Consider the following 1153433-nt stretch of genomic DNA (forward strand, 5'->3'; position numbering starts at 1 on the left):
ACATAGGTGAGTTTATGTATATGTATGTACCATTGATTATGATCCAACAAAACACACTTTGTGAATTGTGGTTTCAGAAGTCAGAAGCTTATTTTTTTCCCCAGACAGTATGCTTCCATTTACTGTATCTGCTGACAGGGGAATTATAATGACCTGGATTTTAGAGTATGTTTTGCAAATTCAATTATTCCTGGAAAGTCTTGCTCAGAGCGGACATAACTAAAACAGAAATAGCAAGAAGTAGAACTTTTACTTTATCTGCAAGCTAACAAGTTAGCCTGCCAGACTTTAATGGATGCTGTTAAAAGACATGATGTTCTTTGGTCAGAGATGAATGAGAGTCTAACTGGTAGCCAGAGTGTCAGCATTTTGGGGGGAAGGGATGGGGTGGTTATTCTCTAAGGCCAATTTCCCACAGGTAGACGTGAGGAAGGCTAGATGACAACTGTACATATCGTGAGCTGCTTTCAGGAGGAGAAACGTGAGTTTAGGAAGTTTAGATCTTTTATAATCGGCAAAAGCATGCTTCTGCTTTGCTTTGGACAAAGACACTGTCTCTGTCTTTCAAGGCTGTTCACTATCCAAACATCCTTGAAAATATAGTCTTGAACCAAGGCCAGTCAGTGCCTCTGCTTGTGAGATATGTGAAACATGAGAGATTCATGGAGAAATGTCTCCCATTTAAGCTGTGCTGATGGATTTAGTTTTTTAAAAAAGTAAGCCAGCATTCTGTATCCAACCCAATGATCTTTCAAATCCTTCCACACAGAATCATCTTCATGGTTATACAACCAGTGCAAACACACAAAGCCCTGTGCTCACAACCCACACCCTCCACTGGGGGTTAATGGTCTGTGATTGCTTGTGCTTGCTGTCTTGAAAGTCTTACTAATGTCCTCTTAGAACGTATGCTTTGTAAATAAAGTCCTGTGAGATCATAGAGCAGTTGCCAGGCCCTTGAAGTCTTGCTTATGTATAATCCTGTTTCTTGCCACCTCCTTACCTCCTGGGAATGGGTTCTAGGCCATCTACTGTCCCTGACACTCCACAGCCTGCTCAGCCTCCCTGCCCTAAGAAAGCTGCTGTTCCTTCTCCAGGGCAGCATCTGGGTTGTGTTAGTTGGGGGAGACCTTTGTTTACTGTTGCTCTTCTCCCAACACAGAGGCCTCCGATGGGTGGTGGTGGCAACCATCTCACCCTAGGCTGACTGTTACATGTGCATCTGGAGGGTGGGCAGGCTGAGGCTGTGTGAGCAGGAGAAAGCTCCTAACCCACCCTTGAGCCAATGCATCCATGTGTGCATAAGGGTTTAAAGACCCTGATATTTCCTGTTCACTATGGTTGGGGTGGCATGCCTGGATTGATTTGTCCAGGGCACCCCATCGGGATGCAACATGCCAGTCTAACAGCTGGCAGGACATTGTACCCTGAGTTACAAGCAAGAGGCTCTAGGCTCAAGTAAGAGTTTGCATAGGCTCCATGAGTATCCAGTTCCTAAGAGAGCACTCCCAATGCTGATGCCTCGCTTGGCAGGGCCATCTTTTCTTCCTTCCAACCTTCCTGAGTCTAGTTTTCATTGTCCATTCTACTCATCTTGAGGTACCCTCTGGGAATTAGCTCTGGAACACAAACTGTATAATTTTGATAATTCTTTAAATGAGTTAGTGCTTTTATATTTCCAGTTAAAACTGGCATTGCATAATATAAAAAGAAATAATTAAATTCCTCCTAGTAATTTAATATTCTAATTTTTCTTTACCTCAAGTGACATTATATGGCAAAGAAAACACATAATGGCAAGTTGAGAGAGAGGCAGCAGAAGAAAGGAAAAGTTTTATTTAGTATTTCCAGTAGGTTTTTTTCCTGTCTTGCAACAAGGGTCCTTGCATTTTCATTTTGCACTTGGCCACTGCAGTTTATGCATCAAGCCCTTCTCATACAAGATAGCCCTGCTTCAAGCCACCCAGTGCCCTTCACCTCAGAACTCGCTGCATTTGAAAACTATTAGAGGAGGTGCCCATACTCTGCATGGGTACCATACTCTTTTTCAACTTTTTATAATAGACCAAGAGGCTCTGCTTCTATTCTACCAAGGGGATTGTCTTGCAACCTATCCCCTTGCATTCTGTACCCTCTACTCTTGTTCTTATTGGAGACTTCACACTTGGACTTATCCCTTTTCTCACCTGAATCATGAAATCTTCATGGTTTTTACCTCTCCTGTATGATTCATACAAACATGCTTTATTTATCATGCACTGTTAACTTTAACATATACAAATAACATCACATACCAAACAAGAAAATCTTTTGACCCCACAGCCCAGCTTTAGCTGCCTTTTTGTTTCTCTGCTCTCTTTTGCAGCAAGAAACGTCAAGAGTTGTGCACACTCACTACCACCCTGTCTTCACTTCACATTCACGCATCTCCCCTCCCCACCCCTGCTACTGTCTATACATCTTCACTGAATTTGCTTACAAAATTACCAAATGATCCCTTAAGGTCAAAGTCAGTGTTCATTTATCAAGTCCCCAGTATACTTGACTTTTCTGCAGTAGTCAACATAGTTGATGACTTCTTCCTTCTTGGAATTCTCGGTTTCTGTGACTCACTTGCCTTGCTGTTCATCCACCTTGTTGGGTATTTGTCAGTTTGTCTTTGCTGACTCCTCCCCTTCTACCAAAACTTTAAATGCTGGAATGCATTCAAAACTACATGCTACATGTCTCTCGACTCTTCCCTACTCATTCTCTTTCCTTCTCTCTCTCTCTATACATATACACACACACACACACACACACACACACACATACATACATACACACACATAGTATAAGATAAATAGATAGTTTTCCAGTTTGCATCTTTGGATTATATATCCAACTGCTTCATCTTGGATGTCTAACTGGGATTTCAGAATGATGATGGCCAAAATGGAACACTTGATTTTGTGGTGCTCTGATTTTTTTTTAAGATTTTATTTTATTTTATTTTATTTTATTATAGTTGATTTACAATGTTCTGTCAATTTCTGCTATACAGCAAAGTGACCCAGTCATATATATATATATATATATATATATATATATATATATATATATATATAAAACCATTAAGTTACAGTACTAACTATCTATTGATTATGACCGCCAATGAATGGGTAAGGGGCAGTCGAGTTTGGGGTTATTTCAGAAGTTGACTGAGCTACACACACACACACACACACACACACATTCTTCTTCTCCCATTATCCTCCATCATGTTACATCACAAGTGACTAGGTATAGTTCCCTGTGCTATACAGCAGGGTCTCATTGCTTATCCACTCCAAATGCAATAGTTTGCATTAGTTTCACCCCACTCCCTCCCCCACACCAGTGCTCTGCCTTTTTTGAACTCAGTAAATGATATTGTCATCTAATCATTTACTCAGGCCCTTGGTTTATCTTTCCTTTAATTTACATGCTGTCCATAAGCTAGTGCCATTTTCAAACCTATAAACCTGCCTGGAATCTGTTATCTTTTCTGTCTGCTGAGATACCACCAAAATCTACCAGTACCTACTATTGGCAAGATTCTTGAGTAGTATCATTTCTATACTTGCCCTCTGCAAACCTGAAAATGACCTAAATGATTTTTTAAAAACATAAATTACATAATGTTAGTGTTCAACTCTTAAAATGAGTACCTTGGTTTTTATAAGATCACACAGCATTTGGTATCTGCCTATGTTTCCCAATATCCTGTATTCTTTTTGCCCACATATTCCAGGCACACTGGCCCCCTCCTTCCTCACCCAGGGAACAGAGCTCATTTTCTTGGGAACATTCACCTTAGAGGCCAGGCTAATATCTGAGACAGTACTTGGAATATAGCATTCAATAGATGATTTTAAATAAATATACTATTTATCTTTCCATTTTATCTTTTTATAACATGCATTTATTAGGTACATGCTGTATTATTATTTGAGGATAAATTTAATATTTTCGTATTTAGAAAATACGACAAAAATCTCTATGAAACACACGCTTTCATCTCTGTTTTTAAAGTTGTTAATTCCATTCCCTTAAACAGAAATACTTATTTGTTACTTTAATGCTGTGGTTTGATTGTTTCCTTTAGACTATTAGTGTAATTGATGGGTAGAATCATGGTTGTGGGAAACCATATAGCTTAATGGAATTCTCGAGGACCAGGAATTAAAATCCGTCCTGACTTTTTGCCTCTATTATTTTTGACCCCGTGCACATTCTTATCTAAGAATGGCATTAGTATAATATCTATATCAGGAATGAGCAACTTTATGAAGCAGGGTAATATGTAGCTCTGTGCTACTTCTGGTAAAATGAGGGTGAATAGCAAATATGAATAGGCTAGAAGCTCCAGAGCACTCGCATTTTCCTCTGCTTTTTTGCTTTTTGGAGATTCTGATGTTAAAACATTTTCTCTGTGTAAAATTGGATGCTCTCTAGAGGACCATTCAGTTACATTGCTAAGATTATCCAACTGTCTACTTATTATCTATTGATTAGAACCACCAAATGAATGGGTACGGGGCAGTAGAGTTTGGAGTTATTTCAGAATTTGACTGAGCTAAGTTATGCCTGAGAGTGGGGCACAAGGGCAGGACTCTTCCTTTTTTTTCTGCCAAGACTAAATCTACTCATCTTCAAGTCTATTTCCTCAGGGAAGCCTTTCACATTCTTAAAGTCTTCAACTCTCTTATCACAGAGCTTATTGTGCTGCACCAGCTTTTCATTCCTCTATATCCTCCATTAAGTTATAAACTCTGTGAGGACAAGAACTACAAATGCTCTGACATGGCTATTTTGCTATTAAATTGAATGAATGAATGGAGTGTTAATGAAATAGTCAGTTATTATCCTGAAAAACAGCTTGAACATATACAGGAACCTGTGAGAGTTTTTCTTTCGTGTTTGACTTCTTTCATTTGAATCAGGCAAAGGAAATTAATAAAACATTGGAATAATGTTTTCTTTATTATTTGCACCCTGCATGAGGCTGTTCATTGGGTTTGACAAAAGGAAAAAAGAAAAGGGAAAAATGAAACCTCATGATGCAATTCTGACTTTATTTCTTACTGAAAGTTCATTGTTTATGGTTTATAAAATTACCAAAATAATACCTGTCTTGAAAATAAAACCTGTCTTGAAATGTAACTAGATAAGAGGTTAGTAAAATTAAGAAAATATTGGCCACTAAATTAATGATAGATATTATCATTATGTGCTTATACTCCTTGGACGGCAATTTTTAAAACTTTTACAACAATGTTAAATATTGAGATTTTTTCCATTATTTTCCAAGACTTAATTCATGCTTAAGATGAAGCAGTGATCTTTAGAACAATATATAGAATAAAGCAATAATTTTAGAATACTTCTAATAAATTATTAATTATCAAGTATTTGCATATCCAAATATCATTTTGTAGGAGTTATATTTTTCTTTAGAACTTTTTTCAGTTTCATTTCCACCGACTTAGTTCTTGGTTACCATGGTAGGCAACATCTCACTTTTGAAAACAGAATTAAGGTGGTATTGCTCCTTCTAAAAATCACAGCTGTGAGCTGTGGTGTAGGTTGCTGACATGACTCAGATCTAGCGTTGCTGTGTCTGTGGTGTAGGCCGGCACTTGCAACTCCAACTTGAGCCCTAGCCTGGGACTTCTATATACCACAGGTGTGGCCCTAAAAAACAAAACAAAACAAAAAAATTATTATCTGCCATACTGATTACATGTCTTTTTCTAATCTCATCTCATTTCTTCCATCTCCTCAATTTGCAGACAGTGATTATGCTACTACATGAGGTAATCTGTTTTGCAAAAAACAAAAACCTATTGCACTCAACCTGTATGCACACTATTTTCCCCTTTGGAATTAGGTCGTTCATACTTACTTGAAATAATCATATATATGAGTATAAACAGTAGATTTAAAAGAGATTAGACTTTTGTTTTGTGAATGGTTAAATGGTTATTGTGATTTTGAAACATGGCTTTTCAGAGGTGAATCACTGGTTCAAATATAGGTAAGGTAGAAATGAACAGAAGATATTAACCTCTGAAATTTTGGTGGCGATTTTGGTCTAGTTTATTATTTTCCCGTGGACTTAGTGCCCAGCCTCAACTATTCCATGTATTTTAGCACGGCTGATGGGAGCTTCCCCTGAGAGGGGATGTGGGATTGGTCCCTTTGATCTGGTACAAGAGAACCATCCTAACTCAAGATGAAATGCGACTGCAAACTTTTGTTATCACCTTTTGGTAATTTCATAACATATAACCTTCTCAATTCAATCCAGTTAGATAGATGAAATGAATAGTTCTATGCCAATAACATGCAAACTGAGATTAGTAAATGTTAAGAAATATTTACTATTCAGAGAACATTGACACTCAGGCTCACCTCAGTTTTGTTTTGTTTTGTTTTTAGGATGCTATGGTCTTAAATTGATAGTGGTTTTATATATATATAAAGTTTAATCAGGGAGAAGTAATTTTGACTTGGACACTGGTGTGTTAATGAAGGTTTTTAAAATCTGTCAGGGTCAAATATTCCTTTGACAAACTATCGAACTTGTGTTTGTAAAATATGAACAAAAATATTTGGGAATAACTCAATAATAACCACAATACAGGGAAGATTAGAAGCCAAACATAATTTAAAGAGTTAATGCCTTTATTTAAGAATGGGCATCATTATTATTAAGATTCTTCTACCACTCCAACCTTCCCACCCCTTTGCACCTTTAAATGACTGGTAATCATTTGTCAGATTTGTATTCTGGTACATCTCATGCTTTGGGGGCTGGATTCATGATTCATGGCCTTGTATATGTGTGTGTGAGTGTGTTTATATATGTGTGTATGTGTTTACATAGTTTTTGTTGAACCAATTGGCTGAGCTGCTAATGACTTCTTTGTAATGTCTTTGTTCAGATTGTGTGTGTGTTTGAGTCCCTCAGGCGCTTCTACAATGTCTCAAAGTCAAACCATAATCACTTCTGAGTTTGCTGACCTAACTGCCAGTCTTTACAAATATCTTTGCTTATCTATTTGGTCATTTGCCTTCTTCTGCTGCATTTTTCACTTCCTCATACTCCCCTAATTTTTCCCCAGTGTTCATATCCATATTTGGGCTGAGAACTCTTTATGCTTAAGGTTTGTTTTTTCCCACATCTGAGGTAGGAAAGGTTGGCTTTATGCATTATTACTAGGAGGGATTATTGTTATAAAATCAAAGAGAAAGTGTTTTCTGGTACATTTTCTTTCCCTCTTTCTTTTTCTTGCTCCTTAAAAGTATTTAATAATTGCAGAAAAAAACTGAACATAAAAAAGTGTAAAAGAGAAGAAGAAAATCACCTGTATGCTCTACTCCTAGAAAAAAACCTTATTAACTATCTGCTATAGTGCCTTCTGGTCTTCTCCCAGTAAATATGAGTGCTGGTTTGTATAAATTTTAAAACATTTATATAAAATCATTTGTATATACATTTACTTATTATACATATACATACACTTGTATCCTAGGATCATAGTATATATACATAATACTTTAGCCTATTTCTTCTCTATTATATTGTGAATAATTCCCATGCCATAAGCCTTCAAAAACTTTATATTTAAAACTTCTTTACTATAAAATTAAACATGTAATTGAGAAACATGGTAACTAAGGAAAAACTTGAATAAAAACTCAATAGTCACATCACCCAGAAATATCTTTCACTGTTAACATTTTCTTCTGTTTCTTTCTAGACTTAACACACATATATATATATATATATATATACACACAGAGAATGTATTAAAGATAAACATGAGTATTATACTGTACAATCCATTTTGTAACCATCTTTTAAATTTATTTCGAATATTTTTCTGTCATGATTTTTTATGTAAACATCATTTAAAATAACTGCATAATAATCTAATTCTTCATGTTTAAACTATTTTGCCAGCCAAGCCAAGGCAACAGTGATTAAATCTTCTATTCACCCACTGGCAAAAATATCATCTTGCAAATCTTAACTATTTACTGCCCCTTGTAAATTTTGTAAGGTCCAGAGGAAAAAGGAGAAAAAAAAATAGATTTTTGTACCTTTCCTACTTCTCTCTTTGGAGTTGATTGTTATATTATAAAATCACATTATCATTATTTGTATTACAATATTTATTCAGCCATAAGAATATTAAATCAATTATGGATTAGTTTGTGATAGTTCTTCTGTGTTATACTTTTATCCCTTTCCCTGTCAAAAATGTCCTTTTCACATAGATTTAGAGACAATAATATAAACAACACCAGAGTTGATTGACTGATTGTTAACATGATATAGTGTGGAAAAAAAAAAAAAAGGAGTTCCCGTTGTAGTGCAGTTAATGAATCCAACTAGGAACCATGAGGTTGTGGGTTTGATCCCCAGCCTCACTCAGTGGGTTAAGGATCTGGTGTTTCTGTGAGCTGTGGTGTAGGTTGCAGACGTGGCTTGGATCCCACGTTGCTGTGGTTCTGGCATAGGCCAGTGGCTATAGCTCAGATTAGACCTCTAGCCTGGGAACCTCCATATGCCATGGGAGTGGCCCAAAAAAAGACAAAAAACAAACAAACAAACAAACAAAAACATATAATGTGGATTATGTGTTTGGAAGAAAAAGAGCTAGTCATGGAACTCATGGAACTGTAAGTCCTTATTTGAACTTTAGGTTCAAGTGTTTCAAATGCAGTTAACTTATTAATGCTACAGTGAGGTACTGCTGAAAAGTAGACTGTAGGGGTGAAGCTGAGAATGGGAAAAACACGAGGGCAGTGCAGTATCCTAGGAAGGTCAAGGTAAGACATTGTTATCACCTATAAGATCTGAGAAAGGAGATGAAGGAAGGTCAGGTCCAGGTTTCATAGATATTGGATCTCATATCATTTTGCTTGTCCTCCTTGAGAAAAAAAATTTACACAATTATGACTGTAAATTTGGGTAGGAAAGTGAAGGGAGTATTTAGAATGAGAAATCATAACAAGCTACAAATTATAAGATGCTAAAATATACCACAATCCCCACAAAATCCCAAATAATATCTTAATATAGTCATTAATTATATTCCTGACAGACATCTATAATCATTTCTTCCTACATTTCTGGCAGCATAGTCTTTGATTACTTTTTCATATGATAAATATTTTGTAATATCATCTTCTATGGAGAATAGAAAGATAATTAGGTCTTTGCTCTACAAGGTTGATATGAAATTGTTCTTTATTATTGATAGTTAAGAAAAGTTTCTTTCCGCTTCATAATTCATTACTGATAATGTCATCCAATATTTCAGGATTGTTGTCAAATTTGAGAAAGCCTCTTTGAGTTTGTCAGGTGTGAACAAGGAATTTCTTTAGTGCAGTGGCTAATCTTAAATACTCAGTGAATTCACGACATACATAAACCACTCTGCTGTTGGTGTTATCAACGTCCTGGTTAGGGCATTTTATGTTACCTTCACTGAAATAAGTTTTCATCTCAAGTCAGCATCTCAAATCATTTTCCAATGATTTAATTATTTCATTACTTAGATTATTTGTAAAAATCCTCAAATCTATATGTTATTTCTATTTGAAATGCCTCTTTTACTTAATGACTGCTTTGGTTTAGTCTGAAATTATTCTGTTATAATTCACTTCTCAGAGTTAGAATTTTTTTCATTTTATTGAGAAAGAATATCTACATACAGTAAAATGCAAAGATCTTAAATGGCCAATTCAGAGTTGCGACATACATTCATGTAACCAACATCTTAACTGAGATACAGATCATTTCCATGAGTCCAAGTATTTTCTTTTTGTGCCTTTTCACCTAGTCCCCACTCTCACACCTTTGTAGTAAATTATTATCATTTCTAACATGATAGATTAGTTTTACTTATTTTTGTATTTCATGTAAATGATGTCATACAATGTTTTTTCTCTTTTGTTCATGGTTTCTTTTACTCAGAATAATGCCTTTTAAAGAAATACTCATGTTCTTACATGTAACAAGTCATTCTTTTTTTAGAATTTCATTGCTATAGACGATCTTCTTTTTGTAGGAATTTGAGTTGTTTTCAGGTATAAGCTATTATGAGAGTATATATATATTTAGGTCTTCTTTTATATGTATTAGATGTCAGTTTTCAGTTTGATATAAAATTGTTGCACATTATTATTAAATTTATTCCTAAGTATTATTTGTCTTTTTGGTAAATGATGGTGTTTTAATTTTACTTTTTTATCTTTGGTGGTATTATATAGACATACAAATGAATTTCCTGTATTGATATTATATCTATCAACTTTGTTATATTCACCTATTAGTTCTATTAGGATTTTGTAGATTTCTTATGACTTTCTGTGGAATATGATGGTGCTGATTAGTAAATAGAGTTTTACTTCTTCCAATTAAACAATACTTTAGAGGAAAGTACGCAACATGCCATTATAAATATTATGTTAATCATAAGTTTTACACAGATGTCCTTCATCAGATTAAAGAAGTTTCTAGTTAACCGAGAATTTTTTCTTCATTAGTGAATGTTGAATATGTCAAATAATTTTTGTGCATGGATTGAGATTATCATAAAGTTTTGGGGTTTTCTTTCTTTTTCTTTTTTTTTGTCTTTTTGCCTTTTCTAGGGCCGTTCCTGCGGCATATGGAGGTTCCCAAGCTAGGGGTCTAATCGGAGCTGTAGCCGCCAGCCTTTGCCAGCCTTTGGCAACGAGATTATCATATAGTTTTTATTCTGTTGCCATGTACTGGGTTGAATAGTGCCCCTTCCCACCCAATCCATGCCCATTTGGAACTTCAGGATATAATTTTATTTGGAAATAGGGTCTTCATAGATACAATGGAATTGAATTATACTGGATTAGGGTAGGCCTTAATCCAAAGACTGGCATCCTTATAATAAGAGGGAAATTTAGACACAAAAACACAGGAGAATACCATATGGACATAAATCCAGAGATGAGAGTAATGTGTACATGCCAAGGGATGTCAAGAATTGCCAAAAATCACCAGCGGCTAGGGGAGAAGTGTATGTCAGATTCTCACTTAGAGTCTTCAGTGATAACCAACCCTACTGACATTCTTGATGTTAGATCTATAACCTCTAGAAGAACTGTGAGAGATTAAATTTCTGTTGTTTTAAATCACTTAATTTGTGATACATTGTTACAACAACTCTAAGAAACTAGTACACATTTTGATATTAGTTTCCATAGTATCATTTCCCATTTCCTGGGGAGCCAACTCTAAGATGGATACTTGTGTACAGGAATTTTTTTCTGAATTAATACTTGAGGGAGACCAAAGGAAGCAGGATAGATCAGAGGAAGAAGTTGGGACGTTGATGCAATCACAAAAAAAGCTTCACCTGAACCCACACATAGTTCCAGAGAATTGTCCCATATCAGGTCAGTTTGGGCCAAGGATTGAATCTGAGCTGCAGCTGAGACCTATGCCATAGTTGTGGCAATGCTGGATCCTTTAACCCACTGCACTAGGCCAGTGATGGAACCCACACCTCCACAGCCACCTGAGCTGCTGCAGTTGGATTCTTAACCCATTGCACTACAGTGGGAACTCCTGCATCAATTACTCACTTCCAGCATTGCAGAGGAAGTAACGATTCAATTCAGAGGAGGCTGGGGAATCTTAGCAGTATATTGGCATCTATCATAGTCCATCCCTTGTGCTATTTGAATCCACCTTTTTATGTAAAGCCTTTGCAGCTGTAGCAAGTATGAGACTAAAATTGGTGTTCATGTATCTACTCTACTCTTCATCCTAGATCTCCCTCATTCATGCTTTGATTTTTCAGATCATAGTCCATGAAAGATTTTAGCCCCTAGTTACTGTTTTCTTCTCGGATTATAGCTATCGTATTTGTTCATGTACCATTTATGTGGGACAGGAAATAAAAAAAAAGACACCCATTTGGATCACTTGGCTATAAAATATACTCTTTCTATCACCTATTATGAAACACAGACATACATGCTCCTGATGGACAGGGTAAGTTACACTCACAATGTAGTTTTTTCTTGCATGCTGGCATCTCAGCACAGAGACTAAAATGATCAGGTGATAGCCATAGCTTGAAATTTAATGAAACTTACTGTGTTTTCCTTATGGAACCATTCTTTTTCTGCATATCAAGACCTCTAAACTCACAAAACCTAGCATTGTAGGATAGAAGTGCAAATGAGTAATTGAGAATGATGGTATTTTGTGACCATTTCTGATTCTACACTTTGTTCTCCAGCCCTTACTTATTGAGGATACCATGTCATAAAAGGATGATTGATTTAGAGTGCATACAATATCCTGGAGGATAGTACTCATCCTCGCAACATATCATCTTTCAAGCTGACACTCCAGCTCTGCCTTTAAATTCTATTCCCTAGCATAATAAGCCAACTTCTTTTGGTGTTACAGTATGTGATAATATGAATGGATACCATGGTCATATACCAACTTCCAAACCTCCTTTGCAGTGGTATATCTTAGGGGATCACATGTTGTTGTTGAATCAGATAGTCTGAAAGCTTCCATGCAGTGATTCCGAGGGCAGGAAAGGAAAAGCCATATGCAGAATATATATCGATTCTAATAATTAATCTCTGACCCTTCCAGGATTAACAGTTAACTTATTGTCCATTGGCTTAGTTGGGTCACTTTGAAGGATAGTGGTGTATCAGTGACTCAGCAATGGTCTTTATTGCTAGCAGAATAAACATTAAGATACAAAGGTATGTAGCTCAGACATGGTGGATGTGAGCTGACAATGATGGGGCCATGTATATCTTCCGTACCTGCAACCATATACTTTTTGTACTAGCACTAGCCAAAGGCAAAGGCTAACTGATGTTAACTGACCATACAAAACCATTTAGTTGTTTTTAACTCTGCTGTGAAGGGTGTTCTTTGCTGGGAATGAAAAGGGCATACAGAGATCTTCACATTTTGTGCCTATTCCTGTAGATTTTACATTAATTTATGGTAAGAGGATTATCTGTTTGATGCTACGTAGCTTGTACTATAAAACATCTTGTGCTCTACCAGTGCAAATTTTATATTATAAGAGTATATGGTTGAAAAAAGCATCTGTGTTGGATGTTCAGTTACATATAAGGAATACTGGATAAGGCTGTGGTACTAGCATCACTAGTGAGATAACCACCACCCCATCATCTTCTACTTTGTCTTTTGGAGTCAGAAGAGTTTATGTTTAAGATGAGTCTCTCTCTGTGCCTGAGACTCAAACAGTAATCTAATTTATAGTGTTCTTTTGTTTTCCCATTTTATAAGAAATAGTAACTATACGTGGAAGGGAATAATGTGGTAGGAGGATTTCAAGTTACTTTTTATGCTTTTTGCTCTAAAGCTAAGTGTCAGACTGATCTTTCCATTCAATGAAGTAGCATGAGCTAGTAGAAAGAGTAGTCCCTAAGCTTGTGAACTAGGGAGAAATTATCAGTAAATGTAGCCAATATAAATATGATAAATCAACCCAAAGCTACTTCCAGTAAGAGGAACAGTGAATGTCCTTGTTATGTCTCTATGTGTGTCTTCAGAGAACTAAGAGAAGAAAATTTCATTTGCATAAAGTGGGAAGGATATTAACTATAACTTTGAATTTATGTAACACTTTGTTCCTGAATTCACACCATGAGTATTCCAGAGATTAAGGACTGAATAATGTTCAGAAAGTAGGCAAAAGAGACCTCTTCGTATAAGTACTATTTCATCAGAGGTAGCCTTTCTAAGTGATCCCTTCAGTCACAAACTCAGGTCATCGGAAACCTGATTTGGTTCTTGTTTGTCGAAGCCATAGTGACTGTTTTAAGACTGAGCCTCAGGTATGATACACTGTACTATATCCAGACCCCTTTTACAATGTTATTATCTCCCCTACTGGTTTAATTTATGTATTTAATTTTAGTTTCCAGGGTGCAATATGGCTAATTACTTGAGAACAGCAGAACCTTACAAGCGAAAATTTTGCTTCTATAATTTGTGGCATATTAAGTATAATAATGTACATTTAATTTCCTCAAAAAGATAATTATGCTAATAGAATTATTTGAATGGAAATTTGTGCTTTGTGCTGGATTATGTTCTCCACCTACTAATTTATATTAATACAAGTCAGTAAGGAATTTTTAATGTCACTTTAATCCTGGGCAGACAAGTCTGGCAACACCGTACAAGAACCACCCCCTCACCCGTCAGCCCTTTAACATCCTGAAGAGAAAGAAGTGTCTTACAGTACTGGAGGGCCAGAATTCCTATTAGATAAAAGTTCATGGGGAATATTGTCCAGCTCTAATGTGTAAAACAGACAACTTGGGTGTATGAACTTTGGTGGAGGTAATAAACCAACTCATGAACGTCTGAGGACAAAGAAAACTTCTTTGGTAATAGTTTTGTATATGTCATAAAAACCAGTTAAGGAGTTCCCGTCGTGGCGCAGTGGTTAACGAATCCGACTAGGAACCATGAGGTTGCGGGTTCGGTCCCTGCCCTTGCTCAGTGGGTTAACGATCCGGCGTTGCCGTGAGCTGTGGTGTAGGTTGCAGACGGCGGCTCGGATCCCGCGTTGCTGTGGCTCTGGCGTAGGCCAGTGGCTACAGCTCCGATTCAACCCCTAGCCTGGGAACCTCCATATGCCGCGGGAGTGGCCCAAGAAATAGCAACAACAACAACAACAAAGACAAAAGACAAAACAAAACAAAACAAAACAAAAAAACAAAAAAAACCAGTTAAGAGTCATATGAGAATTTTGTGGATAGAAATCATATCTCTATTTCAATTGTTTAAGGGGCAATGTTTTTATTTTTTTATTTTATTTTTTCCCATTTAAAAAAATTTATTGAAGTATAGTTGATATACAAGTCATGATAATTTCTGCTATATACAACAAAGTGATTCAGTTACGCATATACACACATCCATTCTTCTTCAAATTCTTTTCCATATAGATTATCACAGAATATTGATTGTGTAGAGTTCCCTGTTCTGTACAGCAGGTCCCCATTGGCCAGGCAATGGTTTTTAAAGTCAAATTCAGACTTCTAATATGTTTTATATCACCATGGCAGAGTATGGGATTTGAGGGAGAGTGGAGATTAATGTTAAGAACCAAGTACTTTGGGTGTGTTGCTGCCACTTTTATTTATGTATTCTACATAAGAATTATTTGTTTTAATTCTGTTGCCTTCAGTTAAAAAAAATAAAACTACTCATTTAGGGAAACACAGACTTCTAAGTCATTATATGTGGAAGGTACCATTAGTATGCTTGATTGGAAGGTCAGTACTGGTGATTAGTCAGTCATTGCAGCACTCACCCTCCAGAGGTAAGTTTGGCTGGATTTAATTCCTGTGTTATTAGGTGAATTTAGTTTGTGCTTATCAACCCATGCTTATTGTCCTCTTACATGAATACCATGGCTAAAGAATGAGTAAATTTTCTCAGTCTTATCTTTTCTGTTGCTGTTAATGCATGAAAATCCAGTGATTTGGCAGGTTTGCTTATTATGTGCCCCTTAGGGATTTTCTGTTACTTGGATTCTGTGTTGTAAAACCAAACTGAATGTCTACCTTTATGGAGTTATTAGATGTGTATTATCACAAATTTAAAGGGATTAAAGTTGGAACTATACATTATTTTTTCTGTCCACAAATGTAAGGGAGACATTCAAATAATATAGAACTATAAAAAATGAAAGCCAGCTGTTACACTGGAAGTTCATGACTAAGAGCAGGTATTTGTAGTATAGAATCAAAAAGACTTGGGTACAAATCCTGCCTTGGACAGGTATTAGTTCTGTGTCCTTGGATAAGTCATTTCCATTCTCTAATTTTCATCATCATATAATGGGGACCATTAAAATAGCTATCTAATAAGTCTGCTATGAAAAGAAATGAAATTTTATATATATATACACACACACACATGTATGTATATATATGAAAATATTAGCAATACCTAGCACATAGTATTTAATACCTAGCATACAGCAAGCACATTAGCAAAACCTAGCACATAGTAAGCATTTAATAATAAAAACCTATTAAAAATGAACAGAAAATTAAACACCTATTAAAAATAGAAAAGTCAAAAACCACATGATCATCTCAGTAGATGCATAAAAAGCATTTGACAAAGTCCAACATCCATTCATGATCAAAACTACACCCCAAAGTGGGTATAGAGGGAACATAACATAAAAAAGCCGTTTATGACAAACCCACAGCAAATGTAATACTCAATGGAGAAAAGCTAGAATCCTTTCCACTAAAATCTATAACAAGACAAGGATGCCCACTCTCACCACTTTTATTCAAAATAGTATTGTAAGTCACAGCAATCAGACAAACAAAAGAAATAAAATGTATCCAGATTGGATGAGGAGGTAAAATTGTCACTGTATGCAGATGACATCATACTATATATGGAAAACCCTAAGGACTCCACACAAAAACTATTTGAACTGATCAACGAATTCAGCAAAGTAGCAGGATACAAGATTAACATTCAGAAATTGGTTGTATTTCTGTATATTAGTAATGAGATATTAGAAAAGGAATATAAAAATACAATACCTTTTAAAATTATACCCCAAAAAATCATATACCTGGTAATAAACTTGACCAAGGAGGTGAAAGACTTATATGCTGAGAACTATAAAACATTAATCAGGAGTTCCCATTGTGGCCCAGTGGAAATGAATCTGACTAGTATCCATGAGGTTGCAATTTCAATCCCTGTCCTCATCAGTGGGTTAAGGATCCAGCATTGCCATGAGCTGTGGTGTAGGTCACAGACATGGCTTGGATTTTGCATTGGTGTGGCTGTGGCAAAGGCCAGCAGCTGTAGCTCCAATTCAGCCCCTAGCCTGGGAAACTTCATATGCCACAAGTAGGGCCCTAAAAAGCAAAAAAAAAAAAAAAAATCATCAAGGAAATTAAAGAAGATTCAAAGAAATGGAAAGACATCCCATTCTCCTGGGTTGGAAGAACTAATATCATTAAAATGGCCATACTACCCAGAGCAATGTACAGATTTAATGCAATCTCTATCAAATTACCCATGATATTTTTCACAGAACTAGAACAAACAACCCAAAAATATATATGGATTCATAAAAGACCCAGAATTGCCAAAGCAATCCTGAGGAACAAAAACCAAGCAGGAGGCATAACTCTCCCAGACTTCATGCAATATTACAAGGCTATGGTAATCAAGAGAGTGTGGTACTGGTACCAAAACAGACCCCCAGACCAGTGCAACAGAATAGAGAATGTGGAAATAAACCCAACACCTATGGTCAATTACTCTTTGACAAAGGAGGTAGGAATATAAAATGGGGAAAAGATAGTATTTTCAGTAAGTGGTGCTGGGAAAACTGGATAGCCACAAGTAAATCAGTGAAACTGGAACACACCCTCACACCATGCACAAAAATCACCTCAAAATGGCTTAAAGACTTAAACATAAGACAAGACACCATCAAACTCCTAGAAGAGAACACAGGCAAAACATTCTCTGACATCAACCATGCGAATGTTTTCTTACGTCAGTCTCCCAAAGTAACAGAAATAAAAGCAAAAATAAAACAATGGGACCTAATCAAACTGACAAGCTTTGGCACAGCAAAGAAAACCATAAAAGCAAAAGGCAACCTAGGGAATGGGAGAAAATAATTTCAAAAAATTCAGCTGATAAGGGCTTAATCTCTAGAATATACAAGCAGCTTATACAACTCAACAGCAAAAAAGCCAACAACCCAATAGAAAAATGGGCAAAAGATCTGAATAGATATTTCTCCAAAGAAGATAAACAGATGGCCAACAAGCACATGAAAAAATGCTCAACATCACTGATTATAAGAAAAATGCAAATCAAAACTTCTATGAGGTACCATCTCACACCAGTCAGGATGGCCATAATTAACAAGTCAGCAAATAACAGTTGCTGGAGAGGGTGTATAGAAAAGAGTACCCTCCTACACTGTTGGTGGGAATGTAAATCATTACATCCACTATGGAAAACAGCATGGAGGTACCTTAGAAAACTATATATAGAACTACCGTATAACCCAGCAATCCCACTCTTGGGCATATATCCAGACAAAAATTTCTTGAAAAACACACATGCACCCATATGTTCATTGCAGCACAGGGAACTATATTTTGATGGAACTGATGGGAGATAATGTGAGACAATATATATATATGACTGGCTCATATATATATGAGCCAGTCATATATATATATGAGAACACTGTAAATCATCTATAATAGAAAAAGTAAAAATCATAAAAAAATACAACAGCTCTGAAAGTTAATGGATATGTCCATGTATAACTGAATCACTTTGTTGTACAACAGATTACGGCAACATTGTAAATCAACTTTATATTTTATTTCAATAAAACTTTAAAAAATGAAAAAAACATAATAGCTAATGAATCCCCTTAGTAACTCATCTAGCAAATGTATCACACAGATTCATTCTTGCATTTTTAAACAAATCATCTACCTCAATTCAATAGAAATGCAACACTCAATTTGTGGAAAAATCTCAAACCATTGTGAAAATTAAAAAATAAATTCCACCGTATGGTTCACTTAATCTGTAATGTAGATGGTGTCATTGTAGGTCTTCAAAAGCAGGCAACATGACTGATGACATTAAAAGCCTGAATTTTCTATAAATAGAAATAAATCCTAGCGTCAGAATGGTGGTCAAACCACCACAAGCAGAGAGATAGAAAATGAAGGATACCAAGACCTGTTTTTGCTTTTTTTTTTTTCCCCATTTATCTTTCTATAAGTCAAAATTTTGAAAAAAAAATTAATTTTCTTCAATACATTTTAGACAGTTGTTTAATTTTATGGAATGCTCTTTAAATTCACAAAAGGTAAACTCAGGAAGAATTGAGGTAAATCAATGTAAACACACTATGAATTCTAATGACCTTCTCATGCCGTTTGCCTGGGCTATTAAGATGCTCTTGTTGATAGGAAAACTCCTCCCTTCTCCTCTTTGATAATGTTTACTCTTTACCTTTTTTTTTACAAGATTTCTGATAAAAATCAGTGGTGGCACCAAGTCAAGTTTTGAGACATTTCCTGAAAGTAAGACTTATGGGATCCATTCTTACAGAGTGTAAAGTCATTGTTCTCTCATGCAGGCTTTGGTGTTTTCATGTTAGCAATGTTGGCCTTTCATCCTGATGATTCAGTAATCTTTTTCAAGAGTTTTGGCTTGTTATCTGAGCACTGTTTGCCTATAAATTATATTATAAAATTAATACTAGATTAATATTGACGACAATTGTTCTCATGCTTCTGGGCTTTGTGCTGCAGTGAAACCTAGTTATATTCTAGCTTGCGGGAAACTCTGGGCTTTTGATACTTTCTTTGTCTAATGAGCTCACAAAATAGGTTACATTTACTTTGGGAAATTATGGGTTCTTTATTAATTGTTCCTCTAAATTAGCCTATTTGAGGTTACTTTGTCCTTGGACAGTTAATTGTTCCTTTCTCTGTGTTCCCATAACACTCTGTTCATATTGCTATTATAGCCAGAACACATTGTATTATAATTGTCTATTTACATTATTTGTCTTCCCCACTAGATTTGGAACCAGTTGAGTGCAGAGACCTAATATCCTTTATTGTTAATAGGCCAACATCTAACTTGGCGAGGACCCAAACTAGATTTGATGTATAGGAGCACCACGAACTAATACAAATTCCCAGAGGTTTGCTGTATGAGACGTTTCTCATGAATCTGGTTAAGGTTTTCATTGTAACAGAATATGTCAGGATAGATGGCAAATGGAGAATTAGTATTGATTGAATGCCTACTGTTTGGACTGTTTGTAGACTATCTATCTCATTTGATCATCACACTAATAACACAAAGTGGGAGCATCTACAACTTCAATTTTAATATTAGGAAGTTTTTACTCAATACAGTTTAAAAATTTCCCCAGTTTCAGAAAGGTCCTAATCTTTAATTTGGTCCTAGGGAATTAGGAAATCATGTCTTTAACCCTCCAAAGCCACTATGCTGTTATACAATCTTCTGGCCAGTCATAAAAGATCAGGTCAAGGTTAGGGAGAGGGTGACAGTTAAAAATAGAGCCAGGAGGGTTTCCTGTTGTAGCCTAGTGGAAACAAATCTGACTGGTATCCATGAGGATGCAGGTTCAATCCCTGGCCTCATTCAGTGAGTTAAGGATCCAGCCTTGCTCTGAGCTGTGGTGTAGGCTGCAGATACGGCTCAGATCTAGCATTGCTGTGATTGTGGTATAGGCCAGCAGCTGCAGCTCCTATTTGTCCCCTAACCTGGGAACATTCATATGCCATGAGTGCAGCTATCAAAAGACAAAAGAAGAAAAAAAAATTGAGCCAATAGACTTTCTAAAAGTTTAGGGTACATCACAATCACAAGGAAGTAAAGTTTTACCCATAATATAATGGAAGGAAAAGGAATTTTCTATTTCAGGTCTTTAGTGATTTGTTCATTGATCTTTTTTTTTTAATTTTCTTCATTGATTTTTTTTTGCTTACTATGTGTTTAATATTATACTGGGATATTGAGATTAATAAGAAATTGTCCCTGATTTCAAAAGGAGTTTACTACCTTAGTAGAAGGATATTTAGATGGTTATTTAGTTAAATACATTTCCTATTATAGGGACTATAAGTTATCTATGGCAGCATATGAGACAATATAATAAGGTATTTAAAAGCATGAGCATTGGCATCAGACAGACCTGAGTTCAAGTTCTGACACTGTTATTCAAATAATTATGAGATCTTGCTTGGGCAAATTATAAACAGCATCAAATTATTCAGCTGTAAAATCAAGGAAATGAGTTCACTCTTATGAATATTTTGAAGATTAATTTAAATGTATGTATTTTCACATAAAAGCACTTGTCATTATTAATTATTACTGTGAATAGGCCATACTAGGTAAACAAAATTAAGTAGGTACTTACTGGGTAGACTGAAAAAGAAAGAACTTTCAAAAGCTGCAGCTTATGAGAAAGAAACTAAGTGGTTTTTGTTTTATTTAGTTAAAAAAAAAAGCCTAAAAGCTTTTTGATAAATAGCATGCATTGGAACTATGTAAGTTCCTCAAAGGCCAAGTACCTTTTTAAGGAAATAAGAATGAGTATTCTTATGGTTTTTCCTAAAAGCAAGCCTCATATGCATACATTAGTTTGAAGTCAACAAGACAAGAGAAAGATATTTCCAGTTTACCCACTTCTAGATAAAATATTTGTAATCTCTCATGTATATAGAATTTGAATAAAATTGCCAGTAACCGTATTTACAAGTAGTATTCAGAAGAGGGTTGTTTTTGTTTTCAGTTTTGTTTTGTTTTGTTTTTTCCTGTCCAGGAAATTATAGAGTGAACTAAGTACTTCAAAAAAGAGTAGATGGTGAGTAGGTAGGAATATCTAATCCAGTCATAGGAAGACATCAATGTGGATAATTAGCATGTATTCAAAAGAGCTAAGATCAGCCAAATTTATGCTTCCTAAATCTATAGACAATCTTCATTAAATACAGTTTATTTTGTAGAATCCTTTAGATGTGTATTTAATACTGAGTGCATGGTCCCATGTTCATACTCATAAGTTGAACTTAGGAGTTCCCATTGTGGCTCAGCAGTGATGAACCCAACTGGTATACATGAGGATGCAGGTTCGATCCCTGGCCTTGCTCAGTGGATTAAGGATCTGGAGTTGCCATGAGCTGTAGTGTAGGTTGCAGATGCAACTTGGAGGCTTGGATCCCATGTTGCTGTGGCTGGGGTGTATGCCCTAACCTGGGAACTCCCATATGCTGCAGGTGTGGCACTAAAAAGACAAAAAAAAAAGTTGAACTTGAGTTGTGACCTAGAGATTTTCAAAAGGCATAAAAAAATTACTATGTTTGGAGGTCCCATCGTGGAGCAGCAGAAAATGAATCTGACTAGGAAGCATGAGGTTGCAGGTTCAATCCCTGGCCTCGCTCAGTGGATTAAGGATCTGGTATTGCCATGAGCTGGGGTGTAGGTCACAGACATGGCTCCAATCCCACATTGCTGTGGCTGTGGCATAGGCCAGAGGCTACAGCTCCGATTAGACCCCTAGCCTGGAAACCTCCATATGCCATGGGTGTGGCCCTAAAAAGAGCCCCCCCCCAAAAAAAAATTAGTTTGATTAAGCAAAGTAAATACTTGGAATTCTTTTCTAAAAGTCATAGAATCTTTGTTATTTGAAACAAAAAATGATCTAAGCCACTTCTACCACTATGATAGCAACTTAGTTCTTAGATCCAGCTGATGTCTTCTCTGACCTTTCATAAGCTGTCTGCAGGAAGATCAATTCATAGGCTTCCTTTAGGAGTTAAGCCTATTGTCCAATTGTTCAAAGTATTAAAAAAGTCCTTTTTTTCCCCAAATGTGAGTTCAAAATACCTTTTCTTTAGCTCGAAGTCACTGATATTTTCCTTACTATATTTGGAGACTGTGAATAACTACCTTACTTCATTTATATTTTTCACTTGAAGCTGCAGACTGTGCTCAAGTGTCTACTAGTCATTTTTTTGTGTGTGGCCTCCTAAAGAAATATGGTGCCCTCTCAGTATTTCTCTACTTTTTATCAGTCAACCTTTTTGTAAGTTCCTCTATCTTTTCCCCTCCAGGTTTTCCATCCCTTTCATTAACCTGTAGTAGTTTGGTCTGTACCACAATATTCCTTCTGATTGTCACACTAAGATGAGATGTCTCTTACTATTCATCTGCCCCACAGCCCCTTTGTTGCATAGCCCTTGAATTATACCTCCATCTGCTGCATGTTTTTCTTTCTCTGTAATGCTAGTGATACTCAGGAGCTGATTGAAGTGCCCATAGTCACATTCCAAGCCTACTCAGAATTATGTATTTTCCTCAGGTTGAAATTCCATTTGACCTGAGAAAGAGAATGTAGGTGATTTCAAGCTCTAAATTTATTCCTAAGGCATTATTAGGGCAGAGTTTAGAGGGCCAGCAGGTTTCATTAAACATTACTTGAAGGAGAAGATTTTTTTCTAAAGAATAATAAATTATTCTTTCTAAATTCTGTCTTTCTTAGATGATCATGTATTCTGAATTTAATAAATATTTGCAACAATTTATGAATATATAGTGTGTTAGGGCATTGTGTCAGGTGCTGCAAGAGTTAAAAATATTGGTAGGAGAGCTGTTTTTTTCATTTACTTTTTAATGATTTTTCTAGGGTTGGAAATATTTGGGATTGATGGAGCCACATTCCTTCCCCTTGTCAATTATGTAACCATGCTACAGTACTTTGGGAGGTGATATATGAAATTGATAGTAGACCAATTTAAAGAGCTATACCTGTTCAAATCCTAAAGTCCCCACTTATATGACTTGCATAAGTCTTTTTTTTCTCCTTCATAAAACTGAATATAATAATAATAATACCTCTCTCATGAGCAACTATGTTTGTTTTCTATGTTTTGAGCCTATTTCTATTTTGTAAATAAGTTCATTTGTATCATTTTTTTAAGATTCCACATATAAGTGATATATATTTGTATTTCTCTGTATGACTTAACTCACTTAGTTTGAAAATCTCTAGATCCATCCATATTGCTGCAATGGCATTATTTCGTTCTTTTTTATGGCTAGGTAATGTTCTGATAGATAGATAGATAGATAGATAGATAGATAGATAGATAGATAGATAATCTTTATCTATTTATCTATAAATGGACATTTAGGAGACCTGGGAAAATGGCTGAATAGTAGGACATAAGACTCACCTGCTCCCACAGATACACTGAAAATATATCTACATGTGGAGCTATTCACATAGAAAACTTGCTAAAAACTGACAAAAGACCTCAGAATTATGATAGAGCAGGAAAAATTTCATGAAACCAGATATGAAAAAAGAAAGAAGCAAAAAAAAATGAGATGGAATCTGCACCCCTAGGATGGAGCTGGAAAGAGGAAAAGCTCCTGCATCCTGGGGAGTTCTCCTACCAGCATAGAGATCAACCAAAACAAAGGAGGACCTCTAGAATAAATGAATGTAAAGCAGTTAAAATGGAAAAAATTCTTCACAAAGGGTCAGTGCTATGGGCAACTGTGTGTGGGTGCCAGCAGGTGTCAGGAACTAAAACTGCTTAGAGATCTGACTCAAAGAGAGAGCTAAGCTGGCTAAATCGGAAAAAACAGGATTGTCCAAGTAGAAACAGCCTGAGGGACTAGAGTCTAGGGCAAACACAATTAAAGGTGTGTAAACAGAGGCAAACCAGTCAGGCTTAGGGGCTAGACACAACTGTTTGGGGGTGCTATAAGGAAGGGGTGGGATCTACCACTATAGCTTGGTTTGCTGGGCATGCTCTCTCAAGCAGCAGTACACTGTATGCTTCAGCTCTGGGAGCCTCGTGGTATCAGTGGCTGCCTAGCAATAGCTGGGAAGCAGCCCTGCCCTTAGAGGCTAAAGAGAGAGATCTCTAGAGTGGCCAAGTGAGGGGAGTGATGGCAGAATCATGGAGCCTGCCCCTACAGCTACAGGGAGCAGTCATTAGAGCCTTCCTGGAAAAGGAAGGGGCTACAAGAGCAACTGTTTACATTGCAAGCTACAGGAAATTGTCCTGAAAGTTAGTCGATAGCAAGAGTTGTTGCAAGAGACACTGCTTCCCCCACATACTACAAAAACAATCTTGTAAACTGTGAATCACTACCTCACAGATGCCATCCCTAGAAGCCACCAAGCTCCAGGAGAGGGAGTGTGATACCATTGCCCCCAACACATGCTCTAGGTGTATGTGAAACGCTACCACCCTTGATAACTCCAGGACTGGGCACCTGCTGCTCCATCTACATACTACTGTCAAGGGAACAATAAACAGAAAGGCAGACATTATGAGACAACAAAGAAGAAGTAGCTTTCAGACAAAGGAGCAAGGCAAAAATACACAAAAGCTGCTAAATGACAAGGAGATAGGCAATCTACCTGAAAAAATTTCAGAATGGTGATAGTAAAGATGACCAAAGATCTTGGTAAAAGAATGTAGACACAGTTAGAGAACTTAAAATAAATGTTTAACAAAGAGCTAGAGGATTTAAAGGGCAAGATGAATACCAAAATATCTGAAGTGAAAAACACTCTAGAAGGAACTAATAGCAGGTTAACAGATGTAGAAGAATGAATAAGTGAGGTGGAAGACAGAGGGGTGAAATCACTGTTGCAGAAAAGAATAAGGAAAGAACAATGAAAAGTACTGAGGAGATGCATTGGGGCTGTGGGATGGAAATCCTGTAAAATTAGATTGTAATGATCATTGTACAACTATAAATGTAATAAATTCATTGAGTAATAAAGAAATAAGTATCTGGGGAAAGAATGTTGCCTAAATAAAATTGACTAAAATATCAGAAAAAAAAATTACTGAGAGGAATCTAAGAGACCTCTGGGACAACCTTAAACATATCGATATTCAAATCATAGGAGTTCCAGAAGAAGAGAGAGAGAAAATGCCAGGGAAAATATTTGAGGAGATTACAGCTGAAAATTTTGCTAATGTGGGAAAGGAAACACTCACCCAAGTTGACGAAGCATGGAGAATTCCATACAAAATAAACCCAAGGAAAAACACAGCAAGACACATATTAATCAAACCGACAAAAATTAAATACAAAGAAAAAATATTAAAAGCCACAGGGGAAAAGTAACAAATCACATATAAGGGAACCCTCATAAGGATAACTGCTGATTTTTCAGCAAAAACTCCCAAAGCAGAAGGGAGTGGAAAGATACATTTGAGATGATGAAGAAAGAGGAGGAACTTAGAACCAAGAATACTCTACCCAGCAAAGCTCTCATTCAAATTTGATGGAAATATCAAAAGCTTTTCAAACAAGCAAAAGTTAAGAGAATTCAGCTCTACATCAACTACTAAGGGAACTTCTTTAAGTAGAAAAGGAAAAGCCACAATTAGAAACAAGATTACAAATGAAAAAACTCACTAGTAAAGGCAAAGATAATATAAAAGTAGGATTGCTTTTGTAGAACGTGGGGGATCAGTGTCTCTTGCAACCACTCCTGCTATCAACTAACTTTTAGGACTATTTCCTGCAGCTTGCAATGTAAACAGTTGCTCTTGTAGCCCCTCTTCCAGGAAGGCTCTAGTGACTGCTCTCTGTAGCTGTTGGGGCAGGCTCCACGATTCTGTCATCACTCCCTTCACTTGGCCACTCTAGGGATCACTCTACAAATATGAATCAAAACTAGCAAACATGAAAAGAGGAGAAGACAAATGCAGAACATTGAAAATGCATTTGAAATTAAGAGACCAGCAATCAGAAATAATTCTACACATACCTAGATGGTTATATCAAAATATAATGGAAACAAAACCACAAATCAAGTAACAATAATAGTCACACACATAAAAAAGAAAAAACAAGGCAAACACAACACCAAAGAGGGTCAAAGATCACACGAAAAGACAACAAAAATAGGAAGAAACAAAAAAGACCTAAATAGCAATCCAAAAAAATTAAGAAAATGATGATAAGTATATGCTTATCCATAATTACATTGAATGTAAATTGATTAAATGCTCCAACTGAAAGACACAGCCTGGCTAAACAAGATGCATATATACACTTTAAAAGAGACACACTTTAGATCTAAGGACACATACAGGCTTAAAGTGGGGGGATAAAGAAAATATTCCATGCAAATGGAAATTATAGAAAAGCAGGAATAGGAATGCTCATATCAGACAAAATAGATTTTAAAATAAAGGTCACAAGAGACAAATAAGGACATTACATAATGATCAAAGGATCAATACAACAAGAAGAAATAACAATTTTAAATATATATGCACCCAACATAGGAGCAGCACAATATACAAGGAAACTACTAACAACCCTAAAAAGGGAAATAGACAATAACACAATAATAGTGGGGGACTTCAACCCCCACTTACAGCAATGGACAGATCATCCAGACAGAAAATTGACAAAGAAACACAGGCCTTAAATGTCACACAAAGTCTATTTAACTGATAGATATCTATAGAACATTTCAACCCTAATCAGCAGATTATACTTTCTTCTCAAGTAAACATGGAACATTCCCCAGGGTAGATCACATCTTGGGCTGCAGGTAAAGCCTTGGTAAATTAAAAAAAAAAAATTGAAATTATTCCAAGCATCTTTTCTATGAGACTAGAAATCAACTACAAGAAAAAACAGCAAAAAACACAAATTCCTAGAAGCTAAGTAATATGCTGCTAAATAATATGCTACTAAACAACCAATGGATCCCTGAAGAAATCAAAGAGGAAATCAAAAGATGCTTAGAGACAAATGACAATGAAGATAAAACAACCGAAAACCTATGGGACACAGCAAAAGCAGTTCTGAAAGGGAAATTTATAACAATACAGTCTTATCTCAGGAAAGAGGGAAAAAAACTCAAAAAACCTAAACTTACAACTTGAACATCTAGAGAAGGAAGAACAGACAAAGCTCAAAATTAGTAGAAGGAAAGAAATCATAAAGATTAGAGCAGAAATTAATAACATAGAGACCAAACAATGGAGAAGATCAGTAAAACGAAAAGTTGATTCTTTAAAAAGATAAAAAAAACAAATTGATAAATCTCTAGCCAGACTCATCAAGAAAAAAAGGAGAGGGTTCAAGTCAATCAAATTAGAAATGAAAAAAGGAGAAATTACAATAGAAACCACAGAAATACAAAGGATCATGAAAGACTACTATGAGCAGCTGTATGTCAATAAAATGGACACCTAGAAGAAATGGAAAGATTCTTACAAAGATACAACCTACCAAGACTGAACCAGGAAGAAACAGAAAATATGAATGGTCCAATCACAAGCACTGAAATTGAAAACGTGATTTAAAAAGCTTCCCCAAGGCAAAAATCCAGGACCTGATGCCTTCACAGCTGAATTTTATCAAAAATTCAGATAAGAGTTAATACCTCTTCTTGTGAAACTCTTCCAAAAAATTGTGGAGGAAGGAACACCCCCAAGCTCACTCTTTGAAGCCACTATCACTCTGATAACAAAATCAGACAAAGGCAACAGAAAAAAAGAAAATTACAGGCCAATATCCCTGATGAACATAGATACAAAAATCCTCAACAAAATATTACTAAACCACATACAAATATATATTAAAAAGATAATACACCATGATCAAGTATGATTTACCCCAGGAATGCAAGAATCTTCAGTTTCCACAAATCTAACAATGTGATACACTACATCAACAACTGAAAAATAAAAACCATATTATCATCTTAATAGATGCAGAAAAATCTTTTGACAAAATCCAGTAACTATTTCTGATAAAAACTCTCCAGAGAGTGGACATAAAGGGGAACTACCTCAATATAATAAAAGCCATTTATGAAAAACCCACAGCTAACATCATTCTCAGTGGTAGAAAACTAAAAGCATTTCTGCTAAGATCAGGAACAAGGCAAGGATGTCCATTTTCACCAATGTCATTCAACATAGTGTTGGAAGTCCTAGCCATATCAATCAGAGAAGAAAAATAAATCAAAGGAGTCCAAATTGGAAAAGAAGTAAAACTATCACTGTTTGCAGATGACATGATACTGTGCCTAGAAAATCCTAAAGACACTACCAAAAAACTGTTAGAGCTCATCAATAAATTTGGTAAAGTTACAGGATACAAAATCAATATGCAGAAATTGATTGCATTTCCACATGTTAACAGTGAAATATCAGAAAGAGAAATAATGGAAACATTACCATTTACTATTTCATCAAAAAGAATAAAATACCTAGGAGTAAACCAACCTAAAGAGACAAAAGATGTGTACTCTGAAAATATAAGATGATGATGAAATAAATCAGATAATAGAAATACAGGGAAAGATATATCACGATCTTGGATTGGAAGATCAATATAGTCAAAATGACAATACTGCCTAATGCAATCTACAGATTTAATACAATCCCTATCAAATTACCAATGACATTCTTTACAAGAACAAAATATTTTAAAATTTGTACATAAATACAAGAGATTTCAAATAGCCAAAACAATGTTGGAAGGAAAAAACAGAACTGGAAGAATCAGGCTCCCTGATTTCAGACTATAATATAAAGCTACAACCATCAGAACAGTATGGTACTGGCACAAAAACAGAATACAGATCAATATAGATCAGGATAGAAAGCAGAAAAATAAACCCAAGCACCCATGGTCAACTGTTCTATGACAAAGGAGGCAAGAACATACAATGGAGGAAAGATGGTCTATCCAATAAATGGTGCCGGGAAAACAGGACAGCAACATGTAAAAATGAAATTAGAACATTTTCTAACACCATACACAAAAATAAACTCAAAATGGATTAAAGACGTAAATGTAAGGTCAGATACTCTAACTCTTAGAGGAAAAAAAGGCAGGATGCTCTTTGACATAAATCATAGCAACATCTTATTTGATCCACCTCCTAAAATGATGACAATAAAGACAAAAATAAACCAATGGGACCTAATTAAACTCAAAAGCTTCTGCACAGCAAAGGAAACCATTAAAAAAAACCTAAAATACAACCCACAGAATGGGAGAAAATCTTTGCAAATGATTCATCAGACAAAGATTTTATCTCCAAAATTTACAAACAACTCATACAACTCAACAACAAAAAACAAACAATCTATAGAAAAAATAGGCAGAAAACCTAGACATTTCTCCAAAGATGATATACAGATGGCCAGCAGGTACATGAAACAATGCTCAGCATCACTAATTACCAGAGAAATGCAAACCAAAACTACAATGAACTACCACCTCATACCATTAGAGCGGCCATTATTAATGAGTCAACAAACAAATAATACTGGAGAGGATGTGGAGAAAAATGAACCCTCCTTCACTGTTATGTAAGTTGGTACAACCACTATGGAAAATGGTATGGAAGTACCTCAGAAAGCTAAATATAGAACTACCATATGATACAGCAATCCCACTCCTGGGTATATACCAGGACGAAACTTTTGTTGAAAAAGATACACAAACCCATATATTCATTGCAGCACTATTCATGATAGCCAAGACATGGAAGCAACCTAAATGTCCATCAACAGATGAATTGATTAAGAAGATGTGGTATTCAGCCACATACTATTCAATACTATTCAGCCATAAAAAAGGACAATAAAAATTTTTAAGAATGGACATTTAGTTTGCTTACATATCTTGACAATTGTAAATAGTGCTACTGTGAATATTGGGGTTCATGTATCTTTTCAAATTAGAATTTTCATATTTTCTGGATATATGCTCAAGAGCAAGATTGCAGGATCATATAGTAACACTAATTTTAGTTTTTTAAGGACTATGAATGCTGTTATTCATAGTGACTGTACCAATTTACATTCCCACCAACAGTGTAGGAGGGTTCCCTTTTAGGACAAATATTTTTTAATACAGCAGTGTTGATTTCAGTGAAAAACTGTGGAAGGGACTTTTTCTTATGTATATACATTTGGGAGGTTAAAATGTTCATTTCTTATTTCAAGAGGGGATTCTTGAAAATCATTATGATGCCACTATAATTGAGTTACCTAGGATCATAATGGGGCACAACTAATAAGAGAATCCTGGAACTTGCTCAAAAATTTGCAAGGTCACCATGTTTCTCAAAGAATTATGTCCAAACTCCTTGACCTGAAATACAAAATCATCATGTTACAGACCAGGGTTTTATACCTGGTGTTGAATTTTGACTCTTCCAGTCTTAGATTCTGAGAACTGATAATCACTCTGCTTCTCATGTTTCTTATCTGTTAAATGGAGATCATAAGATTATTATAAAGATTTCATAAGATAAAGCTCAATAAATGTTATTTGTTATTATTTTCCACTCATATTCCACTCATTTAGAAATAACTACAAATTTTATAAAAATGTCACTTCATGGTATATCAAAGTATGTTTGCAAATTCTTTACAAAAATAGCATTAAGGTGTTGCTGCAGTATCAAGATTACAGTGCAAAACAAGACCATGATCTCAATGCTCCTCACTTATTTCTTTTTCTTTTTTTATTTATTATATAGAAATTCTATCACATTCAAGAATATTTTGCTCTGCATTGCCTTCATTTTTTCATCTCATACTATTTCAAAGGCTGTTCAAACTTTACTTACCTAGCAGACACTCTTTGCTGACAGCTCAGTAAAATATATTTCTTGTTTCATTCAGCTACTTTCTAAAATCATGTATTTTATAAAATCCTTCACTTATCACTCAAGTTTAAGTTTGACAACCTCTTCTATGTTGAGACCTAGTAAATAATAAAATTATCTCCTCATTCATTACTTTTTAAAATATGGTTTTTACTGATTCTATTTGCTTACCATTTGATCATCACATTTTAGCATTCCGCATAATTTGGTTCATTTTAAATAGCAAATTACTAAATAAGAGTACCTGTATATAGTGCTATCTTAAAATAGGGTGATAGCCCTTGGTAATTTTATTTTATTTAAGAAACGCATTCCAGTTTAAAAATTCCATTATGATTTCCTGTCTACCTCGATATCAGAAGATGAGTAACATTGAGAAAAAAAGGCTATAATGGAGCTTATCACCCTTATTTATTTAATTACTTCCTTGTTCTTTTTTATTTTTTAAAGTATAGTTGATTTATAATGTTAGTTCAATTTCTGTTGTATAGCAAATGACACAATCACACACAGTTCCCTGTGCTGTACAGTAGGACCCCATTGCCCATCCATTCCTAATGTTATAGTTTGCTTTAAAGACATGTAGTTTGAAAGGAACTGCATTTTCACTGAAAATATTTGAGAACATCTCTTGCTTACTCTAGTTTCCTATGGTTTTTTTGTCTTCACTCAACTTCTATAAGGTAATATATAATTTATATATCCATAAGAATAAAGATATATAGAATTTTTAGCCTAACACAATCTCTTCAAATAAATAAAACAGCCACTAGAGCAAGAATAAAAGAGCTTCTAAAGACTACAAGAAATCCAAAGAGTTGACTAATGTACACGCAAATCAAAACCAATGCATATTTGAAAATATGTAACAGTACAAACTTGAAAATACATAAAATTAAATGTTTAATTGACTTACATTTATTTTACTTTTGTACTTTCATCTTAAGTGAATTAGGGCTTTTCAAAACTTAGTATTTCCATACTCTTTTTTTTGTTTCATTCAATGAGGAACCTTGGCTAAACCTATTAAGCAATGTTTCTGAATATCTCTCATCATGGATCTATGAAGACGTGTTTATGGGCCACCACTATTCTACTGAATAATTATTTTTATTAAAATGTTGTATTTAAATAGATATTCTTGGTATTAGTCAGCATTATAACCTAGTTCTTCAGAGTTCTCTATCAAAAATGACTACTACTGAACATTTACTATAGTATTTAAGACAGTAGCCTGGGTGCCAGAGCAATCTAAATCATGAACATTGCCTTTAGGAAGTTGAAAGTCTAGTTGCAGAGATATGGAAACATATATAAACAAATGAAAAATGATTGAGTTATTGAATATTTTATTGATATGCATATTGAGTATATATAAGACACTATTCCAATTATATAAAATGTAATAGCAAATAAAATAAAGTCTATAGAATTATATTTAATGGAAGATAGTAATAGTCTCAGGAATAGTTTAACTGGTTACTTAGAAGTGAATTATGTGAATATTAAGACGTGTAATTAAGAAATGCAGTATATAGACTTAAATGTATGTTCAACAAAAATATAACAAAAAAACTTGTGACAGGTGTATATAAAATCTGAGATTTTGAAATTCCCACTGTGGCTCAGTAGGTTAGGAACCTGACTAGTATTCATGAGGATCCAGGTTTGATGTGTAGGCCGGCGGCAGCTATGGCTCTGTTTCAACCTCTAGCCTGGGAACTTACATATTCCACAGGTGCATCCCTAAAAAGACAAATACATAAATAAATAAATGAAATTTGAGAGTTTATCTACTATAAATATTTTGACTGTGATTTTGATTTAAACAGACCTTAAATTTATTTATTTATTTATTTGAGTTGATTTACAATGTTGTGTCAATTTTTGTGGTACAGCAAAGTGACCCAGTAATACATATATATACACACACGCACATATATATATATATATATATATATATAAACATATATATATTCTCTTTCTTATATTATCTTCCATCATGGTCTATCCCAAGAGACTGGATATAGTTCCTTGCACTATAAAATAAGACTTCATTGGGAGTTCCTGTTGTGGAGTATTGGAAACGAATCCAAGTAGGAACCATGAGGTTGCACGTTCGGTCCCTGTCTTCCCTTAGCAGGTTAAGGATCTGGCATTGCCATGAGCTATGTTGTAGTTTGCAGACGTGGCTCAGATCTGGCATTGCTGTGGCTGCGGTATAGGCTGGTGGCTGTAGCTCCGACTGGACCCCTGGCCTGGGAACCTCCATATGCCACGTGTGTGGCCCTAAAAAGAAAAAAAAAATGTAGGACTTCATTGCTTATACATTAAAACTTAAATTTAGATAAGAGGAAATTAAGTTGATATACAACAAACAGTAGAGTGTTTTCTTTACAAAAAGCAATTGACTTTTGAATGTTTAATTTGATTATTAAAAAATATGTCCATTCAGAGATTCTCTGAGTCCAGCAACCTTACCCAGGAACTGGAGTATATCAGGTTTGGGACTCAAACTTATATTGGCAAATCATTTAATTTAACAAAAATTGAATTTTTTTCATTTTTAAAATGGAGTTAATAAGGCTACCTACCATTTAAAGTCATTGGGGATATTTAATGAATAATATGCCAGTTTTGTCTATTAAATACTATGATTTCTTATTGATACATATAATACCTAATAATATTATTAGATCTTGCATGTCTGCCTTATAATTTGAAGATCTTAGGCCATTTTTATAATGCTAATCAAAGCCACTCTAGGTCACATAAGTTTGTAACATTCTTCCAAGAGATGAGTATTAGGAAGAAAGTGTTATTCATCACAAACAAAAGAAAACATAATCTCATCCATTAAAAGAATAATCATTAAATCGTATACCTAATAGGCACTATTAATTAACCATCCTTTATGAACTAAGCATTCATACTTAAGTAATTCTATGAGATAAGCACTATTGACCTTGGTTTAAAGATAAAGAAACTGAGATTCAGCGTGCTTAGATGAATTATTCAAAATAACATTGCTTATAATAAAGAAAACTGATATTTCAATCTAGTTTAACTATCTTCAAAGATTATACATAAAATTCTGAATTGGAGAGTTTGGCGAATTTGGAGATGCAGTGTTTTAGTCCTTCTGATGAACAGTATATTGTACCAGCTGCCCCTTAAAGGAAACTTCAGTAGTAGAGAAGATTCCAGGGTGGCCCACATTCATTGACTGATGAGACAAAGGTAATTCCACTATTTTGACCCAGCTTGAGAGAATTCTGATGAATAATTATCCCAAAACTTCTTGTGTGCTTGGTTGAGGTTCTCAGCCTGCATATGTTGTAGACTGATTTCTTCCCAGCCTGACCTTAATTCCTCCTCCATTTACTAGTGTTGATTCCAACAGCACTCTAAAATATCTGAAACATTAAAGTCAGTCTCAGGTTTGTTTCCTGGAGAACTCAACCTGCAACACAGGCCAATTAGAGAATGGCTTATTGAATCCCTTGAACTAAGCTCTTAGTATCCCAATTAATTTTAATTTTTTTATTATTTTGGAAGAGATGATTTAGTGCTAAGCTGTCAAATCACAAGTCTCTTTTAAACAACTTTTTTTTATAGGTTTTGATCTGTTAAAATGTGTAACAAAATTGACAATGCTTCATTTACAATTGAAAGTAAGGGAAAGAAATTGTCTACTCTGGGATAGATATCCTGCAAAAATTCTCTTGGTGATAACATATTTGCAAAATGAAAACTATCTTTCTGGTTGTGTTGTAATGGATAGTCTTTTAGACTGTGGGTTGGAAAGCTGAGTTTTTGCTTTGCCCATTCAGGTAACTGGCTAGATGACATATGGCGACTTTTCTTCCTCTTAGCCCCTTATCTCCAAAAACAATGTTTTTGTCTGCTTCTTTAGGTCCCTTTCAATTTCAAGACTATTTCATTTTTTTTTAATTTTTGGTTGATTTTTAGAATTTCTTAGCATTAAACCTCTCTGTTCCCTCTAGTCTTTTTATGAAGTTGTTAATGAACTGTAAAAAATTACTTAAAATCATTAGTAGAGTTTTAAAGGAACTCTGGAGTGAATCATTTGTAGTGTAAATAATCACCTCCTAATTTATGCGTTTTGTAAACTCACACTTATCTAGTGGAATATGTTACTTATTCTAAGAAAATTTGACCTTTGACACTGGGGTAGAGGTAGCTTCTAAAAACTGTCATTCTTTGAAAAGTAATTTCAAAGGTGAAAAATGGCTCCATACTGAGGTCACATATTTAACATCTTAACATTCTTTACCAATAAAAATTCTTCAGTTTTTGTAACTGTGAACATTATTTCTTAGTAGACTAGAGTCTTTAGAATTTCCAAACAGTATTCAGTAGCAGTTAGTGATACATGTCTTTAAAAATAGCCTTGACATCCTTAATACCCTTTGAGAACACAAAAGTACACAGAGGTTTTATTTTTACTGCTTTGGAAATAAAGTACACTCTGCTTCATCTCTCCAAATAAAACTATGTAAAAATTATTTATTTTGCCAAGTTTTGTTGGAGGAAATATTTACTCTATCTACTAATCTGGGCTCAAGCTAAAATATCAAAACCAATGACACATCATGAAACATGAAAGTTTATCCAAACAAAGAATGAACAGATAATGCAAAAGAGACACCTCTGAAGGAAATGTGATATATATTATAGATTATCTATAAATTCAAAATCTTAAAAATTATAATTTCTAGGATATCTTCTGGGCATAGTGATGGAATACAAAAAATTTTCAAGTTGTAGGTCATCTATCTAGATATCCTCAAAAAACTACTCTAATAGTCTTTGAACCTGGCTACCTCATCATCTTGAACTTTCTAAGTTGTCCTCATCAAAATTAATTCTCTTCTTCCCTCTCATGGAACTTTTTTTTCATATCTGTTGTACTCAATTCTACATAGTCTTCTTATACAGTGGAATGATATTTAGTATAATATAAATTATTATGTGAAAAATATGTCCAGTATGACTTCAAACTTATAATAAATGCATATGGATGTTTGCACATGTTAGCAAAAGCATTTGCTTAAATATATTAACAATCTTTAGTTCTGAGATTACGAGTCATTTTTATTTTGTCTTTTGTGCTTTTGCATTTTTTCCAAATTTTCCATGATGAACATTTACTGTTTTGGTAAGAAAAAGAAGAGTCAATGACTTTTTAAAAATAGCATTTCAGAGGATTTTGAAGTGGAAAAACAAAGTCTATTTTAAAAGTTAACATTTTCGTGCTGTCTGATGGAGGCAGTGACAGCACCAGTAGGAAAAAGAACAGGTGATGCTAAATCATAGTACAGAAGCAATGAACACTGTTTTCCTCAAATTTATGTCCACCCAGGACCTCAGAATGTGACATTTGGAATGAAGGTCTTTGTACATGTCATTAAGGTAAGGATCTTGAGAGGAGGTCATCTGGATTCAAGTGGGCTCTAAATTCAATGATTTGCCATCCTTATAAAATAAAAGGAAGGTAGATTTGAAGCTCACGGAGACACAGACAGAAGTCATGTAAAGATGGAGGCAGACATTAGAAGTATCCAGCCACAAGCCAAGAAGTAATAAGAGTTGCCCTCAACCACCAGAAGCTAGGACGTAGGCAGGGAAAAAACCCTCCCTCAGAGTCTCCAGAAGGAACTGACCCCACTGACACCTTGATTTTGGAATCTGGTCTCCAGACTGTGAAAGAATACATTTCTGCTGTTCTAAACTTTTAAGTTTATGAAGATTTGTTATAGCCATCTTAGGAAATGAATGTAGTGGGTAAGAGCCAGGAGCACCTCCACTGAGTGATCAGTCGCTACATTGGCTTTGCTTTCCAATGTTTAAGGTAAGATTCAAGAATATGAATATAAGGAGTTCTCGTCGTGGCGCAGAGGTTGACGAATCTGCCTGGGAACCATGAGGTTGCGGGTTTGGTCCCTGGCCTTGCTTGGTGGGTTGGGGATCCGGCGTTGCCGTGAGCTGTGGTGTGGGTCACAGATGCGGCTCGGATTCTGCGTTGCTGTGGTTCTGACGTAGGCCCGCGGCTACAGCTCCGATTGGACCCCCGGCCTGGGAACCTCCATATGCCTCAGAAAGTGGCCCTAGAAAGGGCAAAAAGATGAAAAAAAAATATATATATATATATAAACTCTACAAGTTATGAGGATAAAAAATTATGACAAAGATTTTAAAAGGTTTGCTCTATGTTCTTTGTGTTGTATGTACAGAAGTCAATAAGGGAGAAGTTTAATATGTGAATGATATTTCAAGAAGCTGTTTCTGCTCTCTTACTGTGCCCTTGTACACTGTGTAGCAAACATTATGTGTGGAGTTGGTGGCTATTTTCTTTCTAATTGAATTTCTATTTTATTTTTTCTTTTCTTATTCCAAGTGGCAAGTTATATTTTCTCAAGTGTTTGCTAAAAATATGAATTGGTTCTATATGAAATATTTAAATCAGGGAGCTGCCTAAAGAAAAAAAAAATCACTGCTTGCCACAACACTTCCAATTGAGAACCAGAGGGTGGTATAAGCACCTGTTACTTTTGAGGATTTCAATGTATTGGATGGGGTAACAAAGCATATTATGAACTGTGATTATTATTTCAAGGAAATTATTCTCCTCATCTGATTTTTAGTTTACAAATAAACAGTGGTTTTCTAAGTCTGGGCCCTGGGAAATGATTCTTAGTGTCCATTGAAATCAGGGTAGAGAGTGAAGAAGCAAGAAATCCACGGCCTATTGTGTGACACAACCAAAGTTTTCTGCTTAAAATAAGTTCTGCATTGAATGAGGGATATGAAGAGATAAAATGTTGATTTGGGGGATGTAGTATATGAAATCTTGACTCTATTTTTTTCCCTGTCATTGCCCATTTTTAAGTGAAAAAGAAGGAAAAGAAAAATAATATAAATTAAATTTTTTAATGTAATCTGAGTTTAATGAGACCTTAATAAGTTATTGCATTATTTAATTATTGATATTCTTCTTATATAAACAGTCCTCTTTACTTTATTAGTGTTGAAATTGTTTTAATTTATAATTTATACCTTGTTTTTTGCTAAAGAATTTCTAAATAACTGTATAAGATTAAAAATAAGTACTGTATACTTCATTTATAAATATCCCTCTTCTGGCATACATGACATTATTGTCTAGTACTTACATATGCAAACATAGATAACTTGACATGATTATTATTTCACAAGTATTAAAGTGTACTGTCATCTCAGTGTTTCTCTGAAGCTTTCTAAAATTTATTATACATTGTAAAATTTTGGAAGTAACCAACAGTGAAGCAAATACTGAGTTTATAATTTTCAATTCAACTGAGAAAAATGTAATTAAACCTAATAAGTATTAGAAAGAAAGAGTACTGTGAAGTTAAAAAAAAATCAGAAATCCTTTAAAAGAGGCATTCTAAACCTAGTGTTCATAGATAAGATCTTTGAAATCTCTGAAAGTTTATATTTAATTTTATGTGTATGTGCTCATTAATCTGGGGTGTGGCTTCATAATTTCGATCATGTTCTCAGAGTATTAGTAGGGCCAGAAATGTTGGGAAACACTACTTTGGAAAAACAAGAAAGGTGATTATACTAATAACCCAGAATGGTTAGTTATACTCATTGGGTATTGAACTTTATTTTCAAAATTCTTATAGGCAAAGTAAAACAAACACATAAATGTAAGAGCTATATATAATTCTTGTATCATTTCATTTGCAAGGATAGAATTTTTTTATAATACAGAGTTTCAAGGAAAATCAGTTATACGGCTGGATATATACTAAACATAATTTAATATCCACATATCTTTGACAGCAGGATTGCAAAAAATATGAACACTTTAAATTGAAGTTTTTAGTGAAATAGAATGAAAGCAAAGCTAAATGCATATTTTACATGTTAACTCTGAAAGCATGACTATGTGTTGGGGCAGGGGGAGTAAGTAATACAGACCAGATGTAGTAATATAGGAATATAGCTCCAGCCTAGAGAAATAGAATTTTAACCTATCTTTTAGATGAGCTTCCTCAAATATCAGAGAGAGCATGTGGTAAATGTCAATCATTGCATTGTTGAATTCTTAGGCACTAGCCTAAAGAGAAATTGGTTAGAGGGGGATCGTTTAATCTAAGAACTTGATATTAAAGTGACAATATTTATTGATTTATGTCATGATGAAGAGATCATCTAAATATGCATAGGTGCAGACAATAGATGTGCTTCCAAATAAGACCAAAATTTTTCCAAAAGTAAATGTTTTATGTCTAACACTCAGACAACTACTCTGTGCAGATGTTCGAATTTAAATTCAGGACTTACTAAGCTGCCTTAAATCATTTAAATCATCATTATAGGCTTCTAGGATATTTACTTTTCACAGAACAAAATTTTAATGGGTCCACCAGTATATTTTTGATGATTTTATTTATATTATCAATTTAGACAATGGAAAATATTTAACAAAGCTAATATTGTTTTAGCATAGTTGTAGCAAGCTTTTTTTTTTGACAGTGTTTTATTGAGGCTTAGTTTAATAATAAATGCTTTTTTCAGAATAAATGCCATTCAGTCCTTTGATTGTTCTCTTAGAGATGGATGTAGATCCAGTTAATCTGATAACCATGCTAACTATTATATTCATATACTTACTCATTATCTGCTTCATTCCAAAGAGATATGAGTTTACAAAGAGTCCTTTGTATATTGTTTTAAAAGGTTGTGGGTGAATCTTTAATGTGATACTTCTCCCTCTCCAATGAGAAAGCCATCAACAAAATAATTCTGAAACCTATTAGGACTTTTAAAAATACATATTTCTCTACATTAGTCTTATTTTATCTTTAAGACCTCTTGTACTTTGTTCATTAAGATATTTAAAGAAAACAAAGGGGAAAAGCTCCTTGAAATTTGCCTTTGCAATGATTTTTTAGATATGATACAAAAGCACAGGCAATATAAGCAAAAATAAACACACAGGACATCAAACTAAAAGCCTTCTCCATAGCACAGGAAATGATCAACACAATGAAGTGGCAACCTATGGAATGGGAGAAAATATTTATAAGCCATCTGGTAAAGAGTTAATATCCAAAGTATATGAGAAACTCATACAAATCAACACCAAACAAACCAAAAAACTTGATTGTAAAATGGGCAAAGGAGGAGTTCTCATTGTGGCTAGTAGAACCTGACCAGTATCCATGAGGATGCAGGTTCAATCCCTGGCCTCTCTCAGTGGGTTAAGTACCAGCATTGCCACAAGCTGCTATGTTGGTTGCAGATGCAGCTTGGATCCTGCACTTCTGTGACTGTGGCATAGGCTGGCAGCTGCAGCTCCAATTCGACCCCTAGCCTGGGAACCTCCATATGCCACAAGTATGGCCCTAAAAAAAAATGGGCAAAGGACCAGATTAGACTTTTTCCCATAGAAGACATACAAATGGCCAACAGGTACATGAAAAGGTGCTCAATATCATTAATCATCAGGGAAATGAAGATTAAAAGCACAGTGAGATATCACCTCACATCTATTAGGATGGCTATTATCAAAAAAGGCAAGAAATAACAAGTGTTGGCAAGGATATGAATAAAAGAACTCTTGTACATTTTTGGTGAGAACATACTGGTACTATGGAAAACACTATGGAAGTTTTTCAGAAAATTAAAAATATAACTGCCATATGATCCAACAATCCCACTTCTGGGAGTATATCTAGTGAAAATAAAATCACTACCTCAAAGAGATATCCTCATCTTCATCTTCACTGTAGCATTATTCACAATTGCCAAAATATGGAAACAACCTGTGTCCATTGATAGATGAATGAGTAAAAATATTGTAGTATATGTATATGTATAGTGGAATACAATTCAGCTATAGAAAAGGATGGAATCTTGCTATTTGTGATAAGATAGATGAACCCAGAGGTCATTATGCTAAAGAAAAAAGCCAGAGAGAAGAAGACAAGTACTGTTTGATGTTACTTACATGTGGAATCTTAAAAAAGTTGAACTTAGAACCTGAGAATGAAATGATGGTTACTAGGGTCTGAGCAATGGGGAAAATGAGAAGAGTTTGCTCAAAGAGGACAGGATTTCAGTTATAAGATGAATAAGTCCTGGGAAGGTAATATATAGTGTGGTGACTATAGTCTATACTGTATTGTATATTTAAAATTTGTTGAAAGTAAATCTTAAATGTTTTCACTGCACCAAAAAAAAACAAACAAACCCAAACTCCCAAAACAGGTAACTATGGCAGGTGACAGTTGTGTTAATTAGCTTGATTGTGACAGTCATTTCACTATGTATATGTATATCAAACCATCATTTATATATCTTAAATACTTAAAATTTCTGTCAATTATACCTCAACAAAGCTGAAAAAAGATATTAGTCAAAATTATATATACATATATAAATGTATCCAGTCAAAATAACTTTATATGAATATTTATATATATATACATACATACATATGTACATCTATACAAATGGATTGATATTGAGTGTTCACTTATATGATTCATATTGAACACATACCATGCTTAATAATCCAGGTCAAAGTTGTGCCTCACTATGAATTTCAAAGATAGACTTGTAAGGAAAAATATAAAGAAAATAATTACTTTGAAAATACTAATATTAATTATAATTTTGCCCCTATTTGGTTAGATAATCTTTAAACAGTGTTTTACTTTTTATGTCAGTTTCAAAAGCGATAGATTAAATGTCTATAGGTTAGTTAAATGATCTAGAATTGAAAATTATACAAACTTTTTAAAACATTTCTAAATATATATACGGTGTGTTATGTGCTATATGAACACACAGAAAACAAACTGAAGTGTATTTATCCCATAACATGCAAACCTAAATATCATTACATGATAATGTCTAAACATTGGGCAAAGCACATGTAACAGAAATCAGAACACACACAAAGTATTACTACTTAAAAAATTCATAAAATTGCAAATGGAGGGAGTTCCCTTCGTGGCGCAGTGGTTAACGAATCCGACTAGGAACCATGAGCTTGAGGGTTCGGTCCCTGCCCTTGCTCAGTGGGTTAAGGATCCGGCGTTGCGGTGAGCTGTGGTGTAGGTTGCAGATGCGGCTCGGATCCCTTGTTGCTGTGGCTCTGGCGTAGGCCGGTGGCTACAGCTCCGATTCGACCCCTAGCCTGGGAACCTCCATATGCCGCGGGAGCGGCCCAAGAAATAGCAACAACAACAACAACAACAGCAACAACAAAGACAAAAAAAGAATTGCAAATGGAAAGGTCTTTTCCATCTTCATCGAAAATGCTACACCCTAATAACTCCTAATAGCTGTAGGTAGTGTTTGGAAAACAGTATTTGCATCTCTCAGCTGGCAGACATGAAAATGTGCAGAAACTCCAATTATAATTAAGTGTTCCTAATGACTTTGTCACCCACTGGTTACCATGGCATCAGAAGCTTGAAGTGCATATGTACTTAGTCTCACAGATTACTTCAGCGAGATGAATAGATCCTACATGGACCCTAGCAGGGTGAAGGTTAAAATGCCAAGCAGCCACTGGCCCCTGCTGACCCACTAATCAGAGTGAGCAGATCTGCGGGGACTCCATGGTAGAGGGCTGATGAGCCTAATTGGCAACAGATGTTAGATTCCTGGATGCAAAGGATGGAAGCAAGTATAAGAAAAGGAAATGAAGACTTGAAAGTACACCTCGTTCCAATTACACCTTCATGATAGTGAAACTCCTAAACAACCCCAAGCCTTGCTATTGAGGGACCAGTTGGTAGCCCAAAGGTGTTACTTTGTTCTTAATTTCTTTTGGTCTTTAATTCTTTAGTCACAAAAAGAAATAAATGGATCAGATCATTTCCAAGATTCCTTTCAATTCCTTTCATTCTATATTCACTCCTAATTCTATTGATTCTTCTTGAAATTGGCCAGAATCTTGCAATTTGGATCTTGAATAATGCTTTTTGTTTGTAAGGAAGAAAGAATGGTGTAAAAGAAAGAGCCTACTTGTTAGAATCAGAAAGACAAGGATTTTACTCTTCATTCCATCTATTGTCATGTATCTTGAGCAGGTCTCTTCTATTTCTTCATTCGTGAAATTAACAGAATAATATCTGTTAAAAAGACAGTGGTGCAGTAACTTATCGCTTATCACACTCAACACGGCAAAATTACCAAGAACCTATTTGCAATTGTAGGGAAATTTTAAATATAAGTCAGAAAATATATTTATATGCTACACAGGGAAGACTCTTTTTACTGAGTTGACTGAAAATATTTCCTTAATTATACCTCACTTCCTAGGATCTTTGATGATCTATCCAGGCTTTCATACCTATGCTTTAATTTTGTTCTTTTAATTCATATTGAAATCACATTTGAAAAGCTTATCACTGTCTGAGATTTTTTCATACCTAATGATTTTCACATTTGTCGTATCTGATAATTGCAATCGTTATCTCAATTATATTAAATGTAAGAGACATACTTTTTGTCACTAGCACAACATATTATTTTATGTTATTTTATATTTGCTTAAAAATAATACAGCAAAAAGCAAAGATGGTAAATCTTGAAACATTTATCTACTGGAACAAAATTCTAAATTCTGTGCACAGAAGACAGGGGTGCGAGTTATAACACAGGAAAGTTTGGATGGTATAAAAACCAAACTTACAAGTATCAAATACTTATAAATATAGCATATTCCTTACATTGTGAGTCACTTTTTGGATAATTTTTCATTTTTTTTTACTGTGTAACTTTCAAGTAAATTTGAAGCATTTTTACATTTCTTCATTTATCAGGCTGTTAAAAACGTTATAAGCTAGTGAATAATCTGAGGAGCTCTAATATATATTTACCTGTTTCCTGTTTTCTAAAGTATATATCAAAATCATTAGTTTCTCTCAGGCTATTTTAATGTGGAGATGACTAGAGAATTTTTAAATTTTTATTTATCATTTATGTTTTGTCTTCAATTTAGAAACAAACAAGAAACAATAGAGAAAGCAAAGACAGGTAATCTAGACACAATTCCTATTAACATTTTGGTGTATAACCAATTTTTTTCTTTATAACCATGCAGTGATTTTTTTGGGAAAGTGTATGACTAAACAATATTGTCACATTTGTGAATTATGTGATGCACTATATCCATTGACAACATATTATGTTTGAACTCTTTCAAAAAAGCTACCGGTATTAGAGAATCAGTGACACAAGATTAGTAACTCATCTTTTACCTCTGTTGTTTCTGTTCAATAATTTATATAGTCTTTAGGCAAAAAATAATAATTTCTACATTTTCGTAATAATGTTTCTAAAGCTTCAGACTTAACACATTCTTTTATACTAATTGATCCAAGTATGAACTATTGAATTTACAATTTTTTAAGCACTAAAGATAACATCAGCTATCTTCTGTAGCTATCAGTATGGAATTAAAGTTAGTTTTATACAGGTAAAAGTACATAGTCATGATAGTAAGAAATAAACAACAGAAGATTTCAGAAACAAATCTGTCCCATAACTTAACATTTAGATGAGTTAACATTAAATGAATCAGAATCACAGATTGAGCCTTTCTCCCCTTTGAAAGTATGTTTTAGTTAAAACCTTAAGTGTAGAAATATTTGCCAAGCAATTGGTGGTTATTTTATCAACCCAAAGCATACAATCAGTTTGTGATACTTGATAAAGACATAATTCTATCATCTATAATGTGGTGGAATTTTTAAAAGTGGAGCTTTTGAGGTTGAAAAGGCAGCTGCTTTGTATGATCTTTACTGTGAATTTATGATAATGGATTACTATGAAATGACTGGATGAAAGCAGCAATCTAACTGGGATGAAAGCAGCAATCTGGCTTGCTGGGAAGCTCCCTCCTCCTATAATCATCCTATGGAATTTAAATCATAGAGGAGGGCTAATGTCACATTTAAGTGCAGATTTAAGTACTCCTGAGTGATGGCATTTGGTGACCTCTAATATTGGCTGAACCTGTGTTTATATTTCTAAAGGGGGTGTGAACTATTGCACTCTTTTGCTTTTGCTCTGTCACCTTCTCTTCACGTTATCAACATGGTAAATATTTTGTAGGTGCAAACAGAACCCAAATCGATAAAAGGACAACACCTGGGGATAGGATTTTAGGTGATACTTGGAATTGAACTAAATATATGCCATGATTTAAAATATGGTTATTTTTAATTATGTGAAGTCAACAGGATCATTGTTTTAACCTCTTCACTGACTCTTTAAAACAGAATATAATTTAGTTACTTAGGAAAAAATCATGTATACATACACATTTTTAAACAAAGGATACTCAAATATCTTAAATACTTTAAAATCTTCCCAATTAAAATTCATTTTCATGGAAAGATTAAAAGCAAAATGAACTGAAAAAAGAAAACAAGAATTTTCATGCTTTTCTAGTTAAAATGACATCTCCCTATTAAAATATATTACAGAATCTGCAAATGCTTATGTTGTCAAATCACTTAGAAATGTTTCTTTTGTAAAAGTATAGTAGTGTCCGACAGACATCAAAACATCAATTCTAGATTATTCACTTCAATGGGGGTAAAGAATATAGAATGCAAAACATTGAAATATATTCCACGATCTTTTAGTCACTTTTTTTCTTTTTTAGATTGTCTCCCCTATTATTGCTAATTCCTACACACACCAGTACCACAGTGTCTTAAGGAAATTGCTTTGAAGAGGTAATTTATAAACAATTTTTTAAAAAGTATTTTCATATTCTTTTTGCATTTCTAGAAAAACTTTGTAAAATCTATTTGTCCCTCTAACCTACTCCCCCCAATCTGTCTCTGACCTCAGCTTATTAGTCATTTTTTTCCTCCCTCTTCTTTTGCCCCTATTCCCTTTTCCTCTTGTAGTTGGTGTCAGCTTTTTCTATAGAAGTTTTCCAAATCCAAATCCTTGTTTAGTGCTCCCTCCACTCAGGCCACTCTTCGTGATAAGGCTTGAATGTTTATGTGTGTTTATACACACACACACACACACACACACACACACACATGAAGTGTTGGTCATTGCCAGTCAGGCAATGATAAAATTTTTCTTAGCAGATATTAGAGGGAATGAGGCTTTGAATAATCCTATCCTAATCATCTTCTCCATTTCAAACAATAAATTGGTAGGCATTTTTCAAAGAAATATAGGTAGATAGATACCTAATTTTTTTTTTTCCTTTTTAAAAAGTCTGTCTGGGAGCTCTTATTGTAGCTCAGTGAGTTAAGAACACAACACAGTGTCCATGAGGATGTGGGTTTGATCCCTAGTCTTGTTCAGTGGGTTTAAGGATCCAGCATAGTACAGCAAACTGCATTGTAGGTCCCAAATGTGACTCAGATCTGGCAATGCCATGGCTGTGGCATAGGCCTGAAGCTGCCTATGCCTGGGATCTATCATATGCCTTAGCTGTTCCCCCCGCCCAAAAAAAAAAAATATGGCTTCTTTAGGTTGGGTTTAGAATCAAATTATAAACTTCAGGTTTAATAAAATGTAATAACAAAAAAGCTATATAACAGATGCCTCTGTTTGATAATGACAGACATTCAAAAATATTTGTTGAATAAATGAAAAAGTGAATAAACAGACATTCCCTCTCCATTTTTGAGATTAACTCCAATTTTCAACCAATTTCCTAATTCTTCCCATATCTGGCCTATTATTCTTTTTACTTTCAGAGATGAGACCAGAGTGACCAAGATGATTCTTTGCATACATTTTCAATGATTAAAACAAGTATGTTCACATTTTGATGCTACTGCATCAAATAGCTATACAAAAGTATCTAACTTTATAAGTATCAGTATTAACTTTGCATCTGGCCTTTTAAGTCAGATCAATCCACTTATGCACCATGCCTAAGTTTGCCTTTAAGTAAAAGCTTCAGGCTAGATAAGGTCCTAGCTTTTTTGTTTAATGACATCTAGTCTTCAGCATTTTCTTCCAACCTCTTAGTTAAAATATTTCACTGATTATAAAGTTTCCATCTTGAATGTAAATACTGGATACTCTTTTCTTAGATTTGGTGATTACATGAATTTCCTTCTGGCATTTTAGACTAGATTTTGGGGGGTAACTTTTGGATTTGCAAAATCATTTGAACTTGAAATCTTCTGTTGTCTACACCTGAGTTCCAGTTCATTGTCAAATAAGTTCAGGTTACTTCCTGACTTAATTTTCCAGAGACTGAGTTTATGCAGATAGGAATAGAGTAGGGAGAAATAAGTAAATAAACTCTGTATCCCTATAAATGATAGAGGTTGGTAAAATGGCTAAAATTCACTCCAGATTATGTTCAAGGTGGAGCACTCATATAAGGGCAAATATGAGTTGAGTATACTTAGCTTATTTTTTGCAAAATTGCTAATAATAGTGATGTAATTTTCAGCATAGAGATAAATCTATATTGAGGAAAGAGGTAGTCAGTATTACTTCCCATTCTTTCATGCCAGCATAACAAACATAGGATTAAATGATTTTCCAGAAAACAAATTGAGGATTGTTACATGTAGTGGGATTGTTTAACAGTGTGCATCACAGAAGCTAACAATAATAATTTCTGATCAGTAACGAAGACTTAGGAATGTTACTTGCCTAAAAGCTTTCATTTTCCAATGCAAAACTCCAAAGTACTTTAAAGTCCCTTACCATCAGTCCTTATGCCATAGAAGGCAACATTTTGCAGCTACTCTTAAGACAATAGACAGGTAGAACAAATATTTTTCAGTATTAAATTGAAGAGGATAATTCCCTAAGATCAAATTTATGACATTGCCTGTATGTGAGTGATAGAAATTTAGCCTTGGAAGCAGAAACTTTATAAGAATTCAGTTAATATAAAACTGTAAGTTTAATATGTAAGTTATAAACATATGAAGAATAGATTCCTGAGCATTTACTGTGACGTTTATTGTGCTTCAAGTGTCTGCATTCATCTGTTGGTTGAATTTTTGGTCCCTAAATATAAAAAGTTCTTTATCACTTTCTTCATGATTGAAGGAATATTGACTTTCAAAAATAGAGTGTCTTCCCCCACCTCAAGTAATTTCAAGAACCCCAGATGCTCAGAATTCTAATTGTTTCTCATTGCTCTTGCACGTAGAGAGTTATGCCAGAAGTTCCTAACATTTCCACAGCATCACTCACTCAGCTAGAACATTGGTGTCATTGACATTGCCAATATTGCCAAATACATCCTCGCTTTGTACATCTGGGTGTAACTTAGTTTCCGGTGCTAGTGGAACAAGAAGCAGATTCTTGTACTTCAGTGACAAGTATTTGTCAATGACTTTGCTGAGCTGTGCAAAGGAAAACTTGCCTTCTTTGTTACTATTCCTAGAGAGCTTGCACAGACCCCTCCTGGAGGCTCAGTGTGGCCAATGGTGAAGTGATGGATTTCTTTTCAGGCTCTTTCATGGTGAGTCAGGTTAGGAGTGAAGCTCCCAACCGTAATTTTGTTGTCTTTAATGAGCCCAAACCTATACCATAGTGGAGGATAAATCTGCTTCACTCTTTGAGAGCTGGTGCTGATAAGAGCTTAAATCCAACTACCTATCATTGTCACTAGATGCCACCTGTGGATATGAAGGCCTGACTTGCTCATAATCACTCTAACAAAGTGAGAGGAACACTTCAATTCTCAAAGCAAAGTTTTATAAGTGCTCCAAGTATTAGTTGTAAGCATGATGAAACTCTTTTAACAACTCCTTTCAACATCTCTTAAAACAAAGTAGTGCTACCACTTTGCCCAAGGATAGGTGGATTTTATGCTAGAGGAGGATATGGTTAATCTCAGTCTTTGACTTTGTTCTCAGGCTCTGCCACTGTATCCCTTCTTATAATGAGTTTTGTCTTAGCACTATTCTGCAATTTGTCCTCTGTCAGGGTATCCCAGTCTAGCAAACATATAAGTATATGTCTGGGCATCATTGTGGAAAGTCTTAGGGCCCAGTATCTCTGCCTACCCCTTCAGAAATCATATTGGCTTTGATTTGGTTTAAGTCAGTTCATCCACTCAGCATGTTTATTCATTGTTCACTGTGTGTCTGGCAATGATGTGGGCATAGAGAATACAAGAAGTTTTTAGAAAGAGACATTTGTGAATTCATATAGCCTTCTCTCTACAGTAATGATGGAATGAACAAGGTGAGAATAACATGTCAGATGGCTCTAAGTATGAATGAGATAAAACAAAGAAATAGGACTGTAGGCATCCTAGGAGTAAAGATGATTTTTAATTTTATTTAGAGTGATCAGGATTGCCTGCATATGAAGAGCACATTTGAGCCAAGATATCTGGAAGAAGACCATCCCAGGCAGAGTGTGCAAAACATTATAGTCTCTGGGTGACTAGGGAAGGAAAAGACATGAGGCTGGGGTCTGAACTCTATAGAGGTACAACTTTTATGTTCCTTCACCAGTCCAGTCATGACACCCATTTATAATGAAAAAGAATAGCTGGCATGATCAATCTACTGCAAATTAACATAGGACGTAGATGGGAATCAGCAAACCATGAAGAACTAAAATAAAGAAAAGATGCTGAGACAGCAAGGTAAAATCAGGTATCTAACCATATCTTGCTAAGGATATTATTCCTTAGGACTGATTAAAAGATAATGCAGGACTAACATGTATTTACATTTGAAAACATTGGCTCTGCTTAATAAGCAGTGTATACAATGCATAGAGTAGCAGTCTTTGAGGAATTTAATAATTCTCAGTTGATTTAGTGTTTTATTTGTAAGTTTTATCAAAGACCCCTAGGAACTTTCAGCAATTGTAAGTGCATTCAAATTTTGCTGCTTTTCGTAAATAATAGCACAATGAAACTAGCAACATTTTCAGGTGCAGTTTTAAACAATGTGTTGTATTTTGATGTGCCAAATTTAACATGCCTCTCTTAAGGTGAAGTCATATTTACTTATTTAACATATATTTCATAGGTAGTATGTGCAGGGCTCTGTTATAGGTGCTAGGGATTTATCAGTCAACCAAACTACACCCCCACCATATGTGTTAGTGGGCAAGGCAGACACACATCAGGTACTAAATTCTATAAAGAAAAAACTGGGTAAGTGAATAGACAATTTCCATGAGAAATTTCTTTGGGAATGCATATCAATCAGAATATGCTGAAGTAACAAAGAGACCTTCAAAACTTAGTGGCTTTAAAAGCATAGGTTTTCTGCTCATGATATATGTATATTGTGGGTTGGCACCAAACTCTGCTTCTTGAAATCATTCAGTGACCTAGACTAAAGAATCAGACACCGTCTTGCCTGTCGTTGGTCATTGCGTTAAAGGGAAAAGAGGGTCCTGGAGGGACGTGATCTAGAAGGAAGTGTGACTTACCACTTTCCTGCTTAAAACTCACTGCCCAGAGCTAATCCTGTAGCCCACTCAGTTACAGGATAGCTAGAAAGTGGCCAGACCTAAGTATATGTTTTAAACAACACTAATAACCATCAAGAGCAGATATTAAAGAACTTTTTGAGATGGTGACACTCAAATTGAGACCTGAGGGAAATGAGGGGATAAGAGCTGGCGCCAGAATATTCATAGCTAAAAGAGGAGTTAGGACTTCATCAAAACTAAAAACACTTATTAAAACATAAGAAAATGAAAAGAGAAGCTACATAGGGAGAGAAAATAATCACACATTATATATCTGGTAAAGGACCTACATCTAGAATATACAAACATCACTTATAAGTTAAGAAGAAGAACACCCAATTTAAAAAATATAGGCAAAATTTTTGAGACAATTCACCAAAGCAGATATAGGAATGATAACTGACCACAAAAAATATTTTAAATATAATTAACCATTAGATTAATGCAAATTAAACTATAACGAGATCATATGCACACTAGAATGACAAAAAAAATGATGATACCAAATGTTAGGCTGTGGAGAAATGAAATCCTTATAATGTTGCTGATGGGACTGTAAAATGGTACAGCTTGCTTTGGGAAAGAGTTTGGCAGCTTCTTAGAATGCTAAACATATGCTAATCATATAACTCAGTCATTTCATTCCTATTTATCTACCAAAGAATAATGAAAAGCTATGTTCAAAAAGGCTTGGACATTAATAATCATATTAGCATTATTCATAAAAGTCAAGAATTCGAGAAAATTCAAATGTCCATAAAGTGGTCAACAGAAACACAAAAGGTAAAATATAGCTATAAAGTGGATTCTAGTCAGCAATAAAAATGAACAAACTATAGTTATGTGCTACAATATAGGTAGGCCTAAAAAACATTAGGCTAAATGAAAGAAGCCTGATGTGGAAGATAATATATTATACCTTGTATTTATATTTAATTACCAGAAAGGGAAAACTATAGGTATAGAAAGTAAATCAATGGTCTCTTGGAACCAAAGGGGAAATAGGTGTTCTGCAAATAGGCACAAGATAACTTTTTTGGAATGAAGATCGTGTCCTAAGACTAGGCTCAGTTGATAGCTGCACAATTATATTAATTTATTAAAATTGTAAAAATGAGTTCTTAAAATGGGCAGGCTTTGTGGTATGTAATGTATGCTTCAATAAAGTGGGTCAAAAAGATAAAAAAAAAAAAAAGTAATGAAACAGTGAGGAGGCCGATATGGCTTTTAAAGTGTAAAAATGGTAAAGAGCCAAGGGAGATACATAGGGTCATGGGTGTAAGCCATTGGCCTTATCATGTAATCACTAAGTCTTTGACACTGGAGTTCGAACTTTATAAGTTTGTGGGAAGTCAGGGGATGTTTTGAGTATTAGAGAGACTGGAAGTTATGTTTTTGAAAGATGCTCTATATTGACTTGGTGTAGCAGGTAGGATTAAAGTAAGACAATATGCTTTTACAGTAGTTCAGGCAAGAAATTATGAAAAATAGATCAGGAATGGTGCAATGGAAGTGGTAAAAAATAATCTGTTTAGGAGATGTTTAAAAAGTAGAGATGTGATACACACACACACAATGAAGTATTAGTCAGCCATAAAAATTAATGAAATAATGTCATTTGCAGCAACATGGATGGACCTAGAGATAATCATAAAGAAAGTTAGACAGTGAAAGGCAAACATTATATGATATCAATTTTATGTGGAATCTAAAAAAAAGGATACAAATGAACTTATTTGCAGAAGAGGAACAGACTTACAGACTTTGAAAACAAACTTTCAGTTACCAAAGGGGACTGGTGGCCGAGGGGTAGGAGGGACTGGGGGTTTGACACTGGCATATGCACACTATGGTAAATGGAATGGTTGGCCAACAGGGACCAGCAGTATAGTACAGGGAACTCTACTCAATATTCTATGATAATCTACATGGGAAAAGAATCTGAAAAAGAATGAATATGTGTACATATATAACTGAATCACTTGTACAGCAGATATTATCACAATACAGTAAATCAACTATACTTTAATAAACTTTAAAAATGAAAAAAAAGTAGAGCTTCCAAACTAATAGATTTTTTTGCATTTTTATTACCAAATAATTTGAGTAAATAACGTTATCCCATTCCTAAACCTCAGTCCAATGCTGAATACAGCTCTAAATCAATAATGACATTTCAACCTCAAGATTTAGGGTTCAGAGGAGGAGTTACTGGTAGGATGCAGATCAGGGAAGTTTGATGCACACTTATTTTTTAATATCAATGAAGCTGCACTGAAATGGCCATATCAAGTTTCTTTATTTATCCTTAAAATATATTCTCACTTGGGACTACAAATTATCCCATACCTTCCTTATAGCTATACCTTATTATAGCCATCCAAAACAGCTGAGCAGAATTAGGGACATGGACCTTAATTTTCATAATATATGATGTGTAATTCAGATTAATAGTTTGGTACTCAAATAAATCAAATATACACTATGGAAATCTGAGTAAAATTTCCCCTCTCACATTTGAAATATGATTTTCTATTACAATAAGGCATTTTATTTTTGAGGGATAGTTTCTTGGAACTGTGAGTAGGAATGTTTTTAAAAAATCGATATAATTCATAAACTTCTAGCCAAATTGATTGAAAGAGAGAAAGAGAAGACACAAACTATTAACACCAGGAAAGAAAACGGACATCGTTATAGACTCTTCAAACTTTAAAATAAGAAAATATTATGAGCAATTTTATGCCAATAAGTTTGAAAACTCTTATTAAACATAAATTTCTGGAAAGATATAAATTAAGAATGGTTCAAGACTAAATATTAACTTAAAATGGAATATTAACAGTAAGAGTTAAAATAAATTTCTGGAAGAAAATATAAGAAAATACTTATAATATTGAGTTAAAGATTTCTCTAACAGGAAACAGAAAGCACCCAGGAATGCAAGGAAGGAAAGAAAGAGAAATAAATAAGAGGTAGGCCAAATAGACAGGAAATTATAATGCAGTCTATTTCAATCCAAATATATTTGTATTTATATCTCAGGGTATATCAGTGAGATTAAAATTCTAAGTATTAGAAAGGTAGACATTCTGTGACTATTTAGATAGGATGATTGTGTATATGGAAAATACAGAAATATATATGGATACATTGTTAGAATTAATAAGTTTTATAAGACTTCTAGATACTAAGTCAATATAAAAAATCCACTAGTATATTTCCGTGAGCAACGGCAAACAAATAAAATGTAAATATTTTAACTAACAGCACAAAACAAGAGCCACCTATAAGTTACCCCAACCAAAGATTTCAAGGTCTTTATATAGAAAAATTAATTATTTATTGTGTTTCTATAGCATTATAGAGAATAATGAAATAAAAACATAAATTGAGAGATAAGCCATATTTATAGATTTGAGAAATCAATCCTATAAAGAAATTTATTATTCCAAACTTGATCTATAGTTTCAAAGTAACCATTATTGCTTTGTGTGTGAAAGTTCATGTGAGTTTGTGTACGCAGAACTGTGCAAGCTAATGCTAAAATTCATATAAAAATTCTAAAAATAAGCAAGAAATTCTTAAAGGAAAATAAAACAGAGGTAGAACTTGTTGAACCAGATTCCAAGACTTTTTATTTTATTTTATTTTATTTTATTTTATTTTATTTTATTTTATTTTATTGTCTTTTTGCCATTTCTTGGGCCGCTTCTGTGGCATATGGAGATTCCCAGGCTAGGGGTCAAATCAGAGCTACAGCTGCCAGCCTACACCAGAGCCACAGCAACGAGGGATCCGAGATGCATCTGCAACCTACACCACAGCTCACAGCAATGCTGGATCCTTAGCCCACTGAGCAAGGCCAGGGACCGAACCCGCAACCTCATGGTTCCTAGTCGGATTCTTTAACTACTGAGCCATGACGGGAACTCCACAAGACTTATTTTAAAGGAACAATAATATGAACAGTGTGGCACTGGTTCCAGTTTAGACAAAAAGAAGAACATCAGACAATACTGATTTTAGATGTAGACCTATAATCTTAAAACACTTCTTTACTAAAAGAGTGAAGGCAGTATTTTCAACAAATGATCTGTTGAGAAATTATAACATTGATGTTTCTTAAAGTCTACATCATTTCATATGCAAAGGAAGGAGTAATGTTTGAGAGGAGGCATGAGGTAGATTTATGGGGTACTGATGACGTTCTATTTCTTGGCCAGAGTGACAGTGGCACAACTAAGACAATCCTTTGAGCTCTTTATCTATATAGTTTGTGCACTTTTCACAGGTGTTATAATTCACAATGAAACAAAGATATATTATACTTATATATATATAAATATATATTCTTAAACCAAAATTTTACAAATGGAGACCTGATTGAAATAAAGAGGCATTTATTTGGGGCTTGTTAGAACATCTGCTCTGAAGATACAAATTTAAGAAAGAGTTGAATTGTGCTCTGCTGGACTACAAAATGGGGAGGCCTATAAAGGCAGAAAACAAAACAAAACATAAATACTTCATCAAGAATTAGGATTGGAGATGGCAAGATATAAATGTGCTTGTTAAGAACTGGTTGGCATTTGGAATGATTACACAATTGCAAAGGACATGCAGATACTTTGGAACTACAAAGTTGCTGCTAGCAGTTGTTAGGAGTTGTTTTGAAAATGGCTTATGGTGTCCTTACATTTGATGCAATACAGAGAAAATTCAAGTTCTCATGGATACAGGAATGTGTCTGAAACCATATCCACAGTGATTACTTGGGTCTATTCTGGACTGGAGTTACTCCATTTTGATTTTTAAATGATCATGAATATGTCATCAACTTCAACAGTTGAGAAATCTATATTTTAATAGATTTAAGAAATAAATGGTAATTCTTTAAATCTTCCAAGGTATGTGGTAGTGTGACAAGATGGTCTTTGAAGCCAAGTGATACATGTGAAACCACTTTTACTTGAAGTCTAGAGAAGAAAAAAGAATTTTTATCACAAAGAAATTTGTATGATAAATGATTTTATATTAAAATGATCATATATAGTATAAAATGCAAGTTTGCATGATTTTGAATGCTAACTTTGTGTCTTAAGTATTTTTTCACTTTTAAGATGTTTCTTATTTTCCTTGTGCTACTTCAACCCATATTCTTCCAAAACCCATCCAAAATGTCCCATCCATATACCCCAACTCACCATGAAAACACACACACACTCACTCTGGTTTGCCTGGAATTTTTTGGGGTTCACTGCTGAAAAATCCTCCAGTCCTAGACAAACTGGGAAGTCTGGTCAGAGTTATTTCAGAAGCAAAGTTTTAAAAGCTCTTTCTTTCACCACTGTTTAATGCTTTAAATGTTAATACATTTCAAACAAAGAAAACAGATTATATTTTCGGACTCTAGAATTATACTCAAATCAAAATATATTTTGAACTTAAATTATGTTATTTTGTAAGTGAAACAGATATTTTCTGCTATTTTGCCCAAATGAAGTTTCTGCTCATGCTCAGTGGTAATGGTAAACCTTACCCACCAGGTTCCATTTACCTGATCTTAGGTGAGACAAGACAGAGCTTCTTTTAGCCAGATGTAGGCTTAAGACAAGGTTAAGAAATGGCTAAGTTTTGAAATATATATATAATCATAAAATAAGAAAGAAGAATAAGACATCTGAGAAAGAATGATGAATAAGTTGTTGGAAGAATATTATGTGATTTATGGCCAAAAATAAGGACTAGAATTAATGATTGTAGCATTAAAACTTTTAATATATAACATCTTTATATGTAATGAGATGAGAAAATTGTTAATGCATTACATTTTGAATCACTGACTCATGTGAAGATATTTTATTCTCCTTTATTTCTAGACACTTTAAATTCATTTTTATCATACTCATATCTCTGTTATGTCCCCTTTCCCTTTTGACATATTCCAGTATGGCCACTAAGAAAGTCATTTTGAGGAGTCTCATTGTAGCTCAGGGGTAATGAACCTGCCTAGTATCCATGAGGATGAGGGTTTGATTCCTGGTCTTGCAGGGTTTGATCCCTGGGAACTTCGATATGCTGCTAAATGCAGCACTAAAAAGCAAAAAAAAAAAAAAGTAATTTTTATTTGGAAATCTTAACTGTATTTCCTCCTTTTCTAACTTGAACAGTCATAATTTAGTGTGTCTTTTTTTACTGTATTGTAGCATAAAGACATTCATTTCCCCAAGATTGATATAACTATGAAATTGGTAAGGTGCAGGATCTAGCAAAAATGGGTTTTGTTTTATAGTAAATTGCTGTATAAGGAGCTTATATCTCCTGAAATTATCAATGAATTCCAGGAACTATATGCCCTTGCACTTTACTGACATGTGCAAAGGTCAGTTTGCCTTTTGGTGAAAGAAAACCAAACAAGTGGAATTCATTTTAGTTGAGTGATAGAATCTGTGGAACCTGACCCTACATCTGGTGAATAAGTTCATTTTGGAAACTGGCATAACTCCTACAGTCAGCTTTGGGGTATGCCTAAAATTTGTGAAGATCTGTTTTATCCCCTTACCTCTCCAAGTAAGAATACTTCTGTGAAGTTTTTTGAGTTTATGCTATTAAATCTTATATCTTTCTCTAGTGTTGCTTTCAATCCCATAGTTTAAGAATGTCATTTTAGATAGCAAAGACTCTATGAGCCTTTCTGTATCTTTTTGTGACGAACTTTGGGAGCTACCAAGACAGACAGTCCACCCTGTTTTCAACCTAAAGAGGCAGAAAAGGTGGAAACATGTTTTATAACAGTCTCAGCTCTTTTTAACTTAAGAGGCCTGCTTTCTGGCCTTGTGCCCATGGAAAGAGACAAATGAGATGAAGCTTGCCCTTATTTTCATTCCCAATGTTCTCCCATCTAAGAATGACAAAAAAGTAAACTGTCTTGTTGGAAAGCTGCCCTACTTCCTTTACCAGGTCAGAAATTTAAAGGAACATAATTGTACATAGTCTTTAAACTGAGCATTTGCTTAAGAATAACTTCGCTGCTATTTTTGGTATTTATAATAAGGAAATAAAGAAGCTGTGGAAGTTTGAAAAACTGAAGTAAAGAACAGAAATTTTGAAAGAAAAGTCCTGTTTGCTTTCTAATATCAGCACTATGTTATAGAACAGAGAATAAAACAAAGAGTAAAAATTTTCACTGTCTGTTTGGAATATTCAGCATGGACCTCCCTGATTTCTACTAGCCACCCAGAAATATTTATTCTTCAATTTCAAAAGCTATAGTAAATTAGATACGTAGCAAAGGAAATGCTGTGAAGTATGGAAAAGTATGAAGTATATTTGTAAGCTGTTATTTTCCTTTAGTGGTCTCAGGATTAATGATTTTAGGATTCAAAGTTGTCGTGTTAGGAACAAGGAAAATCAGGTAGCAATAACTTATTAATGTCTCGCAGTGGAACCTACTTACCTCTGATGGTCTTTCCAGGTTTAGTTGAATCTTATACATTGGAGTCTACATTGGAGTGGACATAAAATTTGTCTTACATTGGTTTATTACCATTTGAAAGACTTCTGAGTAAATTGATTCCTTTTTATCTTTAATGATATTGAGACATTTTTAAAAGCGGCTTAAGATTCATAGCAAAATGGAGGGATAGGTACAGACATCTCCTAGAAGATCCTATTACCCACATGTATAGCCTCTCCCACTATCAACATTATCAACATCCCCCACAAAAGGTGCACATTTGTTAAAAACTGATAAACCTACATCAACATCATTATCGCTCAAAGTCTGTAGTTTCCCTTAGGATTCACTTTCGGTGTTGCACATTCTATGGGTTTGGACAGATGTGTGATGACTTGCATCAATTATTATGGTATCATTCAGAGTATTTTCATTACCCTAAAAATCTTCTGTGCTCTACCTCTTCACCTTTCTCACCTCCAATCCCATTTGGATCTTTTTAAACAGGTTTTTTTGTTTTGTTTTGTTTTTTGAGAATAAAAGTTATGTTGTTAATTACTTTTTTGAATTTATTTATTTTAATGTTTTTTTTTCCAATATAGACTGTTTACAGTGTTCTGTCAATTTTCTACTGTATAGAAAAGTGACCTAGTCCACACACACACACACACACACACACATATATATATACACATTCCTTTTCTCAAATTATCCTCCATCATGTTCCATCACAAGTGACTATAGTTCCCTGTGGTTATCACTGCTTATCCACTCCAAATGAAATAGTTTGCATCTATTAACCCCAGACTCCCAGTCCATCCAAATCCTTCCCCCTCAGCAACCACAAGTCTGTTCTCCAAGTCCATGCATTTCTTCTCTGTGGAAAAGTTCATTTGTGCCGTATATTAGATTCCAGATATAAGCGATGTCATACGGTATTTGGATTTTTCTTTCCGACTTACTTCACTTAGTATGAGGATGGTCTCTAGTTCCATCCATGTTGCTGCAAATGGCATTATTTCTTTTTTATGGCTGAATAGTATTCCATTGTTTATATATACCACTTCTTCTTAATCCATTCATCTGTTGATGGGCATTTAGGTTATTTTCATGTCTTGACTATTGTGAATAGTGATGCAATGAACACACAGATGCATGTATTAAAAAATTAATTTTGATTGTTCTTGAAAAGGTGAAAAGAAAAATCTCTACTGGGACACAGAGTCTATAAGATGACAGGCATAGCAGTGTGGATGCCCATACAATTTGATCAGATGATAGTCTTTCCTCAGATTCTGAAGTAGAACTACCTTTCATTGATTCAGTCTCCACTATCTTTGTGATTCCCAATTATCTAATTCCCATCTCTTGATTTTTTCATAAAAACATCAAGTCAAATAGGCCCAAACTGATTTACTTTTCCACCAGCCTTCTACAATAACCTCCTTCTACAGCCATACAATCTGTGTCTCAGTAGAAATTTTTCTTTTTACCTTTTCAAGAAGTCAGAAATAAAATGCTAGGTAACTTTTTCTTCTGGTGTATGACCGAATATTTTGTGAAGAGTCTGTTAGGTTTTTAGAAAAAGGCAGTAATGATCTACCATATTAACTAATATTTGGAATTCTATAACTAATATTTGTAATTCTATAATATTATTTCACTCAGGGGAACAGAGTCATTTTCAGAAATTTTGATTACAAAAATATATTTTTGAAATGGTAATTTATGAGAAGTTGAAATGTATACTTTTTAATATTACCTTTCAATGATGTTTTCATAATTTTACCAGTTTGGTATTTATAAATACAGCACAAATTTTTTGAATATTTATATAACAATACTGATTAATATCACCATAATGAATTTTTGAATAGGTCAAAATGAGAGGAAATAAAAACTAGCTTATTAGAAAATTTCCCCTATTCTACTGTTTTTGTTGAGAAAATTTCAGAATAGTTTACAAATGGAAAATTATTTTCATCTCTCTGTACCAAGTAGGATGGAGGAGTGAGGCTTTATCAGTTTTGCTTTACATATTTACTTTCTTGCTAAAATAATTATTCTAGATATGTACACATAATTAGTTGGTCACTGGCTTTCTTGTAATAATGATTGCCCACTGAGCCTGTGGTGTTAACTACTGACTATATATCCCAAAGCAAAATTTAGAGTGGTATCATAATTCCACAGGCAAAAGCAAGGATTTATTTAGTCACATACAATTACTTTATATTAGCAATAACAAGTTATTAGTAAATGATACTTTTTAGGCTGGAAATCACAAGAAAAAGAATAATAATATAATAAGCATTTTGATATGTCTGCAGTTCAAACACAACTTCACATCTTCTATGTATAGGAATGATCTTTGTTATGATTTTTAGTAACTACTGCACTATATATTTTAAAATTATTTGTGCTAATTCATTCTTTGTATTTATCCCTATAGTTGTTATTTAACGTGGAGAAATAATCTGCTTTGATAAAATGATTGTATTTTATTTGTAACATCAGTAAATGTCTAGGTGAATTGAAGCTATGTAACGTAATAGTTAAGACTGTCTTATTGAAGTATAATTGACAAGTCTAAAGCTGGAAAAAATTAGAAACGAACGTGAATCTGGAGCTGTAGTAATTGGGTGTCAGTTCTGGCTTCATCACTTCTATCTATGAGTACTGGGATGAATTACCATGGCTGATAATCTCTGTATCACAGAGGATGTATCTTGTGCCAAGAGACACTCATCAGAATTACTGCATAAATGTTTAACTAATAAAATATTAAAATTTTGACTTTTCCAAAATAAAATCAATAAAGAACAGAAAATTGGGCATTCATAGAAATTTATAACAATTTTACCATAATATAGATGACTCAGTTTCATTTTTAATAATATTTAGTTATACTTACCTTGCCAATGATTTGATAAATCATTTAAATTTTTCATTTGCGTCATGGCTTTTTCAATGTAGACTTCAGTTTTCTTTATCTGTGTTAGTAGACAAATATAAAATAACCAGCAATTTTACTTTGCTCTTGAAATTAAATAGATTAAATGATGAAAAATGATGAACAATGATCCCATCCTCTAATCAACTACCACAGACCAGAGCTGTTGTATTGGCTCTCAAAATATCAAGAAATAGAAGCACAATTTTTTAAATGCCTTTCAATTTGACCAAGAGTGTTTTTTGTACGAAAATGTGATTATGAACACTTCTTCATATAATTATTAAGACAGTGACATCATCCTTGCATATATTTGATTACAAAAATACTTTTAGAGTTTGTCATTTAAAAAGCACCAAAAAAAAAAAAAAGATAATTTCTTACCCTGGCATATCTTTGCATTTGTTATAATACCAAAGACTTCTGAGTTCCTTTTGTTAAAAGTAAATATAAATGGGGTAATAAATGCATGAGAGATATTACTTGAAAAGTAATTTCTGAGTTCTACAGTTTAAATTTGAGAAGAGAGATAGTCTTTAACATTCCAGCTTTCTGTTCCTCTGTTTCTCTCTTTTCCTCTGTCTTTCTTGTGCTCTCTTTCTCTCACACACACCCATATACATACACACATGCCTCATGTATTATTGAGCAATTAATTGAATGAATTATTCTGGACCTCTTGACTAGAGTTTAGGTACATTAAAATATCATAATTTTCATCTGTCATATTGCAATGGAAGCTCAGCACCAAATTAAATACAATTCAATAATATTTTAGCCTGATTTTTAAGAACCTTAAGCCAATCCTGAATTTTATATAATCTCAAGTTTGTTTCTTCTTCCCTAATGATGATACTGATTTTACTGGCCTTTCAAGGCTACAGTCAACAGTTTTGAAACTTTGACATCAGTTGAGCTTTAATACAAATACAAATACATGGCCTCTACCTTAGCACTGAATTCTTCTGAAATGAACACATTATATAACAATAGAGAATTTTCAATGAATTAACCTTTTGCAAAAACTGGAAACTTAGGCCATGATCATTATCCACTAACTATATTGTTCGCCTAAATGTTTTGGTGGAAGATACCAAAAATAATAATATAATTTAATGTTTTTTTCTAGGAATATTCCTTCCATGCATTAAGATGGTATTATTACATGTAAATAGTTCTTAGTAAAATGACAGATTTAGAAAGCATAGTATAGAAAATATTTAAATGTACTTCTGTGAAGGATGAGACTATTAAGAAATTTATTTCGATTGCTATACATATTTTTAAAAATCATATAAAATCTCAATCACTTTAAAAATCACATCAAAGGAGTTCCCGTTTGGGCGCAGCAGAGGCGAATCCGGCTAGGAACCATGAGGTTGCGGGTTCAATCCCTGAACTTGCTCAGTGAGTTGAGGATCCTGCGTTGCCATGAGCTGTGTTGCGGGTCGCAGATGCGGCTCGGATCTGGCGCTGCTGTGGCTCTGGAGTAGGCCAGCAGCAAAAGTTCTGATTGGGCCCCTGGCCTGGGAACCTCCATATGCCACGGATGAGGCCCTAAAAGGACAAAAAGACAAAAGAAAAAAAAATTAAAAACTAAAAACCACATCAAAAATAAAATATATGGAAAAAGTGAAAACAAATTTGATAATTTTGAGTCTTTCATTTAGGATTCTAACATTTGGAAATGCAGTGGTTTAGAGGTGATCTTTATCATGGAATCAGATGCTGGATAAACACAATTCTTCTTGGCTGTACCTTCTTTGAGGTTATTTAAGTATAGATTTACTGAAGGTAAACAAATAGTTATGATGCTGTAGTGTGTCAGTTTTCATGTATTATGTGAGTCACTAGAATGTGTATGTTCTTTGTGTGTGTTTGTGTATGTGTGTGTGTGAGAGAGAAGATAGATAACTCAGAAATTATTTTTCTTTCCTTCTTTTCTTTCTCCTTCCTTCCCTCCTCCCTTCCTCCCTCCGTCCCTTCCTGCTTTCCTGCCTTGCTGCCTTCCTTTCTGCCTTTATTCTTTATTTTTTTAAGTACTTTCTTATTTTCTAGCAATACATGGTGTTCCAGGTTCATCTCCTCTAAGGAGCACTAGTTTATTTCATTGGAGAATAGTACTAGAAACTAAAATCTGTGTACAAGTTGTGCTAATTGTCATTGGGTTGTTGTTAATTCTATCTTCCTCAGCTGAATGAGTAATTATATATGTATCAGAGTATCTATGAACCCACATGTTTATACACATACCTGTTAATATTTCTGGATGTAAACACCTATATCTGTATTAATTGGTAACCATGAATTCATATTGATGCTCCTAAGTCTCTTCTATTGATTGCCACATGGATCGTTCTAGCCTTCGCTTTCTCATTTGTAACTCCTGCTTCAGTAGTGAGAAACCTGGATCCTGTCATTGACTATTCATTTACTTAATTGTTCAATTATAGTATACCTATTTACTTGTTTAAAAATTAACCTGTGCTCTCATGAGAAACATCTTTCTCTACTAGAGTGTAGTATTTGTGTATGATTCCTGTGTCTTTGGTCTTATAGATTCCACTCATTTCCATAATTACTTACGTGAACATTTTTTTCTCTCTTATTCAGGGAAGTTGTTTTATGTAAATCTAGTATAGTTTGATTCTTCTGTCACATGCTATATGCCGTCTTACAGAATTTTTCAACCTCCCAAATTATGTTTTAAACATCGCATACATTAAAGTTTGCATTTTTGCTGTAAAGTTCTATGGATTTTAAGAAGACATATATAGTCCTCCCTGTTTCGTGAAATCCACTGCTCTGTTACCTGTCTCTATAATTTTACTTTTTCCAGGCTGTCATTTAATTGCAATCATATGGTATAAAGCCCATTCACACTAGCTTCTTTACCTTAGCAATATGCTTTTAAAAGTTACTCAGCAAAATGTGACTTGATATCTCATTGCTTTTTTTTTGCTTTTTAGGGCCACACCCACCACATATGTATATGTAAGTTCCAGGCTAGGGGTCAAATCAGAACTGTAGCCCCAGCTTACCTCACAGCCACAGAAATGCCAGATCCAAGCCACATCTGTGACCCACACCACAGTTCACGGCAACCCCAGAACCTTAACCCACTGAGTGAGGCCAGGGATGGAACCCACAATCTCATGGTTACTACTTGAATTTGTTCCCACTGAGCCACTGCAGGAACTCCGATATCTATTGCTTTTTATCACTCAATTATATCACATTATATAAATGTACCAGAGTTATTTTATCCATTCACTTATTGAAGGACATCTTCATTGCTTCTGGTTTTAGGGAACTATGAATGAAACTGTTGTAAATATTTATATGTAGGTTTTTGTGTAAACATAGGTTTTCAAATATGTCTATTTTCATCTGATAAAAAGAAGATAACTATTTATTACATTTGATAAAGTGAGATAAATATGCACTATTGAATTAATTGTAACACGAAATATCTAATGTATGATTTATTAATGACTTCCAAGGCACTCCAATGACTCCATAGTATCTAATTTAAAAACTACCAAGTGATTTATACAGTAATGTTTCCAATTTTGCTTTGATCGCCAATAGAAAAGAATGTATATTTGGATAATTTGGGGCTTCACAATTGTGTCAGAAACATGAGTTGATGTTAAGAATACTCTTGGCAGGGAGCAATCTCCATCCAAATGGACCGGAAACCCATACCCTACTCCAGAAGAAAAAGAGGAGGCCACATCCACAGGTAGGAGGGGTGATTTCGTGATATAAACAACCCCATACCTCCTGAGTAGAAAGCTCCACAGACTAAAAACTAACTGGCTCACACAGACTCACCTGCAGGAGTGAGAGTTCTGAGCCCCACATCAAACCCTCACATGCTGGGATCTGTCACTGGGAGAAAGAGCCCCTAGAGCATCTGGCATTGAAGGCCAGCAGAGCTTGTGCGCAGGAGCTCCACAGGACTGGGGGAAACGGAGACCCCATTCTTAAAAGGCACACACAGACTTTCACGTGCACTAGGTCCCAGGGCAGAGCGAGGTCTCCACAGGAACCTAGGTCAAACCTGACTGCAGTTCTTGGAGGACATCATGGGAAAACAGGGGTGAATGTGGCTTGTTGTGAGGGAAGGACATTGAAGGCAAAGCTCTCGGGAATATTCAGCAGTTGCCTTTCTCTGGAGGTGGCCATTTTGGGAAAATCTGGCCCCACCCATCAGTCAGTGCTGAGAAGCCCCAGGGCAAACAACAATCCAGGTGGGATCTCAGCCCCACCCCTCAGTAAACAGGCTACCTAAAGACCCCTCAGGCACACAGCAGCCCATAATCCCATCCAGAGACTAAGCCCCACCCACCAGAGGGATTAGAATTGGCTCCACCTACCAGTGGGCAGGCATCAGCCCCTCCCATCAGGAAGGGAGCTTGCTGTAGCAAGCCCCTCATACTGACTTCAGCCACAAGGGGGGCAGACACCAGAAGTAAGAGAGGCTATAGCTCTATTATCTATAAAAAGGTCACCACACCAAAAACCTATAAAAATGAAAAGAAAGAGAACTATAACTCAGATGAGGGAGAAAGGAAAAACCCCAGAAAATCAGCTAAGCCATGAGGAGATTCTCAGCCTCCAGGAAAAAGAGCTTTAGACTGTCGATGCTGAAGATGATGCAAGACATTGGGAATAAACTGGAGGCAAAGATGGATAATTTACAGGAAACACTGAGCAAAGAGAAACGAGATATAAAACTTAAACAAGAAGAGATGCAAAATACAATAACTGAAATAAAAAATTCACTAGAAGCAGCTAATAGCAGAATACAGGAGGCAGAAGAATGAATAAGCGAGGTGGAGGACAGAGTAGAAGAAATTACGGATGCAGAACAGAAAAGAGAAAAAAGATTAAAAAAGAAGAAGAGAGTCTCAGGGAACTCTGGGACAATGTTAAACGCACCAACATCCGTATTATAGGGGTGCCAGAAGGAGAAGAGAGAGAGAGAAGGGGACAGAAAAAATATTCCAAGAGATAATAGCTGAAAACTTCCCTAACATGGGAAAGGAACCACTCACTCAAATCCGGGAGGCACAACAAGTACCATATAAAATAAACCCAAAGAGGAACACACTGAGACACATAATAATCAAACTGACCAAAATTAAAGACAGAGAAAATCTTGAAAGCAGCTAGGGAAAAGAAACAAGTACCATACAAGGGAACCCCAATAAACTTACCAGCAGATTTTTCAGCAGAAACTCTGCAGGCCAGAAGGGAGTGGCATGATATACTTAACATGATGAAAAGAAAAAACCTCCAACCAAGAATACTCTACCCAGCAAGACTCTCATTCAGATTTGAAGGAGAAATAAAAACCTTCTCAGATAAGCAAAAGCTGAGAGAATTCAGCAACGCTAAACCAGCCTTACAACAAATACTAAAGGAACTTCTCTAAGCAGGAAAGAAAAGATCAGCAACAGAATACAAAAATTCCACAAATGACAAGGCTCACCAGTAAAGGTATATATACAGTAAAGATACGAAATCATCCGTGCACAATTATACCATCAAAATCAGAAATCATGAGAAGAGGTGGGTACAAATGCGGGACACCGGAGATGAACTTGCAATTAAGAGAACAACAACTTAAAACAATCTCATATACATCTAGACTCTTACATCAAAACTTCAGAATAACTGCAAACCAAAAATCTACAATTGATACACAAACAAGGAATCTCTGGAGAAGAAATATATCTCAGAGTAAATATGTGCATAATTCACCATGAAGGGGGTCATTTGACATCATTCTTGGAATGCTGAAGTCTTCTTAGATCTGATTCTGATTTCCTCTCCATCAAAGGACTTATGATAATTATAATTAAATAATGCCACTGTACAATTAAATAATACAGGTCTACAATTGTATTATTAATAACCATTTCTCTCCATGGTACAATGTAAAGTCTATAATGTCTTGTTTATCACATCACCTAGAATGGTGTAATGCCTTTATTGAAGAATCAATGAGATGGAACAAATTGTGAGGACATATTTATATAGTTACACTGTTTTTTAACCAACTTATGCATTTTATATTTTACTTATTTTCAGAGGGCATATTATTTTTGTTATGCTTACCAGTTAAGTTATTCTTTTTACTATGCTATATAAAATATTTAATGGTATACAAGCCTTTTTTTTTTGTCTTTTTTGCTAATTCTTGGGCCGCTCCCACAGCATATGGAGGCTCCCAGGCTAGGGGTTGAATCGGAGCTGTAGCCACCGGCCCACGCCAGAGCCACAGCAACGTGGGATCCGAGCCACACCTGCAACCTACACCTCAGCTCACGGCAACGCCGGATCATCAACCCACTGAGCAAGGGCAGGGACTGAACCCACAACCTCATGGTTCCCAGTCAGATTCGTCAACCACTGCGCCACAGCGGGAACTCCAAGGCTTTTTTCTTTATAGACTTTAGTTGCATAATATAACAATTTAATATAATGCTAATTTTTAAAGAAAAATTGAAATGTAATAGATAAAACTAAGTAGTAAAGATGAAAGCCATAAAATTGGGATAAAGTATAGAATAAATTTCATATTTGTCTCAGCATATTTTCCATTCCACTTCTCCAGTGGGAGTCACTTAATCTGTTTCTTAAGATCCATGTTATAATAATCTGTGTGAATGTAATTGTGTGTGAATGTATCTATTTTATTCTGTAAAAAAAATAAATAAATAAATTAAGGCATCCCCAATTTAAAAAAGAAAAATACTCTTGGCAGGATAACTAATTTTTAATCAGAAGGAAACTTTAAGATGAGTTAACTTTACCAATGAGATTTTGAATAGAAAATAGCATGTTTAGAATAGTTCTTACTGACAAACTTGAACTGCAAGAAAAATATCCAAACGTATATCCTTCACTCATTTTTATCACTTAGAGATGTCGAAACTTTTTGTTTTTCCATGTGATGTATAATATTACAAATACAAAAAATGAAAACAAAATATCCTTGCTTACACAAACTATATAATGTCACAGACATGTCAACAGTCACTTGATAATGTGGCACAGACTGTAATAAAGATATGTAGGATGTGTTGCAGGGGTATGTAAGAATGAACTTTCTCTGAAAGGAACATTTAAATGCTGTTTGTATTATGTGGAAATATATTAGGCAGGGGAATTTTTAAAAAGTGTTGCAAGGGATTAAGCGGCAAAGGCATTCCAGCTGAAAGGACAATATTTTGAAATGAATGACTTATTTGGAAATTAACTAATCATTTCATATGACTATAAGAATGTGATGGGATCAGAAAAATAGTATTTTGACTTTATCTTATAGGCTATAGTGAAAAAAATATTTTTCTTTAAAATATTGAATATTTGACTAATTCACTATAATTCTGGATATATTGTAAATAATTCATTTGAATATTGGACCATATTCTTGTTGGAAATTGTGTTTTTGCCATTTCCTTTATTATTTTTGTTTGTGTTTTTAATGTTTCATTTTGCTTTGTTTCACTTTCTCTCATCTTACAAAATCTTTGAACTTTCTTTGTCCCTATTCAAGCTGTGTCTAAGTTAAACACATATGGAAAGAACACTCTTTACACATAGAAAAACACTTCTTCTTGTCAGACACCACGTGTCACTCTTTCAGGTACCCACATTTTGGTAAAGGAAGTGTTTTGTGTCTAGAGTACTAAAAGCTCCATAAATCGATGGATCTCAGTCATGGGACCACCACATTCTCACAGTACCTGATGACTCACTTGACCCTTCTCAGTTATTTTTGAACCAGTTATACTTGGTCACAATGCCTATCTTTGTTACCATAGATTCGAATCTGTGAAACCACAGTGACTTATTTTATAGAAAACACAGAGTGAGATGTGAAAGAGAACACCTCACCAAATAAATGATTCACTGGTCTTTGTTGTCTCAACAGATTGAAGTTCCCTCAGTTTATTCATATCCTTAGCTTGGTGTTTCTCAGAGGAAGGAGTGGCTGCCTTCTCTCTGAGGAAACATGCCCCAGGCTTGGCTTGAGGTAAATAGTGGTCTGAGGAGCAGTTCGGGAACTAACTCTGTTTGCTTTATGTTAAAAAGTGCATAGCAAACAGAGAACACCAGCTATAAACTTTGCACTTTTTTTAAAAAAAAGGCTAATCATAGAAGAGGAGGAGGGAAAAGATGAGCAGAATAGTAACTGAATGAAACCAATGTGGTTTTGATAAGGATTACTGGATTATGGACACATTTATATCTGATGAAATATGCTTCTGTAAGAAGATCCCTTTGTTTTGTGGGGAGAAAAATGTTTTTCATCTTTGAATTATAAGCATTAAATATGACTTCTGAAACCGCTGAGCTCTATATTTTGGACCTTTTAATCTCAAAAAATACGGGTTTTTTCCCCAAGAAAAAAAGAAAACATACCCCCAAACCCAAAAATGTGTGGGTAGCAACCGAGATCTAACTTCAAAAAGTAAATTCCTTCTCACTCAGGACATTATTAATAATAATTGAAACTATTCAGTTCCCCCGTGGGTATTATTATAACTTACTTACAAAGTACACATGAAATAGATGTTTGCACCCTACAAGTAAGGAACAATAACTAAGGATAAAGATTAAATTGATGCTTGAAGCAGCAATGAGCAGCATGTCCACTTCTGAGAGGCGGTGAACAATGGTACAAAGAAGAAAACGTCTTTTCCGATCCATGAAGTGACTCCAAAAGATATAATGGAAAAACAGGTGGTTTAACTTTAACAGCCTGCACCTTTAAGACTGAGAGTTTAAGGATTCACCGACTGGGTAAAATTAGAGGGATAATATTTTCTCAATAACAAATTGTACTTGAACAAAGTAATTGGCACAAGCAGACCCTTCAGGATAGTATAGATTTGTTCTCCAGCAGAAATGTTTGTAGCCAGTTTGGGGAAACACACTCTGCTGGTATTTAAATTTTCTTTTCTGCTTGTCAGAAATACCCAAGGACACACACTGAGGACAGGATCTTGTTTCTTTCCTGCTGAGGTTATTTGGTACATAGTGAAATACTTTCAACACTCCCCTGTGGGTGGCAGTTAGGAGTGACCTCCTTCATAGTTTTCTTTCACAATTAGAAAGGAAAGTGATTTTAAGCTTGGATGTCAAAAGCATATGTTTTATGATTAACACTTTAGAGAAAAAAGATCAGAACACACATATGCTACAAGGAAGCAAAATCACTCTGTTTCTTGAATACTAAACAGAAATCATATTTACTGAATAAAATCAATCACAAAGGAAATCTCAACAAACCACTTTCCAGCTGCTTGGATTTCCTAAGGTCTTCTGAGCTGCTATTACACCTACAGTCTAAATTAATATTTATGTCTTAAATTTGGAGTTACTTGCAAAGAGTTAAAATATATATATATATATATATATATTACTTTGTTTTGCCTTTACGTTTACAAAAATGCTATTATTATAATAAAGAAAAACTCTAAAGAAAAATAGACAAATTGCCTATAACTTCTTACCCAACAATCTTCATAGACATTTATCTTTTATATCTTAAAAACTTAAATCATTGATTTATTTTCCTTTATAACTTGCCTCTCAGGCTCTTATATTGACATAAAAGCATGCTGATATTTTTTAATAAAGTTCCACTTTTTTAGCTTCAGAAACACTTCAGCATTCTTCATTATTCAAAATTAGCATTGTCTGTACTGTTTTAAATACAGATTTTTAATAGGAATTTAAGTAGCTGAATAGGCTCTTCATTTGATAAATAAATCTATCATTTTAGTTATAAAACTGCATTTAACTAACTAAATAAAATAAATTATCATACCAGATAAAACCCTTACTAAAAATCAAAGTAAAATTCTAATTCCCTGTATACAGAATAATGATTCTAAAATTAATAAATGCACATTACAGTATAATTACATCTAATTTGTTCAAAGGGCAAAGTTACTCTACAAAAGCTAAAAACATCAAGGTAATTTTCCCTTTGAAATTTATCAAAATTCTAAATGTTTCCAACAATTTTACTGCTTTTAAAAATTGGATGAGAGAATTTAATAACTAGGATATGTAAGACGTTTTTTAAAAATTGCAGAACATTTAAAATGTTGTGTTTACCAGGAGTAAAGTGCACAGAATCAGGAAAACAGAACATTTTTTGATTTTTAAATGTTTAAAACGATATGCAAAATATTCATGAAGCATGGCTGTTTTATGTACTCTAAGCACACAATCTAAGCCATCTTTAGCAACTATAATGCAATCATAATCCAATTTTGAAAGTACATTTAATGAGACCAATAGATAAATTTCAAAACTAACATGATTTACTTGTGATGTTTCTCCTATTCTAAGACATTCACATAGAAAGAGATTGGTGTCTATATTATTTTATATGATTTTACTTATTACTATTTTTTTCCTTCTCTTCATTTTCTCATCTTCTTCCTCTGCTTCATGAATTGCTTTTAGATGCTTTCTTGAGATATTTGAAACTTCCTTTAAACTTGAATTTCAACACCTTTCATACAATTCTTAATTGCCTGCCTTACTATTTAAAGAGTGTGTCTAAATATTATTTAAATTGTCCCACAGTTGAGCAAATATTCCTTCTCCTAATAGTTATGTCTGGATGTTGAGCATTGCTATGGGACAGAGATTCTGAACCAAATAGGAAAACCTAAAATAGTTTGAGGCAATGGGATCCCTTTCCTTTAGCTCTCTTTTTGCTGATCTATTTCGTATTTAGTCATATCAAAACTCACCAGCCTTTGTGTTTTCTTAAAACTGGGTTTCTCTCCCCTCTTTTTTTTTTTTTTTTGTTCTTCATAAAGTCTATCTTATTTCTGAGACCCTCTTAGAAATTTTTGCAAAACTAAAAGGAATTTTTGGATTCCTTTTCATTTTCCCCATGTACTGTCTCTACGAAGAAGGCATTTGCATACATCTGCTAGATCTTTTTTGGAATACCTTTTGACATGTGTTCCTTATATTGTTCTGTAGATTCTATTTAGTGTGTATATTCTTTTAATAACTGTAAAAGCAGCTTGGGTAGAATTAGCTTTCTCTGTGTATTTGTGTGTGTCTTTCTCTCTCTCTCAAACACACACACACACACACACACACACACACACACACACATATGAACACAAAGCCCACCACCCCATTAACACTCAGTTCTTCTAGTTGTGTGGGGAAATAGAACCCTTGAGGAAATTAATATGTTTGATTAGTTTTACGAAAAGTGATATTGGATTTTGTAGCAAGGCATTAAGAGAACGGAGCACACAGTTTCTACCATTCAATTTGTCTGTTTCCTGAATTATTATTTAATGGTAAAATTAATATATTTTGCTCTCTTCTTGAATTCCCATCTTATGGAATGCAGGCAAAATATTTAACATCTAAAAATCTGCATTTTTCATATATATGTCTTTTCACTTGATAGTTGGTAACAATAATATGCTGTTTGATCATTTTGAAGCAGTTATGACCAATAATCATGAAAAGATTTAAATAAGAATTTTCCTCAAAAATTGCAGATAGTCTCTACTTGTATTGCATTTTAACTTAATTATATTAGTGAAAAATAGCTTAAACTTGTTGTCTAATTCAAAATGGATAGCTATCTTATGTTAAAGTTTTAACTAATATTGTTCATAAAAATTGAATAAAATTTCTTATAATGTTAATTAGATCAGCCAATATATTAGAATCAGAATTAAAGCAGCTGAAAGTATAAAGAATACCTTGAGAATATTCTCATTCCTGGGTTAAAATAAACCAGTATATTTTTGACAATGCTACTTGACAGATACCTGGGAAACACTGGTGATCAACTCTGAACCCTCTTTTTCTGAATTAAAAATCATTGTATCATTTTAGATCCTTTGTAATTTATGTGACAGCCTTCCTCCCTCCCTCCCTCCTCTTACGGCAAACCCGAACCTCATTATTAGATTTTCTGATGTTGTGATAAAATAAATCATTTATTTCAACATACTTTTTTACCTACAAATTTACTCAATATCTCTCATTAAGTTAATATATATCAACTAGCACTCTATAAAAAAATTGTTTTTGTATTATACTTTAGTTATAGTTATAAGTGATTAAATATACTTGAATAAATATGTCTAATAATGAAGGTATGATTTCTGTTAATATTTTCACTGATTTAATTATTATAACATTTTTATATAATGTAAAATATTATTTGTATCATATATAAAAATATCAATGGTGCTATTTAATGCTAATCCCATTATAACTACTAATTTTCTGTAGAGTCCTTGGAACTTTCCTCTTGCTCTGAGATATTTGGTAATTTACTTAGCATGGATATATCACTTATATCCATAAAAAATATGTAGTCATAATTCTCCTTCAGTGAATCTGATTTTGAACTTGACTCATCATTTAAAGGCAAGGATGCATTTTATATGCAACTCAAGAATAGCAATTTCAAAATTTGTTCATCGATCAGGTGATACTACTGTAAACTCTGTTACCAAGTTTACAATGTACTTTAGTTTTGCACTAAACATTTAAAAATATTATTAATCTTAAATCATTAAATAGAAAGAATTGGTATGACCTTGGCACCTCTTGCTAATGCATCATTGTTTTTTCTTAATTGTTCTTTGTTCCCTCTGCTTGTCTTCATCACAAATCTCTCTGATGGTTTATATATTTGTTTTAGTTAGTTTATGATACAGCACACTTTAGTTTTTACACCCTGAAGCCTGGGTTTGAACACATGTCATCGTCTCTTCTCATTTACTGTCTCCCTTTTCCATATGAGGTTTGTGGATAGAGCTGTTTGCAGGCTTGCCTTCGTCTGCCTCCTCCACTTGTCCTTTGAGAGTCTCCAATTTGAGAACTTTCAAAAACTTGGTATTCAGGTCTGTAAGTAAACAAAATTGTTGGAAAATTTTTTTTGAGTCTAAAATACTCAAAATTATTGAATTGAATCTATTTATACTCCACTTCTACCAAGTAGTATTTAAAGCCTAAATTCTCAAAGTGACTTCTCTCTGAAGAGCTAGTTCCTGGAACTAGAGGAAGAAACATCACTGTGGTAAGAGATGAGCCATGGAGAGATCTTCTCAGGCTACTCAGAGGAAATGATTTTGATAAGAAGCACAATGTAGGAAAAAAGCTATGAAATAAATATTCTTGTTTCATTAAAGAGGGCCTGAATGGGTTGATGGTGAATTTTTTAAAAACCCTATTAAAGTGTAATGAAAAAAATGACTTAAAACTAGCTATTATCATCCCAATCAAGTCACCATTATATGTTCACATTCCTCTGAAGTGTGGTAAAATTGTGGTGGATTTTTATGCACTAAATATTGGGAAAAAAAACACACTAAATTGGAATATGGAATATATGTGATCTGAATTAATATGAGAAAGTTACTTAATCATGGGACATATTATGTTTTATACATTTATGTTTTATAAGTTGATTTATCCATAAATTTCAAAAGTTGGAATGTAAAGACTCTAATATTCTTAAAATTTTTTAAAATATGAATTTGAATGTCTTGGAAACTTTTTGTTTCCTCCAAATTTTAAGCTGTCTCCTTTCATCCACAGTTTGTAACACAGAGATGTTCGATTTCTTTTTCAATACTTCTAAGTATGGTGCTGATAATATATGCATAATGTCAATAAAGGAGTTGTTTTAACTCACCATGTAGGAAAATTTAGTTTGCTTATAGTTAAGTTTCTCATGCATCAAGTTATGTTCCACTTTTTATTGATGGGAAAGACGAAATGGACCTGGACTTAAGCATAGGAAGATTTAAGGACAACCTGTAATTTCATCATTAGTGGTTCATTCCCCAATGTGAAGACATTACGTATCTATTAAGACTCTGGTTAAACTATACACATAACTCTGAGAGATATTGAACATAGAATGATTAGTTTACTAGAGTAACAAGAAGGTTCCCGAAGACATGATTGTGGAATACATAGATTTTAACATGGCATGATTTCTGGGGATATACCTGGAGGCAAGACTGGGCTACAGACCACTAGAAGCCAAAACATATACATATCAAGAAAGAGGAGGCTTGCATCAAGGGGAATTTGGTAACCACTACTTGGTATTTTTACTTCCTTTTATTTCTGTATATACTTCTCTGTCACAACTGTCACTACTCTCATGATTTCAGATTTGTATTATTACTCGAATCTTTTAACTTATTATCCTGTTCCTGGTCTTGCCTCCCTTTAATACCACCCCTTTGCAATTTCCAGAATGCTCTTTCTAAAACACAGATCTTAATATATTATTACAGAGAATATGTGACTTTCTCAGTTTGGCAGAGAAGCTTCATAGTCCAGCCTATCTCCATTCTCCCTCTTGCCACTCTTTTCCTTCCATCCCAACCATCTTGAATTACTTGAATTTGCTCAAACCGAAGGTCACCCTTGCTGCCTCTGACTTTGTACATGATGCTATAGTTGCCTGAATTATTCTTCTCACCTTTCCTTTTCTATTTCATGAATACTTTACTAATTTTTGCAGTCACAGCTAAGATATCTTCTATATGAGGATTCCGTGGATCCATCAAATCAGAGTGATTGCTTCTCTTTTGTGTCATTTCTTTATCTGATACATACCTCTAGAACTTTATTACCACACTTTATTGCAGACAATTGATTAAATATCTGTTCCTTGAGGCTAGGGCTGTGTCATATTTGTCTTATTCTTATTTTACATGATTGGGGTATATGGTAAAGACAATAACTCTTTTTTTTTTTTGTCTTTTTGCCATTTCTTGGGCTACTCCCATGGCATATGGAGGTTCCCAGGCTAGGGGTCTAATCGGAGCTGTAGCTGCCAGCCTACGCCAGAGCCACAGCAACACAGGATCCCAGCCGCATCTGTGACCTACACCACAGCTCACGGCAACGCCGGATCATTAACCCACTGAGCAAGGGCAGGGATCGAACCCACAACCTCATGGTTCCTAGTCGGATTCGTTAACCACTGCGCCACAATGGGAACTCCGACAATAACCCTTTAACACAGGTGACTGGGTTCTGAAACTAACTTTGTCTAACTTTCAGTGATAAGAAAACCAATCATTCTTAGTTTAATGTTAAGGAATAATTGATTAGAACTTCAAATTCTCTCTTTGTCATTTTCCTTGATATCCTGATATTTAAAATGTGATTAAAAATTCAGACAATTTAGAATATCCATAAGTTTCTGAAGTTGGCAACTTGTCAACTGTTAACTTGGTTCAACTGTGTGCCCTAGGCTGGATTCCTGGGAAACAAACTCTGAGGTGAGAATTTGTATGCAGATTATTTATTGGAGAGTTTTTTTGGGAACAATTCCTAGGAGGAATGAGAGAAACAAAATTGTGGAGAGAGAGAATTTGAACTGTACAAATGCACCAAAAGCCTTCGCCAGCCTCAGGCTGAGTTCTAGAGCTTGTATGAACATTCAGAAATGTCTCCAACTGAGACAAGGAGACCAAGCCTCCACCTTCCTAAAGATGTCTCAGTTGTTTCCTCTTAGCAGCCAACACTCCCAGCAGCTGGAGGGATGAGAGCCTTAGTTGTGGAAGGTAGATCTGGGTAGTAAACAACAGCATTTTCTACTCTGCAGTTCTTAGAGGTCTTCTAATTAATGAATGTTTTGGTGAGTCTTTTTTTTTTTTTTTTAACAATGCTCTCTTGAACACTATGTCAAGGAGTACTCTGATACATTCTTTTTAAAAAAATTTTATTGGAATATAGTTCATTTACAATGTTTTGTTATTTTCAGGTGTTCAGCAAAGTGAATCAGTTATAATACATCCATTCTTTTTCAGATTCTTTGCCCATATAGGCTGTTACAGAATATTGAGTAGAGTTTCCTATGCTATACTTTGGGTCCTTCTTGATTATCTATTTTATATATAGTAGTGTGAATATGTTAATCCCAAACTCCTAATTTATACCCCCCTCCCACCCATTTCCCCTTTGGTAATCATCTTTGAAATATATGTTTCTGTTTTGTAACCAAGTTCATTGTATCATTTTAAAATTAGATTCCATATACAAGTGATATCATGTGATATTTGTCTTTGTCTGATTCGCTTCACTCAGTATGATAATCTCTAGATGTATTATGTTGCTGCAAGTGGCATTGATTATCAGTCTTTTACCTGGGCCTCAGATGGATAAGGTTGATGATTTGGTAGGCAGCACTAACTGGTGTCTGAAATTCTTTCCATTCCTCTTACAATGCAATCATATGGTTTTCTTAATGTAGTCTTCACCTTTTTGCTGCTGTAGCCACTAGCTTTTATCTTCTTTTTGTGAGGATCAGCTTCACAAAAATAATTAGAAAAGGTAATCATTTAGAACCACATTAAAACAGATAGCTCACAAATAAGTACAATTAAGCTATTGTGTTTATTTACAGGGCTGCTGTTAAGATAATTAAAGAGAGAAAGCAATATCATGTTTAGACAGAAACAGTGGGAGGAAGAGGTTGGGCTTGTAGAACAGATTAAGGCACAAGAATATGCTTGACTGAAAAATATGACTCTTATCAACATATGTTTTCTCTTAATTGCACTGACTAAAACAATTTTCAATGATAGTGACTCCTGGCTTTTTATATCCATCACTACCTTGTTCTCAACTACAACATTTTTAATAAGGAAACTCTGTTAGATGATGACTTTAGGAAAATATCATGTGGAAGCCAAGGAGAACAACAAACTGAGGTGAAAGAAATCATGCTAAAGTGACTAAAATTATGAGCTTTAAATATAATTTATTGTAAATGGTACATTCGGGGCCTCAGAATTTTTTCACACAAAGGGTCAAATTGGTAGCCAGGGAGACATAAAAGGAAAAATTTCCCATATGAACACTCCCCACTTTCAAAAGAAGGAGAAATAAGATTAAAGGCAAGTTTTATGATATTGTGAGAGCAGCTGGGCTTTTTTATAATTTGGTTTATTTATTTTGCTCTAGGTATTATTCGTACCATTTAACCTTTCCTTTTTATTAGAAACACTACTGAAACTGCCCTAGACTGTCTGTGCTGAGCTCTGATTGGAGATCATAGCAGATCTCAGTGGGATTAAGATATATGGTGCCTCTGAAGATGTTGTTTTACATTGATTAGACATCCAGTATGAAGGCTGATACAAGATGAAGGCCCATACAGTGTAAAGGCCAATACTTTAAGAATACATGCTAGGAGTTCCCGTTGTGTCTCAGCATTAATGAATCCGACTAGGATCCATGGGGACATGGGTCCCATCCCTGGCCTTGCTCAGTGGGTTAAGGATCTGGTGTTGCCATAAACTGTGGTGCAGGCCACAGATGCAGCTCAGATCCCCAGTTCCTGTGACTGTGGCATAGGCCAGCAGCTGTAGCTCTGATTTGACCCCTAGCCTGGAAACTTTCATATGCCTCAGGTACAGCCATAAAAAGCAAAAAAAAAGTATTTATGTTGGAAAAAGAATATGTGTTAAGACATCTTATTATTTGACTGTAATAGGATAATATAATATTTCCAGAAGGTACCCATATGAAGGATGATTGCTAAGAAATATGGGTAGCTTAATTAGTGTGGAAGAGATGGCCATGGTATTTTCCATCTAAGTTGGTCCCCATAATTGATTCTCCTTCTTCTAAAATTTACTTTCTTAAGCTTATTAATTGAGAAGCATATATTTAAAATTTAATACACTCATATATTTTATATAATTATTATGATGATATTGGAATAAGTTCCTGCTTTTTTTTATCTTAGCTGACTCCATCTTTCTTTCTGTTTGAATATGTCTCATTTATCTCTTTGTAAAATTCACTTTCTTTCTATCTTATTTGTCCTTTTACAGTTATGCTCTCTCATAGATGGAAACAATGAAATTCAAAAATTAAAGGGTACATGGGAGTTCCCTCATGGCTTGCTGGATTAAGGATCCAGCATTGTCACTGCCCTGGCTCTGCTTACAAGCTGTTGCATGGGTTTGATCCCTTGCCTGGGAACTTCCATATGTTGCAAAAAAAAAATAATAATAATAATTAAAGGGTTCTTAGATGACTACATATTAGAAAGCTAGGCAGATTTACTAAATCCCTTCTTTTATCTCCAAATCCAATACTGTATTCATAACAGCTCAGAATCCATTCAAAAGGTTGTAACTTGGAAGTTCCCATCATGGCTCAGTGGTAATGAACCTGACTAGTATCCATGAAACCGCAGGTTCAATCCCTGGCCTCACTTAGGATCTGGCATTGCCGTGAGCTGTGGTGTACAGTTCCAATTTGACCCCTAGCCTACGAACTCCCATATGCAGTGGGTTTGGTCCTAAAAAGACAAAAAAAAAAAAAAGCAAAAGAGCATAACTGGGCCGTAAGGTATGAGACTAATCTATGGCTAAAATGTTCCACATAAAGTATAGCAGTTGATAGAATAGGTGTGGGAGGTGAGGATGCTGAATAAAGAAACTTATCAAACCATAAAACCACATACATTGTATTACTCCTTGCTTCAGGGATGGTCTTTGAGGTGTAGACTGCCTTTAACATGAATAAAAAAGAAGGTTTATGTAACAGATTTATTTTTAATGCATCAAACACTTTGTATAAGGATAACTGGGTGGAGAGAAAGGACCCAAATAATTTAATACCTACTTATGGCTATGAAATACATGTGTTTTCATATTCTTGCTTGAGACCTGGTTATAGTTGTATGATAGAAATATTGGAATTATATATCTATATCTATATACTACCAAATACTTTTTGTATCTCAAATTTTTGTGTAATTCTGTGTCTTTTAAAATTTTACATCTGCTGGTAGCCAGGCAATGTATTTCAAGAAATATTTGTCTGCATTTCATCCCATTTCCTTCAGTTCTCTGACATTAATTCTCCTTTCTTCCCATGGTGCTTTTCCATAAGATAGGATCAAAAGCCTTTTCCTTTATTGCTCTTGGCATCTGGAAGAAACTTCTTGCATTTCTCTGCATCATTGACATTATCTATCTCTTTTTTTTCATATAGTTCTTGAAAGTCTCTTCTCTCTTGCCTTAAGCTCTCTTAATTTTCTTCTCCCTTTGTGGTTATTTAACTGTGTAATTGTATTATTTAACTTTATAAATCATTTTGAGATTCTGTGTATGTAAGTCACAGTGTGAATAAAGTGTTCTTTGAATTGGTTTGTGAGTTCAACAGAAAGTTTTGCTTAGACAGCAGTTGTAATAAGTTTGATTCTTTACTCATTTGTACTTTTTGCAATTTAAAACAATATGATGCAGGAAAAGAAAGATTGATTCCACATGATCAACGTAAGCTTTTTAAATTTTGCATATATAATTGATTCTGCATTAAACATGTCCACCATCCCCTCCCTGTTTTAGTGAATCCCTCTAAATACTAAAATACATTTTATGTTATTTGAAAACTGGTTGTTATTATATTACATAAACAGGCAAGGCAACATTGACAAGTTTCAAATTTACTAAGCCATATATAATCCACAGTAACAATGGTAAATATTTTTGTTCATTTTGGGTTTGTTTTTAGGGTAATCTGTTGTAGATATAATGAGTTGCTTACCCATTATATCTATTTTCTCCAGTTTATTAACTAACAGAACCTCAACTCATCTGAGGAACCAAACTGACAGCAGTAAGATATGCCATAGGAAATGGCTCTGGTCAATGAGAAAGAACCACAAATGTCTTGAGGGGGTATTTGGAAAACATTTTAGAAGGGAAAAAGTCATTTGACCTCTGCCTCTGGCAATTTTCCCTTTAATATTTTATACTCAATCTTTCATATTCTTCCTATGAAGAAAGAAAAACAATGCCTATAAATTTAGTAATTATGCTGTGAGGGAAATTATCCTTAGGAAAAACAGTCACACACTAAGAATGGTAGAGCTGAAGTAGAGGAAAAGTCTGGGTCATTGATGACATTGTGGATCTGCCATACCAACTTTGGACTACCTATCTGTAAACTTTTTGATAGAGGAGAAAAAATAACCCATTATTCTTTTAAGTGGACACAGTTTGATTTCAATTACATAAATCTTCATGTAAAACAATGATTATATTGTCAGCATTGGAGTGGATTACAGGTTCCGCTCTAGTTGGGCAACGTGAAAGACAGGTCATATTATCTGACTAAAGACATTGTCCTAAACCCTCCACTTTGCACCTCTACATCCTGTAGGGGTCTGTGTTGAGTGTTCTTATATATTTCAGTGGTACTGTTGCTTCTGTCACATCTTTTATTGTACAGATTTATAGCTGCTTGTTTGACTTTCATTGCTTTTAGGTGAGGTTGCCTGGGAGACAAACAATGAGAATTTGCTTGGAGGATGCTTATTGGGGTGTATACTCCAGAGCAATGCTGGGGGAGGGGGGAAGGAAGAGTGAATGGGGAAAGGGAATACTTAATCTGTGATATAGTCACAACAAAGGCCTCAGACAAAGCCAGGCTGTACTATTGAGTTTATGCTTCACAATGGACACTTTTGAGGAAAGAGAAATGGAGTATTATATTCACCCCTCCCTCCATACAGCCAATATTTTGATATGGGCTTTATTCAGGGAGGGAACATGATTTTTAGCAAGGAGGCTTTCTTTGGTTGAGAACTGTTCTCAAAGGGACTTTCAGCTTGTGGTCATTAGCTACCAACACTTTAGTGGTTGAAGGAATAAGTACTACAATCCTGAGAAGGGGATGTGCTCCATGGTAGACTTGGAGAAGCTCTGCCCAAACTCCCTTTGAGGAAGCACTTGCTGTCCAGCTGCTGGGAATGTAGTCATTGGACAGTCATCAATGACCGCCCCTTCTAAGACTGGCTCAACTGCCTTCACTGAATTCTAGGGGTGGCTAGGGGTGGCTAGGGGTGGCTAGGGGTGACCCATACAGCGACTGATCAGGGTGGGATATAAAGCCCTGTTCATTTTGAACTAAGCATGAAAACTCCAGTGGGATATTTAGGCTCCAGAGTTGTTCCTGGAGTAGAGTAGGTTGTCCATGTCTACATCACAGCTTGACTTCTGCACCTGCCCAATCCTACTTCCTCCTTCTACCTCCCACCAATGTTGATCTTTAGGGTAAGCTGTAATAAATATCCTGCACACTAAACTCTGTTTCAGAGTATCCTCTCTGGAGAGCATACCCACAAAGTCAATTGGCTTTCAAGGTGAGAATCATTTTTTTCATGTTTTTCCATCTTCATGTTCAGCTGCATCGGTAGGTTTAAATTAGCCATGATAAGAGTACCTACATTATAGTATCCACCATAGTCCACTACTTGTGGTAGTTGGATCCACAAGCTTCATTTAATAATTTATGGAAATAACTCCTTCAGAATTCTGATCATTTCTTTTATTGGAAAAACTTACAGAAAAAAATTTAGTGGGAGGAAAACCAGCCCCATTGCTACAACTGATTTTCAGACTGCAATTGATTCTTTTTTTTTTTTTGAAGGAATTTAAAAAATTACAAAAGTATAATTGGCTTATATTTTATATTTCAGGTGTACAATATTGTGATTCTATTTTTTATGCATTACAAAATGATCACCATGGTAAGTCTAGTTACCATCTGCCATCAAAGTTTTTACAATATTACTGACTATATTCCTAGTGCTGTATAAAATTACTGTTTTGTAACGGGACATTTGTACGATTTAATCTCCCTTACCTATTTCACTCATCCCACTGTTCCCCTCCCCTCTGGCAACTACCAGTTCTATGAATCTATGAGTCCGTTTCTGGTTTTTGTTTTTAATGTTTATTTGTTTTTGTTTCTTTAGATACCACTTATAAGTGAAATCATGTGACATTTATCTTTCTCTGACTTATTTTGCCTAGCATAATACTCTCTAGGTCCATCCATGTAGTTACAAATGACAAGATTTAATCTTCTTTATTTATTCATTAATTGATGAATACTTAGGTTGCTTCCATATATTGACTATTAGAAATAATACTGAAATAAACATAAAGGTGCACATATCTTTTCACATAAGTTTTTTTTGTTTGTTTGTTTTATTCAGGTGAATACCCAGAAGTAGAGTTCTGTTTTAAATTTTTGTGGGATACTCCATATTGTTTTCCATAGCAACTGTACCCATTTATGTTCCCAAAAAGAGTGCTCAAGAGTTTCCATCCATATACCATTGTTATGGATCCTCAAGTCTGAGTGGTCTAAACACCTGGTAACCATGCTTTTCTTTGGCCATGATTGTTTTATTCACCTACTAACCTTCAAAATTAGGAAGTCAAGAACCAAAAGGAATCTCAGTGGATCAGAAAGTTGCAAACATATTTTTTCTACCCCTCATTGTAACAGTAGCTCTACCTTCTGCTAATGACCACAGCCAATTACCATTGCCAGGATGGTGACTCATTTCCTTGACTCCTTCCTGACATAAGGAGCCAAAATAGATTGGGTAGCAGGTGTACCTAAAAATTTAATGAAACTCTTGCCTTGTTTCCTGATATAAGTGTTTCCTATTTGCCAGTCAGTGTTCCTCAACTGGCAGAACCCAGTGCTGTGAGAATAGAAAGCATATGTAACCTGTATAAACAGGAAGTAATAAGCAAAGCCCATTTCTTTATGCACTTCTTGGTACCTGAATCCATGTGTTCTTTCTATTGGAAATAGCACTACAAAACTGCTATTGATTTCATTTAAAGGGTATACTACTTGCAGAGTTGTCATTCCTAAGCTAGTGGCCTCATTGCAGTTTTAAAGGGCCATTCCATTTTTGTGGTAGCTTCTGGGTGGTGTAGTATGTGATAGAATCAGTAGATTCCATGATCATAGGTCTTTTGATTTACCATTTTGGCCCTAAAGTGAGTTAGTGGTTTAATGCTGAGTTATGTGGAATTCCATGTCAGTAGACCTAATTACCATTGAGCATTTAGATATTTACACTGGCCAAGACCTTGCCAGCAGGAAAGGTCTCATACCTGGAATATAGATCAATTCCATTTAAGATGAATTTCTGCCTCTTCCAGAATGGAAAGTATCCAACATAACCAACTTGACACCTAATAGCTGTTTGATATCCTTTAGGAAGAATGCCATATCATATGCTCAGTGTTGGTCTCTTTTGCTGCCAGGCTAGACAATTGATAGTAGTATTAGCTAGATTGGCTCTGATTTGTGGGAGCCCATGTACTTGGGCCCACACATAACCTTCAATACTGCCAGCTTGGCCTTATTTGGCTAACACTGGGTTAGATGATAACTCAAGTTTGATGATGTCAATGAGCTGAATCATTCTGCCTCCCTGGTAGTTTATTGCCTGGTGGATGCTCTCTAGTGTTCATTAAAATGCAATATAATGATTTCTACACTTTGTTCTTACTCCCAAAGATCCATTGACCTTCCTCTTCCCTGAAAGTATTGTCTTCAATTTTACCTTTTATCTTCCATACCAATGCAACATCAACCAACCCATTTTCTATTATTCATCATGCTGATATAGTTATATATCATATATATAGAGATATATATCTTCCCTTAAGCCATATTTTATATAAAAATAGATAAGGAGTTTGATTGCCTGGCGTTCTGTCCACTAGGAGGTGTTCCCTCACTCATGTCTTTCACAGATTCTCTTGGTGAGACTGTGGTTTAGCAGCAGTGTACTATATACTTGGGTCATACTCACATCCTAAGCCAATCCACTTATAAACCAAGTTTGAGTATGTTTATTCTTTGTCAGTAGGTCATAAAAATCTGCCCTTCCCAAGTGTGACTATAGCTGTGAGTTAAGGAAGTAGACTCAATAAAACAGAGATGGATGTATAAGGGATTGGGTCATTTACTTTTGCAGTTTACTTGGGACCTCTGCTATACTGCTTCGATCATACAGTGGATTGCTGTTGGACTTATTATGACTTTATGTACCTGATGGAACCTGGCTGTTGATAGGCAGTTCTGGACACATTGTTAATTGTTATTTCACAGTCAGATTTTTGTATCCGGGCCCATTTGCTCCATATGACATGGCTTTGATCCAGAACTGTAGGAGTCTAGGTTGTGTTTTCCACTACAATTTACCATAAACTCTATATAGCATTTTTCCCTATCATTAGTACTCCTGTACCAGAGGATCTGCAGCAGCACGGCTACTTGCATTATATCCTGATTCTGCTGAAGAACATTTTCTCCCTGGTTCCCACTCAAAGCTTGCAGCCTTCTGTGTCACTTGGTAATGGGACTGGAGTAGTGTATTTCCAAGTTGGAAAATACTGCTTACAGAACCCAAATAGGCACATTAATGGCAATATGCTTTTGTTTTAGTAATAGAAGGTACAATAATTGGTCCTTTCCTTATTCTGTCATACCCAGGAGTGCTGGACTCCTAAAAATTATACTTTTCTCCTTCAATCAATGGGTCATGCATCCAAAAATTGGCTCAGGATCAGAAAGCAGGCAAGGGATTATGGCTTTTTTTGGAGGTGGTGATTCTTACCCTCCTAATCATCTATTATTGATTTATTTTATATTGTACATTGTGCAATATATTTTTTTTGACTGCCCATCTATCATGAGCATGGAGTACAGTGTTCCTTAACTAATCTCTGCAGTTTTCTTGGATCCAAGTTCCCATGGTTGCAAGTCCCGAGAGTTCAAGATATTCTACACCTCCAGTACTTTGAATGCATTATCCTAGATATACTCAACTCCAAATTTCAGGGCTCTATTCCTTCCCAGCCAGGACCATGATCTCTACATAGCATACTTGCTAGGGCAGAGACTTCAAATTTCCCTGGAGCTAAGCAACTCTTTTGCTTAAGTCTTCAGATTATTTTAGCTCCTCTTTGCTGGAGATGAGAGATTTTATTATACTGCCAAAGAGATACTCTTGATTTTCACACTTCATATTCATTTGTTGATTCAATAACCTAAACTTTTTAGTCTTTCCCAGTATATCCAGATCACTCAACAGGGCCACCAGGTTCATATTTATTAACTTTACAGTTCATATTTTGTATATCCTCTTAAAAGCCTGGGCTATGTACTTGTCAGTACATTCTCTTCTTCTAGTATCCCATCCCAGTTTACTGCTTGTGAATATTCTGACAATTGTACTCCTTCAGCATTCTAAGAGCAATTTTTGGTTCATTTATACTTGGGATGGCAACTTCATTGTCCTACAGCTAGCTGCAAAGCCCCATTTTCTTGGTACTGACAGCCTCCTGGCATCAACTCTCTTAGTTTGTGTTTTCCGTGAAACAGACTCTGAGATGGAGATTTTTGTGCAGGAATGGTATCAGAGAAGCTCTGAGGAGCACTATCCATTGAGAATGAGAGAGATGGGTTTTGATGGGGAGGAGTCACTGTGCACATCAGTTGCAATACCGCCTTCAGCTCAATCCCCAGGAAGCTCTGGAATTCCTAGGATGTTGCTTCACAGTTATTCTCCTTGAAGCAGGGGAGCCAGGGTTTTATGCACTCATACAACTAGTTATTGGATGTGGATTGGCTCTGGGAAAGAGGTATGATATTACATCAAACAGATCTCTTCAGCTAAGGGAAATGCTCAGAGAGAGGCCCAACTGAGAGTCATCAACCCTCCCAGCAACTGGGGAATGAGTGCCTTGTGCATGAAGAAGAATCTGGGCATAGCATTTATTGTACTCAGTCTGTACTCTGAGCTTCTTTCAGAGAACATGACTTATTAATCTTCACACTTGGAACTTAAGGTGATGTTTGATATTTAATATGAGATCAAGAACTTACTGAATAAATATAATACCACCATTTATTAACAGAGTGGTACAGTTGTTAATCAAAGATTTGAAATAATTATTTACCAATTTTATTTAAATAAGAGAAAATACAAAGAGTTGTTTTAAGTGTGAGGTTATTAATAGCAAAACCGATTCACTTATTTTTCATCATCTCAACACTTATTTGTTGAGTGCTTTAACACATGCTAGGCATTATGTAACACATTAAGGCAAATGATTTCCCTTAATGAAATATATGTTTTAACCTTCTCATTTTGTTAAAGAAAACAGCTAGTTCCCCTTTTCTTTCTCTTTTTTTATAGACTTGTTTGAAAAGGAAGCATGGAAATTGATGCTATCTCATATCCTTTGAGTCTCCACTAGCCATTATAATGATCATCTCCTCTGCTTTTGAATGGCTAACATTTGTTGTGTAGGGGAAAATAATGATAATTGTTGTAGCAGCCACTCCCAATACACCTGTGTGTTTAGAGCCTTCATTCCATTTGGAGCTGAATGCAGATTAGAGATAGGAACAAGAGCAATCTAAAATAGATGATCAGCTAAATTAAAACTTTGTAATGCCTCGACTGTGACATGTGCTGATATAAGTATATAATCAGCGTGTTTCTGATCAGAAATGAAAATCTTCTTCATAACCCCTTTTCTACAAGTCACAACCAAACTACTGTAAGAGTGGTTATTTGTGCACCTGCATCTGCTGCAGGGATCAGTGGCACATCATTGCCTTAACTGATAATTAGCTAAAAATTATATGACATTTTTATTAATCAGCCTAGTATTTCTCACTGATTTATCATATAGACTACTTAGATTGAAAAGATATGCTGTACAACTATTGAACAATATAGAAATCATTTTAAAATATAGTCTCTTTTTTTCACAATGGGCTATTGCTTCAGTAAACAGATAGCCTGTTAACTATTGTAGAAGTTTCCTAGAGCAAATTCAGTTAAAAATAAGCACAACTGTGACCATCTCAACACATTTCTTTCACCAAATTTCCCTATTCTTTTTAAACATGCTAAAAGAAGAATTACCACTTTGATTTATTACAAATACATGATCAAATAAAGAACATATATTTTAGGTGACATCAATACAGTAGAAAGCAAAATGGATATTTTTTGATCAGTGTGTCTTATGTCTTGTTGACAAAACCACTAGAGGCAGCATGTGCTCCAGGAGTAGGGAGTCTGAAAGAGACTTTATTTGTGAGATAATGATGTATGTATTTATTATCCTATGAATGATTAATTTTCAAAAGTATTTTTCTTACTTCTTCTCACTTCCTAATCTTATCCTATAGTTGCCATTTTTCATTCTTTCAGTAATTTAAATGATCACTATGTTTCTGGGACTCTAATGTTTAATACACTTGGCTATTAAAATATAAAAACTCTACATTGTTGACACAAATAATTCTGCTTTAAGAAGGCTATAGTTTTATTTTGCCAAAATAACAGAACTAGATATGTAAAAATTGTTGAGTCTAGTCTGTTTGAACCTGATAGCCCAGGTTTAGCTAGCTGTTTTTAATTTAATTTTATTTTTTTTACCAAAAATTAGCAATAAAAGAAAGTCTTGACTGTATTTAAAGTGGCTTTTATTCATTTCTGTATAACTATGGATCTGATTCAGTGATTGTCCAACATTGATGTGTGTGGGAGTCACCTAGTGCTCTTGTTAAAATGCAGATTCCGGTTCAGGTAGTCAGGCACAGGACCTGAGAATCTGCATTTCTAGCAAGTATCAGATGATGTTAATGCTACTGATACTTCGGTAGCAAAGGTCTAGTTGATATGTTCTCTGATAGACAAATTATAATTATAAGAATATAAACAATGTGGTTTGACAAATTAAACCATTATAAAACACAATTGGCTAGAAAAAAAAGTAGGAAAATTATCTCACAAGGTTGGATGCAAAATAAATTTGGAAAAAATGTGTAATTGAGAATAACATCTGAGGGAAAATAACAGAAAAAACAAGTTCAAGATTGGCAAAAGTTTCTAACCACATTTCTCGTGTGAGCTCTGTCTTAAAACTGTTTTTATTTCTTGGAAATGGTGAGCATGGACATCTCTTCTGGTATCGTTTTGACATTCTTTCTGAGATGTTTGCTGTTAGCTAGAAGTATATTACAGAAACAGTGGGGTTTAAATAGGAGGAGTTGGATCAAAGCTTTCTCCTCAGCGTTTAAAAGAAAAATATGTAATATTTGGACACAATTACTTGAAATTCTTATTCAAACTCTACTACAAATATACTTATACCTGGGGAAGTCACTACATTTCTGTGTCTATCATTTTTAATACGGAAGTGTTATATTAAATATTTTCAAAGATGTCTTCCAACTTTAATAGCTTATGATGTTATGATTCTGGTATATATTCATGGAACAATTTTATAGCCTACTTCCTGAACTCTCACAGAATTTTTTTTTTTAGTGGTTGAGATTGATGCCAGCCAACACCAGCATGTGGCAAAACATTTCAGATTCCTCTTTCCAATCTCTTTTCAAATATTAAAGCTACATTTTAGTTCCCCAATAAATAATCAGTTCTTTTTATCAATCTTTTTTCTTCAACATCACCCTCCTAATGAATCCCAAATTGCTTGTTCTAATATGATCAGCTAAATGTTAATATTTAAGGTCAACCTTAATCCAAACTTCCCAAGTTTACTCTTGAATGTCTAGAGATAATCATGAAGCAATGACTGCTTATTAGGGTTTCTTAGAATTAAACAATCAGGGTTATGGATATTTTAGGTTTGAAACAAACACAGCAAAGTTACTAATAACAACAACCTAGTGAAATTAAAAATTCCTGAACTTCTTTACAAGCCAGTAAATTAAGAAACCTTATAAAATGATGATTCAATACACAGGGATTTCCCATCATGGCTCAGCAGAAACAAATCTGACTAGTATGCATGAGGATGCAGGTTCGATCCTTGGTCTTGCTCAGTGGATTAAGGATCTGGCATTGCCATGAGATGTGGTGTAGGTTGCAGACACAGCTCAGATCTAGCATTGCTGTGGCTGTGGTGTAGGTAAGGAGCTACAGTTCGGATTCGACCCCTAGCCTGAGAACCCCCATATGCCACAGGTGCAGCCCTAGAAAGACAAAAAAACATTAAAAAAAATACACAGGTACTTCTAGTTAATGCTCTAAATATGGAATAAATATGAATGGAATATGGAATTTATGTGTTCAAAATATAATTGAATTTTCAAAGACTGGCTTATACTTGAAGCTTCAGAAACCCATCATTATATAAAGTAAAGCTACATTTGTATAATAAAAAAGAGCCTGTTTTCTTGAGAGGTAAAGATAGGAGATAGCAACTCTGAATTAAGGGAGGATACAAGCAAGGGAATACATTCAAGCTTAGCAGTTGGGGATTAAACGAGCAAGCATGGTGCTGTTGCTCATATAGTATACTAAAAACTAGCTCTCAAATAGGCTGATCAATGAATTAAACTTTTACTATAACTTTAATTTTGAGAATAACTTAAAAATAAAAATAATACTCAATACATTGTATTAGGATGATTATAATAGGCTATAAATCTTACCCATATATCATTTAAGTTTATATTCGATAAAGCTAATGCTGATATACTAAAAATCATTACTGTACTTATAGTAAGTTTTCTTATTTATACTTTATATATTTTTACATTCCAGAAGGCATTTGGTATGTATTTCAAAAAATATTTAGATATTTTAAAATAAAAGTGAAACCTAAAAATGTAAACCACGTAAAGAAAGGGGTGATATATAGAAACAACCTAAATGTCTACTAATGGTTCAATGGATAAAGAAAATATGATATATATACACACACATATAAAGATATACATAAAAGCAAGGAAATAATGTCATTTGTGACATAGAGAAGAACCAGAAACTGGTAGGGCATTATGCTAAGTAAAACAAGCCAAATAGAGAAAAACAAATACTACATTGTTTCACTTATATACAGAGTGGAAAAGAGTTAAAGTTATAGAAAAGAGAGTAGAAAAGTGGGATTGCCAGGGTCTGAGGGGTAGAGGAAATGGGGAGAATTTGGTAAAAGGGTACAAACTTTCAGTTATAAAAAGAATAAGATCCAAAGATCTAAAGTATAATATGGTGACTATAGTTGATAACACCATATAGTATAATTGAAATTTGCTAAGAGAATAGAACTTAAATGTTCTCACATACACCTTCCAAAAATAAATATGTGAGGTAGTAGATGTGCTAATCAACTCAGTGAGGATAAATTCTTTTACAGTGTATATGTATATCAAATCATCTTGTACACTTTAAATGTCTCCCAATTTTTTATGTCAATTATACCTCAGTGAAGCTGAAATATAATCTTGAAAAGAGTATCCAAAATAAATACACAGCCAAGAGGTTATTTTTTAAATTGGCAATGACTGAAGGATAAAACAGATGAAGGATTAAAGGTATGAATTAGAGAACAGATAAAGGAAAAAAAATATGTTGCTAAAAGTGTACTATAAACTGTCTTGTTAGCCAGAGAATAAAGATATTTTTATTTCATTCAAAGAAAAAAAAAAAGCGTGATGTGAAACAGTGACTTAAACATGAAATAATAGTGCAGTCATTTCAGTGCCAAGCTTTCTGGAAACTAATGCACAAATAAAACCTATAGGTTGTAAGATCTCTGATCGCAGATACTTTAAAGGAAATAAATACTTTCCTGACAATAAAATAATGAATATTTGTCATATAGCTTTCTCTATAATGATTATTGAGGAACAAAATGGAGAGTTTTGAAGAAGATAGAAAATATCATTCTTATAGTTGTTTTTTATACCTATCCTTAATAGATACAAAAGCAATGGTAAAAAATTGAATTTTATTTCTCAGAAGGTGGCAGAATAGGGAGCACTAGAAATCTGTCTCCTCACTTACACAACTATACTGGCAGAATCTCTCTGACATAACTATTTGGGAACTCTGAAATCTGTTAAAGGCTTGTAACTCCCAGGAAAAGATTTGGATGATAAATTGTGGTTAATTTCAGTCAGTCTCAGGTTTAGCACAGTAGAAGCTACCTATCTACAACATATCAGCCCCATGGCAGGCACCTGTGCAAGTGTTCCTGGAGCAGCTTACGTACAACTTGTGGGAACCACCGTGGATACAAAGAACACTGTTCTCCTTAACAGGTATCTGTTCTCTGATCCCACAGGTACAGACAAAGAAATAACATTCATTGTTGTTCCACTTCTCTCATTGATACAAGACCCCCCTTGGGCTAAAGACTTAAATTTAAGGGGATTTAAAGGTCCAGTGCCCTTTAATCCCTTTCATATTTCTCTTTCCTCTTCTGGAAGCCAGCATTGAAAATTAGACTGGAACATTCAAAAACAACTGCATATACCAGAAATCTAGAAAGAAAACACACATAACCAGGGGAAAATGTAGATTCATTAAAAGAGCTAAAAAGATCTTAAGTTTACACTTTATGCACAGAGACAGTGAGCTACTGAGAAAAAGAAAATCCTGTGGAAGGGGAGAATCAGATGTCCAGATTTACCACATTATTAGGTTCAGATATCCAGTTTTCAACAAAAAAAATCACAAAGAATACAAGGAAACAGGAAAGCATGACTCATTCAAGAAAAAAAAAAATAAACTAGCAGAAATTGTCTCTGAAAGAAACCTAATTGTGGCTCTACTAAAGACATTAACAAAATATTTTAATACACAATCAAAGAACTAAAGGAAGACATAAAAAGTGAAGAAAATAATGTATGAAAGCAATTAAAATATAAATTGAGACAGAAAATCTAAAAAGAATTACAAAATTCTAGATCTGAAAAATATAAACATAGAAAATTTCCCTTTAGTGGTTTAAAGGCAAATTTGAGCAGGCACACAGAAGAAAGCATTAGCAAACAAAGATAGGGCAATGGAAATTATAAAATCTGGGGAACAAAAAGAATAAAAGAGGAGAAATGTGAACAGAGCCTAAGGTACCTGTAGGATAGCATCAAGTGGACCAATATACACATTGCAGAAATTTAATTAAGAGAAGAGAGAGTATTTGAAGAGATAATGTTCAAAAACTTTCTAAATTTGATGAAAGACATGTGTTGTTTTAGTCCTCTATTTTCTTACTTAGCTCTGTCTGGCTGCTGGTATCCATCATTGAAAATAGAGTATTGAAATCTCCAACTGTTACTTTATTTTAGATGTGTCTCCTTTTCTCTTTAATTATATCAATTTTTGCTTCATATATTTTGATAATTTGTTATTAGGTGTGTAAATGTTTACAATTATTATACTTGTTGTAGTAAATATTTTATTAATATATAATATCCTTCTTTGATTTTAAAATCTATTTTGCCCAATATTAATATAGCCCTCCTGCTCTCTTTTGGTTAGTTTTGCACGGAATTTCATTTTTCATCCTTTCACTTTCAACTTTTTTATGTCTTTGGATCTAATGGGAGTCTCGGAAGAAATGGATATGTGTATATGTGTAACTGAATTGCAGAAATTATGACAATATTGTAAATCAAATATAATTCAATAGAACTTTTTTAAAAAGTGAGTTTCTAGTACACAGTATATATTTGGATTTTTTTATTTTTTTTAAATTTTCTTTGGAATCCATTCTATAAATCTCAGTCTCATTATTTTTATTGGGGAATTTAATCCATTTACATTTAAATAATTAATAATAAGAAGAAACTAACATATCTTTTGCTACTCCTCATGCCTCTTGCTTTTTTATTATTATGTGCATTACTTTTTGTGTTTAGTTGCTTTTTCATAGTGAAATATTTAAATTTCTCATTTCCTTTTGTGTTTATTCATTAGCTAATTTTTGTGGTTACCATAGAGATTGTATTAAACATTCTAAAGGTATAATACAAATTTGAATTTATCAGCTTACTTCAATAGCATAGGAAAGTCTCTGAACCTTTAACAGCTCTATTTCCTTACCTTTCAGAAATTGTCACAGAATTACATCTTTAAACATATGTGTCCAAAAACAAATTAGTAATTTTAAAGCATCAGTCACTTTAATTTTATGGAAAATAGGGTTGCAAACTGAAGTTACAAAAATACCAGCTTTTAGGCTAAGAGTTTTTAATGTCTTAGTCTCTTAAATCATGTAGAAAACAAACAAAAAAAGGATTTATGTAATTTTGTTACAGTAATATTAACTTTTATAATTGTCCATGTATTTACCTTTACTAAGATTTTTATTTCTTCAAACTGCTTTGAGTTACTGTCTAGTACCCTTTCATTTCAACTGTAGGACTCCTTTTAGCATTTCTTGTAAGGTCGATTTAATGGTAATGAACTCTATCAACTCTTGCTTATCTGGAGAGTCTTGGTTTTTCCCTAACTTTTGAAGGTTAGTTTTTCTAAATATAGGATTCTTGGTTGACTTTTTTTTCCTTTTATCACTTGTAAAACAGAGTTCTATGGTTTACCCAATAAAGAATTCAAAACTCCTGTTTTAAGAAAGCACAACAAGCTACAATAAAACAGAGAGACAATTCAACAACATCAGAGAAAAATAATGAACACAATAAGAAGTTTTAAAAAGAGACAGGTAATACAAAAAGGAAGAAAACAGAAATCCTGGAGCCAAAAAATACAGTAAATAAAATGAAAAATGCAATAGAGAGCAACAATACAAAATGAATGAACTAGAATGAAGAATCTGTGAATTAGAAGACAGATTCTTTGAAATTATATAGACAGAGGAGAAGAAAAAATATAAAGAGTAAAAAAAGCTTATGTGATCTATGAGATAATATCAAAAGAGAATCTGTGAATTATTGGAATCTTAGAAAGAGAAGATAGGGAAAGGGGGACAGAAAGCTTATATAGAGAAATAGTGTCTGAAAACTTCCCAAATTGGGGAAGCAGTTGGATGTATTCAAGTTCATAAAACTTAAAGATCACCAAAATAACTCAAGATAGATCCTCCAACTCATTAGATAAAACTATCAGAAATCAAAGATAAAGTGAGAATCCTAGAAGCAGCAGAGAAAGGAAGCTTGCAATTTACAAATGAATCCCCATAGGGCTATCTCTGGGTTTCTTTTTTTTTTCTTTCTTTCTTTTTTCTTTAGGGCCACACCTGTGGCATATAGAAGTTCCTGGCTAGGGGTTGAATTGGAGCTGTAGCTGCCAGCCTATGCCACAGCCACAGCAAAGCCAGGGCCGAGCCATGTCTGCAACCTACACTGCAGCTCACAGCAATGCCAGATCCTTAGCCCACTGAGCAAGGCTCTCTATCAATAATTACCTTAAATGTAAATGGATTAAATTTTTCAATTAAAAGGCACAGAGTAGCCGAATGATTAAAAAACCAAGATCCAACCATATGCTGCCTACAAGTGACAATACAGCTTCAAAGATATGCAGGCTCAAAGTGAAGGGATATAAAAAAAATACTTCATACAAAAGGATATCAAAAGAAATCAGGAGAGTTCCCATCATGGTGCATTGGAAACAAATCCAACTAGGAACCATGTGATTGTGGGTTTGATCCCTGGCCTCACTCAGTAGGTTAAGGATCCAGTGTTGCCATGAGCTCTGGTGTAGGTTGCAGACATGGCTCAGATCTGGTGTTGCTGTGGCTGTGGTATAGGCTGGCAGCTGTAGCCCTGATTACACCCCTAGCCTGGGAACTTCCATATGCTGCAGATGCAGCCCTAAAAAGACAAAAGACAAAAATAAATAAATTTTTAAAGAAAGAGATTAGGGGTAGTTATATTAGACAAAATTGACTTTAGGTCAAAAACTATAATAAGACACAAAGGTCATATGATAATAATAGAGCCATCAATTTCTCTAGAGTATATAAGAGTTGTAAGTATATATGTGCTCCACATTGGAATCACAAGCAACAAAAATAAATCTACACAAATGGGACTACAGCAAATTTAAAAGCTTCTGCACAGCAAGAGAAACAGTCAGTAAAGTAAAAAGGTAACCTATGGAATGAGACAAATATTTACAATCTATATGTCTGCTATGGGGTTAATATCTAAGATATTAAAGAAAGACATTAAGTACAATAGCACACACAAAAAAACCCCACAAATAATCCAATTAAAAACTGAGTAGAGAAACTAAATGGACATTTTTTAAAAGAATACTTAAAAATGGCCAACAGTTATATTTAAATATGCTCAATAGTCAGGGAAATGCAAATCAAAACCACAATGAGATATCAACTCACACTTGTTAGAATGGTTATTATAAAAATGATGTAACAAATATTGGCAAGGATGTAGATGAAAGGGAACTCCTGTGCACTGTTGGTAGGAATGTAAATTTGTACAGCCACTATACAGAGATTCATCAAAAATTAATGATAGAACTATCATATAATCTAGTAATTCCACTTTTGGTTATGTATCCAAAGAAAATGAAATCAGGGTCTTGAAGAGACACCTGCACCCCCACCTTCATGGCATTATTATTCACCACAGCCAAGATATGGAAACAATCTAAATTTCTCCTTATGAGTAAATGGATAAAGAAAATGTGGTGTGTGTGTGTGTGTGTGTGTGTGTGTGTGTCTACACTATGGATTATTATTCAGTAGAGAAAAGGAAGTCCTGTCATTTGGGACAATATATGAACCTTGAGGACACTCTACTAAATGAAATGAGTCAGAAATGACAAATACTCTATGGTATTATATGTCAAATCTATAAAAGCTGAACTTATAGAACAGAGAGTAGACTGGTGGTTTTCAGGGCCTAGGGTTGTGAGAAACGAGGAAATGTTGGTCAAAAGATATAATTTCAGTTATTGGGTAAATACATTATAGGGATCTAATGACAAAATAATGACCCTAGTTAACACTACTGTTTTATATACTTGAAAGTTGATGAGAGAGCACGTCAATACAGAATGTTCTCAACACAAAAATGAATTGTAATTATGTTAAGTGATGGTATTATTAACTAATCCTATTGTAATAGTCATATCAAAACATATGTATATCAAATAATCACATAGTATACCTTAAACTTATACAGTTACATGTGAATTATAATTCAATAAAACAGAAGAAATAAGGTCTCAAATCAACAACCTAACTGTACAACCTAAGGCATTAGAAAAGGAAGAAAACTAAAACCAAAGCTAGTAGAAGAAAAGAAAAAAATAAAAATTAGAGAGGAGCGATAGGAAATGGAGAAGAGAAAAAAAATTAGTGAAAAATTTTAAAAAATTGATTCTCCGTAAAGGTGAGCAAAAGTGACAAAATTTCATCTAGATAAACTAGGAAAAAAAATAAAGACTAGATTACTATAATCAGAAGTTAAAGTGGGGCCATTACTACTGATTCTACAGAAATTAAAAGAATTATAAAAGATTATTACGAGTAATTGTACACCAAAAAATAGTATAACATGGATGACTTGTAGAAATTCCTAGAAACACAAAGCCTGCCATGAACAGTAAATAAACAGAAAATCTAAATAGATCTATAACTAGTAAAGAGATTTAATCAGTAGTCAAACTTCTTCCATCAAAGAAAAGGGTTGGATCAAATAGCTTCATTGGCAAATTCTACCAATATTTAAAGAAAAACTAATAACTATTCTTCTCAATTATTTTTTCAAAAATCTGAAGAAGAGGAAACTCCCTAACTCATTTTATGAGGTCCATATTACCCTTATACCAAAGACAGAGAAAGATAGTACAAGGAAAAAAAAAAAACCTACTATATCAATATCCCTAATGAGCATACATGCTAAAATCTTTTCACAATACTAGATAACCAAATTCAGTAGCAGATTAAAAGTATTATATACCATGACTGAATGGCATTTATTCCTGGAATGCAAGGACGTTTCAATATATCAAAATCAATCAATCTAATGCACCATATCAACAAGACATATGAAAAAAGCCACATGTCATCTCAATTGATGCAGGAAAAACATTTTATAAAGTTCAACATTCATAATTAATTAATAAAATAATCAAGAAGCTGGAAATAGAAGGAAATTATTTCGCAGAATAAAAGCCATATATGAAGAACCCATAGTGTACAACATACTCAGTGGTCAAAGATTAAAACTCTTCCTCAAGGATGCCTGCTTTTTCTACTTCTGTTCAACATGGAACTGGAAGTCCTTCTCAGAGCAATCAGGCGAGGAAAGGAAATAAAAGATACACAAATTGGAAAGGAAGAAGTAAAATTTCCTGTGTTCTAAGATGATATCATCTTATATGTTAAAAACCTCACACATCCAGAAAAAATCTTTTAGAATTAATAAATGAATTTAGTAAGTTTGAAGGATACAAAGCCAACACACAAAAATAAGTTGCATTTATATTCAGTAATGATGAACAATCTGCAAAGGAAATTAAGAAAACAATTCTATTTACAATAGCGTTAGAAAGAATGGAAAACTTAGGAAGCAGCTTAACTAAGGAGGTGAAAGACATGTACAACAAAAATTACAAAACAGTTCCAAAGAAATTAAGGGTATAAATAAATGGAAAGATATCCCATGTTTTTGGGCTGAAAGACTTAATATTATTAAGATATCAATACTACCTAAAATCAGTTCCAGATTTAATGCAATCACTGTCAAAATCCCAATGAGAATTTTAGGTGGGAATAGAAAAACCCATTATAAAATCCGTATAGAATCTCAATCTCAAATGACTCTGAATAGCCAAAATAATACTGAAAAAATAAGAGCAAACCTGAAGGATTCAGATTTCTTGATTTCTAAATTTACTATACAAAGCTATAGTTATCAAACATGTGTTTGACTAAAGTACCAAGAGCAGTCAATGAGGAAGGATAGTCTTTTCAGTAAATAGTTCTGGGAACAGTGAATATCCATAAGCAAAATAATAAAGTTGGATCCTGGCCTAACACCATATACAAAAATTAACACGAAATGGATATATGACCTAAATCTATAAAACTCTTAGAAGAAAACATAGGTGAAAAATTTCATGATGTATGATTTAGCAATGATTTCTTAAATATGACAGTAAAGACAAGGCAACAAACAACAAAATAGACACATTAGATTTTCTGAAATTTTTTTTTAATTTGCATGAAAAGGCACTGTTAACAAAATGAAAAGGAGATCCACAGAATAAGGAAAATATTTGCAGATTATATATCCAAGGGATTAATATCCAGAATATATATAGAACTCCTAACTAAAAGTAACAACAGAAAAGCAAACTGCCTGATCAAAAAACTGGCCAAAGTATTTAAATAGACATTTCTCCAAAGAAGACATACAAATGGCTACTAAAACACATGAAAGGCTTCTAAACATTACTGATCATTAGGGTAATGCAAATCAAAACTACGAGATTCTGCTTCATACCTATTAGGATGGCTAATATTAAGAAAATGGAGAATAACAAGTTCTGGCAAGGATATGGACAAATTAGAGAACACTTTTGCACTGATGGTGGGAATGTAAAATGGACATAGCTACTGTGGAAAATAGTATTGTGGTTCCTGAAAAAAATAGAATTACCACATAATCCAACAGTTCCAATTCTGACTATATACTCAAAAGAATTGAAAAGGTTTAAAGAGATATTGTGTACCATGTTCATAGCAGCATTATTCATGTATTCTTGATTCTTGGATGACATCCAAGACAATGGTAAGCCAGATAAAGTGTCCCTGAAGCTTGTCTAAGCATGAAAGCCCACTCCAAATCTTCTAACATCTCCAGGACTTTATTGCTATTTGGCAGAGCATCTGCATGTTCTTATACTCTTTGGAATGGGATGTAGAAAGAAGACGGCTGGCAGAGAGATGATGGTTTGAGGATTACTTCACTGAATAAACTAGGGTGTTCAAAGCCAACTCCAGAAAAGGGAGTGAGTATAGTAGAAAGTTACTTTGTTTCAAACCTACGTGAGATAATCGATCAACATTAACTTGACAAAGTTTCCTGTAAGCAACTGGAGATTTTTCTATAAGCAACTGGAGGTTTTCTGCATCAGACAAATTACAGGCTCAACATAGACATTTTAGTGTAATTGTATAAAATAAATTCAATTGACACTTAAGCAACATGGGTTTGAACAGCCCAAGAACACTTATAAGTGGATATTTTTCCATAGTAAATATTACAGTATTACACAATCCTGTAGAGTTCAAGGATATGGAGGGCTGATTATAAATTATACTTAGGTTAACCCCTCAATTGTTCAAGGGTCAACTGTTAAGCAAGGTGTCAGCACATTCTAGTGTGTAGTTCAGCGCATGTGTGCCCACCATAAGGATATGAAATGAAGAGAGAAACCATGAAAGTAAAAAGAGCTATCTTGTTTGTTACTGGATTTGTCTGACATCCTTTGGCGCTGGTCTAAAAAGCAGACCTAATAGAATTGTGCCCTATCACCAGCAGATTTTTAAAGAAAAATTATACTAAATTTGTCCATTGGACCTGTCTTGCTTTATTAATACCAGCAAAGAAACAACACTATATCCAATTCTATGGCACATTTCCTTTTTTTTTTCCTCATGGAAGTCGGACATTTATTATATGCAATGTTGTAGCTGGAGACATTGAAGCATAGAGTTGCTAAGAACACCCTCCTGAAATTTACACATGTGACCTAAGAGCCCCTACAGCTAAATGAAGGATTTATCCTGTCAAACTCTGCTTCCCATTTGATTATTTGTGTGTGTGTGTGTTAAAAAGAAACAATTCTGGTCATTATCAGGTTTATTTCTATTGGGAGTTAAGCACAAATTTTTAGAAAAACACTCTAGTAATAAGGTCCAAGCTAGTCCTAGGAAGGCTACTGGGACCAAAAAATTTATCTTTCTGCAGCTCAGATCTGATGTTGCTGTCTGTGGCTGTGGCATAGACTGGTGGCTGTGGCATAGGCTGACAGCTGTAGCTCTGATTTGACCCTTCATTAGGGAATTTCCATATGTCACAGGTGCAGCCCTTAAAACAAACAAACAAAAAAGAAACCTTATCTTTCATAACTTTCCACAACCATCCTAGCTTACTAGGAAGAAATATTCTTATTTCGAATGACATTAAAATTGTTGGGAGAAGTTACTAGCTGGATTCTCTAGATTAGGAAAAAGTTGTCATTGAATTCCAGCCACAAAACTGTCTTCAATATGTCTGAAAGGTTGTTTAATGTAGTATATATTTTCCTAACAAAAATAAACTTTTTTGAGTTTTTTTTTTTTTTTCTTTTAAGGCTGCACCTGTGGCATATGGAAATTCCCGAGCTAGGGGTCAGATCAGAGCCTCAGCTGCTGGCCTGCGCCAGAGCCACAGCAATGCCAGATCTGAGTCGTGTCTGCAACTTACACCACAGTTCATGGCAAAGCTGGATTCTTAACCCACTGAGTGAGGCCAAGGATTGAATTTGCATCCTCAACGATCCTAGCTGGGTTCATTACCTCTGAGACACAATGGAACTTCTGAGAATATTTTAATTTACACTATTGATTGATAACTATGTAGATTTTACTGAAAAATGAGCTGAGTTTGGTTACAAATAACATATTAAAAATAGAATTAAGAATTGGCCGTTCTCAGTTTTAATTTCCTCTACTCCAGCGAATTGGAAATTTTAATCTGATGAGGCTGAGGGGGATATCTCTTGTCATTACAATAGCCATATTCTCTTTGCCTAATCATCTTTAGCTTCTCAAGTTAATGACTTCCTATTAACCATGTTCATACCTATTATAGAAATTGTGAAACCTTTGTTCTATAACTGTTCAAAAATCACATTTTGAAAAGTTGTATTCCTATAATTCTAGCTTTTCTTATTGCTACTTGTTAGGTACTAATTTTTCACTATTGGAGATTTGCTTTCTTTCAGTGTTTTCTCACAGAAATGCTTCCTTTAGCTGCTCATGGTCTTAAGAAGGGAAGCAAGTATTAGTCCTGTTTTCTTATGACTTGATAGGGTCTGTATCTTTAATTTGTGTATCAAATCTGTGGTTCTTTAAATGATGGGCAACACTGCCCATCAGATGCTCAAGATGAAGTCATTCTAGGATGCTTCCTTCTTCCTCTCCTCCATCAAATTAATTTTTTTCCTGTTGGTTATACTGCTTATATCTGTCTATTGTTTTCTGTCTTCTGCTCTAATTCAGGTTCTCATCAATGCTTCGTTGAAATTTTGCAATATTGTTTTGACTTAGCTCAGAATGTCACCAGAGTGACCTTTACAATAAGAAAATCTAATAGTATTATTCTCCTGCTCTGAATAATTTGTGGTTCCCCATTGCCTCATTGTTTATGTTATGTGTCTCTGGAATTTTAGACTCCATCCATATTAAACTCCTTGATGGCTCTGTGCTCACTCACACCTTCTTGCCTTTGCATGATGTTTCCATTGACTGAAATTCACAGCTCAAATATATACATTTTCCAAATTCCTTTAGGTTATTTAGATTTTAACTCATTGTACCTCTTCTGAGACGCCTTCTCTGACTCCCATAGATACATACTAAGTTGGTTCTTTTTCTGTACTACCCCTTCTATTACCATCAAAGTAGTCATTATGTTTATTATGGGTTTATTTCCTTTCTGATGCCCTAGCAATATCCCAAATTTACATTGATAATTGGAGAGATTAAGTAATATGCCTAAGGCTACCTAGCTTGGGCAGAGGGTTTGATGTTGTTAATGTAAACTGCAAAAATGGAAATACAGACTACAAAAAAAAAGCAGGGATTTAACTTGTTAAGCCTATGACCCTCATTTGTTATGGAAATGATTGATTACAGAATGCCATTTGATCTGCTGTGTCAGAGCAGGTAAAATAAAATTTTGTCTACCTTTGTCAGTATGAAATGAGATGTTGAACAGAAAAAGGCATTCCACTAGGCTGAAATCATCTATTTTAAAGGACGTTTCTCAAGTTTTCTCTATTAACAGATCTTTCTGACCCAAACATTTGGTGTTTTCTGTTTGACCACTGGATGTCCTCTATGTTCAGTTTACATTAACAACATCAAACCCTCTGCCCAAGATTCCCTCCTCTTCCCCTAATTTACAAAGTATTCTTAGAGTTCCTGTTTTGGCTTAGCAGTAAGGAACCTGACTAGTAGCCATGAGGATGCAGATTCAATCCCTGGTCTGGCTGAGTGGGTTAAGGATCCAGCCTTGCCCCGAGCTGTGGTATAGATCACAGACATGACCCAGATGTGGTATTGCTGTGGCTGTGGCATAGGCCAGCAGCTACAGCTCCAATTTGACCCATAGCCTGGGAACTTCCATACGATATGGGTGCGGACCTAAAAAGACCAAAAAAAAAAAAAAGTATTCAGAGTTTTATTTTCATCAGTCTTACTCAAATCATGCTGCGAACTAATTGTGAAAAGAATTTACCTAACCTATATGTCAGTTAGCTACAATTTGCATTATAATAGGAAATTCTTGAAAATAAAAACCTTTTAAGATCCAGAAGTATGGGTCTCTCATGAAATGACAGACTGTGGGATTTGAAAGAACATGCAGTCTAGAACTTGTCTCAAATCATAATGACTAGATGCATTTCTCCCTGAATAAAACCAGTCTTGCTTAGAAATTACCTTTTAACCTTGAAAAATTTATTACCAACATCTAGCAATGAAAACGCGAGATTTTCTTCCAATATTTTATTCCTCCTAACTATAGCTCATAGGTGCATGAATGGTTCACAGTATTAAATTTTCTAGTAAGTTATTTCTATTTCAGAAGCAAGAGGAAATGAAGACACTGCTGATCCAAATTACCTAACAAAAGCTCCTAAATTCACTTCACTTCTCTAGAATTCACATCACTTCATCTCATTTCATTGTTTTAAAATTATCTACTGTGATCTCACCATCCATTAAACACGTAGAATTAATGAAAAATTAATCATATGCTGCTTTCTTGCATTTCTTGTAAAGTTCAACACCATATACTATAAGCTAGTGGTTATTTGTCAACCCCAAATTTAGCAGGATGTTCTATCAATCCTTTGATTAATAGGAAATATTTACTTTATTTGCACATTAAACAGGTTTAAGATAGTAAAGCAAATACTAAGAAATCTAGTACTATAACATGGGACATAAAACAGCTTTTTCTCAAACCACAAAGCACGGATAAAAACTTGCAACAAAACTTAAACATTCTGGAGTTATAACATGTTTCCTTATTCTTCATGGTTTATGAGAACACCATTCTAAGAAAACACTCATGACATTCAAATACTTTTTCATAGTTCACTTGAGAAAATGTAAAATATGGGTAACCTGTTTTTAAAATGTAAGTAAAAATAACAAAATGTAAGTAATTGTTGGCATGGAGTTTAGGGTCATTGTATTGTTTGATTTTAGGTCAGATGGAGCTGGGAATATGTAGATGAGTGGGACAAGATACATAAAACAAAAGTGTAATTATCAAAGGGAGGCTCTTCCCCCATGAGCTACTTGAATTTGGGTCATATTTTCTGTGTAATCATTGCTATACCCATTAAGTTGAAATATTAGCCTCTCTCTGGGAAATCAGAGAATGGAGCCAAATGGCCATATTTCATTATGCATATATTGATCTGGGAGAGGAGAGGTTGTGATAGAAGAGAATGACATTTCCCTTTGAGTGGAATGTAGGGTTGAGAAATCAGACTACTACTGGAAGAACTGTGTTAATGCTATCAGGAGGCTACATACAACTGCTTTATTTGTATACAACTGCTCGTTTTTATTCAATATACAACATGATATTTTAACTCTTTACCATTGTACTTTTCCATTTCTCTAGGATATCACTGCTCTCTTTCTTAATTAATCCTCTTATACTCATCCTTTAAAACTCTGATTAAAAATACATCTGTGGAATTCTCTGGGGATAAGGATACAGTGTTGTCACTGCAGCAGCTCTGGTCGCTGCTGTGATGTGGGTTTGATCCATGGCCTGGGAGCTTCCATGTGCCATGAGTGAAGCCAAAGGGGAAAAAATACATCTGCAATTATTTTTACTAATGTATTTCTCATTATAATGTGTGTTGTTTTCTTTAGGTATTGAATCATCGGTTATTTTAGGGTTATAACTATTTTTTTCCATCTTCGTATGGGAAGAATGTGTTCATCTATAAATATTTATCTAATAAATACATTCTCAGAGCTTGACTGTGTTTTCGGTCCACTGAAAATTAGTTTCACTCCTTATGACAAAATGTTCAAGTTACCTGTGTTTGACTTGGACCTAACTAATCTGAACAAGTTTTCTTGAAGTAAATATCCTATATTTATATTAAATGCTGCTTAAATTATTCTAGCTTTTCCTATTTTTTTCTTGATTTTGTTTTCTTTATTTTCCTTTGTTTCTATTTTCTTAGTTTTGCTCACATATATTTGCCAAGAACTCATTCAATTAAAACAGCTTATCAAAGTCACTTTATGTAATCTTACTAGGTTTTTCTGCTCAATTTTGCATCATTCCAGGAGTTAAAATCTTAAAGAACTAGTTTTTATTGTGTAGAGAGGAGGGTATGTGGTTTTTGTTTCATGGGTTTTTTTTTTTTTTTTGCGTCAGTCACAGCTAACACTGTTTCTGAAATTCTAAAAAAAAAAAAAAACACACACCTATTTTTAATTTTGCCATTTATAGCCTATATTGTTGAAGTTTAACCAGATTCCTGTGTGCATAAGTAAAAAAATCTACTCTGTTCGGGAAAACCTCTCTGAAAGTTTATATTTGTTGGGCCATTGTAAAGTGCTATTTTTGAAGTTTCTAATGAAAGACAGAAATGCAGAGATCTTCAGGAAGACAGTGATACATATCCCAAACTTCTTTCTCAACCTCCATATTTCATCTTAAATGCTAATGACTGCTAAGTGAGACACTCAAATCTTAAATTTGGTAGTTAAAAGCTGTAAGAGAACATGGTCACTTATATTTTAATTTAGTTCTCTGCAATGGTTTTATGTCCACAAAGTTGCAATAAATATAGACCAATAACAATAAAGCACATTTCCTTTGTTTATCCAATATTTAGAGCTTTTAATATAAACCCAGCTTGGTAATGTAACTTAGTCATCTACTACTGCCAAGGGATTATTCAGTATGTTCATTCTCCTGAAAGGCTACCCATCTAAAACTTGTCTCAAGAGTTGACCTTTATAACAATGGCAGTATCCACAACCAAAAAGTGGATACTCTCCATGACTATGGATTTTTTGGTTTTATAGATTGTTTTAGGTTTGTTAATTGCTCAGCAGATGGAATGAAAGCATACAGAGGTAAAAGAGGTTCCATACTGGGGTCTGTGGTAGCTGGTATGTAAAGTTTAATTTGTAAAGGTCATGAGTTCTGTAGAGATAGAGATCATATCCTTATTAGTTAACATATTATTCTTAGAATTTAATATGATATATAAAAAGGTATAAAAATGAAAATGGGGAAAAGTAATAAATTTCTTTTGTTGAATTGAATAATTTCCTCAAGTGAGGAAAACTTTTATGTATTCCTTTGTTCAATGTAATGTTTGGAAGAGTTCCATAAGCTAGATTTTATTATTCTTACAGACGAGCATAATTGATTTATAAAGATTGAGCAATTGTCTAAAGTTAAATTGAAAATATCAGATAAAATTTTTGAAGCTGGTTATTTTTGTCTTAAAATGGTATTAAACCAGTTTATGATAGTATCTCCAATATTTTTCCACTGACTCTGGAAAGTTGTATGGCCAAAACAATGAATTTTCCTTTTTCTTATTCTTTTCTACTGACTCTTCTTCTTTTTTTTTTTTTTTTTTCATTCAAGGTTATAGCTTTTTTCATTTTTTAAAAAATTGAGATATATGTAGTTGATATACAGTATATTAGTTTCAGATGTATGACAATTTAATTGTATGTACTGTGAAATGATCACCACAATAAGACTAGTTAACATCTGTCACCAAACAGTTACAAATTATTTTTCTTAAAATGGGAACTTTTAAGATCTACTTGCTTGGAGTTCCCATTGTGGCTCAGCAGTAATGAACCGGACTATTGTCCATGAGGTTGTGGGTTTAATCTCCGGCCTCATTCAGTTGGTTAAGGACCCATCATTGCTGTGAGCTGTGGTATAGGCTGCAGACACAGCTTGGATCCTGAGTTGTTATGACTGTGGCAGTAGGCCAGCAGTTGCAGCTCCGATTCGACCTCTAGCCTGGGAACTTCCATGCACTACAAGTGCGGCCCTAAAAAAAAAAAATCTACTTTCTTAACAACTTTCAGATATACAATACACATGTTGATGAATATTTTACTTGTACAGGATTCCAATATAGAATACACTATAGTTTACTTTCAAATTTTTTTGTTTGCGCCCCTGGCACATGAAAGTTCCCAGGCCAGGGACTGAACTAGGGCCAGGGCAGTGACCCAACTTGTTGAAGTGATGGTACCAGATCCTTAACCCACTGCACCACAGGGAATTCCCTACAGTTTGCTTTCAGAATGTTTTGTTGGTGAATATTTATATACTTTACATTTTATTTTGCTAATAAAAATGAATGCTTCAGTGAATAATCTTGTACACATTTTTTTGTGTACTGGTGGGAGTTCCATAAGAATATATACCTATACATGAAATTTATGGTTTTACACACACACACACACACACACACACACACCTACTAGATATTACTACATTCCTCTCTCTAAAGGAGTTGGAACAATTTGTACTCCCAACTAGTAATACTTAAAATTCACATTTTTCTTACCCTTTGTCAATATCTGAAATTCTCAGATATTAGTTATTATGTAAACCTAGTTAAAATAAAGAGTATTTTCTGGTTGTTTTAACTTATATTTCCTTAAGAAATATTAAGCATACTTTTATATGTTTATTGATCATTAGAGTTGCCTTTTCTGTAAATTATAAATTTGCCCATTTTTAAATTCATTTTTAAAAATTTAATTTTATTTCTCATATATTGAGTATTAATTCTTACCCTGTCATATGTTTTTGAAATATTCTCTTCCAGCCTGTGCCTTGAATTCTTAGTTATTTAATGATAGCTTCTATTGCATGTATATACATATATAAAATAATAACATTTACATTTTATTAATTTTATGATCTGTGATGTTTGTTTTTGACTCAAGTCTCTTTTTACCCTGATGCCCTAATTATGTGCTATATTTTGTTCTAATGTTTTTAAAGTTTGTCTTTTCATTTTTGGGTCTTTTATACAACCATCATTTATTTTTATGTTTATAATGAGGTAGATATTTGATTTCTTATATATGAATTTCCAGTTTTCTCCCTCAGCTTTTTGAACTAAAAGAGCATTTTGGTTCTGAGATAACTAGGCTTCTCTCAGCTAGCCCCTGTCTCTTTTTGTTTTGTTTTGTTTTGCCCTTTCAACTTCTCCTCCAAATTCCCATGAGAAAGAAACATTCCACTCAGACCCACACTTCAGGATAAACGTTCTTTAGACTCATAATGATATTTCTAAAATTGATAGTTTTCTTATTTTAGCCATGGATAAAGGGCTAGAGGTCTTGAGGAAAGGATATAAGACTTCCAATCTGAGAAACAGTTCCTCATAGGTAATAAGTAATGACACTTCATCTCTCTAAGGATCTGTTTCTTAATCCTTAAATGTGGCAGCTGAGCTGGTTGAGCTTTACTTTCTTATTTGCTCTCATAAAAGCTTGGTATATGAAGCTCAAGTATTTGAAGAGACTGGAGTCTTTGCTCTATAGTGTCATCATCTGGGGGAAACTTTCCAAAACTATATACACATGAATTCTGAAAACCTGTAAATGTAACTTTATGTGGTGCCCCAAATATCTTTTCCTCATTTTCCCTCTTATTCTTTTAGGGCATTTTTTTTCCCTTTATGGCAGTAGTAGTTGTTAAGGATGGCTGGAACATGGAGTTCTTGCTGTGGTGGAGTGGGTTTTGTATCCAATTGAAGTAGCTTGGGTTGCCTTGGAGGCACAGGTTCAATACCCAGCCCAGTGAAATGGATTAAAGGATCCAGTGTTGCTGCAACAGTGGTGTATGTAGCAACTGCAGCTTGGATTCAATCCCAGGCCCAGGAACTTCCATATGCTGGAAGTTAAATTAAATTAAATTAAATTAAAATTAAAATTAAAAAAATAAAAATAAAAAGGATGGCTGGAACAAAATTACCTGGAGAGCTTTTTAAAATTTCTATTGCTCCACGCACCTACAGCCTACTAATCTATAACAAAGGAGGCAAGGATATGCAATGGAGAAAGGACAGCTTGTTCAATAAGTGGTGCTGGGAAAACTGGACAGCCACCTGGAAAAGAATGAAATTAGAACACCCCCTAACACCATACACAAAAATAAACTCCAAATGGATTAAAGACCTAGATGTAAGACCAGACACTATAAAACTGTTAGAGGAAAACATAGGCTAAACACTCTCTGACATAAATGATGGCAACATCTTCTCAGATCCACCTCTTAGAGTATTGACAATAAAAACAAAAATAAACAAATGGGTCCCAATCAAACGTCAAAGTTTCTGCACAGCAAAGGAAACCCTAAACAACACAAAAAGACAATCCACAGAATGGGAGAAAATCTTTGCAAATGAATCGACTGACAAGGGATGAATCTCCAAAATTTATAAACACCTTCTGCAGCTATATACCAAAAAAACAAACAACTCCATCAATAAATGGGCAGAAGATCTAAACAGACAATTCTCCATAGAACACATATGGATGGCCAAAAAACACATGAAAAGATGTTCAACATCACTCATTATTAGAGAAATGCAAATCAAAACCACTATGAGGTACCACCTTACACCAGCCAGAATGGCCATCACCAAAAAGCCTACAAACAATTGAACAAGTGCTGGAGAGGGTGTGGAGAGAAAGGAACCCTAGCACACTGTTGGTGGGATTGTAAATTTGTTCAACCACTGTAGAAAGCAGTATGGAGATTCCTCAGAAAACTAAACATAGAACTCCCATTTTATTTAGCAATCCCACTCCTGGGCATCTATCTAGAGAAAACCATGACTCACAAAGACACATGTACTCCAGTGTTCATTGCAGCACTATTTGCAATAGCCAAGACATGGAGACAACCTAAATGTTCATCGACAGAGGAGTGGATCAAGAAGATGTGCTACATATACGCAATGGAATATTACTCAGCCTTTAAAAAGAATGAAATACCAGCATTTTTAGCAACATGGATGGACCTAGAAACTATCCAGCTAAGTGAAGTCAGCCATACAATGAGACACCAACATCCAATGCTTTCACTGACATGTGGAATCTGAAAAAAGGACAGACTGAACTTCTTTGCAGAACAGATGCTGACTCACAGACATTGAAAACCTTATGGTCTCCAGAGGAGACAGTTTGGGGGGTGGGGGTTGTGCCTGGTCTGCGGAATGGAAATTCTGTGAAATCAGATTGTTATGATCATTATACAACTACAGATGTGATAAATTCATTTGAGTAATTTAAATAAATAAAAATAAAATAAAATTTCTATTGCTTAGGCTCCACCCACCCAAATTAAACCTAAACCATAGGATGAGTGGAGGAGGGGTATAAAGTTTAAGCTTTATCTTTTTTTTTTTTTTCAGTTTAGCCAGCTGATTCTGATGCACAGAGAATATTGAAAAGCATTGATTTACAAGGTTCTGATTTTTTTATGTGCTCTGTGTTGGCTTTCTGAAAAATTAGAAAGCATAAAAATGCTGAGCCAATTTGCAGCATGATTCTTTCTCCCCCCAGTATGATTCACAGTTTATGAATCATCACATTTATTTCAAAAACTACTCTTTTCTATGCATTTAAACTAAATAGTCCAAATTCCATGTTTCTGTCTCTTCTGCTTCTCATGACTATTATCTTTCATGTCTTCTATTGAACCAAGACAGTCGTTTCTTTTGATTTTCTTTTAAAAAAAAAGACTTTATGATTTATGTGCTGTTTAGTTACTACAAAATGTTTGAATGTTTGCATACTATAGGGGAGGAAAAAATAATTTTCCCTGTACTCTTCTGAGTTCTTAGCTGAGACCCCTTGATAGAAGACAGAATAGTAAGAGAAAAACAAACAGAGCTTTACTAACATGTATATCTCATGTATATATGGAAGACATCCAGGGAAAAATGAGAGAACACTCTGATGTAGCTTAGAATTTTGGATTTAATACCATCTTCATAGAAAAATGTGATAGGAGACGTAGGTCACTTAGGGAAGAGTAAATAATTTTTAGGAAAGATGCATGGCCACTTAGAAGAGTAGATGAGAGATAAAAAGTTTGTGACACTGTCCGGATGTGGTAGTCTCCACTCCTCTGATAAAAGTGATTCTTCCCTGTGTGATGAAATTCACTGAGGAGAGGATTAACGACAATTGAGTTCCTTTTTAGGCAGATAAGGAAGCCCAGAGAAAGCCTCTCCCTGCATTTACTGTTTTTCAAAACAATCAATATAACAAAGCACCATATTTTGCGGTGGCGTATTCTACTAGCCTTCAATACAAATGGTATTCATGCTTCTAGTTCACATTTTTGTAACACTAATTTTTAACACACTAAGCTTCCATATTCAAACTCTTCTGTTTTATAAAATACTGTGCCAAAATACAATATTCTTACCCTATTAAAAATGTCAAGTGATTTTCAGTTATTTTTATTTGAGGAGTAGTAAGAGGAAACAGTTATTTTCAAAAATTGAATCTGGCATGGATTGGAAGAGAGACCACTAGTTTTTCTCTTCATCTGTTTTCTGCCTCAGCATTTAATTATCATTCAAGAGACCACCCTCCCAAGAGAAATGAAGAGTTTACTTTGTAGAGTAATCAAGCATTGGAATTATCTGAGCATAGCATTAAGGTCTGGAGTGCTTCTGAGGTCACGAATATGCCCAGGGACAGAACTGAGCTAGGAGCAGAATGAGGAAACAGTCAGGAAGAGATAAATCTGTTCTCATATCCAATATGAGAATTAATGCTTTATTTTTTAATGTTACTTCAGATCAGAGGGAAACATCATGGTTTGGTGCAGTGGTACATGGTCTGCCATGTTTCTTCCTGTGGCTCTCTGGTAAGGGTAATGATGCACAAAATGATTTTCCAAGTCCTGATCTTTAATACTAATTCCTGACTCATCAATGACTTTTTTTTTATTGCTTTTTGTTTGAAATTGGCCAAAAACAGTGGATAGAAAAATCCAACCAGAAAAGGACACAGGGTTTACAGGTTGGATGAGGCACCTTCTCTGTGGGTTTGACTGCCCTCTTTTCCACCACTGCTCTGCCACCAAAAACTTGGCAGGTGGTTAGGGGCTCCTCATCTTTTTCTGCTTCACAGCAGACTGTCTATTCGGCTCTTCCTTCTGCTCAGTCAGACATTCAGCAGAGACAATGGCCTAACAGATGCTGATATTCAGCCTGGATCAGCCTATGTTGATTTTATGCTTATTAGTCTGAGCTCGTCACAGCCAGCTGGTTGCTGTTTGCCTTGACTGAGCAGTAGAAATGCACACAACTGCAGGGGCCCCTTGTGTACATAGATACCCAGGTGCTGTTGCTGTAACAATCCCTCCCATGGCAGGAGGAGTATTTTTGGCTTACTTAATGTTTTGTTTTGTTTTTGTTTTTTTGTCTTGGGGAGAGCCCTGAAAGGGAATAGTAAGGACTCAGTTTATAACACAGATGCATTGAAAAGAGTCCCTGATATTTGACTTTGTGGTAACCTAAAGTTTAACTTTGCTTATTAGTTTCCTCCTAATGGTAGTAAGAAGCCAGTACAGATTTTTAAAGACCCATAAGCAAGCTTCCTGTAAGGCACAGCAGATGAAATATTTCCTGGGCAGCCAGGTGTCATGCTGGTTAGTACTTCAGTATTCACAGTTTACTCCTTTATTGGTCCCAGGAGTGAAATGCTTTGAACTGGCCATAAGCACTAGGGGCTTGCTGTGACCTGCTCTACTTCAGAACTGGAAGCTGCCTGAATGCTTTAGGCATCATCCTACCTCATGGTGAAAGAATGTGGGAAGTCCTTTTCAGAGTTGCAATTTAGCTTTTCTGGTCTAGCTGATGTTCTTGCCTTGATTTATAAAATATTTAAACAATGTTTTCAATTTAAATTTTTTTAAATAGTCTACCTAGGCTATAATATTACCTTCTCTTCTCCACCACTGTCTGCCATTGGCATTTTTTTAAATATATATATTCCTCCCCCTAAACTGCTTACTCATCCTTCCTTTTACTTTTTTATATTGAATGAACAATAATATTTTCTGAGGTAAGTATATGTAATTAACTATTCCGTTTATACTTATTTTTCTGTGAAATCATATTAAAGAGGAAAATGGAGTGGCTGAACATATGACTTGTTTGTTAGACCTGCTCCTAGATTGCTATTGGATATACCCTAGGTAGATAGAGTAATATTTGCTTTCAGTTCCAGTTTAGGGAAATGTGAGATACACATTATTAAAGTATTGAAACTACCCTTGTTCTCCATTTTAATGAATGATTTGGATAAAGATACAGTTGTTCTTATCAATTCTGTATGCATCCTAGGAATATAAAGAAGACCAAATATAGTCCATAGAAGTATCAAGATTTGAGAATAGTTCAACAGACTGGAATGATGGGCTCAAATTAATGATTAATAACCTGGTACATGTGAACTGTGAAATTCAGAAAAAAAAATCAATATTAGAACAATCTTGATTAAGAGGATTTTAGATTAAAAAATGACAAATATATGTACCACTTACTATTCCTTTGCCCAAAGCAGACGTTTCTAATAGCAGCACTCTTTCCCTTGAAGCCAAGATAAAATTTTTGATCTTACTCAACAAAATAACTAACAATTAACCGCAATTGACACCAGAGCTAAAACCTACAGGTTTTGGACTTGGGACCCAGTCCTTGTTTCATCAATACTAGGAAAATAAGCCATGTGACATTATGACCTTAGTAAAATAGTTTAACCTCTCTAGTCTTCAGTTATTATTTCTTCACTTGTAAAAATAGAATTTGAACTATTTGATTTCTAAAGTCTTTTCTAACTCTGATATTCTTTCACTTTATGAGTAAAGCAAAATACAGAAGTATGATGTTCTAGATTTAAAATAATAAACAGAATTAGATCAAAAGAAAAAGATTTCTAATATGGAATGATAGTAAGAGTGGATTTTCATATAATTTACTAAGTATTATCTTTGAAAAATAATATTAATGAGTTGGAATTATATAAGGAGGGAAGCTTGATAGTAAGTAGAAAATTATAGGTGGAGAAACTAGATATGTTTCATTCCCACAGTAAAATAAAAAAAGAAAAGAAAAATTGACATGAGCAGTGCTTTGTAATTATGAATAAGTATTAAGTAAAAGAGACACCAATTTTTTCCTTCGAAAATGTAAATGGGACAGAAGTTCCAGGTAGATAGATTTGATTCAATGTGTGGAATAGTTTTACATATTAAAAATTATCCAACAAAGAATTGGGTGAGATTTTGAGCGCAAAAGGCACACCTGCTAATAAAGCCTAAAATTTTGGAGACTCAACTCTGAGTCTGTCTGTATGTCTGCAGACACTGTCTGAAGTACTTTCATTTTAGTGCTGTTATTGACCCACTGAGGCAGGTACTGCTATGATCTTAATTTTTAAAATGAAGAAATAATTGGGCAGAGAAATTTAGTAATTTGTCCAGTATGACAAAAATAGATCTATCAAGTTTTCCAAGGTTGTCCAAGGTGGTAAAGGCAGGACTTACCACAAATCCTCTGTCTAGGGCCTAGATTGTTAATCACTATTCTGTATAGTCTATGCTAAAAGTGAGTATCAGCTTGATTCTCACATTTTCGTGATATTGAAGAAGAAAATGGGGAACTGAAATATATAATGTTTAAGGCCCCTTCCCACTCTACAATTAGTACTGAGTTGGAATTGCCTATATTTTACCTTTCCAGTTTACACACATACAGAGATTTGAAAGACAATTTTAATTTATATCTTTTATTCTAGTTTCCTGCTGTTGTACTTTAGTTTTATTGGTAAAGTTGCTGATAGTAGTTCAAAATGTAAATAGGGGTAATGTTTATATATTAGTAAAATTATCTAGTTTTTTAAATACATTTTCTCTGGCTTGATTACTTTCGGTAGTCTTAACTAGGAATTTCAAGCTTAGGAAGGTATTAAATATAGATATATTGGAATTCCCATTGTGGCACAATGGAAACGAATCTGACTAGTATCCATGAGGATGTGGGTTTGATCCCTGGCCTCACTCAGTGGGTCAAGGATCTGATGTTGCTGTGGCTGTGGCATAGGCGGCAGCTATAGTTCCGATTTGACCCCAGACTGGGAACTTCCATATGCCGCACCTGCAGCCCTGACAAAAAAAAAAAAAAAGATATAAATCTGAAATAAATATTTTTTTAAAAAATTTACTGCCTTACTAATGTCTAACATAAAATATCTCCTTCCATAAAGATATCCATCCATGTTATTCAACGGTTTTAATGTCAGTAACAATAAATGCTACTAAAATGCATTGCTTACTCATTCGTTGCTTGTGCTCAGTAACTGAAGCACCTATGAATGACCCATAAAGCTCAAGGGAAAGCAGACTAATGAAGACATGAAGAATCTGGAGAAATAAAGGGTCTGGGCCTGCTGTTTTTTCATGTGAAAGTGTAGCCCATTACTCTCTTTGGATACACAGTCCTTTACAAGTTCCTCTGAACTGTCTGGGACACTCATGATCAAGATATTCAAGGCCTGGAAAAGCTTCCTGGGAGCTTCTTGCTTTCACACAGGCTCTGTCCAATGAAACAAAATCGTATTTACCTCCTCTAGGTCTTTCAGAGATATATATATATATTTTCTTTTCTTTTCTTTTTTCTTTCATCTGCAATTAAATCAACAGCTCAGTAGCCTTAAGTAAGGCCAATATAGCTACAGTTAAATAAGTAAGGATAGAGACTTAGAGTCTGTAATCAGATGGAGTCTGTCATGGCTGGTGCTATCATTCTTTTTCCTAGCCCTTTTATCAACCCTGGATCATCCGTAAGCCTTCCTGACCTCTGTGAATGAAGCTAGGGCCCCAAGCATCGTTCATCAAGCTGTTTCATCTGATGCAACTCAGAGACACAAGAGCAGTTCTCTGGCACCTTTCCAATAGAAAACAAGCCCATGTTATGCTATGCTATGTTATTTATTTATTCAGTATTGCCCTTGCTTTGTCTTTTATTCTTTGTTTTCTTCTAACTTTTCATGGATGTGCTCTCTTGATTTTTATACCTACCTACCTACTCATCTATCTATTTTTTATATGTTTTTATTTTACACGTCCATCCAAGTGTCTTTTGCTCACAAATTAAAATGTATTATTTATTATTTTTATTGCATACACCTTAACAGAATTTCCTCTCCTCACAGCTGATCAATAAAAGGTGAAGGATATGTGGTTTCTACTCAGTCAAAATAACATTAAGCTTGGCTGATATATGAGTTTTGATGATAACATTGTCCTGCAAGATTGCTGAGAGAAATAAGTGGTGGAAGCAATATACGAGGATGCTGTCCGAGTGGACGTAGTATCATCACTTTTATTGTTTATAAAGAAAGAAATTTATTAGTAGTAAAAATAGCTAGAATGGTTGAGTTTTTTTAAGAGATTCATGCTTTACATACCAAAGTTATTTACCTACTTAGTATCCTTGAGGTCAAGGATTATGTTATTTGTAACTGAGCTTGCCCCATGCCTTGCATAGTTACTATCACCTAGTAAGGGTAAGGGGTCATTAAATCAATAGAATGGATAATGGATAAATAAATAACTAAATGAGTTTATAACAAAGTGTAAAAAGTATAGCATGGCTATTATCATGCCCAGTTGATATGCTACATAAATTATTGTACCTGAAGAATAATAGAGTCAGTCAGGAAAGAGACATTATGTGATTTTTAATCAGATTTTCTGATGCCATATTATAAATGTATTTTACTGTATTTTAAAGTAAAGATGAATCTGTTTACCATACTTGTTAGATAAGTATATTTATACATCAAGAAAACAAAAAAGAGATAGTTTTAACATGTAATTCCTTTGGGTACATTGTCTGATTTACTGCTTCTCATTCTGATTCATAAGTGTCTTGTGAGTGTCATGGAATACACTAGACTAGATGGTCTTCAATTTGAGCACTAAATATTTGGTAATTTCATAGTGTAAATTTTTCCAATGGAAAGGCTAAAAGCAATGTTTATGAAAGGCTTGAGAATCCTAGTCATATAGAATTATGAAAATGCAGATCTTCATTAAATCATAGTGTCCATCATGTCCAAATTCTTTAATTGTTTGGTCAATTATGTGAGGTTCCTATGGATTAAACACAATGCTGGGGAGCTACAGAGTGAGACTGCATTAGAACTTCATTCTCCTGGAACTGACATTGTTATTACTATTTTCATTAGCTTTGTTCTTTCCATAGAAATTCCACTGTTTGTTACAACTTCATTTCAAAAGACTGTCCTGGGTCTTTATTTTTTTTTTTTCAAATTGTTTGTTTTTTTTTTCTTTTCTTTCTTTATTTTTTATTTTTATTTATTTATTTATTTATTTATTTATTTATTTTTTAGAGGTGGGTGTGACTGGTTCGTTCATATGTTTTTATATATGCCAGGAAAACCTTGCCTTGATCTTAAGTAGCCAGTGAGTTTGAGTTTAATAACTCCTGACTTGGGTAATAGATAGTAGCATGTTAAGACCATGGTGCAGTAAATCCACTAAGGTTGTGCATCTCTGTTGCTCCTTCAAAAGTATCTTTTATTAGCATCCAATTTCCTGTTAACGTCAAGATTTCCCCCTAATCTATGTTAGTATGAAGTTGTTAATTACTGTTGTTTCTTTATGTATAAAACTTGTTTTCAACAGCTAATTGGGAGATGTTAGAATAAAAACTAATCTCTGGCCCTGGACTTGTAGATATCTTAACTGCCCATTAACTATTCTCTTTCACCCTTTTGAATCTATTAGGCAACCAAAACCAGTCAGTGATACCTGTTCTAAATTCTTTCTGTAGGTTACAGAGCCCTAAGCAGAATTGCTTGCAAAGGAACCCATGGAGATTTTTGAAATGTTGTTAGTGTTTGAAAGAAGGACTGCTTAAGTATAATGAATCTCTTTACTTCCCTAATATTCACTTAAAATTTGTGGGATTATAATAGTCAGATACTTAAAATTTTTGTTGGGAATTTTTTTTTTTTTTTTTTAGTGAAGTGAAAGAATACTGAAAAATGCAAGAATTTAGAGGAGAAGAGAAAGAAGTCATGAATATTGTTGAAGAAGTCATTAGCAAGTAAGTCAAAAATCAATTCAGCTTAAATTCATTGCTCAATGTAGGTTAGTCAAGTGCTACATTAGGTCTTTTGGTCCTTCAAAGAAAACTTGCAAAATAATGTTGTTTATTATGTAGTGACTTTACATAAACATTTCAGAGGGGAAAAACTGAAACCGTACGATACCAGTAAAGTTAGTACTTCACTAATTAATACTTCATTATAAGTCTAGAGGCTATCAAGAGGAATTCTACTTTCAGAGCAAGAGAATGAGGAACTTAAATTAATATTACTTTTCTGGTTGTGGGATTTGAGGTGTGTGTGTGTGGGATTCACCAGATGCACAGAAGCAGGTTTCACTGCAGTTGATTTTCTAATTAGCCAAACCATTGAAACTACTGCAAGAATGTTTCTCCTTGTTTATTGTTATTTTTTTATTTTTTTGGTTATTATTTTTTCCAGCCTCTTTGTATCTGTCCAATATACTTCAACCTTCATTCCTCCTTTTGAAATGTTTTGGATAATTTGAGGGAAGTTCTGGAACCAAGATTGAAAGCAAAACAAAAACAGTGTCTTTGTAATAGTGTCTAGGTGTTGATTTTGGCACTGACTTGCTATGTGAACTTTAATGAGTGACTCCACCTTCTATTCATAAAAAAGTTCAGAAAAGTACTCAAAGTATCAGTAAGAGCTGTTATATACATACCTGCTGAGCTGACTATAAATATATTTGCTTAATTTTTCTTCAAGTCATCTCATTACTTATAGTTACATTCTTTTACATTTTGCATACATTTTCCAAGTATTAGAATATTGCTTGCCTTTGCCTGATCCTATCCAATTTGAAAAGCTATACATTGTACAAATTTACCATGACTTCCCTTCTCAGGCCTTTAGCCATTTTGTTACATTATCTCAATGCCTTTATTCATTTAAATATATATTTCTATTAGAATGCATGTTATTACTGGGAGTCTTCAGGTATCATCAGCCTCCATAAGGGAGCCTGTTATTGGAATCCGAGAGGGTAAAGATGTTAAAGAATCAGATCAGGATGCTACCCATTTACCTTGTTTCAAACAGTGCCCGAAAAATCCAGCTGCCTTTCAAAAAACCACCTATTCCCCGCATTTGCAATGGTCATAAAAGTGTGAAGCCAATGGGAATCTCATATAAATATTCATAAATAAATTTAAACAATGTAGAAATCAAAAAGTACATAAAACATGCATCAAAAGTTAAAAAAGAGATACTATTTTAAATACAAGGTACATATTCAAAGTTATGATAATATCAGGATACCATTGCCTGAGTGGACCTATAATAAGAGTTGATAAATAATTTTAAAAAAATTCCAGGTAGAAAACAAACATCTGGTAGCATGAATAAGTTCTCTACTAATTAAAGACTAGCAAATTAAAACATTGAAAAGGTACATTTAAAACCTATTACGTTAACGAACATAATACCTGATGCTAATGAGATAGAGGTAAAACTGGTACATTTATACACTAACTGGTAGCATTGTAAATTGGTACAAAGCTTTTGAAAAGCAGTACCACCATTCTGAAGACCTTGAAAATTATTTCTACACTTCAATTTCTCAAACCCATTTTTAAATAAATTAAAAAATACAAAAGCAAAATAAAACTTTCCATCTCTAAGATATTATTTGCAATATTCAAAAAATTACTGCAACACTGGAAAATGATTTAATAACCCAAGATCTTTCATTTTAATATTAAGTAAGGAAAAAAGGAAGCAGATTTCAAAATTACATGACTATTACATGTATATATGGTCAGAGACTAAAGGGTAACACAAATTACAAAAGCAATGAATGGTTGGCCTATTGTGTTAGGATTATTATTTAGCTGTTTTTTTATTCAAATTTATTCTTTATTGTTTTAATAATAGTTTGTGTAAAGAGACAAAATTTTTATGATATAAAATTTTATTAAAATTGCCATTTTCTTAGGAGATATAACAACCTTATCAGGGATAGGTCAACAACAAACTAAAATCCAGTTAACTGGATTTTAGGATGCAGAAAGGAGAATTGCTTAGGAAAAAATTAAGTTTTAGAAAGATAAAAAAGTAATTGATAAAAGCTGTTAGTGAACCAAACTCAGATATTTTCTACTTTGAAACTTGACTTTGGACTGAATAAAGTCAAGGTACTAATGATCATCATTGCAATCTAACAATGAGTGAAAAATCACCTTGTTGGAGTGATAAGTTAGCTATTTCACCTAATAAATTTGGATGTTTTCATATATATCCTATTTTATCTTTATTTGTACCCTTTTCCTCCAAGCTATTCTTTTAGGTTATTTCAATATCAAAGAATGAAAGTGTGAATTTTAAATACATAGGTACTTCATATAAACATTTTAAGCATGCTAATTTTATTCTAAATATTCCATTATGATTTTATATACAAATCTTTTATTTCTTCACTTACTGAATAACTTGTGATAAATCTATTTTAGCTGTCACTTGAATTCTAGTCTTCCTTTCCAATGTAAATTAGGTTTTCTTTTCATTTATCCCTCCATATCACTTTAAATCAGGATTAATTTAATCAACATGACAGTTTGGATGTGTGTTTTAATATTTTTTGTTAATAACTTTAATATAAGAAAAAAATTTGTGTGTTCTTAAATCCCTAAATTATGACTGGCTTGTATAAGAAGGTTAAAAAAAAAAAAAAACTAAATAATTTCAAGAAACTTCTTGCCTGAAATAAAGGTTTAAGAATGTTCTCATAGAAAGTAAAAATCCTTCTTCCATAGCTAAGACTCTTGCATTCACCATGGTAACTTTAACCAACATACATGTGAAATATTTCCACATGTGTGCAGCTTTTTTCAGATGATTTCTTAGCATAAAATATGTTTGGCCATTAATCTTTGTTTTCTATTTATGTACTTGAGAACTTTCTACAGAACAGCAAATACGCATTTCACAATCACGAATGAAGGCACAAGTTGCCTTATCTTCAAACATATCTTTTTACAATAAATATAATTCATAAAATTCCAGTGATGTCATAACAAGTTATTCCTCTTGGGACAGGGGAGCTTAGCATAATTAGAAATTAGATTTTCTCCATTATCTTAAAATGGTGGCATGGACTAGTCTAAATAATGTTTGAATATTTAAATATATTATCTTCATGTTAAAGCTCATGAGCAAAATTTAAGTGACTTAATGAGGATATAACAAAAAATGAAAGAAATATGCTCTAAAATTCCACAATCTGCACAACACTTCATTTACTTCTTAAGGGACTCCAATCATGACAATGGAATGTACCATTTTATCCATCAGAATGCTAGAACATAGACCCAATTTAGCCTTATTTTAAAGGGGAAAAAAGGAACTCTCAACAATGGCTAGTACATAAAAACTTTTAGGAAAATAGATAATCCCATACCTTCCTTCCTATATATATGTGTGTGTTAAAAATCAATTACATATATACATATATGTTAAAAATCAATCTTGGCTTTCCCTGGTGGCTTAGAGAGTTAAGTATCTAGCATTGTCACTGCTGTGGCTTAGGTAGCTGCTGTAGCAAGAGTTCAATCCCTGGCCCAAGAACTTCCACATGGCACGGTGCAGCCAAAAATAAATAAATAAATAAAGTAAATCTTTCTTTGTTTCTCTGTCTCTCTCTTTGTCTCTATCTCTCATGCTCTGTCTTTCTCTTATTCTCTCTACACATACACACACACACACATTAATTTTCAAATTTGCTTTGTTGTCATTGAAGAAATCAGATTCTGTGCATTTACTCTTTAAATGTTCATCCACAATTTTACATTCAGTACATGCAGAAATAAACAATGACCTTCAATGTCAAAGAGAAGTTGCACTGGACATTTGTTAAAAACAATAAGGCAGATTATATTTGAGCTATTTCAGTCCAAGAAAGAGACTTCATTACAGAACTGACTCAACTTCTCATGTAACAAACTGAGCTAGGGATTTATGGTCAATGTACAGAGTGAGGGGGGCAGTGGCTGGAAAGTTACTAAAAGGAACTTGATTAGGTAACAAGGGTAGAAGTTCCTGTAGAAACTGGGCTCAGCAGGCCAAGGACAAGCCTTAGTGATGAACAGGGCTCAAAAGAGCCTGACTGAAGTTTGGTCAAGAAGGAAGTCCTCATCATCCATTAGCCATCATTACATTGTTAGAGCTGGAAAGGACCTCAAAAATGAATTCTTACTGCACAGATGAGAAAATTAAGGCCCTTAGATGCTAAGCAGATAAGTCATGTGGACATACGTCTCCAGAACCTAAGCCAAGAAAACTGAGGGTAGAAAATTATCCATTTTACTGTTTAAACAACCAACAGACTTTTCCTCTAACTAGACTCTGTGGGTAGAGTTATGTAGATGCTATCTATAATCAATAAACCAAATTTGTCTGTATTTGTCTCCCATCTACTCCGCGATAAAAGTGTGTGGAACAGTGAAGCCCAAAGACAAGTGGTAAATGAATTAAAGGAATGAGTGAGTAAATGGCTTTCTCCCAAACTATTCCAAGACATAAAAAATTACATTGCTCTTTAATTAGTTACTTTCTTAATGTATACATATCTCCTCATAATCGTGGGAGAGATTCATTTTTTACCTGACTGAAATTTTCGTATTGTGAACCCTAATGTCATTTAAAATAAAAAGACTTCTCCAAAATTCTCTTTACAGAAGATATTGGCTGCTTTATCCAAGTGAAACATGTTGACCCTACAAATTGCTGGATTTTTCTTATCTCTTAAATCATTATGTACATTTTTCTTACTTGAAATTCTCTACTTTTCAAAAATATTGCCCTCTTATTTCATATATTTGATCTTATGACCTTCCAACCTAGATCTGATTTGCTTTAGGACTTTCGTTTTTCTTGACATCACAAACCTGATAAGAAAAGAAAGAAGGCTTTACACACATACTCACATTCTCTTACACACACACTCATTTATTTTTGGTGACTCACTCATCGCTCTATATTTAAGGCCCTGTCATCTGAACTCCAGTACAAATTTTGGCCAACTTGTTTTCTTTGATTAAAACCCTTAACAATCTATGCCTCAGCTACTCATATCTAAAATGGATTTGATAGTAGATTCTATCTCATAGAATTTGGGGGAGGATAAAGTGAATTATTCATGAGAAGGGCTTAGATTAGGGCCTGGAATACTGTAAATTACCCAAGAAGAGAAGGGTTTGTATTGAACACTTGGTGAATTATCTGTTCAGATTGGGGACTATTTACCATTGTACTTTCATAAATACTTCACAAAATTAATGCTAGTAAAACTTTTTCACTAAAGACTGTTTGAGGCAAAATAGTTTCTCCTTCAAATTCATTCTGTTCTCATCCTTTATTCTAACTCAGAAAACCAACTGTCTCCTGTGGACTTTCTATCAAACTTCTCTCAGTGGCTGACCTAATACTGTCTGAGATTTCTCCCACTATCCATGCACACCACCATCCCTTTACTCTCAAAGAGTGACTTTGTTTCCCACCTCAATGTGATTAAGTTCACCTTTCTGAATGAATGGTTTTCTACATCAAAATTTTCTTGACCTATTTATTTCTCTCTTATTTCATGAAACATTTTTCCTCTGCTCTTGCAAGTCTAACTAGTCCATGCATCAACCCTCTTTAACCTCTTTCTTTCTATCTCCTCCAGTCCTTGAGACATTTCTGATACTTGTTTGCATCATTCACTTCTCCCATTTTACTGGATTTTTCTTGTTCATACCTAAGTTTCCAGATTCTCTTTGTCCTCAGCTTACTCTTTCTTCCATACTACTCTTCTTCCCTTCAGTTTCTCAGGGATGTCTTTTCCTGCTTCCAGGCTGGATTGAAAGTGCTCTCTCCGAGCTGCTGAGTGTTGATTAACACATTCTCTCCATTCCCATGCCCCTTAATGTTAATAGCATAATATTTTAATTTTTTTCTTTTTTTTTCTTTCATTATTGCATTTTCCCCCTCAGAAACCATTTGTTGAAAAACAGCAAGATGCCATTTTCTATAATCAGTAGGGTACACATACTATACCAAAAGATCCCTGCCATTCAGAAATTCCCTATGTAGTAAGAAAGATATGTGATTAATTTCACTGCAATACCATGGAAAGTGATCATTGTAAGAGACACAAGTAAGATTATTTTATTTTCTTGATGTGATGAACATTATACCTTTCTTTTCACAATTTTTATTGGGGAGTTTTAGCAGATGACTACCCATTTATTTTGGCAGCACTTGCAATGTAATGATGGTGCATTATGTCAGAATGTGTTGTGCTTTACACAATGACTGGTGATTGCATTGTGCTTAGAGGTGAAAGGTATCTTTGGGAATCCACATAGTTGGATATATTCAAAGATACATGGGTGCCTTAGAATTTATTTAGTCTTGTATGTGTTATATGTTAACAGAAAATATATATTTACATTTTAACCCAAGGCAGGGGCAAGTTTATTGGAAAGAACACAGGCTGGAGATTAAGGAGATTGCATTTTTAATCCTGGCCCTGGAGATCATTAGCTGAACTAAAGGAAATCTCTTAATTAGGCTGGGCTTCAATATATTCATCAAAATAAATTGCCTCACTTCTTGAATATTTTCTTTTCTGTGCTTACATTGTGCCCCAGATGATCTCATCCAGTCAATGTGGCTTTAAATATCATAATTGCACTAACAACTTTCACATGTATAATTCTAACACAGAGATTGTTTTCCCCCCTGAAATCTAGTTCTGTGTATTTAACTTACTCCTAATTGTTGCCACCAACTGAACATTATTAGAACTTCAAGCTTTTAATGTCCAAAATTAAACTCTTGGTTATACTAAAGCCTCTCCCATCTTGGTAAATGGCAACTCTAGGCTGTCTGTAGCGATGTATGTCTGCTCCAAACCCAGCTTATTCTTTATGGTAACTCAGAAAATCCATTATTGATCTTCTAGGAACTTCCTATCACAGCAAATGGCAACTCCATCTCTTCAGGTGAAATCAGCAAATTCTTGAAATTATCCTTGGCACCTTATATTATCTTAAACTTCATATCTGATCTGAGAGCACATGGTCTTGGACATATTTTTAAAATACGTTCAGAATTTGTCCACTTGTTACCACTCACTAAAACCAAGACTAAGCTGCCATCATCTTTCAGAGCTCTTGCAACAAAATTCTACCTGTTTCCTTGAATGATCTTTTGCTCTCCTTATGAACCACTTTTTACACAAAACAGCTAGAGTAATCCTTTTAAAATTTAGGAATGAAATATCATTCTGCCACCTTCAGAATCCAACTGCATTTAAAATAAACCCCTAAATTCTCATCACAGCCAACAAGACTAAATAATATGAACCTTAAATATATCTACAATATATCTTCAACCATTTTTACATCATTCACTTACACTAGCCTCCTTGCCAGCCCTCATACATATCAAATATATCCCTGCCTCCACTTGAGTATATTTGCCCTTTCTTCTCCCTTAGCCCATTCTTCTTCAGTTTGTTATTTGGTTCTTTCAGATCTTTCCTTAGACCTATCCTAAAATGCCACTACCCCTGGGACTATAATACTTCCTTCTTCTACTCTGTTTTTCTTTATAACACATGCCTGTTTATCTATCCATCTGTCTGTCTACCTATCTATCCTAGATATGTTTATGTACATATACATACTATATATGTACATGCATATATATGATATATGCACACTTTTTTTCTAAAACTATATCCACACTGATATTTAAGCATTATGGAAACAAGAACATCATCTGTTTTTTTTCCTGACAGAGCAGGAACACAGTAGCACATAGTAGGAACATAGTATTTTTAAACTCACTAGCCAAGGAAATAAAGAAAGCCTTCATAAGAGAAGTGGTCTTATATATGAAGGTTATGTTTACTAGATAGAAAGATGAGAGGGACATTATAAGAGGAAGGACTAGCAGACAATAGAAGTACCTTTGTTAATTTCCATATTTAATTTGGAATAAGATGAACAATGAAATATTGTGGCAATAAATACATAGACCAAAAAATATGCATTATTATGCATTAAAAAAACTATGGAGGCAATAGCCATGGGAAGAATGTCCTGTGTTTAAATACAACATCACTTCAAAGACATTCTTAATTTTTTCTTTTACACCAAGACAGTCTTCTTCCAGGAGAACAACAGATAGTCCTTTTTTTTTGTCATAAAAGTAAGAGTGTCTAGTAAAGTTTTAGAGGAGGTATGTATACACATGGTAATGTAGAATCAACAACATCAACATGTCAAATCTCAATTAACGACAATTATCAGCAATGAACAGTATAATGTATTACATTTATGGAGCACTCTGTAGTTTCCAAAGTGTGTTCACATTCATTATCTTCTTTTTTATTCCAACAGTCTATTATTGAGCATCATATATGCTATCACTCTCACTTGGCTGGTTAAGGGGCAGCACTGTGTGTGGGGGGGAGGTATTGTGTATTGTGTGTTTCAGGGGGAAGCAGCAGTGGATAGATTAACTAATGAGAGATAAGAAAAATGTGAAAGGAGTTATGAGATGCTATTTGAAAGCAGATGGATGAATGGCATTATGCTGAACTAATACTGGAAAAAGTTAGGGCTCCTTAACCAGAATTGTATTTGAAGATATTTGCTTAGCAAGGCTATCTGGTTAAGATGAGAAATGGGTAAGAAATTCATATTATTGTCTATCATGATTGAACTCTTATAATATTTAAGAATTCTGAGGGAATATTTTCGTCCAAATAATTAAAACATATGCCTTACCGTGAGATAGCTAATCAGAAATTGCAAGGATGCTGGACACTCTTGTTAATACTTTGAGGAAAGTCTGGAGCACAAGATGGTCTACTCTAGTATTCAGGAAAGATTAAGGTCAAGGGATATTACACATTGATTGTAAAATGTTTAAAGATAGGTAAATTTACCTTATTCGGTATTGACAATAATTATTACAATAGCTGAAATTTGTTGAGCATTTGTTATATGGCAGATACTATGGTAAGAATATTACAACCATTTTCTTACATAACTATAACAACCAGTCTCCAAGATAGACACTATTATTTTCCTATTAAAGATAAAGTCAGAAGGATTAAGCAACTTGAACAAAGTCACAGAAATGTTTGTTACCGATCTGGAATTCAAACAAAGGTGAATATAAATAGAAAATCAAAAGTGTTGACTATGACATGTCTTGATAGCCTACATGGTAGTAGAATAATACTTCCTCTTCTGCAAATATATCTGTGTCCTAAACTCTAGAATAATTATCTTCTCGCAGTTCTGAAGGTTTGAAGTTCAATATCAAGGTGTTGGCAGCTTGCCTTTGGTTTCTCCAGAGGCTTCTACTTGGATTACAGATGGCTGCCTTCTTCCTGTGTTCTTCTGTGGTGTTTCCTCTGCCTGTGTACACCCCTAGTATGTCGTCGTTGGGAGTTCAAATGTCCTCTTCTTATAAGGTCACCTGTCAGATTGGATCAGACCCAACCTAATGGCTTAATTTTAACTTAATTATCTTTTCAAAAGCCCTTTCTCCAAATATGGTCACATTCTGATGAGGTGCTGGAGGTTGAGACTTCAACATATGAATTTTGGGGATATATATTCAATATATGATTTCAATCCATAACAAACTCTGAGTCAAGGAGTGGGATAGGAGGATGAAATTTCTGCTCCATAAAAGGTAGAGGGTCTTCCTGAAGCTGTTTGGCATGTACGAAATGTGTTCTCTGAAGCTGGAAGATGGACACAAAGGGTGTATATTTGAATCATGGCTCAAAAAGCCATGTGATCCATGAAGCTAATATATAGGAATGACTGCATGCAGATCAGCTTGGACTTTCAGAATTTATCTGGGAAAGGAAGGAATGCATATATTCTGTAGACTAGACTGGGGACCACACAGGAGAGAGAAAGTATAAGATTATTTGGGCTCCCATTCAAGGGGGCACATATAACATAGCAGAACCCTCATAGTAGAAAGATAGATTTCTAGTTGTGGAAGAAGTTGAAAATGGCTATTCAGAAATAGACACCAAACTTAACCCAGATTAAAATAATTGAAGGAGATAAATCATCATCAGTAGGAATGTATAAGCGAAGACAAAACAAAAAGCAAATTAAAATGCTCATAAGAAAAATAGTTAAACTCTGAGCCCAAATAATTAAAAACTACCAGAAAATACAAAATCTTCCTGCTGTCATTCTGCTGCTTATTTGCAGAGTCTAAAGCTGTTGGTAACTGGAGAAATAGAACTGCAAATGAGAAAAGCCTTCCCAAGTCCTAAATCAGTCCTAGGACAGGTTCCTCATCTGAAAAAGACTGGAATACGGAGGTGAGGACAATTAAGGTTAATTCAAGCTTTGAATATTTATTATTTTCTCAAACTGGTCATTCCACTTTTAAAGTGTGTCCTTGAATTAGCAATAAGACAAGTGCTATGTGTTTAATAACAGGTGGTTCCCCCCAAAATAAAAGCCTTGATTTGTTCATTTGCTGTTCTGTAATATAAGTTCCCCAATATGGCCAGTTTCTATCTAGCAACACTATGTCAATGAAACTAGAATTGGGGAGAGAGGAACATAATTGGGTCTCCTGAGCCTGTTAGCCAGCCCCAGCGCACCGTCTATAGAGTTATTATATTATTATTATTATAAGACTAAGAGCAAAGTCATATTTACTGAGACACTAATGCCAGCATCCCTCAATGCCAGTAGCTCTAGCAATGTGGTCATGTGGTCCTTAGTTTTCATACATTTTGCAAATGATATTTTAATCACAACCACCATGGCTGTTTCTTTCCATTCTCACTTTCTACCATCACTTACCTGGAAGGCAAGTGGCCTTTATGTAACCATGGACACATTTTCAGGATCCAGCTGCAAAGTTGCTGGTAAATTCATTTGGATCCTATGGGATATATTGATGTCCTCATACATTCCCATACATAGTTAATGTACTGCTGGCTATCCAGGTATAGAAATGACTCTCAGCAATCCCCCTGCTACCCATGTGGAGACTCATCTGGCACCATCACACAGAGGTGCAGAGCCATACATTTATTGTGACTTGAGTGTTTCTCTGCTGTGACTGGCACCAAAAATAAGTGGGTAGTGGAAGAAGAAGAAAGGCTCAGGTGTGTTTCTGGAAAATTCTTCCACACCTGACAGCTCATACTTAAAGAAATCTTGATAGAGCTTTTCCCAAATTAAAAATTATCTTAAAAGATTTAACACAAAGTGGGAAGCTGGAGAAATTTTCTAAAATAACAGACTAAATCTTGTTTTTTGCTAAATCACAATAAAAACTTACATATATTATTATGAAAAAATTACATCACAAAATTCTAGAAATGTGAAAGTAATCAAAGAGCATATAGCCAAAAAATCTAAGAAGAAAAGGTATTACATTGGTGTCTCAGGCAGGTAATTGATATAAATATAGTAGAGAAACTTTATGAAGAGGAATATTTGTGATGTTTGTGGTATTGAAAAGTTTTTGAAATGTGCATGTTCTAATGATTTGTTTTTTCCTCCTGAATAAATATTCATTTTTAGTGTAATTTGCATTTCAGCATTCATTTCCTTAAGGAAATCACCATAAACTATCTAAGCTTTAGGTCCTGTAAAACTGCATATTCTACTGCCTGAGAGAAAAAAAGAAAAATCGTAATATCATGGGGTTTTCCCATGTTAAATGCAGATGCAGAAGATGATTACTTCTGCTACTACATTTTAAAGGAACAATGAGCAACAAAAGAAATTTTGTTTTGTCACAAATCAAACTTGTTCAATATACGGTTATTCTCTGAGCATTTTCTCTGGAGGATTTGAACTGGATCTCTTAGGCATGAGGTTCTACTTGGGTTAGAACTTGGGGTTCACTGCAACCCTAGTTCATGAAAAAATATATCCAACCCCTACTGAAACTGCCCCTAGTGAGTTATCTCTGTTCTCCTTTCCAAATATATTCTATGTATTTTTAACAATTTTGGAAAATAAAACAGAGAAGTGTATCTAGGCTATCTGTGGAATCTGGCAGGTGACCTCATTTTTCTTTTAAGGTATGTATTTGTTATAGTTGGATGGCATTAAGATGATTTCCAGGTAATTTCAATCATGAGAAAAAGAAAGTGGTTGTCTCATCACTCAAGTAAAAATTCATTTATTGTGATACAAGAATTTTCAAAAACGAGGGTGGTTTCCCATTTTGTACATAAAGGACATGCTTTGTAAACCTTTATAAGACCATCCGAAAGTGTTTGTCTTTTCGAATATATACTTCTTACTACAGGACCGGGGAGGAGAAAACATACTTAATGTTAGTCTGTTTTATATACCTTTGACAGTATCAACAGTAATAATGAAGAGGCTTTCTGCATTTCAAAAATATGTCAGAGGTCTTAAGAGAGACTGAGGGTTGGGTTTGCAATTCTATCTATAAGATGAAAATTAGGCCACAGGGTATTTCTGGGATCTTGACTAAAACACACCCTATTTTGTTATGTACCTTTATATCACAAACTCATTAATTTCATCAAGATGAGGGAAAAAATGTCAAGCATTAAGCGATCTAAAAAGTTTTATTTTTTTAAGATAAATTTCTTGATTTTTCTTACTATTATCAATGATGCTAGAACTCTTTCTTGAAGAGAAAATAAAGCATTTTGCAATAATAATACACCAAATAAACCTAAGTTGTATTAGAAAGTGCTCTTAGTTTGCATTACCTAACTAAAATGTTAGGTCTATAAGAGGAGCATTTTTTAAATCTTGAGCCCTCTCTTTATTAAGCATATGTGCTCTTAAATAACATTTATTCACAAACTTATTAGAAGAGTGGCTAGGAGAGCAGGCATTGGAGTGAGGCATATCTAAGTTAGATTCCTGACTCTGCTATTTATCACCAAGTCACTTAGCCTCTTTGAGCTTCCATTTAACATCTGGAAATAAGGAAATGGTAACCACCATAGCCTGTTATTTTCAGGATTATAATATGCAAAATGTTAATAGTAGCTATCATGTAGTAAGCACTAATTACATAACTTATTTTCTTCTCAATTATTTTAAAATAAAATATTACATGCATTTTGGGGAAAAATATTTGTGTGATTCACTATTTGGTGAAAAAAATGGAGCACTTCAAAGTACCCATTAAAAGTTAAATTTCTATAACTATAAAAAAATCTATGAAAAAAATTTCACATTTAAAAAAAAAACACAAAAATGTTTTGACTACAAGTTCCCAAATTCTCCCTAATAGTCTTCCTTTATTTTTTTCTTGGTAGAGATTTGTTCTAAATGACTACTCTAAGAGAGATTATTTCTCTATCAGAAAGTTCAGTTCAAGCTCAAATCTTTATTTGGAAAAAGTAACATACTAGTGAACTTAAATCATGTGAAATGTACATGTAAGAAAGGATAAAACTGTGAGGTTATCTTTACATTTGACAAATGTCAGTGGTAGGGCAAGAATTCCTTCTTCCCCCCACCTCACCAAGACCATTCCTTTCTGTGGCATGTTGTGGAAGTTAATGGATTTTTTGATGTGAACTGGACTCTTTTTAAAGGAAAAAGGAGACAGGGGAAGAGCAGAGGGACATATTAAAAATTAAGCGTTTTAAATGGACAAATGGAACTTCATTTACTGAAAGAGAGAACAAAGATTCTGTAAAGTGACCCTTAAAGTATCAGATTCCACGATTTAGACTTATAGATAAATGCACCTTCTTTACGTGTAAAGCACTAGTGAAAAAGTACAAAGTCATTTTAAATGTAACTGTGGTGACTGATATTTAAGTACTCTTATTTTGCTTTTGGTAAATACATGAAATATTTAAGACTCAAATTTACAGCCATTCTAATCATTTTTTTTAAAAAATTAATATGTATTTTCCAATGAAGTTTGATTTTAAAATTGTGACCAAGTCTTTATATACTCTGCTATTTAATTATAATTTTAATACTGCCTTATGTTTTGGGTGGTTACAATGATTTTCTATTGTTAGTCGATTAGCTCTTCCTTCCTTTTCCAGTATAATCTGGTCATTTGATATATAAGAAATAGATTCAGAGATTATATTTACAAGGTCACTTCACTGATTAGAAAAGGTGAAGCTCCAGGACCTATGATTGGTTCATTAAGCTACTCTCTTAACCAGGCCACTGACAGACTGAATGTCCATGTTTTATTTTCTTCACAGTACATAAATTACTAAGTATTGTTGCAACCACTCAAGTCTGGATTTGCATTCCATGCTCTGAATAAGATGATTACAGAATGCTGATCTGCCAGTGAATAATTGCTGTTGAAAGGCATTTGAGATTTCAAAAGATTAGAAAATGTGTCTTTAAAATTAAGATGAACATTTTCAGACCTTTAAAAAACTGTGAACTCTCAATTCTTGAATATTAGTGAGATAAAGTTAAATGCTATCTATGAAAAAGGGCAGATCAAATTATAGATGCTCTGATTTGTGAGAGGAACTACATTTCAGAAGAATGAGTTTAAAAGAGAATCCTTTATATTTCTAAAGAGTCAGAAATTGGTTAAAAAGAAAAACATAAACTGCCAGCAAAGCCTTTTATTTAAAAGCATAACAAGATTATTATATTTTTCTGTTTATCTCTGAATTAAACTGAAGGACCAAAGCTGAACAGTAAAGACACTAAATACCCAATATTCTGAATTCAGAGAGACTGCAGCTGTGGGGCAAACACTTTTCTGTTCCTTTTGGGCTTAAGAGGCACCAGAAATGGTCTACAACCCTCAACATCACCACAAACCCAAATCAATAGGAAAGGAGAACTGGAATGATAGGAGATTAAAGCCTTTGAGGAGTACGGATTGTAAGGTGACAGAACAAGATAGAAGACCTCAAGAGACATATCTCTTTAGCCAGCTGACTTTCTGCCTTGCTCTCTGTTCATTAAACAAAGGGAAAGGACTAGAAAGAGTTAGTGGAGTCAGGCATGAAGGAAGCTATATTCCTTTACATACTTGCCATTTGAAATAGGATAGGAAGTTTTCAATAGTCAAACTAACAGCAAGAATGAGCTGGGCTCTGTCATCTCAATTTTTTTACTCAGGAAGGATATCCATTGCCTGAAGGCACCCCAGCAACAAAGAATGGTGGAGTGGGGCTCTTCCACATCAGGAAACTGCAGTAGAGAGGTCCTTTCTCATCCTCCCCAAAGAATCCACAGGTATATTCTAGGGAAAAGTTAGGGCTTGGATGGCTGCCACCCAGTTATTTCTCTTTGAGTAAATGTCCTGAAGTGCACTGCTAGCTCTGAAAAATGACTTTTATTTTGTGGTCTAAATTGGCACCATGTCAATGTGAGCTAAAGAAGCAGAAGTATCAGAAGAGAGAGATTTGCTATCTCACTGATCATCACAGCAAGAGAACCATAGTATAATAATGGATTACAGCTGAAAGAGCTGCGAAACAGAGAATCTTCCTAAGAAGTACTTCAGAAAATCCAAAGTCATCAAGAGGGAAGACAAAAGCAAGGACACTAGAGGAATTTTAAGACTTTGGAAGGCAGCTGTGCTCACCACTATACCACCAATGATGCAAGTTATTTGAAGATGTTGGTACCTACCACTAGAACAAACACAGCCCAACTCCTAGCCAGATTAACATCAATTCTCACATCAAAGGCCGATTTATCTCAATTTTTATTACTGAAAATGAGATACTTGATTTTTAACAACAACAGAAAAAATACATAGTATTAATGCATCTGGCTCCAGGTCAAAATCCTATATAATATTTTGGTTCAGCCATAGGCAATTACAAAGATTTGCCTGGCAGGTTTGTGAGGAGGAAGAGGCTGCCCTCCCCACACTAGACTAGGTGCACAGCCAGCCAATTATATTTCTCTGGAAGGAGTTGCAGACATGCACTTAGAAACCTTGTCCTCGGGTCACATTTGCATTCCTAGCCCAGACATCTCCTGTGGGAGGCCTCCTTACTTGGGGGCCTTGGCTGATGAAGTTCCCAGGTGCTTCTTCTAAGGTTTCCTTATCACAAGACCTTTGTTGAAGTGCATTTTCCTACTTTGAATCAGTACTTTTGCACTTGTAACCCTCCCTCTTATCCCTTCCCTTCCTCCTACAACCTTAGGTCCATTAAAAAGGAGCCTTATATTTTGGGCTCCTTATTGGGAGATGATTTGTCCTACCTGAACTGCACATTATCTTACCATCATGCATTGTCATTCTGTGGGGGGAAATGAAACACTATGGAGCCAGCATCTATTTTTATCTCTTGATAACACTATCACAGTGAATAAATAAAGCTTAAAGAAATTCAAAAGAATTGAAATCATATAAAGTCTGTTCTGAGAGCACAATGGAGATAGAAATCAATAATAGAAAGATACCTGGAAAATCTCCAAATACTTGGAAATTAAACAACACATTTCTAAATACCCACACGGGTCAAATAAGTTTAGAAATTAATAAATATTTGGGGTTAAATGAAAATTAAAAGACAACTTATCAAACTTTGTGGGATAAAGCAAAAGCAGTGATTAGAGAAAACTTATAGTATTAAATGTATATTTAAGGAAAGGAAGAAAAATCTAAAACCAACATCCTAAGCTTCCACATGTGGAAACAAGAGAAATTTAAGTCTATCTAAAGGAAGAACCAAAAAAAAAAAATTAAAAGTTAAATTCAGAGCAAAATTCAATGAAATTTAAAACAAATAAAAAAATGAGAAGTTTAGTTTTTTAAAAAATTGAATTAACAAAATTTATAAACCTTTTGCCTTGCTAACCAAAATCAAACAAACAGACAAATACAAAACAAAGAAGAGAACTGAATAAATTGAATAAGAGGTCATCACTATTGACCTCATGGACATAAAAAGGATTAAAAAATAATATTACAAACAACTCTATGGCTACCAATTTGATGTCTTAGGTAAAATAAACTAATTCCTTGAAAGATAGACACTAATGAAACTCACCAAAGAAGAAATAGATCATCTGAATAGGCTAATATCTATTCAATAAATTGAAGCAATAAGTAACAACTATCCAAAAAAAAAAAAAATAAACCATTAGGCCCAGATTATTTCACTGGTGAAGTCTATCCGATACTCAGTGGAGAAAACATGCCAATTCTTCGAAATATCTTCCAGAAAATAGAAGTATAATTAACACAACTTATTCTGTAAGATCAGGATGGCTCTTATAACAAAACAAGATAAAAATGTTATTCTATTAAAGAATAACTACAGGCAGATATCTCTAATGAACATATATTGCAAATCAAAATGTACAATATTTTCTTTTTATAGACAAAGTGTGACTTATTCCAGGTTTGAAAGACCTGTTGAATATTAGAAAATCAATCAATGTTATCCACAGTATTGACAGGCAAAAGAAGAAAAACTGTATGATCATATCAATTAATACAGAAAAAGAATTCTGAAAAATTGACCTTGCATTCATAAAAAAACTCTTAATGAAGCTAGGAATGTAGGGAAACTTCCTTAAATTTATATAGAACATCTACAAAAAAAAATACACTAATGTTTTTAATTAATGGGGAGAAACTAGATCATGGAATAAGGCAAGGATGTCTTCCCTCCTAACTCCATTTAAATATAGTACCAGAGGTCCTAGCTATTGCTCTGAGACATAGGAGCCAATAGTAAGAGTTGCTAATGACCAAAGTTGGAACAATTTTAGCAACAAAATAATATAGCATTTAATGAAATAAATGTTCATGAGTCCAAAGTGATATAAATAAATAACTGAATAAACAAATAAATGGGGGAGTATAGACACAACTCCTTTGTAGAATAATTTTATTTTTTTGTCTTTTTAGGGCCATTCCTGAAGCATATGGAGGTTCCCAGGCTAAGGGTCGAATAGGAGCTACAGCTTCTGGCCTACACCACAGAGCCAGCCATGTCTTCGACCTACACCACAGCTCATGGCAATGTTGGACGATGTTGGATCCTTAACCTGTTGAGCAAGGCCAGGGATTGAACCTGTGTCCTCATGGATGCTAGTCAGATTCATTTCTGCTGAGCCATAATGGGAACTCCTATAAAACTTTTTAAAATTATTTTTATTTTTTCTGTTACAGTTGGTTTACAGTCTTCTGTCAATTTTCTACTATACAGCAAAGTGACCCAGTCATGCATACATATATACATTCTTTCTCTCACATCATCCTCCATCATGCTCCATCACAAGAGATTAGATAGAGTTCCTAGTGTTATACAGCAGGATGTCATTGCCCATCCATTCCAAATGAAATCGTTCACATCTATTAACCCCAGATTCCTGATTCATCCCACTCCCTTCCCTTCCCTCTTGGCAACCACAAGTTTGTTCTCCAAGTCTATGAGTTTCTTTTCTGTGGGAAGGTTTATTTGTGCTGTATATTAGATTCCAGATATAAATGATACCATGTGGTTTTAAAAGTAGGTTGATTATTTTTTATAGTAGGTAGATACTCAAGTTTGAGCTTAATTCCCACTTAAGGGTAGGTAGCATATAGTGACTTCTTACCCCCAAATAGAGTATATAAAGGGGCATAGTGGAAAGGACATTGTAAAGAGCAACTTTATAGTAGAGAATCATGAGAAGCCAGCTGATTAGCATCAAACATTAATAAATAATATTAAAATATGTGTCCTTAATATCATTGCGATGAAAATGACGTCATCTCTTATTTTTCCTCCTCTTAATACACACAACTCTAGTTTATACCTGAAACATCGGACAAATTTTAATTGAGGCACATACTCTTAAATACCTGAACGATTCTTCTCAAAACTGCAAAGGTCATCAATAGTAAGACTCTCCCAGCCGAAAAGATATGAGTGGTAAATGTAATGTGGTGTAAGGATGGAAAAGGAGGAAAAGAACTTTAGGTATAAACTAAGTATATGGGAACAAAGCATAGCCTTTAGTTAATAATAATGTATTAATATTTGTTAATAAATTGCAACAGATGTTTCATAGTCATACCGTATTTTAATAATAGTAGAATTCACATGATAGTTTTTGTATTTTTTCACAATATTTTCAAAAATCTTTAACTGTTCTAAATTTAAAAAATTATTTAGTCCTTCCCATTATGGCTCAGTGGTAATGTACCAAACTAGTATCCATGAAGATGCAGGTTCAGTCCCTGGCCTAGCTCAGTGGGTTAAGGATCCAGAGTTGCCATGAGCTGTGGTGTAAGTCACAGACATAGCCTGGATCTGGCATTGCTATGGCTGTGGCTTAGGCTGGCAGCTGCTGCTCTGATTTGACCCCTAGCCTGGGAACTTCCATATTCCATGCGTGTGGCCCTAAAAAGACAAAAAAAATTTTTTTTTTTTTTAAAAAGTGCATGAGAAAATGAAGAAGAAAAAAGATGTGGAATGCCTGCCATTTCACTTTAGTAGCATGATCTAGAAGTTGTTCACATTATTTCAGCTCATTTTTTCTTACAGATTTTGGTCATTCAGTCTTACCTAACTGGAAGTTTAGGCTATGAGCCAACTTGAAAATATTTCATTGCTAAAAAGGAAAAAAAAAAAAAAGTGAGGAAATGATTTTGGAGAAGTTCTAAATCTATTCCACAATCCCACCAGATTATTATTCTACTTTCCAAATTCATATAAAATGAAAAATCCACAAAGATGACCTTGGGTTTAAAAAACTCATGAAGAGTTCCCTTCAGTAAGGGGCATGGTATTTAATGGCCTAGATCACTGTCATGTTTAAAAACAATAAGTCTAGGTGATAAAACAGGATTATTTTTTTTTTAGGGCCACACCCATGGCATATGGAAGGTGAGGGGTTGAATCAGAGATACAGCTGCCAGCCTACACTGCAGCCACAAAAATGTGGGATTAGAGCCATGTCTACCACCTACACCACAGCTCATGGCAACATCGGATCCCTGACCCACTGAGTGAGGCCAGGGATCACACCTGCATCCTCATGGATACCAGTTGGTTTCATTTCTGCTGCACCACAATGGGAACTCCTCAAACAGGATTATTTTAGAATCCAGTAGGAGTTACAGAGAATAGGTGAACTCTGAGTAGCTCTTCATAAAGTAGATGTATATTTCTATATGGTATGGCTTGGGAGAAGAGATAGAAATCAGTGGATTTTTTTTTTTGGCACGCACTTTTCCCTTAAAAATCTGTAGACATTGTTACATAATTTTCTCCATCATGTAGTGTTGCAGAAAGTATAAAGCTATCTTGCTTTTTGTACTTATTTATTTATTGTTTGTCTTTTTGCCATATCTTGGGCCGCTCCCACGGCATATGGAGGTTCCCAGGCTAGGAGTCGAATCAGAGCTGTAGCTGTCACGCCTATGCCAGAGCTAGAGCAATAACAGGATCCGAGCCATGTCTGCGACCTACACCACAGCTCACGGCAACGCCCAGATCATTAACGCACTGAGCAAGGTCAGTGGTTCCTAGTTGGATTCATTAACCACTGCGCCACGATGGGAACTCCAGAAATCAGTGGATCTTATAACTACAACCCTTAGTGGCAAGGTCTAGCAGAGGCTCCTGGAAAATGTGGAACTGATAATGGGCTATTCACCACTTTAAGCCTAATTGAAGTAACCTGAATTAGATAAAATGTATAATTGCTCTCAATTATATTAAATCTCATAATTCCCTTCCATTGTCTTGGAGTCCCTTTCCAGGTCTCTCTCTCTCTCTCTCACACACTGAATTCAGTTAAATTTCAAGGGTCATGTGATGAGGAAATGGACTACAATGTAAACAATGATACAGGTAGGTGACAGTTATAGGCCATGCTTATTAACTAGCACTTTGGTGAGCCAAAGAAAGGCCAAGTGAGAATTAGGTTACAAGACAGATTAAGAAGCCAACTAAGGCAAGTGTGATACAAGTGAGAACAGTAAGCCAGGATTAGACACTGGTGAAGACCTAAAGATAAAGGCAAAGAAAGTAGAAAGAATCAAGTTTTTCTCAGGGGATATGGCAGGATTGTAATGGTTTAGAGTGTCAGGAAAGAGGCTAAGGAAACAATGCCTTGTTTTTTAATGTTGGGGTTACCTGTAAGATTTCTCTTGAGGAAATAGGGCTTAGTTGCTTTTTAAAAGGCTAAAAATAATATCTAAATTCAAGAAAGATACAGGCAAAGGCATCCCTCCAATTTCTGAGGAGCTATGTCATAATTATATTTTAATTCTACTTGATTAAATATTTATTGGCACTCTTTTTCAGACTTAACTGGGATAACAGTAAGGATAGAAACCCTCAAGTGAGTTGGGAACTCTTTTCCTCCCCATTCTGTGTCCATTTGCACTCTGTAATGTTTTCTTACTTTTTTGTTTTCCACTGATCTTATGGAATCAAGAATTCTTCCTCAGTCTTCCATTTAGTCAAAGTTAAAAGGTAGGTCTTCCAGACTGACTGTAAGTCTGTATTTCCTCAGACACAGTTGGCAGATGTTTGAATTTAAGAGGGTGGGGAAGGCAAAGCAGAGCATGGTATTCTTCCTTACCCTCATAATTAAGCTAGAGATTAAAAAATTCAAACAATGATGTCCTTTGTGAATGGGCCTAGCAAAAGGCAATAGTAAATAGTAGTTTCAAATGTATCTGAATTTGATTTTTTAAACTCATGTCAGTGTGCCAACTAAAAAATAATCTGAGTATTAAATACATCACTGAATCCCCACTGTGAAAAATACACCCTATCAGGTTCCCTACAACCTTATCCCTCAGCGGGTTAAGGATCCAGCTGTGTAATTGCTGTGACTTGGGTATCTACTGTTGTGTGAGTTGGATCCTTGGCACAGGAAATTTTACATGTGCAGGTGCAGCAAAAAAAACAAAAACAAAAACAAAAACAAAAACAAAACAAAACAAATCTCTATGGAGAGTTTATCTTCATTAGGCCAGTAACAAGATCATGATTTGAGGAGGGTGCTTTATTGGAACACTTGAACTGACTCAAACTGCACTATAAGGAAGGTTAAGCTAAACATATTTCCAGAGATGGTGGTGAGAAGGATCAAGGTGCTGAAGCCTTGACAATGCCAAAGCATCACTGGCAAAATACATTATTATTAAAGGCTGAGACCGAAAGGGCCAATGAAAGGCCAGGCAGGAGAAGTAGAAGGGGAGGTCAGGTCAGGCCTGGGGAGTTTCAACAGCTTGTTGTCAAAGTGGTCTTGAGGTCCAGACATAGAATATGAGTCCTGATTTATAGGATCATAATTCAGAGGAAGGCTCTGGGCCAAAATCAGGCTATCAGAGAATGAATCTCTTGAAGAAGAAATTTGTTAGTGTATTAGAGACAAATTGAGGCAAAACCCAAGAGATCCTAATTGAAAAGTCAGGTAAACAGTGAGATCCATAGGAAAAAATTATAAGTGACAAAGCAAAATAGACCCCTGATCTTGCCTTTTTCTATGGTCCTTTTTTTCATGGTCAGAGGCCCAAGAAGTTCTTTAAAATAATGCGAAAAAAATATTGCCTACCATAGCATCTTCTGGCAATTAAGTTTGCTAGGGTGAATTCCTGCTGTGACCACAAGATCACAGCTACCTATTTTCTGGGCAGAACAAAGAGTTGCATCAAACTATGCAGGAAAACTTCTGGAATCTTCTATCAAAAGGAGCTGGTAAAGATGTACTTGGAGTGGATGGCATTGGCTAGAGAGTTTGAGACATTTGATTTGTTTCAGGGCTGTCATTATACAAATAATAGTTTTCTTTGATCTTGGGTTAAGTATAAAATGCTTGGGTTTAGTATAAAATTGCATGTTTCCATCCAAAGTAGGAATTCCACTTTTCCCTATTTCCATGAAAGTATAATGTGGAATAGAATAACATCCATAAAAGGATATTGGGCTCTATGGACAAATAATCACTATGCAAATCTAGGTTTTAATGGCTGTCATATAATTTCTATTGGGAACTATGTAGAATTCAGTGGGATTATAAGCAGTGAATCTTTTATGTGTTGTGGCAACCTATGTGCTATTTAATATTGTCGGTCATTTTAAATTTTAGTTTAACGAAATGATTGAGGGAGTTGATTTTGATTTACTTTTTTTGAGCCCCAAATCCTGCTGAAATATTACTGAAAGACATCAAGCATTATTATTATGAGATGTTGTTTATTCCATTATACTATACTGCATCATACATCCCGATACTCTACATCAATCTTTGTGAAGACTTGCAATCTGCATGTTGAATTCATTAAAATATACAATATTCTTTTAGCTTCTCTCCTTGCACATACTGTGTGATGAAGATTGGGTATTTCATGACTTTTCTTTGTCCACATTTTATAATTTTCACTCTCTGGCTGGAGAGATTGAATCTGTCTGAGGTGAGCCTATTTAATGGTGGTTTTCAGTGTGAGTTTAGATCTAGTCATATTCTTGGGATAAGTGCTACATAGCTGCAGGCCTGTCAGTGGGAGTGTGGTTGTTTAATTACCAACTCAGCTGTACTCTCTGACTAGATGGAGTGACAATAACTCTCAAAGTCCAAAGTCTTTTGATTTTATTTTCCTTTATATATTTTCTTATAATTTTCTTTATATATACATATATGTGTTTATGTACATAATATGTATATAAGTATATGCATGCTTGTGTGTAGAGGAGACCAAGGCTGATGGACTAGAGAAATAAACAATGAGACGTAATATGATACTATCTATTCTAAGTATTACTAATTTTTTGTAATTTGGATTTAAGAAGTTGTTTTTATTTTAAATAAGTAACACAGGGAGTTCTCATTGTGGCTCAACCATAAAGAACCCAACTAGTATCCATGAGGATGTTGGTTCAATCCCAGGCCCTGATCAGTCAGTTAAGGATCCAATGTTGTGGTGAGCTGTGGTGTAGGTTGCAGATGTGGCTTGGATCCTGCATTGCTGTGGGTGTGGTGTAGGCAGGCAGCTGACTGGACCCCTAGCCTGGGAACTTCCATATGCCGCAGATGCCCCCCCCCCAAAAAAAAATAGTAACACAATGATGTTTAAGTGGAAAGGAGAAAATGAATTCTATTGAAACATGGAAGCTACTTGCTTTGCCCTTAAAAAGACTTTTGAGGAGTTCCTGTCATGGCTCAGTGGTTAGTGAATCCGACTAAGAACCATGAGGTTGCAGGTTCGACCCCTGTCCTTGCTCAGTGGGTTGGGGATCTGGCGTTGCTGTGAGCTGTGGTGTAGGTCGCAGATGTGGCTTGGATCCTGCATTGCTGTGGCTCTGGCATAAGCTTGGCAGCTACAGCTCCGATTGGACCCCTAGACTGGGAACCTCCATGTGCTGTGGGTACAGCCATAGAAAAGTAAAAAAAGACAAAAAAAAAGACATTTGAATTTACACGTTATGATACTTTAGAAAATTCTCTCATGCTGATCCTCAAGGAGATGTCTTTCCCCATTCCCCCCCCCCAGGTTTTGAGGTATAATTGACAAATAAGATTGTGAGGTAGTTAAAGTGTATAACATGATGACAATATATGTATACATTGTGAAAGGATGTCCCCTCATTGAGTTAATATACCCATCCCCTCACCTTTACCTTTTCCCTTTTTTTTTTTTTGGATGAGAACATTTAAATTATTTTCTCTTAGAAAATTTCAATTATAAAATACATTGTTATCAGTATATATTAGGTCCTCAGAACTTATTCATCTTATAACTGAAAATGTGTACCATTTTACCAATCTCTTACTATCCCCAACCCCCAAACTCTGGCAACTTCAATTTTATACTTGATTTCTATGAGTTCATTTTTTTTTTAAGATTCCACATATAAATAGAATGCCATGTGGTATTTGTCTTTCTCCGTCTGGCTTATTTTACTTAGCATAATATCATCCAGGTCCATCCATGTTGTCACAAATTCTTTTTATAGAGGCTGAATAATATTGCATTATCTATGTATATATGTGTGTGTATACATATGTGTGTGTGTACATATATATATATGTATATAATACACCAAGGAGCTTTCTTAAAACACAAAACAATAAATTTACTTCAATTCTATTGAGCATCTTTAATAATCCCTATAGTAGATGTAGTTTCTTAAAAAAAACATACAAGAAATATAAGTACTAATGCAATCTGTGCATATATAAGAATAGTTGACATTTCTGGTTTCTTTGTTAAAACTTGTAGTTTTATTTCTTTCTAAAGCACTCTCTTGGGTAATAGAAAAATATTCTCTAATCATCTCCATATTCTGTATTTTTACGCACAGTGTAAGAAATAATTTTAATATTTGAATGAAGGAAATTTTTCATTGAAAAATAGATATGTAAAATAATTCCACATTGCTCTTCCATTCTAAAATAAAGTCAAATGTCTGGGAGAAGAAATGAAAATAATGCATAATATAAAAATAATTGAATCTTAGTACACTACCACTTAGTTAATTCCAATAACTAAGTGGTTAGAGTTCTACTCTAACAAAAAAAATGACATCTTGAATAGGAATAGATTAAATAATGTATATATGAATCTATACCATATTTCCACTTTTCAACAATCCTTCATTACAGAGAATATACCTTTATTTTAAGCATTATAGGAAGAAGTCACATGCTTTTATAGATGGCACATTTCTTTTATAGAAAGTATAATGGGGATAGGGAAAAGTATTATGACAAGTGACTAAGGCAAATTATCCAGTCAACAAATGACTATCAACAATTCCTTTAATCTTTTATCAAGATATGGATGCTGTTTCCCTCTCTTGAATTGTTTCTGGTCCTCTGGCTTTTGTTTTGTCCAAGAGAAAAAGGAAAAGTGATTGATACCAAGCAAGTTCTGGTGCATGGCCCTTTCTTAAGAGGCTGTAGCAGGTTCCATTTTCATTCTCTTGGAATCCAGCTACAAAGTGAAAAAGCTATGGGCAGGATGACAGAGTGAAGATAGAGAAAAAAACCCCAGCCAGCTTGCAGGCATCCTAGATACTGCAGAGGAGGTGCCATGAGTGCGAAGAAGCCATCTTTAATATGCTGTCCCAGCCATGCTACTAGCATAAGGGGCCAGATGAGTGCTTTGTATCCTCAGCCAACACCCTGTGGCACAAAAAAAAAAAAAAAAAAAAAAAAAAAGCAAAGTCAGCCAACTCAAAAAATTATAACAAGGAATGAAACATAGTACATCATTGTTATTATAAGGCACTAGATTTGGGGTTCATTTGTTACATGGGACTCCAGAACTGATACATAGTTTCTTCTAGAATATACATTATTTTAAAGTATAAGATTTTTGAACTAAATAATGTTTGTTACAAGTAAAAAGGACCAAGCTACCCCATCTATATTCTTATGGATTGGAAATGAAGGTGGTATAATTATAAGAGAACTTGGGGTGATCAGTATTTGTATCAGTTAGAGTACTTTCAGCTGCAAGTACAAAATTCCTTACTTATGCTTGCTCAAAGCAATAAAAACCTTAATCACATCCAAGTCTACACATAGACAATCCATATTGATACCAGTACTGACAATCAGTATTAATAGAGCAGCTTAACATCTTCGAGCAACTAGGTTCTTTTCATCTTCCTTTGTATCATTCTCAGCAAGTTACTCTCTGTATCACAGGTATAAGATGACTTACCTCTATTTAGGCATACCTTCATGTTCAGCGTAAGAGAGGTGCTGCCATCTGCATTCTTATGTTGGATAGAAAGTAAGCTTTCCTAGAAGCAGTTCTAATAAAATAGTAGTCACATGCTGTGCTCCATTTGCCAGAACAGGGTCACATGTCCATCACTGGCTATAGTAGGAAGCTAGTAAATTCTGTATCTGGCAAAAGAGTAAAGATTGTCATAACAGCTCAGACTGGTTTTGTGTGGAAGGAAACCAAAGTTATTCTGAACAAAACTGTGTTCTCTTAGCAAGAAATAAAAGATGATAGGTTAGCAACCAAAAAGATCTGGCATATTAAACGAATTCATACTACTACCCTATGATTCTGAGTTTGGAGAAAATGTTTTATTTCTTTTTAAATTTGTAACAGCTACTGCTGACAAAAACCCTGGCAATAGTGACTATAATCTTTTCAAAGTTAATTAAAAGAAATTCCTGTCTATTATTAATTGTTGAGAGGTACTTTTAAAAAATATATAAATAATATTTAAATTTGTCTAATTCTTTTTCTTTCTCTATTAAGATTATCTTGATAAATCACATTAATTGATTTTTTTACTGAGAAAATAATTTTGCACTCCTGGGATTAATCTAATTCTGTCAAGATCTATTATCCTTTTTATTTTTAAAAGTATTTATTCTGCTACTATTTTAGAATATTTGAATTTATTTTTATGAATGAGATAAGCCTCTAATTTTCTGATTCTTTAATCTCCTTTTCAGATTTTGAGACTCAGCTTATTCTAATATCATAAAATAATTTGAGGACTATTCTCATTTATTTTCCCCAGAATTTTTTGTTTCTGATTAGACTTATTCCTTGAATGTTATTATTGGTTTGCATTGAAGGCATCAGTCTTCAGTCAGTTTTGTTGCAATGAAATTTATGTGCTATGAAATCAACCCATTGTAAGTATAATTGGGTGATTTAGACAAACATATGCTAACTATATGTTTGTGGTGATTACTGCCGCAATCAAGATACAGAATAATTTCATAAACCTCAAAGTACCACTTTTGGCAATTGTCTACTATCCTACCCTCAGCTCCTGGCAACCAAGGATCTGATTTCTCTTCTTAGAATTTTGTTTTCTTCAGAATATCCAGAATTCTAAAATTCACACTTTGCTCTTACCCCCACCCATCCCTGAGCTAAGACAAAACTTTTCATCAGTGTTTCTAAGTATTTAATCATAAAAATCTATGCCTGAGTGGTAGGTAGCCTCCAGCATGGCCTCAAAGACCCTCACCTCGCGCTGTGTATGTGCTTGTGCAATATGCTCCCCTTGGGTGTAGAGTGATTAATTGACTCACTTCTAACTTATAGAATAAGGCATACATGATGGGATTGCTCTTCTAATATTAAGTTAGAGAAAGGCTGTGGCTTCCATCTTGGTTCCTTCTCTGGGTCTCTGAGGTTGGTCACTCTGGGAAAGCCAACTGCCAGGAATGGATGCATCTGTGTGGAAAGTACTGTGTAAGTGAACTTGGAGCAGATCTTCTGAGATCTGCCAATAAGCTATATGAACTTGGAAAGAGATCTTCCCGAGTTGAGCCTAGAGATAATTACAGACACCTTGATCATGGATTTGTGAGAGGTCTTGAGCCAGGGCAACCCAGCTGAGTCAGTCCTGAAACAATGAGAAAATAAATCTTTGCTGTTTATAGCTGTAAGGGTATATTAGTTTCCTATGGCTCCTGAAACAGATGATCACAAACTTGGTGGCGTAAAACAGTAGAAATGAATAACAGTTCTGGAGTCTAGAAATCCAAAAACAGTTTCACTGAGTCAAAATCCAAGGTATCAACCTAGCCACACTTCCTTTGGAAACTATAGGGGAGAATCTGTCCCATGCTTATTCTAACTTCTAGTGACTACTGCATTGATTGGCCTGTCACTGCATCAGTCCAATCTCTGCCTCCATCTTCAAATTGCGTTATTCTGTGTCTAATTTTCACTGAATCTCTTTTACAAGGACACTTGCAATGGGATTTAAGGCCAACCTGGATAATCCCAAATAATCTACTCATCTCAAATTCTTAATCATACCAACAACACCTTTATCATATAAAATAATATCTGTGGGTTCTAGAGACTATGGCCTCATTTCTTCAGGGTCTAGAGTAATCATGCTATGTAATGACAGATAACTAACACACTGCAAGGCTAATTTGCTATGCAATGATAGATATGTAACACACTGACCCTTATGGCAGAGTTAAATCTTCATAGGTCTTTGACTCTCAAGGTCTCTCTTAGTCTAATATCTTACTACTTGAGCTTTAAAAACTATTGCCTTTTCTGACTCTTCTCTGCAACAATTAAAAACAAACAAACAACTCTTTCATTTTGGCTGGCAAAATAAAACTTATTTGACATTATAGCTATCTTGTGATACCTTACCAAACTCAGAATTTGATGTATACAGCTATTATATTGACTCGTTCCAAACACTTTACTTAGGGCAGAAGACTCAGAAGGCATACGGTTTATTATACAGATGTATGTATATATATATATATATATATATATATATATATATATATATATATACATATATATATATATATTGATGTGCTACAGTACACCACTCCTGATATTGATCTCTGTACTAGATAAAATAACACTAGCATTTGTAAGGATAAATTCTGAAATCTCAGTGAGTTAACTAAATATAATTTCATTTCTAAATATAATTTCATTTCTTTCTCATGTAAAACTTCCAACATTCATGTTCTTGATTAGGAAGAGGCTCTTCTTGCAGTGATTCAAGATTCTAGGCATTTTTTATATCATGTCTATAGTATCTTTGCACAGGGCTTCCATTCCTCTGTACTTATCACCATGAAGATGATATGGGAATGAGCTTGGAGAATTATTTATGAGAGGTGTGTATAGCACATGGTAGAAGAAACATCCATCATTTCTTCTCCCATTCCACTGAGTAAAATAGCATCTGCGGCTGTATATGCTGCATACACTCTCGTCTCAATTGGAATCAAATCTGGGAAGCGGAATCTAGCTATTTTATAAAAAAGACAATATGGGTTTGGTGATGACTTAGCAGTCTCTACCACACTCTATGATATCCACTTTTTGGAACTTGTTATAACTTGTTTTATGGTTCTGAACATAGTTCAATTTCCATGAAAACCACATGTATGCTTTAAAAGATTGTATTTATGACAATTTTTACTTGATAATTTTTGTTAATTATGTTACTTTAAGCTGCTAATTTGGTGAGCACAAGTGTGATAAAATCTCTTATAATGATGCCAGATTTATAAATTTCTTTTAATTGTATGTTTAAATTTATTATGCATTTTAAAGCTGTTTTGTTGAGCATTTATAAATTTAGAATTTTCATTTCTTCCCTTACAAGTTAAACATTTTATTAACACAAAGTCTATCTGTAGTAAAATTTTGCCCTAAATTCTATTTACTTAAAAAAATTAACCTACTTACATCAGTTTTCTTTGGTTTATATTTGCTTAGTCTATTTTTCTCTTTGTCCTCATTTTATATTCTAAAACAACTAGCTTTTTCTAAAATACATTTGGGTAATCTTTACCTTTTAAGTTGAAAATTTTTCTTTTTACATTTAACATTATCATAGATAGATTTAAATTTATATCTATTATCTTGTTTTGTCTCTCATTTTTTGTATGCTATGTAGATTTCTTCTTCCCCACTGCCTTATTTTTTACCAAGTTAGTTGCCCCTTACACCCACTCTTATTTATATATTTTGTAGTTCAGAAAGTATGCATTTTAATTTTTTTCCTTTTATTAGTCTCCCTAGAATTTACTATAACTATTTAGTTTGTTAAAGATTTAAGTTAATATTTACTCTCTTTCTAAACAAGAATTTTAAAATGTTCCAGTTATCCTCTTCCCAGATCATATTACTGATAGTAATTTCAGTTTTATCTCTCTTGATTCTCTTAAGAGCACAAATAAGATTTTTAAATTGTTTTATATGTTTTAATATTTATGTATAATCTAACTGTTATCTTTGCACTTTATTCCTTCTTAAATTATATCCTTCAGAACTGCTAACACATAGCCATTAACTGTATGTGACTGTTTAAATTTAACTTAATTAAAATTTTAATTTCATTTCTCAGTTACAGTAGCCATATCTCAAGTGCTTAAAGTCACATATGGCTTATGGTTACTATACTGGACAGAAGAGATATAGAATAGTTCCATCATTGCAGAAAGTTCTATTGGATAGCACTGCTTTATAAAGTCTTTTAGTGGAATTTTTTTTAGTAGAGAACAGAACTTTCGTTATTTTGAAAGTGTGTTTACTTTGACCTTTTTCTCGAAAGATAATTTAATGGATAATACAATCCTAGTCCAATGGTTATTTTCTCTGATTACTATGAATATATTACCCAATGTATTCATGTGTTTTCATTATGATTGGAGGAGGCAGTTACTGGTTGGACTAATTGTCATCAAGTGGTAGATAATCCATTCTATCTCTAACTACTTATAAAATTTTCTCTTTCTCTTTAGTGCTCTGCCATTTAACTATACTCCATACAGGGGACATTTTTTGCTTGTTCTCCTTGGATTTTATTTAAGTATTTGAGTCTGTGATTTTATCTTTTCCAAATTCTGGAAAACTATTACTCTATTTCTCTTTGATAGTTATTTCCAATTTTCTCTTTTATATGCCTCTAGATATTTAATTTCTAATCTGTCTTCCTCTGTCTGCTCTCTTAATTTTTGTTTTGTATTTTTTCTTTAGTGTTTGTATGCCTTGTTTTATATAATTTCTTCATATATATTTTATTTTACATAATTTCTTTATGTAAACATTTTCTACTTTACTAAATTCTTCTTTAAGGATATGAACATTTTTTCAAAACAGTTTGATATGAACATTTTTTCAAAAACATTTTAATTCTATTTTTTATTTTTTAAAATTGTGTTTAGTTTTTCCCTAAATAAGCTTGGTTAATTTTTTTCTATTTAAAATATTATCTTTATATTTTTTAAACATATAAAATACTTTTTATATTTTATAGCTTACAACTTTAGCATTTGAGATCTTCAAGGATTTAATTGTCCAATTTTTGTGAACTTTTTCTGCTGACCTATGTGTGGTAATTGACTTCTTCATTTGTTTGTGATTTTTTTTAAAAATTGTGAAGCTCTTGTTCTTATGAGTACTGTTTGTTGGAATCATTTGAGAATTGTATTAAAATGCACTGTTGTAGAAATAATTTCTGCTTGCTTCAATCAGTTGCCTGAAAATTTGACCAAATCTTTAAATTTTTGACTTGGAGGTTTTGTGCCCACACTGGTAGAAATGCTAGCTCTAAAACTATAAGGATGAAATAGAAAAACAGTTAATTATTATGAGAGTCTTCTGATATCTGGTGAATTTTACTTGTTTATGTTTTTCCTTATCCAAAGATGTTAAATTACGTTCAAGTGTTATGTGGGTGGAGAGTTCTCCTCCTCTCCTTAGACTCTGTGATTTGCTTCTCTTCTCCTTGCCAAAAGGCTGTGAAAGCCCCAGCTGTCTTTAGGCTGCCAGGGTTGAACAGATGTCCTCAGAGATAATGTATTTGCAGGGCTTACTAACATACTGGGTACTCTCACTTTCTAGCATTTATTGGAATAGGTTAGTTTTTCTTTTACCACTAGCTTGGTTGTTTCTATAAAGAAGTTAGTGTGCTGACATCATTTGCCATTTTACAAGTATGATGTTTCATGAACTGAAAAATGAAATATTTGAAAAGCTTAAATATTTTCGTCTATGAGTTACTTATTTTCCAGAATTATTCCATATCAAATTATACTTTCAAGATCAAATATAAAATATTTGTTTCAAAGTTTATAGTAATATATTCTGCCTTAGGTGTATTCCTCAAGTTGCATATGATATAAACAGTATATACACAACAGTAATTAGCAATGATAAATTTTTCCCACAAGATATGAGTTTTAAAACTATAATCTATAGTTCTCATAGAGTTCAGAGGCAGTAAATCATGTCACAAAGTAAGATAACAGGGATAGAAGATCAGACATAAGCCCCCCTTTCATCCTATCCTGCCTGAACCCAAAGGGCTCAACTTTTTATTTTGCTTTACCTACTGAATTCCAAGCAATATTTTACTTGAATAAACTGATGTGGCCTTGCTTGAGAGTACTCTGGTTTGTCTGGTTAATTTGATTCCTTCTGGAGTAATACCTATTTCTTCATCCATAGTGATAGTATATAATTAGGGCCTAATTCAAAGAGTCTATTAAATAGTTTATTATATAATATATAATAACTTTCAATACACATGATAACTATAAAGATATATATATGTATAATGTAGTATAAGATTTATTATTGTTTTCTTTCATACACTTGTTTAGGTTATAAGACCAGAACAGTCCTGAATGTAGCAGTAAAGAGTAGCTGTTTTAAGCAGCAGAAACTTCACAAAATTTCTTATTACCCCAAATGCGTATGGTGATTAGAAGTACTTTCTAGGCTGTATGTGTGGTGTACATTGCTTACATAGGTTTCAGAGTTGAACTGAAGAACATGAAAGTGTACAGGAAAATAGTGAAATTTGAATAAAGATTGAATCTCTTGTATGGTAACTAAATTGGCATAGGATAGTAATGGAACTTAAATCAGAAATAGCAGTTTAAAATATGGTTATTGAAAGACTTTGGGATGATTTATGACTACATTAAATGGCTAATTTCTGACACCATATTAGATATCTCTGGGAAGGAAAACGGTAACATACTTGGAAAAGAGATGGCATCTTAGCAGAAATCATGGGTGTTGGGGGGGGGGAATATTTCTTAAAAATATGTAAAATTTCCACCAAAATAACAGAAATTTTTTTTCTGCAAATATTTATTTTGTTCACTGAAATGCACCAGAATTTCACAAACTCTATGTTTTTCACCTGCTGCAGATGGCAGAAAGTGTTTGGTTGCCAAAGTGGTAATCTCTTGAGAGAGTTGAAAAATCAATGATCTAGTCTAAGATGACAGAGACCTGTTTTCTTACCAGCTGTCCAGTTTAGATATGGAATTCTAGGAAGAATTCCCACAAGCACTTTTATCTCCGTTACAAGTTTATTAGAGAGAGGCATAATATGTCTTAATGGTCATTTCCAAAGAGAGTGGTAACAATACTCCATTTTGTCAGAACCTCATTGATTAAAAATTCAGTGCTTGATTCTCTGTACAAAGCTGACTGACTCCAGATTGGTAATTATCTTAAAGAAAGAGACATTTTTAAAAGATCTGGCATTGGAGAGCTGCTTGTAGATCCACAGCTGTGGCTCAGATTCAATCCCTGGCCTGGGAACTTCCATAAGCCATGGGCGTGGCCATTAAAATTTTTTTTAGGTATAGGGATATTTTATACATATAAACATTAAGGTGGGAAAGATGATTTCCATGATTCTATAGATTTGACAAATCTAGTTCTATAATTAGGTTATAATCTATGCCATTGAGTTGGGAAATCCTTTGATAATATCTAAAAATATTGTTTAGGAGAATCAAAATCTATTTGCTCTCTAATGGAAAAATACAGATGAGAGCAGATCTTATTTGCCAGTGACAAATGGGAGGATAGAAAATAGACTACCCATGGAGTTCCCGTCCTGGCGCAGTGGTTAACGAATCCGACTAGGAACCATGAGGCTGCGGGGTCAGTCCCTGCCCTTGCTCAGTGGGTTAACGATCCGGCGTTGCCCTGAGCTGTGGTGTAGGTTGCAGACGCGGCTCAGATCCTGCGTTGCTGTGGCTCTGGCGTAGGCCGGTGGCTACAGCTCCGATTCAACCCCTAGCCTGGGAACCTCCATATGTCGCGGGAGCAGCCCAAGAAATAGCAACAACAACAACAAAAAAAGACAAAAGACAAAAAATAAAAATAAACAAAAAGAAAATAGACTACCCATGAGAAAATATACCAATGAATACTTATTGTTCAGCATTAGCTCTTTGGTTAATTATGTTTTAAGGCCAAAATATTCCACTTTTAAGAAGTGCATTCTGGATTATCTACCGTTGAATCAGTAAGAGTTTCCTCTTATTTGTAACATTAACTTTTTTATTCTTAAAATTATTTCATTACATATTTAATTACACATTTCTATCTCTTGATGGTAAAACAAGGACATCTTTCTCCCAATCCTTCAAAATCTTTATAGAAAATACATAGAATAGATGCTAATAATTTAAAATTTTTTTGAATTATAAGAGTGTTAGAGTATAAGAAAGTTTGCCATAGGAAATTTTGAGTTATTTCAGCAATATCAGCAGTGCAAAGTATGTGAATAAAGAATAAATCAGAGCAAATAATGGCCCAAGTCATGATGGGTAAGTGAGGCCCTTCTCAAGGAAGCTTCAGTGAACTTCTAAGTCAGGAATCAGTAAGACATGATGTGGAGGTAAAAGGAAGCATCAGCTTAATTTATTAAAGAACTATATTAAAACAATTTGGCTTTTAGGGCAACTTTTGTTTTAGTCTCTGTAAATAGAGCACTAACTCTTGCCCACAGTGCAAATCTTAAGAACTATGGTTAAATTAATTGATAAACACATATTTAGAGGCTATTAGAATGTTTATCATAATAGCATAATGAACAGAGTGAGGTAACAACTGACATTCTGAACCTATTCTACAGAAAAGGAGAAAAAGATACGGAGGGATAAGGGGAGCAATTTGCTACAGCAATAAAATGCACTGAGTTGTTTCACGTTTCCTGGGTAAAGCACCATCTATTTGGCATTTGGCATCTGTTCACTCTGTCTGCTTTCTTCCCTTTTCATTCTCACTTGTGAACACTGCCTATTGAAATATAAGTTCCAGTTATAAACAAATAGTTATACTCCCATTCAAGAGAGAGGTTTGTTTGGAAAACATCCCTGTAACCTATCTAATATTATCCTTTTCCAGCTACCTATTCTAACATCATCCTTTGTTAATAAATACGAATAACCAACCAAGGACATAGCCTCATAGTAAAACCATTAGCATGAAAGGGAAGGCCCGTGTTGAACAAAGACACTGACTCTAGCAAAATTGACAATGTAAGCTATAAACATAAAATCAAGTTCCAATTAGTATCCTTAGAATCACTGAAATAAGTATTTTCTGTCTGAAACTAAAACTAACATGGAGAGGGTGTGAGAGCCATGTGGAGAAGAGTTTGAGATTTCCTTTTCTTCATAGCCATCCTAATTGATCTAGTCAAATGCTGTCCTAGATGAGACAAAATCCAGCCAAACCTCCAGGCAGGTATAATATCAGAGGACTTAGATAAGATCGACAAAGCAGCTTCCTCAACTTCTGACTGACTGCAGACAGGCAAATGAGTTTATCCAAGACCAGAATAATTCATCTAAACTATATTTTCATGAGTAATATCATGATCATAGTTTTAACTCTTTGAATTGGAGGTCATTCACTATGCAGCATAATTGGAACAATTGATAACTTAATCTGTTAATATGGTTTTTAATAGAAAATTACTAAAATTGACTAACATGACCTTAATTTAACCAGCTAAGTTTAATGAAAACATTACTTGGTCAGCTAAAATTATGATTACATTATGACGCCAACAATGATATGCACTGTATTTCTTAAATTAATGTTATATTATGAAACAATTTCTAAGAGATATTATTAAAAGAAGGCAAGGTATAGAATGCTGAATAAACCATGCAGGTTTTGTAATAGGCTGTTCAGATTCATAAATATTTTTATCTACATTTACATGGTTTTATATGTGTAAATAAAATTTCTAGAGGTATATTCACAAAAAATTTTCAAGATTGCTCCTCAGAAGGGGTGGAGGGACCTTGGAGGAGAAGGAGAATTATACTTTATACAAATTATATGTTTAATATTTATAATTTTTATTATTAGCTGAGCATGCATTCCTTTTCAATTAAAAACAATAGGACTATAACATAAATGGTATTTATAGAGTTTAAAATTAATTATAATTGAATGCATAAGCATAATATAAATATATAAATAAAGTTAATAACCTCTTGAATTGTTTCTATGTAAAGACAACTTTTGTGGAACAGCTTGGGTTATAAGAAAAGGCAGTCAAATGTAGAATAGGCAACACCCAGGGCTCGGTTTCTTTATTTTTAAAATGGATTCAGTAGGTAAGTTGTAGTAAACTTTCTTTAGCAGTGGAATACTAGAAATACAATTTTATGGAGAACTCCAAACGCACACACACACACATGAAAAGAATAAAATCAATTCAAAACATTGGAGTGATGAGATCTCCCAGGTGAATCCACTTGGTTTCTCTTTTGACCACCTCCCACCTCAGTCCTCTCTTCTGAAGACTTGAGAAGATGGTTGGGCTTTTTTGAAAGAGCTATTAAGTCAAATGACTTCTTCACTCTTGCATATCCCTTGGTTCTTTTCAACATTTTCTTATCAGATTATTCACAGTATCCCATTATTTTCAAAATAACCCATTTCACATTTTTAAAAATCATCCACTGTGGAAAGGAGATGCAACTGTGTATAAATTGATAAAGACAAATTTTCTTTAAAACATGAAATGAATGGTCACTATGCCAGCTTCATCCTCACCTATCCCAAAAGGTGCTATATTTCTCAGCCATAGCTCTCTCCACAAGAGAAAGCATTCACAAGAGCAAGTTAATCATCTATTCCAAGTCCTAATGAATGCTCCAGCTGCAGTGAGGAAAAAAAAAATCTGCCAGAAGCAAGTTTTGACCAACTCCAAGATATTCATTTAGAGCTTTCCCTTCTTGCTCTTACTGATGCATAAATTATTTTAGAATTATCACTTAACAGGCAGTCATAATTATAGTCTTTATATTAAAACTGATTATATAAATAATAAATCTGTTGTAAAACCACTTAAACTGCACAGATGTACACGCACAAAAAAGTACAGGATTCCTGAATTTTTATGTAGCTTCCAAAATCTGATCCTACCCACAAGATATGGCCACTATTAACATGCAAGATATTTTTGATGTATACACAAATACACATGCATTTAATCTGTCAGGATGATTGTGTATGTATAGGTATACACATATTTATATACCTTTTTCTATATGTTACATAAACCTATATACTTGTTTCTGATACTTTTTCTTTTATCAATTCAATGTGAGATGCTGAAGAATAAAATACACAATTTAGGAATGAGTGCTTTTTCTGCATTTATTGAAATTAATATATGGTTTTGCTCCCCATCTCTTGAAATACTCTATTTATTTATTTATTTATTTATTTATTGTTTGGTCCTTTAGGGCCGCACTCGCAGCACATGGAAGTTCCCAGGCTAGACGTCTAATTGGAGCTGTAGCCGCGAGCCTAAGCTACAGCCACAGCAACATGGGATATGAGCCGCGACTGCGACATACACAATAGCTCAAGGCAACGCGGGATCCTTAACTCAGGAGCAAGGCCAGGGGATGGGTAATAATGGGGTTCGTTAACACTGAGCCATGATGGGAACTCCTATTCTCTATAATTTTGGATCGGCCTTGCATTCCTGGGATTAATCCCACTAGATAATGATATATTTACATTTTTCTGCATCTTACTGGATTTGATTTGCTAACTTTTTTTTGAGGATTTTGCCATGTTTGTTGAATAGAAATTTTGGACTGTAGTTTTCTTACAGTTTTCTTTTTCTTCTTATTTTTTAGTTTTGATATCAGGGTTTTTTGTTTTTTTTTTTGCCTCCTTAGGTGAGTTGGGATATGTTCTCTTTTTAATTTTTGGAGTTTGTATAAAATTGGTACTATCTCTTTTCTAAATATTTATTAGGATTTGCCACAGTCACATGGGCTAGAATTTGGCTGCTGCTGTTGTAAAGTTTTTAACTGTAAACTTGAAATCTTTAAATATAAAACTATTGAGATTATGCACACACATTTATTTCATCTGTTATATAATTTTTGGTAACATTACCTTATTAAATTTTGTAAAATTCCTTTGTTAAATGTCTATAGATAAATAGTTTTTCCTCTCTTTCATGTCTCATGTTGGTAGTTTGTGTCAGCTCTTTTTTTTTTTTTTTTTTTCCCCTTGATTATCCTGGCTAGAGTTTTAGCAATTTCCCCATGCTTTTTCTTTATCTTTGGTTTCCATGTCTTTGCATAGGAGGTTTTTAAGTGCATTTTGGGGGCAAGACTATTTATTCTCCTGAGATTCTCTGAGAGTTTTAGAACCATGGTTTGATATTTTTCATTACTGTTTAGGAATTATTTGTGCTTTTTCTCTTCAAATGTTTCTTCTGCCCACTTCTCTCTTCTTATGCAATCCCAATTACGTATATGTGGGCTTGTGTGATATTGTCCTACATGTCTTAGATATTCTATTCTTTGTTTTAACTCATTTTCCCCTCATGTTTCAGTTGAGTAATTTCTATTAACCCATCTTCACTGACTTTCCTCAACTGTATTGATTCTGACGATGAGCTCATTTGAAGGTCTCTCTATCTTGGATTTCCATTTGATTATTTTTTATAGTTTCCACCTTTTTGCTAAAATTCTCTACTTGTTCATGCATGCTGTTCATCTTCTCCACTAGGGTCATTAGCATATTAATCGTAGATATTTTTAAATCTCTGCTAGATAGTTCCAGTATATGGGTTTATCTGAGTGTCTGCAGCTCCTAGGGGTTTTATACTCTCAATGCCTGCTGATACTAAGCCTTCAGAAGTTTATTCATAAAAATCTTACTTTTATAACTGCCTTAATTTTATGTATTTGTCTCTTGTTCTGCCCCAAGTAACCTAGTGCATGTGACCCTCATCTCTTGTTGATGGTTTCTACTTCTCTTTAGATTTCAGGCTAGCTGATTGCTCTTTTATTTCAGCTCTCTGATAGGTTCAAGAAAAGTTATGGGTTTGAAAATCACCCTGCTATTTTCTAGTTGCTAAGATGGGAGCAGAACTCTTTCCTATTTTCCACATCCTGTAAACAAACCGGAATTCTTAGTTACCAATTTTTATGTATTAATTTTTATACCTTTTTTGCTTGACAAATATTTTAGGCAGTAACTGGAACTATTCATTGAATAAATGAATCTATTTATACTATATTTTACTTCTTCTACCCCCTCCACACCTTCTAATTAGAATACATCTCTCTAGTTATTCTGATGATTGTCATTGCCTTAAACATAACTTACACATTTCTATTTCTTAATTTATAAATTGTAGGCGTAGTCTACTTCTTAGTATGAATGTTGAGAATTTGACACTTTCACACTTCCATGAATTATAGGTTTGTAATATTCTTTTTTTAAATTGAGATATAATTGACATATAACATTTTACTGGTTTTAGATGTACAATATGATGATTGTGTATATATAAATATTTGCAAATTGAAAACTATAATAAGTTTAGTTAACATCCATATGCACACATAGTTGCAATTATTTTTTCTTAGGCTGAGACTTTAAGATCTATCCTTAAAAACTTTCGGATACACAATACAATATTGTTAAGTCACCATGCTGTAGGTTGCATCCCCAGGACTTCGTATCCTTTAACCTTTTGACTTCCTTTACTCATTTTGCCCACACTGTACCCTCCACCTCTGGCAACCACCAATCTGTTCTTTGTGCTAGGAGTTCCATTTGTTTGTTTGTTTGTTTTTTGTTTATTTTAGATTCCACATGTAAGTAAAATAATATAGTATTTGTTTTTCTATGTTCTGATTTTTTTACATTTAGCCTAATACCCTCAAAATCCATCCATGTTGTAGCACATAGCAAGATTTCCTTCCTTTTATGGCTAAACAATATTCCATTGTGTGCATACTCATATGTATACATATATATCACTTCTTTGTTCATCCTTGGTGGACATTCTTTTTTTCATATCTTGGCTGCTATAAATAATGTTGCAATGATTGGGGAGGTGCAGCTAACTTTTTGAGATAGCGACTTTTTTTTCTTCAAAAGAGTACCCAGAAGTAGAATTGTTGGATCACATAGTAATTCTATTTTTAATTTTTCAGGGAATCACCATACTATTTTCCCTAGTGGCTGTACCAATTTACATTTCCATTATTGTAATATTCTGATTTTTGTTTTTGTGAGTAGTTATCTTTATAATAACTATCTTTTATTAAAAAACTAGCATGCATCAATTGAGTCTACATAACTATGAAAGATAAAACACATTATGTGTTTATTTCTGCTCCCTTCGCCAAAATATTGATAGCTGATTTTAAATTTGCAAGCTTTTTAATACTTATACTTAATTTTTCCCTATTTTTCTAAAGATAGTTCCTAAATGTATAATCTAATGAATTGCTCTTTTGATAGTAATTGGTTAATACTGCTGAACCTAGAAATAATACTGTGCCTAATTTGTGCACACTTGATTTTGTATGCAATAATAAAGATGTACACAGAGATCAATTGTTTCCAGACCGACAAGTGGAAATTTCACCTGTGTCTATTTTCACACACCCATGTCAGTCTAAATTACAATTAAGGGAAAAGCTATCCATCTATGTATGTAAAAAACTGGGCATTTAAAGAGTGCTCAAGAATTTGAAATGTGAAATGTTTATGTCTTTTCTCTGTGTAGCCAAACTATTGCTGAAAATAGCTACTGATTGATGTAACTCAATTGCTGTTGTTTTTTGGAAATATATGTGATCAAACAGTTCTAGCAGAAATAACACTGCATATACAACATTAGTTTCCTATATCACAAAAAGCCCGAGTATCTGATTTTTTAAGTTTTTTATTTTGCTTTGGGTTGTAAATTATTTTAATTTAGTTTTATTATTTCTATAAATCTAGTTTTAGTTCTTATGGCTATATGAACATAATAAATATACACAATTCTCCAGCTAATGCTTCTACATTCAGTCATTGCAGATTGATCAAAATGTTTTCTAAGAGACCCACTCCAAAGCTTTAAAATTCTTACACATAAATGGTATATACTATACCTGAAATTCACAATCCAAAAGAAATTTCAATATTTAAACAGACACTGAAAATTGAGTGGCCTTGATGGAATAAGGAGTGCTACCTGCTTCATAGTTAGTGAGCAGATACACATTCTGGGGGATTTAATAATTTGTCAGATTGGGCATGCAGCAAATTGGTTTTATGATGAATGGCAATTGGTGAATGAACTTCCTAGACATTGATCTAGGGGTGCTTAGTTCACCTCCCCAAAACAATGATTCAGGAAAGCATCCTCAACACATTGACAACCTATTGAAAGTAGCGTGCAAGCATATTCAGATACACTTGAACAGATAGTCCTGAGAATACCATGTCATGCCTATGGGTCTGCATTGTCATGGTGAAGAGTATTTCCTAAAACTTTAATAAATGAGTATAGATTGCTTTTGGAATTATGTCAAATAAATGAATGGAAAAACATATAAGTTAGTAACATAATATTAAATCTGCTATCAGGCATTTTCTGCAGGTCACTTATAGTCAACTTTTTTCCATTTCTCTTATGAATCACCTCCCAATTCATGTCTTATAAAGGTACACTGAAATTACCTATTCTAAGAAATTTTCACTTTAACATTAATTTGAGGTAAGATATAGATTGGGAGAACAAACTAATTATGATAGTTTTGAGCATTCTAATAGACTCGCATAATGGGATCAATTAAATAGTTGTAAAATACCCTGTTTCCTCTTTTTATGTCACCCTTTATTAATCATTATTAACAATTCCAGAACTAGTTCATTCTTTCATAGTATTTTCTTTACATATGACTTTTTCATGTATTGACATTGTATTTTTTTTTTTTCTCAGAGAAGCATAAATTGCATTTTTGTGCCTTCTTTCTGGTTATGCTGCCTGGGTTAGATGATTCTACTTCAAGAAATGCTTGACTCATAACTGTATGAAGTTGCATCTTTTTTTTTTTTTTTCAGGAATTTCTTTTCTCCCTTCAGCTCTCCAGATGTGTCTTATTTTCTGCCTTTTGAGTTCCAAATTAGGTTTCTCATCCTTTATCAAAAATTTGGCTTCAATCTCTAGTTGAATTCCATTTCATTTTCCTTTGACATATCTTTCCTTGTTTATGTTAATGTTTTCCTTCTCCATTCCCTTTTGCCCCTCATAGTTAGGCTCACACAAAGCTGTGTGCTCAAAACTAAACATGCTCAGTATCACTTACTCTGTAAGAGCTGTCTTCCTCCTGCTGTTTTCCTGCTGTACCTCTTGTTTATCTCCAGCTACTTTACATTGTGCCTCTCATCTTTTCTCATCACAACATGAAATCCATCTTCTTTATTTTCCCCTTCTATTCTTAAAACCTCTCTTACTTCCTTTGTCTTTTAGAGCCCCAAAAGTCTCCCCTCCAGGTAATATGAACTGAGGATTTATTTTAACCCCTTGAGATAATGAAACAGGCCACACTTTGCTTGGTCAGCTTTATTACAGAATGTTCTGGGGAAGCTTGAATAGCTATATTCTTTTAATCACAAATGTTATACTTATTTCCAATTTTAGAGGAAAAACTGAGAGTTAGTTTAAATAACTATTAAGAATATTGTCTTTGGACTCAAAACTTCATTTGGACCCTAAATTCTACTACTCACAGGTTTTGGTTCTTAAGGAAATTCATTCCTTTCTCAGCTTGCTTTTTTTTTTCCATTTGTAACAATATTAAATATGATAACTTGTATTGTGTAGGTGTGTGTGTGTGAATTAAATGATGTTTATAACACTCTCCTGAATATCTGGCACATTAACACTTAATAAATAAATGCTCTAATTAGGTAGTTATTACATCTGATATGTAATTGCTCTTTATATCATAGACTTTTGGGGGGTTAAACATCACATTAAGATAATATCCTAGGCCTCAAATTGAGAACTGTTTTGGCAGAATTTTGGAATTATTATTCTCTCCTCTCACTTAGTGCAGAATTACCCATAAAGTAGAAAACTTACCTTTCTGTGCCATAACTCTATAATTCTTTTTTTTTGTCTTTTGTCTTTTTTTGTTGTTGTTGTTGTTGTTGTTGCTATTTCTTGGGCCGCTCCCGCGGCATATGGAGGTTCCCAGGCTAGGGGTCGAATCGGAGCTCTAGCCACCAGCCTACGCCAGAGCCACAACAATGCGGGATCCGAGCCGCGTCTGCAACCTACACCACAGCTCACGGCAACGCCGGATCGTTAACCCACTGAGCAAGGGCAGGGACCGAACCCGCAATTCGTTAACCACTGTGCCACGAAGGGAACTCCAACTCTATAATTCTATTACCTAGACCAAGTCCCCAATTTGTGTGCTAATTTAGTCATATCTATAAATTTATCCCAATTTACTTTAACTTGTTCACAATCTTTCCTCTGTCCATTGTGTTATTTTAAAATAGAAACTGGAGTTCCCGTTGTGTCTCAGCGGAAATGTAACCATGAGGTTGTGGGTTCAATCCCTGGCCTTGCTCAGTGGCTCAGTGGATTAAGGATCTGGCAGGCATTGCCGTGAGCTGTGGTGTAGGTTGCAGACATGGCTCAGAAACAGTGTTGCTGCTGTGGTATAGCCTGGGAGCTGTAGCTTTGATTTGACCCCTAACATGGTAACCTCCATATGTGGTGGGTGCGGCCTAAGAAAAGCAAAAAAGAAAGAAATACAAAATAAACCATGGACACATTTTAAAAATAAATTAAAATAGAAACCACAATTTTTGGTTTTGACCAAGTTGAGTACTCATCAATATTGAACTGGTCCTTCTTTCAGTGATAAAATGTTTTTTTCAACTATTGTTTTTTCCTAATTTAAATTTTTCATTAAACTCCTAAACAATTGAATTGTTTTTGTAGCAACTTCATATTGGTTAAAACTGAATATTTACGATCGAGTACATTGTTTGTGTCTGGAAATATGTGCTAATATTTGTAAAAATGACCCTGACTTTGTCCCTTACAGTGTTTTTGTTCCTCTTCTCCCTTTCAGCAGGGATTAAGATTGTCTCCATTCTTCTGTTCCTCTTTGCAAACCTCTTCCTTCAGGGCCTTTGAAGAGAAACCTGGCAAACAAGAATACTTTTTCTCTTTCCTTTTCTTTCTTCTTATTCTAATTTCTTTTCACTCCAGTCTACTTCCTATCCTTTTTCCATTCTCCACTACTTTGACTTCTATCCTTTTTGTAGGTAATTGTGATCCTTTCCTCACCCTTTATTCAGAGGAGCCAGTAAAGTCTTGGGCTCTACAGATCTGGTTTATCATTGCTCTTCTCCTGATCTTCTTTTGAAGCTTTGTATCTGCCAGGTTTTTATCATGGCTTGTGCCTCCAACATGTTTTAACTGCTATAACTTGCACTACTGTTGCCAAATTTCCCTAGTCATTGCCATTTTTTTTCTTCTTGGCTTTTCTCAGGATCTATAACCTCTGCTAGGGAATGCCACAAGATGCGCAACAGAGCTTTTTTGTTTTTTGGGTTTTTTTTAAGTTAATTTGTGTAAAAAATTACCCCATTCCCCAAAGTGACATTCAGAAAAATCTGTCTTTTACAGCAAATTCATAGCTTGATTTATACTTTTATATATTTAGACTTTCCAGCTTTATACTTTAATTAATTCCTTTTAAAAATTTTAAAAAAGAAAAATAGAGAGTACGTTACAGATGACCTAGATATTTCAGCTTATTATTTACATTTCAGCTTATTATTATTTATCTTTCAAGTAAAGTAAAACATTGACAGTCTTTTCTGATTATGAGTAGGTTTGCTGCTTCTAAAACTGGAATTATGCTTCTACCAAGGGAAGTTCAAGGAAGTAGTGAATTTATAGATATTATGTTTAATATTAGAAAAGAACAGAGGAGTTCCCGTCGTGGCGCAGTGGTTAACAAATCCAACTAGGAACCATGAGGTTGAGGGTTTGATCCCAGCCCTTGCTCAATAGGTTAAGGATCCGGCGTTGCCGTGAACTGTGGTATAGGTTTCAGATGCGGCTCGGATCCTGCATTGCTGTGGCTGTGGCATAGGCGGGCAACTACAGCTCCAATTAGACCCCTAGCCTGGGAACCTCCATATGCCGCAGGAGCGGCCCAAGAAATGGCAAAAAAAAAAAAAAAAAAAGAACAGGATAGAGGACTGGTTGTCTTGGCTTCATTGTAAGCATATTTATAAAAAGGACAGTCTTAGATTTTTCTGACTTAAAAATCTTATTGAAAAAACCTGCATAAGTGTTAATAGGTTTAAGCAACACAAGCAAAGCTTTTCAACTCAATAGCCCAGATTTCATAGAATACTCATGCCTGTTAGTTTCACACAGAGCTGGACTGTACTGAAGAAAATCTCCATAGTCCTTCTTTTCTTTGATTTAAAGGCTGATCATATTCTCCCATACAGCTTTCTATAAATACATTGCACAGAGTCCCTAAGGATGTAGCTTGTAACAAAGTTGTCAGTAGTACATGGTATGACATCACCACACACACCAGGCTGATGGTTGAGAACTCATTCACAGAACAGCATGGGAACACACAGCCTTTCAGAGTCACAATGTACTTTTGCAATGTGGCAAATTGCAATCCACGGGAGATGATGGCAGCCAAAGGAGAATCTCTTCTTTGCAAAATTTAGGAGGGAAAGTCAAGGGCTTTATGAAGCAGAATTTTTTTTCCTTTACAGTAAAGAAATTCTATAATGAATGTTTCCACAGTCATTGCCAAGACATGGTTGAAAGAACTAGATGGGCAGATTTAAAGAGTATTTTTCCTCCAAATATTCTGGTAAGATATTTTCCCTGAGTTTTTCATCTCATTGCTTTTACTAGATACCAGATGTGGAGGCTATTTGGTGAGAACCAGATGATACAGTTTGTCTATAGGAGAAAGGGTATATATTTAATTCACATGCAGGTGAGCACAAATAAGCACCCCAAATACAGAAAGTAGATAAGGTAAAGTTATAGCAACTGCTTCGGTGGAACAAAGTTGGAGTTTCTGATAACCGAACGGGGTCATTTCATTGAAAAGAGCTTCTGAAAAGACATTAAAAATTTTTCATTCCCTACTTTTGCTATTTCACTAATACAGGAAATATAAATTATAGTAAATATAGCTAGAAGAGAAATTATTGATGAAATTTGTGTAATCAACTATTTCTTCTGCTTTAAAAACTGATCTTTAAGCAGTCTCAGTCAGAGAGGAAGATAATTTTCTTTAATTAATATATTAGCTTTGAATAAAGAAAGTCGTCTGCTATTGTCCAACATGAAGAAATTTGTATAAAAAGAGATAAAAAAAAATTGTGACAATAAAGGAAGAAGAATATCTTGACAGGGTAAGGATGGAGATTTTTCCCAGACAATCATGACTAATGGTTTCCACCAAAGCACAAAGAAAAGTGATTGGTAGTTAGTATAAGAATCACACTATAGAGATGTATAAATTTTTACATTGTTTTCTGTATACTTAGGGTTATGTTAAATGTTTATAAAATACTGCTTATTTATCAGTGTGTTTAGTTATTTAGAACTAAACTTAAAATTATTTTTTTAAGATTGTGAAGTTGAAAATAATGGTTAGACAATAATGATGAGATTTACCTAAACAATAAGAATCTAACTGACAATTTTATTCAATATTCTGGAGCAGATAACCTCACTTCCATTAATTAATTAAATTTATTTATTTATTTATTTATTTATTTTTGGCTGCGCTTGTGGAATGTGGAAGTTCCTGGGCCAGGGGTTGAACCTGTGCCTCACTAGCAATCCACATTGCTACAGTGAGAACACTGGATCCTTAACTCACACTGCTGCAAAAGAACTCCCTCAATTCTACGTTTTGTAAGAGGTCTAATAAGGTCTAATTTTCATTTGAACAGGCCAACCAATATGCATTATATTTCCAGACATTTTGTGTTCAAGAGTTAAGACAATTTATTACTATATTATATTTATATTTGAGGGAAAATATGCCAATAACCACAATTGCCTGACATCCAGCTTGTAACCTGGACAATCTTGTGCCTTCCTATTATTTTTTTTTCCACTAATCAACATTTAGTTATTGTCTATTATTCATTTTTCAAATGTTTCTATTTTCTGTTTTGTTACCCAGTAGTTGAGATTATGCAACTTTTAAAAAATTATTTCCCTTTAATAAACATCTCTAATAATTCTTTAACTTTTATTCCTTTTGTAGCTGTGCCTAGAGATAGACTGTGCTTGCAGCTGTGCTTTGCCTAGAGGTTGGGCCACATTATAGTTAGGGCCATAGTATGTGAGGGGAAGTCATGTTCGTCATTTCCAGGCCTGGTCCCCAAAACTTCTTGCACAGTCGTTCTTGGTCTCTCATTTCCCTTATCTGTCAGCTGGATGCAGAGATTCTAGTTGAGGTTATCTAGGCTCTAGGACTATGGTTGGCAATTTGCTTTTCCTAAAAAGGCCAGATAATCAATATTTGCCTGTCATATTCTTTTTTTTAATAGCTGTTGGAAATGTAAAAAACCACTCTTTGCCCAAATGCCCTATGAAAACAGGTTTGTAGCTGAATTTTTCCATGGGACCTAGTTTTCTGACTCTTGCTTAAGAAGATGGTGAGTGAACCACATGGCAGAAGTCTGAATTCCTAAATGACTCCATGGAAAAGCACCCTTCTTACCCATTTCTTCAACCCATATTGGACTAGAATGCAACAATTAAGCTTCTGCAACTTGAAAGTTGTTAACTATATCTATTTCTTTGCCCTAGTATATTCTCTTTTATCTAATGCTTAATCCTACTATGATCTAACCTAAAGCTGAGCTATAATCTTTTTCCCAATTGCCTCTTAAATTTGCTGTTTAATAGATTTCAGATATTTATACTGTGCTTTTAATCCCATTTCCTGTTGTTGTTGACCAATATGTTTACATTTAGCACTTTTAATCTTACATTATATCCATCCAGATTCTTAATCATCGAATACTTTCTGGTTATCCTCCTATTTGACAGCATCTTTCTAGGACTCAGGTACCCAAACTGTTAATAGCAGTACAGAGTTGGTAGAAGGTTATTATTAAGTAGCATGATCTTGCCATTTGCAAATACTAAGTACTTCAATGGGTCCTCTAAGTAGCCCTATCACTCTAACATGAAAAAGCATTTGTTGCTTTCCTCGTTTAAAAATGAACAACAATGCTTTCCCAACTTGGGATCGTGTACTGAGGTAAGCTAAAAGTAAACTGCATCAGACAACTTTCATGTTAGATTCTGGTCTCCTGGGCACTTTAGAGAATTGCGGTGTTTAGATTAGTAAACCAGACAAAATTTTTAGTTCATTTTATGAGTGATGGCATATCACTCACAAATATTAAAAAGATTGCACTCTAAAAAATAATGACAAAAACTCCATATCAAAAAACACATCTGATACAAAAGTGAGTGTGTAAGTTTCCTGCTGCTGCTGCAACAAATTATCACAAACTTTATGGCTTTAAACAAGACAACTTTATTATCTCACAGTTTCCATGGGTCAAGAGTCTGTGTGTTAATTACCTGATACCTCTGATCACATCTCAGAAGCTGAAATCAAGCTGCTGGCTGGGGATCCCATCTTCATGTGAGGAGTGGGAACCTTTTTCAAGCTCAGTAGTTGTCAGGATTCACTTCCTTCTGGTTGTAGGGTTAAATAGAATCCTTGTTTTCTCACAGGCTGCCAACTCAGGGTCACAGTCAGCTTCTAGAGGCTGTCCGCCAACAGCAGTTAACAAAGTAGCTGTCTTTTTTCCTTCAAAGTCAGCAGAATCGAGTGTTATTGTCTTCTTTTGATGCATCTGTTCTGCCTCTAGCTGGTAAAATTCCTTCTTTGTAAGTGCTCGTGTGATTAGATTGGGCCCACCTAGATAACCTCAGATAATCTCCCTACTTTATTTTATTATTATTATTATTTTAATCTTTTTAGGGCTGCACCTGCAGCAGATGGAGGTTCCAATGCTAGGGGTCAAATCAGAGTTGTAGCCGCTGGCCTACAACACAGCCATGGCAATGCAGGATCTGAGCTATGTCTGCAACCTATACCACAGCTCATGGCAATTCTGGATCCTTAACCCACTGAGCAGGGCCAGGGATCGAACCTTCATTCTTATGGATGCTAGTCAGATTCGTTTCTGCTGAGACCTGATGGGAACTCCAATCTCCCTATTTTAAAGTCTGTAATCTCAATCATATCTGTAGGGTCACCTCTTTTTCTTGTCAAGTGAGGTAACATATTCACTGATTCCAGAATTAGGATGAAGACAGTTTTTTTGAGGGGATGTAGGGTGGGGTTGTGGCCCATTGTACCTACCAGAGTGGATCTTCAGTAACAACGTAGAATTCAAAATACATTTTTAAAGGTATATTTTTTTGTCAATGTCTATGCTATTGCTTCATAAAACACTTGGAAAATTTTCTAAAACAAAGGTAGTAGCACAATATAATCAAATCAGAGATCATTATTTAGATAATAGAATTCCCTAATATCCAGCACAAATGAACATCTCCTCAGAAAAGAAAATCATGGACTTGGAGAAGAGACTTGTGGCTGCCTGATGGGAGGGGGAGGGAGTGGGAGGGATCGGGAGCTTGGGCCTATCAGACACAACTTAGAATAGATTTACAAGGAGATCCTGCTGAATAGCATTGAGAACTTTGTCTAGATACTCATGTTGCAACAGAAGAAAGGGTGGGGGAAAAATGTAATTGTAATGTATACATGTAAGGATAACCTGACCCCCTTGCTGTACAGTGGGAAAAAAATAATAATAAATAATTAAAAAAAAAATAGAATTCCCATCAGTTGCTCTTATCATGTTGAAAAAAATAACCTAAACTGTTTTGTGTCTTAATTTTTTTCATCCTGCTAGAAATAATTTTGAGAGACTCTGAAACGGGGTAACATTTTTTTAGTATGTGTTCTCTCTGGTTCACCTATATGTGTAGCTCTATCATTGACTTTGAGTTTGTAAATGGTAGAACACTGAACATAATGCAAATTATTCTTGTATAGAGAAATGCAAATGAGTTGTGGCCAGTGAAATGCAAGTGATTATTGCCCTGTGGATAGACCCATTTTGCATCTATTTGTAAATTCATTTCAGAATTCATTATTCTCTCTGTATATGGTTTTTGAAATATTTCTCTTCTGAATTGGGTGCAACATATTATTGTTCTCCACATTAATTGTGGAGTTAGGTAAAATCTTTGACATGTGTTCATTCTGTATTTGTATAATAGTCATGATTTTATCCTTAAAAAAGAAAGATCCCTTAACAATTTTCAGGATGGAGATAATTGTTTTTTCTTTGTTTTCTATATCCTTACCTTCTGCCTCAAGGCTATTATGCAGTTGGAGGCTATTCAAAAAGGATCTGCTAGTGGGAGTTTCCCTTCCTTGGTGTGAGATAGCCTCAGTTCTTATCAAAAGCTGAAAGATCCAGGTCAGAGCCCTCCAATGGAAAGGTAATGGAAGCCACAAATGTGAGCCTCTTAAATAATTTTAAATTTTCTAGTAGCAACATTTTAAAAAGTAAAAAGAAACAGGTGACATTAATTTTAATAATCTAATTTAACTCAATATATACAAAATATCTTCATTTCAACAGACAATATCACAGTTATTAATGTGTTACTTTATATTTTTATAGTAATTCTTCAAAATCAAGTATGTATTTTACACTTATGACACATCTCAATTCAAACTATCCACATATTAATTGTTCAACAGCCACATATGGCTTTGGTCTCCATATTGGGCTATTACAGATCTAAAGATACCTTGAATTCTTTTTTTTTTTTTTTAGATTTTTAAGAAAGGTATTTTTGTTGTCTTTTTTTATTATTTTTTTTTAATTTCCCCAATACATTATTTTTTTTCTACTGTACAGCATGGTGACCCAGTCACACATACATGTATACATTCTTTTTTCTCACATTATCATGCTTCATCATAAATGACTAGACATAGTTACCAGTGCTACATAGCAGGACCTCATTGCTAATGCATTCCAAAGGCAATAGTCTCCATCTATTAACCCCAAGCTCCTAATTCATCTCACCCCCTTCCCCTCCCCCTTGGCAAACACAAGTCTATTCTCCAAGTCCATGATTTTCTTTTCTGTTCATTTTTAATACCGTTCTCCTAGGCTCTAATGAATTTTTGAGTGCCCAATATACTTCTCATAAATTCTTTTTGTAAAAAGCTGTGATTGGAGTCCTGTTGTGGCTCAGCAGTAATGAACCTGACTAGTTTCCATGAGGATACAGGTTCAAACCCTAGCCACTCTCAGTGAGTTAAGGATCTGGCATTGCCATGAGCTGCAGTGTAAATCACAGATGTGACTTGGATCCGGTGTTGCTGTCGCTGTGGCTATGGTGTAGGCCTCCAGCTACAGTTCCAATTTGACCCCTAGCCTGGGAATTTCTGTATGTTGCAGGTGCGTCCCTGAAAAGACAAAAAACAAAAGCAAAAACAAAAACACAACAACAACAACCACCTCTGGTAGCCCTAATATGTTTTTGTTTCTTACAAAAATATCTGACAGATATTAAAAAAACAGAATATGAATATTTTTATTTGTGCAGTGGTTTTAGTTTACAGAGTGCATTAATTTCTATTAGTTCACTAAATCTTAACCATAATAGGAATAAATTGTTTTATCCACTCATTTCTTTTGTGTGTGTGTGTGTGTGTGTGTGTGTGTGTGTGTTCTTAGGGCTGCATCTGCATCATCACAGCCACAGCAATACCAAATCTGAGCCACATCTATGACCTAGACTACAGCTCAGGGCAACACTGGATCCTTAACCAACTGAGTGAGGCCAGGAATCAAATCCACATCCTCATGTATACTAGTTGGGTTTGTTACCACTGAGCCATGATGGGACCACCATATCCACTTGTTTCTTAATGAGAAATTGAAAATGTCAGAAATTTCAAAGACAGTATTAGAGCTAACACCACAGCCTAGACATTTTTATTGTTGCATATATTTGTCAAGGTAAATTACCTCTACTGCCTAAGCAATAACTGCATAAGCTATGCTGCAGTAATAATCAAAATTTTAAATCCTGATGAATTAACACCTCACATTTTTATTTTTCATTCATTTCATAAATCAGTGTAGGTAGGGTGCCTCTCATCATGGTTTTCACCAAAGTTAGCGGTCTAAAACTCTTCCATCTTGCAACAATACCATCAAAGTATCCTTGCTTTCCAGTTATGGGAATGATAGGAATCATCTGGACTAAACTGTCTCATTCTTGCTGATGTTCCATTGGTATAAAAGTTAATCACATAGTCTACAATCAGCATTCATACCACTGGAGAATTTGGAACAACGCATGGATATTTGGTCTGCAATAATAAACTCAGTCCCATTGAGCAATGGTCAATTCAATGAGTTAGGAAAATTTATTTTATTTTTGTATATACCAAAAGATTGTGTCTCTTTTCAAATGTAAGATGTCCAAAATGAAATTTGCCTTCTTCTATTTCCTCTTTTCTGCTTTGTCCATTTTGTTGAATAGCATAACAATATTCACTGGTATCTTTCCATTCTTTGTAATTTGTTGGCTTTCCTATCCATCTTATTGCCATATGCTGCATAATCTGATATAATTTTTTTACTTCACACTATCTTTTGTTTCTTTATAAATTAAGTATCTTATTTCAAAGCTCATAACTCATCTGAAGCATTTATTAGACTCTGATTAATATTATCTGAATTGTGACTAATGGTATAACCTTGGGCAAGTTGCTACTTACTTGTGCATCAGTTTTCTCACATGTAAAACTTCAAGAAAAAATAGAAATATTTTAATACAGTTGATAGGTATATTATGAGTTAAAATAGATAAAGTACTTGGAATAATGCTTAGTCTATGCTGCACACTCAAATATTTAATCTTATTGATCATTACTTCTTATACTGAAGTTTTCATTCTATCATTGCAAATCCCTTAGATTGGCATTTGAGGCCTTCCACAGTAGTACCCCAAACTATTTTTATAACATTCTATACCAGTATCTTCACCCAACTTGAACCATTCATTCTTTTGCAAACTCTACTTCTAAATATCTTCCCCTGTAATAATGATTTTCTACTTGGAGCAGATTTCTCCTGAAAGTCTGTCAAAAACCATATGTGTTTATTATTACTCTAATTATGAAGGGTTTCCTGATCTTGCAAAGGGTGAAGGAAAGAGGTGGAAAGAGAAGAGAACATAAAAATAAATAATCTTAGTCATTTTAGGGAGAAGTGTTTCATCTTCTTACACAATCCCTCTTACATTAGCAGGGTTTTCTCCAGAGAAACAGAACCAGTTGGATTGGCTGGTTGATTGATTGATTCATTTATTGATTTAAAATAATTGGCTCACATGTTAATGGAGGCAGATAAGTCATAAGATCTGTCTGAAGTCAGCAAACTGGAGACCCAGGAGAGGCAATGCGTAGAAAAATCAAGTCTAAAGACCTAAACATTGAGAGAGCTAATAGTATAAGTTCTAGTTTGAAAGTTATCAGGCTCACATTTGAGAAGAGCTGATATTTTAGTCCAAGCCTTAAGACAAATGTCCCAGCTCAATTTTTTTGGACAGGAGTTCTTTCTTACCTAGAATTTTTGTTCTATTCAGGTCTTATGTTGGTTGGATGAGCCCACCCAAATTAGGAAGAGCAATCTGCTCTATTTGTTCTGCTGATTGAAAAGTTAATCTCATTCAAAAACACCTTCATGACACACTCAAAATAATATTTCACTAAATGTCTGGGTATCCCACAGCCCTTTCAAGTTGACATATAAAATTTACAGCCATACCTCTCCTTCATTTACTGTTGCTTTTGAAGTTTTTAAAGTAATATAATTCTATCTTTAAATATTAATGCTGACTATCTCATCTTGCTGTCTGTATATTCTTAAAGGAAAAAATAATCTCTCAGTTTTTTTAATGTTCTTCCCTTCAAGAAGTTGTACAATGATGAGTAGCCTAGAGTTTCTCCATAAATACCTGAACAACAGACCTTGAACTTGATGATATGACACAGAGGGACAAAGAACCTAAAGCCAAGTACTGAATGAAAACTCTTTTTAGCAGCAACTAGTTTTAATCTCATAAATAGCACCAGCAGCCCAAATCAAGTAGTCAATGAGATAGCACATGAGGTTTATAAATCAGGATGGCATACAGTCAATCAAATCCTGGAGTTTAACATCAGGAGACAAATGGATAACAAATGTTTACCTACAAACCTATATTTTCAATAAATTTTAGGATTTGTGAAATGCCTACAACAGAATCTACCCCGTGAACAGCTATTCCCCACCACCACCAAAAAAGTACTTTTCTCTCTATTTTCTGGAATTGTTTAGAAATAGAACTTTGTTTATACTCTTAATTTTTTGGCATACATTTGCTAAGACCACAAATCTTTTGTTACTTCTTGCAAATTAAAATCAGTAGAAATATTTAAAGGATGTCCTTTTATAACTAATAAATGTAATTTTTCTTATTTTATGACATCTACTGATACAGATTTATGTTCATTTTAATTACTGGTTAAATAATTATTTACTTTTATTTATTGAAATTGCTGAAGTTTTCCCAATATAATATTTCCTCAGCTTCTCAGACACACATGTGCATTTAAAACTCTTTATATTTTGAATTATTTAAATAATATTTGATAAGGATTGTTTATTATTTTACGTTTTTTTAATATTGAATAGAAATAAATTTCCTCAAAATTTGTTACTATCTATGATAAATTATAGAGATGACTTTTAGAATGATTAGTACATTTTCTAACACAGTAATGAAAATGCAAAACAAAGAACACTAAATATGTATTAATTTCTATTTCAAACTATGGCTTTATTTTCCGCCCAGGATTCTGCAATTTTTCCTTAATGTCCTACTATCCAGATCACCTTCACCATTTTAATGTTGTTGTTGGATTGCAAAATACGTATTTACATATCTGCATATTTTAATCATTCAGTCTTAGGTGGACAATAAAACCAAAAGAAGTCTTTATGTACGGTTGTAACTCTTTATTATGAGTTAGATTAGATTAGAACTATAAGATCTAATATACCTAAAATATATTAGATTATGGTCTTAAAATATATTTTATTTGCATTCTCAGTTTTAACCCTGCTGAAGTTTTTCATAATACCAGCAGAATTCTGCACTGCTAATGTGATAAGTATGCAGAGGATGTGAATTATTTATTTATACAGATGACTTTTAAGTTGAGGCCAACATTAATTTGACTAGGTCACTGGCTTTGAAGAGCTAAAAGCCACATAAATAGTTGGGGAGCCAATGTCTTTTAATTAGCATACTAAAACCTACAGTTTCTGAATACTACACATTAACTTCAAAAATTAAGTTATTTGTTGCTGATAAAAATGCTCTTTGTTATATATATCTTCATTAGTCAGATTCTATCATGTTTAATGACATGACTTCAAATAATTTTATCATCAGTTATTGCTAAATGCCAAAACTCTTTACGCACTAGATTATGCTAAATATGTAGATACTGCTGGTTCATCTTCTGCTGTTTTATAGATGAAAGTGACTCTTTGCAAGAATTATAAATCAATCCAGCTGTACTTCCCCCTCATCACCATATACAGTTAGCAAATCTGAACTAATTTAATAAACTCTGGATGGATTTTTCATTGATTTTTCAAGATGCACATCCCTAAAATAAGACTCCTCATGTTTAACAAAGTTATGGATTCAAGTTTTAGACTCTCTGAGGTTTCTGCACAGGGAATACTTTCCATTATAGACAATTTCATGTTGCTGCTCTGGTTTCACTTTACCTTGCAATATGGATTTAACTGTGGAATTGTACATAATGAGTTTTTGTTAAATAACACAGTGACCTCTTTGTTAAAACAGCTCACCTGCTTTGGTTATTTAAATTCTCTTCTTTTTCCTGCATGTAAATGTATGCCTTTTATTTTTCCACTCATGCTGGTGTTTTTATGCTATGAGTATTGTGTTCTCTCTAAACTACATTTTTTTTTCTTTTCCTACAATTAATAGCACATATGCATTATGTAGGAGTCCCAGTTTTCATCTGTCCCAAGAAACAGTTTAGGCAACAACGTGATTTATTTCAACTTTAAGTTTGTTAGTGGACAAAAGCCAACATATTTCTCACACTTCATAGACTTGCTTGGCCTTTTACAAAGCATTTATTTAAGCAAACAGAATTTGAGTACACTTTAAAAATATCAAAATCTTGCTGGTTCAGTTGGAAGCACAATGCAGGACTTAGAAACTCTGAGAAGCTGCTCATTTTCCTACTCTTTCCCACTGTGGTATGTGGGCTATTTTGAACTGAAGGCAGTCAAGACCCAGCAGGTTCAAGAAAAATGTCTACCTCTTCTTTAACTGCCTAAAAGAATTTAGATAGAGGGCCTGGTCTGGGAAGAGAACTATCACCAGAGATAACTACACAGAATAGGGGCTGGGTGTGGTACGCTGAGGCGGGGCATGGATTAAATTCCTCTCTGTGCCTCACTGTCTCTGCATGGCATGGTAAATATTCATTTACCAAACATTTGTTCTTCCCATCTTCCTGGGAAGTATCTTTCTCCCCTTTGAAGTCCTAGACTCTTATCCTTTCTCTGTACTGTATGATGGAATATAAACCTTAATTGTCTGACTGTCTGTGGTTCTCATAGTCTTATTGGGTCCCCATACATATAATACATATATAATTAAACCTGTTTTTCTCCTGTTATTCTGTTCTATGTTATTTTCATTATTAGACCAGCCAAAGAACCAAGCAGGGTAAAGAAAATTTTTTTCTCCTCTGTGCTTCAGAAAAGCAGGGTATCCATTCCAGACATTAAGTGGTTAATTAATGATGGTAAATTATTTATTTCATATTTTCTTTGCTTAACCACACTAAAACATAAATGTAAAGTTGACCATGACTTCAGGGACTTTATATAAAATATTTATTTTTCCACACATCTATTTTTTTGGCTAATGGAGAGACCTAAGTTTAGAATCACCTTTAACTCATAAGTAATTCAGGGAACCTGATCAACTTAGATCTAATAAACTATTCCACTGTGTCATCTGTAAAAGTGTGTACATATTTGACAAGTCAGAATAACCTTCAGTAAACTTTTCAATATTTGTGGCAATACGCAATAATTATCCAGGGTAGAGAAAACCAAGTGCCTGACAAATTTAAGACTCTTGTGTACTCTTGCAGTATAGGAATTATTAAAATTCTGTATTAAGTTGTCAACCGAGTTTTAATTTTTTTTCTAAAACTATGAATACATAGAGCCAGATTCAGGTCTATCCCGCAGTGAGTTCTGCTATTGGGTGAACACAGTGGTAATGATATTACATTAGATTATTATGCAGATGTGCACATATATTGATGTTTTGTCTTTCATTTTTAGTTTGAAATCAATTCTACTTTAGTGTTAGTACATTCTGGATAGAAAGGATATCCTACTGTGATTTCAGCATAATAAAATTTGATTGAAGTGTCAATGATTCAGCTGTGTTTTGTATTACAAAGTTAAACATAGCCTTTTCATTTAAACAAAGTGTTTCAGAATAGATGGGGGTGTCAGGACAATAGGGCACTGTGGAACAATTTATGTACATGGCATACTCATTGGAAAATAACAAATAATTTATTTACTGGACTCTGACCATGACTGGAGCTGTACCTCCCCCCCTCACATTTCAAGCACAAGATCTTCACAAGTAGCAAAACTTTCTGAACAAATATTACTTTTAATTTTCTTGGATGTTATTGCAGAAAACAATGAATGGTTTAAAATTCTAAGGAAAGGGGATGCTAAATATAAAAAAGCCTAGATATTTTATTATTTATGTATTTAAAACAATTTTTCTTTTGGGGGGATGGAGGCAGGTTGGGAGAACAGCTTCTAAATACAGTGATGGCTGTCTTGAAAATGAAGTGGTGTATCTTTGCAAAGTGTAGATAGCTTCATTCAGATTCTCATTATGGCCATGGGTTTAAAAATTACAATAATAAAATAACTGTGAGATTATAATAGGAATTTAGACCACATCATTCTTTTAAGACATTATATATATGAATATAAATTGGCAGTGAATATAGTTCATAATTAAGAGTCAGAGACTGAGAGTTTAATCTTACCTCTGCAACTAACTAGTCGTCTAAACTTAATTAAAAATCCACATTTAACTTTATCTGCTAAAATATAAGAGTTAGCCCTCTACTTCAATGCTTCTACCCTCTTCTGATTGAAAATCAACTCTCTAAACTCCTGTTTTCTCATTTGTAAAAGTGGGATCACAATAGCCATACATTCCTGATACGATGATGTACATAAAACACTAGTCACGCAGCGTAAGTGTACAATATATGCTAGTTGCTACTATCATTATTATCAGAATTGCCATGGCTATTGTAATTATCGGTTGTCATCATCACCATCATTGACATTATATTCACGTGTAAATATTATCGGTGATTGTTATTTTCTTCTTTATATTCTCCTATGTATTTCAGAATTTTGTATACTGATTACTTATTAATGTTATAATGTCACATACTTATTATAGGTTCATGGAAGAGGTATTGGTTTTTATCATCTGATTTAAAACATAAAGTTTGGTGTTATCAAACCAAACCTGGGTCCTCTTGCCTGTGTGCAGTAAAGCCAATCAATTGACACAGAGTTGTAGTGGAGGAAAGTCCAGCTTTTATTGTAAGAAGTCCAGAGCGGCAAATGCTCAAAAAGTCTGAACTCCAGGTTGGGTTTCAAGAAAGCATTTCTAAACTCCAGGTGAGGGAGCTGGGGGTCACAGGGTTTGTGACCAGCATGTGCAGTTCTCTGGTTGCTGGTGAGGTAACAGGACAGTGTCACAGGATGATCAATCCTTAGGCTTGGTAGTTTGGGGGCGGGGGCTGAGGGCCCTTCGCATCTGTAAAATAACTCAAGTAAGGTACATCAGATACTGTTATCTAGGTACCAGAGAGGAGCTAAAGCAGAGGATATAGTGGAGGGGTCTGTCCCAGGAAGGCCCCACAGGGTCCTGCTCAGTTACATTGAGAGAATTCACTAGAACAGACCAGGTTATGCTCTCCCCCTTTCCTTTAAAAAAAAAAATGTTGCTTATTAGACTCTAAGTAAGGACAGATTGTAGTTAAAATTCAAGGACAATAATTTGTCTCATTTATGAAATATATCCACTATAAAAGGAATAAGGAAATAAAGTGCATTTTGGTCTTTCTCTGCAAAACTTTGACAAAATCTATTGGCCCCTCTCCAAGTGGCCATCTCTGTCTCTTGTCAGCAAGGGCACTGTCGGGGAAGAAAAACTTTTTCACTACTCACTTAGGTTTAATATTTGGGGTCCTGCAAATTAAACCAACAAAAGACTGATTCATAATAGAAAAGTCAAAATTTAATCATCTATTTTTATTAGCATACATGTAGAAGTTCACAGACAAATATGATTCTAGGAAGAGATTAGAAATTGAGCCTTATATACCATCTTAATAGGAGAAGGAAAAGGGGAGAAGGGCACATCTGGGAAAACGAATGACATCTTAACATGGGAAGTGGTGCAGAAGCAAAGGAATTTATAGGAAAACAAGTGGCTTTTAGGAACAGTAGTAGATGGCCCTTTAAGATAATAGACAGGCAATCTGAGAGTTTTGTGGCAATGTCTGTTTGTGGGTATGCTTACTTACTTCTTCCCTCAAGTGGAAAGAGTCTTCCTAGATTTCTAAACTCCAGGGAAGAAAATGAATGACAATTGGATAATTTTGGGACACTCTGCTTTTAGCTTTTAAGAAGAAAAGGGAGTTCAGGAAAAAAAAAAAATTGTATTCTCAAGTGCCTTCAGCTCAAAATAATTTTTATGCCACAGTGGCCTGTCCTGGACCCTTTCATCACTGTGTATTTCATGATATGAGATGAGTTTTAAACATGTTGGATACTCTCTCTGAATAAACAACTTGCTGGGATCATTTTTTTTCTTTAACCTTACTAGGTGGTGTTCCGTTTAAAATATATGCAGTGTACCAATGGACATTATGGTTGTACAGGATCTAGAAAGTTGTTGTTGGCTGACAGAGTGACAGGGAAATCTGTTTATTAGTGGACTCTCAGGCCCTATCCTTTCTGGCATCTCCTTTTGTAAGTGGAATCACTGCCCAAAAGTTTCATAGAGATCACCTGACAGTATTTATGTGTTCTTGGCATTCGCAGATGGAAACAGTAGATTATTTTATTTATTTTACATTTGAAGAAATTGAGATTTTCAACACTGCTCCTCTCTTGGTTTATGCTATTCAGATCAACTTGGTGCACATCCAGTAGATTACATTCAGTTAATGCATTAACGTTTTTATATCTGCATTTTATATCAATTAAAATGACTCAGGGGAGTTCCCATTGTGGCTCAGTGGTAACGAACCTCATAGAAACTCTGAGGATGTGGGTTCACTCCCTGGCCTTGCTCGGTGAGTTAAGGATCCAGTGTTGCCACAAGCTGCTATGTAGGTTGCAGATGTGGCTCAGATCCTGCCTTGTTGTGGCTGTGACAGTGACATAGGCCAGCAGCTGCAGCCCTGATTTGACTCCTTGCCTGGAAACTTCCATATGCCACGAGTGTGCCCTAAAAGCCTCCCCTCCAAAAAGACTCACTACCACTCTGTCACTTTCTTTCTAGCTGCTGTGATATCAAGAACAGATTTTAGAATTCTTTTATGTAATTAACCCATGTTCACTGTAAAAAGTGAAACAGAAAACTGGAAAATTTATATGAGCAAAAATAAAAATGAAAAACCTTGTATAAATATATGAACAAGAGATAAGTGTTAAAATTTTTATTTATGTTCTTCCAGATATGCAACACAAATGTATATAAATTATTTTTAGGAAATGAGGGGGGTTGCTTACTGTTCATAGTATTTTGTAATCTGCTTTTCTCTCTGAGAAATATGTCATGAATATTCTTCCAGGTTAGTAAGGTAAAATTATTTTTCAAACATTGCCTATGTCCTCCTACAAAATTGAAATATACTTAAAAAAACCCATACCCTATAATTGGATATTTGGATTGCCTCAATATTTCAGTAATAAAACCATTTTACTTTGATCATCCTTTTCATATATATTTATGAATGTCCTATTTTATCAGATATACATCCTTATCCCTCAGATATATCCTTAGAAATATAATGATTCAGTTTATAATTATTAAACAACCATAATTTTGTAATTAATAATCCTTATCCTTTGTATATAATTTTTTTCTATTTGCTGTTGATAAATAACCCCCTCTGCCCTCCTCTCCTTTTCCCCATGGATTTCCCATGTTCCTGCTTCTCTGATTTGAAGTTTTTGGTATTTTTCTTTTTCCTCTATTTAGTCCTTTTAATTTATATTTCTTACAAATATAATAATTTTGATATGATATAAGAATCTTTTATAAATATAAAAGAACTCATTATAAATATATAAACATTTCAATGTTTGTTGAATTGGCAAAGAGTATATCAAAGACGAAAAGTAAAGTGACAGTCCAATATTACTTAAATGCAATTGCATAATATTGTATTTCCACTTAAAACTATAAAACTTACATAAACAATGAATAGAAAGTAACTTGAGAATAAAAATATAGGTCTATGGTACCATAGAGAGACACACATATTTAAGAAAATAAAGAATTTCTCCATTTTTTAGTACTCCACTTTCTTAACCACATATCAACTGTGAAAACTACTCAGCCTCAGTTCTACATTTGACTGCCTATGAAGCATACTGAATTCATATCTACTGTTGCCAAGGGAATTATATATAATAGAATTTCAAAACTTTATGAGCAGTGAATAGAATAAGAATGTTTTTCTCCATTTAGAAAGTAAACGCACAAAAGTAACACATCAATCTGTTTGAAATTAGTTCACTTTGTGCTGATAGTTTATAAAATGAAACTTATTACTAAGAATAAGGAAAGTAGAGGTACAGATTTGTGAAATCTTGGACAGATTAAATAAAACAGCCATGTTTCAGAGTTTAGGTGGGTGGTTATAACAAAATGATCTGACATGTGTCACTCTTTAATAGAGCTGTTGCGAAGATTACAGAAAGATTATGTAATCAAAAGCAGAGTTCTCTGAAAATGAATAACATTGTTTAATATAGAGATTATTAAACTTTTTTAGTCTCATATATTTGAAAATCCTTCTTTTGTATTTTGTATTCCCAAGGCCCACACACCTAATAAAAAAAAAATGGAAAGGTACCTGAAGCTTCCCTCATATCACCAGGCTTCTTTGTTTACACTGCACCTAGTATATTCCTCTGTTAAAGCCTTTGACATAATGGAATGTTATTGATCATTTTAAATAACTTTCTTCTCTTCTAACTTTTGAGCAGCATAACTCTTTCTTCTGTCCCTAGCATCTAGCTCTGTGATTTGTACCCTGAAAAATGCCCAGATCAGATACAGCTTTGTCACCCCAAAAGCTCACCTAGGTAGAGGCTGTTGGCTTCACCTCTGTGATTTATATACTTTATATGTCATCCAGCTGAAGCCAATAGAGAAACTGACAAATAGGTTTGTAGGCACAGTGGGAAAGTTTTTTTTTTTTTTCTTTGTGGATTCATTAATGTAGTATAGGAGAAAATCCTGACAATTTAAAAATTGTAGTCTTTCCTTTCAGTGGGTATATTCTTGTAAAAACAAAAGTTTTATTTAAAAAAAAAAAACACAAAATTTAACTGAAAAACTAAGTAAGTTATAAAAACCAGAATTAGATATGAATTCCTCAGTGTCACATTTGCATTTTGTGTTTTACACATTACATTTGTTTGTGTTGATGTGTTAGTGGGATAACTGTGGATGGGCTTTGGTATGAACATTGTTTTTCAAGCCTCTGTGTAATAAGATTATTATTTTTTAATAATCATAATTAAGCAGTAATGAGTAAGCACTTGGCATGTCCAGATTTGTCTTTCTGGCCTCTGTTACATACCTCCCATGTTATAGTGGTTCCCTAAATGGTTGCAGTGGCTGGTGAGATTAGCTGTCCTATTGTAGGTATCCGTGCCTAGAGATAATTGCTAACTCTAGCCTTTCCATGGTATTTCTCATTTCCACTAGTCACTCTTATTGGAAGGGATGTAGAAGAAATAAGAGATGGTAAATATTGAGTAACTCTAATTCTCATATTTCTAAAGATTCAAAAGTATTGTTTTTACTGGGGGATTTCTTTTCTATCAATAAAAATTAGAACATATTATTTCCTTCTATTTTAATTTCAAATCTGTTTTTTACTTTACATGAATCATTATTATACTTATGACTCTTCATGGGAGTTAGACCAGTTCCTGAAATTACATTCTTAAAGAGATATCTTTGATATTTTAAATGATTATTGCTGAAGTTAATTTAGCTTGAAGAAGATAAATCTGGTGACAATCTAATATACTCACAGCTTTTGTTCTCCTGTCATTCTCTCATCATGTGACCTGCTCTTGATTATAAATTAGGGGTAAATTTTTGCTGTCACATAGGCTGAACTTGAATGGCACTTGTTTTATTAAGGTACACATACCTTGGAGATGGTTGGTTAATTATAATGTGAAAGCTGAAGCAGGAGGTGAAATCATGTGACACATGAAAATCAGACACTATTATGTGCCCTGTTCGCACTTTCAAAAGGCTCATTTGTGTTTCTAGAAAACCATGGGGAAGTTTGGTGGAGTTAAGAAGAAAGAAGTCTGGTTTAGAGAGATTATTACCTGGCCAAGAGAAACTGCATATTGGTAACTTTTCAAGAAGTAGAAGTTTCTCTACTCCATGGGAAACAGTTTTAAGAAAGTAATTGTTTCTGGGGAAGGGATGAGGGGGATAGGTTTCAGGAGGGATACAAAGAGATATAAATTGATTCTATACTATCTTACTTCTTAAGAAAATGAATATGACAAAATTTTAAGATTTAAAGAAATCTTAATGGTAGACAAATATCATGAACATTCACCTCTGTACTTCTGGATGTATTTGAATTTATAAAATAAATTAAATTAAAACAATATGTTAATTGGAGGAATCCAAAAGTAATTCACCATCCCATCATCCTGAAATTTCAAGAAGGCAAAAATCTTTCAGGTAACTAAAGTATTGGGAAATATAATCTGAAATTAAGAGTGTAAAAAACTATTGTTAATGTACTGCAGGTAGGCTAGATAATAGTCTCCACAAAATTTTGAGTGTATTTATAAGTGGCAGATCACTTTTTGTATGAGGGAATACTGACCATGAGATAATAATTTATATTATAATTATCAACTCCAAGGCATCACTTAAGACCTTAGTCTTAAAGATAAAAGCTTAACATTTGACTTGATCAAGAATACAACTAAAATATCAATCATTAGTGTATGTCATATTAAAAAGAACATATAAGATATTATCTCAAACTTTGAAACTATTTTGACGCTTTGCCATCTGGAAAAATGTTTACAGCTTTAATTGTCACAGCATGAGATAGCTAAAATTGAAATAGAAAAAATCCTAAGATAGGTTGCAAAAACAATGCAGAAAAAGATAATAGGGTGAGAGGTTGCATGAGGATTTTTCAGGTGTGAAAGGTAAACTCTGGGAGAAGATACACAGCTAATATCAAGAAAAGTATGGAGACCATGCATAGGGCACATATCCACACCTATTGTAGAAATCCCCTCACAAAACAGATAACACTTTCTAAGAGTAGGGTGAGATAAAACCACAGATGGATTGAACGAAGTTCAGAACAAATCATTACTCATTTTATCGATAATGGCAAACTGAGGGAAATGTGGCTATTTAGGGGAATTTTTTTCTCATATCCTTTCTACTCAGTAATAAAGACTTTCTCTTTGACCAAACTTTAGGTAGGCTTCTCTAAACCCTCTTTTCAATTAAGTTTCAGCCTTGGCCTCTGTCTTTGGTCTGCCCAGTGTAGTTTTAACAGGAATCCTGCTAATCAATTTAGTGCAAATCTCCCTACACTTGATATATGATAATCCTGGCCTGCCCTCAGCAAGAATCCTGTTAGGTCAGTTTAGTAAGACTCTCCCAGCCCTTGATGTCTTCTTTCAGTAATTTTTCCATCCACTGACCCCCTCATTCTTTTGGTTGACTATAAGTCCCCAGCTATCTGCTGTATTGGGGGTTGAGTCTGATCTTGCTGCCCTATTGTGCTCATCTTGACACCTATTGCAATTGTCATGATAAAGTTTTTCTTACTGTTTTAACCAGTGTCAGAATAAATTTTTTCTTTAAAATATGTCTTTTCTTTTTTCTGCTAAAGATGATACTGGGGACAAACTCAGCATGTGATTTCTCATGATCCTTAAAAGATCATGGTATAGATATAGACATGTTGTAGATAGGAATAAGATAAGTTAAACATTATGTCTTGAGTGGCTCACATATGAAAGGTATGAAAGGTCGTGTTTGTACTAATTACTTGGAGATATATATACAGTAATGTATTAGAAAATACAATTTCAAAAGCTTTTGGGAAAAGTAAGAAATTCACACACACAAAAAACAATAAAAGCAAAAGGGAGAGAGCACACTGAATCTGTCATTAGATTTCGTGAAGAATTGGAGGAATGTATGGGATAACAAAAGGGAGGGATGGAGTGGATTCACAAAGAAATAGTATTACAGTGACTCAAAATTGAAAGGTTTAAGAAGTAAATTTAGTTATAGAATGATGAAGAATATAAGATAGGCTCTCCCAAAGGAAGACGTCAAGTGGCCAAGTGAGAAAATTCCTCTGTTTCAAAGAAGAGTGGATTTGAGTACAATAGATATGATGTAAAACTCTGTCACTTATCAGCCTATCCAAAAATTCTACCTCTCTGCATCTCAGTTTCCTCATTTATAACAAAAACTAGAATATTTTACAAGCCTATTTCTGTGACATGAAAATATAATGGATGCAAAGTACTTTGTTAATTGTAAAATATTATTATACAAATGTAAAGGATTATTACTTAATTCTCAATTCATTGGGGAGCACTGAAGAATTTTGAGATGCTAAAAAGTATAATCATAATCTCATTTTAGAAATCTTTACTGGGCAATGTACAAGGAGACAACATGGAAAGCAACAAATCTATCACAGTAGTCCAATGAGAGATAAAGGGAATTAAAACACAGCTATATGCAATTGAGACAAATTGTATTGAATTTTAGCAACTAGTTAGAAATGAAAAAAGGAGGGTGGTTAAAGAAAACTTCAGGGTTCCAACGTTGATGAAAATGATGTCATTAACAGAAAGAAAAAACCATGAAAGAGTTTAGAAGAAAGACAATGAGTTTGACTTAAAAAATGACAGATTTAAGGATTCCAGTGATTTATACAGCCAAAAATGGGTAGCAGGGATTGAAAGATAAAGTTTAGTTGAGGGTTCTGGAAAGGAGATAAATACTTGGGAATCAGTTATTAGTCACTTAGTAATCATTGATTAGTATCAGTTGATATACTAGAAATGAATATAAATGGTGATGAAAAAATGAGGATTTAAAAAAAAAGTCAATGGTGATGTTGATAAAGCCATAATTGGTAGTATCTACCTTTGAGATTATAAAGTCATCTCCTGAGAGTGAGAGTTTTGGGATAATATTGAAACCTTGCAGATTATCCATCAAGAATGCCAGATCATGTCAGTCAATTAAAGACCGTTAATAATATTAGAAAAGAGCTGTGTGAGGTCATCTGAGTTTCTTTTAGAAATCTGCATGTTCTTTTAGGAAAATGTTCTGTCAGTTCAGCCTGCTGTAGCAAATACCATGGACCCAGTGGCTAAAATAACAGATATTTGTTGCTCACAGGTCTGGAGGCTGGGAAGTCCAAGATCAAGGTGCCAGCATGGTCAGGTTCTGGCGAGAACTTACTTCCTAGTTTGCAGGTGGCTGTCTTCTTGCTGCGTCCTCACATGGCAGAGATCAGAGAGAATTATGGTCTCTCTCTTCTTATAAGAACACTAATCTCATCACAGGGGCTCTACCATCATGACTTCATCCAACCCCATTTACCTCTCAAAGGGGGTTATACCTTCTCATGCTAATACCTTCTCTTTGGGGCTTAGAGTTTCAACATAAGAATTTGGGGGAACATAACCCTATCCCCATTCCTAGGGTTACCATTCAAAGAATATTGTTCTACTACCATAAAGGGAAAGGTGTTTCTAGACTTGTCCATTGTAATAGGGAGAAAAATGTCCCCTCAAAGAGGTCCATGTTCTTAACCCTGGAACCTAAGTATATTCTGCTTTACATAATAAAAAGGCATTTGTAGTTGCATTGTAACTAAATTAAGGATCTTGCAATAGGGAAGTTATCTTGGATTAGAGAGGTGGGCCCATTATAGTAACAAGACTTTTCATAAGAGGGAGGCAAGAGAGTTGGTCAGAGAAGGAGATGATGGAAGCAAAGGACAGAAAGGAGACAGATTTAAAGATGCTGTGCTTTGAAGAAAGAAGAAGGGGCCAGAAGCCAAAGAAAGCAAGCAGGCTCTAGACATTGGAAAAGGGAAAGGAACAGATTTTCCCTGAGAGCTACTAGGAGAAGTGTTGGCCTGTCAACACATTCATTATAGCCCATTAATGCTGTTCTGGCTTCCAACCTCCAGAATTACAGGAAAATAATTTTATACTATTTTGCTGCTAAGTGTGTGATATTTGTTGTAGTAGCATTATAAAGCTAATATACTCATCAACACACTTGGCTGTCCTTTTCAAAGGAATTATTTCAGGCCAGCTAACTATAAATTATTTCCCTTGTTTGATCATCTTGTTCACTGATTTAAACCAGAACAGAAGATACATGATTGATGTTTGATAGATCTCTCTCTGGGTATTTACTACAAAGGACCCATGAGGCTGGATAGAAAGAGATCATCTCTGTTTTATATGGAGAGCTCATGCTAAAAATAGCACAGAGCAAAGCATAATCAAGAAATTGGGAAAAACAAGGAGTTCCCCTCATGGCTCAATGGTTAACAAACCCAACTAGGATCCATGGGAATGTGGGTTCGATCCCTGGCCTCACTCAGTGGGTTGGGGATCCTGCATTGCTGTGAGGTGTGGTGTAGGTTTCAGACATAGCTCTGATGTGGCCTTGCTGTGGCTATCATGTAGGCAGGCAGCTACAGCTCCCATTTGACCTCTAGCCTGGAAACCTCCATATGCAGTGGGTGTGGCCCTAAAATGAAAAAAGACCAAAAAAAAAAAAAAGAAAAAGAAATTGGGAAAAACAAAATGAAAAATAGATTCCTGATGTACTTGAGTGACCAAAGACCCAGTCATAACAACTTCACAGTTCCATGAACTACTATTTTATTTTAATAAAATTTGAATTGAATTTATATAAATTGTGACTAAAAATCCTAGAGCAATACACAGGATAAAAGATGTAAGGTGACTCAAAAGGAAAAGAGTGGAGCTGGAATTAATTGAAGCAAAGCATGTTGAGAAACTGTAAAATTTTTAGCTGTGCCGAAGTTCCTGAAATTGATGTTATGGAAAAAGAGAAAGAAAAATGTAGAAAATAGGTGTTAAATGATTGAATTAGATAGAAATGAGCTTAAAGATTAGTAGATGGTAGAGAAAGGTAGAAAAGATTAGAAATAATTAGTATGACTTCTAAAGGGAGTTGCATCATGAAGAAATTATGAAAAACAGTATTACGGGCAGGCATAAGTTTGACCCCCTACCTAATAGGAACATAGAGGGAGGGTAATGGAAATTGCTCTGCCCTGGATGAGCCAGTGTTGCTCACTGATGAGAAGTGGAGGAAAAAAAAAATAATGGAACTATAAAATTTAAACAACACATATATTTAAAAAATTTTAGATTCACGATTTTAATTTTTTTTAATCTTTTAGCTAAAATTTAAAATATAACCAGTATGAGAAAATTTCACCTGTATCAATGCTATGGTAACTGAGCCAGAGTTTTCTAATGCATAGGCGATCATTCTTTTTCCAACTGTTGGTTAATGATGGAAGAGAAGAAGCAACAGGAGGAAGGGGAAAGGAAAGGGGTGAAGTGGCAAGGGGCAGAGATGGGAGGAGAAAGAAGGAAAGTCTTTAGGAAAAGGATCTAAGGCAGAATTGACAATAGTGCTCAAGAGAGTCTCCTGTAACCACTGCCTTCACTTTATTCCCAGCCACTCTGCTCTTTTTCCAACAGAAGCAATTTAATTTTCACAGAACATAGAATCCCTACAACAGTGCTTAATATAATGGCATTTAATCACAGAGCACTCAGAAAACATTTGTTGATGAAAACGACGTTTGTCTTCCAATTATTATCATCATTCTAATGAGCAGTGAGATGGATTAAAGATGAGAAAAAAATGGGTTCTGGATTACTCACTTAGGGATAACTAATAGTTGAATAAAAAATAGAACAAAATGTTGATTTACTCTCTTTCTTGCTCTCTAGTGGATGTAGTGAATTGCATTAGTCAAGCATAAACCCAATTCCTTCTCAAGTCTAATTCCAGAGTATAAAGTAACACTTCTCTGAACATGACTTCCCTTAAGAAGCAGAAATGTTCAACTGTGTTAAGGCAGGTCTTCATCCAAGATAATCCGGTATTAAGATTTAAAAATGGCTGTGAAAAGCAGTGGCAATCATGCTGCTTGTATGTAAAATATTTAAATAACTTTGAGTGTTGTTGGGGCTGCAGATTTGAAATTTGGCAGATTCCCCCTATGTTCAGTGCTAATCTATTTCAGGGTTTCTTCCAATTTAAGCAGAGCAAGGAAAATGTCATCTTGATCATCTGGGTTAAAGTTGAGGAAACATGCTTATAGGATGCAGCTCCAGTTATTTTGTAAAGCCTTTTTGAAATACTATCTGCACAAAACATTTTTCCTATTGTAGAAACCAAACCAAACAAAACATAACCTCTCCTCTTTATGTTTTCCATTTTTCTAATGAGGATTTTTGGTTTCTAATAGCAGTTTCGTCTAAATTCTTCTAGCCGACTTTGCCTTTTTAAAAAGCAGAACACTTAGTAAGTCAGCAATGGAGGGAAAAAGCTAAGATGTCATCAGTTTATTGACCAATCTAAGTGTATAGATAAATGCATGTGGAAAATTTAAAAGTATGGAAAAATCAGGAAAGTTGTTTGCATTTTAAGCATGTACAACTAAATGTTTGTCATGTTTTATTACAAAACCTCCAACCTCTCAGAGCTGAAGTCCACTTCCCCTATCTTTCTGTTAGTTATCTTTCTCACATGAAGTTTTTGGACATAAGTCAACCTTATTTTAATTATTCCCTCAGGTGGGCAAAATAATCATGAAGCATGAAACAAATCACAGGTTAGGGAAAATTGTATCATGTTTTCTAATGGAAATTAAATATGTTGTCCAGTGATAAAGGATGAGCTTCAGAATGTCATGCTTTTCTGATCTGCTTTCAGCCTAACTGGGGCTCACAGCCTCCTCCTGGGTCATTGGTATGCAGAACTACCAGTCCTTCTGCTTCATGCACAGGCTTTTTGAGTTTTCTCCTGCAGGCTGCATGCTAATGAGGAAGGTTGCAGTGTCATCTGCCAGTGGCAAATCCCAGGATATATCTACCAGTATCCAGAATGGGAGAGTTAACTTGTATTGAGTTAGGGGCTCTCTAATTAGGAGACCATAACTAACAGCTTGTCAAAATATATTCCTTTGAGTTGAAGTAACTAAACTGTGATGTCTTGAAGTATTTATAAGGGGTAATTTGCTGGGGTCAATTGCTAGTGTGTTTTGCATTTGATCATCAGTCAATTATTACTATATAAAAAGAGCAGTAATACTTACCTGATGGGGGAGATACCATGTTCATGAAGGTGGTTTTCCCAGGGTGTTTCATCCTTTGCTCCAGATATGCTGAGCCCTACCATTTCCTAAAGTCCAAGAAACTGGACTGTGTAATTTGTGGTAGTGTCAGGCTGTGTTGTCCTTTTTCTCTGGGGGAAAAAAAAATGATATCACAGAATCATTTATACTAGTAGTTTACTTATAAGAATAATAACTATATATAAATTCAGGGGTGGTACATGATAAAATATATATTTATCGAAAGATTTGTCATAACAATTTCAAATTGAAAACAAATATTTCCTTGTGATTCTCCTAGAAATATACTTCAAATAATCTATACTTTTGATGTGATAAGGTTTTTATAGGAAATATTTTTTAACTTGAGGTATAACTGACATAACATTATATTAGTTTCAGGTGTACAATGTAATGATTTGATATTTGTGTATATTACAAAATGATCACCACAATAAGTCCAGTTATTAACCATTACCATATATAATTACAAGTTTTTTTCTTGTGATAAAAACTTTTAAGATCTACTTTCTCAGTAATTTTCAAGTATGCAATACAGTATTATTAACTATAGTCACTATGATGTACATTATATCTTGTGACTTTATTTTATTGTACCGTTTGTACGTTTTGACCTTCTTCACTCAATTTTGCCCAACCCCACCCCCCTTACCTCTTGCAACCACTGTAACTATGATGTAGCATTTCAAGCATTTTTTAAAATTATAAACTTGCTTGTTCAAGGTATTTTATATGCAAATTTATTCCCTCTCCTCATAAATAGCTATGTAGTCTGGAGATTCTTGGTAGTGGAAATTCAAGAAAAAATAAAACCTTTTTTTCCCCATTTCCATCTCTTTTACTTTTTATACTTGCTCTCTTCTATTTTTGATTCTTTCTTTGGTAACAGATTGTAGGTTAACTTTTACATAGGTATTTTAGTTTTAGCCTTATTTAAGACAGAGTAAAATGTATAAATAATGATCTATCTTAGAAATGGAACACAGCTATAACAACAGTAAGACTTTTTCTCCAAGTTTTGTGGTATAATTTTTACTGTGGTTTTCACAAAGGCAGTGTAACCTATAAAACACTAGATATTTATTGGGCAACTAATATTTGTTAGGCAATGTGTACACAATGAACTTACAGGTATAATGAGATGCAATGGAAGATAGAACATGTTCCCTTTTAGCAAAACATTGTTTCCAACATTTAAGAGATTTGCAGAGCACAGTATGCTTGTTAGAATAAAGGATATTATTTTAAAAAGAAGTGGTCAGAATAAGGAAGATCATAATGTACCAGCAATAGGTTAATATACCAGAAGTTATTGATGGTGCAGCAGCTAACAAAAGAGACAATCAAAATCATTGGTAAAGATTAGCTCAGTCACCAAAATCATATTGAGTATGGATCAAAAGAAAGAAAAACCTAATATTAAGTTCCATTATGGTTTAAATTCCCCCCATATGATACTCCATATGATTTATAGCTGAACCAAAGGAAGGATTAAAGATATTATCTGTAGTTACATAAAAAGTAAAAGAGACTGGACTGGAAAGGCTATTCTGCCCTAGTATCAGGCCTGGTGTACATAGGAGTCTCTTTAGGTGGGGAATTCAGGAAATTCATGAGTGATACAAGCCTTGATTTTATAATTTAAAACTAAAATCAAGACTAATCTTAAACTATCTTAGAATATAAACAGAAAATCGTAGCACATTTTTTTTACATCACTGAGTGGGTGAATTTTTTACTATGAAGTAAAATATGCTCAAACTTTAGGTCCCATGTTTGTGCTCACAGAATGTTCCTGTGCACATAAAAAGGGTAATTTCATGCCTAAATGGAAATTTCTGCCTTCATTTTGCATATAGAATATTCATTTACATAAACAAATTCATGTTTTGAGGAAACACATTTTGTGAGTTCAACTTAGGTACCAATGGATGAAAAATTTCCTGAATATCAGGTCTGATTGAATGACTTGAGCCAAACCTTTTGTTAGTTGGTCAGTCCCCCTCTCCCAACTTTTTAAATACTGTCAATCAATTTTAGGCTTTATGAATCTCCCTGAATTCCTTCCATGAATTGTTCAATTAATATATTGTACCATTTACTTTTGCAAAATGGAACTAAACTAAAGACAAATTGAGGACAAAGAAGTAATGCTGTTGTGATATTGTGAACTGAAAAACGTGTCCTATAGGTAAAAATCTTGCCCCAAAGAATGGTAATTCCCATTTTAAAGAGAAGATGTGTTTACTAAGTTGTTAAAATACAAAGTTAAGAAAATGAACCAGAATATTATATTGGTAAGAAACCTTGGCCTTTACTTTGTCTAATCCTTTGCTTTGGACAGACTGGATGATGCTTAGACCAAAAAATTTCCTGTTTATTTATTTCCTTTCATCATGTTCTCTCCATAGAAGATAAAAATAGGTAAGGGAGGAAAAAGCTTCTTTCAACCCTCTTAAGGTCTCTGGTTGGGTCTGAAAATGCTACAAAGTCAGAATAATAGGGGAAAAGCTCACACTTACTTAATATAAGTTGTTTGTGACATAGGATCCTTCAGAAGGAAATGAAGATCCAAAGAAAGAGCTAGACCTGAGCATTTTATGGTAGGTTTGATGATGTGTTCACAGTGTGGAGCAATGTGGTAGGTTAAGGGTATGAGGTAGTCATCTTAAACCAGGGGAGATGGAGCAAGGCCTGTTGGGATTCTTCTCAGCATCCCTTTGTCTTCAGAGACAAGGATGCTCATTTCCTCTTGGTAGAGGGAGGACACCTTTTCCTGGAGACAAGAACCAAGCACTCAGGCATTCCTCTTGCAAAACAATGAACTGAAAGATTCTGGCTCCTGATCCAGTAAAGCTAGTCTGTTGTGATCTAGGCAGTGGGTGGTATTCAAGAGATCAGCTAGCTCGTGGCCATAGGCTCGCTCCCTCCAGGTTCCAAGGCACATCAGCAGTGACCCTCATTAGGTCCATTGATTGCTACTTTGAGGTAAATTTTGGATCGTGTGAATTAAGATACAATAATCATCTTTTTGCTCAGTGAGTATTGGCTTGGAGAACTTCCCAATTCCTCTCCTTCCTCCTTTTGATCTGCAAATACTGTTGATGCCTAGCTCAGAACATTTTCAGTGGCATTTCCTTTCATCATGTTTTCTCCATGGATGCCAAATGCATCAAAGAGAAGATTTTGTTATAATGAAAAAAGTTGTTTAAAGGGATTAAAGCATCTGAGACAAGTGGGTGACCAAAGAGTAGGGAAGGAGGGTACTGCTCAGGACCAAGAACTCTGAAACAATTGCTCCGTCTTATGGACCCACACCTTGGTTAGTTTTTGTGTTAAGATGGAATTTCTTTCTTTTTTTTTTTTTAATTTTAGGGCCACACCCATGACACATGGAGCTTCCCAGGGTAGTGTTTGAATGGGAGCTGTAGCTGCTGGCCTATGCCACAGACATAGCAATGTCAGATCCAAGCCATGTCTGTGACCTACACGCCAATACCGGATCCTTAACCCACTGAGCAAGGCCAGGGATCGAACTGTGCCCTCATGGTTGCTAGTCACATTCATTTCCACTAAGCCATGACAGGATCTCCTGAATTTCATTTTGAAGGGCTTAACAGTAGCTAAGACCATAGTTTTCCAATAATCACCTTTTCTTATCTTTTCTTTTTTTAAAGATTTACGGTGTTTAGGAAGGTTGCATTAGATAAATTACAAATGATCTCTGTATTCCCCCCCTCCCCTCAAATCTCATCTTCTTTCATCATACTTCCACTGGATCTTTCTAGTCAAGGGGAATTATTTCCTTTCTGAGCACTTAAGCTTTTTAAGACTGTATTTTCCCTTCCTTTAACCTCTTCTGTAAAATGCTCTTCGCTCTTCCTGCTCTTCCTTCACGAAATACTTGATGGCTCTTAGATACAGGCTCTAAACAACCAAGTAATCTTATTCCTTTAGAAATTTCATATCCCTTCCCTAGATGACAAGCAGAGCTTCCATCTTGAATACTTGTAATACAGCAGGAAAAAAAAGGAATGGAAAAAAATTCTCATTTAAGAAATCTGAAGGTTTATGTCCTTCTACACTCAGAGACAGGTCTCTTTTTCTCTGAATTTAAAGGTACACTATCTCTTTAGGAATGTTCTTCTATTCAAAAGCTAGAATGTCACTCTGATCTCTCACTAGTAAGTGGCATATTATTTTCCAGCCTCTACTCTGTTTAGTCCTGTTTATGAAGTTCTCTTATCTGAAAGGATCTCAGTGGCATTCCCCTTGTAAAGTGCTACTACCTTTACAATAATCTTTTCTTTTCTTTTCTTTTTTAGAAGCCTGAATGATCTAGGCTTTACACCACATTTTTCCAGCAGTCCTGGTTAAGACATTGCTATTGTGATGCAGAAATCTATTACCTCTTTCACTATTGACCAAGGATAGAAAGCTTGTTTAGGTCATCTTCATGTTGCCCTATTAATGTATGGTTATGTAAATTGCATCTCTTTTATGTTAATCTTAGCTATTGCACTGTAGTATTTTTAAAGTATAATTCAGCAAAAATATGCTGTTCTCACTTTCAAATAAACTCCTCTTCCTCCTCAGATTCTCACCACTTGCAAATACAGACTCAGAGACACACGTACATTCTGTCTGTGCTGATCTCAAAAGCATAACCACCAGGACACACTTTATCTGGTGACAAAATGAAAGAAAAATCCTTTTGAGGCCTGAGTTTGCAAGCCTAAACTTAAAAGGTGACATTAACGCCATCAAGAGAAAGATACTTTCTTATAGAAGGATCAGAGGGCAAGATATATCATCAAATGAAATTGGGCCCTTGAGGATTCTTTATAGCTCATAATTATTGATCGGAATGACAAATGGAATAATTTGTAGGCAGCTAACTTGTGACACATTGTAATGAAGAAACCATATGTAAAAGTATGTGGACTTAACAGGAGCAGAGTTACTCCTTCAGCATTTTAGGTGAAAAAACACACACAGTTTTGAAACTTCAGATTTGCTATTTCAAAGACCCTAAGAGCATCTGTTAGGTATTGCATGATCTAATCTCTAACACAGCACACGCAGTCAGCTTTTCAGCATGTCACACCATTACTAAGTAAGAAGCCAGAAAATGAGCAGTCGGGTCACTTTTCACCTCATTAGCACAGCAGGAGGGGGCTCTGGAAAACAGAATGCCAGCAGAAGCCAAGGGGCTTGCTGGCATCTTTTTTGAATAACATAGAAATGACCCAGCTGTGTACTCCCTCTCTCTACTTCTGTTTTTTCCCATGTAACCCCTTCCCTTTTTTCTGACCTTTCATCAGTTTGACCCCTGCAGTGTTCAAAAATCACCACAAATTTCTATCTATGGAATGTATAACTTATCCCTATTTTTCATGATGGTAGATCTTGGTTTTAATACAATTCTATTCAATAAAATATGGATACATAGTCTTTATTGCCCTTGGCAAGAAAGAAAGGCAGAGTCCTTTGGACCCAAACATAGACAAGATAATGGGAAAGCAGGTATCATTTCAGTTCTATGAGCTGCTTTTTGCATAGATAAAACTACCAAATAAAATTTACTTTCTGGAGATCCTGCTGTGACAGTAGGTTAAGAATCTGACTGCAGTGGCTCAGGTCATTGTGGAGGCATGGGTTCAATCTCTGGCCTGGCAGAGTGGGTTAAAGGATCCAGTTTTGCCACAGCTACAGTGTAGGTCCCTGCTGTGGCATGAATTCATTCCCTGGCCCAGCAGCTTTCATATACCTGTGTGTGGCAATAAAATACAAAAATCAAAAAACTTTACATTCCGTTCTTCTGAGATTTGTTTTGTATTACTTCATCTTTCCTTTATCAATCTTATCATCAAATGGTGACTCTTTGATTAGCCTTGATTCCTGGGTAACTACAATGATCAGATTCCTTCTGCCAACCCACAAAGGACAAAATAATTCCTTTTTAGCCATTAAAATGTGGGGTGATTTGTTATACAGTATAAAGTAGCCAATCCAGAGTAATCAAAGAGCTAAGACGTACTGGGCAAAGGCATTGTACTAGGCAGTGTGCCAAATTCTTTATAGTCACTATCTTGATTTCATAACAAAGGTATGTGGTACAGTAATTTTTTTTTTTCTGTCTTTTGTCTTTTTAGGGCCGCACCCATGCATTTGGAGATTCCCAGGCTAGGGGTCTAATCCAGAGCTGTAGCTGCTGGCCTACACCACAGCCACAGCAAAGCAGGATCCGAGTCAAGTCTGCAACCTACACCGCAGCTCATGGCAATGCTGGATCCATAACCCACTGATTGAGGCCAGGGATTGAATCCGCAACCTCATAGTTCCTAGTTAGATTCGTTTCCATTGCACCACAACAGGAACTCCAGTATAGTAATTTTTTAAAAATTGTATTTTACTCTCTTCATAACATGATATTTTCAAAATGATAAATTTTATAGAGATTGATGAAGTAGTATATTGGGGAAAAAAAGAACTTCCAGTTTTCCTCAAAAAAAAAAAAAAAAAACTTGCTCAGAAACAAAAAATAACAAAACAAAACAAAAAATGTCATCCCCCAACTCATTTCAGAATAAGAAAACTGGAACTAGTAGGCATTTAATGTTTTCACATTTTGGCATCATTCTAAAATTCTTTTGCCTCACCTCTTCTTTTAGCCACTGCCATAGAAACCAGTTCCAAAAGGATGTTGATGGGCTTCATGGAGATGGTCCCTCCATGCCTCAGGCTAAGTGTACCTTTCACTTCTTGCCTGCAGGCTTCTCTTGCTCCACAGTATGGGGAAACCACAGCTCTACTCTGAGCAAGTGCAACCCAGACCCACATAAACAGAATGTGGACCAATGAAGTCTGATGATGTTAAACGAATGTGCATCTGTTCCTGACCCAGGCGAACAATGGGAAATGTGCTCCCAGAACCCCTTTTGTCCCATTGCTGACAGTTCTGAGACACATTTCATAAGATTCCTCATAAAGGTCCTAAAGTCAGTGTTCAATTTGATGAGACATTTTTGAACTGAATTTTCTTCATCCCTCTTTACTCCCATTGACCTCCATGCCTTTCCCCTCAGGTCAGATAAGGAGTCAAGTGTTAGCCTATAAGCCTTTGTTTCAGACTCTACTTTGAGTAGAACCAAGAATAGAACACAAAATATCTAGCCCAAGGACACAATGAAGTTTAAAGGCAGAAACCATGCCCCAGTCACTAGTAGGCACTGTCTTAGTATATGTTCTTACAGTTTTCTTTTTTTTGGGCCATGATAAGTCCATGAATTAACTGACTCCTCATTATATGATATTTTCTCATATAATGATGACATTTTTTATGCCTACTAACATGTATCATTTTTTTTTCATTTTTTGGGAAGGACGGGGTGCTCATTTACAACTTTCTTCACAAGACGTCTTCCATTTCCTGACTTTTGAAAAAAACAAATATTAGCATATATTGTAGGATTTTTAGTTTCTATTTATAAAATAGCATATATAGCAATATATTAACTCACATGCCCACATGTAATTTAAAATTTTATGATATTCAAAACAAATAAGTGTTAATAGTCATAATTATTTTATAATGTTTTGTTTAATCCAATATATATACTCTATCAAAAATATCATTTCAAAAAATCAATATAAATAATTATTATTGAGATATTTTGCCATTTTTAAAGTACTAGATCTATGAAATCAGGTGTGGACTTTACACTCATAGCACACCTCTATTTGGTCCAGCCATATCTAAAGTCCTAATAGCCACACGTGGGCAGGGACCACCATGTGGACAGTACATCCAGCTCTAGAGCTTAGGTTTTTTGCTTATAACTTAATAATTATTTCAGTCTTAGTTTTTATTTTACCTGTTACCTAGAGGAATTTTTTTTTCTTTTTTTCTTTCTTTCTTTTCTTTCTTTTTTTTTTTTGCCTTTTCTAGGGCCGCTTCCCGTGGCATATGGAGGTTCCCAGGCTAGGGGTCTAATCGGAGCTGTAGCCACTGACCTATGCCAGAGCCACATCAACTCGGGATCTGAGCCGCATCTGCGAACTACACCACAGCTCATAGCAATGCCCAATCCTTAATCCACTGAGCAAGGGCAGGGATCGAACCCTCAAACTCATGGTTTGTAGTCAGATTTGTTAACCACTGTGCCACGACGGGAACTCCGAGGAATATTTTTTCTAATTCCCTGAATACATTTAATCATTTTGGAGAAATGTTTTTCAAGTCAGTTTTTTTAGAACTTGATTTTCTCTGCTTCATTTATTATAAAGTGCTTAGTGAAAACCCAGAGTTTACTATTTACCAACTGTATATTCAACAATTGTACAACCTCAGGGCCAATTCATAAGACTACTATATCAGACATTGCTTACTCAGGGTTTAACTTTAAGATGATCTGATTTAAAACATATTCCAGCAATCTACTATTTTCATAAGATGAAACTATTTATATTATTTAATGCCTCAAGTATTAACTTACTAAGATAGCCTAATGTCTTCAAAGAAGTAACAATACAACCAATAAAAATGTTTATAGAACCATTTAATTTGACGAATTACTTTGTCAATTTCTTAATCTTTTCTGCATCATAGATTATTTGTCTGCAAAATGGGGATAATATCTATCTCATACAAATATTGTAATGATTATAACTAGACCCACTTAGAACTATGCCTGGTACCTAAATAAGCCTTTGCCAAATGTTAGCTACCATCATTATTACAATTATTGTTTTATCAGAATATTTTTTTCCTAAAATGAAAATGTGCCTAATTTGTACATATAAAAAGGCTATGCATAGAGCATATATGTAAATACATGTAAACCTATCTGAAGAATATAAGGTTGAATTATAGCAAGTAAATAATTCATGATTTCCCATTTCCCTGTAAAGGAAAACATTCTTACCTCAGTTTAATTTTTATTTCAACACATTATCACTTCCCTGTCAAACCTGAATATATTTGAGTGATTTCAACTCCTTACCTACCCTTGGCAAGTTCGTCAGAGAATGCTTACGTTCTGGCAACTTTTCAGGAGAAGATTCATGGCTGATCATCAGGTTGATGTTATAATGGAATTTATCTGGTTAGATAAATAGATCACATATGATTTTATGTGTTCATAAATATCAGTGTGTCTTTTAAGATAGTGTGAATGGAGGGCAAAGAGAGTGGTGTAACTGCCATCTGTATGAACTACAGATTATCAGCACTCACAAGGAAAGTAGTAACTTTTCTTAAAAGGCAGTAAAGACCTGGACCTTGACATATTGTATGATAGAATAGTTCAGCAATTTTTTGGCCCCACATTTTTTTACTATTTCTGATTGTATAGTTGGTGGATAGGATAAAAGTTGGCAAGCTGGGAAAATGAAGCTTTTATGGTGTGTAGGAAAGAGGATTTAATGCCACTGCAAGTAAATGGATAGTTGCTCTTATGCAGTTTAGATACTATAAAGAAAGCAATCATTCTGACACTGGGTGGAAAACAGCTTAAACTGGGAAGTTACTCATAGCATCCATTTTTCAATATTTTTTGGTGATGCATTCTTTTGTCCAAACCAATCATTATTCTTGTAATTATTCCAAGTGCTGTGCTAACTTTTCCTAGAATCAATCCACTATGAAACATCACCTTGAATCAGTAGGAAGAGTAGAATTCTCTGGAATTTGGAGAATTCTCCAAGGGTGCTCACTGGCTCCCCACCAAGAATTTAAGGTAAAAAGATCTAAAGCAGTATTTCCCCCTTGTTAAGATTTCTCTTGCAGTAGTATTTTGAGTACTTTCTTATGTCTCTCATCCCACTTATTCCCCAAGCCCAAACTGCATGACAATATTCATCTTTATCTAGCTCTAAATGGGAATGCATTAGCTTCCAGTAAATACACCTGGAGCTGAAATAATGCGAATCTGGCACTTGAAAAAGACCAAATCAAACAAATTTTAGTTCCTTTAAGTAAACTGTCAAGGTTATAAACATAATCTATAAATAAAGGTAGTATAGAAAATATCCAAATGTGTTTTTTCCCCTGAATTTTAATAAGCATACTGAATGGCTAATATATGATATAGTTGTTTGAGCTAATAGGTCATAACAATTTGTTGAAAGGCATACTTCCTCTCTTGCCTATCCAACTCCACAATCAAGAGTAATGGTTCACTAAATATTTTTATTGGAAAGAAGAGACCTAATTATCACTATTGCCTGAAAATCTCCTGACAGACTGTCTTATGGGAGAATCTCAACAGCTAAAAATTAATCATGTAGGCTACATATCAGCATGTTTAGTACTTTTATAATCAATTTGATTTTGCAGCAGTGTCAGATAATAAGATGAAATGTTTTTCTACAGAGGATCCAGATGTACATAGGACACCAAAAATGTATTGTCAGTTTGAACCAGATGTACTAAAGAAAGTCATTTGCAGTGCCAGAAGTAGACTGATACCCAGGGGCCTGACTCCAACTCCCTTTTCTCCCCTGGATTTTTCCCTTATATTTTATTTCACAAAGTCACCCCACATTTCTCTGGCAATATAAAAGAAATAGAATAGAGCATCAAATTATGTTAGACAGTAGAGTTTGAATAAACAGACCCAAAAAATAAAGGAAAGGAAGAGAAAGTAAAAAAGAAAGAAGCTAAGCAAATAGAAATAAAGCATTTGCCAACTGCCAAGACAAATTAAATCATCTTACACTATGCACCAAAGACAATTATCCTTGAACTACAGCAAATCACTAAAGGAGGATAGAAGGGTATGAAGCTTTAATAGTCAATGAAGAGATTTAAATTCCATAGCCTCTCCATCATCTAATATGATGGCATGTGGGAAAGAGAAGCACAGTAATGAGTCTCACAAATGATTCAATTGCCTTTGGCGAAATATAATGAGACACAGACTATGGACTTGATTACCTTTTTTGTTTCTGTTTACTGTTTGTTTAGTTGATTTTGTTTCAGTATAGTATTTCATCTTGCTTTTGTTATTGGTTTATAAATGATAGGTTGAGGGAGTTCCCATTGCGACTCAGGAGTAACAAGCCTGACAAATATTATGAGAACTTCAGTTCAATCCCTGGCATCATTTGGTGGGTTAAGGATCTGGCATTGCCATGAGCTGTGGTACAGGTTGCAGATGTGGCTTGGATCTGGCATTGCTGTGGCTGTGGCCAGCAGCTATAGCTCCAATTGGACCCCTAGCCTGGGAACTTCCATATGCCTCTGGTGCAGCCCTGAAAAAGACAGAAAAAAAAAAATAGGTTGAGATCTTGAAAATCCTATGAGTAATTCCTGACATTAAGTGTGAATCTGAAGAAACTCAGGGAAGACTTTTGGAAGTACAAATCAGAGCCCATTATAAGACAGAACTCATGGCTCTTAACAAATGAACTGAGTTCAAGGATTATGGAAATCCAATAGAAGTTCCTCTGTTCCTATATCTTTGAACTAATAGAAAAATTATGTGATGGATTGGATTGCGGTCCTCAAAACAATGGCATGTTAATCTTCCTAGAATAAATGTAGTGAGGTCTTTTTAACCATGTGTAAAGGTAGTCAGAATTCTTTATTAATGCATGAAAAACCATCAGTAAAAATATATATATATCTACATTTCCCCATATATAAAATTTTAGGAAGGAAATTCATTACAAAGTGGCTTACATTAATCTGTAAATATTGCATCTCTCTGTGGTCAAACTCTGACATTTCTCCATTTTTCTTTCAGACTTCTTAAATTAAAAGAAAATATTCTTACTCAGTACTTACCAATGTAGAGCCTTCATTTTAAAAAGCAGTTATCTTATGTACTGTGTTCATAAACAGCTAAATGTTCTCTATAGCAGAAAAAGTGAGTAAATATATTCTCAATACTCAGAATATAGTCATGAGCTTGAGACTGTCCAGGGCAAGGTACTATAGATTTAAATGCATTTGAGTGCTAGGGGCATATCATTTTTATGTTGTCTCTTAAAGCCATTTCAGTAGCTAGCATGTAATTGGGAATCTCTATGAGGTTGTTTACTTGCAGCAATGAGGTCAACAATAAAACACTCTATGGTGCTGCCATGTCAGAACAAGAAGCAAAAACCAGGATGGAGTGATCTGGAGCAGACAATAGTTAGAAATATAGTCAATGAACATTGGAATCTGCATCTGCAAAACCTTGAGGCTGCTAGTGGATTTCGATTTAGGAGCTGGAATCCAGTCCAGAATGGACATGGGTTTGGTAACAAGAGCAAAGCAATCTATATCCTAAAAGTTTGAGGCTGGTTAATGAAATGGAGAGATAAAGTAGATGCCTCATTATCACATCAGAGAACGAATTTCAATATGAATTCCTGGCAAGGCTATCGAAGGTGAATCTCAAAGTGTCGAGCTGGGGAGATCTTTATGACTCCCCGCCATGGTTTACCCCTACAATGGGAGTGTAGGGCAGAATTGTAGAACCTGGGAGAAGAAACCTGGCAATACTTCTTTTTCCATAGTCTTTAATGATGTGGAACTCTCTCCTACTCTTTAAGCAATTCTGCCAAATGTATAGATAATGCTTACCTTTCTATTTACAGAGTGTGATGTCAAAAGCATTTCAAAATTGTTTGATAAATGTAGGTTATCCTCAATATCTTAGAATTAAAAAGTATAAAAGTGTGAAGGTATAAAGCCAACCTTCTAGTAACTTTGAAATATCCAATAAGTTTTGTTAACTATGGGTGGTGATGAATGTTTAACTAGATTTATTGTGATGATTATTTCTTGATGCAGGTGGTCTCTCACCTACAGTGGTTCAACTTAAAATTTTTTGACACTAAATAATAAGATGCAACACATATTCAATAGTAACCATACAATGAATTTGGATTTTTGATCTTTTGCCAGGCTATTGATATGTTGTATGATGCTTTCCTAAAGCTGTGCAGCAGCAGCAGCTCTCGGGCAGCCATGTTAGCCCATTAGTGTTACAACTGATACACTTACAACTATTCTGTAGTCATACAACAGTTCTGTTTTCCACTTTCAGTATAGTAGAATTACATGGAATGTTCAACACTTTGTTATAAAATAAGCTTTATATTAGATGATTCAGCCCAACTGCAGGCTAATGTAAGTGTTCTAGGCACATGTTTATTTTAGGCTAGGCTAAGCCCTGTAATTTGGTAGATTAGGTGTATTAAATGTATTTTCGACATCATATTTTCAATTTACCATGAGTTTATCAAGACGTAACCCCATCATAAGTCAAGGAAGATCTATATATACAAATATTAAAACATTTCAGTATCCACCTGAAACTAGGATAATGTTATAAATCAACTATTATTGCAATTAAAAAAAAAAACTTCTAAAATGTTATGGCAATCAGGTATCAATTTTCAAAGATGTTTTGATGTTTATCTAAGTCTGGCCTCACTCAATTAAAGAATTTAAGTTTTCTTTAACATGGAGAACATCACTTCACGGTGCTGAGGTGAGAATTCAATGTTCTAATGTCAATAAAGCATATTACCTGAGTGCCTGTTTTAAAATAAACCCTTGGAGTTCCCACTGTGGTGCAGTGGTTAACGCATCCGACTAGGAACCATGAGGTTGTGGGTTCGGTCCCTGGCCTTGCTCAGTGGGTTAAGGATCCGGTGTTGCCGTGAGCTGTGGTGTAGGTTGCAGACGCGGCTTGGATCCCGTGTTGCAGTGGCTGTGGCGTGGGCCGGCGGCTACAGCTCCGATTAGACCCCTAGTCTTTAAATATATTTAAGTTGCTTTTGGCACACCCTTTGTTTTTCTTTTGTCTTCAAATTTTATGTGTCATAATTTACACTTTAGTGTAGTAAATATATCATTTTTTCTTTTTGATTACATATTTTCTTTTTTCTCCTAGTTTCATAAATCATTTTTCCAAACACATTTGAATATTTTTATACCTATAGGAAAATTGAATTACAGTGCAATGATCATTTAAATGCATTTCACCTAGACTCATCAATTTTAAAAATCTGCTACATTTATTCTCTCTCTCCTCTCTCTGCCTTCCCCTGCCTGTAGACAACCACCTCCCCTGCCTACCTCACACACAGGAAAGAAGCTTTAGTATTTTCAACTCTATTTCAGCATATGTCTGGAACAAGGATATTCTTCTTCTTCTTTTTTTCTTTTTAAGGATATACTTGTGGCATATAGAAGTTCCCAGGCAAGGGGTCGAATTGGAGCTTCAGCTGGTGGCCTATGCCACAGCCACAAAAACATGGAATTCAAGTCACATCCACGACTTATGCCATGGTTTCAGGCAACACCATAGCCTTAACCCACTGAGAAAGGACAGGGATCGAACTCTCAATTTCACAGAAACTATGTTGGGTTCTTAACCCTCTGAGCCACAATAGGAACTCCAAGGACATTCTTTTACATAACATAATATCACTGTCATATCCAATAATTTAACACTGATAAGACAATATAAATGAAATTTAATTTATAGTCCAGTTACTTTATGTATCCCACTAATTTATTTTATATTAAAAAAAAATTTCCCATCCAGGAGGCCCAGGAGTAATCCAGAGTCACACATCTCATTGAGTGGTGATGTCTTTGCACTACTTTTGTTTTCAGATTATAGCTACCAGTGTGAAGCTTGAATTCTGTTCTCACTAGTTTATGCATATTTTTATTTTTATTTGTTTATTTATTTTGTCTTTTTAGGGATGCACCTGTGGCATGTGGAGGTTCCCAGGCTAGGGGTATAATAGGAGCTGTAGCCGCCAGCCTATACCACAGCCACAGCAACATGGGATCCAAGCTGCATCTGTGACCTACACCACAGCTCACAGCAATGCCGGATCCTTAACCCACTGAGCCAGGCCGGGGATCGAACCCTCAACCTTATGGTTCTTAGTAGGATTTGTTAACCACTGAGCCATGACGGGAACTCCACATTTTTATTCTTCATATTTGCTTTTTCCTGTGTTCTTTATTTAATTTTATTTTTTAAACATACAAAAAGTTTACATGTTTCAAAAATCAAAACTCAAAGCATTTTCTTAATGTGCTCTTATTCCCAGACCTATTCTTTCTTCCCTTTTCTCCACTTTCCCCATTTAGTTTTAGGTACCTTTTTCAACAATTTCTAGTTTATGCTTATTGAATTTCTTTTTGAAAACCAAAGGGTGCCTGTGACCACACATGCACACACACATTCACCTGAGCCTCACATTAGCTAATCAATCAGAATCCCTGGAGAAGTGTTTCATGAATACTTAAAACAAACAAACGAACAAGCGAACTTCTCAGATTATTCTTATATGCAGCCAAGGCTGAAGAAAAACATTTTAAGGATTTTCAAAACTGTCTCCCGTAAAGCCTGATACCCACTGCTTCCTTCTTCGTAAGATTCCCACAACTTCCACCTCAGCAGATATTCTTCCTCCCTGGCAAAATTCCATTCAGGGCAGCAGTTTTCTCATCACTTCTGAGCCTCACAATGATGAAACTGTCAAGAAAAGTCAAGAATGTATTCAAGTCAGTACTTTTAGTTGACTAAGACAACCATCTGCATTGGTTGTGGTTTTCATTAGTGTGCATTTATTAAAGGAAAGAATGTTTGAATAAATGTATGAATGGGTGCAAACATGAATTAATCAGCGAAGAGACTTGTGGCAGTTTTCTTTTATGCTTCACAAATCAATTGCTCATTTTCTCCAACTCTCCAAGTAAGTTTCTGTATACCACTGCAATGATGTCACTTCTGCTCTTTGATTCTGATGCCCTTTCCAGCAGTATCTTAAAGGACATTTTGCTGTTAACTGTATGATATTGGAGAATATCACTGAACTTCTCCAAGCTTTATCTTCTGTAAAGTGGGATATAAATAATGATATGGCTCACAGGACTCTTGAATATGTATATAAAATGTAGGCACACAAAGTCTGTTATAAAACTTAATATGTTACGTCCTTAAATTAACTACTCATACCACAGAGCAAAGACACCTAAAAGCCTGCCTTTATTTCTTTGTATTAAAACCATAAGCTGTTATCCTTGTGTTCCTAATGCTCTGTGAGTTGGTATGTAGAGTTCTAAGGCCATTAGTATTAATTTTTAGTTATCGGAATTTTCTCTACTTTTCTTATTTGACATCATAATGTTCTGCTTTGCAGTATTTCAATTGATTTTCTTGGAAATGATTATAATGTTTCAAGCTGAGCATTATAACTTGAAGTGATGAACAGTTAATGATATTATATTTTTGAAATATGTTTTTATGTAAAAGTCCCCCAATAAAAATAAAGGAGGAGAAAAATTAGAAAAATTAAGGTTGTGCCACAAAAATGTATTCTCTTTCTGTCACCAGAATCTAAAGAATCAAGGCAATACATTTAGTCAATGAGCTTAGATAATAAAAGCATCAGATTAGTTGACAAAAACATTAATGTGATATAAACAGAGTCTAAATAAGAGGAGAATTTGTAGGTCCTCAAACACTTCACTTTTTCTTTCTCTCTTTTTTTTTCTTTTCTGCTAAATTCTCTTTTTTCTAACCAGCCAACAGTAGCTCCCTTTCAGAGTTGAGTTCAAGGCCTCATGTTTAAGTTCGGAGTCTATGCTCCTTTTTTTTTATATTTTCTTTTTCTAAATATTCAGGGAAGCTCCCCCAAAGACAGAGAAATTCATTGCTTATTAAAAAATAAGAATATTTACTTGCAGTTTTAAGCTTGTGAAAATACCAATAAATAAGAGCCTATGTCCACATGCCAGAAAAAAAAAAAAACAAACTTTTATTGGTAAGACTCTAATGAAAGTACTACAGTTAACTATGATTAGCTTAGATTCTGAATAAAAAGCCTCAAATCAAGGCTGGCTTCACAGCCATATGATCTTGGCTTTGCACTGAGAAAAAAACTGTGTACTTTTAATGCTCTGCTGTCATTGTATTAAAATTATTAGTGATTTTTAACAAGGGACCTACATTCTCACTATTCATTTGGCCCAACAAATTATGTAGCCGGGCCTGTCCAAAATCAATTAATTATTCAGACAACTTTCTAAGCAAGGACAAAGCAAAGATTAAGGAATCAATGCTATGCAGGTGCCACATAATCAGCAATGGATAAAAAATCTACACAGCATCAGTGGATGTGAAACATAGCTTAAAAAATCAGTAATAACTGTGTGGGACCATCCCCAGCCACATATGATTTCTCATAGATTGGTGTAAAGGTGTGTCTTCTTATACCCTCAGAAAGTGAAAGGGAACCGGCCAAAGGGACACAAAACTTGAGATTTCCATATCCATTTATTTGAGATTTTAAGTGAGAGAGAGGGAAAGAGAAGGAGAAAGGACTAGAATGGCCTCACTTCCCCACAAATATTGAATGACGGCCACAGATAAATGACCTACTTATGTCATAACAAAACGACATATGTTAAGGTAAAGTAACTCTTAGGATAATGATTGGTTCTGTTGTCGCATAAGAATAGTAATAATAGCAATGGAGCAATGTCTTCCTCTTTGTGCCAAGCATTATTTTAACTACTCTGTATGTATTAACTCATTTAACCCTCACAAAATCTTAGCATGTAGATACTCATTATTATTCCCTAGTTTAGAGAAAAAGGAAGTAAAACATAGAAAGGTGAAATAACTTGGCAAAATGCATGGTCAATGTTGGAAGTAAGGCTCTACCCTGAGAACTGATGACAGTACCTTCTTTTTTGCATTTGTATTAAAAGCAAGTTTTGGCCAGAAAATCATGAAATTTTTGTCTTAAGACCCAGGAATCTGATTCAACATTTTCCAGTAATAAATATCAACTCTTGATTTCTGATTATTGTGTTTTTAAAATACCTTTTTAGGAGAAAATATCTTGTCTTGGAATAAACATGGATTTTGATTTATTTTATTTTATCATGCCTAGCTTAAAAAACACAGTTTTAGAGATGAGGATAGTCATTGTCTAATGGTTTTCACAGACTTCTTTTTCTCAGCTCACTAATCTCCAGATTGAGGAAAAACATGCATGGCAAAGGTGATAATATTAGCTTAGACTTTAGGCAGCCTTGGCCTCTCTCCTCTGCCAGAAAACAGACTTTAGTCTCTGGGGCCATCAGATGAGCAGCTTCACAGATGCTAAACTTCCTGCAAATTAAGAACATGTAGGAAAAAAAATTATAATAACTGCACATGCTACCCTGCTAATGGTTTCAGTAGGGACATTTGTAAACAGTGTAGAAAACTAAATCTCTTCATTTTGCTTTTATCCACATTTTATAATTTATTTAGTTTTTGTGTGTACTGCAGTGGATGTTTTCTTTAAATCAGTTCACAATATCATCCTTTGTTTTCTCCTCTAGAATGATAGACTGTGCAGCTGACTGGTTGGCCCTTTAGAGCTGACCTTTGCTCCAGCCAATTCCTGCAATTAGTTGATGGATAATTCAGCATATTTTTATACCTGTCAAGCTCGCTTTATACCAACATCTGCCTTGATAATTCAGAGATAGATCAGTGCATGTTTACTGGGGTTCATGTAAAAATGGAAAATTTAAGCAGAATAGGTTAATTGTTCAATTCAACAGCCAGGTATAACCAGCTTCTCTATGTACTTATCACCTGCCACTTTCCCTGGCTGGTGGGTTTGTTTTATCCTGTTTTTTGTTCCTTGTCAATTGATGTACAACACCATCTCTAATTGTAAAAATTGATTCATCTGTAGTGGGTGAATGAGAATAATGCACTACAATGAGCAAAATAATTGAAATGGAGTATCTGAGGTGAAAATATGTGGCTCTGTCAGCTGTGTTTGGTAAAGAGCCTAATCAGAAATTTCTCATAGTTTCTTTGAAGCCTTACACTCTAGAAAGTTGTATTCATCTCATGTGTTTCCAATATTTGAAATTCTTAAAACTCCTTTGTAAACAAGACGCAATGATATTGAAAACCAATATATCCCTCTTTGTCCAAAGTTCTTCTAGAAAGTTGCTTGAAAATAGTAGGTTCACCATTGTAAGCTATGACATAGAAATTTTTTGTATGGAGTATGCAGTTTCAGCCTTTTTTTTTTCCTTTTTTTTTTTTTTTGCCGCCTTGTCCCATATGGAACTCCTAAGCCAGGGATTAGATCTGAGCCACAGTTGAGACCTTTGCCACAGCCACTGCAATGCTGGATTTTTTAACCCTCTCTGTTGGGCTGGGGATAGAACCTGTGACCTAGTGCTGCAAAGTTACTACCTATCCCATTGTGCCATAGTGGGCACTCCCTGCTTCAGCTTTTTGATGGAGGTGGAATGAGATATTAACACAGGGTGATGGAAGGTATCTGAAAATCCCATGTGACCAGATTTCTCCTGTGCCCCATTAATATAATACATGTGTGTTCACCATTCTCATTTTGCTTTTTATAAGATGTGCAATTAGAGAACATTGATGACTTTTCCCAGTTGTAGAATTCCATGGCTAAATGGTCAGTCACTGAAGCAATGGGTACATAGGAACCATATAAAAATGCTTGTAAAGGATTTCCCTGGTGGCCTAGTAGTTAAGGACTCAGCATTTTTACATTTGGGACTCAAGTTTGATCCTTGGCTTAGTCTTCTCTTGTTCATTATCATGTTCATGAGCAACTAAGTCTTATGAAGCATCAATAAATTTGAGAGCACTACTGTTGACACTGAGTATAAAAGCATGCCTACTACTTGGAAAATGCCATCAAGTGGTTACAATTAGGTATGAGTGAATAGAGGTTCACAGACAACATTGTGTAAAATCAGCAGAAATAAAGTGCTAAATGAATGGTACATACAAAAGTGCCATAAGAGTTTAGTGAGATACTGGTCAACTAGAATTTCAGCTATTGGAGAAAGCTTTCCAGAAGAAGTGATATTACATTTCTTCTTTGAAGTAGCTGTTGGACAGAAGGGAAAAAATGCAACCCCAGACCAAGAAAAGGCATTAAGAGATGAATAGAAATGGAGATGCATATTGAATATTTAGGGATGGGGTGGGGGTAACAGAACAGTCTTGTTAGCGGTCTATGGTTACAAGGAGCAAAGACCAATTGAAGATAGAAAAAGAAAAAGAAAAAGTAAAGTGAAGTTGCACGCCTCCTTCACCATCCAAAACACTTGCTTTCTCTATCACAGGGGCCATGTAGATAGGAGAGGTTTCCTGTCAGTCAGATTTCATCAAACTGCTCTTTCTTCTCTATTACTACCCTGCTTAGTACCCATCTCACAGTACATCATGAATATTTATGTGGGGTAAAGTGGAGCTTCCCACCCATACCACAGATTATTGATAAACAATGTAGGCATAACTCTTTATGGTCAAGCAAACTCAGAATTTCTATGTGTGTGTATGGGTGTACTGTGTAATTCAACTGAGCACTAGGACACATGTTTTGTTGGTGTGACAACAGTAGTGTTAATTTCTTAAGGATTCTAGTGAGCACTTTCAAGTTCTGGTTCTTCATATAAGGAGAATGGAAATTACCACTGGATCCCAAATGACAAGTAAAATGTTGGACAGACTGAAAAATCAACGTTTCATCTTGGATCCATACGAGTGGGGACGACATAGGGCAAAACCTCTGTCCCCAAAATTGGAGAGACAGGCATGCAAATACTGGGAGACTTAGGAGTCGAAATCACTGTGGGAACCAGTGTCTAGATAGAAAAACTGAACTATAATTGATAGATTGGAAGAGGCTCAATGTGGATGAATGAGACTTTATAACTCTAGAGAGACCCAGTCATAGGGGAACACCCACACTATTGTGAGATTTACTTCCAGGAACTCAATTAGATTCCTACAATAAATATTGGAGAAAAATCCCCACATCCTCCTAGCAGGTGGGTGGGAAAAGGCACCTTTTTGGAATTAGCCAGGGCATTCTGCTTTTCTTAATGAGGTTCAACAATAAGAAAACTAATAAAAAAATACATAAAAAACCTTAAAGACATCTCATCAAAGAAGGTATTGTAAAAAAAAAATGAATGAACTAGAACTCTAATTAAATAGAGTCAAGCAACCAGAAGGGGACACTCTTATGCCCTGCAAAGAAGAAAGACTCCTCTTCTTTCCTGGCAAAGACTCAGCCAATGGAAAGCCATGGATATGGGTTACAACAGCCTTCCTAACTCCTCTTCCTCTGTATAAAAGAGTTGTTCCCTCCAAACCCCATTGTAAGCTAACTTGCACATGGTTTGCCATGGTTGCAGAGTCCCAGATTGCAATTCTCTGCTGATCTTGCTGAAGGAGTATCTAGCAGTCTACTTGTTTCAGGTCAACAATAACAGATGGAAAATAATATCAAAGAAATGCAAATTAAAAGAACAATGAAATATAACTACACATCTAATGGAACTGCCAAAATTTAGAACACTGATAACACTGAATGCTGGCAACTATGTGGATGGAGGAACAGGAACTCTCATACATTGCTGGTGGGATTGCAAAATGTTGTAGCCACATTGGAAGACTGTTTGATAGTTTTCTATAAAACTAAACATGTTCTTACTGTTTTATCCAGAAATTGTACTCATTTGTATGTACCAAAAGGAATTGACAGCTTGTGTGCTCACAAAATCTGCATGTGGGTGTTTATAGTTACTTTTTTCATAATTGCCAAATTTTGGAAGCAACCAAGATGTCCTTTAGTAAGTGGATAGACAAATAAACTGTGGTACATCTACATAATGCTATGTTATTCAATGCTAAAAATAAATGACTATCAAGCCAATGAAAAGACATGATGAAACTTAAATTCATATTACTAAATGAAAGAAGCCAATCCGAGAAGGCTCCATGCAATGGTATGATTTTCTAGAAAAGACAGAACTATGGAGAAAATAGAAAGATTCTTCAGGGTGTGGAGTGGGGGCAAAGAACATTTAAGGCAGCGAAAAATACTCATGTGATGTCATTATGATAGATATACAGTACATATGTGTCCAAACCCATAGAACATACAACATTGCATTAGAGTATGCAAACTAGGCATTTTATGTGATTATGAAGTCAATGTAGGTTCATCTTTTGTAAGAATTGTGATTGATGTTGATAGTGGGGAAGTCTATGCATGGGTGTGAATATGGGGCCTAAGGGAAATCTCTGTACTTTCCTCTCATTTTGTCATAAACCTAAAACCACTTGAAAAATTGGTTAAAAAACAGAAAAAACTGTAATTGAATTTAGGCCAATAAGAGGATATATAGTTTCTTATATTCAGAGTTATACAAATGGATTTTTTAAAAAGAAATTAATCTATCTCAATAATATATGCATTTGATGTGATTTTAAATATTCTAGGAAGAGTCAGCCACAGCCTAGAGTAGCTTTTCTTCTTCTTTCTCCCTTAAGTCAAGAAAATCTCTTATCTCTGCTATTCCTATCCCTTTCAGTCTTCTTTTAGAGGATCAGTGGCTAGGCTTTGGAGAAAATATACAGAGAACCGTCCAGATAAAATTTCCAAAGATGGTTTCACAGCTGGAGTGATGGGTGGTGTGAGGGAATAGTACAGAATATAACTGTCTCACAGCAAAGGCTATAGGCAAGAAAAGTACCCTGAAATGTATGTAGCTAAAGAATATTTAAGCAAGTAGAAATAAGAATGCTCAATTAAATTTAATTAGCAAACATTTTACCAAATGCATGCCACTTGCAAGGCACTGAGGTAATCACTTTGAAACCTTCCAATGGTTTTATATTTTCTTGTACTCACTCATCTCTTCAAAGTTAGTTTAATTTTTTTTCTTTACAGCCTATAAAAGGAAGATGATATCTCATTTGAGAAGGGCTTTGGATACTGTTAAATAATTTGTGATTATCTTACAGGCAAAGGTCAGCCATTGAGGGATTTTGAGCACAGAAGACAATGGGGCAAAAAAAAAAAAAAAAAAAAAGTGCTGTATATGTGATTCTATTGACATACATCCAGAGACTGAAGGCTGCCCAACCAACTGGATTGGAATTGTCAGGAATGGGAGTTTCAAATGGAAAAAAGCCTAGACTTGATTGAAAAGATGTGCTAGAATGATTTGCTCTTGTGTCTGGCTGCATGTCAGGAAGAAAGATAACAGATAGAATCAAGACCTGATAGAATCAAGACCTGAGTGCCCAAGCAATAGGGCTTTCTTTTAAAAGTATTTACATGTTTTTGGGCTCACACTTTTTTCTTAATCAGCTATTATTAGAACATCTATACATTTTACTTTTTCTCTAAAGTTCATAGTCCATATTTTCCTTTGAACATCTTTTTCAAGGTCTTTTACACTAAACTGAAAATACATTTCTCTTTGAGGGAATTTTTAGCACTCACAGAAGAACTCTTAAAAAAAAGCATTTAAGGAGTTCCTGTCGTGGCGCAGTGGTTTACAAATCTGACTAGGAACCATGAGGTTGTGGGTTCGATCCCTGGCCTTGCTCAGTGGGTTAAGGATCTCGCATTGCCGTGAGCTGTGGTGTAGGTTGCAGACGCGGCTTGGATCCCGCGTTGCTGTGGTTCTGGTGTAGGCTAGTGGCTGCAGCTTTGATTAGACCCCTAGCCTGGAAACCTCCATATGTTGTGGGAGTGGCCCAAGAAATGGCAAAAAAAAAAAAGGCATTTAAATTAAAATTTTAAATTCTTCTTCTTAAAGAATCTGTCGCTTGAAATTTGCCAAATTCTCTCTACTTATAGTCCAGGTGTCTTTAGTAAAATAAGATATTTAAACAAGTTAAATCATTCTCTAACAATATTAATGTGAAAATATCTTCAACTCATGTATTACTCATCTGACGATTTTAAGGCTCTTCCTACCAAAACTTTGCCCTTTTCTGAAACTGTGAGGATAAATGAGAGGTAAATATCTACTTTAAACCAAAAACAAGACAAGAAAATTGTCACTAAGCTGGTTCAGAGTTGCCTAACTTCTAGTCTCCTGAGGCTTGAAATAACAACTCTTCTCTTATGGGCCATAAAGTATTGACTGATTTCTTTCCATTAGACTGTTTGACCCTGGAAGTGTTTATTTAAACAAAGGAGGTACTTGAAAAAAAAAAAAAAAAAAGAAGAATGTTTAATGACTTGTTTGAAGAAGCAAAAAAAGCTTCTATTCATGGGTCAAAGATAGAGAGTGCAAGATTCTTGTGTGGTACAGGGTCAGTTAAGGAGGAGGCAACTAATATTTGTGTCTGCTACATGCCAGAATTCACCTGGTAGTTCACTTTGGTTATCTCATCTAATTCTCAGAAACACCTTAAAAATATTTGTTTTTACCACTGCTTAACAGATGAAGTTACTTATTTTTCCCTGGGTTAGTGTTAACATAGAGAAAAGAGCTAGTATTGTCCATTCTGTTCAATACTTAAACTTTATTTCTATATCCCCATGAATCATACATATACAAAATATAGTCTCTATATACTTTTCTTACATTCTCCCCGAAATCTTCTTACCAGGCATTCTATTTTTTAAGATATTTTGGTTAAAAGAGACAGCAAGGTGGATGGCAATTGAAGGTGTATCTCAAACAGTTTTCTGCAGATGCTATGTAGAAAAAGAGGTTCTATGACACAATTAAAAAATTTTGTATTAAACAATGTTATACAGGTGAGTCTTGGAGCTACTAATATGTTAATGTGCATTGTGAATCTTCAAGAAAGGAGACAGGGTAGAGAATTTATCAAAGTTATGTAAGAGAAGCCCCACATCATTCAGGAAGCATCCATTATTATACATTGCAGGAATACTCACATCTTCAGGTTTGGTGATTTTTTTCTCACATATAAATGCAAAGTAATGTATTTAGCTAATTTCTCATTGCAGAATATTTATCTTATTTCTAAAATTTTAATATTTTACATCATTATATATACATAGACATTTTAATGTGAATGTGTGTTTCTATGTATCTTTCCTTATTTTTCTGTAATTTCTTTAACATAAATTCCTAAAAGGGGGATTTCTGAGACAAAGGACATGCATTGTTTTAACATATACATATTGCAAAACTGCCTTCAAGAAAGATTATTGCAATTCACACTTCTACTAGGGAGCATGTGAGCAGGCTCTCACACAGTCATCAGCTCTTGCTAGCTATTCTATTTCTTTGCAGTTTGGTTAACTTTATATTTTGTTAAGTTAATCAACAAACATACTTTAATTACTTTATAACAAAAATACATTATATATCACTTTATATGTACTGATTTAATTATATACATGTATAATATATTATTTAATACATACTTTATAAGAACATGTATAGATTATTATCCTAAGAATCTAAAGACCAAATAGATATGGAAAAGATTTACATCTCACCAATCTTCATAGATAATAAAATTAAAATAATATATAATCATATAACAATTGTACATAGTCATATAGAACATCTATCATTATTGATATAGTATATGTTATATACATAAAGTACAATATAATTTATAATATACTTTATACTATAAAATCTATATAATAGATAACTATATGAAATATAAGTATATACTTGTACTTTATGTTATGTATTACTTTATATTATTTTCATTTTTTTACCTATGAAAATTGGTGAGATGGTAATCTTTTTCATACTTATTTGCCATTCAGATTTATTCTTGGGATAATGGCCTGTGAATGTTCTTAATATTTTTTTGAAACCCCACCTTTTAAAAATGATTTGTATCATTTATAAGTTAAGAATAGTATTAAATATTAAAATCTATCTTTATTGTTGCATGTATTTTTCAGAGTTTATTGTTTTCCTTCTCAGGCCTGATAAACATAATATACCAACTCAGGTCAAGGCATCAATTGTGTAATTCTTCAACGGGCAAATTCTTCAGTGTGACTATGAAATTTGGTTTGGGTCTATCAAAGACATATATCACAGTGTTAGACATACATTAGTCTAACAGGCTCATAGGTTAATTCATTTCAAATTAATTTGTGGTCCTACATTGCAATCTCATTGTTGCTGGAATGAAGTTAAACTTCCTGGATTAACACTGAAAAAATAACCAAACATTTATACACAACCACATATTTTCAGACACTTAGAAAAACTTTACCTCAGGTGAGATAATAGCAGTGATGCATGTATGAAGTAAATGGCCATTGATAATCTCCACTCATCCTCCTCTTCTATTGTTTTTTACAACATGCTCATAATTTTCCATTTCTTATAAAGCACATGCTCCTTGCCATGATGGTCTTTAAATCAACATTTCCTCTGTTAGGGATGCATGCTATCTCATGCCAGATAAATGCAAATGGTTAATTCTTATTGTCAAAGCTCCCCTCAATCCACCTCTGACCTAAATTTCCTTAAGTGATTACCCCTAATATAAAATTTATAGAATGATGTACCTCTCATTAATAGCACATATCTCAATGGTAATATTAGAATATTGTGATTATTTACTTCCTCACTCTATTATAAATTGCTTCAGTGCTGAGAAATTACCATTTCTACCTACCATTATATTCTAGGGGCTAAACATGGAGCCTGGCATAGGGTAAACACCCAAAATATTTGTGAAAGAATTATATATGTCCTATTATTATACTAATATTCCAGATGAATAGTGGGACACAGCAGAGCAAATCTCTTTCAAGTTAATGATTATATAGTCAGTATCTAGGACAATTGAGACTTGAATACCCACACAGTGTTTCTAAATTCTATGTTTTTCTCATTTGTTAGGCCTTCTAGATATTTCCTATTGCCTATTCTTTTTGTTTTTTCCCAATATTTTCTTTCTCTTTGTCAGACTTTAATGTGGTCAGTTATGGAATGAAGTGAATGAGTCATTCCTGAGAGCCCAAAGTCAAACATGAGAAAAAAAATTAGAATACATCATTATTCCTTCCAGAAAAGCAACAAAATAATTTTTAGAATGTTTTCTAGCAAACCCCTAAACTCTCAATTTTTCTTCCAGCCAAGGCATAAGAAGTTTCATTAAATTTTATTAGAAATACATTTGCTTCAGTTTTTCAATTAAGTGTCTCAGGAGCCAACACTCTATGGCATGGCTCTCTCTTACTTCCTTTCCTTTTGTTATTTCTTTTCTCCTTCACATATAAAAATTATTTTATGCAATATATAAACTTAATTTCTGTACTTCAGTTTTTCCATTTGGAAATGTAGAGTCTAGCATATCATATTTTATACTTCATTAATGCTGGAAATTCCATAATGGCAATGAACTTGAATGAATGTCCTATTAAGGATGAATTCAGTAGGGCTGGGAGAAATGATAAGGACAGAAAAATGTTGTTTACCAAAATGAAAATAAGATTGAGGTAAACTAACTTAAGTGTAGTGTCCGACCCCAGTATGAGTAATTTACTTGCTCAGCCCTGGTGTGAGGCTGAAACTCGAGTCTCTGACCAGGGATACTTAATCAATGGCAGCATTGTGTTAAGAGAGTTCATGTTAATAAAAGCCATTTATGTGATACCTATCTTTTTCATAAAGCTATGGGGGGAAACCATGCAGGGAAGGGGAGGTGGCAAGAAATGGGAAGGGTTTCATATATGCAGGCTCTATTTTGACCCATGTTAGATCTTAGATGACATACCAGACTGCTAGTTAGCATTACAAATCAGTAGTGAGAAAGGAAGGAATGAACTAGTAACAAAAGGAGAGGTTAATACATCACTTTGGCTAAATGAGCAATAAGAGCCTTTCTATTATTTCAATAATCTTTGATTTCCTTACCAGTGAGGTCAAATTAGCACTTAATATCAAGAGTGCTGCAGACAGGGCTGAATCCCTGAATCCAGAATGAACGATTTTACTCATTTCTTCCTGCTTTGACCTGAGGCTTCAGTCAAACACTGAAGGAAAAGGAAAGCACTATGGCAGTTTAAACATCCCACTGAACACTTCATTCTTAAAAAGCAGATATTTCCTCTTATCACAAAGTCCTTAAATATGTCATCAGAAGCTAAATGGAGAAAGAAGAAAGGCAGTGGTTTCAAAAGTTTAATAAACAGAATCCAAATAGAACAAATGCAGGGGAAACTTTATATTTAAATATGTAATTGTTTGTTTTACTCTTTAAGAATTGAGATCAGGTTGGAAATTGGAAATGTCAGAGATCTGTGTACTGTAGATGCTATAATATCCAAGCCTTAGCAGCCTCCACACACCCAAAGAACTGTGTTCTAGTGGGATGAAAATCATAATCACTTTAAAGAAGTGTCCTTTTCATTTTAGGAATCCATGATTAAACTACACTAGCAAGAATAGCATAAGGTACTCACCATTCCAAGAGATTTCTGTCTCCTTTACTATCCTCTATAACATTTGCCTCAATTCTGAGAGCGTTTTTGCTAGTGCATGTTTGTGCTACTGATATATAACTATCTTTAACTTTTCAATTCAATTTTACTATACAGAGAGATGGAAGATAACAGGGCACTGTCTTGAAACTGCTTCTTAAGAAATGTTGTACTGGCGTGGACGAGTCAGAGAAATTATAACATCCACACTTTGTCTACCCGTTTACTGTATAGTCAGTGTCAACCATACAGAAAAGGAAGAGTGTTAAAGGTGTATAAGTTCCAGAATATAAACACATTCAAGATTTCAAGATTCAGGAAGATGAGATGGGCCCCCAGAATCTTGTAAGTATGGCATATCTGGCTATCAGAACTACGAGGTGAGCTTCTGTGTTTCCACTTCATTCTATAAAGTGAGAGCATTAAGTAAAATCTTGGTGAAATGTTACAGCTTGCTAACAAGAGGGTTATTAGAAATTCTGGGAAGAGTTATGATCCACTCTTCAGCAAGAGAAATTTAGGGAACACAGTGCCATTGATAGCTATGGAGGATTTAGGTTCAAATATAGTCAAAGAACCAATCAAGATCCTTAAGATTCTCCCAGCAGCCTTCCTATCACTTACCTCTCACTTTCCTTTCATTTATGTCCTTGCTCAAGATTCTGAGAATACCAGGTTCCCTGCTACCAACATGAGAAGAGAGAAATATGTCACACTAAAGTGTCAGTGACCTGAAGTGTTTACCAGTGAGGGATATTTTTATTTGGAGGAATGTCACAAGAGAGGGCACTGCTCTAACCAAAAAAGTTAGCCTTGAGTGGTAGAAGGGCAATCACATTGGCACCAGGTGAAAAAAGTTACTTCTCAGCAAAGAACTTTCTCTATTCTGCTCAAGTATTGATTACTATGCCCAACAATAAAGCAGGCACTGATACAAAGCCAGCCACCTTATTAAGAAGTACATTTATGTTTCAGAAATTGACTTGGCATATATTGTAGATAGCAAATAACTGATCCAATATTTGTGTAAAAAAAGATAAATTATTGAAAACACCACCTGATGAACACTAAATTTTTTTTCTTCTGAAGATTTCACTTCTGAATTCAAGAGTTATGCGAATCACTGAATTTTGAAATCAGAAGTCAAGCTATAACTTTTAGAGTTCCCTTAGGCTAACATGATAGTGAGGAATTTTATTTTGGCATTGCTGCAATTTGTCAAATCTATAACAGCCTTGTAGCAAGTGGGATTAACCCCTGGATAATTAATCCCTCCAGGGCTGTTAGTCTTCATTACTGGACAAAATAATTGCGAAAGAACGATGAGCAACCTAGGACCTGTTGTTTCATGTTTTAAATGTACCAATCTGTCCCTCCCTACTTCTCATTTACTGCCTGATCAGGTACCTTAGGGATACATGTTCCCTAAAGTGGAATATTTAATAGTATGCCACCAGGATAAGAAAAAATATTTGAAATAAATAACTCTATCAGGGGAAAGGCTAGTAGGCTGATTATATGTGGACTTATGCCTGTGGCAGCAGTAGATAAACACAATTTTTGGCACTCTTAGAAAGGAGCATAAATGAGCTCAGCTGGTCAAAACTTCTTGCCTTACCAAACTGGTGGTATGTGAGTCATGTCTTAGACTCTGATTATTTTTTAATACTTAGAACTGAATACTATTCAGAGCTAGTATGGAATGAGCAACCCATAACTATACATGCTCTCAGTTTAAATTTACAGGGAAGGAATAACATCAGATAGAATGGTCATGCATATGATATTTTACGGCAGAATAATTGGGCATCAATACCTGGCTCAAACAGAACCATTATCACTGTTTGACAGCTAACTAGTCAGTTGATAAAAAGGATACAATTGATCTTTGTCTTGTATCTCCATACATTCCAGTCCCCATTGATCAGGTACTGCAGTAATTTACAATTCATGGGCCTAATTATATGAATTACATACCTCAGAAAACTTGGGGGTATCAGGGGCTTTAAGCGAACAATCTGATTGAGGACATCCAGTTATTCAGTATAGGCAGTCCTATTCCCATGATGACAATTGATTTGTTCATGATACTGAAGCCTAAGTACTCAATGAAGGGAAACACCAACCAGTTATCTCAAGTATTCAGTGATATTTGGATCTCCTGGCTCCAAACATCATATACATTCTCATTGCTTGAAAAAAACAATTCTTTGTTTAGACCTCGGCAGCAGTGTTCCCTTATGGTAGGTATCACACTGTAGAGGGTCCCACTGTGTCCCATCTCTGGTCAACCTTTCTCCTGTAATATGGAGTGTGTGGAGCTGAGAGATTACACTCGCTGAAAGCCTGAACACCATCCTTCAAACAAAAACACTCCAGGTTTCTCCTAGAGTTCTTTTTTTTTTTTTTTTAGAAACAGTTCTGAGTAAATTTCTAGGACATATGCATGTCCTTTACCAACTCTGATTTCCCAAGAATATTATGTTACTGATGGAGAAAACATAGATTAAATATTTAAACTAATGGGAATTATAGGAGAAGGGTACAAAAACAAAAATATTTATAGACAGGAGGAGGCAGTTTCACAGATGCAGGAAATTGATTTACATATTAAGAATTAAAAAGGAGGAGTTCCCATCATGGCTCAATGGTTAACAAACCTGACTAGTATCCATGAGGACGCAGGTTTGATCCTTGGTCTTACTCAGTGGTTTAAGGATCCAGTGTGGTTGTGGCTGTGGCTGTGGCTGTGGCATAGGCTGGCAGCTACAGCTCTGATTTGACCCCTAGCCTGAGAATCTCCATATGCCGCAGGTTTGGCCCTAAAAGACAAAAAAAAAAAAAAAAAAGGAATTAGAAAGGAAACAATATGAATAAAGCATATGCAACCATTGTTTAAAATGTTCCTAATATCTAGGAGGACCAAACATTTTTACACAAACTCAGTAAGAAAGAGAACATCATCATCATCAACAGCATCAACAATTTAACTGCGACTAAGCCAAAAATCTGACTAGACTCAGTCATCTCCTCTATAAGAGTAGCTATGATAGGAAAGATACTGTTGTGGAACTATGAAGAGAAAATATTTTAAATAAATAATACTATTTTGAGAAACAAACAAAATGGTGGCCAAAAGATGTCCATATTCTAAACCCTAGAATCTGTGAATATGTTACTTCATATGACAAAGGGGACTTTACAGATGAGATGAATACTATGAATTTTAAGGTGGGGAGATCACCCTGGCCCAATACAATCACATGAGTTCATAAAAATAGAGAACTCTGCTATGCTAAGGTCAGAAATATTGCAGTGGAAGAGGGGTCATGGCTAACATTAATGACGGAAAGTAGATGTGCAAGTCAAAGAACATAGCCAGCTTTTGGAAATGGGAAAGTGTAAGAATATATTCTCCCTTTCAGCATCCAGAAAGGAACTTGGTCCTGTAGAAACTTTGTTTTAGTCTACTAAGGCCTGTGTCAAACTTCTAACCTACAGAAATATAATATATTTGTATTGTATTAAACCCCTAAATCTTGGCAATTTATGATGGTAGTAAAAGAAAATCAACAACTGTATCAAGACATTATCACTCATTGGCAAAGAGAATAGTGAAAATATTTTTCTTTTTCTTAGAAACTACTGTGAAAATCACAGGACAAAGTACTTAAATATTTAATCCAATCAATGAAAAATGAATATAAATAAGGAATAATCATAAGAGCTTCCATTTGTTAAATGTTATTTATTGTGTGACAGGCCAATGATGTATGTTTGAGATACATTATCTTACATAAACTAAAACATCCCTAGAAGGAAATTATTTTTAATATCATTTTATATATAAAGGAATTTAATCTCAGAGAGTGAAGGTCATATAACTAGTAATTAGAGAACATATAATGCCCAGTCTATACCTGTCTGACATTTACATCCTTTCTTATAGCACATTTCTCTTCCAGGGTTGGGAAAGTCAGTGTAGGATGATGAGCTATGAAACTAATTTGACACAGAGATAATACTATCAAAATTATTGAGGCAAATATATTTGAAAGTATAAGAATAAGCATTTAGTTAAAATTTTCTAAATTAAATTCTTTATCATTTATTCTGGTAATATGAAAAAGAAGAACAATGGAGGAATAAATTATACTTTTTCTTATACTGAAATATATATGTTATAACTATACTTATATTTCACATATGAAGATAAAAGTGGCCAATAATTTCATTTTTGATGTTGGTAATTAGATAAAAATAATATTAAGTATTTTTATTTCAAAGTATCATCTGGTTATCAAATTTTAATTTTGATATATTCTTTCCCAGTTCAGCATATTTACCATAATAAACTAAGGAATTTTCAGAATTCTGAAAAGCAAAATTTTATAAGCCACATTTCTTTAGAAATGTGAAGCAAAGCTTAGATTATCCATGTAAATATAAAAAAATAAATAGCCTGCACTTCTAGAATATGAATTTAAATGTGTTCCAATACTTTGAAGCTATTTAAATTTATTTATTACTACTATTATTATTAAAGTCTAGTTGATTTACAGTGTTTCATCAAGTTCTGCTGTACAACAAAGTGACTCAATCACACACATTTCCCTGTGCTGTACAGTAGGATCCCATTACCCATCCATTCCAAATATAAGAGTTTGCATCCAAAAAAAATCCCAAAGTGCCCATCCATCCCATTCCCTCCCCTTTTCTCCCGGGGTATCCCAAGTCTGATCTTCTTGGCCCTGTTCTGTTTCTGTTTTTGGTTTGTTTGCTATTTTTATTTTTTTATAATGAGTTTTATTTTTTCCATTATAGCTTGCTTACAGTGTTCTGTCAATTTTCTACTACACAGCAAGGTGACCCAGTCACACATACATGTATATATTCTTTTTTCTCACATTATCATGCTCCATCATAAGTGACTGGATATAGTTCCCAGTGCTATACAGCAGGATCTCATTCCTTATCCATTCCAAGGCAATAGTTTGCATCTATTAACCCCAAATTTCCAGTACATCCCACTCCCTCCCCCTCCCCACTCCTTTTCAAAGACAAGTCTATTCTCCCTATCCATGATTTTTTCTGTGGAAAGGTTTATTTGTGCTGTATATTAGATTCCAGATATAAGTGAAATCATATGGTATTTGTCTTTCTCTTTCTGACTTATTTCACTTAGTATGAGAGTCTCCAGTTCCATCTGTGTTGCTGCAAGTGGGATTATTTTGTTCTTTTTTATGGCTGAGTAGTATTCCATTGTGTATGTATACCACATCTTCTTAATCCATTCACCTGTTGATGGACATTTAGGTTGTTTCCATGTCTTGGCTATTGTGCATAGTGCTGCAATGAACATGCAGGCACATGTATCTTTTTCAAGGAAAGTTTTGTCTGGTATATGCCCAAGAGTGGGATTTTTGGGTCATGTGGTAGTTCTATATATAGTTTTCTAAGGTATCTCCATGCTATTTTCCATAGAGGTTGTACCAATCTACATTCCCACCAACAGTGTAGGAGGGTTCCCTTTTCTCCACACCCTCTCCAGCAACTGTTATTTGTGGACATATTAATGATGGTTATTCTGACTAGTGTGAGGTGGTACCTCATTGTAGTTTTTATTTGCATTTCTCTAATGATCAGGGATGTTGAGCATTTTTTCACATGCTTTTTGGCCATCTTCTTTGGAGAAATATCTATTTAGTTCTTTTGCCCATTTTTCCATTGGTTTTTTTGCTGTTGAATTGTATAAGTTGTTTGTATATTTTAGAGATTAAGCCCTTGTCAGTTGCATTGTAGGAAACTATTTTCTCCCATTCTGTAAGTTATTTTTTTGTTTGTATATGGCCATAGCACCCTGAATGTGCCCGATGTCATCTGTTATTTTTAGATAGGATCATCTGTTCCATATTTTAGATTCCACAAATAAGCGATATCATATGGTATATATCTTTTTCTTTCTGGCTTACTTCACTTAATATGAGAATCTCTAGATCCATCCATGTTGCAGCAAATGCATTAGTTTGTTTTTTTATGGCTAATATTCCATTGATTATATGTACCACATCTTCTTAACCCATTCATCTGTCAATGGACATTTAGGTTGTTTCCATGTCTTGGCTATGAGAAATAGTGCTGCAATGAACATATGTGTGCATGTGTCTTTTTCAAGGAAAGTTTTATCCAGATATATGCCCAGCAGTGGAATTGCTGAATCTTATGGTAGCTCTATATTTAGTTTCCTGAGGTACCTCTATACTGTTTTCCATAGTGGTTGTACCAATTTATATTCCCACCAACAGTCCAGGAGGGTACCCTTTTCTACACACCCTCTCCAGGCTTTGTTATTTGTTGACTCATTAATGATGGCCATTCTGACTGGTGTGTGAAGTGTAGTTTTAACTTGCATTTCTCTAATAATTAGTCATATTGAGCATTTTTTCATGTGCCTCCTGGCCATCCATATGTCTTCTTTGGAGAATGTCTATTTAGGTCTACTGCTCATTTTTCAATTGAGTTGTTTTTTGTTGTTGCTGTTGAGTTATATGAGTTGTTTGTATATCTTGGAAATCAAGCCCTTGTCTGCTGCATCATTGGCAAAGATTTTTCTCCCATTCTGTAGGTTGTCTTTTTTTTTTTAATGGTTTCTTTTGCTATGCAAAAACTTTTTAGAGTCATTGAGTCCCATTGGTTTATTTTTGTCTTTATTGTTATTATTCTAGGAGGTGGATCAAACAAGATTTTGCTGTTAATTATGTCAAAAAGCATTCTGCCTATGTTTTCCTCTAGAAGTTTTATAGTGTCTGGCCTTATATTTAGGTCTTTGATCCATTTAGAGTTTATTTTTGTATATGGTGTTAGATAGTGTTCTACTTTCATTCTTCTACATATGACTTTCCAGTTTTCCCAGCACCATTTATTGAAGAGGCTATCTTTACTCCACTGTATGCTCTGTCCTCTTTTGTCATAGATTCATTGACCATAGGTTTATATCTAGGCTTTCTATCCTGTTCCATTGTTCTATATTTCTGTTTTTGTGCCAGTACCACATTGTTTTGATGACTATAGCTTTGTAGTATTGTCTAAAGTCAGGAAGCTTGATTCCTCCATTTTCTTTTTTTTTTTTTCAGTATTGCTTTAGCTATTCAGGGTCTCTTGAAGCTATTTAAATTTAAATAGCTGTCTTATGGATACATTCCCTTTATTTGTTTATACCTTTATGTTTGGTAAAATTTTTTATAGTAAACATGGATTCCTTTTCCTGTACGAAGAAAATACCTTTTACATTCTTTTTTCTCACATTATCATGTTCCATCATAAGTGACTAGATATAGTTCCCAGTGCTATACAGCAGGGTCTCATTGCTTATCCATTCCAAAGCAATAGTTTGCATCTATTAACCCCAAATTCCCAAACACTGTAAACCAGCTATAACGGAAAAAATAAAAATCATTATAAAAATTTTTAAAAATACTTATTACAAATTTAAATTTCAAAGAAATTAGTAACTGTTACCTGAGTCATATTATTTTAACATTTACTAGACAAAAAACATTGGCCTTGCCACTTTTTTAAGAGGTTGAAATGGTATAACTCATAGTCCTTATTCTTCATGATCATACAATAATAATATCATAAATTCATATCAACAAAAATATAAATTATCTCTCTCTTTTTTTTCAGTCTTTTTAGGGCCACATTGCAGCATATGGACGTTCCCAGGGTAGGAGTCCGAGTCTAGTGGGATCTGAGCTGCGTCTGTGACCTACACCACAGCTCACAGCAATGCCGGATCCTTAACCCACCAAACAAGGCCAGGGATCGAACCAATGTCCTAATGGGTAATAGCTGTGTTCGTTACCCCTGAGCCATGAGAAGAACTCCTAAGTTATCTCTTTTAAATTACTGACTACAAATGACAAAGTAGAATACAACTGATGTTTGTTATCCCTTTAAATTTCAAAACTCAACCAACTTTTGGAATGAGGTGGAATAAATAGTAAGGAATTTATAACATTTAGGAGAAAATTGATATAATATTTTGGGAAAAATATTGGTCCAAGAAAGATTATAATTACCAGCACAGCCAGTTGGTGCAGGAGTCCGATGTACATCTTAATGGTTAGGAGTACTATTTAGAATCTTACTGCAGAAATTCAATCCTGGTCATGCCATTTACTAGCCCTGGGACCTTGAGCAATTTACCTAATCTCTCTAAGCTTCACTGTTATCATCTGTATAATGGGAAAGGTGAGGTTAATCATATTTATCATAAGATTTTTTTAAAGTCTTATGGGTTAATATTTTTTAAATGATTAGAATAGTGATTGGCAAAACATGTATTTGCATTACTATTGTTTTTATTGTTATAATTGTGATAGTAGAAGTATTAAAAACTAACTTTGAGTTCTCAAGTAAAATTCTGGAAGCATCCTGAACTCACACTCTGTATACTTTAGCTCCAGTCATTATGATCTATGTAGTGGGGGAGTCTTGATTAAGCAATTGTTTAGCAAATATTGCCCCTTTAAGACAAACTTGTATTTTTTTGGAGTAGGTTTTTAGAAACAAAAAACTGGATTATACATGTTATTGCGGAATATAGAACAATTTAATAAATCTGAAACCAAATGAATCTCAAATGCTGGTCTAAATTCAGCTGGAGCAGATGTTGAAATATCGAGAAAAGCCCCCTTGAGAGTCAGTTTTGCACTTAAAAACAAAGAAAATTATCAAGCCAACTCAGCATTAGAGGGAAAATGCAGCCTGTTTTTACTGTAATGATTTTATAAATAATAGTTCTAAATATAAATGGAGATTTTATAGATAATGTTAGAAAATGTACTCTGCAGTGAACAATAGATAATAATCTTTGATTAGATTGTTTTTTAAAATTAGCAATTCATAAAAAATACTGAATCAGTAAATTAGAATAGATAGAAGAAGCAAAATGGAAAAAGAAAAATACTTTTCCGAGGGGAAGAATCTTGAAAAAATATTTTAAAATGACGATCCCAGGGAATCGTAACCCTCATCCTCAGCACTGAGATCCTAATAGAATAAACCTGGGGGTGGGGCCAGAGTTTATTCTACTTCAGTAAGCACTGAGTAGGCTGAGCCAGACGTGACAGACCTGACAGACCGCACTTTGAAAAACACTATCCAGGTGACTGTGGGTGCTTCTGTGTTCCAGAAGAGAAACACTTTTGCTGGAATCAGTTGGGCTGATAATTAAGTATAGAGAAGCCTGAAAAAAAACAAAAAGAGTAAAGAAAAATATGCATTATAGAAAATATTATTTTGCAGATATTTTGCAAAGTTACCTATAAGGAAATTCTTTTTTCTAAGATGATTTTTACTTTTTCTATATAGTTGGTTTACAGTGTTCTATCAATTTTCTAATGTACAGAAAAGTAACCCAGTCACACATACATATATATACATTCTTTTTCTCACATTATCTTCCACCATGCTCCATGACAAGTGACTACATATAGTTCCCAGTTCTATACAGCAGGATTTCATTGCTTATCCATTCCAAATGCAATAGTTTGCATCTATTAATCCCAGATTCCCAGTCCATCCCACTCCCTCCCCCTCCCCCTTGGCAACCACAAGTCTGTTCTCCCAGGTCCATGCATTTCTTTTCTGTGGAAAGATTCATTCAATTTGCTATGATATCATAATTGAGATGGGCCAGAAAAACACACAAAAGATGCACCCAAACTGGAAATTACTTAAACGTGTAATGAAAAAGACCTGGTTTGGTGAACTGATGGAAACTATGTCATGTTTGGAATTATGAAGAAACACGAGCAATATTTGTTGATAATGTTATTTGAATAATATTTGAAAATAATTGAATTTATAAGTGTGTATACAAGTACACATAAATTGAAGTGCAAAAATGTGAAAATAATTGAATTTATAAGTGTGTATACAAGTACACATAAATTGAAGTGCAAAAATGTGATAATGTTATTTGAATATTATTTGAAAATAATTGAATTTATAAGTGTGTATACAAGTACACATAAATTGAAGTGCAAAAATAGCAAATTATTTTTAATGACATATAATTATTTCAACAATATATTATGTCATTTTGACTAATAATCTATTTTAAATGGGCACATGTCATTTACCAAGCCTATTGCCATATGTTTACCAAGACAGTGAATTTTTAATATATGTGGAGTCTGAAAAAATTAAGTATCTTTTGGAAACACATAATTGGTTGCCTAAATATTTCTGAGTGGATGCTTCTTCAGATAATTATGCAAAAGTAAAATTGTGAATTCAAGAATGTGATCAGAACTACAATATAAATTCATATATACACATATATTATACACACACAATTTTGTGTTTATGTGTGCTGGATGTGTTTCTATTAAATCACCTGAAATGCTGAATACTAGAGGTTTTGTGGTGCTCCTTTGAGCATATGTTAGATTAATGGCTTAGAAAGTAGAAGAGAAGATAAATTTTGTGTTTTATGATGTTGTCTTCTCTAAGTCATTTTTCTAAGTAGTAGATAAAAATATTTGAAGAATGTTTGAAAAACATTTTAAAGAGTCCATTCAGCAAACTTTCTCTTCTAAAAACATGAGTTTACATTGTCGTATTTTGTCTCTTTTAAGTTTCTTCCTAGGAGTGGGAAGACCACTTGAAAGGTGTAGGCCTAGGGATTAGGCTGAGGGTTATTGAACTCAGTTTCAAAAGCTTTTAAGTTTCAGTAAAGAACCATAATTACAATATATGAAAAAAAAAGCCCTTCATGATCACAAAACATTACTGTATTGATCTCTTAAACCCATTAAATATGGAAGTTTAAATAAATTCATGTACCCAAGGAACATATTAGAAATCTTGGTAATTTAGAAAGATTATGAATCTGAATGTGGAAGACATGAAGGAAGGAGTCATTGATCTTAGCAATGCTCCCAGGGGAGGCCATGAGATGTTTCACGATTACATTTTCATTCTTCATTTCTAGAGAGAGCAACAATTAAATCGATAGCTTGTATATTCTACTCCCATGACTGAAGTTCTTTTGTTTTGTTTTGTTAGGAGGTGAACAATCAATTAGTATTGCTTGGTCATTGTGTTTTGTACTTCTTGGAATGCAATTTTACAGCTGTGGTAAGAGGACATCCCTCCAAAGATACCCAGCTCTAATCCCTAGAACCTGAGCTACAAATATCATGCCCATGATTGTTGTGTTATATGGCATGATTTACCTTAAAGGACGGAGACTGTCTTGGATATTATCCATGCAGGCCCTATGATGTAATCACATAAGCCCTTATAAATAGAGAGCTTTCTTTGGCTGAGGGCAGAAGGAAATGTCAGAGATATATGAAGTCTGAGACAGACTCAACACACCCTTGCTTGTCAGAGACAGGGGGGAGTCAAATTAGAAGAAATGCAAGTGGCTTTTAGGAGCAGAGAGAGGTCCTTGACAACCAGCCAGGAACAGAGTCCAACCACTGCAAGGAACTTGATTCTGTCAAAAACTTGAATTGACTTGGAAGGAGATTCTTTCCAGAACTTCTGGATAAGAGCCCTGTTAGGGCCAGCTGAACTCACTTAAAACAACCTACAGAGTGGTGAGGTAAGGCTTAGGTATTCCTTTAAGCTAAGTCTGTGGGAAGTTGTAATACAGCAATAGAAAAATCAAAACATGGTTTGGAAGATTAATTGTCATTGTGATTAATTTCAATGTCATATATATGTTATATATTAAAGACAGGAGAATAGTAAAATTGGGTAATTAGTGCTGTTCAAGTGAACTGAGTTTCCATATTTATGACTGAGTCTACCAAACCTCACTGCCTCCTTTTATTTCCTTTCTTCCTGGCCCATGTCTGTAGTTTGTATACATTCTTTCCTATCCACCTTGTAGATGTCAAGACAGCATATTCTGTTACCTTTCATATGATATTTACTTCTCCACAGGAGATTAAAAAATGCTTTACGTAAATCAGTTATTGTAAAGTTATCCCATATTTCCAGGTTAAGATAGGCTTTTCCTTACAAAAAGATTAGCGATAAACTTTTGATGTGTATATATGTGGATTCTAATCAAAGAAATAGCTTAGTGTGGTATCAGAGCAATGAACCAGAAATCTGCATCCCTGAACTCAAATGCTTTTCTCTACACCTCTATGTCTTCATTTACTCATATGACCTGTTGCCAACACCCCAGAAAAAACAAACACAAATCAGAAAGAGAGAGGACTTGGCACAGAGCAGATGATTAATAAATGTTTGTTTTATATCTGCTCTTTTTGAAATTCTCATAGCATCTAGAATTAGGCCTTGCATATAACTGATATAACACATATTTTAAGAATGTATTTTGAATCTCTTAGTCTATAAACTCAGATTGTCCTCATTTAGGTTTTCATTGATTTGATTTCAACATAATTACATAAAATAGAATAGATCATTTGCAGATAAAGGGATAATAATAACAAGTCAGACTTAAGACAAATTCAGAGCATGTAAAACGTGAGTATACTTTGACCTTATCATCTTGTGTGTTCTAGAAAAGGCCACATTCACGGCCCTTGCCTAAAGCCCTGCATATCAAGTGGTCATATCCTAGTCCTTCTGCTTCTCTTTTCTCAGCAACTGTATGCAGCTCTTCCACTGTACTGTTTCTTTGGGACCCATCAGCGTCTGTGCCTCCAGCATGCAATTGCTGTTATTAATTACTATAGCCATTGCTGATGTTTTAGGCTCCACTAAGGCTTCACAGATGATAGCAATGACTTATCTGTGACCTCAAATGCCTTCAGACTTTGCTGATACTCATTGCGATGCTTTACTGTCTTCGGTTAAACTCTGGATCCCCCATTTTTCCCAAAATATGTGGGGTCTCTCCGTGTGAAGTAGGGAAAGTAGTTAGTGGAAATGCTGAATCTGAATGGAATCAAATGTATCTGTGCCCTGAACCTAGAACAACTGCCGCCTTTGACCCAAGACACTCCCTTTTCAATTCTAGTTTGCCCTGTCAGATGCACTTTTTACTTACTTCATAAAGGATTTCTTTCAAGTATACTTTATGCTTTTTCTTTTTAACAATCTGTATCCCCATAGAATATGCAGATATGCTGGCACATTAGTAAATAACTAAATCATAATTATGACCGTGAGATTTCAGGGTATGTAGTTAAAGGTATATATGTATTTAGGTAACTTCATACATTTTAATGTAGTTGAGGGCATTTTATTTTTCTGTAAATACAAGGAAATTTCAGAGAATGATTAGTTCTTACTCAATTAGGACACTAACAAATATACTTGAAATAGTCATAATAATGATAATTCTTAAGACTAGGTATACTCCCCTTTAAATACAACTTTATGGATTAAACATTTGTTAGCATTTTAATAAGAATTTATTTTCAGAGAAAATTGTCTGATATATTAAAATATAAGTTCTCAAGTTTTGAGTTTCTTGAATGTCATGAAAAGTATGCAAAAAGTTTTGTGTTTTTGTTATCTGTTTTGTTTGTTTGTTTTGGCTTTTTTGAGGGCCGCACCCATGGCATATGGAGGTTCCCAGACTAGGGGTCCAATCGGAGCTGTAGCTGTTGGCCTATGCCAGAGCTACAGCAACGCAGGATCCAAGCCACATCTATGAACCATACCACAGCTCAAGGCAACGCCGGATCCTTAACCCACTGAGTGAGGCCAGGGATCGAACCCACAACCTCATGGTTCTTAGTCAGATTTGTCAACCACTGAGCCACAATTGGAACTCCTCTATTCTGTTTTTAAACATAGATCCAGAAATATATTTCATTTCTATTTTTTCTTCCCCCTGTACACCCACATGCAACTTTTTACTGTAGAAGTTTTAATTTGCCAAACACTATTTTAATGCATCACATAATAAATTACTATCACACTGTACCTTAGAACACGTGCTGCATTCCAGTTAAAGCATAAATCTCTGTTCATCTGGCCACCCAAGAAGATGTAATACATTTTGATTTTTTTAAATTCATTCCTTGTGTCATGAAACATTTTCATCCAGAAAGGCTTCATTATGAAGGAACTTTTATTTTCCTGACCAAATATGAGGAAATGCCCTTAAATTCCAGATCTCTTATAATTCATCTGAATAAAAAGATCTGGACACTTAAATAGCTTAAAAATGCAGACTATCTCTATATTCAGTACTTTAAAACAAACCACACAGATTTTCAGTGAAAATGAGGAAGAATTCCACCACCAGTCTTTTCTTTTTCTGGCAAGTTTCCAAACTTGGCTCTCATGTCTTTATCCTATGTGTCAGTATCTATAAGCTGATTAAACACGAATAACAATCCTAGGTCTGTGATGTGACTGTTGTCCCTTTTCATGGCATGTATACTGAGCACTAATCTGCATAAATCAATGCCCAGTATACATATACTGTCCAAAGGGGGTTGAATTCATCCACCGGAATTCAGTAAAAAATTATTGTCCAGTTTTAAAGTCAACCCTTTCCTGTGTCATGAGGACAAATCCTCCCTCCAAAACCTTGTATAAAATGACCTTTAATCATATAACTTTTAACATTTGCTTTCAATTTCCTCTTCCTTCAACTGAGGCAGACACAAAAGCTACTCTGATATCCAGCTAGTAGGAGAGACAGTAGCTGTCATTGTCCCTGCATGAGTTGGATCTCTGAAAAGGGTAATGCCTATATTTGAACCCTTAATGCTTCATTTTTAATTTGGGCCTTTGGATACTACTCATTTCACTGTAAAATGACCTGGCAATGCATTTTAAGTATAGTGCATGTATAACCAGCTTATTTTAAAATTTATAAAGTAGAATCTTATATAACTTTGGTGAATTTCTTGTTTGTTTTAATGTTAACTGTCCTCCATCCCCCTATTTTGTAATTGAGAAAATAAAGCTTAGATAAGATACTTGGTGCATTTATAGCACAGCCCATAGTCCCTGATTTTTTAGTCTGTTACTTGGTCTTAGACTCTTAAAGCTAATAAATAGTTACATGCTAATGTCACTAATTCATACTACTGATTTCTTTATCTGTACAGATAGGATATAATCTCACTTTAGACTTGATTAAAAAGGATTGCCCTTTAAGGATGATGGGGAATGGAAAAATACTACTTCCATCATATATTAACTCCTACTGAAAGTCTTAATTTGTGAATAGATCATGTGAGATCTTCAAATTATTTGTCTATGGTCCTGGGTTTTATTGAAAATAATATACATGGGAGTTCCTGTCGTGGCACAGGGGAAACAAATCTGACTAGTATCAATGAAGATGCAGGTTCGATCCCTGGCCTCTCTCAGTGGGTTAAGGATCTGGTGTTGCCGGGAACTGTGGTGTAGGTCTCAGACATGGCTTGGATCCTGAGTTACTGTGGCTGTGGTGTAGGTCGGCAGCTACAGCTCCGATTGGACCCCTAGCCTGGGAACCTCCATATGCCACAGGTGCAGCTCTAAAAAGACAGAAAAATAAAAGATAAATACAATGTATGAATGGTTGAATTCAAGAATTCATAGTTCTCCAGCACCAGTACCCTCTCCCCCAGAGAAAAACACATCTTCAGATATAATGTCACTTGTACAGTCCATTTGTTTCATCTCCCATTAACTTTTGGCCATATTATGACATCATCTCTTAAAAGCCACTTGCCTCTACTCCCACCTCCCAATTTGCTCCACTGCTTGGGTACCTTTCCTAAGAGAATGTTCTCAATCTCTCTCTTTCTCTCTCTCTCCTCTCTCTCACTCACACACACACACCTTATTCATATAACATTCATTTCTTTATTCTTTCCCAACATAGAGAGCAATTGATTATCCCTGTTCACTTCCCTGCTCTCTCATCCTACAGTTTTTAGTAATCCTAATAATCATTGTTTCAAGATTTAAGTTGTAAACTTATTTGCCAATTGTATTAGTTTCCTGAGGCTGATGTAACAGATTGTCACAAACTGGAAAACTTAAAACAGAAATGTATTCTCTGCCAGTTTTGGGGGCCAGAAATCTGAACTGTGGGTGTCAGCAGGGTCATGATCCCTCCAGAAACTCCATGCCAGATTCCATTCTTCCAGCTTCTGCTGTTTATTGATGACGTGACTCCACAGTCACATTGCCTCCTCTTCTTCTGTCAAATCTACTCTGAGTGCCTCTTATAAAGACACTTGTCTTTGGATTTAAAGTCCATTCTGGTAATCCAGGATGATCTCATCTCAAAATCCTTAACTTAATTATATTCGAAAAGACTTTTTTTTCCAAATAAGGTAATGTTCACTAGTGCCAGGGGTTTGACTTGTATATTCTTTGAATATCATCCTTCTGCCTACTCCAACAACATAGTCCTTCTACAAGATTATTGAACACATGTGTTTCTTTGATCCTATTCCTACAGAAAAAAGTAACTGAAAATTTCTTTTGTCTTAAAAAGGAACACACTAAACATCCAATCCTTTCATAGGGAGGGATCTCCTATCTAATAAAAATGGAAAACACAGGCTTCAGAAGTAGAGACAGAAAATCTGGGTCAATGCCTATGGAACTAGTTGTTAGTGACATTTACATACATATATGGAAATTGATATAAATAAGCAATTATATGAGAGAGTTCAAATATTGCTCTGAACTCAGAGTGATTTTCAATTTGATTTGCTGAATCCTTAGTGATATGTAATGTCAGATTAAGGAGTGAAAAAGATACCATGTAAAGAGAAACCAGCACATCCTCCAATAAACAGAGAATGCCAGGTTCGCTTGGGAATCTCAAATACTCCCCAAAATAAAGGTGTGTATATTCTATGTTCATATGTTGCCGACTAACAACACATTTCTTGCTACTATTGTAAAATTTCGTATCTGAACTAAAATATGTATATATATATATATGACTGTTTTACACTTAAGTTCAGTAACTCACAGAAAGGAGAATGGTGTTCATTAATAGCCGTAACTTTGAGATACGGTTTTTTGCTTAGGTTGTATAATATTTCATCCCACCTTAAGCTTCCAAGCTCTGAATTATAATAAGCAATAACAGTAAAGATAAAATGAGCCTTTGTCCTGGAACAATGTATATTGGTAATATTTCATATAAAGAACATAAATTATGGCTTATATATTTAAGTATATTTTTTCCCAAGGGAAAAATTGTTAAAAATATTTTTGCCTTATAATTTCTTTCCCCAGGGACTATGATTCTACTCTGGATGACATGGCTTTTTGTTTTCCCACTTTGAATACACTTCTGTGTGTGTGTGTGTAAGTGTGTGTGTGTGTGTGTGTGTGTGTGTGTATGATATGTATACGTATCAATGGACTTCATCAAATATATTTATTGGCAGCATCCATCTACTGAACAACATATTTAAAACACATTTTTTTTCCTTTTTTTAAGATAACACATTTTTTTGAAATTTAAAAATCTTCCCATATGCAAAAATTAATAGTGGTCACTGGAGTGCTAAAATGATATGATTCTAGAATGCTACCAAAATGTATCTTGCCCTAAGGCATGTCCCTCAGTGTACAATTGGTGAGAACAATCTGAGTTTTTTTTTAAAAAGAGTAATGATAATCTGATTGAATAGGGGAAAGTATCTATGATATATTTCTTTCTGTGAGCGATTCTCACACATTTCAGTAGCATAAGGAGATATTCAGATGACAGCTGTGTTAGTAAATAATTCTATCATTGTACAATTTTGCTTTTACAAAGATCTGAGAAAATTGAGACTACGTGTGAACTTCTCAGGAAAGTGTTATTTTGGCTTTTTATCCAACATCCTCAATTAAATAATAGATGATAGTAAGAATAGCACTCCAATATTCAAATTATTCATCAAATCACTCCTTTACCATGTAAAGGTTTTAGCTGCAAGCACTTGTTTTGTATCTCTGGAGTGATGGACGTGTTAATTTTAATGACTGATTTAGGAAACAATCTTCTTGAGGTCACTCTGGAGATAATCTCATCAGGCATCATATTAACTCTTATTTGATAAAGACTATTCTTGTCCCTCTCTGAAAATGACCAATTAAATCAATGAAATGGTGTTAAATCCAATGTTTATTTTAAGGAATAACAATGAGATCAGAAGTGGACTTGAATATGTAGTTTATTTTTTTAGAAAATTTTATTATAGTTGATGTTCTATCAGTTGCTGCTGTATAGCAAAGTGACCCAGTCATAAAGTCATATATATGTGTATATATATATATATACACACACAAACACACAAATTCTTTTTCTCTCATTGTCCTCCATCATGTTCCATCACAAGTGATTAGATAGAGTTCCTTGTGCTATATAGCAGGATCTTATTGCTTATTCATTCCAAATGCTATAGTTTTCATCTACTAAGCCATAACTCCTAGTCCATCCCACTCCTCCCCCTCCCCTATGGCAACCACAAGTCTATCTCCATGTCCATGAATTTGTTTATTTTCTGTAGATAGGTTCATTTGTGCTGTATATCAGATTTCAGCTACAAGTGATATTATATGGTTTTTATCTTTCTCTTTCTGACTTTCTCTCACTAGTATGAGAATCTCTAGTTGCATCCATGTTGCTGCAAATGACATTATTTTGTTCTTTGTTATGGCTGAGTAGTATTCCATTATATGTATGTACCATGTCTTCTTAATTGATTCATCTGTTGATGGACATTTAGGTTGTTTCCATGTCTTGGCTGCTGTGACTAGTGATGCAATGAATGTAGGGGTGCATGTATCTTTTTCAATGAAAGTCTTGCCTGGGTAGATGCTCAAGAGGAGGATTGCTGGATCATATGGTAGTTCTATATTTATTTTTCTGATGTACCTCCACACTGTTTTCCATAGTAGTTGTACCAATTTACATTCCCACCAACAGTGTAGGAGGGTACCCTTTTCTATACACCCTCTCCAGCTCTTGTTATTTGTTGGCTTGTTAACGATGGCTATTCTGACTGGTGTGAAGTGGTACCTCATAGTAGTTTTGATTTGCATTTATCTAATAATTAGTAATGTTGAGCATTTTTTCATGTGCCTGTTGGCCATCTATATGTCTTCTTTGGAGAAATGTCTATTTAAGTCTTCTGCACATTTTTATTTTTATTATTATTATTATTATTATTATTTTGTTTTTTGGGGGGCTGCACCCACGACATATGGAAGTTCCCAGACTAGGGGTCAGATGGGAGCTGCAGCTACTGGCCTACACCACAGCCATAGCAACGTGGGATCCGAGCTGCATCTGCAACCTATGCCACAGATCCCAGCAATGCCAGATCCATAACCTACTGAGAGAGGTCAGGGCTCAAACCCTCATCCTCATGGATCCTAGTTGGGTTTGTTAACCACTGAACCATGAAGGGAACTCCTCTTCTGCCTGTTTTTAAATTGGGTTGTTGTTTTTTTGTTGTTGTTGAGTAGTATCAATTGTTTGTGTATTTTGGAGATTAAGCCCATGGATTCCTTCAAATCAGAGTCTGCCTCTGCTTGAGGACAACTTGCTTGAGATGTTACCGATCAAGTGTACATCATTTTTCTGGTGAGATGGATGATTCTAGTTTCATGCCAAATGAGTAATCAACTCATGAGCTAACAGTGGTAACAATACCTTGATGATGATCAACTTAATACTCATCCTCTTGGTAGTTCAGTGGGTTGATATTCTTGTGGTTATATCATATTCAAGTTATACTATCTACTATAAAATTTAACTTGAGGAAAACTATAAAATATATTTAAGAAGACAACATGACATTGAAAGTAACTGAATAAATCATAACAGCTGCATGAAAGAACACATGCAAATGTGTTAAATATGTCTCTATGAACCATTAGTGTTTGCACAGAAGCCATTAGAAACTCTACAGCTCTGCCGAGGTTCTGATTGAATCTGACCTCTTCTGTACTTCTTCCCTGTTTCTTGGAAGCATTCTGAATATCAATTACATTTTCTCAGTATTTGATGAGAATCATACAAACTTTTTGCTATCATTACTCAAAAAAGATCACTCTCTACTCTTGCTTTTAGGACTGCCTCTATTTCTCCTATTGAAGTCTTTGGATTCTTGAAGCTATATGGCTTGAGTTCCTTCTTATTCTTTTTTGCACTAGAAAAGTGGTAAATTCCGTGAAAAGAACATGAGATTCAGAACCTACTGATTGTGTCAAGCTGCATTTCTTCCTCTGAGATGTGGAACTATTAATTCTACTGATCCTGTGTGTCCTAATCTCTGGACTATATCTAATAATATCCACAGTGCAGTGTCACCATCATTATCAGAATTATTGATAATGTATCCCAGAACCCACAGGTCTTAAAGCTGTTATTATTAGTGTGACAGGTTATAAATGGACAACCTGTTTTAACAGGAAAACGACTACTCAGTTCCGTTTTGTGTCCTCTGATGTGCTTTAAAGATGAAATATAAATACTTCATTTTATCTCCTGGGAATATTTGAAGACAAATCTCCTCCCTGCTCTTGTTTTAATGGGATGTCATGTTTAATTTGAAAGTAAAAAAACAAAATACTATTTGAAGAAAATAAGGTATGCAGTTGGACACTGAGGAGGAGTGGGCTATAAAAGAATGACAAATTTCTGTGAGAGCAACTTTAGGGTGGATAAGAAAGAGAAGAGTAAATTAAGGTACTTTGGAGGTCTGGGAACTAATTTTAGTTTCCAGAAAGTTAGGTTTGACCCATAGAAGGATCACTGTGAGAGAACTTTATTGTATGTCCCAGAGGCACATGGGATTGGAGTCTCCCAGGCTACCCAGCTTCACTCAGGCGGGAACCTCTCAGCCCTGCACTGTGTGTCTCAGCTCAGTGACCCCCTCAGGTGGGTGTAGGAGAGCATGTTGCCACCTTTGCTCCATGTTACCTGTTAGCTAAACAGCAGGAATGTCAGATACCCTTGCAAAAGGGTTTTTCTGTGTGTCTGTTTTGGACTCTTGAGGAAGAGTGGGCTGTGTGAACAATTCTCCCTTAGATGTCTCCAAGGATGCCTAGTGGGCTGGTGAGAGATGAAGCCTTGCACTGTACCTATACTTGAAGAAAAGGCCCAAACAAATTTGAAATTCCTAAATGGGAGTGAAGTGGTTGATTAGCAACATTCTAAGGACATTTTTAATATTAGGAAACCTGCATTTCCACTTCCATATTTTCTCTTGATTTTCCAAGGATAGAAGTGCTCCTTCACCAGGCCTCTCTTGTTGCATGGGCACCAGTTTAGTGACTGTTGTAATTCCTATTTTATTCTCTGGGTTACTCTCCTGTGGTTACAGAACAAAGAATTGCTGGCCTCATTGTTTCAACATTTTGACTTTGTTGACATTTGAAATTTGTTGGAAATTAATCACCAGGCAGTTATAACTTAGGTAGAGTGCTAAGCATAGATTAGGATACATAATGGATAATCAATAAAAATGTGTCTGCACCCTAGTGACCAATTCTGATCTCATCTTGATTTTGTAACTTTGGGTTCTTAATGATGCAATAATTTCCAATTAGCATGCCAGGCTGAGTTCAACCTCAGGGTAAGGACATAAAACTTACACTTAATTTTTTTTAAGCCGTGATCATTAAATAAAAGCATTTTCATTTTTTTTTCCTGTTCACTTCTTGTGAGTGACAGGAATGTCCTATTAAATCATGGTTTGGTCCTCCTTCCCCCAGTGGGTTTACTGCAACAATGAGATACTTGCAGTCTCCCCATACCTGTGTTGATAGCATCAAGGATGCTGTAACTGAAAAGAACCTGGGAAATGACTTTCATTTTTTATGCAAGATGTGGCAACATCTATTAAATTTTGTAATTGTTCCTTTGTGTAGCACTCATGCTGTCAGATTTAGCCCACATGCCGATATGTGTTTCTACATTCAGATTTGTTTCTTATAAACAAGCTGCTAACACAGTTGTCCTTCTTAGGAAAAATAAAGCCTCAGCTAAGAGGAAGTATTTGTGTTTGGAGCTTCAACATCTGTATTCAAACACAGACCATACTTCTTATTCTAAAACTGAAATCAATGTTGACAGCTCTTTTTTCCCTCCACTGGCAGTGGATAAAGTGCCTGGCTTGTGGCACTTAATTTTAGAAAAGCAACTTTGTTTGAAATTAGTTAAAGGCTATAAACTCCAATAAGAGAAAACATAATGTTTGGTCCTCGGAGTTGGATACATTTTGCACTAGTGACAAAGACCCCATTCTAAGGTATTTCTGGGAGTGTTAACACCTTCAGAAACAGAATTTCAGAAGTATATTAAAAGTACTAACGCTTCTTGTGTTTGTAGATGTTTGTTATCAGGGGGATTTTGCCAAAGAGAAAAATACTTCCTTTTTGAAACACTACCTTATTTCTTTTAACCTACATTGACTTTTTTCCCTTTTGCAATTTACTTAAAGTGTTAACCTCTTAGAAAGTAGTGGGTAAATAGGAAAGGGATAACAGGATGTGATCTTAAGAGTTATCAGTGCCAACACACAGAATGTGTATCTGATCCTAGTGGGGAAAGGGAGATCTTCACATTTCTAAGAGTTGTTCATCTTCATTCCTGTAAACTCTGCTCCTAGTTCAAGTTTAATTTCTAAGATTTTTAAACAAAGTGTGTGCCAAAAATATGTCTGGATACTGAATGGGACACAAATACATTATTTGATTTAATAGAATTTCAACCAACATTCATTCAATGTCCAGTGGGAGGCAATAATGGTCTCTTCTCTCATGTAGTTTAAACTCTTATTGGGTAATAAATATTTCAGACAAAATTACTTTCAAATATTATATGCTTAAGTGCCAAAATGTATGAAAAAAAAAAAGGAAATCACACTAAGCATACCAGCTTTTAGACTTGGGGAACTTTTTTTGTAGGAGTTGCAAATGTAGTTGTGTTTTGAAAACAAATATAATTAATAGGGTAGAGGGGAAAAGAGGGCATTCCAAGAAAAGTTATTGGTGTGAATAAAGGGGCAATGAAGCAAAATATATTAACAGGACAGTAAAAGATATCATCCAGATGTGCACAGTTGACAGAAGGTTGAACAATAAATTAGACAGGATTGTAAATGCAAAAGGCCCTGTGCATACTTCACATCATCTTATAAATATTGCTCCAAACCTTATTGTGCCTTTTCAAAATTAATTTTACTTATATAAAATAAATTTAATAATTTAAAAATGCATATATATTTATACATGTTCAGAGGCATGTATATGAACATATACATATACATACACATTAAAAGTGGAAAGAGAAGCAATATCTCACTAGTGTGGAAGAGAAGCAATATCTCCCTGGATCGTCCATCCCCACCAAACAAACTTGCTCCCTAGAGGTAGCCACTTTAACAGTTTTTGATATTTACATACATATTTATAATTAACATGTATGTATTATTTTTATTAATCTAGTTTAAAATTAGCTATGTCTTTCCTTTTTCTTTCTTCCGTTTTTTGTTTGTTTTTTTAAGGGCCGCACCCACTACCTATGGACGTTCCCAGGCTAGGGCTCAAATTGGAGCTGCAATTGCAGGCCTACACCACAGCCACAGCAACTTAGAAGCCAAGCCAGTCAGCGACCTACACCACAGCTCATGACAACACCAGATCCCTGACTCACTGAGTGAGGCCAGGGATCAAACCCGCATCCTTATGGATACTAGTCAGATTTATTTCTGCCAAGCCACAGTGAGAAATTCCAGCTATGGCTTTTCTATTAGCAATCACAAATTTATGACTGTATTCATGTTAGTCATTACTGGTTCAAGTAGTAAACCATGATTATGTCTCCTCTTCCGTATTTTTTCCTGCACTTGATATTTCCTAAGAAAAAGAAAAGAATTCTGTATTTTCTTTCCATTTTCTCCAACAGACTTTCACATTTCCACACAAACCTATCATTTAACCATTTCATCAGTTAAAAGACCTGGATTGTTTAGGTAGGTTGTTTGCTTTTTCATCCTATTTAACAAATTAATTTCATTCTTGGACTTCCTTTCACCTCTCCCCTGTGCAGTACCTTGTTATCTGAAACCTATGTGTATCAGTCAGGATAAGCTAACTGCTGAAATAAACTGCCCAACGTTTTTGGAGGCCTCACATAAGAAATGACTATTTCACACTCACTTCGTGTATGTTTCACTTCAGCCAGTGTGAAGGTTCAGCTCCCAAGTCTTGCTGAAACTTTTCACTCCATTGTGTGGTTCTGCAGATGTCTAGATCCTTCCACAGCATCTTCAGCTTCTGCCTGATAGTCAAAGAAAGAGGATAAGTAAGAAGAAACTCCAAAGGCATTGAGGGCCAGACCAGCTAGTGACACATCCCACTTCTGCCCACATCCATTGGCCAGACTAGGTCACATGGCCACAGTAAGTGTATGAAAGTCAGGGAGAAGTCTTTCAGTGCTTTCAAAAGAAAAAATGAATCTGCTTTAGTGTACATATACTATTGTTTCTGCCATATTATCTTATTATTTTTGTTTTCATTTTGATGGAACACTTTCTTGAGCTGATACCTAAGAAGGAGTGTATTTGATGACACATTTATTGAGACCACACCTGTTGAAAATAGCGTTTTCTTACTTGATCAATAGTTTGGCTGAGTATCAATGTTTGTGTGGTATTCAGATATCTAATAACATTTAGTAGCTAGTATTGTTCTTAATGGTCCTGATCCTTTTTGCACAGTTAATCTTTTCAATCAGGTTGTGTTTTTGTTTTGCTTTTTAAATAAATCTCTTAAAGCCCATGCAGTTTATTTTTATCATTGGTGTTAAGAATTTTACAATGATGGGCTTGTGAGCTTTTGTGAGTCATTGTAACAGATAATCAGAAGGCTGTTTTTATTGAGATGTACAATTCTTTAGTTCAAGGAAATATTTAAGAATATATTTTTTAAATTTCCTCCTACTTCATCTTGTTTTCTGGAGTCCTTATTTAAAAGATAGATTGATATTATAATTTTCTTGTTCTTGCTATAATATTATTCATATTTTTAGTACAACTATTGATTTTCTTGACTTAGCCTTGTAATTATGATATTTTATTTTGGCTCTTTTTTTCTCCATTTATTGTTTTTTTCCTTGTTGAAATTTAAATAGTTTTGACCAAGTATTTCATTTGCCTTATTCAAAAGTCAGAACTCTTCAGGAAGTGAAATGATATATACAGATAGGTCTTGCTTCCATCCTGTCTTCTCTACCTATTCTTTTCCCCCATCCCAAATGTGGGCATCATTGTCATTCCATTGTTATTTTGTGGAAATAAAAGCATATGCTTGTGTCTCTGTGTGTAGATAAATCAAGAAAAGAATCTTATTATCCCACGTCCTATCTAACATTCTTTTTTATATGTGATATTCTATACCTTAATTTTTCTCTTCACAATCTGTAGATCTCACCATATTAATACTAAGATTTTTTTTATTATTGATAAAAAATAAAAGTATTCCATGTACATCAGGGATTCCACCTTCAGCACTGTTATTTTGTACCACATCATTAGGTATTACGAGGGGATTCCTGTGCAATGTAAAAGTTTATCAGCCTGGCCTATATTGACTAGAGGCCGGCAGCAGCCCTTCACCTCATGTTATGACAATCATAAAAGTCTCCAAACATTGCCAAAATTTCCCTAAGGGGTAAAATTGTCCTCTCTTGAGAACCACTAATGTAGATTCACCACAGTTTTGCTGTTGCTGCTGTTGTTTTCAACACCTCCCCTATTCTTGAATAACTGCTATTATCTTAACTTTTTGCTGTTACCAGTAATACCATCATGAATAATCTTGAAAAACAGATGCCTTTATACTTAAACACATAAAATAGATTCTTGGAAGAGAGCTGTAACCCAGCTTTTAGGATATTTAGTTAAAATTTTAGTTAGAAGATCTATGCATAACTGTGCTGGGAATCACTTGGTCTACCTTGAATTTCTACTGACATCCAATTAAAATTTAGAATCAAAATTTCTACTTGATTTAAAAGTAATTCTTTTTTGTATCTCTTTTCTCTTAAACTGACTGTCTTGATTCCTGTCAACATTAAGACATATAATTATTCAATCATATACCTATATAAATTCAGTGCATTATAAATCATATATAGATATATAAATTATATATAATATATACATTCATATATATACATACACATAAATCTCTGTGTTGTTATGTCACCAATTTGCTACTCTGTTTATGTTTAATTTTGTTTTTATTTTAATTTTTTTAATTGAATGTTTTTTAAAAGTATTTGTATGTTTTTATAGCCATACCCGCCCACAGCATATGGAAGTTCCAGGACCAGGAACTGAATCCAAGCTGTAGCTGTGGCAACCACAGATCCTTTAACCCATAAAAACGGGCCAGGGATCAAACTCACACCTCCTCAATGATGGAAGCCACTGCATTTGGATTCATAATCCACTGCACCACAGCAGGAACTCCTGTTTTTTTATATTTGTATAAAATATTTCCATGATTCCCAAGTAAAACCTACCAATTAGGTGTATATAAAGAATTTTACTTCTTTATCCATTCTGTTTTCTCCGTCTTCTCTCCTAGACATTTTTGTTAGTTTTGTTTTAATTTTCTATTTTTTTTAAATAACTTAAATATGCACTGTGTTCCCTCCTGTCTTAAGTGAAGTGTCATGCTATTCATGTTTCTTTCTCCTTTTTTTTTGTCACTTATTATATCTCAGAAATTATTCCATAGCCACTTATAAAAAATAGCCTTCTTCCTTTTGGCAGATGTTTAGCTCTCCATTGTGCGGTTACACACAATTCATTCCGGCAGTTTGGAAGGAAGTAATGATGAAAGCATGCTCAGACTGCCATCTTTATCTGAATATGTCACGCTGGCTTCAGCTTAGGTTGCAGTTCTTTATTCAGTAGCTCACAAAGGGTATTGGGTATTCTTGAACATAAGTTTGAACATATAGTTTTATTCCTAAATAAAGATCATTTTAAACACTACTAACATAATTTAAAATGGCAATAAACCTAATCTGAATTAAAGTGTAAATAAAAAAAGGGTGTCTTAATTCAGAGGCTTTTCTTACCTAGGAGTAGAAGAATAGGGACAGTTGTATCAACATGATAGTACTTAAATTGTGCCTTGACTAACATGTGTAAAAGAGTGGCTCTCCTCAAATAGTGGGAATAATAAGAAGACTGGCATCTGTTTACTGATGTGTTTACAATATTTAAAGGAAAGAGTTGATCATTTTGGCTAATTACTAATACATTCCATTAATGAAATTCAATTCATGAATCAAATTGGTTAATTAGAACTTTAATTATAAGAATAAATAGTATCCTTCAACACTGTCTAGTATAATTGAGTCAATATTTGTAATAAATATGATAGACAGATTGACGTTCTCATTTAAAGTGTCCTTTAAGCTGAAAAACATTAGACCACTTCCACCCATTCCAATTCAGTGAGGAATCAAAAAGAAACTCAGATCTACATGAAAATCTTTACTAAGTAATGTAGATTTGCTACTATGGGTTTTATTTAGAGTGAGAATAATGAGGGTATTATTACTGCTCTTTTTTCTTACCTCTTTCCAGTATTTTACATCACATGACATTTGTACAAACTGCTTCTCTCTCTTTCCATAAATTCCTCACCTTCAGGCTAGATTGCTTCTAGGTGCAAAATTCCTTCTGTGTACTATGAGCCTGTTTCAATGAGCCCTTGAAAAGCACTGAATGCTTCCAGTTCTAAATGTGCTTTTTGTTTTGTTGTTGTTATAAGAAACTGTGTCATTGGAATGTTAGTGGGGTTCAGTGAGGAAAATACGTATATGATTAACATATAAAGGAACGGTTTTATTTGAAAAGCAAATAAGGAATTTTGTATTAACTCTACATAAAATGAAGAATGTATAATATTCTTAATACATAGTTAACTCTTTTCAATCAATAGATAATAACCCAATAGGAAAATATAAAAAGAATATGAAAAATTCATAATGGAAGAAACCCATAGGGCTCATAAACATATCAAAAAAACATCCAATATCATAAATTACCAAAGAGATGAAAATTAAAACATGTGGTCTTGTTTTTCATCAAAATATTTAATTAATTAAAGCCATGATAACTGTGTTAATAACAGTCTGAGGATATGGAATTTTTCTCTCATATATTGCTACTGGGATTGTATATTAGCAAAATAATTCTGGTGTGATATTTTGAAGAATGTTTCAAAAGTCTTAAAATTTGAATGGCTCTTCAGCAAATAATTCTCCTGGTCAGATCTATCAAAAGGAAATAATAATGGATGCCTATATACACACACACATACACACACACACACACACACATGCACACATTTTACATAAATTTTACATAATTTAACTATTTTATGTTTATAAATATATAATATATGTAAATTACATATTTTATACATATATATATAAAATTTTGTTATGCCCAGCCATTAAGCTGGCCCCTGATGATTCCCACCTGCTGGTATTCACATGCTTGGTAACCTTTCCTCTTGTGTACGGGGTGGTTATAATGACTTACTTCTAATGAACAGAATGGAGCTAAAGTGATAGTATGAAGTTAGATGTTGAAAAACTCTGACTTCCATCTTGCCCACACTCTTGCCCTGACTCTTCTCACTATGTGGCTTGGATGACAAGCTGCCATGTTTTGAGCTGCCTTACGAAAAGACCAACGTGCTAAGAAACTGAAAGTGGCTTTCAATCAACCAGCAGCAAGAAACTGAAGACTTAAGTGCACAACTCATAAGGAGAGAAGTCCTGCCAACAACCACTAAGGAGAGCTTGAAACTGAATCCTGCCCTGACTGAAACTTGTTATGACTGTGGCCCTGGCCAACACCGTGATCTCAGCTTGTAAGTCCTCTTGACCTGGAGGATTCAGCTAGCCATACCCAGATTTCTGAACCACAAACACTGAGGTAATAAAGTTGTCCAAATCTGGGGTAATTTTTTATGCTGCAATAGATAACTAATAAACATACAAAATTTATCTTGCTACTTAGATAAGTGAAAAAAACATGATCTAAGTAATAACAAGGTAAAGTATCATCCCAGTTTGGGCATAAATACAAACATGACCATATATAAAAAAATGTATTTAAAAAAAACTGTCTGGAAGAAATAGCAACAAGATGATAAATATTATTTCTGAGCTGAGATTATAGGTGATTTTTAGAATGCTTTTCCTAGATACAACTATAAATTTCAAACGTTTTAATGAGTTAATTTTAATTATAATCGCTAAGGAAAAAAAGAAACAAAATAGAGTGGCTAGTAGAACAAAACACATTTAGAGTCCAGCTTAGTGCTTTGCACATAGTTGGAAATCAATAAGTTTTAGGTAGAATTTCTTTAAAGGATGAATTTTTTTTTGTCTTTTTGCCATTTCTTGGGCCGCTCCCACGGCATATGGAGGTTCTGAGGCTAGGGGTCAAATTGGAGCTACAGCTGCTGGCCTTTGCCAGAGCCACAGCAACATCAGATCCGAGCCGTGTATGTGACCTACACCACAGCTCACAGCAACACCAGATCCTTAACCCACTGAGCAAGGCCAGGGATCGAACATGCAACCTCATGGTTCCTAGTCAGATTCATTTCCACTGCGCCATGACAGGAACTCCTAAAGGATGAATTTAATGCAAATATCCAGAAGTTACAATACAGATAGTCAAAGCACTGGTTTTTGTTTCTTATTTTTACCTAAATTTTGTCAATCTGTAATAACATACTAAAGAAACAATTCTGTTTCAATCCAGACAACAAAACCACTAGATGACCCAGAGAGTAACTTAGTATGATTTACACAACTGTAGAGCACATTGTTCCAAGAAGGAAATGATCCCTGCAAAAGCTGAAGATAAAACAATGTGATGGAAGTCCATCAGAGAGTGACAACATCACGAGGGCACCTGCCAAATGGTTGCTTGTCTGCGGTGGAAAGGGCATTTACCAAAGCTGATGAGTTTTAATATGCCAAACCAATTTCATGTTTTAGTTACATTCAGCTTCTCTAAAGGTCTATTATATGAATCATTCGGTGCACTGTAGACATGCTAGCTTGAAACTGAACAAGAGACAACATACCCTGGAGCAGACACTTAACTTGGACTATCCATCTTTTTAATATGTCTAATAATGGGATTGTCAGACATAATGAATTACACGGTTTTATGTATTTGAGGAAGCATAGACTGGTTTGGCACAGCTTTCTCTCTCTTAGATTATTTTTTTTTCAGGCCTTATCCCTGGTGAATTTGAATGTGGTATGCCTGAAAGATATGCTTGTCAAAACAAAGGACAATTATTTGCATATGCTATTAAAATAGAAATAGCAAATTAAAAAAAAAATGACAAGGCAAAAAAAAATTTAAAAAAAGTAGCAAGAGTTCTTTCTTTCGATACTCTTAACCCAAAATCACTGATCACTGATTTAAAGTTATTTTTACCTAAAAACAGAATAAAGGAAGTCAATACAGTTTAATGATTAAATCCTTGGTCCTCGAATTAGAAGACCTAGAATTGCTTCATGGTTTTAACATAGCCTATGTGGGGAAATTTTGGCAAGTTATTTATTGTCTTGAAAACTTCATTTATGTAGCTATAAAATTAGTTTAATAATCAGTATATAACTCATGGATTTGAAATAAGATAGTGTATTTAAGATCTTTTGCACAGTAACTAGCACTCAAAACATTCAAAACAGGTAACAAATGTGGAACTCTACGTATTTTCCTATTTATCTATCCATATATTTTTTAATTTAAAAAATTTTTTTTATTATTTTTTTATCTTTTGTCTTTTTAGGACTGCATCCACGTGGCACATGGAGTTTGCCAGGCTAGGGGTCTAATCGGAGCTACAGCTGCTGGCCTATGCCACAGCCACAGCAACGCCAGATCCAAGCCACATCTTCAACCTACACCACAGCTCCCCCTAGGGCCGAGGTGGGTCTGGGCTGCCTCCTGCTCCCTGTGCACCGGTGCTTGGCTGGTGGTATCAGGGGCTTGAAACCAACTCCAAACGTGCACTCATGGCAATGCCGGATCCTCAACCCACTGAGCAATGCCAAGGATCAAACCTGCAACCTCATGATTCCTAGTTGAATTCGTTTCCACTGCACCAGGATGGGAACTCCTTATCTATCCATATATATTCTTATTATCGTAGCAAGTTCATTTAGCTTATTTTAAAAATGTTTATTGCCGTTCCTGTTGTGGTGCAGCGGAAACAAATCTGACTAGGAAACATGAGGTTGCAGGTTTGATCCCTGGCCTCACTCAGTGGGTTAAGTATCCGGTGCTGCCCTGAGCTGTGGTGTAGGTCACAGATGCAGCTCGGATCCTGCGTTCCTGTGGCTGAGGCATAGGCCAACAGCTGTAGCTCCGATTAGACCCCTAGCCTGGCAAACTCCATGTGCCACGGGTGTGGCTCTAAAAAGACAAATAAATAAATAAATAATATTTTGCACCTACCAAGTGCTCAGCACCAAGCCACAAGCTAAAAATACTGCATTATGCCCAATTTTACCTACTTTCTAATTATATAGGATAACTTGTCTCTATAGATTATTATTTTTTTGGTTTCCATTTCACAGTTTCTCTTTATAAGATGCATGTCTGAGTTGATTTGTTGGTGGGGGGTCCTTGGCTTTCATTTTGCATTCCAGCTATGTTCTTAGGGCATCAATTAAGTTAAATTGCCAAACTTCTCTCCTTGGGAAGAACATAGAGCATTTTAAATATATATTTTCTATAATGTTTATGTGTGTCTGTACTACCAAAGCACACGGATTAAATGATTGCCAACAGCAATTTCTGTGGCACCTCAGGATTTCTTTTAGATCTTCTCATGAAAAGTACTAAATAAATTAGGGGAAAATTCACAAAAATACCTGTTGTTCCTCTTTTTTTCCACCGAGAAAGGCACTATTCATTTTGTTACTGGGAAAACCCCTGAAATTCCACATGGCTGCCAAATCCACAGCATCTATGCCAGGACACAAAGAAAATACACCTCCCTCAATCACCTACTCAGAGATGCTCTACCTGATTAGTCAGTGAGCAGAAAAGATCATTTTTTGGACAAGTACTATCTCTTGTGAAGAGGCTTTGTAAGAACTTTACTCTTTGATCTAAGCAGTGAATAAACAGATCTGAATTTGATGTCATCTCTCATATATGAGAATGGCCATTTTGTATTGACATCAAATGTAAGCCTTTTCCACTTTTACTTTAAAAAAAAAAAAAAAAAAGAACCAAAGCATACTCTGTATTATCTCTAAAGCTGAGCATAAGACCAGGAAATGGGAGAAATTTCTAGAACTCTTTAGCTTCTTAAAATATTAGGAAGTTAGGGCTATATGGTAGGAAGATCATTGAATTAGGACTCAGATAACCAGGTTTCCAATCTGAGCTTTGCCATGAATTTGCTTTATAAAATTTGCTATCTACTTAGACTCTTGTACTTTATCTTCCTTACCTGTAAAACAGAGAGGTAGGCTAGGAAAATCTATGTTTCCTCTTTGATCTGTACTCTGATTTCACCCACTGCTATGTTTTCTATAACTATATCATATGTCTCACTTTTTTGGGCGGGGGGAGAGGATGATGGTTGGGTTTACATTTAATCATTTCTTCCCACACACTGGGGAGGCTTCTCTGTACCTCTGCAAAGGTCCTAGGTATTGCTAAAGCTGCTCATAGTTTCACTCAGGTTCCTCAAAGATTCATTTTGGCATCCTCATAGGTTTTATTTCTTTATTTTCCTCCAGGCTCCTCTCTGTAGTTATGGAAACTCTGCTTAGGTGCTTTCCTGCCACCAGGTTATGCTTTCCTGCACCTTCCTGAGTGCTGATGGAATTTCAGCTCCCAGGCCTCTTGCTCAGGTGTATTGTCTGCCTGGCATATCCAGGCCTTACACTGGCCAGTGAGGCCATATCAGCCATGAATGTAGACAAAACACTTGATCATATTGAATCTGTTATCTCATCTTTTAAATGGAAATGATAATGACTATTTTTTTTCCCTATAGACTTGTTGTGTGCACCAAGTAAGACAATCTATCAAATTTTAAGTGGTAAAATACTCTCCAAAATCTGGGGAAGATAGTTAGCTCTCTGAGCTGTCAGACTGCCTGATAGTGATCATGGACAATTATCTTTGGAAATGGTCCTAAAAAAATTGTTGCAAGTGACTTCTAATACCTATTGATGTGAATGGCAATAGGAGGCTTTGCTGAAGTCATCCCTTGGCTTGCATGCATAGCTCTCAGAGAGCCTAGTAGGTGCAGTGGCTCTTAATTACTCATTATGCAAGATGTTTACACTTGAAACAAGCAATCTGTCAATAAAGTACAATAACCTACTAATACACATTGCAAGGCCCACAGAAATTTTGATCATGATGTATGAAAACATGAAGAAGGGACTTTAAAAGAAATAAAGATATATTTTGCTTTATGAGTGGAATAGTTAGTTTTAGATGTGTTAACTCAGAGGACTTTTAAGAGACTCTAAGGTGGTATAAATGTTGATGTGCCTTAAATGCCAAAAACAGACTAAAGAAATTTTTTTATTTCAATACTCCTTCTTTCCCTTCCTAATGTACTACATTTCATTAATTAACTTATTTTGTTAAAGCCTCTGTGTGTTATAGTAAGACCAAAATAATAAATAGGTCTTCTAAGAAAACACAGAGATGTGTATTTTCTGTGCTTGTTTAGATGGTGCTTGCATAAACTGGCAAATTTTGGGGGCTGGAATAGTGCTTTCTTTTTCTGACCCATGCAGTGCATTGTTTAGAATTCTGAAAATACTCATTGCTCAGATTGATAATGCTATGAATATTAATTTATTATTGGTTGTGCATGGAGAGTTACAGTAAAGGAGTTTTGCTTTCAGGAAACACACAATTCAAATACTCTGTTTCTATGGGTTTTTTTGCTGTATCTAATATTTATTGTATTTTCCTATATCTCAATTAGATATCTGGCATACTGCAGGAATTCAATACACATTTGTGCATTGAATGGATAAATGAATGAATAAATAATTGAATGAAAAAATATATAAATAAATCAATTACTGAGTAATAAAAAAAGTCTCATCCCTCGTACTTGTACTTCTTAGATTTAATTATTTTCCCATGATGCTTGCTTTTGATTCAGGATGATTTAATGGCATTAGTAAGGAATTTGGATTCAATGACTACATATGTAAATCCAAATTTTACCACACTGTGTAGTCTTGGCTATACTTCAGTTCTACTTTTCTATTTTTCTCTGTGTAAATAGAAGATAATTCTGATTTTTCCAGGTTTCTCTGAGATAAAATGAAATGTAAAACTGTGAATAGCTAGCTGTGTGCTGCTAGCAGCTAAAGCTCAATAAATGTATTTTTCAAAAATCATTTCATGTGTCAAGACATCTAAAAGAAGCAAAGATCTTTAGAGGAAGACAAGAAAAAGAATCGCTAACTTTTATTTGAATTTTCTTTCAAGGCGTAACAGTTGCCTTGAAATTGCTGAACAGGAGAACTTGTATGCCCACTCCAAAAGCATACCCCAGAATCATACTTAACACAATCAAAGAGCAAGTCCCAGGGACTCCTTTCTAGTTTTCCCATGGTTATTCCTTCTATGCTGGCATTAAGGCTCCTTGTTTTATCTACAAGTAATCTGTGTAGGAAAATGTATTCTCCCCATATTTACTCAGTCCTGCTTCCCTTAAAAATAAATACATTACTATTTAGTTCTGAGACTCTGAATACTAATTTCTACAAAAAAAATAAAAAAAAAAACAGTGAGGGTTAATAATAAACACACATTAAAACACTGTATACTTATAAAATTACAGTTACTGACTTCACTCTTTCTGACCTAAACTAGTAGTTGATAATATAGGTTAAGCCCTTCTCTTTAATCCCCTTATAAGTGGAGCTTATCAATTTATCCCATTATCCCAGATCTTTTTCCTGACCCTTCTTTGAGTGATGATTTGTTGATTCTTCCTTTCAAGACTGAAGATCTTCTTAGCTTAAAGATTTTAGCAATACAGAAAAACAGTCATTTCTGTCAGTTGAATTGTTCCTTTGCTGTCTGAGGCTACCAAATGGTCGACATTCATTCTTTCTCTCTTACTTCTTTCTTTTCTTTTCTTTTCCTTTCTTTTCTTTCTTTCCTTCCTTCCTTCCTTCCTTCCTTCCTTCCTTCCTTCCTTCCTTCCTTCCTTCCTTCCTTCCTTCCTTCCTTCCTTCCTTCCTTCCTTCCTTCTTGTCTTTTTAAGGCTGTACCTGCGGCATATGGAAGTTCCCAAGCCAGGGGTTGAATCTGAGCTGCAACTGCCAGCCTACTGCACAGGAGCAGCAATGCAGGATCCGAGCTGTGTCTGCAAACTACACTCCAGTTCATGGCAATGCTGGATCCTTAACCCACTGAGTGAGGCCAGGGATTGAACCCATATCCTCATGGATTCTAGTCAGGTTCATTATTGCTGAGCCATGACAGGGAACTCTCCCAGCATTCTATTTTATAGCATTCTCAGTACAGAAATGGCCCTTTTGTTAATCAAATGTATATAATTTGTATCTATAGTAGATATCTTTGCAAGCAATGGGAAGACCCAAGCAATGAAATAAAAGAAAATAATGAGAATAATAACAATAAAAATAATTGACTTTAAAACAGCCAAGTTTTTTGTAGAAGGGCCTTAGACTAATTGATTTTATAGTTTCGTATGGATAAAGAAGGAACTACTTAATTTTCACTAGAAAAATATCTGTTAGGAAGGAAAAAAACTGTATTCTGATTATAGAAATCAAAGCTAAATATTACATTTAACTTATAAGCATATTATAATTTAAAAAAATTGTTTCCTTGTTTATTTCAACAGCTAATCAAAAGAATAATTTTTATAGTGTTTTTGGAATTATTTTGTATTTCCTATTCTTACTACATCATATTTCCTGATTTATATTGTACAAATCAAGAGAGGCTAGTGTGCTTTCAAGTCACATCTTTCATCACCATATGCAATCCCCTTTCCAAGCCATTTGTTGCTCTTAAGCCCCTTTTATGGAGAAATTCTGGAGCCATGACAGTTTCCATGGTATTTATATTTCAAGGCTGAAATAGAACTTATGGTAGTTGGCAAACAATAGCCATGGGTAATAGGAGGTATTGTGGTCCCTAGAGCTCTTTTTGCAGACCTTTCCACTCTTAGCATGATGCTAACACAAACAATCTTTCTGCCCTACAAATGCCTTTTTCCAATGAGTTAGTTTTGCATAATTGTAAATGATTTCAATCTCAGAAGCAAAGTTCCAGAGCTATAGTTTTAGTGATTATTTGAAAGAACACTTGAGCACAGCCTACTCTGGTAAATTCACGCTCACATGATCCTCTGATTTTTTTTTTTTTTCCAAATGCCATTACCTCACTGCTAATTATAACTACTATACTTTAAAATCTTATCACTCCAGTATTGTTCCATTTCTTTCTATATCTCAGTAAATCCCAAAGGGATTCTGCCCTCCAAAACCAAACCAAAACAAAACCCAACCAAACAAATTTGGTTGGAGCAGAAGCTATCAGAGTACAAAACTGGATAAGGTAATTAAAAATAAGTAAGATAAGGATTTCCAGTGTTACTGCAGGATCTCATACACAATCATAAGCATTTCTGTATGTGGCCATTGGAGTATAATAATAAAGGATCGATTCTGGAGTTGTGCAGTGACATGATGCCTAACATTTCCTGGATCTTACACTGCTTCAGCCAACAATTTTTTATTTATCTGAGCCTATCATTTATTCTTTTTCTGTTCTCTTTAGATAAGTGTAGACTCACAATCTTATTAAAGATAGATAAATAATTTGTGATTCTGAGTAGAAAAAATAGGCAGCAAATTGTAAGTCCCTCAACTTCCCCACAATTGTCCACTTTATGTACATATGCTTTGTGCAGTAAACACCTCGGAAACTGCCTTTTCCTCATGAAATGATTTCTCATCTGGCTCAGAGGCTTCATGTGTGGTCAGATAAAAGGAGTGAACTAATTCTTTGAAGTCAGAAGACATAACCTAGCATCAGGCTCGAGAGAGTTCAAATGTGCTATATGCTTTCCATTATCTTTTAAGTGAAGAGGTTTGGACAATTTTTTTTGATGATACAAGCTCCCTTAAGCATTTAGGCATTCACTCCAGCTTCACCTCTCTTACTTGCTTCCCTCTTTTGCTGTTAGGATATTTTGCAATAAAGCTATGATAGCTGAAAGCAAACTGGGCATTATTGGGGTGGAAAGGAGACTAAAATAAACATTTTGCCTTTTCAAAGAAATTGAACTTCAAATTATTTTCTAGAGAACTCCCCTCCCCAATAAATTTTCCATCAGTGAGTCACTAAATATTTCATGCTATCCTAACAGAATTCTTTTTCTTAAAGAGCTGTGACTTGGCCACAAGAGAAGAGTGGAATGGGATGTGTTTGTGCCCATTTTGAAGGGGATGGGGGAGTGCGGAATACATAGGTCATTGGATTATCATTTCAGAAAATTAGAATTTTTAGAAAATTAGAACCAATCCATGATAAGGAGGGGTATCTCAAGGGCCTGTCACTTAAATAAACAATGTATCAAAGTGTAGTTAGTTTCCAAATATGGCTGACTCCAAATGAAAAACAAATAGAAAAGAAAAATCTCTTGTTGGAATGTGAAAGAAGGGGAAAAAAAACTTGCAGATATCCAGGAAATACCATCGCTAACATAGAATAAGAATCTTTTTCCCTCTAAAGAATTACAATTCTCTTGTTGCCAGTAGTTTCTTACACTACTATTAGTCATCACAGAAAGTTTTTATAAATCTAGTCTTAATGGATCTTGTCTGTCACTCTGTATCTGCCTGCCCCAATGTTTTTCTTCTCTTTTTTCACATTCCAATAAACTCGCCTTTTTCCATTTTTTACATATTTGAATGGAACATTACTTTCAGTTGAATCTTAAGCAGGGTTTCTCGTTCTTCAGTCCTGGCATTTGTCCTGTGAGGAATATTTCCCTGAGGGCTTGTGCTTCTGCTGAATGAGGGTGGAGAGAGGTTTTTCTCTAAGCCATCTTTTTCTCTGGGTAGTTCTACTAGGGCATTTTGCCCATTCCTTTCGTCCACGGAGCAGTAAGCTTGGGTAGCTGCCACTTCGGGTTTCTCCCAAAGGGCCATTTTCCCAGAGGAAGCAGAGCCTGGGAAAGAAGCAAGGGCAGGATTCCCTTTAGTTCCTAAATTGTGAGCTTTTCTCTTTTTTTAGTAGAAGAAGAAGGACTGCCAACCTGCCACCTTCTTTCCTTCTTTCCACTTGCATTCTAAAACACTTCTAAGTATAGCAAAGTTCCCATTCCTTGGCATAGAAAACCTAGGGACCTTTTTCAATTTCACTAAAGAAAAGGCAATGTTGGTGTGATGATTTTACTGTTACTGTGAAATATGCTGTTTCCTCTCCAAAATGCTACCTGGCAGAGTTTCACAACTCCAGATAACAAGCAGGGATGAGGGAAGCTAGACATTGGCAAGGATCACTAATTAAGCACATTAAATAATTACCTCTGCTTCTTTATTTTATATAATTCTATTTAACTTGAAAACTTTATGTAAGCTTAAGTAATATGTATGTGTTGTCACATTTTTAACCAAATAAGAAAATACATATTTAAAGCTGTATCTTCACACCCCTGCTTTCACAATCCTTCCAGGTATGCATTATTTGGGATACTTTTTTTCTATACTTTTCCAATGCATGTGAACAAACATGCATAAAAATGTAGAAAAATGGAAACAATGATATTATACCATAAACATTATTATTGACTTTTCTTTTTAACCTAATAATACATCAAGGACATTTTTAGAAATACTCATAAATCTGTATGTTTTTTATTCTTTTTTATGCATACGAATGTGGTGAAATGCCAAGTTCCCTTTATTTACAGTATAGCAATTTCTATCACCTTTCCTCATGAATGAAATATACCATTTTTATAATTTATTCATTCCTATAATTTTCATAAGTTTCTCAGAAATTCTTGCTAAGTGTTATATTTACCATTAGGCTAACTCTGAAAATGGAGAGGTATCTTTACAGTTCCTTACCTACTTGGTTTATTAAAAAAGGGAAAAACAAAATATAATTTTTCTCAATAATTTTAGACATTTTTGTAAGGTATGTTAGTAATATGAGAAACTTTCAGGGAAGACCAAGTACTTGAAGTGGCAATTGATCTGCCTTCTTCATGTAAAGATTTCTTGTTGTAAAAAGATACTAAGAAATGTCAATCGATAACCTATAAAATGTGTTTCCTTAATTTATTCTTTTTCACTTTTAGCAATATTTTCCCATATAACATGGATGAATTATGTATGCAATAAATATTTATTAAATTTCTAAAGAGGTCTAATCTCAGTGCTAGATGTAGGACATGCAAAATAATTAAATTCAATTCTGAGTTTCATGGTCTAATGGGGAGACAAATATTTAAAAATTAACTTTGAAAATTATAAATATGAAATGATAACAATTCTAGTTCAGTTAAAATTATAATACAAACCTGAAGATGCCATGGAATTTACAGAGAATTTGGTAAATTTTAAGACTGTACTTAACAATACATAAAATTTGTGAGAAACTCAGTGGAGACACAAGGTGGCAAGATTTGTTATTATAGGAACTTTATGGACTGAGGGATATGTCTACATGCCTGAGGTAGTAAATGAAAAAGAGAAAAATCTTAAAACCATATAAATAAAAAGACTGCAAAATATCAAATCAACATTGGAAATAATTACCATTATTTATATCATAAGCAGTTACTAGATAAAGTAAAGGTAAGACCTTGTTTAAAGTAACAGTAAAAAATATAAATTGTCTGGATCGAAACTTTCCAAGAAATTAGCAAGATCTATTAGAGCAAAACTTTAAAAAACTACAGAAAAACACAAAAATAACCTTGAAAAATGGAAAGGAATAATGTTATTAAATCAGAACACTGAACACCATAGATACCTCTTCTTTCTAAGTGAATATACCCATTAAAGTGATCTACAAAGAACACCATTAGGTTTGATTTAAAGTTCGTGTGAAAAGTAAATAAAAAAGAGTAGCCAAGAAAACCCTGAAAAATACAAAAATAATGCAGAATATGTATTACCAGTTATTAAAAGTTACCATAAAGTCTCTATACAGTGTGATTTGGTACATAACAGGAGATGAATGAAACAAAATAGGAAATCCACAAATAAACCCAGGTGAATATGACAATTCTACTGTTTTTCTGTTTTTTTCTCTCTTTGGTTTCTATGCTATTATATATTTCTTTCTTCACCTTTTTATTTGCGCTTTTTTTAAAGTTACTTAAGGTAGAAATTGAAGTCACTGATTTGATACATTCTTTTCCACTTTGATGGTATAAATTTCCCTCTACATATTGCTTTATCGGTATCCCCAAATTTTGATATGATTTGTTATTTTAATTCAGTTCAAAATAATTTTTTTTCTTTGTTTATTTTTAGGGCCACACCCAGAGCATATGGAAGTTCCCAGGCTAGGTGTAAAATCAGAGCTGCCGCTGCTGGCCTACAACACAGCTCACAGCAACGCCAGATCCCCAACCCACCGAGCAAGGCCAGGGATCAAACCCACATCCTCATGGATATTAGTCAGATTCATTTCTGCTGTGCCACAATGGGAATGCCAGTTCAAAATAATTTCTAATTTCCAGAGTTCCCATCATGGCACAGTGGAAATGAATCCGACAAGGAACCATCGATCCCTGGCCTCACTCAGTGGGTTAAGGATCCAGCGTGCCCCAAGCTGTGGTGTATGTCACAGACACAGCTCAGTTCTGACATTGCTGTGGCTGCGGTGTAGGCCAGCAGCTGTAGCCCTGGTTAGACCCCTAGCCTGGGAACCTCCATGCCATGTGTGAGGTCTTAAAAAAGACTATATATATATGTGTATATAACTTCTAACTTTCTTTTTAACTTTAATAAATAGGTGATTTAGAACTGCATTTATTTTCAGATTATTGGGGATTTTCCAATTATTTTCCTATTATTGATTTTAAATTTAAATTCAAATTGTTCTCAGAGAACATACTCTGTATAACTTGATTCCTTTTTAAATTATGAAGACTTATTTTAGACCCTGAATATGGTTTATCTATAAATATTCCATTTACAGTTGTAAATAGTGTATATTCTGCTGTTCAATGGAGTATTCTACAATTGTCAATCAGTTGATAATATGTATTTCAGTGTTCCAGGTCTGCCATAAGAAAATAGCACAGACTGGGAGCTTAAACCATCAAAATGTATTTTCTTACTATTCTGGACAAGATGTCAGCAAGGTTGGCTTCTTCTGAGGGTTTTTTCCTCAGTTTGTATGGCTGTCTCCCCTCTCTTTCTTCGCATGGTCCTCTGGGCATGTCTTTGTCCTAATCTCTTAGACAAGCACCAGTCATGTTAGATTAGGATGCACTCTAATTTCCCCATTTTAATTTAATTGCCTCCTTAATGATCCTACCTCCAAATATAGTCACATTCTGAGGTACTAGAGGTTTGGACTTCAACATGAGGATCTGAGGGGATACAATTCAGTCTATAATGATATGGTACAAATATTTTATATATTTCCTTATTTTTGCCTACCTGTTCTACTGATCACTGCAAGAGAGGTGTTGAAATTATCAGCGGTAATTATGGATTTGTCCATTTCTTACTGAAGTTCTATTAATTTTTACTTTATATATTTTGCTTTTTGTTATGAGGTATATAGTTACAATTTTTGTCTTCTTGATGAATTTACACCTTAATCATTATGAAATAGTTCTTTTGATTTTTGATAAAATTTTTATATGATATGAATTAAGCTACTATAGCTTTATTTTTTCAATTGGTATGGATTCCTTGTAGGCAGTATAATAATTTCCCTTAGTCTTTGTAAGTAATGTATTATCTTTAAGAATATTTTTGAATTCAAAGACTTTACCAGAATTTCTTTGAAACTTATAATTTACTTTGCATTTCAGATTTTATACACACAAATACCCTATGTATACAAATATACACACATATAAAATATACATTATTTTGGCAAATATTGAATGTATATTATACACAAAATCTGTTCAGTAGTGTTCCCTCTGACACTTTTAAGTCAGCTGTGAATCATCCAAGGTCCAGTTGTGACACTTTGAGAAAGGTATAGTGAATTTTGCCTGGGCTAAGTTGGATATTTCGGCCGTGATATTTTAAAATTCAGCCCTTAGTTAAGAAAGTCCTTAATGATATTTTCAGAGTTCAAATGAAGATCTATCCTGGTGACACACTAGAATATTTCGAACTAACACTTTGTTGGTGAATGTAGACAATAATTAGGAACATTTTCAGAATATAGAATTTAATTCTTCTGTACATTTTCAATCAGATTTACAAGCAGTGAAGTTAAAGCCTGTCAGATTTTTGTCAGATCCATATGTTATGCTTTGAAAATTTTAATAATATAAATAATTTTAAAATATATATTTTAATGAACTTTAAACTTGATTATAACTCTACTTATATAATTTAATTAATCACCACTTATTAAAAACTATTATTATTTTCTAGAGTCTCTTTTTTTTTACTTAATGAATTTTATTACATTTATAGGTATACAATAATCATCACAACCAAATTTTACAGCATTTCCACCCCAAACCCCCAGTGTATCCCCCCACCCCCCAACCTGTCTCATTTGGAAACCATAAGTTTTTCAAAGTCTGTGAGTCAGTATCTGCTCTGCAAAGAAGTTCATTGTGTCCTTTTTTTAGATTCCACATGTCAGTGAAAGCATTGGATGTTGGTGTCTCATTGTCTGCCTGACTTCACTTAGCATGATAATTTCTAGGTCCATCCATGTTGCTAAAAATGCTGGTATTTTGTTCTTTTTGATGGCTGAGTAATATTCCATTGTGTATATGTACCACTTCTTCTTGATCCACTCTTCTGTCGATGGACAGTTAGGTTGTTTCCATGTCTTGGCTATTGAAAAGAGTGCTGCAATGAACACTGTAGTACATGTGTCTTTGTGAGCCATGGTTTTCTCTGGATAGATGCGTAGGAGTGGGACTGCTGGATTAAATGGTAGTTCTATTTTTAGTTTTCTGAGGAATCTCCATACTGCTTTCCACAGTGGTTGCACCAATTTACAATCCCACGAACAGTGTAACAGGGTTCCTTTTTCTCCACACCCTCTCCAGCACTTATCGTTTGTAGACTTTTTGGTGATGGCCATTCTGGTAAGGTGGTACCTCATAGTGGTTTTGATTTGCATTTCTCAAATACTGAGTGCTGTTGAACATCTTTTCATGTGTTTTTTGGCCATCTATATGACTTCTTTGGAGAATTGTCTGTTTAGATTTTATGCCCATTTTTCGATGGGGTTGTTTGTTTTTTTGATATTGAGCTGCAGAAGGTGCTTATAAATTTGGAGATTAATCCCTTGTTAGTTGATTCATTTGCAAATATTTTCTCCCATTCTGTGGGTTGTCTTTTTGTTTTGTTTAGGGTTTCCTTTTCTGTGCAGAAACTTTTAAGTTTAATTAAGTCCCATTTGTTTATTTTTCTTTTTATTGTCATTACTCTAAGAGGTAGATCTGCGATGTTGCTGTTGCTTATGTCAGAGAGTGTTTGGCCCATGTTTTCCTCTAAGAGTTTTATAGTATCTGGTCTTATATCTAGGTCTTTAATCATTTTGAGTTTATTTTTGTGTATGGTGTTATGAAGTGTTCTAATTTCATTTTTTTGCATGTGGCCATCCAGTTTTCCCAGCACCAGCATCACTTATTGAAGGGGCTGTCTTTTCTCCATTGTATATTCTTGCCTCCTTTGTCATAGATTAGTTAACTGTAGGTGCATGGGTTTAATTCTGGGCTTTCTATCCTTTTCCACTGATCTATATTTCTGTCTTTGTTCCAGTACCATATGGTTCCGATGACTGTTGCTTTGAAGTAAAGTCTGTAGTTATTTGGTTATAATTCTACTTATATAATTTAATTATTCACCACTTATTAAAAACTATTATTATTTCTAGAGTCTCTTTTAAGGTAACATTTTATATTATTCTAAAGATATGGTAGATTACACATTGATTGTGTGATGTACAAAATGAATGTACATATATAATCACCAACTTCATCAAGAAGAGAGCATTACCAACACCCAGAATTTTCTTATGATCCATGTCAACAACAATGCTCTCCTGAATTATTTCTCTCCATGTTAGTTTTATCCTTTTACAAATGGAATCAAAAAGTATGTTTATTTTGTGCTTGGCTTCCTTTACTCAGAGTTTTGGTATGAGATGAACCCATATTTTTAAATGTAATTATAATCTATTCATTTTCATTTTGCATAGCATTTTTATATTAATATAAGTAATGTATTTATTCATGGTGTGTTATTGGGCATTTAAGCTATTTCCAGACTTTGGCTCTTATGTATCATGCAGCTATAAACATCTTTGTACACATTTTCTTGGCACATATTTCTAGTGGTAGAAGTGCTAGATTATAGGGAATGTGTAAATTCAATTAAATAATATTTCTATGAAATTACATACTACTAGTAGTATATGGGAGGGACAGTTGCTGCTGACAAAAAGCATGGTGTTTTTATCCCTTTTCATTTAAATCATTTTGGTCAGTGTGTATTAATAACTAATTATGTTTTTAATTTTGGGGGGATGCTGAGCCCACGGCATATGGAAGTTACTGCCCCAGGGATAAAATCTGAGCCAAGCTGCAATTTATGCCACAAATGTGGCAACATGGGATTCTTAAGCCACTGTGTCAGGCAGGGCTCAAACACTCCCCTCAACAGTGACCGGTGCCCTTGCAGAGACAGGCCAGACCCTTAACCTACTGCACGATAGCCGGAACTCCATTATGTTTTTAATTTTTAAATTTCGATGATGATTCAGTGAGGTAGAACACTTTTAAAAAACATTCTTTGGTCATTTGGAAACGCCTTTATTTAAAGTGCTTATTCAAATCTCTTCTAGTTAAGTCAAAACTTCTTTCCTTCTAGTTAAGTTTAAACTTTATTTTTCTGTTTGTGCTATTTAACTGATTTTTCTGAAATCTTTATAGAATCCCTTTTGCTTTTCTGTACTATAAATATCTTCTTCTCACTATAGGTTGGAATTTCACTCTTAACTATAGTAGAAAATTATTAATATTAATGTTGTATAATTTATAAGTCTTTTCCTTTGTGGCCTGTGCTGTCTGTGCCCTATTTAATATTTTTTTTCTCTAAAATGAAAGTCACAGTTTTCTTCCCTGTAGTCTTTTAGACACTTTGTAATCTATGTTTTACATTTAGATTTTATATTAATAAGCTAGGGCTGCTGTAACAGAGCATTATAAACCCAATCGCTTAAACACAGAAATTTATTTTCTCAATGTTCTGGAGGCTAAACATTTGAGATCAAATGTCGGTAGCATTGGTTCCTTCTTTACTTTTTTCCCCACTCCAAGCAACATTTATTACTGATGGTGCCAGGCTAGAGCTGCCCTCTGCCACCAAACGTCAGGCTCCATAGGCATATATACAGAGGTTGGTTCTTCAGTGAGGAGGAATCTGTTCTATGCCTCTCCATAGTTTCTACTGATTTTTTTTGGCAATTTTTGGCATTCCTTGGCATGTAGAATTATCTCCCTGATCTCTGCCTTCTTCTTCACATGGTGTTTCCCCTGCATGCATGTCAGTGTCTAAATTTCATTTTTTAAATGACCCCCATTATATTGGATGAGGGCCTTCCCTATTTCAACATGACTTCTTAACTAATTACATCTGCAATGACTCTATTTCCAAATAAGGATAAATTCTGAGGTACTGGGAGTTAGGATTTCAACACATTAATTTTGAGGGGACACAATTCAATCTATAACAGATTTAATGTCTATCTATTAATTGCTTTTGGTGAATGGTCAAAAGAATCACTTTTCTTCCCTATAGATAAACCAATACTATTTACTGATAAGAAGAATTCTTTTTTACTGCTTTGGTCTCAGTGCTGGTTTATTCATAAATAAGTTTATATAGGTATGAGCTTGTTTCTAGAAATAAGTTCAGGGATCACTAAAAGACAGGTTTTTTTTTAAATAATCACCAAACTGATTAATTACAATAAAAATTTAATAGGTTTTTTTTGGGGGGGTAGAATTGATGAGCTGAATGTGGAACACATATAAACACACACATGTACAGAGGAACAAAGATATCTAAAAAGATGCTGAAAAGGAACAAAGTGAGGGAATTTACATAAGATAGATGTTCAAATTAATAGTATTAAGACAGACTAATATTAGCATGATGATAGACAAAGGGACTATTACATTCCTTCCCATTTATTTTATGTTTTTATGCTCTTATAAAGATGTTCATGTTAACATTTTCATTTTCTAATTTGTTGCTTACATATGGAATTGCAGGTGTTGACCTGGCATCCAGCTTCTATTTAAAGTCACTTATTAACCCTAACCATTTTTCTGTAAATTATTTTGGATTTCTGCAAGCATAACTATGTCATCTGCAAAAGCAACAGTTTAATTTTTTCTTTCCGTTCCTTTTACATTTTGAATGTTTTTCTTGCCTATTACCCTGGCTAGGACTCTAGGACAATGTTGGAGAGTAGTGATAACAACATCTCTGTCTCATTTCTAATTTCAGGGCAAGCACTTTTGATTAATCATCATTAAGGATGATGTTTGCAGCAGATTTTTATAGATTACCATTTACCTATTCCTGGATACTTGTGTTAGTTTTCTCTTGATACATAAATTAGCACAAACTTAGTGGCATAAAGTCACACCTGTTTATTAGCTCATAGTTCTATAGGTAACCAGTCACTGAGTTTTCTGCTCAGGCTATCACACAGTTGAAATTGAGGTGTCAGCCAAGCTGAATTTTCATCTGGAAGGGGAAATAATCTGCTGTGAAGTTTATTCTCATGTTTGTCAGAATCCAGGCCTTCCCAGCTGTCAGCTGGGAGCAATTGTCAGCTCCTGGAGACCGCCTGCATTCCTTGCCATGTTGCCCTTCCATCTTGAGGCCAGTGTCCAGCTACAATGCCCAATCCTTTTACTTTGAATCTCCGTCTTTCCCAGTTTCTGGTCTCTAAAGTCAGATTTAAAGGATTCATGTGATTTGGTAAGGCTTTCCCACTTAACTTCCCCATTTGGGGGTCAACTGATTTGTGACATTGATTATATCTGCAAAGCCCCTTTTGCTACATAAAGTAACAAACTTATAGGAATGACACACTATCATTCATAGTCACAAATTCAGTCCACATTCCATAGGAAGAGATCACAGAAGGATGAGAATCACTTTAGAATACTGCCTTAATTTCCTCAAGTGCTTAATATTTATTTGCCTAATGACATACTCATATTTCTTCTTTTAAAACTTCATGTGGTGAATTGCAGATTTTTTTATTATTAGGTCAAATTGTCATTCCTAGGGTAGACTCATTCGAGATTATTCTTTTTGTATCCTGAGGGATTTAATTTCATAAGCTGTTCAGAATTTTTTTCATTTTACAAATATAGTAATATTCTTTTCTTATTACAGTTTGTCAAGTTTTGGTGTTAATAATGTTCCGACCTGATTATTTGTATTGGGAAACTGTTTCTTCCTTTTCTATTCCTAGAATATTTTCTCTATTTGTTTCATATTTTATTGATTTTTCCTTTTGTTTTATTATTCTCTAATTTATTTCATTTTAATTTTCTGTTCTTTCTCTTACTGATATGTATGTTAAGATAATCATTTTTAAGAAGAGAATTTTTAAAATGAGAATCAGTTTCATAATCAAGTTTTAGGAAAAAAATGATATAAATCTAAAGCCTACATTCCTTTTGATTGATGCTTTAGTTTTGTGTGTCCCACTCTGTGCCTGACTTTGCACTCCAGAACTGTTCCCTCAGGTCTGAACCCACAGGCTCTCTCTCCTGAATAAAAATTTATCAAGTTTTCTGACTCATAGGTATTCTTAATTTCTCATCGTTTATTTTCATATTCTATGGATTTTTCCCTTCAAATTAAAACTCATTCCCATTACCATAACTCCAATTTTAAATTTCTCATTCTAAATCAAATCCTTCTAGTTCAGTAAATTTTATTCTTTCTCTTTATCATATTGTTAATTCATCTTCCTCAAACACTACTTTCTTACATGTTACATGTTTGATCAAAACAATGAAATTAAAACTATGCTCATTCTAGCTCTTAGTAATTTTTGCTTCTTTCATTCCTAATATAAATTATCCTCATTTCTCTAAGGATGTCTATTTCCTTAAAAGGATCATTTCTAACTACTCCAGGCCTGTGACCCATCTTGATTGCTTTTTGTGACTAGAGATCATATATATATATATATTTTTTTTTTTTTTTTGGAGTCAAGTCAAAATAAACATATAGTTTGGTTGACAACACAAATATATTTATCGATACATTTAAAAAGTCAGTGTATTATTTATATTAGTTGAGCTATCATGAGGACAATAAGGATGACAATTTCTAATTTGAATATCAAAAGTTGTAGATATGGTTTGACATTTTCAAGACTTCAGAAAATTCTGGACTTAACTTCATTATAAGCAAATTACTTTAGGTTATGGCAGTGGAGTGGGAAAGTAGTATAAAAGTTTAGGTGTTCAACCCTTCTCCACTTCACCTTCTTACAGAATTAGATGCTCCAAGGGAGTGAGCAGTTATTTATTGCAAAAATTCTAAGTGATAATCAACTACACTCTTTCCAGAGACAAGATTAAAAGTCATTGAGAGAACCTCTCTCCCTTATTTTAGATGAAAAGGAAAATACGACTTTGGTCTCCATTTAGAATTTATCCCACCTTTTATAAGAACAGTATAAATATCCTAAGATCTAGGCTTTCTTTTTTTTTTTTTTTCTTGTGAGGAAAAAGGAAGAAAATACATGTCTTCCCATTTGGGAATAATCTAAATTTAGAAGACTCAAATATCATCTTGATTTAAGCATCTGGGTAATATTTACTGACAATTGAGTTGTTCATTTAATTTTAAAAAGATGACAAAAATAGATGAAAAAAAAAAATCCAAATCTGTTAGTGGGATTATGTTTTTACAATCTAGTAACCTTAATGATAACAATAAAAGGAAACCATGGAAAAGTGGTTGTTTTTAACACTAGAAAATATTCACAAATTTTTATTGGCAAATAGTTGAATGTTTTCCCACTTCAGTATGCATAATGAGTGCACTGTATATAAAGCAGGTTTTGAAGTGAAGTGTGAGGAATAGATGATTATTAAATACCTAAGAATGAATAGCCAAAAATAGTATATTCCTAAAATAAGAGGGAAGCTTGCATATCTAATGGGAAAAGCAGGGGCCTGTGAATTAGGCTATCTGGATTAGAGAGGAAATGTAACATTTTACAATGAGCAGTGATTTTTGGAGGCACATATACACTATATAAAAGCTAATTGAGGTTAGAAAAGTCAATTAAAAATTGGATCTTTGGAGTTCCCACTGTGGTGCAGCAGAAACAAATCTGACTAATCTCCATGAGAATATGGGTTAGATCACTGGCCTTGCTCAGTGGGTTAAGGATCTGGTGTTGCCATGAGCTTTGGTGTAGGCTGCAGATGCAGCTTGGATCCTGTGCTGCTGTGGCTGTGGTGTAGCCAGCAGCTGTGGCATCCAATTTGAACCCTAGCCTGGAAATTTCCATATGATGAAGGTATGGCCCTAAAAAGCAAAAAAAAAAAAAAAAAAAAAAAAAAAAAAAAAAAAAAAAAAAAAATGAATCTCAGTATTTCCATCTAGAAAATAGTTATACTATTATCCAACCAATAGTGTAGATGTCACTTGAGCAATGCTTATTTTTATTGTTTTTTCTAAGTTCTACAGCTTGATCAGTAGATTATACAGATTTTAGTATATAGATTTACTAAATAGAGCCAAGAAAGTTAAGTCCTTTCAGCTTGAAAGTGATCAGAATTAAATAAAACAGTCAAGGGTGAAATATCAAGCAAAGACTGAGGCAGGTTGAACAGAGTAAGTTTACATGAGAGATCTGAGCTAAGGAAAATTATAGAACAGGAGCCTGAAATAGACTGGAATGCAGGGGAAATGGATATTGGGCAAAACTTGCAACAAAGAAGAAAATAAATGATGACATGAATATGTGAATGAAGGAAAACAGACTGCACCCAAGAAAACAGTAAATAGTCAGTGAAAAATAATGATACTAATCCTGCTACTTTATGAATTTGATGGAGCAAATTTGGATTTTCATGGAGCACTTCCAATGGAGTTACTCTCTGTGTCTCCTCCTCAGATCAGTGTTGTTATATCAGCTATTTGGTTAGTCTGCCTGTGGACTCTTTTTTTGTTTGTTTGTTTCATTTATTCATTCATTTATCCTCTAAATATTTTTAAGTAGATATTTTGTTTTGGACATTGTAGCCTTAAGAGAGATAACAATCCTTGCCCTCATAAGAGGTGTCAGGCTATAAACATAATAATATATAAAATATTTAGGCATGTTAGAAGTGATTTGATTTGTTCTTTGGAGAAGAATAAACCAAAAGTGTATCAAAGGGATTTCAACTGTATATAGGTTGATCAAAGGATGGCTTCAGTAAGGAGATAAACATATTTTTAAAGTACATGAAGGAGTCAGTCATGCAGATATACAGAATAGGATTCTAGGAAGAGAGATTAGAAAGAAAATAGGTAGAGGCCCCAGGACCTGTTTCTAAAACTAAAAACCATAAAACTACTAGAAGAAAACAAGACAGTAAACTCTAACATCAGTCCTAGCAATTTTTTTTTTTTTTGGATATGTTTACTCAAGTAAGGCAAACAGAAGCAAAAACAAAATGAATGGGCAACCTCAGACAAAAAAGTTTCTGCACGGTAAAAGAAACCATCAACAAAACAAAAAGCCTACTGAGTGGGAGAAGCCATTTGCAAAAGATATATTCAATAATGGGGTTATATTAAAGATATATAACAAGCTCATAGAGTTCAACATCAAAAAACCAGCCCCATTAGAAAATGGGAAGAGTACCTGAACAGATATTTTCCAAAGAAGATAGCTAACAGACACAAGAAAAAATTATCAGCATTACTAATCTTCAGGGAAATGCAAATCAAAACCACCAGGAGATACCTCTCCACACATGTTAGAATGGCCATCATCGAAACAACAACAAATAACAGGTGTTGTCAAGGATGTGGAGAATAGGGGACACTTGCGGATTGCTGATGCGATTATAAATTGATGCAGCCACTACGGAAAACAGTATGGAGTTTCTTCCAAAAGTTAAAATTAAGACTGCCATATGATCCAGCAATTTCAATTCTGGCATTTACCTGAAGAAAACAAAAACAGGAGTTCCCGTCGTGGCGCAGTGGTTAACGAATCCGACTAGGAACCATGAGGTTGCGGGTTCGGTCCCTGCCTTTGCTCAGTGGGTTAAAGATCCGGCGTTGCTGTGAGCTGTGGTGTAGGTTGCAGACGCGGCTAGGATCCCGCGTTGCTGTGGCTCTGGTGTAGGCCGGTGGCTACAGCTCCGATTCAACCCCTAGCCTGGGAACCTCCATATGCCTCGGGAGCGGCCCAAGAAACAGCAAAAAAAAAAAAAAAAAAAAAAAAAAAAAAGACAAAAAAAAAGAAAACAAAAACACTGAATGAAAAATACGTGCACTTTAATGTTCATTGCAACACTTTAACAACAGCCAAGATATAGAAGCAACCTAAGTGTCCATTGGTAGATGGGTGGATAATGAAGATGTGGTACACATATGCAATGGAATATTAGTCATTAAAAAAAAACTTTCCATTTATGACAACATGGATGGACCTAGAGGGTATTATGCTAAATCGAGCAGAGAAATACTGCATGATCTCTATTATATCTGGAATCTAAAAAAAATCCAAACCAAACAAAACAATAACAGATTCATAGATGCAGGGAACACATGGGTGGTTGCTGAGGAAGGGTGGTGGGAGGATAGGTAAAATAGGAGTAGAGCATTAAGAGATGTGAATCTGTAGCTATAAAATAAATAAACTAGGATGCTATAATATAGAGCATAAGGAATATGGTGAATAATATTGCAATAACTTTGTATGGGGACAGATGGTTGCTAGTCTTATTGTGGTGATCATTTCATAATGTACACAAATGTAAAATCATTATGTAGTACACCTGAAACTAACATAACATTGTATGTCAACTATATTTCAATAAAATCAAAAGAAATCAGGTAGAATGAAATAAGTTTAAAAATACTAGGAAAATAAATAGTGTAAAAACAAGGACTTTGCCATTCATTTTGAGTGAGATAAAATGTTGAGGGATTCTGAGCAGAGGAGAACATAATATGATAAATGATTTTAAAAGAATACTTTGGTTGCTCTGCTAAGAATAGATTCCAGATGGGGGAAAAGACAGAAATAGAGAAACAATTTTAGAGACTTTTGCAATAATCTGAGGAAGAAATAATGTGGTTTGGTCCAAAGTGATAGCAGTGAGGTACTGACAAGTGTTCAGAAAATGAATCTATTCTGAATATGAAACTCACAGGATTTCTTGACAGACTAGATGTGAGAGAAAAAGTTGAACCAATGACTCTTAGGGGTTTTTTTGGCCTAAGCAGAAGGAAGAAAGGAGTTGATTTTAAGAGAAGTGTGAAATACTACAGGTAGAACAGGTTTGAGAGTTAAGATCAAGAGTCCAGTTGTGGAGATATTAAATCTGAGATTAAATTTTAGATATATATTAAATATCAAGTGGTGATACTGAGTTGGCTATTGAATATACAAGATTTGGGTTTATCATAGTGTATATACAATTGAGATATGAATTTGGGCATTATAAGCTTTAAATAACATCAAAGGAAAGAATATAGAGAAAGTAGAGATCTGAGGAATGAGCCATGGGGCACTTCAGTGTTAAGTTGAAAGGAAAGTAAAAACCAGCAAACAAGACAGGAAGGGATATTAGTGAGGCTAAGGTAAGAGGGAAACCAAGTAGCTGTGGTTTCCTGGAATCCAAGTGAAAAATGAGTTTCCAGGAGAAGAGAAGATCAATTCTGCCAAATATTGTAGATGGGGTATATAACATGGGAAGTGAGAATGGTCCAGTAGATTTAGAAAATTGGGGTCATGGGTAACCTCTATGATAGCACTTTCAAAGGAGTTTTGTAAGCAAATGTTTGATTGCAATAGGGTTGCACTTTTTGAAGCTGAGCCTGCCTTCCTACCTTTAGGGATTTGGATAAATTTTAAGTAAGATAAAGGAAAAGCTACAACGAAAAGTATTTATTTTCTTTCGAAGAAATTAGTTATAAATGTATGGCATTTGGCTATCATTTAGGATCCATGAATGCTGTTTTCAATATCTATTACTAACACAGGTTTTTGAAGAAATTGTGCAAATGTGATACTTTAGGAAAAATAAAATATGTTTTTTACTAGAAGAGTTTTGTTTCATTTTTGTTTGGTTGGTTTTTGGCTCCATTGCCAATAGAATGTCTTGGTGATCTAGGGAGGAAATCTGAAGGTAGAAGCAAAATACGCAATCTTACTAAATAAAATATTTTCCAAATGTAAATCTTTGTTATTTTCTAATTGGTTTATGTAAGTAGTGACAGTAGGTAATACTAAGAAAAGTGTACAAAGGAAAATGGATGCAAATTGAGTTTCTTCAAGACAGTAGAATTCCATGTAAATTTATTTATCCTGTTGCCCACTGTTATTCTCATCAAGTTTTATAAGGTTTTTACAGGAAATGAGATGGAAGAGCATATTTCTTTTGGAATAATGAAGATCCAAGACCCCATGTAATTGCATCAAACCACTGAAGAGCTAGAACTTCTAAAATATTAACCCTCAAGTCCAGAATTTCAAAGTCTGAGTGCCATAAAAAAATACCAGAGCACATCTCCATGAAAGCATGAGGTTTTAACTGACACTTAAGCTTCAATTTCTAGCAATATAATTCAATAAATATCTGATTATTATTACCCACATCAGTCTTACTAATTCTTGGGGCCTGTAATAAGGATTCAGGATGATGGGTAGTTTAGAGGTGACTAACTTCTAATGTTCAACAAATGTACATGAGTTAAGAAAAACTTATTAATAATGTTCACTTGTAGTTCAGAGTTGGCCCATTTCTTCTCTCATTTACCTTTCTCTCACTTTCCATCATTTTAAGTCCTCCACTACTTCCTGCTCAGTCCAGAAATGTTTTTCCCTCAGGGTTCACTCAATCTCAGCCTGCTTCATTTTTCAGCACTTGTCTTCCTAAAACCTCAGTGGAGTCATAGCCATCACCTTCCAGTCTCCTAGTTCTTCAAGGGCTAAGCTCCCATATAGCTTCTTTATAATTTTCTAGTAGCACAATTATACTTAGAATTCTTATTCCTGAACTTAAAAGACCAATCAGGGACTACACGCCTTTAGTTTTTGTTTTGGGTTTCTTCCCTTCTACTAGTAGGTTGACTAAGTTAGCTATAAAAGTAACTATAGACATAATAGCCTTTATGTTAAAGACCTGTTACTAAAAACTGGGCAGGAGGCAATCTTTTGATAAATTGAATAACATTTTATAATAACACATATTATCAAGTTTTGACCTAATTAGGATGACTGTGTTATTTTAGCAATAATTTGCTAGTAAAATATTGAGTGGCATTCAGTTCACTGAATCATGGAACCTTAGTGATGTAAGGGACTTTCTGTGTCATCAAATTCAATACCTCTCATTTCACCACTAAGGAAAAACAAGGGTCAGAGGTATAAGTAACTCATGGAAGGTTCCTTAACCATCTGACATCTTGCAATAGTTGGTTCAGTATTCTTTCTGGTGGCTCAGGTATTCAGGTTCTTATCCAGGATTGTAGAAATAGAAGCACTTTACCTTGCTGGAGGAATGCTTAACATTTTAAAATATTTAATTCATTTCATTAGAATCAGTTTTAATCATTTTTCTTCCAGGTCATATACCTTTCCAGGGCATCTTTTAATGCATTGTTTGTACAAATGATGACCTTAGTTTAAAAACGAAGTGCCAGACAGTTGCAAGATCATAAGAACATACTATTTCTTTCGGAGTATAAGTTGGAAGCTAAGTTGACCTAGCAAAACTCCAGTTTCAGCAAATAAGGGGTTTCTTTTTCTCCTTTGCGCCTGTTTGAATTACAAACGACTCCTTGAAGCATCTGTTTTCACTAAATTTGACAGCCAGAAAGGAAGGTTCACAATTTCAGCAGCTGTTATTTGTTTTTTTCCTTTACTAAGATGAGCAGCAAGACCACAGTGTCTAGAGATTTGTTTGATTACTCAGCAGGACAGTAGGAGCTAAAGCAGAAAGAGGATAGAAAGCATGAGAAAGGAGGGAAAGGCATGACGTGAGTGAACATCAAAAGAATGATTTGATAAGTAGGATCCCAAAATAAAGTTTACTCTAATGATGTGGTGACCAGAGAGAGATTACTGAACAAAATAGCTAAAATCAAGGACTGATTCAAGAGCACATATTAACATTTATTGTGTATAAACTAATCCCAGACATCTTATTTTCAAAACAGATTTTTTACATCTTTGGATAGTAGGTTAACAAATATTCTCTAACTCAAAGTGCCCAATCTCTTAAGCAATTATTAAGAAATTCCAAGTAGAAGAGTGTTTGTTTCCAAATGGCTTTAAGACAGAATATTTGCTGCCTGGCTTAACAAGTGATTGAGAGACATGTTTGGAAGCCAGACGCAGAGAATAAAAGTGCAGAGCTGGACTGAGGAGAAGACTCAGGGAAGATACAGAGAAAAGCTGGGTACCAAAGCATCAAGAAAATTAAATAAAATGAGCCTGTTAGAAAAAAAAATAGACCCCCCAACCACTTAGCTTTCTCTGAGGAAAATATATGCATAACATTCAGTGAAGTGTGAGGAACTAATGGCCCTATTCCTTAGGAGTGGAGAGCCTGAACAAAATGTGTTTCTGTGCAGTAACCCAACCCATGAGACAGAGATAAGCCTTATATCTCTGTGAAGCTTAGAAGTGAAATTTGAGGAGTGCAGGGCAGACTGGCAAAGAAGATCCAATAATAAAAATGGAAAAGTTGTGAGAAAAATAGCCTTTCCTAAAGATGTAAGAGATATTTTTCATAAGCAACAATATTATTAAAATTATAGTTAATATAAAGAAAACTACTTTCAAGCAACTATAAACAAAACAACTAATGCTTGTTTTCCAGTTGCAGAAGTAGAAAATTTCAAACCTGAGTTTAAAGGGAATGGAAATTTAACTTTTTCTCATTAAGTAACATTGTGAAGATTCTAAAACAAAGCATGATCCTTTTAAGTGGAAATTTAATTTTAGCTAAGTGGATTTTTTTTTTCAACTTTCTATTCAACCTTTAAAACAAAGTATTTTCTTTTAAAAAAAGAAATCTTTATCTTCAGTGTGGGTCACAGTGACCTTAAATTATTTATTCTTTAGAGAACAAAAGAGTGCTCAATGCCAGGTATGGAAATCTGTAGAAGTTTGCTAATGTTTTATAGGAGGACTTGATAACAGAATTCTTAAAACCAAGAGCAGTTTTGAAACTGAGATTTTGTTAATGAGAACAGTGCTGTGCACATTTTGACAAGGAGAGAAACATGGCCTGGGTTTTATGAGATTTTCAAAGTTTGCTTGACATAATTCAATTTATTAGTAAATTAGATTGATAAGCTTAGAGAAATATTTTCCTTTCTCCCTAAAATTTTTATTATTTTGATTAAATATAAATTATTCAAGTCATCTTGATTTTATAGGAACACAAATAAAATGGAAGCGACTTTTTTAATTAGTGAAAAAGTAACAGAACCATCGTGTTTACAAAATAAATGGGTGAATAGAAGTTATAATAAGGCTGATGTTGGGAACAGAGGTGTGTTTTAATTAAGAGATATTTGTTTTAAGACAGAATAATGTATGTTGGTTCAGTAATAAAATATATGTCAAAATCCAGGTAAGATTACTTGGTACGTAGGAGATGCCTGAAGTCAAATTCTGGGAAAGTTATGTTCTACTGACTGTCAGATATGAAATAGTTTTAAAACAAATTTTATAAAATGTTCAAGTGATGGAGTATCTTTTAGAAAAGAGAAATTTAATGTTTATGATGATTTCAAAATAAATTTTTGGATATATTTATATATGAAGAATACACAAGAACAATTTGGTTATTTCTGATGAGATTATGGGTGATTTTTCAATTCTTTATGTTACTCTAATTTTTCTATACATTCTCACATTTGTTTTGTATTAAAAGTATAACAGTTTTTTTTTTTTTTTCTGAATTGGTCATCCATTTGATCAACCTAAACTTGAAAGAGTAGAGTCACTATTGAAGCACATTAACTCATAATTCACTGGTCAAACTTTTAGTATGGCTTTAGTCACCTTAGGTTAGTTTATGCTAAAATAACAGATAATCTTAAAATATCCGTGGCTTAAAACAGAAAACATTTATTCCCAAAGGTAAGACCTTATTCACTATTGTACCTAAAATGATGGCACATAGTAGTAGTCTCAATAAATTTTTGTTGAATAATTAAAACACACACGTTCACTCTCCCATTCCTTGCTCTCCCTCTCACCCCACAGATTACCCTCCTCCAATTGATTCACTCAGCTTTCCAGGATGATTAGATATTATCTCCATATAAACATACTGCTCTGTTCCCTGTAAACTGGAAGAACCATGGAGAATTACATACTGGTTCTCTAACTCTCTCTCCTATAAATGGCACAAATGACTTCTGCTTTCCTATCATTGCTTGAAATTTGTGGCAGAATATAACTCAAAGAGCACGTGCCTGGAAGGAGAAGAGAATCAGAATTCTTGTAGGAACATTAATCAATTTTATCACAATTAACATTTGTAAATTAAATATATATATATATTTAATTAACATCAGTTTTGAATTTTAGTGACTCAATTGGAAATATAAAATTTACTGTAATTTGTCCAGTTGTGGGGCAGCAAACGACCAGGGGCAGCAAATGACCAGTCAATAATTGTGTAAATAGTAAAGATGATTCATTAATCAAAAGAAGTTCAATGCTATATTGAAGAATTATAAATAAAAAACAAAAAAGTAGTCAGACATTCCTGTACAAATAAGAAGACTCATAGGAGAAAATTTCCTTCAGAACTTTCTGAGGAGTTCCCTAGTGGCACAGTGGGTTAAGGATCTTGTGGAAACTCGGGTCACTACTGCAGGGTGGGTTCAATCCCTGACCCAGGAATTTTCCTATTCCACAGGCATGGCCCAAACAAAACAAAACTTTCTGATATTAACTCGAATTCACATTCACATATAATGTGGACAATGGCAATTCTGGTTTGCCTCTAAATTTACATGGATGTGTTCCTTTGAAAGCTATCAGTTGTCCTGGGCCTGAAGAAGTCATGCCTACAGGTGAGGAAAAAACTGATGCTACCTTAAGTGTTCTTTCAGTTTATAATATTAGTTCCTTGTAGAAGAATTTACAGAAGATTGTTGTAAGAGAGGTTATATCAAGTATCCTGACAGAACTCACTAAGCCTTGGCCTGGAGAAAATCTTCTAAATTTACATAGCCTTATTATGTCAGTGAATATATAACCAAATTTTTTCCTAACCCTCAGTGGAAGTTGGAGATTTGTGGAATATTGGAAACTATTATAAACTTGAAGTAGAGATAAATTTCCCCTACGTTTCAACTTGTTTTAAATGTGATCCTGCTGTGACTTCTACTTAGTACCATATTGTTATACATTTACTAACATGCCTATATGTAATATATTTTGCAATCACATAATCATTATGTGTGCTATACAAATGGAAATGGAAAATAAAACAGCAGGATACCATAGCATTGGAGCAAGAATTAATGTTTGTAAAGAACAATAGATGGTTCTATAAATCCTCTATCTGAAACTACTTTAAACAGTAGTATCTCAGAAACATAGCCCACACACTACCACCACTTCATATATGCATTACAAAATTCTATAAATCTTCACAAAGAAAAGAAGTCTAGGTGTCCTATGAGGCATATAGTTAGTCAATACTGAAAATATTTTTATTTTACATAATATAGTAGTACATATAGAATTCTTATTATATATATGCCTCTCCTATGGATTTAAATTGTTAGGCAAATTTGTTACCTGTTCATATTTCACTTTTGGGTGATCATTGTATTTATCATAAATCTTAAGGCCACTGAATATTTATACTAGAATATTTTGTTTACATGTTGAAAACCAGAAGTTAATCTGAAGATAATATCAACACAATTGAATGGATTGCTTTAAAAGAAAGACATGCAAAATGAATACGATTAAAACTTTTATTCTATCCGAATAGTGTAATGGCCTGTATAATATTCTTCCTTTGAATTGATTATTAACCAGTGATTTAGGGCTTACAATATATAAAAATTTTAATCATTTACTTAAGGTTTGGGTGGAATTTTAAAATACCCAACTGGGGATGAGGAAGTTTTATGTATTTATTTTTTAAAGAAAATTTAGTTAGTAATTAAGTATTTATAAGATGGATAATGTGCAGCTTAGAACATAAAACCGAATCTGCTTCTTTATCTCTGAGTCTATTTGGTAAATTAAAATAGCTATACAAGCATATTTAAGTTTGGTGTTTTTATGATAGATATTTTTAAAATTTTATTGGAATATAGTTGACTTATAATGTTGTATAAGTTTCAGGTATACAGCAAAGTAAATTAGTCATACGTATAAATATATCCATTCTTTTTCCCCATATATGTTGCTGTAAACTATTGAGTAGATTTTCATGGAGCTTTATATAAAAACAAAACAAAATAATCAAAAGTAGGAAGAAGATCTAAATAGATATTTCTCCAAAGAATACAGATAGCCAAAAATCATATATGTTTTGCCACCTTTTACTATTTATCCGTCTGTCTTATGTTTAAAGACATATAGTTATTATACTCTTAGACACTATATATAGTTAGATTTTTTTTCTGGTTAATCTATATTTTAAGTAGTGGTTTTAGACCATTTACATTTAATGTGACACTAATATACTGTATGGTTTACCTTTGTCCAATCTTTTCTTTATTCCTGTTTATTCTTTTCTGCTCTTTTTTGAAATTTGCAACTGAGGAATTATCACTTCTATTACCCTTTTATTTATACCACTTTCTAATTGTTTCTCTTAGATTACAAAATACATTTTAATTTATGATAGTAGCTTCAAAAATTGCCCAAATCTTGTGAAGGATGACAGAATGTAAAAAAATATGTCAATTACCCTGAATGTTGTCATAAAATATGCTTCTACATTTTCAATAAACCTATAGTATACTATCATTTTTATTATTTTTACTTTAGTCAATAAATTTTAAAAGACCTGAAATAATATAATATCCAATAAATTCTTTATAATATGAATACATGTAAACTATATGAATTTGTGATAAGCAGAATAATAGCCCCCAAATATATCATATGCTAATCCCCAGATCATATGAATTTGTTAGATTACCGGCGAAGGGGAATTAGGGTAGCTAACCACTTGATTTAAAATAGGGAGATTATCCTAGTTATCTGGAAGGGCCTAATATAATCACCAGGATCATCCAAAGTGGAAGAGGAAGCAAAAGAGAATGTAAAAGCAATGCTTTCTGAGGGGGATTTAACCTACTACTGCTGGGTGTGAAGATGGAGAAAGAAGGCTGAAGGCCATAATAGAATGTAGGTAGCCTCTAGAAGCTGGAAAATAACAAGCAAATGGGTTATTATCTCCTAGAAATTGCAGGAACAAACACAGATCTGCCAACACCTGGATTTTAGCATATAAGATCGGGCTTGGATTTATGATCTAGAGAAATAAATGTCAAATAATGCATTTACATTGTTTTAAGCTACTAAGTTTGTGGTAAGTTGTTACAGTATCAATAAAAAAACTAATAAACAGATAAATAATAAATTCTTAAAGCTTCTTCATACAGATCTGTATTTGCATCAGGGATCATTTTCTTCAGTTTAAAGAACTTCTTTACATGTTATTTCTAAGCCTGATCTACTGGAGATGAATTCTCGATGGTTTTGTCAACCTGTAGATATCCTATTTTTTGAAAGATGTTTTGCATTATAAAATTCCAAATAGAATGTTCTTTTTATTTCTTCATTTAGCACCATTACGATGTTCCAGATTTTTTCTAATCTTCATTGTTTATGAAGATAAGTCAGCCATTATTCTTAGTGCTATTTGATCATTTGTCACAAATTTGCCCCCTGTCCCACCATCAGCTTTTAGATAGTTTCTCGATGCTTGGTTTTCAGCACTTTAACCATGTTATGCATAAGTGTGATTTTCTTTCTATTTAATCTGCTTGGGGTTCACTAGAAGTTCTTAGAAATGTGGGTTGATGTCTTCAATCAATTTTAGAAAATTATCCACATTTATCTCTTCAACTGTTTCCTCTGCTTCTCTTTCCTTACTCCTTTTATGCTAAAATTACATGTATATTCAATTGTTGATATTGTCCCACAGGTGTTGGATATCCTATTTTTTTTCCCTTTATATTTTTCAGTTTGGATCACTTCTACTGAACTGTCCAAGTTCACAGATCATTTCCACCTCTATGTCTAGTTTGTTAATTGATCAAATTCTTAATTTCTCATATTGCATTTTTTATTTATAGCATTCTAATTTGTGGAGGTTTTATTTGTTTGCTTGTTTGTTTTTTAAGGCCACACCTGCAGCATATGGAAGTTCCTGGGCTAGGGGTTGAATTGGAGCTGCAGCTGCTGGCCTACCCCACAGCCACAGCAGTGCCAGATCCGAGCTACATCTGTGGCCTGTGTCACACCTTGTGGCAACACCAGATCATTAACCCATTAAGGGAGGCCAGGGATATAACCCACATCCTCATGGACACTGTGTCAGGTTCTTAACCCACTGAGCCACAATGGGAAGTCCTAACTCATGTTTTTACCATAGATGTTTTCTTGCTATTGAAAAGTCCCACCTATTCAGGTACAGTCCATTTTCCCCCTAAATATTATCATAGTTATTTCTTTTTAAATGAAGGCATAGTTGCTGTATAATATTATGTAAGTTAGATGTCTACACTATAGTGATTCAAAAATTTTAAAGGTTATACTCCAGTTATAGTTATTACAAAATATTGGGTATATTCCACATGTCATACAGTATATACTTGTAGCTTATTTTACACCTCATAATTTGGACCTCTTATTCACCCACCCTTATATTGTCCCCCCTTCCCTCTCCCCAGTGGTAACCACTACATTGTTCTCTATGTCTGTGAATTGGCTTCTTTTCTGTTACATCCACTAGTTACATTTGTTTAGATTCTGCATATAGGTTATATCAAACAGTATTTGTCTGTTTCTGTCTGCTTTTTTCACTTAGCATATTGCGCTTCGAGAATGTCATCATAATTATGCCTCAGAGAGATTTTTCTCAGTTCTTTTGCTTGGCACACAGGTCTCTTCAAGTTCTGTACACATATGCTTCAAGGTTCTGTCTCTAAGCGATTATTCCCTTAATAGTTAGATCCTAGAAAGCTTCAGAAGGTTAAAATTAGATCTTTGCCCTATTCTTAATCCTTAACAACCCCCCATGTCTATCTCAGTTAAGCAGCATCTCTCTCAACTCTCCTGCTCTGCTTTCATTCTTCTATAAGGAAATTTAATAATAGCCCATGGGACAGAGTTGGAAAAGTGAGGGTAGACTATCTTGTTGATTAGGTTTCTTGGAAGTTTAAGACATCATGTGGGCTTTAAAAATTCTAGTTTCTTCTTACCCTCACCTCTTACAGTTTTCCCTTCCTCTCACTGCTTCATTAAAGATGAAGTAAGGGAATCATAAATTTTTGAATTTTAGTTCATTCAGCTTTCTTTTTCCTCAATTCCCTGATGTATTTTAACAAAATTATATAAGTTTCTACTTTATGTGACTTAGTTTTCATTTTTAGGTTGGAATTAACACTCTCAGCAACTTTATTATTAACTGAAAGTGAAATCTAATGTTTCATTAAAAACTGTTTTTATCATTATTTTCTCTTTTTATTGTACTAATTTATTGAGCTGTGAAGCTAATCTTAAAATGAGGTGACTGCATATTTTAAATTTTTTAATTTTTTTAAATTAAAAAAAGTTAAAACAATTGCTGAATAATACATGACTAGAAATGGACACATTTATACTTAATATTTTAGTCAGTATTTAACACATAAAGTATTCTCAGTCATTTGGTTATAACAGATGCTCTTGGCGAAAAAAATGATACATGAAGGAACTAAATGATTAAATTTAGAAGGTTATTTAAATGGTCTTACACTGAGTGTCTATCTAAATTTATCCTACTTTGGTAGAAAATCCTTCAATACTTACCATAATTAATTATTGATGTACAATAATTTCTTCTCACCTGGTCTTAAACATCTATTATTATAACATAACTCTAAATTAGAAAGTGCAGTGTATTTTTTTTTCCGGAACATTTTTTAATCTTGTTCTAAGTCAAAATTACTCTTTGATCTGATACAGATGAACCATAGTAGCTGGCAATACTTCACCTAATGTTTTCTAAAACAGACATGCCATCTTAACCTTTCAGGAAATTTTTCTATTTCTTTTGCTCTCCAGTAAATGACCCAAATAATCAATTCTTTCCTTATTTCAAAATATTTTTTATTTATTGGAGATCATCTGTTTTTGTCCTGGCATTTCTCCATATACTGTCATCCCACTAGTTAACAATCTGTCAGGAGCAACATTTTTCCAGTTTGTTGAAGTTACTACTTTGTGAAAGGAGTTCCAAAGCATAATATATTTTATTTCATAGTAATACAAGATGGAGGGAGGGATGTCCCTAGATTCTTTTGGTGGCTTAGAGTTAAAATATTTGTTTATTTAATTTTTTAAACTGATGGTATTGAACCATGAATCTAATTATAATTCATATTTCAAAATGGCTTAATTTTTAATCCAGTATGTATAACTTATGAGAAAAGGATAGCCTGAAAATTGGTGTTGAGGAAGTATTTACCTCTGTATTGCACAGTACTCTTAAGAAAACAGAGAAGCAATTCACTAAAACATCCTTCAGGATACTATCTATTATTCTTTTTTGATCAGAGAATCTATTTAAGCTCTGTTAACATACATTTGGATTGTACTTTTTCAGAATTACAAGAAAACTTTTATATTGAAGATGAGTTATTTGGCCCTAGACTGTAAAAAATTAATCATCCCATTCCTGGGCCTTCATGTAAGATAATCCTACAATAAATAATCAGATGTTGTGACTCAGTAGACCTGAAGTGAGGCCCATAAATCTGCATTTTAATTGCATTTCCAGTGACACTTCTGTACCCTAAAAATTGAGAGCAGTAGTTTTCTAGCCTTTGGAATATCAAGAAAGTAATGAAGCACCTGTTAGACATACTGTGTTGCTGTGCTAGGGTTGTCACAACAAACAAACATGCGGGGTGGCTGGGCCCACAGATTTTATGTCTGGAGACTAGAATTCTGAGATCAAGGTGTTAGCATAACCAGTTTCTCCTGAGACCTCTCCCCTTGGTCTACAGAGAGTCACCTTCTCACTTCCCATCACATGGTGGTTTCTTTGTGCTGCGTTATCTCTGCCCTGATCTCTTATAAGGACACCAGTCCTGTTGGATGAGGGTCCATTCTAATGACCACTTTTTGAGTAATTTGCCTCTTTAAAGTCCCCATCTCTGTTTTATACATAGGTTCATTTGTGCCATATTTTAGATTTCACATCTTAAGAGATATATGATATCTGTCTTTCTCTTCCTGACTTCACTTAGTATGAGAATCACTAGTTGCAGCCATGTTGCTGCAAATAGCATCATTTTGTTCTTTTTTATGGCTGAGTAGTATTCCATTGTATGTATGTACCATATTTTCTTAATCCATTCATCTGCAGATAGACATTTAGGCTGTTCCATGTCTTGGGGTTGATAGATACAAACTATTACATTTAGAATGGATAAGCAGTGAGGTCCTACTGTACAGCACAGGGAACTATATCCACTCTCTTGGGACAGACATGATGGAAGATAGTACAAGAGAAAGAATGTATATATATATGACTGACTATGCCATATAGCAGAAATTGACACAACACTGTAAATCAATTACACTCTAATAAATATAAAATAAAAAATTTAAAAAGACCTCATCTCCAAATACAGCCATCTTCTGAACTAAATTAGGCATCAGGACTTCAACATGCAGGTTCTGGGGGTATTTGAGGCAGGGCCCTGGGGGACAGAGGTCAGCCCATCATACCCCTAACCACACATCCCATTTTGCTGAGAATAATCCTAGGTTACATCTCTTGTGTTGGGATGTTTTTTTTTAATTAATTAATTAATTAATTTTTTGTTATAGCTGGTTTACAGTGTTCTGTCAATTTTCTAGTGCACAGCATGTCAACCTGGTTACACATACATGTATAGATAAATCAGAAATGATTAGACATAGTTCCCAGTGGTATACAGCAGAACCTCACTGCCCATTCATTCCAGAGGCAGCAGTCTGCATCTATCAACCACAGACTCCCAGTCCATCCCACTCCCTCCCTCTCCCCCATGGCAACCACAAGTCTGTTCTCCAAGTCCATGGGTTTCTTTTCTGTGGAAAGGTTCATTTGTGCTGTATATTAGATTCCGGATATAAGTGACATCATATGGTATTTGTCTTTCTCTTTCTGACTTACTTCATTCAGTATGAGAGTCTCTAGTTCCATCCATGTTGCTGCAAATGGCATTATTTTGTTCTTTTTTATGGCTGAGTGGTATTCCATCGTGTATATATACCACCTCTTCCTAATCCAATCATCTGTCAATGGACATTTGGGTTGTTTCCATGTCTTTGCTATTGTGAATAGTGCTGTAATGAACGTGCGGGTGCATGTGTCTTTTTCAAGGCAAGTTTTGTCTGGATATATGCCCAAGAGTGGGACTGCTGGGTCATATGGTAGTTCTATGATAGTTTTCTAAGGTACCTCCATACTGTTCTCCATAGTGGTTGTACCAGTTGACATTCCCACCAACAATGTAGGAGGGTTCCCTTTTCTCCACACCCTCTCCAGCATTTGTTATTTGTGGACTTCTTAATGAGGGCCGTTCTGACTGGTGTAAGGTGGTATCTCATGGTAGTTTTGATTTGTAATAATCAGGGATGTTGAGCATTTTTTCACATGCTTGTTGGCCATCTGTATATCTTCCTTGGAGAAAGGTTTATTCAGGTCTTTTGCCCATTTTTCAGTTGGGTTGTTGGCTTTTGCTGTTGAGTTGTCTAAGTTGTTTGTATATTTTAGAGATTAGGCCCTTGTCAGTTGCATTATTTGAAATTATTTTATCCCATTCTATAAGTTGTCTTTTTGTTTTCTTTTTGGTTTCCTTTGCTGTGAAACGCTTGCCAGTTTGATTAGGTCCCATTGATTTATTTTTGCTTTTATTTCTGTTGCTTTGGGAGACTGACCTGAGAAATCATTTGTAAGGCTTATGTCAGAGAATGTTTCACCTATGTTCTCCTCCAGGAGTTTGATGGTGTTTTGTCTTATGTTTAGGTTTTTAAGCCATTTAGAGCTTATTTTTGTGCATTGTGTGAGGGTGTGTTCTAGTTGCACTGATTTGCATGCAGCTGCCAAGTTTTCCCAGCAATACTTGATGTTGTCTATTATTCTTATTTCAAAATCAAAAATCTTGAAAATTCTATCTAAACTTAAAACTAGATATTTTGTAGTAGCAATCTAATTATACCCAACTTTCTTTCCAGAGTCTTGGGAGCCATGTTATTTTGGGGAGATCAACTTGACCATCAAGGTATTCAAAACTATAACCAATGGCTCATATACTATTTTGCTGAACAAATAGCCCTAAAATCTTCACAAACATAAACAACCATATCTGAACACTTTACAGTCTCTTCTGAACATTTTAAATTTCCAAGCTTGTAAACCTTAAGCTTTTATTCCAAAAGGATCATAAAATTGCATATTATATATATAGAGAAAATGCCCAGGTAATTTTAGAAGACAGACAGTAGAGACCATTCTTTTCATGACATTACTTTAGAGACAGAAAAGAGAGATGGCCAATGCATATTGAACAATTTGAAAACACAGAACTAAGAGATGAACAGGAAGCAAAGGCTGCCTGAAAAGGCTCTGACATACTCATAGGAACAGAACCTAATGATGTCTATGCTGACTTAGTTGTACCCCTGAGTAAGAAGAGATTATTAATATTACTGTATGAATATCCTCATGCATCTGCATATCCAATATATTTTAACAATAGAAAGAGACTCAGCTTTGGTGTACTTGGTTAACCACTTCCGTTATAGTACTAACTTGCTCTCTTCCTTAGCATAGTTTGTTTCAAATAGAAATCTTGTATTTGGTAAATACAAGTGAGTGATATTGTTCAAAATGTTTTAAAATGCTATATATAGCTAGGTAATATGTTAAAATCTGAACCAGCATGCTTTTACTCTCTATATATTTTGACATTTTTTCCCCTTGGGAAAAGATATATGATAGGGTCTCAAGAATATATAAAGCAAGGCCAAAAGCATTAGTCTAAATCCTGAAATTCATATTACCTCTCTCCTACACATAAATACATGGCATCCCTAAAATGGCTCTTAGTAAAAATCTCTATGGTTGATTGAAAATACAGAAGTGAGATAGGTCCTGTGGAAGACGTTAGCTGAACCAAAAACATGTGGAAAGTAGGGTTCCCGATAAAGCCAAAAAGAGATTTGTTGTGGCTGTGCAGAATAAATAGAGGTCTGTAACTTCTGAAACAATTTTAGATTGTTTAAATGCAGTTCCCTAGGAAGAGGTTGAAAGGGATGGCTGCACAATCATTGATCTAAAGACACTGGATGATAGGTCCTTTTTCACTCATAAAAGAAAGCTACGAAGGCCCTGAATACTCCTGATGTAGGGTAAGTAGATACCTTGTAGCAACATATGTTAACAGATCACCTCAGCATTCACATAGTGCCAGCTACACCTTGGTCTATGTTTTTACTCTGCCTTGGTACTGCTTAGAGATCTAAATCTCTGGTTTATCTCAAGAAAAAGGAACAAAACAAAATAAAATAAAAACAAGAATGACTAAGATTGCAGTTTTATGGATTGAGTAGTCAATATTAAATTGGATTACCGAAAAGAAGTATTTTTCATACACCTGACTTTGTTGAATGAGATTCAAAAACTCTATGCATAATTTGATGCATGATGTGCCAATGAGTTGCTAGAAGAATTATTTTCTGATCAAAGTGCTTCTGTTCCACTGAAATACTTCCTCACTCTTCTTTAGGCAACTAAGTTGTCATTACCTTCAGATGCTAACTTGAACATCAATATCTTGCCAACTGCCCTTTCAATAATCATTCCCCTCAAAGTGAAAATAAATTTAAGAAATAAAACTCTCAAATTGAATCATGCTTCAGGGTGTCTTGCTATCTATATGCAACTATTAACTGCATAATATTGCATGAATGATAGACCAAATCAATCTATTAACTCTCTGACTGGGCTAGGGGATAGCTATATATGTATTGTCTTTTATATTTTGAATAGGCTTTCCCTATATACTTATGGGTTTGTAAAGGTAAAAAGATTGGGGGGTGGAGAGGATGTCCAAATTCATAGAAGTGTCAGTCAAGGAGGAAAATCCTAAAAAGGTGAAGTACATCTTAAATTTAATACAGTCATTTCCCTAATCAGTTTCCTAAAGCTACTACTGTATCCCTGAGAATGGAAAAACTGGATTTTATCACCATGTGTAATCTGATAGTTTTGATGTTTAATCCTTTCCTTTTCCAACTGTCAATCTCATAATTCTCATTACATATCTTTCCAAATTTGTAACTTAGAGGTTTATATGTACAAACGTCTAAGTTACTATATATAGTTTTATATATACATAACTTTCTATACATAAAAATCACATTCCAGGAGATTCTCCTCATGGTGCAGTGGTTAACAAATCTGACTAGGAACCTTGAGGTTGCGGGTTCAACCCCTGGCCTCGCTCAGTGAGTTAAGGATCCAGCATTGCCGTGAGCTGTGGTGTGGGTCGCAGACATGGCTCAGATCTGGTGTTGCTGTGGCCCTGGTGTAGGCTGGTGGCTATAGCTCTGATTGGACCCCTAACCTGGGAACCTCCATATGCCACAAGGAAAGACAAAAGACAAAAACCAAAACCCAAAAAACCATTCTACATATATAATGAATTCTCTCTATATGTAAAAGCTATATATTTATACATATTTATACTACATGTATGCATACATATACATATCTATATTATCTATATTTCATTTACTTTGGTACAGAATAACCACAAATATTGTCTTTGTGGATCAGAGTATTTAAAAAGAACAACTTTATACTTCAATAATGGTGAAGTCTTTGTGTGTGTGTGTGTGTCTTTTCGGGCTGCACTAGCAGCATATGGAAGTTTCCAGGCCAGGGGTTGAATCAGAACTACAGCTGCTGGCCTATGCCACAGCCACAGCAATGAAGGATCCAAGCCACGTCTGTAACCTACACAAAAGCTTATGGCAACACTGGATCCTTAACTCACTAAGCAAGGCCAGGGATAGAACCCGCACACTCATGGATACTAGTCAGTTTTGCTTCCACTGAGCCATGACTGAACTCCCAATAATGGTGAAATCTTAAATGAGTCACCTTAGACTTTGAAATCTGAAGCTTTGAATCTAAGAGTTATCTCTGTATGGTTAGTTAATATAGGCATAGTGCTTGAAAAGTAATTTCAAGACTTGTTAAATGTTATTTAAATATCTCCTATTATCATTTTAGTGTTTTTTAATTTTTAAATTTGAAATAAGTTTAGATTCATGGAAAACTTGCAAAAATAATTCAGTGTCTTCATATGTCCTTTACCAATCTCCCCCTACTGTTAACATTACTTATACAATTAGAATAGAAGTACTGAAACCAAGAATGATATTATTACTAATGGAAACATAATGACATTTGGTGTTAAGGCAAAGTATGTGTCATCTCATCCTTTTTCACTGACTATATAACTGTACAAATATCTTTGATATATTGTATGTACAAGTTCCTCATCTTCAAATTAGAAACTGGAGTGTCATGGTTTTGTTTTCCTGGGCCTAAAATAGATAACATCTACAAGCAATAAGCTCTTTAATGAACTTGTTTTCTAAAAATTATAAAAAAGTATATAGGACCCAGAGAAGTCAGGCATAATTTAACGGCTCTTATTCAGCTTTTTTGTAAACTACATTTTAGACTATTTTAGATAACTATGAACTGGCTGGATTTCCTAACATTTTGACTGAGTACCAATTATGGGCCTGACTGGGGATACAAATATGATAACACATATGCTTTCCTCTCAATGGTATTATAGCCTAGTAAACTGTCAAACGAATTCTCAAAATTGATTTGTGTAGAGTCAAATGTGATCTTCTAGAAGGATGATAGAAAAAGAGGCAAACCCATGAGTGTTTCACATATGTGGAAACAGTGCATAAATGCTTTCTAATGTTAGCATTTTTTTGGTCTTTTTTGTCTTTTTAGGGCTGTACCCACAGCATATGGAGGTTCCAATTAGCTAGGGGTCTAATTGGAGCTACAGCTGCCGGCCTATGCCACAGCCACAGCAACGTGGGATCCAAGCCGTGTCTGCAACCTATACCACAGCTCACAGAAAAGCCAGATCTTTAATCCACTGAGCAAGGCCAGGGATCAAACCCACAACTTCATGGTTCCTAGTCGGATTCATTTCCATTGAGCCATTACAGAAACTCCCACTAATGTTAGCACTTTTTAACAAGCATTGCACCCAGAAATTAAAAGCAGATATAAATAGTAATGCAGATTACTTTATAAAGGAACTAGAAAATATAAGGAGGAACCTCCCCCCACCAAGAAAATAGAAAATTCATTTGCGGAGACATCGAGTTAAAGGCACTGAAGAGCAGAATGAATAGTGCAGAGGAATGAATTAGTGACTTGGAAGACAGAATAATGGAAATCACACAGTCAGGAGAGCAGACAGAAAACCAAGTGGAAAAACATGAGAGCAATATAAGAGATATATAGTATAATATAAAGAGGGCCAATATATGCACAATAAGGATTCCAGAAGGAGAAGAAAAGGAAAAAGGGATTGAAAATATATTTGAAGAAATTATGTCTAAAGTAAACAGATATAAAGCTATAGGAAACACAGGGGGCCCCAAACAAGTTGAACCCACACAGGCCCACACCAAGACATATAATAAATGTGGCAAAAGTTAAGATAGAGGATTCTAAAGGAAGCAAGAGAAACACAAATAGTTAATTATAAGGGAACCCCTATAAGGTTATCAGCTGATTTCTCTACAGAAACACTACAGGCCAGAAGAGAGGGGCAAGATATATTCAAAGTTATAAAAGGGAAAAATTTGCAGCCTAGAAATACTCTACCCAGCAAGAATATAATTTAAAATAGAAGGATAAATAAAGAATTTCTCCAACAAACAAAATCTAAAATAGTACAGCAATACTAAACCCATTCTAAAAGAATTAGATGGAGGAAAACACAGTTGGAAAGCAATCACTTATATAAGCCAGATCTAAAAGGAAAAAAAAACACAAAAACCTATTGTAAAAGTGACAATAAACACAAGGAACATCAGAAGGGCAAACATGAAGAATGTGGGGAAGGAAAGTAAAATAAAAATATCTAGACTCTTTAATTCTATAATGTGTTTGAGCCTATATAACTATCAGGCTAAAGCAAGCAGATATAGAAAAGGGTTAACAGGGGAGAGAGGACAAGATGGCGGAGGAGTAGAGGGACACGCTCGCCCTCTCCCACAAACACAACAAAAAAAAGCACATCTACAGAATAAATGACTCACACAGAACAGCAACCAATCGCTGGCAGAAGAACCTAAACTCCAATAATGGCAAGAAGTTCGTGACATTACGGGGCAGAACGGGAGAAAAGAGGAGAGTGAGAGAAGGTGAATCCGAGCAGGACGGGCGCTCCCGAAAGGGAACTGTGGAGGAGAAAGGGATCCCGCACCCTGGAAAGTCACCTACACGGGGGAAAGATCAAACGAACCGGAGGAATCTCCAGATGCAGAGAAGAGTGTAGCAGTAAGTTGGAGTATGGAAAAGCCGATCAAGAACCGAACGGACCATCTGAACTACGGGCACAGTCACCAAAAATTGAGACACCTGGGTGGGGGCTGGGCACCGAGACCTAGGCTCCAGAGGTTAGTCGCCGAGAAAGGGCCGGGGGACGCCTGGGTGGGGGCTGGGCACCGAGACCTAGGCTCCAGAGGATAGTCCCAGGGCTGGGGGGGCAGGGTGGAGCGGAAACTGCCTGGGAGGTCTAGAAACCACTTGACGGGGCAGAGACTGCCTGGGAGACTAGAAAACAAAGCTGTCCCAGAGGAAGGGAGCAATACTCTAGGGGCGGGGAAGTGGAAAGCCACATCAGAGGGAACCTGGGAAAAGAGCCTGGTCTGCGCCCGTGCTGGGGAGGGGAGAGAAGAAGGGGTGGGTCCCCATAGAATACCCCCCATGCCACAGCAAGCTTACAGGCCCGCTAGCTAGCTGAAAGCTGTGCTTCCCAGTGCATCCCCTCCCCCCACCCCCTCCACCCGCTACGCTCTCGCCAGACCTGGGGCTGCCTGCCGTCCAGGAGGGCTGGCCTCAACAATTACCTGAAGCCTACCACCGCAGGGGCTGTCCCTGCACAGGCCTGCTTGCCCTTTGGAGGGGCTACACTTCCGCAGAGTAGCACCAAACACCACCAGCCCCCGAGAAAAGGCCTGCAGCCCAGAAAAGCTAGAACAAGCCTAGCCAGGCAGTGAATAGATCTGCCTAATTCCCGGATGGTTTTTCTGAGTCGGGCTGCCCCGGGAAGGAGCCTCTTCAGTTTCCAACGGCCCTGCTACCCGCCCTAGCCCCCAGGGGGTGCCCTAGTGGATCAGCTGCATAGGACTGCCAGCTCCAGCCAGGACCCCCTGCAGCCCAGAAAAGCTGCAACAAGCCTGGCCAAGCCGGGAAAAGATCTCAGACGGTCTTTCTGAGTCGGGCTGCCCTGGGGAGGAGCCTCTTGGGTTTCCAGTGGGCCTGCTACCCGCCCAAGCCCCCAGGGGGTGCCCCACTCCCGCGGAACAGCTGCTCAGCACCACCAGCCCCCTAGAAGAGCCCCTGCAGCCCAGAAAAGCTGCAACAAGCTTGGCCAGACTGTGAAAAGATCTGCCTACATTCTCAGGCCATCCTTCTGAGTTGGGCTGCCCTAGGGAACAGCCTCTTAGGTTCTCAGTGACCCAGATAGCTGCTCCAGCCCCCAGGGGGTGCTGCACTCCTGAGGAACAGCTGCCCAACACCGCCAACCCCCTGCAAGAACCCCACAGCCTAAAAACACCAGAGCAAGCTCTGCATGACCAAGTGAAATCTGCTACCATCGTGGTGTGGACCTCCCAGTCCTGTCTGCCCTCAGGAAGTCCTCCTTTGCTTCAAAGAAACACTGTTAGCCCCATCAACACTCCAGAAAAGCCACACTGCCTCAAAAAAGATTGACCAACAACGCCAGCCCTCAGGAAATACTCCACGGCAGTGACAAGGCAAACACTGCCCGATAACGGAGAGTACAACTCCCTCAGGAGAAAGAAAACAACAAGCAAGATGAAGAAGCTGAGAAACCACCCCCAGTCAAACCAACAGGAGAACTCACCTAAAACAGTCAACAATGAAACAGATCTCGGCAGTCTGACAGACCTGGAGTTCAAAAGAGAAATAGTGAAAATACTGAAGGAATTAAGAGAAGATATGAACAGGAATGCAGATACCCTCAGAAAGGAACTAGAACATATAAGGAGGAGCCAAGAAAAACTAGGACATTCATTTGCAGAGATGCAAACTGAACTAAGGGCAATAAAAACCAGAATGAATAATGCAGAAGAACGAATCAGTGATATGGAAGATAGAATAATGGAAATCACTCAATCCGGTCAAGAGTCAGAAAACTGAATCCAAAAACTGGAAAGCAATATAAGAGACCTATGGGATAATATAAAGCGGGCCAATCTACGCATAATAGGAATTCCAGAAGGAGTAGAAAAAGATAAGGGGATGGAAAATATATTTGAAGAAATTATCACTGGAAACTTCCCAAAGCTAAAGGATGCTGGGTTCAAGATACAAGAAGCACAGAGGGCCCACACAAGTTGAACCCAAATAGACCCACATCAAGACACATCATAATAAAAATGGCAAAAGTTAGTGATAAAGAGAGGATCCTAAAGGCAGCAAGAGAAAAACAGAATGTTACCTACAAGGGAACCCCCATAAGAATATCAGCTGACTTCTCTACAGAAACACTACAGGCCAGGAGGGAATGGCAAGAGATATTTAAAGTGCTCAAAGGAAAAAATGTGCAACCTAGAATACTCTATCCAGCAAGAATATCATTTAAAATAGAAGGGGAAATAAAAATTTTTTCCAACAAACAAAAACTTAAAGAATACTGCAACACAAAACCCAGGTTAAAGGAAATATTGAAAGGTCTTCTCTAAACCAAAAAAAAAAGGAAGGAAAGGGAAGAAAAAAGAAAAGAAAAGAAAAAAAAGAAGAGGAAGAACTAGGACTGAGGAAACTGCAATCAGAGAGCAGTCACTCAAATAAGCCAGCATACAGATTTAATCATGAACAGGCCTCAAACAAAATAAAATTAAAAAGAAAAAAATAAAAAAGAGTCATCAAAACCATAAAATGTGGGCAAGGGATGTTAGGAAGTAAATAACCCTTTTTGTTTGTATGTTTCTCTTCTTAATTTTAACATAGTAATGAAGTGTTTGAACTTACAGGACCATCAGGCTAAAACACACAATTATGGGAAGGGGTTAGCATACTTAAAAAACAGGGCAACCACAAGCCAAAACCAAATATTGCATTTGCAAAAAATGGAAAAAAAATACACTCAAGCAGATAATAACAGGAGACAATCCAACAAAAAAAAAGAAAGAAAGAAAGGAAGAATGGAGAACCACAGAATCAACTGGAACGTGAGGTTCAAATGGCAATAAATAATCATCTATCAATTATCACCTTAAATGTCAATGGACTGAACGCCCCAATCAAAAGACACAGAGTGGATAAAAAGGCAAAAACCTTCAATATGCTGCCTACAAGAAACTCACCTTAGGACAAAAGATACATATAGATTGAAAGTGAAAGGGTGGGGAAAAATATTTCACGCCAATAGACATGACAGAAAAGCAGGAGTTGCAATGCTCATATCAGACAAAATAGACTTTAAAACAAAAGACATAAAGGAAGACAAAGAAGGACACTACTTAATGATTAAGGGATCCATCCAAGGAGAGGATGTTACTATCGTCAACATATATGCCCCAAATACAGGAGCACCCAGATACATACAACAAATATTAACAGACATAAAGGGAGATATTGATTTGAAGACAATCATAGTAGGAGACCTTAATACCCCCCTCACATCAATGTACAGATCCTCTAGACAGAAAACCAATAAAGCAACAGAGAGCCTAAAGGAAACAATAGAAAAGTTAGACTTCATTGATATCTTCAGGACCCTACATCCAAAAAAAGCAGAATACACATTCTGCTCAAATGCTCATGGAACATTCTCAAGAATCGACCACATCTTGGGACACAAAGCGAATCTCAATAAATTTAGGAGCATAGAAATTATCTCAAGTATCTTCTCTGACCACAATGCCTTGAAAATAGAAATCAACCACGGGAAAAGGAAAGAGAAAAAACCTACTGCATGGAGACTAAACAACATGCTACTAAAAACCAATGGGTCAATGAGGAAATCAAGAAGGAAATTAAAAACTACCTTGAAACAAATGATAATGAAGACACAACTGCTCAAAATTTATGGGATGCTGCGAAAACAGTGCTCAGAGGGAAATTTATAGCAATACAGGCCTTTCTCAAAAAAGAAGAAAGATCCCAAATGGACAACTTAACCCTCCACCTAAATGAATTAGAAAAAGAAGAACAAAAAAGTCCTAGAGTCAGCAGAAGGAAGTAAATTATAAAGATCAAAGAAGAAATCAATAAAATAGAGACTCAAAAAACAATAGAGAAAATGAATAAAACCAAGAGCTGGTTCTTTGAAAAGGTGAACAAAATTGACAAACCCCTGGCCAGACTCACCAAAAAGAGGAGAGAAAGAACCCAAATAACCAAAATTAGAAATGAAAAAGGAGAAATCACAATGGGTACAGCAGAAATACAAAAAACCATAAGACAATACTATGAACAACTATATGGCAACAAGTTTGACAATCTGGAAGAAATGGACAATTTTCTAGAATCTTACAGCCTGCCAAAACTGAATCAAGTAGAAACAGACCAACTGAACAGACCCATCACTAGAAATGAAATGGAAGAGGTCATAAAATCACTCCCTACAAATAAAAGTCCAGGACCAGATGGCTTCACAGGTGAATTCTATCAAACATAGAAAGAGGAATTGGTGCCCATCCTCCTGAAACTCTTTCAAAAGGTTGAAGAAGAAGGAATACTCCCAAAGACATTCTATGATGCCACCATCACCCTCATTCCAAAACCAGACAGAGATACCACCAAAAAAGAAAACTATCAGCCAATATCATTGATGAATATAGATGCAAAAATTCTCAACAAAATCTTAGCCAACCGAATCCAACAACATACCAAAAAAATTATACACCATGACCAGGTTGGGTTCATCCCACGTTCACAAGGATGGTTCAACATACGCAAATCAATCAGCATCATACACCACATTAACAAAAAAAAAATTAAAAATCGTATGTTCATCTCAATAGACGCAGAAAAAGCATTTGACAAAGTCCAACATCCATTCATGATCAAGACCCTCGCCAAAGTGGATATAGAGGGAACATTCCTGAATATATTCAAAGCCATTTATGAGAAACCCACAGCAAATATAATCCTCAATGGGGAAAAACTGAAAGCCTTCTCACTCCAATCTGGAACAAGACAGGGATGCCCACTCTCACCACTGCTCTTCAACATAGTTTTGGAAGTCCTAGCCACAGCAATTAGACAAACCAAAGAAATAAAAGGCATCCATATAGGAAGAGAAGAGATCAAAATGTCACTGTATGCAGATGACATGATACTATACATAGAAAACCCGAAGGACTCAACCCCAAAACTCCTTGAACTGATTCATAAATTCAGCAAAGTAGCAGGATATAAGATTAACATTCAGAAGTCAGTTGCATTTCTGTATACCAGCAATGAAATATTGGAAAAGGAATACAAAAATACGATTCCTTTAAAATTGCACCTCACAAAATCAAATACCTCGGAATACACCTGACCAAGGAGGTAAAGGACCTATATCCCGAGAACTATAAAACTTTCATCAAAGAAATCAAAGAAGATGTAAAGAAATGGAAAGATATTCCATGTTCCTGGATTGGGAAAAACAATAGTGTAAAAATGGCCATACTACCCAAAGCAATCTACAGATTCAATGCAATCCCTATCAAATTACCCAGGACATTTTTCACAGAACTAGAACAAACCATCCAAACATTTATATGGAACCACAAAAGACCCAGAATCGCCAAAGCAATCCTGAGAAACAAAAACCAAGCAGGAGGCATAACTCTCCCAGACTTCAAGAAATACTACAAAGCCACAGTCATCAAAACAGTGTGGTACTGGTATCAAAACAGACAGACAGACCAATGGAACAGAATAGAGAATCCGGAAATAAACCCGGACACCTATGGTCAATTCATCTTTGACAAGGGAGGCAAGAACATCAAATGGGAAAAAGAAAGTCTATTCAGCAAGCATTCCTGGGAAACCTGGGCTGCTGCATGCAAAGCAATGAAACTAGAACACACCCTCACACCATGCACAAAAACAAACTCCAAATGGCTGAAAGACTTAAATACACGACAGGACACCATCAAACTCCTAGAAGACAACATAGGTAAAACACTCTCTGACATCAACATCATGAATATTTTCTCAGGTCAGTCTCCCAAAGCAGTAGAAATTAGAGCAAAAATAAACCCATGGGACCTCATCAAACTGAAAAGCTTTTGCACAGCAAAGGAAACCCAAAAGAAAACAAAAAGACATCTTACAGAATGGGAGAAAATAGTTTCAAATGATACAACCGACAAGGGCTTAATCTCTAGAATATATAAACAACTTATACAACCCAACAGCAAAAAAGCCAATCAATCAATGGAAAGATGGGCAAAAGACCTGAATAGACATTTCTCCAAAGAAGATATACAGATGGCCAACAAACACATGAAAAAATGCTCAACATCGCTGGTTATAAGAGAAATGCAAATCAAAACTACCATGAGATATCACCTCACACCAGTCAGAATGGCCATCATTAATAAATCCACAAATAACAAGTGCTAGAGGGGCTGTGGAGAAAAGGGAACCCTCCTACACTGTTGGTGGGAATGTACACTGGTACAGCCACTATGGAGAACAGTTTGGAGATACCTTAGAAATCTATACATAGAACTTCCATATGACCCCGCAATCCCACTCTTGGGCATCTATCCGGACAAAACTCTACTTAAAAGAGACACGTGCACCCGCATGTTCATTGCAGCACTATTCACAATAGCCAAGACATGGAAACAACCCAAATGTCCATCAACAGAGGATTGGATTTGGAAGATGTTGTATATATACACAATGGAATACTACTCAGCCATAAAAAAGAATGACATAATGCCATTTGCAGCAACATGGATGGAACTAGAGACTCTCATACTGAGTGAAATGAGCCAGAAAGACAAAGACAAATACCATATGATATCACTTATAACTGGAATCTAATATCCAGCACAAATGAACATCTCCTTAGAAAAGAAAATCATGGACTTGGAGAAGAGACTTGTGGCTGCTGATGGGAGGGGGAGGGAGTGGGAGGGATCGGGAGCTTGGGCGTATCAGACACAACTTAGAATAGATTTACAAGGAGATCCTGCTGAATAGCATTGAGAACTTTGTCTAGATACTCATGTTGCAACAGAAGAAAGGGTGGGGGAAAAATGTAATTGTAATGTATACATGTAAGGATAACCTGACCCCCTTGCTGTACAGTGGGAAAATAAAAAAAAAAATAAATAAAAAAAATAAAAATTTAATTTATGGAGAATAAAAGAGGAAATAAAAGAGAAAAAAAAAAGTGTTAACACACTTGAAAAACAGGGCAACCACGAATCAAAACCAAACATTGCTTTCGCAAAACTAAAAATAAAGTGACACAAGCATAAAATAAAAGGAAATCATCCAACCAAAAAAAGAAAGGAACAAAGGAGAAACATTGAGTCAACTGGAAAACAAGGTTTAAAATGGCATTAAATACATGTTTATCAGTAATTACCTCAAATGTCAATGGAATGAATGCTCCAATCAAAAGACACAGAGTGGCAGATTGGATAAAAAAGCTAGACTCCACAACATGCTGTCTACAAGAGACTCACCTTAGGGCAAAGGACACATATAAATTGAAAGCGAGGGGGTGGGAAAAGATATTTCATGCCAATGTAAAAGACAGGAAAGGAAGAGTTGTTATATCAGACAAAATAGATTTTAAAATGAAGGCCATAAAGAGAGGCAAAGAAGGACACTATTTAATGATAAAGGATCCATTCAAGAAGAGGATATTATAATCATCAATATATATGTCCCTAATATAGGACTACCCAAATACATACAACAAATACTAAGAGACATAAAAGGAGAAATTGGTGGGAATACAATCATGGTAGGAGACTCACATCAATGGGCAGATCTTCTAGATGAAAAAAAATCAATAAGGCAACAAAGATCCTAAAGGACACAATAGAAAAGTTATACTTCATTGACATTTTTAGGACATTACATCCTCCCCAAAAAATCAGAATATACATTCTTCTCAAGTGCACATGGAACATTCTCAAGGATTGACCAAATAATGGGGCACAAAACTAACCTCAACAAATTTAAGAGTATAGATAGAAATAATGTCAAGTATCTTCTCTGATCACAATGACATGAAACTAGAAATCAACCACAGGAAAAGAAATGAGAAAAAAACTGACTACATGGAAACTAAATAACATGCTACTAATAAAAACAATGGGCCATGAGGAAATCAAAAGGAAATGGGTCACCATGCTGCATAGTAGAAAAAAAATTGTATTGGTGAAAAAAACTATTAAAAAAATCAATAAAAAAAGCCACGGTTTAAAAAAAAATACCTTGAGACAAATGATAATGAAAAGACAACCATTCAAAATCTATGGAATGCCACAAAAGCAGTGCTTAGAAGGAAGTTCATAGTGATACAGGCCTTCCTCAAAAAAAGAAGAAAAATCTCAAATTGACAATTTAACATACAATCTAAAAAACTTAGAAAAATAAGAACAAACAAAACTCAAAGTCAGTAGAAGGAAGGAAATCATAAAGAACTAAGACAAAATCAGTAAAATAGAGATTTTAAAAAATTGAAATAAATCAATAAAAGCAAGAGATGGTTCTTTGAAAAGATAGCCAAAATTGACAAACCTCTGGCCAGACTTATCAAGAAGAGGTGAGAAAGAACTCAAACAATATAAGAAATGAAAATGAGAAATCAAAACAGATACTGCAAACACACACACACACAAAACATAAGGGAATACTGTGAACAACTGTATGCCAACAAATTTGACAACCTAGAAGAAATGGACAACTTTCTAGATGCTTACAGCCTGCCAAAACTGAATCACGAAGAAATAGATCGACTGAACAGACTGATCACTAGAAATGAAATTGAATATGTAATAAAAACACTCCCTACAAACAATAGTCCAGAACCTGATGACTTCAAAGGAAAATTCCACCAAACATACAAAGAAGATCCTATCCTTATTAAACTTTTCCAAAAGGGTGAAGAAGAAGGAACACTTTCTAATACCATAATACCATAATACCAAAACCAGATAAAGATACTACCAAAAAAGAAAATTATAGGCCAGTATCTTTGATGAATATAGACACAAAAATTCTCAACAAAATTTTAGTCAACCAAATCCAGCAATGTATAAAAAGATCATCCACCACGACCAAGTGGGATTCATCCCAGGTTCACAAGGATGGTTCTACTTTCACAAATCAATTAATGTCATACACCACACTAACAAAAGGAAAGTCAAAAAGCACATGATCATCTCAATAGATGCAGAAAAAGCATTTGACAAAGTGCAACATCCATTCATGATAAAAATTCTTACCAAAGTGGGTATAGAGTGAACATACTTTAACATACTAAAAGCCATTTGTGACAAACCCACAGCAAATATAATACTCAATGGAGAAAGGTTGAAAGCCTTCCCACTAAAATCTAGGACAAGACAAGGATGCCCACTCTCACCACTTTTATTCAAAACAGTATTGGATGTCCTAGCCACAGCAATCAGACAAACAAAAGAAATAAAAGGCATCCGAATTGGAAGAAAATTGGAAGATAAGAGGTAAAATTGTCACTATACACAGATGACCTGATACTATACTTATAAAACCTTAAGGACTCCACACAAAATTAATCGAACTGATTGATGAATTCAGCAAAGTAGCAGAATACAAGATTAACATTCAGAAATTTGTTGCATTTCTATATAGTAACAATGAAATAATAGAAAATGAATTAAAAAATACAATACCTTTTAAAATCACACCTCCCAAAATTAAATACGCAGGAATAAATCTGACTAAGGAGGTGAAAGACTTATATACTGAGGATGATAAAATAATCATGGAAATTAAAGAGGATTCAAAGAAATGGAATGATATTCCATGCTTCTGAGTTGGAAGAATTAATATTGTAAAAATGGCCATACTACCCAAAGCAATCTACAGATTTAATGCAATCCCTATCAAATTACACATGACATTTTTCACAGAACTAGAACAAACAATCCAAAAATTGATATGAAACCATAAAAGACTTAGAATTGCCAAGAAATAATGAGGAATAAAAACAAGCAGGAAGGCATAACTCTCTCAGACTTCAGGCACTATTACAAAGCCATAGTAATCAAGGCAGTGTGATACTGGTACCAAAACAGACATACAGACTCAAGGAATGGAATACAGAAACCAGAAATAAACCAAGATAGCTACAGTCAATTAATCTTTGACAAAGGAGGCAAGAATATGAAATGGGAAAAAGACAGTTTTTTCAACAAGTGATGCTGGGGAAACTGGACAGCCACATGTAAATCAGTGAAACTGGACCATGCCCTCACACCATGCACAAAAATAAACTCAAAATGACTTAAAGTCTTAAACATTAGACAAGACACCATCAAACTCCAAGAAGAGAACATAGGTAAAAAATTCTCTAACATCAACCTTATAAATGTTTTCTTAGGTCAATATCACAAAGCAACGGAAATAAAAGCAAAATAAACCAATGGGATCTAATTAAACTGATAAGCTTATACATAGCAAAGAAAACCATAAAAAAAAAGACACCTATGGAATGGGAGAAAATATTTTCAAACGATGCAATTGACAAAGGCTTAATCTCTAAAATATACAAACAAGTTATACAACTCCACAGCAAAATACAACAACAACCCAATTGAAAAAATGGGCAAAAGACCTGAACAGACATTTCTCCAAAGAAGACATATGGATTGCCAACAGACACATGAAAAAATATTCAACATTACCAATTATTAGAGAAATACAAATCAAAACTACTATGAGGTACCACCTCACATCTGTCAGAATGGCCATCATTATCAAGTCCACAAATAACAAATGTTGGACAGGGTGTGAGAAAAGGGTACCCTCCTACACTGTTAGTGGGAATATAAATTGGTACAACTACCATGGAGGTACCCCATGGTACCTAAATATAGAAACTACCATGCGATCCAGCAATCCCACCCCAGGCATATATCTGGAGAAACCATAATTTGAAAAGATAATGCACCTGTATATTCATCATAGCACTATCCACAATAGCCAAGACATAGAAACAACCTAAATGTCCTTTGACAGATGAATGGATTAAGAAGATGTGGTATACGTAGGCAATGGAATACTACTCAGCCATAAAAAGAACAAAATAATGCCATTTGCAGCAATGAGGATGCAATGGAGACTCTCATACTAAGTGAAGTAAGTCAGAAAAGGAAAGATAAATATCATATGATATCACTTATAGCTTAGGAATCTAATACAGCACAAATGAACCCTTTCACAGAAAAGAAACTCATGGACTTGGAGAATAGATTTGTGTTTGCCAAGAGGGAGGGGGATGGAGTGGGATGAACTTGGAGTTTGGGATTTTAGATTCAAACTATTGCATTTGTAGTGGATCAGCAGTGAGGTCCTGCTGTATAGCACAGGGAATTATATCTAGTCACTTGTGATGAAACATGATGGAGGATAATGTGAGAAAGATATATATATGTGTGTGTGACTGGGCCACTTTGCTATACAGTAGTAATTGACAGAACACTGTAAATCAACTATATAATGGAAAAAATAAAAATCTTAAAAAAATCACAATGATAGTAGTCTAAGCCTGCATATGTTATATACATACTTAGATATAAAAGCATTTCAAATCATGTTTTAATATATCTATCTACATGTGTATGTATCTATCAATTTATCTGTTTCTATATATCATCTAATTGAGATGGTGGATGTGAGTGAGAGGCAAAGAAAAAAATTCATCTACCATTTCCTTGCAAATTTTTTTTCATATTGTTTAAATAATCCTATCAAGGGTAATGATTTTTTGGATTAATCAGCTTGACCTGCCATAACCATACGATAGACTGACTGGCTACAGAGACTTACTTTTCTTACTTTTCCACAGTTTTGGAGGCTAGAACTTCAAAATCAGGATGTCAGTATGATTGGGTTCTGATAAGATCTCTCTTCCTGGCTTGTAAAGTACTGCCTTCTCCTTGTGTTCTCACAAGGTAGAGAGTGAGGGTGCAGGGGGTCTGGTGTCTCTTCTTGTAAGGGCACTAAACCTATCACGAGGGCCCACTCTCAATGACCTCATCTAAACCTAATTCTCTCTCAAAGGCCCCATCTCCAAATACCATGACCATAATGGTTAAGGCTTCCACAAATGAATTTTGGAGGGACATAATATTCAGTTCATAAGACTTTTCTACCTAGACTGGATTAAAAAATTGCAAAAGAATGTAAAGGTATATCATGTGAATTGAAGCTGTTATCTCTGTGGATATAGATGAGTGTGATTAGGACAGGGTAAGAAGTTGGTAACTTTTTATTAGTAGCAGGCTGTGATCTTTAACAATATGTGTTATAAAAGAAATTTGTCTTCTGTAGCACATCAGAGCAAAACAAGTTAAAGCCATGATTTAGGACTGAAGGAAGATTTGACCCTTGGGTGCAATCAATTTCTGATACAACAAATCATTTAAAACATATTAAGCAAGAGGAACATGTGATTTTAATTTGCAACTAATATTAGAAAAAATGCAATCAATATCAGAATATTAGGAATTTAGAGCATGACACTGATGACATATTAACATTGATTTAAAAACTGCCTATTGATCATGTGCTTCCAAAAGTAATTACAAAGCTAAGTTACATCTGGAAGATGGATATAAATGGGACACCCATAACTAAAATAAAACACAGCAATGACAGAAATAGACACAATGAACCACAAGCAACCTTGATAACAGTCAAATTTTTATGGTCATGTTATTAATTAGTGAAAGTCAGCTAGTTATATTTTCAGGGTGTTTTAATAACTTTTAACTCTACCTCCCACTCCTGGAAGGTTGGAAGTGGTTAGTCAAATGCAATGGCAATAGAGCTAAATTATGTAAAAGATCACCCTCTTGGCTGAAGGAGAATACTCTATCTGCTGTAAGTACTCTTAGAAATTTTGCTATGAAAAGAAGCTGAAAAGGCAGCATTACAGAATTTTCATTTTTTGCCTTTTTTTTTTCATTTCAACTAATAATCTAGGAGCACAATCGATTTAGCAGGCTTCCTTTAGAAATTTCTTCTCTATGGCACTTCACCATAGAGCAGACAGCTTAACTAGATGGTTTTATTAGGATGCAATTAACACTTGGAGCCCAAAAAAGCATCCAATCCATCTTTTTATTTAGCTCAAGTGAAGAAGCACCACATAAGGCTTCTACAGCAAGGTTCTGATAGTCAGAAGAGTGTTGACAGCCCATGTCCTTTGGTGACAAGAAATTGTACTATAAAGAGACACATTTAAAATCCTTATGTCTGAATAAAAATAAATTTGGTACTAGAAAAATCCATAATCCATCACTTTCAAAAACAGATCTATAAAATGCTGTGGGCTTTTTACCCAAAGTTTTAGGGGTGAAAATAATGGCAAATGACTTTATGAGTTCTCAGAAAATAATACTCCAAACAGATCTGTATTACTAAGAATAATATTTTAGGTCTAAGAGACTGTGTGTTTGTGGGATAATTACTCTAATTTTGCTTTAAGTTTGAAATTTGGATTTAGTATTCTGAAAAATCCAGTATTTTATATAACCAGAGATTTAAAATTAAGTTGATGAGGATAAACAGGATAGCTACATGATTTTTGTTAATATACACATAATAGATAGATAATACATTTTCTATCAGCTTTCGACAAAAAGTTCTCCTTGGTAAAACATGTTCTACATTCATTAAAGGCATATTATTATGTTCTTTCTCTTTGGAGTAACTAGAGGCAATGGGAATAAATTTAGTGGGTATCACTGGTAAGTGTGGGTGGAGACCACAAAAATGTGGTAGACTAAAACCTGTTCACTCTCCACTGATTTATTTGGAAAAAATCTGGACTCCCAGTTGCATTATTTATTAAAAGTTCTATAAAGGAAGCTTCATCTGAATATTCCCCATTTACTGAACATGCTATCATTGTATAAAGTTTTTGAATTATTTGGAGATACTTTTCTTGTTTTTAACATTATTCTAATTTTCATAACATCTACTCAATGCTTACAATTTCCATGCTTCATGTTAAGCAGTTTAATAGAATAATTTCACTTGATCAAATGAACCTATGGACAAGATAATGCTATTATACCCCATTTTTTAAAAAAAGTAAACGGGTTTAGAAAGTGTATAACTGACATGACCACAGTGTTATTATGTCTGATGCAGATTACACACACACACACACATACACACACACACACACACACACACACACTGTGTATACTGTGAAACATGAAGTGAGAAAAATAGAGTAACTGGTCTTCAATGATAATAGTGTAGCAAGTCATTGATCTATCATCCACCCCTACCCCCCTTGCAGTATTTCTCAGCTCTTTCTTCTTCACCATACCTCCCAAATATACAAATAATCCTTCCTAAGGTGTAAAGGTTACTGTAAAGATTACTGACAGTGCTGTCCAAAAAGGGTCACTATGAGCATAAACTCTCAGCTATGAGGAGCACATGTTTATTTCTTTTGTCCTAACAATGATGAGCACAAAGCCATAAATACTTGCCTCGTGAACATGAATCAGTGCCTACAGAAACATCATCCAGTTAAAAAATATTAATTTGAGCTAAGGATAATGGCAGACCCTAGAAATAATGCAAAGAACAAGGCAAACATGTTCCCTACACTCACAGAGCCCACGGCTTGAATAAAATTGGAATGTGCTCTGGTAATTAAACATGTAGTATATAACAAAAATGGAAGTAAATGATGCTCTGGGAGAGAAAATATAGATGCATCAAAGCTTCTCTGGGAAGACAGGGAAAATTTCCCTGAAAGCTATGGGATTAAAATTGAAATTTATGAATAAGAAAGAGCTTTGAAGGAAAAACATTGAAGGGAGAGTGTCCCAGGCAGAAAACAAACAGCTTGTGCAGTCAGTGGAGGAGGTACTGAAAGAATACAGGGCAGCTGCAGCCTAGGCAGCTCTGGAGAATGCTGCTTTAGAAAAAGGAGGAGCCAAATAATGCCACTACTTTTTAACTATGGCAAATATTTCAAGAATGGGCATCCACTGAAAGATTTTACGTGGTGATAGGCACAACTGATGTATACTCTAGTTGCTGTGTGGAGATTAGAGATGGAAAAAAAGAGAGAGAGAGATTAGAGGTGAGCAAGAGTAGAAACAGGGAGAAGAGTGGGGCAGTCATTATAATAGCTCAAGAAGAAAAGATGGCAGTTTGAACTATTGTAACACAATACTGAAGCAAGCTGTGGAAGGTAGAGGACATGTGAATAGATTACTGAAGATGAAAAGAGTAAGCAGCTGAGGGCCACTCCTAGGATTCTGGCTGGAATGGTTAGGTAGACCATGGTGGTACTTATTCAGTATAGGGATGGTGGGGGTGGAGTAGTTTTGAGAAAGAGGCAATATGTTCACTTTATGAAATATGTTTGAGGAGTTTACATGACATGCAAGTGAAGGTGCTAGTGGGAAGCTGGCTGTAACAGTCCGGAGTTTACCAAATATGTAGTTTCTTTATGGATTTAGTGATTATCTGCTATTTATGAAAATTGAAAAAACTTACAGAATAGTCAGTTTCTCTGGGTAGTAAGTGTGTAGTGAAAAGAGAATACCTTGCCTATTGTGTAGAGGAAGTATAATAGTGTGTAAAGTTGGAGGAGGAATTTCCTTCAAAGGAAGCTAAGAAGAAGTAAAAAGAGATAAAGGAGAAAACCAAGAGTATATGGTTCTATGAAGCTAAAGATCTAAGAGAGGGCTAAGGTCGTTTTCAATGTCTAATGATGTACTGAAAGGCTAAATAATATATGGACTGATCACTATCCAATGGGGTTAGTAATGAGGAGTTATTTAGTTCTTTCAATGATAATCTCTCATCATTTCCTAAGAGACTGACATAGTTTTCTTGGAATTAATATAATTATCTTCAGCTTCAATTTCAATTATTATTTTATCTAAATTTGCTAGAATAATATTCCACAGTTCTCAGGCACATAGCCTTTGCAGTGAGGAAATGGTTAAAACTTGAAACCTCCTAGTTCATGTAGTATCCTTACATTGTCTGGGAAACAAGGTAGACGATATGCTAAACAAAATCTATTACCTTGTGTTTATCTGATAAGTCCGTAACTTGTCCTTCGATAAATTCCATTTGAGTCCCACCCTAGGATTAGGCATCTCCTATATGGAATTTTTTGTGTGTTTTAAAGAGTTTTATTATGGACATACTTACCTTCTAAGAAGAAATCTCCATAGCCTAAATAATCTTTAGCACTCAAAACTATTCTAATGATAATGTAGATGTAATAGGAAGTTAACAAGACATTTATTTTATTTGTTGGCTAGTGTGTATTGTGTGGTGAAAGTACTTTCTGGAACTTCTCAAGTTTTCCCTTCCTAAGAGTAACCCTGGAAGTTCTCACTGTGTAACTTACAGTGGGTTAAGGATCGGGCACTGCTGCAGCTGTGGCATAGGTTGCTGCTGTGACTCAGATTCAACCCTTGGCCCAGGAACTTCTACATGCCACAAGTATGGCTGAAAATAAAATAAATAAATAAATAAAGTAAGTAAGTAAGTAGCCCTGGCTGATTAGCATGGGAAATGGAAGACTGTTCTGACAGGAGTCTTCTCAGATGGAGATGAAATCAGCACTGGGTTAGATGGCCCCAGGCAATTACTCATGGGCAGAGCTTATGGAAAATCTGACAGGACCAGTGCCATCAGTTTCAGATCATGTCTTTTATGGTTTGATGAATGTTATAAAGGTGTATATTTTTGCATATTTTCTAGGCTCACAAGATTACTTATAAATGGATAAATAACAACTGTTTCGATATTAACTTTTTAAAATTGCATGTTATCAAAAAAATTGTTTTCTTCTCTTTTAGCAATGGTTCTCCATGCTGTCTGTGCAGGAGAGTCACTGGATGGATTGTGTAAATTACACAGCTTTCTGGAAGTCATCTTTAGAAAGTGTAGCTCAGTATTACTGGACTAAGGCCCAGGACTCTGTATTTTTTAATGTTTCACATAAATTTCAAATGCATATTTCTGCCTGAGAATCACAGGAATGCTATCAAAGCACTTGACTAATATCATTGATGGCTTGTTGGTGGCTGTATCAGTGACAGAGGTGCTTAGCAAAATGATCTTTTTACACATTAAAAGATTGTAGAGAAATACTTCCAATGCCGAAAATAAACGTAACTTTTGGCTCTAAAAATGGATCAATCCCATCCCTTGGAGGCAAGAAAATAAATCTCTATGAATTTGTCCCTGAGGAAAAATGTTCATTTTCAGAACACTTTGCCATTTTTATAATGGGAGAAAGAGCTACAAAATGCTTGTGGCAAAACCACAGTTCAGAGCTCCACTTACTTCTTTAGAAAAGTTGATGGGGTCAGTGAAAATTGTGGTAACCTCTCCTTTGGTAACCAAAGAAGGTATGGCCTTTTCATATTTTTTTCTAAGTGAAATAAAGATATTTTCATTGGCTTCAGGAAAGAGAAGCATATAAAGTCTTAATATACCTATGTATCTATCAATCATTTTAACAGGAGAATGACAAAAGTTTATATTTAGTGAGAAAATTCATGGCCTTCTTGGGCATTCATGAGGATGCACAGGCCCAAGTTACCTTGATTACCTTCATTCTAAGAAATCATTTCGGCATCATTCGTAGGTATGCTTGTAACTGTGAACAAGTAATTTAAACTTCAATTCAGCTTCTTTTTTAGGAAAACAAAAATATTTGGTTATATATTCAAATTGTTTGTAATGTTCAGCATGTTCAGGATTCAACAAACTAAAGTCCCCAGGCCAAATATGCTGGCCTCCTATTTTTTGTAATTAAAGTTTTAGTGAAACACTGCCATGCCCATCTATTTACATATTATCCATAGCTACTTCTGCATTATGATAGCAGAATGTAGCAGCTGTGACAGAGCCTATGTAGCCCACAAATCCTAAAATACTTCCGGTATGGTAATTAATAAAAAAATTTTTGGACTCTTGTCTTAGACTATTATAACACTATATACAGTTGAAAATTGCTTTAACTATAATGAATTGATTAGTTCTCATATCCAGATATCAGTAAGTCCTTAAATGAATATTTCGTGTCACAATTATATCATCCAGGACCAGGGGATCTGTAATATCTCTGTACATGGTTGCAAGATGACTTTAACTATTCAAGGCAACTTATAGCACTTATTATTATTATTATTATTATTATTATTATTATTATTATTGCACTTTAGGGCTGCACCTGCAGCACATGGTAGTTCCCAGGCTAGGGTTGAATTGGAGCTGTAGCTGCAAGCCTATGCTACAGCACAGCAACATGGAATCTGAACTGGGTCTGTGACCTACACCACAGCTCATGGCAATGCCAGGTTAGAGGCCAGAGATCAAACCCGTGTCCCTATGGACACTAGCTTGGTTCGTAACCCACTGAGCCACAATGGGAACTCCCTTATAGGGAACTTATAATATTCAGGTACAAAGAAAATTGTTTTATTTTTGATGTGTATGGGTGAGGATATTTCTATTAGGGAGAAAACTTTTTCCTAGAAACTTCCAGCAGACTTACTTTTGGGTCCACTGGCCATTATTTAGTCACACAAACATACCTAAGTAAAACACAGGGTAGAATAAGAGAATTACCAAAACTAATGTAGGGGCTGGGGGAGAATCACCTATGTACAGCTGGCACTCCATCAGCAGGGACGAATTAGAGGAGAATGTGGGTTAGACATCCACCAGTGTGTGCCAATGGCCTAAAAACATTCCAGAGAGACTAGTATTCAGGTATCTGCTCTCATATTTCTTAGCTGCGTAATCGGCCACAGTAAATTTATTTGCCAAACAGTGGTAGTGTCATCCTTGGTCTGTGTAAGGTAAATGTGTGACAACACGTGCTATGTTCCTAGCCAATGGCCTCAACTTACCAGCTTTCCATTTGGATGAATGGTCTGAGCACCAAGGCACAATTCAATTTTTTCACCTAGTCCTCAAATTATTCATGTGACTTTGGGAGTTGCCTTCAGTTGAGTCTCTATGAATGATGTACAAATCTGGTCATACAGGATGGTTAGTTATTAAAGAGGCTGGACGGTCTCTATATTCCTGCACACAAAGGGCCAAAATTGCATTCATTTCACAGAGTGCTCCTTGAGATATTTCAAGTCATATGTCATATGCCTTTTATGCTGCCTATAAAAAAAAAATTTCTTTGGTGTCATCTAAACTTCAAACTGGGAGCCTGCCTCAGCCAGAGGATTTTCTTTCAGTAATGAAAATGTAGGCAAATGGGTCATATTCATATATACATATGTTTTTTTATTTTATTGTCTTATTAGGGCTGTACCTGTGGCAAATGAAGGTTTCCAGGCTAGGGGTCCAACTGGAGCTGAAGCCACCGTTCTACACTGCAGCCACAGGAATATAGGATCTGAGCTGTGTCTGTGACATGCTCATGGCACCACAGCTCGTGGCAATTCAGGATCCTTAACCCACTAAGAGAGGCCAGGGATCGAACCAGCATCCTCATGGATGCTAGTTGGGTTCTTTAACCGCTGAGTCATGAGAGGAACTCCAATATATTTTATAAAACAAATGGGTTAAATGTTTATAGCTTCTAATTCTTTTTGTAATATTTTAAAAACACATAACCATGATTTTATTCAAGAATGGATTTAAGACTGTCAAGGATATTATCCTGGTTTCTTCTTGGGTCAAGATATATTTTATTTATTTTTATATTTACACTGTGTTCACTTAAAGATGAAAGAGAGTCTTATTAACAAAAGGATTTAAGATGATGAGTCTTTTCTATTTGACTTTGACATAATTTTGTGGGTTAATTTTCATGAATGATGTCTGTTACAATTAAGATTCTGCCCTAAGTTGTCACCAGTAGAAAGTACATTGCAACCAAAAACAATAATTTATATATGGCTAATATCTGAGGATATTAGATCATTCAAAACATTTTGTATAAGAATTAGGGAGTTCCCGTCGTGGCGCAGTGGTTAACGAATCCGACTAGGAACAATGAGGTTGCGGGTTCGGTCCCTGCCCTTGCTCAGTGGGTTAACGATGCGACGTTGCCGTGAGCTGTGGTGTAGGTTGCAGATGCGGCTCGGATCCCGCGTTGCTATGGCTCTGGCGTAGGCCGGGGGCTACAGCTCCGATTCGACCCCTAGCCTGGGAACCTCCATATGCCGCGGGAGTGGCCCAAGAAAAGGCAGAAAGACAAAAAAAAAACCCATTTTGTATAAGAATTAGGCGATATTTACAGGTGCACAAACATTTTTCAACAGGCATGTGATGAAAATTATGTTTCTAAATCTGGTATCTATCTGATGTTTATATACAATTTTACAAGGTGAGTTAGATAGAAATGCCACATAATTGGACCTTGGACTCTGGTATACACAATGTTTCCTCTAGCTCTGGTCAACTTAAAGTCTAAGGGATAGAACACAATATTTTCGTGATACGTCACACAATAATTTCTTTATATATATATGTATAGATTTATACTTATATAACTTATACACACACATAGTGCCTTTAATGGATCAATCATTAAAAGAAGGGGCTTTAAATTATCTAATAAAATCTGCACATATACATTTGTTGAAAGAAGTTATAGTATGCTGATTAAGATTAAGGGCTGTGAACTTTGAAGATATATTTCACATCTATTTATTAGTTGTGTTGTCTCCTTAACTTCAGCTCCTTATCTGTAAACATGGAACTTGGAGCCACCACGTAGAGTTGTAAAGGTTGAATATGCATATAAAATACTTAAAATAATACCTGGCATAGAGTAGGTATTCAATAAAAATAAATTGATACCACTCATTAATATTATCACTATCATTCTTACAATGCCATGCTGGAGAAGCAAAGTATAAAAAAGCACTGATGGGAATTTAAGATGTTAGAGACAATAAAATGTTTAAAATGCTTAAAAGCATAAAAATAAATCAAAACCATTAAAAATATTAAAAAGGCAAAGGGGAAAAAGAAATATTAATTTTATTAAATACATGTATATGTAATGAGGTACTGTTATATATATATATATATAACAAGCACATTATACCAGTACATATATAATAAAAACACAAAGGTGAATTTAAAGGCTTAATAGATATAGCTGTGGAGAGAATTATCATGAACACAGCACAAAGGGATAATGATAAGTAAAAAGTTGAGGTTGAGAGGTATGGAGAATATAAGAGGAAAGTCTAACAAATGTCTAGTAAGATTTGCATAATAATGAAATTGGGAGAATTAGAGTAACAATAGTGAAAAGTAATTAGAAATTCAGCAGTGACGAATAAATGAAAGACTGAAATGATGAAATAAAGTAAATCTTCATGTTTAATAAATATACCAAGTAGTATAAAAATAAAAAATTAATTTAGTAGAAAACAGACTTATAGCTGCCAAGGAGGAGTGGTGAGGGAGTGTGATGGACTGGGAATTTGGGGTTGGTAGATGCAAACTATTACATTTACAATGGATAAGCAATAAGATCCTACTGTATAGCAGGGGGAACTATATCAAATCTCTTGGGATAGAGCACACCGGAAGATAATATAAGAAAAAGAATGTGTGTCTGTATATATATGACTTTGCTGTACAGCAGAAATTGGCACAACATTGTGAATCAACTATATATTTTTAAATTCTTTTGTGCTTTTTAGGGCCACACCTGCAGCATATGGAAGTTCCCAGGCTAGGGGTCAAATTGGAGCTACAGCTACTGGCCTGCGCTATAGCTATAGAAACACAGGATCTGAGCTGTCTCTGCAACCTACATACACCACAGCTCACAGCAATGCCAGATCCCTAACCCACTGAGCAAGGCCAGGGATTGAACCCTCATCCCCATGGATCATAGTCGGGTTTGCTAACCACTGAGCCATGAAAGGAACTCCCTGAATCAACTATACTTTAATTAAAAAAGAAAAAAAATCTCAAAAAATGTTTCTCTAGTGTTGACTCCATTCATATAAATTTAAAACTGTGCAAAACACCTGTTTACAAATACAAACAAAAAGAAAAAACTTTATTTCACTTTTATTTATACAGTTGAGGGATATAAATGTGAGGCAAAGTTCAAAACTATATTTGGAAATAATATACACTGGATCTAGTAGGGCTGAAAGGAGTATGAGATTTAAGCTATAACTCAATCTTATGCCTTTGAAAAAATAATTTAAAAAGAGAACTGAAGCCAGTATAGCAAAATATTAACATCAGTTTATTGGTAGTGATTGGTGCATAAGGATATGTTATATTCTTTTCTGGGAATTTAAAATATTTTCAAAAAAAAATCAATTGTTTAGCCCTAATGAGATTTTTGAATTTTTGAAAAAAATTTTTCAAAAAAAAAAAATCAAGATATTTTTGAATTTTCTGAATTTCTCTTAGGAAAAATTACAAATTTCCTAAGAGAAATTCCTATGGGGAATTTTTCATTAATTAGGTGGTTAACACAGACCTTTGGGAATAGAAAAAAAAAATTTCCCCAAAGACCCAAATAAGCTGAACTAAAAGGTATGTACCTTATCTTTCAGCAAATTAGGGAGCTATGTCAGTCTTGCCAGAAACTGAAACTGTGGTTCCAGAGAGTCTAAGAATTTCAGCACTGATATATATTCTACTAAGGGTCATTTCAAGAGATATTTATAAACCGGATGCTCCAAATTCAACATTTACCAGCACAATTATAAAAATGATTTAATGTAGAGGATCTATAAATAGTTTTTTTCCTGAAAATTAAAAACGCCTTTACAGAGAACATAAATGTTAAAGTTCAAACAATACAAATGAAAACAAACACATGCAAACTGAGTAAACCCAAATCATACAAATGTTCTTTATGCTTGAAGGCAAGCATTTGTTTCTATAAGAACAGGAAAGAATATTCAGGCTATTTTCATGTATGCAATGATTTCCCTGTATTTTCTGTTTATAATGTGGTTATGGTTCAATGATAAAAGCAATTTTATAAGGGTAAGGGTTGTATGGAATATGAGGTCAGGCCAACGAATCAGGTCCCCTCTGTTTTCAATTTTCTTTCTGCTATCATGCTGACACAGCAAAACCTTTCTAGAAGCAGAAAGAGTGAGCACTGACTTTTAACGTTGTAATTTTTCAGCCATTCAGGTTCTGGTCCCTTCTGCTTGATCCTGATGACTGATGGGAGAAGCTGATCAAATTTTAAAAACTATTACACCAAATGACACATTTCAACATTACACTGAAGACAGTCTGTTTCTTAGTGGCACAATAACGAAGATAGAAAATGTTAATTAGATTACTGTGTTTTTATAGTGATAATTCCTTTTTAAAATTTTTGTTTTGAAATTATATACACACATATATGTTCATTTTAGAAAAGTGTGATGTGCTTAAGAATATCCATATCTATACCTGGATCTATTTATAAGGGCTGCAATCATACCACTCAGAAATAAGTATTAACATGATATTCATACATATTAATCCTAAATATAAAAGCTTATATTTTCCGAAGAGTTTTGCCATTTGTTTTTATTTTTGGCCTAACAACATGGGGCAAATCTTTCTAGACAAATGCATATTTATCCATTTCTGACAGTTTAATTGCTAGCAGTTTAACTTTTTTCCATTGTATTTTAAGGTCTGGGGGCTCTGGAAATTCTTGAACAAATACCCCTGCATGTGGAACAAATGTGGAATTGCACCTCCTACAAAAGGAGCCTATGGAGAAACAAAGCATGGTACTTCAAATTAAAACTTATTTTCTTTGCAATGAAACTAGAACACACCCTCACACCATGCACAAAAATAAACTCTAAATGGCTTAAAAACTTAAATGTAAGACAAGACACCACCAAACTCCTGGAAGAGAACATAGGTGAAACATTCTCTGACATAAGCCTTACAAATGATTTCTCAGGTCAGTCTCCCAAAGCAACAGAAATAAAAGCAAAAATAAATCAATGGGACCTAATCAAACTGGCAAGCGTTTCACAGCAAAGGAAACCAAAAAGAAAACAAAAAGACAACTTATAGAATGGGATAAAATAATTTCAAATAATGCAACTGACAAGGGCCTAATCTCTAAAATATACAAACAACTTAGACAACTCAACAGCAAAAGCCAACAACCCAACTGAAAAATGGGCAAAAGACCTGAATAAACCTTTCTCCAAGGAAGATATACAGATGGCCAACAAGCATGTGAAAAAATGCTCAACATCCCTGATTATTAGAGAAATACAAATCAAAACTACCATGAGATACCACCTTACACCAGTCAGAACGGCCCTCATTAAGAAGTCCACAAATAACAAATGCTGGAGAGGCTGTGGAGAAAAGGGAACCCTCCTACACTGTTGGTGGGAATGTCAACTGGTACAACCACTATGGAGAACAGTATGAGGTACCTTAGAAAACTATCATAGAACTACCATATGACCCAGCAGTCCCACTCTTGGGCATATATCCAGACAAAACTTGCCTTGAAAAAAGACACATGCACCCGCACGTTCATTGCAGCACTATTCACAATAGCAAAGACATGGAAACAACCCAAATGTCCATTGACAGATGATTGGATTAGGAAGAGGTGGTATATATACACGATGGAATACCACTCAGCCATAAAAAAGAACAAAATAATGCCATTTGCAGCAACATGGATGGAACTAGAGACTCTCATACTGAATGAAGTAAGTCAGAAAGAGAAAGACAAATACCATATGATGTCACTTATATCCGGAATCTAATATACAGCACAAATGAACCATTCCACAGAAAAGAAACCCATGGACTTGGAGAACAGACTTGTGGTTGCCATGGGGGAGGGGGAGGAAGTGGGATGGATTGGAAGCTTGGGCTTAATAGATGCAGACTATTGCCTTTGGAATGGATCAGCAATGAGATCCTGCTGTGTAGCACTGGAAACTATGTCTAGTCACTTATGATGGAGCATGATATTGGGAGAAAAAAGAATGTATACATGTATGTGTAACTGGGTCATCATGCTATACAGTAGAAAATTGACAGAACACTGTAAACCAGCTATAATTGAAAATAATAAAAATCATTATATATTAAAAAACAACAAAAAGAACAAATAAATAAAAAGAAACTGCAGAAGCAAAGGAAAGCAGTCAAACGTGACAAAATAATAGTTTAGTCATAAAACAAAGGCAAGGACCTTTTAGTTCCTTTTCAAGGGCTACACAGAATAACCTGAGCCATATCCATGTTTTCTTTTGCAAATACTAAAACTCCTATCAGGTGAAAGAAGCTAACTGTGTGAGGACCAGATGGGCTGAAATCTAAGGATTAATAATGCTGACCCATGTGACCTCATGTGGTTACCTCACCACCTATCAATCATCAAATTTTGCATGAGCTGATTATAAACCCCATGACCCTCTCCCTCACTTTCTTTAAAAAAAAAAAAAATCCTTCCCTGAAACCCATCAGAGAATTTGACTCTTTTGAACAGAAGCTGCCCATTCTCCTTGCTTGGCCCCACATTGCACTCCTTACCATGAAAGCTGTACTTTCCATTATCAAAACGGTGTCAGTACATTGGCTTTACTATGCATGGGTGAGTAGACTCAAGTTTGGTTTGGTAACAGTTTGAAAGCCCAAATCATATTCTTCTTTAAAATATTACTTCAAGCCCTTATTCCTAAACAAATAAATCCCAAATAAAAAGTAACCAGTTCTAAATGAACAAGACAACATTGAACTACCTCATTATCAGCCTACAACTATATGCCAGTTTGAATAATTAGGGTCTTTAAAATAAGAAAGATTATAATGATGACAGTCATTATTATGCCATACTGATACTACTATGTAAAATACTGAACCTGAGTTAACAGACTAAATTTAGTATTGAAATGACATTTTGTGGATTTCACTCAAATATATAAACTTGATGCCTCCTTTTGAGTCTTATTCAAGGCTAATAAATAAAATCAAAAAGTTATACTTTAATATTGTCAGCTATTTACGGACATGAACATTTGTGAAAAATATAGGTATTGTTTATAGAGCTACTCCAAGCATGTCATTAGTACAGAGTCATATGAAAGTTTCAAAACTGAGGAATTGTAGAATGGATATTTTATAGAAATAAGAATTAGTGCTAAGTATTTTTCTACTAATTTTTGCCAAATTTATAGATAATATCAATTCACCTATTTATCTATGATAGACAATATTTAATTTTCTGCATGTTTTTTTAATTGTAAAATAAAGACTTCAGGTTGCCGTAAAAGTTAACATTTGCCAGTTGTCTTAAGCAAGATGTATTGAAACAAGTTATGAATGTAGTTGAAGAGGGTCTTGGGTTTTAACAATTACTTTTCTTAAAATAAATAGATGAAGTGTAAGTAGATTTTTGTTTGTTTGTTTGTTTGTTTTGCTTTTTAGGGCTGCACCTGTGGCATATGAAGGTTCCCAGGCTAGGAGGTTATGCCACAGCAACAGGAATGCAGGATCCGAGCCGTGTCTGCAACATATATCACAGCTCATGGCAATGCTGGATCCTTAACCCACTGAGCAAAGCTAGGAATTGAATCTGCATCCTCATGGATGCTAGTCAGATTCCTTTACCACTGGCTACAATGGGAACTCCAGAAAGCAGCTAATATTACAAGCTGCTTTTTTTCCCCATTATTGAAGTCATATGAGGGATGTAAGGAACAATGCCTGTTGGGAAAAGCTTTCTGAAAGAGATAATATTCTTTACCCAAGTAGGAGCCACTGCCCAGACCAAGAGAGTGTTCTGCACAATATCATACTCTTAAGTACTATATTATCAATTACAGCAGATGGTATAATTGGAAGGACAAAATAATCATTAATTACAAAGCACTCTTCCCCAGGCTTTTAGAAATAAAACATGCATTGTAGGGAATGTGCTTATGTAGTCTCATCCAGTATTCATGAAGATCAGCTACTCTCAACCCAAAATGAATAACATAAGGAGTATTAACCCTGTAGTTATAACTCAGCTCTACTACAAATTTCTTCCCCTCTAAAAGACGGAAATACTTCTTACAAAACTTGATGATCACGTCAACAAATTTGCAACTGGTTGCTTTTAGTTTAATGTTTACAATCTTGAAATGAGGTATGCTTAAGATCAAGCAATTGCAGCATTTGAACAATATTTTGAGGTTTCCTTTTTAATGCCAGCAATATTTACTAAGCACCTACTATGTGCTAGACAGAGATCTAGGTGTTGTGAACACAGTGAGCAAGAAAGCCATCTAACCTATTGGAGGAGCAGTGAAAATACAGGTAAAAAATAGAATAAAGATATGAATACAAATATAATAAATGCTATGAAAAAGGAAGAGTGAAATTAAGAAAAAGAAGGAAGGAATGCTATGTAATAAGTGGACAAAGAGTAGCTTCTGAGATGGCAAGGATGATCTGAGCTAGATTCAAATACAAAGAAACTAGACACATGGTTATCTTGGGATATGTGTTTCATACAAATAACATGAACTGCACCACCCCTGAGGTGAGGGTGGATGTGGCTAATTTGACATAAAATGAAAATAGCTATTATGACCAGAGGTGAGGTTAGAGTAATCAGCAGGGCCAGGTCACAAAAGGCTTATACAGATGAACTCAGATTTTATTTTCAGGGAAACAGGAAACTATTTGAGGATTTTAAGAAGGAGAGAGTAACACAATCTGATTAATATTTTGACTGTATCACACTGGCTGTGTGAGGTAAGTGTAAAAGCAAAGACCTGTCATCCAGGTGAGGCAAAAGGCAGTTCAGGCAAGTGTGACAGATGTGGAAGTGGAAGTGAGGAGAGAACACAGATGACGGATATGCCAAGAGGACTGAACCAACAGGAATGAGATGCAGAGAGTTATCAAAGATGACTCCTAGTGTTGTGTCTTGAGAAATTTGGAAGACAATGGTGCCATTTTTCTGAGATGTGGAAATCTAGGGGAAGAGGTACATTGGAAAGTTAATAAATCAAAATGGTGTTAGCTATTTGTGGTTCAAGGATACCTATTGCAGTTGCAGGAAAAAATACCAAGTATGGAATCTGGACCTCAGGGATGAAACTATGACTGAGGATGTGAACATGGGTGTAATGGACATTAAAAATGTATATAAATCCAAGAGACTGGAGCCAGAGATTAATACTGTTGGAAAAGTGCACACATATAATATGAAATGAGATTCATATGGGACCTTATAGATCATACTAAAAACTTTACCTTTGCTCCAAAGGAAATGGGGAGTGATTGAAACATTTTAAACAGAGAAATTATAGATTTTGTGTTTTCAAATATTCCTGCTGTGTGGAGAATATGCTGAAAGGAGTAAGATAGAAACAGGAAGACCTGTTAGGATGTTGTTGCAGAGTCCAGGTGAAAGTACAGTGAAGAGTGGGAGTATTTACAAGTGACCTGATTCTATATATATATTTTAGAAGTAGAAACCAGAAGATTGCCTAAAAGATTTTCATGGAGGGCTTGAGACAAAATGCTGTGTCAAGAATGAATCCCAGGTTTTTTGACCTGGCAACTCAAAGGATACAGTGATCATCAACAGAAAGGTAGATGGATGTGGCAGGAGGAGTATATGAGTCAGAGTTCTCCTGAGAAACAGAACCAATTAAAGATTTATAGATAAAATGAATATGTATGTCTGCGATATATATATATATAGTCTGAAGGCTTGAGAACTGGAGGTAAGGATATAAATTCCAGTCAACAGAAGATGTGATGAGATGTCTCAGCTCATTTAGTTGGACAGAAAAAAAGGAGCAAATTCCTCCTTTCTCTGCCTTTTATTGCATTCAGACCCTCCTACACTGGGGAGGGGAATCTACTTTACTGAGTCCACCAATTAAAATGCTAATCTCATCCGGAAACACCCCCGCAGACTCACTCAGAAACAATGTTTAATCTAGGTACCCCATGACCTGTCAAAATGACATATAAAATTAACCACAACATGGAGGTTTGGGTAGGATGTGTTCAGTTTTTTTAATGTGCTTATTTTAAGGTATGTATTTAGATTACTATGGGAATGGTGTTTTGCTTATGAAACTGGCAGAGAGAAAATAGTAGTCCCAGTGGGTTAGTTCCTGTCCTAGTACCATATTAGTTTACCAGGTTTAGCATGATAAATAGAGCACATTTTACTTATATATATCTTGAGCATAGGGGCTCTTTCACAAGAGTAGTCAGTTGCCTAAATAACTATTCTGTTTAGTTTTTCATTTAAAAAATGTATACAGTTATGCTCTGAGAAATTGAGAGACTTGATCTGTAAATTTCCTAAAGTGTGATAGCCATGGTCTGTGAAATGAAATTCAGGTCAACCACAGTTATGTCTATGGTGAGATAGCCATTTATTCACTGTCAGTGGATGTCCCAACCATAATTTTATATGATATCTGATGAGTGACCTTAATCTTGTAAGGGATTTCATCCTATGTCCTAGTACGGACCTGCTACTTTATATGTTCCTATATTCAAATTACATATATAGTTTAGATGCAGTTGTTGATTTGCATGGGGTGGGAGGAATTTTCAAATACAAATAATTACTCTCAAGGAATAACATCAAAATCATTACACTGATTTGTCTTAGAATCTGAGGTTGGGCTCCTACCATTATTCTTCTTCATTAGAGTTCACTGTTCTCCCTTCCCCCATATAATAATTCTTCACAAACCTGTCTTGACTTCCTGCTTTATCAGACAAAGATTTGATTCCATCCTAATACATTAGTTTAGGACAAAGCGGTCATATGGGACATACTCTACCTTGAGATAAATAATTCTGGACAGCTTCTTAATTGATATTTTTCTTTCTATATTCTCTTTAAAGTTTGTCAGCTAGATAAACAAACTCCAAGTAGGACATAGCAATCTATAGACTGGGTTAAGTCCAGTTCAGCCAAATAAAATGTGGAATAACAGTTAAAGCTTATCTACAACAAAGGCGCCAAGTGAGAAAATCTGGGCCCCAGAGCTTCTCATAAAATATACATTCTGGTAGGATTTTTGGTTCTAATTTCCTTATGACTTTTGGCTATTCTAAGATCAGCTTTCTGTGTCTTTTCTGCAAAGAGCAAGTGCCCAGTGGCTTGATAAAAATAAAAGAGAACTAATAATGATTACTATTTTTGACTCTCAATGGGTTTCAATCAGTGTTTCAGCATATGTGGTTTATGCATTTTAGAATGGAGAATGTTTAGTAGAAATAGTATGTGTGTTTCTATTTATGTTTTCCATGTTTATTGCTGTGTATTACACCTAAGGGGATCTTTAAAGCCACCAACATTTTTATAATTTATATTACATTTGAGTGAGAAAAAAATTAAATTATCTTCACAAAGATAAAGTGCAAAGCCTTTAATTTCATACTTTTCTGATGTGCTCTATTTATTATGTCCAGGCTTATCTTTACAAGTTTATTTGAGTTATTTCCACCAAAGGTATATGAACACTTAATTGTATACCTTAACTGCATAGAGAGGTATTATATAATAAAGTGAAATAAAAGAGTTCTGCATTTTTAATGCTTTTATTTTTGATTAACAATGGCCTTATATAAACCATGCACTCCCTATAATTTTCTGATGTTTCCTACCTTAATAAGAGGAATATTAATCTTTTTATTCAGTGAAAACATGAACTTCTTAGGAATTACTGAAAAAGATAATTAAGCATTAAATTGAATAATAGATGCCATAAGGAATGTAATATATTTAGACAGGAAGAATGATTTTCTATTTTCTATAGAAAGGATATATGCGAGTATAATCTGATAGCAGGGACTAAAGGAATAAAAGATGTTGCATCTTTTAAAATATGTAAAAATATATTGATACTGCATGTGTATATATTTGCTGACTGGGTAAAGCCTCATAACTGGTATAGAAAGTTGCATAATACAGAGAAAAAACAGGAAAATAAGTTTTTTACCATTGGACTAAAGGTAATATTTGTTTAAATGTTTTGTGTTTTTTTTTCACCTATGTCAATTTATAAACCTGTTTAAGTAATTAACCTTAAAATATTGATGTTATTTTATTATCATCTAAACCTGTTACTTTCTATTTGCTGACGATTTTCTCCAGACTGCTCCAAAGAACGGATTGGTTCATTGGGAGAAATCCCTAATTTTTTTTTCCTGCTTAACTCTAACTAATGACCTACTGCAGAGTTACTCCATTTTTTTTTCCCAACATGATAAGAAAAAAATAATCTAATGTAAGTTCTGGTAAGCTAATACAAGGAAAGAAACTCATTCCTTCTGTCCTCCTATAATTCTTGATGTCAACTGCATCTTTTCCTCAATTTTAAGTGTTAATTCATATTTATCAAAAAAGAAATTACGTGATAACCAGCACAAAGCAAGCAATCTTTGCAGCTATCCCTTTAGCTTCGTATCAATTTATAATTATTACAAGGGAAATATATAAAAATATGGGTATATGAACAAGCAGAAAATAAAAAGCATAAATGATACCAAGAGAATACCACTTCATATTTCAGTGTTTGCCGTCCAATAGCCTTTCTGTATTTCTAATAACACACACACACACACACACACACACACACACGCACACACACACACACACTATACACAAAAAACATAAATTTCTCATGTCACAAGCTCAAGAGTACAACTCTAGCTTTCATTATTTTCCCAGACCAGGAATTCATTACTGTGTTGAGTGTTCCATTTATTCTTGGAAATAATTAGATTCTGGCCTATGTCCCTCTGGGATCCTAAAAAACTTCAGGGAATATTTTTGACCAAATTGTCTAGGTACTCCATGCCACTATGTCTGTCATACTCCTCGGACATCATCAACTGGATTGTTGGGTTCTCTTTCTAGGAAAAATTATTCTGGATGCTATTATTCCCTGACTTTCCCAAGGAAGCAAGAGGCATACTCCTTATGTGCTTAGATATTCAAACACATAAACCTATTCTATAATTTGTCTCCAAGTGATGGATGTCTGTGGAGAGGTGTGGTTGGGAATGAGGACAGAGTATTGGACCTCTCAGTTTATTTTCCCTCTCCCAAACTCAGATTTTCAAAGATTACTTACAATTTCAATGCTATGAATTAGGTTATTTCACACTACTACAATATATTTATCATCCTTTCTCTGCCGAATATTGCAGCATCAACTTCTAGTTTTCTTGTTGGTAGGGGAAAGGTGTGGGGTTGACTTAGATAATGAATAGCTGCACTTTAAAAAGTATTTCAAAATATTATCCTTGTACTTAGTCTTTATAAATTCTAAATATTTTTGCTTTGTGGATGATCATCTGCACAGGGCATACTGTAATATTTTTTAATGATTTAAATAATGTATGTGAACATCTCTGATATACCTTTTTTTTTTTTTTTGCTTTTTAGGGCTGCATTTGCAGCATATGGAGGTTCCCAGGCTATGGGTCAAATCAGAGCTACCGCTGCCGGCCTACACCACAGCCACAGCAATGTCAGAACCTAGCCACATCTGTGACCTACACCACAGCTCACAGGAACACCAGATCCTTAATCCACTGAACAAGGCCAGGGATCAAATCCATCACCCCATGGTTCTTAGTCAGATTCATTTCCGCTGCACCATGTTGGGAACTCCTCTCTGATACACTTTTAAATGGCTACCTAAATATCAAACAAATATGTGCAGATTATAAACATATAGTCATTTGAAATTAGGTTTTTATACACCCATCTTGTTCCCTTGAGGCACTTTGGTATCACCTAGCTTTAAATCAAGATTGATTTCCTTTATTTAGGTAAGCTTCTATAAAAAATTTAAAATTTTAAGAATATACTTGAAAGTGTTGTATTTTCTTTTCACTCTTATGAGGCCAGCATTTAAAAAATAAAGTCACTAGAACATTCTGAAATTAGATGTATACATTACCTGTAAACCTATTGATTAAAGTAAAATGTTTTATCAAAAAGAGAAAATAATCACTTTGAAGATACATGAGTAGGATAGTGTCTCACCATCAGGTAATTCACAGCAATACTAAAATATCTTCTTAGTTATAAATCATTAAATTTTGCTATGTTGCTGGATGTTTGAAAAATGCATAATATATGAGAGTCCCTAATATAATTAACATATAGTGAGCTCTCAAATTTAAAGCATAATAAGAATGTTTGCAGTAATGTGTAGCTTACTCTATAGTCAACACGTCAATCCTTTCCTTTCCTTATAGATGTTTAATATTTGCTGCAGTTCTAGGTGTTTTTTCTTAATTTAAATTCTTAGAATATTTATTTCAGTGATTCTAGTTGACATAATTCTAAGTATTCCTTTTGACTGTAGTCATTTGATCCATCTCCTGAAAGATTATTATGTCTTCAGTATACCAGAAACTGTCAGTGAAAGCTTTCACTGATTTCCTTTGAAGCCTGCATTAAAGTTCAATCTTAGTTTTCCAAAGGAATAAAAGTAAGTCATCTTCATATGGTTCTGTACTTTACAAAACCCTAGATACAGTTTCCAAAAGGTGGAAACTGTCCATAACTGGGTACAAGTTGCCTTAATAGCATTCGGTAAATATACTTTAAAGATGGGTTTCATTTACTGGAAGCAAGGCAATTATCTAGAAGCATTTAGAATCTCCTCTATTAGGATATGCAGAAGAGTTGGATGTACTTTTTGGGCGTGAAGCATGTTTCTTCATGGGTACTTGTTCACAATTCTATGCTATCGCCCGTGTTGCTGCAGACACAGCAGGTCAACAGATGATTGAATGGTTAGTTCTGCACATCAAGTAAAGGGTAGTGATCTTTGTCAGAGGCAGCGTCTCATTCTCAATATTCAACACATTTATTTGTATATATTTTATAAAAAATGGAAACACCTTTATGTTTACTAAGTGCTTTGAAATACATGGATATAAGTAAATAATTCCATATTAATATAATTATTATTTTGTTAATAAAATAGTTCAGAACTCGGCAGGAAAATTTGGTTTCAAGGACGGCTAACTGCTTCCACAAGTTGGTTAGACTTACTTTTAATATTATAAATGAACGCCACTGCTTTTATGTTAAGAGAACACAAATTCTTTTCAAACTGGCATTTGCTTGGAAAAGATAAAATTAATTTATTTCCATTCTACTGTTACAGTTTAAAAATAATTTATAAACTATGTTAGACAACACACAAAACAACTAATGGTACCCATACATACTTATCCATTTATATATATTTCCCATCATCAGACAATAGAAACATTATTGAATAGTTATATAAAAGTTGCCAATGTTTATAAAGGGTAAAGTACCATAGACTATAGCTTATGAAATATAAATTAAAATACAGTATTACATTGAAAATCTTTGGAAATCATCTTGGTATAAATATGCTTAATCAATTGGCCAGACATAACAGTTCTATATTTGCTATAACCTGAAAATAATGTCAAATTTATAATTTTTTATGAATTCATTTTATTTGACATGGAGCTTTTGAAGTACATGTCAGCTTTGGGCTCATAAAAAGTTCAGAATTCAGTTATAATAAATAGTATGCCAAAATTTTTTCATTCATCTAGCAACAACTATAGATGAAGAAATATAACATTTTTGCTGTGATTTTTCTGGAAGAAACCTTATGAAAAAATGAAAGGTGAGAAAGCAGCATGACATGGAGCCGAAGGGTACTTTCTCATAAGTGAAGTCTTGAGCTTCAGCTCTTACCTGCTCAAACTCAGCTCCCTCAATTCCTGTGCACAGAATTTCCTCAAGGTCACTTTATCACTGTGAGAGAAGAGCACTATCCATTCTCCCCAAGATTTTTTAAGAATAAATTTAAGAAAAAGTAACTTTTGAATGAAAAAACAATCTGGAATTTATCAGTGAAAACTTGGAGGATAAACAGGGATATTTGAGAAATGTAATTTTTTAAAGATAAGGTGAAAATGAGAGTAAGTGAAAAAACAGATTTTTTTGATGATCTTTCTGGGTTGGGTAATCTGTAAGCCTCATTTATGAACAAGGGATAATAAATTCTAAATAATTAATGGTATAATTTACCAAGATTTTTGCTGTGTGTAAGACTGTATAAGTGTGTGTGTGTGTGAATTCTAATTTGGCATCTAGGATTTGGGTCTGAACCTTTGTTATTGTTGAAAACTACTATTTTCTAGTATTGCTAGAGACACAATTCAAAGAGAAATACCCAGAGCCAAAATTTACCTTGGGTGCTCACAATGCCTGTGGGAGTACATCTTAGAGTGGACTCCCACCTTGTGCTTGACTGCATATTCAACATGGTTTCCTTCAAGTTCTTTGGACTAAAATTCAACCCTCCTATAGGAAGTTTGGGCATTTTTTTGGATGCCAGAATGTGACAGATATTTAGGCCAATAGCCAGTCATTCTTCCTTTCCCTTAATTTTTTTTTCCTTAGTGACTATAGGAATAACGAGAATTTGTCAAGTCTAGAAAGCAAAGATGCAGTGTTTCTGATTATCGATGCCTAAGTATGCCCCTGGACTTCTTGGAAGACAATAAAATGAAAAAACTGACTAAGTATAACTCAGTAAATACTATATACATCAATGGGAAAAGGAAAATTAGAATTTTTATAGAGTAAGGATGCTGTTAGACCACGGAATATTTAGTTTGCTGTATTTTATTTATGACTAAACTTAAACTGTCATCTTCTTATTTTAGGTGATATTCTTTTCCTTGACATCTATATTATGTAACTGAAAATCTCACTTGATACATTTGAGATCTTAGAAACACTAAGAATGGTTACAGATTTAAGTAAAAATGAAACTACTCTGTACATAATGAGAAAAATTCTGTTAAAATTTTCTGTACATTCTTTTAGTATAAATTTGTATAAAAGAGTTCTTCATTAATTTCCTATTAAATTCCAAGTTTTTCTTTTCTTCTGCATTATAAAACCTCTCAACTTTAACTCTTTGAAACAAAATAGCACTAGGCTCAAATAAACATATACATTTATTTTTACTTTTAGAAACATGAGATAGTTGAAGCCAAGAAAAGGAACACATATAGTTTAATTATATAGACCAAAGAACAGGATATACCTAGGGTCACAGTACTAAACTTCTGAAGACAGTCTATTTTTCATTTCTATGCTTTAATGTCTTAATCTATAAAATGGAAACTATATGCATTTCTTACCTTAAGGTATGTACAGGTGGATACATGTGCATGTGTGGGTGGGTTTATGAGTGTGCCTATGTGTTTGCACATGTGGAGGCTATTGTAGGATAATGCATGTGAAATGCATATGAAGAGCTTTGTTTGTCAGCACATAGTTACTGAATCCCAGATAAAATTATTAAGTAAGTTACTCCTATTTTTGAGAGTTCATTCAATTCACATAATACTCTGCTGGATTTATATTACTATGTCATGAATAGAGCATTATAAACAATTAGAATTATACTGTGATTATATATGCAAATGAATAAAATTCTACATGAATATTGGTTTGCATGGTGCTTCCTCTGTTGGTTTAATAATTTCCAGTAGGTTTCTTAGTTTTTATTGTCAATCACCCTAACTCCATTCTAGAAAGAATCCAACTTTTCTACTGAGAGGATCATCCCAGATGCTTCTCTACTTCCCATTTCTGCCCTAGACTAAACAAACTGCATTCCACTCCCCCAAACAAATTTGCAGTCATCAGTGTAATTTTGGTGCGTTCTTGGTCTGCAAAAATATATTTTGCACTTTCTAGCCATCACCTGGGAGCTATAGACCACACTGTGTGATCTAGAAGAAGCATTGATTATTGCTTTAAATCTTCCTGTTTGAGAGGAATATACAAAGAATATTTAGCACTTAGCTGAAAAGTAGAAACATATCTTGGGAAATTCTCTCCTCTAGAGTCAAGGCACGTGTGTCCTGTTTGGCAATTTTTACATACTTTTCACTAGCAGATCAGTTTTTATCTTTTAAAGCTCTTTAGAATAACATATGGATGCACATTATAATAGCATAAAGTATTAGAGAGTTCTATTTTCCAAAGTTAAAAGAAATCTGTGTTAACATGTGACTTCTTATTATTGCAGATCATTTTAACTTCTCATTAGAAATGGCCAAATGTGACAGATATATAGCACTAGTAAGCAGGCTAAAACAAAGATAAACAGAATGGATTTTGGTCATTGTGCCTTTCTTTACTGATAAATTCTTATGTATGCACACACTGTACATAGCTCTGAAACTGCAATTTCTTTCCTCCTTTCATGACACAGCCCAGCCATTTACACTATTTTATAGTAAAGTCATTTAAGAGCAGGATCTCGGACAGATCTGAGTTCAAACAGTATTCTACCATTTTCCAGCTTCATGACATTCTCCAAATATCCCAATTTCTTCAGGTTTAAAATGAAGAAAATATGTAAATTAAGAACTAAGACATATAGTACATTTGAATTATTTAACATAATTTGGCACATAATAAGTACTCATTAAATACTATATTTTGGACTGATGATGATGATGATATTGAAATAGTGAAAATGAGAAGAACCAAAAACAAACAGAAGTAAAGCAACCAAAGGTAAAAGATCATAGAGTTAAGAATCATATATTCCCAAACACTTGTCCTTGATACAGGTAGAAAACTCAAACCATGGTTATTGCACTATCATTATCTACATAGAAAGAAAAAAACTAACTGTTCTATTTTTCCCTTCTCATCATTTCTAAAATGAGGAAATCTGCGCACTATTCTCTTATTTCCTATCTGACAAACCAAAATTGGACTGTAAATAGGATGACTCCCCTCCTTCTGTAAGGAAGGCCTTATGGACCATGGCCTCTCTTTTTGGCCCTAGGTTCATTTTGTGAGCCTGAAGAAATGACTCTTATCCTTAATACAGAGGCAGATAAATGGTAATGAACTTTGGGTGGAGAATTTCTTATGGATTTTTTCTGATTTTTCAATTATATCAATGAGGATAAGTCGTAAAGGATTACTGGTGCTGAAAAAGAGGTGAGTAAATGTGGTGGAAGCTGTTTTCCTGTTGATCTTTCATAGGCAATTTAATTAGCTGATTATCAGCTTTCCAAAACCAAACCTAAATAATTGGTCTGAGGGCGGAGTAAATTATTTTAATTCCTTTGTTTATTACATGGACCTGTAAGACCAGGCAATGCTGGGATTTCATGAAGATGCAAATAATTGCTCTGATTTATTTTTATGAAACTGTCTTCAATTTCATAACTCATTTTTAGTCTTATGTGTGCTAAAAGTATAAGGACCTTATGTGGATGAAATAATTAAAATAAATCTAAGACATCTTTTGCATTTGTGGCATATAGAATTGTTCTGACTTGTTTTGGGACAAAGCGAGGATCTTATGATAGTCTTTAGAAGAAAGTAGTTCCAATAGCCAAACCAAAATCAAATTAAATAATCTTTGTTCTCTTCTTAGTCTCTCTAATCATGGGAGTAAGACAAATACGTAATTTTCTCTACCCTAATTGGTTAGGTGAATGTCAATATTTATGTATTTCTGTGTTTGATCAATGTTACTGCATCATTTTCAGGCCAAAACATCCAAAAAAAAAAACCCACAAAGGAAACAAAAAAAAATGGCAATTAGAGAAATTTCAACATTGAAAGATTAGTAAGATATCTCAATCCTTTGGTGGAAGGAAAAATAGAGAACTGGATTAGCATTCAATTTTCAATTTGCTATAATCTACAATAGCAATCAACAATAAACAACTGTATTATAACTGGCATAGTAATTGAACAAAATACCTATTCTTAGATATCGTAACATTAAAAAAAAATAGACTGGAACAACCTCTAAAAAGAATTATTAGTTTCTAAATCAGACAAGATTAGTGTAACTGAAACTTGAATTAACAGATATATCCTTAATGAGTATATATGCTTTTATGATAATCCTTGTAAATATAAAGTATATTATAATACCTATATGTTCTCCTTGAAGATGCGGATAATCAGAATAGAGAAAAGTATAAAAACTTGATGCACTGCTTTATAAAATAAACATTAATTGAAAGTGCACTATGTGTAGGAACATTGTTTAATAATAGAAATATCAAAATTGCAAAGATATGACACAGCTATTTAGGTACTCATGCCTTGATGAAATGTAAAGTAAGCAGATAAGTGGTAACACAACATGGAAATTTTACTAGGAAACCATTTGGTGTGAACCAAATGATGTGTGAGCCTCACAGGGAAGCAACTCAATCTGCTCTTCAATAGTGCTTTAGTATCCTGGTGTTCCGGCTTTGCAGAACTGAAACTCTGACCATAGTCTTGATCAGTTGATCTAAATATTTCACTAGAAAACTGTTGTTTCTGTTTTATAATAGAAATAAAATTTTATCTAAAGAATAGATTGTTGTATTTCAAATCTCTGCTACTTTTATTGCATTGACTGTAATTAATTCGGTAGAAAGTTAAGAAGGGTGCTTTCAAAATCTTTTCCTACCAATTCTTAAAAATGGGTAGATTCATGTGTTTTAGGAAATGCAAATTGATTCACAGGAGATTCTGAATGTATGAGTACGACATTATATTAAATACACTGTCTTTATATATGTGCATATTTATCAACATTTCTTCCATGACTGGTTAGTGGAGTTGTTTGAAACACCAACGCTAATAAGGTCAAAGTTATGGATGTGGGCTTCTTTCAGTTTCATGGCTACAAATAGATTTTTCATCTCTGCTAGCAGTCTTGCAAATATCTGCATCAGATCGTAAGGATAGGTACTTTAAATAAATCAATGCAAATCCATCAGTAGTGCTTACACCTGGCACTGAATAAGTCACCCAGATAAACTTGTTTGCAAGCAAAATAGGATGGAAAAGAATGTCCTACAAATGCTGATTGTAATTTTTTTCAAAGTAGTTTGCAAACCACTGAGCAGAGGGTGTTGTATTATACTCTTATGTCCCCTACATCCACCAGTGTAGCAAGATATAAGAAAGCTACCGTTTTCATCATTGGATGAATGACACAATACAAATCTCTCTACTTCAAAATGAACTAAAATAAATAGTGATCATTTTAAAACCCAAATTTCTTTTTATGCACAGATTTCAAACTCATTTAAATTGTCTAAATATCAAAGGAGTGAATTTGAGGGAATATATTTCATCGAAAATTTAAAGCAGACTGGGCTTCAAAAAGAAAAGGGAAAGAACTGATTACTCTTTTAAATGTAGCCTGAACAAAATAGTCTTCACTAAAGTCAGCTTTTATAGTGGCAGTGGGATTTCTTTGTGTGTAAATATGGCAGCATAGGAATCTTGATGCATACAATCCTATCTTTTTATTAAAGACACTTTGCAGGAATTTCCGTCATGGTGCAGTGGAAACAAATCCGACTAGGAACCATGAGGTTGCGGGTTCAATCCCTGGCCTCGTTCAATGGGTTAAGGATCAGGCATTGCCCAGAGCTGTGGTATAGGTTGCAGACATGCCTCAGATCAGATGTTGCTGTGGCTGTGGTGTGGGCTGGCAGCTGTAGCACCAATTGGACCTCTAGCCTGGGAAACTCCATATGCACAGGTGCAACCCTAAAAAATTAAAGACATGGTGTACAGTGAAAAAGAAAAGCTGATGGTTTAACTGACATTTGGTTTCCATTATTCTCTCTGAGTGTTTTGGTATGTTTTTAGTTAGAGGTTTTTTTTGTTGTTGTTCTTGTTCTGTATTTCTATCTTCTCATCTTTAAACTAAGGATAATAATTTGTAAATAGTCTTTTAAAAATGAAATATTAGAGTTCCAGTTTTATCCTCAGATTTCCTTGTGCTTCATAAATTATTACCTATTACCTTCAACAACCATGCTATACTACTTCCTTTAAGTTTTTTCATCATTTTTGTCTATACAACTAACAAAAAATCCTCCCTTACTTCTGTCCCATTAGTGGTCTACCTTTCTATCACTCTTTCACTCTATAGCTTTATTTCTTTAAAAAGGAGTTTAATTTCATTTTATTTTAATTCAATTTACACAAATTGACTGCATCTCCTACTACTCATTTAAAATGACTCTTGCTAAGATCAACAACGATCTTCTTTTTGACACAGTTTGTAGAAAAATATTGCTTCTTCTCTGATCCAAGGCAAACTGTTGAAAATATCTCACTCTTTAAACTCTTCCTGTCTCAATGAAATTCTTCTTTCTTCAATTTTTTCCTCTATGAATGTTCTTTTCCATCCTTCTCTGACCCCTTGATATTCACTAGGGCTCTTTAGAACTAGTTTGCTTCATAATCCAATTCACCCTTCTTGCTACAAAATCTTTCCATTCACATGGCTCCTAACCCTCAAGATAGACTAGTGGATACCCATTCCAGATCATCCTAGACTTGACTCCTAATCTCCACGTGTTTAAAAATTATCTACTGGACATCTCTACCTGGACCTCCAATAGGCAATAGAAATCAGTATACCTAAAGCTTCCTCCCTAAAGACTCTCCTTATTTTTGAGTAAACTCATCTAAAGTAAAAACTTTATTCCTCCAGCCATTATAGGATCTACATACCCCATTTATAATTTCATTAATTAATGGATCATTCAGTCTTCTGATTTTACTTTCAAAATGCCAATTATAATCTTTCCCTCTCTGTAGTTATTACCACTAACTTGTTTAAATACAAATTAATTTTTTATTCAATTGACACTATCTAATCTTCTTACGTCTACTGTTATTCATCCCAATCAAACCTTCTTCTAAACAGCTATGTCCCTACGCATCTTGGTAACGGGTCTCTGTACAATCCCCAAGCAAAATTCAAGTTTCAAATAGTTTTTTTTCTCATATTTTGCCATAAGGAAATTAAAGACTGTAAGACTTAGAGCTAAAATGGCTGATAAACTTGACTGCAATAGAGCTACCAAGTCTCTTTTTGAAATTCCAGTCTGTAATTTTCTTCTATGTAAGTATGTAATTGCTTTTAAGAGTATTTGAAATAACAGCATTTTTAGCAACCTGGATGGACCTAGAAATTACCATGCTAAGTGAAGTCAGTCAGACAATGAGACACCAACATCAAATGCTGTGACTTACATGTAGAATCTGAAGAAAGGACACAATGAACTTCTTTGCAGAACAGATACTGACTCACAGACTTTGAAAAACTTGTGGTTTCCAAAGGAGAGAGGTTGGGGAGTTAGGGGATGCTGGGGGTTTTGGATGGAAATGTTATAAACTTGGGTTGTGATGATCATTGTACAACTATAAATGTAATAAATTCATTGAGTAATATATAAAAAAAAGAGTATTTCTTCCAGAGGCAGACTGGCATTTTGTGAATCTTGACTTTGTCCTTTTATGACTTTGAAGAAGTTACCTACTGTCTGTGTTTCAGTGTCCTCATCTGTAAAGAAGAAGTAAAAAAAAAATCTGACTTCCTTCTTTGGATCATTTTAATAATGAAATTTAATACACATGAAACTCTTATACCAATATCTAGAACATTATATGTGCTCAAAAATATTCATTATTTTTTTCTAGGGGTATATTTTAAAGCATATGAATGAGTTGTATTTAATTTGTTCTTTGGTTTGTTTTTAGTTTTATCTGGCGGAACCCCATACTCTGAATGTCTGCTTACACCTGATGTGCTTGGGCAAAGCAGCCTCTAAATCACTCTTCCATTAAATTTCCATTTCCTAACTTCCCATCACCCCAACATTGGAATCAGAAACACATCAGCTAATCCTAGATTCTTTCTAACCACATGAAGAACATTTGACCTCCCATTCCTATTCCCATCCCAAGTCAGTGCTACTGCTGTTGCATTATAAGGAATTGGAATCATTATATTTTTTTCTGCCCATGTGTCAATGGATCAGCTTTTGAAGACAACTGCAAGCAAATTCTCAGTATCTTTGTTATCAGAATTCACTGTAACTTGCCTGGATTAGATCACAAGAAGAATAAGAAAGCAGTTTTTTATTAATAAAGAATCAGCATTACTCTCCCTGTAACAAGAAAATATTAATATAAAATTAATATACCTTCTTAAAATCTTTGTTGGTTCCTACTATCTTATGGTAAAGCTCAAATCCTTAGAATAACACATATCATTTATGATCTACCATGCCCATTTTTCTAGAATCATCTTCTATCTGTTCCCATGTACTCCATGTTCTAGAAATAACAAATACTGGCAAACCCCTTAGCATGCCATTTTTTTTTTTTTTTACTGAATGACTTGCTTATTTCCATTGTTTGCACCTTCTCCCGCTCTTCTACCTCTACTTACTAAAAACCTACCTATCATCCAAATAGTCTAAAATTCATCTTCTGTGAGAAACTTATACTTTGTGGTCCTGGATAAAGGTCCACTTAGATAGATACCTCTTGAGCCAAACCAAGCACTCCTTCTCTCCATTGCTTGACCTCTGTATGCACTTCTGTTCTAATAGAACTAATGACAGAAATGTACGTGTACTCCATTTTCTTGACTGAGAGGCCTTGTAGGCCAAGGACCTTGCTTAGTTTAATAGTTAATCCTCAATGGTATGCATGGAGTCAGCAGAGTAGGGGCTAAAGAAATGTTGCTAAATAGGTTTATAGCCACATATGTGCATGTGCGCGCACACACACTCACACACACACACACACAACACAGTATTTTCTAAAGTGGAAAGATAAATATAATTATTGAGAAACTCAGAAAACTGTGAATGTTGAAATTTGGGGTTATTTATCTTGGTTGATTGAGTTTATTTGAGAGTATTGGGGAATATTCCCAAAAGTTTATGTATGTATTCTGCACTGTTTCTGTCGTGTTTTTGCACATCTTGTGAGGAACTGACTGTTTTGACCATATTTCCAAGCATGTTTGTATAGCAAACAACTTTGTAAAACAGAGGTAGTATTTCCCTCTGGTCGAATGTACTGTCCAGTATAATAATGTCTTCCTTTGGGACAAAGGTCAGGAAAGTTACTGCCTACTATAAAAGATCTGGCTTCCCTAAACATAGGCTTTCTATCCACATTGTGTGTTCAGGTGTGACCTGGCTTACTTTTCCTTCCATGCATCATTAAAAAGTGGGACCTAGATTTAAAAAAATACTATAATATAAATTAAAATGTGTTTTATTTCATGTTTGTGAAAATAGCACTTATAAGCTTAAAATAAGTTTCTAAATAATCAAAATCCATCTTCTGTTCTCATTGTTGTTGCCAGAGAGTTCCCACTGAGTTTATCATTTGTATGTCTATTTTTTTCTTTCTTTATTTAAATGGTTCTTCAGTAAAGCAACAGAATGATTAGATATGAATTTTATCTTGCTAACTCTCCTAAGCTCTAATTCTTTTTTGAGGGCAACCTACATTATTGACTCACATTTCCTTTTGCAAATCACCTTCCATCATCTCAGCCATACTCCAAATAACAGCAAATAAGAAAAGAAGATAAACGACAACAACAAGGTCTATCTTCTATGATACATGTTTGTTGTTACTTTTAGAAACTAATAACATTCCATTTTAATAATCTTATAAATTCCATTAAGCTGTTAGTAATTGTTCTCATTCAAATAAGGAAATCGAGGCTCAGAAGATTGAACTAATACACCCAAGCAAAAAGAGCCTCATAACTAAGCAGCAGAAGCCAGGACTATTAGACTGTGAAATCCACCAAAAAAAATAATTTCAAGAATTCCATCTTTACCCTTAGATCTTCTATCAAAAATTCCATTTTCATTTTTCCTTGTCTCTTTTCACTATAAATATTTAGTCACTGGGGCCAACTACTCTACCCTCTATCTGAAATTATTTTTCCTCTCTTCTTTACATTCTTTTTTTCTTCACTCTTTTGTTCTCATGTAAAGGATTTAAATTTAAAATATAATATATCCATATGCCACATTAAGCAACCTATGGAATTACCATATTTATTCAGCAGAACATTTTCAAAATTGGACATTTTATAAAAATTTTAGGTTAGCAACATTTCTTGAAAGTTGACAAGGTCTGACAACACTGGACCCACATTTCTGCATAACCATTTGCTTAGGCTGAACAGTGGCAGTTCCCTCTAAATAGGATACTCTGCACTGTGCAGTAGGCTCAATTACCTCCTTTGTCTCACACCTGGATGCTTCCTCATTTATGTTGTAGGCCAGGACCCATAGGCATTTGAATTTGTGATGCCTGATTTATATAGTACTTGTTCACTCTACAGATGGCTAGGAACCACTGCCCTGTGGCAAAAAAAAATTATTAAGGCACAGAGTCATTTCATTTAAGACTTCTCTGGTGTCAACAGAATAAAACTCCCCCTTTATAGTGTACTAAGTGGTGGGAGAGAATTCACTATTGTTGTGGGAGGTACTATTGTTTAGCATTCTGGTTTTTGTGTACTTAATGAAGACATTTTATGGGTTTTTTTTTAAATTACTGTCAAACAGTTACCTCAGTGAATAAATTGCATCCTCTGGGATTTACCTAAAAAGAAATTTGACACACCATTTACCTTTTAAGTAATTTTTAATATCTGACCATAGGCGCTAGCAAAGAAAAGTAAGTTTAGTGTTACAGATGACAAATCTCTCATTAGCTAAAACCAAGACCTTCCCTAGCAAAGTTTATGCTAACATCATTGATTTGTCTCTGTGGTATATCCTGTATATCTAATGGCACATTTAAATGTATAATGACTTTCTTGAGTTGCTACTAAATGGAGAAGAAATAATTTTAAGTGTATTTAAACTTAATCAATTATATCAAATTAAGTTTAATAAATATTTTGTTTCAGCTTTTTTCTTATATATGATTAATTGAAAATGATTTCTCATTATTGCATTAAGAAAATTTATTCTCATTTGAATTTCTCATTATACTAAGAGATAAATTTCACAGAAGTCTTTAATTGTAATAAGAGTATTTAGGCTCCGAATTCTTAATTATAATACTTTACAAAAATATCCTATAAACATTGTATAACACAAATTAGAAGTCTATATAGATATAGTGTATGTACATTATTAAATGTTTTCCTGAATCAGATAAGAAAATAGAATGTGTTTTAACTATAAGTATTTCTTACTTCATAATGATTCATCAAATCTACTACTGACTTTATAAAATTAAAAGAGCTCCAAATTTATTTTGTGGGATATTACCTGTATAATAGAATTTTGATATGTGTTATGATTTTCTTCTAATTTTTACTATAGCATGGGCAAAGATTTTAGAATAAACTGATCTGGATTTAAGATTCTGGCTACCCCATATACTATGAGTTTGATCCTTTACTATTTATTTAACTTATCTTGTCTCTGATCTTTCTTCTCGATTCATTTAAAAAGTAAATAATTACTTTTATCTTGGAAGATTTTTATCCAAGATAAATTGAGTAATGAATTTATTGTTCAAAACATAGGAAATTCTTGGTAATTGATTAATAATTATTTTCTACTTATATTCCTTAAAATATCAAAGAACATAATTTTTGGGAAAAAAAAATCAAACATGCTCATTACATTACTGGTAATATGCATGACCACATACAGAAAATATTCATATTTAATTGGAAAAATTGAATTTTAGTTAAATTAAAATCTAACTAAAACCTACAATTAATTTATAAATTAAAAACTTTTAATAAAGTTTACAAATAAAAAAGATTTTATAAAATTGAATCATAAGACGTAAAGCAGGAATTTAAAAAATTCTAATCTTACAAATGAGATATTTATCAATAATATTACAAAAGAACTAAAAGAAATGAAAGCATATATCTATGTTCATGGGGATATGATGCACCAATAAAGATACTAATTTTTTACTTTACTATAATTTTGTGGTTTCAATTAAAGTCTAATCAAAATTTCAAAATAATTTTATGGCTTTTGATACACTAATTCTAAAGTTAATTATGGAGTTATCAAAGGCCACGAAAGTCCCAAAACATTTTTGAAGCAAAAGATAAAGTTGAGGATGCCTCACCAGATATAATAAAACTAAAGTAATAAACATTGGATGGTATTAGCACCAGCTTATCAAGCAGCCGATGGCATGTAATAGATATTCCAAAGTAGGTACTGGAAAGTGATAACAAATGGGAAAAAAATGGAATTTAATAGAAATTTATCATTAAATCAGTGCCAACATAAGCAGATCCAATATATGAGAGCAGTGAGAGAAATGGGGAAGATAACTTAATAATGGTACTAGAGCAGTGCTTACTCATATGGAATGATGAAATAGGATTTCTATTATATGATATACTCCATGTGAAGCAATAAATACTTCTTTGTGAGAAATAATATTATAATGCTTTTAAATGAAATAGAGTACAAAAAGGGAAACATTAATAAAAGTGATATTTTTGTTCATAACTAGAAATAAAGGAGTGAAAGTAAGTGGCTTAATGGGAGAAGATGTTTGCCACATATAATTAGCAGTAAGCTAAGATACAGCATGTACAAAATTTTAAGATCAATTAAAAAATGCAAAACAATTTGACAAAAATATAAAAAGAGGCATTTCCTAGAAGCTAGGATACTGGTAACTAACACAAATAAAAACAAAAGGCAACCTTGTCAGAAGCTAAAGAAAAGCAGATCTAAACCACAGTGAGAAGCCAGTTCAATCACTTAATTGGAAAAAAACCTGAAAAGTCCAAAAATAGTCATGGTTATTTCTTAAAACCAATTTGTATTCCTTTCAACAAATATGTAAAACAATTTGGAGTTATGTATACATTTTTTTTAAACGAAACTCAGTTTATTTATTTATTTTTATTTTTTTGTCTTTTTGCTATTTCTTTGGGTCACTCCCGCAGCATATGGAAGTTCCCAGGATAGGGGTCGAATTGGAGCTGTAGCCACCGGCCTACACCAGAGCCACAGCAACGCGGGATCCAAGCCACGTCTGCAACCTACACCACAGCTCACAGCAACGCCGGATTGTTAACCCACTGAGAAAGGGCAGGGATCGAACCCACAACCTCGTGGTTCCTAGTCGGATTCGTTAACCAATGCGCCACGACGGGAATGCCTGTATACATTTTTTAAATGTTTATATTAATACTCAGCTATTTTCTTCCTAAATATTTATTTTTTGATAAAATACTTATATACTTATACCAGGAGACAAAAGAATTTGATAGCAGCATTATTTCTGATAGCAAAAAAACCTAGGAACAACCCAAATGTAAAAGAGGAAGATTAAAGCAAAGGTAACATATGCGACAATGGAATAAAATGAGAGGAAAACTAATGAACTGTGACAACACGTGTCATATATTTAAATTTCACCAATAAAATATTGAGCAAATAAAGCAAACAATACAAGAATTAATTAGCATGACATCACTATTTGAATTTTAGGAATTTACAAAACCAAATAATATATATTAGCAAATACATATTACTAATAATATTATTAATATATATTAGCAGATGTAGCAAAACTATATTTTAATGATATATATTATTAATAGTATTACATACTGGCAAATATAGCACAACTATATTTTTAAACTATATTTTAAAAATTAGGGAATGAAAAATATAAAATGTAGTAGTGCTATAATCAGATATGTTAAACACAGTGGAATGGGATATGATATGCTACCCATCTATCTGGCAAATTTAAAAATGTTGATAGTTTCTCAATTTCCAGGTGCAGATAAATAGACAGTTTTATTTTTTTAAAGGTTTTTAAACATTTTTGTGATATCCATTAGAATTAAAAATACATGATCTCTTTTATACAGCAATTGTATTTATAATCTATAATCCATAGTTACATTTATACAAAGCAATAAAGATATATACATTAAGATATTTATTATGGTATTTAATAGAATATTAACTGGAAACACTTTTCAAAGTCAATTATTAGTATATAAGTTATGTTATATGTATGGATTAGAATACTATGAAATAATTGGAAAGAATCAGGTAGATCTGTAAGTGTTCACACATCAAGAGACAAACAACTTATGGCATTATTATTTAAGTATTTCATACATATATAATATTACTCAAATGCTTTAGATTTTTTAAAACTTTGATGGACTCCTACTCTTTTTATAGTTATTTATAAGATTTTCCTTATTTTTTTCAAGATACCAATAGGAAAAAAACAAAGATTATAAACTTGCTATTTTAATATATAAAATATATGTATTATTTTAACACTGTTAAATAGTATATTTTATTTTTTTTGTCTTGCCATTTCTAGGGCTGCTTCTGAGGCATATGGAGGTTCCCAAGCTAGGGGTCTAATCGGAGCTGTAGCTTCTGGCCTACACCAGAGCCATAGCAATGAGGGATCCGAGCTGTGTCTGCAATGGTGTACACCACAGCTCATGGCAACGCTGGATCCTCAACCCACTGAGCAAAGCCAGGGATCGAACCCGCAACCTCATGGTTCCTAGTCAGATTCGTTAACCACTGAGCCACAATGGGACCTCCCTAAACAATATATTTTAAAGGAATGAGTAAATAAATACAATATGATAGCTTTTGACACAAGAGTTTCAAACGGAAGGAATTCTCAAGAAGATATAATTGGCAACAAATCCTGCTCATGTATAAAATATATCTCTTACACTGAGATTTTAATGAAAACAATTTGAAATAACTTATTCGCCTATAGGAGTTGGTAAATTATTCATGGTACATGAATGCAATGGAATATTATGTATCTAATAAAAATTTCAAGGTAGACATATCCACTGCATATAAATGAAAATTTGCAATACAACATGTATCATATGATCTTAGAAAAAGAATGCACAAAGAATTTTTAAAGGATATGAAACAAACCATTGTAGAAAATGTCACTGTTAGGGATTATAAGATATTTTATAGAAATTCTTGACAAGATGGCGGAAGAGTTGGGGGACACACTCTCTCCCTTTCCCACAAATACAACAACAAAAAAAGACACATCTACAGGTTAAATGACTCGCTCAGAACAGCAATAATCACTGGCAGAAAAACCTAAACTCCAATAATGGCAAGAATATCATGACATAACTGGGTAAAACAAGAGAAAAGAGGAGAGTGAAAGAAGGGGAATCGGGGCTGGATGGGTGCTCCTGAAAGGGAACTGTAGAAGAGAAAGGGATCCAACACCCTGGAAAGTCACCTACTTGAGGGAAAGATCAACCAAATTGGAGGGATCTCCAGATGCAGAGAAGAGTGCAGCAGTGAGACTGAGATCTGAAGAGGAGAGTGAGAACTGAACAGATCATTCGAACGACTGGCACAGTCACCAAAAACTGAGATGCTTGGGTGGGGGCTGGGCACCAAGACCTCGGCTCCAGAGGTTAGTCCCCAGGAATGGGCTGGGGTGGGCAGTGCGGAGACTCCTTGGGGAACTAGGAACTGGTCAGCAGGGTTCACAGGGAAGAGAGCACCCCAGGGGTCTAGGAAGTGGTCTGTCAGATTGGTGGAGCAGAAACCCCCTGGGAGTCTAGAAAGAGAGCATCATGGGTGTAGGGAGCAACACGCTAAGGGCAGGGGAGTGGAAGGCCACATCAGAGGGAACCTGGCGGAAAAGCTGGATGTGTAGGAGAGACAAGGCACCAGTGGTGGGAAGGGCAGAGGAGAAGGGGTGGGCCATCATAGAATACTCCCCACACCACAGCGAACTCACTTGCCCACCAGCTATCAGAAAGCTGTGCTTCCCAGTCATCCCCCCTCCTCCTACCGCATGCTGTGCATGGGACCTGAGACTGCCTGCATCCCAGAGGGCTGGCCTCACCACTTGTGGGAAGCTGACCACTGCAGGGGCTTTCCCTGACCTGGCCTGCCTGCCCCCTGGAGGGGCTACACCCCCACAGAGTGGCACCCAGCACAGGCAGCCCCCTGGAAAGTACCACAGCCCAGAAAAGCTAGAACAAGCTCTGCCTGGACATGCAATATCTGCTGCCATCCCCAGGCGGTCCTTACAATTCAGCTGCCATGTGGAAGAGCTCCTTAGGTTCTCAGTGGCCCAGCTAGCCTCTCCCACCCTCAGGGGGTGCTGCACTCCTGTGGAACAGCTGCCCAGCACCGTCAGCCCCCTGCAAGAGCCTCCACAGCCCAGAAAAGCTAGAACAAGCTCGGTCCGGCCGTGCAACATCTGCCTCCATCCCGAGGTGGTCCTGCCAATTCAGCTGCCCTGGGGAAGAGCCCCAGGGGTTCTCAGTGGCCCAGCCAGCCACTCCCACACTTGGCGGGTGCTGCACTCCTGGGGAACAGCTTCCCAGCTCGCCAGCCCCCTGTGAGAGCCCCCACAACCCAGAAAAGATAGAATAAGTTTGGCCTGGCCATGCAACATCTGCCCCCATCCCTAGGCAGTCCTGCCAATTCAGCTGCCCTGGGGAAGAGCCCCTGGGGTTCTCAGCAGCCCAGCTAGCTGCTTGCACCCTCGGGGGGTGCAGCACTCCTGTGGAACAACTGCCCAGCACCGTCAGCCACCTGGAAGAGCCCCACAGCCCAAAAATACTAGAGCAAGCTCTGCCCAGCCATGTGAAATCTGCTTCCATCTCGGTGCAGACCCCCCAGTCCTGTCTGCCCTCAGGAAGTCCCCCTTTGCTTCAGAGAGACCCTGTCAGCCACGCCCACCCTCAGGAAAAGTCACGCTGCCTCAAAGAAGACCGACCAACAATGCCAGTCCTCAGGAAACATTCCACAGCAGTGCCAAGGCAAACCCTGCCTGGCCATGGGGAGTATAACTCCACCAAAAAAAAAGAAAACAACAAGCAAGATGAAGAAGCTGAGAAACCACCCCCAGTTAAACGAACAGGAGATCTTACCTAAAGCAGTCAACAATGTAACAGACCTCTGCAGTGTGACAGACTTGGAGTTCAAAAGGGAATCAGTGAAAATACTGAAGGAATTAAGAGAATATATGAACAGTAATGCAGATGCCCTCAGAAAGGAACTAGAAAATATAAGGAGGAGCCAAGAAAAATTAGAAAATTCATTGGCAGAGACACAGACTGAACTAAAGGCAGTAAAAAACAGAATTAACAATGCGGAAGAACAAATTAGTGATGTGGAAGATAGAATAATGGAAATCACCCAATCAGGACAGCAGACAGAAAACCAGGTGAAAAAACATGAAAGCAATATAAGAGACGTATGGGATAATATAAAGTGGGCCAATCTATGCATAATAGGAATTCCAGAAGGAGTAGAAAAAGATAAGGAATGGAAAATATATTTGAAGAAATTATCACTGGAAACTTCCCAAATTTAAAGGATGCTGATTTCAAGATACAGGAAGCAGAGAGGGCCCCAAACAAGTTGAACCCAAATAGACCCACACCAAGACATAATAAAAATGGCAGAAGTTAATGATAAAGAGAGGATCCTAAAGGCAGCAAGAGAAAAGCAGAATGTTACCTATAAGGGAACCCCCATAAGGTTATCAGTAGATTTCTCTACAGAAACTCCACAAGCCAGGAGGGAATGGCAGGAGATATTTAAAGTGCTAAAAGGAAAAAATATGCAACCTAGATTGCTCTATCCAGCAAGAATATCATTTAAAATAGAAGGGGAAATAATTTTTTCCAACAAACAAAAGCTAAAAGAATAAAGCAACACAAAACCCAGGCTAGGAGTTCCCATCGTGGCGCAGTGGTTAACGAATCCGACTAGGAACCATGAGGTGGCGGGTTCGGTCCCTGCCCTTGCTCAGTGGGTTAAAGATCCAGGCGTTGCCGTGAGCTGTGATGTAGGTTGCAGACGTGGCTCGGATCCCGAGTTGCTGTGGCTCTGGTGTAGGCCGGTGGCTACAGCTCCGATTCAACCCTAGCCTGGGAACCTCCATGTGCCATGGGAGCGGCCCAAGAAATAGCAACAACAACAACAACAACAATAACAACAACAAAAGACAAAAAAAAATTAAAAAAAAAAACCCAGGCTAAAAGAAATACTGAAAGGGCTTCTCTAAACTAAAAGGAAAGGAAGGAAAAAAAAAGGGGGGAGGAAGAACTAGGATGATTGAGGAAACCACAATCAGAGAGCAGTTACTCAAATAAGCCAGCATACAGATTTAATCATGAACATGTTTAAAACAAAATAAAATTAAAAAGAAAAAAGAGTCATCAAAATCATAAAATGTGGGCAAGGGAAGTAAGGAAATTAATAGACTCTTTGTTAAGAATTTTTTTTGTTTGTTTCTCTTCTTAATTTTAATATAGTAATGAAGTGTTTGAACCTACAGGACCATCAGGCTAAAAAACACAATTATAGGAAGGGGTTAGCATACTTAAAAAACAGGGCACCAAAAAACGAAAATCAAACATTACACTCACAAAAAGTGAAAAAACAAACAAGCAAAAAAACACTCAAGCAGAAAATAATCGGAGAACATCCAACCAAAAAAAAGGAAGAATGGAGAACCATAGAATCAACTGGAACATGAGGTTCAAAATGGCAATAAATAATCATCTATCAATTATCACCTTAAATGTCAATGGACTGAATGCTCCAATCAAAAGACACAGAGTAGCTGAGTGGATAGAAAGGCAAAAACCTTCAATATGCTGCCTGCAAGAAACTCACCTTAGGACAAAGGACACAAATAGATTGAAAGTGAAGGGGTGGGGGAAAATTTTTCATGCCAATAGACATGACAGAAAAGCAGGAGTCGCAACACTCACATCAGACAAAATAGACTTTAAAACAAAAGACATAAAGAAAGACAAAGAAGGACACTACTTAATGATTAAGGGATCCATCCAAGGAGAGGATGTTACTATCGTCAACATATATGCCCCAAATACAGGAGCACCCAGATACATACAACAAATATTAACAGACATAAAGGGAGAAAATTGATGGGAATACAATCATAGTAGGAGACTTTAATACCCCACTCATACCAATGGACAGATCCTCTAGACAGAAAACCAATAAAGCAACAGAGATCCTAAAGGAAACAATAGAAAAGTTAGACTTAATTGACATCTTCAGGACACTACACCCCAAAAAATCAAAATACACATTCTTCTCAAATGTTCATGGAATATTCTCAAGAATTGACCACATATTGGGACACAAAGCTAACCTCAACAAATTTAGGAGCATTAGAAATTATTTCAAGTATCTTCTCTGACCACAATGGTATGAAACTAGAAATCAACTACAGGAAAAGAAATGAGAAAAAACCTACTGCATGGAGACTAAACAACATGCTACTAAAAAACCAATGGGTCAATGAGGAAATCAAGAAGGAAATTTAAAAATACCTTAAGACAAATGATAATGAAGACACAACCTCTCAAAATCTATGGGAGGCCACAAAAGCAGTGCTCAGAGGGAAATTCATAGTGATACAGGCCTTCCTCAAAAAAGAAGAAACATCTCAAATTGACAACTTAACCCTCCACCTAAATGAATTAGAAAAAGAAGAACAAAAAAGTCCTAGAGTCAGCAGAAGGAAGGAAATTATAAAGATCAAAGAAGAAATCAATAAAATAGAGACTCAAAAAACAATAGAGAAAATTAATAAAACCAAGAGCTGGTTCTTTGAAAAGGTAAACAAAATTGATAAACCCCTGGCTAGACTCACTAAGAAGAGGAGAGAAAGAACCCAAATAAACACAATTAGAAATGAAAAAGGAGAAATCACAATAGATACTGCAGAAATACAAAACACCATAACAGAATACTATGAACAACTCTATACCAACAAATTTGACAATATGGAAGAAATGGACAATTTTCTAGAATCTTACAGCCTGCCAAAACTGAATCAAGTAGAAACAGACCAACTGAACAGACCAATCACTAGAAATGAAATTGAAGAGGTCATAAAAACACTCCCTACAAATAAAAGCCCAGGACCAGATGGCTTCACAGGCAAATTCTACCAAACATATAAAGAGGATCTGGTGCCCATCCTCCATAAAACTTTTTCAAAAGGTTGAAGAAGAAGGAACACTCCCGAAGACATTCTATGATGCCACCATCACCCTCATTCCAAAACCAGACAGAGATACCACCAAAAAAGAAAACTATCACCCAATATCATTGATGAATATAGATGCAAAAATTCTCAACAAAATCTTAGCCCACCGAATCCAACAACATATCAAAAAGATCATACACCATGACCAGGTAGGGTTCATACCAGGTTCACAAGGATGGTTCAACATACACAAATAAATCAATGTCATATACCACATTAACAAAAGAAAAGTCAAAACCCATATGATCACCTCCATAGATGCAGAAAAAGCATTTGACAAAGTCCAACAGAGTTTTATGATAAAAACTCTTGCCAAAGCAGGTATAGGGGGAACATTCCTGAATATATTCAAAGCCATTTATGATAAACCCACAGCAAATATAATACTCAATGGAGAAAAACTCAAAGCCTTCTCACTCAAATCTGGAACAAGACAGGGATGCCCACTCTCACCACTGCTATTCAACATAGTTTTGGAAGTCCTAGCCACAGCAATTAGACAAATGATAGAAATAAAAGGCATTCATATAGGAAGAGAAGAGATAAAACTGTCACTGCATGCAGACAACATGACACTATACATAGAAAACCCTAAGGACTCAACCCAAAAATGACTTGAACTGATCAACCAATTCAGCAAAGTAGTAGGATATAAGATTAACATTCAGAAATCAGTCACATTTCTATATACCAACAATGAAATATTAGAAAAGGAATACAAAAATACAATACCTTCTAAAATTGCACCTCAAAAAATCAAATACCTCAGAACACACCTGACCAAGGAGGTAAAGGATTTATACGCTGAGAACTATAAAACTTTAATCAAAGAAATTAAAGAAGATGGAAGGAAATGGAAAGATATCCCATGTTCATGGATTGGAAAAATCAATATTGTAAAAATGGCCATACTACCCAAAGCAATCTATAGATTCAATGCAATTCCTATCAAATTACCCATGACATTTTTCATAGAACTAGAACAAACAAGCCAAAAATTTATATGGAACCACAAAAAAAAAACAGAATCGCCAAAGCAATCCTGAGAAGCAAAAACCAAGCAGGGGGCATAACTCTCCCCAAAGCCACAGTCATCAAAACAGTGTGGTACTGGTATCAAAACAGACAGACAGACCAATGGAACAGAATAGAGAACCCAGAAATAAACCCTGACAACTATGGTCAATTAATCTTTGACAAGGGAGGCAAGAACATAAAATGGGAAAAAGAAAGTCTATTCAGCAAGCATTGCTGGGAAACCTGGACAGCTACATGCAAAGCAATGAAATTAGAACACATCGTCACACCATGCACAAAAATAAACTCTAAATGTCTAAAAGACTTAAATATAAGACAAGACACCATCAAACTCCTAGAAGACAACATAGGCAAAACACTCTCTGACAACAACCTCATGAATATTGTCTCAAGTCACTCTCCCAAAGCAACAGAAATAAAAGCAAAAATGAAACAATGGGAACTAATCAAACTGAAAAGCTTTTGTACAGCAAAGGAAACCCAAAAGAAAACAAAAAAACAACTTACAGAATGGGAGAAAATAGTTTTGAATGATGCAACGGATGAGGGCTTAATCTCTAGAATATATAAGCAACATATACAACTCAACAGCAAAAAAGCCAATCACCCAATGGAAAAATGGGCAAAAGACCCGAATAGACTGTTCTCCAAAGAAGATAAACAGATGGCCAACAAGCATGTGAAAAAATGCTCAACATCCCTGATTATTAGAGAAATGCAAATCTAAACTACCATGAGATATCACCTCACACCAGTCAGAATGGCCATCATTAATAAGTCCACAAATAACAAGTGCTGGACGGGTTGTGGTGAAAAGGGAACTCTCCTGCACTATTGGTGGGAATGTAAGCTAGTACAGCCACTATGGAGAACAGTCTGGAGATACCTTAGAAATCTACACATAGAACTTCCATATGACCCCGCAATCCCACTCTTGGGCATATATCTGGACAAAACTCTACTTAAAAGAGACACATGCACCCGCATGTTCATTGCACCACTATTCACAACTGCCAAAACATGGAAGCAACCTAAATGTCCATCAACAGATGATTGGATTAGGAAGATGTGGTGTATATATACACAATGGAATACTACTCAGCCATAAAGAAGAGCAAGATAATGTCATATGCAGCAACATGGATCGAACTAGAGACTCTCATACTGAGTGAAATAAGTCAGAAAGAGAAAGACAAATACCATATGATATCACTTATAACTGGAATCTAATATATAGCACAAATGAACATTTCCACAGAAAAGAAAATCATGGACTTGGAGAATAGACTTATGGCTGCCCGGCAGGGGGAGAGGGAGGGAGTGGGAGGGATCGACAGCTGGGGGTTATAGGATACAACTTGGAATGGATTTACAAGGAGATCCTGCTGAGTAGCATTGAGAACTATGTCTAGATACTTATATTGTAACAGAACAAAGGGTGGAAAACAAAATGTAAGTGTATCTTGGCCTCCATGCTGTACAGTGGAAAAATAAATTAAATTATTAAAAAAAAGAAATTCTTATAGCTTATTTTTTACAATGACTAGCCATTACTGTTATAGACATAAAATAATAAATTGTTTCTATCTAAAAAAATCTTCTCAAACACTTATGCAAATCTTTTAAAATATTTAAACAATTGTCAAATTTTCAACAAATATTATGTTATATAGTGAATATGAAAATGGAATTATAAAAAATAAAATAATTCTCATTCAAAATATTAAGTGCCTGCTCTAGGTTTAGCTATCTTGTTGGCACTGATGTAGCAAGCAGAGCATAGTAAGATGAAGGCTGGGGCTATAGGGAAACAGAAGTTATGATAGTCTGTGAAAATGGATTTAGTTTTGGGAACCTGATCTGACCCATTACAGGCAAGCTGTGTGCAGAAGTTAAGGTGGCCATTTTTTAATAGGAATTGTATTAGAAACAAGGCATATTCAGCATAATCTTAGAGCCTCATTAAAAGTGTAACTTAGCGCCAGGGAGAGGACCATTTTCTTTGAGCTGTTAGGAATTTTGGAAACATAAGTTAGCAGGACAGCCCATGGTGGAGGACTTCTTTACCTAGTTGACAGCTGGAGGATATAGCAATTATACTGCTAAATATGTCTCTAAATTAAATTGCCAGTAGATCTTAGAGACAGGCTCAGAGGTCACCTTCAAACAGTCTATTGAGGAAAGCAAGACACCCAAGGGAGAAGCTGGACTTGTGGAAAAACATGATGAAGGCTGCACAGTATTTGTGAGCACCAATGAGACATATCCTGTGATTTGGGAAAAAAAAACTTTTAAAGGAAAATTTGCAGAAAATGAAAACTCTACAATGAGCAAGTATAAGCAAGAGCCAGAAAAGCCACTGTGATTAATCCTTTAGAGCCACACAATGATGAGGCCGAGGATCTGGATTGCATGTAAGAAAAGGCAAAGAGATTGAGCTGTAGGAGGTGTTTATAAATTCTGGAGATTAATCCCTTGTCAGTTGATTCATTTGCGAATATCTCTTCCTGTTCTGTGGGTTGAAAATGGGCAGAAGATCTAAACAACTCTCCAAAGAAGACATTCAGATGGCCAAAAAACACATGAAAAGATGTTCGACATCACTCATTATTGGAAAAATGCAAATCAAAACCACTATACGGTACCTCCTTACATTGGCCAGAATCGTACATTGCAGCACTATATGCAATAGCCAAGATGTGTAAACAACCTAAATGCCCATCAGCAGAGGAGTGGATAAAGAAGTGGTACATATGCACAATGGAATATTACTCAGCCATTAAAAGGAAAGAAGTAACGGCATTTGCAGCAACCTGGATGGACCTAGAAATTATCATGCTAAGTGAAGTCAGTCACACAATGAGACACCAACACCAACATCAAATACTATCACTTACATGTGGAATCTAAAAAAAAGGACACAATGAACTTCTTTGCAGAACAGATACTGATGCACAGACTTTGAAAAACTTATGGTTTCCAAATGAGACAGGTTGGGGAGTGGGGGGATGCTCTGAGGGTTTGGGATGGAAGTGCTGTAAAATTTGGTTGTGATGATTGTTGTACACCTATAAATGTAATAAAATTCATTAATTTAAAAAATCAAAAAAATAAAGATTTAAAAAAAGAGCAAAGATAATTTTTCCACAGGATATTGTTCAGAAAAAGATAAATCTTGAATTTTAGAGAAGGGGAAGGGTCCCAAAATTTGATCCCATCTGCCTTATGCAACAATAACTCTGAAAATATTGACCAGACCTTCATTATTTTACTTTAGTACTAATTCTTAATGATGATTGAGGTCCTAAATCTCTGACATACATTGCCCCAGCTGTTTTTAAGTTACAAAAAAGAGAAAAAGGAAACTGAGAGTATTGATGTTTTAAAATGTCTTCTTCTCTAAGCAACTCTTTGTGTTAATGAATTAGATTCCCTAACCAGTAAATAGGGAGTCAATTGCTTGCTGCTGATATGTGAATCAATACTTTCAAACACTGTGGGATGATGTGATATATTACCACATGACATACTTCTACACTATACATTAATTTACAAATATCTCTCATTGTAATACCCTACTATTTTTAGGCCCTGATGTAGAAACATGTGCAGTACAGAGTACCAACCAGTGAAGCAGATATAATGTCATCCCCATAAAACTATGCCGTTCAATATGGTAGTCACATGTGCCCACTGAGCTCTTAAAATGTGGCTACTCTGAATTCAGATGTGTCACTAGTATAAAATTGACATGTGAATTTGAAAAGGCAATATCAGAAAAAATCACTAAAGATTTTTTTTTGTAATAAACACTTGTTGAAATGGTAATATTTTGGATAAATTGGGTTAAATAAAATACATTTTAAAATTAATTTGCCTGTTACATTTTACTGTGACTATTAGAATATTTAAAAATGAATTTATAGCTTGCATTATATTTCTAATGGGCTCTAAGAGACTAAAATTTAATAAAATGAAGAAAATTTCTAGTTATGGCAAGACAATTATATCTCCAGTCTTAACTATGTTTCAAAAGGGGGTAACAAGAGATGCTGCTACAAGCAAGTTTAAGCAGTCATACAAACTTCTGGAATAGTATCCAGAGCTTTGATGTTTGTCGCTTTGTCATCACTTTTGTTTACTGTATCTTATATCAATGAATCTTTCAATGTCCTTGGAAACAAATTTAGCTAGCACCTTCTTGAAAACAAATCTCTTTTTCTCCTTGGTTTTGCATATGCAAAAACAGACCCTGAAGCAATTTCACTATGGCTGTTGTTAAGAAAGTTATTAGGAGTATTAGGAAGTAAAATTATAATCCAAGAGGTTTTTAAAGCTTAAGGACAATGTCTAAATCTGAATTCCAAGGTAATTAACAAATTCTAAGGATTAATATTTCTGTTTTCTTTGGAAATGGTTTGGCTGGTACTCAGTGTTGGGAGATTCTGTGGCATGTTCTGCTATATGAGTAAGTGTTGGCTGGGGAAGATGCTGATTATTTAACACAGTGTTTGACAGAAAGCTTGTGTTTATGGTGCGAAAAGGTGCAGGCATGGAAAGCTGCATTTTCAGATGTTAGAAGGGGTCTTAAGGGAAGGCTCTTCTGCCAGATCAGCTTCTAAATGTTGGAATTAGCTTTTAGAGTGTATACACTCTATCGGGGTCTATTGGCACTTCCATCACAATGTGTCACATGATAAGGCATAAACTAAGACGGCAGTTGGAAATGAATAATCAGATGTAGTGTTGACATGCCAGGAAACATAGGCACTTTAGCTATTTTCTGGTTGACAGCCACTTAGAATAAGATCAATGCCAAGGTCTGTTAAAAAAAATGGGACAGTTGTTGGCTTTGAAGAAACACAATTACATGTAACATTAAGTCCATCTTATAATCAAGACTCAACCTACTTTTCCAGGGCTAATTTCTCTTCCCACTATACTGTAAGCTCCACAATGGAAGACATTTGGTCTGTTTTCTTTACTTTTAACTACCACTCTAAAATGGAGCCTGGAGTATAATGGGTTCTTAATAAATACCTGTTAGAGCAAAACTGTCTAAATCTCAGAACTGGCTTTCTCCTTTTGTACACATTTCTCAATGTATCAGCTTTATGGAGCTGGCTATCTAAAGGGTACCCATACAACCTTCTGAAATCTTTTAGGATGTCTAATAATTAAAAATAAATTATGGGAGTTCTTGTCATAGCTCAGCAGTTAACAAAACCAACTAGGCTCCATGAGGATGAGGGTTCGCTCCCTGGACTCCCTCAGTAGATTAAAGATCCAGTGTTGCCATGAGCTGTGGTGTAGGTTGCAGACATGGCTTGGATCTGGAGTTGCTGTGGCTGTGGTATAGGATGGCAGCTGTAGCTCCAATTTGACCCCTAGCCTGGGAACTTCCATATGCCACAGGTGTGGCCCTAAAAAGCCAAAAAAATTTAAAAAAAAAGATAAATTAGTTATTTGAACTGTCATACTGTCATATTTTTTTCTTAGAGTCATACCTTATGGGGTATGTGATTTGTTTTAAAAATGGCCAATTACCTGATCTGTTTGCCCTTACATGGTGTAATTTCTGTGTACAGTAGGAAAGTGGTACCCGCATACCTTATGGGTGATCATAGAGAATTGTTTAAAACAGGATTGTGTCTGAATTTATGGATGGATGACCCACTTTTGGTCTTCAAGTTAATGTTCTGAATTTCTGATGTGCAGGTTTTAATTTGTACTATAAGTAGAGGCTTAGGTTTTGGAAGGATTACTGAAAAACAGAATTATGTATGTTGTGTCAGTTTAGTTTAGCATTCCTATAACCATTGGAGGAATAATCAAGCTGGGAAATAGGAAAGTATTGCTCCAGGGAGCCTATTTATGAGTCTGCTCATTTTGTATTTTGTTTTATATAAGGAGCTATGTCAATAAAACATATGAAACAGAATTTGACTGTTTTCTAATGTTAGAGTGATTTTTAAAAACAAAATTTTAGGTAAGTGGTTTGGGGTATTGTTTTTTACCCTAAAGGCTAATAGTTCTTTTGAAGTATTTTCTTGAGTTGCATAAGAATTCTCATTTTATTGAAAACAATTTGGCAAATGATTTCTGGCCCAACCATGAAGCAAACACTATGACATACTTACTCAAAGATTAGCAAGTCATGATTCTTGTCCTAAAATATTTCATTCCCAAGAAGGAAAGGCAACACACACACACAACGAGGTAATAGTGGGAGTGCTGATCTCTTATAAGAACCAAGGGCTAATGGAACAGAGGAGGGCATATCAACTTCAACTTCATTAGGTGGGCTCACAGACATGGCAACGTTTACTTTAGAAATTTGAAACCCACTGAGAGGGTTTAACCTCATTTAGGTAGTCTGGAGTTTGGTGATGGGGTTACTGGCACAGAACATATAGTGGGAGCAAAGGAGTAGATAATTAAAAAGGTGTGATGGGTCTAATGCAACTGCAGTGCATAATTCCAGAAGCCATATTTCCATTGAAGTCCATGTGAATGACTGTTCCTTGCAAACTCCAGGGCCATTGTTCACATAGTTAATATGAATGCACCTGCTGGAATTGTGTAAAACTGCAGCCCGGGGTTCTGTCAGCAATAGATAGTTGATTCATTTGTGATCACTTGAGGAGGAATTATGGGAAGTGAGTCTGTAAATACCTGAGGTATGAGTTTATAAGACATAGGGCTAGGTGTTAATTTGCAAACAAAGGAAGCTAATTAGATCAATAGGATAAACAATAGATAATTATAAATTATTTTGAAAATTTTCATTTCAAAACTAATAAATAACATTTGAGATTATTTACATTGTTTCTTCAGGATTTAGTTACCATTGAGCCTAAATAAATATTTTATTTTTATTTTTAAGGCTGTACCTGTGGCATATGCAAGTTTCTGGGTTAGGGATCAAATGCAAGTTGCAGCTACCAGCCTATACCACAGCCACAGCAACACTGGATCCAAGCCCCATCTGTGACCTATGCCAGAGTTTGTGGCAGTGCTGGATCCTTAACCCACTGAGTGAGGCTAGGGATTGAACCTGTATCCTCATGGACATTGTGTCAGGGTTCTTAACCCCAATGAGTCACAAAGGAAACTCCTTGAATAAGTATTTCAGCGCTTAATACAAAATAAGCCACAAATATGTCTAAGTATATTTGTAGGACTACCCGAGCATGGAGTTGTTATGATGAGATATTTAAGAAATGAAAGTTTGAATCTCTACATGAAATCACCAGGGACATTAGAGAATAAAGAGCAGGGAAAAAAACAGGGCACAGAGACTTGAGAATATCATAATTTAAAATAGATCAACAATAGTACTGGGGCTTTTCAGGGATTGTTGATTCTTTAGTTCAAATATTTCTCTTTGTATTACAGCTCTTCCTCTCCCTCTCCATGCCCTTTTTCACTGAATTGGATATTCTTTAGCTGCCTTCTAATTACAAGATATGTGACATTCATCCATTCAAGAGAAAATAACAATTTTTTAAAGTGGCAAATATAATTGTGTTAGAAGTGGGAACCTGAGGCATTACTTAAGTGGTCACAGGCAGACCTTAAGTCTGGTTGTTTCTCAGTTGGTTGTGTGTTTGGAACACTGTGTGGATATTGGTCTGCTTGCTTTCAAATGAATCATTCTCCTAATGGACTATCAACTACTTGGATAAACTATCAGTAATGCAGACCATGGCTCTTGTACTTTCCTGAAATGCCTTCAAACCAATTTGGTAAATTACACCCACTATGAGAGTTAGATGACATGTCATTAAAGATCAAGCTTTTTGCTAAAATGTCATTTCTTTGAAAGTCTTATATCCCCTTTTTAGAAATAAAGTCTTTTGAAAGGAAAAATGTAACGTTAATATATATTTTATATGTTATCTTAAATTTCACACAGAAACATAAAGCATTTAGAAAGTTCAAGAACATGTGTAAGTACTGGATAAAGAATCTTCCCAATGTATACAAAATTTCTTAAAACCTACTTTTTTTTCTCATATAATATTTATCCACCATAAACAGGCAAGTTTGCACACAGCTGTAGCAGAAATAGAAGTTATTCCAAAGTAATAGCCTCTATTATCTGAACACTTGAAAAATAAAAACAAAATTATCATTTTCTGTAGCTTTTAACTATATTTATGGAGTATTGTACTGAATTTAACACCAAAATCAAAATATACTTGTACTTATTAGTGATTCCATGACTATCTATGTGGCAAAAAAAAAAAAGACCTTCTCAAAACTATTTATTAACCATGGGGCATTTTAAAAAACACTAAACTATCTGTGAGGTAGTTCATGTTTTTAATTACAATGATAACACATGCTCAGGGAAGGAAACAGAGAATGCAGAAAAAGGGTAGTACATTGGTATGCAACTTATCAGCAGTTTTAATATATCATACAATTACCGGTTTTAAACTTCAATGTGAAGAATAACTTGCATCCCTTTATTAAGTCCAGTAGTGATTAAATGAAACATGGAAAGAGATAATTGGCAAAATGCACTGTCTCCTCAGCAGCTTTGCAAGATGCTTACAGACCTCTGCATTTAAGAGAGGTTAAGCTAGGGAATTTGGCTTTGTTAGCCTTAGCAATCTGCATTCTTATACCCATATTGTGCATAAAGTCTTCTTTTCTTTACTGTAAGTAAAATTTAAGGTAACTTTGGCTTATTTCATTTTTGCAATGAAAAGGAACATAAACTCTATTTTATTATCTGAACAAAGATAATTAGAAAGGTAGATATTTTTAGAGTTGAAAGAGGTAAATTGGGGACATATTTTTTAATACATTTGATACAATATTTTAAAATTGCCATGCACAACATCTCTTGTCTCTTTAAAGCCTTCAAGTAGAGGAAAAATCCTGATGCCCAGGCTAGCTTTATCCAAAGTCTCTCACTACTCAGCTGAGATTTTAGTCTGAAGATCTCAACTGGAGGCAAGGAACGGTGTGCCAAGGGGATTAATGTGAAATAGTTTTTTCATATTGGCAGGGGGGTAAATGCAATAGCTGCAACAACAACAGGATAAAAACCCCAGCCAACAGTACTGGCACTCTGACCCACTACCCTAAATGTACACCTCTGAGACCTAAGGCAGATCTTGCTACTATTTTACAAGTTTTGTTCAACTTAGTGATTTTAACAACTAAGATGTAGAGAGAGATCTCACCTCAACAATTTAACAAAGTTAAAAGTTAGATTTAACTTCAATTAAATTAGAATGATTTTAACTAAGTTACAAAGGCTAACTTGTTAAGCCCCTAGGCTGGTCTCTCATTCCCACAGCTCTACTATAGGAGTGCTGGCAACAATGCTAAATATTCATTCAATAACTTATAAAAGTTATTTTAAAACTATCTCTGAAACCATATGGTCTTTCAAAATAATGTTGTAAGTATGTATTTTTTGATGCAGAAGCATCCCTAAGATGTTATATGAAGCACTAAGAGCACAGACCCTGGAGTTGAGACTGTTGCTTCTCAAACCCTGGTTCTACCACTTATTAGCTGTGTGACCTTGGGCAAGTTACTTGATATCTCATTGCCAAATATTTTGGTTTCCTCATTTGCCAAGTGAAGTGAATAAGAAAATTTACCTCACAGTGTTGATGTGAGGATTTTTATGATTTAACATGACATTTTTATTAAATTAAAAGTCAAGAGCAAAGTCGCATATAGAGAGTATGCTGTCATATGCTGGTATATATGCATCATTTTCTTAAAACAATATACTAAAATTTTCTAATGGGAACACCTCCAGGGAATACTACAGAGGAAATAACTTTGCTGGTGAGGGGGACTCTACATATGCTTTTAAGCCTTTGTATAGAAATTTACATTTTTATTATTCTTGATTTGTTTTTATATAAGTACATTTAAAATAAGACATACTTTTAAAAGTTTTAAAAGTTCCTATTTGCAGAAGATATGCGGAGATGTATATCACCCTAAAATGGTGTGCGTGTTTTATATCTTGACAAGAGTGAAGTACATTTGTTTTTGCCCTTCTATTTATTTATATTTGAGAATCAAAAACTCTGGAAGGAGTTCTTTTTGTCTATTGAATAAAAGATACAGTGTCCAAGATTACAAATTGTTTAAATTCTTCTATGGAGACTGGTATTAGGGACAAACCAAAAACAATGCTTTTCTTAGGCTTCAGTGCCTAGGGGTAAAAATTAAGAATCAGAACAAAAAACAGGCAGGGTTATACTACACAGAATGAAAATAAGCATTTCCATAAGGACAAAAACAAGAACAAGAGCAACAAAGGCTATGGTTGTCACTTAATAAAAGATGCATTTGCCCAGATATTGTGTTCTGTGATCACTCAGTATTTATTTCAGATTAAGTGTATCCCTGAGGTTTGTACACTGAAAACATGTATGCAGCTGGCCAAGACAACCAGCACAACAAAACCAATGAGGCATTTTTCTGGTAGAGGTATTATATGAGTACTCTCCAGATTGCTCTATCTAAATCAATCAATCAATCGATCAATCAATCTATCTATCTATCTATCTAACACCTATCAAGATAGAGATTATAAGGAATTGGCTTGTGAAATTGTGGGAACTGGCAAGTTCAGAATCTACAGGGCAGAATGGCAGTAGAGATTCAGGGAGGTGTTGATGTTGCAGTATCAAGTTAAAAAGCAGTTTAGTGGCAGAATTCCTTCTTCTTGGGGGAACCTCAGCTTTTTGTTTCTTAAAACACAGAACTGCATATATAAGACCAAATGACATAGTGAAAGGTTATCAGCTTTACACAAAATGCACTGATTTAAAAGATTATCATATCTAAAAATTACCTTTACATCAATTTCTAAACTGATGTTTGAGCAAACATCTGAGCATGATAGCCTAGCCAAATTGAAGACATAAAAGTACCCATCACAGGTATAACAAAGGCTTTAACTAGCTCTCTATTAATTAGCCTTGATCAAATTTTGAGAGTACTTGAATATATATATGTGTGTGTGTGTGTACATATATAATCTAGAAGAAAAAATACTGATATTCTTCTATTTAATTATAAAGAAAACTAGTCAAGAATTAACCCTCATTTTAAAAAGCACCTCTTAAAAAGGATACATCTTCTAGTTACTGTGATTATCTTTTCTAGGAATAGTGTGTGTTATACAAGCATTCTCATAATCACATATCCAGTTCATCCTAGGGAAGAATTAGGGAGTACAATATTTCTGTTTTCCTTAAGAATAATGTTAACTCAAAATACATGATTATAATATTATAGGCTGACATACAGACAATTGAAAGATAATGAACAGGAGTAGTCCAGGCAAATATCTAGGGCAATTTACCTGTGTCTTGCAAGGTCTCATCTTTTGTCTGCATCCATCCTTCTCACCCATGGATTCCCATTTTATCCTCCCATTCAGTCACCCAGCAGTATCAACTTTCTCCCCAAACTCGTTTATAAAAAAGTTGCCTTTGGAGCCTTCATTTATATCTAAAGGGCAATTACAATAAAGACTTAGAGGGACGTATCTCCTGATGCTATGAGAAATCAGTCTTAAGGTAAAGGAATACCTTACTGAAACTGCACATATATCCAGACAAAACTTTCACTCAAAAAAGATACATGCACCCCTATGCTCATTACAGCACAATTCACAATAGCCAAGACATAGAAATAACCTTTATGTCCAATGACAGATGAATGGATTAAGATGTACATATATACATATATATATATATATATATATATATATATATATATACACATATACATACAACGGAATACTACTCAGCCATAAAAAAGAACAAGATAATGCCATATGCAGCAACATGGATCGAACTAGAGACTCTCATACTAAGTGAAGTAAGTCAGAAAGACAAAGACAAATACCATATGATATCACTTATATGTGAAATCTAATATATAGCACAAATGAACATATCTACAGAAAAGAAACAAACTCATGGACACAGAGAAGAGAAGACTTGCTGTTGCCAAGGGGGAGGAGGAGGGAGTGAGATGGACTGGGTATTTAGGTTTAGTAGATGCAAACTATTGCATTTGGAGTGGATAAGCAATGAAATCCTGCTATATAGCACAGGGAACTATATCCAATCACTTGTGATGGAACTTGATGAAAGATAATATGAGAAATAGAATGTATGTTTATGTATAACTGGTCACTTTGTACAGCAGAAATTGACAGAAAATTGTAAATCAATTTTAATTTAAAAAGAAAAAAAAATAACTCAGTGTTAAAAGAACTAAAGAGTATTGTTTCCCTGTGATCTAGCTGTTTTTTCTAGGAAAATATTTGTAAGTTGTATCTATTTTGGCTCGACCAATGAAGAATAGTACGACTTTATGACTAATGCGAAATGGTTAAAATAAGTATTGTGAGGCAAAATTGCTTTAGTGAATCGATGTGGCTTTCCCCGATTTAGGATTTTATTTTTATTCTTTTTAAATTGAATTCATGAATTATATTAAATACATCAAGCATAATATTTTACATATAATAGTTAATTTTAACTGTATTATTTTCATCCTTCCTTCTTTTGCAAATGAATTAGTTGATACTAGTCCTCATATTTGACTTTATAAAACTATCACCAAATTTTGCTACTGCCTAGAATTATTTCAATTAGAATTACTGACTATTTAGTGCATCTATAATGGCACTCCAAGACATAATAGGATTTTCTTAGAATGCCAATGTACTTTTTGGTCTTTTTCTGTGACAGAAAAATCTCTAAACAATTCCCATTGATACTAACATATTTGATCCTGCTATCTTTGGTATTTTCTATTTCCTAAATATTCAGGGCATTTCATATCATTATGGTTTGTTTTTGTTTTGTTTTGTTTTGTTTTTGTCTTTTTGCCTTTTCTAGGGCCGCTTCCTGCGGCATATGGAGGTTCCCAGGCTAGGGGTCTAAGTCAGCCTATGCCAGAGCCACAGCAACACAGGATTCCAAGCCTCGTCTGCAATCTACACCACAGCTCACGGCAAAGCCGGATCCTTAACCCACTGAGCAAGGCCAGGGACCAAACCCGCCACCTCATGGTTCCTAGTTGGATTCGTTAACCACTGTGCCACCACAGGAACTCCACATATCATTATGTTTTTGCATGAATGATTTCTTCCTAAAATGATAGACCTCCCTAGGAGAAGACATCTTGCCTCTACCTAAATAACATGACTAGCAAGATTTCCAAAAACAGCTCATTTTATTATTAAACAACCTAATGCTAAAGTATATTTTCCCTTAAGATGAAATATACACTTCTCTCATAAATTTGTATGGATCCCCTCTGAAGAAACAAAAACTGCTTATTGATTATTGTTAACATATATTCATGCATCTACTTTTCTTCTTTTTATTTTGAGCTAATCCTCATTGTTTCTTGACTCCCTTATAATTTAATTATTCTCCTAATGAATTCTACTTTTTAACATCCATCTCAAAATTAGCTTAAGACAAAAATAGAATTTAAAGTTAGTGCAGAAGACAGTTAAATTGTAACATTAGAAGATACTATGGCATTGTAGAAAAATCTTGGTCTTTATAGTTATACAAACTTAGTTTTATATCCCAGATTTGCAACTTACTGGCTCCGAGCAATTGACTTAACTTCATCTGTAAAATGATGAGAGTAATATGTCAACTGTAATGGTTACTATGAAAATAAAATGTAATAATCCGTGTAAAGCCATGGTACCTAGGAAGTACTCAATTATCTTTACCAATTCCTCCATTTACTTGCTCCTTTACCAAGAAGAATTTACTTCTGTGTTGTGAAATAACTATTCTCCCAAATGTTTTACATGACACTGCATTTTATTGAAACATTAATTTTCTTAACTTTTTATTTTGAAATACTTTTAGATTTACAGAAGAGTTACAGTATAGAGAGTTCTAATATGCCCTATACTATATTTTTTCTAATGCTGGCATCTTACATAACCATGGCACATTTATTAACACTAAGAAATTAAATATAACACTATTAACTAAAATACAGACTTTATTTATATGCCACATTTTCCATTAAAATCCTTATCCTGTTCTGAGATTTAGTTTCAGGACTCCATGTTACATTCAGCAAGTATTAATTTTTGTAATGTAGATCCCAAGATCTTTAATAACACTTCTATTGATAAGCCAGTTTTTAACTGCTCTGTACTTATTTCAAAGTTTCATTTTTTAAAAAAATTTATTGGGATAGAGTTGATTTACAATATTGTATTACATTCAGGTTTACAGCAAAGTGAATCAGTTATATATATACACATATATATATACACATATTCTTTTTTCCCATATATGTTATTACTGAACACTGAGGAGATCTCCCTGTGCTATACAGTAGGTCCATGTTAGTTATCTATTTTACATATAGTAGCGAATATGTGTTAATCCCATCCTCTCAATTTATCCCTCCTCCACCATGGTTTCCCCCTTGGTAAGCTTAAATTTGATTTCAAAATCTGTGAGTTTGTTTCTGTTTTGTAAATAAGTTCTTTTGTATCAATTTTTTATATTCCACATATAAGTAAAATCATATATGTCTTTCTTTGTCTGACTTACTTCACTTAACATGGTAATCTCTAAATCCATCCTATTGCTGCAAATGGTGTTATTTCATTCTTTCTTATGGATAAATAATATTCCATAGTATCTATGTACTGCATCTTTATCATTGCTCTATCAGTGGACATTTAGGTTGTCACCATGTCTTGGCTATTGTAAATACTGCTACAGTGAACATTGGGATGCATGTATCTTTTCAAATCATGGTTTTCTCTGGATAGATGCCCAGGAGTGGGATTTCTGGGTCATATGGTAGTTCTATATTTAATATTTTAAGGATATTCCATAGTGGTTTCCATAGTAGCTGTACCAATTTACATTCCCACCAACAGTATTGGAGGGCTCCCTTTTCTTCACATCCTCTACAGCATTTATTGTTTGCAGACTTTTTGATGATGGCCATTCTGACTGATGTTAGGTTTATTTTTATTCATATATTTTACTTTGGTTTATGTCCATTATCTCTGTATGTTATTTTTATTTTAAACAATTTTTTAATTAAAGTGTAATTAATTTTAAACCTTGTGCTAATTTCTGCTGTACAGCAAAGTGACTCATATTATATACAGAGATAGATAGATAGATGGAATGTATACACATTCTTTTTTATATTCTTTTCTATTATGTTCTATCCAAAATTGGATATAGTTCTCTGTGCTATTAGAACCTCATTGCTTACCCATTCTAAATGTAATAGTTTTCATCTACTAAACCCAAATGCCGCAGTCCATCCCTCTCCCTCTCTTCCCCCTTGGCAACACAAGTCTATTCCATGTCTGTGAGTCTGTTTCTGTCTGTTTTGTAGCTAGGTTCACTTGTGCCATATTTTAGATTCTACGTATAAGTAATATCATATGGTATTTGTCTTTCTCTTTCTGACTTACTTCACTTAATATGATAATCTCCAGTTGCATATGTTATTTTAAATCTTGATTCTATCATATGGGGCATTAGCTAAGCAGCTTGACATTGGGTCATAATGCATTTTAAAAATTGATTTATGTATTCATTCAAATCAATGATACAAAGTTGGAACATAATAGGACTCAAACTGCTCCATAAAATATCTCTTGTGAACAAACTGAGACTATGAACACATTCATCACTCTGAGTACTCTTCTGTGTCTCATAATTTGGTCCAGCACCACTGAGCCAAAATGGGTTTCATGTAGAGTATATATGGTCTTTGCTTTTTTTGATCTATTCTGACAGTATCTCCAATTATAGATATATTGTTATTATTTGCTTTTTTTTTTTCCTCAGGACCCCACCCGTGGCATATGGAGGTTCCCAGGCTAGGGGTCTAATCAGAGCTGTAGCCTCTGGCCTGTGCCACAGCCACAGCAACGTGGGATCCAAGCTGCATCTGCAATCTACATCACAGCTCATAGCAAAACCAGATCCTTAGCCTGCTGAGCAAGGCCAGGGATCAAACCCGTATCCTCATGGTTACTAGTTGGGTTCGTTAACCACTGAGCCATGATGGGAACTCCTTATTATTATTTTCTATTTGTTCTATATATGCCTTAACATTTTTTCAATGTTTTCTCTTACTAAATCATTATTATGATTTTATTTATGTCCACCATTGGCCTATTGGCCATATTTGTGCTATTTTTTTGATGACTGATCTAGCTATTACAACATGCATCTTTAACTTATTATATACCTTAAAATATTTTACTGCTTTTTATGTGATTTAAGAACCTAAAAATAGGAGTTCCTGTCCTAGACCAGTGGTTAACGAATCTCACTAGGAATTAGGAGGTTGTGGGTTCGATCCCTGGCCTTTCGTAGTGGGTTAAGGATCTGGCGTTGCTGTGAGGTGTGGTGTATGTCACAGATGCAGCTTGGATTCCGCATTGCTATGGCTCTGGCATAGGCCAGCAGCAGCTACAGCCCCAATTAGACCCCTAGCCTGAGAACCTCCATATGCCATGGAGTGGTCCTAGAAAAGATAAAATGACAAAAATAAATAAATAAATAAAAATACTATCATTTCCTCATTTATTCCATGATTGTAATATAATAAATTCTATATATACTATAAACTCAATACATTTTTATTAGTTATTTAGACAGGTATTTTTAAATAGATTAAAAATTAGAAAAAAAATTACATTTACTCACATATTTTCCATCTCTGAGATTATTTATTCCTTTGTGTAGATCCAGCTTTGTCTCTGGATCATTTTCTTCTTTCTGAAGAACTCCCTTTACAATTTTCTTAAGTTTTTTCCTCTGGTCTTATGGTATTTTGGTATGGAAGAGTACTCATTTTGTTTTCGCCTTTTAAGATAATTCTAGAAAGGATAGACTTCTTGGTTAATATACCTTTTTTTCCCTTTAGTACTTTATAGATTTATTAATTGTCTCCTAGTGTTCACAGTCCCTGCCATCTGCAAACTACACTAATAAGTCGACTGCTCTGATTCTTTTTTTTTCTTTTTTTAATATTACATCTCCATTATTTATTTAATTTACAATGGGGAGTTTGTAACATTTGATCACTTTTAGCCATTTTGCCCAGCCCCCCACACCACTAATCTTTTTCCTGTTTCTATGAGTTTTTGTTTTGTTTTGAAGATTTCACATATAAGTGAGGTCATTTGATATTTATTTCTCTGTCTGACTTATTTCATTTAGCATAATGCCCTCAAGTTTCATCCATGTTGTAATAAATTACAAAATTTATTTTTAATTTAATTATTTTTATTTTTAAGGCCACACCTGTGGCATATTGAAGTTCCCAAGCTTGGGGTCAAATTGGAGTTGCAGCTTCTTGCCTTTGCCACAGCCACAGCCGTGCCATATCTGAGCTGCCATCTGCAAACTACACTGATCCTTAACGCACTGAGCAAGGCCAGGGATTGAACTCGCATCCTCATGCATACTAGTTAGATTTGTAACCTACTATAACATAATGGGAACTCCAAAATTTACTTTTTTTTACAGCTAAATAATATATGTAAATATATAACCACATTTTCTTTATCCATTCATTCATCAGTGGACATTCAGATTGCTTCTACATCTTAGCTATTGTAAATGACGCCACAATGAATATAGGGGTGCATATGTCCTTTTGAGTTAGTGTTTTTGTTTCTATCAGATAAATATCCAGAAGTGAAATTGCTGGATTGTATACTAGTTCTACTTTCACTTTTGGAGGATCTTTCATACTGTTTCCACATTGACTTCACCAAATTACATTCCCACTAACAGCATACAAGAGTTCCCTTTTATCTATATCCCCACCAATACTTGTTATTTGCTGCCTTTTGATAATAAGCCATTCTAACAGATGTGAGGTAATAATTCATTGTGGTCATAATTTTCATTCCTCTGATAATGAGTGATGTTGAACACCTTTTTATGTACCTGTTGGCCACTATATGTCTTCTCTTGAAAAATGTCTACTCAGATCATTTAACCACTTTTAATCAGACTGTTTTCATTTTTGCTATTGAGTAATATGCATTCTTTATATATTTTGGATATTAACCCCTTATCAGATGTATGATTTGTAAATATTTTCTATTTAGTAGGTTGTCTTTTTGTTTTATTGATGGTTTGCTTTACTGTGCATAAGCTTTTCAGTTTGATGTAATTCCACTGCTATGATTCTTATTTTGCTCTTCCACATATAGTACATATCTTTTATTCTCTTTTAAGATTTTCTCTTCATCATTTTTTTTTGTCTTTTTGCCTTTTCTAGGGCCGCTCCTGTGGCTATTGAGGTTCCCAAAGTAGGAGTCTAATCAGAGCCATAGCCACCAGCCTGCACCAGAGCCAAGGCAACGCAGGATCAGAGCCACACCTGCAACCTACACCACAGCTCACGGCAATGCCGGATCCTTAACCCACTGAGCAAGGCCAGGGATCGAACCCTCAACCTCGTGGTTTCTAGTCAGATTCGTTAACCACTGCGCCATGATGGGAACTCCCATCATTGTTTCTTAACTGTTTTTTAGAACAGGTTTTGGTGTGTATTTTGGTTGTTGCTTCTTCACCTTTGGGCTTGTTTATATTTTTAGATCTGTAGACTTACTGTTTTTATCAATTTTGGAACAATTTGGCCATTATTTCTTTAAATGTTTATTTTTGTTCTCTTTTGCTTCTTCTGAGACTCCAATTCTACAAGGAGACAACTTGATATTTTTCAAAAGCACATTAAACCATGGTCATTTTTTCTTTTCAGTTTTCTTTCTGTGCTTCATTTTAGATAGTTTCTATTAGTATATCTTTATTTCCACTGGTATTTCCTTATCAATGTCTAATCTACTGTTAATACCACCCTATATATTTTTCATTGAGGCAAGATATTGCATTGTTCACCTCTACAAGTTCCATTTGGGTCTTCTTTAATATATTTCATTTTTCTTGTTTGTATATTTATGTTTACATTTACATCTTATATCATGTTTATAATATTTATAATAGCTATTTTAAATGTCTTTGTCTATAAATTCTATCATCTCAGTTATTTTTTAATCTGTTTCTATTGCTAGACTTTTGTATACTAAAACTATTTCCTGTTTGTATGAGTTCTCAGTAGTGACCAGTACTTGCTTCCTAGTGGTTCTTTTTTTGGACTATAGAAGTCTTCTTTAATACATGCACACATTAATATTCAACAAATGCCTCAAGAGCATCCTCCTTAAATTCATTAGTGTTCTTTCTTTGTGAAGTTACTTCCTCCCTTGTTTTTTTTCCCTATAAATTCTAGCTGTGTTGATCTTCTCAAACACTAATTTCAGTATCTTCAACTCATTGAGACCACCAAGCTATCTCTTGGAAACTGCCTATAGGCAATAAGCTGGAGTATTGTGGGCCTCAGCTCATTTGCTCCTCTTCCCTCAGGAATTACAACCCAGGGATGCTTGTTTTTCAGTGTCTGAAAATGATTGTTTCATATATTTTGACTTATAATTGTCAGATGTTTTAATTATTACTGGTGGAAGAGCAAATCTGAAGCAGATTTCTGAAGTATTCTCCCTGTGTGAACTTCTATATGTCTAAAAATGACTTTATGTGCAAGGAGAATTATTAATAGTTACCCGCATCATGAATTAACATCAATTTACCAAATTTAAACATTTGGAATCTAGTTGTTTAAATCTGTAAGTTCAAATTACACACTTAATCTTAACTACACACAAAAATCAACTCAAAATTGATTAAAGACTTGAACATAAGACCTGAAACTATAAAATTCCTAGGAAAAAAAAGTTCTTTGAGATTGGTCTGAGCAATGAGTTTTTGGATTTGACACCAAAAACAAAGGCAAAAAAGAAAAACAAAAGCAAAAATAAACAAATGGGACTACATCAAAGAAAAAAGCTACTGTACCACAATAAGAAAGAAAGGAAAGAGAAAGAAAGAAAGAAAGAAAGAAAGAAAGAAAGAAAGAAAGAAAGAAAGAAAGAAAGAAAGAAAGAAAGGACAAAAGGCAAATTGTGGAAAAGAAGAAAATCCAATAAAGTGTTAATGTTCAAAATACACAAGAAATTCATGCAACTCAAAAACCCTCAAATCCACATAGCCTAATTAAAAAATGGCAAAAGACCTTAGATATTTTACCAAAGAAAACACAGAAATGGCTAACAGTACATGAAAAGTCTCAGTATCACTAATCATCAGGGGAATGCAAATCAAAACCACAGTGAGATATCATTTCACACTTGTTAGGATGTCTGTTATAAAAAAGACTAGAGATAGCAAATACTGGCAAGGATGTGGAGAAAAGGGAACACTTGTGCACTGTTGGTGGAAATGTAAATTGGTGCAGCCACTATGGGAAACAGAAGGAAGTTCCTCAAAAAATTAAAAACAGTACTCCTATTCTGAGTATATATCCAAAGGAAAGTAATCGTTATCTCAAAGAGATATCTGTATTATGTTCATAATACCCTGTATTATGTTCATTATAACATTATTCACAGTAGCCAAAGGATGGGTCCACTGACAGATGAATGGATCAAGAAAATGTTGTATATATGTATATGTATGTATATACGATGGAATATTCAGCTTTAAAAAAGAAAATCCTGTCATTTTCAACAACATAGATAAAACTGAAGAGCATTATGCTAAGTGAAATAAGTCAAACTGAGAAAGGAAAATAGTGCTTGGTATTTATATGTGTAATCTTAAAAAAAAAAAAAGGCAAACTCATAGATACGGAGATTATAAAAGTGGTTCCCAGTGGATGGTACTGGGAGAAATGGGGAGAGATTGGTAATGGGGTAGAACATTTTAGTCATAGGATGAATAAGGTCCGAAGACCTAATGTATAACACGGTGACTATAGTTGATAACACTGTAGTGGATACTGAAACTTGGTATGAGAGCAAAACATAATAAATATTCTCACACACAAAATAAATAAAATGTAAATATGTGAGGTGATGGGTGTATTAATTAACTACATGAGAATCCTTTCACAATATATATGTATTCCAAGTAGTCGCATCATACACTTTAAATATCTTCCAATTTTGTCAATTATACCTCTACAAAGCCAAAAAAACCCTAAATTACATGTTATTATTTTGTTTAGGTATAGTAAAATAGGAACAATTATTTTTACTATTTTGTATTAACTTTACTTAGTTTATCAAATATCCATAAACACTTTTTTTTTTTTTTTGCTTTTTAGGGCCACACCTACAGCATATAGAAGTTCCCAGTCTAGGGAGCTGAATTGGAGCCAAGTCTGTGACCTACACCACAGCCCATGACAATGCTAGATACCCAGTCCCCTGATTGAGGACAGGAATTGAACCTGCATCCTCAAGGATATTGGTTGGATTTGTTTCTGATGCACAACAGTGGGAACTCCCCATTAACACCTTTTTACATTCTTTTTTAATATTATTTTCCATCATGGTCTATCCCAGGAGACTGGATATAATACTCTGTGCTCTACAGCAAGACCCCATTGCTTACCCATTCTAAAAGAAATAGTCTGCATCTGCTAAAGACAGACTCCTACTCCATCCCACTCCTTCCTCCACCCAATTGGCAACCACAGATCTGTTCCCTAGGTCTATGAGTCTGTTTCTGTTTTGTCAATAGGTACATTTGTGCCATATTTTATTTTATTTTATTATTTTTGTTTTGTTTTTGTCTTTTCTAGGGCCACACCTGTGGCTTATGGAGGTTCCCACGGTGGGGTTGAATTGGAGCTGCAGCCACTGGCCTACGCCAGAGCACAGCGATGCCAGATCCACGCCGCGTCTGCAACCTACACCACAGCTCATGGCAATGCTGGATCCTTAACTTACTGAGTGAGGCTGTGAGGGATCGAACCCACAGCCTCATGGTTCCTAGTCAGATTCATATCCACTGTGCCACGATGGGGAACTCCCCATTTGTGCCGCATTTTAGATTCCACACAAAAGCGATATCGTATGGTATTGTCTTTATCTTTCTGACTTATTTCACTTAGTATCATAATCTCTAGTTACATCCCACAAGCATTTTTTAGTGCATTTAAACTTTACTATTTCCAATTTTGTAATAGTAATTTGAAGTGCTGAGCTGGGATAATATACAGTGCTAACAAGGAAATCCTTACACATGCTTAAACAGCTCATGTAAATCTCACAAATGAAAATAATAATATCATCAATGCATATCTCTCAAACATTCCAGTGCTATTTACAAACATTGTCAAATATACTATTTGGATAAAATCCCACAAATCCAATAAGTGTACATTTTAATTCAAATTTAAATTTCATAGATTACCTAGCACAGTTAATTCTGACAATCACAAATCTCCAAATTACTGAATTTATCCTCTGAATTTAATTTATTTTATATTTATACTTAATTTAATAATATTGTGGGAGTTAAGAAGATAATTTGTGAAATCTGAGAGAAATGTTAGCATCTCCAGCAAACTGTGGCTATTAGAATGATAACTTGTGAATGCTCAGTCTGACCATCTCAGAGTTGACACTGTTTATGCAATATTGGAGACAGAGCAAGGGATCTAGGATGGTATAAATCTTAAGTTTTCTCCAGATAGACATTCTAAACACTACCTCTTTTATAGACAACAAGGGTCCCCAAGTCTGTATAGTATTCAATTGCTATTCTTCAATCTGATGTGGTTAGATGAAAATCTTCATACCTATTCAGATTTAGCAGACCTCATCGATTCCTCAGTGGAGTCTGCATTTCTTTGGCTTTAGGCAATAATTCTCTATTCATTTTAATGATATCTCATTGAATCTTGAATATCTCTCATATTTTTACTTCCTCTGAAATTGCAACTCTAAAGTTATTGCTAATGAAACTTTCATAAAAATGTAATCTATTCTAGAATTTTCTCAGAATCTACCTGTCATTTCTGGCTTCTATTCTTCCCTTCATTTTGAAAGCCTTTACCCATCATTAGTCTTATGGCATATTTTCCTTTTATTATGAGTCTGTTAGGATTACTGACAGGTGTTCTGAAATTACATCTATGAATTCATTAGATATTATAGGATAAATTATCTGAGTTTAGTGTCCTAATCTCATTTAGACAATTACATGTGTTCTTATCCTTTCCTCACCCAACTTTTACCTCTGCTTTATTTAGTTTGTTCTTTCTAGTCTTGTAGCTGAAAAAAAAGGAAGTAAAATTTATCACAAAGTTCTTTGTACTTTCTCTCACATACTAACATTACACTCTACATCAAACAATAGATTTATCCTTTATTTTTCTAAGTGTGGTTTATGGTCTCTTAACAATCATTACCTTGATTTCCATTTATTCTATTTCAATGTCCCTTTTGAATGATGTATACAAAAACTATTGTAGAAAATGCCTTTGCCTTACAGGAAAAGTGCTTTGAGAATTCCACCAACTTTATGCCGTGAGCTGGGGTGTAGGTCGCAGACACAGCTCAGATCCCCCATTGCTGTGGTTAGGCTGGCAGCTATAGCTCCTATTAGACCCCTAGCCTGGGAATTTCCATATGCTGTGAATGCGGCTCTAAAAAAGCAAAATAAAACAAAACAAAACAAAAAACAAAAAAAAATGGAATTCAACCAACTTTAGAAAAAATACATTAAAAATTTCTCAGTTATCAATTGTCCTTTTGCAGCTAAAATGAACATAGAAGTGCTAAGCAAAATAAGTAACTTTATTTTTACTAATGTGCATTTGAATTTACTTTGAATTATCAGATAGCCAAACATAGAATTAAATTCAATTTTTGGCTGAACATTTCTTAGTCCTTTGATATTAGTAGAAGGGAAAATTTTTCTTCTTGCTCTACAGAATAGAAAGGTTTTCCAAACAAGCTACAATTTATAACAAAGAGAACTAATTTTAACCCCTCTAATTCTTAGGGTTTAAATGTTATTTTATAAATATGAGTTGAATCAACAAAATAATGCAAAAGGAACACATGTTACTAGACAAAGAAGTCACTACACCTATTACAATCTACAAGTATATATTATTTAAGCTCAAGAAAGGACATCATGTTGTTATTCACATGAGACCATCAGGTATCCTGCCGTGGTAACAATTAAATATTAATCTGTCCTAGAAAGCAATTTTCTTTTTTATGAACAAGAGTAGTTTGTGTCCCATGAGTAAAGAAGGGGAAATTATTTTAAATATAGTAATAATGAAAAATTGTAATGCTTTTGTACTTAAAAGGTCTCAATATTCTGGTCTAGAAAAAAGATTTCACCATGATTATATGCAAAGCACAACATCTCTATGCTTGCCATGGAGAGTATAACATGATAGCAACCAATTCATAAAATACTAATATTATTTACAGTAAATTAGTAAAAGAAGAATGAGTTATTACACACATTGTTACCCAAATTAGCTTTAACATATGTATATGTGTTTTATCACCAAATGGATTTTAGTCATAATTAATATGTAGTTCCCATTGTGACACAGTGGAAACAATCCAACTAGTATCCATGAGGATGTGAGTTCAGTCCCTGGCCTCAGTGGGTCCAGGATCCAGCATTGCCATAGGTCAAAGATGCAGCTTGGATCTGGCATTGCTGTAGCTGTCTGTAGGCCGACAGCTGTAGCTCAGATTCGACCCCTAGCCTGGGAGCTTCCATATGCTGCAGATGCGGCCCTAAAAAAATATATTTATATATATATATTATATATTTATATATATATTATATATATATATTCAAACAAACCCCACTACTGAATAAAGCAAATTTTCATCAACTGTGTATGTGCATACTGTGAGAAGTGCAAATTACTCCATTTTCAATACTTTATTTGGCAGTTATATTGGGAAAATATACATTTTTGAAACAATATTTGGTAGCCTATGGTGAACACCTGCCGAGATCTGATAATGTTGGGCACTGACAGTCTCGTGGAATGGGGGCACACCACAGCCTGAGACAGTCTTTTGAGCCTCATACAGTAACTCTGAAGGCCTACTTCTTTTGGTTTGGCATTTCTGTAGCAGGATTGCCCAACACTAGCAAATATGAAGTTGAGGATACACTTCAATTACTGGGTCCTCTGCTTTATTATTTTGCAAACACAATAGCTCTTTGCTTCTGCAATATTATCTTATACACTGTATTTATATCTAAATGTCTTCCATTTCTTGAAGCTCTGGGAAAGAGAAAGTGATTCAGGTACTGTATCTTTTCACAAATTGCTTTCTGATAAATACCAATGTGATTGGCAAAAAACAAGTGTAAAATACAAATGTATTTTTCTTTTTTTTTTTTGTCCTTGTCGTTGTTGTTGTTGTTGTTGCTATTTCTTGGGCCACTCCCGCGGCATATGGAGGTTCCCAGGCTAGGGGTTGAATCGGAGCTGTAGCCACCGGCCTACGCCAGAGCCACAGCAACGCGGGATCCGAGCCGCGTCTGCAACCTACATCACAGCTCACGGCAACGCCTGGATCATTAACCCACTGAGGAAGGGCAGGGACCGAACCCGCAACCTCATTGTTCCTAGTCGGATTCGTTAACCACTGCGCCACGACGGGAACTCCCAAATGTATTTTTTCTTTTGCAGTTTTCCATTTTAAATTGAAACATTTAATTTTCTTTCTTACAAATTTTCTGATGTATTATCATAAATACAGATCTAATTTTACATTTTTAAGTATTCTCAACATATTATTAAGTGCATATTTCATAACACATTTTTGAAAACTGCCGTTTTAAGCAGAGTCCACTGAAGAGATACATCTTTTTAAGAATAATAGATAATTTCCATGTTAAAAATAATTATCAGTTTGGGATGGATTACAGAGCATTTGTCTCATCTTTATATTTTCCTGATTAAACTGATTTTTATAATTAATAAATAACATTTATAAAAGTGGATATACACTATAATCTATCTCAAGTTTTTTAATGTAAGATCTCATTCTCATATTAATAAGATTAGTATTGAGGTAAATCTAATCAGACAGAAATAAGCACATGTCAACAAAGTCCTTTATTAGGAACAAATTACTATAAGATTAGTTTATCCTAAAATTCTACAGCCTAAAACTATGGGGGTTTAAAAGGAGTAATGTAACAGGACCAGTAAGACGCTTTAATACTTTTACCATATATGAAATACATTTCAAATTTCAGTTATTTTTGTCAGATATAAATAAATTGAAAAATCTGAATAACATAAACCAGTAAGAAAAATAACATACTACTTCAATATACACATAATTTTTCAGAAATGCTTACTTATTTTTAAAAAATATCTTATTGAAGTATGGTTGATTTACAATGTTGTGTTTACTTCTGCTGTACAACAAAGTAAATCAGTTCATATTCTTTTCCATTATGTTTTATCATAGGATATTGAATGTAGTTCCCTGTACGATAAAGTAGGACCTTATTGGTTATCCATCCTATATGTAATAGTTTGGATCTGCCAGTCCTAAAGTCCCAATCCATTCCTCCCTTAGCCCTCCTTCTTTCCACCCTGGCAACCACAAGTCTGTTCTCTATGTCTGTGAGTCTGTTTTTGTTTTGTAGGTAAGTTCAGTTGTGTTATATTTTAGGTCCCATAAATTATATGGTATTATATGGTATTTGTCTCTTTCTGAACTGATGCGCTTAGTATGATAATCCATCCATGTTGCTACAAATGCATTATTTCATTTTTTATGGCTAATATTCCTTTGTATATATGTACTGCATCTTCTTCTTTATCCATTCCTCTGTCAATGAACATTTAGGTTGTTTCCATGTCTTGGCTATTGTGAATAGTGTTGCTATGAACATTTAGGTTATTTCCATGTCTTGGCTATTGTGAATAGTGTTGCTATGAACATAAGGGTGCATGTATCTTTTTGAATTATAATTTTTTTTCCAGATATATGCCCAAGAGTAGGATTACTGGATGATATGGTATCTTTTAGTTTTTTGACAGACTTCCATACTATCTTCCATAGTGACTTCACCAATAGTATGTAGCCTTTTGGATCTGACTTTTTTCACTTAGATTGGTGCATTTGAGATTAATCCCTGATCTTACATGTGTCAGCAGTTCAGTCCTTTTTATTGCTGTTTAGTCCATTTACATGTTCTACTCTAGTTGTATTATTCTTTGGGAAACTTTCGTGATGAGTATTTTAATATTTTAACTCAGAGTACAAATAAAATTTTCCATTTGGTCTTAAAAAAAAAATCAAGTGCCCCTTAGCCAGGGATGGACAAAGACAAATGTTTCTTGCATTAAATATAATTAACTTTAATATATTTTTGAAAATGTGTATGAAAACAGATAATTAATTTTAGAATTTTTAAACATTTTTAAAGCTTTGAATGTACAGAACTTTGATGAAATCATCTATAGAAAGATATATTAGGCTATTTTAAATTGATATGAATAGAATGTATAGATCTACCTCATTTCTCAAAAACAGATTGGTGTTACATAAAGTGTTTTAAAATAGTTTGAATGTCCTCAATAACCTAAGTCAGAAAATGTGCTATATAAACATTTTTTAAATGTCCAGGCAATATTTTCAACTAGCAAACAAGGTTCACTTCTCAACTCCCACCCTAAGATTATACTTGCACTGATATTTTAAGGTCTTATTTCAGTGGGTTAGAATTAATAATATTTCACTGTGTCTTGTAATTGGTGGAAATCTGTTTCCTTCTACTCTGTTCTCCCTTTGTGCCTGAATGTTCTGTTGATTTCACCATGAACTTCAAGGTGAACTTCAGAGGTTCACTGAGAGGTTTATTCATTTTGGCAGAAAAAAAGGCTGACTCTATACATAGCTAAGTTTTAAACTACATTCCTGTACCTTGCAAAACCATCAACATTTTCTCCACAACTGGCTGTTTTCCATTTTTGATGTGATGAGAGCCAAAATAGGAATTATTTAAGAAACAAGAATTCTTCTTAGCTCTGGGAAAGTTAATGTAACAACAACAAAAAAAAACCCTCTAAGAGAAAAATTTGGTTATATGTTGACTGTATCTATCCTCCAATCTAATTTCATTTTAAGGTAGATATTGGATTATCTTTTTGTTCCCTTAAAAAGCTATTATGTTCACTATAAGTGCCAAAACAATCTATTTAATTTACTTTGCTAATCAAGTAAGCACTCTTTCTCATGGTATTTGAGAAAGGAAGACAGTGTAATTCCAAATGTCATGCATGCACAGAGCTGTATATCACTTTGGGATGCCAGTTTCAAGTCTTGAGGCACAGTGCGCTTGCACTCATCCTTAGCCTCTATTTATTAGACAAGTTAAGTGCAGTCCAAATTTGAAAGCCTGGCTATAAATTATTTTTTGATTTTATTTATGGACAAGTTTAGTAAAACATGAACTTTTCCCCTGAATGTTTGAAATATAGTCGTTTTAACATACCCTGTGTCTACTCCTTTCTTCTCATGTATATTCTCGTGAAGCATTATCATCTGACAACTTTAGGGGGGAATTTGTAGATACTGGTAAATACTTGTGCAGTTGAGTTAATAAAACCAATGTATTCATATTAATTTAGGAAACTTAGTTTTCTTACATTTGGATATTTTAAGCAATGAAGAAAATAGTATTGTCCTAAATCTCTGATTATTATTTCTAGAACCTAGTATAGAATTCTTCACCATTACCATGTGAAGAATGTATTGCTGTGAAAATTAAATGTAGCTGATCATTGTAATGCTTTTAAATGTTCTGCCATTCTTAATTCACATCAATCAATTGCAATCATTAATCAAGTTGAATGCAGTGGTTTGGGTGAACACTTAATATCGATTCTAGCTTAAATTTCACTGCAATTATAACTTAATGGTAAGTAGTATGTGTAATATTTAAATATAATCGCGTTTAAATTGTCAATTAAGTGATAGCAGCAAGAGAGGACAAGTCCTGTGACCCGTACAGAAATTTTAAGGAAATTAAATGGAGAGGGGAAAGAAGCCAAAGGATCAAAAAAGCAAAAAGAAGTGAATTTTTGTGGGTATGTGTTAAGTAGGCTGTTTATGCTAACACTAGAATGTTTAGAGAAGTTCTGTGAGACACAAATGAAAAAACAAGTGCACCAGCAAACAGAACAGCAGTCATTCAGATGTAAGTAAATAACACTGATTTCAAAGCCACAAGCATTTTATGCTAAAATTCAAGATTTCATTCCTAAATGGAAATTCCAAGATTTTTTTTTTAAATCCTACTTTTAGAAAAGAAATCCAGACTTAATTTGTCTCCTGCTTCAAATATGTTACTTGAGGTTTTCAACCAGCTTTATGCAAGTCCCTTAATTTCACTTATTCTATCTTTTCTCCTCAAAAAATAAATGTTTCAACCAAATAGTTCATCTAGGTCTGTTAACAACAGTCAAAATATGGAAGCAACCGAAGTCTCCATCAAACTGGACTGGAAAGATAGATATACAATGGAATATCACTCAACCATAAAAAATGAAATTCTGCCTTTTGCAGCAATATAAATGTACCTAGAAAATATCATGCTTAGTCAAATAAATGACAAAGACAAAAAACTGTATGATATCACTTATATGTGGAATCTAAAAAATTATACAAATGAATGTATATGGCAAAACTGAAAAGATTCACAGAGAAAACTAGTGGTTACCAGTGGAGAGAGGGAGGGGAAGAGGGTCACTTTAAGCATATGGGATCAAGAGATATAAGCTACTATGTATAAAATTGATAAGAACAAGAATATATTGTACAGAACAGGGGATTATAGACATTATCTCCTAATAACTTTTAATGGGTTATAAACTGTAAAAATACTGAATCACTATGCTGAACACCTGAAACTAATGTAAAATTGTAAATCAACTTTTCTTCAATAAAAAAAAAATACAGAGTTCCCGTCATGGCGCAGTGGTTAACGAATCCGACTAGGAACCATGAGGTTGCGGGTTCGGTCCCTGCCCTTGCTCAGTGGGTTAACGATCCGGCGTTGCCGTGAGCTGTGGTGTAGGTCGCAGACGCGGCTCGGATCCCGCGTTGCTGTGGCTCTGGCATAGGCTAGTGGCTACAGCTCCGATTAGACCCCTAGCCTGGGAACCTCCATAGGCCGCGGGAGCGGCCCTAGAAAAGACAAAAAAAAAAAATACATGAAGACATACTAATCTTCTGAGTGTCATTCCAATTAAAAATTTTAGTACCAAGAATTTGTAAAGCTGTATCTAAAATACGAAGATGTGAATGTATCTTTGACAATGTGTATAATCTTAGTCTACTAGGGAAAATATGCAATTTAGAGCAAATAGCTGAACAGATTTTAGATCCTCTACCTTTGTGCCATCCGAACTGGGGAAGAGTCTAGACAGTAGAGGGCAGAGGCTCTGGGTGGTTTGTTCCTCTCAAGACCATTAGACATTGTCTGGAGATCAGAAATAGCATTTTGCTTAAGCAGAAAAATTACTGGCAAAAAAAAGAAGGACTCCATCTGCAGGGAAACTTGGGAGTTAGGTGAACCTCTAAAGTAAGAACTCAGAACATGAACCACAATAATAACCCATTTGGATAATTCAAGACACATAAAAGCTAAGGAAAACCTGTTTGGAAACTCAGTCATTAAGACCCCCAATCATTAAGACCCTCAGTACATGAACTTGTATCTTTTGAGTATAATGCAGAAGACCCAAGATCAAATTTAATTAATTCCCAATGATTCTAGGCCTTCCTGGTTGTGCATGTGTTAGCAATAATGTGGGAAGAAAGAGAACTGATGGTAAAGCAGGCAATGAAATTGAATATATTCATTCTGCTTTAACATTAAATTGGCTTAAAAACTGAATCGGAGCAGATTTTGCCAGTTAAGAGATCAATAGCTCAAATATAGCGGAGCTGGAGAAGGCAGATCTAAAAAAGTTAGGTAGTGAAGTCTAAGGAGGGGCTGAATGGCACCATTACACTTTGCTTCTTTAGTAAATTGGCCATTTTGCAAACTGCTTGCTGTTCCAGTGAAGGGATTCATCCTGAAATTGGTCTGAATCTAGTGCAAATGTATTAAAACACTGATTCACTTAATTCATTTTTTTTCTCCAATATAAATTTCTATGGTTTACCTATCTTATACTTACTTTACTATACTGATTGATTTTCAATTTTTCCTTCAAAAAATTAAAAATGTCAAAGTATTTTTCTAGGAGTAGAAAATCCCACTGACTTTGAATAAATTTGGATCAAGTAGGTGAGGAAAAGACAATGCTCAAATATATAAAGTAACTGCTTCAACAAGAACAAAAAGGTTTATACAGATTTAGCTTCAGTGCATGAATCTTTCCAACTCAATCACATCAGAATAGTTATGTACAATTCAGTCTACATGAAAGCGGTCTAACTGTGAATATAATATTGTGTTCCTAATTCTTTGTTAATCTAATTCGTTTGCTCATGCGACACAATACCCCATGTTCACAAATTTGCTCTTGAATCAAAAAGAACAATGTAAATTCCAGAACAGCATGTCTTCTTTCCCATTTTGATATTATCCATTTCTTTGATGGGGCAGCATGGAGGAGGAGCAGACTAACTGGGGAAATTAAAAACATGTGACAGCACTTTTTAATACAAAGTTTCCCTGAAGCCAGGCAAATTGGGAATAGCAGTTATCAACATCAGCTCACTGTTGGGTGGATCTGCTGAAATGCTCTGGGTGGTCTTTATGAACTTCCTAGTGGGCAGCTTCTTTGGCTAAATGCAGAGAAACAGCACTTAAAGGACTGTGAAATTATTGGGAAGATAAGAAAATATGACAGAACACCGACCGAGGGAAGGACTGTGGTTTAGGGTTTGTAGCAGGATACCAAGGAATTTATTTAGAAAAAAGACCAACAAATAGGGTCAGAGAAATGAAATTTCTGTATTTAAATTTATTTTCTTTTTTTTTTCTGTAACTCATGTCTCTAGACTTCCATGATTATTCTATTTAGCGCTTCCCAAGTCTTACAAAGCACAAGGATCCACTTCTGACTTGCCTTAACAAACTATTCCAATTCCATCCACATTACAAGTGCAGAAGCAGAGAACAGTGTTTCCCAAGAATGCACATCATCATTTCTCAGATTAGATGTGTAAACACGTGGCCCGTTGGAAGATGCCCAAAGAATTCATCAGGGCTAGAGGCCAGACTCACAGCTGGAATATTACCTGCCTGCTACCTCCTGTGCTTATGAACACATTAAATGACTATTATTAAACACAGGGCAGAATAAAGCTGATTTCCTCTCTCAATCTCAACCTGGGATTTTTTTATAATATAATAAAATGAAGAGAAATTTGTGTCCTGGCATGAGTGAAACAGAAAATATTTCATTACTATATGCATGATCAAAGTTCACATCCTTGAATGAAAATCAGTGAGCCAGTATTTTAGTTCATTCTATGTACAAAGAAATCCACAGATGTTTAAAAATATAAGAAATGGAGTTCCTGTCATAGTGTCATGGTTCTGACCAGGAACCATGAGGTTGCGGGTTCGATCCCTGCCCTTGCTCAGTGGGTTAACAATCCAGCATTGTCATGAGCTGTGGTGTGGGTCGCAGACTCGGCTGGGATCCTGCATTGCTGTGGCTCTGGCGTAGGCCAGTGGCTACAGCTCCGATTAGACCCCTAGCCTGGGAACCTCCAAATGCTGCAGGAGAAGCCCAAGAAATGGCAAAAAGACAAATATATATGTGTATATATATATGAGAAATGAAGAAAAGATATTTTATGGAAGCTTCTTACATTGAACGACCGTGACTAATTGGGAATGTTTTCCAAATTTTCTTTCTGTATCTTGGCATTTAACTAATTGGATAATTAGTTAAATGGATAACTAATTGGATAACCAGTAATTAAGATATTACTGGTTGACAATGAGTGAGATTGTAATCAGAGTTATGTTTATGGTTAATAAGTTTTTTTTTCTCAAATATCTAATATTTATGATCTCCCTTAGAGAGATACTGACAGGTTTAAATATATAACTTAAGGAGTTCCCATCATGGCTCAGTGGTAATTAACCCAACTATATATAATATTATTTAGCTGTAAAAGAAGTAAATTTTGGAGTTTCTATTGTGGCTCAGCAGGTTATGAACACAACTAGTACCCATGAGGATACGGGTATCCTTGGCCTTGCTCAATGGGTTAAGGATCCGGCCTTGTACTAAGCTGTGGCATAGGTCACAGATGAGCCTTGGATCTGGCACTGTTATGGGTGTGATGTAGGCTGGCAGCAGCAGCTCTGATTTGACCTCTAGCCTAGGAACTTCCATATGCTGCAGGTGCACCCATAAGAATAAATAAATAAATAACAGCATTAAAATATAAAATAGAGAATGATGTGAAATGAAAAAGATGGCGTATAATGCAAGGAAAACTGGGCTTATATGAGATCTAAATTCTGCTTATGATGAAGCAATGCACTACTTTTATTAATTGGAAAAGTTATACAACCTCAGGTTCCTGATCTGTAAAATGAAGATATTAAGATCAGAGCTGTCCATTTCACAGGGTCATGTGAAAACAGACAATAAATGTTTAGCTTTATTAAAAAACAAAAATGAGGAGTTCTCTTGCAACCCCGCAGGTTGAGGATCTGGTCTTGTCACTACAGCGGCTTGAGTTCCTGCTGTGGTTCAGGCTCAATCCCTTGCTCCCTGGCTGGGGAACTTCCACATGTCATGGGCATGGCCAAAGACAAAATAAATTTTTAAAAAGAATTTTACAAATTAAAAAAATTTTAGAGATTTTAAAATAGCTAGGATATGGAAAGAGATTAATGTGTTTAGTTTAGTGGGGTTTTGTTTGATTGTTTGTTTTACAAATGTTAAGCTTTATAAATTCATTTGAGGGAGGAAGAAATCACAACACTGATCTTAAAAATATTTAGTCCATTCTTGAATTTTAAACATGAAGTATACAAATACTATTAGACTACTGAGATAATTCTGACAGCTGACTCAATTACCTGCTCTTCTATCAAAAAATGTAATTCTTTTTTTAAATTATAGTTGATTTACAACACTCCTTCCATTTCTACTGTATAGCAAAGTGACCCAGCCATGCATACACACACATTCTTTTTTTTTTTTTATACTATCTTCCATTAAGTTCAAACCCAAGAGCACTTGGGCACAGTTTCCTGTGCTGTACAGTAGGATCCCATTAATTATCCATTCTAAATGTAATAGTTTGCATCTACCAATTATTAAGTTTTAAAAAAAAGTACATTCTACTTGACTTCAAGATATTCTTATTTCTGAGATAGAAAGGCTTTGGTGATAGCCATTTAAGTAGTGTGCTTTGCTAAAGCCTGGATAATTCCATGCTTATCAGAAACCAATGAAATACAAAGAGGAAAATAGTTTCCTTCTTTTCTCCTGTATGAATTTCTCCTTTAAAAATACCTTATTATTAAACTTTTTTTTCATATTTGATGCATTTATAATTGCATCCTGAAACTTTGAGACCAAAGTTTTACGTATTCCATATAAATGTTATTTTTGAAAATCATTACCTTTATTGTTGGGAAGAGGCAGAAAGCTAACTTGTAGAAATACCTACCTAGTACAGTGTTCCTAAGCAAATAAAAAAGTACATATTATAAGCAGTAGAAGTATTATGTATACTTAATACACACATAATAAATACCTAATGTGTACCTGGCATTTGCCATGGGCACAAGGACATTTTTGTATTTTATAAGAATTATTTCATTTAACCCTCACAACAACCATATGAGGTAGGTTCTGTTTATTTTTATAGTACACATGAAATGAGGTACAGAAAAGTGGCTTGCCTAAGATTGCACACTAAATAACTGGCAGAGTCAAGAACAAATTCAGGCAGTGCACCATCACAGCCTGCACTCTTTATCACTCCCCTGTGTGGCCTTCTCAAATAATATTTTTATAAACCACAAAACTTAAGATAGACCTTAAAAGTATATCAGGTAAGAATGGTTGTGCTTTGTGGGTGGGGAGCATGAAGGTGAGCTGGTTACAGGTGCCTGAAAGTGTTGACCCCTCCCCCCACATCCCAAAGTTTCTGCAACTGAAAATGTCTGTCTGCCCTCTCCCAAGAAGCAAGTCCACATAAATATCCTGATTTTTATGTAAAAATTGCTCACTCCAGACAGCACCCAAAGACTTTGACAATGGCAGGCACTCTTGGAACAGTGTCTTTCCTTGAGTTCACTGCTGGAAAATTTGTACAAAGAGTAAAATCAGAGCCTTCTATTACAGTTGACAAATGTTAGCCTCTGGTAAAATTATGAAAAAGTTCAATGTGCCTCAGGAAATTTCCTTCTTTCATGATTAGTTCTTATGTCCTCCCACTTGACTCCCATGACCCTATTAGGATGAATAATTGATTATTTGTTTGATTTTCTATTTGGTGTTTGTCTCAATGAAAGGCTATGACTTTCATAGGTATGGGGACCATACCTATGTTTTTCGCTGTAGTATCCTGAGCCCCTAATTTAGTACGAGATCATGGAATATGCCAGCCATTTATTGCATGAAGGATTCAAATATTTATTAAAATATCTTGACCCCTTTCTTGGATCATTTTATGGCACAAAAATATTTGTTCATTTACTATCTCAAATAAATGGATAAAAAAATGACTAAGGGAAGTGGTTAAGGTATGATTCATTTTGGGATTGAAATTCCAAAGTAAATTCTCCAAGACCTACCATGAACGGGTGGAAAGAAGTGAAACTTTTTAATATACTGCATATTTAAAAAATTGCAAAACTTCCTACGGTATCTTTTCTTCCTTTGCCATAAACTTCAGGTTTCAACCTGCTCTCTCCACTTTCATGTCTATACTATCTGTTCAATCTCTTGTAATTCTGTCTCCATGTGACTGGCTGTGAAATGGATGCTATTTTTCATTTTTCTTTCCTTGCTATCTGTGTATAATAGACACAAATCCCAATCATTTTAATCCTTTGAGAAACTTTCTTGTGGGGGAAGAAAACAACACATTGAGAGTACATATCACAATCTTAGAATTTTTTTACTGTCTTAGTCCTTGGATCATAGCTCTAAACTCCTCAGTATGGAAGCAATAAAAATCACAGTTGCTAACCTTTATTGAGTAATTCTTACCTATTCTATTCACTTGATACTTTCCGTCATTTACTCTCAAAAGGATCTGGGTTTACAAATTAGTACGTAACCCACAATTCAAAAATATAATAGGCTATTTCCAAAGATCATTCACTTCCTAGGTGACAGAAGTAGATCTGAAATACTAATCTCTGTTATTCCAAAGCTTTGTTATTGCTATCCAAAGACTGAATTAAACCAAAATAGTGTTGGCTTCTGCTTGCAAGATAAAAAATGTTACTTGTAAGGATATCCAGAATTTTTATGCTTCTCCGCATGCACATTTGGTGACTTCTTCCTGTCTCTTTAGGATACACTGTAGTAGTTCAGAAAATAGTCCCCCAAATGAAGGAACATCTGTAGCCCCCTAGTGGCCTACAAATACTGCTTCACAGTGAGGTGGAATGCCTTGTGAGCAATGCTTCATGCATGTGATTGATTCCCCTTTGTAGGAACAGCAGAGAACTCTCTACTTAGTATGACTTAAGGGATATTATGCCAAATTTTTAGAGCATTTTTCCTCCAGTATCCATCAGTGGTGTGTAGGTCACCTCCTCAATTGCATACCTCTATACTCCCTTTCCTTGCTAGACAAAATTCATCTGATGAGGACAGAAGAGCAGGTTTGGGAAAATGCTAAATTAACAACAATAACCAACCAAACAAACAAACAAAAAGATACAGAGAGAGAGACTGATAGAGTAATGAATAACAAAGAGAAAGATATAAATCAATGTTTTTTTCCTTTATTGCTTCACTTAAGACATGTTCATGGCAAGTTTACTGTGTGATAGGGACTGTGTCTAATGTTGCTTATTCAAAGACAAGAAGACTGTCCCTGCAATTAAGATCCTTACAGTTTTTCTTGTTAATTTTGAACTGCCAAAATAAGAATAACCATAGTACAAGTGGCTTAAATAACCTTTATTTCTCATAATTCTGGAGACTGAATTTGAATTTTGATCAATTGGGGGTAAGTGAAACATGGAGTCCATAGGACAGTCTAACGGGGAAGAGGATATGCCAAGAAAATTATAACTGTGTGCTAAATGCTCTAACTTGTTCTGAAAAAGAAATGCAATGGAGCCATGGAAGAATACATGCTTAAATTTGCCTGAAGGTATTCAAGAAGTCTACACAGATTAGATAAACTCTGATATGAGAGGGTGTATAAGGAAGAATTTGTTAGAGGCAGAGATGGACAGAGAATTCCAGGTCCAGTCAAAAGGCAGGAGAAAAGTCATGGTTAGAGAGTCATGGATAGCTGAGTATTGCTGGGATATAAAGTGCAAAACAGAATGAAGTAAAGGTAAAGGTGGAATAGCTAAAAGTGATGGCTAATCATTATGTATGTATGACAAATTATATTATCCTGAAGTTTATGGGAAATACTTGTCACTGGCACCAAAATACCCCTTGCATTTTGGAGTATTCTGTCAACAGTATTTCTGTTGCAATTCTATTGCAACAGTATTTCCACTGTAATGGAATATGATCGAAAGGATCAGGGCCAAAGGTTATGAAATTGGCTCTCAAGACAAAAGGGAGATACAAGTAACTAAAGAAATAGAATTGAATCATGGAACAAACACTATTCAATCTTGATGTGTTTTGATGAGGGTTTAGGAGCCTCAAAGAATATAATGAAAGACCATGCCTCTTATCATGTGAGACGTGGCTGACTGTCTAGTGACTGCCCTTTTATTTCCCCATGCTCTCTTTGCCAGGTATGAGCATCCATCCTTCAGCTTCATAATGTTGGCTGCTTTGATCAAAGATGCCATTCTTCTCTGAGTATTGTTTTTCACTGAGTCACTTGGCCCATAAGTTATACTTCCCCCATCTACATTCTAATGACAGCTTTCAATTTAAGATTGCCTAACATTGGTGTTTGACTTGCTTCAAGTTGGGAATAATTCTGTGGTGCTATTTCTCCTTGAAAATATTCCATGAGGTCCTACAGTAGCTAGTCTCTAGTTGAGACCACATTCTTCTTAGCCTTACATAAGACATCGGAACTGACTCAAATACTAGCCCTTGATTTACTTTTTCCCTTTTTTCCTCTTCCCAAAGTAGAAATAAGAGAAAGCATGAAAAGTCATAAATTAAAGAGCATTCTGTCTTAAAGAAAGTACCAGTTATGGTACAAGGAGCCTTAGGAAGTATTTCAGTTGTTGTCTTGACCTCTGGCTGCACAGCTGTCCTAGCTTGCAACTGTGGTGTTGACTTCATTCATTTACTAAACATTAACCTGTCTAGTCTGTGGATGTGGTCTTGACTCCTATTCCTGATCATATTTCAGTCTGCTATTTACCTTGCTGTGATAAATTTTTATATCAGCTATGTACACAATCCTGGCTGAACTTCATCTCTGCTTGTCTAATCACATTTTATCAAAACTTTGCCAAAAGCATTTGTTGACAACAATTGGTCTTATATAATTTTGTTTTGGGCTTATGCCCCATATTATTCAACTTGGGCTGCTAAAATAAGTTACTATAGACTATGTGATTTAAGCACAGATATTTATTTCTCACATTTCTGGAGGCTGGGGGAGTCTAAGATCAAGGTGCCAGCTGATTCATTTCCTGATGAGAATCTTCTTCCTAACTTACAGATGGTTGCCTTGTTGCTGTGTTGTCACATGATGAAAAGAGAGAATTTTCTCTTTCCCTCTTCCTCTCTGTTTCCTACTATTATAATCCCATTATAAGGGTTCCACATTCATGATATTATCTAATCCTAACTGCCTGCCAAGGCCCCATCTCCGAGTCCTATCAAATTGAAGTTTATGGCTTCAACATATGCATTTAAGGAGGACACAATCCAATCTATCGCAGATTATATTAGATCCCTACTACATTTGTCTGCAGATGTTACAGCTAATGTCTTTCTTTAAACAATACATTCCCACATGCAGACTGATTCAACTCCCATGTATCTAGTGTTGTCTCTATTTTAGTCATTGTGTAAGCTGCTAAGGATATAGAAATGAGCCATACAAGCAAGGCAGTCTTCCTGTCTTTAAGACAAAGAAAAACAAACAATATAATTGGGAAACAAAGATGGGTTGGGAAATGACAGAAAGGAAGTATGTATTGAGCAGCCAACAGTAAGAGTTTAGTGGATGAAAATGTGCATTTCAGACTGCTTGAGCTGGAATCCTGACAGTGACACTTAATAAATGTGATATGAGCAAATTATTCATCTGCTTCAGGTCCTCATCTCTAAAATAAAGATAGTAAAACCTCTAGGATTTTAAGATTTGAAAAGATATTTAGGACAGTATCTGGTATTGAGTACACATTCAATATTGTTAGGTAATACTAATAATATATGCCATTTGCTAGCCTCTTTGGGTAATATACCATTTAGTCATGAAAGAGCCATACATGAAGACTATTATTTTTCCATTTCACATGAAACCAGCTTTTTAAGAACTTATATGATAAGTTAGAGGGCTGAAATGAAGTTCTCTCTCTCTCTCTCTCTCTATATATATATATATATATGTATATATATATAATTTTCATATTCTTTTCTATTATGATTTATTGCAGGATATTGAATATAGTTCCCCTGTTGTTTATCCATTTTATATACAGTAGTTTGCATCTGCTAATCCCAAACTGTTCATTTATCACCCCCCCCCGCCACTTTTGGTAACCATAAATTTGTTTTCGATATTTGTGAATCTGTTTCTGTTTTATAAATAATTTGTAGCATATTTTAGATTCAACATTTAAATGATATCATAGAATATTTGTCACTGGATCAAGAAGAAATAGATAATTTGAACAAATTGACCACTAGAAGTGAAATAATCTGTAAAAAACAAAAAATAAGAAAAAACTTCCTGCAAACAAAAGTCTAGGACCAGATGGATTTGCTGGGGAATTCTACCAACATACAAAAAACTTATACTGATCTTTCTCAAACTCTCCCAAAAGACTGAAGAGGAGGGAACACTCCTAAAGTCATTCTATGATGCCACCATCACCCTGATACCTAAGCTAACAAAGACACTACCAAAAAAGAAAATTACAGGCCAAGACTTTTGATGAATATTGATGCAAAACTTCTCAACAAAATATTAGCAAACTGAATCCAAAACCCACAGAAAATATTCACCACCATCCAGTTGGATCCATCCCAGAGTCTCAAGGATGGTCCACTATCCATTCTTAATTCCTTGAGCTTTCAGCTATCACCAAATCAGATCTTGGTGGCTTGTGACACAAACCTTCCCAGACAGAACACCTGATAGTTATGTCCTCAGACTGGGATTGCTGCATATGTTTGTTCACAATTACAGTGGGACAAAAGAGTTCTCAGGCATCCAAGTGGGTCATCTGTGTTACAGAAACATTCCTGATTCTCATTGTATAAAAGCAACTTTTTCTCCTGGTGACTAGAGTTAATTACCCTTGACAATATGGCAATTCCTGTTTTTACCTACTCGCCCTTGGACACAAAGTGACTTAATTTAGAGTTAACTGAGACTCTGGCTGTGTCTCTTGGCAAAAGTTTGCCCCTTTTGAGATCAGGACCTATAGCTCTGCAGAAATCAAAGTTGTATACAAAATCTCCCAATGAGTCACTGCAAGTATTGGTAAATGGAGATATTTCTGCTTCTATATCTTGGATTCTGGACCTGTGTTTTTCCTTTTGTGGACACAGTACCATACGGAGGTCTCTGATTTAATAAATGTATTATATCCTGACAGATGGTACCCCAGCTTTTCAGAGTGTTTCCTTCAAGTTGCTCTTTCAGCTTCACCTTTAGAAAACTATTCCTGCTTTACAGAGATTGGCTGCCATTACATGACATGGTACATGATAACCAGTAGATTTCATTGTCTTGAGCCTAATCCCACCACTCCTTGGTTAACAAGTGGGTTCCCTGATCAGATGCTGTGTCATGTGCCATTTCATCTTTGTAGATCAGGTATTCTCTACGTCTTAACTGCCTGGTGCTGGGTGACACAACACACATACAAAATAGGTATCCATCCCTGTCAGGACAAATGCTGGACCAGGATAAAAATAACCTGATATAGTCAAATTACCATGAAATAGTCTTCTCAAGGGAATGTGCTATATTGGGCTCAACATTGGTCTCTGTTTTGATGTGTTGGATATTCAGAAGGAGCTTTGGTAAGTGGGACTACATGCTATTGACCCACAGAATAGGTAATCTTCACCTGTGCTATCTGAGCCATTTTGCTCATGTTTCTATTGTGCTAGTTTTGGCAAAGTCTGGTTTACATCAACTGGCTGAGAGCGTTTGTCTATTTTCTTCTTCTATGGTGGACAGTTTCTAAAAGGTCTTCACATGCGTTTTATGCCTACTTTGATATGTCTATTTACATGCCTCTACCCAAGACACTTAGGGCAGGAGGGGAAGATCAAGGTAGCAAGGAGTGACAGGGCTCCTTATAGAAATTGTTTTGCTATTAAGATGGAATTTTCACCTTTATAGTTACATGCAAAGAACATGTTATGGTATACCCTTGTGTCCACGGTCAATATTAGGAACTCTGAAGAGGCTGGTGTAGGGATGGAGTCTGGTTTTAGCATGAAGCTCAAATAATTTGGAATACAGAAATCCTTTCAAAGAAAAAAAGTAGCAAATATGAAATCAGATAAATATATAATTACCTAGAAAAAAATCTCAACAAATTACTGGGCCTTTGGAAATTCAGTTTCTTTTTTCTGTGTTTCTGGTAATTTTTTAGGTAATTTACCAACATTCTTTCATTAAAAAACTATTAAGGGTAGGAATTATATGAAAAGTCTCTGTACCTTCTGCTCAATTTTGCTGTGAAGGCAAAACCTCTTTAAAAAAATAAATACTATTTTTAGAAAATGTCTTCTGATTGTAACCTAGCTGCCCTTTCTAGAAAAAATACTGTATAATTTTCATACATCTTCCAGGAATCAGAGAGCCCAAGTTGGCATGTGAAGGGTACCTAGGTTGGGATTCATTAGCTTTACAGAATCTACCAGTGGGCTGGTGACACAAATTTGGTTGGCAGCATTCAACACTTTGAGCTCTTGCTCCTGAAAAGAAATGGTATCTCATCCATTGGTTTCTATATAGTATTGCCCTAGTGATTTTTCTCCCTCTTTGGGCATTTTTCCTCTTTAACTTCCTTTAGTTAGTCATCTAATTTTGGATTCCTTCAAGGTCTGGTCCTTGTCCTATTTTAATTCGTACTCCATGCTCTGGTTAGACATCTATATTGATGTTTAGTTTTCAGTCACCTCCTATGCACAGATGACTCACAAATTTACATCTCCAGACCATATGCCTCTTTGGAACATAAGATCTAAATGTCCCCTAGATATTGCCCCTGGAATGATTCAAAGTCTCCCCCAAGTCAACATGTTCAAAATGAAATCATTACCTGTCTCACCCCTCAAATCAAGTCATCTATTACATAGCCAATCCAGATACTACAATTTCCATTTCAGCAGACCTGCGCAGTTACACGGGCCTGAAATCTCGTAGTTATACTTGAGCTTTTCTCTTTCTCCCCATCTTTATCCAAACTAAAAGAAACTTTGCCAATTTTACTTCCTAAATATCTCTCAACTGTGTTCATTCTCTCTAACCTTCCCACTACTACCTTAGGCCAGGCTGCTGCCATATAAATTCTGGGTGTTCCCTACAGCCTCTTAACCAATATACCTTCATCTATTTTTGCCCTTTTTTATAAATCGAATCTACACACAGAAGCCAAAGCAATCTTCTAAACCTGCAAATCAGATTAAATCACGTTTACTTACATCTGGTCAATGTCTTTTCATTGCTTCTAATATAAAGAATAAATTATTTAGCGAATCTTACAAATCTGTAGTGGTCTAACATTACTCTTCAAGCCTCGTCTCACAATGTGCTCTCTCCCTTACGTGGTCTAGTTAGGTTGTACAGTCTTTCTTTAATTCCCTTACACACACTAGGGCCTTTCTGCCATGTCTTTTCCAAGTGCCAGAATACTGTCTTTCTTTCCCAGCTAACTTCTAATATTCTTAATACTTCAGTTCACTTGTTCTAGCCTAAGGAAGTCTTTTTAGACCCTCTATGATTAGCTCTTATATCCTGTAACTAGCCTTATAATGATGGCAATTGCACATTTCCATGTTTGCTATCTTTCCCAATATATTGCTAGCTGTATGGAATTAAGGACACTTATGACATCTTTTATCATTGAGTCTCTGGTGCCTAGAAGAGTCCTTGGCACCTGACAGTCAATAAATATTTGTTAATAAGTTAATAAAGTTTGTAAGGTACTGTTATTGATAATTTTTCCATACAAAGTATATTTTAAAAACTTAGGGATTAATACCTTGGTAGTTTTTTTCCAAGAAGTCTTGCCTTAAGGATAGTTTATTCAGCTTGTAAAAATGGCATTTTCCAAGGCAGAATGGGGCTCCTAAAGTCTAGCAGACTATGTTTGTCTGTGTGCACAGAGTGAGTACAGGGAGTATGTTGCATGAGCTAAATGTTTTAACTACCAATTTCCCTAATGGTTGTATTTGATCATAAATGTTGGCTGTCACTTTTGGTCATCTAGTTAAGTTTCTAAGTGTATTTGCTGCACATATATCAAGTTGATTAGAGATGATTTGCTGATCTATTTTACTTTAGGTAAATAGAAATCTAATGTTCCAAAACATGCAGTTGAATCAATTTGGCAGACTGCTAAAAGAATACTTAACACATGTTCTTCAACCCAAGGGTATCCAGTCTAAAGCTATAGCATCAGCCAAATTAAATTTTCAGTGAAAAGCACAGGGGAAACCGGTTCTATATTGGCTAGATTGGTGTTACATGCAAGACTTACTGAGAAGTGAAGGATGAGAAAAGAAGTTGTTAAGCAATGACCGTGGGCTTGGTAGGTACAACTGTAGATGGCTATTATGTTCTATGGACTTTAAACACAATACTTCAGTGATCCTTACAATACTCCTACAGATAGTATTTTTATCCTAATCTTACATATGGAAAAGGTTACATTCAGGAATTAACTGGTATTCAGGGACTATCTCTAAAGAAGTGATATTCGGAGAACATGACATCTAATTCTTACTCTTTTATCTTTGGAGCTCAAATATAAATTTTGAAAGAAATACTCCTTTTAATACTGAAGATTATGATAAGTACATGGTAAGCACTACACTATAATTGTCTTATTTTTCATCTGCTTATCTCAGTTGAGTGTTAGTTTTTCAATGACTTATATTACATCCTCTCTATTTACCATTTTATCCCTAGGGGGAATATCTTGCCTTAAAAGATGACTAAATAAATGGATGTCCAAGATTATTTGACCTGAAAATATTAGTTATGTTTCTGACCCTAAATCATACTTTTTTATACCATGTGTTTTAAAATGTAGATTTTATTACTATTCAGGTATGATGAGGCCAGCAGTTCCCAAGAAGAGATGGCCACATGGGGAAGGACTAGAGTCAGTTAGGAGGTAGAAGGAGTGGCAGAAAATCATAAGAGCCTTCATTGTGGTTTACTCAAGAAGGCAAGGCAGGCTGAGCCGGTATAGGATTGGCTACTTTGAATAATTTTGGCAGGCTCGGAGGCGAAGAGACTGTTTCTAGTTATCTGATACCTGGTCCTGAAGTGAACAGGGCAGGACAGTGGTCCTGACTGTGGGAGCCCTATGGGAGCCTAATAAAGTAAATGGTTTGGGCATGGTTTGAGATTGGCTGGTTTGCACATAAAAGGCACACGTGTGGGCAAGCCCCTTACTATTTCTAGGACTTAGCTAGCCCTGGACATTGCATTCTCAAGGGTCATTAAGAACCCTAAGTGTCAAAACAACAGTATAGAATGACATGTTTAAATATCATGTCAAAGGAGTAATTAGGTAGAAAAAAATCAGTTATGAATGTAAGCTACTGCACATGAAAATAATATTAAGTTGCTATTATTCGTATACTAAAAGATAGGGATTTTTTTGATCTCCCATTTTACTGTCTTTTGAGAGTAACAAATTTAAACACTTTGAGGAAAATAATTTCTCATGTCTTCTGCCTTTATATTTCAATATACAACATAATACATCAATTTATATTTCTACATATAAGCCCTACTTGTGGCATATGGAAATTCTTGGGCCAGGGATTGAATCTGAGCTACAGCTTCTACCTATGCCACAGCTGTAGCAATGCTGGATCCTTTAACCCACTGTGCTGGGCCAGGGATCAAACCCACACCTCCACAGTGACCAAACCCCTGCAGTCAGGTTCTTAACCCACTATACCACAGTGGGAACTCTCAATTACATTTTAGGTGATGACAGGAACCTCAATACTAAGTAAAGAGGGACTAGAGAGGTTAGGATTTGGAGACATTGGAATTAGGTTAACAGTCTAAGAAATGATTATGTTCATTCTAAAGAGTAGAATTCTGTCACACTCCTTGCTATGAGAGTATCTGATGAAATATCAAATAATTTTAAAAATAAACTATACCAGAAAGCAAATAATTAAAATATTTATGGCAGTAGATTTCATTGGCCTTTTTCATGATTTGCCTTCTTAGCAAAAACATGATTGTCACTAAGCAATCATTTTCATGGTTCACACCATCTAAGAGAAGACTGAGTTCCCCCGAAAAATGTAAGAATGTTTTCCTCTTTATCAGGAAATTCTCATTTTTTCTCTCTTGGATTTAGGTAAAAGGTACGTATTTGTGTGGTCCCTGCATGCATGAGTTTGTGTGCCTTGGTGGATAAGGCAAACATAAAACAGCCGCCTGGATTTATATTTTTTAGTTGTTTCTTGAATTTCAAAGGGAAATATGCTAAATTGAGTTGTTGACCATTTTCGATATTTTGAAAAATGCATTCCAGGTGGAAACTTGCAGGGAAGAATTTTAGGCTGACACAGTTGGAAATGTTTAAACACTCAACACAATGAAGTTCACAATGGAAAATCTGACAAACCTTTCACATTAGTGGCAATGTGAGGCTCTACTGAAATTACCAAACAGGCAGCAAGTGCCATAATAAAAGCGGCTTCTGGAAATTGTGGGGAGAAAGCCTATAGCTGCTTTTAGAGAATTATTTCCTTAATTGTGTATTTCTAACTCAAGGGAGAACCTGGTGGTAACAGTATGTTCTTCTATTGTAGTCTATCCATTTAGTTTTCAAATAGCCACATTGGGTTAGCATTGTATCTGAGGCTTGGAGTGAGGTGGTTTTGTTGCGAAGGAATAAAATGTAACACAAAGAGCCCTTTTTAGCAATCTAGGTTCTATGTTTTTGAGTTAGATGGCAGATGATGAGTGTTTGATTTGTTTTCACAGATAGTTGCCTAAAAATCAAATAAAAAATGAGTTCCCAGGATGAAAAAGGAGGAGAGGGAAACATGAGCCTTTTTGGAATTTTTATTCTATATAGGCAAGGAGGTTTCCAAAAGCCAATAAAATAACAAAAGAACCATTCCAAGCACTGTTGATGTCTTAAGTTGAAGGTAGGAGAGCATGTAGCAGAAAAAACTCACTTTTAAAAACATTAAATCACCATACAAAAAATCTGAAAACATCTACTAAATATCTAATTTTATCTCAGTCAGATTTATCATTCATTTACCTAAAAAGCATTTCCTATGGAATTCCCTCATGGGTTAAGAATCTGGTGTTGTCACTACAGTGGCCTGGGTTGCTGCTGTGGTATGGGTTGGATCCCTGGCCTGGGGAACTTCCATATGTTGTAGGTGAGGCCAAAACAGAATACTAAAAAATATTTATTGAAAAATCTCTGTGTACCATATCCTGTTCTAATGTACACAACAGTGGATGAAAACCGAACACACTCTAAATAAAGATCTCTATTTCCTTTGATAAAAAAAAAAAAAATCAGCCTTAGTATTTTGTAATGTTGGTATTTACTTCTTTATGCTTCCTTTCTTTAGGTTGAGTGCATGTGTGTGAGAATATATGGATATATATGCCCGTTTATGCCTTGGGATGCAATGATACTAGGAGTTTTATTTAATATCTGTAAATTTATTTTATTTTTTTACTGTGCCAAGGAGTTAATTTTAATCAAAACCATGTGCTGCAGAAATTAAAGTTGGCTACCTCTTTTTTCTGTTATTGCTTTTTCTTGCCACGCCTGTGGCTCACAGAAACTCACTGGCCAAGGATTGATCGAACTGGTGCCACAGTAGTAACCAGAGCCATGGTGGTGACAATGCTGAATCCTTAACCTGCTAGGCCACCAGGGAACTCCCATTTGTGAAAGGCTATAAAATTTGAAGCCACAAGTAGCAAAAAGACAAAAATTGCGTTTAACGACATTATTTGGTGTATATACTAATAGACATTATTTGGTGGGCCAGACATTATCTGATTCAGTAAAAACTGTATTTTCTTCCTCTTTATCAGATCTCATATTCTTCACCCTCCATCTTCATGATTGTGTTTTTACTATACTTTAGAGTTCTCAAACATGACTATACATTGGAATCACCTGGGGAGATTTAAAAATTACTGATTCTTGGATATAACATCTTCTATCCTAAAATTCTTATTTAATTAGTGTATTGGTCAGTATTCTCCAAAAAAACAGAAGCAATAGATCATAGATGTAGGAGTTCCTGCTGTAGTTTAGCGGGTTAAGAACCTGACATAGTGTTTGTGAGGATGCAGGTTTGATCCCTGGCCTCACACAGCTCTGTGGGTTAAGGATCCAGCATTGCAGCAAGCTGTGGCATTGGTTACCGACGTGGCTGGCTTGAATCTGGCATTGCTGTGGCTGTAGCATAGGCTGGTAGCTGCAGCTCTGATTTGACCCCTACCTTTGTAATTTCATGTGCTGTGAAATTATATATACATGTGCATGTATGTTTATCATGAGGTATTGGCTCACACGATTGTGGAAACTGAGACGTTTCATAATCGGCAAGCTAGACACCCAGTGGTGTAATTCTAGTCTGAGTGTAAAGACCTGAACACCAGGGAAGCCATGGATGTAAATCTCCATTCAAGGGTGGAAAGAACTGAGGTCCTAGCTCAAGACAGCAGGCAGGAAGGGAAGGAATTCTTTCCTCTGAATTTTGTTTTATTCAGAATAGGCCCTCAGTGAATTGGACATTGCCTACGCATGTTGGGGAGGGCAATCTACTTTACTGAGTCCACATATTCAAATGCTAATCCAGAATCCCTATCACAGGCTCACCCAGAAATACTGTTTAATCTGTGCACTCCATGGCCCAGTCAATATAACACAGAATTAACCATCGCAATTTGTCTGGGTACAACCTAGGCACAAGGATGCTAATAAATCTGTGTTTAGCCAAGGTTGAAATTCACTGGTTCTCAAAGTATGGTGCATGCAGCCTCAACATCATTTGGGGACCTTTTAGAAATGCAAATTTCAGGGTCTTATTCTAGACCCACTAAATTGGAAACTCTGGGAGTAGGGCCTGCAATCTGTCTTTTATCAAACCCTCTAGGTGATTATGAAGGATGTGAATGGTTAAGAAACACTGAGTGGGGCTAGAAGTTAATTAGCATTTCTAATCAGCTACCAAGTGATGTTGATTCTATCTACTACTCCAGAGGTAACACTGAGAAGCACTGCTCTAAACTCAACTCCCATCTGATTCTTTTATGACATATTTCACACCTTATGGAATGGATTTCTCAGGAAAAAAAATGTTATATCTCACGTATTTAACTAATACACATAATCAATGCTATATTTTCAATGATATCTTACCTGATGGGTTACAGGAAGAAGAAGGTAGTTTTAGCTTAAGAATCAAGCTTACAATTTCCATTTGTTTCCTACTATCACAGACACTTGGACTATAAGTTGGTTCACTTGTTGTTCCCTTGCAGGTAGGAATAAATATCCAGGTGTTGAAGTCACAGAAAATGCACCTGACTCAGAGCCAGCTTTTGCGTTTGGCTTTGAGGTAATTTCCAACCTGTGCCAGATATGCTGACCACCTGTGAAATATTTGATCAATCTGCTGATCCAGCTGCAGCCTCTCAGTGCTGTAAATTCCAGCTCTCCCTATGGGGTGAGAGGGTGCTTGGCGGCATAACAGTCTAATATGGGCCAAGTCAGAAGGAGGGAGTTGACTCAGGTCTGGCTGGCAAAAATAATTTGTTTGCTCCTATTGTCACTACAACCAAAGCACATGTTTCAGTAGTACCTTTCGGAACCAGCAGAATACCCCTTTGTTCATGTAATGCCAGGTCAGATCGTGGGCAACTGATTCACATTGAAATGTCTTAGATTAATGCTACCACAATGATTTCCCCTTTATACTTTCCAGAGCCTGATAGTTAAAGTGCATGTCTGTGAAATTTGACAATATCTGCTTTGGGCCCTAAAGGTCATAAGACTTCCCATTTGCCTCACAGATTGTGAGACTGAATATGGGCCAAGAGAGAATTTATGAAAGCATTCTGAGATCAGTTAAGAAAAATAGCCACTCCTGAAGAGATTAGGAACTCAAAGGATTTTAGTGAAGTAATTAAAGGCACAAACAAACCCAGGGATTCTGAAATGTGTCTGATCATCAGAATCACTCCGAGGATGTAAAAATAGAGATATGGGGGCCCATCCAGAGATTTTTCCACTGGGTAGGGCTGGAATAGATCCAAGTTGTTCTGGTGTATCTGTCCCAAACCTCTCTATCCTCTGTTATCCCAAGAAAACTTTGAGATCCACTGGCCTAGACTAGCATCCTCTGAAGGCCAAGTAGTCTTTGCTTCAAAACAAACTTTTCTATCACATTCAGTTTCTCAAAAAAGAAATAATTCTTTATAAAGTATGAAGTCAAGTTAATCAACAAATTTCTACAAATTGAGACTTTGATTCTAGCCTATCTTAGCCACTAATTGTATGACTTGGTTTATGGACTTATGCTCTTTTAAAATCATATTCCTCCTGGACCCCTAGCCTGGGAACATCCATATGCTGTGGGTGCGGCCCTGAAAAAAAGGCCAAAAAAAGCCAATAAAATTAGATTCATTCCTGGTAAAATAGGAATAGTAATTCCATAGGACAAGTGTAAGAGTAAAATGAGGTAAAGACTACAAACATATTTTGAATATTTAACATATTGTATGTTATGCAATATACATTTAAGATATTTATTATAATAGAAGATTGAATACTGTTTACTAAGCCTGAAAAAGGAGGTTCAACATCACTTATTGTGTTGGAAGATATTGAAAGAAATGAGTTTTAGGAATCTTGACTTGAAGCAGTGAACAAAGTAAAATTTATGAAACAAAATACAAAGCCTCAAACAAATATTTGGCTAATAAAAGGTGGTACATAAATATTATGGGTTTTTTTTAATTTTTAATTTGTCTTTTTTAGGGATGCAGCTGTGACATCTGGACGTTTCCAGGCTAGGAGTTGAATCAGAGCTGCAGCTTCCAGCCTACACCACAGCCACAACTTGGGATCCGAGCCACATTTGCCCCCTATACCACAGCTCACAGCAACGTTGGGTCCTTAACTGACCGAGCGAGGCCATGGATCAGACACACATCCGCATGGATACTAGTCACGGATACTAGTCTGGTTTGTTACCGATGGGCCACCATGGTAATTCCTTGAATTTTTATTAATTCAACAAATATTTGCATATTGAGTTCCTACTATGTACATATAAAACTGCAGATATTAGCAGTTAGTGACAAAACAAAGTTCTGACATTGGCCATCCATTACCAAAGGAACACCTAAAAATAAAGCCTAATTAAAGATCTCTGTTAGTTTTATGCTTTTTAAAGGAGAAATTCCAAATTGCTCAGCAGCGCATATAAGGAATCTTACAAATCTTGGCTCTTAGTTTTTTCAAAGTAATGAATTGCAGAAGCAACAATGACCGTCATGTTGACTTTTTTTACCTCTAATTGGGTAAGGTGTCACCTCAGGATTTTGACCGATTGCCTAAAGATCTGCCACATTTCCTGAAAAATAATTCATGAAATTTCCATATAAAGAGGTGCCAAGTGCTCAGTTTTAAGTTCTCACAAAGAAACTTGTTTACCTGAGATGCAGTTGAAGTTTGAGGATCCTTCAGAGCAACTTCATAAAACCTGTTGATGAATCAGGAAAGCAAATCAAAGGCATTCCATGTTCACATCCAGCTGAAACCAACCTTCCCTCTGAAGGCTTTTTTTTAAGGCAATTAATCCTCCCTAAGCCCCATTCATAGTGCTATTAGAGAAAATAATATATTGTTCAGTATTTTCTGTTTATATTTCTCTTTTCTTTTAATCATAAACTGAGAAGCAAGACTCTCACATAATCATTTCTCTGTCCTAAGCATTTATTGCTATTCCTAGCACATAGTAGGGACTGAATAAATATGTGAGAAATGACGTAAAGGGAAACGAGAGAAATGAAACAGATACCTTATAATAAATATCCCCTTGTAACTCACACTATGGATTTTGTAATAGCCAACCAGGTGTTCCAAATGATGGGGCTATGAAACTGAAAGATGTTTAGAGATAGAATTTTCCTTAGATAATCAAAAAAGAAACTCTGTGACACACTGAGTTTGAGGTCAGTACTGTGAGCTCTTTGGGGCTGGAGCCAGAAATGGAGTTGAGACAGACAGACCCTGTGGGCTTCCAGGTGTGATTGTGTTTATATTCATTAAGATTATTGTGTTCATAGTACACAGAAGTAGTAGTCAGACCAGAGGCAGTTTCTAAATCTTGTCCTGGTGAAACTGACAGCGCTAGTGGCCTGAACCCAGACAAAACCCAGATTGGGACTTGAACCCATGTGCTGGGACTCAAACCCAGCCTAAAGCCAGATTGGGACTTAAACCCACAGTTTTAAATTAGAATTACTCACCCTGTGTCTGGACTCACCGAGGTTAAGATTCTTTATGCTTCTGTGCAGAGGGATTCAGCAAGAGACAAAGTGATAGGCAAGAAACAGATTTATTAAGATAGGAAGCTTGTGAGAGATGCAAGTGGGCAGGCAAGGAAGCTCTGCCTCAAGGAAATAGTGAGTTACAGTTTTATCATCCAAGGGGCATGGAGGTTGGAAAGACCCACCTCTTCCTTTCGGGGAGTGGTAGCTCCTCCTTAGTATCCCATAAGGTGTGTATTCAACTCAGCTGAAGGACAGTTTTCAAACTCTTGCCTTTGGTCTGAATCTGAATGCAAGCCTCATCCCATCCCCCATCCAAAGACTTGAGGCAATTCTCTTACCTCCACTAGTAAAGCAGGCCTGCCTTGTTCTGAGGTCTTTCCTGAACTTACACTTGTCTCCCAACATCTCCCAGGTTTCCCTCCTTATCTATGATCCCCTACTGGGACTTCTACAAACACCTGTGCCTACTCTATCCCTAGCACTGGGAATTCCTAAGAGAAAACTATGGGCACTAATTCTGGAAGGTGGTGGATAGAAAGTGCCATAAAGTTTCCTGATTTAGAATAACAGGGAGTCTCTTTGGGAGCTCAGCATTCCTAGAGGTGGTCTCTATACCAGAGGGTGTGTTTACATCGAGAAATTTGAATTGCTAAGATATTTGAGGCTCTTTTCTAGAATGACTACTGTACTAGCATCACATTGAGATGAATTTGAAAAATGTTATTTTAGAAATGCTTACAGTGGAATTTCTCTCTTGAACTCCAAATTTCATTGTTCCAAAGAACATCAGTCCAGAGGTCCCTGCTGGTCTGTTAGAGGTTGTGTTAATGTTCATCTATGGTAGAGGAGTAGATTTTTATACGCAGTAGTGCACCCATTGCTAGCAAAATCTTGCTCATGATATGTATATATATAAAGCAAATCAAATACTTGTTCATGAAATTTTCATTTTTTAAAACAAGTATTTACTGAACTTCTTTTGACCCAGGCACTGTTCTGTGCCCTTTGTGTATGTCTGTAAACAGGATAGATATAGTATTTAACCTTATGAAGCTTATATACTAGTAGGGTAGATAGACCATAAACAAATAATTGTAGGAATGTGGGAATAACTTCATAGCAAGTGACTTACTAAGCAACTTTTGATAGGATAGTCAGGGAGAATATCTCTGAAGAAAAAGTAAAAAGACATTTGAAATAAACCCTGCTAGAAACTTGGAATTGATTTCATGATCTATGGAGATCTTTAGGATTTTTTTTTTGTCTTTTTGCCTTTTCTAGGGCCATTCCCATGGCACATGGAGGTTCCAAGGCTAGGGTCTAATTGGAGCTGTAGCCACTGGCCTATGCAAGAGACAGAGCAACATGGGATCCAAGCCATGTCTGCAACCTACACCATAGCTCACGGTAACGCTGGATCCTTAACCCACTGAGCAAGGCCAGGGATGGAACCTGCAACCTCATGGTTCCTAGTCGGATGCGTTAACCACTGAGCCACGATGGGAACTCCAAGAGCTTTTGGATTTTAAGCAAACCATTGCTATGAAATGATTTATCATAATGAATTTTACTTTGCCTGCAATGAAGAATGGAAGAAAAAAAAGAAAAATTAATTGTTGGTAAGAGGAAACAATTTCACTGTGGAGAGATTTTTGAGTTGCCACTTGCTGAAGGTGTAAGGGTTCAGCAGGTGAATGAAAAGGAGTAAAAGCCATTCAACTTTGAAGACGTGTAAGCCAAGCCACAAAAGCATGTGGTGGTATAGATGTCTAATATGAATGGGAGTTATATACCAGGTGACTGAAAAAAATATGGGTTTAGGTAACAATAAATTGCTCACAAATATTGAGTCCTTGTAATGTATCAGGCATTGGGCTTAAGTATTTACTTTGGATGATTGCAAACCCACTAATTACATTCATTCTCCCACCCCCTGAGCATTTCACATGACCTCATGCTTCAGACTTTCAACATATCCTTTCCCCTCTGACTCATAACTGAAGATATTGTTCCTTATATTAATAAGAAAATAGAAGCAATCAGAAATAAAATTCTACTTAATTCCACCATCAGATCTACTAACTTCCTTTCATTTATGCCTACACACTATGCTTTCCTGATTTTTATTATGGACAGCAGGGATTTGTCTGTCCCTGTTCAAATCTAACATTAACCTTCGTATTTAGTCCCGTCATTATCCTTTGTTTTAATTCATTCAAGTATTGCTTCTACACACTATCATTTCCTTCATTACAAAACCAGGAAGTAATCTCTTTAATTAAACAAAAAAAATGGACAAGTACAAAACTCTCTTAACCATTTCCCTCTCTGCTTCCCTTTGGAGAAAAACTTATAGAAGGTTATCCAATCACTATCCAGCTCCTTTCTCTTGAAACCATATCAGTCAAGCTTTTATCACCACTCTGTTAAAACCACCCAAGGTCACTCCTGATCTCCACGTGACAAAAAAAGTTCATCATCAATTCTCTTACTCAACTTTTCAATTACATTTAACACTTTTGGTAACTCTTTGCTGCTCTTTGTTCAACTGACTTCTATGATTCCACCTTCACCTAATTCTCCTCAAGTCCTCACAGGTTGGTAATTTTAACTCCCTGAAAATAGTCTCATCATTTCCCCAAATGTTGAAATGTTACAAGGTTCAAAACTTAGACCTCTTGTCTTCTCAACCTATACTCATTCCCTAGGTAATATTTTTTCCCCATGATTTAAATCCCATATATTTGCTCATGGATTCCAAATTTACATATCAAGGCCCCTCCCTATCCTGTAATCCATCTGTCTTCTTAAAATCTCAAAAATCTTATCCTCTTCTCAGCATTTCTCTCAATTATATAATATATAACAAATGTAACATTTCTACCTATAAACTGACTCTAACCATATTTCAATCCCAGTATTCCATATAAAAAAATTGCTATACCTTTTACACATAATTTTCACAATTGTACTAAGATAGTATTTGTCTTAATCATGCATTTTATCTCACAGTTTTATAAGTGGAGTTTTCCAGAGGCTATGTGGAAAATATAACAGTATTCCTTTTACAGTTAATAGAATATGTGCTTGCACATTATTATATTTTAAAATTTCTCAGTTTTTTTTGAATGATAAATGGAAGAGTCAGACATTTTCTCAAAGGTCAAAAACAGATTTACCTTATAACCCAGAAATTGTACCCCTAGTTTCAATGAAGACATATGTAATATAATAATACATACATGAGTATTCATGGCAGTATTACTCATTATAGCCAAATGTGAAAACAACCCAAATATCCATCAACTGATGAATGAATATACTAAATGTAGTATATCCATACAATGCATAACTTTTTAGCAATAAAAAGGACGAAGTACAGATACATGCTACAACATGGATGAATTTTGAAACATTTTAAGTAAAAGAAGCCAATCACAAAGGATGGCACATTGTATGATTCCAGATAAAACCCACAAAAACAAACATTCTGAGACTTTAAACAATCGACCTAAGTTTTTATTTTATTTTATATTTATTTATTTATCTTTTTAGGGCCGCACCTGCAGCATATGGAGGTTCCCAGGCTAGGGGTCTAATAGGAGCTATAGCCCCTGGCCTTTGCCACAGCCACAGCAACACCAGATCCAAGCCATGTCTGTGACCTATACCGCAGCTCTTGGCAACGCCATATCTTAACCCACTGAGCAAGGCCAGGGATCGAACCTGCATCCTCATGGATGATAGATTCATTTCCATTGTGCCATGATGGGAACTCTTGACCTAAGTATTTAAAAGTTTTATAATCCCTATCTCAATATAAACAAAAATGTTTTAATTGGTCTTGATGTTTTTATTATAATGCTCTGTTGGTCTACCTTCATAAGTTATTCACTAGAGTGAGCCTTTAAAAATATTAGCCAGAACATATTACTCCCCTATTTAAAATCTTTCAGTGACTTTCTATGAATTAGAAAAATATCTTAGGGCTCTCATTGGGACCTATAGTGTTGTACATGTCCCATTTCCTATTACCTTCTCAAACTTAACTTTATCAATAGCTGTGGTCTAGCCATATTGGTATTACTGCTTGTTATAAATTTATCAAATGTGATCTCACTCCAAGACCTTAGAATTTTCTATTTTCTCTGCCTGGATCCTTCCAAGATTTTTACCTGAGTCACTGCCTTACTTTATTCAAATCACTACTCACATGCAATTTCCTCATGTCATCCTTTTCTTCTCTCTATCCAAATAGCACTTTCTTGTCCTACAGCATCCTCCATTTCTCTTGATTTCCTTTCTCTGTCCTTTTGAATCACCCATGGCAAAGTAGATCATAACTGACAAAGTAACTTTGACCCAGCCTCAGTATCCCCATACAATGATTGATAGGAGTGACGTAAAAATGCTGCAGATCTCTAGAGCCCTATGTGGAATGGTTCCTGAGATAGAATGTTCCTCACTGACATTCATAGTTTCTTAGAGGGATTAAGCTCTAAAGACCCACAGTGGTAACTTACTTGACAACACCCACTTTATTAGCTGATTTTGGTTTGCAGTCTCTTTCCTACTTGCTAAAGAGCAGTTGCTGGTACTGCCTCCTAAATGCACTGCTTGCTTTCAAATCTTTTTCTCTTATAACTTGACATTATGTTCATTATGTTTCTTTATATTTATTTTTTATTTTCTCTTCCACCCTGTAAAATGTAAATACCAAAAGGTAAGGATTTTGACTTGCTAACTGTGCTCATAATGCATAGAACAATGCCTTATATAACTTCTCCATTCAATAAATATTTATTGAATATAAGAATGAGTGATTATCAAATGTATATCTTATAGCAATCCTGTCAGGCAGGAGCTAGCGTTATTATCTGTATATCACAGAGGATGAAACAAAAATTTCAAAAGGTTAATTCAACTGCACAGATTATACAGTCTGTGGAGAAATAAGTCCCTAAGATGACAGTCTAATATCAAGGCCCACACGTCTCATAAAATTCATAACAGTGAAAACTCAGCTCTGAGATCTAAGATAGATAGTCCAAACATAGCTAACAGCAAGTGATCTTAGCATGAGCATCTCGTATTCCTAAAAAAGAAGCAGTTTCAAAGATTAGACACATATAGAGACAAAATAATAACAAGCTCATATAAATTCTCTTAAAGTTCCAAGCCTTCCCATCTAAGTTTTTGCTTAACTGACTGCGTTTCTCATGGATGATTATTGTGGTCACTTTTGTCAATGGTAAATTTAATACGCCCTTTGATTTCCTGCTTTACCTAGTTAAGGATCAAATCCATTCATCTGGTTTCAACCTACTAGCTTGTTCTGAGCATTAAATTTTAAATTTCAGAGTAAAACCATGGTCTCCTACTTCTCTGTCATTTTTTCTCCAAGTCCTGGAGAGCAACCTAGAAGATTACCAAGAAGTGTAGCCAGAATTATTCTCAAAAGGTGACCAATTAATGGAATTACCAAAATATAATAGTCTGATCTGTTTGCTATTCATTTATCAAACATACACCTACAGCATTTTAAAACATAAGAACAGAAATAACAAAGAAAAAAATTATGGATTTTAATGCTTTGTACTTATTGCTTCTTCCTCATTTTATTTATTAGATAATTTAGCTCATTTGGCAGATGGACCCAAATGGAGGCATTAGAAGCCTTCTGGAGAAAATTATTTTATTAATTTTAACAATGTATACCGGTAAGGAAACAGATAAATGACTCCAGCTTCCTTAATTTAATGAGGAACTTGCAACTCCTTTAACATATGATTTAAGAATAGGTCAGAGATACAGTTCTCCTGTCATAAGTTTTCAGAGGATGAATGGGGTGGTTACTAGTTATGAAAGCTTAAGACAAAGTAGGGATCTGGTATTTAGGAGGACAGGAGTAGGAACAAGTCAAAGATGGAGAGGGAGGAATTGGATTAAGAGACAGTAAACAAAGCCAGTTACATGATCATTGTTTTTGCCAGAGAATTGCTGTTTCAGTGTTGATAGAGCCCAGAACTTTGCCAAATTATCAAAGGAAAGGCATACTGAAAGAACATTTATACAGAAAATAAAATGCAAGGGAATCTGATATAAACTTTGATTTGATGTCTGCTCCACTGTGATCTGACAGTTTGAGAAAATATCTGCATTGCCAGTAATACAATTATAGTATCCTAAAGGGTTCAAAAATATCATGCATTGAGTTGACTTGAAGTTCTTAAAGAGGCAGTCTTCATTGTCATTTATTCTTGTATCTCCAGCACTTAGCAGATCTTGGTGATTGAGTAACTGCACACGTTAATACAAGATATCTATCTAGCTTATCTATTTACCCATCTATCATCTAATTTCACTGTGTTATTTATGTATTAATTCCATTCTAGTGGAACACTGACATAAATAATCTTTGAATTTACTGATAAAATTGAAAAACCTGGTAATTTACCTGGTTAATGAGTCTTATTTTGTTCAAATGTTGGCTGCTATGGCTATTGGGAATATATAGCAATGAAAGAAGGGAAGAATAGCTCTGATGGCATCAAGTACAGCTACAAGGCTACCTAAGACAGCTGGGAATGACCAGGCTGTATGGCAGGAAATTTTTCCAGGACCCCCTTTATGTGAAAAGGGAACAAGATTCGTTGAAGAATGCAAGTGTAGAACAAACAAAATGTTTCCTTTCCTCCCTCCCCCAGAAGCTTCCCACATTGAAGGAATTTGCTTTATGCTTAGGATGAAGGAAATTCGCAAAGAATAAACTGATGTCATGAAGAGTTTATCACAGTGAGCAATTTTTCTTTCTTTTAAATCTCTTGTAGAGAAATGGGTAGCATTCTGTCATTTTTAATAGTTGGCCTTCTAACTGAGAGTATCATCATGTTGCATATCTTGGCCAAAATTCCCAGTGGTAAACTCAGCAGAAACTTTCAGTGTGAAGTAAATCTATGACTACTAGCAGACAAGAGAACATAAAAGCTAAGTGCATGTATCCGAGGACCCAATTAGTAAGAAATATTTTAAAATATAATTTTAGAAATGACGAGTAATCTAAGAGGAGATCTATGAAGAATCTAAGAAGAAATGTCCTTTTCTCTTTCCTGCCTTTCATTTCCATTGATATTATTCTGTCTTTAAATAAACAAACTATTTGGAATGGATAAGCAATGAGATCCTGCTGTATAGCACAGGGAACTATATCTAGTCACTTGTGATGGAACATGATGGAGGATAATGGGAGAAAAAGAATATATGTATATGTATAACTGAGTTACTTTGCTGTTCAGAACAAATTGACAGAACATTGTAAATCAACTACAATAATATTTTTAAAAGAAACTATTAGAACATGTAGAGATGAACTATATTGCTAAATTGGTGAATTTGCCATCTAACATCTTTATACAAAATCGATCAGAAAATTTTAGATGTAAAATATTATTATGTATTATGTTTTGTATTATATGTTTAGGTACTGTTTAGCATGTAACATATGATAAGGATTATGATGTTGCTTCCATAGACTTTGAGCTCCAAATTCTCATAACCAAACACAATAATAAAGCCTTTATCATCAATCCAGTCTATTGAGGCATTCCAAGGCTCCCAGCTTCCTGTCTTTGATCAACAGCAAAGCAAAAGCAGGAATAGGGAAGAGAAGCCTCCTTTTTTTCTGTCCCCACCAGAGGACTTGCTGTACTGAAATATCAGAAATATTCAGAAAGAACTCCACATTTTGTGGCTTGAAGGTTTTGGCTTGACACCCTTTCATTAGATGAGACAGATAAGATTTTATTGAGCTAGTAAGGAAGTAAGGGTTCTCGGAGCCAGACAAGAATGTTGGATGGGAAGAGGTTATGCATTATAATTCAGCTACACAAATGAGCATGATCTAAAACACTCAGATATGAAAAGAGAGGGAATAGTAGGCAATTACAATTATAACAATAACCTATGGTATTCAGGAGTTTTTTTAATCCTTTGATGAACCTTATTATCTAATGTTTTATTTCTATATGTTTGGAAAACAGATGAAAGCTTTTCATCCTTTTGAAAAGGAAAATACTAGGCATAATCAGTATTTTTAAACCATGATAAAATTCTCATTTTGTTGCTAATTAATCATTTGAATCAGAGTAAAATAATATATACAGGTAGATATGTAATGATAGCTGTATTCTCCACTTACTGATAAGTAGAGAACTATGTTTGAAAAAATTAAGCCAATAAAAGCACAACAAAGTGTAGAGATTTCTGACTTTAACAACTGTAGTCAAATATAAAAGTGCTGCTGTGAACCTCTTACTAGTTTCTTTATCCATTCACCTCTCCCAGCTTTATTTTTTTCTTGCTAGAGCTATCAACCTTCCCACACCTCCATGTTTCCCCAGCCTGATCATTAAACTTTTATTATAAAAACGCATTCAATTTAACTTTGCCATTAATATTTAGTAAGTACAGACTCATTCTTTAACTAAATGAGTATATTTTAATTTCTAGAAGGCATTTCTTAATGGCCCTGATATGATCACTGCTCTCTTAAACTGATCAGAATAAATGATTAAGCAGATTTTCTATGACATTTTCAAAGATACAGATAGCTACTTTTGCTTTTTGATATGTGTCACTTGACTTTTACAAAATTATTTCTGTTCAGAAAAGACCTGCTATTGTCTGAAATGGCCACATGAACCTGAAATACCCAAACAATGCATAGAAAGATTTCTGTTTGGAATTTAATGAAAGTCTTGTGTCTAATTTGAAGAATACATTTCATTTAAGTATCCAACATAAAGGTCATTTGTATACCGTGATTTCAAAAAGAGGCTAGGTGACACAGATCAATTTCATGGCCAGCAATAACACTAATTACAGCTTTCCACTTTTTTAATATGACATATAAATACAAGATCTGACACCATTTAAAAAGTTCTTGAGACTTTTCCTTCTCTAGATGAAAGGTTTTATCTAAATAAATCCTTTCAAGTGCTTAGTTATAATTACTGAGTTTGTTTGCTGGGGAGATAATTGCACAGCTTGTTTGACCCACTCAAAATGAGAAAATGGTAGACCTAAATATTACCACCTTACCCACCTGCTCAAATTAGAGTATGACCAAAGATAGGGACTTAAAGGCAAAAGCCAGAAAACTTGACATGGTGCCATCACTCCAGCATCATATTTTATTGAAGATAAGACCCAAAAATGTCTTTCAGTGCCTATAACAGATGAATTTGCCTGAAGCAGCTAACCAGTTGAATTCTGAACACTTGTCAGAAGCTAGAGAATTTTTATAAGATGGGATCACCAGAAGGAAAAAAAATGTACTGATCAACTCTGTCCAAGGGCTATAAGAATAAATCCCACTCCTATTGATCAGTTTGGGATCAGAAAATGAGCTGCAAAATATGCGTTCTCTGTGAAACTTTGATAGTTTCTTTGAGATCATGCAGTAAAGGCAGGATTAAGGATTTTTACTCATTTATATAGAAATGCATTTTAATTCTCTCTTATTGTATATACCTTATACCTTCTCTTCTTCAGTGTTTGATCACAGCTACTTTGGAGTGCCATGGGAAAACTAATTGACAAGAGAGACTTCATAAGAAAGGAAGCTACTCAGCAAAAGAAAGGGAAGTTTAAATATGGTAGGGAGTGTGGGATTTTAGGGAGTAATCTGTTCTCATTATTCTATCTTCTTCACCCATGGTTTTGGGGTGTGTCTATTAGAGGAATGATTTTCCTTATTGTCAGTTATGTGTATAAAAAAGATTCTTTGTTTGTTGTTCTGCTCTGTTTGAACTACAGCAAAATATAAAGCATGTCCCTGCCAAATCTCTATGGGAAGGTTGGGTGTATACTGGAAACAGGTTGAAAGTGGGTAGGTGTAGGGAGGGGGTGGAAGCTGATAGGCAAGCTTGTGTGTGTTCCAGACCCAACAGCAGGTTTTGCGAGTTCTGAGACTGGTAATGAGTTTGTTCTCTCAAAGAAGTCTGGGCCTCTGTGTGAATAAAACAAACATTTTAAATTAAAACTCATAAGGGAATAAAAGAGCCAAAACTTTCTTACTCTCTCTTTCTGAGGGGTAGGTAGAAAGCTTTGGTGTCTGGCAGGTGCAGCTTATGAGTAACCTGGACAGCAGCCAGAAGTTCTTGTAAGAACAGACCTAGAAGACCACACCTGTTGATTGATAACACTGCCCTCTAACAGCAGAGATGAATTTGTGTAAAATTCCACCCCTACTTCCCACTTTCCACACTGGCTGGTTTTCACTAAATGAATGCTAATACTGCGTATGCAGTTCCAAATCCTGGAGTCTTTCATTGGATACAGAATGTACCAAATTTCATCTATTTAAGATCATAATCTTGCCTGGAATGAAAAGATTCATTTTTCATTTTCATCCTAGTGTTGCTAAAGAATGCCTTTTGATGTCCTTTTGTGTCCTTTGCAGGGCATTTAGTTAATCTACCTGCTTCATAGACACAGTTTATTGAATATGGCTTTCCACAGCTAAAAGTATTATGAAAGTCAGCTGAAGGTGGAAGTTATGTCATGCACCTAGAAGGTGAATTAAATAAGGCTTCAAGGGAGTCTCTTGGGAAAAAATTCTCACCATGAAATGTGCAATGGAAGAAAGAAAGGGCCCTGGGGAATAGTTGCCTGGATAACCAAAAAGAAACTGATAGAAGGGAGCAGGAAGATAAAGGGGAAAATCTATGCCAAGTGATTTCAGAAGAGTCTGCTGACAAGAACATTTACTGGTAACTCTTGCTTAAATTCTATTTAAACTATTGACCCATAACTGAATGCTTCTCCTATTTCAGTTCAATGCTTTATATTCACTCTGGTATTCTTCTTTATTTGACTTGCTGTAAATATTAAACTGCTATGTATAAAAATTAAGATAGAAAAGAACACAATCAAATCATCTCATATCTTTTTAAGTACTGGTATTTGAACTCTGTCCCCTCTCCCCAAATTCTGCCAACAATTCTAGGTTTTAGATATTATAGGATTTTTCTGGATGAATCCCCATATTACTGAGATTGTCTTTGCAGTTTAGTTGTCTTCCAAATGTTGTTATTATCCTGTCTTGCTTGTCCATATCACTGAGTTTCTCTATGAGGAACTTATTGGAAAATCAACTCCTAGTCTAACCAACCTGGGGTAATCCTGAATTCCCACAAGGTAAATGAAAAATTTTAGACTGAAGAATGAATGATGTTGGAAAAATGGATTTGGGGTGAAACATACACTATATATTGTATGTATACAGAAGTAGATGTGTGCGGGAAAAAAATTGTAATGTAATCATTATTTTCTCCCTCTTCACTGCCTCTCTATTCTACGTCTAACACCAAGTTCCAAGTTTTTAAGGAATAAAAGTTCACAATAAAAGGATCTGATTTAATATGCTTGATGAGAAGATGATATATTAACTTTATTTCCCCTCTCCCCATTTGGAAAAATAGAATAAACCATTGTATACAAAACATCTGCTAAGAAAGCAGCTAGAGGAATTAAAACAGAGATTTTTCTGTCTTCTATAATTAAATTCCTTTCCTTTCTTTTTTTCTCTCCAGGCCCATACCAGATGACTCCTTAGGTCCCATGAGGTAATTTCACACATCATCCTGTACAGTAACCTCAAGATGAGCAGAGGCAGTAATTAGAAATCTTTACCCAGGGGGATTTTGTTATTTAATTTTTAAGAAAAATTTTGGAGATACTGTTTTTTATCTGCGTTGTTTATAGAATGTGACCCATGACTCTTAACAAGAATCTACACACATTTTATTCCATAATGCACATAGGTTTCAGCATCTTTTTGCGTCAGATAACTCACCCCAGCCACAAACACCACCATGTGCACGCCCCTCCATCCCACCTTGGCACACACCTCTTACATCAGTAGCATTTGCGTTGATTGGCATCATTGAAACTCTAGGCTGCTTTGGACTCCACATGTCCTGTTAGTGTCCTGTTAGTGACAGGAATAAATGCTAAGTTTGGGTTTGCTTCTGTCTTATGAGCTAGTATATATTCACGTATCCCTGGTTCTATGGATCTAGGGTGACATTATTTTTAAAGCAGATACATGGTGGATTCTCAGGAAAAAAAAAAGTAGAAGAAGGTTAAACTCAGGATATTATCAGAAACAAGAAATCCCCTTCTTCCTCTGTTCTCTAACAAAGTCACCAGATATGGGCTGATTTAGAGAGCCTTCAAATACATATATTTTAGTGCTAATGGGCAAAGTTATCATAGATTTTAAATCAGTATAAGAACGAAGAAACAGAACTATTTAAACTTTCCTGATATAGAAACGTTGGCATTTCTATCTGTGTAGGCCACCTGGCTGTTATATACTTGATCTGTATCCTCTCAGCATTTTCTTTGTGACTTGCTGAGATTAAGTGACCTAACTCCACCTGCTGGATGACTAAGAATTACATTGCTTTGGCTTAGAAAAGCAAACTAGCATCATGAAATGGACAGCAACCTAAAAGCAAAGAGTCTGACTTAAGCTCTTAGCTTTGCCACTTTCTGGCTACAGAAATCACCTCTTAAAGAGTGACAAGATTTCTAGACTGCCGTTTCATCATCTGTTAAAGAAAGAAGGGTTTTGAGCTGATGAGGTCTAATAACCATGTATTCTTAATTGCCTATGATTCCCTAAGATTCTGATTTAATTTGAATTAAGAAATCTTTAGCTCCAAGAAGAATACTCACATATTACTACCATTTTCGTTATCACTCATTCTGTTTCTGCCAATTATCAGACGAGTATTACTTCCCGCGCGAACTTGATCCCTTTAATCCTCATTTTCCTAAAGACAAGAATAGATGATAATACCTCCCCTTAGAGTAGTTATACAGTTTAAATGGCATTCTAGCAATCCGAGGACCTTTATTTTTGGTGACCATGGTACTTGGAGATCTAAGATGATGTAGGAATGTCGGACTCAGAATTGTATGAGAGTTTGTTTATATTAATTAATGCCAGTAATATGGAATAACAGTGTGAACAATTCAAACTCAGGTAAAAGGACATTTTAAACAAGAATAATAAAGTCATAAAGGAAGAAAAAACTGTTTCTCATTTCAACACATTATAAATCTCTCCCTGAGATGACACTTTCATATCATGACAATTCAAATCATAGAAAACCACACTGACACAAACACCAATACATACCCATCTGTATACACACATATGCCCCAGTTCAGACCTTGAGGCCTTGACTTCTATTGTGTCTGCAAACACTCAGTTTCTTGGTATGTCCAATGTCCATAAGTGAACACTGAAAATGAGGAAGCTATGTATAACTTGACACATTGGCATCAAGTATGTTGTTTGTGTTCTCCTCCTCCAAGATCAGATGAAGATCAAAACCATATAGATCTTCCATGTTGAATAAAGAAAATATGAAATACTAATGATCTGAGATATGAAAGAAAACTTGTTTATATGGGTTGATCCTGTTTAAAGAGACAAAATAGGAAAAATAATTACTCAGACTTTATATTCCTAGCCCTTAAAAATGGAGTCCAGAAAGGCTTCTTCAGTCTCATTCAATTAGAAATAGGACCTGTTATTTTCACATTATTTCTTGTCCCTCAGATCTGTCTCCTTACTTGTCTTAATAATTTACCCTTTCTTGTCTACTTCTGACATTTTCAACTTTCTGCTAATGTTATTCAATCTCTAATATTTTCACTCCCCCCCCACTTACGTCAATGGACAGATCATCCAGACAGAAAATCAATAAGGAAATACAGGCCTTAATGACACATTAAACCAGATAGAGTTAATTGATATTTACAGAACATTCCATCCCAAAGCAGCAGGATATATATACTTCTCAAGTGCATGTGGAATGTTCTCTAGGATAGATAACATCTTGGGCCACAGATCAAGCCTCAGTAAATTTTTAAAAGTTGAAATTATACCAAGCATCTTTTCCAACCATAATGCTATATGAGACTAGAAATAAAATGTAAGGAAAAAAAAAAACCAGCAAAAAACACAAACACCTGGAAGCTAAACAATATACTACTAAACAACCAATGGATCACTGAAGAGGAATGCACCCCACTATATATCCCATTTTCCAAAGACCATGTAGCCTAGGATCAATTATTTTTGATTTAGGACAGTCAATATTTATTTATGCCCACTTAGAGGAAAGATTATAATATTTCTGCCTCTTATAAATATAAGAAAAGTAAGTCTTTATAAAAAGCAAGAAAGTCATAAATGTTTCCATTGTGTGCTACTGTGCATACATTTAAAAATAATATGCACCCTCTTTTTATATAATTTGCAGAAAGTCTCCACTTTTGAAAATTGAAATAACTTATAGGCCACTCTCAATAAAGGAGGAAATCATTTCATAATTTAACAGGATTCATCTTAGTCAAATTCAAAATAAATGTCTCATAAGTGCTAGAGAACATTTTCTTTACCTATAACGTCAACAAAATAAGGAGCTTCTCTTCTAAAGTTTGAGTGAGAGAGACTATGATAGTCATGATCTCAGAGATCATTTATGAATTGCAAGTTCACTGAATGAAAATTATATTCATATATATAGTTATAACCAAATATTATATTTGTAATTACTTGATTTTAAAAGTATAGTATAATTTGAAAAGTTAAGAACGATAAAAGCAGGAGTTCCCATCGTGGCTCAGTGGAAATGAATCTGACTAGCATCCAAGAGGATGCAGGTTCGATCCCTCAGTGGGTTAAAGATTCGAGGATCGGACAATGGCATGAGCTGTGGTGTAGGTTGCAGACACAACTCAGATATCACATTGCTATGGCTGTGACAGAGGCTGGCAGCTACAGCTCTGATTAGACCCCTAGTCTGGGAACCTCCGTATGCCCTGGGTGCAGCCCTAAAAAAAAAAAAAAATGATAAAAGCAGTTAGAGCATGGGCTAATGTAGGTGATGGACACTGGAATTCAAAAGTAAACATCTCAACAATTTGGGTGAGGGAATCTGATAATATATTCAACCTGTCCTAACATCTGGAATAAGTTTTCAACATTTGCATTAGTGAAATTGCTAATAGGTTCTGACAGAGTTTTCCCATCTTTATTTCTAAGCATTTATTAAAAAACACAGTTAAAATAGTATCCATGTGTACCCAGTTCATCCTTGCTACCTTCTATAAAACATAGTTTTCTGTACAACACGAAGGATTAGTCTCACTGGTTTCAGAATGTGTTCTACTCTCACTCATATTCCTCATTATAAAGTTAAAAACACATGTTAGTCCCAGGTTTTTCATTCTAGAATTGATCTAAAATATCCTGTATTCCTCTTCAAATGATTCATTTCCTTCTGTCAAAACAAACCAAACTAGTATGGTATTTTCATATTTTATAAAATATATATAACAAAATTTTTTTGATTAAAAAAGTATGACAACCATTTATAAGTTCAAGAAATACTTAAAAGTTTACTGTTAGCATAGGTACAAGTTCCAGATGTTTCCTTCATATAATCGATAAAATATAATCTCTTTAATCACAAAGGGAAAAAAAAGTATTTTGTAAAATCATTTTATAGCATTCATTTTTCTCCCAATATTTTATCATATACTTCACTCTATGGCATTTAGTTTGTTTCAATTCCATCACTTTCAAAGGCTATATACTATTCCACTTACAAATATATCCTGATTTATTGGACTTATCCCCTTTTGATTGACATTTAGATTTCCATTATATGGCTAATATAAACTATCTTATAATGAATATCATTTACACATGTCTCTGTACACTTAACTTACTATTTTATGCATACATTCCTGAAAGGGAGATTGATGAGTTGGATAATTTAAGCTTTTCTAATTTTTTAATTCATATTGCTAAACTGCCCTAAAAAATCAATTATTTTCCTGACAGCAGTGTGTGCAAATGCCTATTCCCCCACATTTTCACCAATACCATTAAGTTCATGACCAAGAAATGTTATCATTCTGTTTGTTGATGTATGTGTTATAGGCTTCAATTCTCTTTCAAGGAACTTAACCCAAAAGCCTCTGGCTATGTCTCCTTTTAATACCCCTTCCCCCACCCAGACCAGCCCTCGCTGCTCACTCCCTGCTAGAGAAGGAATATCACCCATTCCTCACCCCACACAAATAAGGTAACCTGCCCAAGACCAATCAAGATCAAATTGGGTCCCCACTCAGGACCACATTATGGCGTATAAAGACTACTGCAGAGTGAGTCGGGCCCTCTTTTTAACCTGTGTGTGTGCACATGAGTCCTCTCTCTCTCTCTGAAAATGTACTTCCACTTTAATAAATTTGTAAAATATTCACTGTTCCAGTGTTTTACTATGGGGAGACAGGGACCAAGGAAACTGACTATATCATATGTATACGCTTTCTAATAGGGAGCTTAATCATGGAAGTATAAGTGTTCGGTTAGTTTGTCTAGAGCACTGTGTTAGGGTTACAAGCAGAAAAAAAAATTCTTTCTATAGTACAAAGACATAAAAAATTTCCATCATACATTTTTCTAAACATTCACCTTGTATTTTAACATTTCTATAGAAGCCCATGTTAACAAAAACAGTCATAATGTAGACTTGTTCTAATAACTGATGAGTAGATTTCATTCATTTATAAGATCAAACTTGCTTGGGGAGTTGAAATCATTCCCCAAGTTTAAGGTACATAATGAAACTTGACTATAGTGGGAAGATGGTTTTATTTATCTTAACTAGTTAGCTGGTGATTATTTGGAATTCAGAATGCAGTTTTAATGGAATGTTACTAAAGTATAGTTGATTTAACAATGTTGTGCCAATTTTTTGCTGTACAGAAAAGTGACTCAGTTAAACATATATATATATATACATTCTTTTTTTAAATATTATTTTCCATCGTGGTTTTTCCCAGGAAATTGGATAATGGAATGTTAAATGGTTCGTGTGTCTGTGTGTCTGTGTATGTGTGTTTGTGTCTCTGTGTGTGTGCACATGAGAGAGAGCAATTCATTCACTCAGGTATTTTTCTTTGTATTCTCAATAAACACTTTCTATCTCATCAATTTCCTCAATCTCTTTCCAACTCAGCATGCCTCCCCTTTTCTTTATTATCACTGTTCCCACAGTGGTCTTTTTGTACCCAACCCTTTTTTTTCCCCTCTTTGCCTGTACACCGGGCTTTCCTTTTCATGTATTGTGCAGCTTCCCTTTGTTTATCAATGCATTATCTGTATTACATGTCTTTGGAGCTTCTGTTTTCTTCCTTTCCTTTGTCTGGGCTACTTTTTCCCTGTTAAAATTCTTTGCTTTTATTGGTGACTAGCTTAATTTTAATGCAAATTCCAATGTAACTTTCTGCCTTTCATCATGCTCCCATTTCCAGTAGTTTTTGGACATGCTCCAGTCACTTGATGTGAACTGCATTTACCTTTTGTGCCATATTTTCTCCCTTTTGATGGTTTTTCTTTTTTTCAATGTTAATCCCCTCCCTTCCTCTTTCATAGCGTTTTTTTTTGTTTTTTTTTTTAATGGCATTCATTTGTTGTTGTTGAAATTTTTGTGGGTTTTTTTTTTTTTTATTCTTATCACTCTTTTAGGTTCATTGTTAGTCTTCTTACTTTGCTTTCATGGCCATTCCATTAAAGGTCTTCTGTTCTCAGTCCTGGTCTTTTGTTTCCTGGGATATCCTGTCATTATTTGTGATGCACACATATGGCATGGTCCTCATGAAAAGTACTATTCAGGTGACAAAACAATTTTGTTTCCCTTTATCAACACATTTATTAGAACAGAATCATGCACAAGTAAGGATCTGATATCCATGTGAAGATATGCATATTCCTTGGAATATCTATAGTCCCACAATGAATGTTTGGAAATATAAAATACCCAAAACATAGTGCTGAAAGATAAAATTAAGATAAAGGTGAATTTAAAACCTAGTTAAATAATGACGCTAACATTAAGTCAGGACTCAGAGTGACTTTAAATGTCATCTAGCCCATTTTATCACTCAGTCTCTGAAATCTCTACAACATCCCAAATAATCATTTAAACACAGACAACCAAATTCAGATTATCAAATTAGATTTTAATCTGTTCTTTATATTGAAGGAAAGTTTATTTCAGTGCAGATTTACATTTGACCCTAGTTCTACTCAGTAACATCATACATTTTTAAAAATCTGCTTCTACTGTATCATAATATTTCAAACATTTAAAAACAGATATTTTATATTTTGTTCTTGAATCTGAACATTTTAAATCTTGACTAGATATTTCCAGCTTATCTAATTAATTCCTAGGTAGAATTTTCGGTATAATGCTACCATTTTTGTCAAATCCTTTATAATACATTTCTAGTTGCCTAGATAGATATTTTCATGTGCGTCTACCAAAACTGAACACATCAATGTGTGAGACATTTGAGCAAATAAGAGGAGAAGGTTTATCTCCTCCACCATCATAGTATTATAATCATAGTATTATAAGGTTATGGAAGCTTAATTACATTAATGTTTTTTAGAATTGACATATATTGAATTTTTAACAAGTTTTTATCTACAGTGTATATTATTAGACTGCACTTGGATTTTTAGATATGAGTATGTATTGGATGTCATCTTGCAAGATTTGGCTCACTGTCCTTACCAAGATGTTTTTAAAAACTGATTTTATCATACTATATATTCAGTCATTCTTCATGTTTTCAATAGTGAATAGAATATATTGAGAAGAACTCTGTAAGACTATATTACAGACTGACAATCATTCCCTTCCCAGAATTTGTTGAACACCATCATTCAATAAGTTTGCAATACACCTAATTGAAATATCATCTAACCTTCCCTAAGCTTTAATCTCATGAAAACATCTTGTCAAATGCCAGTATGTTTAAAGCATTTCCCTTACCAACTAGTCTCATAATTCTTTCAAACTACATTTTATAAGCTTTTTTTCCTAGAATAGACAGATCAGGTATATAGATTCTGATAATCCCAATTCAGGGTTTGATGTAGATGAATTTTGTATCTCTTAGTAATTCATATGATCATACTTTGCCTCTGCCTTCTAGGTTACAAAAGCAAAAACATGATTGAGCCCCCTTGAATAGTTGTTCTTCAAGTTATAACAAACACAGTATTAAAATTTTTGTCCCTCCTTCCTGAGCCAAAACTCACAAGTCCAATAAAACTATTTGTCATCCTGTAATAAATATGTATTTCTAAAATCACAGGAACAAATTTTATGGAAAGATATAGCAATCATACCATATAATAAGATTACTCAATGTTTCAATTTTTAAGCATGGAAACTTAAGAACATGAATAGGTTTACAAGTACATTTTAAATGATACAAAAAATTTACTACATTTTCTAGTCTCAGGTCCATCAAAGTGTCTCATTCATCATTAAGCATGTGGGCTCTTCTATTTTGCTTGATAATTTTTTTACCTATTTTCATTCATTATTTTTAGCAGAAGAGTATAAATATAAATAGGTAAAGGAATTAAGAAATCAATATATTGAAATTTGAATAGGTATATAATTACAAAATTGACATAGTAAAGCTGACAACAGAATTCCATTGAAGAACAAGATCTTGTCTTTTTATCCAATTTTTCTGAGTTATTGCTCAGTTTCAATTTAGCATGGTTTGCTGTTGTTGTTTGCTGTTTTTAAATCTTGATTTCAGAACACTTTGGAGAAAAAATTGCAGATGTCCTATAGGACAGCAAATCTCATATATAGGTAGGGAAAATCACATCAGACTAAGAATGTATACTTAAGTTACACAATTTTTATTGTTCTGTTTATTTAATTCACTGTGTATATAAAGAACAAACTAAGGAAAATGACCAGTAACTCAGAAATACAGCTTAAATCTTGACAAAGAACAACTCTGTAAAATTCTTATAGATGAGTCTACTCGGTAAAACTGCTATTGACAATTATAGTGCAGTATCAACTAAATATTCAGTTACACTTAAGCCCTACATTGAACTCATGCTTTTTTTAATTCAAAAATTCAGACAGGTGTGGGTTCACCTGGAAGAATGCTACAGCAAGTTATTCAATGGTTCTATTTACCTAGGAGTTCTCAGAGCCTCCTGAGAAATAATTCACCCTGAGGGAAGGAGACTCTGGTACATTCTTTTAGTTCACAGAGATTCGGAAGGATCATGTGATGTACAATATGCTCTATGTCATTCTTAGGTTGTGCTGATGGCTTAATGCCTGAATCATGAAAGAAAAAGGCTGTAAGAAAGTAGTAAAGACTAAATGGGTTTAGATGTTGAGAGGATAAAGCATCAGCGGCCTTTAAGTACCTCCAACCTTTAAGAATACCTTCAACCATGAAAGAAAGAGGCGTGTTTTAAGATAGCAAGATGATTAGATTTAGGAAATAAGAACAGAAATGCCCTGTTTTTTTTAAAATTAATTTATTTTTTTGTCTTTTTAGGGCCACACCCACTGCATTCGGAAGTTTCCAGGCTAGGGGTTGAATGAGAGCTGTAGCCTCCAGCCTACACCACAGCCACAGCAATGCCAGATTCAAGCCATGTCTGCACCCTAGACCACAGTTCACAGTAACGCCCACTGACCCACTGAGCTAGGCCAGGGATCAAACCTGCGTCTTCATGTATGCTAGTCAGATTCATTCCCTCTGAGCCATGATGGGAACTCCAGAAATGCCCTAATTTTAATTTCAGATAAATAGCATTTTTTTTTTCTTACCAGAGAATGTTCCATGAAATATTGGGGCATATTTATACTTAAAAAATATTTCTTCATCTGAAATTCAAATTGAACTGAGCATTTGAATTTTATCCAGGAACCTTAGCCATGCCATCAATATTGGCAGTGGCTGTGGAAGGGGTCAAGGCTGTGCACTCAGATATCTTTTCCCTTGACACTAGAAAGCTTTGCATGGAATTCAAAAATAAAATTTCCTGTGGTGAGTAGCAATGTTTTTGGGACCATCAACAATGTCCTCATATTGGCCAGAATTTCCAGCCATCAAGTTTTAACAATGCTCTTTGTGCTTACTATCCTTTATCTCTTTTTAAACATAGTTCCAAATAATTTTTTATCCTGCAATGATTAATCCAGAAAAGGAAAATACATAAAGGAAAATAATAAAAAATAAATCATCATAATATAACACATTCCTGCACCTATCACTTAACATAGAACACTACCATACAATACAGTGTTATTCCCACATACCTTTAGAGTAAACCTTGTTCCTTAAACAGCTATTCTGAAATTTGTGTTTAATCAGTTTCTTGCTTTTTAAAGCAGTTTTCACATGTGTAGGTATACCTAAATAATACATGGTTTAATTTTATGTCTAAGATTATATTGCATCTTGCTTTATTTTCTTAGGTCTATCCATGTTGTGGCTTATGCCTCTACATATTTTTGTTGCTATATTCTATAGGTAGATCCACTAAAAATCCTTTAGCCTTAAGCTGTTGATAAATATTTTCTGAATTTCCCATTTTTAATTGTTATTACAAAATAGAGCTGTGCAAACATTCATTTGTACGTCTCCAGATACTCATGCAAGACTTTCTATTTAAACACTACATTTAGGTGAAGAATTTCTGACTTAAGAGAACATGAGCATATTCGGTTTTACTATACAATGCTAAATTGTTTGCCAGAGTGACTGTACCAATTAAATTCCCACTAGCTATGTCTAAAACTTTCCCCTTTTCCACAATCACACCACAACTTAGTATTCTCAGATGTCTTAATTTTGCCAGTCTGATGGGTATAAAATAGTATCCTGTTATACCTTAATTTACATTCCTCTGAATGCCAATGAAATTGAATAGCATTTCCATTGACATTTTTCTTCCGTGAAAGGCCTTTTTGCTTTCTTTGGAGATATTTATATTTTATGCATTAATTTAAGAATTCTATTATAAATTTTTCCAAATAATTCTTTCATATTTATGTTTGTTGCTAAGATCATCAAACTTAATAAAAAGTCTTGAGAGTCACAGAGCATGTCATCTCTTATTCTCTCCTTTCTTCTACCATTTTGAATGTCTTTCTTACTACTTTATCTCATATCTTATTTTGGATATTTAGGCTATTAATATTTTGGTGTTCTCTTATTTTATAATATTTTTTTCTGATTGTCACTTTTGGTATTTACCTGCCTCATATCTGTGGCTTCATGCCTTTCATTGGCTTCAGTGTATTTTTAACTAGCTTGAAAGTTATCTCTCCTACATTGTCTCTATTAAAGCCTATTAAGGATCTTATAAATATGTTATGCTTTTCTTATTCTGTCACATATAGATATATACACACATATATTTTATTTATTAATCTTATCCTTCTCTACTGCAATTTGAGTAAATTTTTCTTTTTTAGCTTGAACATATAATTCCCCAATAGTAGAACACAAATTTGCTTGTTCTTTTGTTTAATCCTGGCATTGGTTTTCCATTTCATTAATTTTATGCTTCTTGACAATTCAATCTGTTTATATTTACAGTTTGACTGGTTGTTGTTTTCAAATCTCAGTAAAGATATTGGTAATTGTCTTTAAAAAAAAAAAACTAGCTTTTTGGCATCATCTAAATGTCAATTCTTTCTAACTTTCTTTCAAGCCCAGTTATCTTTTTTCCACACCCACTGGCATGGCATGAGGAAGTTCATGGGGCAGGGATATAACCCATGCCACAGAAGTGCCAGAACCGTAGCAGTGACAATCCCAGATCCTTAACACAGTGAGCCACCAGGGAACTCCCCAATTAGCTTTTAAAAGTAATTATTTTAGTAGCTTCTCTATGATAGTCTCACGCTTTGAAGGGGACTCATTCAAATACTTTTTCCTATCTCTGGAGTAGAAATACGTGAAAAAAAACTATATTTTTTCTTGCTTTATGTTAAATCTTCCTTTTTAAGAGGCCTAGCCTACCTCCTAAATTAGGTTAATCCTCTTTGTAGTGTATTTGCCTTTTTCTAATGCTTTTAACAAAATTATTTAAGATTGTTTTCTCTATTAAATTCCCACAGACATTGACCATATACCTTCAACCCTGACTCATCAGTTTTCATATGCAGGAAACTTATTTAAGTTAGTTTCTTGAGTTCAGTTTGTGTAAACTAAATTCAGTGGGTTTTGGCAGCTATGTTTTTTCTATTAGCAACAGTACCAAAAGGGGATATTATCACATGACATCAAAAGCAAGCAAGTAGACATATCCAAGGACATAGTTTAGCAGAGAGAATTAATCTGTGGGAAACATCATGAGAGCTCTCTGATATTTCAGGAGCATTTCTTTAGGAGACTGGAGTTCATGAAGAAAGACAAGCAGCTCTAGAAAAGCAATGATTTCATGTCCTGTGTTATCTAAAGATAGGTATGTCCTGGAAAACATTGGTAATTTAATCATAGTCGTTGAGAATTAAGGGAATTTATGGTATTCTTTCACTAAACTAGTAAACTGAGTGTTCTGATCACAGTACACTATTACCTCACATTTTGTAATTTTAAGGGAATTGGTTACTGACCTTATTGGTAATTCCATTTTCTACTGAATGCAAGCAAGAATGTAGACAAAACAATGACAATTATTCTACTAGTGAGTTCAGAACATCCTGGGTATTAACAGGCAGTATGTAGTTTATAGAAATAGTCTTTGCACGTTACATAGTAGGTTTTAGATTTTTTTTTTTGTCTTTTGTTGGGTTGTTCTTGTTGTTGTTGTTGCTATTTCTTGGGCCGCTCCCGCGGCATATGGAGGTTCCCAGGCTAGGGGTTGAATCGGAGCTGTAGCCACCGGCCTACGCCAGAGCCACAGCAACAAGGGATCCGAGCCGCCTCTGAAACCTACACCACAGCTCGCGGCAACGCTGGATCGTTTACCCACTGAGCAAGGCCAGGGACCGAACCCGCAACCTCATGGTTCCTAGTCGGATTCGTTAACCACTGCGCCACGACGGGAACTCCGGTTTTAGATTTTTTGATAGAATTAGGCATACCCTATGAAAAGTAAGAAAAGACAAGAGGATCCCTCTTGATGAACCAAATTTTTACTTCAACTACTATCTTATCTCATCTTAATAATGTAGAGTTTTAGAGTTCCCACCATGGTACAGCAGAAACGAATCTGACTAGGAACCATGAGGTTGCAGGTTCAATCCTTGGCCTTGCTCAGTGGGTTAAGGATCCAGCGTTACTGTGAGCTGTGGCGTATGTCACAGGTGTGGCTCGGTTTTGGCATTGCTGTGGCTCTGGCGTAGGCTGACAGTAACAGCTCTGATTCCACCCCTAGCCTGGGAACCTCCATATGCCACAGGTGCAGCCCTAAAAAAGACAAAAGACAAAACAATAATAATGATGATGATGATGATGTAGGGTTTTTTCATATTTTATTCTTTGCTTTGTTGTAAATCACAAGTGTCTTATCATACTTTATCATATTTTTCAGTTTTTTCTAAGATGAAGTCCATTTTTCATTCTCCTTGTTATAATCATTTACCTTTTAACTATTTGTTAAATTTGAGCCTTTATGTCTTCTGTGGTTCTCATGATTATAGAAGAATATATGTGGTTTCCTCAGCCAAAGTTGTTGTAGTTCACAGCTTAGAAAATCTACTCTGCATATACATGAGCAGAAGAATAAGTTTCACCATGGATGGACCTAAAAATTATCATACAAAGTGAAGTAAGCCAGACAGAAATTGACAAATATGAGATCACTAATATGTGGAATCTAATAGAAATGATAACAATAGAACAGACTCAGAGATCTTGAAACTAAATTTATGCTTACTGAAGAGGAAATGTGGGGGGAGGGATAAATTAGGGGGTGGGGATTCATTATATATACTACTATATATAAAATAGATGGGTAACAAGGACCTACTATTTAGCACGGGGAAATTTACTCAATACTGTGTAATAATCTATATGGGAAAAAATCTGAAAAGAAATGGATATATGTATGTGTACAACTGATTTAATTTGCTGTACATCTGAAATTAACAAAATTTTGTTAACTATATTCCAATATAATTTTAAATTAAAAAATATTTAAAAAGAGTATGTTTATGACAGTGGCAACAGAAACTACACTCTGAACTGCTACACTACTACACTGCCACAGCTTAAGCAGATAATATTCTCCCTTTCCCCCACATTTAACTGCAAATAGTGTCTCTCCCTTGAATCATGACTAGGGAAGAATTACGATAGGATAAGAGACATTATGTGTAATGTTATGTGGCAACACTAACTTTACAGCAGAAATCTTCTTCTTTGTGGGGAAATGACCTGGAAGTGTGACCCCCTTCTCCAAATAGGACAAAAAAGTTAGCACAAATGAAGAGATACTCTGTGGGGGTACTGATGACATTGGTGGTGACAGCTTCAGTAGTAGTAGTTATCTTTTTCTATAGACTATATGCTATAAAAGCCCAAAGCATTATAAAGACTCACTAAGAGGAAATGGGGTAAGATTAATGAGATATGCCAGAAGTTCCTTAATCAACACCACTTCCCTTTTCAAGGTATATTAATTCTATCTACTAAGTCTAAAATAACTCATTTCAAGTATGTCAGTTCATCTACATATTTAACACCTTGTGCAAAAAAAATCATTCAATATTGGAGGTAAATTCTAAAATAACTCTGCATCTAGAATGAGAGTGTCCGTAGACTGGTCAGTATGGTTTGTCATTTACTTTATTTTTCTCATCTAATATAATAGAATTGTAGCTATGAATATTTTCCAACATTATAAATAGAAAAATCTGTTACCTGAAATTTAGATGGAAAAAAACTTCACTAGCAACAAATAGTCTTAACTTGTATTTTTTGGAATTCAAAAGGAATTGTTCATTTTTAAGTTACCCTTACACATAATGGAGATAAATATCTAAGTATAGTACGTATACACTGAAAAAGTCATGGAATCTTTTACTGCTTCTGGAATTAATATTACAAAAATAATTTTAAAAAATACTATCCTGTTATAGAAATTAGGTGAAAGGTATAAGAGCTGAAATTATTTTAATTCTGTAAATTAATTAGGATTATTTTTAATAGCTCTGGGATCTACAAAATCTGGACCTGAATGAAAACTAAGTGCCTACCTAGTCAATGTAAAAATATTATACTACCCACTCACTTAACATTTGGATGAATGACTTTGTAAATTTTAGAGGTATCATCACTAGGGTCAAGCTTGGCTCTTGCAGAACAAGAGTATGTGGGTTCTTGATGTGCTCTAAGCAAGCCTTACTTATTACTCCTGGAAAGTCTGACATTTTAAATAGTGTTTTTAGAAGTTTATAAAGATAAGTCATATCTTCTCCATAAGCAGTTGTCTGTGTCATTCTAGAAATAGAACCGAGGAAACGAATTGTATTTCCTTTTCATTTATAAATGTCTAACAAAATTAATTGGAATACATTTCCTGTTTGTGGATATGATAAGAAGCAGTATAAAATGTCTGGCAATTCACTACTTTCATTTCAAAACTGCCAGTTTAACATAGACAGGAATTTCTAAATTTAAATTATATAAAAAAAAATCCTTATGTGTCAGTTTCTTCTGTATTTTTAAAGGACAAAGGTATACTTATTAATTATAACCATTAATGGTGAAGGAGGGCTTTATCTTCCACTCTACCAACATAAACTGGAAGGATGCAAAAACTAAGATTTTATTGATTTTCATGTAGTTAATTTTGTCAGTTCTGAAATTGGTGAAAGCAAAAACAGAAAGCAAAAAGACCACGGAAGGGCGAGAAGAGTTATCATTAGACTAAAATTAAAGAACATCTAATTAGAGGTTTAATCAGCACATCTTATGAATCATTAGCTATATTTTAAACATCTGCATATCCAATGACAGGTGGGTCTTCATAGTCATTCTCTAGATAATTCAGATTCTGCATCAGGTCATTGCCAAAATTTAGGACACCTCAATAATGCTATTGTTTTGCATTTGTCTAGTCCTTTCTGCCATATAATTCATTTTTGCATAACCATCATTCTTGTGCCTTTTGTCAAACCTATGGTGGAGGCAGGTACGTTGAAAAGAACAGATGACAATAGGGTAAGAGAAACCAAATCATTTTCCCAAGTCATTAGTAATTAAGAATCCAGGTACCCATTTCATTCTGTAGCTTTCTCATCACCAACATGCTGATGGCTAAAGAAACTGATTCATCAATTACCCCACCTCAAACTTCTGATTTGCCTTGGCTCTGAAAATTTAAGATATCTAATAAGTAAAAAAAAAAAAAAAAAAAAAAGCCAAAAAAAAAAGAACTCCACATTTTTAAATAATAGGCTTAAAAAATAAAACCCTGATATAAAATCTCACTTTGATATAAATTCACAGCTGTAATTCTTTTGTTGTTCTGTTATCGTAGATCTTCACTCCTGCTCTCCCTGCATCCCCAACACACACATCCCTTTCCATTTACTTACTCTAATTATAGAAGAGGCTAACTGGGTCGATCTCAAAATGGCTTCCTGCTGAATTATCTCCCTTTTTTTCTTTCGCTTTGTTTTTTCCTTGTTTTAGCTCCTATAGTGTATGTTTATGGGTTCAAAAGGTAACTGTTTTTATGGTAGTTTTTTTTTCTTTTTTTTTTTTCTTATCTAATGGAATACGAAATGTGCTGTGTTCTAGTCCCAACTTTGCTTCTAAGGACATGGCCTTGACTGAGTCAATTTTCCTTGTGTTTATTTATATCTTCCTCTTTGAGTTCAGGATACTGGACTGAGATTAATTACAAAATATTTAACATCCAGTAAAATTTAACATGAATGCTTTGGGAACGTAAAGAGGTTTTCATTCTTAGATATCATTCTCTTACAGGGTACCTTTCCATGTTTGCTGGAACTCTATATAAGATGCAGATCCCTGTAGGAATTTTATAGAATTTGCTTTTTGTCTCTCAGAAGATGGCATTTTTCACAGGTGGTAGTCCAACTATTTAGTCATTCTCCCCAGCTTTGCTTTTTTCTTTTCCTTTGATATATAATACAATTATTTTGATTGCAAAGTGAATATGTTTTTCTAACTGCTTAATGATTTCTATTCAAATTTAACTATAAAAATCATACTGGTGCACATTTTTTGCTTGGACTTGTTTTTGAATCCAATATAGGAAAAGTAAGTAAATGAGTAAATTGTCCTTAAAGAGTCAGTTTAAGGGAGTGAATCAGAGACCAGATGAGAAAACTGACACCTCTCTGAGTCCCTGATTCACTCTTTCTCTTTACCTTTGCTACAACAAGATTTATTCTATAAGTATACCAAGTAAGAAGAATGAAGGGGCAATTATTTTTTTTTTATTTTTTTAGGTGCAATTATTTTCACTATTTATAGAAAGCAAGAACTGGCAAGAAACTTAAGGATAAGTTAAACCTTCATTTTACACATAAAATCTCAAATGGCTAGACCAAGTATACATAGATAGTATATGCTAGGAACTGCAGATTCCATAGATCAGTGTTTTTCCCGATGTATTACAAGTGATATACATTTTCTGTTAAAGTAACATACATAATCAAGAGGTATAGAAAACAAAGCATTACTAGTAACAGTCATATTGTAATGGTTCAGGTCCCTGTAAGGCTTCTAGGCAAGCAAGCCTTTCTGTGTCCTCCATTTGTTGTTTTTAGGGAATAAGTTTCAGCTTCCGTGACCTTCCCTGAGTTCCAAAGGTCACCTAATTAGGGAAGGGAGAGTATGCAGAGACCAGAGAGGAGCTAATTTAGAGACAATAGTGCAGCCTTGGGGCAGAGTCCTGGTTTCTCCTCAAGGAATATACATAACAATATCTCTGAGCTTTTCTGCAGAATTAAAACCCTCAACAAATGGAAGAACTACTTGATAAATCTTTCTTTATTCCAGGAAGAAGAAGGACCACCAGAACCAGTCCTGGGGCCACTAAGCACCAGTTTTGAAAGATAGTACAAGCTTGCTTCTACCCTGATCCTTACCTATGGCCCTATTTTTCCACTCCTCAAACTATAAACCACCTCCTACTCTCTCCCAAGGCATTAGCCTGCTGTGGCCCCCTTTGCCTGGCAAAGCAATAAAGCTATCTTTTTCTCCTTCACCCAAAACTCTGTCTCCATGTTTCTATTTGGCAGAGGTAGACAGAGGCAGAGTTTCAGCAACAATAACTCTAACTTGACAAGTATCATGTACATTATTTGTAAATATGTAACAGGTACCTTCCAAAGACCATAGCATACAAATGGAATGTACAATTTTTATTTACTGCCTTTTTAAGGAAAGTGGTGCTAGCTCAAAATAATTTCTTATTCTCCTTACACATAGAAAATTGAAGCTGGAAGTTATAGGACTTAGTAGATTAAAAAAGATTATTAAGAGTTCCCATCATGGCGCAGTGGTTAACAAATCTGACTAGGAACCATGAGGTTGCGGGTTCGATCCCCGGCCTTGCTTAAGGATCCGGCATTACGGTGAGCGGTGGTGTAGGTCACAGACGAGGCTCAGATCCTGAGTTGCTGTGGCTCTGGCATAGGCTGGCGGCTACATCTGCAATTAGACCCCTAGCCTGGGAACCTCCGTATGTCATGGGTGCGACCCTAGAAAATACACAAAGACAAAAAATAAATAAATAAATAAATAAATAAATAAAAATAAATAAGATTATTGGGTAGACGAGATAGTCAATAGATGCATCAGAAGGAAAACTTATAGGAGGGAAGAAAATGTAAAGATAACGAGATATGATATTCTTGTGAACCGTATGATGTGAACCGTGTGTGTCAGGTCCCTCTGCTCTGTTCTGTCTCTCGCTAGGTCCTTGCCTACATACACAACAAGGATTTGGAGGTGCAGGTTGAGAAGCACTGTAAAAGCAGCAGGGTAGAACCAGAGGGCTTGTCCCGCAAGGAACGAGGCAGGCTATCTGGCGGGAGGTCGTTCCAGCCATGAGGTGCTGCAGCAGCACTGGAATAGACCAGTGGTCTTGTTATGCAAGGATGGAGCAGGCTGTCTCTCCAGGCAGGAGAGATCAGCTTAGAACAGGAGTGGTTCTGGACCTAAGGGAATTTGCCTTTGAATCGACATTGCAGTGTGACAGCTCTGACCTGGGCTCTTTTAATGAGCCAGTCAGGTCCATTGCTCTAAGAGAAAAATGCTCCTGCCAGTTGCCTCAGAAGTCACAATCAAGAGTCAGGTAGCAATGTACAACAAGTTTTACTTACAACCCTCAGAGAGAGCAGACCACCCTGGGGTAGGGACTGGCCTTGGCTGCAACTGGATCTCTCCTTATATTCCTGTATCACTAACCTGTTTGGATATCTGTATGGGGGGAGCACGTTTTGATCCTCTGGTTCTGGGCAAGGACGCCTTTTTTGCATGGGAAAAAAGTTATGGGGAAATACTCCGAAGAGCATTCCTCTATTTGTATTTGTCTTCACTGTTTGATTGCAGGCCTCCTGTTGTTGGTAACTGATAAATGGCTTGTTTTAAATCACCTGAGTCTGAGTCCTTATCCTATCCTACCTAGCATGTCCATACCTGATTATCTTATAAAATCATTATTATTTTTCTTAATAACAAAATTTGCTGTACAAAGAGAATAACTGTATATCCAAAACGAATTAATTGTTAGGCACTTATTGTAGCTGAAAGATAGGTTTTTTTTTTTTGAATAAAGATTTTAAAATACTTTACAAATGATTCATTCAAAAACAGTCTACCAATTTATTCTTGTGACTACGTATCACCAATTCTCTTCTTAGGGTAAATTAAAAATGAAAACCTAGGAATTCTCAAGTTGGTGACCTACTTTGAAATACTCTACAGAGAATCAGAGTGTTATAGATCTGGAAGAGGTCTTAGAGATAACTTACTCCAACCCCTTCATTTTCCAGACTAGAAATATGGGGTTCAGAAAGGTTAAATGATTTGGCCTAGGTCATAGGACTAATATCAAAAGGAAGAATTGGTCTAAGATCTAAGACTTTGTTTCCTACCTGTTTTCTTCTGTGTAAGTCTTCTTTGGAAAAAAAAATAGTTATTCAAGGTAGGAAAAAATGGTGTTAGAAATGAAAAGAGTAAAACCTAGTGCTGGAAGTTTGATCTAATTGACTAAACAACAGGAACAATAGCAAACAGTTTTAGACCTGGAGTCAGGGAATACTATTAAAAAGCACTACCACGGCTTCTAAATAACAGATTATATGGTTGCAAAAAGTCTACATGTTTATCTATTTTAGCAAAAACAAATGTACTGAACCATGTAAAACATTGTATAATTAACAACTAGCCTGAGGTAGCAAGAGAGTTGGGAAGTTGTTGGCTTTTTAAGTTTTAAGGGGACAGACACAATCTAAGCATTGTGGGACAGCATCTATGATTTACATATACCTTCTTTCCAGAGGAATTATTTATTTTGTTCCACTGATCTTATGGAATATTTTTAATGTAAATTGTACTTGGATTTTTTAAATTAGTACACAGATAATTTAGAAATGTCTTTTCTGAATCTTACTTATTTCTTCATGTCTTCTATTCATCTCGTTTCCTATTGATCTAATGGTATATATTGTCTTCCTAGAAGAGCTATTGATAAAGATTTAGGAGAGGATATTATAAAGTTTTCCCAAATTAATATGGGGGAAGTGCCATATATACACAAATTATTGTCATTAAATCACAAATTTTTAAAATATCCCTACCATTCTTTTTTTTTTTTTTTGTCTTTTTGCTATTTCTTTGGGCTGCTCCCGCGGCATATGGAGGTTCCCAGGCTAGGGGTCGAATCGGAGCTGTAGCCACCGGCCTACGCCAGAGCCACAGCAACAAGGGATCCGAGCCGCGTCTGCAACCTACACCACAGCTCGCGGCAACGCTGGATCGTTTACCCACTGAGCAAGGCCAGGGACCGAACCCGCAACCTCATGGTTCCTAGTCGGATTCGTTAACCACTGTGCCATGACGGGAACTCCCCTACTATTCTTAACTTCTTATTTCTACAGTGTTGATACTCTATGTAACTTCAATTAGAGATGAAGAACAGAATATTATGTGTAAAGCCAGAAAAATAAGAAATCTTAGGATTTTCCACAATTATTGACTAGTATGGACTGTTATAACCATTTATTCTGTATAACTCTTCTAGTTTCTGAAACCGTTTACATTAAAATTCTGTTTAACCCTAAAACCTAAAGCTGAGGTTAAAATACATCTAATATTAATAATTTTTAATTTATGAATTCCATCTGAGAAATTGTTTCCAGGCATTAGAAATATTCTGTATCATAAAAGCAAATGGAAGTCCTCATTTAGGCAGGTAATCAAGCGTTTGAAACATACTTGAGAATTCAGAAAAAAGAAAAAAAAAAAAGGTCCCTAAACAAAATAAATCTTAAAAATTCAAGGACTAGAATTCATATACTTCATTTATAGTAACTACATAGACATTTAATCAGAAATTCCATCTTTTTATAATACAACATTCCAATGAGTTTGACAGGTGGTTTGTTTGTTTAGAGTATAGTAAGCTAGTTAAAATTTAGATAGAGAAGCAAGAATTTGATAGAGGTAGTCACAATAGAATTAAAAAACAAGTGACATGAAAAAACTTGGCAGGAAATTTAAAAAACAAAAAATAAAAATTTTTAAATACAAAAAAGAGAAAATTCATAGCAAATATACTTTGGAATTACTTCATATGGGAACAAATGGCTTCCACATATCTTTTAAACAAAAATGTAGCATCTCATTTAGATATATAATAGATCTTTCTTGTCTGTTTAAATATGCTTTAAGTTGATAATAAAACTCTGATCTGACCAAGTACATTAACACTTCATTTTAGAAGTTGTGCCAGCCTATATCAGTCTGTTATTCAAATTATTAAAATAACAGTGTGGCAGAAGCAGCATCACTAGAGTTGGGTCTGTGTTTGAGATCCAATTTTGTTACTTTAATAGCTGTGCCAACACTGACATGTTTCTTAAATTCTATAAGCTTACATTACTCATTCATAAAATGAAGATTAAAAATAATGTATCACAAAGACTTGTTTCAAAGATGACATTATTTTTTTTCTTTATAGGGCTGCACCTACAGCTTATGGAAGTCCCCAGGCTAGGGGTAGAATCAGAGCTACAGTTAGAGGCCTACACCACAGCAACAGCAACACCAGATCTGAGCTGCATCTGTGATTTACAATGCAGCTTGCAGCAATGCTGGATCCTTAACCCAATGAGTGAGGCCAGGGATCAAACCCACATCCTGATCATGGATACTACTTGGGTTCTTAACCCAGTGAGCTACAATGGGAATTCCACAATGATGATATTTTTATATAAGGTTCTTATCATTCTGCTTATTATATACTAAAACTTAGTTCTTTTCCTGATTTTCTGTCAAAGTTCTATTCCAGTCATTTGTTTATTTATTATTTTTATTTTGTCTTTTTTAGGGCCATGCCTATGGCATATGGAGGTTCCCACGCTAGGAGTCGAATCAGAGCTGTGGCCACTAGCCTATGCCACAGCCCCAGCAACATCAGGTCCGAGATGTGTCTGCAACCTACACCACAGCTCATGGCAACACCTGATCCTTAACCCCCTGAGTGAGGCCAGAGATCGAACATGCATTCTCATGAATGCTAGTCAGATTCATTTCCACTGAGCCAAGACAGGGACTCCTATTTCAGTCATTTTATATTAAAATTTTTCCTCAAATTTATGACAAAGATCTATATATTTTCCAAAACTGTCATGCTGCTTATATGTGTATATTCCCTATCATTGTTATAGATATTAACTATGCTTCAATATAGTTTTAATATATTGTATCAAGAAAAGTCATTGAGGTATATAGTAATACTTTTTGCTACATTAAATCACACCAGATTAACAATAATATTTCAATTTGTTTATGTATGTGTATATGTATATATTTTTTATTTGACTATAATTATGGTTACACAGTAGCACCAAAATTAGGACAAAACACAAGAAATACAGGAGTTATCTTAAATTATGTGAGCTCATTGCATGCTCCAAAAGTCTCATTTTCTAGCAAACAGTTTCCATCTGCCAAAATTTGCTACATTTTTAGAAGTTTTTTAATGTCTTCACTGTTAGTCATCACCATTTTGCTAATAGTGGATGTATCTTCAATAGTTTCTTTAACTTTCTATTGTGTTACTTCCAATTTGCTTAAATTGAAGAAAACTTAATTTTATAGTGAAATCCCAAAGTTTTTCTGCATTTGTATGTTGGGGATGAATACATCAGTTCATGAACATTTGCTGTTGTTCTTTGTTTGTTTGAACATGTAACATGTATTTTGGCTTCTCTGATACTTTGTGCGTGGGTTTCCGTGCTCTATTCCTGATCCAATAATTTGATTAATTCTTGGTGACAGTTTAGTATCAATCAATATAATTTAAAGAGTGCTAGCCATTCATCGATTCTATGCAAAGTCCAAGTGAACTTACCAATTCAACTAGAAACACAAATTGAGCCAGTTTATTTTATTCAGTTGAAAGTATTCATTAAAAATTTCTGTTAGCAAAATTCATACAGTTTTCAGAATATTTTCTCTATCTATTCACAAATTTTAGTTCGTCCCAAATGAAAATTCTAGACTGTAACACAGATTTTCCTAGGAAGATTTTCAAACAAAAATTGCAGTTTATCTTGATTCTCTGTTCAAGAATAAATTGCATTTCTTTTAGATATGGTTTTCTTCACACTGCTTTCTTTCTCTTAATGTCTTTATACATTACATTGCCACCTACTGGCAGCCTCCAATATGGCAACCATGCTTTGAGTCCACAAACTAAATACATTAAAAACTTGGTCATTTATATTGCTGAAAATATACCCTAAAACTTGAAATATATATGATGCAGTGATAGGTATAAAATATACCTGGATTTTATTTAAAAAACAAATAATAAGGAACTTCCATACATTTCCACCTCATTTTAAGATTGAGGAAACAGCCTTTATTTTATACTTTTCTACCACGCACTTTTTTTTTAAAATTGGAGTATAGTTGACTTACAATGTTGTATTAGTTTCAAGTGTGCAGCAAATTGAATCAGTTTTATGTATACACACACACTATTATATACATATATACACAAATATACACAAAATATAATATTTTTCCCATATTGGTTATTATAAACTATTGAGTTAATTTCCCCATCCATACAGTAGGTTCTTGTTAGTCACCTACTCTATACAGTAGTGTGTATATGCTACTCCCATCCTCCCACTCTTCCCTCCCCACCTTTGTCTGTCCTATGGTAACCACACAATTGGTTTTGAAATTTGTTGTTTTTTTTGTTTCTGTTCTATAAAGTTTCCTTGTATTATTTTTATTGGAGTCATACGCCATAATATCAGCTTATTTGTTAATAAGATAGATAAGACATTTCCTTTTCCTCTCATGGGTTTGATAAAATAAAAATTTTAAGAAATAATGAACAAATTATATATGCTGTTGATTTTAGATTTAGAAAGTTAGAATGTGTCCTGATTAGATTTGAAATAGGGTTAGTTTAAATCCATAATTCAGAAATATCAGCTTTAGGTAAATTAAAAACAAATCAAATGCAAAGGGAATCTTCAGATTAAAGAAAAGGAAAAGCATTTACTTTCAAAGTGATGAATTGTTGTATATACCTTTGAAGACATAAAATAAGTCCTTGGCCTACTTTTAACATAATGGCTATAAACCTTAGATCATTCTGTGAATATCTAAATTCAGTGGGGTTAGAAGAGGAGCTTGAAGTAAATTTACATCTTTTAGTTGAAACACAAATACTTTTACTGGCAACCTTTAATTATTATGGACTATGAAACATTGTTCATGTCTAAAGTAACTTATTAAACATAATTAATGGGTTTAAAAGTCCCCTCCCTTTTCCCAAAAATTTCAACTTGGAGTAAGTGAAATTAAGTTATAAAATTGCACTTAGGAAATCAATGAATACATTGGAGGGCAACCTCAAAGAGGTGACTTTAACCTTCTCCTTTCAGAGCTATGCACAATAAAACAAATAGTAAGAACATAATGCATATAAACATTCAGCTTCCACCTTCATGTTTTAAGAGAGACCCACTTTTGAAATAAAACTTAAAACACATTTTCTCACTTTTACGTAGCTGTTAATGCACTGGCTACTTTTTCATATTTTTTTTATATTACTCTAAAAGTATTTTTATATTACTCTAAAAGTATTTTTTAGCAATAAGAAATCTTAGCCACCCCCTTTTTTATTTTCCAACTTCTGCTCTTTCTTTTAAAATATATTTTATTGTCTGTTTTTGCTCTTATCTTTAATTTTCAGTCCATGACAGCTCTCTCAGGAATTACACAACCTCCTTTCAAGGAAGAAAACTATGCACTTGTGTTCTTATAAATAGACTCAATATGTAATGAATCAAATCAAATGAGAAAATGAATTTAAATATTAAAATTACTTTCCTTACACAATTCCCCTTCTTATTCCTGCTTTTGAACTTAAAAAAAAAAGAAAGAATGCACTACTTTACTGTTTGAATGATGAACATATTCCGTTGTATCAGAGTAAAATGTATTGGGTGCAAACAGTGTGTGCAAGCTACTGTTAATGATCAAACACTCTTGCTGAATATATCTTAGGAAACTGGTGACATAGCATTACATCATTCTGTTTCCTACATGAACAAAATTACCATGGTCTTTAAGTTTATGAGACCACTAAAGAAAGCTATCAATACTCCTCTTTAAAATAATGCACACAAAAATTTCATGGTCTCCCTCAAATCCACCCAACTTGGCTTAGGGAAATACTTAGGGAAATTTAAGAGTGGCTTAAATAAATGGAAGATAACAATATATTTTGTTTCAAAATGGTGCATAAGTTTTTCACTGGAGCAATTATAGCACCAATGACAAAAACATGGATTACAATAAACTTAAAAATTGGGGTCTATTATAAATGCTCCACATAAAAGGCATGCCCATGCTACCAAGTAACTGTTTGTTCTGGTACCTTTATGGATTAGGCCTTTCAAGAATCTTAAATGACTCTACAATGCTGAAAACTAGTTATGCATACTAGAACATTTAAAGAAAGAACTGACACGTGGAATTATCCAGTGGATTGGTCAAAACTTACATAGCATCCTAAAATTCAGGCAAATGCTGAAAATATATTTTATATAGATTTGGTAAGTTAATGAAAAGCTTCCCATTTATACTCCTGAGTAGTTGAGTTTTTCTTTTCTGTTTTCTTATTGCAGTACAAGTGACACTTAACAGTAACACAAATGAAATAGTAATTGAAATAAAAATTTATTCATTCTGTGCAACTGTAAATCAAAAACTTTGAAAACTTATCATGAGTGGTTGATTATTCCAAGACTGTGTAAATCAGAAAGAAGTCCAAATAGATGAGAGATCATAAAACTGCAATATCTTCCTTATATTCCCAATGATTAAATCTGTGGAATACAAACTAAAATCATTCTTTAAAACACATTATAATTACCTGATTTGATAACAAAATTTTTTCTGACTTGAAGATGAAAAAGTAATTTTTTTAGATAATTTAGACACAGAATAAAACTGTAGGATGAAAAGATTCATTGGCTTGATGAAAACACTATACCTTCTTCATTATAGAACTTTCATTGGGCATTTCCAGGACAGTGGTCTACACCCTTTATGGGCAAATTCAACCTTGAGTGCTCAGATGCACCTATCCATTTTTCAATTTACTGGGTGTTGCTTGAGCATATGAGAAAGTCACTACACAAGCTGAGAAACATGTTGCTGTATTATTGCCCCTGTAAAACAGTCCCATCATCTGAAAGTACTTGAAAGTATATTAAATGCTAAGAAAAATTTCAGTCTTCAGCTTACTCAGTATCAAGTAGTCTTTTACTCAGTTTGTTAATCACTTCCTCTTTCTTGAAACACTTTTTTCCTTTATTTAGCTGCCAAGATTCTATGTACTTCTAGTGTTCTAGCTACTTCCTTGAGCTCTTTTCTGGACCCTCTTCTCTTCATCCTCTAAATTTGGAGTTCCCTGGAATTATTTCCTCAAACTTCATCTCTTCACCTTCATCTTCGTCATCCAAACATAGCACTGCCTTATAAGCCATCTGTTTTCTTTCCAATATATTCTCTACTAGTATCCAGAGAAGTCCATTTAAAAGAAAAGTCAGATCATGTAGCCCCCTGCTCATAACTTGCTAATGGTGTTCTGTGAAAACAAGCAAAAAATTCAAAGTCCTTGCTACAGCCTGTATGGTCCTACATAAAGTAGTCCTTAAAATTATCTCTCTAATTTCATCTACTACTTTCCTTCCTACATCCTCAAGCAACTACTACTGTCTTTTGATATTTCTTATAAATAAGTCCAGAACCTTTTAGGTTTAAGGCCCTGCTACATGCTCATCCCTGTGTCTAAAATTTTTCTCCTTTCTTACTTTATTTAAGTCTGTTACTACCACCACATAGTCCCTGTCCTTTATTACTGTACATAAAATAACACTCTTATTTATTCTCTATATAGTTTTATCTACATCATTACTAACACTGTTAAAGCGTATGTTGTTTGCTGATGTTCATATTCCTAACATGAATGCATCAAGGCTTTAATCTACAGTAGTCAACAAAATTGCCTAAACGTGTGTCTGGCACATAGTAGGTAATTAATATGTATTAGTTGAATGAATGAATGAATCCTAAGCACAAATGCATTTACAACTAGAAGATTACTATAAGGGATGTTGCTCTAAACTTATAGATAACCAACATCACATAGAGTGAACTACAGTTTATTCTTGGAAGAAACAATAATGTGAAAATGACTAACTACTACAGATTCAATGCAATCTCTATCACATTACCAATGGTATTTTTCACAGAATGAGAAAAAAATTTGTTTAATCTGTGAGGAAACACAAATGACCCCAAATAGCCAAAGCACTCTTGAGAAAGAAAAACAGCTAAAAGAATCAGGCTCCCTGACTTCTGACTATACTGCAAAGCTACAGTCATCAAAAACAACATGGTATTGACACAAAAACAGAAATATAGATCAATGGAACAGAACAGAAAGCCCAGAAATAAATCCACGCACCTATTCTCAACTAATTTACAACAAAAGAGGGAAGAACATACAATGAGGAAAACAGACTCTTCAACAAGTGGTGCTAGGAAACCCAGATAGACATGTAAAAGAATGAAGTTAGAATACTCTGCACCATACACGAATTTGAACACCATAAACAAAAATAAACTAAAAACAAATTAAGACCTGATGTAAACTGGATACTATAAATCTCTTAGAGCAAAACACAGGCAGGAATCTCTTTGACATAAAGCACAGCAATATCTGTTTTGATCCACCTCCTAGAGTAAGGAAAATAAAAACAAAAATAAACAAATGGGACCTAATCAAACTTAAAAGATTTTGCACAGCAAAGGAAACCATTAACAAAATAGAAAGACAACCCACAGAATGCGAGAAAATATTTGCAAATGAAGCAACCAACAAATGATTAATCTCCAAAATATACAAATATCTCATGCAGCTCAATATGAAAAATACAAACAATCCAATCAAAAAATTAACAGAAGATCTAAATGGACATTTCTCCAAAGAAGATAGACAGATGGCCAAAAAGCTCATGAAAAGATGCTTAAAATCACTGATTATTAGAGAAATGCAAATTAAAATTATAATGAGGTATCACCTCACACTAATCAGAATGGCCATTATTAATAAGTCTATAAACAGTAAATGCTGGAGAGAAAAGGAAACATTCATAAACTGATGGTGGGAATGTAAAATGGCACAACCACTATGGAAAATAGTATGGGGTTCCTCAAAAATCTAAAAATAGAACTATTATATGATCCAGCAATCCCACTCCTGTGCATATATGTGGGGAAAAACATAATTTGAAAAGATACATGCACCCCAATGCTCATTGCAGCACTATTTATAATGTCCAAGATATGGAAGTGATGTAAATGTCCCCTGGCAGATGAAAGGATAAAGAAGATATGGTACATATATTCAATGGAATACTACTAATCCATTAAAAAGTATAAAATAATACTATTTGCAGCAATTTGGATGGACCCAGAGATCATTACACTAAGTGAAGAAAGTCATATTGAGAAAGAGAAACATCACATGATATAACTTACATGAGGGATCTAAAAAAATGACACAAAGAACTTATTTACAAAACAGAAACAGACTTAAAGACATAACAGATTTATGGTTGCCAAGGTGGAGGATTGCTAAACTTGGAGTTTAGGATTAGCAGATGCAAACTATCATATATAGAATAGTTAAACAACAGGGTCTTACTGTATAGCACAGGGAACTATATTCAATATCCTGTGATAAACCATAATTAAAATGAATATGAAAAAGAATATATAAAGCTAAGTCACTTTGCTGTACAGCAGAAATAAACACAACATTGTAAATCAACAAACTACAATGAGGTACCAATTCACACCAGTCAGGAAAATCAAATCCCAATTTTTTGTTACTTTTTTGATTGATTAACTCATTAGCTTATTAATTTAATTATTTATTCAACAAATATGTATAGATGCCTAGAACATGCTAAAGACTACATTAAATTCTGGCAATAGAATTTAAGTTAGCTGGTAGAGATTTTTAAAATGCATAGTTCCTGTCCACATCTACTGATATTCCACTGGGGAAGGTACAAATTAAATGAATAATTTTATGTAATGATGTATAGAGTTATAAAATGGCCCCTAATAACTCATGGCTTCTTGAATGCATGCCCTGTGCATTGTGATATTTGGGCTCTTTCTAACAAAATGTGAAATTTTTCTCTCCACCCCTTGTATCTGGGATAGGTTTGTAACTTACTTTGGGTAACAGAATGAAACAGAAGTTTAATTTGTGAATTCTGGATCCTAGGTCTTGAGATGCCTTATAGTTTCTGTTCTTGGTTTCTTATAGTGTTGCCCTAAGACTGTCATGATGTAAGAAAGCCAGGCTAACAACAGTGGAGAATGAGAGGTCACCAGTCAGCAGTAACTTTCAGACAAGTGAATAAAATCAGTTTGTTCTGTTTAGTTGAGTGAGCTTGAGAGAGATCAGCAGATGAAGTAGCTGACCAACCTAGCAAATGTAAGCAATAATACACATTTTTTGATCTTTTGTTTATTTTGAAGCCACCGAATCTGGGAAAGATTGTTATATAGCAGTAGATAAGTGATAAACATAATCGGCTAGATAATTAAAATTTGGTTGTTACAAAAGAGAATTAAGAATGTCTTGTTCAAGATGATCTAAGAGATGGGAAATTGACTTCTAAAAGATGTGTAAGGATTTACAAGGTGAAGGGTGTGTGTGCTAGAGTTGGGTGGGGTGGTTTGAAAGGGTAGTAAATCATCAAAGTAGAAGAAATAACATAATCTGAAGTTGAAATCACTAATGTGAGAAAATAAAAAAAAAGTGAAAAGTAGTGTGTATAACTGGACATTGGGAACCAAGGAGAGCAGTGGTGAGAAACAAGACCAGTGAAGCTATGGTGGGAATTTTATTAGGTATTGAGAGCTCTAAGCTAAAAATGCATGGTCATTTCCCTTTAGGAAAGCATGTTATAGAAGCACTGTAGAGGAAGATGGATAGAGATATTCACTCATACTGTATTACAAACATGGATAAAGTAAATAATTTACCCTAACTTCTAAGGACTCATTAGGTATAGAAGACAGAAGCAATTTATTAAACTGCTCCAAGATTTTCCTGCCTGGACCCTTTAAACTAGCACCCCAAGAGACTTTCCACCAGGCCAACTGCCCCTAAAATAGATATTGCCCTCAGTTTTGCATAAAGAAGCATAAAAATTTTCACTTTTTATAAGTTTTTTCCCCCTATAACCAAAACATTTTTAAGAAGCCTGAGACGACCTAGGGGTATGGATGTATTTTTAGAGTCACACAGTTCTAAGAATCTTAGTGATTACTTAGTTCAATGCTTTCATTTTGTAGATGAGGAAGTGCCTTTCAGAAGGGTAGACTGATCTGCACAGTTTTCAAGCTAGATAATGATGGCACTCAGTAGAATACAGGTCATTTGAATTCTGTTACTACAAAGATTCACTTCTATTGGTTATTTAGCTGCCTCAGACTTTAGGGGTATCTGATCAGGTACTTGTCACTACTCTTTAAAAACAGACTTTGGGACTGGCATATGCACACTACTGTATATGGAATGGACAGTCAACAGGGACCTGCTGTATAGCACAGGGAATTCTACTCCATATTCTGTGATTATTTACATGGGAAAAGAATCTGAAAAAGAATGAATATGTGTATATGTGTAACTGAATCACTTTGTACAGCAGAAATTATCACAACATTGTAAATGAATTATACTTCAATAAAAGTTTAAAAAATGAAAAATAAAGAAGTCTTCCCTCAATAGGCTTGCATCAAAGAAATGTCACTAATATGAAAATCATTACTATGCCAATTTTTGTTCACTCAATTAAAAGTTTCTAGGACAATTAACAATGGACTATATATATATACACACACACACATATATATATACATACACACACACACATATATATGTATATACATTTTTTTTTCTTTTTAGGACCTCATGTATGGCAGTGAAAGTTCCCAGGCTAGGGGTTAAATGGGAGCTGCAGCTGTCAGCCTACACCACAACCAGAGCAACCCAGGATCCAGGTATGACCTCAGTTGCCAAACACTCCTTTAGCCAGTGTTAACGATGCCTTTCAAAAGTGCTTCAAATATGTATTTAAATATTTATAATTCACTCAGAAGAAACAAAAATGATACACATATATTTACAGGGTCAAACTTTTTCTCAGTGTCTATTTCATTTCTTCGCATTTTGTTAAATGGGAGATATAGCTGAATAACATCAGATAGCAAAAGATCTTGTGTCTAACTATTGCGGGCATTTGAGTATTTTCCTGGACTGTTTTTCAATGAGAGACCTGGCCAGGGAAGGGCTGATAATGTGCCATTTCAACTATTAAAAGAAACATGTTAGCAGCAGAATTACATTCTTATTTGTTGCTCTAATTATGCGCATTTTTTTAAAATTGTCATTTTTAATTCTTGAATATTAGAGAGGTTTTACTTCCTGAAAGGGATTTTTTTTTTTTTTTTTGGTCTATCTCAGAGAAGGGCTGTTAAATTTTTTTTTTTTTTTCAGATTCTGTGCATGCAAAACAATGCCTGAAAGGATAAGGGAATAAAGATAAAGAGAAAATGCCAGGAGAAAATGATCTCTTTCTGCATTTCCTTGTACGTGCTGACTGCCAATAAGGATCTGTTATACCTTTCTTCTGTCTTCCTTGTTATGCCTAACATTCCAATGCAACAGAAATGGGATGAAGGATAGCCTAGCTTGATGCCTTTTCAAAATTAGAAAATCCTGAAAGTCATTCCATTTAGACAGACATATATATACAATATCCTGCTTTCAGTGAAATTGATACATGCAACCCTGAATGCAAAAATACATGTCAAGCAACAAAGAAAAAATGCGATATTTCACACTTGAAGCTTTCATGTGACTTCGGTGATTTGTATAAGTTCTGAATTCATTATCAAATACATTCTTTCAAAAGAGCTGCCAAAGGATAACTTAAGGAGTGGAGAAACACAGTGAAACCTGATTGTTTAAAGTTTAAACAATACATCATTTTTTAATAAAATGTCTACCGTAAATTGCAGATTGAGGAAAAAATAATTATATTGTGTGATTGAGCTTCTTAAGCCTCAGGGCTATTTGTGATGAGAGGGGGCATCAACATAAAATGTGAACAAAGGCTGAAAGTATATGTAATCATACAATCTTCTACCTTGAGTTGTTTTATGTATGATTCTAGTGTGTGTGTGTGTGTGTGTGTGTGTGGGTGTGGGTGTGTGGGTATGTGTGTGTGTGTGTGTGTGAGAGAGAGAGAGAGAGATGCCTGTTTCAGAAGATATTTTTTTAATTGCCTGGATAACTTCTCTTATCAACCTATATGGATCCAATTGTACTAACATTTTGCTCACCTTTCAACTTCTTTAATGTTTCTCCCTGGTTTGAAACAACATAAATTTGGCTTCCTCATCAAGAAGCTCATTTAGCTGCAGCTTGATTGCAAGTAATTTGCCCTAAGTAGCTCCATCTTTTAATTGTCTCTGCCTTTTTTTTTTTCCAATCTATAAACTGTAACTTCAGGCAGGCCATTTTTGTCTTACTATTTCCTCCATAGAAAAGCATATTTAATAATCCCTATGTCTTATGGCTTTAGGCATCCCTCTCCATATGAACAGAAGGGATAGGATTTTCATGAAGCTCTAATTGATTTACAAAATAAATCCCCCAAATTTTTGGTATCTGAAAAGAGGTAAATCAGATACGATCTGCAAAAGTTAATGTTATGCCTTTTGCTATTTTTACGGAGAAGAGTTGAGAAGGAAAAGAGAACATCAGTCTCTATGACTCCTAATGACAACAGCAAGAAAGTTCTCATTGACATCGGAGAGGTTGTAAAAGGGAAGGGCTTTTTGTGTGTTTTGTTTTTTTCCCAACACTCACTAGTTTGGATGCCCCCTAAATTCTTATTTTCTTCTAGGACAAAAGAAAGGTATTCTGGCCATTCTGAACTGGCGTAATTTTCTCTAATGAAGACAAAAAAAAAGTCATCATCATACTTTTGAGTTTCCTCAAGTCCATGAAAAAATCCTTTATAGGACAATCTTATTGAAACTCTATGATAAAAAAAAAATACTGTTTTCAAATCCACTTATTCCTTGCAATTAATTACTTTATCTAAAGTATACCATAAATGCATTCATTAGATAGCAGTATATTCATGGATAAACCATTGTAAACATATAAACTATGCATCTTTCTGATTGGTGGATTTGTTTATTCCACACTAACTGATAAGATGTGAAATATATCTTATCCTCCCACAAACCTAAAGAGAAGTTAATGTGTTTTCATTTATTTCCTTACATTTTTAGTAAGTAACAGACACTTTCTTAACCACTTCGTTCTCTAAGTGAGCATTTCCCCTTCATTTTTGCATTAGGGGCCATAGTGGACATATAAAATGTTTGAATTATGCAGTTCTGAAAAAAAATAGTAAATAGGAGAACTGTTGCTAGTATAAATCTAATTTCAGAGAGATTAGGGATCCAAGAATTAGCATTTTAACATTTCATTATAAACCTAAGGCTAGATAATTGAATATCCATTTAATTATTTCCTACCATATTCTTTATAAAAAAGAAAAATGTGACTTGTAAGAAATGCCACTGGGATAGGAAAATGTCTTTACCTATGTTACGAGGTCTAGTTTATCATTTTAGTTTATATGGATTTTCTTAAAATCAGCCAAGTAAGGATCCAGCCACAGTTTACTTGAACTTTTGGTCCTTACTAGTAGACTTTTGGTCCTTACTTGTTTTATTTTCCTACAGTATGTTTGGAACGCTAAGCTTGATAATATCAGAAACTCCTTAAGTAAAATCATCAGTCTTTTACTACTGGTTTTTGAAGAAATCAATAAAATAAAAAGTACAATTTGTTTTACCAGTTACTAAAGTGATTACTGATTTCAATACTAGTTTGATTCAGAGTTGACTTCTGAGATATTATTTTTTACATAGTCTAGGTCTTTCTTTCTGAGCATACTGCTGGTCTACCTTGTATAAACTTATGATTTTTTTTTCTTTGTAAATGTGACCATTATCAAAGCAAAGGGCTGTGGCTGGATCCACAAATAGATTCCAAATGGTATACTCAGGGTGACGTTACCATGTTGCATGAGAGTTCTGCAAGTGATAAAGAACTTTGCTGTACAGAGAGATTAGATAAAAACGTGACAGCCCTTTCTTATAGGGATGTAAATCTCTGGTTCTATCCCCAGAGATTTAGGCCTTTAGAAAGACAGCTGTTTTAAATAAATTAGTATCATGTCCTAACATTTAAGTATATGTTTCACAATGTATAAGAGGAAAAAAAAAAACTAAATAAACCTAGCAATGTTATCTATAGACATAAGCTTTTGGATAAATAATAACTAGAATGCTAATTCATTCAGCAAAAGCTTACTAAGTACCTACCATATGCAAAGTCCAAATGTCACAGAGATGAACACAATAGTCAAGGCTGGAAGCATCATGAGAGAAATATTTTACTGGGAAACACTGAGATTCCCAATTACTGATTGTGTGATGGTAGTTTTGGATGGTTGTAAGTAGATTCCTTCACAAAGATTAGTTAAAAAAATAAAAAGGCAACATTTAAGTATAAATTTGAAATGTTTGGGATAGACAGATAAACAAGACTATTTCAGGCAAAGATTAAAAATATATTTACTGCAACTTAATTGACCATTTATAACACAGGAACCACTATCTAGTACCACTGTAGTTGTCTTTACACCACATGCATTTCATTTTATTCAAGGCTGGCTTAGCTGTTTTTGTTCTTTCCTATTATTTACCTCTCTTCTGTTCCCTTGCTATTCTCTTACCTTTTCTATCCAAAATCAAACAGGGCAGTGAAAGCCGAGAAGAACAATGATAATATTTATTATTTTCACATTTTCAAATCAGTATGTAATTAAAAATGGGCTTTTAAAAAATTATTCCTAATGCACATAAACTATAAATGTCAGCTAAATGAGACCAGAGACCAAATCTGTTTCCTTTGTAGTTCATGTGGTCACAAGACAAACCCCACAAAAGCTTACTGCGGTGAAAACTATGTAAATGAGCAAATAAATACATATGCTAGTTACTATAGTCAAGAAATCATGTGAATAATTTTACTAATACACAAGAAATTTATATGTAGAGTCATTGATTGCCATTTTAAAAATATAAACTAAATGAATAATTTCATGTTCAGAACAGAACTTAGCATCTGATCTCAAATTTTCAGTTTTATCCATGTAGATTGTTTTTCAAACATACTGGACAGGTTGAAATAGATTATAAAATCAATTCCTGGAGTTCCTGTCATGATTCAGCAGTTAACAAATCTGACTAGGATCCATGAGGATGTGGGTTCGATCCCTGGTCCCACTCAGTGTGTTAAGGATCCAGCATTGCCGTGAGCCGTGGTGTAGGTCAAAGACACGGCTCACATCCGTGTAGGCCTCTAATTAGACCCCTAGCCTGGGAACCTCCATATGCCGCAGGTGCAACCCTAAAAAGACAAAGACAGTAATAATAATAACAACAAATAAAATAAAATCAATTCTTGGGAATTCTGAGACATTTTATTGGTGTCTCATCACACAGTTATTTTTGGATCAGGATCAGAAGATTTAGGGATATAATCTGACTATTCAAACAACTAAGATAATAGGTGGCGAACATTACAGATCTTGTTCCTTATCAACTCTGCCCCACATTAAAATACCAGGAATGCAATAATATTTTCCTCTGAGTCATGCATTTTTCCATTAGTTTAAGAATTATTTTTTTCTTAAATTCTGCAGCTTAAGGTGTCTGACCAAAAAAAATTCTTTGAATCTGCACTTGATTATTAGTCTCACTTACTTTGTGCAACAGCAAGGATCCTGTTTTCTTGGAAATATTTGAGACAGCCTCATGGTGAGCTATAAAGTTATTAATGTTGCTTGATATTTGCTTTGACAGCTGCTCTGTACTCTCTTTAATCATCTTCATCATGGGCTGTAGCTCTTTTTTCTCTCCATTTCACTTTTGCCTATGCTGCTTAGAGAGGATGATGCTCACGGAAAACTGATAAATCCCCTTTACCTTCCTGATTTTTCTGCTCTACAAATTTAACTTCATTCCTTCATTCTTCCCATTTATTTATTCAATAAATATTTATTCAATACCTAACATAAGCAAATCACTGGGTGGGGAGACATTACGTAGATGTTATATAAAACATTTCACATTTTTAATAAATATATTAATAAATATTATACATTAACAAATGTATTAATTTACATACTTAGCCTGGCTTAGGCAGACTAACAAAAGGGTGGTAGCCAATGACAAGACCCATAACACAGAAGCTAAGAGTGTGGGTTTTGGAGTCAAGTAGATGTGGATTTGCATTCTGATTTCACAATTTTCTAGCTAAATGATGCTATATGAGATACTAAGCTACTTAGTGTCTTCCCATTTATCCACAAACTGTAAGGTGGGAAGACTATTATACCTTCTTTATATCTCTTTAGCTATGATAAAACAAATGTAAGGCTTAGGTCATAATTAAGTCATTCATAAATGACAATAGTGGTCATGGTTGAAGGAGCACTAGTAAATATGGTAATGGTAATAATGACCATAATGAAATTAATTAAATAATAAGGTAAGGTACACAATAAGTAGAGGTTTAGAAATCATGGAAAGTGAAACTAGAGGTATGAGGGGGGTGGGGAAGGGGCAGCTTGCCTTAGGAAACTGGCAAGAGCCCTCACAGTTAAATACTAATCTGGTGTGCCGCTAATTGGAGATACTGGAAAGTTGTTCTTACCATAATGAGTAAACACAAAACAAATGCCCTAAATCAGGAGCATAGCATATATTAACTCACTTAATCCTTACATCAACCCAATAAGCTAAATGCTTTCCCTCACACTTGACTACATTGTTTTATAGGTGAAACAAATGAGGTAAAGTGCAGCCAAGTCACTTGTTTCAGCCCTTGCTCCCAGGAATGAGTGGAGCAAGAAAATTAACAAAGATTAACTTTCCAATAGAATACAGAAGTCCCCTTTTAGCCACGGTTTTGTGTTCCAAAGTTTCAGCTGTTTGCAGTCAACCAGTCTGAAAATATGGAATGAAAAATTCCCAAAGCAAACAATTTATGTTTTAAATTGCACAGCTCTGAGTAGTGTGATAAAATCTCACAAAGCACTGCTCCTTCCCTCCCAGGTCATGAATCCTGTGTCCAGCATATCCAACCTGTTAGTCTCTTAGTATCAGACTCAGTTATGAGATGAACTGTCACTACGTGGCAGTGTTTTTGTTCAAGTCACACTTGCTTCACTTAATAATTGCCCCAAAGTACCAGAGTAGTGATGCTGGTAATTCAGATATTCTCTTATGTGCCTAATTTATAAATTAAACTTTAGCGTAGGTCTGTATGTATAGCAAAAGTAGTATTACAGAGTTCTGTTCTGTTTGTGGTTTCAGGCTCTACTGGGGATTTTGGAGCTTGGCAAAGGTGGGGAGGGGCTACTGTATAGGCTTTACAAGGAGAAAGTACCTTCAGTTAATGTTATGTTCTAGTGCACAGTGTAGTCTCTGGCACCTACTACGTTATGGAATGAATTGCTCCACACTCAGGTTGTTCAACAATCCATGCTGATTCTTTGTAGAGGCTGAGCTCTGATAACAGAGGCAAAGTCTCTGTACTTTGCATGGGAAGAAATAGAGCCTTTGAGGAGGGAAATAGGAATCTAGCTGTGTTGTTCATAGCAGATTGGAGAGGCAGATTCTCGCTGGGAAAAACAATATAGACGATTTTTCTGTGTATGTAGATGAAAAGAAACTTCAGAATAGGCAGGCAGTTATGGAAATGGATAGGATTGACTAGTTGGAGAGGATGTGGGAGAGTGATTTTCTTTTTTTTGTTTTTAACCTGGATGACTATGAGTAGCAGTGCTGTTAAAAATGGCATGTACTATTTTAAAACAACAACAAAGAGGAATGCAAACAAAAGGAAGATGGGAAGAGTTTTGTGGGATGGAAAGTAAGGCATTTTGAACTTTAACCTGTTGTCTTTTTAGTTGGGAAAATATCTAAATATTCACGAGGTATTTGGAAATAAGAGTTTTGAAGCTCAGAAGTATCTTAAGGTTGTAAATGCAAATTTGAAAGTTTCTAGAATTGAGATGATATTTGCTAAATATTACAGAATTTCTAGGAGAGTTTGCATTTTTATTGTAAAGAGTAATTTTGTATTCCTTCAGGTTAAGTCATATCTCAGAAGAGGTATAATTACAGGAAAGTCTTAGCTGAACTTTGTTCCTTGGTTAAAAACAAGACTTGAAATTCAAACACACATGTGAAATGCAAAAACATTTCATTTACTGATGAGTACTAAAAAAATCAAGACTGAATCTCTTATTTAAACAAATAATTAGCTCTGGACATAATATTTTAAGCAAGCCAATATTATACTTAAAAATTTTCCTTTCTGCGAGGACTTCAGCTTTATTCAGGCTTCAGACTTCACATATGCAAAATAGTGAACACACTTTGATTTTTCCAGTACGAAAAGGAGGCCACTCTCTCTAAGTATCATGGATGAAAGTACAAGGGTTCATTGTCTTTGCCATTGCCAGAATGTATTCTTTCTAGAAGAATAGGCAAGCCTATCAAGGAAAACTCCTTCTAACCAGCTCCAGGCTTTGCTCTTTCACAGTATTTCTGGTAAAGGGAATAAACATCTCAACTGAGATGCAGCATTTTGCCTCTTAGGGAACAGATGTGTTGCTGTTTGCATAGCTTCCAGGGGTTCCGCCAACTAGTGGGCCTTATTATGGAAAATAACATTGGAAGCTCTTCAAAACACTGTTGCTGGTAGTCAGGCTTAGAGCTGCTGCTCCATGTACAGCAGCTTGTACAGTGTATAGTTATATTTTAGGAACAATAATTATCCTAGAAACTTAATAGACTACATTAAACAGAGCTGTGTTCAAACAGAATTAGGTGAGAGCTTTAGATTTAATTGAGATTTCCAGAGGTAATTTTCAGATATTGAAAATGAATAATTATAAGTTAAATACATCATTGCACTCTTCATTATAATAGTGAGGGATACATAAAATTTTATGGTATGATGTGTTTTAAAAATGGTTATGTAGAAATATTATTATGTTTTTTGTAAAAATTTAATGTGAAAGGATAACATTTTTTAGTGAATATAATCCAAACTCCTACATTTTGATTGTCATTAAGCACTTAATTGGAATTATGGATTTAAACATTTTTTGCTTCTGTTTTTAGTAAAGTAACACCCAAAAACAATGAAAAAGGAAAAACCTAATGTCTTACATGAAGTTCCTGAGGACTATTTAGAAGACACACACAATTATTCACAGGAAATCAGAGATCACCAGAACTGGCTCAGTGATTTTGACACAATGGCTCTGGCAAATAACTCCAAAGCACAGACACAGATTTATCCTGAACATGTGGCAACAGGCTCTGCTTTATTGGTCCAGCATGCATTAAGACTTTGCAGTTCTCAGTGATAGCACTGTGAATTATCTTACCCAGTGTTTTCCTAATTAATTTTAATTGTGCTACTCCGTAGCTAATTAATCTGAGTAAAAGATAAGCTGCCCAGCATTTATTTTAACTAGGACAGGCTGACTGACAAGGCTGGAGATACTAGTCAGTATCTCTTCTGGTAGAAAGAGCCAGAATAGCCTTAGCCAGACTGTCCAGACTTCCTTACTCTATCTCTTCTAGAAATGTCTCAGTCTATGTCAGGAACATTGGCTCTGTCCCAGTGACCTCACTCATTTTTTAGCCTTTTTGAAACTAATGCTCTTCATACTGTTAAAGGATGCACCTTAAAAGATTGTTCAATGATTAACAGTTGAATTGCTAGAAAGGGTACATAAGACACAGAGATACCCTTTTATCCCCCCTTTATCCAACGCATTCAACCAAATTAACTAATTTTTATGATCTGTATTATTAATACAAATGCATGGGAAAACACTGTTTTGTACTCTTAATCAATAAACAACTTGTTAGTACTACTAGTAATGCCAGTTCTACTAGTTTGGGCCAAGAATATAACGTCAACCTTCTGCCTTTAAAATCCCTCTGGTTATCACTGGGAGAAAGCCAGTGGATCTGTACTTCATTACAACTTCTGTTCTTCTTTACCCTGTCCTCTCCCCAGATTAGCTCCTTCATGGAGCTTGAAATTTCTGGTTCAGTTAGCATTCTGCCAGTGAATTTATGACTAAAACAACAGTACACTGAACAATGACAACAACAGCTTCCTCCTAAAATTTTCAATTAAAGACTCTGATGGCAAATCTTGCTGTAAAAATTTGGCTGATAGAATGTCATCAGAGAGAAAAAAAGAAATGAGAGAGACAAGTATATCAAAATTATTGGGGGGAAAATTAAAGAACAGAAAAACAGATGTTGGAAAGAAGTAGAGAAAAAAGGAAACAACCCCTCAAGAAGGCTGCTGCTGTTTCTTCTCCTCCTCTTCCTTTTTTTATTATTATACATATTTTAAGAAACATTCTTTCATTTCTTCTATTTAATTTTGAGAATAGCCAAAGTAAAAGCTCACAAGAAATTTCTAGAAGTAAAGAGTTAAATAATAAATATCTTTATAAGAGGTAAGCTTTTTAGAAGGCTTCATTTGGGATGAGAAAAGTCTATGTTTAGTTGCTAAGTCTAATACTTGTTATTAAACACAAATTGTTCGGAACGGTTTACTAGAATCTTTCAGTTTCATTAAGTCCTAAGGTATTCTATGTGTCCAGTAAGCATATTTGTTTTCAGAATTTCTTTTCTGAAGTCATCTTCCCAGTGTTCTGCTCATGTTCATTTCCACCAATGCACTGCAGTTTATAAAATATTGCCTAGCATGCTAAAGTGATTATCAAACTATCAATGCCTACAACCTATGATAAGATTTGTGTAATATAACCCATAGAGTTTAAGTTAGGCATATACATCTCAAAATAAGGTCCCTGATAGTCCCATTTTTTACCCAGAAACCTGAAAAATTACTCAATGTAGACATTCAGAATAATAATGTCCTTATGGCCAGTAATTTACCATTAGATTGCCCTGGGGCCTGGGAAAATCAATTGATGTATTTTGATAGAATGCATTTAGTCTTTATGAATTTGTCATCACCCTGCTTTCAGGTCTTTAGATTTAGAAGCCTGATTGATCTAGCATACTGAGCATGGTTGCTTCCAGGGTTAGCCTCACATTCAGTAATATCACAGAGACTGATATATAAAACCAGAATATCTTACTTTATAATAAGAATTCAAAACATCACATAGACTATACTTTTATTAGTATAGTCACATCTATTCCTGAAAACAGATGCTATTAGAAAGCAAATTACATTCAGAAAGTTGCCTGATGTGCCCAGTGTTAAGCCACAGGCCTTTATAAGACCACACCCTCTTCTGGATCAGAAGAATGTTTGGACAGCACTACCAAAGTTTTTCCAAATGTCTCTTTTCTCCTTGCTTCCAAGACTGACAACTACCTTCTGAATGATACATTCAGATTCTCTGATATGTTAATGTATTCTATCACACCACAGTTTGCTTGAAGATTTGGGAGCCATTCTTTATTTTTTAATTTTTTATTTTTTTATTTTATTTTATTTTTTTTTTTGTCTTTTTGCCATTTCTTGGGCTGTTCCCGAGGCATATGGAGGTTCCCAGGCTAGGGGTCGAATCGGAGTTGTAGCCCCTGGCCTACGCCAGAGCCACAGCAACACAGGATCCGAGCCGCGTCTGCAACCTACACCACAGCTCACGGCAACACCGGATCGTTAACCCACTGAGCAAGGGCAGGGATCGAACCTGCAACCTCATGGTTCCTAGTCAGATTCGTTAACCACTGCGCCACGACGGGAACTCCCATTCTTTATTTTTATGATGACTTTGCTGATTGATCTTTTCCCTTACCCAGAAGATAGTGAATTAACTTTTAGCTCAGATGGCAGTCTTAATCCCTTTATTTCCAAGTTTTTAGGTATATCTTTATGGTAACTCACAGTTAAACTCTAAAACAAAAATGATTATTTTCAATAAGTGTATACATTTATCTACTTAGTGCTTTTTAAAAAATAAACATTGCCCTTGAAAGATGCTAGTTCATGGAACAAGGGCTGTCTTGTTTATTATCTCTTCTGTGCCAATTTTAATATAAGCTCATACTAAGGACTAAATTGAAATTTGTTGAATAAATTAATGTTAGTATTAATTTTATTAGGGGTGAGTACTGAAAGCAATAGCTTTCTTCCCCATTATTAATACTTATTAAGGTGTAAATATACTTAAATATGTAAAGAAAAGCAGATCTCTTCATAATTGCAGCCTAAGTGAACCTCATACTAAGTTTTGTCTTATGTCATATTTTCTTGTAAGATTTGACATCCTGTCATGAAGAAGGAAAATTATCCTAAATAACACAGGACAGAATCAGTACTAAGTATTGATAGTAATTCACTTTTCTGAAATTATTTTCTGAATTAGTTAGGTCTCTAATTTATTTAAGTTCATTACATTTATTTTATCTGGCCTAACCAGATTTAAGCTTCTTAAATGTAGGAATGGTGATTTATTTTGGGGGGGGGGTTCTAGTTCTAAATGTAGTACTGAGGATAGAGAATACTGCCAATAATAGTTTATTTATTTAACCGAATCTTTTATTTTTGACAAAATTTGTCCAATGGGCTTTCTGAGTTCTTTGTGATAATAAGAGTGGTTGGACAAACCTGCATGTGTTTTAGGAAAGCTTTAGGACCCAATGTCAGAGTACAATTATAGACTAGACATTGAGAGATGCTGCTTGTACTCACACCTCAATAATTCCAAACCTTAGAAAATGTTTCAAGACATTTATATATGTGTATGTAGGACCTTGAATGTACTGTGAGTTTTGGATAAAGTTTTTGCATTTTCTATCTATCCTATCTGCACCTCATCCTCAATCACATATAACATGGATAAATACAGAGAAATGAAAGTGTTTTAAATGTCTAATTCTTAACAAAGGCAAGGGTAGAAGGCTGAATGTGATAGATGGGTAAAAAGTATCTCAACCTCTTCAATCAAGGAGTACTTTTTCCTGTATTTTTCATTGCCTTTAAATTGCAACTTTATTCAATACTTAGAATTGAACTTTATTCATTTCTTATCTAGTTAATCAGTTTTCTTTGGCAGAAATCTTCAATCATGGATGAATATTATTCAGCCATGAGAAAAAAGGGACTTCTGCCAATTGTGACAATACGAGTGAAACTTGAGGGTATTATACTAAGTGAACTAAGCCATAGAAAGACAAGTCTGTACAATATCACTTATATGTGGAGTCTAAAAAATAAAAATCAAATAGTATAGAAATGTGGTTGCCAGAGCAAGGGGGAAGTGAAATATGGAGGGTTTGGTAAAAAAGGTATAACCTTTCAGGTATAAGATCAATAATATCTTAGGATCTAATGTATAATGTGGTAACCATAGTTGATAACACTGTGTTGTATAACTGAAATTTGCTAGGAGAGTTCTCATCAAAAAGAAAAAGTGGTGGATGTGTTAATTACTTAGATGGAAGGAATATTTTCACAACATATACATATTTAAAATCATTACACATGCACTTTAAATATCTTACTATTTATGTATCAATTATACCTCCATAAAGCTGAAAAGGAAAAAAGAAAATGCTATTTATCATCCCATTTGAAGAAATTTTTTCATTGTTGGATAAGCCAAACTTCAAATTAGCCAATCAACTTTTCTGAAATATATAAAAACTTAAAGAAGCAAAATTAAATATAAAGTTGCTTTAAAAATTGTTTATTTTTATGTGACTATTAAGCTACTTTTTTTTTTTGTCTTTTTGTCATTTCTAGGGCTGCTCCCGTGGCATATGGAGGTTCCCAGGTTAGGGGTCTAATTGGACCCGTAGCCGCCAGCCTACGCCACAGTGACAGCAACGCGGGATCTGAGCCGTGTCTGAAACCTACACCACAGCTCACGGCAAGGGCAACGCTGGAGTCTTAACCCACTGAGCAAGGCTAGTGATGGAACCCGCAACCTCATGGTTCCTAGTCGGATTCGTTAAGCACTGAGTCACGACAGGAACTCCTAAGCTACTTGTTTTTGAAGAAATATTTTCGCATAAGCTCATTAGGATTTTTGATTCAAGGAATACAAGAAAGCATGAAGTTGTAATGAAACTACTGTAAGGAATACGAATATTTGCTCTGTTTGCTTAACTGCAAAGGAGATAGTCCAACAATTCTGAGTAGGGATGATTTTCTCAAATTCTGAGTTCTACAAAAATCCTCTTGTAGTTACGTATTATATATATATTCTCGGTCTCCACATGGGATAAGTAATATTCATTCATTTTTAAATTTTATTTTTCTTATTCCTTTAAAGTTTAAATACTTTAAAGTTTAAATACTTTCAGAAAACAAATATTTGTCACTTCATCACATATAATCTTTTAAAATGAGAGTAGTGGAATTGCTGTCTATTCATTTAAATGAGCATTTTTATGTAAATGTCAATATTGTAATTTCCAGGTGCCAAAAGGTATCTGTAAAAGAACAATTATCATTTCTAATAAATGTCCTCTAAACATTACAGCAAGTCAAATTCACTTAAGCAAGCATTTAATGAATGCTTATTACATGTGTGCTAGGCAATGGGTTTATGAAGATAAGTAAAACATATTTTCCTACCTATGTTCCAGCCTAAAGGAGAGGTTCAAAATCTTTGGGATAAAGGAAGTCTCAAGGGGAAAATGATTAACAACAGAACAATTCACACTCATTCCTGTCAAGTGGCCCAAAGAACAATCCAATGCCTCATTGTAAAGGTTGCTGATTTTCTATAGATGTTGAAGGACTGGCTACATAATCTGCAAAAACAAGTGCAATATAAAAATGGTGACAACTTGTTAAAATTTATTAAGAATTTCAAGATGGCAACAGCAGAACACTGACCAAATGTGAGGCCCTTCTATGGCACATCCATAAAGCTGGCCTTGAGGTTAGATTTGCTCTTTAAAAATCTTTAGTTCCTGTTAGGAAACTTTTATCACCTGATGCATTAATTCATAAAAATGTTTAGGTATCTCTGGGATCCAAAGGGCACAGATCAGGACAGCATGGTTTTCTGGCAATCTTTTAGCTGTATATAGTATGAAGTAAAAATGGAAACTATGAAGAAAAAAATTAAAAAAAAAACAAAAAACAGCTGCCTTCTATCTTTTTTGTAGGGTTTCACTGGAAATACAAATCTAAGATAACAGAGGAATTTATTTTTACTTTACAATTCTTTCATTTGATAAAGAGCAAAGTATAACATGCTAATTTGTATTAAGGAATAAAACTGGGATATCAAAGGGAATTTCAGATATCCTTCACATACCTGTCAGTAGCAACACTAAGTAAAATTTTATTGAAAAACAATGTTTTTGAATTTTTCCTACAAGTAAAAAATATTATGTATAATTATATTTTTCAATAATTCAAGTCATCTGATTATATCGTAACAGTGGAATATTACTTTTTACACTTGCCTAGAACCACAGTTTTCCCAGAGCTATTAAGGAAAGGGAGACAAGATTATTTTCTGAGCCAATGATATATTATTGCAATTTATATGTCTGCATCTGTACATTGAGGTATATACCAGATACCTACATTTATAAGGAATATTAAAATATACAAATTTATATGCTCTGTTGGTTTTATGACTTAGGAATAACTGGAAAATTTACAAAAGGTTAAACCATTTAATAATGAACATATAACTGAAACACTCTTTGGCATCAATATTTGATCATTGCATACCACAATGAAGAAGTATCTCAGATTCTAATAAGTAAAAAAAGTTGATATTTAGTCACTAGTGCCTTTTGAATTTAAATAAATGCTTATAGAAATAAATTTTATATAAACTGTGTTTAAAGGCTAATGACTTGCAAGTCATAAAATTCATTCATCAATTTGTGTGCATTTGAATTTTAGTACATGCATCAAGAACCAGAATGACTGTGTATAAAATAATAATTAATAAATACATTTTTGTTATAAGGTAGGCTTCATATTTTATTTAATTACTGGAATAGATAATGTTTCCACTTCAACGTCAGAAGTATACTGCAAAACACAATAAAGTATAACACATTTTGCAGATAAATTTCCTCCATACTGAATATGTTAAGATTTATTGTGATCTATTCCCAAGATCTATTGGGAGCTGTATAATATAAATACACAATTTATGGATGGGAGATAAAATGTGGGTTAAAAACACCATTGTATAACTATATAATTTGAAATTTAGCATCTGATTTATACACACACACACATACACTCACATGTGTAACCAAGTCTGATAAACATTAAAATGTCATTTGATCTTTTGTTTTATTTACTAAGAATAAACTTTCTCTTCCTATATAATAAAAGCATAAGATTTTTGTAAGATTTTTTTAAGCCACTGAAATATCCCATTCCTCTTTACCTCGTTCTGATCTGAGAGCAATTTGTTTCATAATCTTTACCACTAGAGAAACAAGGTGAAAGAAATGAATGAAAGGAATAATGCTTAATAATAAGCATTTTCTGTTGTAGTGTAAGTGGCAGCTCTGATAAGCCCTTTTCTTCATTTATTCAGCAGGGAAGTGAGGATGAGGCATGGGGGAGAGGGCAAAAGAAGTGAGTCAGCTATGACTTGTTTTGTTCAGGTGATGTCATGCCTTGGAGTACATAATTAAGCATAACATCAGTGAAGAGAATCTGAGGAAAAACTGTGCTACTGAAATCAAATACTGGATAAACAACTACAAACACAATAAAAGCCGCCCAATTTAATTTTGAGCACAAATTTATTACATTTGTGACGTGGTTTGAAATATAATTATATTTCACTAATAAAAAAATCTAGCCTTTCAAAATAGAAAATTTGTTAGCCTATTTAGAAAGAAAATTTCTAGGAATAAATTGAAAATATTTACTTTAAGCTTTAAGGTGAGTGTATTTACAACATGTTAGTATTACATTTCATAACTGTCTCGTTTGCTAACATTTTTTGGATTTCACAAGCATAACATTTTATATTTTAGGTTTTCTCTCATTGTTTGTAGTGCTAAATATATGCAAAGTTAATATATGAATAACTACATTTTAGATTACAGAAAAGTCTTATGTATTTTAATTTTTTTTTTTTTCTGTGTAGGGCCACACCTGAAGCACAAGGAAATTCCCAGGCTAGGGGTCAAATCTGAGCTTAAGCTGTTGGCCTACACCACAGCCACAGCTACATCAAATCCAAGTTGCATCTGTGATCTACACCACAACTCATGGCAATGGCAGATCCTTAACCCACTGAGTGAGACCAGGGATTGAATCCACATACCTGTTGGGTTCTTAACCCAATGAGCCACAATGAGAATTCACTGCATTTAAACTTTAAAAGTATGTTGAGTTATGATTTTTTGTATTTGAAAGAATTTAAAATTTATTTACTTATAATCTTATTATATTGTTTTTAATATTCTTTAAACAAAATATAACATATAGATATATATATATACAGACAGACATACACATGCATATGTATACACACAGTTTTCTTTCAAAGCTGTTCTACATACAGATTAGATTCCATATGTAAGTGATAGCATTTGAAGTTGGTGTCTCACTGTCTGACTGATTTCACTTAACATGATAATTTCTAGGTCAATTCCCTTATGTTAATTTACAAATTCATCACCTCAGAAAAAATTCCTGAAAGAAGCACAAAGTAGGGAGATTAGTCCTAACAGATGTTATATAACAAAAATGTCTGTAATTAAAATAGTGTAGTTTTGCTGCATGAAGAGACAAGAGAAAGAAAATAGTATGCATACAAACAGATTAAAGTCATTTTAGAAATGTATTATAAAATCAAGTTGGATGTCTTAAATAAGATCAATATTTTGCATTTATTTATTTATTTATTTATTTATTTATTTTTGTCTTTTTTGTCTTTTTAGGGCCGCACCAGTGGCATGTGAAGGTTCCCAGGCTAGAGGTCTAATTGGAGCTGCAGGTGCGGGCCTATGCCAGAACCATAGCAATGACAGATCTGAGCTGCATCTGTAACCTACACCAGAGCTTACAGCAACGCTGGATCCTTAACCCACTGAGAGAGGGAAGGGATCAAATCCGCAACCTCATGGTTCCTAATGGGATTCGTTTCCACTGTGCCATGACGGGAACTCTTATTTTGCTTTTAAATAAATGTGAATTTTTCAACTAGAATACCATTTCAATCCAGTAAACCAAGATAAAAAATGGTTCTAGTTATTTTTTTTTAAAAAGTCCACTAGATTGAATCAATTAGAAAATATAGGAAAAGAGGTACATACAAGTAAACACAGAAAAATTTAGAACTTACTCCCTGACAACCAATGGGTCAAAGAAGAAGTCAAAAGGGAAATTTTAAAAATATATACCTTGAAAGAAACAAAAATGGAAACACAGTGTACCAAACTATATGGAACAAAGCAAAAATAGATCTAATTGGAAAGTGTAAAGTGATGAATGCTTACATTAAGAAAAAAAGCTTTAAGATAAGCAACCAAATTTTACACCTCTGGTAACTAGAACATAGAGCAAACTAAGTCTCAAGTTAGCAAAAGGAAGGAAATAAAAAGGATCTGAGCAAAAATAATGAAATAGAGACCAGAAAAACAATGAAAAAGATCAGCAAAATTAGGGTTGATTTTTTGAAAGGAAATATAATGGACAAAACTTTAGCTGTACTGAGACAAAAATAGAGAACACTTAAGTAAATAAAATCAGAGATGAAAGTAGAGAGATCACACTTGATACCACAGATATACAAAGGATAATAAGAGACTATTATGAAAAATTACATGCTAACAAACTGAATAACCTAAAAGAAATGGATAAATTCCTAGAAACATTACTGAGACTGAATCATAAAGAAATAGAATATCTCCATAGCTCACTAGTGAACAGGAAGAATGCATAAGTAATTTTAAAAACCTGCCAAAAAAAATTAAACAAACCAAAAAACCCCAAGACCAGATGGTTTCACTGTGAATTGTACCAAACATTTAGAAAAGAATCAACACCAATCTTCCTCACACATTTCCAAAAAATTAAAGAACAGGGAAAACTCCAAACCGATTTTATGAGGCCAGTATTACCCTGACACTGAAGGCAGATAAGGACACTACAAACTATGGGACAATATTGCTGATAAATACAGATTCAAAAATTATCAACAACATGGAGCAAACCAAATTCAAGAGCACAGTAGAAGCATCATACACCATGATCAGGTGGTATTTATCCCTAGAAAGCAGCAATGATTCAATATAAGCAATTCATTATGTTATACCACATTAATGGAATGAAAGATAAAAATCACAATTATCTCAATGATACAGAAAAATAATTTCACAAAATTCAACTTCCTTTCATGATAAATTGGTATAAAAGAAATGTACTTCAACATAATAAGGGCTATATATGACAAAACCACAGATAATATCATACTCAATGATGAAGTGTTAAAAGCTTTTGCTTCATGATCAAGAAAATATCAGTGCCCAGTCTCATCTTTTTTATTCAATATAGTCCTGGAAGCCCTGGACAAATTAATTAGACAAGAAAAGAAATAAAAGGCAAATTTTAAAAGAGGAAATATAATTGTCTTTGCAGATTATATGATATTTTTGTTGTTGTTGTCATGGTTGTTTAATCTATTCATTTATTTTTTATTGTTATTTCCCCAACACAATTTTTTTTCCACTGTACAGCATGGGGAACCAGTTACACATACATATATACATAATTTCTTCTCTCATTGTCATTTTCCGTTGTAAGAGGTAGTTCTCAGTGCTACACAGCAGGATCTCATTGTTAATCCATTCCAAAAGCAATGGTTTGCGTCTGTTAACCCCAAGCTTCCAATACATCCCACTCCCTCCCCCTCCCCCTTGGCAACCACAAGTCTATTCTACAAATCCATGAGTTTCTTTTCTGTGGAAAGGTTCACTTGTGCTGTATATGAGATTCCAGATATAAGTGATTTCATATGGTATTTGTCTTTCTCCTTCTGACTTACTTCACTCAGTATGAGAGTCTCTAGTTCCATCCATGTTGCTGTAAATGGGATTATGTCATACTTTTTATGGCTGAGTAGAATTCCACTGTGTATATATACCACATCTTCCTAATCCAATCATCTGTTGATGGACATCTGGGTTGTTTCCATATCTTGGCTATTGTCAATAGTGCTGCAATGAACATGCGAGTGCATGTGTCTTTTAAGGAAAGTTTTGTCCGGATATATGCCCGAGAGTGGGATTGCTGGGTCATATGGTAGTTCCACGTGTATATAGTTTTCTAAGGTACCTCCATACTGTTATCCACTGTGGTTGTACCAGCTTACATTCCCACCAACAGTGCAGGAGGATTCCCTTTTTTCCACACCCCTTCTAGCACTTGTTATTTGTGGACTTATTAATGATGGCCATTCTGACTGGTGTGAGGTGGTATCTCATGGTAGTTTGGATTTGATTTGATTTATTAGCTTCTCTAATAATCAGGGATGTTGAGCATTTTTCATGTGCTTCTAGGCCATCTGTGTATATTCTTTGGAAAAATGTATATTTAGGTATTTTTTCCATTTTTCCATTGGGTTGTTGTTGGTTTTTTTTTTGCTCTTGAGTGTATAAGTCATTTGTATATTTTAGAGATAAAGCCCTTGTCAGTTGCATTGTTTGAAACTATTTTCTCCCATTCTGTAAGTTGTCTTTTTCTTTTCTTTTTGGTTTCCTTTGCTGTGCAAAAGCTTGTCAGTTTGATTAGGTCCCACTGGTTTATTTTTGATTTTATTTCTGCTGCTTTGGGAGACTGACCTAAGAAAATATTTGTAAGGTTGATGTCAGAGAATGTTTTGCTTATGTTGTCTTCCAGGAGTTTGACGGTGTCTTGTCTTATACTTAGGTCTTTCAGCCATTTGGAGTTTATTTTTGTGCATGGTGTGAGGGTGTGTTCTAGTTTCATTGCTTCGCATGCAGCTGTCCAGGTTTCCCAGCAATGCTTGCTGAATAGCCTGTCTTTTTCCCATTTTATGATCTTGCCTCCTTTGTCAAAGATTAATTGACCATGGGTGTCGGGGTTTATATCTGTGTTCTCTATTCTGTTCCATTGGTCTGTCTGTCTGTTTTGATACCAGTACCACACTGTCTTGATGACTGTGGCTTTGTAATATTGCTTGAGGTCTGGGAGAGTTATGCCTCCTGCTTGGTTTTTGTTTCTTAGGATTATTTTGGCAATTCTGGGACTTTTGTGGTTCCATATAAATTTTTGGATTGTTTGTTCTAGTTCTGTGAAAAATGTCATGGGTAATTTGATAGGTATTATATTGAATCTGTAGATTGCTTTGGGTAGTATGGCCATTTTTACAATATTAATTTTTCCAATCCAGGAACATGGAGTATCTTTCCATTTCATTTCCTCTTCTTTAATTTCCTTGATGAATGTTTATAGTTCTTGGCATATAGGTCCTTTGCCTCCTTGGTCAGGTGTATTCCCAGGTATTTGATTTTTGGGGGTGCAATTTTAAAAGGTATTGTGTTTTCATATTCCTTTTCTAAAGTTTCATTGTTAGTATACAGAAATGCGACTGATTTCTGAATGGTAATCTTATATCCTGCTACTTTGCTGAATTTGTTGATCAGTTCAAGTAGTTTTGGGGTTGAGTCTTTTGGGGTTTTCTATATATAATGTCATGTCATCTGCATACAGTGACAGTGTTACCTCTTCTCTTCCTATTTGGATGCCTTTTATTTCTTTTGTTTGTCTGATTGCTGTGGCTAGGACTTCCAATACTATGTTGAATAGCAGTGGTGAGAGTGGGCATCCTTGTCTTATTCCAGATTTTAGTGGGAAGACTTTAGGCCATTTTGAGTTTATTTTTGTGCATGGTGATTGCGTGTGTTCCAGTTTCATTGATTTATATGCAGGTGTTCAGTTTACCAGTACCACTTGCTGAAGAGACTTTTTACCCATTTTACATTCTTGCCTCCTTTATCAAAGATTAATTGACCATAAGAGTCTGGGTTATTTCTGGGTTCTCTATTCTGTTCCATTGGTCTGTATGTCTGTTTTGGTATCAGTACCACACTGTCTTTATTACTGTAGCTTTGTAATATTGTCTAAAATCTGGGAGAGTTATGCCTTCTCCTTTTTCCCCCCTCAGGATTGCTTTCGCAATTCTGGGTTTTTTACAGTTCCATATAAATTTTTGGATTATTCTAGTTCTGTGAAAAATGTCATGGGTAACTTGATAGGGATTGTATTGAATCTGTAAATTGCTTTGGGTAATATGGCCATTTTAATAATATAAATTCTTCCAGTATAGAACATCTTTCCATTTCTTTGAATTCTCTTTAATTTCCTTGATTAATATATTTTAGTTCTCAGCATATGTCCTTTACCTTCTTGGTCAGGCTTATTGCTAGGTATTTAATTTTGGGGGATTTTAAAAAGTATTGTATTTTTGTATTTATTTTCTAATATTTCATTTTAGTATGGAGAAATGCAGCCAGTTTCTGAATGTTAATCTTGTATCCTGCTACTTTGTGAATTCGTTGAACAGTTCGGGTAGTTTTTGTGTGGCTCCTTAGGGTTTTCTACATATAGTATCATGTCATCTGCATACAATGACAATTTTACCTCTTCTCTTCCAATCTGGATACATTTTATTTCATTTGTTTGTCTGACTGCTGTGTCTAGGACTTCCAATACTATGTTGAATAAAAGTGGTGAGAGTGGGCATTCTTGTCTTGTTCCAGATTTTAATGGGAAGGCTTTCAGCTTTTCTCCATTGAGTATTATACTGGCCATGGGTTTGTCATAAATGGCTTTGATCATGTTAAAGTATATTCCCTCTATACTCACTTTGGTAAGAATTTTTTATCATGAATGGATGCTGGATTTTTTTTTTTTTCAAATGCTTTTACAGCATCTATTGAGATGATCATGTGGTTTTGACTTTTCTTTTGTTAATGTGGTATAAAATATACTCTGTCTTAAGCAGTATTTATTCTTCTGAAAGTCATATAGAAGGATAAATGCTGTTGAAGAATTTAGAAATATGTTCAGAAATAGAGCCATGAATGGTTAATGTCCTTTTCAGTTATCAGAACATAGCTCTAAAGCTGATGACCTGAGGAATCAACTATACAGTCCAGAAAGAGTTCACAAAATGACATTCTAATATATGAAGAATGTGATATTTCAATTCAGTGGGGAAAAGGATACTTTATTAAGAAATAAAATTAAACATGCTGTCTATTTAAAAGAATACACAATTGGAGCAGTATTTAAACCATTTGCAAAATCAATTCCAGATGAATTAACAGAAAACAAAAATCAGCAATGCATACTACAGTAGAGAATGCTAAAAGCACAAAAACCATTGAAAAAATATATTTGACTTTGTAAACATGAAAAGCCTTTCTGTGGTAAAAACATACTGAACAAAGCCAATAAAATGATAGATTTTAAAAAATTCAACAAAAATGACAGATAAAAGTATATTTATAGGAGTTCCTGTCATGGTGCAATGGTGAATGAATCTGACTAGGAACCATGAGGTTGCAGGTTCGATCCCTGGCCTTTCTCAGTGGGTTAAGGATCTGGCATTGCCATGAGCTGTGGTGTAGCTTGCAGATGAGGCTTGGATCCCGTGTTGCTGTGGCTCTGGCGTAGGCTGGCAGCTATAGCTCTGATTCGACCCCTAGCCTGGGAACCTCCATATGCCATGGGAGTGGCCCTAGAAAAGGCAAAAAGACAAAAAAAAAGTATATTTATAATATAAAATAAGAACAGTCTTATAGTCTATAAATGGATACATAAGCCAATGTAAAATTGGGCTAGGCATGTGGATACTGAATCAGAGAAGAGAAAATGGTTAAGTAACATAGAAAGATGAATAAACTCATTAGAATTAAGGGAAATTCAGAGTTCCTGTCATGGCTCAGTGGTTAGCGAATCCAACTAGGAACCATAGGGTTGCAGGTTCGATCCCTGGCCTTGCTCAGTGAGTTAAAGATCTAGCATTGCTGTGAGCTATGGTGTAGATCACAGACACGGCTCAGATCTGGTGTTGCTGTGGCTGTGGCATAGGCCAGCAGCTACAGCTCTGACTGCACCCCTAGCCTTGGAACCTCCATATGCTGTGGACAAAAAAAAAAAAAAAAAAAGAAAGAAAGAAAAAGAAAAGAATTAAGAGAAATTCAATTGAAATAATGAGCTGTTTCTTTGTACCATTTACATTGGAAAAAGTTTAAAATATATATAGGGAGTGACATAGAGGAAAGTATACAATCACATATGCTCCACAGAAACTAAAATTTCACGTACTAGCATTATTATAATTTACCCTAAGAAAAAACATGCTTATGCCTTCAACAGAGTAATCTCATGCTAGAAATCTATCTTTTAGAAATAAATGCACTAGTTAAAAAGTTATGTGTTCAAGAATAGCTATTGTTGAAAAAACTTAAAATGAATGATCAGTAACAGAGAATGTTTAAATAAATTGTGTAATATGTCCACCTTGCATATTATACAACTATTAACATAGAATGAATTATGATTCCACAGGTTGACAGACTGAGGTTGGGGATGTGTCAGATTTGTAAGATATTATGAATAAAAGTAAAATGTTCATCTACAAAAATGAAAAGGCAACCTACAGAATGGGATAAAATATTTGAAAATTATATATCTCATAAGGATTAAAATCCAAAATATACAAAGAACTCATAGAACTCTGCAAAACAACCAAAAATAGTTTAAAATTTAAAAATGGGCAGAGGATCTGAATTGACATTTTTCTGAAGAAGACATACAGATGGCCAACTGGTACATACAAAGGTGGTCAATATCACTAAGCATCAGGGAAATGCAAATCAAAACCACAATGAAATATCAACCCACACCTGTTAGCATGGCTGTTATCAAAAAGCAAAGAAATAACAAGCATTGGCTGGATGTAGAGAAAAAAGAACACTTGTGCACTGTTTATTGGAATATAAGTTCGTGCAGTCACTTTGGAAAATAGTATTGAAGTTTCTCAAAAAAATTAAAAATAGAAATGAAACATGCTCCAGGAATTACACTTCTGGGTATTTATCTGAAGGAAATGAAAACACTAATTTGAAAAGATATATGCACCTCCAAGGACACTGCAGCATTATTCACAATAGCCAATATATGAAAACAACCTTATTGTCCTTCTGTGGATGAACAAAGATTTGGCATTTATTTATTTGTTTGTTTATTTATTTATTTATTTAATTTATTTATGTCTTTTCTAGGGCTGCACCCCTGGCATATGGAGGTTCCCAGGCTAGGGGTCTAATTGGAGTTGTAGTCCTCGGCCTATGCCAGAGCCACAGAAATGCCAGATCCAAGCTGCATCTGCAACCTACACCACAGCTCACAGCAAGGCCGGATCCTTAATCCACTGAGTGAGGCCAGGGATCGAATCTGCACCTCATGGTTCCTAGTCGGATTCGCTAACCACTGAGCCATGATGGGAACACCAAGATTTGGTATATATATGCAATATATGTAATGGACTATTATTCAGCCATAAAAGGAATGCAGTCTTGGAGTTCCCATTATGGCTCAGCAGTAATGAACTGGACTAGTATCCATGAGGATGTGGGTTTGATGCCTGGTCTCACTCATTGGGTCAAAGATCCAGCATTGCTGTAAGCTGAGATGTAGGTCACAGACATGGTTTGGATCCCATGTTGCTGTGGCTGTGGCATAGGCTGCCAGCTGTAGCTCTGATTTGACCCCTCGCCTGGAAACCTCCACATGCAATGGATGTGACCCTGAAAAAAAAAAAAAAAAAAGGATTGCAATCCTGCTATTTGTGAAAACATGGATGGATCTTGAAAGCACTGTGCAATGTGAAATAAGTCAAAGTGAGAGAGAGAGAGTGAAATGCTGTATGACTCACATGTTGAACTGAAAAATAGAAACAATAACAAAAAAAAATGGGTTCACAGATGAAAAGTAGAGATTGGTGTTGTCAGAGGCAGGAGGTGGTGGGTTGGGGAAAATGGGTCGAGGAGGTCAAAAATTACAAATTTTCAGTCATAATTAAATCCTGTGTATATAATGTATAGCATAGTGATCACAGTTACAAATATCATTATTGCATACTTGAAAATTGATGAGTAGGTTTTATTTTACTTTTTTATTTTATTTTATTTTTTGCTTTATAGGGCCACACTAGTGGCACATGGATCTTCCCAGGCTGGAGGTCTAATCGGAGGTACAGCTGCTGGCCTATGCCACAGCCACAAGCAATGCAGGATGCGAGGCGAATCTATGACCTACACCACAGCCCAATGCAACACCGGATCCTTAACCCACTGAGTGAGGCTGGGGATGGAATTCACAACCTCATGGTTACTAGTCGGATTCATTACCACTGCAACACAGTGGGAATTCCAAGAGTTTTTCCCTCAGCACAAGAAAAAAAATTGTAACTATGTATAGTGATGGATGTTAAGTAGACTTATTGTGGAGATAATTTTGCAATATATGTAAATATCAAATCATATTGTATATATGATTGAAATAATCACTGTATTGTACATACTGAAACTAATACAATGCGATGTCAGTTATACTTCAATAAAGAACAATTAAAATTGAAAACTGAAAAAAGAAAAGTGTTGAAAAGTGTGTACAAAATAACTCCATTTTGAAAAAAGCAAATTGTGACAAAAATCTATATAGTTACATCGTCTGTACCAGATAGATCTTTATCATTTATATACATATTGTATATATATATGAATATACTATAGATATATATGAGTATATTATAGATATGCATCATTCTTGTGTGTGTGTGTGTGTGTGTGTGTGTGTGTGTGTGTAAACCTGGGGCAAACTAAGAAAGGATACCCACCAAGTTATTAACCCAAGCTTTTTGGAAGAAGTGGGAGTGATAGCACTCATGTAAATAAAGTGTCAAGTTAAATCATAGTCTCCACAGTCATTACATGGAATGCACATCAAAACATAAGAATGTGCAATACTAAGTAAGTAGCCAGAGATTGCTTGGTTTCATATTCTGGTTTGGTGTCAGATCACCCATTTTGGTTTTTTCACCTGATTTTTCACTTCTTGAGCAAATAAAGGTACTTTCTACTTGAATCTAGAAACAATGATTTATGATTTAGGGCATTTACTCTGAAATATCGATAAACAAACAATTCCTATTTTTTGCTTCAGTATAGACCCTTATCAGTATCCTTCATAAAACCTAACTATATATCTATTTGCGGAGACAAAACCCCAAATTTCTTCCACTATAGGCCAAAAAACTACAGATGTGTGACAGTATTATCAACTGCTATGCCTTTGTTCTCATTTAGAAGTTTTTTTCTTACTTCATTTTATTGGAAACTGTTAATACTATACATGCCTTAGAACATGTGGTTATAAACTGTAAATATATTTAGTTGAAATGCAAAGACCTTACTTATTAGGTCAATGTCAGTATGAATGGACTATTACTTTAATTTTGATGCTTTGTGTGTGTAATGCACAACTAAGAAGCAAAAGGCCAGACTTTCTGTTTGCCAATGATATCTCCCAAATTCCCAAGAAATTAAAAAAACAAATATTTCCCATGAAGCTACATTATGCTAATATAAAGCAATATATTTAACCAGATCCTGGATAAAGCAATTTTAATTACATCCATACATTGTAAGTGAAAGAAAAAGTATTGTTATTTTAACAGTTAATGATTGAATTCTTCATAGGCAATGTATTTCAATAGTAAATATATTTACAAGTGCTGTTGAGTGTGGACTTGATCTCTGTTGTTTGGAAGGAAATAAAGTAAGAGATAGCTAAATCAACAGAAATGCGCAAGGATGAGAGAAGAGAGTAGATAGGTGGTTGAAGAATAATTGAGAGAGTGAATGACAAAATAGCAGGAGACTGACACTTTGGGAAAAGACAATCAGTGAAAAATCATATTTGGTAGTGAAAAATCATATTTGGTAGTGAAAAAAGGGTGTATTCAAAGAGATTCTGATGAAAAGCATTTTATATCCTAGGACATACTTGTTAGCTTTGTGACCTCTGTTTTAACTTTGTGTGCTTCAGTTTATTCACGTGAAAAAAAAAAAAAAGGAATCATTATAATATCTACCTCCTGGGTTTGTTATGAAAATCAAATGAGTTAAAACATCTAAGCCATGGTGATGCATAGTAGATGTCATATGCATTGGGTCTTATATATATATTTTTTTAATTTATTTAAATGAATTATGTGACTAGTTAGGTGGGGATAGCAAATCAAAAAAAGGAGCTGCATAATATGGCTTTATTGGCCTTATGCTAGAGACAATAGCAAGACTGAAACATAAATATAACATTTAATTAGTCAAAAAATCCAGAGCTAGAATTAACCCTACTAATATATAAGCTGTTGATAATTTACAGATATTTGGAAGAAGGCTTTGTACTATCCACCTTTTATTTTTTATTTATTTTTTATTTTATTTATTTATTGGTCTTTTTGCTATTTCTTTGGGCCGCTCCCGCGGCATATGGAGGAGGCTAGGGGTCCAATCGGAGCTGTACTGGCCTACGCCAGCGCCACAGCAACGCGGGATCCGAGCCGAGTCTACAACCTACACCACAGCTCAGGGAACCTACACCACAGCTCAGGGCAACGCCGGATTGTTAACCCACTGAGCAAGGGCAGGGACCGAACCCGCAACCTCATGGTTCCTAGTCGGATTCGTTAACCACTGTGCCACGACGGGAACTCCCCCACCTTTTAATATAAGGTAGAGATACAGGTCAATTTGTTGAAAACTTCAAAGAGGTTTTTTGGTGTAAAAATTACAGAGTTTCTTCAGTAAAGCTATTTGTTCACTTTATTCAAAAAACATATTGAGAATTTAATATGTGCAGATACTGTGCTAAGCACTAGGCATTTATTTAATTCCTTTCTTCAAAAATCTCGAAATAATGAGAAAGATAGGGAAAAATGCAATAAACTGTGTTATATTTTAATTAAGAGGTATTTAGCTAGCAATATAGCCTTCCTACTATAGCAAGCAAAATCAGACTAAATGGCAAGATGATATTGACATAGTTACATTTATATTAATTATATTGCATAATATTATTCATGTATTTTATTGAAAATTATTTAGCAGAAATAAAAATAGGAAAAAAAATGAATTAAGATAAAACCAAGATATGGTTCTTTGAAAATTTTTATAGTATTAACTTTTAGAAATACTGCCTAATGTTCACAATAATGTAGAGGGTGGGATATTATGATTTTTAAAAAAGAACATAACTATAGATACACTATTAATTTAAAAATCACAATTAAAGTCTATGAACAAATTATAAGAACCAATATACTCAGAAAACTCAGAAAACTTTGTCTTTAAGTTACCATAATAAATAAGAATTTAATAGAATAAAATGATTTAAAGAAAGCAAACCAATATTTAAAAATTGTTCCCCACCAAAACACTTATACGTTAAATAAATAAGACACAGAGGAATAGTTTTAAAGTCAAAGTTCACCAGACCACTAGAGGCATGTAAATTTCATGTTGTACAATTTGCCATGAGACAATGGAAGTGACGCAAATCATTTCAAAAGGCTAGTGTGTTCTCAGTACCCAAATTAGATAAGGACAGTTTAAGAAAATAAAAATAGAGGCATTTTCACTTACCAAAAATAAATACAAAAATCATGGATATGGTATTATCAAATCACTTCAAATAGGACAAAATAATAAAATAATGAGCAATAAAAATATTTATCTTTGATTTAATTATCAACTATGTATGTATATATATATTAGATATTATGCACATACATTATTTATATTAACATGATAGTATAGAGAGACTATAGTTCTAATTTTGGAATAAGGTAATTCCTACTCAACAAGATTAAAAAATACATGAACAAAAATTTTATGAACTTTAAAATTTATTACTTCTTGAGTTCTCACCATGGCACAGTGGGTAAAGAAATTGACTTCAATGACTTGGGTTGCAGCTTTGGCTCAGATTCAGTGCCTGGCTGGAAACTTCCATATGCTGTGAGTGCAGATATATATATATATATAGGAAATACATTTTCATATAGAAGTAATATATATATTATTTCTAAGGTCACCATAAATAAGTTTAAAAGAAAAACAGGGTGAAAATGCTTTTAATGTATGTAATACATGTATAATGGATAAAGGAAGAATATTTTAATGGGCAAAAAATCCCCACAAATCCACAAGAAGAAAATAGGATGTTGAACATAGAGTATTAAGGGATCACTTAAAAATGCTTTATAGGTATTTTAAATAATTTCAACAAATGTTTAACCTTAATGGCAGTTAAAGAATTCAAATGAGATAACTTATCTGTTACACAATTTTAATTTAAATTTTGATTAAAAATAATGATTAACAAGAGTGAGGAAAATTACTTTTAAACAGTGAGAAAGTAAAGCAGTGTAGCCTTTTTGAAGTACAATTTATACAGTTAAAAATGAAACTGCCTTTCTCTTTCTGACTTACTTCACTTAGTGTGACACATATCATATGAAATCACTAATATGTGGAATCTAATAAAAAAATGATACAAAAGAACTTACAAAACAGAAACAGACTCAAAGATTTTGAAACCAAACTTATAGTTACCAAAGGGTAAATATGGCAGGAGAGAGAAAAATTGGGAGGCTGGGATTGACATATGCACACTACTGTATATATATAATAGATAGGTAACAAGAACCTACTTTATAGCATAGGGAAACTTACTCAATACTGTGTAATAAGCTGTATGGGAAAAGAATCTGAAAAGGAATGGATATATGTTTATGCACATGATTTCCTTTGCTGTACACAACTTTGTTAAGTCAACTATACTCCAATAAAATTTTTTTAAATGAAAATTCATAGGCCCTAAGAATAATAATTCTCAGGACTTTTCCTAGATAAATTTATGCATGTGTTGTGTAAACGTTAAGCTATTATTCTAATTTCTACAGTAATATTAGCTATGACTTCAATGTGCATCTGTATTAGAGAAGGACTACACAAACCAGTGGCACATGTATGCTATGCAGATTTTTTAATAAAGTAGATATGTGTTCCACCATTGATGGATCTCTAGCACATACTGTTGGGAGCAAAAGGGAGCTGCAGTTCAATAACAATGTTATACTATATTTAATGTAAAACAAAAACCTCCCAAACGCCTTTAAAAGTATATATACAGAATGCTATCTACAATATATGTTTTACGTTGTATATGAACATATCTCTAGGCAGTTTCTAAATGCATAGAGAAAGGCTAATGACACTAAAGTGATATCAGTGGCTACTATTCATAAGAAATGCAGGCGAAATTTATACACAATATAATGTTTCAACATTTACAGAAGAAAATGCTGTTATATTTTACTTGTATATTAAAACATAAAAACTTTGTGCTCCTTTACAGAGATACACACAGCTAGTTTTTTATACATCTGCATCCCTACCAAGAGTGTCACAGTATGTCATATGTTCACAACAAAATACATATAAATGTTTATTTGCCAAACATTTATTAAATGCATACTATGTGCCAGACACTGTTTTTGGTACCCTGTATAAACAAACAAATAAATAAAAATCCCTATCTTCATGAACCTTAATTTGCAATAATTAATTAAATATATTTGCAGGGAAGCTAGCTGAGGAAGAGTTTATTAATTTGAATTTCAGTCAGAAGCCAAATCAGCTCTGTTGCTAATAAGATATCACAGCTTGTGTTTTTTCCTTCAGTTTTAAAAGGTGATTTGAAAGAAAAAATGAGAAGGAGTAGGCAGGATTTTTTACAAGCAGGTTTGAATTTTTTTGTTAGTACCACTCTTCATCACATTGAGACCATGCATTTATGCGACTCCAATCTTTTAGAATCACTTTAGCAAACAGATGTGTTCAGTAACCTACCTACTGAAAACATACATTATCTCAGGTCATCTAATGCTTCCCATGAAAAGACAAGTACATAGGTAGGTAGGTAGAGATCATATCTACTACTTACTGAGCCTATGAGACTCTGAAAAGAGAAGTTCACAGAAATAAAGGTGATATTGTGGTGGTAGAGGTATCTCCATTTAGCCCAGCAACATTTTATCACTGCACATCTTTCTGAACATGAACTCTGGAGATTCTCATATGCTGTGATGGGGTAGAACTCCATAGCTAAGAATCATTAATTTAGAGATTAGATGAAGCCAAATATGATCACAATAATTCTTAGGCATGCTGAGTTCCTTACATATTATTTTCTCTAATAATAGTTGTGTCATAGCAGAGTATTTTAAACCCAAATACCTACAAGAATATTAGGAAAAATATGAAAAGTAAACAGAGAAATAACTATGTTTAAGAAAATAGGGGTTTGGAGGATCGTGCTGAATCAGAAAGTATATGCTTGATCTAAAAATTTACCTAAGCCCGATTTTATTTTGACAAAATATTTCTGAATATCAATTCATTCTGTTTCCCCCTACTTTCAACATGTGACGTTCACCGTCTGTAGTCCCTGGGCTAGGGTGTCTCCTTGTCCTACTCTAATACAGGCATATAATTAGGAATAGGCCCTCTATTCTTGTCAACAGGAAGGTGTATTACATGGCACAAAGCACAGAGAAGTTTGATTTCTATAACTTTTGATTTCATGAGTTCTTGTTGGAACTAAGATGATTGAATTTCTAGGGAAAAAATGGTTTTTTAAAATTATTTTGATTTTCATTTTTTCCATTTTTTCCATTATATTTGATTTACAGTGTTCTGTCAACTTCTACTGTACAGCAAAGTGACCCAGTCATACATATATATATGTATGTGTATATATACATGTGTGTGTGTATATATGTGTATATATATATATATATATATATATATATATTCTTTTGCTCACATTATGTTCCATCACAAGTAACTACATATAGTTTCCTGTGCTATATAGCAGGATTTCATTGCTTACCCACTCCAAATGAAATAGGGTAAAAATTGTTTTTGAAGGAGAGACAGAGCTTGCCACTCTACCCTAGATCCCACTATAAAAAAGAAATGCTGGTCAAGGGGTTGGGGAGAAGAAAGCATAAGAATGTTGTAGGAGAGATGGTACAGGATTAACTGTAATCCTTGCATCATGAAGAATTTTCTGATAGTCTAATGTGTTCAGACAGATATTCCCATAGACCACCTCACAGAATTTCCTGTACCTCAGTTGTAGGAATGAAGCAGAAAAGTCTACAGTTCCCTAAGTGTGGTGAAGTCTTATAAATATTTACTGGCTTGAGCGTGGCCCAGGAGCAAGGCAATCCTATCCTATAGTGACATATCCTGACAGTTTTACAACAGAGACATCGTCAAATAACTAATTGGTACTATATGCATCTCCCAGAATCTAGCCACATTTCTAAGAAAGAGCTAGTGTGGGTTGGTGTAGAAAAGCCTCAGGTTCATGTTTCCTGAAAACCTCAGGATGGAGTTTGAAATTTCTTCTGAATGAGAAATCCTATCTTTTTTTCTTTTTTTTGGCTTTTTGCCTTTTCTTGAGCCGCTCCCCCGGCATATGGAGGTTCCCAGGCTAGGGGTCCAATCGGAGTTGTAGCTGCTGGCCTACACCAGAGCCACAGCAACGCAGAATCCGAGCCGCATCTGCGACCTACACCACAGCTCACGGCAACGCCGGATCCTTAACCCACTGAGCAAGGCCAGGGATTGAACCTGCAACCTCATGGTTCCTAGTCGGATTCGTTAACCACTGAGCCACGACGGGAACTCCCTTTTATTTTTTATTTTTTATTTTATTTTTTTTAGCATCAAACAGAATCATTCATCCATTGTAAATCCCGATAAATCCCATTGCAAAGTGGGATTAAAATACAGTTTAGTACAATTTTGAATGGTTTAGGGCATGTTGTAAACTGTACATTTAAATTTTAGGTATTTGAATTCCTAATATTACTCAATATTCAATTTAACATTCTTAATTATTAATTTAAATATTAAAATCATCCATATTTTCTATAAACATTGAATACAGTTTGATAATTTTAAAGGTTTTCATAAGGTATATATATCATGGCACTAAAAAATATATTTATAGATGTATTTAGAGTAACAGTCCTATTATTTGAAATAACCTCAAATTTATGCTGAAACAAAAATAAAAGCACAAAATTTATCTGAGTAACCAAAAGAAATTTTATGAAGTCTAAGCTTTAAAATCTCACTCCCTTTCTCCATTGAAGGGCCCTCAAGACCTCACTCAAGGACTATTAACTTTAATTATATAGACATCTAATAAACTTGATTATCAGAGTTATCTTCCCTGAGCAGATATAACCATTTTAAGGCAAACTGTAAAGAGTGAGTTCAAGAACTTGAAAAACATAACCGGCTGTATCCATATAGTGTAAAGCACTATATCTACTCCATGTACCCACAGCATACATTTGAAGGCCATAGGGCAGAACTAATTTTTAGAAAAGAAGTACTTATTTCAATCCTCTATGCAGATACCAACCAATGAATACAAGGAAATAATCAGAGTGAAAATACAGTTGTCCTTGTCAGTTCTCCAAATGGATTCCCGTTTTTTTATTTCTTTCAGTCCAAACTACTTAATAGAATTTTCCTATTTAGATTTTTAAAGATGAAAGAAAAATTGGTTTTAATAAATAGTAATATATATATATATATATATATTAAAGCTGATTCTTTTATATTTTTCTTTCATTTCTCACAAATATCACTGGTTTAATTAGAATATATTGCAACTTTAAAGGTTATGTAATTCTTTTCTTCCAATTAAGCTGAATTCAACACAAATTTTATTTCTTTCACTTAGTCATTTTAATTTAAATAATTTTGCATTTATTATTTCTTCAGTCACTTATTTAATATGTATTTACTGAGTACTTAATAGGTGCTACTATGAGTATTTAATATCCTAAGTTAACTTTTGGGAAAGTATTAGAAAGAAGACAGGTAGTTATGACCTTTATGACCTTGTGGTTGTTTTTTTTTGTTTTTTTTGTTGTTGTTGTCTGTTTGTTTTTTGTCTCTTCTAGGGCCACCCCTGTGGCATATGGAGGTTTCCAGGCTTGGGGTCTAATCGGAGCTGTTGCTGCCAGCCTATGACAGAGCCACAGCAATGCCATATCTGAGCCGCATCTGCAACCTACACCACAGCTCACAGCAACGCCAGATCCCTAACCCACTGAGCGATGCCAGGGATCAAACCCACAACCTGGAGTTCCTGTCGTGGCGCAGTGGTTAATGAATCTGACTAGGAACCATGAGGTTGCGGATGCGGTCCCTGCCCTTGCTCAGTGGGTTAAGGATCCAGCGTTGCCGTGAGCTGTGGTGTAGGTTGCAGACTCGGCTCGGATCCCGCGTTGCTGTGGCTCTGGCGTAGGCCAGTGGCTACAGCTCCGATTGGACCCCTAGCCTGGGAACCTCCATATGCCGAGGGAGCGGCCCAAAGAAATAGCAAAAAGACAAAAACAAACAAACAAAAAAAACAAAAACAAACCCACAACCTCATGGTTCTTAGATTCGTTAACCACTGAGCCATGATGGGAATTCCCAAGACCTTGTGGTTGTGATTTTAATTCTCTAGAGACAAATATAGATAGGTTGACCAGAAAGTACAACTTGATAGTGCAGGGAAAATTACTGAAGAGTTTTCAGGAAGGGTATTTCATGATTTATTTTTGTGATTATAAAGATCAACCTGGATTGTTATGTGAAAAATGAAGTAGATGAGAGTAAAGGAGAAATTAGTGAGACCAGTTAAGTAATATAACAAAGAAGCCAAAAGACAAACACATATGTGTGATAAATACTGTCACTTAGTAGGTAGAGTTTTCGAGGTGGTACAGTGCATTAAGAAGTATTTATTGTTTTAAAAATTAAATATTTTTTAATAAACACTATGATAATACAAAAAAATTCACTATGTCCCTAGGTTTTAATTATATTTGACTAGGTTTCCATACTCTTCTGGATGTTATAATAAGAACAACAATCTGGAAACGTGTTATTTTGGTTTGAATAAATGCTAGAAACTGTATACCTTTGCTATATTTAATATTTATATCACTTAAATTCCAGTCAAATAAATGACATTTTCCACTCAAATCTATATCCTAGTGAACTCGATATTTCCAAATCTGAACTCACCATCATATCTTCCCCTCCTCTTCCTTCCAGGAACTTTTCATATTTTCCTAGTGTCTACCAGGGTTTTCGAGGGTATGTTTGTTCAAAATGTTAAAGCCACTCTCATTCACTCCAGTCTTTTAGGTTTCTTTCCCTCTATATCTGATCAGTCACTATGGCTGTAAAGAAGTTTGGGGAAGCATTTTCTTTTTATTGGGGGTGGGGTGAAGGAGAAAAAGATAGCTTTATTGCTTTGCCAGGCAAAGGGAGCCACAGCAAGCCTTAAAGACTGTGCCCCTGAGGAAGTATTTCTAATCTTAGGTACATCTGCCTTCATTGTAGCTCTGGGTCTTCAAACCTGGCAATTTTTTTTTATTATTATGTCAGCTTCAGAACTGCTTTTTCAAACCGTAATTACTCATTTTCCCAACACTCCGATGCCATATTTTCCTACTTCTTGCACTAAGTGAGTGTTCTGCTCAAAGGCTTCTAATTCCTCTTTTATTTTTTTTCTATCATATTCAAAGTCATGGCCTTTTGTGTCCTTCATAGTCTAATTACATGCTAACAAATGATCATATTTTCTCCCTATCTTATAAAAGGTGCAAACTTATAGAAGCTTTTCCAACTTTACACACATTCCTTTTGCCTTCTAATGTGTCATTTTTCCTGAATTGCATCTTTTCTACCTCAGTTGTAATACAATTCATTCTTCAAGACCTAATTCACATTTAAAGTCTTCCATCCTTCTCTGATTATTTTACCCCATTACTATTCCCTTCCTACTCTGTACTTCTACAGAACTAATGACTTCATCGCACATGCCACACTACCTTTGAATATCTATTTTTTAAAATTCAGGACATAATATAAACTCCTTGAAGCAGGAATGTGCCCTATGTAAGGGTAATAATAATAATACTCTAGTGATAGTAATAATAACAAAGCAATCATAACATTGAGCACATGTTATACATATTTTCTACTTTATATCTTACAAAACCAAGAGAAGTAGATGTTATAATTATTATTCCCATTTTATATATAAGGAAATGAGATACAGAGAATTTTAGAAATGTTTACAAGGAAATAGAACTACTGAATAGCATGGGCTGTATTTAAACACATGTTGTGTGTACTCTGTGCCTATGGTTTTAACTATGTCCTTATGTTACTTTCTTCCTATCATCCATGTATAGAGCTCACATCTCAATGCAAGGGACAATCTCAAATTGTTTTTGATAAAATGAATCAAAAACCTTGAAACAATATTCAATGATTTCCAAGCAACTTTTATATCATTTAGACTGCCTCTCACAATGATGAAACACCTTATAATCCCTGGGTTTTACTACTAACTTTGTTTCTTCACATCCCTACTTTTCTCTTCACCTGCATGGATAATTTCCCAGTGGCCCAAATGCTGTGACAGTGAGGTTTCATTAAAGCTGAAACCAGTAAAGCTAAAACATCCTGAGTGCTCAGCAGTGACAGTGTCAGTAAGCAATTAATCTCCAACAGTTCACCTACCATGTACGAACTTCAGAGCTCAATTCAGCACCTCACATGACACTACATCCTAATTCCCTCCTGGAGTAGAAAGTCTGAAAGGTAAAAATGGAACATCAAGAAAATAGTAAGAAATATATGATGCAGATAAAAACAGTTTTTCATCTGTGCAAAAATATGATCCCTTTTTTTTACAGAAAAGAATAATTCCTATCTTGGAACTTTTAAAATTGGTAAATTTTCAGCTTGCCTCATTTTCACCCTCCGCAAAATAGGTTTAACGGTATTTGTGCATTACAGAAAGACATGGTAGGATTTAATTAGAGCTTATAAAGCATAGAGGGAGACGCTGTAATTACTTTGCCACTCACCTTTGTCATTTAGCTTTCCTCAAGGGGACCATGCCTTTTATCAGTTGTAATGTCAAAAGAAAACCACAGAACACCATGTGATGTTATTGTGGAAAAGGATTTTATGCAGCCATAAATAAGTAGTAACATAAGGCAATGCCTGGCAAGATAAAATTCCAAGCATAGAAATGCTGCAAAAATATAACACTAGACTTTGTCACTGTGTCAGCTTTTACCTTTCCCTTACCCTCCTAGAGCCTAATCCCAAGAGAACAGTGCCAGAGAGATCTTTTAAAATATAAGACTTCTTACAAAGAAAAAAAAAAAAGTGGTGATGGATGGGTTAATTACCTTGATAGGAAATCCTTTTCAGTGTATACATATACCAAATCTTTAAATATTTTACGACTGTATTTGTAAATGACACCACAATAGAGCTGAACAGAGATAAGACTGTATCTTTATATAAGACTAATAATGAAATTTTGCTTCTCAAACTCCCAATAGACCATTTCACTGAGAGCAAAAGCCAAAGACCCTACTGACGGTCACCTAAAGAGATGTGTGCTCTAAGCCTGCTCTTACCTCTAACCACAAATGACATTCTCTCTCAAGTCAAACTGGCTTCCCTACAGGCAAGTGTCCACCTCTCTCGGAATCTGCACCGGCTCTTTCTCAAGCCTTGAATGCACTTTAGCCAGATCTCTGGACGGCTCAATTCCCTGTCTCTCCTTCAGGTTTTTACACAAATGATCCCCTAACAATGAAGTCTTGTTTGCACACTATTTACAATTGTATCCTGGCCTTTGCATTTTCTAATGCTTCTCCCTTCTCAATTTATTCCCTAGTCTTTATCACCATATGCCAGACTATAGATTTCAATTATTTGTTTATTGTCTATTTCTCCCTATTAGGTTACAAGCTCCATGAGCATAGGGATATTGAGTCATTTTGTTTACTGATTTATTCCCAGTACCTAGAAAACTTCCTGTCACAAACTTGGTTTACTGAGGTAAACATTTATTGAATGAATAGATGAAACGGAAAAGTTTCAGATCTCAGAATGTTAATGAGTTCGCATGAAACATAGTCAATCAGGGATTCTCAACAGAAGGAAAAATGTCCAGGTGAATTTACAGATAAAATCCTTATTTTCCATATATTATTTGTTGCTATACTAAAAATCAGAGAGGTGGAGCAAGATGGCAGAGGAGTAAGAGGTCGTGCTCACCCTCTCCCAAAAACACATTAAAAAAACACATCTACTTGTAAAATGACTTGCACAGAACATCAACTGGATGTTGGCAGAAGAACTTAAACCTCCAAAAAGGGCAAGAAACTTTTGACATAACTGGGTAGAACAAAAGAAAAAAAAGAGAGAGAGAAAAGGAATCAGGACAGAGTAGCATTCCAGACAGGGAGCTGTGAAGAAAAGGAACCCACGTTCTGGGAAGCCACCTATGAGGGAAAGATCAGCCGAGTCACGGGACCTGAAAGTCACAAGAAAAGCACAGCAGCTGGAGTGAGAATAGCAAAGCAGAGTTAGAGCCACACAGATCATCTGAACCACCGGCCTGAACAGCACAGCCTGAGATGCTCAGGCGGGGGCTTGGTGCTGAGACTCAGGCTCCAAAGTTCAGCTCTGGGGAGAGGACTGGGGCTGGCTGTGTGGGGACAGCCCAAGGGGGTGAGGAGCAGTGAGCCACAGGCTGGGGAGCAGTAGCCATGGGATGAGTTGGGGAACACCATGGCAGAAGGAGGCCAGGAGAAGGTCCGGACCTGCAGGAGAGGCAAGGTGCCATTGTTGGGGAGAGTGAGATGAGGAGGGGTGGACTGCCATAGGAAACTTCCTGCACCAAACCTGCACATGCCCCTGGGCTTAGAGGGTGGGGTGGCTCTGCGCAGGCTACAGGCAGGTGGTGAGAAGCCTCTTGCTTGTTTAGGGGAGATTGGGCACTTCTTGTGCAGGCTACCAGTGGCCAGGACCTCCTGTTCTAGCAAGGGCATCAGGGGGCTACGTGCAATATGATGCCTCTTGCATGATCTACAGGTGGCAGGGACAGACTGCTGCAGTCATCTCAGAGGTCAGAGGGAGGCATGGCTTGCCACCACTGGGGGCCTGTGAGTGGGCTCCACCTGCGACCCCAGTCACCTCAGCAGTTGGCAAAAAAGAATAAAAGAGGGCACTGCAATCAAGCACCATACACTGCTACTCTCACTCCCCTGGGAGCACACCCACCCTGCAGCTGCCACTGCCAAACACACTGGGTGGCAACCAGACACTTGGTCACTGTCCCTTCCCAAGACCCTACAACTAGAAGCAGCTAGTGTAGCACTTCCTACCTGGGCTAAGTGGGACAGGGTGCTTCTTGTGTGGTCTGCAGTTATCCCTGATTCCAGAGGTGGGCATGGCCCACCACCACTGGGGATACCTGAACAAAAATCACTTGCAGCCCCAACCACCTCAGAGGGCACCGCAGAGAAGGACATTGCAATGGAACACAACCTGTTGTGGCACTCTCTCCTCTGGGAGCACACCTGCCCTGCTGCTGCCCATGCCAAACACTCTGGGCAGTGGCCAGACACTTGATCACTGCCCATTCCCAGGAACCTACAACTAGGAGCAGTTTGTGCAGCACCTCCTATGTGGGCTAGGTGAGATGGGTTGCTTCATGCATGTTCAACAGGTGGCAGGGGCAAACCACCACAGTTATTGCTGACTCTAGAGGCCCACTCCCACTAGAGGTCCCTGAACAGGCACCACCTGTGGTTCCATTTACCTCAGAGGAGGGCATTGCCATCAAACACAAGCTGTTGTTAATCTCATTCCCTTGGGAACTCACTCACCCTGCTGTTGCTACTGCCAAATGCTCTGGTCACCTTGATGATCTGCCTAGAGCTTATTACCACTTCCCAGGGTCCTGCAACTAGGAGGAGCCTGTGCCACCTTCCTGAAGCTCCTTGCTGCAGTTGAGAGCCCAACAATCAGGCACTGACTGCTGGCCCTACCCATCGCCTCCTTCTCCCTGAAAACACACTGAGCATCCTGGGAATAAGAGCCTGCTCACACCAAGGAAAGAGACAGCAAATATTCAAACGCCCACACCAAAAAAAAAAAAAAAAAAAAAGGAATCCCCCCCAACATACACAGGGGTATTCTTGCATAGAAATAGCCTTACAAGACTACAGTTTGGCTTCCCCAAACTCACAGGAAAAGAAAAGCACAAACAAGATGAGGCTCAGAAACCATTCCCAGTTAAAGGAACAAGAGAAGTCACCTAAAGCAGTCAACAATGAAACAGACCTCTGCAGTCTGACAGACATTGAGTTCACAAGGGAGACAGTGAAAATGCTGAAGGAATTAAGAGAAGATATGAACAGCAATGCAGAGTGCTTAAGAAAGGAACTAGAAAATATAAGGAGGAGCCAAGAAAATACTAGAACATTCATTTGCAGAGATGCAAACTGAGTTAAGGCAAGAACAGAATGAATAATGCAGAGGAATGAATTAGTGACATGGAAGATAGAATAATGGAAATCACCCAATCAGGACAGCAGACAGAAAACCAAATGAGAAAACATGAAAGCAATATAAGAAACCTATGGGATAATACAAAGCAGGCCAATCTACACATCACAGGAATTCCAGAAGGAAAAGAAAAAGAAAAGAGGATAGAAAATATATTTGAAGAAATTATGGCTGAAACCTTTCCAAATTCAAAAGGATACTGATTTCAAGATACAGGAAGCACAGAGGGCCCCAAACAAGTTGAACCCAAACAGGCCCACACCAAGACATATTCTAATAAAAATGGCAAGAGTTAAAGGTAAAGAGAGGATTTTAACGGCAGCAAGAGAAAGGCAAAACATTAATTATAAGGGAACCTCCATAAGGCTATCAGCTGATTTCATGCATGGTCTACAGGTGGTAGGGGCAAACAGTACAGGCCAGAAGGGAGTGGCAAGATATATTTGAAGTGCTGAAAGGAAAAAAAAATTGCAAGCTAGAATACTCTATCCAGCAAGAATATCATTTAAAACAGACGGGTAAGTAAAGAATAACTCCAACAAACCAAAGCTAAAAGAGTACAGCAATACTAAACCCACTCTAAAAGAAATACTGAAAGGGCTTCTTTCAATTAAAAAAAAATGAAAAGAGAGAAAAAAGAAAAAAGGAAGAATTAGGATGGAGGAAACCACAATTGGAAAGCAGTCACATAAGCCAGCATACAGATCTGAACATGAAGATGTAAAAAAAAAAAAAAAAAATACATCAAAATCACACAATGTGGGGAAGGAAAGTAAGAAATTATAGATTCTTTTTTTTTATTTTAATGATGTGTTCGAGAATATATGACTCTCAGGCTAAAGCAAGCAGATATAGGAAGGGGTTAACATACGTAAAAAACAGGGCAACCACAAATCAAAACCAAATATTACATTCACAAAAACTGAAAAGTACTCAAGCATAAAATAAATGGAAACTATCCAACCCAAAGAAGAACAGAAATAAAGAGATACATAGAACCCACTGGGAAACAGGATTTACAACAGCAATAAATACATTATCTATCAATAATCACCTTAAATGTCAATGGACTAATGGTCCATTCAAAAGACACAGTGGCAGATTGGATAAAAAAAACCAAAAACCTTCAATCTGCTGTCTATAAGAAAGTCACCTTAGGGCAAAGGACACATATAGATTGAAAGTGAGGTGACAGGAAAAGATATTTCATGCCAATGAACAAGACAGGAAAGTAGGAGTTGCAATAGTCATATCAGACAAAATAGACTTTAAAATGAAGGCCATAAAGAAAGCAAAGAAGGACACTATTTAGTGGTTAAAGGATCCATTCAAGAAGAGGATATTGCAATCATCAATATATATGCCCCTAATATAGGAGCACCCAGATACCTCCAACAAATACTAACAGACATAAAATGAGAAACTGATGGGAATACAAACATGGTAGGAGACTTTAACACCCCACTCACATCAATGGACAGATCCTCTAGATGAAAAAAATCAATAAGGCAACAGAAACCCTAAAGGCCAAAATAGAAAAGTTAGACTTTATCAATATTTTCAGGACATTACATCCCAAATAAGCAGAATATACATTCTTCTCAAGTGCACATGGAACATCCTCAAGGATTGATTACATCCTGGGGCACAAAGATAACCTCAACAAATTTAAGAATATAGAAATTATTTCAAGTATCTTCTCTGATCACAATGGCATGAAACTAGAAATCAACCACAGGAAAAGAAATGAGAAAAAACTGACTACATGGAGACAAAACAACATGCTACTAAAAACCCAGGAGTCAATGAGGAAATCAAGAAGGAAATCAAAAAATACCTCAAGACAAATGATAATGAAGACACAACCACTCCAAATCTATGGGATGCCACAAAAGCAGTGCACAGAGGGAAATTTGTAGCAATACAGGCCTTCCTCAAAAAAGAAGAAACATCTCAAATTGACAACTTAACCCAACACCTAAATGAATTAGAAAAAGAACAAACAAAATCTAAAGTCAGCAGAAGGAAGGAAATCATAAAGATCAAAGAGTTAATCAATAAAATAGAGCTTAAAAAACAATAAAAGGAATCAATGAAACAAAGAACTTGTTCTTTGAAAAGTTAAGCAAAATTGACAAACCTCTGTCCAGACTCACCAAGAAGAGGAGAGAAAAAACCCAAATAAACACAATAAGAAATGAAAAAGGAGACATCACTATGGATACTACAGAATTACAAAAATCCATAAGCGAATACTAGGAACAACTGTATGCCAACAAACTTGACATTGGACGACTAGAAGAAATGGATAACTTTCTAGGTGCTTAGAGCCTTTTTCAAAAGGTTGAAGAAGAAGGAACACTCCCAAAGACATTCTATGATGTCACAATCACTCTAATTCCAAAACCAGACAAAGATACCACCAAAAAAAATAACTATAGGCCAATATTGTTGATGAATACAGATGCAAAAATTCTCAACAATATTTTAGCCAACTGAATCCAACAATATATAAAAAAGATCATACACCATGACCAGGTGGGATTCATCCCAGATTCACAAGGATGGTTCCACATATGCAAATCAATCAACGTCATACACCACATTAACAAAATAGTAAAAAACCACATGATCATCTCAATAGATGCATAAAAAGCATTTGACAAAGTCCAACATCCATTCATGATCAAAACTCTTACCAAAGTGGGTATAGAGGGAACATACCTTACATAATCAAAGCTGTTTATGAAAAATCCACAGCAAATACAATACTCAGTGGAGAAAGCTGAAAGCCTTCCCACTAAAATCTGGAACAAGACAAGGATGCCCACTCTCACCACTGCTCTTCAACATAGTTTTGGAAGTCCCAGCCACAGCAATCAGACAAACAAAAGAAATAAAAGGCATCCAAATAGGAAGAGAAGAGGTAACACTGTCACTGTATGCAGATGACATGATACTATATATAGAAAACCCTAAGGACTCAACCTAAAAACTACTTGAACTGATCAACAAATTCAGCAAAGTAGCAGGATATAAGATTACAATTCAGAAATCAGTCGCATTTCTGTATACTAACAATGAAACTTTAGAAAAGGAATACAAAAACACAATACCTTTTAAAATGGCACCCCAAAAAATCTAATACCTGGGAATACACCTGACCAAGGAGGTGAAAGACTTATATGCTGAGAACTATAAAAACATTAATCAAGGAAATTAAAGAAGATGTAAAGAAATGTAGAGATATTTCATGCTCCTGGGTTGGAAAAATTAATAACATGGATGGAACTAGACTCTCATACTGAGAGAAGTAAGAGAGAGAGAAAGACAAATACCATATGATATCACTTACATCTGGAATCTAATATGCAGTACAAAGGAAGCTTTCCACAGAAAAGAAAATCATGGACTTGGAGAACAGACTTGTGGTTGCCAAGGGGGAGGGGGAGGGAGTGGGATGTACTGGGAGCTTGGGGTTAACAGAAGAAAACTATTGCGTTTGGAGTGGATTAGCCATGAGATCCTGCTGTGTAGCACTGGGAACTATGTCTAGTCACTTATGATGGAGCATGATAATGTGAGAAAAAAGAATCTATACATGTACGTATAACTGAGTCACCATTCTGTACAGTAGAAAAAAATTATATTTTGGAAATAACAATTAAAATAAAATTAAAAAATAAGAATCATATGATTAGTTAGGCTATTATATAATTTAATATTTATTTTATAAATTTGCATATATAACCTCTTTTTCAATTTATGGGAAATAGTATAGAAAAGGTGGTAAAATATCTCATAAAGTAGCCAAGGAAATTAACCTATGAAAAAAAAAGAGATATCCACTGAACTACTCATTCTTGTATTCCTATTCTCTCACTTTACAATCCACAATGCAAACAAAAACAGAAGAGAAACGAGGAAGAGAGAACACACATAGAGGTCAAATAAGCACAGAATACAAATTGAAATATTTAGATTGAAAAAAACATGTTAAAAAGGAACTGATTTAGTAAAATAAATCTTACTTTGATTCAATAATTAGATATTTGGACCAATAAATGGAATATAAATTTATACACAAAGTATTATTTTTCCTTAGAGGAACCACACTTAAAATGAAAAGTGACTACAAACTGGTAGGATTTAAAATCATGGTATATGAAAATATGCAAAGCAAAGCAAAATAAAACAACAAAGAAGAAAAGTAGAGGAAACCAAACACCCATTATATACATTTGCCTATCATAAGAACCTATAGAACTATAGCTATTTAAGTGATGTTATGGAAAAAAAATTAATAACATGAGGACTCATAGCCTATACATACCATTAAGTTTTTAAATGTATAAAAGTTGTTTGTATGGTATAATTAAATTATGGTTGTAAAAGTTAGCTTATAAATTAACTAATACTAAGTGCCTATAATGTGTTTCCCATTACACGTTTCATATAATTATACACAAATATACATATGTATTGGAATAAAACAAGGAATATTTAAGAAATGTTGACAGTACTTTTCTCTGGATAGCAAATTATGGATAGTTTTCATTTTTTAAATTAGTTCAGTTTTAAAATAAATACACATTTCCATTAGAATTATGCTCAATTCCAGTGAACTAAGAAAGAAGCCAGTTGATTCAATTTTCCTTTACTTTCTTACATTAAATCATTGACCAAGCTATGTTGAATTTATATTCAAAATATTTCTAGGAGTTTCCTGGTGGCCTAGCAGTTAAGGATCCAGTATTTTCACTGCTGTGGCATGGATCCAATCCCTGGCCTGGGAAATTCTGCATGCCGTTAAGTGTGATAAAAAAAAAATTTCCAGAATTACTATTCCTTTTCATTGAATATTTAAAAAAACTCCTAATTTCCGTTTTTCAGATTTAATACCCTCAATGATATATAACTTCAGTGTTAACTATTTAAATTCAATTTTGTTCCCAATCACCAAGACAGTTATATAGGAGGAAAAATAAGAGAAGATGATGGATATTTTGAGGATGGAGCCAGAACAATTTCTTAGATCATCCATTAACTATGTTATTTTCTTTCACTTTTATGAAAGTTGTCAGAGCTGACTGTTAATCAATAGATAGAGATTTGGAGAGAACTTTATAGAAAAAAGTAAAAAATTACATTCTAAGATTCTTGTCTCATTTAGCTGTATTGGCATAACCAGTAAAGATTAAAGTCCTACCAAATACTTTATAGGTAAACATATTAAAATTATGGAATTGATCAAATTCAGATTACCTCTCTACAATCACAAATATTAAAAAAATCCATATTTTTTCATTTTAATATTTATTTTAGAAAATGTAATCTGTAAATGTATTGTGTTTCTAATAAAGTTTTGTAGAATGAGAAACAACTTTCTTAAACTTTTCTGTATAATTTGATATCCATTTTGTGTATCTGCATTACATTTAATACCAAGTACTCTAGAAAAAAGTTGTAAAATAAAACAGGGTATGATTAATACCCTAATTTATCATCTTGGTTTATCTGGTTACTTACTAGATTAATATACACCTTATAAGAGAAAGATTAAATTCTAGTATTGTGTTTTACCTAAAAGTCACTGTGATAGGATAAAATAAATTCACTGAGTCAAATATTCCAGCTCTATGTGTTATTCTTCATATTATTTACATTATTCTGAAATACTTCCTACCATATTTTTCTATCAGACAGAACTATTTACAATTTTATGGTAGGTTTTATTTTACTTGTAGAAATATTTGTGTGGAATCAAATAAGGAATATAACTTCTTTTAATTTCCAAAGAGCTTAGCTCGACTACATTAGGTTCTTCATAATTTCTTCAAGGAAAAATATCAGAGAACAATTTCACCTGTTCATCTTATTTCTCTCATGCTTACTTTTTCTGAGATAAACAAATTTGTGAAACTATTTTTTGAAAGAGCATCTGGTCCAATAAAGGTGTATTAAAATAAGGCTAGAAGACTAAAAACACCAACTAGGGATTTTATATTGAGACACATGTTGTTTGTTATTTACTTTCAGTTACCAAAGAAAATACCACTTGTTAATATCTTGTAATATTTATTGGATGAACATTTTCACCTTTTCAGCATTAACCTAGAAAATGAAAATTTTTTAAATTGCCACCTACAAATAAATAGACTGCCGAAGTGACATTTAAAATGTATGTGTATTTTTGGGAGTTCCCCTCGTGGCGCAGTGGTTAACGAATCTGACTAGGAACCATGAGGTTGCGGGTTCCGTCCCTGCCCTTGCTCAGTGGGTTAACGATCCAGCGTTGCCGTGAGCTGTGGTGTAGGTTGCAGACGCGGCTTGGATCCCGTGTTGCTGTGGCTCTGGCGTAGGCTGGGGGCTACAGCTCTGATTCGACCCCTAGCCTGGGAACCTCCATATACCGCGGAGCAGCCCAAAGAAATAGCAAAAAGACAAACAAAAAAAATAATAAAATGTATGTGTATTTTTAACAACAGGCATTTATTTCTCACAACTCTGGAAGCTGAGAAATTCAAGATCAAGGTGCTCACAGATTCAGTTCCTAAGAAAATCCTTTTCTGCTTATAGATGGTCGCCTTTTCACTGTGTCTTCTCAAGGAAGAGAAAGAAAGAGAGAGAGAGGTGGAGCACAAGCGTTGTGGTCTAAAAGATATTTTTGAGAGAATTTATTGAAGCCATGGCCATGTCTATATGTCTGACTGAATCTAGTATCCAAGCAAGTATTTCAGCTGTAATTACAGTAACTTTTCAGATGGCATCAAGGGAACTTCACCATAGTCAAACCAGTAAGGCCATTATTATCATCAGAATTTTTTTGTCATAACTATTTCAATGGCTAATTTGATTGGACATAAAAAACTTCATTGATCTCACAATTCCACAATATGGAAGAGGATGAAACTGAAACAAATTATTTTTGTGAATGGAATATATACAATGAATAAATAAGATGAATGGAATTATTAATTTGCATTAGTAGTGAAGTTGAATTATTAACTATAACATGTAAAGAAAACAAGTAATTTAATTCCTTTATTACAGTACTACTTTTGCAAGTTTATTTTTTACATATACTTTACTATGGATTAAATTTAAGACAAATCTACTAAAAATATATTCAAGCCTAAGTCAGTTACCATTTTTGCATGAGTTATCTATGCATTGGGTCCTTTTACCATCACAAACTCACAGAACATAAATATCATGTACACACAGACACATAATCACCAATCTACACTACATATAGACACAGACATGTGCATACACACACGGACAAGCTGTTTCACTGATCTATGTTCTTCCACAAGGCCTTTGGTTGACCTGTCTCCAGTTATTGATTTTTGGCTATTTCACTTAGAACAGAAGGAAATAGGTAGCAATTCAGTTTCCTATTACTCAATTTAGAAGTAAGGAATTAGTGTCACAGTGAAGAAAAAAGAAAACATATATTGTGTAAAAATGAAATATGGTATATTTTGTGAAGGGAATGGAGAAAAGAGACTGTTAAGAGGAATAGAAAAGATCTGAAAAAGGGTAAAAAGTTTAATGAGAAAAGGTAAAGAAATGACTATGAAATATGACAAGGTAGTCAGAGGAAGGGAGATGGGACTAACTAAAGAATGGAGATTCAGTGAGCAGAGACTTCACTTTTTCTGTCATAATGCCTTTCCTTCCTCATAACAAGGGAGAGTATTTGCAAAAAAGAATGAAGACACATCCATTTTCCTCTGGCATTTTTGGAGATTGATTCTGTCTCCTCTCTGTTAAATTCTTAAATGTAATGGAAAAAAGTAAGCTGACAAGGCTGAAGAACAGGTCAAAAAGAGAGTTCAACCATTTGACGTATTTTTTATGATTCAGTAAAATTCATCCTCCGCTATCATCATCTCCAGCCAACCTCCAGTACCAATGAGTCACTTAGAACTTAACTGACATAAACTACTTCATTTCAGGAAACATATTTTTTAAATTCAACTTTTGTTTGGAAGTTCTTTTCCCTTACTTTATAAAAAAAAAAAAAGACATCCATTCTCTAACGCTGCATAAACATTTTTTGTCAGATTTTTCTTAAGCTAACATGCTAGCTGGTAAAATAGTCTATTAATTATCAGAAGTAATCTGCCCTCTGTTGTTTTTATTGGATACTTGTGGCTAAGAAGCCAAAGAATAAGGGTATTTTATTTCTCTTTTTATTTGTTTTTCAATTTACAACCATCTGGTACAAACCTGAAACTTGTGGCAGGAGTCCCATTAAAAGGAGGAATATAAAAACATGAACAAGAGTTGTTTTCATAAATGAAAATTGATACTGGGGTCACATATTTATGGAAGCTTGGTTGAAAGATCTAGTGTGACTACATATTTCAGAAATTTGTACTTTAAGCTCTGTCATGACCTACAAGAAAAGAAGCAGAAATGTGTGACTTTTCCACAGGAAAATAATGTATCATTAAATGGAGGCTCCTTATTACTTAGTGATTAAGAGTACAGGTCTGTATCAAATAACTTGGATCCCATTTCTGCCACACTCCAGATGTGTATCTGTAGGCATTTTGCGATTTTTATGTAAGCAGAGATCATGATAAAACTTCCTCAAGAGATGGGGTTAATGATTAAATGAGAATAATGGATACAGATCTAAGCTCCTCTTGCTTTGTAAAAAAAAGGAAAAAAAGTGCTATTATTACTTGAGAAGAGAACATGGTATTAGCTATTCAGTGAGGCCACAGAATACTGTCAAAAATTTGATTTAATGATTCTTTTTGTTTTGTTTTGTTGTTTAGGTCTGCACTCATAGCACATGGAGATTCCCAGGCTAGGGGTCAATATTGGAGTTATAGCTGCCGGCCTATGGCACAGCCAAAGCAATGCCAGATCTGAGCCACATCTGCGACCTACACCACAGTTCACAGCAATGCTGGATCCTTAACCCACTGAGCAAGGCCAGGTATTGAACCTACAACCTCATGGTTCCTAGTCAGATTCATTTCCACTGTGCCATGGTGGGATCTCCTGATTATTCTTCCGAATGTAGACTCAACTGTTAACACTGAAGGAACTTTAAACGGTACTTTGTCAGGTTGCATTTCTACTTAAAATTAAGAAAGCCAGAAGTGAATATCATAAATTTAAAAAACCGAAAAAAAAATTAATGAGCTCTACAAAATGACATATTTTGAGCCTATCTGAAAGATAAGATTGCAAGACAACCAGAAGAATAGAATTTCTGAGAGTATCAAACCCTTTGAGGAGAGGTAGAGACACATAAAATGCCTCAGCTTTGGCAGAACATAGGAGAGAGAAATGGAAAACAGGAAAAAAATTGCAACATGTTTAATAACCTTTGAAAGCCAAGTGTGGCTACTCTGACAGTGTAAAATCCTTGGGAGACAGAAGACCAAAAGAGATATCTAATTCAAAGACAATTTCTCTATACCCAATTTCTATCAAGAGCCCAACAGAAATATCAGAGACATGAAAGATTTGTTAGATGCCCTTTCAATGTCACAAGCATTCAGGAATGCCAACATCTGAGACTAGATTGAGAGTTTCTGGAGAATGCCTTTCACACTCTGGACCCCATTTGAATCCAAGCTGACATAAGGACTTAGAAGAACCTAGAAAAACATTTTCTCTGTGTCTTTCAGGTGTACATGGCCTTCTGAAAACCTTCCATCACTGCTCTCTTCCCAACTAAGTAGGAGGAAACAGCAATAAGGCCAAAACTGAAGGGCCTGAGGCCCATCATTACACTTAAGGTAACCATGGCAACAACAAAATTATTTTTATACAGAGTATACTGATTCAGCTCACCACATCACTGGCCTAACAGGAAAGATGGGTCCATTTCTGGACATAACAATTATTTGCCTAGGCCACTACTTTTTCATTATAAACTATGTTTGACAATTAAAAAATTATGAAACACACATGAAAAAACGTATGCATTCAAAAGAAAAAACTATCAAGACAATTGCATTTAGAGATGACCAAGATGGGAAGGGGTTTTAAAATAACCGTAACTAATATATTAAAAGAATCTAGTGAAAAAAACCTACTTTTGCAAACTATTTTAATACTCTACATAGCAAAGAATCAGTTCTTAAATATAGGTAGATATTATAAAATTTGATTTTTAAAAAAGTAAGCCACAAGAAACTCACTGCAACTGTAAAAAAATAAAAGGATGGGAAAAGTTATAACATGGTAATACTAATCAAGAGAAAACTATGATGTTATATTGACATCACATAAAGGAGACTTCAGAAGAGGGAATTTTAAAAGAGATAGAGTCATTGCAGAAAGATAATGAGTTAACTAATCAAGACACAAAACAATCCTAAACGGTTATGCACTTGATAAAAAAACTTTAAAATGAAAGGTTAAAAAAACCTATTAGAATTGAAAAGAAATAGGCAAATCCACAATTACAGTCTGAGATTCGGCACTGTTTTCTTTCTAATTGGTCAAACAAGCAGACAAAAATCAGTTAATATGTAGCCAATCTGACATAATTGATAATTATAGAACATTCCAATCAACAATGGAAAATACATTCTTTGCAAATCAAATAAAACACTAACTAAAGGTGTGATGCTAACATCTTAGTAAACTTAAAAGAATCAAAATACTATAAATCATGTACTCTGACCATAGTGGAATTAAAACAGTAATATATAATAGAAAGATATATGGAAAAGGCTGAAATATTTGGAAATTAGAGACCTCACTTGCAAATAAATTGTATTGACTATTGAGATGAAATCACAGACTAAATAAAAATATTACTGAATAAAAATAAAAGTACAATATATCAAAATTTGTAGATTGCTCCAGTTAAATGCTTAGAGAGAAGTACATAGTTTAAATAATTATTTTAGAAAATAGGAATGTCTTGAACCAGTAAGATAAAATTTCAACTTAGGGAACTAGAAAAAAGATGAGCAAAGAAAAGACAGAGACAGAAAAAGGAAATAAAAAATTGAGGTGAGTTTCTATCGTGGTGCAGCAGAAACGAATCTGACTAGTATCTAATGAAGATGAGGGTTTGATCCCTGGCTCTGCTCAAGTCGGTTAAGGATTCATTGTTGCTATGGCTGTGTCATAGACCAGCAGCTGTAGTTCCGATTCAACCCTAGGCTGGGAACTTCCATATGCTGCAGGTGTGGCCCTAAAAAGAAAAAAAAAATTGGGGTGAAAGTGAAAATTAATAAAATAGGAACCTGAATGCAAGTGATAAACTTCTCAGTATTATTTTTTAGGAAATAGAGAAGTCTCAAATTATCAATATCTGAAATGGAAAAACATTATTATAAATTCTACAGAGTTTAAATGGATAGTATGAGAATATTATAAATCAATACAACTTTAAAAAATATGAAGTGGAAAGTACCTTTAAATAATATACAGCTCACTAAGGGAGAAATAGATAAGTGGAAAGTATGTATCCTGAATTTGTAGTTAACCTCTTTCCACAAAGAAAACTCCCAGGCCAACATACTTCACTGGTAAATCCTATATGCATTAAATAGATAAATGCCAATTCTCCATTTTATTTCAGAAAATAAAAGCGGGAAAGACACATTCCAAGTCATTTTATGAAGCTTACATTATCCTAGTACCAATGCCAAAGTAATTGTAATAAAAAAGAATTATAACTCAATATACTTCCTAATAACACACACACACAAATCCTTAATAAAATGTTAACAAATTGAAATCAATAATACAGAAATATAATAATACATCATGAAGAAGACAATGGTGTGACAGGAAGGGGTTATGAATGGAATTCATGATTGGTTCAAAATTCAAAATCTTATCAATGGAATTCATCATATCAACAAACATAAGACAAAGCAAAATAAACAAAACATTATCAACATTTGTACAAAATATAAATTTGATTCAGTTAATGAAAATAAAGACTTTCAGAGAACAAGAAATACAGGATTTTCTCCAATCTGATAAAACATATCTAAGAGAAATGGACACCTAATACAATTAGTGGTATAAACTGAATATTTCTCTTTGAGGATTGAGAATGAGCTAAGGATATATACTTTCACCTCTTCTCTCCAACCCTACGTAGAATGCAACAAGTATAGTAAGTGTAATGAGGTAAGAGAGGACATAAAATCATATAACTGGTAAGAAAGTATAAGAGTCATTTACTTGCAGCTAAGAAAAATTATCCATTGAAAACCCTAACCTCTGTACAAATAATCAATACAACTTATAAATGTGTTACCAAGATCACCCATAAATGTCAAATATACATATACCAAAGTCAATATATTTATTACAAATATATTAATACCAAAGACAAATTTCTATATACTAGCAACAAAAAAATTGAGAATTAAGTTGAAAATTATTTGTATAATAGTATGAAAAAAATAGAAATAATTAAGAACAATTTTAACTTACTGTGAATGACATGTGCCCTAAAAAAATCACAAAATATTGAGAGAAATTAAGAAATATCTAAATTAACAGAAACATATATGATACTTATCGATCAGAACACTCAATACTCTTAGGATATCAAGTCTTCCCAAATTGGACTATCGAGTCAACAATACTTCAAATTCCAACTAGGCATTTTTGTAGATATGATAAGCTCATTCTAGAATATATGTGAAAATTTGAATTGACTAAAATTAGCTAAAACAATTTAGATGACATTATTGAAAGATATCTACTACTCGATTCCAGGACTGACCAAAATATTACAATAAAGACACTGTGGGGTTGTCAGGATAGGCATATAGATCAACGGAACAAAATAGAGTCCATAAATATATTCTCACATATATATTGTTCATTGACCTTTAAGAAAGACACCAGCAGATTTCAGTTGGGAAAGAATAGTCTTTTAAACAAATACATATGGAATAAATTTAAATATGATATAAATAAAATAAGCATATATAAAAATATATATCCATTAATTATTTTTGAAATAATTTTGGAAATATACTATATAAAAATCAAAGCTCTATCATTTCTTAAACTATATTTAAAATATTTATCACAAATACTAAACAGACCTAAATATAAACAAACTATAAAATTTCTGTAAAAAAGCAGTGAAAACAAATTTGTAACTTTGTATTTTTTTGTGCTCACCCTACAGAGGAAGCAATTTGTTTCTGATGTAGTATAAAGAATAATGGCCCCTTAAGAATGTCCCATACTAAGCCCTTGAACTTGTGGAACGTTATATGATAAAAGGGAATTAGGTGCAAACGGAATTAAAGTTGTTAACTGACTGACGTTAAAATAGTGAGGTTTTTCCCTAGAATATACAGATGTGTCCAGTGTAATAATAATAGTTCCTAAGAGTGGAATAGGGACGCAGAGAGAGAAGACTTGAAGATAGAGGCTAAGGAACAGAGGTGGTGTCTAAAACTGATTAAGAACTGCAGACTAGGGGGTCCTACAAGAGCTATAGCTTCTGGCCTAAACCACAGCCACAGCAATGACAGATCCTAGGCGCTTCTGTGACCTACACCACAGCTCATGGCAACACCAGATCCTTAACCCATTGAGTGGGGCCAGAGATTGAACACACATCCTCATAGATACTAGTTGGGTTCATTTCTGCTGAGCCACAATGAGAATTCCCTAAGGCAAAACTATTAATTTCCCCCTAGATCCTCTCTAAAGGAATGAAGTCACACTAACACATTAATTTTTGTCCAGTGAAATTTCTAACAGGAAGAACTATAAGAAATAAATTTTTGCTGTTTTAAGCCATTAAGTTTGCAGGAATTTGGTTGATATATAGTTATGTCAAGATTGATGATGTCGCATATGAAATAAGAAGGCATGAAAAAAATTATTAGTCACACAGTAAGACTTTCTGGGAAGACTAAGGTATTTCTCAATTTTGAGAGCTTGAAAGGACCACTGGCTTTGGGGTTTTATTGTGTTTAAAAGATAGAGCTAAAGAAAGCCCCGCTGGCCTGGGGCTTGCTTGATTTGAATGTCCTGTCAGCACGAAATGAGGAAGCACTTGAAATTTCTTATCATCTTCTCAAGATGTGGGACAGAAGGCAAAGGAATATGTGTGGAGTACAAAAGCTATCAACTAACATAAAAATGTAATCGGACTTTGTTATAGTGTTCAGTTTTCATAGAAATTAGAATCTTCAATTTTTCAAGAGGTACTGTTAAAAACATAAACAAAAGCTGGTTGTGAAAAGTATTTAAAAAACATATTTGGTAAAAGAACCATATCCAAAGTATTTTTTAAAAGCACTCTTACAACTGAATACTAGATGGAAAATATTTAAGTACAAAATATCAACAAAGATATACAAATGGCAAATGAGCACATGGAAAAAAAGCACATGCGACAAAGAAATACAGATTACAACCAAAATGCAATCCCTATTTATATATCCTATAGAATGGCTAACATTAAAAGAAATGAGTTTCAAGTCTTGATGATAATGTGGATCAAAGAGAACTAATACATTGCTGCTGGGGAGTGTAAAATTCTACGAATACTTTGGAAAACAGTTTGGAATTTCCTTGTAAAGTTATATATATAATTATCATAGAATGCCATGATATTTCTCCTAGATATTTATTAAGGATACATGAAAATAAATGGGTATACAAAGACCTGTGCATAAATATTTGTAATAGCTTTATTATAATAGCTAAATACTGGAAAAATCCCAAATTTTAATTAATTTGAGAATAGATAAAAAAAAGATTTTATTGAACACATATAGTGGAATACTACTGAGTGATAAAATGGGATGAACTACTTACTGTTTATGCTACAATATGGTTGATACTCAAAAACATGTAAAGTAAAAGCCAGATACAAAAGTCTAAATATGATTTTAAATCGTTTATATGACATTTTAAAAATGGCAAAACTAGAGAGAAAGGAAATAGATAAGAATTTGCCAGGTAACAAGCTTAAAGGGTTGGACAGCAAAGGGATAGATGGGAAGTTTTCAGGTGTTGGAAATAGCCTGTATTTTAATTATGATAATGTTTACATTACTATATATATATGTCAAAATTCAAAAAAAGGTGAATTTTTAATTTAAATCTCATCTCTCTAGATATATGGAACAAATAGGGTAAAATGTTAATAAGTACTGAAATTTTTGTTTATATATGTGCTCAACATTCCATTCTTTCAATATTTTCCCTATGTTTGAAAGTCTGCTATGATAAATGAGGGCAATAGGGCTTTGGAGTCTAGAAGACTTGCACTCAATTTCCTACTAACTTAATTTATTAATAAATTCTTAAGCTTGGACCATATTACCCCAACTGCTAAAGTAAGGAAAACAAATTTAACTAGTAGGTTATACGGTTTAAATTAATAAATTTGTAAAAAATACCTCTATACAATGGATGCTTAAGACATGGTCCACTAAATTTTCTGTAAATTTTTTTCTGCTCCTTAATGGACTTTATCAATGGTGACTTACTACCATGAAACATGGTTGACATTGTCTCTTCTGGTATAAGAAGTCTGCAGAATGTCCATTTAGGTATTTCAGAAAGCCTTCTTATATATAAATATTCTTTTCATTGCTATGTGTGAGAGAATATTGCCATCAATCATTGTTTTAAGTCAAATATTGAAGGATCCTGTAAAAATAAATATGTATTATTGAGCATAAAGAAAACATTAATTCATGATGAAATAAAGTATAAACTAGTTGTAGACAGGGAGAAGAGTTCATGATTCTTTTTGTTTATTAATCTACAGACAGAGGAGGTGTGCTAATACAAATCCACATTAAAGGCAAAAAAACTGGGGAAATTTAACAGCCATCTTCTTCTCTCTCTTCACTTAACTCATACAAATCCTTTTGATGTTAAATTTTTCCTTTATTTTTTGGACTATATATTTCAAATAGTATTTTTGTCATAAAGCCTCTTCTCATCTTATTTTTAATGATCCTATTCTCTACCCACTACACTATCCTGACAATGCATATTCTCTTCCTGTAATGAAAATGCGCAACACTTTTATTTTACTTTTGATGTTCTAACTGGGAATGCAAATGAATTTGGATTATTTTCTTCATTTTACAAGATTTTAGTCACATGGCATTCAGAAAGTTACATAATATGGAACAAGGTTCGTGAAAGGAGATAATCTATTATCTATCTGTCTCTCTATACTTTTTTATCTGGTGAGATGCTACTTTTAAAATATTAAGAATAATATTAACCATGTGAGATTTCTATGGCTCGAAGACTGGATTCTGGGTATTTGACGAGGAGAGCTGGGTCCGAGGGAACTTCCGAAAAGGAAAAAGATACAACACAGCACAGATCTGTATATACAATAGATTAAAATTCAGAATAGAATAATGACACCTAATTCAATGGCAGAATGAAGAGATGAAGTCTCTAATTAAATAGCTAAAATAATCTGCTTCACACACATGTACCTCTTGAAATACACTTGAATTCAGAAACAATGAGCAAGAGAGGACATCTTCAGCTGCTGAGATTGTACTGCCTAACTTGTAGAATGGAGGTTTAAAATATAATTTGGATTGAAATACAGAACAAAAAAAGAAAATTACATGGTAAATCTGCATTTTATATATGTATACCTAATAAATTAGGAAGAGTGAGATAGTGTGATCAGTTCAATTAAGAGTAGGCTTTAAGACTAAAAATGTCTGGATTCAAATTTGATTTTCCAAATTATTAAATAAGTCACTTCAGGCAAATCATGTAAACTCCTTGACTTTTAAGTTTCCTCATCTGTAGAGATGAGATACTATTAGGACATAATTCATTAGGTAATTTTGAAAATATAATAAAATAATGGATTAAAGTTTTAAATGATATTCTTGGAACAAAATACTTATTTTTAGCAACACTTTTATTATTATTACTATTATTATTATTATTATTATTATTATTATTATTGAGGGTGTTGCTTTTATTTTACCTAGTATAATGTTTTTCCTATCCTGTTAGATTTTTTTTATTATAGAATCTTATTAGACTTAATTTATGTTCCAAACCAAAGTTGAACTTTTGCTTGACCAGAGAAGCTATGTAATACGTGTTTATTGAATTGAATTGACAATTGAATTTTTCACTAATACATTTCCATTAGTTGGCTTATAAAATTATCTCCAGAAGGGCAGATCCCTGAGTGAATATTATACAAGGTAAAGGAGTTTTGATGAGGAAGGAAAAACTTTCTTGAATGAGATGTGTTTTAGCAAACACAGGATTTAGTAGGTGCCCTTAGCAATCCAGAAGCTGTATTACCATAATGAAAAGTAATGCCAGGGAAAGGATGCAAAGAGAAAGAAGGTGAAAGACACTTTAAGGTTATCCTACATTAGGAGTGGAAGTCTTGGTTATATATAAATCTAGTCTAAATTTCTCATGAAACCCCACGTCCTGCATCTTTCTTTCTTTCTTTTTTTTTTTTTTTTTTTTGCAAATAATAGAGTAGGAGGTATCCATTTTTTCTTTTATAACATTGCAATTATTTTCAAGTCAGTTTTCTCCTCTCGCTCTTCCTGTCTACCAAGGAATATTAGAAACTCTTTATTCTGAGAAGAGACTTGATTTGTTTTAATTTTGGTAAAATACACACAACATAGGTTTTTCTTTTTCTTTTCTCTCTTTCTATTTATTTTTTATTTTTTATTTTTTATTTTTTTGTCTTTTTGCCATTTCTTGGGCTGCTCCCTCAGTATATGGAGGTTCTCAGGCTAGGGGTTGAATCGGAGCTGTAGCCACCGGCCTACACCAGAGCCACAGCAACAGCAACGAGGGATCCGAGCCGTGTCTGCAGTCTATACCACAGCTCACGGCAACGCCGGATCCTTAACCCACTGAGCAAGGGCAGGGATCAAACCCACAACCTCATGATTCCTAGTCGGATTTGTTAACCACTGAGCCACGACGGGAAGTCTGGTTTTTCTATTTTAATCATGTTACAGTGTACAATTCAGTGGTGTTAACTGTATTCACAATGCTGTGTTAACCATCACCCCTATCTAGTTCCAGAACATTTTCATCACCCCAAACAGACACTTCCTATCCATAAGCAGCCACTCCATATTTGCCCTCCTGACAGTACCTGGCAAAGGCTCTTCTATTTTCTGTCTCCATAAATTTAACTATTTTGGATATTTCAGATGAATCTAACCTCACAATTTGGAGCTCTTGTGTCTGGCTTTTTTTAGCTTAGCATGTTTCTTGATTTGTCCATGTTGTAGCATGTAGTAGTATTTTATTCCTTTTTGTGAATGAATAATATTCCCCTGTATGGATGTAGCACATTTTGCTTATCCATGAATCCATTGATAGGGATTTGTTTTGTTTTCACCTTTTGGTTATTTTAGTGGTGGTGCTATGCACATTTGTGTACAATTTTTTGTTTGAACACCCATTTTCCATCCTTTTGAATAGAGGAGGGGAACTGGTGAGTTAATATAACAGTTCTAGCTTTAATTTGTTGGAGAACTGCCAATTGTTCTCCACAGCATCTGATCCATTTTATGTTCGCATGAGCAATGAATGAGGGTTCCAGATTTTCTATATCTTTGTTAACATTTGTTTTCTTTTTCTTTAAGATAACCAAAACAGTGGGTGTAAAGTAGTGTCTCACTGTGGTTTTGATTTGCACTTCCCTCATATGCATCTCTTCATATTTTGATTTACACTTCCTACATGGTCATGGTATCTCACTGTGGTTTTGATTTACACTTCCCTCATGAAGTCCCTCATGTGCTTATCTCCTCATGTTTTGATTTACACTTTCCACATCACTTCTCATGTGCCTCTCTTCCTATGCTTGTTGGCCAAGACTATATCTGTTTTCGAGAAAGGCCTATTTAAATCCTTCAACCATTTTTTTTTTTCCATTGGACTGTTTTTGAATTTATGAGTTGCAGAAATCCTTAGGCCCTTGCCATACAAATGATTTATAAATGTTTTCTCCCATTCTTTGGGTTTTGTTTTCACTTTCTTGATAGTGTCAATTTTTTTTCCTTGTCATGGGCACACCTGCAGCATATGGAAGTTCCTGGGTCAGGGGTCAAATCAGAGCTGCAGTGAGACCTACACCACAGCCACAGCAACTGGATCTAAGCAGCATCTGTGACCTTTGCTGTGGCTTACAGCAATGCCAGATCCTTAACCCACTGAGCCAGGCCAGGGATTGAACTTGCATCCTCACAGAAAACATGGGGTCCTTAACTTGCTAAGCCACAACAGGAACTCCTTGATAGCGTACTTTGATGCACATTTTTTTTTATTTTGATGAAGTATAATTTATCTTTTTTTTCTAATATTAAATCTATGTTTCATTTCTAGCTAATAATTGTCAAAGATGTATGGTCTATGTCTAGGTACTTTTTGCTTTGCATGGAACATTTCCAACTATTCCAGTACTCTCTGTTGAAAAGTCTATCCTTTTTCCATTATTTGATCTTTGCTATTTCATCAAAGATCAGTTGACTATATTTGTGTAAGTCTATTTGTGGGCTCTCTATTCTGTTCAGTTTATCTTTGCGTTTCTTTTTTTCTTTAATAGCATGCTCTCTTGATAACTGGAGCCAAAGAACAAACTATGGTATCAGGTAGTGTGAATTATCCAAGAGTCATCTCCTCCCCCTTCCTTTCTTCCTGCTCTGCTTACTCTTCCTCCTCTCCCAGTATTTTGTTGGCTAGTCTAGGTCCTTCCTCTTTTTGTATAAATTTTAGAATCTGTTTGATAATATGTACAAAATAGCTTACTTGGATTTTGATTAGGATTTCTTTGAATCTACAGATCATAAAATTTTGTATAAATTTTAGAATTTGTTTGATAATATGTACAAAATAGCTTACTTGGATTTTGATTAGGATTTCTTTGAATCTACAGATCATATGGGGACCACTGGCATCTTAACAATTTCGAGTCTAATCCATGAAAGTAAAATATTTATACATACACATATATATACATATGTGAGATCTTTTTTATTGTTCGTGTTCTGTAGTCTTCCATAGGCAGTACATACCTTGTTAGGTTTATACCTATGTATTTCATTTTGAGGGGTATTATTGGAAACCCTATTTTAAATATTTCAAATTATAGACAGTACCATCTAAATACACTGACTACACAACATAGAGCTTTTTATATAGCAGCCATTAAATAAATGGTAGCTATTATTATTTTGCATAGGAAACTATAATTAAATAATTAAATAGTAGAATGTAGATGGACAGTGAGAAAATAATTGTCAGAGAAATCAGATTATTTATCAGACTGTGTTTGAATTATTTTTATAACAAATAGGTATATTCTATATTTTCTATAACCTAACTGATAGGAACTTTAAACTTAGCAGAAAAATCAGTCTGTTAAAATTATGGATGAATTAGTCTGACAAATATGTTGGGCTTGGTAGTAAGACACAAAACTTATTTCTAGTGATTATTATACACTAAAAAATACTTAATTCTTAAACGGTATGTTTAAAGAGATTGTGAGGAAAGTAATTTTCTTTTATCAAATAATATCATTATTATAAAATCTACCATGGATAAAATCAAAGAAAAAAATACCTATACCAGAGGGAGTTCACTTAGAAAGAGCTAACAGTTTGCCCACCACACAAAATAGAAGTGGATGGCCTTGACTTAACATTTGTTTCAACTCAATGATACAGTTTGATTTGTGAACACAATGATGTTGTTGGTATGGCAGAGACTGTTTGGAAGACTGGAAAGAATCATAGAAATAAAATGACATGAAAAACCTAGGATGTGGTCACCAAATTCAATAATCATTAATTCTGAGTTTTGATAAGTACAATTCTGAAATCCTAAACCCACTAGGCTGTCTCTCCCATAAAACATCCTATTGATTCATGGAAATACATGAGTCATGTACATCACCTATGTTGCTACTGGGAGGCCCATCGTTGTTCTCCGCCTACCTTTTTAACTTCTGTTACTATTGCCACAGAAGGTGCGAATACTAACCTAGCTTCTACCATATTGATTTTCTTTCAACATTATTACACAACTTCCATTACTTTCCCAATGAATATCTACTTTCTTCAAATACTACAATTTCTCTCAAATAATTTGGCAGGCTACACTGACATTCTTGGATATCCATTCATTGTAATAAGTTCTGCTTATATGACAAATTCCTTTTCCTATAGGCTAAATTCTGACTCATAGTCTCTATTTTTAGAATTTACCGTGTTACATAGTTCAGGGTATAAAGTAAAAGCTCATACCCAGGGTATAAAGAAAAATCTTCTTTGAAACAAAATTGACAAATGAGGCATTTGCCATCTTCCTTATCTTATTGTCTTCATCAGACATTTGAAGCTATAGACCATCTTACAAAATATAGAGCATGAAATAATGCCAAGGGATTTCCAAAGATACCAGCCATAAATCAATGCCTGACTGAAGTCGACTATCTCCAGACTTCTCTTTATGGGGAAAAATAAACTTCTAACTACTTTAAGTTTTTTGTTACATGCATATGACAGCAATCCTAATCCAGTTACTTTTACACAGAGTTTAAGTGGAGTAGTGTTGCCTGAGTCTAGGCCCTTGGAGTACTGGGTGCTCTGTTATTAATATCAATTATGACCTCCAAGAAGTCTCATTGTTCTTGTCCAAAAGAAGCCTGTTTTAATTTTCCAGATTGAATATATGAGATCAATTGTAATAATTCAATTATTAAAGATGGTCTAATCTATTTATAAAGAATCTGTTATGAAATTTATGGAGACAGCTTCAGTTTGCTCAATTTTTGGATCTTTATTTCTCTGTTGCCTGAATTTTGACCATCACCGCCAAAGGCTGTATCATCAGTAATTTTTATTAAAAAAATATTGGTATTGGTGATGTTTAGAATAGTTTCTTATGACAAAGTAAACACTGGAAATTGTTAAGTAATTTATGAATATATAAATATCATATAAAATGTATATGTTCTAATGTAAGACAAAAATGGATGTTATACATTAATAAAGATATAAAAATGTGATAGGTGGATATATTGACAGACACCCATGATTTAAACTTATATGTTGACCAAAAACAGACCGAAAAAGAGGCTCTATACAGAGACATTATGGAAGATTTTCTTCATTCTGCTTTATAATTCATCTATATTTCTAGTTTTCTAAAAAAAAAAAAACTGCTACTGGTATAAACAGAAATAAGGTGTAAAAAATCAGTTATTACTGTGGTACAAACGCCGCAAATCTCAGTGACATTCAACAATATATCTGTTTGCTGTGGCTGCTGTAACAAAGTGCCTTGACAAGCTGGGTAGCTTAAACAATCGAAACATACAGTCTCACAGTTCTGGAGGCTAGAGATCTGAGACTGCTTCTGAGAGCTGGGAGGGAGAATGTGTACCATGTCTCTCTTTCTCTACTAGCTTCTGGTGGTTTGCTGGCAACCTTTGGCATGCCTTGGCTTGTAGATGCATTACCATGATCTCTGCCTTCATCTTCACGTGGCATTCTCCTTGTATTTATCTCTGTGTCCAGATTTCCCCTTTTTACAGGGCTACATACAGTCATACTAAATTAGGACCCACTCTCATAGACTTATCTTGATTTGATCACCTGCAAAGATCCTATATGCAACTAAGGTCATTAATATAGGTACTGGAAGGTAGGACTTAACAAATGTTTAGAGGCCACAATTGAGCTCCAAAGAGACCAAAATCTCTTATTTTTCATTTAAGCTGTGGCTGTAAGAAGCAGCTTTGCTTTAGGTCATCAGGTCAGAGGAAGATGTGTTCCATGCTGCTTTCTTGTAGTTGAGTTAGGCTGCCTAGTCCACAGGAGCTCATTTTTAAGCCCAAGCTGAAGACACAGCTAATACCTGAAGGAAGCTCTTCTCATGGCGTAAATGGAAATAAAAATGGAAAAGTCCAATTGCCCAAGAACATCCTGAAACACCCCATTCAGGAAAACCAATCACATGGCTAAACTCAAAATCAAGGTAGAGAAAGGGGTATTCTGCTCCCATGGAACAAACGGGAGAAAAGGGAACCTTCCTAAACTGTTGGAGGGAATGTAAGTTGGTGTACCTACTATGGAAAGCATCATGGAGGTTCTTTAAAAAACTAAAAATAATACTACCATATGATTCAGCAAGCCCACACTTTGAAATATATATCCAGAAAAGATGAAAACTCTAATTCAAAAATGTATATATACCCTTGTGTTCATTTCATCACTATTTACAATAGCCAAGACATGGAAACAATCTAAGTGTCCATCAACCGATGAATATAAAGAAGACAGATAGATAGATAGATAGACAGATATATAGATAGATAGATGATAAATAGATAGATATACATAATAGGATGTTACTTAGCCATAAAAAGAATGAAGAAATGCCATTTGTAGCAACATGGATGGACCTAGAGAATATTATACTAAGTGAAGTAAGCTAGACAAAGACAAATATATGATGTCACTTACATGTGGAATCTAAAAAATAATACAAATGAATTTTTTACAAAATAGAAAAAGACTCACAGACACAGAAAACAAACTTATGGTTTGAAAACCATGGGTTTTCTTCTATGAAGAAAGAGGAAAGGGATGAGAGATCAAAGGGGAAAGGGAATGAGGGATAAATTAGGAATATAGTATTAACTGATATATACTACTATGTATATAATAAATAAGGATTTACTGTATAACACAGGAAATACAATTTATGTCTTATAATAACCTATAATGGAAAAGAATTTTACAAATACATATATATATATATGAATCATTTTGCAATACACTTGAAACTAACACAATATTGTAAAATCAACTATACTCCAATAAAATATATATTAAAAAAGAAAAACATATTCATCTATTTCAATGATCTTAATAAAAATGACTGCATGATATCAATTGTATATTGGTCCAATTTTCTGGCTTACCCTTAATTTTTAGATAATTTCTGATTCACTTCATATTTTTAGAACAGTGGATAATCCAAGCAAACAAATATCAAACAAGTAGCAGAAGAGAAAGGGGAAGAGAGAAAGAGATTGACAGAGTGAGAGAAAAGAAAATATAAAACTAAAGGAAATAAATTCCTAGATATCTATAAATGAGTTTTTATAACTTAAATGCTAATGGAAAATATGTACATGTTTATGCATTTGTGTGTTTCTGAGCACTAGAAGTAATTATTCCAATTTAGTTAATCACTTACATGTACTTAGGTCAATTTCACCCATTTTTCTGGGTGAAATTAACATTAATTTATTATTTTGTGTCAAAACTAAGAACACGGAGTTTCTGTCATGGGTCAGTGGTAACAAAACCCAACTATTATCCATGAAGACATATGTTCAATCCCTGGCTTCACTCAGTAGGTTAAGGATTTGGCTTTGAGTTGTAGTGTAGGTCAAAGGCACAGCTCCTATCTGGCATTGCTGTGGCTGTGGCATAGGCCAGCTGCTGCAGCTCCAATTGGACTGCTAGCCTGGGAACTTCCATATGCCACAGGTGTGGCCCTAAAAAGCAAAAAACAAAACAAAACAAAATGCTACAAACACATTATATATAGTTAGGGCTGCACCCACAGCATATGGAGGTTCCCAGGCTAGTGATCCAATGGGAGTCTGCAACTATACCACAGCTCACAGCAATGCCAGATACTTAACCCACTGAGCAAGGCCAGGGATCAAACTCACAATCTTATGGTTCCTAGTCAGATTCGTTTCCACTGTGCCACGAGGGGAACACCCAAATTATATATTTTTAAAGAGTATTTTTGGTTATTGGTTTTCCCAACTTCAAAAAAAGTAGTAGTCACTTCTCTTTGTTGGTAGGAATGTCTAATGAGGTAATTTAACTGGAGGAAAAACATTATTTGAAGAATGGGGGTAATTAGCAGTCAAATAATTTGTCTCTATCAAATATTATTTTTTAAAAGTCTTGAAATGGTAACCACTATTGCCACAGGGAGCAGATGAGTTATTACTACTGCATACCTCACAGCAAAAGTGTAATATACCTTTCTTTATCCTTCTGCTGCAACAAACCTGGGTGTGATATATTTCTTCAGTCTCTTTATTTATAGATTCATGTATATCTACTGAATATGTGTGTTGTTGTCTATTGATGCCCAAATCACTTACAAAATTTAACCAACTGACAATATTTAGTCTACTCTTGCAAGATAGGAGATAAATAAATATATATATTTATGTATTTATCCTATAAAAATATTTTCTTTGGTAGTAGAATCATATAAGGTTCTGTCATTTTGTGACATAATAGTTATTATCTATTTTTTATCTTTACTCATTTTGTAAGATACTAAATGCTCCTGTGATAGGTGTCTTATAAGTACAGAGTAAAATAACCTGAAATATATTTTAGTATAAAAGAGAAAAACTATCTTTTATTCACTGACTGATAGCATTTCTTAACGGAAATCCTTTTGGCTCTGGCTTTAAAATATGTGCAGAATCTAACTACTTTTCACCACTCTCCTCCTGGTTGAAGCTACCATCTTCTCTTACTCAAGTTTTTAAAAATAGTTCCTTATCAAACAACCAAACTGGGCTTTAAAAAAAACAGATCTCATCATAACTTTACCCAGAATCCTCTCATGGTTTCCCATCTGACAGAGAATAAAAATGAAAGTCTTTATTATAGCTTCAAAACACTTAGGGATCTGCCTTGATCCCACTTCTCCTTCCATTTTTACCATTAATTTTCTCACCTTCTCTCCTCTCTCCTATTCTTTCCACACTGGTCCCATGTTATTTCTAGAAATGCAAGGGATACTCTTCAGAGCTTTCCACTATTTATTCCCTCTCATTGGAATGCTCTTCCTCCATACATTCATAGCGCTCCTTTACTAATTTCAAGTCTCCCCAATGATACCTTTTCCAGGAAGCTTACCCTCATGAAAAATAGTTCAATATTAACTACATAAATTAGAAACATTTTCATCCTTCACTACCATGACACTTCCATTTCCTCATACCTGCTCTTTTGTTTCTTCTTCTCTAACTAAAATATTTACTTCTTAAGAGTGGGGTTTTTAATCTGTTCTCTGTAGCTGATGTAATCTCCATGCCTAGAACAATGACTGGAATATAGTAGGTACCCCATAAGAATTGATTGTGTAAATACCAAATCAGTGATTGGAAAATGTTTAAATAACCCAACCCAAACAAGCAGGAAGTGGTAATCCAGGCCTGTGAAGAACAGCGTGAGTGACACCTCTAAAGAAATCTTTAAAATGATTTTAAAGAAGATATTCTCATCCACTTTAAAAGAAAGAATTGGTTGAAGTGAATGTTGAATGTACAAAATGTATTTGGATATTTTTTAGCTCTACCATTTAAACATGGTTATATATGACTGTCCTTACTATAAAGATGGAGAAAATTGCTGGATAGTGATATACACCAATCAAAGACATACCAAAAAATATATGGCTTCACTGGAGTTCCCTCTGTGGCTCAGTGGTAACAAACCTGACTAGTATCCATGAGGACTCAGGTTTGATCCCTGGCTCCATTCAGTAGGTTAGGGATCCCTGGCATTGCTCTGAGCTATGGTGCAGGTTGCAGACATGGCTTGGATCCCACATTGCTGTGGGTGTGGCTTAGGCCAGCAGCTCCAATTCAACCCCTGGCCTGGGAACTTCCATATACCACAAGTGCGGCCATATAAAAAAAAAAGAAAAAAAAATATGGCTTCAATCAATAATGAGGTATAAAAATGGGGTAGAACACTAATAACCGAGTGACTAATTTCCAAAACATTATAAATTTTAATTATAAAATGTTCAAATGTCATAAATTATAAAGAGTAATATATAAATAAAATTTGCTTTGGTTGCGACAGCACAAGTAAAATTATTTTCTGAAAATCCTAAATAGTACAAGTTTTCTTAGAGTCTATGAGGGGTTTTTTGTTGTCAAATAAGCACAGTAAGGTTTCAATTGTTAGACTCATGAGTGAGCCATATCTGCAATGTTGATTTCATTAAACTTTTATGTTACTTTGTATAGCTACACTCTAGGATAAGACTGTAGAAACTTCTCTGGAAATGTCCTGCTTATATGTCTAAACATGATTTATTTGAAAAATTAACTGTGCCTGTCTTCAGGATACATAGTGCGCTCAATGTAGAAGTTTCTGTGAGGGCACAAATTCTCTATGATTCACTTTTGAAAAATAATTAGCATTTATTAAAGTGATATTTAAGAACTATTCCTAAAATATATAATAAAAGTCTACAGGCAAATACTGACAACTCAAACAAAGCAAATGTAGTCTAAATTTACATGAAGCTCAAATTCTATTGGAGCAGAGAGACAATCAGAAACTAAAAAGTATAGAATTGCAAATTGTGATAAGTTATATGAGTGATCACAGTACAGTCATAGAGGATAACAGGTTTCAGGGGTAGAAGTGCTGCCCAGCAAGAGTAATGAGGAATACCTCTAAGAATGCAACAGGTAAGCTCTTTAAAATCAATGGGGGTTAGCCAATTCAAGAATTAAAGTTTGGAGCAGAAAAAGAAATACATATATGAAATGATTGATATGCTAAATAACTTGATGTGTTTGGAGTAATGATAAGTTGCAGGAAGAGTGGAAATATAGAGCAGTAGTATGATGAAGACTGGATAAGGTAAAAGGCACATCAAGATGTGGACTATGATAAAGAGTTGGTAATTCACACATAATGTTACAAAAGGACATCCTATTACTTTAACAATGAGAGTGACGTTATCAGATGTATATTTTATAAACTTTACTCTCACAGCTAAATGGAGGAAGGGATGAGGAGGCAAGTACGGAATCAAAATACCAGTAAAGCGAGTATGACCCTCAAAGAAATATGCTGGCTAAAAATGAGGTAAAGAGAATAGAGATAATTGATAATCTTTGATTATGGGCTGCATAATCAAATACCCAGAAAGGTATTAATAATGTCTCTAAGATTTCTGGTATGATTCCTAGGTAGTAATGACATTACCTGACAATAAGAAAACTGGGAAGATGGCAGAATAGAAGGACTGGAGCTCAACATCTCTCCTAAGAACAACAAAATTCACAACTAAAGACTGAGCACACTTCACCAAAATGGACCAGACACCTTAAAAAAGATACCCTACTCCAGAAGAAAAAGAGGAGACCACATCAAGAGATAGGAGGGACGATTTCATGATATAAACAACCCCATACCTCCTGGGTGGGAAGCCTCACAGACTGGAAACTAACTGGTTCTCAGAGACTCACCTACAGGAGTGAGAGTTCTGAGCCATACATCAAACTCTCATGTGTGGGGATCTGGCACAGGGAGAAAGAGCCCGGGGGCATCTGGCATTGAAGGCCAGTGGGGCTTGTGTGCAAGAGCTCCACGGGACTGGGGGAAATGGAGACCCCATTCTTAAAAGGCACACACAGACTTTCACATGCACTGAGTCCCAGGGCAAAGCAAACTCTCCAAGGGAATCTGGGTCAACCTGACCACAGTTCTTGGAGGACATCCTGGGAAAACAGGAGTGAATGTGGCTTGGTGTGAGGGAAGGACATTGAAAGCAAAGCTCTCAGGAATATTCAGCAGCTGTGCCTTTCTCTGGAGGTGGCCATTTTGGGAAAATCTGGCCCCACCTGTCAGCCAGCCACTGAGAAGCTCCAGGGAAAACAACAACCCAGGTGGGATCACAGCCCCACCCCTCAGTAAATAGGCTACCTAAAGACCCCTCAGGAACACAGCTGCCTCTAATCCCATCCAGAGACTAAGCCCCACCCACCAGAGGGATAGGAATCAGCTCCTCCTACCAGGGGGCAGGCATCAGCCCTTCCCATCAGGAAGCCTACAGCAAGCCTCCATACTGACTTCAGCCACAGGGGGGCAGACATCAGAAGTAAGAGAGGCTACAACTCTATTATCTGTAAAAAGGTCACCACTCCAAAAACCTATAAAAACAAAAAGACAGAGAACTATAACTCAGATGAGGGAGGAAGAAAAAACCCCAGAAAAACAGCTAAGCCATGAGGAGACTCTCAGCCTCCAGGAAAAAGACTTTAGACTGTTGATGCTGAAGATGATGCAAGACATTGGAAATAAACTGGAGGCAAAGATGGATTACTTACAGGAAACACTGAGCAAAAAGATACAAGATATAAAACTGAAACAAGAAGAGATGCAAAATGCAATCACTGAAATAAAAATTCACTAGAAGCAGCTAACAGCAGAATACAGGAGGCAGAAGAACAAATAAGCGAGGTGGAGGGCACATTAGTGGAAATTACAGATGCAGAACAGAAAAGAGAAAAAAGATTGAAAACAAATGAAGAGAGTCTCAGAGAATTCTGGGACAACGTGAAATGCACCAACATCCATATTATAGTGGTGCCAGAAGGAGAAGAGAGAGAGAAGGGGACAGAAAAAATATTCCAAGAGATAATAGCCAAAAACTTCCCTACCATAGGAAAGGAACCACTCACTCGAATCTAGCAAACACGAGTACCATACAAAATAAACCCAAGGAGGAACACCCCAATATACATACTAATCAAACTGACCAAAATTAAAGACAAAGAAAATCTTGAAAGCAGCTAGGGAAAAGAAACAAATAACATAGGAGGGAACCCCGATAAGGCTATTGGCAGATTTTTCAACAGAAACTCTGCAGGCCAGAAGGGAGTGGCATGATATACTCAACGTGATGAAAGGAAAAAACCTTCAACCAAGATTACTCTACCCAGCAAGGCTCTCATTCAGATTTGAAGGAGAAATCAAAACCTTCTCAGATAAGTAAAAGCTGAGAGAATTCAGCAACACTAAACCAGCCTTACAACAAATACTAAAGGAACTTCTATAGGCAGAAAAGAACAAGAGAAGAAGGAAAGGAAAAAGAACAGCAAAAACAAATGCAAAGCAATTAATAAAATGGCAATAAGAACATACATATCAATAATTACCTTAAATGTTAATGGACTAAATGCCCCAACCAAAAGATATAGACTGGCTGAATGGATACAAAAATGAGACCCATATATATGCTGTCTTCAAGAGACCCACTTCACTTCTAGGGACACATACAAATGGAAAGTGAGAGGATGGAAGAAAATATTTGATGCAAACAGGGATCAAAAGAAAGCTGGAGTAGCAATACTCACATCAGACAAAATAGACTTTAAATTGAAGAATATTTTCAGGGACAAAGAAGGACATTACATAATGATCAAAGGATCAATCCAAGAAGATGATATAAAAATTTTAAATATCTACGCACCCAACACAAGTTCACCACAATATATAAGGCTACTGCTAACAACCTTAAAAGGAAAAATCGACAATAACACAATAATAGTGGTGGACTTTAACACCCCACTTACAGCAATGGACAGAGCAACCAGACAGAAAATCAATAAGGAAACCCAGGCCCTGAATGAAGCATTAAACCAGATGGAATTAATAGATATTTATAGGACATTTCATCCAAAAACAACAGAATACACATTCTTCTCAAGTGCACATGGAACATTCTCTAAGAGTGATCACATTCTGGGCTACAAGTCCAACCTCAGTAACTTTACGAAAATTGAAATCATATCAAGCATCTTTTCCGACCACAATGCTATACGACTGGAAATCAACAACAAGGAAAAAACTGCAAAAAACACAAACACATGGAGACTCAACAACATGCTCCTGAACAACCAATAGATCACTTAAGAAATCAAAGAGGAAATTAAAAAATACCTAGCAGCAAATGACAATGAAGATATGACACTCCAAAACCTATGGGATGCAGCAAAAGCCATTCTAAGAGGAAAGTTTATAGCAATACAAGCCCACCTCAGGAAACAAGAAAAAGCCCAAATAAACAAGCTAACTTTACATCTAAAGCAGCTTGAGAGAGAAGAACAGACAAGACCGAAAGTTAGTAGAAGGAAAGAAATCATAAAGATGAGAGCAGAAATCAATGAAATAGAAACAAAGAAAACCATAGAAAAGATCGATGAAGGGAAAAGCTGGTTCTTTGAAAAGATCAACAAAATTGATAAACCCATAGCCAGACTTATCAAGCAAAAAAAAGAGAGAGAACTGAAATCAATAAAATTAGAAATGAAAAAGGAGAAGTAACAATGGACACCACAGAAATACCAAGGATCATAAGAGACTACTATATGCAACCATATGCCAATAAAACAGAAAACCTAGAAGAAATGGACAAATTCTTAGAAAAGTACAATCTTCAAATCTGGAACAAGACAGGGATGCCCACTCTCACCACTGCTCTTCAACATAGTTTTGGAAGTCCTAGCCACAGCAATTAGACAAACAAAAGAAATAAAAGGCATCCATATAGGAAGAGAAGAGATCAAACTGTCACTGTATGCAGATGACATGATACTATACATAGAAAACCCTAAGGACTCAACCCCAAAACTACTTGAACTGATTAATCAATTCAGCAAAGTAGCAGGATATAAGATTAACATTCAGAAGTCAGTTGCATTTCTGTATACCAGCAATGAACTATTAGAAAAGGAATACAAAAATACGATACCTTTTAAAATTGCACCTCACAAAATCAAATACCTCGGAATCCACCTGACCAAGGAGGTAAAGGACCTATATGCCAAGAACTATAAAACTTTAATCAAAGAAATCAAAGAAGATGTAAAGAAATGAAAAGATATTCCATGTTCCTGGATTGGGAAAAGCAATACTGTAAAAATGGCCATACTACCCAAAGCAATCTACAGATTCAATGCAATCCCTATCCAATTACCCATGACATTTTTCACAGAACTAGAACAAACCATCCAAACATTTCTATGGAACCACAAAAGACCCAGAATCGCCAAAGCAATCCTGAGAAACAAAAACCAAGCAGGAGGCATAACTCTCCCAGACTTCAAGAAATACTACAAAGCCACAGTCATCAAAACAGTGTGGTACTGGTATCAAAACAGACAGACAGACCAATGGAACAGAATAGAGAACCCAGAAATAAACCCTGACACCTATGGTCAATTAATCTTTGACAAGGGAGGCAAGAACATCAAATGGGAAAAAGAAAGTCTATTCAGCAAGCATTGCTGGGAAACCTGGACAGCTGCATGCAAAGCAATGAAACTAGAACACACCCTCACACCATGCATGAAAATAAACTCCAAATGGCTGAAAGACTTAAATACAAGACAGGACACCATCCAACTCCTAGAAGAAAGCATAGGCAAAAGACTCTCTGACATCAACAGCATGAATATTTTCTCAGGTCAGTCTCCCAAAGCAAGAGAAATTAGAGCAAAAATAAACCCATGGGACCTAATCAAACTGAAAAGCTTTTGCACAGCAAAGGAAACCCAAAAGAACACAAAAAGACAACTTACAGAATGGGAGAAAACAGTTTCAAATGATGCAACCAACAAGGGCTTAATCTCTAGAATATATAAACAACTTATACAACCCAACAGCAAAAAAAGCCAATCACCCAATGGAAAAATGGGCAAAAGACCTGAATAGACATTTCTCCAAAGAAGATATACAGATGGCCAACAAACACATGAAAAAATGCTCAACATCGCTGGTTATAAGAGAAATGCAAATCAAAACTACCATGAGATACCACCTCACACCAGTCAGAATGGCCATCATTAATAAATCCACAAATAACAAGTGCTGGAGGGGCTGTGGAGAAAAGGGAACCCTCCTACACTGTTGGTGGGAATGTCAACTGGTACAGCCACTATGGAGAACAGTCTGGAGATACCTTAGAAATCTATATATAGAACTTCCATATGACCCCGCAATCCCACTCTTGGGCATCTATCCGGACAAAACTCTACTTAAAAGAGACACATGCACCCACATGTTCATTGCAGCACTATTCACAATAGCCAAGACATGGAAACAACCCAAATGTCCATCGACAGATGATTGGATTCGGAAGAAGTGGTATATATACACAATGGAATACTACTCAGCCATAAAAAAGAATGACATAATGCCATTTGCAGCAACATGGATGGAACTAGAGACTCTCATACTGAGTGAAATGAGCCAGAAAGACAAAGACAAATACCATATGATATCACTTATAACTGGAATCTAATATCCAGTACAAATGAACATCTCCTTAGAAAAGAAAATCATGGACTTGGAGAAGAGACTTGTGGCTGCCTGATGGGAGGGGAAGGAGTGGGAGGGATCGGGAGCTTGGGCTTATCAGACACAACTTAGAATAGATTTACAAGGAGATCCTGCTGAATAGCATTGAGAACTTTGTCTAGATACTCATGTTGCAACAGAAGAAAGGCTGGGGGAAAAATGTAATTGTAATGTATACATGTAAGGATAACCTGACCCCCTTGCTGTACAGTGGGAAAATAAAAAAAAAAACAAAAAAGAAAAGTGCAATCTTCCTAGACTAAACCAAGATGAAATAGAAAAGATGAACGGATGCATCACAAGAACTGAAATTGAAACTGTGTTAAAAAACTTCCAACAAGCAAAAGTCCAGGACCAGATGGCTTCACAGGTGAATTCTATCAAACATTTAGAGAAGAGCTAACACCTCTCCTTCTGAAACTATTTCAAAAAATTGCAGAGGAAGGGACACTCCCAAACTCATTCCATGAGGCCATCGTCACCCTGGTACCAAAACCAGACAAAGACTCCACAAAAAAAGAAAACTACAGGCAAATATCACTGATGAACATCAATGCAAAAATCCTCAACAAAATACTAGCAAACCGCATCCAACAACACATTAAAAGGATTGTCCTTTATGATCAAGTGGGATTTATCCCAGGGATGCAAGCATTCTTCAATATCCACAAATCCATCAGTGTGATACACCACATTAACAAACTGAAGAATAAAACCTTATGATCCTCTCAATAGATGCGGAAAAAGGCTTTGACAAAATCCAACATCCATTTCTGATAAAAACCCTTCAGAAAGTGGGCATAACGGGAACCTACCTCAACATGATAAAGGCCATATACGACAAACCCACAGTGAACATCATTCTCAATGGTGAAAAGCTGAAAGAATTCCTGCTGAGATCAGGAGCAAGACAAGGATGTCTGCTCTCGCCACACTCTTCAACATAGTTTTGGAAGTCCTACCCACAGCAATCAGAGAAGTAAAAGAAATAAAAGGAATACAAATTGGAAAGGAAGAAGTAAAACTATTGCTATTTGCAGATGACATGATACTATACCTAGAGAATCGTAAAGACTCTACCAGAAAACTGTTAGAACTTATCCATGAATTTGGCAAAGTTGCAGGATATAAAATCAATACACAAAAATTGATAGCATCTCTATATACTAACAATGAAAAAGCAGAAAAGGAAATTAGGGAAGCAATCCCGTTTACCATGGCATCCAAAAGAATAAAATACCTAGGAGTAAACCTACCTAAAGAATCAAAAGACCTGTACTCAGAAAACTTCAAGCCACTGATGAAAGAAATCAAAGATGACACAAATAGATGGAAAGATATACCATGCTCGTGGATTGGAAGAGTTAATATTATCAAATGACTATACTACCCAAGGCACTCTACAGACTCAATGCAATCCCTATCAAATTACCAAGGACATTTTTCACAGAACGTGAACAAAATATTTTAACATGTGTTTGGAAGCAAAAAATACCCAGAATAGCCAAAGACATCCTGAAAAAGAAAAATGGAGCTGGAGGAATCAGGCTCCCGGACTTCAGACTATACTACAAAGCAACAGTCATCAAAACTGTATGGTACTGGCACAAAGACAGAAATATAGATCAGTGGAAGAACATAGAAAGCCCAGAATTAAACCCATGTACTTACAGCCAACTAATCTATGACAAAGTAAGCAAGACTATACAATGGAGAAAGAACAGCTTGTTCAATAGGTGGTGCTGGGAAAACTGGACAGCCACATGGAAAAAAATGAAATTAGAACACTCCCTAACACCAGACACAAAAATAAACTCCAAATGGATTAAAGGCCTAGATATAAGACGAGACACTATCAAACTCCTAGAGGAAAACATAGGCCAAACACTCTCTGACATAAACAACAGCAACATCTTCTCAGATCCACCTATCAGAATATTGACAATAAAAAGAAAAATAAACAAATAGGACCTGATCAAACTTCAGAGTTTCTGCACAGCAAAGGAAACCCTAAACAACACAAAAAGACAACCCACAGAATGGGAGAAAATCTTTGCAAGTGAATCGACGGACAAGGGTTTAATCTCCAAAATTTATAAACACCTTCTGCAGCTCCATACCAAAAAAAACAAACAACCCCATCACAAAATGGGAAGAAGATCTAAACAGACAGTTCTCCAAAGAAGACATACAGATGGCCGAGAAACACATGAAAAGATGTTCAGCGTCACTCACTATTAGAGATATGCAAATCAAAACCACTATGAGGTACCACCTTACACCAGCCAGAATGGCCATCATCCAAAAGTCTACAAACAGTAAGTGCTAGAGAGGGTGTGGAGAAAAAGGAACCCTAGTACACTGTTGGTGGGATTGTAAATTGGTGCAACCACTGTGGAAAACAGTATGGAGATTTCTCAGAAAACCAAAAGTAGAACTACCATTTGATCCAGCAATCCCACTCCTATGCATCTATCCAGAGAAAACCATGACTCACAAAGTCACATGTACTGTGATGTTCATTGCAGCACTATTTGCAATAGCCAAGACATGGAAACAACCTCCATGTCCACCGATAGAGGAGTGGATCAAGAAGAGGTGGTACATATACACAATGGAATATTACTCAGCCATTAAAAAGAACGAAATACCAGCATTTTTTGCAACATGGATGGACCTAGAAACTATCATGCTAAGTGAAGTCAGCCATACAATCAGACACCAACATCCAATGCTTTCACTGACATGTGGAATCTGAAAAAAGGACAGACAGAACTTCTTTGCAGAACAGATGATGACTCACAGACATTGAAAACCTTATGGTCTCCGGAGGAGACAGTTTGGGGGGTGGGGGAATGTGCCTGGGCTGTGGGATGGAAATCCTGTGAAATTAGATTGTTATGATCATTATACAACTACAGATGTGATAAATTCATTTGAGTAATAAAAAAAATGAAAAAAAAGAAAAGTGGTGGACAAACAAGTTTATATAGGATAACTAATAAAATCAAAATTTTTTCTTTTTGAAATTTAATTTCAAATTATTTTTAGTCTACCAAGAAGATTTGTCCAACATGCTGATGGATATATAACTCTAGAGCTCAGAGGAAAGATATGGATGAGAGACTTGAATTATGGAGTACAAAATATATAGATGATGTTTAAGTCTGGGAATGGATAAGATAATCAAGAAGAACATTTATAAAGGAGAAAAGAAGTTACATGTAAAGATAAAGAGTGTCTATAGAAGGAGCATGGAAACCAAATAGTATCATTTCATGGAAATCATAACTAACTATCAAATGCTGCTGAAAATTCATGTAAAATGAGATGAAAGAGAGGCAACCTTAAGGTAATGGATACTTTATTCAATCACCCAAATCCTCACTCTAGCTTCTGAGAGTGTTGCTGAGTGACACCTCGCAGGTATTAGCCGTTGTTTTTTTAGATATGGTTGACAAAAACCACACATTCTTCCTAAGTAAACCTAAAACCAATAATTCAGCAATTTTGAGTTACATATATACATTCCTAACCCTTCTCCCCAATTAGAGATAAATCAGAAAGGTCATCTCAGTTTCATAATTCCTTGCTATGTATCAAGTTAGAAATTTAGCATCCAAACTAAATTCCAATCCCAATTTCTTCCCTTCCCTCAAAGATATGCATTCCTCAATTAATTTCTTGCATGCCAATTTCTATCTCAGTGACTGCTTTCCAGGTAACTGGCCTGTAATAGTTAATTATAGCAGTGGGAAGAAAAAGTGGATATCAAGTTGGGATTTTAGAGCTGGGAGAGACTACCTCATCTGGTCATAGTGGAACATAGATATCCTGGCCTAAGATGGCAGTGGAATTGTTAAGATTTTTACTTATGGGGAGCTGGAGTAGGGAATAATCTATAAAAGGAAATACCCTAGCAGGCACAATGTATCATTCATTTGAAAAATATAAAAATTAGATTGATGGCTTTTGAATTAGATAGCTTTTAATGGGAGCACTTTCATGAACTTTGTGGATAAATATAATGAAAGGCTAAATGTAATTAATCAGTAATTAAAGGCTAAATGTGAAAGCCAGAAAGCCTCCTTGGCAGCATACAAACAAACTGTAGACTCCTGCAGTTAGAGGGCAGAGAAAGCTGAGGATCAGGTCCAGATTTAAGCTTTCATGTAGCAGATCTTCAATAAAATTTAAATTTTCAGCTGATCAGGTCTGCTGTGCTGCTGTGCCAAGGTCAGAACTGAAATGACATGCAACCAAAAGTCACTGAAAGGAACTGAAAAGTCACTGAAAAAGAACATTTGGATTGGTGCATTAAACACTCAGATTCCCCTGAATTTTCAGGTTTATAGAAGGAGTAGTACAATTCTCTCTCTCAAAGGCTAACAAACATTCCTTTTCTTGGAGATGATACAAAGGTCTCTGTCTTGCAAGAAAACAACCTACTCCGCCAGAGTCATCCCTAACTTCCCTCTGACCACTAAGTCAATAAACAGAATTAAGTTACTACCTAACTCACTGAGGAAATCTTGTTAATGGCACATAAGGGCTGTATATGGTGGAATGGTACCAGGAGGAGCTGAGAGTGTATACAGGTAGGAGACAGAAGATGCTGAACTGAAGAGGGAAGAACATAGATTTTGATAATGGAAAATTTATCAGTATGAGAACACATTTTCAGATACATATTTTAATATCCTTCTGAGAACTTCACCCCTGCCCCAAATTCAAACATGCTGCTAGGATAACTCTAAGAAACTTAGAGAAAATGGAAGACCATGCAAAGCGAAACAGAAATGCCAGAACTTTCATAGAAAATGACATAAGAAGGTTTCAAATGATCTAGAGGTTTAGTCATTCAAGATAGGATATAACATATAAAGCCGGAAAACCCACTAGATGATTATGTTCCACAAGAGGATTTGGAGTACATCAAATTTACAATAGTATTAATGGCCTAGTGAAAAATGAGAAGCTTATTCTGTACTTTCTAGTCTAGGGCTGATGTAGTGGGTGTTTTGACAGATTTGAGCTTTCCTAGCAATAGGGGTGCTAAGATACCAAAAACTGAACATTTTTATGTTCATCTCTGTCTAGTAAATTCTCCTTACCCTGACTCTTCCAACTCAAAACCCTTTTTTATTTATTAATAGATTTCAAACTTTATTAAGAAAGTAGAATCCATGTGATAGAAGCTTTTTTAAAAACTTGCATTTAGGAGTTCCCATCGTGGCACAGTGGTTAACAAATCCGACTAGGAACCATGAGGTTGCGGGTTCAATCCCTGCCCTTGCTCAGTGGGTTAACGATCCGTCGTTGCCGTAAGCTGTGGTGTAGGTCACAGACGCGGCTCGGATGCCGCGTTGCTGTGGCTCTGGCGTAGGCTGGTGTCAACAGCTCCGATTCGACCCCTAGCCTGGGAACCTCCATATGCCGCCGGAGCGGCCCAACAAATGGCAAAAGACAAAAAAAAAAAAACTAAAAAAAAACCTTGCATTTAAAAATGATAACCTAAATAACCATATTAATATTTTTTCTCCATCTTTTTATATTTGATGCTGTGTTTCTCCTAATGTCAAAATCTAAGTCCTTGGGCCACAAATGAATAGCTACTTATTTAGACCTTAATATATAAAAATTTATGAAACTGGAAAAAATATGTGAAATGACTGTTTTTAGATGCTGGATAATATAGACTGTGCAGGACTGTAGTCACCAAAAGAAGGAAAAAAACAAAATGAATACAAGATTGTTCAAGATTTCTGCTCAAGATCACATATTGTGGATGACATCATGGGAATGCAGAGTCTAAGCAGAATGAAGAGGAGCTGGCCAAGCAGTAATCAAAGATCTGGTGCAGCTGAAATTTCTGGACAAAATTTAAGGAAAGAGGAAGTTATGAAGAAAAGAAGCACCAGAGGTTTGCATGGACTCCTTTAAGTCTGTGGCTAATAATAAAGTTGACTTCATAAAGCCTGATAGAAAAAGGTATAGGAAAACTCTGATCGTAACAAAGATTCCAGAGGTCGCATAGAAGATGTAAGATGTCTAATTAGGCAAAGTGTAGAGACTTCATTAAATACCAAAGGAACTCAGCTGACACACCAGAAAAGACTTAAAAGTACAGATAATCTAATTATATAGTATATGCAACTTTAGACCTACCCTAATAATGCTTAAACCATGCCTCAAGAGGATCAATCTAAGCTAACCTTAAAAACTACCTGCAAGGAAAACAAAACAAAATGGAACAAAGAAAAGCTTCTTTAAAGCACAATAACTGTCTAGAGTAGAATACAACTGTCAGCATTTAACTAAAAACCACTAGATATTAGAAAAAGAAGGAAAATGAACAAGAGAATTTATTTCTTTAATAAAGGAATAATAATGGACTTTAAAGTGTTTAAAATACTGTATTTAACAGATATCAAAGGTAGTGTTTAGAAATACATTCAAGTATATATAAAATATGCTTAATGAGATGAATAGGAGGAAAATAACAGCAAATGTTAAAACTATAAAATGGAAAATGTAATACTTTAAATAAAATATCTGATAAGAAAAAATTGCTGAAAAGGATCATGATCAAATGAGATAAGTCAGAAGAAAAGACTACTGAACTTGAATGCAAGCTAAAGAACATGGAATATTTTAAAATTATAAAATAAAGTCTCAGTGAGCTATGAGATGATATCAAACAGTCCAGTACACTGACAGCTGAAGTTACAAGGAGAGAAGTATGAAATATAGACAGAAAAAAAGACAACATGAAAAACCTGTATGAACCATATATTTAAAACTTTGCTGAAAGAAGATAAAATTTACATGTCCAAGAAGCTCAGTGACTCTCCGATGGGATAAATGCATAGATAGCACTATGCAGCACAAAAGAGTCATATTATTAAAATGGTCAAGCACTGAGAATAATCAAACAGAGAGACAATCTTGAAAATAATAATTAAAGGCAGAAAAATTGCAATAATACAGATTACAATCGACCCTCTATTGGGAACAATGAAGGCCAGAAGACAATGGAATGATACTTTCAAAAAGACAAAGGGAAAAAAAAAAAAAAAGTCAACCCAGACCTCTTCATCCAGAGAAAATATACACAAACATTTTTCAACTTTCAAAATGTAAAATACATTTATATGAATAAGTTGAGAAAATTCTTTGCTTTTTAATTGGCTCGTATAAATTATACTGAAGGAAGTTCTTCATTCTGAAGGAATTGACAAAAGATGGAAAATCATATGTAGAGGAAGAAATGGATATGAAAGGAAATAGTAATTATGTATGTTAATATAGAAAACTAAACATTTCCTTTAAAGTATGAATGATAATAGAGAGCAAAAAAATCACAACTTTATTATATTTAATAGTAATAGCACAAAACTAGGGGAATTAAACTGAAATATTAAGTTGTAAGTTTTTTTAATACTTTATATAAAATTGAAAAACATTAATTCCCAAATGATTTTGATAGAGATGCATAGAGTAATTCTCCAAAAGAAAAATAAAGTAAAATAAAATAACACAAAAAATATACCTTAAAAATGGAGTTCCCAGGAGTTCCCGTCGTGGCGCAGTGGTTAACGAATCCGACTAGGAACCATGAGGTTGAAGGTTCTATCCCTGGGCTCACTCAGTGGGTTAAGGATCCAGCGTTGTGTGAGCTGTGGTGTAGGTTGCAGACACGGCTCGGATCTGGTGTTGCTGTGGTTCTGGTGCAGGCCTGCGGCTACAACTCTTGATTACACCCCTAGCCTGGGAACGTCCATACGCAGCAGGTGCGGCTTTCAAAAGACAAAAAGACCAAAAAAAAGAAAAAAAAAATGGAATCCCCATCATGGCTCAGGGGTAAAGAAATCTGCCCCTAGCCTGGAAACTTCCCTATGCTGCATGTGTGGCTGCAAAAAAAAAAAAAAAAAATTATCTTACAAGATTGTTTTGAAGAATTAGATAATAAGAATAAACTTATCTAATACACTGCAGTCCAGTGTATAATAATTCCCATTTTGCAGACACACAAACAATTGTCCATTATTTCCCACTGTTCTTTAATAATGCATTATTTTTTTGTGTTAAGAGGCAAATTACTTCAAATTTAGTATCTTAAAACAACACATACCTATTATCTTATAGTTTGGCCAAGTCAGGAATCTGGGCATGGCTAACTTGGGCCCCAAGCAAGTTTACAATCAAGATGTTGGCAAGAGCTCAATTTTCAACTAGAAACAACTGGCAATGAATCTACTACCAGGCTCACTGAAGTGGTTGACAGAATTAATTTTCTTGTGGCTGTATCTTCTTGCTGCCTATTAGGTCATCCTTAATTTCTAGAGACCATGCTTATTTAACCTTGCCATTGGACACTATATATGTCCTCTCAAAACATGGCCTCTTCAAAGACAGTGAAAGAAAGAAAAAGAAAAAGAAAGCTAATGAGTCTTCCAAGATGAAATCTTAAAAAATATAACATTAGGATTTATGTTCCATCACCTTTGCCAAGTTTTATTGATTAGAAGAAGTTCACAGAGCCCATGTACATTTTCTTATTAGAAAAGAAAATCTAAACAGATCAGTAAATTTCCCCAATTTTCAAATATTTTAAGTTTCTTCCAAAGATATTATTTCCTAGGTTATTTTGGGGGCCCCTGGCATAAGTTCTTAAACCAGAAACTAATACAAATTGCTACCTTTTCCTATTGCCACTGCCTTTTTTCATTTCATGACAAAGAGTTTTAGTATAAAGGATTATAATGTACACTCCATGATTTTTTAACCACCCCTCCCTCAATATTCTTAGGCCTTATTTTACTTCATATTAACCAAAAATTTTAATCACTTGATGTTTTTCACAGTATAATGTCCCAATTTTCTCTTTGGGGTTCACCCTTTAAAAATTATTTGACTCTTTACACAACATGTATCATAATGCCTGGTTATTACACATAAAAAAGGAGTCTTGGAATCTAGAAACTAATTTATCTGAGTAACAAGTTTCCCTGTTCTACATTGCTTCTTTTCTAGCCATGACAGAGGATCATTGCCTCTACCTCATGTAACATGAACTTAATCCAACTCCATTTCATCCTAGTCTTACTCAGAATAAATCAGAGTATTTTTCTACCTTAGTTCTCCAAGGAGGCTTACTTACTCATATTTTTATTTTCTTTTCATATTTATGAGTGGCACCAGATTGCGTAATGTAAAATAAGTACTTAGAAGTCAGAAAGAAGAAAAGGAGGCTGCAACAACCACCATGGTTTTCTATAAAATCTTCTATAATTGGTAAGAGGACAGTGAGTATGAAGAGACACCATGGCTTTAGGAAAGGGGCAAGAAATCTATAAAAATTCAGTTCACACATAATCATAGATTTATTATTATATAAACCATTACCCTTGAACTTATCTGTGATACTACCAATTCAACTATTCTTTTAAAGATAGATTTCAGTTTTAAACTTAAAAAAAAGGATCAATTAACATATTTTCACAAAAGACAAAGGAGGCAGGATGACATACTGGAAAAAATAATACAAAATTAGAAGAAAACATGTTTAACACATTTTAAACTAGCTGGGTCTCATTTGAAATAAAAGGATGGATTATTTGACCTTTAAGATATTTTAAACTTTCTTGCATTATTAATCTATTTATATAAATAGAAGTTTTTAAGGAAAAGAAATGCATACAGAGACTAGGAAGGGAGACTGCTGATAGATATGCAATTATGCTCTTGGATTTTCTTTTTTGTAAAATCATATATATTCCACTTAACTCTTTAAGCTCTGAGAAAACAGGACTTACATAGTAATTTCAGACTTTGGGATCCTTTGAGATCTTGTACTAATTCCTGACTAATAGCAATGTAACCACTAAATCGGTAATAACATTAATTTTACCTTACTCGCTATTTATTTAGGACTACATTGTTTGAATTATTTTTCCTTTGCAGTAGTCAGTGGGTAGTTTTTCACTGTAAGGCTAACTTTAGGATTATATTAATAACTTTTCATAAAGTCAATACATAGTAGACTGCTTTCAAGGATTATAAAATCAATCCATTGATATGTACTATTTTTGGATACTAGACAATATATGTGAAATGGTGAGTAAAGTGAAGAATTGCTTTGAGGGGTAGAAATGTGAATGAAATTTGTTTTAGACAAAATGTAAATTGTAAGCCCTTCAAATGGGTTCTATATATGAAAGCTGAAAAATATCAAATTTAGATATTTATATTTAGACATATAAAACATGTCAAGATTGCTGTAAATAATAGATGCTATATAAGGAACTCTGTTCTTAATACCATATGAAGATGAATGAAAACTTAATCTTGCACCACAGTAAAAATAATGGGAAAAAAAAATCCCATAACTGACTGAAGAACATCAGAATCCAAGGTAGCGGTCAAACAAGGGTTAAATATTTTCTTCAAGCAAATATTGCCCACAAAATTTTAATAGAAAGGAAGCATGTAAATTTATATTTCATATATGTTCTATCCAGGAAGACATGATGTTACCCTATTTATACATTTAATTAAATAAATTATTTAGGCTAAATTTTTCTGAAAATTTATCCCTAACATTTAAACCTCTTTCTCTTAAAAAAAAAGTTTTTGTTATAGTTAATAGAATCAACGTTCATTATAATTTCTAGCCAGTTGTTTTATTAGAGTAGTAATTCATTACTTTTGTGTGTGTCTTTATTATCTTGTATTCAGCAACTTTCCTAGTGTTTTAACAATTTTACATATGATCTAGTATGTTTATACCTACAGCTATATCACCTAAAAGTAATGATATATTGTTTTACTTTTCAATGAGAATGGATACCAATATGTACTGCACCTTTGTTGTTTTATATTTGTTCTTCAAATATAAATTAAAATCTGATCTTCTCTCTATGCATTATTTGTTAAAAAATATTGTGAATTAAGATGAGAATTCAGGAAGGCTCAGAATGTGTTTACTAAATTTTGGTTTCATATATACTAGTTTAAAACATTAATATAATGTTGCTTAACAATGGAGAAATAAGGTACTTGTATCTTCTTCCTAACTTAAAAGTAAATATATGCCTCAATATTTATTCAATAATTTCTAAATTGTGTTTACATTAACAATTTCATTAACAATAACTGCAAGAAGGCAGGACATATTTTATATAACCATTTTACAAATATCAGAAGTGAGGTTCAGATAATGTAACTAACATGCTTGAGACATGTAGTTATCAGATATCTGAGAGTTGGGGAGTTGGGTTGAAAAGGCAAGTCATTTGATTTCTTCAGAAGTGATCTCATAGCATCTTGTTTGAGAATTAGCATTTTTCATCAGGTCAGAGACCAAAGCTTCTGTATTAAAGGTCTAATATTTGTATTCCCTTTGATTTCAGCACATTTTTACTAACTTACACTTAAGGTCTGCACAGAAGTGTGAAATACTTTTGCCAAATGTTTAGCATTCTTTGACTTCATACAGCACAAGTCTGACCATTTGGTTAAAGTGACCTATATATCTATTACATATGAGAAAATTTCAATGACTTAACGATTTTAGGATACAAGGTTAAGGTACTGTAAAATAATTATTTTAAGAGATGCCTTTTTGCCAGTTGTGAGCATAGCTAAGAATAAAAGGACAGCTACTCTAGAATATGCTTAAATTGCAGGATACAGGAAATAGTGGGTCGCTGTGCTGTGTTGGACAAACCTGTAATGTTTGGTAATAGTCACCAGAGTGGCTGAAATTTGAAAGTAATTTGTGCAAGAACCAGAGGTTTGACAGAGCATCCTATGTTGGAAGGAAAATGATGGTATACCGTTCAATAGAATTTCCATTTCTGGAAAGTCATCCTCTGTATTGCCCTTTGATAATATTGAACGGCGTACCAGAGATGTCCTCTGCAGCTATTGAGCTTAATGAAGAGGAAGCTGTGCCCTTCTACTCCAAGCTATTTAAAGAATTTGCTTTTTCAAATTTTCTCCCTCTGCATTTCCAATAGATAGTCACTAAGAGGATGGAGGCTAATATCAATTGCATCTTGGTTGCTTTATACTTGTTGGGAAATCTAATCAGATCTTTTCTTATGCATCATATTGAAAAACTTTGTGTGTGTTCTTTCATTAAGATGGGACCTAAGAAAAAATCATTGTTATTTCAGATACTTTGATCTTCCAAAATTTGTTTTTTATTTTGATATTCTCAAGGTTGCTTCTGAAGCGATAATAATTTTAGATTCCAGCTTTGATTCTTTAGCCTTTCAGTCTGCCATACCTCAAATTATATTTGTTAGTTTTATAATTTTAAAAATGTGTTTGCTCACAGACACTGACTCTTAAAGGAGAGGATTTTAATTTGAGTACACTAATGTAGGGTTTTTCAACCTTGGCATAATTGACATCTTGAGCTGGATAATTCTTTGTTGTAGGGGACTGTCATGTACATTTTGGGATATTTAGCAGCACCCTGGGACTAGATACTTGGAGTACATACTCCCACCTCCTGAACTGCGGCAATGAAAAATGTCTCTAGACATTGTCAAATGTCTCTTGCCAAAAGTAATGATCCTCATTGAAGGGCGATTTTGTACTGTAGGGAACATTCCTAACAACTGGGGAAAAGAGTGCTACTAGCAACTAGTGCATAGTGATCAGGAACACTGCTAAACATTCTACAATGCACAGGGCAGAGCCCACAACATAGGATAATCCTGACCAAAATGCCAATGGTCCTGAAATTGAGAGACCCAGTTTCTAGATCTGTAGTAGTTCCTTATTTAGAAGTTGGAATACCACATTGACCTCTCTAGTGTGAAAGGTGTCAGGAAACTTCAACTCTAATTTCCATATGTGACAGAAAGTAAAACAAGACATTTTGCTCTGTAATTTTGAAATTCTGACCTCCATCTTTCTTTATGTCCATCTATATCTGTCAAATTCAGTTACTAAAACACCTTATGTTCTACAATTGATGCTCTTCTGTCAAGTCCTGTGGTTTTAATTACACACATTTTTGTTTTTAAAGTTAAGTTCATACATGGATAAGCTTTCAGATTTAGTTGCTCCTATACTTAGCAGCACTACACCTATAATATAGTGAGGGATAAGTCCTTCTCACCTTGCTTTGCTTCCAACTACACCTGGTCTTTCCTTATCCTCAGTACAGAAACAAATCTTAGCTTTTCACAAAATTGAAAAGCAAAATGAAATATTATAGGGTCATTTCTCTAAGCCTCAATTTTCAACTGAGTGAATATTTAAACTATACACTACAGAAGGACATCTCTCTCTAAAACTTTATTTTTCATGAATTTCTCCGTGAAATTCAAATCTTTGGAATGTTGCTGTATGGCAGTTTTTCTCCCAGTGAATCTTGGAATATCTGAGATTTAGGATAACAAGGCACTGCAAATTTTTTATTGAGAAGTTTAACGAGCTACAAAACACCATTTTTCATCCAAGGTTAGACACTAACTGTACCTGTACAGAGAGATATAGCAGTTTCTTGGGCTATCATAGCCTTTGCAATGCCGATGCTGAATCCTTTCATTCACCTGTGGAACTCTGAGGTATGAACTATTTTGATTCAGATTTAACAATTCCATATCTGTTCAGTATTCCAGTAACTAAACTGACTCTGAGTTTCTTTGAGGCTGGTACTGGACAATTTTTCATCAGTGAGTATGCTCTCTTCCTTTCCTGCACATACAGCAGGTAATGGATCTTAGAAATGGGCTGAAAATCCTCTCCGTTACATCCTGGAAAAGCAGCTATCTCCTCACCAACACCCGCCTGCTGGCTTGGTGCTTGTACTGTGATCTGCTATAGTTGCTGCCTTCTGAGAATTTATGGGCCATGAAGTCATCACGGGCTCCTTAGCCAGCTCTCAACTTGTGGCTTTGCATCAAATAATCCTTCTAATCCTGCCAAGTGAAGGGAAAGTATATTTTCCCCTGAGAATTCACAACTTTCTTGCTCTCACTTTTTAAAAAATAACTTTCTGTGCTGCCCAGAGAGCCAATGTCAAGTCTCCTCAGGATCATTTTCTCTAGATATGTTATGTTTTCTCTTTTCACCTTGCCTTCCAATTTCACCTCTTTCTATTACATATCTATTATTGTATTGTATTCCAACTATTTCTAAAGAGTAGCTTTCATCTGCCAATGAAATGCTGTTGACAAGAGTATATACTCAGTTATAAGAACAAGATTTTCTAAAAGCCTTTAGTGAGGACTCCATCCAGGAGTATTCTCATCTCCTCACTCCTTTGTTTTCCTGCCCCTTACAGTTATTTAATCACTCTTTGTTAATTGGATTCTTTATTTACACAGACATTATATTCTACAGTTGATGCACTTCTATCAAATTTGCAGTTTCAGTTACACACCTTCTGTATTTACAATTAAATTCAAACTTAGATATACTTTCAGATTTAGTTTCTGGTTTTGTTTTTGTTTTTTTTTTTTGTCTTTTGTTGTTGTTATTGTTGTTGTTGTTGTTGCTATTTCTTGGGCCGCTCCCAAGGCATATGGAGGTTCCCAGGCTAGGGGTTGAATCGGAGTTGTAGCCACTGGCCTACGCCAGAGCCACAGCAACGCGGGATCCGAGCCGCGTCTGCAACCTACACCACAGCTCACGGCAATGCCAGATCGTTAACCCACTTGAGGAAGGCCAGGGACCGAACCCGCAACCTCATGGTTCCTAGTCGGATTCGTTAACCACTGTGCCACGATGGGAACTCCAGTTTCTGGTTTTTAAACCCTTCTATGAATCTACATTTACCCATTTGTGGATTCTATTCTTTTCCTCTGCTCATGTCTGCTCCTTCTGATAGTGATAAATCTTCAAGTTCTAGCTGACATGTAACTTCGTCAGATGGACCCAATTTTGGCTTTTTAGCTCAAAAAGTGAAATGAGTTATCGTAAGTGAAGACTCTGCAAGATTCGCAGCAGAATTTGTAATACTTAGCCATTTTGTTGTAACAAGAATAATTTTAAGTTAGTTGTAAAGAGATGGTAACTTATTTGATTCAGAAGACATGGTAGAAGATGTGACAAGAGTAGTGATTCTTAGATAAGTTGGCATAGGCCTTGCAATCTTATAAAAATTTTTTTCTTCAGAAAATAATATATTAAATTTCAAAGGGTTCATTAACAGTAAAGACCTTCTATGGATATCTTAGTGACCCATGAATACAAAGTTAAGAAATTCTGTGCTGATGACTTAAGGTATCAAAGATGAGGTGGAAGTTTTTTTTCAATGGAAACTCTATCTAGTCTAAAATCTTTCATTATTCTCCTAGAATAGTACAAATCAAATATAATGGTGACAATTTCCCAAATAAAATAATAATAAAATACAAATTAATAAGCAAAAATGTACTCCAAGTTTTTCATTGCAATATGCTCCTATAAATATGCTCCAATTATAAATAAATTATTAACAGTACCTAGGCATAAATATAAAAAAATAGATTTTGAAATGTAGTATGTATGTGTTATATAAAGAGACAATCACAGAATAAATAGAAAAAAACAAATTCAAATGGCTAGAGACTCATGACCATCCATTCAAAGTTAAGGGACACTAGTATAAAGATGAATTTTTTATATAAGCTTGGATAATTTGTCAAGAATTAGAAACAATATTAAAAAGAGAGCAAGAGAATAGAATTAGGAGCAGGCATAACAGAACAAGGAAGAGAGGATGGGGGTGGGAGAGTGAGGAGAAAAAGAAGAAGAAGAAGGACAAGGAGAAGAAGAAGGAGAATGCATCATTTACTTAGTTTTTTAAAGATCTAATATTAATTCTCCCCCATTTAGTTCTTCATGATCATACATTTCCATGGTAAATTTTTCTAATGGTACTAAATAAATCAAGACAATGGAGACTTTAATTTCCATTGTTTATAACACCATCTTAGGTGATTATCCTTTGACCAAGATGCGGCACCATAATTCCTGAAAGTCACACATTATCCAAGCATTTCTAGTTCTTGAAAATTGTTATATCAGTCGTTCTTTTCAGCACAACTTAAAAAAAAAAAAGGTTGTTTCAACCTAATGACCCTTATTTTGCTACAAAATGCCTTCAATTATTTTACTTTTTCTCTCTGCTAGTATTTACATTCCTGAATTTACCAGGTAAGTGTAAAATTCTTAATACCTTCTGTAAGATAAATTTCATTTGTGTAGCTCATGACTATTGTTGCTGTTGCTCAGCATTTATATAAAATATTTCTGTATTTTCAACTTTTAACAATTATGCATAATGTCCCTATAAGTATAATATTATATCTTTTTAAATTATAAATCATCTTTCTAAATTGTTTAAATAACTTTTTCTGATTGATACAAGCAGATATAAAATTAAAATTTAGCATAGCTACATTTGGGCAAGATTTCAAGAAATGGGGAGAAGGGTCTGACAAACAAGTGTTGCCTCACTTTTTCAGACTCTATGTCAATCCTACTGTACATTTTCTGATTGAATAAATCATTGCTATGGCAACTTAGAGTAATGTTCACAGGAAAAGTTCATAAATATAACATAGGTTTTTGTTTAGATTGCTACACATAGAATCTGTTGATCTAGAAAAACGATCAAGATAAATAAAATTGTGCACAAACCACTCCCTTGTCAATAGTGAACTCTATTGCTGAGGAGAAAAGAGAATCCCACGTGGGCAACTAATATAGATATTTTGCAAGTACTTTGTTTTCTTGATGGAAGGAAAAAAATATGTCAATACTTGTTGAAACTTACTGATTGGTATTTTCTTTAGATGATTCTTAAGGAAATAATGTTAAAATGAGAAAAAAACTGGAATGTATTTCTAGTGAATCTGAATTAAAATATTAGAAGGAATGTTGGAAATGGGTTTTTTGGCTCAATCAATAGCTCATATTAATTAATTATTTATTAATTCAGCAAATACATATTAAATATTTACTCTAGATTAAGGGCAAATCAATTTTAATATGTGTCCTCAACTTTGGAAAAATAAAAATATATAGGAATTCAAGAAATTAGTTACAAAGGAGTTATAAATTCTGTGGAGTCAGATTATAAGCCCCATCATATGTAATTTTATTATGAGGTTTGGGTGTGGAATGTAGGATATGAAGACCATGCAGTTCCTAGTACTTCGAATCAAACTTCTGCAAATGTTAGGAATTCGACAAGGGTATTAGCAAATTATCAATGGTGTTGTCTTAGGGGTGGGTGCTGATTTTGCATAGGGTATGCTATAGAGAAACTGAGAAGTGAACAAGGTTTGTATGGAATGCACTAAGTAATATATAAAAGATTGCTTGGTGTCTGACAGAGGTAAAACAAATGTAGAGATAAATGAAACAAAGAAAAATGTAAAGGGACCTCTGATTCCAGACATGATATACTCACTAGTGCTAGACAAGCCCTCTCACCTAGGCTACTATGAAACTGAAAAAAAATACATGTGAAATACTGTTTCAATTCATAGGAAAACATATGCAAAACCTATATACTTGACAACTACAAATCTTTTTAAGAGATATTATAGAAAACATAAATAAACGGAGATGCACACTATTTTTATGGAATAAAACCAAAATTATTTATATGCCAATTCTTTGCGAATTGTTTTTAAAATGTTAATACAATCTAATCAAATTCTTAGCAGTTGTATCCTTTATAAAAATAAATAAGCTGATTCAAAAACTCAATGAATAAATCATTTTAAATAATAGTCAAATTAATCTTTAAAAAAATGAACAAATGAGTAATAAACTACCATAATTTAAAAGGCCACTATAAAACTATATTAATTAAGAGACTGATTTTGATCTAAGGATAAGACAAAGCAAACAACAGAGCAGAAGAGAGTCCAGAAAGATAACTGTATTTACTTGGTGAACTGGTTTTCAAAAGACTACCAAAATAAATGTGTGGGGAAAAATAAAGCTATTAAATAGTGATATAAAAATTTACTACCTATAAAGGGGCAAAATGAACCTCAATTCATCCCTCACATGTACACAAAAATCAATTTGAAAGGTGTAATAGCTCTAAACATAAAAATCTAAATATAATGTTCCCAAAAGATAGTGAGGAAGAGATCTTCGCAAACTTAGGTTTAGCAATGGACTTATTAATTAATATGCATAAAACACCAACCATAAAAGAAGAAAAAAAATTAACTTGACTTCAAAATAATAATTTTAAAAATCCTGCTTTTCCAGTGACACAGGCTCCAAAAATGAGCAGGCAAGCCACAATTATGGAGACAATATTGTTAACATATATTTGATAAATGATGTTTCAGAATATATAAAATACCCATAAAGTATTTGATAATAAGAAAAATCCAATAAAAATGTGCAAAAGACTTGAATAGTTACTTAGTAAAGAAAGGCATTTTACAAAAATTGTATGCAAATGACCAATAAGCCCATGAGAAAGTGCCCAGCCTCACTATTTATTTTAGAAATGCAAATTAAAATCACAATGTGAAAACATTACAAATAATTTAAAATGGATAAAAGTGAAAAAGACCAATTTTAGTGATAGTTTGAAGCAACCAAAACTTTCATATATTGCTGGAGAGGAAGCAAAATGGTACAACTTTGAAAATAATTTTGATAACTTCTTATGAACTAGTAATTCTACTTTCTAAAAATTTATTCAATATAAATAGATATATATGTTCAAAAATACTGTGAAATAAATGCTCCTAGTATTTTTATTTAAAAAAAATTCAAATTGGAAATAATGAATTTCTCTTTCCTAAAAAAATAAATGGATAAACAGTGTGGCACATCCCTCCAAAGTAATTCTACTCACCAATATATGTGAATTTCTAATACAGCCAATGGGATGAGTAGATCTTAAAAATATTATGCTGAGTTAAAAAAATCGGAATCCAAAAGCATATCTACTTTATTTTCTATTTATGTGAAATTCTAGACCAAACAAAACTAATCTTGGTAAAATAAATCTGATTAACAAATCAAAGGTACAGTAAAATAAACCATTTATTAAAGAAATATTTATTGCATGATAGCTATATGCTGAACATTCATATTGACTTACACCAAAACAGGCAAAACTCTCTCTTTTTGTAGGTCTTTAAGAGTGGGAAGAAACAAACAAACAAACAAAATACAGAGTATATATCAAAGCAATATTTGTCAAGTTATACAGAGAAAAATACAGAAGGATATGTTGGAAAGGACTCTCAGAGAACAATAACTTTGAGGGAGAAAAGCTCTTCTTACAAAGAAGAAAAATATTGTAGGCAAATAGAAAAGCAGTTGTAAAGTCCCTGAGGCAAGTGGATTATTGGAGAAGTAGAAATGAAGTCAGTGTAGCTGAAATGGACAGAATAAGGAGAGAAGTAGTAAATAAAGTAGAGTGATGAGGCCATGGGAAGGGGAATAAATTCTATAGGGTCTTGAGTCTGAGATTTATAAAAATAAAATTTCTGAGTATACTCCTATATTTGAAAAGTATGGAAGGTTTTGAAGCAGAGATATGCCATGATATGATTTACTTAAAAAAAAAAAAAGATTGCCCTGCTTTTTTTTGAGGTAGACTTTAGGTCATCAAGAAAATAATCAGGAAAATCTGATGGGAAAATATTGCAACAATTTGGGAAGAAGTAGAGTGGTGAATTATAACAGATTCTGCATATTTTTTGACAATAGGGCCAAGAGTATTCACAAACTTTCTAGATTTGGGGTAAGAGAAAAATATAAGAATTAAAGATGACATCAAGGTTTTGGTTTTCAGTTCTTTTTCTTTTTTTTTTTAAGCCTGAGTTTATTTTTGACTGGAATAACAATTTACTGATATGGAGAAGATTGTGAGAAGAATGAGTGCAATAAAACAGAAATTCGATTTAGATATGTTAAAAATTAGATTTCTACTAGGTATCATATTGAGTTTAGGTAGATATTTCAATCCCAAATCCAATGTTTTATTAAATGCCAGCCCTTAAAATCAAAATTTGAGAGTTACTGATATATGGGTGGTATTTAAAACCATGAGACTTAACATCTAAAGAAGTATAGTGGAAAGAAGAGGCCCTAGGATAGAGTTGAGGTATTATTTAGCATTTAGAAATTGTAGAAATAAGTAGACACAAGAAAAGGACAATGAGAGGGAGGGAACAACAAGTAGGGAACAAATACAGGAGAGTGTGGCGTCAGCAAAGTCAAGTGAAGAACCTGAACGAAAGAGGAAGAAATAAATAGTGTCAAATAGTGATGAAAGTTCAATTAAGATAAGAGCTGAAAATTGTCTATTGGATTTAGCAATATTGAGGTCACTGGTGACCTTAAAAAGAGCAACATCAACAGAGTGAGTTTATGTGGAAGCCTCTTTAGAGGGAGATTAAGAGACAGTGAGAAGAATGAAATTAGAGACATCAAATATGGATAGATCATCTAATGCTTTGTGGATTTTATCTATTTAAAAAGTAGAACCTGGAGGTGGATTACTATAAAGAGAGACTTTTTTTAAAAGTTGACGAATTCAGGGAGTTCCTGTTGTGGCTCAGAAGTAATGAACCCAACTAGTATCCATGAGGACATGGGTTCAATCCCTGGCCCCACTCAGTGGGTTAAGGATCTGGCATTGCCTTGAGCTGTGGTGTATGTCAGAGAAGCACCTCAGATCTAGCATTGCTGTGGCTATGGCATAGACCAGCAGCTGCAGCTCTGATTTGACTCCTAGCATGGAACTTCATGTGATGTGGGTGCAGCCCTAAAAAGCAAAAATTTAAAAAAGGAGAATTTACATTATGGATAGATATAAACAAAAGAGCTTAATCTTTAGTTCCTTCTGTGCTGGGTCACCATGATGTGACTGCAGACCATCACAGAAAGCTACAGCTCCTGGTATAGAGTCCTGTGTTATATTTGCAACTACTCTTTCCAGGTTCCCTTAAAGTTCCTTTGCCTCTTCCCATCTAGGGGTGGCACTGGTTTCCTGTGGCTTCCATCCCTGGCAATCTTTACCATTCCTTGATAGTTTCTCTCACCTCTGCTCACATTTTGTAAATAGTCCATTTTTGCAAATTTTCCTAAATTAATCTAATTTTGAGTATACTATTTCTATTTGCTAGAATTTTGACCGATTAAACAAGCATTATAGCCTACCTTTTTTCCTTAATCTGTATCTTTCTATACACATGTAATTTGAACATGTGTATAGAAAGGATAATTTCTTTTTCTTTTTCTTTTGTCTTTTTAGGACCACACCCATGGCATATGGAGGTTTTCAGGCTAGAGGTCAAATGGGAGCTGAAGCCACTGGCCTCTGCCACAGCCACAGCAACTCGGGATCCAAGCCACGTCAGCAACCTACACCACAGCTAAAGGCAACGCAAAATCCTTAACGCACTGAGCTAGGCCAGGGATCAATCCTGCATCCTCATGGATACTAACTGGGTTCGTTAACCACTGAGCCACAATGTGAACTCCAGAAGAACAACTTCCAGTAAATTCAAGTAGAGTCATCAACTAAGTTCACAGGAAATTAATGAAATATGCATAACACCAATAAGTAAATCATTGAAAAGAAGGTTCATAAGAAAATTCTTTCAAATTTTCAAGCAAAGAAATAAGTTTTATGTTACTTAAATTGTTCTGGTAAAAAGAGAATGAAAAAAATGCTTCTCTGGAATATTTTGTTTCAAGTTACTAGCATAGCCTTAATTCAAAAAATGTTAAAGAAATTAAAAAAATAAAGTGGGTCTCCATTTATGAATATAAATTTTAAAAATTCAAAATAAATATTTAGCAAATATTTTCATTCTAGTTAGATGATTCTTCTTCTTTTTTTTTTTTTCAAGGAACAGAATATATATTCCTGTCTCAAGTGTGAAATGTTATATACTAATGCTTGATGCATTCATATCTTCTGGCAACCTTGAAATGGACATTTGTAAGAAATTTGTGGAAAAATAGGAAAATGTTATGCTCCCATACTTTCATATATGTCATAAGATCCCTGTTGTAGTAACTTTGCATATCAATTTCTTTCTTTCTTTGATATGATATAGAATTTCTCTCCTTTAATCTGTAATTTTTTTCAGTGCTTCACGAATTCCTGACAGAATTGGTTTAACATACACATTTGGCTTTCCATGATACCTCAGAGATTTAAGTATCCTTCACGGCATTTTTCAGATTTGGATCCTGTTGCTACATCCTTGCCTTAGTATATCAAATTTCTGAAAGGCTATCTCATTGGCCTGACAAAGTTTTATGGTATGCACTAGATCTATAGATTGACTAGATGGTTAATATATATTGCTGCTCCTTGATAAGTTTTTTAAAAGTAGTGTTAATACAGAAGTTAAAACTATTCACTCATCAACAGATCTTTACAGATTTCCCAATCACGCATCAGGCATTGCACTAAGTGGTAGGGTTATAAACATTAATCTTATACTTCCTCGTTAATCTTCCATTCCATTGAATGAGATAGACAGTAAACATGTAAACAGTTAAACATGTAAAATTATACAATTTTATATAAGTACTCCGAAAAAATAAAGCAGTCTAAGGGCAATATAAATGTGACAGACACATTTCAAAAAGGGATTGTTTTGGAAAGTCAAACTTGGAACTAATTTTTACCAAAAATAAAAAGTGCAGTATAAGCAATAGTTGCACAAATTGGTTAGAAAATTAGATAATTTAGAAAAAAGAAAGAACTTTAGGTGTTGGAGGGAGCTTGGTAAATAAAATCCATTTCCTCTATCCAAGTGCTTATGTTATCGAAAAAATGATAAGGAAGTAAGGCATATGGGCACCCATGTATGATTTGCTGCGTGGCTTATCTCCTTGTGCAAGTAAATTCTTAATAATAATGAACTCTAGACTGAGAACACTTCGTCCCTACCCTATCACAGTGTGGGCCAAGGCTAGAATCACTATGTAATGTCAGAACATAGCCTATACTATTAAAGAATAGTCATATAGGCATAAACACATTATTAAAAAAAAAGAGTCCAGATTTTCTTATTTTCTTTCCGTACATTTTGATTTTGAAGTCTTTTTTTAATGTCTTCCTGTTGTTTGCCCTTTTGCTGTTCCTTGTGTTTATCATCACTTTTACAATAGGTTTTTTTTTCCCCTATTAAAGAATAGGGGAACAGAGCAGAATATGATATTTCTAGTGACAGCTTGCTCTCAAAAAGAGAGGAAACAGAGAAAAATAATGAGCAATATAAGCCAGTTGCTCCTTCCAAAGCAAACTCAGTCATGGTTCTTTACCAAGAAAATAAGGTGGTTAAAAGTTGTAGGAAGATTGTAGAGCAAGTGACTCTTCTTAAAGTTAGAAATAAGGAGGAAACATTCACAATCCATTATTTTCAAGTTTGTTAACAACTGATTGACTTTAAGGACTTAAGCATTTGGAGGCAAGATCAGCAGATCACTACTCCTACCTCCATATCAACAATTTGTCTTTTGAGGCTCCTTCCAGGATTACTGTTGAGCAGTGTCAGTATCAAGTTTCTCTCAAAAGGTTATGAAAAGGCTCAGAAGAGTATATTGAGTAAAACTCTGAAAAGCTGGTATATACTTAAGGCTCAAAACTCACTATTTTTTTTTTTTTGGCTTAACCAAATTTAAATATAAATCATTCACTTTATTAATTTCCAAAGGAGAACTTCAATTATTAATTACTCTTGCATATTAATGTCCACAGAAATTTAATCCCATAATAGTCTAAATTCTAATATTGCTACATTAATCTTTTCTCCAATTTCTTATTTGATTTCGATCCAGTGTTCTACCTGAGTAAACCAGAAAAGTTCTGTGAGCTGGTGGACCTGTGGTTTCTTGAGCAGCTGTGGTGTCACTTTTTCACTGGAATGGGTAAGTACCTTCAGAAACTGTAAAAACTTATGAGCCCCTGTAATGACTCACTTGTTAAAAAATCCAGAATAAGATATGAAAAAAATTATGAAACATCATTTCAGCACTGGTATATCTTCCAATAAACTTAGAAAACATATCAAACCTTGGTCACTAGCACATTTAAACTAGGCAAAATTTTGTTTTCAGAAGCTCATATTCAGACCTGTCAAACACTACAGCAAAGCTTACTGGTGTTTGAGAGAAGGGGCATGCATAGAAGGAATATCTGGGTTTCAGCTTTGCCAATGTACCAGTCAATTTATGCCAGGTGAGAAGAGCCCATGATTTGTGAATAGGCTGGATTAGGAAAAATCTTTCATGAAGAAGTTAATTATGCCACTCTGTTTAGGATATCTCTGAAGAAATTCTATTATGCAAATGTTCCATCTCTTAGAACAACATTTGAGATATTCCTGCCTCTGGCAAATTTTAGAAATTTGCAATGGCGATAGACTCAATCACCAGATTTAACAAGGCTTTCTTTCCCATCCAGCATATTTGAACTCTTAATTTCAAATGCCCTTGGGAATCCATGTGTCTGGCAGGACAACACTACATGGATGTAGTCTCTGTTAGTAGTATGGCCTTCACTATCTCTTGTGAGCAGTCTTCTCCATCCTGCGCCATAATGGCAGCTTAAGCCTATGACTCCCCTTCTCCTAGGCAAGTTTCTCTCATCCTGCTATCTGTTTCAGCAAGAAATTTATCCAGAAGGGTTTTCTGAACTAAAGCCACTATTGGTGCATCTGCCATATGCCTTTTTTTTTTTTTTTTTGCTTTTATGGCCACACCTGCAGCATATAGATGTTTCCAGGCTAGGGGTCAAATTGGAGCTTCAGCTCCCTGCCTACAGCAACACAGGATCAGAGTCACATCTACAGCCTACACCACAGCTCAGTTCACAGCAATGCCGAATATCCGACTCACTGAGCAAGGCCAGGGATCAAACCTGCATCTTCATGGATATTAGTGAGGTTTGTTTCTGTTGCACCATAATGGGAACTCCTGCCACATGCTTCTTATCACACTCTCTTTCCTTTGGAATAATGCAGAACTTTGATGGCATTTATTTACATTACATAATTTTCTACACTGGGAATTTTTCTGCAGTAAAAGAGGAATGCAGGGCTTTTATTTCCATCTTAGAAGGCTTAGCTGAAATTATAACAGTTTAAAACAATTGCAGTTTGATTCTTTCCTTTTCTATCCAATGTAATACCAGTATATTTTGTTGAATCAAAAATCTTTCTAACTTTCACTTGCTTTCTGTCTCAGATATTTCACTATCTTCTTTAGGTTTTGAATTGTGAAGTCTCCCATTTCAAATAAGATTTTATAATAAAAAATCTGCATCTATTAAAGTTGCCTGCTACTTAAAAAAATTGTCTATATTCAATTTGTGTGTGTGTGTGTATATACATATACACATGAGAGAGAGAATAATTGTAATCAAATATTTTGAACTATCTCTCTGATTTATTCCAGTCAAAATCACCCAAATTTTATAGAAACACTTGCATAACTGTGTTTTATCTGATTTTGCATTATCTATAGCTTTAAGAAACATTTATTCAATAGTTTACTGGGTCCAGGGCTTCTCTGAGAATGCCATTCCAGTTTTCCCTCTGAGAACTGATTCTTGTCTTCCATTAATTTCACTGGGCCCCAGTCACTGCTTCTGACCTTGTAAGGACGAAAATATCTTTTTACACAAGCATGTATATTTATTTTAACGTTTTTATATCAATCTACTCTGTGTTTTGTTTGTTTGTTTGTTTTGCTTTTTAGGGCCACACCTGCAGCATATGGAGGTTCCCAGGGTAGGGGTCGAATCAGAACCACAGCAGCCGGCCTATGTCATGGCCACAGCAACTCGGGATCCAAGCCTCATCTGCAACCTACACCACGCAGCTCACAGCAATGCTGGTTCCTTAACCCAAAGAGCAAGGCCAGGGATCAAACCCGCAACCTCATGGTTGCTAGTCAGATTCGTTTCCACAGAGCAACAACAGGAACTCCTCAATCTACTCTGTTTTTTTAAGATTTCATCTTTCCTTTATTTATACAGTCTGCCACTTAAGAGCTCATGCTCTCTCCTAAGGACACATTCTCGTGCAGTTTAATCAGCCTATCTTCCTTCATTTCTTCATGTCTCCATGGCTCCTGCGCTGATAATAAGCACATTTTGAAATCTCTTTGGTTTATCTTTTTTTTTTTTTGTCTTTTGTCTTTGTTGTTGTTGTTGTTGTTGTTGCTATTTCTTGGGCCGCTCCCACGGCATATGGAGGTTCCCAGGCTAGGGGTTGAATTGGAGCTGTAGCCACCGGCCTACGCCAGAGCCACAGCAACGCGGGATCCGAGCCTCGTCTGCAACCTACACCACAGCTCACAAGCTCTTTGGTTTATCTTTAATTTTCTTAGCATACCTAATTCCCAGAAACAATCTTCAGATCACTTAAGGCTATACTTCTCAAACTTCAACACAAGTAAAAATCACCCAACATTTCCATAACATGCAAGTTCCATTTCATGGATTAAAGTTATAAGAAATGTATCAAGGTGTAAGATAGATAGATACATCTTGGTTAATGACAATGCATCAAACTGAGGACCAGTTTTAGTAGCAAGGTTTATAAAAACCTTAGGAGTATTCAGTGACTTCAATGAGCTGTCCACATTCTTCAATCTAAGAAGTTGATAATGTCTCCCTACAGGCAGGCCCCCTATTTTTGTATGTTTTTATTAGTAAAATATGTCTACACCTTCTTTGGATAAAGTCATAATTTGTGTCTCAGAAATCTAAAGCCATGTTTATAGGCCCTGAGATGAATAAATACAGAGTCAACTGGGATAAACAAGCTGAATTCAAGGACAGGCATTTCAGAACTTTCTCTTTAGATCCTAAAAGCCATTTTAAAGAATGTTTGGGACAGAAAATCTATTGCTTTCTACATGATTAAGAATAATGATTTGAAGCTAGAACTCTGTTAGAGCACTATAGCACCAATGGAGTTTAGCTATCTTACAGATATAAAGCAGCATTGGTGGTTCTCCTCACCAGAGGCTAAAGTTTTTAATCCTGCCTCAGCCTCATTTGCAAATAAGGCCAGGATTTCTATTTAGCAGAAATCAACATGACAAAAACTGCAACCCAAATCCTGTTATATTTCTACAACCTGGAGCCCACCACGATGCTCCTTCTTCTTGAGAATTTTATCCCATCCCTGAGGCTTTTGAGGCCCAAAACCTTTTTAAAGAACTTTTTAAGGACTTTCTCTTGCTGAATGAAATCCATAGGGTTTTTGCTAAATTGTGGCTTTCCCATTAAACATTTTTAAAGAATTTGTCTATAAAAATAGATGCCAAAATGACAATAATAATCTTATGTAAAAATAGTATATGACTTAAGATCATGCTTTTTTCCTCAAGAAATGGCAAAGGTCTGTCTGAGATGTTAACCTACCTGCAAGTTAGCAATTTAACATGCCACAGTTTCATGAAAAGTGGCAGAAGACACAAGAAATATTCCACCATTCTAGGATGATGTAGATTGGTTTTACATATTTTGAAACCAATTTATAGGGTGCACTAAGTTAAAAATGATTGTCTATTGCTAGTGAAAATTCCTTTTTTTACATGATATCAATATGGCTACCTCATGTTTCCTATGCTTGGCATTCACTGGGCATTTTTTTTTCATCTTTTTTTATAATGTCATATAAAAGTTTTTATCTATTTATTTTTATTTTTTTACTTTTTTTTTTGTCTTTTCTAGGGCCACACCTGTGACATATGGAGGTTCCTCGGCTAGGGGTCTAATCAGAGCTCTAGCCACCTGCCTATGCCAGAACCACAGCAACTCAGGATCTGAGCTGGGTCTATGACCTACACAACAGCTCACAGCAACGCCTGATCCCCAACCCCCTGAGTGAGGCCAGGGATGGAACCTGCAACCTCATGGTTCCTAGTTGGATTCCTTAACCACTGAGCCATGACAGGAACTCCCTAAAAGTTTTTATTTTATATGACATTTGTTTTTGTATTTTAGACTTTTATTTTATATATTTTATTTCACTTTTTTCATTTTACTTTAAATATATTTTTCCTAAAAATATCTTTTATTTTAGATATTTTTAAGATAGTCAATGACAACACCAGATCCTTAACCTGCTGCACCACCGTGGAACTCCAAGATCTTCTTATTTTAGATATTTCATTTTACACAGTTTTTCTGAAAAGAATAGATAGGTGTACTGTAATCCAATCTGACCAGCTAGTAATTAGAAAATTCAATCTATTTAAATCTATTTTAATTATTGCAATGTTTGACTTAATTTTAATACAGTATTCTCTATATTTTTCTTTATTATTTTAATATTCCCTGAATTTTTTTTTTTTTTGTCTTTGTAGGGCTGTACCCGGGGCATATGGAAGTTCCCAGACTAGGGGTGGAATTGGAGCTACAGCCACCCGCCTATGCCACAGCCATAGCAACACGGGATCTGAACCGCATGTGTGACCTACACCACAGCTCACAACACCACCAGATCTTTAACCCACAGAGCAAGGCCAGGGATCAAACTTGCATCCTCATGCATACTAGTTGGTTTCATCACTGCTGAGCCACAAAGGGAACTCCACTGAATTGTTTTTTTTTCCTCATTTTAATATATTTCCTTTGATGATTTGTAGGTAACATATTTTAGTACTATTCTATTCTTTTAGCGGCTTCTTTAAAATGTTTCATGCATACTTACCATAAGTAAGTCCCAAACTAATCATACTACTACCATTTATCTGAGAAATACAAAGACACCAGACAACTCTATTTCTAATCACCTCATTCATTATTATCACAGCACATTACACTATTGCCATTTATTGCAGCTCTATCTTGAATTATTTCTTTTAACCTACAGATTAGACATTATTATTTGATACAGTGATTATGAGTTTATATTTAGTCTCAATTACCAATTTCTTTGATCATTCATCCTAGTCTTTCTTCCCATTGAAGTATATAACTATGAAGTTTGTTTTTTAAGGGTAAATCAGTAGCAATTTATTTATGAATTTTTAAAATTTATTTGAAAAATTTATTTATTTTCCTCAGTTTTGAAATATAATTTAGCCGAAGAGTCAACTGAAATGTCTGAGGTATCATCAAAGCCTATCTGCCTATCTAGTTGTGGACTTCATTTTATTAATTCTACTTTATATGCTTTATTATTTACTAGAAATTTCAATTATTTCATCAGTTTCAGAAAATTTTTAGGTGTTATCTAATGGCATAGCTCTGAATAGTCTTTTTAAATTTCATATCACCTCTTTTCAAATATCCATGCTTAGTCAGAAGATACATCCCTTCAATTAAATATAAAAAGAAACCTGGGCGAGGTAAGGGTATATCTGACTTTTAATTTTATCACCATTTTCATATTGTGCAATACTTACTTGATTTGTACAAATGACATTTATTTAGAATCTACTGTGCCAGCCATTTTTTCCAGGAATTACCCTTTTTTATAAATTCTCTTTTGCTTTAAAAAATAATAAAGAATCAATTATAACTCAGGCACTGTATTAGTCAGTTTTCTCCAGAGAAGCAGAATCAACAGAACCAATATAAACATACACACACATATATCTTACATCTGATATCATATATTATGATACATTTATATATATATGCACATATATGTATATATAATAAAGAATTGGCTCATGCTCATGCTATTGTGGAAGCTGGCATGTCTAAAATTTCCAGGGTGGACCAGAAGCCTGGAGACACAGGAAAGCTAAGCTTGCAGGTCTACTCTGAAGACTGGCAAGCTGAAGATTTTAGAGAGCCAGTGTTTCAGTTTGAGTTTGAAGGCCATCTAGTGTAGAATAAGAAAAAGCAGAAAAAGCGAATATGAGATGAAGTCGAAAAGTAAGCAGTCTGCTGAATTATCTTTTGCCTCAGGGAAGGTGAGACTTCCTATTCTAATCAGACCTTCAATTGATTGGATGAGGCCCACTCACATTAAGGAAGGCAATCTGCTTTGTCAAAGTCCAGATTTAAATGCTAATCTCATCCAAACAAAAACAAAAACAAAAACAAAACACCTTCACAGAAATATCTATAATTTTTAGCCAAATATCTGGGCACTTGTGCTCCAGCAAGGTTGGCACATAAAATTAGCTGTCACAATTGCCATGCATACAGAAAGAAAAGAAATATCCTTGTACACATGTTGCTTATATCCTAATGGGGAAGTTGAAGACATAAATAGAAAACACTAAGAAATTCAGAAAATGTTATGGTGATATGATGCATAAGATTGGTAAATGTCTTGATTACATTTCAAGTAAAATACTTAAAATTTACTCCCAAAAATCTTTAACATGTACCATTAATATTGGAAACATGCTAAAAATGGCTAAAGTTAATGTTGCAGATTGAGTTTTATGGAAACAGACATGGAGATAGAGTTTGGTTTACAAGATGTACATCGGGAATCAAAAACTATGAAAGTGAAGGTGTAAAATGAAGGATTGACCTGAGACAGAAGTTCAACTATGATAAAGGCCCAGCAAAGCTTTAGCCAGTCCATTGTGGAACTAAATCAAATATTGCCTGACTTATTCTGTGTTCAGCTGAAATGACAAGCCCTTTTTAACTCCACCTTACTCAGTCAACAGGTTCAGGCCATCTTGGGAAGGGTGTGACGCCAGTGAAGAAGTTTTCTACTACTGAAACAGATAATAAGCTGACTGCTAGAGGGTATCTCCTGACCACACTACCTGCCAGTGGGCAGCAAATCCTTCCATGATAGAAATTTGGATGTCACCTTTCTGTGTCTATCTTACTTCATGTTTGATTTCCCAATATAATGATAAAAGCAATCCCATGCTCTGGAATACTTTGACCATTTATTATGTATTATAAACAGCTATAGGTGCCACTGTTCAAAGTAAAATCAACACTCTGACAAGCATATAAAGAATGGCCATCACTATGGAGACTAGCTTGCTTCACCATTTGGCATTTTTCAGCTCCATTTACTGAAACATAATTCAACCCATATTGTCTTAAACCATAATCAACTATATTCATTTACATAATAGAACATCTAGAAGTAAACTGGGTTTTAGGATTGGTTAAGATGTGTAACATGTCTACAAGGATCCAACTTTGTTTTTGACAAATATGCTTTTAAAAAAAAAAAATTGGTCTTCCATGTCTGCTTCAGTCCAAGCCTCATTCTCATGATCAATAAACATCTGTCAGTAGCAGCTGGAAATACATATTTCTAACATACATCACTTTATATCTTATTGTCCAGTTTGGTCCCATGAATTTCTTGAACTATGGTGGATGAGCTTACAGTAGATCATGCCTACTTTTATCACTAAGACTAATTCAGCAAACACATATAATTTGGGAGAGAAGGAATTAATGTCAGAGATCCTAATATAAAGTCCTCTTAAATTTGAGATATTTTTTCTTATTAATCTTTGAGAAAATATCTAACAGGAATTAAAGTAGTTGAATACTAACTTTGGAAGGAAGCAGAGATTAATTGAAATCTAAGGTAAAGAAACTTCCATATTTAAGATTACATGATTATATGGTAATTTTGCTGTAATTGTTGTTGTTTAGTTGAGACCTCTGGTTTTTTATTTGTTTGCCTTTTTTTGTCTTTTTAGGGCCGCATAAGGCATATGGAGATTCCCAGCCTAGGGGTCAAATCAGAGCTGTAGCCACAGGCCTATGCCACAACCACAGTGACGCCAGATCCAAGCTATGTCTACAACCTACACCACAGTTCCTGGCAATGCCAGATGCCTTACCCCACTGAGTGAGACCAGGGATCAAACCTGCATCCTCATGGATATTACTCAGATTTCCTTCCGCTGAGCCACAGCAGGAACCCCCTGAGAGCTCTGTTTTTAAGTGTATGTAAATAGAGGAAGGTATTTGACTACTGATATTAATATTCCTGTTCAGTTAAGCTGTCTATTGCTCTTAGAGGTCTTTCCCTTAGCTTTATAACCTTGATATAAAAATTTTTTTCTCCCAAAGGTAATTCATTATGTCCATAAAAAATACTTTTATTCCAAAATTTAATAAACCTTTGATGGTTTGTTAATCAGACAGAATTACCCAATCATTTATTTTGATGCACAAAGCTTGGCTATTTGTAATAGTTATTTACTTTTACTATCCATAGAGCAATGAATAGTAAAAGAGACTTGTGAAATAATATCTAAACTTGAAAGCTTTTACTGTGACTGTTATTTGGTGACTATAATTATTAAATTGTGCTAAGCTGATACAAAAATACATGATGAATAAATTCACATTTAGTTGAGTCAAATTATTTTTCTCTACAAAGCTATTCATGTTATTTCAGTTATTTGACACAGCCATATCCTTCATAGGAAAAGAATAATCTTGCCCTTAATCAAAATAACAAAAAGATAAACATAAGAAAAAATATAAAAAGAAAACCAGGAGATGGAAATAGAGTACAATAACCAAATCTCATTTCCAAAACAAATTTTTTTTTTTTTTCGTAAAACCTTCCTGAAGAAAAGTGATGCACAGTTTTGGCCTAGATTTCACCCTTTGTTTTTTTTATCATTTCAAATTCAACAGCTTTGTTTTTTTTATCATTTCAAATTCAACAGCTCACTAACTTATCTTTTTCACAGAAGATGTAGTTAGCAAAAAAGCAAAACTTATTATATTGTCAAGAATAATTAATGGTTGGTAGTTCCCTTGTGGCTCAGTGGGTTAAGAAACTGGCATTGTAGTAGCTGTAGCACAGGTTGCAACTGTGACACAGGCTCAATCCCTGGTCCAGGAGCTTCCGCATGCCACAGGTGCAGCCAAAAAAAAAATTGAGATTTTTGAAATTTTTAAGATCAGTTTAATTTTTAACTGTATTGTTGTTAACTAGAATGATGAAGTTCACAGTTACCTGTAATGATGCTCAATCTTAATGTTTTCCTTTTGTTTCTCCTTACAACTGAGATTTGCCTCACTAAGCCCCTCAAACGCTATTATCATAAAGCTCACTATTGTTAGCATCTAATTCAGCCATTGCTTACACAAAAAAACCTAACGATTTAACTTCCAAAGCTAACTAGTATACATTTAAAAATGAATAGAGGAGGGCTAGGTCAATGCAAATGAACATATTTTATTGAATAATGCAGTATCATTTAGTATTGACTTATTATAAATGTGTAAATTATAATTTGTCCTTTGAAGATTATCTCAGTAATTAATCCTTGATACAGAGTCTCAAATATTGAGGGTACTCTGAATCAAGTATTCATAGTATTATGCATTTTCTAGCTCTGTGAGTTTGTACCCAAAGTAAATTCAACGTGAAAATTTCACCCAATGCCCAGAAAATTATTGCTATTAAGCTTTATTGTATATCATTTAACATCTGGATTATGTAATAAGATAACCATTTAAGTGTTTTTTTTTTCTTTTTAGTTCTATTCAAATAAAAGTTCTTTATTTATAAAGAGGTGATTTTCTAAGAGAAGTACTAAGTTGGATATTTCCTGTATTTCTTCTAGTAGTTACAAGTTTTATCATGCAAATTCCCTAAGAAAATTTGCTCCTGAATTTAAAATAAAAGCCAAATTCCCTCACAAGGTGAATCACATCTAACAAAATTTGTTTCTCCCTAACTCACCAACCTCTAAAACTCTTTAAAATAAGTTCTTATCATTCACTAGGCATTATAAATGTTATTCTTAATTTGTAAAATGTATTTATCCCTAGCTCTCACTCCTTCTAATTCCTTACCATATTAGAGTTCACTTAGTACATGGAAATCTGCTTAGGTATATCCTTTTCTGGAAGGCCTTCTTCAAGTATTTCATAATCATAGTAAACAATCTTAATCTGTCCCAAATGAATCTGTATCTCCTTGCTTCTTCAATCTCAGAATGCTTCTCTTCAACTTTAATTAATAGAAATAATTTCTGCCTTCATCTCCCTATTGTCCAAATCAGAGTAAGGAAGAGAGAGGGAAGCATCATTTACCATTAGTCCAGCCAATCCATCTGCAAAATATACCTCAGATTTATTTCCTTCTTTTAAGTTTGCTGACAACATTTAATTTCACTTCTTTCTGGGACTCTCCAAAAGCTTTGTGATTGGTCTCCCTTCCCTCCTGTGATAGACTGAATTGTTCCCACCTCTCCAAAATTTATGGGTGGAAGCTCAATTCCAATATGACTAGAACTATGGCTCTTAAGGAGGTATTTAAGATTAAATGAGGTCATAATAGTGGGGCCCTAATCCCACATTACTTCGTGTTTGTATGAGAAAAGTAAGAGATACCAAGAAAGCACAAGCATAGAGAAAAGGTCACAGGAGGTTGGGAGGACTACGGGAGAAAGCAGCTGTCCCCAGGTCAATGAAAGAAGACTCAGGAAAAATGAATCCTGTAGCAGTGCTTTTGGACTCCCTTGATTTTGGTCTGTCGGACTCCAGAACTGTGAAAAAATAAACTTTTTTTAAACCACCTAATCAATGTTACTTTGTTATGACAGCCCTAGCATACTAATACCCCCAATTTTATCTGTCTGCAGTATAGCATCTACATGGCAGATAATGTCTCATATAAGCATTTACACACACATTACACACATATAAATACATGGATATAGATGTATATCTGTAGTGCACATGTATATGTGTGTGTGTGTATGCAATTTTGATTGAACTATGCAATGGGTCTCCATTGTCTTACAATGAAATAATGATTCTAATAATTCCTTAGCATGGTCTACACTATCTTTATAAAGACACTGCCTCTTTTCTCTCATTTTTCTCTTACTCTGTTTTAAATATTTATTTGTCTTCTCGTTGTATTTCAGTTACAGTAGTCTTTTATTTATTATACCTACCAAGTTTTTAGCATCTCTATGTTTTTATACATACATTTTAATACATCACTTGACTCAATTTGGGAGGACCAGATTAAATATCTCTTCCTAGAGAGACCATCCATAGAACATCTTCCATTCATTTTTTTGTCTTTCTCATATTTTTACATTTTGTCTTTGAAATGACATTATATAGTTGTGTGTGTGTTTGCACATGCACACATTATTTCCCCTAATAGATATGATCTTACATATATTGCATATGAGGAGAAGGATTTTGATTGCCTTTCACTCACTTAATAGGATCCAGGGTGGGATCTGTGGAAGATGAAAAATTATCAATGTCATGGAAAAAGTGTCTCCTTGGTATCTGAGTGCCACCTTTCTTTAAAAAATAACTGAAAATGTAGACAGTCAGGCTTACACTTACTATTGTTGTAGCCAAAGTGATTTTCACTCCAGAAATAGCGGATTTCATATTAATTCACAGAAGATGATATCATCTTAATGTAACTCAGGCTATCCCTTATTGGTCCATGCAGTGTTTGCTTCTCCATCCTATTGACATAAGAGTACACTGGTGACTTTTTTAAGACTACAAAGCAGATATACAAAGGATATATCTGGGACTGGTACACAGAAGGCCATGTCAGTAAATTTCTTGTTTGCTTAAAGACTTAGCAGTATCTTTGAATGCAGGAATAATGTTCTGATTAGCACATTAACCATCAAATCACAGTCTGCCAATCTTTCTTTTGGATCATAGCTACACATACACTATGATCATGATGGTGAAGTTGACTTGGATATTCTTGTCTAAAGGTAACAAGAAGTTGTTGGCATGGGAAATAATGCTGAAAATCCTGAAAGAGATAAGATACTGTCATGGTTCACTCCCATCACAAACATGGAAATATCAGCAAAACGGGAACAGATAATAACACTTTTACTCCACACTGTAGGTGAGGCTCAACTTTCAAAGACAGAAGACACCCATAAACCCCCCATCATATTTAGCACTGTATCACTGCATTCAGGCTAGCGGAATCTCACTCCTGGAAAATAGGGATGGGCTCCCCACTGACCACAAGCTTCTTATTCTCACTCAGGATGGTGCATTGAGCATACTATAAGAGTAGCTCATATAGTTGAGGTGGTAATGGTTAGAAGAGCTTCTGTGCTGGTATTGAAAATAGTCCTAGTGACCAACTGCCCAAACCTGCCAAATCTTTTTGTTCTAATCTTCTTTATCATGTCTCAAGAATGTGACACTTCACAAGAACATATGACTTTTACTGAATTTTCAAGGAACTGTATGTTTAATTTCCAAGCTTTCTTTCTCATTAGAGAAATTTCATGAGCTTAAATATTGGCTCTTTCATATAAGAAGTATTCGTTAATAAATGATACAAATTTAAATGTGCACAACTTTTCCAGAGTGATACATGGGAAGTCAATGGCTGATGGAGTCACATATATCAAATAGTATGTGCCAAGTCACTCAAAAAGAGTAATTTTACATAGGCATTCTTTTACCTTTATTTAATCACTCAATAAACAGATCACCTTATAGCAGCTAATATCTCCATAATTTTTATTGCCTAGGGACTCTGAATGCAAATTCCTTATATCATGAACCTGTTTGGGGGATATACATATACATATCACAACAATAGAAAACATATTTTCTTCTTATATTTTCAAAAATGATGAAACTATAAGTTTGTTTTTGGATTATCTGATACTATAATTTTTAGGCAAGATGTTTTCTAAATATAATAGTTACTCATTTCACAGTACTATAAAACATAATTACAGAGGAATCATGAGATTAAAATGCCACAAGAAAGGATGGAGAGGTTCACATATAGAAGATAGCTTGATGGGGAGGGGGATTCATTTCTCATTTAATGTAGCTGCCTTTCCCTTCTAATAAATAGTGATATGCACGATTGTTACATGATCCTGAAGGAGTTATATTGCATTCTGCAAATGAAAGTGATAGTTCCTGCAATTAACTTTAGACTTGTTTTCATTTAGATTGTTTGTTACAATAAAGTAAGAAGAAGAGAGCTTTGTTAAAAATGTGGCCCATAATTCATTTCTTAAAAATATATTTAATAAAATGTAGTCAAAGTTGACATGACTTTTTGAAAAAAAAAATCCAATAATTTCTCAGGGTATAATTTGCTAATATACACACGTAATATGAAAGCTTTCAGTCTTAAGTAAGAATAAAATAATACCTCATTCATTTGCTTAGTAACAAAAATTAGTTGAACCATTTACAGTTAAATTATTATCACTGATGGAATTCAATCTCTGCTTGTCTCTTTATACCAACAAAGGCCTTTATAAAAAAGAGGAAAGAGGGAGATCCTGTTGTGGCTCAGTGGGTTCCAAACCTGACTAGTATCCACGAAGATGAGGGTTCAATACCTGACCTCACTCAGTGGGTTAAGGATGCATTGTTGCCATGAGCTGCAGTGTAGGTCACAGAGTAGGTTACAGATGTGGCTTGGATCTGGTGTTGCTGTTGCTGTGGCTGTGGTGTAGGCAGGCAGCTGAAGCTCTGATTTGATTCCTAGCCTGGGAACTTCCATATGCCACACATGTGGCCTCAAAAAGAAAAAAAATAAAAGAGGTATGTGATTATGTGGTTAAGGCAGACTTTAGAAAATGATTTCAAAGAGGTCTATAAAACATACTTTTTAAAGCAAGATTATATCATTAAAGTAAGGACTAATTTGTGCACAAACTTAGAATGTTCATAAAATTTTTTAAATATTTCATTTTTTAATTCATACAACAGCTACAAATAATGATTGTTTTGTGATAAGTAATAACTTTCTTCAGGATTGTGGAGAGAGTAGATGTTAATAAATTCTGCAAATACAAACTTATACATGAAGAAAAGAAATCTTTTTTTTTTTTTTTGGTCTTTTTGCCTTTTCTAAGGTCGCTCCTGCGGCATATGGAGTTTCCCAGGCTAGGGGTTGAATCGGAGCTGCAGCCGCCGGCCTACGCCAGAGCCACAGCAATGCAGGATCTGAGCCACGTCTGCGACCTACACCACAAGCTCACGGCAACGCTGGATCCTTAACCCATTGAGCAAGGCCAGGGATTGAATCCACAACTTCATGGTTCCTAGTCGGATTCATTAACCACTGAGCCATGACAGGAACTCCCAAGAAATCTTTAATTTTTTTTACATTGAATACTGTATATATATATTTACCTGACCACATGACTCAAAGTATTAAAAGGAAAATCTTCCTCATAAAACTTCTGGCAGTCATATTTATTAAAATAACACTCACTTCTCAGCCAAAGAAGTCTTTTCTTTGTCTTATCTGTGTTGCTCTTTACCTGTCTCTCAAGACTGTTTCTTCCTTCCCATTACTACTCAAGCCAAGGCCACCATATCTTATTTTCCTAAAACAGTCTAACATCTGATATTATTGACCCTAATTCAAAAACCTGGAATTGCATTGTCTACACTAATGCAAATCTGAGCATGCGTGTACCTCTTACAAAGATGTCCAGTCTTTCCTCATTCCCCTATGATCAAAACCAACTACCTTAGGAGTTCCCATCGTGGTGCAGTGGTTAACGAATCTGACTAGGAACCATGAGGTTGCGGGTTCGATCCCTGGCCTTGCTCAGTGGGTTAAGGATCCGGTGTTGCCGTGAGCTGTGGTGTAGGTTGCAGACGCGGCTCAGATCCCGCATTGCTGTGGCTGTGGCATAGTCCTTCGGCTACAGCTGGGATTAGACCCCTAGCCTGGGAACCTCCATATGCCGTGGGGGCTCAAGAAAAGGCAAAAAGACAAAAAAAAAAACCCAAAACCCAACTACCTTAACATGGCCTACCTAACCTGGCCTCTAATAACTTCTAAAGCACTACCATGTGACTCTTTCCTTTGTAACATAGCATTTAGAATGTACTATATTTTTCCAATACCCTTTGGTCTCCCATCTATTGTATTGGAAGGCCCTCTTCTTCCTGGCTAGAATTCTCTGCAAATTCTTCTCCTAAATCCTGTTCAGACTTCAGCCATCAGTTTAGCACTCTTTTGTCTAGGAAGAAACTTCATCCATAAAGCCCTGGTGAGATGCTTATTCTATATTCTTTTTAGCATGAATATATGTCTATTTGTTATATGGCTAAGTTCTACTTAGTGTGTGACCTTGGAGACAGACATTCAAATTTCTTTCCTTACTTATCCCCACTACAAAGAGCAGTGCCTGGAACACAGAAGTTTGGTGAACAACTGTGGATTAATAAATTCTGAAAGCCTTTAATAGGTTGAGTTACTTGTGTATTTACATCACTATTATAATATACATGTCAATATTAGTATTTAATTATAGATGTTTATAAAATATACAAATTTTATATGTTTAATCAAGTTTCTACATAGTACTTTGTAAATGCCATATTGAGTAACTCTCATTTTTATGTTTTATTTCTATATATTGTACCTGTCTCAATAAATCTAAATTGATTATTTGGCTATAAAATCAAATGATGATAATAATATGATACTCATCTGTTGAGTGATTATTAAAATATCTCCAGTGAAAACTTCAGGAAATATCAAAGAAAGAAAAGGGAACAGAAGTCAACAGTTCTTTACTTTGTCAGTTTAAGCTTCTCAATGAAAAGAGGAAGTAAAGAAAATAAGAAGAAAATATTAATTGATTTTAGAAAGTGTTAAACTTATTTAATCCAAGATAGGAGAGAGTCAAACCCATTTAAATAATATAGGTCACATGATAGCCATGCTCTATTAATACAAAAATACTAATTTACTTGGTAAGTTCCTGTAGTTAATCAGAAAAATTAATGATGATCTAGGTTAACACCAAGATCTGAAAAGGAATAAAGACAACTGGTAATTATTTTAAAGTATACAGGAAGAACTTTTACTTGTTACTTGTAAAATGACATTTTTAAAATGAGATCTTACATTTAAATATTATCTTGCAGTTTAGCAAATAAGCTTTCATATACATTTTCTAAAAGGACAGATAAGAAAGCTATTAATATTTGTGCATATTTAGAGTTTAATCCAACATTGCCAATGTAAGCAAAATAGATTTTTGAGATAAAAGGAAATGTGAAATTATATTTTAATGATCATTTAACCTACACATTTTTTAATGAGAAGGTAGATTCCATCTCTTTTTTATTTTTTCATTCACTTAGTTTCATAAACTGCACTTTGAACACTGATTGAATATATTATATCATAGTTTCAAATACAGGATGAACATATCCATCTAAAATATTTTACTGCTACTAAAGTTACATTTGATATAATAGCTTAAAACTTTGAATTGTTTTAAACATCAAAAATGAATTACTACAAATAGACAACATTTTTAAGATGTCATGAATTTTAATATTAACCAAAAGTCCATTAATGTAATTAATCAGGAAAAGCATGAAAATAAAAACAATTTAGTTAGTTTCCTCAGCTAAGATCATTGAAAATCAAAGGACATATACATACAAATTATAAAAAATTAATAAAAAGTTATTTTAAAATATATTTTAAAATTTAAAAAATATTTTGAGTTGATTTACATTACCCAAACTGAAAAATCAAATGGAAGAATTAAACTATGGTGAAAGGTTCTAAACCACGTGAAAAGATAAATGCCAATGAGAGATTTAATGAGAGAATTTCATTCTTGTTAATCCTAAAGAAGTATTTAATATTTTATTAATAAGTTGCATTTCTGGAACAGAGCATTTTTCTAGATCTAAGACTATAATATCCATAGGAACAATTAAGTGAAACATTTCATTTATGATAATTTGGTGACACAAGTGGAAAGAGCTCAATGTTAGATGTCAAATACCGTGATAAATTTACTACTTTTTAATAATTTTGTAAAGATAATTTTAATATTTTATTTATAATAAAATGTAAGTATAATTAAACATATAAAATATATAATGATATACCTATTTTTTCAATTAAATACATTATATTATCTTTGATTTCCCTTTTTTTTTAAACCGCTACTTCCTATCTATCAGCATTATATTATCTTTGATTTCACTTTTGTTTTTAAACCCCTACTTCCTATCTATCAGCAAATATTCTCAAGTCTGGTCTTTTCCAAACCATTAATTGCAATCCATTTTTGCTATTTTCAATATTCCTTCTCCAAAGCAATTCCTACTTTAAAAACAGCTCTCCCTTTATCTCTACAATGGTTTTACAACTGTTCACATCAATGACAGTACTGTTCCACTATAATCCTTCTCTACAGAGCACACCTACCCCTCATTAGAAAATATGTCTCTCTCTCATAAATAACAAATTGTATTAGTTCCCTATTATGCATAATATTTTTAAATCCTTTAATCCAATTTATAAAGCCATGGATAATTTTGTAAATAAATAACCTTTTAATGTTTCCTCTTAAAACTTTTAAATTTTACAACATATTTTGAATATACGATTATCAGAAATGAAATAATGTTTTCTACCACCGAAAAAGAAAACTATCAGGTCAGAATAATCAAAAGACTAAAGGAAACCAGGATAAACATAAAATGTAACAGTATAGAACTTCAGATAGACATCAAACATGTATTCAATAAACTTACAATTGGTTGCCCTTTTATAAAATTGTTTTCTATCTTAATCTGAATGTCTTTATCCTTAAAAATATAAGTAGCAAGATATCTTAACTAAAAGTGTGACTATGACAATGAGCTGGAAACATAGGTTTAAAAAGGTTATACCTCAAGTAATTAGTGATCTATAAATATTAGCAATTATTATGTGGGATCTAATTTTCTCCAACTTTTAGTCAAGAGTTTTAAAACTATTTTCATTAGAGATATAAAGAAATGCAGGTGCAATAAATCCCAAAGATCAATATTATTTATAACAATACATTATTTCTCATTAGAGCATTTGTCTCTTTAAGAAGAATATTCATTACTACTAAATATATCTTTTCGTGTCCTTTGGAAAGGATGATCATATTGGTAGATAACATGAAATTGTGTTGCTATTTTTCCCATCCATTTACACCTCTCCATGCTTATTATCAAACTTTATTTTTGTGCCTCATCTGTATAGTCCCAATTTTCTAGCTATTTACTCTCTTTTCAGACTAGACCCTAGCATACCATAATCAGGCTGTTGCATTCATACTCTTAACACAACAACCTAACTGGATCACTCTTGTTCAATGCTGTCTACCACCACTGTGAAGTGAATTATATTTGTTAAAAGAGCTTAGTTTTTATCAAAGATTCAGAGATATAATTGTATCTGTCTCTCTAGTATTATCTTTTTACTTTTTCCCTAACATGGATTTGACGTATTTAGATTTGATTTATCAATGTATTAGTCAATCTGGAAAGCATACAATTCCTGGGTTTCCATCTCTTCTTCTTTCTCCTTTTCCATTCAGAATTTTTTACTCTATGACATTTAACATTTTTCGTGGATTCTATTTTATCTACCTATGATATTAGACACATTCCTTATAGCCCTCAATTATTCCATAATAAACCTACTTTTATGACAAAAAACTGACTCATTTGTATTCTTATGATGACAAAATCATCCTTCTGTATTTTTATGGTACTAGATTTATGTCATCTTGATGACATATTTTACATTGAGAACCATCTTGAGCTGTGCATATATATTTTTATATACCTAATTGTTATACTAGTTTAACCTTTTTAAGGAACTGATTATTATACTGAATTATTTTATAACTAACACCAAGATTATAACACATTGCTCATAGTAATCACAATTTAATATAAATTTTATAAAATATTTAGTACCATATATATATTTTAAACAATGTATTTTAATTATCTGAAAGGCTAGGAAAATACAATTCTTTCAGTCTCCCTTAAGAATATGGAGTTCCCATCATGGCTCAGTGGTAACAAAACTGATTGGGATCCATGGGGATGAGGGTTTGATCCCTGTCCCCAGTGGGTTAAGGATACAGCATTGCTCTGAGCTGTGGTGTAGCCAGCAGACGTGGCTTGGATTCCCTGTTGCTGTGGCTTGGAGTTGCAGCTCTGATTTGATCCCTACCCTGGGAACTTCGATGTACCACAAGTGTAGTCCTAAAAAGCAAAAAACAAACAAACAAACAAAAAAAAAACAAAGAGGTAAGTATTTAGAACAGACCTGTCTATAATAGACTGTTCTGTGATAATGGCAATAATTACAATATTCTGTATCTATCCTGTCCAAAATGGTAGCCTCTAAGGTATTTTGCCTATTTAAACACTTGAAATATGGCTAGTGTAACAGAAAATAAAATCTTAATTTCTTTAATTTTAATAAATTTAAATTTACACAGCCACATGAGACTATTGATTACTATTTTGAACAATGAAGTTCAGATCCAGAATGTCAAGTTGACTGTGCTAGGTGTCATTAAATAATGAGAAGGTAATAACATGTGTTATAAAACACATTCCTTGAACTTTGCTATGAGTTACCTGTGATTATAGCTTAATATGGGTGCCAATCTCTGCTTATAATTTCTCAAGAAGAGAATTTCATAGGCTTCTTTTTCCTTCCAAATTATATTTAAAAAATTATTGCACAGTAAAATTTGCCTGTTTTCGTCAAGTTCTACGAGTTTTGACAAGCACATATAGTTGTGTAAAGATCAACACAGACAAAATATTTAATAATTCCATCATTGTAAATTTTTTTTCTCATGCCCCTTTATAGTCAACTCCATACAGGATTTTTTACTAAATCTAGAGAACATTTATTCATTTCTGAGAATCATATATTCAAAAATATGTTGGAAAAAATTTTTAAGAGTTCTCAAAAGAACAAAAAAAAATCTTTGGAATTTATCATGAGGAAATATAAGGACACTGGCTAAATGATATCTGAGAGAGGCAGATAACAAACTGTTTAGAAAGTGTTCCTGGCAAAGTACAAACCTCAAAGGAAGGGATGAATCATTTATTTTGCACAAGGGAATGTGTCGAAACAATATAATGGAAAGGAAAATTTTGCCTTTCAGAGCAGATAGTGGATAATTGATGTATGCATTCATTTAGAATAAATCTCTAGTGCTTAGAGCAATTAAATAATGAAATAGTAATGTATCTGCATATTCCTTTCACTAATGGCAGACTAATTATTTGCATAGAACTTACTTTAAAAGGCAAAAAGTCAAAAAAAAATATTTTAAAACTCTGCTTCAAGTAATTTTTCAATTAATTACATAGTGAAAAATTATTGGACCAGGAGAGACTGGAGACATAGTATATCATCTGGGTCATAGGAGCTATGGTTTTCCTGGGCTCTTACCAATTCAGTAGGAGTCAGATGAACTGCTAACCAATTAACAGAAATAGAGACACCCATCAATAGTATTGAAAGCTTCATAAAGCTACAAGCATCACACATGGAAATCTAGGGGCTTAAAAATTGTGGACGAGCTCTACTAAAAATCTCTACATTGGATTAGGACCTAACAAAGGAATATTTTAGAAATAAGTATGAATTTTCTAACACCACAGACCCTCACAACAGCCTCTCAGTTTGATGATTTCTTAACAGGTTAAACATAAAACTTCCATATTACTTAACAATTCCACTCTTGAATATATACTCACAAGAGTCAAGAAAAGGCATTCAAACAAATATTTGTATACAAATGTTGATAGCACTAATCACAACAGTCAAAATGTGGAAACAATCCAAACATCCACCATCAAATGGATGTATAAAGAAAATGTAGTATTATCCACCTAATGGAATGTTATTCAGCCACTAAACATTACAGTATGGGTGAATCTTAAATACGTTATGCTAAGTGATGGAAACCAGACAACAGAGAAGGTCACATACTCTCTGATTCTATTTACATACAATACCAAAATAGCTCAAACTATGGAGGGAAAACAGATTAGAGAAGAGAAGAGAAGAGAAGAGGGGAATGATTGTTTAATTGTGCATGGGGTCTTCTTTGGGGGTGATGTAATGTTTCAGAATGAGACAGAGTAGTGACTGCACGAATGAATGCCACAATGCTACTGAACCACACATTTTAACATGGTTAATTTTATGTTGTGAAATTTTTATCTCAATAAAAAAGAAAAACAAAAGCAAAAAAAAAGTAGGTAAAATTAAACATATGACTATGATGTAACCCAGAAATTGCACTCCTGGGTATTTAACCAACATCCTACACGCAAATGTTCATGTCAGTTTTATTTGTAACAACCCCAAATTGAGGTTAAATAAGCTGTGATATATCTATATCACACATATTATGGGACACTACTCAATCATAAAGGAAAAACCATTGATAAAAGCAGTAGTCTGAATGAATCTCCTGAGAATTATGCTGATTGAAAAATAGCAACTACATACTTTATGATTTCATTTATATAATGGATTGGTGGTATCCAGTGCTCAAAAAAAGTGGGAAAGGGTTAGGAGGGATGTTGGGGGAGTATAAAAGGATAATACAATGTATTATTTTATTGATGGGATTGTTCTTTATTGTATCAATGTCAATATCTTGATTGTGATATTATGTAGTTTCACAAAATTTTACCATTGGGGTAAACTCATAAAGGGTACATGGGATCTCTTTGTATTATTTCTTACAACTCCATGTAATTTTACAATTATCCCAAAATAAAGTTTAATTTTGAAAAATTTACACAAACTTTTGTCATAAATATGAAAAGGAACACTCTCCAATCTATTTTATGAGTCCGGGTCAACTTAAAAAAAGAAAGTGGGAAAGGGTTAGAAGGGATGTTGGGGCTATCTTAAGAATAAGTCATCATTCATGAACATAACTTGAAAAATACTTAACAAAATAGCAAAGTAAATGCAGAAGTATATTTAAAATAGCTGTATCTTATTACCAAATTGGTTATAAAAGTTAACCAGGAGGGCAAACTTGGTTTAACATTTAAAAAAAAATCAGTCATACAATCCACCACAGTGGCAGAAAAAAGGGATAAAATATATAATCCATATAATTATTTCAATAAATGAAGGAAAATCATTTAATAAAGTTCACATTTATTCACAGTTTAAAATCACTCTCACTATCTCTCTCTGTATATATGGCTTCTCAATATAATAAGAATTTGTTAACTCTAAAAATTCAGCAAACATCATAATTGAGAGTGGAGTTTTAAAATTGTTCTTTTGAAAATTTAGAAAGAAAACAAGAAGACTACATTTGTCACTTTTATTTGATAGTATACCATATATTTTCCAGTCAATAAAATATTAAGTATATAAAGTATAAGCATTAGGAAGGAATAAATAATATTATAGCCATAATTTCATAAAATCCTTGGTTTAAAATAAAAAATGTACAGGTATATTATTAGAATTAAAATGTTCTTGCTTTTTGGGAGACTGAGAACTATTCCAAGGTTGATAATAAAGTGGCTGTCCATGGCAATACAGGCTATCTACTTTTTCAGTCATTTCCCATAAAAGAGTAAGTTTCATGATAATAAAGTATTTATTAAAAGACTCTAGCAAACTTTCTCATGTTAAAGCTTTTTTAATTGTTCAACACAGCTTGCATGTGTGTAATATGGGACAAAGCAAAGAATGTACAATTCAATGTTTTACCTCCAAGTGAACTCTGTGTAACAAATACTTAGGTCAAGGAATAAAATAACTTGATCTTCTGAATAAATATTTGTCTCCTCTTAAACATTATTGAGATTCTCAGAGTTTTTTTCTTAATGTGAGTATATCTATTAATATTCTTCACACTGAAATAATGAAAGCAATAAAAACATTAAATATTTGTTAACTTAGTTAAAATAAATATAAAACCAATTATATTTTGATAAAAATTAATATATCTGATAAAATGAAAAATGACTGTATTTCCAAAATAATAAAAAGCTAGTGAGGTAAGTAACACAGATTTACAGTTATCTGTTTATCTTTAATTGCTGGCTGAGTGGAAGACGACAGTATTAATTTTTTTTATTGAAATATATGAGGAAAAGTAGGATTACTACAAATATGTACCTAAAAAAGGGAGAGTATTTTAATAGTCTTTTTAGATAATAGTAGATAGTCTTTTATGATGCTAAACAAAATTCAACATGTGGTAATTTCTTCAAAGTAAATTACAATGTGGAAATTGAAAGCTTATCATTAAACTTTAATACTCTCTTACATTTAAATCCATTTGTGTAGTTTGCACTTTGAAGGAACATTTTACCCATAAATGATTCATAACATTATGGACTGGTCATTTCAAAAATGCTGGTTCACTGATTATGTGGTTCCAAATATTTAAAAATATCGAAAGAAAATTATATCTTTGTTAATGCCACCACTGATCTAATTAGAAAAATCTTTAAGAATCAGAAAGCTGTCAAGTTCATGATGACAGGCAGATTTCTAAAATTTTATTGTTTTCTTAAAACCTTAAATTTTATCATTTAATATAAATGCTGTTATTTGTTCTCCTTGAAGTGGCATCCTCATTTTGTTCATTTTTAAGAAAATGTCCAGCAAATACTGAAATCTAAACAACCACAATTTGTCTACAATTTTGTTGCAATGCAGATATTCTTTAAAAATATATTTTTTAAAATGTATTTAATTTTATTTAATCAAATCAATAAATGCTGCTAGTTTATCTTCAGTGAAACTGGCATTTTATTTACTCATCAAGTGACTTCTGTTACAGTTTAGTGTCATTCCTAATCTGCACAATCAGTTTCACTTACTATTGCTTTTGTACCATTAATGCAGGTGTTAAAGAAGTTAAAATTGCAAGTAAGTAATATCTAAAAGTTATTGTGAAAATAGTTTTAATCTCCATGATCCACAGACCAGGTATTGTGAGAAACATCTCATAATGCAGCCAAAAATAAAGCAAGAAATACTTTCTATGTGAGAAATTGCTTATCAGCCTTCATGTTCATTTAAATCTGGATATATGTTTCTAATGTTCACTCCACTGATATTTTGTAGTTGGAAAGAAGATGGTCTATCAACTCTTTGACTTGTTTCTTAGGCAAATTGAATCAAATGCTTATTTTTTTTTTTAGAGAATTGGAGTCTAAGAACATCAATTTTTTATTGGCAAATATTTAACATTTCCAGAGTATAAAGAACATCAGTGAGGAAATAAAAGAAGAATTTGAATACTCAAAGTGATATTCAACAATTATGCATTTACACTACTTACAAAAAACTCCATAAGTGCTAAATAACATATTCTTATAGCTTTGAATGCTTATTTTTCATGCGTAAACATATAGTTCTACAGGAAATAAAGAATAATATAATTCATTACGAGAATGTGAGTATAGTACTAATGTTTAGAACCTTTATTTCCCTTTCCTTAATCAAAACGTACTCCTTCTTTAAAAACATGTTTTTGTCATTGAAGTGTTTACTATGAACCAGTGCTAAACATAGGTAACCCTATGAAATGGAAAGGCATAGAAGATCAAAGTGTACATGACAATGTTCATTCTAACAGCTTGTTTTTATTCCTATAGATAATGCAATAACTGACTATACAAGAATTTCACAATTATTGAAAGACCTTGAGGACTGGTGGTCTGAAATACTCATCTATTAATGAAATGGAGAATCTCAAGAAGGTTGACAAAGAGAGCGTTCAAATTAGTAAAATGTCCTTGGGGGTCTATCTGAAGAAAGAAAGGAACTAAGTAAAAGTCCAGTATCCATCAAAACAATTTCCACTTGAAATACCAAAAGAGTTATTTATAGTTTATGAAGCATTTTCTTTCAATAAGGTGATACCATGGTAGCCTGAGGATGCATTTGATATCGGGAAAGCTTTATCAAAAGTCCAGGCTCTTGTTCAACAACTCCAAAAACAACTGGGCAATGAACACAACACACACACACACACACACACACACACGCAGCAGGCTGAGGAGCCAAAAGAATAAAGAAGCAGTTTATTCAGGGCCTAAGTGAAAGTTATACACTAAACGAAGAGTGCAGGAGTCCTTAGGAATGAGGGGCATGCTGCTGATCCCCCTTTTATTGTATATTTAGCCCTTTGAATGGGTGGAAGTCTTTTTCATTAGGGGTAGAATATTCACTGAGGGGAGGGTTGAGGTGTTACCATTTGTTTTCTGTTCCAATGAGTCTTTCTTTCGTTTAGTATATTGGTGTGCTTTATTATTCACATATAAGTAAAATCATATAGTTGTTTTTCTCCGACTTACTTCACTTAGAATAATGCCCTCTAGATCTATCCACAGTATCACAATTGTCAAGATTTCTTTTTTTATGGCTGAATAATATTCAGATATGTCACATTTTCTTTTCCATTTGTCTATCAATGGACACTGAGGTTGCTTACATATCTTGACTATTAAATAATGCTGCAAAGAAGATTGAAGCATATACATTTTTTTGAATTCGTATTTTTCTTCTCTTTGGGTAAATACCCAGAAGTGAAATTGCTGGATCATATGGCTATTTTATTTTATTTTATTTTTTGTAAGATTTTTATTTTTTCTATTATAGTTGATTTATTTTATTATTTTTAAAATTAAAAAATAAATTTTTGGCTTCCCTACTGCATATGGTTTATGGAAATTCCCAGGCTAGGGGTCAAATCAGAGCTTCAGCTGAGGCCTTCACCACAGGCCTTCACCATAGCCACTGCAACACTAGATCCAAGTCACATCTGTAACCTATGCTGCAGCTTTTGGCAATGCTGGATTCTCAGACCACTGAGCAAGGCCAGGGATCAAACCCATATCCTCACAGAGACAACATTGGTCCTTAACCACTGAGCCACAATGAGAACTCTGGTAATTTATTTTTAATTTTTTAAGTAAAGTTCATAATGTTTTCCATAGTGATTGCAAAATTTTACAATCCCCTCAAGAGTATATAAGGGTTCCCTTTTCTCCACATTCTCACTAACACTTGTTATTTGTTGTCTGTTTGATGAGAGCCATTCTGACAGGTGCGAGGTACTATCTCATTGTAGTTTTGATTTGCATTTCTCTGATGATTAGTGATGTTGTGAATCTTTTCATGTGTTTGTTGGCTATTTGTATGTTTTTTGAAAAATGTCTATTCAGGTCCTCTGTCCATTTAATAAATAAGGTTGCTTGTTTTAATATTGAGTTGTATGAGTTCTTTGTATATTTTGCCTTTAAACTTTTATTGGTTATTTCATTTGAAAGGATCTTCTCCCATTCAGTAGGCTGTCTTTGCTGTGCAAAGGCTTTAAGTTTGACTTACCATATGTTAATTTTACTTTTGTTTCCCTGGCCTGAAGAGACATATCTAAAATATATTGTTAATTCCAATGTCAAAGAGTATACTGCCTATGTTTTCTTCTAGGAGTTTTATGATTTCAGCTCTTTTAAATGTGTAATCCATTTCAGTTTATTTTTGTATATGGTGTGAGAAAATCATCCAGTTTAATTCTTTTGCATGTACTATCTAGTTTTTTCAACACCATTTATTGATGAGGCTTTTCCCCCATTGTATATTTTTGCCTTAATTAACCACATAAGTCTGGGTTTACTTCTGGGCTCTCTGTTCTTTTTCACTGATATATGTATCTGTTTTTGTGCCTGTACCATACCATTTTGATTAATACAGCTTTGTAGTAGGTTGAAATTAAGGAAAATTTTCTTCTCTTTCAAGACTGCTTTAGCGATTCAGTCTTTCATGTTTCCATACAGATTTTAAAATTATTTGTTTTAGTTATATGAGAAATGTCATTGATATTTTGATAAAGATTACATTGAATCTGTAGATTGCCTTGGGGAGTATGGTCATTTTAACAATATTAATATTTCTACTCCCTGTGCATGGTATATCTTTTCTATTTGTGTTGTCTTAAATTTCTTTCATCAGTGTCATAGAGTTTTCTGAGTATAAGTCTTTTACCTCTTTGGTTACATTTGTTTCTAGGTATTTTATTCTTTTTGATGCAAAGATAAATGGAATTAAATTCTTAATTTCTCTTTCTGATAGTCTGTTGTTAGTATATAGAAAAGCAATAGATTTCAGTACATTAGTTTTGTACCCTGCATATGTTGTTCTCCAGTTTTGTTTTGTTTTTCTTTCTGTTTTTTTAATTTCCTTAAAAGACCATGAATCTTCCTAAAGTAGATACCACATTGTGTTAACCTTTGTGTATTTGCAGTGCTTAGGTATGTGTCATTCATACACTCTGATTAGCTCATTCCTATGACAGAATTCCATTTCATAATTGAATAAAACAAAACAATGTAAAAGAAGCCCCGCCATGTCACTTGAATTATACAAATATTTTTAGTCACATAGAAATGATAGAAGTTTAATAACAAAGAAGCTAATACCAATATTATTTTTCACATCTTTTATATTTAAAAAAGCTATTGGAGTTCTCATTGTGGCTCAGTGGATTACAAACCAAACTAGTATGCATGACGATGCAGGTTTGATCTCTGGCTTCACTCAGTGGGTTAAGGATCTGATGTTGCCATGAACTGTGGTATAGGCCTGCAGCTGCAGCTCTGTTTTAACCTCTAGCCTGGGAACTTCCACATGCCACTGGTGTGGCCTTAAAAAGCAAGGGAAAAATGCTTCTTGGCTGGAATTCACACATAAAACCAAAATTGAAATGTTTGAATGCCAATTAAATGTTTAATATCTTTATTTCACTTGTCTTTATATGATCTCCTCATGGTGTCTGTCCTCTAAGTCATCATCTTTTCTGATAATTTCAAGTGAAAAAGAAAACACATTTTTTCAAGTAAGATTTTTTTTTCAAGTGAAAACCCTTCGCATATAATATGGGTAATACATTTCACTAGCTTTGGGGTTCCTTTAAAGAGAGTGATCCTAGATATTATTTTGCCTCTTCAAAACAATGTTGAAGAACCATTCCCTAACTGCTTCTGTACAGTGCAGGATGCTGTTTCATTGATTCTACAGTAAACAGTGCTGGCTTATTATAAAAACTTGCAGGGTGCCATACCACAGCTACCAAACTTGCTCTTAGTCTTTCTTTCCACTGTAATTTTCCTCCTTCCAATACAGCAGAAATTTGGGGACCTAAATGGACTAAAGCAAATGTGTTTTTTACACTTAGTGTCTGGGAATTACGAAAATACTGAGTTTCTTCTATTGCTTATTACTCATTAAGTATGAATAAGACTAAGAAGCCTGTAAACACAAGTAATTGGCTCAGTAAGTGCCAAGGTAATGATGTGTCTATAATATAAATGATTTATAATAGACCTCAGAGATCTGTTATGAATAGAAGTAATTAAATACCAACAGTATATATTCTCTATTTATTTACAGCATTGATATGTGAGAGTACTATGTGCAAAAATGTACTGTTGGCTAATTTTAAACTATGTGGAAGGCTCAGAAGGTGTCCCTCCAGAATTTTAAATAGGGAAAAAAAATCTTGATTCATTATTTATCCACAGAAAGATTAGTTTGTTAATTGATTTTTTGTTAGTTTGAGTATTTTTTTGGGGGGAGGAACAATCCAACTAGTCTTAAGATGTACAACAAGTGATACTGAAGTAGGATCTCTGATTTCTAAGTGTAGGATAGTACACTAATCCTGGAATTTCTTTTGACATATTTTCAGTGAATAAAATTTAAATTTTTGCCCAAAAGCCGACTATATAAAAATCATTTGTATATAAATGATGAATTTTTATGTATTCAAGTTGGCAATGGTCATGGTAGAATGACAGCAAACATTTAGAGGAAAGGATAAACATGATCTTCTTTATGTATTAATCTTGTTTGTTACCCATGTGAACACTTCCCAACATAATGGCAGCAATGATATAGAAATTTTGACCCCTTGGTCAGGTAGGCAGTAATAAACAAGTTTGGAAAAAAAAAAGGAGAGAGCGAGTGCATGCGAGCAAGAGTGAGAGAGAGATTGAGTGTTATTAAAAGAATAAGCATATTAAAAATAAAAGGAAGAAGGAGTTCCCTGGTAGCCTAGAGGTTAAGACTTGACTTTGCCACTGCTGTGGCTGGGGTTTGATCCCTGGCCCGAGAACTTTTGCATGCCACAGGTGTGGCCTAAATAAATAAATAAATGGAAGAAAAAAAATACTCTAGAAAGTGGCGCTCTAGATCAGGGATACTATATAATGAGTTTAACTCTTGGCATGCATACAGGAAACACTATAAGCTTAAATCGTAGGTTATGCCCATCCTTAGCTTTACTAAGTTATGCTGAATTATTGCCCAATATAATTGAATCATTTCCTACAAGCAGTGTTGTTACTTTTTTTCACCCTCTATATCTTGCATTTCTTTATCTAATATGGTATGTACACACAAAAACTTGAGTTCCTTTCTACCTTAGAAGTTTAAAAGTCTCCTTTTGAGATTAGACAAGAGTTTAGTCCTTTTTCATTTACTCATATATACTGTACTGCATATATGTATATTGATATCTATTGATCATATATATTCAAAAGACCACTTGTGGCTTTAAATATTATTTTTATAATCAAGAATTGTGAGACCCTTTTTTTATGATGAGAGTTTCAAATGCATACTTTGGTATAACATTTAAATTAAACTATTTCATGTTAAAATTTCTGAAAAAACATCTTCAAATTTGATGTGAGTCTCATGCTTGCTTGCAGTCTAGTTTCTTCTTAAATTTGTTAGTAATGGAATCACTTAATATATTACATATTCAGACTGGTTTGGAGAGAAGTGGTGAAAATGTTAAATTGTGGGAAAAGTCTTTTTGATGATACCTGCTTTAACAGATGTAAGGAGGTATCTCATTGGGGGTTTGCTTTACATTTCTCTAAGGCTTAGTGATGTTGAACATTTTTTCATATGCCTATTGTCCATCTGTATATCTTCTTTGGAAAAATGTCTATTCAGGTCTTTTTCTATATTTTAATTAAGTGACTGTTTTTAAGATACTGAGTTATAGGAGATGTTCATATATTTTGGGTATTAACCCCTTATCAGTCATATAGTCATATAATTTTCAAATATTTTCTGCCATTCAGTAGGTTGTGCTTTTGTCTTGTTGATTATTTCCTTTTCTGTGCAAAAAGCTTTCTGTTAAGTTATATAAGTCCCAATTGTTTATTTTTGCTTTTATTTCTTTTGCCTTGGAGACAGATCCAAAAGAATATTGCTATAGCTTATGTCAAATAGTGTCTGTCTATATTCTCTTCTAGGAGTTTTATGGTTTCAGGTTTTATATTTGGTTCTTTAATCCATTTTTAATCTTATTTTTTATGTTGTGAAGAAATGTTCTAATAACATTCTTGAACATGTAGCTGTCCGGTTTCCCCAATACCAAAAGAAAAGATGTCTTTTCTGCATTGGTATTCTGGCCCCCTTTATTGTAGATTAATTGACTGTGAGTGTGTGGGTTTATTTCTGGCTCTCTGTTCTGTTCATTGATCTTTAGTGTCTGCTTTTGTGCCAGTATCATACTGTTTTGGTTACTGTAGCTTTGTAATAATCTGAAGTCAGAGTGTGATGCCTTCAGCTTTATTCTTTTTTCTCAAATTTCCTTTGGCAATTTGAGGTTTCCATTAAAATTTTAGGATTATTTGTTCTAGTTCTGTGAAAAATGTCATGAGTATTTTGATAGATGTTGCATTAAATTTGTAGAATGCTTTGGGTAGTATGACCATTTTAATAAGATTAATTCTTCTGATCTAAGAATACAGGATATCTTTCTATTTCTTTGTATCATTTTCACATTCCTTCATCAATGTTTACAGTTTTCAGAATATAAGATTTTTCACCTCCTTGGTTAAGTTTTTTCCTAGGTATTTTATTATTTTTAATGAGAGTGTTTCCTTAATTTCTCTTTCTGGTAGTTCATTATTGGTGTTTAGAAAAGTAACATATTTATGCATATTAAATTGATATCTTGAAATTTTATTGAATTAATATATTAGTTCTAATAGTTTCTTGGTAGAGACTTTAGGGTTTTCTATACATAGTTTCAGTTATTTGCATATAGTGAACATTTTAAATCTTACTTTCCTATTTGGATGTCTTTTCTTGTCTGATTTCTGTGGCTATGACTTCCAATACTATATTAGACAGAAATAGTGTGAGTGGGCATTCTTGTTTGTTTCTAATTTTAGTGGGAAAATTTTCAGCTTTTCACCATTGTGATGTTAGCTATGTATTTGTCATAAGTGGACTTTATTATGTTGAAATATATTTTCTCTCACTCCTAAAGATATTCTATGATTTCTTATCACCCTAATACTGAAAGCAGACAAATATATTACCAAATAAGGAAATTATAGGCCAATATCCTTGATGAATATAGATGCAAAAATTCTTAACAAAATTCTAGCAATCCAAATCCAATGACAAATAAAAAAATCCTACACCATGACCAAGTGGGATTCATCCCAAGTTCACAAGGATTCAACGTATGCAAACTGACCAAAGTCATACACCACATTAACAAAAGTCCCAAACTACATGATCATCTCAATAGATGCTGAAAAAGCATTTGACAAAATTCAACATCCACTCATGATCTACTCTTACCAAAGTGAGTAAACATATCACTAAGGAACATATCTCAACATAATAAAAGCTATTTATGACAAAACCAAGGCCTAAATAACAGTCAATGGAGAAAAGATGAAAGCCTTCCATCTAAGATCTGGAAAAAGACAAGGATGCTCACTCTCACCACTTCTATTCAATACAGTATTGAAAGTCTTAGCCACAGCAATCAGACAAGAAAAAGAAATAAAAGATATCCAAATTGGAAGAGAAGAGGTAAAACTGTCACTATGCACAGATGACATGATACTATACATAGAAAATTCTAAGAACTGCAGAGGAAAACTACTTGATCTGATAAATGAATTGAGGAAAGTAGCAGGATAAAAAGTTAACATTGAGAAATTGCCTGCATTTTCTGTATTGTCACAATAAAATATTATAAAAGGAATATAAAAATAGTACCTTTTACAATTGTACCCCCCCCAAAAAAATACCTAGGTATAAACCCAACCAAGGAAGTGAAAGACTTATACACTGAGAACAATAAAACATTAATAACATAAATTAAAGAGGAGTAAAAGAAGTGAAAAAATATGCTCTTATATTGGAGGAATTAATATTGTTACAATGGCCATAATACCGAAAGCAATTTACAGACCGAATTACCCATGACATCTTTCACAGAACTAGAAAATTAATCCAAAAATGTATTAGAGCCATAAAAGACCAAGAATTGCCAAAGCAAGGCTGGTTGGGTGTGAGGGGCAGGAGGCATAACTCTCCTAGACTTCAGACAATACTACAAAGCTACAGTAGTCAAAACAGTGTGGTATTAGTATAAAAACAGACATACAGAATAATGGAACAGAATAGAGAGCCCAGGAATAAACCCACACACCTCCAGTCAATTAAACTTCAACAAAGGAGGCAAGAATATAAAGTGGGAAAAAGAAAGTCTCTTCAGCAAGTGGTGCTTGGAATGTTAGGCAGCTGCATGTAAATCAATGAAATTAGAACACACCCTCACACCATGCACAAAAATAAACTCTAAAAGCAATGGAAAATAAGATTTTTTTAAAAAAGAATCTACATATATGCATGAGTTACTTTGCTGTAGAGCAGAACTTGGTGCAACATTATAATTCAACTATAAATTTATTTAAAAAATTAAAAAGAAATGTTTCTAATAAATCAACTTTGATTAGAATTTTTATCTTGAATGCATATTTAATACTGTCAAATCTTTTTTCATCTACTGAAATGATCATGTAATTTTTATCTCCTCTTTTGTTAATGTGGTATATCGTATTGATTTTTGAATATCAAAACATTTTTACATCCCTAGAATAAATTCTATTTGATCATGGTGTATGGTCATTTTTATATATTGTTGAATTCAGTTTGCTACTATTTCGTTTAGGAATTTTGCATCAATATTCATTAGAGAGATTGGCCTACAATATAATTTTTTTGTAGTGTCTTTGTCTGGTTTCAGTCTGATTGTAAAAATAGCCTTACAGAATGAATTTTGGAGTGTTCCAACAAATTCAGATTTTTGGAATATTTGAGAAAAAGAGGTATAAGCTCTTCTTTATATGTTTTGTATAATTCCCCAGTGAATTTGACCAGCCCAGGACTTTTGTTTGCTGAGAGTTTTTAATTAAAAATTCAGTTTCACTACCAGTGACTAGTCTGTTCAGATTGTCTATTCTTCCTGATTCAGTTTTAGAAGATTGTAAGTTTCTAGAAATTTTTCCACTTATTCTGGGTTGTCCAAATATTCTGCAAATATTTTTTATTAAAGTATAGCTGATTTACAATATTGTGCCAATTTCTTTTGAACAGCAAAGAGACCCAGTCATACCTACATAAATTCTTTTTCACATATTATCTTCCACCATGTTCTATCCAAAGAGATTGGATAAATTTCCCTGTGATATAAAGTAGAACTTAATCACTTATCCATTCTAAATGTGATAGTTTGTGTCTACTAACCCTAAACTCCCAGTTGATCCCACTTCCTCCCCTGTTCCCCTTGGCAACCACAAGTCTGTTCTCTATGGCTATGATTCTGTTTCTGTTTGCTACATAGATTCATTTGTGCCATATTTTAGATTTCACATATAAGTGATATCATGTAGTAATTGTCTTTCTGTGGCTTACTTTACTTGATATGAGAATCTATAGTTCCATCCATGTTGCTGCAAATGGCATTATTTCATTATTTTTTATTGCTGAGTAGTATTCTCTTGTGTATATGTACCACATCTTCTTAATACATTCATCTGTCAGTGGACATTAAGGTTGTTGCCGTGTCTTGGTTATTGTGAATAGTACTGCTATTGATGTACCTTTTTGACTGTAGATTTGTCTGGATATATGCCAGGAGTGAGATTGCTGGTTAATACCATAGTTCAGTATTTAGTTTTCTGAAAACCTCCACACTCTTTTCCATAGTGGTTGTACCAATTTACATTCCCACAAACAGTGTAGGAGGGTTCCCTTTTCTCCACACCCACTCCAGCATTTGCTATGTGTAGGCTTATTAATAATGGCCATTCTGACTGGTTTGAGGTACCTCACTGTAATTTTGATTTGCATTCCTCTAATACTTAGTGGCTTTGAGAATTTTTTCATGTGCCTACTGGCCATCCATATGTCTTCTTTGGAGAAATATCTAATTTAGGTCTTCTTCCCATTTTTTGATTGCCTTGTTTGATTTTTCATTGTTTTGTTGCATGAGTTATTTGTAGGTTTTGGAGATTAAAACCTTGCTGTTTGCATCATTTGCAATTCTTCTCTCCCATTCCATAGGCTGTCTTTTCATTTTTATTATGGTTACCTTTGCTGTGCAAAAGCTTTAAGTTTGATTAGGTCCCATTTTTTTATTTATGTTTTAATTTCTATTGCCTTGGAAGACCATGGTTGCCCATTTTATTAGCACATAATTGTTCATAGTATTCGCTTATGATTTTTTTTTGCATCTCTGTAGTATTTGTTGTTACTTCTTCTTTTCCATTTTTTTTTTTTATTATTATTTGGGTCCTCTGTCTTGTCTTTTCTTTTTTCTCCTGATAAAACTGGCTGAAAGTTTATCTGTTTTGTTTATCTTTTCAAAAAATCAGCTTAGTTTCTTTGATCTTTTCTTTTGTGGCAGGTGGGGGGGGCCTCTAGTTTATTTATATTCTTATCTCTATTATCCCCTTCCTTATGATGACTTTGAGCATTGTTCTTTTTCTAGCTCCTTTAGGGATAAGGTTAGCTTGTTTATTAAAGTTTTTTTCTTGCTTCTTGCAGTATGCCTATATTACTATAAAATTCCTTCTTTAGAACTGCTTTTGCTGTATTATGCAGTTTTTGGAAAATTGCGTTTCCATTTTCATTTGTCTTGTGGTATTTTCTGACTTCTAATTTGATTTCTTCATTGACCCACTGTTTTTTAGTAATATGTTGTTTTGTCTCTAAGTGTTTGTGATTTTCCCATTTTTCTTCTGATAATTGGTTTCATGTCTCATACAACTGTATTTTAAAAACAAAATGCTTGATATAATTTCTATCCTCTTAAATTTGTTGAGACTTGTTTTCTGACATAGCATGTGATCTATCCTGGAGATGTTCCATGTGCATTTGAAAATAACGTATATTCTATTGTTTTTGTCCCTATTTCTTTTAGGTATTCTAAAGGATGTATAATAACAACTTATTATGATCTTAGTTTCTATTTTTAGTCTAATGTCTAGTAACATTAAAAACCTCTTAACAGATTTTTTTATGTACTTGCAATCTCTATATCCTCTTTGGTTGAACATTTCTTCATGTGTTTTTCTCAATTTCTAATTGGATATTTTGCTTTTTGCTACTGAGTTTTGAGAGTTATTTGCACATTATCAGTATAAGTCCTTAGTAAGGACTCATATGAGTCAAAAATATATGCTTTGAAAATATTTTTCTCCCAGTCTATAGTATGTTTTTTGTCATCTGAACAGAGTCTTTTGCATAGCAAAAATTGTGAATTTTGATAAATTAAAATTTAATGATTTATTTTTCTTTCATGGATCATCCTTTTAGTGTTATGTCTAAGAATATTTCATTGAGTCCTAAGTCCTGAGGTTTTTCTCCCATTTTAAATTCTAAAAGTTTTAGAGTATCACATTTTATATTTAAATATATTATCCATTTTAAGTTAATATCTGTGTAACATGTAAGATTTAAAACAAGTTCATTTCTCTTCTCTCCATGAATATCACATTTCTTAAGTGTTGTTTACTGAAAAGCCAGTTTTTCCTCAATAGATTTACTTTCATAACTTTGTTAAAAATCAGTTGACAGTATTTGTATGAATCTCTTTTAGAAAACTCTTTTCTTTCAAATAATTTATATATCTGTCCCTTAAACAATATAACATAACATTGTAACTATATAGTTACTTTTAGAAACAGGTAGAAAATTACTTCTATTTAATTATTGTTGTTAAAAGTTGTTTTAGCTATTCTAGTTCCTCTACTTCCCATTATAATTTTAGAATAATCTTCTCATTATATATCAAATGTTTTGCTGTGATTTTGATATAAATTCTATTAAACATGTAAAACAGGATGGAAAGAATTTAAATCATTTCTAGAATAAGTCTTCTAATCCATAAAAATGATGTACCACTTAATTTATTTATATTTTCTTTGATTTGTTTCTTTAGTGTTTTCCATATGTTGTAAACCACATTAGACAGTGATATGATTGTTTCAACCATCAAACACATTTTTTAATTTAATAGAAGGACACCTATTGTATTTGCCCATAATTTTGCTCTTATCATCATTTTTTTTTCTTTTTACTATTTTGATTCATTCTCTTATCATTTTTTTTTCTCTCTAGAGAACTTGCTTATTTATCTTGGTTTTTCTTCATTTAAAATTGTCTTGATTTTCCTTTCGTCATTTAAGAATAATTTCACTGGATAAAGCTTTATGTATTAAAAGGTTTTTCGGTTTTCTGCTTTTTTTTTTTTTTAACTTTTGAAAAAATGTTGTGCATTTCTTTCTAGCTTCCATGGATTTCGATGAGAAATCAGCTCTCATTCAAATTATTTGTCCACTACATAGAATGCATTGTTTCTCTCTGCCAAATTTCAAGAATTTTTTCATTATTTTAAATTTTCAGAATTTTAAACAGGCTAAGTCTTGATGTGGAATTCTTTTTTTTTTTTTTTGTCTTTTTGCTATTTCTTTGGGCCGCTCCCACGGCATATGGAGGTTCCCAGGCTAGGGGTCCAATCGGAGCTATAGCCATTGGCCTAGCCAGAGCCACAGCAACGTGGGATCCGAGCCGCATCTGCAACCTACACCACAGCTCACAGCAACGCCGGATCGTTAACCCACTGAGCAAGGGCAGGGACCGCATCCGCAACCTCATGGTTCCTAGCCTGATTTGTTAACCACTGCGCCACTACGGGAACTCCTGGAATTCTTTTAGTTTATGCTACTTTCAGATTTCTCCATCTTTGAATCTATTGTTTTTTGGGGGGGTTGGCCAAATTGGGAAACTTTCAGCCACTGTTTCTTTTAATAATTTTTCAGTCCTATTCTCCTTATTTGCTTTTGAGACTGCAGTGATACAAGTATCAGATCATTTGTTATGCTTGTATATATGTTCCTTAAGTTCTGATTTTTCCAGTTTTTTGTTCTTTATCATTCAAATCAGGTAATAGCTATCGTTGTGTGCCCTGTATAAGCTTTAATTGCACTTAACTGCTGATTATAAAGCCAATAAAATATTCTCAGAACAAAAGAAAAACAAAAGTGGTATAATTTAAGAGAAAAATCTAAAATGGAGAATAACAAGAAATTTTTAAAACCAGAAAGATATCATATTTTGAAAAGTAATTCAAATGTGCTAGTCATAATAATAAATATAATAATGGGAACTATAATCAATAAAAAATAACAACAAACTCTCTGAAGCTCATAAGAGAAACACTAGAAGCTAAATAAAATACTAAGAATAAATTCATGTTAATTCTGGGTTTGACTGTGACAACAGAAATACTAGTAGAGTTTCACTCCTGCTTTGAATAGTTCTAAATTTGACAAAACATATGAAGTGACCTTTTTCAGGTATTAGCAGAATGCATAGTGTTCTGAACTCTGAAAACCAGATGGGCAAATTCAAGAAGTAAAAGGAAACTCTAAGTTAGAAGAAATTAAAAATTTAAAAGCAATGAGACATCTAAAATAAAAAAAAAAAATTGGATGGAAATGAAAGAAAACTAGGCAAGGCAGAAGAAAGAATTAGTGAAATAAATCAGGTAAATAAAACTGTATGGACTAAAGTACAGAAAAAAAATAATAATTTTTAAAAGTTTAAAGTATCTGTGACCTGTAGGGAGACATAAAACAATCAAATCTAGATGTGATTGGCATTCCAAAGAAGAGGAGAGAAAATAAAGGGCAGAAAATTTTCCAAAATTGATGAAAGATGTTAAGTGACTGATTCAAGGACTTAGTGAATTCCAGACAGGAAAAATACAGAGAAACTCACCACTACATGCACCACAGGTAAGGTATTGAAATCCAGAAGTTAAAAAATAATTTTTTCAAGCATTTAGGAAAATATATGCTCAATGTATTCAGAAGGAAAAAAAAAAAAGATAAACATTGTGGTCTCCCTCATGGCAGATACAATGGAACCAGAAGGCTATGTAACATTTTTAAAGTGCTAAAAGAAAATAAATCAAACTAGTATATAATACCCATAGTCTTCTTTAAAACTGAAGGTGAAATAAAGACATTTCAAACAAATATAAGCTTAAAAATTTTGTTGTATTACCAAAATATAAAAGAAATGTCTTATTTTGAAAGGTGATAATCTCAGATGGAAGCCTGAGTTTGTAGAAAGGAAGACCAATAGAAAAAATAAATATGTGGATAAATACAAATTACTATTAAAATACTATTGAATGTTTAAAGCTAATTTAATAGCTTTGTATGGTGGGAGTTATAAAACATGTCCGATAGCATATAGAGTATAAAGGAATAAATGGAATTAATCAGTTATAAAGTCTTACATTATTAGTAAACTGATGTAATATTTATTAATGTTAACTGTGATAAATTCCATTCTCGGAGTTCCCGTCGTGGCGCAGTGGTTAACGAATCCGACTAGGAACCATGAGGTTGCGGGTTCGGTCCCTGCCCTTTCAGTGGGTTAACGATCCGGCATTGCCGTGAGCTGTGGTGTAGGTTGCAGACTCGGCTCGGATCCCACGTTGCTGTGGCTCTGGCGTAGGCCGGCGGCTACAGCTCCGATTGGACCCCTAGCCTGGGAACCTCCATATGCCTCGGGAGCGGCCCAAGAAATAGCAAAAAGACAAAAAAAAAAAAATTCTATTCTCCAAATTCTAAAAAAGTAATTCAAAGAGGTATAGCTAAAAATCCCAATGCAAGAGATAATATAGAATGAAAAAAAAAGAGCTCAATTAAAAAGGCAAGAAAAAGGAAGAAAAGATGACAGAAATTTCTTTAAATGTTGCTTAAATAATTTAGCACCTTTTTGAGTAATGTGTCTATGAAATCAGCAATTCTTAATGCTGCTTTTATGTTTTCAACTTAAAAAAAGAAAAGAACACAACCACTAATTATCCTCTAAAAGCATTATGTGCACTGTACTTAGAAAAACAATGCTCTGCAGGTAATAAGGTTCAAACATCAGAGAACAGGTCTAATGTTTCAGTCAGAGTTTATCATTTTCTTGAAACTATAGGTAACATGTCTTTAAGGAGAAATAAAATATATAGGTTCACCAGATCTGAAACTCCGTTGTTAACATAGAAACTAACATATCTGGAGGCATTTGAAAAGTATTATAGTAACCATTTTAATTAATGGGATTTCCTTTCAGGTGAACCATCTTCTTTGTTCTCCTTTATCCATAGTTTGATTTCTATGATTCACATATATGTGATTATGAAATAAAATGGCTTGAAATTTTAAAACATACATATATGATATACTATTAGGTTTACTTAATACATTATAATATCTTATATTTCCAGATCAAAGCAAAAGAAATGCAGAAACTGAATGCATTCCAGTAACATTTTCTAATACAAAACTCAATTTCTCTCCAAGAGAAATGAAGGACCCATAGGGGAGGCTTGTAAAAAAAATATTTCCAAAGTTATGTACTGGATTTTATTCTTTTCACAACAGTAGAAAGGCTTTCTACTGAGAAAATGTGAAGTTAATAAACCCTATTTTCAATACATCTTGTGTATCTGCAATTCTCTGTTCCTTTAGCCAACCTGTTTTCTAAATGAGGAGAAAATTGACTTTCTAGGCAGAAAAGCAAATACACGTTAGACAGACTAAGCTCAGCCAGACTGGGCCAACTAGATTATTTGTATTATTTTCTAAGAAATATGTAAATACATTGCATGTGACATCTTCTCATTATCCATTTAGAAATCTTTGGTCTCTGTTGCTTTTCATTATTCTTCCCCATCAATATTCTACATTCTCATATATAGGCAAAGCCTACTGACTGTTGATTATTTATAATTGTATATTAATTACTTCTAGAAATGTTTTATCTCTTATGTTAAGACATCTATAGAGTCACATATAACATATTTGTTGAATGACCTGGAGATTTTCTTACTTTCAAGTTTAGTAATCACTAAATATTCTCCAAGGGGGGAGGTGGCCTGGGGGAAGGAACTAGACATTACTTTTCTTCTTTTTTCTTAAATTTTTCAGGTACAATCCCTCATTCTTTTTAGGAATGAGGGTATTTTCTGAACCTTTCCTTTTTTTTTTTTTTTGGTCTTTTTGTCCTTTTAGGGCTGCACCCACAGCATATGGAGGTTTCCAGGCTAGGGGTTGAATAGGAGCTGTAGCCATCAGCCTACACCACAACCAGAGCAATGCCAGATCTGAGCCACATCTGCGATCCTGAACCCACTGAGCAAGGCCAGGGGTTGAACCAGCAACCTCATGGTTCCTAGTGGGATTCGTTTCCACTGCAGCACGACAGGAACTCCAGAACCTTTCCTTTTTGAAGCATGCCCCTTCCTCCCTTGAGTTCTGTGCAGTTTTTCCCCCACCAATAGTTTACTGCATATTGGAAGGCATATTACAAGGCACATTTTATAATCTGTGAGTTTAGTGACCTTGACTCCACCATTAAGCTTTGCCCTCCTGTACTTTCCTCTTTGTCAGGACAGCAATCTGTTTGGGCTTGTGCATGATAATCCATGAATCTCCAATGACACAGTGCTAAATACGCAGAGTGGGTCAGGTACTGCAGTATTTACAAAGAAAATTAAAAATCATTTTGACTTTAAGATCTTAGATTTGATGGAAAAATGAGTTAATGTTCCAAAGTCTATAAGATAAAAAGTGCCATTATTAGGAGATGAGAGTGTTTACTCTTACCTGGTAAAAATTAGGAAAAAATCCCTTCCTTTCTTCCTTCCTTCCTCCCTTCTTTCCTTCCTTCCTTTATCTCTGTCTCTGCTTATGAATTTCTTATAACACAGCATAGGAATATGTAAAATAACATCCAATTTTTCAAAATTTCACTAAAACTTGGAACCACTATTTTTCTACCCCTACCGTCAGTGGCACTTTATTCAAATTTCCATAATAAAGATTCACCAGAGAAATATGAAATACATATATAATTTGAAGGGTTAAATAGGAATTTCGGTTGCTACAATTTATTGGAACGAGATTCTGTTAACTAGATATATTTTCATTCAACAAACATCACGTCTGCAGCATACTCATTACGTGGTTATTTCCAACTCATCATGTGTTGCTACAGAACAGGAACTAGTTAGGCACTCAAAACCAGCTATTCTTTCAGATACAACTATTAAGAAATTTGCTGTCTAATATTGTGAAGTTCTACTAAATGATTATTTAGTCAATCTTCTACAGTGTGTGTTATCTAGTGCTCTACACACAGGCCAGCAGAGCCTTGTGAGTGTGTGGCTGTGTGTGGGTATGATGTTTGTGTTTCTTTTTAGAGACACACTTACTGTTGCACATAACACTCATACACATAGCTATAATAGCTATACCTACCTTACTATTTAAAGTTCACGTGTACCAGTAGGCATAAATGCCTTCAGGAAAAGTCTACGGATGTTCATTGTAATTGCTATTTAAGGACATTAAATCCACCATCGTTTCTTTGTGTTTCTTGATAATGAGTGAATATCTTCGCTTTAAGAGCTAAATTCAAAAGGAAAAAAAAATTGAATGGGCTGTTCAGGAGATATATATTTCAGTTATACACAACACCCATGAAGTTTGTGATTGTTTTTAGATTAATCCTAGTTTTATGCAGGAATGAGCACTGGACTATGACTTGCAAAAATAGAGCCTGAGTCCAAATTGCAATATTTAATAACTGCAATGGAAATCATAGAAATCATGGAGATAATGGAAAGGACCATGTGAAGTCATAACCTAATCCAGTCCTGAGGGCTGGGATCTCCTCCCTGATATTCTCTCAAGCAGCTCTGAATCTTTATAATGCATTGCCTTTACGTTCTGACTAGTTCAAGTACATTTCTTATTTGTAGTTTTCATAGTTGAATTGTTCCAATTAGATAAATTAGTTGAACCCAATACTTATTACATGGTATCACATAAATAGGATAGATGAATACATGACTACCAATATATGTGAGAATTAAATGCCATTCTTTCAATAATATACTTAATGATGACCAGATGAGGAGATACAGAGGTGCATTTCTAGGACTTCAACTCAAGATGAAGTTCATACACACACATATGGAGACAGATGTATAGATTTTAAAAATAAATTTAAAAGGTGACATTGTTAGTAGACATGTAATTTAATAATTGGCTCCTCAAAATATTTGTAATCAAAGCACATCTTTCCAATAATATAGAGAATTTCTTAATGAGTAATCATAATAAATGGGTGAAAAGAGTCCATGTCATAGCATAGGGTGAAAATCTAGTGGCAAACTCTTGACCTTTTGTGTCATGCTGTCAAAGGAAATAATCTGAACCAGAGCTGTGCCACACAGCTACATAATAGCCCCATTGTGAGAGTGAACTATCCTTGTTTTGTAACTGGGTATGAATCTATGAATAGTGTCAGGACCTTTTAAATGTCAGAATTTTCTGGCTCTGGGCCACCTCTCTCTGTTCCACACATGGAACATTATGTCTGGTTTGCAATAGATGGAAAGTTTCTACTTTAAAAATTTCCTGAATTCTCTCTTATGATCATAGATAGCAATAGTTGTCTGAAGAAAGATTAAGGGGAGTTGGAAAGAACCTAGTTGAAATTTTAGACATGTATTAGCTTCATAGTGGGGACGTATTAAAGCCAAAAAGCCCACAATGGAATTCAAGCAGATACTTAAATTTTATTGGATGTGTAGGGAACATAAGTTCTTTTAAGGAACTGCTTCTGATTTTAAATATACATTTGTTCAATGTATTGATTTCCATTGTTGAAAATGGGAATAGCCAAAACAACAAGTTTGCTCAAAAACAAAGTCTTTGGATTCTAAATTGGATCTGTTCTTCTCTCCCTCTCTTACTCTTCTTTCAAACAAATCTAATTAATACATGTCCATGTAGCCTTTATGGGGTGCTGAGCTTGTGATTTAAATAGCATAAATATTCTTTTTCTACCTAAGGTTTGTAAATAAGAGAACATGTCTCCAAGAACTTAATGAAACTTGCATTTGTTTTTAATGAAGAAAATGTCGCATTTTTCTTTCAAAACTATTTTGATATGCCCCAAATTTCTCCAAAAATTTATAATGTCTATATCTGAATCTCTCCTTGAGAAGTAATGTCTGAGTTTTATAAGAGCTTAGTATCCAGAACCAAACTCAAATAAGACATATTAAGAAACTGATAAAAACCTTTATTTTAAAATTTTGGCACAATTTTAAGAGATATTTTTAAGTATAAGTGATACACACTCAATAAATAACTGAGTTTGAGGCATGTGATGGTTCTATGGCTTCAACATTATTTTATTATCAGTTACCAGGATTCCTTCACTTAACAAGGTAAATGTAAACTTATATTTCATTTAAATACATATACAAAGCAGAGCATAATTAAGATTTTTTAAATTAGAACAAAAATGAAAAGAAAAATGACTGCAGTGCAAAATTCATCTGAATGTACTTTTAAACAAATTCTATGTCCTAAAAATATCTTAGAATGATGCTTTTACTAATCCTATTATCTTTTATTTGTTATATTATAAAAAATAAAATTGTGAGAGCAAATTTTTAAACAAGATATTTTTATTTTGTACTAGATATTTTGGAAAATAAACCATACTTATTTGCTGTCACTACCCTTATATCTTGATGCTTTCTGCTAGATTTACTTTTCTTCTAATTAGGATATTTCCTCCAAAAATATGTCATAAATAATGATTTGTACAGCTAAATTTGGGCAGTTTTATAAACCTCAGAATATTATGTCTTCACATTTAATAATTATTTATCTTGAAATTAAAAATTAGATTTCATATTATCTTTATTACTTTGAAAATATTACTGTCTTCACTTTTTTCTCACAATTTAGATTTTTCAAATATACCAATATATTTATTGTTCTTTTTGCATAATATTTTACATTAAAATTTAATTATCCTTTGGTTTTATTGATTTTCCTTGTGAAGTGTCTAGGTGTAGTTTTTCTTTATGTGTCTGCTTATCTCTTCACACATCTTTTCCATGTGAAATCCATCATTATAAATTTCTGAAAACTTATAGTGATTATTTCTCCTAAATTTACAATTTTCTTTACTGGGGATACTAGTTACATAGATGTTTACATGTCAAATTCTATATTTATCTCATTTTATTTCATTTGTTATTTATTTTTTATTCTACTTTACCATTCTGATGCACATATGTATTTATTTGCATTGAACATTTTTTCATCTTAATATTCTACTTCATTCAATTATTTATCTGTATTCCTTATTCATTTCACAGCTGTGTATTCATGCTTGATGTTACCTATAATTTCTATCTCTCTGAGATTTCTATTACAGTTGAGTTAAATATTTATTATTTTTCTGTTTCTTCTATTAAGTCTCATTGGACTTGTACAAGTTGACCAGCTATTTATTCATTTATTTATTTCATAGTAAGTGTGGTAATTTTCTGCCTATCAAATTCTATTTTCCCTGGGGCTTTCAAGTACTTTGGCTGAAAATATATATACTACAGGGAGATTTCAAATCTTTGGGCCTAACTTTTGCCCCCTTGGTGAGTTTATATGTGGGTGTGCGTGTGTGTGTGTGTGTGTGTGTGTGTGTGTGTGTGCATGCTTTGGGGGTGTTTTTATGGTGGTTACATGGTACAGAATCCCCTCTATTGGTTGTTGCACTCCTTGACTTCAGACTTCAATCTCTGATGGTATCTCCTTTAACTTTCACTCTTTTTTTTCTTTTGTTTTGTCTGTTTACGGCCGCACCTGTGGCATATGGAAGTTCCCAGTCTAGGGGTCAAATCAGAGCTGCAGCTGCTGGCCTATGCCACAGCCATGGCAACACAGGATCTGAAACACATCTGCTACCTACCCCATAGCTCACAGCAATGCTAGATCCTTAACCCACTGAGCAAGGCCAAGGATCAAACTGGCATTTTCATGGATACTAGTTGGGTTTGTCACCACTCAGCCACAATGGGAACTCAGAATTTTTACTAGATATTGCTCTTTTCTGAGAGTTTTTGTCTTTTTGTCATGATCCTTTAGCCTTGGTATGTAGGTGTAAGTGTGTAGCGAATGGGGAGTTGCCTAGCATCATCCATTATTATCTACTCATCTCTCCTGGGAATCTCTGGTTTCCTAGTGTTACCCTGCAAGGAAAGGTGATTCAAGGAAAGGGGTCAAACATATGGTCATACCAAAACCATTTCTATATAACTGTGGCATTCTGTCCCCTGCACTGCTTTGCAGTTTTCTTCCCTCAACAAGTTACAAAAGAATTTGGAAAGCATTAGGAGTTTTTCACAATTAATATGCATTTTTATTTTCTTAAATTCATCCATATCTCTCTCATTTTCTAACTTCTTCAAGATTGAAATGTGGGAAGGAAACAGCAGCCTTTGCTAGCGAATATTTTTTTAAGTTTTCTCAAATTCCTTTTAAAATATGTGTGTTTCACATTCAGTGTAAGCTCTGAAAGGGCAGGAACCATATTTAACTGCATCATTCAATATCCATTCTACTTAGTGTGTCATGTGTCCTTGGCAAAATTTTTGTGGAATGAATTAATACATGAATGCATAGTGGAGTAATGAATACAAATGTTTTAATATATACAAAAAGTATATCTGAATATAGAGTTGAAAATCAGTGTTTCTCTGATAAAATATATGTATTTTTGCTTTGTGAGTAGATATTATGTATAGATGAGAACTAACAAAGGACTTCTTAATTTCTATGGAAAAATCTGGTCTTTATATGACCAGAATCAGAATCCTGCTCAGACTTAGGTTCCTAGGATAATCCTCTCCTCTCCCTGTTCTTCTTTCTCTTTCTGTCTGTTTCTTCATTTTTCTTAAAGTCAAATGGATGCTGCTCGTGACCATAGCTGGCATTTGCCCCAAACACATAATGGTCCCTTCTGTTGGTGAAGCTGGCTGGCTATTTGTGAGGCCTAATGCCTTATTTAATCTATACTCGAGTGCAATTTAAGACACTTCTTTTCCTTTGCCTTCCCTTATTGCTCATCTAGTACCTACTTGATATTCTAGCATATCTTTTTCAGGCCTAGAATAGTTATATGAGAAAGGGAATGGCAGCCTTTGAAATCCAAGAGCTGGACTGATAACATCACCTGGGCCTTGACATTGCCATTAGCAGATCTGGTCCTTATAACTTGGCTCTGGCGTTCTTCTGTTGGATATAAATAACTTCACAAAACATCATCATGAGACAAGGCTACACGGGAACTATGATAAACTAAGATAAAGACAAGACCATTTAATAATAATGTGTATAGTCAGGAAAAATATGAACATTGTCTAAACAACAAAAATGACTAAATATTCCCCTAACCTGGCTAATATGGGTTACTATAACTTCTTTACAATCACAGAGTTACACTTGCTCTCGTGTATCTTTCTTCTAGATAAAATTTATGAAGAGACTCAGTCAGAGAGCTGTCCTTATTTCATGAAAGAAGCATGTTCAAAATAAGCCCTTCCTTGAACAATCCCCATCACTTAAACCTCAGGTAGTCTAAATCACTTCTAACACCCACTCAGTGAGACTTCCACAGTCCCCCATGGTGTGCATTCTCCTTTACTAAACTGAGAAATATCCAGTTGTTCAAATACAGGTATATTCTTAAACAGGTGGTTTGGGGTTAAAAGTCATTGAAAAAAGAGAGATGAGAAACACAAAACTACTTAGAAAGAATCACTCAAAATGAGTCACCATAGAGATACTCAAAATGTTTACAATTTTTGTCATGTTCCACTAAAAGCTCCAAGCCCAGGTATACTTTCCAAGTGAGTCTGAGAAATTCAATTCTATCATGTCAAAATTTCTTTTCTCAGGTAAAGATAGGTTAATACTACCTTGGTAGGGAGGAGTTTCTTTTTTTTTTTTTTTACTTTTTTTTTAATTGGGAGGAGGTTCTTTTTAAACACACACTAGCTCTATGTTCCATTAAAAATAAATTAAAAATAAATTAAATAAACAAATAAATAAATAATAAGTGTAAATTAAGTCAAAGAATATTGCCCTCTGAAGAAACTGGTTGCACTTCTTTTCAATTATTTATATCATAGCACGAGGATTAGTATCATATGAATTTTCTGATTTTTTGTTCCCCATTCATGAATCTGTTAATAAGTATGCTCTGCTTAGTTGAAATGGTCTACCTTGAAAAATCAGACAGGCAGCTACCAATACTAAAATGCAGTTTTATTACTGAGAAACTCTGGGTTCTGTTTTCATTTTGGTTCTAATAAGTTTGACAATTCTAGGCATATCATTTTGCCTCTTTGTCAAATTTCCCTGCTGTGAAACAGGGAGAGATGATCTGCCTGATGGGGGAGGTTGAAGATGATTAATGTTCAAGAAAGGTTATGAGGAAAAATGCCACCCAAGTTCGATGCATTATTATTTCACTAAATCACAATTTTCTTGATATTCATAACAGTGGCCTACTCTTTATGCAGCGATAACTGATTCAGACTTCCTTTATAAAAAGGAAAAAGAGAGAAAGAACAAAAGGCAAGAGAATTCATAACACAAAGCAAAGAGAAATTACAGCAATGTGAACTCTAACACTGTAGCATTCTTTCATGGTCTGGTACTTTTTAATCTTGAGTCAGAGATAGAAAAATAAAGGAAAAAATTAAGGCAGTACCATTGTACAGTAGGCAAAGCAAGTGAGACTGCTTGGATTGATTACACTGAACTCCAAAAAAAATAGCTACAGAATCTCTAGTATTCCCTAGACAGGACTATTATGGTTCCAAGTGGTGGTTCAACAGCTTTCATTTTCAGATAGGTTTCTTTGGAGCACCAATTTTCTGTCTTAAACCTTTTATTTTAGTGTTGAATTGGAAACAATGCTATAGCAATAGCATTCCTTTTGCTGCCTAATACCCCAAAGATTATTTTTTTCTGATAGCATAACAATTTTCACTCTGCAAATAATAATATGAGAAAAACATGTAGCTGTATTGTTTTATTTCATGATAATTCAACTGGGTTCATGTAATTCAGTCTTTTTTTAATGTCTGATTGAAGTCAGGTAGGCACAGTAAATTTGAAAGTTTTGGAGAAAAATAGCTGAAAATAATGAAATTAGGTATGTATAATAATGATCTTCATAATTTCTTAAATGTACAATCAATTAACATTACATTTCCATGAAAGAGACATCTTTTAGAACATCCAGACTTCCTAAATATAGACACACATGCATGCACACAAAAATACATGAAAAGTAAACACGTACTAAATTGTATGTTAAACAATATTTATGTGTATATTCAGAAAGTTAATCTAAATTCTAAATACCCTCTTATGGATGTATGCAATATTTATAAATCATTTGGGGGACAAAAATTGTCATTATTCTATAGCAACAGGGACGTGAAGCAGCTTAAAAACATCCATATAAAGGATTTCAGGCCATTGATAATGCTAAAATTTAAGGAAGCACTTCTTACTGTGAAATATTGTAAAACCATTTAAGAATGTGTTTATAACAAATGTTAAAATATGTTGAAAAATGATCATAATATACAGTGATTATTTTTTAAACAGGTAAGCTGTATCGAATACTACATGAGCTACATGATTTTAACCATAATTAGGTTGAAAGATAGAAAGCTAGAGTATGACAGATTGGTTGATACATAAAGGAGAATGAAGATAAAAGAATAAATGAGAAAGAGAGAAAAAGAAATAAGAAAAGAAAGAAAGAGAGGAAGGGAAGTAGAGAGGAATGTAGGTGCTAGCTGGAAGTAAATGAAAGGAGTATTAGGTTTTTACTCCTACAGGGTTCTGGTGAAAAATAAATCTTACTATATTGCTAGATATCTCAGATTTTCCATATTGGGTATATATTTTCTATAACCTGAACATTTTTAAATTTCTTTTCAAAATAAATTTTATTATTCTTACCTTCTAAATTCATGCCCAAATAATTATAGTCTAATATTAATATTACTGGCATACAAGTTAGGAAGTCAAGATCATATATATATGATTATGATAATGAATATATATATTCATTAACATAAACAGAAACATTCTTATTTGCATTTCACATCAGGATTTTTATGGTTTCCCATGAACTTGTTTAAATGCCATATCACTCAGTAAATGAAGATTTTTTTTGAGAACCAATCCTAGGTAATTATTATTTTCTTTCTATAAATCTCATTTTGAAAAAAGTAAAACTTACGAGGTTTTGGAGTTCCTGTGGTAACAAGTTCAGTGTAATGAACCCGACTGGTATCCACAAGGATGCAGGTTTGATCCCTGGCCTTGCTAATTGCATTAAGGATCTGGCCTTGCCCTGAGCTGTGGTGTAGGTTGGAGAGCGGCTTGGATCCACGGGTGCCATGGCTGCAGCCTGGCCCGGCAGCTGCCGCTCTGATTTGACCCCTAGCCTGGGAACTTCCATATGCCACAGGTCCATAGGTGCACCCTACAGAGACCAAAAAAACCCCACAACTTATTAAGTCCTATATGTAAAAAAGTATTGTCAATCTCTCTCCAACAATGAGAGCAGAGAAGCTCTAATCACAGACCTTTGTGCTCTCAATTAAGATTGAAACCTGGTGCTTATAGTTTGCAATATAACAAGTGAGGGGATTTCTGTTCTTTGTATTTTTAATGTAAAGTTAGTTATTTTATTACTTATTTAGAAATAAATGACTTTATATTGATTATGAAAATAACACATTTATTGTATACTATATAACTTACTAATTGTATCCATTGATTGAATTATAAAATTATAGCCTATTTTATATGATAAATCACCCATTCTTACATGTACATGAGTCTCTATGTAACACTTCAAGATGAACTTAAGAAACAGCTCTTTACTTTCCAGCTCTAAAATCTAGTGGAAATGACCATTAAAATATAATAAATAGATTAATAAGTTAATATAGAAGTAGTTCATTTTTGATAATATTGAACATTCTCATCTAGGAACTTGCATATCCTATTCAATATTTTAAAAATTATTTTGTCCACCAGTTAAATTCCTATTCTCTTTATATAGCACATTTATAAATATCAAGTTTTTTTATTAATTTGGGGCAAATTTTGCTAATTAGATGGTTTATTATCATCTTACATAGCTGGTTATTTCTTTTATTTAGGAAAGATGCATTTAAAATATTTTTAATTACCTTTTTTGAAATGTTCACAGATAGGTAGTCAAATATACAACATTAAAATATTTCCTCTTAGTTTTCAGTATTTATTATTTACTCTCCTGTGTCATTGATTTAGGATGAAGTAAAAGTTTTATTCTTGATTATTTACAGAAATGCTTTTGTCAGTGAAATATTTAAACACTACCATGATTATTACTTTTGGTTTGATATAATGCTAATTTTATTATGCTGGAGCAATAGCTTGTTCTGGACTTGTTTTGCTAGAAGTGGATGTTGAATTTGATAAAATCTATTTTTAGCTCATTTTACTCTAATTTGTAGCTAATGAATTTCCTAATTGGATCATCTTTAAATGTTAGGGATGAACACAAGTTGATCCTGGCATATTTAATTTTTAAATGATCCTTAATTTAATTCACAAATATGTTCTACAGAGTTTTGTTTGTGTTTTTAAAATCTTTCCCTCTGAAAGTTTATAAAATATATGCTGAGTTCAAAAATGCAATGTGAAATACTTTTAATTGTTCTGTGTGCTCAAGCAATTTTAATAATGTAAGCTTAATCCATTGCCTAAAAATACTATGGAAATCACACGTAAAATGGTTTGAATGCACTATCATACAGGGTTATTAAAATATAGTTTGCTGTAGTATTTGTTATTTGGATCTAGTAATGATAGATTTAAATTTTATCTCTGATTCATCTTAGATCAATTATATATTTTTAGAATATTCTACAGTTTATTATGGCTTTTAAATTAATTAGCAATCTGACATAATCCTCCTTTGTTTTTGAAATTTATTTAATCAATACAGCTATACAACATTACTCACTGATATTGCCATATATTTGTGATTTTCTTTATTTATCCTCAATTTTATTTGTAAGAAATATGTTTAATATTTTCAGTTTTAGAGGACCCATTTTCTGGATTTTTCATTTGTGAGACCCTTATCTTTTTTGTTGTTGTAATTATTCTGCTTTACTTTTGTGAATTTTCACTATGTTGGATTTGAAGAATTTATTATTTTTTGTTTTATATTTAAAATATTTAGGATTATAAATTTTTTATATTATATGTTCTGGCCACATCCCATTATTTTGTTTGCTATGGTATTATTGCTTTTTCTATTTGTTTAATTCTTGACTAATGATTTATTTTCTTTTTCTTCTCTTTTAAATTTTTTAACAATACATCTTAATTGCTTTCTTTTTTGGTGGCTTAATTATTTGCTCTTTTTTACTTAATATTTTCTTGTCTCAAAATAGTATGAAAACTATGAACTCTGATTTCTTCTTTAGGAAATTAATTTCACTTTAATTACTCATATATATAAAACATATGTTTACTCATCTTATTATTGATATGTTTTATCCATGTTGTATTTTTCAGAGAATATTATATTATTTACTCTTATTTTAGGGCATTTTTTCTCTTTATGGTTCCATACAATATTGCTTTTAAACTGCAGGCCTGGGAGTTCTCATTGTGGCTCAGTGGAAACAATCTGACTAGTATCCATGAGAATGCAAGATCAATCCTTGGCCTTGTCAGTGGGTTGGGAATCTGGTCCATGAGCTGTGGTGTATGTCGCAGACGCGGCTTGGATCTGGTGGCGTTGCTGTGGCTATGGCGTAGGAAGGCAGCTGTAGCTCTGATTCAACCCCTAGCCTGGGATGGTTCATATGCTGCAGGTGTGGCCCAAAAAGCAAAATAAATAAACAAATAAATAAATATAATAAAATAAAATAAATTAAAATAAACTGTAATCCTATGGAATTTGCCCTGAATGTTTACAAATGTTATATATTCATAGTATCTTATACTCTTCTTCAAATGCAGTAATTGTCTCACATATTTTCTTTTAATTTCTATTCTTCTGATTATAATTTTTTTGTCTTACTTTATCTGTTTCTCAAATCAAACTTTTTATGTACTTACATTATTAACATTTAAATTTGTATTAGATTTTTACAATAATTCATTTTTGAGAATAAATTTGTTTCAATATAAAATGTTCATTTTTTAAAAATCTTATATGTGAAAGAAGAAAATAAGTAAACAAAATATGCCAGAAGCTTAAATCTTCAGAGTGAGGCAAACCATGACTATATTTTGGTGACCATACTTTGAAATTACTCTCTCACAAAAGAAAAATAGAAAGAAATGTTGTTATTGATATAAATATAGATACCAGTATAGGTATATGTCTAAATTCTGGGGATAAAGCAGTAAAAAAGATAAAGTGCTCCTTTCATGGACTTCATTTATGTCGGTGATGAAATTAATTAACAAATAACTCAGTCAAACAGAAAATAAAACAATTGTTTACATCATTTAGCTACTACTGCATAATAAACTCCCTCCAAACAAAATGGCCTAAAAGTAAGTATTTATTATTACCCATAAATCTATAATTCATTTGGACTATTCTGCTGATGTCAGCCACACTCCGACGACATCACTTGGACTTGCTAATGTGATTAGTAAGGTGACTAGAAGTGATTTATCTAGGATGGCCACAGTAGATTTTTGACATCTAGCTGACTGTCAGTTGGCTAGGCCATGTCTGTCTTTTCACCCAGCAGGATATCCTGGGCTTTTTCCCCTGCTTCTAGAAGAGTAAAGCTTCTTGAAGACTGTGCTCAAAACTGGTACTCTAGGAGTTCCCGTCGTGGTTCAGTGGTTAATGAATCTGACTAGGAACCATGAGGTTGCGGGTTCGATCCCTGGCCTTACTCAGTGGGTTAAGGATCTGGCATTGCCATGAGCTGTGGTGTAGGTTGCAGACGCGGCTGGGATGCCACATTGCTGTGGCTCTGGTGTAGGCCAGTGGCTACAGCTCCAATTCAACCCCTAGCCTGGGAACCTCCATATGCCACGGGAGCGGCCCAAGAAATCGCAAAAAGACAAAAACAAAAAAACAAACAAAAAAACACTGGTACTCTATTATTTCCTCCACATTCTACTGATCAAAGCAAGGTCAGCTCAGACTCATAAAGTGAAGACAGGGACTCCAATTCTTGATAGAAGAAAGATCAAATGTCATAGCAAAGCATGTGGATCCAATAAAAAAAACTGGGAGCTACTCTAAAATGTTTGGCCAATTAAGGTCTCTCAAATTAAGTGATATTTTGCATAAAATCTGGATGACGAAGGAGGCAGCTATTCTAATATCTTATAAAATAGCTTATGAATATTTTATGAATAGTATTTTAGATATAACTAATAGGCTGTTTAGAAGATTAAAAAAATGAAAGAGTTTGACAGCTTTGAGGAAAAGATAGAAGAATATTATGAGGGCTACAAATACCTAGACAAAGGCAGAGGTAGCAGAAGTAGTCACAGAGGGCAGGGTCCAATTAAATGGGCCTTGGCTTTCAATCTATGTACTGTCTGGTATACTATAACATAATATATAAGTTACTGTAAATCAATGCACTATGCATTACTACACAAAGAAATCATTAGGAGGTCTGGAAGGTACATTCTGCTAGTCCTTAAGTTATACAAAAGATATGTGTCTCTGAGTTCAATAACATCTTTGGAATTGAAGATATAATCTATTTATTTATTTAGTCTTTTGTCTCTTTAGGGCCACACTCTCAGCATAAGGAGGTTCCCAGTCTAGGGATCAAATTGGAGCTGTAGTTGCTGGCCTACACCACAGCCACAGCAATGCCAGGTCCAAGCCCTTCTGCAACCTACACCACAGCTCACAGCAATGCCAGATCCTTAACCCACTGAGTGAGGCCAGGGATCCAACACACATCCTCGTGGATGCTAGTCAGGTTCACTAACCACTGAGCCACAACGGGAACTCTGATATGATCTATTTCTTGCTGGCAGCATCATAGTCTGTCAAATAAACTTATAATTCATTAGAATCTACACTGCTTTACTTGTTCTTCTGATGAGCCTGGTGATTATGGAGGGTAATGACTGGCAAATAGTGAAGCTCCTTTTTGTGGTACATTTTATAATTGGTTTAGGTATTACACTTTTAGCCACTTGCTGCTTCAATTATTCCTCTTTCTCTATTACAATGAAGGGCTGAGCCGCTTAGAGGATTAAGAATAGATACAGGAGGTCAACATAAACATTGAAAGATCTCTGTCTGTTATCTGACATCCAGTTAGTCAACAAAATCCATGGATCCCCATTTTTCTTAATGTTTTACCTTTCTACTCCAACTATTTAATTCAAGCCAACGTTATTTCTTATCTTGCCCACTATAATTACCCTTAATTATTCTCACATATACTCCTTTGTTGTAAATAATGTCATTGTCTTACAAATAAAGAAAAAAAAATAAAATTTAAACATAGCTTGGATGGATTTCTACAAAGTAAACATGCCTGGAAAAAATTTTTACACAGATCATGTATAGAACATTAGTGATACCCTAAGGTCTCTGTTAAGCCTCCTTACAGTAATTAACTCCACCAAAAATAACATTATCCTGGCTTCTATTTTATTAATTTTACCTGTTTTTTAGTATTTAAATAATGGCAATCATAAAGAATGCACTCTTTGGTATTGCCTTCTTTCACCAACTTTATATTTAGAGACTCATCCTTATTGTTGCATGTAGTAGTAGTTTATTCTCTTTTACTACTCCATATTTTTTGCATGACAGTCACACAATTATTTTATCTTTTATTGTTGGTAGAGATCTAATGCATTTAGTTTTGGAGTCTTACGGTTAATGCTTCTATGAATGTATATGTTCAAGACACTGTACATTTTTTACTGGTAAACATATACATGCATTTCTTGTGGGTGTACATCTTGAAGAACTGCTAAGTCAGGAGTTATGTACATGTTCATCCTTAGTAGACTCTTCTATAGAATTATTCAAAATAACTATAGTAGCTTACCATTTCAAAGTACATTATATTATATTTTCAGTTATTCTGTGTTCTTTCCAATCTTGCCAGTTTGGTTCTTTGCTTTTGCCAATCTGTTGGGTGTAGAGTTATTACAAAGTTGTTTTAATTGCCATATCTCTGATAATTAGTGATACTTTGCAATTTTCATGTGCTAATTTGACATTTGGATGTCTTCCTTTGTAAATAACCTGTTCAAAAATTTCTCCCATTTTTATATTGAGTTGTCTGCTTTTATTTTAGTGATCTGTAGAAGTTCTTATATATTCTGGTTCAGAATTTCTGTCAGATGAATTATCATTTGTGTGTGTGTGGATGTATAATTAAATAATTTCAAATACTATATTTTACTCATTAGGTTGTCTTTATATTGCTTTAATTGTATCTGTGGTGACAAACAGCTTTTAAAAATTAGTTTTGTTGTTGTTTTCAGTGATGATGTTAACCGATATTGGTTATCCTACTTTGACTAGAAGCAGAATATTTAATTCATTCTTTCTCTCTGTAGGTAGGCAGTTAGGTAGGTGAATAGATAGGTAGGTTGGTGGATAGATAGATGGATAGATAGATAGATAGATAGGTAGATAGATAGATAGAGTTACCACTTTAGAATGTACAATTCAGTAGTTTTAGTATATTCAAAATGTTGTACAATCATTATCTAATTCCAAATTGTTTTCATCAGCCACCCCCAAATTCTGTATCCTATTTGTCTTCCATAATGTTTGTATTTATAGTGGCTTTATTCATAAGAGCCAAATTTTGGAAGCAACCAACATATCGGTCAGTAGGTGAATGGGTAAATAAACTATGGCACACCCAGATACTGGAATATTATTTAGCATCAAAAAGAAATGAGCTATTAAACCATGAAATAATACTAATATTGAGACCTTAAGTACTTATTACTAAGTAGAACATTTCAATCTAAAATGGATATATACTGTAACGTTCCAAATAGAAGACACGCTGGAAAAAGGAAAACTATGAAGAAAGAAAAAAGATCAGTGGTTGCCAAGAATTGAGAGGAAGGAAGGATGAATAGAGGGAGTACAGCGATTTTAGGTGAGTAAAATTATTCCATATAACACTATAATGGTGAATATATGTAATTATACATTTGTCAAAACTCAGATTTTACAGCACAAAGAATGAAGCCTAATGCAAATTCATACTTTCACTGATAATAATGCAACAATGTTGTTTTATCAGTTTTGGCAAATGTACAACACTGGTGTAGAGGCTGTGTAGGGGGAGCAGGGAGAGGAGATATGTAGGAACTATCTATTCCTCACTCAATTTTGGTGTGGCCTGAAAACATATAAATACACAATCTACTAATTCACAAAATTAGAATAAATTCATGAAAATTTTTCAGTTTTTCAGATTAATTAGAACAGAAAAATAAGCATATATTTACTAAGTTAATAACTATAAAAAAGTGAAAACAGCAAAGTCCACATTAAAGGGAAAAAACAAGACAGAAGATATAAATTGTACTCATTAACATATCATTTGTGAATACACTAAATATTCTTTTAAAATATAAAGACCACATTAATGGATTAGAAATTAATTATAGCCATATGATTTTACCAAAAAAAAACCCAAAAATCTAACACTTAAAAATGTTTAAAGTTGAGAGATAAATAATTTTAGAAACTTGGAAAAACTTGAGCAGCAATATAATAACAAAAATGTGAAATTTAAGGTCAAAACATTATGTAGGAAGTGGGATATAGAAAGACATTATGTAATAATAAAAGATATAATTAAGGGGAAAAATCAAAGCCATAAACATTTTCATGTAGAACAATAATAGCCATAACAAATCAAGAAATATTCCTAGAAGTACATCAAGGACCTGTCAAAAATACAATAACAGGTGGTGATTTTTTAAAATGTCACTTCTACAATGTGACAAAGCCAGTGAAAACAAAAATAAAGACAACGATGATATTAATAATAAAATCAGTCTCAGGTCTTTGAAAGTCTATTTTTTTCTTTTTCTTTTAATTGTTATTTCCCCAATACAATTTTTTTCCTACTGTTCATTATGGTGACCCAGTTACACAAACATGTATACATTCTTTCTTCTCACATTATCATGCTCAGTCATAAGTTGACTACACATAGTTCCCAGTGCTACACAGCAGGACCTCATGGCTAATCCATTCCAAAGGCAATGGTTTTCTTCTATTAACCCCAAGCTCCCAGTACATCCCATTTCCTCCCCCTCCCTCTTGGCAACTACAAGTCTGTTCTCCAAGTCCATGAGTTTCATTTCTGTGGAAAGGTGCATTTCTGCAAGAGGATACCCTTTTCTCCACACCCCCTCTAGCATTTGTTATTTGTGGACTTATTAATGATGGCCATTCTGACTGGTGTGAGGTGGTATCTCATGGTAGTTTGGATTTGATTTATTAGTTTCTCTAATAATCAAGAATGTTGAGCATTTTTCATGCGCTTCTAGGCCATCTGTATATCTTCTTTCAAAAAAATGTCTATTCAGGTCTTTTGCCCATTTTTCCATTGGGTTGTTGGGTTTTTTAGCTGTTGAGTTGTATAAGTCATTTGTATATTTTAGAGATTAAGCCCTTGTCAGTTGCATCATTTGAAACAATTTGCTCCTATTCTGTAAATTGTCTTTTTCTTTTCTTTTTAGTTTCCTTTGCTATGCAAAAGCTTGTCAGTTTGATTAGGTCCCATTGGTTTATTTTTGCTTTTATTTCTGTTGCTTTGGGAGACTGACCTGAAAACACATTTGTACGGCCAATGTCAGAGAATGTTTTGCTTATGTTTTCTTCCAGAAGTTTGATGGTGTCTTGCCTTACATTTAAGTCTTTCAGCCATTTTGAGTTTATTTTTATGCATCGTGTGAGGGAGTGTTCTAGTTTCATTGATTTGTACGCAGCTGTCCAGGTTTCCCAGCAATACTTGCTGAATCGACTGTCTTTTTCCCATTTTATGATCTTGCCTCCTTTGTCAAGGATTACTTGACCATAGGTGTCTGGGTTTATTTCTGGGTTCTCTATTCTGATCCATTGGTCTACATGTCTGTTTTGATACCAGTACCACACTGTCTGGATGACTGTGGCTTTGTAAAATTGCCTGAAGTCTGGGAGATTAATGCTTCCTGCTTGGTTTTTGTTCCTCAGGATTGCTTTGGCAATTCTGGGTCTTTTGCGGTTCCATATAAATTTTTGGATTATTTCTTCTAGTTCTGTGGAAAATGTCATGGGTAATTTGAAAGGGATTGCATTGACTCCGTAGATTGTTTTGGATAGTATGGCCATTTTTACAATATTAATTTTTCCAAACCAGGAGCATGGAATGTCTTTCCATTTCTTTCCATAGTCTTTAATTTCCTTGATTAGTGTTGTATAGTTCTCAGCATATAAGTCCTTTAACTCCTTGTTCAGGTGTATTCCCTGGTATTTAATTTTTGGGGGTGCAATATTAAAAGGTATTGTGTTTTTGTATTCCTTTTCTAATATTTCAGTTAGTATACAGAAATGCGACTGATTGCTGAATGGTAATCTTATATCCTGCTACTTTGCTGAATTTGTTGATCAGCTCAAGTAGTTTTTGGGTTGAGTCCTTTGGGTTTTCTATACATAGTATCATGTCATTTGCATACAGTGACAGTTTTCCCTCTGCTCTTCCTACCTGGATGCCTTTTATTTCTTTTGTTTGTCTGAGTGCTGTGGCTAAGGTATCCAGTGCTATATTGAACAACAGTGGTGAGAGTGGGCATCCTTGTGTTGTTCCAGATTTTAGTAGGAAGGCTTTCATCTTTTCTCCATTGAGTATTGTATTTGCTGTGGGTTTGTCATAAATGGCTTTAATGTTAAAGTATGTTCTCTCTATACCCACTTTGGTAAGAGTTTCAATCATGAATGGATGTTGGACTTTGTCAAATGATTTTTCTGCATCTATTGAGATTTTATAATGTGGTTTTTTACTTTTTTTTGTTAATGTGGTGTATGATGTTGATTGATTTGCATATGTTGAATCATCCTTGTGAATCTGGGATGAATCCCACCTGGTCGTGGTGTACAGTACAATCTTTTTTGTATGTTGTTGGATTCAGTTGGCTAAAATGTTGTTGAGAATTTTTGCATCTATATTCGTCAAAGATATTGACCTATAGTTTTCTTTTTTGGTGCTTTCTTTGTCTGGTTTTGGAATTAAGGTGATGGTGGCATCATAGAATGTCTTTGGGAGTGTTCCTTCTTCTTCAACCTTTTGAAAAAGTTTAAGGAGAATGGGTATAAGTTCCTCTTTGTATGTTTGGTAGAATTCTCCTGTGAAGCCATCTGGTCCTGGACTTTTATTTGTAGGGAGTGTTTTTATGACATATTCAATTTCATTTCTAGTGATCAATTTGTTCAGTTGATCTATTTCTTCTTGATTCAGTTTTGGTAGGCTCTAAGCATCTAGAAAGTTGTCCATTTCTTCTAGGTTGTCAAATTTGTTGTCATACAGTTGTTCCTAGTATTCTCTCATGGTTTTTTGTATTTCTGCAGTACCATTTGTGATGTCTCAGTTTTCATTTCTTATTTTGTTTACTTGGGTTTTTTCTCTCCTCTTCTTGGTGAGTCTGGACAGAGGTTTGTCAATTTTGTTTACCTTTTCAAAGAACCAGCTCTTGGTTTTATTAATTTTTTTCTATTGTTTTTTGAATCTCTATTTTATTGATTAACTCTTTGATCTTCATGATTTCCTTCCTTCTGCTGACTTTAGATTTTGTTTGTTCTTCTTTTTCTAATTCATTTAGATGTTGGATTGTCAGTTTGAGATGTTTCATCTTTTTTGAGGAAGGCCTGTATTGCTACGGATTTCCCTCTGCGCACTGTTTTTGCAGAATCCCATAGATTTGGAGTGGTTGTGTCTTCATTATCATTTGTCTTGAGGTATTTTTTGATTTCCTTCTTGACCCCTGGGTTTTTAATAGCATGTCGTTTAGTCTCCATGTAGTCAGTTTTTTCTCATTTCTTTTCCTGTGATTGATTTCTAGTTTCATGACATTGTGATCAGAGAAGATACTTGAAATAATTTCTATATTCTTAAATTTGTTGAGGTTATCTTTGTGCCCCAGGATGTAATCAATCCTTGAGAATATTCTATGTGCACTTGAGAAGAATGTATATTCTGATTATTTGGGATGTAATGTCCTGAAAATGTTGATTAAGTCTAACTTTTCTATTTTGGCCTTTAGGGTCTCTGTTGCCTTATTGATTTTTTCATCTAGAAGATCTGTCCATTGATGTGAGTGGGGTGTTAAAGTCTCCTACCATGTTTGTATTCCCATCAGTTTCTCCTTTTATGTCTGTTAGTATTTGTTGGAGGTATCTGGGTGCTCCTATATTAGGGGCATATATATTGATGATTGTAATATCCTCTTCTTGAATGGATCCTTTAACCACTAAATAGTGTCCTTCTTTGCTTTCTTTATGGCCTTCGTTTTAAAGTCTATTTTGTCTGATATGACTATTGCAACTCCTACTTTCCTGTCTTGTTCATTGGCATAAAATATCTTTTCCTGTCCCCTCACTTTCAATCTATATGTGTCCTTTGCCCTAAGGTGAGTTTCTTATAGACAGCAGATTGAAGGTTTTTGCTTTTTTTTAATCCAATCTGCCACTGTGTCTTTTGAATGGACCATTAGTCCATTGACATTTAAGGTGATTATTGATAGATAATGTATTTATTGCTGTTGTAAATCCTGTTTCCCAGTGGGTTCTATGTATCTCTTTATTTCTGTTCTTCTTTGGGTTGGATAGTTTCCATTTATTTTATGCTTGAGTACTTTTCAGTTTTTGTGAATGTAATATTTGGTTTTGATTTGTGGTTGCCCTGTTTTTTACGTATGTTAACCCCTTCCTATATCTGCTTGCTTTAGCCTGAGAGTCATATATTCTCGAACACATCATTAAAATAAAAAAAAAGAATCCATAATTTCTTACTTTCCTTCCCCACATTGTGTGATTTTGATGTATTTTTTTTTTTTTTTACATCTTCATGTTCAGATCTGTATGCTGGCTTATGTGACTGCTTTCCAATTGTGGTTTCCTCCATTCTAATTCTTCCTTTTTTTCTTTTTTTTCTCTTTTCATTTTTTTTTTAATTGAAAGAAGCCCTTTCAGTATTTCTTTTAGAGTGGGTTTAGTATTGCTGTACTCTTTTAGCTTTGGTTTGTTGGAGTTATTCTTTACTTACCCGTCTGTTTTAAATGATATTCTTGCTGGATAGAGTATTCTAGGTTGCAATTTTTTTTCCTTTCAGCACTTCAAATATATCTTGCCACTCCCTTCTGGCCTGTACTGTTTGCCCCTACCACCTGTAGACCATGCATGAAATCAGCTGATAGCCTTATGGAGGTTCCCTTATAATTAATGTTTTGCCTTTCTCTTGCTGCCGTTAAAATCCTCTCTTTACCTTTAACTCTTGCCATTTTTATTAGAATATGTCTTGGTGTGGGCCTGTTTGGGTTCAACTTGTTTGGGGCCCTCTGTGCTTCCTGTATCTTGAAATCAGTATCCTTTTGAATTTGGAAAGGTTTCAGCCATAATTTCTTCAAATATATTTTCTATCCTCTTTTCTTTTTCTTTTCCTTCTGGAATTCCTGTGATGTGTAGATTGGCCTGCTTTGTATTATCCCATAGGTTTCTTATATTGCTTTCATGTTTTCTCATTTGGTTTTCTGTCTGCTGTCCTGATTGGGTGACTTCCATTATCCTATCTTCCATGTCACTAATTCATTCCTCTGCATTATTCATTCTGTTCTTGCCTTAACTCAGTTTGCATCTCTGCAAATGAATGTTCTAGTATTTTCTTGGCTCCTCCTTATATTTTCTAGTTCCTTTCTTAAGCACTCTGCATTGCTGTTCATATCTTCTCTTAATTCCTTCAGCGTTTTCACTGTCTCCCTTGTGAACTCAATGTCTGTCAGACTGCAGAGGTCTGTTTCATTGTTGACTGCTTTAGGTGACTTCTCTTGTTCCTTTAATTGGGAATGGTTTCTGAGCCTCATCTTGCTTGTGCTTTTCTTTTCCTGTGAGTTTGGGGAAGCCAAACTGTAGTCTTGTAAGGCTATTTCTATGCAAGAATACCCCTGTGTATGTTGGGGGGGATTCCTTTTTTTTTTTTTTTTTTTTGGTGTGGGCGTTTGAATATTTGCTGTCTCTTTCCTTGGTGTGAGCAGGCTCTTATTCCCAGGATGCTCAGTGTGTTTTCAGGGAGAAGGAGGCGATGGGTAGGGCCAGCAGTCAGTGCCTGATCGTTGGGCTCTCAACTGCAGCAAGGAGCTTCAGGAAGGTGGCACAGGCTCCTCCTAGTTGCAGGACCCTGGGAAGTGGTAATAAGCTCTAGGCAGATCATCAAGGTGACCAGAGCATTTGGCAGTAGCAACAGCAGGGTGAGTGAGTTCCCAAGGGAATGAGATTAACAACAGCTTGTGTTTGATGGCAATGCCCTCCTCTGAGGTAAATGGAACCACAGGTGGTGCCTGTTCAGGGACCTCTAGTGGGAGTGGGCCTCTAGAGTCAGCAATAACTGTGGTGGTTTGCCCCTGCCACCTGTTGAACATGCATGAAGCAACCCATCTCACCTAGCCCACATAGGAGGTGCTGTACAGTCTGCTCTTAGTTCCAGGATCTTGGGAATTGACAGAGATCAGGTGTGTGGGTACTGCCCAGAACATCTGACAATGGCAGCAGCAGGGTGGGTGTGCTCCCAGGGGAGCGAGAGCACCATCGGGTAGTGTTCAGCCACAATGACCTCCTCTGTGGTGTCCTTGAGGTGAATGGCACTGCAATTTATTTTTTTTTAGGTATCCCAGTGGCGGTGGGACATGACCACCTCTGCAATCAGGGATAATTTTGGCAGTTTGCCCCCACCAACTGCAGACCATACAAGAAGCACCCTGTCCCACATGCCCACACAGGAGGTGCTGCATCAGCTTCTCCTAGTTGTAGGGTCTTGGGAAGGGGCAGTGACCAAGTGTCTGGTTGCCACCCAGAGCATTTGGCAGTGGCAGCAGCAGGGCGTGTGTGCTCCCATGGGAGAGAGAGCAGCACCGTATGGTGCTTGATTGCGGTGCCCTCTTTTATTCTTTTTTGCCAACCACTGAGGTGACTGGGGTCACAGGTGGAGCCCACTCACAGGCCCCCAGTGGTGGCAAGCCATGCCTCCCTCTGGCCTCTTAGACAACTGCCACAGTCTGTCCCTGCAACCTGTAGATCTTTCAAGAGGCACCATGTTGTGCTTAGCCCCCTGATGCCCTTAGCCCACAAAAGAGGTGCCTGCCCATCCGTAGCCCGCACAAGAAGTGCCCAATCTCCCATAAACGAGCAAGAGGCTTCTCACCACCTGTAGTCTGTGGCAGAGCTGTCCCACCTTCTAGGCCCATGGGCATGCGCACGCTGCTGTGCAGGGAGTTTCCTCTGGCATGTGTCCCTCCTCCTTTTACTCTCCCCAACAATGATGTCCTGCCTCTCCTGCAGGTCAGACCTTCCGGGTTCCCTCTGCTATGGCATTCTCCTCCCCAGCCTGTAGCATACCACTCCCCCTACCATGGCACACTGCTCCTTAGCCCCTCATGCTGACCCCACATGACCCTGTCCTTGGGACTGACCACCAGAGCACGAGTCTCAGCGCCCAGACCTGGCCTGAGCATCTCAGGCTGTGCTGTCCAGGCCCTTGGTTCAGATGATCTGTGCAGCTCTAACTCTGCTTTGATGCTCTCAGACCAGCTGCTGTGCTTTTCTTGGTGACTTTGAGTTCCTGCCTACTCAGCTGATCTTTCTGTCACTTAGGTGGCTTCCCAGGATGTGGGTTCCTTTTCTCCTTCACAGCTCCTTCTCAGGGATGCTAATCCCATCATGATTCCTTTTCCCTATCTCTTTATTTTGTTCTACCCAGTTATGTCAAGAGTTTCTTGCCCTTTTTGGAGGTTTAAGTTCTTCTGCCAGCATTCAGTTGATGTTCTGTGTGTCATTTTACACGTAGATGTGTTTTTTTGATGTGTTTGTGGGAGGAGGTGAGTGTGACCTCTTACTTCTCTGTCATCTTGCTCTACCTCTGAAGTCTATTTTTTCTGACTATATCAAATACTATCTTCTCCTTATGTTTTTTTCCAATTTTCCTTCAGTCCCCCCTTATTCATCAGCTATTTCAGTACCTGGATCACTCTCTTTTTCTTTATCATTATTCTTATCATGATTATTGATAATTTCAAAATCTATAATGATCCATACACTATCTGGCATTCTGATTTTGTTGATCAACTCACTTTCGAAGATAATGAACATTTGTAACCTCAAGTATTTACTCCTCTAAGTCCTATACATCATCTTCACCAAAACTCACTCTGTTCCCACTATCTTGATTTGGAGATTCCAGTTCTTTAACAACCCTCACCCCTCCTGACTTTCTGTGCAGGTTTCCTTCTAGTATACCAAATACAAAACTCTTTTATACCACTAAGATTGTCAAACCCATTGATCCAACACCTTTTCACTGTCCACCATCTATTTCCTGTTCTCACTATCCTACTTATACAAATTAGATTCCATGAAGGAAATAGTTACTCTCATACAAATACTCTCAAAAATTTCCATCTTTCCCTTAGTCTTTACTTATTCTTACTCACTTGGGAAAATCCTGCCCTTTGTGAATCCCAAACTTTTGCCTCTGCCTGGCCACCATCAAAGCACCTGAACATAGAAGGAGAAAACAAATAAATAGACATGTTTTAATGCTTACTATGCCCAGATGTTGTTCTAAGTGCTTCATACATATGAACTTGGTGTTATCAACAAACTTATAAAATATTCAAAATTATTATCCAGATACATCTCAATTCAGAACATAAATACAAGTGTACTAAGTAAAATACAAAAAATATCTAGGTATTCACTAAATGGTATCAAATATGTAAACATATAATATTTTTAACAGAGTACTTTTCACAATTTTTAATAATAATTAAAAAAATTCAAGATAATTCAAAAATTGAAGAAAATCAAAATAATTTAATAATTCAAAAACAATATTTTTGCATATTAATTTGTAATTTATTAATTCATTATGGATATGATGGATATCCTAGGTCAACTGCTTCTAAAATACTCTATAGAAAAAAATCACTTATTTCAGGAATGAAAGTTAATTCAACATCATATAATAATTAACATAATGCATTATATCCACAAAAAGGACAGAAGTTACTTACAAATATTTAAGTAAAATAGATTTGAAGCAAGTAATATAAATATGCTCAATACTTAATAAAAGCCTATTTACTAAGGTGAATAATTCTAAAAGTATTTTTATATTTTAGGAACAAAAGAGGTTACTTCTTATCCCTATTATATTTCAGCATTGTTTGGCTGTTTTTCTTAGGTAATAAAATTAGAAAGGAAAACAAAATAACTGACAAACCATAGAAGAGTGGTTGTAATTATCCTTCTTTGTAAATAATATAACTATCAACATAATAAAACATGCTACTATTAAAAAGTTAATTTGGTAAGGTAATAGGATATACATTTTTTCATACTAGACATTTCAGTTATAAATGAACATTTTTTAAATGTTCTATTCAAAATATTGCTAAAAACTATAAAATACTTAGAAGTCATTTAACAAGAAAGAAAAAGAATAAGACTTACATGAGAAAACGTATATATAGAGTGTATAATAAGATTTAAAGCAATGGAAAGAGCATAGTTCTCTGTGATAAAATTACTAGATGAATTCTAACAAATTTATAATACACTATTTGGCTCTTAAAAGCAAGGGATTATATTCACAACAATTGTTATTATTGTTATTATTTTCTATGCTATTATTTTTTTATGTAATTCATGTTGGAAAAGTGTGTTGGAGAAATGATATTATTACTGTAAAGGCCAAATATGTAAGGTTCTATTAATATTTAAAAGAAAATGATCATTTTCATAAAGAAAAAAAGAAAAATTATATATAAACTACACTTCAATTAAAAAAAAAAAAGATGAGAAGACAGTCTAGTATAATCCCAAGAGAGAGGCTGTAGGAAAAAAAAATTCTTCAAACACACATATCTTGGGATACTAGTATTATAAGAAAATAAATTTCTTCTGTTTAAGACAAAGAATGAAAGGATGGAAAAAGAAAGGAAGGAGGAAGGAAGGAAGGGAAGGAAACTATACTTAACATATTAGGAATTTGCACATATTGACATTAGCATGGTCAAAAGTCTAATAGGATTGACCTGAACCTTTAGAAACTTGTTTACCCCAGGAAAAATTTTACAGATGAATAAGAAATGGTATCTTATAAAATAAAAATCACAATTATGTATAATTATAATACAGTTATGTTAATTGTTCATGAGAAACATATTTCTGGAATATGCCTTCAGATTTACCTCTGATTTTGTGTGCCTTTCTCTTTTACAGTATAACCTTCAGTCAGCCTTGTCCACTTTTGGGTCCCATGCCGCTATACTTTGGTCTGACTGCTTCCCATGAAGAATAATATCATCATTCAAAATAGTACTCAATTTCCTGGCTCAATTTGTCAAAATTCAAATTTACTTACACCTTTCTGTTTCAATAGCCCCCAAAAAACTGTCTTCATTGCTATTACTATAGCTATTTTATGTTAAAATTTGCTATTTCATGAATGTAGAAAATACCAAAGAACGTTATAATCATTATGATCTCATTCAGGAATGAGTTCTACAAAACATTCTGCAATTATAAGTTCCTTTCCATAATGTAAAGCTCCAAACAAATAGGAACTCAGGAATGCAATATATCATGATGTCCTCTAGCCATAGCTGGTACTTTTCTGTTTCTTATCTTCTGCAGGAAAGGTATGAATAGTAAAATCTTTCAGTGTTCAACATTATCCTGCAACTATTATTAAAACTGAATGATAGGAACTCAGTCTTTCTGTTGCTCTTGTTGAGTACACAGGATTTCCACCTTCTCCTACTTAACCACAGGTTAAGTAACCAGGGAGTAAATTACAATTCTGATAATTTTTACTACCAATTTTTACTGTTAATCTATGAAATTTTATCCTGTGCAACAACAGTTCTTTTAAAATTGGGAACTGAAAACATTAGGAAGGGTGCATTTGTATATAATTCTCAATTTCCTAATTGTACCCATTTTACTTTATTTTTTATTACAGTTGTTTTACAATGTTCTGTTAATTTCTGATGTACTGAAAAGTGACCCAGTTATATATATATATATATGTACATTCTTTTTCTTCTATTTCTTCCATCATGTTGCATCACAAATGACTGGATATCATTCCCTGTACTATACAGCAGGACCTCATTGCTTATCCACTCCAAAAGCAATAGTTTGCATCTACTAACCCAAAACTTCCAGTCTATCCCACACTTCCCACTCCAGCTTGACAACCACAAATCTGTTCTCTTTGTCCATGAGTTTGTTTCTGTCCTATAGATATGTTCATTTGTGGCATATATTAGATTCCACATGTAAGTGGCATAATTTGGTATTTGTCTCTATCTGACTTACTTCACTTAGTATGAGAATCTCTAGTTCCATTCATATTGCTGCAAATGGCATTATTTTGTTCTTTTTGATGGCTGACTAGTATTCTATTGTGTATATGTAACATAGGTGTGCATGTATCTTTTTCAATGAAAATTTTGTCCAGACATATGTCCAGGAGTGGGATTGCTGTATCATATTGTAGTTTTACATTTAGTTTTCTGAGGAACATCCAGACTGTTTCCCATTGTGGTTGTATCAATTTACATTCAAACCAATGGTACAGGAGGGTACCCTTTTCTCCACACCCTCTCCAGCATTAATGATAGCCATTCTGACCAGTGTGAGGTGGCACCTCATTGTAGTTTTGATTTGCATTTCTCTAATAATTAGTTATGCTGAACATTTTTTCATGTGCCTGTTGGCCATTTGTATGTCCTCTTTGGAGAAATGTCTATTCTGGTCTTTTGCCCATTTTTCAATTGGGTTTTTGGGTTTTTTTGCTGTTGAGTTGTCTAAATTATTTGCATATGGGGGATTAAGCCCTTGTCAGTTGCATTGTTTGAAACTATTTTCTTTCATTCTGTAGGCTCTCTTTTTGGTTTTTTTAATGGTTTCCTTTGCCTTGAAAAACCTTGTCCGTTTAATTAGGTTCCATTAGTTTATTTTTGTTTTTATTTCTATTGCCTTAGGAGACTGACCTAAGAAAACATTTGTAAGGTTGATGTCAGAGAACGTTTCGCCTTTCTCTTCTAAGGTTTTATGATGTCTTATCTTATGTTTAAGTCTTTAAGCCATTTCAGTTTATTTTCGTGCATGGTGTGAGGATGTGTTCTAGTTTCACTGGTTTACATGCAGCTGCCCAGTTTTCCCAGCACAGCTTGCTGAAGAGACTGTTTTTTTCCCATTTTATATACTTGCCTCCTTTGTTGAAGATTAACTGAATGTAATATCTTGGTTTATTTATGGGTTCTGTATTCTGTTCCATTGGTCTGTGTGTCTGTTGTTGTATCAGTACTATACTGCTTTGATTACTATAGCTTTGTAATATTGTCTGAAGTCTGGGAGAGTTATGTCTCCTTCCTTTTCTGTTTGTTTTTTTGTTTTTTTTTTCCCCCTCAGGATTACTTAGGCAATTCTGGATCTTTTATGGTTCCTTATAAATTTTGAATTATTTTTTTTAGTTCTGTGAAAAACGTCATGGGTAATTTCATAGGGATCACATTAAATCTGCATATTGCTTTGGGTAGTAGGGCCATTTTAATGATATTAATTCTTCCAATTCAGAAGCATGGAATGTTTCCAATTCTTTGAATCCTCTTTAATTTCCTTTATTAGTGTTTCATAGTTCTCAGCATATAAGTCTTTCACCTCCTTGGTCAGGTTTATTCCTAGGTATTTAATTCTTTGGGTTGGGATTTTAAAAAGTAATGTATTTTATATTTCTTTTTTAATATTTCATTGTTAGTATTTAGAAATGTAACCAATTACTGAAAGTTAATCTTGTATCCTGCTACTTTGTTGAATTCATTGATCAGTTTGAATAATTTTTATGTGGAATCCTTAGGGTTTTCTATGTATAGTATCCTGTAACTTGCATAGAATGACAAATTTACCTCTTCTCTTCCAATTTGGATACATTTTATTTTTCATTTGTTTGTTTGTCTTATTGCTGTGTCTAGGACTTCTAAATACTCTGGTGAATAAAAGCGGTGTTCCAGATTTTAGTGGGAAAGTGTCAGCTTTTCTCCTTTGAGAATTATATTGACTGTTGGTTCATCATAAATGGCTTTTATTATGTTAAGGTATGTTCCCTCTATACCCAATATGGTAAGAGTTTTTATCATGAATGGATGTTGGACTTTGTCAAATGCTTTTTATGCATCTATTGAGATGATCATGCGGTTTTTAATTTTTCTTTTGTTAATGAGGTGTATGACATTGATTTGCATATGTGAATCATCCTTGTGAACTTGGGATGAATGCCACTAAATCATGGTGTATGATCTATTTTATGTGTTGTATTCAGATGGATAAAATTTTGTTGAGAATTTTTGTGTCTATATTCATCAAAGGCATTGGCCTATAAATTTCTTTTTTGGTAGTATCTTTGTCTGGTTTTGGTATTAGGGTGATGGTGGCTTTATAGGATGTCTTAAAGTGTTCTTTCCTCTTCACCTTTTTGGAAAAGTATAAAAAGGATGGGTATAAGTACTTACTTGTATGTTTTGTAGAATTCGCCTGTGAAGCCCTCTTGTCCTGGACATTTATTTGTAGGGGTTTATTTTTGCAGAGGGATCTTTTAGGGCTGCACTTGTGGCATATGGAAGCCCCCAGGGTAGAGGCTGAAGTGGAGCTGTAGCTGCTGGCCTATACCACAGCCCCAGAATAGCCAAATTCAAACTGTGTCTGTGACCTACATCTCAGCTCATGGCAACACCAGATCCTTAACCCACTGATCAAGGCCAGGAATGGAACTTGCATCCTCATGGACACTAATCAGGTTCATTACCATTGAGCCATAATGGGAATTCCTGTTCAGAATATTTTTATTATATATTCAATTGCATTTATACTGACCAGTCTTTTCAAATGATCTGTTTGATCTCTTCAAGGTTGTAAAATGTGTTGGCATAGAATTGTTCGTAGTATTCTTTTATGGTTTTTTGTATTTTTTCTGCAGTGTCCATTGTGATCATTGAGATTTCTTTTCTTTATTTTTCTCTTTTTTTTCTCTCTCTCTTTTTTTTTTTTTTTTTTTTTTTTTTTGCTTTTTAGGGCCATGCCTGTGGCATATGGAATTTCCCAGGTGAGGGGTTGAATTGGAGCTGTCACTGCTGGCCTATGCCACAGAAACACTGGATTCAAAACCTGTCTTCAATCTATACCACAGCTCCTGCAAACACCAGATCCTTAACCCACTGAGTGTAGCCAAAGATTGAACCTGCATCCTCATGGATACTAGTTGGGTTCATAAACCTCTGAGCCACAAGGGAACTCTCCCCTCTTTCATTTCTCATTTTGTTTATTTGTGTTCTTTCTCTCTTCTTTGTAGGTCTGGCTGGAGGTTTGTAAATTTTTTTTACCCTTTCAAAGAACCAGGTCTTAGTTTTATTGATTTCTCCTATTGTTTTTTATTTCTAAATGTTTTATTATTTTATTTTATTTCCTTTTTTAATCTTTTATTTTTTTTTCTACTATACAGCATGGTGACCCAGTTACATATATATGTATATATTCTTTTTTCTCACATGATCATCTTAAAAAACTATACATAGAATTACCATCTGACCTAGCAATCCCACTCTTGGGCATATATCCAGATAAAACTTTCCTTAAAAAAGACACATGTACCTGCATGTTCATTGCAGCACTATTTCACAATAGCCAAGACATGGAAACAATCCTATTGTTTTTTAATTTCTATTTTATTGATTTTCTCTCTGATCTTTATGAATTCTTTACTTCTGCTGACCCTATTTGTTCTTTTTCTAATACTTTTTTTCTCCTTTTAGATCTGTATACTGGCTTAAGTGATTACTTTCCAATTGAGATTTCCTCCATCCTCTATCTTTTTACTTCTTTCCTTTTAGGGGAGACCTTTCAATATTTCTTTTAGAATGAATTTAGTATTGCTATATACATTTACTTTTTGTTGAAGAAATTCTTTATTTCTCCTATTTTAAATGATGACCTTGATGGGTAGAGTAGGCTGCAAATTTTTCCCTTTGGAACTTTGAATATGTCTTGTCACTTTCTTCTGGCCAGTAGTGATTCTTTAGAGAAATCAGCTGATACCCTTATGGGGAGTTCCCTTATAATTAACTATGTTTTTCTCTTGCTGCCTTTAGAATCCTCTCCTCTTTAACTTTTGTCTTTTTTATTATAATATGTCTTTGGTTAGATCTATTTGGGTTCAACTTGTTCAAAGCCATCTGAGCCTTCTGTATCTTGATATGTTTCCTTTAGATTTGGAGAGTTTTCAGCCATAATTTCTTCCAATATATTTTCAATCCCCTTTTCTTTTTCTTACCCTTTTGGAATCCCTAGTATATGTACATTTGCATGCTTTAAATTATCCAAAATTAACTTATATTGCTTTCATGTTTTTTCATTTGTTTTTCTGTCTGCTGTCCTGATTGGGTGATTTCCATTATTCTATCTTTCAAGTCACTTATTTGTTCCTCCATGTTGTTCATTCTGCTCTTAAATGCCTTTAACTCAGCTTGCAACTCTACAAATGAATTTTCTAATTTTTCTTGGCTCCTCCTTATGTTTTTTAGTTGCTTTCTAAAATAACTTGCATTACTGTTCATATCTGCTCTTAATTCCTTCAGAATTTTCACTATCCCCTTTTTGAACTTGGCGTCTGTTAGTCTGCAGAGGTATGTTTCATTGTTTGCTCCTTCAGGGGAATTCTCCTATTGTTTTCATTGGGAATGGTTCCTGGCTTCTTCATTTTGCATATATTTTTATTTTTCTTTGATTTTAGGGAAAACAACTCCTATAGTCTTGGAAGGATATTTACATGTGAGAGCATCCCTTGGTAGTTTGTTAGGGCTTACCCTTTTTTTTTTTTGCATGAAAGCTTTTTTGGTTTGGATGTTTGCTGTGTCTTTGCTCAATGTGTACAGGCTGTTATCCCCTTATTAGTGGTTGTGCTGCTGTTGGTGGTGTGTATGGTTTGCTTGTGTTTCCAGTGAGATGGGGGCAATGCCTTGTTGCTGGGCCCTTGATAGCAGAAAAGACCTATAGAGAGATGGTACATGCTGCTCCCGGATGTGGGGGCCCTGGAATGTTGCAGTGACCCTCAGGCAGGTGTAGGCAGCACACAGAGCCTTTGGCAGTAGCAGCAGAGCATGTGGGTTCCCAGGGGAGTTAGAGCAACAATGAGTGGTGCTCAGTTGCAGTGCCCTCCTCTGCAAGGACCCCTAAGGTGACTTGGGCCACAAGTGGTGTCTATTCAGGGACTCCTAGTGGTGGTGGGCCACTCCTACCTCTGGAGTCTGAGATGGCTCTGGTGCTTTGCTCCTGCCACCCATAGCCCATTCAAGAGGTGCCCTGCCATCCGACAGCCCACACCTGAGAGCCTACACATGTGCAGAGAAAGATATTTCTACGGTGGTCCCACCCTCTTCTTTTCACCCTCCCCCACAATGGCACCTTGCTTCTCCTGTGGGCTCAGGATGCTCCATCACCTGTGATGCTCCCTCAGCTGTGTTGCTCCACTCCCAAGCCCAAGGCATATTGCTCCCTAGGTCCTCAGGCTGGGTCTACACAGCCAACCCTAGTCCTCTTGCTGAACTGACCTCTGGAGCCTGAGTCTCAGCACCCAGCCCTGCTTCTGAGAGTCCAGGCTGTGTTGTCTAGGGGCAGTGGTACCGATGTTTTGTGTGGCTCTTTCTCTGCTTTGCCCTCCTCAGTCCAGCTGCTGCACTCTTCTCCAAGGCTTTGATGTTTCCTATCCTTCTCTGCTGAATTCTGTCAGTTAGGTGGCTTCCCATGGTGCAGATTCCTTTTCTCTTTCACTGCTCCCTCTGAGGAGTGCTGGTCCTGTCCTGATTATGCTTTTTCCCTTCTCTCTCTCTCTCTTTTTTCTCTTTTGTTCTATGCAGCTATGTGAGGGTTTCTTGCCCTTTTTGGAGTTTTAAGGTCTTCTGACAGTATAGAGAAGATGTTCTGTGCAAACTGTTCTACATGTAAATGGTTTTTCTATGATGTGATTGTGGGAGAAGATGAGCACCACATCTTATTCCTCTGCTATCTTTATCCCTCCTCCTATGCAAACTTTAAATAGTTGTTTTATTTTCCCCCAGGTTTCCTTTTCCTAGTTTATGAACTTTATTTCTGACTTTAATATAATTTTTTTTGCTTTTTGTTTGTTTGTTTTTTTAGGGCTGCACCTGTGGCACATGGAGGTTCCTAGGCTAGGGGTCAAATTGGAGCTGTAGCTGCCAGCCTACGCTACAGTCATAGAAACACCAGATCTAAGCTGTGTCTGCGACCTGCACCACAGCTCAAGGCAACACCAGATCCTTAACCCACTGAGTGAGGCCAGGGATTGAAGCCGCAACTTCATGATTCCTAGTCGGATTTGTTTCTGCTGAGCCACAATGGGAACTCCTAATACAATTTTTTAAATTACCAATTATTTTATTTTCTTCTTAAACTTCCACACCACTCAATCTATGCTGACTTTTTTGTAACCTCCATTTTCATTTTTCCTTGAATTCCTTGCCCTACTCTGTTATTTTCAGAACATCTTTGTGAAAGATGCATTGACTTTCTGGTCAATCCTGTAAAACAATTATATATGAATCTATAATATATGCATAATCTTCACATCAAACTCTTAATTGACTCTTAAACCAACTTGAGGTCATTATTTGGTAACATAATTATGCATTGTCTGAGTGCTATCCTATTGTAGATTTCAATCCTGTTAAAAATATTCACTGCCTCACTATATGTAATAATTATAATTTCCTGCTCCACTTATATCAAACTTGGGTATGTGACTTGCTTTGTCCTATAAAATATGAACAAAAGTAACTTTTTTTTAACTTTCTATACAATGTTTTAAGAATGTTTTCTTTCACTCTACTATATAACTAGGTCATCTCAGATATGGTCTCAGCCTTCATCCTGGGTACTAGTTAAAGAATATTCATGGCCCACTTGTATGTCACCTAAGAGGAACAGGTAATATGAGCAATACATTTTACTGTAAGGCACTAAGATTTGGAAGCTGTTTGTTTCTTCAGCAAACCTTAAATTGACTGACTTAGTAGCCTTCTCTGTACACAAAATTATTTTTGTATTTGTTTAATCCTGAATTTGAAAACCATCAGAATCTTTCAACATACTTAATATCCTTCTATTTTCAAGGGGAACGAGTATTGTCAAAATCAATGCTCAAAGCTAGACTGATGCTAACAAATTACCATTTCTAAAAAAAGTGGACTTAACAATTCATGAGGTGAAGTGTCACTTTTACTAGAATAGGGGTATAGTACATTAGAGTCCCTTATCAAAGAAACTAATAAGACTTCTAGCCATAATTTTTCTCCTTACAATCTTGCTAAATGTCTTATCTAATGAATTTCTTATATGTGTTTCTGACTGACATTGTCTCTCCTATGAGTTAGATATAGGAAGAATAAATAAATACATCTATACAGTGAAATTAATGTACTTTACTTGCCCAAATGTTTTATCCCAAGATACATCTAACGTTCCTGATGTCCTCTTATAACACTATGAATAAAAATATTAATAGATTTTTTTCTGTCTTTTTTAGGGCTATACCCATAGCATATGGAAGTTACCAGGCTAGAGGTTGAATCAGAACTGCAGCTGCCAGCCACAACCACAGCCACAGCAACTCAGGATCTGAGCTGCATCTGCAACCTACACTACAGCTCATGGCAATGCCAGATCCTTTAACCCACTGAGCAAGGTCTGGGATCAAACCCAAGTCCTCATGGATACTAGTTAGGTTTGTTACCACTGAGGCACATTGAGAATTCCTGAATCTTTTTTTTTTGATTCATAGTAAAATTGCCCCAAATATTGCTAAGAATCTCAAATGTATCATCTCATTTTATTCTCATAAAAATTATGTTAAATTGTTTGCTTTTTTTTGTTGTTGACTGTTGCTTCTCAGTTGTAAATTGAGCTTTCTATCTTCTGTGATCCCGAGACTGGAACTTTGCAAACTCATGCCCAAATTGCTTTGCTAGCAACTTCATATTAGATTTTAAATATAGGAAATGCCAAAGGAATTTTGGAAGAGGATAAGAAAGAACAAGATAATTCCTTCAATCTATTGCCTTATTCTTTCTATTCATTTTTTCCTCAGTATTGGCAGTTGATTCCAGCCTCTGGAATTTTTCAACACTCAAAGAAACAGGCTCTTGCATCAACTAGCTGGTTGTATCACCATGTAGGCAATGTCTCCTACTGTAAAATCTAAGCTCCTGCTCATCCACCCTCTGAACTCTCAGATTCTCATAAATCAAAGTTTAACATATAGAAAAGTGGCAAAATGTACACAGCAAATAAACTTGGAGCTTACTGAATTTTAACAAAAGTTAACACCCATGTAACCAGCATTGGGATAAAGAGATTGAATGTTATTGCCAGCTAGAAGGTATCTATTTTTCCCTTCCTGCTACTACATTTCACTGAGTAACCACTATCCTGATTTTTAACAATATCAATTAGTTTTGCCTTTTTTTGTTCTTTGTATAATTAGAATCTTTGCAAGTTAGAGTTCAAGCAGAGAAACAAAAGCAGTAGGGTATATAAAAAGAAACTCATTACAAGGAATTGCCTTACATGATTTGGGAGCTGGCTAGGCAAGTCTAAAATCCTTAAGCAAGGCCTTAGGTAAGAGTAAGCTGTTGGATTCATTTTGCTAATATTTTGTATAAGAATTTTGCCACTATGTTCACTCTGCAGATTGCTCTGTAATATTCTTTAGTATTAATATCCTCATAAAATCTAAAGGTAAAAAAGTTCCTTACTAAGCTATTTTCTGCAAAAGTTTGTTTAAAGTTGGTATTATTTCTTCCTTAAATAGTTTTTCCTTCTCAATGTATGCATTAGAACTACACATTTTCCTATATTACTGCATATCTTCAGTCCACAAGATTTATATTGCACATCTTGATTATCTTTAAGATATCTTCTAGTTTCTTTTGTGATTTCTTCCTTGACATGAGTATTTAGAATTATATTGCTTGATTTCCAACTTCTTTTTCTAACATAATTATATATGTAAGTTGTATCTGCATTTGTTGTTATTAGAGGACACAAATTCAAGTGAAAAATATTAACTTGGTTTAAGCTTTCTTTAAGAAGGAACACTGCTTTAATATATTAATGAAAAAATTGAAGACACAAAGAAATGGAAAGATATCCTATGTTCATTGATTGGAAGTGTTAATACTGTCAACCCTAAAGCTATCAGTTCAGTTCAATTCCTATCAAAAGTTTAATGGATTAAAAAAAAATACTAAAATTGATGTGGAACCACACAGACCCTAAACTGTTAAATAAAATTCTAAGAATGACAAACACAACAGTTCCTGATTTATATCTTCTGATTTTAACAATATTTTGAAGCTATAATAACCAAATAGGCATATTACTGTCATAAAAAAACAGACACATAGATCAAGAGAACAGAATCAAGAACACAGAAATAAACCCATGCACTCAGTCACCTAGTATTTGACAAGGGAGCTAAGAATAATGAGAAAAAGACAGTCTAATAAATTGTGTTTGAAAAGCTGGATATTCATAATAAAAAGAAGGAAGTTGGATCCCTATCTTTCATCACTCATAAAAAATAAACTAAGAATTAATTAAATACTTAAATGTATGAACTGAAAACGAAAAAAAACTCCTAGAAGAAAATTTAGAAAGAAAATTCCTTGACTTTGGTTTTGGCAATGTTTTTTTTGGATAGGGAGCCAACAGGACAAGCATAAAAAGCAAAAATAAACAAGTGGGACTACATCAAACTGAAAAGCCTTTAAAAACTTAAACATAAGACAAGATACCATAAAACTCCTAGAAGAAAACATAAGCAAAACATTCTCTGACATCAACCATACCAATGTTCCTTTTGGTCAGACTCCTAAGGCAACAGAAAGAAAAGCAAAAATACACCAATGGGACCTAATCAAACTGGCAAGCTTTTGCAAGGCAAAGGAAATCATTAAAAAAATAGACAACCTGTGGAATGGGTACCAATAGTTTCAAATGATGCAACTGACAAGGGCTTATCTCTAAAATACACAAACAACTTATACAACTCAACAGCAAAAAAACCAACAACCCAACTGAAAAATAGGCAAAAGAACTGAATGGACATTTCTCCAAAGAAGATATACAGATGGCCAACAAGCACATGAAAAAATGCTGAACATCACTGATAATTAGAGAAATGCAAATTGAAACTACTCTGAGGCATCACCTCACACTGATCAGAATGGCCATCATTAACAAGACAACAAATAACAATGCTGGAGAGGGTGTGGAGAAAAGGGAAGCATTCTAAACTGTTGGCAGGAATGTAAATTGGTATAACCACTATGGAGAACAGTATGGAGGTACTTAAGAAAACTAAACATAGAACTTCCATATGACAATCCCTCTCTTGGGCATATATCCAGATAAAGTTTTCCTTGAAAAGGATATATGCACCCATATGTACACTGCAGCACTATTCATAACAGCCAAAACATGGAAACAACCTTAATGTCCATTGACAAATGAATGAATTAAGAGGATGTGGTATATATACACAATGGAATACTACTCAGCCATAAAAAAGAACAAAATAATGCCATTTGCAGCAACATAGATGGAACTAGAGACTGTCGTACTAAGTGAAGTAAGTCAGAAAGAGAAAGAAAAATACCATATGATATCTCTTATATCCAGAATCTAATATACAGCACAAATGAACCTTTCCACAGAAAAGAAACTCATGGACTTGGAGAACAGACTTGTAGTTGCCAAGGGGGAGGGGGAAGAAGTGGAATGTACTGGGAGTCTGCAGTTAATAGATACAAACTATTGCATTTGGAGTGGATAAGCAACGCCATTCTGCTATATAGCACAGGGATCTATATCCAGTCAATTATGATGGAATATGATGGAAGATAATGTGAGAAAAAGAATGTGTGTGTGTGTGTGTGTGTGTGTGTGTGTGTGTGTGTGACTGGGTCACTTTGCTGTACAGTAGAAATTGACAGAACATTATAATCCAACTATAATGGAAAAATAAAAATCATCAAACATAATAAAACAAAATAAAATGAAATCTGAAAAGCCTTTGTACAACAAAAGACAGTTGACGAAATGAAAAAGTGCCTATAAAATTGAAGAAAATATTTGCAAACAATATGTCTAATAAAGTATTAATATCCAAAATATGTAAGAAAATCATACAACTTAATAGAGAAAAAGTACAGTCTGATTTACAAAAGGTCAGAGATCTTGAATAGACATTGTTCGAAGATATAAAAGTTGCCAAAAAGTATATAAAAAGGTGCTTAACATTATTAATCATCTGGCAAATACAAATCAAGCCAAAATGAGATACTACTTCACACCTGTTAGAATGGCTATCACCAAAAAGACAGGAGATGATAACAAATGTTGGTAAGGATTTGGAGAAAAGGGAATTCTTTTGCATTGTTGGTGGGAACATAAATCACTATACCCACTATGGAAAATAGTATACTGATTCCTCAAAAAATTAAAAACAAAATAACCATATGATTCAGCAATTCCACTTTGGGTAAATATCCAGAGGAAATGAAGTCACTTTCTTGAAGAAATCTCCACTCCCATGTACATTATAGCATTATTTACAATAACCATGATATAATTAATTTTTCATACTCTTTAAGTTAATATTTTTGCCACACCAGTAACATAAAACCTGTAACACTTTAAACATTCTGTTCTTTGAGTTATTTTTTATAGTTTACTTTTCCAGATGCTATAAAGCTCATATGACATAGTTTATTTTCATTGTTCTTCACAATTAATGTTCTTTTATAACTGCACACATATTACCCTTCCATGTGTGTTTATACTATTTTCTTATAGTTCAATTCTTTACCTCTTATAATAGCCCTTCATCCTAGGGAAATGTAATTCATGCTTTGATCACTCACGTTTACAATTGTTTCCCTTTAGTAAAAATAAGCTAAGTGGTGATGATAACTGGAAAATAAAAATATTTTTTCCTTTTAATCAGTTTTCCATTATCTCAGAACAGTGCTCTCAATTCCACTGGGTGAGGAATGTAACTAGGAACATGACCTAAGTTAAGTTGCCTTCTCCTCTCTAAATTCTTTTACTAGATAATTACCAGTTGGAAAACATCTTGCACATTTAAGGCAAGAGAAATGAGTAAAACAAGGGATAGAACCCAATCTGGGTAAGCAGATATGATCCAGACAAGATGAATCTCATTCTATCTATTCATGAGAATTTGAATTTTAAATTAAGTCACTCAAGAATACAAGAAGATAAATCACCCTGATGGCAATGCCCTAGGTCTACAGATATATTAATGAGTTCCTGCTGCTAAGATCCCATTGCTGCCTTGTTTCCAGTCCTTCCTGTATCTGTGTGTTAGGCTCTTCTTTTATTATTTTTGTCACCATTATCCTATCAAGAAACTGATTATTCTCTTCTACCTAATTAATTGTGTCAGTTAATGTTGGTTATAACAACAATCCTATTTGATAAAGCAGGACAAGATTCAAACATTCCTAATTTAAGTGGGCTAAATACAATGTTGAGCCATTCTACACTATACTTAATTCCATAGAAACTGATAGCTAGTCAAATTATCCCTGATTCCTAACATACTGTAGGTAGAGCTTTCATTTCTTTTTTCTTGGAGAAGATAGGAATGCTTCAGATCTGGCTTTCTCCATATTACTGCAACAGGATTTTGTTCTCAGGCTGAAATTCCTGCTATCCACAACATCTTAAGAGGTACACTGGGTCTGAAAATTAATTATTTTGTGAAGATTTGATATAAATTTTTTATGTACTATCTAGGCATGGAGTTTTTTAAAGGCTAGAGTATGTGTGTACGTGTGTGTGGGTGCGTGTATGAGAAAGAGAGAAATAGATTTACATTTCATCTGGGAAGTAAATTGATTAAAAACATTTTATCTTCTATAATATCAATTTTTTGTAATGGATATATTTCCAGAAAATCATTTGAATAACAGAGAAAAATGACTATCCATTTGAATGAAAGGTAATTTATTACCATTTTTAATTTTTTTTTTTTTTTTTTTGCTTTTTAGGGCTGCACCCACAGCATTTGGAGGTTCTCTGGCTAGAGATCAAATCAGAGCTGTAGCTGCCAGCCTATGCCACAGTCACAGCAACACAGGATCCGAGCCAGATCCTACACGACAGCTCACGGCAATGCCGGATTATTAACCCACTGCATGAGACCAGGGATCAAACCTACATCCTCATGGATGCTGGTCAGGTTCATTAACCATTAGCCACAACAGGAACTCTGAAAGGTAGATTTTTATAAATTTGCTTTAAGCAGGCTTTCTCATAGCAGTTGGTACAAAAATGTAAAAGCCAGAGAGATGTTTTGAATTATCACTATTTCAGGTAAAATAAGAAAATTTTCAGAAAGTAACTAATAATTTTGAAAATGTAGCATGTGGATATCTTGGTAAAAATATTATTCCTCTTATATTTTAATGTCTTTTCAGGAAATCTACTTGTGCTTACCTATGAAAAATTAAAATATCAGCAGATATTTGGTCATTTTTTAAAGGAAATTATAAAAATCTTATGAAATTACCATGAAATTTTCTGAGTTATATGAATGAATGCTTATATTTAAAATATTGAATTAATATTGATATATGTATTTAATATTTAAAACAATATATATTTATATTATATTTATAATTTATTCATACTGTAAAAACTTCCTGAGTGTTTACTACATTAAAGGCATATTACCAAACAATTCAGGAGTTTTAAAGTGGAAGGAGGAGTTCCCATCGTGGCGTATTGGTTAACAAATCCGACTAGGAATCATGAGGTTTCAGATTCGTTCCCTAGCCTTGCTCAGTGGGTTAAGGATCCAGCGTTGCTCTGAGCTGTGGTGTAGGTTGCAGACGCGGCTTGGATCCCACATTGCTGTGGCTCTGGCGTAGGCCAGCGGCTACAGCTCTGATTAGACCCCTAGCCTGGGAACCTTCAGGATCAGCCCTAGAAAAGGCAAAAAAAGACAAAAAAATAAAAAAAATAAAAAAATAAAGTGGAAGGAAAGGTGGTAAAGAACAGGTGAACATCTACTATTCATCACTTTTCATGTGCCCTTGTATTCTGATGTAGAGTGTAGGACCTTTGTTTCATAGACTTGAAAGTAAGGAGTTCCCATCATAGCTCAATGGTTAAGGAACCCAACTAGTATCCATGAGGATGCAGGTTCAATCCCTGGCCTCACTCAGTGGGTTAAGGATCCAATATTTCTAGGAACTGTGGTGTATGTCACAGACACAGCTTGGATCCTGAATTCCTGTGGCTGTGGTGAAGGCTGGAAGCTACAGCTCCGACTCAGCCCCTACCTTGGGAACCTCCATGTGCCCAGGAGGATGAGGCCCTAAAAAGACAAAAGACCAAAAAAAAAACTTGAAAGTAATAGAGATTGGGGAGTTCCTGTCGTGGCTCAGGAGTTCCTGTTGTGGCTCAGTGGTTAATGAACCCAACTAGTATCCATGAGGACACAGGTTCAATCAGTGGTTTAAGGATCTGGCATTATGGTGAGCTGTGGTGTAGGTCACAGACACAGCTCAGATCCTTAGTTTCTCTGGTGTAGGCTGGAGGTTACAGCTTGCATTTGACCCCTAGCCTGGGAACCTCCATATGCAGTGGGTGTGGCCATAAAAAAGACAAAAGACAAAAAAAAAAAAGAAAAAGAGATTGGAATTTAGCTCTGTTTGATTCCAATACAATGTTCTCTCCATTTCACTACTTTGATTCAAAAAATAGCTAAGAGCATATCTTTAAGGATCTTAGGGTCTAGTCAAGAAGTAAGAAAAGCAAAGAAGTTAATGACAACTGTGTCCTCAAATAGATGTGAGAAAGAGGGAAAGGTGTTTCACAGGTGGAAACAATCATATATTTGTGTTCATTACATAGAGAGGTGTTCTTGAAGGAGGGGAATAAATCTACAGTGACTGCAGCAGCAGTGTCATAAAATAGGCAAGTCAAGTTTTTAGGGCTATGGAGAAAGGGTGATTGATGATACTGGAAGTGTAAATTTATGGGTTTTGTTTTTATAATATCAGGATAAAAATTTGACCCTTTACAATTTTCAGTCAACTGAAATTAAACTATTAATCTCCAAATATTGTATAGAATAAAGAGGAACAGTGATCACTGGGGAAATATTCTAAAACAATTTTTTTTAAAATCAAAAATTTTTCTGTTAATACTATAGGATATTTGAGAAATTTATATGGTGTAAAGAATGATAGCAAAAGTATCCTCTTTGGATGTTAGAATCTGTATAGAGGTTTTACATTAAGGGTCTAGATTATGAAATGATCTAGAAAGTCTTAGATTCTGATATCATAGCAGAGGATGAATCTACATGATAAAGGTATTAGAGAATTATTTGTGGAGTTGATATAGAATTTGAAAGAAAAGCTTAACATCAAGTGGTAGAAGAAAGCCATGGAAGAATGCACTACGTCATAAAAGAAAAGGTATTGAGATCTTCAAGGAGGTCCATGTTATAAAAGAAAAGGTATTGAGATCTTCAAGGAGAAGGTAAAGAGTTCTTCAAATGTCAGAATGATGCTGCAGTGGATAAAGATTTCAATGAAGATCACACTGACTCTCTGACTAGGGATAAAAGCTAGAAAGAAAACTATTTACTGAGGATCTAATATGTATAAGTCAACTCTCCCAGGTATGTTTTCTCATTTAACCCAAACGAAGCACATCTTGTAGATATGAAACTGAAGCTCAAAGAAGTTATACAACTCCACAGGGTCACAAATAACTTCCAGAACTGAGTTTTAAACTTAAGACAGTATGCTTTCAAAACATTTTGCGCTTTCCATTACTCCATGACACATTTTAATTCTTGCGGTGAAATACAGAAAAATAATTTCTGTATACTAAAGGTGTGAAAGGCAGATTACATGGTAAGAGCATGACCAGGCATTAATAAAGTAGGGTCAGCTGTCTTAAAAATTTGAAGGTGAAGTGAAAGAAGGGGAATACCTCGAGTCATTGTCAGAATGAAATGCTGTGAATTTAGTTGTGTTGATCTTATGATTAGTTAGCATTTATTGAACATATACTCTGTACAAAGCATTGAGCAAAGTATTTTATATGTATTATTTGTTAGTCTTCCAAATAATTCTATAAAATGGGTTCTATTACTACCTCACTTTAACAGTCAAAGAAATGAGCACAATGAGGTTAAGTGTTGTTCTGAAGATCATAAAATGGTAAAAAGGCATTTGGAGCAGCCTGATTCCAGAATCAATAGAATCAACCACCTTCCTGCCTGACACACCAATACAGACATCTGAAATGCAGATTATCTGACAAAGACCTAATCAGCAGGGGTAACCTCTAAATTAGAAGTGTCTCTAGAAATGTCTGATCTTAGTCTAATGGAACATTTCAGTGAATTTTCCCGAGTTTCTAGGGTCTTGAACTACCATGAGAGGGCAGAGGACATTTGCATTTTCTATGTGGTGGGCTCACATTTTCCCCAGGCTGCCAGGGCCCTTTTCAATTAAGTGCTTTATTGAGTAACCTGATAACTTGGAAATTTGGATATTGGCATTCTATACTGTAGTTCATCAACACCTCCTATAAATCATGTTTTTAGTGGTAATAAATGCCAAGGTTTCTACTGTACTATCAGGAAGTAATAAATAATAAAAAGCCAGATGAATTGTGATTCTGCTGAATACACCATATGAAATAAACATTTTCAAATTTGCTTTATCCTCTTGCAAGTATCCCTTTGAGTAGATTAACTTGCCCTTCATTTTATTCAGCCTCCTTATATGTGTAGGACTTAAAAAATAGGTAGTTTACTACTAAAAAAAAATGGCCTTTGGAGCATGGAAATATATTTACGACTACAGGTGAAGGCAAGGGGTTGGGGAGGGTAGTTAATTAAATGACAATCAGAAGTGTCACAAATTTCAAAGACATAGAAGTGAACACAAGAAATATAAATCAGTCAGAACTATAACTTGTGCTACCACTCAGCTTTTTCTTTCCTTTTTGTATAATAGAACTTAGTTTTTCCTTAGAATAATGAAACATATAAACACATATCTAAGGAGTAATCACAATGCCTTTAAAACATTAAAAGTAAAATTTCTCCTCCAAACAGGTTATGAGTTTGAAACTTTTCTTTCAAAATTGTATCCTTAAGAAAACAAACTTCACTGTGTGGGTGTTTCTGTCATTTAATGTTTCGTTTATGTCTACATTTAGTTTTATGTTCCACTTATAGCACATTGTTGATATCACTTGAAGTCCTTGCTTTTAATGGCATATCTCTTAACATATCTGTAATTTATTGATTTTATGTGAGATATAACCATGGACACCATAACAAAAATTGCCATTGCTCTAACATAAAAAAAGAAATTTAACCTAACATGCAGGTGCCTTTATGCAGAGATAAGAAAAGGTTAGACTATGCAATAGCAATGCGAAAATAGAGAATCAGAAAAAAAATAACAAGAACAAAAGCACTAATGAAAATAAAGAATGTCTATATATATATGTGTGTGTGTGTATATATATATATATATATATATAGCTGTCCGCAGCTAAAAAAAAATAGTGAGTAGAAAATATACTGAATATGATTAAAAAAACAAAGAAGGAAAAAACAGTGTTTCTTATTGAAAAAGCAGTCAGTGTGCATAGGAGACAAGGCAAATAATGGTATTATAAGAATTATGTTAAGGGAAAGTTCGAAGAAGTTATGTATGAATATGTATGTGTATATATATGTATACACATATATGTATACACACACACACACATATATATATATATATACAGAGAGAGAGAGAGAGGGATATCAAGCCTCAAAGTCATAAGTTGTCTCTGTGTGGGATAAGTAGTCCCTGGTCTCTGAAGGACATATGAGCAAATATCTTCCCTCCCATTTTCTGTTCTAATAAAACAAAGGATTATTGTCTGAAAGATATAGGATGTTTAAAGTCGTGCTCAGAGGTTGACTAGAAAAGGTCACTTTTTTAGAACCTATTATTTATGCTTCTAGCTGTATCCCCAGGCTTCAATGGCCAGTGGGTGGGAAGGGAAACACAATAGATTAATAACAACAGTTTGCTGTTTTTATTTTAGGGCGAGTTTCTCTAGACTCAGAACCAGCGACCTGACCATCCTTATTCTCTCTCAACATTTTCTAAAAGTCAAAAAATATAGCATTTCCTTGATCATCCTTTTCTCCAGCTTAAGAAGATAGTCCTATAACTTGTGATGTCTTCATTTGCTCTAGTTTTGGCTGTTCTGGTCCCTGACTTTTGTTTGCACACTACTATTTGTGATCCTTTGTGACACAGCTATTTCCATTGTTTGATTTTTCCTCTTAACATTTCACCAGTAAATGTATGATACAGAAAATTAAATTTACCATAAAATAATGCTGTCCTCTGTTCTTTGTATCATACAGAGATTCTAATAACCTTACTTTTTCTTATTAATTCAAATGATACCTATTTTCCTCCCAAAAGTAGTAGATGAGAGGAAGTGGCAGAGAGGCATATCTGATAAGTCTTTGAATAATTTCTTTCAACAGACAAGCCCTTGCTTTTGTTCTAAGCTTGAAGCCATTACTTTTTGCTCTTAAGATAAGTTTCTCCTCACAATCTCCTCAATTCCTTATTATTAATACAATAACTTTCTATTGAGTACTTACTATATCCCGGGTAGTGTTCAGATACAACTTATTAGAACCCATCTGGCATGCTTATATCTATTGGTACAGATCCTGGGATCCACCAACATAATTCAGAATTTTGATTGATATATACCTTATATGGATGGAGTCAAAATTAAAGTGAATATATGAGAGGATATAGACATGTTGATTCATTGTAAATGGGAAAAAATATTAGAGATTCTATTTGATTGTTGTTATTTAAATAACAAGAAAAGTTATGTTTTAACTGTAATTAATGTTAAAAAGGAAACAACAGACCCCAAATGGATCTTAGCAAGACCTAACACCTAACCTAATTACCTATTACCCAGGAACTACCTCTCCCAGGAATGTGACTTTTGTTTGTGTGTGTGTGTACTACCCTGCAACATATGGAGTTCCCAGCCAGGGGTCAGATCTGAGCCACAACCTACCCTGCAGCTGTGGCAATGCCAGATCCTTTAACCCACTGTGCCAGGCCAGGCAGTGGGAACTCCAGGAATGTGATCTTTAAATAGACAACCTGGAATTTCCTGGTTAGAAATACTAGGAAATTCATAGATACCATTTCCCATACAAGGGCGGTCTCGCCTAAAATAATGCATTTTTTGCTAATGATTTTTTTCTATTACCTCTCTCTCTATCTTTCTTTTTTTTTCTTTTTTTTTCTTTTTTTTTTTTTTTTTAGTGGAGCTACTTCGTGGCCAGCTGGGATGCTGCCTGATTCATGAATCTTTCAATAAAGCTTGTTAGACCTTCACATTTACTTAGCCAAATTTTTCTTATTTAACAGCAATAAGAATTGATGCTAGCATCTTTACTCAGTCACAGGACATCTGTAGTTCCTCAGACTTCTTAAGGGAAGAGTACAGCTCTATAGCCCTCAGGAGGCAACTGTGCTGCCTATTTTTTTAGTTATCTTTTGGCATGTTGGCAGGTTGAAGTCTATGACTGACCCCAAGATTGCTGTCTTCTGGTATATATGCCTTGGATAATTCCCTTCTTTGGATGTGGGGGAAAAATACACATAGGATATTTCTGTGATTGGTTACAACCAGTTGACATTGAGTTCATCAGTAAGGAGACAGATTATCTAGGTAGGCGTAGCATAATTATGTGACCCCTTCAATGAGCCTGGGTTCTTCCAAAAAAAAAGAGTCAAAATGTGAGAGCTCATATGTTGGTGCAAAAGGCAATTTACTGTGGTTGGTCTCTAAGAGTTGAAAGTCGTTCCGTACTGACAACCAGCAAGAAAACCAGGGCCTCAGTCTTATAACCATAAGGGACAAATATTTTGCAAGAATTTACACTCTAATTGTTCCTTTTTAAAAAGATTAATTGCTTAAATAACCTCACTTTACCTAAAATAGCCTTTGCAAAATGAATGTTTTAAAAACTGTTTGTACAAAGGAACTGTGGATTAAAAATCAAATTATGATTAAAACTGCTAAGAAAGAAGATGAAAAATAAAAAAAAAAATTAAAATTCTTGGTCCCTGTCATCACATATAAATTTCAAATAATTATAATCTAATTGTATCTTACAAAATAAGATTAATTAAAAACATGCAAAATTTTCAAGGAGGCTACTGAAAGCTAGACCTATAACCATTTTATTAACAAAAAAAAATTACCTTTGCTAATAATAAATGCTCCAAGTTGTATGCTGTGCCTTGAAATATTAATTACACTATGAAGATATTTAAAAACTAGGTACCAAAAAAACCACATGATAAAAAAGATACTTTTTAAATCAGTAAATCCCATTGGAATAACTACACAAAAATACTACATATATTTTAAGGAAAAAGGTTGCAGAAAACTTGATGCTGTAAGACACTGATTATACTTTTTATATAAAATATGTCAGTTTATGATATTCACTGGAATATTTTTCATCAGTGAAATTCATGGAATTCATTCTTGTCTAGCCAGAGATTAAATATTCTTAAAAATAAATATAATTTTAAATAAAAGTAACGTTATAAGTAAAAGCTATCTAAATGTAAGTAAAGTTAGTGTGGTTACTCTGACAGGGTAAATTTACAGAAAATGCATCAACTAAAAATATATTCATTCTATATTTAAAAGCAAACCTTTGCATCAAAAAGTCCCTTCAATTTAATGATCATTTAATATGTACTCATTATGTGCCAGAAAAACCATGCCAATCAGAAAATGATCTCATTTCTGTGTAGCTTATCTTCTAGTTTAGAAGTCAGAAAGTAAAGATAAATAAATAACATACAGTATGGTAAATAGTGAAGGGCTATGTCAAGGGCTGACAGAGGATAACAATACTTTCTTATTCTTAGCTACACTGTGAGACTAAATTTTTCAGACTTCCAATGTGGCTGGAGCCCTTTCAGTTAAATGGTTGCCAGCTGAATTTTGATCAAAAAAATGAAAGCATAGGTGATGTGATCTCAGCCATAATCATTAAAAGCATATGTGTTTTAAGTTCTTTCTCATACCAGTTATCTAATGCTGTGCAACAAATCACATTCAAATTTAATGGTATGAAACAGCAATTTTATTATTCTCATGGAGTCTACAGGTTAGAAATATGGACAAGGAATATCAGAGATTGCTTGTCTCTGCCTTGCAAGTCTATGGTCTTAGCTGTCATTACTAGATGGTTGAAGATGATTTTATGACTGTGACCTCATAATGTGGAGAGTACTTCACTCACTTATCTGGATAATACTGGCTGTTATTTGGGAATTCATCTGGAACTTTGTACCAAAAGACCAAAATATTTTCTCTTCATGTGCCCTTGGCTTCCTTATAGCACAGATGTTGGAGTGTCTCAAGTGAACCAGACCTAACTTTGAAAGTCACATTGTGTCACTTTTTTCATACTCCTAAGTACAATCAAATTCAAAGAAAGGGAACATAGATTCAGTTCTGGATTGCAGAAGTGTCAAAATCACTTGGCAGGAAGAACTATGAGATGTGAGAAATTATTGTGGCTGTTTTTTGAAAACATTATCTGTCACATTCTCTTTCCCTGTTACCTAGGTGAATACCAGATGAGAACAAAATTGGAAGGATCCCACCCTACTGATTTACATTGGTATCTGATATGCAGAAGAAAATAACTTTTACTGATTTAAGCCACTGCAACTCTTCATTTTTTGTTTTGTTTTTATTACAATAGTTCTTCTGCTTGGATTCACACAAGAACTAAGGATTATATACAAAGAAAGAAGGAGAAATAAAATTTCAGCTACTTGCAAATGTTTATATTAAAACAACTCACTGCGTAGATAAATTTTAAAGTAAAAATCTTAAGGAAGTAAGGGAATTAGCCTTGTATATATCAGATAGCAGGAAAAGCAAGCACAAAGGCCTTAAATGGGAGGGTTAGATAAACTACAAAGAGGAAGGCAGAAAAAAAGGTGGGAGAGGAGTAGGACACTGAGACTCCTGCAGAGAAGGAATAGTGCATGGATTTTCAAATACATTGAAAATCCATCTATATCTGGAACTATTCACATAGAACACTTGCTGAATGCTGACAAAGAAACCAGCATTCCAATAGAGCAAGAAAAACTTCACGAAACTAAGAAAAAAGAAAAAAGAAGAAAAGGAGAAGAACAAAGTAGGTTGGTGCCTGTGCCCTAGGAGGTAGCTGGAGAGAGGAAAAACTCCCACACCCTGGGAAATTCCCCACACCAGGGAAGAGACCAACAGACATAGAGGAGGATCTTTGGAGTACTGGAGGAGAAGACAGCAATTGGTGTAAAGCAGTTGAAATGGAAATGGTCCTCTACAAAGAGTCAGTCTCACTTCCCAACCACAGGCCGTTACAATCAGGGGCAGGCAACTGTACCTAAATATAAGGCCAGATACTATGAAACTTCTAGAGGAAAACATAGGCAGAATTCTCTGTGACATAAATCACAACAACATCTTGTTTGATCCACCTCCTAGGATAAGGTCAATAAAAACAAAAACCAAGGGGACCCAATTAAACTCAAAAGCTTTTCAACGGAAGAGGAAACCATTAAAAAAATGAAAAGACAACCCAGAGAATGTGAAAAGTTTTTGCAAATGATGCAACAGACAAGGACCCAATCTCCAAAATATATAAACAACTCATATAACTCAACAAAAAAACAACCCAAATTAAAAAATGGGCAGAAGGCCTAAATAGACATTTCTCTGAAGAAGACATATGGATGGCCAACAGGCACATGAAAAAAGTGCTCAACATCACTACCTACTAGAGAAATGCAAATCAAAACTACAATAAGTTACCAGCTCAAACTGATCAGAATGGCCATCATTAGGTCAAGAAATAAAAATGCTGGAGAGGGTGTGGAGAAAAGGGTATCCTCCTGCACTGTTGGTAGGAAGAGTAAACAGTTGTAAATTGGTACAACCACTATAGAAAACAATATGGAGTACCACAGGAAACTAAATATAGAGTTACCACATGATTTAGCAATCCCACTCCTGGGCATGTATCCAGACAAAACTTTCATTCAAAAAGATAAATGTACCCCTATGTTCACTGCGGCACTATTCATAATAGCCAAGACATGGAAAAAACCTTAATGTCTATAGACAGAAATGGATTAAGAAGACATGGTACATATATACAATGGAATACTACTCATCCATAAAAAGGACAAAATAATGCCATTTGCAGCAACATGGATGGAACTAGAGATTTTCATACTAAGTGAAGTAAGTCAGAAAGAGAAAGACAAATTCCGTATGATATCACCTACATGTGGAATCTAAAATATGGCACAGATGAATTCATATACAGAACAGAAACAGATCATGGACTTGGACAACAGACTTGTGGTTGCCAGGGAGGAGGTGGGAAGGAGTGGGATGGATGGAGTTTTAGCATTGGTGGATACAAACTGTAACATTTGGAATAGATGGGCAATGGGGTCCTGCTGTATAGCACAGGGAACTGTTTGTGATCGGATCACTTTGCTGTACAACAAAATTGAAGAAACACTGTAAATCAATTATACTTTAATAATAATATATAAAAAGAATCTGCAGAGAGGACAGTGCAGCTGAAGCAGAGGGAGTAAAAAGGTGAGACATAGAAGATGAGATGAAAGAAGTAATAAGGCCAGATCACATAGAACCTTATAGATCATACTACTAACTTTAACTTTTACCCTAAGTGAAAGGAGAGGCCATTAGAGGTAAGTCATAACCTGACATATTTTAATAGGATTGCTTTGACTGTTGCTAAAGAGACTTGTAGGGAAATAGGGGCAGAATCAGAGACCTATTAGAAAACTATTGTAGGATTCTTAGCAATGGAAGATGGTGATCTAACTTAGGGTATTAAAAGTGAAAACAGTTTGGAGTGGTCAAGTTTTGGAATTTTTTTTTTAATACTTGCTGGGGGTTTTATTATTTTTAATTGTAGTGAAATGCAAATGATACAAAATTTACCATTCCAATAATTTTTAAGTATACAGTTGGGTAGTATTACATTCACACTCTTGTGCAACCAATCTCCAGAGCTCTTTTCATCTTGCAAAATTAAAACTCTGTACCCATTAAACAATGACTTGGATATATTTTGAAGGTAGAGATGACAAGATTTGTTGGAACGAGCAGGTGTGAAGGTTGAAAAAGAGAAGGAAAAGAGGAATCAAAGATGAGAGATTTTGGCCTAAGTAACCTGAGGAATCTTGTTGCTATCAATTGAAAAGTGTAAGACCTTAAAAAGATACAGGTTTGTAATGTAAAAGGAAAGCAAAAGTTCACTTTAAACATGTTAAATTGGAGATATCTACTACATACTGAAAATATCAAGATGACAATTGTATGCTTGTATCTATATATCTATATATCTTAATTTCGGGAAAGAGTTCTGGGATGAAGCTATTCATCAAGCACTAGGGAGTTTAAATGACATTTAAAGCCATGCATCTGGATATGCTCACCAAGGAAGGGAGTGTAAACAGAGAAAGAGGAAGTATGAGCACACAGCTCTAGAACAAGCATTCTGATATTCAGAGGTGTGAGAGGTGAAGAAGTACCAGTGAAATAAACTGAGAAGGCATAGAATGTGTGGTCTTCCAGAAACAAAATGATAAAGTATTTCAAGAAGAAGAGGTTAACTGATTGTGATAATGCTATTAATAGGTCAAATAAATTGGGTACCAAAAAATGACCATAGGATTAAATCATTTCAAGATCATTGCTGACCTCGAGAAAAGCAATTTCAGTGATTTGGTGGATTCAAAAACCTGACTGAGAAGGCTTAAGAAAATTCAATGGAAGAAAGCTTGGAAACAGTAAAGGTATGCAGTAATTTTGAGAATCTGTTCTATTAAAAAAATAAGAAAATAAATAAGGGAGTACTTGGGTGGGGAAAGTGGGCTCAGATGTGCAAAAAATCCATGGCATATGAGTTCACAACATGATTAATTTTATAAAGAACTTAAAATAATATTTTCATCACAGTGTGCTAAAATAAAAGGGAAGTACTAATGAACATTGTTTGTATCACACATTAGTAACTTAATGATCTTGTGGCAAAGTTTTTTAAAAAGTTATTGAATATATGCTAAATTATGTATTTCCAAATTTGTTGATAATTTCTCTGATGACAACAACTGTCAGTAATTTGCTACCTAGCAGTGCTTTAAGAAAATAAACACAATCTGTCCCAGGGTAAAGGTGACATTTTACCAATAAATGAGAAAGTAACTGTTTTTTGAAATTGCTCCCAGTGAATAATTTCCCTCCAAGGGTGAGGAAAGGCTTTCCCTGGTTCCCATGATACATGTGGATAGTGGCTAACAGTTAACAAACAGATCTTTACTAAAGATGTGGATAGCAAAAGAGAAGCATGAAACAGTAGACAGTTATAACTGCTACACATGAATTGTATTCATCCTGGCTCCCAGAAACCCTAAAACCCAGACAGATCACCTCATCCCACACATTCCCCCAGAAAATGTTCCAGGCCTTTCCACATCTTAGATTCCCACTGGGACAAAATTATCACAGGTCCAAAGATGGGAAAAAGTTATCCCTCATCTAAATTTCAGGATATAGAAGAGAGCCAGAGTCTGCCCAAAGAAAAAGAGAAAAGAAAAACACATTTGATTCATTTCCAGAACAAAACAAGGGAAATGTCCATTTTCTTCATCACAAAGCTATAGTCTGATGCTGTTACTCAGACATGAACATCACACAAAAAATTCAGCACTTGTACACTTTTTCCAAAGTACCAAGTTAATTCAATCTTTTTATCTATAAAAAAATATTAACTTGTTGAATGGCTATGCCTGTCATAAGAGAAAAATAAAGTACTGCAGGATTTTACCAGCAATAAATTTCAATTTCTGGCATGTCTGCTAACATCAAACACATCATTTTCCAAAACAATGTAGAACTAGAGCATTAAGTTATAAAGGAAGTTTTCGGCATTTGCACAAGATGGCGGAGGAGTAGGGGGACACGCTCGCCCTCTCCCACAAACACAACAAAAAAAAGCCATCTACAGAATAAATGACTCGCACAGAACAGCAACCAATCGCTGGCAGAAGAACCTAAACTCCAATAACGGCAAGAAGTTCGTGACATTATGGGGCAGAACGGGAGAGAAGGTGAATCCGAGCGGGACGGGCACTCCCGAAAGGGAACTGTGGAGGAGAAAGGGATCCCGCACCCTGGAATAGTCACCTACACGGGGGGAAAGATCAAACGAACCGGAGGAATCTCCAGATGCAGAGAAGAGTGTAGCAGTAAGTTGGAGTACGGAAAAGCTGATCAAGAACTGAACGGACCATCTGAACTATGGGCACAGTCACCAAAAATTGAGACGCCTGGGTGGGGGCTGGGCACCGAGTCCTCGGCTCCAGAGGTTAGTCCCTGAGAAAGGGCCAGGGGACGCCTGGGTGGGGGCTGGGCACCTAGACCTCGCCTCCAAAGGTTGGTCCCTGGGCTGGGGGGGCGGGGCGGAGCGGAAACTGCTTGGGAGGTCTAGAAACCATTTGACTGGGCAGAGACTGCCTGGGAGACTAGAAAACAAAGCTGTTGCAGAGGAAGGGAGCAATACTCTAGGGGCAGGGAAGTGCAAAGCCGCATCAGAGGGAACCTAGGTAAAGAGCCTGGTCTGCGTGCATGCTGGGGAGGGGTGAGAAGAAGGGGTGGGTTGCCATAGAATTTCCCCAACACCACAGCAAGCTTACACGCCTGCTAGCTAGCTGAAAGCTGTGCTTCCCAGTGCATCCCCTCCCCCCACCCCCGCCACCCCCTACGCTATTGCCGAACCTGGGGCTGCCTGCCATCCAGGAGGGCTGGCCTCAACAATTGCCTGAAGCCTACCACCACAGGGGTGTCCCTGCACAGGCCTGCTTGCCTCTCCATTCCCAGCGCGAGTCCCCCGTTCCGCGTGCACATATACACTTTTCCTCCTACCTCAGAGTAGCACCAAACACCACCAGCCCCGAGGGGGGAGGTGATAGAAAAAAAGACGAGAGAAAAGAAACGTGCCCCTAGAACCCCCCCAGGCCCTTCTCTCCTCCGCCCAATTATATCTCCTCCTTGCCCCACCTGCCCCACGCACAGCCCCCCCTAGATTTTTCCTAAAGCAGTTAGGAACAAGCCTATAGACAGAAAGGGAAGGGGAATAGCCAGGCATTTGCCATGTGGGAGCTCGTGAACTGGCACCCCTCGGGACCCACCAACAGATCCCACCACCAAGTGAATGCTACCTGTCCATCCCAGTTTCCCATCCTGTCCCGCCTTCCTCCACCGACCGACTGCGAACCCTCTAGCGACTGGATTTTTTTTTTTCTGCGAGCTGTTTCCCCCTTTCTTCCCCTCGTGACACCCTTTCTCTCCCCCCACCTTCTTCGTCCCAGGTTGGGAACAAGAGACCCGAGAGGGAAAGTGATAGAGAAGCAAGTGCACCCGGGGGAAAAGGACTACCATCCCACACCGTTTGCCCGGAATAAGATCGTCCCATCCCCCTGTTGTTGCTCGCGACAGGGATGCCCCGTCGCGAACACAGAAGCAAGTCTCCCCTGGCTTGGGGACCTTCCCCCTGCGCGCTATACAGCCCCTTCTCCTGTGTGAAGACCCACAGGACCACCCCCCTTTCCCCTCACCCGGCGACCACACCCCTCCCCCGGGAACCCACGGCAACGGCAACGGTCTCGACCACGAGAGGACGAGTTCACCCGGTATAGTCCACCTTCTTTTTCCCCCATTCATACCCCCACATTCCGTCCCCACCAGCTCGCTCTTAACCCTTTTCCCCACCTCCCCCCGTTGGGGGCTGTGCCCCCCCCCCCTTTTTTTCGGGTTTTGCGTGTTTCCCCTTGCGGGATGGGCCCTCCCGCCCCCACTCTCGCTTCCCTCCCCCCCCTCGCCCTGGGAATTCGCCCACCCCCTTGCGGAGCCCCCCGCGCCCCGAGAGTTCACTCCCCGCCGACGCCCACCCGCCCCCCGGCTGGCGGTGTTGCCCCCGGCGCCCGGCGGGGCCCCCGAGGAGAAACGGGGGAAACGGCAAAGGTAGAAGCGTAGCACACCAGCGACCCTCCAGCCGCCAGCTCCACCCAAAGCGCCGACCGAGGAGGGGGGTCCGCGAAAAGACGGAGGGCAAGACCAACGACGCAACCCACAAGACAAAAAAATAATCACAAAACGCATGACAACAAAAACATCAAAGAAAACAACAGGGAGTGGCCCCTCCTAGAGGATCAGCTGTATAGGACTGCCAGCTCCAGGCAGGACCCCCTGCAGCCCAGAAAAGCTGCAACAAGCTGGGCAAGCCGGGAAAAGATCTCAGACGGTCTTTCTGAGTCGGGCTGGCCCAGAGGAGGAGCCTCTGGGTTTCCAGTGGGCCCTGCTACCCGCCCAAGCCCCCAGGGGATGCCCCACTTCGTGGAATAGCTGCTCAGCACCACAGCCCCCAGAAGAGCCCCTGCAGCCCAGAAAAGCTGCAACAAGCGGGCAGACTGTGAAAAGATCTGCCTACATTCTCAGGCCAGCCTTCTGAGTTGGGCTGCCCTAGGGACAGCCTCTTAGGTTCTCAGTGACCCAGATAGCTGCTCCAGTCCCCAGGGGGTGCTGCACTCCTGAGGAACACGCTGCCCAACACCACCAACCCCCTGCAAGAACCCACAGCCTAAAAACACCAGAGCAAGCTCTGCATGACCAAGTGAAATCTGCTACCATCGTGGTGTGGACCTCCCAGTCTGTCTGCCCTCAGGAAGTCCTCCTTTGCTTCAAAGAAACACTGTTAGCCTCATCAACACGCCAGAAAAGCACCACACACTGCCTCAAAAAAGATTGACCAACAATGCCAGCCTCAGGAAATACTCCACGGCAGTGACAAGGCAAACACTGCCCGATAACGGAGAGTACAACTCCCTCAGGAGAAAGAAAACAACAAGCAAGATGAAGAAGCTGAGAAACCACCCCAGTCAAACCAACGGGAGAACTCACCTAAAACAGTCAACAATGAAACAGATTCGGCAGTTGACAGACCTGGAGTTCAAAAGAGAAATAGTGAAAATACTGAAGGAATTAAGAGAAGATATGAACAGGAATGCAGATACCCCAAAAAGGAACTAGAACATATAAGGAGGCCAAGAAAAACTAGAACATTCATTTGCAGAGGCAAACGAACTAAGGAGTAAAAACCAGAATCAATAATGCAGAAGAATGAATCAGTGATATGAGAAGTAGATAAGGAAATCACTCAATCCGGTCAACAGACAGAAAACCGAATCCAAAAACTGGAAAGCAAGATGAGACCTATGGATAATATAAAGCGGGCCAATCTACGCATAATGGAATCCAGAAGGAGTAGAAAAGATAAGGGGATGGAAATATATTGAAGAAATTATCGATGGAAACTCCCAAATCTAAAGGATACTGGGTTCAAGATACAAGAAGCACAGAGGCCCCAAACAAACTGAACCCAAATAAGACCACAGCAAGACACATCATAATAAAAATGGCAAAAGTAGGTATAAAGAGAGGATCCTAAAGGCAGCAAGAGAAAAGCAGAATGTTACCTACAAGGGAACCCCCGTAAGAATATCAGCTGACTTCTCTACAGAACACTACAGGCCAGGAGGGAATGCAAGAGATATTAAAGTGCTAAAAGGAAAAAATGTGCAACCTAGAATACTCTATCCAGCAAGAAATCTTTTAAAATAGAAGGGGAAATAAAAATTTTTTCCAACAAACAAAAACTTAAAGAATACTGCAACACAAAACCCAGGTTAAAGGAAATATTGAAAGGGCTTCTCTAAACCAAAAAGAAAGGAAGGAAAGGGAAGAAAAAGAAAAGAAAAAAAAGAAGAAGAGGAAGGAACTAGGACTGAGGAACCTCAATCAGAGAGCAGTCACTCAAATAAGCCAGCATACAGATTTAACCACACAGGCCTCAAAACAAAATAATATTAAAAGAAAAAATAAAAAAAGAGCCATCAAACCATAAATGTGGGCAAGGGATGTTAGGAAGTAAATAACCCTTTTTGTTTGTTTGTATGTTTCTCTTCTTGTCTTTTGTCTTTTTTGTCTTTTTGTCTGTTGTTGTTGTTGTTGTTGCTATTTCTTGGGCCGCTCCCGCGGCATATGGAGATTCCCAGGCTAGGGGTTGAATCAGAGCTGTAGCCACCGGCCATAGAAATGCAGGATCCGAGCCGCGTCTGCAACCTACACCACAGCTCAGAGCAACGCCGGATCGTTAACCCACTGAGCAAGGCCAGGGACCGAACCCACAACCTCATGGTTCCTAGTCGGATTCGTCAACCACTGCGCCACGACGGGAACTTCTCTTCTTAATTTTAATATAGTAATGAAGTGTTTGAACTTACAGGACCATCAGGCTAAAACACACAATTATGGGAAGGGGTTAGCATACTTAAAAAACAGGTCAACCACAAGCCAAAACCAAATATGCATTTGCAAAAATGAAAAAAAAAATACACTCAAGCAGATAATAACAGGAGACCATCCAACCAAAAAAAAAAAAAAAAGAAAGGAAGAATGGAGAACCATAGAATCAACTGGAACACAGGTTCAAATGGCAATAAATAATCATCATCAATTATCACCTTAAGTCATGGACTGAATGCCCCCAATCAAAATACACAGAGTGGCTGAGTGGATAAAAAGGGAAGAAACCTTCAATATGCTGCTACAAGAAACTCACCTTAGGACAAAAGATACATATAGATTGAAAGTGAAAGGGTGGGGGAAAAATATTTCACACACCAATAGACATGACAGAAAAGAGGAGTCGCAACTCATATCAGACAAAATAGACTTTAAAACAAAAGGCATAAAGAAAGACAAAGAAGGACACTCTTTAATGATTAAGGGATCCATCCAAGGAGAGGATGTTACTATCATCAAACTATATGCCCCAATACAGGAGCACCCAGATACATACAAAAAATATTAACGATATAAAGGGAGATATTGATGAGAAACAATCATGTAGGAGACCTTAATACCCCCTCACATCAATGGACAGATCTCTAGACAGAAAACAATAAAAGCAACGAGATCCTAAAGGAAACAATAGAAAAGTTGACGTAATTGATATCTTCAGGACACTACATCCAAAAGAAGCAGAATACACATTCTTCTCAAATGCTCATGGAACATCTCAAGAATCGACCACATATTGGGAAACAAAGCGAATCTCAATAAATTTAGGAGCATAGAAATTATCTCAAGTATCTTCTCTGACCACAATGCCATGAAATTAGAAACCAACCATGGGAAAAGGAAAGAGAAAAAAACCTAGTACATGGAGACTAAACAACATGCTACTAAAAACCAATGGGTCAATGAGGAAATCAAGGAAATTAAAAACTACCTGAAACAAATGATAATGAAGACACAAGCTCTCAAAATCTATGGTATGCTGGAAAGCAGTGCTCAGAGGGAAATTTATGCAATACAGGCCTTTCTCAAAAAAGAAGAAAGATCCCAAAGGACAACTTAACCCTCCACCTAAAGAATTAGAAAAAGAAGAACAAAAAGGCCTAAAGTCAGCAGAAGGAAGGAAATTATAAAGATCAAAGAAAAAATCATAAATAGAGACTCAAGACAATAGAGAAATATAAACAAGAGCGGTTCTTTGAAAGGTAACAAAAATTGACAAACCCCGGCCAGACTCACTCAAAAGAGAGAGAGAAAGAACCCAAATAACCAAAATTATAAATGAAAAGGAGAAATCACAACGGATGCAGAAAATACAAAAAAAAAACATAAGAGAAAGTATGAACAACTATATGGCAACAAGTTGACAATCTGGAAGAAATGGACAATTTTCTAGAATCTTACAGCCTGCCAAAACTGAATCAAGTAGAAACAGACTGAACAGACCCATCATAGAAATGAAATTGAAGAGGTCATAAAACACTCCCTACAAATAAAAGTCCAGGACCAGATGCTTCACAGGTGAATTTATCAAACATAAAGAGGAATTGGTGCCCACTCCTCCTTAAACTCTTTCAAAAGGTTGAGAAGAAGGAATACTCCCAAAGACATTCTATGATGCCACCATCACCTCATTCCAAAACCAGACAGAGATACCACCAAAAAAGAAAACGACGCCCAATATCATTGATGAATATAGATGCAAAAATTCTCAACAAAATCTTAGCCCACCGAATCCAACAACATACCAAAAAAATTATACACCATGACCAGGTTGGTTCATCCCAGTTCACAAGGATGGTTCAAACATGCAAATCAATCAGCATCATACACCACATTAACAAAAAAAAGTCAAAAAAATCATATCATCTCAATGAGCGAAAAAGCATTTGACAAAGTCCAACATCCCTCAGGATCAAGACCCTCGCCAAAGTGGGTATAGAGGGAACATTCCTGAATAGAATCAAAGCCATTATGAGAAACCCACAGCAAATATAATCCTCAATGGGGAAAACTGAAAGCCTTCTCACTCCAATCTGAACAAGACAGGGATGCCCACTCTCACCACTGCTCTTCAACATAGTTTTGGAAGTCCTAGCCACAGCAATCAGACAAACCAAAGAAATAAAAGGCATCCATATAGGAAGAGAAGAGAGAAAAACTGTCACTGTATGCAGATGACATGATACTATACATAGAAACCCGAAGGACTCAACCCCAAAACTCCTTGAACTGATTCATAAATTCAGCAAAGTACCAGGATATAAGATTAACATTCAGAAGTCAGTTGCATTTCTGTATACCAGCAATGAACTATTAGAAAAGGAATACAAAAATACGATACCTTTTAAAATTGCACCTCACAAAATCAAATACCTCGGAATACACCTGGCCAAGGAGGTAAAGGACCTATATGCCGAGAACTATAAAACTTTAATCAAAGAAATCAAAGAAGATGTAAAGAAATGGAAAGATATTCCATGTTCCTGGATTGGAAAAGCAATATTGTAAAATGGCCATACTACCCAAAGCAATCTACAGATTCAATGCAATCCCTATCCAATTACCCAGGACATTTTTCACAGAACTAGAACAAACCATCCAAACATTTATATGGAACCACAAAAGACCCAGAATCGCCAAAGCAATCCTGAGAAACAAAAACCAAGCAGGAGGCATAACTCTCCCAGACTTCAAGAAATACTACAAAGCCACAGTCATCAAAACAGTGTGGTACTGGTATCAAAACAGACAGACAGACCAAGGGAACAGAATAGAGAATCCGGAAATGAACCCTGACACCTGTGGTCAATTAACCTTTGACAAGGGAGGCAAGAACATCAAATGGGAAAAAGAAAGTCTATTCAGCAAGCATTGCTGGGAAACCTGGACAGCTGCATGCAAAGCAATGAAACTAGAACACACCCTCACACCATGCACGAAAATAAACTCAAAATGGCTGAAAGACTTAAAGATACGACAGGACACCATCAAACTCCTAGAAGAAAGCATAGGCAAAACACTATCTGACATCAACAGCATGAATATTTTCTCAGGTCAGTCTCCCAAAGCAAATGAAATTAGAGCAAAAATAAACCCATGGGACCTCATCAAACTGAAAAGCTTTTGCACAGCAAAGGAAACCCAAAAGAACACAAAAACACAACTTACAGAATGGGAGAAAATAGTTTCAAATGATACAACCGACAAGGGCTTAATCTCTACAATATCTAAACAACTTACACAACCCAACAGCAAAGAAGCCAATCAATCAATGGAAAGATGGGCAAAAGACCTGAATAGACATTTCTCCAAAGAAGATATACAGATGGCCAACAAACACATGAAAAAATGATCCACATCGCTGGTTATAAGAGAAATGCAAATCAAAACTACCATGAGATATCACCTCACACCAGTCAGAATGGCCATCATTAATAAATCCACAAATAACAAGTGCTGGAGGGGCTGTGGAGAAAAGGGAACCCTCCTACACTGTTGGTGGGAATGTCAACTGGTACAGCCACTATGGAGAACAGTTTGGAGATACCTTAGAAATCTATACATAGAACTACCATATGACCCGGCAATCCCATTCTTGGGCATCTATCCAGACAAAACTCTACTTAAAAGAGACACATGCACCCGCATGTTCATTGCAGCACTATTCACAATAGCCAAGACATGGAAACAACCCAAATGTCCATCGACAGATGATTGGATTCGGAAGAAGTGGTATATATACACAATGGAATACTACTCAGCCATAAAAAAGAACAAAATAATGCCATTTGCAGCAACATGGATAGAACTAGAGAATCTCATACTGAGTGAAATGAGCCAGAAAGACAAAGACAAATACCATATGATATCACTTATAACTGGAATCTAATATCCAGCACAAATGAACATCTCCTTAGAAAAGAAAATCATGGACTTGGACTTGGAGAAGAGACTTGTGGCTGCCTGATGGGAGGGGGAGGGAGTGGGAGGGATCAGGAGCTTGGGCTTATCAGACACAATTTAGAATAGATTTACAAGGAGATCCTGCTGAATAGCATTGAGAACTTTGTCTAGATACTCATGTTGCAACAGAAGAAAGGCTGGGGGAAAAAATGTAATTGTAATGTATACATGTAAGGATAACCTGACCCCCCTGCTGTACAGTGGGAAATTAAAATAAATAAATAAATAAATAAATAAATAAATAAAAGGAAGTTTTCAAGTGTCTTTGCAATATAACATATTGATTGAGAAAAGGACATGGAAGTCAGTCTTATATTTGGGACCAAGTCCTACCTTCACATAGAAGCTTTCTCTCTCTGATCATCAACTTTCTCACTTTTAATATTAATTGTAATACTACTGATTTCATGAGCTTTTCATAAAAATAAATTAGAAATATCATTTAAGTGTTTAGAATATGATCTGTTACATAGTAAGTGATCAGTAATTAGCATGTATTTATTGCTAATACTGTTTTTAAGACTGTTAATTGCCCTCTAATTAGGTCATGCCTCAGTGTTTTCTCCTAAAGAGTTTCTGCTAATGGGAGAGGAAAGTCAATTTCTTCTACATGGATCTACAGCCTAACTCAAACCTTCTCTCCTTGGTTCTATTCACTCACAACCATGCCACTTGTAAAGTCTCATGTTATATCTTTTAAGATTATGTTAACTCTAACTCCTACATTATATATATTGATACACGTCTTCTAATTCGCCACATACGCTATTTCATTTTCTCTAAATGCTTAAGTAAACATAATATTCCACAAAGACAAACCATGCTTATCATGTGTCCTATAGCTTTATTCCCAAGGGTTTCCACATGCCTTGTTTATTTTGTTTTTGTTTTATTTTTTTTAAATTTTATTAGAGTATAGTTGACTTACAATGTTGTGTTAGTTTTAGGTCCACAAGCTTTGTTTGAAAAGCAGGAACCTCCGTCATGGAAAACAATCATACCCACATAGCCACAAAGCAGTCACACGGTTACCTTATTTCCTGATACTTTTCCTCTCCCATTTTATTCTACAATTGTGTCAAATTGCCCGCACATCCCTTACTCTATCCATCTCTTTTTTTTTTTTTTTTTTTTTAGGGCTATGCCTGTGGCATATGGAAGTTCCCAGGATCCAATCAGAGCTGCAGCTGCTGGGCACCAACATGGGATTCGAGCGGTGTCTGTGACCTACACCACAGCTCACGGCAACGCTAGATCTCTGACCCACTGAGCAAGGCTAGGGATCAAACTCGCATTCTCATGGATACTAGTTGGATTCATTTCCGCTGTGCCACAATGGGAACTCCCTTAACTCTGCTCTTTTCCTTGCATCCATACCTCTGCTCCTGCTGATCTCGATGAAGGCATCCCTTAGTATGAATCTGATCCTGTTATCTGAGATGGCTATACTTAATTCAGGATGCCACCTCCCCATTCCCATAAGCCTCTCCTAATATTTAGCTATATTTGTTGACTAAAATTGGGTATATAGAATTATTTAAAAATATATATGTGTATTATTTTCCTAGGGCTCTCATAACACATTACCATAAACTTGACACTTAAAACAACAGAAATGTATTCTCTCACAGTTCTGGAGGCTAGGAATCTAAAAACCAGGTGTCAGCAGGAATATGTCACCTTTGCAAACTCCAGGACAGAATCCTGCCTTGCTTATTCCAGCCTCTAGTAGCTTCCAGTGTTCCTTGGTTGTGACTAAATTACTCAAATTTCTGTCTCCATCTTCATATGTCTTTTCCTTTCCCATGTGTCTCTGTGTCTTTTAAGGACACTTATCAGTTTCAGGGCCCAGTTGTATAACCCAGATTGATCTCACATTGACACTCTTAACTACCTCTGCAGAGATTCTAGCATTCCCAGGTTCTGAGGGCTAGGATATGGACACATTGCTTTAGGATCACCATTTAACTCACCATAGGGGAGGTGGCGACTAGGCCCGTTTTGGTTAAGCTGTTTCTTGAAACGTTATAGGATATTTTTAATAAACTGCAAACAATATTCATGAAAAGACACAGATGCCACTAAGAGTTCTTTGGCTTGGCTGATGGCCAATTATAATAAAAATAAATTCAATATAAAATATTAAAACATTTAAATGTCAGAATAATGGAAATTTACACTTCAAAAGTAGGTTTAAAAATAAATATTTTATGGGAACTTTAAAGTGCCTGAAAAATATTAACTCAATAAGGAATAATGATGATGAGATTTAATTTCAGAGGACGGGATGGTTTTCAAACATGTATTATCCCTTCCAGAACTGACTTTTAGTATTCATACATGGTGCCATGATTTACCTTCTCTCATCTGAAGATGGTGTAAAGAAGTCATAAATCTTAGAGGTTGCTCAATCCTCTCATTAGCCACTTTTAGGGCCCCCAAAATAAATATTCAACATTCTAAGAACCTGGAAAAGCAGGGAACTGACTCCTGTGTTTGAATTGTCTTAGAACAGTCCTCAGTATGTTCCCATGATGAGATTTTTCAAATGGGATGTGGAGAGTAAGGAACAACAGAAAGGGTCTTAAATGATTGGTTTTGCATTTTGTTGAGTTTTTCAGTTAAAAGAAAAGGGAGCTCTCCAGAAAGATTCAATAATTAACCTTTGATTGCAGCTGCAAACTTGGGAGACATTACACTTTGAACAGCAAAGCCATGTATTTTATGGCTTTGCTTACAGTGAATTTTTAAAGTCTCAGAAAGTGTAACAAATAGAACTTGGGTAAGGGACAGGGAGGGGATGAGGCAAAAGAAATGATGCAGTTCAAAATCAAGGTAGACATTCTAAAATACAAAGCCCACAGGGCAATACAATGACTACAGGGCTATACCAGGAGGGAAATCAGAAATAAAGCAACATAAGTCACCACAGTTTACTTAAAAGTTAGAACTTTAACTTGCAGAGTCTCTATGTATCAGATAAAATTAACCTGGTATACATAAAATAAGAACATAACAAACCAATGGTGACAGAGCGATAGCAAGGGAAAGTAATAAAAGAAAGATTCTGTGGTTCTGTTGGGAATAACTACTCTAATTCCTTCTCACTCATTGCAGTAGTAAAGAAAAACTGACTTTCTTAGCAGCATCTGAATCTGTTAATTGGCAACATAATTTGGGCCTGATGTTCACTGTCCCAGTAATGGCTTTCCTATTAACTCTCAGTATATGCAAGTAAGCATGAGGTATGGAAACATCCTAAGAAATTTCTAAGGTCTTAGGATGTTTGGACTGAAAATGTAGTGCTATTCATGAATTTAAAAGAAAATCAAACATAAGAAAAGCTCCCTAGTCAACAGACAGAGAATTACAGACAATGTAAAAGAGCTAATAAGGGAGTGAGTGATTTTGTTTATGGACTTCACTGGTTGACTAGCATGCAATTATGAGACATGTTTTCAGTTTATTCTGTGTAAAAATAATTGGTGTGTGCACACAGGGGTCTGTTTTAATAAACGGATAACCTCAAGAAACAGAATAATAGCCTGGGATGGCAGCATAATTTAGTATGGTGAGTGCTAGATGTGGACACTATTAGCTGCAGCATTTCTTATGACACGTTGTACTTAGAACAACTGTTTAGCCTGGATAAACACTGCAAAAGGTAAATGGAGTGGCAGCTTGTAGTGTCATGGGTCCAACTGAGCTAATTAATTAGTCTGTGGTTCTGCATTAGCAGTGTCTTAGAAGAGCACTATGGAGATGGGAAGACTGAAAGAGCTAGCTCTTGAAGGAAGCACATATCTAGACAATGAATGGCATACTGAGTGCAGCTCAATGGCAAAAAGATAACTGGAGTTTTCTTAGTAAAAGAGTAAATACAAAGGGATCTGTCCATGTCATAGCCATTTTGCTAAAATGCGCATTTGTTATTCAGATAGTAACAAAATTTATTATGAAATCCTCAAATAATGGTAAATCAGTTAAAGCTATAGGGGTAATCTCTATTGCAATAGTTCTCAAACTTAGATTTACATTGGATTCACCTGGGAAAAATTAAAACTATAAATACCTTTGTCAGACTTCAGGGGTTTTGATCTAAATAGTCTGAGTTGAAGTCTGTCCATGGAGATCTTTCTGATGTTTCTAAGGTAATTTTAGCATGTAACCAAGGATGAGAACCACTAGTCTATTGTGTTCAGTGATCTGTACCGAATGAATGGTATGCAACCCTCCCTACATGTTAAAATCACTTGCAAAGCTTTAAAAACAAATCAAGTTGTAATCAAATTAGGGCTGAGTTTGGAAGCATTCAAAAGTGTTAATTTACTAAAAAGACATACAAGTTACCAAAATGCACCAAGCACCACACTTAGCAATAAGGAAACAAATGCAGGATTGTTCCTTGTTACAACAAATTTAAGTATTTTGAAAGGAGTTTATGATTTAATAAGTATTTATAATTGCCTATTGGATTGAATAATATTATAAGATGAACTCTGCCTCTTGCCCAAGGATTATTACCATAGAATATTTGAAAAACACGGAAAACTTTTTGACACTATCTTAGGATCAAGTGTTATTTTGGTGAATTACAAATTAGAAAGGCAGAATGATAATATACAGAGATCAGACAATGGGAATTAGATCCAATTCTGCCACTAGTTTGTTCTGCAAATTTGGGAAAGTTATTTGATTTTAGCTTTATATATTGGGAAATTATATTTACTCAAACTGTCACACAGTCTTGTTATAGATATTGAACTTATTCAATCAAATAAGATAATAGATATCCAAACACTTTGAAATAAATAAAGATTTACAAAAGTATTTTCATGATTAATGTGGAAATGGTGATAAATCAGACCAAAGTTGTGTGTTTGCTACAGAGGAAAATCTGTCAAATTGATAAAATATCTGTGTTTATCATGACACTCTGTCATTTCAAAAAACTTTCATAACTGGGCTAAGATTAACATATATTTAATATTAATTACATAATATCTTTAAATGATTTCCTGGTGGTGTGGCTGAACTTTAATATCAGCATAATCAAATTACTTTTAAGTCAACTGATTATTATTAAACCTGTTATGTGAATTTTTTGGATCAAGATCTAGGAATACATAAATAAATAAGGCAAAATTTCTGCTCTTCAAGTAGTATAGTCTTGTTTGCTGATACGCACACAACACATACCTCACAACATTTATCTGTCATCTATCTATCTACCTAATGCTAAAAGGTGAAAATTCAAAAGGTAATATGATTAAAGAGCTAAGGAACCAGAGGAGGTAAAATTCATTCTGTTGGAAGCAGGCTCCAAAGATAAAATGACATTCAAATTGTTTTGGAAAATGAAGTGGTATTTGCCAGACAGAAGGAAGACACTCCTAGGTAAAGAAAAGAGCAAGTGAATAATACAGAAAACAATGAAAATACACAGTGTATCTTGTAATGTCACAATACCCATCTTGAAAATCTCTTCAATATGGCTAATCTAATCTAAACTATGTGGATTTTTCTAAGCATCTTTCAAATAGACTGGTACTTTCATGTCATGAATGTTCTATCATCTTCAAGAAATTCATTGTACCAATGTTGAAGTTCATTTTACATTTTCGCTGAATAACATTCTTGATACTAACTAAATATTCCAGTGTGCTTTGTAGATTAGGTGTTTTGGTTAGCTATCTAATTGGACCTTGAACTCAACTTTGTCCATATAGGAAACACGTATGTGCACTTACATGGAATAATCTGGGAGTGAGAAAGGATGAATCTGAATGTCCTGCTTTCTCAAATGATAAATCACTAACAAGAATATACAGAGGGAATTATCTGAATTTATTGCTTTTGTACAGGTATAACTACAACTTTTCTACAGATGTAAATGTATGATTTACTGAGTTTTAAAGAGTTTTTCAGAATCTAGCCTTGATACTCTGTTACATATACAAATCATATGATCACTCAAATCCAATGGCCAAAGGTATCATTTCCTTGAATAGAAATTCCTCTTTGAGGAAGAGACAATAGCATTTTCATCAACATGTTGCCTCTTAGATTCCTATGAGACTGCAGTTCCATACCTTGCAGATTGCATATGTAAAAAAAAAAAAAATCCTTAGAAGGAGACAAGACAGAATTAAGATAAAAATGTAAAAAAAAAATAGCTACAATAATTTTAAAGTGTAAATATAAACAGAACTCATTGATAAGAAAATCATTGATAAGAAAATTATGAAATATAGTTTGGAAGTGTCTTTTTTTCATAATAATAGGGAATAAGGAGATCAACCCAATAAACATCTTTTAACCTCTTTTACAGTTCTAAAAAAAAGTATATGTGGCAGTTACAGAAACCAAATCTGTTCAGAAGAAATAGAAAAACATTAAATATGGAGATATTTATGTTATACTTGTCTTACTTTTTCATTTTGCTTGTTTTAAGAAATACTTGTCTAACAATTTTATAATAAAAATCATTTCCTGGTTGTAACCTCCACATGCCCAGACTCAATCTTTAGTTATAATTTTTTCAACATTTTTTTCAATTTTTCTACAGTGTTCCTTCAATTTCCCAGATATTTTGCTTATGCTGTCATTTATTATTTATCCAATCTAAGAATGATGTAGAAATTTTAATATGAGAATTAATTAATCTTCATAGCTTTTTTATCCTATCTTTCACTTCCATTCACTCTCTAGCAGTACTAGAGTTCCTACTGTGGCTCAGCAGGATAAGAACTGAACAATGCTACAAGTGTAGGTTGCAGAGTGGCTTGCATCCTATGTTGCTGTGGCTGTGGTGTAGGAACAGGAACTCATATCCCAGGAACCTCCATATGCCACAGGTGTGGCCATAAAAAGAAAAAAAAAATCCTTTTTTATTTGATCACCATTACATCATCATATGATATACCAATGGGGTCCTAGGTCCAGTGCCAGCAACAGCGGTGGATGAAGCTCTGGGATCTTGTCCTATAGCTATGATAGAGGTTCCTACCTGCCCTGCTTCTGTGCTTGACTGGAGTTTTGTTCTGGCTACATAGCATCCCTTTATGCCCACATTCCAAGTCAGGTTTCTTATTCCAGAAATTCTATGAGCCACCTACTACTATTTTGAGAAATTATTTTTTCTTTGCTAAATTATCCATGGTAATTTGCATTTAAAATATCATTTATCACTCTTGTGTTAGTTTATTTTTTTAGATATAAATAATAGTTGGTATGTTTTCTCTAAAAGATATTTTAAAGTTAGGTTTCTTTCATCTTCAGTCTTTCATTTCTAGCTGACTAAATAGAGGCTCAGTCTTGGCCTTTCAAAAAATGAAAAGAGAGAAAATTATCAATTTCTCAGCCCTTTTAATAGCTCAGTTTGGATATAATACTATGAGTCCAAGTGAGAGATGATAGAATAGAGAGGTAAATGACAGAATTTGAGGATGGGGAAAAAAAGAAAAGAAAAAGCAAGGGAAAAGGTCATCCATAAAGAATAAAAATGAACTAGGGGAATATGGTTCATGAAAGCCAGGAATACAGTTAATAAGAAGAACAAGGAAGAGGTCATAAGCAATAATTCCCAGAATTTTTAAAGAATACAAGATGCTGGAAGAAACTGTAGCCTTTAGTGACAAACACATCCTTTATTACCTTCACGAAAAGAGTTTAAAAAAGAAATATGGTAGTAGAAGTCAGATTGCAAATATTGTGATGCATACATTGTATAAAGGTAGTATAGGGAATAATCTTGCTACTATAAAAATAATAAATGTGACAGTATGATGTGGAGTCAGGCAAAGTTATATCTAATCCCAATTCTACCATTTACCTGTGACAGTGGCAAAATCAATTAACCCTTAACCCTCTAGACTGTAATTAATTCATCAATAAAAAGAAGTATTAAATCTACTACGACATTGTCATGCTTTCAATAAATACATATCACTCTCCTTAAATGGAGTAACTGATAGAACTTTTGACCAGGAATTTTTTAATTACCCCCATTTTTTTCTAAAATAAGAGAAACTGGAGCATTTCCTGACTAGATTTTGTGGAAAAGAAACCTGTGAGAGAGCAGATACAGTGAAGAGGAAAGTAATAAAATAGAAAAGAAAAAGAAATGTAGTAATTGATGGAGAAAGGTAGGTGTATGTAAAATTTTAGGATCAGTCAAAATAAGCCAATGGCTCTGTAAAGAACAGAATTGTCCCCTCATAAATTTTTGTCTTTGCTATTTTCATATAGTCATCTTAGAGTAGGGTTTTAGAAAATCTTTACCGAGGAGACTATTAAGGAAGATAAAATATAATTTCATTGTAAATGTAAGAAAAATTGATAAGTAATCTATCATGATCAATTTATTGTAAACCTCTGTAGTACAGCCTCCATACAGAAATTAAAATCATAATGTTGACATTGATCTTCACCAATTCCAATGATGGTTAATATTTGTGCTATAATTTTTCTTTAAAAACATTTATTATCTATTAAAATAGAATTATTTTTTCATTACACAGTAAAGAAGAATTATAAATTGATAGAGATACATATATATGTGTGACGTGCCAAAATAGTTTTAAGGAGGCTCGTGTTAAGTGGCTTCCATCTCAGAAATTTAAGAAACAATGTCAATTATAAGTATTAAAATGTGGGGTTAGAAGTAGATAAATAGAAATACTAAAAATGTTTGTAGTAAATGATGTAGGGGATAACAATGAATTGTAACAACAGTGATGGCTGAATCATTCCAAAGAAAATAATACAATGTAGTAGTAAAATAAATTATCTTTCAAACAATTTTAAGTATCTTTAAATAGTGTAGACTCATCTATGTCATGGTACAATATTACAACAATAGGAAAATTAGAAGCTATAATAAATGTTTATTGGTTCTAGAACATATTTTGAACATTAATTTGTTGACTAAATTCTCAGTTGAAACCTTTCTTTGAGATTTAATTAATTTTTTTAAAGTTAAATATACAACATTCTGAAGGAGGATCTTAAAACTGGAGGTTGTTCTTAAAATTTCTTAGAAGGTAAAAACAAATGTTTTTCAAGTTACATTTGTAGTTATGAATAAAACGAGAAGTAGTATTAGGAAGTATAAACTTCAAGGATTATTTTCACTGCTTTATTTCCAGTTATACTATGCATTTTCAATCAATGTGTCTCCTGAGAGAATATGGATATGGGAAGAAAAATTCCAAATTCTCTTTAATTATCACACTAAATAGCACAAGCTGCATTGATTTACTTATAGATTTGTCTCTCTCATATATTGTTGACAATCAGCTTGACTGCCAATGGAAAGAACAAAGGAGATTTTTGAACTCAGTGTCCTATGAACTAAATGAAAAAACCGAGAGTGAGTTAATAGCCTTAAAAATCAGTTCTTATCCATTTATCTGGTTGCCTCTTCTTTATTTTCTTCTCTTATCCTTTACCTTTTCAGGTGAATGCATTCTTCATACAATTCAATACTTTCTAATTATTGAAGAGGAGTGCTCCTAAATGGCAAAGTGCCAGAGATTAATGGAAATAAAGGCCAAGAGAATATTTGGTATGGATTATGTTTGTCTTCATTCTATTTTTAAAATTATTTTGTGTGTTTCCAAATCTTCTGTTTTCTTTTTTCCTTGGTCATCAACTTGCAATAAAAGTTGACAAAATCTTCTTTGGCTATTGCCATTAAATCACTCAGATGTAAAAGCATACTTTCATCTTCTTAGCAGTGGAATGTTCATTCTACAGCACTTCCTCAACCAGGCATATAAATAAAAGAAAACAGGTGGTGGAATATTTAGTACTATTATATACTCTATTTTCTGATTCTTGAAACTTGAATCATAGAATAATTCTGCTTGATTGTGGGGGGAGAGAAAAGGCAGGCGAATATACCTTTTATTACACTGGTATTTTTTAAATTAGCAGCCTTGAAGAATGTATTCCCTATCTATTGCTCTGGCATGTTTCTGCTCTACAGCTGTTCTTCAAATATGACCATACCATACCAAAACTGCTAGTTTCCACAACTTTGAATCTACAAAATATAAAAGCCTTTGAATTCACATCTCTTTAGTTATTCACAATTTGTAATTTCATAGAAAATAAGACTCTAGGATCAGACTGGTAAAGAAGCTCTGAGGATGAAGGGATGCTAAATAAGTTTCAAGCTCAAGGTGAAGGTGATTGGTTTTGTCTTTAACAGAAGCATTAGAGTCAGTGATATTGTAGGTGTGTTCTATCATTTTATACCTCTTCACATTGTGGTTATGTCACCAGTGATTACTCTCATTAAATAAATGGAAAATTGATCGTTCAAAATGGTACATCAGCTTTAATTTGCATTTATTTGCTTATAAATGACATTGATTGCTATACCATATTGGTTATTAGAGCAATATATTTTTCTTCTTTTGTTAATTGTATGTTTGCTTGCTTTGTTGTTTTGTATGTTAACTTTTTTGTTATTCAAATGTTTGAGCTTTTTTATAAACATTAAAGTTGTCAACTCCTCATCTACATTTTTTTCTTGCAATGATTTCCCAAGTGGGTACATTCTAATAATATAAATTTCAAATTTATATTATGGATGTTATCAAAATTTTACTTTGAATTTTTAAATTATTTTTTTAGAATACTCCCCTACAGTATAGAAATTTCATACACAGTACACATTTAAACTTTAATCTTTTAGCCCAACTTGATTTTGTTTTCATGAATGCCTTTAAAGTGCCCAAGCATAATTAAATGACTGGTTCTCATGCTTCAATTTTCTTTTTCTAAGAAGTTATATGTTTATATATAGTAAAACTATTTGTTTCTTAACTTTTCCTCTGAATATGGTAGCAAATAATTTACATACAGTAACAAACTTTATACATACATGTATTTCATATTATACAATATTTTGTTACATATTTATATCATAGTAACAAATTTATATATAGTGTCAAATTATATATAGTAAAGACGTCTTTATATTTTGAACCCATATGAAATTTTGAAAAAATAATTTTGTTCTCTGCATTACTAATATTTTTCATTTTTCAAGACATGCTTTGTGTCATCTTCCTAATGTTTGTTGTTGGAAACAGACCTGTTTTCCTTACTTCCACCTAATCCCAGGGAGAAATAAATCCTGAGGGCTGTACAAGACACTGAGAGTACTGAATTTTCTTGAGTCTGTATTTTTTATATTAAGATTTGTAGGCTTAGAGGGCAGTAGCTGAGGAGACAGTATGCAAGAGAAACAGTAGTGTAGTGAATGGGAATGCCAAAAGGTACCTAATATCTGTTAATTTCCCACTTTAAGTAAATTTGTATAACCCTTTGTCCAAATTCTGTTTGAAACACAATAGTTGGGGAAAAATACAATGTATTATTCTTTTCTTTCCATTTTCACTTTTCCTTTATATCTAATTAATTTATTTAGTCTTTCCTGGCTTTATTTGTACTTTTATAGGAAGTTGATTATACACTATCAAAGAGTATACATCATTTAAGTTGCTTCCCAACCAATAACTTCCCTTATAGCTTGTCCTCCAGCTACTAGTGGCTGCTTCTCTCAATGAAGGGATCACATCCTCACAACTTTGAATAACATTACTATAAAGAAAACCCTTCCCTATTAAAGCCCTGTTAAATTAAATATCCTGATAATGGGACACGTCAAATGTGGTGTAGCTGACTATTTTTTTTTTCTTGCTTTTTAGGGCCACACCAGGCTAGGGTGTCAGGGTCCAAGTGGAGCTGCAGCTGCCATCCTACTCTACAGCCACAGTCACGGGGGATCTCAGCTGCATCTGTGACCTATACCACAGGTCATGGCAATGATGGATACTTAACCCACTGAGTAAGGCTAGGGCTTGAACCTGTATCTTTATGGATACTAGTAGGGTTTGTTACCGCTGAGCCATGAGAAGAACTTGACTTTAATCATTTTAATATGCATTATTAGATTTAAAAGAATCTAAGAATATGCTGGATCTACACAGCTCTTGAATTAAAACAAAAAAGTCATTCAAATTATACTTCAGTGCCAGAGAGCAAAAGAAAGGTGATTATTATTTAAAAAGGCAATTAAAATTGTACATCTCCAGGTGAAATTTTACTGAATGATTCATGTAACACATTAAAAATATAAATGTACAGAGTTAATTTATTTTCTACTTAAATATATACTTTTGTTTTAAATTGCAGGCCTCAAGAGTCATATCTACCTCTAAGCTGTCAGATCATCCAGAAATGAATACAAATTATAACTGTAACTGTTATCTTATGTCTCTGAGACATTTGTTATATTTAAATATGTCTAAAATAATTAAAAGCACATGTCACAGAATAGCAGACAGAACATGGTGTAAAGTTCCACATAGCTCCTTTAAATCTGTTAAATAAAATCTGTTTCATTTCTGGTTGAAGTCATTCACTCTTTGGAGGAAGGGGATGGTTTAAGACCCAGACTCTGGGTAAGGAAATATACACAAATTGGGATAAGTTTATGTTTATTTATGGCAACTGAAAACATTTAAGTCATCTGGAATGTTTTGAAACTGTACAAGTTTTGACCTTCATGGCAGTTTCTTGTTCTGGAATTAGGAGTAAATTTCAAATCCATAACACATAATCATACACATTCCAGGAGGTAGAGTTGTTTGTTTCTCATCCTATCAGGTTAGGTTTCTTGATCAATTCAAAAGTCTAAATTCAAGCAATTTTTATTGCCTTGAAGCAATAAAACAGTTGAAACTTCTAACCTACGATTGAACTCCACATGACAAAGAGAGAAAGATAAAATGGATAATGTGGTGGTGGCAGAAAGAAAACACAGGGCACGTGAACTAGAGCAAATCACACTATTCAGCTGTGATACACATCACACTGGAAAATTTTAGCTATTCTTTTAAGGCCAGGGAACATTACTGTTCAGCACACTGAAACTGCTCATGCTAAGAAAAAACAAATGTATTTCTTCCTGGGTCTGCCTGCTTTCATCTCCCCAAAGTAATTATAATCATTTTTGCCTGGATAAGAGAAGTTGGAAGGAAGTACATTCACACAGTTAATTTCTGTTCAAGTTCCCTTTAAACTTTATGTAATATAATATTTCTCAAGACACAAGTCTGAGCTGAGAAAATGTAATCCTCACAAAATCTTAGAATAGGGAGTGCCTTAGTTTCCTATTGCTGCTACAACAAATTACAACAAATCTTATAAATTTATCATCTTACAGTTGTGGAGACCATAAGTATGAAATGGAAAATGTTAGCTAAAATCCAGGTATTGACAAGGCTGCAATTCTGGAAGCTCTAGGGAAGAATCCATCTCGACTTTTTTTGGCTTTTAGAGGCCACCCACATTCTTTGACACATTGTCTTTTTCTGTCTTTAAAGATTGCAAAGGTGGGTAAAATCACTCCTCCCTCTACTTCTGTTGCCACATCTACTTCTCTGACTCTGCCTCTCTTGCCTCCCTCTTTAATTTATAAGGACCTTGTGATTACATTTTACCAACAGATGATCCAGGATAATCTCTCCCTTCCAAAATTTTTAGCATTCATGTCTTCTAAGTCCATTTGCTCTGTAAAATAACATACTCAGAGATACTCAGAATTAAAACATGAGCATCTTTGAGGGTCCATTATTTTGGCTTTTAAAGAATGCTTTCCCTTCTATGTATGGGAAGTAGTCTCAAAGAGCTGAAGTGACTTGTCACTCCATCTTTAATACCTAAATCTAGAAGTGTATGTGACTATGTCATCCACGTACTTTCTATTGCAATGCTTCATGCAAGAAGTGCCCCAATCCAATCTTCTGTCAATTTTCTGTCTCTAGATTTTCTGTATCATCCTTGGGCAACAATTAAAAGATTTAGTGTGGCTGAAAGTTTACAGTAAAAGGAACAGCCAGGAAAATTTTGAGCCAGGTGTAAGGCTCTTTGTAACAACTCATATTTCCTATGATTTTGCTGACAATAGCTATTTTAAAGAGTGTTCAGAATATCTGATAGAATTATATTAATACTCAGAAATGATGACCCTCTTTCTATGGAATACATTTCTCATGGGAAAGAAAAAATTTATATAAATACGAAAATGAGTTAAGATTTGGCTTTAATCTGCTAGAACAGATAATGATATCTCTACAGATAAATAACAAAAATAAAATGAGAAAGACATTAGACTGCATAAACACAAATTAATAATTGTATCTCTCACTTCTTGGCTTCCCAGATAAGGTTAACATTAACACTGAATTTATATTATAGGAGTTGTTCTTATTATGCCAAATTAGGGAATCATAAAATTACTCTGTTTATGTCAAGAACATAAAATATAATTATAGTACCACATAATACTCATCTTGAACTATAAGAATTACCGAGTAAAATATGATAAAGAAAAGGAAAGATCTACTTCTCCTAGCTAAATTGTGGGTTTCCATGGTACTTAATAAATTTTCAAAAATATCATGATGAATTCTAAACTTGACCTTCCATTTACTGAGATTTTTAAAGTGCTATGACAAAATGTAAGGGTACTTTACTTTTCATGTAAGTACTTTCTGTACATGCCCTTTGCTCAAGCAATTACTAGGGACAAATGACCTGAAGAAATAAAAAGGAGTATTTAGGACACTTTTTTTCTCTGTACTCAAACACATATTTATAAAAATTTACAAGGCTTAAAAGTGGTATTTTAAAGAAGGAATTGTAGCTTTTATACATCATTTTGTACCCTGTCTTTATTATACTGAGACTAGAAACGTTTTCCAAATTCAAGAGGAATATGACATCTTTGGTGGTTAAAATGAATAATGTGGTTACATTAAGTAATATGATGACTAGAGTTTTAAAAGGTGATGATGTTTTAGAATACATTCAAAGAATCTAATTAAACGAAGGGCTCCCTGTACCTGATCAATATAAACTGCTCTGGTTTCATTCATCCTTAGTTGTAATTTATGCTGAAGAATCATTTCAGTAGGAAAAAAAATGGCATGAACAAGAAGCCTGATCTTGTATTAGGATGTACAACATTTGCTACTCAGAGAATTAACAAGAACATATTTTCCTTCTGTCAAATGATTGTATGTATTGGACTTCTGTTTTGTCTAGAACGTGGTCTTAAGAATGAACCCTCAAGAATATGGGCAGCCCACAGAAAATATTTGGAAATTGGTGACAAGTAGCAAATAAGAAAGCAGAATGGGATTATAAATTTTATTTCTGTCACTTAACTCTGAAATGTCTCTTCCAATAGCACTGTTCAATTTTCAACAAATGCATTCATTACTTTTACCTAGATATAACATTTATAACAACAATAAGAACTTTTCTCATGATAGAACCATCAAACATAAACCCTAAATTATTATTATGTTTATCTTCTTCTATCATCCTAGTGAATTCTTATTACACATATGAAAGTATCCTAACTCTTTTTATACCAAATTATTATACATACTTTAGTCCTCATCACCCATCTCACCTCATCTTCTACCTTTTGTCACCTGCTTTGCCATTCAGTCATACCAGCTTGCTTTCTCATACACAGCCAAAGCTAATTCACAGTGTACTCAGTACATTTACATTTATTATTTTCTCTGTCTGAAATGTGCTGCTCATATGGATACCTTGTCAAGGCTTGATTTCAAATAAAACCTTTTCAAAGTGATTTTTCCCAACCACACTATCTAAAATGACCTATTTTATCTCACACTATTACTTTTTGTTACTCTGGTTTTCTTCATAGCACCAGGTCTGGTTACAAAAATTGTAGGGTTTGGTGAAAAATAAAAATTCAAGACCCTTTGTTCAAAAACTATTAAGAATTTTGGAAGTTCCCGTCGTGGCGCAGTGGTTAACGAATCCGACTAGGAACCATGACGTTGTGGGTTCGATCCCTGGTCTTGCTCAGTGGGTTAACGATCCAGCATTGCCATGTGCTGTGGTGTAGGTTGCAGACGCGGCTCGGATCCCGCGTTGCTGTGGCTCTGGCGTAGGCTGGCAGCTACAGCTCCGATTGGACCCCTAGCCTGGGAACCTCCATATGTCACGGGAGCAGCCCAAGAAATGGCAAAAAGACAAAAAAAAAAAAAACTATTAAGAATTTTAAGACAGAAAAATTGCATGGCCCTTCTAGGTACAGGTTTCTACGTGACTGTGCAGGTTATAAGCCCACAAAACCAGCCCTGTATAGCAATTATTGCCACTTGAAATTAACCTCTTAATCATAGTGCTTGTTTAATCTGGCTCCCCTTTTAGAATATGCACTATGTAGAGCTCAGACCATAACTATCATGTTGACTATTATATTTAGCATGCTTTGAATATCCCCCAAAACTAAAATTAAATGTTTCTTTACCAAACAAATGAAGACAAGCAGGCAGAGAGAGAAGAATTCTATCTCATTTAGCCTTTTTGTTCTATTTAGGCCTTCAACAGATTGGATGAGACCTACCCATGTAGGGAGAGCAATCTGTTTTCTCAGTCTACCAATTCAAATGTTAATCTCATCCACAAACATTGCCAGAATAGTGTTTAACCAAATATCTGGGCACCCCATCGCCTGGCCAAGTTGACATATAAAATAAACTATCCCAAATCTAGCCCTGTTAATTTGTCACCCATACATATCCCCTTAAACTTGATGTAATCTCTAAAAATATAACAGTAAGATCAGGGGTGATGCTATAGGGGGGTCGGCCTTGGTGAGTGGAAACAAGTGGCACAAACCCATGCATAACTTCCATCGCTGCCATCATAATCACTTTGTTCCTGAGTCCACTGGATGCAATAGAAATGGCTGGGGAAAGAAGTTGACTTGTATCCACAGAATTGATCATGCTATCTATTAATGTATTAAAGTCTTCCTCTGCTGAGCGCACTCTCTATTGAGCATTCACATGGAACACAAGTATCTTCACATTCTGACCATTCAGAGAGCTCTATTCACATACCTCTTCCCCAAATTTGTTTGTCATCTATTTTCAAATCCTGAAAGAGGACTTTCACAAGAACCTGACCATGCATATACAGTGACCTCGGATTTCCAGTCATCACAACAGTGAGAACTAAATTTTGATTGTGTATAAGCCATCTAGTCTGTGGTGTTTTGCTTTAGCAGCCCAAAAGGACTAAGACATCTTGGTTCACAGCTTCACTGCTGGAGAGGAATTTTGCCTCAGGATGAATGGTATCTCAAGTCTCATGCATATTTGATTTAGAATTGATTTATATGTGACTGTGGACTTTAGAGTTGATGCTGAAATGAATTCAGAATTTTGGGGATCTTGGAATGGAAGGAATGTATTTCATATGTGAGAAAGACATGAATTTTGGAGAATGCTATGGACAGAACTGTGTCTCCTTAAAATGTGTATGTTGAAACCTAAACCCCCAGTGTTGTGGTATTCAGAGATGAGACTTTTGGTAAATAAATAGGTTTAGATAAGACCATGAGCTGAGTGTGAAGCCCCCATGATAGGAATGGTGCCCTTATAAGAAGAGGGAAATAAAATGGAACTTTCTCTTTCATCCAAATGAGGACACAGATATAAGACAGCTACCTGTTTGCAAGCCAGGAAGAGAGCACTCACCAGAATCCTATTGTGCTGGTTTCCTAATCTCTATCTAATTTTAGAAGTGTGAGAAGATAAATTTCTAATGCTGAAGCACCCAGTGTATGATATTTTGTAATGGCAACCTGAGCCAACTAAAACAGTCACCAGTATGCTACTAAGTGATTATGGAAAAACTGTAAGTGTAAGCATTTTCTTAACAAATCAAATAGATGGTGGTTAGTAAACAACCATGATTATTATCTGAATCAATCAGAATGCTCGTTTGTAAAATGGTTCAGAATCATATACTTTTGAATCCAATCTTAAGATAATCTGGAAAATGGTCCTTTATATGTTAAATAAATCATAGAACTAATTGCAGAAAAGATTACTGAAAAGCAAAGAAGCAAGTTGCAAAAAGCCTTGGGAATTCATCTCTGACTAACTTACCCTTCATGCTCATGTCAAGGTAAACTCATTGTTTGGTTTTCATCTCAGTAGGCATTTAGTTTAATCCTAAATTCTAATTATCTATTCTTCAAAAAGGGAAATCAATGAACCCTTTATACTTCAATAAATATTTTTAGTTGGGGAAATCAAAACTTCTTAAAGAAGTACCTACTTTCAGATATGGCAAATAACTATATTAAAAAGTTTTCCTGCTGTGGTTCAGTGGAAAAAAATCTGACTATGATGTGAGTTTGATCCCTGGCCTTGCTCAGTGGGTTGGGGATCTGGCATTGCTTTAAGTCATGGTGTAGGTCACAGATGCAGCTCAGATCCTGTGTTGCTATGGCTGTGGCATAGGCCAGCAGCTGTAGCTCTGATTTGGACCCTAGCCTGGGAACATCCATATGCCACAGGTGTGGCCCTAACAAGCAAAAAAAAAAAAAAAGTTTTTATTGTTTCCCTTTTTCTCAAACTATAGTCCCCATATATAATAGCTGTGTTCTATTCCTGTCACTATAATAAAGGCAGTATTCTATGTGAAGCATATATTAAGTGTAATCAGATAATTTTAAAAAGTTGGCTTCAACTATATACATAACCAGTTCAAATATACTAGGAAGAATATAGGTAATATGAAATGCAACTTAATGTGTTGAAAACATGATGACTTGAAGGAAATAAGAGCTAAGGGTTAAAAATTACAAGAGAAGAGTGAATCTGAATGTTCTTAGTTGGTAATGCCTTTCTATTGTTTTAGGAACTGCCAAATTACAGATAAAAAACAATCAAACTTTATTTTATTAGATATATATGGTAAATCTATGCTTTTAAAATTTAGTGTTTTGAAACCTAAAACTATAAAAAAAAAGACTTAGAAATATTTATAACTCCCTCTTTCAAATATATAAATACATTCATTCACTCAACTTAGATTTTTGTAAACACCTGATCTTAGTCCAGACTCTCATTATCTTTGATATCTGCATCAGGTCTTAGTCAGTCTCTTTGCCCAGACTGGCTTGCCTTTCTTGTCTCCCCCTACTTTATATATCTGCTAGACCAATCTGCCAAAATAGCAATAAGTATGATGGTATGAACCTCTCAATAGCTTACAATAACACTCCATGACTTTTGAATCAAGTGTAAATGTTTCCTGAATTTCAAAATATTCTGAAAGTTGTTCTCCCTTTGCCTACCCAAACCATACCTACCTTTTTATGACAACTGCACATCTACATATATTACATGTACTCTACTCATGATTTAACTCTGTTCTTCTGCCATTTGGAAAAACTTCCATGTTTGATTCTTAAACTCATTCTTTTTTCAAAATCTGGTCTTCTTTCAGTCTGCTTTGGAACACTTTTTTTTTTATAAACTATAATTACTTGTTATTTTTGTCATATAATTTAGAACTTGTTATTTTCTAATATTTAAAAGTATTTTTTCCCTTTCAACTAATTTACAAGCTATTTCAAATAGTTGTATCTCTTTAGCAAATAATCTCTTCATTCTAGAGGCCTTCATGCACAAAACTCGGCAAACTGTTACTTCAGAGCAAATATTTCTTCATGGTTTAGGAGCTAGTAGGATACAAAGACATATGGGAAAGGAAGTTTCCTCAATGGGATGACTTAGCAGAAGAAAGAATATGTATACACTAAGATATATGAATACACTTGTGATAATTCTTAGGCCAAATTCCTAAACATAAGCAGTTACAGATAGTAATGAAAGCAAACATTAACACTGAGAAAAGAGGAATGAAAAGAGCAATTCAAGTTTTCTCCTTTTTTTATAACAAAGTGTTGGTAACACTAATACTACTACTAATAATAATAAACAACCCAGTTTCTACTGGAAAATATAGTTATTCTCCTTTTAAAATGAAAGCTATGTAAAACACAACACCTAGGAAATTCACTATTAATGAGAATATTAAAGAAGAGAATTCTAATTTTTTATATTAAATTAAACCTATGGCATCTGTTCTAATATTTGAAGCTAATTTTATTATACTTACTGGGAGCAAGCCTAGAACTTTTTGAAACTGCCTAAACTTTCCTAAGCCGGTTAGTCACTATTTGTTCTATGACCTACTCACATTGATTGATTTAAGAGATGGGACTGTTTAACATGAAAAGAAAATAAATGGTAATTTTCAGTCATTTTATAAAAATGAATTAGAATTATTAAATTTAGATTTCAAGTATGCAAAGTTCTAATTAAAGTAAAAACCAGGTCACATCCTCGCGCAGTGGAAACAAATCCGACTAGGAACCATGAAGTTGTGGGTTCAATCCCTGGCCTCACTCAGTGCATTAAGGATTCGGCTTTGTCCTGAGCTGTGGTGTAGATCGCAGATGTGGCTCTGATCTGTCGTTGCTGTAGCTATGGTGTAGGCAGGCAGCTGTAGCTCTGACTCAACCCCTAGCCTGGCAATCTCCATATGCTGTGGATGTGGCCCTAAATAGACAAAAAAAAGAAAAAAAAGTCAAATTTTTAATCAGAAAAATAAATGTCTAATCTTTGGGATTGCCTAAAAATAGAACAGTCTACCATGTGATTTAATGATTTAACTGACTATGAAAACATTCAAGCAATGACACTTCTATCCATTAGAGTAAAATCTGAGACAATCTATAGTTGTGTGCTCAATGAGTGCTGCAGATAAGTGGTCAAAAGAGATTATAGCTCTTCATTAAAGAAAGCAGAACATTTTCATTGTGAAGGTCAGAATTGATCTGGGCCTCATTGTAAATTGTTCAAAATTCAAAAGACTTATGTCAAATTTGTTGGCACTCAAAATAACCCTTAGGAATAAAAGAAATTAAAGGTGAGAGAGATAGACACACAGACAAAAGAAAAGAGAGAAAGAGAGAGATGGACAGAGACAGAGAGATAGTGAGGCAGAGAGTTATCAGTTTCCAAGGGTACATAATTAGAAAGATGAAAGTGATACTGGTGGCCAGCATCTGAGTTCAAATCCTTAACCTCTATTCTATCTTAACCTCTATTCTATCAGTAGGCTATATGTGGTAGGTAAAAAGGAGACAAGAAAAACCAAAAGTAACAAAAAAGCTTAGAATGACCAAAGTAGAGGACCCCATTAGAAAGAATTGAGAAAAATAATTGTAAATTATATTGAATCCAGACTGCTAGTGTAGAGCAAAATGTCCTAGCACTGCAAAACGTCAGTTGTTCATTACCCTTAAGAGTTAAGTTGCTGTATTTTGCACAGTGTGAAATGTCTTGAGGTTTTTCAAGAAAAGCATCATGTGTACTAGTTTTCCAAATGGGAGTTAACAAAGCCTAACATACCATTGGGAAAACTGTGTCTTGGACAAAGAAAAAATCCATACCAGTCAGTTTTTGAATGAAAGAGGTACAGCAAGTTCTGGCAACTCCTTAGGTGTAAGAACAATAGGAAAATAGTATGAATCAAAGGTAAAAGCAAGATGGAAATTTTGACCTCTTGAATACTAAACTGTTCTTGTCCACTGACACTTTTTCACTTTCACTTCTGCCAGAATTAATGGTTCAACTAATTTCTCATTCAAGTACCAATGTCCTTGGTTAATTCTTTGGTTCTGCATTAAAAGAGATTGTAATTCAAACTATTTCTAAGACATGCTAAATATGCTAATTAGGAAAAATTGAGGAAACTCTTTAACCATGTTCTTGTTAAATTATTATCATTATTTTGTCTTTTTGCCATTTGTTGGGCCACTCCCATGGCTTATGGAGATTTCCATGCTAGGGATCGAATTGGAGCTGTAGCCACTGGCCTACGCCAGAGCCACAGCAACGTGGGATCCGAGCCACATCCACAAACTACACCAGAGCTCACAGAAACGCCAGATCCTTAACCCACTGAGCAAGGCCAGGGATCGAACCCACAACCTCATGGTTCCTAGTTGGATTCGTTAACCACGGAGCCACGAGGGAAATCCTTGTTCTTGTTAAGTTATTAACAAGAAATTAATATATATTATTTTTTACAAATGCAATATATGCAAAGTGCTCACACATTTAACATGATGACAATAATTATTATTTTTTTTATTTTCACTTTTCTTAAGCTCTTCAAAATTACTAGTGGTAACTGATCCATAAATAAGTTTGGTATTAAGGGAAATATGTTGACTAAAAATAAATCCTAAGATTAGGACTATAGCCTCAAGAGTTAAACATACTGATTGAGGATCAAGATGGCAGAAGAGCAGGATGTGGAGCTCACCCTCTCCCACAAACACATCAACAAACAAACAAACAAAAACTGTATATATAGAATAGCTGGCACAGAACATCTACTGAATGCTGGCAGATGACATCAAACTAACATAAAATTATAAATCAACTATATTCCAATAAGAATATATTAAAAAAGGGAACAAATCATCTATTTCAATGATCTTAATGAAAATGGCTGCATGGTATCAGCTGTACATTCATTTACTTTTCTGGCTCATCTTTGACTTTTAGATAGTTTCTGATTCACTTGAAATTTTTAGAAGAGTGCATAATCCAAGCAAACAAAAAATCAGATAGCACAAGAGAGAGGGGGAGAGAGAGAAACAATGACAGAGAGAGAAAAAAAGAGAAAAGAAAATAAAGGAAACAGGGAGGGATTAAGATAGTAGAGGAATAGGATGTGGCACTCACCTTCTTCTACAAACTCATCAAAAAAAAAAAAAATACATGCGGAAAAATCCACACAGAACATCTACTGAACATTGGCAGAAGATCTTGGACTTCCAAAAAGGAAAGAAACCCTCCATATAATTGGGACAAACAAAAGGTAAAATAGAGAGAGAAGAGCAAAAAAACAAATCAGGACAAGATGAGCACTCCTGAGAGGGAGCTTTGAAAGAAGTAAGGGATCCCACCCTGGGAGGCCACATAACTGACAGGGAGATCAGCCTCAGATAAAAGTTCAGCAGGCAGGCTGAGGAGGGCAAACCAGAGAGAGGTGCACAGTGCAAGACAGCCTAAGACACTTAGCAGGGGGCTAGGTGCTGAGACTCTGGCTTCAGTTCAGGGGACAGGACTAGGAAACAGCCTGAAGGGGTTAGAGAGTGGTACACCACAGCAAAGGGACTGAGGGAGGAGGCCTGGACCCTCTGGAGAAGCAAGACACCATTGTTGGGGAATGTGAGAGGCAGGGAATCAAGACTGTAGGTAATTGTTTTCGCAAAACTCACAGAAGAAGAAAAATACAAGTAAAATGTAGAGGCACAGGGACTATTCCCAGTTAAAAGAACAGGAGAATCCCCCTAAAGGAGCAAAAAATGAAATGTACCTCTGTGATCTAATAGACATCAAGTTCAAAAAGGAGGTAATGGAGTTCCACTGAGGCTCAGCAGTAACAAACCAAACTAGTATCCATGAGGACATGGATTCAATCCCTGTCCTCAGTCTGTGTGTTAAGGATCCAGCATTGCCATGAGCTATGGAGAAGGTGGCACACAGCTTGGATCCCACATTGCCATGGCTGTGGAGTAGGTCAGTGGCTGAAACTCTTACTCAAGTCCTAGCCTGAGAACTTTCATATGTCACTGCTGCAGCCCTTAAAAACAAAAACAAAGACAACAACAACAACAAAAGGAGGTAAGAATGAAAATGCTTAAAAATTAAGAATGGATATTAATAGTAATACAGAACACTTTAAAAAGGAAATAGAAACAGGAGGAGCCAAGAAAAATTTCTTTGCAGAGACTAAAGCTAAATTAAAGCCATTGAACAGCAGAATGAACAATGGAGAGGAATGAATAAGTGGCTCAGACAATAGAATAAAGGAAACCATCCAATTAAGACAGCAGACAGAAAGACAAATTAAGAAAAAAAAATGAAAGCAATATAAGAAATCTAGTAAATAATATGAAGCATGCTAATCTATGATAATAGGGATCCCATATGGAGAAAAAAGAGAAAAAAATTGAAAATATATTTGAAGAAATTATGTCTGAAAATTTCCCAAATCTGAAGAAGGAAATAGATATCCAGACACAGGAAGAACAGAGGGTTCCCAACAAGATGAACTCAAACAGACCTAAACCAAGATATGTTATAATAAAAATGACAGAAATAAAAGGTAAAGAGATGATTCTAAAGGCATCAAGAGAAAAACAAAGAGTAATTATAAGGGAAGATCCATAAGGCTGTGAGTTGATTTCTCTATAGAAATGATACAGGCCAGAAAGGAGTGGCAAGATATATGCAAAGTTCTAAAAGGGAAAAATTTGCAGCCTTGAATACTCTCCAAGGAGGATTATCATTTAAAATAGAAACAGAAATAAAAAGTTTCTCAGGAAAGCAAAAACTAAAGAAATACAGCAATAGTAAACCTACACTAAAAGAAATATTGAAAGATATACTCTAAAGGGGAAGGAAGGAATTCCCATTGTGGCTCAGTGGGTTAAACCCCATGCCTTGCTCAGTGGGGTAAAGGGCCCAGTATTGTCATGAGCTGCAGTGTAGGTCACAGATGTGGCTTGGATCTGGCATTGTTTTGGCTATGGCATAGGCTGACAGCTACAGCTCCAATTTAACCCTTAGCCAGGGAACTTATATATGTCGTGGGTGTGGCCTTAAAATAAATAAATAAATAGGAATGAAAAAGTTATAGGATTGAGGCTATCACAATTGAGAAGCAATCGCTTAAATAAGCCAGTATACAGATCAAAAAAAAAAAAAAAAACTATTTGTGAAAGTGATGACAAAAGAAGCAAGAGCAAAAGGACAAGCATCAAGATGTAAAAAGTACATCAAAATCATAAAATATAGGGAAGGAGAGTAAAAACTGTAGGTTTTTTTTTTTAAGAATGTGTTTAAGTCTACATGACTCTCAGTCTAAGCAAGCAGACATAGTAAGGTGTTAAGGCTAACATAATAGAAAAACAGGAGTTTCCTATTCTAGCTCAGTGGGTTAAGAAGCTAACATAGTGTCCATGAGGATGCAGGTTTGAATCCTGATGTTGCACAGTGGGTTAAAATACATCATTGCCATGAGCTGCAGTGTAGGTTGCAGATGTAGCTCAGATATGGCATTGCTTTGGCTGTAGCATAGACCAACAACTGCAGCTTCAATTCAATCTCCAGCCCAGGAATTTCCATATGCCATAGGTGTGGCCATAAAAAGGAAAAAAAAAAATGAAAATAAAAATATAAAAGAAAAATAGGGCAACCACATATCAAAACCAAACAATACATTCACAAAAACCAAAAAGAAGAGGAGATAAGCATAAAATAAAAGGACATCATCCAACCACAAAAAGAAAAAGAAAGGAACAAAGGAAACACATAGTGTCAACTGGAAAACAAGGTTAAAATGGCAATAAATATATATCTAGCAATATTTACCTTAAATATCAATGAACTGAATGCTCCAATAAGAGTGGATGCCTGGATTAAAAAAAAAAAGAGCCTGCAATATGTTGCCTACAAGAGATTAACCTTAGGGAAAAGGACACACATAGGTTGAAAGAGAAGGGATGGAAAAAGATAATTCAAGAGAAGGGGAATTACAAGAAACTAGGAGTCAAAATACTCATATCAGACAAAAAAGACTAAAAAAAAGGTCATAAAGAAAGATAAGGACACAATTTAATGATAACAAGATCAATTCAAGAAGAGGCTATTACACTTGTCAAAATATGTGCACCTAACATAGGAGCACTCAAATACATAAAAAAAATACAGACATAAAAGGGTAAATTGTTGGGAATATAACTACCTTACTCACATCAATGGACAGATCCTCTAGACAGAAAATCAGCAAGGCAAAATGATCCTAAATGACACAATAGAAGAGTTAGACTTTATTAATATTTTCAGGACATTATATCCAAAATACCAGAATGTACATTATGTTCAAGTGCACATGGAACATACTGTAGGACTGACCACATACCGGGACACCAAACAAACCACAACAAATTTAACAGTATAGAAATTATTTCAAGCATCTTCATGCAATGGCATGAAACTAGAAATGAACCACAGGGAAAAAAATGTGAAAAAACTGAATACATGGAGACTAAACAACATACTACTAAAAAATGAATCGGTCAACAAGGAAATCAAAAAAATATCTTGAGACATGTGACAATGTAAACACAATCATACAAAATCTGCAGGATGCTGCAAAAGCAGCTCCTAGAGGGAGGATCATAGCAATACGAATCTCACCCCCTGAAACAAGAAAAAAATCTCAAATAAATAAACTAAACTACCACCTAAAAGAATTAGAAAAAGAAGAATAAATAAGAGCTAAACTCAGCAGAAGGAAGGAATTCATAAAGATTAGAGAGGAAATCAATAAAATAGAGATTAAAAACTAGTATAAAAAATCAATAGAACAATCAGTAGCTATTCTTTGAAAGGGTACACAAAACTGACCAACTGTTGGAAGACTCACGAAGAAGAAAAGAGAGACCCAAATAAGAAAATAAGAAATGAAAAGGGATAAATCCCAACAAATCCTGGAGAAATATAAACAAACATAAGAGAATACTATGAACAATTTTATGCCAACAAATGTGACAACCTAGAAGAAATGGACAGATTTCTGAAAACATATATTTGACCAAAACTGTATGAAGTAGATACATTTGAACAGATATGATTCTGTTTCTTCAGTTCTTCATAACAGAAGAAATAGATAATTTGAACAGAAATGAAGCTGAATATGTAATAAAAACACTCCCTACCAGCAAATGTCCAGGACCAGATGGCTTCACAGGTGAATTCTAACAAACATACAAAGGAGAATTTATACCCATCCTTCTTAAACTTTTCCAAAAGATTGAAGACAGAGCACTCCAAAGGACCTCTATGAAACGACCATGAAGCTGATACCAAAACGAAAGATACTACCAAAAAAAGAAAATTATAGGCCAATATCTTCCATGAATATAGATGCAAAAAATTTCAACAAAATTTTACCAAATCCAATGGCAACATAAAAAAGATCATGAGTCATGACCAAGTGGGAATTCATCTAACATATACAAATCAATCAATTTAATACCTTGCATGAATAAAAGAAAAATAAAAAAACATATGATCATTTCAATAGATGCAGAAAAGGGATTTCAAAAAATTAAATATACATTTCTGATAAAAACTCATTCTAAAGTGGGTATAGAGATAACATATCTCAATGTAATAAAAGTCATTTATGGGAGTTGCCTTTGTGGCTCAGCAGTAATGAACCCAATTATGAGGACTCAGGTTTTGATCCCTGGCCCTGCTCAGTGGGTTAAGGATCCAGTGTTACTGTGAATGGTGATGCAGTTCTCAGTAGCAGCTTGGATCCTGCATTGTTGTGGCTGTGGCACAGACCAGCAGCTGCAGCTCTGAACTGACCACTAAGCCTGGGAACTTCCATATGCTGCAGGTGCAGCCCAAAAAAGACCAAAAAAAAAAAAAAACCCATTTATGACAAACCTGAAGCCAATATCATACACAATGGAGAAAAGCTGAAGACCTTCCCACTAAAAGATGGAAAAGGACTAGGATGCCCGTTCTCACCACTTTTATTCAACATAGTATTGGACATCCTAGCCAAAGCAATTAGACAAAAAAGAAAAAGATGTAAAATTGTCACTACATGCAGATGACATGATAATATATATACAGATAACCCTAAAAACTTCATACCAAAAATACTTGATCTGATCAACAAATTCAGCAAAGTATCAGGATAGAAGATTAACATCCAGAAATCAGATGCATTTCTGAATAGTAAGAAATATTAGAAAATGAATCTATAAAAACAATACCTTTTAAAATCCCTCACCAAAAAATAAAATACCTACTGATAAACCTGAATAAGGGGGTATAAGCCTTATGTGGTGAGAACTATAAAATGTTAATCAAAGAGATTAAAGAGGATTCAAAGAAATAGAAAGATATTCCATTCTTTTATATGGAAGAATTAATATTGTTAAAATGGCCATAGCATCCAAAGTAATCTCCAGATTTAATATGATCCCTATCAAATTATCCATTACCTTTTTCATAGAACTAGAGTAAATATTCCAAAAGTGCTTATGGAACCATAAAAGACCCAGAATTTCCAAAGGAACCCAGGATGGGGGGAGCAGAAGGCATAACTCTACTAGACTTCAGATAATATCACAAAGCTACAGTAATCAAAACCGTGTGTTAATTGTACAAAAACAGACATAAGGATCAATGGACCAGAATACAGAGCCCAGAAATAAACCCACACATCTAAAGTCAATTATCTTCCAGAAAGGAGGCAAGAATATAAAATGTGAAAAAGTCAGTCTCTTCAGTAAATGGTCCTAGGGAAAGAGGACAGCTGCATTAAATCAATTAAACTAGAACTTACTTTTAAGTCATTTCCAATAATAAACTCAAAATGAGTTAAAGACTTGAACATAAGACATGATACCATAAAATTCCTAGAAGCTAATATAGGCAAAACATCTTCTGACATAAATCATATGAATGTTCTCTTAAGTCAGTCTCCTAAGACCATAGAAATAAAGACATAAAGAACAAATGGGACCTAATGAAACTTACAATCTTTTTCACAGCAAAGGAAACTACCAGAAAAACAAAAAGACAACCTACAGAATGGGAGAAAAGAGTTATGAATGATAAGGGCTTAACCTTCAAAATATGCAAACAACTCATACAAATCAAGAGCAAAAACGACAAATGACCTAGTTGAAAAATAGGTAAAAAACCTAAATAGACATTTCTCCACAGAATACACATGGATGGCCAGTAGGCACATGAAAAAACGTTCAAAATCACTAATTATTAGAGAAATGCAAATCAAGACTACAATGAAGTACCATCTCATATTAGTCAGAATGGCCAATTTTTAGTAAGTCCACAAAATAATGAATGCTAGAGAGGGTATGAAGAAAAGGGAATCCTCACACACTGTTGGTGGGAATGTAAATTGTTACAACAGCTATGGAAAATAGTATGGAGGTTCCTGAGAAAACTAAAAATAGAATTACCATATAATCCCACTTCTGGGCAAGTAATTCCCACTCCTGAGCATGTATCCTGACAAAACTATCATTCAAAAAGATGCATGCACCCTATGTTCACTGCAGCACTATTCACTAGAGCCAAGACATGGAAACAACCTAAATGTCCATTAAGAAAATGTGGTACATATATATATAATGGAATACTACTCAGCCATAAAAATGAACAAAATAATGCCATATGCAGAAAGGGGGATGCAATAAGAGATTCTCATACTATGTAAAGTAAGTCAGAAACAGAAAGACAAATACCATATGATATCACTTATATGTGGCATCTAAAATATGGCAAAAATGAACCTATGTGCAAAACAGAAACAGACTCACAGAAATGGAGAAAAGACTGTTTGTTAAGGGGGAAGAGGGAGGGAGGTGGATGGATTGAGACTTTTGGCTTAGTAGATATAGACAATTACATTTAGAATGAGTAAGTGAGGGCCTACTGCATAGCACAGGGAACTATATCCAATCACTTGGGATAGACCATGAATGGAAGATAATATAAGAAAAAGAATATATAAATATATACTTACATACATATATGACTGGGTCACTTTGCTGTATAGCAGAAATCAGCACAGCATTGTAAATCAACTATATCTTCATAAAAATAAATAAATAAAATTGTTGGAATAAAAGAGTGAAACACTGTTCAGAATACTAGTTTTCTCAAAGGAGTAGTGTAGTAGCTTCAACCATACTGTTGAAAGACCAGTGAATTTGTCTGACACTGTCTTCCTAAAACCTTCGCATAAATAATATAACTTGCTACATCTCCATGTAGCAGGTATATCATAGAAGTTATTATCCTGATTTTACAATTTAGCACATTGAAAAAAAATTATACAAAATTCTGAAAAAGTTAATGAGAGGCAAAGATCAGATTAAAATCTTCAGATTTCCAGGCCAGCATCTTTCCACTTAGATGGAAATTAGCGATTTTATGTCCTATATCACCAAACACAGACCAATGAGGATCCAGATAATCTCTGGAATATTTGCACAATTTGAAAAATTCCAGCAAAAATTCCTTCAAAACTTTTTCCCCAAAAGATAATTTGGAATTAGGGGTAATAACAATTATATCAATATTATTTTAAAAGATACCAATCCGGGGAATATCAGCCCAGTGTAGGCACATAGTATTGCTTTGAGTTTAACAGTCTAGACAATGGAGTTAGAGGGCTTGCATTTAAGTTCTGAACTCTTTTGCTTTATGGCAAATTTCTTAATCTGCTTAAAACTTAATGGAAGTGTTCAATAAACAGGACCACCTACCTTATAGGATTTAAACTTCCTTGAAATTTTAATTAAATGGTGAATGTAAAGACTGACAATGCATAAGTGCTTAATAGCATTAGCTATCACTCTTAACTGTTAAATTTATTATTGAACACATTTCTTTCAAAACAATAACTAAATTACTGTTTTAAAACATTTATTAGTTTTTGGAACCATGTTTCAAAACTAAAATTTACTTTTCAAAAAACTAAAAGTAACACAGTTTATGTTCCTTTTATTGTATATGTCTTTCAATAAGGAGGATAAACTTTTAAGACAAAGCATTAAGGCATATACAATTTAGAAATTTCATTCAAAAGATGCCTATGGTTTCTATATAGATATTGATGTATGTTAAAGGAAGGTCAGTGTTCCCTAATCACATTTTTTATTAGATATTTGTATATTTCTCCAGTGAGTACTTGAAATCAGAATGCAACACACTAATAGAAAAAGGTACTGGACCTTAATAAGTAGGACTCTTAAAATTAAGAAAGGCTAGGAAGGACAATTTGTCAAATCTAAAATTAGGAGGAAAGTGTAGATTTTTCATGAAATCAGAGAAAAAATATTAAGACATAATAGTAATGAGATGATTTAATAATTGTTTCAGTAGAAATTTTGCTTCATTTAATTATTGAGTCAAAAAAAATGCAATCCAACCAATGGATAGAATTATATCTCTATCTCTTCAACAAAACTGTCTTTAACATATATAGAAAAAAGCATATATGATGCAAATGATTTTATGTCTTCACCTTAAAGAAAAAATAAGTAAAGACTATCTTGTTTTGTTTAGAGGAGCAGTAATAAGCCATAATCTTTTAAATATGTCCTTCAGAGGCCTTGGAAGAGACTGTTCAGATTAAGATGACCCCAAAGGAATTACAGATGACATTGTAACACATTAACATATTTCTAGGTGATTCCTAAGCGACAGAAACAAAGAAAGTGTTTCTATAGTCTCATTAATATGAGAATTCTTGAATGAACAACTGTGGAAGCTTTAAGAACATTGGTTGTTGACATAAAGAGATATTTAGAAAAGAATACTGGATAGAGGTAAACCAGAAAGTTGCCTATGGTTGTACCATGCTTACAACAATTTCATGCAATTTATGCATGTAGTTCAGTAAGCCTGAACTCTAAATGGGATCAGCAAATCATATGGTTGTTAATGTGTATCAACTGGGGAAGTAAGTAGAATTTTTTTCTTAGAAATCTATAACTGCTTTACTTAAATCATTTAATTTAAACCTCATTTATGTCCTAATAGCAAGAGTATGCAAATCACTGACATGTGCTAAAAGGAACTGGGGCCAGGGTGCTATTTTCATACATTAAATAAGTTTAGCAACCAAGATTCAAGATTTAGAAAGATTAGGTCTTTCTAAATCCAGGCTCGGGCTATTCCAATCTATTCATGCTCCTCCCACCCCCAAAGTTCTTGAAGTTTGAGAATAAAATGAAATGATTACTGACCTAAAAACTTATATATAACTATGTTTTTTATTTTTATTTTATTTTTTTTATTTTTTTGTCTTTTTGTGTTTTTTCTTGAGCCGCTCCCTGGGCATATGGAGGTTCCCAGGCTAGGGGTCTAATTGGAGCTGTAGCCACCAGCCTATGCCAGAGCCATAACAACAGGGGATCCAAGCCGCGTCTGTGACCCACACCATAGCTCACGGCAATGCCAGATCCTTAACCCACTGAGCAAGGCCAGGGATTGAACCCACAATCTCATGGTTCCTAGTCAGATTCGTTAACCACTGCACCACAACGGGAACTCCTATAACTAAGTTTTTTAATGTTATCAAAAGTATCTGTTAAAAGTTGAAGAAATCTCTTTTCAATATTTCAATCTTAGTAAGTGGCACATGGTAAAGTACAAGTCCCTATATCCTTAGTGGCAAGAACAAAACACAAATACTCCAGAAATGTAATGGGTACACTGTAGAAATAAGAAAGCTAAAGTAGCCTGGGTGAGCTCTTCATACATCTATCACCAATTTGGGAACTCTGCACATGAATAGAGAAAAGCCAAAAAAGCATAGTGGAAAGTAAAAGCTGAGATAGGCTTGAAAATTAACTGATGAGAAGAACTCATTCTCCAACACACACAAATCTATTGGCAGAAAGTGGAAGGAAAAAAATAACTCAGACATTGACCAACCAATAATCTATTCAAACACTGGGGCAAATTCTAACTCAACAGTTTAAAAATAAAAACAAGATAGAAAAAAAAAAAGATCAGGGATATTAATACCTGCACACCATAAGGGGAAAGATTAAATAAATGCAAGTAACAAAACAAAGAAACAAACAAACAATCTAAACCTTTAGGAAAGAAAAATAATCTGGATTTTTACACCATGTTATCTAACCCATGCAATTTTCAACAAGGAAAACTATAAGACATACAAAGACACAGGAAAGTGTGACCCATGTTCAAGAAGAAAGCAGTCAGTGGAAACCATCTCTAAATGGGTCTTTATGTTGGATTTAGCAAAGACTTCAAAGATTCTTTTAAAATATGTTAAGGAGTTCCTGTCATGGCTCAATGGTTAACGAATCTGACTAGGAACCATGAGGTTGCAGGTTCAATCCTTGGCCTCACTCAGTGGGTTAAGGATCCGGTGTTGCCATGAGCTGTGGTGTAGGTCACAGATGTGGCTTGGATCTGGCGTTGCTGTGGCTCTGGTGTAGGCTGGCGGCTATAGCTCTGATTAGACCCCTAGCCTGGGAACCTCCATATGCCATGGGTGCAGCCCTACAAGACAAAAAAATAATAAAATAGAATAGAATATATTAAAATACTAAAAGGAAACTATTTTTAAAGAGTTAAAATATAATAACAGTGATTTGTCAAAGGGGTCTTGATAGAGAACATAAAACTGTATTTTTAAAAATATAGGTTTCAGTAGTGCTATAACTGAAATAAAAAGTGACTAGATGGATTTAAAAAGCAGAAAAGAAATGGCAGAAGCAAGAATAAGAAAATATTTGAAAACAGATAAATATAATTTTTCCAATATAAAGAACAGATTGCAAAAAATGATTAAGTAAAAATGAACAGATATATGTGGGATAACAGAGAGCATATTGGTGAATGGATAATGGAATTCACAGGGAGAGAAAGGAGAAAGAATATAAAAAATACTGAAGAATTTACAAATGTTATTCAATTTACCTTCAGGTAGGACAAACAAAAGCATTTTCATAGCTAGACTATCAATAACAAACTGTTGAAAATCAAAGGAGAAAATATTAAAGCAGTAAGAGAAACATGATTTATCACACATAGGATAGTGATAATGTGATTTTCCACCAATTTCTCATCAGAAAAAAAGTATAGGTAGCAGTGAAATGACAAAATGCTAAACAGAAAAAAATTGTCAACCAAAAATTCTATAACCAGTAAAACTGTCCTTCAAAATGAAGGCAACAAGGGAGTTCCCATTGTGACGCAGTGGTTAACGAATCCGACTAGGAACCATGAGGCTGCGGGTTCAATCCCTGCCCTCACTCAGTGGGTTAATGATCCGGCATTGCCGTGAGCTGTGGTGTAGGTCGCAGATGTGGCTTGGATCCCATGTTGCTGTGGCTCTGGTGTAGGCTGGCGGCTACAGCTCCGATTAGACCCCCTAGACTGGGAACCTCCCATATGCTGTGGGAGCGGCCAAGAAATGGCAAAAAGACAAAAAAAAAAAATGAAGGCAACATATACTCACTGATTTGAAAAAATAATAAAAGCATTAGTTGTTAGTAAAGTTGTCCCTCAGTATATTCAGGAAGTTGGTTCCAGGAACTCCCCCTCATGAATACCAAAATATGTAGATGTTCAACTCTCTTATATTAAATGGTATAGTACAATGAATAAACAGTTCAAAGAATATAGTTCTCTATATCTGTGGGTTTTACAACCTAGGATTTAACCAACTAGGGGTTAAAATTTCAACCACAGTTGGTTGAATCCTTGACTTATTGGGTCCTTGGATAAAAAACAGTATGGAGGTACCTCAGTAAACTAAATATAGAACTACTATATGACCCAGCAATCCCACTCTTGGGCATTATCTGAACAAAACTTTCCTTGAAAAAGACAGATGCATCCGCATGTTCATTGCAGCACTATTCACAATAGCCAAGACATGGAAACAACCTAAAAGCCCGTCGACAGATGAATGGATTAGGAAGATGTGGTATATATACACAATGGAATACTACTTAGTCATCAAAAAGAACAAAATAATGCCATTTGCAGCAACACGGATGGAACTAGAGACTCTCATACTGAGTGAAGTAAGTCAGAAAGAGAAGGACAAATACCATATGATATCACATATCTGGAATCTAATATACGACACTAATGAACCTTTCCACAGGAAAAAAAAATCACGAACATAGAGAACAGACTTGTGGTTGCCAAGGGGGAGGAGGAGGGAGTGGGATGGACTAGGAATTTGGGGTTAATAGATGAAAACTATTGCCTTTGGAACGGATAAGCAATGAGATCCTGCTATATAGCACTGGGAACTATATCTAGTCACTTATGATAGAGCATGATAATGTGAGAAAAAAGAATGTATACATGTTTGTGTGACTTGCTGTATAGTAGAAAATTGACAGAACACTGTAAACCAGCTATAATGGAAAAAATAAAAATCATTAAAAAAATGAAACTGAGTAATGACTTTGCATTTATAAAATGTAAAAATAATAGAAAATTTTAAGAACTATAACATATTTTTCAATGTTTGAAGCATATAAAAATGCCTAAAAATGTAAGTTATATAAATAATCATAAAAGCTGAAGTTTCAAACAGAATTTTGAGATTTAAATATTAAGGCAATTGGTAGTTTATTATCAAAAAGTAATTTGAATAAGCTCTATTTCAGTTCGCAGTGCATTTTTTTAAAATTCTAGTATTTTAACAAATAGTCTGTAATCCGATTGCTGGATCATACGGTAGTTTTATGTTTACTTTTTTAAGGTGCCTACATACTGTTTTCCATAGTGGTTGTAACAATTCACATTCCCACCAACAGTGCAGGAGGGTTCCCAATTCTCCACCCCCTCTTCAGCATTTGTTATTTGCGGATGTATTAATGATGGCCATTCTGACTTCTGTGAGGTGGTACCTAATAGTAGTTTTGATTTGCATTTTTCTAATAATTAGTGATGTTGAACATTTTTTTATGTGCTTATTGTCCATCTGTATATGTTCTTTGGATAAATGTCTATTCAGATCTTTTGCCCATTTTTCATTTGGGTTGTTGGCTTTTTTGCTGTTGAGTTGTATAAGTTGTCAGTTTCATTTTAATGCTGAGAAAACTTTATGGGGACAATGGACACACTTTGTTAAATACCGTCACAATATTTATTCCTATATATAATGAATTGATGATTTACAGTTGCACTGATCTAACATATAGTAAAAGTAGACCAAATGTCCCATTATTTACATTTAAAAGATACAGTGGGTAACATAAAGTTATGTTTAAATATAATATTTAATATTCAGAGTTCAGATTATTCTTAAAACATAAAGTATCTAAACATGGGTGGAATTGTTCAAAGACTCAATGTTAAAATAAGAAAATTGAGAGTCTATGTTTATCTAATATTACAAATTTTACCCCTTGAACAACGTGCTGTTTTGAGGATCAGTTATCAAAAGACCAAGTCTTGTTCTAAGCAAAATACAGGGGCTATGAGAAGAAAGAACAAAATTTCTTTAGTCTATCACAAAGTTATTTGTACAGGTTTGTTTATAATCATAAGAAACAAAATCAATCTTTAATGGCAAACTCCCATTTTTACCTCAGAGGAACATGGGGCTAAAATATAAAACAGGAATTTTGGCAGGAACAAGTCTTGTTATAGTGTCTTACGTACCTCTTGTGGGCATTATCTCCCTATGACACTCCAATCCCTTTAGTTTGTTATTGTTTTAAGGCACATTATAGAAGCAATAAAATAGGCATTTACAAGGCTACTGTGTCTCTCGTGTGGCAGCAAAGTACATCATTGAGAAGCCACAGGTGTACACCACATGAAGTGGTAAAATGTGATTTGTAGAAATTTGATGACAAATCTGTCTCCATAAGGCTCCATGCCAGGTTGTGCCCTCCATCTGTTCTACAGATCTTCATCTGGTTGCATGTAAAAAGAAGTAAAATATCTTCATCTTGAGATCTAAAGGAATAATCTAAAAATGAATTAGTTTGATAAAGGGAAAAAGGAATTTATCACATTTACTGTGATTAAAAATTAATAAAGAATGCTACTTACCAAATTAATTTTTAAAATGCTTCATATTTATTCTTCTATAACATAAAGCCTAACTACCATTTCCAATCAAAGCCAGCCTTGTTGATTAAAGACAAAAATAGCAATATCCTCTTCACTTTATAAATATATATTTTTTCCTTAATTCACTATCTCGCTTCTTCAATGGAACAAACTCACTTTCAGATATTTAAGGAGATTCTTCCCTATAATATAGCATATTTTCCTGACTCGGACATTCCATTGTGAAATACTAGCATTTTTAGATAGACTAAACTTTTTGATTGATTGTATTAAGGAATAGACGTGAACTAAAACAAAAATAGACGTGAAGAAAGAGCTATTTACTACTCAAAGAGAGTTTTGTCTTTCTGTCTTTAGATTTTGACACATTTAAGGGTTAGGTTTGTTATTTGGACCCCTTTTATCTGCTGAAAATGAAGTCAATCTTAAGACTCACATGACCAGCAATATCCTCCTCCTTTACCTCCCATTCCAATTTGTATTTATAGCATAATATTTCTTCTTGTTCAGTTTACTTATAAATAATTTATCACACTGAGCTAAGTTTTACTTTTTAAAATCATGTGAATTTGTGGTTTCATACTCTAATATTCATTCCTTTACATGTATTACATGTATGGAAGATACCTGATGAAACTCATCTGGAGTTGGAGAGATGGTAGTTAGATATAAAGGGCATGCCAATACTTTAAGCCTGGACTTGGATACTGACTTGAGAATTTTAATAGCCAAAGGCTTGATTTGCACAAGAAAATAATATAGCTAACTTTTTTAAAACAAAATTTTTGCTAGAGAAACAAAAGAGCCTTAATTTGTCTTGCTTTAAAATTAAAAACAATACTCAATAAATATTACTGCCTGAATTTTAAAATGTCATTTTAAAGATAATACGTGGGCAAGGATAATAGAAATAAAAAGAAGGACAGCAAAGGAAATGTCAGGATAAATAGAAAATAGAAGCACAATGAGAAGAAGGATCAAGACAGAAGACAGAATTATAACAATAATATGAATGGGGTAAATATTAAGAATTATTAATTAATAAAAGGTTATTACTAGATAGAATAAAGAAGTATTTAAGGAGTACAGAAATATAAGATACATAAATTTGTTCCTACCTCTAGGGCTGAAGGAAAATGAGTAAGAAAGCAACTTAAAAACTTGTGATAGGGACAGATGCAAGGCTGGGATTCAGGCTTCTTTGGATAAAGTATGGGAAAAGGACATTGTCTCTTGTGGAAAGTAAGCTTGCTGAAGGGTGTGGGCAACCTTCTGGAGAGCAAAGACATTTGTGCAACTGTATGATCTGTAGCTGGTCCATAGAAGGTGCCCTGTGAGTGGCAGAGAAACCCACCAGAGTGTTTATGCTTCAGCTACTTCATGAGGGTCTCTGAGGTTAGTACTACTAAGCTTCCACATTCCAATCAACTGCCTGTCATGCCAAAAACAGCTCAACCCCTTTATCCTACTGTGGTTTTGCAATCTCACTCTCTGGACAAAGCTGAACATCAAAATCACTTGTCCAAAGAGTAATGTCCAGGTCTGGTATAATAATAACATAGGAGAAAATCTGCAGCTGGAAGTCAATAGATTGGTAACTGTCAACAGTGTACACTGATGGCTATTCACATTCCATACATACCTTTATACAAATGTTTGAACTTCCACAATTCAACAAAAACAACTTTATGTTTCAACTTAACAAGCTATAGTTGGTCTTTGTACAAAAGATGAAATTCTCACACTCCCCCAAAGTGAGGGGACACAAGACCTAATTGTCTCTGCATTCTATCACTAACTATATTAGTTTCTACTCAAACTCAGCCACCATTTCATTGAATATTTGTTACCCAAAGAAAAAATGTTAGTTTAACATCAACTAATCTGTATATTAAACAATAAGAGGAACAACAAGAGTTGAAAATAGGTAACGTGCATATAGAAACAAATATATACACATAATAAAATATAAGCAAAACAACCAGTCCTCCCTTCTTTAATTGACTACGAGGCTATATTTTATATTCACAAATTATTATTCTGATACTTATTCCATATTTTACTTGCTTTCACCCAGAACATCAGTTAGTATTCTTTACCAGGTGGAACTCAAACCCTTCATTTCTGAAGGATTTGGACCCTCAACAGTTTTCCTTTCTTTGATGACTCCAGTTTCCCAATTACCTTTACTATTGTGCATTAAAGTCTTAAAAGTTCTCTGTGTTCCTATGTGTGGAAGCAAAATCTTTATTGATAATCAATGTCAATCAACTCAGTCTTAGATTAATCTTTTTCTCCATTAGCTCAGTGGATATGGAATCCAAAATTGCAGATGGCAAGTTTGTTTTCCAATTGAATAGTAGAAGCAGCATCTTCTCATAAAGGAAGCATTCCACCTCGAGATTTAAGTCCATTTTACAAGTAGGGTTTAAAGTTGCCAGACAAAAAGTGAAAAGTCATTGAGTAATTTATAAAGAATAACAGTGAGAGAGGAACTCACTTAATCACTCCTTGATTTCCTGATTCCTGTATTCTGACTATGGGGTGAAAGTATCATACAATAGACTCTGATTCAAAGCATAAAATGAATCCTGTAAGGGAGATGCCCATCCTTTCAATACACTGGCTCCCAGCTAACATCATGCCTTAGTCTTCAGGAAGACATTACGTTAGGCCAGCCACTTTTCGGTAAGTCCATTAATTCCATGGACATGTGCTAAAATCCTCTTGATAAAATTGAGTACAGGAGCTAAAAATCTAGACCAGTACTTTTCCTGAACACACCCTCTGCTCCTCTAGACCTCCTTGAAAGACATTTTCTTGAACAATGGTTTTTAACAAGAACCAGATAAAGTCAGTCTAGATGTTTTTACTTTAAAAAAAATAATTTAAAATTTATCACCTTCAAAAACTATTCTGTTTATTTAAAGTCTATGTTATAAAATGCCCATAGTCCTTTAACATAATTAATTTGTAGCCTAAATAGTTGCGACATTTCACTTTGTAAGCTCTACTTTTTGGTGTCTTCATATGAAATAACAAATGAAATTTACATGTGATGGATCTCATGTTAAGTCATCTCTGATTGGCACAAGAAGTATGCCTCACTTTGTGTAACCGACATACTACCAGTTGGAAGACACTTGGCAGATAAGGTTACTCAATTACATCTGATCAGGGCCTTCCAAACCAATAACTGAAGTTAGCTATCCAGCATTTATAATGTAAAGTCTAGAATACATAATAATTTTAGCTTTTCCATGACCTATAGGTGGGTGGCAAGAATGATGAGTTTTTATATATATACATACACAGTTTTATTATATTGCATACATACCTTCTTCATTATACTGACTTTTTAAAACTTTCATTTCTAGAAAATGAATTTTTTTTTGTAGATTCATGTAGCCATAGCTACTCAAAAGTGATGTCATAATTATATCTTTTACTATTCCGCTAAAATAAAAATGCTATTAAAACTTGATTTTAAGAGTATGTCTTTAGCAGCTTGTCTAAATTTAGCTATTCTAAACAATAGCAATGACAGTTGTACACAGTGGAACTGCAAGTGGTATTTCTTCTTCTTTTTTTTTTCCTTTTTTATGGCTTCACCTGTGGCATATGGAAGTTCCTGGGCCAGGGGTCGGATTGGAGCTGAGGCTGGAGCCTAGCCCACAGCCACAGCAACGCTGGATCCTAGCCGAATGTGACCTACACCACAGCTCATGGCAATGTCAGATCCTTAACACACTGAATGAGGCCAGGTATCAAATCTGTATCCTCACAGAGACAATGTTGGGTCCTTAACTCTCTGAGCCATGACACAAATTCCACAATCTTTCTTTTTATGCAGTATAATTAAATAAATTCTTTCCTGGGATAGTGAAACCAGTTTCACTTTGCTTTTATATCCACGTTTGTCTTTGGTATTTGCCCTCACTAGATGTTCAAAAAATATGCAACATTATTTCATTTTTTGCCAACTTGACACTGACTTATTTATGACTGAAGTTATTTGGTTTCTTTTTGCTATTGAGATACCACTCTGCCTCAATCAGGTAACTTCTGGATTCAAAGGCACAGCTGTTGTATTGATGAAAGAATACAGATATGATTCTTTTTGAGTTATTTACACTTTGAATATACATTGAACTAGTAACTCCAGTCAATAATCCCATAAATATTTGCCATGACACAGAAAAGACAAAGGGAAACTTTATGGCAATGTCAGTGCAAATTTACTTCTATATAATACTGAAGATGACTCAATAGCATGCTCATCCTTAAGACCAGTTGTCTTGAAAGCAATAAGCTAAATCTATGAAAATTTTTCCAGATAAAAAGATAATGTTCAGGGAAAGGAGAATTACTAATATGTATTAAGTAGAATTTAAGGGAGAATAAAACTTTAAGATTTAGACTAAAGTGGTTTTGAAGAGCTTGCTTTTGAACTACTGCAAAGCATTTATACCTACATCAAAGAAAACGGAGAAACAAAACATTTTCAACGATTAAACTATAAAGAAAGGTAGGTAGCCCTAAGAGACACATAATAACACTTCCAAAGCACTACCCTTGTGAATATCTGGGATAAACTAAACCTAAATATTCATATGTAAACTGTTAGTCTATAGTTCATGGAAGATATACTGTGATTTCCTTATACTACAGCAAATTCGTGTGGCACATTTAGCAATTTACTCAAATATTTGATTGCAGTTACCTATTTAGAAAAAGGACAGCATATGAAACACATGGGGATATCAATCTTTTAAAGTAGCTGTATTAATTAGCTATTGACAAAATAAGAGATCCAAACAAAAAATGTCTTCATAGCAAACTAAATTCAAGAATGAGAGACTTGCTCATGCCCTTCAGGATTAGATATGGGTAGATGACCAAGGCATGGCTCAACTTTACAGCTCACTTGAGCTATATTTCCTTACAAACTTGACTTTGACTATATTCCCTTACAAACTTGGAAGTCAACTGGGGGTCATCTACTTCACATGGGCAGTTGTGTTCCACATTGTAGATCTGTGGGTTCTGGTCTGTTTCCCATATATCTCTTCCTTTTTGGATCAGCAGACCAGCCAGGGCAAGCTCTTCTTATAGCAATGGCAAGAGTGCAGAAGAACACAAAGAACAATGTGAGGCTTCTGAACAAATAGATTCATAAATGGCATACCATCAGTGATCACTACATGCCATTCATCAAAGCAAGCTACCTATGGTCAAGCCTAAAATCAAGATGCTAAGAAGGGTACCACATCTATGTTAAGACCATGTGAAGGGTAATGTCATAATTCAATCTACCTCAGTTATCAATGTCAGAAAGGAAAGATTAATAGCAGGTATAATAATACTTGTCTCCAGAAAATGAGTCAAGAGTTTCTTCAAGGATTTAAAAATATGGCTAACAGTTCATTAACCTTTAAAAAATATATCCTAAGGAATTCCTGTTGTGTCACAATGGGTTAAGGATCCAGCATTGCTGCAGCTGTGATGCAGGTGGCAGGTGTGGCTCAGATTCAGTCCTTGGCCCAGGAATTTCCATACGCCATGGGTGTGCCAAAAAAGAAAAAAAAAATTATCCCAAACAGGTAGTATATTTTTCTTTCAGTGGTAAGCAGACTTAATGAAAAGTCCCAGTATGAATTCAAATACTTCAGTGATTCACAAATTTTGCCCTTCCTCTGTTTCAGAAAGTACTCTTTTAAAGGAGAACTAGTGATAAGACACCGAGTGTATCAAGTTTACCCCCTGCTGTATTTGGTTCATGACTGCTTGAACTCAAAATAACAAATTCACCCCTAAATGGGCAGTGTTTGTATTTCCAACAGCACTGAACTTGGCATTTAGTCATATCATTGTAAGCTTCAATGTATAGAATTTCTAGTGTTGCAAATAACCACTTCTTTCATTCTCACATATCCACTAATAGTATATTATTAGTGATTAATATTATCTCATAGGCTCCTCAACACATGTCTAATAAGCATTATTTCATTAAAAAACATTATAGCACTTTTCATTCTTTTTCTATTTATAAATTATTTTTCAGACTTGGGTTCAACACTCATTGGAATAAGCTGTAGATTTTAAGAATGTGTTAAAGAAAAAAACAAAAACTAAGGTAATATTTATAGTATATTTTACTGCAATATTTGAAAATAAGCTTTATAATTTTTTCTTACAGAAACAACCTACAATATCAATGTAGGTTAAGAAAGGTCATTTATTCAAACTGGCAGGTTTATTCTCAAGCAAACATGACATTAATCTGCCTCTTATTTTCCTAAGTTTATAAAAATCTTTTACCTACATGAGAACTCATCATTCATTTCTAAGTACATAAGTTATTATAAATCACCTTATTAAACAAAGTTAATGTCACTAAGCAAATTATGGATCAACTAAGCAGAGACAGTCAAGAAAGACCTCCACAGAAAACATCCGAATATCTCTTTACTCCCATGGGTAGACACAGAATCTGTCGATGATGGTACTGCTTGTTTGTTTTATTTTACACAAGTGTTCACCCATAAGACCATATTTTGTCATTAAATCTGGTAATATAAATTCAACTTCAGCTTGAGTTGAGAAAACAAGGTATTATGATTGGATTTTCTTCACTCCACTATATGCTGCACTTTGAAAGACACAAGGTTATAATAAGAAGATGGAAAGGAGAAACAAGAGGAAAGGGGTTGAAGGAGAGGGGAAATGTGGCAAAGATATAATCAAAAAGTACTTGGAGAAAGAGAGGTAGAATTAATATTTTTTTATAATTAGAATTAATATTGACAAGATGATTGAAGAGATTTTTTTTTTCTCTTAACTATCTGTGTCAAATCTTTCCTGACCCAACTTATGAGGAGAATGAAATGTTTTGTTTTGTTTTGTTTTGTTTGTCTTTTTGGGGCCATACCCATGGCATTTGGAAGTTCCCAGGTTAGGGGTCAAATCAGAACTATAGCTGCAGGGTTACACCACAGCCATAGCCATGCAGGATCTGAGTCACATCTGCAACCTATTCCACAGCTTACTGCAATATCAGATCCTTAACCCACTGAGAATGGCTAAGTATGGAACCAGCTTACTCATGGATACAAGTCAGATTTGTTACCGCTGGGCCATAACAGGAACTCCCGGAAGAAGAATGAAATGTTAATTCAGGTCTTTACCCCCTGTCTAGCCACAGAAAGACTCCTCAGGGCTTTGTCTAGTACCTCCTGCTTCTAGGTATATCCAGATTCTACACTGTATGTTTAGGTTATGTATACAGGAAGCATGTGAGATTGAATCTGAGAGGACTAATAAAAATAGTGACATATCAGGCTAGTATTTCAACAAAACTATATGCTGCTCAGAGATTTTTGAGTCATTATAACCCCATGTCCTCCTACCAAAATTTCAGGAATGGAATACTCAATGGCATATTTACATTTAATGTCATTAGAAAACATATGTATTATAAATTGGGATATATATAGTAGAAGAATCTGTGGGAATATTATGGAAAATGGAAATGTGAATATCTGAGTCATAGTAGCAGATAATAAATAGTTGCACCTGGTTTGGATTATTAACTTTATGAGCCATTCAAGAAACACACACCAAAGATAACGAAAGGATATAGAAAAAACTAAATGAAACTAAAACAAAACAAAATCTGCATCTCTACTGTTTTTCACTTTGCCTGTTAACAGTCATAATTATTTTTTGTCATTTTCATCATTAGCTAGAATTGAAAATATGATGGCTGGTTGATGCTTCATGGCTCTTGTTTATGTTTCTATGGGTAGGACTACTTATTTTCAACAAATTTTTGACACTGGAACACACAGCATGGGTCTGTTTACTGGCCCTCGTGTATGAAGATGAAGTAATTTGAATAAACATTATTTATAAGTCATAAAGTGAATGTATCAGCCAATGACAGACCTGGTTACATTATGTTCATGATGGTACTTGCAACCTTCAGCTTTCAATTTTGTGTGCACATCTGGTTGAGGCTCTGATGCATTCAAATTTTTAATTCATTTCCGTGATACTTTATCACATAACCTCTTCTCCATTTTTACAGGCTCTTTAAGAAGATATATAATTTATCTCATTAAGAGTTCTTTTATTTAATGTTCATCAGTGCTACACATGAATCAACAAACATCATGTCTTTTCCCTGGTTCATGTTTCAAACTTTTGTGATGCTAATCATTTGTTTTACTTTCATCCTAATTTGTGCTGTGCCCACACCAAACTTATATATCACCTAGGTTGCCTGTGTTGTCTCAAAGTTCAAGGAGATTAATTTAGGAGAGTATAATTTTTATAGAGTTTAATTTAGACAATTAATCCATTTATATTCATGTTCATTTTATCAAAGGTCTTTGAGGTTGCATAAAAATAATATTTCAAGAAATTATTTAAATATATGCATACATATTTATCTGGATATTATCTGATGATATATTAACTGCAATATTGATGCCAGTTTCATTTAATTACAATAACAGTTAAAATTTTGTCTCATAACTAATGTGTAAATAGTGAAAATGTATATTTTTTAAATAAAAAAATCTTTAAATACAAAAAACATCAACAATTATAATTACTTCAGGAGTTTCCATTGTGGCGCAGTGGTTAATGAATCTGACTAAGAACCATGAGGTTGTAGGTTCGATCCCTGGCCTTGCTCAGTGGGTTAAGGATCCGGCGTTGCAGTGAGCTGTGGTGTAGGTTGCAGACCCGGCTCGGATCCTGCATTACTGTGGCTTTGGCGTAGGCTGGTGGCTACAGCTCTAATTAGACCCTTAGCCTGGGAATCTCCATATGCCATGGGAGTGGCCCTAGAAAAGGCAAAAAGACAAAAAAACAAAAAAAAATTATAATTACTCCATAGTTAAATGGTAAGCTTAAGGAACAAGCTATATGAAGAAGAAAGAATATTGTTTGTGAAAAAAGAAATCACATATGTGATTTACCACAACTTAGCAGTTACGAGGTAGTTTAGAAACTATTTGTTTAAAACTACTGAAAGAAATGGAAGTTCCTAATGAGTTGGCAGTCTATAGCTAGACTGGTTGAATAAAGCATGTATTTCATTTTTACTTGACTCATATTTCTTTCGGACTTTTCACTGAGGCTAAAGTATTATACATTAGTTGGTTCCAAGTAGATAGTTTTCTGTTACATATCATTGATTGCTTATACATGAAGAGATGTGCTTTAATTCCACATATTTATCTTCATATCTATCAACAGTGAATTGGGTAATGTTTCTAAAATATTCATTTATTACATTATAGTCAGTCCATTTCACACTAACAGCGATGCCATTCAATTTATCATTGTCATTTCTGGCAATGTTCTATAGATGTGTTGACCTGAAAAAGAGCATGTAAGAAGACGTAGTATAGTGTGATTGCAAGAAATGAAAGGTCATAAGCAATATGGTAACATAAACTTTGCCTTGGATTTCCTTTTCAATTTTAGCATTTGTTTCTCAAGTTCCATATTGGGTAAAATATTTTGAAAAACTCATGTGGCAGTGAAACTGTTATTACTTGAGGGAAGAGATTTCTCCAAGTCATAATAGTTTGAATATCTGAACAATATCCCAATGGATGAAAGATGGGATTAAGATGGTGGAAGAGTAGGACTGGAGCTCAAATTCTCTCCTAAAAACAACAAAATTTACAACCAAATGCTGAGCAATCTTCAACCAAATGGACCAGCAACATTCAAAAAGATATCCTACTCCAGAAGACAAAGAGGAGGCCACATCAAGAGGTAGGATGGGTGATTACATGATATAAACAACTCCATACCTCCCAGGTGGGAAGCCCCACTGATTGGAAAGTAACTGTATCATAGAGGCTCACCTACATGAGTGAGAGTTCTGAGCCCAACATCAAACCCCCACATGTGGGGATGTGGCAATGGGAGAAAGAGCTCCTGGAGGATCTGGCATTGAAGGCCAGTGGGGCATGGGCACAGGAGCTCCATGGGACTGGGGGAAATGGGGACCCCATTCTTAAAAGACACACACAGACTTTCACGTGCACTGGGTCCCAGGGCAGAGCGAGGTCTCCATAGGAATCTGGGTCAGACCTGAGTACAGTTATTGGAGGACCTTCTGGGAAAACAGGGGTGAATGTGGCTTGTTGTGGGGAAAGAACATTGGAAGCAAAGCTCTCGGGAATATTCATCAGCATGCCTTTCTTTGGAGGTGGATCTTTTGGGAAAATCTGGCTCCACCCATCAGTGCTGAGAAGCCCCAAGCCAAATAACAATCCAGGTGGGATCACAGCCCCACTCATCAGTAAAAAGGCTGCCTAAAGACTGCCCAGACACACAGCCACCTCTAATCTCATCCAGAGACTAAGCCCCACCCACCAGAGGGATAGGAATCAGCTGTACCCACCAGTGGGCAGGCATCAGCCCCTCCCATCAGAAAGCCTATAGCAAACCCCCGTACCAACTTCAGCCACAAGGGGGGCAGATGCCACAAGTAAGAGAGGCTACAACTTTATTACCTGTAAAAATGTCAGCAGACCAAAAACCTATAAAAAAGAAAAGACAGGGAACTATAACCCAGATAAGGGAGAAAGGAAAAAAAAACCCAGAAAAACAGCTAAGTGACCAGGAGATTCTCAGCCTCCAGAAAAAAGACTTTAGATTGTTGATGCTGAAGATGATGCAAGACATGGGAAATAAACTGAAGGCAAAGATGGATTACTTACAGGAAACATTGGGAAAAGAGATACAAGATTTAAAACTTAAGCAAGAAGAAATGCAAAATACAATAACTGAAATAAAAAATTCATCAGAAGCAGCCAATAGTGAATACAGGAAGCAGAAGAACGAATAAGTGAAGTGGAGGATAGATTAATGGAAATCACAGATACAGAACAGTAAAGAGAAAAAAAGATTGAAAACAAATGAAGAGAGTCTCAGAGAACTCTGGGACAACGTGAAATGCGCCAACATCTGTATTATAGGGGTGCCAGAAGGAGAAGAGAGAGAGAAGGGGACAGAAAAAGTATTCCAAGAGATAATAGCCAAAAACTTCCCTAACATGGGAAAGGAACCACTCACTCAAATGCAGGAAGAACAACAAGTACCATATAAAATAAACCCAAGGAGGAACACCCCAAGACATATATTAATCAAACTGGCAAAAATTAAAGACCAAGAGAAAATCTTGAAAGTAGCTAGGGAAAAGAAACAAATGACATACAATGGAACCCCGATAAGTTATGAGCAGATTTTTCAGCAGAAACTCTGCAGGCCAGAAGGGAGTGGCATGATATACTTAATGTGATGAAAGGAAAAAACCTTCAACCAAGATTAATCTACCCAACAAGGCTCTCATTCAGATTTGAAGGAGAAACCAAAGCTTCACAGATAAGCGAAAGCTAAGAGAATTCAGCAACACTAAACCGGCCTTACAACAAACACTAAAATAACTTCTCTAGGCAGAAAAGAAAAGGTCACAACTAGAAACTAAAATACTGCAAATGACAAGGCCCACCAAAAAGGTATATATACAGTAAAGACACAAAATCATCCATGGACAATTATGCTACCAAAATCAGAAATTGTGAGAAGAGGAGGGTACAAATGCAGGACACTGGAGATGCACTTGCAATTAAGAGACCAACAACTTAAATCAATTTCATATATATATTAAAACTTCAGAATACTCATATAAAAACTTCAGAATAACTGCAAATAAAAAATCTACAGTTGATACACAAACACATAAGAAAAATCAACTCAAATACAACACTAAAGAAAGTCATCAACCACAAGAGGAGAGAAAAAGAGAGGAAGGGAAGAAAAAACAGCAGCAAAAACAAATGCAAAGCAATTGATAAAATGGCAATAAGAACATGCATATCAATAATTACCTTAAATGTTAATGGATTAACACCCCAACCAAAAGACATAGACTGGCTGAATGGATGCAAAAACAAGACCCATATATATGCTGTCTTCAAGAGACTCATTTCACTTCTAGGAACACATGCAAATTGAAAGTGAGAAGATGGAAGAAAATATTCCATGCAAATGGGAATCAAAAGAATGTTGGAGTAGCAATCTCATATCAGACTGAATAGACTTTACAATGAAGAATATTTTAAGAGACAAGGAAGGTCACTGCATAATGATCTAAGGATCAATTCAAGAAGAAGATATAACAAGTTTAAGTATCTACACACCCAATATAGGTTCACCACAATATATAAGGCAACTACTAACAACCTTAAAAGGACAAATAGACAATAACACAATAATAGTGGCAGACTTTACACCCCACTTACAGCAATGGACAGATCAACCAGACAGAAAAATCAATAAGGAAAAACAGGCCCTGAATGAAGGATTAGACCAGATGGACTTAACAGATATGTATAGGACATTCCATCCAAAAGCAACAGATTACACATTCTTCTCAAGGGCACATGGAACATTCTCTAAGATTGATCACATCCTGGGATACAAATCAAGCCTCAGTAACTAAGAAAATTGAAATCATATCAGGCATCTTTTCTGACCACAACACTATATGACTGGAAATCAACAACAAGAAAAAAACTGCAAAAAACACAAACACATGCAGACTCAACAACATGCTACTAAACAACCAATGGATCACTGAAGAAATCAAAGAGGAAATTAAAAAATATCTAGCAGCAAATGACAGCAAAGATATGTCACACCAAAACCTATGGGATGCAGCAAAAGCCATTCCAAGAGGAAAGTTTATAGCAATACAAACCCACCTCAGGAATCAAGAAAAAGATCAAATAAACAAGCTAACCTTACATCTAAAGCAGCTCGAGAGAGAACAGACAAAACCTAAAGTTAATAGAAGTAAAGAAATCATAAAGATTAGAGTAGGAATCAATGAAACAGAAATAAAGAAAATCATAGAAAAGATCAATGAAACGAAAAGCTGGTTCTTTGAAAAGATCAACAAAATGGATAAACCCTTAGCCAGACTTACCAAGAAAAAAAGAGAACTCAAATCAATAAAATTAGAAATGAAAAAGGAGAGGTAACAATGGACATTGCAGAAATACAAAGATCATAAGAGAATACTATATGCAACTATATGCCAATAAAACAGAAAACCTAGAAGAAAAGGACAAATTCTTAGAAAAGTAAAATCTTCCAAGACTAAACCAAGATGAAGTAGAAAAAATGAACAGACCAATCACAAGAACTGAAATTGAAACTGTGATTAAAAAACTTCCAACAAAAAAAAGTCCAGGACCAGATGGCTTCACAGGCGAATTCTATCAAACACTTAGAGAAGAGTTAACACCTTTCCTTTTGAAACTATTTCAAAAAATTGCAGAGGAAGAGACACTCCCCAACTTATTCTATGAGGCCATCATCACCCTGATACCAAAACCATACAAAGATACCACAAAAAAGAAAATTATAGGCCAATTTCAATGATGACCATAGATACAAATATCCTCAACAAAATACAAGCAAACTGAATCCAACAATACATTAAAAGGATTGTACATCATGATCAAGTGGGATTTATCCCAGGGATGCAAGGGTTCTTCAAAATTCACAAATCTATCAGTGTGATACACCACTTTAACAAACTGAAGAATAAAAACCACATGATCCTCTTAATAGATGTGGAAAAAGCTTTTGACAAAATCCAACACCCATTTCTGATAAAAAAAAAAACATTCGGAAAGTGGGCATCAACATAATAAAGGCCATATATAACAAACCCAAAGCTAACATCATTCTCAATAGTGAAAAGCTGAAAGAATTCCTACTGAGATCAGGAACCACACAAGGATATCTGCTCTCACCACTACTATTCAACATAGTTTTGGAAGTCCTAGCAAATGAATTGACTGACAAGGGATTAATCTCCAAAATTTATAAACACATCCTGAAGCTCAACATCAAAAAAACAAGCAACCCCATCGAAAAAATGGGCAGAAGATCTAAACACACAATTCTCCAAAGAAGACATGTAGATGGCCAAAAAACACACAAAAATATGTTCAGCAGCACTCATTATTAGAGAAATGCAAATCAAAACCATATGAGGTACCACTTTACATCAGTCAGAATGGCCATCATCAGAAAGTCTACAAACAATAAGTGCTGGAGAGGGTGTGGTGAAAAAGGTACCCTATGACACTGTGGGTGGGATTGTAAATCGGTGCAACCACTGTGGAAAGCAGTATGGAGATGCCTCAGAAAACTACAAATAGAACTACCATTTGATCCAGCAATCCCACTCCTGGGCATCTATCCAGAGAAAACCACGACTCGCAAAGACACATGTACTGCGATGTTCATTGCAGCAACAGCCAAGACACGGAAACAACCTAAATGTCCACCGACAGAGGAGTGGATCAAGAAGAGGTGGTACATATACACAATGGAATATTATTCAGCCATTAAAAGGAACGAAATACCAGCATTTTTAGCAACATGGATGGACCTAGAAACTATCATGCTAAGTGAAGTCAGCCATACAATGAGACACCAACATTAAATGCTATCACTTACATGTGGGATCTGAAAAAAGGACACAATGAACTTCTTTGTAGAACAGATACTGACTCACAGAATTTGAAAAACTTATGGTTTCCAAATGAGACAGGTTAGGGTGTGGAGGGATGTGCTGGGGGTGTGGAATGGAAATACTATAAAACTGGATTTTGATGATCATTGTACAACTATAAATGTAATAAATTCTTTGAGTAATTAAAAAAATATCCCAATGGATGCTTCTTACCACTGCAGCATTACATTCATATATCCAAAATGATTATATTCTGCCACTTAACATATTACTTTAGGCTTATCTGTAAATTATCCCATCCTGAGAGCATAAACAATAAAAAAGTATAACCCAAATTTTTCAACCCCAAATGATATTCATAGGTAGCTTTTTGTAATAACCATAATTATAATTAAGAAAAACAAAACTTTAAATTAAGATAAATAATTTATCATGTTTTTAAAAAACACAAATTAAACATAATAAAAGGAAAAGAATTAATAATCACAAATTGAAGAATTAATAAAACTGAAGGACAGTAAGCCCCTTAAAAAATTAAAGATTAATATGAACATGATTTTGCAAGACTGATTAAGAGAAAAAGAAAATACAAATATACAAATGAATATTAGCAATAAAACTCCAGACTTAAGGACATTTAGAAGTATTAAGAATATTCTTGGTAAAAAATAATAAGAATTTTGAAAATGAACAATTAGGAAAATACAGATCATAAAAATTATATAAAAATTGTAAGGCAATAACTGGGCACCATTTCATTTTATTTAATGTTGCTTTTTAGGGCTGTACCCACGGATATGGAAATTCCCAGGCTAGGGGGTGAATCTGAGCTGTATCTGCTAGCCTGCAGCACAGCCACAGCAATGCCAGATGCTCAACCCTCTGAGCAAGGCCAGGGATCAAACCCATGTCCTCATGGATACTAGTCGTGTTCATTAAGCACTGCACCATGATGGGAACTCCATAGTCTTTACTATTTATATTCTATAGTTTTTTAAACTCATTACAAATTGAGAAATATTCCTTAGTGATATTTTATATAGTGGCTTAGAAAATCTCAACTAAAATAATAAAAAATAATAACATTTAATTTGAATTATAATTTTTTCTCCTTCCTGCTTTTGGGGAATGATTATTTTATTCTTTTAATACATGCATATTATAAAAATACCAGTATGTAATACAATATGTAGAATTTGTGTTTCATTTTCATTCAAGTGTCATGGTTTAGATTTTAAATTTTTAGGCTGTTGAACTTCACGATGTAGAGAGACTATCAGAGATTTATTAAAGTTCTAAACTTTAATCCATTTTTAAAATGTTATCCAAATAAAGTAAAATGAAGGAGTAAAACAAAGTGGGAAATATGACTACTTGTATTGTGTCATAGTTCACAAAATGCATTATCTGATTGTGTGTACAAGTGAACAAAGGCTTTTTCTATACCTAATATTTCCCTTATTTTAATGAATGTTTCGAGCCTTTGCTTACTTTCAGTATTGGGGAAATAATCATGTATATCTATAAAAGGGAAATATTGCCATGTAGTATCAGGAAAATGATAATTCTGTTATACTAAATTGAGCTTTATTTTAGAAAGAATATACTGCTTTGCAAGAGAATGTGTAAAACAAATGGAGATCAATATAATCATCATCATCATCGTCTCTCACTAGAGCACCACTCTGAATTTTCTATTTCCACTTATCGCTATGAAAAAGGCAAATAAGAGAGGAGAAAAGTACAGATGTTTGCTGATTACTCTTCATTTCATAAGATGCCTCTCCCTTTGCATGTAAAAAGACAATTTATTAGTACATATGCTTTAATTTGTGAGAAGAAACAATATATTTAATGGAGAAAGGCTAATGTACTGAGTATAAAAAGATTTGGAACATAAATCTGGTTCTGCTTTGTACACTGAATTATTTAATTCCTCAGTTTCCTATGCCAGAAACTAGAGGATTAGTTTAAAATTACTTCTAGGATCCCTGTTAACTCTAAGTCCCTAAAATTTAGTTACTTTGGCAGGTGATTTTTCCAATTTTTCTCATCTTTCTTTTAGTCATTGTTTCATTAATTTTTATTTTCATATTTTGTTTATCTGAGATTTTTACAACTTTGAATCTTGATATATTAAATTAATATAAAATAAAATTATATATATGTATATACACACAATTTAAAATAAAATTTACAGAAAAGCTACAGGAATAGTATAAACTCTTGGATATTATTTACCCAGCTCTACTTACTATTTATACCTTGCATTATTTACTCTAATATCTCTCCTTCTCTGTCTCTCACTCTCCCACACACACTCTCACTCTCATTTTCTCATGCTGTTTCTCCCTCTCATGTATGTGTTTGCCTGTGGTGTGTATACACATTTTTCTGAAATGCTTGAGAATAATTTGTGGGCTATTTCTTTTTAATAGTACAAGAATATTCTGTTAACATGGCTATAATATATTACCAAAAATGAGGAAATTTAACCTAGATATAATGCTATTACCTAATTCATACTCCATACTTGAGTTTCCTCAGTTATCGCAAAGATGTAATTTAGAGCTATTTGTTTTCCCCCTGTCATATCAAAGATCTAATCCAGGATTACGTACAGTTGCCATATATTTTTAGCTTCCTTTAATCTGAAAGAGTTCTAGAGCTTTTTTTTTTTTCTTTGCTTTTTAGGGCTGCACCCGTGGCTTATGGAAGTTCCCAGGCTAAGGGTTGAATTGGAGCTACAGCTGTTGGCCACAGCCACACCAGATCCAAGCAGCATCTGTGACCTACACCATACCTAATGGCAAGGCTGGATCCTTAACCCACTGAGCAAAGCCAGGGATCAAACCCACATCCTCATGGATACTAGTCAGATTTGTTTCCACTGAGGCATGATGGGAACTCCTTCTTTGTTTCTTAATATTGAAATGTTTAGGATAGAGACCATTTATCTTAAAAAATATCCCTCATTGGTGTTTGTATGATGTTTGCTAAAAAGCTGTTGTATTATGCTCAGAGTCATCAAGAGACACAAAACCAGTAAATACTCAAAATGGATGAGATCTTCTCTGACCACTTGGGTATGGTTATATCCTGCTGGGAGCCACAAAGTGGATAAGAAGAATAATCCTGTGTGAGGCCTAACTGTAAGCAAAGCTACAGCAGAGGCTGAAGAAACTGAAGCTGCAAAGCAGTTTTGAAGAATCCCCCAACTGATCCTGTTTAGTAAAAATTTCTGAAATATTATTTCCTCTTCTATTCTTGCGCTTCTTTTCTGTCTGATGCTTATGTGTGTTGTGAGTCATTCTTGGCTCATAATATTTGGAACTTTCTCAAATTCCTGAGCTTCCACCCAAGTATGGGCCATTATTTACTTATAAACCTAAGCCCTTGTTAAATAGGTTGAAAACAATTGAACCATGCTTAAAGAACTTTCCTAAGAATGGGAAGTTTCCCTTCAGAGGAGTAATAGTAAATATTATGCAGAACTGCCATGTAGGCCTGGAGATCTTTGTTGGACTCTGGTCCGTCCCCATGGAGACAGATTAGGGGGTGGTTTGGGTGTTGCCCATGGCCCAACAATTGTGGATATTATAAGACAAGACATATTTTTTCTATAATAAACGCTACCTGTTGGGACCCAGCAGGTGGAAATTATTATTATAATTGGCAAGATTCTTTTGATATATAGATTTTATAATTAATAAAGATTTTTATAATAGATAAGGTTTATTTAAGACAGTTTATGTTCCCACAACCTGCTAATGGTCTGAGGTCAGCCTGACCTCGAAAGCAAACCACATGTGAATACCCCACTCCCCATCAATGGCTGTTCATGCCTGCTAGAGGAGCACAATAGGTAGCTTAGGCAAGAATATTTATCACCTTATGCCAAATCATTGTTAAAGTAAAAATTAGATACCTATTATTCTGCTTGCTATTTACTTATTTTTTAAGAATAAAAGTACAGTTTGTACGTAATCTTCATTTAAAATCTAAAACTAAAAGAATAGTTTGGAATAATAAATTAACATATATTGTTGTTTGTATAATCATGCATAAAAGTAAAATGTATAAAAGCTGATGCTCTCCTTTCAATAAACGGGTCATCTGCAGCACTTGCTGAGGGAGTTGGCTCCAATTCTTTCCGCGCCTGTTTGTAGCCCCTCCTCCTGTTCGTCGTCTCCTGGCTGCTGGGGCTGGACCCCGGCAATATCCCAAAATATTTGAATCATAAAGTTACTATTTTCCCTTTGTAGTACAAAAAAAAAAAAAAAACTAGTGGAAAAATGTTAGCATCTGGTGATAATTTTCTAATTCTATCAGTTCTATACTTATTAGTAACTTCTGTCACATTTTATTTCACTTGTTTATTCATATCAATGTAGATTAATAATTTCTAATATTGTTAAAAATAAAGTATAATGATAATTCTGATGCTGAATTTGTTCTGCTGCTGAAAAGAGCCCCTTCATATAGGCATCAGCGTCATTTTGACATGTCCCTATCATGCTTTTGCATATTTCTTCACTTTCTGGCAACAATACATTCCAGGTTTATCTAATATACTCTGTGTACTAGTCTTAGAATCAATAGTTTCTCAAAAAGAATGTCTTATATTAAGTAACTGTATTTAGAAGCCAAACTATGGATCCCATTGGGCCAAGGCACTCTTAGCAGATATACTTAGGATTAATTCACACTGACATCTCAATTTCCAATCCAACAACAAGGATACTGAAATAACATCCCATTTCCACATCATCCATATCTTTCACCCCTTTCTTCAACAATGACAAATTCTGCTGCTGTTATTTATGTTCATTCATTTGCTAAATCAAACATTTTGGCAGGACACATACCTATACCCCCTTTGTGAAAAGTTTTTCATTGACTTAGGTGTCCCTTTATTACTGAATTATAGGTGTCTACTACATATTCTGGAGGTAAATTCTTTACCAAATCAATGGTTTGCAAATATCATCTCTGTCAATCCATTCTTTAGCTTTTCATTTAACAGTCTATTGATAAGCAGATATTGCAATTTTTACAAAGTCTAATTTACTATTTTTAATTGGATATAGTATTCATATACTCAAAGATATATTTGGCTACAGCCAGATTATGATGAATATTTCTAATATTTGTTCAAGTTTTGATTTTAGGTATATGACCAGTTTAAAATGATTTTTGTGAGTTGTATGAGCTAGGAGTTAAAGTTCATGTTTTACATAGGGATACTTGAGTTGTCTTACAACTTTTGTTAAACTGTTAAATTTAACATTTGCTAATTTGTTAAACTAACAATTGACTACCAGTTGATAACTTTCTTTCCCCATTGACTTTCTTTGGTACTGTATTTGGAAACTAAATAATTATATAAAAATGGTTTTATTTCTTACCAGCGTCACACTGTCTAGATTCCTGTAGGGTTATTAAGTGGTTTGAAATTAAAGTATATAATCCTCCAACTTCATTCTCCTTATTCAAGATTGCTTTTACTACTCTAGATTTTTCACATTATCTACACTTTAAGCCTATCTTGCAATTTATATGTTTTTAAAAACACATTGGGGGAGTTCCTATCATCGATCAGTGGTAATGAACCTGACTAAGACCCATGAGGACATGGGTTCGATCCCTGGCCTCGCTTGGTGGGTTAAGTATATGGCATCGTTATGAGCTGTGGTGTTATGTCACAGATGCAGCTTGGACCCGGCATTGCTGTGGTTGTGGTGTACGGCGGTAGCTATAGCTCTGATTCGACCCCTAGTCTGGGAACTTCCATATGCCATGGGTGTGGCCCTAAAAATAAATAAATAAATAAGTAAATATTGAAATTATAATGGAATTGCTTTTGTTAAATAAATTAATTTGGTGAGAAATGTTATATTAGTAACATTGAGCTTTCTAGTCTTTAACGCATTTTCATTTAGTTCATATATTTAATTAATTTTTAAGCCATTGGTTATATGTAAAATAACTGCTTTAAAGAGTTTACCTACTAATCTCAACATTTGCTTTACCTCAGTGCTATTTCTTTTGACTGTATTTCCCCTTCTTGTAAATCTTATTTTTCCATTTCTTACATCTACTTTTTTTTTAAATACCTCACTTTTTTTAGGGCAGTTATTGGTAGGCAGCAAAATAAAGAGAAAGGTACAGAGATTTCCCAAATGCCCCCTGCCACCACACACACATAGCCTCCTACATTACCAACCACCCGCACCAGATTGCTATATTTGTTACCAACTGATGAATCTATATTGACACATCATAATCATCCAAAGTCTTTATGTACATACTAAGAGTTGAAACATAAGCATAATGACATATTTACAGGACTATCATATCATACGGAGTATTTTCACTGGCCAAAAAAGCCTCTATGAGGTAGGAGTTAAAGTTCATGTTTTACATAGGGATACTTGAGTTATTCATCCCTCTTCCACCCAGTCCTTGGCAACCAATAATCTTTTTACTATCTCCATGGTTTTCTTTTTCCAGAATGTCGTATAGTTGGAAACATACAGTATATAATTTTTTCATGTTGGCTTCTTCCACATAGATTTCTAAGATTCCTCTATGTCTTTTCATAGGTTCATAGTTTTTTTTAATAGTACTGAATAATATTCCATTGTACGGATATACCACAGTTAATTTACTCTTTTTTATACTGAAGTACATGTCAGTTGCTTCCATGTTTTTGGCAATTATGAAAAAAGCTACTATAAAATTCTATGTGGGCTTTAGTGTGAACATAAGTTCTCAACCTCTTTGTATAAACATTAAGGAGGGTGATGAAGAATGAGTTTGATTTGTAAGAAACGACCTAATGTCTTCTAAAGAAACAAATTTTGATTCCTACCAGCAATGAATTAATTCCTGCTGCTTCACATCTTCAACAGTATTTGGTGCTTTCAATAGTCTGGATTTTGGTCATTCCAATAGGTATGCAGTCAGTATTTTATTGTTATTCTAATTTGCAATTCCTTGATGAAATATGATGTAGAACATATTTTCATATGGTTATTTTCATCTGTATATCTTCTTTAATGAGATGTCTGTTAAGGACTCTTCCCCTATTTCAGTCAAGTTGTCTGATTCCTTACTGTAGCATTTTAAGATTTCTTTGAATAATGTGCATAATAGTCCTTTATCTGTGTCTCTTGCAAATACTTTCTCACAAATTATGACTTGTCTTTTCATTCTTTTAACATTGTCTTTTGCAGAGTGGAAATTTTTAATTTTAATGAAATCCATCTTAACAATTATTTCTTTCATGGATCATGCCTTTGGTGTTCTATCTAAAAGTCATCATGACACTCAAGGTTATCTAGATTTTCACCCATGTTATATGAGTTTTACAGTTTTATATTTTACGTTTATATCTGTGATTCATTTTGAGTTAATTTTTGTGAATTGTGTAAAATCTGTGTCTTCTTTCTTTCTTTTTTTTTTGCATATAGATATCCAGTTGTTCCAGCATCATTTGTTGAAGGAATACGCTTACTCCATTGTACTGCCTTTGCTTCTTTGTCAAAGATCAGCTTACTATATTTTTGGGGGGGTCTACTTCAGAACTCACAAATATGCTCCACTATATGCTTTTTATTTTGCCAAAACTACATTATCTTGATTACAATAGCATTACAGAATGTTTTCAATCAGGGTGATATCAGTCCTCAGACATTTCTTTACTTCTTCAATACTGTTGTACTCTTTCAATATTGTGTTGGCTATTATGCGTCTTTCATCTATTTAATAAACTTTGCAATCAGACTGTCCATGTTCATAAAACACCTTGCTAGGGTTTTGACTGCTTGCATAGATCAAGCAGGGAAGAAATGCCATCTTGATAGCATTGTCTTCCTATCCATGAACATGAAATATCTCTCCATTTATTTTAGTGATTTCATTTATCAGAGTTTGTAGTTTTCCTCATATAGATCTTATTTGTTAAATTTGTACTTAAGTATTAACTTTGGGGCTTACTAATGTAAATAACATTGTGTTTTTAATTTCAAAATCTACTTGTTCATTGATATATAGAATGATTGATCTTTGCATATTAACTTGTGTCCTAAACCTTATTATTTTTTTTTAAATTTCTGATCTAATTATTATTACTGATTTTCTTCTGCTTACTTTGGATTTAATTTGCTCTTCTTTTTCTAGTTTCTTAAAATGGAAACTTCGATGACTGATTTAACAGCTCTTTTCTCTTTTAATGAATGCATTCAATGTTATAATTAGCCCTCTAATCACTGCATTTGTTACATTTCACAAATTTGGTAGGTTCTTCTTTCATTTTAATTTATTTATTTCAAAATATAAAAAATGAGATTTCTATTTTGGCCATGTATTATTTAGAAGTGTGTTGTTTAATCTTCAAGAATTAGAAAATTTTCCAGTTATCTTTTTGCTATGTTTTTTCAGTATAAATCTACTATGGTTGAGAGCAGACACTGCATGATTTTGTTAAGGTGTGTTTTATGGCTGAGAATGTGGTCTGTTTTGGTGAATGTCCCATGTACATTTGAGAAGAATGTGTATTCTGATGCTGTTGGATGAATACTCTATAGATGTCAATTATTTTGAAATGATTGTTTCTACTGGGTTCTACTACATTCTTATTGATTTTCTGCCTAATGGATCTGTCCATTTCCAAGAGAGAGGTGTTGAAGTCTCAATACAATAGTGGATTACACTATTTCTCTTTGCCATTTATTTATTTATTTATTTTTGCTTCATTTAATTTGACACCCTATTGTTAGGTACATACATGTGAAGTCTTATTGCTATGCCTTTTTGGATAATTTCCTTCATCTTTCTATAATGCTCTTACTTACATGTAATAAATTTTCATGCTTTAAAGATTATTTTGTCTGAAATTATTATAGCCACTCATGCTTTCTTCTGAATTGTGTTAGCATAGTATATTTTTTCATTCATTTACTTTTAATGCATGTCATATATTTAAAGTGGGTTTCTTGAGGACAACTTCTAGTTGGATCTTGTGTTTTTATCCATTTTGACACTCTGTGGATAATGGTATATTTAGACTATTGGCATTCAAAGTGATTACTGATATTGTTGAATTAATATCTACCATATAGGTTACTGATTTATTTTTGTTGTTCGCGATCATTATTCCCATTTTTGTGTTCTACTCTTTTTCTTATTTCTATGGTTTTATTTGAGCATTTTATGATTCTATTTTTTTCTTCTTTTTTAGCATATGATTTATATTTTCTCTCTCTCTCTCTCTCTTGTTTAACTTTTTAAGCAGTTGCCCTGGAGTTTGAAATACACATTTACAACTATAGTTGGCCCTTGAACAATGTGGGGGTTAAAGGTGCCAATCCCCCTCTGCTCCCTCAGAGGTGAAAATTAGCAGCTGGTCCTCCATATCCATAGTTTCACATCTGCAGGTTCAACCAACCATGAATCATGGAGTGCTGTAATATGTACTTATTGAAAATCTGGGTGTATGTGGACACGTGCAATTCAAACTCATGTTGTTCAAAGGTAAACTGTAATTCAAATCCTCTTTTAAATAACATACATCACTTCATAGGTAGTGTTCCTATAACAAAATAAACCTAATTCTTCCCTCCTGTTCCCTTTAATCATGGTTGTCATTTCACTTATATTGAGCATACAGAACCATATATATGTGAATATATTTACAGACATAATAATATATATACATATGTATTCACATTTGAATACATCATTGCCATCATTTTCAAGAAAGGTTATCTATTAAATTAAGAATAAGGAACTTAAATATTTTGATTTTACCTTATTTCTTTCTAATGCACTTGTGTTTGCGTGTATGTGCTGTTGAGCTTCTAACCTATATTTTTTTCCTTATTTTTAAGTAACTTCTTTTAATATTTCTTGAAAAGCTTATCTACTGGCAATGAATGCCCTCAATTTTTGTTTGTCTGAGAAAGTATTTCTCCTTCACTTTTGAAAGATATTTTCAAGGTACATAAATCCTAGATAGTGGTTTTTCTCCTCTTGCCTGCATAGTTCTGAGAAATCAAATATAATTACTGTCTTTATTCTTCTACAGGTGAGGTGCTTTTTCCTATGGCTTCTTTCAGGATTTTTTCTTTTCCTGATTTTTATGTAATTTGAAAATAATATGCTTGAGTTGTAGGTTTTTGTTTGTTTGTTTTTTTGTTTTCTTGTGTTTTTTTTTTTTGTATTTATCATGAATTGGGTATTTATCCTCTTCCAAGTCATTTAGGCTCTGGTAATACCTTAGCAGAATCAACTCTTAGAATCTTCCACACTAAGCCTCCAGCTATGTGTCAATTACCATTCAGCTTTTCCTACCCTGGCATTGGTTCCTGCAGAGCTTTCACCCAAATGTCTCTATTTCAGTAAACTATTACTCCCAGTATTCCTCTGTCTACCCATCTCTCCAGTCTTGGTGCCAGTGATTTAAACTGTGTATTCCCCTCTCATGAGGATGTAAGCAGAGTCATTGCTTTTGTTTTTGTTTTTTTTAAGTTTTTTATTTGTTGTTAGGAAAGAGTGGTGACCTCCAAGTTCCTTATATGTGAAATTAAAAATTTTTAATTTATACTGGATATTGTAGACAGTTGAGACTCCTTAAACTGTGTTGTGTTTTTGCTAACAGGCAGTTTTTAACTCATGCAAACTAACTCATCTAAGATTTCTAACTCATGTGTTAGTTTCTAACTCACATAAGATTCATCTTTACAAAAAATATTCTTTACATCTTAAGGCAGATATAAAGTATATAAAGCTTCAAGCCTTTCCCATAAAAGATGCTTTTCTAGCATTTAAACTGATTATCCTATATGTGCAATAATCCTTTTGTCTTGCTACTTCTAAGTTCTCTGTCTCTTGATTTAGAGTCTCCATCCAACTCAGAGGTCAAAAATTACTGTGAACTGCCAGGCCTGTAGAATCTTGGTCAGGATAAGCACAGATTATTTGTCCAAAGACTTAATGTGACAGTATTCCATTTGGGGGATTTGTCTTTGTGTAGCAGTCTTCTCTTTGATATTCTGTCCTTTGAATTCCTACTGTCACAGCAAACCTATACTCTAGTTTCTGTTTCCTCCATTCATGAGATTCCTATCTTCTACTTGGATTCAGCCTTCTCACATCTCATTCTGATTTAACTTCCAGACAGACACCAGGGTAAGTCTCATCTTGCATGCTGATATGAAAAACAGACTGCCAGATATTTCCCCAGCAAAGATGAGTTTATTCAGATCAGAGGAATTGCAATTTGCCATTGGCAACCATGTCAAGCCACTTGCAAGTCCCTGCATAGCAAGGGAAGTGGAATACTTTTATAGAGGGGTGTATGAAGTTGGGAGGGCTATAGCAAACAGAGAGTCCCTGGCTTTTCATTAGCTGAGTCCTTGACAGAAAAGAAGAGGACTCTTTCTTCTTCCTGTTGGACTTTCTATCATTGCAGGGCATGAGAGCTTCCCCTTCTATTCTTCTGACTTTATTTAACTGAGGTTTTTGTTTATTAATTTTTCATGCATTTTCCTGTTTGAACTGTGTATTCCCCTCTATTAAGGATATAATAAGGGTCATTGATTTTTAAGTTTTTCTCTTGTTGTTAGGAAGGAGTGGTGACCTCCAAGTTCCTTATATGTGAAACTAAAAACCTTTTTTCTTTTCTTTTTACTAATACTTTTTTTTGCTTATTGATTGATTGATTGATTGATTGATTGATTTTTAGGGCCACATCCATAGCATATGTAGATTTCCAAGCTAGGAGTTGAATCAGAGCTACAGCCACTGGTCTGAACCACAGCCACAGAAATGCCAGATACAAGCTGCATCTGTGACATACACCACAGCTCATGGCAACCCCGGATCCCTAACCCAGTGAGCAAGGCCAGGGATTGAACTTGCATCCTCATGGACACTAGTGGGGTTCATTAACACTGAGCCACAATGGGAACTCCACTAACTTTTAATTTATACTGGATATTTTGGATATTTGACTCTCCTTAAAATGTGTTGGAGAGATCATACTATGTGCCAACAATTGTACAGTGTCTGAAAATGGGTGCCTCATATATTTTATCTGATTCTCTAATTTATTATGAGAGTGATAGCTCCTTACTGGTTACCCTATTGTGGCTAGAAGAATAATTAAGCTATTTCATTGATCTAATACTTATTTCTAATATTTATTACTAGAAATTGCTTAATATAAAATATGATTAAAGGCATAATCTATATAGCTAAAATTCTATGTTGTTATAGATCATCTACAACTATATCAAAATCACAGTATATCCTTTTAATCTAGATCAAAATATTACTTCCAAAAGAAGCAATATACAACAATAAAATAAGTCAATCTGAAAGCCCTTTCTAGTAACACTTGTCTCAAGGCTTTACTGATATTGGTTCAAGAGATCAATCTCTTTTAACAGCATTCATTCTTCACCGATTGATTTTTTCAAAACCCCTATATCTAGGAGAAAAAACAAAAAGGTATTTCCAGAGAAAATTTTTGAAGTTTATACTAGATCATACAAACTCTTCATTTTACTAGAGAAATCTCTTGTTATGGTTAAATTATTAGTGCCAAGACCAAAAGCTAATCCTGAAATGAATGGATTGGTGTGCAATTACCTTCTGAGTTAAATCATTCCAATATTTTAAACCATGTGGATGAGATCATTAAAAAGTCACTGATAAAGAGAAAAATTTCAAGCTCAAAGCAAGATTAATATTTTTCCTTCTACATTCCTTAAATCTTGGTGAGTCAATGCCAACTTCCAACCAAAGTATATACAGGTCGGACAAAACTGTCAATTATTTCTGTTTGTTCATTTTAAAATCTCTATGCAATCAGGGGTATAAAAAAGATTTCCAATTTTGATAATATAAAGCATTACCTTAAGGTTAAAATGAAAATATACAAGCTGAATTTACTAGAAGTGTAACCCTATAGCTTTAGAATTATTTGGAAATGTGCCTTGTTACAAAGTAATTTTCTATCTCCTAGAGAATTAGAAAGTGAGGCAGTAGTAAAATAAGGATGAGAGAAAAAATAATTTTCCTTTTCCCCTACCCTTCTGAGTTCTTGGCTATGATCCTCTAATAAAAGGCAAGTTAACAAGGAAAAACAAACAAACAAACAAATATAATTGTTTTAGCATGTGAACTTTATCTATACATGGAAGATACCTAAGAAAAATGAGTAACTCTCCTAGGTGGCCTAAGCCACCACCTTAAATACTATCTTTAGCTAAAGACAAAAAAAGCTATGTGGGGCCAGGTGGGGGGAGTAGTTATGACCAGATAAAGGCAGGAAAATAATGGGTGAGGTCTGTTATGCAGATTTAAGTCTGTGTTTTCTCCTTTAGGGTAAGTTCCAGGTGATTTAAAGAATCCTTCTCTTTCTGGTACAGAAAGGAAGACATTATAAATGGGGTTTTCCTTTATAAATATAAATAAAATATATGTTACAAAAGGGTAACATTTACTGTTTTCCAAGCTTTTCCTGATACTTCAGCTTTTCAAAATAATTAGCTTAATCTCTTACACCAAGGAAACATTTTAGGGTAGCATATTTTACTGCCTTTCAAAGACAACAAAGAGCAAAAATAATTTCAGCTATAAATGCCTCATCATATTTATTAATATTGTTAATTAAGAAAATTAGGAAAATTAATTGAAAATATTATTGATGACATAGCACTGAATATTTTAATGGGTGATATTTTTGTCTCCTACTTATGCTTATTATAGATAATAAGCAGATAAGACCTTCTCAAAAGGTCTGTCCTCTTATTATTGCTTTCTCTTCTTCAGCAAGAAATTATTTTTCTCTGTTTTATAGTCTCCATTCAGAGGGATTGGAAATCTTATAGTAGCACAGATACAAACCAATATAAACATAGTAAAGATTCCTGGAAAAAAAAAATTCCTTCCACGCCTCATTAACTTTGTTAGAAGATAAAATGAGGCATATTAAAATTTTTAGGAGTTTATTTGAGCAAAAATCGATTCAAATTGGGCAGCAGCCAATCTAGCAGATAGAAAGGAGCTCTGAGGAGCTGTACAAAATGAAAGAGTTTATAGGCATAAATGAAATAGGCAGAACATGGCTCAGGACTTAACAAAGTGTTGCTTCTTCTGTCTTGGCACAGATAGAATTCAGCAAGTCAGAGTGACAGGAAAGGAGTTTATTAGAATAGGATGCTTGTGAAAAATACAAGCAGGCGGGCAAGGCAGTACCACACATTAAGAACTTAGTCGGTTACAGTTTTATAATCGATGGAAAAGTGGGGAAGAGGAGAAGACCACCTTTCTCAATCTTGAGTAGATGTCCTCGAACTTCCATCAGCAGTTTCTCCTCCATGTTGGGCAAGGGAGTTTTCTTGTCCCTACATGGTAAAACTTGGACAATCATGGCACAATGGAAATGAGTGAAAAGGAGGTAACACATAGTAAAATATGGTAAATCATCTTAGGTTTTAGTATAATGTCACCTTTGCCTATGTTTTTGTTTTTAGTGTGTGCAGAGAAGTTCACTTCCCAGGAATCATTAACTTACTAACCTCACTGGGCACAATGTGGTCTCATTTTACCATAGTTTTATTGTTTTGCTTCTGCTGCATGGTTTTGTTGCTAAGCAAGTCTGCTTGGTTTTGTTGTTAAGCAAGACTTCCTTCTTGAGTGATCATTAACTTACAGGGGTCTTTCATACTTTTTTCTTTATTTACAACCATCTAGTGGAATTAACTATTTAATCACCTACTTTGTCCCTTTACTCTGTCCCTATAAGAAGGGAGTAGGAACAAGGAAGTTAAACTAGGCAAGAAAAAAAAAAAAAGCGTAGCTTGGTCACTGCAAAGTTCATTTCCTTCAGGGAATGGCAGAGGTCTATTAGGCATATTATCTATCCATGCTGATCAGGTAAGTCCTGACTAACTGGTTTAAGATTCCATTTCTGGAACAATTAAAACTGTAATTAAGTCTTGGTTTGGTGATGTTGGGCTTAGTATAAGTGACTTCATATTGGGGTTGTTGTCTTATCTTTAACAACTTATAAAAGCTGGTCCATGACTCTCTTTGGTTAAGTATTTATCTAGCTTTCATTGAGTAGTTTTCTTTTCAGGGACTTGATATATAAATATCTTGGATCAAATTATAGGGCAATGCTGCTCTAGAAGCCAGTAAAGCAGTTGATAATTTGTAGGTAAGCTTGTTACAATAGTTTGTATACTGTGACTCTGGGATGAGGGAAGAATATAGTGGGCATATCACTCTAATCCAGCTCTGAGTCCAATTTTATAAATGGCTAAAGTATTCTTTGAAACTATATTTCTGGCTACCCTTTCATAGATGATTCACCTCTTTTCCTAACACATGTAAAGCTCAATTCAGGACTTTAAAGGGCAATGACTAAAACTTCTCACATTGTCCACATGGATTTTTCATAATTTCCTCTTTTAAATTTCTCCACATCTTATTTTTTTCCAGTCCCATAAATGTCCTTGATCATTAGAATATACACAGCACATTTGGGAGAGGCAAAAGGAATGTGGAGTAAAAGTGCCTTGTCAGGGAGGAACAATTTCTCCTCTACCCTTCTAGGTTTTTATGGCTGGTCTAAGAATTAAATTGCTAAGAGCAGAAAAATCAGACAAAAGTTTAATGACATATATACATTGGGGAGATCCAAGAAAACTGAGTAACCTGAAGCTCTCACCTTAAATAACACTCTTCAGCTAAAGACAAAAAAGGATATCTGGGATAAGGGTATGGGACTTCAAAGGGGAGGAAGGAAATTCACCTGGAGAAGGAAAAGCAAATATTTGCTTAGGAAACAATGGGACCCAGAGAGGGACTTAAACAAGTAGACTTTGCTAGATTCCCCCTTGTCTACCACACGTATTTCATATCATACTATAGTTATTTATGGTGATAGATAACCATCCTGGAACAGGTACTATAATTTCTTTTAGGCAGTTAGAAAGAAAGCCTAAGGATCTTCCAGAGTCTTTTGGGCCTTGACTGTTTTCAACTCGAAATAATCCCCATGCCAATGAGACACAATTTGGCACGGGAAATTTTGTTCTACAATATTCTGCTAGCTTTTCCTGCTCATAATTAAAGACTGATGACAATTGGAAAGGGTAGTGAGGTCTTCCTAAGCGACATGAAAAAAAAATTCCAGCCAGTGATAACAAGGGACATTTTTAGGACTGTGCACCAAAGGAAGAAATAAAAATGGAGGTATAATCCCAAAAAAGGGTAAAGATAAGACAGAAATGATAAATGATAAAAAAGAAAGGTGTGCTTCCACTTCCTGCATGAAGCCTTATCCAAGTCATAGTAAGTAATTCTTTCTGAATTACTACAACACATTGCTTTTTTCTTTCATATACTTCACTAATTCCAGCTTGTTTATAGTGTAATTGAGCAGGCCCTGTGGGGCTCCTGGGCACAAAAGCCTTCCTATGTCCCCCCGATTTCTTGTTTTTAGGAAATAGGGCTCATTTGGCCTTCATGGCCTTCCCTGAGTTCCAAGGGGCAGGTTCAGACACTTGCTTATCAGGGAAGGGAGGGGATGCAAAGACAAGGGAGGAACAGTCAAGAAACCAGAGTATGGCCTTGGGGTAGGATCCTTGTTCCCTCTCAAGGGATGCACATAATGATTTAGGCATCTTATCCAACTAAGGCAAAAGTTATATTCCTTATGCTTCTTTTAGGAATGAATACTTCAAAATTGAACAGCTTATATAGAGTTCTTCCGTGCTTCTCCCTAGCTTAATTGTACCATAAACACAATCACCCATAAGCTAAAGATTAGGTACCCTAAGCACAACTGCCAGTGGTTTAAAGATTATTAGCACATAGGAGTTCCTGTTGTGGTGCAGTGGAAATAAATCTGACTGGTATCCATGAACATTCAGATTCAATCCCTGACTTCACTCAGTGGCTTAAGGATCTGGCATTGCCATGAGCTGTGGTATGTCACAGATGTGGCTTGGATCCTGTGTTGCTGGGGCTATGGCATAGGCCAGCAGCTGCAGCTGTGATTTGACCTCCAGTCTGGGAACCTCCATATGCTGTGAGTGTGGCCCTAAAATGCCAAAAAAAAAAAAAAAAAAGAAGGAAGATTATTAGCACATGATGTTTTTCAGGAACTTTCTTACTTTGTTCTAATCTCTGACCAATATTCCTTTTTCACAAGTACTGTTATTCTAGGCAATAACCCAGAAAACCATCGCCATGATCATGCTGAAATATCCTGATGCCAGCCTTGATGACTAAGCTTCCTCCAAAGAAAAAATAATGCATGTTGGCCCCAATCCTGACTTCTATCTGATAGCCTGTTTTTCTCCTTTTTACTATAAAATTCCCTGCAATTCTTCCCAATGGAGGTCACAGTCTTTAAGGCATTAGCCTGCTATGGCCTCCTTTGCCTGGCAAAGCAATAAAACCTTCACCCCAACTCTGTTTCCACATTTCGGTTTGGCACTGGTGGACAGAGGCTGAGTTATGGCAATAACAGTATGGTTACATTCATGTTTTTACCTATTAGAAAGCAATTTGTTTTAAGCATTATAACTACACTATTAATCTTTCTGTCTCCTTTTCTACCACATGTGATAAGATTCCAAAAATTTTGTTGACTTTATAGTGAAATATGTGCAGGTTAGGACATATTTCATAGATAGGTTAGGACACAAAGTAACATCAAAAACCATGGTATTTATTCTTACAAAGTTTTTTTAATTATTATAATAGAATTAATTAGTAGTTTTAAAAGTTACATGTCTAAACAAAACAAAAGAAACAAACAAACAAAAAAAACCAAAAATTAAAGATGATGCCTCTACTAGGTCTTGTAACACCGTTAACATTTCGGCACACATTCTTTCAGATCAGATGACCCCCCCCTCAAAAAAAAAAGTTATATAAGCACACACAAATACCTTTTAGGATCTGGATAGTCCACTAACAACAACATTTACCATTCATTAAAGCCATATGATAAATCTTATTTTCAGACACTTATATTCCACCTGTAAAAATTATCTTTAGACTTTTCCCTTTGCGACAATAGCCACTGATCTTGCTTTTTCTAACTTTTTTCTTTTTCTCAATGCTCTAATTTCATATCCAAAATCCCAATGGCAACTTATTTTTTTCTCCACTTTTTTTACTCTTTTATTTATGACTTTATTTATTCTAGAGTTACCAGTGAATTTTTGCAAACATGTGTCACTGAATTTGTGTCAAAGAAACATTTTCCTCTCCTACACAGTTTATTTAATCTTCATAATTAAATTGATATAAATACCTCAAAAATATTTTATAAAATCCTGGCAATAAACTTATCCAGTAAATATTATTACCCATATTTTGGAAAAAAGAAAAAAAGCAAACAAAAACAAAAACAAAACAAACAAAAACTGAAAACAGCTCCTTTGTCTCCTCCTGTTTGTCCATTTCTGTTCCCCTCTAACCCTAGAAGAACATAATCTATTGATTCTTAGATAAAAATAGGTAAGAATAAAGAATTAAGTAGTTAAAGGATGACTAGATCTCTACCCTGACAACTCCTATAGCAATACTGCAGGCAGATCATGCAGTCAAAATAACACCTGAAGAGAGAGTCAGCCCATCTGCATGCAATGGAGAATGATATAGAACCTAATCTTCCACCTTGATGATTCACTGAGATCACTCCCCCTTTTCTGCCTTTAAAAACTGTCATGGCCAAGAAGAATCTTCAAAGTTGGTCTTAGGATATGAGTCTACCTTCTTCCCAGATTGCCACCTTTTCTAATTAAAGCCCTTTCCCTTTCTATGGACACTTGCCTCTAGAAGTATTGGGTTTTAAGCAGCAAGCAGCCAAATCTAAGTTCAGTAATAGATTTTGTCACCCAACATGAGATTGTGTTCTCTTGTCTTTATTCAAAGCAAGGCCACTGGCTGCCACAATGCACAGGGACAGGTGTAGCTAGCCCTGAGAGGGAGATTCTCAGGAAAGTTCCAGCACTTGCCAGAACTATTTGTTGTGTCAATCCCCCTGTTTGGAACAAGCTGCCAATTTTCACTTTTGGTCTGTGGAAATAGAAAGTAGCATTTGGGAGATGCTGACAAGTCCCAGGACCAGGTTTGCTACTGAAGCATGCCCAGACAGCCTCATTCTGTGGCCAATTCTGATGTGCTTTTCCATTCAGGATCATTTGTGAGCAATCATTTGGGTAAGGGGTGCTCTTTTAAGCCATTTTGTTCTGATGTGCATATGCTGTTGATAGACATTTGTGTTTAAGGGGATGTCTAATTAGGGCCAGGTCTGGTCTATCTTTGATGGCTGTGTATGATGTATGTGTTTTGTACTTTGTGTTCTGGGTTATGATTTGTAACTGCCATTTTGCCTTGTGAAATGAAAATTCTGGTTCTGTTCCAATGTGGAGCCCTCTTGGGAGAATTCTGTCTGATTGGAAAGATTTTAGCTATGAGCCTATGATGAAGAAAAAGATGGTATTTGATTACAGCATTGTAGCCACAATATTCTTTAAACTCCAGGGAAAACTGGTTTAGGTGAAACTTGTTTGAAAATTCTGAAAGTGGTTAATTTTATTTTATTTATTTATTTATTTTGCATATCCAGTTGGGGGAAAAAAACACTACTGTGAAATGAAGTTTGGCACTACATAAAGTAAAACATGAGACACTGCAGCTGCCAGACCTGCAGCACCCCCTCAGTGGATCTCAGTGTGGAGACCAATAGTGAGGCACTCTGTGCTCTGGGGAAACTGGAATAACAGGTTTTTAGATATGTAGATATTTTTAGGAGATTTTATGATCCCACTTCTTATATCTCCTCATATCTAGGAAAACATGAAAACCCTTCATAGTGATGTGCTCCTTGTGACTAGCAGTAACCTTCATGAGACCAGCAGCAAAATTTTTAAAATATATGCATGGCTGCATGCACCTCACTTGTATATTGATATTCACCTCTTTCCTCTTTGGGTAAGTATTTCAGAGCTCCTGGGCTATAGTTAATTGGACAAAACAAAAGTTGTCAGGGTCATCTGTGAATGGAGTCTCCCAAGGGTGGACCAGTAAGCCCTGAGGGAACTCGGGGAAGAAACAAAGAATACGGTAAACAGGTGATGTGCATATCAAAGGAGTGGTACCAGTAATCCCAGACCTTTGCATCTTCCCAAAGAAAATGGTTTCTGTAAATCTTTTTTCTGTAAATCTGGGTATCTCTAAATCTTTTGTTCCTACTACCTTTCCTTCGTTGCAAAAACTCATATATCCTAGCTTCTCCCCTCATCTCCTTAATGCGGTTTCTCAGGGCTACCTGAGATGCTCCTGGGTTTAAGTCTTAATTCGGCCCCAAATAAAACTTAACTCTTAACTTTCAGGTGGTGCAAATTTTTTTAAGTCCATACTAGCTTGACAAAATATCTTTTCAGAATTCTGACCCTGAAGGAACAAGTACTTCCAGAGAACTTGCTTTTCTCTCCCTGTGCCTTGAGACTTGGGCTCTCAGGATCATTTATCCTGATCATCTCTAATTCCTGAGACTGAGGAAAAAAAGACTGGGAAAGAGGTCTTTAAAATTGAACCTATAGTAACTGTTATTTATAAATTAGTGAGTTTTATAATGTAATATATGATTCTTGACTACGTTTAGAAAATGAAGTTACTAGATCTCTGGTTGTTTTGGGATAGCGAAATCAAAATTAAGTTGTAAATGAGCTCTATGTAATTGTCTTGAAGGAAATTAAGCACTTACATAAATAAAATAAAATTGACCAGAATGAATTTCAGGTTGATGTGAACTGGGAAATATTCAGAAAAGGTTAATACATAGTATTAAAGTTTGTTGATCTAATTAATATAGACATGACTATAGAGCCACAAACAGTAAGTATAATAATTTATTATACGTAGGTTTAATAGAAGTCAAATAAAATCTTGCTATATTTGTTGCAAATTTGTCAGCAAGAAAAATAATTTGGAAGGATGACATTTTTATAATTAAATGGAAGTGAGATAAGAGCCTTTATGAACTCTGTAGGAATAATAATATTTTAGGAATGTCTAAAATATTCTTAATTCTAAATTATTTTTAAGAATAATCTCTCCAGGGAGTTCCCATCATGGTGCAGTGGTTAATGGATCCAATTAGGAACCATGAGGTTGCAGGTTCAATCCCTGGCATCACTCAGTGGGTTAAGGATCCAGTGTTGCTGTGAGCTGTGGTGTAGGTTGCAGACATGGCTTGGATGCTACGTTGCTGTGGCTCTTGCGTTAGAGCTCCGATTAGACCCCTAGCCTAGGAACCTCCATATGCTGGGGGTGCAGCCCTGGAAAAAGACAAAAAATAATAATAATAATAATAATGATAATAATCTCTCTGGATATTTGGAAACAAAATTTAAAATTGTGCTAAATTAAGTCAAATGATGGAGGTTCATCAAACAGGTCTTGGTCAGTTCCAAATGAAATGAGTACTGAAACATTAATCACTGAACACTGGCTTCCTTTTGCAGAGAAACTAAAAGTATTTAGGCCTATTGATGAATAGGTTTGATGCCACCCTGAGATCTTCTCTAAGAAAGCAAATGTATTTGAAATTATTATCCATGTTTATGTTCACCAATCTAAAGAATGCTAATGTAAAAGATCATAAGTGCTCACTTCTTAGTTTTCACTAGAAATTAAGGTTTCTAAGAGCTGAAGGTTCTCATTTAAATTAATTCTAATATAATTAAAGCTAACATAAATAAAAAAGGAAACATTTCCATATACAGTAGGAAAACAGGATGTATGTTTTGAGCAAAACAAGGTATCAGGAATGGAATTGCATTTTGTTAAGGGAAAATAAAGGAATTTTTTCCTACAGCTGGTTGTTTCTAAATGGGAAAAATAAGGGACAAAATAAGATGAATACAGAAAGTGATGGAAGGTTTGTGGAAAAGAAACTTTGAGAAATGAGCTTTGTGCAAGGTCAAGATTGACTGAGTCTAGATTGCATTTAATGAAGTAAATTAATTTTGTAGTTAAAAGTAAACTGATACAAAACTAGATTTGCTTTTCTTTCTGCTAAGAGGACAAAGTTTTCCTGGAATACTGCTTTTGATAATAGATTGTGTGAGTTTCTATACCTTTGAATTATCTGTATTTGCTTTTGAAATCTCTTTTTCACTTTAGTTCAAGAAATAAGTATTGTGTCACAGTGATCTATGATCTTATTTAACCAGTGTTTTGGAACTTTTTGACAAACTAACCAAATATGAAATTTTAATTAAAGTTCTTTTGACCTCCAGCTAACTTGGGGATGCTTTAGAGGGACTCTGAGGCATCTCAGAGAGAAATATTTAACTAGTATTATTTGGTATATTAAATTACTTGGAGAGCATTATCACATAAGTGATAAACCTCTTTAGAATATACTGCATGGATAAATATTATTAATATATACATTCTAGAAATTATATACATATTCTGAAATTTGGGTATGTCCTGGTATAATTTTATAATTTCAGTTGCTATTTTAAAATGTTGTATGTCACAGAAACTTAGTTAAGCTTTTTTGTCAAAAACACTGTAATCAGATCTTTAACCTTGCATTTTTAAGTCTTGACATTCATAGACAGTTAAACTGATGGTTTGAAAAAATACTTCATCTCGAAGATTCATAAAGAAGACCTTTTGACAAGTACAGGTTTTTGATAACTTTTAAATCATACTTCAGAACTGGGTAAGATATTTTAAAAGTATAATGATAACTGATTTCATAAAACTATTAACAAAAAAAGAATTAGTTATGTAGACTGAGTAAACTGTTAAATATGGTTATAATTTTTTATGGTTTCTGTCTGAAACATTACTGGATTTTAATCTGTATTTTCCAGATATGAAGAAACTCTTCCCTTAGAGCTAATTATGATTTACAGCAATTTTATAAATTATACATCTGTAAGCAGAGTTGAAACATTTATCTTTTGCCTCTACTTGATCCTTCCAGAGGTTGGGAACTCTTAGCAGCTTTATCAGGTATATTAGACAGGCCACCTCCAAAGGGTGCAAAAAATTACAAGGTATTTTGGGGGCGTCAAAAAGGGAGGAATTCACCTAAATCTGTAAGGCAAATTTATGACAAGCCCTTGTCATGGCTTTCCTTATCCTGACAGACCTTTTAATATTTTAGTCTGACACTCATGAAAAGTTTCAACACAGCCAATTTAAAGGAGGCAATATGAAACAAATTATCTTCATTTTGTTATAGGTTTCAAGTCCCCTTCAAGGAAATTAAACCCAAAAGCCTCTGGTCATATCTTACTGTAATTCCCCTTCCCCTACATTAAACAGCTTGGAAGGGAAGGAATGTTGCCCATTCCTCACAGGGCCTCTACATAACTGTTCCTCATGCAAATAAGGTATCCTTCCTGAAACCAATCAGAAGATCAAATATGCCCCAAACAGAGATCAAACAACACTCAGCCCTATGCAGGGGCACAGGGCGATGGGGCAGGAACAGTTGGGTCTCCACTCAGGTCTGCCTTGTCAGGGTATAAGGACAATTATAAAATGAGTTGGGCTCTTTTTTAACTTGCACACACATGAGCTGTCTTTGAAAATGTACTTTCACTTCAATAAATTTGTAAAACCTCCAACCACTCCAGTGTTTTGCTACAGTGAGATGGGTACTAGGGAAACTAACTCTATCAATTTGGTTACATTTGGTAGAAACGAGAGTAATTTTTGAAAAAAGATTATGTTTTGGTAGATATTTAATTCTAGTCTTGTTCATTTATGTATGTATTTACTAAGACTCACTTCCCAGAGAGTTCCTTGCTTGTAATGTCACATTGTTGCAAAGTTTAATTAAATTACTGAAAGGACACTCTAAATTTGTGTTTGAAGCCTATCTCAGTAATCTATCTCTAAACAGAGATTAGATGTTACCTGACCTGCAATCCACATTATGCATACCGGAAAAGACAAAAAATAATAGACTATCTCCAACATACATGGAAGGACTTTTATCAGATACTCCTAACTAGCTCATACACAGCAAAACTGAAAGGAACTGAATTTTGCATTAATACTTCCACTTAAAAGGGCCCTTGTACTAGACTGGTCTGTAGAGAGAATTGCTGACCTCAAAATCACCTTAAAACAATCCTCAAACAGAGGAGAAACTATAAGATCAAAATAAGAAAAATAAAACATCTGAAGTGGACAGTTGTCCAGGCCTGTATTATCAATTACTTTGATAACTGCTCACACCTTTGTTCATGAACCAAATGTATTTCACAATCTTATACAGAGTTAGAGTTAATACAATTGTTAGGTTTACGGTCAATTACCTATATTTACTACCTCTGGGTTCCCTTGGTATATTTCGCCATTCTAAGTATCTTATTGGTTGGCCCTTAGGAAATTTATTCTAGAAGAAATAAATTACAGTTCTGTTTAGGCCACTATTGATATTACTATGTGAGATCCTCACCTGGCCAATTAATAATACCTGCTCTGACCCTGGCCATAAATATGAATTTTCTTCTAATGTTATTTAAGCTCAATCAGAGAAACAAGCAAACTTTCAGGCAAAGAATATAACTTCCCACAATTATGAGATGGATTGATGAGGTTAATACCAGGCTGTGGCCATTTAAGTTTGAAGATTTGTTGCTGAAACTCGGCCTCTGTCTGCTATTGCTGAATAGAAACACAGAGACAGAGTTTTGGGTGAAAGAGAAAAGGATAGCTTTATTGCCTTGCCAGGCAAAGGTGGCCACAGTAGGCTAATGCCTTTAAGACTGTGCCCCCCTTTGGGAGAGATTAGGAGGTGGTTTTATAATTTGGGGAGTGGAAAATGGGGCTGTAGATAAGGATCAGGGTAGAGGCAAACTTTCATTGTCTTTCAAAGCTGGTGTTTCTGTTTCCTGGCCCTAGGACTGGTTCTGCTGGTCCTTCTTCCTGGAATGAAGAATGCTTCATTAAGTAGTTCTTCCATTTTTGGGGAGTTTTAATTCTGCAGAAAGGCTCAAAGATATTGTTATGTATATTCCTTGAGGAGGAACCAGGACCCTCCCACAAGGCTGCACTATTGTCTGTGACTGCTCCTTCTTGGTCTCTGCATCTCTTCCCTTTTCTGATTAGCAACTGCCCTTTGGAACTCAGGAAAGGTCATGGGGACTGAAACTTAGTCCCTAAAAACAAGAAATGGAGGACACATAAAATCTTGTTTGCCCAGGAGCCTCAAAGGGCCTGCTTGGTTACAGACTTCCATATGTGGGGAACAATTAAACCCTACTATGCATAACCAGTTTAGTAACACTAGGAAACTGGGCCAGGTTTCTCATGAACAATGCCAATATATAACTTTCCTTATAGATAAGGATTGATATAGAACACACTAAATCAGACAACCTGGGGATGGATAAACTGGGTGGCACCTAATGGGAGTTCTTGACTTAAGTTTTTACTTTGACCTTAGTAATACTATTAGCTAATATTATTTGTACATTGCCTGCTTTATAAAATTGTTGTTTCTTGTATTACCAAATGTATAACTGAGCCTCTGGTAAAAATAATAATTACTAGGTGACTTGAAGCAGTTGACAAGATATATAGTTCTATATAAGATAAATGAGTATAGTACTGTAACTCTAGATATGGGAAGAAGCAAAAAGAAGGAATTTATTTTTCCTGGATCAACACACACTAAGACAGGAGGTCCAGAGACATTTGGCTACTTTTATTAGTCTACTAATAGAACACTGAGTGGCTATCAACAAAATCCTTGCCTAATCTAGGAAGAAGCATTTCTAGTACCATGGGATAAAATGGTCCTGACTTGCCTCCCAAACCATGGTCAAATTTATGACCATGAGGGGACCCTGCCACCTAAAAATGGCATTTCCCACATGTCTCTAAAAGGATTAGTCAAAGGCCACTACAATTGCTGACCATCAACACACCTTGAAAGGAGTTCAGGGTGGAGATCAGGAATGACGCACTCAGTGATCTAAGAAAAACTGGCAGAATTGGCCTTCATATAGTTATATATTTTCAGGAAAAGATTTTATGAGCCCAAATTCTTATATCTCCTCATATCTAGAAAAGTACTAAAATCATTAACAGTGACATCTGCTTTGGCCACTGAGGAGAGGAATGCATTTGAAAGTCAAAAATGGAGCTGGGTGGCCACTATGGGTAGGATTTCAGACATGTTCTTACACTGCTGAGAACTTGAATTTTCTAGGCTGTCTCAGATCCAGGAGCCACCATAAATTCTCATAGCAGCATCTTTTGGTGAAACCCAGCAGGACACTATGGGTTCCTCTTCCAAGTTTATGGTTAACTTTCTATCTGAATAACTTTATTCATTTTTGTGTTCTACACCTGCTCCTTCTCAGGAGTCAGGGGTATCAAAGAAATGGGGGTGGGGAGTTTGAAACTTCCCAAAACCCTGTGGGTTCCCCTCTAAGTACCAAGTTTCCTCCATATATCCTTCCTCTTGTTTGAAGGAAAGCTGAAGTCTCCTAGCCTCCCAGAATAACAAAGGGAAGAATTGAGCAGTTAATGATTAGGAAAATAGAATTACAGACTCAGTGTCTGATGCACATTCCTGATTTGTTTTACAGATATTACAACTTCTGCAAGAGGACATAAAATAACCTGTTCCATGTTGAGCAGTACTGAATCTATAGCTAACACAATTCCAAAAATTGGCCTCAAGAGAATGGGATTAACATTGTTCATAATAATCTATTTTTGTTATTATATGTTAGTAGGAAGAATTTACAGAAGATGGACCTTCATCCATAATCTCATAGAAATGGAATGATGTTTGACAGTGAGGAACTAAAAACAGCTCTTTTGGCCCTTTCCTATTTGTCCATTTCTATTTCCCTCTAAAATTGAAAGAACATAATTAACATGTTGATTATTTTCCTAAATAAAAAGAATGAAGATTTAAATAGTTAAAGGATGACTAGAACTCTACCCTCAACAGCCCCTTTAGCAGTACTGTAGGCAGATCATGCAGGCAAAATAACACCTGAAGAGTCAGCCCACCTGCATGCAATGAAGAATGATGCAGAACCAAATCTCCTGCATCAATGATTCAGTGTACTTCTTTCCCCCTTTTTCCTTTAAAAAATCCATGGTTGAACATAATCCTCAAAGTTGGTCTAAGGGCTTTTCTGATTAAAGCATGTTTTCTTTCTTACTGACACTTGCCTCTTAAAATATTAGCTTTTGAGCAATAAGCAGCCAATCCTGAGTTCAGTAGCCATAAGAGATTCAGGACTTATTCCAGGATCTTACTATTTTCATCTAGATTTCTCAATGTATCCTGTAAATCTTGAAAGTGAACCCAAATTACTTAATATTCCAATTCTTATATAGTTTTCAACATACACATTCTTCAATTACCAAATTCCATTCTGAGTCTTTTCATTTTCAAATGTGTCAAAGACCATAAATATATTTTCTATCAATAATCATTCCTTTGCTACTTTTTAATATTAAATTCACAAGAAGTCCTCTAAATTCCTTTTCTTTCTACATTGTAGCCATGCTATGGTAATTAATCTCAGTAAGCTGCTTTTTCCCTCTGTATAGCAATATACAAAATTCAGCTTAATTTTTCAGAGTAATTTCTCCTTGCATTCACCATCATACTTATAAGCAGAATTTGTATTTACTCATTTCTCTTCTTTATTTCCCAGTTTTCCTCCAGTATATTAAGGAAAAAAGGTCTTCCTTAATAATACTCCACTGAATCGACTCAAGAGTGTCAGCAGTGATATTTTATTTGCTAATTCTTGTTGTCCCTTATAACTTCTTGTCTTATTGAAATTCTGTTTAATATCAGAGAGCTGACCAGTCCCTCCTTGATAAGTTTACTCTGTGAGTGATACTGTATTTACTTCTTTTTCCCTTTCCAATCAATCTAGTATTTCTCTTACTTCCTCTTTCACTCTTTCTCTACCCACATGTTAAATGTATGATTCCTTAAAGAATTCTTTTGTCGCTCTTTGTTCTCCTTAAAAAACACATTGCTTCTGAAATGTAATTTACGTTCATTTCTCTAGTTATAGTTGCTTTAATATTAGTGTTAAAATTTATCCTTTTGCTCCAAGTGGTGCTTCAGACATAAATTCCAGTTGTTTACATTATTTTATACACCACTCTCTTGCCTATTCCTCAAATTTAGCAATCCAAAATAAGTTCCTTATTTCCAAATGAGTTCCCATTTTATCCCAGATGCTACTTATTCTTGGTTTCTGCTTAGTTGATGGTCCACTACTGAGAGATTAAACTCACACTCACATACATTCCCTCAGTAAATGCTTACACTAGGCACTAACAAAAGAGTCATAAGTGCACATATGAGTGAAAGTTACTTTCTATCAAGATAAAAAACTGCAATGATTAACCGTAATATAGTGTGTGCTTTAAAGTAAACTGGTGGACAAGGTGCTATCATAGTAAAGCAAAGCCAAAGCAATTTTGAATGAGATAGTGTAATGTAGGAACATACTCTCTTTAATCCAATTTTACTAGACATGCTATCTCACAAGCCACACAATCCATCTTCTATCTAAGAAACACACCCAGCTAATTATCATAAATATTTATAGTTGATACATTCTACTTAGTGTTTACTAATTGACAGAACTGATAATTGCTTTGCAAATAACATAATTTAATATGCAAAACAATTTGTTGGTTAGATGGCATCACCTATTTTATAGATGAGGATTTAGGAATTAGAAATATTAAAAAACATTTTTTCTGGAATCTCTCAGGTTTTTCATTAGCAAAATTAAAGGAAAAATCCAAATTTGTCTGACATTAAATCTATGATCTATATATTCATTTGTCATCCTGAGTAATAAAAACTGTATTGACCTGTACTGTTTCACAGATTACTTTTTATTAAAGACAAAATTACAAATATATATCAAAACAAAATCTTTTGTCCTTTTATTTGCAATAAATGAAATAGATTGACCATATATAGCAATTCAATTTTAAAAAAGGATATTTAAATCACTTGTGGAAAAATATACTATAATTCCATCTGGATTCAGTTTCAAAATGTTAAATAAATAAATGTTTGGAATTGCACTATGAAATATTTATGATTTTAGAATATTCCCTATTGAAACAAGAGGCAGCTATAAGTAATTGCTGAGTATTGATGAAAAGTTATTTGTACCACCCAAGCTATAAGATATACTGCACTCAATATAAATGTTTTTCTACTTCATAATTTTAATATTTAACAAGGAATGTCAGGAAATATACAAGTAACTAAGCAAGAAATTATTTGGAAGTTAAAGGCTACATCAATGGTCACTTTTTCAAACCCATAAGAGGATAAAATAGAATGAAAGTTCCAGGGCAGACCTTCCCTGCCTGCCTGTTTGCATCTCTCACAAGCGTCCTATCCTAATCAATCTATTTCTTGCCTATCACTTAGTCTCTCACTGAATTCCTTCTGCATGGAGGCATGAAGAACCTGAACCACAATAAGTCCAGACACCCGCACTCACATGTAGAAGTTCCCAGGCCAGGAACTGAATCCGTGTCATAGTTGCAGACTGTGTCAATGCTGCAGCAACACTGGATCCTTAACCCACTGCACCATGAGGGAGCTTCCTATTTGTTATTCTCTTTAAGATAATGACACATCTATATGTTTTATTTTATATTTCTAATATATTTAATACATATTTCACATATAATTTAATAAATTATATCAGTTTTTTAATTATACATCATCAACATTATCAAAATAAGTTACTATTATTTTAATAGTTGATGGTATATATTTAATTAAAATTATTTCAAGGTTGCAAAAAAAAAAAGAATGAAAGTTCCTACTGTTCACTTAGGGTAAGGAAATTTCCATGGCCATAGAAATAATAAAGTATATATATATGTATATATATATATACACACACACACATACACATATATATTACTTGGTAGAGATACCAAGGTTCTACTAAACTTAGCAAATTATTGCTAACTAAAATGTATTGCTTGTTTGGCATAAATTTTTTTTTTTTGTCCTTTTACCATTTCTTGGGCTGCTCCCACGGCATATGGAGGTTCCCAGGCTAGGGGTCTAATCGGAGCTGTAGCCGCTAGCCTACACCAGAGTCACAGCAATGTGGGATCCGAGCCACGTCTGTAACCTACACCACAGCTCACAGCAATGCTGGATACTTAACCCACTGAGGAAGCCCAGGGATCAAACCTGAAACCTCATGGTTCCTTGTCGGATTCATTAACCACTGAGCCACAATGGGAACTTCATTGTTTGGCATAAAATTTTATCATAGTTCAGAATGGACTGTCAAAGATTAATCCCTATGTAATCAAGTAAATTAAATGTGTGTTACATGTAAAAACAGGATTATATACAAACATATAAAATATATAAAAAAATATATCAAACTAAAACCCAACTAGTTTGATAAAGGAAATTGTAGGAAAGCAAAATTTCCAACCTCAAAATGTTTCTCTTTGGCAGGATGATTTTAGGTCCATTAATTTCAAGAAACAGGAGACTTAGGGAGATTTCCTTTTTACCTCCCTATTAGCTTTCTAAATAATTTAGATAAAGAGCCTGGTCAAGAAAGAGGATTATCAACACAGATATCTAAAGAATACCGGCTTATTGTGGGCAGGGAACTCAGCAGAGGCTGGGGTCCACATCCCTGTATGTGTCCAGTTGTTTGTTTATCAAACATTTGCTTTTCCATTTCCATGTGAATTTCCTTAGTCCTTTGAAGCTCTAAACTACTACTCCCAGCATCCTCTTTTGTCTTTAGCTGAAGATGGTACTTAAGGTAAGGGCTTCAGTCATTTTGTAAAATTACTAAGTTTTCCTGAGCCTCTGCCACATATACAGAAGGTGTACATGTTATTAAACTTCTGTTTATTTTTCTCCTGCTAATTTGTCTAATATTTTTAGACTAGTCAGAAGAACATAGAAGGGTATAGGAAAGATTTTTTTTTCTTCCTGAGAGCAAATGTTTGGTAAACAAATGTTTGATGGACCACAGAGAAACAATGGGACACAGAGGTATTTTAACAAACAGACTTTGCTAGGTTCCTTCCTGTCTGCCATATCTAGTTCATATTATACTATATTTATCTGTGGTGATAATTCCCTTCCAGGAAGAGGCCCTCTATTTAAATTCCTGTAGGTGGTAGGGGAAGGCCAAAGGGTCTTTCTAGGTCTTTGAAGCCCAGGGATTATTTTTAGATTGAAAAATTTTGCATGCCTGAGATATACATCTTGAGGGTAGCAAATTTTGCTCTACTATGTGTCTGCCTTTGAAATCTCTAGAACTTCAAAGTATAGAAGTTGAGTTGATAGACTGTTTTATATCTCATTAGCCAGTCTCTTAGTCCTAATGCTATAGGCTTCAAGTCCCCTTCAAGGAGATTAAACCCAAAAGCCTCTGGCTAGGTCTCATTATAAAGCCCCTCCTCCACCTTGACCAGCCTGGATTGCTCACGCCCAGCTAGAGAAGGAATGTTGCCCATTCCTCACCCCACCTCTATATAACCTGTTCCCCAGACAAATAAGGTATCCTGCCCAAGCCTAATCAGAAGATCAAATTGGGTCCCCACTCAGGTCCACATTGTGGGGTATAAAGACGCTTGCAGAGTGAGTCAGGCCCTATTTTTAACCTGCGCACACGTAAGTCCTCTCTTTCCCTCTTTAAAAATGTATTTTCACTTTAATAAATTTGTAAAACATCTGCTTTTCCAATGCTTTGTTATGGGGACCGAGGAAACTGATAATATTGATAGGGATAGAGTAGGTACAGGTAGTTTTACAAGTCCCAGTAAAGGACCACAGATAATGAGAGAAACTTAGGGGACATTGGGAGATCACTGTAAGTAAATAAATTGCTCAAAAAAGCCATCAGAACAAGGCAGACTTGCTTAACTAGTGGAAGTGCAAGCATTGCCTCAGGTTCTTGATTGGGGGATAGAATTAGGCCTGCATTCAGATTCAGACCAAGGGAAGGAGTTTGAAGACAGCCCATCTGCCACACCTTACCTGATACCAAGGTGGAGTTAGTACTCCCAGAAAGGAAGAGCCAGTGTTTTTGAAACACCTACTCTCCTCAGATGATAAAACTGTACCCTTTGGATCCTCGGGGGCAGAGCTTCTGTGCCTAACCCCCTTGCATCTCTCACAAGCATCCTATCTTAATTAAATCTATTTCTTGCCTGTCACTTTGTCTCTCACTGAATTCCTTCTTCATGGAGACATGAAGAACCTGAACCTCAGTGAGTCCAGACACAGGATAAGTGATTCTAATTTAAAATCATGGGTTTAAGTCTCAATCTGGGTTTAGGCTGGGTTCGAGTCCCAGCATATGGGTTCAAGTCCAATCTGTGTTCTGGCTAGGTTCAGGCCATTAGTGCCGTCAGTTTCAATATCACTAACAATAGTTCAGTCCAGTTAAACTTACTTTAGAAGATGGTGAAGCAGGTTTAGTTTAATATACAAGGAGAGAGAACATATATTTTGAGATTTATTCCAGGGACTCTCTAGAAAATTCCCAAAGTTACTTTCAGGTCAAAAAAACTTTATTTAGAATTTTATTTTGGGGAAAGTTTGGGGAAAAACAACAAAAAGTTTTAAAACACTTGGTCAAATAGGATCATGGATCCCTGTGAGACAATACTTAATTATCTATTTAACCAAAGTGAAAATAGAAGATGATAAAAACAAGTGCATACTCGCATGTTCATTGCAACTCTATTCACAATAGCCAAAACATGGAAACAACCCAAATGGCCATAGACAGATGATTGGATTAGAAAGACATGTGGTATATATACACAATGGAATACTACTCAGCCATAAAAAAAGAACAAAATAATGCCATTTGCAGCAACATGGATGGAACTAGAGATTCTCATACTGAGTGAAGTAAGTCAGAAAGAGAAAGACAAATACCATATGATATCATTCATATCTGGTATCTAATATACAGCAGAAATGAACATTTCCACAGAAAAGAAAATCATGGACTTGGAGACTAGACTTGTGGTTTCCCTGGGGGGAGGGGGAGGGAGTAGGATGGATTGGGAGTTTGGGGTTAACTGATGCAAACTATTGCTTTTGGAATGGATTAACAATGAGATCCTGCTGTGTAGCACTGAGAACTATGTCTAGATACTTACATGGAGCATGACAAAGGGAGAAAAAAGTATGTATACATGTATATGTAACTGGGTCTCCATGCTGTACAGTGGAAAAAAAAATTGTGTTGGGGAAATAACAATAAAAAAATAACAATAATAATTAAACGAGGAGTTCCCGTCGTGGCGCAGTGGTTAACGAATCCGACTAGGAACCATGAGGTTGCGGGTTCCGTCCCTGCCCTTGCTCAGTGGGTTAACGATCTGGCGTTGCCGTGAGCTGTGGTGTAGGTTGCAGACGTGGCTCGGATCCCGCGTTGCTGTGGCTCTGGCGTAGGCCAGTGGCTACAGCTCCGATTCAACCCCTGGCCTGGGAACCTCCATATGCCATGGGAGCGGCCCAAGAAATAGCAACAACAACAACAACAGAAAAGACAAAAGACAAAAAAATAAAAATAAAAAAAATAATTAAACGAATAAATAAAAACAAAAAAAACAAGTGCAGCTTGATTACAAGTAATTTTTTCCTAAAATTTCTTTTCAACAAACTTTCTAAAACTTTCTGTATCTATTTTAATATTTTCCTTTTTATTCTTGTCCATTCTTGAAATAATCATCTTTATTTTTAGGCAAAATCATTTTCATTTTCCTCAATAAAAATACATTTCCATTCCTCATGTCTTCCTTACCCTAAAATACAGCTTACTTTGTTGCATACAGAAATGTTTTTCTTATTATTGCTAGTAGCTTTAATTACACACATTAATTAATATTGTTAACCCTTAGAAACCTTAATTAAGAAGTAAGCACTTATGAACTGCCTTTTACATTAGCATTTTGTGGCTTGGCAGATTTATAAATACATTTTATAATTTCTAGAGACATATGCTACTTCATAGTACAATCTTTATTATTAATAAAGCATAAGATATGTATACTAATAGACCCAAATTTATCTTTCGTTTCTTTGTAATCATTAGACAAAAGTAGATAAACTTATATTCAGTGATTAATGTTTCAGTATTTTACCTAATTTGGAAATGATCTCGATATTTAATGAATTTCTATCACTTAATTTAACTTAGCAAATGTTCTCAGGTTAGCAATAGGACTTTGAGAAGTTATTTAAAAGGTTCACCTAAATTTTTTATATCATTTGCATCCACTTTGTTTTCTAAACAATTACGTTATCTCTATGAAAACATCATGAGACATTAAAGTCAACCATCATCTCAACCTTATTTATTTACTGACAAATTTTGTAACAGAATAACATTATTTGACTAACAGTCCAGGTGGAGTAAAAGCTGCATATCTGCATTACGTCTACTACCAATTACTCAGAAGATATAACTATTTTAATTAAACATTTTTTTTTTCTTTATCAGGTTATTGCATATAACATTAACTTGAAAAAATTGGGTTGTTGCTATTATATCTCTGAGAATTGTTATATAAGCATTTGTTTGTTTCAGTGAATCAAATAAAGTTATTTTATAAATTAATTTTAGTAATACCACCTTGAGGTGACACACACACACACACACCATACATATAGAGGTAAACATACAGACAGACACAGAGATCTTATAGCTTTTGTTTTAAAAATTTTAATCACGAGATGAGAGAAGTAGTACCAAACTCACTTGTTTATAAAGTGACAGCTGGATCCAAGTTTAGTTCTGGCAGATGGAAAAATTTAAGATTATTTCTTCAGTTGGCTAAAGAATTTTTGCTAATATGTGTTGGTAAGATTTTAAAGATTTTTCATTTTTCCAGTCTCTTAAGATCTACCCCCCTTCTTTTTTTTTTTTTTTACATCTGATTAGAATCATCTTGTTAAATTTTGCTTTTCAAAGACTGTCTCTTAGATTCTAGAAAAGATGAGGGTAAAAAAATCTACATCACAAAGGCAATATCCACAAGCATTTTAGATTAGTAGGGGAAGTTTTGGATGGTAGAGATTGGTGAGCTTTTGAATTACTTCTAGAGTCACATTTTTGGTTCTGCAGAGATTTGCAAGACCAAAACAATTTTTCACTCTATACAAAGCCCATTCAAGTTCTCCAGTTTTCCTACCAATTTTCAGCTCAATTTCATCAAATCTTATATCTCTAACCATAGCCTTCACTAGGACCTGCTCAACATGTCTTGGTCTTACAATTTTGGAAAATCATTCCCAGACGGACAGACGTAACATCTACTTCTATAAAATACTCAGGCACCACAGATATAATCTTTTCAAATAAAACCTGCTCAAACATCCTATCAATCCTTAATTTTTACATTTTTTCCAATCTAGACCAAGGCAGGGTCCCACCAGTGGATTCTGATGCCAAGCTCAGGCTCCCAAATCAAGGAGTCCTTGAAACTATTCCTTTAATCACACACCAACCCCTACCCTCGGGTTATTTTACCCATTCTTTGAAAAAGAGCTTGACCGCACAGAGGAGTTAAACCAAGGGACCCAGGCACTTTTGTCAATCTTCAACTTGAATAATTAGTCTGTCAAATTGAGCAATGGCTGGTCTGGTTTCTCAATGTAATTGCTGGCAAAAAAATTAAACAATCAATCTAAGAAAGAAATGGAAGTTTTTATTCTAGCTAAATTTGAGGATTATAACCCAGGAAGAGCATCTCAGAATACTCTGATAACTATTCTGCCTGTTAAAAGTCAAGGCACATTTATATAACTTTTGAGACAGAGGGTTGTACATTAAATGATGTATTGCTGACAGTTTACATAATCCATATCTAAGCATCATTGTGACCCCTTAGGAGATCAAAAAGGAATGTTACCTTTTAAGAAGTTGTCTTGCTGGGAGACTGTGGCTCTTTATGCTTAAGGAGGTGTTTCTGCTGATTGGAGGAGTTTGGTCAATGCATAATGCAGATACACAATGCATAGTAGAAGGGAAAGAGGCCAAAGGGCAAAGAAAAAATTTTATGTTTAAATCTTTATCTTTCTTTCTTTCTCTCTCTCTCTCTTTGACTCTTTCTTTCTCTCTTTTGCTCCTTCTCTTTCTTTCCTTCTTTCTCTTTCTTTCCTTCTTTCCTTTCTTTCTTTCTCCTTCCTTCCTTCCTTCCTTCCTTCCTTCTTCCTTTCTTTTTCCTTTTTTTGGCCACCCCAAGGCATGTGAAGTTCCTGGCCCAGGGATCAGTTCCAAGCTGCAGTTGCTATCTACACTACAGCCATGGCAATGCCAGATCCTTAAGCCATTGTGTCTAGCCAGGGACTGAACCTGTGTCCCAGCACTATAAAAGCACCACTGATCCTGTTGTGCCACAGTGGGAACTCCTGTTTAAATTTTTCTTGTCTTTCCATAGAATATGAATTTTACTTCATAAAATTTCTTTCTAGATTTTTATAATTTTTCTTTTAAATGGGATAAATAGAGTAGACTGGTTTGGGCCCTTTAATGTTGAAGGACACATGTCGGGGGGGTGGGGGGCAGTCTCTTTGAAGCACGTTTTGGGTAACGTGGTATTAAAACCTTTGTTTTACTCCCATCAATGTCCATTTTATTCATCCTATTTATGTTTCGAAAAATTTAAGCAGCCCAGAGCTGGTGGTGTTCTCCATTCAGTAGAGAAGTGTGCATACTCAGAGCTAATGGGTCTCAGGCCAGGTGAGCAGCCTGGATAGCTGACAGCAGGACAGTGTGGCAGTGCTACCCAAGGGGGTGTGGGTCCCCAACTGTCTCTTGCTGCTGCAGAGAAGCTGAGAGACCCACCTGGCCACCCTACCTCCTCATCCCATTTCTTAATAATCATTGAAAGATTTATATTGTTCTAGGTCAAGTTCAGTGACTCTTCTTTTCCAATTCCTCTTTGTTCTCTCTCTTTCAATATTTGTTTTCTTTGTATTATTTCTTATTAATCCTTCAAAAATATTTACCTGCTGGAAAGAGTCCCTTGACTCTCCTCTCAGCTTCTTCCTATTCTCTTATTAATTAACCTAAGGTTTTTAATACCACTTCTAAGACACATGAAAGAAAACTGAGACCATAAATTTGATAAGCTTCCCAAACAGGTGTCTTTTTTTTTTTTAAGGGAGTTCTTAAAGCTAGCCATTATATTTCTTTGTATCCACCTTTTAACTTGTTCTTTTCATAGGTACTAATAAAATAGCTGTTTATGATGAGAGAACTCTAAAAAATTACCAATTTAGGAATTTATCTAATTCAAAGAATCCATTGTTTGGCCATTGCTGAGTAGGAACATAATAGTGGCTCCAACCTATAAGCCTTTATATGGCTTAACCACAGAAGCAAGAGGCAGCCCCAAAGGGGCTGCAAATAGATGCAGCTCTCATAAGATCAAAAATGCTCACTCCTCAAAACAAGTCTATGAAAGCAAAGAATTTCATTATACAGATAGTAAGGATGGTGTTACTAACAAAAGCAACAAAGTTTCAGACAATAAAGACCCCTTATATACTGAGAACCCCTATGACAAACTTCTCTGACAACTGGCATTGCCAAAGAGATGCCAGTAACAAGCCCATGTTGTGCTATCTGTGCTTCTGACAAACTGGCTATGGCTGCTGAGAATCCCAGTCTACTTGAGGGATGGCCAAGTGCATACTGGTAGACACACTTTATGCATGATGGGGAGCAGACCATAAAGCCAAGCTTTTAGGATATAGAACAAGACAAATGACACAATAGAGACAAAGAAAGACTATGACCATCTCTAGAAGGCAATGGATCAATAAAGCAAAGGGTGTTCTACCAAATTTGCCAGAGTTGCAAGCCCAAGAAACCAGCACTAGAAAACTTTTTTCCTGATAATATAAATTTAGAAAAGAGAAAAAGGACTCTCACCATACTAGCTTCCAAAACCCTGCCACTAGACATCTGGAAGAATGACATAGTAAGAATTCCTACCTTTTGTGGCATTTATCACATGTCCCAGAATCTCTCAACTGCAGCAACCTCCAAGATAGCAGAGTTCAACCAGTGAAGTTAATCTTGCCAACTACACGAACTGTGGGAGAATAACATGAGACAGATTAACAGAAGAAAACCAAGTTTGATTATGTACATATTTGGTGGGGGGAGGGTCCTTAAGAATAGGGGGCCCATGGACAAGATAGACAATTGGAGCTTATGGCCATTTGAGAGTAGGGGCTGGGGGTTTCAGAGGGAAGGAAAACAATACACGAGAAGAAGAAAAAGAAAATGTTTCATTAATGAATGTTTGCTGGGCCATAATGAAACAATGGAATGCAGAGAGGAATTTTAAGGAACATACCTTGCTAGGTTTCTCCCTGTCTACCACACTTTGCTCATATTATACTGAACTTAATTAATTATTAATTCATTTTTTTAATTTATTTTTGGTCTTTTGTCTTTCTAGGGCCGCACCCATGGCATATGGATGTTCCCGGGCTAAGGGTCTAATCGGAGCTGTTGCTGCCTGCCTACACCAGAGCCACAGCAACACCAGATCTGAGCCATGTCTGTGACCTACACCACAGCTCATGGCAATGCCAGATCCTTAACCCACTGAGCAAGGCCAGGGATCAAACCTGGAACCTCATGGTTCCCAGTTGGATTCATTTCCACTGTGTCACGACAGGAACTCCTATACTGAACTTATTTATGATGATAGCTCCCTTCCTGGAACAGGTCCTCTATCCAAATTCCTTTAGGCAGTTAGGGGAAAGGTCAGTGGTTCTTCCTGAATCTTTGTGGCCTTAATCATAATAATCTACATGCCAAAGTGACACAATGGGGAGTGACAAATTTTGGTCCCCTACACTCTCCCACAAAATATAATCTTAAGTGAGATAATTCTAAGCAACTAAACTAATTTCAGGATTGATTTCATGTGTAACTGTTAGACAACGCATGATTCAAATATTTAGTGTAAGATAAAAACATAAACCCACCATACTTACAACACTTTAAAGTGAAACAAAAGAATACCTTTGAACTGTGGTAGGATCAAAGCAGTTAAATACAAAATGTCATATATTTTAGTGTTTCAGAGAAACTGCTTTTTTTGTTCTCTTCCACAGAGACCCCATATTTTCAAAATATTTACCTACCAAAATGGCAGATATAAACAGATATATTTTTTCTCTCTTTGATCAAATAACCTAAGATCATGTCATCAGAAATTACATTAAAATTATAAAATTTTAAAGTAATGAGATGATATTCTCTCCTTTTAGAAGACTTTAAAACATTGAAAATAGCTCAAAATTCTCATTAGTACAATGTCAATTTCTAAAAGAACATTTGCAAATAAGGATGCTAGTTTGGACCAAAGCTTTCAAGGTATAGATAAAAAAACAAAGACTTGAAGATTTTAAACAACTTCTCAAGGTCATTTGGTGAATTAGTGATTGTACTTGTATGAAAGCTTAAATTTTCTTATGCTTAGTAGACTGATCTTTATATAACAGTAATCTTTCTCCTAAATTGTGAAAATTTGAAGGATTAGGAAGGTTTATTTATAGGTATCTGTGATAAACCTGGAAGGACTTTCTCTTATTAAAGGCATTTATAATTTGCATTGTGGGAATATTACTTTAAATAGAACAGTACAGGAAATTAAATACTGATTATTCAAATTCAATAAAATATATCTATTTTTGATTTCTCCTAGTACTCCCTCTGTTAAATGTACCAATTTCTGTACCCATGATACACTTAAACTTTAATAGGTCTTTCTTTCCTTTTTAAAATTATAACCTAATGTGTGGCTTTGTTGATAATTATTTCAAAGTGTATTTTTTAACTGTTGTTAAAAAATTAAATGGAATTGAATATTTAATAAAGAAAATATTCTAGTTTGTAGTTACTATGCCTAATTTAATGAAAAATGTTTATGGTATGATGGGGAGGTTGGACTTTTTTTTTTTTTTTTTTTGGTAAAGTAGTTTTCACATGAGATTATGGATAATTATCAAGATCTCTTCTGAATTTTTTCTTTCACTGTGTCCTCTGCATTGAGGGTCAGCAATGGTGATTTTGTGGATACTGGCATAACTTGCAAAAACAAGTTCTAGCATGAGGAATTTACCCTCTGACCTTCAACTTCTTCTCTCTCCCTGCTGTGAAATGCAGGTCTTGCTCTGAAAAGTTCAAAATTGCATTTTGGTTTCAATTTGAAAAAAATATTCATCAAAAGTATAACAGCTGATAAAGCAGTCATCTCACTAAAAGAGACAAATTTATTTCCTATGGAATGTATTTAGACAGAAGTAGTTTTCCTCATCCACCATGTCACAGCACTTATACACTTAGCTTTGGCTAAATTTCTTATTATTATAATATTTCTTTTCTTTTGTATTTTGTTTTACTTATTGTATGATTCTCCTCTTTTCTTTCTCTTTTATAGGCTGGGTTTTGCTTCTTCTTAAGCCCTATAAATAATCACCATAGCCACAAAATTTTGGAAATTTCTTTCTTTTTAATATTTTAGTAATTAGAAACAAGAGAAAAACCAAAAGATAACTATAAGTAGACTTTCAAAATAAGAACAATTGTAAGAGAAATCTTCCAAATATAACCTTGGCTTCTCACCTCGTGGTTGATCTATGCTAACTGTATTTTAATTTCCCTATGGCTAAACATGCCCATTCACCTCTAAAGGTTATATATGTATCAATCTGAGGTATATGATACCTCACAATGTTAGCTACTATGACATGAAAACTTTATGATTATTAAAAAGAGATCAGGAAATAACACTTTAGGTAATTGCCCTGCTTGATGAGTTTGCTAGAACTGTTCTAGAGAGGTAATTTTTCCCATCAGAAGAAATAACAAATTCAAATCATTAGTCAAATTAAGTGATTTTTGTAGAAGATTAAAAAAAATTATGGAGAACTGCACAGGTAATAAGTTTACAAAGACTTTTTTTCTTTTAATTTAAAAGCATCTTGAATAAATACATAAAGATATATTTAGGATAGCTGAGTAAAACATTCATAGATTCTATCTTTTCAAAATTTATGTTTAGTTTTTGTTTAACAGTTTTTGTTTTGCTTTTTAATATTTTATGGATTTTTCTTTGTACATGGTGAGGGTGGAAGAGAGTTTGCTGATTCTACTAGTTAATTTTATTGGAGTTCTAAAAGACATAACAATAAAATATTATCTAAAAATCTTTCATTTCTTCTTTAGTTGTATACCTGTATTAATACAAATAAGCTGCATAAAAAACAATGAAAACCTGGAAATGATCAAGACTATAAGGACCTTGTTCTATACTCTTTCAATTTTCTATCAGATAAACGTAAAGATAATAAATCTGTATGCTGAATAAGCAAAGGCCTGAAATAGTCGTTGATGATATCAGCAGCCATAACAAATCAAAATACAACTGGAAACATATATTTGGATGTGTATTTATACATATATTTTATATATGTATATAAATATGTTTTCATTTGTTATGAAACATTTACATTAAATTTGGAAATTAGAAGCTCAATTCATTGGCCTCAAACATTAAGAAATTTAGCATTATACACTATTTTTTTTGTATGGTAAAAACTCTATGTCTCTTTTGAGACCATTCCAATGTCTTTTTTTTTTTTTTGGTCATAACTTCTTGATGTTTCTCTCCTATCTCACCCTCATGTTATCAATCTTTCCTTTATATAGTCTATACTTTTGTCTATTAAAATATCAAACCACATTGTAATTATTTACGAGTTGATTCTCTGAAAAACAGTATGGATTGCTTAAGTCCTCAGACAATAATGGTATTCTAGTACATATATGTAGAGGGAAAAACAAAACATATGTTTATTTAATGACTGAGAAAATAAAAGGATGACCATATAACAAGTGATATTGCTGGTAGAAAAGTTGTACTGAAGCTCCAAATCCCTAACTCCCAGTCAGTGAGTTTTCCCTCTGCATCCAGACAAATGATTAGGGGATAAAAATTACTGACATGAAGCAAGGCGTATTGCTCTTTGGGGTTCAAGAAATTATTTGAATTTTTAGAATTATTTCATAGTGGTGAAATTTTAGATATAAGAAATTTCATCTATACCTTTATGATCAGAACAATTTACATGGTTTTTGCCAATTTCTTTTTTCTGTATATTTTAAAATATATTTGTATCTCATATTTAAATCATGTTTATTTTTTACTGTCCTGGCACTTTCATTTCTACAATTAGCATTTTCAAATTCATTTTATGTATGACTAAAAAGTAGAAAAAATTTTTTTTCTTTTTATTGCCTCATCTGTGGCATATGAAGTTGAATCATAGCTGTAGCTGCTGACCTATGCCTCATCAATGTGGGATCCGAGCTGCATCTGTGACCTATACTGCAGCTTGTGGTTGCAATGCCAGATCCTTAACCCACTGAGCCAGGCCAGGCATCAAACCCACATCCTCATGGATACTATGTCAGGTTCTTAACCTACTGAGCCACAATGGAGACTCCAAAAACAGAAAATATTTATTTATTTGGGCAAAATAATACATAACTTACATATGTTTTAAAAAAATATATTTCTATTTTATCTACCAAATGGCTTTAGGATCGCAATATTAGAGTTCTGACAAATCCCTAGAAAAACTTCTCAGATTTCATTTCTCTCAAATACAGAACCACCATTAACCTAAAATCTGCCGGAAGATTTTGTGTCTAGCCTAGTATTTATACTTATATAGTAACCAAATTTGCTTTAATTCAGTCTTAAATTTTTTAGATTTAAAATATGCATGTCTAAGAACTATAATTTTTTCATAGCTCATTGTTTTAATTATGTGTTTGCTTTTGATTTCTCTTTATTTCTCCATTCATTAACTTTTATACCCCTGCTTACTGTCATTTTGAAATAAAAATTCTTTGGATATTATTTTTATTAGCTTACTGCGAAATTTTACTTACAAATTGCAACTTGATGTTGATTACCAGAATCTTTGCCTCCCTTCTACTAATCATAATCTTTGATCACTGCATTTCACTTAATTTTCTAAGCAATCCTTCATACACTAAGTTGTATTTTGCTCATGTTATTCATCAAAATTATGTATTCATTGCTGTGAAAGTTTTACTATCAATGTTTTCTTCTTAGATATCTATTTTCTACATTTCTCCATATTTCCATAACATTTCAATATGCATTTTAAGAAACTGATTTATCAGAATGAAAAAATCCAGTTAATATCAAAGCATTTCACATATGTAATATATGGATTATGCTCACACATGTTCATACTCATATATCATGCTAGAAAGGCCACTGCCTTAGAATTTCATAAGTATGGATAGTGAGGATGTTGGAAAGATTCAGGAACTTTTAAAATAACTCTGAAATTTTTCCAGGGAACTCTGATAACTAAGCATGTGCTGTGTACTTACCAGGGCCTAGGGAAACCCTAGCTGTGAGAAAATACAAAACTTAGGATCTGGGTTTCAATAACAATTCCCTTGATTTCACAAGTACAAAAATACTCATCATCTCCAAAGAAAACTGCCACATATGGTCTTCATTTAATTTGTGTAACAGAACATCCAAGTTCAACATATCAACATCAGTAATCACTGGACTTCATTAAAAGGTGTACCTTCAGAAGCAGGAAATATTTTAAAGAAGAGAATGTTTTGACTCCATCCCGTAAGAGAACCAGATATAGTTTAATGTTCCTGTTGAATTAAACACTCTCTATTTGATTTTCTAGGATCAAATGAGAAGAACAATTTGGCTTAATGAGGCAGATATGTGAAATTAATTGGCATATAAATACTTTCACCTTATATTTAGGGAATAAAGTCAAATCCAAAAGCAATGCTTCATTTTGGTTTATGTTACTCCTAATAATATTACCTTAGCTTTCTTTCCAACCATCTCTGCTACTATTGTCCAGTATTAAACTTTCAATCTAGTCCAGAAGAATTCCACATTGATATTCTAATTGGGGACTGGCATGCTTTTATCCACTGGCCAAATCTGGTCCATTGACTATTTAAGTACAGTCCTTCAGCAAAGAACATTTTTTTTTTGTCTTTTTGCCATTTCTTGGGCTGCTCCCACGGCATATGGAGGTTCCCAAGCTAGGTGTCCAATCGGAGCTGTAGCTACCGGCCTACGCCAGAGCCACAGCAACGCAGATCCAAGCCACATCTGCGACCTACACCACAGCTCATGGCAACGCCAGATCGTTAACCCACTGAGCAAGGGCAGGGATTGAACCCGCAAACTCATGGTTCCTAGTCGGATTCGTTAACCACTGCACCACGACAGGAACTCCACAAACATATTTTTTATTTCACATTTTTTATACGGTTGAGAGGGAAGACATGACAGAAGCTATATGTAGCCTACAAAACTAAAATATTTGTCTTCTGGTTCTATACCTAACATGCATATCTCTATAACTTCTTTATTGTCCTTTCTAGAAAGCAGTCATTCTCTCCACTATTTGCCAATTTCTAATCCCAGTTATCACTTAAAACCAATCTTCGCCTTCAAGAATGAATAAATGGTAAAGTGTATACATTTTGCATTAGCTCCTAGCACTACAAAGGAACACTTTAGTATTATGCCCAACTTTTCAGATATATTAGTTTTGATTCTTCAAACAACCTGTAAGGTCCTCATGGGCTCAAGAATGTGCCTCCAGCCAAGCAAACAGCAAGAATTATTTTGATCTTTAACCTACTGAGTGAGGCCAGGAAGCAAAGTGCAGCCTCGTGGATACTAGATGGGTTTGTAACCCATTGAGCTAAAATGGGAACGCCAAGAATTTCTTAAATACTAACTTGTGAGTACTAAGTCACTGCCTTTTACAACAATGCCTTTGCACCAGCATATGTTTAATTTATATATGTTTAACATTTGTCTGCTCTAGAACTAAAAGCATCCTAATTTCTAGTCTATAAACATCCCCAAATATTAAGTATATCACAAGAAAATGTTAAATCTATCACTCTATTTTACTTGAGGAAGGTATTAGGCATAATATGTTTATGCAGAAGATATCAATTAAAGGTTCTAACAGCGAATTGTTCTTTTCTATAGAGATGAGATAAGATATGACATTGACAGTAGAAACAATTAATCTGCATTTCATTCCCAATAGTTTGTATTGCATTGGGCTCTTTTTTTTTTAAGCTCAACTAATATCTTGTTTATGATATTGTATGGATGGTGATATTAAAATAAGATTAATTACTTAAATTTAAAATAAGTTTAAATTATTTGTACCTCATCAGTCAGGAGATATGTGAAGCAAATTAAAACACTGGAAGAACTTTATTCTGTTTTACATTTAAATATTTCATATTCATAGTTGAAAGAAAACATAGCATAGTTATTAAAAGTAAAGATTTTTGGAAGATGGCAGAATAGAAGGACTGGAGCTCAACTTCTCTCCGAAAAACAACAAAATTCACAACTAAAGGCTGAGCAATCTTCACCCAAATGGACTGGAAACCTTAAAAAAGATACCCTACTCCAGAAGAACAAGAGGCCACATCAAGAGGTAGGAGGGGCAATTCTGAGATATAAACAACCCCATACTTCCTGGGTGGGAAGCCTCACAGACTGAAAACTAACTGGTTCACAGAGATTCACCTACAGGAGTGAGAGCTCTGAGCCCCACATCAAACCCTCACGTGTGGGGTCTGGCACTGGGAGAAAGAGCCCCTGGAGCATCTGGCATTGAAGGCCAGTGGAGTTTGTGTGCAGGAGCTCCACAGGAGTGGGGAAATGGAGACCCCATTCTTAAAAGGCACACATGGACTTTCATGTGCACTGGGTCCCAGGGCAGAGCAAGGTCTCCATAGGAATCTGGGTCAAACTTGACTGTAGTTCTTGGAGGACATCCTGGGAAAACAGGGGTGAATGTGGCTTGTTGTGAGGGAGGGACATTGAAAGCAAAGCTCTCAGGAATATTCAGCAGCCTGCCTTTCTCTGGAGGTGGCCATTTAGGGAAAATCTGGCCCCACCTGTCAGTCAGCACTGAGAGGCCCCAGGACAAACAACAGTCCACCTGGGATCACAGCCCCAACCCTAAGTAAACAGGCTACCTAAAGACCCCTCAGGAACACAGCTGCCCCTGATCCCATCCAGATACTAAGCCCCACCCACCAGAGGGATAGGAATCAGCTCCACTTATCAGGGGGCAGGAATCAGTCCCTCCCATCAGGAAGCCTACAGCAAACCCCTATACGGAATTCAGCCACAAGGGGGGCAGACACCAGAAGTAAGAGAGGCTACAAATCTATTATCTGTAAGAAGGTCACCACACCAAAAACTTATAAAAATGAAAAGACAGAGAACTATAACTCAGATGAGAGAGAAAGGAAAAACCCCAGAAAAACAGCTAAGCCATGAGGAGATTCTCAGCCTCCAGGAAAAAGACTTTAGACTGCTGATGCTGAAGATGATGCAAGACATTGGAAATAAACTGGAGGCAAAGATGGATTACTTACAGGAAACACTGAGCAAAGAGATACAAGATATGAAACTGAAACAAGAAGAGATGTAAAATACAATCACTGAAATAAAAAATTCACTAGAAGCAGCTAATAGCAGAATACAGGAGACAGAAGAACGAATAAGCGAGGTGCAGGACACATTAGTGGAAATTACAGATGCAGAACAGAGAAGAGAAAGAAGATTGAAAACAAATGAAGAGAGTCTCAGAGAACTCTGGGACAACGTGAAATGCACCAACATCCATATTATAGTGGTGCCAGGGGAGAAGAGAGAGAGAAGGGGACAGAAAAAATATTCCAAGAGATAATAGCCAAAAACTTCCCTAACATGGGAAAGGAACCACTCACTCAAATCCAGCAAGCACGAGTACCATATAAAATAAACCCAAGGAGGAATACACCAAGACACATACTAATCAAACTGACCAATATTAAAGACAAAGAGAAAATCTTGAAAGCAGCTAGGGAAAAGAAACAAATGACATATAAGGGAACCCCAATAAGTTACGAGCAGATTTTTCAGCAGAAACTCTGCAGGCCAGAAGGGAGTGGCATGATATACTTAATGTGATGAAAGGAAAAAACCTCCAACCAAGATTACTCTACCCAGCAAGGCTCTCATTCAGATTTGAAGGAGAAAGCAAAACCTTCACAGATAAGCAAAAGTTGAGAGAATTCAGCAACACTAAACCAGCCTTACAACAAATACTAAAGGAACTTCTCTAGGCAGAAAGGAATAGACAGCAAGAGGAAACAAAAATTCCACAAATGACAAGATTCACCAGTAAAGGTATATATACAGTAAAGATACAATATCATCCATGCACAATTATACCACCAAAATCAGAAATCATGAGAAGAGGTGGGTACAAATGCAGGACACTGGAGATGAACTTGCAATTAAGAGACCAACAACTTAAAACAATCTCATATTCATATAGACTCTTATATCAAAACTTCAGAATAACTGCAAAACCAAAAATCTACAATTGATACACAAACATAGAATATCTGGAAAAGAAATGTATCTCATAGTAAATAAGTGCATAATCCACCATGAAGGGGGTCATTTGACGTCATTCTTGGAATGCTAAAATCTTCTTAGATCTGATTCTGATTTCCTCTCCATCAAAGAATTTTTGATAATTATAATTAAATGCAACTGTACAATTATATAATACAGTTCTACAACTGTATTATTAATAACCGTTTCTCTCCATGGTACAATGTAAGGTCTACAATGTCTTGTTATCACATCACCTAGAATGGTGTAATGCCTATATTGGAAGAATTAATAAGATGTAACAAATTGTGAGGACATTTATATAGTTACACTGTTTTTTAACCAATTTATGCATTTTATATTTTACTTATTTTCAGAGGGTGTGTTATTTTTGTTATTCTTACCAGTTAAGTTATTCTTTTTATTATGCTATATAAAATATTTAATGGTATATAAGGCTTTCTTCTTTATAAATTTTAGTTGCATAATATATACAATTTTAATATAGTGCTAATATTTAAAGAAAAAATGAAATGTAATAGATAATACTAAATAGTAAAGATGAAAGCCATACAAAATGGGATAAAGTATAGAATAAATTTCCTATTTGTCTCAGCATATTTTCCATTTCACTTCTCCAGAGGGAGTCACTTAATCTGTTTTTTAAGATCCATGATATAATACTCTGTGTGAATGTAATTGTGTTTCAATATATGTATTTTATGCTGTAAAAAAATAAAATTAAAAAAATTTAAAAAATTAAAAAAAATAAAAGTAAAGATTTTTGAAGCTAAACAGTCTGGCTGAAACCTTGGCTCTTCTACTTAGTGACTATGTAAGCTATGGAGATTACCTAACCTGTCCATTTATCAGTTTCCTTTCCATATGCTTAGGATAATGAAATCCATATCACAAGATGGTTATGAGGAATAAAGAAATTAATATATGTATAATCCTTAAAATGGTGTCTGCTACATAGTAAACGTATAAAGGATAAGTCAATAATTAAATATTACATATCAAAAATAAGATTTAACTAGTACTTTTTTTTGGAAAGGATAAGTGGTAATTTTTAAAAATCCAAATAATTAATTCACCCACTTGGCATAGTAAGAGATTAGCAAAATGATCCTATTATAACTCCTGCTTGTTTTGTTTTAAGCATGTATGGTCAATATTTTGCTGAACATTATTCTCCCAAGCTGAATTATTTTTACTTTTATTAACTTGAGTGAAAGAGGGAAAAGGAGACTGCAAATGATGACATAGATGCTAATTTTATAGGATAGAGCATTTATAATCTAAAGTGTTTTCAATAGGGCCTACCCCCTTAAATAACATAAACTACTCTTGACCCTTGAACAATGAGTTTTAAATGAACATGTCCATTTACACATGGAATTTTTCAATAGTAAATACAATTGTACTACAGGACCCAAGTTTGGTTTCATGTATGGATGTGGAACTAAGGATGCGGAGGACTGACTGTAAGTTGTACATGGATTTTTAACCGTGCAGAGGGTTAACATCCCTAACCTACAGGTTATTCATGGGTCAACTCTAGTTGGATCCATTTTGGCAAACCAATTAATCTCCCTTGAGTTGTTTCCTCATTTGACTATTGAGAACATGAACTAGATAGTATGAGAAAAAAAGAAGCTTAGACTTAAAACTGTGTATCTGAGGTATACATTCTAATTATGTAAAAAAATCTCAGTGTTCAAAGACATGTCACTTGAACTAGGCCACTATTCTTCAACTGTGAAATAAGGCTCTAATAAGATTGCAATAAGACTATGGTGAGCAGTGAGAAGACTGGGTTGAAGAGTATCCATGGAGAAATTTATCAGAGCTAGGCCTGGCACTGAAGGTAAGGAAAGTGAGCATAATTGCTGTATTTTTTCTTACAAAATCAGAGAGAATTTAAGAATGTTTTCCTTATAGTTACACAATATGTATTATGTAACAAAGATAGTGAAAGCAAAGTTACATAGTAACCAGAAAGGTCACAAACAGGAGAAGTACAATTGGTGGTTTATTGAAAAGGACTTCATTAAAATGAAAACTGCTGGTCACACCAACTATAATGGAAAAAATAAAAATCATTAAAAAAAGAAAAAAAAAGAAAATTGCTGGTGACTTCCAAGGCATAGAACATACCATGGAAGATGAAAAGCTAAATGCAGAAGTGGAACTCAAGGTTATGTTCACTTTTCTAGATAAAGGAATGCAGTTATTGGTGAGTCAGATGGAAGACAATTTTTTTTTTCATATAGGTCACTCATATAGATTTCATCCAGTCTGTTGATCTAAAGCCAAGATTATTCACTCCTTTATTAATTCATTCCTACATATATTCATATAACAACAAAGTTGAATCACAACATTCTTCATATTGTTTATTGTTACCAGATTGATCTTTTTTTTTTTTTTTTGGTCTTTTTAGGGCCGTACCTGTGGCACATGGAGGTTCCTAGGCTAGGAGTTGAACTGGAGCTGTAGCCGTTGGCCTATGCCATAGTCACAGAGATTACTCATTTTATTTGCAGACCATTTTTGGTCTTGGCAATACCAGACATTTCTCAAATCTCTACCAATTACAAAATTTGCTTTTAATATCTTATCTGCTTTTAGAATTCAATTTCCATTGAAATCAGTTGTTAGTTACCCTTATCTTGGATATGTTGGTCCTCCTGCTTCCTTCATAGCTATGAATGAAGTACTTCATTGTAATAGGCAATCTTCATGATTTCATCTGTATGTCTGAAAACCTTTGAATAAGGGTAATTCAGTGAAAAAAAGTCAGAAATTATCAACTAGATGAATTTTTATAGATAGGTAGGCTGGGGGAGTCAATATTTGACAAATTATAAAGAAAAGTCTCTGAAAATGAAGCAGTTTAAAATATTTTCCCACTTGAAAGGGCTCCCTTTTAAGTTTTCCTTTACCATCTTTGAGAGTTGCTTTGCATTTTTCTCTGCTTCCCATTCATTACCTAGCAGGACAGATAGTTGCCTTTGTGAATTATCTTTTGCAATTAGTCTGAGAATACAATTTCACAGACAGGTACCTAGTGGGACAAGTAGTTACTTTCCTTAGTGAATTACCTTTTGCAGTTAATCTGAGAATACAACATTGCTGATGTAGAATCTCCTTGGAGAGAGAAAGGGAACCTGTTGATTGATTTTAAAACTTCTTAGGGTTGATCTAAGAATTGCTACAATTAACATCATAGGATGTAGCTTCATCTCTTCCTTTAACTTAAGTTTTATAAAATCTTTCTATAGTTTAGGAGTTTCTCAGATTTTATGGTAACTGACTTTTACTTCCCCAGTTCTTTTGAGTTTTCATATATTCGTTTGGCTTTGGGTAGAGAGAGGTACATTAAATTTTTTGTTGGCCATCCTGAGCTGAAAGCATAAATCTGAAATTTAGACCACACTGACAGAAGTATATAAATATATTAGATAAATAAATCAGAAGCTTATAAATCAAAAGATTATTGTTACAGTGGACTATTATTCAGCCATAAAAAAGAATGAAATAATGCCATTTGTAGCATGGACCTAGAGATTATCATACTGAATGAAGTCAGACAGAGAAAGACATACATCATATAATATCTCTTACATGTGGAATATAATTAAAAATGACACAAAAAAACTTATTTATAAAACAGAAAAACTCAAACATTTTAAAACCAATCTTATGGTTACCATAGGTGAAACCATTGGAGGAAGGGAGGAATTGAAAGGGTGGGAATAACATTTACACACTATTGTACAAAAGAGATGATTAATAAGAACCTACACAGGGAAAGCTACTCAATAGCTTATAATAACATACATAGGAAAAAAGAACGGATATATTTATACGTATAGCAATTCACTTTGATATATACCTGAAAGTTATGCAACATTGTAAGTCAACTATACATCAATAAAATTAAACAAAATAAAATAACAATTCAACTAAACCTCATTTTCAAACAAGGTTACTGTATCAATCTAACTAAGAGATAATAATGACTTAAGCTAATGCAGGAGTACTAGGGATAGAAAAGAACAGCTATATTTGAGAGATATCTGGGAGAACAACCACCAGAGTTAGATGATTATTTTGAAGAAAAATAATAAGTGGAAGAGAGGAATAAAGATTTACATTCAAGGTATCTTCAATGGTTGTCCATAATGAAATACCATAGACGCAGAATACAAAGTTGGAAGAGAACATGAGTGGGATATCTTGTTAGTGGAAAATGCATGAATTTCTGGATTTTCATGAGTTGCATGTGATTTTAGACACAAAGTTGTTGCTGTCAATAAGGTAGTTGAATATGTGATAAATTCTGATATGGAGAATGAAAGAGATGAGTTTTAGCATAAAAAAATACAAGGATCTTACCCAGGGAAGGGTAAGCCATTTTTAAGCTCATCCACATTGTGATTATTAGATAGAATTCTACAGGATGTTTCTGGGACTTTTTTGTGTGTATATATGGGAAAATATATACGTGTGTATATAAATTGTTAGCACTAAAACAGCAGCATACTTACTGGGATGAGGCTGAAAGTGATTTCCTTGACTTAAAAATCATAAAATAATATTGCCTGTTTGAATTTCATGTGAATGATAACACACATTTTTTGTTTCTGGTTTCTTTCACTCAATAATATCCTTGTAAAATTTATCCATGTGGTTGTATGTAGTTGTAATTTATTCGTTTCAGTATTATACAATGTATGAGTACAACGATCCATTCTTTTATTTGTGTAATTTCCAGTTTTTGATTATAATGAATACTACTGGTATGAAAATTCTTGTATATGTTATGTGGTAAACATTTCTACACATTTCCACATTTCTTCTGGGTAGTAATCTTTTTTTCTGTGTTTTTAGGGCCATACCTGCAGCAATATGCAAGTTCCCAGACTAAGGGATGAATCCGAGCTGTAGTTGCTGGCCTAAGCTACAGACAAAGCAACATGAGATCTGAGCAATGTCTGCAACCTACACCACAGCTCCTGGCAATGCTGGATCCTTAACCCGCTGAGCGAGGCCAGGGATTGAATCTGAGTCCTCATAGGTACTAATCAAGTTCATTACCGCTGAGCCACAACAGGAACTCCCTGGATAGTAATCTAAATGTGAAATTGCTAAATCATGACTAAGCACATATTCAGCTTAGCTGATTCTTCCAAAGAGTTTTCCAATGTGGCTGCTACTTACTAACATCAGCGATATATGAGATAACCAATTACTCTGCATAATCACCAAACCAGAACACCACTTCATCAAGGATGATTATTCTCCATTACATGGGCAAAACACTTCTGAATACTCTATCCAATGTCCTGTGTGTTATGAGGATGTACTGGTAGGGACAGTTACTACCTCTGGCTCTTGAAGGTTTCAAATACTAGTTTCTCTAATCTTCTTGGGTGATTCTTTCCCTCAATTCAGGAAGTTTCATTTTACGTATACACAGTATGCTGCTGAATCCTCCACAAGGATCTTCTGCAGATATCCAGATTTTTCTCTGTATGCAGTTCTCTCTTCTCTGTACTCTGTTCTGTGAAATCTAGCTCTCTAGCTGTCCTGATATTCCTGGACACTTAGTTCTTTCACCTTTATTGAGGGAGTTGGTCAGTATCTGCGTATGTGCCTTCTCCTTTTCCCACAGCCTGGAAATCTCTATGCTCTGCTAGTGCTGCTATTGGCTAGAAATGCCTGGGAGCATTGACCTTGGCTCAAAGTTTCCCTTTTGAAACTAATGTTGTGGCTGAACCAGTCCTTGTAGTTCTTTTTTTTTTTTTTTTAAGAGCCTCACTGGTGGCATATGGAAGTCTTAGGCTAGGGGTCGAATCAGAGCTGCTGGCCTACACCACAGCTATAGCAATGCCAGATCTGAGCTGTGTCTGTGACCAACATCTCAGCTCATGGCAATGCCAGATCCTTAACCTACTGAATAAAGCCTGGGATTGAACCCGCATTCTCATGGATTCAAGTTGGGTTCCTTACCACTGAGCCACAACAGAAACTCCAAAGTCCTTGTAATTCTTATTATGATTGGAACACATCATTAGCAACAACAATTAGGAAACTTTGAAAGAGAAAAGATTTATTATTCCTGGTTTTGTTAGTCCTGGAAGTTGATCTGTCCCAGGCTTCCTCATCCTACTTTTAGCAAGAAATTGGAATGCATGACTTTATCTTCCATCTATATATTCAACAGAGGAAAGTAGGAATCTTTGCAATCCAATCCATCATCAGCCTTTTTGTAATTCTTTTCCTCAGAAATCAAAATCACCACTCTTTTTTTTCTGTATACCCTATGCTATTATTATTATTTTTTTAACTAGAATTTCTACCTCATACTTTTCTATATATGAATGATAGTGATTTTATGGTTTTTATATTTCATTTTGCAAGCATTCTAAAGCACTTTACTAAATTTGTGAATTTCTCAATTTATTCCCCTGGGCCTTTTACTTTTGTAGTTACATATATATGGGAAGTAATATATTTATAATTATGACTCATATCTTCCATTTACTCAAATATTATTTAAATCATATAATATGCTCATTAAACTTATTTCTAAGTACTTCAAATATTTTCCTCAGGCCGTTCTAAATATTTAATTCCTAATATTTCTATGTTATTATTGGTAAATTAAAAAGTACACAAAATTTCATATATTTAGAAACATCAATTTTATTCTTTGTTAATTGTCTTGGGTTTTATAGGTAGATAATTACATCTTTGATAAAATTTGTAACTAACATTTATTAATTTGATGTAATATGATTAAACATGCAAATATTCATATATCTATATAATTGTTATTGATACAAAATTTTATGACAAAGATTCAAATATACAAGAAGGAGAACTTTTTTCTTTAAAGTTTTTGGAAACTCAATGTAGTTTCATAAGAGTTTCCACGTCTCCAATATAGCAAAACTTAATCCAAATCAGTGTTGGATTCCATCAATATTGGTTCCTTCAACACTTTTCCAACAAAACTAATATAATGCCAAGAATTTAAGATGTATAGTCTTACATCTCTTTGTAGATATGTAGAGTGAAAAAAACTGGACTTCTCATTCTTGCTGGATGTTTTCCTACATTGCCATAAGTTAGAAAGAGACTGACCATTTGAGTTTGTACCATTATACCATGCATACTGCTACTGAATTCCCTTGGTTCCCAGTAGAAATACCTATGAATTTAAAAGGCATTCTGGTTCTTTAGGCATACTAGGCACATTGAAATCATCAGTCCTTACACAGCACCGAGAGTTAGAAAATTCAGTGATGGTGAGGGCCCTTTACATTGGAAAACTATTTCTTTCATAGAATGCTGATAAAATAACAGGTCCAGCCCAGGAAATGATGCAGAGGTACCCTTTGTTCTTAGATTCTAGTAAATTACATGAGAGTTCTGACACTATTCTCACTAGCATGTTCTATTTCAGGGACCTCAGAGTTTCTCCTCCCCAGAATAAGAAACCTCTATATGTTCTTTACTTAGAGAAGCTCTAGTTCATTACACTTCTGTATGTTTACTGCCCATGTCCTAAAAACCTTTCTGTCACCCTAAGGCCTAGGCTTTTGAAAGACAGATCAATCATTGATTATATCCACCTCTTCTTCCAGTAGAATCCTTCCTTTGAATAAATAGTAGATATGCCAAATAGAAATTAGAAATAGAGAAAAAAACATCCCTCCAACTAAAGCATCAATTAATATAAAAAATCATGCTCTCTTATTCACTACACATCTGTGTTTTACCTTAATTTACAATTGTTTCCATTTTATTTTCCAGATATTATATATATGAGTGTGTATATATTAAGTGTGCTTTTTAAAAGCATCCTAGAACAATTATCATTATCTCCATAACCATTATCATCACTATTATCTATTGAGCACTTACTTAGCTTCAGAATTTTTAAGTACTATGCAAATATAAAACTTATAAAATCTAAAAATCATTAGTAATGATAAAATTTCACATATTTTCATGCATGATAATTAATGTGCTAATGCCTTTATGTCTATTACTTCCATATTCGTGTATTTTTGCAGCTGCTTTATTTTCTGTTTTCTTCTGCATGGTCACTGGTTTGCTTTCTTTACTACTGGAGACATTCGAGAGATATATGGCCTGTTTTTAATTCACTCTCTGAGATTTTGCGAATCTTGCCTTTACTTAAAGTTCTTTAATTAGAATATTCTAATTACTCTCTGTATAGGAAGGAATTTAGGCTAATTTAATTTTAGTTACCCTAATAACTAGACTTCTCAATTAGTTTTCGTTAATATAAGTTCTTTAGGTCACAATTTCACAGTATTTTTACTATATATTCAAACTTTTGCAATTAAATTTTATCTACGTAAAACATTTTTAAAGATTTTTTTCTTGATATATACCATTTCACTGTTTAATAAAGGTATTATTATTTTATTTTGGCCATTCTATTTAATTTTTGAGTTTGTCATTCAGTTTGAGGGTGAGGTGCAGTACTACTTTAAATAATATTTTATTTTGCAAAACAATTGTTTGTAAAATTTTCAAAATGACATGAGTTATTTTTAAATTTTGAGTTAGAAACTTTCAAAATATTGTTACCAACACTCTGATGAATAACAAGTTACTACTATAAGTGGGGCATATTTTGGGTTTAGTATCTCTTTCACAATCTTTATTTTTTCTTTTCAATATGAGTAACATTTTTAATTTCACATGCTATGTTATTTTCTTAACTTTAGCATAGGGCATATTATAAAATGCGAGTTTTCTCATAATTCTTTTTTATTTCCCTGAATTTCTTTATATCTTCCTTTTTAATTTCTGAAGAAAATTCTCTCTTAATTGTCATTATCTCTCTGAGAGTCATATGGACTTCTCATTTTAGTATTTCTCCTTATAGGTGTCTTTCCTTATTTTAAGGGAAGTCATCAGTAACTTTTTTCATTATTTATATAAATCTATAAGGGCACCCAGCCCACCTGCCAAGACTCCAACCTGTCTTGACACAAAGATCATCTCCCTCTTGGTGGGGTTCTCCATTGGCCAATGCAATACCGGAATCATATCAAGTACACCAGCAAAGCACTCAGTGAATAATGACTGATTGACAAGACCAAAGTGAGGTAACTGAAGTGGCTGCCTGAGTCAGAGAGGCTGTTTCTGTCACTTCATACCAGTGAACAACGCCATCTAACAAGGAAAGCCACCTATGTACCCGGGCCAACCCCAGTACCCAGTACTGAAGCAGACCAGGGCTTCCCTGATTACACTTCCAAGAGGGTCTTCTCGGCTTGTGGCTTGCCCGAGCCCATCCCATCCAAAATAGCTGTGGGAATATCCCCATGTTCCTCATGGGCTCATAAAGAGCTACTTTGGGGGTCTTGCTCTGCATGTTGTGGAATCTTGACAGCTGCTAGGTGGTGACAGGTGGCAAAGATTACCTGTAACCTTCACCAAAGGCCAATAGTGGCGCATGCCTCGACCAGAGGTCCTGGGTCAAAGTTGGGTCTTGAACCTCTACTTCGTCAGGGTTGAGTGGGGGCGGCAGCAGTAAACAGTGACGAGGCGGAGTGGAGAGGAGGAAGAGGGCTCTGAAGCTGCTCACGGGGGCTGACCGCCTTCTCTCCGCAGCTGAAGGCGGTTTCCTGCGCCTACCGCACCAGCAGCCAGCATTACCCAGGTGGGACATGCGCAGTTCTGCATGAGCTCATTGAGCATGTGCTGTAACCGTAGCTCCAGGTGCTGCCAGTGTGCTGGTGGCTCGGGTGAGGTGACCCCAGCCTGGGCCCCATGCCCTGCTACCTGTCCTTCCCCAATAGCCGCGCACCTATTGGCCACCCAGGTGAAGAAGCTGAGCTAGCGATCTTATTACCTTTCTGCCTGGCCCACACCAGCGGGGGCGGCAGTGGAGGCAGGGGCAACAAGGACAAACTGAGGGGCTTGGTCTTCCAAGGCCTTTTGGCCCCAGCCTGCGTCCACCTCCACACAGAGTTGTACCCGTGCATTCATGAGATGCTCTGCTAGAGCCCTTGGAGTGCAGGAGGATGGCCCAGGAGCGGCCGCATTTCTCTTGCTGGAGAAACAGCTTGATCACTGCCCGCCAGAAGGGCCTCATATACGGCTTGGCAAGCCCGCAAGGCCATAACAGATAAGGAGACAAGGCCCCAGCAGGAGAATGAAGTTGGCCCAGGTCACCTGGCAAGTCTGTGGTAGAGAACATCTCACAACCAGGTAACTCTTCAGGCAGCACAGTGATGTGACGCCATGAATGTTGTGGATCCCCAGCCCATTCCTAATCCTCCCTACGGACTGCACTGATTAATTTATTTAACAGGCTTAACTATGGCCTATTAACTGGTAGTGTCCCCACCCTGCACAAACCTGGGGAGTGGGCAGAGAATCCCCAGACTGCCCCTGCCAGACATAAAGAATATGCAGTGCAATGGACCTTTTCCTCTGCCTGCACCTATGTTACTGTCTTTCCTGTAATCATTCCCCAACTCTGCAGTGTGTACCCCTTGGTCCAGTGGGCAGAGCAGGGGTGGGGGTCTACTCTTTGCCACTACTGTCTGTGTTTTCGAAGAGTGTTAGATTATGGAAGCCCGTCTGGGTCCTTCCTTTTCTCCAGGATCTTTATTTATACTAAAGTTCTCTGTATTTTGAAATTTTATTCTTGATACTAATTTCCTCTCACTATTCAAGATGATGTGCCCTTTCCTTGTGCTTCAGTTCCTCATAAATGCTTATTTTGTAGGCACTTGCCAACATATTAAGTGATTGATGTAGCTTAAAAGAGAGCTTGTTCGTTATGGTTGCTGGTAATAATCTACTTTGCAGCTAAAGAGAAGCTTGATGTGAACTGGTCATATTCATAAAATATGTGAAACATTCACATAGACTAGCTCCATAGGACTATGGTCAGATCTTCCTCTAATGCCCCTCTCCCATTCTCTATACCAGTGGATTATACGAGAGAAAAAAAAAAGGGAAGACAAACTATTGTATTCTAGGACTCTTGTAATTCCTTTGTGTCTTATTTACAAATATTACTTATGGAAAGCATATTCTTACATTCATCCTGAATTTTACCAGTAGCTGTAATTCCTGACATAAAACTGATTGCCAGTCCCTCCACAATATCTCTGCACCTCTCACTCCTATCCATATATAAATCCTGTATCAATTTCCCTCTCAATGAATACAGTCCCCCACCCTCAATCCTACCAGCTATTCTCTATACCTCTCCAAATTGTTGGCTGCATAAAGGGCAAGATATATTTACCTAAAATGTAAATTCATGCATGTCATTTATTTGCTCTATATCTTCATAGGCGCACCTAGTGATCTGGTATGCTAATAAAAATGGCACAGGAAAATGGCTAGTCTCACCTCTTCTTCCTGAGCAATTGATGTGTAGCTATTTACAAACAAGATTTGCTTATCTCTTAGGCATTTACACTATTTACACTACAGTGATAGTTCCAAGAAGTGGATGAGCTTGGAGTATTAAGTCTATAATCTCCATTAATCCTTCCATTACAATCCCCCCAAATATGCAGTCTATGTAAATACAGAGTAATTGCTTTGCTCAAGTAGGTTCAGAACAAATCTTATAATTCCCTCCTTCAAACCAGATTGCCACCCTGAGATAACTCACAACCTGAGATTGTTAAATACCACAAATGTTGAAGCACATAGCTAGTATCAAAGTTTACTAGCAATTTTAAAATTTCAAAAATAACAGTAAATGTGAAACATAGATGAAGAAGCCTGAAGAAGTGCAGGCATCTACATAGTTCCTCAGGTTGTTCCTTGCTGTATTAGGATTTCCTCTGGTTTGATTTTAACATCCGTGGTCCTTAAATGATGCATGTAGGTCATCATTTACACAGAAGGGAACCAATTTGTTTATGAAACACCAGAAGTTATACCTTGATAATTAAATAGTTTATATTACATTTCTCTAGGGTCCTAAAATACTGTGTTTATTTTTCACAAGCAATCCCAAACAGGCTAAGTACATCTTGCAAAAGCATCTCGAATATAAGGAATCTTCTGTTACCAAATATCAAGTATGTATGTTTACCAGATGGGCTGTAATTAGCTTGTTTGCAGATGGATTGGACCAAGCTATCTTTCTTTTTCCTTTTCTGCAACACCACAATAGGAAAAGGGATATAATGTAGTTCTGTTTCTAGTATTTCCTTTTCCACACAACAGTCTCCTAATATAGAGAAAATTAATAGCATCTGTGGTTTATTATCACTGATTATTCACATACCCATCCAACTCCAGTTAATTATGATATGCACAACTATCCATAGCATGTCACTTTGTATAGATGCATCATAAATATACAGTTGAATGATCATTATGATAACAAAATTTAACTAGCTGGAGTAACAGAGGATGGATGTATACCATGGCATTTCTGATTTTGTGTGTATGTGTGTTTTTAGGGCTGCGCTCATGGCATATGGATGTTCCCAGGCTAGGGGTCAAACAGAGCTGTAGCCACTGGCCTACGCCACAACAATGCCAAATCTGAGCCTCGTCTACAACCTACTCCACAGGTCATGGCAATGCTGGATCCTTAACCCACTGAGATAGGCTAGGGATTGAACCTGCAACTTCATGAATGCTAGTCAGAATTGTTTCCACTGAGCCACGACGGGAACTCTGGCATTTCTGATTTTTAAAGAGGTATCTGTTCATATTTCAGAATTATTTTGGAATTTATTCCATATAGAATAAAAATGTTAATAAAATTATTAATTGCATGGATCATTTGATTGCTAGTTTAATTCATATTTTTTAAAAGGGGAATACCTAAATTAGAGCGCAGCTACCTTTGAAATGATGTATTTATAAAAAAAATACATTTAATATCAAGTCATATTTTCTTTGTCATAATACCTAGCTGCCCTGTGTTCTAAGGTTTTGTTCTTGTTTATTATGAGATTTAGACAGGAATAGTCTTTTGGTACTGATGGTAATATCTGTGTAGTTCTTGTCCTTTTCCATGTTTTATCTTTGATCAAAACAAAAACTCATGATATTTGAATTCAAATATTTTGAGTGAAAGAACTTACTGTTACAAGAAGCTTCATGCTCCAATGATGTATCACTGTGAGAAAAGAAACTTCCATTGATTTGACAACTTACCTGCTAATATAAAATCAGTTAAAATTTATTTAAAAAAACATAAAATTTACTGTTTTGTATTTACTGCCACATTTTGAATAATGCATTTGCAAAAAGCTTGTGATGTTGAAAAAAGAATATTCTATGTTTTTTGTTAGTTACTCCAACTTTACAAAATTACTTTATAAACTACTATTTGTCCTTAATATTCGTCTTGATTTATGACTTTTCATTAAATACATTTACATAGGTTCCATCTACCATCTATCTATCAAATGAATACTATATGTTTTATATATATATATATATACATACACACACACACACACACACACACACACTTAACAAGGTAGCACATGTCTTTTGAATAGTACAATATGCATTTGGCACAATTAAACATTTCCAATATTACTGAACTCACAAACAAAACCATTTTATTGAGCAGGAATATTTAATAAATGATTCTCTAAAATTGAAAAGAACATTCTGTAGTGAGTGTTCATAGAAAAGCATTGTTTCAGTTAGAGATGTTACTCTGTTTCCATAGTTGTATAGACTGTATTCTTTTAACTTTTGGGTCACACTAATTCTTTGCAAATTTTTTCTTCTCATTTAAAAATGAAGGATATTGGTTAGTTTACATTGAAACTTGTTGTACTCATTTTGATTCACAATTACTGGTTTATGTTATTTTTCTAGTCATAATTTGATGGGTAGTCTATGTGCCTGTTTATAAAGGCCCAGACATAGAACAATCTATGGAAAATAACCTGAACAGATTTGTTTTGTAGCCTTACATGTAAGTGCTATGGCTCATCAAATTTGTTGGGATCCCACTCTCCTTAATATTATAAGTGCATAAACCAGTTAGGTAAATAACTGATGAAGTACTCTTTGGTTAGGTGCAGGTGCTGTTAACAGGAATAACTGATGAAGTACTCTTTGGTTAGGTGCAGGTGCTGTTAACAGGGAGAGAAAGCGACAGAATAAAGGAAGGGAAGGAGGGAGAGAGGGACAGACAGGGAGAGAGGAATAGAGGAAGGGAGAGGGAGAGATACATAGAGAGATAGGTATTAGAAAAAAAGAAAATGAACATACGTGAGAAAGAACAGGAGAAAAATGGAACTTTCCTATATAATTAGTAAATAAAACCTAACTATGTGTAAAGCTCAGATGCAAACAAAATTTAGGACACAATAACAAGTTTTCTTTTTCATAGTCTTTGCTGAACTGGCATAGGTAAGAGTGATTTTTCTATTTCTATGCGGATGGGATAAGAATAAAATGTAGGCAGTGTGTCTAGATGTGATGTCTAAGATTTTCAACATGTAGTATATGTCTTCTGAAAACCAGTAATGTATCCCTGATGCCTTTACATGGATGATGGATGATATCACTTGAATCAGCAAAACAGATGCACCCATCCATTTCAAAACTTAATGCAACTTAAAAAAATGCAAGAGGAGCTAACTCTTGATAATTTAGTAGTTTAGTACCCCTTTGAGACAAGACAAAATGATTGAGAAAGAAAAGTAAATTTCTTGTGATAACGTATTTTAGAATCCTCTTGTTGCTTTTTTTCAACCTCCTAATTGTGCATTCCAGCAAACTATCATTTTGTTAAGATATTTATAATAAGCCCTCACGTTTTTCAGTGTCTTATATTTAAAAGAATCACATGGTACTTTTCTGATTACAGGGTATTTGCCATAACCACCCCTCAAGTGCATTTATCCTTAAGTTAAACAATGCAAAGTTCTCTGTTGATTATATTTCAGTGCATTGAAGACTAACTTATCTAACTTATTGGTTTGAAACCACAGCCAGACTTTGCAGGATATAGAAGGTTATCATCTGTCTAGGAAAGTAGCCAGAACCATAAAGCTAAAATTGTTCAATATACAGAAAATAGTATTGTTTACCTGGATAAAAGGAGCATTATTAAATATTTGCTACTCTGTTAATTATCAGCCATACTAGCATATTCCAAGTGTAAGAGAAAGCAGGTCTATTACTCACTATCAATATTATACATCTATAACTTTTGGTCTTCAATTGCATGGAAATGTTCTTAAAACACATTTTAGTGATTGTTACCCAAAAATACCTTCTCCGGGGATAACAATTTATTATGATATTTTCTGAACTGGTAGAAAATTTGTCGAAGGTATATATTCAAGTTTTATAGCATAAAGACTATGGCAAATAAATTAGCTTTCTTTTTCTTTTTCTCTTTTTGACCTTATGACAACAAATGAAAATTTGATCTTCTAATATTCAGATTTATTTCTGCCTTTCAGATGAACTAACTAGAGAGTAATATAATAATGGTAACGTCTCTAAGTAACTCTTTCGTTGACGTCTTAATGAGATCTATCCATTTTTACATTGCTAGAACCTTGATATAAAATGAGTGTGCAACATAGAAGGCATATATGAGAAATACAGATTAGCTGAATTAAAATATGTTGATTCCTGTAGTTCCCGTTGTGGCTCAGAGGTTCACAAACCTGACTAGCATCCATGAGGATGCTGGTTCGATCCCTGGCCTCTCTTAGTGGGTTAAGGATCCCGTGTTGCCATGAGCTGTGTTAGGTCACAGATGCATCTTGGATCCAGCATTGCTGTGGCTCTGGCATAGGCCGGTGGCTACAGCTCTAATTGGATCCCCTATCTTGGGGACCTCCATATGTCACAGGTGTGGCCCTAAAAAGACAAAAAGCCCCTCCAGAAATGTTGATTCCAAACTCTTTTTATCTTTTTATTAAATGCCACATTTTTCTTTCATTTATATTAAGGATTTCAATATTTTTGCACTAGTAATCCAGTGACTCATCTTTCATACCAAGTTATCTATAACACCTTTGGACACATGCTCTTTAAGATTATCTCCCTCCCTACTTTGGCAATAAAAATTAGTATTTTTCTAGTAATGAGATTTTTATCCCTACAGTGTTGGAATACAGTTTGATATTTATTATCCATGACACCAGAGCGAGTTAAAAATATGTTCTTTGCATCTTTAAAAAAAAAATGTTTTTTTCCAGTTGTCCTTTGCCTGTGTTTATATTAAAGAATATATACCAAACTACATTCTATCCAGTTACGTATTGTTACTAGATTCTTCTTGTATTTGCCCATTAAGTTTATTTCCTCGCTTAATATATATTCTAATGGAATCACAGAAGGTCTCCAGGGCATTCTAAGATTATATAATAATTCTTGAATGCAATATTCTGATTCCTCAAGTTTGACATAATTCTCTGACAGACAAAATCAATAGAAAGCCAGATATAAGCTATTCCCATAAAAGCTGTTTCATTTACGCCAGTTCTTACAGAGGGGGCAGTCATTCCTGCCCATAATGAATGAGGGACAGTAGTTGGTGACTGCTCATTGATGTGAATGAGACAGCCCTCTTGGAAGCCATTTTGGTTTCCTTGCTTCCTTTTGTGTGGACAGAAAAATCTAATTTAAGACCTAGAAGTAAATGAGTCCTTGTCATTTTATTTCCTGATTCATCATCTTATATTAGATAGACCTGGAGTTATATTCAAAATGATATTATGTAACCCAATGAAGCACAGCATAACCTGTCATATCCTAATATAATAAGAAATGATGTATTGGAAATCATTTAAAGCAATCACTTCTTTCAGGTTGGGTACCTATTATTGATTCATGTGCATTCTTATCCTGAATTAATTTTGGTAAAAGTGAAACAATGTTATTAGGATAAAAACACCTCTCAAATCCTATAAGTTCACTGGATGTGTTTTTGCTACAGCTTTATTAGTCCCTTGCATGGTTGTAAATACCTACTTTAATAATAGAAATATTTTTGTATGCATTCTTTCTTGTCACCTTTTTTGTACATCCTTCTTTATTTTAACTTTTCTAAAGGCGTTTGAATTAACATAGCAAAAATTCAGTAAGGAGAACAATAGAGACATGCCCTATATTAATATTATTTAGGGATGAGTATAATTTTTAACTGTTGCAATCTTATTGAACATAGGATGACATGAAAAAGCATATTATGTTTATAGTAACAGCTACATTAGGGTAAAATAGTAAACCCTTTAAAAAGAAAGAGCCAGGAGTTCCCATCGTGGCTCAGTGGTTAACAAATCCGACTAAGAACCATGAGGTTATGGGTTTGATCCCTGGCCTTGCTCAGTGGGTTAGGGATCCGATGTTGCCGTGAGCTGTGGTGTAGGTTGCAGATGCGGCTCGGATCCCACATTGCTGTGGCTCTGGTGTAGGCTTGGCAGCTACAGCTCTGATCAGACCCCCAGCCTGGGAATCCCCATATGCTGTGGGTGCAGCCCTAGAAAAGGCAAAAAAAAAGACAAAAAAAAAAAAAGAGCCAGTGCAGTGAAATTCTGGCTAAATTTACATAAAGACACTGTAAATAATTTAGTATTACATTTTATTAAGAAAAATTTATTACTTTTAAATCCTTTTTTGAATCAGAGCTGTTAAATCCTTTGATTATGTGAATGAGATTTAGCAACTTTTTAGATCTGGTGTTTTTCCCATGTGAAGGGAGAAGGCAAGAGACTTTTCTCATACATATGTCATATTCCCAGATGAAGATAAGGTGTTTCTTGAATTTCTAGAACTAGCCAGGAAAAGTAGTAGGTTGATGTCAGTAAGCTCTTGTTCAGTTTTATTCTTCTGTAGTCTTTAAAGATAAGGGTGTGTAATCAGTAAGCATGAAGCCTGCAAGTAGCACTTGTCTGTTTGGGACTATATACCTAGAATATAAAAGTTTCTCAAGTTTCCTCAAAAATAGAAACATGAGTTTTTGTTTGTTTTTACACAAAACCAGACTCTGTGACCTTTATACATTGTTCCTTCTCTAATAAAATAGTATTGCCAAATTAGATGGATACATGGCCTGAGATGAGTTTAACTCATTCTGAGTTATCTCATTAGGATAAACTATCTAGGGATCTACTATTAGCCAGCTCTTTAGCATAAACTGTCTGGTGTGGTCCCTAGGAGCCCACAGTGAATAACAAAGAAATTCCTATATTCTGGAAATTCCAAGAGTTTAGTGGCTTCCTCTTAGAAACTAGGAAAAAGGGCCAGCTACATTTTTTGTTTGTACATATGAGGTTGTACAACAAATATTTACTAGCTAGCTTTGATGAATTTGGAATGTAATAATTTAACCTTTGTTCCTCAGTTTCATCATTTTTAATGTGAGGATAACATTAGTACTTATGTCAAAAAGCAATTGTGTAGTTTAGATAATGTATAGTTAATATTTGGAAAGCATTTAGAATGGTGCCTGGCACATATAAGCCCTGTTGAAATGATAATCATTATACTAATTATTATATTTATCATTTAATAATAATAGTGATATTATTTCTTAAAATAAGGTATTTTTAAAGCAAGGGATTTAGTTAGATGAAGTATCCTGAAAAGAGCATATAATTTGTATCTATTAGAAAAAGTAATTAGTGTAAGTCCTCTTAAACAGGGAGTTAATACATATATATGTAAGCATCCATCTCTCTAATTATAACAATAAAGAGAATCCCAAACCAAATGCAAAAAATCCAAATAAATTGTACCATAGTGGAAAGGTCTATCTGGATCAGGTGATTGGTTTTGAAGACTTGTCATTTTACTCTTAAGTTAATTTTTTGTGGCTTTGTTTAGAGGCAAATGGTAAGAATATTATCAACACTTATAATCCTAACTGAAGTTTTTAATTTTCAAAATTTCTGGTCACTTAGAACTCTTTCTAAAGGTACTATTTTTGTGATTTTTTTTAAAAAGCAACATTTTATTTTTCCTTCTTTTTTACATTTAACATTTTTAAAATAGTTAACTACAATGATGTATAAATCTGAAAATATTTTTGTCAATAAATAACTGAATATGCAGAAACTTAGAAATACTTAGTGTTCGTTTATATCTTGACAATGGAAAACATACAATGTAGAATATAATTTGCCTTTCTATTCTAATTTGATCAGTATAGGAGGGCCAGATTTCAGTAGATAGGGCTAGTGAGGAGGTTATTACCGCTACAAACCAAGGTTACGTGAAGATATTCAAGAAGTTTCACTTGGGTACAGTTTCTTCACTTAATTATATTTTTCCACTTCTGAAATCATACTCTCTTTAGTAAATTTGAACAACATGCCACCTTCCTCCCTCCCTAAAATTGTGAGATTCTAAGGCTTTGTACAATAATTTTGCTTTGTAACAGGCAAAATTCTACCGACCCTGTTAATTTTGGAATATTCCCATTTTTCTCAAAATCTGTGGCATTTTTATATTTATCATTTTCAAATATTTATAATTATCAGAAAAAAAAAATTTCTTATTGCTTAAGGGAAAACAAAGTATTGCTAGCCTGTGCAACACTGCTTGAGTAATGTATGTTGCAGCAAATTTGGGAGGTGAAGATTAGTAGAAGCCAAATTTGGGGCCTGTGATTTACCAGAGAGACTTAAAAAAAAAAAAAAAGCTCTCTGTGTATTCTGTTTTTTACAGTCTAAATGATCATTATATTATATAATTTTCTATTTATGTTTATGTAACATTTTTAAGGGATATTGAAGCTTCCAATATATAATGCCCGAGTTCTGATATCTCATACTATTTTGTGAAAATAATCATGAAGACGCAGACATAGGTTCAAGAAATTTAACTGCCCAGAAATATAGTTATATTGGTCACTTATATACTGGAAACCATGAGAAAATTTTATTCAGTGAAGTTGAAGCTGTGGGCTCAGGCAGAAAAAGTGATGGAGCCCAAGCAATTATCTATAGAAAATTTATATATTATCCTTATATCAAAGTGCTTTCCCCCACTGAAAGGAGTTGAGGCTTTTCACTAATGTTCACAATTATTTTCCCAGGTAATTAGAGCTTTTTTACCCTGCACTATAATCCATTACTGCCTCTCTTCTACAACAAATATGTAATGTAAATCTTAGAAATGTTGCCTAGGCAGTTATGGAAGTGAATAATGAGTGAAGTTGCACGTTGGGGAAAGTTAGCAAAAGTAAAGTGCCAACCCTCAAAGAGCCATTAGATTATCAGAGGGACACATTTTGCTCTCCATTCATTCTCTGATATATTGAAATGCCAGACACAAGCTACTTCAAATTATAGGCCTTATAATATCATGCAAATGGAAAGTAAGTATCTGCTTAAGTCATCACATTGCCGGGAGCTAAGTGATTTAAAACAAACAAAAAAAAACCCACAAGATACTTGGTTTTAGGGGATGTGCATAAAATTGAGCCTTCTAGTTGAAGATGTAAGAGGAGGATTCTGAGGATAAATAGGTAAACAAGAAAGACCAAAGAAAAATCAACTTTATTCTTTAGCAATAAATTGCAGATCTGAATACGTCTAGTCTCATTTTAACACCCATGAAATTTTCTCAACTTAAAAAGTAGAAAACAGCTTTTATCTAGAGATAAAGAACTTACTTTTCACAAATGTATCATGTAGAAATAAGTGGTGATGTTTTAACATGGGTAATTTGTAGGCTAAGTAGCAGTGAAATATGTATTGGAGTCCAAACTTCAGTAATGGATGTAGAGCACTACCAGATTGCTACTTTAGGAGGGAGCACTTATCTCCCGAAGCCTACAGGAATGTTGCCTGTTGATGGCCTAGATCTAAGTCTCTCCACAGGACCCCACCCAAAGAATTTGCTTCTTTAAATGATGCAACACCTTGGAGATTTAGCCCATATGTAATGACTGATCCATGCAGGGGTACAAAGATTCATCCTGTTTGTCACAGTTGCGACAATTCTGAGGAGCCCTCTAAGCTTCAGAACTCTCTGTGAGATCAGGCGTTCCCTGACAGAGTAGGGATTAAGGATCTGTTGTTGTCACTGCTGTGGCTCTTGTTGCTGCTGTGGCACGGGTTCAGTCCCTGGCCTCAGACTTTTTACGTGTGCCGGTAGGGCCAAATAAAACAAACAAACAAACAAACGAAAAGAACTCTCTGTGAGATCAAATGAGGTCTTTAATGCCACTCCTCCTTTGCCTCTTTACCTCTGCTGCTTCCTTGACTTCATTACAGTTGTTGTTTCTGAGTGCCCTCACCCCCAATTAAATGTCAGGGACACTAATCTCCTTCTCATTCTGTTTCCCAAGGAACCAGGCCTAAAGCTGTTGGTACCCTAAGCAGTTCAAGGAAGCACACTACAAAATGGGTTTTTGGAGCTGAATTACCTCCTGGTTGCTTACCCAGAAGCAATGCAGTTGTTAGAAAATTTTAAGGTTTTAAGTGGAGGCGATATACTAGGGAAAGTGAATGTGCTTTGGAGGTGAACTGTATCAGATTCCATAATTATGAGGAAAGGTTATTATAAAGACTGTAGAATTAATTGGTTGTTGCTAGGGGTAATAGATGCTTTAGTAAAATAAAAGGCAAAGGGTGATTATTCAGCAATTAAAGGCTAAGTATGAAAGCAGGAGGGCCTCCTTGGCAACTTAAAAAAGAGAATCTCACTTCCTCCAAGTAGAGGGCAGGAAAGTACAGTAATAAGTCAGACTTTATCATAGGGTAGCAGATGTCCAGGGTTGGTTGAATTATCAGACCTGTAAGTCATGTAGACCAAGAAGGAATTGGATACTGAGACATGGTATGGGTTAATTCCCTGGAAAATCTTGAATAACCATTTTCCTTTGACCTGAGCTTGAACAAGCAACCCTTTTCTCACTACTTACCTCTACCCCTGCATTTCTTTAAAAATGATGATGTGGTAGATCCTTTACATAAGGAGAGTTTATAAACATGGGAGCACTTTCTTGGGGTATATTATTTAACAAAATGTAACGGACTCCAGGACATGGTACTAACATACCATTAAGGTGACTCTTGGAAACAGAGAAAGCAATGGTCCCCATTATGTAAAGTAAAAATGCCATGGATATCCCATTGTGGCTCAGCAGAAATGAACCTAACTAGTATCCATGAGGATGCAGGCCTCACTCACTGGGTTAAGGATCTGGCATTGTCATGAGCTGTAGTGTAGGTCACAGATATGGCTGAGGCATAGGCTGGCAGCTACAGATCTGATTTGACCTTTTGCCAGGGAATTTCCATGTGCCACAGGTGTGGCCCTAAAAAAAAAAAAAAAAAAATTGCAAGCATTAGAAGAGGTCAAAAGGCTCAAAAGTGGGCATGAGGTCAAAAGAACTTTGTATAGCACATTAAATCTCACTAGATACCATTCTTCCCAGAAGAGGCACTAAATAACCAACTAAATAGAATGACTCAGCTAGTTGATATCAGCTGGTTTCTGTCATCAGCCACCTCAGTGCTCACACAATAGGCATATGAATGCATTAGCCATGATGGCAGGAATGATGAACTATTCTTGAAACCACTCACTGGTAATTGATCTAGTTACTGCTGTTGATATATGTCCAATTTACCATTAACAGACTGACATTAAACCCTTGCTATGGTACTATCTTTTTAGGCTATGAACCAGAAATAGAGATTTAATCTACATCTCTGGAAAAGGTAAAGATGCATCTTAATTGAAATATGGCCATACACTTGGTGTGGTTTTACCTGTCCTGCCTATATAGCTTTAGATAACTGTCCTGTTTGAGATTTCCAAAGTGTTGATACATCAATCCAGGACCCAGCATAACATTTTATCGATTCAAGTATTCTCCTTTATAGCAAAGGTTTTACAATAGTAGTCACATGAGTATGATATCGAAGCCACTGGTCCTCTCAAATACCAAGCTACTAAGCTGCTGCTGGCCTGCTAGAGAATTAGAACTGCTTATAGAAGTTTGAACTAAAGCTAAAGCCTTGAGATGATACTTTCAGAGGATAGGATATCATCCTCCAAAATGAAAGATAAACTCAATCAATGGCCATTATATAGTGTTATATCCTTAATATGAAATCATAAGACTAGGAACTAAGAAATGGAAATGATAGTGATACTACTCAACATCATAATTCAGTCATTTGTGGGAATTTGTGCTTTTTATTCCCTCAGCTTTTGACCCTGCTGGGCTGAATGAGCTTTTTAGAGAGGAAATTATTTCACCAGGGTGGCTTCATCTTCTGCTCTATCACTTTAGACTCTTTATGTCACCAAACCAGTAGGAAAGAAAAGGAGTTGTCATTTTACCAAGGTCATTTATCCTAATCATAAGAGGTAGAGTTGCTGTTGCATTCTTGGGGTACATAATTTGGACCCAGGAGATTCACTGGGGATCTTGTGGTACTGCCTAAAGTTAAATGATAGTCAAGTTCAGTAACTATGGCCTGAGAAGTACATGGTATCTGATATGAATTGAATGTTTGTGTCACCCCAAAAAATCCCTATGTTGAAATATTAACCAGGAGGTGGCCCCTCACCACACAATGACATTTTTTGTGTGTGTGTGTTGTTGTTGTTATTGTTGTTGTTGTTGTTGCTATTTCTTGGGCCGCTCCCGCGGCATATGGAGGTTCCCAGGCCAGGGGTCGAATCGGAGCTGTAGCCACCGGCCCACGCCAGAGCCACAGCAACGCGGGATCCGAGCCGCATCTGCAACCTACACCACAGCTCATGGCAATGCTGGATCGTTAACCCACTGAGCAAAGGCAGGGACCGAACCCACAACCTCATGGTTCCTAGTCGGATTCGTTAACCACTGCGCCACGACGGGAACTCCACAATGACATTTTTTGATGCTGGCACCTCTGGCCTCATAGGGAGTTCTTTACAATCAGTTGACAGAAAAAAAAATACATGGGACTGATTAACAGATGGTTCTGCATGATGTGCAAGCATGAATAGAATGTGGATAGTTATAACACTATAGCCCCCTCTTGGGATCCTTGAGGGACAGTGATGAAGGGAAACCTCCCAGTGGACAGAACTTTGAGCATGCATGTGGTTGTTCACTTTGCTTGGAAGGAGAAATGGTCAGTCATGAGATTATAATACTCATTCATGAGCTGTGGTCAGTGGTTTGACTAGGTGGTTAGAGACTTAGTCATGATTGGAAAATAGTGACATGGAATTTGGTAAAGATATATGTGTATAGACCTGAATGGTCAAAAAGAAGTCTAGGTATTTGTGTCACAGGTAAATGTTCACTAAAGAGTGACCTTAGCAGAGGAAAATGTTAAAAATCAAGTGGAAAAGATGACCCCCTTCTGTGAACACTAGTGAGTTCTTTTTCCCCAGCCCAATGAGCTCACGAACAAAATGACCAAGAGAACAGGGATCGAGGTTATACATGAGTTCAGCATGGACTTCCACACATCAAGGCCCCTGATGAGTGCCCAGTTGGTAATAGCAAAGATCATCAATGAGACCTGATATGGTGTCATTCCCCAGGATTATCTGCCAGTGGAAAGTTAATTATTTTGGATAACTTTCATCATGGAAGGGGCAGCATTTTTTTCTTACTAGGCTAGACGCTCTGTATTGATTTGCCTTCCCTGCATACAATGCATCTGCTAAAATTACTGTTCACAGACTTAAAAAATTGCTTTTCATTCAACACAGCATTGCTTCTGATCAAGAAACTTATTTCACAGTAAAAGATTTGTGGCTATGAGCCTGTGCTTGTGGAATTCACTAGTCTTGGCGTGTTCCCCACCATCCTGTGGCAGCTGTTTTGGAGATTGAGTTACAACACCAGCCAGGTAGCTATACCTTGCAGGCCTGGAAAGATTCTCCAGAAGGCTGTATATACTCTGAATCAGTGCCCAATGTATGCTGCTCTTTCTCCCATAGCCATAATTCAGGGGCAGAGGAATACAGGGATGAAAATGGGAGTGGCACTACTCACAGTTACCCCTAGTGATCCACCAGCAAATGTTTGCTTCTTGTTCCCTGGCTTTAGGCCTTACTGGCCTATAGATCTCACTTCTGGAGAGAATAACTTTTCATCGGAAAATGCAACAATGATTCTATTGAAATAGGAATTAAGATTACAACTGGCTGTTTTGGACTCATACCTCTGAATAAATAGGAGTAGAAAGAGTTACTCTTCTGGCTAGGGTGATCATTCCTGCTACTAAGAGGAAATTTGACTATTGTGTCCACAATGGTGGAAAGAACATGTATGTCTGGAATACAGGAGATGTCTTCAGTGTCTGTTTTAGTATTACCATGCTCTGTGATTAAGACCAATGGAAAACAGTAACAACACAGTCTAGGCAGGACCAGACACTTGAACAATGAAGCTCTTAGTATCTCTTCCAAGTAAAGAGCCATGACCAGTTGAGTTGCTTGCTGAAGGCAAAGGAAAATCAGAATGGCTAGTGAAAGAAAATAGTTATAAAGACTAGCTATGACATAACATGATCAATACAAAAAATACTGTAATTATCCTGTGTTGTCTCTTCATTTTGCTATTAGTACCTGTGTATATTATACAAATACCTTTGTTTCCTCTCATATTTCCTTATTATATATCATAAGATATATTGACTTTTGTAGCAGAGGAAAACAATTTTCCTTCTATCTTTCTAGGTTCTTATGGCTGAGACCCCCTGTAATAAAAGACAGATTAAAAAGAAAAAAGTTAATAAGTGTATAAAAAGACATTTAATAGCATATATACTTCATGTTTTTATGGGAGAAACCCAGGAAAATTGAGTAAAACTTTCTGAAGTGGCCCAAGCCACTCCCTTAAATACCATTTTCAGCTAAGACAAATGAAAGATGTTGGGGGTGGCAGAACAGGATTCATTATTACATTCTAATTCATTTGTTTGTGAAAACCTAGTAAATATTTAGGAAATGCTAATTCAAAATGCCAGAGTAATAGATAATAAGTAAGGATCATTGTATAATATCCACATTCCTAAATTATGTTGTGGTAGCACTTTCTTACACTCTGATGTCTTTTTCTGAGTTAGTTATGGCATTTTATCTGAAAACTATAATAAATGTAATAAATCATTATAGACACTTCATATATTATCCTTGAAAGAGGTAACTAATTTTTAACATATTTATTTCAGTTTTTTCAATCATCATATTGGTTGGGATTTTTCTTTTTCTGACATAATGAAAAACTCATAATCAACTTGACTTAAACAAGATTGAATTTATTATCTTGTGTCATAAATAGTTTCCAAAAAGGGCCTTTTCAATATGCTAAATTCATGGAGTCAATAAAACTTTCAAATATGTTCATGCTATCTCTTCATTTTAACGCCTTCATTATCTTGGCCTAGACAACCTAATGAGCAAGTCCAGACATCACATTTAGGCACAGCAATGATCAGTGGAGTAATGATAGTTCTTTCATCTCACATGTTTTGTATCTTGATATGAGGAAGGTTTTTTTTGGTTTGTTTGTTTTTTGTATTTTGTTTCTTTTCCCATAAGCTCCAAGGCAGATTTCCTATCATTCGTTATTAGTCATTCAAAGGGGTGTGGATATAGCCACAATTAGCTTTAAGAAATCTTGATGTTTCCTCAGATTGGAAATAAGATCTCTTTCCTCAGAAGTCTATGTCCTCACAAAAGAATATTAGATAATTGAACAGAATCAAGGTTCTAATATTTAGAAAGAAGGAAAATTATCAAAAGTGGTTGGCTAGCACATCATGAGAACCAAATTCAAATAACTTTGACAACTCAGCAGCTACACCCTCTACATCATATACAAGGCACTGTAAAACTACACATGCCTACAAAAATGTAAACATCCAGTCTGCAAAGGGGTAGAACTCTGGTCTCTTCTAACTATACCATTCATTATTCTTTTTTTTTTTTTTTTGAGTTGACTTAATTAATTAATTAATTAATTTTTATTTTATTTTCCCACTGTACAGCAAGGGGGTCAGGTTATCCTTACATGTATACATTACATTTTTTTCCCTCACCCTTTGTTCTGTTGCAACATGAGTATCTAGACATAGTTCTCAATGCTACTCAGCAGGATCTCCTTGTAAATCTATTCTAGGTTGTGTCTGATAAGCCCAAGCTCCTGATCCCTCCCACTCCCTCCCTCTCCCATCAAGCAGCCACAAGTCTTTTCTCCAAGTCCATGATATTCTTTTCTGAGGAGATGTTCATTTGTGCTGGATATTAGATTCCAGTTATAAGTGATATCATATGGTATTTGTCTTTGTCTTTCTGGCTCATTTCACTCAGTATGAGATTCTCTAGTTCCATCCATGTTGCTGCAAATGGCATTATGTCATTCTTTTTTTCTTAAGTCTATTTTCTCCATTAATATCATTCTTGTCCACCTCCCATCATCTCTTAAGAAGCAAAAGTTTGATGTCTTTTGCTTTTACTTTTATTCTATTCCTTGCAACATATTATGTGCTAACCTACAGGAGCAATAGTTTGAAGTCACAAAATATTAATTATTTCTTTTTTAAAAGCTAATTGTATTATTCTATTCAGCTCAGAATATCCTATTTTCATGGTAAAATTAATATTTTCAAAAATATTTATTGAATACTTTGAGCACATTTCTACGAGCTTGGTGCGGTTAACATGATAGTCAAGGTCATCGATCATCTATAGCTTACTCGCTGGTAAGGAGAAGCAGTGCACCTTCTAAGTGTTGAAAAAAAAAACCACAACTGTAATGTAGAATTTTATAAGATGCTAAATTATCATTTATTAGTGAAAACGTAAAAAAAAATGATATACAAAGACTAAGACTGAAAATTGAGTTGGTTTAATGTGGGGAAAGATACCCATTAATGAAACATAGGTCCAAGATAATTCTTTTTTTTTTTTTTGATTTTTTTTTGTCTTTTTGCTATTTCTTGGGCCGCTCCCTCGGCATATGGAGGTTCCCAGGCTAGGGGTTGAATCGGAGCTGTAGCCACCGGCCTACGCCAGAGCCACAGCAACGCAGGTCCGAGCCGCGTCTGCAACCTACACCACAGCTCATGGCCACGCCAGATTGTTAACCCACTGAGCAAGGGCAGGGACCGAACCCGCAACCTCATGGTTCCTAGTCGGATTCGTTAACCACTGCACCACTACGGGAACTCCCAAGATAATTCTTTAATGTTTTTGGTGTCACTACTTTCAAAGTGCTTCACAATAAAATGTTAAAAATTAAAATATATTCTATAAAATATTTGAAAGTAAATTTATAGAATGTTTATATGATAGTCTCATAAATATTTACATGTTTTCCCTTATACCTTTTCTCTCTTGACTTACTCCATCCAGTAGTAGCAGAATACACATTTTTCAAGTGTACATGGAATATTCACAAACATAAACCATATTTTGGATCATAAGAAAACTTGAATTTTTTTTTTTTCTGTCTTTTTAGGGCCGCACCAACAGCATATGGAGGTTCCCATGCTAGGGGTGAAATCAGAGCTGGAGTTGGTGGCCTACACCACAGCCACTCAGGATCCAAGCCACGTCTGTGACCTACACCACACTTTATAGCTAAGCCAGATCCTTAACCCACTGAGTGAGGCTAGGCAATCTCATGGTTCCTAGTCGGATTCATTTCTGCTGCGCCATGATGGGAACCCCTGCTTTTTATTTTATATTGGAGTATAGTCGATTTATAATGTTGTGTTAGTTTTAGGTGTACAGCAAAGTGATTGAGTTATACATAGACATATATCCATTATTTTTCAGTCTTTTGCCATGTACATTATTATAGAATATTGAGTGGTGTACCCTGTGCTATACAGTAGGTTCTTGTTAATTACCTGTTTTATATATTGTAGTGTGTATATGTGAATCCCAAATGCCTGATGTATCCCTCCCCTCCACCTTTCCACTTTGGTAACTGTAAGTTTGTTTTCAAATTCTGTTAGTCTATTTCTATTTTGCAAGTAAGTTCATTTGTATCATTTTTTTTAAGATTCTGCATATGGGTGATATCATATGATATTTGTCTTTGTCTTGCTTCCTTTACTTGGTATGATAATTTCTAGGTTCATCCATGTTGCTGCAAATGACATTATTTCATTATTTTTTATGACTGAATAATATTCCATCTGGTGTGTGTGTGTGTGTGTGTGTGTGTGTGTGTGTGTTTCTTTATCCATTTGTATATTTATTTACTTCTTTACACATTTTATCTGTTGATGGACATTTAGATTGCTTCCATGGCTTGGTTATTGTAAATAGTGTTGTAGTGAGTACATAAATCTTTTTGAATTATGGTTTTCTCTGGATATATGTATAGGAGTGGTATTCCTAGATCATATGGCAGTTCTATTTTTAGTTTTTAAAGGAACATTCTTACTGTTCTCCATAGTGGTTGTACCAGTTTACAGTCCCACCAACAGTGTAGGAGGGTTCCCTTTTCTACATACCCTCTCCAGCATTTATTGTTTGTAGTTTTTTTGATGATGGCCATTCTGACTGGTGTGAGGTGATGCTGTATGGTAATTTTGATTTGAATTTCTCTAGTAGTTAGTGATGTTGAGCATCTTTTCATGTGCTTTTTGGCCATCTGTCTGTCTTTGGAGAAATGTCTCTTTAGATATTCTGTAAATTTTTATTCAGTATTTAGTAAAATTTTATTTTTTACTTTTTTTTGATATTGAGCTGCATAAGCTGTTTGCACATTTTGGATATTAATCTCCTGTTGGTTGCTTCATTTGCAGATATTTTCACCCATTCTGTGGATTGTCTTTTCATTTTGGTAATGGTTTCCTTTGTTGTACCAAAGCTTTTAAGTTTAATTAGGTACTATTTGTTTATTTTTGTTTTTATTTTCCTTACTCCAGGAGATAGATCTAAAAGGATATTGATGCGGTTTATGTCAAAAAGTATTTTGCCTGTGTTTTTCTCTATGAGTCTCATTGTATCCTTTCTTATTATATTTAGGTCTTTAATCTCTTTTGTGTGTGTGTGTGTGTGTGTGTGTGTGTGTGTGTGTGGTATTAGAAAATATTCCAACTTCATTCTTTTACATGTAGATACCTAGTTTTCCCAGCACCACTTATAGAAGAAATTATCTTTTCTTTATTGTATATTCTTGCCTGCTTTATTATAAAGTAATTAACTTTAGGTGTGTGAGTTTATTTCTGGGCTTTCTATCCTTTTACATTGGTCTATATTTCAGTTTTTTTTGATCTATATTTCAGTTTTTTCAGTGCCAGTACCATATATTGCCTCTTCTTTATTTCCTATTTACTTGTTCGTGGATGATTGATGGACACTTAGGTTGTTTCCATATCTTGGCTGTTATAAATAATACTGTGATTAACATAGAGATGAATATAACATCTAAAAATTAGTGTTTTGAAATTCTTTAGATAAATACCCAGAAGTAGATATCTTATATGGTTGTTTTCTTTTTAAATTTTTTTTTTTTTTGCAACCTCAGTGTGTGGCAGTTCCTGGGTCAGTCATCAAACCTGTGCCATAGCAGACCCAAGCCACTGCAGTAACAATGACAGATCTTTAACATGCTGTGTCACAAGGGAAATCCCAATTCATAATTTTTTTTTTGTCTTTTGTCATTTTTGTTGTTGTTGTTGTTGTTGCTATTTCTTGGGCCGCTCCCGCGGCATATGGAGGTTCCCAGGCTAGGGGTTGAATCGGAGCTGTAGCCACCGGCCTACGCCAGAGCCACAGCAACGCGGGATCCGAGCCGCGTCTGCAACCTACACCACAGCACATGGCAACGCTGGATCGTTAACCCACTGAGCAAGGGCAGGGACCGAACCCGCAACCTCATGTTTCCTAGTCGGATTCGTTAACCACTGCGCCACAACGGGAACTCCCCAATTTATAATTTTTAATAAATGAATTTCCATATTGTTTTCCGTAGTGACTGTTATCAATTTACATTCCCACCAAAGGAGGATTTCCTTTTCTCAACATCCTCGTCAACACTTTTTTTCCTTTGATAATAAGCATTCCTACAGGTGTGAAATAATTGCTTATTGTGGTTTTGATTTGAATTTTCATAGTTATTAGTGACATTGAACATCTTTTCATGTGTCTGATAGCATTTCTATGTTTTCTTTGGAAAAATGTCTATTCAGTTCTCTGCCAATTTTTTAATTGGGTTGTTCACCTTTTTTTGTAACTGAGTGTGTGTGTTCTTCATGTGTTTTGGATATTACGCCTGATCAAATATAGCATTTGCAAATATCTTCAAGAATTCAATAGGCTGTGAATTGCTTATTCATTTTGTTGATGGTTTCCCCTGTGTGCAGACACTTTTTAGTTTGATATGGTCCTATTTTGTTAATTTTTGTTTGTTTCTCTTTCCTGAGGAGACACATCTAGTGAGGCATTGCTAGGATGATGGAGAACATATTGCCTATGTTTTCTTGTAGGAGTTTTATGGTCTCAGGTCTTTCACTCAAGTCCTTAATTCGTTTTGAGTTGATTTTTGTTTCTGGTGTGAAATAATGTCTAATAGCTTTCTTTCCATGAGGTATTCAATTTTTCCAACATCATTTATTAAAGAGACTTTCTCTATGGTTTGTTCTTTGATTTTTTTGTGTTAAATTAATTTATATGTGTGAATTTATTTCTGCACTCTCAATTCTGTTCTGTTGATTTATGTATCTGTTTTTCTGCCATGCTGTTTTGATTACTGAGGCTTTGAAATCTCATTTGAAATCAGGAAGTGTGAAACTTCCAGGTTTGTTCTTTTTTCTCAAGATTGCTCTGACTTTTCAGGGTATTTTGTGGTTCCATGTACATTTTAGAATTTTTATTCTGTTTCTGTGAAAAATATCCTTGGGATTTTGATAGGGATTGCAATTGAACCTGTAGATCATTTTAGGCGATATGAAAAATTTAACAATACTAAATCTTGTAATCCATGAGCATGGGATTTTTTTTTTTCCATTTATTTGTGTCTTCAGTTTCTTTTAACAACATCTTATAGTTGTCAGTGTACAAATCTTTCTCCTCCTGGATTAAACTTATCCCAAGCTGTTTGATTCTTTTTTGTTGTAATTGTAAACAAGACTCTCTTCATGCTAACCCATTCTAGTGTATTGAAACATAACAGATTTGTGTATGTTGATTTTGTACTCTGTAAATTGTACTGTATTTGTTTATTATTTCTAATAATTTTTGGTGGAGTTTCTAGGGTTTTCTATGTATCTAATTATGTCCACTGATAGTGACAGTGTTACTTCACTTCTGTGGATGACTTTTATTTCCTTTTATTGGCTAGAACTTCCAGTAGTATATTGACTACAAGTGGCAGGAATAGGTTTCTTTGTCGTGTTCCTAACTTTAGAGGGATAGCTTTCAGTATTTCATCATTGATAGGGTGTTAGCTATGGGTTTATCACATATAGCTTTCATTATGTTGAGGTATGTTCCTTCAGTACCCATTTTATTGAGAATTTTTATCATAAATGGGTTGTTGACTCTTGTCAAAATCATTTTCTGCATCTATTGGGATGATTATATGGTTTTTATTTTTCAGTTCACTAATGTGGTATATCACCTCAATTGATTTGTTGTTTTTGAGACACCTTGTTTCCCTGGAATAAATCCCACTTGGTCATGGTGTATTATCCTTTTAATGTGTTATATTCAGTTTGCTAATATTTTGTTGTTGGGTCTGTGTTCATCAGGAATACTATCTTTTTATTGTCTTTTTTTGCGTTGTCTTTGATTTTGTTATCAAGGTGATGGGCTTGTAAAATGAGTTAGAAAACATTCTTTTTATTTTTTTGAAGTTTTGACAATAGATATTAAATCTTCGTTGAGTGTTTGTTGTAATTCACCTGTGAAGTTGTTTGGTCCTGGACTTTTGTTTTCAGGAGGATTTTATTTTATTTTATTTTTGTTATTTTATTAATTTAACAATTTAATTTAATTTTAATTTTTGCTTTTTAGGGCTGCGCATGCAGCATATGGAGGTTCCCAGGCTAGGGGATGAATTGGAGCTACAGCTGCTGGCCTATGTCACAGCCGCTGCTGTGGCATAGGCAGGATCAGAGCTGTGTCAGATTTGAACTTTGTCTGTGACCTACACCACAGCTCATGGAAATGCTGGATCCTTTACCCACTGAACAAGGCCACGGATGGAACTCACAACCTCATGGTTACTAGCTGGATTCGTTTCTGCTGCACCACAAAGGGAACTCCTGTTTTCAGGAAGCTTTTAGATTACTGTTTTAATCTCTGTACTAGTGGTCGGTTTATTCAGATTTTCTATTTCTTCATGGTTCAGTCTCATAAGATTGTATGATTCTAAGAATTTGTCCATTTCTTTTAAGTTGTCCAATTTGTTGGCATATGGTTGTTTATAATATTCTCTTATAATCCAGTGGTATCCATTGTTTTCTCTCATTTTTTGTCTCTGATTTTACTTATTAGAGATTTCTCTTTTTCTTAGCAAGTCTGTGTAAAGGTTTGTCAAATTTGTTTATCTTTTCAAAGAACCAGCTCTTAGTTTTACTGATTTTTTTTTCCTGTTGAATTTTTAGTCCCTGTTTATTTTGTTCCATTCTGATCTTTATTATTTCCTTTTTCCTACTGACTTTGGACTTCGTTTGTTGTTATTTTTCTAGTTGCTTTAGGTGTTAGGTGAGATTGTTAATTTGTACTTTGTATTATTTCTTGAGATAGCCCTGTATTGCTATAAACTTCCCTCTTGGTACTGAATTTGCTGCATTCCGTAGATTTTGCTAAGTCATATTTTCATTTTCATTTGTCTTCAGGTATTTGTTACTCTCCTTTGATTTCTTTATTAATGTGAGAATTATTCTTAAGCATGTTGTTCAGTCTCTACACATATGTGGTTTTTCCACCTTTTTATAAATGATTTCTAGGTTCATATCATGTGATTGGAAAGGATACTTGATTTCAGTCTTTTTAAATTTATTGAGACTTGTTTTTTGTCCCAACATAGTCTATCCTTGAGAAAGTTTCACATGTACTTGAGAAGAATGTGTATTCTGCTGCTAATAATTATATTATATATTTTGTTGCTATTATGTTAGGTGCATATATGTTAATAACTATTATATCTTCTTGATGAATTTTCCCCTTTGTCATCATTTACTGTCCATTTTTGTCTCCTGCTACCTTTTTTGGCTTGAAGTCTATTTTGACTGATGTGAGTATACCTATACCCACTTTCTTTTAGTGGCAGTTTGCTTGGGGTATTATCTTTCATTCCTTCACTATTAGCTTGTTTTTTGTTTGTTTGTTTTTTAAGAACACTGATGAGTGTTCTGGAGGCATCATGGAGTCGAGCCTTTTTTTTTTTTTTTTTTTCCCAATGCATCCAGCCACTCAGTACCTCTTTATTGGTGAATTCAATCCTTTTACATTTAGAATGATAATTGATATTTGAAGGAAGAAGTGCCATTTTATCTTAGGTTTTCCAGTTGTTCTATATCTCTGTTTCTTTTTTCCGGTGCTTCTGTCTGCCGTTTTGGTTTGGTGGTGCTCTATGATTTTTTTCAATTTCCTTTTTTTATGTTTCATGTGTTTGCTCAAGATTTATGGTTTGTGGTTACTATAGTGTTTATATAAAAGGTCTCATAGACAAAAGTCTTTATTTTTTTCCTGCTGCTACTACCTTATCATCTTCATTTACTTATAAAGTTTTCATCCTCTTCCTCTTCCCATTTTATGTTTTTGTTGTCTCAAGTTATTCCTTTTTATGTTTTGAGTTTGTTACCTAATTGAAATAACTATAGTTGATTTTCTTATCTTTTCCTCCTTTAATCTTATGGTATAATGAAGTGTTTTAAAAAAGTGTGCTGATAAGGAGTTGCAGTTTTCTGATTCTGTTTATCACCTTACCCAAAATTTTGTGTTCTTTTGTTTTTATGTTTGTTTGTTTCTTGTAGAAGACCTTTCAAACATTTCTGTAAAGTAATTCTAGCATTGATAAACTTCTTCATATTTGGTTTGCCTTTTAATTCCTCCTTCATATCTAAATAGTAACTTTTTTGTATAGGATATTCTTGGATAACAGTTTTTATCTTACAATATTTTTAGAATGTCATTCCACTTCCTCTTGGTCTATAGAGTTTCTGTCAAGAAGTCTACTGGTAGACTAATGGGTTTCCTTTGTAGGTTGACAGTCTACTAACCATTTTACCCTGGTTGTCTTTAAAATTCCTTCTTTATCATCAACTTTTGACAAGCTTAATAAAACGTGTTTTGGAAAGTCTTTTTGAATTGAGGTAATTAGGTGTTCTCTTAACTTCATGGACTTATATATCCAGTTCCTTTACTAGTTTGGGAAGTTCTCAGCTATTATTTCTTTAAATAAACACTCTACTCCTTCTCCCTCTCTTCTCCTTCTGGGATACCCATTAACCTCATGTTGTCCTATCTAAAAGAGTCAAATAACTCTTGTAGAATTTCCTCATTTTAAAAGTATTTCTCTTTGCTTCTTGTAAAATTTCTAGATTTCTGTCTTCAAGCTTGCTAATTCTTTCTTCTATGATGTCTGTTCTACTTCCAATGCTTTCCAAGGCGTTCTTTATTTCATTTATTCAGTTCTTTCCTACAGAATTTGTTTGGTTCATTTTTAGAGTTTAAACATCTTTGATAAAGTGTTAACTTCTGTTTGTTAACTTTATTGTTGAGCTCATTGAACAATCTTTTTGAGTTTTCTTATAGGTTGTTTAGTTTCTTCATGAAAGCTCTTTCAAATTTTCTGTCATATCACAATATTCTGTGACTTGAAGTTTGATTTCTAGGAAATTATGATTTTCTATTTGTGGTATAGTGGTTCTTCATGGTTCTTGATGACAGAAGTTCCTCTGCTAGTGCATTTGAAGTAGTGAACAGCTTTCTGATTGAGTCTAGGAAGTTAGAGGCCTTTTTTTTTTTGTTTTCCAGCAGTTGGCACTATAATGCAAGTTTCAGATTTGTTAACTATACTGTCTCAAATTATGTTTGAGGGCATACCCTCCACCATGTCTGTCAGATGTACGGCCTCATGCCCTTGTTACCGTTTCCTGTGCCTCTGAGGTCCTCGATGCTTTGCTTCTATTTCATGTCACTGACATCACTGCCTCATGCACTGGGATGGTGCCCTTATGTATGGGATCCTCTGTGTTGCAGGTTCCACTGCTGCAAGGGGTGTGCAGTCATGGAGTAGGGAACCAGTGATGAATTGGAACTGCTGCCATGTCCAGTGTTGTAATGTGTATGGGCTCCAATGCTGCAGGTAGGGTCTAGAGACATGAGCTCAGCAGCAGTTGAAGGCATGTGGTCCCAGACACCATTGTCACTGCTGCTCAGTTACTTCTGGCCTCAGGTGCTGCTGTAGTCATGAATTTGTGTTTGCTGCCTCCCCTGCTACTACTAGGATCTTTAAGACTATGGACTTAGCTTGTAGCTGGGGGGCCAGGGTAACCCAGCTTCCTTCTCTCTTCTCTCAGTTCTTCCTTTTCTATGTGGCCCAGTCCACCCACCATTAGATGTACAGATGTGTGGAATTTTCTGGAATCCTAGTGTTCTGGGCAGGGGCACCTTTGATGTGTTGTGGAATTTTTACTAGTTGTAGATTGGCGGGGAGAGACAAATATAGCTTTTCACTCCATGTTACTGTCTGTGCCTATGGTGCCCTAAGAAACCTTTGCCAAATCAAATGTTTTGAGGATTTTGACCTTAGTTTTCTTCTAAGAGTATTATCTCTTAGATAAAATTTACACGATCTTAGAAAAAAAAAAAAAGCAGAAAGAAGCAACTATTAAGTTCATAGATAAAACTATTCAGATTATGTCTGTTAAAGACATTGAATTCACACTCAAAAATCTCCAACAGGGAAAAAAATTTCTAAATTGCTTTGCTGGTGGATTATACTAATAATTTTATGGAGAGATGAACCTTCACACAATATTCCAGGAAAATAAAAAATAAGGAAACACTTTTAACTTATTTTATGAAGCCCAGATAACTGTGAAACCAAAATTGAACAGATATATTTCAGAAACAATATTGTACATGATAATAGATGCAAAATTATCTATAAAATATTAGCAGATTGAATACAAAACTATGAAAAAAAGAAGACACATTGTAAACTAGTTGGAGTTGCCCTGAAACTGCAGGTTTGATTCTGTATTCAAAAAACTGATGTGATTCATCATTTCAATATGCTAAAAAAAGAAAACATGTAATTATATCAGTAGACACTGAAAAACATTTAGGAAATATGTAAATGAGATTCTTAGCAAAATAGAAATAGAAGAGAATTTTCTCAGTATGGTTAAAAGCATCTACAAAATCCCAACAGTTAATATCACAGTGATAACAGACTGAATGCTTTCCCCTAAAGATTATAAGTCAAGGATCTTGGATTTCCTGTTGTGGCTCAGAGATAACTAACCTGACTAGTATCCATGAGGACATGGGTTTGATCCCTGGCCCTGCTCAGTGGGTTAACGATCTAGCATTGCAACCTTGTATGAAAGAAGCATATCAGCACCATTCCAATAGCATTTGCTCACTTTGTGTCTCTGACACATTTTGATAATTCTTACAATGTTTCAGACTTTTTCATTAATATTATATTTGTAATGATCTGTGATCAGTGATTTTTCATGTTATTACTATGACTTGCTGAAGGGTCAAATGGTGGCTAGCATTTTTAACAATATAGTCTTTTTAAACTAAGATATGTATACTTTTTTTAGACATAATGCTATAGTACACTTACTTGATAGACTACAGTATAGTGTAAACATAATTTTTTTTTTCTTTTTAGGGCTGCACTCATGGTATATGGAGGTACCCAGGCTATGGGTCAAATCAGAGCCATAGCCGCCAGCCTATGCCACAGTCTACGCCACAGAAATGCTGGATACAAGCTTCATTGTCTACCTGTGCTGTAGCTTGTGACAGTGCTGGCTCTTTTAACGCACTGAACAAAGCCAGGGATCTAACCCACATCCTATGGATACTAGTCAGTTTCTTAACCTGCTAAGCCACAACAGGAATTCCTAAACATAACTTTTATATGCATCAAGAAAATAAAAGAAATTCCTGTCATTTTCTTATTGTGCTGATCTGGAACTGAACCCACAATATCACTAAGGTATGCTTGTACTTCGTAAAATGGCTAAAATAAAAATAAAACAAAAATTCTGATGATAACAAGTGTTGACAAGGATATAGTAGAATTGGAAAGCTCTCATATTCTACTTTTGGAAATGCATAATAGGGCAGCTTCCTTTAGAAAACAGCTCCTGATAATTACATGCAAATTTTAATACCAGATTCCTTTAGAATTGCTACAATAAAAAAAAAATTTTTTGACTTTTGAATGGATATACACACACAGAATGGAATTCTGCTGAGCAATAAGTGGAATGAACTACTGATACTCACAACAACATGGGTAAATCTCCAAAGCATCATGCTAAGTGAAAGAAACCAGACTCAGAAGTAGTTAGAGGATTAAAAATAATGTCCCTTTTAGGCCTTTGCATTGTTTCCATTTGCAACTGTTATAAATTACTATATACTTAGTGGCTTAAAATAGCAGATTCTTATTCTTACAGGTCTGTTTGTTCATAGTCCAAAATGGTTCTCATTGGGCTAAAATTAGTGTTTGCAAGGGCCGCCTTTCTTTCTGGAGGCTCTCTGAGTGAACCCATTTCCTTGTCTTTCCCAGCTTCTAGAGACCACGCACATTCTCTGTGACCTTCTTTAAGAACTTTCATTCACTGACCATAGCCAGGAAGGGTTCTTCACTTTTAAGGATCCATGTGATTAGATTAGGCCTATTAGATCATTCTAGCATAATTTTACATCTCGGCAATTGACCTTAATCATATCTGAAAAGTCCCTTTTGCCATATAAGGTATCGTATTCATGGGTTCTACAGATTAGGAAATGGGCGTTTTAGGGGGTTTGGGTATTATTCTGCTGAGCACAGTTCTTCCTTATGCGTTAAGTGGCAGGTAAGCAAGTAATAAACCAATTCATAGTTGAATATTTTTTTTATTTTCCCTTTTTAGGGCTGCAGCTGTGGCATATGGAAATTCATAGGCTGTGTCTGTGACTTAAAGCTACAGCTCACAGCAACTTAACCCGCTGAGCAAGGCAGGGATTGAACCCACATCCTCAAGTATACTAGTCTGGTTCATTACCACTGAGCCACAACAGCAACTCCTAAAACTATATATTTTTCTCTAAAAAAATTGAGCATAGTATTTTTCGAAACTTACTTCTACAATATTTTTTTCTCAGATTGTATTCCTTAGGGGTAAACATTTCTGAAATACCTTGTCCCTAATGGAAATTCAAAGAGATTGAAGAATTAATTCAGCTGACTTGAATTCACAAAGAATAAATATTTGTTTCTGACTGAATTACTAATTTGTACAACATGCAGTTTGCTTTAGTAAGACCCAATAAATATAATAAGAGAAAAATTTTATCTCTGATTCACAGGAGAGATGTATTTTTTTTTTAAATCTATTTTTGAGGTCTTTCTGAGTAAAACATATTGAACATATGTAGAGGCTATCAGTGTAGTCTGACACACTTGATTTATAATTATGAACGATTGGCATACTTTTAGATAAAGATATGAAATTGTTGAACACAATTGAGTTTAGAAAAATTTTCCTGAAGTGCACATTATGCTTTAATTTAAAAAAGGTTAACATGTTTAATCATTTTCCTTGAATTAGCTATAATTTAAATTATTCTAATAACCATATTTAAAATTTTTTGAATGTTGGCTTATAGGGAAAAAAAATAAATCACGTGTGTACTATTTACGCTAATGCAAACTCTTTCAGCATGTTCCATTCACCACAGTTATCTGAGATGTGATAGAGTATTTATTGCTCTTACTGTATACTGTTTGAGGAATTACTGTAATGAACCTAAGCAGTGTATTGTCATGACAATTTTTATTCCCACTGTCCTGATAAGAGTGTCACACTTGTTTTCTTCTGCTTTTTTTTTTTTTTTTTTTTTTTTTTTGCTATTTCTTGGGCTGCTTCCATGGCATATGGAGGTTCCCAGGCTAGGGGTCCAATCGGAGCTGTAGCCACCAGCCTACACCAGAGCCACAGCAACGCGGGATCCAAGCCGAGTCTGCAACCTACACCACAGCTCATGGCCACGCCGGATTGTTAACCCACTGAGCAAGGGCAGGGACCGAACCCGCAACCTCATGGTTCCTAGTCGGATTCGTTAACCACTGCGCCAGGACGAGAACTCCTTTTTCTGCTTTTTACATTTGTTTTAAGAATATACATGATGATATGAGGCCGTGATATGCTATTAAATAATGTGGAAGCAACATCTGCTCATCATCATTGAATGTTATTGAATCTAATAAGTGGTAGAACTTCTTTTCATGAAACAAGGATAGTTTTTCAAATGATTTCAACTATAAAAATAAATGCAATTATGTGCAAATCCAAAAAGTCATGAATTTTAAGACTTGAAAAAGTAGTCCATTTATTTTCTAAGTTTCTTCTTCTGAAAATGTCTTTGCTCAAATGCCAAGGAAAATAAATTATTTTAAACGGGAAAAAGATAAAGTGGTCTATAAAAGATCTGATGGAAGAAGACTAACTAGATATATCAAACAAACTGATAACCAGTTATGATTGAGGTACAGCGCAACTTTAAGAGAGATAAAAATTATGTGAAAATATTAGTATTGCTTCAGGGTATTTGAATGAAGCAGAAACTGAGGATATGCTAATCCAAATAGATGGAGAAATCTGAAAAATGTAGTTAGTTAATGATTTTAAAGTCAAAAATATATCTTCTGTTGAATGCACAAATGCTTATATGGTATTAAACACAAACACTGAGAATCAGAGCTAGAGGAGTATATCGATAGTGAAAGACAACCGAAGAGAGTTGTAGACTTTTGAATGTATTTTTTCTGGGTTTATGTTCAATACTTAGGAAATACTATGTATGATACATGGTAGAAGGGGATAATTTCCCTATGATGACTTCTTGTTTTCCATAGCATTATTTTGTAGTTTTTAAAGAAGCAAAATTGTTTTTTCAAGATTAAATCAACTGATTATATGCTGGTGAAGAATCGTTTTCTCAAGAAAGGTGAGACAAGTCTTATTCGACAGAATAGCATAATGTGTTAAAAGTCATGGGGCTCTTTAAGATAGAATTAGTTTACTGTTTCTATAACTATATTCTTGCTGGCAGGTGTTCCATGAGGTATATGTTATGTTGACTACCCCAGTGCAATTGCAAAACCATGTATAAAGGAAGTATAATTATTTATTGTATTGAGAAAAAAAAGATGATATTAACTGTTTCCATTTTAAATTGACCTGTCAAGAATATAGTTTGACATTTTAATTATTTAAAATTTATTTAATCAAATAAATTCATTATTTGATTAAATAAATAATGTATTAAATTTGTTATAATAAACAATATATTAAATTTATTATTGTAATATAATAAACTTTTTCTTATTTAAAATTGGTATATATAATTTCTCAGTATTATATTCTATAAGGTATAAACTTGAAGTTGAATTTAATTTTATCTTTTCAAAGTTTTTATTTGCACAAATATGAACATAGCTTTGAAATATATGGCATTAAGATCATGGTTTGTAAGATACGCTATATTCATTATATTTTGAGTCTTTAAATATGTGTTACATTGCATTTGTATGAATAAAATTGAACACTTTTTTTCCCTGCCAAAATACATAAAAAGATGGAAAGACAGGAGGGAGAACTTCAAATGGTTATGTCAATCCATTTCAGTGAGTTTATGCCTATAGGAGTAGAGATATTAATCAAACTTGAAATAGCATAGAAGACTAAAACTGATTGACTTGATTAAAGACTTCCAAAATATTGACTAAGAAGAGAAATACATTATTCAGATTCTCAAGCAAATGAGAATGATTCTTTCTTGGGGAAGAAATTAAATATTAATTGAAAACCAATGGAAAAAATAAAGAATTGAAAGGTTGATAAAATATGTTTATGGGTTTGAATTAAAAATTATGCAGATCCAAAATGTGTTCCACTATTAATAAATCTGTGTCCTATTCATAATGTCAGTTTGCCAATGTAAACAACTGGCCACCGAGATGTTGCTTAGTGCTCTGGGGTGTGGTAACACATAAAAGACTTGTGCTTATTTTTTGCTGCTGTCAAGATAAAATAGAAGAATAATTAAATCTCTAACATCATGAGCAATTTAATTGTTAGCTCAGTTAAGATGAAATAGGATTACTGTGAAGAAAGATCACTGATATTTTAAGCAGACACTATTATCCAACTGGATTGTTTTTCAGATATATGAATATGAAAAATATCTTTTCATGATGCCCTGCACCCAAATCTCTAAGTTACCAACACAGCATTTTGAGAGTTTTATTTCATCTAGTCCTCTGAACAAGAATATATTTTATTTTGCCTACCTTTTTGGTTTTGTTTAGAGATTTTTAAAGCAAAACAAAACATCATGTTGGTTTGACATCTGAAAAAATATCAACCAATTATAATTTGATGCACTAACAAAATGAAAGAGAAAAATCTTAGGACCATTTCAATGGCTGAAGAAAAAGTATTTGCAAAATTTAATGCCTTGTTGGGTTGACTAAAAACCAGAAAAAGAAAGTAACCACAGGACCCCAAACAACAAGAAACAAATGGAATAATAACATAAAATCAGGAATCAATGAAGTAGAAAAAAGAGAAAGGATAAAAACACCTGATATAATTAGTTGCTGAAAAGCTAGGATAAAGTAAATTCTGATAACACCAAACCAGAAAAAAACAGTTGAGAAGGAAATAATGCAAAGAACAAAAGATAGAAAAAGAAACTAAGCCATTAAAATTATTTTAAAAATACTTTGCTTATTTACTTAAAACAATAATTCTGATAAAGTGGAAATATAGTATTGGTCCAGGATGAGATATAAATCATAAATAGAAAAACATAATTGTAATGCCATTTTTTTTTAACTATTCACACAAATCCCAAGTCCAGGCAGTTGTGTGGTCAGATTATATCAAACACTTAAGAATAGATATCTCTATTGCACACCTTCTGGAAATAAAAATAGCAAACTGCTAGAGTTCTCATTGTGGCGCAGTGGAAATGAGTCTGACTAGGAGCCGTGAGGTTGTGGATTTGACCCCTGACTTCGCTCAGTGGGTTAAGGATCTGGCATTGACCTGAGCTGTGGTGTAGGTCACAGATGTGACTTGGATCCTGTGTTGCTGTGGGGCTGTTGCATAGGCCAGCAACTGTAGCTCTGATTCAACGCCTAGCCTTGGAATTTCCATATGCCACATGTGGGCCCTAAAAAGCAAAAAAAAAAAAAGAAAAAAAGAAAAAAAATGCTGAACAAATTATTTGAAGGAAGTATAATCTTGATAACAAAACATGAAAAGTATAATGCAAAAAATTTATAGTTACAACTCATTTCCATATGATTATACATTGGACATAAATTAAAAAATCCTAAACAAAATATGTTAACTGAGTTTTCATATCAAAAATGACAATGTATCACATGTATTAGTCACAGACATGCAAAGGTAGTATAACATGAGAAAAATCTCTCATTTCAATTCACCACAGTTCTGTTCTTAATGAAACACAATGCCTGAATGTCTGCAAACCCCAATGCTCTTAAAGTAAAAGCCCTAAGAACTTCTCTAGGGTAAATGATATGACATCTTTTTGAACACAGAATAGGTAAAGATTTATTAAATTGGATACAAACATGGTATTATTAAAAGAAAAAAATGTATTTGGATTATTTTAAGAGTAAGAAGTAAACATCATGAGACTTTAATGAAAGAATGAAAATATAAGCCACAAAACAAGAGATGTTTGATTGCATACAAAAAAAAAAAACTATGTAAAATAAGAACTCCTAAAAATCAGTAAGAAAAAAGGTAGAGAATAAAACTGAAAATGGTCAAAAGATGTAAAAGAGAGGATATCCTTGAGGATATCTATGTGTATGAAAAATATATGAAAATGAAATCAGTTGTTTAGGAGATTCAAATTAAAGCAATAGTCTGAATTTATGTTCTATTAGAAAAGTTAAAATGAAAAAGACACAAAAATACTAGAACTATAAAATAACCAATTTGACAAATACTAGACTAACATAAAAAAAAAAAAATCAACCATTGGGAGTCCTCTTGTGTCACAGCAGATTAAGGATCCTGTGTTGTGCTTGAACAGCTTGGGTTGCTGCTGTGGCGCTGGGGTACCTGGGAACGTCCACATGCTGTGGGAATGGCCAAAAAAAATCGTCCTTTACTAGTAGCAATAAAAATATTGGAAAATATAATAAATATTATATTTTCAATAGCAACAGAGCTATATAGAGATTATATAACATCATTCATTGACCATTGTTAAAAAGCAATGTAAACTCTATTAAAATAGTTAAGACGTGGATGGGGATAACATTTTTAGTATCAATTGATTCTAATTTAAAAATTTCAGCAAAATTTGACAAAATTATTCTAAAGTATAGGTGACCATACATAATGTATGGATATCTAAGGCAGTTTTACAAAAGAATAACAAAGAATAGGCATATTACTAAGCCATATTAATTAATTAAAATATTGGATTATCATCAGACCTTGGGCTTATTACAATTGTTATATACATGTATTAATTATACATGTGATCCTCCATATGTGGTTTTAGAGCAGCACAGTAAGCAGTAGCACCTCCTGGGAACTTTTTTTTTTTTTGAAGTATCTTGAGTCTTACCCCAGATCTGGGGAATCAGAAACTCTTCTTGCACTCCAGTGATCTATGTTTAATAAGCTATGGTGTCTGTGATATGTAAACTTAACTAGGTTGAAGTAGTTTCCTGTGTACTCTTTTCTGTATGTTTGTGATTAGGGAGGGTCAAAACTGGGATATTTGTATCAGACTTAAAAGATGAAATTGAGGCAGTGGCTGTTAATGTAGCTCACATATTCTCTAGCTTACTTGCTGGCTCACCTCATTGCCCTGAATCAGTAACTGGGCTTAAATTGCTCTTTATCTCCTGAATCATCCTTCCACTTCTCCAACTTCTAGCCAAGGTATGTGGGTATATCTAATACCCACTCCATCATGGTGAAGGCAACAAGAACTGATAATGGATTTCAGCTCTTCCTTGTGATCTTTAGCTTGTGCTTGGGGTATCCAGTTTGTTCTTATTCTCTCCTACTTTATGTACAACTTTATTTCTGGTTGCCTGTTCTTTGTACTTTTAGCTTCAACATCAGACACAGAAAATAATCTTGCAAACTGCTTAACCAACTTCCACAATTATATAAGGTCAAGTTCCTGTGACAAATCCCTGCTCCTCTTGTTGAACCATAGCTAATACAGCAGCATTCCTGGTGATTCTGATACCTGCTAAAGTTTGAGAAGCACTGCTACAGAGGTATTACAAAGCATTAGAGAGATTATTTGGTAAAATGTTTTTGAGGGAATTGGCTCATGTTTAGGATGACAGACTACAGCTTCATATGACAGGCAATAAACTTTGGTGGATTAAAGGCTTATATTCGAAAAATAAATGTATAACACCAATGTGGTTATACTTCCTAGCATTGGACTAATAAAGAATTTTTTAAAGAAGAATACAAAAGCACAAATTATAAAGTGATAGATGAAGGATTTGAAAAATACATGAAAAGGATGCAAACTTCATAGCTTAAAGCAACCGATGTTTATTATATTACAATTATTACAATTATAATTAGTCAGAACTTGGGGTTGGCTCACCCAGCTTCTCCGTTCTGAGTTTCACAAAGCCAAAATCAAGGTATTAGAAAGATTAAAACTTATAGAGATTTTATTGGGAGGCTCTCGTAAGAATCTGCCTCCAAGTCCATTAAGATTGTTGGCTGAGGCTGATTACTTGTAAATGTAGAACTGAAGTTCCTTTTTCCTTGCTGACTGGCAACCAGAGGACTCCTTTCAGTTCAGGGGACCACATGTATTCCTTGACTTCTGATCCACTTCTTCTATCTTTAAAGCCAGCAATGTCAGGTGAAGTCTTTATTGTGTTTTAAATCTGTCAGCTTTCCCTTCTGCCTTATGTTTCCTCTGCCTCCTATTTCTCAGTTTCAAACTTTCGCCTTCCTCTTCTGATTTTAAGACACATGTGATTATGTTGACCTTGCTATACCTTATCCAGGATAACTTCCCTGTTTTAAGGTAAACTGTTTAGCAACTTTAATTTTGTCTGCAAATTCACTTCATAGCAGTACCTAGATTAGTGTTTGAATAATGGGAAATTTGAGAGAGGGAGCATCTTTATAATCCTGCCAACCAAAACTCTATGTCTGTAATATTAGCACAAATTAAGAAGTAAAGGCTGGCAATACCATATTGTAATGTGAGCTTTCAGTATGTTTCTGCTGGGAATTTAAATTATTTTATCTTCTTTAAGGAGCATTTAAATATCATGTTTTTCCTCTATGCATACATATGGAGCGTGTGTGTGTATTGAAAATTTGGAATACGTTAAGTATATAATAATGTGTAATTATAGTTGATGAGGGAGGGACAAAAGATAGTAACATAAATTATAATTTATGCTGGTAGAAGTTTTCCCTATCCTGAGAAGCATGGTCAAAATGCTTCTGGGCACCTGAAGGAAAACAAACGAACAAACAAACAAACAACACTGTAAACCTTCCTGGGAACACAATCAGAAATTACATGTATCTTTTGTCCTTCTTTTCTTTGCTCAATTCAAACATACTGTGCTTATAGATACAGGGAGACATGAAATAGGTGGAAATCAGAAATATATAGCATATTATTTTTATCTTTTGTCTTTCAGATGCCAAAGTACTTTTTGGGGGGTGGGGGAAGGGACCAAAGGAGATCATAGTTGGGCATCTGTAGGCCTAGATTAAATTCCTTGAGAAAATATACAGGGAAAAATATTTTCCATTAATCATCAAGATTTTTTCCCCCCATGAGCTTGAAAGAGGAATAAAGAAAGATAATAATAGAAATAATTGGGGCAGAGAGTTCACAAAATATTTCAAAGCATTATCAGAGGAAAGGTGATAAGTTTCTGGGTACATATTGCAACCAGTCATATGAGAATTTTCACAGCCCTACAATTGAGATTGAAAGATCAGACATAGACTTCTGATAGCCCTGTGGATATGCACTAAGGTCATCATAGAAATGTTCCACATATATTGTTATTAAGGAATAGTTGGGTCACTAAATCTTCCATGCCCAAATGCCCCATTGTTGTGTACGATTACAAAACTGTGTCACGGTTGAATGGAGTGGGAAACATTGTAAAGGATAATAGTCATTGTGTTTGCCACTTCTATGTTGAAATGAGGTCCAGAGGTCAACTTAAAGTTGCCATTAATATAAAATAAATCTACATAATCACACATACAGACTTTTGAGTTAGTATTCATACTTACAACGGATATTTCAAGAATGACTGTGTGGTATAAACAAAAGTTTTAAACTTGATATTCATTGAATTTTAAAATGGTGATATTAGTAAGAGATAAAATACATTGTAAAGTAAGAAGGAGATGAGAAAATGGAGATTCATGACAACCATCTCTCTAAAAATGAATGTGTCTGAAGCACAGCAGAGAAATTAGACAAAGGTTGGAGAATTATTGAAAAACTACTAGATCTCATCTACAAATAATGTATGTCAATGTGAAATCCTAAATCTCTTTCAAATCTATTTACTTTTCTCCATTGCTTCCACATTAACACAAGCCTAATGCATCTACAGTATTCTGTCTCTGGGAGTATGAGCAATAACTTCCTGACTTGTTCTAAAAGTTCCTTAAAAAAATAAAACAAGAGAAGATAAGAACAGGAGATTCAGATTCTGACTGCAGTTCACAGCATAGGATGAGTGTAATATCATGTAGGAATGAGGTGTGGGATGAAAATAGTGCAGAAAGTATTCCATTCTTCCAAATATATGACTCTCACTTATCACTATCTAATAGAAATGCAGAAGTCTCCTTCATGGCTCAGCGGTAATGAACCCGACTAGTATTCATGAGGACACAGGTTCAATCTCTGGCCCATCTCAGTGGGTTAAGGATCTGTCATTGCCATTGGCTGTGGTGTAGGTCAAGGATGCAGCTCGGATCTGGCATGGCTGTGGTTGTGGCTGACAGCTGTAGCTCCAATTAGACCCCTAGCCTGGGAACTTATATGCCACAGGTGTGGACCTAAAAAAAAAAAAAAAAAAGGAATGCATTATATCTTTGTATACAGATTTGTAGAGCATACATATACTATTCTCAAGAACCTCCAGATTTGCAGTGAGTTTGGAACAAATGCATGGTGCTAGGTAGGTTAGCCAGGGAAGAGAAAGGAGGGAATTCAAGGTAAATGGAACTGTAAGGGAAAGCAAGAAACTCAAATGTGAGTCAGATATTCAGAAAGCAACCATAGACTAGACAAGGGTAAAGTGAATACAAGAGTATGTATTCTATTTGGAAATGGAATCGCACTCATAAATTTTGTAGAAAATTGTAAGACATGTGGAGAAATCTGTACTTAATTTACTTAGAAATTAGGAAACCTGAGAGATTATTACTGGAAGAAACCATAAAAGAATTTCATATTGGCAAGATAGTTCTAGCATTACCTGGTGTGATTACCTGGCAGTATTATCAGTGAGTAGTTTTAGGCCAAGCCCAGATATAACTTAATTACATATAAATTAGGGTGGAAAGATTTAAAGGAAGAGTTGGATCAAAGAAAAAAAATGTTGAAAAAGAAAAAAGAAACAAACAAGAACAATAATACAAATAAGATAAGTAGAATACAAAATTTAAACCTTTTATGATGGTAAATAGTTATTTAATTGAGAAGTATAATGAATAATGGATAAATAAAAGATGATTTATATGTAGTAATCATGTTTACCTTAATGTCATTTATGTCATATGATGTCAGGGTTTTGTTTACCATTGGATTAGTCGTGACCTGAGAAAGGTAAATTAGTCTCTATAATATGTTTTGATTTTTCCTTTTATCTCATTCAATTTCTGTTTTATGATTGTTGCTCTTAGGATAATTTATGTATGAATATTCAAAACTATTAAATCTTCATTTTATGAATTAAACCCTTTGGCATTATGAAGTGCCCTTCCTTGTTTTATTCACTGCCTTTGGTTTGACTTCTAATTTGCTGATATAATTTTGTTGTATAAATTTTTCTTCTGTCTTTAATTTCACACTTTTTATATCCCTTTGAATTAGATTTACATCTTAGATGCAGACTGCAGCCGGATCTTGCTTTGTGATATAACATGAGACGAAAATCATTTTCTTTTAATAGGAGGTTAAACCATTACATTTTAAGTGACCTATATTTGGTTTTAGTTCTGCCACAGTATTTGTTTTATCTTTTTATAGTTTTTAAAAGTCTGGTTTCTTTGCAGTTGGTATATATATTATTACAGTATTTCAAAGAATATTAATTTTGGTTGTAGAAATTGTGTTTATTATAAGAGTTTTTACTCTTGTATTTTCTTAATTTCCTCTCAAAGTAAATGGAAAATTAGCATGTTTCTTCTTCTCTTACTCTCTTCTCTTTTCTCTAACATAACATTAGCCAAAATAAAATGATCTTTTTGTGATAAACCTTATACTTCTAAATATGCTCATTCTTTTCCTGATTTTTTTTCCCCCATTTAATGTTATGGTATAACACTCTATTGCAAAGTGCTCAGAAAATGTACCCTACCTGCCACTATCTCTTGCATTACCTCACATTTAGTATCAGTTGAACTATTATGATGATCATATCCTATTATGCATTACAGTACTCTCATTTTTAAAGAATCAGTTCTTTCATTCATTATTTGGCATGTATTTAATTTTTTTTGCATTTTTGGGGGGCCACACCTGTGGCATATGGAGGTTCCTAGGCTAGGGGTCACATGGGAGCTGCAGCCCACACCACAGCCACAGCAACAGGGATCTGAACCGTGTCTGTGACATACACCACCTCTCAGAGCAGCACCGGATTCATAACCCACTGAACAGGGCCAGGGATTGAATCTGCATCCTCATGGACACTAGTTGGGTTCATTACCACTGAGCCATGACAGAAACTCCCATTATTCTGTATTTATTGACAGTCATTTTGCCCTGATTCTTGATGTTCATTCTTGAATAGTTTCAATCATTTTTCCCCCTCTGACTCTTAGGTCTCTGGGTATATAAATTCAAGTTTTTGTTTGTCAAACTAATATTTGCCTTCTTTACATTTCTAATATTAGATTAGTTTCATTGTTTAAGTTTTTGTTTTCCAGGTACCACTATTTGTAGATATTGAAAATCCTTTGCCTGCTTTCTCTATGATTTTTCTCAATAATACTTTTTTTCAATTTCCATTTCATTTCATGTATACTCTTTTCTGATGTCTATAATGCCTCTGTCTTTACTTGAGTTTTCCATGTTTGTCATTTGTATTTATTTCTGTATTTTTGTGGATTTTCTTCTCACTCAAATTTATTTATTTATTTATTTTTTTATTTTGTTGTGTCTTTTTGCCATTTCTAGGGCCACTCCCGCGGCATATGGAGGTTCCCAAACTAGGGGTCCAATCGGAGCTGTAGCCTCTGGCTGCGCCAGAGCCACAGCAATGCGGGATCCAAGCAAGTATGCAACTTATACCAAAGCTCACGGCAATGTCGTATCGTTAACCCACTGAGGAAGGGCAGGGACTGAACCCGAAACCTCATGGTTCCTAGTCTGATTCGTTAACCACTGTGCTATGACGGGAACTCCTTCTCACTCAAATTTAGATGACTCAAGTTTCACCTCATCCTTTTTTGCTCTTACTATCTTTTCATGAGTTCTTGTATTTCTTTTTTGTTTTTTTACTTTATAAAGGCACAAGTGCCATATTTTTTGGTTTGTAATTCATAACAAAATATTAGTCACTATTTCGCTCTTCTCCCTGGATATAGTATTTTTTTATGGTAACATTTAATTGTAAGCAGTTGGTTGAGTTTCCATATTTTTTAACAGGACCTTTTTGTCAATATCGTATGTTCTTTTTTATTGTTAACCATTTAATAATTTGTACCTTCTTCTAGCCATTGGATTTTTAAAAATTAGTTAATTAATTAATTAATTGTCTTTTTAGAGCTCACCTGCAGCATATGGAGGTTCCCAGGCTAGGGGGTCAAATTGGAGCTGCAGTAGCCAACTGGTGCTACAGCCACAGCAATGCCAGATCCAAGTCACATCTGTAAACTACACCATAGGTCATAGCAATGCCAGATTTTATGAGCAGAAGAGTAGGTAGTTGTGGTTGAGAGTGCTTAGGTACTTGAATCACATTCTTTAAATGAACTATTATTATTAGAATGTTGTCTCTTTGAATGAATAGTCACAGTTGTGATGCCTAGTATAAGGAAGTTTATTTTAGTAGTCTCTTATGATCCTTTGTATTTCTTTGGTATCAGTTGTAACTTCTCCTTTTTCATTTCTGATTTTATTGATTTGAGCCTTCTCTCTTTTCTTGATGAATCTGGGTAAAAGTTTATCATTTTTGTTTTATCTTTTCAGAGAACCAGTTTTAAGTTTCATTGATCTCTTCTATTATTTTCATCTGTATTTTTACTTGTTTCTATCTGACCTTTATGGTTTATTTCCTTCCACTTACTTTGGGGTTTTGTTTGTTATTCTTTCTCTAGTTGCTTTAGTAGTGAGGATAAATTGTTCATTTGAGATTTTTCGTGATTCCTAAGGTAAGTTTTTATTGTTATAAAGTTCCCTCTTGGGACTGCTTTTGCTGCATCTCATAGGTTTTGAATTATTTTGTTTTTATTGTCATTTGTCTCTAGGTATTGTTTGATTTCCTCTTTGATTTCTTCAGTGATCCATTGATTTTTTTTAGTAGCATTTGTTTAGCCTCTATGTGTTTGTGTGTGTGTTTTATCACTGTTGGCGGAATATACATTGGAATAGCCACTGTGGAGAATAGTGTGGAGATCCCCTAAAAATACTGAAAATAGAGCTACCACATGATTCAGCAGTTCCACTCCTGGTTATTCCACTCTGGGAATATATCCAGAGAAAACTGTAATTCAGAGAGATATATCTACCCCAGTGTTCATAGCAACACTATTTACAATAGCCAAGACAAGGAAGCAGCTTAAATGTCCATCAACAGATAAATGGTGGTATGTGTATACACAGTGGGACATTATTCAGCCATAAAAAAAATTAAACAATGACATTTGCAGCAACATGGCTGGACCTAGAAATTATCATATTAAGTGAAGTCAGAGATAGACAAATATCATCTGATAGCACTCATATATGAAATTAAAAAAAAGAAAAAAATGAACTTATTTTTTAAAAAAAGAGAAACTCGTAGACTTTGAAAGCAAACTTATGGTTACCGAAGGTGAAAGGTGAGAGGGAGAGATAAATTAGGAGTTTGGGATTAACATACACACACTACTATATAAAATAAATAATCAACAGGGACCTACTGTATAGCACAGGGAACTCTACTCGATATTCTGCAATAACCTACATGGGAAAAGAAACTAAAAAAGAGTAGATATATGTATATGCATAACTGAGTCACTTTGCTGTACACTTGAAACTAACAAAACATTATCTATGCTCCAATATAAAATAAAAAATAATAAAAGAAAAAGTATATTTTAAAATGTAGTCAAATAGTGCTTTGCTCAAAGATATGTTTCAAAAAATGATTTTCAAAGTTTCATAAGCCACTTTTAGCCATTTATTTTTTCAATTAAAAGTTTTATTAGAATTATTAATTCTTTGTGCTCTCAAATACCAGTTAGACAAAAAAAAAGAGAATAAATCTGAGTTATTTTAAAATGAATCAATCTGAGTATTGTTCATAAAAATTTGAAAACACACCTTTTGTAGCCTGTTCAACTTAATTATTACTTTCAGTTATTCATGATTTTGGAATTTTTTTCATCTTAACCTCAAGACATTTTCTTTTTATTTTACTTTTTAAAAAGTACATGTTTTACTGTTTTCTACCTAGAATGGTTGTATAGTTCTTTCTAAAATATATGAGCAATTTACTGAGTGTCCATGATTCTGTAATATTAGAGTTATAATTTTTTCTAGAGTTAAATTATAATTTTCTCCTTTAAAATATAGTTAAACTAAAGGTTTTTATTCTGTACAACTGCTGTTTCCCCTTTCTAGTATAATTTTTATTTTTCATTATTAATATCATAACTTGAAGTTTCTGTTCTCTTTTATATTGATGTGTTGCTTTGATGAGAGGAAGATGCATTATTCTTGAAGCTGGCAAACTAAAAATAAAAAATATATATGTACATATATGAACCACATCGTGTGTGTGTATGTCCTTATGTGTGTAAAAATGCATAAACACAAAAATAAGTGTTATTGTTGTTGTTTCAAGTGGCTATGGCCTCAGTTGTATGAGCTATGTCTTGGGCTGCTTTTCCACTGCATAGTAAGAGTTTAGTCCATTGTAATCACCCATTGTGACAGCAGAATTGGGAAAAGTTAAGTCAGTAGAATTTGTTGCTCTTTTTCTTCTTTCTTCCATTTATTTTCAGCCATATTTTTATAGTTATATTCTAACCTTCCTTCAGTGACTTATTTAAAAAAGTCTGATTGTACATTTCTAATAGTCACAGGTTAGTAAGTTCCCTTTTATTCTGACCAGAATAGATTTGCTGGAGAATCATAACATAATTGGATTTTAGTCACCATCTCCAGTGGTCTTCTTCAGAAATGTGATATCTCTCATTAGGATATTACTTTTGCCTCTTTACTGTATGTGTGGAAACCCATGTGGTATAGAACAGTAGTTATTTTAAGCTCTTTCTAGTTCATGAATCATACATTTGATCCTCACTACCTACTGCTCCCCATCCATCAAGCAGTGAAGTAAAGGAAGTGGGTGGGTCTACCAGTGACATTATTGAGATTTATATGGCTAAGTACTTCTCTAGTTAATAAGATGGGCATAACAGAGCTGCCAGCTGAAATCAAATTGAAAGAACACAGTGTACCCATCCCATTTTCCAAACACTGATAAGGCCTGGCAATGACATTAAATCATATGAAAAGAATCTGTATTCTACAGGCTGAGACCAGAACTCAGATAGTCTGACTTCAGCTTTGCTTATCATAGATTCATTGTTCTATTTGTTTTACTTTGAGCTAAATGAACAGCAACAGCGACCACAAACAAAACAACCAGAAAACAAACAAAAAATTGTTTACTGTGACAAAGGGACAAAGAGTTTTTAGTAAATATTTATTTTGTTTAAATTTATTCACTTTAAATTCACTCATTTGCAGCAACTGAAATGTTTATTTCTAGATAGTTACAACTGTTAATCATCTTATGTTATATTGTGAAGGAAAGGAAAGTTTCAGATTCTCATTTTTAGAGCAGGACACATAAATCATGTTCAGTCCCATTCTGCTCTTATTTTTCCCTTTGCAATGGATAAAACTACATAATTCCATAGGAAACTATCAAATAAAAAAGAGGGTGCAAAGCTGATTCCCAAATTCCCAGCACCAGGATCTTTAGTCATTTTCTTAAAATATTTCAGTGTTATTAGCACAGATGAAATCTTGATCCATGCTGATTCAAAATAAAAACAAGTAGTAAATATTTTTCACATTTTAGAAATGATACCAGTATCTTTTAAATCTTGCTGAAAAAATCCATGTAGGCATTTAGATGATACGAAACAGTTTTATTTTCACATTCAGAGTTAAATTCGTTGAGCAGAAGTCAGGGCAGTTCAGTACTTTAAATTACCTCAAAGTCCCTAAATATTTTCTTTTCTCCTCATTCTCACCTAATGACCTTGCTTTCTATTGAAAAAAAAAAAAAAAGAAAAAAAAAAGAAACAACTGAAAAAGAAGTTCTCCCTACCAGCATATCCCCAGCCCCTGTATATTCCAAAGTATTCTGCCTTCTAGCTTTGTATTATTTTTTGGTAGTTGTATACCATGATGTAACACTGACTTCTCCAATTTTGTACTGGAACTCATTCACTCTATTTTATTCTATGTTAACATATCCAGCATCACCAGCTTTTCCTTGCTCCTCATTGTTATTAGTATAAACATCTAATACCTCACACTTTCAAAAGCCTCCTTCAATACAATAACTCCTTTAACTTCTTTCATCTGCCAAACTATTTTTCTGCTCTATTATGTAGCTTAACTCCCAAGTAGTTGCCTCCACTTTTTCTCCTGTCCCTCTCTTTTAAAGCTGATCCCGTGATGCTTTCCTCATAACCATTAGGCTGAAAACATCCTAAGTCACCAAAAGTTTTCTTATTATTTAAAATAAATGAATTATTTTTCAGTCACGATTGTATTAGACAACCAGCAGTATTTTACACAGTTGGTTTTTTAGTTCTTGTTCTAAGACTTGCTTCATTTGGCTTCTGAGAGACACCCTCTTGGTTCTGTAATTACCTTACTGTTCATCCAGTCTAGCCTCATTTGCTGATTTCTTTATTTTGCAAACCTCTAAGTATTTGTGTGACTCAGGGTTTAGTCATCTGATCTATTTAAAATTTTTTTTTAAATTTACCTTTACATTCTAAATGGTCTCATTCACTCGAATATCTTCAGACAAGAATTCATTCTGAAAATATGGACGTGTATTACATACCCAGTGAATGCAACTACTTAGATATCTAACAGGCTCCTCAAAATTAGCATTTATTGCTGAACTCTTGATTTCCAGAATCCTTTTTCACTTAACATTTCCCATCTTTGGAAATAATAAATGCATTTCACAGTTGCTTACTCAAAAAATCCTGGAGTCATCTTGACTTTTCTGTTTCTGACACTCATTCAGTCAATAAGCTTTACTTAAAGACTATATCTGGGCTCAAACTACTTCACTGCCACCTTGACTATCTTAATGGTCAAAACATCTTTTCCCACCGAGGTTATTGTGGTAGCTCAGTGACTTGTCTTTCTTCTTCCAATTTTATTCCTTTTGTCCATTCTGGCACACTTTGTCCATTCTGACACAGGATCCTTAGGGAGGCTTGATCTTTACTTTTTTCAAAGCCCCTAGTGGCTCCCCATTTCATTGAAAAATAAGAGGGAATATTCTTAAAATGACTCAAAAGTCCTATAAGTGCTATACACACTTCCCCCACTCTCTCACTCTCTTTGCTTCCTTGTTCCAGCGACATTAACATCTTGGATGTTTTTTGGATTCACCAGTCACATGCCTATAACTTTGCACTTAATACTATTTTTTTTTTCTGGAATGCATGTTCTGTAAATATATTTATTTTTTGCCTTTATTTCATCAGGCCTCTGTTTAAATATCAAATTATCAGAATGTCTACATCATCCATCCTGTGTATGTTGTAGTCCTTCCATTTTTTATCTCCCTAACTTAGCTTTGCTTCCTTCATAGCATTTTATCATCTTATGTCAAGTTAATTGATCATTTGTGTGATTACCAGTTATTCTTCCCTACTGGAACATGAAACCAGTGAAGGCAAGGGCTTCATCTGCATGCTTCACTGCTTCTTGTCCTTTGTCTCAGAAAATTATGTGATTAATTATGTATTTGTATAATTAATATTTTTGAAATATTGAATGAAATCCAGTTATAGGCAATATGGCTTCTAAATCTACATAGTAACAAAGAATTACCTTTTCCTCCATCAGAGAGAATTATCAGCTGACTTTATAATCTCATGTTTCTGTTCTACATTATTAAAGTAGACTTTGATCTGTACCTTTCTTTTCTGTTAATCTCTCTGTCTAATTTTGGTATTAGGGAAATGCTGGCCTATAAAATCAGTTAAGAAGCATTCCCTAAGCTTCTATTTTCTGACAGAGTTTGTAAACAATTTGTATAATTTTCCCTTAAATTTCTAATAGAACTCACTGGTAAACCCATTTTAGCCTGGTGCTTTCTTTTTCAAAGGTTTTAAATTATTGATTAAATCTCTTTAATAAATACAGGTCAATTCTAATTGTCTGTTTCTTCTTGTGTGAGTTTTAACAGATTGTGTCTTTCAAGAAATTTGTCCATTTCATTTATGTTATCAAACATCGTAGGTATTATTCCTTTATTATACTTTATGTGAAATCTGTAGTGATCCTCCTCTTTAATTTCTGATAAAAGTAATTTTGTTCTCTTTTTTCTTAGCCAGATTAGAGATCTACTTATTTTATTAATCTTTTGAAAGAATCAGCATTTGGTTTCATTAATTTCTCCATTTCCTGCTTTCAAATATCATTGCTGTCTATTCTTACTTTATTGTGTCATTTTCTACTTGGTTTGGATTTCTTCTGTATTATTTCTTTAGTTTCCTAAAATGGAAGTTTAGTTTTTTGTCTTTTTTATTTTTTTTTTTTTTTGCCATTTCTTGGGCCACTCCCATGGTATATGAGATTCCCAGGCTAGGGGTTGATTCGGAGCTGTAGCCGCCAGCCTATGCCAGAGCCACAGCAATGCAGGATCTGAGCCACATCTGCGACCTACACCACATCTCATGGCAATGCCGGATCCTTAACCCACTGAGCAAGGGCAGGGATGGAACCCTCAACCTCATGGTTCCTAGTAGGATTCGTTAACCACTGAGCCACAACGGGAACTCCTAAAATGGAAGTTTAGATGGTTGATTTCAGATATTTGTTCTTTCCTTCCTTCCTTCCTTCCTTCCTTCCTTCCTTCCTTCCTTCCTTCCTTCCTTCCTTCCTTCCTTCCTTCCTTCCTTCCTTCCTTCCTTCCTTCCTTCCTTCTTTCTTTCTTTCTTTCTTCTTTCTTTCTTTTCTTTCTTTCTTTCTTTCTTTCTTTCTTTCTTTCTTTCTTTCTTTCTTATCTTTTTAGGGCTGCAGCTGTAGCATATGGAGGTTCCCAGGCTAGGGATCAAATTGAAGTTCCAGCTGCTGGCCTATGCCGCAGTCACAGCAATGCCAGATCCAAGCAGTGTCTGTGACCTGCAACACAGCTCATGGAAATGCCAGATCCTTAACCTACTGAGCAAGGCCAGGGATTGGAACCTGTGTCCTTGTGGATATGAGTTAGATTCATTTCTGCTGAGCCATGACGGGAGCTCCAGTGATTTAAAATTTTTATCCAAGCACTGTTTTTAAGGCATCACAGAAATTTTGACAATTTATGTTTTCATTTTCGTTTAGTTTGAATTTTTTTTTAATTTCTCTTGATATTTCTTTTTTTTAAATTCATATTATTTAGAAAGGTGATGTTTAATATACAAATTTTTGGAAATTTTGTAGCTGTCTTCCTGTTATCCATTTCTAGTTTAATTCCATTGTGGACTGAGAGCAGACATTGTATGATATCTGTTCTTTAAATGTGTTCCAGTCTGAGAGCAGACATTGTATGATATCTGTTCTTAAATTTGTTTGTTTTATGGTCTAGAATGTAGTCTATGTTGGTGAATGTTCCATGTGAACTTGAGGAGAATGTGTATTTTGCTATTGCTGCCTGAAGTAGTCTATAGACATCATTTATATACAGTTGATTAATGATGTTGAATTCAGCTTTCACTGGATCTATCCATCTCTGAGAGGCTCTAAAGTATCCAACTATGATAATGGATATATCTATTTTTTCTTGAAGTTTTTTTCAGTTTTTGCATTATGTATTTTGACATTCTGTATTTAGATTGCATACATGTTAAAGATTGTTACATCATCTTGGTGAATTGGTTCCTTTATCATTACATAAAATTCTTTTCTCCTTATCCCTAGTAATATTTCTTGTTTGGAAAGGTGCTCTGTCTGAAATTAATGTAGTTACTCTTATATTCTTTTGATTAGTATTAGAATGGTGTATCTTTTTCTATTCAGTTGCTTTTCATCTATATGTTTTTCTTTGTTTAAAGTAGATTTCTCATAGATGATATTTGGTTAAGTCTTATTCTTTTATCCACTCTCTCAAGATGTCTTTGGATTGATATATTCAGAGCATTTATGTTTAAAGTGATTATTGATATAGTTGTATCAATACCTGCAATATGTGTTACTATTTAGTTGTATCAATACCTACAATATGTGCTACTATCTTTTGTCTTAATCTCTTTTTTTCTGCCTTTTGTAGTCCTAATTAAGTATTTTATATGGTCTCATTTTCTCTCTTTTCTTAGAATGTCGAATATATATATATAACTTTTCTTGGTAGTTTCCCTACAGTTTGCAATATACATTTACAACTAATACAAGTCTGCCTTCAAGTATTACTATACTGGTTTCACAGGTAGTAGACATAACTTATAATAACAAAACATTCCTAATTCTTCCTGCCTCCCATTTTTTGTATCATTGCTATCATTCATTCCACTTATATAAAAGTATACATAACAAGGTGTGTTTGTGTGTGTATGTGTATATTGATATCAATATAGATAAAGATATGATATAGATATAGTTCCTGCTATAGTGCAACAGGTTAAGGATCTAGCATTGTCTTTGTGGTGACTCAGGTCACTGCTGAGGTGTGGTTTGATCTCTAGCCCTGCACAATGGTTAAGGATCCTGTATTGCTGCAGCTGTGGTAGCACCTGTGGCTTGGATTCCATCTATCCTTAGCCAAGGAACTTCCATGTGCTGTGGATATGCCCCCCCCCCCAAAAAAAACCTGAAGGAATTGTGACTTCTCCCTATTACTGGGTCCTCCTAGAGTATTGTATCTTAGATTTGCTCACACTGAGTCTCCAGCAGTTCATCAGTTGAAGTTCAGTTTTTTTCTTAGCCCAGTATTGATTTCATGGAAGCTTCTCCTCCATTAAGTTGTAATTCTTTATGTCAATCTGGCTGTCCATACCTTTTTGGAAGCAGTGGTTTGCCCTGTGACTTTGTTTCTCTAACAGATCTGAGAAGTCTTCTTGAGTTTTAAGTTTGTTAAGCTTTTTATTTGTTAGAATGAAGTGATGATTTCCAAGCTCCGTATTGGACTGGAGACTGGAGGGTCTATATTCTATACCTTTTTTCTTTTTTAAGGCTACACCTGTGGCACATAGAAGGTCCCAGGGTAGGGGTTGAATTGGAACTACAGCTTCCAGCCTATGCCACAGCCAGAGAAACACCAGATCTGAGCTGTGTCTGTGACCTACGCCACAGCTCACAGCAATGCTGGATCCTTAACCAATCAAGCAAGGCCAGAGATCTAACCTGCATCCTCATGGATACTAGTCAGATTCTTAACCCCCTGGGCTACAACTGGAACTCCCTATATTCATTTTTTAAAATATATTTTGACCTTCCATAACATGAATATTTATTGTATTCTTAAAGACACTATATTTAAATGATTTTTTCTTACAATAACTACTTACACATTCTTTTAAAAAGACTACTTTTTTTTTGTCTTTTTGCTATTTCTTGGGCTGCTCCCGCGGCATATGGAGGCTCCCAGGATAGGGGTCGAATCGGAGCTGTAGCCACTGGCCTACGCCAGAGCCACAGCAACGCGGGATCCGAGCTGCGTCTGCAACCCACACCACAGCTCAAGGCAATGCCGGATCGTCAACCCACTAAGCAAGGGCAGGGACCAAACCCTCAACCTCATGGTTCCTAGTCGGATTCATCAACCACTGCGCCACAACGGGAACTCCTAAAAAGACTACTTTTTCACAATGGATTAGTTAGAGGATTTCAAAAAGTCTACCAGTAGAGGAAAGTTAACTAAATATGAAATGGCTGCCAAACTATAAATTAAATTTAGATATTGGAAGATAAAATATTTTTTTTGAGTTGTGTTTCATACCAGCTTAGTACTTTTCTCATCTATGTGAACAGGTAGAGCTTATATTACTGAGGGTTGAATAATGACTTTGTGACACTTATTATATACACAAACAGATACATTATTTTTCTGTAATCTTTTATAAAGTGGCTAAACAAAACAACACACACACACTCGCGTACACATGCACACACATGTACACAGACATACAGTTCACACAGTTGCTGGTCAGTTTCAAGGCTCATCTTCAAGACTATAGTTGTGTGATTAACAGTTTCTTTGGCTTAGGGTTACATTCTCTTTTACCAACAAAATTTCTTTCACAGCTGATTTTAGAGATTAAGAATAAACATGTAGGATTTCATATGTTTTCTCTGAGTTCTTAATTCTTTTCAAGGAAAACTTACTGGATCTATATATTTATTAAAAGTAAAACACATTTCAAAATGCATATCCATCGTACTGTTCACATGAGTCAATCTGCTGTTTGAAAAGTATATGTACCTTTAGCAAAAATAAATAAATAAATTTTATTTGCTAAAGTAACTAAAATATCCCTATACTTTTATATTTTTCCTTTTCAAGAAGAATGAGCCAAAAAAGGGAGCTTTTCAATAAAAGACTGCATTTACTAAATTATAAGCCTCAATGTTGATATTTTTTAATTGAAGTGTAGTTTATTTACTATATCAAGTTACTTTCATGCATATAGTACAGCAGTTCAGTAATACCTATATCTGGCTATCTATATATATAGATATACACGTGTATACACACACGTATATATACATATGTTGATACATACTGCATCAGTGTTAATTGACAATGTTGAGGTGTTTATTCACTGATATTCATTTTTAGATTGATATGTTTGTGCATTTATGTGAAATCACACTTAAAATATACGCCATATAACTGGTTGTAGAAAATAAAATTTATTTAGTATATTGCTTGCCAGAATTTCTATGTAAATCTAATATATTATAGTTACAAACAAACTTCATTTGAATATAACAACAATGCTTTTTCTCAAATTAAAAATTCAAGGTGGTTTAACATTTTAAAATCTTGTGACTGACTATCACAAAAGCTTAATGGTTTGAGACAGATCCAGTTTCATTCTCTGTATTCTTAAAATTAATTTCAGTATATACTAGCATATATTATGTAACAATGTGTACAAATCCCCAGTGATCTTTTGTGACAGAATGTTCTAATTGCTTCTCAATAAATTTAAAAAAATACAAATTTTGGTACTAAACTGTACAGTATTGACACAAAGACCATAAAGTATTGTGTTGGATTTGGGGAAGTTGTCAAAATTCAGTCCAGTTGTCCTTTTCCATGTATGCAGTGCCATTGTGAGAAGCTCTCCAGAGCAATCTTGGTTCAGCTAAACCCTGCCAAAGGGTTCTGAATGTCATTTTTTAATTGCTTGTTATGCTGACCATCAAATGTGTGTGGGGCAAAAAGATAGTTTGACCTCATATAATTAAAAATAAATTGTTTATAGAATTATTAATAGCCAAGTGCATAAAGGAATTTAGGAAAATATTTTATAAAGTTTCTCATGACTAACTATTTCCAAAAGTTTTCTATACTTTGAAAAGGAATATCATCCAAGCCAAACTGCAGAAGAGATCCTCTTGTGTTGTTTACTGGGTAGAGTGGAATCATGGAATGAATGGCAATTTGAAGGTTGCATTATGAGAGAAAATGCATCTATATTTCTTCCTTGTTTGATGGTTATAGGAGACATAGATATTTCCTAAAGATAGAAAAGGGGTTAAATAGGGAACTAAATAAACTAAGTTGAACACCAGTACCATAAAACAGTTTTCCCACAGTGTAAACTGTGCAATATTGAAAGCTATACTTCAAAAAAAGTTTCTGTAAACAGACGCACACTGTGTGTTTTGCCATTGTTATTTTCTGAAAAGGACTGATGGATAAAATTACTGATTAGACTGATTGTATGGTTTTCTTCTCAGTTATTTACCCAGCATGGAGGAGATAATGTGCTGTTTCATGTTATTATATTTTAGCTATATATATATAATATATATATACAGTCAAGGCTAGGTAAATGACTTCAGAATACATTACCAATACCATTCACTGAGAAAATTACTCAACACTGAGGTAGATTCCATACAACAAGTTTAGGGAGACACTGAGGGGACTATTTTACAACTGTCAGGTCCTGAGTTTGACAGTTTTCCTTTTAAAATTTCTAGTATTTTTGAACAGAGATCTTTAAAGAGGGTGTTAATTCTTTAAAGCTATATTAAGTCCCCAGATATCAGGTGATTTAAAGATTGTACACGGTGATACTTATTATACATTCAATAAATAGGTTTTCATCATACTATCAGCCAAGGAGGGAATTAATGTTTGGATTGCCTAATGATCCCAATTCTCAAGTAATTGTGAATGGTGCAGCACTTGCTTCCTCTCTGAACAAAAGCATAACTTGAAGCAGGAGGTAAGGTAAGGCCCAAATAAGGTTTTAGATAAGCAAAGTTTCATCAGAATAATACTGCTTTTTTAGAGTGCCATTTTTTTTAGGGCTGTATCTGCGGCATATGGAAGTTCCCAGGTTAGGGGTCCAATTGGAGCTGCAGCTGCTGACCTAAGCCAAAGTCACAGTAACACCAGATGCAAGCCATGTCTGCGAACTACATCTCAGCTCACGCAAGGCTGGATGATTAACTCATTGACAGGGTCCAGGGATCGAACCCAAATCTTCATGGCTACTAATTGGGTTTGTTACTGCTTAGCTACCACAGGAACTCCTAGAATGCTATTAGTTGCAATCAAAAGAAATACAAAGGAGTTCCCATTATGGCTTAGTAGTACCGAACCCAACTAGTATCCATGAGGACGGGGGTTCAATCCCTGGTCCCACTCAGTGGTTTAAGGATCTGGCATTTCCAGAAGCTGTGGTATAGGTCGTAGATACAGTCAGATCTTGCATGGCTGTGGTATAAGCCAGCAGCTGCAGCCAGATTTAACTTCTAGCCCGGGAAATTCCATATGCCATGGGTACAGCCCTAAAAAAAAAAAAAAAAAAAGAAAAGAAAAAAACCACACACACAAAGTAGTAAAAAATAAAAGTATTAGCTAAGGGAGGTAAAAGTAGGATCTTGCCTCAAAGATTGGTTGCTTCAGCAGTGGTTTCATCATAGAATCAGGAAGCCAGTTGCGTCATCACTTCTCTGCTTTCATAAATTATAAGGCTGGTATCCCTGTGCATAGAAGGCTGCCTACAGAATCATTACTTCCTTTTTAATATCCAGTGGAGAGAGAATCTGACAGAGTGTAGAGCTTCAAAATAAAAATTCAGTTAGGTCTGAATATTAAAATTTGCTGGCAAAAGTTATACCTATGTGTTTATAGATATTGATAAATAAGAAAATTTCATGTTTGAGTAATCAAACAAGTATGTGATGATGACTTCCTCAGTAGGAAGTAATGAAAGAAGTAGTGAGAGAAGTAATGAAAAATTAACCAAAGACCAATGAAAACTTGGAAGAATAAGTTTGTCTAAATAACACAAAGTAAGTGCAAAACTGTAAAAGAAAGCCAATTGGAATATTCAGTAATTTGAACGAATATTCCAAGGGATAAAACACTTGAAGGTTTTTTTCTTTTTTTTTGTCTTTTTGGGCTGTACTTGCAGCATATGGAGGTTCTCGGGCTAGGGGTTGAATCAGAGCCAAAGCTGCTGGCCTATGCCACAACCACAGCAACACAGAATCTGAGCCATGTCTTCGACCTGCACCACAGCTCACGGCAATGCCGGATCCTTAATCCACTGAGGACAGGGATGGAACCTTTGTCCTCATGGATACTAGTCAGATGTGTTTCCAGTGAGCCATGAGGAACTACTTGAAGGATTTAAATTCAGTGTATCCTTCCATAGAATTATATCATCCTATGCCTGTAATCATTGTACAGTGTTACCTCATGTTACTGTGTAGGTAACATAAACAGTCGACTGTATTTTGTAGCTCATTTGAAGAGGTTTTATTTTTTAAGCATGAATATTATTTTTTCCATTGTGGTTGATTTACTGTGTTCTTTCAATTTTCTACTATACATCAAAGTGACCCAGTCACACATACATATATATTCATTCTTTTTCTCACGTTATCCTCCATCATGCTCCAATACAAGTGACTAGATATAGTTCCCAGTGTTATACAGCAGGATCTCATTGTTAATCCATTCCAAATGCAGTCATTTTCATCTATGAACCCCAGATTCCCCATGCACCTCACTCCCTCCCCCTCCCCCTTGGCAACCACAAGTCTGTTCTCCAAGTCCGTGAGTTTCTTTCCTGTGGAAATGTTTGTTTGTGCCATATATTAGATTCCAGATACAAGTGATATCATATGGTATTTGTCTTTCTCTTTCTGACTTACTTCACTTAGTATGAGAGTCTCTAGTTCCATCCATGTTGCCACAGATGGCATTATTTTGTTCTTTTTTATAGCTGAGTAGTATTCCATTGTGTATATATATATCACATCTTCTTAATCTGTTCATCTGTCAATGAACATTAAGGTTGTTTCCATGTTTTGGCTATTATGAATAATGCTGCAGTGAACATATGGGTGCATGTATCTTTTTCAAGGAAAGTTTTGTCTGGTTGTATGCCCAAGAGAAGGATTGCTGGCTCATGTGGTAGTTCTATATTTAGTTTTTTAAGGTAACTCTGTACTGTTCTCCATAGAGGTTACAACAGTGTAGGAGGGTCCCTTTTCCCTACACCCCCTCCAGCATTTGTTATTTGTGGACTTATTACTGATGGCCATTCTGACTGGTGTGAGGTAGTATCTCATGGTAGTTTTGATTTGCATTTCTCTCATAATCAGTAATGTTGAGCATTTTTTCATGTGCTTGTTGATCATCTCCACATCTTCTTTGGAGAAATGTCTATTCAGGTCTTTTGCCCATTTTTCAGTTGGGTTGTTGGTTTTTTTTTGCTGTTGAGTTATATAAGTTTTTGCATATTTTAAAGATTAAGCCCTTGTCAGTTGCATTGTTTGAAACTATTTTCTCCCATTCCATAGGTTGTCTTTTTTTCTTTCTTTTTTTTTTTTTATGGTTTCCTTTGCCTTCCAAAAGCTTGCTAATTTGATTAAGTCCCATTGGTTTATTTTTGCTTTTATTTCTGTTGCCTCAGGAGACTGACCTAAGAAAACATTGTACAATCGATGTCAGAGAATGTTTTGCATAGGTTCTCTTCTAGGAGGAGTTTGATGGTATCTTGTCTTACATTTGAGTTTAAGCCACTTTGAGTTTATTTTTGTGTATGATGTGAGTGTGTGTTCTAATTTCATTGATTTACATGCAGCTGTCCAGTTTTCACAGCATCTCCTGCTGAAAAGACTCTCTTTTTCCCATTTTATATTCCTGTCTCCTTTGTTGAATATTAATTGACTGTAGGTATCTGGGTTTATTTATGGGTTCTCTGTTCCATTCCATTGGTCTGTATGTTTGAAGAGCTTTTAAAGGGATAATTGGATTGCATTGTTTTCTCCTTATCTGTAAGCTAGGAGCAATTTCATTCAAAATCTTTCCAGCACTAGTCTTTCCCTGCCTCTTGTCTCTCAAATTCTGTGTCTCTCTGTTTCGTATGGTATATTTTACTGATTCTTAAGTCTTAACAAAAAATAAATCTAACTTCTCCTTGAAAAGGTTGTATAGGCTTCTGATACTAAAACTAGGCTAAGTAATCATATTTATAATCCATTTGTCTCTAATTTCCACTAAATAAAGAGTGCATCTGTTTGAAAATGAATAAATCTCTAACTATGTGTAAAACTAGAAGGAAGAACAAAAGCAAAGCAATAAAGCTAGTAAAAGTTGTTAGAATAGTAATAAATTATTATTCTTCATTGGAGAAAAGCTCTAAACTCAGAGTAAAGAGTGTGTACATGAATGAGTATAGCAGAGACTTTCTAAAAATATATTATTAAACACTTCTTAACCCACTGTTCTATAGCAGGAACTTCCAGCACTGTTTTTTCAATTATGTACTTTTTAAAAAATATCTTACATGCAAATATTTAGCTATATATATATATAGATATATATAAAATATGCATGCATGTTTTTCAAAAAGAATATGCACACTTTTTGAAAAATATACATACATACAGATATTTAACTATATATATAATAAAGGTGTTTTAATGATATTAAAATTAAATAGTTTAATATTTTTATAAATCCTGATTAATCATCTTATCCCTAACCCCAAGATTATGAGCCCTATTGTGTAGATCATAGAGTTATGGAGAACAGTTAAGAGAAGTTATTTCAAGGACTTTGTTTTTGTGTCCACTTTATTTCTCTGCTCCCTCTTTATAGTGCTGTTGTCAATTGGTATGATCTCATTATGTTTACAGAGATTCCTAATAGAAGGTCCTGTTTGAGAACAAATCTTTACAATAACATAGGAATCCCAGGCCTGTATTTATCTACCTAGTTTAGATTTCCATTTACAAATATCATTGGAATCCCAAGTACTAACTCAGCATTTGAAGAGAATTAACAGAAAGACAATTCTAGATTAACACATGTAATAGAATCTAGAAAAATGAAATAGAAATCAGGAAGAGAAGATCATTAAAAAATTGTATCACTAGAGTATGTAAAAAAGATAAATCACTAAAAATACAAGAAGAGATGGCTAAAAATCTGAGTGAGAACCATAATAGAGTTTTAGTAATAAAAAGTAGGATTTCTGTGGTGGCTTCAGCAGGTTAAAAATCCAACATTGTCATTGCAGTGGCTTGGGTGTCTGTTGTGGCAGTTTTGATAGGTGGCCTTGGAACTTACACATGATGTGAGCATAGCCAAAAAAAAAAATGTATAATTTCTAACATTAAAGAAAAAGAAATAAAAGATTGAAAAATCAAGGCAAAGAATTATATGACTAACATTTGATTCTTAAAATGATGGGGTGAAAGTATATCTATTATCTCTAAAAGAGAAGAATAGAAAATAATTAGAAATCAATAAAGGGCTATGCAAAGAAAATAATATGTTCTAATTAAAAAAAAACTGTTGAATTATGTGTAATAGATATGTTTAATTTGGTACTTGGAGCATTCTCCTTTAACATAGTGGTTTAAGGATTTCTTTTTTATAGTCATACATCTTACTTGTTTATGACTTAAAAAGAGTTAATGACATTATTTCTGGTTTTTACAATTAAATTACAGTTAAAGCGTAGATGGTTAGCTTATACAAACTGATTGCATATACAAATGTCAGTATCTTTATCTTGGCTATGAACATATTCTTATGTTGAACATCAGATTAAATTTGGGAGCTGAGAAAACTGGATGAAAGAATGGCAAGGGTGATATGTCTGTCCTATTTTCTATAATCAAGATTGAGGATAATGTATATAAACTTGAGAGATGAGAAAGTGAACATTAATATATATTTTAATATTATTAAGACAAAAGTTCTGAAAACTAGGTATAATTTTAAAATATTTGGAGTTCTTGTTATGGTGCAGCATAAACAAATCTGACTAGTATCCATGACGTTGTGGGTTTGATCCCTGGCTCACTCAGTGAGTTAAGAATCCAGCATTCTGGTGAGCTGTGGTGTAGGTCACAGATGTGGCTCAGAGTCCCCGATGCTGTGGCTGTGGTATAGGCCCACAGCTGTAACTCCTATTCGACCCCAACCTGGGAACTTCAATATGCTGTGGGTACAGCTCTAAAAAGCAAAACAAAAACAAAAACAAAAAAATATTGAAAGGAAGGTGAAAAATAAATGTGGGGTGTAGGATCAATTAAGTGCATCTTCAAACTTCAAATAGGAGAGTTAATACATGATATGTAAAATTAACAAATCAATAAAGGAAAGTATCCATTTGAAAACTCCAAACCGGAAAAGGTTAAAAATATTTAATTTGTGGATTAGGTCTGAGGGCCAGAAGCCAAGTGGTTTGTAGTGAAATTGGCTACTTTTATATTTCATTTAAATATAAAATTGAACCACTGAATTACTCTTCTGAACCACTGAATTTTTGTGTTAATTTATAGTAATTTTAAAGTTAAAAATGATGTGACCCTTAACTTAAGAACATCATGGAGTTGCATTTGATAGGGATAAAGGATAATTTTCAAGTCCATATTTTTTGCATTGTTTTAACTAAAAAAGAGGGACAATATCAAGTAAAATTTTCATCATCAAAAGTATAACATTTTATATTAACATTTAAAGATTGTTTTTTTCCCCATATTTTACAGTTACTCCATTTCCACTATCACTTCCAATATCAAAATATTCCTGTATGCTTTCAAATACCATCATACATGGCATTTCATTTCTAGGAAAAATAGGTACTGAATAGCTCTTTAAGGAACACAGTGCACAAGAGAAAGACACTAATGTTGCAGAAGTAAGAGAAGCAGGAAATGTTCTATGATTAAATCTTACTGTGTACAATTTTCTAGGAGGAGGTTAGTAAAAATTCCAGAAACAGTGCTGCCCTGTTCCTAGCCTCTTTATTTTTTTTTTCTTTCAATATAAATTCTGCAATCAAAAAATGTCCCTTTTGGGCAACTGTACCTGAACTTTGAACAAAAGTCATAATTTGGAAAACTGCCTTTGGTTTTATTAGTTGTGCCGGGGTCCTCCAAGTAAGTAGCTTGCAGAGAGTTGGTTTGCTGCCCCAGCTACACTATCATAGATGCTTCTGAGGTTTGAAACCAAACTTATTTTTTAAATACTTGAAAAAGTAATAGTTCATTTTTCAATCTACAATGTTTAATATAAACACAGAGGAGAAGAAAACCAAAAGTTTAAGGATCCAATTAGGATTACCATTTGATATCAGATATACTCTGTAAAACTCAATTTATGGATAAATTTTGTACTTTTTTATATAGAATTTAATTGAGTATAACTGATGCAACATAAACAGTGTTTGGGATTATAAATCATGAGATTGTATTAAAATCCAATCTATGGGAGTTTCATCATGGCTCAGCAGTTAACGAACCGATTAGCATCCATGAGGACATGGGTTTGATCCCTGGCCTCGCTCAGTGGATTAAGGATCTGGCATTTCTGTGAGCTGTGGTGTAGGTCACAGACATAGCTTGGACCCCCTGTTGCTGTGGCTGTGTTGTAGGCCTGAAGCTATACCTCCAATTCAACCCCTGGCCTGGGAACCTCCGTATGCCATAGGTGCAGCCCTAAAATGAAAAAGACAAAAGACAAAAGACAAAAAAAACAAAAAAAACCCAATCTATGTCATTATCATGTAGTGGACCTTAAAGTCTTTACTTCTCCATGTCCCTCAGTTCTCTTCTCAGAAAATCAAAAATTAACTAATGCACATGTGTGGTTTTAGGAAATATTTATATAAAATTATTAAAAATAATTATATGGAACTGTTTTCTGTGTTGATAATTCCCAGGCACACTCTAACACTCCAGACTAAATCATGGTTAATATTTCCAAGTTTAACTCTTCTGATAGCTACTAATACAAGGTGAGATAATGCTAATGCATTTATATCTCTGTTTATGGTTACATCAACTATAGAAGTGAGTATTGATTTCCAGACTGAAAAAGCACAGAATAGTTTTTTTTGCATTTACAATACCTCCTACCTTGCCTCTCACCTACTCAACTCCTAATTTTGTTGTTATATATTTTAGATTTCTTAACTTTGTTTTCATTATTAATTATTTTTCCTGCTTTTATCTACCTCATGATTTTAGTTATATTTTTACATTGTTGTCATTTATAATATTTGCATTATCTTTTAGTATTAGAGAGTAAACTTAGGACTTTGTTTAATTGTTTAATTGTATAACATATGCTGTAATTTTCCAGCCCTGTGCAAATCCTATCTGAAAGTTTAACTGCTTTTGAAGTGGAAATTCCTGTCTATGCTGAAGTCTTCCCTCCTCAAGAGCTTACATCTTTCTGCTTCTCTTTCTGGGAGCTTTCTCCTGCACCATAGAGGATCACTCAGCCCATAGAGAGGGTAGCATTGAAGTGCTGGAATTTAACATCCTCAGGGACAATTTTAGCCAATAAAAGGTGAGAGTTAGTTGATAAATTATCCAGGGAGTGTATCCTCAAGGAAACAAGTCTGAAGTGTGTTCTACAACATTCCTCCTGAGGATCTGCAGCGAGATGAAATTTCCAAATGGTCTTAAGGCACTCTTGATTGGCTTTTCTCCTTTGACGGTCTCACTTTTCCAACTCCCTCATTTGCTCTTCTTTGAATCATGTTCCACTTGAACTGTATTTAACCAGAGTTTTGTATTAGGCTCTATTTTCCAAGATACCTAATAAAGGATGTTTTATTATAGGTTTATCTCTAAATTAATTCTGAATATTGAAAACAAAATACACATACACAGATATTTAGAAATAGAATAGGACCTTTGTCAAAAGCTTTTTCTGCATCTGTTGAGTATGATTTTTACTTTTTGGTTTGTTGATGTGGTGTATCACATTGATTGATTTGCAGATATTAAAGAATCCTTGCATCCCTGGAATAAATTCCACTCCACTTGATTATGTGTGATTCTTTTAATATATACTTGGATTCTATTTGCTAATATTTTGTTGAGGATTTTTGCATCTATGTTCATCAGTGATATTGGCCTGTAATTTTATTTTTTTTGTGGTATCTTTGGTTTTGGTATCAGGGTGATGGTGGCCTCATAGAATGAACTTGGGAGTGTTCCTTCCTTGACTAAAAAGAGTTTTTGATGAAATTCAACACCCCTTTCTGATAAAAACTCTCCAGAAAGTGGGCATAGAGGGAACCTACCTCGAAATAGTAAAAGCCATGTGTGACAAACCCATGGCTAACATTGTTCTCAATGGTGAAAAGCTAAAATCATTTATAATAAGATCAGGACCAAGACAAGGATGTGCACATTCACCACTGCTGTTCAAGATAATTTTGGAAGTCCTAGGAACAACAATCAGAGAAAAAAAAGAAATAAAAGGAATCCAGATTGGAAAAGAAGTAAAACTATCACTGTTTGTAAAAGACATTATACAATACCTAGAAAATCCTAAAGACCTACCAGAAAACTGTTAGAAGTCATCAATGAATTTGACAAAGTTGCAGGATACAAAATTAATACACAAAAATCAGTTACATTTTTATATACTAACATTGAAAGATCACAAAGAGAAATTAAGGAAATCATCCCAGTTACTATCACATCAAAAAGAATAAAATACCTAGAAATAAACTTACCTAAAGAGACATTATGTATAATAGTGTATAGAAAAAATGAAATAGTCATGCTCCCATTATGCATTTTTTAAAAACCCAATATTTTTAGTTATACTTCATACAGTTTTAAAAGAAATGCAGCATTGCATATATCCTTAAAACCATATTAGGGAGCTCTCATAGATTCTACATCCCTTTAATCCTTTGTCAGTACTGGTGTCAGATCTCTTACATGTGTTATATATTATTTTAAGACACACTTCTAAAATAATTCAGATCCTTTGAGTTTATAATGTCATCCATATTTGCTATCGTTAAATTTTTCCTCTGATTTCATTTATATGCTTAAGACTATAGTATTTTAGCATATTTAACTCCACAGTAAACAACATGCTTTTTACTTTTACTTTTTTTAATGTCTTAGCCAAAAATGTTATCTCATATGCAATGTTTAATTAAATTTACATCATAATTTTTTTGGTAAAACTAAATATTAAATTATTGTACTGCATCCTAACAAATCTTGATTCTCTTATTTTAACTATTCAATGACAGTAAAAGTGTTCTTATATCAGTAATTTTTTATAACTCTCTGCTTCTACATCATCTAATTTTCCATTGTCTATCAAATTAATTTTGTAATCTAAAAATGGCTTTATAATTAATTGGCTGATATTACCATTTTGTTCATTCTTTTTCATTGCTTACAGCAGCTCTGAATGCTCTTTCTGTTAAGGGCATGCTAACATTTTGGGCATACTGGTTTATCCACTCTCCAGGCTTCTATTGATACTATAGAAATTATGCTTTCAACTTATCTCTGCTTAGACATACTTTTATCCATTGTTGTGTTATTTTAAGGAAACAATAACAAATAACTCAATAAACTGGGAACTCAGAGTCAGAGTTTACATTTGGAAGGATTTTTTTCTAAATTAAATTTTCAAAGTGATGCAGCATGCTAAATTAGCCAGCTTTCAGTGGCACACCAACTTTAAGTGTTCAACAATACCACTTAGAAGTACTCTAAAATCTGGTTTGACTAATTTGCTTGTACCTTATTTCAAATTCTTCCCAAAGAGTAGATACATTTTATAAAATCACTCAGTGAGCAGTTTTTGGTGATCCTTACGCAGCTAAAAAATTACAAAAAGTCTCCTTTCAAATTGCCCTTACTTTACATGTACTAAAAGACAGTATTGAAGCATATACTCAGACCTTCAGGTAGTTACCTGGCATTTATGATTCTTGATTTTTCTCTTTAGTTATCTTATTATAAAATTGGAGATAAGAGATGGATATCTATTAAGGAAATTGGAGTGACAATGATATATATCCTAAGTTACTACTGCTGCTATCATGATTGTATTATATTTCTGGATGAAAAATCTGAAAGTAAAGTATAAATATAAGGACTAGCCACAGGAAACATCACTTGTCATGAATTTCTGGGCTTCTCTAATTATTGAGTTATTTTATTCCTTTATTGTGAAAATAGATGTATTGCTTTAGTTGATGATAAATGGCTTATAGGCATTCTAAACAAACTAAAACAAACAAAACAAAAACATATATATTTTTTTAATCCTGAAGCTTTTCTGTTAATGGTTGCACTTATTTTGTAAAAATACAAAAAAAAAAAGGTATTTTTAAAAATTGAAACTGAAAGTATACTAGAGTAACCCCCTAATCCTATCTCGGTGGTAGGGTAATGTGTTGAGGTCAAATAAATAAATTCAGTGTATAGCTTGTGTGATGAATCTTGTCTTCAGAATGAAGATACATACACTCTGCTGCTAAGTTAGAAATATTACCACAATGCATTAGAGTCTCAGTTGCCAAGCGGGAAAAATGTGTCTAATTTATTGTGAGATAGGATTACGAGTGTTAAAAATAATATTAACACTGAGGCAGTTTCCAACATTGGGTTGGGTCACATTATTTTTCTGTTCTCTTTATCAAATTAGCCAGGAGGCCACTTCCAGCACCAGGAAGCAAAGTGATATTGTATACACTTCAAAAAGGAGATATTAGAGAGAAGGAAAGCATTGTGTTGTTTGGCCAAGTAGCATCTATGTAATTAGATATGGGGGCTGACAACACTAATGCACTCAATGACAGGAGGTGATGGAGGCCCATCTGTGCTGGCCTGCTGAGTTGATCATATCAAGGAAGCTGCCGGTCAGTTTTCTTAGAATGACTCAGAACCAAAATTAGGTTGCTGAAAATTTCCATCCATCTAATAGGAAGTCATAAATAAACCTGCTGTTATTTGAAGGAAAATAAATGCATGATGTTAAGAGGCTCTCAAGTTACATACAATTTTCAACTGATTGTTTTGTAAAAAATATATTCTTTTTCCAAAATTGTTGAAATTACTCATTTACTTTCTATTGGATAACTTATTTTTTCATATTCTGATTCCATGATTTTTTTGTCTTTTCATAGCGTAGCAAAGGTATAATGTATGCCTGTAACTAACAAGATGGATTTATATCACTTGTACTTTTACCTATGTCCTCTTAAAATATGATTAACTTCTCTGTGCCACAGTACCTTCATCTTTAAAATGGGGCTAATATTTTTTCATTAAACATTATATATTTATGTCCTAAAAATACTGTATAGCATTTCTGTCATTCACATATATATATGTATATATGTGTGTGTGTGTGTGTGTGTGTATAACAATTCTCATAAATGCAAACATTATTAGTTTAGTAATATTAGGAAAAATATATCACAACTGATTTTGCCTCATCTAGCATTATGTGATGTGTTAGAAGAAGTTTGGTAAAGAAATAGGGGAGTGTCCTTGTTATTTCCTTATTGCAAATAAATGGATTTATTGGCATCTGAGCCACTGGGCTCATCAGGAATAGTTGTCATTAGCTGAGAAACTGTGTTAATTCCTCATAGGCTCTTCTCTGTGTAATTTCTGTTTGTCTTGTTATTGTTACTCCCTTACACATTTCTGTGTTATCTAATGCTATTTTTCTCATCTTCCCTTGAAATCTCTCAAAACTTTAAATCATACTAAATTATATATGACTGATTATGGTTTAGATGTGTCACAAGGTTACTGGCTCTTTAAGAGTGTGTAAGGTGTCAGATTCAAAGGTGCAACTGAGATAATGGGTCAGGTGTCTTTTATAGGATTTCACAAATTCTTCAAGTGTTGTGACTGCTCTCCTTCTACTGACTGCCCCTGTTTGACCTTACCACTGGGACTGTACCCGCTAGTTAGATAGCTGTTCCTTTGCTAAAGGGGAAATGGCCAACTCTCGTAAAGAAAGAAGGTGAAGGAGTTCTCATCGTGGCGCAGTGGTTAACGAATCCGACTAGGAACCATGAGGTTGCGGGTTCGGTCCCTGCCCTTGCTCAGTGGGTTATCGATCTGGCGTTGCCATGAGCTGTGGTGTAGGTTGCAGATGCGTACAGCTCCAATTCAACCCTTAGCCTGGGAGCGGCCCAAGAAATAGCAACAACAACAACAACAACAATAGCCAAAAAAAAAAAAAAAAAAAAGAAGGTGAAGGTATTAGGAGAGTTATTTATTTTCTCCTTTTAGAGTGATGTTTTTTGCTCCTTTCTGGGCATGGGATTTTCTTATATTATGAAAGCACCACTCCTACTGTCTCACTGTGACTTCTTATTTGTTTGGAGATATAGAATATCTTTTTTGGTAGTTTCTAGTCTTTGGTTTTGATAGTTGTTGTGCAGTTAGTTTTGATTTTGGTGTTTTTGTTAGAGAGGTGAGCTTGAGAAAGTCTACTCCAGCATCTTGTCTCTAATCTATTTTCCATATTTTAATTCATTTTCACTCACAGTCATTTTTCCGTGTAACTTGATAAAGCTTTCTTGGTTCAGAATATGTTTTCCTACCAATTAATAAGAATAATTCAATAAATGGGAATATATACTTATGGATCCTCTTCAATATGCCCATCAACTTTCTCCTGAAAACTCTCATTATGACCTCATGCAATGTAGGGTAGAATTTATATCCTTGCAGTTATCTTATGTTGCCTAGAATACTCTGCCCTGCACTTAACAGGCATTGAAATATCTTGGTATTGCCATAACCCAGAAATCACCTATGTCAATTAGTGTGTGTTTTGTTAACCAACTGGAAAACCAAGAAGAATGTCTTGCATCTAGTCACTGTTTGAATTATATATGACAGAAAATATGCCATAGATCTGTTATTGATCTGTTCCTCTAATCACCTTATCAAATGAGTAAATTGAGGCTCAGTCTTTTTAAAATAAAGTTAAAGACTTTTATTTACAGCTTTGGAAAAATACGTAAATGAGTAATGAATACAAGTTATGTTACACTATCATATTTCTTTAGGAGTTTTGAATTATTTTTATTATGACTTTGCCATTATAATTGATTTACAGTGTTTTGTCAATTTCTACTGTACAGCAAAGCAATCCAGTCATACATATATAAAATATTTTTTTCTCACATTATCCTCCATAATGTTCATCACAAGTGACTGTATGTAGTATTTTAAGGTACCTCCATACTGTTTTCCATAGTGGTTGTACCAATTTACATTCCCACCAACAGTGTAGGAAGTTTCCCTTTTCTCTACACCCTCTTCATCATTTGCTATTTGTGGCCTTCTTAATGATGGCCATTCTGACTGGTGTGTGGTGGTATCTCATGGTGGTTTTAATTTGCCTTTCTCTAATAATCAGTAATGTTGAACATTTTTTCATGTGCTTGTTGGCCATCTATACATCTTCTTTGGAGAAATGTCTATTCAGGTCTTTTGCCCATTTTCCAATTGGGTTGTTGTTTTTTTTGCTTTTGAGTTATATAAGTTTTTGCATATTTTAGAGATTAAGCCCTTGTCAGTTGCAACATTTGAAACTATTTTCTCCCATTCTGCAGTCCCACAGCAAATATAATACTCAATGTAGAAAAGCTAAAAGCCTTCCCGCTAAAATCAAGAACAAGACAAGGATGTGCACTCTCACCACTTTTATTCAGTGTAGTATTGGAAGTCCTAGACATAGCAATCAGACAAACAAAAGAAAAAAAAAAAGGTATCCATATTGGAAGAGAAAAGGTAAAATTGTCACTGTATGCAGATGACATGATACTATATATAGAAAACCCTAAGGACTCTGCACAAAAGCTACTTTATCTAATCAACAAATTCAGCAAAGTAGCAGGATACAAGATTAACATTCAGAAATTGGTTGCATCTCTGTGCACTAACAATGAAATATTAGAAAATAAGAATACAGTATTTTATGTTTTATTATTTATTTTGTATTTTATGTTTTATTATTTTATTTTTTATTTTTTGAATGATTTTTATTTTTTTATTTTATAGTTGGTTTACAGTGTTCTGTACATTTTCTACTGTATAGCAAAGTGACCCAGTCACACATACATATATACATTCTTTTTCTCACATTATCCTCCATCATGCTCCATCGCAAGTGACTAGATACGGTTGCCAGTGTTAAACAGTAGCATTTCATTGCTTATCCATTCAGAATAAAGTACCTCTTAAAATCGCCCCCAAAATAAATATCTAGGAATATACCTGACCAAGGAGGTGAAAGATTTATATGCTGAGAACTAAAATATTAATCAAGGAAATTAAAGAGGATGTAAAGAAATGGAAAGACATACCATCCTCCTGGTTTGGAAGAATTAACATCGCAAAAATGGCCATACTACCCAAAGCAATCTCCAGATCCAATGCAATCCCTATCAAATTACCCATGACATTTTTTCACAGAACTACAATGAACAATCCAAAAATTTATACTGAACCATAAAAGATCCAGAATTGCCAAAGCAAGCCTAAGGAACAAAAACCATGCAGGAGGCATAACTCTCCCAGACTTCAGACAATATTACAAAGCTACAGTAATCAAGACAGTGTGGTGCTGGTACCAAAACAGACATACAAACCAATGGAACAGAGTATAGATTCCAGAAATAACCCCAGACACCTATGGTCAATTAATTTTCAACAAAGGAGGCAAGAATAAAATGAGAAAAAGACAGTCTTTTCAGCAAGTGGTACTGGAAAAACTAGACAGCCACATGTAAATCAATGAAACTAGAACACATGCTCACACCATACACAAAAATAAACTGAAAATGTCTTAGAGACTTAAACGTAAGCCAAGATACCATCAAATTCTTAGAGGACAACATAGGCAAAACATTCTCTGAATCAACCATACAAATGTTTTCTTAGGTTTCCCAAGGTAACAGAAATAAAAGTAAAAATAAACCAATGGAATCTATTCAAACTTAGAAGCTTTTGCAGAGCAAAGGAGACCATAAAAATAGGAGTTTTGAATTAAATCATCTGTTTTTTATTATTTTGTTTAATTCAGTACATTCTTTTTCTCCAAATGAGTTTCATTAGGAATAAATTATCCATGGAACTCATGTGTGTATAGTAGCTAAATCTCTAGTTAATTCATATGACTTTTCTGAGACATCTGATGTCAGATTAGGTCAGGTAAGTAATAATTGGATCTAATTAGCTTCCCTACAAGCTGTTAATTCCCATTCCTGGCACCAAAGAGAAGTCTGGTGATAATTTAACTGCCTATGTGAATGTATAGTGTTGGCATGAGAAGTACCAACATTCTTTGCTACTGAAAAATGAAAATATAAAATTTATTTTTTATTATGGCCAAATAATATTGCAGCAATCATCTGTGTTTGATTACTCAGTATTAATAACAAAGATATATGTGATAGTTTTTGTTTCACATTTCCCTTTTAAGGGATACCATATAAAAATGAAATTTATGATATTTCATATGCAAGGATTAATTTCCCCGGACATGCTGGATTTTTGCAATGTAAAAAGCAGTAGGGCTTACAAGTGATCTAAATGACACCATAGTCACTCAGAACACATTTAGTGTCAAAAACTAATCCATAAGGAACTAAGCCCAGTTGCACTTGACGGAAAAAAGTAACCTTTTGATAAAACCTACTGTATTACTTTGTAAGCATGTATTATCAATCTTTCTCTACTGGATTAAAAGAAATAAAAAAGGTAGAGAATGCAGAAATTTAAAAAGATGATTAGAATAGAAATTAATTGAAATAAAAGAAAGGTTTGTCAACCAGCCATACATGATTTCAGCTACTGCCAGTTCCTTGGCTTTTTATTCTAAATTTAAATTTTTGGCCCAATTTAGGGCAAATAGATATTTCTGAAGAATCAGTAAGGACAAAAGTGGAAAGTTGTGATAAAATTGATCCTACCTATCACTACAGAGAATATTCTCAGACAGGAGAGGTTGTTTTGATGTAGATAGCTAGCCCAAGAGAAGTTCCTCTTATCTTCTTTGTTATATTAAGTTATAATTAATTATGGTGGGAGGGCAAGTTCTTGAAATGAAATGTAGACTGGAATAACTAGGAGTCATTTCAAAACTTGTTCTCATTGTGTTTTCCCTTAGCTCAAATCTGAACCATATTTAGATTGCTTTTTATTGATCTTTGATAATGTACTTCTCCATTTAAAAAAATATATGATGTCACTCTTACTCCTGATAATGTATATAATTTTGCATACATTTCTATATTTGGTAACTCTATTAGGTATTTCTAGGATAATACCAAAGAGCAAGCAGTCCCCATATCTAAGGATCTTGTAACTATACACATTTCACTCATGGGTTTTAAAATTTGGTTGCGACTGGAATCAGATCAGTTGTACAGTTTACTCATGGCAAAATATAGAAAGAAAAAATTTATAATCTATCATGATAGGAAAAAAGATGGTAAAACAGATTCAGTATTATTTACTAGGCAACACAATTTTTAATGGAATGCTATTCAAAGGTATAAAATGTTCAGATAAAAGACCACCAATTATGGAGAATTGTTGAAACTTAGCACATTCACATATATCTAAAAATATAAAATTATCTTCTAGTAATGAAACCATCAAAATCTTGAGTAGTTATAGTTTTTCTTATAAGTTTTCATACAAATGTATATACTCATTTGCGCTCCTGTGGACATCAATGTTTTATATTAAGGGACATAATAATATTGTCTACTATGAGAAATATGTTTTAAGAATTATTGCACATTCTCATTATGAGGGTGTTTGGAAAAATATATTTGTTATGATACAATTAAAAAGTATTCTTTCCTTCAGTAGCGTGTATAATTTTTACCATTAAACACTAAATTTTTTTTTTGACCTAGTCTTTCTATTCAGATTGATGCTAACATTTCAGAGACAAGTTAATGTCCCACATCTAGAAAATGTATGATTTTACTGTATTGATTTTTACTTTAGATATATTTTTATCTCTTTTCTATCATTGCTCATATTTACCTTTTTTTTTTTTTTAGTTTTCATTAAACTCTCTTTCTGTGTTTTAAATATCATTATAGGCTGCCCTAAGTCTTTTCTAGATCACAGCAGGATATGCATAAACAAATATAAAACATTATACATCTTTAGATATGTTGATTTTTTTCCCCTTGGACTAGCTGTTGCATTTTTCACAGCGAGGGAGTTCAGACTACATTGATTTGTCTATCTCATGTGAGATTTAATACATTCTTAGGGATAGATTCCAAAGACAATGACTTGGGCTAACACTAAGCTATGGAGATAAAGGAACCATTTATGAGCATTTTCATCAACACACTGAAAAGTGTTAGGAACATAAAATGAGTCAGCCAGCAGTGCCTGCTCATGATAGAGTTAGATCCTGATTAGGAAAAGAAGACATACAATTAGGAAAATTAGAACTGCAAAGCGATTTTGGCAGATATTATTAGATGTCATAAACTGAACAATTAAGATATAGAGCCACTCAAAATTTGTGCTGTTACACTCAATCCTTACATGCCTGCAGCTGTAACCAGTCTTGAGCTGCTCTTAAAATAGTTCAGATTCAGCCACTGTTCTATGTTCTGTTTGACGTGGAGATCAATCCTTGTATAGGATTCTGAAAAATTTTAAATTCTTCCCTAAGAAATTTTATAAGTATCAAGCATTCTGTATCAGTGATCGGGTTAAATGGCTCCTCTCTGATGGGAGATTAGGAGGCAAGACCATTGTATTTCTTAAAAGTCGGTTCTGCTTTCTGACTATTAGATGTCTTTTTCAATATATTGCAGAGGCGTCTGCATAACAGACACACTTCAGAGATCTTAAACTTAGGAACACTGTCACTTTCCTCAGTTCATGTCGATTTCCAACAGGAAAAAATGACAGAGTGCTATTTGTCACATTACTGGGTATGGTAATTCATTGCTGTGAGCTTTCCTTTTAAATGCCTATCTCTGAGCATCTGTCACCCAGACACTTTTGGATTCAGGCAAGGAATTTTTTGTACCCTTATATTTGAATACAAAGTAAATCAGTGTCTGAAGATCTAGCACTTTCAGCACACTTACTAATTTGTATTATTATATATTTATTTTATATCTTTTGTTTTCCAATTTATACTAATTTTTAAACAAAGTAAGAAGAGTAAAACGTTCTAAAAGAGTCAAAGAATTGCCCTATATTTCTTAACAAGTAGCAAAAATGTATAAGGGGAACTCCTGACTAATAAGTCCACTGTCTTTCAAAAGCTTACTGCCATAGCCATTTTATCAGAGACACTTTAGAGATAACACTGTAGAGTATGAAAGTATGAGCATGCTTTGTGGTTAAGCCCAACCTTCACTAGAGCCTGTGAATGGTTGTGTTGTCTTTTGAATTTTTCCTAACCAGAGGAGTAGGTTTGGAAGAACTGGGTCCCAGATTGTACTGATAAAGCAAAGCCGTATTATTATTATTTTTATGATGTTTTGAACTCTACTCAAAGAGATGTTATAATATATTCTGTTAACTTTAAGATGCATCGTTAGTACCAAGACTTATAACTGTATGAATAACTAGTAATACAATATTATTTTGTATTAAGAAGTGCACAAATAATTTTGGTGATGAGCATCACTTTTCTTATTTTCATAACTACTCAGGAGTATATTGTTGGGGTTGAGAGTATAAATCTGAAAGCCACGTTCTCTGGTTCAGAACTAAGTTTTGTAATTTATTGGTTGTAGGATCTTAGGGAAATTGGATAACTTCTCTTTTTCTCAGTTTTCAGATTGGTACATGGTATTGTGATAACAATGATAGTACTGATGAGAAGGTATAGAAATTAAGTTAATGCACATTTTATCAAAATAAAGTAGTCTATATATTAAAAAAAAATCAGAGTATTGCATTTTAATTTGGGAGTTAAAATTTGGGGCTAAGGACAAAATTTGTACAAAATTCAACTGGGAATTCCTTAAAATGTATATCAAATATTGTCCAAGGGATTCTGGGAAGATGGAGTAGGTACTGTCAGGAATCTGTCTCACTACTTAGCCAATAATTGCATACCAGGTGTCTTTATGATGTAATTGTTTTCTTTTTTTTATTTTTTACAATGATTATTTTTTTCCATTATAGCAGGTTTATAGTGTTCTGTCAATTTTCTACTCTACAGCAAGGTGACCCAGTCACACATACATGTATAGATTCTTTTTTCTCACATTATCATGCTCTGCCATATGTGACTAGACATGGTTCCCAGTGCTATACAGCAGGATCTCATTGCTTATCCTCTCCGAAGGCCGTAGTTTGCATCTATTAACCCCATATTCCCAGTCCCTTCCACTTGCTTCCCCTTCTCCTTGGCAACCACAAGTCGGTTCTCCATGTCCATGAGTTTCTTTTCTGTGGAAAGGTTCCTTTGTACTGTATATTAGATTCCAGATATAAGTGATATCATATGGTATTTGTTTTTCTGACTTACTTCACTTAATATGACAGTCTCTAGTTCCATCCATGTTGCTGCAAATGGCATTATTTTGTTCTTTTTCATGGCTGAGTAGTATTCTATTGTGTATATATATCACATTTTCCTAATCCATTCATCTGTTGACGGACATTTAGGTTGTTTCCATGTCTTGGCTATTATGAATATTGCTGCAGTGAACATACAGGTGCATGTGTCTTTTTCAAGGAAAGTTTTATCCATATACCCAAGAGTGGGATTGCTTGATCATATGACAGCTCTATATTTAGTTTACTGAGGTACCTCCATATTGTTTTCCATTAGCAGTTGTAGCAATATACATTCCCTCCATCAGTGTAGGAGGGTTCCCTTTTCTCCACACCCCCTCCAGCATTTGTTATTTGTGGACATATTAATCATGGCCATTCTGACTGGTGTGAGATGGTATCTCATAGTAATTTTGATTTGCATTTCTCTAATAATCAGTGATGTTGAACATTTTTTTCATGTGCTTGTTGGCCATCTATATAATCTTCTTTGGAGAAATGTCTGTTCAGGTCTTTTGCTCATTTTTCAATTGGGTTGTTGGCTTTTTTGCTGTTGAGTTGTATAAGTTGTTCGTGTATTTTAGAGATTAAGCTCTTGTCAGTTGCATCATTTCAAACTATTTTCTCCCATTCTGTAAGTTTTTTTTTTTTTTTTTGGTTTCCTTTGCTGTTTACAGTGTTCTGTTGTGAAAAATCTTTTCAGTTTGATTAGGTCTCCTTGGTTTATTTCTGCTTTTATTTCTACTGCCTTTGGAGACTGACCTGAGAAAACATTTGTAAGGTTGATGTCAGAGAATATTTTGCCTATGCTGTCTTCTAGGAATTTGATGGTGTCTTGTCTTATGTTTAAGTCTTTAAGCCACTTTGATTTTATTTTTGTGTATGGTATGAGGGTATTATCTAGTTTCATTGATTTGCATGTGGCTGTCCAGGTTTCCCAGCACAACCTTCTGAAAAGACTGTCTTTTTCCCATTTTATTATATTCTTGCCTCTTTCATCAAAGATGAATTGACTGTTCATGTCTGAGTTTATTCCTGGGTTCTCTATTCTGTTCCATTGGTCTGTATGTCTGTTTTGGTGCCAGTATCACACTGTCTTGATGACTGTGGCTTCATAATAATGCCTTAAGTCTGGGAGAGTTATGCCTCTTGGTTGGTTTTTGTTCCTCAGGATTGCTTTGGCAATTCTGGGTCTTTTGTGCTTTCATATAATAACTCTGGAGTCTGTTGAAGACTTGCAATTTTCAGGAGAAGACTTGAACAATAAATTGTTATTAACATATCAATTTCAGGTCTTAGCACAATAGCAGCTACTAATTCACCACTCTTGGCCATGTGGCAGAAAGTCATGTTCCTGAAGTAGTTTTCACAGTTTGTGGGAGTGAGGGTGGACAAAAAAAGACCCTGTTATCCAAATATCAGGGATCTACTTTGATTGTGTTATTTCTGATCATGGAGGTGAAGACAGAGTGGTGGGCAGCCATTATTTTTGCATCTTCTTGCATTTGCAATCCCTACCCCAGGTTGAAGTGACTTTTAGAAGATTTAAAAGGATGAGGTCCTCTCCTCCTCACCCTTTACTTTTTCAACAAAGATGTTAAATACTAAGACAATGAAAAATGAATGCATATACAATGAAAATTAGAAAGTGTGGATGCTTGGGGAAAGGCTCAGAAAAAAACCTGAGAAGACTTTAAGTTTGTATTTAAAACTAATCCTTAGCACAGAGATAGCCCACATTTTAAAACAAAAACAGGAGTTACCATTGTGGTACAGTGGAAACAAATCTGACTAGTTTCCATGAGTATGTGGGTTTGATCTCTGGCCTTGTTCAGTTCATCAGGGATCCAGCATTTCTGTGAGCCATGCTGTAGGTCAGAGACATGGCTCAGATCCTGCTATGGCTGTGGCTGTGGCTTAGGTTGGCAGCTATAGCTCCAATTCGACCCCTCGCCTAGGAACCTCTATATGCTGCTGGTGCAGCCCTAAAAAGCAAAACAAAAACCAAACTAAACAAAAATGAAACAACAACAACAAAAACCAAATCCTGGGGACAAAGGAGAATCTGACTTCTAGAGTTACCACATGATTAAATTTATATGTTTGTTGTGAAAACAAAACAAAAAAAATCACATTACATGCAAAACAGCATAAAAGTATGCACATTAAAAGGTAAAAGTGTCAATAGAATTATATCTAGAGAAAGCTTAATGGGAAATATATGACACAAAACTTTTAAAGCAAATGTCTTAAAAATGCTCAATGAACTAAAGATGCATGTGGAAAAAGTCTAGAAAATGATCTGTGAACAAAATGGGAATTTTAATGGATGGAAAAATTTATGGAACTAAAAGTATGAGTAATTAAAATATTTACTTGAGGTTTCAAGTGCAGATATGACCTGGTAGAAGAAAGAGTCACCAAACTTGAAGATAGGATAATTGGAAATTTTCATGTTTGAGGAACACAAAGACAGAAAGTTTGAAGAAAAGTGTCCAGAACCTCAGGGACCTTTGGGTTACTGGCAGATGGATCAACATATCTATTATGAGAACCACAGAAGGAGAACTGAGAGAGAATGAACAGTGAGAATTCTTGAAGGTATAATGGTGGAAAACCTCCCATAATTAAAGAAAAGAATAAATATGCACATCCGAGTAAGATGAACTCAAAGATGCTCAGTCAGGTAATCAGAAGATTTGTCCTCAGAAACTTTGGAGGTCAGAAGACTGTGGGCTAATATGTTCAGAGTGCTAAAACAAAAAGCTATCAACCAAGAATCCTGTAACATGCAAATCTGCCTTTCAAGAGTGAGGATGCAATTGAAATATTTCCAGGTAAACAAAAGCTGAGGGAGACTGTGAGCACTAGACTTGCCCTGCAAAAAATGGTTAAGGGAGTCCTGCAAGGTGAAATGAAAGAATAGACAATAATTAAAATCCATATGGAGAAATACAGATCTTAATAACAATAAACACATGGGTAATGCAGAAAGTCTTTTTCTTATTTCTTTCTTTTCAGTTATTTTTTTCTCCTTAGCAAATCATTTGAAGCTTATCTTTGAGCTGTTTATAGGGTTCCTATTTGTCCAGTGAATGGAGTGTTTTTATCTGTTTTGTCAGTGCATGTTTGGTTGATTGGTTGGCTTTGGTAGAAATAGTTACTTGCTCATTTGCCACTTGTGACAAATATTTGTAAAAGGGAAAAGTAGTTGAAATGGTACTAAGTTAAAAAAAAACGCATTCTTTAGGAAAGTAAACTCCTGTAGTGGATATTAAATTACACTTATGCTTTCCAAGAAAAAGTAGAACTGGCAAACTAATTTACTTCAAATCCTTAAACTTTCAACACCGAGGCAGACAAAATTGTTTGCTTTGTCTTTCTGATTTCTAAATTAAGTACTATACTCAAGGAAACATGTAAGGCATAGAAACAAGGAAATATAACTCAAAAGAAAACACTGGTTTTGAAATGTGATAACTCCTCAGTAAGTTTAAAGATGCCCAATTGGCAGGGAGTTAAAGGTCTTTCCCATGAGATGCTTTTGCTTTTTAGAAAGCAGATAATGCACATATTTGCTGTAATGAGTCAAGAACCTACAGAAGTTTTTTTTATTTTGTTTTTGTTTTTTTTCCCTATTTTAAAATTCAGTTGATCAAATTGCAAACACTGACCATTATGTAGACAACCAAGGATATGCACATAGGAGTTTAGACACAAGTTTTAACATGTTTAACTAAATAGCTATGTGGTCTATGGTAACTTACTCTTTGATGCAGTTTTTCTAAACACATGAAATGTCAGTAACATTATGGGCCTAACTAGGTTGCATAATGTTTAAGTAGGTACCATATGAAGCCTAACGTATGTTAGGGACAGTCATAGCTGGTCAATTAATGATGGTCATATCCACATACACGCAAAAATACATACCTCAGAAGAAGTCTGAGCAGGAAAATTATTGATTTATTGATGATAATATAAGAGCCATGACATTTGAAAAACCTCCATGATTGTGACACAAATATTGATAACATTGCTGTAATTCTACTGATAAAGGCTAAACACATCTGTGATTATTTTTCTTATATAAACCAACACATTTAATATATACTTTATTTATTCATTCATTTATTCATTTATTTATTTATTAAGGCTGTACCTGCGGCATATGGCAGTTTCCAGGCTAGGGGTCCTATCAGAGCTGTAGCTGCCGGTCTACACCACAGCCACAGCCACATCCATGACCTAAACAACATCTCACAGCAATGCCAGATCCTTAACCCACTGAGTGAGACCAGAGATCGAACCTACGTCCTCATGGATACTAGTCAGATTTGCTTCCACTAAGCCACAGTGGGAACTCCATTAGCTATTTAAAAAAATTTCTATTATGCAACAATTTTAAAAAAAGTTAAAAAAAAAACATTATGCATAAAACTTCCTCATGAGATTTCTTCTACACCACTGGTTCAACGGCTAAAAATACTACTTGGAAAACAGTGATACCAGGTGAAATCTTTCATGCAATTATCTTCCATCTTTGATCAGCTCTGATAATTTTTCATCCTCATTTCTTTTCTAATCTACTTCACAGAAAATTCATTTAACATTTATGAGGTGCATTTTATGTATCAGGTATAGTAGGTTCTAAAAATATATTTTTGAACACCACTGATTCAGCCTTTGTCTCCCCAAATGGAGAATTTACTGAAGCAAACACTTTCAGATATCCTATTGTATGTATGCTGAGTATTGCAAGACAAGTAAGTGTACCACTTCTATTGATCAGATGAGCCAGATCAAATTGAAAGTCATTAAATATTTGAATACATTCATTAGTGTTCCCTGAAATGTATGGATTAAAGTGTTAAATACATAAATAGCAAATCACTATTGTCCTTGTTATTAATGGTAATAATAATATAGATAAGACAATTTACATTGTCTTTAAAGTTGTTTTATTCAGAGTCCTTGTTTTAGTGGTTACTTACATGCCCATATAGGATAGTATATGAGGCACACTGCTATTATATCTCTCCACCTATACTGATGATGATACTCTTTCATAGTTGCTAAAAAAACCACAAAAATATTAACAATAATCTTTATTTCCTAGCAGTATTTGTGTTCTAATTGTGCCAATAAAAATATGAATTAATCATCACTGATTTGTAACTTATGTGACTGTTTTGATGTTTTTTATTCTATCTCTGCGTGCTACCAGATAAGCTTGCTGGCAGTGTGACATCTATCAAAGAAAATTCCTAGATATGAAGCAGGGCTGTGAATCCAGGCAGGCTCTGTCCAATTGTGTACTTGAGTCTGATTGCAAATATGAGTAGTAGAACTTTGTAAAAGCAGCAGGGGAATTTTTTTTTTTTTTTGAAATGCCACTCTTTGAACCTTCTTAATTTAGCAAAGAGGCAATCTATCACCTTCTCTTGAGAATATAGTTATATATGGGATTTAACTTATATAAGTGGTAGGCAATAATGGTAATTGCCTTCTCTTACCCAGATGGGTTGTTTTTAAATGGCTATATACTGTTTTAAACCTCAGTGTATAGTCATCTACAGTACTCAGGTGGCTGACTCTAACATAAATAACATGTCAAGAATATAGATATAAACACATAAATATAGGCACAGTATGAGCTGCCTACAAACAGAATATTTCAAGGTGAGTTTGTACATATTTTCTTTGCAGATTTAAGGTTACAGTGCACAGTTGAACTAACCAAAGTGTTTTATATCCAGTTCAGTAGGGCTTCAGTAAAGGATAGCATTATTCATGTGTTGTATCAAATTCATAGCTATGACCAGTAGCTCATTCATTTGTAAGAAAATATTTCTTATAGCCCCTCAGCTGCCCCCCAGTATTGTCCCACAGATTTCTCCACTATAAATTTATTATTTTTCCTCTTGTAACTGATAGGTATTTAGAAGTGAAATTTTTTGAGATCATGTAAATATCCTTTCTTTATCAAATTATCATTAATTTTGGTATTGCTGGATGGTTTTCTAACTTCATCATTTCATCTATGTTTTTAAGTTGCCATTTAGAGGTAAAGAAGGACTTTTCTTTCTGAATAATTTTTTGTGTATTTAATTGATTAATGTTAGTATGGACTTGTATTGTCCTATGTTATTTAGTTTATTATAATCCATTAGTATCTTTATTTTGGTATTCAGTTTTTTCTAAATTATACCTGCGAGTGACCCTTAATGACAATAGCTGTGTCCTTTTGATAGGCCCCTATCATTTTTTGATCACTTTTGGGCACAATAAAGTTAACACATTCCAGGATCATCTTATACTTTTCCTGCTTCAATATTGGATTTAGCCTCTATGTTAAGGAATATTAATTTCTTAAGTGGCAAATGAGATTTTTACAGGAATATCTGAGTGCTAGAAGTGTTCGCTACTGGAGTATCATTGCTTCAAGATACTCTCATTGGACATGGCTAAGAAATATACATATTGTAGTTATTGTTGTTACTTGTATTTGAAGATTCATTCTCTCTCCCTTCTCCCTTGCCCTCTCTTTCTCTTACCCGTCCTTCCTCTCAATATAATAAAAAAAAATCCATAGTGAACCTCTAGTCTTCTCCCTTTAAGTTTTTTCAACTCAGTTTTCCAAAAGAGAGAGACCTGGCTCCCTGATTGTTAATGAATTCATTGACTCAAGCCTCAAATGTAATTGTAATATATTCATAATTACTAACTAATAGAACTGAGTAAAGCAAACATAGTAACTGGAGTTCAGTATTTGTTTACAGTTAGTTTTAAGGTAAAATTTGCATGTAGAAAATGTATAAATCTTAAAGTGGATAACTTGTTTTTTTTAATAAATTGTACTCATGGAATGCATATGACTATTGAGTTATAAAAGCTATCACCCCAGAAATTTGTACCTTGCCCTCATTTTTAAAAATCCTATAATTGTTAAAGTTTAAATAGTATTTTAGATGTAATTAGCTGCCAGATATATCAGATCCTCTTAAAATTGTTGTATTTCATCCTAGTTTGTTTTTTACATCCTAAGCCATGCTTTCTGGTGTATTTTATAAAATAAACAAAAATGTATTTTCAAAATACAATACATTTCAAAATACAATGTATTTTATGAAAGCATAAAATAAACTTAAAAATGAAAATTAATTTGAGTTCACATATTTAAGATGCCTATCAATAAGTGCATAGATCCTAGGTATGTATCAATAGTTTTCACAAACTAAACTTAACCACTTATAATCCAGTAATCAACACAGGAAAAGCATGTCGCTGCAACTCCAAAAGCTCTCATTCTCTTTCCTGCTCAGTGTTATTTTCATAAGATAATCCATATACTCATTTTTAATAATTCATATATGCCCTTAAACTATGTTACAATGGAATCATACAGTATGAATTATTTCTTGGCATTGTTTCTGATGTTTATCCTGGATATTGAATATAAAAAGTTCATTTTTATTCATAGTGGTACAGCATTTCATTGCATAAATATATCACAGTTTACTAAATTTGGTAGCATTTATTTTGGTTTTTGTTTATAATAGGGGCTGTCATATAAAGGCTATTCGAAACATACTTACACATGTTTGAATAATGTATACAGTTGTCTCAGTTAAATAGCTAGTAGTGGAATTGCTGAGTCATAGGATGTGTGTATATTTAGCACTAGAAGATCGTGCAAAGCAGTTGTTTAGGTGTTTCTATTTAAATTAACTCCAGAAGTAAATGGAATTTTTATTTGTACCGTGTTTTTGCTAAAATAATGTTTGGTAGGTATTGTCTTTGTTTTATTCTAGTCATTCTTTTGGGTGTGCAATTATATTGCACTGTAATTTTAAACTCCATTTTCCTGATGACTAATGCTTTTAAACATATTTTCATAAGTTTATTGACCATTTTATATTTTTTTATGGTGTTGAAATTCATATCATTTGCCCATATTATCTATTGCACAGTCAGTTATTTTCTTATTGTTTGTAGGAGTTCTTTATGTATTCCAGATACAAGTTCTTTGTCAAATATGTGATTTGAAAATATCTTCTGAGAGTTACTGTTGTGGTTTAGTGAGTTAAGGACCCGATGTCTCTATCGGGATGCTCAGTAGGTTCAGGATCCAACATTGCCACAGGGTGTGGTGTAGTTTGCAGATAGGGCTCAGCTCTGGTTTTGCTGTGGCTGTGGCATAGGCCAGCAGCTGCATCTTGGATTTGACTCCTAGCCTGGGAACTTACATATGCTGCAGTTGCAGCTTAAAAAAAAAAAAGAAAGAAAAGGAAGTATCTTTGGGTAATTTGTGGGTTCTTTAGGTTCTCTTTTGACTCTCAGTGGTATCATTCTTAATTCTAATGTGGTACAGTTTGCCATTTTATGGCTTTTCATCTTGAAAAAAACTGTTGTTTTGCATTCACTTTTCAATAGTAGAAGTAAAATTGATTTTTTTTGTGTATCATATGAAGATGGAATATTTTTTGCCATATAGATATCCACTGTATCTAGTAGTATTTATTGAACAGATCGGAGTTCCCATCATGACGCAGTGGTTAACGAATCTGACTAGGAACCATGGGGTTGCAGGTTCGATCCTTGGCCTTGCTCAGTGGGCTGGGGATCCGGTGTTGCCATGAGCCGTGGTACAGGTTGCAGACGCAGCTCGGATCCCACATTGCTGTGGCTCTGGGCTTGGCCAATGGCTACAGCTCCGATTGGACCCCTAGCCTGGGAATCTCCTTATGCTATGGGAGCGGCCCTAGAAAAGGCAAAAAGAAAAAAAAAAAAAAGATCTTCTTTTCCCTATAGCACTACCATGTCATTTGTAAATCAAGTTCCAATATATGTTTGAGTCTGTTTCTGGAAACCATTCTGACCATTTACTCTCTATTTATCTTTTATTCTTGCATTAATATCAACCATGTTAATATAGCTTTTTAAAAGCCTTGATACCTGTTAATGCAAATCTTTCTACTTTGTTCTTCTTTAAGAGTTCTTGGTTATTCATAAACACTATATTTGGATCAAAATTTTAGTGAGGTCTATCTCAAAACCTTTGCTGGGATTATTATTGTGTTTGTATCATTTTTATAGGTTATTTTGGGTGGAATTGACACCTTTAGAATATTAAGTGTTCCTTTTCACAAGTCTGGCATATCCTTCTTTTATCTGTTTTGTCTTTAATTTCTCCCAATGATATTTAATAACTTTCAGAATAGAAGCTTTACCTCTTTGTTAAGTTTATTCCTAGGTATTATAATGTCTTAGATTTGTATAAATAGCATTTTTATTTAATTTGGGGGGGACTATTTATTGTATTTACAAAAATCATTTACAGAACAAAATACATATTTATTCTAATAGTTTTTAGATTCTTCTGAATGTTCCACATATGTTAGTCATTTTTATATAATAATATGTCTATTTCTCCCTCTTCAATTCATTTACATTTACTTGTCACTGTGGCTAGGAACTCTAGTCAGTGTTGAATAGAAATGGTGATAGCTATTTTTATCCTTGTCCTGATACAATGGGGGGGAGGGGGGGATATTAGGAATAAGTTTGATGCTTGATCTAATATTTTTGCAGAAATTATTTATTTTAATGTCCTTTTCTCTTTCCGCTTTAAAATTTACAGTATATATTTAAGCATCATTCATTAGCTCAAATTACTTTGTATAAGAAGACAAGCACAGAGTATTTGGGTTCTCTTCCCAGGATATCATAAGGCTGAAATCAAATTTTTGGTTTGGCTGAGTTCTAGTCTGGAGACTTTGGAGAAAAATTTGTTGCCAAGCTCATTCAAATGGTTGGCATATTCAGTTGCTCTAAGTTATAGAACTGAAGTCCTTGTTTCCTTGCCTGCCACTGTCAGCCACAAGCTGTTTTCACCTCCACAGAGGCTGCCTGAACTTTTTGCTGTACAGCTCACATATCTTCAAGCCAGGAGGAGCCCGTGAATCCTTCTCTTGCTTTGAATCTCTGATTTCTCCTATCTCTCAACTCTAGAACAAGATTTAAAGGGCTCATGTAATTAGATCAAGGTCACTCAGATATCTTCCTATAAGGTTAATTGATTTGGAACTTAATTAATTTTACACATTTATTCCACAACATCACCTAGATTAATGTTTGAGTGAATGACTGGGAGAAGTGTATACAACAGAGGCTGGTAGTCTTGGGAACCATCTTATAATTCTGCCTACCCCATTTTATAGTAAGTAGCTTACTACTTACTATAAAAGTTGAGAGGACTATGTGATTTTTTTTTAACCCTTATTTATTTGATTAACAGTATGAATTACATTGATTGATTTTCAAAGATTAAACCAACATTGCATTCCTGGAATAAACACAAAATATTTTTCATATATTGTATTTTATATATGTTTCTAGATTTGACGTGTTAAAATTATTTTTGTGTCAGTGTTCATTAAGGAAATTGTATTATGCTTTCTCTTCTTGCAAAATTCTTTTTTTTCACATTGCAGAATTGAGGAAATGCTGATTATATCACCTGAATTTTTGGATTGTTCATTCTTTTTTTTTTTTTGCTGCTGTTTCTTGGTCCGCTCCCACGGCATATGGAGGTTCTCAGGCTAGGGGTCAAATCGGAGATGTAGCCTCCGGCCTATGCCAGAGCCACAAGCTGTGTCTGCAACATACACCACAGCTCATGGCAACGCCGGATCGTTAACCCACTGAGCAGGGGCAGGGATCGAACCCACAACCTCATGGTTCCTAGTCGGATTCGTTAACCACTGCGCCAAGACGGGAACTCCGGATTGTTCATTCTTATCTTTTCTATTTTCTGAGAGATTTTGGGTAAGATTGACATTATTTCATACTTAAAGATTTGAAAGAAATTACCAGTAAAGCAATATGGATTTGAAGATTTCCCTTACTGGGTAATTTTCTTATAAGTGTAGGTTTAGGACAACTGCAATTTTCTTTTATTCTTTGTTTCACCTTTAAACTTGAAAAATTCTATTTTATTTATTTGAAGTCTCAAATCAGGAGTTCCTGTTGTGGCTCAGCAGATTAAGAACCCAACTAGTATCCATGAGGATTCGGGTTCGATCCTGGCCTTGCTCCATGGGCTAAGGATCTGGTGCTGCCCCAAGCTGTGGTGTCGCAGATGTGGTTTGGGTCTGGCATTGCTCTAACTGTAGGTATGGCGGATGCCAGCAGCTGCAGCTCCGATTTGACACCTTACCTGGGAACATTCATATGCTGTAGATGTGGCCCATTTAAAAAAAAAAAAGTCCCATATCAATTGACTTTATGATAGAGAGAGTATCTGAGTGATCCTGACCTAGTCATATGAGCCTTTTAAATTTAGGTCTTTAGTGATTGTGTGGGTATGTTTTATGTTATATATTTCTTTGATCTTCAGTTAGGACATTTTATATTAACTTTATATTTCATTAACCTTTTTTTTTTTGCTTTAAGTCTAATATCCTGTGAAATTCATCTGTTTATTTCCTAATTTCAATTGTTTTATTGCTTTTAAAATGTCTATTTTATTATTTAATATAGATCTAAGAATCTGGTGCAATTTTTATTTTTTCTTCTCTTTTCTCCATATTTTCCTCCGCCATCTACTATCTCCAATATCTCTATCACATGTAATTTACTTTTTTTTTGTTTTCTTTTTTGATATTTTTCCTTCTTCTGTGGGTAATTTTTCCTTAAATGCTTGCCATCCTGTTGAAAAATGATAAAATATATAGAGGTTCTCTTCCTATAGAGAGTATTCACACTTTCTTCTTACAAAAAAAAGAGTAAATATGAGTTGATTAGATTAGTCTAATTAGGATAAATCTTACTTGTAGGATAGTTTACATTTAGACCTTTTTTTATATAATGATTTTTTTTTCATTATAGCTAGTTTACAGTGTTCTTTCACTTTTATACTATAAAACATGGTGACCCAGTTACACATACATGTATAGTTTCTTTTTTCTCACATTATCATGCTCCGTCAAAGTGACTAGACATAGTTCTCAGTGCTACACAGCAGGATCTCATGGCTTATCCATTCCAAAGGCAATAGTCTGCATCTATTAACCCCAAGTTCCCAATCCATGCCACACCCTCCCCCTCCTCCTGGAGCCTTGTGGTTACATTTAGATCTTTGAGAGTATTTCATGAAGCCCCTCACTCACCTACACACAAGTCTTGGACTCCAATCATTATCTTTAATAAATATCTTTCCAGAACTGCAGCCTGTCAGCATACCTACTCTGATTTTTGTAAACATTTGGATTGACTTTTGGCTTCATGGTTTGTGGACTTTTACAAATTAACAAATATCTGAGAAGGGGGCACATTAGAAGGTTTATAGCACATTTTGTTCTACAGTTTATGGCTCTATTTTTGGAAAACTGAAACCGAAAACTTTTTTTTCCCTCTATAGGATCATTAATATTTCTTCTGGTTTCTCTGCGTAGAAGCCTTGGGTCCTTCTACAAAGCATCTTCAGAGTCTTAGCTAGTGCTCAGAATTTTAGGTCAGTGAGAAAACAGTTTTTGACTATCTCCTTGTATATTAGTATGTTTATATTTATCCATTGATTATTTTCTCTCTCACATTATTTTGGCTTGATAATTCTCAAATAATTTCAAGGTTACTTTTAGTTGTTTTTAAACATTTTTTCTAGCCTTTCAAAGCATTCTCTGTGAAAGCATTGTTTTAACTACAAGCTACTCATTTGTATTGAGATGTGGATGCCTGAAGGCCTAATTCTGCATGAAATATACATAGAAATGAATAAATGTATTCATCATATATCTCAATGAGATTGAATGTCTTTGAATACTACTTGATTGCTGAAATGAAAATAGAAATGTCAGCCATCTAAAAATTAATAAAATTGTTAATTAAAATTCAGTTTTCATTTGAGTGTCTTAACGTATATGTTTAAAATCGGCCCTTGTGTGTGAGGACTTTGCAGGATTCCTCGTTTGATCTTAAAGAAAATGAGAAGAATTTGTGACAGATTTTTTTTCTAGTAATAGTGACAGATGTTTAGCAAAATCAAACCTGAAGCAAAGAATGGTTTAAGTGTCAATTCAGAGTAAGGTTTAATTGTGACTGTTTGTTCACTGTTAGTTAAACTCTACCTCAGTTAAATTTTGTCTCTGAAAATAAATTTTATTCAAATTTTATTAATTATAATCTTGTCCTCTCTTTCCAATTTAATACATTCTTTTTATATTGAAATAACAAATTTTTATTATCTAACTGCCATGATAGTAAAATTAAAAATAAACAATCTTCATTTCAAAAAATAAGCAGTAGAGAGAATGGAAATAAGTATCTTGTCTTCTTTGCCAGTTTTATCCCCCCCCATTAAAAGGGTAATTCATAGTTTACACATAGTGGTATTATTTATTGGCTGACTTTATGTGGATTATTTTATAATTCAGCTACCTAAACTATTATTAATTCAAGACCATATAGAATAGGTAAAGGATTAATTCACTCCTTTTTTCAGTGTGGACTAGAATGAAAGTCATATAGTTTTTAATAGTCATACAGTTTATAATTAGAATTCTGAAATTCTGTGCCCCAAAATCTAAAAACAATGAAGAAATATTTGATACTTGTAAATAATATTTTATTTCATTTCATTTTGTCATTTTAGGGCCACACCTGTGGCATACAGAAGTTCCCAGGCTAGGGGTCAAATTGGAGCTATAGCTGCAGCTGCTGGCCTGCACTACAGCCACAGCAATGTGGGATCCAAGGCACAGCTGTTATATATACCACAGCTTATGGCAATGCCAGATCCTTAACCCACCATGCGAGGTCAGGGATTGAGTCTGCATCCTCATGGATACTAGTTGTGTTTTTTACTGCTGAGCAACAATGGGAACTCCTATAATATTTTAAAATTTTCTGTACATTCACAGGGAGTATCACGATGCCTAGAATATATAAGCAATAAAGAGTAGTATATCTCTTAATTAGAAAAATATTACATAACGAAAAGTATAAGAAGACGTGAATGAAGGAAGAGAAACAAAACTAGGTTGTTCAGGAATGACTGTTTAGGTAGTGATCTTTAATTTGGGTTTTATAGAATGTACAGGTGTTTAAGACATTCAAGTTAAAAAGTCAGTAGACAAAGGAAAATATACAGGAAGGAACACGACATCTAAGTCAAGTGTAAGTGTTAAGTAGGATAAGATAGGAAGTTGGACCTTAGTGAGTCAGAATAGGCCATATATCATCACTGAAAATAGGATGCCAGCAATTGAACAATAAGAACACATGCAGGTGCCATACCAAGGGAAGATCTCTGGGGAACTTCCCCATAACCCGACACTCAGCCCTCAAGCATGGTTAGTGGGCCAGAACCAGAAGATCAGGTCTTCACTCTGGTCAGCAGCTTGGGAATATAAAGTGAAACCCAGTTGTTAAATTAGGCCAGTCCCTACTTGCAGGGCAGCCCACTCTCCCTCTGAGAGTGTACTTTTGCTTTAATAAGCTTGCTTGTAACACTTTGATTTTGGGAAACTTGCTTGTGCTTTCTAAAGCATCCAACAGAGATGTAACACTTTCTAGCTGCTATACAGTTGCTTCAAAATGCTGGCTTATACTTTCTGTCATGTCTGCAGCTTCAGTTCTTTGCTGAACATGGACAAAAACCAAGAAGACAATGCAGCTGTAACATTCATAGACAACACAGCCATATCATGAGTAGTCTGTTTTAATTTAATTTTTTTCTAGTTCTATCTAATAATAACTCCTTTATTTATAGCTAACATTTAGATATAAGATCATGGAAGGTCCTGACTGCCAGACAAAGAGGATAATACAGAATGTAGAAGAGAAACAATAAGAAATAAGCAGATGAGAGAAATAGTTATGAAGACGCTTAGACCAGCTAGATATGTTTTATCAGACAGAAACTTGAAGATTATAAATTCTATCAGTTAGGAAATTATAATATACTTAGAGTTCCCACTGTAATGTAATGAGGTTGGTGGCATCTTTGGAGCTCTGGGACTCAGGTTGATACCTGAGCTGGCACAGTGTTTAAAGATCTGACATTGCCGCACATGCAGTTTAGGTTTCAGCCGAGGCTCAGATCTGATCCCTGGCCCGGGAACTCCATATGCCGCAGAAGGCCAAAAAGAAGGGGAAAAAAAAACCCTAAAATTAAGTGCTCATAAACTCATGAGAACTTAAAGCAGTGCAGTGATGTTGTGGGAAGGTAATCATGTGATAGGAAAAATGTTAATTGTAATTAATTAATCTTGAACTAAATAACTAATTGAGTGTGGAAGGACAGACTAAAGAGTCAAAGATTGCTCTAAGATTTTAGGCTTATAATCTGGGGAAAATCATTTTCAGATATTGTCAAAAATGAGAGTGATAAGAATAATCTAGTTTTGACAAGTTGGTAAAGGAAATAAGTAAGATGATGGACCTTTTGCAAAGTCAGCTTTGATGCTCCATCAGGATATGGAAATGATTTCTAGACTTTTGCACATGCAGAAGAGATTCTTGAGGTCTGAGAAGCCATACTGTAAATGGGTACTATAGGGTACTGTAGGGTACTGGGTACTCTAGGTTTGTGAGTCAAAGTTGAGGAAAGGTGTAAAAGTGGGAAGGAAGAATGAGTTGATGAATAACCATTACTCAGAGAAGTTTGGTAGGATAGGCGAAGAAAAGAAAGTCATTAAATGTGAAATGAGAAAAATAAAAGTCAAGTAAGTAACTTTTTTTCCTAACTAAAAAAATAATCAGAGCCTTTTTTGACTAAAAGTCACTAATTGGATAAAAATTAGTTTTAATTGGTCAGAGGAGGAATCTTCAGATGTGTCTTTGATATGTAACTGAACTATTGACTCATGTGTTTGCATGAACTGTGCTTATTTGTAGGCAGTTTATTTATTGTTTAGCTTTACCTGTTACATTTGTCAGTGACTTTTTAAAATCTTCTACTCACATGACTTCCCTTTGAATAATAATATTTACTCTGATGCCTGGGGTTACACAGTAAGCCCATGAAAAAAGACGTGAGACAAAATTGCTGTGTTCTTTCTTTTCTTAAACTACCAACAGGGAAATCTCTAGCTGGCCTTAAAGGTCACTAGGGCAACATGTAGATATTTCTTTTGAAGCATAAAGGTTAAGAAAAAAAATGTAGTTCCCAGAAAGTTATGGATATAAATAAGATTAGGACCCCATAAGTAGGTTCTAGCAATCATGTTCCTGCTGAAAAGCCATAAAGCTAAGTGTCTTTCAAGCCATGCAATATCCTTTCTAAATCTTCTAGAGCACACATATCATTATACAATTTGGCAATCTTTAAACCAGATGGGGATCAATGTTTTCAGTATGCTACATTATACTTTGCTGTTACAGAAGCTCTAGGTAATAAATGTTGCTGCATCCAATTTAAAGAAAATCCATTATGCAAACATAATAATACCTGCATAAAATCTTTGATATTACAGTTTAGTATCATGTTTCAGGCTGACTAATGACTTCCCCAAATAAGTTTCTTCAACAAAGGAAAAAAAATACAGTTTACTTGTGTGTAGCCATTATAATAAAAGGAAATAGTGGCACTTAAATCTCCAGAATTTCTCTTTGAAAATTATTTTTATTCTGAATATGATTAAGTCAGTCTTCTAACTTTTTGATGAAGACTTTTTTTTTTTCTGCATGGCTTTCTAGCATCTATTTTCCCCTAAAGTATCTGCCTATATATCATATGGGTATAAATACAACCCTATGTAAAAATATTAGTATATATTTGTATATAGACAAAGAGACACATACAGACATATTTTTCTATGTGCTACTTTTCTCTCATTAATTAAAATAGTTAACTCCTCCTTTGTTGGACTATTCCAGGATGAATATATTGAGCTATATATTAATTTTTAATATCATGATATTAATAGTTGATACCAAACTCACTCTCAAAGTGAAAAGATAGGGATGAATGATAGAAACATAATTTTCAGTTTCTAGAATAAGTATTTTATTTTATTTTTTTATTTTTATTTTTTTTTTTGTCTTTTTGCTATTTCTTGGGCTGCTCCAGCAGCATGTGGAGGTTCCCAGGCTAGGGGTCTAATCGGAGCTGTAGCCGCCAGCCTATGCCAGAGCCACAGCAATGCAGGATCTGAGCCGCGTCTGCAAACTACACCACAGCTCACGGCCACGCCGGATCGTTAACCCACTAAGCAAGGGCAGGGATCGAACCTGCAAGCTCATCGTTCCTAGTCGGATTCGTTAACCACTGTGCCACGACGGGAACTCCTAGAATAAGTATTTTTAAAAATAACCTGCTATATGACATGGAAGTCTCTGTTACTAGGTCTTACTCGCCTCTGCAGCAGTCAGCTACCAGCCCTAGAGGCCATCCCTTTGCTGGCCTTCATGCCTCCCAAAGTGCAAATCAAGGGAGAGATTTAAACTCTACCAAATTCCAGAAAGTTCCCAATACTCCCCTAACATTCAGAGCTTCAAAACCATTATCTGCCTTGATTCTTTCAGCACAAATATTACTGTGCCCTCTGCCTCTGTTTTTGATCACTTGCTCATCATCACATAAACATATGAGTCCCAGGCCTTTCCTCACACCTGGGATATGTCTCTCCACGTTGTCTTTTCTGTCCCATCTGTCATTCCTTTTGAACTGGTGAAATTTTCTACTCTGCTTGCAGGACCCATTAAAATCTCCTAAATTACTTTTATCTTTTTGCAAGTTTCCCTCAGTCTTTCCTCTAAAGAAAAAAATCCAATCTAGCTTGTATAAATGATTGGTTTTTGTTTTTGTTTTTGTGCATACTTTGGATATCATCGGTCCTGCAAATGAGTGTTATGTCACCAAATTACTACTTTCATGAAATCATCTAACAGTTCTTAAGCACTCCTTGGTATTGCTAGATTCTTTAGTTTCTTAGTTGACTGTCTTTTTCCGTTAGCACTGGCATCTTTCATAGTGATTTCAGTACCCGTGTAGATGATCCAACTAATGCTGTGCAATCAGAATCATGGCTTTCTTGCTCCCAATGACTTTCTTGAACTACTGTGCTTAAGCTTACTCCATTTTAGCCCCTCCAGTATCCTTTTTGTTCCTAGAACATTCCCAGCATGCTTGTAGCATAGTGATTTGGACATACTATTCTTTCTGTTCAAATCCTCTCTTGCACATATTCACATAATTTCTTGCCTCCCCCTCTACAAGTCTTATGTTATTTGTCACCTTCTTAGTCTTCTCCTTCTAATTTAAAAGTTAAAACCCACTTATCTCTGCTTTTCTTATCTTTCTCCCTTGATTTATGTTTTCTTTATAGCACTTCTCACATCTCATATACTATATATTTTACTTATTTTATCTATTTATATTATTCATAATGTAATTTAAATAATAAATTCCAGGAAGGCCAATTATTTTCTCTCTCCCTCACTGTCGTGTCTTTGGTGTCTAGGAGAGTTACTGGCACATGCAGATTTGTAAATTAGAATTAAAATTATACTTATTTCTAAGTAGTAAACACTCCATATGACCAATGACTTAAAGTAGACTGTTAATTTAGTCACTGGTTAATTTAGAAAGTAATAAATCCATCTTTTAAATGTGCACATTTATCTTATTTTCTTAATAATATGTTCATCAAAAAATCTTTGAAAAATTGTATAAATTATATAAAGTTTATCCAATTTAAATGATAAACTGGAATCTGCTACAGTCTTTTCAATCTAACCATGAAAGTTTATAATCAAAGGAATGATTACATTAGAGCAGGCATATAGCTATGTATAAGCAGATAAAGGGGGCATGGGCCAGGTGGCAGAAATCAAACATCTTATTAACAACAGAGTTTCTTGTGTAGACAAAGAAAAGCAGGATCCTCTGGGATGATGGGAAGCCATACGTCATGAGGTGTTAGAGGTCCTAGGGCTGACAAAGAAATGTGGGAAAAGGTGGGAATCTCTGATATCCAAAGAATATAACCTTTTACGCATTATGCCCTCATTAAAATATAGTTAGCCTTGTGGATAAGAAGTACCCGTCATGCACTGACTGCATGACAGTTCCAATTAAAACAAAGGACAAAAATTCCTCCTCCCCTTCGGAAGGTTAAGCTGAGATGACAGTCAGGTAATATAAGCCCAAATGCCATCTGCCTCAATGAATATTCCACCCATTCATTTTTCCATCCTCTATAACCAGCTTGCCAAAGAAATTCAGGGTAGCCACTCACCTGAGTCTGCCTTTTCTCTCCTTGAGAGTGTCTTATTGTTTAATACATCCTCAGTTTGTTTTCTTGACTTCCATGTCTCCTCTACGAATTTTTTCTGCAATGAGATAAGAGCGTACTCTCTGGTAACAATTATATAATGAGTAAATTATCAAATGAGTAAATATTACTCAACAGCACTGAATAATAACATTTTCAAAAATGAGAATGAAATAATAAACAGGCATAAATTCTTGATGCATCCTTCACTTTCTAATAAATTATACAATTGCTCAAATGAAAACCAACCAAATTACAGAGTTTCTAATTGGTGCTCAAATAACTTAGTCCCTTAAAAAATTTATAGTAAACATAAAATAAATTTTTCTATACTTACATTAGCTAAATGGATATGGATATTTATAAAGAGTTAAATAGAACTATACATTTCCTAGTACTTATTATAGAGTCATTGAGGTTAAATTCCTAAATAGAAATGGAACTAATAATACCTCTGACATCAAATAATATTCAAATTAAAAAAATTCTTAATTATATATCCTCTTACTCTATGCTAATCTAAGGCAAATTTGAGTTGTTTGCTGTAACCTCTACACTCCTCACTTTTAAGCTTGTTTTCTTCTCCCTCACTGTAGCAATCAATGGTCTCATGTTGGATCCTTGGTACCTTAGACTAAAGAATGCAAAATATATAAATGAAATATTACAATCCCAGTTAAATTTAAATTTTAGATAAACAACGTATTTTATGTATGCTGTTTTATATTTTAAGTATTATTATATATGAAGCAATATTTAGGACAATACCTATTGTACTAAAAAATATTTACTGCCTATCTTAAACTAAAATTTTACTTAGCATCCTCCGTTTTATTTGGTAAGCCTACTTTGGTCTCCTAATTATCCCCAAGTACTCAATATATGTACATTTTTTGCCTCTACCTTCTCAAGCTTATTTATCTGTGCCTGCCTTTCTTTCTTTCTTTTTCTTTCCTTCCTTCCTTCCTTCCTTCCTTCCTTCCTTCCTTCCTTCCTTCCTTCCTTCCTTCTCCTCCTGCCTTTCTTTCTTGCTCTTCCCTTTATAGGGCCACACCTGTGGCATATAGAAGTTCCCAGCTAGAGGCTGAATTAGAGCTGAAGCCACCGGCCTATGCCACAACCACAGCAACACCAGATCTGAGCCACATCTGTGACCTCGGCCAAAGCTTGCATCAATGCCAGATCCTTAACCCATTGAGCAAGGCTAGGGATCGAACCCATATCCTCATGAATACTAGTTGGGTTTTTCACCCCCTGAGCCACAATGGGAACTCCTATGCTATATTTTCTTAGAGGCCTGTGGGATATTGTCTTATGTGACAGTTCAGTATAAATTAGAATGTGGGGTAATAAGTGAAGTACATTATTTTAGTCTACTAATAGAATAGGCTGTTAATTACCTATACTACTAAAAAAAAATGCATGCACAACTTAAGAGTTATGGGGTTTTTTGGATTTTTTTTTTTGGTCTTTTTGTCTTTTTAGGGGCCACACCTGTGGCATATGGAGGTTCTCAGCCTAGGGCTATAATCAGAGCTATAGTTGCCTCCCTATGCCACAGCTCACAGCAATGCCAGTTCCTCAACCCACTGAGCAAGGCCAAGGATTGAACCCTCAACCTCGTGGTTCCTAGTTGGATTCGTTTCCACTGCGTCATGCAGGAACTCTGACAGTTATGTTTTATTTGGGACAAAATGAGGACTTAAGTGAAGGAGGCAGCATCTCAAGTAACTCTGAGAAAACTGCTGTAATGAGGCAGTGGGGGAACTAGGATGTATATGGGTTTTGCAATGAAGGACAGTAGTAGGAACAAATGGTTACTACTAATAATAGAATACTAGGTATCTCATGTTTAGAAGTTTAATGCTTTTCTGGGTATGGGAAGATGCAAAAGGGATCACTGAAATATGGGCTCATTGAAACCATGCCTTTGATATGTACCTTGGCTGTCTGTTATCAATATCATGAGTCTTCATATCTTGAGTTTTCTCAGGGATCAGCTTTTGGAGTGGCTGCAGTCTGATGGGTGCTAGATGGCAGGTATTTTTTAATGTTCTTCCTGTGTTTCTTTAGGGCTCATTGAGGAAGCACCCTTGGAGGTGGCTGCGATTACTGATGACTGTGACAACTTTTGTTTACTGATATGGCAGGCAATATTTTATTTCTCACTGCTAATCTTGAATGCCCTCCTTGCAAATCAGACAGATCATAAAACACATTAAAGACTTAATTCTATATTTGTCTTTAAGGAGGAATTTTTCTTTAAAATATTCAGAATTTTAGATATATCTGTAGCCGGTGAACATGAGTATTTTTGGCTTAATGTTAAGGATGAGATAGAGAGTAGAGTTAACAAGGCTTTTTTGGTGCTTCTCAAAAATTTATAGAAGGCAATTACCTTCTAAGTATCAATCATAACTGCTCTTTAAGAAATAAGTATGATAGAACCTTAACTTAAATATTGAAAAATTACTAATAAATTGATTTTTACAAGTAAATAAAACTTGACAAATGATAAAATATTTAGCTAGTCAATCCCTAGCAATTATTTTTGGCTTCTATGAGAAAATCAATAAAAAGAACCAAGATCTGTCAACTTTTAAGTTCTTAAGAGGGTTGCAATTGATTAGTGTAAACTAACTGAAAAAATATAGCAAAATTATATATGGATAAATTAAGCAGAAACATAAATCTACAAAATTGATCTACCAATAGTTTATTTCCTAACATCTAATAAGAAAATGCCATTGAAGCACAGTTTCCTTGCTAACATAGAAAATAGAATACAATCTGTGTGTGTGTATGTGTGTGCATATATATGCATATACACATATGTATGAATCATATATATGCATATGTATATACATTTAAAAATTTTCTATTTGAATTATCCCTAGAATAAATGTAAGAATGCATATTTAACTAGACTCTTGAGAGTTTTCCTAGAGTTTCTTTTTCCTTCACTTCCAGTTATCCAGTAAGTTTGACAGTTGTGATTTTTGAACCTATATCATAGAGAATGGCTGAGTCAACTCATATTCTATCAAAACTCTTTTCTTTCGTCTCTCCTATTCATCCACACAAGGCAGACACATACACATGCTGCATATACATACAGACATTCTTATACTTGAGTAGTATATATTGCTCTTCCTTCCTGTTGTAAGAGATACTGAAATACATTATTCTCAAAGTTTGTTGAATACAATTTTAATGGATGTGAAAAGGATACACTTTGATTACATTTCTTTCTACTTTTGATTGAACTCAGATTTGAGACAATATTTCAGCATTTATCTTTCTCATTTAGTAGTAACATTTTCCCATTTTACACTCTGCCATTGAGATTTTTCTCTCTAAGAAGCTGTAAAATCAGAGGCCGAAAAAGCCCTGAAAACTGTTCATGATTTTTGGTTCCCTTTAAGTTTAAACAACAGTAATAACAGCAAACAACAAAATAAGATTTATTATTATTTTTTTTACACATGCTGTTTTTTTTGTTTTGCCCCAAGGCCAATGCCTCTCACAATTCAGAGCCGCAGAGAAATCCTGAACCCTATAATTCATCTGTTGGGTGAATGGACCCTGGAGAAAACTGAGATAAGTGCTGAGTTTAAGGTATGGTAGAAATAATTGAGATTTTAAAGCTTGTCACTCCTTTAGAAGTGCTGTTCACATAACTCACAAAAATTTTTGCATCTATCAGTTTAACTTTAAAAACTATATTTCTCCCAACAAAAGAAACCAAGTTACCCTTCTTGCAATTACTGACTTGTGTTTCTTGTTCTCTACGGGGTATCTTTTTATTGGCAGCTTTATTATCACCAAGATGGCCTAGGATACCATCTAAGATATTTAAGGTTGGATATCATACAGTTAGTCTTATATGACCATCCTAAGCAACTCCCTCCCTTCCCCAAGGCATTGACAACAGAATGATACATGCACTTCCCATCACCTACTGAATAATAGGTTGTATTTGTAACTAATGTGAGAGTTTCCACTGTTGTTTTAAGCCTAGGTTTTAACTCAATCATTTAAATTTTCAGTTTCAAAACTGTTAGAAAACTCACTAGACCCAAGTATGTTAAATTAATTGAAATAAAATCATATAACTACAGTTAAATAAAGCCAATGACATCGAGGGGATAATTTTCTATAGTTCCAAATATAATTATAATTTTTGCAAAACTCTACTCCATTCTCTACTTTGTCTCCAGTGAAGACTCATATAAATATCTCAATAAATTAAAATAAATATTTCATTGTGGGTTTAATTTGGAATTCCATGATGATTGGTGATATTCAGCATTTTTTCATATACCTGCTAGGCATTTGTATTTCTTCTTTGGAGAAATGTCTACCTGAGTTCTGAACCAAGTTTTAAGTAAGATTATTAGTTTTTTGCTATTGAGTTGTGGAGTTCATTGTATATTTTTGAGATTAAACTGTCACCAGGTATCAATTTAAAAATATTTTTTCCCGTTCTGTAGATTGTCTTTTCAGTCTGCTAATTGTTTCCTTTGCTGTTTGGAAGCATTTTAGTTTGATGTAGCTGATGGAAATGCAAAATGGTAGAGCTGCTTTGAAAATAGTACATCAGGTCTTAAAAATTTAAAAATAAAACTACTGTGTGATCCAGCAGTCCCACTTCTGGGCATTTATCCAAATAAATTGAAATCAGAATCTAGAAGAGATATTAGTACTTTCATATTCATTATAGTACTATCCACAGTAGACAAGATGTAGAATGCTATATAGCATGATACATACAGTACATAATGCACACTTAAATACTTGTTAAAAGTATAGACATCTTGTTACATGTTCTTACCACAATAAAATAAAAAGTAAAAAATAATATACATTGATCATTTCATATTTAACATTAGAATAACTATGTTAATGTAAAGATAAGATAAATTGACTACATGTGGATTTTAGGTCACTATTCTTTTTTCTAATTGATAATAGAAACTTACTAACTGTATTACTATGCTGAGACCAGCTCAGCAGGATGGGGCTGAAGAATGGGTGCTGTGAAACTTAAGCAGAAAAGTTAACATAAAATAAGACATAGAGACATTTATCTTAAATAAAGGTGGGAACCAGGGGACTCAAGGTCTCAGGGACCAAGAGTACCACCTCAAGAAACCACACTGATTTTATTGCATTCTTTAGGATTATGCCAAGTGAGAAGTGGGTTGTAGGTGCAGGATATAGTTTTTTTTTAAGCTATTTTAAAAGTCACATAGCCGGTTGCTGATTAAGCTTTTATTCTGATCTTTAGGCATTTAACAATCATTAGCATTTGAGGAAACCTGGCATCAGCTATCTATGCATAGCATCTAGAGAATCACCATTGTGCTTCTGCAGATGGCTTGCCTATCTTCAGCAACCCAGCATGCCTAGGTTTGCACCTCAGTTCTCCTTGCTAATGCATATCCTGCTAACGACCCCTCATAAACCCCTTGGTGCCATGAGGCTCCTCTTTCTTTTGTTCTTAAGAGGACCTATCATGCTGTGCAAATGGTGTGCCAATCTGCACAGGTCCAGCATGCCTAGACCAACGCATTAAGTCCTCATTCAGCTGACCCTATGAATAACTTATGCCTTTAGGTCTTTGTTCTTAAGCTTAGGTCATTTACCAGCACTGTGACTCTTTTCCAAGCAGGAAAATGGGGTAAAGTAAAGCAGGACAAGATGGAGTTTTCAGGAAAGAGGCTACGAAAATATTGTAGAAACATGCCTCGTGACATTACTAGAAGTTTATATTTTTTCATACATTATAAAGCCATTTGCTAATGCAAAAAAAAAAATTATAACATGCATTTATTTATCCTTTTTTATTCTGGAAACATGATTAATGTACATGTAAGAATTATGTGGGGTCATCAAGGTTTTCTTTCTTTTTCCTTAATTTAAAATATGTTTAACATAGAAAATTATAATGTCACAACCACATTTGGCATACAAAATGAAAATCTACTGTATTCCAACTATGTACTAAGACATAGTGATACAACCTAGTGGGGGAAACAAACAAAAATAACCAGTCAAATAACATATTATAATAAGAATTAAGGGAAAAGAACCAGGTAGCTGATAGTAAGTAATGATAGTGAGAGTTGATAAGAGAATAAAGATGAAGGAGTAATAGGTGGATTAATATAGACTTCATTTTGAAGAAGTGAGAAGGTAGATTCAAAGGTTAAAAGGAGAATCAAGGTTTATTTCTGGGTTCTCTATTCTGTTCCATTGTCCTGTTTGTCTGTTTTGGTACCAGTACCACACTGTCTTGATGACTGTGACTTTGTAATAGTGCCTGAGATCTGGGAGAGTTATGCCTCCTACTTGGATTTTGTTCCTCAGATTTGCTTTGGCAACTCTGGGTCTTTTCTGTTTCCATATACATTTTAGGATTGTTTGTTCTAGTTCTGTGAAAAATGTCATGGGTAATTTGAAAGGGATTGCATCGACTCCGTAGATTGCTTTGAGTAGTATGGACATTTTTACAATATTAGTTTTTCCAACCCAAGAGCATGGAATATCTTTCCATTTCTTTACATCTTCTTTAATTTCCTTGATGAATGTTTTAAAGTTCTCAGCATATAAGTCCTTCACCTCCTTGGTCAGGTGTATTCCCAGGTATTTGGTTTTTTGTGGTGCAATTTTAAAAGGTATTGGATTTTTTTTTCCTTTTCTAATATTTCATTGTTAGTATACAGAAATGCAACTGATTCCTGAATGTTAATCTTATATCCTGCTACTTTGCTGAATTTGTTGTTCAGTTCAAGTAGTTTTTGGGTTGAGTTCTTAGGGTTTTCTATATACAGTATCATGCCATCTGCATACAGTGACAGTTTTCCCTCTTCTCTTCCTATTTGGATACATTTTATTTCTTTTGCTTATCTGATTGCTGTGGCTAGGATTTCTAATACTATGTCGAATGACAGTGGAGAGAGTGGACATCCTTATGTTGTTCCAGATTTTAGTGGGAAGACTTTCAGATTTTCTCCATTGAGTATTGTATTTCAGCTTTTCTCTACTGAGTATTGCTGTGGGTTTGTCATAAATGGCTTTTATTATGTTAAGGTATATTCCCTCTATACCCACTTTGGTAAGAGTTTCAATCATGAATGGATGTTGGACTTTGTCAAATGCTTTTTCTGCATAAATCCAGACATCTATTGTCAATTAATCTTTGACAATGGAAGCAAGAACATAAAATTGTGAAAAGACAGTCTTTTCAGTAAGCATTGCTGGGAATCCTGGACAGCTGCATGCAAATCAATGAAACTAGATCACACCCTCACACCATGTACAAAAATAAACTCAATATGGCTGAAAGACTAAATATAAGACAAGATACCATTAAACTCCTAGAAGAAAACTTAGGCAAAACATTCTCTGACATCAACCTTACAAATGTTTTCTCAGGTCAGTCTCCCAAAGCAACAGAAATAAAAGCAAAAATGAACCAATGGGACCTAATTAAACTGACAAGCTTTTGCATAGCAAAGGAAACCAAAAAGTAAACAAAAAGACAATTTACAGAATGGGAAAAATAGTTTCAAATGATGTAACTGACAAGGGCTTAATCTCTAAAATATGAAAATAACTTATACAACTCAACAGCAAAGTAGCCACCAACCCAATGGAAAAATGTGCAAAAGACCTGAATAGACATTTCTCCAAGGAAGATACATAGATGGCCAACAAGTACATAAAAAAAATGATCAACATTACTGATCATTAGAGAAATGCAAATCAAAACTACTATGAGGTACCACCTTAACACCAGTCAGAATGGCCATCATTAAGAAGTCCACAAATAACAAATGCTGGAGGGGGTGTGAAGAAAAGGGAACCCTCCAACCCTGTTGGTGGGAATGTAAATTGGTACAACCACTGTGGAGAACAGTATGGAGGTACCTCAGAAAACTAAATATAGAACTACCATATGACCCAGCAATCCCACTCTTGGGCATATATCTGGACAAAACTTTCCTTAAAAAAGACACATGCACACGCATGTTCATTGCAGCTCTATTCACAATAGCCAAGACATGGAAACAACCCAAATGTCCATTGACAGATGACTGGATTAGGAAGAAGATGTGTATATACACAATAGACTACTACTTAGCCATAAAAAAGCACAAAGTAATGCCATTTGCAGCAACATGGATGGAGCTTAAGACTCTCACACTAAGTGAAGTAAGTCAGAAAGAGAAAGACAAATACCATATGATATCACTTATATCTGGAATCTAATATATGGCAGAAATGAACCTTTCCATAGAAAAGAAGCTAACAGACTTGGAGAATAGACTTGTTGTTGCCAAGGGGGAGGAGGAGGGACTGGGATGGATTGAGAGCTTGGGGTTAATAGATGCAAACTGTTGCCTTTGGAATGGATTAACAATGAGACCCTGCTGTGTAGCACTGGGAACTATGTCTAGTCACTTATAATGGAGCATGATAATGGGAGAAAAAAGAATCTATACATGTATGTGTAACTGGGTCACCATGATGTACAATAGAAAAAAAAACAGGAAAGTCATGTTAGGATAAGGAGAGGATGAGGATCCCTGAAGCCAGAAAAACACTTGGCATTTTTGAGAAACTAAAAGAAGGGTTGAATTGCTAACATATGGCAAGTAAATGGGAAAGTATAGCACTGTACAAATGACATAGATTGGTACAGACCATGCAGGACATCAGGTCATGATAAAGAGATCAGATTTCCTTTTATGGTATTTTTGTTTAAAATTATTACAAGAAAGTGACAGTATCAAGGTATATGAATGTAAATATCCCTCAGAATCGATGGTGCATCATTTCTAGGATCCTTTATAGATACCAAAATCCATGAATTCTCAAGTTCCTTACACTTGGCCAGTCTAATCCAAAATTGGTTGAATCCACAGATTCTGTACTTATGGACAGGAAAGGACAACTATATTCAGAAATTTCACTTTTCTTGCAACCTTATAATTTAGCCTGTCAGAGTCAGGTAGAAGACTGCTTATAGAAGTCTTGAGACTTTTGAGTCAGAGACAAAAGACATAGCAAGTACCATGAGGATCAACATAGTGTGCCAGTTTCCCTTGACTAATTCTCATAGTGGCAAAGCAGATAAGCCCAAAAATGTGCTGGAACAGACAATGGATTGTGTTGCAGGAGAGGGACCTTGAACTTATGGAACAGGAATCTTTAGTAATGGATAGTAAGAAAGCCTGCCCTTTTTTTCCCCACAAAAGATGTGACTTTTATTATTTTGACTAGTAAGCATGCCTACTCTGCTCAGTAGGAGACTCATTCTCTATCTTTGTTATACAAAAATCTTTGAAAAAATAGTCTAGAACAAAGGGAGATCAATGTCTCTGCCCACAAGACATGAAGACATGCAAAAAGCCCATGGAAAATTATCTTCCAACAAAATATCTGAGTATATTAAGCAGATCACTGGCTATACTAGAGAAAGTATTGAGAGAAAGCAGGCATTTATGTGGAATGACCCACTAAGATGCCACTACATTTTGATGGAATGGATGTGGGCAGAAGAGGAGATAATTCTGGCTGGAACTAGGCATCTGCCTGGGAAGATGGACAAAACTGAATAAATTAGTATTTATTTTGGAGGTAAAACTGATAGAATTTGTTGATTTGTGTTTAATTGGATATGTAAGATAATTCAGAGGGAAACTATTGGAATAGAGATGACTGTGATACAACCATGTGTATTTAATCAGTCAACAGTTTAGTTTTGAATATGTTAGCCTTAATGAATGTAAAGGAATGAAATGAATATGTACAAGATAGGGCTCAGAGAATAGGTTTCTGTGGAGATAATTTTGGAGTCACCAGCTAGATGATGTGTGAATCCTTGAGATTGGATGAAACATCTTGAGAAATTTATGAGAGAGAGGAAAAGAGAAAACTCAATATTGAGGAAAACCAATTCTAAGATATGATATATATGAGGTAGTACCTGAACATTTAGCAAGTAGAGGTTAAAAAGCACAGCTATTGTGTCAGAAAACCAAGTAACTTCAGTTTGAAGGAAGTGTACGTACATCAGGTTCAAATGGTCCTGGTTAATAATTTCCCTAGTTATAAATTTAGAAGGCTTAATAGACTGAACTTTACTACATAAGACAAATTTTATTTTTTCTTCAAAAAGTAATTCATAACTAGGATAAACATTGGCCAAGAAATTCAGAACTATACTTGGAGTTGTTACACATTTTAAAATTAAAATTGTCCATCCAGCAATCAAGAGAAACAGTCTGCAGTTCATAAAATAATGAACAAAAGTTAATGTATCCTATTTAAAATTCAAAAGAAGAAAATATACAAATTGTAAAATATAGCTAATAAAATTAAAGATATCACCATCAATATAGTGTCATGATGCAACTTTCCTGGCTTTGATCAACGTATTAAGGTTATAAAAGGAATTAACATTGGGAAAAACTAGGTAAAGAGTATAGGAACTCTATCTTTACAACTTTATAGGAACTCTGTTTTTACAACTTTATTGGAACTCTATCTTTACAACTTTCTCTAAAATTATTTCAAAACTAAATATTTTAAAAATTAAAGTTATCCATGGTAGGAAAGAAAGGACAAGTATGCTGTTCCTACTTGTTATAATCCATGGTAAAGTTGATTACCAACATTGCCCATTGCCATTATTTTCTTCCTATTCAGGTATCAATACTGTTAATGTATTCACATTTTCTTGGAAGCCTTATATTTTAGAAGAGGCAGACTTCACTGACACATCCAGGAAATGACTGCATTTGTTAAAGCGTACACCAATTACTCTTCACAGTAATTAGTTCAGGATTGAGCATGTGTCTTAATTCTGACCAATTAGCAGTGAAAGGATGACTATTGAGGGTCTTGAGAGTATAGTTTGATTTCTAGGAGAAACCATATGACAAGATGTCCCTTCTCTTCCTCTGGATTTTATGCAAGTTATTTGATGCCTAGAACTTGAGTAATTAATTTATTACCTCTAAATATGAAATAAACTTTGTACATGGTAGAATGGAGTGGAAAGAACCTGGTTCTTCATAATATAAATTGAGCATATAAAATAATTAACCCTGAGGTCTGTGAAATTATGAAATAGAGAAGTTATATGAAATAAAATAATAATACACTATATTTTAAGCCAGGTTGAGTTATATGCATGAAATTGAAAGCATTATAACTAAGGAAATTTGTCTGTGGAAACAATGCAATGGTGCTAATTCAAGAAATGAATAAGAATTAATTGTTTAGAATTCTCTTGGTAGCCAGTGAATAACTAAAAAAAAAAAATTATGCTGAACTCTAGTAGGCGAGGGTAGACTAGGATGAAGAAGATTTAGTTTAGTTTTATTTTTTTTAAATTTTAACTTAACGTCATTCAGTCCTGTTTGATTCTTCCCCTGTAAACCGTCTCCATCCCTTTGCACCTTTGTATGTTATCATATACATACATATAAATAATATATATATATATAAAGATAAGACCCAGATTGGAAGAGTTTGTAAACATAATTCATAATTAGATTGATATATGTGTATATTATTACTATTAAAAAAGACAACTAATTATAAAAATAGGTAATAGATGACAATTAGAAATTTGCCAGAGATGAAATGCAAATGCCCAGTACACTCATAAAATGATCAAGGACAATAAAAGTGAAACAATACTGGAAAATGTTTTACATCCATCAAATGCCAGTAATATCAAATACTAATGTTACACTTTCTTGACCAGAATAGACTAAATAGAGACACAAAAATTCTTTTGAAAAGAGGGTTTCTTGTTTACATCACTTTTGGAAGCATTACTTAATTCTTCTCAGCATTTACTGGAGCAGGTTTTGATTTTCCCCCATACTAGACAAAGAGAAAATAAGGCATAGACATGTTAATAAATGTTCTGAAGTTCATATAGTACAAGCAAGGAAACTGTGATTTGAACAATTTTGTCTTTGGTACAAAACCTCTTGGTTTTAACTTTTGGAGACAACTTTAAGCCTATGCCTAATTTTTAATGTAAGAGTAATTCCATGAGAGGAAGCCTTCTAGGCTCCTCTCTGCTATCCCTCTCATAGTTATTTGGGCAGAGAGTAATCATAATTTATGCAGACTCTAAACTCTCTCAATCTCTCCCTTTCTCTCTCTTTTTTTTTTGTTTGTTTGTTTACAAGTAGGACAACCTAGTCTTCTAATCCAAACTGAGCAATCTTTAAAATTGATTTTGTATTTCCCCTTTGGTTCCACAAAGATGCCAGAAGAAAAGTATACCATCTAATTGTCCCTGAAAACTCCAGCATTAATCCATAAACATTTTTCCTTGCAGCTTTCTTTTCTCTCTGAGAGGTAAATAATTGGGCTGCTAGTTATGAACAATTAAAATATCAGTTAAATAAACATTCAAATATTTTTTGAAATTTTAGTGCTAGAGCAACCTCCTTTTTCCAAAATTTTAAATAAATTAATTACGTAATTACTCTAGGATAATAAGATGGTATGTTTATTTTCATTTTTCAGGGCCATGACTTAGGTTGCTATTGTCTTTAATAACTCCTTAAATTTTATTGATTTTATATTTGCATGTAGGGGTAATATCTGTTTTCCTTTTCCTACTTCTCCTCAGCTTTTTTCTTCTCCTCTTTTTTTTTTCCCCTTAAATTTATAAAGTTCATTTTGTGCTTTGATTTATAATTTCAAATATTTACAAAAATTTCCATAGCAAAAGTTTACCTTTGGGGGTCTTCCCTTCCTTCAATGAATTGCCAGACAATAGACACATTCAAAGTATTTTTGCCTTGTAGTATTTATTAAGTGGCTGTCAGAAGCTCATAGGCATTACTTTAGTTAAATTAATTATATTGCCTCCCTCATCTTAGTTTCTGAAAATTGGATCAAGACCTAGAAACTTTGTCATTTGAAATGGCTATATTACTTGTATGTAAGCTTGAAGATTTTGGAACTGATCAAGGAAGAGACCGGACTATGAAAGACAGAAATATATTACGAGATATTTTGGTTAGTGCCTGGACAGGGCTGCCTAAGGGGAAGTTTGGTGTGTGGAACCACAAAGGGAGAAAGAACAAGAGTCTGGACCTCCTCAGGGAAAGGGAAGTCAGAGAAGGGGCAAATGTGTCTTGGTGATGTCACTACTCACTAATGCTGAGAGTTTCCAGGTCAGAGTTGTGAAGGGCATCTATGATCTGGGATCTTTTATGGTTGTTGGGTTTGTCTAATCTCTCTTTATCAGATGTTAGGCACATTTTTGAGGAGTATACAAAGTAGGCTCTGTGTGGCTAAAATATGTATTTATGTAGACTATATTTAAAACAGTTTAATATGTATGAAATTGAATTTGGCACCAGTAAGCTTTGGACTAACAGTTCTGGTTGCTGGGAATAAGTAAACAACCTGCAGCATTTAGGCTAGTGCAGAAGGGCTTTCTTTGGCCCATTAATATAACACTTTCCAGGTATAAGACAAGATTATAATATAATTTATTTTGTTTCCTTCTCTATTTATTGAATAAGTAACCTGTACTGAACAATAGTTATGTCCTTTTAGGAGGCACATCATGTAATTTGTCACTGATAAACTCAAAAGCAGGCAGCATACACCCTTTATCATTAATGACTACAGGTTACACTATTTTTACAGCTACAGTACAGAGTAAATTGTTAGAATATAAATAAACAATAAAACCATTCCCCAAGAGCAGATATTCTGGCAAACATTTTTGGAAAGGATTTTTGCTTACTTATTGATATTAAGTTTCAGTATTTAAAGGAGAAAAAAAAAAAGCCCAGAATGACATAATATTTACAAAATGCCAAGGTATGAGGGAGGAATGTGTAATATTATATTACTCTTTTGAAATGTTCTCTGAAAATATCTGGATTTTATAGAGAGAAATTCAAGTGGTGATGCAAAAGGAATGGTGAAGCTGGATAAATAAATTACCTTTTCTAAAATAAAGTGATATTTTAATAATAACATTTTTTACTTATTCACTAGAATAATTTCTTGATGCCTTTAAATGAATGTAGTTCTGTTATTTATTTCATGATTTAGCCATCAAATTTAAAATTATTATTAAAGAAAAATTTCATTAGGAAGCATCTTGCTCTAACCATGGATTTGGATTATCTCCTGTACACATGGGAATTTAGTACTGGTATCCTATAGGGAATATCCCCAGTAATATTATAATGATGCTGTATTATAATTGTGGACAATAAAATACAACTTCCTTTTCTCTGTTTCTTTGGTTAAAGTGAGTGTTACATGCTTTTGTTCTGCCTAGCATCACTTTAAGAAACCACCCTTTCTTTTTCTTTTGTTGGTTCAAGTGGTTTGGTTGGGACTAACTATATTTTAGAGGTAAGGCTGCATCTCTGGAATTTTTTGATTCAACATATTGCATTATTTAATAAAATTTGGCTTGTCAGTTGAGTAGAAATTTAGCCCTTTTGTGAAAGAGTGATGGGAGAATCAAAATGTGTGAGACAGAGTAATATTTACTTTTCCTTTTTTGACAGGGAAGGTGCAGGGCTTCTCATATAGAAAGGGGGGAAATGAACAGCACAGTTATACAGTATTGAATATTAAAGACTACATTGGATCCTAGGAATACTCTAATCAGATATCTTCAGTTTATTGACAAGGGAACTGAAGATATAAATATAAGGGGCTAGATAACTATGAGCCATCCTTGTTGTGTGACAATGCTGTAAGCATTATTGAACAAACCAAGTCATTGTGAAAACTTATTCTGTATACATAATTATCAAGAAAGTATGATACAGGAGAGTGGAGGAAAAAATTTTCTTACACTACTGGGTTAGTGGAGTATAAAACAGTTTTGTCATAGGATATAGACTAAAATAGAGGTTTGAAGGTAATAAAATGTACTTATCACATTACAGTATAGTAAAATATAACTAACTTTTAGAATAAAATCAAGATGCCAAAGATAAAGAATTTGGTGACACTACCTGCACCTAGTAGGAACCTGCACCTAGTAGGAACTCGATAATTAGTACTTCCTTTTATCACTATCTTTTCCACAGCAAACAGATGAATTTTTGGGAAATATAGAAGTTCTCTTTGTTTGGCCTATGGCCAAACTTTCTTAGCAGTTTGTCTCTTGGTCTTGAAAATGAGGATAATTGCACAGTGCTTGGTGCTTATGGAGCATATTGAATTCCTGCTGCTAAATGATTGAGATCCATGGGTTTAAGATATGTCCATGCACACTGTATTATCATTGGCAGTGTAATGGTTTTTCAGTTTCACCCAGAGTATCTTTATGATCACTTTGAAAGATTTATAAGGTTTGTTTTCATCTAGAAATTCTTGTCTGAGAATTAGCATGGATAGTGCAGGGGAGTGAAGGTGCTGTTCAAGATTTTAAGGACAGCACTATAAATGGTAATTACCAGCTTAAATATGTATTCGTTCCAGGATCTAACCCTCCATTTAGATCCCAGTTCTAGCTGTGAAATACGGCCTTTCTGTAAGCATGGAGTGGGATTTTTCAACACCTGTTAGAAATGTGTATAAAATACTTAACTCATGAAGAAAACAGTGAATGCTAAAGCCACATGAAGTGGTGTTCTATTCAGTGCTCATAGAATAATGATAGATATCCTTTTACTGTTTGATCCCACTTTGAGCCCAGTGATAGAAACCAGTGAAGAGAGGAGGCTGGTGAATGAAGAAGGTTGAGGAATTGATGTAAATGACATTTAAATAATTCTCATGTACAAGATTACTAATAAAAATATTAGTAAATTTTTCAGGGGATGAGGTGCCCAAGTCAGTGGTCATAACTTTAAAAAGAGATAACCCGGAGTTCCCATCGTGGCCCAGGGGTTAACAAATCCAACTAGGAACCATGGGCTTGTGGGTTTGATGCCTGGCCTTGCTCAGTGGGTTAAGGATCTGGCACTGCTGTGAGCTGTGGTGTAGGTTGCAAATGCAGCTTGGATCGATCCCTCATTACTGTGGCTCTGGCGTAGGCCATTGGCTACAGCTCCAATTAGACTCCTAGCCTGGGAACCTCTATTTGCCATGGGTGCGGCCCTAGAAAAGACAAAAAGACAAAAAAACAAACAAAAAGAGATAACCCCCTTTAAAATTTAATAACAATATTTTAAAAAATATGGTTACATTGAAGGAGTTAAGTAATTTCATGTGATATGTGAATTGAACTTTGAGTTCTTATATAGGATTGCATGGGGCGATTCATGAACATGTACTTCCTTTTATGGAAAATTGCCAAATATGTCAATAAATGGCTTAAAATATTAGACATTATTAAATCGCACTCTTTCCATTGTGTTAGTCCTAACTTGGTAACTTATAAATTTATAGAATGTCTTTTTCTTTGCTTTTGCCAATATGTTCATAATTAACTCTGCAAAGCTGTCATTGTAAGACAAGGCAATAAGACATTTATAATTTTAAGGAAATAAAATTGACGTTGAAGTGATTGTTTTCCACCTACAGATGTAAATTTTAAATCTCTTAAAAGTTGAGGAATGGAGTGGGATGGACGGGGAGTTTGGGGTTGGTAGATACAAACTATTACACATAGAATGGAGAAACAGTAAAATGCTACTGTATAGCACAAGGAACTATATGCAGTCTCCTGGGATAGACCATGCTGTAAAATAATATAAAAAAGAATTATATGTAAGACTGAGTCACTTTGATGTACAGCAGAAATTAGTAAAACATTGTAAATCAACTCTGCTTTAATAAAAGAAAGCCAGTAAAATTTTGATTGTATGAATTCATAAACAATAAATCTAGGAATAATGTATACAGTCATCTAATATTGCAAATTTTGATTATATACAGCGTAAACTGATAGATTATTATTAGTTTCTTAAGTTCTACCTTCAGTTGTTAGTGAAATCTTTCATTATGTTTTTGGGAACATGCCAAAGAACATGTTATCTAACGTGAAAATTTACTTTGGAGATATTTTATGTGTCTATTATTATTACTATTTTATTATTATTACTATTTTCTTATCCTGGGAGATCATTCAACTTCTTGTTTGCTTAATCCTCACATATTCCTCTAAACCAAAAGAATTTCCCAAAAAGATGACAGAAGAATGAAATCTCTATTCCATAAAATCATTGAATTTGCCAAAGAGGGGGGAATTACTGGAGAACCTTCTTTAACATTAAAATTAGAGTGTGGTGTAAACCAGGTGTTGAATAAAAGGATTTCTCCCATAGTGAAAATGGTATAATATTGAATGAATTTTTCCATTGGCAACACATGGTACCCATTTCTACAAAAGCAATTCATTGTTGTGTGAAATAGATGAAAATCCACTTAATAACTTTAAAATTTGGAGGTAAATATTTTGATGGAATGCAGTGAACAGTTCAGTATTTTATAGGCATCTCTGCATCCTTCAGTAAGATTCACTTTTGTTTCAGTGTAAGATGCCATTCTGAGAATGAAGGAAATATAAAATTACAACAAATGGAAAAGTCTGTGGGTACCCAGACTGACTTTCTAGTAGAGGGACAGAGGTTTGCAATAACCCAGGCATCAGTAAGTTTGTTTTTTAATCAAAACAGAAATAGTCTTACCTAGTCAATGAGGTTTAGCATATTATTTGTAACATAGAAAGGGCAGGTACTCCTATCCTAGGTGAAAGTTTATCCTCAAAAGCCAACATTTTTTAGAAAAGTAGAGGAAATATGCACAGGCATAGCAATATTATCTGCAAGCCACAGATATTAGTAACTTGGTCTTGATACAATTATCAGCTGTGTTTGATAGATACATCAATTATTCTTATGTTTTAAAATGTAAGTTTTATTATTATTCAGGCATGGTGAGGCCAACAGATTGGTAGACACCTGCCATTTGAAAGAATAGTTTGTTATTTGCAGTCCTCAAGAGGAGGGACTCAGTATACCATGCAAAAATCACAAGGGGAAACACCATGGCTGGTCAGGAAATAGAGCAAGTGGAAATAAAGTGGAAACCATGGCCAAGAGACTTTATTGTGGATTCCATGGGAAGGAAAGACAGGTAATTTTTTTTTTTTAATTAGGGTATGATTGAATTATAGTGTTGAGTCAATTTCTGCTGTACAGCCTAGTGACCCAAACATACATATATCTATATATTACTTTTTCCATATTAGCTCTCATTATGGTCTGTCCCAAGAGACTAGATATAGTTCCTTGTGCTATACAGTAGGACCTCATTGTTTATCCAATCTAAATGTAAATGTCCATTGACAGATGAATGGATTAAGAAGATGTGGTACATAGAAGCAATGTAATACTACTCAGCCATAAAAAAGAACAAAATAATACCATTTTCAGCAAAATGGATGCATGTAGAGATTCTTATACTAAGTGCACTGTCAGAAAGATAAAGACAAATACCATATGATACGACTTTTATGTTAAATCTAAAATATGGCACAAATGAACCTATCTGCAGAAAATAAACAAACTCATGGACATGGAGAACAGTCTTATGGTTGCCAAAGGAGGAGGGGGGAAAAAGTGAGATGAATGGGGAATTTGAGGTTGGTAGAAGACAGGTAAAATTTTAGGCTTAACATTGGCTTGTTTGAATAATCTCAGCAGGCTCTGGCACGTATGAAGTAATCAGGGTAGATGAATAGTAGTCCAAAGTATAAGGGCTCAATAAAGGAGGTATTTGGGAATTATGGTTTTGGATTGGTTGGCTTGCATATGAAAGGTGTACTTGCAGATGAGCATTTTACTGTCTCTAGAAATTGGCCATCCCTGGGGCAGTCTGCTGGGTCATAAAGTTACCAGATGTCAAAACATCAGAAGATACAGAAAATAAAATGCATGATTGATGCAAATTACAAGGTTATTAAAAGGCATATATTTCTCATAATAAGAAAAATGCAAAAAAGCAACAAGTGACTAAAATATGTTTTGAAATACTAATGCAATTTTTTTTTATTTTGTCTTTTTAGGGCTGCACCCATGGCATATGGAGGTTCTCAGGCTATGGGTTGAATTGGAGCTATAGCTGCCAGCCTACACCACATCCACAGCAACATGGGATCCAGGCTGCATCTGTGATCTACACCACAGCTCACGGCAAAGCCATATCCTTAATCCATTTAGCGAGTCCAAGGATCAAACCTGCGTCCTCATGAATGCTAGTCAGATTCGTTTCCGCTGAGCCATGACAGGAACTCCCAAAATAAAAATAAAATTATTTTAAAATGCTCTATAGGTAGGCTTTCCCATATTCAATTAGCTAAACATTCATTATTCTTTGCCTCAGAGAAAGATAAAAGCAAAGTGGTAAGTGGAAGGAAAGAGGCAGAGCACTTTAACTTTTGATTTTTTTTTTAAAGTCTTGAGTTTATTGTAATCAAAGAAACTCTAGCAAATTTAGCCAAATATTTGATCAAAATTTCTTGTTCAGGAGAAAAAGTGAATATCGTAGGAAGTGAGGAAAACATAGGTCATGTGGATTTCAGAGAGAATGTTCTGTGCTCTGCTTTTATTCCGACTTCGAGTATATCTTTTAGTATATTTAGAGATGTTTTCTAAAATTCCAAATATCCAGCAAAGTTGGTGGGTCCAAGAAAAGAAAGGACTGGAACCTCTTCCTCGATAGCATTTTTGGAATTGTCATGACACCCCTGGAATAAATTACTCTGTGGTGTGTCTATGCAGCAGAATTTGAGACGGTCTCTCAAATTCCTTTGTCATTCTGTATTAGCAAAAATTGTAAATACAGAAAATTGACACCCCGTTGCTCAAGATGCAGCTTTTTTTTTAAGCTATTAAATAAATGATGAATACTTGCGGCTTTTATTGTAGCAATACCCCTGGTAATAATAATTTTAAAATTTCCATCAACAAGAATTCATAGGAATAGTCATGTATCTATGTATAAAATGCCCAGTCTTTCAGTTGTTTGTTTGTGTGTCTGTGTTTTCTTGTCTGCCTACCAGTATATCAGTTTCCTTAACATATGTAGCATTTTTAAGTGCATAAAGTACATTGATTTACAAAGAATAATAATTTACTGAAACACCAAACTATTTAAAAATATCTGTGATACAAAAATATTTGTGGTTTTTTATTAGTGAATTAAATAAAAAAGATCTAGATGGTAGATCTAAGAATATTGAACAATGCACTAATTAACAGCAATATATCATTAAATTTGTTATGACTATGGTTAATATGAAAATATCTGTGATATTTATTGTCACAAATTTTAAAGGCACAGCTATTTATTTTATTACTGTTGATTTTTACCTATATTTACACTTGGCGGAAATACTAATTTTCAGTTAGAGTTGATTGAAATCATATATATATCTTATTTTCCCATCTAAGACCATAAATTCCCTTAATTCTTTCCTTAGGGCAAGGTCCATGGAACCCATTCTAAGACTCTGGGATATCAAAACTAAGTTTTCTTTGTTGAAATTTTTAAAATAGATTTTTTAAGATTATAGTATGTATTATTAAAAACAACTATTAAAAAAATAAGAACAAAAAATCTAGTCATAGCCACTATTCTTTTTTTCTTTTTCTCCCTGCTGGGCTTTATTTCTTCACTTAATTCAAATTTTATTTCAGTATAAAATTATGAATAAGGCATTTTGATAAGTTACTTTGTATGAAACTCCATGCGACTTTCACAGAAGGAGGGATATTATAGTTACAATTTACTTTTGTGGATTTTTAAAAATATCAATTTTTCCACTCATATTAAAACATGCATATAAGAAAATATTTTTTAAAAATCCAATTCTAAAATTAAAAAAATAATAAAAAATGTAGTGTTTTAGACTTCTAGTTTTAGCTCTACCATGTAAAGAGCTTAGAACTCATCATTTCCATTCCTTCAGTAAGAAAAATTTGAACAAACTAAATATTATTGACTTTTTCTGGACATATCAGGAAACTGAGATCATAGGGCAAACAGCTACCCTAAAATTTGGAGAGACAGGCAACTCAGAGTTATCACAACTAAGATTTATGTCCTGTACCTAAAGCCGTTGGAGCCATGAACTGGTAGAACTACTTCACTGGTTATTTTGATGAATTGTTAGAGGCTGAGAGGGGACAAACTTGAGAATGAGAAACGCTTAAACATCATTGTCATTGGAGGGTGACACACTTTTTATAAGCTTTAAGTAAGGAATCCCACTAGGTTCTCAAAATAAACAAGCTAAGAAAGATCCATTTTTCTTTTCTGGCATAGGGAGGGGCAGATATACACAGAAAATTCTTCATTGCAGAAACCTACTCTCTATGGTAAAAAGTGTTAACAGGACCTTATTCTGGAGGAACAGGAATTTCTGTCACTCCAACCTCCTCTAGTCATACCTAATAAGGGACTGGGTAAATAAACTGTGGTGTATCCATAAAATGGGATATTATTCAGTGCAAGAAAGAAATGAGCTATCAAGCCATGAGAATACATAGAGGAACCTTAAAGTCATATTACTAAATAAGAGAAGACAATCTAAGAAGCATACTTATGTGATTTCAAGTATAGGACATTCTAGAAAAGGCAAAACTATGGAGACAATTAAATGATCAGTAGTTTCCAGGGTTGGGGTTGGGGAGGGCACTGAGGATTTTTAGGGCAGTGAAAGTACTCTATATAATACTATAGTGATATATATGTCATTTTTCATTTGCCTGAACCTCTAGAATGTGTTGTACCAAGAGAGAGTCCTAAGGTAAACTGTGGATGATTGGTCATTATGATCTGTCAGTATAGATTCATCCTCATTAAAAAAAAAAAAAAAAGCATGTAATTCTGGTGAGTAATGTTGATCATTGGGGAGGCTATGCGTATGTAAGGGTAAGGGGTATTTCAGAAATCTCTGTGCCTTACTGGTACTTTTGTTGTAAACCTAAAACTACTTTTAAAAATCAAAAATAATTAGAAATTATAATCAATATAACCCATCATGATAGGCCAAAAAGGAAAAATTATAGGCTCATACTAATAGATTCAAATAAAAGCATTTTACAGAAAGCTAAAACTCATTTATGATAAGAGCTCTCAGCAACTAAGTAGTAGAATGAACTTGAGCTTATTAAAGAACATCTACAAAAATTTTATGGTTAATTCCCTACTTAATAGTGAGAAGCTAGATAATTTTCAACTAAAATTGAAAATAAAGAAGTATGTCCTCTCTTACCATTCTTAGTCAACATTGTAATGGAAGTCCTAGCTAATGCAATAGGACAAGCAAAGGAAATAAAAGTTGTATAGATTCTAAAGAAAGAAAGAAAACTGTTGGCAGATGGTATGATTGTCTATAAAGAAAATCCCAAAGAATCAGCAAAAGCTGTAAAAATTAAGTATAAAAGGTTACATAAAACATGGTTAATATAGGAAAATCAGTTGCTTTCCTATATAAAATAAATTAACAATTGGAATCTGAAATTTAAAAAAAAAGAAAATTGACATAGTACTAAAAGTAAATACTTAGCTATAAATCTAACAAAAAATTGCAGGATACACACACACACACACACACACACACACGAGAAACTAAAGAACTTTGGTGAAAAAATCAAGGAAGAACTAACTAAACAGAGAAATAGTCTGTGTTCATGATAACTCAAAGATTGAATATTGTTAGCATGCCAGTTCTTTCCAATTTGATCAATATATTCAGTGAGATCTAATTCAAAATTCTAGTGAGTTATATTCTTGATATGGACAGACATTTTAAAATTTATAAAGGGAAGGTAAAAAGATCTAGAATATATTAACACAATATTGAAGAACAAATTTGGAGGATTAACACTATCCAGTTTCAAGATTTACTATAAATCTATTCTAGTTTGATACTAATGAAAAAAAAAGACACATAGATCAATAGAACATAATTGTAAGTCCAGAAGTAGACCTATATGGTATAATCAATTCACCTTTGACAAAGGAACAATGGCATTTCAATGGAGAACAGGTGGTCCTTAAACTTAGGGTATTTAAAAAATTCAACAACCAAATGCTAAGAACCAAAGGAGAGAAAGTTAACTCAAAATAGATCATAGAGGGAAATTTAAAACTTTTTTTTTTCTCCACTTTTTAGGGCCTCACCTACCCATGGCATATGGAAGTTCCCAGGCTAGGGGTCATATTGCAGCTACAGCTGCCGGTCTACACCAGAGCCACAGCAGCATGGAACCTGAGCTGTGTCCGTGTGACCTACACCACAGCTTAAAGCAATGCTAGATCCCCAACCAGTTGAGTGAGGTCAGGGATAGAACCTGCATCCTCATGGATACTAGTCCTATTTGTTTCTGCTGTGCCACAATGGGAACTCCAAAAACTATTAAACTTCTGGAAGAAAAATGAGAAGAAAAATCTAGGAGACACTGGATTTAGTGATGAGTTTTTAGATAAAACTCCAAAATAATGATCAATGAAAGACAAAAAGATGATTTGGACTTTATAAAAATTAAAAACTTCTTGTGATAGACTTTGTAAAGAGAATAAAAAACAAGCCACATACTGGGAGAAAATGCTTACAAATTGCATATCTGATATAAGACTTGTATCTAATACATATAAATAATATTTTAACTGTATAATAAATCCACTTAAAAGCCAGTGAAAATATCTGAACAGACATTTCACATAAGAACTATACAAATGGAAAATATGAAATGAAAATATACTCTATATAATTTGTCATTAGGGAATTACAGATTAAAACAACAGTGAGATACTACCACATATCTGTAAAATGGCTAAAATTCAATATACTGACAGTATAATTACCAGTGAGATTGGGGGACAGCAGGACCTTTCATTTGGTGCTCATGGGAATGCAAACAGGGATCATTGCTTTGGGAGACATTATGGCAGTGTTTTTTTTTTTTTTTGTCTTTTTGCTATTTCTTTGGGCCGCTCCCGCGGCATATGGAGGTTCCCAGGCTAGGGGTCGAATCGGAGCTGTAGTCTCCGGCCTACGCCACAGCCACAGCAATGCAGGATCCGAGCCGCGTCTGCAACCTACACCACAGCTCACGGCAACGCCGGATCGTTAACCCACTGAGCAAGGGCAGGGACCTAACCCGCAACCTCATGGTTTCTACTCGGATTCGTTAACCACTGCGCCACGACGGGAACTCCGGCAGTGTTTTGTAAAGTAAATATATTATTAACATAAAGCACAGTTATCACCTTCTTACATATTTAAAATTTATGTCTATCCAAAAACTTGCACATGGATATTTATAGCAGCATTATTTATAATTGCCAAAAACTTGAAGCAAGAAAAATGTTCTTCAGTAAGTGAATGGATCAATATACTGTGATATATCTATACATTGAACTATTATTTAGTGAAAAAAAATTACCTGTAGAGCCAATTAAAAGGCATGAATGAATCTTAAATATGTAGTATTAAGTGAAAAAAATCAGTCTGAAAAGTCTCCATACTATATGATTCCTACAATTTGACAACCTGGAAAAGATAGAACTACAGTGATAGTGAAAAGAACATGTTTCCCAGGGGTTTCTGGAGGCTGAGGAAAAGAGGTAGATAAGGGAAGCAAAGGGGAATTTTTACAGCATTGAAACTGGTTTGTATGATACTGTAATAGAGGATGTACAATATAATGTCTCTCTGAAAGTCCATATAAATTTACAGGACAAAGATTGAACTTCAGTGTACATAAATTTTTAAAAGATTTATTTAGGAGGTCATGAGATCCTTGGATGGAATGAAGACTGTGACAACAAAACAGTCTAACTCTATTATAAACTTATGACTCAACCTCACTGAAGGGCATGGGGAAAAATGGTGCTGACCTAAGTAATTCTGGAAAGGAGCAGAATATGTAAGACTAAAGCATAAGTAACTGTACAGAAGTCCTATACCCTAGTAGATAAAGTTATTCCCGACAGAGGGCACAGGTCATCAATTCTGATACTACTATGTATATATACTAAAATTGAAGAATCAAATAAATAGATTGTGGATGTTGGGGGCTGAGTTTCTCCTTGTTGAAGTGAGACTTCACAGGCAAGAAAGGGAAGAAGCTAGAATGATCCATTATAATGTATTACAGTTGGTGATGTCAGTATTCACTAATTTAGGTTAATAGAGATTAATACATACAGCAGTTTTCAAGTTTTGTGCATGTACATTAGTATATGCACATGATTCTTTGTGCTGTCATTTGACAGGGACTGATAATAATGGCAGTTCAGTTAACAATGAGCACAGCTAGTACACAGATCTTAGTTTACAATCTGATTTTCAGTTAATGAAATGAGCTCCTTAGAGAAATGACTGATTCTGGGACTGAGACATAAATGCTCAAGATGCCAAAAAGGAAGAAAATTTAAAACAAAACAAGGCCCCTGTAGAAGTTGCCTTGTGGCATAGTGGGTTAAAGATATAGCATTGTCACTACAGCGACTCAGGTTGCTGATTTGGCATGGGTTGCATCAACCTAGGAAGTTCCACATGCTGTGGTGGGTCCATAAAACAACAACAAACAATACTATAATATGGATATATCAAAGAGATACAGTAAGTCAAAAGTAGTCAACTGTAAGAGATGCTAAATGGCCACATCTGCAACAATTTGTACAACAAAATTGATGTAGTAATATTGGATTATAAGCCAAAGTTCAAAATAAAGATTTGACTCCATATTGATATAAATGAATGTTTATTAAATAAATCATTAAAATCCAAATTTATGCAAAACAATTCCACATAATTTATGTAGATACTCTATCCTCAAGGAAATAGAGCATAACTCTCCATTATGTAAGTATGGGCTACACATGGTAACTTCCTACCAAAGGGTAAAATATGGAGGGAGGGAAAAACGAGTAACTTTACAGGGGAAACATCTGCTAAACACTGCCACAACCATGTGATCAAGGTCAGCATCAACAGTGATGTCATGTTGATAGCGTATACCCTTGATATGATATGAGGAAAATAGCACTTTTGCTCTGTGCTCTCCTTCCTCAAAACATATAATCCAAATCTAATTATGAGAGAACTATCAGAAAAACCCCAGTTAAGGAGCAGCTACAAAATACCTGAACAGCAGTCCTCAAAACTGTCAGGGTCATCAAAAATAATAGACATCTAAGAAACTGTTATAGCCAAGAGTAGCCTAAGGGGACATGCCAACTAAGTGCAATGCCATATCCTGGATGGGATTCTGAAGTAGAAAAAAGGAAATTCTATAAAAACTAAAGATATCTTAATAAAATATGGACTTTTATTCAAAATTAATCAGTATCAGGTCATTAATTGTATCAAATGTACCATGTTATGGTAAGCAGTGAATGAAAGGAGAACTTGAATACATCACTCTCTTTTTTTTTTTCTTTAAATCTGAGACCTAAAGTGCTTGTTAAAATATGAATTGGAGAATTTGCATTACTTCGTTAAGAAAATCAAATTATAGGCCTAAAATGGCCTAACCATACAGAAAAACTTATTTTGTAAAGAATTTACCTTTTAAGCTCATTTAACTTTAATCTCCTTTCCTAGTACAGCAGGTCACTGGGGACAGAGAATCATTTTTATTTTAGAGCCTCATCCATGGCATATGGAAATTCCCAGGCTAGGGATTGAATCAGAGCTGCAGCTGCCAGCCTACACCACAGTCATAGCAATGTCAGATCTGAGCTGTGTCTGTGACCTACACAACAGAGCCGGATCCTTAACCCACTGAGTGGGGCCAAGGATTGAAACCGCCTCCTCAGGGACACTAGTTGGGTTCCTTACTACTGAGCCACAGTGGGAACTCATAGAAAAGTTTGAGTTTTGCAACAGCAACCATAGCATGTAGCCATTTATTTAAATGCTGTGATTATTATCAGCATGGCTAATAGAGCAAGGCGGGAGACTTGGGCCTTTGTTCTTTGACCAAGCAGAGACAATAGAACAGAAATTAAATCTTTAAGAGAACAAAGAATATTCAAATTACTGGAGTTATTGTTTCAGGTTTTTTTTGTTTTTGGTTTTTTTTGGCTTTTTGCCTTTTCTAGGGCCGCTCCCATGGCATATGGAGGTTTCCAGGCTAGGGGTCTAATCAGAGCTGCGGCCACCAGCCTACGCCAGAGCCACAGCAACGCAGGATCTGAGCCATGTCTGTGAGCTACACCACAGCTCACAGCAACACCAGATATTTAACCTACTGAGCAAGGCCGTGGATGGAACCCACAACCTCATGGTTCCTAGTTGGATTCGTTAACCACTGAGCCACGATGGGAACTCCTATTTCAGTTTCATGCATTTTTTTTTCCTGAACATTTATTAAACTTTAGGATATGTCTGTTTTTATTGATTGTATTCCATGAACCAGTTGCTAAATAAAAGACAGATTCTGACACTGCTGTTAAACGATCTTCACCGTGAAGAACACAATGTATTTGAGAACTAACAAAGTCCTGTAAAATCTTATACCAAAGAATATATGACAAGGATGGAACAAAACAATTTTTTTAATTAGTTATCTAAAATAAAGTTCAAATGTAAAGTTAGAAGCCAGGGGTAAGACAGGTACACTAAAATGGTAAAGGTTAGTAGGGTTTGTAGTACATGGATTTTATGTGGAGAGTCAATTAAAATATCTTTTATTTTTCCCCTGGATTAATCTGTCACAATGTGATTTGAACATAAGGATAAAAATAATAGGTATACTATGCATAGTTAATCAATCCAAAGTTCCTGCTTGTTTTTATTGGTGGTAAAATAACTGGAAATCAGAGTAACTCACTTCTGATTAAATTCACAACATTGGCTTGCTTTGTTGACTGGAACAAATGAGGGAATGTTTTTTTTATCACAGTAATCCTAGAGATTAAAAAATGAATTACATTCTTTTTCACTACTTCTACCTTACTGGTACCTACGAAGCCTTTTATTGAAAAATTTGTTCCTATTAATTACATTGTTGTTTTTTTATGCAATACATGTTAAACTTTGATATGAATAAATGATTATATAGTTCATCTTTCAAACTTTTGAATGATCATTCCCTTATAGTTTTTTATACCATATCTGCACATGGTATATGGGATTAAATAATTGATGTTAATGGAACATACTCTTTAGGGTAAAGTTAGTCTGTCTTTATTAATAATCTTAGAGAATAGACAGCTTGGAAGGCCCTCCAAAATTAAGGAAAGCACTGTTCAATCTAGAAAAATAATTTATTATTCTTTCTACATAAATATTAAAAAATGCAAAATATTGGGCATAGTGAATTAAGGCCAGCTCTTCTCAAGACTGATTACATGAAAACTTAGTAGGGTTAGAATATTCTGTTAGAATGAGTATATCACCCTAAGGAGCACTTCCTTTTGAGGGGAAAACAATTCATATGTTGGTGAATTAGCCTAATGGGTATCAGAAATGTGATGACTCAGTGTATAGGTTGGTGGGAAATTATGAAGATGTCTTATTAACAAGAGTGCATTGTTTGTTTGACCTTAAAGCCACATAATTTTATAACTTTGGATTACTAATGTCTGAATAAGAACCATTTACAAGCTATGACTCATCCCAACTACAGCTCACAGAATTAATACACCTCTCCATTTGTCTTTTAGCCTATGTGCTTAAGCATAACCTCTCCCATTCTTAAAGGTTCTCTACTGATACTTCCTTTTAAACCTCCCCATGTTTTCCTCTTCAGTGTCCATTAATATTATCATAGAAATGGGGGTTCCCTTCCTGGCTAAGTGGTAACAAACCTGGCTAATATCCATGCAGACATGAGTTCAATCCTGGCCTCATTCATTGGGTTAAGGATCCAGCATTGCCATGAGCTGTAGTATAGGTTGTAAATGTGGATCCAGTCCTGCGTTGCTGTGGCTATGGTGTAGGCTGGCAGGTACAGCTCCAATTTGACCCCTAGCCTGGGAACCTCCATATGCTATAGGTGTGGCTCTAAAAAAAATAAAAATAAAAATAAAAAATATCATCATAAAAGCATAATACTACTAGAGAGATGGTACCACCTTTAGGTCTGGAAAAAGACCCTTGTCTTGGGCCCTGAATTATTGAGAGTCCTGCTTTGTCTTTTCCCTGGATGTTTTCTTCCCAATGGTATGAAGGAAACATACACTGAAAGCCTGTTTCCCCTATTCCAGATTATGTTTTGGAAGATTTGGACAAAACTAGATATTTGATTAATACATAGATTTCTTTTTCTTTTTTTTAAATTGATAAACATCAAAAAAAACCCAGCAGCTTAAAGCCATTTTAGAATTGTGCTTTCTATGCTATCAACTAGTTCTTAAAAATAATTCCTATATATGTTAAAAGTAAAATTATAGTCTAAGCTTCTGCTGCAGTTGTTCACATAGTAAATTATAAATTTATAAGACTTCTCAATTTCTCAAATAGGTAAAAATAATGTAGTAGGTTTTTGGTATTTATTTTAATTTGTAATTAGCAGACTAATCTAAATTATAAACCCAAATACATGTATAAACAAACAACTAGAAACTTGTTCATTAATTGTCTTTTTAAGTCAAGAACTTTTTTTCCAAACTCTTGCAGGGAAACCCTCAGTATTCATATATCTGCCATAGACTTCTCCAAATAGGCAGTGAGTCCCTAAAATGGCTTTTATGGCTCCACAAAAACCAGTCAGAGAAGAGAGTCAATCAATTAGGAATACCAGGATCCCTTGCTCTTCTCTGATGAAAAACAGCTGATTTGTTTTGCTTCCTTAACTCAGGTCTGCCATGTTATGACTAATTCTATCTAATCCTTTGGAATGATATGACACCTATTACTGGTGTCTGAGCAAATAGCTTTGATTCTGGACTCAGACTCTTTGCATTATGACTCCTTTAACCTCAGCATTCCATGTTCCTTTCCCACAGCATTTAGGAATTTCTTAATTACCTGTTGCTGCTTGAGAGTAAGTGGAGTTAGAAAAACTACCTTAGTTTTTACTTCTTTCACCAATGGTACAGAATAATTTCCATTCCACATTCAATGGTGCTAAGTGGCAGTAAATTTGCCAGTGATGTACTAGCTCAGTTGTCTTTACTTTATGCAAACATGGATAATTGCATAGCAGCAACCTTCTCACATCCCAAAGTTTAGGTACATAGTCCCATCTGATCTGCTTGCCCTACTTTTATTTTTGGCCTCCTTTCAAAAGTACTTCAAAAATAGTTTAGGAATTAGCTTTTCCTCTGCCTAATCAAAAGGGGTTTCTATCCCATATCCTATTCCTTAATGAAATGACCTTCACCCTGTCCCTTTCTATAGAGTCAAAATTGAAAAACAAAAATTTAACTGTTTAAGGAAAAAGCATCGTCACCTCAGCTGTGAAAACAATCAGCTTGCTTTTCTCCTTTTAGGCTGTACTATATATTTATCATCATCATTTAATTATTAGTGCCAACATCTGAATCATCTCTCAGTCTGATTCTATTGAATATTTTTTCTCTTAATTATGTACCAAGTTTCTTATTTTTTCATACCTCTCACTCTTTCCCTCTTATTTTCTGGGTAATGGGTATAACATAAAAGTGTAGAGAAGTTGGAAATACAACTTTTTAAAATTTGTATCCTTGAGCAAACATAAAAATTATTGGAAAATCAAATGAAAAATATCCTGATTCTTAAAAGAAAAAACAAAATAAATTGCAGTTATTCTATTAAATATGAAGACTAACTGTAACAGAAAAGTTATGACAGTGTAATATTCATTCAAGTTAAAAAAAAGAAGACTAATAGAACAAGTAAATCTAGAACACTTCATATGGAGTAACCGTTGTGTCTCAATGGATTAAGAACCTGGCATAGTGTCCATGAGGATGCAGTTTCGATCTTTGGCCTCAGAAGGTTAGAGATTTGCATTGCCACAAACTGCAGCAAAATTTGCAGAATTGGCCTGTATTGGCTGTGGCATAGGCTGGCAGCTGCAGCTCCTGTTCAACCCCTCACCCAGAAACCCCCATATGCTATAGATGCAGATATGGTCATTAAAAAAATAAAAAAGGAACTATGAACTATTCATTCATGAAAAGATGACACAGATTAGCAATGGAGAATGAACTTTTCTATAAATGTTATTTTGTCAGTTTAGTTTTCATAGAGAAAATTATTTGTATTAGTCCCAAACTGGATACAATATATTTTTAATAAAAGCAGACTGTGTATGAGCTGCTGCATAAAAAAAAAATACAATGCTGTATGAGGATGTAATAAAGGAACATGCATTATATTTTCTCACAAACATAATTTTGCTATGTTTATATAAAGGCTATATTCAGGTGAAGCTAATCTCCAATGTTAACAGGTGAAGATATTGGCTAGCTTTTGTAAAAGCCCAGGGGATAAAGATTGAAATAGGTAGAGGAAGCAGTGAGGCCTCTCATATGCCAGCATTATTCTATTTATTAAACTGGGTGGTAGTCACATGGGTATGCTCAGTTTGTAAAACCTTAAGTTGCACACTTAGGATTGTGCATTTTTCAAGAAATACTTTCAATAAATATTTAATTAGAATTTATATTCCTAGAAAACTAACTAGTGTTGTTTTATAAGTGTGTATGTCAAAATGTCTAAGTTTTCTGTATTACAGGAACATGACGCACTAGAAATAGCTCGGTAAACGTTATTGAATATGTTACAGGTATATTTGTATGAAGAAAAGGAATTAAGCACACACAAGCCAAAATGCATTTTAGGAGTTCCCATCATAGTTAAGTGGTTAACAAACCTTACTAGTATCCACGAGGAGGTGGGTTTGATCCGTGGCCTTACTCAGTGGGTTAAGGATCTGGCATTGCTGTGAGCTGTGGTGTAGGTCAGAGAAGTGGCTTGAATCCCGCATTGCTGTGGCTGTGGTGTAGACTGGTGGCTACAGGTCCAATTGGATGCCTAGCCTGAGATCTTTCATATGCCGTGGGTGTGGCCCAAAAAGACAAAAACAAAATTCATTTTAAAATTTTTTGTATTTTTGTCTTTTCTAGGGCCACACCCTCGGCATATGAAGGTTCCCAGGCTAGAGGTCCAATTGGAGCTATAGCTGCCGGCTTACACCACAGCTCACGGCAACGCTGGATCCTTAATCCACTGAGCATGGCCAGGGATCAAACCCGCAACCTCATGGTTCCTAGTCAGATTTGTTAACCACTGAGCCACAACAGGAACTCAAAAATTCATTTTAATGCATATCTCAAAACAACAATATTATTCTAACCACTGTAACTGTTTTCCCAGAACACAGCATAATGCTACAAAAGTAGTATGTATTTAAGAAGTTTTTACTGTAAATTAGAATTAAATGTAGTTTTGAGTCATATTCCAGTTGGCTATTTATAAGCTTGTGACCTTGACTAAGTTACTTGAATTGTCTCTTCCGTATCTTTTTTTGAAAATTTTCTGTCTCATAATGTTTCTTAAATGACTGCCAGAAAATAACTAACACTTAGTAGGTACTTAATAATATTAAATATAATATTAATAATATACTATCAATGCTTCAGGCTTAATTTGCTAATGAACTTCTGACTTAAAAATATTCATATCATTTAATTGTGTGGTAGTGAAAAAGGTATTTTTTTATCATTTTTCATGAAATTTAAAGATTTAATGTAAGAAATCTATATCAAATGATTTGGTAAAATATTTTAATGAGATTTTTGATAACTTATACATTAGGGTACAAATATATGAGAGGCATATAGAAGAACTTATATGTTAAATACAATTGTTTACATGTCTTCAGTTCCCAATCCAGTGACCTCCAGTTTGAAAAATTCTAGGTCCAAATTATGTTTCTGTGGTATTTCTACCATAAATTTTAAATATAGAACCTGCAGTTTTATTTTATATTACTAATTTATTACATTTATTATTATTAAGAAGAAAATTCTATGGTCTTGAGACATTAACCTAATCTTCCTGAAATTTGGTAAACTCATCTTCACAGTAGAGTAAGAATAATGTATTTGTTGAGAGAGTTAAATTATATAGATACTGTGGTTATAAATGGTAAAGCTTGACAGAAATATTAGTTTTCTTAACACTGTTGAAGAGCTTTCCCTAAAATTTTCATTGGTACACTCAACTTTTTCTGTCCTACATCTCTCACATCTTATTCATCAACATATATTTTTAATTTGGCCAGCAGAACACATTGCAAATAAGCATATCCATTGACACCATCCTAAATAACTCTTGCTTCTCACCTGAAACTAAGGAATATTTATATTTCACTACTTTTAATAAATATTTCACAACAGCACTCATAATCGTTATCAAAACATTCATAACAATTCAGAAGCAGAAAATTCAAAAATTTGTTTCTTGTTCTTGGCATAAAATATGAACTACTTTATTTAAAAAAAAAAAAAGGAAGATCCTTTTTTTTCAAGTAAGTTAATCTTATTCCCACCTCTGGACTTTATCTTCATGCTAGTCATGGACTAAGATCTTTCTTCTTCTGATTATCACATTGTTGATAAAATTCAGTTCATAGCTTGAATTTTCATGTCCTCTAAGACGATGTTCTTCTTGATTTATTTACAGTCATTATCCCTCAGATATTTCTGTGAATGACTCTCTGCATATTTATTATAATGAGAGATTATTTTTTATTTAGTATTTTTTGTTACTTAGTTCTTAAAAGTTTTGTGAGTGTAGTGAACTTGTTTGTCACATTGTTTTATTTTCACTTGGAGAGTAACATTAAGAAAATAGTTGTTGAATTAATATCCAGTTTAATTACTGCCAACATGGCAGAGGGCACATAAGCCAGATGGAATTCATGATCAGAGGGGTCTGCGTGTTCTGATATGACTAGTTCTCAAGGGAATGCTTTAGGAATTCACGATTATAAAACACGGAGAAACTAGTTAGTTGAATATTTTAGTAGTATAAGAGCTTATGTATACAAGTACTGATATCTTCTTATATTTGTTATTAGAAAGTTCATACATGTAGTAGATGTATAAATTATATATACTCAACATAATTAGGGATTGGCCAATTTCAAAAACAAACTTTTTAATGTAAACATAGTAAAATATAATATGAAATATATAATTAATATATAATACAATTTTTATTAGGCAAAATTAAGTTCAAAGTTTCTCTTAAAAACTCTTGGGAAATTTAATAATTCATGACCATCACTGATTAAGAATATTTAGATAAGGAATATTTAAGGTATAGGTTAATTTTTTCTTTTTGAAAGAAACTTGAAGAATTAAAACCTTGCTATTTATTAGACATTTTAATGTATTTTCTTTCTTTTAGAGAAAGGTTTTTTAAAAAATGTATCCAGTCAAAACAAATTAAAAGGTTTTTTCAAATTAGTAATCAATTATTAAACTAGGCCACTGGCCTCATTGTCATTGTAAAATATGCAGGAAACAATTAAAAGTTGCCAGCTGCACAAGGCTTCCACTGGCAATACCAAACTATTCATTTTGAGTAGGACAACTTTTCAGCAAACAAAATGTAATGCCAAAAGAATTTTCACAAGTTAAAAGATACTGAGTTAGACTTGGCATCTGAAATTCTTGATACGGCAGCATTTCACAAAGTGAGTGTTATAGCATCAGAATGGTTCATAGGAAGCATCTTCTGGTTCCATCATTAAGCATAAAAAAAAGTTAACCAGATTGATAATTTGATGGTCATTGGACTTCTAAGTGATCTGTCATGGAAAATAGATTAACTTCAAAACAGTTGACTGAACATTGACTTTTACTTTTTATTTATCAAATACACCTCGACAATGCTTGTATACAATTAAAAAAGACTGTTTAAAGCTAGCATAGCTTCACTCTTCTTACTCTACTTTTCTCATTGCCTCTTGTATATGTAAGCTATTTGAAAGAAAGTTATACAAAATTCCTAGCACAAAGTAGATTCCCAATAAATATGTCTTTTATTATTAATATTGATGTTAACAGTATGTTTTTACAGTACTATATATGGCTAGGTTTTTATCATCCATGCAGTTTGATGGTGCTTGTCAAGCCCAATTAAGAAAGCAGAAGTTATGATAGGTAGTTCATACAGAAGGCATTAAATACTGGAAAGTAGTTATAAAAGAGTTAGAGGGTAGAAAGAATGAAAGGGAGATATCAAAGTGACTAAAGTGACAATTTCAGGACACTCTTCCCATACCTGAGGGCTAGAAAAAAGCAAAGAAAGGGAGATAGTTTTTTGAGAACCCAGGTGTACATTTCTCCTTGAATCTACTGTAAACTGCCAGTACCAGATCCTGCAAAGGCTGCTAAGGCCTGCAGCTAGTCTATGCTTTATCCTTTAGTGCTGCTGAAAGCCTCTACCTGTAGCTCCAACAGTTGCTGGCAGTCACTCACTGCTACTGCTGCTGAAATACCAAAGACAGTGAAATCAATCACTAGTCCCTGATCTGCTACCCATTTTCCTCCTGAAGTCCTATCAGTGAGCTCTAGGGCATTATGTTTAGTAAATAAAATCCAAAAGGTCACAAACCGTGTGATTCCATTTAGATAACATTCTTGAAATGACAAAATGATAGTTATGGAAAACATATTAGTACTTGTCAAGCCTTAGGGAAGGCAAAGGGGTAGGGGAGGTATGGGAGTGCCTATAAAGGAAGAAAATGAGGGAGATCTTTGTGGTGATGAAATAGTTTTGTATTTTGATATGTAAATACATATATGTGGCAAAATTAAATAGAACTATAGTGACTGATTTTGATGTTTTACTAGAATAATGTAGGGAGTAACAATTGGGGGAAACTAAAGTATATATTGACTTCTTTCTTTGCAGATTACTATGAAAATACAATAATTTCAAACAAAAAAGTTGTAGGTAACTCCTACTAGTTCTTCTCACTAACTGATACTAATTAAAATACAGTTGGCAGAAGAGTCTGGGAAATTTAATTTTTATAGGTTCAGGTGATTCAATATAAAGCAGAAACATGAATGATAGGAGTGAAATTGATTACATATAGTAGAAGAAAAAAATACAGTTATAAGCATCTTAAATATGGGCCCATTGTTTAGCAAATTAAGCTGTGTATTAAGAAATATTTTTAGAATAAAACATATTTAATTTATTCATCCCGTAATAACCAGTATCAACGTCAATGTTGTTGAAGTATGTAAAGATGTAACTGGGGAAATTTATACTTGGGGAAAGCTTATATTATATTCAGAAAACAATATTAATTTTTTTGGGGGGGGAAACCATATAGAAGAGTAGAAGGACTTGAGCTTATCTTTTATGATAACACTGAAAGCACAACTAATTGCTGACCAATCATTGACAAAAGAGATTAGAAACTACCAAAAATGATATTCTATACGCAAAGACAAAGAGGAAGCCACAATGAGATGATAGGAGGGCACTTTCATGATATAACCAAATCCCTTACCCACCAGGTGAGTAACCAACAGACTAGAAAATAATTATATCACAGAGATTCTTCCATAGAAATGAGAATTCTCAGTCCCACATCAATCTCCCCAGCCTAGGGGTCTGGCATTGGGAAGAGTCCCCAGAGCATTTGGCTTTGAAGGCCACTGGGGCTTGAATATATATGTCCACAGGACTGGGGGAAGCAGAGACTCCACTCTTGGAAGGTAGACACACGTTCTCACATGCACTGGGCCAGACCTACCTGTGGGCTTTGGAGGGTCTCCTGGGGAGGTGAGGGTTGCCTGTGGCTCAGTGTGGTGGCAAGGACAGTGGTAGCAGAGCCCCAGGGAATATTGATCTTCATGAACTATGCTGGAGGGTCAGCATTTTGGCCCCACCTAACAGCCCGTGGGCTCCAGTGCTGCTAGAATAACACAGACCAGACAATGAACAGTGTGGAAACAGCCCCAGTCAGCAGACAAAGTCTGCCTAAAGTCTCCCTGAGCTCATAGCTGCCTCTAAACACACCCCTTGACACAGCCCTGTCCACCAGAAGGATAAGTCCCAGCTTCATTCACCAGAGGGCAGAAACAAGTCCCTCTCACCAGCAAGCCTGCACAAACTCCTGGACCAACCTTATCCACCAGAGGGTGGACACCAGAAGCAAGTGGAACTAAGATCCTGCAGCCTGCAGAATGGAGACCACAAACATAGGAAATTAGACAAAATGAGACAGTATTGAAATATGTTACAGACAAAGGAAGAAGAAAAAATTAAAAAAAAGAACAACTAAGTGAAGTGGAGATGGGTAATTTGCCTGAAAAATAATCCAGAGTAATGATAGTAAAGATGATCTAAGATCTTGTAAAAGAAGGGATGCACAGATCAAGAAGACAGAAGAAATGTTTAACAGAGAGTTAGAAGATTTAAAGAACAAACAGAAATGAACAGTAGAATAACTTAAAAGTACACTAGAAGGAATCAGTAACAGAATAAATGAGGCAGAGGAATAAATAAGTAAGCTAGAAGACAGATTAGTGGAAATCATTGCCACAGAATAGAAAACAGAGTGAAAAGAAATGACGACACTCTGAGAGACTGCTAGGACAAAATTAAATGCACCAATATTTACATCATAGGTGTCCTAGAAGGAAAAGAGAGAACAGTTCTGAGAAAATATGTGAAATGATAATTGCTGAAAACTTCCCTAACATGGGAAAGGAAATACTCAAGTCCAGGAAGTGCAGACAGTCTCATACATGATAAACCCAAGGAGAGACACACCAAGACTCATATTAATCACATTGAGAAAAATTAAAGAAAAAGAGAAAAAAAAAAGCAGCAAGGGGAAAGAAACAAATAGCATGCAAGGGAATCCTCATAAAGTGATTAGCTGATTTTTTCAGCAGAAACTGCAGGCCAGAAGGGAGTGGCACAATATATTTAAAATGATCAATGAAACAGTATTTAGTTTTTATCATATTCCTGCTACATAGCCACATACTACATGATAAATAATATTTGTTAAGTAAATGACTGAAATAAATGGCATTCATTTCACTGAATCTAAGTAGTAGTCTATCATGATTTTTTTCTGTTTCATACTATGAAAATTCTTAATAGTTTTGCATTTATAGTACTATATAGCTAGGTACTAAATTAGAGGTTTTCAAAGAATAAGAGCTGTAGTTATAAATGGAATAAATGATAATTAAGTGGAATATCAACTTAGCTTTGAATTTCTAAACACACAAATATTTATTTTTTTTCAACAGGTGGTAGATAAAAGTCTGATTATTTAGCTCAAAACACAGATTTTTCTTTCATCTTTCTTAGATGCCTCTTAAACCAACACATCTAGGGAATAATTAAATAAGGTTTAATATTTTTTATTATTAGTCTATTTGTACTTTAACTTTATTACAACTCAATTCTAAACTACCAGATGTATATCAGAATACATGGGACAGAAACAAAAAATACATGTGGAAATGTGTTGTACTCCAGACAGCCATCTCTTTACATTAGTTATGGCAGCAATTAATAGAAGCTGACATGGTCAAAGATTGCTAGTTCACTGAAAGTTTGCACCATGAATAGATGTTTTATTTTGTCAAATACTTTTCATATATGCATTATGGCAATGTGATTTTTCTTCTTTAGGTTATTAATATGGTGAATTACATGGATTGATTTACAAATCAATTGACCCAGAAATCCCACTTCTAGCTATTTATCCTAAAGAAATAAAAACTTAACATAGGCACAGAAACCTTCAGATGAATATTTATAGTAGCAGTATTCATTATTGTAACAAATTGTAAACCCAAGTATGTTTCAACAAGTGACTATGTAAATAGGTTTTGGTACATTCACACAATAAAACACTATTCAGCAATAAAAGTAAACTATCAAGTCATGCAACAGTGTGAATGCATCTGAATTGCATTATGCTAAGTAAAAGAGGCCAGCCTGAAAAATATTGTATATGATATGATTCCATTTTGTAATGTTCTGAAAAAAAGGCAATACTGTAGCTCCAGAGAATAGGTAAGTGGTTACAGGGTTTAGGTGAGGAGGGAGGGTCTGAATACCAAGGAAATCTTTTGGGTCAAAGAATTGTTCTGTGTCCTATGATAGTGGTTATTTTTCTGAGTATTTAAACTCATGTATTTTTCCAAAGATGAATTTTACTGTGTGTAAATTAAAAAAAAAAAAACCAAAAACCAAAAAACAGCTCTTTTTATTGAACTCTCCTACTAAATTATTTCCTACTAAAACTCAGTGAATGCAAATGTCTGCCAAGTCTTTATCACCCCCTAGAATCTTCAAGGACTGTTGAAAAGGAAAAGCTTAATTCCTTGCATTTCTATATGCACATGCAGATTTGCAATGAACTGTCTCTTCTTATCTTTTCACATTTATGCATACAAGAGAAGAAATGTGTATTGTTCTCTAGGTATTCTTCATGTCTTTCAAAATGTTTGGTAAGCAATTATATAAAACATACTGTCTAGTATTAGCTATCTCTGATACATTCTTATCACCAAGTATTCTTGTACAGTATTCAGTATAGAACTTGTTTCAGGTTATAACTGTTTTCTGAGAACTAGAATCAAGGTCAACCCTCAGGACAATTGTGAGTTAAGTAAGTCTTTGTGAGTTCTTTTCCCAATTTTACTTTTTTTTGTCCTATGTTATATGCTTTACTGAGAACAGCTTCTTAATTTGTTCTCTTTCTCTCCCCAAATCAATCATTCTTTCTCATAATAAATCAGTTGACACTGTGAATGAAGAAATATTGATTGTATATCCACAGTTTACAGGAAAATATAAATGAGTGAATAAAATAGTGAGTTCTTTTCTTAGAATATTGCATTTTAATGAAAATGAAAGCCAAGCACAAGACCAAAAAAAAAAAAAAATCCAATTTGCATCTTTAGATATCAGTGACCTCATTTTGGGTCATTTTTTTGGAGATAAGATAGGATTTACTGAAAATCATCACAAATAATTATTTGACCCTCTCCTTTCCCATAAAAGCAGAATCACATATTCAAAACTCTTCAATTAAGATCCTTTTTCTTCTTTTAAAAAAAATGACTAGCTGAAGTTCCCTAGTATAAATTATTTTACTAGACCTCTGTAATATTAGATCTACAATTATTATGACTTTAAGTTGATATAATGGCAAAGAGTTGGAATAAAAAGGAAAAGACATTTTAGTTCACACAGATGATGGCAGCAGTTTTCAATATTAAGCCTAGTTTTGCCTGATAAAATAATCATATATCCTTAATGTTTGCAATCTTTGTGGGATCATGTCTTTTGCTGGATATATTTTAGGATCAAATTTTAAGGACATATCATAATTGTGCTATAATCAGTATTCTAATTTCTTTTGGAAATACATAAGCATAATGCAGCTGGAATCAGCCAATGAATTCTTAGATTGGGGTTTTTTCCTGAACTCTACTTTTTGCACATTTGTAAAAATATTATTTTACATATTGTAATGTTTCATATAAAATAGTAGTCAACTCAGACTGAGCCAGAGATAAAATAGTTATACAAACTCGTTTTCAATTTTGTAATGCTTTTTTCCTCACTAGAATGGAATCAGATATTTTCAATTTCTTGTATTCTAATGAACAGTTCTAAAGAATGCAGATTTAATCTTTTGTGAATATTGAAAATTAATATATAAATGCATAAATTATAAATGGAAACTTATGAGGTAATTCAGTTTTACATATAAATGATCTTATTCCCCTATTAGATTATGCTCAGATTTTGTAATGAATGTCTAACATTTCATGAGGTATAAAAAGGATTTGACTGCTTTTTGTTGCTATCTGGGTAGCACTAAATAATTTTTTTTGTTCTTTTTTTTTTTTTCAGCTACACCTGTGGGATGCGGAAGTTCCCAAGCCGGGGATTGAACCCATACCACAGCAGGAACCTGAGCTGCTGCAGTGACAATACTGGATCTTTAACCCACAGTGCCACAAGGGAACTCTCCTGTTCTATTTTTAAAAATAATTCCAAGTGTGTTCAGTCACAACTATTGAAATAATTGAAAAATATAGGTCCGTGACTCTGGTCAATATAGACATGTGCTAGATTTTTTTTTTTTTTAATGGCTGCTCTCACAGCATATGGAAGTTCCCAGGCTAGGGGTTGAATCTGAGCCACAGCTGAGACCTATGCCCCAGCTGTGGCAACACAAGATTCTTTTTTTCTTTTTTCTTTTTTTTTTTTGCCATCTCTAGGGCTGCTCCTACGGCATTGGAGGTTCCCAGGCTAGGGGTCCAATTGGAACTGTAGTTGCCAGCCTACGCCAGAGCCACAGCAAGGCGGGATCCAAGCTGTGTCTGAAACCCACACCACAGTTCACAGCAATGCCGGATCCTTAACCCACTGAGCAAGGCCAGGGATCGAACCTGCAACCTCATGGTTCCTAGTCAGATTCGTTAACCACCGAGCCATGACTGGAACTCCTAGATTCTTTAATCCACTGCATTGAGCTGGGGATGGATCCCACACCTCTGCAGTGACCAGAGCTGCTTAAGTTGCATTCTTAATCCACCTTACCACAGCGGGAACTCCACAAAGTGCTGTATATTTTAAAAACAATATTATGATATTGTGATAATATAAAGAAGTGTTATTGCATAAATTATAAATTTAAATCTAAAATTGATTTTAAAGAAGAGCTTAAATGAAAAGAACACTAAGTTGATTTGGTTCGTATTTGGCTATATGAGGAAAATTAAAGTTAACTGTAAGACAGTATGAAAATTAGTAAAAATAAAGATAGGGAAGATATTTTAATTGAAAATGAAAGATTATCACCCTTTCTGAGAATTCTTTTTCTCTTGTTTATCTATATGAAACTGAGTTTTACTTTAGCATGAGGGTAACTGATTATAGCATACAGTCCTTTGAAAGTAGATTGCCAATACAGCAGTGCATACCTGAATGAAATGTTTGGAACTCTCTTAAATAGAAAGCCCAGACTGCTAAAAATAAATGAAATTTTGAAATTTAAGCCCAGCAAATAATGCAGTTTGTATTATTGTGTCATTGAACAATTCCTTTCCATCAGTTTTTTTCAGTTGTAATCAGAGCCCTATGCAAATTAAGAAAATTATTCCTCAAGTTATGTATGGTCTCTTTGGATAGAGAGATATCTTACTATGCAGAGTCATCCATCAGAAATATTTCATAGGGGCCACATTTTACTGTAAACAACTATCATAGGGACATAATGCTGACCTAAAAATTCTATCCTAGAAAAAGAAAAGAAATGGAAAGAACCATTAAATTCTTATTACAGTATAATTTGATTTTAATTTCTGCATGTGGAATTCCCAACAAAAATGTTTTTCAGTTACTTGATAAAAAAGAAATGTAGCAAAACAAATTTACACAAGATACAAGTAAATTTAAGTGTTTTAAAAAAGAATACAGCACATTAGTCAGAATCAGGTGACATGTTTAAGAAAATGTTGAGGGTCAGTTGGAAGGAGAGTGGATAGCTTATTAACCTAATTAGATATAAATCATAATGAAAATGCTGTCAATCAGCACATGTACTAACTCCACACTAATTATAATAGATTGATAACTTTCATTTAATAGTTCAACCACTATAATTTGGAAACACTGAAGCTCTTCGGGTATTTTCTAACAGGAAACTCATTTATCCATGTACTCTTCCCTTCTCATTTCCCTGTCTAATTCCAAATACTTCAGCACCCTTTTCATTCCTTTCGTTTGTACAGCTTTCAAACATGAATGAATTACTTTACTTGTATAATTATAATTGAAAGAAGTCATGCATAACGATAATTAATAATGTCTTAGTAAAATAGACATTTTTCTCCTAGATGGGTTATGAGAGTGATAAAAGGAATTTAATTTATCAGGAATAGACTATACCTAGTACTGCATCACCATGAATGAAAACACTGTTTCAAACTATTCACTGTTTTATTTAATCATAAATTTCAAAATGTTAACAGGTTACTTTCCTTTTTCCTTGATCTCTTTCTCTCTTTTTTTTTTTTTTTCTGGAGCTGTGGAGGATACCATTTTTATTTTTACCTTCACCTGTGTTAGACATTCCTCACATATACTGGATGTTATTGAGAATTCCAATCATTACAGACACATCTAATTTAATACATGCTTAAGAACATAAGATGTATTATTTTTTGCATCTGTTAAAAATAAATAAAATTGAGGAAATTTGATGATTGAAAATAAATAAAATTGAGGGCATTCGATTATTTAAAAAAACGTTACTTCTTGCCTCTAAGATTTGCCAATAGAGGACTAGCCCATAATATCCCTTCCCAATAGAAATTTTCATTAAAATAAATGACAAAAAACCTAATGAAAAGAGGAGAGATTTTATGTATGTTGCCTGTGATTTTACATGACTACAGAGGAGTTATAAAACCTGTGAGCCTGTTAAGAATACTCCATTTTCAAAATCTTATTTTTAGTAAGGAAAGGAGAAAAGTTTGTCTAAAGTTTAGCCTCACTGCCACTACTTATTTCACAGGTTTGCACAAATTATGGTGGAATAAATTGCTGCTAAGGAGGAATTTCTAAACCAGAGTAATCCTTTTAACAGCATTTAGTTATTTCTAATACTTCAAGAAATTTGCGATTCTGGGTATGCAGTGAGAAACATCTAGGCAAAAAGTCAAAGCCAGTGGTCAGAGAAATCAAATCCAGGAAAGAAATATAAATGTTTTAAAATCTCTGAATTAACTTTGCAGTAGTAGGTTTGGAGTAGGTTAGAGCCTTAAATTGCTTAGTTAAGTAATAGCTAAGCAACTATGATAGGCATAACTATTCTTTAGAGGGAAGTTTTTAAATTACAGGAATAAATTGAAAATGAATCTTTGTTTCTTTATTCTTCCAATAGCATTTAAAATATTTTTCATAGTTGTCAATAAGAAACAATATTTTTCTCATTAAATTTCAAATAATTATTCCTCTCAATGCCAATGCAAGTACAGTCAAACATAGGATTAAAAAAGTATTTTATTTTGAGTAACAGCCAGTGTTACCTAGGTAGTTTGTTTCCTTGCTAGATCAATTATTTTTTCTTCCTACTTAAAATTAAAACCATTTTATTTTATTCCTGTCTCTCCGACTCTCTCTCTCTCTCTTTTTTTTGGGGGGGGGGGGCTACACTCTTGGCATGTGCCTGGTCCATCACAGCAGTGACCCAAGCCACTGTAGTGACAACCTGCTGTACCACAAGAGAACTCCAGAAACCATTTTATTTGAATATGTCTTTTATGTATGCATACAGTATTTTAAAAAAATGGAACTTTGATTTTCTTCTTGATTTAGAGAAGGACTTTGTAATTACTGTAGAGAATGGAAAACTAGCCCAATGTTAATATAAGTTGTTCTCTTTTATTTTTGTTGAGGAGATATTGATTTAAATTGGTTACCCATGGGAGAAAAAAATAAATTATATGTGAACAAACTTAGTATTGGAAACTACTTCCAGTTAATTTATCTGAAACTTGAAACGCATTAAAATGAAACAAATAAGAATACCTCTACTGCCAAATATTGGTGAGTTCTATTATGTGAGTATTGCTTATGAATAGGTAATTGAAACTGTTGGTATATACTGTACTTATTGAACTAAGTGAGAATTTGAGCTCTTATTTAACAACAGTCTGCCAGTAGTTTAATCCATTTCACATACATGCACAGTTTGTGACTCTCTCCTTAAATGTAAAAGTTCTATTTTAATACCCTTTTTCAAATATTTAACATATGCCTGAAATGAAATCATGACATTTCTGTTCTCTGATTTTTTTTCTTGATAGTGGCAGATAGAAAAATATTTGCTATCTATTTGATTCTGCTAATAATAAAGTCTAACTACTCCTGGCTCCAGTAAGGACTTCTCATAAACAGCTACTATATAACAAATAAATCAATGCATGTTTGCATTCACCAGAAATAATTTGATAGATGAAATAAATTTGCGGATGCAGGGCAAGAGTGGATACTGGAAACATATTAGCTGAGGTTGTTGATTTTGGGGAAAATTAAAATTGAACAGTCTTTTACGCCTATTAAATTAAGCTTATCTAAGCCTCCTTGTAACCATATCTATTATAAATTTTTAGAAAATTAATGTATTTCATGTATATTTGCTCATAGCATTTGCCATTTCACATTTCATAACATTATATAACAAATTCCTTAAATATTTGTAATCTGTATATATTCTAAAATATTTAGTATAACCATGCTGCTTTGGAATTAGACTTACTGTGGGAAAGTAGAATTACTTGCTACTTTGGTTTTTGATTGTGTTGAGATTGCTGGTTCTCATATATTTTTATTGTTTATTTCTTTGAGCTTGTATGTAGAATTCTAGGTTGTCCTTTTTCCAATACTTGAATGATAGTACTCTATTGTCATCTTGCCTCCATGGTTTCTGAAAAGAAATCTCTGCTTTTTTAATCGTTATTTCTCAGAATGTATAGTGTCTTTTTTCTCCATTATTTTTCAAGATTTCTCTTTACCATTGCTTTCTATCAAGTTCAGTATAATATGTCTCTGTGGGTAGTTGTTTCTTTGTTTGTTTTGAACCCTCATTTGAGTTCTGAGCACCTTTGATCTGTGGCTTAATACCTTCCATTATTTTTCAGAAAATTTGATTGCCATTTCTTCACGTATATTCCTCCCTGTTATCTCTTTCATCTCAGTCTAAGATTCCAGTTACATATGTCTTACTCTTTGATATATTTCCAAAAATATTAATATTCTTTTATTTTTATTTTCACATTTCTTTCATTTGTGTTCGAGTTTCTATTTACTTATCTTCAAGTTCTCTTAAGTTTGAGTGTCAAGTCTGCTGATAATCCCATTGAGGACATTCTTTATCTCTTTTAAAACTACTTTTAAAAACTTTTTGGTATGCTATTTTGATTGTTACTTATAGTTTCCATTTCTTTGAAGACATTCCCCATTTATTTTTGCATGTTGTCCATCCTTTCCACTATAGCCCTTCACATATCAATCATGTTATTTTAAATTCCCTGTCTGAGAGTTCCAATATCTAGGTCATCTCAGAGACCATTTCTGTTGATTGCCCTCATCTATTTTCTCCCTTACGTTATTTTTTCACTTCTTTTGTTGCACAATTTTTGGATAAAATCTCTGGGTGAACTGTAGGTTAAGAGACAGAACTAGTATTTATGCCTCAAAATGTAATTTCCCTCCAGCTTTACTAAGGTATGATTGACAAACACTATATATATTAAAAGTGTACAACATTATGTTTTGATGTATGTGTATGTTGTGATTTCCCCAATCAAGCTGATTAAGCTATCCATCCCCTCAAATATTTACCTTTTGCATGTATACATGTTATGAGAACACTTAAAATCTTCTTTGTCAGCAAATTTCAGGTATACAATACATTATTAACTGTAGTCACTATGCTGGGCATTAGATCACCAGAACTTATTATGGGTATGCTTTCTTTGCAAGAACTTTATAGTCTGGAAGTTTTTTTTTTTAATAGGCAAATTCTATCAAATGTTTATTTTTTTTCTTTTTTTTCTTTTATTCTTTTTTTATTACTCAAATGAATTTTTCACATCTGTAGTTGTATATTGATCATAACAATCTGATTTCACAGGATTTCCATCCCACAGCCCAAGCACATCCCCCCAACCCCCAAACTGTCTCCGCCAGAGACCGTAAGTTTTTCAATGTCTGTGAGCAAGCATCTGTTCTGCAAAGAAGTTCCGTCTGTCCTTTTTTCAGATTCCACATGTCAGTGAAAGCATTGGATGTTGGTGTCTCTTCGTATGGCTGACTTCACTTAGCATGATAGTTTCTAGGTCCATCCAGGTTGCTAAAAATGCTGGTATTTCGTTCTTTTTGATGGCTGAGTAATATTCCATTGTGTATATGTCCCACATCTTCTTGATCCACTCCTCTGTCGATGGACATTTAGGTTGTTTCCATGTCTTGGCTATTGCAAATAGTGCTGCAATGAACATTGGAGTACATGTGTCTTTGCAAGTCAAGGTTTTCTCTGGATAGATGCCCAGGAGTGGGATTGCTGGATCAAATGGTAGTTCTATGTTTAGTTTTCTGAGGCATCTCCATACTGTTTTCCACAGTGGTTGCACCAATTTACAATCCCACCCACAGTGTAATAGGGTTCCTTTTTCTCCACAACCTCTCTAGCACTTACTGTTTGTAGACTTTTGGATGATGACCATTCTGGCTGGAAAAAATAACAAACAACCCCATCAAAAAATGGGTGGAAGATCTAAACAGACAGTTCTCCAAAAAAGACATACAGATGGCTGAGAAATACATGAAAAGATGTTAAACATCACTCATTATTACAGAAATGCTAGTCTGGAAGTTTTTTGTATTTTACTGTTGCTATTACTAGAATCATCGCTATACTGGCTTCACATTACTCAAGTCTTGCCCATTATTTATTTTGTGTGTGCGTGTATGTTTAGGGCTGCACCTATTGCATATGGAGGCGACGGGTCCAATTGGAGCTGTAGCCACCGGCCTATTCCAGAGCCACAACAATACAGGATCTGAGCCGCATCTGCACCCAACAGCACAGCTCACAGTGACACCGGATCCTTAACTCACTGAGCAAGGCCAGGGATCGAACCCGCATCCTGATGGATGTTAGTCTGGTTCATTAACCTCTGAGCCATGATGGGAACTCTGTGTTGCCCATTCTTATTGTGGGACTGGGTTGATGGAGATTTTTGCTCAGTGTTTCTGTTCTTCTCTCAGATTTAGGTTATTCTGATATTCTGATGATATCCTACCTCAAAGAGAATATCTTTCCTAGTACTTGTTCCTGCCTTGAGTGATAAACCACTGTTAATTGTTATTGCTGTTTGCTAGTCTGAGGATGGATCCAGCAGTGGAAAGCTTTTTTATCCTCTTTCAATCTCAGACTTAGGCTATATTTGTGTCACTGGGTCTTAAATTTGTGTGTCAGTGACCCTGCCCCTCCTCCATATATTCTGTACTGGTCTGGGATCAGGATAATCTCTGCCCATCTCTTATAGGTAGCAGCTATTTCTTTTTTCTATTTTTACTCAGCCTATTCCAATATCCAGTATTGGCTATTTTTCTAGTTTAATGGATGTTTACTATGAGAAAACTAGTCTAGTATAATTTTTTTTTTGTTGTAACCAAAGGTTAAAGTTCCAAATAATTGTGCACTGAGTCATATAGCATATGAACATATGGATATATTTACTTAGAGCAGACACACAGGGGTGTGTGTGCTTGTGTATGTGTGTGTGCACAGACCCTGAAAAACTCCTGCATAAAAGTCACATAGCTAAAAATGGTTGAAATAGAAAAAAAAATGGAAAGAATGCCAAAGTGGTAAAGTTTATTTCATTTAAATATTTTCAGTTTATGTTGGGGGTTGACCTGCTTTCTAATTCTAGAACTTGAGGAAAACTGTCATTTTGAATCTCTATTATATTCAAGGTATCATAGGAAGTGATTTGCATAAATATTCATTTACTATATATTAAAAAAAAAGAATTTTGGACTTACCCTAAGTCATCTAATATTATAGTAGTTTTAGAACTTGGGCATTTAAATCTGTGCTAATGTCTGAATAATCTATTCCTTGAGGCAGCATACAGCAAGCCAGCTGTCCATTATCACTGACATCATTGCAGTAAGTCCTTTACATATTGGTATATTGTTAACTTTTACCCTTGGTTGTTTTATTTGCAAGGGTTAACTGTGTTCTTTTAGTCTGTTCTAGAAGCCTATATTTTCTAAGTATTTGATACATCTTGTGGATGTTAGAACTTTTCTTTTTTTATTTTTAAGGGCTATACCTGGGGCATGCAGAGGTTCCCAGGACAGGGGTTGGATGGGAGCTGTAGCCTCCAGCCTATGCCACAGCCACAGAAAAGCCATATCTAAACCACGGCTGTGACCTGAACTGCAGCTCATGGCAAAGCTAGATTCTTAACCCACTGAGTGAGGCCAGGGATTGAACCTGCATCCTCACAGGTGCTAGTAAGATTTGTTTGCTGCTCAACCACGAAGGGAACTCCAGAACAATTTTTAAAATAGTTTATCAGTTGAAAGCTGTACTGAAAAATGGCTGTATCCTTTAGGCAGAAAACATCAGGTGGGAAACAAGCAGAATGGAATATTTGTTCCTCTTAACCAGGGTAGCATTAGTATATTCCAAATCAAGATATATTTCATAGTATGTTAATCTCTACCTTGTTTCTAATGGTAAAACTTAGCTTGATTCTAGTTATTTTATAGATGTTTGTAGTAACTGTTTTTAGCTACAAATTTATCTACTTCAATATTATGCTTATTTTGGTTTCCCACTACTTAGGACTGATGAAATTTAAGAGTTGTAGGGGAAAAGCTGAAAGAAACCTCTAAAAATATATCTTTTTTTTAAATCAAGATTTACCCCATATGTGCTTTGTTAAAAACTTAGAACCACATTGAAATTCTCCAAAATCATAGTTTGACACATCCTTCTAAGCTATAAGTAAAATAGTGACTTTGTGAAGTAAAGGTATATATTTTTTTAATATTTTGAATTGAAGTAACATGTGTTAAAATTATTTAGGGGTGTTACCTTCATTGGAAAGGTTACTTTGATTCTCCTTGATTGATTTGAATTGTAGTTATGCAGAGCATTTAATAGATGACCTAGGAGTATATTGCTATTTTTTAAGTGATGCTCCAATTTGTGCTATACCTCATAGAAATGTACTTGTTGACCTTTTTTTTAATACCATTTCTCAGAAACAAGAAATAAAATGTTGATTTTCAGCTGATGCTACAAGTAGTATTCTCTACATTTTATAGTTGCTTTAGTTTTTAGATGACATATTTCACATAAATACTTCACAATAGAGTAAATAACAACTAAGTTGTGAGTTCTGTAGAAGATGGTGGAATAGAAGGACTGAAGCTCAACTTCTCTCCTAAAAACAACAAAATTCACAACTAAAGACTGAGCATTCTTCACCCAAATGGACCAGAAACCTTAAAAAGATATCATACTCCAGAAGAAAGAGAGGAGCGCACATCAAGAGGTAGGAGAGGCGATATCATGATATAAACAACCCTGTACCTCCTGGGTGGGAAGCCTCACAGACTGGAAACTAACTGGTTCACAGAGACTCACCTACAGGAGTGAGAGTTCTGAGCCCCACAACAAACTCTCATGTGTGGGGATCTGGCACTGGGAGAAAGAGCCCCTGGAGGATCTGGCATTGAAGGCCAGTGGGGCATGTACGTAGGAGCTCCACAGGAATGGGGGAAGTGGAGACCCCATTCTTAAAAGGCACATACGGACTTTCACGTGCAATGGGTCCCAGGGCAAAGCAAAGTCTCCATGGGAATCTGGGTCAAACTTGACCACAGTTCTTGGAGGACATCCTGGGAAACGTGGCTTGTTGTGAGGGAAGGACATTGAAAGCAAAGCTCTCAGGAATATTCAGCAGCTGTGCCTTTCTCTGGAGGGGGCCATTTTGGGAAAATCTGGTGGTAGTCCCAGGGCAAACAACAATCCAGGTGGGATCACAGCCCTGCCCCTCAGTAAACAGGCTACCTAAAGACCCCTCAGGCACACAGCTGCCTCTAATCCCATCCAGAGACTAAGCCCCACCCACCAGAGGGATTAGAATCAGCTCCACCTACCAGGGGGCAGGCATCAGCCCTTCCCATCAGGAAGCCTACAGCAAACCCCCATACTGACTTTAGCCACAGTGGGGCATACACCAGAAGTAAGAGAGGCTACAACTCTATTATCTCTAAAAAGGCCACCACACCAAAAACCTATAAAAATGAAAAGACAGAGAACTATAACTCAGATGAGGGAGAAAGAAAAAACCCCAGAAAAACAGCTAAGCCATGAGGAGACTCTCAGCCTCCAGGAAAAAGACTTTAGACTGTTGATGCTGAAGATGGTGCAAGACATTGGAAATAAACTGGAGGCAAAGATAGATAACTTACAGGAAATACTGAGGAAAGAGATATAAGATATAAAACTGAAACAAGAAGAGATGCAAAATACAATAACTGAAATAAAAAATTCACTAGAAGCAGGTAATAGCAGAATACAGGAGGCAGAAGAAAGAATAAGTGAGGTGCAGGACACATTAGTGGAAATTATGGATGAAGAACAGAAAAGAGAAAGAAGAATGAAAACAAATGAGGAGGAGTCTCAGAGAACTCTGGGACGTGAAATGCACCAACATCCATATCATAGGGGTGCCAGGGGAGAAGAGAGAAGGGGACAGAAAAAATATTCCAAGAGATAATAGCCAAAAACTTCCCTAACATGGAAAAGGAACCACTTACTCAAATCCAGCAAGCACAACGAGTACCATATAAAATAAACCCAAGGAGGAACACCCCGAGACACATATTAATCAAACTGACTAAAATTAAAAACAAGAGAAAATCTCGAAAGCAGCTAGGAAAAAGAAACAAGTAACATACAGGGAACCCCAATAAGGTTATGGGCAGATTTTTCAGCAGAAACTGCAGGCCAGAAGGGAGTGGCATGATATACTTAATGTGATGAAAGGGAAAAAATCTCCAGCCAAGATTAATTACCCAGCAAGGCTCTCATTCAGATTTGAAGGAGAAATCAAAACCTTCACAGATAAGCAAAAGTTGAGAGAATTCAACAACACTAAACCAGCCTTACAACAAATACCAAAGGAACTTCTCTAGGCAGAAAAGAACAAGAGAAGAAGGAAAGAAAAAAGAGCAACAAAAACAAATCCAAAGTAATTAATAAAATGGCAATAAGAACATACATATCAATAATTACCTTAAATGTGAATGGTCTAAATGCCCCAACCAAAAGACACATACTGGCTGAATGGATACAAAAAAAGGCCCATATATATGCTGTCTTCAAGAGACCCACCTCACTTCTAGGGACACATACAAATGGAAAGAGAGAGGATGGAAGAAAATATTTCATGCAAACAGGGATCAAAAGAAAGCTGGAGTAGCAATACTTGTATCAGGTGAAATAGACTCTAAAATGAAGAATATTTTAAGGGACAAGGAAGGTCAAAACCTAATGATCAAAGGATCAATCCAAGAAGAAGATATAACAATTTTAAGTATCCATGCACCCAGCATAGGTTCACCACAATATATAAGGCAACTGCTACAACCTTAAAACGACAAATCAACAATAACACAGTAACAGTGGGGGACTTTAACACCCCACTTACAGCAATGGACAGATCAACCAGACAGAAAATCAATAAGGAAACACAGGCCCTGAATGATGCATTAAACCTGATGGACCTTATAGATATTTATAGGACATTCCATCCAAAAGTGACAGAATACACATTCTTCTCAAGTGCACATGGAACATTCTCTAAGATTGATCACATCCTGGGCTACAAGTCCAACCTCAGTAACTTTAAGAAAATTGAAATCATGTCAAGCATCTTTTCTGACCGCAATGCTATATGACTGGAAATCAACAACAAGAAAAAATCTGCAAAAAACACAAACACGTGGAGACTCAACAACATGCTCCTGAACAACCAATAGATCACTGAAGAAATCAAAGAGGAAATTAAAAAATACCTAGAAGCAAATGACAACAAAGATAGCACACACCAAAACCTATGGGATGCAGCAAAAGCCATTCTAAGAGGAAAGTTTATAGCAATACAAACCCACCTCAGGAATCAAGAAAAAGATCAAATAAAGAAGCTAACTTTTCATCTAAAGCAGCTCAAGAGAGAAGAACAGACAAAACCTAAAGTTAGTAGAAGGAAAGAAATCATAAAACTGGTTCTTTGAAAAGATCAAGAAAATTGATAAACCCTTAGCCAGACTTATCAAGAAGAAAAGAGAGAGGACTCAAATCAATTAATTTAGGAAGGAAAAAGGAGTGGTAACAACGGACATCACAGTAATACAAAGGATCATAAGAGACCACTATATGCAACTATACGCCAATAAAACGGAAAACCTAGAAGAAATGGACAAATTCTGAGAAAAGTACAATCTTCCAACACTAAACCCAGATGAAATAGAAAAGATGAATGGACCCATCACAAGAACTGAAATTGAAGCTGTGATTAAAAAACTTCCAACAAAGAAAAGTCCAGGACCAGATGGCTTCACAGGTGAATCCTATCAAATGCTTAGAGAAGAGCTAACACCTATCCTTCTGAAACTGTTTCAAAAAATTGCAGAGGAAGGGATATTCCCAAACTCATTCTATGAGGCCACCATCTCCCTGATACAAAAAACAAAGATACCACAAAAAAAGAAAACTACAGGCCTATTTCACTGATGAACATCGATGCAAAAATCCTCAACAAAATCCTAGTAAACCGCATCCAACAATACATTAAAAGGATTGTCTCTTATGATCAAGTGGGATTTATCCCAGGGATGCAAGGGTTCTTCAATATCCACAAATCCATCAGTGTGATACACCACATTAACAAAACTGAAGAATAAAAACCATGTGATCCTCTCAATAGACGCAGAAAAAACCTTTGACAAAATCCAACACCCATTTCTGATAAAAACCCTTCAGAAAGTGGGCATAGAGGGATCCTACCTCAACATGGTAAAGGCCATACATGACAAACCCACAGTGAACATCCTTCTCAATGGTGAAAAGCTGAAAGAATTCCTGCTGAGATCAGGAACAAGACAAGGATGGCTGCTCTCGCCAGTTCTCTTCAACATAGTTTTGGAAGTCCTAGCCACAGCCATCAGAGAAGTAAAAGAAATAAAAGGAATCCAAATTGGAAAGGAAGAAGTAAAACTATCACTATTTGCAGATGGCATGATACTAACAGAATCGTAAAGACTCTACCTGAAAACTGTTAGAGTTCATCCATGAATTTGGCGAAGTCACAGGATACAAAATCAATACATAGAAATCGATAGCATTTCTATACACTAACAATGAAAAAGCAGAAAGATAAATTAGGGAAGCAGTCCCGTTTACCATCACAGCCAAAACAATAAAATACCTAGGAGTAAACCTACCTAAAGAGACAAAAGACCTATACTCTGAAAACTTAAGACACTGATGAAAGTAATCAAAGATTACACAAATAGATGGAAAGACATACCATGCTCCTGGATTGGAAGAGTTAATATTATCAAAATGACTATGCTGCCTAAGGCAATATACAGATTCAATGCAGTCCCTATCAAATTACCAAGGACATTTTTCACAGAACTCGGACAAAATATTTTAAAGTTTGTTTGGAAGCACAAAAGACCCAGAATACCCAAACACTACTAAACACTAGTATTAGCGAATGTATCTTCAGGTAGGAGAATATGCAAAACACAAATCTTGTGTTCATTTCATCCCTGCACACCTGACCCACTGCGTATGGTGTGCTGAAGAGCAATATAGCAAGTCAAAAAGAGGACATGAGGAAAACAAATTTTGAAGAGCAGAATAGTGGAAATGCACAGGAGGAGTAGGCATTCTGTAGACTAGCTTGATTTTTGGAGAATTATATAAAGATATCTTTCATGGTTTATGGAAACAACTTTGAAAATGTAGGGCTGGGCATGTTTTTCACATCTTTACTTCTGATTCATGGAGGTCCCCTGAATACTTAGTGGGAACAGGTTGAGGACATCTAAGTGGAAGAGGGCAGACACTTTCTCTCCTCCCATTCTCTATGGTTCTCATGTAGATATAGGAGTGAACACAGTACCCAGAGCCCAATCTAGGACTCCCTGATCCCAGCTAAGAGACTGTGCTGCTTTCTTTGAGGACAATTTACTGTACTCTGGAAGCACCAAAAGGAGACCATTTAGCCCTTTCAAGGTCCTCCATGCCAGCAGCATAAATAAATTTAAATATAGCCTTGGTGTGCAGAATTTATTCTGAGAACACTGCAGCAGATAAAATCAATATAGTCAGAAGATTTCACAGAGAAGCAGCTCATTTCTGTGGTCCAGACCTCATGAAGTCACTTGCTGTTTTCAGGAACAAGCACAGCAAGAACCTAAAACCAAATGCACACAGTTCCTCTATTGACATCATAGTAAGGAATCTTACCCTGAACCTGCCATCCCCAAAAGGATACAAGAGTGTAAGAACTTTGAATCTGAATATTTACCCCAAGAGGGTAAGGTTTTGGACATAAATAACTAAAATAAAATTAAACAACCAACTTAAACATTAGATTAAATAGCATCAAATACTAATTTGAAATCATTTAAAATTTTCTTAAAGATACATTTCTATAAATGTAAGTTTATTACTATAAATTTTATGCCTGATGTACTAAATTTTTAGTACACATACTAGGCTAAATTCTGAAATTTTTAAAAATTAAAAAGGCATATTACATTAGCTAGGGCTCCCATAACAAAATACCACAGACTACGTGACTTAAACAACAAAAATCTATTTTCCAGGAGTTCTGAAGGCTAGAAGTCCAATATCAAGGTGTCAGAAAATTCAGTTTCTCAGTCTGTAGTTTGCAGATGGCCACCTTGCTGTGTCCTCATGTGGCCTTTCTTCTGTGTGTACATGCCCTTCTTGTCTCTTCCTCTTCTTTTAAGGACACTGACCTTATGCCTTATAGGACCCACCTATATGACTTAATTTAATCTTAATTAAGGTCTCATTAAAGGCCCAATTTCCAAATAGAGTTACATTGGGGGATTGGGATTCAATGTAAGTTTGGAGGGTCACAATGTAGTCTGTAATACTTTCTAAATTTCAAAACTTAATGGGAAGGCCACTGTGATAGTCAGAATAATGGCCCCACTGTTATCTAACCAAACTTTGTCCACTCCCTGGTACACAGTGAAGCCAATCTATTGACACTTGGTCATGGTGAAGGAAAATGCAGCGTTTATTGCAGGGTGCCAAGCAACAAGTCCAGATAGCTGGTGCTTAAAAGACATGAACTCCCCAGTGGATTTCAGGAAAAGGTTTTAAAGACAAGATGATGGAGAAAGGTTGGGAGGGTGCGTGATTAGCTCATAGGCGTATTCATCATTAGTTGATGGTGAGGTAATTGAGAGTCAACGTCATCAATCTTCCGGTTCTGACTGGTCCCGGGGGTCTACTTGCATGTGGGCAGGGTATATTTATCTTCTTTCAGTTAAACCTGGTGGACTGGTGGAGGTTTTAGTGTTTGGAAAACAGCTCAAAAGAGGTGGCTGAGATCTTATAGCCCTTGAGGTGGAACTAAAGGCCGTTGACTTTATTTAGGCTAAATTATTATTTTGTCTTTCTTGACTCTTTTCCTATCTTTCTACATTTTATTTTCTTTTTTTAATAAGATTGTAACTTTTCTGTTATTGTTAATTTACAATATTCTGTCAACTTCTGCTGTACAGCAAAGTGACCCAGTTGTACATATATATGCATTCTTTTTCTCACGTTATCCTCTATCATATTCTGCCGCAGGTAACTAGATACAATTCCCTGTGCTATACAGCAAGGTCTCATTCCTTATCCACTCCAAGTGAAGTAGTTTGAATCTTCTAACCCCAAACTCCCAGTCCATCCCACTGCCTCCCCACTGGCAGCCACAAGTCTTTTCTCCACGTCCATGAGTTTGTTTCTTTTCTGTACATAGGTTCATTTGTGCTCTATATTACATTCCAGATATAAATGATATCATATGGTATTTGTCTTTCTCTTTCTGACTTAACTTAGTATGAGAGTCTCAAGTTCCATCCATGTTGCTGCAAATGGCATTATTTTGTTCTTTTTATGGCTGAGTAATATTCCATTGTGTATATATACCACATGTCTTTCTAATCCAATCATCTGTCTATGGCCATTTGGGTTGTTTCCATATCTGGGCTATTGTGAATAGTGCTGCAATGCACATACAGTTGAATGTATCTATTTCAATTAAAGTTTTATCTAGATATATGCCCAGGAGTGGGGTTTCTGGATAATATGGTGGTTCTATATTTATTGCTCTGAGGTACCACCATACTGTTTTCCATAGTGGTTGAACAAATTTACATTCCCACCAACAGTGAAGGAGGGTACCCTTTTCTCCACACCCTTTTCTCTTGTTGACTTATTAATGATGGCCATTCTGACCAGTGTGAGATGGTACCTTTTTGTAGTTTTGATTTGTATTTCTCTAATAATTAGTGATGTTGAGCATTTTTTTGTGTATGTTTGCTATCTGTATATCTTCTTTGGAGAAATGTCTATTTAGGTATTCTTTATTTTCACTTCTCTGATTAATTATTCTTTGGAACTCTGGGAAGGCCTAGGAGACTAAAATTTTTCTACAGACAAGAGACATGTGGATGACATGGTGATGGGGTGGTGGGTGATGAGTACTGTTTTTAGAAAGACCCATAGGGTCCTTTTTAGTACCCTGCAAGGATATCTACATCCTAATACCTGGAAAGTGTTAATATTATACCTTACAGAGCAAAAGAGACTGCAGATGTAATGAAGTTAAAGATCTTGAGAAAGAGGAGTATCTTTGATTATACATATGGGCCCAGTGTAATCTTATGGGTCGATTATAAGAGGGAGAGAGAAGGATCAGAGTCAGAGAAAGAGCTGTAACAGTAGGGGCAGAGGTCAGAATTATGCATGACCCTGAGTCAAGGAATGTATTCAGCCTCCAGAAGTGGAAAAGGCAGGAGAAGGAACTTTCCCTGGAGGTTCTAGAATGCATACAGACGTGTAATGAATGTTGACCTGTTGACCCATTCTAGACTTCTCATCTCCAGAATTGTAAGACAATACAAGTATGTTTTTACAGCCACTAATTTGTGGTAATTTGTTACAGCAGCAATAAGAAACCATTGCAGTTGATTTAGAAACAATAACGGTAATACAGTTGGATGAGTGTTGTAATATGGGAAATGAATAATAAATTTGTGACAAAAAGAAAAAAATAGAAAAGATTCAAAAAGAGAGTGAACTTTAGGGCTAAATATTAAAATATTAGTAGAATTTAGTTAATGAAATAGGGGAGGGGAACATTTTATGCCTCTTTTAAAAAGAAAGAATAATTTCAGAAGAGAATTGATAAGTTGAGATAAAAAGGACGGGTTATGGGATCTGTTGGAAATTTAGAAGCATATATCTATAGAGAATTAAAGTGAGACATCTTAAGGGATATTGCATTATGTATAAAAAGTCTTTTAAAATGTCTCAATCTTTTAGGCTATTTGGAGCTCTGTAGGAATTAAATCTTCTAGGTTGTCTCATACTTTGTTGTGAACAGTGCCTCCCAGAAAAAGCAACTATTAGAAGCCAATTCTTGATTTCTCTAGACATGAAATTGTGTATACCAAGTAGGAGAAGTGGGTTAAAATGTCACTGTAATGCACATTGTAAAGTTTCCTTGAGTTAATTTAAAAATTGAAAATTTAGATTTCTTCAAAAGGACATTTTGGAGAACCAGTGAGTAATACTTTCAGGAACTCATCTCATTTGTGTTATTAACTGGCAGAGAAACGCTGCTAAATAAAAAAGAATAACAAATTAGTAAAAATTTTTATAACTTTATAACATAAAAACTAAATGGATACAAGTTTTAATATACATCTGTTTCCTTGATTCTTTTTTTTTTTTTGTCTTTTTGCCATTTCTAGGGCCACTCCCACGGCCTGTGGAGGTTCCTAGGCTAGGGGTCTAATCGGAGCTGTAGCCACCGACCTATACCAGAGCCACAGCAATGTGGGATCCGAGCTGCGTCTGTGACCTACACCACAGTTCACGGCAATGCTGGATCCTTAACCCACTAAATGAGGCCAGGGATTGAATCTGCAACCTCATGGTTCCTAGTTGGATTCATTAACCACTGTGCCACAAAGGGAACTCCCTGTTTCCTTGATTCTAAGACACATATTTTTCACATTTTTACATCTCTGAAATTGGAATATATCTTATAATAAATGATGTGGCAATTATAATTAGCAAATTTTTAAATTAATAGTGATAAAAATGTAATGTATAACATCATCAATCATGACAGACTCAACAAATAGAGTAGTCCTTTTTTATATATCACTTTAGTAATAAAGAGAAAACATAATTTAAAAAATTATTAAAAATACACAAAGCACTAATTCTGGGTGGCAGTCTTTACAGATGAATACAAGAATGACATTGTCAATGAATTATGTCAATATTAATAGAATAAATGTATAGTACATCAAAATGATGACACTCCTGCATATATGTCAAATCCCAAAACAAAGATCTGTATCAATAAATAAAATCTGAAGCTCAAAAATAGTAGGAGGAAAAAAAGAACAAAAATTGGCCAGAAGATGTGGTATATATACACAATGGAATACTACTCAGCCATAAAAAAAGTACAACATAATACCATTTGCAGCAACATGGATGGAACTAGAGACTCTCATACTGAGTGAAGTATGTCAGAAAGAGAAAGACAAATACCATATGATATCACTTATATCTGGAATATAATATACAGCACAAAGGAACCTTTCCACAGAAAAGAGAGTCATGGACTTGGAGAATATATTTGTAGTTGCCAAGGGGGAAGGGGAGGGAGTGGGAGGGACTGGGAGCTTGGGGTAAATAGATGCAGAATGTTACCTTCAGGATGGATTAGCAATGGGATCCTGCTGTGTAGGACTGGGAACTCTGTCTAGTCACTTATGATGGAACATGTAAGGTGAGAAAAAAGAACATATACATCAAGTGTAACTGGGTCACCACGCTGTACAGTTGAAAAAAATATATATAAATAAATGATAAAATGCTATATTTGCACCCTTAATTCTATTATTTTATTTATTTTTTTTACTAGATTATAGGTAAACAAAGAGTGAGCTAAAAAAATACAACTGGGATCACCCATTTCAATCACTTGGCCTTAAAAATGAAGAGTTTAAGATGCATATAAATAGGTTTAAAAAGTACCTTTCACTCATTGGCACATCTTGTATCCTTATTACTTATTGAATTACTCATTATAATTTTAGTGTATTCCTGTGTACTTCATATGTAAATAGTCACATTAAATGCAAATACAATTTTATCTTCCTTTTCAATTTTTGTGACTTTTATATCTTTTTGTTGGCTTAGCATTAACAAAAACTAACAGCACATTTTATTAGCAATGGTAAAAATGCACATGTAGCCATTTATCCTTGCCTTTTAAAAATCAATTTTTTGAAAATTATTTAATAATTCATCATTAAATATGGTGTTATATTTGACATTCTTGCATCTACTAAAATGAGCATACATTTTTGTTACCATACTAAATTACTTTGACTTTTGAATGTTCAAGCAATTCTGCAATCTTGTAATAAGCCCTAACTGATCACCATAGATTACTACTTTTATGTATTTGTGAATTAAATTGGCTAAAATTTTGACAATATTATTTGCCTAAATGTTGAATATGGTTATTGGTCGGTAGTTTTCTTATATAATATCTTTGGTTTCATATGAGGGCAATCCTGAAATGGAACCTCTTACATACTTTTCTAATTTCTGAGAGATTTTGCATGTAATTAGGATTATTTCATCCTTAAAATTTTGGTATAGTTCACCAAAGAGATAATTTTTTTTTGCCTGGATATTTTCATTCTATCTTTAATGATGAATTCAGCATACTTAATAAATATAGCATTTCCAGGCTATCCTTTTCTTTGTGAATGAGTATTGAAGAGTTGTGTGTCTACTTAACTAATTTATCAAATTCATTGGTATTATGTGTTTAAATTTTTTTCCCATATAGGAATTATACATTTCTTGTTAAAATTATGCCTAAGTGGTTAATCATTTTGGTTATGTTTTAAATTGGCTTTTCTCTACTGTTTTCTCTGTTTGTGGATTTTGTCTGTGAAAGTTATTAATTTGAGTTGTTTATTTCATGTCCTGCAACACTGTCAGACACATTCAATAATCTCTTTTAAAGTTCAGCTGTTACATGTTTTTTACTTCTGAAGTTTTCAGGTGATAATGTTTTTTAATTCTCAAGGGTATATCTTATCTTTGCCTCCATTTATGAGCATGAGTTACTATAACCATATAATATACAAATAATTATAAATACTACATCAGAAAATGACTATTTTAAATTTCTAGTTTGGTAGTTTCAGCAGCAGTGTTCGTTCAAGGCTCACATCTATTTATTGTCTTTTCACTTTATTTTATTTTTTGTCTTTTTAGGGTTGTACCCAGGGCATATGAAGTTTCCCAGGTTAGGGGTTGAATGGGAGCTACAGCTGCCGACCTACACCACAGCCACTGCAACACAGGATCCGAGCCACATCTGTGACCTACACCACAGCTCATGGCAACACCGGATCATTAACCCACTTAGCAAGGCCAGGGATCGAACCTGGGTCCTCATGGATACTAGTTGGGTTCGTTAACCACTGAGCCATAATGGTAACTCCATCTTTTAACTTTAAAATGGCTCACAGGTTTTTGGCTTTTTTATGTTGAGTAATTTTGTATTAACTTCTCGCTATTATTAATGATGTATTAGATTATTTTATGTTTATCCATACCCTGTTTATGGCTTGTGTTAGCAGACAATTAACTTTGTTGAACTCCAATTGAATATACTCGTCTATAGTGAGCAGTGATTGAGATCACTTAACTTTTTGTGCTACAGACACCAGATACATTTTATTTGCAACATGTATGTGTAGATGGCCATTAGCAGATCAAGGAGCTTGAAGATAGGTCAAAAGAAATTATATAAACTTAAATCCAAATAAGAATATAAGTTTAAAAAAATAGAATTAAAGTGTTGTGGGACAATATTAAATAGAATTCCAAAATGAGAAGAAAGAACTAGGCAAAGTAAATATTTGAAGAAACAATGACAAATTTCCAAAATTAGTTTAAGACATTGAACTACTGATATAAAAGATGAGAAGTTGAGTTGTTTTTTTTTTTTTAAAGAACGAGGCATATCTTATTCAAATGGCTGAAAAACAACAACAACAAAAGAAAATATTGAAAGTAGCCATGGATGGAGTTGATAGGGGAATGTATTTACTGCCTACAAAGAAAAAAAGGACAAGAATTACAGCATATTTCCTATCAAAAAAACCAAGAATGAAATGGTATGATATCTTTGAGTATTAATAGAAAAAAAAAAGAAACCCACTAACTGTACCCAGTGAAATATTCTTCAAAAGTACAATAGAAATGAATACTTTCAGACAAAATTGAAATAATTTATTGCCAGGACACCTACTGTGCAGAAAATATTTGTTTTTCAGGTAGGTGGAATACAATTTACAGGTCAGAATTTAGATGCACACAAACACACACATGCATATAGAAACCATGCACATAGGGTATTGATAATGAAATAACAGGGATACAATAGAATCTATTTTTGTCTTTTAAATTTTTTCTTTTAAAGATAACTGTGTAAATCAATTTGGAGTTATGTATTGTATATTTATAGCATATTTGGAGGTAAAGTTTTCTGCAGCAATAGCATAAAGAATAGGAGGGAAGAATCTGGAATACACTGTTTTAAGGGCCTTGCAGGTGAACTCAGATTATTGATTCATGTATATTGTAAAATCTTAGACAACAAGAAAAGTTTTTTTTTTTTTAGCAAAGCATATGTTTTCTGTAAGAAAGCTACCTAAAATATAAAAATCAATTATTATATGTTAAGAAGAATTAACTAGAATTCATATCTTGAATATGTTAGTAAGAAACACACATCAAAATGTAAATATAAGAGAATCACAAAAGCAGACATATATTTATGTTTTCTTGAATGCTAAAACCAATATCTCCTGCCAGTCTCCTTAAAGAGTATATATTCCAGGTTTCACAGTGAGGACGGAATGAAGTATGGGTTGGTGGTTTGGCAATGTCCAAAAGAGTATAAAACTTATAAAAAAGCATGGTAAGGATTAAGATTAAATAATTACTGCAGTTAGAGATGATTCACAACCAGAATGCCATTCCCTCCACCATCATATATTTACACACATTCAGGTTTATTTTTGCTTCTGTAAATCTTTTTTGTTGTTGTTGTTAAATGTACTCTTTATTGTTCTATTTTTTTATAGTATTTTGATTGGAATTGTTTTCTTTTTTTATGATTTTTATTTTTTTTTCCATTATAGCTGGTTTTTAGTGTTCTGTCAATTTTCTACTGTGCAGCATGGTGACTGATTGCAAGAATGTTCTAGACATAGAACATTTGCCTTGTATGCCAAATGACTGAATTATTTTATTTATTATAAATAAATTAAACAAGCTATGCTTCTTAATAACAAAACATGAAAATTTCTCATTATGTCAGGAGAAGACTTTGAGAGCATTTATCACACTGGAATTAAATCTCAGTGATTTTCAAAATTATAGATGTCAGGTTCTAGCTTTAGAGAATATTCTCAAATATGAGTTTTGGTGTTAAAATGATATTTTCTTTTGGATGAATACTTAAAGGAGGAGACACATATTGGAAAAGATGTGCATTTTAAAACATTTTTAAAAATACATATCATATACTAATAAGCAAAACCCCAACCAAACAGGTAACCTAGGAAGCATTTGTGTTGTACTGATTTAGCTGGCCTGAAAAGAGACGTCATTATCCAAATTATAGCAGAAATCATGTCATTACAAAGTTAGATTAGAACTCTGAATTGTATACAACAAAATTTTATTAAGAATGATATGAAAATCTTGGAATTGCTGCTGTGGTATAGTGCGTTAGTAATCTGGTTTGTCTCTGAGGAGGCAGAGTTTCAATAGCTTGCCTGACACTTTGGGTTAAGGAACCAGCATTGCTGCAGCTGTGGCTTAGGTTACCGCTCTGGCTAGGATTCAATTCATGGCCTACAAGGGTGGCTGAAAAAGAAAAAAAAAAAAAAAAAAAAGAATGTTAGGAAAATCTAGAAGCAGTGCCCCTGTTTTCCAGATGCACTGGAATAAGCCTCTGTGGACTGCTGCTAAATTCTTTAGATACTACAGGGAAAATTTGTAGTTAAATTCGGATGATTTTACCTTAGCACAGTGAAAGTTGTGAAGCCATTTGCTGACTTTCTCTCTATATTTTTTTAAGTATAAATTTTAAGTAAATTACCTGATGGCTTTTGAGGATCATGCATTTAAACAAATACACAAAATTGTCACTTAAAGCTATTCTCGAACATTCTCACTTGTAAAATCATATTTTGAGTTTCTCATTATAGCAATTTATTTACAAAATTATTGGTGTTACAAAATCTAAAATAATGCTTCCAGTCACTTTTTACTGAATTGCCACTTACCCATTACTGATCCCCATTTCTCCACACAATTATAAGGATTCTAAGAAAATACATGGATAGAAATATAGATGTATATATTGTAGTAATTATTTGAAATACAAAACTCTTCTTTCATAAAACTCAGAATAGATCATGTGTGTGATCCAAGTCTCAGTGTTGTCCTTTTCACAATGAAGTGAACTCTAATAATCGGGCATCTTTCTCTTTGTATATGAAGATGAATCTCTGTGTCCATTATTCAGCAGTCTAAAACATTTACTCAGGATCTTCATTCAGATACTGTGCTACATGGCTGAAACATTTTAAAAAAATCTTGGTTCAGTGTGAGGGTATGAAAAGAGTTACAGGCATATAAATTCACAGAGTGTGAATAAAACAAAAAGTGATAATTTTTACACTTTTGAAAGAGACAGAGACAGACACTCCCTTGAGAATCTGATGACAATTAAAAATCTTTTTTATTTGTAGCCATCTACATTTACAAGAAAGCCAGAAAAGCATCATTTTTTATTCCTTTATGTTTTCATGAACATTTTGATTTAACATGTGTTTTGAACAAGTAGGTCAGGCACATGACACAGTATTCAAATGGACATAAGCTTATACCATGAATATCAAGACCCTGCTCTCTATCAGCTGACACTCAGTTCTCCATCTGAAACATACTTTCTATTACTAACTTTTTTGTGACTCCATCTAGAAATATTCTATTTAAATACAAACATGTATGAAACTATCCTTTCATTTCTCACAGCAATGTTTGCTTTCTATACTCAGAAATCTATGCCTTGTTTGTCTCTTTAAACAATTATTTTAGAAATTATTTCATATCAGTGTATAAAGAGTAACCTCACCCTTTTTAATGCCTGGTTATTACACTGCTGAATGAGTTACCATGATATATTTAACAGTCCCTGAGTTAATGGACATATAAATAGTTTCCAAGCATTTGATGTTGTAATTATACACTAAACATCCCGGTAGCCTATTTGGAGTGTACTTCTAAGACAAATACCCTAGAGAGTTGTGTACATTTGTAATTTAATAGATATTGCCAAATGCCCTATAAAACATGCTATCAACTTTCATTCCCCACTAGTGCATGAGAATGTCCATTGCCCACCAAAATATTTTCATACATTTTTTGTTCTTTGCCAGTTGGTAGCAGAGAAACCTGTTGCTTATCATGGTTAGAATTTTCATGCGTTTTATAAGTGTAGCTAACTGTTTTTCATATGTTTGTGAGCTTTTCTTTATCGTTTTGAGGTATTGGTCTTTTCCATTTTGATTTATGGGACCCTTTAGATGACCATTCCTTTGAGACCACAGCATTCCACTTTAGTGCTGCAGATTTTAACTTGGAATTTTTTCAAAGAATTTTCTGTAAGTTTAGTAGCCATAGAAAAACCCGATAATATTCAAGAACCATGGGTCATTCTTTGTAACATTAAATTTCCTAGTGGACTTGCTTGTTGTTAGGTGAACAGTGGAGCATTCTTGTCTGTTTGTGTTTTAGGCTTTAGTGATGATAAGATATTTTGACCATATTTCTTATTTAAGATAATAGAAATTAATAATGCTATGCAGTAAAATTACTATGCCTGAAGCAAACGTGTTTCTCATATAAAATATTGTTTTAGTTAAGAAGGTGGCTGTTACAAACTTTTATGCATAAAATTTCGGAGCTGATAACAGTATTCTGTAGTATAAGTTATATTTCATAAGTTTTTAAGTATCCTCTTAAATGTTCCATTTTTATGTACTACATATATAACTTGGCAAAGTATTATGTTACCTTATAGCCCCTAACAAACCATGAGTCAACAGGGCAAGGCTGATTTGTGTCTCAAGATGGAAGAGAAAGACTAGTTGTAATTTTTCAAAAATACTTCCCTAGGGGTAAAAAATGGGGAAAAAATGTGTCTCTTCAAACAATTAGGACAGTTTACATAAATGTTTTGATAAAAAGAGCATATCTATATAACTTGAGGGAGTTACCATAAACTATTTCTGAATTAAGTAGAATTATAAATTAGTTGGTGTCAGTATAAGTGAAAATAAGCTAAACAATACAGATGTCTCTCTTTCCCTCTCACTCTACTCTCACAAACAAAACCTTTTGTTCATTTTTCTGTTGTAATATCTCCATTATCCACTCTTTCTATTCTTAATTCCATTATTTTAGAATATATGTATAGTATCTCCTATCTAATTTGTGGCATTAATGTCTAAATTCTTCTTCATCCTGTAATTTTTTTACCCTCCAATTCAGACTTCACGTTGCCATTACAGTCAGTTTTTAAAACTCAGATAAATGAAGGTCCTATTCAACCCTTTGATTATCCCCAACTCTCAACCCCACCCCATGCTACCTGCTAGTTTAACACACACAACTCATGTATCTGAACGTAATATCACGACACTCAGACACCTCAGTATTTTGGCCATAACCTGGCTTTTCTCTTTAAAAACAGACTATATTCTCCAGTTAATTCCATTAGTACAGGTGCACTAAACATTTCTTAATATATCCTGTATTTTCCAGTTTCTTTTTGCTCATTCTGATCTATCAATCTGGAAGTCCTTTCCCACATAGTACAAGTGTACTTAAAAATAGCTATCTTTTTTTTTTTGATGGCTTACTATCCCAGGAACTATTTTAAGCATTTCACATTGATATCTCTGCTGAAAAACATAGGTACTATAACTTTTCACCTTTTGCAGATGGTGAAATTGAAATATGGAAAGGTCAAGTAGTATGGACTTAAACATAAAACTGGATTTCTAGAGTTCCAAGGAAAGACCAATTATTTTTTATCCTCTACGACATGTTATATATAACTTGTACAGGGCAGTTGCTAAATAAATGTTTAAATTGAATATTTTATTTAGATTATAAATAAATTAATTTAATTATCCACTTGAGAATGCCAGTGTTGTCTTTGCTCATTTTTGTTTAGAATTACTTCTTTTTTCTTAAATATTTCTGTTTTGACATTTATAGTCACAGTCCATGCTAATCCCAGAAATCCAAGGACACCACAACATAGTAGTTTAGAGAGCAGTATAGTATGACCCCTACTGGTGGCAATTATCTAGAGGTGGCTAGTTAGTAAAGTGACATGAAACCATATTTGCTTCCCTATAAGGGGAATTTAGAATGTAAAAGCAAAAAACTGTAATTAAGAAAACTAACATTAAAAATGTAGAAACATTCATTTCTGTGAGCTGGTCACGAGAAGTGTGGTTAGGAGACATTGGCAGACATTTTTTCCATGTAAGACTTTATTTGATAAGGCTAAATTCTCTATTAAATTAATCATTTATATTTTTAATCACAAACTTTATTTAATATTAAAAGGAAATTGTTCACAGCTTTCATATCATTCATGTCAATTGAGGCCAGATGCAAGGTTCAAGTTGGGAGTAAAATTTGCTCTGTGCAAATGGAAATGGAAAATTAAAAATAAAAATTAAGGTCAATGGAATCTCTTTACCTTTCCCTAAGACTTGAAAGATTAAATTTCAGAATTAAAAATGTGTGAAACTTAAATATCTAGGTTTTTTTTTTTTATAATACAGTAGAGATTCATTTGGTAGAAAAAAGTGTTTTTGTGTGGTACTTTTCAGTGTTAACCTTTCTGAGATAACTCTTTCAAACATGATTATTCTTTAGAAGAATTTTATCCTGCCAAACTCTCTTACCTCATACCAGGGTTATATGCTGAGTGACTTTACACTGGGGTTCCTCAGCCTCAGCATACTCTTGGCATTTTGGACAGGATAACTGTTATATGGGGCTGGCCTGCGAATTGTAAGGTGTTTAGCAGCATCCTTGTCTCTAATCACTAAATTCCATTAGTACCTGTTAATGTAAAAACCAAATCATCTCCAAATATCGCCAAATATCCTGGGGAGGTAACTGCATATCTCCTCCTGTTTAGGACCACTGATTTATGTTGACTCATTGCCTTCAGAATTTTATATTGGTCATTCCAAAGAATTCTTTATTTAAAGAGAGTATGCTTTCAAAGGAAACTACATTCCCTTTCTTTTTATCAGTCCTTTTCTTTATTACTTTATGGGCTCTTATCCCTCATTCCCTTTTCTTCCAGTACATTTCTCTCATCTGATCTGGCAGATATAGCATAGATAGCAGGAATACAGTACTTCCATATAATGCATTACTAAGTACACACTCAGATAATAATGTCATAACCAGCTCTATTTAGATGTCATGCTGCATTCCAGAGTAGGAAGGAAAGGTTGAGCCACATCCCAAGCTCTTGTCATTCAAAAGCATGATAACAGGGATTAGTGAAGCAATTCTACTTGCGAGTTCCTTCCTCTAAAGCATCAGCAACTGATTCTTCTCTTCCTTTGGATATTATGCATTAAAATATTGCAGCAAAAATATTGACCTGAGTTCCTAACTTCTGTTTAGACAGCCTTTTACTACCAGAGGCAATCTCAGCAGGTAGATGTGATGCCAGAGAATAAAGGAAGCAGAGGACTACCACTGCCTCCCAGGATATTTTCACTGGATCCAGAGCCAATAGCTGAAGCAGCAGAGACATAGAGTTATAAGAATGCAAACTTAGTATTCAACAAATGCAGATTATGTGGAGATATCATTCATGTTTCTTAACATCCTAATAGTTTATATTTGTATTCTTTAAAAAATAAGCTCAATATATACTACTCAAGTATTCATTTCACTAGTTTGAACAGTTCCTGTTTTTCTTTTATATTCTTCCTCCCTTTTTGCTCTAATATTGATATTGCCCTTTGGTTGGGGGTGGGGAAAAAGCATGCACAGCAGGTACTCTCAATGCTCAACACTTTCTGTTATAAGTGCAAATCAAAAGTTATACCGAAGAGACTAGGCTGTACCAAAGGTTAAGTGTACAGACTTTGGAGTCAAAAATAGGAGTGTTAATCCAGTTTTACTACTTAAATGTATGTTTTTTGATTTCAGACAAATTAACTACTGTCTTATCCATTTTTTTACAAGGCTGAGTAGAAATTACACTACATAACTTTAAACATCACTTTAAGTTTCATGGGACTTAATTGAGGAATATAAATCACATGAGAATGTCAAGCCTTGTTTTTTCCCCAAGTCTAATCAATCTCTAATATTCTGTGACTCTCCACTTCTGCATATTTCAGTTTTTCCATCTTCTATCAGTAGGAAACATGTTGAATGGTAATATTTTTTTTCTCATTGCCCAACCCCTATTTCTTAGGGGAATAACTCAGTTTCAGCTGTTAAGAATGTATATGTATGCTTTATGTATGTGAGAGTTCTGTAAAACATTTACTTAACAACAACAAAAATTCAACTCTGATTAAGCTTGAAAACCAATCTCTTACGATTTTTTCCAACTAGATGTCTTTAGAATAGCTTTTTTTTTTCTTTTTTTAACTCAAAACTCATAGGGTTATGGACAGTAGTTCAGCATGAGAAACATGTGTATAGTTGGTCAAATGTAGAAAACTAGAAGACCTATCTGACCGAATTAAGTAGGTTAAGTAGGTAGAGCAAAAGCAGCAATTTGAAACTGAAGTTTGAACAAGGGAACAGGGAACCTACATAGAGGAAATGCTTGCCATAGAGTTTATCTTTGCATAGCTTTCACTTATATTCTATGGTCTAGTACAAAGATGGGCCCACTGCAGATAAAAGCATCAATGATAGCCTAAATATAAGAAACATAAAGCTCTAAAGGTAATTGGATCATTAATATGGGATAACTGTGCAGGGAAACATCAGAGAACTATTTATAATAAATCAGACATGTTATTTTTGTTCTGTTTTTTATTGTTCTGTGGCTAATTGAAAATGAAAAAAAAAAGTCCTTTTTCCTACCGTGTTTCTTTCTCCTTTACCCTCCTGCTACTACCACACTTGCAACACTTCTGGCTCCAGATGTATGAGTGTTTTCCCCACACCAAGCAATCCTCTATGGCAACAGCTGAGTATCCTACAATTTCATTTGATGTTGACACTTTCTAACTCAATCTAGCATCAGATCCCACAGGTGAAGGGTTCAGTTCCACAAGACTGATCCCACCCCATTTCAGATGCCAGTGCAAGTCAAGGTTGTCACCTGTAAATCTGAGGTTTTTGATGTCTCCTCCTAGGGTTTGATTAATTTGCCAGAGCTACCCACAGACCTCAGAGAAACACATTTAGCAGTTTACTAAATTGACATAATAACTGATAAAGATGAACAGTCAGATGAAGAGACATATAGGGCAAAGTCTAGAAGGGTCCTGAGCACAGGAAGTTCTGTCCTCTGGAGTTGGAGGTGTGCTACCCTACCAGATCATGATGCTTTCCCCAACCCAGAATTTCTCTTAATCCCATAGTATTGGATTTTATGTAGGCCTCCTCACATAGGTATTATCAATTATTAGCTCCATTTCCAGCACTTCTCCTTTCTATGGAAAATTGGGGTTGTAGTTGAAAATTTCAACCTTCTAATCATGACTTGGTCTTTCTAGTGACACATCCCATCCAGGAGACCACCAACAGTCCACCCAAAGTCACCTCCTTAGAGCAAAAGATGTTCCTAGGTTTCTTATCCCTTAGGAATTTATAAGGATTTTAAGAACTCTACACTTGTAATAAGGTCAAAGACCAAATATATATTTCTCATTATAAATCATAATATCACAGGCCATCCCCTGGTCTTCTAACACAGATTCTTTATAGTAAACAATCTTTAAAGTTAAAGGATACTAGCACATTACCAGAATCCCATTCAGGTGTTAATAATTATTCAGTCCATCATCATATCATATGAAAATGTCTCCCAGAGCAAGGCCAATGGTGTTCACAAGATGTCATTTGATCCTGTCTATTTCCAAAAGCAGGTATCAGGGTATATGCTTTCATTTTTTCAGGCATCTGGTATAATCCAGCCATAAGACTGTGTTATCCCTTGCTTCCGGTCTCTTTTGAGGCATTAAAGTAATATGAAAGTTCTCTCATTATATAACTCAGTTATTTATTCCTTTATCTAGAGCCAGTGTGTTTCCTTATCTCCATTTTTAATCAAATCTCTCCACCTTTGGAAGGACATTAGGTCCAGTCACTGTGCTGGTCTGGATTGCATGCAACAATAGTAGTCTAGGAAATCCTACCCTGTCACTGATCATTGTGATTTTTGTATGTGGCATAAAAATTATATATACTTCTTTTCTAGCTACCTTTTTAAGAAATAGCGAGTCAGGCGTTCCCGTCGTGGCGCAGGGGTTAACAAATCTGACTTGGAACCACAAGGTTGCGGGTTTGGTCCCTGGCCTTGCTCAGTGTGTTAAGGATCTGGCATTGCCCTGAGCTGTGGTGTAGGTTGCAGACGTGCCTCAGATCCTGCGTTGCTGTGGCTCTGGCGTAGGCCGGTGGCTACAGCTCAGATTCGACCTGTAGCCTGGGAACCTCCATATGCCACGGGAGCGGCCCAAGAAATGGCAAAAAGACAAAAAACAAATAAACAAACAAACAAACAAAAACGTAGCGAGTCAGACAAGTAAACAATCATAATACAGTATATGTCAGTCAAAAATGCAGAAATGTTACACTTTTAGTCAGGAATTTGTCAAAGTAAACATAGCTACGATACCCAACTTATATTCAGGCAGAAAATAATTTAAGAACTGAAGCAGGAGTCCTGCCGTTGTGCAGTAGGTTAAGAATCCAACTACAGCAGCTCGGGTCATTGCAGAGGTGCAGGTTCAATCCCCAGCCTGGTGCATTGGGTTAAAGGATCCACTGTTGTTGCAACTGAGGTGTACGCTGCAATTGAGGCTAGGATTTGATCCCTTCAATCACTGGCCCAGGAACTTAATATGGCTCTGATGCAGCCTTTGAACAAAAAAAAAGAACTGAAGCAAATAACTCTTTCTCTCCAAAACTGTGGTACTTGCCTTTGGCTGCATTTTAGAATGACCTCAGGTTGGAGAGTTTTTCAGAAATACTGAAATATGTGCCTTACTCTCAACTAAATTAGTCTAATATCCCAGATACTATCTGGACATTTTTTAAAAAATACTTTCCAGGTCATTCCAATGTGTAGCAAGAGAATTACTGATGTAGGAAATTTATGTACTGAATTCTTCCAGTATGAATGGACACAAACTGATTAAACAATTATTCAGTTAATTGCACTTTAATGAATACAGTTGCTATGTTCATTTTGGTTTGTACTTAAGCAATCTGTTGAAGTACCCATGATCTCAGTAATTTTGTGAATCAGCTCTTTATATTTTAACACTACTGTTTTGCTATGTTTCCACTCTAACTTTTCAGAGTTGTGTGTACATTCTGTTAGGTTCAGCCATTGCAGTTTTAAAAGGCTCAAACTCTAATGTTCTTCAATTATACTTCTTGCTGTGATCCGAATCACTTTTAGCTGTGGTATTTTTCTCTTTCCATTTCCCTTCCAATTTGCCTTCTTTAAGGCTGTAAGAGGAGGATTATTTGGTACTAAAATGAAATTCCAATTTATCATTGTAGCTAAGAGAAAAGTAAATTAGTGTATATCTCATTTTTGACATTTTCACATTTCTGCAGAGAAGCATGTGAATTCAATTAAATGCAGTTATGTCATATATTCAACTAATGTGCTTCTTCAGAATCATTTTGTACACACACTGATATACACGTAGTGTGGCCTGCAGGAATCATTTAGTTCTGTATACAGTGAGATCTCCAGTTCACAGTAAGCAGCTGAGGTTTATGAATTGTTAAAATATTCTTCAAATATTTGTAGTGGTGTTTCAATTGTAAAACATAATATCACTGTGTAATTATTGACTTAGCTTCAGGATGTACTTTTTTCAAAATCATTAGAATTATTCTGTGGCATCAGAACAACACTATAGTGTTTTTTTTTAACTTTTGTTAAAACTGAGTTAATCAGAGCACAGCAGAAACAGATGCAAGCTGATATAAAATATGAAAATAATTTGTTGTACTTAAATTGTACTCATTTCCCTAAAAGTGCAGAGCAATTTTTATATGCAGTATTATGTTATAAATCTTCACATCATTTCTCCAAGGCAAGGACTCATTATTTTTCTCATTTGACAAGTGGAGGTTAAATTGAGGTTTTAAATGGCTCACCTAAGGGAATGCAGAGTGTCATTTGTGGAGTCAGCAAAGCTCTCTTTGCCTTTCAGAACAACGTTCTCTCTTTTCCTATGTTCTTTGTCACTTGAAAAATTAATCATTGATGAACCCCACAATGTTTTAGCAAAATTCTAGTACTGGGGACAGATACAGCAGAAAATAATACAACAAAGATATGTGTAAACAAAGGTTGGCGGAACCTTTTTTTTTTTCCTTTGTAATAGTCCTAAAGTGGAACTATCCCAAATTGTGAATAGATATATTTCAGTATATTCATACTCTGGAATATTTTTCAGCAATAAATAGAAATTAAACATCAATGTGCACAATCATGTATGGATTTCAAAACATTGTGTTAAATCAAATAAAAAATATAAGTGGATACTTCAGTATAATTCAGTTTATAAGAAATTCTAGGAGTTCCCGTCATGGTGCAGTGGTTAACGAAGCCAACTAGTAACGATGAGGTTGAGGGTTCGATCCCTGGCCTCGCTCAGTGGGTTAAGGATCGGCATTGCCCTGAGCTGTGGTGTAGGTTGCAGACGTGGCTCGGATTCTGCGTTGCTGTGGCTCTGGCGTAGGCCATTGGCTACAGCTCTGATTCGACCTCTAGCCTGGGAACCTCCATATGCTGTGGGAGTGGCCCTAGAAAAGGCAAAAAGACGAAAAGACAAAAAACAAAAAAACAAAAAAAGAAAAAAGAAAAAAAGAAATTCTAGAAGTGCCAAACTCTGACAAAAATCAGATTGGTAGTTACTAAGGGCAGGATGCAGGGAAAGGGCATTCATGTAAAGGGCACGAGGAAATCTTTTAGACTTACAGAGCAGTTCTATTCATTGAGAATGGTGGTGCCAATATGTTTAAAATTATGAAAACACTTAAATTTAATGAATTTTATTATAGGCAATAGCTTTACAGACATTTCTAAATTTGTACTGGCATAAAATTTTTCATAATATCTACTTATTGTGTTTTCAAGCTATGTAGTGTCTAATGTTTCTGGATTCAATTCATTGTTCACTATGGTTCCTCCTTCTCTCTCTGTCTCTTCCACTTTTCCACCTTTTTCTTTTCTAATTAATCTAATAAGAACTTTCCTATTTGATAGACTGTTCTAAGAACCAAATTTTACACATTTTAATACTTCCTGTTGTGTGTGCTTTCTGGATCATTGTTCTTGTGGTCATTATTTTCTTGCTTCTAGAGCCTTTGAGTTATTATGCTGTTTCTTTTTTCTAATGTATTGTTATAGATGATTAGCTCCTTATTTCTTCTTTAGTATATGTTTCTTTTAAAGCTATGCCTTTTGTTCTAGATGTTGCTTTCTGCATCTCGTAACTTTTATATAATATTTTATTACTCTTTAATTCAGCATGCTTTTGAAATGTAATGATCAGAATTTTTAATAGAATATTGAAAGAAGGAAATAGGAGAATATGCCAGTGTTTTCTCACCTATATAATCAAATCAAACAAGCTTATAACGAATTCCTCCTCAACACGGTTTTTCTTAAAGTTGGGTTTATTGAGATGCAATTTAAGAACAGTGAAGTTTACCCTTTTAAAGTACACAATTAAATGAATTTTTCAAGCATATAGTTATGTAATTACCAAAGATCATGATGTAGAACATTTCTGTCTTTCCAAAGATGTCCCTGGTGCTCTTTTGCAATTTGTGCTGTATCCTGACCCCTAGCCACTATCTGATTTATTTTCCTTGATTTTTGCCTTTTCCAGACTGTCATATAAATAGAAGCTGTACTATGTAGCCCCCTTTCTCATTATTTTTTCTATGAAATTTTGTATCTATGTTTACATGTTCATTTTATTTATATGCAATATTCCATTAAATAGATGTATTGCAATTTGGTTATTAATTTGCCAGACAGTGGGCATCTGGATTATTTTCAATTTGGAAATTAATAATAGATTTTAAGTAAAGCTGATATAAATACAAGTATTTGTGTTTTCATATGTTGTGGATGAATACTTAAAATTTAAGAATTACTGGGAGATAAAGTATATAAATGTTTAACTTTTTAAGAAAACTTGCCAAACAGTTTTCCAAAGCAGTTGTACGACTTTGTATTCATGTCCAAAACATCCATTTGCTTAACCCCTCCTCAGTATTTGTATTGTCAATCATTTCTAAAATTATAGCCATTCTAGTAAGCATGCAGAAATATTCTGTTGATTTAATTTGCATTGTCTTATTTTTGCATGTGCTTATTTATCATTCATGCATCTTCTTTGAGGAGTATACATTATAAACTTTCACACCTTTTCTATTTATGTTTGTATATTTTGTTATTTTTATTTTTATTGTAAGAGTTCTTTATATATTCTGACGTCAAGTCTTTTGTTGTATTTTTAAAATATTTGCTTTTAGTCTGTGGTTTGTCTTTTAATTTCGAATGTTTTTGAAGAGCAGACATTTTTTAATTTTAGGAGTTATATCTTCAGTTTCTTCTTCTGTGGTTCATATGTTTTCTGCTTATCTAAAAGTTTGTTGCCCAGAGATGGATCAAAATGGCAGAGGAGTAAGACGTGGCATTCACCTTCTCTCACAAACACATCAAAAAATATATATATATATACACGTGTAGAATGATTTGCACAGAATATCTACTTAATGCTTTCAGAAGACCTTAAAACTCCAAAAAGGGCAATAAACCCTCCATATAACTGGGTAGAACAAAAGGAAAAAAGAGAGAGAAGAGGAAATAAAAAGGAATCAGGATGGGACCAGTACTCCTAAGAGGGAGCTCTGAAAGCAGAAAGGAATCCATAAGCTGGGAGGCCACTTAATTGACAGGGAAATAGATGAGCCAAGATGGAGGGACCTCAAAGCCTTGGAGGAAAGAATAGCAGGCTGTAGACCAGCACTCCCTATTGAAGGGATAAGGGTCTACACACACTGAGGAAAGAGACAGCAAGCATCCAAACCAAAAGGAACCATCATACCAAATATATAAGCCCTCACAAAATGCCCAGGGGCTCTCTTGCATATAAATATGCTTCCAAGACTACAATAGTTGTTTTTCCTAAACTCACATAATAAGAAAAATATAAGCAGAATGAAGAAGCTCAGGGACCATTCCCAGTTAAAGGAACAGGAGTATTCTCCTAAAGGAACATACAATGAAACAGACCCCTGGAGTCTAACAGACACCAAGTTCAAAAAGGAGATAGTGAAACTGCTAAAGGAATTAAGAGTGAATATAAAAGAATTAAGAGGGGATAAGAACAGTAGTGCAGATTACTTTAGGAAGGAATCAGAAAATATAAGGAGGAGCCAATATAAATTACAAAATTCATTTACAGAGACAAAAGCATAGCTAATGGCACTGAACAGCAGAATGAATAATGCAGAGAAACGAATAAGTAACTTGGAAGATAGAATAATGGAAATCACCCAATCAGGATAGCCGACAGAAAACTACATGAAAAAACATGAAAGAAATATAAGAGATCTATGGGGTGATATAAAAGTAGGCCAGTCTACTCATAATAGGTATTCCAGAAGGAGAAGAAAAAGAAAAGGGGATTGAAAATATATTTGAGGAGTTCCCGTCATGGCACAGTGGTTAACAAATCTGACTAGGAACCATGAGGTTGAGGGTTCGATCCCTAGCCTTGTTCAGTGGGTTAAGGATCTGGCGTTGCTGTGAGCTGTGGTGTAGGTCACAAGATGCAGCTCAGATTCCATGTTGCTGGCTCTGGCATAGGCCAGCAGCTCTGGCATAGGCCAATTAGACCCCTAGCCTGGGAACCTCCATATGCCATGGAAGCAGCCCTAGAAAAGGCAAAAAAAAAAAAAGAAAATATATTTGAAAAAATTATGCATTAAAACTTTCTAAATCTAAAGGAAACAGATATCAAGATACAGGAAACACAGATGGCCCCATGCAAGTTGAACTGAAAGAGACCCACACCAAGGCATATTATTATAAAAATGGAAAAAGTTAAAGATAAGGAGAATATTCGAAAGGTAGCAAGAGAAATAGAGTTAATTATAAGGCAACCCCCCCCATCCCGATAAGGCTATCAGCTGATTTCTCTACAGAAAAACTATAGGCCAGAAGAGAGTGGCAAGATATATTCAAATTTCTAAAAGGGAAAAATTTGCAGCCTAGAATATTCTATACCACAAGGTTACCATTTTAAATAGAAGGAGAAAAAAATAATTTCCTAGTAACAAAAACTGAAAGAGTACAGCAACACTAAACTCATTCTAAAAGAAGCACTGAAAGGTCTCCTCTGAATAAAAAAAGATGAGATAGGATGGAAAAAAATCACAATTGGAAAGTAATCACTTGAATAAGCCAGTGTACAGATATAAAAGGAAAAAAAATGAAAACATAACAAAGAACTGTTGTAAAAGTAATGATAAACAGAAGGAATAGCAAAAAGATAAAAATGAAGATGTTTAAAAAGGACATCAAAATCATAAAATATGGGGAAGGAAAGTAGGAAAATCTAAACTTTTTTTCTTAAATGTGTTTGAGGCTATATGACTATCAGGCTAAGGCAAGCAGACATAGGAAGGGGTTAACATACTTGAAAAAGAGGGCAACCACAAATCAAAACCAAATAATACATTCACAAAAACTAAAAAGAGGGGGACACAGCATAAAATCAAAGGAAATCATCCAACCAAAAAAAAAAAATGAATAAAGGAACAAAGGAGAAACAGAATCAATTGGAACACAAGGTTTAAAATGGCAATAAATATATATTTATCAATAATTACCTTAAATGTCAATGGACAGAATACTTCAATCATAAGACATAGAGTGGAAGACTGTATAAGAGAACTGGAGCCTACAATATGCCATCTACAAGAGACTCACCTTAGGGCAAAAGACACATATAAACTGAAAGTGAGGGGATGGAAAAAGTTATTTCATGCAAATGGAAAAGAGGGGAAAGCAGGAGTTGCAATAGACTTTAAAACAAAGGCCATAAAGACAAAGGAGGACACTATTTAATGATAAAAGAATCCATTCAAGAAGATGATATTATACTTGTCAATAGATATGCCCCTAATATAGGAGCACCCAAATACACACAACAAACAGACATAAAAGGAAAAATTGATGGGAACGCAATAATAGTAGGGGACTTTCACATTCCACTCACACCAATGGACATATTTTAGACAGAAAATCAGAGGCAACAGAGCTTCTAAATGACACAATAGAAAAGATAGTCTTAATTGATACTTTCAGGCATTACATCCAAAAAAAAAAACTTGAAATACACATTCTTTTCAAGTCCACATGGAACATTCTTAAGGATTGACCATGTACTAGGGCATAAAACAAACCTCAACAAATTTAAGAGAATAGAATTTATTTCAAGTATCTTATCTGACCACAATGGCATGAAATTAGAAATTAACTACAGGAAAAGAAATGAGAAAATCTGACTACATGGCAAGTAAACAACATGCTACAAAAACACCAATATGCCAATGAGGAAATCAAAAGGGAAATTAAAAGATACCTCAAGACAGATGACAGTGAAAACACAAACATTCAAAATCTATGGGATGCCACAAAAGCAGTTTTTATCGTGAAGTTCATAGCTATACAGGCCTTTCTCAAAAAAGGAAACGTCTCACATCAGCAACTTAACCCACCACCTAAATGAACTAGAAAAAGAACAAACAAAACCTAAAGTCAGCAGAAGGAAGAAAATCATAAACATCATAGAGGAAATCAATAAAATAGTGATTCAAAAAACAATAGAAAAAAATCAATAAAACTAAGAGCTGGTTCTTTGAAAGGGTAAACAAAATTGACAGACCTCTGGCCAGACTCACCAGGAGGAAGAGAGAGAGAGAGAACCTAAATAAACAGAATAAGAAATTGCAAAGGAGAAATCTCAACAGATACTGCAGAAGTACAAAAAACTTGAGAATACTCTGAACAATTGTATGCCAACAAATTTGACAACCCAGAAGAAATGGACAATTTTTTAGAGACATACAGGCCTCCAAAACTGAATTGAGAAGAAATAGATCAATTTGATAGACCAACCACTAGAAATTAAATTGAATGTGTAATAAAAACACTCCCTACAAACAAAAGTATGGGACCAGATGGCTTCACAAGTGAATTCTACAAAACATAAAAGAGGAATTTATAGCTGTCCTTCTTAAACATTTCCAAAAGAAAAAGAATAAATAATCCCAAAGATATTCTATGAAGCCAACATCACCAGACAATGATACTACCAGAAAAGAAAATTATGGGCCAATATCTTTGATGAATGTAGACACACAAATTCTCAACAAAATTTTAGCCAACCAAATACAACAATATATAAAAAATATCATACACCATGACCAGGTGGGATTCATCCTAAGTTCGCAAGGATGGTTCAACATACACAAATCAATCCTGTTTCTTCTCCATAGACGGGGAAACCACCATTCTATTTTTGGCTTCTTTGAGTTTGACATTTTTAGATTTCACATGTAAATGATGTCATGCAGTAGTTGTCTTTTTATGAGTGGCTTATTTTACTTAGTGCATGTCCTCCAGTTTCATTCATGTTGTCATAAACGATAGGATATCCATTTGTTCGCTAAGGCTATAATGGTAATATTTTATAATATCTAAGTGTATCAAAACAAGCTGTATACCATAAACTTACCTGTTAAATATAAATTATATCTCAGAAAAGCTGGAAAATAAATGAAGTAAAATAAATAAACCTAACCATATTAAAAGTCACTAAATTATAAATGACTACAGACCTAAATGTAAAGGCAGAGATTTTCAGATTGGATAAAAAGCAAATGCCAGCCCTTTGTTGTCTATATACATTAAGTAGTATGTAGTATGTATTAGGTAGTTAGCACTAGTACAATGTTGACTACATTAATATCAGACAAAGTAAATTTTAAAGCAAACAATATTACAAGGTAAGAGTATATTTCATAATGATGAAAATATCAAATACTTGTAAGTACATAAAGATACTAAACATTTATACATTCATAAAGATAGATAAAAAGATAGGAAAGTATGTACACATATACACCAATGTGGTACTAAAGGAGAAATTTACAAGTCAACAATTAGTTGTAAATATCCCTCTCTCAGTAAATAATAGAATAAGTGGAGTAAATGAAAAGAAAATCAGTAAAGGTATTGAAGATAGGAACCAAGTTATCAGTCAGTTAGTTGGCCCTGATTGACATTGAAAGACCAGTCTACCCAACAGCCTAATATGTATTATTTTTTTAGGTGAGCCATAACATTTATGAAGATAGACCATATTCTGGTATGGACTTCCTCTGTGGCTCACAACATAAAGATAGACCATATTCTGGGCCATGAAACATGTGTTAAGAAATTTTCAAAATTTATGTCATACTAAATATGTTCTATGAACACAACAAAATTTATACCATTACAAAACCATCTCTAAAATTCCAAAACGTTTCAAAACTAACAAAATTTTCAAAGCAATTCACAAGTTAAAGAGGAAGTATTAAGCAACTTTAGATTTTATTTTTAACTAAACATTAGCAGAAACACAAATTTTAATACAAATTTGCAGGATGCCCCTAAATTTAGTAGTGGTTGAAGGACATTTTGTAGTGGTGTATCTCAATTAGAAAGTCTTAAATAATAAATAACCTCAGCTTTAACCTTAAGTAACTACCAGAAATAGCAAATGAAATCCAAAGTATTCAGGAAAGCGCACATGATTAAAAATCAAATTGGAAGTCAGTGAAAAATAGAGAAAAGTAGTGTATCTAAATGCTGATTGTTTAAATTAATAAAAATATTTGATAATCTCTGGTCCAATTAAGTATGAAAACAATAGAAAAGACTCAAACATCCAATATTAGAAATTATGGAAATGATTTTAGTACAGATTCTATACTTACTAAAAGGATAACATAGATAATATGATCAATTTTATGACAATAAATTTACAATTAGGATGAAATGGGCAATTCCTTGAATGACAGACATTTTAAAAGCTCACTCAAGAAAAAAACAAGGAATATTACTATATTTATTAAAAATTAAAAATTATAAGTAAAAACTTTCTCATGAGAAAAACTCTAAATCTAAATGTTTCCAATTGTGATTTCTCTGAAATAAAGAAAAAAATAGCAATTCTACCTAAATTCTTTCAGAAAGTTTGAGAGGAGTTATATACTTCCTCAGTCATTCTGAGTCCAGAGCTATATTTATTTCAGAATTTAAAAAAAAATTACAGAGTTCCCATCATGGTTCAGCAGAAGCTAATCTGACTAGCAACCATGAGGATACAGGTTTGATCCCTGGCTTTGCTCAGTGGGTTGAGGATCCAGCAGCATAGGAAAGGTTGTAGGTGTAGGTCACAGATATGGCTTGGAAATCGCATTCTGTGGCTGTGGTGTAGGCCAGCAGCTTCAGCTCCAGCTTGACCCCTACCCTGGGATCCTCAATATAATGTGGGTGTGGTCCTAAAAATACAAAATAAATAAATAAATATAAATAAAAAATAAAAAGAAATTACAAGAAAAAGGGGGATAAAAAGCAAAGCAAAAATCTACATACCATATCCAGTATCCAGCTCTAAACAAACTTAGAAGGAATTAAACCCAACAATACATGAAATATATAACATATAAGAATTATTTATGATGACCAAGTTGGGTTTATGTAGGAAAACAAATTTGGTTTAATGGTTCTGTATCCCCAAACCTAGGAAACGGGGTTTAAGAAATGTTCAATAAATGTTTGTTGAATGGACAAACAAGAAAAAGAATGAATAAAATGTGCATCCCCTTTTTGAAAAGCTATCCCACTGCTTTTCATTCTAGAGAATTCCTGGAGTAAAGTCAAACATCTTTGATTCTTAAGTTTGATGTTTTATTCCTTTTCTTAATATTTACTAATTGCGTGGTAATAAGCTGCTTGTTTTTTCTCTCAGGATCACCACCTTAAAATAGTGATAATTAATAATATGTAATTACTTGCTTATGTTTATCAAATATTTTTATGATATATCTCAAAATACTGTATTAATTCTAAGGGTTGCAATTTTACGTGACTGAGTTCATCTTCCACAAACAAGTACTGAATATGTTGATTAATGTAACTGTTTTTTCTTTCCCTAGTCAATTCTTTCATATAGAATGAACAGGGAACTTATCACCTGCCTAACAGGAAGCATGGGTCCTCTTGTGAAAGTGTGTAAACTGTGTTTAGTAAGGAATGGTAAGAGGCTTGAGGTTGTTGAATTTAACAACATGCTAAAAAATGTTGCACTGTATTTTAAGGCCATGCTAAAGTCAAATTTAAGGGACCCAACTTTATTCTTTCTATCACCTCTGCCTCTTTGATCTTTTCTATATACTCTAATATTCTAGGTGTTCTGTATCTCCCATGTTCCCCACAACTCTCTGTAGATGAGGATTTTTCATTTATCTGTCATCCCTTCTCTCCATGTGGCCTTTAAAAATAAGAAGATATAACCATGTTCATTCAATATTCATATCATTTCTATAAAGTTTTTTTTTTTTCCTCTGTGAACCCTTTGGTAAAGGCATTGGGGTAGGAAATAAGGCAAGTGTGGAACTAAAACAATTTCTGGACGCTGAAGTAATTTAAATTAGCAACAATACATTTACTAATAAGTGAGGCAAGTTTTCTTATTGGTCCTTAAAGAACTAAAGAAGCTCAAGAACTGAGGTCAGTAATTGGTCCTTAGCTATCCACCTGAACATATAAAAGCATGTAAATGGTTCCTAGTAATATTATTTTGTTTCCTTCCTTCTTCTCATGTATCTTTTATACAGTATAATTTATTTTATAAGTGCTGTCTATTAAGGAGTACCAGGCACTTGGAATAGAACAACTAACTAGGCAAAGTGAACCCTTTATATGAAAAACTCAGAGCGCATTAATATAGGAACCCAAACTAATCTAAATATTTACTTACGTTTTCCCTAGAAACACATTTGTGTTGAAAGCTGAAGGAGTTACCTAGATAGAAAATTCATTTAAGTACAGTTATAGTGAAATTATAATTGAAAGAAAGAAATAATGATTGAGAAAAGGTAACAATCTTCTAGGAATAGAAAGAACTCTAAAGAGGAAGGTGAGGATGGAGAAGATGTAGTGCCTGAGGAAAAGAATGGCCTGAGATTAGGGTATAGAAATGGCAAGAATCTGATCAAGCTGGGAAGGATTTTGGATCAAGTTCTAAGGGCATTCTAAGCAAATGAGTAACATGAAATTTTCCAAAAGCTTGTGTGAATAATAGAATTAAAAGGAAACAACTGATGAAAGAAAAAAATTATGATACTAGAGGTGTGGTTAAGAACTCACCTTTGTCATTTCGGTCATGCAAAGCATTTAGGCTCTTTGTGATAATGAAAAAAAATTATGGTTGGGTAAGTTTGATGGCTTTCACATAAACTTGTTGGGTTACAGAGAAATTCTGTCAAAGTTTTTTTTGAACTGACTTTAATGAGCAACATAAACAAAACAACCTATTCTGAAAATTCAATAACACCTTGTCTTTTTGGTTCTCCCACCATCACTGATATGAAATGTTCATACAGCCAATGAGACAAAATTTCAAAGAAAGGATTATTTTGGCCTTGTCCTCAAAAGACAATAAGAAATTTTTTCTCTCTTCTGTTCCTATCTCTCTGTCTCATATAGATAGATAGATACATACATAGATACATAGATACATAGATATGTAGATACATACATGAATGTTTATGTATGTATCTATCTAAACATAAAAGTTTATCTATGTATCTAACTATCAAGTTGGAGTTGCAGATCAAGACTCAGGCAGCATTTTCAATGGCAAGGATATAGCCTAACTAAATTCACATATCCTGTTCATAAAAAGAAAGAAACATCTTTCTAAAATATGTTCACAATCCGTATATACTTAGCACTTAAATTTTACCTTCTAATTTCTAGCATCTATTATGCAAATTAATAAACCCATTTTTATACTCATCACGGTAATTAATAAAACCACTTCTCATTTTCCAGAAGTGGCTAACAGTAGTTATAATGGCATAGTGGCTGTATTTGGGGTGAAGTTTTGCTGAGATTATACCAGTTTGCCACCACCGGAGCATTAATTCCTTCTTAGGAGAACTACCAACATCTGAGTGGCAGCCTTAACCAAAAGTTACGTTTTTCCTACTTAAATATTTTATGGCCAGATATATTTGTCATATTGGATACATTGAAAAGAAATGATAGAACCTAAGCTAGTATAGTGGCAATGGAGATATTGATTTGAACATAGACTCTTCCAAGAATTAAGGTCGCCTAATCAACTTGGATGAGTGAATAATTGTGGGTAGTGATGAAGAGGAGTATATTTGTAAAGCAAGATTGTGAATTTAAGTGACTCATGAAAGGAAATCTGACTTATTATTTAATTCTTTCTGCGAGTTTATTAGAAAGCCAAAGTAGTATACTTGACAAAATAGAGAGAGAAAGGAGATGAGAGTGGATCCTAACTTGTCCAAGTTCACTAGTGTTCTTAATCCAAAATGCATTTGCTTCCAGGATTGCCAGACTTTCTACCAGAGCCACTTTTGTCAATCTATTAAGAGGAATAGATACAGATATTGAAATATACTTTCAAAATTCTATATATAAAGAAAATTTCCTCTGTAGGTATTAAGTTATAGGTAATCCTCTGTTGAAGGATAATGTTAGATATTATTTCATCTCTTAATTTCCTTGATTTTTTTCAAGTTATATGCTTTGATTTGAAACAGTTCTGAGTTCTTGTGAATGACCTCATTATTACTATGTTGATTTTTGCGGTTTAAGAAGAAAATGGAAAGAAACCAAGAGAGATAAATAAAATATATCAGGGATGCTGTAAAGATTTTATCGCCACTTGTTTGAAAAGTATCCACATAAAACTAAGTATTATTCCAAATGCACAGAAGTAAATCTTTATAGCAGAGTACATGCAAAAACTATCAATAGATAAAACATGCATGTGTATGTGTGTACTGATGTATAATATGTGTGTGTGTGTGTGTGTGTGTGTGTGTGTGTGTGTGTGTATATATATATATATATATATATATATATAGGGTCATATGTAATGTTGCAATTTTACTTCTATAAAGAAATTTTATGTTTTATCCTAGATTTAATGTGTAGTTGTATGAAGGAAATAATTTTGTTTCTATTACATTTGACTCAAATTCTTTCAGTAAAATAATCTTCCATATTCAGTCAATATATATCATTTAATACATGATATCATGATATACATTATACTTCAAAACCTTTCCTAAAACGAATTTGGAAATGTGTATTTGTATTTAGTAGCAAAGTCCACACTGATTTTTTTTTACTTTTTTTTAAAATTTGATATGAGTAAGCCTTTTTAAACTATGTAATTTGTGATTACAAATTGGTGTAAGAAGCACAATGATGTGTCGAATAAAGCTTTATTGATTTTTATACATGTAAAAAGCTGCAGAACTACAAGAAATTCCACTTCCATCTCATCTTGGTTTGAACATTGACTGTGTAAAGCCATAATGCTTAAATGGGGATGGAGCTTGTGGGCTAAAAGTGATTCTTTTTAATGAGTTGGAGTATCTGGCTGTGGCTCATGGTTCCTATGGAAATGAATGTAAATCTTACATCAATGAATAAAGTGGGAAATGTCATTGATTTAAATAAAACACAGCTAACCCTCCATAATCAATTCTGGAAATTGTGTGTGTGTGTGTGTGTATCTGTATGTGTATGTATGTGTGTATATATATATATATATTTTTTTTTTTAATTTTGAATATGTACTTGGTTGTTTTCTGGATGAAAGAAAATGAACAACTGTACGATGAACAATATCATTTGGCTTATAATTAGATGGTTGTTGAAAATTTTTGAGGCTTAATTTTGTTGATGAGATTAGAAATAAAAAAGACAACTTTTTTTTTTCTTTTTTCCTGTCCCGAGTAGATGATACATGATACTAGAATCCTGTACATTTTTTTTTATTCTCTGAGTGTCTTAAGGGCAGAGAGTTTATTTATTCATCTCTATTTTCCTAAGGCCTAATAAGTAGATCATTATTCAAGTTAAAACAATTCTTTGGGTTTTTATACTTTTAAAATGTCTATTCATACTTACAGTGTTATCTTTTATTTCTCAATTCACTAAGGTGGAAAAAAAAGTTTCTCTCCCTTGACATGCATCTTTTCCTTTTCTATTACATATTAATTCTCATTATTATTTTATGTTGATTTGCTCTCTCTTTTCTCTTTTGCTGGAAACACTAATCCTTAGTTTGTTTCCTTCTGATTTCTTCTAAACCATAGATTTGAAGTATTTTTAAATAGCCATTGTTTCATGTTACCATTGAGTGGTATTTGGTATTTTATTGTTGTAGAATTAAAAAAAAATAGTTTAAGTGGTTATTTCTTATGATTCTGAGTTTATTCTGCTTCATGTGGTGTTGTCTGGCTACTGAGATGATTAAAACATCCAAAACAGCCTCTTTCTCTTAGCTAGCCATGGTGATGCTAGCCACCACATAGGAATTCCACTGGGGTTGTAGTCCATGGAAGTGTGGGCCTCTCCAAACATGGATTTCAAGAATGTGTGTTGCAAAAGAACTAGCCCCAGTGTGCAATGCTTATCACATCTGCATACATTATATACTTAGTAGTATTTCACTGGTAAAAGTTAATCACATTCAGAGTCCTCAATCAATGTGAGAGTATGAATACCAGAGGGTGGTTCATTGAGAAACCCAAAGAAAGAGTCTGCCCCAGTCTGGTATTTGAAAACAAAAGTTATTTTTTTAAAAATACATATTGATAGTTTCATATTTTGAAGTCAACAGCTGAGAAAAAATAATTTAAAAAATACAAGTAGAAAGAATTTAGGTGCTTCTATCTTATAGAGATATGTTACAAATTCTCTGTTCACTGTATGATTTGATAGGGATTGCATTGAGTCTGTAGATTGCTTTGGGTAGTGTGGCCATTTTTACAATATTAATTTTTCCAACCCAGGGGCATGGAATATCTTTCCATTTCTTTGAGTCCTCTTTAATTTCCTTGATTAATGTTATATAGTTATCAGTATGTAAAAGTATTTCACCTCCTTGGTCAGGTTTATTCCCAAGTATTTGATTTTTTGGGGGTGTAATTTTAAAAGGTATTGCATTTTTGTATTCCTTTTCTAATATTTCATTATTAGTATACAGAAGTGCATTTCATTGTGTTTACTGTATGATTCATAAGAGAAGTACTGTGGAAATGCCAACATTTGAAGTCAAGATATCTTAGATCAAATATCATTTAGAAAGGAAAATAGTATTTAGGTTTAATCAAATTGAAGAAATGGGGGAAATGAAATCAACATTTTTGAGCATCTGCTTTTGAGCATATACCTCACTAATGCCATATTATTTAATTTTTATAACATTTTTGAGAAGAAAATATTAATTTCCCAATTTTATTGAGAGAAAATTAAGACTCAAGAGCAGTACCCATCCTGTAGTTTATAAAAATAGTAAATGATAGATTCAGGATTTTTTCAGTATTCAAAATCCATGCTCTTGCTACTACACCATTTTACCAGGAAGAATAAATGAATATAGTTAAGCTTTCTAAAGAACAAGAATTAGAAATATAAATAAACATAGATTCTGGGAGGAAGTCTGCATGCATCTGTCAGATCTACACACTGTCCTGTCCATGTTTGCTCAGGTTTGCTCTCAATTTTTTGACTTCCTATATAATCTCAGGTGACAACAATACAGGTTATAAAAAGACATGAGCTAATTTATAGTCAAACTCACTTTTTATAGGAAAGCTAAATCAGATGTTTTTTTTTTCTCTATGCTTTCTTAATACTTAGTTATGTTTATCTACAGTCTGAGATTGCCAGATGTAGTATTTTACTGCATAATGAAAGTTTTTAACTACTTGCTATAGCAAATTTAGACTAAGACCAAAAATGAGCTAAAATAAAATGAAGAAAGAGCAAAAGGATAACTATAAGGCACAGTATCAGCTAGCCTCCAACTTGTCTCCCTTATGTGGTTTCAGAGTTACAGACACTACTTTTAAATCAAACACACCAATTTCATTTCTATCATATGACAGCATCTCTTCGTCTTATATATTTTAAGGGGTTGATAATAAGGAATTTAAATGAATTCTGAAGTGTCTCATCTCTTCTAACCCTTAAAAACAGCATTTAGTGCTTCAAAGAAGAAATTAAACTCTTTCGTAAAGTAGCTATTCAGAATATGTAGTTTTTGACTTTCATGAGGTCATACTTCATTGAAGAGACATCCTTAAACTAAAAGCTCCAGTCGTGAAATAACACTATAACTTAGAATATAAATGGTTTTAAAAGCTTTATCAAGGAAATTCCAGAAAATGTGGCATCAGTCTCAAATGTGGTCTTCTGATCTGTTTCATTTGGACACATCCCAGCTGATCAGATCGAAATCCACTGGCCTGAGCATTGACATTCTCATCTATGAATAGGATTTTAAACAAACAAAGGAAAAAAAAAAATCCTATTCTACTCTAAGATTTTGTTAATATGAAAAAAGTTTATGTTGATTACTTGCCTGAATTAAATATTATTCCATGCTGTTGGCATTTTTCCAAGCAAAAAAAAAAAAAAAAAAAGAGGGTTCTGTTCTTATAGTATTGTTTCAGTTCCCTGCTGAGCTACTATCTTTTAAAGTAGGGAAAAGGAGAGAATGGAAAGGGAGTTGTTAATCAGGAAAGAAATTTGATCTTAGTCACTCTCTGGATATGTGTCCTGGTTACAATCATGTACCCTAAGGTGAGAAAATGTATTTGCATCGGGCTAGCTTTGTACTGCTGTCTGCTGTCTAAATAAAATAACAGCAATGCTTTGACTATATAATCCCGTTTGTAGTTATAAACCTAAAAGTAGTCTCTCTCTTTTTATTTTTTTTTTTATTTTTCCCTTGGGAAAGAATAATAAATGAGTATGAGTGCTACAAATATAATATTAAATGACTTTAAATATGACCGGTTGTAATATATTTGGATATAGTAATTGTAAATGTTAGGCTGACTAAAATTTACTGGAAAAAGCAAGAGAGGTGTAAAAGAAGTAAGTCAGAAAAACTTTCATGTTAATAAACTTAAACTTGCAGTTCCTGTTGTGGCGCAGAGGAAACAAATCCGACTAGGACCCATTAGGTTGCTGGTTCAATCCCTGCCCTTCCTCAGTGGGTTAACGATCCGGTGTTGCCGTGAGTTGTGGCATAGGTCGCAGACGTGGCTCAGATCTGGCATGGCTGTGGCTTAGGCTCTGATTTGACCTAGCCTGGGAACCTCCATGTACTGTGGGTGCGGCCCTAGAAAGACAAATGAATAAATAAGTAAGTAAATAAATAAATAAATAAACATTTATTTACTATGCTTAATTTATTTACTATGAAAAAAAACACTGGGGATACTGAAAGAATAGGTCAAGAAGGATAGGAAGAGATAAACCCCTTAAAAAGATGTTTACCTCCTCATATATACTAGAATTAACCTTCAACTTGTAGGCATGATTGTCCTTAGATTTCAAAGTACTTACCAGAAGAAATCTTTATTCTAGTCCCTAGTAATTTACACATGTCTAAGTGGTTGGACACAGAAAGTTTCATATCATACACTAAACTCCGAGGCTTCAAAAATCTTAAAGTTCTTTAAACATCAAAAAAAAAAAAATTTAATGTCAAAAGGTACTTAAAAGAGTTTTGGCATGTCAAAATTTAGAAAAGTAGACATCAGTTTTCTTTTTCCTTTTATAGGGCATTTAATCCAATTAGCCATCTTTCCATGAGAGAGCAAATTCCAGGTGCAGCAATGAGCTGCTACCATCATAATCTTTCCTAAAACACATCTGGCAGTAAGAGGAGAGCTACAGTGTGAAGAGGTGTACATAAGATGGTACTGTTAATTTTATTTCATCCATTATAAAGGAGTTGACCTATATGATTGCTGAGGAAGATATGTATGCTCCTATCATGTTCCTTCCCTGAGGGAAATGAACAAATTCAGTAATTCGCTTTCCTTTACAAGGGTCCCAGGAGTACATTATGTGCACTTAGAGGCCATAGTAAGTGGTTGAAAGCTAGATTTTGTTTTAAAGGGGGTCAGTAGACTCTGAGCCAAATGACATTTAAAACAAAATTAGAAAAGTTGTTAAGCAATTTACTATTGCTAATAGCAAATAATAGCACAATTTATTATGCTATTTACCCACCATCTGACATTGTGTACCTTTGAAAACAAAGGGAGTGGGAAATTTTCAGAGTGATCCTGAGGTAGTAAGCTCTATCTATTTTGTGAATCAAAACTCAGGGATTTTCCTGAGACCTGCATTGTTCCAAATTTTATAATTCTTTATTTAATGTTTTGAAAGTGTGTAGGTGGCACCATTCCGGTCATTGTAAATAGATATTGCAATGAGAAAAAAAATATGTGATGAAAAACATAAGAAATATATATGTAGTATGCATTTATCCCATTGTCAATGGGAAGAAAATTTTTCTTTTGTATTACCAAAGTAGAACTGAACTGGGTATATCAAAACAAGGAGTAAATAGAAAGGACCCACCAAATAAAAGTATATCTTATATGTATAATTATTATTAATATTTGATCCCTGACATCTTAACCTTTTTAATTTTTTCCTATACTTTTAAGTCATATCCATCCTGGAATGTAATTAAAATCTACTGGGTATTGAATTTGAATCTGTCATGACAGAAGCAATACATGTTTTCTATATACTTATGCACAAATTTTGTAAAAGCACTTTAATAATATTAGTAAACATCAGATCTAATTCTTTTTCTTCGAAGCCCTATACTAAATGACAAATAGAAACAAATTTCATGAAAATAGTCTCTTCTAAATATTTTCAGTGGTTGTGAACAAATTGGTAGAAACAGCTGAATATCAACAGAAACAAAACATTTTAAACTTTATATCAAATGTACAATTCATAAAATTTTGTTTGTTTCCTTAAATTCCCCACCCAATGTCACCCTCCTGTTTGTTTTAAACTGCACAGCATTTCAAGGCAAAATAAGAATGAAAGAATGAGAAACAAAAATGTTGAGTAGGCATTTTAACTATCTCTACATCTATGCTAGCTGTATCCCATTGCTATATTTTAGTTGATTGTGAAATCCATGGATAACATAAGGGATTCATCAAACCTTTTTCACATTCCATTCTGATGGTTCCTCTAGGCAGCCTGTTCTTCTATTGAAAATGATAACTTCATGTTTGGGTTGCCCACAAAGAACAGGTTTGGAAAACAGACTCTTATAAATGATTTGTGGACTCAGTAAAATTTGTTAAACTTTGTGAAAGTATATTTTGCAAAGAGTAAAAAAAAAGTCTCTCTACTTAGTGCCCAGATTTGGATTTCTAATAACATTCTCCAGTAGAAGAAAATGGTTTATCCCTGGGCTAGGGCAAGTAACACGTAAGATGGATTTACAACATCTTGTAGTGCCATAAAGTAAGGAAATGATCACACACACACACACACACATTATGTCAAAGGGTCATGGGATAAAAGTGACCAAGCTGGAACAATTTGAGCAACAAAATAAATAATGTAACGTTGGATTATCACCCAAGGTATAAAATAAATATCCATGAGTCCATAGTAATATAAATAAATCATTGAATAAATAAATGGAAAAGAATGGATACATCTCCTATGCAGAGTTTGCAGTAATTTTTATTAGATGCTTCCTCTGCAAAAAATGGAGCATAACTCCATACTCTTTATGTGTGGGCTTCACATCCGTCTGAAGAGTACATATATGGGAGTAGGACAGAAGAAACCATTCAGGGGAGTAGTTTTCTCCCAGTAACCCATAATTCTAGTATAATCATGAGAAAAAAATCAGAAAAAATTCCAATCGAGGTACATTCTACAAAATATCTAAGACTCCTCAAAATTGCTGAGGTCTTTATAAACAAGGAAAATGTTCACAGTCTAGAAAACCCTAGAAAGAAATAATATTGACATGCATTATGCATTCTGTATGAAATCCTGGAACTGTAAAAAAAGAGCATTAGTGAAAGACTAAGCAAATCTAAATAAATTATTATTATTTGCTAATAATGATGTTTCAAAAACAACTCAGTTGTTACAAAAGTACCATACTAATTGTAAGGCTTTAATAAGTGAAAATATGTGAGGGATATGAAAGTTGTCCACTTTATGACTTTTTTGGTGAATCTAAAACTATTGTAAAATAAGGAAAGTTATTGATTTTTTAAAAAATGACTATCTGGGGAGTTCCCGTCGTGGTGCAGTGGTTAACAAATCCGACTAGGAACCATGAGGTTGCGGGTTGCCTCTCTGCCCTTGCTCAGTGGGTTAACGATCCGGCGTTGCCGTGAGCTGTGGTGTAGGTTGCAGATGCGGCTCGGATCCCACGTTGCTGTGGCTCTGGCGTAGGCCGGCAGCTACAGCTCTGATTCGACCCCTAGCCTGGGAACCTCCATATGCCGTGAGAGCGGCCCAAAGAAATAGCAAAAAGACAAAAAAATAATAAAAAAGTAAAATAAAATAATAAAAATAAATAAATAAATAAATATGACTATCTGTAAAGTACAAATTGAGATTGTATCAAACTTAACTTTGCTGGTTAATGAGGGATCCACAAGGTGATATAGCTGGTTCAAAGAGAAAGTTGAAAGTATTTATAGTCACTGAAAGAAGTAAATCTGAATAAGATTTCTAAATTATATTTAAACTGGTACATGTTTTTCTAAGCAATAAAATTATAAATTAGGAGGTTATTTTTTCTCCAAATTATTTTCATATTTACTGAATGAAAATGGACGAGAATTACTTGCATTGCAATTGCTTTTCTACAAATTAACATCTTTCCTTACAGAGTTGTGAAATACCCTCATCAGTAAAAAAAATGGCAAGTCAAAGGGACATACCTAGAGAATCACGTAAAGGGTATAAAGTGATCTCTGCCTATTTTCAGGTTTCGATGATTTTTCATAATGGTTTGCTTGATTTGGCTGCATAGACAGAAACGTTATTATATCTTTTGATATAGGCCAGTGTCTTGCCTATATCATTATGTCTTACAATGCAGTTTTTGAAAAGCATACAAAAATTGTTACACAATTTTATTTTTTTTAATGAAATAAAACTATAAGTGTGTAATTCTTGCTTGTGCATCTACATGTTGGCTGGGTTTCATATTATTTAAGCTAAGCTTGGGGGTGTTGTTGCCAATCAGGGATCAAATTCAAGTCAGTTCCATATGTCTCTTATTCCTGGATCACCAAGCTACCTAAAAAAGGTTTGTCTCATTGATGAGGTCACATGGTCCTAGGGGATGAGCAGAATCATGCAAGGCCTCTTAATGCCTATCCTCAGAACTGGAATCTGTCATTCCTGCACATGTTCCTTAATCACAAAGGCAGTGACCAAGCTTAACATCTGTGAGTATAGGAAATAATCTTCTTATAAGGATCAGAATTAGGAAGAAATAAACTTTAAATGAACAATAATATAATATACTATAATGTTGTGTTAGAACTTCGAGTATAACATACATTTCCAATAGCTAAGATTTTATTTCACAATTTTATGAGGTTTTTTTTCCCCCAGAGCATGAGTGATCAGTTTTCTTAAGTGTTTAAGATAGTGTCAGCCCAAAAATAATAAAAATGTGTTCTATACATGAATTTAGTTGTTTAGTTTAATTACTGAAATCTAATAAGGAAATGAGAATGATTCATTAAAGCTATGTCCCTTTAATGTTAATCTTGAAATAAAAAAATATGCCTCAGGAAAATATAAATTTTCCATGAAATTGTATTGTTTAGAAAACCCCAGTGTTACCTGAGTCAGCATTAGTAATTACTAATAAATGTGTGCAGAAGGATACCACACATTATTCTATAGAACACAAAGAGTTAGACATACCAGTTCTCAGAGGAACAGAATCAAAGATTCTTTCAGCTCTGTGTGGTCCACTTAACTAAACAATGAATATGGGAAAAGAAAAATAGAAATAATATATTGCATTTTAAAAATACTTAGGGAACATTTCCTGAGAATAGACAATGTTTAAGTATAAGAAAATATTCCTAAGTTGTGTCCTTCTGGAACATTCTAAAAGGCTAAGTACCTTTTCCTGGTGTAAAAATATAAGTCAGTTATTTTGTGACATGTATGTCACAGGCAAAACTACATGTGTCTAATTGAATCTACAGGTGACCAGTTGCAGCTGCAATTGAGTGGCTAATTTGTACACTTGGCATGGAGTTCCAGTGGCTAATTATTCTTTAGTTGCTCACGGGTACAATTTAGTTTCTTGCACAATTTTTATGCTTATTAGGTGATTGTAGGCTCAAATCTTAAGCTCATTTGGAAGGATGCTGTGACTAAAAGGTCAGCTTTTAAATCCATGAAAATTTGGCAGCTCTAGTAATAACCAGGGAACCAATTTTTAGATTACTGAATTAATGAATTTTACAGATTTGTCAACATGTGGAAGAAAACACAATAAAAAGAATAAAGGGATAAAAGGAACCTCATGGAATGACATAATTTCATGTATTGGCAGGCATAATTTTTTTTTCATTTTTACAGTTCAAAATACCTTAGTTATTGTCTGGAAAAATGAATGAATTGGAATAATTCAAGACCTGTATCACTGCTGAGTTCTTCAAGTCAGTCTTAGTAAAGAAACAAGGAAGACTTCAGCTCTATTATGAGAATTGTAAGGTTTTTGGATGTAGAAAAATTAAAATTAGTGAAAGTATATGGATGTTCTTACCTTAATATTAAAAAAGACTATTATTGTCTTTTCTACATGCTAAGGAATTTATCAGTTTAGAGAAGTCCTTCAAAAGCCCTATGTAATGCCTAGTTCAGAAAATTTCAGGATGCTCACATTTTTTTTTGTTTGTTCATCTAATGAGTAAATATGTAAGCATATAGCTATTAGGTCATAAGATTATCTGTTTAACTTGTTCATGCAACTCTGTACAATAGTCATACAGAAAAGAAATTCCGTTGGGTCTTAGATTGGAGGTAGTATTTAAAATTGTCATGTATAAGGAGAAATCATTTTGGGGTACTGGCAGGTCAACATTAAAATTGAATAACTACCTTTAAAAATGCATTATACCATTCTTTTTTATCTTAATTTCACTTATTTAAACTGTGTTTTTCTTGTAAATAATTCAAGGGGAAACTGATTCTTAAATAGGTAAATCAGTTAATAATTTTCTCAGTGTTCATGCATGTTAGACTTATAAGCAAATGCCAGTCAATACTGAGAAACTATTAATTACCTTATTTTGACTACATTAAAGAACAGTAGCTATTCCCTCTCTATGAAAAGTCAACAATCTCCAGGTTTACTGATACAAATTATAATGATATATCTATTGCAACGGGCTAAGTTTCTGATTAGGCATGCTATGCAGTTTTAGGGGGAACTGTGTTATTTTATATAAAAAAAAATCCTCAAAATAATTGCTCCTTTAGAATGAAAGAAAATATGCCTTCCAACCCATGTCCCAATTTAACAGACAAGCAGGAGTATTCATGCAAATGATGAAAATGCAAATCCATCGCTTAAATTGCAAAACATTTTTTTTTTCTGTTAAGAGCATGGTTAGGTTGTATTTGACTGATTCCTTGCGTTAAAGCCCCTTTCATAAAATAATCATGTCTGCCTGCCTGCTCCAACTCTGCTCATTTACTTCTGAGCTTTTATTTCATAGAGCATGCACATAAAATTGTCTGAAGTGTTTTTTAAATTCTAACTATACATGCTTTGTATAGTCTGAAAAAAAATACTGATATTCCTCCATGAAGATAATGACTTCCATATGTCTTTATTTTTAGTTTGGCATTTGGAAAACACTTAATATCTGTTCCTTGAGGTTCTTTCCCTTAAACTTCAGCTGACCTTCCAACCCAGCAACTAAAATATTGAGTCTGGAATCTGACAATATCATAGGTATGTTGGGCATTTCATAGCATAACACAGTACTGGACACATGATAGAGCTCAAAAATATTTCTTGAGTTTGATTGACATGAAAATTTGAAAGGAATTGAAGCTTAAAAATAAAATTGAAGTCTTATTGTAAGCATGGGTTATCTTTCTGAATGTAAACATGTAGTAAACTCTTGCTTGAATTCCTTTTTTTTTTGGTGTTTTTAGGGTTTCATCCATGGCACATGGAAGTCTCCTGGCTAGGGGTCGAATTGGAGCTTTAACTGCTGGCCTACATCACAGTCACAGCCACACCAGATCCAAGCCATATATGCGACCTACACCCCAGCTCACAGCAATGTCAGATCCTTAACCCACTGAGCAGGGCCAGGGATCTTATCCTCATCCTCATGGATACTAGGCAGTTTCATTACTTATGAGCCACAACAGGAACTCCTTGCTTGAACTCTCTTAATATAAAGAATGTATTCTTTTTGATCAGCTTTTCATTGAATTAGCTTATACAGTTCCTAATTTTCATAGACATCTGAAGCTTGTTCTATCTATAATGTGGAGTCATGGCCCATTAATCAGTGCTCACTTTTGTTGAGCACCTGCTCTCCACATCCTCCCTTTAAAATTTGTTTTTCCTTATGGAAATTCCAGGGAAACTGAACATGTTTTTCTTATTTAGGGAACAAGTATTGGACATTTACTATATAACAGGCAGAAATCATACTTCTACCAGAAATATAGGGTGATGGTGAGTCCTTGGACTCAAGCTTGAAGATGTAGGTGAAACAGTTAACTAAATTGGCACAAGGTTGAAAATGTCATGTTAAGGGTTACCATATAATCTAATATATAAGGTAAGTAGGTAAACCCAACTCAGGTTTACAGAATGCTTTTAAAGTATAGATACTGAAGCAGAGTCTTGAAGGACAGTGGTTACCATATAATCTAATAAATAAGCTAAGTAAGTAAACCCAACTCAGGTTTACAGAATGCTTTTAAAGTATAGATATTGAAGCAGAGTCTTGAAGGACCAGTTAATTGCAGGTTGAAGGGGGGGGAAATTAAATTGTAAGGCATAACAGTGAAATGGCCAAATCCACAGATCTGTAAAGACTTTGACTCATTAAGGAATGTGGAATTATCTGAATAACTGGTTTAAAGTAATTAAGGAGGAAAAAGAGCTGTGGGAGAAAAAGAGGGCTGAGAAAGGGTCTGAACAATCTATACATTATACTGGAGACTTGTTTTAATGTAAAACAAGAAGTAGTAATTGAATAATTTTAAACATAAACCTGGTAATAACTGATTAGAATCAGGAACAAAGGTAGTGACAGTAGGCTTAATAAACATAAAAATAAAAACTTAGAGATAATGTAGAAAATATTTAGAAAATAGAATGAGAAAGACCTGGAAAACAATTCAAATTAATAAAAAATACTAACAAAAATAAAGATAGGAGCATAGTTAGTAAACTTCTTGATTTCCAGCTTGGATGATATTGGGAATGGTGATGTCATGCTCTATGTAGGGAAAGCAAGAAGAGGAAATAGATCATGATTGGTATTAAAGTACAGTTTGGTGCATTTCCATTTGAGAGCCTGCTGGGTCATCTGATTCATTAGGAAAGGACTGTATTTGGAGGAGCTTAAACAAAGACATAATAGGAAACAAAAGGAGTCTTTTGAACTGAAGGGTTATGTGATAGAATTTCTGATACAGGACAGAAAGTTAGAATAAAGAGTGTAGGATTATCATCAGAAAGTCTCTTTACTCTGAGGCAATGCAATATTTAAAATACAGGAAGGAGTTAAAATGGATATGTAACTAGAGCTCAGGTCTTCATCAATTCCAGCCTGTTCTTCCAGTATTGCCTTCAGTCAGGCAGCTTCTGTCTCTTTTATTGTCCTTTTTGTACCCTGAGCACATTTTGCTGGTCTAAATGTTTAGAATGCTCTCTTCTTCCTTACTCACTATGCAGATTTTATTTATTTATGAGCTCAACTCAGGTCTTACATGTCTATAATAGCTCAGAATTTATTTGCATTGTCATATAATGGCTTTATGTATTTAAATCTCATTTTACCAACTAAGATTGTAAGTAAAAGGAACGTTCTTAAATATCTTCGTATTCTCTTTAATGATTTCATAGGTCTAAACATCTAAGTCCCAATAAAGACTTGCTGATTAAAAGAAACATTGGACTGATTGCCCAGAAATAGAAATTTAACAAATACAGAGGAAGGAGAGCTTTTCGAAGATGAACCACTTTATCTCATAAATTTGATTATAACTTGGGAGTACATGCAAATCTATGAAAGGATGAAAGTTACTTTTGTAATCATTTTGAAAATTATTGCTTGAGGACTTTAAATTGTTTATTATAGACATAAGAGTATCAGTACTGCTTCCAGAGAGATACTGATAAAGAAGTGAATGGAACAGGAGTATATAGGACATGTCAGGTTTTGGTTGTTGTTTTTGTTTGTTTTTTTCCGAAAATATATTCTCCTTCCAGAGTAGAGTAGCAGTAAAGGAAATGTATAAAGTGGAATGTCTAGTGACATGCTTCTGAGAAGAGTGACTGTCCATCTTTTATAAATTTGTATCATTCCACTCACTATTGTCATGGGTCAGGCTAGTAGGGGAGAGACAGTTTCCTTTCTTTATGTAACAAGCTGAATCTTGCTGTGGTTTGCCCAAGGTCACAAACCATTTGAAAGAAACTCAAAAGTGGTCTTTTGTGCTGTTGTCTCCAATAAATAATCCTTACATTTGTGTTTCAAATGGAGGTATATTTAGTAATACAGCAGTAGAAAGCATAATAGTATGTATTGTAATTATATAATCCAAATGATTAACAACACCAAAACAAGCAGCTTCTAAATTTACTTTTTTAAAAATAAATGTATCCTAAACCTAGAATCATTTTTGCCTAGAATATGCTTGAAGAGTATTTTTCATTATCCAAGTTGTGAAATAATAAAAAGTAAGAGAATATAATTGAAATGCAGAAAGATTTGCAATGTGAATGGCACAATTTTCAAGACTGTCACTAGTTTAAAGCAGAGTAACCAGAGAACTCTTAAAACACATGAATATATTGTTAACTGATATTCTGTAATTCACACATGTGAATACTAATCTATAAAGATATAACTAGAATAAAATGAAAAAATTGGATGAACTTAGATTATAGTACACAGTGCAAATAATTAGGCATATATGATGTTTTATGTTGTTGATTTCTTTTCATTGTAGTTATCCTTTCTAATATCATCCTGAAGTATAGAACATATACATTTACTCTTTTAGTATATTAGTACTTATTGAATTAGCCATAACCATTAACAGATTTGAAGGACTACACTAATTTGTTAAAGTGAAAACAGAATTACCTAAATGGGGATATCTTTTCCAAAAGGTTATTCGAACAAAAGTATAGTTAAGAACAATAACTGTATAATTTTTATTTATTACGTGGAAGCTTTATTTTTGCCACTGTATTTCCTTTGAACTCAGTTTATAAAGAATCAAAACATAGTGAGGCAGATAAAAAAGTAATCATTTGTTGAAAAAAAGCACATTTTAAGGTATTTGTATTTGCTATAGATTTGATGTTTGGTGAAAAGCATGTTGAGTATAGCAAATTGTGATTAAATGATATTAAATGAGAAAATCAGTACGGTTTGTGGAGGAGCAAATTTTGTTAGGGATGACTCCAATATGATCTCATATATGACAGATTAGTTGCATGAAACTTGCTCCTTAAAATTTTCAATACATATGATTTTACTGATGATTTCATTTATAGCCCAATTCATCAATTTTTCAAATACCATAATGTGAGGCAAGCCAGGGGAGTAAGTTTTATACACCTATCTGTCAAACACGTCAAATTTTATTCCATTTAGCATTTTCCAATTTGTTCAGAATTTGGCAAGTTAGGGATCTTCTAAATTGTCAAAATGCTGTGGCAGCATCAAAATAATGGAAAAAAAATCAAGCGGTCAAAGGATAATGTAGAAGGGTAAAGTAGTGCCCACAAGGAAGAATAAGCTATAATGCTAAATACTTTTATAAACATAAACTATTCAAATTCACAGAAATATGTTTATAATAATCTTTTTTAGTGAGAAGATGTGTGCAAAATAAACCATGGTACACTTTGTTTTTTGTTTGTTTGCCTTTTCTAGGGCCACTCCTGCGGCCTATGGAGGTTCCCAGGCTAGGGGTCTAATCGGAGCTGTAGCTTCCGGCCTACACCACAGCCATAGCAACGTGGGATCCAAGCCGAGTCTGTGACCTACACCATAGCTCACAGCAACGCCGGATCCTTAACCCACTGAGCAAGGCCAGGGATTGAACACAAAACCTAATGGTTCCTAGTTGGTTTCATTAACCACTGAGCCACAATGGAAACTCCGCTTTATGTTTCTTAAATACCATATGCAGAGTCCATCATTCTTAAAAAAATGTATTGTTGATAAATGTAGGGAATATTTGTCTTTTTTGGGCAGATTATTGTTGTGGGAGGATAATTGTTTTAAAAATTCTAAGTTATTATCTATGTCTTCTTTGATGTTCCCTACAAATATTTTGTGATAGTTTCTGAGATTAAAAGAAATACAGTAAACTTCTCAATTTACTCAAATTCATGTACATTGAAATGATCGAAAATATTTATAAAATCAATATTTACAAATAAATATTATTTTCATGTGATAAATGCAGTGAAGGATGCAAGTAGTCGGGATCCTAATGCTACAGAGTCAGAAATGACAATTATATAAATATTGTATAATATATTGTTGCAGGTTAGGGCAGGCCACCTCAAAATATGTCACAATAGTGTATTGATTATTTTGAATTGAGGTTGTTTGAAAAGCAGCCAGAAGAAGGAAACTCTGACTCTGCTCTTTCCCATTGAAAGCAGGAAATAAATCTGCCTTATGAAAGGTACCCGCTCAGCCTCTGGAGAAAGACATCCTGCTTGCCAGAGATAAGAATCCAGAGCCAAGAAGCCTGCATAAACAAATCTAGTTACTACCTTAACTTACTACTGCAACCCAAACTCTATTAGATTCCTCAAAGCCCAAGTTTCTTTGTCCTGTTAATTCCTTACACTTTACTGTTTGTCTAAAAGGTATCAGAGTTCTCGTTATGGCTCAGTGGGTTAAGGACTTTATGTTCTCTCTGTCGGATATGGGTTCTGTTACTGGCCTCACTCAGTAAGCTAAGGATCCAGCTATGCTGCAAGCAGCAGCATAGGTCACAGATTCAGCTGGGATCCCGTGTTGCTGTGGCTGTGGCTGTGGCTGTGGCATAGGGCTCAGCTGAAGCCCCAATTTGACGCCTCTGCCTGAGTCATATGCCACAGTGCAACCATAAGAATAGAAAATGATAATAAATAAATAAAAGCTATAAAAACTGTCAGCTTTGGACACCTTTTAGGTCCCCTTTCTATATGACTTTACTGTGCATAAGTTAAATGAAATTGGTTTCTTTTTATCCTGTTAATCTGTCCTATGTCAATTTTATCATTAGTCCAGTCGCAAGAACTCACTGGTAGACCTTTAGAAGGGGATATTTCACACTCCCTGACAGTATAATTTAGGAGTTGTCTCTAAAAAATCAGAGAAAATTGAATACTTGAAATAAAGAGAATTCGATAGGGAAAAGGAAGTACAAGGAAGGTGATATGATTTTTAAAGTGCATAGACAACAAAGGAATGGAAAGATATATTTGTCTAGTAGTTGAGAATAAAATGTGTCTGGAAAACATCATTCATGTAGGTGATCCATCACAAGTAATGTGGTTTGCAGCCAGATTATTATAATCCATGAAGGTTAAATTATATATCTTTTACTTTATCCAGAAGGGTTTGGGAGTCATGGAAAATGAGGTCTAATAGAGATTTGTATATTTGGTGATTAGCACAGTATTTACTTTTGTGAGAACACTTAAAATGGTATAAGAGAAACTAAGGAGCAAAGGATAATGCATTATTAAGTGCCTGGCATTAAGCTTTTGATTGTGAAAGCATTCTTTTCAAAGATATCCATTTCAAACAAACATATTGGCAACTGTACGACAGGTACTAAGAAAACAACCAAAGGGGAAATCAGGCCCCCCACAACCAATGAAATTCCCTCTTCTCAAAAGTCCTGGGTAACCCTAGATAACTATGTGAATAATCTGGCAACCCTCTTCCTGTACCCTTAATTCTCACTAACTATGCTTTGAGTTAACCAGTAAAAGTGAACATAAAACCCCAGAAATCCCTTCCTCAACCATAATAAAGGCAGAATTCCAGGTCTGAGGGAAATGTCCAGGAAGAACAGGGGAGTGCCTCAGGTATTGCTACCATCATTATCAAAAAGCTGGTCACCATAGCCAAGACATAGAAACAACCTAAATGTCTGTTTTCAGATGAATGTATTAAGAAGATGTGGTACATACATATGCACAAAGGAATACTTCTTAGCCATAAAAAGAATAAAATAATGTCATTTGCAGCAACATGGATACAGCTAGAGATTCTCATACTAAGTAAAATAAGTCAGAAAGAGAAAGACAAATACCATATGATATCACTTACATGTGAAATCTAAAATATGGCACAAATGAATCTGTCTACAAAATAGAAATAGACTCACAAACATGGAGACTAGACCTGTAGTTGCCAAGAGGGAGCAGGGAGGGAGGGAGATGGATTGGGTTAGTAGATACAAACTATTACATTTACATTGGATTAGCAGTGAGGTCCTACTGTATAGCACAGGAAGCTATATCCAGTCTCTTGGTATAGACCATATTGGAAAATAATATAAGAAAGGGAATGTATATATGTGTGTGTGAGTATATATATATATGTGTGTGTGTGTGTGTATGTGTGTGTGTATATATATATACATATATATATATACATATATATATACATATATATATATGAATGTGACATATATATATATATACATATATATATATGAATGTGACTGGTCACTTTGTTATACAGCAGAAATTGGCAAAACATTGTAAATCAAATCTACTTTAATAAAAAAATAAAGGTGGCCAACCACAAGTCTATTCACCATGTCTGTGATCTACTTCTCTTTTGCAGATAGGATCATTTGTGCCATATTTTAGATTCCACATATAGGTGATATAATATGGTATTTGCCTTTCTTTTTCCTACTCACTTCACTTAGTATAATTATCTCTAGTCACATCCATATTGCTGATATAATATAGGTGATATAATATGGTATTTGCCTTTCTTTTTCCTACTCACTTCACTTAGTATAATTATCTCTAGTCACATCCATATTGCTGCAAATGGCATTATTTAGCCCTTTTTAAAGCTGGGACCTAGCTGTAGACAGGTATATAGTTATTAGGTAAGCACAGTCTACTGCTTACAGAGTTTAGAAATGAAATGCAGGAAAGGTAGAGTCACAGCAACATGAAGGCAAATGTTGTGACTGGTTCTATTAACATTTTAATTTCAAAACGTTGGAAGTGTGACCCTATCATTTTAGTGATCAAAGGGAAATAACAATATCAGATGCAGGTTGAGAGCCTCTGTCATTTAATATTTAAAAAAAAGGTAAACTCAAATCCAATACCATAACCCTATGTAAAATATAAGATTCTTACATTTACATTATCATGTCACCTCTGACCAAGTTTCTTCTTTCATTGGTTGAATTATATGTATGGAGCTCTCACTATCTTGCAACAGCTGCTTCTATCCTTGGCCATTTTCCTGCTTACAAAAGACAAAGTGCTTGCTTATGGCCTTTGTGAACTTAGAACTCTAACACTGTTAGTTCATTTGAAACCTATGGGTTGTGACAATACAAGTAATTAAAATTTGAATATTTCCCTTCCCATCTTTTTTTTTATTATTTTTATGAAAGTATAGTTGATTTTCAATGTTGTGCAAATTTCTGCTGTACAACAAATTGACCTGGTCATTCATATATATACATAAATATATTGCCTTAGATATATTGTCTTCCTTAAATATCTATCCCAAGAGCTTGAATAGAGTTCCCTGTGCTATACAGTAGGACCTCATTGTTGATCCATTCTACAGGTAATAGTTTGCATCTAACAACCCCAAACTCCCAGTCCATCACACTTTTACCTGCCTCCCCCTGGCAACCACAAGTCTGCTCTCCATGTCTGTGATCTGTTTCTCTTTTGTAGGTAGGATCATTTGTGCCATATTTTAGATTCCACATATAGGTGATATAATATGGTATTTGCCTTTCTTTTTCCTACTCACTTCACTTAGTATGATTATCTCTAGTCACATCCATGTTGCTGCAAATGGCATTATTTAGTCCTTTTTATGGCTGAGCAGTAACCCATTGTATATACGTACCATATCTTCTTAATCCATTCATCTGTCAGATGGGCATTTAGTTGTTTCCTTGACTTGGCTATTGTGAACAGTGCTGCAATGAACATAAAGGTGAATGGATCTCTTTCGATGAAAGTTTTGACAGGATATATGCCCAGGTATGGGATTGCTAGATCAAATAGTAGCACTATATTTATTTATTTATTTTTCTGAGGAACCTCCATACTGTTTCCCATAGAGGTTGTACACATTTATTTTCTCACCAACGGTGTAGAAGTGTTCCTTTTTTTTTTTAACCTAAAATAAGCTTTTAATATTAGAACCATCTTAAATTTACAGAAAAATTACAAAGATAGTAAAGTTCCCATCCCCTACCCACAGTTCTGCCAGTTTTTAACATCTTACATCTGGACAGTACTCATACATGATTCACGGACCAGTATTGGTAATTATTATTATCTGCAGCCCATAGTTTATTCAGCTTTGCCTAATTTTAGCAAATGTCCTATTTCTGTTCCGGGACCCACAGTACATTTAGTCGACATGTCTTCCTTGGATTCTCTTGGTCATAACAGTTCTGCAGACTTTCTTTGTTTTAATGACCTTGAAAATGAGGAGTACTGGTCAGATATTTTACAGACTCCCCCTCAGATGAGACTTGTTTCATCTGTTTTTAAAATCTGTTGGTTTTTGTTTGTTTGGTCTCACTCATGGCATGTGGAAGTTCGACCAGGGATGGAACCCATGCCATAGCCATCACACAACACAGTAGTCACAACGTTGGATCCTTAACCCACTGAATCACCAAGGAACTCTTAAATTTGTGTGTGTTTGTTTTTTGTTTTCTTGTTTGTTTGTTTTGTTTGCTTGTTTTTGTTTTTTTTCTTTTCATTATTTATTACTCAATGAATTTATTACATTTATAGTTGTACAATAATCATCACAATCAAATTTTATAAGATTTCCAACCTGCAGCCCCAGCACATCCCCCCACACCACAAACTGTATCCTTTGGAAACCATAAGCTTTGCAAAGTCTGTGAGTCTGTATCTGTTCTGCAAAGAAGTTCAGTCTGTCCTTTTTTCAGATTCCACATGTCAGTGTAAGCATTGGATGTTGGTGTCTCTTCGTATGGCTGACTTCACTTAGCATGATAGTTTCTAGGTCCATCCAGGTTGCTAAAAATGCCTGTATTTTGTTCCTTTTAATAGATGAGTAATATTCCATTGTGTATATGAACCACTTCTTCTTGATCCACTCCTCTGTCGATGGACATTTAGGTTGTTTCCATGTCTTGGCTATTGTAAATAGTGCTGCAATGAACATCGCAGTACATGTGTCTTTGCAAGTCGTGGTTTTCTCTGGATAGATGCCCAGGAGTGGGATTGCTGGATCAAATGGTAGTTCTATGTTTAGTTTTCTGAGGCATCTCCATACTGTTTTCCACAGTGGTTGCACCAATTTACAATCCCACCCACAGTGTCATAGGGTTCCTTTTTCACCACACCCTCTCTAGCACTTACTGTTTGCAGACTTTTGGATGATGGCCATTCTGGCTGGTGTAAGGCAATACATCAGAGTGGTTTTAATTTGGATTTCTCTAATAATGAGTGCTGTTGAACATCTTTTCATGAGTTTTTGGCCATCCGTATGTCTTCTTTGGAGAATTGTCTGTTTAGATCTTCGCCCATTTTTGGATGGGGTTGTTTGTTTTTTTGGTATGGAGCTGCAGAAGGTGTTTATAAATTTTGGAGATGAATCCCTTGTGAGTTGATTCACTTGCAAAGATTTTCTCCCATTCTGTGGGTTGTCTTTTTGTGTTGTTTAGGGTTTCCTTTGCTGTGCAGAAACTTTTCAGTTTTATTAGGTCCAATTTGTTTATTTTTGTTTTTATTGTCAATATTCTAAGAGGTGGATCTGAGAAGATGTTGCTGTGGTTTATGTCAGAGAGTGTTTGGCCTAAGTATTCCTCTAGGAGTTTGATAGTGTCTGGTCTTATATCTAGGTCTTTAATCCATTTGGAGTTTACTTTTGTGTCTGGTGTTAGGGAGTGTTCTAATTTCATTCTTTTCCATGTGGCTCTCCAGTTTTCCCTGCACCACTTATTGAACAAGCTGTCCTTTCTTGTATATCCTTGCCTTCTTTGTCATAGATTAGTTGGCTGTAGGTGCATGGGTTTAATTCTGGGCTTTCTATGCTGTTCCACTGATCAATATATCTGTCTTTGTGCCAGTACCATGCAGATTTGATGACTGTTACTTTGTAATAAAGTCTGAAGTCTGGGAGCCTGATGCCTCCAGCTCCATTTTTCTTTTTCAGGATGGCTTTGGGTATTCTGGGTCTTTTGTGCTTCCAAACAAACTTTAAAATATTTTGTTCGAGTTCTGTGAAAAATATCCTTGGTAATTTGATAGGGATTGCATCGAATCTGTAGATTGCCTTGGGTAGTATAGTCATTTTGATAATATTAACTCTTCCAATCCCGGAGCATGGTATATCTTTCCATCTACTTGTGTCATCTTTGATTTCTTTCATCAGTGTCTTATAGTTTTCAGAGTATAGGTCTTTTGTCTCTTTAGGTAGGTTTACTCCCAGGTATTTTATTATTTGGATGCAGTGGTAAATGGGATTGCTCCCCTAATTTCACTTTCTGCTTTTTCATTGTTGGTGTATAGAAATGCCATTGATTTCTGTGTATTAATTTTGTATTTGTGACCTTGCCAAATTCATGGATGATCTCTAACAGTTTTCTGGTAGAGCCTTTACGATTCTCTAGTTATAGTATCATGGCATCTGCAAATAGTGATAGTTTTACTTTTTCCTTTCCAATTTGGATTCCTTTTATTTCTTTTACTTCTCTGATGGCTGTGGCTAGGACTTCCAAAACTATGAAACTATGTTGAAGAGAACTGGCGAGAGCAGCCATCCTTGTCTTGTTCCTGATCTCAGCAGGAATTCTTTCAGCTTTTCACCATTGAGAAGGATGTTCACTGTGGGTTTGTCATATATGGCCTTTACCATGTTGAGGTAGGATCCCTCTATGCCCACTTTCTGAAGGGTTTTTATCAGAAATGGGTGTTGGATTTTGTCAAAGGTTTTTTCTGCGTCTATTGAGAGGATCACATGGTTTTTATTCTTCAGTTTTGTTAATGTGGTGTATCACACTGATGGATTTGTGGATATTGAAGAACCCTTGCATTTCTGGGATAAATCCCACTTGATCATAAGAGACAATCCTTTTAATGTATTGTTGGATGTGGTTTGCTAGGATTTTGTTGAGGATTTTTGCATCTATGTTCATCAGTGAAATTGGCCTGTAGTTTTCTTTTTGTGTGGTATCTTTGTCTGGTTTTGGTATCAGGGTGATGGTGGCCTCATAGAATGAGTTTGGGAATATCCTTTCCTCTGCAATTTTTTGAAAAAGTTTCAGAAGGAGAGGTGTTAGCTCTTCTCTAATGTTTGATAGAATTTGCCTGTGAAGCCATCTGGTCCTGGACTTTTGTTTGATGGAAGTTTTTTAATCACAGTTTCAATTTCAGTTCTTGTGATGGGTCCATTCTTCTTTTCTATTTCATCTTGGTTTAGTCTTGGAAGATTGTACTTTTCTCAGAATTTGTCCATTTCTTCTAGGTTTTCTGTTTTATTGGCATATAATTGCATATAGTGGTCTCTTATGATCCTTTGTGTTACTGTGATGTCCGTTGTTACCACTCCTTTTTCCTTCCTAAATTAATTGATTTGAGTCCTCTCTCTTTTCTTCTTGATAAGTCTGGCTAAGGGTTTATCAATTTTCTTGATCTTTTCAAAGAACCAGTTTTCCTTTCATTGATCTTTTCTATGGTTTTCTTTGTTTCTAGTTTATTGATTTCTGCTCTGATCTTTATAATTTCTTTCCTTTTACTAATTTTAGGTCTTCTCTGTTCTCTCTCGAGCTGCTTTAGATGTAAAGCAGCTTTTTATTTGATCTTTTTCTTGATTCCTGAGGTGGGCTTGTATTGCTATAAACTTTCCTCTTAGAATGGCTTTTGCTGCATCCCATAGGTTTTGGTGTGTGCTATCTTTGTTGTCATTTGCTTCTAGGTATTTTTTAATTTCCTCTTTGATTTCTTCAGTGATCTATTGGTTGTTCAGGAGCATGTTGTTGAGTCTCCACGTGTTTGTGTTTTTTGCAGATTTTTTCTTGTTGTTGATTTCCAGTCATATAGCATTGTGGTCAGAAAAGACGCTTGACATGATTTCAATTTTCTTAAAGTTACTGAGGTTGGACTTGTAGCCCAGGATGTGATCAATCTTAGAGAATGTTCCATGTGCACTTGAGAAGAATGTGTATTCTGTCACTTTTGGATGGAATGTCCTATAAATATCTATAAGGTCCATCAGGTTTAATGCATCATTCAGGGCCTGTGTTTCCTTATTGATTTTCTGTCTGGTTGATCTGTCCATTGCTGTAAGTGGGGTGTTAAAGTCCCCACTGTTACTGTGTTATTATTGATTTGTCCTTTTAAGGTTGTTAGCAGTTGCCTTATATATTGTGGTGAACCTATGCTGGGTGCATGGATACTTAAAATTGTTATATCTTCTTCTTGGATTGATCCTTTGATCATTAGGTTTTGACCTTCCTTGTCCCTTAAAATATTCTTCATTTTAGAGTCTATTTCACCTGATACAAGTATTGCTACTCCAGCTTTCTTTTGATCCCTGTTTGCATGAAATATTTTCTTCCATCCTCTCTCTTTCCATTTGTATGTGTCCCTAGAAGTGAGGTGGGTCTCTTGAAGACAGCATATATATGGGCCTTTTTTTGTATCCATTCAGCCAGTATGTGTCTTTTGGTTGGGGCATTTAGACCATTCACATTTAAGGTAATTATTGATATGTATGTTCTTATTGCCATTTTATTAATTACTTTGGATTTGTTTTTGTTGCTCTTTTTTCTTTCCTTCTTCTCTTGTTCTTTTCTGCCTAGAGAAATTCCTTTGGTATTTGTTGTAAGGCTGGTTTAGTGTTGTTGAATTCTCTCAGCTTTTGCTTATCTGTGAAGGTTTTGATTTCTCCTTCAAATCTGAATGAGAGCCTTGCTGGGTAGAGTAATCTTGGTAGGAGGTTTTTTCCTTTCATCACATTAAGTATATCATGCCACTCCCTTCTGGCCTGCAGGGTTTCTGTTGAGAAATCTGTCGATAACCTTATTGGCATGCCCTTGTATGTTACTTGTTTTTTTTCCCTAGCTGCTTTCAAGATTTTCTCTTTGTCTTTAATATTGGTCAGTTTGATTAGTATGTGTCTCAGGGTGTTCCTCCTTGAGTTTATTTTATATGGTATTCGTTGCACTGCCTGGATTTGAGTGAGTGGTTCCTTCCCCATGTTAGGGAAGTTTTTGGCTATTATCTCTTGGAATATTTTTTCTGTCTCCTTTCTCTCTCTCTTCTTCTTCTGGCACCGGATAAAATGGATGTTGGTATGTCTAACATTGTCCCAGAGTTCTCTGAGACTCTCCTCATTTGTTTTCATTCTTCTTTCTCTTTTCTGTTCTTCATCCATAATTTCAACTAATCTGTCCTGCACCTTGCTTATTCGTTCTTCTGCCTCCTGTATTCTGCTCTTAGCTGCTTCTAACGAATTTTTTATTTCAGTTATTGTATTTTGCATCTCTTCTTGTTTCAGTTTTATATCTTGTATCTCTTTGCTCAGTGTTTCCTGTAAGTTATCCATCTTTGCCTCCAGTTTATTTCCAATGTCTTGCATCATCTTCAGCATCAACAGTCTAAAGTCTTTTTCCTGGAGGCTAAGAATCTCCTCATGGCTTAGCTGTTTTTCTGGGGTTTTTTTCTTTCTCCCTCATCTGAGTTATAGTTCTCTGTCTTTTCATTTTTATAGGTTTTTGGTGTGGTGGCCTTTTTAGAGATAATAGAGTTGTAGCCTCTCTTACTTCTGGTGTATGCCTCCCATGTGGCTGAAGTCAGTATGGGGGTTTGCTGTAGGCTTCCTGATGGGAAGGGCTGATGCCTGCCCTCTGGTAGGTGGAGCTGATTCTAATCCCTCTGGTGGGTGGGGCTTAGTCTCTGGATGGGATTAGAGGCAGCTGTGTGCCTGAGGGGTCTTTAGGTAACCTGTTTACTGAGGGGTGGGGCTGTGATCCCACCTGGATTGTTGTTTGCCCTGGGGCTTCTCAGGGCTGACTGACTGATGGGTGGGGCTAGATTTTCCCAAAATGGCCCCCTCCAGAGAAAGGCACAGCTGCTGAATATTCCTGAGAGCTTTGCTTTCAATGTCCTTCCCTCACAACAAGCTATATTCACCCCTGTTTTACCAGGATAACCTGCAAGAACTGCAGTCAGTTTTGACCTAGATTTCTATGGAGACTTTGCTTTGCCCTGGGAGCCAGTGCATGTGAAAGTCTGTGTGTGCCTTTTAAGAATGGGGTCTCCGTTTCCCCCAGTCCCATGAAGTTCCTGCTCACAAGCCCCACTGGCCTTCAATTTCAGATGCTCCGGGGCTCTTCTTCCCTGTGCCAGATCCCCACACGAGAGAGTTTGATATGGGGCTCAGAACTCTCTCTCCTGTAGGTGAGTCTCTGTGAACCAGTTAGTTTTCAGCCTGTGGGGCTTCCCACCCAGGAGGTATGGGGTTGTTTATATTGTGATATCGCCCCTCCTACCTCTTAATGTGTCATCCTCTTTTTCTTCTGAAGTAGGATTTTTTTTTTAAGGTTTCTGGTCCATTTCGGTAAAAAGTGCTCAGTCTTTAGTTGTGAATTTTGTTGTTTTTAGGAGAGAAGTTGAGCTTCAGTCCTTCTATTCCACCATCTTAATCTTTATTTGCTATGAACTTTCAAGAACTGCTGTTGTGGCATCCCCTAGATTCTATACAGTTATCTTTTTATTGTTGGGTGTGTCAAGGTATGTTTTTAATTTCATTATTGACTCTTTGTGTGTGTGTGTGTTTTTGTTTTTTTTGTTTTTTGTTTTTTTTTAACAGCATATTGTTTAGTCTTTACCTTATCTTGTCAGTTTTTTTTTTCTGTTTCCCCCCACCTTGGTTTTCTAGTTTCATGCCATTCACACCAGAGGATGCTTGAGATAATTTTTGTACTTTTAAATTTGTTGAGATTACTTTTGTGCCGCAGTATGTTGTCAATCTATTCTGTGTGCACTTGAAAAGAATGTATATTTTGTGTTTATTTGTTTGTTTTGGATATAATGTCCTGAAACTATAAACTAGTCTAACTGTTCTATTGTTTCTTTTAGGATCTCTGTCACTTTATTGATTTTCTTTCTAGAGGATCTGTCCATTGATATGAGTGGGGTGTTGAAGTCTCATACTATTATTTTATTCCCATCCCATCAGTTTCTCCTTTTACATCCGTTAGTGTCTGTTCTGAGAATCCAGGTGCTCCTATATTAGGTACATATATGCTGACTAATAAAATATCCTCTTCTTGAGTTGATCCTTTTATCATTAAATAATGCCCTTATCTATCTTTCTTTATCACCTTGTTTTAAAGTGTATTTTGTCTGATGTGAATATTGTGACTCATGCTTTCTTGTCACTTCCACTTGCATGAAATATTTTTTTAATCCCTTAATTTTGATTTATATGTGTCCTTTGCCCTAAAACGGATTTCTTATAGGCTCTTTTTTTTTAAATTCAGTCAGTAATTCTATGCTTTTTGATTGTTACATTCAGTCCCTTGGCATTTAAGGTATTTATTGATAAATATTTGCTTATTGTTATTTTACACCTGTTTGACAGTTTGATTCTTTTTTTTTTTTGTCGTTTTGCCTTTTTCTGGGGCCACTCCCTTGGCATGTGGAGGTTCCCAGGCTGGGGGTCTAATTGGAGCTATAGCTGCCAGCCTGCACCAGAGCCATAGCAACACGGGATCTGAGCTGCATCTTCAACCTACACTGCAGCTCATGGCAACTCCGGATCCTTAACCCACTGAGCAAGGTCTCGAACCCACAACCTCATGGTTTCTAGTCGGATTCATTAACCACTGAGCCAAACTCCAACAGTTTGATTCTATGTTTCTCCTTTGTTCCTTTCATTTTCTTGTTTTTTTGGTTTTTGTTTGTTTTTTTTTTTTTTTGATGATGATTTCTTTTTATTTTATGCTTATGTTCTCCCTCTCTCTCTCTGACATTTTTGTAAATGTATTGTTTCTTTTTAATTTGTGGTTGCCCGGTTTTTCAAGTATGTTAACCCCTTCTTATATCTTCTTGCTTTAGACTGATAGCCACATACATTGAAAAGCATTCTAAAAAACGGAATCTAAATTGTCTACACTCTTCCTCAACATTTTAAGATTTTGATGTCCTTATTTACATCTTCATGTTTATCATTTTGCTATTCTTCATGTTTATGATCACTTTCACAAATACATGTGTTATGTGTTTTGTTTTTGATTCATATACTGACTTATTTAAGTAATTATTTTCCAATTGTGATTTCCTCCATCCTGCATCTTCTTACTTCTCTTTTTTTTAAAGGACATTGTTCCATATTTCTTTTAGGATTGTTTTAGTATTGCTTTAATCTTTTAGTTTTTGTTTGAGAAATTCCTTATTTCTCATTCTATTTTAAATGATAATCTTGCTGGGTAGAGTATTCTAGATTGTAAATTTTTCCATTTTTGAACTTTGAATATATTTTGCCACTCTCTTCTGGCCTGTAGCATTTCTGTAGAGAAATAAGCTCATAGCCTTATGGAGATTCCCTTATAATTAACTATGTTTTTCTCTTGCTGCCTTTGGAATCCTCTCCTTATCTTTAATTTTGTCATATTTATTATAATATGTCTTGATTTAGGTTTGTTTTGGTTCAACTTGTTTGGGTCCCTCTGTACTTCCTGCATTGGGATATCTGCTTCCTTTTTTAGATTTGTTACGTTTTTAGCCATTACTTCTTCGAATATATTTTCAGTCCCCTCTTTTCTTTTTCTTCTCCTTTTGGAATTCCTATTATTTGTAATTGGACCACTTTTTATTATCCCATATATCTCTTATATTGCTTTCTTTTTTTTTTCTTGTCCCTGTCTAATTTGTCTTTCTGTCTCCTGTCCTTATTGGGTGATTTCCATATTTTATCTTCCAAGTCACTTATTTGTTCCTCTGCTTTATTCATTCTGCTGTTCATTGTCTTTAATTCAGCTTTTGTCTCTGCAAATGAATTTTCTAATTTCTCTTTTCTCCTTCTTATATTTTCTGGTTCCTTTCTAAAGTAATTTCCATTGCTATTGATAGCTATTCTTAATCCCTTTAGTATTTTCATCACCTCCTTTTTTAACTCAGTGTCTGTTAGACATATATTTTTTCTTATTCTTTGCTTCTTCTGGGGAATTCTCCTGTTCTTTTAATTCCATGTCTTCTGTGCTTCTTCATTTTGCCTATATTTTTCTTACTATGTGAGTTTAGGTAAGACAGTTATCCACTGTTGTCTTGAAGGGCTATTTAAATGCAGGAGTGTCCCTGGGTATCTTGTGTGGATTTACTGTTTTTTTTTTGGTGTGAGGGCTGCTTTTGGTTTGGATGCTTGCTCTCTCTTTCCTCATTGTGTACAGGCTGTTGTCCTTTTGGTAGGATGTGTGAAGGTCCATGGCCCATGCTTGCTTCCAGGGAGAGGGGGGCAATGGGTGGCACATTTAGCAGTGACCTGTTGCTGGGCTCTTGGCAGTGGCCATGACCCTCAGGGAGGTGGGGGCTGCACCCAGAGCCCTTGGCATTTGCAGTGGTGGGTTGCATGTACTCCCAGGGAGGTAGGGGCAATGGGCTGTGCTCATTTTCAGGGCCCTCCTTGGCACAGGTGACTCGGGCAACATGTGTACCTGGTCACAGGACCCTTAGTGGTAGTAGGCTGTGCCTAATCTTCAGTAGTCCAAGATGGTTGCATTGGTTTGCACTCACCCCCTTAGCCTGTGCAAGAGGCACCCTGCTACCTGAGAGCCCATGTATGTGCAGAGAAAGAAGTTCCTTATTGATCCCACCACTCCTCCTCTTACACTGCCCTACATTTTTGCCTTATCTGGGACTCTTCCTGCAGTCCCTTAGCTGTGGCACATGGCTCCCAAGCTCCCTAAGTCTGTTTCCACACCACCAACCCTATTCCTCTTACCAGAACTGACCTCTATAGCCTGAGTCTCAGTACCTGCCCCTTGCCCAAGTGTTTCAGGCTGTGGTGTGTTAGGCACTGGCACTGATCATCTGTGTGGCTCACTCTCTGCTTTTCCCTTCTCTGAGTGGCTACTGCACTCTTCTCTGAGGCTTTGAGGCCCCTCCTCTGACTTGGCTGATCTTCCCATCAGTTGGAAGGCCTTCCAGGTTGTGGATTCCTTTTCTCTATCACAGTTACGTCTCAGGAGTGATGACCTTTTCCTGATTCCTTTTTCTTTCTCTTCTGTCTCCCTGTCTCTCTTTTTTTCCTTTTGTTCTAGCAAGTTATGTGGATGGTTTCTTGCCTATTTTGGAAGTGTGAGATCTTCTGCCAGCATTCAGTATATGTAAAGTTAAAATAATTCTACATGTAGATTTTTTTTTCTTTTTTGAATATGTTTGTGAGAGAAAGTGAGCTCCATGTTTTACTTCTCCACCATCTTGGTCTTACCTCATCAGGTTCCAACATTAAAACACAAATATATAGTCTCCCGTGTTTTCATAGTTCTCCATCATCTGCCCCACTCTTTTTTTTTCTCTTCTTCCTACATTATTAGATAAAAAGTAAACAAAAAAGAGGATATGAATAAATTCCTAACACTTTTTGTTTGTTTAAACAGAGTAACTTAAGACCTCTTGTAATTTTATTGTCTCCTATGTAATTTTATTGTCTCCTAAGATAATTCTTCCTCAGAGGAATCTGATACCAAGGGAAATACCAACTACTAAAATCCTAGAAATTCTTTCTTACCACGTAGCCAAGCCCTTGATGTTAAGTTATAATATTCTCTCTTGAAATTTCAAGTGTCAGATCCCACAAGTAGAGGAACCTCAGTTGGTCTAGTGATTTCCTAACTCCCTTCTCCTCCCAGTAATCCTCACTTTTCACATTTAAGTGCAATTACATGCTTACCTGTTATATTCTCTGACCAGACTGAAAACTATTTGAGGTCAGGAATGTAATAATATTAAGACATTTACATAGGAACATCACAGGACCAAGAACTCATTGAGTGGGTGTACAAAGCATAACATGAAAGGAAGGGAAGTCAGGAGTTATCTAGTGGTCCCATAACAATCCTCTCTTTAGAACATGGACTGAATGTTCCTTTCTCTTTTTATATATCACAAGTCATGTATTACAGAGAGTGATTTCCACAAATACCCACCTTGTTCTTGAATTTGAGTAATTTACCACCCTCTCTGATTCAGTGGTTCCATTTCTCTCTCTGGCTCTAATATTCCATTATAACACCAAGCTGTCTCCTGTTCTTCGTTTATTTGATTCCCTAAAAAGATGTGATTCATCTTTTAAGATAAAGATTATAATATATTGTAATAAACATATCAGGATTTGGAGGAAAAAGACACCATGATTAGAATCAGATAGGTACTGTGAATTTAACTTGATACCCTTGAAAAAGAAAAAGAAAAAAAATAAGAATGTATATAGTGTCATAGATTCTATATAACTCTTCCATCAGTAATCCCAATGAATGAAATGGAATCTCTGATTCTCCTATTTTATCAGTAGTCATAGTTGCCTTAAACCTCCTTAATGCCAGCATTTCTCCAAATTAAATGTAATTATGGTGTTAATCCAGTGTTTAAAAACGCTTTTCCTCTAGGGTGTGTAACCTGTGAATCATAGGGACAGAAGAGATCATACAGAGAAGCCAGCTGTACAGATGGGCATTTATTATACTGATTGTTAAAAGTTTATATTTATTATGCATGGAATGTTGAATAATTTAAAATGAAGTTTAGATAAATACTTAGATGTAAGACAGCTATCACATGGCATTGCCAAATAAAGAAATAGTGATTAGATAAAATATTAAGGAAAAAACTGCCTGTGTTAGTATCTAACATGACTTTCTTGAGGGATTTTCAAGTATGATTCAAATTAAACTCATTTTTTTTTTGCTCTATGTATTGAAATTCCCACAGAATCTCTAGAGTAAGTATACTCCTCCATGTAACACTTTACTCCTAAATCCTTTTCTTTTAAAGATTTTTATTTTTTCCATTACAGTTGATTTACAGTGTTCTGCCAATTTCTCCTGTACAGCAAAGTGGCCCAGTTTTTTATATATTTTATATATTTATATTTTCTCACATTATCTTCCACCATGTTCCATCATAAGTGACTAGATATAGTTCTCTGTGCTGCACAACAGAATCTTATTTCTTAATCAACTCCAAATGTAAAAGTTTACACCTATTAACCCCAAACTCTCAGTCCATCCCACTCCCTCCCCCTCCCCCTCGGCAATGACAAGTCTGTTCTCCATGTCCATGAGTTTCTTTTCTGTGAAAAGGTTCATTTCTGCCATAGATTAGATTCCAGATACAAATGATATCATATGGTATTTGTCTTTATCTTTCTGACTTACTTCACTTAGTATGAGAGACTCTGCTTGCATCCATGTTGCTGCAAATGGCATTTGTGTGTCCTTTCTATGGCTGAGTAGTATTCCATTGTGTATATATACCACATCTTTTTAATCCAATCATCTGTCAGTGGACTTTTAGGTTGTTTCCATGTCTTGGCTATTGTGAATAGTGGTGCAATGAATATATGGATGAATGCATCTTTTTCAGTGAAAGTTTTGTCTGGATATATGCTCAGGAGTGGGACTGCTGGGTCATATGGTAGTTCTATATACAGTTTTTTGTGGTACCTTCATACTGTTTTCTACAGTGGTTGTACCAATTTCAATTCCCACCAACAATGTAGGAGGATTCCCTTTTCTCCACTCCCTTTCCAGCATTTGTTATTTGTTGACTTGTTAGTGATAGCCATTCTGACCATGGGAGGTGATACATTATTGTAGTTTTGATTTGCATTTCTCTAATAATTAGAGATGTTGAGCATGTTTTCATGTCCTATTGGCCATCTATGTATCTTCTTTGGAAAAATGTCTGTTCAGGTCCTCTACCCATTTTTCAATTGTTTTTTTGTTGTTTTGTTGTATGAGTCGTTTGTATATTTTGGAGGTTAAGCCCTTGTTTTTTGCATCCTTTGCAAACATTTTCACCCATCCTATTGTTGTCTTTTTTGAATGAATGCTGAATTTTGTCAAATGCTTTTGCTGCTTCTATTGAGATGATCATGTGGTTGTTAACTTTTCTTTTGTTAATGTTGTGTATGATGTTGATTGCTATGTGTATGTTTAATTATCCTTGTAAACCTGGGATGAATTCCATTTGGTCATGGTATATGGTCTTTTTTATATGTTGCTGTATTTGGTTGGCTAATATTTTGTTGAGAATTATTTTGTTGAGAGTTATTCATCAAAGATATTGGCCTATAATTTTTTTTGGTAGTATATTTGTCTTATTTTGGTATTAGGGTGATGGTGGCTTTGTAGAATGTCTGGGGGTGTTCCTTCTTCTTCAACCATTTGGAAAATTTTAAGAAGGTTGTGTGTAGTAAGTTCTTCTTTGTATGTTTGGTAGAATTCACCTGTGAAGCCATCTGGTCCTTGACTTTAGTTTGTAGGGAGTGTTTTTAATATATATTCAATTTCATTTCCAGTAATTGGTCTGTTCAATTGATCTCTTTCTCCTTTATTCAGTTTTGGTGAAAGTTCTAAAATTTGTTGGCATTTAATTGTTCATAATATTCTCTCTCTCTTTTTTTAAAATTTCTGCTGTATTTGTTGAGATTCTTCTTCTTTCATTTCTTATTTTGTTTATTTAAGTTCTTTCACTCCTCTTCTCAGTGAGTCTGGCCAGAGGTTTGTCAAGTTTGTTTATTACCCATGCAAGGAACCAACTCTTGGTTTTATTGATTTTTTTCTATTGTTTTTTAAACTCAATTTTATTGATTTCCTCTCTGATCTTTATAATTTCCTTCCTTCTTCTGAGTTTGGGTTTTATTTCTTCTTCTTTTTCTAATTCTTTTAGTTGGTAGGTTAAGTTGTTGATTTGAGATTTTTCTTCCTTTCTGAGGAAGACTTGTATCGCTAGGAACTTTCCTATAAATACTGCTTTTGTGGCATCCCATAGATTTTGAATGGTTTTGTCTCATTATCATTTGTCTCGAGGTATTTTTTCAATTTCCCTTTTGATTTCCCCATTAGTTTTTTAGTAGTATGTTGTTTAGTCTCCATGTAGTCAGATTTTTCTCATTTCTTTTCCTGTGGTTAATTTCTAGTTTCATGCCATTATGGTCAGAGAAGATACTAGAAATAATTTCAATACTCTTAAATTTGTTGAGGATCGTTTTGTGCCCCAGTTTGTGATCAGTCCTTGAGAATGTTCCATGTGCACATGAGGGAAAAATGTATATTTTGTGTTTTTTTTAGCGTCCTGAAAATGTCAGTGAAGTCTAACTTTTCTATTGTGTCATTTAGGATCTCTTGTTGCTTTATTGGTTTTCTGTCTAGAGGATCTGTCCATTCATGTGAGTGGGGTGTTAAAAGTCTCCTACTGTTATTGTATTCTCATCAGTTTCTCCTTTTATGTCTGTTAGTATTTGTTGTAAGTATCTGGGTGCTTCTATATTAGGGGCATATATATAGACAAGTGTAATATTGTCTTCTTGAATGGATTTTTTTATCATTAAATAGTATCCTACTTTGTCTTTCTTTATGGTCTTCATTTTAAAGACTACTTTGTCTGGTAGGAGTATTGCAACTCTTGCTTTCTTGCTTTTTCCATTCACACGAAATATCTTTTCCCATCCCCTCATTTTCAATTTATATATGTCCCTTTCCCTAAAATGAGTCTCTTGTATACAGTATATGGTAGGATCTTGTTTTTTTTATTCAGTCTGCCTCTGTGTCTTTTAATTGGAGCATTCTGTCCATTGACATTTAAGGTGAGTATTGATAAATATGTATTTATTGCCATTTTAGACCTTGTTTTCCACGGAAAGAGATTCCTGTGGCAGTCTGCCCCTCCTCCTATAGCCTTCCCCAACACTGGTGCCTAGCTTTTCCTACCAGCCCAGACCTCCTCCTGGGTTTCTTTGGCAGTGACGTTACACTCCCTAGGCCATAGTGCACAACTCCCTATCCCCTCAGGGTGTCTCCACAGGTCCCTAGTCCACTCCCTGCAACTGACTCCCAGAGCCTGAGGCTGAGCACTCAGCCCCTGCCCAAGTGTCTCATTCTGTGGTGTCTGGGGCAGTGGTGCAGATGATCTGTGCTGCTCTTATTCTTCTTTGCCCTCCTCAGTCGAGTTGCTGCACTTTTCTCAGTGACATTGAGGTCCCTCCATCTCAGCTGACCTCCCCATCAGTTAGGTGGCTTCCCAGATTGTGGATTCCTTTCCTTTTTAATAGCTCCCTCTCAGGAGTGCTAGTTCCATCCTGATCCCTTTTCTCTCTCCCTCCTTTCTTTTTCTTTTTTTCTACTCAATCATGTGGAGCTTTTCTGACCCTTTTTGGAGGTTTAAGTTCTGTCAGTGATCAGTAGATGTTCTGTGTGAATCATTTCACACATAGTTTTTTTTTATGTAGTTGTGGCAGAAGGTGAGCACCACATCTTACTCTTCCACCATCTTGATCCTCCCTCTGTGTTCCTCAATCCTTTTCTAAATCAATCACTTTGTCTCTATGCTAAAATATTTCTCCATAGATAAAATGTGTGTTTGCCCACATATTGGGTGAAGATGGATTTAATAACTATTTAGCTTTTAAAAACAAAAAATACTATAAGTCAAAATCCTAAAAATCTAAAACAAACAAAAAAAATATTTAGAGCAAGATCATCTTTCTTCCTGTTAGTTTGTTTCCTAATGGTGATTTGATGTCTGTGCCTATGAGACACACATATTTAGGATTTAGATTTCGGATTTCTGATTTTGGTGGCAAGATTTGATGGAGAGAGGGATTCCTGAATTATATTAAAAAATAAAACCATTTTTAAAAGCAAAGCTTTCTGCAATGTAATAGATATTAAACCTATATCTGTTTATGACAAGAAAGAAAGCAGTGACTTGATACAGCAGCTACCTCATTACTGTACTCTTGCTGTAATATGATTATAGGGAGAGTGTGTTTTTGGTGAGTTAGGTAAATTTTAAGAGTGCCTGCGAGTACTTAACACATATCTGATGTCTGCTAATGAAGAAAGAATGTGGTTTAAAAGGAAGATAAGGGTAATGCATAGCCAGACAGAGTTTGAATTTGCCTGGAGGTTATGAAAAGGAAAGAAAGCTTTATCTTTTTTTTTTAATTTATAAGACTACTGTTTGTGTTTTGTCTCAGACATGATATTAATTTAATTTTAATGCACTGTCAGATCTTAACAATGACATTGAAAACTGAATTTGTCATATTTCCCATAAGATATCATTATTTCTGGATATTGCCCTTCTTCCATCTCACAGAAACTGGTATGATTCTTCTCTAGTTGCTCAAGCTCAAAATTAAAACCTCTTATTCACCTTGCCCTTATCCTAATCCACATCTAAGTTATCAGTAAAACCCCCAAATTCTATGTTCATTTCAAAAATTTGCCTGCCTCGAATGACCCTGTCTGCAAAACAGAAACAGATTCACAGAGATAGAGAACAGACTTGTGGTTGCCACTGGGTGGGGGGGAGTGGGATGGACTTAGAATTTGGGGTTAGTAGATGCAAACTATTGCATTTAGAATGGATAAGCAATGAAGTCCGATTGTATAACACAGGGAAATTTATCCACTTTCTTGGGATAGACCATGCTGGAAGATAATCTAAGAAAAACAAAGTATATGTATGTATGACTGGGTCACTTTGCAGAAATTGGCGCAACATTGTAAATCAAGTATACTTTAATAAAATTTAAGAAAAAAATGCCTTCCTTTCCATGTCCTAAATATCTAATCTTAGTTGAGTGCCTAAATAATATGTATAGACTTTTCTGGGTACTTACTGTACAGAGACTTTCCATAGATTTCCCTCTAATTCATTTCTCAACTTATGCTTGATGTGTCATCCTCACCTGGTATCTTTCATGTTGTTCTTTTAAAAATGTATAATGATTCTTTTTTATGGCTGATTAGTATTCCATTGTGTATATATACATCATCCTAGTCCAATTATCAGTTGATGGACATTTGGGTTGTTTCCATGTCTTAGCTATTGTGAATAGAGCTGCAGTGAACATGCGGGTGCATGTGTCTTTTTTAAGGAAAAATAGTGTCCTTTGCAGCAACATGGATGGAACTAGAGACTCTCTTACAGAATGAGGTAAGTCAGAAAGACAAATACCATATAATATCACTTATATCTAGGATCTAATGTGTGGAACAGACTAAACTTTCCACAGAAAGAAAATTATGGACTTGGAGAATAGACTCGTGGTTGCCAAGGGGGAGGTGGAGGGAATGGGATGGATTGGGAGCTTGGGGTTAATAGATGCAAACTATTGCCTTTGGAAGGGATAAGCAATGAGATCCTGCTGTGTAGCCCTGGGAAGTATGTGTCATCATTTATGATGGAGGATGATAATGGGAGAAAAAAGAATGTGTACATGTATGTGTAACTGGGTCACCATGTTGTAGAGTAGAAAAAAAAACTGTATTGGGGAAATAACAATTTTAAAAAATTTAAAAAAATGTATAATGATTCTTAATTATTTTATGTCAAATTTGCTTTCAAGGAAGAGTTCTCCCCATGGCTCAGTGGTTAACAAACCCAATAGTATCCATGAGAATTCGGGTTTGATCCCTGGCCTTGCTCAGTGGGTTAAGGATCCTGCATTGCCATGAGCTGTGGTGTAGTTCACAGATGTGGCTCGTGTTGCCGTGGCTGTGGTGTAGGATGGCAGCTGTAGCTCCAATTAGACCCCTACCCTAGGAACCTCCATATGCCATGGGTGCGGTCATAAAAAAAGACAAAAAAAATTGCTTTCAAGGCTCTTTTCAATGTAAGTTAACCATCTTAATATTCTGTTTCTACTCTGCATGGAGTTACCTGCAACAGTTCCATTTTCTAACGTGCCATGCAACATGTGTGACCCCAGATTTCCCTTTAGCCAGATGAACTTGAGGAAAGTTTCATGGAATAGACTCCTCAACTTTTTACTATATTGAGAAAGAATGAAGAGAAGCATGTTTACTATGACCTTGCCCTTCACATTTTTTTTTTAGAATATGTCATTATTTATTTTTCTAGCCTAAATTTTTTACTCATTTTATTTTTTTATTTTTTTTTAAATTTTTGTTGTCATTTTTAGGGCCACACCCACAGCATATGGAGGTTCCCAGGCTAGGGGTCCAATCAGAGCTGTAGTCCCCAGCCTATGCCAGAGCCACAGCAATGCCAGATCCAAGCCATGTCTGCAACCTACACCACAGCTCATGCCAACGCTGGATCCTTACTGAGTGAGGCCAGTCATCAAACCTGCAACCTCATAGTTCCTAATTGAATTCATTAACCACTGAGCTACAACAGGAATTCCATTTTACTCTTTTTTTTATAACAACATTACTTCCAACATGTTTGAATAATAACATTTTATAATTTTCTAGAGATTGTCATTTATTTGCAACTACATATTTATGACTTATGGGTCAAGTTTTCTTATTATTTTATTTTTTATTTATTTATTTGCTTTTTAGGGCTATACCTGCAGCATATGGAGGTTCCCAGGCTAAGGGTTAAATTGGAGCTACATCTGCCAGCCTCTGCCACAGCCACAGCAACACAGGATCCGAGCCACGTCTGGGACCCACCCCACAGATCACGGCAATGCCAGATCCCCAACCCACTGAGTGAAGGCAGGGATCAAACCTGCATCCTCATGGATACTAGTCAGATTTGCTTCCACTGCACACAATGGGAACTCCATGGGTCAAGTTTTTTCAGTCATTTTTAAAACATTAACAGTGCAGAAAGATAAGCTTACATTGTAGCCAAAGACAAGATTAAGTAAGAAAATAGTCAATATCATTTCTGTAGAAATAAGTCCTAAGAAAGTAAAAGAAATAGATATACTAAAGTACACTAATGATGGGGGGGAAAGAATTGGAACCTTCTACAGAGTAGTCTGATTCCTACTAAATAAAGGAGACTGAGCTAGTATCTGAATGTCAAAAGGAGCCAGCCTTGTGAAGATCTGAGGAAAGTCCATAACTGACAAAGATGATAAATACCTTGATATTAAGTTGGAGACACAAAGCAGGACGTGATCATAGGCCTTAGGAGGAATTCGTAAGGTGTTTATGTTTTACCCAGGGTTAAGCATAAAGTTATTAGATATTTTAAATAAGGAGATGATCATTCCATTGTCTATGTAGATAAAAATTACAAAGTCATCATTTCAAGCTTGAAATTCATGAGTGTGTTATCCTTCCTTACTGGCCTTCTCTCTGTTTCTGAAAATGATATAGAGATAAAGAGGAATTCCTGGGCAGAGTCTTGAGACATGTCAATATTTATAATTTGATCATGTGCAGGAAGGAAATAAGGGAGAGTGAGAAGGAGAGCTTTGAACAGAGGATAAAAAAATCAGAATCATATATAGGTATGGTAACCAGGATCCAGGGATATCTCAAGAAAATAGGGAATGGTCAACTATGGTTTATGTTGCTTAGATGTGAGGTTAGATACAAATTGAAAATGATCATTGTATATTACAACGTGACTGGCTCTGATGACTGCAACAAATAACGGTTTTATTAGAGAGGTGAAGTAGGAAGATCAAAGGCTATAAGGTGAGAAAGCTGAGACATTGACTCTATACAGCTTGATTTCTTCTTTGGATGTGTTGCTCACAAGAGGATGAAATAATTTTCAAAGTAAGGATATGGTCAAGAGAAGTCTTTTTAGTTTATAAATAGATGATATCTAAAAATAAAATATATTGTATGCTTGCGGGCATGACTCTGAAGACCAAAAAAATCGATCATATAGAAAATAAATAGTGTAATTACTGTAACCAAGATATCGAGTGTTCTGGGGGAAATAGAATCCTGAAATCAAATAAATGAAAACTTGGAACAAAGGCACAGTAGGAAAAAGGAAAAAAATGTTAGGTAAAGATTTAGGTTGTTAACTGATTTGATTGTGAGAAGATAAGAAATATTTTCAGTTCCCTTTCTTTTTTTCAGTGAAATAAAAGGCAAAATCATTAGCTGAGCGAATTGATGGAGGATTGGGAAATTATTTGGTAGGAAATAAATCGTATGAAATAGTCTTCTCAGGAATTGGGAAGGAAAGCTCACTAAGCAGATATATATGTGAGCTGCTGACAGTGTTGAATGCTCATAGAGGAGTCAAGATTATGAATTTAAAGTGAGACCAGTGAGCACTGTTGTGTCATTTTTCTGTAGAAATATTGACCTACAAATGGAGATGAGTAGGGAGTTGAAATTTAAGATGTAGTTAACAAAAGTCTTTTTTTTCTTGAAATATGGTGTCCTGATGAATATAAACTATTCCCAGTTCCAGAACCCCACACTGGCTATACTGCACAGTTCAGTTCCAGTGGTCTTCCTTATACAGGTACATTTTTAACTCCAAAAAATATCATGTAAAAGAATCTGATAAATTCTACATGTAATTATTTAGGTAAGTCATTCAAAACATTTGAGCACCAATAAAACAATTTAAGAAAGCAAAAATTCCTCCAAAATACCCTGCCATTTCAAAGTCTCCTTTACTATATAATTATTTTTTCTAAGTTTCATTACTTCAATTTTATATGTATATAATGCATACTCTAATCACCAAGATAACCTGTAACTAAAGTCAAATAAAGTTTGTCTTCTCATATTTGTAATATTACATATTAAGTGGCTAAAAGATAGAATACTATGTAAATATATGGGTTATTATATATACTAGAGCTTTAATACCTATCACGTGAACATGGTATTACATTATTATACGTTATTCCACTCTTCCGAAAAACAGAAAAGAAATAAAAACAAAATGAAGAAAATGTTTGTAAATGTGTAGTCTTATCAAAGATAACATTATACTTTTCAGTAAATTTTTTTGAAATTTATTTTTTAAAAAATTGAAATAGAAAATATTTCTGAAGCTATGATTTTCAGCTATAATGAATTTTAGAAGGTCTAGGTAAGAATTTTGTTCTTCTAGCTAAATATACCACACAATGACATTACCATATTTTTCCAGTACCCATGTCTGTGTTGAAGTTTTGCTTATCTTGATCATTCTCAAAGCTGCAAATTTTTTCTTTCCATTTAGACCATTGACTTTAGAATAATACTGCCTTCTTAGTTGGTAAATACAAGTTGTATTACAACTTTTGTTTTTACAGGTAGGTACTACTATTTGAACTGTGATGTCATCTCTGTATTTTATATTTTGAATGACTTATTTTGAACTTTGTTTTAGTGCTGGTATAAAGAAGTGTTTATATTAAGAGGATGTGCTCTGTTTTGTATTTATTTAGCCCCAGGCATAAATATCCTCTTTATTATAAACACTTGAGAATTCTTATCCTTACTGTATTTGATTAGCAGTCTCTCCAGTATTTCTAACTGTAAAGTGCATAAAACACATTCTAAATCAGACTTGAGTTTGATTACTTTAAGCCAGTTGTGATGGGTAACATTTTAGTGGTGAAAAGCCAAAAATCAGAGTGCTTATATGATTAGTTTTGTTTCTTTTACTGTATATTTAAGTTTTTTCCTAAAATTATAATCTTTTGGGAAAGTTAGTAATGTCGAGTTACCTTGTCAGATATGCTTGGATATCCCAATTGAAAATTGATCTGAAATATATTTTAAGTGATCAATCAGTCACTTGTTAATGGCAAATCAATGAGCTATGCAAAATCTAGAAAGATGAATATTTTCTCTTGGAAGGTATTGGTCAATGGATTCCTGATCTCTTTCTTTTTATTGTCAAGGTCACTCAAAATATTTCTTCATTTTTCGTTTCAGCATTTTTATATGGTTTATAACAGATTCCCAAATGATGTCTCATCAGTTTTTATCTCTGATGTGTCAGTAACACTATCAAGTAAAGAGACAAATTCTGTGACTGAACATTCTCACCCTAATAGAACTCTAAATGTTCTTAACAAATTAAATAAAGTAAAACAAAATACAACTAGTGTTCAGGTGTAATCTTTTTCATTCATGTGGTAGCAAGATTATCTCCTATTGGATATGCCTTATAAATACTTTGACTATGATGTATGCCCACTTATGTCTTTCTTCTAGTTGCTTTTTCCTTCATTCAGTGACAATATTATCTCTTCCTCATTGGAATGTTCCAAATCTCAGTTTACCAAACAAGGTTAATAGAAATTTTTGATGATTTTTTTTAAATAGAAAATTACAAAAAAGAAGTGATAGAGCTAAATAACAATAAATCTCATTTTAGATAGTGATTTTCCTCCTAATTGTATATTTTTTCATTGCTTATGTGAGATCAGGATATTCAGAGAGTAATTCATCCTACCTTTGGCAAATAAACTTCATTCAGCACAAAAGAAGCAGTGATCATTTCAAATTTTACAAATGTAAAAAACCCAAGTGAAATAAATATGTATTTACTGAAAAATGCTGACAAAGACCTTAAAATTTATGGAGATAATTTAAAAACATAACAGTTATAAAAATAATATGAGAACCTGTTAAGATCATAATTAGCCATTCTTTTCAAATGTATGAAGACAATTACTTAAACTGTTAGTAATTTTCTCTCTGCATTTACTAAATTGTCAAAGTACTGTTTATATCACTAGGAGCCTCAGTGACTTGCAGAACACTCTTTAAGAAACATTGTTATTAGCATGTTACAGTACTTCTCAAACTTTAAGAATCATTTTTATCACTTATTACAATGTCATCCCCCAGAGATTTGGATTCTCCACCAGTTCTAAAGTGGGACCCAGAAATTTATTATTTACTTATTTATTTATTGCATGAAATCCTGAGGTGATTTCATGCAAATTACTTAAAATCCATACTTGGATAAATGTCAGCAAAGCTGTTAAAAAGCACAGATTTATGGATCAGACAAATCCATTTATACTCTGTGGACTTTGAGTAAGTTATTTATTCTTATGGTTGTAAGTCCCCTTGTCTATTGAAAGGGAATAATAATTTTTGTGTGTATTCTTTGGACCTTTGGGGTATAATTAAAATAATACATTTGCATAATTGTGTTCAGTGCCTGACACTCAGGAATTGCTTAATAAATGTTAGGTAGTCACAATTTTATCACTCTTACTGTAGTCTGAACCAGGATCTAATGACCCAGTATAGACCATTGATTGATTTGTAGAGGCCATTCTACTTCTTAAAAGCTTTTCTTTTTATTTTTCCATGAACTCTGTGCTTTCTCCTCACATTTCTTTCAGGCTTGTCTTATTGATCCATCCCATTATGTTGTTCTTTCATCACCCTTCTTTATAACTTACATTCAACTTCTAAGCATTCTCCTTGGGTGATTGCATTTCAGTGACTACAAAATCTTTAGCTCGGGCCTTCACCTCTTTCTTCCGTCTGTGCCTGGCTACTTTTTGTCTTTAGTTAGTAGTTCCCAAATCAATTCAAAACAGTTGTGTATAATTACTCCATTAGTTTTTCTCCTCAAATTAATTCTTCTGTTTTCTAATGACTGTCATCTCGCTTCTGAAATTTTGATGTAAAAACATCCAGCTTTTTTTCCTTCTCCCCTTTCTTCTACATCTCACCTATCTCCAAAATATCTTTCAAATGTTCCTACTTAATCTACCACACCCAGTGGTATAACCTGAATTCAAACAATCAATCACTGAGCTTAATTCCACTTTATTCATTGTGTATTATAGCAGAATCATCTTATTAAAACTCAGCTCTGATGTTGTCACTTTTTGCTTTACAAAGGTTTGTTTCTGTGTTTTCTTATATTTTTTAAGTTCCTTGAAATATCTATTAATGTGTTCTCACCCAATCTATAGTTTTTCCTATGAATTTAAAACAGCATTCATAATATAATCCTCCTCTTTACCTAATTCTTATTTGTAATTTTGTCTGGCACATCAAAACTTTTCAAAATTGTGGAAGTCAGATGAAATGCTTAGCTGAATGGATCTATCTATATAATCTTAAATAGTAATTTAAACTATTAAGGATATTACACTTTCATTTATAGTCCTATAAATAGGACTAATTCACAGAGAATGAAAATCCTAGAGCATCTTTTAGATTGAATTAAAATCTTATAATCTTGCATAAGTTTAATAGAGCTTTCAAATGATATATAACAGCATGTCTGCATGCTGGAAAGAATACTGACATATTTATTTCTTCAGTTTTGGGGATAATGGGGTGGACTATTAGGTAGCTAGGACCATTAGGTCTTTCTTCTCACCATGAACAGTCTCATTCATTTTCCCAGATGTGCCATGATATAAAAGAGATTGAGAATCATACTGCTAATATGATTACTCCTTCAATCCCATGTCTGTCACTTTTAAAACCGCTCAAAAATAATTAGATATTACCTTATAAATAACTTAAACTTTGGAAGGACTGTATCCTAAATTTGGTTCTTATGTTAACTTGGATCAGCATGCAAATTTAAAAAATCCATGAACCCAATTGTCCTCATCAGAAGACAAAATGGATTAACTAGAGATGCTAAGACCACTTAAAGTTCTAAAGTTATGTGATTATATTCCTTACAATTTCATTGAAGCCCTTACAATTTTATTTATGTATTATAAAATATTACAGGAAAATGAAAAAAATTGTGTGTATTATTAATGTATATTTACTTTTGGGAAATGGTAAGTTATCCGGGAAAAAAAAGGAGGAAACAATTATATCAAATGTTAATAGTGATAATATAGAAGAGAAAGCCTTGCATTCTATGAAGATTATACAGATATAATAAGTCAAATGTGTTCTATGAAACTGAAAATAACAAAAGAACAAAAACATAGGTGGTACCTCAAAGGGTCAAGGGCCTGATAATACTCTCAGTGGTTTTGTACATATTCCAACCTTTTTCTATGCACATATTCTAATCTTCTCTCACTCCAAGAAAGCATTTTGGATCTAAAACATATGTAGCTAATTGACTCATTATAAAAGGTAAATTTAGGAGTTGCTATTGTGGCTCAGCAAGTTAAGAACCTGACATAGTATCCATGGGGATGCAAGTTTGATCAGCAGGTTGAGGATCTGGCACTGCTGCAAACTGCAGCATAGGTTGCAGGTGTGGCTCAGATCTGATATTGCTGTGGATGTGGCTTAAGCCAGATGTAGCTCTGATTTGACCCCTAGTCTAGGAACTTATGCATGTTGCCAGTGCAACTGTAAAAAAAAGTAAATAAATAAAAGGTAAGTTGAGGAGTCCTGAAAGTAGCTGTAAATATTTTCCAGGAGAGTTAGCCTGTAATTCAAATCTTTAATTTCCATTCTGCAATGGACTTCATAATTTGGGAGCCTGTTGAAGTAATTTCATATTTCCATATGAATTTTGTGAAAGAAACTGCAAAATAAGATTGTAAAATAAGTCAACTATATTTTTAAAATTAAATAATTATGATACGAGACCAAATATGTTGTTAACTGCCTTTATAAATAAAATTTTAAATAGGTATAGAAGGAATAAAAATCATTACACAATTTTAAACTTATGGTGCAAAAAATAATCCCAAGTAAAAAGGTATTTGAACTGTAATAAAACAAACATTATATATTAAATTAGTAAAAGATATGACATAAAATTATAACCCTACTGCTGTTATAGTTTATCTAGTTTGCAAAACTGCATTTTGAATGAACCTGAAGAATAGTTTCTAAGTACATAAATTAATTGCTGGCACTGTTTGCTAATTTTTTCCTATATTATGGAGGAGAGTGGGCTAGATGCTTGATTTTGAAAATCTGTGGAGTTTGCTAGCTTATGTCCCAAAAAGAATTCAACTAAAAAAACTGTAGGACATGATTTTTATCTGAAGATGGTTTTGATTTATTCCTTATGTTTATCTTTTATTTATTGATTTAATCTATGTAAATCAAATCTTTACCTAAGGGCTCCAGAGTTCATGCACACAGTGGAAATTCAACGTTCAACCTGAAGTCAATTTTCAATTATTCAGTGGCTGGTTCCCCAGTCCAGTACAAGGATAATTCATGCCTCTGGCTACTTCTCCTTCCTCTGAGTGCTTGCATTTTGGCTGCTTTGTTTATTGTGATTTTTCTCCCTCAGGATTAACAGTGATGGAGCACCAGGTGCATCACTCTTACAACCTTACCTTCAAATTTTAAGTTTCCAGCTTTTAACCAAATCAGTATTTTTGTTAAAGATTTTATCTTTGATGTCACATACTTTCTCTTTCTCAGTTATTTCCCAGTTTATAGCTTCATGAAAATCAGCCACATGCCTTGATGCAGGAACCAGATTGCTTTATTTAAAACTCCTTTGCTTGCTTTAGAATGGGTATTGTAGATGCTTAACAATTCCTTTCTTCTAGAAACTTCTGCTTTTAGTGAATATTTAAGGATTGCTCTTTATGAACATTCCTATGTATAATTAGTTATTTTGCCAGCATCTGCCAATAATTTGGTAGACGATATAAAGCAGTAAAAATAAAAAAATAATGTTATTATATCATCCCACTTACTGTTATTAACAAATATTTATTTATTGGATGTTTTTGAAATTCATGGCAATGGTGAATATTTCAGAGTAGATATTAAACATGTTATTACCTGCCTTCAAAAAGATATATTATTTTTTAAGAAGTCGAATTTTTAAAAAGGTCTCTTGAAATCTAATAGGATGTCAAGCTCTGGAATAATGAAGAAAATCTATTAATTAAGCTGGTCTCAATCATTTTTTAATCTTGACTGTGCTTTACCATTTTCTTTATCTAGAATTGTTTTTCTATTCTACCTCATGTTGATACATCCTGTGTTTCTGTTAAGATTCACAACATGCATTGTGTGTGTGACAACTTGCCACATCATTTCAATAGATTAAAAAAATTCATATTCAGATTCTATTTGTACAATCAATATTGGCCAAAGAATTTTATTTTATTTCAACACAGACTTGACATTTAGTTCTTTCCTGACCTTGAAATTTAGTTCTTGGTCATTAATAGGCGTAAAGTCGAAACAACCATATCAAGCTTCCATTTAGATAAATATGTAACCACATACATTTTATATACATGATGTTTTTAAGACCATGGCTACTTTACTGTTTATGATTTTTCAGATAGTCTTGCTATTAAGGGCTCAACTCAACTCCAATCTCAAAGATAGGATACCTTCTTAAGTAAAGAAAACAAAGAATACATACTTCCCCCATGCATTAAAACTATGCTTATTGTTCATTTGTTCAATTAACCCTACCCTTTTCCCGTAGAGAAATTATAATGATTATTCCTTGCAGGTATATTTGTTACTGAATCTTCTGTTATGCAGGCTCTCTAATAATCTTTGCACCGTTAATGATGGCTGCTACTAAACAAATATGATAACATTTTTGTTGTTGTGTTCTTAGCCCTGTTACTTAAGGGCACAGACTCAAAAGTGTTTGAAGGACTGGCATTAATAAAGAGAAATATAGATGTATTCAGAGTAAGAAAAAAATTATCGTAAGAAAACACTTTCATTTTGACAGGGCAATAGTGAAACTCATTTATTCAAACTGAAGAGTCTTCATCTACAGGCATAAAAACTTCAACTGTTTTGCTATTTAATGATTGAATAATTTTGTAACTTTTTTCAAATTTGAATTAACTCTTTATTGCCTACATAAACATTCTAATTGATTTATTCAACAAAGCATTATAGTGCACTGTCCAGACAATATGAAAACTATATCTAATGAATGCAATAAAAATTCATAGTATCATGAATGGTAGGATTATATGTAAAAATTGTCATATTTTATAATGGTTTTAAAGTGAGTAAAAAGGTAATTAATTTCAAAGACCAGTTTCATTTCATCTACTGAAAGGAGTGTTTTTTTTTTAATTTTTTATTGTTGTTGACTTAAAATGTTCTGTCAGCTTCAATGACCCAGTTATACATATGTATACATTCTTTTTTTCACATTATCCTCCATCATTATCCATCACAAGTGGATCTCATTGCTTATCCACACCAAATACAATAGTTTTCATCTACCAATCCCAAACTCCCAGTGCATCCTACTCCCTCCCCCTTCTCCTTGGCAACCCCAAGTCTGTTCCCCATGAGTTTGTTTCTTTTCTGTAGATAGATTCATTTCTGGCATATATTACATTCCAGATATAAGTGATATCATACAGTGTTTGTGTTTCTCTTTCTGACTTACTTAGTATGAGAGTCTTTAGTTCCATCCATGTTGCTGCAAATGGCATTATCATCACTTTTATGGCTGAGTAGTATTCTATTGTGTGTGTGTATCACATCCTCTTAATCCATTCATCTGAAGATTGACATTTAGGTTGTTTCCATGTCTTGGCTATTGTGATCATTGGTCAGTGAACATAGGGGTGCATCTAACTTTTTGAATTAGAGTTTTGCCTGGATATATGCCCAAGAGGGTGATTACTGGATCATATGGTAATTCTATATTTATTTTTCTGAGGTACTGCCATACTGTTTTCCATAGTGATTGTACCAATTTACATTCCTACCAGCAGTGTGGGAGGACTCCCTTTTCTCCACAAACTCTCCAGCATTTGTTATTGGTAGACTTCTTAATGATAGCCATTCTTACCAGTTTGAGATGGTAGCTTATTGTAGTTTTGATTTTCATTTTTCTAATAATTAGTAATGTTGAGCATTTTTTTCATGTGCTTCTTGGCCATCCATATATCTTCTTTTCAGAAATGTCTATTCAGGTCTTCTGCCCATTTTTCCATTGTGTTCTTTGTTTTCTTCCTGTTGAATTGTTTAAGTTTTTTCTACATTTTGGAGATCAAGCCCTTGTCAGTTGCCTCTGAAAGGAGTGGTTTTTATATGAGTTTTTAACATATTATTCATCTTATAAAAAAAGATATAGTTTTTTATGACCTAAATTCTACAGGAGAATTGGCTAAAAGTAGGTTTCAGATTCTACCAGATTCTAAAGTATATTAAATTTAAGTATTTTGTTTCTGTAAAAGTCCTGTAATATTATATTAAAGAAATTTCATGGAAATCCTAAATTGAAAACATAGTTATAAACTGTACTTTCTAAACCTCAATTGTCAAGTTAACATTTATTGTTTTTATCTATAATGAAAGAGCAGAAATTATAAGTCCAAATCTGCCTTTTAATCAGTCTTAATTTTTATTGAATTAAAGAGTCATTAAATTCTATATGCTTTATAATTTTCAAAAGTTTCACACAGATTACTTCATACAATCCTATATCCTATAATAACCTTCTTGCCCTACTCCTATAATGGCCCTCTCCCTCCTTTCTCAAAACTGGTAACCATTAGTTTTTTTCTCTATTTCTGTGAGCCTGCTTTATTTTGGTTTATTCACTAATTTATTGTTTATTTTTAGCTTTCACATATAAGTGATATCTTTCATTATTTGTCATTGTGTGATTTTTTTCACTTAACAAAATACTCCCCAATTTCATCCATGTTGCTGCAAATGGAAAAAAAAAATCATTCTTTTTATGGCTGATTAGTATTCCATTGTAGATAGATAGATAGATAGATAGATAGATAGATAGATAGATAGATAGAGATATATGTGATGGTTTCTTTTTTCATTCATCTGTTGATGGACACTTATGTTGTTTTCATACCTTAGCAATTATAAATAATGCTGCTGCGATCATTGGGGTGCATGTAGCTTTACAAATTAGTGGGTTTTTTATTTTATTTTTTCCAGATATATACCCAGGAGTGGAATTACTGGGACATATGGTAGTTATATTTTTAGTTTTTTAAAGAAATCTTCAATATTGTTTTCCATAGTGGCTGCACCAATTTACAATCCCACCAACAGTGTTGTTTTTTTCCACATCCTTGCCAATATTTGTTATGTGCATTCTTTTTGATGGTAGTCATTTTGCCAAGTGTTGGAGGATATCTCATTATGGTTCTGATTTGCATTGCCATGATAATTAGTGACTTTGAGCATGATTTCATGTGTCTGTTGGACATCTACATTTCCTCTTGAAAAAATGTTCAGTTCTTCAGTCCATTTATTAACCTTTTTTTTGATGTTGAGTTGTATGTGCTGTTTATATACGTTGAATATTAACCCCTTATGAGTCATATCATTTGGCAGTATCTTCTACCATTCAGGAGGTTGACTTTCCATTTCGTTGATGGCTTTTTTTTTAATTGCTATATAAAACTTTTGCTATTATTTCCTTTGCTTTGGGAGATGGATCAAAAAATATCACTTGAATTTATGTGAAAAATATTCATCATGTGTTTTCTTCTAGGAGTTCCATAGTGTTTGATCTTATATTTAGGCCTTTAACATTTTTTTTTTGTATATGGTATTAGAGAGTTTTCTAATTTCATCTTTTTACATATAACTTTCTTGTTTTCAAAGCACCACTTTCTAAAGAGACTGTCTTTTCTCCATTGGATATTCTTACCTCCTTTGTCATAGATTAATTGACCATAGGTATGTGGGTTTATTGTGGGGCCCTCTCTTCTGTTCCATTGACATATGTGTGTGTTTTTGTGCTAATACCATAATGTTTTAACTACTGTAGCTTTGTTGTATAGTCTGAGGTCAGGAAGCATGATTCTTCCAGCTCTTTTTCTTTCTCAAGATTGTTTTGACTATTCAAAGTCTTTGTGTTTCTGTACAGATTTTAAAATCTTTTGTTATAGTTCTGTGAAAAATCCTATTAGTGTTCGATAGGGGTTGAATTGAATTTGTAGATTTCCTTGAGTATTAAGATCATTTTAACATCATTAATTCTTCCAATACAATAATACAGTATATCTTCCCATCTGTTTTTGTCACCTTCAATTTCTTTCATCCATTTCTTATAGTTTTCCAACTGCAGGTATTTTACCTCCTTATGTAGGTTTAGTCCTAGATATTTTATTATTGTTGATGCAGTTGGAAATAGCATTACTTCTTTGATTTTTTTCTGATATTTTATTGTGTACAGAAATGTAACATATTTCTGTATATTAATTTTATATCCTGAGACTTTACTGAATTCACTGATGACCTCTAGTATTTTTCTGGTAGCATAATTAGGATTTTCTATATATAGTATCATGTCATCTGCAAACAGTCACAGTTTTACTTCTTTTTTTCCAATTTTGATTCCTTTTATTTTTTTTCTCCTAAAATTGCTGTGGCTAGACTCCCAAAACTATGTTGAATAAAAGTGGCAAGAGTGGGCATCCTTGTTTTGTTTCTGATCTCAGAGGAAATGCTTTCAGCTTCTCACCATTGAGTATGATTTAGCTGTAGGCTTGTCATATATAGACTTCGTTATGTTGAGATATTTTTCCCATATCCACTTTTTGGAGAGTTCTTATCGTAAATGAATGTTGAACTTTATCAAAAACCTTTTCTGCAAATATTTACATGACAGTATGGTTTTTATTCTTGAGTTTGTTGATGTGATGTTTCACATTGATTTCTGGATATTGAAAAATTCTTTCATCCCTGGGGTAAATTCCACTTGTTTATGGTATATGATCTTTTTTAATGTATTATTGGATTGGTTTGTTAGTATTTTGTGGATTTTTTGTGTCTATGTTCATCAATGATATTGGCCTGTAATTTTCTTTTTGATGATATCTTTCTCTGGTTTTGGTGTCAGGGTAATGGTGGCTTCATAGAATGAGTTCGGAAGTGTGCCTTTCTCTGCAATTTTTTGGAATACTTTCAGAAAGATAAATGTTAACTCTTCTACAAATATTTGGTAGAATTTACCTGTGAAGATATCTGGTCCTTTTTGTTTGTTGAGAGATCCCTAATCACTGATTCAGTTTCATTGCTTGTAATTGGTCTGTTCATATTTTCTATTTTTTCCTGATTAAGTGTTAGGAAATTATACCTTTTTAAGGATTTGTCCATATCTTTTTGATTGTCCATTTTATTAGCATATAGTTCTTTGTAGTTGTTTATGGTCATTTATATTTCTGTTGTGTCAATTTTAAATTTTCTTTTACATCTGATTTTATTGATTTGGGCCCTCTTCCTTTCTTTCTTAATGAGTTTGGCTAAAGGTTTATCAAACTTATAACCAAAAATCTTCCCTTCATTCAGTGTTTTAATAGAGTAATGATGAGGGCTCAGAACAGCATTTTTTTGAGATCAAGTTTGCTGAGGTTGGCATCATTTTTATGTAGTATCAGAATATTTTTAAGCAATGGATGTGGCTGTCAAATGCTCCTGTTTCTTGAAGGATTCAGCTTTATTTTTATTTTTAACAATAGCCCCAAGCATAAAGGCCTAATTTGTACATTTTGATTAATTTTTGATCAGACCTTAATTTGACTTCCAATTAATAGTGAATTGAGGTTGTCAAGAGGCAATAAAATATTATGAAGAATAACATAGTGGAATTGGGGCTTTCTCCATGTGATGTGGGTGATAGAGCTGGGCAAGACAGGGGACTAATGAATGGTTTAAAATTGATTGGATTCTTCAGTGGGAAGGAAGATGGGGACACTCCACCCAGTGACTAAATGAAGATCACAAAACACTGTTTCAAGAATAATTTAACACAAATAATGTCATAATGCCTGCTGGCAGAAGTTAAACATTTTCTCAATTTCTAATAATTTTTTTTCAGTAAATGTGAAATCATAAAAGTAGGCATGTGATTAATTAGGGAGGTTGTAAACTCTGTATATGCAAATTAAATACAGGGAAGATCTGTGATTTGTTGACTGTGTGTTTGTATAAAAAAGTCAAGTAATCATTCATTCTGTGTTCAGTGTTTATTTAGCATTATGCAAGAAGTTTAGGAATATAAATTCTTTTAAAAAACATTATTTCTAGTCCTGAAGATGAGAAGGGACAAGATCAATTAAATGCTAGCTTTAATTCTCATCAGTGTAATTAGTTACATTGGTTTATCCTATGGTGTGAAATTATGTATGATTAACAAGAGTGAGTTCTTGATCCTGGGGAGATCTGACAAGGAATTAATTCCTTTTTCATTATGACTAAAAAAAATGGGGTAAAATAATAATACATAGAACATAAGAGAAATATTTGCTGAATAATTTTACAGAATTTATAACTCTAATAAAGTATGCCTGAATTCCTTGTGAAGTTTTTGTTTATGTTTTTTTGTGTTTGTTTTGTTTTTAAATCAAGAAAAAAATCTTACGAGCAACTATTTTAAAGATTATTTATTATATTTCATTTTTTTTGTTTTTCTAATACCTACCCAAAGTCAGTTTATTAATTTACTGAATATCAATATACTAACTTACTAAGAATAAATGATTATATTAAGAATAATACTGTTCTGGAAGGTGTATATAGTGAAAAAAATCTCTTTCTGTATTTTTTATTTTATTTTATTTGTTTTTCATGGTCAAATAAATTTGAAAGACTGAAAACCATATTTATTTATTAATTAATACATTGAAGAACCTGGTTAGTCTAGTAGAAAAGTCATTTTATGTTTATTCAGTTTAGCATTTTCCAAATTTATATTAGCACAGAAAAATTTTGTACAAATGACCATACTTTTAGACACACCATTTTAACAGTGAAACAATAAGTTGTGCATCAAGCAATTGTATCACATAGTTCACGAAATAAAAATCATAGAAAATTTCCTGGCAAAGGTTGTCATGCATCTTAAGTGTCAAGGGAAAAAAATTCTCATATATACAAGATCAGAAGAGTTAGTAAATAAAATTATTGCAAATGAGACATTAAAATCCTACTGAATCCTAGTAAAACCACTTCCTTATAATGAGAAGAAATTATCAGGAAATAAGGCCAATTCAAATCAATTTATCAAATATATTGAGCGACTTTCCTTGTACAAAATATTGTGCAAGCTGCTGCTGGTATTCTAAAATGAATTTCTAGGGGTTCCTATTGTGGCTCAACTATAACAAACCTAATATCTGTGAGGATGTGGGTTTGATCCCTGGCCTTGCTCAATGGGTTAAGGATCTGGCATTGCTGTGAGCCGTGGTGTAGGCAATCAGCTTCAGCTCTGATTCGAACCCTAGCATGGGAGCTTCCATATGCCACACCTGTAGCCATAAAAAGTAAAAAATAAAAAAAAATCTAAAGACACACTGCACTACCTTAAATAATTTTGAACCTCATGTGATAGAATAGTTTAGAAGATAATACCTAAATAAACAGTTTAACATTTGGTACAGTGTGAGGGTCATAAGCATTTTTGAAAAGTCCTTGGGGATCCAAGTAATGAACAAAATTATATGCGCACAAAACACATGGTAAATTGGCAAAGGAGAATATATATATATATATTTTTTGTCTTTTGTCTTGTTGTTGTTGTTGTTGCTATTTCTTAGGCTGCTCCCGCGGCATATGGAGGTTCCCAGGCTAGGGGTCTAATCGGAGCTGTAGCCGCCGGCCTATGCCAGAGCCACAGCAACGCGGGATCCGAGCCGCGTCTGCAACCTACACCACAGCTCACGGCAACGCCAGATCGTTAACCCACTGAGCAAGGGCAGGGACCGAACCCGCAACCTCATGGTTCCTAGTCGGATTCCTTAACCACTGCGCCACGACGGGAACTCCAGAATATATTTTAATAAATGAAGGGGAACACTGTCGGTAGCACACAAGACTAGAAATATATTTGCATTATTTTTCAAAATAAATAGGAAGAAGCAATGTGATTTAATATTATTGGTCATAATAATAGCAAAAAATAAGGTGCAGTCCTTGACCAATGCTCCTCAACAGTTAACACAGCAAATGCTTGTTAAAAATTCAAACATTAGATTCAGTCCTTTGGAGAATTTGATTGAATAGGCCTAGGATCAGTCTAGAATATTTAATAATTGCTAAACTATTTTATCTAGGTAATCCATGCACCAAATATTTAAAACAATACCCCAGTTTTTAAGAATGTGACTCAAACCATATTTATCTTTTAAAAAAATCAATAAATAAAAGTGTGTTTTATTAATTAGATATTTCCAAAGAGAAGACATTTATGAGCTATGGTAATGTATAAAAATACAATTCTGACAACACAAAGGTAAATTAACTTAGTGATTTTGAATATAATGTAATCATTAGGCCTATACGTGTAGTTAATTATCTCTGATTTTCAAAGATCATGTGTAAAACTGTTAATACAAGTAAATGACATATACCCTAGAAATTGGCCTCTATAAGAAAAACAAGGGTAAATACAAAAGGAAAATAGTTTGAGCAATGAGTCTAAGGAAAAGTGAAATGAAAATTGGGGGAAATGGTGTAATAATAAAAGTATCTCGGATTTCTCATCGTGGCTCAGTGGTTAATGAATCCAACTAGGAACGGTGAGGTTGCGGGTTCGATCCCTGGCCATGCTCAGTGGGTTAAGAATCCGGCATTGCCGTGAGCTGTGGTGTAGGTCGCAGATGTGGCTCAGATCTGGCATTGCTGTGGCTCTGGCGTAGGCTGGCAGCTACAGCTCCGATGAGACCCCCAGCCTGGGAATCTCCATATGCTGCAGGAGCAGACCCAGAAAAAGTCAAAAAGACAACAAAAAAATAAAAATAAAAATAAATTATCTCTTATACAGAAAATATATAATTCCAACCTGAACAAGAGTTAAATAAATCCCAGTATATTTGAAGAGGTCATGATACATCAAAATTGTTTCCAAAGAGTTAAAGGCTTCCAGCCTGTACCAATGAAATATAGGAACTGGCAGGGCATGGGGGACTAATAATGAGCTTCAGTGGTGCCACATGACTGATTCTTGCCAAATTCTCCACAATGAAGGAAAAATGTAGTTTGGAAACTATGCAATATCTGGCATTGCACTCGAAATTGTATTGGCAAACTCAGATAATTATCCTTAAATATTTATGAAACTAAAAAAAAAAGAAAAAGTGGGTAAGAAAAATAAACAGATCTCATTAGGAGTTACTGTGATCAACAGAACTAACTATAAGAGTAATTGAAACATATTTTGAAGAACGCTAATTTTGCTCCAAATATATATATTTTGTTTTTAGGGCTGAACATGTGGCATATGAAGGTTCCCAGGCTAGGGGTCGAATTAGAGCTACAGCTGTCGGCCTATACCACAGCTACAGCAACACAGGATCTGAGCCGAGTCTGTGACCTATACCACAGCTCACAGCCATCTGGATCCTTAACTTATTGAGCGAGAACAGGGATTGAACCCTCATCCTCATGGATCCTAGTCAGGTTCCTTAACCAATTAGTCACAGCAGGAACTATGTGGTCCAAATTTTTTTTTTTTTGTCCTTTGTCTTTTTAGGGCCGCACCGTGGCATGTGGAGGTTCCCAGGCTAGGGGTCTAATCAAAGCTACAGCTGCCAGCCTATGCCAGAGCCACAACAATGCCAGATCTGAGCCGTGTCTGCGACCTACACCACAGCTCACAGCAATGCTAGATCCTTAACCCACTGAGCAAGGCCAGGGATAGAACCTGAGACTTCATGGTTCCTAGTTGGATGTGTTTCCACTGCGCCACAGGAACTCACCTTGCTCCAAATGTTAACAAGTAAACTTTCTTACAGAAAGAATCTCTTGGCCAAAAAAGTTATATATATACAGATAGATAGATAGGTAGATAAATAGGTAGATAGATATTCTATATACCTATATAGATGTCTATATATAGATAGATATTGTAGCATAAGTATTTTTCATATTAAGCTAAAATGTTCAGTGAATATGTGCATTTTTATCATTTTATAGTCCAGAATATCCCAAATTCACTTAACCATAGAAACATAATTTTGATTGAGCTTTTCACTGGACATAGTATATCAAAGTACAGAATTGCTATAGTAAATGCAAGTTATATTACACTAACATTATTTCTTTTTTATGTGTATGTGCCATAGAATCATTGCTAGAGCAAAATGATCTCTGATATATATTGTGTATTTAATTTAGAAAGAGTCCCTGAAAAAATATTTTGTGACGTCCTTGATATGGGCTAGCAGAGGAACAGTTAATCAATTCTTATGTTGTTTATGGCTTTGATGCTAAAAGGCTAATTAAGATTGACATCTAACTAGTAGAATAATTTATTTTTAATGACATTTTAAAGATTTCTATTCTTGCCCTTTACCATATGTTTTAAAATGATTTGGTGAAAGATGAAGTTAGCCCTAATTTTTCAATGAAAATATATGACAAAATGCCTATGATGTGGGAATAAAATCTGAAATAAATAAGATAGAATAATGCATTAAATTCTAGAAATTAAAACTTAAGGATGATTCCTTTATCCATATGTTGGTGTATGCCTGTGGCATAATAATGAATTTGTCAGAACTCTTAAGCAAAAGTAGGCAGACTGTAAAGAGGTCTCAAAAATTGGAAATATGATGCATACATTAGTGATTTACCAGATTATTTTGTTCCTTTTTACTTGGTTTTCGCTTCTTACTCTTCATATTTTCTCATCTTTAATTTTTGTCAGTTTGATTATATGGGTCTTGGCATGTTCCTCCTTGGATTAATCCTGTATGGGACTTTCTTCACTTCCTGGACTTGGGTGACTGTTTCCTTTCCCATGTTAGGGATATTTTCAACTATTATCTCTTCAGGTATTTTCTCAGGCCCTTTCTCTCTTCTCTTTGTGCGACCCCTTAATGTAAATGTTTATGTATTTGATGTTTACCCAGAGGTTTCTTAAACTGTCCTCATTTGCTTTCATTCTTTTTTATTTTGTTCTGCAGTGGTAATATCTGACTTCCAGCTCAGATATTCATTCTTCTGCCTCTATTTTGCTATTGACTCCTTTTAGTGTATATTTTTCATTTCAGTAATTGCATTCTTAAACTCTGGTTGTCCTTTGTATTTTCTTTTTGTTAAAAAGTTCTTGTAACTTCATGCTGTATGTTTCTTTACTGAAATTTTCAGATCGTATTTACAATCATTACTCTGAACCCTTTCTTGGGTAGATTGCCCATCTCCAGATCAGTTAGTGTTTCTTCAGAGGTTTTATCTTGTTCTTTTATTGGGAACATGTTCCTAAACTATTTTATTTGTCTAATTTTCTTTTTTTCCCTCCTTTTTTTTTAAATTTTGGGGCATCACCTGAAGCATATGAAAGTTCCCAGGCTAGGGGTTGAATCAGAGCTGCAGCTGGCAGCCTATGCCACAATTGCAGCAACACAGGATCCAAACCACTTTTGCGATCTACACCACAGCTCACAGCAATGCCAGATCCTTAACTCACTAAGCGAAGCCGGGGACTGAACCCACATCCTTATGGGTAATAGTTGGATTCATAACCTGCTAAGCCACAACCATAACTCCTTGTCTAAATCTCCGTTTGTGTTTTTATGTAAGTGGAAGGTTAGTTATGTTTTTCTACCTTGAAGAAATGGCCTCTGAAGGGGATGTTCTATATATCCCAGCAGTTTATTTCTCTCTTGTTGCTCAAGGGACAGGGAGCAGCTGGTTCCAGAGTAGGTTCTGACCTGTGTTTGTGGACTAAGTTCCATAGGCTGCTGGATTATGGTTTTCTTGCTTATATATTCTGTTTCCTGGTGGATAAAGCCAGTCTAGGGTCCTGTGCTGGCTTTCTGGTGGGAAGGTAAAGTGCCTGCCACTGGTGGGTGGAGTTGGTCTTGGCCCTGTGTTGGCAGAGCTCTGTCAAGGGGTTATGGGCTCAGGATATCTTCAGGCTGCCTATCTGCTGATAGATGGGGCCGTGTTCTTTCCCTGCTTGTTGTTTGCCTGAGCATCCCAGCAATGGAGCCTACAGGCTGCTGGGTGCGGTTAGGGTTTGGCCCTAATTATTCAAACAAGATGTCTGACTCCTGCAATAGTTCAAGTAGTGAACACTCTCCATTATTTCTGATACCAGGTTTTATTTCTGCCTTATAATAATATGCTTATTAGCAAAGAGACCCTTACTATGTGTTCTTATAATGGCTTCTAAAAATAGAAATTTCTTTATCTTCTACTTGCAATAAATAGTTTAGCATAAATTCAGAAGTAATGTAACATATAAGGTCTTTTGCAAATAAGTCAGGACAGTTATTAATGAAGTATAGCATACTAAAATATGGACAAAATATTTTTATAGTTACAACTATTTAATAACAAAAATTGTTTTAAAGCAATCAAATGGCATTTTCTGATTACTTTAGTAATCTTAAAACACATATACTTGATGCACATACGTTTGACTATTTGCTTATGAATAGAGCTTTTTTCCTCTGGCCATTAAGATAATACTATACAAATGAGTATGTTATATGAGTATCAGAGGGGATGTTTGAGTAGCTGAGGTTTACAAGGACTACTCTAAGTAAGGGCAATGTTTACAGGAGCCTTGACATCTAGACATATTTAGAAGACTAACCAAAAATTTTAAGAAGTCTGAGTAAACTTGTATTCTTCCTTCATGCCTAGTAGATTTGAATCTGCATCTTACATTGCATACTAAATACAACATTTCTATTGCCAAGATTAGATTTCTGACAAAGTTGACCATTTAAAATATGCTATATACTCCAATAATTTTTTTAATACCAAAAATTCAGAACTAAGCAAAAGAAACCTCTTAATAGTCATAAAAGTGAACTATACAAACATTGCAGTTTTAAACCACAGGAGAAAAATTTTTAAATCACTCACTAATTATAAACTTGCATGTGTATGTGAACACACACACACACACACACACACAGATTTAAGCCAACAGCCTGAAAACTACGTATACAACTAAGCCTAAGAAACCAAATCTAGGAATTCGATGAAATATACAAACAGGCAAGTACAGTTTGCTGTCAGAAGACATTTATAATTTGTGTAAATAGACCTATTACCCAAAAAATGTCACTGAAGATATTAGAAAATTTATATTCTGAAAATGAACTCTGAGTCAATAAGGGAGGATTCAAGAATATTCACTTGAATGCTATGTTAGGGTAAAGAGGGATTATGTGTATTTTGAAATGATAAGATAATTTTTGTTTTCTCTGTTTCTTGTTTGTCTATCTTTGCTTTTGTTAAGAGGCTTTTGTCTGTAAGTAAAACGAAAAGGAGAGGGGTATCATAGCATAGTACATAACAGCTCCAATTTTCCAATTTGTCTTTTGGCCTTTTGTTGATGCTCCTTCCTACATATGCTTGATATTATAGCTAAAACATTATAGAAAATTCAGAGAGTGGTGACATATTTAGACGTCAAAAGTCTCATAGAAAAGTAGCTGTTTCTTTTTTATGCATTTCTTTTTCAAAATTTGACCACTTAAAGACTCATAAGTCATTCACTGCTAAAAAGAATGGGCTTACCATATTTGATGATCAGATTTTTACTCTTAAGTCATAATTGTGAACAAACCCTCATTCTACCAACAAGAAATAAACAAGTATTGGTTATTTTTTAATTAAATAATAAAAGCTGTCCATATTTTCAAATATACAAATGATTCTCAAAGCACAAACATCGTTGACATCTTTTGGTGAAATGAGTCTCAGAATTGTGGCCAAAAAAAAACACAAACCCTCAAAACAATCTTGGAATGAAAATGTGGTCAAGGTAGAAGTCAAAGAATAATTAAATAATTATAGATAAATAGAAATTTGAAAATCTCAAAGAGTATCAAGGTCATAAGAGTATTAGAACCACAAGGAGTATAAAAAAGAGAAGGCATGTATTGTTTAATTTACATAATTTACCTATTGTTTACATTGTTTTAAAACTTTTTTTGAGCATCTCCTTTATGAGCAGTACTTATCTACAGCATTAGGTAGTCAAAAATCAATAAGATATGGACTGCCCCTGCTTCATTTTTTTATATAGTAGAAATAGAATTTAAATAAAGGTAAAGAAACAAAAACAAAACTATAAAACATGGTAAAAGAATGCAGACATATTTAGCAGATGAAGAGATACTTTAAAAAATAATGACATTGAGAGAATGTGGCACACTTATCAGCTATTTATAGAACCAGTTGGAAAAATGTCATAAGAGAATATATATTCAAAGACTTCAAGGAAGAGAAAACTCACAGAAGCAAAAAGCTGAGTGAATTTAGTGACTCTAACAGGGATGAAGTAGAATGGTGATCTGAAGAAATTAGAAAGGTTTTATAGAATCTATATTATTAAAGACATAGACCATGAAAAGGAGTTTGAGTTTTATTTTTCTGATGGAAAGCTGGAAAATGCTATGAATTTAAACAGGTAAACAAACAAACAAACAAAAAAGGATTCCAAAGGAGGACAAATTAGCTTTGCAATTAATACCTATGCAAATTAAATTTATTATGTTCTTTCCTCTTCCTTCTCCTCTTCCGCCTAAACTTTGTCCTTTCCTCTTCTCTCCATCTACTCTGTCTCCTTCTCTCCTTTACACACTGACTCCTTCTTTCCTTTTTCTCTTAATCCTTCTTCTTCTTCTTCCACTGAGTATCCTCATTTTCTTTTACTTCTCTAACAGGAGCAAATTTAAGGACTTTATAAAAAACCCATATGCCACCCCTTGTTAGTTAATTATGCTGTATTTGGTAATGAAAGTTTGGATTGTAAGCAGCATAATTAAAGACCAATTGTATATAGATAAAACTCATTCAGGACATCTCATTACCTCATGAGAATGCATCCTGGTGGGGGGGGGGTCACTGTGCAATTTATATACAAACTCTTCTCTCACGATGCTAACTTACTTTTCATGCTTATAAGAATCTCTAGTAGTGAGTTTTGGGATTTAAGCCAACCTAAGGTTTAGAAAAACTGGTAGCATTCACTAATTCATCCATCTAAAAATTTATTATTCAGGTCCTAAAGTTCATATATACAGTCTATGTCATTGGATTTGGTGCGTAATTACCCACTGTCTAGAATCCTTTATGGCATTGTGTACAGCTTATTACCAAGGAGACCACTGCCTATCTGAGAGCACTCATTTTGTAACTTGTGCTATTTTCAGCGATACCATGGAACATAGAAAAGTATTTGATTCTGAAGTTCCCGTCGTGGCGCAGTGGTTAACGAATCCGACTAGGAACCATGAGGTTGCGGGTTTGGTCCCTGCCCTTGCTCAGTGGGTTAACGATCCGGCGTTGCCTTGAGCTGTGGTGTAGGTTGCAGACGCGGCTCGGATCCCGCGTTGCTGTGGCTCTGGCATAGGCCGGCGGCTACAGCTCCGATTCAACCCCTAGCCTGGGAACCTCCATATGCCGCGGGAGCGGCCCAAGAAATAGCAACAACAACAACAACAAAAAAGACAAAAAGCCAAAAAAAAAAAAAAAGAAAAGAAAAGTATTTGATTCTGAGTACGTGCTCAGCAATAATTGTGGAATTGAACCACTACCTATCATTTATACTCTAAGTTCAATATAGTTAGAAACTAGGTCACATTCATCTTTGCATAAAATATACACTAGCTTAATTACCAAGAAAAGATTAAGGGAGTTCCCAGTGGTTAACGAATCTAACTAGGAACCATGAGGTTGTGGGTTTGGCCCCTGGCCTTGCTCAGGGGCTTAAGGATTCGGCATTGCCATGAGCTGTGGTGTATGTTGCAGACACGGCTCGGGTCCCGCGTTGCTGTGGCTCTGGTGTAGGCCCGTGACTACAGCTCCGATTCGACTCCCAGCCTCCATATGCTGTGGGAGTGGCCCAAGAAATGGCAAAAGGACAAAAAAAAAAAAAAGAAAAAGAAAAGAAAAGAATAGGTACTCCATGTGTTTGTTGAGTAAATGAACAGATTTATCAAGTTTTCAGTGTTACTTTCAGGAAAAAATACTAAGGAAAAAACCTTGCTATAGTTGTCAAATTAAAGTAAATCCATGGCCCACCTTTTCATTTTGGCGTTTTTCTTTCCCCAACTTTTAGGACTCTGAAAGAGTCAAAATGAAATATTTGATTAAATTTTTGAGTTTGCCTAAAAAACATGTCCAAGACCGAGAAGATTGTCCTTGAAGATTTTCATAAATATAATCAAGACATCCAGAGAAAGACAAAATTCCGCTTGATGTTTGTCAATAGCGATTAATCCCTGGTAAGCATTCTTCCTTACCATTCCAAATTAGGGAGCTAAGATGAAGTTTGTAAAGACAGTGTGGGGGCCTCCTTATATTTCCTTAGAAGTCCACATAAATTTATAAAAAATCTTACATGAGTCATTCTAGTAGTTTGTAAAAGTTTGCACGGACTAACTTCTGTTTTATTTATTTTTTTATTTTTTGTCTTTTTTTGGGGGGCGGGGGGCACACCCACGGCATTTGGAGGTTCCCAGGCTAGGGGTCCAATGGGAGCTGTTGCTGCCAGCCTACACCAGAGTCACAGCAATGCCAGGTCTGAGCCGCGTCTGCGATACCACAGTTCATGGCAACACAGCATCCTTAACCCACTGAGCGATGCCAGGGATTGAGCTCACGACCTCATGGTTCGTAGTCGCATTCGTTTCCACTGTGCTACAAAGGGAACTCCCAACTTCTGTCTGTTTTAAAATGCATGGTTAGGGATTTCCCATTGTGGCACAGCAGAAATGAAGCCAACTAGTTAACCATGAGGTTGTGGGTTCAATCCCTGGCCTCTCTCAGTGGGTTAAGGATCTGGCGTAGCCGTGAGCTGTGGTGAAGGTTGCAGATGTGGCCTGATCCTGCGTTGCTGTGGCTGTGGTGAGCAGCTGTAGCTCCAATTCAACCCCTAGTCTGGGAACCTCCATATGCCACATGTTCAGCCCTTAAAAAAAAAAAAAAAAAAAAAAGGTTAATTCTCAATTTAGCATAGGCACCTGACAATACAATACAATTAGAATTATAGTTTCAATATTTTCATCTTATATTTTAATATGAAAATGAAATAGTATATTGCTGTCAGTGAATTAAGTTATGGTATGCAATTTGTCAGTAATAAATCTGGATAATATTTCCAAAAGAGAATTCAGTTTTACAATTCCTTTTCAGTATGATTAAGCCTGTAATGAAACATTTAATTCACTTGATCGTGGTTTTAATAAGCATCCAAATCTAAACTAAGCTATATACAATTTATTGAGTTGTTTATATTATAATACATAAATATTTAAGTGATCATTCAGATAGGGCCTCACTGATTTTCAAAACATTTAATTCATACATTCATGGTATTCATATCAAAAGCTGACTATATGTCAGGCTCTGTGCTATAGTGAGTGCTAAATAATTCTCACAAACATTTTATCATTCAGAATGCAATGCTTTAGGGAAATTTCCTCAGCGTGGAATTTCACGTTCAGTGTCTGGGTAAGGTGAGAATTGGGAAAAGTTGTCATCATATCCATCTTCATTAAGCCTTTTTTTCAAAGTTGATGAGCATGTGTAGTAAATTTTTTTAGTAAATCTGCTGTTTATAAGCTTTTAATTTCTTTTCTTATGAAGCAGGAAAAGATATATTTTGAGTTATAAGCCTGCTCTCACTTTATAGGTAACTGTCTTTATCGGTACTTTCTGAGACTAGAAGCTGGTAAATAAGGTCAGGAAAAGGAAATTTTAAGCATTAACTAGATGCTTTATAATTAAATGGATGTGTTTTAATATTCAGTCATTTTGATGCACACTGTCCAAAGTAAAGTGCATTCAGTCATTAGAATGGTTACCTTGTAGTTTAAAACATTCTGTAAGGTGTTAGAAATTCTGAGAATATCTGCATTATTCTTTTAAAATTTAATTCTCAATACACACACACATACACACACACACACACACACACACACACACACACACGAAAAACCTTGCAAAAATATGTTGCTGTGGGTAAGGATTGAAAGAGAATGTATAGTTAACATGTCCTTAATTAGAAAACTAGACATTAGTTATTTTGAAATGGAAATGTACAAATGATATTTATGTTTTAGCTCTTTTGATATGGATTTTGGCTTTCACGTACACTTTAAACTTTTATAGAAAATTAGTGTGTACAATCATTGGCATATATTTGAGATAGACAATGATAGCTAGATCAAAATAAATCTTTATTGAATACATTCTAATATGCATAGATTATATTAAGGTGGATTGCCAAAATACATCCAATGGTAGGTTGATTGGTTTGCTAGGATGCCATAACAGAATACTACAAACTGGGTTGTCTGCACTGAAATTTATTTTTTTCACAGATCTAGAAGTCCAAGATCAAGGTGTTGGCAGATTTGATTTCTTCTGAGATCTCTTATGTCGACTTGCACATGGCTACCTTTTCACTATGTCCTCACAGTGCTTTCCTCTTGGTGGGCACATCAGTATTGTCTCTCTGTATGTCCAAAGTTTCTTTAGTCAGATTGGATTAAGACCTACCTTAAAGGCTTCATTTTAACTTAATCACCACTTTAAAGTCTCTATCTCCTAGTCACATTCTGAGGTGTTGCAGTTAGGGTTTCAATGTAAGAATTTTGAGTGGGCCTTAATTCAGCTGATAGAAATAATGTAATAACTCTATGTAAAACAAAATTTCTTGTAACAGGACAATTGACCCTGCCTTTGCTATGCTCTTTAGTATCACAGGGAACACTTTGAATTGCATATTCCAATAAAGCTTTTGGGATCCATGAGGAATAGTGTACTGGGGCTTTGCCTATCTTTTATTTCAAAGAGGATTTCAGGCTCAGGCAACAGACAGATTCTTGTTCTAATCATTTAATCAGAATAAAGTGTCATGTTTAAATTAGTAAATACTTTCCTTTACTAAATATGTGCAATATGATGCTGAATCCATTGTGTGCTGATTTCTCCCCCTTAAAATTAATCTTAGATTGGTTTTGTTTGTTTGTTTGTTTCAACATATTCTAATGTGGAGCATCTGACACTCCTGCTTTTATTTAGATTAAATGTATTATGAAACTTAATCTTTGTATGTTCTACTGATGTTACCATTTCAACTTTTCCTACTTCTTCTCTCTGAGAAACATACTTATTCAATTTTATTTTATACTGTTCTCTTTTCTGGAAGTATTTTTAAGTTTTCTATGACTATTTCACTCAAAGATATAGCCAGGTATAAACAGACCTCATGTAACATAAAAAAAAAAAAAAAATCTTAAGGCACCAGAATCCTGATTCTAGTTGTTATTGGGTATCTACATGAACCATGTAACTAAAATATAGCCATGTACATAGGCTCTTTCTTTTGGGATTTTATAGTATTGGCAAAGGGGTATAATGATAATATAAATATTCATATATAGAGACAATGTTTTGTAGGCAGATAACTATAAGTCTAACACCCACATATCTGTGGAAAAATATGTATGATAATCACACTAGCTTCTAATCTCTATCTCTAGTTACCTTTTTAGAATTGATGTTGACTACTATAGATTAAGCATTTGTAGCTCACAGACTGCTTTCCTGGTCAAGATCCTCTGCTGCATATCCCATCTCAATTCTTTACTCACAGCACCCGTTCAAAGATATTTGATTCCCATTCCGGCCATTGTAATTAGTGGGAAGAGAAGTATTAAAATTGACTTATTAATCCCTGGGATGACTGCTCAACATTGTTTCTCTCTTTCTTCTAACTCAAGCATACAATGTCTGCACTTTCTCTCATTTACATTCTCTACCTAGAATCAGCATTGCTTTTAAAATCATGGCATGAGGGTGAGCTTAAATCCCGATAGCAGAAATCTATTTCTGTCAAATTTTCTACCTTAAAAATATTTTGTTTTATGCTGAACCAAGACTCTTTCTATACATTATTGTAAAAAAGTATCTACAAGTAACAATGTTTCTGGGCATTGCCCTTGTATCCTTCTCTTTCTAAAGTCCCTACAAAGAAAGCTGACCATATTATATTTTTATTTATTTATTTAATTTTTTTGGTCTTTTTGCTATTTCTGGGCCGCTCCTGCGGCATATGGAGGTTCCCAGGCTAGGGGTCAAATTGGAGCTGTAGCCACCAGCCTACTCCAGAGCCACAGCAACGCAGGATCCGAGCCGCGTCTGCAACCTGCATCACAGCTCACAGCAACGCCGGATCATTAACCCACTGAGCAAGGGCAGGGACCGAACCTGCAACCTCATGGTTCCTAGTCGGATTCGTTAATCACTGCGCCACGACGGGAACTCCCATATTATATTTTAGAAAGAAAGCAACCATATAAGCAAAAGCTCAAAGCTTATTTGGAAAGCTTATTGAAAACTCTGATTATATAAATATTAAAGAGAGTCATTGATATCATCATCAAACATCTCTCTCAAAGATTAAATGAATGCTGATGTGGTACAAAGTAATTCTCCTTTAACAACAAGCCACAACCTGAAATTATATATTAAACACATTTCCAGTGGACCCCATTTTTCCTTTGTATACCTAAACTATATTGAATTTCAGAGTATAAAATGAGAATGCCATAAATTACAGAATTATGAGAAAAATTTATTTCTCATAGTAGAAGAGCAAGAAAAATTTCAATCATTCTCTACATCCGTGGGCAGCAGTGCTGCTCGCAGATGGTTTCTGCTCTTTGTTCTTATCAATACAAGTTCTCTATCACTTATATAAAATAATTTAATATAATTAATTATTGTATATGATTTAAAAATTTTATTAGGGTATGTGAGTCATGAAACATGTTGTTTGCAAGCAATAAAACCATACTTTTAAATGGTTTCTGGAGGAAATGAATTGATCAGTTACTATTATGGAGCCTGAAGAATCTTAAGAAATGTCTGAGTACCAGGTTGTAATGACTCATAGTCAGAGGCGTCAAGAAAATTATACTACAAGACTGTTCCAGTGGAAACATATTGATCCCAGCCAGTTCCAGGAACAGACTCTGAAGCTTGCTGTGCACATGCTTCCACCAGGCAAAACTGCTAGAATTACGCCTAAACTCTCTTGGAAAGTGGAACATTATTGCAGCCACCCATAACATGATAACAGATTCTATGTTACTTGCTTCACCGATGACCAGTTTCTATATTAAAGCTTCATGCATTGATTTTCATTTGTGAAGCCTAGGTCAAATCTATGTACTCTGTCAGAAGAGGCAAATTTATGTATTTTCCTTTGGGAGAATTCTCAAATATACAAAAAGTATTCAATCATGACATGTGGCCTAAAAGAATGACAAATGTCTGTTACAGAGAGACAGGGTGGTTTGTATATTTAATTACTCCATTCAAGCTGAGATTTAATGTGAAACAGGGGAACAAAATAGAATAATCAATCATTCTTATGTAGCTTAAAGAAACAAGAGAAAAAAGGAGTTGCATTAGTGCAGCAGGTAGGGAACATATTCCTGGAATGGAAAGGAGAGTTCCATATCTACATCTCTCTCTATCTGTCTGTCTCTCTGTCTGTCTGTCTGTCTATCTATCTATCTATCTATCTATCTATCTATCTATCTATCTGTTATTTATTTTAAGTAACATAGTACTTCATTAATATTCAGCTATCTCCCTTGTCTTAATTCTTAGAGAATTCATATTTTAATTAAGGAAGGAAAAGGCATATCAAATTTTGTAAGTTCATTCTAGAGGTTCCTCTAAGAGTTTAGTTATGAAAGTAGGAATAGTTAATTACCCCAACTCACAGACCTATATTACATATGTTATTGTTAAATTTATCATGTTTTGTATTTTTACGCATTTGGAGTCAGTCAGGTTGTATTGGATTAGACTGTCATGGAAAGGGAGACTACTAAAGGGATAGAGGGGATAAATCAGATAAAATATGCTAAGTACAAAAGGAACAAAGCTTGATTGTTTTCTGTCCACCACTTGTTACTCTGAGACATCATCAAATTTCTGACTGAGGTAGTCTTAATTCATAAGAATTACAGATTTATTTATATTTTATTTTATTTTATTTTATTTTATTTTATTTTATTTTATTTTATTTTATTTTGTCTTTTGTCTTTTTAGGGCTGCACCCATGGCATATGGAGGTTCCCAGTCTAGGGGCCTACACCACAGCTACAGCAATGTGGGATCCGAGCCACATCTGCGACCTACACCAGAGCTCACAGCAACACCAGAAACTTAACCCACTGAGTGAGGCCAGAGATCAAACCCACAACCTCATAGTTCCTAGTCAGATTCGTTTCTGTTGCACCACAATGGGAACTCCAAGAATTATAGGTTTATATTTTTTAAGAGTGATTTTACTGACTTGAACATGACATCAGATAAGATTTCAGTTGTGTTTTCTTATGTGACAGTTGTTCCTGCTACTTTCTTTACTGCTGCATTAAAGTTGGTGTTTAGTATGTAATATATTTAATTCACATGCCTAAATTTTATTTCAAGGTTTATGTTTATTTTTTTAATGAACTTTTCACTAAAAGGGCTTTGGTTAGGTCAATGGTAAAGTAGTTAGGGAAGTATATTTCAATCAGTGTAAAAGTAGATACACCTTTGTGGCATCAAGGAGTCCACCAAAATGTCAAGATGACATGTTGTGAGTTAAGGTGGTGTAAAAAATCCTGAGAGGAGTTCCCATTCTGGCTCAGTGGGTTAAGAACCCAACCTAGTGTCTGTGAAGCTGCAGGTTCAATCCTTGGCCTTACTCAGTGGGTTAAGTATCTGGCTGATGTTGTTGCAGCTGTGGCATAAGCCAGTAGCTGCAGCTACAATTTGACCCCTAGCCTGGAAACTTCCATATGCCACAGGTTCGGCTGTAAAAAGAAAAAAAAAAAATCCTAAGGTCAATTTTTTCAAGTTAGGTATTTATGTTTAATTTTTCTTCCTCAAGATAATCTTATTGCTATGAAGATATTTTCCCTTTTATAATCTAAATCAAATTATCAAATTCCCTATGCTAAGAGTCAGCACTCAGTGCCTTCTTATATCCTTTCCAACACAAAAGCATGTGTCAGTACCTGTATGCACACATACATTTCTCTATGGTTTTTGGCAAATAATTTTCCTTAATCATATGATGTAATGCTACATAAAATACGCACATAATGGCCTGTTTCAGCTTAGTATAATTTCAATAATATTTTATATTTTGCTGTAGGTGTTATGGATGTGTACCTCTAAAAGGCCTTTCCATATTGATATACATTAATAAATGGTATTTACATGAGTGGCAGACACTCATGGGCTTACTCTGGATGTTGTGGAAGTCATAGTTCATTACTTACTATGGGTCTTTATTGCTATTCTATTTTAAAGCCATCTTGGGAATTTTGTTGTGATCCTTTTTTTAACTTGTTTTGTTTTGACTTTCTAAGATGAAGGAAACAAAAAAAAATACTTGATACTTTTCTCATGTGGTATCTTTACTATGATTTTTTATCGCGTCTCTTTTCTTTTCTAGGTAGTATAAGCTTAAACATCTACTTTCTCTAATTCTGCCACATAATTTATTTGTCCCCTTCCAGCACTTTAAACATAGGCTAATTTTGTAGTTATCTTTTCATTCACATTACTTTATATGTGTATGTCCCTTTGGTATTTTTATCTCCCAGAGCAGCATGTACAGCATTCATCTTTATTATTCTTGTTATAATGATAATTTTATTATTCTTTTTATAATATTAATATCTAATTAATAGACAGCATTCAGTAACTGAATGCAAATAAAATGTGAAAACTATTAACTATTTAATAATATGTAAACAAACTTAAATGGAAGAAAATGTTACAGTGGTTCATTTTTGCTCAGTCTTTTAGAGTATGTATGATTGTATGTATACATATGTACATAAACGCATGTACCTATTTATAAAAACAATGGCAGAGAGAAGTCATAACCAGAAAAATTCAAATAAAATATCTAAACCTAGCCATTGATTGTAGAAAACAACTGATAATACAGTAAGAGGTTTTTCTTTGTTCCTTTATAATATTATTTACAAACATATAGTTCATATTTTGACCTTGAACATGGTTACCTATAGGAAAGACTAGAATATTAACTAAGATCGGATGTAGAGTCCTCTTTATCATTAGTATTAAGGCAAATCTTTGATGGTGGTTGAATATATAAAGGAAAAATAAAGTTGTATATGCTGGTAAAGCTTTATCTCTTAATCTTATGGCAAGGAAGTAAAAAACAAGATTAAATAGGTAACAGAAAAAAATGTCTACAAAGTTTTATTTACTATTTTCAGATAATGGAAGGATATTGCATACACAAACAAAAAATATGTAACTATGAAATAAATAGCATACATATTTCTGGTAGTGGTTATTCCTTTCTCTAATTTTAGAGTTTTTCTGATTATAGTACCACAATTAGTATCGTTATTTCTAGGAATACAGACTACACTAGAAGTGTAGAAGAATAGCATTATTAAACTAACGCAGGCATATCTGACATTGATTTCTTTGCTATGTACTTTTAATGAAAGTACAGAAATCAGTTTGCAAGTGAAAAAATATTTTAGAAATACTTAAGTTCTATGAAATAAAAATGTCATATAAATCTTGTTTTCTACATGAAACATTCAATTCATATCTTTTCAAAAACTGAAATTTTTAATTCACCATAATCTCCATGGTGATGTCTGAAATGTCATTGCATTCTAATAACTAAAACAACTTCATTTCCAATTAATGCACAATTATGGGGCTTTAGCTAGTACAACATGTAGATGCTGAAACATGGGCCTTATCCTCATCCTGGACCTTTTTATGTCAAGCCTTTCTTTTCTTCACTTGTCTATAGATGTTTTATATATTTATCCCTTCAATTATCTTACCAAGATCACTTGTCTTTTTGTGTTCAGGAGGACATTCATTGTTTATTCCATGGGCTAATGATGTTGGATATAAAATGGATTTAGTTTTGTTTCTGAACATGGAATAGGGAAGAATGTAAAGATGGAGAACGCTTGAATATTAATACATATTTTCTTCTCAGTTTTAATACAGAGAAAGTAGTTAACACGTAAATAAAAGAGAGGAGGTAGCAAGTGGAGAGAACTTTGAGAGATTGTAATATAGGTTGAGAGTCAGGGCTGTGATGGGGAGGAATGGATTATAAAAGAATAATGGATAGAAAGAACACCCATCTTTGCCTTAGTAGAAAAGCACAAAAGAGGGGATAAGTTCATTTTTATATTTGTAAAAGTTGTTCAAGTTTTCATTTCATTGCTTAACTCCCTCTATGATCACTATGCAAAAACATTTGCTAAAAATTAAATTTGATGGATAGAGTATGAAAAATATGTTTTGATAAGACTGGAAAATTTTGGAATGTCTACTATGTAAAGGGGGAAAATATAAACATAGTGGGATTGCCAGAATCCAATTTATGTTGAAGACCATGGATATCCACCTGTGAGTGTAGGCAGATTGTTCTTTGGATAGTGCTTAGGTTCAGAGAAGACAAAGATTTCCAGATTCAGATATTACCAGCCTTAAGAGCTAAACAAATTCAAATGGAGAGTCATGTGCCAAACATGACAACCAGTTTATATATGAGTTACATGCCACCTGAACAACCAAGCTTCCTTTACACCAAAGATATAACATGTATGTGTTAGCAAATAAGCATTACCAACTAGTAGTACAAGAGTCAGTCTAAATCATTGATTAAATGGTGAGTATCTCAGTTATGATAAACTTTTCCATTAACCTCTGAAAAAGAAAGATGTATAAGATCTATGAGAAAGAAGAGGAAATGCATTCTATATAAAGAAAACAACCTCTCTCTGACTTTCTAATTCCACAAATCTTTGACTTTATATACAGATTACTGCTAATAGCAAATCCTCTGGCTTTTTCCGTGTCTCTGGTATGATGACAAAAACATATGTCCTCTAACTTCTGCTGTGCCCTTTTCCTTCTGCACTTACCACTACGGTGCCTTTGCCTGACATTGTATCCTCAGGTCAGGCTTCATCTACAGAACAGAAACAGCTACTGTTCTGCTAATTCCTGTTTATCATTCTTTGAGGATGGCTCATTTTTTTTATTAAGGAGTAATTATATTTAATGTATTAAATATAAAAGTAACATTTAGTATCCTTGCAAGTTATTATTGGATTTTTTTCATATTTTTAAAATTTATAACAAATGGAGTTACAAGCTCAGAACTTATTATCTCTTAGTTTCAGACTAGTTTATGATAAGTAAAATAAAATCTTAGGATTAGAAGAAGACACTGTTAACCAAGATCTATTTTCTGGATTTAGCGTCTTCTATTATGTCCTCCCAAAACAGAGGAAGAGCACTCATTTTCAGAAAAACAGTATCGAAACTTCTCCCAAACTGTCTACAAATTTTGGCATGTGGCACATTGTCTGTTGAGCTCCATTTTCTGGGTTTTCATGATTGCATTTCCTGCCACTTGTTTTTTTTTTTTTAACTCAATGAATTTTGTTACATTTATAGTTGTACAACAATCATCACAACCCAACTTTATAGCATTTCCATCCCAAACTACCAGCCCATCTCCCAAACCTCTCTCCTTTGGAAACCATACATTTTTCAAAGCCTGTGATTAAGTATGTATTCTGAAAAGAAGTTTGTTTTATCCTTTTTTTAGATTCCACATATAAGTGATAGCATATGACATTGGCATCTCACTGTCTAACTTCATTCAGCATCATTATTTTTAGGTCCATCCTTGTTGTTCCAAATGCCATTAATTCATTCCTTTTTATGGCTGAGTAATATTTCATTGTGTGTATGCACCACATCTTCTTTACCCACTCCTCTGTCAATGGACATGGTTGCTTCTGTGTCTTAGATATTGTATATAATGCTTCAGTGAGTATTGGAGTACATGTATCTTTTTGAATCATGTTTTTTTCTGGATAGATGCCCAGGAGTGGGATTGCTGGATCCAATGGTATTTCTATTTTTAGTTTTTTGAGAAATCTCCATACTGTTTTACATAGTGGTTGTACCAGTTTACATTCCCACCAACAATTTAATAGGGTTCCCTTTTCTCCATACCTTCTCCAGCATTTATTGTTTTTTTCTTAACTCAATGAATTTTAGTACATTTATAGTTGTACAACAATCATCACACTGCAATTTTATAGCATTTCCATCCCAAACCCCCAGCCCATTCCCCTACTTCCAACTTATCTCTTTTGGAAACCTTAAGTTTTTCAAAGTCTATGAGTCAGTGTCTGTTCTTCAAAGAAGTTCATTGTGTCTTACTTTAGATTCCACATATAAGTGATAGCATATGACATTGGTGTCTCACTGTCTAACTTCATTTAGCATGATAATTTCTAGGCCCATCCATGTTGCTGCAAATGCCATTATTCCTTTCCTTTTAATAGCTGAGTAATATTCCTTTGTGTATATGTACCACATATTCTTTGTCCACTTCTCTGTTGATGGACATTTAGGTTGTTTCCATGTCTTGGCTGTTGCAAATAGTTCTGCAGTAAACATTCCTATTTCCAAGCTAACTTAATTGCATGTTGTTTTCCTGTATCTCCAACTTCAGTTGAACTGGAGGAAAGCCTAAAACCTGGGCTTAATTTTGCAGATTTCAATGATTCAAGGAAGAAAAATTCCTCTTGCCTTTTGTTTTTTTCGGGGGTGGCAACATCCACTGCATATAGAAATTCCTGGGCCAGGGATCATATCCAAGCTGTGAGACTTATGCCACCCTGCAGCAATGCCAGATAGAACTGGGCCATGGATGGAATCTGTGCCTTCAGCATTGACCCGAGCCACACCAGAGACAACACCAAATCCTTAACATACTGTGACATAGTAGGAACTCCCCCTTTTGCATATTTTAAAGACAAACACATCTTAATTCTAGTGTGCAAATCCCCACCAAGTAGCTTTTTGTTGTTGTTGTTGTTGTTGCTAATTCTTGGGCCGCTCCCGCGGCATATGGAGGTTCCCAGGCTAGGGGTCGAATCGGAGCTGTAGCCACCGGCCTACGCCAGAGCCACAGCAACGCGGGATCCGAGCCGCGTCTGCAACCTACACCACAGCTCATGGCAACGCCGGATCGTTAACCCACTGAGCAAGGGCAGGGACCGAACCCACAACCTCGTGGTTCCTAGTCGGATTCGTTAACCACTGCGCCACGACGGGAACTCCCCAAGTAGCTTTAAAAGTATTTAGCCACAGGAGACCACCCATAACTCCTCTCATCACATTTCTCTGAAATGAACTAGAGAAAAAACTGTACTAGATTTTATTATTATTAGAGAATGAGATCTTACTAGAGAATAAAAGTATTCACACTGGGAGGCACAAAGAGTTGTAGATGGTTTGTAGTCTGTGATGTATAAGTGAACAATAGTATCCAGATTTTACAGGTGAGGGAACCAAAACTTAGAAATAGTGTTTCAGTAATGACTATAGTAGAATCATGGTAAAATCCAGGCTTCTTCATCTTTCTTGAAATGGTAGTTTTATAATTTCCTTTATATCAATGTTTCTCAGCTGGGGCCTTTTTGGCCCCAGATAACATTGACAATGTCTAGAGACATTCTTTTGTTGTTACACCTGGAGATGCTTCTTGCATCTAGTGAGTAAATGTTCAAAATGCTATTAAATATCCTGCAGTACACAGGACAGAACCCCACCCACACCCCAATAAAGAATTATCTAGTTCTAAAACTCAGATAATGGTTAAGTTGTAAAATCTTGTCTTAAATATTATTTACGTATTTTTGGTATATGGAAAGAGCCTGTACTTACAGAGGCAGTAAGGGAATAGAACAAGTATTCTTCCTTGCATTTACACACAAACTTTGCTAAAAAAGCAAACATACGGTTGGGTTTCCTAGATCAAATAAAGTGTCTATGTAGTGCTTCCAAGACTATGTAGCCATATCTCAAGGTCACCAATATTATCCTCATCAGGTCACTGATCAAGTGTAAGAAACTAAAGCTGTAGGTTACAGCTATGTCAAAAAACTCATATGTTTAATGTATTGTATTCACAATCTATGAGGGAAAAAAAAGTTGCTTATTGGAACATAGGCCTCTTCTAGTGCCTGAAATATAAAAGGAGTCTAAGCAAAGAAAGAAACACAAGGGTAAACAACTGCAGGTGAAAAGTGATTTGCACATTTTGACAGCACTTCTCTTGTAGAGCTATAAATCAAGATGCCCAAATAGAGGAAACTGAAAATTTTGAGCTATATTTGTTACTCACCAATCAAATGATCTCAAACACAAAATTGTTATTTAGACAAAATCAATCATTTCTTAGTGGTTGTTAAAAAATATTCATAATCAAGAACTTTCTTCTTTAACACAACCCATGACTGACATATATAGTGTTATTTTATGAAGGTACTCTCTGTGGTACATTACATAAATAAAAAAAAAATCAATGCATTTATCATCAGAGTGTTTAGCATAAATGACTGTAGAGCACCTTTTCTTCTGATGGATACACTTGTTTAAGAAATCACTTAGAATACAAGCTAAAGAGGGGTTGAATTTTCCTTTAAATGTTTAGCTTTTTTTATAAAGTACAAAATAGGTAAATGTCCCATCAGAAAATTTTAAAAATGAAGGAAAAGTTAAAAGTGTGCACATACACACACACACATGTTGAAGTTATTCATTAATTCTCCAGCCAGAATGAAAAATTCTGTTAATGTATTATGTAAAGTTGAGCTCAAAATAAGTACAATTTTGAGACTTTTACTGTTTTTCAGTGCCTACAATAGTGTATAATTATATAATTAGATAAACTAGCCATGTTTATTGCAAAAATAGAAAATATAGCTGAGCAACTATTAAAAAAACACCTACAATAATTTCCAATGACTACTGACACTATCTTAAAATATAGTTCAGAATATGTTTATGCATGTATATTTATTTAAATTTTATTTAAAAAGAAGTCATATACCTCGACATATGGTTTCTAACTTGCTTTTATCCTCAAAATATCATTAGCTAATTTAAACATGTTTAAATATTCTCTAAAATATTATTTTAGTGACCACATAGTGTTTTAGCTTATGGTTGTAATCCCTGTTGTTGAACTTATAACTTCACAATTTTCAAATTCTAAACAATGATGCCTAGAACATCTATATAACAAAATCATTGCCCACATGAGCATTACTACCTTTTAAATAAATCTCTGGCATTGATATTGCTCTGATATAAAGAATATCACTTTAAATACATTTTTGGTATATACTGACATAGCGCTTTTCAAAAAACTTGTGCCAATTTATACTTTCAGTGCAGTGAATGACATTTTAAATGACTGGCAAATGCTTCTCTCTGAGCTCTCTCCAGGGTAATAGTGTTGTGGCTCATTAATTAAACATTCATGCATTTGAGAATTCCAGCTGTGCAGTGTATAGGGCTTAAACATTACTTTAAAGATAGAGTCTCTTTTTTGATTGAGAAAACTATTTGAAAGATGAAAAAATAAACACATTTTGAAGACATTTAAGAATTCAAATTGACACAAAAGAGTGAAAAGGACCTTCCAAGTAGTATGAATGGCAAAAACAAATATTTAGAGATAGCAGTGAATATGTGCTAGCCTTCATATAGAGGTAGTTCAGCATGGAAGTTTAACATTGGAACCAATTAGACAAAACTGAAATAGTGGGTTTGCATGTGAATTATGGTTTGAGAATGGATAAAAGCCAAAGATTTCTCCTTGATAAATTTGGCAGGCTTACCTAGGAGTCTGCCATCAAATCTTCTCATAACGGAAGGAAACTGGGGTAAGTTCTGGCTAACATGAACAGCTAAGAAGAACTTGCTTGGGAATAATAAATTACCAAATGGCAGGTTTATATGTAGAGGAGAATAGGGACAATGTGTCCATATTCCTTTACTTACTGATGGAGAGAGAGCTGTTTTTCTTTCTTTTTTTTTTTTCCTTTGAGGACCGCACCTGTGGCATATGGAGGGAGGTTCCCAGGCTAGGGACCTGATCGGAGCTACAACTTCGAACCTGTGCCACAGCCACAGCGATGTGAGATCTGAGCCCTGTCTGAGACCTACACAACAGCTCAAGGCAATGCCAGATCCTTAACCCACTGAGCAAGGCCAAGGTCCAACCTGCTACCTCATGGTTCCTAGTTGGATTCATTTCTGCTGAGCCATAATGAGAGAGCTGTATTGCACAGACTTATCCATATGTGAAAGTATGTTTTATCTGCCTCAGATTTCTAATTTGTAGATTCAGTGTCCATTGTCAGCAGACATGTAGTATATATGGGGAAAGAACACATGACTATTACAATTTAGCACAAAGATATTAAATATTCATGTCACATTATAAAATTTTCCCCACATAATGCTATTGTAAAGATAGGGTTCTGCTGTATATTAATCTTAGTTCATTTTGACATGTGAATATTTTAAAATATTGTTTTCCAAATCACAAAGCAATAGATGCCTAATGAAAAAAATATAGAAAATTATAAGAAAGAAAATATAAATTACCCATAATACCATTCAAATTAAACTACAAAATTATGAATATTTCACATAATACTTATTTACCAGTGTACCCAGTGAAGAGAGTAATTGAATCTTAACAATTTTCCATATCTACTTATTTTCACCTAGATCCTCTGAGAAGTCTGGTAAGATAGTATAAGACCTTCAAGAAATTCATTGGATAAAATGGTGTTGAGAAGAAATGTGAAGCAATCAAGAGAAGGTTAGGAGTGACACTAGAGCATGATAAAGTTTGAACCCCATGCAAGAGAAAGGGAGGGAAGAAATGCCATGAATTACAAAACAGTTTTAGGTATTGTCAAATCTGACAGGGATTCCTGGATCCAAAGTCACTGTAAGAGAAGTAACACATATGCCAAATATAGATTTGCCTTACTGTCCCTTCCTGTGCTCAGTCATTGGCAGGAATGCCATATAGGCAGTATGGCATTAGCACAAATTCACTGACAGAGTTCAAATTCCGGCAGTTGAAGCAGCAGGAGATCTCACAGCTGCATTTTCATGGCTGCCATATTGCTTTTCAAAGTGTTTAGTACTTTTTGTAGTAGCAATGTTCCTTAAAAAAAATCTAAATGGAGGTCTCCTATGCAGACTTCATCATTCTAGTATGCTACCTCATGCATAAAAAGGAATCATTAACAAAAAATTGGGTATTGAAAGTTCTCATCGTATTTTCATTTAAATTTAGTTATAACCACAAGCATTATATACTAATGTTTTGTAGGTTTTATAATATAATATATATGAGATATTATTATGTATATCTTGCTACATAATGCTTCTTTGAGTGGACTTTTAGTTTTGATAATATATTTGTATGATAAATATAGTTCTCATCCAATATGTTCATAGCTATATGGCAGTACATAAAATGCAAAAATAACAATTTACTCATTTCTTATAAAAAATGTATTTTTAAAAAAAAATTTTACTATTATTTAACCAATACAATTTTTTTTCCTACTGGACAGCATGGTTACCCAATTAAACATACATATATAAATTATTTTTTCTCCCTTTATCATGCTCCATCACAAGTGACCACATAGTTCTCAGTGCTACACAGCAGGATCTCATTGTTAATTCATTCCAAAAGCAATAGTTTGCATCTATTAACCCCAACCTCCCAATGCATCCCACTTCCTCCCCCTCCCCCTTGGCAAACACAACTCTATTCTGCAAGTCCATGATTTTCTTTTCTGGGGAAAGGTTCATTTGTGCCTTATATTAGATTCCAGATATGAGTGATATCATATGGTATTTGTCTTTGTCTTTCTGACTTACTTCACTCAGAATGAGAGTCTCTAGTTCCATCCATGTTGCTGCAAATGGCATTATTTTGTTCTTTTTTATGGTTGAGTAGTATTCCATTGTGTATATATACCACATCTTCCTAATCCAATCATCTGTTGATGGACATCTGGGTTGTTTGCATGTCTTGGCTATTGTGAATAGAGCTGGAATGAACATATGGGTGCGTGTGTCTTTTTTAAGGAAAGTTTCGTCTGGATAGATACCCAAGAGTAGGATTGCTGGGTCATATGGTAGTTCTATATGTAGATTTCTAAGGTACCTCCATATTGTTCTCCATTGTGATTGTACCAGTTTCCATTCCCACCAAGAGTGCAAGAGGGTTCCCTTTTCTCCACACCCCCTCCAGCATTTGTTATTTGTGGACTTATTAATGACGGCCATTCTGACTGGTGTAAGGTGGTATCTTATGGTAGTTTTGATTTGCATTTCCCCAAAGGTCAGGGATGTTGAGCATTTTTTCATGTGCTTGTTGGCCATCTGTATATCTTCCTTGGAGAAATGTCTATTCAGGTCTTTTGCCCATTTTTCCATTTGATTGTTGGCTTTTTTGCTATTGAGACTAGAACACACCCTCACACCATGCAGGAAAATAAACTGAAAGTGGCTTAAAGACTTAAGTATAAGACAAGACACCATCAAACTCCTGGAAGAGAACATAGACAAGACATTATCTGACATCAACCTTACAAATGTTTTCTCAGGTCAGTCTCCCAAAGCAATAGAAATTAAAGCAAAAATAAACCAATGGGACCTAATCAAACTGACAAGATTTTGCACAGCAAAGGAAACAAAGGAAACCAAAAAGAGAACCAAAAGACAACCTACCGAATGGGAGAAAATAATTTCAAATGATGCAACTGACAAGGGCTTATTCTCTAAAATATGAAAGCAGTTTGTAGAAAGATATTTTTATTGATGCTATTATTTTACTCAAATAGTACGGTAATAAACATTCTCCTGCATACATTCTTGTGTATATTTAGGAGTATTTTTCTGTGAACAGATGTAGAAGTAAAATTTCAGGGTTCCAGGTTAGTTTTCTCTGTTATTTATTTATTTATTTTTGCCAGTCTCTTGGGCAAGAGTTAATGTCTAACATTTAATTAACATTTTTAAATTTCTAGTTACGTTGAACATCTTTCCTATGTATATTTTCAATTGATATTTTCTTCCATGAGTTTTTTTTTTTCCTTTTTCTTTTTTTCCTTTTTTAGTGCTGTACCAGTGGTATATGGAAGTTCTCAGGTTAGGGGTCAAATTGGAGCTGCAGCTGCCAGCCTACACCACAGCCACAGCAATGTAGGATCTGAGCTAAATCTGCGGCTTATACCACAGATCACAGTAGTACCAGATCCTTAACCCACTGAGTGAGGCCAGGGATCAAACCTGCATCCTAATGGATACTAGTCAGGTTCATAACCTGCTGAACCACAGTGGGAAATCCCATTCCATGAATTTTCTATTCATTTTTTTTTCCAATTTGCTATTTTTAATTATGAAGATATTTGAATACTGTTTTCTTAATTATACATATTAGAAATGTTTGATTTCTCATAATTCCAGGTGTTGGCAAGATGAGACCTACAGGTCTATTTATAGTCCTGATAGAAACTGATATTAAAAAAAAATTCTCAAGATTTTGTATAGTTGATGACATATAGTATGTCAATATAATACTATCCAACAACTTAATTTGTATCTTAATATCTGCTATTATCACTATTCTTACAAGTACTCATTGTGTGGAAAGATTTTCAGAGTTGCGATTTTTATAGTAAACTATGTATTCACAATTTTTATAGGTCAGAAATCTGGATGGATCTTTATTTTCTCTTTTAATCTTATGTCATCTACAGAGAGGTTGAAAAATTTTTAAGACATTTTTAAGAACTGTGTTAGGTTCACAACAAAATTAGGTGGAAAATATAGAGAGTTTCAACCTGCACCCTCCCTAAATGTACAGAGCTTCCCTCATTATTGGTAATCCCCAGTAAATTGGTATATTTGTTATAATGTGCACCTACATGGACAAATCATCATCACCCAGAGATCATAGTTTATATTAGAGTTCAAACTTGCTGTCATATGCACTATACATTTTGACAATTTTATAATGAATTTATTGGAGATTATAGTCAAAGATAACAGTTATCCTGCCCTGAAAATCCTCTTTGCTGTACCATTTCAGCCCTCCTCACACCAAATCCTAGCAGTCACTACTGCAGTCACTGGTATTTTTTTTTTTTTTTTTTTACTTTCCTACAGCATATGGAGTTCCTGGGCCAGGGACCAGATCTGAGCTGCAGTTGCAGCCTACACCACAGCTGCAGCAACACTGACTCCTTAACCCACTGTTCTGGGCTGGGGATTGAACCTGCATCCCAGTGCTTCAGGGATGCCACTGATCCCATTGTGCCACAGCAAGGACGCTGACTGGTCCTTTTACTGTTTCTGTAGTTGCACTTTTTTTAAAACATTGTCATATAGTTGGAATAATACAGTATGTGATCTATTTAGTTTAGATTATTTTATTTGTAATGTATATTTAATGTTTCTATATGTCCTTTTGTGGTTTGATAACATATTTTAAAGCTGAATAATATTCTGGGTATCTATTTTATTTATCCATTCATGTACTATAGGACATCTTGGTTGCTTCCAGGTTTTAATGTTTATGAATAAAGCTGGTATAAATACCATGTGCAAGCATTTGTGTGTACAAAATTTTTTGCTTCTTTTGGTTAAATATTAGCATATGTGTTCGTACATCATTTTTTTCCCCATTTGGTTAAATAACAGTACATTTGTGGATCATATGATAAGTACATATTTAGTTTCATAGGAAACTGCCAAACTCTCTTCCAGATTGACAGTAATATTTTGCATTCTCATCACCAATGAATGACAGAGTCTATTACTCCACGTCCCCACAAGCAGTTGGTGTTGTAATTGTTACAGATTTTGGCTATTTCATCAGGTGTTAGTGGTATGTCATTGGTGTTGTACTTGCAGTTCCCTAATAACATATGATGTTGAGCATCTTTTCCTATGTTTATTTGTTCTCATTATTTGCTTCTTTGGTGAGGTGTCTATTCAGGTTGTATGCCCATTTTTTTAATTGGGTTGTTTGTTCTTTCATTTTTGAGTTTTAAGAATACTTAATATATTTTTATAACAGTAATTAATCAGATATATCCTTTGAAAATATTTTATCTAAGTCCGTGATTTTGTTTTCCAACTCTCTTGATATTGTTTCTCGTATAAGCTTTTAATTTTAATGAAGTTCACTTATCAGTTATTTCTTTCATGGATTGAGCTTTTGACAAATCTAAAAATTCACTGCCATACTTAAGATCGTCTAAATTTTCTTGCAGGTTATCATGTAGGAGAGTTATAGTTTTGCTTTCCACCTTAGGTCTATAATCTATACTGAGTTAATTTGTGATGGTTGTACAGTCTTTGTCTAGAGTTTTCTTACATGTCCATTTGGAGCAACACTATTTATTGAAAGGACTATCTTCACTTCATTGTATTTTCTTTCCTCCTCTGTCAAAGGTTAGTTTACTATATTTATGTGGGTCTATTTAAGCTTTATATTCTTTTTTCACTTATCTATTTTTTTTCTATTCTGTTACCAATATCAAATTGCACTGATTGCAATGTTGAGAGAGAACAACTTTGTTTTTTTTTCCCCCAATAAGTAAGCTTCTAGTTCCTCAGCCTTAAGTATAATGTTAGTTGTAGGGTTTTTTTGCAGATGTTCTTTATAAAGTGATGAAGTTTTACTTTAGTCTTCATATTCTGTGAGGTTTTTTGTTTGTGTGTTTTATTTTTTAATAATGAATGAACCTTGGATTTGTTCATATATCTTTTCTACACTGTCAATTTGATTGTAGAATTTTTATGTTTTAGTCTGTTGATGAGATATATATGTTAATTGATTTTGAATATCGAACCTAGAATATAACCTTCTTGATTATGCATTGAAAACCTAGATTATCACCTTCTTGATTATGATGTTTAATTCTTTTCAACATTGTTGGATTTAATTTGCTAAGATTTTGTGAAGGATTTTTGCATCTATTTTTAAGAGAGATATTGGTTGGTAGTTCTTGTAAATTTTTTGTCATTTGGTATCACTATAATGCTGGCTTCATAGGGTGAGTTGAGAAATAGTCCCTGTGTTTTGATCTTTTGAAAGATATTGTAGAGAATTGGTATAATTTCCCTCTAATATTTTGGTAGAATTCACCAATGAACTTACCTGGGACTGGTGCTTCATTTTGGAAGGTTATTGATTATTAAACATTTATCTAATAGTTGTATGCCTATTCCTGTCATCTATTTCTTCTTTGGAAAATTGTTTCTTTCAAGGAATTGGTTCATTTTATCTATATTATAAAATTTGAAGTGAATAGGTTTGTTAGTAGTAATCATTTATTTATTCCTAATGTCAATGGGAAATGTTCCATTTGTTGAAAAGTTAAAATATTGGTAAAACCCTAAGTTATATCAAAATAACATATAAGAATGTTTATCAATTCTCATTTGTACTTTAGAGTACAATCTAGAATAATGGTAATATTTATATTACAGTTTATGTTTCTTGTTAAAAGAATTATTGAGAGAATTTGTTTAGGAAGTTTTTTATTGGTTAGACTAGAAACATGGGAAAGTTGAGATTGATAATAGGGCTAAATTTAGACAAATTTACATGAAATGGAGCAGTGACACTAAACAAATAATTGGTCATTGACATTAGAAAATTAAAAAAAAAAAGCAAAACAATGCATTAGTAGGAGATATGGAAAAAAATAAGAACTGATCCAAAGGTTGAAATTGTTGGAAATTGTCATAAATATTTAAGGTTGGACATTGATATGTTCAGCTTTACACTAATTTATCATCTCTTCATTTTACATATTGAACAGTACAGATATAGAATTCACAACTGCTGACATTATGGTCAAAATTGTGTATATTTTAAAATTGTTCCTTTTAGAAGGTAAAGTATTAATGATATGACAATATGGAAAAAAAGCCCAAGATTAGAAGTCCAGGAAATTTGCCTTGGAAACTGTCAAACATTGAATTATTTGTCCACAGTTATGTCCCTGCAATATCATTAGACATTCTCTGATAGAAAAGACAATGGAGGTCAGCTTCTCCTTGTATTTTATAGAACAGAGAGTTAAACCATTATGAATTAAGATGAAAGATTACAGACATAACTAAATGACCAACTCATACCCATTACAGTCCTGATCAGAATGATGATGATCATGGTGATGATTAATATAAGATTATTAATATTATAGCTGTCTGTGGACCTGTGTTAAGTATTGTGTCTAGCCATTTATTATAGTTGGTAATACCATAGTACTAATGGAGCTACACTTTCGGATATGTCAGCTCTGTAAAGGGTTCATTTCTTGGTTTTAGAGTTAAGGAATGCAATCTTAACCTGCCAGCTATCTTGCAGTTGAACACAAGGTGCATCTACTTATAATATGTGCCTGATTCAGTTAGTCAGCACTACAACAAAGTATGAGAAAGTAGAGAATTTTTTTGTCAAAAAGTTCAATGAAAATATTTTTTGGAAATGACAGCTCAGAATTTTTAGGCTTCTTGTGGTCGTAATGCATTTGACAATTCAGATTTTATAATAGTGAAATTATGTACATTACTAAAATATTTAAATATTATTCAAATAGATTTCAGGTTTGGGGGTTATATGATCCTGTTCTTAAAGAGTTCAAAATTTCTGTCAATGTTTTGAATAAAATAATAAAATTCGTACTTATAATATGTATGGATAAAACTTCCAGAATAAATTATGTATGTTCCATTACAAACATAATATTAAAAGATTTTGTACTGGTCTAGAAATCAAGGAAAATAAAACTAGGGTAATTTATATGACATTCAAGGTAAAAGATTCTGTTTAGTCTAATGATTCTACATAATTATGGATAGAAGCTACCTGTAACAAAGAAAAAAGATGAAATCAAAAAAGATTGAATACATCGGAGTTCCCGTCGTGGCGCAGTGGTTAAGGAATCCGACTAGGAACCATGAGGTTGCGGGTTCGGTCCCTGCCCTTGCTCAGTGGGTTAACGATCCGGCGTTGCTGTGAGCTGTGGTGTAGGTCACAGACGCGGCTCGGATCCCGCATTGCTGTGGCTCTGGCATAGGCCGGTGGCTACAGCTCCGATTCAACTCCTAGCCTGGGAACCTCCATATGCCGCGGGAGCGGCCCAAGAAATAGCAACAACAACAACAAAAAAGACAAAAAAAAAAAGATTGAATACATGGACAGTAAGAAATGCTTAAACTTGGCACAGGCCCATAAAAATTAGGAAGTAGGCAGAGAATTGTATCTTTAAATTAAACCATACAATGAACAAAAATTGCAAATACATACACCATGAGAAGATCTTGATAAGCTATGACAAATTTTTGAATGGCTCTCATTTGGGAAAAACATTTTATAAATTCTAAACCAGTGGTAATTATAAAGAAATGATTTCACTTCAGGATAAGAATTGATTTTCCTAAAAATAAAAGTAATAAAATAAATAATAAACATTTATTTATTTCAGATATAACTGCTTCGCTGTAATGCCATGATCATTCTATCCCTAAATGAATATGTACTCATTCCACAAATATTGGTTGCTAGGCACTATGTTGTCTCCGAATAATTTATCAGTGGACATAGAACTTCCATGTTCATTGGACAGCTACTTATAGGTAGTTGCAGTGGACTGTCCTCTGCAGCGGGAAGGAAGAATTCTTTGGTTGATGATGAAAGCTTAGGGAAAGTTTTTCTGTTTTTCTGAGACTTCCTTTTCCCTGCCTGCCTGGCTACCTTCCTGCCTTCCTTCATTCCTTCCTTCCTTCTCTCCCTCCCTCCCTTCTTCCCTCTCTCTCTCCCTCTTTCTTTTCTTTCTCTCCCTTTCTTCCTTCCTTCCTTTCTTTCTCTTTCTTTTTTTCCCTTCTGAAGTTATACATGAAAAGAAATACTCTGAATATAGTAGATGAAAGTGAAAGAAAAGCTCAGCACCCACATTCTTGATGCTTTGCTTTGTGTATCTGTACATGCTGGTTTTTTGGAAAAGAAAGGTAAATTGGGAAGGCTCAACTCCTCAGGCTACATCTAACTCCAAGTTTCTAGGATTTAGATTGTACAAATACCACAAGAAATAATATTTTTAAAAAATAACATTTTAAACCAAGTGTTGTTAAAATCTTTTTTTTAAGAGGCAAGTTTTATATATATATATATATATTTTCTACCTGGAATAGAATTTTGCTATTCACATGCAAAGTAAATAAACATAATTGAATTTCTGTGTTACAGAATATGTTTTATTGTTCATGTATAATGATTTTGTCTATGCAGAAACAGTTGACAGCTCCTAGATATGCCTATGTTTTTTTTGATAAAATGTTTTTTGTAAAAAAATGTGTTTTGATAAATTAAAATGCATTCTAAGTAATTCAGACTTTGTCAGTTCAGGGTGGTTTTTATTTTCTTTATTTTGGCATGTCTACACAGCATGGGAGGAAACGTAGTGAAAATCTTTGCCAAATGATACACTGCCATCCATCCACAGGGAGCAGCTTTTGGGTTATTATTCCCACAGCAATCCTAAACGGGGTCATTTGGAACAGAGGAGAAAGCGCAAGTGAGCCTTTTTGCTTTCTACAACTCTTTACACCTCCCATAATCTCTAAGCATCCTTCAAATTGATGACTTTGGAGGAGTAAAGACATTTGCCTGTGATCTGTGGGACTTCCTGTGATTATCTCACTTCTTAAAACAGGGGAAGCTTGGATGCCTTGCTCCTTAAAGTGTGGCCCCAGGACAGGTATCAGCATTACTAGGAAGCTTGTTAGAAATGAAGTCCACCCCAGTCAAAATGGATTAGAATCTGCATTTGTAATGAGATCCCCACTAGAGTTTTAAAAGCAGTGTTCTAATCTGTGCCTTTGTCAAGGGAAAATGAGTTTAAGGAAATTCTGAGAAAGTTGTGTGTACATGAATTTTATGAATTTGCATTTATTGCATGTTTTCAATGGCTAGGTAATGTTCTAAATGTATTACAAATATGATCTCCTTTAATCTTCCTCCCCATATGCTTTGAGTGAATATTGTTATGTTCATTTCACTGATGAAGTAGCTAACACTTAAACTCCAGTAGGAGTTCCCATCGTGGCACAGTGGTTAATGAATCTGATTAGGAACCATGAGGTTGAGGGTTTGATCCCTGGCCTTGCTCAGTGGGTTAAGGATCTGGCGTTGCCATGAGCTGTGGTGTAGGTCACAGACGTGGCTCAGATCTAGCGTTGCTGTGGCTGTGGCATAGGGTGGCAGCTACAGCTCCGATCTGACCCCTGGCCTGGGAACCTCCATATTCCATGGAAGCGGCCCTAGAAAAGGAAAAAAGAAAAAAAAAAAAAACTCGGGTATATTGCCCAAGACCACCTAGCTGATGAGAATCAGAGTTTGTCCTCAAACTTTTGCTAGTTCTAGTTCTCGAAATATGGAGTCTTAAACTTATAATTTCCCTCCTTTTCTTCACTTTCCCATATGCCTTTTCATGTAGAATTTATACAAGAAGGTGAAAACAGAATCATATTAGAATGTAGCAGATCAGTAAAGACTTTTAATCTCAGTAGTTTATCTTTACACTAGGAGAATACTGATATGAATTAAATTCTGATAAAAGTAAGTTATTGGAAATATTACAACATTGTCAAGCTCTAGTTAGTCCTAATATTCATGAAGACATGAGTCAATGTCAAAAAATTACTTTATTAAAATTTTTTGTGTCTGGATTTTTTTTTCACAATTAAATAGAAGCTGCAATTCAACATTGAAATTTTATAGCTAATTTTTTAATCACAATGTATAAGTAATGAATTTTGAATGGAATACTCGTTAACATTTGGATAGAGACTGTTTGGAAAATAACTTTCTCCCTTTCCAAAAATTTAATCTCTAGTTAACTGTGCTAAATATGGTATGTAAACAATGCTTAAAATGCTTCATTATAACAAATTATAGGATCACAGATTTCTGTTGTTTCCTCCCCCTGAGTTTTTTTCTTTCTGGTGAGTACAGTGTGTATTTAATACTACTAGGGTTCATCACACAAAAATAAAATAGAAAAATTATATTTGTCTTCCAAATGAAATACAAAGAGGCCAGGTAATTCAAACATAAATATGTTAAACAGCTAAATCCATTTACCAAATGTGGAAAATTCTACATTCTTGCTAACCTTGGTGCAGTGCTTGCCTCACATACTACTGCAGTGATGACACTACTAAATGACACTACTGAGTTGTAGGTGCCCCGATATATCATTTATATATGTTGATTTTCCCCTAAGTGGTTTCTTTAGCTAAACAAAAATATGAGTGGGTAGCAAAAAATCTAATCAATTAGGTATAAAAATTCAAAACCTATATCTCTTATGCCTTCAGTGCATTTAAGACATTATTTTTCACTTTTGAATCTAAAAAGTGGAGAATATGCTCTAATTAAAACCTTCTGAAGACAGAGCCCCTCAGTCATAGAACAGACTTTGTTTAATTTGATTGCTCTCAAAATGTTCTTCAAAATGTTTTCCTTCCTCTCAATGTTATACATAGAGACACACACATACACACACAATCGTGATCTTGTCATCCCTCATCTTAATTTTTCTGTTATTTGCAATTTTTGAAATGTAAAAAGAAACATGAAACAACCCACTAATTTTATTTCTATTAGTCCCTTTTTTCAAAGTCAGAAATTGAGTCAAAGAGGTTTTAAACAACTAATGCAAAAGTCACACAGCTTAAAAAAAATGCTATTTCAAATTTTCCTCTTAAAATGTTTCACTATCTATATTAAAATATCCACACTAACTTTAACAATATTTTCAAGTCTTTATGATACTTTTAGAATGGTTTTAGTATGAATATGATGCAGTGAGCCTCATAAAATTTGTTATAAAGCACTCTAACGGGAATCTAATCATTTCTTAAATGTACCAGGGATTTCTGGATGCTTAAGGAAGACACTAAACTTCACACTGTTTTCTGAAGAGGGAATTTGTACATAAATAAGAAGTGGAATTGACTGCTTGTTTATGAAAAATGGTAACAAAGGAAAATAAGAAAAATGGTTACAAAATTTTTGGTATTTTATAAAGAAATTAGTGCAGAATTGTTTATGAAATTTATTTTTATATAATTTGATCTTTAAACAAAGCCCTCTTAGAAAAGTTGATGAATTCCAGAAAAAATAAAAAATGAGTAGCAAAATATAATTTAATCTAAAAAATATGTGTTAACATTCATTGTCTCACATCTCAGGAAATATGCAGTTTTTAAGAGGAACCATCATATAATCCTGGAATACTTTAGTTGCATAGACTTAGATTTAATTTCCTTAACCTTATACCTATGGTAGTTGAAATAGAGAAATAGTTCTTCTCCCAATAAAATTAACCTAATTAAAGTTATTCCTCTATGAAAACCTTTACCTACAAATTTTTCTGTTCTTGGTCAGTAGGAAATGATTTATATTGGTTTTATAATTTGATAATGATTTCTGGAGCAGTTTGACTCATGCGGAGCTCTTCACAACGGCAGATTCTAGGCAATACTGCTCCATAGATAAGCTAAAAGTTTACGAAGTAAGCAGTTATTTTACTGTCTTCTTTAAAATTAGTAGTATGAATTTTGAAAAACCCAAATTCAATGTTGGCAGTGCGTTATGTAACCATAGGGTAGAATTAACTTCACAGTATGCAAATTCCATCTTTATACTGCGCTTTTAAAAGAAAAAAATGTCTTCTAGATTATGGTACTATAATGATTTTAAACTAAATTAAAATAGTAATTTGATTATTTTATTAAATATTAATAAATATGTTAAAAATAAAATTTCTAGAGTTTGTTAGGGGAAAGTATTTCTCAATGCCCAGCTTAAGTTTAGAATAATACTAATCTTGGACAGAACTTTTATAAATTATTTCCTGATCCTATACTTCTCAACCTTCCTTAGTAGATATGTATATCATATATCTTGAAATTTTTGTCTGTTGTTTGTTTCTTGTTCTTTATTCTTTTTTTTTTTTTTGGTCTCTTTAGGGCCATGCACGTGGCATATAGAAGTTCCCAGGCTAAGATCTGAATTGGAGCTGTAGCTGCCAGCCTATATCACAGCCACAGCAACTCCACAGCTCAGGGCAATGGTGGATTTTTTAACCTACTGAGAAAAGTCAGTTATCCAGCCTGCGTCCTAATGGATACTAGTCAGGTTCATTTCCGAAGCCAGGATGGAAACTCCCACTTGTTCTTTATTATTATTTTTTTTTTTCAGGGCCATACCCATGGCATATGGAGGTTCCCAGGCTAGGAGTCTAATCAGAGCTACAGCTGCCAGCCTACACCACAGCCACAGCAATGCCAGATCCTAGCTGCATATGCAACCTACACTGCAGCTTACGGCAATGTGGACCTTAACCCACTGAGTGAGGCCAGGGATCAAACCTGCAACTTCATGGTTCCTATTGGATTTGTTTCTGCTGCGCCACGACAGGAACTCCCTGTTCTTTATTCTTTTATCTCATATACTTTTACTTCAATAATAATGTTGCTTAGTTTGTGACTTGCTGAATTTTAGACAAGTAGAATTAACTAATATATACTCCTTCGTAAAATATTTTAGCTCAATGCTTGAAGAGTGATGAGATACTGCATTAAAACCTACAGAAAAATGCATACAGTACATACATCAAAATGGCAAGTTATATGGGTGAAACAAGCAGGTCTTACTGCTAAAAATAACATTCAGAGAACTGGGAGACGTTCTCAGGTTTGTGTCTCAGGTTTGGCATGTCTTACGAACACAGCACTGATTGACCTTTCTTTTGGAATAGCATTTCAAAGATGTTTGTTAGTATACAGTTCTTAGGAGACAGAGATAGAATCTCTCTGGAGCAAAGGCAAGTTTCCTTACAAGTTTGGAAGACAGAGATGGTGTTACTTTCCAAAGGAAAATGCAGCCCTGATTTACTGTTCAGTTTAATCAGGATGATATTCCATCTATTGAAAAGTATCAGCACACATGCTGCCCGTTATAGAACATTCAGGTTTCCTAAACTCAGGGTTTCTCCTCTTAAAATACAAATACTATGTATACAGGTGTCAGATATCATCTAGATCTGTTTGTGTTACCCTATGGGAAATGTGGTATATAAATTTGGTTAAAATGCTGATACTCTGATTCCTATTACTGTTTTGAGTAATTAAATTCCTTGTGTCTGATCTAAGAACACATATCTTTTACCAACTTTCATAAAATATAAGGAAAATTTATTCAAGAAAAAAATTACTTAAACTCAAAAGGACAGTGAGGCTTATGGAATTTAACTTGGGCTGCCCCATGCCTCTCCTCTGCTTTGTGGTAGTCTTTAAAAACCACAGACTTAAAATTTATGGTAATGATGAAGACCAGTAGCCTTGCAGCTATTGGAGGAGATAGAGCAGGTTTGGAGCACATCATATAGCCCTGCTCCCAGGCATTGTCAGCTCTTGACCTATCTATGGGCCTTTAGGAAAGCCTCATTCAAATGCATTGTCAGTATATGATGTAACTTGGAGCATCCTTCCTGAAAAAGGCCCTACTCCCAGGGTATCTTTCAAAAATAATCAGCTACAGTTGCTTAACACCAAAGATGTCAGAGGTTGTGGTACTAGTTGAAACAAATAAAAGCCCAAATTTTAAAAGTAAGGTCTGGGAACTAGAGGTCCAAAGGGTCTTTGCAAAGCTCTGATATATTCCTGGGAATATAGAAGGATGTGTGCATGTGCAGCACTGTGTGCATGTCCAGGAAATATATGAGACATTTCCAATTGCTTAGCTCTGGCTGATTTTAAGCCTTGTATAAGCAGAAAGCGATGGTTAAGGCAGTCTTGAAAACTGCCCGAGTCTTGAAACTGTATCCCAACACACACACACACACACACACACACACACACACACACACACACACACGGCTAAGGTGGAAGATGTAATGCAAGGCATTTAAGGACATTTCTGACAAGTCATTAGCTGATTAATAAGTAACCAAGCAGGTGCTTCAGTGCCTGCATATAACAAGGAATACACATTTTACAGAGTTAAGGAAAGTCACTCAACAAATAAACAACAATAGAAACAACAACAAAGAACAAAAACAACAAACTCTGAAAGCAGAAGAATCTGATTTCCAGTTTCCACACCATATTTTTATATTATTCAGTTTCAAACAAAAACGTTAAGACACGCAGAGGAACAGGAAAATATGGCTCATAAATGGAAAAAGAAAAAGAAAAAATTAGTTTGTAGAAGTTGTTCTGGAGGGGGCCTAGATATTGGAAAATTATGTTAAATAAATATTTTAAATACTTTAGATTCAAAGAATAAGTTGAAAGTAAAAAGATGAATATATATATATATATGGCCACGATAATTTCAAATAAGAGCAGTTAATTATTACTAGAGACAGTGAGGGACAGTGCATAATGATAAAAAGTTAGAGATAACAAATATAAGCATATATGTATGTAATAACAGAACACCAAAATAACGAAGCTAAAACAGATAATAGAAAAACAGAAATAGATAATTTAACAGTAAGTTGGTGATTTCAGTACTTTATTCTTAATAATTGATAGAGCAATTGGAATTGTTATTTGAAATTAAAAGTAACAATAATTTGTTATTGGAAAATAACAATATTTAGAACTCTTGTAGCAAATGATCAACCAGCATTAGCTAAAAGACCTCTACATAACATTGAGCACCAAAACAGCAGAGGATACAATAAATATATTGTTTTGTTTTCTTCTTCCGCCCCTACCAATCATTATAAAAGATATGTATTTTAGCAGTTGTCTCTTAATCATGTGTTCACATTAAAACTGTCAATAATGAGAGTGAAATGAAACAATGAAACTACAGAGAATGCTAAAATTGGTGGCAAAACAAATAAAACCAGTTACTGAGTTTTGTTTTTTGTTTTCCGGTTGAAATCAGTATGAAAACTCTATAGTTTGGGCATTGGAGAGACTTGCCTAAGGAAGAGCTGCCAGTCCATTAGTAAATCTTTCAGGGAAGTTTAAAACCAGGGAGAGAGATCCTTACAAATTAAGAGTGAAATTAGCTAAGAACTAATCTTCTTGGAAGAAAAAACTTGAGAAGTGCACTGCAAAAACAAGATATGTTAATCTTGGACTCAAGTCTGTGTTGCCTGATACAAATCAGTTCAGTCTTTTCTTTTGGGGCTCACTGGAGATTTAACCTGATGAATTGACACGGTGTAATTTCTTAAAATATAATTATTCTAGGTTATACATGAAATCATGCTATTCTGTCCCTATTTTAAAAAATAATATATACATCACAATATGGTATTCCATAGTAGCAATAAAATAAGAAGGAGTATATATAGCTTGTCAATAGAGCATCGTTGCTTCACTGAATATGAAAATTGCCTCTTCTGAGAAAATCTCTGATTTTAATCACTCTTTGGCAAATATAACAACTTATTTATAAAATAATTTTAAATGCACATGAGGTTAAATCTTTTATAAGGGATACATTGCTTTATATGTAAAACACCTGGAGATTCTGAATAAGAAGATGCTCTCAGAGGCACAATTTTAATGATAAGAGGGCAACAAATAAATGAGAATGACTGTTTATCAGTTTCCAAAAATTTTCACACATGTACAAGACTTTTTTTGTTTGTTTGTTTCTTGGATCATTTTGTTTCTTCATTGTTTTGTTTTTAAGCTTTTAAAAAATGTGTTTTCCTCTCTGTCTTTATTCCTAAATACACACGCACACACACACGCACACACATAAATACTCACATACAAGAATTCCATTCATTTATTAAAAGTAACAGAAAGATCAAACTAACTTATGTCTTAAATAATTTGTAATTTATTATTTTCTAATTTAATAAGAAAAAAAGAAATGTTTTAGGACTGAACTAATCTCTTCTAAATGTGATCAATGATTCATTTGCCTTCTAAATTTCTCCTCTGCCATCTTTTGCTCATGGGCTTCATCCTCATGTTTCTCACCTCAAATTCCCAGAAAATCTTCTTTACTTCTATTACATATCCATATTTCCATCAGGAAAGAAGAATAGGAAGATAGATAAGTAATATCAGTCACCTGAATTTGTTCTTTAACAAGGATATTTACTGGGAGCCTTATTCAATATCATTTTCTAGTATCACTGTGGTCAGAATTATTATGTCAGATATTTATTTCTAGCTGTGAATAATGGTGAGAAATGCAGATTTATTTAGTTTAAAGATGAATCACAATATCTCCAAACTAAATGTAAGTTCTCTTAGTTAGCAGGAAAGGATGTTTGAGTGGAATTTACTAAACTCTTCCTTTTTTAAAAATTATTTTTCTTTTGGCTCTCTTCACTAATAGTTTAAGAAACAATATTTAATACTCTCTATTCTTCACTTTGCATCCCTTTGCCTAACACATTGCCTAAGAAATGGGGACATTTAAATATATATATTTATATATAATATGTGTATATGTATATACAGAATATATAAATATATTCTATAAATATATGTAATATAAATCTGTGTATTTAAATGTGTGTTTTTGTATGTCTGTGTATGTGTATAAATACATAAACATAGCAGATTAGGTTTGAAACTGTTAAGTGAATGATGCCTGATGACCTCCAGAATTCATTGATGGTGACTGCCAACTAGAAACTGTTAAATAAGACTCTGTGGAGGTCCTACTGAGATCACTGAAGAAAAAAAGTAAAATCTTTTAATATTTTTCACAAATTTGTATAGCATTATATTGTACACCTTATCAGAAAAGCAGTTTATGTGAACAATGACTGTCTGAATTTTTTCTATTTATTTTTTGATAAATTCAGAAAAAAATTATAATGTTAAGGATGAATCAATTTAGGAGTTCCCTGATGGCTAGAATTGGTTAAGGATCTGGCATTGCACTGTTGTGGCTTGTATTGCTGCTTTGGGGCAAATTGATCCTGGCCCAGGAACTTTCACATGCTGCAGGCAGAGCCAAAAAACAAACAAAAAACAAACAAAAAAAAGGAGTCAACTCATATGAAACCCATATTAAAAGTTTGCAGTTTTCTAGGATAATAAATGTAGTGTATCAAAATAAAAGATAAATGAGTGTAAATGAAGATTTCAGAGCAGGGAACTTGGGGCTTGCTCCACTGAATGCATTTGAAAAATATTAAACTTTCTTATAAGCTGACTAAAAAAGTAAGAATGTTAAAAAAATCTGTTTATAAGCAATTCGAATAATTATAAACACAAACAAATAATAAGTATGAAGGCATGTGTGTGTGTGTTGGGGGGGGTAACTGTTCATAGTAGCAGTATATTTAATTCTTTAATAAACCAAAAACCAGGTATTCGTATCTTGGTTTTACAGATAAAACAGTTGAAGCTCAAAGGCTAATAATGTCCTCAATTGTATAGAGCTGGTTAATGAAACATCTAAGATATGCACTCAGGAACCCTCACTCCAGAGTTCTTCTGTGACATATTACCATTCCTACCTACAATTTTCTTACAAATGGATATTCTTAGGAATTTGTCGCCGCATAATATAATTGCCTTTGTATAATTCCCCTCCTTGGCCAGGCATGTTTTTAGTAAGATTGTCTACTCATTAAAGTGTGACTTTTAAAAAGTTTTCCAAATTACTCATATACGAGTTTTATCTTCAAATTTTAAGATTGTTTTGTATACCTGTATATCTCCTAGTTTAATTTAGCTGTGACCTTAGTGATTTAGCAAATTTCTTCATTTATGCTGTCTCTTAGTCTTAGACCCTTCATACTTAAGAGTCATGTTGTTTTCTGTCTCTTCTTATTCAGCAGCTATTTCCATCCCTTTTACCTTTCTATCTATCAATCTATCTAATCTCTCTATAGCTATGAACATTTATTTGTGTGTATGTGTTTCTTACTGGTATTTCTGTTATTTAATTTAAACATAGTGAAGAGGTACATTCAGAATTACATGTAAAATAATGTAATTTTAATATTTATTAAAGGAAATTATTTGATTTTATTTTTTACATATAATTTACAATGTCTTTAATTTCTGTTGTACAGCAAAGTGACCCAGCCCCATACCATTCCTTGTGCTGTACAGTAGGAGCCCACTGCCAATCCATTCCAAATGTAACAGTTTGCATCCACCAACCCCAAACCTAAACCCCCCATCCTTCCGACTGTCTCCCCTCCCCCAAGTAACTACAAGTCTCTTCTCCATGTTCCTGATCTGTTTCTGTTTTATAGATAGGATCATCTCTGCCATGTTTTAGGTTCCACATATAAGTGATACCATATGGTATTTGTATTTGTCTTTCTCTTTCTGACTTACTTCACTTTGTATGTGAATCTCTACTTCCATCCATGTTGCTGCACGTGGCATTTTTTATCCTTTTTATGGCTGAGTGATATTCCATTGCATATATGTACCACAGATTCTTGATTCATTCATCTGTCAATGGACATTTATGTTGTTTCCATGGCTTGGTTATTGTGAATGGTGCTGCAATGAATATAGGCATGCATGTATCCTTTTCAATGAATGTTTAGTCTGGATATATGCCTAGGAGTGGGATTGCTAGATCAAATGGCAGTTCTATATTTAGTTTTCAATGGTATGTCCATACAGTTTTCCATACTGGATGTACCAATTTACATTCCTATCAACAGTGAAGGAGGGTGCCCTTTCCTCCACACCCTCTCCAGCATTTTTTATTTGTTGACTTGTTAATATTGGCCATTCTGATCAGTGTGAGGTGGTACCTCATCGAAGTTTTGATTTACATTTCTCCAATAATTAGTGATGTTGAGCATTTTTTCATGTGCCTGTTAGTCATACATATGTCTTCTTCAGAGAAATGTATATATAGGTCTTCTGCCCTTTTTCTATTGGATTATTTCTTTTTTTGTTGTTGAGTTGTATGTATTATTTATATATTTTTTGTGATTAGGACTTTGTTTCTTCATTTGCAAAGATTTTCTCCCATTCCGTGGGTTGGATTTTCATTTTTTTATGCTTCGTTTTGCTATGCAAAAGCTTTTGAGTTTAATTAAGTCACTTGGTTTATTTTTGTTTTTATTAATCTTATTTGAGGAGGTGTATTGAACAAGATGTTGCTGTGATTTGTGTTAAAGTGCATTCTGCCTATGTTTTCTAGTATCTGGCCTTTTATTTAGGTCCTTAAGCCATTTTGAGTTTATTTTGTGGTATGGTTTTAGAGAGTGTTTATGTCATTTTTTACATGTAGGTGTCCAATTTTCCCAACACCACTTCCTGAAGAGACTGTCTTTCTGTCACTGTATGTTCTTGCTCCTTTGTCATAGATTAGTTGACCATAGGTGCTTGGATTTCTTTCTGGGCTTTCTGTCCTGCTCCATTAATCTATGTTTCTGTTTTTGTGCCAGTACCATATTGTTTGGATAGTTGTAGCTTTGTGATGTTGTCTGAAGTCAGGGAGCCTGACTCTTCCATTTCTGTTTTTCTTTTTCCATAATGCTATGGCTATTCTGGATCTTCTCTGTTCCCATATCCATTTAATTTATTATTATTATTATTATTTTGCTTTATAGGGCTGCACCTGTGGCATATGGAGGTTCCCAGTCTATGGGTCCTATCAGAGCTATAGCCACCAGCCTACACCACAGCCACAGCAATGCCAGATCCGAGCCATGTCTGGGACCTACACCATAGCTCACAGCAATGCTGGATCCATAAGCCCCTGAGTAAGGCCGGGGTTTGAACCTGCAACCTCATGGTTCCTAGTCGAATTTGTTTCCACTGCACCACAACAGGAACCTCTCCATACCCATTTTATAATATTCTGTTTTAATTATGAAAAGAATGTCCTTGGTAATTTGATAGGTATAGCATTTACTCTGTAGATTGCCTTGGGTAGTATGACCATTTTGACAATATTGATTCTTCCAATCCAGGAGCATGATGTATCTTTCCATATGTTTGTGTCATCTTTGATTTCTTTTATCAGTGTCTTATAGTTTTCTGAGTATAGATCTTGTTTCTTTAGGTAGGTTTATTACTAGGTACTTCATTATTTTGATGTATGGTATATGGGATAGCTTATTTGATTTCTCTTTCTTATCTTTCATTGTTACTGTATAGAAATGCAATCAATTACTTTGTATTGATTTTGTATCCTGCAAATTTGCCAAATCCATAAATGAGTCCTGACAGTTTTCTGGTAATGTCTTTAGGGTTTTCCAAATATAGTATCATGTCATCTGCAAACAGTGATAGTTTTACTTCTTCTTTTCCAATTTGGATTCCTTTTATTTCTTTTTCTTCTCTGACTGCCATTGCTAGGACTTCCAAAACTATGTTGAATAGTAGTGGTGAAAGTAGTGGTGAAAGTTCTTGTTCCTGAACTTAGTGGAAATGTTTCCAGCTTTTCACCATTGAGAATGATGTTAACTTTGAGTTTGTCATATAGGCTTTTACTATATTGAGGTACATTCCGTCTCTGCCCACTTCCTGGAGAGTTTTTATGGGAAATGTGTATTGAATTTTGTCAAAAGCTTTTCTGCATCTATTGAGATGATCATGTTCTCTTTTTCCTTTTCATTTGGTTGGTGTGGTGTATCAAAATTTTTAATTTGTGGATATTGAAAAATTCTTTCATCCCTGGAATAAATCCCTCTTGGTCATTGTGTATGATCCTTTCAATATATGTTGAGTTTGCTAATATTCTATTGAAGATTTTTGCATCTATGTTCATCAGTGATATTGCCCTGTAATTTTTTTCTTTTACTTACTTTTAGTTTTTTATTGTTATTTCCCCAACACAATATTTTTTCCACTGTACAGCATGGGGACACAGTTACACATACATGTATACATAATTTTTTCTCCCATTGTCATGCTTCGTTGTAAGTGTCTAGACATAGTTCTCAGTGCTACACAGCAGGATCTCATTGTTAATCCATTCCAAAAGCAATAGTTTGCATCTATTAACGCCAAGCTCCCAACATCACATTCACTCCCCCTCCCCCAGGGCAACCACAAGTCTATTCTCCAAGTCCATGATTTTCTTTTCTGGGGAAAGGTTCATTTGTGCCTTATATTAGATTCCAGATATGAGTGATATCATATGGTGTTTGTCTTTCTCTTTCTGACTTACTTCACTCAGGATGAGAGTCTCTGGTTCCATCCATGTTGCTGCAAATGGCATTATTTTGTTCTTTTTTATGGTTGAGTAGTATTCCATTGTGTATATATATACCACATCTTCCTAATCCAATCATCTGTTGATGGACATCTGGGTTGTTTGCATGTCTTGGCTAGTGTGAATAGAGCTGGAATGAACATGCAGGTGCATGTGTCTTTTTTAAGGAAAGTTTTTTCTGAATATATGCCTAAGAGTGGGATTGCTGGATCATATGGTAATTCTATGTATAGTTTTCTAAGATACCTCCATACTGTTCTCCATAGTGGTCATACCAGCTTACATTCCCACCAACGGTGCAGGAGGGTTACCCTTTCCCCATACCCCCTCCAGCATATGTTGTTTGTGGACTTATTAATGATGGCCTTTCTGACTGGTGTGAGGTGGTATCTCATGGTAGTTTTGATTTGCATTTCTCTAATAATCAGTAATGTTGAACATTTTTTCATGTGCTTGTTGGCCATCTATATATCTTCCTTGGAGAAATGTCTATTCAGGTCTTTTGCCCATTTTTCCATTTGATTATTGGCTTTTTTGCTGTTGAGACTAGAACACACCCTCGTACCATGCAGGAAAATAAACTGAAAGTGGCTTAAAGACTTAAATATAAGACAAGACACCTTCAAACTCCTGGAAGAGAACATAGACAAGACATTATCTGACATCAACCTTACAAATGTTTTCTCAGGTCAGTCTCCCAAAGCAATAGAAATTAAAGCAAAAATAAACCAATGGGACCTAATCAAACTGACACACTTTTGCACAGCAAATTAAACCAAAAAGAAACCAGAAAGACATCTTACAGAATGGGTGAAAATAGTTTCAAACAATTCAACTGACAAGGGCTTAATCTCTGAATTATAATTTTCTTTTTTTTTTCATTTGTTTGTTTGTTTGTTTCCTTGTCTGGTTTTGATATCAGAGTGATGGTGGCCTCATAGAATGAGTTGGAGAGTATTCCTTCTCTGCTATTTAATTTGAAAGAGTTTCAGAAGAATAGTTGTTAATTCTTCTCTGAATGTTTGATAGAATTTTCCTGTGTAGCTGTCAGGTCCTGGTCTTTTGTTTCTTGGAATTTTTTAAATAACATTTTCAATTTCAGTACTTGTGATTTCTCTATTCATATTTTAAATTTCTTCCTGGTTCAGTCTTGGTAGGTTGTACTTTTATAAAAATCTGTCCATTTCTTCTGAATTGTCCATTTTATTGGCATAGAGTTGCTTATAGCAGTCTCTTATGATCCTTTGTGTTTCTGTGGAGCCAGTTTTTTAATTTTTCATTTCTGGTTTTATTGATTTGAGCCCTCTCACTTTTTTTCCTTGATGAGTCTCGCTAAGGGTTTATAAATTTTGTTGATATTTTCTAAGAACCAAGTTTTGGTTTCATTGATCTCTGGTTTGTATTGTTTTCTTTGTCTCTATTTCAATTATCTCTGCTCTGATCTTTGTGATTTCTTTTTTTGTACTAAATTTGGGCTCTGTCTTTTCTTCCTACTCTCTTTGCATTAGGTGTAAGTTTAGGTTGCTTATTTGAATTTTTTTGTTTGTTTGTTTCCTGAAATGAGATTTTATTGTTATAAACTTCCCTCTCAGAACTTCCTTTGCTGTGTCCTATAGGTTTTGGATTATTTTATCTTTGTTGTCATTTGTCTTTAAGTATCTTTTGATTTCCTCTTTGATTTCTTCAGTGATCCATTGGTTGTTCAGTAGCATGTTGTTTAGCTTCCAGGAGTTTGTGTTTTTGTTTTTGTTTTGTTTTGTTTTGCTTTTTTTCCTTGTAGTTGATTTCTAGTCTCATAGCATTGTGGTCAGAGAAAATGCTTGAAACTAATTCAATTTTTAAAAATTTACTAGGGCTTGATCTGTGGCACCAGATGTGATCTATCCTGGAGAGTGTTCTGTGTGCACTTGAGAACAATGTATGTTCTTTTACTTTGGGATGGAATGTTCTATAAATGTAACTTAAATCTGTCTGGTCTATAGTGTCATTTAAGGTCTGTGTTTCCTTGTTGATTTTCTGTATGGATGATATGTCTATTTATGTAAGTGGGGTTTTAAAGTCCCCCAATATTATTATTTTTCTCTTGATTTTTCCTTTTATGGCTGTCAGCGGGGTTGCCTTATATATTTAGGTGCTCCTGTGTTATGTGCCCATATATTTAGAATTGTTATGTATTTGTCATGGATAGATCCTGTGATCATTATGTAGTGTCTTTCTTTGTCTCTTGTTACTTCCTTTATTTTAAAGTCTATTTTGTCAGATATGGGTATTTCTACTCCCACTTTCCTTTGATTTCCATTTGCATGTGATATTTTCTTCCATCCCCTCACTTTCATTCTGTATGTGTCCTTAGGACTGAAGTGGGTCTCTTGTAAACAGCATATATATAGTTCTTTTTTTCATATCCATTCAGCCTGTCTGTGTCTCTTGGCTGGAGCATATAATCCATTTACATTCAGCGTAATTATGGACAAGTATGTGTTTATTGCCATTTTGTTAATTGTTTTGGTCCATCATAATTCTTTGCTTTGTTGTTTCCATGAAATTCAGATATAGTCAATTTTATGTATACAGAGTTGTTTTGGGTTGTGGTTCTCTTATTTTCAGATGTATTTTCAATGTTATACATTTTTCTCTCCTCTTCTCATGTATTTGATATCATATTTGTCAATGGTCGTTTTCTGCCTTTATATTATTTTTGTCTTCACCAGTGAGTTTTCTCATTTGAAATTTTATTGTTTCTAATCATTTCACATTGTGGCTTTTTCTTTTCTATCTAGAGAATTTCCTTTAGTAGCTGTTGTAGAGCTGGTTTGGAGGTGTCAGATTCTTGTGGCTTTTACTAGTCTGAGAATATTTTGATGTCTCTGCTGAATCTGAACGAGCTCCTTGCTGGGTATAGGATCCATGGTTCTAGTTTACTCCCTTTCATCACCCTAAATATATCTTACCACTCCCTTTCAGCTTTCTTCTGAGAGATCAGCTGTTTTCCTTATGGGGGTTCCCTTGTATGTCATTTGTTGCTTTTCCCTGTGGCTTTTAATATTTTTTCTTTGTATTTATTTATTTTTTTTTGGTTTTATTATGTGTCTTCCTGTGTTTCTCCTTGGGTTTATCCTGTGTGGGATTCTCTGTGCTTCCTCAACTTAAGTGTTTCCTTTCCCATATTAGGGAAGTTTTCAGCTATATAATCTCCAAATATTTTTTCTGGCCGTTTCTCTCTCTCTTCTCCTTTTGGAACTCCTATGATTTGAATGTTGGTATGGTTCTTGTTGTCCCAGTGATCTCTTAGACTCTCCTTAGTTCTTTTCATCCCTTTCTTTTATTCCCCCTCCATGGCAGTGATATTCACTACTCTGTCTTCTATGTCACTTACTCATTCTTCTGCCTTCATTATCCTGCTGATTCCTTCTAATGTATTTTTCACATCAATTATTGTGCTTAATTTGCTTGTTCTTTAGGTCTTCTAGCTCTTTGTAATTTCTGTGCCTGTGTCTCCCCATTTTTGTCCAAGTTCTTGGATCATCTTTATCATCATCACTCTGAATTATTTTTCAGGTAGATTACCTATCTCCACTTCATTTATTTTCTTTTGTGTGGTTTTTGTCTTGTTCCTTTATCTGATGGCTGTATCTTTGTTGTTGCATAATGTCTATCTTTCTATTTTTATTGTCTCCTTGACAGCCAGTATGTAGATGCAATAGCTAGTGCCTAGTCTAAGAGTTCTCGGGGGTGGAAGCAGCCCACATATACCCAGAGCTTGGAATGGGAGCTGTTATATTATGCTACCTCCCCTGGAGCAGGGCGGCTGTTATGAATGGGATCCATGAATTGGAATTGGTTCACAGTTCACAGGATCTTTTTTATGGAAGGGGGCAGCATTGGCTACTGTGTCCCCTCTTGCTTCCAGGTAGCTCTCAGGACATTTTTCTGCAATTGGCAATATCAGCCACTGCTACTTAAGTCCCTCCCTTTGTTGGGAAAGTTCTCAGGGTTTCTCTCTGTAGCTGCATGGGAAATGTGCCTTGCTTTAGTCAGTCTCTTTGTTTGGCTGATCTAGGGAGCATTCACTGCAGCCTCAAGAGTTTGGCTTCTTCCTAAGTATTGCTGAAGTGCTCTCTCTGTTCCCATGATCTCTCCCCCACCAGGCTGATGCAGAGTGCTCCCTGAAGCTGCTGGAAAGTAAAACATAAGCCAACAGGACCCTCCCAACTACTTTGGCTAGCTGTGCAATGTATGATGTTTCTGTGGTCCCCTGCTTGATTTCTGGCTGGGATCATAGAACTTGTGTTATTCCTAAGGACTGTTTGTGCTGTTTAAAAATAATTTCCTCCACTCCCTAGTTAAATTGAGGGTCTCTCAAGGTCCCTCTCTGTGGACTCCTGCACATTCTATGCTGTTTTCAAATTCATTGTATGCCTCCTAGAAAAATTGTGACTTTCCACCTACTTGGGGGGCATCTTCCAACTCCCAGGATCATTTACACATTTACAGCACTTGATTCAGTGTTCCTCCACCTCCAGTTGCTGGGGGGTTGAGGGCCTGTACTATTCCCAGGTTTCCTCCTCCTGTTCCAGTAGTTCTCCCTATTCATTCCACTTTAATCCACAGCCTAAAGGACAGTGGGTTGCTCTGCAACTGTTGCTAGGCAGCCACTGCTAAAGGGTAGATCCCTTAGCTAGAACAGTTTGGCATCTTGCATCCTGAGAGAGCTCGCAGGGGGTAAATCTATAGTGGTGGATCCTGCCTCTTCCTTCCAACACTTCTTAATAATGGTGTCTAACTTCCAAGCTGATCACACCCCTTCCCCCCCAGAGCCTCCTAACAATGGCATCTAGCTTTCAAGCCAATCCTGCCCCATCCGTCCAGCACCCTCTAACAGTGGCATCTACCCTCCAAGACCAACCAGGCTTCCTCACCTCAGCCTCAAATGTGGTTGCTCTCATCTCTAGTTTCTTCAGGCTGTCGTGCTACCAATCCTAGATTGTTTGTTTGTTTGTTTGTTTTTTCCCATGTATCCATCCTCAGCTCTCTCTCTGAGTCTGATCTCTGAAGCCAGAGTTTCAGTTCCTGGCCTCTGATTGCATCAGCCTATTGTTAGGAAGTGTAGGGTAGTGAGACTGACCATTCGTAGAGTACTGTTTCCATTTTATCTTCTTTACACCAATGGCTGTTTCCTCCAATACTCCACCTATTTTCCTTTGTCTTGCTAGTCTCTACACTGAAGTGGGGGACTTTTCAGGGTGCAGGAGTTTTTCCTCTCTAGCTCCCTTCTTGGAGTGTGGGTCCTGACCCTCTTTGTTTCTCTGTTTCTCTCCTTTTCTTCTTCTTTCTTTTTTCTTATGCAGTTTGGTAAAGTTCATCTTGCTGTATTAGAATCCTGGGGTCTTTTGTCAGGATTCCATATCTTTTATGTGCAAATAGTTCCACATATAGAAGTATTTTCAATGTATTTGTGGGAGTAGGTGAGTCTCACATCCTACTACTTTGCCACCACTTTTTTTTTTCATTAAGTACTTGATTTTAATAAGGTACTATACCTGACCTCTCAATATTTTCTCTTTTATTTCTGTTTGTGTACATTATGTCAATATATTCTTTTAAGCTGTAGCAGTACATTATGAACAACTTAGTGACTTGTTCACATGATCATATACTTAAGCCAGACACCTTTTCCTAAAAAAAGTTTTCTTGAGAATGGGAAATGGCTTTAGCACTGTGATTTCAAAATTACCTTGTCAAATATTTTAATAAAAATCGCTTCCAAATAAGGAAAAAACATAGGTTTTCCAATTAACTTTTAAATATGTAACAGAGAGACAAATCCACTTAAATAGTTTATTTATTATATTCAGGTAAATGTATGCATCATGTCATCTAGGTGAAATTCACTCTTATTATATTGTTTATATATATATGATATAGTTAAATCATATATCTAATTTTAAGTATCTTTTCCTCTACAATAAATTTATTAAAAAAATGCTGTTCTCATGTCTCTGGTAACATTTTTTTATTTATTAACATGGTATTCAAGATAATATTATTTTTACTTTCTTTTAAGTTGTTTAATATGGATTTTTTTATTTGCATGAGTTTTTATATGTAATTTGTGTGGTACTATAAGTACCTGAAGAATCCATTCACACATCATTAAGATATCTGTTTTTATATTTTATTTTTTTCTTTTTACTTCATGATTACCATTTAGTAGAGAATGTTACTTGCTTCCAGTGACATAAAATGTGTATTTTTGGTGTTCCCATTGTGGCACAGTGGGTTATGAATCTGACTGTATAAGCTCGAGTCCCTTTAGAGGAGCAGGTTTGATCCCTGGCTCTGTGCAGTGGGTTAAAGGATCTAGCATAGGTTGCAGCTGTGCAGCTTGGATTCAGTCCCTGGCCTAGGAACTTACATATGCTATGGATGCAGCCATTAAAAATGTATTTTCAATTACATTAAATATTTGCGATCATGAAGTTGTGTCTTTGAAATTAAATTTCACATGTATGTTTATCTCCATCATTTTATTTAACAACTTTTTAAACAAATATTTTCTTTATGTAGCCAAATTAACTCTGATTAAAAACATTTCTGGTTATTCTGTTTTCCCTGAACAGCATTTAGGGCTTAAAATATAGTATTATATTTTACATTTATATTTTAAGATGTTTATTTTCATATTTTAATAACCTTGATATTATATTCAACGACATGTCATGGTTTAATTGCAATCATTTTCCCCTTTTTAGTAGTATAAAAATGATGTGCCTCTTCCAATGAAATGACATTTTAAATTTAATGAACTAGAGTAATTTCAAACTTTGTAATAACCAACATATTTAATGAATCCCTCCTTTCTGGGGGATAATTATATACACCCAAGTTTATATATTTGGAAACATATAGAGCATGGTTTCTAACCTCTAATCTCTGAAGGAGGATAATTACACTGTACTTAGTAATGTCTGTAATAGAAGCATAAGGAAAGATCTATTGAAGTCCATTGAGGGGCTGAACAGAGTGTCTCCAGAGTCAGGAAACACTTTAAAGAGTAGATGATTTTCAGGTTAAATTTGTAAAATTAGGCTTTTATTAGGTAGAGAATTAAAAAAGAAAATTCAAACAGAGAAGGAAACCTATAAATAAAAAAATGGAGACCAATAAAAGAATGATATGATCTAAATGCCCAGTTACCCTGACTACATCATAGGGTATGGGAAAAAAATGTAAATAATCAGAAAAAAAAATTTACAGGATTATTTTAATAAAAGTCTATGGCCTTTAAAAAGAAATTGGATTTTTTTCTTACAGGTAAAAGAGCACTATAGGACTGCTGTTATTATCCACTATGTAATTTAGAATGATCAGTATGAGGGCAATGTGCAGATCAGGAAGAAAAGACTAAAGCAGGAAGATATAGCAGGTTAATGAAGAGAGGACTTAAAAGAGAAACACTGTGGCAATAGAATAATGACTGCTTCTAGAGCTACTTTCAGAAAATATCTGGCATATATGATAATAGACTACATGAAGAGAGAAATAAGGAGAAGCTGAATATGAGCATTTAGGTTTTGGGGTACAGTAACTGAGATGATAGGTAAAGAGTAGCTTCGGTTAGAAGGTATGTGTTGTGCTAGGTATGGAGCTGTCCAGTAGACAGAAATAGACTGTAAAGTTATAGATATTAACTTCATAAAAGTGAAAAGCCTTATAAAAGTAATTATTAGAACTATGGAAGTTTGTTTGTCATAAATAATACCCCACAGCTCTTACCTTGAGCTTAAATATTGCTTAACTATTCCTGGGCTATTTCTGGGAAGACTTAGATAGCATAAAGTTATTTTAAGAGTTGCTTGGATGATAGTGGTTGTGGGGTTTGATAAGAGTAATTAGTAAAATTTTAATTTCTTCACCACATTTCACCAAGAGGAGCTCTGCTTATATTTAATTTATTTGCCTGTAGTCCTTGGTATGGTTTCATTGGAAAAAGTCAAGAGAGAGAGAGGGAGAAACAGACAGATAGACTGACATTTAACACAGATTTCTCATATATCCACTTATCCCACTACACATGCATAGCCTTTCTTATTATTAGAACCCCCACCAGAGTTATACATTTGTTACAATAGGTAACAAATTAGTGAATCTGAATTGACACATTATTATCACCAAAGTACATAATTTGCATTAAGGTTGACTCTTCATATTGTCCATTATATGCATTTGGACTTATTTATAATGACATGTATCCACCATTATAGTATCATGTTTAGCATTGCCACTACCCTTAAAATCGTCTGTACTTTGCCTGCTCATCCCATTCTCTCTACATCCCCATCCCTTGGAAACCACTGCTCTTTTTACTGTCTATAATTTTTCCTTTTCCAGAATGTCATACTACTTGGAAACATACAACATGCAGATATTTTAGAATGCCTTCTTTCATTTAGTAATATGCACTTAATTTTTCTCCATGTCTTTTCATGGCTAGATAGCTCATTTCTTTTGAGCACTGAATGCTATTCCATTGTCTGGATATAGTTCAGTGTATTTATCCATTCACCTACTAAAGGACATCTTGATTGCATCTAAGTTTTAATAATTATGAATAAAGCTGTTATAAACATCCCTGTGCAGGTTTGCAGTAGATGTAAGTTTTCACTTCATTTAAGTAAATACTCAAGAGCATAATTTCTGGATCATATAGTAAGATAATACTTAGCTTTACAAGAAACGGTCAAACTGTTTTCCATAGTGACTATGCTGTTTTGCATTCCCACCAGAAATGAGAGTTTTTATTATTCCATACACTCTATAGCATTTGATGTTGTCAGTATTCTGAATTTTGGCATTAGGATGTAGTGTTAATAGTTTTGCAGTAGTATCTCGCTGTTTTAATTTATATTTCAATAATGACAAATAGTACAGAATATCTTTTTTTAAGGTTGCCATTTGTATTTCGTTATGATGAAGTGTCTCTTAAAGTCATTAGCCTGCTTTGTAAAAGAGGTCTTACTTTTTTATTCTTGAGTTTTAAGGGTTCTTTTTCTATGATGAATAATATTTATCAGATATGTCTTTTGCAGATAATTTTTACCAGTCTCTGTCTCATCTTTTCATTCCATCAACATTGTCTTTCATAGAGAAAATTTAATTTTAATAAAGTTTAATTTAATTATTTATTTCATTAATTGTGCCTTTTGTGTTATATCTGAAAAATCATCATCAAACCCAAGGTCATCTAGACCTTTTTTTTTTTTTTTTGGACTGCATCCATGACATGTGGAAGTTCCGGGCGAGGGATCTAACCCATGCCACAGCTGAAACAATGCCAGATCCTTATCCCACTGAGCCACAAGGGAACTCCTAGACTTTTTCTTATGTTATCCTCTTAGAAGCTTTACAGTTTAACAGTTTAAAATTTACTTTTATATTTGCAATCTATTCTTCATTGATTTACATGAAGTATATAAGGTTTTTGTCTAGGTACTTTTTTTTTGCATGTTGATATTCAACTAAAAAGACTGTCTTTGCTCTATTGTATTGCTTTTGCTCCATTGTCAGTGATAAGTTGATGATATTTGTATGTTTTATTTCTGGTCTTTCTATTCTGTTTCACTTATCTAGTCATCTTCTCTTTTTCTAGCACTAAGCTGTCTTGATAAATGTAACTTTATAATATGTCTTGATATTTAGAAGTATCAGATCTCCAACGTTGTTTTTTTCCTTCACTTGGCTATTGTGAGTCTTTTACCTGTGCATATGAATTTTTGAATTAAATTGTCAGTATTCACAAAGTAACTTTCTGTAATATTGTTTGGTATTTCTTTGAATCTGTACATCTAGTTGGGAAGAAATGTCATCTTGACAACATTGAGACTCATAGGCATTAAAGATCTCTTCATTTGTTTAGTTCTTTTATTTCTTTCATTAGAGTTCTATAGTTTTTTCTCATATATTCTTAAAAATATTTTGTTAGATTTACACTGAAGTATTTTATTTTGGGGTGCTAATATAAGTAATATTTTATTTTAAATTGTAAATTCCACTTGTTTATTACTGATCTATAGGAAAGTGATTTACTTTTATATATTTGACTGTGTGTTCTGTATCTGTCTGATAATAATCACTCATTAGTTCCTGAAGTTAATTTTTTCTGTTCTTTCATATTTTCAACAAATCATGTCATTTGAAAGCAAACAGTTTTATTTCTTCTCTCTCAATACCTTTTATTTTATTTTCATGTCTTATTGCATTATCTAGGATTTCCAGTACAATGTTGAAAAGCAGTGGTGAAAGGGGGCATCCTCTTCTCATTTTTTATCTTTGTGGGAAAGCTTCAAGTTTTTTGTCATTTGTATACCATTAGCTGAATATCTCTTTAAGAGATATTCTTTGTCAAACTGAGGAAGTTCCACTCTACTCCTAGCTTACTTAAAACATTTGTCATATATCATTGTTGGGTTTTTTGTCAAATACTTCTTCTCTATCAATTGATATAATCATTTTTTTTCTTTTACCTTTTGTGTGTTGGATTATATTAATTGCCTTTCAGATAATGAACTAGCCTTGCATAGTCATTTGGTCATGACATGTAATTATTTTTAAACATTGATGGATTCAGTTTGAGAATATTTTATTGACAGTTTTTGCACCTATCTTCCTGAGAAGTATTTCTGTAGCTTTCTTTATTTGTAATGTCTCTGTCATGTCTTGGTATTAAGGTATTACTGACCTCATTGATGAATTAGGAAATATTTCTTCAGCTTCTGTCTTTTGAAAGAGATTATAGAGAAGAGGTAAAACTTCTTTCTTTAATAATTGGTGAAATTCACTTTTGAACCCATCTGAGTCTAATGCTTTCTGGTTTTTGAAGATCATTATAATTGACTCAGTTTTTTTTTTATTTTATTTTATAAGGTCCTATTTAGGTTATTTATTTTTTCTTGTGTAAGTTTTGGCATGTGTGCCTTTCAAGGAATTGTTTTATTTCACATATTGTGTTCAAATTTTAGAGAATAGAGGTTTGCTTTTTTATTTGTTTTTTTTTTGTTTGTTTGATAGTATTCCATGATTATTTTTTCTTCTGTCCTTGGTATCCATAGTGATGTCCACTATTTCATTTTTGATTATCAATTGTGCCCCCTCTCATTTTTCTTAGTCATTCTGGCTAGAAACTTATTGATTTTATTGTTTAGAAAAAAAATTTAAATAGTACGAAAGAAAAATCTCACCAAGAATTTGGCATTTATAAAAACAAATAAACAAACAAAAAGTTTGTAGGAGCAAAATTGTCAATCATATGTTTATCTGGGGAAAATGTGTTTCAGGCAGAGAAAACAATCAGAAAATACTTGAATTTTAAAGTCTCTGGTGTGCTCCAGGAAGAGGAAGGTGCCAAAATAACTAGAATTAAGTGACCATGATTAGGGATGTGGTATGAAAATAGATTAGAGGTGTTATAAGAAAACACCTAGATTTTACAGAGCATAATATGCAGATGTAATATATTAGAATATTTATTTCAAGTTAGATGACATTCATTGGAAATGGATGAGCCTTTACGTTAAAAAAATTAATTACTTTAGCTTTTGATGAAGATGATGTAGACAATACTGGGAGCATTTATAAGATAGAAAGCATTTTTCAATGATCCATGTGAGAGATAATGGTGACTGGGAACAGAGTCTTGGCAGTGGAAACTATGAAATGTTGCTGTGTCATAATCACTAGGGTTTGATATTGATAATTTGTTTTTTAAAAACCCTAGGTAAATTTTAATTTCCAGCTTTGCATATATTATATATAACATATATATATATATATTATATATATATGTTTGCATATGCACACACATGGAGAGAGTGATATATTCAAGAAAAGAGATGAGAGTAATGCTTAAGTATCAACTATCATTTTTTAAAAAGAGAAAGAAAAAATCATGAAAAGAAATTGTGTATTTACTTCTTTTATCTATAACCTTTTTCTTTCAAACAAGTGACTCATAGCCTTAAAGTTACTTATATCTTCATAATTTAGGATTATTTTCTTCTTCTTTCCAGAGCACTTCTTTATACACTATTTTTTGTGCCCTGTGCATACAACCTATTCTTTTAGAACCTGATTAAGGGAAGACAGATGGTCAAATAACTTTTGAAGCTAAATAGTTTCTTAATATAGCTCTAGTCGAAAACATTGACCTGAATACTGTCTTCCTTTTAAACTGATGTGTTAAAAGCTATTTCAGGGATTTTTTTTCCATTTAATTATGCTTACACTTAATTAAATCTACATAATTCTGCTGATTTCCATCGTTATAAAGTATTGTTATACATACAGAGAATAAATAGATTTGATTCTATCAGGAATAAAGAGCAGAAACTCAGAGCTGCTGATTCTTTAAATTAAAATAAAATTTCTACTTAGTAAAGAAATTAGCTCCAAAAAATACTTATGTCCTCTTTTTTTCTGTTTTTTTTTTTTTCCAGAATCATGCCTGAGTAATGAGCATTTGGTTATTCTCCAGAGCCTACCCTAAAATTAATGGTTATTTTCCCCTTATCTCTCCCTTTGCTTTCTTTACACTTTTGCATGCACCCCCTACCCCGGTCTGTGGTCCTCTGCATGCCCCAGATTCTAATGATTTCACCTGATTTCCCAGAGATTCTTCTGTTACACATGTTGTTCCCCATCCTGAATTCAAACTAATCTTACTTCTTAACTAGTGTCTAGAGCTTTTGATCTTTTCATCCTTACTCTACCTTAACTGTAAGCAATTTAGTATAACTCATCTGAGACTCATCTGTGTCTATTTACTGTTCATATAGAAGTAACTTCCTAACTGGTGATTATGGGCTACTGGGGATACAAAAACATATTGTCAGAACTTAGTGAGTTTTCTACAAGAATTTAGAAAACCTTTTATTTGTATTCAAATGCTTGTCGTTATTAGCATATTTTATGTACTTACAGGGTAAATATTGAATCATTAAGTATCTCTATGAATTATTCAGGGTGATTATCATCACCTTTGCAGCATATGCATGTCTGAAGACCCTCCATGAAATTATAGTTAGTTCAGTAGTTCAAATAGAGAAAAATAGTGGAAGAATTATGCCCTTATATCATGTCTAGGAAAAGAGGCGTGTAGGGTAAAAAAAACACTTCCTTAATTCCCTTGGGATTTCTGGATGAGTATGAAAATTAGACTGACAAAGATAGATCAACAGGAGAAGCACATATAAATTTATTTAATTAATACAAGTTTTATGCGACATGGTAACCTTCATAAGGAAATGAAGACTAGAAGAAATTATCAAGTGTGATGATTTTTATACTAAGTTTGATGAAAGGTGGAAACGTGGGAAAACATGATAAAGCAAAAGGGTATGAGCTAAGGGTAGTACACTGGGGAAAACTTAGCGAGACCTGCCTCTCAGTTTCTGTCCATCTTGGAGGATAAGTATGTTACTTTCCTTTGGGTATGGATGTCACATCTTGTATGGAGGTTCTTCAGGAGAGACCTGCTTCAAGGTAAAAAAGAGAGTTAAGAGGATCCTATACCTGCTGTTTCTTGATTCCTTTAAAAATGTTTAACATGCCAAAGCACCATATTTCAGGAGCAGTGTATTCTGAATCCTGATAGGTACATCAAATTTAAAGGGATCTATTCTATCATCATCAATACAGCACATACATTACTAACAAAAGTAATATATCAGTCATGTTTCTTTAATAGCAACATGTGAAAATTCATTGATGATAAATATTTTGGTCAATATGAAATGAATAAATGAGAGTCCCCTGATGGCCCAGTGGGTTAAGGATCCCGTGCCATCACTGCTGTGGCTCAGGTCACTGCCATGGCAGGGGTTTGATCCCTGGCCCAGAAACTTCGGCATGCTATGGCATGGGCAAATAAATAAAATGAATAAATATTTTGTTCTTGATTCTATCAATATGGATTAGATATCCATTTTTGGTAAAGCCAGAAAACTATATTTATTTTCAGGTGAGTGAGACAATTTTAGAGACACCTTATTTTTTATTTATTTTTTATTTTTATTTTTTTGGCTTTTTAAGGCTGCACCCACGGCATATGAAAGTTCCCAGGCTAGGGGCTGAAGCAGAGCTGCAGCTTCCAGCTGGCACCACAGCCACAACAACATGGGATCCAAGCTGTATCTGTAACCTGTGCCACCATTCATAGCAATGCCGGATCCTTTAACTCACTGTGTGAGGCCAGGGATCAAACACGCATCCTTGTGGATACTAGGTATGTTCTCAGGTTTGTTACCACTGAGCCACAACAGGAACTCCAGAGAGACACCTCATTAAAATTACTCTTCCTAATCCAGTCATCTGTCAACGGATATTTGGGTTGTTTCCAAGTCTCGGCTATTGTGAATAGTGCTGCAATGAACATGTGGGTGCATGTGTCTTTTTTAAGGAAAGTTTTGTCTGAATATATGCCCAAGAATGGGATTGCTGTAGCACTGGGAACTATGTCTATTCACTTATGATGGAGCATGGTAATGTGAGAAAAAGAATGTATACATGCATGTGTAACTGGGTAACCATGCTGTACAGTAGACAGAAATTGTATTGGGGAAATAACAATTAAAAAATTTTTAAAAAAGAAAATAAAAAATCTGAAATAAAAAATAAATAACTAAATAAAATTACTCTTGAGAGTCAGTCCCAGGAATGGTTTTGGCTAAATGTAAATTGAAATTATCCTTAGTTAACAATTGCATTTTTTAGTTATTGAGAGTATTTGGCATATTATACTTGTGTCAACAGTGAAAACAGGCATTTTCTGGATTCATTTACCTAAGTCAAATTGAAGAATCAGAACTTTAATTTGACCTGATTTAACCTTCAAGTTAAACCTAAACTTGATACTACTATTTTTATTTTTAAACTTCAAATTAGAAGTTGGTTAACAAGCTTCAGGATAAAATAAAGTCTGTCACTTTAAATTATGTATTTTATTGAATTTATATTTTATAATAATTTGTATTTAGTTTGTAATTTGTTTTGTGAAAATTTATAAGTGCTTCTTTATTTTTATATTTGTTTTTAAATAGCATCAAAATAAATATAAAATACATTGGCACATAGTCAAGTAAAATCATTGTATTACATTTCACTTGCATATCATTTAACTTTAAAGAGAAATGCCTCATAGCTTACAGATAAGGGAGTTGCTATTCTCTGAGTAAGTAAGTGTCTTAATTATTAGAATAGATTTATTATTTTTACTCTTTTACTAATACTAAAATTTAAATAAGGAATAGAACATTTACAGAGCAAAATTTTATACTGTAGCTAGTCAGCAAAGAAATGGCTTTTGCAAAGGTAACAAACACAAAAATATTTTTGACCATTACTTTCAAATCATATCTTGATTGCCTATTATCTGTTTTCTTACAAATTATGCCATCCCCCAAACTCCTTTAAAGGCAAGCAATTTAAAAAGTCAAGTCTTTCAGACTATCCAAGTTATATTTATTCTTGTTGATTGTTTGGCTTTCTCTGCTATCGCTTACATCAGTGATCAGTTTTCTTCATAACACACAGTACTGGGAGAAATGAGAACTCTATCAGGTTGGTTTAGTGTTACCTGATAGAAAATTTTAACTTTTTTCTTCATAGAATCTTAGGTTTTAATTGTACATATATTTTAAAAGCAATTACTTTAGTATGGAATGTTATAAATATATATAGATATAGATTTTGTTGTCACTGATATTCAGAGTTAAGGTGTCCCATCTTTCTGTGGACATCTGCTTTTACTTACATGTGAATATTTGTATAACCATAAATAACATTTTAAATATGCCTTAGCATATCTAAATATTTATTATCATCATGGATTCTTGGCATATCAAGAAATAATAAATGATACATGCACTATGTACTCAATTACACAAAACATCTCTCAGCATTAAATTTAAATAGTAAATTTATCATAAAACAACTAAATAACAAGCACACAATTGAAAAAAAGAAAGGCAAAATAAAATGAGCCAGATATTAGGTTTATAAAACATTAAAAAAAAAACTCCAATGGAGTTCTGGTTGTGGCTCAATAGACTGCATACCCAACGAGTATCCATGAGGATGAGGGTTCAACCCCTGGCCTCTCAGTAGATTGAGGATCGGCATTGCCATGAGCTGTGATGTATGTCACAGATGTTTCTCCAATCCTAGGTTGCTGTGGCTGTGGTGTAGGCTGGCAGCTACAGCTCTGATTTGACCCCAAGCCTGGGAACTTCCATATGCCGCAGGTGTAGCCCTAAAAAGCAAAACAAAACAAAACAAAACAAAACCCATATATTAGTATCAAAATCACCTGGCTTTTTAGGCTAGTACAGATGCTTTGGGTGTAGGTTTATATGAACCATAATGCTTTTTCATTTCATCCAACTGTAATTAAAAAAAAAATCATGGAGGTACATGTTATCCAGAGGAAGATTCTCCGTGGGACAATAAAAGATGTGGATTTGCTCCTGAGGGAATATAGAGCAGAAAGAAGGTGGTTGAATTTATAAGGGTGAAACAGAAAAATGAATTTGTTTTAGCAAATAATACTAATTTTTCAAACTCTTCCCATAATTTGATATTCAGTAAAAAATTATCTATAACTAATATAAAACTGGCAATTTTTTAAAATAAATTTCACATTACTTGGTTATTGTTGGCAGTTGTAGTGGTGTTACAAGCCAACCAATTTCAAATTTTTGAAATGATTTGCGTTTTTATACTGTGTATGTACATGTGCATTTAAAATGAAGACATTTTCTAAGCCATTTGGGTGAAAAGACTTGAAAGTACATGTAAAATTCTAATTTTTAAAAAAATTTAGATCATGAAGAACATTAAAATCCAATGGTTTCTCGCAATTCTGTGTGTAAACTATTGAAAGAGCACTCTTGAGAATGGAAGTATTTATGCTCATATGTTTTACTGCAACTGTGCGAACAGTATTGTACAATGTATGTGTCTTTGTTCAATGAATCCTTTCCCTGAGAATAAAGAACCTTTCTCTTTTTAGCAGGAGCACTCAGACTACAGACACATGAAAATGAAAAATAGAAAACAATAAATGTAAATAAAGCATTTCTGTTATCTTTTTCTTGCTGCTTTCTCACCATTTTTACAGTCACACACATGACAAACGATGGTTTCACTGCAGCAATAGAGTGCAATTGTTTAAAAAAGTAACTCCTCTAGAGAGTAAATTTTTAAGTCATGAGTTGAACAAAGAAGAGTTGAAAACATGTACATACTGTTTCTTTGATATAATAAAGACGTCCAAACTATTTCATTGTTTAGGAGACTTTTCAGTAGAACTTGTTTTAAAAACAGTTCAGTAAGGTAATTTCTTTTCTTGATACTAGGAAAAATTGCCAGTGACTTGGAGATCAGCATAATGGAATTCTGATACTTCTTGAGTGGCATACTTACACATTTTGACAGACTTTCTGGAGATTACTAGATTCCATATGAGTGGGTAACTGTGTCTTCAACTAGCAAATGAATAATTCTAGAGATAGACATTAACTTGTAGAACACAGTAATGCTTACAGCAATGTGATTCTTGTTCATGGTGGTGGAAATGAATTTTGTCCTATAGAGAATGTAAATCTCTGTAATTAAACTCTCATTTGAACTAGTCATAATGTCTGTTGGCTCACTCATTAATTAATGAGTTGGCTAAAATATGTGTTCATTTTATATTTGTATGTGAATCATACATTTATTTTTTGAAAATTATACTTTACTGCTATTATTTAGTGAATTAATGACTGGAAGAACCAGAAAGTAAGAAGTTAAAGAGGGAAAATTGGTCTCAACATGTGTCCAGGTGCTTGGGTTGTCATTATAGTATTGTTTTTTGCTCATTGCTGCTCCATTCTCTCTGTTTTAAGACAAGGAATGATATTTTGCTTTTACTCAACTGATAAAAGCCAGGCTTGCAAGTTTTAGATTGTAGGCATGTTTCCCTCTAGAGGATTGGATTTACTTTATAAAGATTTAGAACTATTTGCTGAGATCCATTTGAGGGTGGAGAAATTGGATAGGATGGAGAAGCCAGAAATCTGGAAGAAAAATGAGAAAAGGTTGACTTCCTTGAGACAGAATCATGGCAGTGCTCTCTTTCTTGCCTTCACCCTTTCTCATCATTCTGTTTTGTTTGTGACTGCCTGAATAATTAAAGGAGTAGGTTCTGTTACCATCTTGGTTTTCTAAGCCTTGCACTCAGGTTGATCAACACTTTCTTTACACTTACATTAGGCTGTTCTATATTTCCTTTGTTAGTGACACTAATTAGATTGAACAAGTAGTAAGTGCTTGCAGAGCTGGTGTTTGAACCAGAATAACTCCTGTGAGATCACAATGGTTCTGGATGAAACTAAATATAAAAAGCTAGGATGCAAAAGGCATTTTCATTCATTAATCTCATTAGCAAATATCATTTAAAAACCTACTATACACAGTGTAGCTATCTGAGCAACAGAATATCATGGTAGAAGTTGGAGGCCTTACAGATGACTGTGGCATGGACTGGGTATTCACAGAGGAAGTAGTGAGGAGTAGTGAATGAGTTAAATGGAGTATTTGAGATGTAGAAATCAATGTTGTCTTTTATTTAGTTAGTTATTTTTTTTGGCCTGAAGAACTAGGGAAATGGAGCTGCTTAATTTTCCTGGATAATCTATAGTGTTGCAAGAGTATTTTTCATAAGTAATGGATGGAATTAGGGGTTTGGATGTGAGAATATTGAGTGTGAGTTGTTGATTAATGTTCAAGTGAAAATGAATGTGTACCTGGATGTAAAAGTCAAGTTCAGGGATGGATCAGCAATATTTAATGGGTTTTATTTTATTGAGTTATAATCAATATAATATGCACAATTTTATGTGAGTTGTGTTGACAGTTGTATATATTTGTATATTCAACATCCATAACAAATTTAGAAAGTTTCCACTAGTCCAAATAATTTCTTAATGTTCTTACTATTAAATTATTATTAAATTATTGCCAAGTCTCTTCTATTGCCAACCTCATGCCTGAGATAATTACTTTCTATCACCATGGACTTGTTTTGCCTATTCTACTACTTTGCAGAAGTACAGGGCATATTTTTAGTCTTTGATTTATTTGCTCAGTATAATGGCTATAAGATATTATACTATAGTATTTATAAGTCATATATGTATATGGAAACCTATTTGAAGATCACAACTCCACAAGAAATGTCTTAGATTTTGCTGAAAGAATTGCACATAAAAATAGATCCAGGAGCTCCTGTCATGGCTCAGTGGTAACAAACCCAACTGGTATTCATGAGGATCCTTGGCCCCTCTCAGTGGGTTAAGGATACAGTGTTGCTGTGAGCTGTGGTGTAGGTTTCAGACATGGCTCGAATCCCATGTTGCTGTGGATGTGGCATAAGCCAGCAGCTGCAGCTCCAATTTGACCCCTAGGCAGAGAACTTCCATATGCTGAAGGTTCAGCCCTAAAAAGCCCCCCCCCCAAATAATCCAAAAGTGTATTAATAAACAAACATTTATTTTTCATTCATAAGTCAATAGGTTGTCTGAGATTCTTCTTGGTTCAGCTCAGCTTAACCAGGCTTGGGGTTAGGTATGCTCCATAAGTTTGTCTTTTGGAGACCATAGCAAAGAGCAATAATTACGTGAGGCAGTCATAACTCCTTCTTTTGGTAGAATTACAGGAAGGCAAGAAAGCCCATAGAAATGTGGAACTCATGTATATTCATGTCTTCCAATATGTCCTTGGAAGGGACAAGTTACTTGGCCAAACACAAAGTTAAGAAAATGGAAGGAATAGGGAAATTTAGTCCTTTTAAGGTGTTGGAGACAAAGGGGAGTGGATAGTTATGGAAAAATAATGTAATCTCACAGGTGAGCAGGGTAGGATATATTAGCCATTTTTCCTATTAAGGAGAAAAATAACATTCAGCTCAGAGCATATGAGCATTCAATTTAATTTTATAGTATAGATGTGACCCAAACACTGCTCTATGACATTTAATCTAACATTAGACTATGCTACTTCTTTTGTTTTATTCATAATATTAGGATTGGACATTGGATAGAAGTAAGGACTTTGAGGACCAAGATAAAGGAGAAAGAAGACTACAGAAATGTAAGAAATGATAAAATTCCCATTCCCCTACTATAATTCTTAAGATGCTTCTGAATTTACTAAAAGAGATAAGATTTACACACCTGAAAAGGTATGGAATAAGAACAAGTTTCACTATCTTTATTATTGAAGTCACCACTGAAAGAAAATTAAGATTTACTAGAGAACAGGGTACTGTTTTTTTTTTTTAATCCAATGAGAAAGATTTTTGAATATGGAAGAAAAAACCCTACCTTTTACCTGTTTTTCCTTATGGTATGTATATATTTTCTCAGTTATCAAACTGAAGAGAATGCAGTTACGGACCCATGTTAACATTGTTTCAGTTTCTGGGCTATTTAAGAAGCACATCCTCATGGTTTCTGAAGCAACTTCATTAATAGGAAGAGTTAAGAAGGAAGTGCCATTTAATGAATGATCATGGGAGGTAAATGATAATCCTCTCAATTTAGGACATGACAGAGCATTCATGTAAATTTTAGAGGAAGGAAGGGAGTATAGAGAATGGAAGAAGTATAATGAATAAGTTTGTGGTAAGAGTTAAAACAGGGGTAAATATATCCTAAGAAATAGCATTTTTGAGGTCACTGATTTCCTCTAGAAAGCAGAATTAAAGTTATACAGAGCAGGGGGAAAGTTGATAAAGAGTTTGGGGCCATATTTCAGAAAGCCTTTAAATGCCATATTATTGAATTTGGACTATGTTTTATAAGTAATACTTTGGTACTGTACTTTCAGCTTACCTTTAGGATTCTAAGTAATGTAAGATAAGTAATCTGACAATAATGTTCAGCATTATTAAATGGGTGAAATTTGATAGCAGTGATATCAGTTAGGAAATATTGACTGATCAATGTGTAATTCATAATGTCAGGTACAGTAGGAAAGCAATAGATAGTGTTGAGATATTTTATGAAGTCAAAATTCATCAACTATGGTAAATAAATTAAAGGTCAGTGGTTAGAGAGAAGGTGAGATTTTTGAGAATTGATTGTTAAAAGAATGTTGATTCCCCATGACTTTTTTATTGAGGAGAGGTATTTAGAGCTATATAATATTTTAGTGTGCTTAATACTGTATAAAGAGAGTTTCTGTTAAGCTTATTTAAAATTATCTTGTGTGTGCAGATGCAAGTATATATGCTGGAAAGGAGCTCATGGGCTTTATAAAAAGTGATAAAGTAAATGGAATGCTATTTATAGCTAGGAAGGCAGTAAGAAATGAAGTAGATTGCTTTTGTTTCCTATGAAAATCCTGGAAAACACTATAGAGCAAAATTTAGTGTACAGTCGACCATCTTGGAAGCTATTCATGTCAATTTAGTCTCTAAATTATTATGCATAGCACAGGGTGTTGGTCATCATATGCACATTTTGCTTTATAAGGTATTTTTCTTGAAGCAGCTCCCATGGCATAAATCCCAAGGATTTCTGTAAAGTAAAGCAAAGGATGCAATCAAAACACAACTTATTTTCACCTTTGTTTACATATATGATATTTTATGTTATTGGTATTTTATTTAGGAAGGAGGAATAATTGTTTTTATAATTCAATTAATGGCTTATTATATTCATTCAACTTGAGAAACACTAGGTTAGTTGCTTGATATGTAGAGGTAGAAAAGACATGTACCTCAGAGTTTAGTATGGAAATAAAATGAATGATCCATTTTAACAGAATTTGTGAAAAATGTTATGATGAAGTTATGGCCAGAGGGCTATGGGATTGTAGTGAAAAGGGTTCAAATCAAGATCAGAAGATCAATGTTTGAAGGAGGAGTAGAGCTTAGATATAGCTAAGGTTGAAGGAATGAAGAAAGAAGAACATTCTTAACACAGAAAACAGACTGCATGAAGGAATAAGGGATGTGTAGAGAATTTCAAGTGGTTCAACATGCCTGAATTGGAAAGTGAATGTGATGCAATCACAGAATAGCAAAGGTCTCACAGTACTTTAAATTTTCCTTTTTTCACTTTGCTTGTATTCTTTTCCTATAAATTCCCTGTGTCTTAGAGGCTCGAGTGTCTCCAAGGATCTTATTCATCCAGAAAAAAAGAATTAGTGAAAAGCACAATATGAAATAACAAACTAAGCTCGAAGAAATCTTAAAGGTGATATCTTAAACCCTTCATTTTTCAGATAAATATCTTTAAGTGACTAAAGTTGAATTGTCAGTTTACAAATAGGAGTTTAAGTATGACTAGAAATTAAAATATCTGCTTTAATTTCATATTTTTTTTACTAAAGAACTAGTTGGATAGTCTCCTATTTTTCAATCAGATTTACAACCAATGGAACATCTTATTTTATTCAAGCTTAAATGCCAGGTACTGGATGAAACCTCTTTTTAAAGTAAACCTCTTTTTAAAGTAAACTGTTAAATCCATTCCACCGAATTTGAATTATTCTGTTAGAGAATCCTTCTTAATTCCAAACACATTCACTCACAATAGGGCACTATGGAGACCTAATTATTCTTGAATAACATACTGCATGTATCTGAATCATTCCCTATGATCGCAATGACCTTATGGCCTGATTTCCCAGGAGAGTTCAATTTACTACTGTTTTCCTAAATGTAATTACTAACAGCTCTAATTTTTTCCTCTAACAGCATCCAAGTTTTTACAATAAATTATAGGATCACCTTTCTAGTCAGTCAGATGAGTCTCTTTTACAGTCATCATAACAGTCCTGCAAAATTGCACCCAACAGGAGTTCCCGTCGTGGCGCAATGGTTAACGAATCTGACTAGGAACCATGAGGTTGTGGGTTTGGTCCCTGGCCCTGCTCAGTGGGTTAAGGATCCGGCATTGCCATGAGCTCTGGTGTATATTGCAGACACGGCTCGGATCCCAAGTTGCTGTGGCTCTGGTGTAGGCCAGTGGCTACAGCTCAGATTTGACCCCTAGCCTGGGAACCTCCATATGCCATGGGAGCGGCCCTAGAAAAGGCAAAAAGACAAAAACAAAACACCCCACAACACCATTTTAAGATGTAATTATATTTCAGACATTTCATTATCAAGATATATGAATAAGAAGAGATGCAGGCCTTCTTATCATCAAAGAAGGAAGTCTCTAAACTTGTAGGGACCAGGAATATATACTCTTTAGTCTAGAACAAGCTCCAGGAAGTTAGGACCATGAGTTGTGTCTGGTATACTTATAATGGAACAGTCTGAAAGTGGATGTGATCTTTGAGCTTTCGAAGGGGCTTTTAAAAAACTGACTGATTTTGTGTGCCTTTAACTGCAAGGAATGTATATCTTCTTTTATATCTCAGCTAAAATATCTCTTTCTGCCATTTCCCACACAGTGTGAGAAGGAACTTAGCAGAAAGTGAAGATCCCTAGATAGCAATCTACTCCCAGTCTAACAGCTCCCACATAACAGTTATTTTTGCCTTGCCCATGGAGCTGATCTGTGCTTAATGCCTCCCTGACTGAGGAACCAAATTTAACCTCCTCAGAGCCATGAGAAAACTTCTGTGAGTTTGTATCATTTCTTTCTTTATTTTATTATTTTACTTTATTTTTGTGTGTGTGTCATTTCTGAGTGCCCTTATCTAAGCACAAAAGCAATTGAGCGGTTTTAAAGCACCATTCCTCTTTTAAGAAAGGTGATTACTCTTGCTGTAGAAAAGGGAAACAAAACCCTCTCTGACAGAAGCCAGACAGCTGTATATTCATAAGTATGTTTAACAAAGTAGGGATGAAGAAAAAATATAAATAGAAACATTCATCATTAATTCATTCATCATTAATTTCACCTAAGACATCTAAGATCACCCTTTCAACAACTTCACTGCTTAGGTTAAAATTGTGTGGAGTGAGTCATCATTAAACATGGTAACACTTTAGACATTTTTGTTCAACAATAAATAATTACACAGTAAATGATTCTTGGAGTGGAAATGTGCTATATATATTCATATATTTAGATATTTTATATGTAATAATTTTAATGACAGATTACATATGCTCGAAATTACACATATACATACAGTGACTTAATGCATATTTGCCTGCAGTTGTCTTGGTGGATTTTCTATAGATAAAAGAGACAATTCAGTTATGCTTAGGAACAACTCTTTCATTACTAAAATCCATCTACTTAAGTTCTTAAAAATTGTTTTCCATTGAACTATATTGAACATGACTATCTATATATATTTTTTAACAAATTTTTCAGCAAAATGTATGTGAAGATAAATCACAGTCCAGCATGTGAAGAATCATTTTGCTGAAAACTGTTAATTCTGACCAGCATAAATATTTTCCTTTAACTAATGTCTGTCTAATCTATAGTTAAATGCATTCAGCAATAAGAAACCAATGCTGCTTGATTATAATTGTAGAACTTTAAAATTTTTTCTTTAAATGAAATAAAAATGTGAAACATTCTCACCTGTGTCAGACTTCATAGGCTAGCAAGATCACCTGTTGATGACATTCTACTGTTAACAGTTTTGTTGTTGACATCAGCTACTCCTACTACTCTCAGACACACATTGGCTTTACTAACTTGGCCTAGTGACCTGACCAGTCAGGCCTGTCTGTGACATTTACATGGTCACATAATAAGTACATGGGTATTGGTACTCCCTGGCATCTGGCAGCAAATCAAGGGAGAATAACATCCAACTGGGTTGTTACCAGGAGGGTTAGTTAACCCCATGAGGATCAAACTGTCAGAGAAAAGACTAGTAAACATCAATCAGTATGCCTCAGTGCACTGGGACTTACAAACAGTGGTCATCACTACATAGCTTCCTGGCATCTCATCATCTGATGGAAAAGCAAGCGTCTGCCATGGCAGACCTAGAAGTAGTTATGCCTTTGCATAAACTGAGGAGACACCCTGCCCTTGGCACTCTTTCTACAGGATGTTCTTCCATTTATAGGCCTTCTAAAGAGAATGGAAGCATTTGGATTATACAAAGCTTTTACTTGAAAAAATTTACAGAATCTCCAAATCATGTAATTGTGCCTTCTTTCTCTCTCTCCCTGTGTTTACATGTCTCTCCTTTCTACAAACACACGCACACATGCACACACACACACACACACTGTTCATCCCACTTCATTATAGAGCCTAGTATGCATGACAGTGCAAAAAGAACCAACTTTGTGAGGGCTCTTTATCTTTTCATTTTCAGAAATGTTCCAACAATTAAAAATAAACATAATAGTTAAAATAATAAAACCAGTATGTGATTTTCAATCAAAATATTGTTAGAAGTCATTTTAGTCTTTATTTTACACTCCATATAATATTGTTTTGAACATTACATGTCAACCAGATTTCCACCTTCAGGGTCATCCCTTGAACTTGTAATAGTGTTGAAGAAATGCCTAGGACTTAAAAATAAGCAAACTCCATAAGAAACTACTAAAAGGGAAAAGAAAAAAAACGCAATCAAGATATTTCAGCTGATGGAAATTCCTTTCATCCCAAAGTCACCCACGAAGCAGAATAAAATGAAAACATACCCTTTCAACTAATTTCAGTATACTCATACAAGCATTTGGACCTATAAAAATATTTTCAAAAAAAATCCAAAAACTGAAAAGAAATAGAGTAGAAATACAATGAAAGCTGATTAAACTAAGGAAGTCTGAGGTGGAGATTGGGTGAAAGGAAAGTAAGGTACAGAATCCAGTTTTAAGATAAGTAAGCCCTGGAGTATAATGTACAGCATGGTGACTATAATAATAATGCTGTATTGCATATTTTAAAATTGCTAAGAGGGCAGATCTTAAAAAATTTTCATAACAAGAGAAAAATTGTAACTGGTTTGTGATAGATGTTAACTAGAACTTACTGTGGTAATCATTTCACAACATATACATATTCAAGTCATTAGAATCATGTTGTATATCTGAAACTAATGTAATGCTTTAGTCAATTATGTCTTAATTAAAAAAATAAGAAAGGAAAAAACCTCAGAAATAGAGAATAAACTATGAGGTGTTCAAAATAGAAATTAAAAAATAAATTACAGAAGATAAATTTATATTGCTCTACACCAATATTTTAAATTTATATGATGTAAATTTCATAGGAAGATACAATTGACAAAATTGACTTCAGTGGAGATAAACACAAACATGCATACAGACACACACACACACAGAACCCCAAATAGTTTTAGTAACCAATACAACAAACTTTTTGAAACAAAATAGTATCAGAAAATTGTTTCCGAGAAAATAAATGAAACTTTCCATGTGATATTGTTAAGTATACAATTCATACTTAAAGATGATAAAGATTGCACACAAAAGAACAATACTATGTATGGATATTGGTGGGAAAAATGAATAAAAGCATAGCAAAGTGAATCTAATATCTCATTTTAAATTAAATACTACATAGACCAAGTGGATTTGTAAGAGAAATGCAACAGAAATTCAATAGTGTGAATTATTTTAGTAAAATGTATTATAATAGTAAGTTTAAGGAGAAAAAGTATCTTCATAGAGGCCTTTTAGAATTAGTTTAATTCATATTACTACTTAAAGTCTTGGGAAGGTAGGAATGGGTAGATGCTTACTTAGCATGATTTTGTATATAGATAAATAGATATAAATTTTAAATTCAGCATTCTATTTAAAAACTACTGACTACATCCTCACTGTGGTCAGGAACAAGGCAATGATGTTCAACCTCTCCAGTAATATTTAGTATTGTACTACAAATATTAACTACTCAATAAAATGTGATAAAAATAAACAGAGAAAAACTTATTTTCAAAAATATAACTCAATTGAAGATGACAAAATGCATACCTAGAAAAATGTGTAGGATTAATAAAACTAACTCAAACAATAATATAATCCAGACAATTAGTACAATTAAAAACAGCATGTAAAATACTCATACAATAACAATGTAAAGATGTAATGAAAGAGAAAACCTCATTCAATATACCATAAAAAGTTATTTTTTAGGAATCAACTTAACAAGGTATTTTTTTAATAGCTTTGTGAAAAACTTGAAATACTCCTAAAAACACAGAAATAGACTTGAAGAAATGGAAACATAACCCTCTCTTGGACTATATGAGTTCAGAGTTACTGTATAAATTTAATAAGATCACAGTAAATTCTTAGTAAGATTTTTTGTAGGAACTAAGAGTTTATTCAAAAATTTTATAGGGAAAAATAAGCACACAAGAATGATTCTGGGAGTTCTGGTTGTGGCTTAGCAGTTAATGAACCCAACTAGCATCAATGAGGATGCAGGTTTGACCCCTGGCCTTGCTCAGTGGGTTAAGGATCCGGCATTGCTGTGAGCTGTGGTGTAGGTCACAGACGTACCTTGGATTCTGTGTTGCTATGGCTGTGGTATAGGCTGGCAGTTTTCAGCTCCAATTCGATCCCTAGCCTGGGAATCTCCATATGCTGCAGGTGCAGCCCTAAAAAGACACAAGACAAAAAGAAATTTGATTCTGAAAAGGAAGAGTTATGAAGTTGACTTGCAAATAAAGTTGACAAAGCTTAAAATATATTACAAGCCTCTATAATTAAAACAGAAGTAAAATATAAAAATGCAGACAAAGGCAGTATTGTGGGTGAATTGTATCCTCCAAAATTTGTATGTTGAAGTCCTAACCCTGATACATCACAGTGTGATTATATTTAGAGATAGAGCCTTCAAAGAAATGATTAAGTTAAAATGAGGCCCTAATGCAATCTGATTGGTGTCCTTATGAGAAGAAAAAATTCAGACACATAAACAGACACAGATAAAAGATTCTATGAGGACACAGTGAGCAAGTAGCCATCTGAAAGCCAAGGAGTTTTCTTCTTAAGAAGAAACCAAACCTTTTGACACCTTGATCTGTTACTTCTAGTCTCCAGAATTGAAAGAAAATTAATCTTTATTTTTTTAAGTCACTCTGTTGCTAATGTTTTGATATGGCAGCCCTGGCAAACTTATACAGATAGTATCTCAAATTCTTGAAAAGATGAAGTTTGAAATAAATAGGGCTTGAAACACTGGACAACAGAATGAGCATAAAGATAAAATTAGATAAATTTCTCACTATGCACAAAACTATTTTCCATTTTGGTATACACATGTAAGTTTAGGAAACAAAATCCAAGTATTAAAAGAAAATATCAGTAAATTCTTCTACAATCTCAGTTATCAAAAATCTCTCTAAATAGGACTGGAAAATCATATACAATTAAAGAAAAAAAATTTAAATAAAATATTAAATATTTTTCCATTATAAAGTAAAGCAACAGAATAAAGTCAAAAGAAAACAAACACAGAGATGATATTTGCAACATATGTGACAAATAGAGGATCAATATTACTAATACTAAAATAACATTTTAAAATTGAGGGGTGAAAAAGAACTATACTCCTACAAGAAATTTTGTAGAAAATATCAACAAAAAATTTACAAAAAGTAATGAAGAGGGACCTTTAAACATATGTATTTTTTAACCCAAGAAAAACCTGATATCTCTAGACAAAGGACCAAGATAAGTGAAACCTAACTAAACAGAAAACTTTTAGAAAATAACTGCTCAATTCTAACCAAATACAAGAGAAAAAGAGAAAGAAAGGAAAAAAAAAAGAAAAAATGTGGTGCCATCCATGCCAACAAAGGCTGAAGAGGGAGCCTAGACTTCTATCCTGGTGAGTTGGAAATTTGGCAACCCCAAATCTCTACTAAAGTGGTGTCAGAAAAAATCCAGCTAGGAAGCCAGGTTGTTCATCCCCACTGCCTGGTCATGAAATCACACTCCTACACATCATGCTATTTGAAACTGAACTGAAAGGTTGGGACCCTGCAGGAATAAGATTCCCGAGTCATCTCTGTTGAAAAGATTTCAGTGGTGACCTAGTGGAGAGTCAACCTTTTTTATCCATTGCCCACGTATAATAAGGCTACCCCTACCACAGTGTCAGTAGAGAACATTTGGGAAGTTGGGACTCCCACTCCTGACTAGTAATGAGGAGGCTTCCTTCAGGTGTCAACAAATGTTTAAGGGAAAACATGGACTTTAACCTCCAACCAGAAGTACCAAGGCAACTCTGCTTTTGCATGATAAAGCAGTGTTAGTAAAAAAAGAAAAATCGGAAGGTTTAAATAAGATTTCAACATAATATGAAAAGGCCTAGGATTCAAACAAAAATAACCTATCCTACCAAGACCCAGGAAGATCTCAAGGTGAATTTAAGAAGTCAGTCAACAGATGCTAACACTGAGGTGGCAGAGATATAAGACTTAACGAAGATTTTTAAAGAGCTATGATGAACATGCTGCAATAAAATAGACTTGTGGTTGCCTAGGGGGAGGGAGTGGGGTGGATTGGGAGCTTGGGGTTAATGGATGCAAACTATTGCCTTTGGAATGGATTAGCAATGAGATCATGCTGTGTAGCACTGGGAACTATGTGTAGTCACTTATGATGGAACATGATAATGTGTGAAAATAAAATGTGTACATGTATGTGTGAATGTATATTACTATACCATTCTCTATAGTAGAAAAAAAATTGTATTGGGTAAATAATTTAAATTAAATAACTTTAAAAAAAGAAAAAAATGAAGCAATAAGCAGTTAACATACATAAGAAATGATAAAAAATAAAAAGAAAGAAATAGAAATTTTTTAGAAAGTAATAGATGATATAAATGATCAAATAGAATTTCTAAAAAAAAAAAAAACAACAAAATAAGTCATTTAAAAAAGCTCAGTGGATGTCCTTAATAACAGGATTGATATGGTAGAGTAAAGGCTCAATGAGCTGAATAACAGAACAAAAGAGATTTTCATATGTAGAGTTCCCCTTGTGGCTCAGAGGTAATGATCCCAACTAGTATCCATGAGGACATGGGTTGGATCCCTGGCCATGCTCAGTGAGTTAAGGATCTGGTTTTTTTTTTGTTGTTGTTAGCTGTGGAATAGGTTGCAGATGTGGCTCAGATCTGGTATTGCTGTGGCTATGGTGTAGGCCAGGACCTGCAGCTCCAATTTGACCCCTCGCTTTGGAACATCCATATGCCACACCTGCAGCCTGAAAGAAAGAAAAAGAAAAGAAAAAAGGAATAGAAAAATTGTCACATGTACCACAGAGATAAACATATTATAACAAAAAAAAAACAAGACAAAATGATCAAAACTTCAGGAACCTGTGGGAATAAAATAAAGATCTAAGTTGAAATCTTCACAAACTTGTTGAGACTTTATTAATTATTCCAGAAGGAAGTGGAACAATGTTTTTAAGTACAGAAAGAAAATAATTGTCAACTGTGGAATCTATATCTGGGAAAGTTATGCTTTAGGGAAGAAAGAGAGGATTTATCTTATGGTTCAGTGGGTTAAGGACTGGTGATATCACTGCAGTGGCTCAGGTTGTTGCTGTGACACAGGTTCTGTCCCTAACCCAGGAACTTCTGCATGCTGCAGGCATGGCTGGGTGTGGGAGGGGAAGAAGGAAAAATCCAGGCATTCTTAATTAAGAAAAACTAAGAACATTTGTTGCCAAAGACTTACAAAAAGAATGGTTAAATGATATTGTATAAACATAAAATGGAATAATAAAAAATCATTAGAGTAAAATTAAACAAAATAAATAACATTAGGCAAAATAAATAACATTATATCCAAAACTGTGGGAACATAAAATAGACCTTCCTTCTTTTGTTGGATTTTCTACATTATGTATCATGGTTGAAATAAGGATTTTAACATTGTCTAATGTGATTTTAAATAGATATACAAAAAGTATTTAAGACTAAATAAACAAGCAGGCAAACAAAAACCTCAACCTAAGACTCATGCCGTATAAAAATATAATTCAAAATGGATTAGAGATTTCAATATCAAATATAAAACTACAAACTTTTAGAAATGTGTAGGGAAAAATTATTGGTATCTAGGACTAATAAAGATCTTTTAGACCTGATAACAAAAGCACAGTCCATGCAAGTATAAATTAGTACATTTGACTTTACCAAAATCAACAGTTTTTTCACTGCAGAAGATTATATGAAGAGGATAAAAAGACAAGCTATATACTAAAAAAATAATTTGTGAACCACATATCCAAAAGTAGTTTAGTGTCCAGGATAAATGTTATACTCTAATCTTAACAGAAACAGACAAAGTCCAACAGAAAATAGGCAAAAGAACTGCAATTCTGGGACAATGTGTGGAGTGGATGGAAGAAGTCTCTATTGCTTTTGGATTAAAATAGTCAATATTGTGAAAATGACTGTACTACCCAAAGCAATATACTGATTCAGTACAATCCCTATCAGATTACCAATGTTGTTTTTCACAGAACTAGAACAAAAACAGTTTAAATTTGTTTTGAAATATTAAAGAGCAAAAATAGCCAAAGCAATTTGAGAAAGAAAAATGAAGCAATATGGTACTTGCATGAAAACAGAAATATTGTTCAATGGAATAGGGTAGAAAGTTCAGAAATAAACCCACCCACTATTGACCAAGTAATCTAAGACAAAGAAGGTAAGAATATACAATAGAGAAAAGACAATCTCTTCAATAAGTGGTGCTGGGAAAGCATGACAGCTACATGTAAAAGAATGAAATTAGATACACAACAATAAAACCATACACAACAATAAAATCAAAATAGATTAAAGACATAAGACTGGATACTATACATTTCTTAGAGGAAAACATAGGCAAAACACACTCTGGCATAAGCCACAGCAATGTCTTCTAAGATCTACCTCCTAGAGTAATTAAAATTAAAACAAAAATAAACAAATGTGACCTTATTAAACTTAAGTTTTTGCACAGCAAAGGGAACTGTAAAGAAAATAAAAAGAAAACCTACGGGATGGGAGAAAATCTCTGCAAATGAAGCAACTGACAAAGAAGGATCAATCTCCAAAATGTTCAAACACTTTTTGCAGTTCAATATCAATAAGAAAACAAACAAACAAAATACCAAACAACCCAATCAAAAAATGGGCATAACGTCTAAATCGACATTTTTCCAAAGATGACATACAGATGGCAAAACAAAAAAAAAAGAAAAAGAAAGAAAAGATGTTCAACATTGTTAATTAATAGAAAATGCAAATCAAAAGTACTATGAGGGGGTAGGATAAAGATGGTAGAAGAGTAAGATACTGCACTCACCTTCTCCCACAAACACATCAAAAACACTCATCTACATCTAGAATGATTTGCACAGAACATCCACTGAATGCTGGCAGAAGAACTTAAACCTCCAGAAAGGGCAAGAAATTCTCCACATGACTAGGTAGAACAAAAGAAAAAAGAGAGAAAGATAAAGGGAATCAGGATGGGACTAGCATTCCTGAGAGGGACCTGCAAAAGTGAAAAGGAATCCACACCCCTGACAGGGAGATCACCTGAGAGAGGGACCTCAAAGTTGCTGAGAAAAGTGCAGCAGCAGGACTGAGGAAGGCAAAGCAGAGCGAGAGCCACACATATCATCTGTACCACTCCCCCCAACACCACAGCCTGAGATGCTTGGGTAGGAACTCGGCTTTGAGACTCAGGCTCTGGAGGTCAGTTCCTGGGAGAGGACTAGAGTTGGCTGTGTGGAAACAGCCTGAGGGGCTAGGGAGCAGTGTTCCATGGTCTTCAGAGTGGAATGCCACAGCAGAGGGAACCAGGGATGAAGTCTGGGCCCACAGGAGAAGCAAGGCACCATTGTTGGGGAGGATGAGAGGAGTGGTAGACCTCCATAGGAATCTCCTACCCTGTGCATGTGCAGGCTCTCAGAGGGTGCAGGCTACAAGTGGCAAGAGACCTCTTGCTCTGACTATGGAAGACAGGATGTCTCTTGTTTGGGCTACAGATTCCCAGGCACCTCCTGTGAGGTCTAAGGCCAGCTGGGCACTAAGTGAGACAACATCTCTTGTGTGATCTGCAGGCAGCAGGGACAAACCACACCAGTCATCTCAGAAACCAGAGGGAGGCATGGCCTGCCAACACTTGGGTCTGTGAACAGGCTCAACCTGTGGCCCCACTCACCTCAGAGGTTGGCAAAAAAGAGGGCACTGCAATTTAGCACCCTCTGTTGTTGTTGCTCTCACTCCCCTGGGAACATATACACCCTGCTGCTGCCACTGCCAAATGCTCTGGGCAGTGCCCACACATGCTTGATCAGTGTCACTTCCCAGGACTCTGCGACTAGGAATACCCTGTGCAGCATCTCCTGTGTGGACTAAGCAGGACAGGGTGCTTCTTGTGTGGTATACAGGTGGCAGGGTTAAACCACCACAGTTATCTCTGACTTCAGAGGTGGGCATGGCCTACCAGCACTGGAGGTCCATAAACAGGCACCACTCACAGCCCCAATCACTTCAGAGGGCACTACAGTGGAGGGCATTGCAACCATGTACCACCTTTTGCTACTTTGGCTCCCCTAGGAACTCACACCCAGGCACTGCCACTGCCAAATGCTCCAGTCACCTCCTAAATCTGCCTGAGGCTCAACCAATTCCCAGGGCCTTGCAACTAGTAGTAGCCTGTGCCACCTTCCAAAAAGTCCTTGCTACTGTCAAAAGCCCACCAACCAAGCACTGGACTACTAGCCCTGCCCATTGCCTTCTCCCTGGAAACACACTCAGAACCCTATCGAGGGGATATACTGCTCACACTAAGAAAGAAACAGCAAATATCCAAATTCCCATGGCAAAAATAAATAGTAACCCCTCCCCCCAAAATACAAAGGAGTCATTTTGCATAGAAATGGCCCTCCAAGACTACAGTTTGATTTGCCTAAGCTCAGAGAAAAAGAAAAATATAAGCAAAATAAGAGGCTCAGAAACCATTCCCAGTTAAAAGAACAGAAGAATTCACCTGAAACAGCAAACAATGAAACAGAACTCTTCATTCTAATAGATACTGAATTCAAAACAGAGATAGAAAAATACTGAAGGAATTAAGGGTAAAATGGAATTAAGAGCAGATATAAACAGTAATGCAGATTACTTTAAAAAGGAACTAGAAAATACAAGGAGGAACCAAGAAAAATTAAAAAAATACATTTGCAGAGACACCAACTGAGTTTAAGACACTAAAAATCAGAATGAATAGTGTAGAGGAATAAATTAATGACTTTGAAGACTGAATAATGGAAATCACACAGTCAGGACACAGCAAACTGAAAACCAAATGGAAAAATGTGAAAGCAATATATGAGATATGTAGAAAAATATAAAAAGGGCCAATCTATGCATAATAGGGATTCCAGAAGGAGAAGGAAAAGAGGATTGAAAATATATTTCAAGAAGTTATGTCTGAAAACTCTCCAAATCTAAAGAAAACTGATACCAAGATACAGGAAGCACAGAAGTGAACCAAACCAGACAAGGTGAACCAAAACAGGCCCACACCAAGACATATAATAAAAATGGTAAAAGTTAAGGAGAGGACTCTAAAGGCAGCAAGAGAAACAAAAAGAATTAATTATAAGGGAACCCCCATAAAGCTATAAGCTGAGTTCTCCACAGAATAAGAGACTGGCAAGATATATTCAAAGTTCTAAGGGAAATATTTGCCCTAGAATACTCTATCCAGCAAGAATATCATTTATAACAGAAGGAGAAATAAAGAATTTCTCCAACCAACAAAAGCTAAAAGAGTATAGCAATACTAAACCCATTCTAAAAGAAATACTGAACGGGCTTTTCTAAGTAAAATAGAAGTAAGCAGAAATAAGATGGAGGAAATCACAGTTGGAAAGCAATCACTTTAATAAGCCAGTATACAGATCTAAAAGGACAAAAAAAAATATTGTAAGCATGACTATAAACACAAAGAACAGCAAAAGGACAAACATGAAGATGTTAAAAAAGGACCTCAAAAACATTACATGTATGGGATAAAAGTAAGAAAAGATGGACTATTTTTTTAAAGAATGTGTTTGAGCCTATGTTAGTATCAGGCTAAAGGTAGCAGTTATAGGAAGAGGTTAACATACTTGAAAGACAGGACAACCACAAATCAAAACCACATATTACGTTCACAAAAGCTAAAAAGAAAAGTACACAAGCATAAAATAAATTAAATCCAACCAAAAAAAAAAAAGGATAGGAACAAAGTAGAAACATAGAATCATCTAGAAAACAAGGTTTAAAATGGCAATAAGTACATATTTATCAATACTTACATGTCAATGGACTGAATGCTCCAATCAAAAACATAGAGTGGAGGCAGATTGGATAAAAAGCAGGAGCCTGCAGTACACTGTCTATAAGAGACTCACCTTAGGGAAAAGACACATACCTATTGAAAGTGAGGGGATTGGGATATCTACACAGTGTGGAAGTAATGGTAGCCTTTAATTATTCTTATTTTATTATCATATAGACATTTGTAAAACAAAAGTCTGAAATTAAAGTAAAATGTAAACAAAATCACATAAATTATTGAATGTGATACTATTTTATCTAATCTTAGTGTAAATTCTTCAATATTGATCTAACTAGTCCTATATTAATGTCTTCTCTTTACTGCTATTTTTTCTTTTAAAAAAGAAAATCTGCAAAAAGCAGGAAGAGACATTTCCACGTAGAATATTTAAAGATGGCAAATAAGCACATGGATTGATTTTTAACATTTATCTTTATGGAAAATCAAATTTAAACCACAAAGAGATATCACTACACATTTATAAGAATGACTAAAATAAAAATTCTTGACAATGCCATATGCTGATGAGGATGTGAATAAACTAGAATAGTCATGTATTGCTTGTAGGAGTGAAAAATGGTATAGTTATTTTGAAAAACAATTGGACATTTTCTTTAACAGTCTAAACATGCACCTACCAGATGACCCAGTAAATGGCACTCCTGGGTATTTATCCTAAAGAAATGAAAACTTTAAATCACACAAAAACCTATCCACAAAGAGTTTTAGCAGCTTTATTCACAGAAGCCCCAAAGTGTAAAAATTCATGTTTTTCAGTGAGTGAGTGAGTGGTTGAAAGAATTACATACACTCATATTGTGAGAAACTACTCAGCAATAAAAAAAAAATGGACTATGATACCCATGAAACAAACTGGATACATTTCTACAGATTTATGAGTGAAAAAAGATAATCTCAAAAGGTTATATAGCATATTATTACATTTACATAACATTCATGAAATGACAAACTTACAGAAATAAGGACAGATTAGGAGTTGACAATTTATAAGGGGATGTGGGATGCAGGTGACATGGGAGGAGTATAAAAAGGAAATATGAAGGTTTCTCTTGGTGATGGAAGGGTATCTGCCTGTACTAGTGTCAATATCTTGGTTGTGAGTTTGTGCTCTAGTGTTGAAGAAACAAGGTGAAGGATAAATAGGATCTTTATTATTTCTTTTAACTGTTTGTAAATTTACAATTACATTAAAATAATAAGTTTTATTAAAAACCTAAGAAATTTTTGGATCTTCACATTGGAATGCCTACTGGGGTTTGGTGTTAAATAGAACAATTTCTGCCAGGATCAAAATTTACAGATATAAAAATTTGAATAATGAAACTTTAAAATGGTTTTAGAAAAAAATTTTTCTCCCCAAAATTTCTGCCATATAGGAGGCTATATAATTTTGTTTACTTAATATGTTAGACATTGATTTTTGAGGACAAAAACACAATACCTGTAGCTTATAATAATGAATATTTTATGGTTGTATTTGTACTAGAAATATCTATCATATTAATAATAAATTGTAATCCTGATTTTTTTACTCTTTAAAATCATATAATGATATATCTCTTGAATTTTAAGCTACTTAAAATTTGCCACATCAAAATTTGTTGATAAAATGAAAGGTAAACATTCCTTTGCTAAAATGTATACTTTTTTTTACTTTTTATTTACCTCTTCTATTTAGAAAAAAAATTATTTGCATATTCATGCACAAAGAAACCAACAGGCAGAGAGTAAAGCCTTTCTTCTTGAAAGGGACATCTGTCAGATTCTCTAAGCTAATATGTAGCTGCAGGCTAGGATATTGTTAGATGAGAAATGTAAAAAAAAAATCAACTCAGGAAATTCACCCATGAAAATCACTTTATTGTCACATAGCTGGTATCCTGATCAGAATTCCATAACTTGACTGACACTAGGACCATACTTTTCAATAACCAAATACCATTGCATATCTTAAATAAGGTTCTAGTAAGAAATATATCCATGGAGATCTTTTATAATGAAATACAAAACCCAATTTTTCTCTAATATCCTGTGTTGTAACACCTTTTCATAATAAACAAAAAGGAAGATAGAGGTGACAAGGCCATCGTGTGCCCCCATGTACATTATGTCCATTGGTTCTGTTTTATTGACTTCATGATGTCAAAATGATCTAAATATAGGAATAAGTCCTGATCTATTTTGTTAGTTACACCAAAGCCATCTGATGGCTTATTGATGTTCAGATTTTCAGTCCCTTACACAGAGTCCCCCATACTGAAGCAGAATCTGCATCATTCTGCTTCTACAGTGTGAGGACTGCTTCTCTAAACATCTACAGCCTCCTGGATGGTTAGCATCTTGAATCACGCATGGAAATGACTACATAGCTGGTCCATAAGGCATTAACAGTAGTTGTCCTGCACTGCGTGCAAAAGAAGCTCTTTCCAGTACTAAATCCAGGAATAAAAGTGTGTTTCTTTCATTTGTTTTGCTTTTATTACATTGTTTCAGGAAAAGTGTGTTAGCAGATGGAGGGCCAGATAACCACTTCCTCCTTATTTATTATCATAGTTTACTGTATCCTTAGAGGAATGCACAACTGTCGCCAAGCTTAGAAAAAAAAGAAAATTATATCATAAAATTTGTGTTAAACTCAAGCAGCTATTCCTTTCACCCTGCTTTAGAGAGTGTCCAATGAATGATTTATAGGCACTTATATAATGTACTTTATGACTGTTTATAGAATTGGCTATGCAAAGCATAATTCTTCTGGTCATATATTGTACATCATAGAGTTTAATTAAAAGTGTATCTGCTTCACTGTGTAGTAAATGATGCATGCACATTACTCCACAGTACATACATATTTCATGCAATAATTATGCATTTCACAATCTAAAGTATGAATTTAATTATATTAAAAAGTTTTACAATTTACAAACTCAGTAAACAGATTGAGATAATAAACACCAGTTTTTAAGAAAAGTATGAAGGGAATGTGAATACAAGTGTTCTCTTAAAGAATCCATTTTTGAAAATTTAACCTCTTTAACATTAACTACTCTTACGTTTAGAATCATATATTTATCAAAAATATCATATATGCCTTGTATCGATACTATAGAATGTTTACCTGATGGTCCAGATGATGATATTGATAATCAATTCTTGTTTGTTACAAACCCAAAAACACTTTCTGTGAAGAGGCAAATATTTTAAGTTTATAAAATTTGACTAAAATACTTAGATGTGTCTTTTAAGCCCATCTATCTTGGGCCATCTTAGACATTTGGTTAGTAGTGCTGTCATCACTCTGTCAAACCCTATGCCTAGAATGAAACTGAAACTTGCCATTTACAAAAGGTATGCTCTGAAATTGCCTCTGCCTCTCCCAGAGTTAGGCTCATTTAAGTGAAACCTCTAGGTGAGACCATCTTGCTGAGCATGTGCCTGTTAACATTTTCCTAATAAAACATCTGCTTTTTTTTTTTAACCTGAATTTTTTAAGTCAGCTTCCAGTCTAATTGTTGTACCATTGTCAACTATATTTTTCTGTTGCTGCTTTTAATATTTTCTCTGTTTTATTTTTCATCAGTTTAGCATGATTTGCTTATATATGAGTTTCTTTATCTAGCTTTGGATTTATAGAGCATTCAGAATTTGTAGCTTGTTCTGTCTCTGTTTTGGAAAGTAGCCGTTATGTTCTTTTTTTCTTTTCTTTTTTTTTTTTTAGAGAATATTGTAAAGAACTAAAGTTTACATAAAGAAATACAAATTTTAGAATTAAAATATTGGTGACTAAATTAAATAACAGCAAGAATAAATTTAAGATATAATAAGGTAAAGAGAAAATTAGTAAACTGTATGCTAGTTCAGAAGAAAGCATTTAGAATGAAGAAAGGGAGGAGAAAAAAGAAATTCAGCTGCCAGTGAGAATGGATTACTTTGGCCGAATAGAAAGACTGGAGCTCAACTTCTCTCATAAAAGCAACAAAATTAAAACCAAATACTGAGCGACCTTCAACCAAAAGGACTTGAAACTCCAGAAGACTAAGAGGAGGTCAAATCAAGAGGTAGGAGGGGCAATTACACAATATAAGCAACCCCCTACCTGCCAGGTGGGAAACCCACAGATTGAAAAGTAACTGTATCATAGAGACTCACCTACAGGATTGAGAGTCTGAGCCACACATCATCCCCATGCCTGAGGATCTGGCATTGGGAGAAAGAGCCCCTGTAGAATCTGGCATTGAAGGCCAGTGGCTTGTGTACGGGAGCTCCATGGTTCTGGGGTTAATGGAGACCCCATTCTTGAAAGGCACACACAGGCTTTCATGTGCAGTGAGTCCCAGGGCAAAGCAGAGGCTCCACAGGAATCTGGGTCAGACCTTGGATCTGACTGCAGTTCTTGGAAGATCTCCTGGGAAAACAGTGGGTGACTGTGGCTCATTGTGGGGGAAGGACATTGGAGGCAAATCTCTCAGGAATATTAATCAGCATGTGTTTCTCTGGGGGTGGCCATTTGGGGAAAATCTGGCCCCAACAATCAGTGATGAGAAGCCCCAGGCCAAACAATAATCCAGGTGGGATCACAAACCGATCCATCATTAAACAGGCTGCCTAAAGCCCACACCCCTAGGGACATAGCCACATGTAAGCACACCCAGAGATAAAGCCCCACCACCAGAGGGATAGGAATCATCCCCACCTACTAGTGGGCAGGCATCAGTCCCTCCCATCACGAAGACTACAGCAAGGAGTCTTCAGTCCCAAGAGGGGCAGATATCAGCAGTAAGAGAGCCTACAACTCCATTGTTTTCAAAAAGGAGACCACAGCAAAAATCTATAGCAATAAAAAGTCATAGAACTATAAATCAGATAAGGGAGAAAGAAAAAGAAAAAACAAAAACAGGAAAACAGCTAAGTGATCTGGAGATTATCAGCCTCCAGCAAAAAGCCTTTAGATGGATGATGCTGAAGATGATGCAAGACATTGGAAATAAACTGGAGGCAAAGACTGATAATTTACAGGAAGCACTGAGCAAAGAAATACAAGATTTAAAACTTAAGCAGGCAAAGATGCAAAATACAATAACTGAAAAAAAAAAAAGAAGCAACCAACAGCAGAATACAGGAGGCAGGATAACAAATAAGTGAGATGGAGGACAGACTAGTGGAAATCACTGGTGTGGAACAGAAAAGAAAGAAAAGATTGAAAAGAAATGAAGACAGTCTCAGAGAACTCTGGAACAATTTTATTTATTTATTTATTTATTTGCTATTTCTTGGGCCACTCCCGCGGCATATGGAGATTCCCAGGCTAGGGGTCAAATCGGAGCTGTAGCCACCGGCCTACGCCAGAGCCACAGCAACGCGGGATCCGAGCCGAGTCTGCAACCTACACCACAGCTCAGAGCAACGCCGGATCGTTAACCCACTGAGCAAGGGCAGGGACCGAACCTGCAACCTCATGGTTCCTAGTCGGATTCGTTAACCACTGTGCCATGACGGGAACTCCTCTGGAACAATTTTAAATGCACAAACATCTAAATTATAGGAGGGCCAGAAGGAGAAGAGAGAAAGGGACAGAAAAAATATTTGAAGAGATAATAGCCAAAAACTTCCCTAACATGGTAAAGGGACCACTCATTCAAATCCCAGAAGTGCAATGAGTACCATATAAAATAAACCCAAGGAGGAACACCCCGAAACACATATTAATCAAACTGACCAAAATTAAAGACAAAGAGAAAATATTGAAAGCAGCTAGGGAAAAGAAACAACATACAAGGAAACCCCAATAAGGTTATTGGGAGATTTTTCATCAGAAACTCTGCAGGCCAGGAGGGAGTGGCTCGATATACTTAACGTGATGAAAGGAAAAAAAAACCTCCAACAAAGATTACTTTACCCAGCAAGGCTCTCATTCAGATTTGAAGGAGAAATCAAAAGCTTTATAGAGAAGCCAAAGCCAAGAGAATTCAACAATACTAAACCAGTTTTACCACAAATACTAAAGGAACTTTTCTAGGCATAAAAGAAAAGTCCACAACTAGAAACAAAAATACCACAAAAGACAAAACTCACCAGTAAAGGCATATACACAGTAAAGAGGAAATCATCCATGCACAACTATGCTACCAAAATCAGAAATCGTGAGAAGAGGAGGGTACAAATGCAGGACACTGGAAGTGCACTTGCATCTAAGAGACCAACATCTTAAAACAATCCTGTATTTATATAGACTCCTATATAAAAACTTCAAGATAACTGCAAACTAAAAATTTGCAGTGGACACACACTCAAAGAAGCAATATCAACTCAAATACAGCACTAATGATAGTCATCAAACCATAATTAGAAAGAATAAGAGTGAAATAAAAAACCAACAAAACCTAATCGAAAACAGTTAATAAAATGGCAGTAAGAACATACATATCAGTAATTACCTTAAATGTAAATGGACTAAGTGCTCTAACCAGAAGACATAGACTGGCTGAATGGATATAAAAACAAGATCCATCTATTTGTTGTCTTCAAGAGACCCACTTCACTTCTAGGGACACATACAAATTGAAAGTGAGGGGATGGAAGAAAATATTCTGTGCAAATGGGAATCAAAAGAAAGCTGGAGTAGCAATACTCATATCAGACAAAATAGACCTTAAAGAATATTTTAAGAGACAAGGAAGCTCACTACATAATGATCAAAGAATCAAGCCAAGAAGAAGATATAACAATTTTAAATATATATGCACCCAACATTGGATCACCACAATATATAAGGCAACTGCTAACGACTTTAAAAGGAGAAACTGACAATAACACAATCTTAGTGGGGGACTTTAACACCCCAGTTACAGCAATGGACAGATCATCCAGACAGAAAATCAAAAAGGAAACACAGGCTCTGAATTAAGCATTAGACCAGATGGACTTAATAGATAATTATAGGACATTCCATCCAATAGCAGCAGAATACACATTCTTCTCAAGTGAAAAGGAAACATTCTCTAAGATTGATCACATTCTAGGACACAAATAAAGCCTTGGTAACTTCAAGAAAATTGAACACATATCAAGCATCTTTTCTGACCACAACACTGTACAACTGGAAATCAACAAGAAAAAAAATGCAAAAACACAAAAATGTGGAGATGAAATAACATGCTAGTAAACAACCAATGGATCACTGAAGAAATCAAAGAGGAAATTAGAAAAATACCTGGAAGCAAATTACAACAAAGATATGACACTCCAAAACCTATGCAATGCAGCTAAAGCAGTTCTAAGAGGGAACTTTATAGCAATTTATAGCAATACAAGCCCACCTCAGGAAACAAGAAAAAGCTTAAATAAACAGGATAACTTAAGTCTAAAGCAGCTAGAGAGAGAATAGACAAGACCTAATGGTAGCAGAATGCAAGAAATCATAAGATCTGAGTAGAAATCAATGAAATAGAAATGAAAACCATAGAAAAGATCAATGAAACGAAATGCTGGTTCTTTGAAAAGATCAACAAAATTGATAAACCCTTAGCCAGACTCATCAAGAAAAAAAAGGAAGTACTCAAGTCAATAAAATTATAAATGAAAAAAGAGAAGTTACAACAGACATCACAGAAATACAAATGATCATAAGAGCCTACTACATGCAACTTTATGCCAATAAAATGGAAAAAATACAAGAAATGTACAAATTTTTATAAAAGTACAATCTTCTAAGACTAAACCAAGATGAAGTAGAAAAGATGAATGGACCAATCACAAGTACTGAAATTGAAACTGTGATTAAAAAATTTCCAACAAGCAAAACTCCAGGACCAGATGGCTTCACAGGTGAATTCTATCAAACATTTAGAGAAGAGCTAACACCTCTCCTTCTGAAGCCACTCAAAAAAACTGCAGAGGAAGGAACACTCCAAAAGTGATTCTCTTGGGCCATCATCACCCTAATACCAAAACGAGAGAGACACCACAAAAAAAGAAAATTACAGGCCAATTTCACTGATGAACATCAATGCAAAAATCCTCAACAAAATACTAGCAAACTGAATCCAACAATACATTAAAAGGATTGTATATCATGATCAAGTGGAATTTATCCCAGGGATGCAAGGATTCTTCAATATCCACAAATTCATCAGTGTGATACACCACATTAACAAACTGAAGAGTTAAAACAATATGATCCTCTCAATAGATGCAGAAAAAGCCTTTGACAAAATCCAACACTCATTTCTGATAAAAGAAAAAAAAAACCTTTAGGACATGGGCATAGAAAGAATCTACCTCCACATAATAAAGGCCATATATGACAAACCCAAGCTAATATCATTTGCAATGGTGAAAAGCTGAAAGAATTCCCACTGATATCAGGAACAACACAAGGATGTCCGGTCTTGCCACTACTATCCAACATTGTTTTGGAAGGTCTAGCCATGGCAATAAGAGAAGTAAACAAAATAAAAGGAATTCAAATTTGAAAAGGAGAATGAAAACTATCAGTGTTTGTAGATGGAATGATACTATACCTAGAGAACCCTAAAGACTCTACCATAAAACTGTTAGAGCTTATAAGTGAATTTGGCAAAGTTAATACACAGAAATTACTTTATTGTGATATACTAACAATGAAATATCAGAAAGAGAAATTAGGGAAACAATCCCAATTACCATTGTATCAAAAAGACTACATTACTTAGGAATAAACCTACCTAAAGAGACAAAAAAACTTTAATCTGAATACTTTAAGATGCTAATAAAAGAAATCAAAGATGACACAAATAGATGGAAAGACACACCATGCTCTTGGATTGGAAGAGACAATATTATCAAAATGACTGTACTACCCAAGGCAATCTACAGATTCAATGCAATCTACAATTCAGTGCAAATTACAAAGAACTAGAAAAAAATATTTTAAAGTTTGTTTGGAAGCAAAAAAGACCCAGAATAGCCAAAGATATCCTGAAAAAGAAGAATGGAGCTGGAGGAATCAGGCTCCCTGACTTCAGACTATACTACAAAGCTATAGTCATCAAAACCATATGGTAGTGGCACAAAGATAGAAATATAGCTCGGTGGAATAGGATAGAAAGCTGAGAATTAAATCCACAAACCTACAGCCAACTAATCTATGACAAAGGAAGCAAGAATACACAATGGAGAAAAGACAGTCCATTCAATAAGTGGTGCTGGGAAAACTGGGCAGCCACATGGAAAAGAATGAAATTAGAACACTCCCTAACACCATACACAAAAATAAACTCAAAATGTATTAATACTTAAATATAAGACCAGATACTATAACACTTAGAGGAAAACATAGGCCACTCTCCTACATAAAATAAACAAATGGAACTTAAGTAAATTTCAAAGTTTCTGCACAGCAACAGAAACCCTAAACAAAATGAAAAGACAACCCACAGAATGTGAGAAAATTTTTGTAAATGAAGCAACTGACAAGGGATTAATCTCCAGAATTTATAAATACCTTTTGCAGCTCAATACCCAAAAAACAAACAACCCCATCAAAAAATGGGGAGAAGATCTAAACAGACAATTCTCCAAAGACAACATACAGATGACTAATAAACGCATGAAAAGATGTTCAACATCACTAATTATTAGAGAAATGCAGATCAAAACCACTATGAGATACCACCTTACACAGTCCAGAATGGCCATCATCAAAATGTCTACAAACAATAAAAGCTGGAGAGGGTATGGAGTAGAGGGAACTCTGTTACACTGTTGGTGGGATAGTAATTTGGTGCAATCACTGTGGAAAACATTATGGAGTCCTCAGAAAACTAAGATAGAATTACCATTTGATCCAGCAGTCCCACTCTGGGCATCTATTCAGAAAAAAAACCATGGCTCAAAAAGATACATGCACTCCAGTGTTCATTGCAGCACTCCCATACAATAGTCAAGACGTGGAAACAACCTAAATGTCCATCGACAGAGAAGTGGATAAAGAAGTTGTGGTACATATACACAATGGAATATTACTCAGCCATTAAAAGGAAAGAAATAATGGCACTTGCTGCAACATGGATGGATGTAGAAATTACCATGCTAAGTGAAATCAGTAGAGACAGTGAGACAGCAACATCAAATATTATCACTTACATGTGTAATCTTAAAAAAGGACACAATGAACTTCTTTGTAGAACAGATACTGACTCACAGACTTTGAAAAACTTATGGTTTCTAAATGAGACAGGTCAGGGTGGGGGTGCACTGAGAACTTTGGGGTGGAAATGCTATAAAATTTGGTTGTGATGATCATTTTCAAGCTATAAATGTGATAAAATCCATTTAGTAATAAATAAAATATAAAAAAAGTAAATCAGTACAGAGATAAACAGATAAAAGTGGGACAGTTAATATATGTACATTTGATCTCAGTAAAAGAAGAGAGAAAGACATTGCATCTACCAGGATAGGTAAATTCAAAAGCACTGCTGAGTCTTTTTAGATTCCCAGCCACCTAATTCAGAAGGCTCACATATCCTAGGGGAATAGTGATCTTCAAATGCCATTAACAGAAATCTGTTTTATAAAATTTTCCATATAAAAATGAATTTTAAATCTGTCGGTAGCCAGGCCTGCAGGGTTTTGTTTTGTTTTGTTTGTTTTTTAAATAGAGTTGTTGTAGAGTTTTCCTGCTATTCTTTTAGGTTTTACCCTTGAGATGTTTAATAATTATTTAAACTATACAAGGCAAGGGGTCAATAAGATTGGCAAAAATCAGGTAGAAAGCTGAGCATAGAGGGTAATAAAATTGCCTAGTCCTGGCAATTAGAATTAAGGCATGGCAAGTGGGAAGAATCCTTTTTTGGAGGCATACAGTAGACCAAACTTGACAAAGTTTATAACATATCTTATCTAAAATTAGCTGAGAATGCCTCAACTTTTTTTTAAAGACCAATATTCTCTAAAAATTAATAAGCATAAAAAGGAAGGAATGAAAGTAAGAAGGGTGGAAAGAAGGAGGATAGCAGAAAGAAGCAGGGAAAAAAGAAAAAGAAAATGAAAGGGGACCTAAAGGGTGATCCACACTTTGGAGGTGCTAGACTTGGTCATTAAAATAACTATGGTTAGTATGTTCAAAACTGGAAGTAACATCAGAGATCTAGAATCTATAAAAAAGAAGAATTTAATATTTGGAGCCTCCATAGGACAGCTGCCTAAAAGAAAATTACTTTATTTATTTTATTTTATCTTATTTTTTTGTCTTTTTGCCTTTTCTAGGGCCACTCCCATGGCATATGGAGGTTCCCAGGCTAGGGGTCTAATTGGGGCTGTAGCCACTGGCCTATGTCAGAGCCACAGCAACTTGGGATCCGAGCCATGTCTGCAACCTACACCACAGCTCACGGCAACGCCAGATCCTTAGCCCACTAACCAAGGCCAGGGATTGAACCTGCAACCTCATGGTTCCTAGTCAGATTCAGTAACCACTGCGCCAAGATGGGAACTCCCACTACTTTAAATAAAAAGATAGAAATACGTTAAATGTGAAATGGTGGACAAGGATATCCTATGATAATACAATTAAAAAGAAGTTGCAGTGGCTATATTTATCTCAAATATAGGACAAAATATTACCAGACAGATAGAGGGTCAATTCATAATTATTAAGAAGTCAGTTCATAGAGGACATAACAACTCTAAACCTTTATGCATTAAATAATTTAACTTAAAAACACATGAAGCAAAAACTGCTAGTATTACAAGGATAACTAGGCAAATCCATAATTACTAGCAGAGAATTCAGGATCCTAAATTCAGTAATTAATTAAAAATATGGGAGTAAATCAATAAAGTCATTGACAACTTCTAAAATACTACCAACCAATATGACCTTATTGATATTTATAAGACAGTTCACCCAACAAGAAGAATACACATTGTTTACAACTGCAATGATATTTACCAAGAATGATTCACTTTTTGGCCATAAAACAAGTCTCAATACACTTAAATACTCTAATCATGCAAAGTATATTCTTTGACTACTATTGATTAGAATACATATCAACAACAAAGAGATATATCAAATATATCCAAATATTTGCAAACTAAATAACATACTTTTATAGAAACCAGAGGAAAATGAAGTGAAATTGAAATTAGAAATAAATTTAAGGTGAATGGCCATGAAGATATGGCACACAAAAATCTGTATTATTGGAGTTCCTGTCGTGGCTCAGCAGAAATAAATCCGCCTAGGAACCATGGGGTTGTGGGTTCAATCCCTGACCTTGCTCAGTGGGTTAAGGATCTGGTGTTGCCATGAGCTGTGGTGTAGGTTGCAGACATGGCTCTAATCTAACATTGCTGTGACTGTGGTGTAGGTCAGTGGCTACAGCTCCAATTCGACCCCTCACCTGTGAACCTCCATATGCCGCAAGTGCAGCCCTAAAAGGACAAAAAATACAAAAACAAATTTGTATTATGCTGCTAAAGCAGTAGTTAGAGAGAAATTTATCACTAACTTCCTAAATTAGAAAATATTAAATAAATCAATGACCTCACCTTCCACCTCAAACTCTAGAAAATAATTAGTGCAAAATTTGGAAGATAGGAAATAATAGGAAGTGAGTGCCAATGAAAAAGAAAATAGCCAAATATGACCAAAAAGTCAATGAAATCAAAAGGTAGTTCTTTGGGAAGAGAAATAAAATTAATACCCATCCATCCAGACTGACCAGGAAAGAATAAATTTATCAACCACAGGAAATAGTAATGAGAAAGGTAACATTGCCACAGATTCTACAGATATTTAAAATGAATAAAATGAAAAACTTTAAATAAAAATGGACTGTTATTTAAAGACAAAAACTGTCAAAGTTTGCTCAAGAGGAAACATAAAATTGAAATTACCTTCATCTTTTATATAAATTAAAGTTTTATTATAATCTTTCTCACAAAGAAAACTTTCACACCCATATGATTTTACTGGGAAATTCTCTATGACAATTAAAAAAAAATAACAGTTCTACATGATTCTTCCAGAAAATTGAATAAGAAACACTTCCCAACTCATTCTATGAAGCTCATATTGTATGAAATAACAGGCAAAGACATTACAAGCAAAGAAATCTATAAACAATATCTCTATGAATATAAATGCAAAAAACCTTGTCAAAATTATAGCAAATGATGTTTAATGATACATAAAATGGTCCATATACCTTGACAAAATAGTATTTCTTTGAAGAGTCCAGTGTTAGTTTAACATTTGAGAATTCATGTTATTCATATGAACAAACTAAAAAATGAAAATTATGCTACCATCTCAATAGACAGTAAAAGAACAACTGACAAAATTTAACCTCCATTCTTAGTACAGATCATCTCAGCAAATTAAGACTATAATCAAGTTTTTTCAATTTTATGAAGAGCATATACAAAAATATATAATATATTGTAATAAAAATTACTTATACATTTATTTATTTGTATATTATATTTTTATTTAGTTGACATGTATTTATTAAGTATATGTATATTAATTTATATAGATTACTATTATATATAAATAGTATTTATGTACTGGAAGACCAATTATAGTTAAAATGTTGATTCTGCTTCCAAATTAATCTATATTTTCAGTGTAATCTTAATTAAAATCAAAGCAACATTTTGTAGCAATTGATGATGCTGAATTTTATATGGACCTGTGAATACTCAATAATTTTGGGGTGGGGGAAAGAAAATGTATACATGTAAGGATAACTTGATCCCCTTGATGTACAGTGGGAAAATAATAAATAAAATAATAATAATAATAATAATTTTGAAAAAGTGCAAAGCTAGATAACTTATCCTATATAACATTAAAAGTTTTTGTAGAGAGTTCCCATTGTGGCTTAGTGGAAACAGTTTAGACTAGTGTCCATGAGGATTCAGATTCAATCCCTAGACTCACTTACTGGGTCATTGCCATAAGCTGTGGCATAGATCACGGAGGCAGCTTGTATTCCATGTTGCTGCGGCTTTGACATAGGCTGGCAATTATAGCTCTGATTCTACCCCTAGCCTGGGAACTTCCATATGCTGTGTGTATGACCCTAAAAACATATATATAAAGCTATGTTATTAAAAGCGTGTGGTGTTGGCATCGTGATAGATAAATAGATCAATGGCATAAAGTAGATAGTAAAGACATAAACCTTCAAGTAAAAGTAAAATAATTTTGGAGAAAGATCTAAAGGCAGATCAACTGATTAAAAAATAGTCTTTTCATTAAATTGTTCTTGTTAAAATTTGAAATACATATACACAAAAAACTAATTCTTACCTCTACCTAAAAAAATACTATAATGATTTATATCCAAAATATGTAAATGAACCTTAACATATATGTCACACCTGCAAAAGCTACAAAATGGTTCATTAACCCAAATGTAAAATGTGAAACTTAAAAAATTCTAAAAGTAAACTTAGCAGGATATATAGTGATCTTGGTTTAAGCAATATTTCTTATTTATGATGCTAAAATGAGCCATAAAGAAACAGGACTTCTCAAAATTCAGAACTAGTCTTTGAAGAATACTTAGAACGATGAAAAGACAATCCATAGACTAGGGGAAAATACTTGAAACCAAATACCTGTAACAATAATGTATAAAGTATCTCAAAACTCAACAGTATGTAAACAATAAAATTGACCAAAGAAAATACTGGATGTTAAAACTTAGCATGTGAAATGATATCCAACATTTTTAATCATTAAGAAAATGACAAATTCAATGTCTCTATATATATATTAGAAGAGTTAATGGTAAAATGACTAATCATGCCAAATACTAATGAGTAGGCAGAAGAACCATAACCTTTATGCCCTGGTAGTTAAAATGTTAATGACAAAATGTCTTTGCAAGACAGTTTGGCAATTTCAAAAAGACCAGTGCTCTAACCCCTGAGCAATAGAGCCTCATGGGTTTGGCAGTTTCTAAAAGAAAAAAGTATATATGTTATTCTTGAATACTTAATCCTGCCTACTCCTAGGTATTAAACCAAGAGAAATTCAAACAATTGTCCATAGAAACACTTGTGCACCATTGTTCATAACAGTTTTATTTTAATAACTAAAAGAAACAATCCAAATGTCCATTTGTTTATCGAAACAAATTTTGGCATATCAATGCAATGGAACACTATTCAGCATCAAAAATGAATTGGCACATCATTAAAATAAAAAAAAAGAATTTATATTTTCTTACTTTGCTTCCACACATTGTATGATTTTGACATCTTTTTTTTTAACATATTCATGTTTAGATCTGTATGCTGATTATTTATAATATGTGGAAGGAAAGTAAGAAAATACTTTCTTACTTTAGATTATTTTCTTTAATGATGTGTCTGAGCCTATATCACTATCAAGTAAAAGCAAGCAGATATAGGAAGGGCTTAATGTGCTTAAAAAACAGGGCAACCACAAATCAATACCAAACATTACATTCACAAAAACTGAAAAGAAAAGTACTCAAGCATAAAATAAATGGAATCCATCCAGCCCAATAAAGAAAAGAAGAAAAGAGAAACATAGAATCAAATGGAAAACAAGGTTTAAAATGTCAATAAATACTTATCTACCAATAATCACCTTAAATGTCAATGGACTAAATGCTCCAATCAAAAGACACAGAGTGGCAGATTGGATAAAAAAGCAAAATCCTTCAATCTGCTGCCTATAAGAAACTCATCTTAGAGCAAAGGACATATATAGATTGAAAGTGATGGGATTGGAAAAGATATTTCATGCCAATGGACAAGACAGGAAAGCAATGATATGAGTTGCAATAGTCATATCAGACAAAATAGACTTTAAAATGAAGACCATAAAGAAAGACAAAGAAGGACACTATTTAATGGTTAAAGGATCCATTCAGGAAGAGGATATTACAATCATCAATATATATGCCTCTACTACAGGAGCACCCAGATACCTCCAACAAATACTAACAGACATAAAAAGAGAAACAAATGTGAATACAGTCATAATAAGTGACTTTTAACACCCCACTCACATCAATGACAGATCCTCTAGTCAGAAAATCAATAAGGTAACATCCTAAAGGACACAATAGAAAAGTTAGACTTAATAGATATTTTCAGGACATTACATCCTAAAAAATCAGAATATACATTCTTCTCAAGTGCACATGGAACATTCTCAAGAATTGATCACATCCTGGGGCACAAAGCTAACCTCAACAAATTTAAGAGTGTAGAAATTATTTCAGGTTTCTGACCACAATGGCATGAAACTAGAAATCAACCACAGGAATAGAAATGAGAAAAAACTGACTACACGGAGACTAACATTCTACTAAAAAACCAATGGGTCAATAAGGAAATCAAGAAGGAAATTAAAAATAACTCTAGACAAATGATAGTGAAGACACACCAACTCCAAATCTATGGGATGCCACAAAAGCAGTGCTCAGAGGGAAATTCATAGCAATACAGGCCTTCCTCAAAAAAGAAGAAAAATCCCAAATCAACAACTTAACCCAACACCTAAATGAATTAGGAAAAGAAGAAACAATGTAGGAGAAAATGTCCCAATAAAATGTAGAAAGGAGAGACTCCAGCCATGATGACTAAGCAAAGTCTAGCCAACTGCCCCAACCAGTCCTCCCCCATGCATCTGCTTCTGTAAATTTGTTTCCGTATCTACTACCTTGCCTGACATCACTCCAGTCCAACCAGCCAAGCTTGGACCCGGAAGACATAGCCCATAAAAGCCTTGTGAAACCCTTCTTCCGGGCTCAGACTCTGGAGAGGGATCTCCTCTGAGCCCGCCAGCGTAATAAACCTGAGTTCTCCAACTCTCTGAGTGCTTACTTGGTTTCTCCCCAGGTAAAAGAGCTGATCCACTACAGCCACAGAGCTGCTGGAGCTGGTACGCTGCAGCCACGTGGCTGTCGCTAGAGCTGATACACTGCAGCACAGGGCTGCTGGGTATCTGCCGTAACAACAAAACCTAAAGTCAGGAGAAGGAAGGAAATAATAAATATCAAAGGGGAAATAAAAAAAATGGAGATTTAAAAAACAATTGAAGAAATCAATAAAACCAAGAGCTGGTTTTTTGAAAAGGTAAACAATATTGGCAAACTTCTGCCTAGACTCACCAAGAAGAAGAGATAAAAAACCCAAATAAACAAAATCAGAAATGAAAAAGGAGAAGTCATAGCGGATACTACAGAAATACAAAAAAAAAAAAAGAGAGAGAGAGAGAATAATATGAACAATTGTATGCCAACAAATTTGACATCCTGGAAGAAATGGACAGTTTTCTAGAGCCTTACAGCCTGCCAAAATGGAATCAAGAAGATATAGATCAACTGAATAGGCTGATCACTAGAAATGAAATTGAATATTTCATAAAAAGACTCCCTACAAATAAAAGTCCAGGACCAGATGGCTTCACAGGTTAACTCTGCCAAACATACAAACAGGAACTTTTGCCTATCCTCCTTAAACTTTTTCAAAAGGTTGAAGAAGAACACTCCCAAAGACATTCTCTGATACCATCATCACCCTAATTCCAAAACTAGACAAAGATACCATCAAAAAAGAAAACTATAGGCCAATATCTTTGATGAATATAGACACAAAAATTCTCAATACAATTTTAGCCATCTGAATCCAACAACATATAAAAAAGATCATACACCACAGTCAGGTGGGATTCATTCCAGGTGCACCAGGATGCTTCAACATATGCAAATCAATCAACGTTCTACACCACATTAACAAAAGAAAAGTCACAAACCACATGATAATCTCAATAGATGCAGAAAAAGCATTTGACAAAGTCCAACATCCATTCATGATCAAAACTCTTACCAAAGTGGGTATAGAGGAAACATACCTTAACATAATCAAAACCATTTATGACAAACCCACAGCAAATATAATACTCAATGGAGGAAAGCTGAAAGCCTTCCCACTAATATCTGAAACAAGACAAGGATGCCCACTCTCACCACTCTTATTCAACAATCTACTGGAAGTCCTATCCACAGCAATCAGACAAACAAAAGAAATAAAGAGCATCCATATAGGAAGAGAAGAGGTAACACTGTCCCTGTATGCAGACGACATGATACTATATATAGAAACCCCAAGAATGCAACCCCAAAACTACTTGATCAACAAATTCAGCAAAGTAGCAGGATATAAGATCAACATTCAGAAATCAGTCACATTTCTGTAAACTAACAATGAAATATTAGAAAAGGAATACAAAAACGCAATACCTTTTAAAATTGCACCCCAAAAAATCAAATACCTGGGAATACACTTGACCAAGAAGGTAAAGGACTTATATGCCGAGAACTATAAAACATTAATCAAGAAAATTAAAGTAGATGTAAAGAAATGTATCTGGAGACATGTTTCTACAATATTTTCTTAGCCTCTTTGCTTCTATTTTCTATGCTGAAAACTCCATCTTGTCCTGCTTTACTTTACTCCATATTCCTGCTTGAAAAACAGTCACAGTGCTGGTAAATGACTTAAGCTGAAGAATAAAGACCTAAAGGCATAAGTTATTCATGTGGTCAGCTGAATGAGGACATAATGCGTTGGTCTAGGCACACAGGACCAATGCAGATTGGCATGTTGTTTGCACAGTATGAAATGTCTTGTTAAAATAAGAGAATGAGGAACCTCATGGCCCCAAGTGGTTTATGAGCAGTCATTAGCAGAACATGCATCAGTAGAGAGAACTGTGGTGCAAACCTAGGCAAGCTGGGTTGCAACAGATAGGCATGCCATTTGTGGAAGGACAATGATGACTCTCTAGATGTTATGCATAGATAGTTAAGGCCAAGCTTCCTCAAATGCTAATGATTGTTAAATGCCTAAAGGTCAAAGTAAAAGCTTAGCCATCTACTAACTATGTGACTTTTAAAATAGTAAAAGAACTTTTTGAATAATAAAAAGAACTATATCCTGCACCTGCAACCCCCTCCTCACTTGACCTAATCGTAAAGAGCACAAAAAAAAAGCAGTGTGCCATCTCAAGGTGGAACTCTTAGTGCCTGAAACCTTGAGTCCCCTGGTTCCCACCATTAATTAAGATAAATGTCTCTGTGTCTTGTTTTATGTTAACTTTTTCCCTTAAGTATCATAGCACCCATTCTTCAGCCCTCACCTGCTGAGCTGGTCTTGGGAGAAATGGAAAGATATTCCATGCACTTGGGTTGGAAAAATTAATATTTAAAATGGCTATACTACCCAAAGCAATCTACAGATTCACTGCAATTTCCTATCAAATTGCCCATGACATTTTTCACAGAACTAGAACAAACAACCCAAAAATTTATATGGAACCACAAAAGACCCAGAATTGCCAAAGCAATTCTGAAGAACATAAACAATGCAGGAGGTATAACACTCCCAGACTTCAGGCAATATTACAAAGCCAGTCATCAAGACAGTGTGGTGCTGATACCAAAACAGACATTCAGATCAATGGAACAGAATAGAGAACCCAGATATAAAGCCAGACACCTAAAGTCAATTAATCTTTGACAAAGGAGGCAAGAACATAAAATGGGAAAAAGACAGTCTATTCAGCAAGCATTGCTGGGAAATCTGGACAGCTGCATGCAAATCTTTGAAACTAGAACATACCCTCACACCATGCATAAAAATAAACTCAAAATGGATGAAAGACTTAAATGTAAGACAAGACACCATCAAACTCCTATAAGGGAACATATGCAAAATATTCTCTGACATCAACCTTACAAATGTTCTCTCAGGTCAGTCTCCCAAAGCAAAAGAAATAAGAGCAAAAATAAACCAATGGGACCTAATCAAACTGAAAAGCTTTTGCACAGAAATGGAAACCAAAAAGAATACCAAAAGACAACTTACAGAATGGCAGAAAATAATTTCAAATGATACAACTGACAAGGGCTTAATCTCTAGAATATACAAGCAACTTACACAACTCAACAGCAAAAAAGCCAACAACCCAATGGAAAAATGGGCCAAAGACCTGAATAGACATTTCTCCAAGGAAGATGTACAGATGGCCAACAAGCACATGAAAAAATGCTCAACATCATTGATAATAAGAGAAATGCAAATCAAAACTACCATGAGATACCACCTCACACCCGTCAGAATGGCCATCAGTAATAAGTCCGCAAATAGCAAATGCTGGAGGGGATGTGGAGATAAGGGAACCCCCTTGCACTGTTGGTGGGAATGGAAGCTGGTACAACCACTATGGAGAACAATATGGAGATACCTTAGAAATCTATACATAGAACCAGCAATCCCACTCTTGGCCATCTGTCCAGACAAAACTTTCCTTAAAATGTACACACACACCTGTATGTTCATTGCAGCACAATTCACAAGACATGCAAACAACCCAAATTTCCATCTACAGATGATTGGATTAGGAAGAGGTGGTATATATACACAATGGAATAATATTCAGCCATGAAAAAGAACAAAATAATGCCATTTGCAGCAACATGGATGGAACTAGAGACTTTCATCCTGAGTGAACTAAATCAGAAAGAGAAAGACAAATACCATATGATATCACTTATATGTGGAATCTTATATGGCACAAATGAACCTTTCCACAAAAAAGAAAATCATGGATTTGCAGAATAGACTTGGGGTTTCCAAGGGGGAGAGGGATGGAGTGGAGTTGTTTGGGAGCTTGGCATTAATAGATACAAACTATTGCCTTTGGAATGGATTAACAATGAGATCCTACAGTATAGTACTGGGAACTATGTCTAGTCACTTATGATGGAGCCTGATAATGTGAGAAAATAGAATATGTACTTGTATGTGTAACTGAGTCACCATGTTGTACAGTAGAAAAAAATGTATTGGGGAAATAACTATTAAAAAATTTCCATGCAGAAAAAGGAAAATAAATATATAAATAAGTAAAAATGAAAGTACCTCATAAAAATAAAAAAATGTATTTGCTATTAATACAAAAATGGATGACTCTCAAAATAACTATGCCAAGTTAAAGAAGCCAGACAAAAAATATATATAATTCTGTTTATATAAAATTCCAGACAATAGTGCACAGTGACAGAAAGTATATCAATGGTTATGTGAGGAGAAGGTTTTGGCAAGTAAAGAGGCTCAAAAAAGGACACTTGTTATATACCTTTATTTAAGCAGAACTTTAAATAAGTTCATTATCTTGATTATAATCATCATTTCATTCATATATGCATACAATACAACATGAACACTTTAAAATGTGATGTTTATTATATGTTAATTATACTGCTATATATTTCTTTACAAATTAAAAATGTACTAAAATATGTAAAAAGGCATTAATTAGAGGAAAGATGTTTTCTATGTCAGTGAGAAAAAGCTAGTAGATGGAAAATAAAAGCCTGCAATTAGAAATAAGAAAATCATAAATGGGAAAACTCACTAGTAAAGGAAAACATTATAAAGTTAGGGAATCATCAACACACAAGTAAACATGTACCCAGACTCAAGTCTACCAACAGTAAGTACTGGAGATGGCACAGAAAAAAGGAAACACTTCCAGTTGGTAGAATGTAAATTGGTACAACTTCTGTGAAAAATAGTATGGAGTTACCTCAAAACACTAAAAATAGAACTACCATATGATTCAGCAATCCCACTCCTGGGCATCTTTATGGAGAAAACCTTAATTGAAAAAAAATGCATGCATCCCTTTGTTCATTTCAGCATTATTTACAATAGCCAAGACATGGAAGCAGCCCAGATGTCCATTGACAAAAGGAATGGTTAAAGAAGTTTTGGTACGCATATACAATGGAATACTATTCAGCCATAAAAAGAACAAAATAATGCCATTTGCAGCAACATGGATAGAGCTAGATATTACCATACTAAGTTAAGTACGTCAAGACAGAGAAAATCATCATATGATATTACTTATATGTGAACTCTAAAAAAAGATACAAATGAACATATTTATAAAACAGAAACAGACTTACAGATTTAGAAAATAAACTTATATTTACCAAAGAGGAAAGGTAGGAGGAAGGATGGATTGGGAATTTGGGATTGGCAGGTATACACTACTATAAACAGAATGGATGTTCAATGAGGGTCTGCTGTATAGCACAGGGAACTCTACTTAATATTCTGTGATAACCTACATTGGAAAAGAATCTGAAAAAATGAATATTTGAATATGTGTAACTGAATCACTTTATTATATAGCAGAAATTAACATAACATTGTAAATCAACTATACATCAATAAAATTAAAAAAAGAATGAGACAGTAGAGGGTAAGTTATTCATTATAGATCATGGAATGGTTTAATTTAAGGAGAAAATTATTAAATTATTAAAATTATTAAATTATTTTAAGGCAAAAATAAAATTTAATTCATAGAAAAATTAGAAGGATTAACATCAAAATAAAAACGTATGTCTTGTAAATGAAAGGATGACATGGATACATAGTATAAAAAGGTAAAAATTTTAGGGATGGCAAATAACATTTCACTCTGGAGTAAAGTCAGAAACTTGTGAGGAATGAAAAAAATGAGAGGCACTTAGAGAGATGGAAGGAAAATTATTGCATGCTAATTGCAATTCTAATATAGATGTCTATATCATGATGTGGGAGGAGAATACTGGAGGAAATGCAAAACTTCAGGATAGAAGATATATATATCCTATAATATGAAAAGGGTACCTAAGCGACCAGCATATAACGATGACAATATTCCTTTAACTAATATTTAAATCACAGCATTAGTGTGACTAAGTTTGGACCATTGTTTTCTTTTCTTTATATAACAGTAGAAGTAGATGAACAGAATTGAATATGCTAATTCACGAAATGGAGCTCATTAAAGTTTATTTATTTTATTATTTTTAATAAACATGACACACTTAGTATACCAGTACCAATGCTATAGTTAGAACATAGACTAGAATATGATGGATGCATGTGTATGACATGAATGATTAGGGCTATGAGGGTACATAGTTTAACAGAATTCAATATTCATAATAGAGGCCATATGTAGCAGGAAGTAAAATCATAACATTTATGATTATCTTAAGGCTATGACTACTACAAGAAGGAAAACATTATAATCCACAATCAGAATTTATTTTTAGAGAAAATGAGAAAAGTAAGAAAATTGAACCCTAAAGAATCAGTGTTGGTTTGACTGCTAATTATCTAGGAACATCCATTCTATTCTTTCTTAGTAATAGTGTTTGGGTAGGCATGTGGCCACCCAGCTAAATGCAAATTTATTTTTTCTTCTTGCTAGGTTTGGTCATATAAATTAATTTGGGCCATTTGTGTGATAGAAAGGTTGCCAATTCTAGGACTTGTTCATAAAAGAATTAGGTATTTCCTACTCTAGTCTTTTCTCTAGTCCAATTGCAAAAAATGACAGAAATGGAATAGCACGATTAACCCAGAGAATGGGAAGATTGGCAGAGCAGCCATAAAAGCCACAATATGCTTACCTTTCTACAGTTACTTACTTCAAACTTATTTCAGCCATTATATTTTGTGATCTTCTTGTTTGAGCAATTTATCAAATTCTTTCCGTAGAACTCCCAAATATATGATAATCATAATAGCTGCTGTTTATAAAGAAGTTACAATAAGCCAGCCTTCTCTTATACTATTTTTATCCTAAACAACCCTATAGACTAGAGAGAGAACAATGAGAATAGGAGAAATAAGCAACATGCACAAGTTCAAACATCTAATAGGTGTATATGTGGAATGGAATTTGAACTCAGGTCTCAAGGGTCCTAAAGTCCTAGTTTCTTCCATTGTGTTATGAGATCTTTTCAAGTAAAGAAAAGTTAACCTCCTAGAAGCAGCAAACACCCAATCTGGAAGATGTAAAACTGAAGCTTAGGTTATGGTTTACCTGTCTTTGTAGTTCTAGAATTTCTAAGACATTTAAGAAATGCTTTAAGCTGCTTTGAGTTATTCAACAAAAAGAAAGTGCACCTCCTCTGTTGGTGTTAGACAAGAAAAGTAGATTAGTAACCTTGTAGGAACTTTTCCATGACATTAAAAACCAAATCAAAGCTATTTATCAAAACAAAATATAAAATTTGTAGCATACAATCAATAAACCTCTTTTCAAAATAGAAATAGCAGAATCAGGATGAAAGTCTATTTCTTGCAGGCCTTGTTGCTGTTGTTTATTTAATAAAGTTTACTTATAATTTATACTCATTAACAACTACTGAATCAATCCTGTAACAATTACAAAGCACATCAGAAGCATGTGCCCTTCAGGGAGAATGTAATGGCAGAGTGGATTGTTAAATCTGTCGCAGTCTTTATTTAACATAGCCAGCTAAGGCAGTCACGTGCAGGGATTTAGTGGTTAAAGAGGCTGTGAAGCAACAGCAGATATCCAACCAGCTCTCTGAGGAGTGTGCTCCTCAGTGATGAAATCAGTGTGGCCCACCCAGACCTACTTAGGAGCACTGGGCATGTTACGGCAGGCCTTCTACGGGTTCTCACCCACAGGAGAAGTGGCACACAGATAATAAAACTCCATTTGTCAGGTTATTGGTTGTGACCAAATGGTAGTTTACCAACTGCTGCCAGAACTTGGAAGAGTGATCCAGCAGCTGCTCCTGTATGTCAGAGCACACTTCTTGAAAGCATAGATCCAGTGTCGAAAAATAGGCCAGTTCCCAGAATGCCTGTGAAACTCTAATAAGCCTTACTTCTTTCTTTTATAGCCTAAGGACATACAAAGGAACAAACCTAGGACAATTTCTTTTTAAATTTCATTTTATTTTTGTTTTTTTTTGTTTGGTAGTTTTTGGTAAGAGTATATGGGATAAAAGAAGCCACTGACTGAATCAAATAATGACTTAGAAAGATGAAATTTCTGAATAAATTATTGAAACCATACTTAATTATTTTATTAAAATATTGTTTCTAGAGAAAAATAATTTTAGAATGTTCCCCATTACATTTTCTTTGTTAATTTAATCTACTTTATAGTTAGTTGTCATTCCTGCAAGCTACGTCTCTCATTTACCATCTAAAGGTGAATTTTTCCACCTAAACCTGATGCTATATGATTCCGGAATTTGTAATAATCAAAAACACTCAATGAAAGAATAGCAGTTGTTAAAAAGTAATGAGAGGCATATGTGGTCATTGGGTAGTATTATGTATCACAGTATTGTAGCAGAATCTGCCAAGACACCCCTTTGGCACATACACACATACATTCATATCTATCTTCTTCTAGAATAGTTCCCTAGTCAACTAAACTGACTGAGAATCACAACTCGTTGTTAAACCATGTTTAGGGTGGCACCTGCTTTTTGAGAGAAAAAAAATATGTCTCAAGAATTTGGTTCTTAGTCCGCACGTGCACTGCTACATGTATTTTTAAATATGTGTATCTTTAAATATGTGTATCTTGGATAAATATCTTTAAATATTTATATAAACCCTACGAGAGAGAGAGAAAAAAAAGAGCTTCCAAAATACGAATGCTGCTCAAGCCTATCCATATCTGCAGAATATTTAATGGACATCAGCAAAGTTTAGCAATTATTTTGGAACGACCTCTTATGTGGTTTATAAGGCAAACATGAACTCTTTTACAGGGCTTAGAGTCTTGTAAAAAGACACACCTTAATCAAATACTTAGCAGGAAGTAAGCTACTTTGAGTTCAGAGATTGTTTTGTGTGTGGTATATACATTAATCTAGAGCAGAGCTTGGTGTATATTAAGCACTCAGTAAATACTTATTAATGACTCAAAACTAATTGAGTTCTGTGAGGAACTTTAGTTCAATATAACTTAATTTTTGTGGTTAGGAAAGAATTTCCTGCAGAAAGAACATTGAAACTTAAATCTAAAATTTATGAAGAGGTTAGGTAGATAAAGAAAGATATCAGACCATCCAAGCAAAGGAACATATTGAAATGTTTCTAAGATGTTAGCAGGATGCTGTGTTCATGTAAATAGAGGAATTTTAATACAGGTGTAGAAAAGTAGAGAATGGTATGAGAAGAAAAGTGGAAAATTAATGACAAAAAGTCTTATAGGGCAGTATTGAGTTTGGGTGGTTTATCCTAATAAGAGAAAGGCATTTGAGTAATTGAATAAGGGAAATGAATTTTATGTATGCATGTATGTATGTATGTATGTATTTAATATTCACTCATTTATTATTTTATATATTTCATTTCTCAAAACTTATCCAATATTAAAACATATAATATTGACCCACAGGTCCAATATTCCTTATCTAGTTCTCTAATCAGAATTAACTTTTTCTTATCTCAGTTTTATCATTCATAAAATTAAATATGTAATTATTGACCTTCTCTTTGCTAAAAGCTTATACCTTAATAATAGCTGTAAGTATTTTCTTACAGACCCTTAATTTAAGGTTCGGGTAGCACTGGGTACCTTCCCTTAGTGAGCAGGAAATCATGGAGGAGGAAGAAATGCCTACTTCCTGACATTGCACCTATTAAGGTATACTGTTCCTTTAGTTTCAGTTCTCTTAAACCTATGTATAAACACTTAAAGAGGAGGAAGATGTAAAGAGCTAATTTGGGTGAGAGGATCAGGAGGATAAGGACAGGAAGGAGATGGGAGAAAAGTCAAAAGGACCATTTTTATTTTCCCTACTGCAGTGGACAACTGGGGTTCCATTCAACTTGGAACCGTCTAAGGATCTGTGTAGAATGCACCTAAAAATTGCCCTTCTAGATTACAGGGGCATGGACGGCATTTCTTTACCCTCCTATTGTCATTAATTGAAGGCTTTTTCAGAGAGCATCAACTGTTCATACTTCCAGACTGCATCAACACATGGGCTAATGGAGACGTCTAATATTTCAGAGAGTAGAAATACAAAAAGCAATAAAAAACCCAAGAAAAACAAAACAAAACAAAAATCCTTCAATTTTGCCTGAGGGGAACTAAATGTGACTACCAGGATGGCATTGTGAGGACGCAAGGGATCAGTAAAGGTACAGAGAGTGATTCTAGGGAACTTGGACACCATTCCATTGGAAAAAGTAGTCATTAAAGGGGTCTATGGCAATAAGTGATCGTTCTATTCATATATGAGACAGAAGAGTCTACATGCAATGTGGAAATCAGTTTGAAAGTGGGAGACACCCACTGGATTACTTTTCTACTTCCTATATAAAAACATTCACACTGCTCAATGTTCTGTATATTCAGTTAGGGTGTGAGGGATATAAAGGTGATGCAAATAACAGATTGATAAGAATATAAAATGAATGAAATGGTTGGAGGAAGAATTATAAACATTTTGGAAATGAAATCAATTGTATTTGAGGACTGAGTATGGGGAAGTGAAGATTATCTAGACTGATTTACAAGTCTCTGGCATGAGTGACTGGGTGTAAGTCAGTAACATCAACTAACGTTGAGAGTAGAGATAAGAAAATATTTGTTGTGTTTTTATAGTTATGTCATGAAGAAAGGAAGTTCAGTTCACTTTTGAATGATGAGTCTAAGGTTCTAATTTTGACTAGTGAATGCTAATTTGGAAGTCATTCAGTTACCATTATATTTCCTATTCAACTATGACTTGTTAGAAAAATGTTTGATTCCAACTCTGAAACATTAAATAAACCTGGAACACATTGTCAATTCAGAGAGCACAGAACTAACAAAGTCCACTTGGGTCATGTTAAAAGGACTCAGAGCCAACTAGAAAAGGTACCAAGGGCTAAAAATTGGAGTTTTTTAAGCATTAATTTTTAAAAGCTTGATTGATTAGACATATCAGATATTTACGTTTCTGAGGTCATACTAGAACAAAAATCTAATTTGCTGTAATTGGAGGGAAGAACCTCCTGTTTTGAAACCAGTAATTAATGGGAAAATAACAAGTATTTATTCCTACTTTTCCTATAAAAATTTTACCACTGTGTAACTAAATAGTAAACAAAGAATATTCTTATTATGGAAATATACAAGTAAGCTAATGTAAAATGAAAAATAAGATTAAAAACATTGTTTTATAACTCCAATAAAGTGATGGAGCAAGGCATTTATTATCCACCGTTGTTAGCAGAATAAAGAGTTTAGCAGACATTATGTGTTTCCTGGTGGAACCCAGGCTTTTCTTAAAAAAATAAATAAACCAAAATTGATTCAAGCCTCTATATATAATACCAATTTATAGGAAATATGGAGAAGAAAAAGTATGTTTAAACTACAGCATAAGGAATAATTCAGCAAAATCCAAACAAATTCTAGACAAGTAATGTAGTTTATTCAAAAATTTAATTTCTAAGAAAAAAGAGAACATAAAAGATGAACATAAGGGTTAGAGGAAAGTTAAAAAATATTAACTAATCATAATAATCTCTGAGTTCTGAGGCAAAGTAATTAGACATTTATGGGACAGTTGAGAATGTGGCCGCTGCCTGGATATTTGAATTAATTTGTATTTTTCGTTTGCCAAAATAATGTTATAATTTTGTTTAAAAATGTATATCTATTTTTTAGATATATTTACTGAATTATTTATGAGTAAATGATATCTAAAATTTGCTTCAAAATAATATAGGAGTACAGGAGTTCCCATTGTGGCTCAGTGGTTTATGAATCTGACTAGTATCCATGAGGACATGAGTTTGAGCCCTGGCCTTGCTCAGTGGGTTAAAGATCCAGAGTTGCAGTGAGCTGTGGTGTGGGTTGCAGACAAGGCTTGATCAGGCATGGCTGTGGCTGTGGCATAGGCCTACAGCTTCAGCTCTGATTTGACCCCTAGCTTGGGAACTTCCATATGCTGCACCTGCAGACCTAAAAAGCAAAAATCATCATCATCATCATCATATAGGAGTAGAAAAAGAGGCTATGTCCATGATTTGATAGTTGTTGAGGTTGAGTGAAATTAGATGAACTTTCATTATATTGTTTTTATTTCTTTGGTGTATAGTTGAAGTCTCTATGCTAAAACAAATTTAAAAAATAATCATTAGAATACAAAAAAGCACAAGAAGAGTTATATAATTAATAGGTTAAGTACAAGGAAAAGAACAGAAATGTTTAAGAATATTGGGAAAGTTTGTTAACGTAAATAAGTCTCAGCTTTTACAACTATAAAATTAGAGATAATATTTTTCTATACTTTAAAAAAATAAATTAAATAAGATATTTAAAGCACTTATAAACAGGACCTTTAAAGTGTCAGTTCCCAGAGTTCCAGTTGTGGTTCAGCAGAAACGAATCTGACCAGGATCCATGAGAACGCAGTTCGATTCCTGGCTTTGCTCAGTGGTTAAGGATCTGGCATTGCCAGGAGCTGTGGTGTAGGTCACAGACATGGCTCGGCTCTGGCATTGCTGTGGCTGTGGCATAGGCCACTGGCTGCGTTCTGATTCAACCCCTGGGCTGGGAACCTCCATATGCTGTGGGTGTGGCCCTAAAAAGGCAAAAAAAAAAAAAGTGTCAGTTCCCTTAGAAAATATGAATGTAAATCCTGTTTGTCTATGTGTCTACATTTTTGTCTCCTGCAGTCAAATGAGATCAAACATTAGAAGCTATACTGATAATATGAAAGTGTAAAAGTGAACAGCTAGAAATAACACATTAAGAAAATAACAAAATGAAAATCAGTACCCTTCTGAAAATCAGACAGAAATACTTTAAGTTCTTTGTTGCTTTTTACCTCCTTGCTGGGAAGACAACTATTCATTACAGTAGCTGAGTACTGCTCCTCTCCCACAACTTAGAGGTTATTTAAAATTCATTTTAAGATACCTCTCCAAACCAGAGAAGTGGAAATCCTTTGGCTTTTGACAAAGCTGGAGGGAGAGGTAGGAGATTATGGGATTGTGAACAGGTATGACAGAAATAAAAAGAGGATTGACATGGAATCAATGGTTAATATGAAAGTCAAATGGAAAATCAATACCTAATACCTCAAACCTCTGTTGTCTTTGGATGAACTGATATTTTTGGCTTATCACCATAATGGGACAAGCATACTGGTCATAAACTCCAAAATGCAAACCAGTATATATTTTTTCTTTTTTTTACCATATTTTTGTCTAATACCACCTTTATTAAAGATGTTTAAAGCTGATGAGTTTGTTTAGAAGAAGTGATATTAAGAAGATAATAAGTCTGACCCAGTTATTTCACTGGATGATTACCATCATTCAAATATGCAATATTCTTATATTTATTCATCCTCAATTATAAACAGCCATTGAAACTTCTCCCAGAGGGAAAAAGCCTTTGCAGCAAGGTACTATAAAATATTCTTGCTTGTTTTTAAAATGGTAACCTATATAACAAAGTATAAATGAAAAAGAACAATTTAAAAACAAAGAAAATGGAGTTAAATTAAAACTGGGTAGTAGCACCATATGGATATGTATGAGGAATTGAGCAGCTGAATGTCTCTCTCTCACACACACACACATTTAATTTAAAATCCATCTTTATCTTGTGAACTGGATTCAAGTCTACCTCTATCCTGTAATTTTCGAATAATATTCTTTTAAGTGAGAACATGTTTCCTAAATCCTCAAATTTCTGTAAATATTATAAGCCCTCACCTATATTTTTAACATTAGCCTAAGAGTTGTTTCAGTGAAATCTAAGATTAACTAGTGATATGTGTCAGGCAACTGATTTATAGCAAATTGGCAACATAAGCAAGCGGTAGAATGGCATATTTACAATAGCAGAGCATCCATGGATCACTCATGAACTGGAACAGGTTACTGTGGAAATGGCCTTTAATATGGGTAGTCAATAACCACTATACATACACTCATAATGCAAAAAGGTGATGTGTAGTGTACAGCAAAAATCATGATATTTAGCTACTTGACATTTAAAGATATAATAAGATTATTAATGTGACATTTAAGAAACATAAATGGCTATCATAACAAGTAAATTTTCAGATGGGGCAATAGGGAGCTCAAAAAGTGTTGGTGCCTATTAGAATGAAGAGAAAATGGATGTATAAACTGCATGAATTTGCTTCAAATGATGTGTGTGATGAAGAACATTATCTCTAAAGAAGAAAAAAAAAAAAAAAGATCTACTAGTAGCCATATTTGCTGATTCCATTATTTCTCTCCTTATCCTGAAGATAGACTTTAAATTCAATTGCTATTTATAACTCTGGATGAGGAAATATAAGAATATTGTATATATGAATGTCAGTAACCACCCATTGAGATGACTGGATCGGGTTTATTATCTTGTTGGTTTCACTTGCAAATGAAAGTTTGGAAGTTTCCTCAGGCTGTAAAAATTAGGTCAGATAGCTCATCAACTGTGTTTATAGATTAGGATATCTGGATTAGGATATCTGGAACTTTCTATAGTGCCTGATAGGAATCACGGATTTCCAATTTATTCTGTCAAAGGAGAATTATGGATACTCATCTTCAGCTGGAAGATACCCACAAGAGAACTATAAATTCCACAAGAGAACAATATATCCACAAGAGAACTATAAAAGGATGTATTTTTCTTCTTGTATTTATAGGTGCTATGACATCATAATGCTGGGAACTATCATATTTATATGTTTTCTATAAGGGTATCACTTACTATAAGACTGTAATAATAACTGAAGTACAGTCACTAAAATTGAGTCAATCAGGAGACCCCCTCCTATATGACTAATTCTTATGTGATGAGGAAATTTCTTTGGGGTATTGAACATTAGTATGGGTTAATTAGTAGAGCAGGAAAGTGTGGATATTATTTTTTTTAATGTTTTCTGTATATGCTTATCTGTGAAATTATCTCCTGTCTGTTTTGGCACTTTTAGTCAAGACAATATCTTATAGAATTGCCTGAACATAATGATACTCATGATATCAAATGTGGGTCTGCTCTATTCTCCTTGCTTGTAAATATCCATAATTTGAGAAAAAATTTGTTTTTCCATGCATATAATAAACTATATGCCACACATTTCAATTTTGAATGAAGCTGTGCATATGTGACAGGAAACAGCAGTTTTGAGTTGCAGAAATGAATAAAAGAATAATCCACTTGTGTCAGAAATCAGATTTTAATGAAATTGTCATTAATACTTATATTAAATGTCATCCACATCTAAAGAGATATGTTAACTCAGTGTCTGAATACCCTAGGATTGCTTGGAACGTTTCCAAAGAAATATTTTGTTTTTATTCAAAAGCCTCTGATTTATGCTCAAATCTTTATTGTTTTATTTGAAAATACGTTCTCATTTTTGTTCCAGATGTTCACAGAGCAAACACAGAACATGGTTGATAAATGCAAGTTTACAGCTGTAAGCATAAATTGACTGTTTCATTCACTAACAAGTTACTCCAATAAGGTCTTCTCATGAGTGAAAAGCAAAATATTCTTTCCACATGGCTCTTATCTCACAGTATTATGTACTTGCTATGCAACATTCCACTTAAAACTTCTTCTTATTCAATAAACACAGGCTGTATCTTTTTTACTCTTGAGGTCATCTTGGTATTCACTATCTACTGTTTTAAGAAATTATGTTTCAGGAAAACATTATTGAAGTTTAATAACTAAGTTTGGAGAGTGGGAACAAAATTATTAAATTACATGATATTTTAAAAATGAGGAGGTATGATAAAATGCTTATGATGAATTTTGATCAACATATAAAATGCAGTACATGCACAATATTGCATTATAGTGCAATCTATCATATCTATCATGTATAATTGACCACATGCTTTTTATGTTAATTTCTTTTCCTAAAATAATTTGCATATTCTCAGTGCAAAGAAATGTTTATTTTATTTCCTAATTCCTTAGTCTTGCAATGTACTTTTAATCAGGGTGTCAATAATCCTTTGGGTTCTTAGGAGTGCCATTATGGAAACTTTCCCAGATGCTTAGAAGTGGTTGCTTTATCAAAATACAAAGTGTTAATGAAAGTTAAAGCAGCCTACTTATAAATTAACAGAAGAGAACTCATCAGTTTTTTTCTGAAGTATTCACTTTCAGAGTTCATGCATTTACTTTAATAGTAAAGTTATTGCTCAAATAATTTTAGAACTCCTTTTAGTAACTGTCTTCAAAACAAGGCCACTAGCCTCATAGGGAAGCAGTTAATTTTTCTATATTCACCATTCTTTCATTCAGTCTCTTCTAATAGATCATTTAAGAATTTTAAGGAACTCAAACTTTGGAGTGATTTAAAAACAAACAAACAAACAAACAAAAAAACGCAGTCATAGGAGTTCCCACCGTGGCCCAGGAGAAATAAATCTGACTAGCATCCATGAGGATACAGGTTCAATCCCTGGCCTTGCTTAGCTGGTTAAGGATCCAGCGTTGCCAGGAGCTATGGTGTAGGTCACCAACTTGGCTCATATTCCACATTGCTGTTGCTGTGATTGTGGTATAGGCTGGCAGCTGTAACTCTGATTTGACCCCTTGCCTGGGAACCTACATATGCCACAGGTGTGGCCCTAGAAAGACCAAAAAAAAAAAATCATAGAATGTTGTTCTTGCAATGATCTATTAGTAAAGCACATTCAGGCAGGGCAGGTACAGGGAATCCATGTTCAATAACCTCCAGATGTCTGATATTCTTAATTCATCCTTGGCACCATGCAGTATGAAACAGAAGTCTTATGCCAAGTATAGCTTATATGCTCTGCAGACTTCTAGACTTCTCAAAAAGTGCTTTTGACTAGCAATAAGGAGATGTATTTTCCTATCACAAATCCAATCTAAAAATTCAAGAGGACTTCCTGTTGTGGCTCAGCAGAAATGAATCTGACTAGTATCCATGAAAATGCAGGTTCAATCCGTGGCCTTGCCTGGTGGGTTAAGGATACAGCATTGCCATGATCTGTAGTGTAGGTTGTAGATGCAGCTCAGATCTGGTGTTGCTGTGGCTGTGGCCTAGGGCAGTGGCTACAGCTCCAATTCAACCCCTAGCCTGGGAACCTCTATATGCCATGGGTACAGCCCTAAAAAGCAAAAAATATTGAATAAATGAAAATTCAGGAAATATACCTTGTTCATTCTATTTCACAGGAATATTAAAAATAGATATGTAAACTCATGTCACAGTTAAACTCACATAACAGTAACTGTCATATAATAGACAGTTAATTTTTCTTTGAAGTACTGTTTTTATCTAAATGACACAGCTTCCCCCCATCCCCAGCACTGTAAGGTAACACAGTCTCCTCATTCTGTAAAGGCCTTTATCTCAAAATGAACAAAGCATAGCATGAAACTGACATTTTTGTCTCATTTGAAAATTACCTTTAAATGTTGAACATGATCTAAGAGTTCTGACATCTTGGAAACTAGATCAGGAAAATATTTTAAAGTAGATTGACTTACATGTAATGTGTCTTTAAAATGACGGTGATAACAATCATGTTTATCTTGTGTTTTGTCATCCAGAAGGAGGATCATTTACATTTTAGGTAAAGTGATGGGAAATGAAGTTGTGGAAAGAGTATAAATAATGATTTGTCCTATTTCATAGGTTAGGGAGATGGCTTACTATGTAAATTCTTTTTCCTTTCCTCCTTTTCCTCTTTTTTCCTTCTTCTCTTCCTCCCCCTTCCCCTACTCCTTTTCTTCTATTTTTTTGGTAAGGTTTTAGATGAAGCAACTTTTCAGTGTTAGATATACATTCCTGGAAATAATATTCAAGTAGTAACTAAGAATAAGCTATAACCTTAATGGATAATTTTTTCTTTGAGCTGAATGTAGGTGTGGCTGTGGAAAAAAACTATTTAAGATAGATTGGGGAAATAGAAGAGAGGACTTATCCATATTAAACATGAATTAATATAGAATGACATTTATCTTCCTCTTTTCAAAGGAAAACTAATCCTATTTTTCTTTTTTGATTACCTAAAGGCAAAGTTATTATCTTAATATATAAAGACATAGATATTTATATATATACATGCATTATGTATATGGGTCTATCTATCTATAGTCTGCTCAAGAGAATGACTTTTATACATTTATATTGATGCCATGTATTCATATCAAACATGATTTTTATAGATTTAAGGAAACTATTTGATTTTAAATAGCATTAAAAAACTGGTTTTGTGCAGAATGGTACTTCAAATTACCTATATAAAGTCAATGATAAATAATGTGTGGGTCAGTCACACTTTTTCTGTCTTGAATGTGTAAGTTTTCTATTTACTTTTTTGGTTTGATTCATAATAGGCTTATAATGCCTAATAGGATTATAAGCAAATCTTTCAGATTCATTTCAGTTTTCTCAGATTTGGTCTTCTGGGAGTTTCTGCTGTGTTGCAGTATGTTAAGATCTGACTGCAGTGGTTCAGGTCACTGAAGAGGTACAGGTTTGAATAAGCACAGAGGGTTAAATGATCTGGTGTTGCTGCAGCTATGGTTCCAGTTGCAGCTGTGTCTCAGATTCAATCCCTGGCCTGGGAACTTCCATATGCAGCAGATGAGGCCATTGAAAAAAAAAATGTTATCTTCTATCTGAAAATCTCTTTTATTGTTAAAAGATGTGAAATAGTTCTTATTTTGATTAACTTTTATGAAAAATCTAACAGAAGATGTTGTTCTATGGGTATGAAAAAATAGATAGGATTATGTATGTGATTAAGGTTTTAGATAATTAGCACAGTGCATTTTCTCATCCTTTTACCTATGTTTTTCTTACCACATTAGTTGCAGTCTTTACAATTAGGGCCTATCAACCATACCTGAACAAGTCTTTAGGGGTAAAGATTCCATAATACTGAGATGAAAGGGAAAGTTCCAATGAAAAAGGAGAAGAAAAAGAAGACAAAGAGGGGGAGAAATAGGAGGAAGGGAGAAAGGGAAGGATAGAAGGACTGATGAAAGGAAGGAAGGAAGGGCAACACCTGCTGTTAGAAAGTTCATTTCAATCTTAATAGAGATTATATGAAAAAGTCTTCCCTCTTCTATGAGGTATATTAATGATGATGTCATTATTCCTCTGAAACAAAAGCCACCAAGGTTGTGAAAATACAAAATTATAAATTAATAACATCCCTTCCTCCAAAATAAAGTATCATTTTTATTTAAAAAAACGCTTTACTTCATCCTCTGTTACATTAAATTTACTACACTTTATTTTTTCTACTTTGTCAATATCCCAAAGTTAATGACCCTGAATGAAATGGATAGTGGCCACCTTGCTGCAGGCTGCAGTTTATTAAAAGGAGGATAAAGAACAGGCATATTTTACATTCTTTTTGAGTAGTGCTGAATGTTCTCTCCATAGAGAGCCAATTTAATCAATCATTAGTAATACTAACAAAGATTAAAATGTGCTCAAAGACATTGCTAAAGTATCGTGTCAGCTATGGACACACTAAGTGCTGCTAGAGCCTTTTTATAGAGAGCTGCTTACTTGCCAGCATATAGAACATCCTTTGTGCAAATATTTGTATATGTCCTAGAATGTGAATTAACTCACAGTGGTGAGTGTACTTCATTCCATGCAGTTTCCTCATTAGTCTGGCAAGCTATTGCTTTTTATGTGTGTATGGTCTATGGAGTCATCAATTTAAAATATTTATGGATGATGATGATTTATTTATTTTTATAAATATTCTAAAACACAGAGCCATATTATCTGGTACCAACTATATGAATAACCCTTTGATTCTCAATTTTCCTGATAATACAAAATGGTTAAACCCTAAATATTTTGGACTGACCTCAGGAAATAAGATACATTTCAATTTTGTGGTGCAAAGATGAAGATCATTTCTATTAGAGATCCCTTAAGTTTATTTAGTTGCCTAAGGGTTAGAGCCTCAGCACAAAATATTATACAACTAATTTCATTACTATCTTGTAAGAGATAAGTGGGAAAGAAAAGTCAAGCCAAAAGGAATAATCTTAATATTTCTCCAGTTGTCATTAGATCTAAATGTCCTTAAAGCATTTTAGATTTCTTATTGACATTTAATACTTTCTTTGCAAATGCCTATCACCATAAATAAAATTATAAATAAATTTGATGCTGTGTGGCTCAAAACACTAACATACAACCAAATTTCTTAATACCATTAATTCTAATAAAAACATTCAGTACATGATCAGACTATCAAAATTCATTTTTTTGAACATGTGGATCAAAACCCAGTTACCTCAGGGAAATCCTCTGACTTCAAATAGAATCACAAACAGGAGCTCATAACAGTATGAACTTCATTAACCAAATATTTCACAGTACTTTTGAAGAGGGGTTAAAGATCTAGAGTGAAATTACAGATGGCCTGCATGCCTAAGCCTTGCAAGTGTATATGGTTTACATTTGTAACAGACTTTGCATTCTGTAGATATCATATAAACCACTACAACTGACACATGAGGGACAGTTTTTTTGCTGTTTTTTTTTTTTTTGGTCCGCATTATTAATTATTAATGAAATGAAGTAGCAAAACCAATATTTTATAAATGACTAATTTTTAGCCTCATGATCAGAAACATTAACAGTCATAGTTGTTTTTAGATATTTGATGCATAGGAATATGGTGGGACAATTTGTCATTGAAGATGATCCACAGTTTCTTTTTATAAGAGATAGGGAGAAGGTGAGACTCAGTAATTACCATTAGAATTATGAATCATTCATAAAAGTTTGAATTTTAATGCCTGCAGATACCACATTCATCACTCAGGTTGAAAATATTTTATTATTCAATTATTAAACATGTTATGCAGTGTTGCATTCAAAATGAGAAATTATCTTGTGTAAACTGTTATCCAAGGATATTAGTCCATATGTGTTTTATTTATGCTAGATTATGGACAATCTTGCTCTTTATTTTTTCAAAATATAAAATAAATTAAAAAAATTTCACATTTTGAAAAATCCTAATGATTATATAACATAATCAGGGGTTTTGTCAACATATCTACTAATAAGGGTACAAATTAATCATAAAGTGTCTCTTGCATAAACTTAAGACCTGTCCCTTTAGATGTTTGAAGTTGAATGTTATGACAGATTTTGGCACAGTTATCAATTGAGTTAGGGATTAAGAAAGTAAATAACACATACTTAGCTTCAGGTCATCTAGCCAATATTTTGATGAATAAATACACAAAAATTCTAAATGAAATTTTAGCCAGCAAATCCAATAACATATAAAAAAGATCATACACCATGACCAAGTGGGATTCATCCCAAGTTCACAAGTTTGGTTCAACATATGCAAATCAATCAATGTCATACACCACATAAACAAAAGGAAAGTAAGAAAACACATTATCATTGAAATAGATGCAGAAAAAGCATTTGACAAAATCTAACATTCATTAATGTTAAAAACTTACCAAAGTGGTATAGAGAGAACATAACTTAACATGATAAAAGCCATTTATGACAAACCCACAGCCAATATAATACTCAATGGAGAAAAGTTGAAAGCTTTCCCACTAAAATCTGGCACAAGAGAAGTATACCCACTTTCACCACTTTTTTCAATATAGTATTGGAAGTCCTGGCCACAGCAATCAGACAAACAGAAGAAATAAAAGGTATCCAAATTGGAAGAGAAAAGACAAAATTGTCACTGTATGCAGATGACATGATACTATATGTAGAAAACCCTAAGGACTCCACACAAAACTCAAACTGATCAATGAATTCTACAAGGTAGCAGGTTACAAGATTAACATTCAGAAATTGGTTGCATTTCTATATACTAACAATGAAATATTAGAAAAGGAGTATAAAAATACAATAACTTTTAATATTGCTCCCCTAAAAATTAAATACCTAGGAATAAACCTGATCAAGGAAGTGAAAGACTTACATGCTTATAACTATAAAACATTAATCAAGGAAATTAAAGAGGATTCAAAGAAATGGAAATATATTCCATGCTCCTGAATTGGAAGAATCAATATTGCTGAAATGGCCATACTACCTAAAGCAATCTGTAGAATTAATGCAATCCCTATCAAATTACCCATGACATTTTTTACAGAACTAGAACAAACAATCCAAAAATTTTTATGGAACCATAAAAGACCCAGAATTGCCAAAGCAATTCTGAGGGAAAAAAAAAAAAAAAAAACAACAACAACAAAAAAACAAACACAAGCAGGAGGCATAACTCTCCCAGATGTCAGGCAATATGTCAAAGCTACAGTAACCAAGATACTGTGGTATTGGTACAAAAACAGATATACATAACAATGTAACAGAATAGAGAATCCAGAAAAAAACCCAGACACCTATGGTCAATTAATCTTTGACAAAGGAGGCAAGAATATAAAATGGGGAAAAAAACAGTCTTTTCAACAGATTGTGCTGGGAAAATTGTCAATCAGTGAAACTAGAACACACCCTCACACCATGCACATAAATAATCTCAAAATGGCTTAAAGACTTAAATGTAAGGCAAGACACTATCAAACTCCTAGAAGATAACATAGGCAAAACATTCTCCGACATCATCCTTACAAATGTTTTCTTAGGTCTGTTTTCCAAGGCAACAGAATAAAAGCAAAAATAAGCCAATGGGACCTAATCAAACTTACAAGCTTTTTGCACCACAAAGGAAACCAAAAAGAAAACAAAAAGTTAACTTACAGAATGGGAGAAAATAATTTCAAATGATGGAACTGACAAGAGCTTAATCTCAAAAATATACAAACAGTTTATACAACTCAATGCAAAGAAAGCCACCAACCCACTTGAAAATGAGCAGAAGACCTGAATAGACATTTCTCCAAAGAAAGGTATACATGGTAGGTATATGGAAAAAATGCTCAAATCACTAATTATTAGTGAAATGCAAATCAAAACTACCATGAGATACCACCTCACACCAGTCAGAATGGCCATCAGTAATAAGTCCACAAATTACAAATGCTGGAGAGGGTATGGAGAAAAGGGTACCCTCCTTCACTGTTGGTGGGAATGTAAATTGGTACAGCCACTATGGAAAACAGTATGGAGGTACCTCAGAAAACTGTGGAACTACCATATGAGCCAGGAATCCCACTCCTATGCATATATCTGAACAAAACTTTCATTCAAAAGAATATATGTACCCCTATGTTCATTGCAACATTATTCACAATAGCCAAGACATGGAAACAACCTAAATGTCCATCAACAGATGAATGGATTAGGAAGATGTGGTGTATATACATGATGGAATACTACTCAGCCATAGAAAGGACACACTAATGCCATTTGCAACAACATGGATGGAACTAGAGACTCTCATCCTGAGTGAAGTAAGTCAGAAAGAGAAAGACAAATACCATATGATATTATGTATATCTGGAATCTAATATATGAAACAAATGAACCTATCTACAGAAAATAAATTCATGGAGTTGGAGAAGAGACTTGTGGTTGTCAAGGGAAAGGGGTAGGGAGTGAGATAGACTGGTGGTTTTGGATTGGTAGATGGAAACTATTGTGTTTGGAGTAGATAAGCAATGAGATCCTGACGTATACAAATGGCAACTGTATGTAGCCACCTGTGATGGAAGATGGAAAATGTTGGAAGATAATGTAAGAAAAATATATATCTATCATCTATCTATCTATCTATCTATCTATCTATCTATCTATCTATTTATCTATCTATAATATTAGGTCACTTTGCTGTACAGCAGAAATTGACAGAACTTTTTAAATCAACTATCATAAATAAGAATATTTTAGAAAATATTATTTGAAATGGAGGATTATGTTCCAAATCAAACAACAACAACAACAAAAAACTGGGGGAGGTATTAAGAAAATAGTGATAAATAATTTACTTAATAAAGTAAATTGAAATAACAGTCATAAAAGTGCTCAAGAATCTAGGGAAAGAATGGATGAATACAGTGAGAACTTGACAGGAGTTGGAAAGTATAATAAAATACCAAGTAGGATTCATAGAGCTGAAATATATGATAACTGAACTGAAAAAATTCACTGAGGGTTTAACAACAAACTAGATGAAACAGAAAAACAGGTTTAGTCAACTAAAAGACAAGGCAATGAAACTCTCTTAATCTGGGTAGCAAAAAGAAGAAAAAAAAAAGACTTTTCTTACTTATCAAACAGACTAACATTTGAGGCATAACAGTCCCAGAAGAAGTGGAAGGGGCAGACATTTTATTTAAAGATATAATGGCCTAATACTTTCCAAACATTGAGAGAGAAAAAGACACCCAGTTTCAGGAAGCCCAAGAAAGTTCCAAATAAGAGGAACCCAAGGAAATCTACATTGAGATACATTATAATGAAAATGGGGATAGGGAAAAAAAAAAAAAAAACTTATAACTAAAAACAGTATACTTGGGAAAGTTACTCTGAAATGAAAGTAAATGAAATTTTCAGAAAAGCAGAAGGTAAAGGAGTTCATTATTACTAACCCATCTTTATAAGAAATGTTAAAGAGACTTATTTAAAGTGAAGAGAAAGGGTGCTAAGTAGTACCAAGAACACAATAAAAATATATGTATCTCTGGAAAGGTAAATATATAGTAAAGGTAGTTGATTAATCACTTAAAAAGCAAGTATGAAGGTTAAGATTTATGACATGTAGCAAAAGTTCTAATAGGGAAGTTTTTAGAAATAAATACTTAATCTCAAGAAATAAGAAAAGTCTCAAACACCTAAGTTTATCCTTCAAGGGAGTAGTAAAAGAAGAATAAACAAAGCCCAAAGTCAGTAACACCAAGGAACTTAAAAGATTGGAACAGAAATAAATGAAAGAGAGACTAAAAATATAATTGAAAAGATTAATGAAACTAACATAAGGTTCTTTGAAAAGATAAACAAAATTGGCAAGTCTTTACCTGGACTCAACAAGAGAAAAAGAGAAACTAAACAAATAAAATCAGAAATAAAAGAGATGTTACAACCGATGGAACAGAAACACAAAAGATTATAAGATACTATCATAAAAGATTTTATGGCAACAAATTGAACAACCTAAAATAAATTCATACATTTCTAGAAATAACCTCTAATGCCCAATCATGATGAAGTTGGAAATCTTAACAGACTGATGATAGTAGGGAGACTAAGTGAGAAATAAACAAAATTCCAGAAACAGGAGCCAGGATGGCTCCACTGGTGAGTTCTACCAAACATTCAAAGAAGAATTAATACCAATATTTCTCAAATGCTTACCAAAAAAAAAAAAAAGAGGAGAAAATTCTTCTAAACTAATTTTGTAAGGCCAGCACTATCCTCATACCAAAACTAGACAAGAATACTACAAAGAAAATTACAAACTATTACCACTGTTGAGTATAATGTAAAACTCCTCAACAAAGTATTAGCAAAACTAATTCAAAAATGCATTAAAAGGATCATACACCAAGATCAAGTAGGATTCCCTCAAGATTGTAAGGATGGTCCAGACTTACAAATCAAACAGTGTGATGCACCACATTAACAAAAGGAAGGATAAAAATCATATGATCACCTCAAGAGATGCAAAAGAAGCATTTGAAAATATTCAGCATCTATTTATGATAAAGAAAAAAAAAACCCTCAACAAAGTGCATAGAGAATGTATCTCACCATATATAATGAGCTAATGGCTAGTATCATACTTAATGGAGAAAAGCTGAAAACTGTTCCTTTGAGATCAAGAACACAAAAAGAATGCCTGCTCTTGGCACTTTTATATAATGTAGTATTGGAAGTCCTAGCCAGAGGAATTAAGCAATAAAAAGAAATAAAAGGCATCTAGATTTTAATTAAAGTATTACTGTTACTATTTGCAAATGGTGACATTATACATAGAAAATCATAGATATTCCATAAAAAACTGTTTGAACTAATAAAGTCAATAAAATTGTGCATACAAAATCAACAATAAAATATTTTACATTTCTATATATTAATAACAAATTATCATACATATTTTTTAAATCCCATTTATAATTATATCCAAAAATAATCAAAAAGACTAGGATAAAAAATTAGCAAAAGAGGTGAAAGACCTGTATTTTACAAACTACAAGGCATTCATGAAAAAAACTAAAGACGACACAAATGAATGGAAAGATAGTCCATGTTCATGGATTAGAAGAATTTATACCGTTAAATTGTCCACACTGCCATACATAATATACAGATTTATGCAATGCCCTATCAAAATTCCAGTGGCATTTTTTTCACAGAAATATAACAAAAAATTCTAAAATTTGTATGAAATCCTAAATGACCACAAATAGCTAAAGCAGTCTTTGGAAAGAAGAACAACGTTGGAGGATTCATGCTTCCTGATTTCAAACTCTGTTTCAAAGCTATGGTAATTAAAATAGTATGATATTGGCATGAAAGCTGACAACTAGATCAATGGAACAAAACACAGTATCCCAAATTAAACCTATATATATATATATATATATATGTGTGTCTGTGTGTATATATATATACACACACACATATATATATATATGGTTAATTTATAACAAAAGAATCAAGAGTAGACAATGGGGAAAATACAATCTCTTCAATAAAATTGTGTTGGGAAAATTGGAGAGCCACATGCAAAATAATGAAACTAGATCATTAATCATACACAAAATTTAACTCAAAATGGATTAAAGATTTGAACATAAGACTTGAATCCATAAAACTCTTAGATGACAACATAGGTGCTACTAAGCTCCTTGACATAGATCTTGACAATTTTTTTTTAATAGATCTCCCATATGATCCAGCAGTCCCACTTCTGGGTATATATCCAAAGGAAGTGAAAACCAGGTAGTGAAAATATATCTGCAGTCCCCTGTTTATTGTAGCACTTTTCATAAGATCCAAGATATGAAAACAACCTAAGTGTCCATTGATGGATCAATGTGGATGAAAAGAACTGTGAAATGCACACACAAACACACAATGAAATATCATTCAATGAAATATCATTCAGACATAAACAAACAAACAAAAAAAGAAATCTTGCAATATTTGGCAACATGGATGGACCTCAAGGACATTTATGCTAAGTGAAATAAATTAGAAAAAAATACATGCAGTAAAATCTAACTATATGTGAACTTCAAAAAACAAACTCATAAATGTAGAGAATAGATTTGTAGATGACAAATTTGTAGAATGAGGTGAGGGAAAAATGGGTAAACACTTTTGTTTTAATTTAAATACATTTAATAATTAAAGGTGGTAGGTCTATAGACACTTTAGATTATACTGATTTTTATAAAAATATTGAATTGATTTGAGAAACCTCAAGACTATGGTAGGGCTATGGACTCATACAGTGGTTATAAAATAATGTTCTATGATTGTGGTTTAAATAGATATCTTTGGAATTACATCTGAAAAAAAGGTACAGTTGCAAAGATTTTCTAAATCTGAATATGTGAAGAATATCCTAAACTCTTATATAAGTGAAAACACCTAATGAACAACTTCCCACTGAAAAAGCTTGCAGAAACTAGTTTAAGAATATCCAGATGGGCCAGTTGTCCCAACATATCAGCAGACCTTGGCTGTTAGTGACTGCTTCAATGGAATTCATCTGAGGAATTTATTACTCCAAGATAGCCAGTCTATGAAAGTGAAAATGAACTCATCTAGAAAGAGTTAATCTGATATTGCTCCTTGAGAATCTCAGGTTTTCTGCTGTATCACAGAAGATAAATCTGGTAAAAATGACTGATTTTTACAAAATCAGAGCATTTTATTTCTTTCTAATTTTTTGTCATAGAAACTTACATGAAATTAGCTTTGTCTTATATTTTTTAATATAAAACTATATAGGTTATGTGTAACTACTTCTGTGATTTTGGAAGAATAGATACTTATAATTTCTATTGATGGTCTCAGAATAGAGATGGGAACAAAAATGAGTCTTAGGAAGTTCCTGTTGAGTCTCAGTGGTAACGAGCCCAACTAGAATCCATGAGGATATGGGTTCCATCCCTGGCCTCACTCGGTGGGTTAGGTGTCAGGAATTGCTGTGAGCTGTGGTGCAGGTCACAGGTGTGGCTGGGGTCCTGCATTGCTGTGGCTGTGGTGTACACTGGCAGCTGTAGAAAAAAAAAAAGAGTCTTACACATTCCTCAAATATGATAGTTAATGCAATAACAAATATAAACAATGGAGCATAACAGTAAAATTGGTACTTAACCCCCTCTCCCCTGCAGTGAACAAAATCCTGTAGCAGATTAACAGAGGAGTGTAGTCTTAAGAGAGTGGGGCAAAAACTGCACATTTCTAATTCTATTGCTTGGAGGCACTTGATAATATTACATTTAGGAAAATTATATTGACAAGACACTTTTGATGCCATTCTTCCTCACTTCTCTAATTTAGATTTTTTAAAAATATATGTGTGTATGTAAATGTGAGATCTGCTTTATTGATAGAATTGATTTGAAGCTAATGAAATGTATCTTGATTAAATCATTTACCAGAATCTGCTGAATTGTAACTTTACATTTTAACAGTAAATCAAGAAATCTTTAAATAGAAGAAACCACATAAAAATTTCATTATTCTAATATTACTTTTCCTGTCTAAATTTTATCAAAATTTTTATTATTTAGGACATTAATTTTTCATCTGCTACCTGGTGAATATAATGATATGACAGACACATATTAAATAGTTGTAAACCTAATTTTTACTTTTATTACAATTTTTTCATTTTTTTAATATATGATATTAAAAATATATAGTAAATTGAAGGTAAAATATGCAAGATTATAGGAATTTTAATGTTCTTTTCCAGATAACTAAATTTTATTATATATTTATATTTTAACATTGCAAATTTTATTATAAATTAAGCTTTTCATATATTTTCTTAGTTATTTTCACATCTTTTATCTTCATGAGTTTTCACTATTTTTCTTCTTTTATAGTTGATGCTTTTGATAAGCAGCTTTCATTTTTGACTAATGAACTTTCTTATTAACCCAAAAAGGTGTTTTCTTTACCCTCTTCAAGTAATATGCTAAAGATATTTTAGACTTGCCTGTACTTATTATCTACCAAGTTAAAAACATCCTGACTCCCACAATATGATCTATGTTAATTATCTGTCTAAATCCTAAATGTTAGTAAAATTACTTTAAATTCAAATCACATAAAAATTATCTTAAATTCTAGTTATGAAGGCAAAATCAGTAGGACTGTGAAACACAAATTAGGAGAGATTTTTAAAGTTTTGGTGGAGAGCAGAGATAAACTCTTCTCCAGTCTCAGAAATCATTTAAAGTGGGGATCAGTTTAAAAAGACAAACAAGGAAGTTCTTGAATATACTGGAATGCCTAACAGAATAGAAGTAATAGAAAAGAACATTTAATTCATCTTATTCAGCTATTTTAGCTTATCCATTAAAGGAGATCCACTCTTAAGAGGATTTTTGAAGTTAGCATTTCTTTTAAAACAGCTGATTATCCCTGTTTGATACTTGTTTAGTAATGGATATATACCACAACCTTATTTTAGTCATCTGTAGAGTAGAACTAATCGTAAAGAATTCCAAAATATTTACTCAGAGTCCTACTGATTATCTGGCTATTTAAAATGATTATACAACCTACTATAATCACATTCAATTTTGGAGTCTATCTTTTTTATTCCTTTAGAGTCCATTTTATGCTCTAGTCACCTAATGTTTAAATCTCCCACATTTCAAAAACACAATTTTAAATTATCTTACATAAGCCTGACATGGCCCTAATTGTAGTTATATAAACACTTCTATAAGTAAATAGATTGCAGGATTTTTTAACATCTCCAAAAACTCATCTAGCTCACAGAAGACAAAATATGCCACCAAATACAGGAAGAAAATACAATGTTATATACAAAATATTTTGCAAAGGAAATCAAGAACTTGCAAGTTTTTAATGAGCCCTAAGGACCTTTCAAAATTAGATTCAATATTCTTTCTCAATGGAGGTATACTTCCTATTTCAACAGGGCAAGTTTTTATTTTGTCAACCTATACCTCATACTGCAGGATGTTCAACATTTCCTGTTTCAGAAAACAAAGGTCAGTAGCATTCCCCAGTCAAAAGAACTGTAAATTGCTCTTGCATGTATTCACATTTATCTGGCAGGCTGTGGTGGTTGGCATTGTGACTCCTGATTGAAAAAGGCTAGATGGGACACAAGTTATCTTTTACTTCTCAAAATTTCAAAGATGAATACTTCTGCTTTCATCCATCTCAGTTATTTCCTCCTGATGAAGTGTTTGAAGAAGGTACTGATTGTGTGCTACTCTTCTAATTTTTTAGAAGTCTCTTGATTTTTTTTTTCCTCTTTTGGAGTATCTTGTACTCTCTATGCCAAATACTCAACCTGTAGAGGTAGACTCAGGGCCAGCTAAAGCTCTACAGTTGTCTAAATCCATCTGAGACTGGGAGAATAAGATTAATTCTGGGGACAAATAATAGGACAAATGGACACACAGTTATGTTATTTTAATTTCCATCTCTATGGTTGTTATTCCTCATTTAGTATCAAATTTGGGAGGGCAAGAACAGTGTGAGTAATTAGGCCCCTCAAATCTCAGCCAGGCTGTCAGAGATTCTGCTCTCACTTGTGCTCATTCCTTGAGAGAGGATGAGCTTATGCTACCTCTAGCTGTGCTGCAAGCACATAGGACACCAACACCAACCTATCCCAGGACCTGCAGATTTCATGGTCATCCCCAATCCCTATGTCTTTTCTTTGGGTCTTAAATTCCTAAAAGTGTTTATGTTTTCTTAGTATCAAATAGCTGGAAATGTGAATTCTGAATAAATGAAATGTTTTCTGGTAACAGTCACATTATTATGTGACATGGATAGATGTTAATTCTCCATGTTAATAATGGTAACATGAAAGAAATAAGTAAGGAATAATAGCGATAACATATCTAAGGATGATGTAAAATTTATAAGAAATCACGAAAAAATGTACAAGTTGCCAGTGCTTTACTATAATTGTTGTATAGCCTATGTTTTCCTCTTAGTGTCTTCCTATATTTATTTATACTCTGTTCTCACAATTTGGTCATCTGTCTTCACTCTTTTTGTTCAAGCGTTTATCATATCCAGTATGAGGAATCTGCATTCAAATATTCCCCCCTTCATTCTGCTATGTATACTTCCCCTTGAGATGTTTTCTAAATTATAAAGCTAGTAATGTCATTCCAAGTTTAGAAAAGGTTCTCTGCTCCCCATCACCTAAAGTATTACTAATTCTTTAGTTTCTTTATGATCTGACCCATTATCATCTGTGGAATTTAATCTTCCCTTATTTCACAACTGCTTTCTTTAGTTCTGGCAATTCAGAACTGATGTAGTCATTGAATGCCTCCCCACCTTGTCCCACTGCACATGCTGTTTGGGTATACACAGACTGTCTGTTTGAACAAAAGAGGAAGAAGAGAATGCCTAGAAATTCTGCAAAATCAGACTTATAAATGAATATCTTCTTGTAGAAAGTAAATTGAGGCTTTTGAAGAAAGAAGCATCATCTTATGTGCTTCACATTTCCCCATTTATTCACTTCATTCCACCTTATTAAACCACACATTTCTTTTTACAAAAAAACTCTATGCTAAATATTCTATTTATGTTATATGTTAAAATAGAAATATGTTAATAGAAATATGTTAATCTCTGTGGAGAGAATTATTATTAATGGCACAATTTTATACACAGAATAATTAACTATAACCATGACCATGAACTATTATTGGACAGGATTTCTTTCACTTCTTGTGTGGTATTTTAGGAATGACTTAGGAATACATTGTAAAAACAATATAAGGTTTGGAATCCTGACAAAATTATTGAACATTCAGGGACCACAGAATTTTAAAGTAATTGTTCTAAGTGTAAGGGATGTACAAATTAGGGTAAAGCACAATTTATGATTGCAAAAATACTTTTCAGTCTAAGTAAAATGGTTAAAGAAAATAAAGCATAAAATGAGAGGGGAATGGAATAAATGTATAGAATGCTTTGTTGTCCTGTGTATTTCTTTAAAAGCACTGACATAATCAGCTCCTGTTTTAGAAAGGTAGATCTGCCAGTAATATGGAGAATAGATATCCAGAGTAGCAAGATGAAGAGCTGGAGGTTCATCACACTTTTTGAACATAACCAGGGTTTTGTTGATTTTTATGAGAATAGATGTCAAGCCGCGCTTTGGAGTACTGCTTATGGATCCAAAGACTTTGAAACTCATGTTGTATTTTCATCTCCTCTTTGATTGATGTTTTCAGAAAGGAAAAAGCATTAATGGTGTATTAGATGACATCACAAATAAGATTGGATTCTAGGAATTCTGCTATCAAAAAAGTGAGCTGGTAGGAAAATGTGGACTATGTAGTGAGAAGACTAAAGATACCTATTTGAAAAGTGAAACATTCCCAAATTAAAAAAAAAAAATCTTTATTGGATGCTATAGATGCATGCCATAGAAGAAATGAGATAGTTTTTAATAGTGAGAAACAAACAAAAAAGGGAGGCAAGAAATATTAATTTTGAGTTATAAAGAAAAGTGCTAATTTTAAAATGAGGTGAGTAGAATTTTATAGGTATTGCCAAGATCTAGATTAATGTTTGTGGCTAGAAAACAAAAACAAAGAATATTGTATTTCAAAGAACAAATCTATTTTTCAAAAACTTTATTGAAGTAGATTTGATTTACAATATTTCATTAATTTCTACTATACAGCAAAGTGATATATATATGCACCCTTTTTTATATTATTTTCCATTATGGTTTATCTAAGGATATTGAATATAATTCCTGTGCTATATATAGTAGGACCTTGTTGTTTATCCATCTAAATGTATTAGTTTGCATCTGCTAACCCCAAGCTTAGTTTGCATCTGCTAATTCCGAACTCCCAGTCCACCCTTCTCCTAAGACAATCAAATTCTCTTATCTATGTCTGCAGGTCTGTTTCTGTTGAATAAACAGGTTCATTTGTGCTATATTTTATTTTATTTTATATTTTTAATTTTAATTTTTATTTTATTTTATTTACCAGTGTACCAAGTGCTGATATTAATTGAATCTTTTTTTTTTTCTTTTTAGGGCTACACCTATGACATATGGAAATTCCCGGGCTAGGAGTTGAATTGGAGCTACAGCTGCTGGCTTATGCCGCAGCCACAGCCATACCAGATACAAGACGCATCTGCAACCTATACCACAGCTCATGGCAATGCTGGATCCATAACACACTGAGTAAGGTCAGGGATTGAAGCCACATCCTCATAGATACCAGTTTGGTTCTTAACCCACTGAGCCACAACAGGAATTTCCTGTGCCATATTTTAGATTCCACATATAAGTGATATCGGGTAGTATTAATCTTTCTTTTTATGACTTACTTCACATAGTATGATAATCTCTAGTTTGACCCATGTTACTGCAAATGCAGTATTTCATTCTTTATTATGACTGGATAGTATTCCATTGTGTATATATACCATGTATTCTTTATCCAGTCACCTATTACTGGACATTTAGCTTGGTTCCATGTCACGTCTTGCCTATTGTGAGTAGGGCTGCTATGAACATAGGGGTGCATGTATCTTTTCAAATAATAGTTTTGTCTGGGTATATGTCCAGAAGTGAGATTACTGGATCATATGGCAGTTCTATATTTAGTTTTCTGAGTATACTGTTCTCCATAGTGCTTGCACCATTTTTTTATTTCTACCAATAATATAGGAGGGTTCTCTTATTTCCAAACCCTCTCTAGTTTTATTGTTTGTAGAATTTTTAATGATGGCCATCCTGATCAGTATGAGGTAATGGTACTTCATTGTAGTTTCGACTTGCATTTCTCTAATAATTAGTGATATTGGGCATCTTTTCATGTGCCTCAACAAATCTATTTTGAATCACATGCTTGAATGTGACATGTTTAATGGGGATGCATTGTGGAAAGCATATGGATTAGTATAAAATTAAGATGTAGTAGAATTATTTTGAGAGACTACCACAGTGCCTGTTCTGCGATAATATTCCAGATTTGATTTCAGGGGACATTCTAGAAAAAAATACAGTGAGAGAGGCTGAGAGAGTACCTTTATACTTGAAAGGAAATTTTAAAAAACCTAAGAGCCTAAATGGGAAAATACAAGGAGATTTCACAAAGTTTTAAAGAAATGTTAATAATGGAAACAAAGGATTGGTAGTTTTGATTTATGGCTCAAAGAGTGGTTTGATTAACTTGATATTTTGCCAGAATCAAAGATTAAATAGTGGCACTAGTCTATTGATAATATATCTAATGAGTTAATTATATTCTATTTTGTAAATAATACTAAAAGTCAGTTATATTGGTAAGATATATATTATGAATCACCAAGAAATAGCTTGTACTTTTGTACTGCAGTTTTCAAAATGGTAGTAAGAATAAGATGTCGCGCAAACATTTGGACACAAGGAAAATACACCGATGGGCATAATAAAAACAAATAAGCAAAAACCTATTCAGGAAAAGGATTATGTATAGTTAGTTTGGTATTTATAAAAAAGAAATATATTTCTAGGGTTACTCAAAATAAAACTGTAAATTAGTAGATAGAATGCAATTGGGAAATACTTATCTCTTTTAGTCTATTAGACTACATAAAGGATGTCCTAATTTATTTATGAAGATTTTGAAAAAGTGGTCTCTGGGGATATGCGCTGTGTAAATATATGCTAAAGAGTAAACTGCGTATCACCATTCTTATTGGGAAAAAATGCTTATCAATTTTTATACACTCTCTTTAAAATATACTTCGAATAATTAACATAAGGAGTCTTTCTCAAAGTTTATGAATATAAGCCCTGGTGTGTGACTAATTTGAAAACTACCCCAGGGTTTCTTTTTCTCTCCTGATATTTTAAGATGAAATTCAATAAAGACCTAAATTAAAAAAGCTAAAAGAAAACAGAAAAGAAAATTTAATAACATTAACTATGTATACTCAAGGAGATTGAAAAAACTCATACACAGGAGAAAATTAAAATGAAATCAAAGGGGAAATGACAAGAAATGTAAATGTGTCACAGAGTCTCAAATGAAAAGTCAGTTGAAGGAAATATGAGTAAAATAAGATAAAGAAATTAGATAAAACCTTAAAAACATATAAAGAGCAAAATGTGTAATATGTAAAAATGAAAAACAAATGCCCATAGAAAGACCATAAAACAACATTTGATCATACTTTTTGAATTTATATAGATATTCAACTTGACTTCCTCTTTATTTCCCTTCAGTATAACCCTATGAGTTTTTCTCCTGCAGGATAGAACCATTACCTTCAATTGAGTTATCTATTTAATCTATATTTGATACATTTTTTTTCATATGATATATATGTAAAATTTATAAAATCTCACCAGTATTTTAAAATTTTATCAACAATAACAAATTAAATGTATTATTATTCAATGTCCTTTTCTCATCCAACACTGAAATTTTAAAATATATCTTTTTTAATAAATAAAAATGTTATTTAAATATAGTATAGTCATTTTAATTGTCAAGTAATAAGTATTTTCTCATATCAATATCCAAAATTAGTTTTATATTCTAAGATTGTTTCTGACAGTAACACACATGTACATGTTTCCTGTGTGCATATGAAAATGTCTTCCTAGAAACTTCATTGCTGGGTAAGCATATTTAAAATGTTTTCTAGATTTGGCAAAAGTGTTTTCCAAAATAATTCTAAAAATTTATACTACTCCGAGAAGTTTATGCAAAGTAGTTTCTTCCAGTCTTTCTAGAGAATTGCTGTGAGATATTTAGCTTTTGCCTCTTTTGTTAGATGTGCAATAATAACTTACTATTTTAATCTTCATATATTTGAATATTAGTTGTCATACATATTTTCATATACATTGGCCCTAAATATGTCTTCTTCAATTAAATACTTGTTTGTTCTTTTTCTCTTAACTTCTAGAAGCTATTTGCATATTCCAAATCTTTCCGTTTTCTCTGTTTTATGGTTTCAGATATTTTCTACAGTACTATTTGTCTTTTGATAGTGTTTATACAGGCTTTCTGTACCAGTGACCATAGTATTTTAATTCACATAATTTTACAAACCTTGAGACATATGGTAGAGACAGATTGCCAGCCTTTTTCTTCCTCTTTTTTTAGAATTATTCTTTTTCATTATAATATTAATATAAAATAATTTATTGATTTAAAATAAAATCAATAGTGTATTTATTTTTCTGTAAAATATTGATTATTTTAATTAAAATTACAATGGTCACATCAATAGCTGTACCTATTACATTTTATAATATCGTAATTTATTATCTGCATCAAGCTAGTATTGGCTTCAGTATTCAGGTTAACTTTTATGAGGATGGGCAATAAATTTTTAATATTTGCTATGGATTCCTGCAAAATTTTTTGATTTATATTCCAATAAATTCTAAAGGTTTTTTTTTGCCTGTTATAAATGGTATTCTTTAAAAATATCACATTTTGCATGGCTTATTTACATGAATGATAACTAACTTTTGTGCACTGAGCTTGGGTTCAGCAATCTTATTCAACATTTCAATACTACAGGTAGATTCCCTTAGATTTCTTGAGAGAGCAGTATGTGAGTCTGTGTGTCTCCTAGAAAATCATATTGCTTATGAATAAGACTAATTTAGAGTTTTTCCCCAACATATCTATATATATATATAGATATATGAAAATATATATAGCTATATATTATTTCTTTTGTAGACACTTGCATTGTTCATAGCATCCAATTATTGAATAAAAGTGATGTGAGAGGTTTTGTGGTTTGTTCTTTGTATTGTTGACAATATATTTACTAAAAATGTTATTTTTGCAAGAGTTTTTAGCAGATAATTTATGAGGTTACGAAATGTCTCTTCTAAAGGGAAAATCTGTGGATTCAAACAACCACCATGGATCACTGATTAAATTTGCAAACCTACAGATATGGAGGGCAGAGGGTATATTTATTTAAAAAAGAAAACATGTAAGTCGGCCTATGCAGTTCAAACCCATGTTATTCAAGAGCCAGTTATGTTAATAATATATATTTTTATGTAAAATGCATTTTATTTATTTATTTATTTATTTATTTATTTTAATTGCAATTTCCCCAATACAATTTTTTTTTTCTGCTGTACAGCATGGTGACCCAGTTACACACACATGTATACATTTTTTTTTCTCACATTATCAGGCTCCATCATAAGTGACGAGACATAGTTCCCAGTGCTATACAGCAGGATCTCATTGTTAATCCATTCCAAAAGCAATAGTTTGCATCTATTAACGCCAAGTTCCCAATTTACCCCACTCCCTCTACCTTCCTGTTGACAACCAAAACTCTATTCTTCAAGTCCATGATTTTCTTTTCTGTGGAAATATTCGTTTCTGCCATATATTAGATTCCAGATATCAGCGATATCATATGGTATTTGTCTTTTTCTTTCTGATTTAGTTCACTCAGTAGGAGAGTCTCTGGTTCTATCCATGTTGCTGCAAAATGGCATTATGTTGTTCTTTTTATGGCTGAGTAGTATTCCATTGTATATATATACCATCTCTTCCTAATCCAATCATCTGTTGATGGACATCTGTGTTGTTTGCATGTCTTGGCTATTGTGAATAGAGCTGCAATGAACATACGGGTGCATGTGCCTTTTTTAAGGAAAGTTTTGTCTGGATAGATGCCCAAGAGTGAGATTGCTTGTTCATATGGTAGTTCTATGTATAGATTTCTAAGGTATCTCCATATTGTTCTCCATAGTGGTTGTACCAGCTTCCATTCCCACCAACAGTGCAAGGGGGTTCCCTTATCTCCACATCCCCTCCAGCATTTGCTATTTGTGGACTTATTACTGATGGCCATTCTGACGGGTGTGAGGTGGTATCTCATGGTAGTTTTGATTTGCATTTCTCTTATTATCAATGATGTTGAGCATTTTTTCATGTGCTTGTTGGCCATCTGTACATCTTCCTTGGAGAAATGTCTATTCAGGTCTTTGGCCCATTTTTCCATTGGGTTGTTGGCTTTTTTGCTGTTGAGTTGTGTAAGTTGCTTGTATATTCTAGAGATTAAGCCCTTGTCAGTTGTATCATTTGAAATTATTTTCTGCCATTCTGTAAGTTGTCTTTTGGTATTCTTTTTGGTTTCCATTTCTGTGCAAAAGCTTTTCAGTTTGATTAGGTCCCATTGGTTTATTTTTGCTCTTATTTCTTTTGCTTTGGGAGACTGACCTGAGAAAACATTTGTAAGGTTGACGTCAGAGAATATTTTGCATATGTTCTCTTCTAGGAGTTTGATGGTGTCTTGTCTTACATTTAAGTCTCATCCATTTTGAGTTTATTTTTATGCATGGTGTGAGGGTGCGTTCTAGATGCACTGATTTGCATGCAGCTGTCCAGATTTCCCAGCAATGCTTACTGAAAAGACTGTCTTTATCCCATTTTATGTTCTTGCCTCCTTTGTCAAAGATTAATTGACCATCAGTGTCAGGGTTTATTTCTGGTTTCTCTGTCCTATCTCATTGATCTGTCTGTCTGTTTTGGTATCAGCACCACACTGTCTTGATGACTGGCTTTGTAATATTGCCTGAAGTCTGGGAGAGTTATACCTCCTGCATGGTTTTTGTCCTTCAGAATTGCTTTGGCAATTCTGGGTCTTTTGTGGTTCCATATAAATGTTTGGATGGTTTGTTCTAGTTCTGTGAAAAATGTCATGGGTAATTTGATAGGGATTGCATTGAATATGTAGTTTGCTTTTGGTAGTATGGCCATTTTTACAGCATTAATTTTCCAACCCAAGAGCATGGAATATCTTTCCATTTCTTTACATCTTCCTTAATTTCATTGATTAATGTTTTATACTTCTCAACATATAAGTGCTTTACCTCTGTGGTCAGGCATATTCCCAGATATTTGATTTTGGGGGGTGCAATTTTAAAAGGTGTTGCATTTTTGTATTCCTTTTCTAATATTTCATTGTTAGTTTACAGATATGCGGCTGATTTCTGAATGTTAATCTTGTATCCTGCTGTTTGCTGAATTTGTTGATCAGTTTGCATAGTTTTGGGTTGCGTCCTTAGGGTTTTCTATATATAGTATCATGTCATCTGAATACAGTGACAGTTTTACCTCTTCTCTTCCTGTTTGGATGCTTTTTATTTCTTTTGTTTGTCTGATTACCATGGCTAGGACTTCCAATACTATGTTGAATAACAGTGGTGAGAATGGACATCCTTGTCTTGTCCAGATTTTAGTGGAAAGGCTTTCATCTTTTTTCCATTGAGAATTTTCCTTGCTGTGGGTTTGTTGTAAATGGCTTTAATTATGTTAAGGTATGTTCCCTCTATACCAACTTTGGTAAGAGTTTTGATCATGAATGGATGTTGGACTTTGTCAAATGCTTTTTATGCATCCATTGAGATGATCATGTGGTTTTTGACTTTTCTTTTGTTAATGTGGTGTATGGCGTTGATTTATTTGCATATATTGAAGCATCCTTGTGCACCTGGAATAAATCCCACCTGATCATGGTGTATGATCTTTTTGATATGTTGTTGGATTCAGATGGCTAATATTTTGTTGAGAATTTTTGTGTCTATGTTTGTCAAAGATATTGGCCTATATTTTGCTTTTTTGGTGGTATCTTTGTTTTTGGAAGTAGGGTGATTGTGGCATCATAGAGTATATTTGGGAGTGTTCCTTCTTCGTCAACCTTTTGAAAAAGTTTAAGGAGGATGGGTATAAGTTCCTCTTTGTATGTTTGGTAAAATTCACCTGTGAAGCCATCTGGTCCCGGACTTTTATTTGTAGGGAGTCTTTTTATGAAATATTCAATTTCATTTCTTGTAATCTGTCTGTTCAGTTCATCTATTTCTTCTTGATTCCATTTTGGCTGGCTGTAAGTCTCTAGAAAGTTGTCCATTTCTTCTAGGTTGTTAAATTTGTTCGCATAAAATTGTTCATAGTATTCTCTCATGGTTTTTTGTATTTCTGTAGTATCCATTGTGACTTCTCCTTTTTCATTTCTGATTTTGTTTATTTGTTTTTTTTCTCTCCTCTTCTTGGTGAGTCTAGGCAGAGGTTTATCAATTTTGTTTACCTTTTCAAAAAACCAGCTCTCAGTTTCAATGATTTCTTTTATTGTTTTTTTAATCTCTGTTTTATTGATTTCCTCTTTGATCTTTTCTATTTGATTTCCTTCCTTCTCCTGACTTTAGGTTTTGTTTCTTCTTTTCCAAATTCATTTAGGTGTTGGGTTAAGTTGTTGATTTGAGATTTTTCTTCTTTTTTGAGGAAGACCTATATTGCTGTGAAATTTCCCTCTGAGCACTGCTTTTGCAGCATCCCATAGATTTGGAGTGGTTGTGTCTTCATTATCATTTGTCTTGAGGTATTTTTTGATTTCCTTATTGGCCCATTGGTTTTTTAGTAGAATGTTGTTTAGTCTCCGTGTAGTCAGTTTTTTCTCATTTCTATTCTTGTGGTTGATTTCTAGTTTCATACCATTGTAGTCAGAAAAGATAGTTGAAATAATTTGTATATTGTTAAATTTGTGGAGGTTAGCTTTGTGCCCCAGGATGTGATCAATTCTTGAGAATGTTCCATGTGCACTTGAGAAGAATGTATATTATGATTTTTTAGGATGTAATGTCCTGAAAATATCTATTAAGTCTAACTTTTCTATTATGTCCTTTAGGAGCACTGTTGACTTTTTGATTTTCTGTCTAGAGGATCTGTCCATTGTTGTGAGTGGGGTGTTAAAGTCTCCTATGATTATATTCCCATCGATTTCTCCTTTTATGTCTGTTAGTATTTGTTGGAGGTATCTGGGTGCTCCTATAGTAGAGGTATGTATATTGACGATTGTAATATCCTCTTCCTGAATGGATCCTTTAACCATTAAATAGTTTTCCTCTTTGTCTTTCTTTATGGCCTTCATTTTAAAGTCTATTTTGTCTGATATGACTATTGCAACTCCTGCTTTCTTGTCTTGTCCATTGGCATGAAATATCTTTTCCAATCCAGGTCACATTCAATCTATATGTGTCCTTTGCTCTAAGATGAGTTTCTTATAGGCAGCAGATTGAAGGATTTTGCTTTTTTATCCAATCTGCCACTCTGTGTCTTTTGATTGGAGCATTTAGTCCATTGACATTTAAGGTGATTATTGGTAGATAAGTATTTATTGACATTTTAAACCTTGTTTTCCATTTGATTCTATGTTTCTCTTTTCTTCTTTTCTTTATTGGGCTGGATGGATTCCATTTATTTTATGCTTGAGTACTTTTCTTTTCAGTTTTTGTGAATGTAATGTTTGGTATTGATTTGTGGTTGCCCTGTTTTTTAAGCACATTAAGCCCTTCCTATATTTGCTTGCTTTTATCTGATAGTTATATAGCCTCAAACACATCATTAAAATAAAAAAAAGAATCTGTATTTTCTTATTTTCCTTCCCTCCATTGTGTGAATTTGATGTGTTTTTGTTGTTGTTGTTGTTGTTTTTTAACATCTTCATGTTTAGATCTGTATGCTGGCTTATCGACTTGGCTGCTTTCTTGATATCAGTATCCTTTAGATTGGGAAAGTTTTCAGCCATAATTTCTTCAAATATATTTTCAATCCCCTTTTCTTTTTCTTTTCCTTCTGCAATTCCTATTATTTGCAGGTTGGCCCACTTTATATTATCCTATAGGTCTCTCATATTTCTTTCATGTTTTTTTCATTTGGTTTTCTGTCTGCTGTCCTGATTGGGTGATTTCCATTATTCTATATTCCACATCACTAATTCATTCCTCTGCATTATTCATTCTGCTCTTTATTGCCTTTAACTCAGTTTGTATCTCTCCAAATGAATCTTCTAGTTTTTCTTGGCTCCTCTGTATATTTTCTAGTTCCTTTCTTAAGGACTCTGCATTACTGTTCATATCCCCTTTTAAATCTTTCGGTATTTTCACTATCTCCCTTTTGAACTCAATGTCTGTCAGACTGCAGAGGTCTATTTCATTGTTGAAAATGAATGACTTCAACTGTTCCTTTAGGTGACTTCTCCTGTCCCTTTAACTGGGAGTGGTTTCTGAGCCTTATCTTGCTTGTGTTTTTCTTTTTTCTTTGAGTTTAAGGAAGACAAACTGTAGTCTTGAAAGGCTCTTCAATGCAAGAATATCCCTTTGTATTTTTTAGGGGGTTACTATTTATTTTTGGTGTGGGAATTTGAATATTTTCTGTATTTTTCTTTGGGGTGAGCAGGCTTTTATTCCCAGGATACTCAGTGTGTTTTCAGGGAGAAGGAGGCAATGGTTAGGGCCAGCAGTCAATGCCCGGTCTTTGGGCTCTCAACCGCAGCAAGGACCTGCAGGAAGGTGGCACAAGCTACTCCTTGTTGCAGGGCCCTGGGAAGTAGTAATAAGCTCTAGGCCAATCTTCATGGTGATCAGATCATTTGGCAGTAGCAGCAGCAGTGTACGTGCATTCCCAAGGGAGTGAGAGAAGCAACAACTTGTGTTTGATTGCAATGCCCTCCTCTGAGGTGATTGGAACCACTGGTGGTGCCTGTTCAGGGACCCCTATTGGGAGCAGGCCATGACCATCTCTAGAGTTAGTAGTAACTGTGGTAGTTTGCCCCCACCATCTGTAGACCATGCCTGAATCAACCCGTCTCACTTAGCCTGAATATGAGGTGCTGTACAGGGTGCTTCTATTTGTAGGATCCTGGGAAGTGACAGAGATCAGGCATGTGGGTAGTGGAACAGCAGGGCGGATGTGTTCCCCAGGGTGAGAGAACATGACAGGTGGTATCAGTCACAGTGCCCTCCTCTATGGTGCCCTTTAGGTGAATGGGGAAGCAGGTGATTTTTGTTCAGGTAACTCCAATGGCAGTGAGCCACGCCCACCTCTGGAATCAGGGATAACAGCAGCAGTTTGCCCCTGCTACCTGCAAACCATGCAAGAGGCACCCTGTCCCACTTAGCCCATGCTGGAAGTGTTGCACCAGCTGCTCCTAGTTATAGGATCTTGGGAAGGGATAGTGAACAAGTGTCTGGCCACTGCCCAGAGTGTTTGGCAGTGGCAGCTGCCAGGTGGGTTTGATCCCTGGGGAGTTAGAGCAACAGCGTATGGTGCTTGGTTGCAGTGCCCTCTTTTATTCTTTTTTGCCAACCCCTGAGGTGACTGGGGTTGCAGATGGAGCCCACTTACAGGCCCTGAGTGGTGGCAAGCCATGCCTCCCTCTGGCCTCTAAGACAATTGCTGCAGTCTGTCCCTGCCACCTGTAGATCATGCAAGAGGCACCATGTCACACTTAGCCCCCTTATGTCCTTAGTCCACACAATAGGTGCCTGGCCACTGGCAGCCTGCACAAGAAGACCCAATCTCCCCTATATGAGCAAAACACTTCTCTCAGTCCATAGCCTCAGCAGAGCCTCCCCGCCCTATAAGCCCAAGGGCATGTGAACACTCAAGAGCAGGGAGTTTCCTATGGCTGTCCACTCTTCCTCCTCTCCCCTCCCCAAGGATGGCACCTTGCCTCTCCTGAGGTCCCAACCTTCTCCCGGGTTCCCTTTGCCATGGTGTTCCCCTCCTTAGCCCCTGGCACACTGCTCCTTAGCCCCTCATGCCAGCCCCAGTTGTCTCCCTGGAAATGACCTCCAGAGCCTGAGTCTCAGTGCCCAGCCCCCACCAAAGTGTCTCAGGCTGTGGTGTCCAGGCCGGTGGTTCAGAGGATCTGTGTGGCTCTCACTCTGCTTTACTGTTCTCAGTCCAGTTGCTGCATTTTTCTCAGCTACTTTGAGGTCCCGTGGCTCTCACTCTGCTCTCACTCACCTCAGTCCAGCTGGTGACTTTGAGGTCCTGCCAACTTGGTCGATCTTTCATCAGTTAGGTGACTTCCCAGGAGGTGGATTCCTTTTCTCCTTCACAACTCCCTCTCGGGAATGCTAGTCCCGTCCTGGTTCCTTTTCTCTCTCTTTTTTTCTTTTGTTCTACCCAATTATATCAAGAGTTTCTTGCCCTTTTTGGAGGTTTAAGTTCTTCTGTCAGCATTCAGGTGATGTTCTGTGCAAGTAGTTTTACCTGTAGATGTGTTTTTTTTTATGTGTTTGTGGGAGAAGATGTGCATGACCTCTTACTCCTCTGCCATCTTGCTCCGCCCCTCTAAAATGCGTTTATTGTGTTATTGTGAGGAATTGACTCACATGATTACAGAAGCAGAGATGTCCTAATATATACTGTTTGCAAGCTGGAGACCCAGGAAAGCTGATGGTATAATTCCAATCCAAGTCCAAAGGCTTGAGAACCAAGAGATTACATGGTGTGAAGTCAGAAAAAGATCAATCTTCCAGCTCATGCAGAAAGGCAAGAAGCAAAAGGGGTGGATTTATCTTTCCTCCACCTCTTTGTTCTATTCAGACCCTTAAGGGATTAGATGATATCCACCACATTGGAAAGAGCAATCTACTTTATGGAGTCCACTTATTCAAATGCTAATCTCATCTGGAAGCACCTCCACCCACATAACCAGAAATAAGTTTAGTCTATGTATCACTTGTCCCAGTCAAGTTGACACATAAAATTAACCATCATGCTTACATAAAAAAAGGAAAAATTCAGTATCTTAATTTCATAAAGCTCAACCTAGTAAATGTGGATGCTTTGATTGTGTATTTCATTATTTTATTAGGAAGTAAACTACATCAGTATTTTGATTTAGAGAGTACCTGGACTAAAATGTATTACTTTATTTTTATTTTTTCACTGTCATAGTATCTATGAATGCATGTATATGAGTGTATGGAGTTTGTATGTTTGGATCAAAAAAATTTCTAAGAGTATATTGGTAAAGAAAACTGAGCTAAAAACAGGTAAGGTGTGAATACTTATTCTTTACTTTGTTGTTTGCTAGAGAGAAGTCAGTGATATAACAAACACAGCGTTTTTTGAAATGGAATCATTCCAAATCCCAGGCACATGTTGTTTTATTTTTGGATAGCTAGCCATATGTCAGGCTCATGGGAGACAGAACATGCTATTAGAGATGGGGAAAATAATTCTCTGCTGAAAGAAAAGAATTAATCATATCTCTCATTTTGAAAGTGTTTAATTTGGGGGCAAGAAATATGATAAGGCTTAGAAGGTGAGGTGAATGTAAGGAGCCATTTAATCTTGGAAATTTTTGATGGTGTAGATGAGTCAGAACCAATATAAGGAAGATTATTCATACAGTTGTATATATTACCAAACTTTCACAGAAAATGTCATTGTTAATTACACTTGGGCTTAGCTGTACTGTAAGAAACTAGCTAAATTATGAAGAAGCACTTCCATATTTTACACTAGCACATGTACAATAAAAAAATAATGTTTTTGGGAATTACAGGGGTGGCTATTCTTTGTGACTAGTCAAATGCACCAAACTAATTTTATTAAAAATGAGAAGATCTGAAACAAATGTGCAGATTTAAACTTTGCTAATTTCATAGTGGTAATTTCATAGTGGTACTTAAAATGGAATTTGTTGTTACTATCTACTTTTTGTATGAATGAAAAAATTCCTTATTAAATAGAAGTGTAAACTTGTTTTATAGTACATAGCACTTTGTACTAAAATTATTAACGTGGTTTCATGTCCCTGGTTTTCAGTATGCAGCAAAAATCATGACATTCATCTTTGTATTCACAACATCTTTAATAAAATGGAAAAACATGGATAATGATTGCATAAATAAGTAAATGATTAATGAACAAGATTAATAAATGAAGAGCAGAATGTGTTTGACACATTTGTTGGACAATGATACATTCATGTAAGTGATGATTTCCTGTACTCCTCACAATCCCTTCTGGTAACTTGGCAACACAAAAAAAAGTTGCCCTGAAGCTTTCAGCTGCTCCTAAAACTGGCCCACCTACTTTCTCTTCTCATTGTCTTTTCCCTACCAATTTTCATCAGTTTCTTATCTGAAGATCATGTATGCGGAAAAGCATCTTCACAGCCAAGACTTTTATGTATCCCCAAAGAACCTATCCCTTGGATATACCTTGTGTCTTAGGCTGTACATGCTGGGGTACACTGGCAGTGCTATTTCTTACAGGGAGGAAGGATGTGAAAGAAAGACCCAACCAGCTTGGATATAGTTTTAATCCATGTTTGTAGGGTATTCCAATATCTTGGGCATTAAAAGAGCTGGACATGTGCTCCAGGTGGTATGTCACCTTCATCCCAAGGACTCCTTACTCTGTGCTATCAAATACGATCAAAGGAGGGACATAGAGAGGTTCTCTAAATACAAGGTCCAGAAAAGTAGGTGGGTTGTCTCCTACTTGGATCCAATTTGAGGTTACCAGAAAAATGTTGTATGTCTTGTTAAATTTTAATTTCAGGTAAATAAAAAAAGTATGACTCAGATATTATATTGAACATAATCATGGTAAAATATTCACTGTTTATCTGAAATTCAATTTAATTGGAAATTGTATATTGTTATTTGCTAAATCTGGAAATGCTGTTCTAAGCTTCAATATGTCTTCAGCCATCTAATGCAAATAAGCACATCCTAGGCTTTATATTATAATTTCTACTATCTTGTACGAAACTTTATTGACTATTGTTCTTTCTCCTTTATCTTCACCCTTTTACCCTACACAGGCTTCCCTATCATTTAAAAATTCCAGAGTTACCGTCATGGCTCAGTGGTTAATGAATCTGACTAGGCTCCATGAGGTTGCTTGTTCAATCCCTGGCCTCTCTCAGTGGGTTAAGGATCCTGCATTGCCATGAGCTGTGGAGCTCAGATCTGACATTGCTGTGGCTTTGGTGTAGGCCCACGGCTACAGATCCAATTAGACGCCTAGCCTAGGAACCTCCATATGCCACAAGAGGGGCCCTAGAAAAGATAAATAAATAAATAAATAAATATTCCTCTAAGAATCAGAATTTCTATTTAAAATATTTTTAAAAGCACAATTTGACAGTTTCCAAATTCCACTGTCTATTTACATATTATCATCTTAACTCATTCTCTCCGTTACTGCCAAGTTTTCAAGAGGTAGTTATGCTGCTTATATTGTTCCTACCAACTCAATCCATTCTGTTACCATCTTTTATCACTCCACAGCCTTTTCCATGTATTATCAATTCCTGTAAATCCAATGGATATATTTCAGCTTTCTGATTTCTCTGTACACCATGTCTTTCTTCTTCAATTATATTTTCTTTGGTTTCCACAATACCCTATATCTCAGGTATTATTCTTACTTTACTAGCCTCTGCTCAGTCTTAATCAAATCATTATTTACCTTGTGTTTAAATGTTTGAGTCCTTGAAGATATCTCAAATTTCTTTTGTTACTGCTTTCACAGTTTCTCTGGAAAAAAATATATGTATATATAATGATTTCTAAAAATAATATATTCAACCCAAACTATCTTTTAAATTTGAAGCAAGTTGATTCCTTGGTTTCTTGACATCTGTACTTGACTGTATCACAACAACTGTTTTAAAATGTCAGAACTTCAGTCTCCTAGCCCTGATCTTTTATTTATTTCTTAGTCTTTAAGAAAATTGAACAAGCCATTCCCCCAATGCACTCACAATAAAAGTGTCAATCATTGATTCCTTGTAGAGAGTTGGTTAATAGGCTCATAATTAAGTGCATGAATATTTACAAAAGCAAAATTTTGAAATTATGTCCTGTAACCTAATTTTCATGTCCGTTTTAATCATTAAAAATTCTAGTTTCCATGCTTTTTATGTGATTTGACAATTCTGTTTCCTTATCACTTTGTCTCCAACCCTAATATGTTTAATACACATTGATTTTTTTATTGTCTAAATGCAGTATCTTGATCTAGGATCATTTGGTTATAAGAAACTGCCATTGTTTACTTATAAATATTGGTTTGGTTATAAGTAATAAATATCCTTAAGAACTACCATAATTATTAAGGAGAATTTGAGGGAATTACTGAGATCTAAAGCATTAAAATGGCTCTGAAATATTTTCCAAGGGACTAAAACCATAAAGGGTAAAACTACCAGAAGTTAAATCTCATGTATTTCCACAGTATTTGTCACTCCACATTGTCCCTTGTTTTATTGTATACGGTCACATAGTTAAAAATGACTGATTGGCATTTTATTGCCATCATGTTCATATGTTTAACAGGGCCTGAATGCAGTCACTGTGTGGTCTTCCTGTAGAAAAGAGAATGTCAGTTGTCTGACTTGGGACAAGTGAACACCAAAGTTATTTCAGCAATGGCCAGAAGGTGGTATCAAGGGCTTTCTTGGGACGTTTTTAGAGCAGACTGAAAAGGCATAACCATGTTCTCTGTGAAGGAAATATGAAATGGGAAAGCGGTAGTAAGTAAAGGAAATGATTATCATCTCTCATAAAATAGGTGGAAACATATTTTAAGTTCTGTGATTTGGATTCCTTATTGGAATTGGAACTGGAACCTAAAGGCATATCAGAAGAAAAGCCATTGATACTATTCCTCAATGAATTTATTTTAGATAGTTTTGACTATGTATAACCAATAATGAGTCTTCCTATAGAGTAGAAAGATGGTTATACAAACTGAAGATGGTGTTGTAGGATCTACTTTCTATTTTCAATCTATAATTCCATTATATGCTAATGAGCATTCATGGAGAGTGATCAGTACACATAACGTTTGTCTGATGTAATATATAATATAGACTGTGTCATTTTTGAGAATGGCTAAATTATGCTATATATTTCTATAAGGTGTTAATCCAAAACAAAGATTGAGTAATTTAATTTTTGAATCTTTACTTACACTTTAGATTAACTGACTTCAGAAGTCGATACAAACACGTAGAGAAAAAAACCTAAAATTGTTCTGATTTTAAAATAATTACAAATTTGAAGGACGTAAGTGTGAATATGATTTATTTTGTATTTCTCAAGAATACCTCTAGTAAAGTAGATCACAACCAAAAAGCCTGTTCGTACCATTATCTGGATTTGTGTTTTAGGTTTCTTATGATTTTTTGCTGTTTTTCAAGAAAAAAAAAATTGCTTGTGAAATACTTCAGTTTCCCCTTAAAGCAGTGCATAGAATAATCTAAAATTTCTTAGTAAAATACTACCCAGGTAAAGTTGTATGGATGTATGTTATTTCTATGAATGGGGTGTGTGTGTGTGTGTGTGTGTGTGTGTGTGTGTGTGTGTGTGTGTGTGTGTATTCATCTTGAACAAAGATAGTGTCTGGGTAATTAAATAGCTATGGTATCCTCTCTTTATCTGTAAGTAATGGACACAAATGACCCAATGATTCTTATTAATAAGGGCAGAATTACTTATGTTTCAGACAGATAATCAGCATAATACATATTCAGTTGTACTTATTATGAGTAATCAGTAGTTCATTGCCTTTAATCATATTAATTGTGCATCTTACTTCAGGTACTTTAAATAATTATAATATATGAATTTTGAGGATAAAATACCTTCACTTAAACTGAGTGATGTTTAAATATATATTTTACTTCATTGTATGAAAAGGAAATCTTTGAAATGACCAAGTAGAAGTTACTGATCATAAATAGTGTATAGAAATTAAGATCAGATTTATCATTTGAAATGAGAAGCTCTTCTCTTTAATGATAATTCTGATAAATAATAATTATAACCATAGCAAGGATAGTGCTAGCTGATTTTATAGAGTATAAATCTGTACCTTATATATACTAAGTCATTTAACCTTTATAACTATCTTATTGCCACCATTTTATAGAAGTAGAAACTGAGAAACAAAAGCATTAAGTGAAAGAAAATAATTGGCAAAACCAAAATTCCAATATAGGCAATCTGTAACCAAGGTTTTTGTTTGTTTGTTTGTTTGTTTTAGGGCTGCACCTGCAGCATATGGAGTTACCCAGGCTAGGGATCGAATCAGAACTACAGCTGCTGGCCTATACCACAACCACAGCAAGCCCAGATCCAAGTTGTGTCTGCGACCTACACCACAGCTCACAGGAAGGCTGAATCCTTAACCCACTGAGAGAAGCCAGGGTTCAGACCTGCACCTTTATGGTTACTAATGAGATTCATTTCCACTGAGCCACAATGGGAACTCTTATACCTCGTGATTCTGAAGCTCATTCCACACAAATCACAGAGTTTAGAAATCCTGCAACTTTCATGCCTTCATTTTCTGAGTTTCCTGGAGGTCCAGTCATTCTCCTTGTGTACCATTATTGCTCTCCTGTTGTTGCTTTCCTCTCTTGTCTGGGATCCAAAGGAGCTCCTGCTGTTTTACCTTTGCCTCATCTGTATCTGTTCATATAGCTACTAGTGATATCATAGAAATTCTCAGAATCCCTCTCATTCTTTTAACCCTCCATTCCCCAGTTGTCAGTTCCGGGTTAATATAGAGGAGTCTCTATCGAGAAATGTCATACTCAATTCATGTGCCTGTCTTCAGAGCAAGATCACATCATTAATTTTCTATCAATCTTGTAAACCTTTACTGTTCTTTTTACTACAAACTTTTATAAAATTAAAAAATTTCTCTTTATGGTTTTATCCGGTAATATTTGCTTGAAACCACCAATGCTATATAGAAAAGCACTTCTGCATGTTTGACTTAACCAATTTTCTAGGCTATTCAACTTTCTGAATCTTCTGCTGACCACCCATAATACTTTTCTAAATATCTGGTTCTACCTCTATCCTTTATTGTTTTGGAGTTTTTAACTCTTAGATCTTCTTGGCATTGTAGACTTTATTTCTCATTCTTCCTGTAACTCCAGCATGTTCTTTTGCAAATTATGTGGAAGAAAGAAATTAACATGTATTGAATTATTTGTACTTGCTAAACACTGTGCTTAAGTGACCATTGTTTCCCAGGTGCTTTACATACATATACGTCATTTCATTCTCACAATAATATTATAAGAAAGGTATTATCACACCAGTTCACAGAGAGGCCTAGAAAATTAAATAACATACTAATTTTTAACTGTACCTAATAGGAGCACAGACTGTTTTTGCCTAGCTCCAAAAAGCACATGCCTTATTTTGATTCCTAATCACTATAAACATATAAGGACCCGAACACTTGCATAGAGCTGTAGTTTTAATTCCATGCAGAAAATTCTAAATAGAAACTAAGAAAGCAGTATATTTAGGCCCGGGTGTTAGCAGTACCCACACGCTTCAGTAGCAAATGGGACACATTTTTTTTTCAGAGTCTGACCAAAAGAATATTTTGACTCAGCTTTCTTGATCTGTGCTAAGAATGAATTGCAAAATCAGTTCTTATGTCCAAATTAAAAAAAAAAAATCATCAGGGCACAATCATTGGTGAAGCAATCATAAAATCAAGTGACATGAATTATTTCCTCACATAAATAGCATGACCATAATTGATAATATGAAACCAAAAAGTGAAAACTCTCCAAAGAATATACTACTTCCTCCTGTAAACATTTTATTTTTTATTTAATAAATTGGGTAGTATTCTTATGGAGAATAATCATAAAACTTTTATTATTTATTAACATATAAGTTGTTCCTCAGAGAATTATATTACAAACTTAACTTGATATGTTAAATTGCAATTTATGATGTAAGTAAAATTTTAATAACTGCAGATTTTTTTATACATTGAACATTAAGGCCATGAGGATTCTCAGAAGGCAAACTTTCATTTAGGTGTAAAGAATTATGCACAGAACTACAGTTGCTGTCAAAATAACCTATATATAAAATATAAATTGATGACACAAGATGGTAAACTCTCTTTTTCTTGTTTTTATTTAAAAAAACCAAGATGCTATTTCTAATGTAAATGTAAGTATAGTGTGGCTGCAGTAATGCAGGCCAAAGAGAATAATGTTATTGCAGTTGAATTAAATCTTGGACCAAAACAAATCATTTTTCTTGCCTCTGCTCCAAGTCAATGGTCCACTTTTATTAACAGATCTCTGATTTCATGCTATTTTATTTGAATGAAATGATACAAAACTATCTGATTTGAATGTGCAAAAACAAAGAACATTGATGGAAATATGTTATTAATGATGTTTCTTTGCTTTTCTGTTTTAAAAGAAAACCTATGAATAATATGAGATTTATGTAATTTAAAAAAAATTAATTATTATACCCCTCTTTATATTATATTTAATTTTATACTTCTAGTTATATTTTATAATACTCCTTAAAAATTAGCCTTTTCCCTTGAAAAATCCTTATGAATTTAAAAGTTATCTCATAGATTGCAAAATAAACAAATACATGCCTGTGAGGCAATTTGACAAACACACACAATTTACATTTTCTATAATAATAGTCAAGGTTCCTAACAAATATCATGTATACTTAGAAGAAACACTTCAGTGCTCTTGGCTGGGAAATTTCAAATTCAAATACTACATAAATAACTTAAAAGCAATACAGTGACAAGTAGAGTTCACAATATCAACACACAATTGTTATTCTATAAGAACAGAGAAGTAACTATTGCTGGATTTTGACCATGTTTAATAACAAAAGGAGTCAAATATAGTCTCATGAGTATTTCACATGTATTTATTCATTTCTTGTTACCAACTCTATATTCTACTTTATTCCAAATTCAAATCTGCCATAGTATGTGAAAGAAGTAAGATTACCTTTTCAGTGGAGGAATAAAGTGAGATTATCTTCCTCTACAATAGTTGTTTTCACAAATCGACAAAAGACAGCAATGACCTTTTTTTTGTATATAAATTCAATTATAGCATGCTAATATATAAAAAGAAACAATAAGAGTTATGCCCTGCCTGATTCCTCCCCTGCATACACTCATCTCTGAGAAACTTGACGTTCGACAAAGCAATTTGAAAACCACTGTCCCAAGAAGTATTTTTTTTTTTTTTTTGCTTGATGTAGTAGAAATTAACTGAGTTATTTTCTGCTTGTTCTGCAAACTAAAATGCTCTAAAAATACATGTTGCGTTGTCATAAGTAGTCAGGGGAAGTTCATCTTGAGTTTTCCTAAATGCATCATTGCAATTTCCTAAAAAAGTTTCCACTTCCAATAATATTTTTTTCTGTTTTATTTCCTTTGCAATAATTTGTGTAGAAGTAAATTAAAAAGAAATATGTTATTAATCTGAAGTTTAGTGGTATTCCAAGGCAGTGGTTCTGTTTTTTCATTTGAGTTACATTACTCTGAAAAACTCATGGAATTTGAGAGATTCTAACATGGGATTGCTTCAGCCACAGTCTTCCCTTTCTTCACTAATGGCAAATGGATCCTTCCAGTTACTCAGATCAAAAACTTGCTATAATTCTTGACCATTCTCTTTATCTCCCAGCTTATCTCTCTTGCATAAAGAAGTTCTTTTAGCTGTGATATATCAAGAAAACGACTACTTCTCACCATCTTTGCTACCACTATACCAACCTACTATCATCTTTAGTATAGTTACATTACTTCTCTGTAATACATTTTCAAAAAACAACCATGGTCAAAGATTTATGATGGCTTATTGACCTGCAATAGTTTCCCATCTTCCTGAGTATAAAAGGCAAGTCTTTACAATGGCCATATTAAGTAGAGTTCTCTAGAGAAACACAACCAATAGAAGGTTACTTGTATACATATATTGTTATAAGCAATTGGCTCTTGTGATTAAGGAGTCAAAAAAGTCCCATAATCTGCCATCTGGAACCAGAGACCCAGCCAAGGTGGTAGTTTAGTTCTAATCCACATTTAAGGACCTGAGACACAGAGAGCCAGTGGCATAAGTTCCAGTATGAAGGCAGAAGACTGATGTCCCCACTCAAACAGGCAGAGAGAATGAATTTCCCATTCCTCTGCCTTTTTTCGTTTTTTTTTTTTTTTTTTTTTTTTTTTCTATTCAGACCATCAACAGATTAGATGGTGCCCAGACACATTGGGAGTGCAGTCTGCTTTACTCATTTACTAACTCAAATGCTAATCTCATCTGGAAATTACCTTCACAGACATACTCAAAAATAATGTGAACCAGATATCTGGGAACCATATGACCAAGTCACACTGATGCCTAAAATTAACCATCATAATGCCTTACCACGTCCTTTGGGGACTGGCCACCATTACCTGGACATCTCATTGCTTGCCCCCACCCAGCCCCCTGTGCCCTCAGCTGTTCCTGCTGCACTACTTTGTTATACCTTCAAACAGCAGACTTTATCTGACTTTATCTTTTGTATTGGCTATTTCCTTTTATGAGAATATATCTTTCTCAGGTATCTGCTTTCCTAAACTCCTTTGCCGTATCAAGTCTGCTCAAAGATGAATCACTATTGAGACTGCTTTGATCACCCTATATAAAATTACAACTTTCCCTCCTCATTGGACCACTTTGAACTCCCAAGTCCCCTTTTCTTTCACTACTGTTTTTTTGTTTTTTTACATGATGCAATTATGTATTAATAGCTAACATACAATATAATGTGCTCATTGTTACTTATTTTATGTCTTCTTTCTCTAGGAAGTAAACCTGAAAGGGAAGCATATTTGTCTATTTGGTTTTATTTGGTTCTTAGAACCCAAAAAGAAAGCTTGCACATTGTAAGTGGTTAATGAATATTTATTGACAGTAAATGAGAGGGTGAATGAATCCATAGATATGTAAAAAGATTCATTCTCAATTGCCAACTGAAATTTCTTTCATGCCTTTCTACATTTTAATCAATCACTTTTGAACAAAAGATAATGTAATATGCTGTAGCAGTTAATTGTTAATCAGTGCTATGGACTACCATTTACTTCAGCATTATAACAAATCAGAGAGCATGGACCATTGGACATTTGGATTCTATATAGCTTCTTCAGGACAGTGGAATCTAAACATGGTCTGTTCCTACTTTAGTAGTAAGAAAACACTAGGAAAAATGAACACAGTATAAGGAGTGGTTATTCCCATTATGAAGCAAAAGCTATTTTATTAACTTTGCCTTTGGATAGTAAAATAAAATAACAGTCACTACAATATATATATATATATGTATATATATATATATATATATATTTATCTTTAAAAGACATATTGGATAAGTTTAAGGTATTAGTATGTAACAAGTGAATTATCAAGTCCAAATTAGTCTAATGAGTTGAACTCATTACAATAGTCCCCTAGTATTATGATTATTATTCAAAGGATTTTTTTCACTGACCTTTATTCCTTTCAATATTTATTCTTCATATTATTTCTATGTTGGTTATTATTACTAATGAACTAATTGCATAGTGATAAAATCATATAAGAAAAATTAAAAGCTCTATTCAAGGATAAATGTTGTGCTTCAAGAATAAGATAAAGTAATTTAAAAATATTTACATATGTGTGACTAATAAGGCCTTCTCTTCATCTCAAATTTCTTAATGTTGTATATAGCTTCTAAAACCATATTAAATATTTACACAACTAATATATCTTTTAAAAACTACATTAAAGTATAAAAGGTAAAGTTAAAAGGTAAGAAAAATTCAGGATTTGAAAAATGAGAAATGGGCTTTGATTTTTAAGTGTTTTGGCATTTTTCGCATGGCAACATTATTGCCCAACTGTGAGGTTGTTTGTCATCAAGTTTGAAAAGGTCACTGCATGACCACTCAAATGAAGGGTAAAACACTTAAATCTCTGCTTGCACTTAGAACCAGAAAGCTATTCATTATATTTCATATTCTCCCTCTCCACTTGTCTTCAAATACAATAATCTTGATGGATTCAACATCAGTTGTATGCTATGAATATTTCTGGAAAGCAAATGTAGCAATGTCAGGGAATGTTTAAGGGTGACTTCAGTTCATCTTTCTTCCTATTCCTTTTTCTTGTTTTGTGAAATAGGTATTATTTTTATGGCAGGTCTCAATGTTAAATATTACTGCATGAGTACTGGGAGCAAAAAGTTCAACTTAGCTGTTTCATTTGAGTTTTGCTATGCAATGCATGAGGCAGCCTATATGTCATAGTTTCCTATTATTAGCTACAGGAATCACTGAACATGTGCACCTACTGACTCTGATATTTACTTTACATATTGGGATTTTCTCCATTTTATTTCATTTTACTTCAGATTTGAGTGATTATAAGTATTCTGTTTCCTTCACATAACCTACCATTTTTTTCAGTTGATTTAACTGTGTTAGTCTTTGACTTCTAATCACCAGCAGTCCTTTTCAGTGTCATTGATAATCCTCAGCTACTCACTTTTTTTTTTGGCCTGCCCTTTGGGATGGTTCTGACATATATTTAATTAATATTTCTCTTTCTTTCATGTGCTTTAGTAATAGTTCCAAGGTTTTCTATCACATAAGAATATACATTATTAGAAAGTATTTGCTGAGTTCCAATATTAAACAATGAGTGGACAGTCTTAAAGTTATTTAATAATAATTAACAAAACTTTGTCATCTTAATTATTTTCCCATAAATAAATTCCTCTGGAAACATACAGTTTGTAAAAATTAATAACAGAAAATAATCCTATAATTAACCTCAATTCTGTAACTAATCTTAATCCTTATATTTCAATGACGGTAAAGTAAGAAATATATTGTTATCTTCACTGTAGGAAAATTTATCCTTTTTTAAATCAAATGTTTAAGAGTAATTTTTACTGCAATCTCAACAACTCAATCCCTAAATTAATGAAAATGTAAAATTATAAAGTTGAAAGAGAACTTCTAAAGAAGTTACTATGGAAATAGTTAATAGGACAAATGAGAGGATTCGGTGAATTAAAAATACTTGTTCAAGGTCATAAATCTAGTTTAGGGCCAGAGCTGGAACATGAAAGTTAATTAAGATTTCATCTTGAGTGTAATTGTTAAATCATTACCATAGGTGCCTGTCAAATATTTCAAAATACTATGACCTGTCATTAAAACCAACATCAGTGGTGTCAGCTAGCCCATAGTTTCATTTATTCTTTTTTTTTTAATTTTTTTATTATGGTTGACTTATAATATTCTGTCAATTTCTGCTGTATGGTAAAGTGATATATATATATATGATATATATGCTATATATTGTACATATATATACACACACACACACATGCTTTTTCTCATGTTATCATCAATCATATTCCATCACAAGTGATTGGATCGTTTTCCCTGTGCTCTATAGCAGGATCTCATTACTTATCCATTCCAAATGCAATAATTTGCATCTACTAACTCCAAATTCCCAGTCCATCCCACTCCCCCTTAGCAACCACAAGTCTGTTCTCCATGTCCATGAGTTTGTTTCTTTTCTGTAGATAGGTTCATTTGTGCCATATATTAGATTCCACATATAAGTGATATCGTATATGATTTGTCTTTCTCTTTCTGACTTCATTTAGTGTAAGAATCTCTAGTTCCATCCATGTTGCTGCAAATGGCCTTATTTTGTTTTTCATGGCTGTGTATTATTCCATTATGTATATGTGCCACATCTTGATCCATTCATCCGTCGATGGACATTTAGGTTTTTTCCATGTCTAAGCTATTGTGAATTGTGCTGCAATGAACTTAGAGGTGCATGTATCTTTTTCAATGAAAGTTTTGTCTAGATATATGACCAGAAGTGGGATTGCTGGATCATATGGTAGTTGTATATTTAGTTTTCTGAGGTACCTCCATACTGTTTTTGATAGTGGTTGTACTAAGTTACATTCCCACCAACAGTGTAGGATTGTTCCCTTTTCTCCACACCCTCTCCAGCATTTGTTATTTGTAGACTTTTTCTGACTGATGTGAGGTGGTACCTCATTGTAGTTTTGATTTGCATTCTTCTTAAAAATCCTATTATAGTATAAATACTTTCAGTAATGTATAGGATTCTTAAGTGAATAGTCTGATATATTTCACAAACTGGACACATACAGATTAAACAACAACCAAAGGATGGGATATAACTGGCACCTCAGAAGTCCCTTCATGCTTATTCCAGTCACAATCCCTTCCCACCATCTCCACCAAGAGTAGTCCTTATCCTGAGTTTTAATGTCACATATTAGTTTTTCCTGTTCTTGTACTTCATGTAAATGAAATCATACAGTTTTGTACTACTTTATGTCAGCCCATTTCTCTTTCTAAGATCCATTATTTATGTCCTAATTGCTATATAGTATAGATATGTAAAAATTTACATATTAATTATGTTTGTTATGCTCATTTAAGTAAATTCTATTTTGGAGATATCATGAATATCACTACAATAAAGAATATTGTGCAGTATTTTTCATAGGTATACATAGGAATTTCTGTTGAGTATCATTATGGGCTGAATTATTTCCCCCTGTCTTCAAAATTCATGTGTTCCAGTCCTTACCTCTAGTACCTCAGAATGTGACTATTTCAAGATAGTGTCTTTAGAGAGGTAATTGGTTTAAAATTAGGTTATAAGATTAAATCCTAATCCAGTATAATGTGTGTCTTTATAAGAAGAGGCAAGTTGGACATAGACATAGAGAGAAAACAAAGTGAAGATACATGGAGAAGATAATCATCAAGAAGCCAAGCTGAGAATCTCAGACAGATTCTTCTCAATGACTCTCAGAAAAATTCAGCTCTACCAAAATATTGATCTTGGATTTCTAGCTTCTAGTACCTCTCGTACCATAAGAAACATAAAATTTTCTGTTATTTAAGCTTAGTTTGTGGTACTTTGTTTTGGCAACCCTAAAAATGGAATTGCTTAGCACAGAGTGTGTATACATATAACTTTAGTACCAATGTTTTGTAAAGTGACTTTTTTACAAATTTATATTTATTCTAGCCATGGGTCAGCATTCAAGGTGCTCCAAAACTTTTCCAACACTTTGTATTTTCTTTCATTAGTCTTTTCTGCTTGTTGTGAAGTCTTCTCATGGTTATGTTTTGCCTTCCCATGGTTACTAATATTGACCACATTGTCACATGTTTATCAGCCATTTGGATGTATTCTTTGATATGAAGCCTCTCTCTATTGCTGTGTACTCATCTGCCTATCTTAAACTTAAGGAACATTGATTTTAGCTTCTTTGCGTGTCTGAGCTGTAATCTAGCTTTATGATATAAACTTGATACCTTTTATGAAATACCTGGTTAACTTGTTTTTAAAATGTTATTCCAACTGGATAAATGTTTAGAAAGTCAAGGGATATGTGTATTTCTTTTTATTGCACAGATGCTACTTCATAAAGAAATTTAAATTTATTTATGGATACTTTAAAAGACAAATAGTATCCCATGTACATGTGGCTTCATTTTTATTGCCATGCTCTCATGTCATTTTAACTGTCTCACTGTATTACTGACCATGTAATAAAGTTGTTATGATGGGCAAGTTTAATGAAAACAAAATGTGTGTAATGAGATTTGTAAATGTCCTTTGCAATATTTCTCTCAATATCTAATGTCTCATGTAGGTGTATAAAGAAAGGAGTTTTTTTTCTGAAACCTCCTTCATCTATACAATCTAGCCCCCCAAATTCCTAGTTTTTTGTCACAGATGAGGAAAATAAGTTTTTATTATTGTCTAGATTTCAGGATGCTAGAAATTCTGTGCTTTAAGAGGTCAAAATAGTGTTTGGTAGTTCTCACGATTCTTCCTTTTTCTTTGCTGAAATAGTAGATAACTTCTCATATGGAGTTCTGTAAAGTCCCCATAAGAGAATCACAGTAGAACGTATTAGGATGTTGAAGTAAATTGATGTATTCTTTTGCAATTAAATATAATTCTTTCAGAATATCTCTTGTTTTTATATTAGGCTTTTGATAGAAACTGATTATTTACCATGAGATACCAAGTAACCAGGATACTTTATTTGCTCCTTATTAACTGGGTCTTTTCTAATACAGTCATAAATTTCAGTGAAAATAGCAATACCCAGCCTTAAAAGGAAAGGGTATATTTGATATCAGACCTGAGAAGTAATGAAAACTCAGGTAAATTGCATGAGAATATTTCTCATATTTCCACAGTAGCTATTTCTGCTTCATTGCTGTTTTTAGTTTCACAGTAACTATTTCTCCCTCAGTGGACTCTTGTATCCTCATGAGAAGTTTGTTATGATGAGTTAGCAAAGGTTTTAAAAAAGGCCAGTATATTAGTTTCCTATTGCTTAGCGACATAAATAAATACAAATTTATTATCTTTCAGTTTCAGAGGTCAAAAACCCAAATGGTTTTCACTAGTCTAGAAATTAAGGTGTCATCAGGAATGCATTCTTTCTGGAGGATCTAGGCAATAATAGGTTTCTTTGCCTTTTTCAGATGCTAGAGGTCTCCTGCTTTCCTTGGCTCTTGGCACCCTGCTCCATATTCAAAGCCAGAAAAGCAACATAGCATCATAAAATCTCTCTCTGACTCTAAACCTCTTGCTCTACTGTTTTTCTTAAAAAGACCCTTGTGATGACTTTGTTCCTACCCAGAAAATCCAAGATACTTTGCTTATCTCAGGTCAGCTAATTTGCAAATGTAATTCTACCCACAACTGTAATTCTTTCTTTCCATGTAACATAACATATTCTAAGAATCCTGTTGTTGGCATGTGGACATATTTAACCTTACTATACTATTAGGTATTTGAGATGTTTATTTTTCTCTATTAAAAAATAATGCTCCAATGAACTTTATATATGCAGTTGTTTTTCCCTACACTGTTTATTAGGCTGGATTTGTAGTGATTGAATTGCTGGTTTAAATGTTTTAAATTTTAAGATATTATTATATTTTGTAATAATGTTTCACTTATAAAATAATTTATTTTAGAATACTTGGAAGCTATACAAGCAGCACCAATAAAATAAAAATTATCTAATACTTAAAAAAAGAGGCTAATATTGAACTTTGAAATACTTCTATTCTGCAGTGAGGAAACTAGTCTGGTAACTTATGTCACGTGGATTAGGTTGATTATTTTGGATTCATTAACACAGAAAAGGCAATAGAATCTCAGGCCCATCCCAATCTTCAGGTGCCAGTCAGAAGTAGATTGCCAAAATAATGTAATCACTTTCAGGTATGGTCCCTTAATGTTAGTTGGAGAGGGTATCTTCCCAGTAAGCAGAATTTTGAGTTATATATTTTTTGTCACTAGGAATGAATATAGATATGACTAGTAGACAGTGGCTAATAACTTTTACATATGATCATATGTATGAAAATTACAGGATTGGAGAATGGTTAACAAGTTACTCAGAGGAAGAGATATGTGAATGGATCTTTTAAAAATGGCCATTAGAAAGCTTGTGACTAAATTTATAAATTATTGTATTCTTTTATAAATTATTTGTATTAATTATGCAATTGATCAGTCATATTTTTTTCCAGGTACGTCAGTACTTTCTCAGTGGACTCATGTACAAAGTAGTCTTTGTAGCAGAATTGGAACTTACTCATAAGCTTAACAGTATAGACTACACCTCACAAGTCTGATTGATATAATAATGACTAAATGACCAGCTTGTGTACAGTGGAGGCTAGTATTGAACTCTGAATTAATTACTTTCTACAGTGAGGGAACTAGTCTTGTAATTTATATCAGGTCAATTTATTGACTCCTTTAAAACAGAAAAGGCACCAGAATCTCAGACCTATCCCAGATCTACTTATCCAAAATCTGCATTCTGATAAACTCCCTATATCATATGTATCTTAAGTTGGAAGAGCAGTGATCCAGGGGATGGGTAATCTCAACTTATAAAAAAAATGAAAAGGGCATTTTACCATATAATTGACAGAAATTATCTGCCCCTTTGAACATACTGAAAATGCAAAACAAAGAAAAACAAACAAAAACACTTCAATTATTTGTTGTTGTTGTCAAAATATGGTTAATTTACAATGCTATGTTAATTTCAGGTGTACAGGAAAGTGATCTATTTTATATAAAAATATAAACTAAATCAGTGTACTATATAGTTTATAACATAGTTTGTATTATAGTTTTAGTTTATATAGTAAACTAAATCAGTTTATATTATAGTTATATATTATATTATAATGATATAATATAATGCTTATAATATAGTATATTATACTTATTATATATAAACTAAATCAGTTTGCATTATAGTTGTAATTTATATGTGATATATATGTGATATGTGTGTGAGTATACACACACACATATACACACACGTGTGTGCACATATATATACACACACAAATATATATGTATATACACACACACATGCATATATATCTCATTAAAATTTTTCTTCCATTATAAGCTATTACAAAATATAGAGTATGGTCCCCTGTGCTATATAGGTTATTTATTTTATATGCAGTGATTATTTTAGGTTATTTATTTTATATACAGTGATTATTTTAATCCCAATGTGCTAATGTATTCCTCTCCTCTCTCCTTTGGTAACCATGAGTTTTGTTTTTGTTTTTGTTTTCCTCTGCCTTTGAGTCTATTTCTATTTTGTAAATAACTTTATATGCATATATTTTTTAGATTCTACCTATAAAAAATATCATGATATTATTTGTCTTGCTTATTTCACTTACTGTGAAAATCTATATCTCTATCCAGCATTTGCAATGCTGCAAATGGCATTACTTCTTTCTTTGTTATGGCTGAGTTGTATTCCACTGTACATAAATATACCACATCTTCTTTATCGATTCTTCTGTTGATGGACACTTAGGTTACTTCCATGTCTTGGTTATTGTAAATGGTGCTACATAAATATCGGGGTGCATGTACCTTGTCAAATTATGTTTTTCTCCAGATATGGGATTGCAGGATTATAGCCCCTAATTAAATTTAAAAGTGTTTGTACAACAGAGGAAACCACAAACAATATATAAGGACAGCCTACAGAATGGGAGAAAATATTTGCAAATGATGTGGCTGACAAAGTGATTAATCCCCCAAAATATGCCAAGAACTCTTACAGCTCAATATTAAAAAAGTGAACCCCATCAAAAAATGGACAGAAGATCTAAAAAAAAAATTATCCAAAGAAGATGTACAAATGGCAAAAGGCACATGAAATGATGCTTACCATCCCTAATTATTAGATAAATGCAAATCATAACTGCAGTGGGGCATCACCTCACACTGGACAGAATGGCCATCATCTAAAAGTCTACAAACAATAAATGCTGGAGAGGGGGTATATAAAAGAGGACCCTCCTACTGCTACTGGTAGAATGTAAATTGGAAACATGTAAATTGGTACAGTTGCTACGGAGATTAGTATGAAGTTTCCTTAAAAATAAAAAAAAATAAAAAAACTCTTAAAAAAACATACAAGACCTAAAGTACCAATTTGAGGAAATTTTATGATGTTGACAATGAGATGATGATGGTAATAATGAGATGTGTTCGAGATATGTTCAAAATGTAATGCCAATGAAAATCATCTGGAGACTTTGTTAGAATTAAATAGGCTGAGGTAAGAACTAAAGTTAATAATTTTTAGGAAGTATCCAATTAATATTGTTACTAATCCAAAGACTTTGAATGGCAAATGTAATAATATAAAGATGCTACTGCTAAAGATACATTTAGTTATGAAAACATAGAAATCTAACTTTCCATAGTGGATAAAATTTTTTGAATTTTGTTATTCTATTTCTTATGTTTCAAATAATCATTTTCCCATGATTTGAAAAGTAATTCATAATAAAATATTTTAAATTAATATCAATGATTTTTAAAAACAATTTATGGATATGTTACTGTAATTGTCTTATATTAAACTCATGTCCAAAAAATCATTATTCTAACTGGGTTTATTCACAGAAAAAATGATGAGCTTATCCTCACAGTAATTAGGGACAATAGCCTACATAATTCAATATCGACAAGGATTAATCAAGCAAAAATAACGGGGAAGCCTGGAGTTCCCATTGTGGCTCAGTGGAAACGAATCCAACTAGGAACTGTGAGGGTGCAGGTTCAATCCCTGGCCTCACTCAGTGGGTTAAGGATCCAGCATTACTGTCAGCTGTGGTGTACCATTTCTGTGAGCTGCGGTGCAGGCCGCAGATGCGGCTTGGATCCAGCATAGCTGTGGCTGTGGCATAGGCCAGTAGCTATAGCTCCAGTTTGACTCCTAGCCTGGGAACCTCCATATGCCACAGGTGAGGCCCTAAAAAGCAAAAAATAAATAAAAATAAATAAAATTAAATAAAATAAAGGCCAAGCCTAAAAATTTTTCTTCTTATAAAAGCTGTTACACCATTGAACATTTTAAGCTTTGATATTTCACCCCAGTGATGTGGACTTTTTATCCTAATTTTCCCAACTTACACTTCTGGAATTGAGGGAAAATAAATTGTCATATCATTTTGTTTGTTTTACTGAAAATAATTATTTATTTGGGGTATCTGCTGTGAAAACAGTCCACTAGCAAGGGCCCGAGTTTCAGAGACTGTTTATAAAATGGTATCTCTGAACAATGTTTCTTCACTTTTTAAAAGCCTAACTAAAAACGCAATGGTGGTGACAGTCTGGTACCTTAATTAGAGCAGTTTCAGTGAACCCATGAATAAACCATCTCAATAGATTTATTCCAAAATATAGTAAATAATTCCCAAGAATTGTTGCATTACAAAGACAAACATTGGAGAGCTATTTCTTCAATGAGTCAATTAATCAATTAAAAATTTAATTTAATTCTAAATTAAAATTCTTATATATCTATGTCAAAAATCAATTGGTTCATAGTATTTATCGAAGAGCTAGAAGAAAATAAAGACAAAGAATACTTTCTGACCATTATTTTTAAAGAGAAGCTTTTCATAAATAAATGTTTTAATAATATTATCAGTCACCCTTAATAATGTCACAATGATAGTAAGAGTTTAGAGAAGTAAGAAAAAACTTGGACCAAAACCATTAGGGAAAAAAGATCAAATTAAATTGAGCTGTTAAATAAATGGACTTAACTGGGTAATGAATGTGTGGGATGTGTGTGTGTGTGTGTGTGTTCAAGCTAAGAAACACATGATCAAAAGTTCAGAATTTGTAGTGTTTCTATTCATTTATTTAGCATTAACAACGTAGTGTATTTTGTGGTTTGAGATAAATGCAAGACATATAATGATTAATAAGACCTGATCCCAACTATCAAGAATGGGACCATCAATTCAGGCACAATGATATATGATAGTTAAAATATTATAATGGAAACATGAACAAGATGTAATTGAGATGTCTATTAAATTTGTAGGAATTCAGTGTGGGTACATATTAATGTATAAAATGTTGGCTAAAATGAAATGTTAATATAAAAATATTGGGGATAAAGTGAACAAGATTGGTTGGGACCAGATTCTGGAGGGTGTTTTACAGTTTATTTTTCTTTTCTCTTCCTTTTTATTTTTACTTCACCTTTTTGCATGACAAAGGCTATACAGGGTTTTGTTTTGTTTTGTTTTTTTGTTTTTAAGGAGATGAGTTTGGCTTTCTTTATTGTGATGAAAAACATATAACATAAAAAATTTACCATCTTAACAATTTTAAGTGTGCAGTTAAAGGTAATACTATATTCATATTGTTGTGACATAAATCTCTCTAGTCCTTTTTTTTGGTCTCGATTACCCAAAACTTAATATTTATTGAACACAAACTCCCCTCTCCCTGCCTTCCATAGCCATTGGCGACCACAATTCACTTTGTTTCTGAGTTTCACTATTTTAGCTATTTCATGTACTTGGAATCATGCAGTATTTCTTCTTCTGTGAGTGGCTTATTTCTCTCAGATAATGTACTCTAGTTTCATCCATCTTGTCCCATGTGACAGGATGTCCTTTTTTCAAGGCTGAGTACAATTTCATTTTATGTATATACCACATTTTATTCATCCATTCATTTGCTCATAGGTATTTAGGCTGTTGATTGCATGTCATGGCTTTGTGAATAATGCCCGAGCAAACAAGGCAATCCAATTTCTTCACATCCTCACCATCATGTGTTGTCTTTTCGTTGTGTGTGTGTGTTTTGTAGCCATCCTAATGGGTTTGAGGGTATATCTCATTGTGGTTCATGTGCTTATTGCATCATCTATGGAGAAATATCTATTCATGTCCTCAGGTCATTTTTTTAATCAGCTTATTTGATTTGTTGTTGTCAAATTATAGGTGTTCTCTGTATGTTCCTGATATTAGATTTGCGAACATCCTTATCAGGTATATGATTTGCACATATTTTCTCCCATTCTGTAGTTATGTTTTCATTCTGTTGATTGTATATTTATGTACAATAATTTGACATTTAAATGGTAGTTCAACACCCATATTCAAAGGAAATAACACTGTGCATGTTCACAATGATTTTGTAATCATACTGAAGCAATAACCCACTATATAGCTGTCCAAAGTTAAGGCATGGATTAGAATATTGAAAAATGAAGACTTTGGTTAAGTTGGGCCTTAGTTTCTGCATTTCTAACAAGCCTTCAGGCGATGCCAATGCAACTAATCCTTGCACCATACTTTAAATAGCAAGACTCTATAGAATATTTGGCTTTTTATTCACATGAATTTTAGTATTGAGAATTCAGATTGCACTTTCAAGTATAATTTTAAGTCCTATAGCTTTCTTTCACATAGGTGGTATGTTTATGAATTAAAATTTGTTCATATATAAACCTGTACCTAAAGATGAGAGTCAACAGTGAAACTAGTGCCTTAGTGAATGATTTGTTCATTCAACATAATTCTCCATAGAGTCATCCAAGTTGTGTATATCAATAGCCTATACCTTTTTATTGCTGAGTGGTATTCCATGGCAAGTATGTACCACAGTTTCTTTAATAGCAACTTTTGAAGCACATCTGAACAGAATACAGTTTTGGCTGTAATTATATAAATCTACTAAAAACATTCATACATACATTTTTGTGTGAACATAAGTTTTAATTTTTCCAGAACAAATGTCCAAGAATGCAACTGGTGGGTTATATGGTAATCAAATGTTTGGTTTTATCGGAAACTGCCAAACTGATTTCCAGAGTATAACATTTTGAAACTGTAATATATTGTATTCTCAGAAACAATGTGTGAACAATCCAGTTTCTCCCCATACTAAGCATCATTTGGCTTTGTCTTTTTTTTTTCCATTCTGATATGTGTGTGGTAATATCCTCTGTGGTTTTAATTTGAACTTCACAAAATGGCTAGTGAAATTGAACAACTTATGTGCTTATTTTACATCTGTATAATTTCTTCAATAAAATGTCTGTATGTCTATTCCTATCTTTTGTTCATTATCTAATTGGATTTATTTATTTATTTAAGTTATTGAGTTCCATGAATTCTTTTTATGATCTAGATACTAGTTTTTGCCAGATATGTACTTTGCAAATATTTCTTCTAATCTTTTCCTCCATTTCACAGGACTTTTATAAAGTTTATAATTTTCATGAGGTCTAATTTATCAGTTTTTATGTCAGTCTAAGAATCCTTACCATGGATACCAATGATTTTTTTTATACATTTTTTATTTTTATTTTTTTTGTTTTATTTTGTTTGTTTTATAATGCTTTATTGAAAATTTGTATTTTTTGTTTTGTTTTTTAATGATTTTTTTCCATTATAGTGGCTTTATAGTGTTATATCAATTTTCTACTGTATATCATATTGACCCAGTCACACATACATATATACATTCTTTTTCTCACATGATCCTCCATCATAGTCCATCACAAGTGACTAGATTTATCCCCTGTGCTATACAGCAGGATCTCATTGCTTATCCACTCTAAATGCAATAGTTTGCATCTATTAACCTCAAGCTCCCTGTCCATCCCACTCCCTCCCTCTCTCCCTCCCCTTTGGGAACAATAAGTCTGTTCCCCAAGTCCATGCATTTTTTTTCCTGTGGAAAGGTTCATTTTGCCATATATTAGATTCTAGATATGTGATATCATATGGTATTTTTCTTTTTCTTTCTGACTTACTTTACTTAGCATGAAGTCTCTAGTTTCATACATGTTGCTGCAAATGGCATTATTTTGTTTTTTGTATGGCTGAGTAGTATTCCGTTGTGTATATATACCACATCTTCCTAATCCATTCATCTATTGATGGACATTTAGGTTGTTTTTATGTCTTGGCTATTGTGAATAGTGCTGCAATGAACATGCAGGTTCGTGTGTCTTTTACAAGGAAAGTTTTGTCCGGATATGTGCCCAAGAGTGGGATTTCTGGGTCATATGGTAGTTCTATATTTATTTTTTTGAGTTATTTCCATAGTCGTTTCCATAGCAGTTGTACCAATTTACATTCCCGCCAACAGTGTATGAGGGTTCCCTTTTATCCAGCATTTGTTACTTGTTGACCTATTAATGATGATAACACCTCAACTTTCTATCACTGTTTTTTCTTTCATTTCATTATGTGGGAAATTATTTTGCATTTCTCCATTTTTGTACATGTTAGCAATTGTATAGCATAAATTGAAGAACAACTTATTATGGCAACCTAAGTATAGGCCACAAGCCAAACACCAATTTGCAATAATAGCAATAAAATGTAGTCTAATTTTAAATATCTTAATACTGTGGATATGGGAACCCGAGTTTATCCAAAAGTTTCACGGGAACACTTGTCATCTCTCAATTTGTTGGACATTGTATGTTTAATGAAATTGATAAATACAGATAATGTGTTTTTCTTTTCTTGTGTTCTTTTTCAAAGTATCTATAATTAGCTTCATAAAACTTCCTTGAAAGATAATACCTTGACTCAAACATGCTAAGGAGTTATCATGAACATATAACATAGATGAATAACATATGAATAAAGCAAATGTCAAACTCATTTTGGCTAATAGATAGAATGCCTTACCCAGACACAAGATGAATATTGTTAGACTGCACTCTTACTAAAAATTGTCATAAGAAAGTGTGCTGACTCTAAATTGATTAATACAAATGATGTATTTGATCCATCTTATATTCTGGATTCATTAATATCTTCATTTTAGGCTCTAAAAGTAACCACAAAAAAAGAGAAAGAACTTGAAAATTGATCTATGAGTATTTTTGAAGTGATTCAGTAACATGTAGAAATCTACTGAAATGTGGATGCCAAGCCTTTTTAAGATGTCTCAGCTACCCACATTCAGCTTTTTTATCCCACAGTCCTAACTTTTTTGTGTGGGTGTAGTGGAGAGGTGTTGGAGAGGAAAATAGGAATCATAAAGTTGAAACATTTTGCTGTTTTCCAATTTTATATAATATCTCACAACATTTTATATAAATGTCTCATCTTAAGATAGTGGTTTAAATGGTTCAGTTTCATTGAGAGATTAAAACACTATAATTTTTTTAGAGTATCAGTATACCCTGAATGTTTGAACCACTGAAGTAACACTCAGTTGAATAATTCCATGTGCAAGAATTGAATTAGGGAGCTTCTGACTCTTTTACTTCTTTATACAGCAATCATTTTTGCAGTATCTGATACTACTTAAATACCCGAGAAACAAAGTGGTGTGTGTGTGTATATATATGATGTATATAATATTATATGTGTGTGTGTGTATATATATATATATATAATCACTAATATATACACAAAAGATTCTCTGTACAAGAATGTTATTTAAGAGATCTCTCCTTCAACTTAAATTGCCTCTGAGCATAGTAATAACTTTAACAATACTATCTAGGTAAATGTATTATAAAATAAATCATTATGGATAAATATATAAATGCTTTCCTTTTTTTCTTATCTGAAGTGTATCAAAGAACTTATTTTATTTATTTACTTATGTTTTTGTTTATTTATTTTAAAAAAAGAAGCATTGTAAGAAGATTGTAAACACAGGGCAAAGTTGTAAAGATTCAGTCCTGCTATTGTGGTAATAAAGATATGAGGCATTAGGTAGTTATGGATAAGAGGAAGGGGATAAGACTTTTTAGGGGTCTTAAGTGGGGAAAGACTGCTTATGTTTTTACGTTGCTTTACTTTTCCTTATTACGTTATATAATCACCCATCAGCCAGACATGATATAACCATCACATGTCCAACTAGATGTAAAGATAGACAAAGTAAAAATGAACCAGCAAGGATTTAGCTTAGTGTTTTTTAGATAAGTTAGTCACTAAACAAGTAACTAAAACCATGGTAGGTATTGAGAAAAGAGACATATAGGGTTCTACTATCTTCCCCAGTATGTACTGTGGGTTATTATTTTCTACATAGTGCATGGTTCAGTATCATTCTTGGAAACCTGTTATTTGTTTCTATGCGTATGCAAGTTTGTCTAATTAAAATTAAATGAGGTATTGACTTTTCCGTTCAGAGTTCTGAACACTGTACTGCTCAAAAAGACACAATTATCATTTCAATTCAGTTAAATAACCCAAAAGCTAATGAGAAGTCTTTACAAATTCTTGAAAACATAATTTTATTGCTGGAATCTTATATGAATCGTAAAATATTTGGTTGGAGGATAATGAAACTTTTTCCCAAGTTATTTGCAGGATGAGTAAGATAATTCCCAGCCTGGTTCGATTGTGAGTGTAGTCCTCAGTCTTTAAAACATATTATGAGATGCAGCAAAAGCTGTTCTAAGAGGAAAGTTCATAGCAATACAAGCCCACCTCAGGAATCAAGAAAAAGATCAAATAATCTAATTTTACATCTAAAGCAGTTCTAGAGAGAAGCACAGACAAAACCTAAAGTTAGTAGAAGGAAAGAAATCATAAAGATCAAAGCAGAAATCAATGAAATAGAAACAAAGAAAACCATAGAAAAGATCAATGAAACGAAAAGCTGGTTCTTTGAAAAGATCAACAATATTGATAAAACTCTATCCAGACTTATCAAGCAAAAAAGAGAGAGGACTCAAATCAATTAAATTAGAAATGAAAAAGGAGAAGTAACAACAGACATCACAGAAATGACAAAGGATCATAAGAGACTACTATAGGCAAATATACGCCAATAAAACAGAAAACCTAGAAGAAATGGACAAATTCTGAGAAAAGTACAATCTTCCAAGACTAAACCAAGATGAAATAGAAAAGATGAATGGACCCATCACAAGAAATGAAATTGAAACTGTGATTAAAAAACTTCCATCAAACAAAATCCCAGGACCAGATGGCTTCACAGGTGAATTCTATCAAACATTTAGAGAAGAGCTAACACCTCTCCTTCTGAAACTATTTCAAGAAATTGAAGAGGAAGGGACACTCCCAAACTCATTCTATGAGGCCACCATCACCCTGATACCAAAACCAGACAGATAGCACACAAAAAGAAAACTACAGGCCTATTTCACTGATGAACATCAATGCAAAAATCCTCAACAAAATACTAGCAAACTGCATCCAACAATATATTAAAAGGATTGTCCCTCATGATCAAGTGGGATTTAATCCCAGGGATGCAAGGGTTCTTCAGTATCCACAAATCCATCAGTGTGATACACCACATTAACAAACTGAAGAATAAAAACCATATGATCCGCTCAATAGAGACAGAAAAGGCCTTTGACAAAATCCAACACCCATTTCTGATAAAAACCCTTCAGAAAGTGGGCATAGAGGGAACTTTCCTCAACATGATAAAGGCCATATATGACAAAGCCACAGCAAACATCATTCTCAATGGTGAAAAGCTGAAAGAATTCCCGCTGAGATCAGGAACAAGACAAGGATGGCTGCTCTAACCACTACTCTTCAACGTAGATTTGGAAGTCCTAGCTATAGCAATCAGAGAAGTAAAAGAAATAAAAGGAATCCAAATTGGAAAGGAAGAAGTAAAACTATCACTCTTTGCAGATGACGTGAGACTATACCTAAAGAATCCTAAATACTCTACCAGAATACTGTTAAAGCTCATCCATGAATTTGGCAAGGTCACAGGATACAAAATTAATACACAGAAATCAATGGCATTTCTATACACTAACAAAGAACAAGGAGAGAAATTAGGGAAGCAATCCTGTTTACCATCACATCCAAAAGAATATAATACCTAGGAGTAAACCTACCTTAAGATACAAAAGACCTATACTCTGAAAACTATAAGACACTAATGAAAGAAATCAAAGATGACACAAATAGATGGAAAGATATACCATGCTCCTGGATTGGAAGAGTTAATACTATCAATATGGCTATGCTATCTAAGGCAATCTACAGATTCAATGCAATCCCTATCAAATTACCAAGGACATTTTTCACAGAACTCAAATAAAATATTTTAAAGTTTGTTTGGAAGCACAAAAGATCCAGAATAGCCAAAGCCATCCTGACAAAGAAAAATGGAGCTGGAGGCATCAGGCCCCTGGACTTCAGACTATACTACAAAGCAACAGTCATCAAAACCATATGGTACTGGCACAAAGACAGAAATATCAATCAGTGGAACAGGATAGAAAACCCAGAATTAAACCCATAACCTACAGCCAACTAATCTATGACAAAGGAAGCAAGAATATGCAATGGAGAAAAGATAGCCCCTTCAATAAGTGGTGCTGGGAAAACTGGACAGCCACATGGAAAAGAATGAAATTAGAACTCTCCCTAGCACCATACACAAAAATAAACACCAAATGGATTAAAGACCTAGATATAAGACCAAACACTACAAAACTCTTAGAGGAAAACATCAGCCAAACACTCTCTGACATAAATGACAGCAACATCTTCTCAGATCCACCTCTTAGAGTATTGACAATAAAACCAAAAATAAACAAATGGGACCTAATCAAACTTAAAAGTTCCTGCACAGCAAAGGAAACCCTAAACAAAATGAAAAGACAACCACAGAATGGGAGAAAATCTTTGCAAGTGAATCAACTCACAAGGGATTCATCTCCAAAATTTATAAACACCTTCCGCAGCTCCATACCAAAAAAAACAAACAACCCCATCACAAAATGGGCAGACGATCTAAACAGACAATTCTCCAAAGACATATGGATGGCCACAAAACACATGAGAAGATGTTCAACATCACTCATTATTAGAGAAATGCAAATCAAAACCACTCTGAGGTACCACCTTATACCAGCCAGAATGGCTATCATCCAAAAGTTTACAAACAATAAGTGCTAGAGAGGGTGTGGAGAAAAAGGAACCCTAGTACACTGTTGGTGGGATTGTAGATTGGTGTAACCACTGTGGAAAACAGTATGGAGATCCCTCAGAAAACTCAAAATAGAACTACCATTTGATCCAGAAATCCCACTCCTGGGCACCTATCCAGAGAAAACCTCGACTCGCAAAGACACATGTACTCCAATGTTCATTGCAGCACTATTTGCAATAGCCAAGACATGGAAACAACCTACATGTCCATCGACAGAGGAGTGGATCAAGAAGAAGTGGTATATATACACAATGGAATATTACTCATCCATTAAAAGGAACGAAATACCAGCATTTTTAGCAACCTGGATGGACCAAGAGATTATCATGCTAAGTGAAGTCAGCTATGCAATGAGACACCAACATCAAATGCTTTCACTGAGGTGGAATTTGAAAAAAAAGGACAGACTGAACTTCTTTGCAGAACAGATACTGACTCATAGACATTGAAATACTTATGGTCTCCAGAGGAGACAGTTTGAGGGATGGGGGGATGTGCTTGGGGTATCGGATGGGTATCCCGTAATATTGGATTGTTATGATCATTATATAACTACAGATGTGATAAATTCATTTGAGTAATACAAAAAAATAAAAAAACAAACAAAAACCAAACAAACAAAAAAACATGA

General features: G+C 34.5%; 1 non-coding gene across 1 annotated transcript; it reads left to right on the forward strand.

Moving 5' to 3' along the window:
* The first annotated feature begins 189912 nt into the window (after positions 1-189912).
* LOC125114329 (U1 spliceosomal RNA) lies at positions 189913-190071 on the forward strand. Its single transcript, XR_007131760.1, has one exon. It is a non-coding gene; the product is annotated as a U1 spliceosomal RNA (small nuclear RNA).
* The last annotated feature ends 963362 nt before the right edge of the window (positions 190072-1153433 follow it).

The sequence above is a fragment of the Phacochoerus africanus genome, chromosome 1 (assembly GCF_016906955.1).
Source record: "Phacochoerus africanus isolate WHEZ1 chromosome 1, ROS_Pafr_v1, whole genome shotgun sequence".
Lineage (NCBI taxonomy): Eukaryota > Metazoa > Chordata > Mammalia > Artiodactyla > Suidae > Phacochoerus > Phacochoerus africanus.